Below are 1031663 nucleotides of genomic sequence, written 5' to 3' on the forward strand. Positions count from 1 at the left end.
AAAGTGCATCTGCCATTCTCTTCATTTATCGTGTTCACACGCGTCAGAGGAATTACCTGGAAATATAGATTATTTGCTCAGAGAAACATATAACTGGTTTCACAGATCTGCTTTGCGTAATGATTCCTATATGGAACTATATAAATTGATAAACGATGGCGAGGAACCCTTGAATATTCTTCCTCTTTCTCCTACACGGTGGCTAGCAAGAAGCAACTGTGTAAAGAGAATCCTACATCAGTGGGATGCTTTGCAGTTGCATTTTAATATGGTTTCTTCTAACTGTGATAGATATTATGCTAGGGAGTTATCTGCTATGTATTCTGATGCCGCGAATAAATTATATTTAACATTCATGATGCCAGTACTAAGTGAGTTTGAGAAAATAAATTTACTTTTCCAAAAGGATACGGCCGATATCTGCAGTGTGTTAGAAGATTTACGCAGCTTTGCTTCATCATTGTTGAGAAGATTTTTACGTCCTTCTTGCGCAAATGTTGACATTGAAAGCATTTTGAATAATGTTGATGAAAATGATTACGTTTCATACGAAAATGCTGATTTCGGTTATGAATTTTCCAATTTATTAGCAGAAAACTTAGCTTCAGGCAATATATCTTCAGAACAAGGGCGCTACATACAACAGCGTTGTTTCCAATTTTTAAAAAGGGCGTGTAAGGAACTATTAAATCGTATTCCCAGAAATATGGAGATTCTACTAAAGATTCGTAACCTTTCTCCTAAAATCTGTTTGTCTCACACGCGACCGCCATTTTCCGCTCTACCATTACAATTATTATCTAAGGGATCTCAGGTTGGTGAGATAGAAAATCAGTGGCGTTCCCTGCTAACAATGGACTGGGATAATATTTTTCCTGATGGCATACCAACAAATGGAGCAGATTTCTGGTGCAAAGCTATAACGATTAAAAATTCTGCTGGTGATCTCGTTCTGAAAGAATTATCTCAATTTGCACTGACTATGTACAGCTTACCAATTAGCAATGCAACAGTTGAAAGAGTGTTTTCGAGAGTAACTGCAACAAAAACAAAACTCCGAAATAGAATGGGGCTAGAACTTCTTTCTTCGATTCTCCGAGTTAAAATGATATTTGAAGACAGAAATATATGCTGTTATAACTTCACACCATCAACAAAAATGCTCAGGTTTAATTCATCAATCTATAACAAAGAACCAGCCGAAAACGAAGATGAGGAGACTACCGACATTTTTTCTGCTGTACAATTTTAAATATATGGTGAGTAATAAATGATTTTGTATTTGCTATATTATTAATTAATTTTACAATATATAAAATAGTAAAATATTGCTGGGTTAGACAGAAAAAGAATATAGATTAAGTTTATTACTAAGCAGTCATCAGTATGTGATCTTTATGCGAGTGAACTGATTGTTCATTAAATTTATTTATGTCTATTGATCAAGAATTGTGCGATGGAAATAAGACTAACGTAGTAAAAAAATTAAGTATTACTTTTGCTGATAAATAGTATATATATATATATATATATATATATATATATATATATATATATATATATATATGTATATGTGTGTGTGTGTGTGTGTGTGTGTGAAAGCACATACTTGCAATATAATTTATTTTTGTGTTTGGGCTACAAGTAGTTCAAATCCGCTACTTTTGAAGCACAGCTACGCTACTTTTTAATCTTCATATCTGGCAACACTCGTGCATCTATCTGGCCAATGTTCCAGCAGTGAACGGGTGCGTTGTTTTCCAGGAGGCGGACATCTTTTGTTAGCATGCCACGCCCTTCTTCTATTTTTCATAGGCGTTTGTTAGTGTATAATGCTAAATGTGTTGTTTTGTTATAACTTTCTAAGGTTTACAATTTTACCTTTGTAGAAAGCTTATAAAATTAGATTGTCATTGTAGCATTTGGTACAATGGTCGTAATTTTGTTTTGACTTACTAAGACGATGTATTTGATTGCTATTTCTTTCTTTATTTATTTATATATTTATGCAAGGGAATGGCTCAAGATAGGGTTCGGACCTCCATCTCTGGGGTCACATCGGTCTATTAGGTGGATTTAGAATTTGAGAGGGAACTGGCCCTGGCCTGCTAGAAGGTACCATTCCTGCCTTCGCCTAGTGGGAGTGAAGAAAACCAGGGAAAACCTAGTCAAACCAATGACATCGTGCCGACGTATCACCACCAAAGGAAGTCCTTGTTTAACTCTGAGATACCGAAGTGATGACCATTTTGAATCAGCGTGGGGTATTACTATTTGCTTTCCAGGCAAAGGGTACCAAAATTACCAGGATATACTATGCCTCACTGCTGCCTGCGTTTCTATGCGTGCTATGCCACGCCCTGGGACACTGCTTTTAAGAAATTTTTACAAGATTATGCAGTTTTTGTCAGTGCTTGTGAAAAAACGTTCTGATCACTTTGCTCTAAGAGATCGACTTCTCTCAAAATCCAATATCTGTGCCATTCTATTGTTAAGTGATAGTTATTCATTGTTGAGTAAAGTATCAAAATTTGTGCAGAATACCGATAATTTACCTTGGAACATTTACTATTGCATGAACTTTCTTGAGTTTGATTTAAAGTTTCAAATGAACAAGCTTTCAGAAATTAGTACGATTGTAAGTGTGGCAGATATGGTTCACAACATAAAAGTGCTACCAGATCAGTTTTTTAAGAACACAAAAATGATTGCTTCTATATGTGAAACTGGTCATTTTCATGGAATTCCACTAATGGACCAATCTATCAAAAATTCTGAAATCTGGACCAAAAAAAGTGGTAAACCAGAGGAAGAAGAGGCTGATAGTGCTTTAATAACACACGTTGTCGAAGAATACTCAATTTTTTAAAATTCTCTTCTGGAACAATTTAAAGTTTATACACTTGAGTCTGATGCTGACGCAAGCTTCTTGAAACAGTACCTAGGTCAGATTTCTTGTTTAATTTGATTTTTTTTACTTTTCCAAGAAGTAACGTTTCTGTTGAGCAAGAAGAGAAGGACTTTCCGTCTTCTTCAAACTTCTTTGAGTTTGTGAGTATATTCCCATTTCAGTTTTTGGTAGATATAGATCAGGATAGATTATTTTTTGAATACAAGCTTTTCATTAACTCTATGCAGGACTTGGTACCTATCTCAAGAAATAAAGGAAAGTTGTTTGAATTGAAGACTCTCCTTTAAAGTTGCAGTAACAGATTTCTGACACAAATACTCTGTTGGAGCAAAGCTAATGATGTTTTGTTTGAGTTGTGGTTCAATAGTTACTAATGTGATGGAGAAAAGGCCAGCAGCAAAGGATGGGCTTGTGATGATATTGAAACAACAGAATAGCTTACATACATTATCCTAAATGGACCCCATCAGGACATATTAAAAAAAAAAAGAAAAAAAATCCTTAAAACTGTCCTCATTACAAAATATGGTGTATCATATCAAATATTTTAAATCAGCTTCTTTTTTCAAAACTTTCAAAAAAAAAAATGTGACTTCACAGTTGTAGCTCGAACTAGGGATACCGATGAAAACTGTCTATCATGCTTCATGTAACGCTGTATTAAAACATGATAGTATCATCTTGATTTTTTATTTTGGAGTTCCTGCAGAAAATTTTTTACTTACAAAAGCTCATCGCAGAAAGACAAAGAAAGTTCTGCCAGTGGGTATATATACCTTTAGACCAGAGTTTAATTGTAGTTACGAGATGTCAGCCAGTTTCCAAATATATTTATAACAATTTTTACTCAACAATGCATCTGAGGTAAAACAATTTGAACTAATTAAACTTCTTCCTATACATTACTTTAAATTAAAGCTAGAAAGAATTAAATAAAATATTTATATGGGTATAGAATACACATTTATACAAAGTGTGTTCATGGAAATATTGAACTTTAATAATAAATAAGAGATTATGTTCATCATGCTTTTGCTAATAGATTGCTTTGATCGCTGCTCGAGTTTATGTTTTAAATTTATTTTTGGATGGCATTCGGGGTGATTTATGCCCTGCCAATATAATAATGGATGTACAAGTATTTTAATGCACTGATTAAATGGACACGCTGATATTATATTTGTCTACTTTAAAATCGACAGGTAAAAAAGTTACTAACTGTAATACTGCTTTCGTAAATTTTCTTTCACAGCTGGACTCCTATCAGTGTTACTATGTGATTTTCTTTTGCAGCAATTTAATGAAGACAGCGTGTCTACTAAACATTTGCATACAAGTAAGTGGAGAAAAGAGGTTGGTAGGAAATAATCATGTGATCTTGGTCTACTAACTTTAAAGTAACGATCGTGGTTTGAAGTGTGATAACCATATATATAACAATGATTTTAACATTTTAAAATAAAAGTCACCTTAATGTATTTCTTACAACCAGTGACAATGGTTGTTATACTTTATACGCATATTATAAAAAGGTATAGGAATATAACCTACTGTAATTACGATAAATTCACTGAATATTGAGTGCTTCTCAGATCGCAATTACAAGTCCAGACACATGATATTTTCCAGTTTATACTATGGCTACCCATTTAGCATTTGCAGCTTAAAAATCACTAAAATACAAACGTTTTAGTAGAAATTATGTATTTAAGGAGGGAATTTCTTTACTTAAATTTAGAATTTAATGAGGATAATTCAGTTTTCAAGGGAAGGAATTTTCGGTACTGCAACGTTTTCATTGTCTACTAATTATTCTCCAGTTTTCTTCTAATTCCACATTGCGTTAGATTGGTACTTTTCTGTAAAGTAAATTAAGGAAATTTATCAAAATTAAAAAAGTGCTATATGCCAGCTAATCAGTGTCAACAGCAAACCGAATCGTGCATAATGCTATCCCCTCCAAACAACACTTTACTGTTCAGGCGACATAATGGGGACTAACATATTGGTGAGAGATAAGTTGGTCTGAGAGACTTACTTCTTCGCCCTCAAGCTCACCAGAAACCAGATTTTGCACGTTTTGGTTAACAGAGTAAATGAAAATTATATACTAAAAATATTTTAAATGTCACATAAAAGAAAGCGCATTGTTGTTCAGAATATTCCAAATGTTGATTGTCAAGATAAAATTATATATTATTTGCAAAGTAGTTGCAGGAGTATTTGAACGTTAGCGAAGTAGAGTTAGAAGTCGGGCGTTTGAACAGATGAACGTCGTTGTCGAACTTTGAAGCCTAATAAGCGTTTTGGAAATTATTTTATGTTGATACTACAATATGCTCAATTTGCATTTCATATCGCACTCAAATCATCAACACCGTGCAAACACCTTTTAGATTAAAGATGGAAAATGTGAAGGACTATTCCATTCCAAAATTTTATCTTCGGAGATAAAACCAAGAAAGTAAGCAAAACATTTATAAAAACGTAAATCTGTCTATTGTTAATTAGAGTTTCCTTTCAGCACAGATGCTATATGAAACAGAAAACATATGAGCTTCTGCCAAGGATCGAACCTGGATTTATCGCGGCGAAGGTACGTACGCTAACCATATTGCCACAAGAAACTTAAATATGAGAAAACTTGCCTGCTAGTTCCCCCAAAAAATACTGCTTAGGGATCCAGGAAATAAAGGAAGAGCATTTAGTTCAAAAAGAGACGACCAAATTAACGAAAGGGCAAGGCTACAGTATGCTAATCGCTACAGTTACTAGAGATCTCGAAACATAAATTTGATTATCATATCAAGAGTGTATAAACCTTCATTTTTGGGACTACAATTAAAGGGAAAATGTACTAGGTTTAAGAGAGTTGTAGATCAAAAAACAGTGAAGAAACTCCCATGAAAAAACGAAGAAAATAACTACGAGATTACCGAAGCAGGATCTTCCACAAGTAAGCAACAATTATTCCAGATTAATAACATTTCACATGAACGATCTAGTGACAAACTTTTGTTTCTGCAGCGATTAAATTTCGCGTTCTGGAGCCATACCTTTAGCAAAATAGTCTCAATATACAACTAAGAACTCAAGGTTAAATTTCTTTGAGCTATTGAACTTTGTCTTTACAATTTCAACCCTGGTTAACGTTATATTTGTTATCATCGATGAGATACGTTGATAAAACATTTGCTTGCTTCAAATTTTCACTTGCATGCCTTCGAATGTTACCAAAGCAAGTGCTAAATGCAAGCAGTTGCAGGAACAAAGTTCTATCTGACGAGGCTAAGTTGAGTTTTCAACCTAAGTTTCAGATAATCATTAGTTTCGACCAGTGGCGAGTAGTTTGTTACAAACTACTCGCCCAAATGAATATTCATGAGTGTGTACTTTTCTGACATGGTAGCACTTGGTAATGCACGTTTTAAAAAAATGGATACACCCTTTTACGCATACTAATGACACATAATGTATGCAGGTGCGGCCGGAGGTAACATGACATATAATAAATTGGTTTCCGGTCAAAAGAAATGTTAATTGGACAAGCAGAATACAGAAAAAACCTTTTCGGAAATAAAATATGCAGATCACACACGTAGAACAAGGTAATTCATTAATATTCAGCACATGTAACGCGACAGCTGCTGCTGGAGAATATTGTAGAAATTTTGATCGTCGGAATGAGTGAAAGAAAGCACTAGAAGCTTCCAGATCTTTTTTCTAAGCTTATAATTGTTGGAATAGGGGAAAGAACACTCTCGAAACTTCTGGAAAGGTTTCTTGTAGTATACTTGTTCATTTTTTATATGGGAAAGGGACATATTGTAATTGTTGGAAGTATAAGGGGGACGGAACTGTTTGTTTTAATCGGGAATTGATTGCGGATTTTCCGGCATTGAAAAAATATGACTCGGTGTACTTTTATGGAATTATAACGTGACTGAGATATAGTATAATGTAATATGTAGGGAATCATCATTAATGATTGCACCGGGACTCGAATTACTATTCTCCCACGTGGAGAACCGTACGCTAAATGTTATGCTTGCATTGCGAACTTGTTACTTATATGTAGCTATGAATTGTGTATGACATAACAGGTATATATAAATTATTGTACAGAAAGTTAGCAGAATGCGCCCCGGGAATTGAACCAGGACTCTTTTACGTGAAAAGCCGTACGACAAACATTTTGCTTAGCAAATGTTGTTACTTATATGTAGCTATGAATTGTGTATGACATAACAGGTATATATAAATTATTGTACAGAAAGTTAGCAGAATGCGCCCCGGGAAACGAACCAGGACTCTTTTACGTGAAAAGCCGTACGATAAACATTTTGCTTAGCAGATGTTGTTACTTATATGTAGCTATGAATTGTGTATGACATAACAGGTATATATAAATTATTGTACAGAAAGTTAGCAGAATGCGCCCCGGGAAACGAACCAGGACTCTTTTACGTGAAAAGCCGTACGATAAACATTTTGCTTAGCAGATGTTGTTACTTATATGTAGCTATGAATTGTGTAAGACATAACAGGTATATATAAATTATATTGTACAGAAAGTTAGCAGAATGCGCCCCGGGAATCGAACCAGGACTCTTCCACGTGAAAAGCCGTACGCTAAATTTTATGCTTGCAGTGTGAACTTGTTACTTATACATAGCTATGAATCGTGTGAGACGTATAACTGGTATTTAGAAAGTATATGGTAAAAATTATTATTATTATTATTGTAAACTATTGTGTTTTTGTTTCATAAACGCTAGTGTAAGAATGAGGTTATATGGCGACAGAACGTTTAACGTTACCGCAGATTGAATTTAAGGGTTTTTCATGTTGAAAGCTAAGGCAATAAAAAGAGACCCGAGACTGTTTGAACATATTACCCAGGATGAAATGTAGTAGTGAAGTTAAAAGGGAAACTTTATACTTATAGTTTGTAATTGGAAATCGTAATATAGCAAATAATTAATTTTAATTCTTTTATTGTTTTAGGTGGTGAAGGAAATAAAAATCTTAATAGAAACAGTGGAGAACAAACCTTATTTTCCTGAATTGTTTGTTGTTGAAATATAGCGGAGGTTTTTTTAGTGAAAAGGAGTTATAGATTGGTCTTAAAATATGGATTTACTGAAACCGTTAGATGTTAGTTGTATGAAATATCGAAAATATTGGATAATGTGTGATATGAATATTGAATACTGAAATATCGACATAAAAGTTATTGTAAGTTTTTACATCCAACGAATATACTGGCTATACTAAAGGAGTCGGTGATGAGAAATTAATGAATATGGTGGAATGAAGAAAGTGGGAAGAAGCATGAGAACCACGACAAAAACCCACGCACATAGTGTTTGTGCACCAAAAAGCTAACTTGAAACAAGCTGGGATTGAACCAAGGACTCCATGCACCAGAGGTGAACGCTGTATTGCGTACTTACCATAGCTTTTTCTATGTATTATATTTGGATGAATAAAAGTACGCATGTATAAGTTGGTGGAACGAGAATGTAGGTGGAAACGGGAGAACTTTACACTTACACAATGCTTAAACTAGAAATACACTTTGATTAAGGTCAAGCATTTTGTTTTAGAAGTGACTTATTTTTATGATCAGCGCTATTTAATGTTTATGAACGAAGAAAGAAACTGTAGCAGTTATTGGAGAATTATACTATTGAAACTCTTTATACAAAATTAGGTGTTTATATAACTTCATACATACTAGTAAAGAAGATATATTTAATAACATGTATTGTACGTTAGGGACAATTTTGACATTATTTAAACAGTGTAGGTAACGACTCTTAAGGCAATACAAGAGACGGACAATTATTTGACAGCGCAGATTAGTTTTATATGCAGATGGAAACAATTGCTTTAAATAAGAGATAGCACTTTGAACGTATAGTTTCGTTAAAATTACTTTACTTTAGAACTCATAACATTAAGTACAAGGTAACCAACACCATTGGCGATAACTATTAGCAGGACTGTGACCGATGGGAATTAGCGTGTTGGAGAGACAGATACATTTTGCGTACATAATAATAATGAGTATGAATATTTGACTTTGGCACCTAGAAGATTATGCAACCGACAAGTTAAAAATGTTTTGAGGATTGCATATAATATTTACAGACAGTCTGATACGATTTTGTATTTTATTTGAAGTGTGATGAATGTTTGTTGAACTAAAAAAGGGTATTTTATTTATAGGTCTTGTTTGTAAGTTAGAAAAACAAGAAAATATTCTTGTAATGGTGTTATGACCACCAGAAACGAAATAATAGCTAACATGTCCTTTTTACAGTTGAAATAGATTTCTGTCAATTTAAACTTTAATAAAAACTAGTCTGAATTTCGACAATTTTAAACTTTGTTGTAATTGTTACAAGTGCATAAGAAAATAGTATTTTAATGTTTTAGTTGTCTGCATATACAGCGCAGATATATTTGTGAGTGAATACATGACATACAGTTATAACATATCAGAAGTGATGTACTCCCGAAATTAGATCTTCCTAAACGTTAAAGAGATTATATTGTGCAGTTTTCACTTATTGAGTTAAATTTGGTAATTTAAGACGAACTGTGGTTTTGCTTTTTACCCACTGCAGTTGTATTGGATTGAAATACTGAACTTACTATATCTGGATTTTTAGTTACTGTTTTACTGGTTCTGTATGGTTGCGAAACATGGTCACTTACTCTGAGGGAAGAACATAGACTGAAAGTATTTGAGAACAGGATCCTGAAAAGAATATTCGGACCCAAGAGGAACGGGAATGAGGAATTGCGGGAACTTTATAACGAGGAACTACATAGTTTATACGGTTTACCCAACATTGTTAGAGTCGTCAAGTCTAGGAGGCTTAGGGGGCAGGTCATGTAGCTAGAATGGAAGAAAGTAGAAACGCTTTCAAAGTCTTGACTGGAAGACCCATAGGAAAACGACCATTAGGAAGACGTAGGCGCAGATGCGAGGATAATATTAAGATGGATCTCGCAGAGATTGGAATACAAAGTAGAAACTGGATGCAATTAGCTAAGGATAGAAGTCAGTGGAGAGCTTTTGTGAACGCGGCACTGAACCTGCGGGTTCCATAGGCGATAGAGTTAGTTAGTTTACTGGTTTTATGAATGATTTGGGAGGGCTGTTGTTTAAATTGGAATTTGAACCATTACTAATGCTTGTAACGAGAAACTATATATATCTATTGGGAAGTGTGGACTTTCTTTTACGCAGATGAGAAGTAGCCTGTGTGTAAGACAGCAATACGAAAACGAATATTTGCACAACGAATTGAATTACTATTGCTTACAACAAGATTTATTTTAACTGTACCTGGGACTTTTAATTGATAAGTAAATTAGTAAATTATATTTTAAGCGGTGTTGAGATTTATTTTGTATTAGGTTATCGACTACTGTTTGGATTATTTTTAATTTATGTTTTATATAACAACAAGGTTATAAAGAACAATATAACAGTAATATGGGTTTTCGAACCACAATAGGGATAACTTTAATACAGTTGCTGTGTACATGAACTGTTATGGAACATTAATCACTTAGTATATATCAGTTTTATATTATTGTAACTGCAAGAGAACTGTATTATAAGACTACCTAACACATGTAAATAATAGTTAGAGCTAAAATACTAAGTTACTGGTAACTGAATTGTCAGTGAGAGTAATGTATTTTAAAGAAATAAACTGATATTAGAAAAAATAATCTTACTTAATCCAATGTTCTCGGGATTGCTGCCAGAGTAGGTGTTGCTGTGCTGAGCTTTCGTTACCATACAGCGGCAACATCTTCAGAGCCATGTGTTGAAGTGTGCTGGTCGTACAGATTATATAGTGGTCATTAAGAATCGCTGTGTTCCTATTGGTTGTTTTTGTTGGCCAATGGCGTGCTCTGATTTTGCTGGTGGAAACTGCTCTCTGATTGGCTGATGGTTCTTTTCGTACTGAGAAGCTGGAACCAGATGTCAGGTAGATGATAACCTTCGTCTCTGTTGATGGATGGCTTGTATGTACGGATGAATAAAGATTCATGTATTTTCCTGTCCCAGAACTGTTTACTTTTCTTTAGTACTTCAATTTGGTCCCACATGGCCGTATGATTGTATTGTATGCAGTGTTCGGCTATTGCAGATTTTTCTGGTTGTTTAAGTCTGGTGTGTCGCTGGTGTTCTTTCATTCTGTCTTCAATGTTCCTTCCTGTTTCACCTATGTAAGTGGCGTTACATTCACAGGTGATCCTATAGATGCCTGGTGTCTTTAATCCCAATGAGTCTTTTGCACTTGGTAGTAAACTCCTGATCTTCGGTGGAGGGCAGTGTACAGTCTTGATGTTGAATTTCTTCAATAGTCTTGCTAGTTGGTTGGAGGTTTTTCCCTTATATGGAATAAGTGCAATATTTTCCTTGTCTGCCGTGTTGTCCTCTTTTGTGGTGCAATCTCTGCTACTGTATTTTCTCATGGCTATGTTGATCTGTTTCGACGAATATCCGTTGAATTTGAATACTGTTTCCAGGTGAGACAATTCTGTGCTTATATTATCTGGATCTGCTATTTGGTATGCTCTGTGTATTAGAGTATTTAACACCCCCATCTTCTGTGCAGGATGATGAAAACTGGTCGCATCGAGGTAGAGATCAGTGTGTGTGGGTTTCCTGTAGATTGAATGGCCTAGACTTCCATCTGGCTTCTTGTATACGAGTACGTCCAGAAACGGGAGTCTTCCTTCTGTTTCTGTTTCCATGGTGAACTGGATGTTGCGGTGTATAGAATTCAGATGCTACAGGAATTCGTCGAGTTTCTGTCTGCCATGGGGCCATATGACGAATGTGTCGTCTACATACCTGTAGAATACTGTAGGTTTGTATGTTGCTGTTTCTAGCGCTTTGTGTTCAAAATACTCCATATAGAAGTTCGCTATTACTGGAGAGAGAGGAGAGCCCATTGCCACACCATCACTTTGCTCAAAGAAATTGTCTTGGTAACTGAAGTAGGTAGACGTTAGGGTGTGTCTGAAGAGAAGTACTATATCCTTGCTGAAGTGCGATTCCAGGAGTTTAATAGAATCTTCCAGTGGTACCCTCGTAAAGAGAGAAACCACATCAAAGCTGACGAGTATGTCATCTGCGTTTGTCTTGATGCTGTTTAGCAGTTGTACAAAATGGCTGGAGTTTCTGATATGGTGTGTACACTCTCCTGTTAGTGGCTGTAGCAGTCCTGTTAATTTCTTGGCCAGGTTGTACGTGGGGCCTCCTATGGTGTTAACTATGGGTCGTAATGGAACTTCTTTCTTGTGTATCTTCGGAAGGCCATAAATCCTTGGTGGTATTGAACCGGAAGGTTTAAGCCTCTTCTTTTCTTCTTCATTCAGACTGGAACTTTGTATTAATCTGGAGGTTTTCTTTTCGATGGCCTTGGTTGGATCTTTGTCAATTTTTCTATATGCTGGATCTTCCAGTAGGCTTGTCAATTTGGAGTGGTAGTCTTCCCTGTTGAGAATGACGGTCGCATTCCCCTTGTCTGCTGGTAATATTATAATGCTGTCATCAGCTCGTAGGTCATTGAGGGCTTTCCTTTCTTCTCTGGATAGGTTGTATTTCGGCTTCTGCTGCTTGGCCCTCATAAGGACCGTAACGGCTTGTGTGCGTATGTGGTCTGCTGCTTCTTGGTCTAAGTGTTTTATTGCTTGTTCAATACCGCTTACAGTTTCAGTGATGGGAATGTGTTTAGGTGTTGGAGCGAATTTCAGGCCTTTGCATAGAAGACTTGTAGCTGCTTCACTTAGTCTTTTGCTGGAGAGATTCACCACTGCTTTTCCTCTGCTCAGATGAGATGGTTCAGGGTTTTGTCTTCGGTTAAACTTTTCAAATTTCTTCTTAAGATGAATTGTGTGTAATTCATGCTGCCTGCTACCATATGCATACGTGATGGAATCTACCCATTCCCAGTCCCAGGTGTGGAGCACTGTTGGTAGATACAGAAGTAGATGCTTCATTTCCCTGTCGTGCTGGTCTAGTCTTCTCTGAAGTTCCTGTATCTGTTCCCTGACTAGAGCGTGGCTGGCCCTGATAAGGACCCGTTGTGCCTTCTGTGACTTGATGTGACTGGTTACCTTGGCGAAATCTGGAACGATACTTTGGTCTCTGCATCGTAGTAGGAAGGCCAATCGAGATAACAACTTCCCTTTTGTTCGGCGGAGTGTCTGGAGTCTGTTTATCTTCCTGCAAATATCCTCCCCGTAGAGGTTTGTCAATATGATCTTGAAGCTTTGCTGGCGTCTACTATTAATCCAATGTTCTCGGGATTGCTGCCAGAGTAGGTGTTGCTGTGCTGAGCTTTCGTTACCATACAGCGGCAACATCTTCAGAGCTATGTGTTGAAGTGTGCTGGTCGTACAGATTATATAGTGGTCATTAAGAATCGCTGTGTTCCTATTGGTTGTTTTTGTTGGCCAATGGCGTGCTCTGATTTTGCTGGTGGAAACTGCTCTCTGATTGGCTGATGGTTCTTTTCGTACTGAGAAGCTGGAACCAGATGTCAGGTAGATGATAACCTTCGTCTCTGTTGATGGATGGCTTGTATGTACGGATGAATAAAGATTCATGTATTTTCCTGTCCCAGAACTGTTTACTTTTCTTTAGTACTTCAATTTGGTCCCACATGGCCGTATGATTGTATTGTATGCAGTGTTCGGCTATTGCAGATTTTTCTGGTTGTTTAAGTCTGGTGTGTCGCTGGTGTTCTTTCATTCTGTCTTCAATGTTCCTTCCTGTTTCACCTATGTAAGTGGCGTTACATTCACAGGTGATCCTATAGATGCCTGGTGTCTTTAATCCCAATGAGTCTTTTGCACTTGGTAGTAAACTCCTGATCTTCGGTGGAGGGCAGTGTACAGTCTTGATGTTGAATTTCTTCAATAGTCTTGCTAGTTGGTTGGAGGTTTTTCCCATATATGGAATAAGTGCAATATTTTCCTTGTCTGCCGTGTTGTCCTCTTTTGTGGTGCAATCTCTGCTACTGTATTTTCTCATGGCTGTGTTGATCTGTTTCGACGAATATCCGTTGAATTTGAATACTGTTTCCAGGTGAGACAATTCTGTGCTTATATTATCTGGATCTGCTATTTGGTATGCTCTGTGTATTAGAGTATTTAACACCCCCATCTTCTGTGCAGGATGATGAAAACTGGTCGCATCGAGGTAGAGATCAGTGTGTGTGGGTTTCCTGTAGATTGAATGGCCTAGACTTCCATCTGGCTTCTTGTATACGAGTACGTCCAGAAACGGGAAACTTCCTTCTGTTTCTGTTTCCATGGTGAACTGGATGTTGCGGTGTATAGAATTCAGATGCTGCAGGAATTCGTCGAGTTTCTGTCTGCCATGGGGCCATATGACGAATGTGTCGTCTACATACCTGTAGAATACTGTAGGTTTGTATGTTGCTGTTTCTAGCGCTTTGTGTTCAAAATACTCCATATAGAAGTTCGCTATTACTGGAGAGAGAGGAGAGCCCATTGCCACACCATCACTTTGCTCAAAGAAATTGTCTTGGTAACTGAAGTAGGTAGACGTTAGGGTGTGTCTGAAGAGAAGTACTATATCCTTGCTGAAGTGCGATTCCAGGAGTTTAATAGAATCTTCCAGTGGTACCCTCGTAAAGAGAGAAACCACATCAAAGCTGACGAGTATGTCATCTGCGTTTGTCTTGATGCTGTTTAGCAGTTGTACAAAATGGCTGGAGTTTCTGATATGGTGTGTACACTCTCCTGTTAGTAGCTGTAGCAGTCCTGTTAATTTCTTGGCCAGGTTGTACGTGGGGCCTCCCATGGTGTTAACTATGGGTCGTAATGGAACTTCTTTCTTGTGTATCTTCGGAAGGCCATAAATCCTTGGTGGTATTGAACCGGAAGGTTTAAGCCTCTTCTTTTCTTCTTCATTCAGACTGGAACTTTGTATTAATCTGGAGGTTTTCTTTTCGATGGCCTTGGTTGGATCTTTGTCAATTTTTCTATATGCTGGATCTTCCAGTAGGCTTGTCAATTTGGAGTGGTAGTCTTCCCTGTTGAGAATGACGGTCGCATTCCCCTTGTCTGCTGGTAATATTATAATGCTGTCATCAGCTCGTAGGTCATTGAGGGCTTTCCTTTCTTCTCTGGATAGGTTGAATTTCGGCTTCTGCTGCTTGGCCCTCATAAGGACCGTAACGGTTGGAGGTAACGGCCGTAAGGGGAAAAACCTCCAACCAACTAGCAAGACTATTGAAGAAATTCAACATCAAGACTGTACACTGCCCTCCACCGAAGATCAGGAGTTTACTACCAAGTGCAAAAGACTCATTGGGATTAAAGACACCAGGCATCTATAGGATCACCTGTGAATGTAACGCCACTTACATAGGTGAAACAAGAAGGAACATTGAAGACAGAATGAAAGAACACCAGCGACACACCAGACTTAAACAACCAGAAAAATCTGCAATAGCCGAACACTGCATACAATACAATCATACGGCCATGTGGGACCAAATTGAAGTACTAAAGAAAAGTAAACAGTTCTGGGACAGGAAAATACATGAATCTTTATTCATCCGTACATACAAGCCATCCATCAACAGAGACGAAGGTTATCATCTACCTGACATCTGGTTCCAGCTTCTCAGTACGAAAAGAACCATCAGCCAATCAGAGAGCAGTTTCCACCAGCAAAATCAGAGCACGCCATTGGCCAACAAAAACAACCAATAGGAACACAGCGATTCTTAATGACCACTATATAATCTGTACGACCAGCACACTTCAACACATAGCTCTGAAGATGTTGCCGCTGTATGGTAACGAAAGCTCAGCACAGCAACACCTACTCTGGCAGCAATCCCGAGAACATTGGATTAATAGTAGACGCCAGCAAAGCTTCAAGATCATAATAATCTTAGTTGTTTGTATGCTATATGAAGAAACTAGTGTTTAAGATACAGTGCATTAAAAGAAAAAATAATTGTTTAAGAAGAATATGGTAGGAAACTGAAACTATTTAATACTTTATTTTAGATTTTTAGAGACATTACCAACGTAAGTAAATGATGAACTATTGTCGATTGAACGGGAATCACCGAGGTTGATACCTTGTGTTTAGTTTATGATATGAAGACTTTAACATTTTTGTTTACACAGTTACTTTTAAATGAATACTACATATAATCTTGTATGCAAAATGGATTGAATTAAGGGCGTACCTACGCGAGGGATTCATTGGATGCGGACCACATTTAAAACTTTATAACCCAACAAACATTTCAACACTTTTTTAAAGAGAATTATGGTTGCAGTAGGAGAGAAATGTGTGATATACTGTAGAAAACTCGATGTTACAGTACCCTTGTACTCTTTATGTCTTATAAAAAGAAGTTAGTGTACTCTTTTGCTGAGAATATAGATAACAATATTGTAAAATTACGTGTCGTTTTATTGCAACTAGAATAATGTTACTTCAATAATGCTTAAACGCAGTCACTGTTAGTGCAGAATCCACCCTCCCAACAATTTTCAGGATGTGCAGACCCTTACTTGGTATATGTTTTTTAAAAGAATAAACATTGTACGGTAACCTCTTGAAACTTGTAGACCCACAGTGAAGTATAGTCGGATATGGGGGAGGGCACGGTGACTCAGTGGTAGAAGAGATTTTTGATGTTTGTGATTTAAAAACCGAGCAAGTGAACTTTGTGGTGGACAACATCTCTTTTCTCCGGGTACTTCCATTTCCTACATTTATTTATTGGCTTAAATAGCTTATCCGATCTTTCTTTCTTGTAATAGAATCATTGCAAGGCTATGATCATACCTTATAATTATTATTAAATAATCCTTATTGAAGGTTTAATTTACTTCATGATTTCTTTGGAACAATAAAACTTTTTTGCTTGAGATGGATTGTTTTCTCAGGGAGGAAATGTTAGAATCATGAGAACTTGCTTACATGCTGTGTGCCAAACATAATAAGCCCTTGGCGGGCTAAGATCGAACCATGGACCCATCACGCGCCAGAGGTGAACGATTTGAAGGCGATGAAGAATATTTTATAATCCCACAGTAGTATTAATAATTGTTTGAGATTCTTAGTATAATATGTGATACACAGGTTGCACGAATTTTATTTTGTTCTTTTTGAACTAATGTTTAAGAGGACCAGAAGGATAGATTTCAAGAACCACCTATGGTTCAAGGATTACAGTTTTAATTTTACAGCTTTATACACATGCATTCAAAATTATATGGCCATTAGATGGTTGTATAAGATTCTTGTTGGACTTGATTTGATTTGAGTTTAACGTCTCTTTTCATCAGCGAAGCTATATGAGACGTGGACCTACTGATTAACGTGGAATCCGAACCACATGAGCTCCCACCGGGAATCGAATCTGGGTAGACTTTTGTTGGAATAAATGTTTTCGCTGGAACCTTTTTTAAAATTTAATGTAAAACTTTAAACATAATGAAGAAAATAAGAACATACTGAGGTGAAATAAACTTGAAAACTCCCACCGTGCAAAAGAATTAAGGAAAACAGCCTCTGTTTTCAAGCTGAGACTATCCATGGTTGAGATTGACCACCAAATATAACGATTATTTTTCTCAGATGATGAGTTTGTATGCTTATGCCAGTAGCTAAAACTGGAAAAGTGAACCAGGTAGTGTTTGCAAAATGTATCTTCTCACGTCCAAGTTTATCAATTCGCTGACGACACAGCATTTCTAACAACGGCTCGTACTATCCAACGTATCAACACACTAATGCAGCCAGCCATCAACACATTTGTCCACTGGTGTGACTTAATCTCAGAACATGTGCAATTGTGATGGACAAAAATTCCATGGGTAGTGGGGCTGGTGGACAACAACAACTTCACGAAACATCTGTTGGTATTAAAATTAACGATACATGAACTTTCAAAAGACGAAATGTTTCTTTATCTGGACTGGTAATACTTTTTGAAATTACATCGGAACAAACATTCAACTTAAACTATAATAAACGAACGAACTATCTAGTTGCATTATAGGAGGGCGATACAGGTGTGGATGAAAAGTTTATGTATTGATTTTTGAATACGAGTTGTGTGCGAGTAATTCAATTTTATTTAACTTTTAATGTTAGAGATTATTTTATACGACCATTTAATATTTTATTATTTCTTATACATATTCGCTTTCATCATTTGTCCATTGTAATGTTAGTAGAAAAAATGTTTTATTTAACAACATGAGCACGAAAACCTACAAGAAAAATATTAGACAACATTCATAATTATCACTGTACGGAATACTTCTTTAAATGGAAACAGTTTGATCCATTGGTAGAGTGCACCCATCTGGCACGAAGATCCCTTGTTCAATCCCAAGACCGTGACAATTTGTGATGGACAACACCCTGTGGATATTCTCGGGGTTCTCCATTTCCTACCACTTTCTTCATATTCAACATTTTTACAATCATTAACCATTCAACGTTGCCTACTTGTAAAATGTCTCGAGTAGATGAGTATATAAGACTCATGCCAGAACAAAATGTTTTCTCTTTGCTCTCAAGCCAGAAAAAAAAGCAGAAACTCATATCTACTTGCCAGAATAAGTGTTTTCGATTTGCTCTCAAGCCTGAAAAGAAGAAACTCGTATCCATGAAACTTGTGAAATTTGGCGAGTAGCAACTCGAGAAATTTCACTTCGTGGATACGAGTTTCTTCTTTTCAGGCTTGAGAGCAAATCGAAAACACTTATTCTGGCAAGTAGATATGAGTTTCTGCTTTTTTTTCTGGCTTGAGAGCAAAGAGAAAACATTTTGTTCTGGCATGAGTCTTATATACTCATCTACTCGAGACATTTTACAAGTAGGCAACGTTGAATGGTTAATGATTGTAAAAATGTTGAATATGAAGAAAGTGGTAGGAAATGGAGAACCCCGAGAATATCCACAGGGTGTTGTCCATCACAAATTGTCACGGTCTTGGGATTGAACAAGGGATCTTCGTGCCAGATGGGTGCACTCTACCAATGGATCAAACTGTTTCCATTTAAAGAAGTATTCCGTACAGTGATAATTATGAATGTTGTCTAATATTTTTCTTGTAGGTTTTCGTGCTCATGTTGTTAAATAAAACATTTTTTCTACTAACATTACAATGGACAAATGATGAAAGCGAATATGTATAAGAAATAATAAAATATTAAATGGTCGTATAAAATAATCTCTAACATTAAAAGTTAAATAAAATTGAATTACTCGCACACAACTCGTATTCAAAAATCAATACATAAACTTTTCATCCACACCTGTATCGCCCTCCTATAATGCAACTAGATAGTTCGTTCGTTTATTATAGTTTAAGTTGAATGTTTGTTCCGATGTAATTTCAAAAAGTATTACCAGTCCAGATAAAGAAACATTTCGTCTTTTGAAAGTTCATGTATCGTTAATTTTAATACCAACAGATGTTTCGTGAAGTTGTTGTTGTCCACCAGCCCCACTACCCATGGAATTTTTGTCCATCACAATTGCACATGTTCTGAGATTAAGTCACACCAGTGGACAAATGTGTTGATGGCTGGCTGCATTAGTGTGTTGATACGTTGGATAGTACGAGCCGTTGTTAGAAATGCTGTGTCGTCAGCGAATTGATAAACTTGGACGTGAGAAGATACATTTTGCAAACACTACCTGGTTCACTTTTCCAGTTTTAGCTACTGGCATAAGCATACAAACTCATCATCTGAGAAAAATAATCGTTATATTTGGTGGTCAATCTCAACCATGGATAGTCTCAGCTTGAAAACAGAGGCTGTTTTCCTTAATTCTTTTGCACGGTGGGAGTTTTCAAGTTTATTTCACCTCAGTATGTTCTTATTTTCTTCATTATGTTTAAAGTTTTACATTAAATTTTAAAAAAAGGTTCCAGCGAAAACATTTATTCCAACAAAAGTCTACCCTGATTCGATTCCCGGTGGGAGCTCATGTGGTTCGGATTCCACGTTAATCAGTAGGTCCACGTCTCATATAGCTTCGCTGATGAAAAGAGACGTTAAACTCAAATCAAATCAAGTCCAACAAGAATCTTATACAACCATCTAATGGCCATATAATTTTGAATGCGTGTGTATAAAGCTGTAAAATTAAAACTGTAATCCTTGAACCATAGGTGGTTCTTGAAATCTATCCTTCTGGTCCTCTTAAACATTAGTTCAAAAAGAACAAAATAAAATTCGTGTAACCTGTGTATCACATATTATACTAAGAATCTCAAACAATTATTAATACTACTGTGGGATTATAAAATATTCTTCATCGCCTTCAAATCGTTCACCTCTGGCGCGTGATGGGTCCATGGTTCGATCTTAGCCCGCCAAGGGCTTATTATGTTTGGCACACAGCATGTAAGCAAGTTCTCATGATTCTAACATTTCCTCCCTGAGAAAACAATCCATCTCAAGCAAAAAAGTTTTATTGTTCCAAAGAAATCATGAAGTAAATTAAACCTTCAATAAGGATTATTTAATAATAATTATAAGGTATGATCATAGCCTTGCAATGATTCTATTACAAGAGAGAAAGATCGGATAAGCTATTTAAGCCAATAAATAAATGTAGGAAATGGAAGTACCCGGAGAAAAGAGATGTTGTCCACCACAAAGTTCACTTGCTCGGTTTTTAAATCACAAACATCAAAAATCTCTTCTACCACTGAGTCACCGTGCCCTCCCCCATATCCGACTATACTTCACTGTGGGTCTACAAGTTTCAAGAGGTTACCGTACAATGTTTATTCTTTTAAAAATCATATACCAAGTAAGGGTCTGCACATCCTGAAAATTGTTGGGAGGGTGGATTCTGCACTAACAGTGACTGCGTTTAAGCATTATTGAAGTAACATTATTCTAGTTGCAATAAAACGACACGTAATTTTACAATATTGTTATCTATATTCTCAGCAAAAGAGTACACTAACTTCTTTTTATAAGACATAAAGAGTACAAGGGTACTGTAACATCGAGTTTTCTACAGTATATCACACATTTCTCTCCTACTGCAACCATAATTCTCTTTAAAAAAAGTGTTGAAATGTTTGTTGGGTTATAAAGTTTTAAATGTGGTCCGCATCCAATGAATCCCTCGCGTAGGTACGCCCTTAATTCAATCCATTTTGCATACAAGATTATATGTAGTATTCATTTAAAAGTAACTGTGTAAACAAAAATGTTAAAGTCTTCATATCATAAACTAAACACAAGGTATCAACCTCGGTGATTCCCGTTCAATCGACAATAGTTCATCATTTACTTACGTTGGTAATGTCTCTAAAAATCTAAAATAAAGTATTAAATAGTTTCAGTTTCCTACCATATTCTTCTTAAACAATTATTTTTTCTTTTAATGCACTGTTTCTTAAACACTAGTTTCTTCATATAGCATACAAACAACTAAGATTATTTTTTCTAATATCAGTTTATTTCTTTAAAATACATTACTCTCACTGACAATTCAGTTACCAGTAACTTAGTATTTTAGCTCTAACTATTATTTACATGTGTTAGGTAGTCTTATAATACAGTTCTCTTGCAGTTACAATAATATAAAACTGATATATACTAAGTGATTAATGTTCCATAACAGTTCATGTACACAGCAACTGTATTAAAGTTATCCCTATTGTGGTTCGAAAACCCATATTACTGTTATATTGTTCTTTATAACCTTGTTGTTATATAAAACATAAATTAAAAATAATCCAAACAGTAGTCGATAACCTAATACAAAATAAATCTCAACACCGCTTAAAATATAATTTACTAATTTACTTATCAATTAAAAGTCCCAGGTACAGTTAAAATAAATCTTGTTGTAAGCAATAGTAATTCAATTCGTTGTGCAAATATTCGTTTTCGTATTGCTGTCTTACACACAGGCTACTTCTCATCTGCGTAAAAGAAAGTCCACACTTCCCAATAGATATATATAGTTTCTCGTTACAAGCATTAGTAATGGTTCAAATTCCAATTTAAACAACAGCCCTCCCAAATCATTCATAAAACCAGTAAACTAACTAACTCTATCGCCTATGGAACCCGCAGGTTCAGTGCCGCGATCACAAAAGCTCTCCACTGACTTCTATCCTTAGCTAATTGCATCCAGTTTCTACTTTGTATTCCAATCTCTGCGAGATCCATCTTAATATTATCCTCGCATCTGCGCCTACGTCTTCCTAATGGTCGTTTTCCTATGGGTCTTCCAGTCAAGACTTTGAAAGCGTTTCTACTTTCTTCCATTCTAGCTACATGACCTGCCCCCTAAGCCTCCTAGACTTGACGACTCTAACAATGTTGGGTAAACCGTATAAACTATGTAGTTCCTCGTTATAAAGTTCCCGCAATTCCTCATTCCCGTTCCTCTTGGGTCCGAATATTCTTTTCAGGATCCTGTTCTCAAATACTTTCAGTCTATGTTCTTCCCTCAGAGTAAGTGACCATGTTTCGCAACCATACAGAACCAGTAAAACAGTAACTAAAAATCCAGATATAGTAAGTTCAGTATTTCAATCCAATACAACTGCAGTGGGTAAAAAGCAAACCCACAGTTCGTCTTAAATTACCAAATTTAACTCAATAAGTGAAAACTGCACAATATAATCTCTTTAACGTTTAGGAAGATCTAATTTCGGGAGTACATCACTTCTGATATGTTATAACTGTATGTCATGTATTCACTCACAAATATATCTGCGCTGTATATGCAGACAACTAAAACATTAAAATACTATTTTCTTATGCACTTGTAACAATTACAACAAAGTTTAAAATTGTCGAAATTCAGACTAGTTTTTATTAAAGTTTAAATTGACAGAAATCTATTTCAACTGTAAAAAGGACATGTTAGCTATTATTTCGTTTCTGGTGGTCATAACACCATTACAAGAATATTTTCTTGTTTTTCTAACTTACAAACAAGACCTATAAATAAAATACCCTTTTTTAGTTCAACAAACATTCATCACACTTCAAATAAAATACAAAATCGTATCAGACTGTCTGTAAATATTATATGCAATCCTCAAAACATTTTTAACTTGTCGGTTGCATAATCTTCTAGGTGCCAAAGTCAAATATTCATACTCATTATTATTATGTACGCAAAATGTATCTGTCTCTCCAACACGCTAATTCCCATCGGTCACAGTCCTGCTAATAGTTATCGCCAATGGTGTTGGTTACCTTGTACTTAATGTTATGAGTTCTAAAGTAAAGTAATTTTAACGAAACTATACGTTCAAAGTGCTATCTCTTATTTAAAGCAATTGTTTCCATCTGCATATAAAACTAATCTGCGCTGTCAAATAATTGTCCGTCTCTTGTATTGCCTTAAGAGTCGTTACCTACACTGTTTAAATAATGTCAAAATTGTCCCTAACGTACAATACATGTTATTAAATATATCTTCTTTACTAGTATGTATGAAGTTATATAAACACCTAATTTTGTATAAAGAGTTTCAATAGTATAATTCTCCAATAACTGCTACAGTTTCTTTCTTCGTTCATAAACATTAAATAGCGCTGATCATAAAAATAAGTCACTTCTAAAACAAAATGCTTGACCTTAATCAAAGTGTATTTCTAGTTTAAGCATTGTGTAAGTGTAAAGTTCTCCCGTTTCCACCTACATTCTCGTTCCACCAACTTATACATGCGTACTTTTATTCATCCAAATATAATACATAGAAAAGGCTATGGTGAGTACGCAATACAGCGTTCACCTCTGGTGCATGGAGTCCTTGGTTCAATCCCAGCTTGTTTCAAGTTAGCTTTTTGGTGCACAAACACTATGTGCGTGGGTTTTTGTCGTGGTTCTCATGCTTCTTCCCACTTTCTTCATTCCACCATATTCATTAATTTCTCATCACCGACTCCTTTAGTATAGCCAGTATATTCGTTGGATGTAAAAACTTACAATAACTTTTATGTCGATATTTCAGTATTCAATATTCATATCACACATTATCCAATATTTTCGATATTTCATACAACTAACATCTAACGGTTTCAGTAAATCCATATTTTAAGACCAATCTATAACTCCTTTTCACTAAAAAAACCTCCGCTATATTTCAACAACAAACAATTCAGGAAAATAAGGTTTGTTCTCCACTGTTTCTATTAAGATTTTTATTTCCTTCACCACCTAAAACAATAAAAGAATTAAAATTAATTATTTGCTATATTACGATTTCCAATTACAAACTATAAGTATAAAGTTTCCCTTTTAACTTCACTACTACATTTCATCCTGGGTAATATGTTCAAACAGTCTCGGGTCTCTTTTTATTGCCTTAGCTTTCAACATGAAAAACCCTTAAATTCAATCTGCGGTAACGTTAAACGTTCTGTCGCCATATAACCTCATTCTTACACTAGCGTTTATGAAACAAAAACACAATAGTTTACAATAATAATAATAATAATTTTTACCATATACTTTCTAAATACCAGTTATACGTCTCACACGATTCATAGCTATGTATAAGTAACAAGTTCACACTGCAAGCATAAAATTTAGCGTACGGCTTTTCACGTGGAAGAGTCCTGGTTCGATTCCCGGGGCGCATTCTGCTAACTTTCTGTACAATATAATTTATATATACCTGTTATGTCTTACACAATTCATAGCTACATATAAGTAACAACATCTGCTAAGCAAAATGTTTATCGTACGGCTTTTCACGTAAAAGAGTCCTGGTTCGTTTCCCGGGGCGCATTCTGCTAACTTTCTGTACAATAATTTATATATACCTGTTATGTCATACACAATTCATAGCTACATATAAGTAACAACATTTGCTAAGCAAAATGTTTGTCGTACGGCTTTTCACGTAAAAGAGTCCTGGTTCAATTCCCGGGGCGCATTCTGCTAACTTTCTGTACAATAATTTATATATACCTGTTATGTCATACACAATTCATAGCTACATATAAGTAACAAGTTCGCAATGCAAGCATAACATTTAGCGTACGGTTCTCCACGTGGGAGAATAGTAATTCGAGTCCCGGTGCAATCATTAATGATGATTCCCTACATATTACATTATACTATATCTTAGTCACGTTATAATTCCATAAAAGTACACCGAGTCATATTTTTTCAATGCCGGAAAATCCGCAATCAATTCCCGATTAAAACAAACAGTTCCGTCCCCCTTATACTTCCAACAATTACAATATGTCCCTTTCCCATATAAAAAATGAACAAGTATACTACAAGAAACCTTTCCAGAAGTTTCGAGAGTGTTCTTTCCCCTATTCCAACAATTATAAGCTTAGAAAAAAGATCTGGAAGCTTCTAGTGCTTTCTTTCACTCATTCCGACGATCAAAATTTCTACAATATTCTCCAGCAGCAGCTGTCGCGTTACATGTGCTGAATATTAATGAATTACCTTGTTCTACGTGTGTGATCTGCATATTTTATTTCCGAAAAGGTTTTTTCTGTATTCTGCTTGTCCAATTAACATTTCTTTTGACCGGAAACCAATTTATTATATGTCATGTTACCTCCGGCCGCACCTGCATACATTATGTGTCATTAGTATGCGTAAAAGGGTGTATCCATTTTTTTAAAACGTGCATTACCAAGTGCTACCATGTCAGAAAAGTACACACTCATGAATATTCATTTGGGCGAGTAGTTTGTAACAAACTACTGTGGCGTATTTACGATTTTGTTTCGGGAAGGGCTTTGCTAACTTTCGGGGGGGGGGCTTTGCCTGAAAATGTGAAAATTCTGCAAGATATTTCATATACTTTACTATAGTAAGTAAGTTTTCGGGGAGACTTAAGCCCGGAAGCCCCCCCTAAATACGCCACTGGTTTCGACTTATATTTCATTGCACATATTGCGTACTTAATGGTGAGAAGGGTTTTTATTTATAAACCTTGTATTATACACAAGATTAAATGACTTAAAAGCTCACAATTACATACAGTTAGTAAGTAAACTTTTTATAGTTTTTATTCCATTGTTCAAGTTAATAAATAGCTGATTAGAATTGAGTTATTTTACTCTACTGAAACTAGAAATCGTTAAAAAAAATTAAAAAAAGAGAGAGAGAATAATAAATAGAGGACATTAGAGTTATGAGATGCTCAAACGAATGAGAGATTAATATCCTCCTTTCGAATAAGGCACTTTACATTGTGATTTCTACCAAAAGAGAAAAAAAAAACTTCCTGTTTGAATGAACCTTATCGTGTAATCTGAGAGATCATTCCATAGATTCAGAAACCATTAAATGTAGATTTAGCAGAAAACTTGAGATGGAAATGTTTTCTTTTGAAAATAAATTTCTCAAATGGTTGCACATATTAAAATAAAATAATTTATGTCTCTGTATGATAAATGTTTGGAATTCTTAATTCATCTTACAGAGTAAAGCCGCCCCTCTCCCCATTCCGGACATGACGATAATCCTCAGTCCATTAAAAGCTTATGCTCCACATATTATTTATTTGTGTTGATAGGTGGACACTTCAGGGAATATGTTCAACATTGTATTCCTTTCTCTCCCAGGACTCCCCAGTACCATTTAATTGGCGAAGCTTTAACATTCAGTTGCATTAATACTAGATTAATTAGATAAAGAAAGCCTTCGGGGATGGATGCTGTTGGTTCTTATCGTCTAGACAACAATTGTTTTCAAGGGCGCCGATTTCTCTGTAAATTTGGGGGGGGGGGGCACTCAGACGCAGAAGGTATATATATGAGGATGTTAAGACAAATTGCATTCAAATTATGCCAAATGTTGTATATTCATAAATACACTAGGGGGGCCCGGGCCCCCTAGCCCCCAGGATCGGCGCCCTTGACTGTTGTTTAGTATTACTTACTAAAAGGAAACACCAATTGAAAATTTAGTATGTCCCTATACTTTATACTGGCAGGTAATTTTCACTCGTTTAGGTCATCCAATATGAAAGGTTGAGAGTCAAATTCTCCCATCTCATATTTTGTGAGAGCGAAGAAAGTGACGACTGAAAATTCAACGTATATGATATTTAATATATCAACAAGAAATGCTCAGAAGGATATAAGATTCCTAGAAATGATAAACATGTTAAACCACATATGCAAAGTAGAAATATCTTAGTTTCCGTCACGAGTGGAGATAATTCATTCACGACAACTCAACTCTTCATAATAGAGTACATTCCTGTGCTAAAATTTTAATGAAAAATAGATTAAAAGCATTCGGGGTTTTTCTTAAACCTAAGAAAAAATATATCTACAAGGCAGTCATGGTATATCTTATAACTAAGTACCTTCTCACAAAGTCACAAAGGACTTACCAACCGATCAGTGATTTGAAGTTCTGAATGCATCATTAGCAACATCATCTGCTTTTTAATAACGATCTTGTATCCAAGTAGTGGACAGATACCATAACGTTGGACTTCGACATCTCACTTCTTGCACCGTTGCTTCAGCGTTAATAAAAGCACATCTTAAACCTAGCAAAAAATACATACATAAGTTAAATATATCTAAGAATCGTCTGTAGTAAACGCTTAACCATCGAAACATTAAGCAACGTCTACACAATTGCTTTTAGCGAAACGTTAATTAGCTGAAAGTTTTACACAATGTTTAACTAACTGTTAAGATTAAGTGAAAGATCTAACCTACCTGCAAGTATTTAAACAGTTCAAGTTTTTCACTGAAATGTTTTTAGTTCATTAAACGTTTCTGAATTGCCATTTAAAAATTAACGCTAGATACTGAACCAGAAAAACAATATTTCAAATCTATTCCTAATATTTAAGAGTTAATTGTAATTGGGAAACTTCCTAAAGTACTGAAGTAACGTGAGCTTACCAGTTGAATTCTTTCATGATCTCATTACGTATACACATAAACAAAGTCTCTAACTTGAAAATACAGTCATGACGGACTTTTCGTCCATGAAAAATATTAATGTTGGCCTACAAGTATAACTGCGTCCTAGCTTGTCTGCAGGGGTTTAAGGCCGGCGAAAAGACGTCTGTTTCAAGTCAGCAGCAAAATTATATTAATTATACGAAATAATATAATGGCATTATTGGTAACGCAAATGGGAAACCAATCAGATGACTCCTTCTTCGTGTTGAATTTTTAATGTCCAACAGTATGTTTAATGAGTAGCATAATGCTTATACAAATGAGTAAGGCAACCCAAAAGCATAACAGCAATTTACACATATGGTTGGTACCTTGAACATGGTTGTGGTTGTCTAAGGGTCCAAAAGAAACTAATTTTAAAAACATAATAAAGCATAATTTCAGAAAGTAAAGCATAAAGCATAATGTAAAATATATAGCACATTTCTTGGAAAATTCTGTTTAACTGTAAGTTAACATACTGTATTAATATTTTTAAAACCAATATTTACAATGCAAATATGAAAAGTTTATTTTTATTTCTGTAAACTTTTCGGTGTAATCCGATAGAGATCAAGATTATAAAATATTAATAAATAGATCAAGAGATTAGGAATACTTAATGTATAGTAAATATTATACATTATACACAATTAATGTAAAACAATGGTTGAAATTAACAATAAAGCATAATAAAGCATAATTTGGAAAAAATAAATCATAATGTGGGTTGCTCTACAAATCAGTAATATTCATGTGGAGCATTGTATAACACTGAAGAAAAAAACATAATAAGAAATATCCCTAATACAACTACTGGAAACGTTTGAAATATAGGTTTGGAGATGAACGGAATAATCAGTTAGATTTAATGAGAAACTAATGAAGTATTAACGAAAGTTTGGGAATAGTTAAAAGGAGGAATCATCATCATCATCATAGGTATGCCATTATTGTCAAATCACTTGCTACAATTGAGAAACTCCCATGCTCCATGATCTTCCGCTAACCTCTTCGTCTTCACGTACGATTTTTCTGTTTCGATATCGCCCATCAACGGCAGCCTCCTTTGCCCCCTCCCTCTCTTTCCCGCCACCATACCTTCTTGCACATCCCTCATAACACAATTCCTTCTTAACCGATATCCCAACCATCTTCTCTTCTTATTTTCAATATCTAAAAATGTTCTTTTCTACTCCATTATTTTTAACACCCTCTCATTCGTTTCTCGCTAGACACAACTAATTTTCTCCATTCTTGTCCACACCTACATTTCAAAGCTTCCAATTGTTCTTAATCATTTTTGCATGATGTCTATGTTTCTGCCTCATAGAAAACAAACTTTATACGAAGCATTTTATGAGTAATCAACTCTTTATTCAAAGTTGTACAAAACCCTTTTCTTTCTCCTAAATGTTTCTTTCGCCATCCCTATCCTTTTATTTCACGTTCGCAGTTCATATCATCACTAATAATACTACCCAGGTATCGAAAACTAGTAACCTGTTCTATTTTCTCATCTCCTATTTCTATATTTGACAGCGTCCGTTTCGTTCCAATCACCGCGGCTTTTGTCTAACATTTTTCATCCCATATGCTCCACAGCCCTTCCTCAATTTTTTTTAGTACCTTATTGATTTTCTTTTCAGATTCCGCCACAAGTGCCATATCATCTGCAAACCGTACACATCTAATCATTCTACCGTCTACCAAATAAAATGGTTGTCTGAAGAAAAATTAATTGTATGAGGAAGATGTTGATAGGTGTAGTAGATTGAAAAAGTGGCGGTGAAGAGGAAGAAGATAATTTATGAATAATGATAAAAAGAGAAATTTTGAATGTTAAAAAAACATTAGAAGAAGATCGTACACATGGAATCTCACAACTCACTTTCTAGCGATAGTTAAATGCTTATAATGAGAAAAACAATTTTACATTGTGCTGGATAGAAAATTGATTATGCTTTTTTAAGTACATTCAATAATCATAATAATAAATGATTTATTACCACAAAAATTACTCTTAATTAACCTAATAATACAGTAAATATAGTTTCTCCAGAAAATTTCAAATCCTGAAAATTCTACTTGACTATGCGCTACCATACTAAGAGACTAAAGAGTCTAGAAATTACGCTATTATATTTCTTGCTAGCTGTAAGCAACCGCTGGAATTTTGAACCTGGATGAGAAGAGAGGAAGAAAAATGTTCTTAAAAGAATGTCCCCACAACCATTCCATTGCCTGAAAATTTATCCTCCCCTTTTACCTTAACCAAGAGCAACATCTTTATCCTGTCGTATTATACATGTAAGTATAATCCCATATACTTACCATGACATGTTGGTTACATACCTACAAGGCGTTCCGGATCATGTTAAATCTCTAAATTTTTACCAAAACAAAAGTGGGTAAGAAGTACCCACACTCCTGTTCTTCCCGAGCCGAAAAATGATTTTTGATTAAGATTTGTCCATCCGACTCGACGTTGCCCTGTCGGAACTTTAAAATGTTCAGCCTTTCGCACTTATTGATGACTTTGGTAAATATTATTATAATTTTATTATTAACTTCTACACTATTACATTATTATACAAAGATTTCAAAATAAGAAAAAGATCAGTAACCAGAAAATACATTTAGATGTGAGGAACAGTTATTCTGGAATTGGCAGCAACTGAAGCAATAATAGCAATAAAAAGTCTCTCTACTTTTTGCTTTGGAAATATGGGACTCCTACTTTCATCGGATATTGTAGTTTATATACTGAAATTCAAATCCGACCAAGGGCGGGCATGGGAGCGAAAGTGTTACATATTAACCGCAGAATGTTGGCATCGGAGTTGCCATGGGTCCAAATATGGGTAGTTCAGAGCACAAAGGATACGAGCCCAATTACCAACACTGTGAGGAAAAAAAACAAAGTTTGTACACTCTGCTTAAAATACTGTACATAGAAAAATGAACGCTGTTTTTTTATATATATAAGAATTATTTACAATATTTAGACATGAATCTTTTAGGGATTAAAAGGAGCATCAAGTAGAGATCTTAAATATGTTCAAAATGACAAAAAATGGACCTGAAATTTTTCGTGCAATGAGCGCCCCATATTTGCTAGGGTTAGATTGTATGACAGACGATCCTACTTTTCTGATGAACATCGATACACTGTTCTGATGAACGTGAATATTTTCCACAGAAGCAGAGATAATCTGGGTGAAGTTTCAATAAAGTGTTCTGAGACAATCTTCTTTCACATTCGCTGGAAAATATTGCAGTTCTAACTTAGTAGTATTGCCAAAATCTGAAAATTAAAAAGTAGCGAGGTTGATTTCCAAAAGTAGCGGATTTGAACTATTTGTAGCCCAAACATAAAAATGTCATATATCAGACGTAAGATATTTTGGATTGGGCAACAGTCAGGTAGCGACAACAGTTTCAGACTGTTGGCGGTGGTGTTTTAAGACAAACTCCATGCTACGTCAGCTGCAGTAAAACTGCAATGTGCAATGAACGGACAAATGGTGGTAATATAAAATTGGCGACTAGGAGATATATTTGCTTAAGTCAGTTTTGTAGGCTCTGAAATGCACTTTACAACAACACAGTCTGTTTATTCACTGTTATTCCTCATTTCTTTAGTTCATTTTCTACCTGAAATTTCTAAGATTTACTGTAATTTCACTTACTGGTTATGTTAATATGGACAATACGGTAACAATTAAATTTACGATGTTCATGTTTACACAGCTCTCCATAACTATAAGGCCCAGGCATTAACTGAGACATCAACACAGTCAGTGATACTGCAATAAAGCAAACTTAGTACACGTCTGATGTCAGAGCTGGAGATCAAAAAGTAATAAAACAAGAATTGAACTAATATCGAACATGTTACTTTTAGTAAAACTATTGTTTATTGTGAAGGGAATACACAACAAACAAAGCTTTTACTGTGTTGTATAAAACTAATAATTCGTGATAAAAAAAGTAGTGCATTCTTAAGAGTTATAGCCTGCAGATAATTAAAAGTAGCCCAAAAAGTAACGTGTCGCCCAATTTGAAATTTTGGTAGCGAGGGCGCTTAAGAAACCGCCCAATCCGTTACTTGTAGTCCAATCTGCAACACTACTTGAGAGGACAGACTATGTCCAAGACTTTATTTTCTTAAAAATGTTTCCAAATACTAAATACCACTATCTACTTCTCCTTCATTGAATGGGGAATTTTAGTGTCTGTCTTAGAATTTAGTAGTAATAGATAATTACGAATTAAATATAAATTAAATTGTTAAAGTAGATTGAGTTCGTTGTATTTTTATCTGTTACTCTCGGTCTAAGGGACTTAAACAATTTTGAATCTGTAAGAAATTATTATTGTAGATGGTAGGAAAGGTGTTGTAAAAATACGCTATAATATATAAACATCTTACGTATCTTACGTGCAGAGATGGAGACTGGTAAATTTGTCCTCGTTTTACTTTCAAGACCTTCATTTCCCTTCCTTTTCTATTTGTTTCTGTCTGCTTACCTGAGGTGAGTATATCTAACCAAGTGAAGAAAAAAGAACTTCAGGCAATTTTGGATATTGATATTTTTAATTGTAATAATAGCAATAGGACTTATACTACTACTTGGCTTTTGAGACCTGTGAGTTTTTAGAGGAGCTAACTACCGGAAAAATTACATTTTTGAATCACTGTAATATATAAATTATTATATAAAAATTGAATGAACTATGTGTGCCTAATTATCACGGTCAAATTGCAAAGTCAAATGAAATTACTTTTGGTATATAGTTAGGCCTTAATCCAAAATGGGATGTTATATTGCTTTCATTATAATGCATAATATCCTAAGGAGGTAGTAAGGATCCGAATTTTTGCGGTAAAAAATAGTATCTCGCACGCCGTTAAGAGTCTTCATCCCGGCGAAATTAAAATACCGCTAATTTTACAGTAATTATGTGATATCTTCAAATAGATAAAAGACAATTGAAATATGGAACAAGAGCGCCCTAGACAACATTATTTTGCGTGAGGTACCGTTGTCACAAGTCACCTAGCGGCTTTCCGTTTTCAGCTGTTTAGAAACGCGAAAATAAATGCCGATTTTCAAAATGGCTCGAAATCGAAAGCAGATAAGTGAGTCGTGATAACGGTTTCTCATGTAAAATGATATTGTCTAGGGCGCTCTTGTTCCACATTTCCATTATCTTTTACCTATTTGAAGATTTCACATAATTACTGTAAAATTAGCGGTATTTTAATTTCGCCGGAATGAAGACTCTTAAACTTACGGAGCTGAAATTCAGTGTACTAACTCTTTATTGAAAATAAACAGAACGTGTCCTAGCATTTTTTAAAATTCTCCTATATTGAAGGGGGGGGGGGCACTTTTTATATATGGAAAATTGGTAGAGAGTTGGTTTGTAAAAATGATCGAAAACGGTCTATGTTATTTAAAATTTCAATTATGCAATTTCAATTATGCAATTCAAATTGCAATTATGCATATTTGTAACTTAAATTTAACGTGGTGTTTTAGTGATTACACAAATTACAATTATAAGCATACTTTATGAAGATGCTCTCACATAGGGTACCCGAGCACCTTTATACACTATGAAAAACTGATTTTTCAAGGCTTTTGTGAGAAAAATACTGTGAACTGAGAAACCATAACCTTTTCCTTATTGTACAGGGGTATTTTCCTGCGAATAGAAGTTTCTTTTGGGATGAGTTCAGAAATTAACATATGCAAGAATACTCTCTTAGTACAAGTATATTTTAGGCACACACTAATTCCCCCCCCCCCCTTCCCTCGGACTGTTTCAATTTCCTCACTGACAAACACTTTACCATATTATATCATCACGGTCAGATCCACCGTTATTGTAACAGAGTGGTGCTTGAGCGATTTACTAGAAATTCGAACTCCGATTAGTGACAATTTCACAGTCTTGTTTTATCACAAGTGTAAATTTTTTAGTCAGTTCAGAAGAGGCTGTGGATCGTGTTCAGAGTTGACGACGATGGATTTTGGTGTCAGAATAAGTCACAGTGGATGATAGTGGTTCATGGTGGGTGGTGGGTCACGGTGGGTCTCGGTGAGTGGTGGGTCAGATTGGGTCATGGTGGGTGGTGGGTCAGAGTGGGTCACGGTGGGTGGTGGATCATGGTGGGTCGTGGGTCAGAGTGGGTCCGGTTGGTGGTGGGTCAATGGGTCGTGGGTCAAGTTTTCATTGACCCACGCCAACTGCTAACGCGTGCGTATGTAATACATTTGTTCAGTGTTTCCAGTTCACCCATTTTATTACTAAATCTAGCCATTTTATCGTGGTGTTTTTAGCTAGTAAAAATGTTAATCAATTAACTACAATTTTGGCCAATTTTATACTCATAATTGCCCACTTCTAGCCATTTGTCTTCAACAGTAATTAAAGATTTTTGTTAATCATATAAATAAAATCAAAATAAAACATGAGTTTCTTCTGCTTGTAGGAATTCTTACTTATATATACATGGTATATTCCAAAGCATTTCACGTAACTTATTTGAAGGTATAATTCTTGCTTACGTGACACTGTGTAACGACAAATCATGATTTTGGATGTTTTGTCGTCATAAATAGCTAATTTCAAAGCGTGTTTACATTACATAATAGTATTCTGAAGGCATTTTTGGCCAAGCCCGTATCCAGGGAGAGTCTAGGGGGCCGGCCCCCCCTAAAATTTTGCTGGACCCCTAAAAATTTTCACAGTAGGCTTGCAAATGAACTATAATATGGTTGGATCGGCTCCCCCTTACTTCAGCTGAGCTCCCCTACATTTTTGGGCTGGCTACCGGCCTGTTTTTGGCTAGGGCTTTGTATTTTTAGTATTTTGCTAGATTAATAGAACACGGAACATCACCGCAAGAATTGAGAATGGGAAAGAATTCAAGGAATGTTTAGTATACCTGATGATGATGATTTAGTGAAACTAACATAAACTGGCATGATAAAGTGAAAATTTGTGAAATTTCTTTATGAGTAGGCTTACTTTACATTTAGCGTACAACTTTATCTCTCGATAAAATATGTATTTTTGTGAAATTGCCGACAGCTTTATCAAATCTAACGAAAAAACTACGATATGAGATAGAAAATTAAGAAAATTATTTATAGGCGGGCTAACTTTACCCTTGGCATAAATATTTATTCCTGGAATAAAAGCTGTATTTGCTTAACTAACGATAGTTTTTGTAAAACTAACGAAAACTAATGAATATGAAATAGAAAATTATGAAAATTGTTCATGAATGATTGGCGGGCAACGTCATTTCTCTAACAAAAGTTTATATATTTTGCGAAACCAACAGTAGTTTATTAACGATAGTTCTTCGAACTAGGCCCTCTCTTGGAGCTACTCTTTCTGCCCCCACCCCCAAAAGAAAATGGCTAATAGCTCGCAAGATCATGTAAAAATATAGAAAACAAGGTAGCTACATACACATATACTACGTGAAAATAGTCATAATATAAGTTATTAGGCTTTAGATATGTGAGATAGTCCGATACAAATTCAAGGTTAGTAACATTTGTTGTATACGAAGAACAATAAAAAGAGAATAACAACAATTAATGTATACAAATGAGAATAGTTTCATATATATATATATATATATATATATATATATATATATATATATATATATATATATATATATATATATATATATATTATAACCAGCGAATAATTTGCATGTTAAGGTGAGAAATATTAGTCGAACTTAAATCATTAATAAGATGAAAATAATTTTAAAAAACATTGCAGCAGGTTAGAACTCTTATTGAGGTATAAAGCTTTGGATAAGAAGAAGTAACAGATTACTTATTTTGTTCATCTAAGTCCAGAATGGACTCTCCTATCATATGAGGCGTATAGTTTCTAAATCCGCCATCTCCAATTTTCAAAAAAATTAGATAAGTAGATTTACTGGTATTCCTTTCCATGCCCGACACGATGAGAGAGATTTTTATCATTTGGTAGTTATAATGAATGTCCATAAAGCAGGAAAGTCTTTCTAAAAAGAAAATTTGATCTCACATAATCTCTGAGTTATCGGTTTTTCCTGTGTTTCTCGAAACATTTCGTGAAGGAGATGGCGGATTTAGAAACTATACGCCTCATATAGGGAGTCACTAAGTTCCCTAATAGAGGGTTTTCTACAGCTCCCGTTTGAGTGTAACTCTCATTTAGATTACATCTAATTAAGGTTTTAAGAAAAATATCTTTAATACCATTTAGTCTCCGATTACCAATTAGACAGGTCCCTTCAAGCTATGACCACTATTTAGGTCTTCATCTCTCATCATTTAAAAGTCCCTAAAAAGGGTTAGATTGGTTCGTTTATCATTAATAATTTACCGATAACTGAACATAAAAGTTCTAGGAAACACACTAGAGCATCTTCCATAGTTGTTATCAACCTGAGATTGACGAAAGATCTGCTAGGCCTCGGCAGGTCTCTCAGTTAAGCAGTAGTAGAAGAAAATTGGAACGCGATAGAAGCATCAACTCGTGAGAAATTCTAGATACTAGAAGAAATATAAGAGCTTCAGCTAGCAGTTCTTACCTCTTAAGAATACGTTCAATCAGTCAGACTCCAATTAAGGTTTGTTCATTTAGTCTTTAATTACTCCAGAAATAGCTTTCGAGTTCTTGCTTGTAATAAAGATTTTCATAAATAAAACATTATATTTCTATGTAATCATTTTGAGTTGAGGTGATTTGGAGTTCAATGTCCCTTTCAGCAGCGATGCTATATGAAGCGGGATCTACTGATTAACGTGGAATGCGAACCACATGAGCTACCGCCGGGAATGGAACCCGGGTCTCCCACGCCAAAGGCGCGTACGCTAACCGCTTAGCTACGAATATGTAATCATTTTCTACATACCCTAGTGCTAGTTGCAAAAATTAGTAAAACTAACAAAAACGATAAACTAACGATATAAGATGGAACATCATAAAATTGTTTATGGACGGACTGACTTCATTCTTGGAGGGCAACTTTGCAAAACTAATGATAGTCTAGGAAAACTAATGTAAATTTACAATATGAGGTGGAAAATGTAATATTTCGTCACGCCTAAAGATATTCTAGTCTGCTGTTTTTGGTGGAAATATGGCAGACATCCACAATCCAAAAGTGACCCAGTCAACCTTACGTTTTGACTTCTATTAGTAGAGATCGTCAAACATTGAAGATTGTGACTCTAAATCATCCATCACCACTATCAACAATAAATTACATAATGTTTAAGATTTACTGTTAGCACCGTGCCTGTTCCTCGCGGGATGTGGAAAGTTACTTTCCATAGCCAAAGAGCTGCCCATCAGCCAAACAGGACATCACCACTGAACCACAGAACAATGAAAAGACGCAGGGGCTGCTAAATATGCGATTCGAATTGGCATTGATCGTTGGAAGTGTGACGTCATGCGGAAGAGAGGAAATCGCGTCTTCTGCTTTCTAGCATATACTTTTTGTATACTCCGAAAATATAACTTCATTTGATTGTTGAAATTACATAGAGACAAAAATATTACTAATTTTAACACTACAAATACGCAGGGTAAATTACTATATTATAATAAATTTATATTAATGTTATCATCTACTCATTGTTATTGTTTTATGAATATTGATAGGAAATGTTAGTGATAATTCTAATTGCAGCCCTCAGAAGTCTCAGAACCCGGAACGCATTGATTGTTTTTCCTTGCACTGTGTTTTTTCATTGTTCGGGCTTTATTTTTTTAGGTTGAGAATGCTCAAACAAACGTTCTTATTTTTACTATATTTTGGGTTTAGTTCGCGGAAGATGTGCCCGAACAAAATTCGTAAGCGCGAGTGCCAGGAGGCTAATAACTGCAAGTCTCATTAAAGAATCTGAGCCAAAACCTGACTAAGCACGAGCCTGAATGAAGGATGTGAGCCCAAGCAAAAATGAGAACAAGCCCTACTAACGCCAATGAGCTCGAGTTCCACTGAATGTTGAAATCTGAGCCAAGTAAGCGCTTGCCAGAGATCAGAGAGCACGAGCTCCAAGGAACATAGTGCAAGCCTCACTGAAAGATATGAGCCCGAGGCCAAATAAGCACGAGCTTCAACAAGAATAATGAGCACGAGCAGTGCCTGATTTACGTATAAGCTAAAAAAGCTATATCTTAGGGCCCCACTCTGCTGGGGACTCCAAACAATTAAAGGAAAATCTTTATTACATTTCCAAAATATAAGAAAAACAAATTTATATATATATATATATATATATATATATATATATATATATATATATATATATATATATATATATCAACTATAGTGTTTGTTGTTGTGTAGACTTCTATGATGTAAGTAATGGGACCCCTTCTGCTAGCCTGCTTCCTAAAATATCACTAGTTTCTTCATTTTCTGCACACATAAAGGCAGTAATGTAATGGTAGGAGTAATGGTAGGTATACGCTTGATCATTTTCAAAAGTATAGCGTATACACAAGACTACTTGGCGTATACGCACCCCAATACGCTCATTCTTCCGTAAATTTAAGGTGAGTATACGCTGGACTATAGAAATTTTAGGTGGGTATACGCTGTATACTCCCGTATACGCCCCATTACATCCCTGCATAAAGGGACCCTTTTATGACAAAATACATAAAGGGGCCCCATTACCTTCAATAGCTTAGGGCCCCACCAAGCCTAAATCCGGCTCTGGGCACGACTCCACTAAAGGTAATGAACCCGAGCCTACATTAGTGAAAACCGCGCTGGTATCAGTGAGCTCGAGTTATATTGATGTTAGTGAGATCGAGCCCATCTGATGGAAGTGAGCCAACACAAGTGAGTACGAGTTCCATCCAGATTAGTGTGCCCGAATCCAAGCGAGTGCGTGACCGAAGGAGACTAGAGAGCACGAATTCCAAGGAGCATAGTGAGTTTGAACCTCATTAAAGAATGTGAGTCCTAGACCAAGAAAGTGCAAGCCTCAACGAGAATAAATAACGCGAACCTCACTGAAAATATGGAACTCGAGCCCACATTAATACACACTGGTGTCAATGAGTTTGAGCCCTATTGATGAGTAAGCTCGAGCCCAGTTGACGGGAGATAGCACACGCGAGTGAGCAAGAGTCCAATTAAGATTAGTGATCCTGAGCCTAACTAATCTCGTGCTCGCTCGAAATAGATTAGGGTTCGCGATCTCCAAGGAGCCTAGTGAGAGTGAGCCTCACTGAAGGATGTGAGACCGAGACCGAATAAACGCGAGCCTCATTGAAGGATATGAGCACGAGCTTGAGTAAGAGCGAGTCTTAACGAGAATAGTGAACGCTTTCCCCACTGAAAGTAATAAACTCATTGCATGCCCCACTGACGTCATTGAGCACGAGGTCATTAATGGTAGTGACCCTTACTCTAGTTCAGATTAGTAAGCCTGAGCTTTATTGAGTGTAGTGAGCCCAAACCCAATAAACGTGTACCCCAATGAAATTAAAATGAAAATTAAATCTTTAAGTTTTACGTCCTACGCTTATGCCAGTTAGGTAAAGGAGACGGTAATTATGAGAAATGAATGAAATGGTGGAATGAAGAAAGTGGGAGGAACCGGAAGAACCCCGAGAAACCCACGAGCACGGTGTTTGTTCACCACAAAGTCCACACAGTGCGAACTGGGTTCGAACCAGGGACCAAAGGCACCGGAGGTGAACACTCTACCACTGAGCCAACGCGCCTCCACCCCCAATGAAGTTAGTGAGCGCGAGCTCCCAGCAGTCTAGTGAGTGGGATCAGGGTCGGATTTATGGGGGTGCACCGGTGCACGTGCACCCCTTCCTTGTAAATATACACTATCTAAAATGAGAAGCTAGCAGTGAAAATAGCAACACTTTCCGAAACTATCTGCCGTTATTTTTCCATTTGGTGCATAAGAGAAAGCAGAGCTTTGCAAAAGCAAAACATTAAGTCGATTTTCTGAAGGTTGAAGGAAAAGGATTCACCAAGCAAAACAATATAACATTTGTCAAGTAGGACAGAAAACATGCGACCTTCTTTAAAATAACCGCCCCCCGTTCTTGTATCAGCGTTGTAAAGACTATTGTCACATGTTACTTTGAAGAGTTTTAGTGAGATTGGTTAGTTTGGTAATTATTGGTGCACCCCGCTCAGAAAATCTGGGATCCCACCCTGAGTGTGATCCTTATTGGAGGATGAGTCCTAGCCCAAGTGAGCACGAGCCTCAACGGAAATAAGAACGCGAGCCCCATTGAAGGTAACGAACACGAATCCATAAGCTGCACATGTAACCATTTTAAACGTTAAAGTTAATATTTAAACAAGAATAGGGTCTAAACGCAATGAACACTAATGTTGGCATACGGAAAACCTAGTTTTGAGCAAGCATTACTGGCGGAAAAGAGAGCAGCCAATCAGGTTTGTCTCGATTATTCTTTTGGCTTCACCGAGTTATGGGGACAAAATGGACAAATCCTCTTTTCTAATATGTTTGCTCGTCCTACAGGATCGGCATCCATGACTCTAGTTATTTAAATTTGTTTCAAGTTCTTCAACTTCATATGTTTGAAAAGTAAATTATTTTCTCTTAACCTTTTACTTCTGTTCGTTCTTAACAATTCCATGCCAATTCGAAATATGCAGAGAAGAAATTGCATGAGGGCGGAACGTTTTTTCTTACAGGTAGCTTATGAAGTTCGTGTTGTAAGTCTGTCTCATAATCTTTTGGTAAGAAATGAGTAGAATAAAAATTAGCATTGTTTACATCAATTCTGTCTGCGCGTTTACACCGAGAAACTCATTGTCGTTGTACCAACAACATTTTAGGAAAGGGGTGCTATATTATACATGGAGTCTTCCATTCTCAATTCGGACATTGAGCAACAACAAAGTTATTTTTATTCATTTTTGATTCAATAATTACCCATTCTTTATTAATTTCACGCATCGACACCGCTTACTGTATTCCCTACAATGTGTTTGTTTCGTGCTCTCTTCCACGTGACGTCACGTCGCGCAAGAATTCTGGGTAATTTTTTCTCTCGATAGCAGAAAATGTGCTACCTGTAATACTCTATATACATTGGAAAAGACGTTTGGAGTGTTGAATCATGGTGTGTATATATATGATGTGCCATTATGATAGAATAGTAGATTTGGATAATGCTGGATGAACGACATCTATCAACCTAGAGGAAGAGCTTCACATCTTCTTGTTCATCCAGATGGCAATGTCAAAGTATAGTCACATAGATATTTAACTCTTAATTTGTTGTCTATCGTCGAAGGCCTTCCGGAGATGAGCATGAGTATTGTGGCAAAACATCAGGTTACACTGCACCGTCGACAGGGGTATGGTTTCACGACAATACTGATTGGACTCGCCTGCTCAGAGTCCTCACAAATTTTATGAAGTGTTTTAGAACGCTGACTACCAGCAGGCATGTAGCCAAGGGGTGGGTCCGGGAAGGAAGGATCACAATTTCTCTACTAGTCAGGGAAATTTCAAACTTTCGAGAACATAGTGCCGATCTGTAATAATGTGGGCATTTTTTATAATATTTTTCGTCATAATAAAAAAACTGATAATAAAAATACAAATAATAAAAAAACAAAAAGTTATGTGGAAAGAAAGTTCTGTTAACATTTGATTCAACAGAGAAAGGAGCAAGAGAGATTATTGAATATGCCATTTTTATAATAGTGGATATATACATTTTATAATAGTTGAGGTCATGAAAGGAAAATAGTTATAGGCCTATTTAAATGACCAGAGGAAGGAATGTAGATATTGTAAAATCTTCAATACATACTTTTTTTTACATTCTTTTACTCGAGATTTCTTCATAGTTTGTTATTAAAATATTTACTAACATATCCTCATTTTATTGCAATATGCTTTGCCAGTAAAAAAGTTTGGACTGATCGAGCCCCTGGTGTGATAACCACAGTATTTCATGTCCCTCCCCCCCTTCCATTTGAAATTCTGGTTAAACGAACCAATGTATGTTGCCAGTAAAATAGTTTAGAATGATCGAGCACCTGGTGTGATAGCCACAGTATTTCATGTCACGGACTCCCCATATTACGAAATCCTGTTACGATCTAGATCACAAAGACCCTGATCGATATGAACCCTCATTGCAACTCTCCAAGAAGACTGGACTGTCACTCCCCAGGAAACCTCTGGGCACTGAATCGAAGTGTGCCTGCTGAAGTGGAGGCTGCTATAAAGGGAAAAGTTAGGCGAGTTTCGTATTAAAGACTACTATATATTGATATAAGGTTTGGGTCCAACGCACAAGAAATCAAGTCCTCTTTTTGGTCACTTTGGACATAATTAATGTTTAAGACCTCTATTTGAAGATCCTTTGAGCAGAGGCGGACTGGGAGTACAAGGGAACACCCGGAAAATGATGCTTAAGGGCCTTTGATGAAGGGGGCTTCATAAGGGCTCCCTACCTGGTTACGCCAATGCAAATACTAGGAGAAATTCCACTCCGGAAGGTTGACGACCCTTCACCCCCCGCCATGGACCCGACTATGATTACAATAAAGCTTTCTTAAATTGTTTCCGAAAGTTAAACTGAATCATGAAACAGAAGATAGACCATAGAACCAATACGATGTCGTGAGGATACTACTACTGCATTTTTTTTTTTCAATTTTAACTCAAAGAAAGACAAATTATACAGAGAGCCCCGGTCTCGTCTAGTAGCTAAAACGTCGGGATTCTGTTTACCCTATCCCGGGTTCGATCTCCGGTGAGGGTGCCACTTTTCGGTGTTCACACAGCGTCGTAAGTCTGCTCTCGGAGCAACAATTAGGGAGGCGAGCGGGTTCCAACCCTGCCGCCGGCCATCCTGACTGAAGTTTTCCAGTATTTCCCTCAGTCACACCAGACGAATGCCGGGATGGCACCTTGAATAAGGCCCTGGGTGCTTCCTTCCCAATCCCTTTGCTTGGAGGTCTGCGTCGTGGACGTCATCCCCGGGTCTTGAGACGGGCTTGGGTCAAAAATGCCATAAATGCCTATAAAGTTTCCTTTTTTCCTATATTCGCAAATGGACCCCCGTCAGTGCACTACTGTTAGGTATACTGAATTAGAAACCCCATCTTGCTATCGCCCTCCTCTTTATCCACTCGATTTAAAAAAATATGATTGCCTCAGGAATGGAGATCTATCCGAGTTTTGAAAACAAGTAAAAAAAATAAATAAAAATCATAATTTAAAAAATAAATATTTGCAAGAATGGAGTGGTGCGTTTCCATTGGGGTTCAGTATTTCCCATGTATTTTATATATACGATAAAAAAATGTCCCAATCTAATAATGCCTTGTTAATTCCCACAGCTTTGTAATGTCTTTGTTACTCTTGGATAAAAACATGGAGAATATTCCATGAAAATCCTCCTACCGTAAGGAAACCGTGTTAGACATGGAGTTGGAAACGTGAGTTGTGGCCCCACAGGTTTGGCTCAGGTCCTTCTATTCGATATCAGATATATTGCGCTGATATGCAACATCACTACTGCAGCATCTTTACTGATATGCAGCATCACAGTATTGTCTTGTAGTGTTCGGTTGAATAACATTCAGGTAGGATAATAAGGAAACTTACTTTTGTGAGCAAAAGCATGCAGAATATGGCATGAACATCCTTTGGGGTCCGATTTCTTGGGCTTCGGGCTTCGGGCCCCGGGCCAGATATACGACACCGGTGTGCTCAGGGGAAACCAACACTTTCCAATGCAACAACCCACGTCCAAAAACTCCATGCTTCATTGGTGAATAGAAGGGACTCGACCCACACTTTCTGGGTCCGATGTCTGGTGACATCAGACCAGGCCAGTAGCCAACCCAAAAATGTAGGGGGGGGGCGGCTGAAGTTAGGGGGGCCGATCCAACCTTATTATAGTTCATTTGCAAGCCTACCATGAAAATTTTAGGGGGCGGCCCCCTAGACCTCCCTGGATACGGGCCTGCACCAGGCCCCGGGCTCGATTTGTGATATCACCGCTTTGCTCAGGGGACCACGACCTTTCCATTCCCATATCTCACGTTCAAGAACCACACATTTCATTGGTAGATAGAAGGGACCCCATCTCGAAACTTCGGGGCCCGTTTTCTGACATCACCGCTGTGCTCAGAGAACCATTATTTGTCGCCACCACTCGAGTCCAATAACTCCATGTCTAACATGGTTTCCTTACCGTAGAAGAATCAGTTCCATACTCTTTTTATGTTATCGATTGCACATCGCATTCTTAATACATAAATTATGGACGAAATTACATTTTCGAGTTAATAACTTACATGCATTTTTGAGACCTTTTATGTTGTGTTATTGATTTTTCAACAAGTTAGGTAGGGCCTCCATTCCCTAGTGCCCCCCTTTCGAGCGCGCTAGTTACGCCACTGGTTACTATGAATGAGAACGGAGCTTTGAATTAGTTATAACTAATCGAGCAATATCTTAAGTGATTTTGCAGAGGGCAGGGCCCACCCAGAAATTTCCGAGTATCCGGGCGGCCCAGTCCGTCTCTGCCTTTGAGAGCTTAAAAGATTCAAGTGCATATATTGTGAATAACTTGTATAATATAAAAATTAGTGTTAGCTTTTCCATGGTGTTTGTACAACTTTAGGTATCTTTTTCTCACAACTTGGGTAAATGGACTTGATTCTTTTGTGCTCTGAGCTTCTCATTCGATTGTACGACTTCCTATAATGGCTAATGAATAGTCTGCTTTTGGAATTTCAAGACAGAAGTAAAACCAAGTTGATCGTATTATGTATTAAAAGTGAAATTCTCATTTCTTTAGCACAGGTCTTTGGTTTATAGATTAAAAGACACAGAAAGACTATGTATGAAAGAGAAAAATGTTAATTAAACGTATGGATTACGTTCCCATTAGTGAAAACATTATTGTCATAAATCTTACAGCACATTAGGTTGTGTGACATTAAGTTTATTTTCTGCGATTAATGGCTGCTAACCTAGTCCATTAGGTATTGTTCTCAAAACCTATTAAGATTCCAGGGACTAAAAGCAGGATATGTGTTGCGTGACTGGTCAAGACAGAAATGGTAAATTCAATATAGCTATTATTCTTGCCGAAATAAATGGACATTATTATTAACGGTTTGTGATGTGTAAGTACAAAGCCGTTGTTAGATTTTTCCATTTACACAATAATGGATGGTAGTGTATTCGATACAGTAAACAGAGAAACTCGAATGAAAGGAGGAGATGAAGTGAGAGAAGCATTCTTAGAATGGGCACAAGTTAGAACAGAAATGCCATATAAGAATACTGATGTGATTGCACCACACGCTTGTTTTATGCCTCAGGTTGGTTAGTTATTAATAGAAAATACAGGATATCTGTATTATTTGCATATAACGTATGGTGAAAAAAAATGCACAAAATTATAATCCATTTCCCACACTGAACATCCGCAATTTTATTGTATTCTCTAATTGAAAGACAAGAATAACATCTGAACTTTAATGTACAAACACATTTACGCCATATCCGCTGGCCTAGCGACAAATGCGGGGAACTTTTTGCATGGATGATGCGAAAAACGATGTATCAATTTCATTCAAGCATCTACTGATCCGTCGGATAAGACCTGCAATGGATGTTGGCTGATAATTATTGGCATACACTTGTCTCTTTAAATTTGCCCAAAAGTCCTCAATAGGCCGAAGTTGAGGAACATTAGGAGGATTTTGATCTTTGGGTATGTAGCATATACTGTAGTGTGCCAGGCTGCAAGTCTTGCTGTAGCGTAGTGGCAGCTGCCCAAATCTGGCCAAAACACCACATTGTCACCACGATGATACGTGTTGATAAACTGTTTAACTTTCGGAAGACAGAATTTCACATAATCTTCAGTGTTTAGCGCAAGACCGGTGGTGAAAAACTGCGGTTTAAAGAGTCCCTTTTCACTCATCACAAGCCATAGCAACAATTTTGTGGATATTTTGATTTCGGAGAAAAACGGACTGAATCAGGCACATCACCAGTTTCTAGATCGTAGTACGATTTAGGCTGCCACTCGTGACCGTCTAATGTAAAATAAGTCTAATCATTCTTGATGCACAGTACATCATTGGTAGCAGTGAACGTTTTGGTAACCCGAGTTCTTAAACGTTGTTTCTGAATCACAATTTGTTGTTCCGTAACCTTCGACATAGTTTTCCGTTTACGTCTGGTAATTACCATTTTCTGTAAAGCATCCTTCACTGTATTTTTATCATAGTGAAATTTCCTATCAAGTTCTCGGTACGATTTTACCACCTTACCTGCAGTAACTCGTCGAAGTTGTCTCAACTTGAGATCACTTAAAGTCGATTTCCGTCCACTGCCGACCTACCATTCCACGTTCATACCCTTCTCTACTTTCGACACAATCTTATACACCGTTCGTCTTGAATATTCCATACTCTGGAAGTGTTTCACAAGGTCTGATTTTCTAACATTCGGATTGTCTTTCTAATATTGTACGATTATTTTGCGACGCTTTTCCTCATTTAAGGCAAACTCATTTCGTTGTGTGTCATTCTTCTAATGCACTTGCTAATGCAGGACAGATACACTAATCTTCCTGCATAGCTCATATCATGTGCCACGGTCCACTGTTGCCGGGGTTTGCAGTATTGCAAATTTTGTTCATTTTTTTCACCATACGTTAGTATAGCCTTATCTAATACTTCTTTTGAATCAAGTATATTACGTTCGTCATTTGTATAAACGTGTCTTTTGTTCTTCAAATTACATGTAGCAACACACGTAAAGAAATTCCATGAAGCGTTTGTAGACAGAAGTTCGAATTTCTATATCGCATATATTTATATTAATTAATTGACAATGCATGATTTCGAATAAGATGTTGTTTGATTTTCCACCAGTTAATACGCGTGTGTCAGTTAGACACCAGATTTCATTATTGCTCATTTAATTCACAAGATATTTTAGAATTAATACCAAAATATAATTAGGGATACCATGTTTCTCCTTTGTAATTACAGGATGCGCGTTGTAAAACAAAGTAAACAAAAAAGATTAAAACATTTCTAAACATACATACATATTTTTGCATTTAAAATATATATTAACTTCATGATCTGTGCTTCATTCTTTAGGAAGTATCGATTTCAGAATTGGAGTTCGTGGTTCATATCGACTAAGATAAAAGAATATTCAGAGAGTATAATAATGTTACAATTCTTCCATGAAGAATAGCACACCATTACAGTTTGGCAACGATGAATAACACTTCATAGAGAGATACCCCATTGTGAGAGAATACCTTCTTTCACATGAATTAATAAGTTGAACTATCGGCATTGTACAGCAGTAAGCAAATACAGGACAAACATGCATCCTGTACAAACAACAGACAGAATAGGAAAATATATTTAAAATATAGGAAATACTATATTTTAGCAGGACGCCTAGCAACCCTATTTAATCATTATCCCTTCCATAATTGAACCAGTAAGTTTAAAAATTATACGATACGATTTCAAAAATAAAAAGTAATATTCCACAATAGTAATTTCTGTAAACCTAAATATCCAATCTTATTGCGGTCTGGAAAATAAATAGTCTTAACATACGCTACAAATGTCCAATACAAATATATATGTTGTACGAGTAACGGTATTTCCGGCAAGTATTTTTCTTTCGTTTTCCAAAAGTCTGGTGTTGTGACATGTTCTTTTTTCACTCATTGATTCAATTGAAATCTGTATACCAACACAGATCAAGAGTGGTTCCTCTCTGTGTTCTGTGTATAATTAAGAACAAAATAGAAACACCTGAAGAAAATTTAGAACACCTCTGATTCGTAGTGGGATAAGGCATATATGCCATGTGTGGATTTCGGAATAAATATTGTACGATTCCTCGTGCAGAGAAAGCGCTCAGTTTCATCTCCAAGGATGAAGGATGATATTGCTCTAGCATTAATCACAGTGTTCACTAATGTTATTTCTGGGTATTGGAAGGCCACATATTTCATCTCAAGGTTCATAAAACAACACTTCAATAGCTCCACCAATGTGAATTCTGTTTCTTCTCCTATTTATGCCCTAGAAAGAACGATATATTCCTCCTATTAATAAATAAAGGCATCCCAATGGTTTTGAGTTAGCTTATTTGTTCGAATGGAAAGAAGCGAGGGTACAACAAAGTCCAGCAGAGAAAGAAGAAGATAAAGAAATGTTGCCAGTATGATTTATTCTTATGTAATCTTCATTATTTTTCTAACACTCCATCACTGTTCAACGCATTTTAGCCCCTTACCATACACAAACGCTAGAAACGTAATATATGCTACGTTTCTCTGCTCTGCTTCAAGTGGTGGTACTAATATTTTATTACACATTCAACTACTGTAGTTCGTAGTTGCTTTTGTATAGTAGTGGTATGAAATATTAAACTAGCGCATATGCTGGCTTACTTTTAATAATATTCTAGTTGAAATGCCAGTTCTTCGCACGATAAGAAAATATGGGAAATATTTAAAATGTATATTTAAACATTTCCCCTCAACGTTAGGATGTGTATTTGAATGGAAATGAAACGAAGCACAGCTCCATTCAAAAAGCATACTGTATTTTTTTTAATAATAATTTCAAACGATACAGTCATTATTTTTTACAAAACGAACTTTCTTTCCTTTAGAATTTGTGTTTTGAAAGACAAAGTGCTAACTATAGAATATTCAAAAATCCATTTTAAACGATTCAACCTTTTCTTCACTTTTGCCATTTTATGAATAGAACGTAGGAAATTAGAATATTATATAACTTGCCTCATTTTCTCTTAGAAGCAGAATTTTCTAAAAGGATCGAACACATGTCCAATTACTTTTAACAGTGAGTTTAATCTCCCTAATATGGAGGCCTCCTTAGATATTCCATTCTTCGCATATATTTTAAACCCCTTCTCTTTCTTTTAGTGTACTCATTTTAGTGAAAGTAACAGGATAAATATCCAGTTAGAGGTAGGTATTAATCATGTCCGAGGATTCAGGTTAAATCTAGTAAGCCGTATCACAGAAATGATGAGACACACTATCGATTTAAAGTGGAGAAAAAAGTATTGAAATTCCCCCTCCGCTCTCTTTAGAAGAGGAATTTTGAAAATTACTGGGACAATGTCCAATAATTTTTATGAGAAATTTATTGATTCGATTGCAAGAAGAATCTTCCCAGGAAATGACGAATGTAACAATGTACTTCGCTGAAGCAAGGAATACTCAGCCGATCGAGCTGAAATTTGGTAGACAGGACACTAAGAAATGTTAGGTTTAACCGAACGCTAATGAATATAGGTTAATCAAATTTGGTGCATATATGATTTACAATCTAAGAAACAATGTATTTGAAGTAAGATATTCTAGGGGAGTGCGAAGTGGGTGAGATGTAAAAATAATTAATAGCAACAGATATTAATGTTGAATTCATACTTTTCTGGGGTAGCCAAGCTGATTGGTTCAGTGCCGATGACACTTAAGCCCGAATTTTAAAAATTAGCATGTCAACTTGTTACGGTACGTTTTTCACTATCGGTAACATTAGAGAAAATTCTATTACCGGTAACGTTGAATCATATTACAGTATTCGGATTAAATATAGCCCGCTCCCCCCAGTGATTTTAAACGAATCATAGTGATTCTACCGATTCATATTAGTTCATAATGAATCGGAATCGCATGTTATAAAGATTTAATATGTAAATCTTGTGGTAAGGAAGCTTTAGTATAAGTAGTGGTAGTAGTAGTAGCGGTAGTAGTAGTAGTAGTAGTAATAGTAGCGGTAGTAGTAGTAGTAGCAGTGGTAGTAGTAGTAGGAACGGGTTAGAAGCCCCGCAGGGGTTGGTTGGGTTCTGTTCCTGATATAAGTAGTAGTAGTAGTAGTAGTAGTAGTACTAGTAGCGGTAGTAGTAGTAGTAGTAGCAGTAGTAGTAGTAGTAGCAGTAGTAGTAGTAGTAGTAGTAGTAGTAGCAGTAGTAGTAGTAGTAGTAGTAGTAGTAATAGTAGTAGCAGCAGTAGTGACTCTTTCAGTTCCGGTGACAAAGAACTGGGGGGAGCGGGCTATACACAAGCCCAGTATTCCTTGTACATCATATCGGTAGGTTATTTTTATTATAATATGTATTACTTTTGATTATCCTATTGTAAATCAGTACCGACAAGATGACATCGATAGCTACATAACGTAAGTAATGCAGCAGGGCAACTCAGATGATGTGCTTTGCACTCACTATGTTTATATTATTAATACTACGGAATTATACTACGATAAAATGAGATAAATTATTTATTATTGCGATTGTAGTCAATAATAATGAAATTGCTTTAAATCCAAAAGTTATTCGGCATTAATTCACGAAGAAATGTTATAGGTTACTTTTGTTTACATAACTTTAGGCCTAATGTTTGACTGGAAGAAAGATAGAATTTATTGTTTGTATTTATAGAAATTTTAATTTCATTTAGCATAATTGCCATTATTCTGGCACACATATGAATATTTCAATGTGTTTCATGATTAGCTTACCTGTTCTGCGGTTTTGAAGCCGGTGTTGAGGGTCTAGGTTCTTGCACGATTTGTCCGTCGTTTTGGAACGTAAACACACGTCTGCCATATTGTTATGTCTCAAAGTGGGAATAGCCAAATTAAATACTCAATATAGAAGAAAAAGAATAATGGAATATGTGGAAATAAATAAATAAATTTTCTCTTCTTTTTGTTAAAACTGACTTTATATTTTACGAACCGGAAAAATTAAATAACAATATTTATTATAGTTAAATTTAGTATTGTCAAGAGGGTGTGTGTGAGGTGTACAGAAGACCCGATATACAACATAACAGGGAAATAGCCCTTCTAAAATATAAAAAGGAAATGTGCATTTAAAAAGAAAAGTTTTGGCCATAAACCTGTAAAAAGTTACAATCGGACAACCTGGCACATAATTAGGCAGAATAGGGCTCTTATGAGATATTAATTGTGATGAATAATGTTTCTTTTGGGGACGGCCTATCTTTAACATGGCAACATGGAGGAATTTTAAATAGAGATTGATCAAAGAAATAGTTAAGCCGTCCAAGTTGTTTCTCGGTGCTATTCAATTTCTCGGTGCTATTCAATGTGATTTGGGAACAAGGAGGCTGCTCAGGTAATCTTGGCACCAACCAGATAGTCAACCAGGTAAATTTTAGTACTGTGTGAGCATCCCAGGATACAGGTTAGTGACTATATCCTCCATTTTGTTGACCTCTATAAGTTTCATAAGAAATTCTTTTAAACCAGTTGGAGTATTAGTGACTTTGAGTATCAGTGACACTGTTTTGATGACAAAATTCAAATCTAATCAGGGACAATAGTCATTTTCTAAATTTTCATTATGTATGTGATAATGATAGAGAGTTGTTAAGCGTATCGTTAGTCACACAAGCTTGGACAGCCTTCGGGGGGAAGGAAATGAGTAATGACAGAATCTAATAGTCATGAACTTCGAGTCTTATAATTAGCTGCTGCTATGAGACCGGATAGTGAGTGCTCTGCACATCGTCTTGATGTTGACATCTTAAAAGTATGTTACTTATATATATATATATATATATATATATATATATATATATATATATATATATACGCTGATCTCAGAGTCTCTTTAATTTAGGATTTTTTTTTTTTTTTTTTTTTTTTTTTTTGCTTTTCTTTCGTTGTCGTTGTGATACTGCTAACATATAAATTCAAAATTTCATAAAATTGAATTATACTGCATAATCAAAAACCTCATTTGCATACTTTCGAGAAACTATTGACAATAAATTTGTTATTCCTGATAACGTAAATAGATGTTGAGGGCAATTCCAGTTATAGCGTGCGATTTATTTATGTGTCTGATTTCTTTTATTATTGTGTGAATTTCGTATGGTGTGAATTTTCTCTCTCTCTCTCTTATATATATTGATTAATATATATAATGTGCAAGTTATCCGCCCCTTTTAAGAATGAAATGTGTCTCTAAATATTATGAAACCTTTTGAGATTTCAAGATTGGTACTAGGTGAGGTAGGAGTAGGATAGTTATAGGTTAGGTTAGATTAGATTAGTTAGGTAGACTTTTTTCTATTATATGTTATATTGCTTTGATATTAATGTCATGCACGGTTTTGCGGATAACTAGATGAATATTGACGTGAAATGTAATATAAATATCAAGCTTCTGCCCTACGTAAAGGGAATGTGTTTAGTATTTAAAATATGCTGAATTATAGGAAAATAATAGTAATATTTTTAGTGTTGTTTGTTTATTGATTGGAGATTATAATTATGGGCACGCCTGGTGAAATATGGAGTTAACCTCAACAGTAAACTGTATACTACAATTAGTAGTAACAATGAATTTTCTTCCTTTTCAATTTCTTAAAGGAATCTTGTTATCCATTCTTGAAAATGACTCCTTAAGAGATGAAGGAGTATTGTTGTTGTTTAAAGAATATGAAATAGCAATAAAAGATATACAAATATTTAAAATTTTTACTTAATCAAATCGAAAACAGTACATCCTGGTATATACAGTTGATTGATTAATATTGTGTTCAAGTTGAAGTACTAAAAATCAGATTAATGATATTCTTCATTTAAGCAAAGCTTAAAGGTTTCGATGCTGGGTGTCACTTCAGCAAGATCTTGGAATTAACGACATTTTTTTATAGTCAGATGCAATAAACGTTCGATAATTTGGAAATAAAACTCGTCTGGTCATAATTTGAGTTAGTCCTTTTAAGCCGTTGTGGTTGTTCTGTACTGCATTGGGTTGGCGCGCGAATGGTGGTGAGGGCCACACTACTCTTCAGGCATCTGTTCAGTGGGGTATAGACGAACCAATAATTATGGCCTAAAAGGAAAACATCATGAATAGGATTTTTTTCTTTTTTTTCTTCTTCAAAAGTTATTTAAATTTTTACGATTCGTACTAGATATAAATATAAAATAAAGCACTTACATTAGATCATCGTTACGAAAATTTAAACGTTACAAACTAGCTCAGATTGATTTCTTGAATTATACTGGACCTCGCGTTCTTAATAACTCCATAACAATTCCTCAAATAACTAGAACGTGAAATGAAGATGGTAAAACTAGCTCTTGGCTATGTATTCCTACTTATCATTGTTACAATATGACTAGTTAGTCATGCCAAAGCTAGACTTATCATTGATCTTGGTAGGAAAGAGGTGCCTCTTGGAATATCATACATTGCTTTGTCTCTGGTCCGAAGACTTGAAAAATATGGTAAATCCTTATTTTTCCATAGTACCTTCCTCAAGAGGTGTTAAAAACCCGAGACCCCCTGTGGGTACACCATTGATTAAATGTGATGTCATACTCTATTTACACAATGAGGGCGGGATGCAAGGTAATGATATTTAGTCACCTACGACAAAAGAACTAATACAATGATCTGTGCTTATTCAGAAGAAAGTCAAGATTATTCTACAGAAAAAGATAGTGGTTGATTTTCGTGTTTTACTGAGGAATAGTTTAGAAAGAGAGTAGAGTAACGCATGCCTGTGTCTAAGCTCATTATCGATAACCATAACGTACAATCACGAAGTTACAACTTACAACGATACCATGTGCTTATGTTTTATATTTTATTTAATATTCGGGGCAAAGTTTATTTGAATTGGCAATAGTTATAAATAATAATAATAAGAAGAAATGTTATACATAAATCAACAAGAAGTCATATAATTAAGAAGTATATGTAATTCTGAAAAGCAATTATTAATTTGTTTGAAAATACAGTGATCATGGGTGAGTAAAACAGTGTTTAATTATTTATGGTAATTATCGTCAAAGGCAACAAAATAGTACAATAATATATGTGTACATACTCCGTTAAATCTTGAGATAAGTAAAATCACTTCGCGTTATATATTTATGGATAAGAGGTGGAAAAGTATAATTGAGCATAATAAGAACAACTTCAGGCAGCTTATTCACGTACAAGATGTCATAATATATAAGTAAAAGTGTTTCCTATAATAATGCCCTAGTGAAAAAGGATTAATTAACTATATTTTGATGCTTTTCAGGAACCAAGGATTTAGGAACTAAGTTGAAGCAAGAAAAAAATATGAGTTGTAAAACAATTCTTCTTCTACTAATTTCCACTTCGCATGCGCTTGCAAATGTTCCTTTAAATTTTAACAAAAGCTACCAAAGAAGAACATTAAGTGACTGCACTGGTGTAGTTCTACTTGAGAATTTTATTGCACTAAAAACATTAATTGTAATCGAGGATAAAAGAAGAGATGATTTATTACTAATTAATGCCATTAATAGTATACCAGTTATCGGATTAAATCTCCACACACTGTATAATATAACGCAAACAGAACATGAGCATTTGAAGTGGGAACTAAGTGAAGTTTCCACGGCGTATTTCTTCATTTTGAAAGAAGTTAATAATTTTGACTTAATGATAGAGGCAGTCAAATCAGTGTTTTTTACTCCCCGCAGCAAAATAATGATATTTATTAATAATGAATACAGCAGTGTTAAACATATACACTCGTTGTTTGACATTGCAATGGAAAATAATATTTTCAACATTATTGTTGCAATTTCACAGACTAAAAATAATTTAGAAGAAAAATTGCTACAAATTTATACATACTTACCTTTTTCTGAAAATCATTGTAGATCTACCGAGGCAATTACGCTATTGGATTCATGTTACAACGGACTATTCTTGAAGAAAGTTAATTTATTTCCCAATAAGATCAACAGCTTGTTTAATTGTTCTTTTCCTATGACAGCTCTTCATTCCCCACCTCAAATTATCACTAAAAGTCATTCTAATGGGTCACTCGAAGTCGTTGCTGGCCAGCTGCTGAAGTTAATCCAAACTATTGGAGACAAAATAAACTTTTCTTTACGTGTGACAGCAAGAGCGACATATGATGAACATGGACGCCAACTAAAAAATGGATCGTATGTAGGAGATATGTTAAAAGTAATATCTGGAGAATTGGAGGGAAGTTTCCTGGGTACATCCATAAAATTGTATCACTATGAGTTTTTTGACCCAGTTTTGTCGGGAGATTTCAGTTACTATGTTTGGGTACTGCCTCAACGTGGATTTTACCCAAGATGGATGAGTATATTTTTTCCTTTCAAACCCCGACTATGGATATGCATATTGTTAGCATATTGTTTTGTTATTATCTGCACGAAAATAGTGCAGCACTCTCTCAAACATAAAGAAACTTTTATTCTTTCCTATCCTATATTATACCATTTTACAGTTCTCTTAGGTATATCAGTGCCTCATCCTCCACACATTAATTCTATGAGAATATTATGTCTGATCTGGATTCTAGGTTCACTTGTAATCAACTCGTGTTATCAAGCTGCTCTTTATGGTTTTCTCACAAAGCCTAAGAGATATTCTGATATAAACACGATGCATGATTTGGTTGAATCGGGTTTACCTTTTGGAGGTGTTGACACACATCGACGCTATTTCAAAGATGCAAAAGATCCCGTGACCAAATCTATATACGAGAAGTGGAAAGAGTCAAGTTCAAATTTTCTCGATGTTTTTGAAAACATAATTAGACATAAGAAGTTTGCTGTATTATGTAAAAACTACATATTTGAAGACTTAGTATATGAAAATTATTTATTCAATTCTAAAGGCGAGCCTTTGCTATATGCAATGCCTCATGTTGTTATATCTGTTCCTAATGTTATACGTTTGAGAAAGAATTCACCATATACAATTTTATTTAAGCGTATTATAAATGCAATTGTCCCTTCAGGATTAACCTTAAAGTGGAGAAATGATGCCTTATTAAAAATATTTTTGACAAGTATGAAGTCTAGACAATTCAATGGAGACTCTGAAATAGTTGCAACAAGTGTCAAAGATGTAATGGGAGCATTTTGTATGTTAATATTTGGTATGATACTAAGTTTTTCGGTTTTCTGGTCAGAGTTATTAGTAAACTATTTTGCTTCTAGGGCTACGTTTAGAGCTAACACCTAGAGATTAGATGTATAGTAAATATAAAGGGTACTAAGAGCTTAAGTAATTAAATTAGTCATTCGAGTAAATCGTTGGAAAAGCAAAATATAATGTTTCAGATTCGCCGTTCATAATTTTCTAATATTTTTGTGATTTCTTCCTCCGAACACCATTGCTACTATTAAATGGTTCCGTTTAAGAAAAAAATCTATAATCAACTGAAAGATGGAAACATTTTTTTAAACAACTAATTCAATACCAATTACGTTGAAGGTAAAAGATTAAAGTATGCTATCCCCTATCCCATCATGAACAACGAAGGAGTGAGAAAGAGCCATCGCATTCAGAAAGGCCTAAATATTACAAATACAATCTCGTTGTGCCTATTTTATTTAATTTAAATAATCTATTAGAGATTTCTTATATCACTCACTCCAGAATGAATGGCCACTTGTAACAGAGCATTATAAATTAGGTCTAGGTCACGTATTATATAGCCTCTGTGCTGAAAAGGGACGCTGAAGTCCAAAACAACCATCAACATAATAGCAGAACAGAAAAGAAAGAAAAAAACATCGTTTTTCTACTGACAATTTGTCGTTCATTGTTAATAACGTATTAAATTTTAAAAGTATTAGATTTAACACAAAAATTAGTTGAACATCAGGGTATTCATGAGGTTTAAAAAAGCGTGCTGGATGCGTGAGAAAAATATTATTGGTTCTCGTATAACTGATAATATTGTGCACATCGTTACTATTTTAGAGATAGCAATTGAATGTTTCTTGACATAAAGAACAACTTAAAACCTTGCCATGAAATTTTACCTATGTAGCTTACAAAATAATAAGCCCATCTTTTTCTGTTTTCGTTTGCTGCATTGCCTCCTTGTGGTGTGCTACACATATTGGGGATTTTCTCAAATCATTTTATAGTGAATTAGTCCCAGAAGCGATAGTCCTATTAGCGACAGGAACTGTTATCTGTCCTATGAGCGACCGATTCATTTACATTGAGATGATGGAAGATGATATGGTTCCATCTCGTAAAATATGTTTGCCTCTGGCGTTATTAACGCCCGAACAACCTTGGTATGAAATATGTACGTACCAGTGATACTGTTTGTCAAATATATATTTCCTCTACTGTGATAATAAAACTTATTTTAATTTTGAGTTAGATTTGACATAAAACATATCAAATAACTTAACGAGACAACAGGGATATTTCCATGAAAAGTATATTCCTATGTAATTATTGAAAATCCAGATGTAATATCCTCTTTCTTCAAAAGCTCTGTTTTCTGTACTTAAGTGATTCAAATCTAATTACTCACTAGTAATATATTTTATTTTGTAATATATATTTTATTTTGAAAAACTTAAACGTGTAACAGTTTCGCCAACTATCTATTTTTTAGACTTCCTAAGACTATGAATAAAATTTTAAAAAATGTCAATGATAAAAGATAGGTTTTGAGATCCCTTACATCTGATTGGCTATTCTCAACCAATTCCACCAATTACAATGCAGTTCCCTCGAAACAATCCAAAAGGTAAACAAACTCTTTAAACTGCCTTTCCCCCTACGTAATATAGCAAATACGTAATATAGCAAACTACGTGTATTAAATACCAGATATACCAGACGTGATACAGCAACCATGGAGATGCCCCTCCCTAGAAAATTTTCTTCGGGCACCCCTACCTCTTTCTGATTTCTTTCTTATACCATAAACATATTCAATCTAAACTTATGCTCCGTATCATTGTAACATGAATTTTTTAATTATATTAGAATCATAGACAAAAGCGGAGCTATTCTAAATATTTAGTTAGTTTTCCCCTTGATATAGTCTATGTATTCATAGAAACTAATTCAAAAATAGAATATTAGGAAAAACGTATAAAAGATTGTTAATGTAATGAGAGCATTCTCACGTATTAAATTCAGGTAGAGCGAAATTTTTCATAGTGCATTTTGTTAGATTCTAAATTACATTAGCATAAAACAAGTTAAAGAAGATAACCATATCTTCTTCCATTATCTTAGTGTGAACGAATCGGTGACTCATAGAGCAGTTAACAGATCGAATCGGTCGCTCATAGGACAGTTAACAGTTCTAACAGTTCCTGTCGCTAATAGGACTATCGCAAGTGGGAAGACATCTTTTATAGTTATTCGTAAAATATTTGAGCCACCTTCTGATGATTGCATTTCAATAAAAGTGTAATTACAAAACCCCATTACATACTCTATTTTTGGCATAAATTTTGAACTCCCCTATCCACTTAGACTGTAAATAAATAAGTGGAAATTTTGATATTATATAAATGACCGCCCTTCCTCTTTTAGCAGTGGAATATGCGAAAGCCTTGAAACATGTTCCATTGTTTTATGTAAGAGTTCATATTTTGAATTCACATCTTTAAATTAAAAGAGACTCCCATACAGGGCACCGTGTGAATAAATAAAGGGAAATGTTACAATTATAAAAATATTCCCCTTTCCCCACCTTAGAAATGGACCATTCGGAAACACTAAATCTAATATTTTTATTTAAGAGTTTACATTCGGAATTTCTCATCTCCAATTTAAGCGAATCCTCACATTAAACAATTTCTCAATATATAAAAGGAAATTTCACTACTATAGAAATAAAATGAAATCTTTGAGTTTTACGTCACACGTTTATGCCGGGTAGGCTAAAGGAAATGGTGATGATGAGAATGAATGAAATGGTAGATTGAAGAAAGTGGGAGGAAACGGGAGAGCCCGAGAAAACCCAAGCACGCGGCGTTTGTCCACCACAAAGCCACTTAACGCGAACTGGGATCGAACCAGGGACGCCACGCACCAGAGGTGAACGCACTACCACTGAGCCACCGCGACCCCACTACTATAGAAATCCCCTTTCTCCTCTTCAAGAGAAAAAAATCAAAAACGCTGAACCTGTGTTCCATTATTTTTATTTAGGGGTTTATATTCCGAATTCTACGTCTTTAACCGAAGCGATTTCTCACATTCAGCTCTTTGTGAATAAATAAAGGGAAATTTTACTGTTACTGAAATGCCACTCTTACCCTCTTAAAAGCGGAATATTTGGAACCGCTCAAATAAGTCTAATTTTAATTTAAAGTTGCCAACATATGCCAAAAATTGTAATTAGTCACGCGGTAATTAAACCACGCTAGTGGATGGTAATAACAACTGAAAATGTCTATGAATAGGTCCCCAAATTTCTTACTTTCTGCATTCATACAAACGATAATTAGTTAACATAATTAGCTTACATTTAATGTAACAGCTAACATTTGAATTGATGGTATCGGAAATCTTATGATAGTGCCTTCTGCTTTAATTTTATCACTTGACATTATCGTTAATAGTTCATCTAACGAAGTGCTGATCATGCGAAAATAATTTAAAGAACTTCTCTTTGTCATTCGGTAAATCAATAAACATGGAAGACAACTGTAGCTAAAAATAGAATAAACTGTTTTCTATGTTGGACTGAAAAACCTGCCCGAGTTCGTTGCGAGCCCGCAGCTGACTTGTCTGCTTGTCTGAACTGGTTGATCCGTGACGCCCGCACGAGTCTGCTGCGCGCTCACAGCAGACTTTTCTGCTCGTCTGAACCGAGCCTAAAGCAAACAAACCTGCAGAGGAAATATGGTAATCCTTTTCATTGTATTCAATATGGAGCTTCAATCTCAATATATCAGTTCGCAATTCCAGTGATACTAGCTCTTTTATCTTTATTTCTTGATTTTCTTTCTACATCTGTTAAAAAATAGAAAAAAAAACTTGTTTCCACCTTCAATGATAAGGAACTTACTTGTGACAAAGACAAGACTAGTTTTCATATAAAACTGTGATAACTAGAGAGCGGGATTTTAAGGTGCAACACTTTTTCTAAAAATGTGGTTGTTATAACAACCAAACTTCAAAATATGTACATTCCGGGCATAAAACGAACTGAAATGAACACACTTTGTTGCATCTTTTTAATGAATGTTGCACCTTTTTCGCTAGATTCATAAAATTTCCCTTTTTCTTACTTCTTTTAGCCTTCAGCACCTTTATTGCTCCTTTTATCTCATTTTTTTTTTAAAAAAAAGCAGAAAAATATGTTTTATTTTCAATTTAGTTTACACATAACATTCTATAAATTTAGACGCAATCTTGACGGATTTGCTGGGGATAAATTTGGACTGAATTTGTGAAACAATCTGGACATAGAAATCTTTGCAACGTGAACTGAACATCCTGTCCATGTGCTTACAAGATGTGTATCACTAGTTTCCGTTGATGTCGAGCGAAGTTTCTCCACATACAAGGATCTGAGCTCCAAGCGAGAGAAACTAACATTCGAAAACATAGAAATGTTATGTATAGTCAATTGTGACCAGTTGCTGAAAACCCAGCAGTAAGTAATGGTTTCTCAAACCACAATATTGTTAAATTTATGTTTTCCTTTCTAAATACCGAGTTTGTTTTAACCACAATTTTATTACAAGAATGTTGAACGCTATACAAGTTTGATATTAAATAAAACAATTTTGCAATGTATATCAAATGTTTAAAGCCAAGATTTTAACAATATTTGCTGGTGTAATGAGTAAAGAATGTTCGTGTAACTGTATACTATAGCGCTTAATAAAGATATCCTATTAGCACCTTTTGGCACCTTTTTGAGCGATTTTTCAGCCTCTTTTATTCCCTTTTTCCTACCACATTTTTCACCTTAAAATCCGGTCCCTAGGATAACTAACTAAATGGAGCAGGTGCTCACTACTGTTGGAGAATAGAGCTCTTGTAGTTGGCAACAATCACACTGAGAAAAGAATGTATGTGTCGTACGTAAAATCGTATGTTACATTTGTAAATCCTGTAGTTTTTGGACTTAACATACAGCAAATGTAGAACTGAAAACACATTGAATGCTTTTTTGGGGAGGTATAAGTGTTCCATCTGTACGTACTTTCCGTATGAAACAATATAGGCGGTCAGGATCTCACATACAAATGGACGTATATAAAACACATAGCTGACGAAGGTAACATATGTATGTAGTATAAGGAAGACTGTTAGATATCAGACATCCTGCAACGGCATGATGTAACATCTAAGTGCAGTGCCTATGTAGCATACGGATAATGTATGCTCCGTACTGATTTCAGTAGTAAGCAAGAGAATTCCTTATATTTGTACAATATACCGCTGTTTCAAGAACAGATTTTTCTTAGTGCAAGCAGTTCATGCTGAGTTTAGTTTGACTATTTGCTTTAGCACTGTTTATGTGACCTTAAACTAATGAAATGAAATGAAATCTTTGAGTTTTACGTCCCACGGTTATGTCGGTTAGGCTAAAGGAGACGGTGATTATGAGAAATGAGTGAAATGGTGGAATGAAGAAAGTGGGAGGAAACGGGAGTAACCCCGAGAAAACCCATGAGCACGGTGTTTGTCTACCACAAAGTCCACACGGCGCGAGTTGGGATCGAACCAGGGACCCCAAACACCGGAGGTGAACGCTCTATCACTGAGCCACCGCGCCCCCTAACCTTAAACTAATATGACCTAAATATAACTTATGAATGTAGTACCGTATTCAAATAGAATGTAAGCTTAATAAAATTTAACTATCCTAATCATGAAGTCTGTTTTCAACAAGAAATATTTATTTTAAGTAATATATTTATGACAGAAAATTTTGCACTCTCGAAACTTACCGCCTCGTACAAGTGCACAAGCTGCATATATGGTAGAGCTGGGCCTGGTATTAACAATTCCTGGGAAGATGATCCGCAAAATGATGTGTTCTACAGATATTCAACCATTGATGTGCGAGTGTAACTAGAACTGAGTGATACTTAAAACTTGATATAAATTATGCTCTGTGTGCTTTCATTTTTTTTTTTTTTTTTTTTTTTTTTGCTTAAATGTAAGAATTGCTTATTTTCACATGATAATAATTATATGTATATTACGATCATGGTAGTTATTGATTACGTACACAGTCCTAATTTCTCTTGATAATGCAGTGTCATGTAGAGGTAAAAGAATTACAGCAAGATTTTGTTTCATAATCAAATATACTGTGTAACAAAAGCCGCCACTGAATCTGAGTTGCGGCTATCAATAAAATTACACTATCAATAAAATCTCTGATCCTCTAAACAACGAATCTTTCCAAATACACGTTCAATTCTAATTTAGTTATAATAAGGAACTTCTGACTGAAGTGCGTTTATAATACTGTATTACATATATAAGTATCCAATGTTAGAATATAATGCACCTTTATTGGAACAAAACGGGAATCAACATTTCCTCTCTGTCCAAAAGTTTTAATTAAATCATTCCATCGTGTAGAAGTAATCTTTAATGTAGCACATACCAAACATCTCGGAAAAATATTTCTTAATTACTGAGGTACAAAAAGTGATATGTAGTCAGCACATTGATCCCAATGTGATGGTCACTGGGTTTCTAGGCATATCAGATTGCTTTCTTTTGAATGATGTGTAGTGAGCATATTGACTCCAACGTGATTGGTACTCGTACTAGACTTCCAAGCTACTAAATGGTTTTTAGTTGAGTGATGTCCGATTATCACATCGACGCCAACGTGATTATTAATGAGTTTTCAGGTGCACCAGACGGCCTTGGAAATTTGCCCTCTTTGAAAATTAGAAAGGTCACTAATTTTACATAATCATCGTCTGCTCTATTCACTGCACACTGACGTACTACTCTTCCTAACGTAACATGGACTTTGCCCTAATACAGTACGACTAATAGCCCAGACTGTTGTCAACTCAGACATCTGATGTGTTTCCAACTCCAGATGTTTCAATTAAATTGGTATGTGAGGCTCGGGTGAACATGATGATATGTCACATTATCTAACTGTCGAGTAAACTGGAAAAGAAGGTTGACCATTCCCATGCCATCAATGCAATGACGGAAACCTAAAATGCTTCCTCTGCCACACGTATATTCCCGAAATTGAACTACCAACATACTCTTGTGTGGTTCGATCACAGCCCGTTTCACTTAATATCTCAATTTGACCAAAAGTGGCGCTTAATTTTGAAATGAAACGGTAAATTATAACAATATCTTCTTGCTATATTAAAAAATTTAAAATTATATAATAACCAACAATTAAAATTCTATATAAATGATTTAATATTATGATGTCTCTATTACCTATATTAATATGAACATAACGCCTAAGGAAGATAACGTCACATTGTGGAAACTATCATACAAAATATTTTAATTTTTAATAAAGATGTACATACTCTGGTCAGAAAAATATTAATTATTTAAAAATAATTATATGTGGGTGTGTGAGTGTTGTGTATATGTAGCACTAAGAGAAAGAAAGAAAAAGCATCTTTCATTATTAAGGTAAAGTTCTAAAATTTCGAATTATGTTACTGGTGAATGATAAATTGATAACAATTATCTTAGGCAAGCGCATATACAATCGTAGCTCAACTTCAGTATTCTGAAAATACTCTGTTTTCTCAATAATTATTTAACCGGAAGTAGCCGTAAAAGATCCAACACAATCCTTATGGTAATGGGATTTCGCTGGAATATGTTATAGATATTGTGATCCTCATTATCCTCAGAAAAAGTCTCAACAGCCACAACCACCAGTCACTGACCGTTTGGTTGCTACAGGGCCACTTTTTTGAAAACAGAGAAGATAACTTGAGTGGAATTGCTTGAAACCGTGATATGTTGTAGATATTGTTATCCTGAGAAAAAGTCTCAATAGGCACAACTACCAGTCACTGGCCGTTTGGTCGCTACAGGGCCACTTTTTTGAAAACAGAGAAGATAACTTGAGTGGAATTGCTTGAAACCGTGATATGTTGTAGATATTGTTATCCTGAGAAAAAGTCTCAATAGGCACAACTACCAGTCACTGACCGTTTGGTCGCTACAGGGTCACTTTTTTGAAAACAGAGAAGATAACTTGAGTGAAATTGCTTGAAACCGTGATATGTTGTAGATATTGTTATCCTGAGAAAAAGTCTCAATAGGCACAACTACCAGTCACTGGCCGTTTGGTCGCTACAGGGCCACTTTTTTGAAAGCAGCAGAAGATAACGATATTCTGGATTTCGGTGGAATTGTTTGAAACTGTCATATTTTGCAGATATTGCGATCCTGAGAAAAAGTCTCAACAGGCACAACCACCAATCACTGACCGTTTGGCCACTACAGGGCCATTTTTAAAAAATCAGCAGAAGGTAACGGTATTCCGGATTTCGATGGAACTGCTTGAAACCGTGATATGTTGTAGATATTATGATCCTGAAGAAAACTCTTAATAGACACAACTACCAATCACTGATAGTTGGGTCATTACAGGGCCACCTTTTTGAGACAACATAAGGTAATGATATTCTGAAATTTCGGTGGAATTGTATGAAACCCTGAAAAGGTTTAGGGTGAAAGGGATCTTCTCATCTTATCCCACTACCCAGAAAAGGTATGGGGAGAGAAGATGACAACACTAAGAATAGATAACATCCCGATGTTCGTCTTGGGGGACAAAGCCCTGGAAAATCCTAGACAGGATGACCGGCTCGGGTCAAACCTCATGAATGTGAACAAATTCTCTACCAACTGACCCACCGTTGCTTGGTAGCCACAAATTAACATTCCTTCTCAGGATCATGACATCTACAACATATCAGAGTTTGATTCATTTTCATCGAAATCAAAAATATTTTCATGCTCGGCTGTTTTTAAAAATCTGGACCTATTGTGGCCAAACGGTCAATAACCCTAGCCAACAGTGAAAATGTAACTAGATTGAAATAAATATTTTTTAACTATATCGACCACGCTGATAACGAAAACGACAATGAAAACCTCGAATTAGCTCTCGTTTCCAAGTTAAAGGAGGGTGAAATTAATTATAATTACAGTGAAACCTCTACTAACGGACACCTCTGTAAAGCGGACACCTCTTATAACGGACATATTTTGTAATCCCCAAACACTGTAATAGGAAAAAAACATGTTGACAAACCTCTCTAAAACGGACACTCTCTAGTACGGACACGGACAGTCTTTTCTGTCTCTTATAGGTATTATTTACCTCCATATTACGGACACTCTCTAGAAACAAGTTGAAAAGTACAGAAAAAATACATTTTCAGAAATGCATACATGTATCACCAAGGAAGCATTGTAATAACATTTTTCCTCGTCAACTGACTGTTCACAAACTCAGATGAAGCGTCTTTGTTTAACAACACCCTCATATCCTTTGCTTGCATTCCACTCCCACCCAACCTGTTTTAGAATCAAAAGTGATTGAGAGTTCCCTGCCATTTGGGATGACACGTCATCCTACTGTTCCGCTGGAATCAAGCAGAAGACATGTTTGGTATTTTTTGTCCGCGTATTCGCATAGATAACTGATAATTCGCAAGGATAACTGAAAATTTTTGTATCGGTAAAACACAAAGCACCTGAGATAATATAAAACCAAGACAAGTTAATAAAGTTGTGGTGTGAAAATGACAATGAAAATAGTGTCTCATTGCTTTGAACAAAGTTGGTGTGCAAGTGAATGTTTTTATAGAGTGCGGAATGAAAAAAATTCCTGTCAATGCTAAAAGGTAAGAATTTGGAGGTAGCAACAGAAATGAATGTTTCAGACTTCAAGGTCTCGAACGAGTGGTTAGAGAAGTTTCGGATTAGACACAAAATTTCTTTCAAAGAGATTTGTGGAGAATCCGCAGATGTCGACATGCCCACTGTCCTAGAACGGTTTGATAAATTACCTTCAATAGTTTGTAATTATGTCTCACCTTATTTACTAATTTACGTAAGAAAATATCGAAACCTCTCTAAGACGGACACCTCTCTATACCGGACAATTTTTGATTCCCCACGGCTGTCCGCTTTAGAGAGGTTTCACTGTATTATATTTTATTAGCATTCATTGTCAATCCCTTCCCACATAGGCCGCTGATGGTAGACAGAATGATTAAGTTTCCTATAGGCAACAATAGCTGTGTGTATTTTGTCACTATTTTTAGCCCGGGCTCATAGTAACAAGGAGGAGGGGAAGAGAAGGGAGGAGTGGAGCATGTCTCATTTAAGTGTAATTTCAGTCTGTTACAAGCTGTGTTGTGTTCGGGTGCTGGAAGAACGTGTTACTGGAGTGTAGTTAGTGTGTGTAGTCATTGTAATTCCTGTGATTCAATATGCCTAGCAAATATGTAAATAGTGCTGACAGTTTTTGTTACATTTCCGGACAGGCTATATTGAAATCGCAAAGAAGGCCAATAACGCCATATATTAAGAAGGTGTACAGACTGTACTTTGGCTGTGAAATCGGAGACCAGGACAAACCATGGGCTCCTCGTGTATGTTGCATATCTTGTGTTTCGAGTCTTCATTCGTGGTTGAATCGTAAAAGATCTTCCATGGGCTTTGCTATACCCACGATCTGGCGAGAATCATCAAACCATGTGAACGAGTGTTACTTTTGTATGACAACTCCATTAACACGTGGTATTTCCCAGAAGAACACGTCTTCCTTGACATGTTCGAAAGATAAAGTTGAACTGTTAGTGTCAAAACTACAACATTGGAATTGCCTTGATAAGACGGTAAATGTGACTGCGTTCCGTAACCGCCATATGTCATTCCTTCCATTTTTCGAAAGTGAAAAGAACTTAATATTTTGTAATGATGTAAAGGGACTAATGGCAGCTATGAGCATTGACTATAAAAGTGATGAGTGGAGGTTTGTTTCGACTCCTCCAAAATAAAAAATGAAATGAAATGAAATATTTGAGTTTTACGTCCCACGCTTATGCCGGTTAGGCTAAAGGAGACGGTGATGATGAGTAATGAATGAAATGGTGGAATGAAGAAAGTGGGAGGAAACGGGAGAACCCCGAGAAAACCCACGCACACGGTGTTTGTCCACCACAAATTTCACTTGGCGGGGGCTGGGATCGAACCCGGGACCCCTAGCACCAGAGGTGAACGCTCTACCACTGAGCCACCGCGGCCCCTCCTCCAAAATAAGTCTCAAGTGTGTCCTACTGCATAAAGACAACGTGTTACCATCGATTCCGGTTGGGTATGCACCCTACATGAAAGAAACATATAACAACATGAAACAATTGTTATTGCGATTGAATTATGACAAGTTTAAAATGACAGATTTCCGGGGAGCTGAAAGTCATAGGCATATTACTTGGACTACGACAGGGCTATACCAAATTCTGTTGTTTACTATGCCTGTAGGATAGCCGCGCCAAATGAAAGAAAGATAGGCCTAAACGTCAGTCACTTGAACCAGGACCTTATGTTAGGCACGAAGTACTTATCGAATTCAAGAACATAATTCTCTCTGCTCTTCATGTAAAATTGGCCCTAACGAAAAACTTCGTTAAGGCCATGGACAAAAATGGGGAAGCATTTCTCTATTTGCACGAGAAATTTCCGTCTTAGCGAGACGAAAATAAAAGAGGAGATTTTTGCGGGTGCCCAGGTACACAAACTGTACAAAGATGAGAATTTCAACACCATCCTGGCAGGCGATGAAAAGTTAGCTTGGGATGCCTTTGTTCAAGTATCAACAAACATTTTAGGAAATAAGAGGACAGAAAACTATAAGGATCTTGTGACAAATCTTCTGCACTGCTACGATTGACTGGGGTGCAACATGTCCTTAAAATTACTTTTCTTAGATTCTCACTTAGACTTCTTTCCTGACAACTGTAGTGCTGCAAGCGATGAGCATGGGAAACGCTTCCACCAGCAAATTTCGAACGTGGAAATGAGATACCAGGGAAAATGGAATGCATCAATGTTAGCCGATTACTGCCTTCGGCGACCTTCCTGCTAGGGATAACAAGGTAAATACATGCTTAAGCTTATGTAGGCAATAACGTAAAATTATCATGACTTCAAAACGAGAGTTAATCTTGCATTTTCATTAACGTTTTCCTTATCAACACACCCGAAAACATAAAGATTAGCTGTTCTCATGCCAGTCACAAAAAAAAGTAAAATTTTGTTGGCTAGTGATACTTGATGGTTATGCCAATTAAAGCTTTTTCACACAATAAAATAAGATCTACAACATATCTACGTTTCAATCATTTTTAACGAAATCCAGAATATCGTTATACTCAGCTGCTTTCAGAAAAGTAGTGGCCAAACGATAAGTAATTGGTGGTTTTGTCCATTGAGATTTTTCCTCAGGATCACAATATCTACAATTTAGCACGGTTTCAGTCATTTTACCGAACTCCAGAATATCACTATCTTCTGCTGTTTTCAAAACAAGTGGTATTGTAGTGGCCAAACGCTTAGTGTTTGGTGGTTGTGTCCATTGAGACTTTTTTTCAGGAACATATCACGATTTCAAGCAATTCCATCGAAATCCAATTTCCATAAGGATTGTGCGGTGTCCTTTATACAACTTTTAGACTGTGATAAAATATATTCTTGGGACGCTTAATAGATTGCAGAAAATTGCTTCTCATTATCTGATACTGTTTTCACTCTATAGAAATCAACAATAACACCAGAAGTGGTTTATTTCTATCACTTATAGTTTGACTTAGGAGTTTAGAGAGAAGATAGTAACTTTAACAAGCAAATTTAATTGTTGGTCTCTATGCTTCTAATAGCTGGGAATGGCTGACCTATAGCTTTGGGGAGGGGGAGAATTGTAAACTAACACGTACTGCTTAGAATTTTTTTAAAGCAAAAGTTGACGAAATTAGAAGACAATCTTTTTGTTCACAAAAACGTTTCTATAGTGATATTGAATCAAATATAATTCCTGGTAAATTCGAATTGTGCGTTATTCGCCATCTTGTAAATATGGCGACGACATGTGTTTCACGGGTGTTTTTTTTTTCTACATCCTTAATCAGGACAAGATACGTATGGAGCCTCTTAACACTAATTGGTAAAAGCAGACCAATTTAGAGTCTGTAAATGGAGAAACATTAGATTATTTTAAATAAACATAATAGGTTTTACTATTTAAATAATACGCGAAGGACTTATTAAAGTGCGAAAAAATAAAAGGTAAGGACCACTCCACTCAACTTTCTCCCTTCCATTTATTAAATTAAATCAAATAATGCTGCAATTATGACTAAAATTTTTATTTATAAAGAATGGACAAAATATAATAGGGTTTTCGAAAAACTTCGTACAAAACTTACCCACAATACTTCTTGTTAATTTTTCGGGGGCTCACTTCGAAGTTCATATCATATCAAAATTTTGTATGCATATTTTAGTACAGTAGAGGAAGTTCGGGTATTAGGGAATAGTCGGTTAATATGGAATACCTCATTATCTAGTTTGTGATGCGTTGCTTCCAAGCGGAGAGGAAAGAAACTGTTACCTCACGTCTCCATGATGCTCTACAGTCAGTCTCCTCGTGATTGTGACATTCGTTGTGTTGGTAGACGTGAACATTTGATTTCTTATTCATGAAAACTTTTACAGGTAGACTAAATATTTTACAACCTGTATTTTCCTATTGGAATGTAATAGAACAACCATTCTTTGTTTACTATGACTTTGGATATACAGAGTGGTAGTTTGATAAGTGCCATTAACCTATACACATTCGAATGAGTTTAACAGCTCTTTCGTTTTCAATTTGGCGTGGAGGGCAATATGGAATACCCGCAAGAAAAGCATGGTATTCCATATTCCGTATGGTATTCCGATTACAAATATATCTATCGGTATTGGGCAATTAAAATACATTTACGATTACAACAATGCTAAGTGCATTTTATGTTACAGCAAATTTACTGATGATACAAGGGGTGAGCTTGGGTCCAGCATTCATTATGTTTAATGTGAACACACAATGATTTGACGGTCCTGAAACAGACTATTATATTTGTGACTTTTGCAAGTAATCACATTCAGTTATGGCTTGGCATTCAGAATGTTCATATATTGTCACTGTATTCACTGTATGTTCAACAGAAAACTCATTTCTTTTTCTATATAGCATTTATATTCCATATTACCCGACTATTTCATATTATCCTCCGAAGTGGTTTCTTTACAAATTACAAATTTTGCCCACCCCTGTAACGAAACTTCTTTATAAAGATACGCATAAATAAAGCCAAATATGGAAGGCGTATACTTGTTTTCTTTTTTGTTTCAATGTGCAGTTATTAACTGAGTTAGAAGCGAAACAAAAATGATACGGTATTCCATAATACCCGAACTTCCTTTAAATGTTAATTTTTGCATATTATCTCGCTCAAGGATGATGGGTTAAAATTCGGAACCTTCCCTGCGTACACCATTTATCCCAGTAAATAAAGGGCTAAAAATGAGGTTGAGCTCAAATAATTTATAAAAAGCTGAAAATTTCAGGAATGGTTTTTCAAGTTATATGAAACAACATACTAAAAATCGCGGAAAATCGCATGTGTGCGTCATCCTCAAAATGGAAGCAAAGACGGCGGCCACTCGATATGATTATAGTTCGGAATTCGGAAATAGTTTTAAACTTCCTCCAAGAGTAGTTTAAAAGCCGTACTTTTACAGAATGGAAATGCTTTACCTTCCATACCTGTAGCGTACGCTACTACTGCAAAGGAAACTTATATGAACATGGTAAAAATTTTGGAGGGAATAGATTACAAGAAATATCAGTGGAACGTGTGTGGTGACTTTAAAATGATTACTATGTTATTAGGACTTCAGTCTGGCTATACAAAGTTTTCGTGCTTCCTATGCGAGTGGGATAATCGTGCAAGAGGTTCACCCTATTCCAGGATGATTTGGCCACCAAGAAAGTCATTAACACCAGGTACGAAAAATGTGATACACAAGCCTTTGCTAGAACCTGCTAAAGTTTTGCATCCCCCCCCTTTCATATTAAGTTGGGTTTGATGAAAAACTTTGTAAAGGCATTAGATAAAGAGGGTTCTGCACTCACGTACTTATGTAACAAATTTCCAAAACTTAGTTTAGAAAAAGTAAAAGCAGGTGTATATACTGGGCCACAAATTAGAGAACTTTTTAAAGATAGCAACTTTGAAGCAGTCTTAAGTGACAAGGAAATGGCAGCTTGGAGTTCATTTAAAAATGTAGCCAGTAGTTTTCTTGGCAACTTCAGAGCTGAAAATTACAGAGAACTTATTCAAGATCTAATGAACACTTATGAACAGCTTGGATGCAATGTATCAATAAAAATGCACTTTTTGTTTTCATATTTGGATTTCTTCCCGCCTAATTGTGGGAGTGTCAGTGACGAGAATGGAGAACGCTTCCATCAGGACATTTCAGTGATGGAGCACAGGTATAAAGGAAAATGGAGTGTAGCAATGTTAAGTTATTTTTGTTGAATGATAAAAAGGGATACTAACGAAACAGAATACAGGATATAGGCAAAGAAGAGACGTTATTAAGATTGACATTTATATTAATATGTATTGTATACATAGGTAATTATTCAAGTCTTGGTATGTCATAAATGAAAGAGGTAACTTTTGATTGTAAATGTCACTTTCGTGTTTGGCAACCCAAAAACAATAAAGAAAATGTATTCATCAACCCATAACATTAAATCATGAAAATTTTCTAGAACAGAGGGGGACTGGGTCCCCTTTAGATGCTTCAGGTTATGGGCGTGTGTTTCGGTTATACTTTGACACCAATGGTGACGTAATATACACAGAATGCAACGTTGCCAGACCTTCCGTGGTGTTGCCTCATGAATGAGAACGTGAGAAGCTTGGATATCACACACACACACCCGTTACGTCGAAAGGAGAGCCAATCGAAAAATTTTAATCATCATTTTCGTATTCAGCACCTCAAAATTAGTTAAGAACTGGCGTTTTCATTTCTATAACAGAAAAAAAGTTAAAATGTGTAGTAAAACTAAATAGTGGTAGAGAAAAGTGTACCAATCGTGTATTATATTGTGTATGTGTATGCTATTATGTTGAAATCTGTTTTTTCCGTGAATGTGAATATTTTTCTTTGATCAAGTTCAGTTTTCTTGGGCTCGGGTTTGTCTCTCAGTCATTGATTGCAAAGATCCTAACAGGGTCATTGGACGGAACGACTATGCAGTCCGAAGAACATGTAATCTGCAATACATCACTCAACGAGGGAGAGGTTGTGACCGTTGCTAGAGGTCTCCCAAACATTATCATAGCTAGTGTGACCCGCAATGATGGGTTAGAAACTTATTTTCGTAGTGTTGAAAAAATTCGTTTACACGTCTCTTGTCGAAAGAACTAATTATATTAATGAAAATCAGATAATCAAATACTGTAGAGAGAACTTCGCAAGTAATGAAGAAGCTAACGTACAAAGTACTTCGAGAAAAACTAGGAAAGCACCTACTTCGACTTTTGATTTCAACCAACATTGCTTATTTTGTGGAAAGGACACTTCTTTTCGAATGAAAACGAGAAAAACTCGAAAGTACCAAAAATCAATCCATGAGGTGAGAACAACAGAAGTTCGGGTAAGCATAATTGAACAAGTATTGAAACGAAGGGGTGAATTAAGTGAAATTGTGTTGGCTAGGGTGAACAATGTGGTCGACCTAGTTGCAGCACAAGCTAAATATAGAAATTGCTTTAGTGTTTTTTAACCCTATAACTTTAAATAAAAGCGGCAGACCTGTGGAAAAGAAGAAGAGAGAAGTTTTTGAAAAATTGTGTGACTATATAAAAAGTGAAGATGAATGCTAATTTTCAGTAACAGAACTCCCTAAAAACCTTCAAAATTATTCAGACAAAGATGATTGCTATACAACAACACAAATGAAAAGTCTACTTATGGAAAGATTTGGCTCCAGTTTAATAGTACCAGAACGTTGCTACGGTTATTGTAGAGACACTGTTCTAACATTAGAGATGAAGGAAAGATGCTATTGCATAGCGCTTGGTATGAGAAGAGAGATACCAACGAGGAACAAGAAAATGCTCGGATCGTTTCAATGGCAGCGAAAATTATCAGAGAAGACATTCAATCGAAAATATATGATAACTCATCTTATCCTCAGACAGATTACATGTTTGTTCAAAAGTATGAATATTCCACTAACTCTGAAACTCTTAGTTGAGGGAATAACTGCAAGTAAGAAATGTGATCCAAAGATTTTGGCCAGAAAACAGGACATGGTCTGTCACAGTATTATTTTAATGTGTCGCCCTAGAACATTTACGTCTCCTATTCATCTAGCTGTAGGAGTCTACTGCTTACGACATTTCAGTTCCCGAAAATTAGTAGATATTCTTCACAGTCTTGGTATATGTGTCAGCTACGCTGAAATTCGTACATATGAATTTTCGAATACGCTTTTCCTCCGCAACCCACTTGTCATTTCACGCAATTTGTTTTCGACAATGATGATTTTAACACAAGAACTCTAGATAGCAATGGAATCTTCCATAGCATGGGCAGTATCCGAATAAGTACGCCTCCTGAAGAATCAGTAACTGGTCTTCTGGTCCCTTGTCTGCAAACTCCAGCAGCAGAAATTGTGTCCTCTTTCGGCAAATAGTTCCTTAGAAAGAGAAAACAAACTTCGGCTTGTCGAGAATCGAAATCAAGTCTCTCTCTCTCTCTCTCCTCCAGATGGTACACTAATTCCTGAACTCAAATTGGCAGAATTCTCAAACAACCTTTGGATAGCCATGCATCTTGTGAAAGCTACACCACGACCATTGTGGAATGGTGCCATGCACGCCATTTACAAGGATCAAGATTCTCCTTTTGATATAAGCAGTGTAGTGCTTTTGCCTTCCTTCAATAATTTAGCATCAGATATCAATACTGTCTACTCTACTCTTCTGTATGCAGTAAAATAGTGCAAGAAAATTGGACAAAGCACATGTGTTGTGACATTCGACCAGCCATTACACTGGAAAGCTGTTGAAATCGTATTTGCAGATGAAGAACTTTCTGAATTGTCCAACGTTGTAGTGTGATTAAGGGGTTTCCACTCACTTATGTCCTTTCTAGGCACGATTGGATACATTGTGTCAGGAAGTGTTATAGAGGAACTTTAGGGTATCCTGTACGCCAAGACAACAGTAGTGAAAATGCTGAACCGCCATGCCTACTTAAGATCATTGAGAGCTCACTTCTTGCTCTGCTTGCCCTGTACATGCAGTTAGAAAGACATTTACAACCCATTGAAGAGGTGACAAAATCTGAGATCCGCGATCTTATTCAACAATGTCTGGATGGAGAAACCAATATCCAAGATTTGCAAGAAAATGGAACTATTCGACACTTGACAAACAATATCGAGGACATCTCAAAGGTAGATGGTGACTTTTCCGAACTGGTAAACTTTGGCTGCAGTACATAGAGTAGATCAGAATCGTACTGCTATTCATCCATGCAGATCGAACAGAGGACTGGAAACTTCACTTGCATGCAATTAAATTAATGCTTCCGTATTTTCATACAGCTGGTCATCATTTCTATGCAAAATGTGCTCATCACTATATTCAGCAGATAGAAGTCTTGGAGGCAACTATGGAACCAGAGGATTACAATAAATTAACAACCGAAGGATACTTCACAATTCGCAGAAAAGAGGCCTTCTGGAGCGGAGTTCCAACTGATATGATTATCGAACAACCCTTAACGAAGTCCATGAAACTTTCTGGGGGATGAACTCAAAGTAGGGGATTAACAGACTCTACGTTAGCAAGATGGATTCTATCATTCCCAAGTACTGCGCCAATGCCACCTTCCTTGTATGATAACATCTTCAAGCGCAAGAATGCCAAATCAACTACGGTAAATATTGTCGAGTCTCTGTTGTCTTGTGTTAAAACACCAGAAGACATTACGTATGTTGTGGATGGAGGCTTTCTTGTTCACGCAATGGTATGAACTAAAAATGACACGTACGAGCAAATCAGCGTTAAGTATACGAATTATGTCAAGCGACATTTTTCACCTTGTAATGTCATTGTATTTGATGGATACAAATTACAGTTAGACACGAAAAAGGCAGCGAAGAGCTTTGGGGAAAATGTCTGCAACGATCGCATTTGATTCTGCATGGAAGCCACAACAGATCAAGCACAGTTCTTGAGAAACTCAGACGACAAAACTAGACTAGTTCAAATGATGAAAACAATCTTCCAAGAAGCAGAGATAGCTGTGTATGAAGCAGAAGGAGATACCGATACATTAATCTGTTCAACAGCAATTGAAGAAAGTACAAATGGAAAACCTGTAGCTGTTGTTGGATCTGATTCTGACCTTTTAACAATCTTAATTGCTAGAAGACCTACTGAGCAGTCACTGTTTCTATTAAAGCCACAGACAAGCAAAACTGAGGGGAAATGCTACGATATAGCCAAAATTCAAGAAACTCTCGGGCCACTAAAAGACTGCTTCCTCTTTTTTCATGCTGCAATAGGCTGTGACACGACCTCGGCTATATTCAGAAGAGGAAAAATGGCAGCGTTCAAGATGCTGAAAAAATACAAAGAATTGTGCAAGTTAGTTACCACCTTCAACCAACCAAAATGCAATTGTGACAAAGTGGTCGAGATGGGAGAGACATTTCTTATTCGCCTGTATGGAGAAGAAAACGTGTCCTCCCTGGACAGTCTGAGACATATCAGGCATAGCAAGGAAGTCGTTAAAAAGCTGCCTTCACATTTCAACTTGGCCACTTTGTCCCCTACTAGCGCGGCAGCTGCGCAGCATTCACTTCGCGTGTATCTCCAAGTCCAGGAGTAGTGATGTGAGGTGGAAAATTTTCCGCGGAAAATTTTCCATTTCGGAAAATTTTCCGCTATATTTTTCCGGAAGATTTTCCGTTCTAAAAAAATATCAATAATCAAGTAACAATTCCTCAGCAATCATAAAATTGCTTAAATTCATGTATAGAAATCTTAAAAAGTGAAAGATCATTTAAAGAATCTGAAAATTTTCATGACTCAGACAATTTTCAGTACTATGTAGGAAAAAGTTAAACAATTTTTCATGAATTGAAATATTTTCTGTCTTATATGGAAAAATTGAAGAATTGTTTATGAGTCGGAAAGTTTTCATCCTTTTGAATCAAAAAGTAAAACAACCTTTTCTGAATCGGAAAGTTTTATTGCTCTGTAGAAACAAGTGAAAGGAATTTTCATAGATCGCAAAATTTTCATCACGATGTAGAAACAAGTGGAAAAAACTTTTCATAAGCCGGACAATTTTGGATATTATGTTAGTGATGTTAGGTGGAAAATTTTCCACTATATTTAACTACACATAGAGCTACAAAATTGAATTTCTGTAGAGGAAAGTTAGTCAGCAACAAATTATAATTTTCCAATTAGCTTTCAGGAACCGGAAAATTTTCTAATATTTCAAGTTGGAAGTAAAATTTTACACAGTGTTTCTCTCTCTCTTCCTCTGCGAGCTCCTTCTTAAGTGGTTAGCATACGCGCCTTTGGCATTGAAAACCTGGCTTCGATTCCCAGCGGGAGCTCAGGTAGTTCGAATTCCACGTTAATCAGTTGGTCCCGTCTTATATAGTCTTGCTGCTGAAAGGGACGTTAAACTCAAAATCAACTCAATTCAACTCCTCTCTCTCTCTCTCCATCTCTCTCTCTATGTCTGTGTGTGTGTGTATGCAAAGTGCAGAGAACATACATTGAGTTTGTAGAGTACAAATATCCCATTCTATTATTTAAAATTTCAATTTATTAGAAGTCATGAATATGTTCCGATTCATAAAAACATACTCCATTTATTCCTACATCGTTGTTTAGCCGTAAAATTTATTGGTAATAAATATTGTCTTAAAAAGTTTCATTAAGTGAAAATCTAACGATTCTTCATTTCAAAAATGTTTCAAAAACTTCAATGCGTTCTTCCCTCAGAATCCACCTTTGATCTTACAATATTATATTGAGTCAGTTTAATACGCATAAGACGGTTTTCTCATAGCTTTACTACTTTTATAGATTTACATACTGCAACATCTATAAATAAGTAGATATAATATAAAGTGCATACTGAAAATTTTTGACTACCCAAAATTCGAGTTTAAGTAACTCATGAAAGCAAATAGTGATCATTTTCTGGAAATAAACCTTTATTTATTCATATATTCATTCAGAAGAGAAAGTGAAATATAACTAATAAGGAAGCTGATTTGTGTAATTGTTCTTCCAATAAAATAATAAAAGAAACATAAAACGCTGCACTACTAGCGCTGCGTTCTAAAAGCAGCAAGTAATTTCATTTTAATTTACAAAATAAAAAAAATATTTCTTTATATCTATCTATCTATCTATATAACTCTCTCTCTCTCTCTCTCTCTCTCTCTCTATATATATATATATATATATATATATATATATATATATATATATATATATATATATATATATATATATATATATATAGTTGTTCTATGGAATCGTCATTATTTCTAATACATTTTTGTATATAATAATGGTGGTTTTACAATACAAATATCTACTCTAACATGTTGATTATACAAAATTCCAATATTGAAATTATGATTTACGGGTGTTAAACACAATAAAATCATTTTTTTTTCTTATTTTCTGTTACAAAAATGATCTTCATAAGGAACTTTTATGTAGTTATTTCATTATATAAGCAGGCCTACATGTGAAGAAATAGTGCAATTTTCTGATTCTGAAATTGATAAATTCACATAGGCTTCTTTTCAATTTCTTGTTACATTTTAAATATTGGAATGGGATATTTGTTCTCTACGAACTCGATGTATGTTCCCTGCACTTTCCACACACACGCACACCCACCCACACACACACAGGGAGAGAGAGAGAGAGAGAGAGAGAGAGAGAGAAACACTGTATATTTTTACTTCCCAACTTGAAGTATTAGTAATCTGAGAGTAGCATGCTTGACACATTCTTATAGTCTTAACGAAATAACTGCAAATCGCAATGTTTTCGGAATTATATTGGGATGTGGATATGTGTAGAATGAATCAACATCTTTTGCTTTTGAATAGAATATTTAATTATGAAAAACAATGAAGCTGTTGTCTCGAGTATTATACTCGGACATTTTACAAATCTCTTAAATCGATGTAAGTTAAATGAAAACACAAAAAGCTGGAACTGAAATTTAACCTCACTAAAATTTGGATGCAAAGGTTTTAGGTACAATGTCCTCAAAAGATAGCTTTGAAGCTAACATAAGCTCTATGGATATGATCCTAAGGTTGGTGAGTCGTTGTTATCCTGTTAAGTTTCTGAGGTTTTTTATGATATTCAGTTCGCTAAAACTCCTTTCCTTGCTTTATAGTGAAAATAATTATATGAACAGTTTTGCGGCCCCCAATTCGACGCCCGGAGCACAAGCCCCGTTCCCCCTAGTTACGTCACTGTCACCACCAACCAAACTATTGTACTATTAACAATACTGCCAAAAGTTCATTGTAGGATATCAGAAGTCTTATTAAATAGCAAAAAGCTTCTTTATGACAGACTCGCAAAATGCTTATAGTTGATCACTTTTCGTCTTATTATTCCCAAATTTCAGGTCCATGGTGCCCCGGCTAAAAATAATTTTAGAGAATTAAAGATTCATGTTGTTATCTATTGACAAAGGATGCATCTTTTACCCTCTATCCACAATATAAATTAAAGTCTACTTTCAGAGAACATTTGCTAAATGGTTACATAGTAAACGGAAATTGATTTGCAAAATTTCAAATTTAAAGCCCCTTGCGCCCCGGCTAAAAATTATTTTAGAGAATTGAAATTTTCTATGGTAAAGTACTACGATATGATGCAACTTTTGCCCCCTATCCAAATTCGAATTTCGAAAAAAAAATTTCGCTCCACCCTAGTGCACATTCAACCGGGATCGATGGTAACACGTTGTCTTTATGCAGTAGGACACACTTGAGACTTATTTTGGAGGAGTCGAAACAAACCTCCACTCATCACTTTTATAGTCAAAGCCCATAGCTGCCATTAGTCCCTCTACATCATTACAAAATATTAATTAAGTTATTTTCACTTTCGAAAAATGGAAGGAATGACATATGGCGGTTACGGAACGCAGTCACATTTACCGTCTTATCAAGGCAATTCCAATGTTGTAGTCTTGACACTAACAGTTCAACTTTATCTTTCGAACATGTCAAGGAAGACGTGTTCTTCTGGGAAATACCATGTATTAATGGAGTTGTCATACAAAAGTAACAATCATTCACATGGTTTGATGATTCTCGCCAGATCATGGGTATAACAAAGCCCATAGAAGATCTTTTATGATTCAACCAATGAAGACTCGAAACACAAGATATGCAACATACACGAGGAGCCCATGGTTTGTCCTGGTCCCCGATTTCACAGCCAAAGTACAGTCTGTACACCTTCTTAATATATGGCGTTATTGGCCTCCTTTGCGATTTCAATATAGCCTGTCCGGAAATGTAACAAAAACTGTCAGCACTATTTACATACTTGCTAGGCATATTAAATCACAGGAATTACAATGACTACACACACTAACTACACTCCAGAAACACGTTCTTCCAACATCCGAACACAACACAGCTTGTAACAGACTGAAACTACACAAACATGCTCCACTCCTCCCTTCCTCTTCCCCTCCTCCTTGTTACTATGAGCTCGGGCTAAAAATAGTGACAAAATACACCCAGCTATTATTGCCTATAGGAAGCTTAATCATTCTGTCTATCATCAGCGGCCTATGTGGGAAGGGATTGACAATGAATGCTAATAAAATATAATAATTATAATTAATTTTACCCTCCTTTAACTTGGAAACGAGAGCTAATTCGAGGTTTTCATTGTCGTTTTCGTTATCAGCGTGGTCGATATAGTTAAAAAATATTTATTTCAATCTAGTTACATTTTCACTGTTGGCTAGGGTTATTGACCGTTTGGCCACAATAGGTCCAGATTTTTGAAAACAGTCGAGCATGAAAATATTTTTGATTTCGATGAAAATGAATCAAACTCTGATATGTTGTAGATGTCATGATCCTGAGAAGAATGTTAATTTGTGGCTACCAAGCAATGGCAGGTCAGTTGGTAGAGAATTTGTTCGCATTCATGAGGTTTGGCCCGAGCCGGTCATACTGTCTAGGATTTTCCAGGGCTTTGTCCCCCAAGACGAACATCGGGATGTTATCTATTCTTAGTGTTGTCATCTTCTCTCCCCATATCTTTTCTGGGTAGTGGGATAAGTTGAGAAAATCCCTTTCACCCTAAACCTTTTCAGGGTTTCATACAATTCTACCCAAATCCCAGAATATCATTACCTTATGTTGTCTCAAAAAGGTGGCCCTGTAATGACCCAACTATCAGTGATTGGTAGTTGTGTCTATTAAGATTTTTTTTCAGGATCATAATATCTACAACGGTTTCATAATATCATAATATCATGGTTTCAAGCAGTTCCATCGAAATCCAGAATACCGTTACCTTCTGCTGATTTTTAAAAAAATGGCCCTGTAGTGGCCAAACGGTCAGTGATTGGTGGTTGTGCTTGTTGAGACTTTTTCTCAGGATCACAATATCTGCAAAATATGACGGTTTCAAACAATTCCACCGAAATTCAGAATATCGATATCTTCTGCTGTTTTCAAAAAAGTGGCCCTGTAGCGGCCAAGCGGTCAGTGACTGGTGGTTGTGGCTGTTGAGACTTTTTCTGAGGATTATGAGGATCACAATATCTACAACATATCACGGTTTGAAGCAATTCCAGCGAAATCCAATTACCATAAAGATTGTGCGGGATCTTTTACGGCTACTTCCGGTTAAATAATTATTGAGAAAACAGAAGAGTATTTTCAGAATACTGAAGTTGAGCTACGATTGCTTATGCGCTTGCCTAAGATAATTGTAATCAATTTCCAGTAATTGTAATCAATAATTGTAATCAATCATTCACCAGTAACATAATTCGAAATTTTAGAACTTTACGTTAATACTGAAAGATGCTTTTTCTTTCTTTCTCTTAGTGCTACATATACACAACACTCACACACCCACATATAATTATTTTTAAATAATTAATATTTTTCTGACCAGAGTATGTACTCCCATGCGCAAGAAATATTGCGCGTATACTGTAACTCACGATTTTTCGCAATTATTCCATTTTCCTTATGTTTATGGGTAAAATTCAGTTATTAGTATGTGGAGATAATAGAAAGCAATCCATCTAAGGAGATATTTCCAAAAAATATAATAAAATAATAAAAATATAAGCAAAAAACAAAATTATGTTCGGTTTTGTGTATACTGGCAATAATGTTTTCGAGGGATTTTTTGCAGTAGCACAGCACGATTGCAGAGGGAATAACTTTAGTTGAATCAAGGAACTGGAAAGTGGACTAATATATTGCATTTATTGGCTTAAATCTAGGGTGTAAATTGTCTACCAAATATAAATTAGCTTCTGTAACCAAGATGTTATACGGAAGTATAGAAACAAAGAGAAAAACTGTTGTCTTAAGTTTGGAAGTGACACGCTCTATAGCCATGAGCATTTATTTGTTAAGAAAAAGACAGGCAACAAAAGGTAGTCTGTGTGGTCAAGTGGGTAGAGTGGCGGACTAGAAATTCTTATATTGTTTTGACACCAGATCGAATCCCATGCGATCCCATCCAATTTTTTCTTTAAATAACATTGTAGAAAGTGTATAATTTTTATGTTAATAAGAACCGACACAATATAATAATGAAATAACTTTTTGTTTTTTCTGATGACGTATTTATTTAGAATTAGTGTATTATTACTAATAGCGATTGTTTTCAGTTTATGGTATGATATGCTTAATCATTCCCTCTCCGTCAGCAGAAGTAACTTCAACTCACTGCGAGTGTCTGTGAGTCAGGAACAGTAAAAAAAACAAAAAAAAACATGCGCGACCTGCTGCCTTACACACAGCGTGGCGAACACAGTCACAGCGATAGCTCGTTGTCATGAAGAAAAAAAAAAGCTGATGTTAAATTACTGTTCTAGTGTTTCAGTGTGTGTTTCTTTTTAGAGTATTGACTCTCTCTCTCTCTCCTTTTGTTTCATATCCACAAGTGCAACAAATGCAATCATAAGTCTGTGTAAGGAAATAAAGGATGCTTTCTTTAAACAAAACTAAATTAACAGCTCTATTTGTGAGGAACACGAATGCTTTCAAAAGATGCCATGGATATTAATTATAATCATACCGAATTATACAGTAGCGTGAAAAACTGATAATAAAATGATGTAACATGCATAAGCTTTTTTTTTTCTAGCCTGACAACACATTAAACATAACAAATTAAATTTTTGGGATTACAAATTATCACCTTACGTGTCGGTATAGGCCTATTCGTTTTCACAGTCGAGCGACGAAAGAAGAAAGTGTGGTGATAGTTATAAAAACCGAATACCAGATTTCAATGAATTCAAGCTACAATGCTCCTACATATCGAAAAAATTATTTTTCGATGTCTGTCCATCTATTCGTCTCTCGGTTCGTCACGCTTTTACATGCACTCAAATAGAGGCCATACTGTTCAACGTATCTGGACCGAATTCTAGACATAACGTTTTAATAACATACTATCTTTCGAATTTTATAGCCTTCGACACCTAAAAGTAAGGGTAATTTACTGAAGGATTAAAATTTAAAATAATTCAATTTTCTCAAGAAAAAAAAGCTGTGACGATTTTATTTACTTTTTATAAATATATATTTTATTAACAAATATCCACCGTATATGAATATTTTTTTCTGAGAAAATATATATGGTGTAATTTACTGTATGGATGCGTTCTTTTTCCACAATTTTCTCAACCACATTTCATAAATAAACGTATTATTAATAACCTAACAATATGACAACTCGTTCGAAGGAGTAGTTTACTCTTAGGGTGAGCTTTCCCCCGATGGTTTTCCCATTAATGCCTCAGGCAATTTTGTTCATATTTCGTAAAGAAATGTTTCATTAATAAACTAAGATACAGCATAAATCGTTTATTCCGTTAACATACAGAAGAAGTGGTTTTCTCAAGGGTTGAATTTTTTTTTTTGACAATTTTCTCAGTAATAACTGAGACAAATTTCTAATTTCAGTAAAAATATTGTCTGTAACACTCTTACAATATGCATAACTCGCTTGTTCCGAAAAGAAAAATCCAAAAGAGAGAGTTTACTTTGACAGTGAAATTTTTCCCGACGATTTGCTTAAAAATTATTCGATATACTGTCAAAATTACAGATAGAAGAGTTTACCTTTGGGGGTAAGCTTTTCCCGATGACCTTCCTAAAAACAACTCAGGAGATGTTTCTTGTTCATATTTTATAAATACCTGTTACATAAATAACCTAGCTATATGGTATAATTCCCTCATCCGGAAAATCTAGAAGTGGTATAATACTTTTGACAGTAAGTTTTACCCTGCGATTTTCTCAAGAACGACTCAGGCGATTGTGTTCGTATTTCATAAATAAATGTTTTATGAAAACACTAACAATATAACATAGCTTGTTTGTCCTGAAAAGATCCACAAAGGATAATTTATTCTTGGGGTGACTTTTATCATGATTTTCTCAGAAATTACTCAGACGCTTTTGCTTATAGTTCGCATACAATTATATCCTTAATAATTCTAATATGTGGATCAAGTTATTTCTAACCAAAATATGACCAATGGGTACTTTACTTTTGGGCCTGAAGTTTCTTCTAGCAAAGTTTTCCAAAATATTATTTTATTCGCAGTTTCCCAAATAAATGTTTCAATAATAGTTGCAGCCTAACACGAGTCAGTGTAAGAAATTCAAGCGAGAAAGTACAGTGCGTTTGCTCCGTACCCTTTCTTAAATGTATTTTTAATGTTACACCTAATCACAATTTTCCGAACAAAATCGAAACCTCTTTTTAAATGTGCCTTGTTGTGGTCAAATGGTTCAAGTGCATTGGTTCTGGATTTGATTTCCAGTGAGAGCTAGTGTATTTTCGTCCAAGAGATGTTACACGTCGGTGCAAAGAAAAAAAGTGTTTAAATAAGCCTAACCAAGCTAATCAACAAAGAAATAATACAATGTTACGAAATTATCGTAGAAACATTGTTAATATTAGGTAGGTGCGACTGAAATGTCCAAACGATGATTGTCAATTCCGAAGGTAAAAAAGTGAAAAATACAATGCCAGGTTAATCAGTGGCCTCTAGGTAAAGCTATCCTACTAACATAAGAAGTGATTGAGACGCCAAAAAATGTTGTAATCGCTGGGAGACATGTTAGGAGAATACAGAGGTGAGAGAGAGTTTAATACTGCGAATCATGGATAGTCTTCACTTTCGTTTGAGGGCGAATATTGAAGTCCGTAGGCCTACATAGGTTTGCATTGAAATGAACATTCTTTGTTTTCGGCCGGCGGGAGCTCAGGTGGTTCAGATTCCACTTTAATCAGTAGGTCCACGTCTCATATAGCCTCGCTGCTGAAAGGGACGATAAACTCAAAATCACATCACACATCTTTGTTTTCGCCTTTGTTTTAGCCCATAAATGTCTCTGTTCATGAGCTCCTTAGTGGATATGCGGTTAGCGTATGCGCCTTTGGCGTGGAAGACACGGCTTCAATTCCCGGCGAGAGCTCACGTGGTTTAGAGTCCACGTTAATCAGTAGGCCGAAGTCTCATATAGCTTCGTTGCTGAACGAGACGATAAACTGAAACTCAATGTCTTTGTCCATAAATTTCTTTGTGTATGGTTTTGCATATACGTGGCATGGATATTAAATTTTGATTTCTACGCCATATGTATCTAATTACATACACACCTATAAAACGAACACAACAAACTTAGAATATCTACATTGTTTGCGTATGGAAAATCATCACGTTCTGCTGCACAGGAGAGCCGTGTGTATGGAATTCCATACACGTGGCAATCAACCTATTAAGAAATGTATAATAATAATAATAATAATAATAATAATAATAATAATAATAATAATAATAATAATAATAATAATAATAATAAACAGAAAACGATACGATCATTTACATAATTTATAAACATAAGTTAACATTTAATAAGCATATAACTGCAATGGAATTGTTGTTTCTCTCTCTCCCTTAACGCAACAGCCCTTATTGTGCTAAGGCGTAGAAGAGAACTCACGATTTGGGGCGGTGTGCGGTCAGAACATCGGATCCCTTTGTTGTTAGTCCTAGCTTTCTAGACGGATGCAGTTATTCCCGATAGAATATACAAGCAAATAGACTTTTGCATTATCCCTCAATGTGATACTTGTGGTTGCTTAACCGTATACAGAGAGCTGTCCATGGAAGAATCGTTGATAATAATAATAATAATAATAATAATAATAATAATAATAATAATAATAATAATAATAATAATAATAATAATAATAATAATAATAAATAACAGAAACTCGACAAATATTCTTGCAAATAATAGGAAACAGTTTGCGTCACACTGTTCACTTTGCTAGACACACCAGTGTGCCGCGTTATACCAATTGTGCCACACTGGAATATAGAGTATGGCTTTTTAATTTTTTCCAACTATTCCAACTGCTTCAATTGAAATGGATCTATAACAATAAGAGAGTGAATTTAGTCTTCTTACCCTTCGATTTAGAAATAAGGTTCGCGAGAATTTCATAAAAGAATAATATACTCAGAATTGTATATAGTAGTTTGTTTTATTCGAAATTACATACTTCCTACAACTGTTTTTTGATTGAAATGATTTGAAATGAAACCTTTAAGTTTTACGTTCCACGTTATGCCGGCTAGGCTAAAGGAAAAAAATCTTTGGGTTTTACGTCCCACGGTTATGCCGGTTAGGCTAAAGGAGACGGTGAAGATGAGTAATGAATGAAATGGCGGAATGAAGAAAGTGGGAGGAAACGGGAGAACCCCGAGAAAACCCACGCACACTAGGCTAAAGGAGACAGTGATGATAAGAAATGAATGAAATGGTCGAATGAAGAAAGTGGGATAAAACGGGAGAACCCCGAGAAAACTCACGCACACAGTGTCCAGCACAAGGTTCACTTGGCGCGAGCATAGATCGAACCAAGGACTCCACGCACAAGAGGAGAACGCTCTACCACTGAAACACCGTGGCCTCTGAAATTGCTTAAAGGAGAAAGGGACTACTTTATGAAAACTTGATGACAAACACATTTGTTAAAAAAAAATACATGCTTTTCGTGAAATATTGCTTATAGACATGGGCGGATTAAGGCTTTTGGGGACCTAGAGCCGACTATTTTAAGGGGGCCCTATGTTAAGAATAGTTCCAGTGCATAAATTTTCTTTGCTGCCTTCCACAGCCTCATAGGTTTATGGAACTACCGAGAACTATGTTGTAATATTTGAATGTGCTCCAAGTTTACAATAATTAGTTTAGTTAAATCCATTATTAACAATTAAATAATTGCATTCATTATTAACAGTTAAATGCTGCTGATGGAAAGACTTAAATCTAGCGATACCGCGAGCGTAACGAGCGGAAAAAAATTAGCATCGGTCTGGAGCCTATAATATAAGTTGATTACTATATTTTACTGTTAAACAGAGGGATTTTAAAGTGCCCCCTGAGCTTGGGGTCCCGAAGCCTGGGCTCCATTGGCTCCGCCCTTAATCCGCTAATGCCTATAGATTATAAATTAAAGGGGACGGGCAGGGTCCGTTCTAAAAATTCCGGCCCGTGCAGACCGCTAGCCCCTGGGTATATGCTATCTTTGGAAATACAGTAGAGTTTCGTTTATCCGACATAAAACAGACAGGCAGAATGCCGGATAATATGGGTGTGTTAAGGAAAGACCTATTAAAAGTCAAACTATGATATAATTTTACATATTACTCATCTAATAATCATGTTTTGTAAGAAACAAATATAATGCATTGACTCAGGGACGTATCCAGCGTGAGGTCCTGGAAGCTGTCCCTTTCCAAACCTCAAACACTTTTTAATAAACCTACTTTTTTCCTTTTGAGGTTCTTTTATATCAGATTACTTTGAGTCAGTGTTCAAACTGTGGGCAATGCGTTGTTGTTATAATTCTAACAAGTAACACTTCCCCAGTGTAACACTCCGATTTTGATAAAATTTGGCAGGTAGATACTACACATAAAGTAAACAAATAAGTGCTTTTTTATTTTTTGTGGAAAAACGGTTTTAGGGGGCAAAAGCCCTCACCCAAAATTTTGAAAGTTGACGCCCGAAAGGCAAAAACAAGTGGACCAAAGTGACCGAAATTGTGCACAGATATTGCAGACGTAAAATTAGGGAATACGTATTTTGTATTTTCCTGGAAAAAACGGTTAGGTGGGGCACAGACACCTCCAAACCTTTGATCATGAAATATCAAAAGTGCTAGTAACATGTAAGATGTGTGTAAAGGACATGAAGAATTGCAACGACACTTTGTGTATGAACAATACGCAAAAAATAAACGAATACGGTTTTTGATTATTTTCTGCGGAAAAACGGTTCTAGGGGAAAAAGCCCCCACCCAAAATTTTGAAAGTTGACACCTCAAAGGTAAGAAAAAGTGAACCAAAGTGAATGAAATTGTGCATAGATATTTTAGACGAAAAATGAGGGAATACGGGTTTCGTATTTTCCTGGAAAAAACGGTTAGGTGGGGCACAGACTCCTCCAAACCTTTGATCATGAAATAACAAAAGTGCTAATAACAGTATGTCAGAAGTGCCCAAATTTACATGAAGAATTGGAACAAAACTTTGTGTTAGGACAATAAGCAAAAAATAAACAAATACGGCTTTTTTATTTCCTGTGAAAAAAACGGTCTTAGGGGGCAAAAGGTCCTACCCAGAATTTTGAAATTTGACGCCTGAAAGGGAAGAAGAAATCGACCGAACTGAATGAAATTGTTCACAAATGTTGTACAGGTAAGATGAGGAAATACGTGTTTCGTATTTTCCTGAAAAGAAAAATACTGTTGAGTGGACCGTGGTGTTGAGTGTCGGAAGGAGTGGACCGAAGCCAATGAAATTGTCTATAGATATTGGATATGATAAATAAAGCCTCTCCTGTTTCACAAGTGTCTCCATCAGATTTATTCAAATTTGGCAGATCAACAACAATCACAAACAGTATAGCGTAGTAGTACTCCCCCCCGTATATCTAGTCGAGTCAGCAAAAATTTTTGTGACGTCATAGGTCAAAGGTCAATGACCTTGGCCCGGGGTCAATGACCTAGGGGTACCTAGGACCACCCCCTCTAAATTTTGGCAGGGGTACCTTGGCCCACCCCCTAAATTTTGGCAGGGGTACATAGGACCACCCCGCTTAAATTTTGGAAATTGCCAAATCTAAAAATTGGGTATGGTAGCCTAGGACCATAGTATGTACCTCTATCAGTATTGGGTGTCTATGTCGTTCCCTTTCATGGGTAAAAAATTGCCAAAAATTCAAATTTCGGGGGTTTTTGACCTAATTTATCCTCTTGGATGAGGTATTATTACCCTATATGGCTATATGGGTGTATACAGGGGTCCATTACCTTTCATAAGACATGGGTATATTAATGCACCCCTTGAGAAATTTGGGAGGGGTACCTTGGCCCACCCCTTCAATTTTGGAAATTGTCCAATTTAAACATTTGGTATTATAGTATAGGACCCTAATATGTATTATGATAAATTTGGGTGGTCCACCTCGTTCCCTTTTAGGGGTACCAAATTGCCAAAATATAAACGTAAGCAATACGTAGTACCACGTGTTTGGTTTTGACCTAATTTATCCCCTTTGATGAGGTGTTATTACCCTATATGGTTATATGGGCGTATACAGGAGTCCATTACCTTTCATAAGACATGGGAATATTAATGCACCCCTTTAAAAATTTGGGAGGGGTACCTTGGCCCACCCCTTCATTTTTAGAAATTGCCCAATTTAAACATTTGGTATTATAGTATAGGACGCTAATATGGATCACTATAAATTTGGGTGGTCCACCTCGTTCCCTTTTAGGGGTACAAAATTGCCAAAATATAAACGTAAGCAATACGTTATACCACGTGTTTTGTTTCGACCTAAGTTATCCTTTTGATGAGGTGTTATTACCCTATATGGTTATATGGGCGTATACAGGGGTCCATTACCTTTCATAAGACATGGGTATATTAATGCACCCCTTGAGAAATTTGGGAGGGGTACCTTGGCCCACCCCTTCAATTTTGGAAATTGCCCAATTTAAACATTGGGTATTATAGTACAGGACCCTAATATGTATTATGATAAATTTGGGTGGTCCACCTCGTTTCCTTTTAGGGGTACCAAATTGCCAAAATATAAACGTAAGCAATACGTTATACCACGTGTTTGGTTTTTGGTCGATTTTATCCCCTTTGATGAGGTGTTATTACCCTATATGGTTATATGGGCGTATACAGGAGTCCATTACCTTTCATAAGACATGGGAATATTAATGCACCCCTTTAAAAATTTGGGAGGGGTACCTTGGCCCACCCCTTCATTTTTAGAAATTGCCCAATTTAAACATTTGGTATTATAGTATAGGACGCTAATATGGATCACTATAAATTTGGGTGGTCCACCTCGTTTCCTTTTAGGGGTACCAAATTGCCAAAATATAAACGTAAGCAATACGTTATACCACGTGTTTTGTTTCGACCTAAGTTATCCTTTTGATGAGGTGTTATTACCCTATATGGTTATATGGGCGTATACAGGGGTCCATTACCTTTCATAAGACATGGGTATATTAATGCACCCCGGGAGGGGTACCTGGCCCACCCCTTCATTTTTAGAAATTGCCCAATTTAAACATTTGGTATTATAGTATAGGACGCTAATATGGATCACTATAAATTTGGGTGGTCCACCTCGTTCCCTTTCATGGGTACGAAATTGCCAAATTTAGGTACAACCACGTGTTTGGTTTCTGATTTAATTTATTCCCTTGGATGAGGTCCTATTACCTTATATGGTTATATGGTCATGTATAGGGGTCCATTATCTATTATAAGACATGGGTACATTGGTGCACCCCGGGAGGGGTACCTTGGCCCACCCCTTAAATTTTGGAAATTGCCCAATTTCAACATTTGGTATTATAGTACAGGACCTCAATATGTATCATGATAAATTTGGATGGTCCACATCGTTCCCTTTTAGGGGTACAAAATTGCCAAAATTTTAGTACAACCACGTGTTTGGACTTTTGACCTAATTTATCGCCTTTGATGAGGTGTTATTATCCTATATGGTTATATGGGCGTATACAGGGTTCATTACCTTTCATAAAACATGGGTATATTAATGCACCCCGGGAGAGGTACCTTGGCCCACCCCTTAAATTTTGGAAATTGCCCAATTTAAACATTTGGTATAATAGTATAGGACCCTAATATATATTACTATAAACTCGTTCCCGTTTAGGGGTACAAAATTGCCAAAATATAAACGTAAGCAATACGTTGTACCACGTGTTTCGTTTTTTTTACCTAATTTATTCCATTGGATGAAGTCCTATTACCTTATATCGTTATATGGTCACGTATGGGGATTCATTTCCTATCATAAGACATAGGTACATTTGTGCACCCCGTTTAAAATTTTTGGGAGGGGTACTTTGGCCCACCCCTTTAATTTTGGAAATTGCCCCTTTTACATGTTTGGTATTATAGTATAGGACCCTAATATAGATTAGTATAAATTTGGATGATTCACCTCGTTTCCTTTCATGGGTACGAAATTGCCAAATTTTAGTACAACCACGTGTTTGGTTTTGGCTCAATTTATCCCCTTGGATGAGGTCCTATTACCTTATATGGTTATATGGCCATGTATGTATTGGTCCATTTCCTATTATAAGACATGTGTACATTGATGCACCCGAGGGAGGGGATTCGGTATCATAGTACATGCCTCAACATGTATCATGATAAATTTGGATGGTCCATCTTGTTCCCTTTCATGGGTAAAAAATTGCTAAAATATAAACATAAGCAATATGTTGTACCATGTGTTTGGTTTCTGGTCCAATTCTTCCCCTTTGATGATGTTCTATTACGTTATATGGTTATATGGACATGTATATGGGTTCATTTCCTATCATAAGACATGGGTACATTGACGCATACTTTAAAAATTTGGGAGGGGTATCTTGGCTCATCCACTCGGTTTTAGAAATTGTTTAATATAAGCATTTGGTATCATAGTACAGGACCTCAATATGTACCACTATAAATTTGGATGGTCCACATCGTTCCCTTTCATGGGTAAAGAACTACCAAAAATCAAATTTTGGAGGTTATTGACCCCGTCTTATAAGGTTTTAACGCGTTATATGGATATGTACAGAGGTTTATTACCTTCATATGTTTATGTTCCCTTTTAAATTTGGGAATTATCAAATAACAAAATTCGGTAAACGTTTTCTAGGACCCATTGGTTTCCCTCTTATGGCCAAATATTCAAAATTTAAAGGTTATTGACCGGCTTTATTATTGAATAAGTACAGGATTTATTACTTTTTTCATAAGACACAGGTGTGTTTGTGTACCAATCTTAAATTTTGGGAGGGGGTACATTTCTTATTGTCATATCAATAATTGGTAATTGTTCTTAGAATTGGGTGGTATCTCTTTCTTTGGGTAAATTATTGTCAAATATGAGTATGATCACGTGATCAGTTATTGACCTATGATGGGATTAGGAGCCCAGGACATTGGTACATTTAAACTTTATAGGATAATTTGAGAATGCGTCATTGGTATTGATTATTACAGCCAAATATAAACGTAAGCAATACGATGTACCACGTGATTGACCTTGATGAGGTAGTGTACAGGGATACATAGCTAACCTTATTGAATCTTATGACTCATAGTCTTAAGGAAATACATGCTACAACACTGGCAAAGTTATTGTTGATGCAATTTGATTGGTGGATCACTATCTTTCGTGCAATCTGATTGGCTGATCACTATCTTTCGTGCAATCTGATTGGTTGCTGATGTTTAAATCTTTGCTGCATTCAGTTTTAAGTTTTGTTTAACATTTAAAAATCTTGGTTTCGTTCAACATTTTGCACTCACTGATAAATATGATCAAAACCGTTTATTTGTTAATCGAATAGTTAAAAACCGGATAAAGTTTGACGGTTAACCGTGAAACGTAAAATTTTTTTGTTTGAAAGTTTTTGTTAAAAACTCTTGTTTCAAATTTGTTTGAATTTTTTTGAAAACCGTTTATTTGTTAATCGAATAGTTAAAAAACCGGATAAAGTTTGACGGTTAACCGTGAAACGTAAAATTTTTAGTTTGAATTTTTTGTTTGAAACTTTGCTTGAAAATTCTTGCTTTCAAATTTTTGTTTGAATTTTTTGTTTCAGAATTTTGTTTGAAATTTCTTTGACAACTTTTGTTTCAAAATTTTTTGTTTAAAAATTTTTCGTTTGAAATTTAAAAAAAATTTTGTATCAAAATTTTGTTTAAAATTTTTGTTTGAAATTTTTCGTTTCCAAATTTTTTGTTTGAAATTTTTTGTTTCAAAATTTTGTTTGAATTTTTTGTTTAAAATTTTTTGTTGAAATTTTTTGTTTGAATTTTTTCGTTTCCAAGTTTTTCCGTTTCAAAAATTTTTTTTTCAAAATTTTGTTTCAAAGATTTTTGTTCGAAATATTTGTTTGTAAACTTTTTTGTTTGAAATTATTGTTTGGAAAATTTTGGTTTGACATCTTTTAAGTTTGTGCACTCATTAGTAAAGAACCGGAACTGTTTAGAACTAAAACCTCTGGCAACATTGTGGTGCACGTCAGAACATGATAATGCAACGACATCGGTTTTGCATCATCGTTCGAGTTAGTATTCGTGGTAACGTCATCATGGCTACTTGTCTGCAGTTTCTAAATACGCGTGATGTGATGAAATCATTTACCAAGATTACTGATTTACAACAGAATGTACCTTATAGAATCTTAGCTAGCCAAAAAATCCCTACAAAGTTTGGATTAAGAATCGTAGTGAAGCTTGAAAATGATAAGAATATAATTTTACCAGCAAGATATTTACCCATGGAGGCATCAAAACAAGAAGAACTGCTGCGTTTCTTAAATACTGGATCTGTATCTTTATGTTACAAAGGATTCTTGGGTCGAAGTCATCAGTACACAGCCGGATTCGTCAGCAATTGTGATTCAAACGTCAGCACATTAGACATAGTTGTATGAATTTGGTTGGTCGGCATGACGTCTGTAACTGTGATGAAATCATGAATCAGCACATTCGACATCAGCAATAACTATAAACCAGCAAATACAGTGTCATCCCACGAAATCATTTGAGCAAGTGCTTTTCAGGAGGAAAGATGTGTACTTCTAACGATAAAGAGTTCATCTTCGCAAGCTATTATCCAATAAACAAAACATGTGATGATTGGTATCAGTGCTAGAACATTTGAACCAGTGATTCGATTGGGCAAAGCAGAACAATTTGGTGTACAACTGACCTGTGAAGAATGGCACGAATCGACCAAATGAACGATGAGCTAAATGTGACCATAGTCAAATCATTAGGCTCAAATCATGAAGTGGTCCTCGAAGAGAAGATGGTGCTGTTACGTAAAAAGAGTACATTCCATGTCCCTCGCAACATGGTGTATCTAACACAAACTGAATGGAACAAATTTATCAACGTATTTCAGTGTGTGAAACATGCAGTGGAAGTGTGCAACAAAACAAGTATATTCCTGAAAAAGTACTATTTTGAAAAATGTGTTATGCATATTGTACAACATGTATCTAGATATTGTGATGGTTGTCAACATCGTTCGTGGGTGCATACCTGTATTGATAAACAGTTTATTTGTGATCAAATGGACATTGAGTTTCCACCAATTGATATCGCAATAGACCTTAAAAGACTTCAATTGGAATTAAAATTATATGCTAAAGACAAACTAGTGCACGAAGTTCAAAATACATTGTATCGACAATATCCAGAACCACTATCTGGTATGGATGTATGTGGAGTGTAATAAAATGATCCATTTCAATGAAGTGTTTTTTTTCATTTCAAGTACAACCCCATGTACTGACGTGCATCACAATGTTGCCAGAGGTTTTAGTTCTAACAGTTCCGGTTCTTTAAAAATTCGAAACAAAAAAAATTTTAAACAAAAAATTTGGAAACGAAAAATTTCAAACGAAAAATTTTTAAACAAAAAATTTTCAAACAAAATTTTGCAACAAAAAATTTCAAACAAAAAAATTTTCAAACAAAAACTTTCAAACAAAAAATTTGAAACAAAATTTGGAAACGAAAAATTTTTTCAAACAAAAATCTTGAAACAGAAAAAAAAATTGGAAACGAAAAATTTTAAACAAAAAAAAATTGAAAAAAATTTACAGACAAAAAAATTTTAAACAAAATATTTTCAAACAAAATTTTGAAACAAAAAAATTCAAACAAAATTTTGAAACAAAAAATTTCGAAACAAAAATTTTTAAACGAAAAATTTCAAACGAAAAAATGTCAAACCAAAGTTTCAAACTTTTTAAATGTTAAAATAAAACTGAATGCAGCAAAGATTTGAACATCAGCAACCAATCAGATTGCACGAAAGATAGTGATCAGCCAATCAGATTGCACGAAAGATAGTGATCCACCAATCAAATTGCATCAACAATAACTTTGCCAGTGTTGTAGCATGTATTTCCTTAAGACTATGAGTCATAAGATTCAATAAGGTTAGCTATGTATCCCTGTACACTACCTCATCAAGGTCAATCACGTGGTACATCGTATTGCTTACGTTTATATTTGGCTGTAATAATCAATACCAATGACGCATTCTCAAATTATCCTATAAAGTTTAAATGTACCAATGTCCTGGGCTCCTAATCCCATCATAGGTCAATAACTGATCACGTGATCATACTCATATTTGACAATAATTTACCCAAAGAAAGAGATACCACCCAATTCTAAGAACAATTACCAATTATTGATATGACAATAAGAAATGTACCCCTCCCAAAATTTAAGATTGGTACACAAACACACCTGTGTCTTATGAAAAAAGTAATAAATCCTGTACTTATTCAATAATAAAGCCGGTCAATAACCTTTAAATTTTGAATATTTGGCCATAAGAGGGAAACCAATGGGTCCTAGAAAACGTTTACCGAATTTTGTTATTTGATAATTCCCAAATTTAAAAGGGAACATAAACATATGAAGGTAATAAACCATATAACGTGCTAAATAGGGGTCAATAACCTCCAAAATTTGATTTTTGGTAGTTCTTTACCCATGAAAGGGAACGATGTGGACCATCCAAATTTATAGTGGTACATTGTTTTGAAATTTTTGTTTTCAAAATTTTGTTTGAAATTTTTTTCGTTTGAAAATTTTTAATTTTTTTTTGTTGCAAAATTTTTTGTTTAAATTTTTTTGTTCGAAATTTTTGTTTTGAAATTTTTCGTTTCCAATTTTTTTTTGTTTAAAATTTTTTTGTTTCAAACTAAAAAACTTTTTGTTTGAAATTTAAGTTTAAAAAATGTTCGAATTTTTTGTTTAAAATTTTTTGTTTGAACATTTTTGTTTCGAAATTTTTTCGTTTCAATTTTTGTTTTCATTTTTTTTAGTTTGAAAAGTTGAAAAAAAAAGTTTTAAATGCCAAGAATCTTTCCTAGAGAACATTGACCAGGGACCTCGTCGCGCATTAAAACCAAATCATCGATCACGTGACTGTACTACACCGAAGGGTCCTACCAAATTGAAAGGGGATACCCATCCATACCTTATAACCTTAATTGAGTCAGTAACCGAACACGTGGTTGTACTAAACAAATTTGGTAATAGGACCACCGAAACATATTGAGGTCCTGTACTATGCTTCAATTGGACAATTTCAGTGGACCCCCATTGCCAAAATTTAAGAAGGGTGCCCATGTCTTATGATAAGAAATGAACCCCTGTAATCATAGAATCTCATCAAAGGGGATAAAATGGACCAAAAAACAAACACGTGGTACAACGTTTATATTTTGGCAATTTTTGTACCCCTAAAAGGGAACGATGTGGACCATCCAAATTTATCATGATACATATTGAGGTCCTGTACTATAATACCAAATGTTGAAATTGGGCAATTTCCAAAATTTAAGGGGTGGGCCAAGGTACCCCTCCCGGGGTGCACCAATGTACCCATGTCTTATAATAGATAATGGACCCCTATACATGACCATATAACCATATAAGGTAATAGGACCTCATCCAAGGGAATAAATTAAATCAAAAACCAAACACGTGGTTGTACCTAAATTTGGCAATTTCGTACCCATGAAAGGGAACGAGGTGGACCACCCAAATTTATAGTGATCCATATTAGCGTCCTATACTATAATACCAAATGTTTAAATTGGGCAATTTCTAAAAATGAAGGGGTGGGCCAGGTACCCCTCCCGGGGTGCATTAATATACCCATGTCTTATGAAAGGTAATGGACCCCTGTATACGCCCATATAACCATATAGGGTAATAACACCTCATCAAAAGGATAACTTAGGTCGAAACAAAACACGTGGTATAACGTATTGCTTACGTTTATATTTTGGCAATTTGGTACCCCTAAAAGGAAACGAGGTGGACCACCCAAATTTATAGTGATCCATATTAGCGTCCTATACTATAATACCAAATGTTTAAATTGGGCAATTTCTAAAAATGAAGGGGTGGGCCAAGGTACCCCTCCCAAATTTTTAAAGGGGTGCATTAATATTCCCATGTCTTATGAAAGGTAATGGACTCCTGTATACGCCCATATAACCATATAGGGTAATAACACCTCATCAAAGGGGATAAAATCGACCAAAAACCAAACACGTGGTATAACGTATTGCTTACGTTTATATTTTGGCAATTTGGTACCCCTAAAAGGAAACGAGGTGGACCACCCAAATTTATCATAATACATATTAGGGTCCTGTACTATAATACCCAATGTTTAAATTGGGCAATTTCCAAAATTGAAGGGGTGGGCCAAGGTACCCCTCCCAAATTTCTCAAGGGGTGCATTAATATACCCATGTCTTATGAAAGGTAATGGACCCCTGTATACGCCCATATAACCATATAGGGTAATAACACCTCATCAAAAGGATAACTTAGGTCGAAACAAAACACGTGGTATAACGTATTGCTTACGTTTATATTTTGGCAATTTTGTACCCCTAAAAGGGAACGAGGTGGACCACCCAAATTTATAGTGATCCATATTAGCGTCCTATACTATAATACCAAATGTTTAAATTGGGCAATTTCTAAAAATGAAGGGGTGGGCCAAGGTACCCCTCCCAAATTTTTAAAGGGGTGCATTAATATTCCCATGTCTTATGAAAGGTAATGGACTCCTGTATACGCCCATATAACCATATAGGGTAATAACACCTCATCAAAGGGGATAAATTAGGTCAAAACCAAACACGTGGTACTACGTATTGCTTACGTTTATATTTTGGCAATTTGGTACCCCTAAAAGGGAACGAGGTGGACCACCCAAATTTATCGTAATACATATTAGGGTCCTATACTATAATACCAAATGTTTAAATTGGACAATTTCCAAAATTGAAGGGGTGGGCCAAGGTACCCCTCCCAAATTTCTCAAGGGGTGCATTAATATACCCATGTCTTATGAAAGGTAATGGACCCCTGTATACACCCATATAGCCATATAGGGTAATAATACCTCATCCAAGAGGATAAATTAGGTCAAAAACCCCCGAAATTTGAATTTTTGGCAATTTTTTACCCATGAAAGGGAACGACATAGACACCCAATACTGATAGAGGTACATACTATGGTCCTAGGCTACCATACCCAATTTTTAGATTTGGCAATTTCCAAAATTTAAGCGGGGTGGTCCTATGTACCCCTGCCAAAATTTAGGGGGTGGGCCAAGGTACCCCTGCCAAAATTTAGAGGGGGTGGTCCTAGGTACCCCTAGGTCATTGACCCCGGGCCAAGGTCATTGACCTTTGACCTATGACGTCACAAAAATTTTTGCTGACTCGACTAGATATACGGGGGGGAGTACTACTAGCGTATTTTATAGTATTTCACGAGGCAACTTTAACCCTTACAATGATTTTCCGCATAAACAAAAACACGTGCCGATTAATTTCCTGTTTGCTGTTGATGTGCCAAAATTGATAGGGACATCTTAAAAACACGAAAGTCCTTATTTTACATACAGTCTATACAATATCTACACACAATTTCATTTGCTTCGGTCCACTCCTTCCTGCACTTTTACGGTAATATTTTTTTTTTCGGAGTGGCTCTAGGCTCCAACACTGTTTTTCCGTACAAATTAAAACACATTTCATTTATTGTTTTGCAAATTGTCCCTATACGAAGTTTCGTTGCAATTCTCCATACTCTTTAGGAACTTCTGACGTATACTTATTTGCACTTTTGATATTTCGTAATAACCAGCTAAGAAGATCCGTGCCCCACTCAACCGTTTTTTTTTTTTTTTTTCAGGAAAATTCGAAACACAATTACCTCAATTTACGTCTAGAATATGTGTGCACGATTTCATCCAATTCGGTGCACTTCTTGTTGTCTTTTTGGCCTCAAATTTCAAAATTTTGGGTGGGGAATTCTTCCCCCTAAAACCATTTTTTCGCAGAAAAAAACCGTATTCGTTTATTTTTTGTGTATTGTCCCTACACAATGTGTCGTTCCAATTCTTCATGTCCTTTAAGCACTTCTGACATACTGTTATTAGCACTTTTGATATTTCACGATCAAACTTTTGGAGGGGTCTGTGTCACCCAAACGTTTTTCTTTTCTTTTTTCCAGGAAAATACAAAACCCGTATTCCCTCATTTTACGTCTACAATATTTGGGCACAATTTCTTTCATTTAGATTCACTTCTTCTTGCCTTTCGGGCATCAACATTCAAAATTTTGGATGGGGGCTTTTGCCCCCAAAAGCCATTTTTTCGCCAGAAAATAAAAAAAAACAGGTATTCGTTTAGTTTTTGCGTATCGTATATACACAAAGTGTCGTTGGAATTCTTCGTCCTTTACACACATCTGACATATTGTTACTAGCACTTTTGATATTTCATGATCAAAGGTTTGGAGGAGTCTGTGCCCCACCTAACCGTTTTTTCCAGGAAAATACAAAACACGTATTCCTTCATTTTACGTCTGCCATATCTGTGCACAATTTCGTTCACTTTGGTCCACTTGTTTTTGCCTTTCGGGCGTCAATTTTCAAAATTTTGGGTGGAGGCTTTTGCCCCCTAAAATCGTTTTTCCGCAGAAAAAAAGAAACATGTATTCGTTTATTTTATGTGTAGTATCTACCTGCCAAATTTTATCAAAATCGGAGTGTTACTTGTAAGAATATACCGTAATGCCATTGAAACCAGGTGGAATTAAAGCACACTTTTAAATGGGATTATAATTTCGTTTCCGTTTTGTTTATAACATTACTGTATTAGAACGATACACTCATAGCCATTTGCTATTTTTTTATGTGATATACGTAGCAGACAGTTTTCCTTACATGTCTCTAGAAAATATTTTTTGATTTCTTTTGTGTTACAATGCAGTTTGACCGGTTCATAAATGAAAAGTAATAAACGTTTAAGAGAAATACAGAACTGTTGCATTATTATTATTATTATTATTATTATTATTATTATTATTATTATTATTATTATTATTATTATTATTGATATTTTTGAAACATTAGAATTACATGCTTACGAGAATTCGTGCCTCCGAAAAGAAAAGCTGGATACGTGCCTGCACTGAATGATAGACGTATGAGTCATGGTATAGACGGGCGTGCTAGGCGATCGAGTCCGGAGCATCGAAAACAGACCACAACTTGCAGTTCTTCTTGCCAATTGATGCTGCTTTTTACCTGCTATGATATGTCGGATAATAATGTGGAATAAACGAAGGTCGAGACCATGGCGTATTGGTGTTTCATGCACCTAAACCTGTAAAATATTTGTGCCGAAAACATCTTTCACTCACTAGCTAAATTTGTGGGTATGATCGCACATCTTCCCTTATAAAGTGTAGTCTTATAAAGAATATATATAGCATGCTAAAATCCTAAAGACCAAATTCAATAATTTTCTATAGTTTTCTTTTTTAACAACGGGATACTTGTTTAATTCATCACGATTAATCACGTTTGATACTAAGATGTCTGTTTCTGTCTATATATATTTTTCATACTTTATTGGAGACAATTTTTTTTTCAAGAAAAGAGGATGATAAAAGAAGCTATACAATAGCATACACTAATTCTAAATAAATACGTCATCAGAAAAAACAAAAAGTTATTTCATTATTATATTGTGTCGGTTCTTATTAACATAAAAATTATACACTTTCTACAATGTTTTTTAAAGAAAAAATTGGATGGGATCGCATGGGATTCGATCTGGTGTCAAAACAATATAAGAATTACTAGTCCGCCACTCTACCCACTTGACCACACAGACTACCTTTTGTTGCCTGTCTTTTCCTTAACAAATAAATGCTCATGGCTATAGAGCATGTCACTTCCAAACTTAAGACAACAGTTTTTCTCTTTGTTTCTATACTTCCGTATAACATCTTGGTTACAGAAGCTAATTTATATTTGGTAGACAATTTACACCCTAGATTTAAGCCAATAAATGCAATATATTAGTCCACTTTCCAGTTCCTTGATTCAACTAAAGTTATTCCCTCTGCAATCGTGCTGTGCTACTGCAAAAAATCCCTCGAAAACATTATTGCCAGTATACACAAAACCGAACATAATTTTGTTTTTTGCTTATATTTTTATTATTTTATTATATTTTTTGGAAATATCTCCTTAGATGGATTGCTTTCTATTATCTCCACATGCTATAACTGAATTTTACCCATAAACATAAGGAAAATGGAATAATTGCGAAAAATCGTGAGTTACAGTATACGCGCAATATTTTTTGCGCATGGGAGTACATCTTTATTGACAGTTTCCACAATGTAACGTTATCTTCCTTAGGCGTTATTTTCATATTAATATAGGTAATATAGGTAATATTGGAATGGGATATTTGTTCTCTACGAACTCGATGTATGTTCCCTGCACTTTCCACACACACGCACACACACACACACACACCCACACACACAGGGAGAGAGAGAGAGAGAGAGAGAGAGAGAAACACTGTATATTTTTACTTCCCAACTTGAAGTATTAGAAAATTTCTGGTTTCCAAAAGCTAATTGGAAAATGATAATTTGTTTCAGTCTAACGTTCCTCTACAGGAATTGAATTTTATAGCTGAATGTGCAGTTAAATATAGTGGAAATTTTTCCACCTAATATCACTATACATAATATCCAAAATTGTCCGGATTATGAAAAGTTTTTTTCACTTGTTTCTATATCGTGATGAAAATTTGCGGATTCATGAAAATTCCTTTCACTTGTTTCTACAGAGGAATGAAACTTTCCGATTCACAAAAAGTTGTTTTACTTTTTGCTTCAAAATGATGAAAATTTTCCGACTCATAAAAAGTTCTTCAATTTTTCCATACAAGACAGAAAATATTTCGATTCATGAAAATTTGTTTTACTTGTTCCTACATAGTACTGAAAATTGTCTGAGCCATGAAAATTTTGAGATTCTTTAAACAATCTTTCACTTTTTAACATTTCTATACATGATTTCAATCAATTTTATGAATACTGAGGAACTGTTACTTGATCACTGATATTTGTTAAGAACGGAAAATTTTCCGGAAAAATACAGAAGAAAATTTTCCACCTCACATCACGGCTAAACAACTATGTAGGAATAAGTGGAGTATGTTTTTATGAATCCGGAAAATTTTCATCACTGATGTGCACTTAAATATAATGGAAAATTTTCCACCTAATATCACTATTCATAATATCCAAAATTGTCTGGCTTACGAAAAGTTTTTTCCACTTGTTTCTACATCGTGATGAAAATTTCCCGATCTATGAATATTCCTTTTACTTGTTTCTACAGAGCAATAAAACTTTCCGATTCACAAAAAGTTGTTTTACTTTTTGCTTCAAAATGATGAAAATTTTCCGACTCATAAAAAGTTCTTCAATTTTTCCATACAAGACAGAAAATATTTCGATTCATGAAAATTTGTTTTACTTGTTCCTACATAGTACTGAAAATTGTCTGAGCCATGAAAATTTTGAGATTCTTTAAACAATCTTTCACTTTTTAACATTTCTATACATGATTTCAATCAATTTTATGAATACTGAGGAACTGTTACTTGATCACTGATATTTGTTAAGAACGGAAAATTTTCCGGAAAAATACAGAAGAAAATTTTCCACCTCACATCACGGCTAAACAACTATGTAGGAATGAGTGGAGTATGTTTTTATAAATCGGAAAATTTTCATCACTGTCCAAGAGTAGAATGGCCGAAGCATGAACCCGACTGAATGGGGTTGGTGTCAAAGAGTGTATGCTAATTCCAGTACTCACTGAGCTACCACCAGATCCAGCTGAAATACTGAACTTACTTGCCTGTAAGTGCAAAGTGACTGCACGAAGGGATTGTGAACGAGCAACATGTGAGTGTAAGAAAGCTGATCTCAAGTGTTCGCAGTTTTGCGCATTCTGCCAAGGAAACTCCTGTAGAAACGGCCAATCGGAAGACGAATCTGATTTAGATGATCACGAACACCAGCTCTAAAAAACCTATATGTCAATGACAATGGTTAATTTACAGATGCAATCCGGACTCATATAATTTCATGAACTCATAATGAATATAATAATTAATGAACTCATATAATTTCATATTTTCAAACTTTAAAATCTCAGTTCATTTTTGTTCGATATGAATGAGCTTTTCTTCAAATTATAGATAATGAATGGTTCATTAAAAATATTAAAATCTTTAACGTCCAGTTCTGTCTCGATAAGATGATTTTTACATAAACTACCAGAGTAAGGGCTAAAATTCCTACATTTTTGAAGTTTAAATGGGTATACATTTCTTAAAAGTGCTTGAATTCAAACCTTTTACACTTAGAGTTGAAGCTAGATGCTTTTAGAGTTAAAATAATTTTACACAAATGATCTACGACTTTTTGTTTCTGAACTACGCCCAAAATTCCGAACTATTATCATATTGGTTGGCCGCCATCTTTGCCCGCCATTTTGAGGATGACGCACACATGCGATTTTCCGCAATTTTTAGTACGTTATTTCATACCTAGTTTTTTATAAATTATTTGAGCTCACAACCCTTTATTTACTGGGCTCACTCTATTTGTTTGTGAAACATGAAAAAAAAAATCACCAAAATAATTAAAAAAAACATGCCAAGAATAGACTATACCTCGTCAATATTTTCAGTAGATACAAATTGCACTACATTATATGTTTTTATTAATGAAACATAAACATTTGGACATCTTCAGAAGAAACGGCTTAAGCCACAGATAGGCAGGACTTTTCTAAACACAATAAAGAAATGAAAATTAAATGATATCTTTAAGTTTTACATACGGTTATGCCATCTAGATTAAAAGAGACGGCGATGATGAGAAATTGATGAAATGGTGGAATTAAGAAAGTGCAACGAAACGGGAGAACCCCGAAAAAAAACACACACCGTGTTTGTCCACCACAAAGCTCACCTGGTTATACATAATAAAGAGTATCACACGAAACGTACATTTATGAGTGATTAGACTTGCATTTATAACAGGATTAAGAACATCTAAATGTTTAGCCTAAATGATTATGCAATCCATAACTCTTAAATGTTATGAGGGTTGCATATCATCGTAAAACTTACATTAACAAAACAAATTTAAGGGTGTGGATAACCAACGTTAAAGTGACCGTTACCCGTAAAGATGTTAACGTATTTACTCCATTAAGGAACTTGGCCGGGATAATCGCTCAAGCTGTCTATTGCAAAGAACAGAATTCAAAAGTTCGCTTTCCTCCAAAAGTCATCCTGAAGATTAACACACGTACTAATATTACAAGCTTATAAATCCCGCTAGCGTCACCTTAATTTTAAAAATCTTAATTTATGAATACGTTTACTCAAACATTTTTGAATTAAATTTTAATGAATTTTGGTATTGTGATAATATGTTAAGAGAATCACATTGCAGCGTGTGTTAAATGCACGTGAATGAAAAAACTCGGTTCGTACAATGAGACTACTCATGTAAAATAGCTAACCTTTGTCGCATTTTTTCCCCCAAAGCTAACTCCTAACAAAGTTTTCTAACAAAATTCTCAAACAACTTGAAAATATGAAGATAACAATAATGTTCGTAAGAATTAGCACCTCAACATTAGGTGCGAATTAATCCAAATGGCACAATAAACAAATGTCAAATTTAGAAAGAATCGACTCCCTGCACTTACTTCATTTAATTGGTGCTTCCTTTTTAAATGAACCAATTTAGGCAAAATTTTGAATTATAGCATTTACCAAAAATCGATTTCCAAACAACATGTTAAATTTAGATTCCACGAAACTCGAATAATTCTAATTTCACTGGCTATGCCTTACCATGACGCAAAAGTAAATGCACCCCGATTAGCATTTCACATCCACATCAAATTTCGTTATTTTGGTAGAATTATTCTTACTTAAAATGGAAAAAGAAAAAGTTTTAAATTTAACATCATTATTCTAGAGTTTTAGCTCCTTCTTAAAGAAATAATTATATCCTTTTATCTTCCAATTAAACCTCATCAATTCACTATCGGCATTACCAATGGTAAGTCCACTTACTATGACTACGAAACTGAAACGTAGTTTATAGCTTCCAGACCTTTACAGTTCCCCCACCAGATGGCAGGCAGAAGCAGCACGATGGGAAGCACTCAAACTAGTAACGGCACGATCTAGCGTCAAGTAAGTGAATCAATTAAAATCACTTCAATGTGCCGTTACAAGCGTCAATGTAAGTTTTGTCCTTTTCTCCCTTCTATAAGTCTTTTCAGAAAGATAAACAATAATTCACATTACAACATGTGCAGGGGCGCTTGGCGGGATCCAGCCCTGATTATAGAATTATTAAGGAATTATACATTTATGGAACAAAATATCCTAAATAGTTATTGAACCATCTGAAAAAATCTCACCCTGAGCAGGGCCGTAACTTGTGGGTAGTGCTCTCAACGGGTCGGGTCGGGTCGGGTTGAAGACCGACCCGACCCGAACCGTGACCCGAATTGACTGACCCAACCCGATGACCCGACCCGACCCGACTGACCCGAACCGTGATCCGATCTGATTGACCTGACCCGATAACCCGACCCGAGCTGACCCGATTGACCCGACCCGAGCTGACCCGATTGACCCGACCCGACAACCCGACCCGAATAACCCGACCCGAGTTGACCCGATTGACCCGACCCGACAACCCGACCCGAATAACCCGACCCGAGTTGACCCGATTGACCCGACCCGACAACCCGACCCGAGCTGACCCGACACCCGACCCGACAACCCGACCCGAGTTGACCCGACCCGACCCGTTTGAGAGCACTATGGTCACGACACTGGGTGAACGCCAAAATGCACTCACATTGGGAAACTAGTTTTAAAAGCATAATTTTAGAAAATAAAGCATAAAGCATAATTTAAAATATATAGCACAATTCTTGGAAAATTCTCTTTAACTGTAAGTTTAACATACTGTGTTAATATTTTTTAAAGCCAATATTTACAATGCAAAATCATCGAGAACATAACAATGCAACAATGAAAAGCTTATTTTCATTTCTGTAAACTTTTCGGTGAAATCCTTTGATGTGGAGAAAAGAAAAAGTAAAAGAAGACATTTTTCCGCCAACAATGAATAGTATGCAAGAACTCCATACTATATTGTTACAGTGACGACGCCAGCTTTAAGTTCTTAGGGGGGCAAAGGAGGGGCAGATACATTCTCGGGGGGGGGCGGCTATTTGCCATACCAAAAATGACATATTTATTACGTTTGACTTATTTTACATTACATTGTGTATTTCGTTGCTGTTTTTATGTTAGATTTATATGATTATAAATTAAACTTATTTCAAATAAAATTTGTAACTAACAAATAAGTAACGTCTGCACATGAAATATTTTTCAATGAAACTTTTGAAGCCTAAAACATAAATTGAATTACTTTCGCGTATGCTACAAGTAACACATTCGTCTATATGCTACGCATCTCTCTCTCTCTCTCGCTATATATATATATATATATATATATATATATATATATATATATATATATAGACAGAGAGAGAATTTACGAGGAGCTGCTGAAAATGTCGTAGTCCAATCCAGAAGGAGTGTAGGTACTAGGTAGAAAAATGAAACCGTAGTTTAGAAAAACATATCTCTGTATGTACAAATATAAATTTTCATATTAATAATGAAATTCTTATTGTTTCTCAGGCCTCTGAAGTGATTATATGTGCCCAAACAGTAGTATGGGCTGCACTTTGCCGAACTTTTTGGCCCCTGGGTCCCTGCCTCAGGACCCATGGTCCCTGGCCGGAGTCAATGACCTAGGGGTACATAGGACCACCCCCTCTAAATTTTGGCAGGGGTACCATGGCCCACCCCCTAAATTTTGGCAGGGGTACATAGGACCACCCCCATTAAATTTTGGAAATTGCCAAATCTAAAAATTTGGTATGGTAGCCTAGGACCATAGTATGTACCTCTATCAGTATTGGGTGTCTATGTCGTTCCCTTTCATGGGTAAAAAATTGCCAAAAAGTCAAATTTCGGGGTTTTTTGACCTAATTTATCCCCTTGGATGAGGTGTTATTACCCTATATGGTTATATGGGCGTATACAGGGGTCCATTCCCTTTCATAAGACATGGGTATATTAATGCACCCCTTGAAAAATTTGGGAGGGGTACCTTGGCCCACCCCTTAAATTTTGGAAATTGACCAATTTAAACATTGGGTATTATAGTACAGGACCCTAATATGTATTACGATAAATTTGGGTGGTCCACCTCGTTCCCTTCTAGGGGTACAAAATTGCCAAAAGTCAAATTTCGGGTTTTTTGACCTAATTTATCCCCTTTGATGAGGTGTTATTACCCTATATGGTTATATGGGCGTATACAGGGGTCCATTCCCTTTCATAAGATATGGGTATATTAATGCACCCCTTGAAAAATTTGGGAGGGGTACCTTGGCCCACCCCTTAAATTTTGGAAATTGCTCATTTTATATATTTGGTATTATAGTATTGGACCCTAACATGTATTATAATAAATTTGGGTGGTCCACCTCGTTCCCTTCTAGGGCTACAAAATTGCCAAAATATAAACGTAAGCAATACGTTGTACCACGTGTTTGTTCTTTTGGCCCAATTTATCCTCTTGGATGAGGTTCTATTACCTTATATGGTTATGTATAGGGGTCTATTCCCTATCATAAGACATAGGTACATTTGTGCACTCCTTTAAAAATTTGGGAGGGGTACTTTGGCCCACCCCTTAAATTTTAGAAATTGCTCATTTTATATATGTGGTATTATAGTACTGGACCCTAACATGTATTATGTAAAATTTGGGTGGTCCACCTCGTTCCCTTTTAGGGGTACAAAATTGCCAAAATATAAACGTAAGCAATACGTTGTACCACGTGTTTGGTTTTGACCTAAGTTATCCCCTTGGATGAGATCCTATTACCTTATATGGTTATATGGTTATGTATAGGGGTCTATTCCCTATCATAAGACATAGGTACATTTGTGCACTCCGGGAGGGGTACCTTGGCCCACCCCTTAAATTTTAGAAATTGCTCATTTTATATATTTGGTATTATAGTACTGGACCCTAACATCTATTATGATAAATTTGGGTGGTCCACCTCGTTCCCTTTTAGGGGTACAAAATTGTCAAAATATAAACGTAAGCAATACGTTGTACCACGTGTTTGTTTTGGCTCAATTTATCCCCTTGGATGAGGTCCTATTACCTTATATGATTATATGGTTATGTATATTGGTCCATTCCCTATTATAAGACATGGGTATATTGATGCACCCTTTAAAAATTTGGGAGGGGTACCTTGGCCCACCTCTTTATTTTGGAAATTGCCCAATTTAAACATTTGGTATAATAGTATAAGACCCTAACATCTATTACTATAAATTTGGGTGGTCCATCTCGTTCCCTTTCATGGGTACGAAATTGCCAAATTTTAGTACAACCACGTATTTCGTTTCTCACCTAATTTATTCACTTGGATGAGGTCCTATTACCTAATATGATTATATGGTCATGTATAGGGGTCCATTTTCTATCATAAGACATAGGTACATTGATGCACCCCGGGAGGGGTACCATAGCCAATCCCTTAAATTTTGGAAATTTTTCAATTTAAGCATTCGCTATCATAGTACATGACCTCAATATGTATCATGATAAATTTGGGTGGTCCACCTTGTTCCCTTTCATGAGTAAAAAAAATGCCAAAATATAAACATAAGCAATATGTTGTATCACGTGTTTGGTTTTTGGCCCAATTTATCCCGTTTGATGCGGTCTTATTACCGTATATGGTCATATGGTCATGTATATAGGTGCATTCCCTATCATAAGACATGAGTACATTGATGCACCCTTTAAAAATTTGGGAGGGGTATCTTGACTCATCCACTCAGTTTTAGAAATTGTTTAATATAAGCATTTGGTATCTTCGTACAGGTCTTCAATATGTACCACTATAAATTTGGATGGTCCACATCGTTCCCTTTCATGGGTAAAGAACTACCAGAAATCAAATTTCGGAGGTTATTGACCCTTTGATAAGTATTTAGCACGTTATATGGTTTATTACCTTTATATGTTTATGTTCTCTTTTAAATTTGGGAATTATAAAATAACATAATTTGGTAAACGTTTTCTAGGACCCATTGTAGATGTTGGTGTTCCTCTTATGGCCAAATATTCAAAATTTAAAGGTTATTGACCGGCTTTATTATTGAATAACTACAGGATTTATTACTTTTTCATAAGACACAGGTGTATTTGTGTACCAATCTTAAATTTTGGGAGGGGTACATTTCTTATTGTCATATCAATAATTGGTAATTGTTCTTAAAATTGGATAGTATCTCATTCATTGGGTAAATCATTATGATCACGTGATCAGTTATTGACCTATGATGGGATTAGGAGTCCAGGACATTGGTACATTTAAACTTTGTAGGATAATTTGAGAATGCGTCATTGGTATTGATTATTACAGCCAAATATAAACGTAAGCAATACGATGTACCACGTGATTGACCTTGATGAGGTAGTGTACAGGGATACATAGCTAACCTTATTCAATCTTATGACTCATAGTCTTAAGGGAATACATGCTACAACACTGGCAAAGTTATTGTTGATGTAATTTGATTGGTTGATCACTATCTTTCGTGCAATCTGATTGGCTGATCACTATCTTTCGTGCAATCTGATTGGCTGATAACTATCTTTCGTGCAATCTGATTGGTTGCTGATTTTCAAATCTTTGCTGCATTCAGTTTTAAGTTTTATTTAACATTTAAAAATCTTGGTTTCGTTCAACATTTTGCACTCACTGATAAATATGGTCAAAACCGTTTATTTGTTAATCGAATCGTTAAAAACCGGATAAAGTTTGACGGTTAACCGTGAGACGTGAAATTTTTTTTGTTTGAAAATTTTTTGTTTGAAAGTTTTTTGTGTGAAAACTCTTGTTTCAAATTTGTGTTTGATTTTTTTTGTTTCAGAATTTTGTTTGAAATTTATGTTTCAAAATTTTTTTGTTTGAAAATTTTTTTTGTTTGAAAATTTTTAATTTTTTTGTTGCAAAATTTTGTTTGAAAATTTTTTGTTTAAAGTTTTTCGTTTGAAATTTTTCGTTTTCAATTTTTTTCGTTTCAAAAATTTTGTTTCAAAGTTTGGTTTGACATTTTTAAAAGTTTGTGCACTCATTAGTAAAGAACCGGAACTGTTTAGAACTAAAACCTCTGGCAACATTGTGGTGCAATAGTACACGTCAGAACATGATAATGCAACGTCATCAGTTTTGCATCATATATAAGTATCGTTCGAGTTAGTATTCATGATAACATCATCATGGCTACTTGTCTGCAGTTTCTAAACACACGTGATGTGATGAAATCATTTACCAAGATTACTGATTTACAACAGAATGTACCTTATAGAATCTTAGCTAGCCAAATGATCCCTACAAAGTTTGGATTAAGAATCGTAGTGAAGCTTGAAAATGATAAGAATATAATTTTACCAGCAAGATATTTCCCCATGGAAGCATCAAAAAAAGAAGAACTGCTGCGTTTCTTAAATACTGGATCTGTATCTTTATGTTACAAAGGATTCTTGGGTCGAAGTCATCAATTTGAATTTAGTACACAGCCAGATTCGTCAGCAATTGTGATGAAATCATGAATTCAAACGTCAGCACATCAGACATAGTTGTATGAATTTGGTTGGTCAGCATGACGTCAGCAACTGTGATGAAATCATGAATTCAAACGTCAGCACATTCCTTTCCAATGACGTGAGCCGTAGTTCTATAAATCAACCAATACACTGTCACCCCACGAAATCATTTGAGCAAGTGCTTTTCAGGAGGAAAGATGTGTACTTCTAACGATAAAGAGTTCATCTTCGCAAGCTATTATCCAATAAATATATTTCAAACAAAACATGTGATGATTGGTATCAGTGCTAGAACATTTGAACCAGTAATTCGATTGGGCAAAGCAGAACAATTTGGTGTACAACTGACCTGTGAAGAATGGCAAATATTATGTTCACGAATCGACCAAATGAACGATTATTTTCATGATGAGCTAAATGTGACCATAGTCAAATCATTAGGCTCAAATCATGAAGTGGTGCTGCGTACAGTCCTCGAAGAGAAGATGGTGCTGTTACGTAAAAAGAGTACATTTCATGTCCCTCGCAACATGGTGTATCTAACACAAACGGAATGGAACAAATTCATCAGCGTATTCCAATGTGTGAAACATGCAGTGGAAGTGTGCAACAAAACTAGTATATTCCTGAAAAAGTACTATTTTGAAAAATGTGTTATGCATATTGTACAACATGTATCTAGATATTGTGATGGTTGTCAACATCGTTCGTGGGTGCATACCTGTATTGATAAACAGTTTATTTGTGATCAAATGGACATTGAGTTTCCACCAATTGATATTGCATTAGACCTTAAAAGACTTCAATTGGAATTAAAATTATATGCTAAAGACAAACTAGTGCAAGAAGTTCAAAATACATTGTATCGACAATATCCAGAACCACTATCTGGTATGGATGTATGTGGAGTGTAATAAAATGACCCATTTCAATGAATTGTGTTTTTTCATTTCAAGTACAACCCCATATTCTGATGTGTACTATTGCACCACAATGTTGCCAGAGGTTTTAGTTCTAAACAGTTCCGGTACTAATGAGTGCACAAACTTTTAAAAATGTCAAACGAAAAATTCAAACAAAATTTTAAAACGAAAAAAATTTTCAAACAAAATTTTGAAAAAACAAAATTCGAAACAAAAAAATTGAAAACGAAAAATTTCAAACGAAAAAATTTTAAACAAAAAATTTTCAAACAAAATTTTGCAACAAAAAATTAAAAATTTTCAAACAAAAAAATTTTCAAACAAAAAATTTTGAAACATAAATTTCAAAAAAAATTCTGAAACAAACATTTTTAACTAAAAATATCAAACGAAAAAATGTCAAACCAAAGTTTCAAACTTTTTAAATGTTAAACAAAACTTAAAACTGAATGCAGCAAAGATTTGAAAATCAGCAACCAATCAGATTGCACGAAAGATAGTGATCAGCCAATCAGATTGCGCGAAAGATAGTGATCAACCAATCAAATTACATCAACAATAACTTTGCCAGTGTTGTAGCATGTATTCCCTTAAGACTATGAGTCATAAGATTGAATAAGGTTAGCTATGTATCCCTGTACACTACCTCATCAAGGTCAATCACGTGGTACATCGTATTGCTTACGTTTATATTTGGCTGTAATAATCAATACCAATGACGCATTCTCAAATTATCCTACAAAGTTTAAATGTACCAATGTCCTGGACTCCTAATCCCATCATAGGTCAATAACTGATCACGTGATCATAATGATTTACCCAATGAATGAGATACTATCCAATTTTAAGAACAATTACCAATTATTGATATGACAATAAGAAATGTACCCCTCCCAAAATTTAAGATTGGTACACAAATACACCTGTGTCTTATGAAAAAGTAATAAATCCTGTAGTTATTCAATAATAAAGCCGGTCAATAACCTTTAAATTTTGAATATTTGGCCATAAGAGGAACACCAACATCTACAATGGGTCCTAGAAAACGTTTACCAAATTATGTTATTTTATAATTCCCAAATTTAAAAGAGAACATAAACATATAAAGGTAATAAACCATATAACGTGCTAAATACTTATCAAAGGGTCAATAACCTCCGAAATTTGATTTCTGGTAGTTCTTTACCCATGAAAGGGAACGATGTGGACCATCCAAATTTATAGTGGTACATATTGAAGACCTGTACGAAGATACCAAATGCTTATATTAAACAATTTCTAAAACTGAGTGGATGAGTCAAGATACCCCTCCCAAATTTTTAAAGGGTGCATCAATGTACTCATGTCTTATGATAGGGAATGCACCTATATACATGACCATATGACCATATACGGTAATAAGACCGCATCAAACGGGATAAATTGGGCCAAAAACCAAACACGTGATACAACATATTGCTTATGTTTATATTTTGGCATTTTTTTTACTCATGAAAGGGAACAAGGTGGACCACCCAAATTTATCATGATACATATTGAGGTCATGTACTATGATAGCGAATGCTTAAATTGAAAAATTTCCAAAATTTAAGGGATTGGCTATGGTACCCCTCCCGGGGTGCATCAATGTACCTATGTCTTATGATAGAAAATGGACCCCTATACATGACCATATAATCATATTAGGTAATAGGACCTCATCCAAGTGAATAAATTAGGTGAGAAACGAAATACGTGGTTGTACTAAAATTTGGCAATTTCGTACCCATGAAAGGGAACGAGATGGACCACCCAAATTTATAGTAATAGATGTTAGGGTCTTATACTATTATACCAAATGTTTAAATTGGGCAATTTCCAAAATAAAGAGGTGGGCCAAGGTACCCCTCCCAAATTTTTAAAGGGTGCATCAATATACCCATGTCTTATAATAGGGAATGGACCAATATACATAACCATATAATCATATAAGGTAATAGGACCTCATCCAAGGGGATAAATTGAGCCAAAACAAACACGTGGTACAACGTATTGCTTACGTTTATATTTTGACAATTTTGTACCCCTAAAAGGGAACGAGGTGGACCACCCAAATTTTACATAATACATGTTAGGGTCCAGTACTATAATACCACATATATAAAATGAGCAATTTCTAAAATTTAAGGGGTGGGCCAAAGTACCCCTCCCGGAGTGCACAAATGTACCTATGTCTTATGATAGGGAATAGACCCCTATACATAACCATATAACCATATAAGGTAATAGGATCTCATCCAAGGGGATAACTTAGGTCAAAACCAAACACGTGGTACAACGTATTGCTTACGTTTATATTTTGGCAATTTTGTACCCCTAAAAGGGAACGAGGTGGACCACCCAAATTTTACATAATACATGTTAGGGTCCAGTACTATAATACCACATATATAAAATGAGCAATTTCTAAAATTTAAGGGGTGGGCCAAAGTACCCCTCCCAAATTTTTAAAGGAGTGCACAAATGTACCTATGTCTTATGATAGGGAATAGACCCCTATACATAACCATATAAGGTAATAGAACCTCATCCAAGAGGATAAATTGGGCCAAAAGAACAAACACGTGGTACAACGTATTGCTTACGTTTATATTTTGGCAATTTTGTAGCCCTAGAAGGGAACGAGGTGGACCACCCAAATTTATTATAATACATGTTAGGGTCCAATACTATAATACCAAATATATAAAATGAGCAATTTCCAAAATTTAAGGGGTGGGCCAAGGTACCCCTCCCAAATTTTTCAAGGGGTGCATTAATATACCCATGTCTTATGAAAGGGAATGGACCCCTGTATACGCCCATATAACCATATAGGGTAATAACACCTCATCAAAGGGGATAAATTAGGTCAAAAAACCCGAAATTTGACTTTTTGGCAATTTTGTACCCCTAGAAGGGAACGAGGTGGACCACCCAAATTTTACATAATACATGTTAGGGTCCAGTACTATAATACCACATATATAAAATGAGCAATTTCTAAAATTTAAGGGGTGGGCCAAAGTACCCCTCCCAAATTTTTAAAGGAGTGCACAAATGTACCTATGTCTTATGATAGGGAATAGACCCCTATACATAACCATATAAGGTAATAGAACCTCATCCAAGAGGATAAATTGGGCCAAAAGAACAAACACGTGGTACAACGTATTGCTTACGTTTATATTTTGGCAATTTTGTAGCCCTAGAAGGGAACGAGGTGGACCACCCAAATTTATTATAATACATGTTAGGGTCCAATACTATAATACCAAATATATAAAATGAGCAATTTCCAAAATTTAAGGGGTGGGCCAAGGTACCCCTCCCAAATTTTTCAAGGGGTGCATTAATATACCCATGTCTTATGAAAGGGAATGGACCCCTGTATACGCCCATATAACCATATAGGGTAATAACACCTCATCAAAGGGGATAAATTAGGTCAAAAAACCCGAAATTTGACTTTTTGGCAATTTTGTACCCCTAGAAGGGAACGAGGTGGACCACCCAAATTTATCGTAATACATATTAGGGTCCTGTACTATAATACCCAATGTTTAAATTGGTCAATTTCCAAAATTTAAGGGGTGGGCCAAGGTACCCCTCCCAAATTTTTCAAGGGGTGCATTAATATACCCATGTCTTATGAAAGGGAATGGACCCCTGTATACGCCCATATAACCATATAGGGTAATAACACCTCATCCAAGGGGATAAATTAGGTCAAAAAACCCCGAAATTTGACTTTTTGGCAATTTTTTACCCATGAAAGGGAACGACATAGACACCCAATACTGATAGAGGTACATACTATGGTCCTAGGCTACCATACCAAATTTTTAGATTTGGCAATTTCCAAAATTTAAGGGGGGTGGTCCTATGTACCCCTGCCAAAATTTAGGGGGTGGGCCATGGTACCCCTGCCAAAATTTAGAGGGGGTGGTCCTATGTACCCCTAGGTCATTGACCCCGGCCAGGGACCATGGGTCCTGAGGCAGGGACCCAGGGGCCAAAAAGTTCGGCAAAGTGCAGCCCATACTACTCCAAACAGATAATTTCACGAACATCCAGATCCTTACTGTTATAACATTTTTGTTCCACCAAGGAAAGTCACCGAAGTAAAGTAATTAGGAAATCAGTGAAACACCACAGGACTCTCCTCCGTTATATATGGTGGTGAAGAAGTAAGTGGCTTAGTATAAACGTTGCAATTTCTCAACAAATTATGCTTTACATCCACGATGATTAAAAGCAATGACTCTTCCTGGAATCATGGATGCAATTTGTGACATTATTCTTGAAAATTGCAGCATTTCAGCCAGTGGTGGATATAGCCCGGGGCCGGAGGGCCTAGCCCACCCCAGTTTTTGTGTGACAAAAATAATTTAAGCTATTATTTATATAGTTTTTAAAGTGTATAGTAAACTCACGATATATTTATTATAGTCTGAGGTCTGCACCCCGCTTTCTCAGTTTTTACCTTCTCAGCGAAACTTGTGTCAGAGATTCTAGGAATTTCTTTGGAACTCGTCGGTAGCATAATTCAGAATGGCTTGGGTATGCGCAAGTTCTCGGCATAATGGGTTCCCAAAATATATGTCAGGAGAATAAAAGGGTAACGGCATTAAGAGAAGTCTTCTTCCAATTTGACCGTAATGCTGATCAATTTCGCTGACGAATAGTAACCATAGATGAAATATGGTTGTACCACTATGATCCTGAATCGGAACAACAGTCAATGGAGTAGTAGCACTCATTTCTCCATCGCCCCAAGAAGTTCAAGACACAGAAGTACGTTGAGAAACTGTTTGGAACATTCTTCTGGTATAAGTATGGAGTGGTAGACTACCTCCTCAATGGTCAGATATTTAATCCAGAATCTCTACATTACTTACAAAACTGAAAGAAAAAATCAAAGTTCAACGCTGCGGAAAATGAAAAGAAAGGAATTCTGTTCCTTCAGGAGAATACACCTGTCCATCAAGCCCCTGCGAACATAAGTGACATTGCATAATCTAGGATTTCAATGTCTAGATCATCATTCTTATTCCGCAGATTTAGCTCCGTCTAACTATTACGTGTACTTATTTCCCAAACTTAAATAACACTTGAAAGACGCCATTTTAGATCTGATAGGGGTAGTGCTACGAACAGTGGTGCGAGGAAATCTAGATTTTTTTTTTTTTTTTTTTTAACTTTTCTGCAAAAGCTGGAGCACTGTACAAGGTAGTATATTGACTCTCGGGGGAAGAGAAGAAGAAGTAAAATTTCACCAATCCACGTGCACTCCTTCTGGGTTGGGCTACGAATTTTTCAGCAATTCCTAGTCAATATGGTAGACGTCACGTCAGTACTTTGAAACAAAATAAGTAAAGGAGCACTAGTATAAACCAATTACTAACTAAAGATCAGCACTGACAATACATTTTATTGGGAATCAATTTCATTCCATAATTTTATTATTATCATTTGCAGGAAGGGAAAATACAACTCTTTTTATCTCCTTCAAAAAATTAAGCTCTGGTAGTTGCAAACTAAGCTGTTATAAGCACATCCTCTGAATATTGGAAGCCGAGAATAATATTTCAGAAAAAAGAAGTTTTAAATAAAACAAAATATGAAACTGAAAACTTCAAACCTGGATAAATACAAACAAGTTACGTAGCTGGTTTTACCTTTCTTTTGTTTCCAATCGAAGTTGATCCAATGAGAAGAAAACAAGTCGACCAAATCTACTATTGTTCGCTAGGCACAATTATTAAAAATCATAAGAAAGAAGTATAACTAAAATTTACCTCAAAAGGGGCTAAATTAGAAAACAGAAATATGCGTGCATACCCAGACGCTCAAAGAAGAAAGCTTGAGGATTAATCTGCCACATAGTAAATTCATGGAAAGTAGACTACAATTTGTCAATGAGATTGGTTATGATACTGATATAAAATAATACATGAAGAATGTTTAAAGATTGTACGAGTCTGGGGGGGCAGTCTAGGTGGCAGTCAGGGGGGCAGAAGTAGTTACTAGGGGGCGCTCGCCCCCCTTGTTCCCCTCTGGCTTCGTCACTGTATTGTTATGTTTACTTTTTGAACTTAAGCACTTTCTGTACTTTTTGGTGGCATCTTTTTGTTACGATACAAGTTTTGGGCCTTATACTGTCAGGATACGGCCCTGTCTAGATTCGTAAACGGGCACCAAACACACGTACCACGGATAAGTGAAGTTGAGGGAACTACAAACGATAAACATTAACATAGAATGTTGACGGAAATTGTAGTCGAGTTTAGCACCGGAAGCGCGGACAGATAAGAAATTCACTTCTTTTTTAAGTTTAAGCAGTGCTTATATGCAAAGGAAAGAATAATTAAGAATTAAAATTTTAAACATGATAATGAGTCGATAATGTGGATAGACTGTATGTTCACCTTAAAATCTCAGTGACACCAGGATAGAAAAACAGCGTTTTTCTGCTGGGTTGGAACATGAATGAGAGGTGTCCTGGTTCGACTCCCAGTCGAGCTCGGTACACATTAAAATGTTATGTAATAAAACAATAGGAGGACGAAGTATGACACTGAGTTGTACTTGGTTGGCTGAACGCAACAGGAATCTTGGCCGACTGTACGCATGATCATACCTAATGTGTGAAAGTTCTATCCTAGATTCGAAGTTAGTCACTGGCGAAGCCGTAAAAGGCCGTAAACTTGCTTTGAATCGGTCGGAACCTGGATTCCTGGATTTTGCGTTAGGAGTGTAATGAATGTAATACAGGAGATAAATAGAGGATGAGTCAGGTAAAGAGAGATTTGTATGTGAGTGATGGCAAGCAGAATTAACGGCGATCTCTGATGTTTAACTGAGATAGGGAGGAAAAATGCTGTTGTGAACGATAATTGCACGACATGGAGGATATTCCCTCTCATTAAATTTACTTTAATGCATTCATTTACTTTAATAATTGTCGTTCTCTTCAACAAATTACTTCTGTTTTCTCATATAAAACTTTGTGTTGATGAAAAATTTGGATTTTGCAGAAATTCATAAACAGATGCGATTTCCGGTATTCAGACAAATACGGAAATAATATCTTCTCTCTCTATTGTTGTGTCTTCTTCCATCTCACTCTAAAGAGGCGGGTCCAAAGTTACAGAAATCCCATCCCTCCTTTTGTGGGCCGACCCAAGGTTATGTTTACCTTACTTCCCGAGTATATAAACGCGAGTTTGGAGCCCCGCGGGGGCCGACAGGAGTTTTTTTTTTCCGCAGTGTTTATCTGGAATCGCTACGCGTGTAGACTCCACGCGGTGAGTATGTAATCAAAAAACATGTGAAAATAACAAAAACTCGCGTGCGGTGGTTAAATCCAGTAAGGTAGTCGACATACACTCATGTTTGCCAACTTAGGAACAAGACCGAGAGTAAGCAACCTCCTCCTCCGTCAAAAACGGGAGTTCTAAGGTGAATTTTGCCCAAGTTAGGAATTTTTAACAGTTAAGTGATTTTAAAAGCGAACTTAGTCTCTGTTTGCCCGTGGCAGACCAAAGAAATCTAAAGTTTTTTCCCCTATTATTTTGGCCGCGTTGGTCGGCTGTGTCAGCAAGCATAAATTGAACTTAGCCGAGTTGTGTCTCGTAGAAAGTCTATGCACTGTAGACTCAAACTGTATTAGGCAGAAATAGTCTGAATTAATGCTGTAATGTATTTTAATTAGATTTCTCGAAACTTAAGAATTTAAGAATAATTTTAACAACTTTATAAATTTTCATTCTGTTGTAATGAGATAGTCTCGGAACGAGCTGAAACGTACTCGTCCCTTGTTGACAGCTTGAATTAGAACTATTAGCACCAATATTATTAATAACGCCCGATGAGCGTGTAATTTTCCCGTTGTTCCGAGCAAATTTGGTTCATTTGTAGGTTTACTTCAATTTTTCCAACTTTCTTACACACTCAAGTTGTGCGCGACTAGCAGACATCAATGGAAAAGCTAACAGCTGGTTCTGTGATTATTTCTAGTGTTTCAGGGAAACTCATGACCACTCATATACTCATGAAATTAGCCAGCAGGAGTCTAGAAATTTAAAATCGAGGTATCACTCTCGGCTCTAGTCGAGTGGTATGTTGTTAATACATTTTTGTATTTTTTTTTTCTTTTTCAATTTCTTTAATAAAGCTATTTAATTGAGGGAATGAATTTAATTTCCAGAGAATTTCTTAGGAAATTACGTGTAGTAAGGAAGTCAATTTCTTTCCTATGTTGGAAGATATGCTGTATGAAGGTGCAATCCTCAAATACCAGTGTTTCGATCGCCCACCTCTCGTAGGTGCCAAGTTTAGTGATTAACTTTAATGGTCTACCATTTCTGGGTCTCGATGGTACATGATGGACGCCGGGCCCAGTAAAGAATCCGATGCACTTCGGGTGCGATTCGACCGCTTGAGTTCAACCAAGCTTTCGGCTGAAATCGAGATGTACCGGGAGTCTTGACCCAGGTCTTATTGAAGCTACGCCATGTGTCACCCCAACACATTATTTTTTTTATTTGTTACGGGCCTGCGTAACATTTTACTTTCCCTTTCTGTATATATGTACCTGTAAGGCGCACACAGATGATAGAAAAAATTTATTCGAGCAAAGCACATCTCTTTACAATGAATTAAGTAGAAAGTTCATTAAATATGAGAGAAACTAGTTGCAAAAAATATCAATAAATAGATCAAGATATTTAGAACATTTAATGTATAATAAATATACATTATACACGATTAATGTAAAATAATCATTGCAATTAATAATAAAGCATAATTTAAAAAAGGCATAATTAAACAAGAAATAAAGCATAATGTGGGTTGCTCTAACAAGACGAGAAGAAAACGAAAACTGATTCGTTAACGAATTTCGTTGATCTTCTTTGTGTCTACAAAAACGCATTCGTAGAAACCTACAAGCTAGGTATCATCTCTGTGATTATATCAGTTTCTAGTGTTACATGTGAAAGGTCATTCTCTTCTTTGAAAAGATTAAAGACTTGTATACGCAATTCAATGACTCATGATAGGTTGAAAAACTTAGTGTTACTTTATTTTGAGAAGGAAATTGCTAAATCGTTAGATCTTTAACAAGTTGTGGATATGTTTGCTGCTGCCCACACGAATAGAAAGATCCTCTTCAAGTAGAGGCATGAACCTATAAGTTATTTTCTTTACCTGTAAAAGTGTATTTGCTTCCACTTAAGTCAACCAGCTACACATATTTTAAACGCCATGATTAAATAACTATTTACTTATATTAGAAATCAATTGCATTAATGAATCCTAGTTGTTTGAGGTACTAAATTCTTATATTTTCACTGTTTTCCAAAGAGTAAAATCATGAACAATAAAGATGGAAACATTCACCTTGAATACACACACACACACACACACACACATATATATATATATATATATATATATATATATATATATATATATATATATATATATATATATATATATATATATATATATATATATATATATATATATATATTGGAGATGTCCCCCTCAAAATACTCTTGGGCCCTTCATTGGCCCCCCCTGGAAAAACTCTAGCTACGCTACTGGACACCATGCACCAGAGATGAATTCGCTACCACTGAGCCACCGCGGCCCTGCTTGGGCTTGGTCGTCCATATCCAATATCTCTTTTGGCGTTGCTTAAACAACTTCTAGTTTTGTTCTAAATCCAGACTCCATATTGGCGCAGATATTAATATTACAGTCGATTGGTAAAATCAATCTTCCACATTTAAAAATTAAAGTACACACAAGTAGAAGAATAAGCATTTATCATAAAAACACTAGCTGCAAGTGTTCAAAATAGATTTATGGTTTCTATAAAATCAATTGAAAATTGCTATTTTTAATTATGCAGCTAGTGAAAAACAGCAGCTTTCGACTCCAGCCGAGTTTAAACTCAACCTAAACTCAGTTGACCAAAGTGAACTGATCCGACTGACCCGACCCGATAACCCGACCCGACCTGACCCGATTGACCCGACCCGACAACCCGACCCGAGCTGACCCGATTGACCCGACCCGAATAACCCGACCCGACAATCCGACCCGAGCTGACCCGATTGACCCGACCCGACAACCCGACCCGAGTAGCCTGACCCGACTGACCCGACCCGATAACCCGACCCGAGTTGACCTGACCCGACCCGTTTGAGAGCTCTACTTGTGGGGGAGTTGCGCCCCCAGGGAAGCTCCTCGCTGTTCGAGGGGAGACCCACTTTAAGACAAAATTTTCTTTCTTCTTATACGATACGAACATGAAATTATAAATGAAGCATCAAACAGGTTCACTATATTAGGCTACATAAACAAAACAACACACAAAAGCCAAAATAAAACAAAAATGAGTCGTGGGCCATTTCAATTAAAAAAATGATGGAAAAAATTCTACTACTAGGGGCACTAGAGATAATGTTTAGTCGGATGACTTTGAGATTTGTCAATATTGTCCCCTTAATTAATTTGTTATGTATGGAACGGGCCCAGGGGTGTAGCTAACTAACGGTTACGCAGACCTTGCTGTGAGGGAGGGCCCACAGACTACGGGGAGCCCATAAAGAGTAAGAGAAGGATGGAAAGAGGGGCCCAAGAATTAGATAAACATTTTTTTCTAGAAGGCCCAAATATATTTATTAATGCTTCCTCCAGAAAAAAAAATCTAAGTTACGGTGCGATCCTGAGTAGACTAGCACTTGTGGGTTTCTCCAGGAGAATACCGGAACATTTGTTTGTGAAATATGAGCATCTTTTTAGAAAATTTTCTGAATAAAACTCAATCCAAGAGTAAATTACACCTTGCAGTCCTTTTCAAGAGAAATTATAGCGTTGTTAGTAAAATACAAGGTTTTTTCCAAAAAATATACGACTTCATTCATAAAAAATGCGTATTCAGGTGCTTAATCTCCTTCAAAGTTGTCTCCTTGAACTATCACGTACTCCCAAAGATTCTTCCACTGTTTAATGCAGCTCTGGAATCTCATTTGGGATTGCGAGCAGCTGATCTGGCGCATTCTATCTTCTATTACGATATTTTCTCTGGGCTGATCTCTGGTTCCCTTCTGGGACATTTTGAACTTAGGAAAGCCATGTCAGAAAACAAGGGGGCCTGACAAACTACATGAATCCTATGTTTTACCAAGAAAGTTGGAATCTGTTGTCCATACTTAAACCTTGAGATCTTCATTGTATCATTTATGAACGCTTGTTTGATTTTTGCGGATAGTATCCACTGGGAATACTCCATGCTTGGCAGAGAATGTACTGCAGTAGCGTTTTTCAAGTGTTTTCGTTATTTTGTCAGAAATGAAATTCCGACACCACTCACTGATCGACAGTTTGCCGGAGACTGATTGTTTCTACAGACCAGAGTAAAATAAAAACAAGAATTTGAAATAGAATCCCCTACATACGAGCATGAAACCATGCGTAGTAAGTTGGACAATAGGTCTCATCGGACACCCCTTGGATTCAGATATTGTCAAAAAATAAAATTTGATAAATTTCTCAAGGATTCAAATATATACACTGTAAAAAAAATCATTGTGTTATTTCAACTACATGCTTATGTGTTAACACGATTGTGTTAAAATATAACACAAACAGGTGGTTAGAACAACTCACTCTTCATTTGGAGTTGTGTGTCAAATGCCGGTAGTTGAAATGACACGCAACGTGTGTGTTAACACATGTGTAGAATCTTCGGTGTTGTTTTCTGCGTGATTACCAAATATGTTGGGCATCTAGTTATAAAGGCTTATGTACTGAAGCTACACACAAACACAGTAGAAAGCAATACTTAAACAAATTCAGGTATTCATAAAATTTCAACATGCAAACCTCGCGATGTGTTCTCAATTGTTTTACATAACGTTTCTGAAGAAATATGCCAACAGCGAGAAACAACACCGTATTACTGTGTCACTTTTATACTGCACTAGAACTCACCAGTCAACAGCTGGGATTGTGTCTCAAAAATGCCGGAAAACCAGTAGAAGCACGATTAAGAGGCAAACATACTATAAGGATATAGGTAAGAGTTTCCTATCATTCTTGAACAAGTTGTTGGTGAAAGTTGTGTTTCGAACCATCAAGAAATACTTCACAATAAGTGTTGGGGAGGACGACAAAAAAGTTTATGAAGATTTTCTAAATGAAGTGTTCTGTAGTTTACTATTCTTATTTTAAAATTAGAATCTTCGGTAATCGTAAGCATGCACACCACAACCTTTTCCAACACAGAACAATGAAATGAAATGAAATCTTTAAGTTTTACGTCTCACGTTTATGCCGGTTAGGCTAAAGGAGATGGTGATGATGAGAGATGAGTGAAATGGTGGAATGAAGAAAGTGGGAGGAAACGGGAGAACCCTTAGAAAACCCACGAGCACGGTGTTTGTCCATCACAAAGTCCACACGGCGCGAGCTGAGATCGAACCAGGGACCCCAAGCACCGCAGGTGAACCCTCTACCACTGAGCCACCGCGCCCCCTAAGACAGAACAATGGTTACATCAGCACGCAACACGGAGGTATTTCAACACCGAAATAGGTGTCGTAGTAACACAGAACTGGAGTCGAACTAACACAAAAAACGGTGTTAATCTGGTGGTCTGACCTTGAATTTTAACGCAGGAAGTGTTGAATTAATACCAAAACGTTGTTACTTATACGACTTTGACCTTGAATTATGACACAGATTGTGTGTTGAAATAATAAGAAAATTGTGTTGAAATAACACAAGGACTGTGTTATATTGCTACTTGACATGGTGTAATATTAACACAAAATAATTAACGCATTACACACTGTGTTACTTTCTTTGTGTTGGTATAACACCGCCACAAGTAACACTCAATACTTTTCTCCACACTACTGACCCTGACATGGTGTCGAATCAACACCGAAAATACTAACACAGATCCGAATGTAACACCGCTCAACACCAGTTGTGAGTTAAAAACGTAACACACTCCCTGTGTTAAACGCTAACATCGCGGGATCTGTGTTGAATTAACACCGTATAGTGGTAGTCACGCTGGAACCACTGCCCTGTGTTAAATTTGAGTTAAATTAACACAACCATTTTTTACAACAGTGTAGTTTTGTTTGTTTTCATGTTAGTTGATTCACTCGTTATCCTTTTATGGGTAAAAAATTCTTAAACATTCAAACTTTGAAGGGTTGTTTTTTGCCTATTATTATTATTATTATTATTATTATTATTATTATTATTATTATTATTATTATTATTATTATTGCTGAGGCTTTACTGTGTTATGTGATTACATGCAAGAGTGAAAAAGTCAATTATCTTTCATACGACGTAGATACATTGATGCTTCTCTCTTAAATTTTAGGAAGAGCACATAGTACAATTCCTTAAATTTGGGAATTAACAAAAAGGTAAAAATTGCTGAATGATCTTTAAGATTCAATATATATATATATATATATATATATATATATATATATATATATATATATATATACTTCTGTAAACTTGGATAGTACTGGTTGTCTCTTTTTATGCGTAAAAATGTCAAAATATGTATGCATAAGCTATACTTGATATTTTGGAGTGAAATTTGAATTAGCATGAGGCGGGGAGAATTTTGAATATTGTGCCGCTAAGTTCATTAAGATGAGACTTGATTAAATCATATGATCATATTGATGAACATATTAGCTTATTCTCTTGAATAGAGAATGAGTACCATGATACACTGTTTGAAATTTCAGGAGGTATACATTAGCAGACCTTTAAATTTTGAAAACTGCCAAAACAAAAAAAAAAAAAACCGTAGACCCCTAAATGTTCTCTAGGACTAGTATACAGTTCTGTAAATTTTGGTATTCATGTTGTTCTCTTTCATGCGTAAAAGACTGCCAAAATTCAAATTTGGGAGGTTTGTGATCTAATATAACATTCAAGGTAAGATTTTATAGTAATATGATTATATCGATAAACACAGGGCTCATTTTCATTAGTAAGATAGTGGCTCCTTGGTCTACTTATGTTCAGTTAGGGATGTGTTATATTTGGCTCATCCCTGAATTTGGAAATTATTAAAAAATAGAAGTTGATAATTGTTCTTTAGCATTCGGGTATATACCTTTTGTAAATTTGGATTTCTTTCATGGGTAACAAATAGCCAGAATTCAAATTTGAGACTTAGGAACAACTTATAGTCTAATGTCATTGGTGCAGTCTGATTGATTGCCTCCTACCTTTGATTAACAATATCAGACTTTGAACCTTAAGGATTTTTTAATCATGACCCATGATAGTCTAAAGTTATTGGTAAAAATTATATTTGAAGAATTCTGATTGGTTGATCCCTGTAACTAATTAACTCCGAACCTTGGACTTGAAACCTACAAACGATTATTGAAACCTGTTAATACATCTTAGCAACTTCATACTTTGAACTTAGGATTGTAATCAAAAAATAAGAATTGGTAATTGTTCACTAAGACTCGAATATATACCTTTGTAAATTTGGATGATTTAACCTGGGGAAGAGAAAGTCAACATTTAAATTTGGGAATCTTGATCTAATTTATAATCTTAACACCTTGAAACTTAGAATAACTTACAGTCTAAAGTCATTGGCGCAATCTGATTGGTGTATCCATGCCTCTGATTTACAATATCACATTCTGAACCTTAAGTATTGTAGTGTAAAGTCATTGGTGGAAATTCATCTTCGGTGGCTGATCACTTTTAAATTTTAATTATTTAAAAAAAATTGGAAACTTTTGTTTAAAATTTGTTCCATCACTTAGAATTTCTTAGTTTGAAAAATTTTTGAACCTTGGAGTTATAGTTAGGATTCACAGTCTAAGATTATTGATGGAAAATTTTTGGACTTGAAATCTGATAGTTAATTATTAAAACCGACTGTAATGCAATAACAACAATTTGACATTTTGAACTTTAGTTACAATTCATAATCTAAGTTCATTAGTGAAAAGCTATTCTTGGTGCAAATTGATTGGTTGACCACTTTAATATTTTAGTTTAATTTTTTAAAGTTTTTGAAACCTTTTGTTAAAAAATTTTTCAATCGTTGTTTAAAAATTTCCTAGTCTGAAAATGCGCTGAATCTTGGGGTTGTAGTTAAGACTCATAGAAATTAAAACCTGATGTGTAATTATTAAATCCGATTGATATTCTATAACAACAATTTGACAAATTGAACTTGAGTCACAACTTATAGTCTAAGGTTACTAGTGGAATGCTATCCTTGATGCAATTTGATTGGGTGGTCATTTTCATTTTTTTTTTTAAAAAAAAGATTATCATTGTTTTAAAATTAATTACTTAAATGTTTTCGTTTAAAATTCTTAGAGTTTGAAGATTTTTAGTCTCTAAAAGTTTTTGAAAATGTTTGATTAAGGTTTGTAGTTTTAAAAATTTTGCACTAATACAAAACATTTGAGAAATACTGATTATCACTTTCAAATTTAGTTTCAAATTTTTCAAAAGTTTTTGAAAACTTTTGTTTACATCTTCTGGTCAATATTTACTATTTTTGTTTCAACATTTTTGTTAAAATTTTTCAACTCTATAAATTTTTAGTTTGAAAATTCTTGGTATTTGTTTTTAATTTTTTGTTTAGAACTTTTAGTTTCAAAATTTAGGTAAGATTTTCACTATAGCTCACTGAAAGAAATTTACAAGCCGAAGAAAAGAATCATTTGCAAAGAATCGGGATAGGTTTAAATAAAAAGCTCTGGCAATACTATACACAAGAATTTCATCGATCAAATGATAATCAAATGAAACACAAAAATAGTTTTAAATTTAGCATGGGAGGAGAATAATTGATACAGGCTTTTCATCACACGTTGTCCGCCATCTTGAATATCGCTCTCCAGACCGTCGTCTGAAATGAGTACCGTGCTGGCTTCACACTGAGGGACCAAACAGGTGGGGTGGAAGCATGTGATGCGTGCCTCTCGCTTACTCTCATTTGTTTGTTGAGTGGCAATATTGCGGGAACATTTCGATCATGTATGCGAAGACCAAGACCTCATGTTTGAAACATGTACCCATTACGAACAGATTCAAAGCTATGAATAACATTCTATTTCATTTGGGTCAAAATGCACCGTGAATGTGAAACTACCGCACATACTAAGAGAGAAAAGAGCTACATTGCTCTGGACAGAACTGATTTGCTACACTCCTTCTACCTGTTTGATCCCTCAGTATGCGGCCTACCTAATAGGACACAGTCGCCACTTCCTGCTGCACGTTGGGATTCGATTTTAAACCTAGAAATAAACTTTCCAGGTGTTACTTCAATGCTCCTCGTATATTTTCCTGCAGCCGATAACTACAACTGATTGTACTACATTGTTATGACCAGGGGTGTAGCCAGCAGGTTTGTGTAGGAGGGGCCCGTCGTTTTTTAGGGGGGCCAACTACAATGTACAAAGCCAAAAAATGTGTTGTTACTAGTGTTTTTGAGGCCTGAAGGAAAGGAAAATTTTGGTTTCCTTCTGGAAAATTAAAAACACTATTTTAGCTTATTATTATTATTATTATTATTATTATTATTATTATTATTATTATTATTATTATCCATAAATTATATTCAAGATAGCTTTTATTATGCTTAATCAAGAACTACTGCCCAGGACCAAACGCAATACTTTTGTTCATAACTATAAAGCTAACCAAGAAAGTTCTGTCCCTTTTCGTGGAGATCTGTGTTCAATTGGATCTCACACTGTGAGTTGAATACGAGTGGAGATAAGGCGAATGTCAGTTGTTGGTGTGCGTATATCCAACATACTACCTGGTTGTGGCAATTCAGATACACCGTGAACTTGAGTAAAGACAGAGGGAACATGGGGCATCCACAGAACGTCATAAGAGCATGTATGCTGAACGAGTTCAAATGGAGGTCAAACGCCGCTGTAGCGGGACAGAAGATATGCCAGGCCTTTGGTGAGGGGGTCGTGACGCGGACAGTGCAGCGATCCATTTCTGGACAGGGCGTTTACATGTGATTAAAAGTGAGTCATATACGAAGCTCCACGGCGCCGTCATCATTGGTTAGCATCCCATGAACCGATTTCAAAACAGCCGAAACCAGCACTGTTCCAGAAGAAGATCCTTCTGTGTGTTTGGTGCATCGTGCATCGGGAACTGCTACCAGCTGGTCAGAGTATCAATGCAACTGTGTAGTGTCAGCAGTTGAGCTGTGCTCAAGAGAAAACTCAAAACTCTGGAGCCATCACTTCTGAATTGCAAATGAGTCCTCGTTTACGGGACAACGCAAAGTCCCACGTGGCTAGGATGACTCAGGACACCATTCTCCGCCTTGGATGGGAAACAATATTGCAACCACTATATTCCCCGGGTATTGCACTCTCCGATTATCACCTGTTCCATTCTTTGGACAATCACCTTAGAGGACGCCAGTTCAAATCCCTAGTAAAAGTCCAAAATGCACCTGATACCTTCTTCGTTTCACGGACCACCAAGTTCTACCGCGATGGATTCCATGGCCTTCCAGATCGTTTTCAGAAGGTCATCGATGCTGATGGGGACTATTTTTGATTTACCAGGTTAGGTGACATATCGATGTTCGAAGGTCGTGGGTGAAAAAGCAACAAAACTTTTCTTGGTTACCTTTATATTTAAATTTTAGACCTTGTATACAGAACCTATCTACCCAACATTGATTTTCTTTGAAGTTTCACTTAATTTGTTTACGGTTTCTTGACAAAAATATTTACTTATTATTCGTGGCTAAAAAAATAATTATTTTATTACACTGAGTAGAAATACAAGAGAGAGCGAATGAAATCCAAATTGAATAAAAACAATGTTTTTCACCAATTTTTCCATCCTCTATGTCTTTTAAAACACTTGTTAAAGCATATAAAAATATACTGTACTTACAAATCAGTTTAGTACCTTTGTTTTATGGCTGTATTTGTAGTACCTTGTTAAAACGTTTATCTTCAAACTGCCAAATATAAATCGCAATAAATTGTGTAATCTGTCACAAAAAAGTATCCTATTTTTCGATCGGTATGGAAAAAAAATATTTCTCCATACTATTTCACCGTAAATTATTAATTGTCAATAAACTTTGTTACTTTTAAATGAATAAAGCGAGATAATTTTACTATGATGTTTTAAAAGCTGGTCATTTGGGGGGGCCAGGAAACCATTTGGGGGTCCTGGCCCCGATGGGCCCCCCCTTGGCTACACCCCTGGTTATGACACGCATACAGACTACTTTATTCTAACTGTGTAAGCATCACCTGGACTGTTAGGTTTTCATAAGCAAAAATATTGAGCAAAGCGGCTAAACGTTTTCAAAATTAAAGTCGATTCAAAATCTTATGCAAGTCAATCGAACCATTTAGAAGAAGAAAATGATGAAAATCAGAAACGCAGTTCCCGGATTAGAATGGAGCTCTAAATACTCGCTTTGTTGCAATAATATAAAAATAAGCTTTATTACCACGTAATCATTCATAATAGAAGTACTGTACAATGCATGTGCACTAGTAATGACGCTAGCTTTAATTTCCTGGGCAGGGCAAACCGGCGGGGCAAATAATTTTGTTGGGAAGGTAGTTTTATATTTCGCTTCCTATATTACAGTAGAATGTGTCGTAGGGCGCCCGCCCCTGTGGTGTCGTCCATTTTGCACGCTCTAATACCTTATATGTATTTCTTCAAAATTTTTAAGTGACAATGGCAGCAAGTAGCGATGCGTTTCTCAACTGTATTTTAATTGACAATGATTACACAGTCTACCCCTGCCTTGGGCGTCCTAACCATCTGTGTTATTGGATTATACTCGCTGTTGTTTTCTTCGTCCCCTGTGTTTTCCGGTGGATCATGAGTAAAACAACTGTTAAACATCTTGTTCCTGTAAGTTTTAGAATACTGACAAACGTACATGTACGTACCAAATTTCACAAAATTAAATCCCCACGTTAAGCGGGTTTGCATATCCAGGCTCCTAACTATGAAAACATTTACGCTCAGTCCAACCTCAATCATTTCACGAATTCAACCTGTTTTACGTATGTTATTAGGACATAATATCGATTGTGATTTATTCTAAAAACACTTTTATACATTGCAAGAGCTGTAACGTCCAAATATTTATTGAGAACTCATAGTCGTATCGGAATAAATAAAAGTGAGTATGGAACAGTAAACTGCTTTCACAAAAGGAAAAAGAATATGTGCAAAAGACCTGCAAAACGGTCGAGTGGTTTTGGGTAGATACACTATCAATCACATGTTTGTGAGTTCAAACCCTGTAGCAAGTTGTTTCTTTTTTAAGTGTCTTCCTATTTTCATCCGGAGGCTGAAAACATTTCTTTGAGTAACTAATTGAAAACTTCTTTTGTTTCAAATTCGATTAGAACGGAACATTGTATGAATTGCGAATCTTAAATCCATAGCTTAAAAAAAATGAAGTATACTCACTACTCCATTATCCTCTGATTTGTAACGAAAAACTATTTATAAACAGTGGTGACTTCAGAAAATTATCCTCGGGGGGAATTTCAATATGCGGGTGGAGTGCAAACATTGGTAGTCCACATTGAGCATGATCGAATATATGGTCCTGAAGGTCCTGGTCCTTCTTAGCTCGAGAGGGGTCTCAAATTCTCCCTCAGATCACGTCCTGAAAGCATCATTGCTTAAAAGCTTTTCGTAACAAATATAATATTATACTTGTTTCTCGTTCTACATTTAGAATTGGTAAAATCATAACTTATAGAGGATTATAATAAAAGCATAAAAATTACAATACCAATCATGTATAAATTATCCTGTAAGTTACCAACTTTGGGTCAGATTAAAACTCAAATATTTGTTTTCGGATTGCACTTAGAAGTAAGTCCTCTCTATATAATCCTGATTGCAAAAGCCATGTTTAACACTAATTAATTAATCAATATTTATACGAATATTTTTTTTTATTTTACTATTTTTACTATTCAGTATTATATACACTTCATTTCCAAAATCAAAATCTCGAAAATGTATATTGTAGGAGTGCAGACTCGCAAATAAATGATTATTTATCATATATATATTGGTCTCTATTCGAAATTCTATTTAATCGAATCCGACAAGAACACAGACAGAAACATCGAGAACAGGTGAAAAAAAGAGAGAGAAAAACACGTTGTACCCAGCGGGGACTCGAAGTAAGTTCGAATGGTGTTTTACAAGCCGAACGCCTTAGACCACTCGGCTATGGTAACAACTAGTGATTGTAGCAAAGGCTTCGAGTAGTAGTTCTTATTACAGAATAACATTTTCTATTGCCTAAAATTTAAACCTAATTTACTTTGATATAATATATCTATTAATTTGTTACAGGAACACGTTTTCGTTACTTTGATGAATGATGTATGTTGTTGATATAGATTCTATTACACATTCTTTCGTAAATATTATAGAAAGTATCAGGGTTATTTATGATGTTTCATGGAAATTGACTGGCGCATGCGCAGTACACAGACAGTTCAATTGGAAGGCGAGGAAGGAAACGCTAACACACTGTTAGAATGTTTCATTGCTATGAAGTATAAAGAATAGCTAAAATGTATTTTACGCTTGTCATTGCGTAAAGAATCACCAGGTTAATGTTTGTCCAAGTTCTCACTAATCAACTGGACTCATGAAAAATAATTAATATTGTCATTACTGCACAATATGAAGAATAAAGAACGTATATTACACCAAATTGTTCTCGAATTCGAACTTAGCTAAGGAAGGGACAATAAACAAAATGTGATTTATTCATTAGAATTGAGATAATTCAATGAAACTCGAAATTACACAATCAAAAGGAAAAATATCGTTAAAAAGACAATAATACTTTTATCCGAGATGTGAAATAAAGTTATTAAAGTAATATTGGGCATGATATAGAGTAAGAAAAAAAAAGTAAATTTATTCTTAGAAACGTTCAAAATAAATTCACAAATACTTTTTGAAGACATACTACTCTTCCTTTATGTTTTAACGAACTAATAAGTAAACAAGCAAAGGAAAAGAATGAAGAACGAAAGTATTGCTCTTGAAAAAAATATAATAAATAAATGAAACTTAAATAAATGTTTACACAAAAAATAACACACTAGTACTTCGTGTAGTCACCTCCAGAGTCAGTAACTTCTTGAAGTCTGGAGGGGTTACTAGATACAAGTGTCGAGCAATACGACGGTGTGTCACGAAAATGTTGCCACAGTTCCATAACATGATTTTGAAGAAACGTTTGGTCTCTGTCTTCACGTCTCTCTTCCCATTCTTGCACCATGTAGGTCCACAGATGTTCAATTGGGTTCAAATCTGGGGATAGAGGGGGCCACTCAATACAAATTAACTCTGGGTGTTCATTTAGCCACTCTCGTGCTTGCCGGGAAGTGTGAACAGCACTGTTGTCATGCATAAATATATATTCTTCCTGTTCGGGGAGGATTCTTTCTAAGGACGGTAACAACGTATTTTCGAGGATATTAATGTAAACACTGCTGTTCATTCTCTCAGGCACCGCAAGTAATCTCCAGGACCAGCAGCCGTCATGTATCCCCAAAAGTGTGCTGATATTCGTCCTGAACAAGAAGTTCTGATAATATTTTGTTCAGCATACCTGGTTCCGCGCGGTCTATACAATATAACTCTGCCTTGTTGGTTAGACTTGAAAACCTTCTCGTCGGTCCAGATGACTAAGTCCCAATATGAATGAGATTGGGTTATGTTATTCTGTGCCCATTCCATTCGTCTGGCCTTGTGAGTTTCAGTCAGGAGAGTCTTCCTAGCGGGTCTTGAACAGTGTAGACCAGCCCCAATAATCATCTTATTATTGTTTCGTGAGAACAATTATATTCTCTGGCTTTGTCCAAGAGGATTGACGTGTGGCATAGAGGTCTGTTGATTACTTCTGTAACTAAAGCTTGATCTTGAGCTGAAGTTGTCACTTTTGGCCTTCCACTTCTTGACCGAGACCTGAACCATTCACCACCTTCTTCATGTCGCTGAACCCATTTCTTGACCATTTTCTTATCACATCCCAGATCTCTAGCAATCTGAGGCACAGTTTGTCCCATTTTTGCTCGGCCTATGATTTCTCCTCTCAGAGCAACAGACAGTTCTCCACAGCCTTTAGAGCGAGGCATTTTGAGAACCTGCTGGAAATTTGCGTTCTGGCGTGTATGGCAAATGTCGGTAAAGTGCATCTTTCTGTTTCTACTGCGCATGCACCAGTCAATTTTCATGAAAGATCATAAATAATCCTGACAATTGCTGTAATATTTATGAACGAATACGTAATAGAACCTATATTAACATCATTCGTCAAAGTAAAGAATATCGTAAACATAAAACAATTTCAACAGACTATTAATCAGGCCAAAATAGGCTTAAACTTCAGAGAATACAAAATAAATTTCATACTGTAACAAACGATTGAACATGAAACACGCTTACTATATTTTGTACTTGTCACATTAGTCGAGTGGACTAAGGCATTCGGTTAGAGATTCTGAAGCATCATTCAAGAGTAGTTCGAATCCCACCACAGCACAATTTGATTTTACCTCTTCTTGACGTTTCTGTTTGTGATCCTACCGGATTCTATTAAATATAATTTCGTAATACGCTAAAATATACGTAATATTTGAAGTTCTTAACCCCCTATTTTTACATGTTTCAAGCTCAGTTGGGAAGAAAGAGGGAAAATGAAAGTACAAAGATTTACAATAATTACTTAGCATTTATTGTCATTGTAATTGTGGATATTTCATTTATGAAAATGTATAATTAACTAAAAATATATTTAGTAGGTCACATGTCTCCATTTTTCGATTCTAACTTAAAAGTTACAGTTTAGGCGGTGACATATCGAAGACCCAGGGTTGAGGGGGTTGAGGGGGTTGTAACCCCTCCCATTGAAACTTTTATATTCTATTGAAATAAAAAATGTTTCAGTTTATAATCTTGGAAAACCAACAATCACTGTATGTGGAGGACGGTTTATTTATACTACGATTTATCACTTCCAAATGTGTAGAAGATGTGACTAGATATTGTGTATAATCATTCAAGAAATATAAGACAACGAAGTGACTTCGTAAATCCTTCACGCCACCCCAGGAGGAGGAAGTGCGTCCCGCCTTCCCTCGGTTGGGAACTACTGCTTACGAGGGAAACATTGTAACAGTGTGTAAGCGTTTAATTCCTCGTCTTCCAATTGAACTGTCTGTGTACTGCGCATGCGCCAGTCAATTTCCATAAAAGATCATAAATAACCCTGATACTTTCTATAATATTTACGAAAGAATATGTAATAGAATCTATATCAACAACAGACATCATTCATCAAAGTAACGAAAACGTGTTCATGTAACAAATTAATAGATATTATATCAAAGTAAATTAGGTTTAAATTTTAGGCAATAGAAAATGTTATTCTGTAATAAGAACTACGACTCGAAGCCTTTGCTACAATCACTAGTTGTTACCATAGCCGAGTGGTCTGGATTCGAGTGCTAGCCGTCTTACTGCGCGGACGTGTGGAAAGTGCTCTGCGAGTATATTACTATAGTGTTTTGTTTGTTTAGCTAGCTATTTGCTAAACGGTTAGTTTCTGTTGGTGTTTTGGTTTATTAGTGCAACATGAATACAATACGTAAAAATACCGTCAAATTTGAGTTTGATAAGAGTTTACGCCATTTACGACCGACGCCACTTGAGGTTCATACTTGGCTTGCCGAGAAAGTAAAGCTCACCTTGGACCAAGTTGAAGCCATTCAATTGCACAACGAACATTATTGTCTATATGTTAAGTTCAGAGCCCCTTGTACTTATGATAATTTTTTGCGTACAACACCTGAGAAGTTGATTTTTACTCACTCCACTGGAGCAGAAAGTTTCGTCCATATTTCCAGTGCAAGTGAAGATGTCACACGAGTGCGGGTTTTAGAGTTGCCCATTGAACTTAGTCTCGAAGTGATTCAAGCAACATTAAGTCCTTATGGAACTATTTCTAAAGTAATAAATGAACAATGGTCTGATAAATTACAATTTCCAGTGTCTAATGGAGTGCGTGTTGTGTATATGACTCTAAAAAAGCATATTCCGTCTAAAGTGACATTTCAAGGTCATCGTGCTACAGTCATGTATCCTGGTCAGCCCCCTACTGGCTTCTACTGTGGCAACAGTTCCCACGTATATAGTAATTGTAATAAACGCCAACCTCGTAATTTACCTGCCCGACATTCGTCTGGTACTTTACAGATGACTGAGTTGTTCGTAGGACCTCTACCCCAAACTCCTCAGTATTCAAGCTCTACTGCGTCCCGTCCCTCCCCTGGCGCATCAGAAGCTGTGGAGATGACCGATCTTGAACCAGGTGTTCCTAACATACAAGATGTGCAACTTTTCCCCTCTTTACGAACATCGGATTCACAAGCATTATCCCCAGTTATTACTAGTGGTATAACCTCATGTTCCGATATTCATACAAGTGCCTCTCCTCCAGAAGTTCCGGAGAGTTCCCAGCATAATTCTGTGCCTCCCCTCTCTGTTACTTCATCAAGTCTACCCCTCAATAGTGGTGATGTGTCTGCTAACTCAAGCGCTTTACAACCCGAAAACTCTACAAGTGAAAAGTGTGCTGATAAGCTATTGTTGCCTAACGTTGAAGACACAGGTGGTCGGAACAAAAAACGCAAAGTGTCAACACCCAAACAACCGTCACGTGATCCACGTGTACTTACTTCAGACAGTGTTAAGCATACTTCAGAAGCACCAAGTGAAGGTCAGTTACCTCCCAAGGTTACTTCTGCAGTTCCCACTCAACCATAGTGTTTACGTTTTTGGTGCTTTGTTTTCGTATTGATACGAGCGACTTACCTGTCTCTCGTTCCCCAAGATGTTGTTTACATATTGGAGTTTGTGCATTCTTATAGTTTTTTTTTACTCAGTATCTTATGTTTCCCTTCCATTTTGCAACACTTAATTTTAACAAATTTACCAGCGTTCTTAAATTTACTGCTTTACAGGACTTTTTTTGTTGTCATTCCATTGATGTTTGCTTCTTACAGGAAGTTGGTACTGCATCCTTTGTGAATATTCAAGGTTACAATGTTTATAATAATTTCACTTACAACGCTACCGGTACAGCTATTCTTGTTCGTCAGGGTATAAAGTTTGACAATATTTTTTATCATCCATCTGGTCGCTTAATTAGTGGTATGATAGGAGATGTCAAAATTTTGAACTTGTATTCACCTTCGGGGAATAATCAAAGGGCTGCCCGCAACGAATTTTTCGACACAGTGGTTGCTCCGGAATGTGCCGGAAATTATGCTGGTCTTATCATTGGGGGTGATTTTAACTGTGTCATACATCAATCACAGCAACTTCCGGGCTACAATTATTGTGCTACTCTACATAGGTTGGTAACAGGCCTTGGGTTAAAAGACTGTTGGCTTACGTTACATCCGGATTCTCCAGGTTTTACTTTTTTTACGCACACAAGCTCGTCCAGAATAGATTGTTTTTTTGTTTCTCAACCTTTGCTTCGCGGGCTACTTGATATGCAAATTTCGCCCACATGTGCTTCTGATCATTTTGTCCCACATTTAAGTATTATGTTAAATGTTAATAAAATACCGAGAGGCAGAGGTCTCTGGTATCTCAATACATCTATCCTAGTGGATCAACTATATGTGCAAGAGTTTACCGATACCTGGCATCGCCTCGTTCAGCGGCGTTCTCCTCGTAAAACTATTGTTGACTATTGGGAATACAATGTTAAACGCACGATTCGTTATATGTCTATTTCCTATTGCAAAGACAAGGTGCAGGGTTTTAATCAAATGTAATATTTTTATTATGGTGTCCTCCACAATTTATATACTCTGGCTCTTCAAGGGGACAAACGAATAGCATCCATTAAAGAGGTGAAGGCAAAACTATTACAAATCCATCGTCGTCAACGAGCGGGAATTATTATTCGGAGTAAAACTCTATCCATGGATTCCGATGAGTGTGTGTCTGTATATCAAGTATTGCGCGAGCGTCAGCGCTCTAGGTCTCAACTTATTGAAAATATCACTGATGTACATGGAGAATCCGTCACTAAGTTTTCTGATATACAAGCTATCATCCTTCGACACTACCAACAATTATTCAATATGCAGGATGTCGTCACAGCACCTCCCATTGACTACTTTGCCCATCTGCCGCATAGATTAACAGTGGAACAACGACAAGCGCTCACTCAACCATTTTCTCAGGAGGAAGTGAAGCAAGCCGTCCTCACAGCCCAGAATTCTAAAACGCCTGGCGTAGATGGACTAGGTATAGAGTTATACAAGACATTTTTTCATTTAATGGGACCCATGCTTACTGAATGGGTGAATTATGTACTGCAAGTAGGCATTTTGGGAGAATCCTCTCGGACTGCTGTCATTGTGTTAATTCCGAAGAAGACTCATCCTCGTACAGTGGCGGACTATAGACCTATATCTTTACTCACCTGCGATTATAAAATAATTAGTCGATGTATTAGTGCCCGATTACAAACTGTTCTTGCCCAACTTGTTGGGCCTCTTCAACATGGTGGTCTACCACATAAACGTGCTCAAGATATTCTTGCTGCTATACGTGACGTCATCACCTACCATCAAGATATTGACCAATGTGCTGCGGCCTTAGTTGCCTTGGACTATTCCAATGCTTTTGATCGAGTGAACCATACATACTTATTTTCTTGTCTTCAAGCCTATGGATTTGGCGATGATTTCTGTAATTGGATTAAGCTGTTATATTGTAATTGGACAATCAAACTCAAAATTAATGGATATCTCAGTTCTGCCTTCCGCATTAGTAATGGTATCCAACAAGGCGGTCCCTTGAGCAGTCAACTTTTTATTCTTAGTTTAGGGCCATTTCTATATAATGTCCAACATGCCCTTCATGGTGTCACTATATGTAATACTTCTGTGCGAGTTTACTCATTTATGGACGATGTAACATGTTTCACGACTGGTCACTCTGACTTCGCCGTTTTACTACAGCACATACGGCTCTACGAATCAGTATCCGGAGCCACGCTTAACCCTAATAAAACGTACGTTATGCCTCTGGGTAAGTCAACCACTATTACTACTACTTCCATTGGTCAGTTACAACAGTCAGTTAAAATCTTGGGAGTGACTTTCAGTTCCAGTGTGGTGGACATTATTGCTAATAATGTTGGCCTTGCAGTGAATCGGCTAACTTATGTCCTTGACCAACATCGATTTCGGAACCTTAGCCTTTTATCTCGCTTAGAATTTGTGCGTTTGTATGGATTATCTCAATTATATTACATTGCCCAAGTCCTGCCTTTTTCTAACTGTCATCTTGCAAAAATTAAGAAAATTGTGGGTAATTTTTTGTGGAAACCTATGATTTTTCGTGTTTCCTACCAAATCTTGTGCAACGATTTCCAACAAGGTGGATTAAATTTGAAAGATGTCGAATTGCAGACCCAAGCCCTATTTCTCCAACGATGTTTACGTTTACTCCACGAGCATCCTGATCATCCTACCACTCAGCTTCTCATGTACTTATTACACCGTGTTCCATTAGAAGCACCTTTCTATCTTGGACACCTCCCGCCTCAATATACATATCTGAAACCGGTTTTGTATGAGATTTGTTATCGATTGTTAAATCATGATTTAGACGAAGTGCCCACTGTTAAAAGACTGTATTCGGTACTTCGACAACCTTGTACTCTTGTTCCTACCATTGTTACTAAGCATCCCCATCATAATTGGCAACGTATCTGGCGTGTTCTACATGCTCCTTATTTAACTTATCGTGCAAGATCCGTCTGGTTTATTGTGGTGCATCAAATTGTTGATACTGTATCCCGACGACATTCACTTGGATTTAGTGACTCTGACCTTTGTGCTTCTTGCAATGTAAAGGACACTATTGCACATCGTCTTACTGAATGTGGTGAAGCAACAGTGGTGTGGCCTCAGTTCTGTCGCTATATGGCCCACATGTGCCGCACTACTCCCACGGCTATTTCAATAGACTTTATACTTTTTCCCGACTTTACTTTTTTTTCCGAGAACAAAATATCAAGCTGTTAATTGGTTGATTGGCAACACTGTTTTATACTTGTTCGTAGAATCTCAGAAACTTGTTCATACTACCTATATTATGTTTTTATATGCTCAGCTACACCAAATTCCTTTTGCTATGCGCAATAGGTTGTTTGCAAATTTTTTTAGTGTTCTATCTGCATAATGTACCTTTTCTTGTATCTGCCCATTTGTATCACCTTCCTTAGTTTGTTTATTGACTTGTACTGACATTAAGTTGCAATAAAAAAAAAAAAAAAAAAAAAAAGTGGTCTAAGGCGTTCGGCTTATAAAGAACCATACGAACTTACTTCGAGTCCCCGCCGGGTACAACGTTTTTCTCTCTCTTTTTTGTCACCTGTTTTCGATATTTCTGTCTGTGTTCTTGTCGGATTCGATTAAATAGAATTTCCAATAGAGACCAATATTATATATATGATAAATAATCATTTATTTGCGAGTCTGCACTCCTACAATATACATTTTCGAGATTTTGATTTTGGAAATGAAGTGTATATAATATTGAATAGTAAAAATAGTAAAATAAAAAAAATATTCGTATAAATATTGATTAATTAATTAGTGTTAAACATGGCTTTCCAATCAGGATTATATAGAGAGGACTTACTTCTAAGTGCAATCCGAAAACAAATATTTGAGTTTTAATCTGACCCAAAGTTGGTAACTTACAGGATAATTTATATATGATCGGTATTGTAATTTTTATGCTTTTATTATAATCCTCTATAAGTTATGATTTTACCAATTCTAAATGTAGAACGAGAAACAAGTGTAATATTATATTTGTTACGAAAAGCTTTTAAGCAATGATGCTTTCAGGACGTAATCTGAGGGAGAATTTGAGACCCCTCTCGAGCTAAGAAGGACCAGGACCTTCAGGACCATATATTCGATCATGCTCAATGTGGACTACCAATGTTTGCACTCCACCCGCATATTGAAATTCCCCCCGAGGATAATTTTCTGAAGTCACTACTGTTTATAAATAGTTTTTCGTTACAAATCAGAGGATAATGGAGTAGTGAGTATACTTCATTTTTTTTTAGCTATGGATTTAAGATTCGCAATTCATACAATGTTCCGTTCTAATCGAATTTGAAACAAAAGAAGTTTTCAATTAGTTACTCAAAGAAATGTTTTCAGCCTCCGGATGAAAATAGGAAGACACTTAAAAAAGAAACAACTTGCTACAGGGTTTGAACTCACAAACATGTGATTGATAGTGTATCGACCCAAACCACTCGACCGTTTTGCAGGCCTTTTGCACATATTCTTTTTCCTTTTGTGAAAGCAGTTTACTGTTCCATACTCGCTTTTATTTATTCCGATACGACTATGAGTTCTCAATAAATATTTGGACGTTACAGCTCTTGCAATGTATAAAAGTGTTTTTAGAATAAATCACAATCGATATTATGTCCTAATAACATACGTAAAACAGGTTGAATTCGTGAAATGATTGAGGTTGGACTGAGCGTAAATGTTTTCATAGTTAGGAGCCTGGATATGCAAACCCGCTTAACGTGGGGATTTAATTTTGTGAAATTTGGTACATGCATAAATTGTTGCATTTTTTCAGGCGTCGTTTCTCCCCGTGGAGTTCTCTGGAAAAGATTTTTTTTTTTGATAATTATATTTCCGTTATCTATTACACACAATCTCGGATTTTGTTATTTTTATCTGGCCAACAATGGTGTTGGCAGTCATTGAAAGAAGCAAGTTCAATGGACTTCATCGTTACACGGAAGTGAAACTTAGCCTTTGGTTTCTTCATTTTTAAAAAGTGAAAAGTTTCATTATTATGGACTTATGTAATCATAGCTAGTAGGAAAAGAATGATCAACCTCTGCAATATCGCACGAGCCACCGGTAACTCGTAACGCAGCGAACGTGTTAAATGAAACGTGAACTAGCTAGAATGCTTTAAAATAGTTTCCCAAACTGTAGTCCTCGAGAATTGCCGTTGTGGTCCTCTTAGATTTAACATCAGTCCAGAAAAACAGATTGCATAATATACATAGTTGCGTGTATAGTTGAGTATCTGTCTAGAAAAGACAGAAAATTAAAATTCAAATGAATTTCATGTTATACACTACATGTTTCTGAGAAGTCCCCATACCCCTAGCTTTGGGTATAACAGAGAACAATATTAGTGCAACTTTAGTTGTGTTATTGGTTACACTGCTTTCATTATCACAGACAGCACTGTCTGTTATTCTTGTGTTAAAGGTCTCATGAGGCGTTTAAATTGTGAAGCCATTGCTAATGTAAATCGGTTGCAGTTATACAGATGAAGAACGGTTAGTGGTATGTGTATACCAATGCGTGAACGATCAAACAGGATAAACAATGATACAGGTTATGACTGCTGTGATTTAAAAAAAAAAAACATGCATTTGTTTTAGGCTGTGTCAAAGACAGGTCGCGTACTGAACGTAAGAAGACGCGTTAGCAACTATCTGGTGTCGTCGCTCGGTTAATTCAGATGTTTACAACTAAATTGCTTCACAAAAGAGCTACTACTGAACTAAATATACCATGTCCAACAATGCATAACTACGTGCTCTCTGTAATACACAAACCTAAGAATACAAGAACTTCTCGGGCACCCTGTATAGTTGAGAATCTCAGAGTTCGGAACTCACATAAGCAAATGGCTTTACTTCTCTCCCAGTACTGACATTCTAGGAAATTACTCAATCTATTTTATAAAATGGTCTTGATAGCCTTCAATTATGAAAAGAAACTTATATACATATACACACATATATATACACAAATACACGCTTCGCTGGGTTGAAATGAAAACTTAAATGCACAACTCCGTATCTCATGTCTTTACTACCTGTGAAATATATTGTTTTAATTTTTAATGGCATCGATTTAAACGGCATCGGAAAGCTCATTGATCATCTCGCCGACCCCAAAAACCATGGATTCGACACTAATATTGGTCATTTTCGATCATTTTATTATCTCCCCCTCTCCCAAGTTGCGGAGCTAAATTTGTTATTAAACGGGATCGGAAGTTTCACCGGTCATCTCAGCGACCCTGGTAACTATGGATTCGATACTAATATAGGTTATTTTTAATCAGTTTTATGTATTTCTCTTTCCCCCTCCCCTAAGATGCGGGCCTAAATTTGGACTTAAACAGCATCAGAAGTGTCACTGTTCATCTCGGCGAGAACTATAGATTCAACACCAATATCAGTCATTTTCGACCATGTATATACATGCATACACACACTCACACACACACATAAATATATACCCTTCCCATGTTGTGGGCCATGGCATCAGAAGTGTCACCGTTCATCTTAGTGACCCCAAAAATGTGGATTCAGCACTAACATCGGACATTTTCGATCATTTCTAAATATCCCTTCCTTCCCCTTCCCAAGTTGAGGGGTTGAATTTGAATTTAAACGGGATCAAAAGTACCACTGTTCATCTAAGCAAAACAGAAAACCATAAATTCGACACTGATAGGCATTTTAGATCATTTTTATATATCTCTTTCTCCCACTCCCCCAAGTGGCGGGGCTGATTTTGGATTTAAACCGGATCGGAAATGTCACTGTTCATCTGAATGATCCCGAAAACTATGGATTAGACACTAATATTGGTCATTTTCGATCATTAATATATATAGCTCCCCCTCTCCCTTCTCCGTGCTGCGGCACACGGCATCCGAATTTTCACTGTTAATCTCAGCTACTCCTAAAACTACGGATTCGACACTAATATTAGTGATTTTCGATCATTTTAAAATGTTTATCCCCCTCCCCTACGTTGTATCCTCAATCTCTCCAACTGTCAAGGTTGAACTTTGATTGAAACAACAGAAATGTCACTGTTTCTCTCATCTACCCCGAAAACTATGGATTCAACACTAATATCGGTCATTTTTGATCATTTTTAAATTTCTCTCCCGCTCCCCCTCCCCTACGTTGTATCGTCAAAGTGAATAGCCTAAAGTAATCCCTGCCTCTAAACTCATATATGTTGAAAATTTGATTGAGGTCGGTCGGTTCAAGAGTGATGAAGTCACAAAGGCAGCCATTATTATTTTTTTTTACATATATATTTCCCCTCCCCCTCCCCTATGTTGGCGCGTCAAAGTGAAACGATAAAAACACGCCCAAGGTTCTACCCTCATATATGTTAAAAATTTGATCGAGATTGGTTGAGTGGTTCAAAAGTTATTAGGTTTTTTAGTTTTAATTTAGATGTCCACCTCCCCTCCCCCCTAGGATCTACCATTAAAGTGAAATTACAAAAATGTTTTCAAATCCAAACCTCATGTATCTTGAAAATTTGAGGTCGGTCGAATAGTTCAAGAGTTGTTAAGTTACAAAAATAGTCGTCACTTTCAGTCTTATATAAATTGATTTTTATATCTCTCTCCCTCCTTCTCCTCCCTACGTTGCTCCGTCAAATTTAAATCATAAAAACGATCCTAGATCTGAACCTCAGAAGTCTGTACGCGAGATTTCCACGCTCCTAAACATCCCTAGGTCCACTGTGTCTGATGTGATAGTGAAGTGGAAACGTGAAGGGACACGTGCAGCACAAAAGCGTAAAGGCCGACCTCGTCTGTTAACTGACAGAGACCGCCGACAGTTGAAGAGGGTCGTAAAGTGTAATTAGGCAGACATCTATCCAGACCATCTCACAGAAATTCCAAACTGCATCAGGATCCACTCCAAGTACTATGACAGATGACAGTTAGGCGTGAGGTAAGAAAACTTGGATTTCATGGTCGAGAGGCTGCCCATAAGCCACACATCACGCAGGTAAATGGCAAATGATGCCTCGCTTGGTGTAAGGAGCGTAAACAGTGAACGATTGAACAGTGGGAAAGCGTTGTGTACAGTGACAAATCACAGTGCACAATGTGGCGATCCGATGACAGGGTGTGAGTATCGCGAATGCCCGGTGAACGTCATCTGTCAGCGTGTGTAGTGCCAACAGTAAAATTCGGAGGTGGTAGTGTTATGGTGTGGTCGTGTTTTTCTTGGAGGGACTTGCACCCTTGTTATTTTGCGTGGCACTGTCACGGCGCAGGTCTACATTGATGTTTTAAGCACCTTCTTGCTTCCCACTGTTGAAGAGTAATTCGGAGATGGCGATTGCATCTTTCAACGCAATCGAGCACCTGTTCATACTGCACGGCCTGTGGCGGAGTGGTTACACGACCATAACATCCCTGTAATGGAGTGGCCTGCACAGAATCCTGACTTGAATCCTATAGAACACCCTTGGGATGTTTTGGAACGCCGACTTCGTGCCAGGCTTCACTGACCTACATCGATATCTCCCCTCAGTTCAGCACTCCGTGAAGAATGGGCTGCCATTCCCCAAGAAACCTTTCAGCACCTGATTGAAAGTATGCCTGCGAGAGTGGAAGCTGTCATCAAGGCTAAGGGTGGGCCAACACCAAATTGAAACCCAGCAGTACCGATGGAGGGCGCCACGAACTTGTAAGTCATTTTCAGCCAGGTGTCCGGATACTTTTGATCACATAGTATATAAATAGATAGATAGATAGATAGATAGATAGATAGATAGATAGATAGATAGATAGATAGATAGATATCTCGAACAGGTTTCTTGGTCCCCATTTTGGGACGTATCGACCTCTTGCAATTTTCTCCAGAAAGCACAAGCGGTCACTTTGTCCCCGTAAGGTCTCTTCGTCCCCAAAAAAAGGTCTCTTCCTCCCCAAATGAATATCCAAACAGGTCGTTTTGAAGCTTCGAGGTCTCTTCATCCCAATCAGGCTTACCAACTAACTTTTGTATGGAAATTGTTGACTTAAGATTTTTAACCACAGAATTCACTGTTCAATACTTTATAGATGTATATACTGTTCTACACATCAGCAGTAACATATTGATTAATATTTTCAAATTATATCCTATTTTCGAGATCAGGATTTTATTTTGGGTATATCAATAACAAAGAAAGGAGAAAAAGAAAAGAAAATATATGAGAATATTCATTTCAACTGTTAATATTTCAAATTTGAAACATGTGCAATGATCTCGCACTATTAAGGCAGTTATTTAAACTAATTCTATCTTTAAAGTAAAAATTTAAAAAATAAAATCTTTCAGTTTAACGTCCCACGTTTATGATCGTAGAATAAGGCAGTCGATGATTTAGACAAGTTAATGATAATGGAGGAATTAATTGAATGAGAATGTTAGATGAAACGAGAGTACTCCGAGAAAATCCACGAAAATATTGTCCACTACAAACTTACGTGGCCGGGGATCGAGTCAGGGACTAGATGCTTCAGAGGTAAACACCTTACTACTGAGACACCGTTCCCCTTTCTTTAAAATTTTCGCTGCACGAGTATTACATGAACAATACTCTAATGATTTTCAATAATATGCTAGTAACACAAGTAATTGAGTGACTGACATGGTAACAAAAATGTTTACGTACATATCGTTGAAATATAAAATTCGACTATACGTAGGAGTTCTAATACCACTACCTCTGGTGTAGTCGGAAATATTATATGAGGGATATGCCATAAATCTAATAACACTAATAATCTATTTTATAAGATATAGTTAGATTCTTTTTGACACATTATCCCTCTCCTCATTCATGTTTAGACTCCAAGTACAATATCATGGTATTCCGAATTCCTATCATTCGATTCTAGTTTATATTCTTTGTGTAACAACAATAAAATATCTTCCTGAGCTCCTCCGTGGCTAAGCGGTTAGCGTACGCGCCTTTGGCGTGAGAGACCCGGGTTCGATTCCCGACGGGAGCTCATGTGTTTCGGATTCCACATTAATCAGTAGGTTCACGTCTCATATAGCCTCGCTGCTGAACGGGACGTTAAACTCAAAATAAAGTCATCTCAAAATATTTTTCCCGCCACCACACACACACTAAACAGGTCTTTAAAGGAGTTTGAGACAAAAGAACCTCCCTCTGGGCAATCCGCGAAATGTATGTATTAAATCCAAGATCTCACCCGTGTCTTCCGAATATGTAAATCAGTTATAGTGCAGTGCATCAAGAATCATTTATATATTTTTTCAAGCTGAACATGGAAACGACATACGACATACAAAGGACATACGACTATCTTCAATATTAAGTACCAAATCTTTTAGTCCCCTTGCCTTCCGTAAATAGGCATATACTCAAGCCCAGTGTGTTGCAAACTGTAGTCCGCGAATCAAAAGTGATATTCGAGATCTACCCTTCTGGTGCTCTTAGAAATAACATTGGTCCAAAAAAGAGAGAGAAGATTAAATTGAAACAAATCAGATATGAAAATCAGACACTACAGCTAAGAATCTCAAACATAATTTGAAAATTACATACGCAACCATAATTTACTTTCTCCTTCAGGACTGACATTTTATAAACTTTATGACTCTAATGTATAAGATATTCTTCTTCGTTTTCAATTACAAAACTGACAAACCCGCACACAGGACACCATTGTTGTCTGAATGATTGAATATAATAGAAAATTAAAAATATTTATGGCTAGCAAAGTAGCTTTAATAACACGTTAATAACATCTTTAATTAAGAATTTCTCGATAATTACTCGAATTTAAGACGTCCTCAATCCAAGACGCACCCCAATTTCGCTGGGTTAAATTAAGAAAATAGTATTATGTTCCATTTTTACTATTAATAAAGAGTTCTTTGATATTGGTCATTTTCGGTTATTTTTATATAACCCTCTCCCCTTCCCATGTTGGGGGGAATGGCATGATAAAAATTATCCCAGTCTAGAATGTCATGTATGTTGAAAATTTGACCGAGATCGGTCGGGTGGTCGGTTCAAGAGTTACTAAGTCTTATTTATTTTTCTATATCTCTCCCCTCCTCTCCTCCTACCCTAAGTTCTATCGTAAAAGGGATATGATGAAAACCACCTCAGGTCCGAACCTCATCTATGTTGATAATTTGATTAAGATCGGTTCGGCGGTTTAAGCGTGATGAAGTCACAAAAACACTTACTTTATATTTCTTCTATTCTATTTTATTTTTTTCTTAGGTATATGTCTCCCTTAACCACCTCTACATTGTGTCGTCAAAGTAAAATGATGAAAACATTCCAGGTACGGACCTTATCTATGTTAAAAGTTTGATCGAGATCGGCCGGGTGATTCAAGAGTTATTAAGTTTAATTCATTTTCATATATTTGCCCCCTCCCCTTCCCTCCCCTCCCCTAAGTTCTACCATCAAAATAAAATAATAAAAAGACGTCCCATACTGAAAATTTGATTGAGATCGGTCGGGTGGTTCAAGAGTTATTAACTCACAAACCTGAGCACTTTTTTTTAATGTTTATTGATTTTTGTATATCCCCCCCTCCTCCCCATTGGCAACTTTGTTCCCTCAAAGTGATATGGTAAAATCCATCCCAGGCACGAACGTCATCTATGTTGAAAATTTGATCGAGATTGGTCGTTCGATTCAAGTATTATTAAGTTTTATTTATTTTTGTATAATTCCTCCTCCTCCCCCTCGCCTAAGCTCTAACGTCAAAGTGAATAGCTAAAAACACTCCTAAGCCAGAACTGCATCTACGTCAAAATTTGATCGAGATCATTCGGGTGGTTTAAGAAATTAAGAGTCACAATCATAGCCACTTTCAATTTGGAACTAAAGTTTTTTGTTCACAGACACCGCTATTAATATATAGATGAAATGAAATATTTAATTTTTACGTCCCACGTTTATGCCGGCTAGACTAAAGAAAATTCTTATGATGAGAAATAAATGAAATGGTGGCATAAAGAATGTGGTAGGAAAGGGGAGAACCCCGAGAAAACCTATGCACACGGTTGAATTATTAAATGAAAGGAATATGTATTTATTTATACAAAAACAAAATAAGGGAACCTTAATTGATATTCGAAAATAATAATAATAATAATAATAATAATAATAATAATAATAATAATAATAATAATAATAATTATTATTATTATTATTATTATTATTATTATTATTATTATTATTATTATTATTATTATTATTATTATTATTATTATTATTATTATTATTATTGTAAAAATGAACGTACTGTATATTGTTATTAATGTATGCAGACATGGTCAAATGCTGATGATAAATTAGTTTTTCAAAGTGTAAAGAGTATTGTGGTCCACAAAACATTCTAAATAGTGAAAATAGTCCTGATTTTAAAAATGTTTGGGAAATGCCGTTGTAGTCCATTTTGAGGTGATGTGATGTAAGTATAAATTAATCTTTCCCGACACACAAGGAGATAGTTCCAGTTCCAACGTATAAAATTTAATAATAATAATAATAATAATAATAATAATAATAATAATAATAATAATAATAATAAATGAGTTTCGTTTCAGTGTGAAACACTAGGATAGATTTCCAGTACTCAACCTTGAAGTATGCATCTCTAACCACTGTTTGCAACAGAGGAATAAGATCAAAGATTGATTCTGTTCCTCGGACACTGAATAAATTACAAAGAGTCCTTACTCGATATTTCTCATTGTTTTTGTTTTACGAAGATTAATATTGAAACTGTAATTGCTAAGTGATATCAGTTCTGAAAAAGAGGAATAAAATCAGAGGTGAAACATATTGTTCAGGATTGTATCCCATAAAAAAAAAAAAGGTTATCGTTATCTATTTTTCATTTTATCAATTGTGTGATCAATGTTGTAACCAAAAAATCGTAGATTTTTACCATTTCCAGGTTGAACAAGTAGATGAAAGTCGAAATAAAACACCATTTTTAATCAACGAAATCAAGTTTTGAAACCAGAAGTACTAGTAAATTTCAACCACTTACGGTTTTGGTAAAATTGCTGAGTATGGTGATGGTATATCCTATTGGGACGCTGAATCGATTGACATAAACCACTTGTCGCTATCTATTACCATTTTTGTTCTATGGCTATGAACGTAGCTTTCTATGGCGGAAATGGTTGACTTCTACCCCTTCCGATTTGAATAGAGGGTTAAAGAAAGAAATGGAGTCTATTCGTCGAACAATGAGTAGACCGAAAAAAAAACTTCTTGAGTCATCATTTTTGTGTTATGAAAATCAATACTGAAACCTGAAACACTAGTAAATTTCAACCATTTCTGGTATTAGTACACTGTTGCAGGTAGTGATGATGTATTCTCTTGAGACATTGAATCGATTTCAGAAACACGTTTGTTGTTTGTGTACACATGGTACTAATGTTGAAACTGGAAATGGTTTATCTGAGAAGCTTCCGTTGTGAATAGAGAGTTAACAGAGGAGATAGAATCCATTCTTGCGACGCTAAATTGACTGAAAAATAATCGCTTGTGTATCTTAAAGTTTTCGCTCTGGTATATGTTGACAGACGGACGGACGGACACGAACGTTCACACTTTTCCACACTTATGGACAGCACAGTTTGGAAATCTAAAAAAGAAAAAAAAATAGTCCTGGGGGGTCATGGGCGTCCCAAGTTTGCTTGGGATCCCCAGAATCTAAGTGTATGTGTTTGGATATATGACAATTTAACACACACATTACCGAGACCAAAAAATTTAATAAATATCAGCACCACTGGTGCAGGGATATGTCGCCAACTACATTACTGGTTAGTTAGTTGCACGTTCGCAACTAGAAGAATCAGGTGCCCTCCAAAAAATCTCGAACCTTTGAACCTATGAAATATTATTATTGCATTTTATTAAAAGAGAAAAAAAAGATTCTTGTTATTTAATTTGACAGGAGAAAACTAATGAAAACATAGGTATTCATAATATATTATCTTATGTGAAGAGAAATGACCGGATATCCTATATTTGCACTGTTTTAGTTACTGGTACCTTACTACATCCCCCCCCCCCCATTAACTATTAGCATTTTCTTAAATGTGTCTGTGCTTAAGTGGTGTAGCACTTACGGTCCAACATTTCTAAACTGATACTAGAAGTAAATTTAAATCATTCTGTTGACAGGTAAAAATATTTCAAGAGGGAATATTATAGGTAGTACGAAATGCTTTAAAGTTAAAAAAAATAAAACTGCATTGTTATATCTAACTCACTTTTTTCATATACAACACTTTAGTTATATTTGTAACTTCTTTCCATTTTTTTTTTTTTATACAGGAAACTACCATTATGCACAACCTCTGAATCCCTTTATATAGCGAAGAAACATCGGTGAAGTTGTAGTTGGTCAGTATTCACGACATAGATATACTCGAAGTGAACTAATGGCGATCTACGATAGTTAATTTAATTTCAGGGATGCTGAAATAGTAGATCAAAATTAAGAGGCCCTGGAAGCAACTGCAATTGTAGAGAAAATAATTACTATTACATTTTTCCGGAGTCAAAATATACATTTTGTGAAGGTTAGGCAGAACAGGAGTTCTGTTGTGGTTAAAGATAAAATAAGATACAAAATGTGCCACAAAGTGCTGGAGAGTCATTAGGTAGAGCACGAAGATACCGATGAGAATGTAAGAAATGCAATTTTACTCTCATTTCGAAGGAGAGAAGATATCATAGCCGGCAATGGGTTTGTACTTAAATGTATATACAATATATTCTTGTAAAAGGCTGCTGAACCGGGCAACCCGTGATTTCCTTGATATATGTATACAAAAAGATATATATATATATATATATATATATATATATATATATATATATATATATATATATATATATATATATATATATATATATATATATATATATATGTATGTATATATATATTCATTCGAATGCCTTGCAATTAAAAAAGATCATACCTTCCCATCCTCCTTGCAGATCTGCTGCGAGTTCGCTAGATGAACAATTTCGATTTGTCTCTCGACAAACAATATGGATTTGGATGAAATAAATAATAATATTTTTGTAGGCTGTAACGACACGTCGATATGAAATTTCATTAGAGAGCTTTAACACGAAAGTATGAAAATATAATAAACTATTAAAAGAAAACACAATAACATGAAATAATGTCTATAGGGAATAAGAAAATTAATGTTACCATGCAGAGCAGAAGAAAAAAATATGAAAGAAATTTCGTTCACTATACCCATTTAATGACTCTACAAAATCTCTCTTGTTCTAAATTAAGGCAGTAGAAAAAACGTTACTTTCAAAGGTTCGGATAGTCCTTGAAAATAAAGTTGTGGTTATCTTTGACCTTTACAGGGGTTAACTTCCATATTACGTCCCCGTTCATCTTTAATAGTAATGAAGTAAAAGCTTTTGTGTATCAACTACGTGTCACAACATATTGAACTTTTTATTTATTTATATATTTATTTATTTTACATAGGGTCTACTGACAAATTATATTTAACATAAATAATTCCTAAGTATATTTGTAAAATTTTGTGCACATTCCAATTCCAAGCAGTGCCGGATCCAGGATTTTCTGATGGGGGTGCATTAATAACTACCAGTACATTTGAATTAAATTTGATTTTTTAAGATGTCTTTAGGCACCTGTGGTGTGAATTAAGAATTGCCCTGGAAGTGCTAAGTGTCTGCTCTCGGTGAATCCTTTTCATTCAACCTTCAAAAAATTGACTTAAACTACTGATTTTTGCAAAACTTCACTTTCTTTTAAACCCAAATGGAAACATGACAGCAGAAGTTTTCGGAAAGTGTTACTACTTTCACTGCTACACTGTAAAAAATCGTGTTATTTCAACAACATGCGTATGTGTTAACACGATTGTGTTAAAATATAACACAAACAAGTGGTTAGAACAACTCACTCTCCATTTGGAGTTGTGTGTCAAATGTCGGTCGCTATAGCCCCCCTTGACGCTCAGATATACACTAGATAAAACGGCAAAATATGGTTTAGCCTCTCCATTGATCATATCCTGGATCCGCCCCTGTATATATATTTTCGCTTGTTAAAAGTGTTCGTTGGTGTGTGTGTTTGGAGATGGAAGTGAAGAGGGATGGGTCATTCTGTTGTAGATATGCTGCCTTTTGTTCTTCATTGCGACAAGAGACGTTAGGTGACAATTTCGTGAGTTTTTCTCTTATCGTTGCAAGTACATTAAAAAAAACTTTGCACTCAATGAGGGAGCTCGAGCCGGGTGCACCTCCCCCTAAATACGCCACTGAACAGATTTACATATTTTAGGGCTCTTATATGTTGAAAAGGCTATGTCAGTTCATGTTTTTCATGTCAGTTCGTCACGATGTATGTGTGCACACTTAGAGACTATACGGTCAACGTATCGGACCAAAGTTTAATCATAAGGTTGTGTATAAGTTTCTCTAGAGTAAGGGGCATCGAATTTAATCCTTACTCCCGTATAAAATTAATTTTCTTATAACTGAAAACTTGAAATCGCTGTTTCTTCGAAAATGACTCTAACAATTATGATTGTGTCATAAACAAGTATTTCATCAACAACTTCATGTAGTGTTTCTCTGGGGAAATCCCTGTCGATTTACTGAGTTTCTCTTGAAGTAAGTTTGTTCGGATAATTTTCTCAAAAACGGCTCAAGCAATTATTTTTCCACATTTTGTAAGATAACTCAGTTTAGTTTAACGTTCCATGAATATGAATCCAAGGTTAACGGTAATGATGTGAAAATAGTGATGATGAGATGAATGATAATATGGAATGAAGAAAATGGGAGGAAACGGAAGAACCATGAGACTACCCACGCAGTGTTTGATCGCCACAAAGTCCACTTGCCACGAATGAGATCGATCCGGTGACCTCATACACCAGAGGAGCGTCCTACCATTGGTGCGTAGAGTTCCTGCCTCGATCCCAGCTCGCGCTAAGTGGACTTTGTGGCAGAAAAAAATCGTGTGCGTGTGTTTCCTCGGGGGCTCTCCTATATAACCCTACAATACAGAAAATAGAATACCTTTTTTCTTAGGAGAGCCTGAAGAGATCACGTCACGATGTATATGAAGAGATAGTTTACAGGTAGGATGTGCTTTTAACTTTGGAACAATAGTACTAGTAAAGAGTCTTGTGGTTACAATTCAAAACAAAAGTTTCGTCGGATTTACGCGTTTCATGTCGTATACATGACTTAAAACTGGCTTTCTGATTCGGTATGTCTGTCCTCCCCTTTACAGACCTAGAAGTCACACTGTCCAATGTATCAAGACAAAATTCTGGAAACCTGTTTTAATAAAATCTCTTTAGGAAGGATTTCGAATGTCCCTCGCGCAGCATAAAGGTAAAATAGCAAACATTCTTTTCAATCATTAGAAAGTAGCTACCTTTTGAAGAAATTGGAAAATCTCGTGAAAATACTTAATGTTTCACAAAATAAAGTGTGCAACAATGCGTTTTGGTAGGGAGAAATTTACTATTAATACTCGTAATTTACACATTTACTCGTAATATGTAAATTGGTTGCAGTGGAATACAGAAAGGCGGGATTTCCTGGTTTTAACTCCCCATTTAACAAGATACTATGAAAAAATAAACAATTACTATATTAAGACATGTGTTCAAAAATGTGTTTGAAACAATGAGATTTTGGGTGATTGAACTTATTCCCTCATGAAATTTTGTGTACGTCATTAGTTGGTTGATTGATTTGATGGGAGTTTAGAGTGGAACCCGAATCACTGTAGTCCATTTAAATTTCTGAATCGCAGGTGCTCGCTCTAGGTACTAATTAGCGTGGAAGGCATAGTAGTATTTAGTTCCATGAGCTAGCTTTCATTTTTTAGAGATTTAGAGATATATAGAGGGTAGAGGGTAGAAGTGACACGAGAAAACGTAGAAGGATCTTACTAAGGGACATTTTCAGCAATACTTTAGGATAATGATGTAGTTCTACCTTAAACTGAAAAAAAAATGTTCTTATCAATATCTTATCAATATACGTATAAAAAAACCTCCTACTATTGATAGTCTATATAGCCTCTTTGGATTCAACAATAAAATCATATTATAATAGCAATACTTCGTGATCAACGCTAATTTCTATTAGTTAACAATTGCCGCTCCATGGAAAAACGTCCAAAATAGACATTCATCAATCAATAGGTGTCATTGAGCTGAATGACTTGTGCGAATCTTAATACTTATAAGCGATCCTCATGCGATAAAAATCGATAAAACTAATTTTTTATGGTACAAACATGTCATTCATACATAACATTAACAGGGTCAATAATTAAAATGAAACTTTTTCCAAAATATACACTATTCAGCCTTTCATTACTACACTAGCATGAGGACAGTCCACCCTATCCTTAATAAGATATAACAACCTAAATGTCCTAAAATTATGATTACCTTTTAAATTTTAAACACATTTCAATTAACCTTTTCAGAGTTACACGCATTTCTATATGAACACTATAAAGTTGCAACACTTTGCACCTTTTAGATCAAAATACCATATTATTATTATTATTATTATTATTATTATTATTATTATTATTATTATTATTATTATTATTATTATTATTATTATTACTATTATTATTATTATTATTATTATTATTATTATTATTATTATTATTATTATTATTATTATTATTATTATTATTGAAAATGTCAAACTTTAAGTGAAATATTCAAATAAATATTTAGTCAATTTTCAACATTGTAGTTGTAATAAGGTATCCTCATGAAGCGAGATCGTTTGAAACTTACCGCCTCGGGGAATACTCTGATGTGAACTATGACATATTTATCAGGGTGGTCCCGTGGGAAAATTTCACCTGTGAATAATCCGTGCCAAACTGATGTGGCCATTCGTCTGAAAAGATTTCTAGCGGACAAGAAAACTTTTTAGATAATGCCAATAAGAAACAAAATGTTTGTTAATAAAATATCAAATAAAAACAGCAGTTCTATTGTCTAAACTTCAAGGTTCTGAGTGGTTTCGACTGGTCGCTGATGAATAATCACTTTGCTTGATCGTTTAGTTTAAATTATGTCGTCTCTTTTCAGCACCGAGACTATATGGGAGATGCACTTTCATTTTAACTTGGGACCCGAACGAAATGAGCTTCCAATGAGAATCGAACAAGACTATCGTACGAAGAAACTGCGTAAGCTAACCCCTAACTATTCTGTTTAATTATTATAGTATCATCGGAAATGGAAATATTAACTTGTTTGCTTGTAAAATTTAGCGTCATTTTCAAAACTGAGTCTATATGAGACGTTGACCTACAGTTTTAAATGTGGAATCCAAACCATCGTAATGCATTTAATGCTCTCCAACAAAGAATGGAACCCGCGACCACGTACTCCAAAGGTGCGATTACTAGCCGCGATTACTAAACCAGCGGGGAGGGCAATAAATATTAAGTGTAGTGTGATGGAAATGATTCAGTATTATCTCGTACTTTCTCATTTCGTCTGTCATTGACAGCTAATCGCTGCACCGCTAATTTTAGAGTTTTTTCTGTAATATCTTCAAAACAAATAAAAATATTCGAAAAAGCAGAAACGTAGTGAACTATACAATACGATTTTGCATGTGATACCGTTATCACAACTCATCTATCTGCCTTCGATTTGCAACTGTAGATAGATTTAGCATTTTTTGCGGGTTCTGCAAATAGCGGCATACTAAAAGCAGATACGTGAATTGTGGTAAAGGTATCACATGCAAAATCATATTGTCTAGTTCACTACGTTCCTAATTTTCCTTTTTTTTTTTTTTTTTTTTTTTAGATATTACGGAAAAACTTTAAAACTATAGGTAGTTTAATTTCGCTGTAGTGAAGACCCGTTAAGTATTATCCTGTATCCTACGCGCAACATGTCTATGATTTGGCGTAAACTGGTTACGCATTCTCATGTTCAACTAAATGCCGGCATTTTCTTCGTAGTAAACTTACTTATAGTTGCCAAATGCTCTAATACAACCATTTAAAAAACATAGTTTGTAATAACCTGTAAGGTTACAAAATTTACAGTGCATACTTGAATATCATAACTTCATACATTCCAAATAAATGACTATAAATAATATTTTAGGCTATTGAGTAGTAAATCTTTAAATAAATGTCGAGTATGCTTACTTTATTTAAATTATCGTATAAATTTTTGATTTTATTTAAGTATCCCTTTCAGCTGTAAGGCTGTGTGAAACGTGAATCTACAGCTTAACGTGGAATCCGAACCGCATGAGCGCCATCGGGAGTCAAACTTGGGTCTCCCATGCCTATTGATTGATTAAGGATGCTATTCAGTTATTCCTTGTGATTGAGAGACAGTTCTTTGACCTTGTCTTGAATATAAAAAATGGGTACAATTGATTCAGATTAACTTAAATCAACAAATGAGGAAGAACATTAGAAACTGAGAAGTGAATATTCTTTCTGGAATTGGAATAAAAGAACAAACAATTATAATATAAAATAAAAGCATATGACATAGTTGAATTGTATGGTTGGCATAGAAGTAATATGTGCGTAAGAGTGAGTGTCACCATCCAAAAAGATAAACAACAAATGGGCCTACAGTCTGCTAGTTAACAGTGCATTTTACTACACATACATTTTTAAATTAAAAAACAACTAATTTCAGTAAAATTAAGAATGGCGGTTATTATTATTGACAACGAATGACAGTTTATAGGACCATTCTGCTCAGTGCATTGTAGACAGCTAGGGATGCGCACGAGTCGAGTCGAGTCAAGATTTAAGCCTGTCTCGACTCGACTCGAGAAAATGTTGTCTCGACTCGAAAATATGTTTTTGTCTCGACTCGACAGTTTCTGTCTCGACTCGACTCGAATTCGAGTCGAGACGTCTCGGAATTCAAGTCGAGACAAAATATACGAATTAAAATATACGCACACATCAGCCAGAACATTATGACTACCTACCTAATTGTCAGTATGTCTACCTTTGGCACTGATAACAACGGCGAATGCTCTTGACATGGACGTAATGATCCTTTGTAGGTCGCTGGAGAGAGTTGGCACCACATGTGCACACACAGGTCACCTAATTCCCGTAAATTCCGGGGAGGGGGACGATGCGATCTGACGTCACGTTCAATCACATCTCAGATGTGTTCGATTGGGTTCAGATCCGGCGAGTTGGGGGCCAACACATCACTGGGAACTCGCCCCTATGTTCCTCGAACCACTCTATCACACTCTTGGCCTTGTGACATGTTGCATTATCTTGTCGAAAAATGCCACTACCGTTGAGAAACACGGTCGTCATTAAGTCGTGTACGTAGTCTGCAGGCAGTGTGCGATACGCCTCGGCCGTCATGGTGCTTTAATCGAGCTCCACCAGACACATGGATACATAAGCATAACCTTGACCCATATGGTTCGGGGGGGGGGTGCAAAGCACAAACACACACAAGCACACACACACACACACACACACACATACATACATATATATATAATTCTCAATCTTTGCCGACCCCACTTCTCGATGAAGGTTCCTCCAATACTTTTTCACACGTATCTATTTTCGGCAGTTCGTTTCCACGTTACTCCACACTGTTTCCTAATTTCGCCACACCACATTGTATTACAACGTTTTCTGGATCGTTTTCGTTCCCTTAGGATCCCTCAAGAATTGCTTTTGTCCACCTATCGTCAGCTCTTCTTGCAATATGACCAGCTCACTGACACTTCACTCCTTTTATTTTCACGATGATATCGGTCACTCCTGTCATCTTCCTTATCAATGTATTTCTTTTTCTATCTCTCCGAGTTATTCCAAGCATACATCTATCCGTGCTTCTTTTATTGTATATGCTCTCTCCCTTTGGAAGTTTAAGAAAGAGCATTATACAATAAAAACTGATCACAGAAAGTTGTGAATTCAACCAAGCGTAGATTTTAATTCCTACTTTAGATTGGAAGCAGCAACATATTTCAAGTTATTGCCTTTGGTATAAAAAACAATTATAAAGTTGGAATTTGCGGTGGCAGCTACATGGCATGAGTGTGGACTGCGACTCTTCTTTTCTTTCATTATTAAGAGAGTTTTATTTATTGACTTTAAGATTCATAAGCTGTAATTAGACGTATATAATATACATTATTCACTTGTGCATGTTAAACTTTTCTTTGTTTCGACAAAAATATATTCACAAATTTTTCTTGGGCAGGTAGTCTTCGACCTTAAATTGTCACTTTTTGAAACCAATCATACATTTGCTTCTAATGTTTTAACCAAATATTTAGTACCGTAGTTTCGAAAAACTCTCCTGATTTTCGATCACCATTGTGTAGTTCAAGTGTGTGAATAATATAAATACTACTCAGGCAGATATCCAGCCTAACTTTACGTCACTTTTTGAGGATGAGACCTAAAATTAAGCCTTTGCCTCTGTGCTCAAATTTTTTTTAGTCAATAGCCGGAACGCTTTTCCCTAGAATAATTTCGTGGAACACAATGACGCAGAACAAAAAGTTCTACATTAGTTCTTTATCGTGCTTTAATAGGGTATTAATCTGCTTAAAATATGACAATAATAAACTGAAAAGATACAAATTTGGAGCGAGACAAGTACACCACAGGAACTGAATTCGGACACCACACTGACTTACTGGAGCGCAGGAATGGTGCATTCTGGCCCATTTTAAGCCCCGCTTAGACAATCTTTCCCTGATCTTTGCTCAATCCCTCATATTGATCTGAGCCTTAAATGTTCTTAAGGAATTACCTGAAACAACCTATCAGCACAACATCCACATATTCATTTAGGCCTACCGCAGCTCATTAATAGTGTTTCTTTGAGAAAAAATATCCAAAGAGGGTAACTTAAAAGTAAAGAGGCGAATTATAGTTAAACATGTTTCTTGATATCCTGATTTTCTCTGAAAATTTTCCTGAAGGGTATTTTGCACTTGACTGTGTGTGTATAAAGGGAGAAGCCCCGACTCGCCCTCTGAAAGAAATACTGCTGATCAATAATACAAGGAAATCACAATATTAGGAAATCCAAATATTAGCCAGTAAATATCACATTTATAATTTTGATTTAATAAGTTAATATTTCACTTACCACTAAATGTAATGATATGGAAATTGGACTTGAACTGTGAATGGAGCTGCAGCCGCCTTCCTCGAAATGTTGCTTCTGAACCAAATTTGTCGATAATCTGAGAAACGCTAATGTCGTAAGACCTTTCTATGAACAACACAGATAAACTACGAAATTTTTCTTGAACAATAGTGCTACGAACGTATGTTTTTAGCCGTCTCAGACACGAAAAGGAGCGTTCACTGGTTGCGGAACTGATATGCACGGTTAGAAAAGTATTATAAACTTGGTTCAAGTTTGGGAAGCATTCGTAAAGGTTCAATTTTTAAAACAAATTTAGAAGCGATGAAAATCATTTTCAATCTATCTCTTTGCACACAAGTTGGAGAAAACTGTTAACTCTAATGTCAGCTCAACTTTGGGGATTTTGTAGGTGTTGCTGACAATTGTGATACTTACTGCTGATGGCTTGTGTTGGTTCAACACGTTGTGGAGGGAATGAAGAACCTATATATCATTTTCTTTGGACTTTTATTGCTAATATCTGCCACAAGGATGTCAATAACGGAATAATACACTTCGCGTCTGTAATATTCAGCTGCTGTCTCACACTTGAAGAAGTATCACCACCATCCAATGTTCGTGGGATTTGTCTTCGCGGAACGTTCGGTGCACTGCATCCTATGGTTTCTGCAATTGCTTCTGTTCCTGCCCACAGTGTTTTGAAAATTTTCTCATTCCGTAAGGACTGAAGGCTGCAGATATTGGCTTGAGACAAATTTTTCACAGTAGAAAAATTGGTACATGTATTTTGTAAGTGCATGGACAGTTGATTCGTGTATTCAAGAACACGTCTCATCAGTTTAAGACGAAACAAACAAAAAAAAATCATGAACATTTCTTAACAGGGAATGCGCATCTGGACCGTAAATTTGATAGTACTATTTCCTCTAAAGTTTCAACTACAGGTCCAAAATTTTCTAAAACTGCACGAATAGCTTCCGATTTACAGTTCCATCTCAAAGATTGTAATGTTACCAAATGCTTTTTTTCCTTGACGTTGAATATTTTAAAAAATAGCGTGCTTTTTTGAGGGCTCTTCTATGAAGGAATGCAACTGCTCAGAACACCAAACATGTTTCGAATCGTAGACAGTTTTCCGCACACATCAACAATGCATAAGTTCAAAATGCGAGCGTAACAATGAATATAAATGGCTAAATAGTTCACGTTCCTGATCCTCTTTGCAACGCCAGAGTACTGACCACGCAGCGGCCGCACCATCGTAACATTGTCCTCGGATGTTATCTACATTCAGACCCAGTGATATTAACACATTTGTTAGCAATTTGGACAAACTTTCGCCGTGATTTTTCTGTATTGTAAAACCAGATAAAACTTTCGTGAACGTTTAATGTTTCATCACAGTATCGCAAAACAACTGATACTTGTTCATGTCGCTTCAAACCTTGAGTTTCATCCATGATGACACCATATATACCTGCAGTCTTCACACGATCGATTATTTTTCTCAGTACATACTCGCACATTAAATCTTGAGAACGATTTTGGTATTTGGGCACTAACGTATCTAAATGTTTTCTCTTTGTTAACATAATACCGAAAAATCACGTCATTGTCTTTGGATCTTAGCGATAAGAGTTCTAGTAAATTACCTTTATTTTCACTTTCGTTATTTTCCTTATGGTCTCTAAGAGGAACACATTGGCAAGCACAATACAAAATACTATTTAGAAGTGCTTCCAAACACATTGGCGAGCACAATACAAAATACTATTTAGAAGTGCTTCCAAATATATTCTATTGCCATTAACTATTTGGTTCGTCTGCAAATCTAATTTACGCGCAACTGGTCCGTGCAATAGTGCGTTTCGAAATTCCGCAGTCTTAGAAATACAAGTCTTATGAGCGTTACTTGCCTCATGAGTACCGAATTTATCTACGACCTTCTTCCAGTTACGGAAACCTTCTTTAGTAAAACTGTCTTCAGATTTCGGAGAATGCGCGACAATAAAAGCAAAAAACACTATATTGAGAAATGTTATATTCTAACCAACTAAATAGTTTATACCAGTGGTCGAAATGAGACTGTATGCGGTGGTATGCCATACTGCCTCTGGTTTTTCAGTAATAAGGACATACCGTCTGTGTTTTTTCAGTGATCAAGACACTATTTAAATAGCCGGTATGTTGAGTCAAAATCATAATAAAACATACCGCCTCTGCTTTTTTTCACTTCGAACACTGGCCTATACCACTCAGATCGGAACTGGCGGCCATTTTTATTGGGGTTCGTTTTCAATTGCGGTTGGAAGGGACCTAGACCTACTGCCAGAAATGTCTTTGCTTTTTCACAACCTTTGACTGGATCACGATCTTTTGAAATTTCATTTCGTGACACTGTTTCTACAGTAATACCGGCATTTGAATTCTTATCTTCTGAGACTTTATCTTCTGACACTGTTTTCAAACTAGCACTTGAATTCTTATCTTCTGAAACGCAAGAAGTAGATTGTTTAGTCACTAATACATTATCTCCGCTGACTGTCAATATTGCTAAGTTTCGGCTTCTTACTAAAATATTCCAACAAAGTCTTTTTTTTTTTTTTTTTTTTTTTTTTGAGCACTGCATATTAGTAACAACTTCCTGTGAAACTTGAGAAATCTTCAAATACCCAAGATAAAATATAAAAAATGAAACCACTATACACCGATACACGTGAAGGCTATATATACAGAAAAAAAACTTCAAACGATCTGCTCACTGCCAAGGGCGTCGATTTCTCTGTACTGGGGGGGAGCATTCAGACGTGGGTTTGTATATTCATAAAAAATGCATATAACAATACAAAATGCATATAAATATACATATTCAAAAAATACATGGGGGCCCATATGAGCTTTGGGGGGCTCTTGCTCACTGCAAACACAAACTTCAGAATAATTCAAGTGTATTATTTTTGGTTTGGGTGCCAGGGTGGCTATTAGTAAAAATAACTCGTTGTTTAACCTTACAATTCTCCCTTGCCACTTTACAACAATACATGTTGCTATTTTTGTGACACAGGGAAAGGATTAAAATATCTTTTGCATTTAGGACCACAAGATTTACGACAAAGAACCGAGTTCTAATGTCTCTGCTTATCCTTATAAAACTCACCCTGTATCCCAGACAACAGACCGACCTGTTCTTCCTTTGACCATCAACGTACACCGCATTCCCTTTCTCCAGCACGCTCAAAGTTCACTGACCTTTATTAAGATGGATGTGGCAAAACATTTATTGCAAGACATTATCAGATATGATTAAAATCAGAGTTTCATTCCCGTTGTTATTCTAGAACATTTTTCAGACTTAAAGACAGTTTACAGTCGAACATTTTATAATAATATCAGCATAGATACCGTAAGACAAAATTTTTAATAACTGTCCATTGCCTAGGAAACAGCCAGAATCGGTAAGAGAGAAGGTATATGAACATCTCTGAACATGTCAGGCCAGAGTGGCTATCTTTTCACTTCCTTGCCCCTCCGTTCTCTTGGCCTGGTTAGTCGCCTCAAGACCTTAATACTGTGAAACAAAAACATAAAATTAAGCAAAATGGTGTTGTATTCGCTTCAGCTCAGTTCATAGATAACACTGGATGACTATCCTATTAAACTTCAGAAATGCGGGGGCAGTTGCCCCTTGCCCCCCTAAGTTACGTCTATGCATGGGTGCTCACTTGAATTAGTTTCAAGACTGTTTCTGAGTAAGTACATTCTTCAAAATAATATTAAAAATTATAGAAAGATTTTCGAGACATTCGAGTCGAGTCGAGATTTTTACGAACAGTCTCGACTCGAAAATTCGAGTCGAGAAATACGTCTGTCTCGACTCATCTCGAATTTTACAGAGTGTGTCTCAACTCGAATCTCGACTCGAATTCGAGTCGAGTCGAGTCGAGACTCGAGACTTGTCTCGATTCATGCGCATTCCTATAGACAGCAGTGAACACTGGTGAATTTCTACGTATGTTTTACTTTCAAGGCCTCCATTTTCCTTCCTTTTCCATTTGTTTCTGTTTACTTATCTAAGAGGAGTGTATACATGTATATTTTTAAGTGAAAAAAAACTTCAGGCACAGGTAATAATTGTAATAATAGTAACAGGACTTACAACCTGGCTTTCCAGATACAGGCTGTGAGTTTTTAGAGGTGCTAACCAGGGCCGTGCTGGGATACTAATGAGGGCGGTGGACAAGTCTACTAAAAGGGCGCCGATACAAACGGGAATATATATATATATATTTGAAAGAAAGTATGGATGCCTTTCTATATCAAAATCACCACCAAATTTAGTATTAACGTAAATAGCTAATTTGTGGAAACCTTGAATCGAAATCCTCTTTACTAGAGAAAAAACTTTTTAGTTCCTCTAATAACATTTCTGTCAAATAAAAAGAAGCTAAATGTATCAACAATTTAATATAGTTCTATGGCCTATGGACACAGGAGATTCAGTGCCGCGTTTACAAAAGCTCTCCATTGATTTCTGTTCTTAGCCTACTGGACCCAGTTTCTACGTTATATTTCAATCTCTGCGAGAACCATTTTAATATTGTCCTCCCATCTGCGCCTCGGTCTTCCTAATTTTTGTTTTCCTATTTGGATTTCCAGTCAGAATTTTGAAAGCGTTTTTAACTTCTTCCATTCTGGCTACATAACATGCCCATTTGGGCCTCCTAGACTTGATGACCCTAACAATGGTTCTGTAAACGCTATAAAATTATGCAGTTCCTCGTTATGAAATTTCCGCCATTCTCCATTCCCGTTCCTCTTGGAGTTCGAATATTGGGCTAAGAATCTTGTTTTCAAATACTTTCAGTCTGCGATTTTCCCTCAGATTCAGTGACCATGTTTCGCAACCATAAAGCACAACAGGCATGATTATCATTTTATATTTTAAGCTACAAATTCCTCAACAGAATTCGCGACAACAAAAGATTTTTAACTGAATAATAACACGAAATCCCTGCTTTCAGTTGACATCAATTTTTTTTTAGTGATTATGGTTTTGGTCTGTTAATAATGATTTTAGATATTTTAAAGTATCCACTTTGTCGAAAGAAAATATTATTTGGTATTTTAACGCATCCATAAAATGCAGTATTACAATCCCGACAAACTTCCATTTATTTAGTTTTCTCTGCATTTATTTTTAAGGCCATATTTCTGCAAGCGTTAAGTAAGGTTTCTGCATTCCTTTCTATTGTTCTATCATACCCTATTAAATTTACATCATCAGCACACGCCATAACCAGATTAATACAATTCAGCTCTAGGACCAGATTCCTGTCTTTGATTTTCCTTATATTGTTCTCCAGAGCAAAGTTAAATAATAATGGCGACAACGCATCTCCTTCTTTCAGGCCATTCTCAACGTGAAACCTCGTGAACAAGAATTTCTCTGCTCGAACCTTACTTTGGGATTCATTTAAACATATCTTAATTAATCTACCTTTTTCGGTATTGCAAATTCTGTAAGCATGTTGTATATGCAATGTTTCCCTCCTACCCTAGTCTAAAGTCAATAATTGATGTACCAGAATATTGTATTCTCATTTCTTTTTCAAGTATTAGTTGAATAGTAAATATCTGGTCGATAGTTGATCGATTTTACCTACATCAGCTCTGATAATCTCCAATAATTTCATCTGCGTATGGAGGCCATCTTTCTAATAGAATGTTTAAGAGGATTTATTGGATGTTGACGGAAGAGAAATGCCTCAATAATTATTAAATCAGTTTTGTTGCTTTTCTTCTGAAGTGGAATAATGATTGACTCTTTTCACTCTTGTGGTAATTCCTCCTTGTTCCAGATAAGGAGAATGAGTTTGTGTATCTTGCTCTACAATTTTTCCCCTCCAGCTAAACTTAAGTCAACTAGAATTTCGTCTATACCCGGAGAGGTGTGTTTCTTTAATTTTTTAAATAGCGATTTCTATTTCTGTTCTGGAATATACTGTTATGCTGTATGCATTTCACTTTCTCCACGCACATTAGTTTTTGTCTATGTGTTAAGCAAATCGTCAATGAAATCTTTCTATCTAAGATGCTATCCTGATCAGTGAGAACTGTTCCTTTAGCTTTATTTAATATATAAGCACGAAATTGATAGCCTTTCTTAAGTCCGTTAATACATTTATACATGTCCCGAATGTTTTTATTTTTACTATTATCTTCAAGTTAATTAATTTTAGCTTTCAAAAATCGCGTTTCTTTGTTCTAAAAGTTTTGGAAGTTTTCCGTCAGATGACAGTGAAATTTTGTGTAGTTATTTCGTTCGGATTTTGTAGCCAACCTATTTTTTTTTCTGTTTTCTCTTCTCTGCTACTTTAGTGCATTCCTGGTTGAACCATGCTTTGTTCCTACGTATTTCTGCGTGTCCCAATATTTCTTTTGCTGAAATCTTAATGTTATCTCTAATTTCAACCAAGTATCCTGAACACTAGTGCTCTCCGAACCTTATAAAACCGAGAATTAATTCGACACTTCAATCTGGCTCCCCTCTCATCTGACTCTCCTCTAATTTTTTAAAATTAAACCGCTCCGATTTCAGATACTGAATATTTTCTTTGTTCAACGATAGTCTCTCTCTCTTATTATCATAATCAACTCCTCTGGACGACCGAACATCAGTTGTGCTAGACTGTTTTCTTTTATCTACTAAAACGTGATCGATTTGATTATGTGTTTTCCCGTGTGGTGAGGTCCATGTATATTTATGAACGTTGCAACGTGGGAATTTTGTAATCATCACGATAAGGTTTCTGGATTTGTAGAGTTCACGAGTCTAACGCCGTTGTCACAATCTTCCTTATGCAGACATTTATTTCCTATAATCGGTTTGAAAATACCCTCTCGTCCTACCTTTGCATTGAAACCGCCTAACAGAATTTTCACATGGTATTGCAGGAGATGATCAAATACCCGTTCTATTCTTTCGTAAGAAACTTTTTTTTATTGTCATCCTTATTTTCTGTTGGGGTATGTACACTTAAAACAATAATATTACACCACCGACCCTTAAGAGAATTAAAAGAAAATCTATCATTAACAAATTCAACCCATGTAATTGCTGATATTACGTATTCGTTTGTGAACGAAAAGTCCTGATCCTAGTTGGTAAATTTTAATTCGTTCCCCGTAAAAGAACGTAAAATTTCCCGACTTGAATCCTCCATTTCCTTCTCATCTAACTTCCTGATATCCCACTAGGTTCATCTTCTATTTCTAAACTCATTCGTTACACATTTTAACGTGCCTGCCCTATAGGGACTTCTTATCTTCCATGTTCCAATTCTCATGTCGATTTTCCTTTGCTGAGTTCGTGCCAAGTTATCAGTTCTGATCCGACGATTCTGCGAATATATCTGAACAAGTTTTTTTTTTTTTTTTTTTTTTTTTTTTTTTTTTTTTTTTTTTTTTTTTTTACAGGATGAGTTGTTAGCCCCACACAAAATCCTCAAGCTGGAGGATCACCTCTTGTCTGTCCGCGACTGCTTATTCAGTATATTCGCAGCTAACCTCTATATCCCAGAGGCCTTCTCCTCGATCCACAACCTGAGGACACGCCATGCCGTAGTGACAGGAAGACCACATATCATGGAAATTAATATAGCTATATTTTAGAAATACAATAGGTACTGATTAACCGAACCCTGCTTTAAAACACACAGGAACAATCAATATGCTCGGATATATGGATGAACATTAAGACTGTCAAAGCTTCGATGCCGTAAAAATCGTAAATTAGAGACTAGTGTCAGTGTAGTGTTTCATGAATGCATCGTACGTTTGACTATCCGAACTATTCTTGATGTATTTCATTGTTTCGTTTTATAGCTACATAACTTTATAATATTTTTGTAAGTGATTATACTCTTTACCTGTTCTGCCAATAACAACTGTATGAATTTATAATACAAAACTGAAATACAGAAGAATATTTTTTAATGCGATATTTCGCATGGTATCTCATGGAAAGGGCACCTTGTATTCTTCACAGCTTCTTTATTAACAATTACTATTCGAATTTATTATACAAACCTGGCACACAGGATAACTAAAACCACTTATCTATAATGTGATGTTTCGTAGGGCGCCTTATGTAGAAGGCGCACTGTACCTTTCACGGATTTTTTACCAATAGTAACTGTATGTATTTATTGTACAGAACTATGGTATACAGAAGAGTAAATAAAATCGTTCATCTTTGGTGTGGACTCGCAAGGGCGCCTAATGTAAAGGGCGCACTGCACCTTTCACGGGTTCTTTACCAATAAAACTGTAAGAATTTTTATTACTAAATCTTGTACCTTTATTTATACTGTGATGTTTCGGAGAGCGCACCGGGACACGTCCCGGTGTCCCGGTGGGCCAGCACGGGCCTGGTGCTAACTACTGGAAAAATATATTTTTGAATCAGCTGTACTATATGAATTATTACGTAAAAATGACTGTAACTACTGCACGTGATGATCACGACCAAATGGCAAAACCAAATGAAATGAATATAGTTAGGCCCCAGTCTCAACTGAAATGTTATATCAATTTCATTATAATACATATACAAAGGAGGAAGTGGGGGTCCGGATTTTTGCAAAAAATTGTGTATCTCACAAGTTGTTTAACTGACGGAGCTTAAATTCAGGATATTAACTTTTTATTAAAAATAAACAGAACGTGTTGTAACGTTTTTTTAAAAATCTCTTTCTATATATGGGAAACTGGTAGTGGGTTGATTTTAAAAGTAAGCGAAAATGATTGATATTAGTTGAAAAATAAATTGAGAAATAATTTTTAATTGAGAAACAAGAAATACAGTGCTTCGTATTATATATCCACTGCTTTCTACTATAATAATTGCTGAATCGTATGTTTATTATATGGAGCGTTGAGAGCACAAGGCAATTAAGCCATAAAATTGTGAGGAAAAAAAATAGACAAAGTTTATATTGTAAGCTTAGTTAATGGTAATTGAAGTTTGTACGGTATGCTTAATTATATGGAAAACTACATTATTTTTACTCCTTTACGTTGGTCTACTACACCTTGATTGGAGACTCAAATTTCATTCAATTTTCCACTGAAAAGTATCTGTAATTCAACAAGAAAATACTTCTATATATGATAATTAAATTGAAGTTTATCGTAATTTGGCCCATGACAAACACTTTACCATTTTATATCGTAAAGGTCAGATCCACCGTTTTTGTAACAGAGCGGTACTTGCGCGATTCACCGCAAAAGTTCAAACGTCAATTACTGATAATTTCACAACCTTGTTTTATTACAAGTGTAAACTCTTTAGTCAGTAGAGAAGAAGGCGTGAATCATTGGGCAGAGTAGATGATGATGGGTTTTGGTGGGTCGGAGTGAGTTCCAGAGGTTCATGGTGGGTGGTGGCCCGGAGTAGTCATGGTGGGTAGTGATTCAGAGTGGGTCTCGGTGGGTCAGTGGTTCATGGATCACGATGGGTGGTGAGTCAGTGGGTCGTGGGTCAAGTTTTCATTGATCCACACCATCTCTGTACCATAGTACGTACTGTAATCTTGCTTGTGTCATAATGAAGAGAACATATTTCAATATTACTTTCATCTCAATAAGTAGCATGATTGTTATATGAACTAATTCTTAAATTTCTTTCTTTTATTTTCTCGAAAATTATATGTGAGCTTTTACACTCCAGCATACCATTTTGTCCATCTCATTTAGATTTATCATTTGGTATCTCATCGTTGGAGAAGCTTTTTTCCTCATTGAAAACTAACAATATTGTAGAATTTTGAAGAACGACTCTATCGTATTATGTTTCCTTAACAGAGGCGAACACCACACAAACTTGGGAGCTGCACACACTTGCAAGACTGTTGCATATACAAATAATAAACCTAAGAAAGAAAGTTTGAATTTAGCAAAGAAACTAAACAAACCGTTTGCTCACAGTTGCGGAATTTTGAATTTGTTTAAAATCGCGACTCTCAAATTTAATCAAATTAATACAGTATTTACACATTATTGCAATATAATATAAAGTAGTGGTACCCATGATACTATAAGCTTTTGCGCAATAGATAGTTGGATGTCAGCGTCTAGCCTAAAACTCATAGGAAACCATATGACACATAATTCTACATATTGAGATGAAATCTAAATTTTGTGAGATCTCACAACAGACCAAAATTTTTATCAGTTAACCACAATAACATCACAGTTAGTACATATTATTTAATTGTTTTTTTTTTTATCTTATGCGTCATTTCTTCTTAGATAATATAGTGTACTTTTTTTTAAAAAAAAAAAAGTAAATAACTACGAGTCTCACATTTATAAATGAGAATATTAGTTGAGTTGAATTGGGTTTTAGCGTTGAGTTCAGCAGCAAGGTTATATGAGACGTGGGTCTACATATTAACATGCATCCGAACAAGACGAAATCCTACCATTAATCGAACCCGGTTATCCCGTGCCAAAGACGCGTATGTTAACCATACAGCCATGAGGGAGCTCATATATGAGAATATGACAGACTATGGTTCTGCTTATGTTCAGGAGAATCTCAAAAGAAATGGCATTCGGGGCCACGGTAGCTCAGTGGTAGATTGCTCGCCTCTGAACAGTGAACAGCTCCTTCTCGCTTTCCATTAGAGTTCCCACCAAGTGGGTTTTGTGGTGGATAAATACCGTCTGCGTGGATCTTCTTCTCCCGTTTCCTCCTACTTTCAAGACAGCACCAATATCGTTCGTCTTGGGAGCAGGAAAATTCGGTGTAGGAAATCTCGGTGTAGCAAAATTCGGTGTAGGAAAACTTGGTGTAAGAAAATTCGGTGCACGGAAAATTTGGTGTACGGAAAATTCGGTGTGGGGAATGTTAGGTGGAAAGAAAGATTTGTTGTAGTAGACCGTAGAATCCATTAGAAACTTAAGTTTGAAGATAAAGGAACGTATTAGTTTTAAATTCAAACTGTGTGTAGAACATACTTTTACTGTCTACTATAAGAAATTTAAAAAAATGTGTTCCTGAAATAATTTGAATTCTACATTTCGACGAGTTTTTCCGACGAGTTTTCCCAAAAATGTTCTAATGATTTTATGTCTATTTTATAAATAAATATTTAAATCTAAAGTCTTCAAAAACGACATAGTTTACTGTAGTCAACTATTTGTACAACTATTATCTGATAAATCCATCCTGCTTTTTATTTCCCGTTCCACTAAGACTTTTTTTTTATCAATATATTTTTGCATCTTACATATGTGCGGTATATACAGAGTGATTCTTTTAATACTCGCGGATTTCATTTGGCTCTAGAATTTCTAACTGAAGTCCGATTTTCATTCGGTTTGGTACAAATGATCAAGGAAGGATGGGAGATTTATGGGACTATGTATACTGGTTTAAATTCATCCGGGGTAATATCGAGCAGCACACAAGAAAAACAGCAAATATTCGCCAGTGTACCTTATAGTTCGAATGAGATATTGAATATTTGAAGCGAAATTGAAGAATACAAATTAAGTGTTAGAATACAAATTAAGTGCTAGAATACAAATTAAGTGTTAGTGGTAATACATATAAATCACATCTTGAATAGCTATAGCCGGTTTCTCACTACAAACGACAGAGAGATTTCTTGAGCGACTTAAAGAGTCGGTAACTGACATCTTCCACAACACCCATCAGGGGGGTCCGATGCTTCCCTGTCTCACTCAGAAGCGGTCCCGTTTCTTGCAATTTATTCACTAACGACCATATTATGTTCCTGTCTGGGGCAGAACTTGAGGCAAAAGTGCTTGTAAATGCCCTTTGCGTAGCAACAACAGATTCCGTTCTCCAAAAACTTTTTAACGATAAAATCACGTTGCTCCAAAGAGTACATTATTGTAACTGTGTCTTGATCACATTGATACAGTAGCACAGCATAATTCTCAATACAACGGCCAGTTTCTTGTTTCTTATTGACCTTGGCTAGGTTGCCATCTAACGAAGAAACTCAAATCTCCACACTGCATCTCACCTAATTCCAATTATAAGGTACACTGGCGAATATTTGCTGTTTTTCTAGAGGCGTGGCCGATATTACCCCAAATTAATTTAAAACAGTAAACACAATTCCATAAATCTCCCATCCTTCCTTGATCATTTGCCAAAAACCGCATGAAAATCGGACTTCAGTTAGAAATTCTAGACCCAAATGAAATTCGTGAGTTTAAAAAAAAATCACCCCGTATATGGTCTATGATGTACTATATGAAAGCTGTCTTTAGTTGTTTCTATAACTATTCTCTGAACTTATAGCTGTAATTGTTTTAATTGTGACAAAAAGTGTCAGCTTTATTGTGTGATGAAAAGTAATTTATAGTAACACCCCGCAAAAGACATGCAAGAGGTATTGGGCTCAAGGCAAAAAAAAGTAAATAAATAAATAAATAAATTTGCTTTTCTTGAAATAGGTAACATTTTATTCGTTAAATTTTATGGTTTTCGTTTTCACAATATGAAGTGTCGTAAGTTATCGTAAGTGGTAATATTTAATATGTTTTACACCGAATCTACTTTACACCTAAATTACCCCACATCGACTTTTCTGTACACCGAATTTTTCTACACCGAGTTTTCTTACACCGAATTTTCCTAGACCCGTTCGTCTTATCATCACCGTCTCCCATAGCCTCGATGCATAATCGTGGGTCGTTAAACTAGAAAGAAAACAAAAGTTTTTTTTTCCTTTACCCCATTTTGAATTGGAACGTATATATTTGTTCGCATCATACATTAAATGTGGCTTTCGTGTTGCGTAAAGCTTAAGATTTAAGAGGAAAAAAAAAAAAAACTCTAACTGATCAACTCAGCTTTGCATATTTTCGTAGCTCTACCTTACTCGCATAATATAAATAGAGGGTGTCCAATATACAATGCAATCTGGAGTTTGGGATAGTAGAACTTTTGAATCTGAAGCGATACACAAATAATGGTTATACCATAAAGAAGCCTTGTTCATGCATATATTTTTAAACTAGGAAGCAACGATTGAAGTACACTAGGAACCACGCAGTGTCGCTAGATGTAACCAAAGTTTTTTTTTTCGCAAAACAGGTAAATTGACAAATAATTCATACGTATGGATGTTCTGTCATTAATTTTCAGTTTGTTTAGTTGGAGTAGCTTGGAAACCATGGAGCAGAAAAAAGAATTTTTTATTTACACTTATAACTAATCGGATGAGATCTCTGTAAGGGGTTACTAAGGAAAACGTGGTTCTCATAAATTAACATTCTGAATTATCAACTCTTCTGATGTTTCAGTGTATTAAAAGGTGTGTTTAAGGGTCTGTCTACATCATGCACTTCCTGAAAAGAATGGAAAAGAAACTAGTATATTTTTTTTTCAAAGGGGAAGTGTCAATTATTAAATGAAAATGACAAAATGGAAAAACGCAGGATATGGAAAATCATTGTATTTTAATTTACTTTAGTATAAAATCTATCACGTATAGTGTGGAGAACATTTGTATTTCATTATTCACTGGGATAATGAACATTTGGTGTGCTATCACTAGAAAATTTGAATTATATTTTCAGAAGTAAGACAAAGTATCATGCCGTCAATATAGGCGATAGCTATTGTGACTGGATTTTAAATTTCGGCCTCGATGGTAACCCGTAACTATTCACTACAATAATCTTCTGAACAATCTTCTACGACAAATTCAGTTTTTATTTAAATAAATTAATTTTAAATTTTATTCCTCTGTTAGGTAGAAATTCCTAAGTTTAGACTTATTTAAATCATTTATGCACATAGAACACAGTCAATGCATTTGTTTAAACAAAATACCAGAAACGCCTGTAGGCCTGTAATAAATCAAATATACAGGAAGCTAGTTACAATTCAATAAATAGAACAATTCTCCTACTGTTCTGAATTATACATCATGTATGAGTTATATCGTAATTGAGACGTTATAAATTCGTACAATAATAATAATATTGTTCTTTGGTGAGTGTGACCATGGTTAGAAATGAATCACGTAGCCTCCGGCGGAAAATAGACAAAAATACACTACTCCAGGCCTTCAAACTTCCTCAGAGGGACGGAATGAGAATATATGAAAGTCAACTTTACCAGGAAAAAAATACTTTCACGTACCACATTTTTCTTTTTTAAACTTACGAATGCCTAGTTCAATTTCAGTACAATTTCCTGAAGCAAGGTATCTACTTGATGAATTATTTTATACTAACTGAAATACCCGTTCTTTGCATGGAGAAGATAAGATTTATAGAATATATCATATTTAAAGATAAAAGCAACATATAAGCATAATAAGTGCAATATAGAAATGCCGAAGAGCAACGCCGACCAGCTGCCATGTTCGTTCTTGCCTAAACTTGGATTTGAGTGCCATTAGGACTGTCACCGGACGCCTGTGGCGTGGAAGACACGGCTTCGACTGCCGGCGGGAACTCATGTGGTTCGGATTCCACATTAAGTTGTAGAACCACGTTTCATATAGCCTCGCTGCTGAAAGGGGCGCTAAACTAAGAATCCAATTCAATTTTAATCCTATTTCTCAACCAGTTTCTCTACTCCAGCATATAAATACCAGTTTGTAATTTCCCATTTGGAACCACAGGGGAATGAAATTGACCACCCTACTACTACCTAACTAGTTTAGAATAATAAGTGGCCTAAACTCTGCCTTCGACACCAGCAAATTTTGCTAAATGGGGGCAAGATTATTCACTCACATAAAAATTTATTTTTTTATTAGTATGTTATTATACAATTGATTAATATGTATTTCTCAAACTCAGAGGAACAATTGCTCTCCTGTTTTCCTCAAACGATGACCCTGCTTCAGATAGATAACTCAGACATACTGACTAACAACTATATTCGTATTACGTACTGGAATCTAGGAAAAAATAGTAGTAGCAAAAAAAAAAAAAAAAAAAAAAAAACAATAGGCCTATCAAAGTCAGTGTATAATGTTGCTTCCAGAAGATTTTGGGAGGACGATTCCCATCATGCATCCAATCTGCTGACTTCGGCTGAAATTTAATTGATCTTTATATCCGTAACTACCACACAAAATAAACGCACAAGATTGAGCCTTATAGATTATCCATAGCTTTGTGTTTAACCAGTGTATTCTGAAGAAAATTTTCTAAACCAAACTAAAAATCACGCGTAACAACTTTTCTTTTTTTATCGTTGTGAATTTCCAAATTTCATTATTGCAAAAAGTCGATTTCTTCCGCCTATACCCATCACAGTCACGACGTCAGAGTGGTCGAACACTTTCCTGATGGCCACGCGTCTCCCCCCTCCCCCCCCCTCAGACATTTAACCACCATTTCACTACAATATAATATAAAACTATATTTTAAAGCATGCAAAAAGAATCTAGTGCTACCAAACAAAATTTCTTGCTCTTTGCTTGGGCCCCTTACAAGAAGTTATATTTATATATATAAACAGAAATCCTATTAAAACTGGACTATGACATTTGGATCAAAAATCCGAAGTGGTAATAATAATAAATAAGTAAGCTATTTCAAATATTTTTAAGATACCACTACAATGTTAGAGTTGTACCATGCAGGAAAAGGATGAATTGGGACTCAGTTCAGATGTTCAAGCGTTAATCAAGATCTTTGTCTGCTCATAGTAGCTCTATATTCCTTCTTTCATGTTCATTTGTTTCCAAATTAAAAAAAAAAAGTCATTACCGTATCAACTAATGCTTCACGTGCCTTTCTGCGTGGTGGCACTGTTCCTCCTTTCACATATAGTTTGACAATACTCGCGTATGGTATGAACATAAGGGGCACTATGAAGAGTCGTTTTGACGTATGATTAGCGTCATACTAAAGGCCTGAGTACTGCAGGAAACATATTAGTCGAACTCCTTAGTATGGCACTAATCACGCGTCACAACGACTCTGCATAAGGCCCAAGATATTTTACCAAACTACTGACCGGACCCATTTTTAAAAATGAGCAACTATGAGCAAACCGTTTCTATAGTTTTGAACTCTATACTCTCGTGTAACTGATCAATCAAAATCGATCCTATCACAAATTTGTTTAAAATGATATATGCCATTGCTAAAATCGGGTTGGAAATATTAGTTATTACAAATATTATTTTCTTTTATTCTAGTCGTATGCTATGTTCTTACTCTTACAAAACCTCACTGTGTTTCGTGTTTATGCTCTTCAGTTTCCTCCAATAACTTTTTCTTTTTAACTTAGATTCACGGGTTTAGTTACCTCTAACAAGAGAGTATGATGATATTTTATATATATATACAGTGGAGGGCCAAACTTACGTGTCCTGTTTGATGGAAAAATGATCCCAATAAAGTCCTTCAAATCGGAAGCATTTCATATGTTAATGGACCAAAAGCAAATACTGGTAGTGATCAGTCTTTGAAAAAGACGAAATTCGTTGGGTTAAGTTCTGATCCCTTAAGCCCATATTCTACAACTGCTTCAGGTTAAAAAATGTTATTATTTCCTTTCTTTACCTTCACTTTTAACATTCCCTCGTAAATAGCAGGTTGTGTGTGTTTCTTCACCCGCCTTATTTTTCATACTTTCATTCTGGCTGCCGTGATTAATCCGATTGGGTAGAAAAGTGTGATTAACAAACCAAACTCTTCATCATTAAAACGCCTAACACGTATTTGAGACTCTGACCGTTTCCAATTTTGAAAACGCTCCTGCATAAATCATTACTCGGCAGCTTGTATATCACATAATCATTAAGGAATCATACTTAGGTACAGGGCCGTGCCGCGGAAAATCAGCGCCCAGGGCGAGAGTATACGACGGCGCTCCCATACATATATTCCAAACAATTTTTCGTATCTTTTTTCCTTTTTTCTCCCGAATTTTTCGCCCCCCTTACTTCGGCGCTCGGGGCCGTCGCCCCGCTCGCTTCCCCTACGGTACGGCCTTCTTAGGTATATAATGACTTTCTTAACTATTACTGACAAATAATAAGTAAAAACCTGTTCTGACTCCTATTAAGAAGTTTGGATTGCGAGCGGAGCTTAGAAGAAAACTTTTAACAAATCTATTTCTTTGCAAACTGACAACAGTATGGCTTTAACAGACCGCTAATACTGTTTTGGGAATGTTTACTCATTTCCAACACTTTTTCCTTCTTGCTCGTTAGACGCCTCTTGCAATCAGCGCCCGAGGCGACATTTCCACTAGCCCCTCCCCTTTCTGCAAATACCCATTGTCTCAATTGTGCTTAACAATGTGACTAAGTGTTAAGCAGAATCAATTTCGAAAATGTACCATTTAACATAGTTCTTATTCATGTTTTGTGAGTGTCATAACAGAAAAGCTCCTTTCACAACCAGCTGAGATCACAGGCAGCCCAATAGCAATTTTTTTTCCTCTTCTATACTTTCGAGTTTCATGATTTGCTTCAAGGCTGTGACGGCGGTGACAATGATAATGAACGAAGTGGAATGAAAAACGTAGAAGAAAACGGAAAAACCCACGCACAAAGCTTTATCCACCACAAATTCTATTTGGTAGAACTTAGGTTGAACCATAGACCCTTCGCACCAGAAGTGAGCGCTTTGCAGCTGAGCCACCGCGGCCTGCCTTATATAGAGCATACGGGCAGTGTTGCACTTACGATTAGATAAGTGTGTTGAGCTTCTTCTAAATGGTAGCCCTGACTTTTTTTTTTTTTTTAATAAAGATAATGTTGCTACTTTCCATGTTGGAGTGTGTTGTTCCATGTTTGAAGCCGAACAAAGCTTTCTTCTCTTAGCTTATTGTTGAAGGTGGAAATTATCGAACAAAAGAAGGCAGAAAGGTAAAAAGAAGGTTGATTATTTTATGTTGTTTTCCAAAAGGGTAGTTGCTAATCTGTATAAAATTTAGTTTCACAAATCTTTTTCTTCTTTTTTTCGGTTATGACTAGCAGAATACCCGTTCTTCGCATATGGGGCGTTTACACTTAGTCGATTTAGTCGCACGACTAAATCGACTCGCTGCATTTGCCACTAAATCGAAGCAACTAGGCCGAATCAGATTGATGGATGTGTTCAATTATTTCAACCACAGAAAATAGAACGTCTTTTAATTCAGTTGCCAGTCGATTAGTCGCCTTCCATCAACAAGCGATTAAGTTGAAGTCCCGTTTACACGGTCGATTAAGTTGAAAGTGACGTCAATTCAACTGAATCGAACGCAAATCGACTAAGTGTAAACGCCCCAATAGGGAGAATGCGTTTCAATTCGGATCTCCTTCGGATGCGCCCTTGGCGTGGGAGACCCGGGTTCGATTCCCAGTGGGAGCTCATGAGGTTCGTATTCCACGTCAATCAGTAGGTCCACGTCTCATATAGCCTCGCTGCTGAACGGGACGTAAAACTCAAAATGAACTCAACGTTTCAATTCGGATATAAAGGGCAATAAAACTGTCACCAATCAACTTAGGGATCCCAAAAGCTAGGAATTCGACACTAATATCTGTCAATTTCAATTATTTTTACATGTTACCTTCTCCCCTTAGGAGTACTAATGGGGGATGCTTTTGGATTTAAATGGCATTGGAAGTGTCACTGTTCATCTCCATGACCCCGAAAACTATGGATTGGACATTAATGTCGGTAATTTACGATCATTTATATATATATATATATATATATATATATATATATATATATATAGTGGTGCTATTCAGCCGGTTCGCCAGAACAGGTTGTTAAAATATTTCGAGTTCGCAGAACCGTTTGTTAGAACCAAACATGAAGTAATTTTCACCCAGTTATCTCCAGGAACAGAAAATTTTAGTTTAAGCATCTTTGTTTCTAGAAATTCTTACATCTACAGGGTTAAACATATGATCTCTCAAAACAAGGTATAACCGTTTATTTCTTAATCTCAAAAGCTCAGGTATCAAGAATGAGAACTGGGATCACATGAGTGTAGTGGTGAGGGTAATTTATATATTGAAACGCATGCGTATCATTATCAATAATAAATAGTTGGTCCATTGCTCGATTAAGATTTTCCCAACATTTTTTGAGAACCATCTATCTTGGCTAATCCGTCTCCAAGATATTCGCAGTGCTACCTAGCCTAATTTCGTCACACTACATTGTATTAGGATGCTGTGTAGGTCTGTACATGTCACTTGCGGTATCCAATAAATATTTTCGTTTTGTCTACCTTGTATAGTTTGTTTCCTAAGAGAGCTATATATATCCTTATACTATATATATATATATATGAGAGAGAGAGAGAGAGAGAAAACCGGTTGTTAAGAAATTAGAATAGCACCACTACATTCATATATATATATATATATATATATATATATATATATATATATATATATATATATATATATATACCCATCCCCTGCTCCAACCTTATTTATGATGAAAATTAATTAGTTTGGTCGGGTGGTTCAAAAGTTATTAAGTTACGAAAATTGTCACTTTCAATTTTATAGGTCTATATATAGACAAAACAGTGTTTAAGAAGTAACTATTTGGTTTGAATAGTTGGTATTAAATAATATCTCAGTAAAGCAAAAGTGAAATGTGCTAATGTAGATACTTTAATTGGTAAAAGTGCAATTTTTGATATTATAATTTCATTGGTATTTACATTTGTTGAAAAGAAATACAGATTTGAAGTTAATATGCGTTTTATGCGTTTGTAAAATTTTAGTTACAAGTCTTGTAATAATGAAATTTAAATTTTTACCGATGTGACTTCCCTCAGAAGCCGCTACTGCTCCCAATTTGTTACTCTTATTTGACTAACTGAATGCACTCACTAGCGAATTTATTACTGAATTTTCCTCTAATATTTCCTCGTTCTTAGTATTTATGTTAATGCAAGTCAAATAAGTGGACTACGATGAACAATTTTTGTTTCCTTATAAACTTGCATATCTACAGTCTATTTTTTTACATAGTCTCAGGACCCATATTTCAATAAAGTAGAGAATAAATAATAAATATGAAACAAACTTGGTTTGCTTTTAGTGTAAAATGTTCACCCCTTCTAAAAGAAGTCCTGCTCTCATAGGAAAAAAAAATTGCTGGCTATACTGGTGCCTATGTTACAGAGCAGAAAATAAACAGAAATATACCTTCAGTAACAAATGCTTGTATTATCCTTTAAAAATGCGCTTTTAATGGAAAATAATCAACACATTGAAACAACTTCCAAGAAAGGTGTTTACAAAGAAAACTAATTTGTACTCAATGAAGCGCGAACGGTTGAATTGATTCATTTCACTGACAACATGGTTCTCTTTCTCTCTCACACACACACACACACTCACTCACTCCCTCCCTCTCTCTCTCCCGCACGCGAACATTATGTATGCTAGACAACCCCTCCCCTGCATGGAGCTACCGTAAGATTCGATTCCCACTTTGCTTCTTCATTGTCTTTGCACAATTGCGCCCTCTACTTCTATGACCTTGAACTGTATCGTCTCTCCTCATGGAAAATCAGTATCCCGCCAAGGATTTTCATTCGCTAGTGTTACAAGAATATATTCTTAAAATGTTGGTAGCTCTGAGAGTAGTTACTATTTTTAAACACAATTTCAAAATTGCCATATAGAAATTTAGAAGTTGTTAAACGCTCTTTCGTCGCACAACCAAATAGAATTATTTGATTGGTTGAGAACATGTGGGGTAATATCCAGCAATTGGAAACACTTCAAAGTCGAGAGGCGACCGGTTTCAAAAATAAGAAAACATCATTTTTAATTAATTAATTTTCGATGTAGATAATAAAACAAACTTTAGTGATATTAAAAGCAAGTTCAGATAGCCAACATATTCAAACCTAGATGCACTAAAGACAACATTTTTAAAAATATAAGCTTTTTTCTCATTTTAGGGGACTCAGCGACCTTGATTTTTTGAAAAGTATATATATTTTTAAAATTATCTTACGTTATTATTAACGAAATGCAGCGCAATTTTTTTCTAAGATTCTTTGTGTCAAACCCTAGCATATTCTTCAAATCCGGTTAAAAAATAACAAATAGTTTGCCCGCAGTAAATTTTTAAAGTTGATTTTTATCATTTTTGACTTAGTGCGAGAAGCCCATGTAAGGTATACAAACCAACATAGACTTCACTTCTGAAAAAAAGTCAACTTTTTTATTTGTGAATAGATACTATAGTAGATAATTCTTAGTACAATAATAACACCCTAAAATGAACTTTCCGCACAAAACATTCAAATTAATTAACTAATTAATTACTATTTTGCGGAAAAAAGGTCAATGGAAGATTGAGGTACATTTCACCAACAAACTCACGGTTTTCCATACATGTTACAGAAACATTTTCTTTGACTTCAATGAAAACAATTTGTTAAGCTAGGACATGAGAAAAGTTGACGAAAATATATTTCTTTTTTATCTACTACTCGGGGACGAAGCGACCGGTTGAAGCTATAGATAGATAGATAGATAGATAGATAGATAGATAGATAGATATCTCGAACAGGTTTCTTGGTCCCCATTTTGGGACGTATCGACCTCTTGCAATTTTCTCCAGAAAGCACAAGCGGTCACTTTGTCCCCGTAAGGTCTCTTCGTCCCCAAAAAAAGGTCTCTTCCTCCCCAAATGAATATCCAAACAGGTCGTTTTGAAGCTTCGAGGTCTCTTCATCCCAATCAGGCTTACCAACTAACTTTTGTATGGAAATTGTTGACTTAAGATTTTTAACCACAGAATTCACTGTTCAATACTTTATAGATGTATATACTGTTCTACACATCAGCAGTAACATATTGATTAATATTTTCAAATTATATCCTATTTTCGAGATCAGGATTTTATTTTGGGTATATCAATAACAAAGAAAGGAGAAAAAGAAAAGAAAATATATGAGAATATTCATTTCAACTGTTAATATTTCAAATTTGAAACATGTGCAATGATCTCGCACTATTAAGGCAGTTATTTAAACTAATTCTATCTTTAAAGTAAAAATTTAAAAAATAAAATCTTTCAGTTTAACGTCCCACGTTTATGATCGTAGAATAAGGCAGTCGATGATTTAGACAAGTTAATGATAATGGAGGAATTAATTGAATGAGAATGTTAGATGAAACGAGAGTACTCCGAGAAAATCCACGAAAATATTGTCCACTACAAACTTACGTGGCCGGGGATCGAGTCAGGGACTAGATGCTTCAGAGGTAAACACCTTACTACTGAGACACCGTTCCCCTTTCTTTAAAATTTTCGCTGCACGAGTATTACATGAACAATACTCTAATGATTTTCAATAATATGCTAGTAACACAAGTAATTGAGTGACTGACATGGTAACAAAAATGTTTACGTACATATCGTTGAAATATAAAATTCGACTATACGTAGGAGTTCTAATACCACTACCTCTGGTGTAGTCGGAAATATTATATGAGGGATATGCCATAAATCTAATAACACTAATAATCTATTTTATAAGATATAGTTAGATTCTTTTTGACACATTATCCCTCTCCTCATTCATGTTTAGACTCCAAGTACAATATCATGGTATTCCGAATTCCTATCATTCGATTCTAGTTTATATTCTTTGTGTAACAACAATAAAATATCTTCCTGAGCTCCTCCGTGGCTAAGCGGTTAGCGTACGCGCCTTTGGCGTGAGAGACCCGGGTTCGATTCCCGACGGGAGCTCATGTGTTTCGGATTCCACATTAATCAGTAGGTTCACGTCTCATATAGCCTCGCTGCTGAACGGGACGTTAAACTCAAAATAAAGTCATCTCAAAATATTTTTCCCGCCACCACACACACACTAAACAGGTCTTTAAAGGAGTTTGAGACAAAAGAACCTCCCTCTGGGCAATCCGCGAAATGTATGTATTAAATCCAAGATCTCACCCGTGTCTTCCGAATATGTAAATCAGTTATAGTGCAGTGCATCAAGAATCATTTATATATTTTTTCAAGCTGAACATGGAAACGACATACGACATACAAAGGACATACGACTATCTTCAATATTAAGTACCAAATCTTTTAGTCCCCTTGCCTTCCGTAAATAGGCATATACTCAAGCCCAGTGTGTTGCAAACTGTAGTCCGCGAATCAAAAGTGATATTCGAGATCTACCCTTCTGGTGCTCTTAGAAATAACATTGGTCCAAAAAAGAGAGAGAAGATTAAATTGAAACAAATCAGATATGAAAATCAGACACTACAGCTAAGAATCTCAAACATAATTTGAAAATTACATACGCAACCATAATTTACTTTCTCCTTCAGGACTGACATTTTATAAACTTTATGACTCTAATGTATAAGATATTCTTCTTCGTTTTCAATTACAAAACTGACAAACCCGCACACAGGACACCATTGTTGTCTGAATGATTGAATATAATAGAAAATTAAAAATATTTATGGCTAGCAAAGTAGCTTTAATAACACGTTAATAACATCTTTAATTAAGAATTTCTCGATAATTACTCGAATTTAAGACGTCCTCAATCCAAGACGCACCCCAATTTCGCTGGGTTAAATTAAGAAAATAGTATTATGTTCCATTTTTACTATTAATAAAGAGTTCTTTGATATTGGTCATTTTCGGTTATTTTTATATAACCCTCTCCCCTTCCCATGTTGGGGGGAATGGCATGATAAAAATTATCCCAGTCTAGAATGTCATGTATGTTGAAAATTTGACCGAGATCGGTCGGGTGGTCGGTTCAAGAGTTACTAAGTCTTATTTATTTTTCTATATCTCTCCCCTCCTCTCCTCCTACCCTAAGTTCTATCGTAAAAGGGATATGATGAAAACCACCTCAGGTCCGAACCTCATCTATGTTGATAATTTGATTAAGATCGGTTCGGCGGTTTAAGCGTGATGAAGTCACAAAAACACTTACTTTATATTTCTTCTATTCTATTTTATTTTTTTCTTAGGTATATGTCTCCCTTAACCACCTCTACATTGTGTCGTCAAAGTAAAATGATGAAAACATTCCAGGTACGGACCTTATCTATGTTAAAAGTTTGATCGAGATCGGCCGGGTGATTCAAGAGTTATTAAGTTTAATTCATTTTCATATATTTGCCCCCTCCCCTTCCCTCCCCTCCCCTAAGTTCTACCATCAAAATAAAATAATAAAAAGACGTCCCATACTGAAAATTTGATTGAGATCGGTCGGGTGGTTCAAGAGTTATTAACTCACAAACCTGAGCACTTTTTTTTAATGTTTATTGATTTTTGTATATCCCCCCCTCCTCCCCATTGGCAACTTTGTTCCCTCAAAGTGATATGGTAAAATCCATCCCAGGCACGAACGTCATCTATGTTGAAAATTTGATCGAGATTGGTCGTTCGATTCAAGTATTATTAAGTTTTATTTATTTTTGTATAATTCCTCCTCCTCCCCCTCGCCTAAGCTCTAACGTCAAAGTGAATAGCTAAAAACACTCCTAAGCCAGAACTGCATCTACGTCAAAATTTGATCGAGATCATTCGGGTGGTTTAAGAAATTAAGAGTCACAATCATAGCCACTTTCAATTTGGAACTAAAGTTTTTTGTTCACAGACACCGCTATTAATATATAGATGAAATGAAATATTTAATTTTTACGTCCCACGTTTATGCCGGCTAGACTAAAGAAAATTCTTATGATGAGAAATAAATGAAATGGTGGCATAAAGAATGTGGTAGGAAAGGGGAGAACCCCGAGAAAACCTATGCACACGGTTGAATTATTAAATGAAAGGAATATGTATTTATTTATACAAAAACAAAATAAGGGAACCTTAATTGATATTCGAAAATAATAATAATAATAATAATAATAATAATAATAATAATAATAATAATAATAATAATAATATTATTATTATTATTATTATTATTATTATTATTATTATTATTATTATTATTATTATTATTATTATTATTATTATTATTATTATTATTATTATTGTAAAAATGAACGTACTGTATATTGTTATTAATGTATGCAGACATGGTCAAATGCTGATGATAAATTAGTTTTTCAAAGTGTAAAGAGTATTGTGGTCCACAAAACATTCTAAATAGTGAAAATAGTCCTGATTTTAAAAATGTTTGGGAAATGCCGTTGTAGTCCATTTTGAGGTGATGTGATGTAAGTATAAATTAATCTTTCCCGACACACAAGGAGATAGTTCCAGTTCCAACGTATAAAATTTAATAATAATAATAATAATAATAATAATAATAATAATAATAATAATAATAATAATAAATGAGTTTCGTTTCAGTGTGAAACACTAGGATAGATTTCCAGTACTCAACCTTGAAGTATGCATCTCTAACCACTGTTTGCAACAGAGGAATAAGATCAAAGATTGATTCTGTTCCTCGGACACTGAATAAATTACAAAGAGTCCTTACTCGATATTTCTCATTGTTTTTGTTTTACGAAGATTAATATTGAAACTGTAATTGCTAAGTGATATCAGTTCTGAAAAAGAGGAATAAAATCAGAGGTGAAACATATTGTTCAGGATTGTATCCCATAAAAAAAAAAAAGGTTATCGTTATCTATTTTTCATTTTATCAATTGTGTGATCAATGTTGTAACCAAAAAATCGTAGATTTTTACCATTTCCAGGTTGAACAAGTAGATGAAAGTCGAAATAAAACACCATTTTTAATCAACGAAATCAAGTTTTGAAACCAGAAGTACTAGTAAATTTCAACCACTTACGGTTTTGGTAAAATTGCTGAGTATGGTGATGGTATATCCTATTGGGACGCTGAATCGATTGACATAAACCACTTGTCGCTATCTATTACCATTTTTGTTCTATGGCTATGAACGTAGCTTTCTATGGCGGAAATGGTTGACTTCTACCCCTTCCGATTTGAATAGAGGGTTAAAGAAAGAAATGGAGTCTATTCGTCGAACAATGAGTAGACCGAAAAAAAAACTTCTTGAGTCATCATTTTTGTGTTATGAAAATCAATACTGAAACCTGAAACACTAGTAAATTTCAACCATTTCTGGTATTAGTACACTGTTGCAGGTAGTGATGATGTATTCTCTTGAGACATTGAATCGATTTCAGAAACACGTTTGTTGTTTGTGTACACATGGTACTAATGTTGAAACTGGAAATGGTTTATCTGAGAAGCTTCCGTTGTGAATAGAGAGTTAACAGAGGAGATAGAATCCATTCTTGCGACGCTAAATTGACTGAAAAATAATCGCTTGTGTATCTTAAAGTTTTCGCTCTGGTATATGTTGACAGACGGACGGACGGACACGAACGTTCACACTTTTCCACACTTATGGACAGCACAGTTTGGAAATCTAAAAAAGAAAAAAAAATAGTCCTGGGGGGTCATGGGCGTCCCAAGTTTGCTTGGGATCCCCAGAATCTAAGTGTATGTGTTTGGATATATGACAATTTAACACACACATTACCGAGACCAAAAAATTTAATAAATATCAGCACCACTGGTGCAGGGATATGTCGCCAACTACATTACTGGTTAGTTAGTTGCACGTTCGCAACTAGAAGAATCAGGTGCCCTCCAAAAAATCTCGAACCTTTGAACCTATGAAATATTATTATTGCATTTTATTAAAAGAGAAAAAAAAGATTCTTGTTATTTAATTTGACAGGAGAAAACTAATGAAAACATAGGTATTCATAATATATTATCTTATGTGAAGAGAAATGACCGGATATCCTATATTTGCACTGTTTTAGTTACTGGTACCTTACTACATCCCCCCCCCCCATTAACTATTAGCATTTTCTTAAATGTGTCTGTGCTTAAGTGGTGTAGCACTTACGGTCCAACATTTCTAAACTGATACTAGAAGTAAATTTAAATCATTCTGTTGACAGGTAAAAATATTTCAAGAGGGAATATTATAGGTAGTACGAAATGCTTTAAAGTTAAAAAAAATAAAACTGCATTGTTATATCTAACTCACTTTTTTCATATACAACACTTTAGTTATATTTGTAACTTCTTTCCATTTTTTTTTTTTTATACAGGAAACTACCATTATGCACAACCTCTGAATCCCTTTATATAGCGAAGAAACATCGGTGAAGTTGTAGTTGGTCAGTATTCACGACATAGATATACTCGAAGTGAACTAATGGCGATCTACGATAGTTAATTTAATTTCAGGGATGCTGAAATAGTAGATCAAAATTAAGAGGCCCTGGAAGCAACTGCAATTGTAGAGAAAATAATTACTATTACATTTTTCCGGAGTCAAAATATACATTTTGTGAAGGTTAGGCAGAACAGGAGTTCTGTTGTGGTTAAAGATAAAATAAGATACAAAATGTGCCACAAAGTGCTGGAGAGTCATTAGGTAGAGCACGAAGATACCGATGAGAATGTAAGAAATGCAATTTTACTCTCATTTCGAAGGAGAGAAGATATCATAGCCGGCAATGGGTTTGTACTTAAATGTATATACAATATATTCTTGTAAAAGGCTGCTGAACCGGGCAACCCGTGATTTCCTTGATATATGTATACAAAAAGATATATATATATATATATATATATATATATATATATATATATATATATATATATATATATATATATATATATATATATATATATATATATATATGTATGTATATATATATTCATTCGAATGCCTTGCAATTAAAAAAGATCATACCTTCCCATCCTCCTTGCAGATCTGCTGCGAGTTCGCTAGATGAACAATTTCGATTTGTCTCTCGACAAACAATATGGATTTGGATGAAATAAATAATAATATTTTTGTAGGCTGTAACGACACGTCGATATGAAATTTCATTAGAGAGCTTTAACACGAAAGTATGAAAATATAATAAACTATTAAAAGAAAACACAATAACATGAAATAATGTCTATAGGGAATAAGAAAATTAATGTTACCATGCAGAGCAGAAGAAAAAAATATGAAAGAAATTTCGTTCACTATACCCATTTAATGACTCTACAAAATCTCTCTTGTTCTAAATTAAGGCAGTAGAAAAAACGTTACTTTCAAAGGTTCGGATAGTCCTTGAAAATAAAGTTGTGGTTATCTTTGACCTTTACAGGGGTTAACTTCCATATTACGTCCCCGTTCATCTTTAATAGTAATGAAGTAAAAGCTTTTGTGTATCAACTACGTGTCACAACATATTGAACTTTTTATTTATTTATATATTTATTTATTTTACATAGGGTCTACTGACAAATTATATTTAACATAAATAATTCCTAAGTATATTTGTAAAATTTTGTGCACATTCCAATTCCAAGCAGTGCCGGATCCAGGATTTTCTGATGGGGGTGCATTAATAACTACCAGTACATTTGAATTAAATTTGATTTTTTAAGATGTCTTTAGGCACCTGTGGTGTGAATTAAGAATTGCCCTGGAAGTGCTAAGTGTCTGCTCTCGGTGAATCCTTTTCATTCAACCTTCAAAAAATTGACTTAAACTACTGATTTTTGCAAAACTTCACTTTCTTTTAAACCCAAATGGAAACATGACAGCAGAAGTTTTCGGAAAGTGTTACTACTTTCACTGCTACACTGTAAAAAATCGTGTTATTTCAACAACATGCGTATGTGTTAACACGATTGTGTTAAAATATAACACAAACAAGTGGTTAGAACAACTCACTCTCCATTTGGAGTTGTGTGTCAAATGTCGGTCGCTATAGCCCCCCTTGACGCTCAGATATACACTAGATAAAACGGCAAAATATGGTTTAGCCTCTCCATTGATCATATCCTGGATCCGCCCCTGTATATATATTTTCGCTTGTTAAAAGTGTTCGTTGGTGTGTGTGTTTGGAGATGGAAGTGAAGAGGGATGGGTCATTCTGTTGTAGATATGCTGCCTTTTGTTCTTCATTGCGACAAGAGACGTTAGGTGACAATTTCGTGAGTTTTTCTCTTATCGTTGCAAGTACATTAAAAAAAACTTTGCACTCAATGAGGGAGCTCGAGCCGGGTGCACCTCCCCCTAAATACGCCACTGAACAGATTTACATATTTTAGGGCTCTTATATGTTGAAAAGGCTATGTCAGTTCATGTTTTTCATGTCAGTTCGTCACGATGTATGTGTGCACACTTAGAGACTATACGGTCAACGTATCGGACCAAAGTTTAATCATAAGGTTGTGTATAAGTTTCTCTAGAGTAAGGGGCATCGAATTTAATCCTTACTCCCGTATAAAATTAATTTTCTTATAACTGAAAACTTGAAATCGCTGTTTCTTCGAAAATGACTCTAACAATTATGATTGTGTCATAAACAAGTATTTCATCAACAACTTCATGTAGTGTTTCTCTGGGGAAATCCCTGTCGATTTACTGAGTTTCTCTTGAAGTAAGTTTGTTCGGATAATTTTCTCAAAAACGGCTCAAGCAATTATTTTTCCACATTTTGTAAGATAACTCAGTTTAGTTTAACGTTCCATGAATATGAATCCAAGGTTAACGGTAATGATGTGAAAATAGTGATGATGAGATGAATGATAATATGGAATGAAGAAAATGGGAGGAAACGGAAGAACCATGAGACTACCCACGCAGTGTTTGATCGCCACAAAGTCCACTTGCCACGAATGAGATCGATCCGGTGACCTCATACACCAGAGGAGCGTCCTACCATTGGTGCGTAGAGTTCCTGCCTCGATCCCAGCTCGCGCTAAGTGGACTTTGTGGCAGAAAAAAATCGTGTGCGTGTGTTTCCTCGGGGGCTCTCCTATATAACCCTACAATACAGAAAATAGAATACCTTTTTTCTTAGGAGAGCCTGAAGAGATCACGTCACGATGTATATGAAGAGATAGTTTACAGGTAGGATGTGCTTTTAACTTTGGAACAATAGTACTAGTAAAGAGTCTTGTGGTTACAATTCAAAACAAAAGTTTCGTCGGATTTACGCGTTTCATGTCGTATACATGACTTAAAACTGGCTTTCTGATTCGGTATGTCTGTCCTCCCCTTTACAGACCTAGAAGTCACACTGTCCAATGTATCAAGACAAAATTCTGGAAACCTGTTTTAATAAAATCTCTTTAGGAAGGATTTCGAATGTCCCTCGCGCAGCATAAAGGTAAAATAGCAAACATTCTTTTCAATCATTAGAAAGTAGCTACCTTTTGAAGAAATTGGAAAATCTCGTGAAAATACTTAATGTTTCACAAAATAAAGTGTGCAACAATGCGTTTTGGTAGGGAGAAATTTACTATTAATACTCGTAATTTACACATTTACTCGTAATATGTAAATTGGTTGCAGTGGAATACAGAAAGGCGGGATTTCCTGGTTTTAACTCCCCATTTAACAAGATACTATGAAAAAATAAACAATTACTATATTAAGACATGTGTTCAAAAATGTGTTTGAAACAATGAGATTTTGGGTGATTGAACTTATTCCCTCATGAAATTTTGTGTACGTCATTAGTTGGTTGATTGATTTGATGGGAGTTTAGAGTGGAACCCGAATCACTGTAGTCCATTTAAATTTCTGAATCGCAGGTGCTCGCTCTAGGTACTAATTAGCGTGGAAGGCATAGTAGTATTTAGTTCCATGAGCTAGCTTTCATTTTTTAGAGATTTAGAGATATATAGAGGGTAGAGGGTAGAAGTGACACGAGAAAACGTAGAAGGATCTTACTAAGGGACATTTTCAGCAATACTTTAGGATAATGATGTAGTTCTACCTTAAACTGAAAAAAAAATGTTCTTATCAATATCTTATCAATATACGTATAAAAAAACCTCCTACTATTGATAGTCTATATAGCCTCTTTGGATTCAACAATAAAATCATATTATAATAGCAATACTTCGTGATCAACGCTAATTTCTATTAGTTAACAATTGCCGCTCCATGGAAAAACGTCCAAAATAGACATTCATCAATCAATAGGTGTCATTGAGCTGAATGACTTGTGCGAATCTTAATACTTATAAGCGATCCTCATGCGATAAAAATCGATAAAACTAATTTTTTATGGTACAAACATGTCATTCATACATAACATTAACAGGGTCAATAATTAAAATGAAACTTTTTCCAAAATATACACTATTCAGCCTTTCATTACTACACTAGCATGAGGACAGTCCACCCTATCCTTAATAAGATATAACAACCTAAATGTCCTAAAATTATGATTACCTTTTAAATTTTAAACACATTTCAATTAACCTTTTCAGAGTTACACGCATTTCTATATGAACACTATAAAGTTGCAACACTTTGCACCTTTTAGATCAAAATACCATATTATTATTATTATTATTATTATTATTATTATTATTATTATTATTATTATTATTATTATTATTATTATTATTATTACTATTATTATTATTATTATTATTATTATTATTATTATTATTATTATTATTATTATTATTATTATTATTATTATTGAAAATGTCAAACTTTAAGTGAAATATTCAAATAAATATTTAGTCAATTTTCAACATTGTAGTTGTAATAAGGTATCCTCATGAAGCGAGATCGTTTGAAACTTACCGCCTCGGGGAATACTCTGATGTGAACTATGACATATTTATCAGGGTGGTCCCGTGGGAAAATTTCACCTGTGAATAATCCGTGCCAAACTGATGTGGCCATTCGTCTGAAAAGATTTCTAGCGGACAAGAAAACTTTTTAGATAATGCCAATAAGAAACAAAATGTTTGTTAATAAAATATCAAATAAAAACAGCAGTTCTATTGTCTAAACTTCAAGGTTCTGAGTGGTTTCGACTGGTCGCTGATGAATAATCACTTTGCTTGATCGTTTAGTTTAAATTATGTCGTCTCTTTTCAGCACCGAGACTATATGGGAGATGCACTTTCATTTTAACTTGGGACCCGAACGAAATGAGCTTCCAATGAGAATCGAACAAGACTATCGTACGAAGAAACTGCGTAAGCTAACCCCTAACTATTCTGTTTAATTATTATAGTATCATCGGAAATGGAAATATTAACTTGTTTGCTTGTAAAATTTAGCGTCATTTTCAAAACTGAGTCTATATGAGACGTTGACCTACAGTTTTAAATGTGGAATCCAAACCATCGTAATGCATTTAATGCTCTCCAACAAAGAATGGAACCCGCGACCACGTACTCCAAAGGTGCGATTACTAGCCGCGATTACTAAACCAGCGGGGAGGGCAATAAATATTAAGTGTAGTGTGATGGAAATGATTCAGTATTATCTCGTACTTTCTCATTTCGTCTGTCATTGACAGCTAATCGCTGCACCGCTAATTTTAGAGTTTTTTCTGTAATATCTTCAAAACAAATAAAAATATTCGAAAAAGCAGAAACGTAGTGAACTATACAATACGATTTTGCATGTGATACCGTTATCACAACTCATCTATCTGCCTTCGATTTGCAACTGTAGATAGATTTAGCATTTTTTGCGGGTTCTGCAAATAGCGGCATACTAAAAGCAGATACGTGAATTGTGGTAAAGGTATCACATGCAAAATCATATTGTCTAGTTCACTACGTTCCTAATTTTCCTTTTTTTTTTTTTTTTTTTTTTTAGATATTACGGAAAAACTTTAAAACTATAGGTAGTTTAATTTCGCTGTAGTGAAGACCCGTTAAGTATTATCCTGTATCCTACGCGCAACATGTCTATGATTTGGCGTAAACTGGTTACGCATTCTCATGTTCAACTAAATGCCGGCATTTTCTTCGTAGTAAACTTACTTATAGTTGCCAAATGCTCTAATACAACCATTTAAAAAACATAGTTTGTAATAACCTGTAAGGTTACAAAATTTACAGTGCATACTTGAATATCATAACTTCATACATTCCAAATAAATGACTATAAATAATATTTTAGGCTATTGAGTAGTAAATCTTTAAATAAATGTCGAGTATGCTTACTTTATTTAAATTATCGTATAAATTTTTGATTTTATTTAAGTATCCCTTTCAGCTGTAAGGCTGTGTGAAACGTGAATCTACAGCTTAACGTGGAATCCGAACCGCATGAGCGCCATCGGGAGTCAAACTTGGGTCTCCCATGCCTATTGATTGATTAAGGATGCTATTCAGTTATTCCTTGTGATTGAGAGACAGTTCTTTGACCTTGTCTTGAATATAAAAAATGGGTACAATTGATTCAGATTAACTTAAATCAACAAATGAGGAAGAACATTAGAAACTGAGAAGTGAATATTCTTTCTGGAATTGGAATAAAAGAACAAACAATTATAATATAAAATAAAAGCATATGACATAGTTGAATTGTATGGTTGGCATAGAAGTAATATGTGCGTAAGAGTGAGTGTCACCATCCAAAAAGATAAACAACAAATGGGCCTACAGTCTGCTAGTTAACAGTGCATTTTACTACACATACATTTTTAAATTAAAAAACAACTAATTTCAGTAAAATTAAGAATGGCGGTTATTATTATTGACAACGAATGACAGTTTATAGGACCATTCTGCTCAGTGCATTGTAGACAGCTAGGGATGCGCACGAGTCGAGTCGAGTCAAGATTTAAGCCTGTCTCGACTCGACTCGAGAAAATGTTGTCTCGACTCGAAAATATGTTTTTGTCTCGACTCGACAGTTTCTGTCTCGACTCGACTCGAATTCGAGTCGAGACGTCTCGGAATTCAAGTCGAGACAAAATATACGAATTAAAATATACGCACACATCAGCCAGAACATTATGACTACCTACCTAATTGTCAGTATGTCTACCTTTGGCACTGATAACAACGGCGAATGCTCTTGACATGGACGTAATGATCCTTTGTAGGTCGCTGGAGAGAGTTGGCACCACATGTGCACACACAGGTCACCTAATTCCCGTAAATTCCGGGGAGGGGGACGATGCGATCTGACGTCACGTTCAATCACATCTCAGATGTGTTCGATTGGGTTCAGATCCGGCGAGTTGGGGGCCAACACATCACTGGGAACTCGCCCCTATGTTCCTCGAACCACTCTATCACACTCTTGGCCTTGTGACATGTTGCATTATCTTGTCGAAAAATGCCACTACCGTTGAGAAACACGGTCGTCATTAAGTCGTGTACGTAGTCTGCAGGCAGTGTGCGATACGCCTCGGCCGTCATGGTGCTTTAATCGAGCTCCACCAGACACATGGATACATAAGCATAACCTTGACCCATATGGTTCGGGGGGGGGGTGCAAAGCACAAACACACACAAGCACACACACACACACACACACACACATACATACATATATATATAATTCTCAATCTTTGCCGACCCCACTTCTCGATGAAGGTTCCTCCAATACTTTTTCACACGTATCTATTTTCGGCAGTTCGTTTCCACGTTACTCCACACTGTTTCCTAATTTCGCCACACCACATTGTATTACAACGTTTTCTGGATCGTTTTCGTTCCCTTAGGATCCCTCAAGAATTGCTTTTGTCCACCTATCGTCAGCTCTTCTTGCAATATGACCAGCTCACTGACACTTCACTCCTTTTATTTTCACGATGATATCGGTCACTCCTGTCATCTTCCTTATCAATGTATTTCTTTTTCTATCTCTCCGAGTTATTCCAAGCATACATCTATCCGTGCTTCTTTTATTGTATATGCTCTCTCCCTTTGGAAGTTTAAGAAAGAGCATTATACAATAAAAACTGATCACAGAAAGTTGTGAATTCAACCAAGCGTAGATTTTAATTCCTACTTTAGATTGGAAGCAGCAACATATTTCAAGTTATTGCCTTTGGTATAAAAAACAATTATAAAGTTGGAATTTGCGGTGGCAGCTACATGGCATGAGTGTGGACTGCGACTCTTCTTTTCTTTCATTATTAAGAGAGTTTTATTTATTGACTTTAAGATTCATAAGCTGTAATTAGACGTATATAATATACATTATTCACTTGTGCATGTTAAACTTTTCTTTGTTTCGACAAAAATATATTCACAAATTTTTCTTGGGCAGGTAGTCTTCGACCTTAAATTGTCACTTTTTGAAACCAATCATACATTTGCTTCTAATGTTTTAACCAAATATTTAGTACCGTAGTTTCGAAAAACTCTCCTGATTTTCGATCACCATTGTGTAGTTCAAGTGTGTGAATAATATAAATACTACTCAGGCAGATATCCAGCCTAACTTTACGTCACTTTTTGAGGATGAGACCTAAAATTAAGCCTTTGCCTCTGTGCTCAAATTTTTTTTAGTCAATAGCCGGAACGCTTTTCCCTAGAATAATTTCGTGGAACACAATGACGCAGAACAAAAAGTTCTACATTAGTTCTTTATCGTGCTTTAATAGGGTATTAATCTGCTTAAAATATGACAATAATAAACTGAAAAGATACAAATTTGGAGCGAGACAAGTACACCACAGGAACTGAATTCGGACACCACACTGACTTACTGGAGCGCAGGAATGGTGCATTCTGGCCCATTTTAAGCCCCGCTTAGACAATCTTTCCCTGATCTTTGCTCAATCCCTCATATTGATCTGAGCCTTAAATGTTCTTAAGGAATTACCTGAAACAACCTATCAGCACAACATCCACATATTCATTTAGGCCTACCGCAGCTCATTAATAGTGTTTCTTTGAGAAAAAATATCCAAAGAGGGTAACTTAAAAGTAAAGAGGCGAATTATAGTTAAACATGTTTCTTGATATCCTGATTTTCTCTGAAAATTTTCCTGAAGGGTATTTTGCACTTGACTGTGTGTGTATAAAGGGAGAAGCCCCGACTCGCCCTCTGAAAGAAATACTGCTGATCAATAATACAAGGAAATCACAATATTAGGAAATCCAAATATTAGCCAGTAAATATCACATTTATAATTTTGATTTAATAAGTTAATATTTCACTTACCACTAAATGTAATGATATGGAAATTGGACTTGAACTGTGAATGGAGCTGCAGCCGCCTTCCTCGAAATGTTGCTTCTGAACCAAATTTGTCGATAATCTGAGAAACGCTAATGTCGTAAGACCTTTCTATGAACAACACAGATAAACTACGAAATTTTTCTTGAACAATAGTGCTACGAACGTATGTTTTTAGCCGTCTCAGACACGAAAAGGAGCGTTCACTGGTTGCGGAACTGATATGCACGGTTAGAAAAGTATTATAAACTTGGTTCAAGTTTGGGAAGCATTCGTAAAGGTTCAATTTTTAAAACAAATTTAGAAGCGATGAAAATCATTTTCAATCTATCTCTTTGCACACAAGTTGGAGAAAACTGTTAACTCTAATGTCAGCTCAACTTTGGGGATTTTGTAGGTGTTGCTGACAATTGTGATACTTACTGCTGATGGCTTGTGTTGGTTCAACACGTTGTGGAGGGAATGAAGAACCTATATATCATTTTCTTTGGACTTTTATTGCTAATATCTGCCACAAGGATGTCAATAACGGAATAATACACTTCGCGTCTGTAATATTCAGCTGCTGTCTCACACTTGAAGAAGTATCACCACCATCCAATGTTCGTGGGATTTGTCTTCGCGGAACGTTCGGTGCACTGCATCCTATGGTTTCTGCAATTGCTTCTGTTCCTGCCCACAGTGTTTTGAAAATTTTCTCATTCCGTAAGGACTGAAGGCTGCAGATATTGGCTTGAGACAAATTTTTCACAGTAGAAAAATTGGTACATGTATTTTGTAAGTGCATGGACAGTTGATTCGTGTATTCAAGAACACGTCTCATCAGTTTAAGACGAAACAAACAAAAAAAAATCATGAACATTTCTTAACAGGGAATGCGCATCTGGACCGTAAATTTGATAGTACTATTTCCTCTAAAGTTTCAACTACAGGTCCAAAATTTTCTAAAACTGCACGAATAGCTTCCGATTTACAGTTCCATCTCAAAGATTGTAATGTTACCAAATGCTTTTTTTCCTTGACGTTGAATATTTTAAAAAATAGCGTGCTTTTTTGAGGGCTCTTCTATGAAGGAATGCAACTGCTCAGAACACCAAACATGTTTCGAATCGTAGACAGTTTTCCGCACACATCAACAATGCATAAGTTCAAAATGCGAGCGTAACAATGAATATAAATGGCTAAATAGTTCACGTTCCTGATCCTCTTTGCAACGCCAGAGTACTGACCACGCAGCGGCCGCACCATCGTAACATTGTCCTCGGATGTTATCTACATTCAGACCCAGTGATATTAACACATTTGTTAGCAATTTGGACAAACTTTCGCCGTGATTTTTCTGTATTGTAAAACCAGATAAAACTTTCGTGAACGTTTAATGTTTCATCACAGTATCGCAAAACAACTGATACTTGTTCATGTCGCTTCAAACCTTGAGTTTCATCCATGATGACACCATATATACCTGCAGTCTTCACACGATCGATTATTTTTCTCAGTACATACTCGCACATTAAATCTTGAGAACGATTTTGGTATTTGGGCACTAACGTATCTAAATGTTTTCTCTTTGTTAACATAATACCGAAAAATCACGTCATTGTCTTTGGATCTTAGCGATAAGAGTTCTAGTAAATTACCTTTATTTTCACTTTCGTTATTTTCCTTATGGTCTCTAAGAGGAACACATTGGCAAGCACAATACAAAATACTATTTAGAAGTGCTTCCAAACACATTGGCGAGCACAATACAAAATACTATTTAGAAGTGCTTCCAAATATATTCTATTGCCATTAACTATTTGGTTCGTCTGCAAATCTAATTTACGCGCAACTGGTCCGTGCAATAGTGCGTTTCGAAATTCCGCAGTCTTAGAAATACAAGTCTTATGAGCGTTACTTGCCTCATGAGTACCGAATTTATCTACGACCTTCTTCCAGTTACGGAAACCTTCTTTAGTAAAACTGTCTTCAGATTTCGGAGAATGCGCGACAATAAAAGCAAAAAACACTATATTGAGAAATGTTATATTCTAACCAACTAAATAGTTTATACCAGTGGTCGAAATGAGACTGTATGCGGTGGTATGCCATACTGCCTCTGGTTTTTCAGTAATAAGGACATACCGTCTGTGTTTTTTCAGTGATCAAGACACTATTTAAATAGCCGGTATGTTGAGTCAAAATCATAATAAAACATACCGCCTCTGCTTTTTTTCACTTCGAACACTGGCCTATACCACTCAGATCGGAACTGGCGGCCATTTTTATTGGGGTTCGTTTTCAATTGCGGTTGGAAGGGACCTAGACCTACTGCCAGAAATGTCTTTGCTTTTTCACAACCTTTGACTGGATCACGATCTTTTGAAATTTCATTTCGTGACACTGTTTCTACAGTAATACCGGCATTTGAATTCTTATCTTCTGAGACTTTATCTTCTGACACTGTTTTCAAACTAGCACTTGAATTCTTATCTTCTGAAACGCAAGAAGTAGATTGTTTAGTCACTAATACATTATCTCCGCTGACTGTCAATATTGCTAAGTTTCGGCTTCTTACTAAAATATTCCAACAAAGTCTTTTTTTTTTTTTTTTTTTTTTTTTTGAGCACTGCATATTAGTAACAACTTCCTGTGAAACTTGAGAAATCTTCAAATACCCAAGATAAAATATAAAAAATGAAACCACTATACACCGATACACGTGAAGGCTATATATACAGAAAAAAAACTTCAAACGATCTGCTCACTGCCAAGGGCGTCGATTTCTCTGTACTGGGGGGGAGCATTCAGACGTGGGTTTGTATATTCATAAAAAATGCATATAACAATACAAAATGCATATAAATATACATATTCAAAAAATACATGGGGGCCCATATGAGCTTTGGGGGGCTCTTGCTCACTGCAAACACAAACTTCAGAATAATTCAAGTGTATTATTTTTGGTTTGGGTGCCAGGGTGGCTATTAGTAAAAATAACTCGTTGTTTAACCTTACAATTCTCCCTTGCCACTTTACAACAATACATGTTGCTATTTTTGTGACACAGGGAAAGGATTAAAATATCTTTTGCATTTAGGACCACAAGATTTACGACAAAGAACCGAGTTCTAATGTCTCTGCTTATCCTTATAAAACTCACCCTGTATCCCAGACAACAGACCGACCTGTTCTTCCTTTGACCATCAACGTACACCGCATTCCCTTTCTCCAGCACGCTCAAAGTTCACTGACCTTTATTAAGATGGATGTGGCAAAACATTTATTGCAAGACATTATCAGATATGATTAAAATCAGAGTTTCATTCCCGTTGTTATTCTAGAACATTTTTCAGACTTAAAGACAGTTTACAGTCGAACATTTTATAATAATATCAGCATAGATACCGTAAGACAAAATTTTTAATAACTGTCCATTGCCTAGGAAACAGCCAGAATCGGTAAGAGAGAAGGTATATGAACATCTCTGAACATGTCAGGCCAGAGTGGCTATCTTTTCACTTCCTTGCCCCTCCGTTCTCTTGGCCTGGTTAGTCGCCTCAAGACCTTAATACTGTGAAACAAAAACATAAAATTAAGCAAAATGGTGTTGTATTCGCTTCAGCTCAGTTCATAGATAACACTGGATGACTATCCTATTAAACTTCAGAAATGCGGGGGCAGTTGCCCCTTGCCCCCCTAAGTTACGTCTATGCATGGGTGCTCACTTGAATTAGTTTCAAGACTGTTTCTGAGTAAGTACATTCTTCAAAATAATATTAAAAATTATAGAAAGATTTTCGAGACATTCGAGTCGAGTCGAGATTTTTACGAACAGTCTCGACTCGAAAATTCGAGTCGAGAAATACGTCTGTCTCGACTCATCTCGAATTTTACAGAGTGTGTCTCAACTCGAATCTCGACTCGAATTCGAGTCGAGTCGAGTCGAGACTCGAGACTTGTCTCGATTCATGCGCATTCCTATAGACAGCAGTGAACACTGGTGAATTTCTACGTATGTTTTACTTTCAAGGCCTCCATTTTCCTTCCTTTTCCATTTGTTTCTGTTTACTTATCTAAGAGGAGTGTATACATGTATATTTTTAAGTGAAAAAAAACTTCAGGCACAGGTAATAATTGTAATAATAGTAACAGGACTTACAACCTGGCTTTCCAGATACAGGCTGTGAGTTTTTAGAGGTGCTAACCAGGGCCGTGCTGGGATACTAATGAGGGCGGTGGACAAGTCTACTAAAAGGGCGCCGATACAAACGGGAATATATATATATATATTTGAAAGAAAGTATGGATGCCTTTCTATATCAAAATCACCACCAAATTTAGTATTAACGTAAATAGCTAATTTGTGGAAACCTTGAATCGAAATCCTCTTTACTAGAGAAAAAACTTTTTAGTTCCTCTAATAACATTTCTGTCAAATAAAAAGAAGCTAAATGTATCAACAATTTAATATAGTTCTATGGCCTATGGACACAGGAGATTCAGTGCCGCGTTTACAAAAGCTCTCCATTGATTTCTGTTCTTAGCCTACTGGACCCAGTTTCTACGTTATATTTCAATCTCTGCGAGAACCATTTTAATATTGTCCTCCCATCTGCGCCTCGGTCTTCCTAATTTTTGTTTTCCTATTTGGATTTCCAGTCAGAATTTTGAAAGCGTTTTTAACTTCTTCCATTCTGGCTACATAACATGCCCATTTGGGCCTCCTAGACTTGATGACCCTAACAATGGTTCTGTAAACGCTATAAAATTATGCAGTTCCTCGTTATGAAATTTCCGCCATTCTCCATTCCCGTTCCTCTTGGAGTTCGAATATTGGGCTAAGAATCTTGTTTTCAAATACTTTCAGTCTGCGATTTTCCCTCAGATTCAGTGACCATGTTTCGCAACCATAAAGCACAACAGGCATGATTATCATTTTATATTTTAAGCTACAAATTCCTCAACAGAATTCGCGACAACAAAAGATTTTTAACTGAATAATAACACGAAATCCCTGCTTTCAGTTGACATCAATTTTTTTTTAGTGATTATGGTTTTGGTCTGTTAATAATGATTTTAGATATTTTAAAGTATCCACTTTGTCGAAAGAAAATATTATTTGGTATTTTAACGCATCCATAAAATGCAGTATTACAATCCCGACAAACTTCCATTTATTTAGTTTTCTCTGCATTTATTTTTAAGGCCATATTTCTGCAAGCGTTAAGTAAGGTTTCTGCATTCCTTTCTATTGTTCTATCATACCCTATTAAATTTACATCATCAGCACACGCCATAACCAGATTAATACAATTCAGCTCTAGGACCAGATTCCTGTCTTTGATTTTCCTTATATTGTTCTCCAGAGCAAAGTTAAATAATAATGGCGACAACGCATCTCCTTCTTTCAGGCCATTCTCAACGTGAAACCTCGTGAACAAGAATTTCTCTGCTCGAACCTTACTTTGGGATTCATTTAAACATATCTTAATTAATCTACCTTTTTCGGTATTGCAAATTCTGTAAGCATGTTGTATATGCAATGTTTCCCTCCTACCCTAGTCTAAAGTCAATAATTGATGTACCAGAATATTGTATTCTCATTTCTTTTTCAAGTATTAGTTGAATAGTAAATATCTGGTCGATAGTTGATCGATTTTACCTACATCAGCTCTGATAATCTCCAATAATTTCATCTGCGTATGGAGGCCATCTTTCTAATAGAATGTTTAAGAGGATTTATTGGATGTTGACGGAAGAGAAATGCCTCAATAATTATTAAATCAGTTTTGTTGCTTTTCTTCTGAAGTGGAATAATGATTGACTCTTTTCACTCTTGTGGTAATTCCTCCTTGTTCCAGATAAGGAGAATGAGTTTGTGTATCTTGCTCTACAATTTTTCCCCTCCAGCTAAACTTAAGTCAACTAGAATTTCGTCTATACCCGGAGAGGTGTGTTTCTTTAATTTTTTAAATAGCGATTTCTATTTCTGTTCTGGAATATACTGTTATGCTGTATGCATTTCACTTTCTCCACGCACATTAGTTTTTGTCTATGTGTTAAGCAAATCGTCAATGAAATCTTTCTATCTAAGATGCTATCCTGATCAGTGAGAACTGTTCCTTTAGCTTTATTTAATATATAAGCACGAAATTGATAGCCTTTCTTAAGTCCGTTAATACATTTATACATGTCCCGAATGTTTTTATTTTTACTATTATCTTCAAGTTAATTAATTTTAGCTTTCAAAAATCGCGTTTCTTTGTTCTAAAAGTTTTGGAAGTTTTCCGTCAGATGACAGTGAAATTTTGTGTAGTTATTTCGTTCGGATTTTGTAGCCAACCTATTTTTTTTTCTGTTTTCTCTTCTCTGCTACTTTAGTGCATTCCTGGTTGAACCATGCTTTGTTCCTACGTATTTCTGCGTGTCCCAATATTTCTTTTGCTGAAATCTTAATGTTATCTCTAATTTCAACCAAGTATCCTGAACACTAGTGCTCTCCGAACCTTATAAAACCGAGAATTAATTCGACACTTCAATCTGGCTCCCCTCTCATCTGACTCTCCTCTAATTTTTTAAAATTAAACCGCTCCGATTTCAGATACTGAATATTTTCTTTGTTCAACGATAGTCTCTCTCTCTTATTATCATAATCAACTCCTCTGGACGACCGAACATCAGTTGTGCTAGACTGTTTTCTTTTATCTACTAAAACGTGATCGATTTGATTATGTGTTTTCCCGTGTGGTGAGGTCCATGTATATTTATGAACGTTGCAACGTGGGAATTTTGTAATCATCACGATAAGGTTTCTGGATTTGTAGAGTTCACGAGTCTAACGCCGTTGTCACAATCTTCCTTATGCAGACATTTATTTCCTATAATCGGTTTGAAAATACCCTCTCGTCCTACCTTTGCATTGAAACCGCCTAACAGAATTTTCACATGGTATTGCAGGAGATGATCAAATACCCGTTCTATTCTTTCGTAAGAAACTTTTTTTTATTGTCATCCTTATTTTCTGTTGGGGTATGTACACTTAAAACAATAATATTACACCACCGACCCTTAAGAGAATTAAAAGAAAATCTATCATTAACAAATTCAACCCATGTAATTGCTGATATTACGTATTCGTTTGTGAACGAAAAGTCCTGATCCTAGTTGGTAAATTTTAATTCGTTCCCCGTAAAAGAACGTAAAATTTCCCGACTTGAATCCTCCATTTCCTTCTCATCTAACTTCCTGATATCCCACTAGGTTCATCTTCTATTTCTAAACTCATTCGTTACACATTTTAACGTGCCTGCCCTATAGGGACTTCTTATCTTCCATGTTCCAATTCTCATGTCGATTTTCCTTTGCTGAGTTCGTGCCAAGTTATCAGTTCTGATCCGACGATTCTGCGAATATATCTGAACAAGTTTTTTTTTTTTTTTTTTTTTTTTTTTTTTTTTTTTTTTTTTTTTTTTTTTACAGGATGAGTTGTTAGCCCCACACAAAATCCTCAAGCTGGAGGATCACCTCTTGTCTGTCCGCGACTGCTTATTCAGTATATTCGCAGCTAACCTCTATATCCCAGAGGCCTTCTCCTCGATCCACAACCTGAGGACACGCCATGCCGTAGTGACAGGAAGACCACATATCATGGAAATTAATATAGCTATATTTTAGAAATACAATAGGTACTGATTAACCGAACCCTGCTTTAAAACACACAGGAACAATCAATATGCTCGGATATATGGATGAACATTAAGACTGTCAAAGCTTCGATGCCGTAAAAATCGTAAATTAGAGACTAGTGTCAGTGTAGTGTTTCATGAATGCATCGTACGTTTGACTATCCGAACTATTCTTGATGTATTTCATTGTTTCGTTTTATAGCTACATAACTTTATAATATTTTTGTAAGTGATTATACTCTTTACCTGTTCTGCCAATAACAACTGTATGAATTTATAATACAAAACTGAAATACAGAAGAATATTTTTTAATGCGATATTTCGCATGGTATCTCATGGAAAGGGCACCTTGTATTCTTCACAGCTTCTTTATTAACAATTACTATTCGAATTTATTATACAAACCTGGCACACAGGATAACTAAAACCACTTATCTATAATGTGATGTTTCGTAGGGCGCCTTATGTAGAAGGCGCACTGTACCTTTCACGGATTTTTTACCAATAGTAACTGTATGTATTTATTGTACAGAACTATGGTATACAGAAGAGTAAATAAAATCGTTCATCTTTGGTGTGGACTCGCAAGGGCGCCTAATGTAAAGGGCGCACTGCACCTTTCACGGGTTCTTTACCAATAAAACTGTAAGAATTTTTATTACTAAATCTTGTACCTTTATTTATACTGTGATGTTTCGGAGAGCGCACCGGGACACGTCCCGGTGTCCCGGTGGGCCAGCACGGGCCTGGTGCTAACTACTGGAAAAATATATTTTTGAATCAGCTGTACTATATGAATTATTACGTAAAAATGACTGTAACTACTGCACGTGATGATCACGACCAAATGGCAAAACCAAATGAAATGAATATAGTTAGGCCCCAGTCTCAACTGAAATGTTATATCAATTTCATTATAATACATATACAAAGGAGGAAGTGGGGGTCCGGATTTTTGCAAAAAATTGTGTATCTCACAAGTTGTTTAACTGACGGAGCTTAAATTCAGGATATTAACTTTTTATTAAAAATAAACAGAACGTGTTGTAACGTTTTTTTAAAAATCTCTTTCTATATATGGGAAACTGGTAGTGGGTTGATTTTAAAAGTAAGCGAAAATGATTGATATTAGTTGAAAAATAAATTGAGAAATAATTTTTAATTGAGAAACAAGAAATACAGTGCTTCGTATTATATATCCACTGCTTTCTACTATAATAATTGCTGAATCGTATGTTTATTATATGGAGCGTTGAGAGCACAAGGCAATTAAGCCATAAAATTGTGAGGAAAAAAAATAGACAAAGTTTATATTGTAAGCTTAGTTAATGGTAATTGAAGTTTGTACGGTATGCTTAATTATATGGAAAACTACATTATTTTTACTCCTTTACGTTGGTCTACTACACCTTGATTGGAGACTCAAATTTCATTCAATTTTCCACTGAAAAGTATCTGTAATTCAACAAGAAAATACTTCTATATATGATAATTAAATTGAAGTTTATCGTAATTTGGCCCATGACAAACACTTTACCATTTTATATCGTAAAGGTCAGATCCACCGTTTTTGTAACAGAGCGGTACTTGCGCGATTCACCGCAAAAGTTCAAACGTCAATTACTGATAATTTCACAACCTTGTTTTATTACAAGTGTAAACTCTTTAGTCAGTAGAGAAGAAGGCGTGAATCATTGGGCAGAGTAGATGATGATGGGTTTTGGTGGGTCGGAGTGAGTTCCAGAGGTTCATGGTGGGTGGTGGCCCGGAGTAGTCATGGTGGGTAGTGATTCAGAGTGGGTCTCGGTGGGTCAGTGGTTCATGGATCACGATGGGTGGTGAGTCAGTGGGTCGTGGGTCAAGTTTTCATTGATCCACACCATCTCTGTACCATAGTACGTACTGTAATCTTGCTTGTGTCATAATGAAGAGAACATATTTCAATATTACTTTCATCTCAATAAGTAGCATGATTGTTATATGAACTAATTCTTAAATTTCTTTCTTTTATTTTCTCGAAAATTATATGTGAGCTTTTACACTCCAGCATACCATTTTGTCCATCTCATTTAGATTTATCATTTGGTATCTCATCGTTGGAGAAGCTTTTTTCCTCATTGAAAACTAACAATATTGTAGAATTTTGAAGAACGACTCTATCGTATTATGTTTCCTTAACAGAGGCGAACACCACACAAACTTGGGAGCTGCACACACTTGCAAGACTGTTGCATATACAAATAATAAACCTAAGAAAGAAAGTTTGAATTTAGCAAAGAAACTAAACAAACCGTTTGCTCACAGTTGCGGAATTTTGAATTTGTTTAAAATCGCGACTCTCAAATTTAATCAAATTAATACAGTATTTACACATTATTGCAATATAATATAAAGTAGTGGTACCCATGATACTATAAGCTTTTGCGCAATAGATAGTTGGATGTCAGCGTCTAGCCTAAAACTCATAGGAAACCATATGACACATAATTCTACATATTGAGATGAAATCTAAATTTTGTGAGATCTCACAACAGACCAAAATTTTTATCAGTTAACCACAATAACATCACAGTTAGTACATATTATTTAATTGTTTTTTTTTTTATCTTATGCGTCATTTCTTCTTAGATAATATAGTGTACTTTTTTTTAAAAAAAAAAAAGTAAATAACTACGAGTCTCACATTTATAAATGAGAATATTAGTTGAGTTGAATTGGGTTTTAGCGTTGAGTTCAGCAGCAAGGTTATATGAGACGTGGGTCTACATATTAACATGCATCCGAACAAGACGAAATCCTACCATTAATCGAACCCGGTTATCCCGTGCCAAAGACGCGTATGTTAACCATACAGCCATGAGGGAGCTCATATATGAGAATATGACAGACTATGGTTCTGCTTATGTTCAGGAGAATCTCAAAAGAAATGGCATTCGGGGCCACGGTAGCTCAGTGGTAGATTGCTCGCCTCTGAACAGTGAACAGCTCCTTCTCGCTTTCCATTAGAGTTCCCACCAAGTGGGTTTTGTGGTGGATAAATACCGTCTGCGTGGATCTTCTTCTCCCGTTTCCTCCTACTTTCAAGACAGCACCAATATCGTTCGTCTTGGGAGCAGGAAAATTCGGTGTAGGAAATCTCGGTGTAGCAAAATTCGGTGTAGGAAAACTTGGTGTAAGAAAATTCGGTGCACGGAAAATTTGGTGTACGGAAAATTCGGTGTGGGGAATGTTAGGTGGAAAGAAAGATTTGTTGTAGTAGACCGTAGAATCCATTAGAAACTTAAGTTTGAAGATAAAGGAACGTATTAGTTTTAAATTCAAACTGTGTGTAGAACATACTTTTACTGTCTACTATAAGAAATTTAAAAAAATGTGTTCCTGAAATAATTTGAATTCTACATTTCGACGAGTTTTTCCGACGAGTTTTCCCAAAAATGTTCTAATGATTTTATGTCTATTTTATAAATAAATATTTAAATCTAAAGTCTTCAAAAACGACATAGTTTACTGTAGTCAACTATTTGTACAACTATTATCTGATAAATCCATCCTGCTTTTTATTTCCCGTTCCACTAAGACTTTTTTTTTATCAATATATTTTTGCATCTTACATATGTGCGGTATATACAGAGTGATTCTTTTAATACTCGCGGATTTCATTTGGCTCTAGAATTTCTAACTGAAGTCCGATTTTCATTCGGTTTGGTACAAATGATCAAGGAAGGATGGGAGATTTATGGGACTATGTATACTGGTTTAAATTCATCCGGGGTAATATCGAGCAGCACACAAGAAAAACAGCAAATATTCGCCAGTGTACCTTATAGTTCGAATGAGATATTGAATATTTGAAGCGAAATTGAAGAATACAAATTAAGTGTTAGAATACAAATTAAGTGCTAGAATACAAATTAAGTGTTAGTGGTAATACATATAAATCACATCTTGAATAGCTATAGCCGGTTTCTCACTACAAACGACAGAGAGATTTCTTGAGCGACTTAAAGAGTCGGTAACTGACATCTTCCACAACACCCATCAGGGGGGTCCGATGCTTCCCTGTCTCACTCAGAAGCGGTCCCGTTTCTTGCAATTTATTCACTAACGACCATATTATGTTCCTGTCTGGGGCAGAACTTGAGGCAAAAGTGCTTGTAAATGCCCTTTGCGTAGCAACAACAGATTCCGTTCTCCAAAAACTTTTTAACGATAAAATCACGTTGCTCCAAAGAGTACATTATTGTAACTGTGTCTTGATCACATTGATACAGTAGCACAGCATAATTCTCAATACAACGGCCAGTTTCTTGTTTCTTATTGACCTTGGCTAGGTTGCCATCTAACGAAGAAACTCAAATCTCCACACTGCATCTCACCTAATTCCAATTATAAGGTACACTGGCGAATATTTGCTGTTTTTCTAGAGGCGTGGCCGATATTACCCCAAATTAATTTAAAACAGTAAACACAATTCCATAAATCTCCCATCCTTCCTTGATCATTTGCCAAAAACCGCATGAAAATCGGACTTCAGTTAGAAATTCTAGACCCAAATGAAATTCGTGAGTTTAAAAAAAAATCACCCCGTATATGGTCTATGATGTACTATATGAAAGCTGTCTTTAGTTGTTTCTATAACTATTCTCTGAACTTATAGCTGTAATTGTTTTAATTGTGACAAAAAGTGTCAGCTTTATTGTGTGATGAAAAGTAATTTATAGTAACACCCCGCAAAAGACATGCAAGAGGTATTGGGCTCAAGGCAAAAAAAAGTAAATAAATAAATAAATAAATTTGCTTTTCTTGAAATAGGTAACATTTTATTCGTTAAATTTTATGGTTTTCGTTTTCACAATATGAAGTGTCGTAAGTTATCGTAAGTGGTAATATTTAATATGTTTTACACCGAATCTACTTTACACCTAAATTACCCCACATCGACTTTTCTGTACACCGAATTTTTCTACACCGAGTTTTCTTACACCGAATTTTCCTAGACCCGTTCGTCTTATCATCACCGTCTCCCATAGCCTCGATGCATAATCGTGGGTCGTTAAACTAGAAAGAAAACAAAAGTTTTTTTTTCCTTTACCCCATTTTGAATTGGAACGTATATATTTGTTCGCATCATACATTAAATGTGGCTTTCGTGTTGCGTAAAGCTTAAGATTTAAGAGGAAAAAAAAAAAAAACTCTAACTGATCAACTCAGCTTTGCATATTTTCGTAGCTCTACCTTACTCGCATAATATAAATAGAGGGTGTCCAATATACAATGCAATCTGGAGTTTGGGATAGTAGAACTTTTGAATCTGAAGCGATACACAAATAATGGTTATACCATAAAGAAGCCTTGTTCATGCATATATTTTTAAACTAGGAAGCAACGATTGAAGTACACTAGGAACCACGCAGTGTCGCTAGATGTAACCAAAGTTTTTTTTTTCGCAAAACAGGTAAATTGACAAATAATTCATACGTATGGATGTTCTGTCATTAATTTTCAGTTTGTTTAGTTGGAGTAGCTTGGAAACCATGGAGCAGAAAAAAGAATTTTTTATTTACACTTATAACTAATCGGATGAGATCTCTGTAAGGGGTTACTAAGGAAAACGTGGTTCTCATAAATTAACATTCTGAATTATCAACTCTTCTGATGTTTCAGTGTATTAAAAGGTGTGTTTAAGGGTCTGTCTACATCATGCACTTCCTGAAAAGAATGGAAAAGAAACTAGTATATTTTTTTTTCAAAGGGGAAGTGTCAATTATTAAATGAAAATGACAAAATGGAAAAACGCAGGATATGGAAAATCATTGTATTTTAATTTACTTTAGTATAAAATCTATCACGTATAGTGTGGAGAACATTTGTATTTCATTATTCACTGGGATAATGAACATTTGGTGTGCTATCACTAGAAAATTTGAATTATATTTTCAGAAGTAAGACAAAGTATCATGCCGTCAATATAGGCGATAGCTATTGTGACTGGATTTTAAATTTCGGCCTCGATGGTAACCCGTAACTATTCACTACAATAATCTTCTGAACAATCTTCTACGACAAATTCAGTTTTTATTTAAATAAATTAATTTTAAATTTTATTCCTCTGTTAGGTAGAAATTCCTAAGTTTAGACTTATTTAAATCATTTATGCACATAGAACACAGTCAATGCATTTGTTTAAACAAAATACCAGAAACGCCTGTAGGCCTGTAATAAATCAAATATACAGGAAGCTAGTTACAATTCAATAAATAGAACAATTCTCCTACTGTTCTGAATTATACATCATGTATGAGTTATATCGTAATTGAGACGTTATAAATTCGTACAATAATAATAATATTGTTCTTTGGTGAGTGTGACCATGGTTAGAAATGAATCACGTAGCCTCCGGCGGAAAATAGACAAAAATACACTACTCCAGGCCTTCAAACTTCCTCAGAGGGACGGAATGAGAATATATGAAAGTCAACTTTACCAGGAAAAAAATACTTTCACGTACCACATTTTTCTTTTTTAAACTTACGAATGCCTAGTTCAATTTCAGTACAATTTCCTGAAGCAAGGTATCTACTTGATGAATTATTTTATACTAACTGAAATACCCGTTCTTTGCATGGAGAAGATAAGATTTATAGAATATATCATATTTAAAGATAAAAGCAACATATAAGCATAATAAGTGCAATATAGAAATGCCGAAGAGCAACGCCGACCAGCTGCCATGTTCGTTCTTGCCTAAACTTGGATTTGAGTGCCATTAGGACTGTCACCGGACGCCTGTGGCGTGGAAGACACGGCTTCGACTGCCGGCGGGAACTCATGTGGTTCGGATTCCACATTAAGTTGTAGAACCACGTTTCATATAGCCTCGCTGCTGAAAGGGGCGCTAAACTAAGAATCCAATTCAATTTTAATCCTATTTCTCAACCAGTTTCTCTACTCCAGCATATAAATACCAGTTTGTAATTTCCCATTTGGAACCACAGGGGAATGAAATTGACCACCCTACTACTACCTAACTAGTTTAGAATAATAAGTGGCCTAAACTCTGCCTTCGACACCAGCAAATTTTGCTAAATGGGGGCAAGATTATTCACTCACATAAAAATTTATTTTTTTATTAGTATGTTATTATACAATTGATTAATATGTATTTCTCAAACTCAGAGGAACAATTGCTCTCCTGTTTTCCTCAAACGATGACCCTGCTTCAGATAGATAACTCAGACATACTGACTAACAACTATATTCGTATTACGTACTGGAATCTAGGAAAAAATAGTAGTAGCAAAAAAAAAAAAAAAAAAAAAAAAACAATAGGCCTATCAAAGTCAGTGTATAATGTTGCTTCCAGAAGATTTTGGGAGGACGATTCCCATCATGCATCCAATCTGCTGACTTCGGCTGAAATTTAATTGATCTTTATATCCGTAACTACCACACAAAATAAACGCACAAGATTGAGCCTTATAGATTATCCATAGCTTTGTGTTTAACCAGTGTATTCTGAAGAAAATTTTCTAAACCAAACTAAAAATCACGCGTAACAACTTTTCTTTTTTTATCGTTGTGAATTTCCAAATTTCATTATTGCAAAAAGTCGATTTCTTCCGCCTATACCCATCACAGTCACGACGTCAGAGTGGTCGAACACTTTCCTGATGGCCACGCGTCTCCCCCCTCCCCCCCCCTCAGACATTTAACCACCATTTCACTACAATATAATATAAAACTATATTTTAAAGCATGCAAAAAGAATCTAGTGCTACCAAACAAAATTTCTTGCTCTTTGCTTGGGCCCCTTACAAGAAGTTATATTTATATATATAAACAGAAATCCTATTAAAACTGGACTATGACATTTGGATCAAAAATCCGAAGTGGTAATAATAATAAATAAGTAAGCTATTTCAAATATTTTTAAGATACCACTACAATGTTAGAGTTGTACCATGCAGGAAAAGGATGAATTGGGACTCAGTTCAGATGTTCAAGCGTTAATCAAGATCTTTGTCTGCTCATAGTAGCTCTATATTCCTTCTTTCATGTTCATTTGTTTCCAAATTAAAAAAAAAAAGTCATTACCGTATCAACTAATGCTTCACGTGCCTTTCTGCGTGGTGGCACTGTTCCTCCTTTCACATATAGTTTGACAATACTCGCGTATGGTATGAACATAAGGGGCACTATGAAGAGTCGTTTTGACGTATGATTAGCGTCATACTAAAGGCCTGAGTACTGCAGGAAACATATTAGTCGAACTCCTTAGTATGGCACTAATCACGCGTCACAACGACTCTGCATAAGGCCCAAGATATTTTACCAAACTACTGACCGGACCCATTTTTAAAAATGAGCAACTATGAGCAAACCGTTTCTATAGTTTTGAACTCTATACTCTCGTGTAACTGATCAATCAAAATCGATCCTATCACAAATTTGTTTAAAATGATATATGCCATTGCTAAAATCGGGTTGGAAATATTAGTTATTACAAATATTATTTTCTTTTATTCTAGTCGTATGCTATGTTCTTACTCTTACAAAACCTCACTGTGTTTCGTGTTTATGCTCTTCAGTTTCCTCCAATAACTTTTTCTTTTTAACTTAGATTCACGGGTTTAGTTACCTCTAACAAGAGAGTATGATGATATTTTATATATATATACAGTGGAGGGCCAAACTTACGTGTCCTGTTTGATGGAAAAATGATCCCAATAAAGTCCTTCAAATCGGAAGCATTTCATATGTTAATGGACCAAAAGCAAATACTGGTAGTGATCAGTCTTTGAAAAAGACGAAATTCGTTGGGTTAAGTTCTGATCCCTTAAGCCCATATTCTACAACTGCTTCAGGTTAAAAAATGTTATTATTTCCTTTCTTTACCTTCACTTTTAACATTCCCTCGTAAATAGCAGGTTGTGTGTGTTTCTTCACCCGCCTTATTTTTCATACTTTCATTCTGGCTGCCGTGATTAATCCGATTGGGTAGAAAAGTGTGATTAACAAACCAAACTCTTCATCATTAAAACGCCTAACACGTATTTGAGACTCTGACCGTTTCCAATTTTGAAAACGCTCCTGCATAAATCATTACTCGGCAGCTTGTATATCACATAATCATTAAGGAATCATACTTAGGTACAGGGCCGTGCCGCGGAAAATCAGCGCCCAGGGCGAGAGTATACGACGGCGCTCCCATACATATATTCCAAACAATTTTTCGTATCTTTTTTCCTTTTTTCTCCCGAATTTTTCGCCCCCCTTACTTCGGCGCTCGGGGCCGTCGCCCCGCTCGCTTCCCCTACGGTACGGCCTTCTTAGGTATATAATGACTTTCTTAACTATTACTGACAAATAATAAGTAAAAACCTGTTCTGACTCCTATTAAGAAGTTTGGATTGCGAGCGGAGCTTAGAAGAAAACTTTTAACAAATCTATTTCTTTGCAAACTGACAACAGTATGGCTTTAACAGACCGCTAATACTGTTTTGGGAATGTTTACTCATTTCCAACACTTTTTCCTTCTTGCTCGTTAGACGCCTCTTGCAATCAGCGCCCGAGGCGACATTTCCACTAGCCCCTCCCCTTTCTGCAAATACCCATTGTCTCAATTGTGCTTAACAATGTGACTAAGTGTTAAGCAGAATCAATTTCGAAAATGTACCATTTAACATAGTTCTTATTCATGTTTTGTGAGTGTCATAACAGAAAAGCTCCTTTCACAACCAGCTGAGATCACAGGCAGCCCAATAGCAATTTTTTTTCCTCTTCTATACTTTCGAGTTTCATGATTTGCTTCAAGGCTGTGACGGCGGTGACAATGATAATGAACGAAGTGGAATGAAAAACGTAGAAGAAAACGGAAAAACCCACGCACAAAGCTTTATCCACCACAAATTCTATTTGGTAGAACTTAGGTTGAACCATAGACCCTTCGCACCAGAAGTGAGCGCTTTGCAGCTGAGCCACCGCGGCCTGCCTTATATAGAGCATACGGGCAGTGTTGCACTTACGATTAGATAAGTGTGTTGAGCTTCTTCTAAATGGTAGCCCTGACTTTTTTTTTTTTTTTAATAAAGATAATGTTGCTACTTTCCATGTTGGAGTGTGTTGTTCCATGTTTGAAGCCGAACAAAGCTTTCTTCTCTTAGCTTATTGTTGAAGGTGGAAATTATCGAACAAAAGAAGGCAGAAAGGTAAAAAGAAGGTTGATTATTTTATGTTGTTTTCCAAAAGGGTAGTTGCTAATCTGTATAAAATTTAGTTTCACAAATCTTTTTCTTCTTTTTTTCGGTTATGACTAGCAGAATACCCGTTCTTCGCATATGGGGCGTTTACACTTAGTCGATTTAGTCGCACGACTAAATCGACTCGCTGCATTTGCCACTAAATCGAAGCAACTAGGCCGAATCAGATTGATGGATGTGTTCAATTATTTCAACCACAGAAAATAGAACGTCTTTTAATTCAGTTGCCAGTCGATTAGTCGCCTTCCATCAACAAGCGATTAAGTTGAAGTCCCGTTTACACGGTCGATTAAGTTGAAAGTGACGTCAATTCAACTGAATCGAACGCAAATCGACTAAGTGTAAACGCCCCAATAGGGAGAATGCGTTTCAATTCGGATCTCCTTCGGATGCGCCCTTGGCGTGGGAGACCCGGGTTCGATTCCCAGTGGGAGCTCATGAGGTTCGTATTCCACGTCAATCAGTAGGTCCACGTCTCATATAGCCTCGCTGCTGAACGGGACGTAAAACTCAAAATGAACTCAACGTTTCAATTCGGATATAAAGGGCAATAAAACTGTCACCAATCAACTTAGGGATCCCAAAAGCTAGGAATTCGACACTAATATCTGTCAATTTCAATTATTTTTACATGTTACCTTCTCCCCTTAGGAGTACTAATGGGGGATGCTTTTGGATTTAAATGGCATTGGAAGTGTCACTGTTCATCTCCATGACCCCGAAAACTATGGATTGGACATTAATGTCGGTAATTTACGATCATTTATATATATATATATATATATATATATATATATATATATATATAGTGGTGCTATTCAGCCGGTTCGCCAGAACAGGTTGTTAAAATATTTCGAGTTCGCAGAACCGTTTGTTAGAACCAAACATGAAGTAATTTTCACCCAGTTATCTCCAGGAACAGAAAATTTTAGTTTAAGCATCTTTGTTTCTAGAAATTCTTACATCTACAGGGTTAAACATATGATCTCTCAAAACAAGGTATAACCGTTTATTTCTTAATCTCAAAAGCTCAGGTATCAAGAATGAGAACTGGGATCACATGAGTGTAGTGGTGAGGGTAATTTATATATTGAAACGCATGCGTATCATTATCAATAATAAATAGTTGGTCCATTGCTCGATTAAGATTTTCCCAACATTTTTTGAGAACCATCTATCTTGGCTAATCCGTCTCCAAGATATTCGCAGTGCTACCTAGCCTAATTTCGTCACACTACATTGTATTAGGATGCTGTGTAGGTCTGTACATGTCACTTGCGGTATCCAATAAATATTTTCGTTTTGTCTACCTTGTATAGTTTGTTTCCTAAGAGAGCTATATATATCCTTATACTATATATATATATATATGAGAGAGAGAGAGAGAGAGAAAACCGGTTGTTAAGAAATTAGAATAGCACCACTACATTCATATATATATATATATATATATATATATATATATATATATATATATATATATATATATATATACCCATCCCCTGCTCCAACCTTATTTATGATGAAAATTAATTAGTTTGGTCGGGTGGTTCAAAAGTTATTAAGTTACGAAAATTGTCACTTTCAATTTTATAGGTCTATATATAGACAAAACAGTGTTTAAGAAGTAACTATTTGGTTTGAATAGTTGGTATTAAATAATATCTCAGTAAAGCAAAAGTGAAATGTGCTAATGTAGATACTTTAATTGGTAAAAGTGCAATTTTTGATATTATAATTTCATTGGTATTTACATTTGTTGAAAAGAAATACAGATTTGAAGTTAATATGCGTTTTATGCGTTTGTAAAATTTTAGTTACAAGTCTTGTAATAATGAAATTTAAATTTTTACCGATGTGACTTCCCTCAGAAGCCGCTACTGCTCCCAATTTGTTACTCTTATTTGACTAACTGAATGCACTCACTAGCGAATTTATTACTGAATTTTCCTCTAATATTTCCTCGTTCTTAGTATTTATGTTAATGCAAGTCAAATAAGTGGACTACGATGAACAATTTTTGTTTCCTTATAAACTTGCATATCTACAGTCTATTTTTTTACATAGTCTCAGGACCCATATTTCAATAAAGTAGAGAATAAATAATAAATATGAAACAAACTTGGTTTGCTTTTAGTGTAAAATGTTCACCCCTTCTAAAAGAAGTCCTGCTCTCATAGGAAAAAAAAATTGCTGGCTATACTGGTGCCTATGTTACAGAGCAGAAAATAAACAGAAATATACCTTCAGTAACAAATGCTTGTATTATCCTTTAAAAATGCGCTTTTAATGGAAAATAATCAACACATTGAAACAACTTCCAAGAAAGGTGTTTACAAAGAAAACTAATTTGTACTCAATGAAGCGCGAACGGTTGAATTGATTCATTTCACTGACAACATGGTTCTCTTTCTCTCTCACACACACACACACACTCACTCACTCCCTCCCTCTCTCTCTCCCGCACGCGAACATTATGTATGCTAGACAACCCCTCCCCTGCATGGAGCTACCGTAAGATTCGATTCCCACTTTGCTTCTTCATTGTCTTTGCACAATTGCGCCCTCTACTTCTATGACCTTGAACTGTATCGTCTCTCCTCATGGAAAATCAGTATCCCGCCAAGGATTTTCATTCGCTAGTGTTACAAGAATATATTCTTAAAATGTTGGTAGCTCTGAGAGTAGTTACTATTTTTAAACACAATTTCAAAATTGCCATATAGAAATTTAGAAGTTGTTAAACGCTCTTTCGTCGCACAACCAAATAGAATTATTTGATTGGTTGAGAACATGTGGGGTAATATCCAGCAATTGGAAACACTTCAAAGTCGAGAGGCGACCGGTTTCAAAAATAAGAAAACATCATTTTTAATTAATTAATTTTCGATGTAGATAATAAAACAAACTTTAGTGATATTAAAAGCAAGTTCAGATAGCCAACATATTCAAACCTAGATGCACTAAAGACAACATTTTTAAAAATATAAGCTTTTTTCTCATTTTAGGGGACTCAGCGACCTTGATTTTTTGAAAAGTATATATATTTTTAAAATTATCTTACGTTATTATTAACGAAATGCAGCGCAATTTTTTTCTAAGATTCTTTGTGTCAAACCCTAGCATATTCTTCAAATCCGGTTAAAAAATAACAAATAGTTTGCCCGCAGTAAATTTTTAAAGTTGATTTTTATCATTTTTGACTTAGTGCGAGAAGCCCATGTAAGGTATACAAACCAACATAGACTTCACTTCTGAAAAAAAGTCAACTTTTTTATTTGTGAATAGATACTATAGTAGATAATTCTTAGTACAATAATAACACCCTAAAATGAACTTTCCGCACAAAACATTCAAATTAATTAACTAATTAATTACTATTTTGCGGAAAAAAGGTCAATGGAAGATTGAGGTACATTTCACCAACAAACTCACGGTTTTCCATACATGTTACAGAAACATTTTCTTTGACTTCAATGAAAACAATTTGTTAAGCTAGGACATGAGAAAAGTTGACGAAAATATATTTCTTTTTTATCTACTACTCGGGGACGAAGCGACCGGTTGAAGCTATAGATAGATAGATAGATAGATAGATAGATAGATAGATAGATATCTCGAACAGGTTTCTTGGTCCCCATTTTGGGACGTATCGACCTCTTGCAATTTTCTCCAGAAAGCACAAGCGGTCACTTTGTCCCCGTAAGGTCTCTTCGTCCCCAAAAAAAGGTCTCTTCCTCCCCAAATGAATATCCAAACAGGTCGTTTTGAAGCTTCGAGGTCTCTTCATCCCAATCAGGCTTACCAACTAACTTTTGTATGGAAATTGTTGACTTAAGATTTTTAACCACAGAATTCACTGTTCAATACTTTATAGATGTATATACTGTTCTACACATCAGCAGTAACATATTGATTAATATTTTCAAATTATATCCTATTTTCGAGATCAGGATTTTATTTTGGGTATATCAATAACAAAGAAAGGAGAAAAAGAAAAGAAAATATATGAGAATATTCATTTCAACTGTTAATATTTCAAATTTGAAACATGTGCAATGATCTCGCACTATTAAGGCAGTTATTTAAACTAATTCTATCTTTAAAGTAAAAATTTAAAAAATAAAATCTTTCAGTTTAACGTCCCACGTTTATGATCGTAGAATAAGGCAGTCGATGATTTAGACAAGTTAATGATAATGGAGGAATTAATTGAATGAGAATGTTAGATGAAACGAGAGTACTCCGAGAAAATCCACGAAAATATTGTCCACTACAAACTTACGTGGCCGGGGATCGAGTCAGGGACTAGATGCTTCAGAGGTAAACACCTTACTACTGAGACACCGTTCCCCTTTCTTTAAAATTTTCGCTGCACGAGTATTACATGAACAATACTCTAATGATTTTCAATAATATGCTAGTAACACAAGTAATTGAGTGACTGACATGGTAACAAAAATGTTTACGTACATATCGTTGAAATATAAAATTCGACTATACGTAGGAGTTCTAATACCACTACCTCTGGTGTAGTCGGAAATATTATATGAGGGATATGCCATAAATCTAATAACACTAATAATCTATTTTATAAGATATAGTTAGATTCTTTTTGACACATTATCCCTCTCCTCATTCATGTTTAGACTCCAAGTACAATATCATGGTATTCCGAATTCCTATCATTCGATTCTAGTTTATATTCTTTGTGTAACAACAATAAAATATCTTCCTGAGCTCCTCCGTGGCTAAGCGGTTAGCGTACGCGCCTTTGGCGTGAGAGACCCGGGTTCGATTCCCGACGGGAGCTCATGTGTTTCGGATTCCACATTAATCAGTAGGTTCACGTCTCATATAGCCTCGCTGCTGAACGGGACGTTAAACTCAAAATAAAGTCATCTCAAAATATTTTTCCCGCCACCACACACACACTAAACAGGTCTTTAAAGGAGTTTGAGACAAAAGAACCTCCCTCTGGGCAATCCGCGAAATGTATGTATTAAATCCAAGATCTCACCCGTGTCTTCCGAATATGTAAATCAGTTATAGTGCAGTGCATCAAGAATCATTTATATATTTTTTCAAGCTGAACATGGAAACGACATACGACATACAAAGGACATACGACTATCTTCAATATTAAGTACCAAATCTTTTAGTCCCCTTGCCTTCCGTAAATAGGCATATACTCAAGCCCAGTGTGTTGCAAACTGTAGTCCGCGAATCAAAAGTGATATTCGAGATCTACCCTTCTGGTGCTCTTAGAAATAACATTGGTCCAAAAAAGAGAGAGAAGATTAAATTGAAACAAATCAGATATGAAAATCAGACACTACAGCTAAGAATCTCAAACATAATTTGAAAATTACATACGCAACCATAATTTACTTTCTCCTTCAGGACTGACATTTTATAAACTTTATGACTCTAATGTATAAGATATTCTTCTTCGTTTTCAATTACAAAACTGACAAACCCGCACACAGGACACCATTGTTGTCTGAATGATTGAATATAATAGAAAATTAAAAATATTTATGGCTAGCAAAGTAGCTTTAATAACACGTTAATAACATCTTTAATTAAGAATTTCTCGATAATTACTCGAATTTAAGACGTCCTCAATCCAAGACGCACCCCAATTTCGCTGGGTTAAATTAAGAAAATAGTATTATGTTCCATTTTTACTATTAATAAAGAGTTCTTTGATATTGGTCATTTTCGGTTATTTTTATATAACCCTCTCCCCTTCCCATGTTGGGGGGAATGGCATGATAAAAATTATCCCAGTCTAGAATGTCATGTATGTTGAAAATTTGACCGAGATCGGTCGGGTGGTCGGTTCAAGAGTTACTAAGTCTTATTTATTTTTCTATATCTCTCCCCTCCTCTCCTCCTACCCTAAGTTCTATCGTAAAAGGGATATGATGAAAACCACCTCAGGTCCGAACCTCATCTATGTTGATAATTTGATTAAGATCGGTTCGGCGGTTTAAGCGTGATGAAGTCACAAAAACACTTACTTTATATTTCTTCTATTCTATTTTATTTTTTTCTTAGGTATATGTCTCCCTTAACCACCTCTACATTGTGTCGTCAAAGTAAAATGATGAAAACATTCCAGGTACGGACCTTATCTATGTTAAAAGTTTGATCGAGATCGGCCGGGTGATTCAAGAGTTATTAAGTTTAATTCATTTTCATATATTTGCCCCCTCCCCTTCCCTCCCCTCCCCTAAGTTCTACCATCAAAATAAAATAATAAAAAGACGTCCCATACTGAAAATTTGATTGAGATCGGTCGGGTGGTTCAAGAGTTATTAACTCACAAACCTGAGCACTTTTTTTTAATGTTTATTGATTTTTGTATATCCCCCCCTCCTCCCCATTGGCAACTTTGTTCCCTCAAAGTGATATGGTAAAATCCATCCCAGGCACGAACGTCATCTATGTTGAAAATTTGATCGAGATTGGTCGTTCGATTCAAGTATTATTAAGTTTTATTTATTTTTGTATAATTCCTCCTCCTCCCCCTCGCCTAAGCTCTAACGTCAAAGTGAATAGCTAAAAACACTCCTAAGCCAGAACTGCATCTACGTCAAAATTTGATCGAGATCATTCGGGTGGTTTAAGAAATTAAGAGTCACAATCATAGCCACTTTCAATTTGGAACTAAAGTTTTTTGTTCACAGACACCGCTATTAATATATAGATGAAATGAAATATTTAATTTTTACGTCCCACGTTTATGCCGGCTAGACTAAAGAAAATTCTTATGATGAGAAATAAATGAAATGGTGGCATAAAGAATGTGGTAGGAAAGGGGAGAACCCCGAGAAAACCTATGCACACGGTTGAATTATTAAATGAAAGGAATATGTATTTATTTATACAAAAACAAAATAAGGGAACCTTAATTGATATTCGAAAATAATAATAATAATAATAATAATAATAATAATAATAATAATAATAATAATAATAATAATAATAATAATAATTATTATTATTATTATTATTATTATTATTATTATTATTATTATTATTATTATTATTATTATTATTATTATTGTAAAAATGAACGTACTGTATATTGTTATTAATGTATGCAGACATGGTCAAATGCTGATGATAAATTAGTTTTTCAAAGTGTAAAGAGTATTGTGGTCCACAAAACATTCTAAATAGTGAAAATAGTCCTGATTTTAAAAATGTTTGGGAAATGCCGTTGTAGTCCATTTTGAGGTGATGTGATGTAAGTATAAATTAATCTTTCCCGACACACAAGGAGATAGTTCCAGTTCCAACGTATAAAATTTAATAATAATAATAATAATAATAATAATAATAATAATAATAATAATAATAAATGAGTTTCGTTTCAGTGTGAAACACTAGGATAGATTTCCAGTACTCAACCTTGAAGTATGCATCTCTAACCACTGTTTGCAACAGAGGAATAAGATCAAAGATTGATTCTGTTCCTCGGACACTGAATAAATTACAAAGAGTCCTTACTCGATATTTCTCATTGTTTTTGTTTTACGAAGATTAATATTGAAACTGTAATTGCTAAGTGATATCAGTTCTGAAAAAGAGGAATAAAATCAGAGGTGAAACATATTGTTCAGGATTGTATCCCATAAAAAAAAAAAAGGTTATCGTTATCTATTTTTCATTTTATCAATTGTGTGATCAATGTTGTAACCAAAAAATCGTAGATTTTTACCATTTCCAGGTTGAACAAGTAGATGAAAGTCGAAATAAAACACCATTTTTAATCAACGAAATCAAGTTTTGAAACCAGAAGTACTAGTAAATTTCAACCACTTACGGTTTTGGTAAAATTGCTGAGTATGGTGATGGTATATCCTATTGGGACGCTGAATCGATTGACATAAACCACTTGTCGCTATCTATTACCATTTTTGTTCTATGGCTATGAACGTAGCTTTCTATGGCGGAAATGGTTGACTTCTACCCCTTCCGATTTGAATAGAGGGTTAAAGAAAGAAATGGAGTCTATTCGTCGAACAATGAGTAGACCGAAAAAAAAACTTCTTGAGTCATCATTTTTGTGTTATGAAAATCAATACTGAAACCTGAAACACTAGTAAATTTCAACCATTTCTGGTATTAGTACACTGTTGCAGGTAGTGATGATGTATTCTCTTGAGACATTGAATCGATTTCAGAAACACGTTTGTTGTTTGTGTACACATGGTACTAATGTTGAAACTGGAAATGGTTTATCTGAGAAGCTTCCGTTGTGAATAGAGAGTTAACAGAGGAGATAGAATCCATTCTTGCGACGCTAAATTGACTGAAAAATAATCGCTTGTGTATCTTAAAGTTTTCGCTCTGGTATATGTTGACAGACGGACGGACGGACACGAACGTTCACACTTTTCCACACTTATGGACAGCACAGTTTGGAAATCTAAAAAAGAAAAAAAATAGTCCTGGGGGGTCATGGGCGTCCCAAGTTTGCTTGGGATCCCCAGAATCTAAGTGTATGTGTTTGGATATATGACAATTTAACACACACATTACCGAGACCAAAAAATTTAATAAATATCAGCACCACTGGTGCAGGGATATGTCGCCAACTACATTACTGGTTAGTTAGTTGCACGTTCGCAACTAGAAGAATCAGGTGCCCTCCAAAAAATCTCGAACCTTTGAACCTATGAAATATTATTATTGCATTTTATTAAAAGAGAAAAAAAAGATTCTTGTTATTTAATTTGACAGGAGAAAACTAATGAAAACATAGGTATTCATAATATATTATCTTATGTGAAGAGAAATGACCGGATATCCTATATTTGCACTGTTTTAGTTACTGGTACCTTACTACATCCCCCCCCCCCATTAACTATTAGCATTTTCTTAAATGTGTCTGTGCTTAAGTGGTGTAGCACTTACGGTCCAACATTTCTAAACTGATACTAGAAGTAAATTTAAATCATTCTGTTGACAGGTAAAAATATTTCAAGAGGGAATATTATAGGTAGTACGAAATGCTTTAAAGTTAAAAAAAATAAAACTGCATTGTTATATCTAACTCACTTTTTTCATATACAACACTTTAGTTATATTTGTAACTTCTTTCCATTTTTTTTTTTTTATACAGGAAACTACCATTATGCACAACCTCTGAATCCCTTTATATAGCGAAGAAACATCGGTGAAGTTGTAGTTGGTCAGTATTCACGACATAGATATACTCGAAGTGAACTAATGGCGATCTACGATAGTTAATTTAATTTCAGGGATGCTGAAATAGTAGATCAAAATTAAGAGGCCCTGGAAGCAACTGCAATTGTAGAGAAAATAATTACTATTACATTTTTCCGGAGTCAAAATATACATTTTGTGAAGGTTAGGCAGAACAGGAGTTCTGTTGTGGTTAAAGATAAAATAAGATACAAAATGTGCCACAAAGTGCTGGAGAGTCATTAGGTAGAGCACGAAGATACCGATGAGAATGTAAGAAATGCAATTTTACTCTCATTTCGAAGGAGAGAAGATATCATAGCCGGCAATGGGTTTGTACTTAAATGTATATACAATATATTCTTGTAAAAGGCTGCTGAACCGGGCAACCCGTGATTTCCTTGATATATGTATACAAAAAGATATATATATATATATATATATATATATATATATATATATATATATATATATATATATATATATATATATATATATATATATATATATATATATTCATTCGAATGCCTTGCAATTAAAAAAGATCATACCTTCCCATCCTCCTTGCAGATCTGCTGCGAGTTCGCTAGATGAACAATTTCGATTTGTCTCTCGACAAACAATATGGATTTGGATGAAATAAATAATAATATTTTTGTAGGCTGTAACGACACGTCGATATGAAATTTCATTAGAGAGCTTTAACACGAAAGTATGAAAATATAATAAACTATTAAAAGAAAACACAATAACATGAAATAATGTCTATAGGGAATAAGAAAATTAATGTTACCATGCAGAGCAGAAGAAAAAAATATGAAAGAAATTTCGTTCACTATACCCATTTAATGACTCTACAAAATCTCTCTTGTTCTAAATTAAGGCAGTAGAAAAAACGTTACTTTCAAAGGTTCGGATAGTCCTTGAAAATAAAGTTGTGGTTATCTTTGACCTTTACAGGGGTTAACTTCCATATTACGTCCCCGTTCATCTTTAATAGTAATGAAGTAAAAGCTTTTGTGTATCAACTACGTGTCACAACATATTGAACTTTTTATTTATTTATATATTTATTTATTTTACATAGGGTCTACTGACAAATTATATTTAACATAAATAATTCCTAAGTATATTTGTAAAATTTTGTGCACATTCCAATTCCAAGCAGTGCCGGATCCAGGATTTTCTGATGGGGGTGCATTAATAACTACCAGTACATTTGAATTAAATTTGATTTTTTAAGATGTCTTTAGGCACCTGTGGTGTGAATTAAGAATTGCCCTGGAAGTGCTAAGTGTCTGCTCTCGGTGAATCCTTTTCATTCAACCTTCAAAAAATTGACTTAAACTACTGATTTTTGCAAAACTTCACTTTCTTTTAAACCCAAATGGAAACATGACAGCAGAAGTTTTCGGAAAGTGTTACTACTTTCACTGCTACACTGTAAAAAATCGTGTTATTTCAACAACATGCGTATGTGTTAACACGATTGTGTTAAAATATAACACAAACAAGTGGTTAGAACAACTCACTCTCCATTTGGAGTTGTGTGTCAAATGTCGGTCGCTATAGCCCCCCTTGACGCTCAGATATACACTAGATAAAACGGCAAAATATGGTTTAGCCTCTCCATTGATCATATCCTGGATCCGCCCCTGTATATATATTTTCGCTTGTTAAAAGTGTTCGTTGGTGTGTGTGTTTGGAGATGGAAGTGAAGAGGGATGGGTCATTCTGTTGTAGATATGCTGCCTTTTGTTCTTCATTGCGACAAGAGACGTTAGGTGACAATTTCGTGAGTTTTTCTCTTATCGTTGCAAGTACATTAAAAAAAACTTTGCACTCAATGAGGGAGCTCGAGCCGGGTGCACCTCCCCCTAAATACGCCACTGAACAGATTTACATATTTTAGGGCTCTTATATGTTGAAAAGGCTATGTCAGTTCATGTTTTTCATGTCAGTTCGTCACGATGTATGTGTGCACACTTAGAGACTATACGGTCAACGTATCGGACCAAAGTTTAATCATAAGGTTGTGTATAAGTTTCTCTAGAGTAAGGGGCATCGAATTTAATCCTTACTCCCGTATAAAATTAATTTTCTTATAACTGAAAACTTGAAATCGCTGTTTCTTCGAAAATGACTCTAACAATTATGATTGTGTCATAAACAAGTATTTCATCAACAACTTCATGTAGTGTTTCTCTGGGGAAATCCCTGTCGATTTACTGAGTTTCTCTTGAAGTAAGTTTGTTCGGATAATTTTCTCAAAAACGGCTCAAGCAATTATTTTTCCACATTTTGTAAGATAACTCAGTTTAGTTTAACGTTCCATGAATATGAATCCAAGGTTAACGGTAATGATGTGAAAATAGTGATGATGAGATGAATGATAATATGGAATGAAGAAAATGGGAGGAAACGGAAGAACCATGAGACTACCCACGCAGTGTTTGATCGCCACAAAGTCCACTTGCCACGAATGAGATCGATCCGGTGACCTCATACACCAGAGGAGCGTCCTACCATTGGTGCGTAGAGTTCCTGCCTCGATCCCAGCTCGCGCTAAGTGGACTTTGTGGCAGAAAAAAATCGTGTGCGTGTGTTTCCTCGGGGGCTCTCCTATATAACCCTACAATACAGAAAATAGAATACCTTTTTTCTTAGGAGAGCCTGAAGAGATCACGTCACGATGTATATGAAGAGATAGTTTACAGGTAGGATGTGCTTTTAACTTTGGAACAATAGTACTAGTAAAGAGTCTTGTGGTTACAATTCAAAACAAAAGTTTCGTCGGATTTACGCGTTTCATGTCGTATACATGACTTAAAACTGGCTTTCTGATTCGGTATGTCTGTCCTCCCCTTTACAGACCTAGAAGTCACACTGTCCAATGTATCAAGACAAAATTCTGGAAACCTGTTTTAATAAAATCTCTTTAGGAAGGATTTCGAATGTCCCTCGCGCAGCATAAAGGTAAAATAGCAAACATTCTTTTCAATCATTAGAAAGTAGCTACCTTTTGAAGAAATTGGAAAATCTCGTGAAAATACTTAATGTTTCACAAAATAAAGTGTGCAACAATGCGTTTTGGTAGGGAGAAATTTACTATTAATACTCGTAATTTACACATTTACTCGTAATATGTAAATTGGTTGCAGTGGAATACAGAAAGGCGGGATTTCCTGGTTTTAACTCCCCATTTAACAAGATACTATGAAAAAATAAACAATTACTATATTAAGACATGTGTTCAAAAATGTGTTTGAAACAATGAGATTTTGGGTGATTGAACTTATTCCCTCATGAAATTTTGTGTACGTCATTAGTTGGTTGATTGATTTGATGGGAGTTTAGAGTGGAACCCGAATCACTGTAGTCCATTTAAATTTCTGAATCGCAGGTGCTCGCTCTAGGTACTAATTAGCGTGGAAGGCATAGTAGTATTTAGTTCCATGAGCTAGCTTTCATTTTTTAGAGATTTAGAGATATATAGAGGGTAGAGGGTAGAAGTGACACGAGAAAACGTAGAAGGATCTTACTAAGGGACATTTTCAGCAATACTTTAGGATAATGATGTAGTTCTACCTTAAACTGAAAAAAAAATGTTCTTATCAATATCTTATCAATATACGTATAAAAAAACCTCCTACTATTGATAGTCTATATAGCCTCTTTGGATTCAACAATAAAATCATATTATAATAGCAATACTTCGTGATCAACGCTAATTTCTATTAGTTAACAATTGCCGCTCCATGGAAAAACGTCCAAAATAGACATTCATCAATCAATAGGTGTCATTGAGCTGAATGACTTGTGCGAATCTTAATACTTATAAGCGATCCTCATGCGATAAAAATCGATAAAACTAATTTTTTATGGTACAAACATGTCATTCATACATAACATTAACAGGGTCAATAATTAAAATGAAACTTTTTCCAAAATATACACTATTCAGCCTTTCATTACTACACTAGCATGAGGACAGTCCACCCTATCCTTAATAAGATATAACAACCTAAATGTCCTAAAATTATGATTACCTTTTAAATTTTAAACACATTTCAATTAACCTTTTCAGAGTTACACGCATTTCTATATGAACACTATAAAGTTGCAACACTTTGCACCTTTTAGATCAAAATACCATATTATTATTATTATTATTATTATTATTATTATTATTATTATTATTATTATTATTATTATTATTATTATTACTATTATTATTATTATTATTATTATTATTATTATTATTATTATTATTATTATTATTATTATTATTATTATTATTATTATTATTGAAAATGTCAAACTTTAAGTGAAATATTCAAATAAATATTTAGTCAATTTTCAACATTGTAGTTGTAATAAGGTATCCTCATGAAGCGAGATCGTTTGAAACTTACCGCCTCGGGGAATACTCTGATGTGAACTATGACATATTTATCAGGGTGGTCCCGTGGGAAAATTTCACCTGTGAATAATCCGTGCCAAACTGATGTGGCCATTCGTCTGAAAAGATTTCTAGCGGACAAGAAAACTTTTTAGATAATGCCAATAAGAAACAAAATGTTTGTTAATAAAATATCAAATAAAAACAGCAGTTCTATTGTCTAAACTTCAAGGTTCTGAGTGGTTTCGACTGGTCGCTGATGAATAATCACTTTGCTTGATCGTTTAGTTTAAATTATGTCGTCTCTTTTCAGCACCGAGACTATATGGGAGATGCACTTTCATTTTAACTTGGGACCCGAACGAAATGAGCTTCCAATGAGAATCGAACAAGACTATCGTACGAAGAAACTGCGTAAGCTAACCCCTAACTATTCTGTTTAATTATTATAGTATCATCGGAAATGGAAATATTAACTTGTTTGCTTGTAAAATTTAGCGTCATTTTCAAAACTGAGTCTATATGAGACGTTGACCTACAGTTTTAAATGTGGAATCCAAACCATCGTAATGCATTTAATGCTCTCCAACAAAGAATGGAACCCGCGACCACGTACTCCAAAGGTGCGATTACTAGCCGCGATTACTAAACCAGCGGGGAGGGCAATAAATATTAAGTGTAGTGTGATGGAAATGATTCAGTATTATCTCGTACTTTCTCATTTCGTCTGTCATTGACAGCTAATCGCTGCACCGCTAATTTTAGAGTTTTTTCTGTAATATCTTCAAAACAAATAAAAATATTCGAAAAAGCAGAAACGTAGTGAACTATACAATACGATTTTGCATGTGATACCGTTATCACAACTCATCTATCTGCCTTCGATTTGCAACTGTAGATAGATTTAGCATTTTTTGCGGGTTCTGCAAATAGCGGCATACTAAAAGCAGATACGTGAATTGTGGTAAAGGTATCACATGCAAAATCATATTGTCTAGTTCACTACGTTCCTAATTTTCCTTTTTTTTTTTTTTTTTTTTTTTTTTAGATATTACGGAAAAACTTTAAAACTATAGGTAGTTTAATTTCGCTGTAGTGAAGACCCGTTAAGTATTATCCTGTATCCTACGCGCAACATGTCTATGATTTGGCGTAAACTGGTTACGCATTCTCATGTTCAACTAAATGCCGGCATTTTCTTCGTAGTAAACTTACTTATAGTTGCCAAATGCTCTAATACAACCATTTAAAAAACATAGTTTGTAATAACCTGTAAGGTTACAAAATTTACAGTGCATACTTGAATATCATAACTTCATACATTCCAAATAAATGACTATAAATAATATTTTAGGCTATTGAGTAGTAAATCTTTAAATAAATGTCGAGTATGCTTACTTTATTTAAATTATCGTTTAAATTTTTGATTTTATTTAAGTATCCCTTTCAGCTGTAAGGCTGTGTGAAACGTGAATCTACAGCTTAACGTGGAATCCGAACCGCATGAGCGCCATCGGGAGTCAAACTTGGGTCTCCCATGCCTATTGATTGATTAAGGATGCTATTCAGTTATTCCTTGTGATTGAGAGACAGTTCTTTGACCTTGTCTTGAATATAAAAAATGGGTACAATTGATTCAGATTAACTTAAATCAACAAATGAGGAAGAACATTAGAAACTGAGAAGTGAATATTCTTTCTGGAATTGGAATAAAAGAACAAACAATTATAATATAAAATAAAAGCATATGACATAGTTGAATTGTATGGTTGGCATAGAAGTAATATGTGCGTAAGAGTGAGTGTCACCATCCAAAAAGATAAACAACAAATGGGCCTACAGTCTGCTAGTTAACAGTGCATTTTACTACACATACATTTTTAAATTAAAAAACAACTAATTTCAGTAAAATTAAGAATGGCGGTTATTATTATTGACAACGAATGACAGTTTATAGGACCATTCTGCTCAGTGCATTGTAGACAGCTAGGGATGCGCACGAGTCGAGTCGAGTCAAGATTTAAGCCTGTCTCGACTCGACTCGAGAAAATGTTGTCTCGACTCGAAAATATGTTTTTGTCTCGACTCGACAGTTTCTGTCTCGACTCGACTCGAATTCGAGTCGAGACGTCTCGGAATTCAAGTCGAGACAAAATATACGAATTAAAATATACGCACACATCAGCCAGAACATTATGACTACCTACCTAATTGTCAGTATGTCTACCTTTGGCACTGATAACAACGGCGAATGCTCTTGACATGGACGTAATGATCCTTTGTAGGTCGCTGGAGAGAGTTGGCACCACATGTGCACACACAGGTCACCTAATTCCCGTAAATTCCGGGGAGGGGGACGATGCGATCTGACGTCACGTTCAATCACATCTCAGATGTGTTCGATTGGGTTCAGATCCGGCGAGTTGGGGGCCAACACATCACTGGGAACTCGCCCCTATGTTCCTCGAACCACTCTATCACACTCTTGGCCTTGTGACATGTTGCATTATCTTGTCGAAAAATGCCACTACCGTTGAGAAACACGGTCGTCATTAAGTCGTGTACGTAGTCTGCAGGCAGTGTGCGATACGCCTCGGCCGTCATGGTGCTTTAATCGAGCTCCACCAGACACATGGATACATAAGCATAACCTTGACCCATATGGTTCGGGGGGGGGGTGCAAAGCACAAACACACACAAGCACACACACACACACACACACACACATACATACATATATATATAATTCTCAATCTTTGCCGACCCCACTTCTCGATGAAGGTTCCTCCAATACTTTTTCACACGTATCTATTTTCGGCAGTTCGTTTCCACGTTACTCCACACTGTTTCCTAATTTCGCCACACCACATTGTATTACAACGTTTTCTGGATCGTTTTCGTTCCCTTAGGATCCCTCAAGAATTGCTTTTGTCCACCTATCGTCAGCTCTTCTTGCAATATGACCAGCTCACTGACACTTCACTCCTTTTATTTTCACGATGATATCGGTCACTCCTGTCATCTTCCTTATCAATGTATTTCTTTTTCTATCTCTCCGAGTTATTCCAAGCATACATCTATCCGTGCTTCTTTTATTGTATATGCTCTCTCCCTTTGGAAGTTTAAGAAAGAGCATTATACAATAAAAACTGATCACAGAAAGTTGTGAATTCAACCAAGCGTAGATTTTAATTCCTACTTTAGATTGGAAGCAGCAACATATTTCAAGTTATTGCCTTTGGTATAAAAAACAATTATAAAGTTGGAATTTGCGGTGGCAGCTACATGGCATGAGTGTGGACTGCGACTCTTCTTTTCTTTCATTATTAAGAGAGTTTTATTTATTGACTTTAAGATTCATAAGCTGTAATTAGACGTATATAATATACATTATTCACTTGTGCATGTTAAACTTTTCTTTGTTTCGACAAAAATATATTCACAAATTTTTCTTGGGCAGGTAGTCTTCGACCTTAAATTGTCACTTTTTGAAACCAATCATACATTTGCTTCTAATGTTTTAACCAAATATTTAGTACCGTAGTTTCGAAAAACTCTCCTGATTTTCGATCACCATTGTGTAGTTCAAGTGTGTGAATAATATAAATACTACTCAGGCAGATATCCAGCCTAACTTTACGTCACTTTTTGAGGATGAGACCTAAAATTAAGCCTTTGCCTCTGTGCTCAAATTTTTTTTAGTCAATAGCCGGAACGCTTTTCCCTAGAATAATTTCGTGGAACACAATGACGCAGAACAAAAAGTTCTACATTAGTTCTTTATCGTGCTTTAATAGGGTATTAATCTGCTTAAAATATGACAATAATAAACTGAAAAGATACAAATTTGGAGCGAGACAAGTACACCACAGGAACTGAATTCGGACACCACACTGACTTACTGGAGCGCAGGAATGGTGCATTCTGGCCCATTTTAAGCCCCGCTTAGACAATCTTTCCCTGATCTTTGCTCAATCCCTCATATTGATCTGAGCCTTAAATGTTCTTAAGGAATTACCTGAAACAACCTATCAGCACAACATCCACATATTCATTTAGGCCTACCGCAGCTCATTAATAGTGTTTCTTTGAGAAAAAATATCCAAAGAGGGTAACTTAAAAGTAAAGAGGCGAATTATAGTTAAACATGTTTCTTGATATCCTGATTTTCTCTGAAAATTTTCCTGAAGGGTATTTTGCACTTGACTGTGTGTGTATAAAGGGAGAAGCCCCGACTCGCCCTCTGAAAGAAATACTGCTGATCAATAATACAAGGAAATCACAATATTAGGAAATCCAAATATTAGCCAGTAAATATCACATTTATAATTTTGATTTAATAAGTTAATATTTCACTTACCACTAAATGTAATGATATGGAAATTGGACTTGAACTGTGAATGGAGCTGCAGCCGCCTTCCTCGAAATGTTGCTTCTGAACCAAATTTGTCGATAATCTGAGAAACGCTAATGTCGTAAGACCTTTCTATGAACAACACAGATAAACTACGAAATTTTTCTTGAACAATAGTGCTACGAACGTATGTTTTTAGCCGTCTCAGACACGAAAAGGAGCGTTCACTGGTTGCGGAACTGATATGCACGGTTAGAAAAGTATTATAAACTTGGTTCAAGTTTGGGAAGCATTCGTAAAGGTTCAATTTTTAAAACAAATTTAGAAGCGATGAAAATCATTTTCAATCTATCTCTTTGCACACAAGTTGGAGAAAACTGTTAACTCTAATGTCAGCTCAACTTTGGGGATTTTGTAGGTGTTGCTGACAATTGTGATACTTACTGCTGATGGCTTGTGTTGGTTCAACACGTTGTGGAGGGAATGAAGAACCTATATATCATTTTCTTTGGACTTTTATTGCTAATATCTGCCACAAGGATGTCAATAACGGAATAATACACTTCGCGTCTGTAATATTCAGCTGCTGTCTCACACTTGAAGAAGTATCACCACCATCCAATGTTCGTGGGATTTGTCTTCGCGGAACGTTCGGTGCACTGCATCCTATGGTTTCTGCAATTGCTTCTGTTCCTGCCCACAGTGTTTTGAAAATTTTCTCATTCCGTAAGGACTGAAGGCTGCAGATATTGGCTTGAGACAAATTTTTCACAGTAGAAAAATTGGTACATGTATTTTGTAAGTGCATGGACAGTTGATTCGTGTATTCAAGAACACGTCTCATCAGTTTAAGACGAAACAAACAAAAAAAAATCATGAACATTTCTTAACAGGGAATGCGCATCTGGACCGTAAATTTGATAGTACTATTTCCTCTAAAGTTTCAACTACAGGTCCAAAATTTTCTAAAACTGCACGAATAGCTTCCGATTTACAGTTCCATCTCAAAGATTGTAATGTTACCAAATGCTTTTTTTCCTTGACGTTGAATATTTTAAAAAATAGCGTGCTTTTTTGAGGGCTCTTCTATGAAGGAATGCAACTGCTCAGAACACCAAACATGTTTCGAATCGTAGACAGTTTTCCGCACACATCAACAATGCATAAGTTCAAAATGCGAGCGTAACAATGAATATAAATGGCTAAATAGTTCACGTTCCTGATCCTCTTTGCAACGCCAGAGTACTGACCACGCAGCGGCCGCACCATCGTAACATTGTCCTCGGATGTTATCTACATTCAGACCCAGTGATATTAACACATTTGTTAGCAATTTGGACAAACTTTCGCCGTGATTTTTCTGTATTGTAAAACCAGATAAAACTTTCGTGAACGTTTAATGTTTCATCACAGTATCGCAAAACAACTGATACTTGTTCATGTCGCTTCAAACCTTGAGTTTCATCCATGATGACACCATATATACCTGCAGTCTTCACACGATCGATTATTTTTCTCAGTACATACTCGCACATTAAATCTTGAGAACGATTTTGGTATTTGGGCACTAACGTATCTAAATGTTTTCTCTTTGTTAACATAATACCGAAAAATCACGTCATTGTCTTTGGATCTTAGCGATAAGAGTTCTAGTAAATTACCTTTATTTTCACTTTCGTTATTTTCCTTATGGTCTCTAAGAGGAACACATTGGCAAGCACAATACAAAATACTATTTAGAAGTGCTTCCAAACACATTGGCGAGCACAATACAAAATACTATTTAGAAGTGCTTCCAAATATATTCTATTGCCATTAACTATTTGGTTCGTCTGCAAATCTAATTTACGCGCAACTGGTCCGTGCAATAGTGCGTTTCGAAATTCCGCAGTCTTAGAAATACAAGTCTTATGAGCGTTACTTGCCTCATGAGTACCGAATTTATCTACGACCTTCTTCCAGTTACGGAAACCTTCTTTAGTAAAACTGTCTTCAGATTTCGGAGAATGCGCGACAATAAAAGCAAAAAACACTATATTGAGAAATGTTATATTCTAACCAACTAAATAGTTTATACCAGTGGTCGAAATGAGACTGTATGCGGTGGTATGCCATACTGCCTCTGGTTTTTCAGTAATAAGGACATACCGTCTGTGTTTTTTCAGTGATCAAGACACTATTTAAATAGCCGGTATGTTGAGTCAAAATCATAATAAAACATACCGCCTCTGCTTTTTTTCACTTCGAACACTGGCCTATACCACTCAGATCGGAACTGGCGGCCATTTTTATTGGGGTTCGTTTTCAATTGCGGTTGGAAGGGACCTAGACCTACTGCCAGAAATGTCTTTGCTTTTTCACAACCTTTGACTGGATCACGATCTTTTGAAATTTCATTTCGTGACACTGTTTCTACAGTAATACCGGCATTTGAATTCTTATCTTCTGAGACTTTATCTTCTGACACTGTTTTCAAACTAGCACTTGAATTCTTATCTTCTGAAACGCAAGAAGTAGATTGTTTAGTCACTAATACATTATCTCCGCTGACTGTCAATATTGCTAAGTTTCGGCTTCTTACTAAAATATTCCAACAAAGTCTTTTTTTTTTTTTTTTTTTTTTTTTTGAGCACTGCATATTAGTAACAACTTCCTGTGAAACTTGAGAAATCTTCAAATACCCAAGATAAAATATAAAAAATGAAACCACTATACACCGATACACGTGAAGGCTATATATACAGAAAAAAAAAACTTCAAACGATCTGCTCACTGCCAAGGGCGTCGATTTCTCTGTACTGGGGGGGAGCATTCAGACGTGGGTTTGTATATTCATAAAAAATGCATATAACAATACAAAATGCATATAAATATACATATTCAAAAAATACATGGGGGCCCATATGAGCTTTGGGGGGCTCTTGCTCACTGCAAACACAAACTTCAGAATAATTCAAGTGTATTATTTTTGGTTTGGGTGCCAGGGTGGCTATTAGTAAAAATAACTCGTTGTTTAACCTTACAATTCTCCCTTGCCACTTTACAACAATACATGTTGCTATTTTTGTGACACAGGGAAAGGATTAAAATATCTTTTGCATTTAGGACCACAAGATTTACGACAAAGAACCGAGTTCTAATGTCTCTGCTTATCCTTATAAAACTCACCCTGTATCCCAGACAACAGACCGACCTGTTCTTCCTTTGACCATCAACGTACACCGCATTCCCTTTCTCCAGCACGCTCAAAGTTCACTGACCTTTATTAAGATGGATGTGGCAAAACATTTATTGCAAGACATTATCAGATATGATTAAAATCAGAGTTTCATTCCCGTTGTTATTCTAGAACATTTTTCAGACTTAAAGACAGTTTACAGTCGAACATTTTATAATAATATCAGCATAGATACCGTAAGACAAAATTTTTAATAACTGTCCATTGCCTAGGAAACAGCCAGAATCGGTAAGAGAGAAGGTATATGAACATCTCTGAACATGTCAGGCCAGAGTGGCTATCTTTTCACTTCCTTGCCCCTCCGTTCTCTTGGCCTGGTTAGTCGCCTCAAGACCTTAATACTGTGAAACAAAAACATAAAATTAAGCAAAATGGTGTTGTATTCGCTTCAGCTCAGTTCATAGATAACACTGGATGACTATCCTATTAAACTTCAGAAATGCGGGGGCAGTTGCCCCTTGCCCCCCTAAGTTACGTCTATGCATGGGTGCTCACTTGAATTAGTTTCAAGACTGTTTCTGAGTAAGTACATTCTTCAAAATAATATTAAAAATTATAGAAAGATTTTCGAGACATTCGAGTCGAGTCGAGATTTTTACGAACAGTCTCGACTCGAAAATTCGAGTCGAGAAATACGTCTGTCTCGACTCATCTCGAATTTTACAGAGTGTGTCTCAACTCGAATCTCGACTCGAATTCGAGTCGAGTCGAGTCGAGACTCGAGACTTGTCTCGATTCATGCGCATTCCTATAGACAGCAGTGAACACTGGTGAATTTCTACGTATGTTTTACTTTCAAGGCCTCCATTTTCCTTCCTTTTCCATTTGTTTCTGTTTACTTATCTAAGAGGAGTGTATACATGTATATTTTTAAGTGAAAAAAAACTTCAGGCACAGGTAATAATTGTAATAATAGTAACAGGACTTACAACCTGGCTTTCCAGATACAGGCTGTGAGTTTTTAGAGGTGCTAACCAGGGCCGTGCTGGGATACTAATGAGGGCGGTGGACAAGTCTACTAAAAGGGCGCCGATACAAACGGGAATATATATATATATATTTGAAAGAAAGTATGGATGCCTTTCTATATCAAAATCACCACCAAATTTAGTATTAACGTAAATAGCTAATTTGTGGAAACCTTGAATCGAAATCCTCTTTACTAGAGAAAAAACTTTTTAGTTCCTCTAATAACATTTCTGTCAAATAAAAAGAAGCTAAATGTATCAACAATTTAATATAGTTCTATGGCCTATGGACACAGGAGATTCAGTGCCGCGTTTACAAAAGCTCTCCATTGATTTCTGTTCTTAGCCTACTGGACCCAGTTTCTACGTTATATTTCAATCTCTGCGAGAACCATTTTAATATTGTCCTCCCATCTGCGCCTCGGTCTTCCTAATTTTTGTTTTCCTATTTGGATTTCCAGTTAGAATTTTGAAAGCGTTTTTAACTTCTTCCATTCTGGCTACATAACATGCCCATTTGGGCCTCCTAGACTTGATGACCCTAACAATGGTTCTGTAAACGCTATAAAATTATGCAGTTCCTCGTTATGAAATTTCCGCCATTCTCCATTCCCGTTCCTCTTGGAGTTCGAATATTGGGCTAAGAATCTTGTTTTCAAATACTTTCAGTCTGCGATTTTCCCTCAGATTCAGTGACCATGTTTCGCAACCATAAAGCACAACAGGCATGATTATCATTTTATATTTTAAGCTACAAATTCCTCAACAGAATTCGCGACAACAAAAGATTTTTAACTGAATAATAACACGAAATCCCTGCTTTCAGTTGACATCAATTTTTTTTTAGTGATTATGGTTTTGGTCTGTTAATAATGATTTTAGATATTTTAAAGTATCCACTTTGTCGAAAGAAAATATTATTTGGTATTTTAACGCATCCATAAAATGCAGTATTACAATCCCGACAAACTTCCATTTATTTAGTTTTCTCTGCATTTATTTTTAAGGCCATATTTCTGCAAGCGTTAAGTAAGGTTTCTGCATTCCTTTCTATTGTTCTATCATACCCTATTAAATTTACATCATCAGCACACGCCATAACCAGATTAATACAATTCAGCTCTAGGACCAGATTCCTGTCTTTGATTTTCCTTATATTGTTCTCCAGAGCAAAGTTAAATAATAATGGCGACAACGCATCTCCTTCTTTCAGGCCATTCTCAACGTGAAACCTCGTGAACAAGAATTTCTCTGCTCGAACCTTACTTTGGGATTCATTTAAACATATCTTAATTAATCTACCTTTTTCGGTATTGCAAATTCTGTAAGCATGTTGTATATGCAATGTTTCCCTCCTACCCTAGTCTAAAGTCAATAATTGATGTACCAGAATATTGTATTCTCATTTCTTTTTCAAGTATTAGTTGAATAGTAAATATCTGGTCGATAGTTGATCGATTTTACCTACATCAGCTCTGATAATCTCCAATAATTTCATCTGCGTATGGAGGCCATCTTTCTAATAGAATGTTTAAGAGGATTTATTGGATGTTGACGGAAGAGAAATGCCTCAATAATTATTAAATCAGTTTTGTTGCTTTTCTTCTGAAGTGGAATAATGATTGACTCTTTTCACTCTTGTGGTAATTCCTCCTTGTTCCAGATAAGGAGAATGAGTTTGTGTATCTTGCTCTACAATTTTTCCCCTCCAGCTAAACTTAAGTCAACTAGAATTTCGTCTATACCCGGAGAGGTGTGTTTCTTTAATTTTTTAAATAGCGATTTCTATTTCTGTTCTGGAATATACTGTTATGCTGTATGCATTTCACTTTCTCCACGCACATTAGTTTTTGTCTATGTGTTAAGCAAATCGTCAATGAAATCTTTCTATCTAAGATGCTATCCTGATCAGTGAGAACTGTTCCTTTAGCTTTATTTAATATATAAGCACGAAATTGATAGCCTTTCTTAAGTCCGTTAATACATTTATACATGTCCCGAATGTTTTTATTTTTACTATTATCTTCAAGTTAATTAATTTTAGCTTTCAAAAATCGCGTTTCTTTGTTCTAAAAGTTTTGGAAGTTTTCCGTCAGATGACAGTGAAATTTTGTGTAGTTATTTCGTTCGGATTTTGTAGCCAACCTATTTTTTTTTTCTGTTTTCTCTTCTCTGCTACTTTAGTGCATTCCTGGTTGAACCATGCTTTGTTCCTACGTATTTCTGCGTGTCCCAATATTTCTTTTGCTGAAATCTTAATGTTATCTCTAATTTCAACCAAGTATCCTGAACACTAGTGCTCTCCGAACCTTATAAAACCGAGAATTAATTCGACACTTCAATCTGGCTCCCCTCTCATCTGACTCTCCTCTAATTTTTTAAAATTAAACCGCTCCGATTTCAGATACTGAATATTTTCTTTGTTCAACGATAGTCTCTCTCTCTTATTATCATAATCAACTCCTCTGGACGACCGAACATCAGTTGTGCTAGACTGTTTTCTTTTATCTACTAAAACGTGATCGATTTGATTATGTGTTTTCCCGTGTGGTGAGGTCCATGTATATTTATGAACGTTGCAACGTGGGAATTTTGTAATCATCACGATAAGGTTTCTGGATTTGTAGAGTTCACGAGTCTAACGCCGTTGTCACAATCTTCCTTATGCAGACATTTATTTCCTATAATCGGTTTGAAAATACCCTCTCGTCCTACCTTTGCATTGAAACCGCCTAACAGAATTTTCACATGGTATTGCAGGAGATGATCAAATACCCGTTCTATTCTTTCGTAAGAAACTTTTTTTTATTGTCATCCTTATTTTCTGTTGGGGTATGTACACTTAAAACAATAATATTACACCACCGACCCTTAAGAGAATTAAAAGAAAATCTATCATTAACAAATTCAACCCATGTAATTGCTGATATTACGTATTCGTTTGTGAACGAAAAGTCCTGATCCTAGTTGGTAAATTTTAATTCGTTCCCCGTAAAAGAACGTAAAATTTCCCGACTTGAATCCTCCATTTCCTTCTCATCTAACTTCCTGATATCCCACTAGGTTCATCTTCTATTTCTAAACTCATTCGTTACACATTTTAACGTGCCTGCCCTATAGGGACTTCTTATCTTCCATGTTCCAATTCTCATGTCGATTTTCCTTTGCTGAGTTCGTGCCAAGTTATCAGTTCTGATCCGACGATTCTGCGAATATATCTGAACAAGTTTTTTTTTTTTTTTTTTTTTTTTTTTTTTTTTACAGGATGAGTTGTTAGCCCCACACAAAATCCTCAAGCTGGAGGATCACCTCTTGTCTGTCCGCGACTGCTTATTCAGTATATTCGCAGCTAACCTCTATATCCCAGAGGCCTTCTCCTCGATCCACAACCTGAGGACACGCCATGCCGTAGTGACAGGAAGACCACATATCATGGAAATTAATATAGCTATATTTTAGAAATACAATAGGTACTGATTAACCGAACCCTGCTTTAAAACACACAGGAACAATCAATATGCTCGGATATATGGATGAACATTAAGACTGTCAAAGCTTCGATGCCGTAAAAATCGTAAATTAGAGACTAGTGTCAGTGTAGTGTTTCATGAATGCATCGTACGTTTGACTATCCGAACTATTCTTGATGTATTTCATTGTTTCGTTTTATAGCTACATAACTTTATAATATTTTTGTAAGTGATTATACTCTTTACCTGTTCTGCCAATAACAACTGTATGAATTTATAATACAAAACTGAAATACAGAAGAATATTTTTTAATGCGATATTTCGCATGGTATCTCATGGAAAGGGCACCTTGTATTCTTCACAGCTTCTTTATTAACAATTACTATTCGAATTTATTATACAAACCTGGCACACAGGATAACTAAAACCACTTATCTATAATGTGATGTTTCGTAGGGCGCCTTATGTAGAAGGCGCACTGTACCTTTCACGGATTTTTTACCAATAGTAACTGTATGTATTTATTGTACAGAACTATGGTATACAGAAGAGTAAATAAAATCGTTCATCTTTGGTGTGGACTCGCAAGGGCGCCTAATGTAAAGGGCGCACTGCACCTTTCACGGGTTCTTTACCAATAAAACTGTAAGAATTTTTATTACTAAATCTTGTACCTTTATTTATACTGTGATGTTTCGGAGAGCGCACCGGGACACGTCCCGGTGTCCCGGTGGGCCAGCACGGGCCTGGTGCTAACTACTGGAAAAATATATTTTTGAATCAGCTGTACTATATGAATTATTACGTAAAAATGACTGTAACTACTGCACGTGATGATCACGACCAAATGGCAAAACCAAATGAAATGAATATAGTTAGGCCCCAGTCTCAACTGAAATGTTATATCAATTTCATTATAATACATATACAAAGGAGGAAGTGGGGGTCCGGATTTTTGCAAAAAATTGTGTATCTCACAAGTTGTTTAACTGACGGAGCTTAAATTCAGGATATTAACTTTTTATTAAAAATAAACAGAACGTGTTGTAACGTTTTTTTAAAAATCTCTTTCTATATATGGGAAACTGGTAGTGGGTTGATTTTAAAAGTAAGCGAAAATGATTGATATTAGTTGAAAAATAAATTGAGAAATAATTTTTAATTGAGAAACAAGAAATACAGTGCTTCGTATTATATATCCACTGCTTTCTACTATAATAATTGCTGAATCGTATGTTTATTATATGGAGCGTTGAGAGCACAAGGCAATTAAGCCATAAAATTGAGAGGAAAAAAAATAGACAAAGTTTATATTGTAAGCTTAGTTAATGGTAATTGAAGTTTGTACGGTATGCTTAATTATATGGAAAACTACATTATTTTTACTCCTTTACGTTGGTCTACTACACCTTGATTGGAGACTCAAATTTCATTCAATTTTCCACTGAAAAGTATCTGTAATTCAACAAGAAAATACTTCTATATATGATAATTAAATTGAAGTTTATCGTAATTTGGCCCATGACAAACACTTTACCATTTTATATCGTAAAGGTCAGATCCACCGTTTTTGTAACAGAGCGGTACTTGCGCGATTCACCGCAAAAGTTCAAACGTCAATTACTGATAATTTCACAACCTTGTTTTATTACAAGTGTAAACTCTTTAGTCAGTAGAGAAGAAGGCGTGAATCATTGGGCAGAGTAGATGATGATGGGTTTTGGTGGGTCGGAGTGAGTTCCAGAGGTTCATGGTGGGTGGTGGCCCGGAGTAGTCATGGTGGGTAGTGATTCAGAGTGGGTCTCGGTGGGTCAGTGGTTCATGGATCACGATGGGTGGTGAGTCAGTGGGTCGTGGGTCAAGTTTTCATTGATCCACACCATCTCTGTACCATAGTACGTACTGTAATCTTGCTTGTGTCATAATGAAGAGAACATATTTCAATATTACTTTCATCTCAATAAGTAGCATGATTGTTATATGAACTAATTCTTAAATTTCTTTCTTTTATTTTCTCGAAAATTATATGTGAGCTTTTACACTCCAGCATACCATTTTGTCCATCTCATTTAGATTTATCATTTGGTATCTCATCGTTGGAGAAGCTTTTTTCCTCATTGAAAACTAACAATATTGTAGAATTTTGAAGAACGACTCTATCGTATTATGTTTCCTTAACAGAGGCGAACACCACACAAACTTGGGAGCTGCACACACTTGCAAGACTGTTGCATATACAAATAATAAACCTAAGAAAGAAAGTTTGAATTTAGCAAAGAAACTAAACAAACCGTTTGCTCACAGTTGCGGAATTTTGAATTTGTTTAAAATCGCGACTCTCAAATTTAATCAAATTAATACAGTATTTACACATTATTGCAATATAATATAAAGTAGTGGTACCCATGATACTATAAGCTTTTGCGCAATAGATAGTTGGATGTCAGCGTCTAGCCTAAAACTCATAGGAAACCATATGACACATAATTCTACATATTGAGATGAAATCTAAATTTTGTGAGATCTCACAACAGACCAAAATTTTTATCAGTTAACCACAATAACATCACAGTTAGTACATATTATTTAATTGTTTTTTTTTTATCTTATGCGTCATTTCTTCTTAGATAATATAGTGTACTTTTTTTTAAAAAAAAAAAGTAAATAACTACGAGTCTCACATTTATAAATGAGAATATTAGTTGAGTTGAATTGGGTTTTAGCGTTGAGTTCAGCAGCAAGGTTATATGAGACGTGGGTCTACATATTAACATGCATCCGAACAAGACGAAATCCTACCATTAATCGAACCCGGTTATCCCGTGCCAAAGACGCGTATGTTAACCATACAGCCATGAGGGAGCTCATATATGAGAATATGACAGACTATGGTTCTGCTTATGTTCAGGAGAATCTCAAAAGAAATGGCATTCGGGGCCACGGTAGCTCAGTGGTAGATTGCTCGCCTCTGAACAGTGAACAGCTCCTTCTCGCTTTCCATTAGAGTTCCCACCAAGTGGGTTTTGTGGTGGATAAATACCGTCTGCGTGGATCTTCTTCTCCCGTTTCCTCCTACTTTCAAGACAGCACCAATATCGTTCGTCTTGGGAGCAGGAAAATTCGGTGTAGGAAATCTCGGTGTAGCAAAATTCGGTGTAGGAAAACTTGGTGTAAGAAAATTCGGTGCACGGAAAATTTGGTGTACGGAAAATTCGGTGTGGGGAATGTTAGGTGGAAAGAAAGATTTGTTGTAGTAGACCGTAGAATCCATTAGAAACTTAAGTTTGAAGATAAAGGAACGTATTAGTTTTAAATTCAAACTGTGTGTAGAACATACTTTTACTGTCTACTATAAGAAATTTAAAAAAATGTGTTCCTGAAATAATTTGAATTCTACATTTCGACGAGTTTTTCCGACGAGTTTTCCCAAAAATGTTCTAATGATTTTATGTCTATTTTATAAATAAATATTTAAATCTAAAGTCTTCAAAAACGACATAGTTTACTGTAGTCAACTATTTGTACAACTATTATCTGATAAATCCATCCTGCTTTTTATTTCCCGTTCCACTAAGACTTTTTTTTTATCAATATATTTTTGCATCTTACATATGTGCGGTATATACAGAGTGATTCTTTTAATACTCGCGGATTTCATTTGGCTCTAGAATTTCTAACTGAAGTCCGATTTTCATTCGGTTTGGTACAAATGATCAAGGAAGGATGGGAGATTTATGGGACTATGTATACTGGTTTAAATTCATCCGGGGTAATATCGAGCAGCACACAAGAAAAACAGCAAATATTCGCCAGTGTACCTTATAGTTCGAATGAGATATTGAATATTTGAAGCGAAATTGAAGAATACAAATTAAGTGTTAGAATACAAATTAAGTGCTAGAATACAAATTAAGTGTTAGTGGTAATACATATAAATCACATCTTGAATAGCTATAGCCGGTTTCTCACTACAAACGACAGAGAGATTTCTTGAGCGACTTAAAGAGTCGGTAACTGACATCTTCCACAACACCCATCAGGGGGGTCCGATGCTTCCCTGTCTCACTCAGAAGCGGTCCCGTTTCTTGCAATTTATTCACTAACGACCATATTATGTTCCTGTCTGGGGCAGAACTTGAGGCAAAAGTGCTTGTAAATGCCCTTTGCGTAGCAACAACAGATTCCGTTCTCCAAAAACTTTTTAACGATAAAATCACGTTGCTCCAAAGAGTACATTATTGTAACTGTGTCTTGATCACATTGATACAGTAGCACAGCATAATTCTCAATACAACGGCCAGTTTCTTGTTTCTTATTGACCTTGGCTAGGTTGCCATCTAACGAAGAAACTCAAATCTCCACACTGCATCTCACCTAATTCCAATTATAAGGTACACTGGCGAATATTTGCTGTTTTTCTAGAGGCGTGGCCGATATTACCCCAAATTAATTTAAAACAGTAAACACAATTCCATAAATCTCCCATCCTTCCTTGATCATTTGCCAAAAACCGCATGAAAATCGGACTTCAGTTAGAAATTCTAGACCCAAATGAAATTCGTGAGTTTAAAAAAAAAATCACCCCGTATATGGTCTATGATGTACTATATGAAAGCTGTCTTTAGTTGTTTCTATAACTATTCTCTGAACTTATAGCTGTAATTGTTTTAATTGTGACAAAAAGTGTCAGCTTTATTGTGTGATGAAAAGTAATTTATAGTAACACCCCGCAAAAGACATGCAAGAGGTATTGGGCTCAAGGCAAAAAAAAGTAAATAAATAAATAAATAAATTTGCTTTTCTTGAAATAGGTAACATTTTATTCGTTAAATTTTATGGTTTTCGTTTTCACAATATGAAGTGTCGTAAGTTATCGTAAGTGGTAATATTTAATATGTTTTACACCGAATCTACTTTACACCTAAATTACCCCACATCGACTTTTCTGTACACCGAGTTTTCTTACACCGAATTTTCCTAGACCCGTTCGTCTTATCATCACCGTCTCCCATAGCCTCGATGCATAATCGTGGGTCGTTAAACTAGAAAGAAAACAAAAGTTTTTTTTTCCTTTACCCCATTTTGAATTGGAACGTATATATTTGTTCGCATCATACATTAAATGTGGCTTTCGTGTTGCGTAAAGCTTAAGATTTAAGAGGAAAAAAAAAAAAACTCTAACTGATCAACTCAGCTTTGCATATTTTCGTAGCTCTACCTTACTCGCATAATATAAATAGAGGGTGTCCAATATACAATGCAATCTGGAGTTTGGGATAGTAGAACTTTTGAATCTGAAGCGATACACAAATAATGGTTATACCATAAAGAAGCCTTGTTCATGCATATATTTTTAAACTAGGAAGCAACGATTGAAGTACACTAGGAACCACGCAGTGTCGCTAGATGTAACCAAAGTTTTTTTTTTCGCAAAACAGGTAAATTGACAAATAATTCATACGTATGGATGTTCTGTCATTAATTTTCAGTTTGTTTAGTTGGAGTAGCTTGGAAACCATGGAGCAGAAAAAAGAATTTTTTATTTACACTTATAACTAATCGGATGAGATCTCTGTAAGGGGTTACTAAGGAAAACGTGGTTCTCATAAATTAACATTCTGAATTATCAACTCTTCTGATGTTTCAGTGTATTAAAAGGTGTGTTTAAGGGTCTGTCTACATCATGCACTTCCTGAAAAGAATGGAAAAGAAACTAGTATATTTTTTTTTCAAAGGGGAAGTGTCAATTATTAAATGAAAATGACAAAATGGAAAAACGCAGGATATGGAAAATCATTGTATTTTAATTTACTTTAGTATAAAATCTATCACGTATAGTGTGGAGAACATTTGTATTTCATTATTCACTGGGATAATGAACATTTGGTGTGCTATCACTAGAAAATTTGAATTATATTTTCAGAAGTAAGACAAAGTATCATGCCGTCAATATAGGCGATAGCTATTGTGACTGGATTTTAAATTTCGGCCTCGATGGTAACCCGTAACTATTCACTACAATAATCTTCTGAACAATCTTCTACGACAAATTCAGTTTTTATTTAAATAAATTAATTTTAAATTTTATTCCTCTGTTAGGTAGAAATTCCTAAGTTTAGACTTATTTAAATCATTTATGCACATAGAACACAGTCAATGCATTTGTTTAAACAAAATACCAGAAACGCCTGTAGGCCTGTAATAAATCAAATATACAGGAAGCTAGTTACAATTCAATAAATAGAACAATTCTCCTACTGTTCTGAATTATACATCATGTATGAGTTATATCGTAATTGAGACGTTATAAATTCGTACAATAATAATAATATTGTTCTTTGGTGAGTGTGACCATGGTTAGAAATGAATCACGTAGCCTCCGGCGGAAAATAGACAAAAATACACTACTCCAGGCCTTCAAACTTCCTCAGAGGGACGGAATGAGAATATATGAAAGTCAACTTTACCAGGAAAAAAATACTTTCACGTACCACATTTTTCTTTTTTAAACTTACGAATGCCTAGTTCAATTTCGGTACAATTTCCTGAAGCAAGGTATCTACTTGATGAATTATTTTATACTAACTGAAATACCCGTTCTTTGCATGGAGAAGATAAGATTTATAGAATATATCATATTTAAAGATAAAAGCAACATATAAGCATAATAAGTGCAATATAGAAATGCCGAAGAGCAACGCCGACCAGCTGCCATGTTCGTTCTTGCCTAAACTTGGATTTGAGTGCCATTAGGACTGTCACCGGACGCCTGTGGCGTGGAAGACACGGCTTCGACTGCCGGCGGGAACTCATGTGGTTCGGATTCCACATTAAGTTGTAGAACCACGTTTCATATAGCCTCGCTGCTGAAAGGGGCGCTAAACTAAGAATCCAATTCAATTTTAATCCTATTTCTCAACCAGTTTCTCTACTCCAGCATATAAATACCAGTTTGTAATTTCCCATTTGGAACCACAGGGGAATGAAATTGACCACCCTACTACTACCTAACTAGTTTAGAATAATAAGTGGCCTAAACTCTGCCTTCGACACCAGCAAATTTTGCTAAATGGGGGCAAGATTATTCACTCACATAAAAATTTATTTTTTTATTAGTATGTTATTATACAATTGATTAATATGTATTTCTCAAACTCAGAGGAACAATTGCTCTCCTGTTTTCCTCAAACGATGACCCTGCTTCAGATAGATAACTCAGACATACTGACTAACAACTATATTCGTATTACGTACTGGAATCTAGGAAAAAATAGTAGTAGCAAAAAAAAAAAAAAAAAAAAAAAAACAATAGGCCTATCAAAGTCAGTGTATAATGTTGCTTCCAGAAGATTTTGGGAGGACGATTCCCATCATGCATCCAATCTGCTGACTTCGGCTGAAATTTAATTGATCTTTATATCCGTAACTACCACACAAAATAAACGCACAAGATTGAGCCTTATAGATTATCCATAGCTTTGTGTTTAACCAGTGTATTCTGAAGAAAATTTTCTAAACCAAACTAAAAATCACGCGTAACAACTTTTCTTTTTTTATCGTTGTGAATTTCCAAATTTCATTATTGCAAAAAGTCGATTTCTTCCGCCTATACCCATCACAGTCACGACGTCAGAGTGGTCGAACACTTTCCTGATGGCCACGCGTCTCCCCCCTCCCCCCCCTCAGACATTTAACCACCATTTCACTACAATATAATATAAAACTATATTTTAAAGCATGCAAAAAGAATCTAGTGCTACCAAACAAAATTTCTTGCTCTTTGCTTGGGCCCCTTACAAGAAGTTATATTTATATATATAAACAGAAATCCTATTAAAACTGGACTATGACATTTGGATCAAAAATCCGAAGTGGTAATAATAATAAATAAGTAAGCTATTTCAAATATTTTTAAGATACCACTACAATGTTAGAGTTGTACCATGCAGGAAAAGGATGAATTGGGACTCAGTTCAGATGTTCAAGCGTTAATCAAGATCTTTGTCTGCTCATAGTAGCTCTATATTCCTTCTTTCATGTTCATTTGTTTCCAAATTAAAAAAAAAAGTCATTACCGTATCAACTAATGCTTCACGTGCCTTTCTGCGTGGTGGCACTGTTCCTCCTTTCACATATAGTTTGACAATACTCGCGTATGGTATGAACATAAGGGGCACTATGAAGAGTCGTTTTGACGTATGATTAGCGTCATACTAAAGGCCTGAGTACTGCAGGAAACATATTAGTCGAACTCCTTAGTATGGCACTAATCACGCGTCACAACGACTCTGCATAAGGCCCAAGATATTTTACCAAACTACTGACCGGACCCATTTTTAAAAATGAGCAACTATGAGCAAACCGTTTCTATAGTTTTGAACTCTATACTCTCGTGTAACTGATCAATCAAAATCGATCCTATCACAAATTTGTTTAAAATGATATATGCCATTGCTAAAATCGGGTTGGAAATATTAGTTATTACAAATATTATTTTCTTTTATTCTAGTCGTATGCTATGTTCTTACTCTTACAAAACCTCACTGTGTTTCGTGTTTATGCTCTTCAGTTTCCTCCAATAACTTTTTCTTTTTAACTTAGATTCACGGGTTTAGTTACCTCTAACAAGAGAGTATGATGATATTTTATATATATATACAGTGGAGGGCCAAACTTACGTGTCCTGTTTGATGGAAAAATGATCCCAATAAAGTCCTTCAAATCGGAAGCATTTCATATGTTAATGGACCAAAAGCAAATACTGGTAGTGATCAGTCTTTGAAAAAGACGAAATTCGTTGGGTTAAGTTCTGATCCCTTAAGCCCATATTCTACAACTGCTTCAGGTTAAAAAATGTTATTATTTCCTTTCTTTACCTTCACTTTTAACATTCCCTCGTAAATAGCAGGTTGTGTGTGTTTCTTCACCCGCCTTATTTTTCATACTTTCATTCTGGCTGCCGTGATTAATCCGATTGGGTAGAAAAGTGTGATTAACAAACCAAACTCTTCATCATTAAAACGCCTAACACGTATTTGAGACTCTGACCGTTTCCAATTTTGAAAACGCTCCTGCATAAATCATTACTCGGCAGCTTGTATATCACATAATCATTAAGGAATCATACTTAGGTACAGGGCCGTGCCGCGGAAAATCAGCGCCCAGGGCGAGAGTATACGACGGCGCTCCCATACATATATTCCAAACAATTTTTCGTATCTTTTTTCCTTTTTTCTCCCGAATTTTTCGCCCCCCTTACTTCGGCGCTCGGGGCCGTCGCCCCGCTCGCTTCCCCTACGGTACGGCCTTCTTAGGTATATAATGACTTTCTTAACTATTACTGACAAATAATAAGTAAAAACCTGTTCTGACTCCTATTAAGAAGTTTGGATTGCGAGCGGAGCTTAGAAGAAAACTTTTAACAAATCTATTTCTTTGCAAACTGACAACAGTATGGCTTTAACAGACCGCTAATACTGTTTTGGGAATGTTTACTCATTTCCAACACTTTTTCCTTCTTGCTCGTTAGACGCCTCTTGCAATCAGCGCCCGAGGCGACATTTCCACTAGCCCCTCCCCTTTCTGCAAATACCCATTGTCTCAATTGTGCTTAACAATGTGACTAAGTGTTAAGCAGAATCAATTTCGAAAATGTACCATTTAACATAGTTCTTATTCATGTTTTGTGAGTGTCATAACAGAAAAGCTCCTTTCACAACCAGCTGAGATCACAGGCAGCCCAATAGCAATTTTTTTTCCTCTTCTATACTTTCGAGTTTCATGATTTGCTTCAAGGCTGTGACGGCGGTGACAATGATAATGAACGAAGTGGAATGAAAAACGTAGAAGAAAACGGAAAAACCCACGCACAAAGCTTTATCCACCACAAATTCTATTTGGTAGAACTTAGGTTGAACCATAGACCCTTCGCACCAGAAGTGAGCGCTTTGCAGCTGAGCCACCGCGGCCTGCCTTATATAGAGCATACGGGCAGTGTTGCACTTACGATTAGATAAGTGTGTTGAGCTTCTTCTAAATGGTAGCCCTGACTTTTTTTTTTTTTTTAATAAAGATAATGTTGCTACTTTCCATGTTGGAGTGTGTTGTTCCATGTTTGAAGCCGAACAAAGCTTTCTTCTCTTAGCTTATTGTTGAAGGTGGAAATTATCGAACAAAAGAAGGCAGAAAGGTAAAAAGAAGGTTGATTATTTTATGTTGTTTTCCAAAAGGGTAGTTGCTAATCTGTATAAAATTTAGTTTCACAAATCTTTTTCTTCTTTTTTTCGGTTATGACTAGCAGAATACCCGTTCTTCGCATATGGGGCGTTTACACTTAGTCGATTTAGTCGCACGACTAAATCGACTCGCTGCATTTGCCACTAAATCGAAGCAACTAGGCCGAATCAGATTGATGGATGTGTTCAATTATTTCAACCACAGAAAATAGAACGTCTTTTAATTCAGTTGCCAGTCGATTAGTCGCCTTCCATCAACAAGCGATTAAGTTGAAGTCCCGTTTACACGGTCGATTAAGTTGAAAGTGACGTCAATTCAACTGAATCGAACGCAAATCGACTAAGTGTAAACGCCCCAATAGGGAGAATGCGTTTCAATTCGGATCTCCTTCGGATGCGCCCTTGGCGTGGGAGACCCGGGTTCGATTCCCAGTGGGAGCTCATGAGGTTCGTATTCCACGTCAATCAGTAGGTCCACGTCTCATATAGCCTCGCTGCTGAACGGGACGTAAAACTCAAAATGAACTCAACGTTTCAATTCGGATATAAAGGGCAATAAAACTGTCACCAATCAACTTAGGGATCCCAAAAGCTAGGAATTCGACACTAATATCTGTCAATTTCAATTATTTTTACATGTTACCTTCTCCCCTTAGGAGTACTAATGGGGGATGCTTTTGGATTTAAATGGCATTGGAAGTGTCACTGTTCATCTCCATGACCCCGAAAACTATGGATTGGACATTAATGTCGGTAATTTACGATCATTTATATATATATATATATATATATATATATATATATATATATATATATATATATATATATATATATATATATAGTGGTGCTATTCAGCCGGTTCGCCAGAACAGGTTGTTAAAATATTTCGAGTTCGCAGAACCGTTTGTTAGAACCAAACATGAAGTAATTTTCACCCAGTTATCTCCAGGAACAGAAAATTTTAGTTTAAGCATCTTTGTTTCTAGAAATTCTTACATCTACAGGGTTAAACATATGATCTCTCAAAACAAGGTATAACCGTTTATTTCTTAATCTCAAAAGCTCAGGTATCAAGAATGAGAACTGGGATCACATGAGTGTAGTGGTGAGGGTAATTTATATATTGAAACGCATGCGTATCATTATCAATAATAAATAGTTGGTCCATTGCTCGATTAAGATTTTCCCAACATTTTTTGAGAACCATCTATCTTGGCTAATCCGTCTCCAAGATATTCGCAGTGCTACCTAGCCTAATTTCGTCACACTACATTGTATTAGGATGCTGTGTAGGTCTGTACATGTCACTTGCGGTATCCAATAAATATTTTCGTTTTGTCTACCTTGTATAGTTTGTTTCCTAAGAGAGCTATATATATCCTTATACTATATATATATATATATATATGAGAGAGAGAGAGAGAGAGAAAACCGGTTGTTAAGAAATTAGAATAGCACCACTACATTCATATATATATATATATATATATATATATATATATATATATATACCCATCCCCTGCTCCAACCTTATTTATGATGAAAATTAATTAGTTTGGTCGGGTGGTTCAAAAGTTATTAAGTTACGAAAATTGTCACTTTCAATTTTATAGGTCTATATATAGACAAAACAGTGTTTAAGAAGTAACTATTTGGTTTGAATAGTTGGTATTAAATAATATCTCAGTAAAGCAAAAGTGAAATGTGCTAATGTAGATACTTTAATTGGTAAAAGTGCAATTTTTGATATTATAATTTCATTGGTATTTACATTTGTTGAAAAGAAATACAGATTTGAAGTTAATATGCGTTTTATGCGTTTGTAAAATTTTAGTTACAAGTCTTGTAATAATGAAATTTAAATTTTTACCGATGTGACTTCCCTCAGAAGCCGCTACTGCTCCCAATTTGTTACTCTTATTTGACTAACTGAATGCACTCACTAGCGAATTTATTACTGAATTTTCCTCTAATATTTCCTCGTTCTTAGTATTTATGTTAATGCAAGTCAAATAAGTGGACTACGATGAACAATTTTTGTTTCCTTATAAACTTGCATATCTACAGTCTATTTTTTTACATAGTCTCAGGACCCATATTTCAATAAAGTAGAGAATAAATAATAAATATGAAACAAACTTGGTTTGCTTTTAGTGTAAAATGTTCACCCCTTCTAAAAGAAGTCCTGCTCTCATAGGAAAAAAAAATTGCTGGCTATACTGGTGCCTATGTTACAGAGCAGAAAATAAACAGAAATATACCTTCAGTAACAAATGCTTGTATTATCCTTTAAAAATGCGCTTTTAATGGAAAATAATCAACACATTGAAACAACTTCCAAGAAAGGTGTTTACAAAGAAAACTAATTTGTACTCAATGAAGCGCGAACGGTTGAATTGATTCATTTCACTGACAACATGGTTCTCTTTCTCTCTCACACACACACACACACTCACTCACTCCCTCCCTCTCTCTCTCCCGCACGCGAACATTATGTATGCTAGACAACCCCTCCCCTGCATGGAGCTACCGTAAGATTCGATTCCCACTTTGCTTCTTCATTGTCTTTGCACAATTGCGCCCTCTACTTCTATGACCTTGAACTGTATCGTCTCTCCTCATGGAAAATCAGTATCCCGCCAAGGATTTTCATTCGCTAGTGTTACAAGAATATATTCTTAAAATGTTGGTAGCTCTGAGAGTAGTTACTATTTTTAAACACAATTTCAAAATTGCCATATAGAAATTTAGAAGTTGTTAAACGCTCTTTCGTCGCACAACCAAATAGAATTATTTGATTGGTTGAGAACATGTGGGGTAATATCCAGCAATTGGAAACACTTCAAAGTCGAGAGGCGACCGGTTTCAAAAATAAGAAAACATCATTTTTAATTAATTAATTTTCGATGTAGATAATAAAACAAACTTTAGTGATATTAAAAGCAAGTTCAGATAGCCAACATATTCAAACCTAGATGCACTAAAGACAACATTTTTAAAAATATAAGCTTTTTTCTCATTTTAGGGGACTCAACGACCTTGATTTTTTGAAAAGTATATATATTTTTAAAATTATCTTACGTTATTATTAACGAAATGCAGCGCAATTTTTTTCTAAGATTCTTTGTGTCAAACCCTAGCATATTCTTCAAATCCGGTTAAAAAATAACAAATAGTTTGCCCGCAGTAAATTTTTAAAGTTGATTTTTATCATTTTTGACTTAGTGCGAGAAGCCCATGTAAGGTATACAAACCAACATAGACTTCACTTCTGAAAAAAAGTCAACTTTTTTATTTGTGAATAGATACTATAGTAGATAATTCTTAGTACAATAATAACACCCTAAAATGAACTTTCCGCACAAAACATTCAAATTAATTAACTAATTAATTACTATTTTGCGGAAAAAAGGTCAATGGAAGATTGAGGTACATTTCACCAACAAACTCACGGTTTTCCATACATGTTACAGAAACATTTTCTTTGACTTCAATGAAAACAATTTGTTAAGCTAGGACATGAGAAAAGTTGACGAAAATATATTTCTTTTTTATCTACTACTCGGGGACGAAGCGACCGGTTGAAGCTATAGATAGATAGATAGATAGATAGATAGATAGATTGTTTTAAAACAACACCGACAACGTTTGGGAGATGATTCCTGACACCAAGATAAGACAAAAAGTATAGACCAACCTGGGTGCACAAATGCTTCCTTTCGGAGTTATAGGCTGCCAAAAACACGAAAAAACGAACTTCAAAGGCCCATAGCTCCAAAACTACGGGAACTACCGTAGTCGGGTCAACACTTTACTTAGGAATCAATATGTGCCCTATCCAAATATCCATGTTTAGGAATCCTACGTTTCTTTCACAATTTTTGTTAGAGGTAGTTTGAGAGTATTTCAAATTATATGCTCGTAGCAAAACTCCCTCTATAAAAATTGGTTCGTGAGTGCCTTAGGATTCTGAAACATGCATTTTTGGATAGGGCCCATAGTAGTTCCTAAGTGAAGTCTTGACCCGACTACGGTAGGTCCCATAGTTTTGGAGCTATGGACCTTCAAAATTCATTTTTTTTTTCATGTTTTCGGGAGTCTATAACTCCGAAAGGAAGCATTTGTGCACCCAGGATGGTCTATACTTTTTGTCTTATCTTGGTATCAGGAATAACCTTCCAAACGTTTTCGGTGTTGTTTCGAAACACCCTGTATATATATTGAACAAAATTTTCCGGAATCGGAAATTTCACTTTCCGGATTTCGGAAAAATTCCGGATTTTTTCCGACATTGGAATTTTTCCGAAATTATTTTTCTGAAATCCGGAAATTTTCCGATTTTAAAAATTCCGGAATTGGGCATCCCTAAATTAATACTACTTTAAAAACATAAGTATAATGGTGGAACAAATAATCAAAACTTTCTGAAAAATGATAAATTTGCTTTCGGAGGGAGCAATAATATTGTGTCCGTAAAATGTTCTGAGTGATAAAATTGGTTCTGACAAAAAAAAAAAAAAAAAAAAAGTTTGACTGCTGCTTTAGAAACATGCTTCTCCTTTAACGACACATTCCACTTCCGAAGAGTACTCCTTGGCTCAATTCCCCTGCAGAATTTAGATTATTACTTAAAATTTCACAATCTATAATTTGAAAGGTATTCTACTGGAAAACATAATTGGAAGTTTAACATTTATGTTAAATTCAGATATTCAGACGAGGTCACAACATTCTTCTAAAGATTTGCAGACATCAATCGTCAAGGACGTTAGTTCTTCAACCTATGCAATTAATAGAAATCGATTTTTCTCGCAGCGGAACCATTTGATACATATCGTATTGTACACCAAAACTGTGTCTGCCCTTGGATTTAAATGACAGAAAGTGTATCAGAACCTAAACTAATGTACTCGAACTTGACAATGAATGAAGTTCATAGACCCAATTTAGTCCTTCACGGCTCATTTTGGTTCAGACCATCAGTCACTTTGTTTACCTTAACAGTTGAATTACTTACAATAAGGATTCAACCTTGAAGTGCTCTGTTTATTCCTTCGCACGACACGTGCACGGCTAGGAAAGAAATTACCAACAGGAAACAAAGGAAGAATAAATCCGCAAGTTTCGATGATGCTACTCTTTCCATTCAAATTACTTGGATGAAAGAGTTATTTTAGCTTTAAAATAAAGTCCTATGACTTGACACAAAATCAAATTTCAAACGTTCTTCTTCAGTGCTGGAAATCCCTTTGTTAGGCACGTATTCATTGGAGCTGTATTATGCAACCAAGAGAAGCTAATCGTTGTGAATTACATGCATACTATAATAGCATTAAAAACATCCCAAGGAGTCTTGAAAGTGACAATTTCATGTTACGATGTAGACGAAACTCTGAAGCCTTGATGCTAATTTTATGTATAATTTTAAACACCTTTTAAAAAATAAGAAACGTTGTTCCCTGTTATGATAATTTTTCTCTTGTTCCCCGAAGTAAGAAAAATCAGTGGTAAAGAGTGCATCTCACGTGTAAACGATAACTGAGTCAACCTTAGTTCATATGTGAGTTTTGGTGACCAAGTTCGTGAATTTTCTTGGTATTCTCCTATTTCCTTCATATTTTCATTTCATGCATGCTTCCATAATCATTCACTTTTTAAAGTCATTTGTCTCCTTTAGTCTAAAGCAGCGTTTCCCAACCTTTTTCAACTTGCGGCACACTACGGGTGTTACTTGGAATCTCGCGGCACACTTATAGATATTACTTGGATTCTCGCGGCACACTTATAGATATTATTATTTGTAAATATAAAACACAGTGGTATTTTTTCTGTGATTATTGACCTCCTTCTCAGAGAGGTTTTTCATTCTATTTTAAAAATAGAAAACAAATAGGTTTTTAAAAATACGCTTTCTTTTTAAAAACTGTATCCAACCTTTTACTAATAAGGAAGATCACTAAATAACGAACGAACAAACCAATCTCTTATATTTTTAAAACACAAATGTAGATAATTTGTCGAAAGGATTGAATTATATTTTAAATTTTCAAGTTACGAAATAATCTGCAACAATAAAGAAGCAATAATGGTCATAACAATGATAACAAATACATTTTTCAACATTAGAAATGTACAGAACAGTAACCCTGTATGAAACTTAAAATTGTAGATTCATAGTAGAGGTTCATAGTCATGGAAATACAAATATGCATTTTTCCCTACGTTTAGCAATTTGATTGCTATAAAATTAACAATTTTGCTTCTATTCCTCGCGGCACACCAGCGGCCCATTCACGGCACACCAGTGTGCCGCGGCACACCGGTTGGGAAACGCTGGTCTAAAGGGTATCGCAATGGAACATAAGACTGGAGGTTTTATTTTACTTTTCCTTATTATTCCCTTAGATGTAACTTTAAAATGTTCTCCATTCTTCTTAATTTTTTTTTCAATTGGATTTAAATTAGGATCAGAAATTAGATTTCTGGGCTTTCTGCGTCTATGAACATGTTAGCCCGTCACGTGCCAAGAATGATTCCTCGGCGATCACAGTGCCTGGGGAAATAAGGGGGGAAGAATGGAGAAGAAAGAATTAACCTCGCACCATTAGGTTAGACTTAGGTATTATCCCGCATTTGCCTAGTGTTAATGAAGAAAACCAGGGAAAATTTTAATGACTATGGCTGCTCTGAAAAAAAAAAATTATACTTCTTCGACCGAGTGCCCCACCGGAAACCACTAGCGCCAAAAGGAGAGAGTATTAGTGGCCACTTATTCGATTTGAGTTTAACTGCATGAAGGCTATATATGATAAGGAATCTAACGTTTAAAATGTTTCGAGTTTACCCTCTTCGCTGGGTTAAATTAAGAAAACAATAGTAATATGTTCCGTTAGTTAGCCACGTTTTACCATTATGAAAGCTCTCTCTGATATCGGTCATTTTCGATCATTTTTATCTCCTCCTCCCTCATGCTGCGTGGCTGAATTTGGATTCAAACGGCATCGGAAGTGCTACTGTTCATCTCAGCGACCACAAAAACTGTGGATTCGGCACTGATATAGGTCGGGGCACGGCATCAGAAGTGTCACTGTGCATCTCAACGATCCCGAAAACTATGGATTCGACACACACATTGGTCATTTTCGATCATTTTTATGTATCTCCCCTCTGCCAAGTTGCGAGGCTGAATTTGGATTCTTATTCTCTGTAGGCTAAAGGAGACTGGTGATTAATGGAAGCGAATGATTATCAAATAATTGATGGAATGATAATGTAAGAGGAAACGGAAGGAACTCAAGAAAATCCACTAACATAATGCGTCCATCACAAACTCACATGGCTTAGAAGTGAACCAGAGACCCCTCGTATAAAAAATGAGAGCACTTTCACTGAACTCTCGTTTGTAGTTTCAATTCTTGTGTTTTGCTTCCTTATGCAATACCCAGGTTATAAAAGATGAGACCTATTATTAGCGTCGGCTCCATGCAAGATCAACCATCACACTATATACCGGTCCCTACGACAATCCAAGAAATCCAGATTACAAAACCATGCCACTGCGCTCTGGTACTATTTAAAGAAAGTTGGAAATATTCATTTGCATATGAAACAAACATTCTCACAAGAGATCCGGGACCATCCACATAAAATGAGCGCGTGCTTCCCACATGAATCAAAGTCCTTTTTTTATTATTTGTCACATATATCAAATGATTGAAGCTACACAATATTTTCTTTAACAGATCTAATCCAATCATGATTGCTTCTTAAAATCCACCTTGATATTGTTGTCTTACTACTTGAAAGGATAAATGTGATTCTCTTACCTAATAATATTCGAGGTTATTATTATTATTATTATTATTATTATTATTATTATTATTATTATTATTATTATTATTATTATTATTATTATTATTATTATTATTATTATTATTATTCGTTTTCTTTCTTTTTACAGTTTCGTATGGCAATAACTCTGTAAATAAGAGCCTTATTTTCCGGTTTTTCAGTAACGCCCTGTATAGTCCCTTTAATTGAGATTGGGTTCCTAGATTATAATTGCCCTCAAGATAAAATTTTTTGACTGGATGTTGTGGTGCTAAGTTTTGTTTGTTTGTTGTTTTAAAAATATAATCCATCAGCAATGTATTCCCCTCATCTTTGATGTATCAGTTATCTGATGTTTGATGGAATGTACACACCTTTTATAATCATCAGCATTATAAAACATTCTCCGTTCATCTGTTTGTCTAATTTTACACTTAATATTTTCCTCTACATCAAATATTTTCTGAAATGATCAGTGTTCAAGACAAGTTCATCCGTACTTGTGTAAAATATAGGTAGTATTTAAGAAAGATAAGAAAGAATCTAGCTTTTATGCACAACTGACTTGTAATGCGCCGCTATTATATAGCTGTCCCGCAGCGCATTGCATAAAATTTTAGAAGTATGGCGATGGGGTGTTTGTTCCGCATCTTGTGGTATTAAGATTAAAAATTAAGAGAAACCTTTCCGAATCGAAAATATAAACAACCGAATTGTTTTAGAAATGTTTTTACAGTTTGGTAAAGTTGTGTTACATTGTGTGTTGCATTACAGGTTGTGTTCAGACCCGAAACCAACCACAGGGGTTTGGGGGGCATGAATGTGTTAGGCCAAGTCAATAAAAATTATCTTACAAATATCTAAATTGTGTTTTCTGTATTAATAATAGCATTTTGTATTGAGGTGTAGAGGGGCTACGAAACATTTAGGGAGGGCCAGGCCCCCTTAGCCCTCCCCCCTCTGGTTGCGGGCCTGGTTGTGTTTGTGATTAGTAATTTAGTTTAGAAATATGAAGCTGTAAATTGAACAGGGCCTCGGATCAAAATGTCAAATGCTAAAATCCAACTGTATCTATACTTAGTATTTAAAAATTACTACAATAGACGAGTTAACAATAAGAAGGATTTTAGTTTCTGTTCTCGATGACGTATATATAATGTGCATATGAATTTTAATAATTAGAATTAGATCAAGCTGCCGTAATTCTGACAATATCTTTTATCTGCAATATGCAATTTTTATGAAAATAATAAACAATAATTAATTTATAGTTTCATTATGCTTATATCGAGTATTTAATTCTAGCTTCTTGAAGGAAGCCCTCAACGGAAACTAATAATAATAAAATTAAATATGAAGGATTTTAAGGTAATAAATATATAAACTATGACGAATGAGTTACGAAGAATGAATATTTGAAGATAATATGTAAGGAAATATGTTTTAGTGATATATATCGAGAGTTAATCGAGATCATATATATATTAAAGGCTGTTGAAGAATTGTTAAAATTGATCTCGATTATAGGTTAGTACTACATAATCTAGTTAATATTTAACGTAATCTCATGCGCAGCTTGACTATTCATCAATTTTTTATGTATATTGCGAAGAGAACAATTTCACTGTGGGAAATTCTCTATTCGTACACCAAGCCTCCTATAAGAATATACCTTAATCTAATAATGCAACACTTACTGTGAGAGTAGGTGCATTACAGACTATTTTAATTTGAATAAGACGCAATTAAACACATTTTTTGTCATAAAGTATTGCACTTCAATATATTTTTGTTTATTGATTTTACTAAGAAGTTACATTTTATGTGATTATGCTTAAAAATTTAAAGCTTAATAATTATAAATGTACAGACAAGAAAACAAAATCTCAGCTTATTTTGCACAATTTCTCAAATCAAAGTAAGGAATTTTAATTATAGAAACCAACTTGTAAATTGTATAATGTGTAATTTATTTATTTTTCATTGTTTTGTAAAAGAAAAATACAAGATTTGAAATATGGTATATTCAAATCTTTATTAGAAAATAGTGCTTTCTCGTTAACACTAAAGCGAAATTCTAATTTTAAAAAATAGTTCACACTTTTTTTTAGAAATAGCAAAGCTTACTCTTGTACATGCTAGATATGCATAATCTGTTTAATATGATGTACTTACATAGAAATTTTTTTAATGATTACGTTCTTCAATACATAACACAGTTGAGAATAAGCATAACTAAAATTCAAGATTAATTTAATTGAATAAAAGCCTATAAAAAACTAAACATACATATTATTTTGTTGCCACACTCGCAGACCCTACTAAAATATTTTTTCTTCTTCAGTAGGTTTCATAAACAATAATCTAAGCAACATTTTTTATTCGTATTGTTTTACGAAAGTAAGAATGTTGTAATAAACCATCCTCTTCTGAACTGTTTAACCAACGTTACCAAATTCGTGTCACTTGTAGTATTATTTGTCACATTCATAATCACTTAACATGTTTCAAAGAATTGGCATTGCTCTTCCCATGCTTTCTAAATTTTTAAACGTGTACCTTATGAGAGTCAAATCATAATTACGAACGATCCATTTATACCTAATTATCACTCCTAATTTGGTATTAAACGCTCTTTTCTTTTGAAAACAGTATTCTTGGTCCTCAATACTTCTGTCCAAACCATTTATATCTCATTACGTGAATGCTCGAGTATCGATAACTTGTGTTAATTTGTATTAGTGCGGATGATTTAATCACATGAATCTTTCTCGCAACATCAATGGAATCAAATGTTTGGAGCACAGTATGGTTAGAGAAGTAGAAGTCATTATGGCACATTATGTGAAATTACTTTATAAAATGTTATTACATGAAGACTTCATTATCTATAGTTTATTCTTCATGATGGTGTCTATTTTCGATTCAATGAGCGATCGGGCTCTTTTCAAAAGTGATAAGTTATACATTCATGAAAGGAATCATCATTGGAAAGATAGCCCGATTGCTTATTGAATTTAGCAGTACGAACAATCCAAACAATCATTAGTTTTGATGTATGTAGACATGTTTTCATTCTCAAGTAGAGGCGAAATCAAATGCATATTTATTCCTCTTACGTTACTTTAATAAATGTTTATTTATGTGTTTCTTTTGAAAAATATATATTTACAAAGTTTCTTTTTTACGTGTAGAACCTAAATTGCTCAATATGATTTGATGCATGAGGTCTCGATAAAATCTATTCAATTTTAAAAATGACACTAGATACGTAGAGTTACGTGCAATTAAATACTGTGAACACTAAACACCATATTGTTAATGTGTAAAAAAAAATAAATGTCTTTTAAACATTTGGGATATGAAAGTAAAAAGCTTGGTGAGAGCATTCCAAAAATATGTGCTTAATGTAGAATTTATTATGAACAAGGAGATAAATAAATTAATAAAACTTTCCATTTAGAAACATTTCGAAAAATTATTTCTTGAATATTACTGAGAAAATATTACTTAGCCTATTTTTACAAGTTAATTAGTGTGTTAATAAGTTGATTATACTTCATACAGTAAGTTATGCAAAAAGATATTCATTCATGTATTCTGAGTAGTAACTTTCTGAGAACATAAATAATTTTATATAAATCGTAACTTAATTGTACTTTCAAAAAACACTTAACTAACAGAGTTATTTACAATAACTCTGCGTATTTTATTAGGTTGATTAAAATTTCATGAATCGTACTAAAATTAATATAAGAAATAAAGATTCTCAAGATTCTTTCTTCTTTGACTTGTAAAGAAGTCCTGCCGTTAGCTTGAACATCATTCGTTAAGTATGCCTAACTGCTGCTTAACGAAAACTTCGTGCAACCTTTAAAGAATCTTTAATGAATTAGTCAGTCTCAACTAATCCTAAATGAACATTGTGAAGCAATCATTCCTCTTGATAATACATTAAATTCTATTATCAATAATTTACATTTAACGAGGCTTAGGAAATAGGAAGACTGTTAACTTAATAATTAGGCTATAACTACTAGCACATCTTGCAAAAATGCAATATTCTTGTATTATTTTCCTAAAGATATTAGTAATCACACAGAATGATTAATACTTTGCAAATTAAAACAGCTTTCTTTCAGATTATAAACTAGCTTTCTCAAATAATATTTTCTCATTACATTCCATCTTATCAACAATTAAAATTTGTGGAGTTTATGAACTATTTGTAATAGAATATAAAAACCCTTTCGCAAACCGAAACAAAAATATTTAGATGGAAGAGGCAAAGTATATGTGTAACTGCTATACTGCTATATGTTTTACACACTTAGGTAATACGGCACTTAGAAAACAGTGTCGTTAGCTATACGAGGTCCATAACCACTTGGGAAAAGAAGATTCGCACTAGTACCACCACTACTACTACTTCCACCCCGTCCCTCACATATTGTTCCTCGTACTGCTTGTGATACGGGTGCTGTAAGTATTCTAAAGTTCACTCTGTTATTGTCAAGAGTGCCCAACATGTAACTTTGGAATCTACACGTAACGACAAACAAATTTTGCTCCCGAGCGTTTTGATCAACTTTGACACCACTGGCAAACTGAAGGGCTTGATCATCTCGATCGATTTCTGCAATATTTTGCATAGCATAGCGAGTTCTGGAATTCCAACAGCCAATAGAATTGCGTGAAAGCAACCCAAAGAATAGAATTCCTCTGTTGTCCATAGCAGAAGCTGCAGATTGGGAAGACCTTGGTTCAGATACCATGAACGCTTCGTCTTGTTCAGATGCGGTCTGCTCATTCTGGAGAACAGAGGTTGGTACCCAAGATTCACGTACGCTAGCCATGCTATGGAAGTAAAGAAGTCTATCACCATTTTGCACTGGCGACAAAGCTAAGCCTAACACGCCATCCATAAGGTTAAACGATTCTCCATTGACATTAAATTTACCACTCAAAGGATAAGGGTAAAAATAGTTATGTTCGACTTTCCAGGAGCGATTTCTTTTAAAATCGTACACAATAAGAGCAAATCCTGTCACATCAGCAATATATGCATAAGCATTGTTACAATTATTTCTAATGTCAGTTGCTATAGTAGTGAGAATAGATTTATCACCATCCACAACTGTGTCCGGAAAACGATAACGCTTAATGATTTTGTCTGTCGACAAGTCAAAGATCACTAATTGTTGTGGACATATCTGTCGTTTTCCGTCGAGAATTTCCACAGCGCCCGTATCCAGAGCCCAAAGACGCCCACAAGAGTCAACGCTTATTCGAAAAATTGACGTTAGACCTTGATTACAATTTCCCTGCTTATTCGTTGCCCAGTCAGGATAAGGTTGAATTCGAGGAGTAATAGGTTGTGGACCTGTGTTCAGAGGAATAACACCTAATGTAGCTGGAATTCCAGGTTTCCATCGTGGGAATGTTACAAATACCCTGTTGTCATATACATCAACATCCAATGGTAAACTATTGCCAGGTACAAATTCTCCAGATCGAATAGCATTTTTCCTTGAAGCTTGATCTCGGTATGCGAATTCAATTGTTTTCCAATTGTATAATTCTCTTAATCTTTGCAAAGCTAAGGTTCTTGAAGCGAAGGCCAATAAAACCATAAAATATAATAACTTCATTGTCTTCTTTGAATTTCTTGCAACTGAAATGAGACATGAAAATATAGTTAAATATTATTAAAATAAATTACGAATATATACAAAAATTAATAACGTTGTCGAATTTTGGAATATAAAATATAGTAATAATTGTAGATATCCCATCTATATACAAACTTAAAATGTACTACCAAAACCCATAGAAATTTATGATCCGACTGGATAAGTTCCCCCTTTAAATATCTCAAAATTGGGCTGTTTTACAACTAGATTTAAAAAAAAAAAAAAAAAAAGATGGCCAGATGCAAGCAAATAAAAATGGAATAATTTCAACACACACTACTTTCTTACTATCCTGCAAACTTTGAAATTAGTATACGATATAATTAGCAACAATTGGATTGGTACATAATCTATAAAGATTTCTTTTCGGCATTAAAGTTAAAATTTATTTTAGTTAGCCGGCAAACGAGAAACTTACAAATGAAAGAAGAAGAATCACCGTTTTCAACCCAATGGAAGGTCTAACATCACGATTATGGCTTCTGAATCAGCTATATATCATTAGTAAAGATTAAACTTAGGAACAATATTTTATCATCAAATACCACTGGACACCAAAGCGTACTAATAGGAAAACCAATGATTTCTTTTTCTTGTAGTTCTTTACACACAAATGCAATTTACCTCCAACTCTGTAACGAACCTTGTGCCGAGGATTGCTTGACACCCACCTTAATTCTATTTAATACAAATAAGCAGTGATTAAGTTTAGCCAAACTATCATTTGACACGGTTCTGATATCTGGCATAATAAAAAAAAAAGAATCCCCCAAGTAATGCAGGCTTCAAATCTCCCAAACGAAAATGCAAGGTTATCAAGATTACAAATATTAAATATTATTTTAAATAAAAGAAAATATTCAATTGGCTTTTTATTACAAATAATCAAATATCAAGGAAATGAATACAAATTAACAACAACAATTTTAATTCTGTGAATGAGCTTCTTAATATGAAGAGTGAAAAAGTAATCTAATTGCAACTGAATAATAGGTGAAAGTTACTTGAAAAATAGTTAAATATACTTTGATAAAATGAATAATTCCAAACAAGAACAATTCTAACGCTATTAACAATTTCAAAAGTTAATAAAAATTTACTCGGAATAGAAAGTGTCGAAACTTAGTCAAAAGCGACCGCGACTCGATCAAACAATTTTAATAAAAATATATATAACGCGAAAACTATTAAACTCTCAAAGCAAGAAACAAGAAAAATTTAATTCGACGTCGAAATCAATCTCTCAAATAGAAATATCAAAAGATTAATGGGACGCTAAATGCAATATTCCTTTAGATATCAAATTACGAATTATTTTCATACCAAGTTAAAAATCTAATAATTAATAGTCTAATAGCTACTTCTACTGTTAGCAGGAAAAAGTATTAGTCAAATTGTTAGTTAATTAATCAAACCAAGGTTATCTGGGGTTTAGGTTCTAGAAACTACAGCTAGGTTTGTACTTACCAATTTTCAAACTGCTCTAATCTGTCACTGGGATCGTCTGTCCTCAATCACCTCTACTCGATTCTACTGTTCCCAAATATGCAGTTAATAGAAGAAAACTTGGTAGGAAATCTGAAGATTTTAGAAAACGCCAAACCGAATTTAATAATAACTTCGTATTATTCCGACCCGTTAATTCAAACGAAGAAAAATTCAACTTCTGACAGTAGACAGCTGCCTCGCTCGTGAGCGAAAGCCGTGAGCCAGGTTAGTTGCTGCGCTGAATGTCCATCTGGAATGTCCATCTGGATTGTCCTTCTGGAAGTACCTGACTGTTGTATTTGGTCGAATGTTAACGGAGGACGGAGGAATAGAAAGTTTGAAGTTGAATTTTTCTTCGTTTGAATTAACGGGTCGGAATAATACGAAGTTATTATTAAATTCGGTTTGGCGTTTTCTAAAATCTTCAGATTTCCTACCAAGTTTTCTTCTATTAACTGCATATTTGGGAACAGTAGAATCGAGTAGAGGTGATTGAGGACAGACGATCCCAGTGACAGATTAGAGCAGTTTGAAAATTGGTAAGTACAAACCTAGCTGTAGTTTCTAGAACCTAAACCCCAGATAACCTTGGTTTGATTAATTAACTAACAATTTGACTAATACTTTTTCCTGCTAACAGTAGAAGTAGCTATTAGACTATTAATTATTAGATTTTTAACTTGGTATGAAAATAATTCGTAATTTGATATCTAAAGGAATATTGCATTTAGCGTCCCATTAATCTTTTGATATTTCTATTTGAGAGATTGATTTCGACGTCGAATTAAATTTTTCTTGTTTCTTGCTTTGAGAGTTTAATAGTTTTCGCGTTATATATATTTTTATTAAAATTGTTTGATCGAGTCGCGGTCGCTTTTGACTAAGTTTCGACACTTTCTATTCCGAGTAAATTTTTATTAACTTTTGAAATTGTTAATAGCGTTAGAATTGTTCTTGTTTGGAATTATTCATTTTATCAAAGTATATTTAACTATTTTTCAAGTAACTTTCACCTATTATTCAGTTGCAATTAGATTACTTTTTCACTCTTCATATTAAGAAGCTCATTCACAGAATTAAAATTGTTGTTGTTAATTTGTATTCATTTCCTTGATATTTGATTATTTGTAATAAAAAGCCAATTGAATATTTTCTTTTATTTAAAATAATATTTAATATTTGTAATCTTGATAACCTTGCATTTTCGTTTGGGAGATTTGAAGCCTGCATTACTTGGGGGATTCTTTTTTTTTTTTATTATGCCAGATATCAGAACCGTGTCAAATGATAGTTTGGCTAAACTTAATCACTGCTTATTTGTATTAAATAGAATTAAGGTGGGTGTCAAGCAATCCTCGGCACAAGGTTCGTTACAACTCCCAATCATAGGTGGAGGCAGGGATGTCATTTAGGAGGCAGGAAGGGACAATTCCCTCCTCATGAGTTCACACACACACACATCTATTAGAAAGATAACATGTGGGGAAATATCGCTCGAATGAATAGACATGGTAGTAGCGCGGCTTAGTCATAAAAGACTGCATTTAGTGAAAGAATTATGAAACTTGGCACACTTGTAGAGTAAGGCATGGGAAACATTTTAAGATATGGAGGCAATCGAAATTCATTCTTGTTTAGCCGCCATCTTGGAAATCAATATGGCGTCCACGCGAAGGCACAGAACTGAAATAATAATATCTCCTCACAGAACTGCCCTAGAAACCTCCTTCTTGCTTCAAATTAAAGATAATGAAAGAGTTAAGAAGCCACCATATTTAAATATAGCGACTGTTATCAGTAAATTTTAGTTGTACTCGTTACTAAATATTGCTATAATGACAAATAACTATGAAACTATCAGATTTGTACATTCTCGTAGAGGTAAACATGATAGAGCATAATCTAGCCTTTCAAACGATGTCACTATCTTTGCTCCATCTTCAAAATAAAGGGAGCTAGTCAACTTTATGTATTACATGGTGTTGTGCTTTGGAATCTTTAATTTCACACCAACGTGTAATTATGTTCTCAAGAAATTACGATAAATACTTCTTCCTCAAGTCAAATTAAAGAAAACGAATTTCCCAAAAAATATCTGACTAGCAAAATATATTTGCTTGTTTAGTCGCATGCTACACTGATTTGTCTACAGTTACAATGTACGGTGTACGACCCTTATATTAGTAGAAAACTATTTTGAAATAATATTATTAGAAATTGTATTATATAAGACTTTTTTTTGAAAAAGTGAAAAATCAAAAGTTTCAAAGCGTCAAGTCACTTCAAGTGCAAGCTCCTGCACAACTTTTGCACATAAGCGTACACAACAGTCCTTTCTTTTTGCGCTTGTAAGCATTTTGACGGCATCGTTTCTTACAGTTTCTCTTAATCAGTTCTCTTACTTCCTTAGAAATTTCCGGTTGAGTTGACCGTTTTGGTGTTGGTTTCTCATCTAGTAAAATCCATCCCCAATCTTGTGGTGGTGGAGAGTTAATGATGTTCATTGTGGCTTGGTCCCAAATGTGACCACTTTGTTAAAATGTCCTTAAAATATACTGCTTCAAAGCATCAGCTGTTAGGAGAATGTTGAACATCGTTCTGTTGAAGGAAGTAAATAGTTGCTTTCGAGCCTCGTTTAAGTCATTAAGTCACTCGTCTGAGCATAGCAGAGCACGGTATATCATTGGAGTAGATCAAATACATTGCCTCTGATTGTATCTTGAGGAAACGACAGAAACTCAAATGCTTCCAATACTTCAGGAAATGAATTCCATCGCTTCCACATGGTTGCTTTTCCACGCCCGGCAAAAAAGAAGAAAAAAAAACACTGTTGCATCCACCAAAAGCGTGGAAACCGCGAAGTGCAACTGACGTTCGATCTCCACATTGTTCAGCAATAACATGGACATAGAAAAATCTAGTAAGTTTTCCACTACCAAATTTTATGAACAACCGTTTAAGACCTTGACGTTTCAACTCGAAATAGTACGATATTTGCCAAAACCAGGTACAGCCAAATGGATCATTGCCAAGGAACTGGCAAAACTTCCTTAAAAGATCCGAAAATAAATCTGAACTATTTCCGTTCCTAGGAGAAGAAATAGTAACTTCGGGATACTTTTCAGACATTGAAGTAGTATCTATTCATGGTTCAGGAGTTATAACAAATCGCTCTTGCCTTCGCGAAAGTTTTCTTGAAGTTCGCAACCACGAAGAAGATAATAACCGCATTATTTTGCACGTTCAGGATGCTATACTTCATGGTAAACATGACATTTGTAAAAGAACAGTTGACACCGATGTTTTGGTTTTGGCAATATCGTACTATTTCTAGTTGAAACGTCAAGGTCTTAACCGGTTGTTCAACATGCTAGATTCTTCTATATACATGTTATTGGTGAACAACTTGGAGAACGAAAGTCAGTTGCACTACGCGGTTTCCACGCTTTTGGTGGATGCGACAGTGTTTTTTTTTCTTCTTTTTTGCCGGGCGTGGAAAAGCGATGGAATTCATTTCCTGAAGTATTGGAAGCATTTGAGTTTCTGTCGTTTCCTCAAGATACAATCAGAGACAATGTATTTGATCTACTCCAATGATATACCGTGCTCTGCTATGCTCAGACGAGTGGCTTAATGACTTAAACGAGGCTCGAAAGCAACTATTTACTTCCTTCAACAGAACGATGTTCAACATTCCCCTAACAGCTGATGCTTTGAAGCAGTATATTTTAAGGACATTTTAACAAAGTGGTCACATTTGGGACCAAGCCACAATGAACATCATTAATTCTCCACCACCACAAGATTGGGGATGGATTTTACTAGATGAGAAACCAACACCAAAACGGTCAACTCAACCGGAAATTTCTAAGGAAGTAAGAGAACTGATTAAGAGAAACTGTAAGAAACGATGCCGTCAAAATGCTTACAAGCACAAAAAGAAAGGACTGTTGTGTACGCTTATGCGCAAAAGTTGTGCAGGAGCTTGCACTTGAAGTGACTTGACGCTTTGAAACTTTTGATTTTTCATTTTTTCAAAAAAAAAAGTCTTATATAATACAATTTCTAATAATATTATTTCAAAATAGTTTTCTACTAATATAAGGGTCGTACACCGTACATTGTAACTGTAGACAAATCAGTGTAGCATGCGACTAAACAAGCAAATATATTTTGCTAGTCTGATATTTTTTGGGAAATTCGTTTTCTTTAATTTGACTTGAGGAAGAAGTATTTATCGTAATTTCTTGAGAACATAATTACACGTTGGTGTGAAATTAAAGATTCCAAAGCACAACACCATGTAATACATAAAGTTGACTAGCTCCCTTTATTTTGAAGATGGAGCAAAGATAGTGACATCGTTGGAAAGGCTAGATTATGCTCTATCATGTTTACCTCTACGTAAATGTACAAATCTGATAGTTTCATAGTTATTTGCCATTATAACAATATTCAGTAACGAGTACCACTAAAATTTACTGATAACAGTCGCTATATTTAAATATGGTGGCTGTATAAATAACATGTACTAAGTTTAATTCTAAACTCTTTCATTATCTTTAATAATGACGCAAGAAGGAGGTTTCTAGGGTAGTTCTATGAGGAGATATTATTATTTAAGTAAAGGTCTGTGGCTTCGCGCGGACGCCATATTAATTTCCAAAATGGCGGTCAAACAAACACAAATTTCGAATGTCTCCATATCTTAACATGTTTTCCATGGCTCACTCTACAAGTGTGCCAAGTTTCATAATTACTAAATGAAGTGTGCCAAGTTTTACTAAATGCAGTTTTCCTTTGATTTTTCGGGTTAAGCCGCCCTACTATGGATGTTAATTGTTAATTTGTTTGTTCTTTAAATGACTGATTTTAAGATATTACAGAAAAATGATCAATGTATCAATAACGTATAATTACTATTGAAGTATTTAGTAAATAGGCTATAAGGCATACACTTATGTGCTTTTCCATTTGTTCCACAAGGTGAACCATTTGTGATATAATATACTTTAATAAATATATAGCTTTAAAATGATTTGAAAATGTATAGCGCGAAAAGACCAGAGTGCAGATGAACGTTTTTTTTTTTTTTTTTTAGTTTTCAAGAAATAATAAAAAAGAGGAAGTTTACAGCAATGGTGCAGATGTTTTTTTTCTAAATATTAACGTGTGCTACAAATTTCTAACTGGAATGAATTAGTATCTTAGAAACTTTTATAATTGGGGGCAGAGCGTAGCTCATCTAAAATTTGTAACACCGTGTATTTAGACAACTCAAGGATGAATTTAACTAATCATCTTAGGATAAGAAATGAAATAATCAATTACTTTTGGATATCTTCGACATCACACCACAAGCTATTAGGATTCGAAATGGTCTTAACTATAGAAATCTACTACATCGTAATAGCACAGAAACTTAACCATTATGGTTATCTAACATCGCAAATAGATGCAGTACTCACAGGTAGTTCAGCTCAGTTCAACTCCAAACGATGTTTAATTACAACTCCCCGAGTCTACCCTTCGTCCTCAACCAGCACAACCCCTTTCCGGGATTCAGGTGCTTCCTGGTTGTGACGTAGAGCTTAGCTCAGGTCTCTTTCTGCAATCTCTTACTTAGTTATTTCCGTATAGGAAAACTTCCTATAATTGTGGTGTGATGCCGACGTTATCTGTTTTTATTTTTTTCTAAGCAGTATGAATATCACTTCCTTGTTTTATAATAAACAACATAAATTAGACAAACACATGTAAGGATTTTGGGTACTTTACATTACCCCTGCCTCGAAATTTTGAGCACGATTCTATGTGCCAAAAAGAAAAAAAAAGATTACTGTCCACCTGTATAAACATAAAAAGTAAATAATAATTAAGTTCGTCCATTAATCTTCAAACACTCTGTATATGTAAAGTTTTCTTTTGACTCGTATGTATGTATATAAGTTCCACCACCAGCATTGTCCGTCACCAATAATATGAATATATGTTGTTTGTATCATGAGTATTCTGCTGACAAGGTAATATTACAATAAATGTAGGTTAATGTCACTGCATCCTGTCTGTAAGAAAGAAAGAAAAAAACACATTGTCACAAAACACTTCACACTCTGAATAAAGTAAAACTTCACACTGCCATCGGCGCAAATTTGTCTTCAACATTGGGGGGGACGGGTAAGACCGTTCCCATCTATATATATAAAAGAGAACGCACAAAATCCTTTGTCCGCTCATCACGCTAATACGGCTGAACCGATTTCTTTCATTTTTGGGGGGTTGTTAGGATTTGGACCCTAGATGGTTTTTATCATATCACTTTAATTTTCAATTACCAGTGTCTTGAGATAATTGACCAATCAGGTGTCAATACGTACAAAAAATCCTTTGTCCGCTCATCACGCTAATACGGCTGAACCGATTTCTTTCATTTTTGGGGGGTTGTTAGGATGTGGACCCTAGATGTTTTTTATCATATCACTTTAATTTTCAATTACCAGTGTCTTGAGATAATTGACCATTCAGGTGTCCATACGTACAAATCCTTTGTTATTAGTTCATCATAGGTATAAAAATAAACGTATTTATATGCAACCCGCATGACCCTGTGACTCGGCGGGTTAACATAACTGACAGGCGCTATAAATCACTTGAAAGCGAAAAAGTAAAAATTATCTAAGTAACAAAGTTTATTGCGTTCCGGGATGACCGCAGCGAAGCGGGGCGGGTTGGGGTGACCGCAGCGAAGCGGGGCGGGTTAACATAAATGACAGGCGATATAATGTTAACATTAGTGCAATCTTCTATGGTTTTTATCATATCACTTGAAAGCGAAAAAGTAAAAATTATCTAAGTAACAAAGTTTATTGCGTTCCGGGGTGACCGCAGCGAAGCGGGGTGAACGCTGCTAGTATATATATACAAGCGATGATCAAAATATTTATGAAGTTGAAAAATAATGCTGTAAATGATGAGGGGAGCAGAATTGTCTTCAGTGGCGTATTTAGCGGGCTATCGGGCTGGTCTCAAGCTCCCCCCGAAATAAATTTGTTAGTCTTTCGCATTCCACGCACAACAATAATCCTTTTTACCATTTCTAAGAATGTCATTGACTCTCCATTTCTCCATTTTCTTATGCTCTTTGTTCAGAAATAATACTGTATTTGTCAAATTTCATTCCATGTAAGAACTACGTTCTTTTGTTCTTTCTTTCGTCCTTTCTACTTTTCTGTTTCTTTTTCTTGGTGTTACTTTCTTTCTTTTCCCTTATCATACTTTATCGACCGTTGTCAGTTGTGATTCAAGTCGGCCGTCATCAGTAACACCAAAACTAAGAGGAGTTGATAAGCGAAACTGGTGTTCCATACCAACTTGCGCGGATATCAACATGACAGGACTTTGGTTATTATAACAAAGGAAAAATTATGTCGTTTACTTATTTTTAAAAGAAGAAAATGTTTGAATTAAAGACAATCAAAACGGGGGAATAATTAGCTCGGGAAATTAGGAAGGCCAAGAGGATGCTTCCTTTTTCTTCTATGAATAGAATAAAATGTTAGATCCACTCCTAAATTTTTGTATCATATCACATATAGGATTTATCGGTCTGCAACTCTTGCCATTATAATTTCAATTTATGCATAAATTAAAATGTATTTAATTCTCAAACTCAGGTGGGCAATTGCCCACTTCCTTCCTTGTGTTGGACATAGTTCCTCGAAACAAAATCCTAAATACGCCATTGGTAGTCTTCAACATTGGGTAGTTGGCAGATTTGAGACTTATTCTAGAAAAGGGAGATGAAACTCATATTACCGTAGATGAATCTGATTTCTGAGGTGAACCTGTTGTAAAATATATGATATATTAGGCGATGTAGATATAGTAGTACATATCAGTATTACAAATCACTGCTGTGAACACATTCTGAAATCTGAATACATGCATATTTATAATTGGTATGTTTCTAATTAGGCATCCACAAAGATCAACGTTAAAATTGTTTTATAATAATATCTTATATATAAAAGAGAACGCACAAATCCTTTGTTACCTCATCACGCTAATACGGCTGAACCAATTTCTTTTATTTTTGGGGGGTTATTAGGATTTGGACCCTAGATGGTTTTTATCATATCACTTTAATTTTTAATTACCAGTGTCTTGAGATAATTGACCATTCAAGTGTCCATAACGTACAAATCCTTTGTTAGTTCATCATAGGTAAAAATAAACGTATTTATATGCAACCCGCATGACCGTGTCACTCGGCGGGTTAACATAAATGACAGGCGATATAATGTTAACATTTACTGCAATCTACTATGGTTTTTATCATATCACTTGAAAGCGAAAACTTCCGGGGTGACCGCAGCGAAGCGGGGCGGGTTAACATAAATGACAGGCGATATAATGTTAACATTTACTGCAATCTTCTATGGTTTTTATCATATCACTTGAAAGCGAAAAAGTAAAAATTATCTAAGTAACAAAGTTTATTGCGTTCCGGGGTGACCGCAGCGAAGCGGGGTGAACGCTGCTAGTAATAATATAATAATATAAATAATGATTTCCCCAAATTTATGAAGAAATAATATCAATTATGTATGACGCAGCAATACTCGTATTTGAGCAAAATGATGAAATCTCATTAACATTACAGGAATCGTTACAGAAAACTGATGCATGTCATATACTCTTTAGTTAACAGATGTAACCTTAAGATTATGGAGAAAAGTATTTTAACAATTGAATTATTTTCTTTGCTTACGAAGCATCCTCTCTCAAAAGAAAAATTGGGACACGCGGAAATACGCAGAAACAAACCACGGTTCGAACTAGCAGAGAAGAGAAAACAGTCAAAATTACGTTGCCTACAAAATCCGAATGAAATAACTACACAAATTTTATAGACATCAAGAGGGAAACTTCCAAAACTTTTAGAACAAAGAAACGGGATTTTTTGAAAGCTAAAATTAAGGAACTTGAAGATAATGGTAAAAATAAAAACATTCGGGACATGTATAAAGGGATCAACGAATTTAAGAAAGGTTATCAACCTCGTGTTTGTATTAAAGAAAGCTGATGGAACAGTTCTCACTGATACAGATAGCATTTTAAATAGATGGAAAGATTTCTTTGACGATTTGCTTAACACGCAGTCAAAAACTAATGTGCGTGGAGAAAGGGAGATACACACCGCAGAACCTTATATTCCAGAACCGAACCAAATAGAAGTAGAAATCGCTATAAAGAAATTAAAGAAACATAAATCTCCGGGTGTAAACGAAATTCCGGCTGAGTAAATTTTACCTGGAGGCCATAAATTGTGGAGCAAGATAAGCAAACTCATCCTCCTTATCTACAACAAGGAAGAATTGCCACAAGAGTGGGAAGAATCAATCATTGTTCCAATCCACAAGAAAGGCGACAAAACTGACTGTAATAATTGTGGAGGCATTTCTCTTCTGTCAACATCCTATAAAATCCTTTCAAACATTCTACTAGCAAGATTGACCCCATACGAAGATGAAATTATTGGAGATTATCAGTGCGGATTTAGACAAAATCGATCAACTATCGACCAAATATTTACCATTCGCCAAATACTCGAAAAGAAGTGGGAATACAGTAGCCCGGTACATCAACTATTTATTGATTTTAGAAAGGCTTACGACTAGGTTAGGAGAGAAATATTGTACAACGTTCTTACAGAGTTTGGAATACCGAAAGAGCTAATTAGATTAATTAAGGCATGTTTAAATGAATTCCAAAGTAAAGTCCGGGTAGGAAAATTTTTGACCACGAGCTTTCACGTCGAGAATGGCCTAAGGAGATGCCTTGGTGCCATTATTATTCAACTTTGTTCTGGAATACGTTACAAGGAAAATCAAAGATAGCAACCTGGGCCTAGAGTTGAACGGTGTTCACCAGGCTATGCGTACGCTGATGATGTAAATTTAATAGGGGATGATATGAGAACAATAGAAAGAAATGCAGAGAAACCTAAATACATGGAAGTGCGTCGGGACCGTAACACGGCAAATTATGAATGCGTTAAAATATTAAATAATACTTTTGATAAAGTGGATACTTTCAAAAATCTAGGATCAATATTAACAGACGAAAATCATATTCACGAAGAAATTAAATATCGACTAAAAACAGGGAATTCGTGTTAGCTCAGTTCAAAATCTCTTGTCGTCGTGAATTCTGTCGAGGAATTTGAAGCTTAAAATATATAAAACGATAATCATGCCTGTTGTTCTGTATGGTTTCGAAACATGGTAGCTTACTCTGAGGGAAGAACATAGACTATACGGCTTAATAAATTATACGGCTTACCAAACATTGTTAGGGTTATCAAGTCTAGGAGGCTTAGGTGGGCAGGACATATAGCCAGGATGGAAGAAAGTAGGAACGCTTTTAAAGTATTAGCGGTAAGAGCAACCGGAAAACGACCATTAGGAAGACGTAGGCGCAGATGGGAAGACAATATTAAGATGGATCTCGCAAAAATAGGAATGCAAAGTAGAAACTGGATCCAGTTGGCTAAGGATAGAAGTCAATGGAGAGCTTTTGTGAACGCGAGTTGAACCTCCGGGTTCCATGGGCCAAAGAGTTGGCTTGCGAAGCACGAGTAGATGACTAGGCTGATACTACAAATAGATGAAATGCGCATTTACTGAAAAGATGGGTTCTACTGACATTGAATAGTCTATATACTCTTCGTGTTTTCGGGCCTAGGGGAGAGAAGGAGGAGATAAAATTTCACATCAGGTTACGTCACACACAGTCGCACAGCTTCATTTTTATTAAAAATAGAAAAACCAAGAGAAACCAATTTCATCTCACTTTCTTTGTGGCAGTCGGACACAAATCACCACACTTATCTGCAAAAAGCACTTTTCAAATCGGGTTATTGGGAGAGCCTCCAGTTCCAATGTTGGGGGGGACATGTCTCCCCATTTCCCCGGAATTTGTGCACGTATCTATAGCTGAGACAACTATCCTCCTCTGGCATTTATTGCAATTTGTGCCCAAGTAGCGGAAGTGGTATTAATATATATTGATGAGACTACTAAACGCACTACAGCACGAAGTTGAAATACTACAGAATACTATTCTTTTTAAAAGAAATGGAAAAGCCAAGAGAAATCAATATCATCTCACATTCCTTTGTCAAAGTCGGACACAAATCATCATAATTATCCCAAAAAGCACTTTTTAAGTGAGATTATTGGGGGGGACAGTCCCCCCCAGGTCCAACATTGGGGGGGACATGTCCCCCTCGTCCCCCCGGGATTTTCGCCAGTGCACACTGCACTTTAGTTTATTTCATTTAGTTATGTGTGAGTTTGTATTTTTCATAATCTGTTCCTTGCTATACCGGAATACATGTTACTTGAAGGTATGTATTCCGTCATATGTATTTAATTGTCATTATCACTGAAGTCCTCACTTCGATAACTGGTAGTAGTATTTAATACTCTGGAAGCATAGATTCCTCAGGATCCTGTTGTTCGGCTCAGTCCACATGTTCTATTGTTGATATCTGACATTGGAGATAAGGCTCTATGGGAAACTGCTACTGCTGCTGTTGTTCTTTTGTTAATGATTTTGATATGTTGTTGTGTAGGCGTGATCTTTGAGTGTTTTTGTTTATGCGTGTGGTAAATACATTTATTTACAGATATTAGGACAAGCACAACTGTTAAGTCTGCGCCATTACTTAGAAGTAGTGAAATGAGTCTCTTTTTAATGTTTGAATAACATGAAGTTGGAAGAAATCATTGATATACCATTAACATTAAGAACTATAGTAGGCGTAGAAGGCTTAATTGTTGGATATTCATTTCATGTATCATCATAGAGGTGTATCGAAGAACAATCTGGTGTTACGTGTGAATCTGTTTTTGAAGAAACATATTTGACAGATCGAATATGTGAATTTGAAACGTTATTTGAGGTTAATTTAATTTTGAATAATTTGTATATTATAAATGACAAAATTATTAAAATGATTATTAAAATAGTAATTATAGGGATGACGAAAGTATATGATTGCATTGTGGAGCGTACCTAGAAAGGCAAAAGAAGAAAAAAAAGATTCAGAAAATGAAGTTGTTACTTGATTATTATTCTTTGAAATATGCTTAGCATAATTTTAATAATAACCAAATATTTCTTTCTTTTCTTTTTTTTCTTTCCTTTTTTTTTTTTTTTTTTTTTTTGAATTAACTAGTTTCTTTGAAGGATGCTTTGCATACCTGTTGCCTAGTTAATCTTGCTGTGAAATAGACTCTACTTGAAAATTTGCTTCGCAAAATTTATATTCATAGCCTACTCACGTTTCAATAACAATATTGTATTTCATTGTTTATTTCTTTAATTATTTTCAGGCCTGTGAATATGATTATTTAGTTCAGTTACTATCTTATTCAGCTTGTACATTTTAATAACTAGAGCTACAATAAGAATTAGTAATACAAATCCTACTAGTATAAAAATAATCCCAATGCTATAAGTAATATGAGTATCAAAGTGAGCCCATATTGGCATAGTAGGGTTCACTGTCAAATTCGATAGTTGAGAAGAAAGGTTCTGTAATTTATCGAAGTAAAATTGGTTTCTTACATCCCATTGTGAAAATGAAAGATTTATAGGTAACTCTATGTGATGATATGTAACTTCTACGGTATGTCTACTATCTAAGATTATTTGATTTGCTATCACTGAATCGAACGCATTGTAAGATAAGAAATAAGCTCTGTGTTGATCGTCTGAATAATTTGAATAAACTGGTGTTTGGACATTTCTAGAGACAACATGAACAGTTGTTAATGCAGAAAACAAAATACCTACTGGGGTGTATGGATAAATAAATTTGGAGTTTGTAGTATACTTTAATATATAATAACGACTAATTAAAAATAATATGAATAGATATTCAAAAAATTCTTTGAAGATTTTTTTTATTAATGCAATCACTCTAAGTTTGTTGAATGTCTATAAATAGTAAATTCTCTAATTTCCTATATCGCGAAATAAGAAAGTTTTCGGCCTAACTAGCTTATCAAAGAAATAGAATAGTCCCAGGAAAGAAAAATAAGGGTATTGATTCCTTTGTGTTCGAAAAAGAAAACCGTAAGGCACTTACACTCACGGTGTCCGAAGAAAAGAGACTGTTATCGCGCAGTCTATTCACACTTGCTGAGTGAACAAAAGAAATCAATACGAAAGGCTTTCACCAGAGTGACCTAATATCCCTATTCTAGACTAATATATGATTCTCTTCTTTTCCCATGTACAATCTCGATATTCATCCAGTGGTTCTTGATTTCGCTTCTATTGGTGGTCATCTTTCGTTGATTGAAGATCTGGTTGACTTTCTCAAAGTTTCGACGTGGGAACATCTTAAGTTGATAGTAGAAACTTGTTTCTTCTTTGGGCGTCGTCTGTGTCCACCGGCGTCTATGGGTGTCATCTAGCGTCTTTGCTTGTCCTTTGGTGCTGATCACATCATTCATCATGTTTCTTAGTTGTAGATGTTGAATTGTTTCCATAAATGTAAATCTTGGAGAATTTTCTTCGTCCCATGTGTTGTGGAGCAAATTGCCTACTTTCCAGGCTAATGGATGTTTATGTCTCGGCGTCTTCTTCTCTTACTGATGAAATCTTCTTTTTGATATTCTATGACGATTTTGTTCGCACTGTTAGTGAAACCTACAACTGTACCTTTCTTGTTATATTTGTGACTGAACACTTCTGGGATCCCTTTCTTTTTCTGATGGTCCTTCACTAAGACAACGTCCCCAATCTGGAATTCTGTTTGTTTGTTTTCTTGAAGGAACTTCTCAAGTTGCTTTTGATAATTCTTGATCATATTTTGATAAGCCTCTTCTCTTATCGTTTTCAAAACTTCAATGCGGTCTGTATTTTCGATTTTTGCACTGGAGTCTGAAATTCATTTTCCAACAATGACCTTGGCTGATAAGCATGTAGCAAAAAGAAATTGCTAAATTTTGTTATTACGTTTGTAACATTATTTAACGAAAAGGTGAGTGCTGGTAAAAATAAGTCCCATGTGTGTCCTTTAGACGATACATAGTGTCGTAACGCTTGCTGAATAGTGTCTGCTGTTTTCTCCACCAATCCTAAAGATTCGTGCTGATTGACAGCTATGAAATTCAATGTGGTTCCCAACTTTCTGAAAGTTCGGCCATTATTTTACTACGGTGTCCGGGAAGTCTGTCCAAAAAAAAAATTTATCTGGCAGACCATACTTTAGAAATACTTTCCGATATAACGAGTCAGCAATTGATTCTGCTGTTAAGTCTATTAAAGCATCTAGCATCTGTTACAATATACCTAGTACAAAGATCACATGTGATGAGAATGTATTTGTTATGCTTTTCAGACATTGGGAAAGGGCCTACCTGATCGATTTGGATAGTAGAAAAAGGCTGTGATTGAGCATATGTCTGTGGTAATATTTTTGGAGGTTTAGTGACTCTCTTATTTAATAAACAGGATGGGCAACTTTTAACCTTGTTTCTAATGAACGTTTTCATGTGTGGAAAATAAATTCTATGCAATGCATAATTATATGTTCTCGTTTGGCCTTGATGAGCAGAGGTTAATGGTGACTTATGAATCATATCAAATACTTTGTATTGTAACTTAAAGGGAATACATAGTAAACGTTTGGCTACGTTTGCAAACTTATGTATTCGGTAAAGTTTTCCATCTACTAATTCATAGCATTTCGACATTCGTACTGCATTGGTGTTAGATGAGACTTCTCCCGTTTCTAAATATTTATAAATATCTCCAAAGAATGTGTCCTCTCTTTGATAGCGGCCTATATCCTGTGGCTCTGTGAAATTCACTAAACATCTGTAGTGAATGATCACATCAATATTTTCTACTGAAAGATCTCCCGGCTGTACGGGAAGTAATGTGTAACGACTAAGTCCGTCAGCTATATTGAGCTCACTTTTTACATGTATTGGCGTGAATTGATAATCTGATATATAAAAATACGATTTCAAAGGTTTTGGTGGCAAATTCTTACTAGTCTTCAGAAATGTTAGAGCTCTTGAATCTGTCTTCAGATAAAAATGTCTTCCAAGCAGGAAGTAACGAAATGCTCGAAATGAAGCTATAATTGCTAGAAGTTCAATTTCTAAAACACTCAATTTTTTCTCTGATTCTGTTAACAAACGAGAGTAGTATGAGATAACATATCATTCACCTGAATTTTCATCATCTGTCTGCAGCAAAATTGAAGAAATTGCTGTCCTTGACCCGTAAGTATGCAAGCACAAGGGTTTGTTTTGATCGTACGGTGCGAGAGCGGGGGCTGCTAGCAATTTCTGTTTCAAAAGTTCAAAAATTTCTTGATGTTGAGCGGTCCATTCAAACCTTTCTCGTTTACGAACGAGCTTTTGAAGCGGTTCCGTGATTTCTGCATAATTGGGTAAAAATTTTCGAATATAATTACAAAGCCCTAAGTAGGACCGTAATTGTTTCGTATTTTTAGGTGGAGGATAAGTTTCAATAGTTTTCAAAATTCTGTCTGAAACTTCAAACCAAAATTTTGAAATTTTGTGTCCCAATGCTATGATTGATTTCATGAGAAACTGTGATTTCTCTACCAACACTCTTAAACCATAGATTCTCAGTCTATGCAACAGTTGTTCTAGAACTTCTACAAATTTCTCTTCAGAATTTGAAAATAGAAATAGATCATCCACATATAAGGTCATATTTCACTGACAAGGGGTAAACTAACACTATGATATAAAACTCGTGAGTTCAGTTCTCGCAGATCAATAATCTTGCGCAGTTTTCCTGACGGTTTCCTAAGAAACATAACCGGAGAATTATAAGGCGAATTGGATCTTTGTATCACCCGTTGTTCCAATAACGTATTTATAAATTGCGTAACTTCCGATTTCAGTGCATGTGGAATTGGAAATTGTTTGCGTGAAAACGGAATTTCTGTGTTAAGGTCAATTTTACATTGAAAATGTCTTGCTTTTCCGATCCTGTTAGGATTCCACGTAAACACATCAGCAAAGCGGTAGCAGAGGTCTATTACTTTTTCTCTATATTCAGGACTGGCATCCTGACCAATATTTAATTTAGAAATTTGAAATAACTGTTGTCCTTCCCGTAATAATTCCTCATCCACATAATTTTCATCTATTGATTGGCAACATTGATTTGACTCTTCAATTTGAACGTCTTCCGCTTTTCCGATTACAAAATTCTTATGAAGAACGACTTTTGTGACTAAAGGGTTAATAATTTCAACTACAGGTTCGTTTTTATTTAAAATAGCTCGCGACACTAAAATTCCTAGTTTCTCAATTATAGACATGTCTGGCTCTAAAATCACTTCTTGACCTGATTTCGAATTAATACATTTAAGTGAAACAATTATTCTTGTCCTTGGAGGAAGATACGTCCTCTTATGAATAACAAATTTTGGATCATATGCTTCTGTCAATAAACAAAATATTGGCTCTGAAACCTGATGACCTGTATTACTCTGTTGTTGTGTGTTACGAGGAGGCTTTCCATATCTAAACAAAGATAGCATCTTATTAAGGTAATCAACACGGGCGTTATGAAAAATAAAGAAGTCATTTCCCAAAAGAGCTTTCGGACCAAAATTTTCCACTATTCTGAACCTGTGATGAAAGGATCGACCGTTGATTAGAAATTTGATTATGGCTGTGTGTTTCAGCTCTATAGGTTCACATGAAACACCAACAACTTTCGTAATTTCCTGTGACAATTTAGTTTTAGGAGATAGCAATGATTTATCTAAAATTGATATTGTACTTGCCGTATCTGCAATTATTTTTAATGGTTTCTTTCTCAGTTGTATTGTAAATCTAACCATGTCCCCTTCAATTTCTAATGGAGTCTGTATCTCTTCTCCCTGAACATTCTTTTGTTTATATTGACGGTGTATACTAGTCTTATTAATCTCTACGGGTGGGCCCTTTTTCTTGTTATCTGTACATCCACTGTCTGCATGTACAGACGTTGTCAGTTTAAATTATGAGTTCCCTGTACTTGATTCATTTGGGAAGGGTTTTGTACAGGAACATAATATGTCGTACCATTACTTTGCATGTGATGTACACCCTGCATTTGATTAAAACTAGGTACCTGTTGTACATGAGACACTTTAGTATGATGACAACAACACTGGTTGTTATGATAATTTGCGCGTCCTAATCTAAAATTACCGCGACCACCACGGCCTCGAAAATTGTTATTTTTCCCTCTAAAATTGTTGTATTGAGTATTGTTTCTACCCTGATTATTCTTAAAATTGCCTCTCTTACTACCTCGAAAATTATTTCTGTTATTCTGATGGGATTGAGAATTATTTTGCGCACAGTGAGTGTTTATCTTTTGCGAATCTGAAGAACCGCCTTCGATTCTCAGTGACAATTTTTCTATTTCTTTCTGTAACTGGTTAATGGAAGATGTAACCTCACTACTTTGAGATGATGATGAAGGTGTGTTTGTGTTCTGAGTTTCCGAGTGTTCAGCTCTGTGTTGTTGTTTCTCTACTAATTCTCTAATTGCTTTCCTTTTATTTTTCCTGTGCCTATGTGACGTAATCTCGTCCTCGAACTCGGACGAAGAACTGTCAGTAACCGTAGATTCTTATTCAGAATCAGATGACGAACACCTACATTTCCCTTTTCTACACTTCTTCTTATACGCTTTCTTAATACGTGCATCTATTTCTTTCTTTTTCCTATTTCTAATTTTACATTCATTTGCTTCTAACGTATAGAGAGCCTAGATAAACGCATCTAAAATGTTAAAAGACTCATAACCTAGGTGTTGAATATAGTACGGTTTCAACCCTGCTGTAATGATTGAAATGGTCTGCTCTTCTGTCAAAGTCGGAGCATGTTTGTCTACCATGGATAAAATATCATAAACAAACGACTGAATGGGTTCATGCTTTTTCTGAATCCTATTCTGTACGGTAGAGAAAAAATCTACACTATCTCTAGCATTCTTGAAACATTTAATTATTTCAGCTTTACAATTCGCGTAGGTTGTTTCATCTGTAATGTTCTTTCTCTTTAACAAAGTTCGCAATTGTTCTTTTAGTTTCCCTGGAAACGCGGTGATTATCATTTGTTTTGCTATTTTGTCAGTCCAATTATTTAACCGTACACAATCATCATATTCATCAAAGAACTACTGTATCGTGATTTTGTGTGGTTTAAATTTCGGAACAGGATAATGAGAATTGTACACGTTAACAATAGGATTTTGAGCTCCCTGGCCTTCACTGTGTTGTCCCTGCATTTTCTTAGACTTATTGTATTTCCGTTTTAGTGGAGTGATTTTTACTTTTATTGGGATCTTTTTGTATCTTAACGTTCTAAATTGTCCGTCTGAATGTTCTGTATCACTGCTGGAAGTATTATTCATATCCTACATACGAACAGAAAAATAAGCCTTCGCATTGCGGCCTTCCATAAATTTCTGAAAAGAAATTTGTAAAAGGACTGCTTCCCTTATCGAGTATTATGCAGGATAACAATAATGAAAAATAGGAACAAAAATAGGTATGATCTCCCGCACCTCGATCTGTATCACCCTTTTTACGGTGCTGGAAATTTTCTATGTGGGTGTTACCAAATTGCAGGTTATATTACGATTTTCTATTTAAAATGATTCTGTCCTGTAAATATGCATGCAACAACGAAACTTCGACTTTGTGATGCTGATTATCCTTCTGCTCAATACTTCATCGTAAACAGTCAATCAGTCACGTGTCAAATTTTTTAACCTTAATCCACGTAGAAGCAAGCAATTATGAATGCAATTTTCTGTGCTGCTGCGTTTCTCTTATGTGTGTTTTCTCGAATGAATACCAAGTTTTGCAACAATGAGTAGGAAGTGCTGTCACATAAGATGTTTTTAAAAAACCGCCAACTCTCAAGGGGCTCGATTGTAAAAATTAACTAACAACTTGTTAACCAGAATGCCCAAAAACGTACGATGAGTTAAGTAAAGATATTCAATCTGTTTAAGAGAGATTTCTGCTATTGTTGACAGTTCTCAGAAATGAGACCTCGGTGATTTGGTAACTGGACCATCTCGTTCAATTTTAGACTCATATCTAGTTTCAGAGTTTAAATCTTCAAAGCAAGCATTCAAATCTGGTTACTCTAAGAAATTTGATTGACTTGAATATGGTAAAAAGGAAAACGTTCTTTTGTTACGCACGTATATTATTTCCCTCTAATAATAAAGAAAACTCACTTACTGAAAAAGGTGGGACCCGGACAAATCCGCCAAATGACAAATCTGCCAATTACCAAATCTGCCAATTACCAAATGCGCCAAACGCGAAAATGACCAAATGTGCCAATTGTGAAAATGGACAAATCAGCCAATGGACAAATCCGCCAATTGACAAATCTGCCATTACCAACATGTGGGTTTACTTGTGTTGCCATCATCGACAGTCAGTTTTTACCATGTTCCTAATATAGTGGAAAACATGGTAGCTGAGTAGTAGAGAACTTTAGATGTTCCTAATATAGTGGAAAACATGGTAGCTGAGTAGTAGAGAACTTTAGATGTTCCTAATATAGTGGAAAACATGGTAGCTGAGTAGTAGAGAACTTTAGATGTTCCTAATATAGTGGAAAACATGGTAGCTGAGTAGTAGAGAACTTTAGATGTTCCTAATATAGTGGAAAACATGGTAGCTGAGTAGTAGAGAACTTTAGATGTGAAGGATCCATGGTTCGATCACAGGCGAACTGTTCTTCGTGATCCACGTAAAGGTCTGTTCATATCAGGCGGTAAGCACGCAAGAAGTCTGGGGACAAAAATGCAATTTAGAGTTTCTATATAAATGCACAGAAACATTGGTCATTCAACATTGGTCTCCCGACCATGATGAGAAACTTGTGATTTGCTTCGCAACAAGCGCTAGAGTAGATATGCTGCTAGAAAACGAAGGGCCACTGCCAACCACAGTGAAGTAGGGGGGGCGGCCAAATTTGGTTTCCTCCAACTATCTACAGCTATTCTTCAAAGTCAGTTGGCGAAAGACGGGTAAAATTCCTGGATTTAAAATATATTCAATTTTAAGTGTTTGGAGAAGGCTGTTTCCAAATTGGAAGCAGGTAGAGAAAAGTTGCTTGTCCACCGACGTTTGCGATTTTTCGCATTTTCTTTCAAAATAATTACGGCACAAGCCCCGATCTCATACATGGCCTAGTTACTAGTAATGTCTCTTAGTTCATTGCTAGTACTCTAGTGTGGATACGCGACTTCACAAATGATTTTGTCGTTCGATTTTCTGAAAGCCTAGTGATTGTAGTGTTAAATCGAGTGACTTTATTGCCTAGTGTGGAGAGACCTTACACTTCGCCAACTAACTGCACACTCACAATTTCGCTGTTTGAAATCCAGTACAATCACACCACTAACAGTGAACAGGCGTCGCACACTTAAATTCAGTGTTACCAACTTACATGTCGTACGTATTGCAATCTACAAGTATTTCCATTATTCTTATGATTTTTAATTATTCTAATGATATTAATGAAACAATCATGATTTTTATCTATACTCGTTCATATTTACAGCTGTTTTAGTTTACTGTGATTTTTTAGTAGCTATTGCTTTATTGCGAAAGTTAATTAACCCCTTTAATGGGGCTTGACTCTGCTGCTTTGAACAAAGAGAGAGAGAAAAAAACTTGCATTAGATGGCAGACGCAGAGGTTGATTCAGTTACATTGAGCAGAATTTGAGTATGCCTCTCACCTTTAAAATGTTGTGTTTCCACAACCGATTGTGTTTGATCTGCAGGTCACCTCTACTGACTATTACCCGGCATCAAAGTTTCCACTCTAAGAGATTGCATTGCAGCTGAATCATGAATATTGCATCCCTTTCCTCTTTACAGACTTTTCACAGGCCGCAGACGGTGCGGACTCGACGATCGGACAGGCGCCGCTTGGGGAGTCCGAAAGCGCAGTTCTCAATTGGTCTCGCATCTGGATTCTTGACAGGGATGTCAGAGAAGGGAATTGCCGCAATTCCAGTTTCCTGTTCCATATGACGATAAATCTCCAGTTATGTTTTCACCGTGTGGTTGGATGCCTCGTCTTCGTGGATTTCAACCTGGTTCATGTCTTGTCTGTAGAATACTGGGATTTCATGCTCGTACATTTAAGTCGAGACATAAGTCTGGTAATATGCAGCATTGATATTGACCTTTTGCTCTACCTTTCAGAGGCGCAGTTTTCCCATGTACTTGAAACCAGCCACAATCATGAACTCTTTTAGGTAGCTGTTTTAGGTCTGTGAGTAAATTCATGCCTCATCAAGGACAACAACAAACTTCCACTGATCACCCGCGAAATGACATTAGTACGACATCCAGAAGTGCATTTTTCGCTCAATTAAATGACACGGTTTCAGGGCGTTCACACTGCTCTTGCGAACGACCGTGAGCGTAAATTCCTGTGGATGGCGTGGTTGATTATCACCTGTGGTGTGCGCCAATTGCTGGCCATCGCAGGCTGTGTGGTGATCTTCGAAGATCGCCATACGCCGAACCATGCCCAATAGCGGCGGGGTTCTCTTCAAGGGAGGCTGGTTTCTAGCGTCTCTTCTCTGTGTGGTGGGCCCAGGACTCTGTGCTGTATATTTCCGTATAATACATTTCATAGTGGCTCGACCTACACGAAAATTACACACTTACACATTTCTACGATGTGCGACGCCGTGAACTTAGGGTTGGAAAAGGTCACAATGAACTCCTCCTATAGTCTCTTCAGTTTTCTCTTCAGTTTCGACATCATCAGATTACGTTTGATCACAGTGTTCCACTACTAGACTAAGAAGTGCCGCGTGTGTCGTGACAATCTCACGGAGATGGGTTGGGCATGCGAGGTGCAATCGCACATTGAATTCTTCTCAACGAAAGTGAATCAACCTCTGTGTATGTCAACCATAGATCCAAAAAGATTGAGTCTCTTGCATTCTCCGATGACTAAGACGTATTTTACATTATTATTAAGCGCGTCTGTACATGCTCTCCCCGATTTAGTGTCATCTTTTATCTTGCCTAAAGATGCATTCCCCATTAAAGGTAGTAATACCTATTGGAATGACATGTGAAATCATTTTTTTTTTTTTTAATTCCTTGAATAGGATTTTTCACTGTTACTGAACTCTGTGTCTCAAAGCTTGCTGAAGAATGTATTCCCTGTGTTTTGTAACCACGATGTTGCAAAGAAAATCAAACACAAACAAACTAGTTAAACTCATATAATGTGACAGTTTCATGCTGACAGTTTTAGATTACAGGAGCTGTTTTCAAATTGTGTCCGCGGTGCCTTTCCAAGCAGTTACTGGCTTACAAATGTACCAAAAATACCAATAATATAATTGATATGGTTTATATATATGTATTGTAAAAATTGTTCGCGGTTTTCAAGTAACGATCAAATAGTGCTTTCAATTTGATGTCTGATTATGTGGTAGGCTCAAGGTAATGAATGATAATTGTAAATTATTTACTATGGAAGTATTGATGAAATAAAGAGAATTACAGGAAAGGAGAGAACCTTAATACTATAAAACTCACGGACATGTTGTCCAGCGTATCAGTGATTTATCCAGAATTTTGAAGTTAGGGGAGGTGTTCAAAAAATCTGGAGGAGTGTAATCTTGCATTAAGATCGTATACTTTTTTTTTTATTACAAACTTTAAAATTCGTTGATGTAACGAACGATAGCATTGGATTTCCTTCCTCAGCCTGAGACAATTAGCCTCGACTTTCTCATGCTTGGTGTGATGTGACGAGATGAAATCGTTGGCAATCGATTGATCAAATGTTGTTGTGACGATCACAGCCATGTAAAGGTTGATTTTCATTCATCTTGCGTTGTGTGCTTTGCTTGAAAATTTATCTTGTCGAAAGTGTTATTTTATTCTATTGCCACTTAAAAACAAGAATTCAAAATCTTTTAAAAGCCAAAATAGCAAGATTTTTAATGGTGTCTTCCCGCTCTACCTAAAGGCCCTCCAGCACTTTGTAGAAAATATCTTAAATGATCTTATCTTTAGGTAGAACGGGAATTCCCGTTCTGCCCAATCTTTCAAGACTAGAAATTCTGTCCAAGAGATTTCAAGAAAATTTTTCGATAGTAACTGTAACAGATTCTGTAAAATGAATAACTATTTCTTTAACTTTTATCATAATCTTAGATGTAATTTTTACTTGTTGTTCTCGGAAAAATGATTGGATACAGTTCTGTTATTAACAGTGTTATTCAAATCTATTTCAGAAAAAAGGAATGATTCGAAAAAACTACCTGCAGAGAAATGGAAAACTGACTCAGTTGCAAGAAGGCCGTTTGACATTGTAACTGAAACGAACATAAAACAAACTTACTTCGGTCTAATATCAAGACATTTCACAACAAAATTTTATTCAGTTTTCCAGTATTTCATCTCCAACATGCAAAGGCTCGCAGTACGTAAAAGCTGCCACAGTTTACATTTTCAAGATATGTTTGGCCATATATTAAGCAAACAATGCAAAAGGACGCGTAAGATGGCCCTTATCCCCAATTATCTGACTTCTCGATTTGATTGAAACTACAAAAACATTCAAGTATTTCAATATTGATATCGATATTTTGTATTGCTGCTATTTACGTTGACAATATAAATTTGAAAATAGAAGTACATATGATACTATTGCATATAGTATAGAATTATGTATGAAAGAAATCAGCTGATAAGGTGATGCCGGAAAAGGAGTTGTGATGTAGAACATTAATATTCTTTCCTAAGGGTCGCCTTATGCATCCTCTTGCGTTGATTACTTAATATATGGCCAAACATGTCTTGAGGATGTGAATAGTGATGTCAACCAGCTCGGCTTGGTTCAACTGAGCCATCGGTTCGAGCCGGCTCGGTTGCGATGAGCCATCGGCTTGACTCAGGTGAGCTATCGGCTCGGTTCGGCTCAGCTCAGGTCAGGTCAGGTCAGGTCAGGTCAGGTGAGCCATTGGCTCGGCTCGGTTGGGTAAGCTGTTGGCTTGGCTCACTTCTTGGGTCGGCTCGGTGGTGACTGAGCCGAGTCGCTCGAGCCGTTGACAACACTAGTTCCAGGAAACTGCGATCTCACCTTTAAACTCCGATTGCTCCTTGACCTCCACTCGGTTCGACTTCAACTTCCGAACTGCAATTATCACTGAGTCAAACATAGATGTGTTATACATTCAACCATAGAGGGCTCACGTAACAAGTAAAAAAAAAATATATATATAAAAATATACGTATTTTGGACCTAAGTCTGGTTATTTTGTCATAACCTTTGTAATTATATAAAGTTAATACTTCATGCAGTTTATTACGATAATTAGTTGCTTTGTAATGAAATAAATTTGTGATTAAAGCTACTAACTACTTACAAAACAAAGACCTATTGTTACAAAATGTTAAAACAAAAGCCCAATTTTCGAAGTTGGATTACTGAAGACAAACATTATATATATATATATATATATATATATATATATATATATATATATGAGTTTGTTTAGTAACTGATTTGATAATCTCAGTGGACACTAGTTTCATCTCTGTTGTAAATATCATTCAAAAAAACTGAAATAATAGTACAAATATGTAAAAGTTCGAGTACACCTACAACTAGGCTCGGCTCAGGTGAGGTGAGCCATCGGCTCGAGCCGGCTCGGTTGCGATGAGCCATCGGCTCGGCTCTGTGGTAACTAAGCTGTAAGCCGAGCCGTTAACAACACTAGATGTGAACTGTGGCACCTTTTACGTACTGCGACTCTTAGCATGTTAGAGATGAACTACTGAAAAAGTGAATAAAATCTTTATGTGAAATAATTTGATATTATAGCGAATTAAGTTTATTTTATGTTCGTTTCAGTTACAATGTAAAACGGCTTTCTCGCAACTGAGTCAATTTTCCATTTGCCCGCAAGCATTTTAAAAATATTTCATTCATCTTTGCTAAAGTAGATGTGAATAACACTGCTGATAAACAACTGTATCGTCGTCATTTTTCCGAAAAGAACCAGAAAAATAACATCTAAAATTTATGATGAAACTTAAGGAAATAGTTATTCTTCTTACAGCCTCTGTTAGAATTACCAAACAGATTATTACGAATGCAGGACAAAATTCAAGAGGACAAACCCCAAAGAAAATTTAAACAAAATGGACAAAATTCAAGTGACAGGATCATAGGCGCAGATTAATAAAATGATTATTTTTTTCTTCAGCTGTTACGCATCTAAAATATCTGAAATTCTTCACTTTGTGGAAATAACATTTTTAAAAAATGCTGAAAACCCAATGAAAGACGTAAGACTTATCTGTAGTAAGTATATATTTCATATTTTGATCTTTGCTAAAAGAAAATCTTGATCAGTATTTCAGAATTAAAATAAATATTTCTACATTACTCAAACGACTCCTCTATGCTACCACACAAGAACGAAATTTTTAAAATCAAATAGCATCACAGTTACTAATCGTAATTGAACTGAATGGTCTTACAGTAATATGCTGAACGTATTTTAAATGTATTAAATGTGCCTATAATAAATAGGAGTACCCAGAACTTTTCATATGGGTATATGTGAAAGTAATTAAAGCTAATCTGCCCTGTTATAACATTTTTACGTTTTATTGAGTTTTCAGCATTTCAAAAGAAAAAGTTGTTTCAGTTGTAAAAAAAAAAAATACAGATAACATTTTCGAATGCAGATAACATATATGACAATTGAAGGGAAAAAATAATCATAGGGTGTGCACTGGTAAATGCAATATATACTCCTGTGATTTTGTCCTCGTCAGAATCTTCCTTGCATTTTGACCGCTTGGATTTAGTCCCCGCCCTCGTTACTACTGCTAGTTTATACACGAGTTCCTATCTGCATACAAACACGCTAAGAGTCATGGTTTTCGGTTTTGCATTCCCCCCCCAAAAAAAATTCTTCCTCGCCGAAAGATTCCCATGCCTAAAAATAAGATCATCTAATATATTTTCTACAAAGTCCTGGAGGGCCTTTGGGAGAACGAGAATGGATCTTTTACTATTGCACCTCTAATTGGGGATGTAAGGAATTTATTTTCGGGAGGTGCTGGAGGAGTGGGGGTGTAGATAGATCACTGCATCACATAGCTCATGTAATATGGGATAGCACAAAAGCCTGAGTATCACAGATGAGCTTTACGACTGAGCCGTCATGGTTTCTCCACATGGAAAAAAAAAAATAAATGGTAGGGTATTGGATTTAATTTCGTCGGATGCTAGGTTCAATTTTCGGAGATCAGAACCTACCAAATGCTAGGTTGTTTTATAAAAATTTGCTTGTCATGCTAACTTACGAATGCAATGGACACGAGAGCCTTATTCCGTAAAAGTCTTGGCAAAGTTTGCGGAACACATTGTAACGCAAGTAATGAAAAGAAAATTAAAACTCCTGTATCTTATTGCAAGTTAAAACTTAAATTTTACATTGTATTGATACATACTACTAACGGAATGAGGTACAAGATTATCACTTATGTAATTATGTAGTTTTTCTTGATTTTATTGAAGTTTAACAGCATTGAGACTATGTGAGACGTGGACCTATAGTTTAAGATGGAATCCCAACTACAATGTGTTCAAGGCCCTTTCATTGGAAATTCGAATTGGGTACTCGTGCACCAAAGGCGTGTGCTAGTCACTACATCAGCAAGAAGGACACGTATTTTTGCGTTCATCTAACATGCTAAACATTCTTAAGTGTTCGATGAGAATTCTGTCAAAATTTCGCAGCATTCACCGACTGAAAGTTAATCTCATATGAGACTTGGCAATAGTGCACCGCGAAATCATTGGTCAGCGACAAACTTGAATTAGGCTCTGGCGCAGTATAATACAATGTTGATATAGATAAATGTGATTCTTGTCTGGTGATAAATATATTGGATTAAAACTGAGTATTTAAGGACTTTGTAATGGCTGTCAATGATGTTCATACTTCAAGTAAATTACTTACCCTACCAAAAAATGGCACTTCGATCAATAATCAAAAGAAAGGAAAGCAGTTTCTATACTTCTGGCATACTGTAAACACTATGGGACTCATGCAGAGTCGTTCTGACACATGATTAGTACCATACTAAAGAGTCCGACTAACATGTTTCCTGCAATAGTCAAGTCTTTAGTATGACGCTAATCATACGTCAAAATGACTACATAGGGCCTTTCATTTTTCTTGTTTGGTACTACTTTAAATTTTCCAAGTCAATTACGTAATAAAGTCTATCAAAGCAATTACTGAATCAATAAGTCTTATACGATTATATATACGATATATATAAAGAAAAGAAAAGAATAGGAGAGGAAAGTAAGTCTGAAGATTGTTTTTCAGAAATACTTTTTTTCTTTCTTTGTTACTCGGTTAAAAATGTGTTACTTCTCGTCTCCACATAAAATACGCTACATTGAATTCGAATTACTAAGTTTGTTCATGAGGTTTAATCGCTGGTTACAGACATTTGTCTTACAATTTTGTTTAATGATTTATACAAAGTGTTTTCAATAGAATGAGCTCCATACAGAATTTTACTTACCTTAAATCATTGAAAGCAAAATGTCATTACCGGTACTGATTTTAACTTCTTACTAGAACTCATGAATTTGTAAGAGCGTTCTTCTGCGTCTAAGTTCCCTTGTGTATTAATTAATGTCTTGGGTGTATATTATACGATCTAACAGGATTGATACTAGACCATTTAGTATGAGTTCCTTGAAAAACATCTACAGTATGGTATGTGTATTATCATCAGGAAATTGTTTAAGGAACTGATATCATTCAAGGAAATATGCGGTTTTGAAATAATAAATTTAGAATCTCTTCTGTTCATACCTATTCCTAGCCAGGCATGGACATTGTAGTGTTAATAGGAAGTAGTTACGTCCAGCAGCAAATCAAACCATCAGGTATTCCTAAATAAGTTATCTATTATACGAATATGGATTTTAAGTGACATGAAAACCCAACTTGAACTAGATACTATATTCCAAAAGTAATTTCAAACTGTCAGCCATTTTTCCGATCATGAAAACTAATTCGACACTACTCTTATTTTGCATATTTTATTTCCATCCCTTCTCACCATATCAGTCCCTTCTGACCCCACACTGAGGATAGGAGTGGCTTACACACACTGGGGGCTGAACTGGGACTTAACGGCGTTTTGAGTGTCACTATTCATATGTCTCCGAAAATTGTGGATTCAACATTAATATCTGTAGTTTTCGATTACTTTTAACATGTCACCCCCTTCCTATCCCCACTCCTAGTAAAGCTAGATGCTTCTTACTCCACAACAATTTTCCAGATCGTAAATCGTGTGTGTACCAAGTTTGCTTTAAAATAACCCCATGCGTTTCTGAGTTACAGTGGAACACCATTTTATTTTATATTATAATTTATATATTGGGCATTAACCCTGTCAGAAAAACAACAAAATAACGACAACCAACGCCTTCGCCTGCTCGGCTGCTCCCAGTTAAAAGTAAAGTATTAAATAAAATAACTAACCACGAGCAACGTCATATGAATATGTCCCTTACTTTTAAAAATAGTTTACATACTGAGTTCCATCTTCCTAACAGTTCGTGAGATCAGGGAGCTATCCAAAGGGGACCAAGAACAAAAGTGGAACGAGGTTAAAAGGAGAGAAAAGAAGGGAAATAAAATACAAAATAATAATCTCAATCAAATCTACTTTCAGATAGACATTACGATTTAGTATTACGATAGTCGAGTGGAGCTTTATATGCATAGAACCAGGGCCACTTTTCCGCTTAGGCACGTGCCTAGGGCAAAAACACTTGGAGGCGCAAATAATTGGAGGGCGAAAGAAGAAAATTAAAATCGCTAGTGCAGAAAAAAAAACGTAATTTCCGTTCCGGTTGAGCTACCTGGTTACAAGCAAACGATCTCGGCGGCTAATGTAAATGTGATACGTATAATTTTACTTTTGTTAATTGAGAATAGAGATTTATATTTCTTGACAAATAAGAATACTTAAGGACAGTTGTCTGAGGATAATTCGGGGGTGGGGGTGAATAACTGTACTAATATTAGGAAAAATACGGGTTTTCTGCTATTAGCAGATAAAGGCCGAAATTATGGAAATGAATATGATAATTAGCAAGTTGAAAACAGGTAATACAATAATACTGTAATTGCAAACGACTTCATTAATATGCTGTACTAATTTACAAAAGGATGGGTGCGTGGTCCGTGATGCCGTAAGGTGCAGTGATAAAAACGAACTGAAAAAGAAAAATTTTGTGTTCCATGGTTGTGCCACTTAACTGCAGACGAAGGCTTAGTGGAAACGCATCATTATGAAAGAATTAGTAGATTTATAATACGGACAGAAGAGATAATACCCTCCACAAAAAAAAAAAAAAAAAAAAAAAATCTTGACCACAAATTCATATGGTCTTGGGTCGAACCAGAGATCCTTTGCACCAACTGAGCGTTTACGAATTTCCTTTCAAACAAGATCTCTCATTTTCTCTTTCGTATACTTTTCATGATTACTAGACTACAGGGACACACACAGAAACATTGAAGACAGTTAATAATATATGTGCTCTTCAGAGCAACTACAGTACAATCTCCAATGGGTTTCACCTTGCAATCACAGCTCAACATTAACATCTCAGACCGATCAATTACAGCATAGCGGCTTACCCTGATCCCCACTGTCTTTGATGTTTGTGTTCGTGTCCCTGTCGAGTCTTGTAGTCATGGAAAAAAAATACGAAAGAGAAAATGAAAAAGGAAGCTGCCCTTAAATTTCATTGGGTGGAGTTGAACGTCTCTTTAGGCTGTATTGTAAGTTTCACGTCCCAGCTATTTAGGCAAAAGGAAATTGAGATATCCTGAATAGTGAAAATATAAATCATAACACGCATGTTCCAAATGAGAATATAATTTGCGACAGGCAGATCTTGCGATCGCCAGGGTAATGCATTATATCGATCAATCGTGCCAGTCGACATCTTTTACCTCACCCCAAGACTACACGAGGCTACTGGTTAAAGTGAATATGAACCCTTCGGGCTTGTATCCCAAGTAGTACCCCCATGAGGAAGCCGTAGTAAGTTCGCGTGTTAGTTACTTGAGCATGAAAGGGAACGAGTCTACATTTCTTCTTTTAGCTCCCAACCTGCAAGCTTTCTATAAAGAAACTATAAAGTAGCTACTAAGAATACACTAGAAACAGATAAATTTGCAGCTTTCGGGTTTCAGATTCTTCAAACCTACAATTACACCACTTATCCGTTCCTGAGCTACAGTAGCTTTCTAATACTGAATTTGAAACAGAAAAAAATATTATACAGTTTGTATCATTTATTTAAAAACAAAAATAAAACTCACTAGATGCGAGTTGAACGGAAGATACAAAGTGCGAACATTGACAAAATACAAATTTACAACAGTAACTTTTTCAAGTAACAGTAAAGCAGCAAAGTTAACATTTTACATTGCTACATTAAACCATTTCCTGTCTATTGAGAAAATCAAAGTTGCTGTTGTCATTTTCTTTCCATGACAAACTCATATACTATATAATACTGTTCATAATAAAAATTAGGTAGCTCATACCTGAGATCATAACAGGAAATTGAACATTTCTACATAAAATGTCTATTTTAAATATTCAGCAAAGCGCCTTGTCGTAAATACTTAATATTAAAAGCTATAATTAAATGAAATATTGCACCTACGGCCTGGCTCATATTTGTCGTAATAAATCACAATCAATCACTAATTTCTTTATATGAAAAATGAGTGAATTTTTGTACTAAGCATAGTATATACACAAATAGTTTAATAAAGGAAGGCTCTATTAACAGCGTTACTACTGTGATAAATATCAATAGGAGTAACTGGAAACAAACTTCTTCCATGTCTAGGTTCACAAACTCCTCCGCTAACAGCGCGGTCTACTGGTAACACCATTACTCTAAAGTTAACATCTGAATTATTTAGAGTTCCAAGTACATAGCTTTGCAGTCGACTAGTCAGAGCCCAAATGTTTTGATTCTCGTTGTTATCCACTTTTAAACCAGATGGAAATTGTAAAGTAACATCATTACGTTCAATTTCTTCCATGTATTGGGGCAAGTAAGGATTCAGAGAATTCCAACAGGCTATCGAGTTTCGTCCGAGAAGACCAAAGAACAAGATACCTCTTCTATCTGTTGCTGATGCTGCAGTCTGTGAAGGACGTGGTGGAGAGACATAATATGCTTCATCATTAGTGTTAGCTGCAGTTTCGTTAAGAAGAACTGAAGTAGGAACCCAAGATTCTCTTACACTTGCTAAACTGTGGAAATACAGTAAACGATCATTGTTTATCAAAGGGGATAAAGCTAATCCAAGTACACCGTCCATAAGAGAAAATGATTCACCATTAATTGTATATTTTCCATGTAAAGGATATGGATAGAAAAAATTATGATTCACTCTCCACGATTTGTCCTGGGAATAATCGTAAACGATCAGACCATAACCTGTCACATCAGCTAAATACGCGTAACTTCTCTCACATGAATCGCGAATATCTACAGCGATAGTCACCAAGAGAGATCGCCCAGGTAATAGATTAGCTTCCGGTATGCGATACCGCTTTATTATCTCATCGTGGATAAGGTCAAATACTAATATCTGTGCGGGACAAATTTGCTTCCTCCCTCCCATGAGATTAACGAACCCAGTGTCTAAAACCCATAGTCTCCCACAAGAATCTACTTTCACCCTGAAAACTGATGTAACACCTTGACAATTGCCTTCTTTGTTCCATGACCAACTTGGATAAGGTCTCAATTGTGGAGCAGTCGACTGTGGACTAGTATTCAGAGGAATATAGGTTAATGTTGCAGGAATTCCAGGCTTCCATCTTGGTAATGTAATAAACACACGGTCTTTCCACACATCTACATCCAGAGGAAGTCCCGCTCCTGGGATAAAATCTTGTGTTTGTAAAGAATAATTGCGTTCTGCTTCTGTTTCATAATAGAAGTCAATAGTTTTCCAACCATATAGTTCTTGGAAAGGCTTGCCTTCGCTAAAACAGCAGAGCGGTAACACGTTCAGTATTATGGCTGATGCTAAAAGCATGTCTGTCCTCGTATAAAACCTAAAACAGAAAATAATTAGACAAAATTAATAGAAGTGACTCCTGTACACCTAATTATATAAAGAAATTTACTAAAATAATTTTCTCTCTTTAGGATAATTACCTTAACGCACTACAAATGGTAATCATGAACTCTGAATTGTAAACTAAAATTTCATGGATATATGCTGAGATGTGCATTTAAAAATAAAATAAAAACACACTTATACATATCCACTAAAACGAGTAATTAAGGTAACATTACAACATTGTGTGCATTCCATGATAGCTTCCGCAAACTTTACCAGTTTTTAATGTTTTTTTCAGGTATTTTCCCCCCAGTCTGTTAATTCTTTGAATTACAAATTATTTCCAATCATAGTATTAGTAGGAAGCCAACTTGGATATATTTTTAATTGCCAGGTTTATACTAATATGAGAATGTTGAATAAAACTATTTTAAAAATTATCTGCGGGTGATGTAATGTATTCCTTCTCGAGTAACTAGTGCCCGGCATGTCGTATTTGGCGCATGTGCAGTGGTTGCAGCGAATATGGCGGTAAGCAGTATGTCTGTGGCTGTGGAGCAGCGGTGTGTAATCAAATTTCTCGTGAAGGGAAAGTTAAACCAGCTGAGATTTACAGAAGATTTCAAGCACAGTATGGAACAAACGATGTCACTGACAAGAGTGGTGTACAAATGGTGTGAACAGTTTTGCGAAGGACGGGAGCTGGTGACAAATGAAGCGCATAGACATATTCGCCGACTGCAGTCACACCAGTGAATATCGCAAGTGTTGAGTAAATTATTCTTGAAAACCGGCGAGTAACAGTGCGGAATATTGCTGCAGAGGTGAATATCAGTGTCGGGAGTATTGAGACAATCATTCAAGACCACTTGCGCTTCCGCAAAATCTATGCAAGGTAGGTTCCCCACCAGCTGACATTTGATCAGAAGTGGACACGCATGACGGTCTGTGAACAGCTTCTAAATCTGTTTCGAGCGGAAGGTGATGAATTGTTGCAATCCATCGTCACCTGTGATGAAACATGGTTGCACAATTCAACCCCAGAAACCAAAAGAAGAAGCATGGAGTGCCCATCGCCCAAGGAAAGCAAAACTCAGCTGTCCGCTGGAAAGATTATGGTAAGTGTATTCTGGGACATGAAGGGAGTTGTCCATGTGGATTTTCTGGACAAAGGGAGCACAATGCCCATGCCCAGTATTACTCCACATTGTTGAGTGGTGCTGTACGAAAGTCCATTCGGAAGAAAAGACCTGGGATGTCTGGAAATTTCATTCTTCTCCACGACAATGCCTGCCCTCACACGGCTAATGTAACAACAACTACTCTGGCCGAAATGCGCTGGGAAGTTCTGTCCTATCCTCCATACAGCCCAGATTTAGCCCCCAGTGATTATCAATTGTTTGCACTCCTTGAAGACCATCTGGGAGGGAAGAAATTCACGACAGATGAAGCACTGCGGAACAATGTCCTGCAGTGGCTACAACAGCCAAGTTCTTTCTACGCCAATGGAATCAAGCAGCTGCCACAACGATGGCAACGATGCCTCGACGCGCACGGAAAATACTTTGAAGAGCTGACATAGTTTGGTGCTTCTTGTGCTATCTGTTACCTCTGAAGAAATAAAAGTCCCGGTCAATCTTGAACGCCCCTTGTATGTTTAACATTTATCCAATTTTAACTGAAAAATTAAATGTGCAGCTTATGCATCATCAAATAATGACCCAGGATAAATGACATGCATATAGTGTACAACAAAGGTATTAGTTTCTAATTGTAAAGATAGTTTTTCAATACCGCAAAGATTATTTCTAAACTGAATTTTCAATGTTTCATATTTTTCCTCGGTATTGTAATCTATCCATGATTTCTAGTAATTTATTTATTTTGTAAATAACAAAGAAGAATTTTTAAAGTTTGAGCGTTCCTGGGTGCACCTTTCCCCACTTAATTTTGAAATAAAATTCCCTTCACTAACGTTTCTGGGGTGAGTAAAGTCTCACTATTATTAGAAGTTCCTAAATTACAGTAATTTATATATAATTAACATCTTCCCTCTACAACATGTGTTAGAGGTATCTCTAATACCATATAATTTAATTATTGATTGGTGAACTATGCAGAACTATTCGAATCTGAATAATAATCACCCCTGTCTCCCCCTCACTATGATAATTTCACATCCTGGGGCATTTAACATTTGCAAAACATGTTTAAATGAACTAATATTTTAGAGATTTTTCATATAGTTCACAAATGAGAGCATCCCACAATTATGCCAAATGGCGCGCTGAAGCTTATCTGGAAGCAGCTATAACTTTAATGTCTGTAAATAATGTCTGGCTATTTAATTTAAATATTATATATATGGCCTATAAGCATTCCTTACTGTAAGTTATTTACTATGATTCAAACTAGTAGGACAATCAATAAGAATTACTGGAAAATACTTTATAAATTAACACTTCATAAATTACTTGTAATTTTCGAAAACCATGTTTTCTAATTGCCATCTTCCTGTATTTAGTAACCCAAAATGTACAAAATAATCACTGCTTTCAGCATTTATAATGGAGTCTATGATACTTAAGTTCCCTTTCCCCATCAGCCTTTAATGCTCAACGTATTATATGATTTTGGTCCTACGTTAAACTGTAGGACTCATATCTCAGCCGCGGTGCTGAAAGGAGGTGTTAAATCAAATCCAACGTCCTTCAGTTCTCTTGAATGAACCGTTCCAATATAAACAAGAAACAATTATACTGCAACTTAACTTATACAAAAGAGGGTTTGGACTGAATTACGCTTTGTTTATTTTCTACTGTACAGATTGCAAAAACGGAATATGGTAACACAAAGCAGCTGCAGTGATAAACTCTTTTAATGAGCTAAAAATGTTATACGTACTTGTGTTTAAGTAGTGATATTTATGGTATAACGGTTTAGTTGTAATGTTATGTTAAAAACACTGGAGCATGTAATTCGATATACACGCGTGGAATCCTGTGAGAAATTAACTTCATATTTTCCCCTAGTCAAGTAAATTCCTTAGGCCTTCATTACTAAACAAATGTATTTCTCGAAATATATACGCTATGGGAATATAGCAGCAGTGTTTCCTTAGGATTGTATTTGACATTCTTAACATGTTTCATAATTTACAGATTATTGTATTTATCCCATGCAATGAAATGTATGATATTAATGAACTGAAAATAACTACAGTATGAACCTAGATTAATCGTAAATACCATGGTAACAACGAGTTTTTGAAATCTCCGCGCTACGTAAATTTCAGTTTTGAGCATATCCGAAGAATAGTTTGCTTATTAAGTTAATACCCACATAGTGTTATGTTAGGCGGAGATAGTCTAGTCACAGTTGTGTGTATTAACTGTATTTACAGTCCGTAAATTTCGCATTTTCAAGATCTAGAGAAGTTTGATCAGAATATACACTGACGAGGGAACCTATCCAAGTGCAACTCTGACTTCGAGTCGAGACTATGGTCGTTGGATACCTTGTCCCAAAAGAACATAACACGAAAAGTGATACATCCTCGATCGCAACCGTTGCAGAGATATAAGCGTGAAAAGTTCGAAATTGAGCTCCATACTATACATTACAAAGTCAGCTTCCGGGTCAGATTTTTCGGAAACGGTCAGGTAAGGAAACTCAGCGAATACATATCAAAGTAGTGTTAGGAGCCCACCACCTTTTGAATGAAAAAAATGTTGCCCCCGGGGCACTCGCAGGGTCCCAGGCGGGGTCCAACTCAAAATTGGCAAATGGAACCGGGGGTCAAGTAGTATATTGTATGAAAGCTAGTGTTAAATAAAAGAAGATAGAACAAATCTCAACTCTCTATGATGACCCTGTGCAAATGGGCAACTGGTCAAAATGTCAATACAACCTACACTAGAAAATATATGGCCACTCTTCTAAATCCGTTAAGTTGTGACAATAACAAAACAGAAAAACACGTTTAAAAGTGCAAGGTATTGAAGTTAAACAAATTGTTGCAGAGTCTTTCACAGTGGCCGTATATTTTCTGATGTAGGTTGTATTGACATTTTGACCAGTTGCCCGTTCGCACAGGGTCATCATAGAGAGTTGAGATTTGTTCTATCTTCTTTTATTTAACACTAGCTTTCATACAATATACTACTTGACCCCCGGTTCCATTTGCCAATTTTGAGTTGGACCCCGCCTGGGACCCTGCGAGTGCCCCGAGGGCAACATTTTTTTTCATTCAAAAGGTGGTGGGCTCCCAACACTACTTTGATATGTATTCGCTGAGTTTCCTTACCTGACAGTTTCCGAAAAATCTGACCCGGAAGCTGATTTTGTAATGTATAGTATGGAGCTCAATTTCTAACTTTTCACGGTTATATCTCTGTTGCGATCGAGGATGTATCACTTTTCGTGTTATGTTCTTTTGGGACAAGGTATCCAACGACCATAGTCTCAACTCGAAATCAGAGTTGCACTTGGATAGGTTCCCTCGTGAGAAAACTTAAATACCCTAAGTGCAGAATATATTCTTTGTATGATTGATATGTGTAATGACCTGAGCCCTCCAATTATTATTATTATTATTAATAATAATAATAATAATAATAATAATAAAATCATTAATATCTACGGTATGTGACAAGCTGGGATTCTCACAGAAAGCATGTCCACTTGCTTATTAAGTTGTTTAAAGTGTTAGTGAATATTCGAATCCCGCTTAGGGTATGAGCGTTGCGTATTATTGTACCCTCATATAATGCTCAGCCTCCATTGGTCTAACTTATGGAACGTAAAACTCAAAAATAAATTAAAAGTAGATATAAGATCAAAAGTGCTAGAGAATAATTTCAACCTTGTTGGAACAGTGTTGCCAGTAACAGTAATCTACATGCACATCAAATACTATAATATGGAGTTAACTTATAAAGTCCATTCAATAAACAACTGGAAAAGTTTTATATATAAAAAAAAATACAAAACTTTGACAAAGTTTGTGCTTTTTTGTGTGTGGTGTCCTAGAACTTATCAGATTGATCTGGCTCGCCTACCCCGCAAACGGGATGTTGGGAATCAGTAGAATAAGATATCGGTACCTTTGCAGTGTAACACGAACGTGGAGAAGCAGAATGCCATTAGATTTATGTTAGCTGAAGGGTTAAAACCAATCTAAATGCACCGTTGGATGTCAGTGCAATGGTGAAAGTTCTTTGAGTAACAAGTGTGATACACCTGTTTACCCGCATCAACTAATCAACCTTCGCAGTGTTGTTCGTGCCTGCACAGACAGAGCATCCTGGGCGTGGCGAATATTCAACACTTGTTATACCCCGTTTGAACTTATCTGCACATTCGTACACTTGTATCAGACTCAAATAAGTTGCATCATATTGCACTGTCGTCCGATGGTAAAGTTCGATTGGTCTCAACCCTTAAGCTAACAGAAATCTAATACTCCGCTGCTCCATGTTGGTGTAAATCTGTCAGGGTGCCATCATCTTGTTTCACTGATTCCCAACATCAGTTTGCGAGGCAGGAATGGCCAGGTCCATCTGATAATAGTTCTAGGATACCACTAAAAATAAAGAAGCACGAAGTTTTGTATTTTTTAAATACATTTTTTCCTGTTATTTATTGAATGGACCTTGTATTTTCAAAGTTTGTTCCCTAACTTTCACAGTTTACAAATTTCGGAAAACTTCATATCAACATATTGTAAGGTTATTTCCCAATCCTCCGGCTCGTCTACGAATCGCCTGTATATTAGACATCTCTTGGCTACCGTGGAAAGCACCGTAGCTAACGATAACTATTGGCCTGACTCAGCTATTAGGCTACTGACAGTGAGCAGTCTTGCGTTTATAAAAAATATTACTAATACGTAAACATTTTCACTTAAATGTTTATGCAAAAGTAACTAAAATGTTAGAAATTTTGCATATTAACATTATTCACGTACTGGTATATTTTTGTTTTAGAAATAGGATTATTATTATTATTATTATTATTATTATTATTATTATTATTATTATTATTATTATTGCTGCCTAATATTGGTATAACTATTAATGTTAAAATTTAGGACTAAAATTAGGATTGGATAACTTATGAGATATTACATTACTTTATAGCATGTTACATCTTTGATATAATACACTTACATTGTGCATTAATGGTGTTAATGAGTTCTCAACGCTCCAGACAAATTTAAATCCGGAATTCCAAGGGCATTACAAGCACTAATAAGCTGTAAAGTTTCTTTATAATTGGCTACCATATATTTTTTTCTTTATAACAGTTTGTTTTCTTTTCCTTCAAGGATTTTGTTAACAGTTATATTAAGTATTACGCACAGGATTTAAGTAAAATAGACTTTTTTTTCTGTGGGATTATTATATTTGAGAAAAAGAAATCTGAATAAACTAAATAATGAACCTTTGTTAGTTCAGGACAGACTGGCGCACAGTGGTCGGAAACTGGGAAAAAGCGGTCAAAAATCGATTTTGTCAACTTCACCGCCTATGAAATCGGTATTGATATTAAATCGTCTCTCCTGCTTCCAAATCCGGAGTTTCAGGAAATAGGAATATTTTCGCTGTCCATAAAATGCATGTAAAGATGAACAAATAAAAATGCAGAAAAATCAGTCAAACATAAACCAAACAATATATATTTTAACCATTTATGTTGTTTCTGAGGTCGATGAAAGCAGTTGAATAGTACATTGGACTCAAATACTGTGTGTTAAGTGAAGAGTTTTATTTGTTATCCCTTGTCATATCATTTATATGATAGCTTTGTTAGTGTTATTAAAAAGTTACATATACGCTGATGTTAGTAGCTCTGCAGTCTAAGCTTATCCTTGCTTATCTGCAAAATAAGATTTATTGAGTTGACCATGAATAGTACAAACGTTGAGCATTGGAATTAACTGGAGCTAAGTGTAACTGAAGGACTCAGCCCCACCTGATTGGAAATTAGTGATGAGTAATGTTGTGGTCGCAATCGAGATCCGCTATCTGAGCCTTACAAAGGGAAAAGGCATATTGTCTTGTAATTTGGATTGTCCTTCATCCCAGGCCCGTACCCAGGGGGTCTAGGGGGCCCCCTAAATTTTTACGGCAGGCTTGCAAATGAACTATAATATGGATGAGTCGCCCCCCCCCCTACATTTTTGAGCTGGCTGACCGCCTGCTTACAAGGGAACCTTCCGAAAATGATAGTTGCAGTGAAAGATGTGACCTATGCCAATTGAAAGAGCTCTAACAGAGATGATCATTCCCAAAAAATTAGCTGCCCATGGCAATAGGTACAAGTAATATAAGGGGTTGAAGTTCGGGAAACAGCAAGGTTGGACAAGGGGGGAAAAGTGCAATTTCCGCAAAAAAGGGGGGCACGGCAAAATAAAATGCTGACAAGTGATATATAGAAAGAGACTTGCCATAATAGGGAACAAGTGAAGGCCACAAGTGGGGTTAACAGTGTTGCCAACTGCAATGAAAAGAACATGTTTTGCAAAGAGTGCAAAGAGTACAATATTCAGTGTCAACCTGTCATGTAGAACATAAGATATGACGTGTATAATCAGTGGTACAATCTAACAAAAGAAAATATAAAAAACAGAAGTACGAAGAATACGGAAAAGATGGAGTTGGCCATAATGCACCACGTTTGATCACGAGCTGTGCATATTAGAATGAATAAAACAAAAAAGCACCAACTATATAGGAAACCGACTTACCTAGGTTCGAAAAGAAAAACGAGTTCCGAAGTTGGCAACACTGGCCTTGAAAATCCAGACAATTCTAATATAGTTAGGCCACTCGCTTCACAAAAAGGAAAATTCCGGCAACAGGCATTAGCTTTCGCATCATTTGTGTATGCTCGTCAACATTGTACGTGCAATTGTTCGATGAGACAATGGTCCAAACAGAAGATACATTTGCAGTGAGCACAGCGGAATACTACCAATCCGTCACATATGGTACAATAATCGCCTGTGAATGTCTCGAAACAGTACTCTAGAGGTGTCGGAACCTTTGGTGGTCTTTCTATCACATATCCACACCTGTAGAAAGCAAACATAATCAAAGGCTTGAATAAACATGCCGTAAACTGGTAATGGGTTAAGGCTTGAAGTTTCAGAAAATTCTCGCGGGACCAAATGTTAGGCCCTTTTCAGACGTTATGATAAATCATCAAGGGTAGAGATTTTTTATCATATGCAGGTGAGATATTTTCTATTTACACACAGCGATATTTTCCGTAGATATCTCTAGCACATGGTCTATAGGGTCTGACATCTTTCGGAGATTATGCGAACTACTTCAGAAACTTTGAGTGTCTCCTAGACAAACAAAAGATGACCACGCTGTTTGTGAGTGTGTGTGTGTGTGTATGTGTGAGCACCGTGTCAGTCAGAAAAGGACAATTCCTGTTTCTCGCTAATTTGTTCCCGCCGTAGTGAGATAAAGACCTTGGAATGGAAGACAGGGATGCTGCAACTTTTAGCTTTATCACGTCTTTTGGCAATGGTATCATTGTATTTATGTTTAAAAAAGAAAAGAAATCGAAAAGTCTGGGTAAAAGATTGGATTAGAAGACGATACGGACATGGGATTCATGTTAACCTCGTACAGGTAATCAGGACTGAAGACAGTATAATGTACACGAACTATTTTAGAATGCCGGATAAATTATTTGAAGAATTACTTGAAATGATAAAGCCAAAAATTGAAAAGAGAAACACGGTTATAAGAACCATGTGTCCGTAGTATACGATTTCCTGACGTGCTTACAAGTGCAGTATACGAGTAAGCTACTGCGTGGAAAGCGGGATCATACAGTTATTGTGGAAGAAGTAGGGAAAATATATTCTTTTTTTTTTTTTTATGAATAAAGAAAACATTATTGAAACTTAAAGGTCACCTATTACACTTTTAACTTTTAAAATATTACTTCTCATTAAGATTTTTTCGTTCGTGATACCCGCGGCATTTTCCATTGTCATTTTGTGTTCGAGTTGGTTTGCTGAAGTGGGCAGAAAATATACAGGTAACTTGTATGTGTGATTTTATGCTATAAAAAGAGTCCAATTTGTTTTATAAAAACGCAAAAATCTTTGATTATATTCCGGTGATGACAAAACAACAAAGTTATATCCTCAATCTGGTACACTGACAGACGATATTCATTTACACTAGATTCAAGATTAAAAAAAAAAATCAAAACATTCTTCTACAATAATGACAAATTCCACATTAATTGTAAAGCATATTTACCTTCTTCCCGTACGTTCCTGCGAAGAATATTTATCGTAAATTACATGAATTTTGAAAGGGTGGCTGTAGCCCAATATCAGTCACTGGTACATGCAAAAAGCATCGGAATATAATTTTGTATCATTTGTGATTAATCTAACGCTTCCTGAAATTTCCAAAGTAAAATTTGAAATTTTTATAAAGATCCACCAAATTATGCTTCGCCCCCTCTGTCCCCCTAAGATGGTGCGTTACCAAAATATCATTCCAGATTTGAAAACCGCATACTCTTTTGCTACAGTGACGCCAAATTTCACATCAATTAACAAAAAATACCTTCTTGTCGTATGTCCCTACTAAGGATATTTATGGAGTTTTTTTATATTTTTGAGAGGGGGCTATAGCCCCATATAAGTCCCTGGCACATGCAAGGAGCATTGGAGCATTAATTATGTGTCATTCGTGATTAACCTGACGCTTACTGGCACACCGAAAATAAATTTTGGGATTTTGGTAACACATCACCCACCACCTTTTTACGCCCCTTGCCCCCAAAAGGGGGGCCTTCCCAAAATAATGTTTGAGACAGCTTTATTAGCTTTGTTAATGAGTGTTTTTGCATTTTGTAACAAATACAATTCATTTGCCCCAAAATCTTTACGAATAATTATTGGAGAAAACTGCTTCCAAAATTTAACATTGAATCTCCCATAAGGAAAATGAACTTTTGTGTTTACACCCCCAAAAGGGAGGCTAAACAGAAATTTTCTTTTATTTCCTTTAGAAATTCAAAAAAATTAAGATATTTCTCAATAAGAGTGCCAAATTTTACATTAATAGTGTGAAAACTTCATATTCTCCCAGTGCTGTAGAAAATTGCATGAATTATGGAACAGTATATTATATATATATATATATATATATATATATATATATATATATATATATATATATATATATATATATATATATATATATATATATTGCAAAATTTTTTTCCCGACCTTAATTTTCAAGATACAGGATTGAAATATTGCACACGTATTGTCTACATAACTACGTTTAAAAAAAGAAAAAAAAACATATCCCTACCTGAACCCAAGCCCGGGCCAGAAGGACGCAATAATTTCGAAAAAATCGAAAAATCTCCCGGTTTTCCTCGATTTTTTACAGTTTCTGGTGTATAATACGGACAAATGAGTGGTACTGTTGAAAATGATGCTCTATCAGTGGCGGATCCAGAATATGATAAAGAAAGGGACTAAATCGTAGTTTGTAGCTTTATCCAGTGTAAATCAGAATTGAACCCCATTTTATCCAGTGTATACCTGAGCGTCAAGGCTGGGCTAGAGCCCCTATAGCCCCTCCTTCCAGTGTGCGAATTAAATAATCTATATTCGGGGGAGATAAAATTAGTCCAAAGGACATAGTCTGAAGGTTCAAATTTCAAAATGAGACAATAAATGCCCTACCCCCCATATATATATATATATATATATATATATATATATATATATATATATATATATATATATATATATATATATATATATATATATATGTCTGTGTGTGTGTTTAATTTAATAAATCTACCGACAATAACTATGCACATATATATTGTCTGACATACACACACCCCACTAAACCTTTCTGAACGTGTTTTAATGTTGTACTCACTCTTGTCCCCGTAGCTCTCTAAGGTTTATTTAGTTAATAATTCGGCTTGAGCGATAGCCATGATCACAAGCATATGTTAATTTTTCCACTCATATTGAAAGCTTCCACTTTGCATTAATACATACAGGTTGCGAAAAGAAATCTACTTCAGTCTTGTGAAAACCACTAAAATTATTAGTTAAACCGGACATTTTTTTTTTTTAAGAAAATCTAGATATTAGCCTATCAAATAAATGGATTGTTGCTGGTACCGATTTCTCACATCAAGGTCAAATCGAAGGCCAAATATTTAAAATCTCTCAATTCAAATTTCGAGCTTGTGCTTCTACTTCCAGCTAAAGCTGTGCTCATCACGACTTTTTTTTTTCTCCAAATATCGATTCCGTGATGGGCACAGAAAGTCAACACTTAAAAATTACTTTACTGTTAGGTTGAAGATGAGTTGATTCACTATGGGCTACGTTACTCAAATGAAGTAAAACATTGAAGTTTTTCAGATAACATTATTAGCGTGGACAGCAAAATGTACAGCGAAAAGATGGAAAAATGAAGGGTTAACTTTAAAAAAACCCGCTCCAGTTGAAATGCTTATACAGACACGGACAATGACACGGAGAACCAGTCGTATTAACAAATGCTGAAACAAATCTTGAATTATTCGCTTATTCACCTAAAAATCACCTTCATTAACATGTCTGCTCACTACGAGCGTATCCCCCAGCGTGTACGTTAACATATATTTACGAGAGAATACTTATATCTCAGATTTTGAGTACAGTTTCAAAAGTTCATTTCCGTAAACTGTAAAAGCAGTGATTATTATGCTAATTATCACAAATTAAATGCAACTTTTGAGTTGCATACACACAACCTACTAGGGAATGAAGACCATGTGCTAACAAAGGGTACACTGGAAAATGAAATAACATGTTATAACAAAAATTAAAATAAGATGATAATCGATACAAATATAGAGGATGAATATGACATATCCGAACTTCGCCAAGTATGGTAGAAGAAGCTATTTGTTTACTTCTTCTTGGCCAACCGCTAAGAACATTTATAAATCTATATGTGGCTTTGTTATACGCAATTAGTACATTCAAATTCACAAACGATGACGAACTGAAGGGTACGAAGGTACAGTTGCAACTAACAACCGTAGTCATAATAATATAGTTCAACTAAACAACATTGAAAATAGTGGGTAATTAGGTGGTAAGTAGAAATGACCAAAACTGAACAGTTTACATCGATCATTTCGAAATACAGCTAGAAGATTAAATTTACAAGAAATAACAAAAATCAGTGAAATTTGGAGTTATACTAAGCATAGTTTGAGGGGGAAAGCGAGCATCTCCGGTGGGGATACTTCAGCTGACTTCTTTGGGGGGAAACAAAATGTGATTGAGGGGGAAAATCCCCCTCACCCCCCCGGTAATTCGCACCCTGCCTTCTTCGATCCGCCACTGTGCTGAAGAAAATGAAGTATAAACTATGATCCTACGATAAATAATCCCATGATCTTAACATATTTCAGATTCTATCGAGAATCAAATTCATGGTGTATATTTCAAGGCGAAGTTTCCCTATCTGATCAAGAAACTTGTATTTCAGCATATAGGGGCAAACATTTTTGTTAACTTCATATCACCTGCATTTCATTGCAGTTTTATTTTATTATAAACTATTGCTTAATTCCATTATAGAATTGTTCATAATATTTGTCTAATTATCTTCGACATTTTCAAGTATAAATGTACTTTTTTTTTCATTTCTTTATATAACGAAATGTAATGCCATAGTGACCTTTTGCACTATGCTCTCTGTTTCGTTCAGAGCTAAAGGTGACTATTTTATTTCTAAACGAAAAATAAAATTAGTTATATTTAGTTCCAGAATTAAAGATGATGGATGCCAATGTGCGGACCACACACAAAACAACTTAAATCCATCTTCTTGACCATAGCTAATTATGGACTATAATTGAAGAGCATTCAATTCATTTTTGAGCTGTAAACTTATTAATAGTAAAATCTAGAACAGTTTTACGCTTGTAAAATTCTACTTCATTTTGTTCGCTTGACAATAAATATATAAATAAATACTAGCAGAATATGGAATCACACCTTTAACTGTAACAATATTTTCCTCTTTACTGGAGTCCTATCTGATCGATGAAAAAATAAAAATAAAAAAGTAGTAAAACGAAAACTCGAACACTGGTCGCGGGAATGGGAATTTGCACGGACCCAATGAGCTACGGAATAAGACACAAATCATACTATATATATGGCAATAACCCTAAGCTTCACGCTGTGAAAGAACGTTGTCACTTTTTTTTTTTTTTTTTTTTTTTTTTTTTTTTTTAAAGAAGGAATTCAAACCTTATAAAACGTTATGACAAGTGCCTCAATTTGAATGGTGAATATGTTGAAAAGTAATGTAATGTGATATTTTTCCCATGTGTATAATAACATTTTGTATCTGCGAGTGTGTGCCATTGATATCAAACGGCAGTCCTTTTCCGAATTGACCTCATAGTATTTAGTACATTGATCTTAATTTCAATGTAATTGATTACTCAAGCGACTCTCCAAAACCAGAACTGGAAGTCAAATTTATCTTGACATAAATTTGATTTCTCCAGCCATACAAACAAATGGCACGACCGAACAGTGGCGTCTAAAAGCTTGGGCTCTCCCGTAGACAGCGTGGAGTGGGACCCCTTCTCTACGTCCCACTTCACAATTTTGAGCTCCCTGATGGTGTGGGCCCCCCACAATGCGGGGTCCGCGAACCCCTTATTTACGCCCCTGCAACCGAATACTGGAGCTACGATAAGCGCATTAATTAGATTAATAATGCTGTGAGTTATAATGTAGATAGATATAGATATAATCTATTTAAAACAAAACATTTTACTTGATTTTTCATTTCCGAAGTTTAGAATTTTGCAGTATTAGTTTCTCAATGAATAACTGCAAATTAGAACATTAACTTTGAGCATAGAAATGAACTATGACTATTCATTTCTATGAACTATGAACTATATAAAGCTCTTCAAGCGTTGTGAGATAAAGTTGTAAAATAACCATCAGCAGTGTTTTGTCTAATTTTGTTAATTTTGAGGAGAATCTAACACTCTAGGGGATATTCATGACTTTTTAACTTTTGTTGCAGGTATTTTCAAAAATCTTTAGAGGAATTCTACAACTTGGGGGGGGGGGGGTCGTTTAGAAGGCACTGCACTGTAATATATTTGCAAATTGGGTAGGCTATAAGCAATGGCAATATTTTTTTATTTATAAGTTATTTTATACTAGATGGAAAATCAATCTAACAACTCTGTTTAATTTGAATTATCTGTATTATCTGGGGAATCAAAAATATTATATAAAATCATGATAATTATTATTTACAACCGTTGTCAATCCAATGTTTGATAAAGATCTTTCAACATTTCTCCAAAACATTCCATCTTGGGCAACCCTCTTTCAAATCATTCCTCAGTGCTTCTTAATTTGACCATACCATACGGTATCAGGGCCTCTTCTAGGTCACTTCTTATCATTTACACAGAAAATAACAGAAGAACATATTATTGAGAGTGGTCAAAAGAGCAGGACATATTTCAGCCCAAACTAATGGAGGAAGTGGCCAGCGGACATCTTGACAGAGGACGAAATGGCAGGTGGATATAATGATAGTTTATAATTACAAGTACATTGTTATTTAATTGAATTTTACATTATAAAATTTCTAATTTACTGTATGCGCTCATTTAATCATTGTATATATATCTATATATCTATGTCTATATCTATCTATCTATCTATCTATCTATCTATCTATCTATCTATCTATCTATCTATCTATCTATCTATCTATCTATATCTATATATCTATATATATATATTATGACATGAAATTGCATGAATTATGGAACAGTATATTATATAATGTTATTACATATAATCTTAGAAGTTCTAGGGAGAAGATTAACCCGACTAACATAATGGTTAACGCGGTGACTTTTGGTTCAAATGTTTTAATACGATATTTAAAATAAAATACAATTTATATAGAAGTAAAGTAAGTATGAAATAACTATACATAAATTCAAAATTCGAAATTTTAATTATGAAGTATCTATATACAATTTTGGAATTCGAAATTGATTATAATAACATGAGATAAGCACTAAAGCGCTTGATTGACAAACCAGAGTAAGAACCGAAAATAAAACAATATTGAATAGGTTTACAACAGGGGTGGCTAGGCTTTCTAAGGTTTGAGGGCTACTTCTCATTTCCGAATTCTCTAGTGATCTACTAATCAAAATATAGATTAATAATGAGGACGTGATGGACAGTAAAGAAGAAGTAAATACGAACAATAAAATTAAGATTAAATATTTTTTAAAAAACCTAATTAATTCATTTTTATTTTCTCAGAAACGTTCATTTGTTATCAGAAACTAGAAATCAGTCCATCGAGACTGATTGATACAGATAGTGTGACACAGACCACCGCGGGCTACCTCTCACGATTGCCGGTAGGCTAGAGACCATGCTTGATGTGTTGGCCATCTCTGGTTGGTTATAATGACTTGTTTCGAAGACATGAAAAGGGTTTCAATCAAGGACGTGTCGCTTCTGATGTATGTGGTCCAGGTTTCAATTCCCGGTGCTAGTCGGTTTTATCTCATTTTAAACTATGGATCTACCTTTGCTTTAGCCGAGGTTAAACTTCAGATATCAAAGCAAACCAAATTGAAGCGGTTAATTTGTTGTAGCTTTCGTAGTTTGGAAGTATACTCGCATTTCATAAACAGAAACCGGGGAAAAGATATTTCTTTCCTTTTTGTCAACAGAACAAACCACTGGACGACAGGTATAAGCAAATTCTTAACAAAACCTGTTTTTAACCAGATATTTCCCGCTTTCCTTCCAAGAAGCTGGCAGCCAAGGAGGGTTGGAAGCGGTGACCTATTCATTCCTTTGTTTCTCTACGGGGGGCTATACCTGGCTTGCATGCGATAAGTTGAACATGTCGAACTTATCGCATCGTATCATATGCAGGAGAGATATCATGAGATAAACTAATTTAGACGTTATGATTTCTGAAATTTATCTCTACCCTTGATGATTTATCATAACGTCTAAACGGCCTCTTAAAGTGAGTATCTGATAACACAAGCTCTATAACGTAGCGCACAAAGTTCTTGTATGGTCTAAAAACAAACACCAAGTGGTTGTATCAGACCCGTGGAGCCAGGAGGGATCAGCTTAACTTTGAAATTCCCTCCGGATGGTACATGCTCGTAGAGCAAGTTGGTGTCTTTGTTCGCTGTCCAAGAATCAACAAGTTGCAAAACATCAGTTAGGTTTCTTTCTGCCAAACTTGGCCAAAACATGTTGGCATAAAACACGTTTAAATCACTCTTCCGCATGTTTGCGATTGTATTTGGGAAGGCATTAATATTCAGAAGAGTTGACAAAAAGTTTTTGGTCTTCTGGGGTAATGTTCTTTGCCTTCTGCCACATGCACATACATTGGTGACAAGAGAGTTCCATCAGCAGAGATGACAGGCATTATCATATACGAATGTGATGAAGACGTGATGACGGAAGAAACCTAACTGATGTTGTGAAGACCACCAAAGGTTCCGATACCTCTAGAGTATTGTTTCGAGACATTCACAGGCGATTATTGTACCATATGTGACGGATTGGTAGTATTCCGCTGTGCTCACTGCAAATGTATCTTCTGTTTGGACTATTGTCTCATCGAACAATTGCACGTACAATGTTGACGAGCATGCATAAATGATGCGAAGGCTAATGCCTGTTGCCGGAATTTTCCTTTTTGTGAAGCGAGTGGCCTAACTATATTAGAATTGTCTGGATTTTCATGACCAGTGTTGCCAACTTCGGAACTAGTTTTTCTTTTCGAACCTAGGTACGTCGGTTTCCTGCATAGTTGGTGCTTTCTTGTTTTGTTCATTCTAATATGCACATCTCGTGATCAAATGTGGCGCATTATGGCCAACTCCGTCTTTTCCGTATTTTTTGTACTTCTGTTTTTTTCTATTTTCTTTTGTTAGATTGTGCCACTGATTATACACGTCATATCTTATGTTCTACATGACAGGTTGACACTGAATATTGCACCCACTTCATATAGTGCTCTTTGCAAAACATGTACTTTTCATTGCAGTTGGCAACACTGTTAACCCCACTTGTGGCCTTCACTTGTTCCCTATTATGGCAAGTCTCTTTCTATACATCACTTGTCAGCATTTTATTTTGCCGTGCCCCCCTTTTTTGCGGAATTTGCACTTTTCCCCCCTTGTCCAACCTTGCTGTTTCCCGAACTTCAACCCCTTATATTACTTGAACCTATTGCCATGGGCAGCTAATTTTTTGGGAATGATCATCTCTGTTAGAGCTTTTTCAATTGGCATAGGTCACATCTTTCACTGCAACTATCATTTTCGGAAGGTTCCCTTGTTAGTCCCTGAATCAAAGTTGTAGTGAAAACATCACACACAGTGCAGTGATAAACTATCAGTCATTTGGAGCTGCTGTGTATTACACATCAGTGCAGTAGGATATAAGAAGATTCTATACTGAATATTTTAATCTTACCGAAACATTATCCTAAACTAAATTACATTCCAATAAGTATTAGTGTTTCTTCGAAGATGGTGCAAGTGCAAAACCGCGAACTTTAATTTTGTATTCTAAGGCCAAACACACATTTGTTTTACATCTTTTTATTAGCTGCACATAGAATTAGAGGGAGAGCACATTGAACCTGTAACCGCTTCTTGGGTGCATATTAAACGTGCCATAACTTCGTACTGCCTAGCGAAGTCCAGTTCACATAAGGCGTCAACATGTTATGTTTTCAATTTATAAACTGTATGTATGATTCACGAGGTGGATTTCAAAATTGCGACTTTCATTTTTCTGTGTCCTCCCAAATTTCTCTTCACCTTTATTACTCCTCTACATCGTTCCTTTGGTTATATTTTGCAGTATTTGACATTATGCGAGGGGTTTCCATACTTTTGGACCACCCTGTATATATATATATATATATATATATATATATATATATATATATATATATATATATATATATATATATATACGCACGTGTTGCAGTAGGGATTCATAGAATCACTTTCGCAGTAGTTGCAATTTAGAAAGGTCAATTACGTATAGAACTATAGACAGACGTCCGTCAACTTCCATTGTTTCGGAATAAACTATTTTTATCCACTTTTTCCGAGTTTCCGACCACTGTGTGGCGTAAAACAAATCTTTCACAATGAGCCAAAACTACCATAGTCTTTGAAAACATGTAAACTTATTTGTACTGAAATGAACAAGGTCATGAAGCAACATTTAGAATTTGGAGTGAGGGACATTTTTTTAAAACACAGCCTAAAACACTTTAAAGTTATTTTCAGTAAACTAAAATAATTTTAACTAGTAGCAACAGCGAGCAACCGTCCTTAATGCTGAGTAAAGATAATCAAAAATATTTCACTGAAATGTAAATACAGTATGACATAAAATCTAAAAGTTTACAATCAAGTTAGCAGTTTTTGAACCCCATTCCGATGAAGGGAGCGCAGAATGCGAATATCAGAAGGAACAACTTGACATAATCAAGGAAGGGGTTGGTTAATTTGGATTCGAAAATGGAAAATATACTTGAAACATTGAAGTAATAGGAAATAGACAAAAATTATACTTGAACTGTACACAAAAGCGTGGTGTCGAATTTTAGTATCGCTGTAAATCAGCGGTTCAACCTAATTCATATCACGACCCCATTTTATCACATCCTCTTGCCAGCGACCCCCTTATAATTTCTAGTTTGTAATAAGCTTGTGTCGGCTTTTTTAATATATCTATTTCTATAATAGTAGAATCCATTTCTTGTATATACTGAATACAGTAAACTTCCTAAAAGCGAATAGATTAAAACTAGTGGTGGGCGCAAAAAACTATTTTCTGTTTTCGATTTTTAGAAAAACCGAAGCCGGTTTTTGAAAATTTTCAAAACATTGGTTTCGGTTTTCTTCAAAAACCCGGTTCGGTTTTTCACCGGATTCGGTTTTGGTTTTCTTCAAAAACCGGTTCCGGTTTTTCCAAAATTTGTTCTATTTCTGACCAGAATAGGGTTTCGTTGTTCTCCGGAAGCTTAATCCGTTTCCACAGAAATAGTTTTGTGTTTTCCAAAAGTTTTCACTGAAACCAGTTTCGGTGAAAACCGAACCGGTTTTGAAGAAAACCGAAATGTCGGTTTTTTGGGTTTCGGTTTTCTAGAAACCGGTTTACGGTTTTGCCCATCCCTAATTAAAGCCAAATTTGATCATTCATATTTAGCAGTCATACGGTTTCAAAATGAAGGCAGTTTGAAAAGTAAAACTCGCTTAATTTTGGGTCATATGATAACGAAATGAAGTGATTTCTAACTTTGGTTTAAAAAACATTGAGAGTTATTTAAAAAAGTTATCGAGTATTTTAAATGACTTGATAATGTGAGTCACGAAGATTGAACTAGACATTGCCGTACTAGTGAAATCACACGATGCTCAGGTATCTCATTAGCTTTCAATTTTATTTCAATATGTAGGTTTTATTAAATTTGTATTTTTCTGGTTTTCCAACATGCAGTTCTCATTAGTTTCATATCGTACTTCTTTCATTTAAATTAATTTTTAAACAATTCTGCACCTGTTAATGTTTTGTAGACCAATTTTTTATTGTCCTTAACAGTATATATAAAAACAAAAATGTGCCTATTAGAACAAAATTCAAAATAATATTTAAAAGTATTTTTCGGTATCAGATTCTAATTATATTTATTTCTTCTGCTTATCTTCGCCAAACACCTCAGGGGTCGCGACCGCCAGGATGAGAAACCCTGCTGTAAATAAACGGTACTGGCGTGGCAGTCAAGTTCGCGTATTTTTTTTTTTTTTTCGGGCACCAGTCTAAATTACTCCTCCAAATAATACAATACAAACTATATTGAGAAATAACAAATCTATTGATTTAAACAAAATTTAAGATTTTTCTTTAAATAGCTGCTGCTGTTTCTAAAAAAATATTGTAGGGTTAATTGTGCAGATTCTTTCTAGGTACTAGTGAAACTTTCGAATGCCTTCTCACAACGCTTCGACATTGACACTAGCTGTAAGGACATTGTGAATTTCGTGAAACATAGAATATCTCCACGATAGTGATAATAATAATAATAATAATAATAATAATAATAATAATAATAATAATAATAATAATAATGGTGATTTACTTATGACAAAATTTTAAAATAGGGAATTTTTGAAGGAAAAATGCTATAATAATTTTGTTCGTATTTCATAATTAAAAAGCAAATATCGTGGTTTAGATACTTTTTTCACTTACTGATAGAATTAAGCTAAATTATCGGAAACTACCACAACTACTTTTTATATATATATATATATATATATATATATATATATATATATATATATATATTCATGAACTTTTCATTAACGATCTAGAATGGTGTAATTTTTCGAAAAACAAATTTATATGTTTCCAGAAGGAATAGTTTACTGGAGAACAAGTTGGCCGTACTACTGAAAATATTGGGCCTTATGCAGTCATCGTAAAGTGTGATTAACGCCATACTTAAAGGTTTGACTAACGCATGCTTATGAGAAATATACTCAGAATCTCTGATTAGCACGTAGGTGTTGACTAAGTTAATCGTATGTATTTAATTTGGAGTAGAGGGTACCCTGGTTTAGCCATAAACTTATGATATGAGAATACAAAGGCAATTACCAGTTTGTCTGTCTCATCTTTTCGGGTGAATTAATTATGAAGCAGCTATTTAGTCACGTACCCTACAATAGCAGAACTGTTTCTTAAAGTGAAAAGTGAGAGATGAGTAAAACATTTCCAGTTTTCTACGTGATACAACAGATCGATAAATTATTTTCCCCTCAGTGACAATAGGAGGATTATGTTGTAACTAATATTAATTGACTGCTACTTATTCCTACCGTAAGTACATCCCTCAGAAATCAATAAGTTAATTATAATCCGATTTCGTAACTATAAGTAGTGATGTCAAACCACAAAGGAAATATTTCGTACTTCATATTATATATTTCATGTCTACAGACTACATATGCACACGTCTAGATTTCCGTAGTTCCCACATTTATTTTTCTCGCCCGATATATTACGTGACCATACCCAAATCACCGCATTAGCTGAACTCCAAGCAGACAGAATGCGAAAAAGTACACCCTCCTTAGTACAGAAAAGTAATATTACACTAACTAATGGTGTGACTAACGCTTGATTAACGAATTCTCTGAATATCGCTCATTATTATTAACGAATGAGGAAGTTAGTGCGGAGTTTCCATATCTCAATTAGGACATCTACGTGCTGTGCCTCAAGAAAATGCGAATACTTATCTTATAACGCAACATTTCTTTCTCTTGTTGAATATTTCATAAAAGCATAATTATAGTCCAGAAGAACTGAAGATGTTGCACTTAGCCACTGGCGCAAATCCCGGGGGGATAACGGGGGCATGTTCCTCCAATCTTAGAACTGGGGGCTGTCCCCCCAATAATCCAATTTGAAATGTATATTTTTTTTGGGGGGGGAGAGAAATTTGATGATTTGAATTTGATTGCCACAAAGGAAATGAGATGAAATTGATGTTTCCTTGAATAAGCCTCAAATCTGCGTACTTTACAATGTTGAAGACTACTCTGCTTCCCCGATCCTCCACACCATTGTTTTTCAACTTCATAAATATTTCGAACATAGCTAAAAAAAAAAAAAAAAAAAAAAAGTACGGTCTTACCCCCACCCCCCTAATGCTGAGGACAAATTTGCGCCGCTGCACTTAGCCTTTCCTCACATTGTACGAACGTGTAGTTTATACATAGATCTAGCCGTAATGATCAACAGTTTCCTCTTCCTCACATTGCGCCAACAAAGCAGAAATTTACAAGGTAGTGTTTCTTACCAAGGAAAAAGGAAACGCGAAATAATAAATTGCAGGGCGCTTGCATATCTTTAGTAACAAAGGTTCAAGTAGAATACATTATTATTATTATTATTATTATTATTATTATTATTATTATTATTATTATTATACGAATTACAGCCTTCGATTCCAGTACTCAGATCCATAAGAGTTAGTTCTAGCAAACTAACGAAAACATAGTAGGAACTTAAGATCAGTGGCGTAAAGTAGGGATAACCCTGTTATCGCACACAACTTGGTGAGATTCCAAGAATATTAAGAAACAAATTGGTATAAATTTACTATCAATTTTTTAAAAAAGGAACGGGCCGCCGCATTCAATTTTTCGATTTTTCAGTTATTGCTTTTAAAAAAAAAAATACGAAATATGATCAAAATTATAAATTTCCGTAAATCTTAGTTCAAAGAAAACTAATCCTATCAAAGACTCTTTCTGGGTACTTTAGAAAGAAAAAAAAAGTATTCTAGGTTCAATTAAATATTTAGGGGATTCCTTCTAATAAATCATCTTTTATAGTAATTTTATATTGAATGAACCTAATTTGATGTAATTGAAAAGGGTTTGGATCAATTCACTGAAAAAGCATTGCACACTACTAAAAAATATTAAACTGACTCGAATTTAACAAGGTACGTACAATTATGTGTTTAGATGACAAATATAGTTTACGATGTTTGTTAGTTACGGTAGTTAATAATATATTTTATGCATATTAAAGAAGTACTTAATTTAAAATAAAGGGTAAGTCATAAGTTTTACAATATTCTGGCACACAACATATCTGTTTACTATAGTACAATGAAAGCAGGTTAACATTCAAAGTAAAGCCCTCGAGTGGAATTGCCTGCAGCTACCTTCCTGCCGGTTCCTCAAACTTCGACACCAAATCTTGTCAGATGCAAAGTAATTACTCACTGCTAGTTCTACTGCCTGCTGGATGGTGAAGCATTGTGATTTCAGGAAATGCATAGTGAACCAAACCAAGAAGTGCACTATGTATCGAAGAAGCAAGGTCAGGATTATATGCTGGATGTGGCATCAATCCGATGCCATCTAGTGTTGCCAACGAGATCAGAATTTTCGAACGACATACGAAATTAGAGTTCTCCCAATAGAAACAAATATACTTTCTAAAATGAGAAATCACTTTCACTATATCTTTTCGAGACAAGACGGTCCCAAATCTAACTTCATGAACAACACTAACGCCTTCAAGTTTTTGAATTTTTGGTGCGAGTTATGTTGCAGCAGGCACGCTTTTGAGTCACCAGTGCAGGATATTTTTGGTGTAGAGCACCATACATCCTCTAACTGTTCGGAGTAAAGCTCGGCATTAATGACAACTTAGAGTTTGTTTTCAACAATCAATTACCCTCTCAATTCCACCACACAGTATGACTAAGATTGAAACTGTCCTTTTGACGACCGGTCCTGAAAGTTGGCCCTTGCTCAACCACTGTTTTTCCACACTCCGATTTCGAAAACAGAATCATCCCATGTAACAATCAGTTTACGGAATTGCACATCATACGTATTTTGCAGCAATTGTCGGTACACATCCTTTGGACCTGAGCTGGGTCAACTCATGTGACACAATGTGGCAGCTCCTGGTGTTTTATCCTTGAGTTCTTGAAGGTGGTGCAACATACTACAGTCGATATGCCGAGTTAGTTTTAACAATTTCCGTATGCTGCTGGATAGAGTTTCCTCAGTGGTGTGTCGTATGACTTCAGAAGTTTTTACTCTCGGGTGGCCGGAACTTGACATCGAATTTCCTGATTCAAGTTGCTGTACCGAGGTTCACTGGACCTTCCCCTTTTCTCATGACAAATGTCTATTCTCTGCCGCAGCGTTGAGTTCGAATTCATACAGTAACAATTCACTTATTAGACGTTGTTGAGCATTCATCGTCATTGTCAATAAAATTTGACTGAAGACAGTGATCCACTGGCGACCTCCATGTTAAACAGTCTGCTTGTCATACTACCTCCTTGGTTAGTTTGATTTTGCATTTAAGGTAGATCACTGCGAATACACGCGTCTGTTTGAATTGTGGGAATATTGTAAGACTTATGACTTACCTTTGTATATATATTTTAAATGGTTTGCTCTTTACATATGAAAATTAGATAAACAGAAAACTTGAGATAAGCATCTAAAAAATATTTTGGCCCCTACTTTAGTTTCTACTTTAAATTTCTTCTTACGGAGACAAAATTATTATTATTACTCATTATGAAGCATTGGTACAGCGGGGGACACTGCTATGAGTAAGATTTGCATTATTGATAAGTTCACGTTTGATTATATTTTGAAAATTTAGTGGATGCTTCTTAGATGGGCTTTATTTACAGTTTACAAATAGTAACATTAGCAAGATAATATTTTGGGTGATGGAAGCATAACAAGCATAACTCAATACACCCTATCCACTGTCAATATACCAAAATTTTAGGTCGAGAACTCGACAGATCTACATATAATCGAACACGAACTCCCACCGGAAATAGAACCGATATTTTCTCTTGCACCTAATTCTGCTATCAAATCATCGCGGTCAAAATTACTAAACTCTTGCTACAAAATAACCATATTTTAGAATTTAGCAGTATCTAGTTAGTGATTTTCAACTGGTGTGCCGTAGCATACTAGGGGGCCGGCGGCGAAACCTTCAAAGCAATGTGACAATGAAGGTGAGAAATAAAAGTAATTCTATATAAATTTGAAAGGAAAAAAAAAGTAAAATATTCCAAAGGCCTAAAAATATTAATAAAAATCAGCCTCAGTGTTGCCATCATATATTAGTGTGTCGTCGAACGTCGATACATTAAGGGACCTTCTGGTGTCACACGAAATGTGGAACAAGACTATGGCCAATCGATTTGTGTTAGTGAACACGAAAATCCATAGGCGGGAAAAACCCTCGATCGCAACAGTTCCGTATTTATGGGGGGGAGTAGGGACACTATCAACACAACACGTTGTGGATAATGAGACGAAATATGGTGCGAGTTCGATGAAAGTATGCATAGAAATGCAATTAAACATATTACAATGTGACATTACATTCGACAATACTTTGACAACGTATTGTCGAATGTAACGATAGAGGCGGATCTTTTTTTTTTATTATTATTATTATTATTATTAGACGTTATCACTGCTATGTACCGTACATGTGCACAGTTGTGTTATCTGCAGTATATTGTGCATCTTTGGTGCTTTGCAGTGTATTCACACAGGGGCGTATATAGTCTTATGTCATCATCATAATCAAACATTGCCGATACACTGCTAGATGAAGGTCTTTCCAATACTTTTCCACAAGCATCTATTATGGTCAGTCCATTATGTTGCACTAGATTTCTTTGTACCCTATATTTTTAGTCATACTTCTGGATAATTCTTATTCATGTTCAACGAATACTTCTGATCAGGCACGTAGCAACTCAGGACTTTAGGGGAGGAGGGAGGATCCTAGCAACATTAAGGGGGATAGACAGTATCACGTGAGACAAACATATGAAAATGAATGCCTACATGTATACAACAGTCTATACACATCGGACGTTACGAGGGTAGGGAGTGCGGACGCTACAGACAATCCCCTCCATAACTTTCTTCCATTTCTGCTTCACGGTGTAGTCTACAGGCTGTCCTATAGTTTGTGATTGATTACTTGACTATGTATTATTACTGTACTATTCCCCTGCCGTCTTCTCAGTTTTCCTCAATTATATGACCATTTTTATTTGTGCTTACCCGCCCCTCCTCTGTCGTTACATGCTACGCTTCTGCCTTCACTTGTTAGAGTATTGTCGAATGTAGTCACATTGTAGTATATGTTTAACTGCACTTCGATGCATATTTTCATCGTACTCGCACCGTATTTCATCTCATTACCCACAATATGTGTAACCAGTGCCCCTATCCCCCCCCCCATAAGTACGGAACGGTTGCGATCGAGGGTTTTCACCGCCTATGGATTTTCTTGTTCACGAACAAAAATCGATTGATTATAGTCTAGTTCCACATTTCGTGTACAAAAAAAAAAAAAGATATCTTGTTAGAGGAAACTGCAGACAAAAAAAAAAAAAATATCGAGAAAACCACTGGCCGAGGCAAACTGGCCTCTGGTCGAAGTCATTGCAATATTGGACCTTGTCTTATAGATATTTCACTAGTAGTGCAAAGTTCTGAAATAAGGATATTTAGAAGAGTTGAAAGCAATTTGAATAAATTCAATTTTTTAATTTGGTAGATCTACTACTATTGAGCAAAGTTGCTTTAAAGCTTTCCTTTATCAGTGTGTAACTTACCAAACTGCTTTTTGGCAGAGTCTCGAGCACGGTTGTCTTATAGGTGGTTCTCTCTTCCACTCTGGCAGCTTTTAGTTTTGAAACTGACCTACATTAATTAAAATTACTGTATTTAATATAATGAATCACCTCCCTGGGTTTAACAATTACGAAAACTGTGTGTGTAATTATTTCCTCCAAAAAACACCTCATTTGAAATACGAAAAGCTGTAATGCAATGGAAACTAACCTGAAGGCTAGGAACCAAAACCAAAGTGGAAAAATCGTTCAGTCAGAGAAACTTTCCCCGTATTTCCTGTTATGAATAACTCCGGAAATCTTTTCGTAATTTTAGTGGAAACTATTTTTGGTAATGACCTTCTCAACATCCTCTAAATTTTGGCAGTAGATCGTTATAATATTATTGTAATAATTAAGACCTAATTTTACACAATTTTAAAGACTTATCAAGTGAAACTAATAAATATTGATTTCAAGCTCTATAGAGCGCGTAATAAATATTGCATGTTAGTTTTAAATGCTATTTTAGAAGCATTTACGTAAGCCTGTGATAGAACAAACCTAATTTCGAAACTTCTATGTTAAAATTTGTTCTTAACAGAATGAAGATTTAAAATTTTAATACCACCAATCAAAGTACTGAACAACAAAAGTAAGTAACATTATTTTCGCAGCTTTAAATAAAGTCTCAATGTCTTCAAGATTATATATTATCAAATTTTTCGTAACTTCGAACTGAACACGTTAATTTCGGAGCTTCATTTCAATATTATATGTATAATACCTGAAGTAACCAAGTAGTCTATATAACTTTATATTATAAAAACCTAGAATTCAATCAAATTCAAAAAGAATTTAAATCTTAGTTTAACGTAGCTGCGCCAAAGTCAAACGATATAGTCATGATGGTGCTACCACTTAAAAGTCTCATACGCAGAGTTTAGTTGTCTTCCTTACCAGTCAATAAAAAGATTTTATTGATCTAAAGGAAGGGGGATACTTTATTAGTTAAGTCGACCTTCAACTGTTGTTACAACGCGGTCGCGAATGCTTGACACTGATTGTACTGTTTCTGTTATTTTTAAGTCCAGAAAATGGATTAAAATTTAAAAGAGCTTCCTCCGGACATGATTGTTCATTCAGTTAAGAATCGATGAAAAATAGAATATTCGTACATCTGTAAGCAGGGACTTTGAAATTTTTATTTTTATTTTTATTTTTATTATTATTATTATTATTATTATTATTATTATTATTATTATTATTATTATTATTATTATTATTATACAGGGCAAGTGAAAATGATGGATCCGATTTCAGAAATTTATTCTGTAAAATGTAAGAAACATGTTATTGTAAGACATGCGCTTTGAAAGTTCCAAAATTTAGTTTCCACGCAATGTTTCTACAGGGTGATTTATTATTATTATTATTATTATTATTATTATTATTATTATTATTATTATTATTATTATTATTATTATTATTATTATTATTATTGACGACACGGATTTCATTTGGGTCTAGAATTTCTAACAGATGTCCGATTTTCATGTGGTTTGTGGCAAATGATCAAGGATGGATGAGAGATTTATGGGACCGTGTTTACTGGTTTAAATTCATCCGGAGTACCTATCGGCCACGCCGCAAAATATTTGCCAGTGTACCTTACAATTGGAATCAAGTGCGGTGCGGTGTGAAGATTTGAGTTTTCTTCGTACATGGAAACCTTACCAAGGTCAATAAGAATAAAAAATAGGAAACTAGGCCGTTGCATTGGGAATTGTGCTGTACAATTCTCTGCTACGGGAGCAGGAAAACTGTGTACGGAAAACTCTGTGTGGGGAAAACTCTCTGTGGGGAATGTTAGGTGTAAAGAAAGATTCGTTGTAGTAGGCCGTAGGATTTATTAACAACTCAACTTTGAGGATAAACGAGCCTATTAGTTTGAAGTTCAAATTTTGTGTAGAACGTACTTTTACTGTCTACTATCATTTTTACTGTTTACTCTCTACTTTATATTGCTTTATATTGAATTGTTCCTGAAATTATTGGAATTCTAGATTTCGAGGGATTTTAACATTTTATAGCCCTTATATGACGAGAAATTTGTCCTCCAATCAGACATTTTAGTCCTCAAAGTCCTCCAATCAGACACTTTAGTTTGTTTACCTTAAGGCAAACAAACTAAAGTGTCTGATTGGAGGAGAAGTCAACTATTTGTACACCTATTATCTGATAAAACCATCCTGCTTTATATTGCCCTTTCCACTAAGACTTTTTTGATCAATATATTTTTGCATCTTACATATGTATATACAGAGTGATTCTTTGAAAACTCACGGATTTCATTTGGCTCTAGAATTTCTAACTGAAGTCAGATTTTCATGCGGTTTGCTGCAAATCGTCAAGGAGGGATGGGAGATTTATGGGACTATGTTTACTGGTTTAAATTCATCCGAGGTAATATAGAGCAGGCCGCAAGAAAAACAGCAAATATTCGCCATTGTACGTTACAGTTCGAATGAGATATTGGATATTTGAAGCGAAATCACATGCTGAATTGAGATTTCTTGGGTGAGAGTCGGTACCTGACATCTTTCACAACATCCGTCAGCGAGGTCCTATGCTTCCCTGTCTTCCTCAGAAGCGATCCGGTTTCCTGCAATTTATTCACTAACGACCATATTATGTTCCTGTCTGGGGCAGAACGTGAGGCAAAGTTGCGTGCGTGTAAATGCCCTTTGCGTAGTAACCACAGATCCCGTTCTCCAAAAACTTTTTAATGATAAAATCACGTTGCTCCAAAGAGTACATTATTGTAACTGTGTCCTGATCATATTGATACAGTAGCACAGCATAATTCTCAATACAATGGCCCAGTTTCTTGTTTCTTATTGACCGTCGCGAGATTGCCATCTAACGAAGAAACTCAAATCTCCACACCGCACCTCACCTAATTCCAATTCGATACAGTGGCGAATATTTGCTGTTTTTCTAGAGACGTGGCCGATATTACCCCAAATGAATTTAAACCAGTAAACATAGTTCCATAAATCTCCCAACGTTCCTTGATCATTTGCCACAAACCGCATGAAAATTGGACTTCAGTTAGAAACTCTAGACCCAAAGGAAATCCGTGAGTTTCAAAAGAATTACCTTGTATATGTTCTATGGTGTACTATAGGAAAGGTGTTTTTAGTTGTTCCTATAACTATTCTCTGAACTTATAATTGTTTTATTTCTGACAAAAAGTGTCAGCTTCATTGTGTGATGAAAAGTAGTTTATAGTGATACTCCACGAAAGACGTGCAAGAGGTAGTGGACTGAAGGCAAAAAAATAAATTTGCCTTTCTTAAAATAGGAAATAACATTTTATTCGTTACATTTTATGGTTTTCGTCTCCACAATATGAAGTGTCGTAAATTATCGTAAGTGGTAATATTTAATATGTATTACACCGAATCTACCTTACACCTAAATTTCCCCACACCGAATTTTCCTAGACCCCTCTGCTACTGTGTGAGTATAATCATCTTTATATATATATATTAATCAAGAAATACCACTTATAGTGATGGTAACATATGTATAAAGCAAATATCGACGACAAAGATAATTTTGAAGATAAATTGGGAAGTGAGTGCCGGAGTCGCTAAGTGTTAAAATAGAAATGTCTCAATTAGGGTCACGAATCGCCCTTTGATACCATTCTTTACCCAAGGAAACATTTACATATCGGGAAAGCGGCTCATTTAGTGCTGGCAGGGTAATTTCTTGTTCCGCTTTTATTAGCAAGTTACTGAAAGGTGGCCTCTGACAGACAGCTGCACATGATGTAAACAAAACGAGAGAAAGGATTGTTCGCCAATTATAGCAGGATTATTTCTAGGGATGGATACGAGTCGAGCTAAAACTCGACTCGAAACTAGAGTCAAATTTGAGTCGAGTTTCGAGTAGAGTTGAAGGAAATGTTTCGATCCGAGTTCTCGAGTCGAGTTCAAAGATGTCTGTTTCGAGTCGAGTCTCAATGAAAACGCGCTCGAACTCGCTCGTGCCCATATCTAATTATTTCACGCTGTTGCTAGGCAACGAAGGTCATTGACCACGCTACTGCCGGTAGTTGAGACGACTTTTTGAACATCCTAAGTTTGTCGACAGAGCTTTTGTCTTTGTTGCGGAGCTTCTGGCAACAGCGCCTCCAATACTCCACGTGCTTTACCCAACTGTCAGAAGCCACCTTTCCTTGCGCACACAGGGCCTAGAACTTATGGAAAAGCTTAACTCTAGAAATTTTCTCGAAAGTATGAACATGACAGAGGCTACTCTGGTACCTTCAAGTGTAAATAGGATTCGCTCTCATTTTCAATACATTAAAACCATAAAATTACCCAATATCGGAAGCTCTAAATTAGTTTAAAACATCTTTATTTTCTATCAAAATAAACTTTAGTGTACTGAAATGTTAATGAAATACGAAAAAATATTGTAGAAGTTTCAGTAAAATGTTAGATTTTAAGTAAATTTCTGAAGACTAAAATTATTTTGTATATAGGAGGAAAAAACAATCCTGAAAATTTCAGTTTAAAACGCGGCATGTATACGTTAAGCTATGTTGTTTTTGGGGTTCTGAAGATACGGATAAAAACCTATAAAACACTTATTTTCTTTCCTCTCCAACCGAAGAAACTCGAAAGCTGTTGAAAGCTGTTTTTTTTTTTATTATTATTTTAAATAATTGCACTACATAGAAGAAACTCGATTTCTAGCGTATTTGCATTATTTATTTGATGTCTAGAAACTTATCCCACTTTTTTTTTTCCTACAGGACAAACACAAGATTGATGAAAGTGAATGATTATGGGATAAATAACGGAATGATGGGAAAAAATCAAACACCGAAAAACCCCACCAACACAATGTTTTCTACCACAAACTCTCAGTCTGGGATTAAATCCGAGATTTCGCACCAGAAGTGAGTGCTCCACTATTGAGCTATTTGCCCTTCATCTGATTTTGACCGCATTAGATTGATATATTACTTGTGAATGTGACCGAGAAAAAGTTATGGATACTAAAGTTCCATATCAGAAATTCAAACATTCCTAAACCTGATATTTAACTTTCCTCTTGTATTTTATACGAGGCGAATAGCGGCTGTGATAGAGCCTAGCTGGTGCATAGGGGCCCTGGTTCGATCCCTAGCCAAGTTAGTTTGTGGTTGACAATATAGTGTCCATAGGTTTTCTCGGGGTACTCCCGTTTCTTCCCACATTTCTATTCCACTGATTCTTCCAGCATCATTCACTTGCCTTAATCATCCGTCTCCCTTAGCCAAAGGGCGTAATTGTTAAGCGTTAAACTGAAAAGCTAATATGGTGCACTGTGAGGCTATAGACGGTACGGTTGGGTCAGATCCGACCCAGTGCTGTTTTAGATTTAAAACTTCTGAGACAATAGTACTTTTAAGGAGCATATACGTATATAATTTATGATACATTTAATGAGATCTGATTCAGAAAATCTACGAACAGGAAAAAATGACGTCAATGGAGGGATTATTATACTTATTTTCAAGAAGGGAGATGTAAGGAAGTGTGGAAATTACAGAAGAATCAAACTAATGTCATATGATTAAGATGTGAAAGAAAATCTTAAAAGGGCGAATCCGGAAACACAAATAGAACAATTTGGATCCAGGGGAAAATATAACGCACGTAAGTTTTATACCTAAAAAATGTAAAAATATCATGAAAATAAATAGGATTGCATTTGATCTTTATTGGTTTTTATCAAAACGCCTACGACAGTGTGTCATGTCAGAAAATATGAGATGTCTGAGGAAGAAAGGAGTGCCAGCGAAATATGTAAGGATAATCCAAGATAAGTAAATAGGAACTATGACCCAAGTATGGAATTAACACGCCAAATCCCTGTTAGGGTTGGATTACACCAGATTTCAACGTTGTCATGGATGTCTAACTCAAGATGTGAGGCATGAAGCCCCCTTCCGTGGTATATGTTTGCCGACGATATTGTACTATGCAGTAAAGTTAAAAGGAAACTCTCGAGTCGGAGAAAGTCATTGGAAGATAAAGACCTAAAATTAGTAGAAAGGGAACTATCTCAAGTTCATCGGAGAGTGAAGTTTTTGAGTATTTTATTTTTAGTTTAATGTCCCGTTCAGGAGTGAGGCTATACGAGACGTGGACCTAAAGCTTAACATGGGATCTGAACAACATTAGTTCCCGCTGGGAATCGAACCCGGGTGTCCCACGCCAAAGGCGCGTACACTAACCGCTTAGCCACGAGAAAGCTCTACGAAAAGTGGAATAAAGAAAGCTATAAGAACAATTGAAATTAAATGAAATCTAAGTTTAACGTCCCACGGGTATGCCGGTTAGGCTAAAGGAGACTGTGATAATAAGAAATGAGTAAAATGAAGAAAGTGGGAGGAAACGGGAGAACCCAGAGAAAACCCACGAGCACGGTGTTTGTCCTCCACAAAGTCTACACGGCACGAGCTGGGATCGAACCAGGGACCCCAAGCACCGAAGGTGAACGCTCTACCACTGAGCCACCGCGCCCCCTACAAGAACAATTGAATTGAGTGAAAAACTTGAAGGGCCTTATGCAGGTGTCTTCCCGTTTGGTCTATTCCTGTTTCGCCTACAGACCTTCCAGCAATTTTATCATCTCAATTTCATCTTATCTGTAAGTAAAACGAGTATTCTCGTTTTGCCTATTCCCGTTTCGCCTACGCTCACTCAAGAGATATTTAGTGTTTAAGGGAATTTTTGAACTTTTGAGGTGGGAACGCAATGTAAAGATAATGAAAATATTAATATACCGACTAAATGCAATCATGCCATTTTCAAGTTAAATCTATGGAAATTAGTCAGTCTAGGAAATAATAAATTAAACCAATAAACTTAGAGCAAAGAAAATTCCAGAATTAACACTGCATAGCAATCCTTTTGTTGTCTAAAATTCTCATACTAATTAATAAATGCTGTAGTAAGTTTGGCTTTTCTCTAAATTGTTTCTAAGTTTATGCTTAAATTTCTCAATTTTTTGTTTGTTAAGGTTACGAGTAAGATAGATTAAGTGTGTTATATTTTTTAATGTGATTCAGCAACGTTCAATTCCGTCGTTGTATGTTATCACTGTGTTCACTTTAAACTATGTTCTTTGACTCAAGGCTTATCCTAGCCCATCAACCCTATAAAATTAATTCCTTTATTATGAGAAATTTCGAATAAAAATTAATAATTTAAGTAAAATAAGTTTAAAGAAATTCATATTTGGAAGATAATTAACTCCCATTCGAGCTATTCCGTCCTTTACTCAAGAGCCGCGTTAAGTACTATCAAAGCAAAACAGCTTCCATCTCTCTTCATTCCGAGAAACTGGTACTCAATTTATTCAAACAGGAAGAACGAGGAAGAGAACTAACTCCGTTTACTTCACCTCTGCTACCTTTGGTTCAATACTCGTCCACCACTCTGGACATGAATCAAGCATTCAAAATTGAATTTAATAGCCAGCATTCATGCTATCCTGAGCCTCCGGACTTCAATTTTACTCTACTTGCAATATAACAAGTATTTCTGTATTCAGGTAAAGTTACTTCCACTCACTACTAAAGCTGAAAAATTACATTAAGAAATTTTCCTAGCAAAGGAGTTAGAGGGTATAATGGTTCATCTCTCAGAACTACGGGAGTACCGACTAGCTTGTAAAGTTCGAGAAACTGATCTTGAATAGCTAGTCACTTGCCTTTTTAAACTGTTCTGTGAGCTCGTAAAAAAATAGAACGTTAGACGTTACGATCATAAAGTATAAGGAAAACCAGCAGTCATTTTTTTAATGCGTCATTTTGTATCAATAGCTTTGTAAGCTTTTTGCACTTTACAAAAGTTTGAGATAAACTCTGTAGCTCCTTTATTCCTGAACATTAATTTGAAACTGAAAAACAATTTAAAGTAAATTAAATGACCTACTTGATACTTAGTGTGTATTTGAGCCTGCTGTACCATAGATACCATTAAAACGTTTTTGAATGTTATAGTTAGGGCCAGGAAGTGAGGAAAAATCATCATTTACGAGTGCCCGAAGACGAGGCTTAATATATGTTCAGTTAGGGTCATTGTAGGCCAGAAAATTGTGGATTTTATTTGTCCTTTTTTGCCTTTTTCGGCATTTGTTTGTTGGTCTTTTTTAAAGCTTTTTATAGGACTTAACTTCTTTTTGGAACTTCATCTTTTGAATATAAATTTACTGGCCATTAACTCGAATCACCACCACCTCTTAAACATCTTTTCTTTATTAAAGAAAATTCAAAAGATAAAACATTCTTCAGCGACTGGACTAATAAGGAGGCAACAATCATAAGTCAGATAAGGAGGCGTAACAATGTCCTCCAACAAGGGGCGGTGAGGGTGGGGGAGTTTTCTAATTTTAGTTTGTACTTCAGTTTGTAGAACGACAGACCGTTAACCTACCAGAAGCTTGTATTTCTTGAGAATTATATTCATTAAATATGTATTTCTATTAAATTGGTTCTTATTTTTACGTTCTTTCTTCCAGTTTTTAGGTCCTTTTTTAAATATTTTTAGGTCTTCAACTTCCGAGCCCTAGTTATAGTTTAAATAACGAAAATCGTAATTTCTGAAATTAAATTTTTAAGAGATTAAACTAAGTCCATTTCTCTCTCTCTCTCTCTCTCTCTCTCTCTCTCTCTCTCTCGATTTCATTATACCCAGTGTCGTAGCGCCCGATAGCTAATGGAGCCCTGTCTAATGATGTGCATAACGAGCATGAAAAGTGAATGGACCAGAACAGTATTAGATGAAATAGTAACTGTCTATTTCAATATTTTAAATATTTTAAAAGAAATATTGAAAAAATACAGGAGCTACAGAGTTTAGAACAAACCTTTATCACGTAAGTCCAAAATTAGCTCAAACAGCTATGCAAAACGGTCCCTCAAAAACAAACTAAACATCTAAACAAAAATGAATGAATACTTGTTTTATAGTACAATTGAGTAGTTTGATGTAATAAGGGCATAAGCGAGTCCTTTTTTTGCATCAAATGCATTTGTGGCTTTTGCCATGCTTGTTTAGCCTCCTGGTAACATTTCAATTCAGTATCTGAATAAAACGCTGCATATTACATTGTTTTATGCAAGAAAAAAACACTACTTAAATTTTCAATATAGTTTTTCTCCAACTGCATTTTTCCGACTTACGCCGTTATTGCATCAAACTCTTCAATTTTATGTTTTTATATTTTGATAGCGACCATATTGGTTGATTTGAAATGGATTGACCCTAGGTTGAGCATCATTCTAGTTGGTTTTTCTAAAACGGTTTTAAAACCTCCTATCTTCTCCCTTTACCCTTATACTATTCAGAAAATTCAAATCATCTTTATAAAATTTACAATGTTACTAATATGTAAGACAGAATTACTAGAATAATCGTGATTACGTTTTTAATTTCGTGTCCTTCCTAGATTTATTGTGCTAACTCCAAATTGGAGGACATATCTACTTTTTATATAAATATAGCCCCACTTTCCCTACTTATTCCTGTTTTGGTTTACGTTGAAACGTGGATTTTAATAAATATTTTTACAATGACTGCTTTTACCTAGTAAAAAGTAAATCTGAAAAGCAAATTTAACATCTTCAAGGAGAGTAATTTTAAAAACCGCATTTTTGAAAAATGGTGGCCTTTGGAACAACTACTAGTGGCACCACACGTCTTTGTCTAAAATCACAGTCAATCACGTCAGTGCTGTTGCTGACGGTGAGAAATAAACTTGTTCATAAATCTTTGCAGAAAAAGTCCCTCAGACACTAAATATCCCTCGTCGAGTGAGTGTAGGCAAAACGGGAATACCCGTTTGGCCTACATCTAAGATGAGATTCAGATAATGATACATATTGCTGGAAGGTTCATAGGTGAAACGGGAATGAACCCTTATGCATAGTCGTTCTTACGCGTGATTAGTGCCATACTAAAGAGTTCGCTTAACATGTTTCCTGCAGTAGTAAGGCCTTTAGTATGACACTGATCATATGCCGTAACTACTTTCTATAAGGCGGTAAATGTTTAGGCTCATCTGTTGCCAAGAACAGTGGTTTGAGCGGGGAAAAAGTGTGTAGGGATGAGTTTTGTGAGACCGCAGAACAATGGTAAACAATAGAGGGATAATTTACAAAATGGTCAATGAAGAAAACACAGAAGAAAACATTGAATGTTACTGAAAAGAGAATGCTGCGAAGGATGTGTGGGATAAGAGTGAGTGGAGTGAGAGAGTAAGGAAAACAACTAAAGTCATTTGAAGAAAATCCCTGAAGACTCAACTGATATTGATATCTAATGAGAAGAAAAACTCCTGTGGTTACAAGGGTGGTTGCAATGAAAGTGGATGGGAAGAGAAATAGAGGAATATCAAGAAGGAAATTGATAGATACGGTTAAGAATTATTTTAGGGAGGAAATCATGAAAGGAAAAAATTCTGGGATAGGGCTTTATGAAGATGACTTATCAGAAATAAGCCCACATAAATGTTGAAAAAGACAGAAGATAATAAATTACTTAACTTTTTCCTTGAAACCAGACAAGGTACTCACTATACAGAATTAAAAAATATATATATATATCTACGGGAAGGAAAAAAGCAAAAGTACGTTCTTGAGTGGGATTCGTTCCAGACCATATTATTTAAAGGTTAATTGTAACGAACTATTTTCCACAATGCAGTTAAAATATTATTAATAGCAGAAGTTCTCTTCATGCTAGATGGCCACGCAGTTTACGTGCGCGTAGTACCGAGTTTGATACCCGGCTGTCCCGAATAAAAACATTCATAATGGTTCTTTCTCGTTTAACGTTCCATGTTTATGCTCCGAGGCTAAGGGAGACGGCGATGACAATAATGGACGAAATTGTGAACTGGAGAAAGTGGGAGGATACAGGAGAACCCCGAGAAACTCCACGCAGACAGTACTTTTGTCCACCACAAAGCCTACTTAGCGCGTGCTGGTATCGAACCAAGAACCCTTGCAACAGAGGTGAGCGCTCTAACCATTGAGCACAGCGACCCCCCCCCCATAGGGATTCCGACCACTTCAAGCAATACGAGCTCTCATGTCATCTGCTAGAAAAGAGCATTAAACATCAATGAAATCCCCTTAATTAATACCAGAAAATTTAAGTCAGTTTCTAAATTTAACTGTAGGCTAAGTTTAGACCATATATTTAAACCTCGTAATTGAATAAAACAGATCATACATATTGTATTTACTATTAAACTTTAATAGCCTTCAGAGAAGTTTTCAGAACTTTCGTTGAATATACAAACGCATTTTCTCAGTTATATTTAGAATTATCTTGAGCATTTGTAATAGACACGAACGTTAACAAATAAATAATATTTTGATATCTTCCCTATATTTCTGTACAATTATGAAGAACATTTTCGTAAACTCATTATATGATAGCCCTTTTTGTATTTTACAATAATTTACTCTTACAGCACACACACAATGTTTATATTTAAATTATACAGCCTTATATAACTATTATATAAATTAATGTAAAATAATAAATTAATAATTGTGCTTACCTTGTATAATGAAGATAGAAGAATGTCAACTTGGGCGATCTTCGTCCTATGACACAATTTAACAATGTGTGGCTCTGCTGGGAACTCCTTCTCAGCCGAGGTATGATGACCGCATCGACTGCAGCTGAGGTGCTTCTTCCAGGTAATCCGTAAACAACAGGCTGTTACTTCGAAGGTCGAGGCCTCTGTAACGTAACTGGGTGATTCTTTCTTTTGCGTTGCCAACCCTTGACGGAATTCCTCCGCGGAAAATTTTATTGTACGCACTGTATCATACACGTTAATATACGCACGCTCAAGGTCACTGTCCTAGCAACCAACAACATAATGATTTACGAAGGATGATTCATTCTCTCTTCTTTTCTTTGTATATTATTTTTGTGTATATCACTTGTTTGTGTAAACTTGCACAGAAAATAGATTGATTTCTTAAAATATTGTTTCATGGCTATTTTACACGAAAAGTGGAAATTCTGTACAAACATTGGAATAGTGATGTAATATGGATGTAAGCAATTACACGGACTTTCCAAAAACCGAATAGTTATTACTATCATCTTTACCGCCCATAAACCACTTAATTATTCATAACGACTAAAAAAAAAAAAAAAGTTGTATTTCTCAAAGTGTACGTCGCAACCCATTGGTGAAAGGGTCGCGAGGTTTTAAGTGGGTCACGAGTTTTTCCTTTTAAGGGGATGTCTACCCACTTGCAAGTGTTTCAGGATCCCTATAAGATAACACGTAGATATTTCTATGTGAATATTTAACAAGATATTGCACTTACCGTCTCAAAATTTTCCATGATATTTTCCAACAGCAATACCTATATGTTCACGGTTTCTGTTTTTGATTTAATGCCCCAGATCAATTTAGATTAATTATAATGTATACTTCCGTTTACACTTGGCAACGTAGAGGATAGAATTTCTCCAGGAATTGAGAGCTCTCTGCTGAACCTCTAGCCCTAATAGTCTTCGCGTCACGTGGTAGTGATTTATGAGCGCTTCTGGCTAAAAACAAATGTTGTCTCTGTTTCTTCCTTTTTTTTTTTTTTTTGTCAAAAACTTGTTTTGGGCAGCTTTGTCCTCAGTTTCTTCCACTGCCTCTATCGAGATAGCAGTTATACAATGGAGATCGTTTGCAGATCTCATAGCAGATAATGTAACATTCTTTGAAGAAACTCGAAGACTGACATACGAACCGCGTGACAATTTGGGTAGGGAATCTGGAGCGTTGCAATTTTGTGTTCTGAAGTCCGCCTTATCACACAAGACGAAATGACCATAAACAAGAGACTTGTGAAGGAAGAAGGAAAATGTTCTTAGTAATTGTATCCAATTGTTTCCACATTTTTCACCTTTCCCCCCGAAAGATCCCTTCGAAAAGGGAAAGAGGGGAGGGTGATTTTGTGACCCTTGAGTTTTAGAATAGTCTTGAAATGAACTGCAAAGTGCACTTACTGGAAATTCTACTGTCGTTGTGCTATAATATCTGTGTTGCAAGAAGTGTGACAAAATGAAGGAATCAAAGAGGAAAAGAATTTGGTACTCTCTCCTTCCAAAAAAGAAGTCTCGCCAAGCTATAGTGCGTCCAGTAAGAGAACGTCTCTGACAGCTCGCAGTGACATTGCCACTACTTGCGTGTCAAGGTTTTTTCGGTGCAGCTGTAGTGGCAATTTAATTAATGGTATACGACAGAGTGATCGTGGTTGGTAACACTGGTATCAAAGTGGGGGCTGCAATATCCCACCGCATGTGATAAGAAACGTCAGAGACCATCTCTTGTTGGCCGTTAATTCATATGTGTGGTCGATCTCAGAGTATGGAGTTCAGAGACTGGATAGTTAATACTTACCATTCAGGATTACCTTACAACCAATTAAATTCCATTTTCACCTAGCTTGGGCTGGGTTTGGGCAACTCCCTCTTGTGCAGTCGCCTGGACCCAGATCAGGCTCGTATTTATGGACATGTGTCTATTTCCGGATCACTTCGGAATTGATCCTTTGTTAATAACCATTCAAGTTCATTACTATATTTCCTGAATTATCCAGTAATCCTTTCTCCTCCAATCCTTTATCTTTCTTCATTCTTTCTCTTTTTCTTTTCTTCTCTGCCTCCCTCTGCTACTCTTCTTTCTCACTCTTCTTTTTCCTAACACTAACAAAACTGAAAAACGGTGTCGTGACGGGGATTAGTCGCTATCAGCACGGTCAATAAGTTGTTTCGAGTTTTTTTTTCTTTCTTCGGGAGTCCGATATGGAATGATTAACTCGAAAATGAACATATACAGAAAGAATAATAATAATAAAATTTATTCATGATTTCAATTATCAGATAGGAGAGTATTGTATTTCTTCCTTACTTCGGGCGACTCCTCCTTCCACCCACGAATAAAATTACCCGTATACATGACAGTAGGAAGGTATTTCGTTGAAAAATATGCTTTTTGTAGGATCATTTTAATTTCGGGCATATAGTCATTCTACTCCTTTTCATAATGTAATTAATATAGATATATGCACAGTATAAATGTAATGTGTTAGAGATGTAATAAACTATTTCGTTGATAATTGTTTTTGGTAGAATCATTTGAATTTCAAGCATAACGTCATACTAAGGGGTACCATAGTCTTGTGGTTAAAACTTTTGACTCCTGTTCGCGTGATTCTAGGTTCGATTCCCTACTAGAATACTCAAATCATTGGCGTTTGCTCATCGTTGTGAGCCAAGCTGGGGAGCCACGTGATTAAAAGACGTGACAGTCTATAGAATTAATATAAATGTATACACAGTACAAATGTTGTTTGACAGTAGTAAGGTATTTCGTTGATATGTATATACTATTTCTAGGATGTATACATTTCTTTGTATACGACTTTTATAATGTATAATGTATTCTTATAATCAAGAACGAAATTTTAAAATTCTTCTTCTTATTATTATTATTAAGTATTCTGCCTTTTGGCCGGTCCTGGGACTGATGAGATTTTTTTCGTTTCTTCTTAATTTTCAGTTTGGACCTTGAAATATTTCTTCCATGTTTCTCGATTTTCAGTTTCTTCTTAATAATAATTAATTATTAATGCTTAATAATAATTAGGCATAACAATGTTAGAAAACTGAAATATTTTAACAGAGCAGTTGATTTCCACGAATGTCTAATAACAAATTTGACCACTTGACACAAACCACTTGACACTATGGTTCGGAACTCATGACTATCATATTTGTGTTACAAGGTTATTTTCTAAAGACAGCTGTTTATTAGTCTAAAATCTAAACTCAGCAATACAGCCCATAGGGACCTGGACATGCCAACTGGTAAACATTCACAACCTAGAAGATCGTGATCAGTGCAATGACATCAAACAATCCTTTCGTCTTTCTTGGCCAGAGATCGCTACCACTTTATTCGGATAGTTCTTTATTTCTTTCACGATGTTGACTCAACTTCGGAAGTTGTGAGCTTACACTGGCAATCGAATCCTATTCTACGTACAATGGAGACACAATATAACGAGATTCAGCTAAGGAAAAACTCCTAAATAGTCATTAGTAGGAAAAGAAGCTGAGTACTATTCAGGAATGAATTGTTGATCATCTCTTAGGGGGAGGATATTTTCGAGAAAATGTACGCATGGAAAATAATAATAATAATAATAATAATAATAATAATAATAATAATAATAATAATAATAATAATAATAATAATAATAATAATAATAATAATAATAATAACACAGCTACACAAAAAGAATAAAAGTTCTGTACACCAGACCCCAGGGTATGGATTCAAAATATTTTGGTAGCCAGAATCCAAATTTCGAAACCCCAGGACGATTGACCGTGATATTTTTTTAAATGGGCGATAAACATAAGCAAACGTAAAACAGCACTTACGTTCTTCGCCCATAAAACAAAGTTGACACAGTCAAATCGTCCTGGAGTTTCGAAATTTGGGTTCTGGGTACCAAAATACATCGAATCAATACCCTGGGGTCCAGTGCACAGAACTTTTATTTATTTCTTGGCCCCCCAAGCCAAATCTGAAATGACGCTACTGCCCGAACCTCTCCCGGGCCCGAAGTGATACATTCTTTGTAGGCCCGAGCACGTGCAGACCTCTAGTGCAGAGGCGTTTCAAGTGGTGGGCGACTGCCCACGGCCTTGCATCTTGAGGGACCTCGCAAAGACCAACGAGCCTAAATCGATTTAGCACTCACTTTTGTCGATGCAACAATAGAAACAAATATGAATTCGGACTTAATTACAGAAAAACAATACGCTTCAAACTAACTTTTCATCTATTCGTATATATTAGATCGCTAGCATACGCGACAGGAGGCGAGTTTATTTTAAAATTGCAATAATGAATGTGTATAAGTCTTTATCGTTGAGATGAATTGTTTTCGATAAATTTTATTATAATTAGCAATTTTTAAAAAAGGGGGCAGGAAGGACTCGTAAACCTTATTCGCCTTCTGTGCAGATGGTATGGTAAAAATCAATACTGGATAATGAAAGTGTAAGTGTAAAGGCTAATATGGAACAGAGAAACAAAAGAGAACTTCTTCAGAAGGGAATTGGGAGGGGAGGGGATGAGAGTACAATGCTGTGATACTTAAAATGCGTCTTGATTTGTATACTTCAACAAACTTTTCTTATTAGATTACGCAATTTCTAGTTTCTTACTCCGATTATTCAAAGTATTCAAATGTTCTCGGAGGGAGTGACCGCCCCTCCCTTTAATCCGTCCGTGGTGTCATTCAGTTTGGCTTTTCGCTACTAATTCAAAGTGCTTTCCGAAACAAGTTGTCTTCTTGTGACAGCAGGGGGTGGAAGAAACAAACAAACCGTGAAAGGAAGAAAGAAGAGGTTTTGGGCTCTTCCAGTCCAGACCATTCTAACCACTGAGAAGTGAGAATCACAACGTGATTTTTCTGGTAAGATCGTCCTTTTAAAAGCAGCTAACAAGCAAACAGATGGTCAGCCCTCTCCCCTCTGCAGCATACTTTTTATTCTCTGTTGCCAAACTTACTGAAGAATATATTGCAATTAATCTAACGCATGTAACGTAAATTGGAGACCGTGGTTGGATTTATATGGGTCTTGTGTATTTGTATTAAAAATTTCAAGTTATTACCTGCAATACTTTGTTAGAAATTACCATATTAAATTTTACATGTTATCAAATGGAGAGTTAGAAACCTAAGCAGAGATGGTAGAAGATCCCCTTAATTGCGAAAATTTTATTTTGATGCAGAATCATATGTTGTGAAGTACTATTCAGAAAACGAAAATTGGAAGCATTTATTAATGAGATGAAGAGTAAGTGGTTATTTAGTGCCCTGCCCTGTTGTACAGTCAATAGGGATGCTGGGTTAGGATGGAGAAAGAGTGGGTGAGTCAAAATCTTTCACGGGGTAGTGCATTAGTCGGGAATAGTGTTAGTTCTGTATTACCTTTCTATAGAAACACTTTAACCCTTATTGCGCATATGTACAATTTCATATGATACAGTTACTGAAAAAGAAATTTACATTACACTTGCTTGATCATCACCGACTGATATTCTCGTACCGACAGGGCCACTATATTCATAAATTTGCATTTTTCCAGCACATGGTTCGATTTTTATGTGAAAACTTTAGCTTGGGTTTGCTATGTTAAAAAAAGTATGAAAGATGCCGGATTAATTATAGATGAGGGGCAAGAAATTAAATAAATAACACTGAAACCTAATATGTGCTTACTTGATTTCTTTTGAATATGCAGGATTAATATATTTTAGATTAAGCATGCATTAAAGTAACACATAGATCATCGCTTTATAGCTCAAAGGAAGAACAAGTCAAACCCTCTTCAATCCGTCCCTTCCTCAATATTGTACAGTACAAATTGGGTTTCGACACCTAGCCTCAGATCAAAACCAACAGTATAATATTTCAAGACTTGATTTTGTTCATTTATTTAGATTTTATTTTGATTTAAAATTGAGTTTAGCATCCCTTTCAGCAGCGAGGCTATATGAGATGTGAACCTACAGCTTAACGTGGGATCCGAACCATATGAGTTCTCGCCGGGAATCGAACCCGGGTCTTCCACGCAAAAGGCACGTACGCTAATCGTTTAGCCAGGAGGGAGCTCGTCCATTCGTTTAGAGCTAACGCTTTTTTTTTTTTTTAAGCAATAAAGCTCCATCAGACCTGCATTTTAACTCGCGATACAAACTAACTGACCGGGCACGTACTAAAGAGATGTATTTCGAGAGGAGACCAAAGCTTTTACGAAAGTCCAAATTCAGCATGAGGATAAATTATATTAAAATTTGTAAAATCATCCCTAAAATTAGATTAAATATACAGAGAAGTCTGGATTTCCGGGGAGAAGTCCGGATCCGCAGGGACCATCTCCTGCGTACGTCCCTGCAGCTGAGCTCCCATCGGGAATCGAATTGAGATTTCCCGCGCTAGAAATGAGAACAATAACCACTTTGCCTCGAGAAAGCTTGAGAAACGTTGGGTGCAAGGAACAGAAGAACGATCAACAAATTAAGAGTGTACGCAGCTTAGAAATGAAATTTCTTCTACACATTATATTTGCTTTATGTTAATTTCACTTTTTTCTTTTCAATATCACAAAGAGATTTCTCAAATCAAGAAGAAAAATGCACCTTAGTGTTATACTGATCCCAAACCATATAGTATTAAGGATATGAGGGAGGATACATATCCCTCCCTGATATCAGAGAATGTGAAAAGATCTAAAATGTTATTTTATCTGGCATAAACTTGAGAATTTGTAGAGGAAAAACTCTGATTCCCGCATATCCACTCTTCAGTTTGATCTTGTACAGATACTGCATGTAAAATGCTTACACACTTTTCTACTCGTGCTCTTGTTATTTGAGATTCATTATGTGCCTATTTATTTTCTTAAAGCATAACGGAAAAGAACAACATACGATAGCATAACTTAAAGCATAACAAGCGAACAACATACGATTATATGACTTTTAACTGTATTATTGTGCAGTACAAAATTTGTTTAGTGCTAATTTGACTATTATAAAGTTTATTTTTATGTTGATTTTAAAGAACTAAGTTCAGTCACACGTAAACGTCTGGCTATGACCCTCTGGGCAAATATTCAGTTTAGGGAAGGAGGAAGGTACAGGATAAAATCGTACTAGCCTGCATTGAAGACAAATCAATCTGTCTCCTGGTACAGATAATGGGAAATCCCCAGAGTATACCCCGGGGGCATGAGTAACTTGAGTTTGCTGTTTATCAGCTTGATGTTTAGAGATATGATGATTTTAAGTCCCATTGAAATTAGAAATTGTAAGATATTTTCCTTTAAGGACTGTTTCAATATATATTTGTTACCCGTGAAAGATTTGAATACCATTCTAATAACTCAAAGTCTATCATTATCGCAGAATTCATTTAATTGTGATATTTCACAGCTAAACTGAATAAATTAAATAGCACAAGCACCACAATAGGATTCCTATATATATTCATCACTGAATGTTATACGAGTTCTTGAACAACATTAATAAGCTGGGTAAACTCTAGTTGGAGGATCTTTGGGTAAGAGACTTCAAAGCAGACATAGAAGAAAATGGGATGATAATAGGCCTATAAAGCAGGGCCTTGAGAAAGTATGAACTAATCATGACTAGAGTGATTTCCTACAAGATAGAAGATAATGTTCTTTTGTTTCTGTGGCAATGAATGTTGTTGAGTTCCCTAAGCTATAACTATAGAGTGGGAAGACCGTTACAGAATGAAGCCCTGGACTCTAGTACAGTAAAACGCCAACTGTGGTCCCTAAAAGTAACAGAAATATTCATTAAGGTTTTAAATTGTGAAGGTAGGCTACATTTCATATTTTCTAGGGGACCTAACTTCATTTTTCCTACAGGGGTTCAAATATTTTGCTTGCTTTCCCAATAAAAGATCGAAGTTATGGCGCTGGTTACTAGCCACATCTTTCTATCTACATTAATTTTGCACACTCAAAAAATGACTAACTTATATGAGTGTCCAATACACGGTGCACTCACTAGTTTATGCTACTACAGGGGGGCATCCACGAGGGAATCTACAGGATCTGGACTCCCCCCAACAAACTTCCTAACTCAACATACATTTGTACATTTTCTCAATAAAACTATAATTGTTTAACAGAGAAATTATTGATGTAGCATGAAAATTTGATGTTAAATTTCATCTGTACTCTTTCTGTTATAAAACATTCTAGTTTTATTATTTTTTACCCATGAAAATATAGGTGGAAGTATTTTACAATTACTTGTGGTCTTTTTGGGTGCAGAATGATACCCGATCAATACTACATAGACGTAGTGGCTTGTAGTATTGGACCCCCCAACAAAAATTTCTGGGTGCGCGCCTGTGTTACTACACAGGGTGGCCCAAAAGTATGTATACAGTCCCGTACTGCTAAACTCATTGCTTTTTACATCATTTCTTATTGTTATCCAACAAGTAGACTTAGTTTCTGTATTATTTATTCTTAATGTATTTTACTTATATCTTAAGCTGGGAACAGCCGAAACAAATGAGCCTATAAGCTAGAATGCTATACTTGATCAATGCAGGGGTGTATACCTACTTTTGGGCCACCCTGTGTATAGTTACAGATATATATGTGGTCAAATTAAGGAAGGGGTAAAGTTAGAGAGGTGATTATTCGTTGTTATGTTTCTTATTATACTAGAAGATTTTTTTCCGAAGGGCTTTCAACTAAAATTATGTGAAGTCTACTCGTATTTTCTATGCATGAACATGTCCTGTCAATCTTAAACACCTTGATTTAACTATCCATCATACATATATTCGATGCCATGTACATATTGTGAAGTTATGTGATCCGTAACCTTCTCCACTTACCAGTTTATTTATTTACAGAACGATAGACCCTGAAGTCAATAAATACGTTACAATATATCAGTATATTTAATGCATGATTTAATTTTTGACTATTTTATACACGCAACAAGTAGAATAAAATATCTATGCATCAAAGTGTATGTTGTATTTAACTACATTTTGAGATTTTCTATGGTATGCACAACGTTTTTCAAACTGTAATCCTGTAGCTTGAACAGTAGTCCAAAAAAGACAGAAAAGTAAAATTCAAATTAATTGTGTATCACACAGAATCTCAAACAAGTATAGATGATGCTATTTAATAATAAAGATTACACAAAATATGATACCTTATACAGATGTGTTATAAAAATCTTGATATCATCCATTTATCCAAAAAAAAAAAAAAAGTTAGTGGATTTCTTTATCAACATAAAATTAAGGAAATTTGAATTAACACTATTTTCACTGTTATGTATACTACTATATGTTCAAAATGAATACGCGACAAAACGTACCACCGACAAAACGTACCACTTACCCTGAGGGCTGCTTGTGAAGGGTTTTCTTAAAACACTTTAAATAATGACAAGCGACAAAACGTACCACTTGCCTGGAGGGCTACTTGCAAAGAGTCTTCCAATCAGCCATCAAATAATGTCAGGCGACAAAACGTACCACTTGATAGGACGGTATATAAGTATATATATATATCGGCCAAAATAAGGTTAAAAGTTGAACAGATTGGTGGTGAGAAAAGTACCGATGTAAGACCAAAACTAAGACTAAGGGATGCAAGGCCAAGACCATGCCTGCAAGATTCTCCCAACACCAAGACCATACCTGCAAGATTCTCGCCAGACCAAGACCAGCACGAATCTTGCATATGCAATATTTGAATATTTGCTGATTTCCATCACACTTTACCCAGGCTTTGGACCAGAGACGGATAGACATTATTAGAGGGGCGCGGGCGCTTTCTCCCACAAGGGCCACCAGCATCTCAATGTCACAAATCAATTGCAGTTTTCTTTCTACAGTAAGTCAATAGTATTAACAATTGACCATTAAAATCTGATATTCTTTTATCAGTATATTATTCTTAATTGTTCAAAATATTATATGAAGTTCAAGAAGAACGTATACTATATTACAAAATTACCAGATGTTTTAGTGTACTAGTTTTTGATGCTACTGTATCTATCACTTTTGCATTCGAAATATTTTTCAATAGACATCAACATAAATGTTTTCAAATGTTCCTGAGACATGGTACTCGTTAGCCTATTTTTAATGTATTTCAGTTTATTTAAGTTTTGAAAAATTTCTTTTACATGTTACCTGAGTTACGGGCAAAGTCAATAAAAATTTGTATGCTGGAAACCTGGATAAGTATTACTGCAAAATTTACAATTCTGCAAAATTAAAAAGCAGCACATTGGACAATTTTGAAACACGTTTTGCATTCGCTTTCCTTGTAAACAAATGTATTTTCTCCTAATTCTGAATCACTTGCACCATCAGGACAGTCATTTTTTCTCGGTTGTTCTCGTCATCAAGACTGACTTTCAAGGATATTCACGTCCTTCAAAAGTCCAAGAGAATACATTTATATTATCCTTGAAAACTTCTTTACTGAAGTTTTTCAGAAAATATGTAAGTTTATCGAAAGGCACGTCTGGAAGTTCTGTTACTTGGTTGAAGTGTCTAGGGTCCAAATAATCCATAAAGTACATTGATTCTTGAATCTTGAAGAAATACTCGAAACTACCATGTCCAATATTGTGTTGAATGCTTCGATGCAGTACCTGGTCATTGGATAGAAGCAGCTTCATATTCATATTCACAGGAAAATCTTTGTCCATCTCTGAAGGCGAATTGTCGACAGGTCTATAGAAAAAAAAAAAGAAAAGAAAAGAAAAAAAGAAAGAAATCACGTTCTAAGTCTTCAAATTTGTTATTGGCCCATTCCGCAAAGCTTAATGCTGCATTCTTAACGGATTCAAAATCATCTCTCTACTCTTTCACTTGGAACAGAGTAGCCTGCACCATCCGATAGGACTACACTAGCAGCACCCTCTATTTGGAGATAGTTTGACAGAGAGGTCGTCGCTTGAAATATCTTACGGAACATTTGTGCTGTCCGAGTTGTTTTGAACTTGAGAAGATCTTTTATATATCCTTTCGCTTTACACCTAGCTTTTGGTTTGATATTTTTTGTAGAAGCAATTTTCTTAATTATTATGGTCAACTCTATATACAAAGCACTTTCTGGGTTCGAAAAATCACCAAACTTTTTCTGAAAAACAGTGTGTTTTCTACCATCTTCTTTCCGCAATAACTGTAAGACGCCTTTGTTAACATTTGATCTTCCAAATGTCCATTCGCTGATAAGACTCACGCATAAATATCGTACAGTCATTTAGCAGAACAATGCCACAGAATCAATGCAATTTTTTGTCAGATCACATATTACATGATTGAGTATATGAGCGTAACACCACACGTATAATTGAGTTTCTTAGTGGTTAAGCGGTTAGCGTATGCGCCTTTGTCGTGGGAGACCTGGGTTCGATTTCTGGCGGGAGCTCATGTGCTTCGGATTTCCCGTAAATCAGTATGTCCCGTCTCCTATAGCCTCGCTGCTAAAAAGGCCGTTAAACTCAAAATCAACTGAATCACACGTGAAACTGATCATAGGTGAATTGAAAAAATCCGAATATTGTCCTTGCATGTTACTTGAGCCATCGGTTGAATTTCAAATACATTTCTTAATATCAAGGTTCAACTTCCTGCAGAATTTCCAGCAGTAAACCGCAAGAACACTAGCCTGTGGTAGATATGAATTTTACAATAACAGCAATACTTTGTTTAACAACCATTTTAACAACATACCGTAAAACAACAGAACACTGGCCTGAAACTACTATATCTTGAGTAGTGTCTAATAGAACAGAAAATATTGAAGCTTGAGAGACTTATTTCGAAATATCTTCTCTGATAAGTGTGTTGATAGCATTCAAAACAAAATTCACTGTGTTTAGGAAAAGTTATGCGACCACTATCCTGCTTACTTCCTCGTATATGACTCTTCTTGGTGACCTTATCTAAATTACTTTTAAGCGGAAGGTCAAATTTGCTTAAGAAAGGAATAATATCCAAAAAGTTTCCATGATCTATAGCTGTATCTTTCAGTTTATAGGCTGCTACATTTCCTCTGTAAATGAGCCTTCTTTTACCAATGAGTTTCTGCACTTTAACAACTCGATAGGGGTTTACATTACCTGTCTGTTCTTCTCAACCTTATACTGCCGTTGTTTTACCTGTTCATGAGGAAGTAGTTTCTTAACATTATGTTCTCTTTTGTTAGATATGTAAGCACCCACATTGGTCTAATGTATTTTGGAAGACTCGTGTTCTCTTACTCGTAGATAAATGTGTTTAATGTTACGTTTGTCACGTACAGAACCTTTAAGAGAAGTTTGTTCGATCTGGAGAATAATCTGTGAACACGCTGAAAAAAAAAAAATGCTTGAAGTGGTACGTTTTGTCGCGGATTAAATATCCGAAATGTTTTAATTAGTCCAAGACAGGTTGTAATTTATATAAGTGGTACGTTTTGTCGTGGAATAAATATCAGAAATGCTTTAATTAATCCATGACAGGTTGTCATTTATGACAGGTCGTCAAAAGTGGTACGTTTTGTCGCGAAAATTCAAGTGGTACGTTTTGTCGCTGGTATGTTTTGTCGGGACACCGTTCAAAATATTAAAAATAAATGTTTAATGATAATTTGCTTTTGAACTGGACAATAATCAGACAGTCCGTAGAACATTCTGACTAAAAACCAGTCTCCAGTTAGAACTTGTTTGAGAAACGCTTCTTTAGTATTTCTCGTCTGTAAATGTAACACGATTTATTATGCCTTCTAAGCTAAAAGAAACAGGCCATTAACGAAGGTGACCGATGATGGAAGAACTTATGGAACGAAGATTGTGACGGAAAACGGAGGAACTTACAAGAAACCAACAAACATGATGCTATACAACACAGGGATCAAACCAGAGACTCTTCAGAGTAGAGCTGAGCGCTCTATCATTGAGCCACTGTATCTTCCACGTTGTAAATATGGTTTTGAGTTCTCAACGTCTTCACTAAAGGGCTGCATTTGTGATATTCTTATAAATAGTTTTTCGGAAATATGTTTTCCTTCGTCAGGCAATTGTCTGTTATTCATTCCCAACTGTTTTCTGTAATCGAGTCAAGCAGTCGTAGAATATATTGCAGAGCAGACAATTTGATTCAAAACATAGATAAAAAATCCTTTAAATTTGCGAGATTACATTTTAGAGTGAGGAAGCCTAGTATCACATATACTGCAAACCTAGTTCACTTATTGTAAGTAAGCATAAAACAGCCTATTACTATAATCTATAAAAAAAATAATAGAAATTACCTGCTACTAATGGCAAGATGCGGTGAAACAATGCTACAGGATGTGAAGCTCGAGATGGGTCGGGGATTCAATCCAGGATGAACAAAAAACCTTGGCAATCAGAAGTCTGTCTTGTTATTAAATTGAAGAAAACTTTTTTTTGTCAGCAACACGTAATTTCCTAGACACTGCACTTTGGTTGCTGAGTCAGCTGATTGAACAGGCTAAGCAAAACGTAGTCGTCACCAAGCTGGAAATGATGATAATACAAATTACAAACTTTATATCTTGTCAGAATAATGCAGAAGTACATTTATCAACAACTAGCTGAAATACCCGTTCCTCGCATGGTCAGAATAAGATATATGCATTTTTTTTTTTTTTGAAGATAAAGAAATCAGTGAAATAAACAAATATAGAAGAGTAATGCCTTCGGCGTTGTTTCTCACAAGATGATTGAAATAAATAAATAAATAAATAGGAAAGAGAAACGCCTGTGGTGTTATCCCTGTCAGTTCCTGGACCGGCTGTCATGTCCCTTCTTGCCTAAACTTTGGCTCAAATGTCATCGAGTAGTTACCATCAGCATCGGAATCCCGAAAACTAAGGCTTCGACACTAATATCGGTCATTTTGAACATGTTAATTTTCATGTCCCCATCACCAACCCTCATGACGATAGAGCAAAGGTTGGACTTACATGGCATCTTGAGTGTTACTATTAATCTCAGCGACTCTGAAAACTAGGAATTTGACACTAATATTGGTAATTTTAGACATGCTATTTTCTCACCCCTAACCTCTACGAGAATAGGACCTCAAGTTGGATATGAATGGCATCGGGAGTGTTATTTTAAGGCCCCTCCAACTACCATGGAATGGAGATCTAAGTTGGACTTGGACGGCATCGGAAGCGTTACTATCCATCTCAGAAGTTCTCAAAACTATGAATTTGACAATAACAACGATCATTTCATAACTTTAACCTTCCGCGACGAAGGGGCTAAAGTTGAACTTAAACAGCGTCGGGAGTATTACTATTCATTTCAATGACCCCTAAAACTGAATTTTACACTAGTATCCAGCGTCCCGAGTATATATCATCTCCTTTTATGCATTCGTTATAACCTGCCTATAATTCTCCGTGCCTAAATTCAGAAAAAGGGCTTTGTATAGAATTAGATCTGGTGAAGATCTATTCGTGTACCAAATTTGGTCGCTCTAGTTCACTCCTTTCTATGTGAAAAGCTGATGTCAGACAGACAAATAGGTAGACCCCTACTACACACATTATTTTAGTAGTAAAGATTAGATGCTTCATAGAAAACTTTTAAGTCGTTCTCGCGGTGAAAATAACGAGTGATGTTCAGTTAATTTCAGAAATCAGATTGTTTGCTTGTTTAAGGGCCACAGATTAAATTTATGCTTTTTCTTAAGTTATTCATTTTGTCCACATCATCGGACAGTAGTAGCACTATATATTATTTTGAGTTGTTTTGAAAATAGTATGATGGGCCCATTCTATGCTTCTCAGATTACATTGAGGGGATAATGTTTCACCGAACTTAAAGCCTTAAGAAGTATATATTATTTCTGGGGGCCTTAATACTAGACATTTTACTGCAATGTGCTTTTACAGTAGTATCCGTACATAGAATGTATATAAGCAGCTTGGGGAAACAGCGATATGTCACATTTTCAAGTATACTAGGAAAGAAAGTTTAACATTCCCATGCAATTCAATGCAATGACACATACAAACAAGCTTCTTCTGCCATCTGCAGGTTCATTTCCGAAATTCAGTTAAACTACCTACATACTGTTATATGGTTCAATCCCAATCCATTCCATCAAATTGCTCGTTTCAACTGCAGTGCGCTTACCATTATTTTCGCCTTACCCGGTCACACACACACACACACACACACACACACACACACATATATATATATATATATATATATATATATATATATATATATATATATATATATATATATATATATATATATATATTTATTTATTTATTTATTTCACACGAGTCTATTTCATACTTCACTTATACATTCATGCTCGTATCGTATCATATGTATTAAGAAAGTTTTGTCTTGAAGTGGTTTCCATCAAATGGCGAGGAGCTTAAATGGAGCAAAATTGCTCCTGGCCCTCCTCCATATAAGTTACGGCGCTACTTATTTGTTATTTCAGAGGAGTATTGTGCTAGAACTTTGTTTTAATATTAATATTAAGATCATAGCAGTATTCAAATTATTAATAATTATATTAATTAAATTAAATATTAATAGTATCCACTGATCCGACTGTTAACTATTTTGATAAGAAAACTTTGGACTATCAATATCAAAATCAGTTACTTGTCTTGAGGTCTTTCAAAATCTTCGAACGTTCTTCGTCATCCAGAGCATGATATTCACCTGCGTGTTTAGATTTATAATGCCATTGAATGTTACTTTTGTTTTCGGTATGATGGCTGAATTACACAACAGATACGATGCACTATCACCATACACTGCTGCAAAATATTTGCCTTTCCCATTGAGATGATGAGCAAATGAAATGATTTGAAATAATATTGAAAATGATTGCATTAAAAAAAAAAAAAAAAGATCTAAGATCAAAGCAGAATTTGTGCGATAAATTATATGTTGAGCTAAAGAACAAAACGTGGATTAGATGAGGCTAGTGTTCCGATAATTCTAGATATACCTTGTGAGAGATAAGTTTTTGAATTGAACATGAGTGTTCAATTCTTATTTTATTCTGTGATAAATTATAAAAAATCGACCTAACACTGGAGATCACAAATGGAACATACTGTATATAAGCAGAATATATCTTCTATATCTCTACATTAAGGGGAAAGTAGCTTGAACCGGCATATTCCTTTGCTTACGCCACTGCTGGCAGTTCGTCGGTGTTTCGAATAAAAGCAAGACAGCAACCGATTTTTGCAATGTATGCTTGATTGCATAAGTACAATAGTAAACTGAAATCTTTAAGTTTTACGTCCCACATTATGCCGACTAGGCTAAAGAGACGGTGATGATGAGAAATAAATTAAAGGGTGGAGTGGAGAAAGTGGGAGGAAACGGGAGAACCACGAGAAAACCTACACACACGGTGTTTGTTCACCACAAAGTTCACTTGGCGCGACCTGGGATGAGTACAACATTGAATGATTGTAGGAGACAAAATTAAAGTAGAACTCTAATTTTTTTAGTTTAGCATCCAATAGTTATGCCTCGTAGCTAAGGAGACAGGAAGTTATTGCAAGTGAATGATTATGGATGAATTGGTGGAACGAAAGTGTGGGAGTATCTCAAAGACTCAGAACTCGATGTTGCCTATTAGAAAATGGCTTGGTCTAAAACCGAATCTGTGGTCCCTTGCATTCTACCACTGAGCCACCATGCTTTTCTTACGAACAAAAGTTTTTTTTTTTTAATTATGAACTTTATTGATAATATTTCCTTTCATGTCGCACTTCAGGTCTTACCTAAGTACTGTCGAAATGATTACTATTTTTTCATCAAAAACAACAACAACAACAACAAAAAAAACTTGATTATGGAATAAGCTAAAACACTATTAGATGATAGTAAATACATAACATGTATCACAGAAGCCACAATTCTTAATTATGATATAAAACATAATTACTGAAGTAAGATAAATTCTGAGAAATAAAACATACATAAGTTTCATTTCTAATACATGTTTTATATATAAAAGACATAGATATTGAGTCAAAAGTCATGCACCTGCACGATTTTAATGGAAAGTTATCATCCATGGTAGAGGTTTCTACTTTCAAATAATAAAATAATAATTAATGAAAAAAGAAAAAACGTATTACGCTATTTTTTAAATTTACCAATTTTTATGTTTTTTAAAGGTTTTACAAAAGTAAAGGAACAGCCGGCATAAGACAATTTTGAACAACCCGTGGTTTGCTCTAATGCGCTTTTTATTGTTACATATATTCACAAACTTCCAAAACATTTGTTAATTGATCTTTAAAAGAACGAATTATTATTATTATTATTATTATTATTATTATTATTATTATTATTATTATTATTAGTAGTAGTAGTAGTAGTAGTAGTAGTAGTAGTAGTAGTAGTAGTTGTTGTTGTTGTTGTTGTTGTAGTAGTTGTTGTTGTAGTAGTTCATATTCAGAACTATGAAGTGGCGCAAATAACTTTTTTTTTCTTTTTTTTGAAAAGCAAAATCTTGTTATATTTTTCTTTGCAAAAACAAGAGCTATTTCAAGGCTATATGTTTAGCGTATGCGTCTTCGGGAGATCTGGATTCGACGCCACGTCAAGCTGTAGGACCACGTCTCATACAGCTGCGCTGCTGAACGAGACGATAAACCGTAATCAAGTGCGCAGAAGAAAATCTAGCACAACATAAACCTTCACGTAGAGCAGCTATGTGCAACAGTCGACCCCTGGACCAGTCCCGGCCCACTAAACTTTTTCATCTGGCCCAAATGACCCCTTATTGAAAATGTACTTCTTACCTAATCTTAAACTGAATTGGAAATATTTCCTGGATAACTTATGTCCATCTTGGAAAATATCGTCCGCGTTGGAACATCCAGTGTACCACGGAACAGTGAGAGACTAATTTAGAAAATGAAGAATCAAATTCCCCACTAAAATGATAAATAAATAGAGTTTTCTGCCTTTCTTTAGCAAATAAATATTTAAGTAGCGTTATAACAGTTTTTGTGTTCCCGTCATGTAGGTGTACGTTAAATGATATTCTCCATTAAATATAGCCATTAAATAGTTATGAAAATGTTATACATTGTATCATACGGCCCTCGATGCCAGTAGGCTAAGTCCTTTCTGATTGGCCCACCCCCTGTTTCAACTTGCATACTTGACGCAGATGGTAGAAACAGTTTGGCCTATCCAGAAAAGTAGGGGCTTTTGATATCCTTGGATAGATATAAAATGCGAGTCCCAGTTTTTCTTATTAATACGAATTCTGCTTCCAAAATTACCTCATAATTAAATTACTAAACAATGACAACTTTTCTGGTTTGCTACTTTATAACATAAGACAATACATACCTTGCTTTAATTATACTTCCAGGCTTTCGAGATTTTTGAAAAGAAATCAAAGTAAACAAAAACACGGAAAAGCACAAGCCATATGAAGCGCGGAGCAGAAGAGACATATCGACCGGAAGTTAACGCTAGCTACTGCAGAACAAAACAAACTTCTCAAATTTATTTTCTGCTTTTGCTTTCATCTTGAAAAGTTCTGACGGCAAGCTTTTAATTGGTGAAACTGTACTTGTTAGATGAGTTAGATGAGCGGAAGAAAAATAAAGTAACTTGTAAATAAAAGGAAACAGATATTTTACAGTTGATGCCAGTTTCTAGATTTAAAATGAAGTCACGTCCTGTTTATTTCAGTATCCTTGATAATATTTAATCACACATTTTCAGAAGAAAGAAAATTCTTGGAATTTGCTTGAAGTTTAGCGTCCTTTTCAGTAGTAAGGCTATGCAAGACGCGAGCCTATACTTTAACGTGGAATCTGAACCATACCGGGAACTGAACATAGGTCCTCCAAGTCAAAGGCGCGTACGCTATTTATATAGCCATGAGGGAGGTTAGGAGAAAGAAAGAAAATAGACATGGAGATTATTGTATTTTCATAGGTAACATGTTAACGGCATAGTAAAAAATATGTGGGTTAATCCAACACAACAGCTCTGTGTTATTCATCATCATTAGAGACCGGATGTTTAGGCACTAAAAATCAGGAAAATAGGCAGGCAAATAGGCACTTAAAAGGTAAAAAATAGGCAGTAAAATAGGCACTAAAATGTAACTCGAAATAATGGAGATAAATAGTGAATACGATTAAAAAATAGATTCAAGTCACAGATAATGTTTAATGAATATAGAAACATGCCTGTTTGTTAAGGTCCTCTTTTACTTTGCCGTATATATATTATAATGTACCACGTGTTTGTTTACAAACAACTAATATATATATATATATATATATATATATATATATATATATATATATATATATATATATATATATATATATATATATATATATATATATATATATATCAGTGGCGGCTGGTACTATATGTTGCATAGTTGTGCAACCGGATATTTTTTTTAATACTAAAAATATTTTTAAGCGTTAAAGTAGTGTATCAGTAAAAAATAAACCTTTGCTCTTGAGCGCAAAACAGTATTGATGCATTTCTGAAAAAAGTCAATTAAAAAACGGAAAGAAAGAGAGAGATTTACCTTTCCAGTGGCAGCGAACGTTGCCACTGGAAGCAGTAACATTGAGCATATGGCAGCGAGCTCCTATCTCTTAACATGGGGAAGTGGATTTATTCTTGCAACGCTCCTATCTTCCCGTATTGGTCCCTTACGGTTGCATTTTTTCCGCAACTGGTCAGCTTCTGTAATAGTTACGAATTCCTCCGCTTAGCAGCGCTTGACTCAATTGATAGAGTGAGGAAGATACAGACGCGTGGAAGAAAGAAGTTATTCACAAAACATAAACTCGCAAAGAACAAATATAAGTCTGGTGGTAGCAGGGACGGATCCAGGCTGAAAGTTTGGGGGGCGGTCGTTCGAAGTCAATAGATTTTATTTAACATTTATAATCCAAAGGTGAAAATTCTTGGGATAAGATTTATTTTTAAAAAAATCCTATTCTGGGGGGGGGGGGGTCAATCGAGTCTCCAAGAAGAAAATGTCTTACTACTGGTCTAATTCTTACCTTTGTGTCTTTCGTGCACATGATTCTGTGTTCGATTTCCGGCGGAGAGCATAAATCATTCACTTCCAATACTCATCTGTCTTCTTTAGCCTAATTTGCTGGAATGTTAAACTATATATTTTTTTTTCATTTTCAAAGGAAAACATCTTAGATTTCATGCTTCTTTACAGACAAGAAAAAAAAATACGTGGTTCCTGAAAATGGACTTTTTGTTCCGTATATTTATACAAAGAAATGCTAACAAAATGTATATTGTCGGAGGAGAGAGATGTTTCTGGACCCTAAAGAAAATAAAGCGGAAAATATTTGCGGTAGCGGTGCTTTCTATTCAGAGAAACTTGGCGAGCAGCATTTCAGATTAGTCAATAAAGTCATAGAAAAATTCAATAAAGTCATAGAAAAATTTGAAGCCCGAAAGATCGAAGAAAGACCTTCCATTCTAAAATAATGCATAGTTTATATAATTAAATAATTTTGTTTAACTGCGTGCATGCAATTTTCTTGCTTTTTTTCTTCTTCTTTTCGGATTAACGCCATCATTCATGGCTTACAGCACATACTATATATTCGATTTATCTTGTGTTCAATAACATGAGTGTAGAGGTTTTGTATATAAATAGTGTATAAACGTACATTGATAGTGGTTGTTTGAAAAACAGGAAATAGCTTATATATTAAATTAATATTAGAGAAATAATTTAATCAATAATATACAAATAGAGGTTAAAAGACTTTCCTCTTCATATTTCCTGAATATTTCTTGGATAAGACTCAAGAATACTGGGGGAGGGGAACACTTGCGCGTACCTACATACCTTTGATATTGCAACATTGCAACCGGTGCTTGTAGAGACTACGAGCCGCTACTGATATATATATATATATATATATATATATATATATATATATGTGTGTGTGTGTGTGTGTGTGTGTGTGTGTGTGTTATTGATATTATATAAGTTATAGGCTATATCTTCCTAATGAAGGCTTATTTTTGAAGAAAAAGCATAGAATAGGCAACATTAGGCAGTAAAACAATTATTTAGGCAGTAACGGACGATATAGGCAAAATAGGCAAAATAAAATGGGATTAAATCGTAACTATAACTCCCCATATAAACTTTAAAACGTCATCTTTGATCATATCTTTAATATTAAAGAATAGGCATTTTGCCTAACATCCGGTCTCTAATCATCATCATCATCATCATCGGTATTCTCCCCTTATTTGGCAGGTCACTTGCCGTAGCTGAGAAGCTTCCATGCTCCACGGTCCTCCGCTAATCTCTTCGTCTTCACGTATGATCTTTCTGTTTTTATATCATCCATTAATTGTAGCCTCCTTCGCACTCTCTTTCCTGCCACCATACCCTCTAGCACGTCCCTCATGATAAAGTTTCTTCTCAGGCAATATCCAAACCAGTTTCTCTTCCTCTTCTCAATATCTAAAAGTGTTCTTTTCTTCCTCACAATTTCTAACACCCTCTCGTTCGTTTTCCGCTTGACCGAACTAATTCTCTCCATTCTTCTCCACACCCACATTTCGAAGGCTTCCAGTCGTTTTTCACCACTTTTATGTAATGTCCATGTTTCCGCCCCATACAGTACAACACTCCACACGAAGCATTTTATAAGTCTTTTTCTCAACTCTTTATTCAAGGTCCCACAAAACGAACTTCCCTTCCTCCTAAAGGCTTCTTTTGCCATTCCTATTTTTGCTTTTATTTCATGGTCGCACTTCATGTCAGTACTAAGAATATTATCCAGATATCGAAAACCATTCACTTGTTCTATTTTCTCCCATCTCACTTTTATATTTGACACAGACCCCTTCGTTCCAATCATCATGGGTTTTGTCTTTCTAACATTTATTTTCATCCCATATTCTTCAAAGCACTTCCTCAAGTTTTGTACACCCTATTGATTTTCTTTTCAGATTCTGCAACAAGCGCCATATCATCTACAAATCTTATGCATCTAATCATTCTACCTCCTTCCGAAATGCCGTCTTCATCATGTAGGCTTTTTTCACTCTCTCTTCTAAATAGATATTAAATAATGTTGGCGAGAGACAGCATCCCTGTCAAACTCCTTTCCAATTATACTCTCCTCTGTCATTTCCTCCCTATTCTAGCACTTACCTGTTGGTTCATAAAATTATATAAGTTTCTTATGAGTCTTCGATCTTTCCATTCCAACCCAATCTTCTTAGGAACTCCCAACAACAATTCCCGTGGTCAAAAGACTTCTCTAGATCAATAAATACCATACTCACATATTTCCCCCTTTTTTTCCTTTTTCTGTGTTGTACAAGCGCGGTGGCTCAGTGGTAGAGCGTTCACCTCCGGTGCTTGGGGTCCCTGGTTCGATCCCAGCTCGCGCCGTGTGAACTTTGTGGTGGACAAACACAATCTAAAGATTTCATTTCGGGATATGTCCGGGATTTCTCCCAATAAAAGGTGGTAACCCTACCGTCGTCTAATTTAAGACTGACTCTGTATCAAACTGGTAATACCGTGCCTGTGTTAACCATAACACTGGAACAGAGTTGAAGTAACACTCTGAAGTGGTATTCATGCTGGGACCACCAGCCTGTGTTATAATTGAGTTATATTAACACCATCATTTTTGCAGGGCACATGAACAAACCGTCAATATCCAATAGAAGAGACGTACAGGATTTTTCAAGGTGGGTCAAGGTATTTTTTTAAAACGGAGAAGCATATATATATCCATATTCATATATATACCCATATAAGCATATATTCATATATATATGGAAGCATATATATATCCATATAGGCCTAAGTATCCATATTCCGCTTTCGAAACCGAGTAGGATTGCATACGCTTGACGCATATCTTTTACTGTCTACATCTACTCATATGCGTTTTCTCCCGAATAGTACGAGATTTTGCAATATATATAAAATGCGCTATAATATTAGTTTGTCATCGCGAATTCTGTCGAGAAATTTGAAGCTTAAAATATATAAAATGACAATCATGCCTGTTGTTCTGTATGGTTGCCAAACATGGTCGCTTACTCTGAGGGGAAAACTTTGAAAGTATTTGAGAACAAGATCCTGAGACAAATATTTTTAAAAAAAGGGGGGGAATGACGGAAACTTCATAATGAGAAAGTACATAATTCATATCGTCTCCAAACATTGTTAGGATCATCAAATCTAAGAGGCTCAGGTGGGCAGGTCATCTAGCCAGAATGGAAGAAAATAGGAACACTTTCAAAGTCTTAATCTGGAAGTCTAATTGGAAAACGACCATTAGCAAGACTTAGGTGATGATGGGAGGACAACATTAAGATGGATCTCGCATAGATAGGAATACAAAGTAGAAACTGGACTCAATTGGCTAAGGATGGAAGTCAATGGAGAGCTTTTGTGAACGCGGCATTGAACCTCTGGGTTTCACAGCATAGAGTTAGTTATATTTTTCCCCTCTCTTACACCGTTTTGTGTAAAATGTCTAATATATTTTACATGTTATTTCGGAAAAAAAAATGAAAGAAGTCTCTCAAGTTCTTTTCACATTTTACTGGTCTTGCCGTACTTCGTGATCAAATTGATGTAAGCGTTTTTTCTCATTGTTACATTTTTTTTATATATCCTGTAGTGTCCCGTAAACTCATGTGTGACCTACATTTGTCAATAAAGGTCAAGGTGTGTTCTGACGACACAATGAACAAAGCCGCCGGAAGTTGCATGGAATGTTGGTCGTAAAATTCACCATTAGAGCAAGCACGTGTGTTACAGCGTGGATTATTGGAAATAACGTCATTTTACTGATGGGAGTGTTAAACTCATTTTCTTTCTTTCTCTTAGAAGATGCTTTTGAAATTCTGGGGAAAGTTTCAAAAAATCAAGATTTCAACATCAATCTAGAAATCCGCAGCTTGCAGAGCAGTGGAATTTATTTTTCAGGGCCGTAATCAATTATAGACATGTGTTTATGCTTCATAGGATCAATTGGATAAAACTTATGAAAATATTTAAAGAAATCGGCGTCAACTGGAGAGAACGACGACTCATTCGTAACCTGTACATAGGACAACGAATGAAGTTGCACTTGAATCAAGGATAAACCACTAGTATGCAGATTGGAAGAGAAGTCAGGCAAGGAAAAATGAAATCTTTAAGTTTTACATTCCACGGTTACGCCGGCTAGGCTAACGGAAACGGTGATAATGAGAAATGAATTATATGGTGAATGAAGAAAGTGGGAGTGGGAGAACTCCGAGGAAACCCACGCACATGGTGTTTATCCACCACGAAGTTCACTTGGGGCGGGTGGGATCGAACCGCGGACCCCCTACACCAGAGGTGAACGCTCTACCACTGAGCCACCGTGGTAATACGAATGAAAGAAATATCTAAACCTTTTCCAGAAGATATTTAAAGTTGGTCAGTAAAATGAAATAAGCAATAAACAGTTTCATAATAACTGTTAAGATCTCAACCAAAACATTGGCACGTTTTACAAAATGTTTTCGGGTTGATATTTCTTACCTTGTGCTAGATATCGTTATAAAGGAGCGTGATGAGCGCTTTAGTGATGAAGGCAAAATTATATTGCATGATGTGCAAGCTTGCCATCCTAAATCATCGACTTTCCTAAATAAGGAAATTTTAGAAGTTTTGCGGAAAAATTGGGAATAGAGTTCAATAAGTCCGAAATAAATGTGAAAATTTCATCTATCAATGCCATTTCTGATGTTTATACTTTATCTTTCCAAATTTATGTTTCCTCAAAGCATAGCTTAATTTCGGGAGCAGGAAAATTCGGTGTAGGAAATTTCGGTGTAGGAAAATTCGGTGTAAGAAAACTCGGTGTAGGAAAATTCGGTGTACAGAAAATTCGGTGTACGGAAAACTCGGTGTGGGGAATGTTCGGTGTAAAGAAAGATTCGTTGTAGTAGACCGTAGGATTTATTAAAAACTCAACTTTGAGGATAAATGAGCGTATTAGTTTTAAGTTCAAACTTTGTGTAGAACGTACTTTTACTGTCTGCTATACCAAATTTTGAAAAATTGTGATTGTGAAATAATTTGAATTCTAGATTTCGACTGATTTTAACATTTCATGACCCTTACATGACGAGAAATTTGTTTCTTTGATGTCCGTTTGTGTGATTTAGCGAAGCGACCATCGCTACCAATCGACATTTTATTTAAAACTTAAGTTTTTATGCTGTTTTGGAGGATGTCTCCTAGAATTTTCTACTTCAAAAAAAAAGAAAAGAAAAATGTTGGTTACTAGACGGGTAAAGTTGAAAATTGTAGATTTTTCAAAAATTATCTGACGATTTTATGTCTATTTTATAAATAAATATTTAAATATAAATTCTTCAAAAACGACATAGTTTATTTATGTGACTCAAAGGTGTAAAAATAAATGCCTCAACTAAAGTATCTAAGCCTGATTGGAGGAGAAGTCAATAAGAAGTCAATAGGGTTGCAGTACTTGTTTACCTTAACTTAAGGCAAACAAACTAAAGTGTCTGATTGGAGGAGAAGTAAACTATTTGTACAAATATTATCTGATAAAACCATCCTGCTTTATATTGCCCTTTCCACTAAGACTTTTTTGATCAATATATTTTTGCATCTTACATATGTATATGCAGAGTGATTCTTTCAAAACTCACGGATTCATTTGGCTCTAGAATTTCTAACTGAAGTCCGGTTTTCATGCGATTTGTTGCAAATCATCAAGGGAGGAGGGGAAATTTATGGGACTATGTTTACTGGTTTAAGTTCATCCGGGGTAATATCGAGCAGGCCGCAAGAAAAACAGCAAATATTCGCCATTGTACGTTACAGTTCGAATGAGATATTGGATATTTGAAGCGAAATTGAAGAATACAAATTAAGCGTTAGTGAGAATAGAAATTAAGTGTTAGTGAAATGAAATGAAATCTTTAAGTTTTATGTCCCACAATATCCGCCAGCAGGGTCCGATGCTTCCCTGCCTTACTCAGAAGCGATCCTGTTTCCTGCAATTTATTCACTAACGACCATATTATGTTCCTGTTTGGGGCAGAACGTGAGGCAAAGTTGCGTGTAACTGCCCCTTGCGCAGCAACAACAGATCCCGGCCTCCAAAATCTTTTTAACGATAAAATCACGTTGCTCCAAAGAGTACATTATTGCAACTGTGTCCTGATCATATTGGTATAGTAGCACAGCATAATTCTCAACATAACGGCCCAGTTTCCTGTTTCTTATTGACCGTCGCGAGGTTGCCATCTAACGAAGAAACTCAAATCTCCACACCGCACCTCACCTAATTCCAATTCGGTACAGTGGCGAATATTTGCTCCTTTTCTAGAGGCGTGGCCGATATTACTCCAAATGAATTTAAACCAGTAAGCATAGTTCCATAAATCTTCCAACGTTCCTTGATCATTTGCCACAAACCGCATGAAAATCGGACTTCAGTTAGAAATTCTAGACCCAAATGAAATCCGTGAGTTTTAAAAGAATCACCTTGTATATGTTTTATGATGTACTATATAGGAAAGGTGTTTTTAGTTGTTCCTATAACTATTCTCTGAACTTATAGTTGTAATTGTTTTATTTCCGACAAAAAGTGTCAGCTTCATTGTGTGATGAAAAGTAGTTTATAGTAATACCCCGCAAAAGACATGCAAGAGGTATTGGACTCAAGGCAGAAAAATAAATTTGCTTTTCTTGAAATAGGTAATAACATTTTATTTGCTACATTATATGGTTTTCGTTTTCACAATATGAAATGTCGTAAATTATCGTAAGTGGTAATATTCAATATGTATTACACCGAATCTACCTTACACCAAAATTTCCCCACACCGAGTTTTCCGTACACCGAATTTTCTGTACACCGAATTTTCCTACACCGAGTTTTCTTACACCGAATTTTCCTACACCGAATTTTCCTACACCGAATTTTCCTAGACCCCTTAATTTCAAATTGCATTAACACTACCGTGTCATCATCTATACGCGAAAGATCCTTTACTGTTTAAACAAGACTAAAATCATACCTGCGCAATAGATCAATAATGAAGCTTGTATTGCGGTGTAAAATTTTACAACTGAATGAAGCTGCGAAATTGAGTGTTACCGCTGACAAAATACGTGGCGCTATGGACAAATATCACTAAACAATTCAATAGTGTATTTGTGTGTGAGATGCATAAAATAATGTAAGCCAGTATTTTGTAAAATTGAAACTTCTTTAGAAATTAAAAATGTTCCTGACATGTCGAAAGTGCACTATAAGATATTTTACTGATTAGCAGGGATGTAATGGGGCGTATACTGGAGTATACAGTGTATATCCATCTAATAATCTTCTAGCCTCAAATTTACCTCACCTCAAATTTATAAGAGAACGAGCATATACGGGGTAAGTACATGCTATATTTTCGAAAACGGTCGAGCGTATACCTACCAAAAATTGTAGCAATGCATCATTGGTAATTAGGATATGTTGTGAGAAAACACAAGGGGGAGAGATAATAGCTTTAGCGCAGTACTTAAAAACATGAAGTCTTAATTTTCAAGCCATTTATCCAAATAAACATGTCATAAGTTCATACATGTTACCCCTCCCCCAGATGAAATAAATTAGCTACATCACTGCTGGAAATAAGGATTGTATTTGACACAATGGCGATCTTTCAAGCTTCTTTCGAGCTTGGGGAATAGAAAAAATCCCCTGGATTCATGTCGGGGTTGCACAGTGGCTGTGGCAACGATGATTCTAGCCAGTAATGACGTCACAAGGAACACGGTGTAACTCGGCGCGTTATCATGATGGAGCTTCTAGCATTTGGCAATCTCCGGTTGGATCCGAATGATTCTGTCTCACAGGTGTTTGATGTGGACTTAAACGTAGTAAGTCGCGTTGATAATCTCCTTGAGGCAGGATTTCTTTGTGACTCACAACTTTGTTGTCAAAGAAGGCAATGAGCATTGCTGACATTTTGGGACTCAAGAACTCCTTGGTGTGCCACTCCGAAACTTTTGCACTACCTTGCAGAGTCATATTAGAATATCCATGTTTCGTCGCCAGTTATTACTAAAAAAGTACGGTTCACTCTCTACTTGCTCCAACATTTCACGAAAAATGTCAAGTCATTTTTCCCCTTGTCTGTCATCCAGCACTTTTGGCATCAATTTAAATTCCGTTCTTGGACTACCATTCTCACACTCAAACGACGGTCTTGGTCCAAGAGTTCCATCATTTTGACGAAATGTTCGTCTACATGACTTATCGAAAGGCGTCCAGAGCTTTCGTCGTCTTCCACTTTTTCCCGTCCGTTCTTGAAATTTCCATGTCAACGGAAAACCAATGTCTTGGTCCTGGTAGGCCTTCTTAATCATGGTGAACACCTCTGAAGCTTTAATCAAAATTTAATGGCGTATCGTTGTTCAAGCAAACGGTATATTTTGAATTTCCAAAAATATCGACGTCATTTTTAAACATAGTTCGCACAGTAATCAACTCTTACTCTATCAGAGCTCGGAAGCAACTAATTCGGAATGCGTTGGTTAACTAACACCCCTACCACCAATCCACTCGTGGCGGACGTGCTATTGATGACTGGAGTCCCGTCCCAATACTTGGCCAGTTTCATTATTTTCCGGACAAATCCTGTATGGAAGTGGAGTTACAAATATTCTGGTATGTATGGTAACTCCACAATAATACTTCAAAGAGAGAAGAAAAACAAAAGAAAGAAATAGGATGTTATTTTATACTGTATGGTTATAGATATGATCTTGATGTGGATATCCTTAGTTAAACCTTTCCGGCAATATCTCTCAGTATTATATATAGATATACTCCTCACATCAAAATAAAAGAAAAAGTTCATATGGACCTATGGCGAAAAGCGCATAGTTTCAGAGCTAGGGTTGTCCAAAATCGCGAAAAAGCTAAATTTCAATAGGCCCTGTTTCGAATTCTAGAAACTGTGGATAGTGGTTCTTATCAGCGTAAAGGAAGCCACGCATATACAATCCAAAAGTGCATATTTCATCAATTATCAATAGGTGTAGAGGGTATTCCCTACAGGATGTAATTCTCAGATATGCTCTCAATAGAATTTTCAGATATACCCTGAATTCAAGGAGGGTCCAAACTAGGCATGAGGTAAGCCTTGACAACAATGGACATCCAATGCTTCGGAGGGAAAGCGGAAGTGTAGGAAAAGGCAGCTTCACATTTGTGTGTGTGTGTGTGTGTGTTCGGAATAACGTGTGATGATATGTATTTCGTCACGGTATATTTTTCATTTTCCTCACTTATAAGCGTGAAAGAAAACATCGCAGCATGCGTTTCCTGAGTACAAGAGACCGTGCTGCTGACGACCCTTAACACTTCCGACATCGTGCCAAAGGATTCCGTGTTCACCGCTATCAAGGCTTATCGTTTGCCTACTTTGGACCAATCATAAAATCAGAGCATATCTCAAAATTTGGTTAATGGCACGTTTGGGAATTTCACCCTGCACGGAATACTCTGTACACCCATTGAACATCAATGAAATATGCATTTTTGATTGCGTATGCGTGACTCCCTTTACGCTGATAAGAACCACCATTCACAGTCTCTCGAATTCAAAATAGGGCCCTTTGAAATTTGGCTTTTTCAAAATTTTGGACAGCCCTAGCTCTGAAATTATGCATTTTCGCCATATGTCCATATGAACTTTTTCTCTTATTTTTATGTGAGGAATCACCTCTTATAGTTTGTCGGTATAGTTAATTAACACCCTATATATATATATATATATATATATATATATATATATATATATATATATATATATATATATATATATATATAAGGTATTCAATAATGCCAATAAGCTAAGGTTTTAGGAAAATTAAACGCCATATAGAAGGATCTAGCTTTATGTTCGTCCGCTCTTATCAAAATCAAGTTTTTGGCGTGGGAGACCCGGGTTCGATTCCCGGCAGGAGCTCAAGTGGTTCGGATTCCACGTTAATCAGTAGGTCCACGTCTCATATAGCCTCGCTGCTGAACGGGACGTAAAACTGAAAGTCAACTCAACTCAAAATCAAGTTCGAGATTTTAATGGATTTATTCTTATATATTTATTCTTATATATTTATTCTTTAGGGTTAGCTTATACTGTTTCTAGCCTAATTTCTGATAGTGGGAAAATCAAAGCAAAGGTAACAACATCTTTTATTATAGATAATAATAATAATTATATATATATATATATATATATAAGAGATGTTATGTTTGCTTTGATTTTCCCACTATCAGAAATTAGGCCAGAAGCAGTATAAGCTGACCCTAAAGGATAAACGTATAAGAATAAATCCACTAAAATCTCGAACTTAAATTTGATAAGAGCGGAAAAACATAAAGGTAGATTCTTCTATATGGCGTTTTATTTCCCGAAAACGTTAGCTTATTGGCATTATTGAATATTCTTAAAACTAATTGTCCTACTTCTTTTCTGACCTGAAGAGTGACTGCCCTACATATAAACACATGTCTTAGACTTAACCATTTGGATTGTTGATTAGTTCGTTTACAGGTCGCCTTTGTGTGAGATTTCATATTCGAAGGTTTTCCTTAAAATTATTATTTTTATTAATTTCAGCAACTGCTTAATCGTTTCAATTAGTGTAGGATATAGGATAGGATTGCAGCGTTCACAACTAAGTAAGAGAGTACAATGTTTTGGTGCTCAAGTTTACGAAGCAGTTCTCGATGTAAGTTGCAGTTGAAGTATTTAGCGGGAGATAGGGAAAGGTAACTAAAAATCAACTATAACTGTTACTAAGAGAAAAACAATCACACACAGATTTTGAGAAAATGCGTATCACTAATAAATTAAGTTATTGTGTTGTCTGATAAAGTACTAAGAATATTTTATCAGATAAAGGGCATTTCAATGATTATTAATCCATTTAGAGGATTCAGTAAATAATATCGGATATGATCGAAGTAATTAGTCTTAATGTCTCAAATGAAATTAAAAATTCATTTTAAAAAATACCTACTTTTCAAATGAATTCTAGACTTCCTGACAGAGAAGCACCTGTGAACGGATCCCACTGGCTCCACACTATAACTGTGCATTCCACATGCATTCGATTTTTATCAAATATCTATGTACATAAAGCATCCTGGTACCCTCAGGGTTGACTGTTGCAATCACTTAGTTATTCTTTAACACGTTTTCCTGTTACTCAGGATCCTTAATAGGCCACCTTTAAATGTCAATGTAATATTATAGTGGATAATGATGAAGAGGGCCTCTGACGTTCAAGCATGTACTGTACACTGCATGCGTCATACATACAGTACGTAATTATAAGAGTATACACGAGTTCGTTCTCCCATATCATTAAGTGAAATCTTCACAAAGGAGTTGCTGTTTTATGTCCACTTCTGAATGGTTTTCCTCATACTTATTAGCTGCATTTTTCCCAATATATATATATTGGGATAGCTGTAACCCAACAATTTCTCTGTCCTTATGCTTTGTCCTTCCTTAAGAAATTAAAATCCACTGCCATCATTGATGTCCAATATGTCCACTGTCAACTGAAAGGAGCATTCCCATTTCACATTCTTATTCAGATGTTGAGTTTACTTATGGATGTTTCAAGCATTAGGTATTGTGTGAAACAGAGCGAAACAGAATTCACTGGCCATTTAATTTTAATGGATTTATTTTTAATTTTCTTTCAGAAACAAATAATTTTGGGTCCGTTAATATACTCTTTATTCCTGGAGAGCACGGTGGCTCAATGGTAGAGTGCTTTTCTTTGGTGCGTGAAGTCCCTTGTTCGATCTCGGCCGAGTAAATTTGTAGTCTATAACATCGTAGCCGTGTTTTTTCCTCGGGGTACTCCCGTTTCTTCACACTTTCTTATTCCACCAATTCTTCCATTATTATTCACTTGTCTTACTTGTTCATCTACCTTAGCCCAAAGGATACAATTGTGAGAGGTTAAACTGAAATATTTCATTTCATTTTCACTTTTTTCTTTATACATAGGGAAATAAACATTAATATATTTTAAAAGTAGATTTACAATTAGTGGTCCATGAAGTAAAGTATAAAATAATCACGGAAGTTATTTTGTTGCTTATCAATCCTTTCAAAAATACTCAAGTATGTAGATTACCTGTTGGAAGGGTTTTTAAAATCATTATAGTAGATTCTCTGCTAAGCCGGCCATTTCGTGCAAAAGAGGGGTGCTGGGTTAGCAAAAGTGTCGGATTATTGAGACTGTTTGAAATTGAAAAAAATGAAACGAAATCTTTAAGTTTTACGTTCCACGGTTATGCCTGTTAGGCTAAAGGAGACGGTGATAATGAGTAAAATGGTGGAATGAAGAAAGTGGGAGGAAACGGGAGAACCCCGAGAAAACCCACGCACACGGAGTTGGTCCACCACAAGGTTCACTTGGCGGGGGCTGGGATCGAACACGGGACCCCAAGTACCAGAGGTGAGCGCTCTACCAATGAGCCACCGCGGCCCCCTTGTTTGAAACTGAGTTTTACACATAGAGTACTATGTTTCATGAAATGTCAAGTTACATACATTATCACAGAAAAAATAGAGAAACTTAATGTTTGAGATTGTACGTAGATTCGACCTATCACTCATTATGAAACGTTCCAAATGCGCAATTGAAGCAATGAAGATGCACGACGGCAGCATACGCTATCACGCATCCGCTTTAGAAGCAACAATAAACGGAAACCACAATAGTAATCTATCTCGGGTTCGATTTCTGGTGGAAACACTCGGTCGAGAAAGTGTACAAAGTTTTCAGGTTAGCCATCCTGAGTGACGTTTTCCTGGGTTCTCCTTATTCACACCGGGCAAATGTCGAGATGGTCCCTGGTCGATTTCTTGCTTCCCCAGTCCTTTCTTCCTTCTCTTTCCTCGGATACTGTGATCGCCGACGGACGTCATCCCTCATACGTAACGGGCTAATATGGGCATAGATGCCGAAAGCCCAGAAATCTAATTCCTAATATTTATTTTCCCACACCTACAGCATAAACAAATACAATCGTTGATAGATTGTTGCAACTTACTGTATGCGACAGACGCCAGATGTTGGGTCCGGATTACTGAGAGGATGGACTACTGAGGGCCGGATTGACGATAATCTAGTGTATTTTAATTATTCAATTGCTTTTTTAACAATCTATTCCTGATTGTGATGGTTATTGTTAGTTTCTCATCCTTAACTCTTAATTTTGCCATATTCTTGCTATCTCTAACATTGATGACATGAGAGGAGGTAAGCGGAGGTCGGTCTCTCCAGTGGCTGAGCCTGTCTCTACTGCGGTTGTATTTTAATGTAGGTCAAAAAATATTAAAGTATCATTTTCAGTATACAAAAGATAGCTGTAACCCAACAATTTCTCTGTCCTTATGCTTTGTCCTTCCTTAAGAAATTAAAATCCACTGCCATCATTGATGTCCAATATGTCCACTGTCAACTGAAAGGAGCATTCCCATTTCACATTCTTATTTCTCAAAAACTTCGATAGAACTAGACGAGTTCAATAGTCCGTTAATGGTTTACCAGTGGTTTGCGGCAACGAAAGCTATCCTCCAATTGTTGTTAATTGGTTGATTTCGAATTTTAGCACCTCTTTCAGCGCCGAAGCTATATAAGACGTCGAACTACAGCTTAACGTTGGATCCAAACCGCATGAGTTCCCACCGGGAATCCAACTGAAATTTTTTAATTGGTGCAAAGTTGTTGGAAAACGAAGAAATGCTATGAACAAGGGCGGCCGTCAGGAGGGGCAAGGTGGGGCGATCGTTCCCTTAGAGGAAATTGTACTTGGGAATATCGAAAACTCAATAGAATTTTTACATTAGTTACACCAAAATTTGAAACTATATTTGAAACGTCGCTTATACTTGCCCCCCTTGGAAACCACAACATGGGCGCCCTTGGCTATGAATATGTCATTTTACTAGTGAACTTGCAACCTAATGAACTTACTTAAGTTGACAACTAATATATAGGCCGCTCCGATGACAAGTGACACAAATTTTTAAAAAACGGAACATGAACTAATCCAATCATTCAGTTCTATACATGGGTGTCTATTGGTCTGCCAATTGTTAAACAGTAAATTAGTAGACAATAAATAACATATGATTTTAATTGCCAACGTAACGTAAATATGATTTTTTTTTCATGAGATTGAACTTCAAACTTCTCTCCTAAAAAAAATCAATTTCGGACTTACGTTACCCCGCACCGCACCCAAGTGGCTCATTTGGCACCCGTGCGGCTCATATGCTTGCGTATCGTGCTTACAAAACATTTTGAACACGAACAAAAGATATAAATGTTACAATAAACGCAGCTGAAAATAAATTACTAATAAATATTGTAAGTAAAAGCCAAACTCATTGTTAAATTAAACTTTTATCTTTAGTATAATGTAAACGCCTTTAAAAACAATCATATCAAACTAACTGAAAAATCTAATTAACTTGCTCTTTTACATACAAGCAACATCCCAGTGAGTGTCTTTATCTTTTATATTTACTTTTTAATGTACAGTCATGTCAAAAATTATTGTCGCATGTCTATAAATATGTTGTTGTAGGAATATAATTTGATAACGAATTCACCCGGTATTTCATATAATGTTAGTATGTGAATAATCAGCAAAGACATGTACGTGGTAAATTTCATATCAAAAGAGCAGTAAATAAGAACAATAAAACGAAAATAACACTTTCCTGTCTATTTAGTAACATTTTGTTTTACTCATTCTAATTTTCGTATTTATAATTCTTTTCCTATGCAATTTACCACAAATATACATTTCCCGATTATAAACATAGTATCAGTATTAAAAGTACCCTGCAAAATCATTATCAAGTTATATTCTTACAAGAGGATAGTTATAGATATGTGACAAATAATTTTGGACATGAGTGTACCTAATGTCTGTAGTAATGAACTGGTAAATATTTTCTATAAATTATCAAACTCGAAAGTTATGTAATATTTGTTTTCTTTGCGCCAACATTAAACTATAGGTACATATTCCTTTCCCGAAATTAAAGAATATTTTTGATTAAGTTATTTATAGAATAAGGTACATGAAATAGGTTGGTTAACTTTGTAAATAGCATATATAGCAAATCAATATAATGTTGCTAACTGGTAATTATCGAATTCTAGTGTCAAGCAGAGGAATACCTACAAGTACATATAAAAACATTTAATGTTACTAATACACAAGAGTTTTGTGAAAAACCAGAGCATATCAAAGCAAAGGTCACTGAACATCCAATGAATATATGTCTAGAGATCCGTAGGCATAAGCAGATACTCGGTCGACTTTTCATAATGTAAATGCTCAACATTTTGTTAATTTGTAAAGTTGAATATGGAGGTGGCTAAAATTTTCCGGAATCCAGATTCCGAAAGAATTATTTTCCGGAATCGGATTTTTCCGAATTTCGGAATTTTTCCGATTTTACTTTCCGGATTCCGGAAAGTAAACATTCCAGAATTGGTCATCCCCAGTTGAATACTATACTAATGGACTATTTTATGTTTATTTCGCACAAAATAAATATATTCATTTAAATAAAGTGAATATGTATGTTTGAAATATGTTCCTGCTAGGAGATTTTTGAATATTCTATCTAGTTATTAGCGAGTAACGACGTTAGTACTTTAAAACATTATGTAAGACTGGCAAAATATGTTACATTTTAAAGTTCCTCTTATCATCGAGATAGTGGCACTGAAATAAATGATTTATTTTTTTTTTTCAAAGTAAGAATCTCAGCGAAATACTGTGAAATCTAAGGTCGAATTTGGTTCTACGCACACATACACAATAGACAAATTTATAGAAGTGGTCAGATAATAGCATCTGTCTAGTGCTTGTGGTTTCGCAGATATGTAGTCAAACTACGAAGACGAGTTCGAGAAGTGGCCAAATTATCATATTTTACGGTGTTTCTCTCAAGTAATAAAGTACGTAAGCGCGTACGCATCTTCTGATCAATATACATCAATAAACAGATTATCAGTTAAACTTCAATGTTAAAGGTACATATTTTAAGTGAAATTCAAGAGCACACTCACCTCCCTTCTTTAAAGACACAGCACAAAGAAATACAATTAGAGAAGTTACTGTGATAAACAGATGATATCTACAGGAAACCAAGTTTGAACTTCTGTTCATTGGAACCACAAACATCCGGCTACAGTGATGTAGCCTTTTTGTCCTTTTTAAGGTTCTCAACAAGATTAGTGCTACTAAATTGCTTCATTAAAATCAGTGCTAAAATATGTGCAAAACGCCACGTGCCTTCATAAATAGGAAAAGTCAAGAGAGGATGTTGAAGATATCATAGCTAATTTGTATCCTTAAACAGGAAGTGGTTTATTAAAATTTTCCTCTTTAATATTTATCTTTATCCATACAAGGTTATTGTTCTCCTCGTTGGTCCAGTGGCTAGTGTGCTCACCTCTGGTGGTTGATCTAGTGGCTCTAGATTGATCCCAGATTCTTTTGTGGAAGACAACATCGCATTCCTGAATTTTTGGGGGCTTTCCTGTTTCCTCCCACATTTTCACTCCACCAATTCTTCCATAATTATCCATTTCCATTAATCACCGTATTCTTTGCACTAAAATCATAATAGTCAGAAACGATTAGGAATAGGAATTAGAACTCTTGGCTTTCAGCATCTATGGCCATGTTAGCCCGTCATGTATGAGTAGAGTGACCAACCGTCCCGTAAAAACGGGATTGTCCCGTTTTTTCACTACCATTCCCGGTGTCTCGAAAACTTCTCCCGGGACGCCAAAATGTCCCGTATTTACGTACATTGGGTACAAAAAACCTTTCGAATCGCTAAAATTTCCTAATTTATATTATTTTCTAAGCTATGTGATTATATTAGAATATGTCTAATTACTGAGCAACGTCATTACGACGTTTGCAATATTGGATTTGGTGGCTGCACTGTTTTCCCTCCTACGCCACCCACTCCGCAGACGGCAGTGCAAGGGGTTGAAAGTCTTATGGAGAACAAATGTAACCTGTTTTTGTGAGAGATACAAAAAGAGAGAGAGAGAGAGAACGGAGAGGCTAAACAATATGTTTAGGGGAGCAACCTATCCAGAAATAAAAGGTGTCCCGTTTTTTTTTAGTTTACGATTTGGTCACCCTATGTACGAGGGATGTTGTCCCTCGGCGAGCACACTATCCGAAGAAAGGAAAGGGAGAAATGATTGGAAAAGGAAGAAAGCGAACTGAGTTATATGTGTTAAGTACTATCCCGGCATTTGCCTGGTGTGAATGAGGAAAACCTCACTCAGGATGACTGGCCTTAAAAAGCCTTTATACTTTTTCGACTGAGTGTCCCTATTGGGAATCGAACCCGAATAGTCAGAAACGAAAATAGAGATGTTATTTTCATTTTTCAGGTTTTTATATTATTTTTTATCCTAGTCTGCCAATTTCTGACCACTGCTTTAATGTAATTCGTTCATAGCCATGCAGAACAACAATACGACCGGAAATTTGTATTCTTACTATCACAACGAAGCAGACTTTCTAAATTTAAAAAAAAAAAAAAAGTATTCGTGTAGAAATGAATAGTTAACTGTATCAATGTAATTGAAATCTGTTTCGATATGAAATGAATTCATACATCGTGTTTCTAATGAACAATTTTACAGCATTACATAATCAAGGAGATAACAGTAGCTTCTATGTTGTAACGTGATCTCCTAACCAAACACAATAATTCTATCAAAACACTCAGCATAACGGTACCTGACCAGGTGTCTATATCATTTCCAAAACGTTCAGCTCATTTCATAGCCGAATTTAATGAAGTAGTAGCAAGAATATAAATAACCCTTGCATTACTTATTATAAAATCAAAAATCTGTAATATTGCACTTTCAGTCATAATTGCCTAATCGTGTTACATGTAAACTTATCTTGCATTTCATAATTGGATTCTAATGCACTCCTGATTCAAAATAATTTGTACCGTTTCTAAAACGGTGTCGTAAATATAATTTGCGTTTCAAGCTCATCTTCCACTCAATGCAGTATCATAAAGAAGTTTACTATTACTATAGTGCGTCCAGTAAGAGAACGCCTCTGACAGCTCGCAGTGACATTGCCACTACTCGCGTGTCAAGTTTTTTTTTTTCGGTGCAACTGTAGTGGCAATCTAATTAATGGTATAAGACAGAGTGATCGTGGTTGGTAACACCGGTATCAAAGTAGGGGCTGCAATGTCCCACCGCATGTGGTAAGAAACGTCAGAGACCATCTCTTGTTGACCGTGCTATAGTTGTTCTCCCAAAGCCTTCGGCTTGATGTACACTATAGTTTAAAAGTTCTAATTATTCATGTTTAACTTTTTTATTGCCTAGCAATTAACTTGCAAATATTAATATTAATGCTCAAATAAATAGTAATGCTAAAATCTAAATAAGGTTATGGCCTGCGAAGTGGTTCATGTGGGTTGGCAGTAAAGCTTGTTAAATATTGTACTGCCGTAATAATAACGGTAACAATTGTCATTAGTGTATATACTTCGTTCGTGTTGGTTATTTATATTATATTGTACTGACATGGAATGAATTACGACCTGATTAGCTCCCAGTATAAGCTTACAGTTTCGCTCCAGGTGCATTTATATGGTGGTTATTAGTGATAACTACTGGCCGGATCTGAACCAAATTTGGTGGACAAATCGCCGGTCCAATAACAAAACCGCGAATGTGCAAATGTAGCCATTTTTACCTAAGTACAGTTTCATGTTACTTGGAGCACACAGATTCCAATACCAAAGTCCCATTTGTGAAATATAACTATATTGGAAGTTATCGTCAATTCCAAAACAAGTACCTAAGTCTATATACTGACTTTTCGGGGTAAGTTGAATATTAAAATGCTTATAACTCAAAGTCAAAGTTAGCACATTCGCGGTTTTGGTATTGGATCGACGAAATAACCCATAGCCAAGGGAATAGAAATTGTTATATTTGGTAGCCGGTTTCGGCTAGGAACAGGCTCGGCTCAGCTCGACTCGCCTTGTATATGACACTTTATTTCTCACTATACTACTGGTCTGATCTGAACGAAATTCGGTTGTCAAGTAGCCCATCGCCTAGGAACTGAAGATCGCTATGGGGCCGCGGTGGCTCAGTGGTAGAGCGTTCACCTCTGATGTTTGGGGTCTCGGGTTCAAACCCTGCTCCCGCCAAGTGAACTTTGTGGTGGGCAAACACCGTGTGCGTGGGTTTTCTCGGGGTTCTCCCGTTTCCTCCCACTTTCTTCATCCCACCATTTCACTCATTTCTCATAATCACCGTCTCCTTTAGCCTAACCGGCATAACCGTGGGACGTAAAACTCAAAGATTTCATTTCATTTCATTTTGAAGATCGCTATATTTGGTGGTGAGACTCGAGTACAACAGAGGTTGTATACCACAGCTTTGCACACCGGGAAATTCCTGGCTTGTTTATGCTTAATGGTGCCCTTGACTTGATAATAAACAGCAAAGCACAGCGTCATCACTATTTATTTTCAGACAAACCTAGACAGCAAACGTGGCGGAGCGGCGATTGTTACGTATAACGAATTAGCGTTTCTCACAAATTAAGATTTCACTTTTACAATAGGAATTCATTACCTGATAGGCAATCAAAACAAGTCTCCTATTCTCTCTTCTTTGCCACTGCAAAAAAAGAACAAATGTGTGAACAACTGTATTTCAATCAGTAGCCTACGCAGGAATTTATTTCGGGAGGGGTCCAAACTCAATATGAGGGTATTTTATATTAAAATTCCTAAAATTAGGCTAAATTTACACAAAGTCGAAATTTCGGGGAGGGTTCGGACCCCCAGGATCCACCCCCAGCGTACGTCCCTGTAGTTTATGCGTCCTTTTTGCAAATACACATGTGGTACATATGGTAGGGACGGCCATTGTTGTTCACAACAAATAGCTTTCAGTGAAGTAAATTTTAAAGGATCTAGGATCTATAATAATTTCTCATTGTAGAAATAATAATAATAATAATAATAATAATAATAATAATAATAATAATAATAATAATAATAATAATAATATATGATACTGCCAATAAGAAGAAGTTTTATTTCGGGGATATTTAGGGATATAAAATAACTACACTATGGATGTCCGTAGTAGGTTGTTATTTTCGCGTATTTAAATTGACAAAATGCTTCTTTCACTGTTAGTCAAACACATTTTAGAATGTCAATTATATATCCATTGACATAATGTCATAATTTGTTTGCACCATTCAGTAACATTGGCATGTATCAGGAATGTTCACATGACAGGATATTCTGTAGACATTATATGAACATCCCATTGATAACTAGTGCAAATGTGTTTGTATTGTTTAGGGGATTTGTAATAAGTAGGGTTAAGATTTTTAGGTGCGCACGTTTTTCTTTTAGAGCAGAAACTTGTTCTCCGAAAGTACTCGATGTGTCAAATGTTATTTCCAGTTGGAAGTAAAGGTAATTTTCTAGCATACTTTTCCTCTTTTGGGGGCCTTTGTTCCTTTAATTTACCCCAATTCTCCCTCGTGGATAAGCGGTTAGCGTACGCACCTTTGGCGTGGGAGATCCGGGTTCGATTCCCGGCGGGAGCTCATGTGGTTCGGATTCCACGTTAACCAGTAGGTCCACGTCTCATATGGCCTCGCTGCTGAAAGGGGCACTAAACTAAAATCAACTCAATTCAACCCCTTTTCTCTCCTTTCCTGCTACTTTTTTAAAAAAAAAATGTGTCCCAAATGTTCAAGGCGCACCAACTCCATCCAGTGAAGATTCATGATTTGCAGAGAGAACTATTTGTACCTACAGTTACAAATCTATTACGTGGTTATTTAAAAACTTGTAAGAACAATACTTAAACAGATCAAATAAGTGACAAGCACTTTATGGATATGTCGGCGGCATTGGGCAACCTCTGATGGCTTACCTTGTTAGGAGCCTCACTAAGATGCAATGTCCTCGAGATCTATATGAAATATTCCTCGATTAGTATAAGAATAGGGGGTAAACCTAAAGAATGGTGATCAGTATAACCATAACCTGCAACAAGGGCTTTCCCGAAGGTTGTGTGTGCAGATCAACCTTCTGGGATGTAGCGATAGAGCCCCTCTTCATGGAGCCGCTCAATATTCTTGAAACAGGAGATCACGAGGCGTACAAGAATGGCTTGCTCATAGTTCCTGAAGAACACTCTCAAAGAGAATTAGAGGTAAAAGAAATGTCATTTTGTCAAATCTTGGTGCCTGGTGTTCAAGTAACAAACTGACAGTGTCAGTTAAGAAAACGTTCTACGTGTTGTTTTGGGAGTACGGCTCTTACGGATCCAAACCTTAAACGTGGCAGGAAGACCATGAGAAGGGTGGAAACTGCGAACCAACTCAGAGGGATACAGGATGAATCACTCAACTTTAAAATATTGAATATGCCTGTAACAGAGAAAGCAACATCGCACAAATGTCGCCACTCTTGGAAGGGTGATGTATCATCTCCATCCTAACCAAATAAAACAATACAACGACAGCTTGTTGGCATCAATACTGGTCTGTGCAACTAGTGTCTGGGGTCACAAACATAAGCAACGGGACAACGTCGACACGGTCAACAGAGTGCAGCGCTCGACTCGGGAAGATTGAAAGGTGCGTACAGAACAATACTTGGTGATGTATATACTTTGCAGGTATGGTACCTGTTCATCTGAAAATATTACAAAGAGCAACCACCTACTTGATCAGAAAACTGATTCCAGAAAGAACTGTTAACCTAGTAGGACAGATCTACCACTCAGAAGAAAAGTCAGAATAATGGGCTGCTGGCAGGATGAATGAACAATCTCTGAAAAGGGCAGAAGGACCTATGATGCACTACCGGTTGCTTCTAAAACACTTAAATCCTAGCAAGGATCTGATACATTTCATAACTGAGCAGGGATATTGCACCGTTTGTTTACGCATATACAATTATGTACCTCGCTTTAGTTTCAAACAATTATTTACTATTCATTTTGAGTTGCAGCATGTGGAAACCCTCGCATTGACCTCTCGTGTAGCTGAAACGGTAAGAGATATAACAAAGCGTTTTCTTTCAAAATTGTTCAAAATGTAGCGATTGTTTCAATAGAGGCAAAATCAACCCCTGTTTTAATTTAAAATTTTGGTGATGCCCCCGTAGATATTTTCTTGAGACTTCCTGATTTTATAAGGATCATCACGTGATTCAGTACATTCACTTTGGTCTTAACATTTTTTGTTTCAAAGATTTTTGTGCACTAGGATCTGCGTTAAGATCCTATTACGAATTTCAAGAATCACCCTGTATACATGATATTATATAGATAGAACAATGGACTGTCTACTTTCGTAAAACAGTAGTTACATGGCAATAATCAAAGAAAAGAGCTTGAGGTTAGTCATCAGAAGAATCCATCGGTTTTATCCCCAAATAGAAACTTATAGGCTACACTGGCTGACAAAAAAGTTAAGCACTTGGAAGAAAAGATCTGATGTCGATGTAATTTCTCAGACTGGGTACCATCGGTGGAAATGTTAATGATTAAAGTTACAATGATCTGTGACAGCTAGAACGGCCAACAGAGTACATTGTTGTTTTCTTGTCAGTAGGATGTTTCACCCCCTCGGGCTTCGATGCATGCACTGATTCGTTGGGAAGGGTGTCATAGATGTTGTATTCTTTCCTGGGGCAAGTTGGGCCAAAACTATTGTAACTATCTCTTGATATCCTGAATATTGGCACTGGAACGGAATTGACGTCCGAACTAGTTCCACACGTTCAATGGGAACTGATCAGGGATCTTGCTGACTAAGAAAATTAATCAGCATCATCCAAGGAGTTGATACAAACAAGTACCATGTGTGGATAAGCGTTATCCTGTTGAAAGACGATACCGGCTCATGAGAGGTGACACTTGAGAACGCTTGATGTCTGTGACATATCATTATGCCCTCAGTATTTTCTGAATCAGTATCAGAGATTACTTCAAGTCATGGGCGATGGCTTCTTTCACCATGACGCGAAGAGTAATACGGCGAGTCCCTCCAAACCATTGGCAAAATTAGGGATGGCCACAAAGTTCCGGTCCCGGCGGAACCGGTTCCGCGAGGAACCGGTTCTCGGAGATCCGGTTTTCAGAACCGGTTCTGGACCTGGATCCGAAAACTCGGTTCCAGAACCGGATCTTAGGAACCGGTTCCAGACCTGGATCCGAAAACCCGGTTCCAGAACCGGATCTTAAGAACCGGTTCCAGATCTGGATCTGAAAACCCGGTTCCAGAACCGGATCTTAGGAACCGGTTCCAGATCTGGATCTGAAAACCCGGTTCCAGAACCGGATCTTAGGAACCGGTTCCAGACCTGGATCTGAAAGCCCCCAAAGACCCGTAAAGGAAGCACAAAGTTCACCTTCAAAAATAATGCAAAGGGGACCATGCACTTGTGCCTTCCCCGCCCAGACCCACTTGTGCCCCCAGAAAAAAATTTTGGTCCACCAGTGGGTGTTTAGCTAAATGAGTTGGTCAGTTTGCCTGTTTAGCCAATGAGTTTGCCAGACACCCACTTTATTTAGCCAAATGAGACAAGCTGCCGCCGCCTGGCGCCTGCCTGTCGCTTCCACCATTTCATCTAGCATACTATTCACAGCTTGCCAGCAGCTCGCGTTTAGCGTAGGGATGGTAACAGTTTCGGTTCCAGTGGAACCGGTTCCGCGAGGATCCGGTTCTGTTTTCAGAACCGGTTCCAGACCTGGATCCGAAGAACCGGTTCCAGACCTGGATCCGAAGAACCGGTTCTAGACCTGGATCCGAAGAACCGGTTCTAGATCTGGATCCGAAGAACCGGTTCCAGGCCTGGATCCGAAAAACCGGTTCCGGAACCGGATCTTCAAGAACCGGATCCGTTCAGACCCGAAAACCGGTTCCACCAGGAACCGGTTCTGGCCATCTCTAGGCAAAATGTCTTCTCTTCTCTGCGCTGCCATACTGTAATAACTTGTAGAATATAATTCTGATACATTAAACATATATAAATTTACCAAACGCTACCGTACAGGTTAAAATAATATTTGTGTGTAATTTTAGTTGAGCACATCCTTAAATATGCCAATGCATAGAGTACAATAATAAATACCTTGCGTTGAATCAAATGAAGTTCCTAACAAACGGTTATCCAAGAAATTTGACAACTAGCTATAACAATGGAGTTTCTTTTTCCCTCCCTCCACTTTCAAATATGCAAGAAATGAAAACAGCAAGTGAGGAGGAAATTCCTCACATTCCCCCTGCAAATCCGAAACAGAAGAAAATATGAACTGCACTTCAAAATGATTGTAGTGGAACTAAATGAGAATATTCCATTAATACATATTGTGTGTTTTCTTTATGTAAACATTTGTTAAATAATAATAGCTAATAATAATAATAATAATAATAATAATAATAATAATAATAATAATAATAATAATAATAATAATAATAATAATAATAGAGTATTTTCCGTCATACAGCTCTTGTCATTTAAGTAAAGATTTAATAACCCCGATACGACGCTGTCGAAGATGGTCTCAGTGAACCTATAAGATTTTGCTTATATAAATACTCATTCTATCTTGCTAAATTAAATAAAGAACTAAAATATATACATGCACATAAATTTAACTCTAAACAGTAATAGAAATACAGCTAAGAAAGTTCTTTAAAATAAACAGGTTTGGTAGGTTTTTTTTTAAACTCAATAAGAAAAATAGAATTAAAACATTTTATGATACATTAAATGTTATTTGTGTTATTAGTTTATCACAAGGATATAAAATAGAGGATCTGCCCTTACAACAAAATCTTGAAGCCATATGTCATAGTTTCACCACCCCTACTCTGCCCACTCTGCCCAATAGGATCGCAATGTTTTGAGTCAACAATCATGGCAGAAACGAAAGTAGCCAATCAAACGATTGTGGAAACGAGAGTAGCCAATCAGACGTCGATTGGCTTTATCGATTTAATAGGACGATGATACATATGGGCAGATCCTCTATTTATAACATCCTTGGTTTATCGAGCCTGTCTTACTTGTGGGATTACGCTTCGCCACTGATCGTGGACTCTGGTGACCCTTCTACGTAGCTGTCACAAGTGACAGATCATTGCAATCATTTACATACCTTCAATGATATGCACGTGTACGAAATAACATCGATATCGGTCGACTATTCCTTCCAGGTGCTTAATTCTCTCTCTCTTTCGATATATATATATATATATATATATATATATATATATATATATATATATATATATATATATATATATATATATATATATATATATATATATAAAGATTTTTGGATATTTGAGGAAAAGAGAGGAAGAAGAATGTTAATTAATATGTTAAAATGGCCATATCACGGGATCTTTGAAGCGTAGAGACATGAAATTTGGTATATGTACGACGATATTGTATATCTGATATCTGTGAATTACTTCCATTTCTAATTCTAGTTATTTTGGGCAACGGTGCTTAAAACTGCACAATCTGTTGTGAAGAAGGAGAAAAAAATTTGAGATCAAGGATGTTATAAATAGAGAATCTGCCCATTTGTATCTTCATCCTATTAAATCGGTGAAGCCAAAAAGCAACCGAGCATCGGCACGTCTGATTGGCTACTTTCGTTTCCGCCATGATTGTTGGCTCAAAACATTGCGATCCTATTGGGTGGAGTGGGCAGAGTAGGGGTGGCGAAACTGTGACGTATGGCTTCAAGATTTTGTTGTAAAGGCAGATCCTCTATTTTATAGGATCCTTGGTTGAGATAGATAGATAACGATGTACTAATAATACGGTAACCAAATATAGTTGTTTATTTCGTGTTGCTATGACAACTGAAAGATATTCATGGAGATTTGAGAATAAAAGGTAATTGTGATTGTTTGATATGTCTAATTTCAAAGCTATACAATCGCGAATTCTTGCAATTATAGGTATAAATTAAAGTGTTTGATTGTGGTGACTTATCTTATTATTCGAACTGTGGGCAATAAATGTAACGGAAAGGAAAAAGAAATTAACGGTAATCTAAAATATTGAACATTACATATGGACTTCTCATTTAAAATGATTAATTAGCCCTTTTATGATTTATGATAACAAAATAGAGTTAGACATATCTTTCAGCGTTTTTTTTTATATACCTAGAAGGGAAGATAAAGGGGTTTAACTTACGATAATTATAATATGTTCATATCTCGGAATATTCTCGGGTTAGAGACATGAAATTCGTTGTATGTACTTATTATTTAAAATATTTAGACATGTGTTTAACCATATTAGATGTTTGCTCTAGGAGGGGAGGAAATAAGGTGGACAGAAAAAAGGGCGATTTTGCAATTGTTAAAATAAGATGCCCTAGAAATTCGTTTAGATTAGAAACAAAAAATTTGGTACTTAGACTTTTCATTTGAAGTAATTAAAGATGTGTTCCCCGCGTTTCTTTTTTCTTAATATTTTTCCTACAAGGGAAAAAAATAGGAGTCGGGGTTCCAATTGTTAAAATAACATGGCTATATCTCGCAATCGCTTGAGGCTAGAGGCATGAAATTTGGTATTTAGGCTTTTATTTAAAAATGTTTCAGCATTTCAAGATGTTTATCTTAGAAAGAGAGAAAAACGTCTGGAAGGAAAAAGGGTAAGGTGGTAATTCCTAAAATAAGATGGCCATATCTCCAAATCTCATAACAGTAGAGACTGCTATTTAAAAGACCTCTTTCTTTATTTTTGTTTAAGTTAGAAGAGAAGAATAAATTGGTTGAGGGTTGAATTGTTATAAGATAGCTATATCTCAAAATCCCTTAAGATTAGAGGAAACTCCGGGATCTGGGGGCGAAGTCCCAGCTAGCCGAGGGCTAATATATATAATAATTGGTGAGTACTTCAAGTTATATGCCTGTAGTCGAACTCCCTCTATAAAAATTGTTACGTGAGTACTGCAGGATTCTGAAACATGTATTTTCGGACAGAGTAAACATTAGTTCTTAAGTGAAGTCTTGACCCGACTGGGTATACTTTTTGTTTTATCTTGGTGTCAGGAATCACATCCCAAACGTTGTCAGTGTAGTTTTAAAACACCCTATATATATATATATATATATATATATATATATATATATATATATATATATATATATATATATATATATATATATATATATGTGTGTGTGTGTGTGTGTGTGTATAGGTAGATAGATAGATAGATAGATAGATAGATAGATAGAGAGAGAGACGTAGTTCACACTATAAAGTTTTTTCTTAATTAGATAAAATATTACTTTTTAGAGTAGTTGAGAGAAAAAGTACTATCCTCCCTTTTCGCCTTATTTTATACCTTTTCTCCTGACTTTTTTCCTATGGAAACCGTCCCTTCAAATCCTAACCCTTGTAATGAGTGATGTTTTACTGTCTTTTTGAGAAATCTTTTTTTCGACTTGATGATGAAATTGTTTATTATATTGTTTACTTGCCAAGCGGAAGAGGACTATGTTGACATCCGGGAATACCATGATTTTTAAAATAGAGATTGACTGACAATTGCTATGTAACATGCGAACACGTGGAAGAAAGTTTTTTAAGATAATTAATTATATATCAGTGGTGTTATTAGTTCAACAACAATTTAATGGGCAGTAATTATATGTTTTCATTGAAGTTTTTATACGGGTCCGGATTTCTAAGATGTTTTACGGTTTCGTTTGTTGTAATTCTTTAGCTGAGTAAAAGCGTTAGTAGCGTTAATCTTTGCGTTAGAGATAAAAAAAGAGATTGTTTATTATATGAATTTCAATGGGTCGACTAGAAGCAAAGAATTTGCGTTATTATTATTGAGCTTAAACTCTTTCATCTTCACGAATTCTGCCGAAGAATTTGAACCTTAATATAATGTTCAAATAACTTGTGTCTATTTTGTTATAAACAGAAAGTTGTTAAAACTACACTTTCTGCTTTTTACAAAATAAATTCAAATATTATTTAAAAAGTAGTTAACAAGGAGTCAAGACATGATAAGTCATCAATTACTGCTGAGTTCATTTTTCTAGTCGCTACCTTAACCTAGATTTTTGAGAAATTCATATTCTGGTCACATTGTAATTTCTATGGATAGCAACACTGAAAATTCTTCGTATTTTCGGATGTAGAATAACATATATTGTTGTGGTAAGTTACATTTCGTTATCTCTTTTCACTTACGAAAAACGGGCAAACGAAAAAAGGTTAGGTTTTTTATCATTTTTAGTAGTCTGCCCCCTTAAGAAGCTTTCGAGTTAGTTTACCAAATTCCTTTATATACAGAGCATCCCAAAAGAAATGCAACCCAAACTTTCACCGAGTATGTTTCTTAAAGTACTAACGATAGAGACATGATTTTTCTGACAAAAATTCGCGTTGTCCATGGAGATATTTTAAGAATAAAACCAATGAGGCAAATCGTAACGTTGAATTTTAGTAATTGTTTAAACTACCAGAAGTGTAATTCAAAATATTTGAAAATTGCTTATAATCAATTGCGAAAAACAGGAAAAAGTTAATCGCAGTAATTCTTAATGTAAATGTTTAGTACGCATCAATATTTATTGGATGAGACAAAAACTGCGTGTTGTTTTGCAGTGTTGATAGTTTTAAAGGCCATTTTTACGTATTGAGAAAAAAAATAGCGCATTCTGGCAACAATCCTCACACATGTCAGGCAATGTGATTTATCAATAAAATAATTAATTGATTTTATGTAAAAGAAAAATGATAAAAGTAATTACTTACCTGCGCTGCGCTGGCAACCCGTACTGGTTTGAAAAAAGAAAAAAGGGCTCTTTACAGTAAGTGTTCAAAGTGGATTTCACGTTCTTCCGAGAAACTTTCCGAAGGGTGTCCCTGGTAATTGCTTCCACTTCTGTTTCAATGTTTCAATTGTTCTATCATTCTAGAATTGTTCTTGTACACCTTTCCCTTCAAGAAACTCCACAGAAAAAAGTCAAGTGATGTTAAATCTGGAGAGCGGGCAGGCTACAAGTTTTTGGAAACTATGCGATCACCAAAGAATTCTTGTAACATGTCTAAAGTTTCATTAGAAGTATGACACGTGGCCCCATCTTGCTGGAACCAGCTGTATCGCTCATTGCCTTTTAATAAGGAAATTAATTGCATAATTAAATCTCGGTAGTCAATGCCATCCACAGCTGTATTGAAAAATATTGTACCATACGTCGTCGCTTTATCGCACACCATACATCGACCTTCTGAGGATGAAGCGGAACTGTATGGGTGCATTTTCAACTTGTGCCTGCTAAGCCTGACATATTTTTCTCATGAGAAAACGGGACACCTTCGATCTCCCTCCCCCCCAAAGAAAAGGAACTTTACAACACAATACTGCATTATTTAAAATGGATACAAAGAAGTAACGAACAATCAGTGGCGAAGCGTACTATGAGGCTCTGAGGCCGACCTACCCTGTTTTCTACCGTATATTTTCTTCATCTTTGCTTTCTTATAAAATAAAGTCAATACTTCAACATTTCGGTATTTTTGCTAACAAAATAGTAGGTTGGAAATACTCGGAGTCCCTTCCGTCTGAGCCTCAACAGCTCGCTAGACAGCTTTACTATCTATGCTCTTCAGGGAGTGAAGCTATTTTCGCTTGGGATTGTACGCATTGTTAGGAAGGTGCGAAGGCTCGCCTCTGGGAGTTTAGTTTTAACGTTGAAGGCACCTTTCAATGCTAATATATTATAAAATGATTTCCTTAAAACAGAGTAAGAAGTTTCTGTGTACAATTATGTACTTCTGTTAATGATAATTTGTTTAATTTAGGTATGTGCTCTCAATAGATAGCTGTTTTTTTCTTCTACATGGGGCCTGGTCCAAAATAGCATATAGAATGTAGGTCTGATATATTAAACATATGCATAAATTTACAAACGCTACCGTACAGGATAAAATAATTATATTTGTGCGCAAGGGCGCCCATGTTGTGGTTTCCAAGGGGGGCAAGTATAAGCGACGTTTCAAAAATAGTTTCAAATTTTGCTGTAACTAATGTAAAAATTCTATTGGATTTTTCGATATTCTGAAGTACAATTTCCTCTAGGGGGCGAACGCCCCACCTTTCCCCCCCTGATGGGCGCCCTTGTTTGTGTGTAAGTTTAGTTGTTTTCCATCTCATAGAATCAGTGGAGAATTTATGATTTTCTTTCGGGAGGGACTTTGCTAACTTTATTTCTGCAAATGTGAAAATTCTGTAATATGTATAAAACAATAAAAAGTTGCGATAAAATTTCGGCGAGTGCTTAAGCCCGGAAGCCACCACCTTAAATATGCCACTATATAGAATACAATATTAAATATCTTGCGCTGATTCAAATAAAGTTTCTTCTGAGCATTAACATTTCTAGTGTAGTCATTATCACGTGATGCATTAATTAAATGCAGTATTGTACTTACTTTAAAGTGGAAGATGCAAGTAACAAACGCTTATACAAGAAATTTGACAGCTAACTGTAAGAATATACTTTCTTTTTCTCTCTCTTTCCATTTTCAAATATTCAGGAAATAAAAATAGAAAGTGACGAAGAAATTCCCCTCATAACCCTGTAAATCCCAGATAGAAGAAAATATGAACTGCACTTCGAAATATTTTTAGTGGAGCAAAATAGGAATATTTCATTAATACATATTGCTTATATATTTATTATTTCTTGTTAAATTAAGCAATAAAAACTACTATGCATATATGCACATAAATTCAACTCTAAACAGTGTTAGAAATACAGCTAAGAAATATATATATATATATATATATATATATATATATATATATATATATATATATATGTTTAACTCAATAAGGAAAATAGAATTCTGAATGTAATTTTAAACATTTTATTAGTTTGTCGGGCCTACCCTACTTGTGGGATTACGTTTCGCCACTGCGAACAATCTGTAGTGCAGTCGCGTCTATATCATACTTAAAAGAAAAGAAAAAATCGATCAGTGGCGTATTTACGATTTTGTTTCGGGAAGAATTTTGCTAACTTTATTCCTCGAAATATAAAAATGTTGCAGGATATTTCATTTACTTTAAAACAGTAAATAAAGTTTCGGGGCAGCTTTAGCCCGGAAGGTCTCCTCCCCCTTAAATACGCCACTGCTTGATCAAAGTTTGGGTTGCATTTCTTTTGGGACACTGTATTTACCCTGTTTGTCCGTTCGTCCGGGAAACAAAAGAAATCTCAAGAAATACTCAGTGGATCGCCATCAATTTTGGTCAGAGTGTGGACAATCAAATGTTAGGAATTAAGTTCCTTGATGGAGGCATTACTGAAAACAGATGTTGTAGAAATCAACCATTTCCAGCATTAAGGTTGATGATCACTACAGAGAAAAAACTGTAACGGTGAGCGAGAGGCGGTTTCCTGAAATCTGTTTAAGCATCCCCAAAATGCATTTCACCTCCATCCTTAACTCTCTGCTAAACTCACTACAATAAAAATTCAATATAAACTCACAATATAAATTCATTACAACGTCCGGTTTCAATATTGATCTACACACCTAGAGCATAAACAATAAGATAGCACGAGAAGTTTTTTTTTTTTTATCGTAAGAATAGATACAATCTTCTCTCTTGTAAGAATAGATACAATCGTGTTGTAAGAATAGATACAATCTTCTTTCTTAACCCTCTTATTCAAAATGGAAGTGACAGAAATAAACAACTTCCGGTTTTATCGTTGATCGCTATAGACTAAAAATGGTAATAATAGAAAGTGAAAAGCGGTTTTCTGCAATTAATTAAACGTTCCAAGAATATACTCCATCTCTATTCTAATCTCTCTTCTGAATTGGTAGGTAGGAATCTACTGCTATTCTGGCTTCAATTTAATTGAGAAAATATCAGGCAATACAAACCAAACTCCTTCATGGGGTGTACACGTGACACTGTTACTTGATTCTGTAATGATAATTATGAGCTGGATATTTAGCTTTCTTCGAAAGTGTTTGAGAATTCCAGGGTTATGTTCAGGAAATAAGATCATTATATACAATGGTGCTATTCAGCCGGTTCGCACCGGTTCGCAAGAACCGGTTGTTAAAATATTCGAGTTTGCAGAACCGTTTGTTACACCCAGAAAGAAACGCATACATATTTCCCTGTCGTAAACGTCGCCAACATCTAGTGGCCCACTTCCCGGTAAATGTCCATCGTCCATATAGCGACGCGTATAAGGATTGCCGCTAGTGTGTCATTGGCGGCAGGGTTTCGTTAAGTCGAAAAAGATATCTAGAGTCGGGGTGTTGAAGTTACCACCGCGTAGTAGCGATGACTTCATTTTGGTCCGCGCTCCTTCGATTCGTCGCGAAGAATCGGGAAGGGACCAACACGAACTAACGCCAGTCATGGTCATGCGGTTATTATTATATATTACTTTTTTCTGACGAATTGTTCCTAAAGTGAACTCCGAGGATCAAGAGTAACCACTGTCTTTACATCATGAAGTGAAAGATCTTGAGATGAGTGCGTATAATTGTATGAATTTAGATGGCAACTGTCCCCGAACATTAGGAAGTGAATATGGAAGAACTATGAAATAAAGTAAATAGACGCTCGTCATTTTGTTATAAAATTACATGGCGAACGCATTTATCTGATCCCAAACTGTTATCGTCGAATATACAAGGTTAAAGGAACAGTCTAATTGGCCAATTAAATAGACCTCAACGATTTATCCCTCTACAAGCGAGGTTTTCTTCGTTGCCTCCGTGCCGAAGTCGGAAAAACACACTCCTAATAGTCGTAAGGTTGGGGTTTCGCGCCCACTCCGAAGTGACCTTTTTTTTTTTTTAGTGGTTTCATACTAATCTTAATGTAAACAAATCACGAATATAAGCGATTTAACATATTTTGAGGGAGTAATTTTGTGGTTTATTGGCATTTCGTCACATCTGTGCTGCTGGTAGTATAATTTTCAAAACGGAAATGGGGCCACCGGGGATAGTCGCTGTGGGGTCTCTGTACTTTTCCTGCTCACTTGTATTGTGAAAACAAACAACTTTGAATTGTTTCCATTCAATGGGCAGACATAAATTTAAATGGACAGATAAAAATTTAAATATGAATTCCGGTATTTTGTCCGGGATACTAGGATCTGTGAGTGTAATGGGTGTAATGAGCGTAATATCTAATGCCTATTACGTGTGCTATCTATCTGTTTTTGAATGAGTCCAATGTCTTCATTAGTTCTGGAGATATGTGCCTTCGAAGCAATGTGTATGAAATAAAGTGGTCTCTTCATCGATATCTCAATTGATTGCTTGTCGTGACCCATACTACCATTTCTCAAAATATGGTACTCTCAAAATATAACAGGCAACACCCTGCATATATATAGACCTATGCATTACAAAGTAAGTTATATTGCTTTCCTTATACTTTTTCGTTTCATTTAAACGAAAAATGGAAGATACTTTACGACCTTATGTAACATGTATAAAGTGGGATCCGAATTATTAGAGATTTAATTTCCCCGAAGCCTTTAAAATAAATGAAATATTTAACGTCTTATGAGTATGTCTTGTAGAGTAAAAGAGGCGGAGGATACGGCATGCAAGATAATAACAATGAAAATTATGTGTGCACTGTGAAGAAAGAGAGTAAACGACAGAACTCGGGGAAAATCCGTGGACACGTTGATGTTTACCACAAAAATCACATGAACTTCAGACGAACCAGGGACCTTTCACACTAGAGGTTAGTGCTTCACCACTCAACCACTGTGGCTCCAAACAACCAAAGGTCCTGCGGCTAAAAGCAGTGTTTCTTTTAGACATGTTTTGGGGGCGGACACTGCCTACCCGGAGCTAAGAGAGTGCCCCCCGTAGAGGAGACCAAAATAATGCGTGTATAATATAATAATAAATAGAATAGTACCATGTAAAAATAATATGTGCTCCTCCGAATACTAAGTGTGCCCCCAAGGAACATTTTTTCTGAAAGAATCACTGGTTAAAAGAAGAAAATAATTCCCTTTATAGCATGATCTATAAATTAATTCCTGTTGGAAGGGACATAAAACTCAATCTTATGTGGAATTGAATTCTAAAACTAAATAATCAAACTATCCAAAACAGATAAAATAATAAATAAGACATAGTGTGATAATTTGGACAAGAACATAACAGTTGAACAAAAAGCTATATTATATGTAGAATATTCGTTCTGCATGAAGCCCACATGAAGCCTAGATGATAAGAATCAGATTCTGTTAAGAAGTAGTTTGAATATTAATATTCTTAGTATTCATGTATTCATTGATGTTCATTAACAAAAGCGATAAAAGGGTTCCAACACAGAAACCCAGATCAAAAGTCAAATGCTGAAACTTTGAAACATCGGGCCTTATTGAATTGTTGTAAATATGAAATTCAGTTGTTTTATCAAAAATATTTAATTCTTACCTGTACAAATATTTCAATGCGGCACAATGTATAGTTCTTTGAAACTACAAAATTTGGATTTCTTTTCTTGACTAGCACAATGTTTTACTGGCAGCACTTTTGTAGATGTGATTCTTGATGCTAATCATGTAGAAGCATATATAAAGATACTTCTTCCTCGTAATGATAACAGTAAGAGGGATTCCCAAAGGATTCAGAATTACGATTTCCATATAGCACCGTGTCACAGTGACAAATTCATCATATTGGTAACAATGACTCCGTCGTTTCAAGAGCAAACTAATGTAAAATCACAAAACTTATGGAACGGATCAGTGATCATATTCATTCAAGTAACAGTCTGGTCACAACCCTAAAACAGTAACGGATTAACAGTGAACGTGTGTGGGTAGCGCGGGATTTTACCTGAGTAAAAACGTGTCATTGCAATAATGTTAAGGCCAAGGCGAAAGAGTAGCAATAACGCAATTTGAATAGTCATTGTGCTGAGGTTTAGATTATGAAAGAAGCGTCAATAGGGAAAAAAGCAAAATAACAGGTTGCTGAACGTAATAATCGTGCTTCTGATACGCAATTTCGTGTGAAAAAAAATCTTGGAAATCCTGCAAGCTGAACATGAAAGTTCATTGGTTTCAAAATCAGATAAATGGAAAAATAAAATTCTAAGAAAATCTTGTCAGCTACATTACTTATTCTTCTTATCAGTTTTAGTTAGAAAAAGATATAAATTTTAAATTATGATTTTATTTGTTTTTCACTAACAAGCAATGTTGGGTTATTCACTTTCATTTCGCATATTTATGGGCACTAGACACACATACACTTGTTTTATTAATTGTACCTAATATAGTATACAAGTATTTATAATGTGCCGATTGAGTACTTAAAAAATAGTAACTTTCAAATATAATTTGTACTGTATAAAATAAGTATTAGGAGCGGAAGCTGCTGTATGTTGCATGGTTGTGCAATCGCCTATTTGTTAACCGCAAAAAAATTTTTTTGGGAGTCTTGAAGTGTTTGAGTAAAAATAAAACTTTGATCTTCAGCGCAAGACAATATTGATACTTCAATCAAAAATTCATATTTTATCTGGAAGAAGGTGAGCCGTTTACGCTTAAACTTCCACAAACTCCAGTAATTACATCTAGTAACATTAAGCGTATGGAAGGGAGCATTAATTTATTAGCATGAAAGGAAACATCTTTATATCTACATCGCTTCCATCTTCTCCTATTGTCGACAAGTGGTTGCAATCATTCGAGAACCCCCAGCAGTCTATTTCCATAGTAATTACTAGAGTGCAGGTCGGGACGCATTAAAACTAGCTAAATATGCATGCAAATATGCAGGAAGAAGCTTTAGAATATGTACTTTAAATGTAAAATATGCATCAAAGTATACATATAAACAAACCAAGTTTTAATTTTGCATATATGAATGTTACAATAAACTACAATATACTTTTCAATATTTCATAGAAGAAATTTTTTATGTTTGTCTGAAAGTATCTTATGTAAATAAAAAAAATATCTTTCAGCATCACAAGTTGTAGCTGAACAGAATTTTAGAGGTGCTATTTCACCTGCAGGATGTTTTTCAAAAACTTGAGATGATACATCACTTAGCATTTATATTCCGTAAGAATTTAAATCCTGGGTGTTACTTAGGTTTCTTTTAAAGAATTCCAGTTTGTTTCACAACTCTTAAAAAGTTCCAGTGCTGTGGAAAGCGGTAAACCTCGGTATTCTAACCGAATGGTTGTCTTAGATTTTGACCAAAAATGTACACTATGAAAGGCTACAGTATGTCGGACTAAATATTGTCAGCTCTGGAGAAATTCCTTGCTACTTGTATTTATCTGGCTTCTTGTAGGTCTACACAGCCTAGTACCTGAAAATGTATTATCTGTCAGGAAAGTAAATGTACACCTAGTCTTCGAGTCTGGCATTCCTGCGCTTCATCCATGGAGAGTATGAGAATTAAATCAATCAAATGTTTACTCAGGAGCAAGAAGAAAAGTCTAATCTGAATAAGACATTGCAGAGGAGCACAAGCTGTGAATACGAATAGTGCATAGTGTAAATAAAGGACGACACCGAAAGACAAAGCCAGAAACAGCTGCTAAACGGAGAAAAAAGAGTAAAAATTGTCGAAGTGGGAACACAAAACACAAATAGAACAAATATACCAACAACTCACCGTTCATCAAACCATGATCTTGGTGTAGTGGTTAAGGTGCTGGCTTACAAATGCAAAGGACGCCAGTTCAAATCCCCTGCAAGGGCATTTTTGATTGTTTTGTTAATAATACATACAGCTCATGAGAGATGGTAAAAGTGTCGTATTTAGTCTTTCGTAGCAATTATTATTGGCAATATTTAGTACTAATAATACTTTTTGTCTTGCGTATTGCTTTTATTCTTGTCTTCATTTCGAAAGAGAAGAATATCCGAACAAATACCACCAAAATTCCTCTTATTTTGAATTGAGTTGAGTTGATTTTGAGTTTAACGTCCCGTTCAGCAGCGAGGCTATATGAGACGTGGACCTACTGATTAACGTGGAATCCGAACCACATGAGCTCCCGCCGGGAATCGAACCCGGGCCTCCCACGCCAAAGGCGCGTACGCTAACCGCTTAGCCACGGAGGAGCTCTCTTATTTTGAATGTAAACACCATTTGCAATTAGTAAAGAATAAAAATTGAACGTTCCGACGTAGCTGCAAAAAATAAAAACAAACAAACAAACAAACAAACATGGAAGCGGAGGGGTTCGAAATTCATACTCATTGTTATTAAAAATACAATCACTATATGCCTTAAATCTCTCAACCATGTTTCTACGTTAACTACTAAGAGGCTTGTGCTTAGGTTAGGCTGGTCAATACGTTTTGCAAAGAGGCCCGGTTTAGCTCTGACGGAGCACAGGTGCGAGAAGGGAGAAGGGTGCAGGACACTCTTTCTCTCTCCCTCTGTGTGTCTATCTATCTATCTATTTCTCTGTATGTATATAACGCTATTTGTGAATGCCATAATCACCGTAATTTTCAGCGGATTGAGACGAAACTTGGCACAAAGATTAATTGTTGAAATATCTTGACTGAGTTCGTTACCCAGAATAATCAGATGAAAATGTTCAAAATGGGACCATTCAAACTCTTAAAAAGTTCCAAGGGAACCAAATTTCGCCCATAAATGGGTATTCACAAAGTTTGAGTAACTTTTCCCCTTTTACTGAAATGTTTGTGTGCAGGGACTTATTCTCTTTTATTGAAATATTGGACCCTATTAATCACCTAAAGAAGGTTCACGCCCTTTCGCTACGGTCATCCATTTTCTTTTGCAGGGGAGGGGATATTTTCCTATCGGAATAAGATGATTGTTAGTTAGGATATGAAGTTACACATTGAAAGTGAAGTAACTTGTGAAACGTGTTATTTGAAAGAATGATATATTAAATGTGCTTTTCCCTAACACAGACAACTGTAAATCATGTATTTCGAGCTCGGGAGCCTGAATGGCGAGGAGTGTTATTTGATTTGCTTTTTAATAACACACTGCATTGCAAATAGTGGTAGGCAACATTAGTGCTAAGTAAAACAATAAAAATAATAATAATAATAATAATAATAATAATAATAATAATAATAATAATAATAATAATAGGTGTTGTTTGTGGCAAGGCAATATCTTCCTCAATTCTTCTTCAAACGTAATGATTGTAACGCCATATCTCCCTTAGAAACAAAATATTAGCAATTTATATCGAGAGAATGGTAAATCGTAGAGTGATGGGAGCAACGTTGGACAGTATGCACTCATAGTACTCAGAAAAATAAGCGAGTTCAATGCAAAATGAACGATGAATCATTGTCATGGGGAGTCATGGGGCCACGGCAGAGCCCTCTTTAGGCAAAATGTTGATAAGTTATATCAAGAGAACAGGAGGTGATAGTGGGATGGGACCAACGGTCGACACTGTTGACACATAAGACGCATCGAAAAAATTTTTGGTGGCGCCAGCCAGCCTTACTTATTTCCACATGATAATATAAAATTTTATTGTGCGAAATACCCACACGAGTTAGCTAGTAATATTTCATATTATTATTATTATTATTATTATTATTATTATTATTATTATCAACAGCCTCTTTTCATTACGTGTGCATGTTGACATGAAACCAAAGAGAAGATCCATCATTCGTAGAAAGAATAAGAATAGCCAGTTACTATAACTGTAAAGGACGGCGAAAAATACGAAAACAGTGACTACCTGTTGCGAAAAGAAACAATACTTTCTCTCAAATGGATAAAAAATCAAGCCAAGATAGATTCGAACTCGCATGAACGGCGCGAAAAGCCAGTGGTTTGTCCACTTTTTGTTTTTTAACTGACTCACTGAACGTGTTTCAGTAACTTACATATTGCTAATTTTACTTTCTTCACTCGTTTAACTTGCTTTTTCTAATAACTTATAACGACAGGGACACGAACGCAGAAACATCGAGGACAGTTAAAAATCATACAGGCTCTCCCGCCAGGAATCGAACCCGGGACACCGTGCACCAAAGGCGCACGTGCTAGCCACTAGACCAGCGGGGAAGACATCACTCACCCTCTGTGTCGTTAGGGATTATGACCACTGTATTACCAGCTATCACTTCTGTGGATTGTATATTATGATCACATGTTCCTTCTTTGCTGGAAGAGTTAAACCTACATTTTATGTAATACATGAGGTATTTAGACCTACATGCTCTTCATATAATGTAATAAAAGGGTCATGCTGGGAATAAGAAAAATAACATTCCTTGGACAAAACGGAAACTATTGGCATCAGAAATATTTATCTACGAGGCATGCGCAGTAATGTAATTCAGAATAGTTACTGTTTAGTTCAGTAGACAAAGAAAGGGGTATAGAAACCAAACATGTCGCGTCAACGAGATCGACCAGAGTTGAAAGAGGCGGAAGCAGATGTGTAGTAATACAACAACTTGGTTAAATTGATAATTGGTTCTTTATTCTGTAGTAGATCGTATCACAACTTTACGGGAGAGCAGAGAAAGTCTTACTAACCCTATCATATAAAAAGGTTTACTAACCCGATCATATAGACACAAATGGATGTAACTGTAAATACTACAACTTGGATTTAACGAAAGCAGTTTAGACATTCAGTGGTTTGCAAGGTTGTATAAGACACAAAAAGATAAGACACAATACAATTCTTCATACCTCAATTTCCAGTAGCTAGATATATTCAATTTCTGGTTAGATACTGAAACTGCTGTCGGATTTTAATACATGACGTATTGCAGGATACAGAATGCTTTCCATTACTTCTTTGTAGACAGCTGTTAGTTTAGTGTTCTGAAAGGTTGTGTGTAAACTAGGGATGGCCAATTCCGGAATTTTTACTTTCCGGACTCCCGAAAGTAAAACCGGACACATTCCAGAATTCGGAAAAACCCGATTTTGGAAAATTCCGGAATTCGGAAAAATCCGGAATTTAGGAATTTCTGATTTCGTAAACATTCCGACATTCGGAAAAATCCGGAATTTTTCCGAATTCCTGAATTTTTCTGAATTTCGGAATTTATAAATTCCGGATTCTTTCCGAGTTCCGGATTTTTTCTGAATTCCGGAATTTTACCGAATTTCATAATTTTCTGAAATCCGGAAAGTGAAACTTCCGGTTCCGGAAAATGAGTTTCTGTTGATTAATCTTTAACGTGGCGGATATAAGTCTTTGACCAGGTAATGTCTACTGTTTTGAAACAAATGCAAAGAATGAGAATTAAGTATGTATCTGTAGTTTCGTGTGGAGAAAAAACAAACTTGTGAACCAAAGGTTTAAGAACAACTCAAGTTATTAATATAAAGTTTGGCGAAGATTATTCACAAAAGAAATACGAAAGACGTTTCGAAGCGAAGAAATATACAACTTTGGAAGCGGATACAAAGAAACCTAACGTAACCAGACTCAAGACGAATCGTTTACCGCGTAGCGATCGCGGTTCAGTGGTCAAGGTGCTTGTTCGAATCTACGTTGCACTTTTTTACTTTAGGATATTTGATGGCGATTGATCGGCGATGACATACGTTTTATTATATTCAGATATTTGAATACTCGGATGTTTTAATACTTGAACTATCAAATCTTCAGGAATAATAATAGTAATAATAATAAACTAATAATAATTATTATCTCGTAGAAGATTAAAAGCTAGGAGCTAAATATCGCTCAGGTCATACCATTACAAGCAGAAACGTGACATTTGGAAAGAATATTTCGGTTTGGTTTAATGTTGCTCACGAGAAGAGGAATTTCTCATCTCGTTTCTAAAACAAATAAAATAACATGAGAACTAACATTTTACATTCGAGACAGGTCAAGGCTAACTCAAAATTTTCGTCTGTCTTTGGAGATGAGAATCGAGACGAGACGAAAAGTATCGTAAACATTTCCCGTCTTGTCTCGATTCTCGAAATAGTGTATGTCCATTCTTTAACTAACAATTGCTCTGTAGACTGAATCTCATAGGCTATTTCGTTACATTGTATTTCAGAGCTCATTGAATTATGGTCTGTGTAGGTATTTTTAGCAAAGCTTTTATATTTACCTCTGCATATCCTAAAATTAGTTTATTATATGCCTTACTGTTGCGTGATATTCAGTTATTTTTATTACAGTTATTTTCCTTAAAACATACAGGAGAATACTTTCTACATGAAACTTCAGTAGAACGCTCTACTTTAAAATTTTTGTAGTAATTGCAGAGGTGTGTCTTGAAGGTACGGAACCCTTTCCCCGAAATCTCTACTTTAAGTAAGTTTTGCCAAATTTTAGGGCAAGTTTAAAACTTTTAATGCCATTATTATTATTATTATTATTATTATTATTATTATTATTATTACTATATCAACACCGTGTATAATCTTTAAAACATGTGCGGTTTGTACCTGAATAGTAAAACCAAATTGACTGTCGATCTCGGTCGCCGAGAAATCTTCAGGAGGCAAGAACATCGGTCACGTTCTGGGTTTGAGTTCCGAAGGGGCAAGTATTCGGGCTCAAGCCAAAAAATGTTAAAAGTTATAGGCTACAGCGAAACAGGTTCAAAACAGCTGGGACCGTGTTTAGGCTTCTCAACTTCCCGGCTTACAGCTCATTCACTACCAAGCCGAACCGAGAAGTGAGCCGAGCCAACAGCTCACCCAACCGAGCCGATTTGAGCCATCGGCTTAGTTGAGCTGAGTCGAACCAGTCGATGGACTTGTTTCAACTTAGTTGGCTCGAACCCGTTCACATGAGCAGAGTAGGTGACTCATCCCAGCCGAGAAAGCTCGAGCCATCGACTCAATTGAGCCGAGTCGATGGCTCGTTCCAACTGAGCCGGCTCAGGTCATCGGCTCAATTGGGCCGAGCCGACGGCTTATCCCAACTGAGCCGACTCGAGTTGTTCGCTCAGTTGATACGAGCCGAGCCGGTTGATATCACTACCCGGGTTGGTCTTCTGCTTGGGCTCAAGAATTAGACTGTGCAGGTCTTTGCCTTAATTTTCAGAACTACAGTACATACTTATATTGGTGATTACATTTGATGCTATCTCGTAATAATAATAAAAAACTCTTTTCCTCTCGTTATCTAGATGAGACGAGATACACTAAAATTGCCCCACGAGATGCACTAAAATTACGAGACGAGGTGCACCGCTGTCTTGAGCGACACTGAAAGTATTCCACATTACTGCTTATATTTCTCATGGCTTTCGCTTTCCAGTCTAATCAGGGCATTATTTCAAAACGAGTTAAAACGAGCTGAACGAGCGAGCGAGCCATTATCAAACTCGACTCCACTCGAAACTCGACCTCGAAAACAGCGACTTGGCTCGGAACTCAACTCAAGAAAATTACCTTTGACTGGACTCGAATTGAACTCGAGCCGAGTCGAATATTGGCTCGACTCGTGCTCATCCCTATTCGTATTTGTATTTTATGTTTCGACTTCAACAATTTCTACTCTTTTTTCTCCGTTTACCTGCAGTTTCTGGATTTTTCTTTCGGTGTCGTCCTTTATTTACACCATGCACTATTCTTATTCCCAGCTTGTGACCCGGTTCAATGTCTTATTCAGTTTAGGCTTTTCTCCTTACGTTGACTACACATGTGATGATTTAATTGTCACTTTCCGCGCAGGACCGATGAAAAATTATTATTATTATTATTATTATTATTATTATTATCATTATTATACTATTGAACTTGCACGGCAAAATTACTGTATAATAAGATGTCATTTCTGTAATTTTACTCCATTGTATGTTATTTAGTTTATTAATGGGCACTAAATTGTTTCCAGATCACCGAGTAAATTAACTTCGGCATAAACTTTGGTGGAAATATTATTACAGGAACATTACCGGTTCGTTCCAAACATCAGGGCTGAACTTAGCAATATTTAGGTTATGATGTTGCATGAGAAGATAATGTAGGGGTGAAGTGCTGCACTTATGAGTAATACAGCTTATCAATATAGCTTCAAATCCTTTTCAAGTTACCTTATTTTCAAAGTAAACGTGAAGAATCAAAGAGTGACTTCTGATACTAAATGAGCAATCCTTAGGAAAGGGACGCAAACACTTGTATCATGATAGAGACGATTTACACATGTTAATTGGGAAAGGGCAAGGAAATTACTAGGACATTCGAAACACTTCGTTCATCTGCAGTATGCACTTTTTAATTTATCGTTCTAAGGAAAAAACACTACACCATTTGTTATTGTTAAACTAACTTTGGCTAGTGCTATCGGTGGAATTTGATGGTCTCTGTAATAGGCACATTTCTGAAGAACTTTGCCTATTGTAGAGACTCACATGTGTGAAATTCGGGAAAATTTCGTTTAATCGATCACCGCCCTCTGATTCATACCCCTGATTAGATATACTTGCTTCCTCATTTTCATCGTATCACTTCTCTAATAAATGTCAGTGGAATTTCTACCAAGTTTTCACTTAACATCTCAAACGGGTAATACGCTGTCTTTTACCATCTCTCACGTGCTGTATGCATTATTAAAAAATCATTCTACTTGTAGTGGATTCGAACTTAAGTCCTTTGTATTTTCAATCTAGCGTTTTAGCCACTACATTCCTGCTCTCTAACCATCTAGAATATGAGAATTAAATTTAGAATGAGAATTAATGAGTAGAAATTGTCGGAGTGGGAACATAAAATACAAATGCGAACATATATTCCAACAACTAAACGTTTACCAAGCAAAGATCTTCGTGTAGTGGTTAAGGCGCTAGATTAAAAATCCAAAGGACGGCGGCTCGAATTTTTTCAAGGAATATATATATATATTTAAAATAGTGCATAGAGCACATGAGAGGTGGTGAAAGAGAGCGTATTATCCGTGTAATACGTTAAGTGAAAAAAAAGATTAAAATTTCGGTTAAATTTATTAGAGAAGTGAAACAATGAAAACAAGGAAGCAGGTATATTTAATCAGGGGTATGTATTAGAGTGTGGTAATCTCAAAACTACAAATTTTCCCGAATTTCGCACATGTGAGTCTCTACGATAGGCATTTTTTTTTTAGAAATGTGCCTATTACAGAGACCATCTTGCCAGAAATGCCGTAAAATTGCTATGCAATTTTGCCCTTTTGTCTATCATCACCTCTGAAACGGAGAGAGAGAGAGAGAGAGAGAGAGAGAGAGAGAGAGACAAAGAGAGAGATGTTCCTGGAACTGAGAGTAAGGTGCTTCCATTTTAATCAACGAGTTGACAAATAGACGCTTACATAATGAGAATGCGGAATACAAACAACTATAAAACATCAAAGTGATAATTGCAAGCATTATCACCTAAGGTTCCGGAACCGTGACGGTCAATGAAACATGATCCGATGTCTGACGTGGAGAAATAATTTGATAATGAAATGAAGACAGAACTTTAGAAAAGAAATTATTTTAATGCACTAAACACAACATGATTGCCTGTTTCTTCTCATGTTAAATTGTCTCATGTCAGACAAATTGTTATCTAGTCTCGTTTCATCTATTTTTTTCGTAAACCTCATAATAATAGAAGTAAAATTGGAAGCCATGCGACTTCGAAATGTAACGAAGTTTACAAATTAGAATTGATAATTGGACAAGAGAGAGATATGGAATGCTTTCGAGACATTTAAAACGCGATGAGTCTAGACAAGGACATGTCACGTCTCGTCTCGGGAAACACGTCGAGACAGACGCTTTGTCTCGTCTCGTCTCGGATTTAACAAAGCTTATATTGCCTCGTCCATGCTGAATTGGAAACCTCTAACCAGAATTGAAGTGGGTCTTGTGTCAAATGAGACATGTGGGCCAAGATGTGTAAGTCGGTTAGTGGGTCGTGGGTCAACAGGATGTGACCCACTGCAATCCACCACCCACCGTGACCCACCATAAACCAGCGATCCAACATAACCTACAGACCCACTACGACACACCGACATACTCTGCTTAGTGCATTGTATAAAGCATCCTCTGAACAGTGATGAATTTGTCTACATTTTACTTTTAGGGTCTCTATTTTCTTTTTTTCTTTTTTGGTATTTGTTTCTATTTACTTACCTGAGATGACTATATCTTACAAGGAAAAAGCAGACTTTGTTAAATGAATTTTCGCGAGGTAGTAGTGCATATTTAAAGTGTTAATATTACAAAGTGGGAGAGCGCAATAACCAGAAATAGCCTAAAAAAAGCGTCTTAAAGTTTCGACTCGCCGTATATATGATACGACGCCTAAAATTACCAATTGACGTTGTGGCAGAGTATGGAGCATTCACGATTCACGCGTAAAGGATCGCGAGTTGGATTCCCGCTCGAGTCAACTTGTTTATGCTTTTACCAATAAAGTAGTCATTTATAACTACAACTAAAATATTAATTCACTATATGTTTATAAAGCATGAAACAATAGGAATTTTTAAATCAGTTGTAAAACTTTTCAATGTTTCATGTGAACTAGATACAAATATAACCTATTTCGTAAAGTCGTTAAATGAAAAATGTTCTTGACGATTCGTGTCTATATCTGTGGAGTGAGTGCGAATTGCAATGGGGATAATTCAGAAATCCCCTTTGGCTATAGCATTCATCCAGTATTCCCTAGCGGATTTCCCCCTCACCCCTTGCAATTCGCACACTGTCCACAGATATAGACACGAAACTTCAGACACAACAACTGTGGCAACCGTAATACAGCTAGTGATATCAATATATGTATGAAATAGGTATATTTTGTATCTAGTTCACATAAAACATTGAAAAGTTTTACAACTGATTTGAAAATTCCTATCGTTTACAATATACGAACATATAGTGAATTAATATTTTACTTGTAGTTATAAATTACTACTTTATTGGTAAAAAACAAAAGCAAGTTGACTCGAGTGGGAATCGAACGCTGGACCCTTTACACGGGAGTCGTGAATGCTCCACACTGCCACACCACCACTTGATAATTTTAGGCGTCGTACCATATATACGGTGAGTAGAAATTTTAAGACGCTTTTTCTAGGCTATTTCTGGCTATTGCGCTCTCCCAGTTTAAATGTGCACTACTATCTCGTGAAAGATGGCCCCTAAGTTTATTTAACAAAGTCTGCCTTGCCCTTGTTAGATATACTCATCTCAGGTAAGTAAATAGAAACAAATGCAAAAAAGAAGAAAATGGAGATCCTAAAAGTAAAATAGACAAATTCATCACTCTTCAGAGGGTGCTATATACAATGAGTGTGTCGGTGGGTCGTAGTGGGTATGTAGGTTATGGTGAGTAGCTGGGTTATGGTGGGTCATGGCGGATGGTGGGATGCAGTAGGTTACGTCCTGTTGACCCACGGCCCACGATCTACTTCATCTTTGGTGAGAGGCTTCCAATTCAGCATGGGCGAGACAATATAGGCTTTGTTAAATCCGAGACGAGACGAGACAAAGCGTCTGTCTCGTCTCCTTTTCCGAGACCAGACGTGACATGTCCTTGTCTGGACTCGTCGCGTTTTAAATGTCTTGAAAGCGTTCCATAGCCCTCTCTTGTGCAATTATCAATTCTAACTTGTAAACTTCGTTACATTTCGAAGTCACATGGCTTTCAATTTTACTTCTATTATTATGAGGTTTACGAAAGAAAATTACACGAAAGAAGACTAGATAACAATTTGTCTCGTTTCGGAAACACGAGATGACACCGGAATAGGCACGAAACCAGTGGCGGACCTAGAAGGTAAAAACTGGGAGGCTGCCTGAATTTAGACTATGATAAGTATATCATGACCTTACTATAAATTTTCAAAACTATATAAATAATAGCTTAAATTATTTTCGTCAATCTGAAAGTGGGGGGCGTAGGCCCCCCGAGCTACATCCACCACTGCACAGGACGAAACACAGGCTTTTTCTCGCCTCTCTAAAACGAGACATTTTCACATGACGTGACGAAACAGGCCACCATGTTGTGTCTAGCGCATCATAACCATTCCTTTTATAAAATTCTGTTCTCATCTCATTATCAAGTTATTTCTCGAAATCCGACCTCGGATCATCATTTTTTCATTGACCGTCATTGTTTCCTTCACTAACTTGTTTCATAATTGTAATTTCTTAAAAAAAAATCATTCTATGTTTTACGGTTTTCATTCCACGGTCAGTCTACGGTTTTCATTCTACCACTTGTGAAGTGGAATTAACATATGATAAGTTATAATGGTGTTGTGAATGTTTGTTATGTGTCTAATTGTTAGTTAGACAATCGATATTATGTGTGGTTAATTGCATTCATCTATTACTACTTAACTGTCTATGTATGGTATATCTATAAGTGTAGTGTTCTACGTTTCCCTTCATAGAACAAAGTTGTTTGAAGGCTCTGGATTAAGTGTAATTGAACTGTATAATAGTCTAGGCATGTAACTTTGATGGGAAAATGGAAGTTAGAACTACAGCATGAAGTGTGGAAAGAGGGATCTTTCTTTTTTCTCTTGAAATGTCTGTAATACATTGCTTGTTCCGTTCACTGTATCGCTATCTGCCCTCGCTGCTTCCTTCAGGCGTTATTAAGCGTGCCTCGTTGGCTAGCCTCTGCATAGCAAAACTCACGAGTGTAATATGCATGATTCACTGTGTAACGCAGGTTGCAATAACTTCGCTTTGTCGTTAACAATTATAGTGTTTTTGCTCTCTTGAATATCAACAAAACTTGTTGCGAAAAAAAATAACTGAATACGAATCTGCTAAAAGTCTACTTATATAGTTTAATATTGTAGTCTCAATATGATCCCTCATCCCAAAACTTGTGATTGTTTTCACAGGACATATTTGGGGAGAGGGGGAGTTGTGTAAGTCACAATATTTTGGCATTCGTGATATTAGTGATATGTTGTTCGAATCTTGGAACCTTAGGTGATAACGCTTGCAATTATTACTTTGCTGTTTTATGGCTGTTTGTATTCGGCATACTTATTATATAAGCGTCTATTTGTCATCTCGTTGATTTGAATGGAAGCACCACACTCTGTTCCGGGAGCATCTCTCTTTTTCTCTTTCTTTCTCTCTCTCTCTGCAATACGCACACTTCTGAAGAAATTTGCCTATCGTAGAGACTCTCATGGGCGAAATTCGGGAAAATTTCCAGTTTTTCCGGTCACCGCCCTCTCATACAACCCGTGATTAAATATACTTGCTTCCTCGTTTTCATTGTCTCACTTCTCTAATAAATTTCACCGAAATTTTTAACTTGTTTTCACTTAACATATTAATCGGGTAATACGCTCTCTTTTACCACCTTTCATGTGCTGTATGCATTATTTAAAAAAATAAAAGATATACTACTTGAAGCAGATTCGAACCGCCATTCTTTGGATTTGTAATCTAGCGCCTTAACCACTACACCAAGATCGTTGCTTGGTAAACGCTTAGTTGTTGGCATATTCGTTGTATTTGTATTTTATGTTTCCCACTTCGACAATTTTTACTTTTTTCTCCGTTTAGCAGCTGTTTCTGGTTTTCTCTTTCGGTGTCGCCCTTTATTTACACAATGCACTATTCGTATTCACAGCTTGTGCCCCTCTGCAATGTCTTATTCAGATTAGAGTTTTCTTCTTGTCACTCAGTAAACATTTGATTGATTAAATTCTCATACTCTCCATGGATGGAGCGCAGGAATGCCAGACTCAAAAAACAGGTGTACATTTACTTTCCTGACAGATAATACATTTCTTTCTTTTCTTGTAAAAAATCTAATTCTATATTTTTTCTTAGAATATAGATGGCGGAACTTACGAATTTGATACCATTTCTCGGCTGTAGAATTAGATCGGACTAATCGTACATAGATGTAATGTCATAGTATTGGACCCCTTAACTTTGAACTCATCCAACAAAATTTTTTCAGTACGCTCCTGGTAAGTGCGTCAAATATTCTATCACGATTCGTTCTCATGATCATTTCTATTAAGTCACATAATAATTTTATTGAAAAAGAAGTCACATTCGCTCACTTTTGATTGATTGCATAAGATTTTAGGGTGTTTGAATATGCTGTATGTTTCCATTAGCTAGGAGTCCGAAGATTCAAGTAGCTCTGGTGTTTTCCGTGGTTTGGTTGACTTCATGAAGTGATGTATCATCCTCATTTGTAAAGTGACTAGTGTATGTCTTTGGTGGACTGGCCCCGAGTCCAATTCCAGGTGGGAGAGCATCAAACACATTACAATAATCTCCTTTCTAAACTGTAAATCTCATCTTATGTAGCCTAACCTCTATCAGAAAACGTAAATACATAAAATAAACGTAAATGTATAAAATAAAACAATGCAAAAGTATATGGATATAGCGTTCGTAATTGAAGGCGCCCCTGCAACTATTATAATAATATGATATATTGCATGTTTCGTGTATACTGTTAACAGTTCACAAAACAGCATACATGGCAATTCAAATGTACGAGATAGCAGACGTTTGCAGACTAATGGATATTCCATTTAGTATTTTGTGAAATTGCTGGTGAGTCTGTAGAAAGAGAATGTCATACAACAAAATTCGTGAAAATCATAGTAAATAATCCGACGTTAACTTCAGAAACTGAAAGTTGATTTTTACCATATTAAATAATATAAAAGCATTTAAAAGAGTATAGCTCAAAATAGTCTCAGTGCATGATTGTCTGTCTCAAAATAGTATCTATTGTCCCAAAATAGTATCAACAGAGAAAAAACTTTTAAAAAAACTAAACTTCAGAAGAGTTATTGAGAAGTTGATTGCTTAGAACAGGCATGTCAAACATGCGTCCCTGAAGCCCGTGCTTTGCGGCCTGCCGGCCTATTTCAGTGCTTGAGGTTTTTCGTATATCGAAGTTTCCCAGTAATCCATATTTAGTTTTACTTTCTGTAAGAGAAAGATTGTTGCATGACACATACAGACAGAGAGACGAAGAAATGTAGATCAAGTCGTCCCAGGCAGGGGCGGAAACAGGACCGACTTCTGGAGGAGGGGCGGTGGGTTGTCATACTGCTACTTTTAAGGGCTCCAAACTTTGGGATGGGTTTTATTTATATATGTAAAATAACAAAGTTTCATCTTCTGGAAGGGGGGCGATCGCCCCCTGGATCCGCCCCTGGTCTCAGGAGCCTCATTGACGTTTGGCAATGATGCGACAATAAGAACCAGGCTTTGCTTTCTGAATACAACATGAAAACTTGTTTCCAAGATAATTCGTTTTATTTATTTTTAAATATCATTTCTAAACTAGTTCAACCTTCGACTACGACACTTTTTCGCAAGTTAACTGATAAGTATTTAAATAATACAATAAATGCTGAAAACAAGGAAAAAAAAAAGAGAAAATAATTTGTAGATCATCACATTGACCTGCTGTAGCCACGTGAAATCAAAAGAGTCACACGGGAAGAAAATAGCCTTCTGAATGGGAGGCACTTTTTGACAATTTTCTTTCTCTGGCAGATTTTTTTTAACAAAAATGAAATAAAATAAAAATAAATATACGTTTAAAACAAGCCTTAAAAATACACGTGTTTACAGCAAAATGTTTAAAACGTATATAAAATTTATTTTAAACAAAATCAATTGTTTAAAATAAATTTTAATCATTTGTTTTAAACATTTTGTTTTAAACAAAACAGCCCTGGATATTAATATAAATGAAAAAAGACTAATTCAAACAGGAGATGTGAAAAGGCTATACGAATAAATAACAAAATAAAATAAATACTATTCCTAAAAAATAGGAATAATAGCAATACACAACAAGAAACATTTTAAAAGAAACCCCACAACACGTTACCTATTCCAATCTCATGAATAGAAGTGTAGAATACGGCATTATATCCTAAGATCTGATTAAGATTTTAAGCAGTGCTAAATGTTCTCTTAACTCTGAGTATTCTGGTCATTCTACAAGAACGTACTGAATACCCAGTAGGATGACATAATCTTCACAACACAGCGGACTATTAGCACCACACACTAAGTAGAAAACTTTATTGTGTAAGTGAATTCCTGTTGGCCTAGTTCCACTCTACTTGCCAGTGAGAGCGCATCCGTTGGGCCTCGGACAAAATAATTAACCAAGATCAGGGCACGGGAGAAAATGATCCAGTAAAACATTTGTCAGTGTGGCGTTCCTGGATCTTAACGCCATTCTCGCTAATGGTGATATGTCCTGGTAGCAGAAGAGAACGAATGAATGAAGAATGGTTATAGTTTAATGGGAGTGTCAGCAACTAGGCTATTTGTTTCCGTCAAGATAAGGCCATTGGATGACACATACTGTACAGTACAATTCCCCAACACAACTTCTTTTAAGTACCTCGAATAAAAATACTGCAAAATAAGACACTAAAAGAGAGAAAATTATAAAAATTAAAACAGGTTTAAAAAGGTCTTAAAAGCAATATATTTTATATGACAAGGAAATAATTTAATAAATAACAATATTAGTGGCACAAAACACGAAAATCTACTAAGAAAAACCTCAGAGCACGTTAGCTGTTCCAATTTTACAAGTAAAAATTACAATGCAGTCACTAGAAACCATATTATCTTTCAAAACTTGAGTAAGATTTTCAGGCATTTCTAAACGTTCTCTGAAAACTGGCTATTCTGGATATTTTGTAAGAATGTGCCGAATACTCAGTGAAACGATATTCACAATATGAGTTGTGAGCGAAACGCACCAAATAAGATTGTGTTATATGAGAGTGTCCTATATGTAAGCGAGTCCGCCACATTATCATCATTACGCTGCTCGTTGAGTCAGGGTCACTTCATATCAGCGGTTAGTACGCGACGACGTATGTTAATTGCCCAGAAGATGATTTACTGAGTGAAGATTATTTTCATTTCTCTAGTTCCTATCTGCTTGCCAGTGAATGCGCATCCGTTGGAAGAAATGGCTACTAAGATTGGAGAATGGAGTAGAGTGCTCCAGTGCAATTCTGCCAATGCGGCGTTCTTGGCTATTATGGCGACAAACTTACCTCTCTGAATGCCAACATGTTCCGAGACTTAAAAAAACGATAATACAGTTCTATTGCTGTAGCTGGTGGCATCTCTTTCAAGAATGTCCTGCACTACAAGATGTTTAGTGAAGACATTCACATTCTGCAGTCTGATATAGTAATAACGCTTTGCGAGTCCGTGCAGATAACCACAGTACGCAGCAAAAGCTGAAACCTATGATCGAGGACATGCTTATGAGTAGTATTGTGTAAGTCTCTATAATAACACTTTCATCATTACCGATTGTCTTTAGGCTTATTGAAAAGGAAGACAAACAGAGTAATGATAGTACCATCTGAAGTGTCAAATATTGTAGTTAACATTCAATGTATTGTGTATTTACATATTTAATATTTAATTTGAGTATTATTAAGCGAGCGTAGTTTAACGTTGAACGTGAGTAGAAAAATCCTACAATAGTGAAATGACTAAATAATGTTTAATTACTTCTAGAAATAAGCACAGCTGAACTCGTTCAACAAAAAATTAATATATTGATGGCAATTGCACCAGAGAAAGTTTCTGCTTGCATACCTATAGGAAATAAATATTTTTGTAAAATGCATGACATCGACAGTAAAATAGTACCACTACCAACAATAACTACTAACAATTGTAAGTATACTTATGTTTTAATCCTCAATGATTCACTTCTATTACCTTTTAATAATTATTTATTTATATTTGCTTTTAAAATATTTTAAAGCTACACAGTATCTGTATTTAATCATCGAGCGCACATAGAGAGGCAACTCCCCGAATTATCCAGTGCTTCGGCTTTCTACTTGTAGGGAAATCCACATAAAGCACAAAATTCGTTGAATGTCCCGTCGTGGACAATACACCTCGACGAGCACTCGTCTTGTACACAGGACACTGGTAACTGGGCTTAGGAACGAACTCCGACTGAAAAGAAGTAGAAACAATTTGAAGTAAAAATGCTGAATGTTATATCAATTTGTTACAAAATTCTATTTATTAGAACAATGATAAAACAACACTTGGACAGTACGATCATGGATTTATTATAGAAACTCTTCAAAGAAAAGGCTAGGTAAATTGCACACTAATTGTAAATGCTTTAATTTAAAGAGCCAGCTTTTGAAATTGAATACATCTTTATTACTTTTTCTAATTTTCTATATTTTTTCTTTTTTTAGAAAAGAGAATCCCACAAACGTGATAACTTATACTACTCCTAAGTACTACGATGAAACAAAATAGTATTAATAACACATCAGTTAATTTTTGAAAAGCTTATCACGGTAAATATGTGGTATATAAATATATGGTAAAGCTTATCATGGTACGAACTGTTTGTCAGCTGAACCTAGTCTCTGTATTTTCTTATTTGAAAATTTATCACATACGAGTACATATTCCATTATAATTATACACTAAATATACAGTACATTCTATTGATGCTTCCCAAAGTTATATACAATTTTGTTTACTAAATTTAAACCAAATTCAAAATGGCAGGCACATTGCAAATTGACCCAGAGGTAGAATGTGAAATATTTTTAAATTGTGAAGAAAATGTCCACCAATGTATGGAAAATCTGTCGATAAAATTGATGGTGCGGGAAAATCCTTCCTCTCGAACATAATTTTGCATCCTATACAGGAATAAGTACACAACTCTAAGATTTCTTGCTCCGTTTGAAACGACTTTACTGTAATAGATTCTTTTTTTTTCTTTTTGGAAACATGTGTTACTTTGTTAGAACAAAGTACCTGGTTCAGCCACATATTCTGTACCTCAGAGAAACTCCTAGTACATAGGGCAACTGACGAAACACAATGTAATTTATCGTATACGTAGAGAATTCAAGCTTCCGCACAAGAGATAGTTATTTAATATGTCCACAATTGGGCTTCACGTACCTCCACACTTCAATATTGGGATGAGATTTAAAACAGACCTTCTCCTCTAAAATGTTTCGGATTAAGATCGGAACTGTCTGAAGGCCAGTCGTTACTAGTGATAAAGACAAACATATTGGATGACTGCCAGCGTACAGTCGTTTGCCCTACGCCAGCATCTGCGCATGGCTGATGACCGTTTATCCTATGCCCAACTGCCCTATACGCAGATGAAGAATCTTGGAATGTTCAGTGGTGCCCAGCAAACTGAACTGAATGTTCAGTGGTGCTTATAAACTTCCTCCAACGCATCATTTTGATAGTTGACGGCACGTGTTTTAACCCCGTCTCACATAAAAACAATTGTATGACACCCACATATGACATTCCCCACCAAACCACTACAGAAGCTAAATGATGCCCCCTTCCTTCCTACATTAGAAATGTCAACGTCTATGCGCACACATTCTTATCTTTTGACAATTAAATTTTTCCAACACAATGAAAAACTTTTCATTTATCGAAAGTATTTGGCATATTTTTCAAGCAATCTATTTGTTCTTGTTGCCCTTATGTGACGCAAACATGTTTTAAGTCTATGACCAATGTTTAGTGAGCAGACTCTAATCTTAGAATCTTTAATAATGTTTGACGTATTACGAGATGGGATTTTCATTTCTCTTGCCGTAATTTTCTGCTTCCTAAACGGATATCTAAGAATTCTTTGGACAACGACGTTAATGGTTGCTTGTGCCCTTGCTTTACGCGGTCGACCTGCTTTTGCTCTATCAGCGACACAGAACGTCTCATTGTACCAATTAATGGTATGATACACATTTTCTTTTTATTTTAGGAGTTTTAAGAGCTTTTAAACTTCCACTGGCGTTTTGTTACACTTGTATCGTGCAAGCACAGCAATGCGGTTCTATTTGACTCTCCAGTCCATCTTCAATATGTAGCAGCTGTCACCCAACTAGTGTTTTGTATCGTTTTCAGTCATATGTTTTTGGGTTATATGTTTCAACGTTTCAGCCCTCCTGGGATTACTGAAGAGGAATGTGTAAGTAGAGACAGACTAACATAGATCTGCAGCTAACAACACTAGGTAATAGAGCTTAGTTCTGTAGAACATAATAGTTCGAAAGTAACAGTACAAATTTTGTAAACTAAAACTCATCGTTGCGCTGTACTTATACATTGGCTGAAGTTACTGTTGTTATAGGATTGAAACATAGGCAATTCTTTGCCTCGGGAAACTCATTGATGCGAGCTTGATTTTAGCGGAACGCACGGACCTCACCCGCCCCTAATTACGATATATGAACCAGTTACTACTTTACGATATTGAAATGGAAACACAAAAAATAGAGATATAATGTAATCGATGAGTTCTCGGGGATTTTTATAAAACAACTCTACGGTATAAAATATGGTAAATATATGTGAATAATTTTAATACGTATATGTAATCAATTATTCACATAATATTACAATATGTATTGCGATATTTGTAAATATTATGTGAATAATTGGTAAAGCTTATTCGATTAGCGATTACAATGGTAAATAGTAATACAAATTCCCAGTCTCAGTTACTACACGGATTTATTACACATATATGTGTGTAAGCATGGTTACGTGTAGACAAATAAACTAAAAAGATTATATATATATATATATATATATATATATATATATATATATATATATATATATATATATATATATATATATATATATATATATATATATATATATCATACCTATATATACTTCAGGCACAATTTCCCAGTTTTTGCTATATTTTTCATATTTAAAATCGTCAGATATAACTTCAATCAAACCAAAGCGCATCAAATTCGTGAAACAACTGAACAGTTACTGGTAGAGTACTCTAAACTTGTCTATAGTTTATCAGAGATATCAGTAAGAATAAGTAATACGTCAAACACGGATCATTGGATCGACTATATGTCAAGATTTTTTCTTCTTTTTTAATATCATAACATGTTTAGGGATTCACGTCGCGTCTAATAATTTAATAAATTGACCACCACTTACTCATACAACTATGATACTTCCGTATGAAAGTCAATCAACAATCATACGTTTAGAGAATATTTTGTAGTCAATTATTCGAAAATTACAAACATGATTTAATCCGCTTTATCTCATCATAGCTTTACTTGCTTCACATAGTGTGTAGTTAGGTACTTCACTGAGATCATCTCTCGATGCTTCAAAATTTGATCATTAATTCTACAATTACTATTCAAAACTTAATTACTACAATTACTATTAATTCTACAATTACTATTGCTTTCACGTATTACTAAATTCATCGTTATTTTTTAAGTCAGTCTTATACATATGCATTTATGTTTCTTGGAACTTCGAATATTTATTACACATTCTCATATCTGTTAAGCGAATTATGAGTGTTAATATTATTAAGTATAAGTTTGTCTCAGCATAAATTTCTGTCTATTTTTAATATATTGTTTAAAAAATAACAAAGGATACGAGTTCACTCCTATTTCTTCCTCAAAGGCAATTAATTAGTCATGGGATTCAAATTAACTTCTGAATGAAATTGAAATTCACTTCTTATATTATGATTTAAACAAACAAACAAACAAAAAAAAAAACTTGTCTTGATTTTTCTTAAACAGATGAACAACAAATAACGTCATATTTAGATGCTATTTAAGATCTAAAATGTTCGAAAAGCGCGAAAATTACCATTCAGAAACTACGAAAATATGACCATTGTACTACCGCAAAACTGATTTTCATGATCTTTGTAAAGTGGTAGTCCTATGAATAGAAAGAAAGATGTACTTACATAAAGTTGCTCTTTGGGATTTCAGAAGCGTTATTATTTCTTCAACTCTTATTTTAAATGACGAAGTTAAGGCAGTTAATTTATACTTAACCGTGTCTTACATTTATCAATAAGAACAAAAAGTAAGCTAAGTAAAAAATATAACCAGTCTACAGAAAATATTGCTAGTTTATAACAAACAGAAACGAACAGATAGTCTAAACTAAGTGTACCTTTAACTTTACAATGGAAAATCTTATTGACTAATGTAGTATGAAAAGCACACCTGAACACTCTACTTTTTTGTATTTTTAGAACAGTGGCGGCTAATTATACATTACAGGTATATTTGAGACAGCATTTCACGTAATATGAACACATTTGTCAAGAGAAAGTGACAATTTTTCATTACTTTTATCAGTAAACTAACAGTTTGAAAGGGCACAATGAAGGTAAGAATGTTCGCCTTTACATGGTCTCATAAATCTCTTAAGTTTGGACTCACTTTTGTAGAAAATTCATAAATGCTTTCGAAATCTAAAAATCGACTTTTCTTCTTGTCCAAAGAACAAGGCATTTGCAATTTTTTTTTAAATATGGGTGCATAAAAAACTAAGCATAAATTGTAATACGATGATAATAAATATATTTATAGTCAATCTGGATCAGGAGCTAAAGAAGTATTATGACTGGATATACACCATCTAAATCATATTTAATTTATTTGATTAATTTAAGAAGCATGCACTAAACAAAAGAACATATTTATATTTAATCTGATATGTTTTGGACAAGAAGGACATCAATGAAAACTGCATTAAATAAATCAAATAGATTTGCTCACGTTTGTTATGCTAAACTACTGAAAGTGTATTACCTAAGTTAAAAATAACAGGAAGGGGTACAGTATTTGATGTCCGGCAGTTTCTTCTTTTCTCCTTATACTACAAATATTACAAAATGCATATAAAATTAGGTCGTAAGGGGAAAAAATTCGTTTCTTCTGGCTTATACTTCAAGTAATATATTTTTCATGTTCATGTCATGGACTCTATTGGAATGGAGCTTGGTGTATGCATAAAAATTTTAAAGCATTGCCCTCGCGTATTATTTATTGTACTTCTTCAAATCTAACTGCTTCAATACATGCTACTAATCGCACGTATATAACCCTTCATGAAAAGGTGATGGTTCACAACAGAAAATGAAAGGCAATTGCAATAACTGAATACACTAAATGTAATAGTGATCGTAAATTCAGAATTAATTGTATATAAGCTCCAGAAATTTGCCTATCTGCCATTTTAGATAGATGCCACATGCAGACGTTGTAGTTGCATGAAAGTATTTCCCAAGAAAGATTTTTCAAACGATATATTACTTAATCACTTTGTCTCTGCGTACTTATCCCTCAACTCACTGACAAAACTCTATTAGCTTAAAATGTCGGTTACTGAAATCAATGGAATACAGATTTTAGGATGTACCATAATATTAATTGTTCCTAATAACAAGGCAGAAGGATAAAGAAACTCACTTTAATTCCTGGCTTAAACCACACAATAGGTACAATATCATACAGCACCTTCGGAAAGGATTCGTTTAGTTCTCGAATTTCTCGATCCCATCGTGCTCCTTCTAAGAAAAGACCCTACAAAAAAGTACATTTAAATTTAACCATGAATGAATTTATGAAAGTGGTTATAATATTGCAAGTAAAGAATAATTTTAAATAGCTCGTTTCTTGCTATGATAGTGACTGTGATGGGAAAGTTTGTCATATTGTATCTACGGGTTGATGTAAAACATGTCTCACGTGAATTCTTTAACTACATCAAATCAAAAACTGACATACCAGAACAAAATAATTTTGAAGATATTAATTGTTTGCTATTGAAATTGTGTCTTTATGTTTTGGATATCTGTTTATTTCGATCAGCGAAAGATGGTGATCTTTTTATTTTCGGTAATGTTTTACAAGCTTCGACATTGGAATCAGAACAGTTTACCTTTATATTTACATTAATATAGTAACTAAACGAAATAATCCTTTCTTCATAGTAATAATTTATGTTAAAATGAAATATCAAACATTCAACATGATATAATTGAATACTTTACGAAGTTCCAATAAAACTGAATTATTATTTGGAAAGGGAAAGAAGATATTAAAAGTAAGCAGGATTAGGGACATTATATTTGTGTAATAACCAAGAGTTCTATTATGTTTCACAGAATTATTCTAACAACCATTAATGAGAACACATTTCTGCTGGGGACAATTAAAAGAATCCATTTTAAACACATTCAAATTAATTTAGATAGTTTCAGCGACGAAAAAGTTCTAATTCACGAAATGTTAACTAATAAACTTAGGCTTAAATAAAAAGCCAGAAACAATCTGAATTATTATATTATATCAATAATTTATATTTACAATTATAAAGAACAAAATAAATTTGATTAATGAATCTAGTTAGATTCATTTCTAACTCATTAAACAACAAGCGTTTGATGTATTATCTCAGGGTATCATCACGAATTTTTACATACCTCAACCAAAACATCGTCCTCTCCCATTTGCTGCATGGACATTAAAACATAACTTTTATTATCACATAATTACATACACTCCGGAATATACATTTTAAAAGCCATAGCTTGCGGATATTCATTCATTGAATCCATAAATAATAATAATAATAAAATATTCCATACAAACATATCTATTAACACTTTTATCACTTGCATTTAATAGTTGATTATTTACCTCAAACCGTAAAGAATCAAATGGGACTGTAAATTTTACTACGTCTTGCACGAAAACAAGCTTAAATAACTTGAAAAATATACAAGTAACTTATAATCAAAATAGAATATTAAGACACTATTAACGACTCATTAAAAGACAAACATAGAAACGAAAATAAAATAAAAATAAATGATTTCAATATAACAAAAAAAAAGTAAGTCAATTTGTGGATATCTAAAGATTTAACTATTTGCTGATATCCGGGCCGTCAAGTGTGTTTCATGAACAAATTATAATCTGGCATATGCTGCATACAACTTGTAATGTACAGAGTCACACAAAATACACATACAATTCTTCAAAAATGCAATATTCATAAGAATACTTTCTATAGCAATACAAAGAAGACAGAAAAGAAGGTAGAAATTTAACATCATGTTAACTTATGATAATGTGCAAATCAATGAAGACTCAAGCAGTAGTGTTATTATAAAAATACAAGTACTCCAAATCACTGAGATGGTTATCTTTATAACAACTCAAAACTTCAACATTAACTTGCAATTGGTTTAACCAGAAGAATTCTTAATTTTTTTATCGTTAGTATGAAAATTATTGAGATTATATCATTACAAAAACAATGCATTACTGTAAATGACTATAAAACCATATTATTACACAAAACCAAATCTCCAAGTAAACAGAGGATATAATTAACGTTATTTGACCGAATATGAATTTTATTTGATGAAAATTAATGATTGGTTGATTAATGTGAATTTAACACAGACAGTAGTATATAAGCATGATACATACGTGCCTCGCTAATGGGGAAATTTAAAAAATGCCAAGAACTGGCTAAAAACTATATTTTATACGCTATAAAGAAAAGTTAGAACTTACCGAAAAAATTGTTAACAATCAGTAGCTTGAAGGCCGTAAGAAAGAAATCCTCAGTACATGACTAAACGGACTTAGTCTTAAATTTGTTCAGAATACTCGAGTTTGGCCACCCTGAAGGACGGTCTAAGTGACATGAAATATGAGTGCGTTTGGGAGACAGGTTAGATGCATTTCAAGCACAACAGAAAGTTGTAGTACAAACTCTGTGGCCTGAGTAAAAAACACCGACTTCAGGTGTGAGAGAGTATATGGCTATTCTGGGGAAGTACTGGGTACTGTAGTGGTTAACGCATCGGTACGGTACGACAAAGATCATGAGTTCGAGTTTCATTGAAGGTATGTTAACCTGGGGAAACGGAAATTGCATGTACAGGCTAAAATTGATAAAGGTTTTATAAACACCATGTAAAGTCAATACTCGCTGAGAAGCACATATCGTAAGAATAGTAATTATGTTAACAAAGGTTTGGATAAAAGAATAAACCAGTAAAACATTAGCAAAGAGGATACAGAGCAATCAATGATATTTTGAGAACAGAGGAGATCAGTTTGTCTTGTTAATAGTGATACACTCGCCTAAGTGGCAACTGACGGCATGTAGAAGACTTTTAGGTAGAACAAACCCCCGATAGAACGATATAACAGCCGTTTACCTTCAGAATTCGACTTATCAAGAGGTCGGAAGATGTTGGGCGGAAAATATTTGGTTGCTGAATACTTACTTTGAGGTATAAGGTATAAGCAAGAAGAGGAAATATTAGCAATTGTGTTCAATTTGTATTCTATTTACATATTTTGAATGAAAATAGTTAATAATTGCGAGTTTAGCTGTAACAAGAATATCTATAATTACCTGTGGTGTGTTACGCTAAAGTATTTGCAAGATGTCACAGTAGCTTATACCTTAGATATGGCTTTGAGGCCAAAGTGTATAATTTATTTTCCATTGACAAGGAAGGTTTTCTGTTTCAAGTGCGATGAAAGTAAGGTTCGACAATAATGGTAAAGGGACAATCAACTTGCATGCAAATGAGTAGTGATGAACCTGTAGATTGTCTAGTTTCGTAATTTGCTCCTAATAGTGACGGATACCGATTATTGCTGGAACAAAAACCGATTAAACCAATTTGGATTGGGTGAAATGTATTGATGGTTATTTTTAACAGCGTGTCCAGCCAGAACATTTATACATTAAAAATAAATAAATCAATCAATAAAAATAAAGTAAATGTACTTGGTACTGTTACGATTTTTTTTATTATGCTACATCTGAACTTTAACTCAAGGCTTTAATTAAAGGTATATATTCATTCGATTCCTGAATAAAATAAAAAGAACACGAAGAAATTAAATGTGAATTCTTACCTTTAATATTTCAGGATCCACTGGGGTTTGCTAAAATATAAATAATATAACTATATAGAATCATAGAAAGTCTTTTAAAACTTCCATGTTTCGTGAAGGACCATAATAAAATAAGAAAAATGAAGATATGAATATATTTCTAATATACTGCTTTAATATTTATGATTCTAGCAATCTATGTTAGTAGATATACTATAATAATTTCCAGAACAATGTTGAAGTATACTTTGTAGCTACACAAATAGCTTCAAAGTCATTCGTTAGTTAAAATGCATGTAGTTAGATTTTTAATTAAATCTAAGATTAAAGTATACGATAACAAGGAACATAAAGCCAGAATATATAGAAAATTATAAAATGTAGCTTCATAAGAGGTCCATTACAAACTAGATTAACAACTTGTTAAGGGCACTTCATATACTGCTCTCTTTGCAATAAAATAAGGAAATCCGCTTAAAAACAAGGACCTCTTACAGACTCAAAATATCCTTAATTTACTTTTAGAAGATCCCTTGCTCAACGCATTCAGCATTATATGATATGAATCTTTCTTACACAGTTGGATCCACTTTAACTCATTATTAAACAGTGAAAATGAACAGCGATGAGTAATTACACATCATTGAAAATTTTGTAATGAAATACTATGTATTTGTAAATGAATACGTACAAAACAACATTCGCAATAAAGCATTCTGGTTATAGAGTCCAAAAATGCACGAACGATGTTAAGAAACTAAACCTCATTATTAATGGGTATTACCTTCTCGCGCCATAATACAGTGTAAACGTATTAAGTCTCTTCCTGACAAATGATGGGCCATGCCTTATAACACTAAACTAATTGCCAGTGGATTGCACAACACAATGACACTATCCCATCTAGAGCAGTTGGAGAAGAAATTTGTGACGACGTGACAAAAGGCGCTGAAGAACATCGTTTAGACCATGTTGCTATATGTTACATAAGGATGGATTCTCTCTCTCTGCTAAAACGTTACCATCCTGTGATAGATAGGAATGGTAAAGAACCAGGTGATAAAATATAAATATATGAAGCTGTAACCAATACCCGGTACAGAAATACCTGATTTAAATCATCATGATCATAATACCCTGATAGATCCTGGCTGATGAATATAGGTTGAAAAATACCTCTCTCTACATAGACCTCCTGTAATTGCCAATTGTGTATACGTATGGTTAATTACCCACTTGTAATAAGATATGATATTCATAACTGAAGACCACAAACTTTTTAAAAAATCTAACAATTTTTCCCTATAATTGGCCCATTCTTGGCAAAACCAGAGAACTTCCGACAAGAAAGTAGATGAATGAAAGCCTTGCCAAAGGCACTCGAGGATGTAGATCTGCTCAAAGAGACGACGAGTTAGGGATGATACGGACGAATATTTAAGCTGTTATGAACCTAATTGCTGTTCGCTCTCTCAACACAATACATTGGATATTACAGATGGACGAGAGCTATGTGTTTTGACTATCCAGACCAAGATCTTCGAGTGTAAATACATTTTTTATTTATGTATATTAATGTTTAAGGAAGAAAAATTTTGTTAATCCTTATAAGAAGTTAACGTGCTCATTTTAAAAGAAATTGAATATTCTAAGACTGAACCTATCCACAGTTGCTCTGATGTATGTATATACTCTTAATGGATTAACACAAAAGTACATATTCGCTTATTAATATATACTAAAATAAAATAAAATATTTACCTCAGTGCATTGTAATTTATTTCTTCACTAATATTTCAATAACATTTTTGGTTGTTACTTTCTTTAGGAAACGTGGATTCAAAGGAAGCTGAAAGGATCAAATGGGGTTACATTCCTGTTATTTAAAAAAAAATTGCGAAAATCGAAAGAATTACGCATGAATTGTATTTTATTAGAATCACAGAACCAATTAACCCAAGATATTGGTATATTAAATAAACAATAGAATAATATAATTAAACACGAAAATTTTCATAATTGAGACGTTCAGGAATTTAAATCAAAGACAACATCAGGGATTTGTCTACTCATAAAAAGAAACAAGATGGTCTTAAGAATTGGTAACACTGGAACAACATTAGTGTAGGAAAATTAAGCTCTAAAATGGCTTGAGAAGGAAAACATTTCTAGAAAGCTAATTTTTATTTTAACATATTCTTTAAAACTCCGAGACTCCTAAGTAAAATTGCCAAAAATTGTAGTTAGGCAACCACCAGACGCGACGTCATTAATATGGTCACGCTACCACATCCATTTATGCATTTATGCTTATACGGTAATACCTCATCAGAAAACTGAGATAAATTTCATTCTGGTGCGAAACTGACGATAATAATAATAATAATAATAATAATAATAATAATAATAATAATAATAATAATAATAATAATAATAATAATAATAATAATAATAATAATAATAAACTTTTTCGCAGTTTTGTGCGGAAATATTATCGTATTTCTATAAATTAACGTGTTCCCTTGGCCGTCATATTCATGGTCTCATTTTAAGCCACTGTTCAAATTCTATTTTCGACAGGTTTTCCGGAAGGTGCAGTGTATCCAAAATAAAGTATTAAAATACAAATTAGCCTTCCAAAAGTTTTTCAATCTTTAGCTGTAAAAATATTTTCGCATGTTACTTTGTTCAGCGCAATCTTAACACTCAAATTAAACACCTTGCGCTACATAAAATAGACTAGTTCCCTCGATTTTCACTTACATCCTTAAAAAGGTCAGACTCTACACTAAAACGTTTACTTACAGGTGTTCCCTCGTATGTGTATTAGTTTCATAGTAATCTGCTACGAAACAAATATAAATATAATACGAAGAAAACTAATTTTTAAGATAATAGCTGCCATTAAATATAGCACCCACGTATAAGACTGGTATTAACTCAAATCGCTTGAACAAAGATTATCTTCAATTTTGCACCAGAACGAAGTTTGTATCTCAGTTTTCTGATGAGAAGTTCCTGTACGTCAATAGATCTGGTCCTGTGGTCGTCATATTGATGGCATTATTCCCGTGATTGCCCAAGTACGACTTTAGGCGATTTTACTCAAGAGTCTCAAGGAGTTTCAAAAAATGTGCTAAAACAAAAATTACCTTTCTAAACACTTTTTTCCATCTGGGATTCAATTTGCCTATACTACGAGTACATGGATGTGACCAACGGATGTTGTAAATAGTGGATGTTTTTGATGAAAAGTAAACATTTATTGCTTTTCAGTGTTTTTTGTGCTAAATGTTTACAGACATGTAATATAAACTCGGTAGAAGGAGTCGTTAGCATACACAAAACACCGAAACATAGGTACTGGAAACAAGATTTTTTTTTTTTTAATAACAGAAATATGATCACTGTTGCGGCTCTTAGTTTTCTTCAAATCTACGTTCCCTGAAGAAAGTTACAGCCAGCCAAGTTACTGAAAATATTGGCGTGGAAATAAATTACAGCGCGATAAGTAAATATTTTTACCTTATTGTACATTAATATAGAAGTGCGTAGAGGAAAATGAATACTATAACTTTTTAGTTAGTTCATTTTTTTAAAGGCTTAACACTTATTTAAGTAATTAAGCTTATGGGTAAATTGTACTGTTTGTATGCGAATGTGATTACAACATACCACCATATTAATACAAATTATTATGGTATGTATAACGTTAAAAGTAAGCTGCACCAAACGATTCTGAATATGCTTTAGTATATATATATATTATGTACCCTTGTATAGGCTCCAAACTCAGGTTCTTCTGTTGCAGCCGATTCAATATTCATAATTTCAAATTCGAATCCCAAGCGATCGATCGATACTTTATTTCTACGAGCATAGTTCTGAGACACTCCAGTCAAGAAGGATTGTGTAAAATAAAACCCAGAAATCCAGAACACAGTGGGCTCGCCATTATCGATCCAATCTTGTAAAAATTTCAATCTGTAATCATAAAATATATATTTTATTAGAATATATTGCAACAATTATACATCATAATATAACAGAGATCTTTTCAATAGGGAAAGCATTAATGCAATTTGATCAGTTGAGAGCAGTACAATATTATCCTTTAGAGTACACCCCACAATAGGGCTGCACACAATGTGGGAGTGAACTGATTGCATTTGGAGGGAGTAATTTTCCCAATGGTTTTAATGGAATTATTGCAGTTATTTCTTATTAATATAATTAATATAAGACTATCATTTTTATGATTTTATCGAAATTCATAATTACCACACATTAATCTGATTATACTTCCATTGGTTATTTTTGACACAACATTGTCTACCTAGTCATATTAACGCCTACCTTGCCAGTAAATCTGTAACATATCCTCCAAGCGGCTTCAGTGATGGATATGATTTACTGGCCCATGCTGCCGGTACTCGTCCTACAACCAAGCTATTGTTGACTTCTTCTAACTCTGCTGACATTACTACTAGCCCTTTCACAGCGCGCTGCACATTTACCAGTGTTGATTTCACTACAACTATCAGGCGATTGAATCTAATCAACTCCTGCAGACGAAACCAGGTAAATAATGAAATGAATTATAAGAATTATTAAAATAAACGTATACATCTTCAAGTAACAATAGGTGATGATTTACGTTAAAATAAGTGTTATGTGTATCTAAAGAGTCCGTCGAGATAGTAATACTGCATTTTATGGATGCATTAAAATATTAAATAATACTTTCGATAAAGTGGATACCTTCAAATATCTAGGATCAATAATAACAGACCAAAACCATATTCACGAAGAAATTAAATGTTAATTAAAAGCAGGGAATTCGTGTTATTATTCAGTTCAAGATCTTTTGTCGTAATGAATCCTATCGAAGAATTTGAAGCTTAAAATATATAAAACGATAATCATGTCCGTTGTTCTGTATGGTTGCGAAACATGGTCGTTTACTGAGAGAAGAGCGTACACTGAAAGTATTTGAGAATAAGATCCTGAGATGAATATTCGGACCCAAGAGAAACGGGAATGGAGAATGATGGAAATTTCATAACAAGGAACTACATAATTTATACCGTTCACCGAACATTCTTAGGGGTAATCAAATCTAGAAGGTTTAGGTGGGCATGCCATGTAGCCAGAATGGAAGAAAATAGGAACGCTTTCAAGGTTCTAACTGGAATTCCAATCGGAAAACGACCATTAGGAAGACCTAGGCGCAGATAGGAGGACAATATTAAGATGGATCTCGCAGAATTAAGAATACAAAGAAGAAACTCGATCCAGTTGGCTAAGGATATTAGTCGATGGAAAGCTTTTGTAAATGCGACATTGAATCTGTGGGTCCCATAAACCATAGAGTTAGTATCTAAAGAGCAAGCTAACTATAAACAGGGAGTACACGAGAAATTCTGAAGAAAAATGACGAGTGTACGTATGTTCGCGAAAATCCTTCCTTTCTAAGACAGGTAACAAAACACTTGGATGAAAATTTCGCAGACAAACAAGATAGCTCTAAAGACTCATTTAGATTAAAACAGTAAATGAGCTAACAGATTACGATGCCACTATAATAATGTAAACACCTGGACTAGCACTAGTGAAAAGCTTTACGTTAGGATTTATTTATTTTCATGTCTGAGGAATGCAAGTTCATGTCTCCATCAGAAAATACAAAATGCTTAAAAACAATACTTTGTAAATACTTTACATTCAAATGAAGATATAACATAATAATAATATTAAAATAACAACTTACATAATAGTTTTAGAACTTTAAATCTCGTTTATAATATTTTTGCTGAACAGGAACAGTAATTTCTAATCTCAGTCTTACACAGAAATAATTCATTTAAATGTTATATGTTATATAACAGGTGATTATGTAGCAATAATTTTACCTGTTTTAAAATTGAAAACTTGACGTTTGTTTCGATAATAGCTACATAATTAATAGAAAGCTTGCTACTATCCTATTTGTTGTCTTCTGGGCTAAATTGAAGACTCTGGTGACATTTTCTTCCCCTGAGAATTTATACATTGAGTTATGGATGAGAGATCCGTTTTCTGCAGTTTATCCGACTTTTTTCAGTGAAAGAAAAGAAAGATGTTCTTGAAACTCTTAAATCAGGAAACTCTTGAATTTAGAATTAGGAATATCTATTTGATAAATTTTTGATTGGTGCGAATGACGGACGCTTTCCTCGTATCATTGCAAATAAGATTTGATTCCTTTCTCGATTAATTATTTATATAAGAATGGTTTCTTACCCACGGTTGCCCCCAAAAATAAATACTTCAATAGACTAAATTGAAGCTGAGATTCTTCTTGAAACTTTTAATTGCATAACCGGATTTCGCAAAGGTTTAAGATATTTATAATACCAATTCTAGCAGTTTGATTAAAATTTTATTTAGAAATATATATATATACATTTTTTTTTACTTTAGGAATGATAAAAAATGGATCAAAAGACTGTGATCTTGACCAATAATTTTAGGAATTATGTAAAAAAAATGCATTTAAAAATTGCGATCTTGGCCAATAATTAGCTTTTGAATCAGGGGCTACAACATTTTTGAACAGCCATTAAATCGAGTTTTAGTATTTTGTACTGAATAAGCACATCATACTGAGTTAAGTGATAGTTTGGGTTTGGCTACACCATATCTACTTTTCCAGACATAAGGTGTACAAGAATATTTTTGATTGAAATATATTGGATGTTTTGATCCAAACATTACAATAGCAGTAACACATAACACATAAAATCTAAAAGGAAATCTCGGAGATCGTTAATTACCTCATTCACACGAATAGAAGCAAGAATACGGGCACTAAATCTAGGAAATGGGTGCTTTTTCTTATCTACAAAGAATTGCTGAATGTCATTATGCCCTATCATTGTTATTTCTGCTCCCGTATTTAAGATAAACGTAATTAGTTTACCCTCACGAGTTAATGTGGGCTCTTAATGCAGCGTTCTGTGTTCTGTGCAAATTTATTTGAAAGATTACATTTGATTTGCAATTGACTCCTGTGCCACTGTAATTTAAATGTCTTCAACCGAACCTATCATCTAGCTATTTAGTAAATCACTTTACAAATACTATCAATTACACACACACACACACAAAAAAAATAATATTTCACTGCCTAATTCGTCGTAGTTCGCATTTATAAATTACAAATTATTATAGCAATTGCTCATCTTTTTCTTTCTAAGATTTTGTATTGTACTTGACAAACCTTTGAACATTTATTGCCCAACAGTTATCTAACTTGAGAAATTTCTCAGTTTGTTTCTGATAATTTGTTTCTATCAACAATATGATATTTCATAATTTATTAATGTTCTTAACTTGTCCGATTGTATATGTAATAACTTTGCTTATAACAAAAGGGTAGAGGTCCTTAATATCACTCGGACAGTTAGATTCAGCACTTGTACTTCCCTCACTCTTTCTTTAATCACAAGATATTCAGTGGTGCTATTCAGCCGGTTCGCACCGGTTCTCTAGAACAGGTTGTTAAAATATTTTGAGTTTGCAGAACCGTTTGTTATACCAAGACCTAAGCACGTACACACATACACGCCTGAGATATCAAGAATGTTGCTCAGATTTCAAGAGTAAGAACTGGGATCATATAAATGAAATGGTGAAGGTGAAGGTTAAATATAAATAACCCTATGTGAAGCGCCATTATTTATATTTGAAACACCATTATCAACAATTGTCGACTCATTGCTGGATTATGGTCTTTCCAATACTTTTTGACGGACAAATCGTTTCCAAGATATGGGGGCGCGGTGGCTCAGTGGTAGAGCGTTCACCTCCGGTGCTTGGGGTCCCTGGTTCGATCCCAGCTCGCGCCGTGTGGACTTTGTGGTGGACAAACACCATGCTCGTGGGTTTTCTCGGAGTTCTCCCGTTTCCTCCTACTTTCTTCATTTCACTCATTTCTCATTATCACCGTCTCCTTTAGCCTAACCGGCATAACCGTGGGACGTTAAATAAAAGATTCCATTTCATTTTTTCGTTTCCAAGATATTTGCAGTACTACACAATTTCGTCAAACCACCTTGTTTTAGGACACTGTGAAGGTTGCTACTGACTACTTGAGGTATCCATCCAGTATATATATATCTACTTTGTATGGTTGTTTCCTAAGAGAATTATATTTATCTATCTACCTATCCATCTACTCTCTCTCTCTCTCTCTCTCTCTCTCTCTCTATATATATATATATATATATATATATATATATATATATATATATATATATATATATATATATATACAGAGAAAGAGGGAGAACTGGTTGTTAAAAAATTAGATTAGAATAGCACCACTGAAGATATTGTACCAGAGGAATCGCGAAACTCTCTTTTTTTTTCTTTCTTTCATTTTTAACATTATCTACACTAGGTATTGTTTCGGACTCGCGCACTCAGATTTGGACTTTTTAGAAGAGAATTAGCCCGGACCCGAAATTGATGACTTCTTACTCATAAAATATTTATTTAAACATTTTAAAAATGAAAATAGTATGTTACACCGGGTTGTTCGCAGATAGAAATAATGCTACTCTCCTAGCAATCCCACGGACACGCCCTCATTTAACGAGCAGCGTGGACCCAATGTGGTAAAGAAGAAAGGGAGGTCACATAACTTATCATGCCCGTCGTATTAACAAAAACACCACCCAAGTCAAATAAAGGTAAGAACAGAAAAATTACAATTTTAAACATTTTATATGCCATATTATACTTTTTTAAATATAAAAATTAACGAAATACTTAGACACAAATAAGTCGGGATAGTGCATATCTACTTCAAACCAAGGAAGAAGTCTACTAATCATCCTTATACAAAACTCCAACCAACCATTTGCAAGTCCTGCAACCATCCGCAAGTCCTGCAGCAGAATTCGCTTAATTAAAGAGCAGGAAAGTAACATGCGAACTGGTGAAAATGAATGATGAGTGGAGTTGTCTTCTCAACAGAATTCCAATAAACTAACAGAACAACTCGCCACTGTTAGCTTACACAGGCTACACTATGTGGAGGTAGTACTTTGTAGCTCAGTAGTAGTAAAAAGTAATGAAAAGTGTGAATAAGAGTTCAGCTGCAGAACACTTATAATGTAGATTATACTTGCACTTAATTAAAAAAAAAACTGAGACAAAAAAATCATTAATAATAACACAAGTTACCGTGAAGGAACAGCTGAAGAAAAAGGTTGCAAATCTGAATTTGTAATTTTACTATTTCTCGAGTGAAAGTAATCAGAAATTTATCTTATCACGTAAAAATCACGTAAAAACATTACAAATTCAGATTGTAAAATGTTTAAGGTAACTTATTCTACAGTATTATTAGCATTTACAGGAAAAACCGTTCAAAGATGAGACATACAAATAGATAGATTAGATTGAGCTGAACAAAATGATAGAATATAACTGATTGAAAATTCTCATGCGTAGTTTTCGAGTAAATCGTTTTCATTACGACAGTAGCAAAATAACAATACACAGTATAGTTAATGAGATATAATTGAAAATAATCGTTAATGTGGAACTTATAACTTTTGTTTAACCATAATATCGTAAATGGATGAGACATATATCAATCAGTGGATCACAATGAATTGCACAAAATAACAAAGCTGAAGGTAAATGCTCATGTGTAGTTTACAAGGAAAACTAATTTCATGTCATTAAAAAGTATGTTGTTCGTTGCGAATGACAACTGATATTTTTTCTTCTGCCGGAACAGACTGCTCTTTGTCTTCTACTAACGGCAGCACACACACGCTTCTAACAGTGATGCATATACTACTTATAATGATTAATATAATTTTTAACTTAAAACTACATAGTGGGCTTCATCGTAAAGTGAAATCACTTATATATATATATAGACCCCCAGTTTACTCGGCCTAGGGCCTCGCATTTCTTATCTATCTCTTTTGCATCAAAAGTGAATTTCTTGAACTTGCTTTTCATATTTCCTGAATATGCTCATGCGGGGGCTTCGCCCTCACAAACTGTCTTTGCTCGGCCTACGGTCTCGCACCTCTTGAACCCACAATTATATAGTTTCTTTTCCTATTTCAGCTATCTAAAAGATAAGATTTTGTATCTCAAGAAAACGTCCATTTAAATAACATAGGAATTTCTTCATCCCTTTAGTTCCCTAAAAAGTTAAAAATATTCAGTTTTGGCAATTTTCCTGTCGGTTAGTCCTGGAAGGCTACAATCATGCCAAATTTCATCATTCTAGTCCTGCCGGAAGTCCCTAAACATTTTGGTGTGTAGGAGACATCCTATATAAATAACATGGGAAAGATTTTTCAGTTCCCCACAAAAGCACACTATGGTTGGAAATTTTTATTTCTGATGATTCACTTAGGTAACGCTAACAAAAACTTACAAGCATACCGAATTTCAAGTTTTTATTCCAATTCTAAGTGCTTAAAGCATGAGATTATAGGTCAAAAAAGTCCCATTTAAATAACATGGGGAAATTCTCCATACAATCTTTCGACCCTTTCCAAAAATTAAAAATATTAACTTTTGGCAATTTCCCTGTGGGTTTGTTCCGAAAAGCTACAATCATGTCAAATTTAATCATTGTAGCCCTATAGGAAATGCTCAATAATTTATGTCAGCTCATGTAGTTTCATATATAGTTAGGTAGTTAGGATATATATACATGGTCTTTCATGTAAAAAAAAAAGTGCGGGAAGACAATCTCGACATCATATTGTGAACGACATTATTTGTAGAGCCCTCGTATCAGCGGGAGTTCCTTCAATAAAAGAACCAAATGGTTGTTGCCGCTCTGATGGTAAAAGGCCTGATGGCATGACCTTGGTACCGTGGAAAAATGGAAAAGCACTAGTTTGGGATTTCACATGTTCCGATACGTTTGCTCCTTCCAACTTACCCCACTCTTCAATTCAGGCAGGTCTCGTCGCCGCACACAGAGAATCAGACAAAAGACTAAAATACTCAAACCTATTGGACAAATATTGGTTTGTAACAGTAGCAATAGAAACCAGCGGGTCTTGGGGTCACGAAGAATCTAATTTCATTAATGAAGTTGGTCATCGAATAACAATCAAAACTGGTGATCTCCGAGCTACTGCATTCCTTTTCCAACGTATCAGCATCACCATCCAGAGCGGGAATGTGTTATCGATCTTAGGCACATTACCTCCTGGTAAAGAAGTGGACGAAATTTTTCTTCTATAACCCACAATAAGACGGAAGTAGAGACATCCTAGAAGGCTGACAACCACTTTGACGATGTTCATGAAGAATGTTTTGAATCCAGTTTGGATAAATATAAATTCTTGGAAGTCATGGTTAATAGTAACTTTGGGAGTGGTAGCAACATTATCTACAGATTTTACTTTGTTGCTCAAAATCGTTAAAGACCCGAAAGATATTGTTGACAAGCTGTCCGATGTTTATTTTGGAACAAATATGATGGTTACAGATAATCTATGTATTCTTAGATGTACTGATAATTGACAAATATTATTATTGGTTATAATAACAATGGTTGCGATAAAATCAAACAGTGATTTTCTGAGAATATTAACTTCTAATTTGTTTTCAAAGTTTATTTATCTGTTATTTTGTTTGTTTCCTGTATCGTCATGGTTTGTTTACTGCGAAAATACAATGTAAATTTAAGTAATAAATAAATCCGTACACATACCATGTCGGTAACTATTGAAGATACGAGAGCAATGATAAGACAGGGTGTCTACTGGAATACCAGAAAGTAAATTCATGACTTTTTCATGACTTTTCATGACCTTTTTGTTCAAATTTTCATGACCATGGCAATAAAAATTTACCATTAGTAATAATAAACCCCTACCATCAGTGGTGCATCGGAACTATGCGGGTTGCTAGTCTTAAATATCACTTATTGTGAATCTTAAAGAAAGAATCTAAAATTCTGCCGCCTTGTGCTCGAGCACAGAATAGCACTTACCTAAATACGGGCCTGCTCTTACCAGTTAATCACTCTATACTGTATTTGAAGTTTTAATTCTGAGTATAATTATCCATCTAGCAGAAATTTGTCTAAAATTAAGCACTCAGAGAACTGCCCAAAGACAAAACAAATTATAAAAGAAATTCGTTTTAAAAAAAATAGATCATCAAATTTAAAATCTGCAAACTCAAACGAATAATATTATTTGCATAAGTCTAAAGGCCCAAAAATACACAATTTACATTTCTTGGAAGTAAAGAAATAGCAGATCACAGAGTTGGACAGTAAAAAGTTGTTACTATATTACAGAGACTAGAAGATGAAATGGGGAGCAGCTAGGAAGACAGTATAAAGTACCAGTTAGCCAGCACTAACTGGTGGGGGAAATTCTCACAATTACTGACCTGATACAACTGTTTCAGTACATGCAGTATGAGGTATAAAAGTATGAAGTATAAAAATATACTCTGAGATTTCAGATTTTCATGACCAGTTGGGTAAATAAAGGACTTTTTCATGACTTTCATGACCACTAAGCAAAATATATGACTTTTTCATGACTTTCATGACTTTCATGACCAGTAGACACCCTGTAAGAGAGTAATGTCGTTGGAAAGTATGTGTTTTCAATCTAAAATGTTGGAATTTTCGAAATTGGGTCAACCGTTTGAGCTCGACACTGGTAAAGCACAATGGTAAAGAAAAATGCAACATTGCCACGTCTTTGTTGGACAACAATGAGGGTACGTTTGTATGGTTTGAAGTATCCTGAATAAAGAAGAATAGAAAGGACGGCCAAAATGAAGAATATGAAGAAGGATCACACGCAACGTCAATCCAAGGCAGTGGCGTCACCATCAGAATGGGAGGGGACAGGTACGAGAAAGAAACAGAATTGATTTTTTTCACGGCAAACTGGTATTAACTGTTCAATGATGTCAACGAGTTTAGACAAGAGGACAGTTGAATAAAATTAGAAAGGATCTAAGCGGCAAACTCAAAAAACACAGAAAAGTCGATAAACATGAATTATCGCAATACAAGTTAAACGGATACTGTGACTATGTGAGTACTTTAAATCAGAAGCAACAACTTTTAAGCTATAAACCTTTTACAAACGTATTCTGCTTGGTACTAAGACAACTTTGAACGATACAATTCAATTCTACTTATTGCGGTATTTAGATCATGTCTCATTATTCAATTGTTGTCTCGTCTAGGAACAGAAGCTCCAGTTTTGAGTTTAACGTCCCTTTCAGCAACGAGGTTGTATGAAAGTGCCAGTTTCCAAATGAATTCAAACGAGACAGATTAATTATCTCGTACCTAGCCGCTGGTGTACGGGTATCGTGCCTGCCTGCCACATGGCATTTGGATAGACCAAACGTGAGTATGAACCCTACTTTGATGGAACATCCTGACTAAGGTTTTTCCTGGTTTTCCTCAGTCAATCGGGTGCATGCCGGGATGGTCCCTTCTCTCAGGCCAGGGCAGCTTTCTTTACCAGTTCTGGATTCATCTAAACGGCCGATGTGTCCTCAGAGTGGAGGCACTATCTCCTTGTGTCATTTCCTTGAACAAATAAATAAATAAATAAAGTTTCTCGACTGGGGAACACCATTGTTCAATTGTAGGTCTCGTCTCAACTTGTAAACTTGTTGTCTCATCTCATTTCGTTGAATGATTGTCTAGTGTCGTGTATGAATGTTTGGAACGAGAAGAGACACAAAAATGTTCTGGTCTCGTGAGCAATACTACTTATGTGATTGGAAAGGAATTAAAAATGTAGAAGCCAGCTATTTGAGATGTATCATTCCAGCATTCGTCTGATGGGCAACAATGACATACCATCCTTCTTAGTTTGACAAATGAATGACATCAAGAGAATGAAAGTCATGCAAGGGGTACCAGTACTCGTCATCTACTTGTTAAATAAATGAAAGACATAAAAAGTGTATTGGTTCAAAAGACACTGTTACGCAATTTAATAGGAGGCTGAATTCATCTCAGTGTCACCAGACACGAGAGCCCTTAAAAGTGAACCAATGCCCTGACCAAGGTTTGAACCATGGCTGAATGAATAGCCTTTATCGTAGTCAGACGAGTTACGGACTAAGCCACGGCGAACTGTATAGAAACTGGGAAATAATCGAAATGAAAAGGAAATGCTTGAATTGGGACCACAGTAATCGAATGTGCGTTAGTTGATGGGAAATTTCGTTGAAGGTAGACAGAAGCAGGAAGAGAGGAAATCATTAAATATTGCAGAAAGAGCCGCTGAGCGATAGATAGTGCCATGATACGCCTATTTTGCCCAAGTGGCAGTGTCTCACGTAATAAAGCACGAGCAACACGCCACTACTAGAAAAATGTCTGTCCAAAGAATTCTGCGCAAGCATCATTTTCACCCCTTCAAGGTACATTTCGTGCAGGAGTTGCATGGAGATGATGTCGACCGACGATGTGAATTCTGTGAATGGTTTATACGCGCACAACATAAACAACCCAATCTCACGGCTAACATCATGTTTTCAGACGAGGCCACATTTCATCTTAATGGAACTGTTAACAGACATAACTACGTGTATTGGGCAGACAACAACCCTCATGTTGCCGAAGTTTCCCATAATCAAGTTGATTATCGTATAAATGTGTGGTGTGCAATTCACGGTAATGTTCTGGTGAATACAGTTTTCCTAGGGACAGATTAACAGGTGAATCCTATAAAAACCAGATGCAAGCAATACTGGAACCTTATTTGGACAACTTGTCTCTCGCAAACCGCCAGCACTTTTACAACCAAAACGATGGTGCGCCACCGCACTTTAGTGTCGATGTTCGACAATGATTAGAAGCAGCAGTTCGTTGACATCGCTTCGGGCGTCGAGGTCTGGTGAGATGGCCACCGATATCGCCTGATTTAACACTACTTGATTTTATTCTGTGGGCCCATTTAAAATCCGTTGTTTACAGGGATCGCCCATATACAATTGCTGCTCTACAACAGAATATTCGCGAAGCCTGCGCTGCTATTACAGCCATTGAGATTCTGCAACGGGATAGGGCCACTTTGCGACACGGGATAGCTTAAAAGTTGTTACTTCTGATTTAAAGCACTCACATAGTCACAGTATCCGTTTAACTTGTATTGCAACAATTCATGTTTATCGACTTTTCTCTGTTTTTTTGACTTTTGCCACTTAGATCCTTTCTAATTTTATTCAATTGTCTGTCCTCTTGTTTCAACTCGTTGACATCACTAAATAGTTAATACGAGTTTGCCGTGAAAAAATTCAATTCTATTTCTTTCTCGCACCTGTCCTCTCCCATTCTGATGGTGACGCCACTGCCTTGGATTGACGTTGCGTGTGATCCTTCTTCATATCCTTCATTTTGGCCGTCTCTTCTATTCTTCTTTGTCCAGGATACTACAAACCATACAAACGTACACTCATTGTTGTCTAACAAAGACGTGGTAATGTTGCATTTTACTTTACTATTGTGCGCTATACCAGTGTAGAGCTCAAACGGTTGGCCCAATTCCGAAAATTCCAATATTTTAGATTGAAAACACATACTTTTCAACAATATTGCTCTCTTATATTTTTTCGTAACTTCAATAGTTACCGAGATGGCCTATGTGTACGGACTTATGGGACACTCCACATTATATATATATATATATATATATATATATATATATATATATATATATATATATATGTATGTATGTATGGGTGTCTCAAAAGTCCCATGACATAGGGTAAGTCTATTATTATTATCAGAGTTACAACAAAATGTAAGTGGAAAAACCGTGTGCAAAAAAGATGTTTTCAATCTAAATTGAAGGAATTTTTTAAATCGGACGAGCCTTTGGGCTCTTTATACGTCCAATGTTAAATGTAAATGCAACGTTGCCATTTACCTGGATCTACAACATAAGTGAATGAAGTTACTGTATTTTATGCTAACGTGTTGATGGCCAGCCCTCATTTCAAAAATGAAATGCCTCAATTCAGTTTAGGTTGTAGATCCAGTAAATGGCAAGGTTGCTTTTTCATTTAACATTGATCGCATAAAGAGTGTACAGCCCAAACGGTTCGTCTGATATAAAAAATTCCTTCACTTTAGATTGAATACATCATATTTGGAGACGGATTTTCCAGTTACATTTTGTTGTAACTCTGATAATAACAGTTACCCTACGTCAGGGGACTTTTGAGACCATATATATATATATATATATATATATATATATATATATATATATATATATATATCGGGTGTTGCAAAATAAGTGTTACAACTCTTGGGAGGTGACTCCTGCCACTGAGACAAGAAAAAAAGTTCTCTTGAACTTTCGGCTATCGGACATAGTTTCGTATCTACAAGATGCCGAAAGCGTGCGAAAATGACTTTCGGACGCCAATAGTTCGGAAACTATCCAACGTAAAGAGGGCGGGTAAAAAATTCACTGAAGAAGTCATACCTGCTGTATTGAATTTTTCATGTTTCACAATCCTACCATGCACGCGCAAGGGATTCCCCAAAGGAATGTAGGGAGTCCCGGATAATCTGCCAAATGAAAGTTGGTCTAAATGAATATGAATTGATAAGGTTTCTACCAGGTAACAATAATTCGTTTGTATTAAGTCGATATCTGGAACAAATACAAAATGGCGGACACCTTCATGCCCGTTGTGTGTGGTTGCATAATCGCCAGGTACGGATGCTGGCCAACAGTGACGTCTTGATTATTAAGTGTAGCGAATTTGTACTCAAATGCTCTAGAAGGACATCTGGAGTGTCGGTAGAGCACAACAGATGATGCAGGGTGTTTCACATGTGTGGAAACTTTTAACGGAAAATGTCCAGAAATGCACTCATACTCAGTAAACGTGAGTTCAAAGCGTCAGAAATGTAACGATTAGCGTCAAGAACATGAAAGTCATTGCCAACTCACCAATAACATTCCATCAAACCGATGGAATATGATGTGCACGGTTGCATGCCAATAAGGATGCGACAACTGAGGCCAAGTTGAAATTGTGCAAGGGGACTGACTAAGAAACTGGGTAAACTAAAGAAATGTCACTAGTGGGATCGCATGATCGATATTGAAACGTGGCCAATAAGTGTGTTGATATCGACATGTATCCAATGGACAAATGTCAACATGTCCCAGTACTGCTGGCACACCGTCCCACGTGCGAAAAATAGGAAAATAAATACTCGGGTCTTGAATCTGAGGCCGTGGGCTCCCAGTAGGATTGGAAACTGCGAGTACATGAGCGAAAGCGAGCGCTCTAGCCCTGAGGCTCGAGAGAGCCTCACTTTCTCGGTATTAATTTCTTTGAGGAGTAGCCATTTTGTTTGGCAAACGCTCTTATACAGCCTTCCGACATGCTTATGTCTTTCACTTTGTTACTCCGACTGTACAGTTGTAAACAATCATAGCTTTAAGACGTTTCTTCCTATTTCTCATGTCGTTTTATTTTCCATATATATGGTTTCCACCTGTAGTGTTACATGTACCAAATTGGTTCATTTTCGTATTTGTTGAGTTAAGTTTATTTTAACGTCCCGTTCAGCAGCGAGGCTATATGATACGTGGACTTACTGATTAACGTGGAATCCAAACCACATGAGCTCCCACCGGGAATCGAACCCGGGCCTCTCACGCCAAAATCGCGTACGCTAACCGCTTAGCCACGGATGAGTTCTATTTTCGTACTGCCGAAAAGTGCACCAGATGTAATAGTACAATATCGACCTAGTTTTACAATTTTCCTAGTTTTCGCACGTGAGACGGTGTCCCAGCAGTAGTGGGAAGTGTTGACATTTATCCATTAGCTACATGTCGATATCAACACACACATTGGCCACATTTCAATATCGATCATGCGAACATGCGATCCCACTAGTGGTATTCCTTTAGTTTACCCAGTCAACTTGGCCTCAGTTGTCGCATCCTTAATGGTATGCAACCGTACACATCATATTGCATCGGATTGATGCAATATTATTGGTGAATTGGCAATGGCTTTCTGTTCTTGATGCTATTCCTTACATTTGCGACACTTTGAACTCATGTTTACTTAGTATGAGTGCATTTTTTATGGGTATTTTCCGTTAAGTGTTTCCACACAAGTGAATCATCCTGCTTCATATGTTGTGCTCTATTGACACTCCAGATGTCCTTCTAGAGCATTTGAGTACAAATTCGCTACACTTAATACTCAGAACGTCACTGTTGGCCAGCATCCGTACCTGGCGATTATGCAACCACACACAACGGGCATGAAGGTGTTCGCCATTTTGTATTCGTTCCAGATATCGACTTAATAGAAACGAATTATTGTTACCTGGTAGAAACCTTATCAATTCATATCCATTTAGACCAATTTTCATTTGGCAGATTATCCGGGACTCCCTACGTTCCTTTGGGGAATCCCTTGCGCGTGCATGGTAGGATTGTGAAACATGCAAAATTCAATACAGCAGGTATGACTTCTTCAGTGAATTTCTTACCCGCTCTCTTTACGTTGGATAGTTTCCGAACTATTGGCGTCCGAAAGTCATTTTCGCACGCTTTCGGCATCTTGTAGATACGAAACTATGTTCGATAGCCGAAAGTTCAAGAGAACTTTTTTCGTGTCTCAGTGGCAGGAGTCACCTCCCAAGAGTTCTAACACTTATTTTGCAACACCCGATATATATATATATATATATATATATATATATATATATATATATATATATATATATATATATATATATAGAGAGAGAGAGAGAGAGAGAGAGAGAGAGATAAATACACCGTAGGCTAAATGAGACATAATAAATGTAAGTGAATGAAGAGGAAAGATACTGCCCATTTCGTATATAGTCTCGGTGTTAAAAAGGTAAATTACACTCCAAAGAAATAATCAAAACTAACATACCTGTTTCAGTACAGTGTTCATAGAATTCATATATAACACTGGGTACTGTTTGGCGACCTCCTCCAAGTTGAATGGAGGCGGAAGTTTGTTTAAGATATCTGCTGCTATTTCAATAACCATGCTTCCTGATCCACCTTCACCACCAGCAGAAGATACGAGTTGTGTCTGGGTTGCCAAAACACCTTTTAAGAGCTAGGATAATAGAATCAAAATATTACTGCTGCAACACAGGAATGTGATGACGAAAGATTTGACAAAACGTAAATGGATCTACGAAATAAATATGTATGTATACATCATATATTTTCTAATGTGAAATTGTAAAGTTTCCCAGCAAAATGGAAAAATGACTACTTTACATACAACATTTAAACATTGAAATGATGCCAAAGTTTTCAAAAATAATTCAAAACTCATTCTCGTTTTACATTTGCGATAATAAATCTCCTATTGATGTCATTAAATTGTCCAATATCAGGTATTCATTTCTAGTTCTTCCTGTGTGATGGCATGGAAATATACATTTAGCCAGACCTGTACTCAGAAAGGGATTAAAACGGGCATTGCCCACCTTAAATAAATTTTGCCCTCCCCCCTAAAACAGAACGTTGTATAGGGTTGGCCCGAAATCAGATATGAAATTCTTGCAAATTTATTTACCAAATTAAATTAAATTTACTATATTTTACTCATTTCTGAATAAATAAATAAACAAAATAAATAAATAAATAAGAATGCGCTCATTGGCTTTTTCTCATTCTAAGAATCTGAAATTTAAGTAACCTATTGCTGCATCATAACAAGCACCAAAGTTGGGACCAGATACACTTGCAAAGAATAGCTGCATCGAGTTATACAACATTATCTCAAAATAACATATTATAAATAAACTGTAGAGACGGCCCGTAGCTAGGGGGAGGCACTACCCTCTGCGACCACCTTTAGTCCTCTGAAAGTCTCAGATGTTTGTTTAGATAAATATATGTTCCAAAAAATAAGCAGTCAAGAATGTAAGATGAAAAGCATCTACACTTTAGGAATGGCCAAAAATTTTCGGATCTGGATATCCCGGATCCAGTTAGATCCGGATCCGGATCTTGCCGGATCCGGACCTAGATCCGGATCTCGGATCCGAATCTCAGATCCGGATCTCGGATCTGGATCCGAAACTCGGATCTCGGATCTGGGTCCGGATCTCGGATCTGGATCCGAAACTCGGATCTCGGATCTGGATCCGAAACTCGGATCTCGGATCTGGATCCGAAATTCGGATCTCGGATCTGGATCCGAAATTCGGATGTCGGATCTGGGTCCGGATCTCGGATCTGGATCTGAATCTCAGATATTGATTCGTATCCAAACCTACATCTGAAATTGTGATGATAAAATTGAATATCTAAAATTTGTCAAAACTTTTTTCAGATTCACTAATATAGTAGGATGCTGTGCTTTTAAATGTTTCCATAACACGTTTGTGCTACCTTTGTTCTTTATGTTATTTTAACCTTGCAATATTTACTTTCTTATATAAACTTTCTTATTTTCTCATATACAAATGAAATATCTTTTAGATAAGACCCTTCTAATCGCAGGAATACTGGACAAAACAAACTCTTTATTAATAGTAGTTTCTGACTCACTAGAGTCCAACCATCAACAAATCTTTCACTTCGAAGGTACAACAAAAAATATAGACTGGTTGGCGTGGAACAACAGTAGATCTTTAAACATACACACGAGAATTTCAGGAGAGCGATATGGTTGTGTAGTATTATTAGTATTAATAAAAGTGTTCGTTGTATGACTTTATTACCTAACTTATGGCTTGCCCTTCTGAGGTCAGGAGTTTGTTGAAGGAGTAAATATAAAAGAGATTTCTGTTATTTCTTCTTCACCCTCCAAGTTTCTTTAATCATACATTGCAGGACGTAACCAAAACATATCCATGCATCGTATCCTTGAAGCGTTTTGTGTTTTGTATATTAAAGTGTTCAAAAATATTTAACATATTCGCATTTGTTCATGTGATCTCAGGTTCAATTCTCGGTGGAACATACATAAGAAAATTGAAAGCTGAAACAATATGAAAATAGTATTTAAAAGTCAGGAAATTAATATTAAAACTTTAGCTATCTATTGGGACTGTAAGGCTATAGTTAAATTAACCCACACGTTTCGTGAAGATATATTAAGTCGTTATTGTTTATTTACTATAAGCTACCAGATACATCCTCAGAGGCCACTTTACACTGTAATAATCAACAGATGAAAACATTGGGAAAGGAATGGAAGGAAGGTCTCCAGAGCCTTAGATCAAGGTACTAACCTGGCATTTGCCCAGTATAACTGAGGAACAACCCTGGAAAACCCTCAGTCAGGATAGCTGGTCTCCGAATTCGAACCCGGTATAATCCAATTGCGAAGCAAGAATCCTAACAAGTAGCCTGAGCTCACTCCGTATTATTATTATTATTTAATTAACGTAATGTTCTAAAATTAGTGCAAATTAAACACTACTTTCTTTATTGCTGATGATATAGTTAATAAGCCTACATGAGACATCAGTCTCCCATTAAATAGGCCTTGCTTAAGAAAGAATACCAGAACTGGAATTCAGGAAGCGGGGGTGAAGAGATTAATGAGGATGAGGAAACTATGTGCGATGCAAAAACTGAGAAATTATGACTTCATCACAGATATATTCACTTACATACGTCAATTAATATTTCTCTGATACAGGGCACTCTACTTTCTATAGTGGCAGAAAAATGGCCCGCTTTTGTAAACGAACACATTAAGCACGTGCATATACGCGCAATATCCGTGCAAAGAAACATAGGTAAAACTAGAAAAAAAAAAAATAGGGAAAGCGAGGGGAAAGTGATAAAACGCCATTCAGCTTTTTTAAAAAAGCTGAAAATAACTTAGAGCTACGAAAGACGCGAGGCGAATTTTATTGAAATGATTGTTTTTCCTTAGTGATTAGTTGTGCTAACTATGAACATGAATTAAAAAGAAAACAAGTAGCTAGCTCTGAGTTTCGCAAACTGGTTGAAAAGAAAATATTGGATAAAATTTAATAATAAAGAAGGCATTTATGATAATTAAAACAAATTAAATTCTTGGCACGACAGTCCTTTGGTTCCTACCATCGGGCTTACGTTCATTTGAAGCGGGATTTGAATCCAAGACATTTACAGTAAAAGGATCCACAGCCTAATGCCGCAGACCACTCGACTATGGCTGTCGGGTTTTCTCGGCTAATCTGTAGCACATTTACAGTAACTGATTATTTTAAAAGTTGCTCCTAAATACTGACAATCTAAGTTTTATGTATCAAATATTTCCTGCGATAATACCATACACTCTCCGACTTCTATAGACGAAAAGCTATAGTTACCCACATTATCTAATACAGAAATAAGTTCTGATTCTCTAATAGCTGCTGATGGTGATAGTCAAGGTTCACCGAAGCATGATCCCAAACGCAAATTTCTCGTGTTCCTCAAACTACATGCGGAATTAGTGCAAGTGCCTTCCGCTCGCATTACCTAGGTACAAACGCAATGGCGTATTTAGGGGAGAGGCTTCCGGGCTTAAGCCCCCCCCCCCCCGAAATCTTACTTACTATAGTAAACTATATGAAATATCTTGCAGAATTTTCACATTTTCAGGCAAAGCCTCCCCCCGAAAGTTAGCAAAGCCTCCCCCCGAAACAAAATCGTAAATACGCCACTGTACAAACGGCTACGATCTTGGAACTAGCACATGTTTCGGTTTCCAGATCTCAAATATTTATATTTCAGCCTGATTCTATGTATGAATCCGAAATTTCAAATCTAGATAAGAGGCACCAAAATTCATAGTTTATTCTCGGTGCTCATATTGTGATTTACTAAATAATTATTAAATCTAATTGTAGGATATATTAAATACATTTGATATTTTGAGCAGACCGAGCAAGATAAATATACGTAAAAAGTAGTCAATACTTGTCTTAACTGTTTATGTTTTCTTAACTGTCAATGAAATAGGTGCATTGAGGAATTTTAAATATTCATCTCGGTCCTGCAACCGAGTGGAACTAGATCGACATTCGAACTCTCATCCGGATCATTTTTTTTTCTTAAGTAAGCCAAACGTTTGATCTTTAGAGTAGAATGAAGGAAACAAATAGACTTGTCAATATTCGTCTTAATTTTCTGTTCTCTTCTTCACTGTCAGGACTTCGTGAAATTACTTTCGGCGAATTTTAAATATTCAAGTTTATCATAATTTGGATGGGATGTGGGTTTGGATAAGAATCAAGATCCGAGATCCGGATTTCGGATCCAGATTCGAATTTCGAACCCAGATCCGAGATCCGAATCCAGATCCGAGATTCGAGATCCGGATCCAGATCCGAAATCCGAGATCCGGACCCAGATCCGAGATTCGGATCCAGATCCGAAATCCGAGATCCGGATCCAGATCCGAGATCCGGATCCAGATCCGAAATCCGGATCCAGATCCAAAATCCGGATCCAAAGGATCCGGACCCAATCAGATCCGGATCTTCGGATCCGGCCAGATCCGGATCCGGCCATCCCTACTACACTTCTGTTACAGATTGCACAAATAATGAATAAATGAACAGTTTTGTGGTACTCTATGACGTTTGTCATTGCCTACTCAGCATTAATTTCTGCTTCCTGAAAATAAAATAATAATAATAAAAAAAAGAAGTGGCTACGGGTCTGCATTTAGCTTTTGAAACGTCATTTTAAAAATCAACTTTTATGATACTGGTAATGAAATTAATTTTAAAAATGACGTTTTATAAGCTAAATGCAGACCCGTAGCCACTTCGATTATTTTAAAAATTAATTTAATTACCAATATCATAAAAATTATATACATATACAGGGTGTAACATAAATGCCGCTTCGTTTTCGAGAAACAGGGTGTTCAAATGTCGAGTCCCTTCAATGGCTCACTACGGAAAAGTGAATGGAAATGTTCAATATTACAGGAATAATACAACCAAGTGGAATTATGCCTGTGCAAGTACATTTATACTAACATAGGAAATGCAACTAATCAACATTTGAGATTATTGGATTGTCAATGTTGTCAACCTGGTACAAAGTGTTGTTTTCAAATAGCACTAGACATCCACATTTTAGCATACGATTGCTGACATCAAAACGTTCCTAAACATGGGACACTGTCTTCCCAAGTTTATGTGTGGTTTAAACGAACGCTGTGGCCTCCATCGAATACCTTTCTCAATTATTTATCTTTGAACCGCTGTTTGCTATTGTGCGCCGTTAATTGACTTCACATTTGGACGCCTTGTCTTTCGAAAACGAAGCGAAATCCTTCCCATGTTTAGGAACGTTTTGAAGACAGCAATGATATGCTAACATGTGGACCTCTAGTGCTATTTGAAAACATAACACTCTGTACCAGGTTGGTAACATTGACAACCCAATGACCTTAACTGTTGATTAGTTTAATTCTCTATGTTACTGAAAATATATTTGCACAGGGATAATTCCACTTGATTGTATTATTCCTGTAATATTGAACATTTCCATTCACATTCCCATAGTGAGCCATTTGAGGGACTCGACATTTGAACACCCTGCATCTCGGAAACAAAGGAGCATCGGACCCATGTTTATAGACTAAAATAGTGATGTCGTCATTTCCTCTCCGTTACCATGGTGATCGCCATGTTTTTTCTATACAAACGCGTGGAGTGAATGGTGTAATTTAAAGTCTAGTACAAACAGACAACGGCTGTATTTTTATTTACAATTATAAAATATTTTAACAACTAATAAAGTTGATGAGAAAGGGTACAGATTTAGAATATGGAAATGTTTTTAGCAAACTACGAGTAAAATCAAGAAAATTCATAAGGAAAGACATATCTAAGGAACTTATTTCTAAAAGCGCCACATCTCTAAGTGATAAGATAGAAATCAAATAATTAATCTAAACGTTATTATCATGTAATTCACCTTAAGAAGCAATTATACACAATATAAACTCCCTAACGTGCAAATTGACAAACTCTCGGCACAAGGAAAAGTAAAAATATACGATTTTTTAAAAGAAAAAATATATTTTAGAACAATGTTAATTCTATTGGGACATTTACTTTTCATAGGCCACTCTTCATAATGGAAGAGCACAATATTAATGCCTACAATATACCCCCCCCCCAAAAGCCTTTGGAAAATTTTCAACCCGGACGATCAGTGGATATAAATAAGATCTTTTCTTATATTCCTTATCAACTTTTTAAAAAATAGAAACAGTATAATAAGAAAACATCCAATTATGATTGGTTCAGCATAATATTCTAAACAACTGTTAAACATTAATCCTGTCCACGTATGTAATGTTATGAAACTTATATTAATGAATCAAAATTTTTCAAGAATTATTTAAGGTTAATATCTGATCATGAACAAGATGAGTACATTTGTTTTATCTTTCTTTTTCTATATCTCTTTTTTAGTTTCATTGATTAGTAATATTTAAAAAACATAAATATTTCATTCAGTCTAATGTTCGCAATTCAGAAATATTTAATCACTATTTTCGTTTTGCATTTAGATCCTACGTATTTATTTAAGCTACTTGTTGTTTAGAAAATAAAATGGCAATCACCATGGCAACGAAAAGGATGTGACGTCACACTATTTCAGTCTATAGTAACATTTTTATTTATCTGGATGTCCTCAATCACCTCGTCATTTGGATCATGCATTTATGTTACACCCTGTATATAATTTCATGAAACAAGTATTAAACAAGAAGTGCACTGTATTCTACTTATTATTATTATTATTATTATTATTATTATTATTATTATTTTCATCAAAATTTCTCGACCTTGAGAATGAGTGGCTGATATTCATTACTGGAGAATATTGTTTATCTTTGGTATAACGCATGTTGGCCCTACAAGAACATCAGGCTGTTGCTCTTCATTAGCGGCTATAATGTTCTTTTAACTGCAACGTGCCGCAATTGTAGCACACCTTTGACCGAAGTATGTATGTTGGAAGGCAATAAACTATCATGTAAGTGCAACATATCTTCTTCTCTGGAGAGTGTAATTGTTGCCCTGATACTACTTTTAAGTAAACATCCTTCGTGTCTTATCTAATTCATTTACTGGTTTCTTACTGACGGCATAAAAGGCATCTGATAGAATTATACATCGTGTACGTTATTCTTTATTCAAACAAAAAATATATATTTATACAAGAAATACATATACAGGTAATATACGATGCTTTTTTTTCTTTTTGTAAATTACCATGCAGTAACAAAATTGCTGATGGCAAAAAGCAGTTCCTTTCTTGTGTGTACTAGCAGTAAAACACTGATAATTGCACTTTAGTTTTCGTAATGATAAAGTTTTATGGGTTAAGTGTTCTTATGTGTGTTATTTGATTTAATTTTAGTCTCCTACACTTATCTTCGGATTATTTGCATAAAGTAACAATTCAAATTATCTGTTTAGGGTCTAGTTAATATTACAATTCTCAATAAATGGCTGTATATTTCAATTCTATGATCTGTACGCAGTACAAAATATTTTAATAAAATATATTAAAAGGCAATTAACTTAATGTTGTACATATATATTATAGTGTGCACCATTCTTTAGGACGCTTTACTTTGCTGTATAACTATACTAACAGAAAGCTTCATTTACTTAGGAGCTTCTGTATGTCCTCGTAACTCTGGTGTTTTGAATGTAATGTTTCGAAGAAAAAAAAAACAATAGATATCTGCTGTAAGCTCAGACTGCAAACCTTCAGCAAGGATGACACAAGTTGATTTGCAGTACATTGTGGTATGCCCATCCTTCAATATTAGAACTACTATGCTAGTTACGAAAATGATTTTGTTATAAACTCATTAAGCTCATGAGCGTGAGTCCGAGGATCTGCCCAGTGCATGTGTCCGAGGAGCTCTTAGGGAACAGAGTAGCATGTGAGTAAAATGAAACCCTTAAGGAACATATCAGACAATATTAACTCTTTCAGTTCGACAAAGGCAATGCTGCGGTCGTAGCCTACCGTAATATTCAGCAAGTGTATGAGGCAGATGAGGATAGTACAAACAATCGCTAGTTTCTAAAATTCAGGAATGGATACAGAAGCTGACAAGATTAACCACGGTTTGGACATCTAGCAAAATTTCCGAAGAGGATCTTAACCGAGCCATAAGAATAGCTCACAGCCAACTGTAACAGAATTAGCTGATACCTTCTAACTGAACAAGACAACGCTGAGAGATGGCTCAAAGCGATGGCCCAATGACGTTGGCAACAAAGATAGAGGTCGGGTCCCAAATCAGCTGAATGCAATCAACGAAAAGTGTGAGATGTGTCCGTTGGTTCCTCGCTTTCCTGGCACAATAATGACCAGTTTTTGCAATGAACGGCGAGAAGCACCGAAACGTAAAGCGTCGCAAGATTGTGAGTTGCATTTCTGATCCACCATTACTGGCGTCCAAACTAGAACTTCCTCCCAAGAAATTGTTGTTAGCTATGTGGTCAGATATGAAATAAATGATTCATTGAGAGCTCCTAAGTCATAATAAAACCATTAATGCTACTTTCTACTGTGAACAACTGAACAGACTGTGAGCAGCGTTATGATCGACGATGCCAGGACACGCCAACTGCCAAGGAGTCCTCACTCACTATAATGACGTCAGGCTATATGTTGCTGTCATTACGTGTAAAAAGTAATGGACTTTAGTTGGAGGTTGTTAACCTATTCTCCTGATTTGGTCCTACAGAAAATCACCTGCTTCGTGTGTTGCAGAACTCATCATTCGGAAAATCTTTGATAATGTTGAGGCTGTGAAAACTGCCTTAAAATAGTTTTTCGACTTCAAACTTCAGGACTTTTATCGGTTTGGGATTCATCTATTAGCAAGATTGTAAGAGGTCAGACATTGTGGTGGCGACTATGCATAGTCTTAGGTGATTTACAGTTTGCACTGTTCGCACTTCTGTCTGCACACCAAAAAAGGTAGAACTTTTGCATGCACGTAGTATATCCCCGTTATATATAACATCAAATATGCCGCCCGTCATAAATTAAGGAACAAAGACAAAATGTGCAATAAAAAAGAAATGACGGGGGGGGGGGGAGGGTGAAATGCAGAGAAAATGGGGGTCATAATACAACGAGCATTGACGAAGATCGGGGAAAGATTGTGTAGAAGAACTCGCGATTATGTTGCCCTTATGCGACTTCGTAAAGTACTAGGTACGGGCGAGGATATATATGAGCTTACGGAATTGTTAGTTAACAGTGTATGTAGAGTGCAGAGGCAAGTCTATTGGAGTGAAACAGGCGAATATGGCAATGCGGCATCATTTGCCGGAAGAATTACACTGCCATCGGTAGATTGGAAGCAGGGCAGCGTCAGAGCGACTTGACCCGGTGGCTCAATATCGATCGAGCAGTGGTCAACAGGTTATGGAGCAATTTCAGAGAACGCAAAATGCTTCGAAAAGTTACAGTGGCGGTCGACCGCGTGTGACATCCGTTTGACAAGTCGAAGAAACAGGTCTGCAACAGCAACTCAAGTGCGTGTGGAGGCTGTTGCTGCCACTGGACGTTCTCTATCAACGAATACAGTACGCAGGCGACTTCCCGAAGGTGGGTTGTATGCCAGAAGAGCAGTGGTGTGTCTATCCCTTACCCAGTGTCACAAGTGGGAGCGATTAAATTGAGCAAGTGCGTATGTGAATTGGACCCAGGAGCAATTGCAGTCAGTTCTCTTTACTGATGAGTCTATATTTTCTGTGTACAGTGATTTTCGACGCAGATTTGTCTGGCGAGAAACAGGAACCCGTTACCATCCATCCAATATCCTAGAAAGGGTTAGATGTGGTGGTGCAGGTGTTCTTGTGTGGGGTAGCATCTCGCTAGGAGGACGTACTAATCTGTATATCCTCTCGCGTGGCACAATGACAGCTCAGAGCTATAGGGATGATGTTCTAGATCGTCAAGTTGTACCCTTCGCACGTGCTAGAGGTCAGGGATTTATTCTACAAGACGATAATGCTCGTCCCCATAGAGCACAATTGGTTGATCCGTACTTGGAGCAACACAATATTCAACTAATGAAGTGACCATCGAGGTTCCCGGATTTTAACCTGATCGAACACATGTGGGATGTTCTAGGACGAAGCATTGCAAGCCTTGTACCCCCTCCATGAACTCTCCAAGATCTTTAACGTGCTTTTCATGAACAATGGACTCAGATACCAAATGAGCTGCTACAAACACTTATTACCAGCATGAGACGACGTTATGAATCCTGTATTGCTATGCGCGGTGATCATATCCATTATTAGTGTCAGCAAATCACCTTTTGCGGCTTCAGTGTTTACCAGTTTCAGTGCTACCTACGTCCAGCATAATTTTTTTCCCGCGAGTGTACTTTCATGTGGTAGTTTTCCTTCCTGTGTGGTGTAAAATAGGTGTTTCTTTAATGTCAATAACAGTTTGTTCATTAGCATGTGTTTACTTTCCATATACACCTGAATATCCATTTGTTGCTTAATTTATGATGGCCATTGTACCCAGGGAAAGCAAAACAAATAGACAACATGACGAAAGAAATATCAGTATATTTACAAAGGAAAACTTATACACAAGAATGAAATCAATAAGTATTTAGTTTTGTAAGCTCAGAATTTTAAAAATAATTACCTCTGCGGTCTCTTGGTTATCCTTAGAGATATCAGCATTTTCATGCAGTCCGAACACTTCAGGCGATGGATTCAGGGGAAGAGATCGAATGTATCTGATACAGTTATGGTATGTAGGATCCTTTGGTATAAAATATAGTCCACTCTCAGAAAATTTGTAACTGAAAATTAAAGCGAAGGTATTACTGAAATAAGTAACAGGGATTGCTGTTATTGTAATAATGTATACGTAACAACTTCACAAAGTGTACAAAAAACGGAAGTGCAAAATACATTACAACAGCTGAATTTATAGTTACAAGTTGCTACATTATCTTAAAAGCTTTAAGCTATCACAGTAAATAGTAAGATTCGACACAGTCGTGTTAAAAATTTCCCAGCTAACATGACGAATGTCCTGAACATTTGTCTGCAATTTACTAGTCACCATCAAGAAAACTTCCATGTAAGGTTGCACAAGTCAACTGCGAGCTTATAGTACAGCAACTAGCAGCGTTTCTGCAAGGCTATAGCATACTAGAAAACATTTCAGTAGCAAAACTGACTGCTTTAATGTTTGGCAAATTGTGTTACTTATTGGTTGGCAAACGAAAGTTATGGGCAGCCCGAAAAACGCTAAACCAACGATTAAATAAATAAATAAACTCAGCGTAGGTTCCGACATTCAGCCTCATAAACTAATCTGATCCAAATATTTCTCACTGATCAGCTAACTAATTTTACTTACCAATACTGTATAATTACTTGGCAACATACCAAAGTTTCTTCGATACAAACAAAATATTTGCTGAGCAAAACAATAGATTCAGATTTAAAAACTACATACGTGTGACAGTTTCGCCAACTAACACTTTGGCTTCATCAGACACTTCATTAGAATAGGCTTTATTGAGTGGAGAATAGTGTCTGATGAAGCCAATGTGTTAGTTGGCAAAACTGTCACACGTATGTAGTTTTTAAATGTTAATATATTGTTTTGCTAAGCAAATAGTTTGTTTGTGTTTAATTATATACCAAGTAAAGCTTCTATTTATGGAAAAGATTACAAAGCTTAAATATTAGACAGACAGATAAATATTAGTTCGTGAGGATATGTATATTTTTCTGATTGATTAATTCAGGATTTACTGGAATATGAGCACCAAGGCTATTTGTCCCCGTCACAATAAAATCAATGGCCGATACATGCTTTAAATACAAGAATTCAAAAATTAAAAACAAAAAATGGTAAAAATGACCAGAGTAATACTTTTGAAAAATGAAAATCGAATATAAGCTCTATAAAAAGATAAAGTAAAACAGAAAATCTTAAAATAACTGGAGAGCTCATGAGGCACAAACAAATAAATTAAAAAGTATAAAACATATAATATAAAAAATATAAAAAATTAGTAATAATAATAAGGAAAAGAGGCAAAGGCTTAAAAGAAAAGCCTGAGCAGATTAACTATTCCGATACCACGAATACAAGTGAGAATTAAAAACAGGATTATTCCCCAAAACTTGATTACTGCTATTAGTCAGTTCTAAGCTTTCTCTGGGAACTGAATACTTCTGGACAATTTATGAGAATGAGCCGAATACTCAAAAGATCGATACATTCTTCGTAATACAGGCGGTTACTGCCATACGTTAATTAGGAACTTGTGAGATGACAGTGTCCGATACGCAAGCAACATCGTTTCATTTCAGCGACTAGTACGCGGCGACAGCTATCAGTTGCCCAAAATAGGTTTTACTCGGGGAAACCTATTTTTGTTGGCTAGTTTCAATCCACTGTCGAGGAAGAGCGCATCTGTTAGTTAGCATCGGGGCACGGGAGAGAATGTTTCAGTGCAACTACTGCCAATGTGGCATTTTTGGCTTCTAGTCGATTGATACATTACTGTAAGTTTAATGGGGGCGTCAGCAGCGAGGCTATATCCCCGTCACAAGACCACTGGACAACACATTCTGAATATAAAAAATTTAAAATAAAACTTCTTAATAAAACTTCTTTAAAGTTCACGTAGGGTGGTTGTGCCAGTCTTCGACCACCCCCTTGTTGCCGACCACTTTCCACTTTAAAACCATGTATTAGGCTTATTTTCCGATAAAAAAAAAATGCTTTTCCGTTATAATTGAATTGCAGCTTATTCTGAACCAATCACAAAGATACTGTCAAAATATATTCCACACACATTCGGTAATAGCCAATCAAATATATGCCTACGGAAGACGCACTGAGTTTTCGACAACTTTAATCTGTTGCAAATGGAAACGACAGCGCCCTGTTTTTCATACTTTTCCATAGTTTTATCGCACCAGGTAAGAAATGAACATATTATTCTGTTACATGGAATTTTCGACCACATTTTAGTAATTAAATTTTAGTGATAACTGTAAGGTTTGAGGAATAAATGGGTAAAATGTAGTGGTCGGACAATGACTTATGAAATATTCTTTGTTAACTAGTGTTCGACCACAGGGTGGTCGAGCACTGAAAAATTGTAGAAATGTCAATAACGACTAACTTTTGATTCATCTGCATGGAATGAGTCCCTAGTTACCAATTCTGAATTTACTAGTGTTCGACGACCACTACTTTTCGTGATACATTTCTGCTGGTCGAAGATTAACTTTTTTTTTCTTTTTCTTTTTTTCCCAATGTCCGACCATGACTTGCGTTTGTATTTTCTCGCAGAGTTTCTTGAGTCAAGCATTAATTCAGTGATCAATTTACATTTGTATAATCATCGTTACCGTTAGTACGTGTTAGCAGTGGCGGCTGGTACTATATGTTGCATGGTTGGGCAACCGGATATTTCTTTAATACTAAAGATATTTTTAAGTATTAAAGTAGTGTATCAGTAAAAAATAAACCTTTGCTCTTGAGCGCAAAACAGTATTGATGCATTTCTAAAAAAAATAATTTAAAAAAACTGAAAGAAAGAGAGTGATATACAAATCCAGTGGCAGCAAGCGTTGCCACTGGAAGCAGTAACATTGAGCATATGGCAGCGAGCTCCTATCTCTTAACATGAGGAAGTGGATTTATTCTTGCATCGCTGCTATCCTCCCGTATTACGCGTTTGCAGTTGCTATTTCGTTGCAACTGGTATGTAGTCAGCTTCTGTAGTAGTTACGAATTCCTCCGTTTGGCAGCGCTTGACTCAATTGATAGGTTGAGTGAGATATAGACGCTTGGAAGAAAGAAGTTAGTCACCAAACAGAAACTCGCAAAGAGCAAATATGCGTCTGGTGGTATCAGGGGCGGATCCAAGCTGAATATTTGGGGCAGGGCAGTCGTTCAAAGTCAATAGATTTTATTTTACATTTATAATACAAAGGTAAAACTTCTTGGGATGGATTTTATTTTTAAAATAAAAAATATCCTATTCTGGGGGGAGGGGGCGATCGAGAATCGAAGAAGAGAATGTCTTACCACTGGTCTAATTCCTATCTGTGTGTCGCTCGTTCACATGATCCCGTGTTCAATTTCCGGCGGAGAGCATAAAAAATTAATCTCAAATTATTCACTTTCAATACTCATCTGTCTTCTTTAGCCTAAATTGCTGGAATGTTAAACTATTATTATTATTATTATTATTATTCCATTTTCGAAGGAAAAAATCTTATATTTCATGCTTCTTTATAATAGAACAGCAGACAAAAATACGTAGTTACTGAAAATGAACTCTTTGTCCCTTATATTCATACAAAGAAATGCTAACAAAATGCATATTGTCGGAGGAGAGAGGTGTTTCTGTACCTTAAAGAAAATAAAGCGGAAAATATTTGCAGTAGCGATGCTTTCTATTCAGAAAAACTTCCGGCGGGAGCTCATGTGGTTCGGATTCCACGTTAATCAGTAGGTCCACGTCTCATATAGCCTCGCTGCTGAACGGGACGTAAAACTCAAAAATCAATCAATCAATCAATTCAGAAAAACTTGGCGAGCAGCATTTCAGATTTCAATGGAGTCATAGAAGAATTTGAAGCCCGAAAAGAACGAAGAAAGACCTTCCATTCTAAAATAATGCATAGTTTACTTAATTAAATAATTTTGTTTAACTGTGTGCATGAATATATGCATTTTTTCTTTTTTTTTTTTCTTTTTGGGTTAACGATATCATTCATGGCTTACAGCACATGCTATATATTCGATTTATCTCTTGTTCAATAACATGAACGTAGAAGTTTTTGTATATAAATAGTGTATAAACGTACATTGATAGTGGTTGTTTGAAAAAAAGGAAATAACTTATATATTAAATCAATATTAGAGAATACACTTTAATCAATAAATATACAAATGGAGCTTATAAGGACTTTCCTCTTCATATTTCCTGAATATTTTTTGGATAAGACTCAAGAATGCTGGGGAGAAGGAACACTTGCGCGTAACTACATACCTTTGATATTGCAACATTGCAACCGGTACTTCTACAGACCACGAACCGCTACTGCGTGTTAGTACGTTGGTCTTACCGTTAGTACGTGAATATTCCTCGAATCGCCATGGTTCAGTGGTAATGGTGAAGAGGTAATCCATTGAGGGTTCGAAACCCTCTCAAGAGCAAGGGCATTTTTAATTGTCCTCGATATTTCTGTGTTCGTGTATATGTCATGATTGGATTACCTCAAATTGGCGCGAGGAGCACTTAGGCTCAATGTCTCGTTTGAGACGAACTTTAAAAAAAATGATAGAGCGTTGGCTTAGCATTCGGAAGGTCCTCGGTTCGATCCCAGCGGTCGACCATTCTGATTGAGTTCTTTCGGGTTTTCCTCAGTCACACCAGGCAAATGCTGGGATGGTACCTACAAAATAGGCCCTGGCCATCTATCTTCCAACATCCTCTCCCCCACCCTATCCCGGCCGGAACCGTAGATGTCTAAAGGCCATAAAATAAATTCAAATTCAAGTAAACTGAATATTCATGCAGTTTCCCAACATTTTCATGGAAAATTAACGGCACTGTTAGAGTATGACATTTCATTTGAATAATAAATTTATTATATTTGGTCTAATTCGTTTAATACTGAACTACACCATTCTCGCTTCGTCGTGTAACTGCATTCAAATATTGTTAGCGGAATAGCTATTATCAGTTTACGTCTGGAATACATTTGTTTTCCTTGCATATCCTTAGGAATTTTTGTTTCTTTCAGAGATAATGAGAGAGTAGGCCTAAGCTTATTCAGCTAACTGCCAGCTTATTCAAACGAGGATCTACAAAAACCTCTAGAGGTTTGTCGCAAAGAGCGCTCCATACGGAAGGCATCAGTAATCTATGGAATTCCTCGGGTAACGCTGATGGATAAATTTCATGGTCACAGTCCCAAAGAGCGAAAAATGGGTCCAGAACCATACTTAACACAGAAAGAAGAAAAGAGATTAGCAAACTGGCTCCTTAATATGAGTAAAAGGGCTTTCTACAGAAGAAACACGATCTTCTGAAAAGTGTTTAAAAAATTGTCGATTCAGAAAAATGTAAAACTTCGTTCAAAGACAATCGAGCTGGTGAAACCTGGTACTACACTTACTTGAGGAGACACCCACAAATCGTGTCCCGAAACTTTGAACAAGGCGCGATACGCTGTAACCGAGGGAAACATTCGCTTGTGATTTTAGGACCTTGAAAAATACTTGAAAGAAACGGGACAATCGGATATTCTAAATGATTCTGAGCGAATACTTAATTCTGATGAATCCACCTTTCAACTGTGTCCCAAATCAAGAAAAGCGTTGGGGTCCAAAGCGTGGAAAAATATGTACGAGGTGAAGGGCAACGAGAAAGAAACATTAACACTGCTTTGCACTGTTTCCGCAGCAGGAGAAATTGTATCCCCGATGGTAATATACTTGTATGTACGAGATCTTTCAAAGGACGTCATCAGTGGAGTTTCTTCAGAGGTTTTCATAGGCAGGTCAAGTCAGATAGCGGCTGGATGCGAAGTGAAATACTCTACGAATGGATAGCAAACCGCTTTCTAAAATGGGTGGAGGATGATCCCGCTATTAAAAAAACAGTCCTTCTGCTAATCGACACCCACAAGACTCACTTGACAATGGAAGTCAGCGAATTTTGTTCTAGCCATGCTATAGTACTCTATTGCCTTCCACCAAACAGCACACATATTCTTCAATCCTGCGACGTATCAGTGTTCAAATCGTTAAAAATGTTCAAATCCTTAAGAAGTGAATGAAAGAAGACAGTTCAAGAGTTCTACATGAAAACTGAGTACACGTGTTACTTTTGCACCACTAATTAAAAACGTGACATACAAGGTAGCAACACAATTAGTAATTAAAAACGGATTAAGAAGATGGGGTTTATACCCCTTCAACCCAGAGGAGACGAAGCCTGTTTGGTGCTGCATTCCATTGAACCTTAAATGAATTTGATGGTTCCTTTCTTGACAAAACTATCACAAAATTACTTATACTCAGCGACTATTGTGCGAAACTGCAAAGTGATACCGGAAAAACTAATGATGTAACATCTACAGATGCTATTAGTTTGGTAAAGTTATGCTTTAGCCTTCATACTGTAATTAAAAGCACATTAACCGAGTAGTGGTCGATGACTAAACAGTAGGCGGTCGAACATTAACGAAAAGTGGTCGAACACTAAAAGAAATCAGTCATTGGTGTTTCTCCGACTAATATTACATAAATGGTATAAGTTATATCAGTTTTGGATAAAATATAGATAAAATATAGCTTTAGGAACATATGTGAGCTAGTTGCATCCTCCTAAGTTGTTCCACTCAGTGAACAGCGATTAAGGGCCATAGGAAAATGAGTTAGGTGGTCGAAGACTGGCACATTTATCCTATATTTTTTTTTCAAATAAGGGATTAGAAAACTATGATTCAATTAACGGACTTGAAAAGGTTAAATATAAAATATATAAAAACAAAATAACTTAAAAACAGCAATAATAGTAACACATAAGAAAAATTTAAAACAAAAAAACTCAACTCAGAGTAGGTTAACTATTCCAATTTCACAAATAAAAATGAGGATAGAATCATTAGAGACCATATTATCCCCTGAAGCCTGATTAAGATCTTTTAGATAATGCTCAACGTTCTTTGAGGTCTGAGTATTATGGGTATTCTACAAAAATGTGCCGAATCCCTAGTGAGACGATGAAGTTCTCACGATATGGTGGTTACCGCCACACACGAAATAGAAATGTGTGAAACGAGATCTCCGACGCAAGCATATCAGGATCATTTAATCTCGGCGACCAGCCATACATAGACTTTATTGAGTGCAGCTTACTCCCACTAGCCGCGTTCAATCGCCATGTCGTGAAAGAGCATTCGTTAGAATAAATAACTACTGAGATCGCAGCACGAAAGAGTGTTAAGATGGTACATCTGTAATTGCGACGTTCTTCGCGGTTGTTTCCTCGAACGCTGACATCTCCAGGCACCTAGCAGGCAATGATGATACAGCTCTGTTGCTGTAGCTGACGCATCTCAGCAGAAGGTCTTGCTGAGGGTTTGTTTACTAAAGACAATGTGTAGGCTGTTAACAAACTATTTACTCTATTATTTATTATATTTACTCGCAGTTCGTTTATAAAACTTCATTTAAATTATAAAACTTTGCGTATTCTAAATTATCTTATTCTGTTGCTTATTTCACTAATATTTACATCATAGTAACAATGACAACGATGAATATAGCAAGCACATTACCGAAATACTATTTATATGATAATTAATTTTTCCTTTCCTACTGCTTCGGCAAGTGGCTGGGATACAACACAATCATAGTCTTAAAAAAGTAATTCATGTATTTATCAGCGTTTTATAATGGATCCCGAACTAATGGGAATTACATTAATTGCATTTCTAAATGTTCAAATACAATCTTGTAAAGAATCCCTGGACTGCACATACTTTAGGAAACAGACAATACATTATATAGACCACTTCTTTGGTCCGATATATTGATGAAGCTCGTAAACTGATGTATTTATATTATATTACACAAATATATGAATAATACATTTGTGCACTAACCAATAAATATTTTTCATTCTTCATAATATGTTTCATTATTGATATTATTCAATACTGATTCATATTATTTATTTCTTATTACCAATTAATCCTTTTTTTTTTTAAATATCGTCGTACAGCAATAACATATGACAAGGTTGTCATATATTTTCTTGTATATACAGAAAAGTAAAACCGATTATTTGTATTTGTTATTTTTAACTCAGGTCATGGGATATACAAACGATCGATTTATTTCATTAGATATGAATATATAAATAGAAAATAAGGTATTACTTTGTAATGAAAAGCCATAACACATATTCAGGCGCCGAAATTCAACATCAATCATAACACAGAAAGATTGATTGGTTTGTTGTGGTATAATGGGGACGTCATGAGTAAAGCTATTATCCCGTTACAATACGGCGAATGCCCGATAGATTGTGCATTAAATATTCTAAATCGAACTTCTAGAAAAGTCTTACTCATATAAATTCTACAAAATAATATTTTTACAAGTAGTTTTCTAAAATAAAACAAAAGTCGAGAAACGGCGATAAAAATATTAAATATATAAGAGGAAAATAATTAAAAGGTAGCAATAATGATAAGAAATAAAAGAGTAACTAACCATGTAGCAACGGGAGAGCTCTCGAACTAAATAGAAATGTGTACGATGAAAAGTGTTCAACGTAAGCGAGTCAGTTTCACTTCATTTCTGCGACTAATACATGACGACGTCTGTCAATTACCCAAAAAAGTTTGCAGAAATTAGTTTTTTTTTTTTTTCAGTTTTACTCAATCCAGATGAACCTCCAATTATTGTTTATTACTTTGGACGCAGTCATATTATCATCTACAGGGCTGCAACTATTAGAATTTTCAATTCGATTCCAAAACAAGCTTGTTTCACTTACGATTTCTGGAATAGCTATTTTCTGATTAACTGATGCTTTAGAGTCAGCTTCCCCACAGTCCATGTCATGATTCTGGTTTTCTTCAACATAGGTAGCAGAAGAAGCATCATTAGAAGTTTCCATGTGACACATCAAGAAATTCTGTTACCGTTCAATAAATAATATTTTCCTATACAAGAGATACGTTTTAATCTCTTTTTGTGTTAGAATATGGCATAGTATAGTGAGTTACTATACAGTATAATAAATCACCTTTATCACGCATTCTAAAAATGTCACTTTTTGGTGTTTGAGATGCCAGTATTGGACTTTCTTATTTTGTAAGTGACTACTTCTTTACAAATTTCACTTTACACAACTAATAGACTTTGTAATTTGAAATGGTTATCTTGCTTATTCTGATTATCACTTGAGTCAGTTTTCCTTGAAAAAGGCCTACTTTGTCCACAATCTAGTTACATTTCCATTTTTTTTTCAACTACTTCCTTCCGTGGTGACTCACAAACAAACACACTAGTGTTCTGACTTCTGTTCACTGAGTAAACAACGTTATTCTGTATCTTGTTATACAGAAAGTAGGCATAAATGAGATTTGTTCTAAGCTCCCATTAATGTTCTGAATTTTCCTTTCCAATTGATTAAGATGATTAACCATGTAGGCTTGAAATGCCTGGATCACATTTTGGCAACTAGTATTTGAAGTTGAAGCTGAAAAATCATTAGTATTTGTTTGATTCTACTTTTTCCCTTCCTCGCAACTTCTGTTTCGTTCATTACAGTAATTGTATCAGTTGAAGTAATTGTAGTCGATCTTATACCGTGGAGTATGCTTAGTAAAAGATTCAGTACAATTCCGTGTTCCTGGTGCGACTAACCCCTATTATAAATGATTATATTTACTCCCAATCTGTTTGTGAAACTTTGATGATTATATTACAAAATTTTACATATTTTAACTTAATTTATTGGATTCCCTGTTTGACAACCATACAGAGTTTCAGAATACCAATGGGGATAATTAACATAACAACAATATATAAGTGAAAATGGCTTATCATAATAATAATTATTTTTTTTAATTATTTCTTTCTCTTCGGAATGTGGCTGTAATATAAGGCACTCATAACCCCTCTGAAATATTAAATTTTTGTTATCCCGTTAAAATCAGTAGCAAATGGCTTTTTCTTACTGTAAATAGTATTTTTGAGATTTATATTTTAAACTCTATTTGCGATTATTGAGATTTTTGTGGAAATTTATTCTACAATAACAACTGATACGTATTTTTAGACACATCATATGCCAACCATAGTTTGATTTATAGTAATAGAAGCCTTGAAAGTAATATACAAAATACGTTCGAACAAAAAGATACTTATTTAGGACATATGTTGAAAAAAAATCCTTCACCGTCTATATTTTGAAATCTTTTTGACTGTAGATATAGAGGTTAGCTGCGAATATATTAAATAACCAGTCGCGGACAAACGACAAGAGGTGGTCCTCCAGCTTGGGGCTTTGAAATATTCACAGAAGCCTTGGACCAGGACTGATAACTTGGAACGACCCCAGTAACGTAAAATGGACCTGAAATCTGGAACGTATCTATAACGAGTGAGTTAGAGAAATATAGGATGAACTCAGCACTATTTCAGGAAGTTAGATGGGAAGGAAAGGAAGCAGTACAATCCGGAAATTTTACGTTCTTTACGGGAAAGGAAACAAAAATCACAAACTAGCAACAGGGTTTTCGTTCAAAAACGAATATCAGAAATTAAATGGGTTGAATTTGCTAATGATAGACTTTCTTTTATTACTCTTCAGAGTCGGTGGTGTGATATTATGTTCTAAATGTACATGTCCCAACATAAGATAAGGATGATGATATAAAAGACATTTTTTACGAAGAAGTAGAATGGTTAAATTTACTAACTCCCGCGATACCATATGAAAATTCTATTAGGGGATTTCAATGTGAAGGTAGAACGACAAAATATTTTCAAACCAGTTACAGGGAATGAAAGTCTGCATAAGAAGAGTAATGAAATGTCGAGTAGATTCTCGGTTTTAGAAAGTTCAGAAAGCATTAATGTTGAGAATACTTGGGTTGAAATTAGGGATAGCATTAAAGTTCCAGCAAAGAAAAACTTATGCACGCGGAAATACACAGTAACAAACCATGGCTCGACCAGAAATGCACTAAAATAGCAGAGAACAGGCAAAACTGCGCTGGCTACAAAATCCCAACGATATACCTACACAAAATTTCGTTGACATCAGGTGGGAAGCGTCCAAAAGTTTTAGAACAAAGAAATGCATTTTTTTGAATTACTGAACTAATAAAATTAATATTGTTAATGAACTAATAAAATAATATTAATTTTGAATTAATAAAATTACTGAACTTGAAGATAATAGTAAAATCAAAACCATTCGGGACATGTATAACGGAATCAATAAATTTAAAAAAGACTATCAACCTCGCGCCTATATATTAAAGTAAGTCAAAGGAACAATTCTCATTGATACAGATTTTTCTGACGACTTGCTTAACACAGTCAAAAACTAGTGTTCGTGGCGAAAGGCAAATGCACACAATAGAACCGTATATTCCAGAGACTAACTGAATGGAAATAGGAATTACTATAAAGAACTTAAACAAACATAAATCTCCGGGGGGTAGACAAAATTCCGTCCGGGTGAGTTACTTTTAATTGGGGGGGGGGGGGAAGAGGATCGTGGAACAATATGGACAAACTCATTCTCCTCACCTGGAAGAAGAAGGAATTGCCACACGAGTGGAAAGGATCAATCATTGTTCAATTCACAAGAAAGGCGACAAAACTATAATAATTATCAAGGCATTTCTCTTCTGTCTACATGCTATAAAATCCTCTCAAGCATTCTATTAGCAAGATTGAGCCCTTACGTACATGAAATTGTGGAGATTATCAGTGCGGAGTTGGGCGAAATCGATCAACTATCGCCCTTTCGACAAATACTCGAGACAAAAATGGGAATATAATATCCCGGCACATAAATTATTTATTGACTTTAGAAAGACCTACGACTCGGTTACGAGGGAAACACTGTACAACATTATTACAGAATCTGGAATACAGAAAAAGCTAGTTAGATTACTTAAGATGTATTTAAATGAATCCTAAAGTAAAGTCCGGGTAGGAAAATTCTTGTCCGCGAGCTTTCACGTCGAGAATGGCCTGAAACAAGGACACGCGTTGTTGCCATTCAGTTTTGTTCTGGAGTATACTATACGCAAAATCAAAGATAGCAACTAGGGCCTAGAGCTGAATGGTACTCATCAGGTTATGTCGTATGTTGATGTAAATTTGATAGGGGATAATAGGAGAATAGAAAGAAATGGAGAGGTCTTATTAAATGCCTACAAGGATGTGGGTTTAGAAGCAAATGCAGAAGAAATTAAATATGGAAGTTCACCGGGATCGTAATACTGCAAATTATGGGTAAGTCAAAGTATTAAACAATACTTTCGACAAAGTGGACACTTCCAAATATCTAAGATCAATATTAACAGACCAGTAGCGTAGCTAGAGTTTTTTTCAGGGGGGGCCAATGAAGGGCCCAAGAGGATTTTGAGGGGGCCATCTCCAATATATATATATATATATATATATATATATGTGTGTGTGTGTGTGTGTGTATTCCATCTTTGTTGTTCATGATTTTACTCTTTGGAAAACAGTGAAAATATAAGAATTTAGTACCTCAAACAATTAGGATTCATTAATGCAATTGAATTCTAATATAAGTAAATAGTTATTTAATCATGGCGTTTAAAATATGTGTAGCTGGTTGACTTAAGTGGAACCAAACACACTTTTACAGGTAAAGAAAATAACTTATAGGTTCATGTCTCTACTTGAAGAGGATCTTTCTATTTGTGTGGGCAGCAGCAAACATATCCACAACTTGTTAAAGATCTAACGATTTAGCAATTTTATTCTCAATATAAAGTAACACTAAGTTTTTCAACCTATCATGAGTCATTGAATTGCGTATACAAGTCTTTAATCTTTTCAAAGAAGAGAATGACCTTTCACATGTAGCACTAGAAACTGATATAATCACAGAGATGATACCTAGCTTGTAGGTTTTTAGGAATGCGTTTTTCTAGACACAAAGATCAATGAAATTCGTTAAGGAATCAGCTTTGGTTTTCTTTTCGTCTTCATACAACTTAATTGTTAGAGCAACACACATTATGCTTTATTTCTTGTTTAATTATGCTTTTTTTTCCAAATTATGCTTTATTGTTAATTTCAATGATTATTTTACATTAATCGTGTATAATGTAGAATATTTATTATACATTAAATATTCTAAATATCTTGATCTATTTATTGATATTTTTTGCAACTAGTTTCTCTCATATTTAATGAACTTTCTACTTAATTCATTGTAAAGAGATGTGCTTTGCTCGAATAAATTTTTTCTATCATTTGTGTGCGCCTTACAGGTACATATATACAGAAAGGGAAAGTAAAAGATGCCAACAAAAAGTACAGAAAGTGCTTAAGTTCAAAAAGTAAACATAACAATATAGTATGGAGTTCTTGCATACTATTCATTGTTGGTGGAAAAATTTCTTCTTTTACTTTTTTCTTTTCTCCACATCAAAGGATTACACCGAAAAGTTTACAGAAATGAAAATAAGCTTTTCATTGTTGCATTGTTATGTTCTCAATGATTTTGCATTGTAAATATTGGTTTAAAAAATATTAACACAGTATGTTAAACTTTCAGTTAAAGAGAATTTTCCAAGAATTGTGCTATACGTATATTTTAAATTATGCTTTATGCTTTATTTTCTAAAATTATGCTTTTAAAACTAGTTTCTTCTGGACTCTTAGACAATCAAAATCATGTTCAAGGTACCAACCATATGTGTAAATTGCTGTTATGTTTTATATGCTTTTTATGCTTTTGGGTTGCTCTATTAATTGTGTTTGGAGGATTTTGAGTTCTCACTTTAATGTTTGCAGATCACTCCGTAATGCTGGGTTATAGGCTCGACAATGTAATTTAAAAAAAGTTTTTACTTTCTGGATGTAGAGTAGTGATTGATCTGATGATTTTCCAACATGATACAAAGCGGTTTTCCATATCAGTGATTGTCTATCAATAGTAGGGAGAAAAATGTCTCTTGATAGATATATTATCTTTAGAAAATTCGTTTTCTGCATCCAATGAAGGAAAAGATTCGTCAAAAATGAATTTGTGATATTTCGATGGCGGATGTCTAGTTCGTTTCCACGAGGAACCTCTATATTCTATTTGTTTCCGGCTCTGGAATTTGAGACCATTTTCTTTGCACATCTCCAAACATTCTTGATAAATTTGTTCGAATATTGTTCGTTAAGTCATATTTACCAGACCTCATCTTGGACAGCGTTTGAACTAGTGCATCTACAAGGATCAAACCTTCTGACATGTCTGCATCTACTTGAGATAAGGCGAAACTCAAAGTTATAGCATGGCACCAGTAATCTTAATTTTAGCAGCCCGAAAACTTTCCTTCGTGTACCTATTACACTAATTTTCCGGATGGAATGATGGAGGTAAATAAATATCAGAAGTTCCAGATTTGTTTTAATACCGCATGATAATATAATGTGTTGAAAACAGATTTTTTGAAAAAAAAAAAAGGAATAAATGGATATGATAATTTGTAAAAAAGGTGATAGTGCTTAAGTGAATTGTAAGAAAAAGCCTTGGAAAGTAATCAAGAGGAACCATTAATATGTTTTTCCTTTGTTATAATAACTTGTTCTAAGGAACAACGGTGATAGAAACTAATGAGACTTTATAATTGAAAAAAAAAAATCATAAAGCACTTAACTTGAAATTAAAGATTGATAACATTTGGTAATATAATGGGTATTCAGGCTGGCACAGGGGGAGAGTGAAAACGGAGGCGACAGAGACTTTTTTTTAAGCCATGTGCAAAGAGATTAACCTTGGACTTCGGATGAGAGGTTACCATATACTCATGTGAGTTGCAATTGCTACCACTTGTAAAAGTTAGCTAAGAAAGAGAGTATGAGCATAGTTTTAGTTTCCTAGCGTAATTAGTTTTTGTGACAAGTAACTCGTATATGCAAATAGCATCGTTAATATCATCTTGTATGTTAGAATTGTCTTTGCGTATATACAATTGTAATTAAGCATTTCGAGGTAAAACAGGTTCTTTTACTTAACTTCTACAAAGAAACGATTAGAACTTACCTCTTATGCACAGATACGACAGCGTGGGATACTGTCGGTCAGTAAATAATATAATCTGAAGTCACCTACCATACATAACTAAATATAATTGATTAATCATTTTTATTAATCAATAAATAGTTGTTTGGTAGATAAACTCATAATAATAATAATAATAATAATAATAATAATAATAATAATAATAATAATAATAATAATAATAATAATAATAATAATAATAATAATAATAATAATAATAAATCATTTAATGGATGCTATGCATTTGTTCTATGTCGCCATAATCAATGGAAATCAATTACTTAGTGTACGAAGACTTTTTTCGTCCAACACAAGTGTAATGTTTTACTGCAGTGCATGTTATTTGTAAGTATGCATATCATATTTTAGTATGACTTTCAACATTGAAGCGAATGAGAATGCCGACTGATTTTCCATTTTTCTGGCTGTTTGTCAAAAACAAAGGAGATAACTAGATAATGGACAGAGGTTAAAATGAACGCCCAGGTGGCAAGGTCAATGCAAACATCCCACAGATTTCCGTGAATTAGATCTTCCCGTACTACAAACTAAAAGGAGTGGAGCTATTTTATTCGGAACGCAACGGTATTCTGCAGTTTGTAACTTTGTTGTCGAGAGATGTTTTGGAAGTAGTTTCGCTTGTAGCCAGTGGCAACTCACCGTTTGTCGACCTATAATAGCATCATCTGTGTCGGGGGGCCTGGCACCCCTTGGCTTCGCCATTATAACAGACCAAAAACATATCCATGAAGAAATTAAATATGTCGACTGAAAGCGAGGAATTCGTGTTATTATTCAGTCGAAAATGTTTTGTCTTCGTGAATTCTGTCAAGTAATTTGAAGGTTAAAATACATAAAATGATAATCATGTCTGTTGTGCTGTATGGTTGCAAAACATAGTCGCTTACTTTGAGGGAAGAACACAAACTGAAAATATTTTAAAATAAAACATTAAGGCGAATATTCAGACCAAGGGGAACGAGAATGGGGAATGGCGAGAACTTCATTATGAGGAACTGCATAATTTATACCGTTTATCAAACATTGTTAGGGTCATTAAGTCTAGGAGGCTCACGTGGGCAGGTTATGTAGCCAAAAAGAAAGAAAGCAGGAACTGTTTCAAAATTTTAACTGAAAATATAATCGGAAAATGACCATTAGGAAAATTTGGGAGCAAATGGGAGGACGATATTAGGATGGACCTCTCAGAAATAAGAATTCAAAGTAGAAACTGGATCCAGTTGGCTAAGGACAGAAGCCAATGGAGAACTTTTGTGAACGCGGGATTGAACCTCCAGGTTCCACAGGACATAAGTTGGTAAGTTAGAGTTCTCCATAATGTGGATAATTAATGATACGACATTTGCCGCTGGTTTCTTCTCTACACCCTTGCAGAATAAAACCACTATTAGGAAAATCATCAAAAAGAAAACACACCATTGGTCTCACACCATGCACACTTACTTTTAGAGTTGGTAAAAATACGTTGTTAACAAGAGTAAGTATCAACGTATTTTAAGTTCTCCCATTGTTAAGCAGTTAGTGTACGCGTCTTTGGCGTGGGAGACCCTGGTTCGATTCCTGGCAGGAGCTCATGTGGTGCATTTCTTAGTACTGAAGTTCTTTAGGACATACAAACACCAGAGAAGGAACGAAAAAGTAAACCTGTATGAATGATATTTGCATAAACTGAATAAATGTAGGTAATCTGCATTGAGAAAATATGAGGCCCTTGGAAGAGAAAGAGCGAATCCTGAAATCGGGGTGTTGGGAAATAAGGCTGAAAGTTTTGCAAGTACATTAAGATAGATAGGGTGAATCTTTGTTTATCTTAAATCTCTGAGAAAACTAAGGGCGAAGCAGGGCAAAACGCGGTATCTATGTATTATTCAGATCTGTCCGCTGAGAGGAAAAAAAAATCGAGTTTTCAGGTTCGCCCTTTCTCCTCCAAGGTCCTGATATGTAACCTTGTATGATAAAGTGTTTTGTTCTTAACGAATTTACAGAAGGAACCAGCTGCAAGTGCTCGTATTCACGATTGTCTAGATGACAGAATCTGAAAATTTTCGAAATATTCACAATGAAAAAAGAAAACCTTTTTTGGTAACATTGGAACAAATAACCACATTTCATTCTTAAAATGTTTGTTGCATACTATCTTTACATACAATGTACTTATCCTATACTCTTAAATATTGCAAATTATACATGATTTTAGCGTACTTACTCTTCGTCCTCCAAAACCTCTGGCGTATAAAATGTAGACAAGATAGATAAAAGGAGTCTTCGATCCTTATCATCGGTGACCCTTCCTCCATAATTACATTCTCCTGTTAAATATGTTAAAGCATCGAAAGGGATATCTTCGTATTCATTAAGAAACATCTGAATAAAATAAGGAGAAAATTAAAATGAAAGATTTTAATCATCACTGCGATTTTTTGTTTGTTTTTGAAGTTTACCAAAATTGTGAGAGAAGTCATTCCAAGAAAATAAATAAATAAAAAAAAAGGTTTCAAATTTTTACAAATTATTATGTTGAACTCCACTTCTGGTAATGGAACTCAAGAAAAAATTCTTAGTTATGTATATTGTACTCCGCTACCAACTGTTTCTCAAAAAACTAGAAATAAAATAAAATAAATGAAAAAATAAATAAATAAAATAAAATAAATGAAAAATAAATAAGTTCTCAATAAGATTGGAACATGTTGAACTATATTCAATTATATTCACTTTGAATTATGTTCACCAAAATGGATATTTACGATTTAATAATCTGTGAATTATTATTATTATTATTATTATTATTATTATTATTATTATTATTATTATTACTATTATTATTATTATTATTATTATTATTATTATACAAAATAAACAATTAAAGCCATTTTAACATAACAGTTATCAAAGGCACATATAATGTTTTGTTAGGTTTTAAATGTTTATTCAGAAAATAACTTCGAAATTTATTTTGATTTGGTGTATCTGAAACATTTCCTCCAAAGACACACTGATTAATTATTATACAGTAATTTTTAGGCTGTCGGCGTCTATAACCATTTTAACCCGTCATGTGTGAAGGATGCTATCCCTCGGTAATCACACTACCCGGAGAAGCACAGAAGGAAAGATGCGGCCTCGGAACTTTATGATAGGTACCATCCCGGCATTTGCTAGTGTAAATGAAGAAAACACGGGAAAATCTCACTCAGGGTGGCTGGCCTGAAAAGACTGTTACAACTTTCTGATCAAGTGTCCCCACTGGTAATCGAACCTGGGACCGCTCGCACCAAAGGCCACTACGCTACGAGGGGCTAATAATTAACCCGAGAAAGGCAAACTACGTAAATTTTACGTGTACGAGTTGGAAACACTGATGTGACGTTGCAGGAACTGTGAGTAGAAATACAAACCTCTAGATATGCTATCACGGGTTAGTTGGCTTGATGTTCCGACGTTAATTACTTCAGTAGGTGTTATGTTCTCAGTGCCAAACGATTGAGTGTAGAACCTTATACGTAAATTTGACGTATGTTTACCTTTTAACGTAAATTCTTACACGTAAGTTTAGCGTGTGTTTACCTTTAACGTTAATTTTCTTGCACGTATTTTCTACGTATGTTTACCATCAATGGACCATTGTCATTCGTCAAGAATTAATTATTACTACAAAAATGGACGAGGGTTGAGCAATAAATAGAAAGAACCTATTTTAGGAATATTAGAGAAGACCTCAGATTCAGAAATGGAGGAAGATAACGTTGAATTTTATGTTAGATCAGAAGAAGAAGCAGATGACTCCGACAAAGAACCAGATTACTATCCCAGTGAAATTGATATTGAACAACATTTTGTGTCAGCTATTTAAACTGTTGAATGTGAAACCACAAATCCAACCAAAGAAGCGGAAAGTTTCCAAATGTTGTAAAAACGAAAATATCGGTCTCGCCACGCATTCAAGAGAAGAATCTGGATAAAATTAGACAGAGAGGGTAGTATATTTTACAGATAAGAAGGCAAATGAACTTCCATTTGACGAAAGGCAAGTGAAAGTTAGTGGTGTTACTGAATTGCTAGGAAAGAATGGTTTTCCTTGGAAGATAAATCCAATGACAGATTCAAGTGGGGAGATCCCAAGAAGGAACACTGCCGTAACTGCAATAAGCCAGTAGGCCTATGTGGTGAACATCAGATCAAAATGTATCCTGACTGTGTGTGATTTAGGAACCAAACTCACATGCAATGTGAAAGAACAATTCAATATCAATTCAATATTTCCTAGTAACAAAAATAATCAGTGATATATCTTGACTTTCTCAGACGTTTGTTCTTGTTGTTAAGTGTTAATAAGATTTATTTTGCTCTTCTATGTACTTCTAAAAGATTTAAAATAATAGCTGCACCGTAACTTATAACTTTTTCCTGGGGGGAAAACATTAATACGAGTATTTGGTCCCCCTAGAAAATGTTCTTTCTAATTCTTGGGCCCCCTCTCTTTCCATTTTCTCTTAGTTTTTATGAGCCCCCCAAAGCCTGTTGGCGCTCCCACGCGGCAAGATCTGAAGGGTGGTTACTTACGCCCCTGGGCCCGTTCCATTCATGACAAATTAATTAAGGGGATAATATTGACAAATCTCAAAGCCATACGAATAAATATTATTTCTAGGGCCCCTAATAGTAGATCTTTTTTTTACTGAAACGGGCCCACGACTCATCTTTGTTTTATATACCTTTTGTATAGTGTTTTGTTTATGTAATGTAGGGAATCTGTTTGATGCTTCATTTATAATTTCATGTTCGTATCGTATATGAGTAAGAATTTCTTTCTTAAAATGGAACCCATAAAGGGCGGCGAGCTTCTCTAGGTTACAGCTGTCCCCGCAGCCCCCACAAATTACGGCCCTGGATAATAGTTGTGCTGTCATACTATCTAAACAATAAAACTTCAATTTTGGAACCTTGAGCAAAGCAACAATATTAGTTTCTATATTAATCGTATATTTATAGATCAGTATTTAGTGTGTACGTAAATATTACGTATGTTTACCTTTAATGGGTTGATAGTGAAGTTTGCCTTTCTAGGGTTAATTGAGGTGTTTAATATGGGACGCCAACACTAAGGCTATTTGTCCCCGTCATGAAAGCGCCAGTGGCCGACACAAGCTGTTCATAAGAGTACTCCGAAAATAAAATAATGCTCAGAAATAATAATAAGATTGTTTAAAAGGTATTGAGCCTTTGGAGGTCAAAATTAAGACCACATTTACTGTGACTGGAAAATAACATTATGAAACCGCATATGCATAATTTTGTTTGATCACGTTCTGTCATTTTCTTGGTAAAACTATAATCCCGTTGCTATAGAATTTCTTTGGTTTCTGGTAAAATAATAATAATAAAACAGGCCTCGTTTGAAACTAGCTTAATATTATTCAGGAGTTCTGCAAAACACGAAATAAACGATAGCGTGATGGTGCCAGATTCGGGCCATGCAGTGGATACATTAAAACCTCTCAATTAATTTATCTAAATTTGTGACAGGTTGTTTAAGATGTATGCGGTCTAGTGTTGCCCGTGTGGTATACCACACCTTCTGTTGACCATTTTCGACTGTTTCTTTTGTAACAATCCCGTTACCTGGATATGGAAGAAAAGAAATATAAGAAAGGAATAAAATTGTATGTATTTGTATGTCCAGAAAAGAAAAGAAAAAGAAGATCCAATGGCTCTTGTTAAAACAAAATTGTCTTTAAAAAAAGTTGTTAGAGTAGGAATTATGTGAGAGGATTTCCTTTACGTTTGGGGTCAAGCGCCTCAAGGTCGTTTTCCCTTCCGCGCATGTAGGTCTCTTGCGCATGTTCGATGTTTTGGGTCGTGGGAAGCATGTTTGTTCATGCTGACTTTGGCTGTAATGCTTGAACGAGGAGGATCTCGAGGATTGAGTTCAAAATGAGTGAACTTCGAAAGGGACGATATTGGTTCAGTTCCTGCTTTTCAAGTCGGAGTAGTTTGCGTGGAAGTGAAAACAAGAATAACCAGTGCTAGTGAGAGTTACGCTATGTTTAATTGTGAAATTTCAAAAGAGAATTAGTGAGTTTAACAATTTTATCATCTTTGAAGCTGTGTGTTACGTGAAAGTACAAGAGGAAATAAAGGGAGACTTGGCTCTGTTCTCTCTGTTGTAATTAGTAAAGTGAAACAAGATTTGAAAGGATTAATTTTGTTTTCTTTCTCAAAGTGCTTGGTTGCTTTAATTGATAATTTGATTGGATTTGATTTTATGTTTAGCGTCATTTGGAAGTTGCCATTAAAATCGGTCCGGTTAAACTTCAATACATATTTCCTCGCTATAAATCGGTTTATTCTTGTTTAATGCATGAGACCGAAACAACTCAGGCACAGGAGAATGGAAATAAATTGAAGGTAACCAATAAACGGAAAATAAAAGGTGAGGGAATACTAATTTTTTCTGGATAGTTTGTGTCTTGTCTGTGTAGTTTTCAAGTGGGTCGTCTGTTGTACTCCAACCAGGTTGAATTAGGAATTTGATATAGTAAATTAAGCGAGTTTAACGGGAAATCCAGGGAAGAAAAGGTGGCGGGTTTTAACCCAAAACCTTAAAAATGCAAATGTGATTTTTACTTTTCAGGTCAATGCTAACGTAAGAAAATTGATAATTCGATCAAGCTGTTTGTTTAGTATGTTTCTTGGATCAGTTACGATTATATTAGTTAAGTATCTTTTTCGGAAAGGTAAAATGAACTCATAGAATTCATTGTTTGAATTGTTTGACATGTTCATATTGTTCGAGGTTAGTGTTTGCTACCAGATAGAGACGATAATTTTTAGCAATCCTAAAATTTATAGGCTTGAGAAAATTAATTACGGCTTGTTTGGACTAGTGAGGCTGTCTAATAGAAACCTAAAATTGGTAAAATATTTTTTTTAAATAAAGTATTATATTTTTCCGCCTTTTTGAGCGAAATTTAATTGGCTCAGAACTTAAAGGAAATCTTCATCCGATTATATTATTTGAGAAGTGTTGCAATTGAAATTAAATTTATCGGCTCATATGTTAGAGGTCCTTGATTGGCCTGAGATTGTCGAATATTGAATTTAGCTTTGAAAATTTGAATGACCTTTGAGATTAATGTCATTTATTTGAGAATTTTGAGACGTAATTCTGAAGAATTGCATTTATCTAATCTATTTGCGAGTGGATCCTATGCAGACTGTCGTCGACCTGAAGAATTGTTGATTGTAATTTATTGTAATAAAGATATTTCATGGAAATTGTGTGTGTTGTCATTTGTTATATTTATATTGTTTTTGTGTGATTTATATTTCCTCCTTGGATTTTCGATTAATAATTTTGACCACATCTGGTAGTTCTTCCTCGTGTAAAGCTCCCTCTGCGTCTGGTTGGATTGGTTTTCCCCGCCTGGTCGGACAGGCTGCGGATGGGGGCGTTACACTTTTGACTTACTAGATGTATTTGCATTGATAGTCAACAGTGCGAGGGGTTATCTGGTTCCACACCCATTATGACGTCATCTGTACTGTCAAAATGGCGGCTTCGAAGTGGATTCTTTATCTGTGGGAACAGGAAGAAGTCGCTTTGTGCCAGATCAGAATTAGGCGGATGGGTCAATATTTCAAGCTACATCTAGAAGCTTTCACTGACATTGCTTGGGACGCATGAGCGGGTCTATTGCTTGCAAGATGGATCTCACTGGTGAGCATACCGCAACATCTCGTAACTTCCTCTGAAATAATCAGTGATAACCCCACCCTTCTGAAGGTAGTCTCTGAGGATGACCCCAAGACAGTCCGAGAGCATGACCTTACTAGCAGATTTTTGTACCTTCGCCTTTTTAGATGAAGGTGAGAAGTAGGACATCCACTTCTTGCTCGTCTCTTTTGCCTCAGGATCCAACATTCGTCCGTAGTTATTAAACAGAAAAAAAAAACTCATCTTGCTCCAAAAGATTCAACAAGTGACTCGATATGTCACGCCGTGTTTGTCTTCGAAGAGGAGTCAGCAAACGTGGTTACACTATGTCATGGATGGTTATTCGTAGGACTTCCAGGATCAGCTCTTCGATTTTCGTCACTGCAGCAACGGCGCAAGTAACCGATGAACGTCCAGATCTTGACTTATCTGTAAAGAACATGTGACCTGTTTGGAAGTTCCTCTTCCACCTCCCGACAATGTCATAGGATAGACAATTACCATCATACACAAGCTTCATTTCATCCGGGCGCTGTAACTCTTGAAGTAAATTATGCATTAGATTTCTGGGCTTTCCGCAGCTATAAACCCAATCCATGTTATATGGCAGATATTATAAGCCATGTTAGCCCGTCACGTATGAAGAATGACGTCCGTCGCTGAACACACTACCCGAGAAATTGGGGAGGAATAATGAGGAAGGAAAGATGCGATGTGAAACCTTTATGTTAGGTACCATCCCGATATTTGTCCGATGTTAATGAGAAATAACGGATAACTTTTATTACTCGCAATTTAATGAATTTTTTAACTAAATAATACCCTTCCACTAACTTCTGAGAGGGTGTTAGAAATGGTGAGGGAGAAAAGAACACTTTTAGATATTGTTAAGAAGAGGAAGAGAAACTGGTTGGGACATTGCCCAAGAAGAAATTGTATCATGAGCGACGTCTTGGAGGGTATGTTGGTGGGAAAGAGAGGGAGGGGGCGGAGGAGACTACAATTAATGGATGACATAAAAACAGAAAGATCATACGTCAAGACGAAGAGGCTAGTGGAGGACCGTGGAATATGGAAGCTTCTCAGCTGCTGCAAGTGACCTGCCAGTAAGGGAAGAAAACCTATGATGATGATGATAAGTTCAACCTTAACTTGGATGGCCAATAATTTAAAAACCAAAGGCCTAATGTTTTAATGTGTACTAAGTTTCTTAAGTTCTATTATCGGCCCAATTTTGGTCAAGATCGTGTGAGTTCCATCAATCACGTTTTAGTGAAATTTCTTGATTTCACTATGCTCAACCCCAATTTCGATTGATTACAAATAACTCGGAAACTAAAAATCTGTACACTGTAATATTTCATACTATGCTCGAATATATACAAAGCTACTCAACGTCTGCCAAAATGACAAGTTTGATCACGACCGGATGGATTTTAGCGGTAGCAATTTAGTGAAATTTCTTCACTTCACTGAGTCCAAACACAAATTTGATGCTCAGTAATTAGATCCAATGGTGTACAAACAATAATATTTCATATGTGTACTAAGCTATACGAGGTCTACTACTATGCAACATTTGCTCAAGATCAGGTTCATATTGTTGATAGCATGCGATATATATATATATATATATATATATATATATATATATATATATATATACAGTGAAACCTCTCTAAAGCGGACAGTCATGGGGAATCAAAAATTGTCCGCTATAGAGAGGTGTCCGCCTTAGAGAGGTTTCAATATTTTATGACGTAAATTAGTAAACAATGTAATACGCAATTAGAAAACAAATATTTTTGCATGAATCATGTATTTACGAATATTACAAAAATGCCTGAATTATTCTCCGCCACCCAATACACAAGGAACAACATGGAAATAAGATGATATAGTTCTCTGCTCTTTACACTTGCTACTACTTACTACATTTTCGGTATGTTGTTTTAATTTGTGAGTTAATTGCAGTCCAGTAGTGTCTTTTTTCAGACAATATTTGTACCCGCGAGCCAAAAATACCAAACTTGTCTTCTGCTTGCTTACAGATTCTAGCGGAACAGTACCATAACGTGTCATCCCAAATTGTGGGTAACTGTCAAACACTTTTCTGTCTAAAACAGTTTGGGTGGGAGTGGATGCAAGCAAAGGACATGAGAGTGTTTTTAAACAGAGACTTCGTCTGGGTTGCTGAGCAGCCAGTTGAGGAGGCAAAATATCACAATGCTTCCTTTATGACACGTGTATGAATTACTATAAATGTATTTTTACTGCACTTTCCAACTTGTTTCTAGGGAAAGTGTCCGTAATACGGAGGTAAATAATACCTATAAAAGACAGGAAAGACTGTCCGTGTCCGTACTAGAGAGTGTCCGCTTTAGAGAGGCTTATCAATATGTTTTTTTTTCCTATTACAGTGTTTGGGGATTACCAAATATGTCCGTTACGGGAGGTGTCCGCTTTATAGAGGTGTCCGTTGGTAGAGGTTTCACTGTATATATATATAGTTTTATTACTTACGTTACGCCGTACCGGCACCTTTTTAATGAGAACGAGGGGTTCATAAGAAACTTCGAAAATAGTAAATACTAAATATATAGTTTTATTGAAAATTAGCGTTTTTATTGTTTTCCATTTTCTTTTTTTCTTTTCAGAGAAAGAATTGTGAATCATTGTTCCTTCTTGAAGTTAGTTAAGGAACTAGAAATGTTTGGGCTCTTCTGTCTCTCGCTTGCTGGCACGTCCTCGTGCCTTCCTTTTTCCATTTCTTTTTCACACGGTAATATAAACCATTCGCACAGTTATGAAGGCTCTGAACTGACCATTTTTTTTCTGAAAAGACTGACCTTCCACAACAAAAAATCCCAACAAATTTATTATTATTATTATTATTATTATTATTATTATTATTATTATTATTAATAATAATAATAATAATAATAATAATAATAATAATAACTTGAAAGGTATGCAACTTTTTAACCATTATGAACCTGAGGTCCAGCGTACCGGCACCTTTATTTTTAAGAAATAAATCACTAAAAATAAAGGTGACGGTACGCTGGACCTCAGGTTTATAATGGTTAAAAAGTTGCATACTTTCAGGGTATTATATATACAGGGTGTTTCAAAACAACACTAACAACGTTTGGGAGGTGATCCCTGACACCAAGATAAAACAAAAAGTATAGACCAACTTAGGTGCACAAATGAATTTAGGACAGAATGGCAGGAGGACATAATGGCAGGGGACATAATGGCAGGATATAAAGGCAGGAGGACAAAATGGCAGCGGACGAAATGGCAGGACGACGAAATGGCAGCGGACAAAATGGCAGGAGGACGAAATGGCAGCGGACGAAATGGCAGAAGGACAGAATGGCAGGAAGTTAATTTGGCAAAAATTATAACTCCTAGAGCTCGTATTTTTAGGTTTTACCTATTGTGTTTGTTAGTAGGTAACGGTTCTCGATTTATTCGTTTCTACCTCAAATGTCCAAAGCATATAAATACAGCTAAATTGAACCAAGAGCATAAAAGAGGGTAAACATCAGTTATCCATGTCTTAACTTTTTTTCTTAAATTTATTTCTTTTTAACCATCTTCCAATTGATATCTTGGTTTTATAATAATTCTAAGTAGTACAACTTTTATTTATAACGAAAGAATTTTCCCGTGGACTCCCTCTGAATTTCTCTCAGAGTCTAGCTATCATGTGACAAAGAATTAAATCTACTAACTGCTTTCACACACAAAATAATTTTGAAACTTAGGAGCCTAGTGATATCTTTGTGTCTGTAGTATGTAATAATGCTGATACGTTATTCTCTTGAACATCTTAATGGTATTTGTCCTTTGACTTCAGAAGACAGTGTAGCCTGCAAGTACAAGTTGCCTATAGTTAAAACATATCAGATGTACGATCTTGTTTAATAAAACCTGCCCCTCCCCCTCCTCTATATGAAAAGCCCTATCTTGTTATTCACATATGAAATTCAAAGTCAAAGGCAATCGTCTTTATCTAGTCATATTTTTATTTCAAGTGTAAGTATTAAAATGTACTACGCATGGTTGCAAGAGGCTGTTTTTTGTTAATACTGAACTTAGGTACCTAATATTGAAACTAATTTTCTTCATGAATTGATGTAAGAAGCGGCCGCGTTATTTTTGACCAATTATTTCATCACTGGTATCTATGAGCAATGAGATAACAACAGTGGAAGACAAACTTCGTTCTTCTCAAACTTGATACTTTGAAAAACTTATGAAAGTAGTTTCGTTATCCAAATACATATTCAATCAAATCAGTTTCAGAAGTACCATTAATCTTATAATAACGTAATGGCTGTAAGAATTACCCTGAAAATGTATTTTGTATGTTTTCTTTTTTTCGTAATTTAGATAGTTTTTTCCTGAATTTCATTGGAGTTATGAGGAACCTTAAATTATCAGGCATTCCACTTTAATCGCTTCCCTTTCACCCCCAATGCGATATTGGGTATATTTACAGCTTACTGCAGCTTAAAGGAACCATGATCGTGCATATTTGATTTCTAACCTGCTTACTTATAGTGTTGCCGTCAAGACGAGATGAGAATTCAGGTTTTCTCATCTCGTGTCGTAAATGTTTGTGAAAGTCCTGTTTCGAATCAAAATTTTCTCGCCTCGTTCTGTAAATTTATGTACAAAATGTGTCCTGATTTCCGTTTTAGTTTCATGTAGAATTTATCAGAATTCTTCCAGGTTACGACGAGTCCACGAAAGATTGATATAACGACACTTAACACTTCTGGAGTTTCATAAAAAATAATAAAAGATGTTTACAAAATCCGTCTACTATGTTACATAAGGGTGAGTTATTAAAAACAAATAAAAATATTGTTGAGGGTTTCGCTCAATATTTTCATAGTGTGTATGATGAAAGGTCTTCATTCTACGAATGGAGCACCTCGAATATACCTTTAATACCTCACTGCCTGGTTATAAAAAAAGTGAGTGAGGAAGAATGTAAGGAAGCAATAAAGAAAACTCGATCAACAAGATCTAGTGGTCCAGATAATTTACCATCTTATATTTTTAAGGGTTGTGTAGATATTTTGGTAACTCCTCTTTGCTATATTTATAATCTCATTTTGATTACTGGGTGTTTTCCTGAATGTTGGAAAATTAGTAAAGTGACTCCGATTTATAAATCTGGGAATCCAAAAGATATTACAAACTATAGGCCTATTTCATTAATATCGATGCCATCTAAAATATTTGAACACATATTGTACAGTAAGATATTTAATCATGTAAAATCATACATAGTAGAGTGTCAACATGGTTTCTTACCGGGGAGATCCACTACTACGAATCTAACTAACCTTACGCAGTTTATTTTGGACTCCTTGAACGGAAACAGTTGTTCTATTGATGTAATATATACCGACTTTGCGAAGGCATTTGACAAATTAAATCATAACATATTGCTTAACAAATTAGCAAATTTGAGCTTATCAGAAGCGTTATTAACTCTAATTAAATCCTATTTAAGAGAGCCCATTATAAGTAACAAACTGTACACGTTATGTTCAGATAGATACGTGATTCATTCAGGAATACCTCAAGGGTCTAAACTGGGTCCACTCTTTTTCCTTTTGTTTATTAATGATTTGCCTGGCGTTATAAAATATTCCAAATGTCTGTTATACGCGGATGACTTAAAAATATTTCGGGCAATAAATAATATGGAAGACGCAAAGAAATTACAAAAGGATCTTGACAGTTGTTACAAATGGAGTATTGATAATAAGTTACAATTTAATGTAAAAAAAAATGTTCTGTTATTACTTTTTCAGGACAGAGTGAACCAGCTCAATATAATTATAAAATTTACAATGAAATATTACAAAGATCAACACAAATTAAGGATTTGGGTGTTACTTTAGATACAAAATTAAAATTTAATCTACATATTGATAGAATTGTTAATGAATCCTATAAAGCTTTAGGATTCATAATTAGAAATTCAAAGGAATTAAACAATGCAGAAGTGTTAGTTAAATTATTTAATTCATTAGTTAGAAGTAAATTAGAGTACGCTTCATTAGTATGGTCCCCCTGTTATGATAATCAAATAAGGACAATCGAATCAATACAAAAAAGATTTTTAAGGTATTTATGGTACAAGAGATTCAAAATCTCTGCGTATGATATGAAAGTTAACTATAGTGTTATCCTAAGGGAATTTAATTGTATGTCTCTGGTGAAAAGGAGGGAAATAATGCATCATGTTTTTCTGTTTAAAATTATTAATGGTATTATACTTAATCAAGATTTTCTGGAAATGTTAAAATTTAGCACTAGTAGATCTTTAAGAGTACGATTACCATTTGTTATACCTAAATCTAAAACAACCTCCCATAAAAATTCACCACTTGTGAGACTTTGTAAGAAACATAATGATATTATAAAATCTGGAATAATCGTGGATTTTACGATGTCTTTGGAAAAGTATATAAAATTGATTCAATTGTTTTTGAACCCTGCTTATGTAATGCAATGATTATGTTATTGCATTCAAAAAAGAAAAAAGTAGCCTGCATGAATGTTGCTATTTTAGACTTTTTTCTTTTTTCTGTTCTTTTTCTAATATTTATTTTAATCTAATAGATTATTTAGCAATTTCACAATTGTATATTGAATTTGTATTCACCTGTTGTAATTGGAGCAATTGGCTCTGTAATAGGTGTGTGTTAAATAAATAAATAAATAAATATTTATTAATAAAGTACGTATCTTTAAACGTTGATAAATGCTCTTTCTTGTGTTCATACTATTACTTTATCAAATTGCATATGATATATATACAATTAACCATATGACATATATACAATTAGTCATATCTTATATTTTGAAAACGGGAGATCCTATGTCTACCGAAAGTTCTAGTATTTCTTGTGAGTACTCTTCAATTTGTTTCCTCCGATGATTTTTGCCCCGAGTTTCCCTTGAATTTGTCCCTATGCATATTTTATAGACTTAAAAATACTAGAGACAGTCACCAGAAAATAAAGAGTACACATCCTACATATCCTCTCGTAAAAAACTTCGGAACGAGTCGAATCGATCAATTTTAATTCGTTTTCTTTGCCACAGAAAGTATCTGATCCTTTGTACAATACCGAGGTTAGTTTATTCGCAAGTTAATATAGAGGATGTATGTATTTTCCTTTTTTTTTTTTTTTTTTTTTTTTTTGCTTGTTACTTAAAATGTTTTGCAAATAACTTTTGTCTTCACTTGAGCATATACAGATCACAATGAGAAATAAAGATAAAAGCTGCTTCCTTCCAGTAATACCCGGAAAGATCCTAAATAATATATATAAAAAAGAAAACGACTAAAACTAATTTCTTTCATTAAGACACTGCTGGTATGAATAGAAAGCTTGCAATAGTAAGGTGTAGGTTTTTAATTAGAATTGAAATATTATTAGCAGTTCGAATTTTGGAGCATAATAAATAAATCTAAAATTTATGTTGGAATCTTCATTTATCAAGCAAGAAACAAAATAGTTTAAAACCCGACAATTCAAATTAACTTCCTGCCATTCTGTCCTCCTGCCATTTCGTCCTCTGCCATTTCGTCCGCCTGCCATTTTGTCCCCTGCCATTTCGTCCGCCTGCCATTTCGTCCTCTGCCATTTTGTCCTCCTGCCATTATGTCCCCTGCCATTTTGTCCGCCTGCCATTCTGTCCGTTCCCCGCACAAATGCTTCTTTTCGGAGTTATAGGCTGTCGAAAACATGAAAAAATGAACTTCAAAGGTCCATAGCTCCAATACCATGAGACCTAGCGGAGTCGGGTCAAGACTTTATTTAGGAACTACTATGTGCCCTATCCAAATATCCATGTGTCAGAATAATGCGGTACTTCCGCAAAAATTTTTATAGAAGTAGTTGATGAGTACTTCAGATTATATGCCCGTAGCCAAACTGCCTTAATAAAAATTGTTCCATGAGTACCTTAGGATTTTGAAACATGTATTTTTGGATAGAGCACATATTAGTTCCTAAGTGAAGTCTTGACCCGATTGCGGTAGGCCCCATAGTTTTGGAGCTATGGATCTTTGAACTTCATTTTTTTCATGTTTTCGGCAGGCTATAACTCCGAAAGGAAGCATTTGTGCACCCAGGTTGGTCTATACTTTTCGTCTTAACTTGGTGTCAGGAATCACCTCCCAAACGTTGTCGGTGTTGTTTTGAAACACCCTATATATATATATATATATATATATATATACCTAGGTGTATATATATATCGGGTGTTCTAAATATGGCGCCCACAGACTACAGAGCACTATTCTGCAAATGAAAATAAAGCGAACTTTTTCAGGTCCTCGTCTGGAGACGCGAATTGTACTACGTGGCAACGTCGCACACAAATAACATCAGAGAAGATTTATCAATCTATCAAATAGTTACATCGATTCTTTCCAGTTGACAGTTAAAGTCGATAGACATTGACACTAGCATCTCTTACTAGCGTAATAATTGATATAACTTTCTGATGGATTCGTCGAGCAATGCTAATGGTTCCAGGTTAATCTGCGACGTTACGACACAGTAAAAAATTTTGATTGCCTATGGCGGCTGAAGAAGGTCCTGAAGCATATACTATTATATAGGATTTTCGCTTTATTTTGACCTGAAAAATAGCACTCTGTCGTTCGTGGGCACCATTTTTAGAACACCGGATATATAATATTGTATAATATCCTTTCATTAAGCCCAACCCCAATTTTCATGGACAATAACTCAAGAACCAAATTCATGTACACTATATTTCATATGTGTGCTAACTTGTGAAGTTCTATCACCATAACAATTTTGGTCAAGATCGGACGAGTTTCGTCGATCGCGCACGATATTTTTTTAAATCATGCACGATATAAAAATATATTTTATATTTGTATATAAAATATAAATACTGTGTATTTTGATATACTATCTTTTATACTATATATATATTTTGATATTTATATCAAATTATATATTTTAACAAAAGAGACACTGACGAAAGCTTAAAACTTTACTTTATTTTAAATTATAATTTGTAACTGTTTCGGATATCTAGCATATCCTTCTTCAGACACTATCGAAATTAATGACAATACAGACATATCTATAAATGTTGTTATAATCTATATATATGTCTGTATTGTCATTAATTTCGATAGTGTCTGAAGAAGGATATGCTAGATATCCGAAACAGTTACAAATTATAATTTAAAATAAAGTAAAGTTTCAAGCTTTGGTCAGTGTCTCTTTTGTTAAAACAATTCATCCAAAACCATGAATAGTCTTACTAAAATATATATATATATATATATATATATATATATATATATATATATATATATATCCTTGTGATTGATTTTTTTTTATAAGAAATAATAGAACGAAAGAGAAACTAAACGGAAAAGCTGATCATGAGCGAGTTAGTCCTTAGCAATGGGTTATCAAGTAAACAGGAAAACAATAAATGAAGTTGATTTTTATCCTTGAAACAGTTCAAATTGAATTCTTCTGCACACTTGCAGATGAAGATATTAGAATAACATTTAGACTGGACACGACTATGAATACATTAGCTGTCGCTGCTTTATGAAAGCTTGCATGTGGAGAAATCAAACACGTGAATTTCCATCTCGGGCATTTTTAGATGAGTTGATGCAGACCATAGAAGTTGGACTGCCGCAATTTTTTTGTATGATAGCCGAAAGACAATATTTGTATTACTTTATTGTAGTTTGGCGTCCAGCTGCAAGAGATAAGGTGGAAAAATAAGATATGTATGTGGCCCATGGTTTACTTTCTACAAACAAAGAATCAACTTGAAGTGTGAGGTTCTCTCGTAGGGTAAGTAATCGGCAAAGGATTTTGATCCGAGTTGTCACCGTCGTTGAAAGACGGATTTGGTACAATGTCAATCAACTATGATTCTTGCGACTGAAATACACAAAGTAGCGAATGTTGTGCCAGTAGTGACAAGACCAATCTACTTGCATTCATGTAAAGCGAATTCCTGTCCACGTGCCAGTCAACTCGATGAACAGGCAGCATTAATGTTTTGCTATGACTCTCATATTATTTAAACAAACATGGAAATATTATACAAGGCAATTATTGAATAACGCACTTTAAAGTAGATAAGAAATATACTACATATTAAACATTTTTCACTATATTTACACTATAAGCAAAGTTTGTTTTCTTTTTCTTATTCTTGATTTTTCTTTCTTGCTTTTTTTGTATCTGAGATGTTATGTAACTCTAGGCACAACGTAAAACAATATGCATATTTCAACTGTCAATCTATGCAAAATGTAAGGAATATGCATACGTATTTCAACTGTCGATCTAAGAAGTTTCTTTTCTTATTTCTTACAGAATAATGGCCAGATCCGAGTCTATTTGCCAAAGATGAAAATCAGGCTCATATACACTTGGATTCAAGATTTCGAGCTGATATTTAAATTCACATTCAGATGTTTTCAAATGAATTTCTTCAGTTGTCATTCTGATGTGCGGCAATGAATTCAATGATACTAAAACAATGTCGATGCTCGTCGAGTGCAACACTTTGCTGAAATATATATATACTGTATATACAGCTCACAGATCACGAGAAGAACCCTAAAAGAAGTAGTGTGACGTAGGTATGGACTTGCCCACTTTCCGCACGGGGGTTTCGGCAAGTCGTTTCCTATGCGAGTTCTCATGCCATCTAATTAATACATTCCTTTTCTCGCGCGCAACGTACAAGTTGTGTATTTAAATATGTATTTTACAAATATAAGTGATTGATATATCGTACATAAGTATATTATACATATGGACGGATCCAAGGGAGACTATAGAGGCTATAGTACGACCCCTCTTTACCTCAAAATTTACACGGCATAAATGGCACTTGATTTTACCCTTCACTGGACAATTTGAAGACTAGATACAGTCTAGCCCCCCGTTGATCATAAGATGTATCCCCGGCTGTATATATATATATATATATATATATATATATATATATATATATATATGTGTGTGTGTGTGTGTGTGTGTGTGTGTATGCATATGCCAGCATAGGTTTCGAGCAATTCCAATCAAATTTGTTACAAATATTACTTATACTCTAGAGAGAACTACTGCGAATTTAACACCCCTAGGGCGAGGGAGGGAGGGAGATATGCGTACAAAAACCGAAAACGACCGATGATACTGTCGATTCCACAGTTTTTTTTTCGGAATTGCTGAGATGAATAGTGATACCTGTGATTCCGTTTAAGTAACGTCCACTAGGGTTTCGCTCGAGACGAGACGAGACAGAATTTTCGTCAAAAAATTCGAGTCGAGACAGAGTGCTTCCAATATAAACATATTTACTTTTTGAGACGAGACATCGCTTTCACGATATATTTTGAGTCGAGACAGCCTCAAAATCCTGTCTTGTGCGTATCCCTAACGTCCACCTTCATGTTTTATCAAGGAATATCCTTGCAATGCCTGACACTGTAGCTAGTATAACAAAAATTAGAGCTAAAACGAAATGAATAGGGTACTTTTCCTTTACTGTGATAATGGTTGTGCCAATTCGTCACTGTCATTATCTGTTTCATCCTCAAAGGCACCCTGACGGCTCACTGTTGCTATCTTCTGTTCCTCCTAACGAAATCAAAATTTTTTCTACCTCATTTTCTATCAAGCCGTCCCGCTCCCAATACTGTTTATCTATCTTTTCGACATGTTGACAGAAACCCTTCCAATCTTCTGAAGTGCATGATAATATTGTAATTGAGGTAAGTTCCTGGAGTGCTGTGAATGAAAGTGACCCTGTCGTGTTATGATCACGTATATATTTTTTCACTTTGGCCCACGAAAGTTCTATCGGGTTCAAATCACACGAGTACGGGGGAAGACGAAGCACTGTGTGGCCATGTTCTTCAAGTAATTTGTCCACACGATACGTTTTCTCACGAGGTTTGTTGGCTTGAATTATAGCGTTTAATTTCGCCTTCCTCATGGTTTCATTACAGTTAATTTGTTGGAATTTTAGCCAGGAAAGCATATCGGTTTTCAAGCTATAGCCCGAAGGAACTTTTTTTGCTTCTATTGAATGGTAAGGAGCGTTATCCATTACTATGACAGACCGAGGAGGAATATTTGGAATAAGTTTTTCTCTAACCCACTTCTGGAAATTCTCACCATTCATTTGACCGTGATAATCACCTTTACTACCTGCCTTATATATAAGACACGCGTTCGGCACAAATCCATTAATGCTTCCCGCATGCACAACTATGAATCGATATACAGAACTAGCATTCGCATGGACCCCTACGACATCATTTGACTGCCAACACTTCTTTGTTGTAATGCTGCGGTCGACTCTAGTTTCATCAAGATATATCAGAGCGCGATTTTCTCCCCGATATCTCTTAACAGCTCTTAAATACTTACTCCTCCACGTTACAATATCTGGTCTTTCAATCAACACTTTTCTCCTATTGTTACATCTCTTCCAAATGAAACCACACTGTCTCAATACCTTGCGCAGTGAGTCTATTTTCCAAGAGAAATATATTTTTTGCCGTACTACAGTTAAAAGCTTAGCACATGATTGTACAATATGATCTGACACGTACATTTCATTCACATCATTTCTTATAGCACACAAATGAAAATCGTCGACAATGACATTTTTGTGATCGGGGTTTTTCCTGTGTTTACCAGGAGAAATCAATTTTGTGTCGGAGAATGTACTTTCCGTGTAAGAGACTCCTTGCAAATTCTTTTTATAGTTGATTCAGACATACCCGTAGCTCTGGAAGCACGTTTTGTGCCTTGACCAAGAGGTGCTAAACACTGTTTCTCTCTTGATTCGCGGTCACAGAATTCAACAATATTGCTTATTATTTCTTGAGAATCACTATGAATAGTCGCGCCTTTCTTCCTAGAGTTCGCAATTACACTAAAACACAGTATAGGTGCCTTCCATTTCAATTCAGGCAGAGCATGTACCATCACCATCTCAGATATTGTTGAAACTTTTTTTACAGCAACTAGACATGTTTTTAAGAGACCCATATTTTTTTGTTTTGTCGAAAAAAATTTTCCCGCCAAGTAATGGGCCATCAAAGACGGGGAGTACAATTTATGAATTGTAGAAGACATGGAAAATGGTCAACTTCGGAGCCTCACCATTCGGCTATGGAGACAGGTAGAGTTATAATTCTTGTTGTGGTATGTACATAGGGATATAAATAAACTATATTTTATTATAGTTTGGTTTGCGCATGCCTATCTTTTTGTACATAAATTAACAAATGAACGTCAATTTATCTGAAAAGTCGAAGTTTGCGAATTTTTTTCGAGCACTTCCGGTTCGAATTTTAAGGTTCTGTTTTCGCGGTTGGTAAGACCTGGTTACCCGCTTTCCGAGAAAAATTTTGTATCGCTTCTGTGTGCAACCGTTTTGTCGCAAAAAATTCGAGAAATTGTAAAATTTTCAAAAATCGCCATTTTTGGGCGCCATTTTCTCGAAAACACCATCTTTTAAAATTCTGAAATTTTGTCAGATGGTTGAACTTTACATGAATAATAAACACACCAAATACCATTCTCGACCAATGCTTCATGAATTAACTGCAGCCTTTTAAAGTTAGCAAAGTTTCGTTAACTTTGATGTCACAGTTAGCAACACTGGGAACAATAAAAGTGCTATAATTTGATGATGTTTGTGGTTCACATTTATTAAATGAAGAATAAAAGGTTTTCTTTTGCTGTTTTTTTCATTATTTTGATCAAGAAGGCTCTCTGAAATAGTAAAATGAGCCTTCTCCTACTCCTCAGTTTCCTTAAACCGAAATAATCTGAGGTGGAAATTACGATTACGAAACACACAAATTTTAAGTTTACTTGAAATCCAATAAATTCTGATGATCTACAAAAGGGCTGAACTATTACATCAGTGATGATTTGGAATGCTCCAGACAAAGTCTCAATTAAGTGCGATGTCATTACAGTGATCGAAAAAGGACAAAAAGTGAAAAAAAAAAAAAAATGAAACGTTTTCTTACGCGTTCCAAAGAAATTTACTGACTTTTTAAACAGAACAATCGCAACATAAGAATGGGTCACTCGGAATTTTACAGTATTCGACTAAAGTGTGTCAGTCCGCAACCTGCGAGGGAAATGTGTATGTGTGTGTGTGTATTGTGCAAATTGTAAGTTAGCTGCTACTGCGTTACTACAAATCAAAGGTTCAGCCTGTATTCAAGCTGTCATGAGTGACCTATTTCCTTTAGTAGTATGATCCATAGAAAATGACAACTGTCTTCTTCAAGAATGTGGTGAATGTCCCGGAGTGGAAGGAATAAGTATGGAATCTTTAATCATTGATCCTGATGACAATGAAAGTGTTACGTATGTCATATGGGAAAACAATAATCTCGTTAAAAAAAACTGTGCCATTTTCTGTTTTCGTATCGTAGATTGCTGGTTTAACTGTAAGAAATGTAATTCACGACTACATCAAGAAAATCCAAAGAGAATTAATTGCTACCGAAAAGCACCGTATAAAATTTCAAGATACAAATCCTACTTTACTTCATGTGGACTTCGCTGAAAACTGGACTGTTATTCTGCAAAGTGAAATTCAGAGTTATCACCGGAATATGAAACAACTGACAGTTTTGTTGTAATAAACGACGATAAAACACACGATTCGGCTCATGTACTCATAGCCATAGACAAGATTCTAAAAATACTCGAAGAAAAGCGAAAATATAGGTTATAGAAAAAGGTTCTCATACGTGGAAGTAAGTGTCTACAATTTCCCAAACCGTGTCAGTGATTTATGATGGTGCTGCATCCGACTTTAAAAATCGCTTTCAGATGTTCGACATGCAGACAGGTCCGATAAAGCAGTGGTTTTGCAGTGAAACCGGCCATGCAAGGGTCTCTGCGACGGTATTGAGGAGGGGGAAGTGTAAAGATTGTGGCAACGCGGCATAACCGTAAGCAAAAACAGATACACAGTATTAAAATCGCAGGAGAAAAAAATGAAATGAAATCTTTGTTTTACGTCCCACGTTTATGCAGGTTAGGCTAAGATGGTGATTATGAGAAATGAATGAAATGGTGGAATGCAGAGTGGGAGGAAACGGGATAACCCTGAGAAAACCCACGAGCACGGTGTTTGTCCACCACAAAGCCCACACGGCGTGAGCTGGAATCGAACCAGGGACCCCAAGTACCGGAGGTGAACGCTCTACCACTGAACCACTGCGCCCTCACTAAAACCGCAGAAGAATTCGTGAGTATAGTGCAAGTACAAACTCCGGGTATTACTCTCGTTTTGTTGCCTGGAACTGAACTCGACGACTTCCGGAAGAAAAAAAGGGAAAGTATGCGACCAGTAACTGGTATTCAACGAAGTCATCTTTGGCTTTCGGAAAATGGCGAAGTTTTTATGGCAGTAACGGGTCACCATGAACTAACTTCATGCTTTCCCCCAAAATCGAACTTCTGCAATTCAAAGTGTAGATTTAAGAAATTTGCAAAAAGGAACTTTTGTTACATACATATATGTATGATAACCAGTGCTGCGTAGCAAAAATATTATGAATAAATCATGAATTACGTGAAGTTGAAGTGCTGTTTATGCTTCCACACAGAACTTCAGCATTTGTGACTATCGACAATGTGCTATGCAGAGGCGGATCCAGGACTGACTTCTGGGGGTAATACTGCTACTTAGAGGTACTTTTAAGAGCTCCAAACTCTAAGATCGGTTTTATTTATATGTAAAATAAAGTTTCTTCCCCCTAGATCCACTCCTGGACGAGTTGTGAGTGAACCAACACCTATTGGAGCACCTGCACGGTTACATGCTATTAGCGAAGAAGACACCAACCAAGCAAATGATTGGTCCATGTAATTAATAATAATAATAATAATAATAATAATAATAATAATAATAATAATAATAATAATAATAATAATAATAAACAGTGACATTTTGTTTCCAAAGACCATTTTAAGTAAGTGAACTTGAAATTTGTGCGTTTCGTAATCGTAATTTCCACCTCAAATTATTTCGGTTTAAGAAAACGGAGGAGTAGGAGAAGGCTCATTTTACTATTTCAGAGAGCCTTCTTGATCAAAATAATGAAAAACACAATCAAGAAAACCTTTTATTCTTCATTTAATGAATGTGAACCACAAACATCATCAAATTATTGCACTTTTATTGTTCCCAGTGTTGCTAACTGTGACATCAAAGTTAACGAAACTTCGCTAACTTTAAAAGGCTGCAGTTAATTCATGAAGCATTGGTCGAGAATGGTATTTGGTGTGTTTATTATTCATGTAAAGTTCAACCATCTGACAAAATTTCAGAATTTTAAAAGATGGTGTTTTCGAGAAAATGGCGCCCAAAAATGGCGATTTTTGAAAATTTTACAATTTCTCGAATTTTTTGCGACAAAACGGTTGCACACAGAAGCGATACAAAATTTTTTTCGGAAAGCGGGTATCCAGGTCTTACCAACCGCGAAAACAGAACCTTAAAATTCGAACCGGAAGTGCTCGAAAAAAATTCGCAAACTTCGACTTTTCAGATAAATTGACGTTCATTTGTTAATTTATGTACAAAAAGATAGGCATGCGCAAACCAAACTATAATAAAATATAGTTTATTTATATCCCTATGTACATACCACAACAAGAATTATAACTCTACCTGTCTCCATAGCCGAATGGTGAGGCTCCGAAGTTGACCATTTTCCATGTCTTCTACAATTCATAAATTGTACTCCCCGTCTTTGATGGCCCATTACTTGGCGGGAAAATTTTTTTCGACAAAACAAAAAAATATGGGTCTCTTAAAAACATGTCTAGTTGCTATAAAAAAAGTTTCAACAATATCTGAGATGGTGATGGTACAATTTTATATTTTTTTGCCTGAGTTGAAATGGAAGGCATCTATATTCTAATATTAAAAACACACTAATTCGAAAAACACAATGAAACTAAGCACGAAACACAAAGCACAACGCGCGTTTCAAATGACACCACGGAATAGCACACAGATCACTTTACCCGGAGTAGCAGACGACATCTAAGTATAGACCACACCTCACAAACCGAAAATGGATTTGATCGTGTCGTTGATCTTTCCTCACTTCCCTTGTTTTAGGGTTCTCTTCTCGTGATCTGTGAGCTGTACATACGGGCTCTCTCAGCAAAACATAAACTCCACTGTTTAATATTTATGCTATTTTAATCTATTCATCTGATACTGCATGTTCGAAGAAGTAGTGTTTTCATCCCCATATCAATGTCTTCATTGACAACTACGGAATGTTGTTCCAAACGCCTAATTGCGCTCACGTGTAACAAGCAAATCATATTAATGCTTAAAACAAATACAGAACTCAAAGGAAATACAACAATTTAAACAGCTCATGAAAGATGTAATTTTGAAAACATATAATAATAATAATAATAATAATAATAATAATAATAATAATAATAATAATAATAATAATAATAATAATAATATACTTTAATTACCATGTATATTTTAAATTACTATCTAATATATCTAAGAGATAATTTAACTATACTTGAAGTTGCATAATGAGCTCCTGTACTGTACAGAACGTTTTATTTTATAGTAGTTTGCGCACTAGAATAATCAAAGAACTCATTTTTCTGATTATCCTTTATATATTCCATTTTACAATTTGTATTGAACTGAAATTTAGCGTCTCTTTCAGCTATATAAGACGGGAACTTATAACTTAACGAGTGATTTGAACTACATGAGGTCCCGCCGGGAATCAAACTCAAGTCTTCCACGCTAAAAACGTTTAAGCTAAGCAGTCAATTTATAATTTTATATCCTTATAAATATGTGGCTTTCTACATTCGGTGAAACACAGTATACAGATTTTCATTTTCAAATATATGATAACTGTCAATATCTGAGTTTCTTTAATATCATCGAAGTGATCCCATGTAATTTAAAGTACTAAGAATCAATGAAACAACTGTCCTGTATTCAATTATGCAAATAATTGCTTACTCTCGTGCGTTTCGCTGAATTTGTGATGACTCTTATTGCACGTTTTTGTGGTTTGAATATTCTGAATTTATGACGAAGATATTAGTATTTAATGAGAATAGAAAATGGCATAGTTTAGAGACATTAGATTATATATTAAATATTAGAATTTTAGTTCGTATTATATGTAAACCCTGGATTAATATTTTGCTTACTTTGCCTACGTGTTATTGCCATGAAAATTTATTGATGGTATGTGTTGGCAGTCGTTGTGGAATCTACTTCGTCTTAAGTTTTTAACTTGGTTTATAGTAAAGAACCAGTGTTTTGTCCTTCTACTCCTCTATCTTCTAAAGGTACGCGTACTTGTTTGGTAACCTGTATCTGGAGTTATTCATTAAATTTTTCTCAGACAAACATGACCTTAGACACTTTTAGAGAACTGCAAAATATGAGGCAATAACGTTATCAGAAGCTATCAGCAGTAGCTAATTGATATGGAGTTCATGTATTGCACATTGATAAGATTTGTTCCATGTATTCTAAAGAATCTAGCTGACATTATGTAAGTGCTAGTATGAAACCTATCTTCATTCTCTATATTCTTCAGACTTGTTTGCCCTAACTGTTTTTTTTTTCTTTCTTCCATCCTAGGACCATTTTTGAAGGATACGCAATTTCTAAACGAGAGCAATATATTCTGGAATAGGATGAGTTCTTGACGTCATAAGCACGAGTCCAGTGATTAGAATACAGACTGCTGTATATTCTCATAATCTTTCCGCCATTGCTATGTGAGATTCCAGTATCATTATATTATATCATCCACAAATTAATATATTATATTAAAAAAAGAAACTTACCTGGAGTTGCATAACACTTATTCTGAGATCGGACTCATTGAATTCATAGGGAATATTCCAACCAAGTGGTCCGAATTTTCTCCGCTCTTGAACCACAGCATGAAAGAAGCAAAGTCCAAAGAGCAGACGTCTCCATTCTTCTATTTTCTCACAACCATTGAAAAATTGTACATTCGATAGTGGGTCGTTCAAATAGGAACGAAGAAGATTATTTCTAAGTCCTTTCGGTGCTTCATTTGTCATCTTTATACCTAGCAAATACAAAGAAATACTTACTGACAGTACAATTTATGTTCTTATAAATAGTTTACCGATAACTCGTAGGTTTCTGTTCAAGCAAATGAAAAATTAAGAGATAAAAGAGAAACTGCTAAAGGAACTAAATGGACACAGCATTATAACTATTAACTTAAAACTCATGAATGGGCCTAAGTATATAATAGCGAAACTTTCAATGGAAACTTTCATCTTTGTCAATGGCTTTTCTTTTTTATTATTATTATTTACTTATTTTTACATACACTGCAAGTCCTGCGATAGAACTTCCCTATATAATAACATAGCAGTTTGTTTCGAAAGTATTACGGAGGGTATTTTCAACATTTCGAAATTCGTTCAGGAGTTCGTTATTATTCATACTTTATGTTTGTTTTTACTTTTCTCACTAAAGTAATAATAGAGTGCGAAAATTAAAAAAATAACTTTCGTCCATTTGAAACCTATTTAAATCATGTCCTGCGTTTGGGAACAGTGAAGTGACAGCGAGGTTCTGAGCTACACAGACAGGTTTCTTGAGTTCTAATCACCCCACCCCCACCCTTACTGCAAGATCACGAACGAGTGCTTCGGACTGCGCCGAAAACAATGACAAAGGAATCCATTTGATCCCTAATAAGACCAAAACTCGTTATTCACTTGTAAAAATCCCCCTCCATGTAACAAAGCATTTTCTCTGAAAATACAGATGTATGCATAGTTTGAGGCAAACTGTGGCTGACGATATTAGGAAGTTTCAGAAAATATGTGCGTACGTCACATATAATTCGTGTGTTTGCTATATACAGATCGTTTCGCACTGTATATGATCTAATCGACAAAAAGAAAGAAAGAAGTGAAAGTATTAAATGCTGCATTATCAGACTTCAGAGTGAAGAGTACACTCGTCTGTTTCTTAAATATCGCATCAGATGACAGAAGTTTACATATCAAAGAGATCAAGTTTTTATTCTGTTCTGATGGATAGTCAACTGAGTAGCGTCATTTCAGATTTTTCTTGGGGAGGACAACTCTCACATATGAGATTTTCATGCTTTCACATAATAGGTGATCTATTGCCCGCCCATGAACCATACATTATAAGCTACCAAACTGATAATACTACCGAACTATCAAGACGAAAAACACATTATACAAATACATATTTTACATAAATATATACAAATATATTTTACAAAGCCATAGTCAACTAACTAGTGTTATTTCAGATTTTTCTTGGGGAGGACAAGTCTCCGATATACGCAGACTTTCAGGCATTCTTGCAATAGGTGACCTATCGCCCGCCTATGAAGAATACACTATAAGCTACAAAACTGATACATTACCGAACTATCAAGACGAAAAACACATTACACAAATACATATTTACATAAATATATATACAAAATATATTTTACAAAATCATACTAGTCTCCACATCCACTACACTGTCAATTGACTTAGTGATTTACGTAGATGAATTTAGAGACCAAACCGGCACATTTAATACGAGTATTGATGAAATTGTTATACTTCTACTGTAATACTTTTGTCAACATTAGGAAAAGACTAACAACAATAGATACAATCTGCTAGTTAACCATATATTTTGGTACAAATTGGTAACAAACATACATTTTAGTGCCATGAAAGTTAACTTCTTTCTTTTTATTTTATTTTTGAAAACTGCTCATGAGAGTTTAATCTTAAGTATGTTACTTCGTTCAACTCGATGTGATTTACCGCTTGATATATATATATCTTATCTTTGTACAATATTTTAGTTAAACAAAAATTAAAATTTGAGAATTAATGGTAATTTTAAGCTATATCGAATTAACCATATTATGTACTGTCGTCTTACTACTGCCATAATTAGGAGTTTAATGCAGGTATATTTCGGTGTCAGTTTCACTTCGTACTACATCAATTTTTAAGGTTTACAAAGAAATACATTTTTCTCCGTTTTATCAAAAACTACGTATAGGTTTACACTTATACATATCATTTTGTTCGGCTCAGTATGTTCAATCGATTGATATGTGGTTTAGAATTCAACATTTTTTTCCCGTTATACGCTGATAATATTGAATTAAAAAGTTAGTTTGTAAAAGACATAAATGGAAAGTGTGCGAATTGCATTACTCTTTTATCTAGTGGCACGAGAATCATAAACATACAAAAAAATCAAGATACATAAAATTAAAAGTAAACAAAACTGTTATGTTACCATTTTGTAGGATTGAGACAGGAAATGCATTCGACGGGTAACTTGTCAGCCACAATCGAAACTTCTCATTAGTGTTTTCAGGTATTATTACTTCTTCACAGATTTTCTCAAGAGCAGGCATCCAACTAACAGCAAGGTGACAATTTTGCAAGACTACCCAAGCTCCATTCTTTAAACCCGTTGTTATCATATTTGCAGCGATGGGACCCTAAAGATAAAATATATAACTCAGCATAAGGATAATTAGGTTATATTTTGCACTCATTAGACTGGAAGTTGTTATACATAAGTGCAGCTACTTACAAAATATTCATTGTTATTACAAAACAAGCATCTATGTGTAATTTGCGTGAAATAATACAATTTATTTTTAAATTGAATATAATTCTTTCCTAATCATGGTATTATTATTACTAAAATGCAATACATATAAACAGCTTTTACATCCAAAACGTAATTTATATATACTCTTGGTATAAGGCGTACATGAAGTAACAATTGGAAGGATATGAGGGGATAACAGTGATCCGTAAATTAGTGACAATATTAAATATATCGGGTGTTTCAGAAACAACACAGACAAACTTAGAGAAATGACTCCTTCCTGTGAAAACCAGAAAAAAAAAAAATAGACCAATGTAGATGTGGATATGCACCATTTCGGAGCTATAATCCGCTGAAAATTTATCAAACGATAAAACAAAAGAACGTAAGTCGAAACGATATGTTGCATCTAGGTAAGATAATAAAAGTTTGTGGTGACCTTGAGCCTTAAACTTTATTAATCTACTAGTGGATGTGAACCATGGGCGGTAATGGGATTAGCCTAGAAGCATGGCTGGAAATTCAATAGATGTTCTGAAAACTATGTATGATAAATCTGTAGCGTTCGTGTACGACTCATATTTTACGAGTTGTTGCCTTATTATAAGGTCGTGTGCCAGCGTCCCGGCAAAATTGTTCGGAACACAGAACTGCCCCATAATTTGTGAATTAGGTTTAATGTTCTCATTCTTATTATTTTTTTTTAAATGTAATTGCCAAAAAATCGATTGTTATCGTCTTTAAAAAGTCATGCCAATTGACAATTGTGTTATGTTGCAAGAATTGTGCTACTACCATCTTTTAACTCCCGGCGCAAGTGGAGTATTTATAGCAAAATCCTGGCTAAAAATATTTTTCAGTGTTTACTTCTGACTTACTCCATTTTAGTATATACACCGAATTAATTGTATATAGCCATAAATGTATGTGTTTATTTAAAAATAAATACATGATAGGAAGTTATACATAACTCTTTACCGTTGATAAGAGGAAAGTAAATATTAATGGATTTGTTTTATGTGCAAGTGATGTTTAATTAAATGTAGTAAATTGTATTAGATACACAATTTCAATTATTTATATAGGTCAACGTGTATATGTGTAGCCTATATATATTTAAATATACTATTTACCAATTTCAATCATTATAATATAGAGATACTGGTTTTCCAGTGTTTTTAGTAGATTAACGGTTTCAATCTGATTCTTCAGAACTCCCATCTACATCTTCTTCATCGTTCTCGTCTTGGATTCTATCTGAAAGAGCGACCTTAGAGATGTCTGGAAGAAGTTTTAGAGTGAAGCTACTATATGGCTTGCTCTTTTTCCTAAGCCTTGCATTTACTTCTTTCACTCGACTTATTAAAAACTTTTAAACATTTTGAGGGCGCCCTGAGTAGTTAAAGAAATGATAGTTACCTTCATATCCGCCAACCAATTATCATTCTTCTGCAGGAATCTCTCCTCGTTGTTTGCTGAAGGCTACTTTTTCTTAAAATTAAATTTCAAATACTTCAGTGCATGTTTAAGTGAACTTCTCTCGTTAGCATCTGGACACTTTGTTATATCAACTACTCTGTTTTCCATAAACTGGAACTTTTCATCAATTGATTTGTCGGGATATTCCTTAAGGTCAGTAAAGCCAAGAAATAGTGTCGTCAGAAAGAACAAAACTTTTCACTCTTAGTTGGCATAGTTTTCAATTTTTACGGTACTTAGGAAAACAGATGGCAGTATTGTCATACTAAAGTTGGAAGATGCAACAAGATCTTTGAATTAGAAGTTTATCTTCCCTGCTTTCTCTCTTTTTTCCTCGTAAAGGATGGAGCAGACGGCGTGGGGTGTTGCTTGACTGCGACCTTCGTAGAATTTTCTTTCCTCGATACTTCCATTCCACTAAGTAACCCGACAGCGCTGACCACTGCCTAGTATTATGCAGCTTGTGGGTTTGGTTTTGAAAGGAGGAGTGGTTGGAGATAATCGTGCCATTTCTTGCACAGAAGAACGCTGAATTTGCTACAATGCTGATTACTTTTTTTTTTTTTTTTAACGGTATTTGCAGCATATTGCTTGTCTTTGTTAACGTGACACTGGAATTGCAATTAAATACACATTTGCACAGCATAAATTTAATTAAAGATGTTATAAATGACAACACAAATTGAACACAAGAACCTGCAATGGCGTATACACAATGTTGTAAAGAGGAAGTTCAAGCACCCAAGTTCATATCGTGTGATACTGATCTGTACAATACAGTACAGGGTACAGTACACAAAACTTTGAATTCTTTATCCAGTATAGGAATTTTGAAAAATTTTGCTCCTTTAAAACTTCATATATTGTAGGTATGTATCATAATGCTGTTTAGCGATGACAAAAAAAAAAAAAAAAAAAAAAAAAAAAAAAAAAAAAAAAAAAATGGCTAAATTGTTAGTTCATTGTAGAGTGGTATCTTATTTACAAAATAGCAACGTATATATTATAACAAATCACTTCGTAAGTAAATATTTCATTAGCTTCTCTATAGTATGACACAAATTATTTCTCATGGAAAGGAGTAGTGTACACTTTACGGTAAGTTTTCTTCTGGAGTAGCTTTCCTAAAACATCTATTGTGATTGTGTTCATATTTCGCAAGTAAATGGTTGTAGTAATAGCTACAGCATGACCTGATTTAATTTCAAAAAGGGGGTTGAGTTTGAAGTTTTGTGTTTTTCATTCTTATGCAACAATGCAACTTGGAAGTTATGGAAAAACGGAACCAACTATTAACGTGAGCTCCAAGCCACAACCTGGGTTTGAGTGCTTCATAATTGGCAACTGCATACACCATAATGCAAGATCAATTCTGGCAGTATACTCCACTTTCCACCACAATCTCACGTCCACAACTAAAAGAAACACGTGAGGTTTTGGAGGATTCACCAGAAGATGCGACTGGGATCTGAATTTCTGAACTTTTGTCGGAAACAAGATCAGTTTCGGCACCACTAATAGAAAAATATGGGATTTAGGGAGATTCACTCATCGATGCGACTGGGTTCAGAATTTTTTGCTTTTGGTCGGGAACAAGATCTGTTTGGGATAAAAAATCGGACGTCAGGGTTGCTACAGATTTACACGTAGTAGCTGCAACAGTATCAAAGGGCACAGAAAGTGGGAAAGACTGCTTTCTCTTAAGCGACGCTTAATATAGGAAGCAAAGATCTACTCAACAATCACTAGCTCTCGGATACGTTTCTAACGTTGAAAGATTGGACAGTCCGGACACCAAACAGAATGCTTGCCCTTGTGGTTGACAAAAAAAAGCCTTAGCCATTGTACAGAGCTCCATATCATTACTACACTGACCACAATTCGCAAAAAGAGCAGCTCTCGTATTACACGACGTGCTGGTGTACCCGGAATGTTGACATTTGAAAAGCGCAGGGGACTGGAAATATAGGGACGGACCTAAAGTCGACATTAAGCAGCCTTTACGTAGTCCAGAAGTGTAGACAAATTGAAAGTAAAAATTAGTGACTGATTAGCAACGAGTTCACCTAACTTCCTATTTTGGCTACAACATGTTGGTCAGCCAGCTCTGATTTAATCTCCTCCTCGTTGGCATTTAGGAGGTCCCAACATTATATCACATCTGTTAGAGACATTCAGTAGACGATGGGATTCGAAGATTTGGGCGATGGGAGCGCCACATTCCGACGCCGGGGATGGGGCAGATGAAAATATTAAAAAACGATATGTTAACAAATGCATAATAAATGGGGCTACTTTCTTAGCTTAAGGCTTAATTTCAACAATAATGAATAAAATGTATGAGACTACTTTCAGAAACTCCTTCAAATGAAAGAACTCAGGGATTCTTTCTGTCAAATTATGTTCATTTGACTTTAAATCTAAAAATATCACATCTGAAGATAAGTTAATTACATTAGATTTTCTTCAGAGATGAGAAAATAGCATAATTAGTGATTAAGGTATTTTGAAACAAGGTTGAATATAATAGAAATTAGTTTTAAAGATATTTTTATAATTACTTATACAATACAAATCTCCCACGGCATTAAGCGCTTCTTGACGAAGCGGAACACATATTTTAATGACATGCATAATTTATATGTATATCTGCAATGTTTGTTGAAGACTTGATATATGTTTACTACACAAGATGATTCAAAAGTGGACATCCATATTGATTCAAAAGCAAAGAAAATTTATAAGACATGTTTTCTTAAAAAGAGGTAAAATATGACTCCTGTCTTTAATAATGTTATTGATTGGTGGAATGAAGATGATGATAGAGGGAGAGGAGAACCAAGGAACAATCGACATAATAACATATACTACAAGCTTAATGATCTAGTATCGAAGCAGTGATTTTTCACGCACAGTGCATCACTGAGGCATGTGCTTTCTGGAGTCAGATCTAATAAGCATATCTAATAAAATAAGCAGGTCTTACAAAATAAGACTGAAAGAATTTTTGGTAAGTATTCTGCAAATGATTAAATGTTTCTGTAATTTCAATTCTGGAGTTCAAATGTGCTGAATGCTCTCCAATTTAATATACAACAAGTAAGTAAAACATTTAAAATTCTCTTCCTCTCAATGTTGGAAAAGTGTGTTTAGCACATTAATAAAGTATCTCTGCATTCACCCGAAGATCTCCGACTATCTCATCAGCATCTACTATTATAAATAGAAGGAAGAAGAGAATACAGAATTTGATGTAGCGTCCTGTAGGTAATGTTTTATGTACAATAAAAACTTTTAACTTGGCCACTTTTCTAAGTTGGCATCATTGTTGTAAAATCTACATTATCCAAAAGATAGGCATTACGGTACTTTATTACTCTGCAAGTTGACCAACTGTCTATCTTGGAATAGCTGCATTGAACCAATGTTATTCCTATCTGCTAATGTTAAATTTATCTCTGTTTGTTGGGCATCTGAACATTTGGCAGTATACACAGCCATCTTCATTTTTTACAAAGTCTTGCAAACATCTTACACTAGTGTGTTTTGGAAGGCCAATGAATCCTAAAGAGAGAGAGAAAAAAAAAACTTGTCCATTGAATGTATAACTTCTCCAAAAATACAGGAGGCAGTGATACTGGTATGTTTGATGTCAGAACATATGTGAATACAAAGGCTTCATCCATATTTCACATAGTCCTGTTGAAATCAATTTATTGAGCTATAGTTGCCTTTTGTTTTCGTTACATGTTCGAAGCCTTTTCCTACTTGCAAACTTGCAAGAAACAAATAACAAATGTTCCAGAGCGTAAAAAAGAAAGAAAGAAAAATATCCGTAACTCCTTCCATTGCTTGATGGTTCTCAAAATCCAGTAGCACGGCAAATATACTTGTGAATTTAGAGCTAGAGCCAGTAAGAGTGATACAGCATGGAATTCCCAATTTTACTGGAACCGACTATTTCATTCGTATCTATTATCGTGTGTGAAAGGAAGAAAATAATAAAGGATGTGGTGTAGCGTTCTGTAGGTAATAAGCATGCTGAAATTACAACATTTGAATCATAGAGTGTGAATAGCAAACGTAGATAGATATTTGTTAATTATAATGGCTTATGCTGCAGAAGTAATTTTTTTCCATAGCTTGTTTGGTTGGTCAGGAGTTTAATGTCTCAGCACTGAAACTATATGAGACGTGGATGTGGAATCAGAACCACATGAACTCTCACAAGAATCGAACCCAGTTCTCCAACGCTAAAGCTGCATATGATAATCATATAACAACAAGGGGGCTCTGATATTTATATTATTTATAAGATGCAAACTGATACGCAGGTAATAAGTAGTTCTTATATCAAAAGTACGTATGTTACGGTCTATAATAATTATTGCTTTAAAATACACCTTTTTCTGTAAATTGGCCATCTGTTGTCCATCGTTTACAATGGAATAGATGGTAGTCAACATATGCAACTTTCACTATATGATTATTAAGTTTAAAAGTACATGGTGCAGCAGAAATATCTCACAGTTTTGCACTTCGAGTAACTTTTATATTTTCGGAAACAAAAGTGGGCTTAACAAAATACCGTTAATGTATTAACAAAAGATTGGTGAATAACTTTGGTTTTGTTCAATTTAGCCATTTGGACAAATAAATAAAAAAGCCTGTAGTAAAAAATAAATAAATAAGTAAAAAAACAGCCAGTTCTCCCGTGTTTGAGATCAATGTTGTAACGAAGTTGATGCATAATGTTGAAAAATAGTTTAACTTTACCAACAATTATTTTTTCCTATGAACTTCAAAATCAGAATGCTTTATTAGCCTGATTTTTTAATCAATTCAAAAAATATGTTAAGTTATGGCTATTTATTTTTATTTCTAGATATTTTTTATTTTTTTTCCCTCGGCCGTGCGCCCCCTGGAAGCTTGCGCCCATAGGCCCGGGCCTATTGGGAAATCCGGCCCTGTGTACACCATATTTTAACAGTGTACACTTTATTGACATCAAAAAACTTTTGAGAACACAATTTAGGAATAGAAAGGAATCTGAGAAATGTCCTCTATTTACATTCACATTGTTGACGCCTTGCTCTGAAATTTGTTATGGCATCACGAAGTATGTACATCGGTATTATCTTAATTTCATGTGTGATGACAATTTTTTATTGTTTTAAAGTGCATGGTTTATCAATGAAAACTTTCGACAAAAACCAGTCACACGCATAGAGATCTGGTGACCGCGCTAGCCAAGGGATACCTTCACGAAGTGAAATTAAGCGTTGTGGGAATATGTCTCTAAGCACTACTGTGGAAACCTGGATGTATGGTTGGTAGCCTCGTCCTGCTGGAACTACATTTGAGTATTATTTAGTCGCATTCTTCGAAGTTGAGAACTGAGGAAGTATTTTTTTTTTCTTTTCTTTTTTAACATAAAAAAATATCGATTACAAGTCACCGTCAGAGTCTGACCACCCTGTTCGAAGAAATACGGGCCAATGGCCCCACAATTTGTCACTCCACACCATACTGTTACTTGCTGTGAGTAACCGCGCGCTCATGAATTTCTCGCAGCTTCGCTAAGTTGACCATAAGACTTTCAGCTGAAAACGTGACAGGTTCCGGCTTTTTAAAAATCATGAGAAATGGGAAATAGATCAGTGCGTGCCTGTTTACCTTAGCAATACTTAATACCGTTATCCGCCAGCTGCCAAGCTGCCAGAATCTCTCGCAATGCTCGCAAGAAATTTGGCGTTAAAAAAATTCGCGTTTAAATTTTCTCTGCCTACATACAATTTACTTATAATGACTATAATTTTACAAACGTAAAAATGAATATGAAAATTGGCTATAAAATGGCTAGAAGTGAAAAGAATGTGGCTAGGATTGCACTGGTGCTGAATTAGCAACCCTGAACTTTTAGGCCTACCTTTGTTTTTATCAGCACCCTGATATCAGAGCTCCCTCTCTTTTCTCTCTTTTTGTTACAGGGCGGGGTCAAATAATTCGAAAGGAAACAATAAAGTTTGTTAAACAAACAAGCAACTGCTAAAACCTCTGCTGCCTTTCGAGCAGTACTGGGAACAATAGATCATGTATAATGTAGAGAATTTAGGTTCAACTCGTGCTGCTTTGTTATTATTAATACCTTTATTGGATAAAATAGTATTTTATATTAAGGATTTTTTTTAAAAAAAACTGCTATTTACAATAGATGTACCTGATAGGTATTTATCTAATATTTTATTGGAAAAGACTAGTGTTGCCCATGAGAGTAAAGGTCCTGGGTTTGTTATTTACTTCTTTCACTTGCGAGAAACGGAACAAGTACTACTTTTTTTTTTTTTTTTTTTTTTTTTTTTTTACATCTACTGACGAAACGGCCGGGACACGCCCCTAAAACGGGACGTATGGTCACCGTAAAGCAGCCAATACCGACAGTTCTGTTTACTAACGAAACTCAAGAGGTGAAAATGGGCCTCATCAGATATGATTAAGATACTGTTATCAGTCATAGCTTCCAAAATACTTTCAGCGAAAGCATGTCGGTTTACATGATCACAAGGGTATTAATTCATGCGTAAGCACTAATTTTTACGGGTAAAAGTGCAAATTCAAGTGCAGAATTTGTTGACAGGTTATGTCTGTAATGTTTAAAGTAGTGAAATGTCGACGAACTGAAAGGCAAGGGCTAGTTTTAATGGCGTTATGCACTGCTTCGACGTTTCAGGTGTTCCCACAGGTAGTCTTCCTGGTTCCGTTTTGGTTGCTTGTCCAGTTCCTCTAAAGTTTGCCACCTACAGCAAAATCACGTTGCGATTAGTCAGTCGATCATGACAACCGACATTGTAATGACTACGGAATGCTCGCTGCGAATACACGATGGGACCAATGTTCTTGAAAATACACGATGGGACCATTGTTCTTGAAAATACACAATGGGACCATTGTTTCCACGGTGAAAGCGCGATATGCTGTATTCTACTGCTCTATGCAAAATATGCTTTATGATTACTGAACTGGCTGACGAGTAGCGTAAAATGATAACCTCCCTCTCCCAGCGCCGACCACACTTGACAACTGAAGATTGCCATCTAACGTAAAATTCTGGCATGTCATGACTAATTTCAGACTAAATAATTTCTTCAGCAATATGAGAATGAAAATAAAAATGACTGAAATTTGTAGGACGCCCTATTCTAAAACTTCTTTTCTGGTGTGAAAAGCAATGGCAACATATGATAGATTAAATGACTTTTTTTTTTTTTAAATAGAAAAGTAAGTCCAATTGTAAACCGTCAGATATTTCTGCCGCACCCTGTATAAGGTACTAAAATACTTTAAATTTTTGGTGGTAATTTTGTAGTAGTATTAGAACTTTTTATTTTACACTATTTCTAAGCCATTGTTTTCACTTTTCAGTTACGAACACGAACACTCCCTGTATTTATTTCGAGTCATCCATCCTTCTTTGAGAAGTTTTGCATCATTCACATACTCAAAGCATACAAAAATGGACAACAAAGAAACTTGAACAAAATTATACAGTCGTGTAATGACAACGTAATTTAGATTCTATGATGAGAAGATTTACTTTACTCAATGTTCTGTCAAATCTCATTATCAAGGGAAGAAAACTATAAACAGCTTACCTGTCCTTGTCCTAGCGATATAGTCTGAAATCTCTCTCCGACTTGCCCCTTGTCTTTTGCGAATTTGGCCAATCCAGCCATCGGATCTGATCCAGGAGACAAGATAAAAACCAAGGGAGAGCAACAATTTGAATCACTGTAAGATCCTGCCAAGTCAAAGGGAGGTGGTTCTATGTAGGATTGACCTAAATTGTCAACCACAAAAATCTGTTTATAAGAAGAAGAATAAAATATTCAGATTATAGAGCAACACATATATTAATACAAAACTTAACATTGAATGAACATTTAAATTACTTCATTTATACTAAGAATAGAAAAGTAGGAAACAACATTAATTCTGTAATTTGATTTACATGGTAATTTGACGTTGAAACGTACAGCAGCAGTTAGACATAATAGCGTAAATACATAAATAAAAACTAATTCGAAGTTTCTCTTATACAAGAGTAATAATGTTTAACTAATATATTTAGGTCTACATATTTCCGATTGGAAAATAGTGGTTCTCTACGTTAAGTTTTGAGGTATACATGGACTTTGTTGTATTTATGACAAACATTGCTATTTATTTATTTTTATTCAGTAGTCATTTCTTTTCATTTAATTTTGACTAGGAGTATAATGAAGTCCTTCCTTTCTTAAACAGATTATGTAAGATCGTAATACTCTCGCAGGTTTAAACTAGTTATATTAGAATTGAGATTAATGGTAAGAATAATCTTTACAGAATTAAGTCGTTTAAAATCTAATGGATTCTTCAACATCTGTATATTAACCTGTGTACGTTTAATGTATTATTTTTCAAATTGTTCCATTTATTAGAATTATCTTTCTTTTCTGATGCATTAAATCTTCATGTTAAGACGCATGTTTTATCAACTGAAGATACATAAGAAGTTGGAGTTATTATAAATTCTTTCCCTTTTAAATTTAGTCATATTTCTATATTCTTTTCTTCGGTAGTACTTTGGAATCTTACCAAGGAGATAAAAGCCTGACTTTATAAACCAAAAGTGGAACCAGAAATAAAGAAGGTTACTTAATTTCACTGTTCTTTTAATGTACTATCATGAAGTAATGATTTCAATAAATCTGTCGGTAAATATAATTTGGAGGGAGTAAGCGAAATATTTTTTAAAAAGTACGAGAAGTGCATGGAGCATCGCTATCACGGCGTTTATATTTTTATACAGTACTGTACTTAGAATTTCAAAGGGGAATCAAGTGATTCATATGGTTCCAGAATTTTTGAGTACATATTATCTTAATAAGGCGAATATTTATTTTTTTATATTTTATTAAAGGAAGGAGTAAAACCGAACGCCACTGTTTCTATACTATTTTTTTCTGTATCTCTTTCCTTCCTACTACTTTTCCTATCTGACAAAACATTGTGTGAAAGTGAGTTACAGTCTTTCAATTGTGTTGTGCGTTTAGGGATTTTTTTATTACAACTCTCTCTCTCTACATATTATATATATATATATATATATATATATATATATATATATATATATATATATATAGTGTAACTGTACCGTGCATGTGCAACTCTCGCCGTGTGAGTGCCTCGTAATTCTCGTATAGCTCATGTTAATGTGAATTGTATTATATGGAAATATGGTGCACAGAGTATTGGACCCACTACACAGACGCGAGCATCTAGAAACTGGCCTTCTGTAAAGAGAACCCCGCGATATTGCATGTGGTTTGGCGTATGGTAACCTTCGAAAATTCTTTCGCATAGCATGTGATGGCCACAAATGCTGCATATCACATGCGACAATCTATCATAGGTGTCTAAACTCGCGAGCCGGACGCTCGTGAGCTCGGCACTCACGCTCAACCGGGCTCGGGCTCAATAATTGAGCGCGAGCCCGAGTCAGCCCGAGCCCCAGTGAAATTAGTGAGCGCGAGCCCACTTGAGATTAGTGAGCGCGAGCCTAGTTAAGAGAAATGAGCGCGAGTGCGAATGAGCACGAGCCCAGTTCAGAGAAGTGATCGCGAGCCCAATTAAGAGAAATGAGCGCGAGCCCAGTTCAGAGAAGTGATCGCGAGCCCGAGTGAGCGCGAGCCCAGTTGGGAGAAGTGAGCGTCAGCCCGAGCGAGCGCGAGTTAAATTGAGTACGAGCCCGCGCTCACTTAACACTCACGTGGACTCATTTGCTTTAGAGTAAAAAAGAAAAAAAAAAAGAAAAAAAATCCATGTGCAGAATTATAAAGGAAGAATAAAACAACTTTACAAAAAGAAAAAGCACACTCTTGAGGTCCGAGCTGTCATTTTATTCTCCAGAAGACTTCAAACACCTTTCGATAAAGAACCGACTTTTTTATGGTTATTATGAGAGGATGGTATTTGTTTGAGGCAGGAATTTGTTTTTGTTGTTTTAGTAACAACTTCCATGACCCAAGCTTTTTTTTTTTTTTTTTTTTTTGTGAGATCATAGAGTAAGGAAACTACTTGACCTTGCGAAGTAGGAAATTTATTTACTAGCAACTAATGAAGCTGTGCGTTCATAGAAAAGTCGAGCGAAATAATTATGTATTATTTAATTGTAGCTTCTTTAAATCCCAATAAACAAGAGTAGCTCTTAAGAATGTTGATAACTTGCACCATAATGGTTATTCAGCCCATTAATTTATATGAGGAAACATTGTTTTAATTTTTTGAAATAAAAGAATTTTAGCCTGTTAATTTTACTGACTACTTCTTCTTGAGATCTTTAAATGTAATCTAAGTGAAATTTAACTACGGTATTATGCAATTTTAATATATATAAATAAAAACTAAAACAATATTACATTGACTATTTTTAAAGCAAGGAACTCTTAAATAGGCCAGAAAAACAAATTAGTAAAATTGAATGATTAAAATCTCGTCTATTTAAAAGAAAAATACTTCCTCATATAAGTCAATGGGCTATTAAAAAAAGAAAGATAGCAATTCAACATTCAAAAAAAATAATAAGACACACACACACACACCTCCTATCATTAAAGTCTTTTTTCGAAAGCTACCCTGAAATGATGGCGAGTCGTTTGTTACAACCAGTTAGGGGTGTAGCCAAGGAGGAACCCATCGGGGCCAGGCCCCCCAAAATGGTTTCCTGCCCCCCCAAATGACCAGCTTTTAAAACATCATAGTAAAATTATCTCGCTTCATTCATTTAAAAGTAACAAAGTTTATTGACAATAATTTATGGTAAAATAGTATGGAGAAATATTGTTTCTCCATACCGATCGAAAAATATTATAGTATCTCTTCCTTATACCGATCGAAAAATAGGATATTTTTTGAGACAGCAGATTACACAATTTACTGCGATTTATATCTGACAGTTTGAAGACAAACGTTTTAACAAGGTACTACAAATACAGCCATAAAACAAAGGTACTAAACTGATTTGTAAGTACAGTAAGACATAGATGATGGAAAATTTGGTGAGAAACAATGCTTTTATTCAATTTGGATTTCATTCGCTCTCTTTTATTTCTACTCAGTGTAATAAAATATTTTTTTTAAGTCACGAATAATAAATAAATATTTTTGTCAGGAAACCATAAAGAAATTTCAAAGAAAATCAATCTTGTGTAGATAGGTTCTGTATACAAGGTCTTAAATTTAAATATAAAAGTAACCAAGAAAAGTTTTCACCCACCACCTTCGAGCATCGATATGTCATCTAACCTGGAAGATCAAAAATAGTCTCCATCAGCATCGACGACCTTCTGAAAACATTCTGGAAGGCCATGCAATCCATCGCGGTAGAACTTGGTGGGCCGTATAACGAAGAAAGTATAGGTACATTTTGGACTTTTACTGAGGATTTGAACTGGCGTCCTCTAAGGTGATTGTCCAAAGAACGGAACAGGTGATAATCGGACGGTGCAATACCCGGGGAATATAGTGGTTGCAATATTGTTTCCCATCCAAGGCGGAAAATGGTGTCCTGAGTCATCCTAGCCACTTGGGACTTAGCGTTGTCCCGTAAACGAGGATTCATTTGCAATTCAGAAGTGATGGCTCCAGAGTTTTGAGTTTTTGTTGAGCACAGCTCAACTGCTGACAGTACACAGCTGCATTGATACTCTGACCAGCTGGTAGCAGTTTCCGATGCACGATGCATCAAACACACAGAAGAACCTTCTTGTGGTACAGTGCTGGTTTCTGCTGTTTTGAAATCTGTTCATGGGATGCTAACCGATGATGACGGCGCCGTGGAGCTTCGTGTAGGACACACTTTTTATCACATGTCAACGCCCTGTCCAGAAATGGCTCCGAAACAATAAATAAACACAGGCGACTGCCGCGTTGCCTTCTGGCCTGGAGTCAAAATATGAGAGATTCATCGACCCAACTTGTAGTGCTTCATAAGTTGATGGATGTGCTGCCGAATGGTTTCTCCACATACTGAATTGTAGTCCCAGTTCCTCTTTGTACATGTGTTGGTCTTCTGGTACGTGGTGTTTTCGGGTGTTTCGTCATCGTTTTTAAACTTGTTAAACCATCGCTGCAATGTCCGCGTTGTCACGACACCATCTTCTGTTCCGCTACAGCGGCGTTTGACCTCCATTTGAACTCGTTCAGCATACATGCTCTTATGACGCTCTGTGGATGTCTCATGTCCCCTCTGTCTTTAAGCAAGTTCACGGTGTGTCTGAATTGCCACAACCAGGTAGTATGTTGGATATACCCACACCAACAATTGACGTTCGCCTTATCTCCACTCGCATTCAATTCACAGTGTGAGGTCCAATTGAACACAAACCTCCACGAAAAGGGACAGAAGTTTCTTGGTTACCTTTATAGTTATGCACAAAAGTATAGCGTTTGGTCCCGGGCAGAAGTTCTTGATTAAGCATAATGAAAACTATCTTAAATATAATTTATGGATAATAATAATAATAATAATAATAATAATAATAATAATAATAATAATAATAATAATAATAATAATAATAATAATAATAATAATAATAGACGAAGAAGAAGAAGAAGCTAAAATAGTGTTTTTAGTCTTCCAGAAGGAAACCAAAAGTTTTCTTTCTTTCAGGCCTCAAAAACACGAGCAACAAAACATTTTTTTCGGCTTTGTACATTGTAGCTGGCCCTCCCTCAAAAACGACGGGCCCCGCCTACACAAACCTGCTGGCTACACCCCTGCAATCAGTGTTAAAAGTGAGGGAAAACATGAGGGACGTCATACCTCACTTCCAAAAATATCTATGGCGTCAATCCACTTTCTAAAAAATATAGTGGGCAAAGATACGCACAGTGGACGGCATAACGTCATGCGTTCCCCAACCTTTTCAGATCCATTTTTACCTTTGGTTACAATTCGATTTTGATGTTGTTTGACACAATATTTTCATACCTGACGAAATAGCTAAGGGTTGCCAGGCACTTATTCATATTGATTCACTGTGAATTAGTGGTAAGTAACTATTCTCATCTTTCAGATGAGCGAGATCTCATATAACCTCATTGATGAAAAAGAATATTAAGCTCCAAACAAACAAACACAAAACATTCTAAATTTCACGATATCTTCATAAATTGACATAATTACATTTCCTCTTTTAACGCAGTCCTTAACATTACCTCATTTTATATAGGTACTATATTTCCGTTATGTTACGCCATTAAAGAACCGGCTATTAATATACATAAGGAAATGTAAAGATGAATTGAAAACTAGAAGCACAATATGCTTACCATTTTCGAAAGTATTACACATACCTTCTCGACTCAAACTGATGTTATGACGTAAATTTCATTCATAAACATCTTTATTGAGCTTCTAATTTTCTTTGGTGTGTTTTAACAAAATACAGGCTAAAAGCAACGCATATTTTCAAATTTTCAGTTTTAATACTCTTAAACTTAGCCTAAATTAAGAAATATTCATATTTAATGTATTTTAGCAGGACAATATGCTTTCAAATACACAATTAAAAGTAGTGGTTGCTCCTGAGGGAAGTCACAAAGTTAAAAAATTACAGTTTCCTTGCTTCAAAATAAGGGGAAAAGTAATCTAATGGACTTAGAAGATGCAGGCCCGAATGGGAATACTATTGTGGGACTCCCGGTTCCAGAAAAACAAGTAAAGAAATCGCATTAAGACTATATCATCCCGGTATTCATGGAGGTGTCATATCACTTAACGGGATGATCTACCTTTTCTCGGCACAAAAATTTTTATATTGGACCTTATGGGGAGAACATGGCTACCGAATTTCCTTAGTTTCTAAGGAACTAGGTATCTCTAATGGGAAAGAAAAATTTTGCAGCATTCTACAGAAGTTTATTAACGGGTTGAAATACTTAAATTGTATATTTGTCTGCTAGTTTAGCAGAAATAAATTATTAAAAAATAAATAAATTAGTTTCTTTTTATACAAATTACAATATGTCTAACTTTGGAACCAATTATGGTAGAAAGATCAACTTCTTTTTGTTGTATTCCTTGAGAAGAAACGACTCTAATAGTTTTAATCACAACCATATCTGATACGCCAATTAAAAAATAGTATTTTAATATAAGTATTAAAGTCCACCTGTCAAAGTTTGACGAGGGTAAGTCACGCCCCACTCTAAGCTTGGCCGCGGAAAGGGCGGGGGTTGGTGAAATGGAGGGGGAAAGGGGTGGATGTCTGAATGAAACAGGTTCTCGACCAGTTTCTGAGATTACCTGTCAGCTGCCAAAAAATGTTAGCTTTATAGAGTTTGTCTCTTTCAATGGTTCCATACTAAGAGACTGGACGATGTGGTGTGAAGTATCCTCTTTTTCCCGTTACCTCTGGAAGTTCATCAAGATGCATTCTAAAGTGCGCGGGAAGAACAGAATATATCAGAAAACGCTGCTATTTTGGGAATTTCTTCCCCTTCCGGACAAATATTATAGCATACAGTAGTGGCGAAGGGAAGGGAGACAGAGGGGTGCCCCCACAGGATTCCGACAATGTAAAGTCCTGGCCCCCATATATAGGTGTCCGTAAAAAAATGTCCCCTAAGTTTTTTTTTTTAAATAATGTCTTGGGAATATATTTCAAATTTGAGGTGTTTTCCTGGTAGCCGTCATTTTCCAATATGGCCGCCACCCTACGTAAATCTCTCTCTCTCTCTCTCTCTCTCTCTCTCTCTCTATATATATATATATATATATATATATATATATATATATATATATATATATATATATATATATATATATAAAGAGAGAGATCGTGAACCAAGGCACTTAGAAAGATAATTTTGGTGTCAAACTATACGTTTCTGAGGCCGATGAACTTAAATATGGGATTATTTATTGCACTTAGAAACCTTACAACCTGGCAACACTGTTGTCTAACGATTAACTGTACAAAGTTACAAATGCGTATATGCACGCATTGCTCTAGGATGTAGCGTACTTCCTCAGAACTAAACGAAACCTACTTTTTCTGGTAGCTTTCATCACGACAAGACATATTTTACTTGGTAATATGAGAGAACATTTGTCTAAGTCCAATATGGCAGCCAATATGATGGCTAATTACTAGGCAACCAAGTAATGGACTTATTCAAATGCATGTCAGTCCTAATTGGCCTAGAGCCTAGAGAATGGGAGAAAGAGGCAGGATACGGTCTCATTGAAGAAGCGTCTCCTGAGGGGACAAGGGAAATTTAAAATACTCCATTTTTAATGAAAAACACGGTTTTTCCTCCTTGTCCGCAGACAACACTGCACACCAATGCTTTATAAGACGTTCTCTAAATAGCCCTGTTAGATCCAACCTGTATTGTGTGTAAACCGTGCATTTTCACGGGGGAACAGCGGAGCAAAAGCCCTGTTTTTGTGATATTTCTGGTTTCTCGTGCTTACTTCGCTAAGACTAAGCACTGTAAGCCAATCTCCAATTATCCTATAGCAGTGTTAATTTCAGATTATTTCCTCCGGAGGCACCACGCACAGGGGGAAAAGCGACTAAAAATTGCGTGCTCCACAGAAATTTCTGCGAAGATCTCAAGCACCCGAGGGTGAATTTCGTAGCTCTTGGGAGAATTCCACCCCAGAATCACCACTGAAATCATCACTGTCCTAGGGAGTTGAAACAAGAAGCAGGATACGCAAAAAAGAACAAACTTTTAAAGCATTTAAAGTTTAGGCTCGTTGCGTAATAATAATAATAATAATAATAATAATAATAATAATAATAATAATAATAATAATAATAATAATAATAATAATAATAATAATAATAATATAACTTTTGCCTCCTGAAAATAACCAGATGGTAAAATTATGGTCGATACATTTTTGGAATTCAAAGGCATTTTAGAATGCTTGTCTATCATCTGGCTATCAGAAATATTTCATCACCATTTTCTCTACATATCTATAATTTTCTTACAGGGTAGAAACACCTCCTCGGAAGAGAGAGAGAAAAAAAAAAAAAGAGATAGAGAAAGTGGCCGAACTTGGGCTATTGGACGTGAGGACAGGATGTTTACATTCGCATTGACACCTGCTGTGAAAACGGTCCCTTCATATCTCTCGGGACGAAAACAGAAGAAAAGGGTGGGCGCGGATGCCTTACCTTCGTCAAACTTCTTGGCAGTTGGACTTTAATACTTATATTAAAATACTATTTTTTAATTGGCGTATCAGATATGGTTGTGATTAAAACTATTAGAGTCGTTTCTTCTCAAGGAATACAACAAAAAGAAGTTGATCTTTCTACCATAATTGGTTCCAAAGTTAGACATATTATAATTTGTATAAAAAGAAACTAATTTATTTATTTTTTAATAATTTATTTCTGCTAAACTAGCAGACAAATATACAATTTAAGTATTTCAACCCGTTAATAAACTTCTGTAGAATGCTGCAAAATTTTTCTTTCCCATTAGAGATACCTAGTTCCTTAGAAACTAAGGAAATTCGGTAGCCATGTTCTCCCCATAAGGTCCAATATAAAAATTTTTGTGCCAAGAAAAGGTAGATCATCCCGTTAATGTAGCCGTAATCAAAAGTGAAATTATGTTTCTTTTTTTAGAAAGGTGTTGGTTTTCCTCTCTTTTGGATTGTGCAAAATGTTTTAATGCGTATCAGGAACCAATCGTCGCATTTACGTGGATTTTCAAAGTTTGGCGCTTAGTTCATTTTTGCATAACACGGTACATATAGTCTCGCTGATGAAAGGGGGCGGTGAAAGATAATCAGTTAATCAGTCAACAGTATTTCAAATTCCAGCTGCATAAACAACCTATGACTTGTAGGACTAGTTCATTTTGTTAAAGCAGCTGTTTTAACGAAGTTTAGTATTAACGTGTCAGGTATTTCTATGAGATAAGAAAAAACATTATTTTATAACTAAATGATAGCTCTATCCACATAGATTCTGCAAACAGAAACAATGAAAATCGATATAAAAGTGACTCACATTATTTTAACAAAAATTGATTTAGATAATAGTTTCGGCTGCTGCAAAAATAGGAAAAGTTAGAAAACTCTGATTAATAAAATAAAAAAAAATAAAAAAATAAATTAAAAAAAAATATTTTTTCTAAATCTTTTTTAAAAGAATTGTAACAACTCCATCAGGGGTTGAAATTGGATGGAGCATACTCCATTAATCAGCCCATTAAGGTGTACAAGCACGCGAGCATGGCTCTGGCGCTCAACTGGGCTCGGGCTCAATAATTGAACCCAAGCCTCAATGAAACAAGTCAGTGCGAGCCCAACTCAGAGAAGTGAGCCCGAGTGCAATTGAGTTCGAGCCCCAATGAAATACGTGAGCCCAAGCCCAATTGAGGGAGCTGAGCCCGAGCACGAATGAGCGTGAGCCCAATTGAGAGAAATGAGCCCGAGCGCGAGCGCAGTCGAAAGAAGGGAGCATGACCCCGAGTGAGTGCGAGCTCAGTTGAGACAAGTGAGCGCGAGCCCGGGTGAGTGCAAGCCCAGTGAACAGAAGTGAGCGCGAGCCCAGTTGGGAGAAGTGATCGCGAGTCCAGTTGAGACAAGTGAGCGCGAGCCCGAGTGAGTGCGAGCCCAGATAAGATTAGTAAGTGCGAGCGCAAGTGAGCGCGAGCCCAGTTAGGAGAAGTGATCGCGAGCGCTAGTGATCGCGAGTCCAGTTGAGACAGGTGAGCGCGAGCCCGAGTGAGTGTGAGCCCAGTCGAGAGAGATGAGCGCGAGCCCAGATAAGATTAGTGAGTGCGAGCGCGAGTGAGCGCGAGCCCAGTTGAGACAGGTGAGCGCGAGCCCGAGCGAGCCCAGTGGAAAATGGCCATCTATGCAATCTATAGCACCATTCATAGGGATTTGCGCCACACGATCGTTCGCATGAGCAGTGTGCATGACCTGAAACCATGTCTTGGGGCTGAGCAAAAAGGACTGCAGGCGTTATGAAGGTCATCCCGCGGGTGATCGGTGGAAGCTAGTTTGTTGTTACCCTTGATGAGATGTGAACTTACCTCACAAACCGTGATAAAGTTCGTGCCACTACATACAGGCCATTTGAGGCCACGGGTCGAAGCATGTTCTTCTGCTAGTGCTTTCCCAAAAGGAGCTGTTTCCTTGTACCGGAGCAAACTGCCTCTCCGAATAGTGGAGCGAAACGTAAAAACCAGTGCTGCGTTCTACCACACTCATGTCCTGACTGAAATGTACCAGAATGAAATCTCAGTATTGTACGTACAAGACGTGAGCCAAGTTGAAATACACCACGACAAGGCATCCAGCCACACGGCGAAAACATTGCTGGAATTCTATCACTGTATGGAACAGAAAACTGATATTGCGGTAATTCCCTTCTCTGACATTCCTTTCAAGAGTCCAGATGCCAACTCAAATGGAATGTTGTGTTTTCTGACTGTTCAAACGGTGCCGTGTCGAGTCCTTACCGTTTTCCGCCTGTGGAAAGCCTGTGAAAAGGAGTGGGCTGCGATATTTATGATTCAGCTACAAGGCAGTCTTTTGCAATGGAAACTCCGATGTTGGGCAATAGTCAGTGGAAATTGCTTGTACGTTAATGAGTTAAATGACTCAATGGTCTATGGTTGACATTGATAAGTTCAAAATGTTTCATGTGCTTTATTTTGCAAAAGTTTGTATAAGATGTTAATCAAGTTTCGCGCATTCGACTTGTTAAAAGTATTGAATTGAACAGAATGCTTTCAATTCATACAAAGTGTTTTATAGGTATTCACATGTGCAGCTAGTATACTGTGATAGTGAAATCTACTCGTAAAACTAAAAGCTAATTCAAACACTTACTTGAACAGCGGGAACTATTTTATCAGGTCGAATACATCGTAAAACCACCAACTTATCTAGGCCCATAACGTCATCGAAAGGTACTGGACAATGTAATTCTTGAGGATTTGGAGCATCATACCACTTTTTCCATTCATCAATGTGTTCAGTAAAAATGTCCTTAAAACCTTGAAGGCTAATAAAAACAAGAAGAATAAAAAATAACTTCATTTAATACAATCATAGTATATTCCTGCATGGCCGTGAATATTTGATGTAATCAGAATAATAATAAAATCCTTCCCTAAATATCCAAACTACGTTTAAAAGCGGGGTTAGGTTATAGTTAACAATCTCGCTTCTCTTTGGCTCAAATGCGGTGGTAGTCCTCCCGCATTTCAGTTTTATCAGTCGAATGTTGGAAGGTACACATAAATATAGGATCTGGAATATTCATTTCACACTGTTTTTATTGTTATTAATTGTTAATAATTTCCTATAAATTGACCTCGCACAGTATGTGATTATATTAAAAACAAATGTATAAGAAGAGCGGGAAAAGTCATAGAATTTGTGGAAATAAAATTTTATGATATTCTGAGAACACAATTTCTATCAGCTATTTGTTTCCCAACATCATTAATTGCTGCTTTAACAGAAACACAGGCACCAGCAGAAATTCATCCAAAGGGTGAGAAACTTCTTCAATTTTTCTACATGGCTTTGAAGGAAAGTATGAGCAGATACATATAATTCGTAAGATAATGCAAGTGGTCATACTATCTGTTTAAAAATTCCGATTGATTGGTTGATTGAAACTTAATGAAGACGTCAGCATCGAGGCTATTTGTCCCCGTCACGATCAACATGACTGCCTAAACACGGATTGCCATAAATAAAATTTTAAAACCAATATATCAAACAAAAATATTGCTGCAAAGAGAAATAAAAACCTAAAAGAGATAAAATAATAAATATATAGAATAATAAATATATAACAATAAATACATATCGATAACGATAAATATTAACAATAGAGAAAATATGTAACAATAAAAATAAATACTAATAACAGTAACAATAGAGAAAATATTTAACAATAACAATACTAAAAAACAATAAAAGGTCAGAAATCGACGTTTATGGCGAACCTTTCCACGTGGGCCAAGTACCGTGGACTCAATATCCATGTGGTCGTCTTTCACCCATGTTATATTTCAAATAAACTGAAGGGAGCTTACAAACAGGTGGAGATTTTGTAAGTTTCGGAGAAGGAACCATATCACTGAGTTGGCGTATATACTGGGTAACTTTTAAGTCGGCAAATAAGGTGAGTGGCGAAGAGCTGGAGCTCGCCGAATACCAATACTAACAGAAGAACGTGGGGTTTAGGGGATTTCGCTAGTCGATGCGACTGGGGTCTGAATTTCTGGAATTTTGTCGGGACTCGGGAACAATGTTTGACTAAAGACTCTTCGTGTAGATTAACCACAAGAAACTCCTTATTCAATGATAAACTGCGTTCAATGGAAGCGTTTCCATGTGATAACATTGGAATTTCCTTAACGAACGCTGAAAGGTTGTTGCTGGTGTTAGTGTTGTCAAGAATGAAGAACAAGTGATCTAAACGATCCACGATCACGTCAAAATTCTTTATTCTTGTGATAACTAAATGTTAAGTACAAATTTCACTGTAGAGTAGTTTTACTTCATCAGCAGCAGGGCTAGACAAATGATGATTCTCTGTAAGAACTTCCAATGCTACGGTTATTCGTTCTTCCCAGATATCTTGTTTAAAACTGAATCGGAAGACAGGCATACAGCACCATAAGTATGTCCGTATTTCAATGACAATTTACACAGAGTCTTCTTACAAAAACCTGTTAAAATATGCAAACAATCTCTCCGAAGACAAAGGATATTCTGTTCAGGTAACTTTTCTGATTTTAATGCTGTACATGTTGTAAATCCCTGCTTAGCCGAATACAGATCCTTACTACCATCTTCTAGGCAAATTTTCATCAGGTCTTCAAAACTTGCTGCTTCAATCACAATGGATTTTATAACAAATCTAATCATAAGGGTCTTCAGAAGTTTAAGTATTTCACCATAAAGAAAAGGAAGCATTGATGAGTCTGACTGAAATTTCATAAGAAAAGGTTGAATGCCTGCAGCAACGCTGTGGAAGAAAGTTAATTTAGCTCCAAGCAAAGAATCTTCCAGACATGATTCAACAATTTTAAAGTTGTCACAAGATGGATCAAGACATACTTCTCGTGTGGTAATAATCGCTGAGATCTGTCTGCTACATTCACGTTTTCTATAAAAATATGAGCACTTGCTAGAAAAAATGATCTAATTAAAAAGTTACAAGCATACCAAAAATATTCACAGAAATTACCTGCAAAATAATAATAAATATCACAAAAATACGCGGAACGCCAAACTGCGCTGAAAAGGGAATATGGAGGAAATGGAATAGAAGTTTAAAATCTAACTAATGTAAGTACGCATTATATTATAAATTAAAGTTAACCATACATAGTTCAGCTCTCACTTATCGCTACATTAAAAACAACGTAAATCTGTGGATGGGAGATTGTTGAAGAACGAATGGAAGTTTGTGGAACGATCTGGACGCCCTTCCAACGAGTGATTTTATTAAGGGTCACCGGTTGCAATAGCCTAGCTACACACCTGGACATGAGGATCATAGGATCATTTTTTTAACATGAGATCAGAAATCACGAGCTCCAGAAGTAAGAGTTTTATTGGGGGTCACCGGTTGCAATAGCCTAGCTACACCCCTGGACATGAGGATCATTTTTTAACATGAGATCAGAAATCACGAGCTACATACGCAAGGGCTGCCAACTCCTTCCAGGAGTTCTTCGTTGTATGATGACTTTTGTTGTAGCGAAAAGTTGTTTTCCAAACATTGTGCAAACAAAATGTAAAAGGAATGAAATAAACCTAACTTTACCAAAAAATTCCAAAATAAACAGAAAATTGCCTGACTTTTCAGATATTATAAAATTTCCTGTAGCGTATAAGCTAGCACAATAAAAAATACAAAACATTTACCCTGTAAGTGCCGATGCTCGTACGATTTCAGCCCATGATTTGTCCATTAGCCACGACTCTGCAGGGTTAGGATACGGATTTTCAAAAGCGATTCCTCCAGTGAGAAGAAAAGCCCAAGTATCCATGTCCACTTCTCCCTATCAATAAATATATCAGTATATACAATTTTAGTTCAAATCTAGAATTTTAAAAAAGAAAGTAAGAAAGAGAGAGATTCAACATTTTTTTATCAGTAGACTGACTGATTGTTATAGATCAATAAAAACATTGACACCAAGGCTATTGGATCCATTACAATAATGCGAATGGTCCACATATACTGCATACTAAAAATTCAAAATAAAACATCTAAAAAAATATAGTTCTCATAGAAATTCTAAAAGTTAAAGAAAGCGAATCAAAGGTTTCGGTGATTGAAATAGAGATCATGAAAAGGCTAAAAAAAATAAATAATAAAATATGAAATATACATACAACTAGAAAATTTGTATCAGTAGGATATTAGTGTTTGCATATAATATATTTTGCATGAATAGTGCTGCTACTTTTTTATTGTAGTGAACAAATATTTCCATGCACAACAACGATATAGACATCATCGGATATATATATATATACTAGTTTAACGTCCCATGCACTGAGGTGCAGGGAGATGGTGATGATGAGATGGAAGATACTGATGGAATGAATAAAATGCGGAAAACGAAAAACCCCACCCACAAGGTGTCTGTTCATCAAAAACTGAAATATATATATATGAAGCAGATGTAGAGAATATATATATATCTTAAATATTTTGTTTAATTATTCCGATTTACTGTTATGTATCAGTTTGTTTTAAAAGTATTGAACCTTTGGAGGTCAAAATTGAGAATACATTTGTTGTGATTTGAAAGGGACATTATGCACACCACTTCGTTTGATGATCCTGCCATTTTCCCGGCAACATCATACTTCTGTAACTGTAGAACTTCTGTGATTTCTGAGACCGAAAGAAATGATAATTCGACGGTGTGTCAGTTCCAGCCTATACGATGAATGCATTACAACTTTCCACTCTAGTTCTTTCAATTTCTGACAATTCGTTAAAAATGTATGCGGTATGACGTTGTCAGCGTGGTATGTGACACCCTTTCTGTTAACATTTTCTTTTTTAATGCATGTTGTACAAGCAATAGTTGTCGAAGCCAACACTTGTACTGAAAATGCTTCTATATCTGTCGCTGTTCTGCAGGATATATTGGGATGCAACTTCATGGCCCAACAGCACAAATGTTCCGAGAACGACAGTGATAATTTGTATAACGTGATATTTACAACTTGTTTGCCATAGACTGCGAGGTATTTAAAATCTTCCTGACATTTTTGTATTCGTACATCACTATGTTCTACTGTAATAAAGTATTTATCATGAATTTCAATCGCGCATTTTTTTCCATTCACTCTATACCTACGTGCATAACAATCATTCTTAACATAATCAATTTAATATTTCCATTATCGTGTGATTACTTGTTTTATTACATGTAATATTTGTTCCTAATGTCATACATACTCATTTTATTCGCGAAAGAAGAAGAAATTCCCTCTCTCTTTTGTCATTAGTTCTCAGGAGCAAATGTATGAGAAAAGTTGGACATCTAATCACTTTTTATGACAATCCTTTAATTCATATCTTAACATTTTTTTCAATAAACATGATTGAAAATTTAGTTTCGTAGAGTAATTTATGAAAAATATACAAAGGAAGGATACTTAAAATTAGAATTCAAAAACTAAATAGTTTGAGAAATACAGCAAATATAACTTTTAAAGTTAACTGAATGGTACATGGTTATTCCCTTTGCTGTACTCCCCTCATTCTCTTTCTCTCTCTTTCTTCCTCCGAGATTTGAACACAGAAAACTGATCATCTAAACTAACTGTCCAATTATTCTAACTATTCTGTTACTGTGGGAAAAGTGTTACTTAGATAACGAGGACTGAAATATGATATTGCTTCGCTAGCCTTCTTCATCATATCTTGGAATCTGAGTCTTCACTTATCTACTTGTAGTTTCCTACAAGGCCGTATGCAAGTAGGGAGTAGGGATTATCTAGCTCCCTTGAGCAAGATATTATGCAAAAATAAACATTTACTACATTAACATATGTATACAAACATTTGGAATGATATTAACTTGGGAGCTTAACCTCCACCTCGTCCTTAATGAAACTCTTCGTACGGTACTGCCTTTCTACAATTAACCACAAAAAGCGAAGAGGATGTGGCCCAAAACTAGTTAACTTCAGTGCAGTTAACGAAAGCTGTCCACAGATAACTACACGTGTTGTAAACGAAACGAAAGGGAGAGTAATTCCGCAATCACTGCACTATTCTTTCACGCTGCTTCTAGGCAACCAAGGTCATTCGCCACGCAGTTGCCAGTGGTTGAAGTTTGAATAGTTGTTTCTATTGTCACAGTAATATTTGTCTAATAGTTGCTTTAGTAGATATATGCTGTTTTAAGTGTTCTTCTCGAATTATTGATAATTGTTAAATGTGAATAGTTAATGTGTGTGCTGTGTGTACAAAAAAGTATGACAGCTGGAAATGCTGGAACAAGTAAAACAAGTAGTTTTACATAAGAAGTTGGTCATGGGAAATGACATATAACGCATTGTGCAATTTCGAAGGAAATAAAGAAAGACCCCCCCCTCTTCCCCGTAGAACAGATGCTCAAGTGAACTTCGAATTTTCTGAGTCAGTGAATGAACTATTATTCTCGTCATTGCAGAAAAATTCGAAGACATTAGCGATACATTTTTGGTATCACTTACAATACCGGGTAATAAATAAATAAATAAATAAATAAATAAATATAAATAAAAATAAAAATAAAAAAGGAATGAGCAAATTCAAAATGAACGGCAGATGGCTTCGATCTCACATTTATAGAGAGTACCAACAAAAGAAGTACCAAACTTTAAATTCTCTCCTTCACTCGTTACGGAAAAATAGTTTATTCACGAGTTGGAAGACATCTCTGCGCAAATGACTTTTAAAAAGATAAGTTTCAATGTAAAAACATTCTAGGATGAAAGATTTTACAAGAGAGGGTGGATAACGTTATATGGTGTTGTTTTTTGAGAGAGATGGCCAATATCGAACCTTCAAAGAGCAAATGCTAGACGGACTCGATACGTAAAAGTACAAAACCTGTTCCAACTGGAAACAGATAGATTGATTTTGTTGCATGCAGGCAGATGTGAGGGTTTTATATCGAATATATCGAATATATATACATATACCCAGTAGACTCACAAGTATTCGGCTCGCGACTACCCGGCCTCCGTACTATCCGGTCCAGTTTTCTTTTATCGTAATTAAATGAGGAAGGCAAGGCGTTGCATTAGCAACATTGCTAAGGCATTGGAAGCGGGCGTCTGCTACGATCCTCCTACATGTTGTGTGCAAAGTACAAGTTGTAACAATAAAAGAGCAGCGTTCTGCTATTCGTTCATTGTTTCGTCAGTATGTAACGGACCTCAATACAGTACGCTCGACGCTGTTCGTGATGTACAGTACTGATTCGTAAATTGTTCTTGGGGTATGCTTAATGTTCATAAAGAAATGAATCAAGCTTTTTTGCTATCGGCCTGCCCTTCCGCCACATTAGGCCGGATACTCGGGAGTCTACTGTACATATAAAATCATAATTTAGTAATTATTAATTTTTCCACGTCTTGCTGAAAGGGGGAAATCCAGTCGTTGCACACGCCATTGTTTCTATTATTATTATTATTATTATTATTATTATTATTATTATTATTATTATTATTATTATTATTATTATTATTATTATTATTATTATTATTATTATTATTATAATCACACCTTCCTGTCATACTATTACGATTATAGAATTATGAATTGTTAAACGTCTACGTGTGTCGTTGGAGCTGCTGCCTTTGTGATTGCACCGCCTTTGGCAATAGCGCCATCACCACATCGTCTGTTGAACTGTCAGAAGCCAGCTTTCGTTAACTACATAGTAATAGTGTCTACAGAAATCATAGAACAATGAAAAGATTCTGTAGAAAGACTAGAAGACAATAAGCAGAATATCTTATTGTAAAAGCGATAGCCAATGAGAGAAGCCTTCTGTCCGAAATAACTTTAATTAAATTTAGATAAGAATTGCTGTTCTATATACGTTTTATTATAGATGAAAGGGAAGAGAATTTGAAACAAATCTGGAATGACGTTTCTGAAAGCAGGAACAGGTTAAAATTTGCAGTGACAGAGAAATACAAATTGCCCTGACAAATCCAAATTTGTTACATGAATAACGTCCTACAAATCCTGTTCGTTACATAAATAACAACATAATAATAATACACTTACCGCTGCCTGCATCATACCCATGCATAATACAAAGGAAAATATTAATTTATCTTTTTCAAACAGTGATCGACACACATTTCTGTATATACTGTTGGAGAAATAGTCGTTAAGTAAGAATATACGTTCTTGTAGATCATCAGATTTTTCACTATTATCTATAGCCTGGAATAAAGTAAACAAGTAGATAGTTATATGTTTCAAATGAATACATTATTTATTCTTTTAAAAGATAATATTCAGGTTAAAACAGTAATCAGATCAAATCTGAAGTTTTCTTAATATTCTTAAGTGTCATCTTATGTGTACTGGAAGTTCATTTATTTTATTTTGTTTAATTCCCATTATTTTGAAATTCTTCGCCAATTCTAATAAAATATCAATTATTTCAACATAAGATTACCATTCTCTCAGTTTTGAAACCTATCAATGATGTATGAGCTCATAAATTAATATATACACGTTAATGTTACAGATTTAATAGAAGTGTGTTAGTGTTTGTCAGTACTTTATAAATGTGAAAAATAAGTAATTTTTTGATCTAATTAGGGCCAAACATTCCTTCCTACTAAACTGAACGAATTAAAATCATTGACCACTATATGAGAAACTATTTTCTGGAAATATTTAAAAATCGAAGTCTTTTGCTTTCGAATTTCAAGAGCTATTGTTGTCTGAAAACAAATTATAAATTCTAAGTACACTGCCTTGAAAAATGCAATTTCTGGCACTTAGTGATGAGTTAAAAATAAAGTTAGATTTTTACGTATAATAAAATCGCGAAGTAGCTCATTAAACAAAGAGTTTTCACGGTTTGCATACCCGCTTTCGGTACTAGAAACCCACGAGGTTCTATTCGCGGTGAGAGCTTATGTGATTTGGATTTCACATTAAGATACAAATCCACGTCTCACACCCTTGGTGCTAAGAAAGGACGTTAGATTTTCCAAACCAATCTATTAAGCAACATTTATATGAACATAGTAGTTCAAATCAAGGATTATGCAGGAATTTATTTCAGGGAGGGGTCCAAATCATTTCAGGGTTTCTAATTCAATATGAAGATAAGTTCTAACACAATTTGTAAAATTACTCCTAATACTAAATTTACAGAAAAATGGGGATTTCGGATGGGAGGGAAGGTGCTATAGGGAACCCTAGGACCCACTCCCTGTGTACGTCCCTGATTAAAATTATTGTGAATGTTCTTTTCCATGAAACTTATATTCGATTCTACCTTTAATTGAATTGAGTTTAGATGGCCCCGCGTAGCCTAGTCGCTAACGCTCTCGCCTTCAGTGCGAGCGGTCCTGAGTTCGATTCCCGGTGGGAGCACTCGGTCGAAAAAGTGTAAAAACTTTTTCAGGTCAGTCATCCTGAATGAGGTTTTCCTTGGTTTTTCCTCATTCACAGGTCCCAGGCTGCTTCCTTCCTTCCCCAATCCTTTCTTCCTTCCCTTTCCCCGGATGGTGTGCTCGCCGAGGGACGTCATCCCTCATAAATGACGGGCTAACATGGCCATAGATGGCCGAAAGCCCACAAATCTATATCCTAATCCTAAGCCTAATCGAATTAAGTTTACATATCATAGTTAGGAAAATGGGAATCAAAACCATTCTTGAAATCTTACCAAACTGAGTAATTTATTCTACATGTAGCCAAAAGAATACTAATCATTAAATCCATAATAAAATTACATTTAATGTGATGAACTAGACAGTATTAAAATAATTAAGGAAAATGTGTTACTTTAGTTAACTTGGAATGGAACACTCAGATTGGATTCTCGATGGAGTGTTCGGGTTTCGGATTCTACGTTAGGCTGCATGTCTATGTCTCATATAGCCTCTCTACCAAAAACACATCTAAAATTTCAAACAAGCAAACAATGGATATCAATTTTACATTTAAAAATTTCTGCAAAAGATATTTACCTGATGATATAAATTGATGAACCACCCAAGGGAGTATTGATACATGGGATCTATATTAGCTAATTCAGTTATGCAGAAGAACAATGTAGATGAGTGAACAGCCACAGGCACGTATCCTGATCTTGCTTCATCGATTTCTATTTCAGTTGCGGCTGCTTCCTTTTGTTTCTCTTGGATTTCTTCAGATAGCACCTGAACGAAACGAGAAGAACAAGAAAAGTTAGGAGATGTTTCAATTTTATTGTGATTTGTTTGGATAATAAGATCTTCTATCTATATAATTGAAAAGTTTGTCTTATAATCCTAGAAATCATATTAACATATGATCATATTTTAACAGGGGTAGCTGGTGCTATTTAGGATGCATGATTGTGCTACTGCCCTTTCTTTAACTTCAATGAAAATATTTGAAGTATTAAAGTAGTGTTTCAGTAAAAATAAAACTTTGCTCTTCAGCACAAAATAGTATTGATGCATCTCTCAAAATGCATATATATGTTTATAAACCCGAAACGGAGAGGTTTACGTTTATGGTTGCAATGAGTGTTGCCACCGCATTCAGTAACATTGAACACAAGGCAAAGAGCTCCTATTTGTTAGAATAAAAATTGATTTATATCTACATTGCCTTTATCTTCTCGTATTGTCAATAAGCAGTTGCAGAAGTATTTTGCAAGCGTGTGAGGCAAATGTAGTAGTTTTTGTTTTTAGCCACTGAATAAAATGGAAGATAACTAAGTATTACAATATATTCCAGTAGCAGAAAACAGCAAAAAAGAATCAGTTCTCGAGATCTTGTTCTCTCGCAGAGTAATGGAGAAAAAGGTTGAAATAAAAATCTTAGAATGTTCAACGCTAAAACAATATAGATTGTCTTTGTAGTTGCGAGAGATTCTTTTTTACTTGTTTATTTTATTTATTTATTTATTGGAGGAAGAGCATATTTTTGGATTGAAATACGCATAAGGAATATTAATTCTTTGGGTGGACGAATTAAATAAAACCAGACTACAGACGTTCACATAAAACTTCCATTACAATTAGCTTTATTCGGCACTGTCAATATAACTCAACAGTCAGACAGTGAGTATAGATGCGATATAGCTTCGTGTAACGAAAAAGTTAAATAATCGTTATAGTTTGAATATTATCATTAATTGTGTATGTTTTTGTGATGCATTTGAATTAGCATTGCGGGGTCATGACGAAATAGAAGCATCTTCCAATTCAAGTGTTTTCCCTGGCATCAATGATTTCAGTACAGAACTTAAAGCAATCATAAAAATTCATTTGGAGAAAGTTACTGTCTTTAAGAGAACGTCCAAAACAACTCAAAATGAACTTTTAAGTACCTAGGTTTTCAAAATAAAATCTCACAAGAAATAAAGTAATCAGAATTTTTGGCTGTGATTGCAGACGTGAGGCTGTGATTGCAGACGTGACTAGTAATATGGTTAACACTTTTCAGATGACTGTCATATCGACACATAATAAATGAAAAAACAGTTGAAATATTTTAGATTTTCCTCAAACCCTCTGCAAAAATTTGGAGTCAGCCGTAGAAGTAATTATAAAACATCAGTTTAAAACCGTTGAGTAATTTTATTGTTATGTCCAACAGTTGAATCTAGTTATGCTCAATGTGACTTCAGTGAGAAGAAATGTGAGAATCACTTTTGCTACTTTGCAGGAACTTGTTCATTTTTCTCAACAAGTCCACAGCATGCAAAACTACTTGACGATATCGCAAAGAAAAGATTTCCCCGTCTGTATCTACTAGATGGAACTTTCGATCAGGCAGCGTCAATACAATTTATCCGTACCGAAAAGAAATAATTCAATGTATGAGAGAGATTCTGAAGAATGAAGACACTAAAAATTCGAATATCATCGGGAAGGGTAGAGCGCATATTGACACTCTTATTAAGTGTGGCTTTCTGTTTTGGCTACCTCTGCTTCACAATATCATGTCTTATGTTGACATTTTGTATCGTCAGTTTTAAAGAAAAAACATTGATGTGGTCAATACTCAGAGGTATGTGTCATCTTTTGCAGAAAGTACTGAAAAAATAACAAATCGATAACAGCCTTCTGTTTTGCCAGGGACACCGAAAAGAAGAAACACTGACAACACACAACTAAATATGGAAACAAAAGAGGTTTGTGATGCTTTTATTAGTAATCATAAGCAGAGATTTAGTTTTCTGGCTATCTTGTGGCAAGCTCTTTGTTTTGTAATGCAAAGTTCGTAGAATGCAGGAACAAATTTCCAGAAGAAATAATATAAAAGCTTGCAACCTTTATTCATTTGTCAACGCAAAACAGTTTTGTCTTTAACTTTTCACAATACACAACATTCCTGAGTTTTCGTCTGGACCAGTTAGAGCATTGAAATTTTCCAGACAATAATTTTGTGCAAAGCTTTTTTTGAAATATCCAGACTTCTGAATGTTTTGTTCAGTATTTCAATGACTTCATCGGAGCAGAGATCTTCTCTAATTTAAAGAGGATAAACACCTTCCTTTAGAGCACCGCGACAGAAGAGAGTCTACCTGCGCTAACGATGTTATCTATTGAGAGGGATTTGGTGAACAGCATTACAGGTTTGAAACAGCAAGTAATGAAAAAAATTGCAGCTCGAAAGAATGAAGGATGGACTTCCGGTTTAAATAAGGTATGATTTCTTTAATTAAATTATTTAGTTTAGTTTAGCCCATGCGTACATATATTTTTCTTCCTTTTCTTTTTTGATGTTTCCGCAACGCCCTCTTATAACATATGCTATATTCTATTATATTTATCTCTTCTTCAACAACATCGTTATAGGAATTTTGCATGTAAGTAACATATAAACGTACACTGATCAGTGATTGTTTACTTTGCTTGGAACAAAATAGGAAATATATACTAAATCAATAACAGTGAATGTTCTTAAATCAATAAACATAAAACTAGAGCTTGAAATTGTATCATATTTTCTATATATTAAGTGGATAAATGGGTCCAATCGGACAATCAATAGACGGACTATGCACGCTCATTTCATCGTGTACGTTTCAGAAGCCGACAACCCACGAAAGTATCACTTCTTACTGCTCATCATCAGGGATAAGGTCTTGTATGAGACACAATACACCGTGACTGCACCCATTGATAATTGGAAACGAAAAGCATATGATGATGAGTCTCGATTCCGAATGCATCCTGCTGATTCTAGGCTACAAATATGACATCAGATAATTGAAACATGCAATCATTGCGTCAGGTTAGAACTAACAAAGTCATGGGAGCTTCGTCATGGTTTGGGGTTGTTTCCTTGGCAATGTTCGGGAATTTTGAGACATGTGCCATGCATACTCATTCCATCGAATACGTAAATATGCAGGTAATCACATTTCTTCATCATTTTCTGCCATCCTTATGAAGACAGAGTGTACCAGCAAAACAACATCTCCTGTCACCTATCCCGGTTGGAGGAACATTCCATTAATTTCTTCCTGCTTAAATGGCTACCGAGAATCCCGAAATGTAATTCCGTTGAAGAACTCGGATAGTCCAGAAAAAGATCTGTAAGCACTTCATCCACCACCGGCGTCCTTACCTAGTTTGTAGAAAATTCTGGACGATGTTTCGCAAGCCATACCTCCCGTCTACTTTCGTAGAGATGCTGAATTCATGCTTCGTTGTGTGGTAACCATTATTAAGACCAAAGGAGCAGCATCTCGTTGCGTATCTTTAATTCAGTGGAACTTCAATGTATTATTATTACAGTGCTGTCAATTTCGTAACAACAAATTTCCCGCCTGGAGACAACTAATTTCCGGATTAGATCCAGAATTTCCCGCCAACTAAAATAAACACTTCTTTTGGCCATTGGAACACAGCAGTGATGCCTATGTGAGTGCCAAAACACAAAAATATCAGGGGCACTATTCTGTATCAGTTTGTGTCAGGGCAATGCAAAATTTGGGTTCCTGACAGGAAACTAAATACATGCTACAGATACGAACTGTGTCTGGACACATCTATTGCAGAATTAAATTTTCATTAATGAGATGTAGAAAATTTAGAAGTGTAATGTATAAACTGCAGACTATCATAACGGTTTCTTTAAAAGCTGAAGAGGTGAAAATATATACGTACTAGATTCTCAAAAATAGTACTAGAGAATGAACTTTTTGTCATATGTACTTAAGATAAAGAGGTAATTTTAACAACCGTTTCTGGGAAACTGAGAAATTTTAACGACCGTTTCGAGCGAATTAACTAAATTATACTACTGTTTACAAAAACAAGTAAATAAATAAGAAAAAAATCTACTGGAGGCAGAATCGGAATTAAAACAAGAGCTTTAAAAGCAAAGAATACAACAAACACAAAGAAGGTATAACCAAAGATAATAAAGGTATTTATTACCTTTGACGAGGATAGTATCTGAATAGCTGTTTCATCCTCCAAAATGTTGCCTTCTGAGGATAAAACCATTAAAATTTGATCTTCGATTTCCTTTAACTGTCTCTTGTTGTTGGCGCTATCAACGATTAGTTTGTTTTTCAGTTCTTCTAGTTCAGGTCGTTCTTTGGCTACCACAATACCCAATAACTGATCTTGCAAACCCATTGGGGTTATCATGAAATTCACTAAAGTAACCTGCAAATGAACAGAAAGTATGAAATATGACTCGAATATATATACTACGAATAGCAAATGCATATGATTCATGACCAACTTGCAATTTCATGAAAGTTTGGAGTGATTTAGTATAACTTGAACTTCACTGAACTACTTTTTGAACAGAAATAAATGTTGGAGACATTTGAAATACATTAGAACTATTTACTTACAGAAGCTATAGGGTACAAAATCATAAGTGCTTCACCTTGTGGTTCCATGTTCATTAATTTAATTGAATCGTTCTTTGTACTTTGGGAACGTCATCGGCACCATTTTTATTACTGTGTCATCTGGTCCTTACTTTTACAACTGTTATTGTAATTTTTGTTTTCTTTTAAAAAAACAATTAGTGTAGAGTATTCCATGACTTAATTTGGTTTCTGATTACTCTTAATAACTTTCTCTGTATTTACAGTCAATTCATTGTTTCTAGGAAAACACTATTCACATTAATAACTTGTGCGGGATTCCATAATATGTCTTTAATTTTTTGCTCTATGTGATTGTCTCTCAATTAATTTTTGACTGTTGTAAACACTACTTCCACTGACAGGTTTAACACTTCGTAAACTTTGTTTAATTTTAGAACTTAGGTGGTTGAACACTTATTTTGGCTTGTGTAGTTTGTCAATCAGATTTCTTCTGAAAGCTAGTTCTACACTTTTTGTGGGATCAAGTAGAAGTTCCGAAATAATTTTTAACTGACAGTTCTATTCCAAATATAGACAATGTGCCCAGATTCAAGTTTTGAAGCAATGTAAATATCCTCGGAAAAACAAGTTATCGTTGAGATCCTGCTAATCTTCTGAACGGTCAAGTTATATAAACCGGAAACGATTAATTATTTCATTCAATATTATCCCTAATCGACATGCCTACGAAAAAGTCTCCACTTGGCGTTTTCACCTGATCTTGCACTAACAGACTACAGTCTTTTTCGCAGCCAGCAAAATCACATTTCTGGGGAAACGATACCAGATGAGGATGACATGAGACGAGTAGTGACACAGTTCCTTGCCTACACAACAGATGACTTCTTTCATCGGACAATTCTACTATTACGTCTATAATAGCATTATGTACTATTAGTAAAACTATAATAATCCCCGGATGTTTTAAACTTAACTACCAAATAGGGCAAAAAATTAATAACATATTGTGGTATTCCGCATAAATTATTAAGACTATATATACTTTTCAACTGTTTGTTTTAGAATCTTCCTCTTTCCTTTACAAAAATAAATTCAGCATGCCTTTCTAATGTGCAACCTGTTTTAGTTATTCTTATTTATTCTCATTTTGACTTCGTTTCTAGTATTTCTGAATCTCGCATTAATGATTAATTCTTAGAAGTCGTATTTTGCATAAACAATTAAATATATTACCTTCACAGCTATTTCAGGTATGTAGTGAGGATTACGTAGCCTAGTGATGATATAAAAGCGAAACTGAGGGGAGTATTCGACAAAATTTTCTCCAACTTTCATGCAAAGTGTACCAGATTGTTTAAATATCAGTCTTAGTAAAATTGGCTCTGTGAAAAGATAAAATAAAATCACATTAATTGAAAAGAATGCAAATAATAATTAAAATATATATGTATATTGCACGCAATATTTATGTGTATTGTAAAGCAAACTTAATCAAACAACCAGTGAGTAGATCTCCTTCACAAATAATTGCCACAAGATAGCTGATACTCAGGGTTAGGAATAAAAATTAAACTGAAAATTACTCCTAACCTATTGGTATTACGCGCATACTATAATGATTCATAATACGCACAGACTACGCTACTATAAATGATTCTTCAAAAGTATTACACGGGGAAACATAAGAGACATATGAAAATAATCACAAACTCAAGTTTTCTGCATTCTCTACAAATATTCTATACATGCCCCTTTGATCACACGACACATATCCAGACGACAGTCGACCTCCCTCCACATATTTTGTAGCGTTATCCTGTTAATGGTCTGCACTACAGTATCAATGCGTTCCCTGAGCTCAATTATTGATTATGGTAGTGAGGATAAGTAAACAAGGTCCTTAATGTAGCCCCCAAAGGAAGAAGTCACAGGGCGTTAAATCAAGTGATCTGAGAGACCAAGGAAACAAAGCTAGGTCAACCTCATCAACATGCTCAATCAAGCGATGCGGAAGTTCATCACTTAGATGTTCCAACGAGGGGGCACAACATTTTGTTGGAAAACAAAATCCCTGGAATCAGCAGCAAGTTGCGGAAACAACCACAACTGCAACATAACCAGTTACTTGTACAGATCACAGTTTTCTAACAAAAGAAAACCAGCCCATACACCTTTGCCTGTGATTCACCTTCGGCGAATCTCTTTCGACTATCACAATTGCACGTGAATTTTCAGTTCCTCAGAATCGTACACGATAACGATTCATATTCCTGAATAATTGGAAAGTTGCTTCATCGTTGAATATTAACTTGACGCCAAAATCATCATCCTCTAATGCTTCCTGCATTTTGATGTAAGAGTTCAGTTGACGAATATAATCCTTCGGTTTTAATTTGCTGCAGGAGCTGAACACGGTACGGTTTGAAATGTAACCAGCAACACAAAATTTTACATACAGTTTATATATATATAGTATTCCAAGTTCGCGACTTGCTCGGGTCGTTATTATTTGTGTACTACGCATGAAACTAGCTCTCACTCTCACCACTGTTTCGTCTGGTACTTTTGATCGACCGGTGCTTTTACCTTTACACAAGCAACCAATGTGCTTGAATTGCCGAAAAATGCTTTGTTTACATAAAACGTTCTTTTCCGTACTCTTTTTCGGAAAGCGCGTTGCACTACTATAACAGACAAACATCTCGCATATTCTAACACATAAAAACTCTTTTCTTGCTTTCCCTTCATTTTCGACAGGTAATAAGCTCGTGATGCCAGCTGAAATACACAATATGAACTTGGTGAGTTTGCGGTTATTTTCATACATATACAGGGTGGGCCATTTTAATTAATCCACGGAAATATCTGAAAAATGATAAAACATAGAAGAAATGTTTCAAGTACACGTTATATATTGCTAAGGGGGAAAACCAATTCTTCCAAAAGTACCCCTCCCCGCCCCCCGTAAATGGGGGTAACGGGGGGTAACTTTGAAATGTCAAATGGGAACATGGGTCGAGTAATACCTCGTTCGAAAGGTCTTGAAAAACTAAGTAACGCTGTACCAAAAGATGTTCCATATTGTGCACCACTTTCAAAATGGCCGCCATAATATGGTTCGGAAACTCCAGTACCAGTAGTGTGAAAACCATGGAAGGTAAATGAATGAAACAAAATTGAAATACGTAAATATCATAGGGCATATCGAACGGTGTGGTCCCTGTGATCCCAGTGGCCTCCCTAAAGGGGTCTTGGGGGCTAACTTCAAATTTCAAATAGTAACATGAGTCGAGTGGTACCTCGTTCGATAAATCTTGCAAAATCTAACATATTGCAGGAGAAAACGATTGATGTGAAATGGCAATGTTCTCAAAAAGCCGCCGAAACATAGTACCCGTGTCAGAGAAAAGGTTTAGTACCCGTAGTATGAAAGCGATTGGAGATAAATCAACAAAAGGAAAACTGGAGTAGTTAACTGACGTAAGGCACATCGAGAGGTGTTGTCGGGGTGACTCCAAAGGCCAACTGAAAGGTATCCGGGGCCAACATGAAAATTTCAAATAGCAGCTTGAAGCGAGTAACATCACGTTACACAGACAAATTAATATCAAACAGCTTCTGTAAGAAAATTTTCGACATGAGACACCGTTTTCAAAATGATCGCAAAGACATGGTGACTGTGTCTAAGAAAACGTCTAGTGCCCATAGTATGAATACGGTTAGACATAAATGAAAATGACGAAAATTAAATAGGAAAACCACGGAGGCGTTCCAAGGCTCGAAAATAATACAACAGAGATAAAAATATTAGAGTAAAATTGCCATAATGTATAGAGATAAATCCAAGTCCTGCAAAATAATCTTTCCCTGCGCTCTGTATGTGAGTGGGGTGGAAAGTAAAGTGAAAGTTCAAATGAGAACACTGTTCTGATTTGTATAATGACACACAAGAATTAAACCACAGAACCTTTATTGTTAACCATAATTTTGTGCAAGTCAGGTGCAAGTGCAATATCGATCACAGAATACAAACTTCTACTACTCACAGCACTGTTGCCATAACATGTATTTTTGAAAAACCCAACTTACAATACCAACATATCCCCTCCTCAATGTTGCAATTTTGATTTTAACACAAATTCAACATTGTACAAAACTGTTTTATTTTTACGCCTTGGAGTGGTTTTGTTAACATATCAGCTATCATTACATCAGTTGGACAATATTGAAATTTTACCTCCTTTTTACATTCCAAATCACGAATAAAATGAAATTTTATCTCTATGTGCTTGGTTCTGGGATTTATTTTGTCACTACTTATTAGTTTTAGACAGCTTTGATTATCCTCATTAATTACAATTGGTTCACAAAAGCTTTCATGCAAATCACTCAACAGATTTTTAAGCCATTTTGCCTCCTGACAAGCTTCAGACATTGCAACATATTCTGCTTCAGTAGATGACAAGGTAACACATGACTGTTTACGACTTGCCCAACTAATAATACCTCCAGCATATTTAAAAATATAACCACTGCTTGATTTTCTGTCAGTTAAATCGCCTGCCCAATTTGCATCTACAAACCCTATTAGTTCGCTGTTACATTCTTTCTTATTACCCAACTGCAATTTGTAACATTTGGTCCCTTTCAAGTATCTGAGAATTCTTTTTACTTCAACCCAATCTTGTTGAGAAGGATTATTAGTTTTTCTACTTAATATGGAAACACTGGCAGCAATATCTGGCCTACTATTATTGCTTATATACAGTAATGCGCCAATAGCCTTTTGATACAAACTTGCATCAACTTTACTTAATGATTCTACACATGAGACATTTCTAATGTAACCAGGATCTAATGGAAATTTTGACGTTTTTGCATTTTCTAGCCTAAATCTTTTTAGCACTTTATCGATGTAACTTTCTTGCGAAATGACAAAATATCCATCAACATTTCTGCTGATTTCGAGCCCTAAGTACCTGCTCAAATCGCCAAGACAATGAATCTGAAACTCTTTTGCAAGCAACTGCTGTGTTTCATCAATAATCCTATTATCGGTACAAGCTATAACTACATCATCAACATATATTAATACATACACATGAGTATTATTTACTTCCTTAGAATATAAACAAGGATCTGACTTTCCCCTCCTGAACCCATTATTTACAAGGAAATCATTTATCTTTTTATTCCAAGATCGAGCAGCCTGTTTAAGACCATAAATGCTCTTCTTCAACTTACATACAAGGTTTTCTTTACCTGGTTGCTCAAAACCTTCAGGTTGTTTCATATAAATTTCTTCTTGTAAGTCCCCATACAAAAAAGCTGTCTTTATGTCATAATGTTTCACTTCCATATTTCTCTTTCCTGCTACAGTAAGTAACACACGCAAAGTGGTTTGTTTAACAACCGGTGCAAAAACCTCATCATAGTCTTCCCCCAAGACTTGATAAAACCCCTGCGCAACAAGTCTAGCCTTATACTGTGAGCCTTTGCCGTCAGTATTTTCTTTTATTTTATAAACCCATTTGCTACCTAGTGCTGTCTTTCCTTCTGGTAATTTCACCAAATCCCAAGTTTGATTTCTGTGCATAGAACTAATCTCTTCTTTCATTGCCATCTTCCAGTTTTCTTTGTCCGGTCTACTCATAGCTTCCTGAAAGTTTCTTGGTTCTTCTTGTGTCATTACCACCACCTTCTCTGCATACCTGGCAGGTAGTTTTCCTTTGGTTGAACGCGATGATCTTCTCACTGTCTCTGCTTCTAAATTGTTACCGGTAAAAATTTCATCTTGAGCTCTTTCTCCATGGTAGCTACGGGTACTTTCTGAGGTTTCCAGAGTTTCACATGCTTCACCGTTATTTAAACTTAACGGTATAAGGTCATCATCTTCGTCTTGTAATACTGCATCCTCTTTGGGAAGATTTTGTGTGTCTAAGACAGTACGATCTTCACAGGTTGGTACTTCATGCGATACATTCTCAACAAAATGACAGTCCCTACTTATCACTACTTTGTTTGTAGTGACATTTAGTAGCCTGTACCCTTTTGTGTTTTCTTCATACCCAACTAAAATTAGTTTTCTTGCCTTGACATCTAACTTTGACCTTTGCTGATTAGGGATCATCGCATATGCAATACATCCAAAAACCTTTATGTGTCCAAGATATGGTTTCTTGCCGTACCATTTTTCATATGGTGTCACCTCACACGCTCTAGTGGGAAGACGATTTTGAAGATAGTTTGCTGTTAGTACAGCTTCACCCCAAAATTTATTTTCCATGCCCGCATCAATTAGCATACACCGTGCCATTTCTGTAATGCTTCGATTCTTTCTTTCCGCTACACCATTCTGTTCGGGAGTGTACGGTACCGTTTTTTGGTGAATTATGCCCTTCTGCTTAAGAAATGCCCGTAAACTAGTCGATGTATATTCGCCGCCATTATCTGTACGTAGCACTTTTGGCCTCTTCTGAAAATAGTTTTCGGTGAATTGCACATATTCTTTCAACTTTTCTTCAACCTCACTTTTGTTTTTCAGTAAATAAATAACAGTATACCTACTACAATCATCAATAAATGTTAAAATATACCTGTTTCCCCTTGGAGTTGGTGTTTGCATAGGCCCACAAACATCAGAATGTACCAAATCTAAAATTTCTTTGGCCCTATAGCTGCTTTCCGAAAATGGCTTTCTTGTCATTTTTCCTTGTACACAAACATCACATATCTTTTTAGTACCACATTGCTTTAATACTACCCCACAAACTGAGTCATCTTTAACCATGTTTTCAAGTACCTTTGGACTTCTGTGTCCTAACCTACTATGCCACACATGAATACAATTGTTTATTTCTCCTTGAGTAACCTTTAAAGCTTGTGTATCATTACTGTACTCTTGTTTACAAACATCTAGTTTGTACAAAGAACCGTTTTCTGTAGCACTAGCGATCATGCTGCCATTTTTCTTAATATGACATTTTTTCCCCGAAAAATATATATCAAAACCCTTTTTTGTTAGTTGATTCACAGATAAGAGACTACCATCTAATTCTGGCACATACAAAACATCCTTTACTACAACATTACATTTTCCATTTTTAGCAACTTCATTTTTGCACAGTAAAACACCTTCCCCAATACCCTTGGCTACTAACATTCGACCGTCTGCCAAGTAAATTTTACTTTCTGCATTATAGTTTAATGTTTTGAAAAATTGTTTATCATTTGTCATGTGACAAGTAGCAGCAGAATCTACATACCATTCACCTACATTTACTTCCCTTGCACTAGCCTTAAAACATACATATGCATCTTCACCTTCTTGTGTTTCTTGTGAACAATGCGTTTCTACAATCACTTCACTAGCACTTTGCACTTTGTTTGCCCTTGAAAAATTTTTCTTTTTACTACCGGTAGCTTTAAATTTTGCACAATCACGTTTGAAATGACCTGGTTTTTTACACCAGAAACACACACTTTTCTCTTCTTTTCCTTGCACTTTCTTCTTTGAGTCCACCTTCATGGCACTTTCTTCATTCCTGTTGTGACCTTGCACTTCCTTTCGCCTCTTGTACTCGTCTATGAGCTTTCCTTTGACTAATTCTAGTGTTAGCTCGTTCTCCGGACGTGTTTCCAATGCTGTTATCAAAGTTTCATAGCTGTCCGGTAAACTGCATAATAGCATCGTCATTACCAAATGATCGGCCAATGTCTCTCCTAGTCCGGTAAGCTGATCCACGATGTTTAACATATTATTAATATGTTTTTCCATGTCACCATTTTCTTCTAACTGCATACGACACAGTCTTTTCAGCAAAAACACCTTGTTTGTCAAAGTCGATTTTTCATGATATGACTTTAAGGCTTCCCAGTAGTCCTTTGCACTTTCCTGTCGCCGTAAATGAACTAACTGATTATCTTCAACTAGCAGTCCGATCGTTGCCCTAGCTTTCCCATCCTTCTTGCACCATTCTGCATCAGGAGATTCCGGTTTTGGCTTTTGTACGACATCCCACAGTTCTTCTTTCATGAGAAGCAACTGCATTTTATATTTCCAAACACTGTAATTGCTATTGTTTAACTTCGGAAACAAAATTTTTGCTGTGTCCGCCATCTCGTACAAGTTTTGCGCCAATGAGAAAAATAACGATCGATCCTAATGACTGCGAGACATCAAAATCACAAATACAATTTTAACAGTTTTAAACCACTTCATTTACATTTTTCTCGTCTTCACCGACATTTCACTGGGTTTAAATACTTATCTCTCTGGGGCCCATAACCACTGTTCTGATTTGTATAATGACACACAAGAATTAAACCACAGAACCTTTATTGTTAACCATAATTTTGTGCAAGTCAGGTGCAAGTGCAATATCGATCACAGAATACAAACTTCTACTACTCACAGCACTGTTGCCATAACATGTATTTTTGAAAAACCCAACTTACAATACCAACAAACACTACTTTAATTCGTAAATTAAGGCTAACCTTACAAATAGGTATGGTGTAGTTGAAATATTTGTTTGTAAGGATGACGCTGTAGTGACTAAAAAAAGAGAAACTTTTATGCAATGCGTGCTGGTTATTCAGAAAGCATTTCGGGGATATACGTACACACCGTTTCATCCCTCAAGCTCACAATATGACATGAATGCTAATAGTTAATCAAAATGTAACTGTGGCCATCCGCGTTAACTTAGTGCACCAATTCTCTATGCATGAAGTCTGCCTTCCAAACAGCATTGGGTAGGTCAAGCGTACGCCCGAACCGTTGTCCGGTCGGACATTGAAATTTTGAAATTAGACCACAAGACCCCTTCAGGGAGGCCACTGGGATCACAGGGATTACATCATTCGATATGCCCTATGATATTTACGTATTTTAATTTTGTTAAATTCATTTACCTTCCATGGTTTTCATACTACGGGTAGTGGACTTTCCGAACCATATCATGGCGGCCATTTTGAAAGTGGTGCACAATATGAAACATCTTTTGGTACAGCGTTACTTAGTTTTCCAAGATCTTTCGAACGAGGTATTACTCGACCCATGTTCCCATTTGACATTTCAAAGTTACCCCCCGTTACCCCCATTTACGGGGGGCGGGGAGGGGTACTTTTGGCGGAATTGGTTTTCCCCCTCAGCAATATATAACGTGTACTTGAAACATTTCTTCTATGTTTTATCATTTTTCAGATATTTCTGTGGATTAATTAAAATGGCCCACCCTGTATATATATATATATATATATATATATATATATATATATATATATATATATATATATATATATATATAAATATATATATATAATATATCATCTTTGTACTTGTAGTACTTTTGAAAATATATCCTTTTGAAAACGAATGAATCATTTATATTAGCCCTCTACAGTAATTAAAATATTGATAAAAATTTGCTTAAAATTATTTTAAGATTACTTAAAATACAATATCTTAAGAAATGGCACCATATTGATAATCTTCAGCCAGAATTTGTATAAAAAATTAATTCTGGAAGCAATTAATTCGAATTTAAAAGTTCACAGATCAAACTTTTGGCCAGTTTCTTGACTGATTAATAAACTTGTTCGATTACTTTGGAAATCATGGTTGATTAATACTAGACAGATATTCTTCTTAATTAATTACATATCAAAATAAAACATCGAGGATCTAATTTTGATAATGTTACATTAACTACAGTAAATGTAAAGAAAATATTATTATTTACTGGCGTATTCTTTCTTTGTTACAATTATCAACTTGAATTCTATTATACGGTCCTACCTTTATTATTCATGTATGGTTGCGAAACATGGTCGCTTACTCTGAGGGAAGAACGTAGACTGGAAGTATTTGAGAACAAGATGCTTAGACTAATTTCCGGACCCAAGAGGAATGGGAATAGGGAATGGCACAAACTTCATAAGGAAGAACTACATAATTTATAGGGTTTACCAAACATTGTTAGGGTCATCAAATCTATGAGGCTCAGGTGGGCAGATCGGGTAGCCAGGGTGGAAGAAAGTAAGTAGAAATGCTTTCAAAGTCTGAATTGAAAGACCAATCGGAAAACGACCAGTAGGTAGACCTAGGCGCAGATGGGAGGACAATATTAAGATGGATCTTGCAGAAATAGGAATACAAAACAGAAACTGGATCCAGTTGGTTAAGGATAGAAATCAGTGGAGAGCTTTTGTGAACGCGGCATTGAACCTTCGATTCCATGGGCCATAGAGTTACTTAGTTACTTTTATTATTCATTGAGTTAGAATTGTGGTACTAAGACCAGAAATTAGTAGTTACTTGATTAGTATTATGGAAAGTATCCAGGACAGGCTCTACCGTGTGTAACACGTGCATATAGTCAGGGTGGCAAAAATTTCGCATAAAATATACAAAATTGAAAAAATATATATAAACTACTTAAAATGAATATTTCTTGTTGGCTTCTGACTTCATGATAATGTTAATTAAATTTACTAATCTGACCCATCTATTTCCATATTACACTCACAAATCATATTTACGTTTCATTTATTTATATTTCCATAGCGTGGACAGAGGATTTATATCATACAACGCAACGTGACAAAGGAGATTGGTTATAGACTTGAGTGACTGCGTTCGAATTTCATTGTTGATGTGACTTTCCTACTTAAGTTTAAAAATGCGTATTATTGGCAAAGGTGGTAGTTCAAACTTATTTCTCAACAAACGTTCTCCCGACGATAGAATTCTTTTTATTAATAATTTATTATTATTACTAGGTATGTAATAATTGCAAATTTGGAGCGAAGTGATGGACTTTTATTGATTATTCATTGATTTTTTTTATGCATCAATTGTTTTCGTGAAAGAACATGACATGCAATAGTTGAAGTTGGCATATCAGCAAAAAGCATAATGGGTTTGAAAAACTGTGTTCCCAGAACAAAACAAAAAGGTCTTCTCCCTACTTCTAATGCTGAAAATTATATTTTCCATTGTTTACAATGAGAACCCGCGCGCCAAATTCTTTTCCAATGTTAAGTTTATGGGCATCCTGTTTTATGGTGATTATTCCTTAATGGTATTTTTGATCGGGATATGCGGCTCCTTATGACACTTCTTACGAGTACTCTCCAATCAATATGTAAAGTTTGGTTAAAAAGCGTTCAGGCATCTCGGAGTATCCGGACAAACAAACGCCTAAGTTGAGTAAAGAGTAGCTTCGGTTTGAAAAATTGGTTTCTAGAACAAAACAAAAAGGACTTTCCGCTATTTCTGATGTTAAACATTCTCTTTTCCATTGTTTACAATGATAATTCGTGTGCCAAATGATTTCCAATGTTAAGTTTATGGGCATCTCGTTTTTCGGTGATTATTCCTCAATGGTATATCCGATCACGACATGCAAGCCCTTACGACATTTATTGGGCGCTCTTGAATCACCATGTCAAATTTGGTGAAGAATAGTTCAGGCATCTTGGAGCAGTACCCGGACAAACGGATGTCTAAGTCGAGTAAAGAGGAGCTTAGAAGAATAAACACAACTCATATACGTTTTGTCACTTTCTTAACTGAGTTTAATATTCACTCATGAGAAGCGTACATAACAAGATGTCTATCTATACACACTTATTTATTATGTATCCATAGCAACAACTCTTTTTTTCTAATTTACGATTACAAAAGAATAATCTCTTGATATCTCTATATATCTTTCTTTTCTTTTCACATAATACTGTTCCACTAATTCGCCTCTGATCGCCTTTTTAAAGCTGGCACAGATTGCCAATACTATATACAACAACATAACAACGTTATCGTTGTAGAATGTCGTCCGAACGGGACTTCTGTAATAGTTTCACTATGAAGGAAAGAACCCTGGATTAAAGTTCATGAAACACCTACCTTTTGAATAGCCCTCGTATATACTCAATATTATTTTTAATACAAATATTTTACTCTTCAAATATATAATATATTATAACATTACATTATTAATATGTCAATTTACAATTATCATCAATGGGCCTATTCAAAATTTAAATCTAACTAATAGTTTCCTTCATGTTCAAACAACATTAATCACATCTTTAAAATATTAAATACTAGTAGAATCACAAAGCATTAGAACATATAAACATATGGAAAATTAAGAGATTCAATATTCATTATTCATATTCTTTCCATAAGTTGCATCTGTTTTATATATGTGTCATTACCTTGATGTGTTTACATTAAAATTATGATCTTTTATTCTTGAATATTTATAATATTCGCATGAAATTCGCATAGAATAAAAACACGAAAACAAGAGTAGCGTCTTACAATAAAGCTTTTAGATACTTTCTTAGCATGAAACACAAATTAACATTTCCTCAGTTAATACTATAAAAGGAAATTGCAACAAAACTATAAGGAACAAATTCAATAATATTTTCAGTTAACTACCATAACTTAATTTCATCACTTTTTCGAACTATTTCCCAATTGCATATATTTTTAACATACATTTTAATAATAAATCGAATGAAGAACGTATTAACCATAGACGTAAGCAAAGGTCAATTTGATACAAATCCATCGGACGCCTTTTTTGACATTTCAAGTTATACGTTCGAAGGGTTTATTTAAGCAACATTGTATAGCACAATCTATAGTACTTCCTTGGCGATTAGGCACTGTTACCATATTTTGATTCCTATTTACAGAATTCCTGCCATCTACAAATTGATTTTGTGAAAATCTGCGATAATTGTTATTTCTGCTTAAATTTCTGTTGCCATTTCTAAAGTTTCTAGTTCTATTTCTGCAACTAGATTGTGTTTGATTACCGGTACCATTATAGTTATTCCCTCTATTATTAAAACCAGTTACATTAGAATGATTCTCAGGTTGCACATTAATATTACTAACAGAAGCATACTGAATTGGATTACGTCTAAAACTAACCTGACCTCTATCCTGTATTCTATTATTCTGTATTGCTGACTGACTTTCATAACTTTGAATAAGCATTATTAAATGGTTAAAGTTGATGCATTGTGCCGACATTAACAGTTGTTGTAATCGGAATGGCAATAAGATTCTAATGGAAGCTATAATACGAGATTCCGGATGATTTGGATTTAGTGATCTCAACTCATTATATGTAGATACTACAAATTCCGTAATACTCCTATGCAATGTTGGATTAAAATGCTTTGTTCTCAAGATGGCATCTCTATTCGCTGTCATGAAATCATTTTCGTAATTAGATAATAGAGCATTCTTAAAATCAGAATATGTATGAAGACTACCCCTGATAGCCTTAAACCATGTTAAACAGGGTGGTAGCAATATATGCGGCAATAATTTTAAATACTGCGACTCATTTACACCTATAAGCTCGCACTCATCCTCAAATTTTTCAAGAAACTCCCTAGCGGGTACATCTTCCGGTATGCCACTGAATTTGGTAAGTGATTTAACTTCACTGAATCGTATGGGTTTACCTGTTGTAGTCTTCATATACCTGTTGGAGCTTCGCCGGGATGACTGCCCTATCGATATCACTCTTCTTTCCCTATCGATACTTTCCTCTCCGCAACTTGAAGGTTCAGCATCGTCCTAAGATGGCGACTAGGTTCACGAGTATTAAATGCAGGACCCACCATGTTCCTATATCCACCGTCTTGCGTTGCACTCTCGGAAACACAATTTTCTTTTATAAGATTAACCTCCTCCTGTAATAGCTTGATGTGGGTATCATGGGTGTTTAATGTTGCCTCTATGAGATCTACAGAGTTTTGAAATTCCGTGACTCTCTGTGATACTCTCTCCATCTTTTCGTCATATTGCTCAAATTTGACTACAATATGCTGGTTCATCTGTGAAAGCTGACGTTGAATAGCTTCCCACTTGTTTTCGTTGCATTGTTCTAACTGTTCTAGCTTTTCTTCAAAATCCTTCGTTTGTTGGCTTATTTTCCGGTCTAGTTTTTCTTCAAGATTCCTAATTTGTTGTGCTATTTCTTCATTTTTTCGAGCTTCTTTTTCGTCAAGATTCCTAATTTGTTGTGCGATTTCTTCACTTTTTCGAGCTTGATCTTGAGTCTTTTCGTCAAGATTCCTAATTTATTGTGCTATTTCTTCACTTTTTCGAGCTTGATCTTGAGTCTTTTCGTCAAGATTCCTAATTTGTTGTGCTATTTCTTCACTTTTTCGAGCTTCTCTTTCGTCAAGATTTCTAATTTGTTGTTCTATATCTTTTAAGATGTCAGTAAGATTTTCATTGCGATTAATCTCTAGATGAGTATTCCGCTCTCCAGTTGTATTTCTATCCGTGACACTCATGATACTATTTCGGCGTATCACTTTTCCGCTTCTTAGAATGGTCACACTAAGGTCACTTATAATGTTGGCCGTTTTTACTGTACTTCGAAACGACAAACTTATTTCCCGGGTTCCGGCACCAATTTTAGAAGAACAAACACAACTCATATACGTTTTGTCACTTTCTTAACTGAGTTTAATATTGTAATGTTTTTGGTAGAGTCAATAATGGTCCGAGATTTATCCCTTCACCAATTTTATTATAAAATTTGATAAATACAAAACGTCTTTGATTACAAAGAGAATAATGCTGTTTCCTCGTTAATGTCCAAGTAGAGGAGTATAGGTGTTTTGCACGGTGCCCTTCTCTCAAAGCAGTCTCCAAGGCACCTGCCGGTTCGGTGAGTTTGGAAGGATAGCCCCCTCAGCTCAAGGCAGCTTCGCAAGGCTTTGTTGTTGAGAGGATCCCTAGTCCAGTGCGACCTCGGGAAGGATGGGTGTCCCCTAGTCCAGTGCGACCTCAGGGCGGTGTAGGTGATTTGATCAGTTGGACGACTGATGCTGGGTCCCTCGGTGTTCCTCCTTTTATTTGTCCTCCTCGGGTCCTTTCGTGAGGTCCGTCTGCTTTCGGCGTTCCTCGGTGTCCTTCCGCGTTGGCTTGCTGTCTGCTATGTTGTTTGTAAATAATAACACGTGCGTCTGTTGTGATGTGGGGATCCTTGCACCCCCCACACTGGAAAAAAATAATTTGGAAGATTATTTTGAGAAAATACACAGTTGTAATTAGTAAAAAGGAACTGCACCAGCACTGACACACTTGATACTGTTTAGACACTAGAAAACACTATAAACACTAGGATACACCTATATCACTATGAAAAAACTTGTTGTGAAATATACACATAATTGTAATAACACTGTAGTTCTGTCCCAAATAAGCAGGATCAAAAAACAGTTTATCATTTCCCTCAAAGTGGGCAGAAGTGTCATCACTGTTATTAATAAATGTATACGAGTTCACTAATGGTAGGTATCGTTTGAGCGTTTTTGTCAGTAGAATCGGTGTTGATATGGACGTCGCACTCTGTATGTGTAGGTTGCATAGTTTTTGTCTGGATATTAGGCGCCGGTGTATTGAGTCTTTCTAATAGTAATGATATAGGGAGTCGATTAGCTAAGTTTTTGTTTTTGTAACGGGACTTGCAAAAGAGTAGGCACAGATAAGATATTATTGTTATTAGGACCGATGAAAAAAGAATTATCGGTAGCAGAAGCTGGAACATAGTTCTGGAAAGGAAAATGTGTTATTAGTGCTGTTGTTCTTAAACGTTTATACAGAAAATGTAAAGCTACTCCTATGGCGAGGAGAAGAAAAAATAAGATACAAGAGATAATAAGAATAGTCCATGGAAAAGCATGGTGCAAATGTAACTCGGAAAAATGACTTGGTAGATGGCTACGTTCATGTTGTATTAGAGCTTGAAGGGATGTTACAGTTTGTTGTATGTTTTGAAGATTGAAGGTGAAATTAAAGTTATAGTTAGTCGGAAGTGTGCGATATTCTATGGTAACGTTTGCCGTATGTCTAGTGGGTAAGTTGAGGGTCTCTGTTTTAATGTACTCATATTCTTCATATGGGAAAAAATAAGTTAAGGAATGATCCATCTCATCTGTAACAACTATATGATTTCTTTGATGAGCTATTCTTACTATTTTTCGTGTTGTGAGTAGAAGTCCCGTTGTTGTATATAAATAATATTCTTCTGCTTTAGATAATGTAGGTTTAGCATGACATGTTGTTGTTATATTTCGGAAGATAAGATCATATAAGCAATCTGTTTTTTGGGATCTAGCTTGTGTTTGGAATTTACAAATTTCCAACATACGATGTGTTTGACAAAGTGATACGTCAAATTCGGAGATTCCTGACGGTGTCCATATGGCGAATTCAGGTGTTTGTAAACGGAGATATGAAGAATCTGTCAGAAATCCATTATTAAATACTTTATAAAGAAAATAGTAATTATTGTCCCTTATAATAGGGATTTGTAATATAATATCTAAATTTGCTTTATTGGAATCAAATGACACAAGATATGCTTTGGAGCATTGGTAGAAAAGTCCTAAGTCTTGTTCCATCAGAGTGCCTCTTAGGTTTGTGTTATCCTGTATAATACTTTTAGCAAGTGTTGGCTTAATTAGAGCGTCGTTAATTTTATTATCCAATATACTTTGTATTATTAAGTCGAAGTGCTGTTCTATGAGTTGAAAGTTTAAGAGAGTTATTAGAAATCGTTCATTTGTTGCCGTGGTGCACATTAATTGTAGAATCTCGTGGTGTGTCTGAGAGACTAGTTTCTCAATGGCTACCGTGAGGTTAGAAACAATGTGGGTTAGTTGGAAGTTACTTTCTTTAATTTGCTGTATCTGGTTGTTAAGATAATCTGTTTGGTCCTTAAGAAGGTTTATAGAGTTTTTTAACTTGTGTACTTCATACAGCGAGAAGCCACTGAATGCCAAATTTGTAAGCCCCATTAGAAGACTGAAAATCATCCGTTTAGGCCTGTGAGAGCATCCTTGCCTAAAATCGCATGGGATTATATTATTGATTTTAGAAATAAATCGTGCCTCTTTCTTATGCAGTAAAGTTATTAAATTTTCATATCCGGAACATGATTCATTTTTAAGTCGTCGCGTAGCTTGGTAGATGGCTACGTGAAATGTTCGGGTAAACCTACTTTCCTTGTGGGATAATATACCAAAACAAGGTCCCCTGGATTATAAGTTGTCTGTCTATGGCGCTTATCGTAAAACTTCTTTTGTTTATTATATGCCTGTTCCAGGTTGTCTCGTACTTTCTTCCTGATGGCCGCTAGTTTATCTCTGTCAATTTGTATATGTTGTCTTGATTCTAGCGTACATTCTGGCGGGGTCCTGGGTTCATAACCAAACAACAAAAAACTTGCAGAATATTTGGTCCCTCCTTGTACGTACGTATTGATGCCAAAAATAACGTGCGGTAACCATCTTTCCCAATCCGTATGGTGTTCTTGCACAAAAATTTTTAGACAATTCTGTATGATTTTATTAGTTTGCTCTACTAATCCTATGGAAGCATGATTATATGCGGGTGAGTACTTATATACGAAATCGTACTTCTGCGCCAAATTCTGTAAACGAGTTGCTCCATGTACTGGGTGTCGGTCCCAATATAATGTTGTAAAAGCTCCAAATTTGAGAATAATATCATGTTCCAGAAATTTCTCTATGTTTTCCGCGTTTATGGCGTCTACTGTCTTTGCAATGACATATCGTGTGGCTAGTTCCGTGGCTACTAGTATGTATTTATTTCTTCCTTCTCTGCTTGGTAGGGGCCCTAACTCGTCATATATCCATGTTGTTGCTATCTCTCCCACCGGGTGATGTAAGAGTTCGGCTTGTTTCTTTTGTGCTAGTTTCTTCAGATGTTGACATTCAGTACACATGCGTATCTTATTAGCAAGATAGTTTTTTTTAGATATGGCATATAAATTTCTTGATAGCGGTCTTGTATGATTTTGAAAATCCAAAATGCGGATTGGTTGCCTGGCGGTGGAAGGTTGTGAACCACAAATTAGCTAGGGACTTCGGTATGCATAAAAGATGTAGTAATCCATAATCGGGGTGGTTTTGTTTTCGATATAAGATGCCGTTTTTAAGACAAAAAAATCTTGCTGATCTGACTGTGGAGATCTTTTCCGGCTCCCTTCCTTCTAAAACGGATATGATGTCTTTGTAATTTTCATCTCTGCGCTGCTCTCTTGCGATATTCGGTAAAGGCTCATTATTTCCTGCTTCTATAGTATTAACATGAAGGCTGTTTGATTTAAAAGCATAATAGTCCTCCCCTTTTTCTTCATCATTTTCTACTTTTTCGCCTTCTTTCTTAATATCTTGGGCCTGTTCTAGCCTACTGATTATATCTGCTGGGTGTTTGGATCCAGGCAAATATTGTATATCAAAATCATAATCGGCTAGAAATAACTTATATCTTGTGTACTTCCCGACTTTGTCCGGCTGGTTATTCATCGTCGCGATACACTTTGCGTCTACATATAGGTTAAATTTTCTATTTAATAGAAAATAGCGAAATTTACGCAATGTGTATATGAGAGCGTACAATTCTTTTTGCCATGTGCTTGCTTTCTCTTCACTTCTCGTTAGCCTCCGGGAACAATAAGCAACCACCTTCTCAGTGTTAGTTTTTGGGTCATAGCAGGCGAGTAGTCCTCCTGCTTGAGTTTGACTGCAATCGCTATAGACGCGGATTTCTAGCGAATCGTCAAAGTGAGCAAGTGATGGAGCGTTTAGTATGTCTTCTTTTAATTGTTCAAAGAGAACATCGTGATTCTCTGTCCATTTAAATTTAGATTTGGATGTTACTAATTGTTGAAAAGGTTCAATTTTTAACGTAAAGTCTTTAATGTGGGCCCTAAGATATGAACATAGGCCGATAAAGCTTTTAAGAATCCGTTTTGTAGTCGGTCGCTTAAAATTTCGTATCTTTTTAGCTATTTTTGGAGATATTTTAATGGATTCCCCACTAACAAGGTGTCCTAATACGTTAAGTTCCTGATAGCCAATGTGGGTCTTCTTGGGTGATGCTCGGAAGTCGTGTTTCCTAAGCTTCTGGAATAATAATTCTAAATCCTGCAAGTGCTGTGGAAAATTATACGAACTAGTAACAAGATCATCAGCAAAATTTGTAATTCTATCTGGTAGTCCTTCCAAAATCATTCTCGTGGCGACACTAAGACTTTGGGAACTTGTTTTGGCCCCCATTGTGCATCTCAAAAATTCGTATGATTTTCTATTATGATTGAGCTCGAAGGTCATATATTTACGGCTCTTAGGATGCAACAAGATTTGGAAATATGAATTGGAAAGATCGGCAGTGCTTATGAAAGTTTTCCCCTTTATAGAGTTTAGAACGTCCTCTGTTGCTTGAAATGGTACCGACAAGTACTAGGTGTAAGTGTTACACTTCTGCAGGTTGAGAACTATTCGAAATTCCTTTGTATTAGGCTTCTTGAGCACAAGAAGTGGAGAAGAGAATTCATTATTGTCAGTTGGCCTGATTATGTTTGCCTTGATAAGGTCTTGAATTTGCTTACCTACTTGACTTCTAATATGTAATGGAATAGGTGGGGAGCGGTCGTGGAACACGGCAGACTTAGAAATTCTGATTTTATGAACGTATCCCCTAAAGTATCCGATATCATCAGGTGCATATGTAAAAACGTCTCTATATTTAAATAACAAATCATAAACTGCTTGCTTTTGTTTTCTGTCCAGGTCGGGGTTGACGTCAAAAAGTTCTTTATTGAAAAGTGTTTTTGTGTACTTTAACCGTTCTTCTGTTTCCTCTTTCGTTTTAAATTGATATGCCTTTTCAAAGAAGGGTTCTTCTAGGGCGTGAAAAGAAATTTCGTGCCCTTCTTCAAGAGCCGCCACTGGTGTATTCCTCTTTATAGTTACGCTCTTGCTATTTTGATTAGAAATTAACATTACCATTTTGCTTGTTTCTATCTTTTGATCAAGGGCATTTAAATTATATTTCTCGCGTAATCCAGGAAGCAATGATACATATAGGAATTCTCTGTCAGCTATTTTTTTCTTTCCTGCTACTTGTACATATGTATGCGATCTTGGAGGCAAAGTTATTTGCTTAGTCAGGTATAAACAATTGTGATCCGTCTGCGATATTATCTGAGTGGTTAAAGCTGACAATGTATTCTTTGTACTTTGAACTGGTAACTGCGGTTTCCTCGGTCGTTTAAAAAACGAGATTGTGTTCTTGTTTAAATCAATGGTGGAATGCGAACGTTGGAGGAAGTCGATTCCTATTATTATTGGCATTGTCTTGTCAATTACTCTGAAGTAATGAGTGAATGTTGTCTGACCTATTTGAAATTTTATTAATGCTATTTGGTTCAAATGAATGTTATTGCCTGAAATTCCTTTTATTATTGTCTGAAATGGAATTATATTTGTCCCAGGGGGAACGATTTGAGTGGGCCATAGGGAAACAGTACTTCCTGTATCAATTATCGCATTTTGAAGGCCTAATGTAGTTTTAATTTTTAAATGCGACCTGTTATTTTCGTCCTCTAATGCAATATTTTCCCGTCTTTCTGCCAATTGTTCTGATTGTTCGTTTATTACAGGAATTTCGTAATTTGTGTCGGTTTCTTTTGGGTCTCCTCGTTCCGTGTAACTATCGGCCCCCTTATCAAGGGGCTGCCTTATGCGTTTTTTTGACGCTTGTAGCAATTAGATGCCCCATGGCCCCGTTTCCGGCATATTGCGCACACCAAAATTTGATCTTCCGTTGGAGCAGCGTGTCGATTATTCCGGGCTTGTCCCTGTTTTCTCTTCCCATTATTATTGTTTCTCCTTCCGTTTCCCTGGTTCCTATTCCTCGGATGGCTTTTATAATTCGTCTGGGCTATCACCAGCGACAACTCTGCCATTTTATTGGCCAAGGTAGAGAGGTCACTTTGTGGAGGATTTTGCTCTTGGTGGGGAACGGTCTTAGGTTCCTGGCTTGAGGTTTGAGTTTCTTGAGGGTTGGATTGAGAAACTGCCATGGAAATATTATTTTGTTGTTGATATCCTGGTATATAGCTGTTCATTGGTTGTGTAACAGGTTGCATCTGCACAGGATAGGTATGATGGTATAACTGTTGTCCAGGATATATTGATTTTGGTTCGGTTGATAGGCCATAGGATGTATTATGCAGGTTAGGTATATTATTCTGGCCGTATAACATATGCAATTTTTGTGATATCTCTGCGTGTTCTCTTTTCCTTAAAAGGTCATTAGCTGCTTCCAGTGTGTTTAATTTATTCTGTAGCGCTTCTACCGTTGCAAACCTTTCTAATGCTATCTTATTAAGGAAATCCCTCTGCAAACCCAAAGACAAATGGTGGATCTTTTGTTCTTCATTCGCTTCCGGTAATAATTGCCTTATTGCTCGTAGTTTACGTAAAAAGTACGACTCTATTGGCTCGTCCATTCCCTGTTGTACCTCGAATAATTCCTGTTCTGCTTTATACGATGGGACTATTGGTCTACATAAAGCTACTAACTTAGATTTTAGATTGTCATAAGTCATTGTATCTAATTGATTTTGATTTTTAAGCTGTAATACGAGATCTAGTGCCGTGTCTTGTAAATATATTGGTAGAATCTCCTTCTTCTTAGCCGGTGACCAGTGGCGTGGCGTGACACTTTCACAATTGTTACCGGTTGTTGATATTACAAGTATCTCTAGTTTTTCAATATCAGAAAATCTAGTACTTTTTTTCTTTTAGCGTATTAATCATTTAATCCTAGCGTATTATAGGCATTGGCAACGATTTTTTAGGGGAGAGTCAAATCTTACTTCATTTACCTTGATCTTTTTAAAAAGTGTGGCTCTTCAGGTTCTTCCATTTTTTACTAAATATAATCGAAACCTTCTCTCAATGATCTTAGATATTCTTCAAAATCATCTATTTTTTTTTCTGCAAAAACTTACATCATGAATTTCCTTCTGTAAGATATTGAACTAGGTTTCTTATCTTGATCCTATAACATAAAACAGTTTAAGTAAAAAATTGAAGTCAAAACTTTGAAAGGTTTGGTAGAATTTTGCTGCACGAACTCTGGATTGAGAATCTCATTCGTCGATGTTTTCGTCATGGATTTAAAGAGTACTAACAGTTCATCTTTAAAGCTATACAGCACATCATTTATCCTACTTCTATAGTTCCACCTTGTGTTTGAAGCTGTTGGGATACCTTTGTTGACTACACAGGCCGGCAGAAAGCCCAAACATGTAGGGGGGCTGGTTGAAGTTAGCGGGGCCCGATCCAACCTTATTATAGTTAATCACCATATTATAGTTCATTTCCAAGCCTACTATGAAAATTTTAGGGGGAGCAGCAAAAATTTGGGTGGACCCGACCCTCCTAAACCCCCTGGATACGGGCCTGTGACTACATAGTCCAAAGCATTTATTCTTTTTGAAGACTTCGAGAATAAAGCAAGTCACAACATAGTTCCAGAAAAAAAAAACTTACACCCTTTTGTACAGTCAACGGACTTTTCTAACACTAAATTAAGCCTATGGGCATGACAATGAAAAAAAAAATAGACTTCTGTGCATCTTTGTTTAACAAGAGGCTACTGCTTCCTAGCTTACCAACCATAATCGAAGCTCCATCGTATGTTTGAGCAACAGGTTTTCCGTATTGAAAACTAGTCAGACTGTCAAACACAATTTGGGACAGTCAAACTACGGTACGATGAAGACGATTGCACAGTTCTTTTTCAACACATCAAACTGCGTGCTAAACTAAAAACAAAATATTCCCAACTTAATTAGCATAAATCCTAAATAATAATAAATATACGAATTAGAAGGAGCACCGGGAAACATCTAATTATCATTACTATGAAATTGTGGTATACTGTTAAGACAATGAAATAACTTTACGAATACGGAAATTACAGCCAACTTTCCATACTTGGATTAGGAAGCAAACGAAACACTATAGTTGAATCACACTGTCAGTTCGATCCTCTATAGCGAGAGGAGAGCGAGTAGAATAAACATGCTGATGATATTCTAGATTCTCCTTGTTTTGACAGAGAACGTTCCTATTTTTTCCTGTTCCACTCAGCCGAACGGTAACATAAGGGCCATTCCAAACGTCCAAATACAGGTACGAGCGCGCAGGATGCTTCTGGCTGGCATGCTGGAAGGTGCTTCTGGAGTGAATGACCGCTATTGGGGTTCACGTTACCTCTGAAATCTACGGTATCAACAACAGTATGTTCCTATTTGGCACTGGCAGTGTAAATGTGACATAGGCCGTCTGAATTAAAAAAAAAAAAAAAAAAAAAAAGAAAAGAAAAGAAAAGAAAAGAAGGAAAGAAAAGGAAAATGTGTAAACATCTTCCCATGTTGATGATCAAATTTAGAGACATATGAAAACAACGAAAAACTGTCATATTTTTACCGTTACCGCCGGTAACAGCGGTAATATGCACTACACGCCGCTGCCGGTGACCATGCTTGCATTGCTGCCATATGGTCGAATATCATAAAAAACCTGTCCGGATCCTCGTGCATGTGTCCCGCATACTTCGTTAAGTGTGGCATATTAAAGGATAAATTGGATGCACCCTCTGTCATATTTGTGTTATTCTCTCTTGATCTATATGTCTGTTTACCCGATCTAGTTTCCGGCATAAATCGCACTTAAGGAAAGGAAGAGAGAAAAATTGATAATTAAATTTAGAATTTTGATAGTAAAACTTAGATAAAATAAATTCTGATACTGACCTTGTGTCTGTTAAAAAAGTTAATAAAAAGAGCGTCCCGTACAAAACTCCGGTGCCTATCACCATGTAATGTTTTTGGTAGAGTCAATAATGGTCCGAGATTTATCCCTTCACCAATTTTATTATAAAATTTGATAAATACAAAACGTCTTTGATTACAAAGAGAATAATGCTGTTTTCTTGTTAATGTCCAAGTAGAGGAGTATAGGTGTTTTGCACGGTGCCCCTTCTCTCAAAGCAGTCTCCAAGGCACCTGCCGGTTCGGTGAGTTTGGAAGGATAGCCCCCTCAGCTCAAGGCAGCTTCGCAAGGCTTTGTTGTTGAGAGGATCCCTAGTCCAGTGCGACCTCGGGAAGGATGGGTGTCCCCTAGTCCAGTGCGACCTCAGGGCGGTGTAGGTGATTTGATCAGTTGGACGACTAATGCTGGGTCCCTCGGTGTTCCTCCTTTTATTTGTCCTCCTCGGGTCCTTTCGTGAGGTCCGTCTGCTTTCGGCGTTCCTCGGTGTCCTTCCGCGTTGGCTTGCTGTCTGCTATGTTGTTTGTAAATAATAACACGTGCGTCTGTTGTGATGTGGGGATCCTTGCAATATTCACTCATGAAAAGCGTACATAACAAGATGTCTATCTATACACACACTTATTTATTATGTATCCATAGCAACAACTCTTTTTTTCTAATTTACGATTACAAAAGAATAATCTCTTGATATCTCTATATATATCTTTCTTTTCTTTTCACATAATACTGTTCTACTAATTCGCCTCTGATCGCCTTTTTAAAGCTGGCACAGATTGCCAATACTATATACAACAACATAACAACGTTATCGTTGTAAGTTTCGCTCCAATTATTATTCAGTGAATTATATGTTTTCACTAAACTACTAAAATTACTACAGGATAACGTACTTAAAACAGCAGCTATTATTTTTTCAGAGATATTGCAAGTTACATTATTTTTTCAGAGATATTGCACGGGGTGATGAATTATCTGGAGCTGGCTCTGCAAGTATCAGTTAGCTTTTGTTAATATTACGCTTCTCTAGATGGTTTAGATTGGTCTCCACGATATATATTATATCCTCGTCTTGTATGATACAGAACCCGATGCAGCAAAACGCCTTACTCTTACCTCAAATAATACAAAAAACAAGAAAAGAACTAAGTATCCCAATCAGGACTGCTGACATCGAGAATTAAGAACTAGGTTCTCTGAGTACATCCCAATTCTCTGCATTTGATTAAGTAGTGAGGTCGTCTACGTGCTTGGAGAATTAATTATTTAAAAATACATTTAATTTACATTTTCTCACATTCTGTACATTTTGTCTTTCAGGGTTGTAACAAAACGGTCATAACCACAAGTGCAAAAAGCAAGTTCAATTTTATTCAATATTAGTACCAATAGACGGTCAATTATGAAGGAACTTACCAAGAACAGGGTCGATTTCTTCTCTGATATTATCTAAAAGTACAGGTTGACCAAATTGAATAGCGTTCTCTAGAACCCTCAAATAGTTGGCGTCCGTCAGTTTTATTATATTCAAGTTGTTCTCCTTCTCTGTATTTTTAATCCACTTCAGAGCCTGACCTGAAAAGATAAATAAATAAAATAAAAGCACTTTCATCACTACGCACACAGGAGTGGGTGAGAATATTTTTTTTCCATAATTACAGAAATATTAAAAATGTATAGGTCTCCCTCGTAGCTATATGGTTATCGTACGCATCTTTCTCGGGAAATAACCAGGTTTAATTACCGGAAGGACCTCATATGGTTTTAGGTCCCACGTTAAGCTGTAGGTCCACGTCTCATATAGCCTCGCTACTAAAAGGGATGCTGAACTCTAATCAAACTAACTAATCAATTAAAAATTTATAGGATGTTTACATAGTAAAGTTTTTCCTTTCCTTTTTAGTTTTAATGGAGAGAACTCGCTCCGGAGATCAAACCCGGAACCATGTACATTATGCTTTTAAATCTTGAAATATTATATTTAAAAATGTGTTTGAATATAAATATTTGTGGCAAAGCATCAATTGAAATATCAAACATGAGACAGATGATTAATTCTGAATTTCTCTTTATTTTGTAATTTCAAACTGAAGTAATTTGTAAACTAATACTGTCTTACTCATTATATTGAATACCGTACTTTACATGTTAATAAGAGATGAAGAAAGTTTTTAAAGGATAAACAGCAGAATAAGAATAATATTTCCTCACGCGTTAGGCGAATAATTTTCTATTAAAAGGTCGTGAAAATATGTTGAAATTTCCATAATTAGAGTGATACGAGAACAGTGTATACAGTAAAAAGAACAACATTACATAGCATATTGCGAAGAATAATATACAGCGGACTCTTTTATGACACTAAATTCAACGACTTGTATTGAACTATATAGAAATAAGTATTGAAAGAAAATGAAATGAAATCTTTAGGTTTTACGTCTCACTGTTATGCATACCAAGCTAAAGGAGGCAGTGATGACGAGAAATGAATGAAATGGTGAATGAAGAAATTGGGAGGAAAGGGGAGAACCCAGAAATGAAATGAAATGAAATCTTTAAGTTTTACGTCCCACGGTTATGCCGGTTAGGCTAAAGGAGACGGTGATGATGAGAGATGAGTGAAATGGTGGAATGAATAAAGTGGGAGGAAACGGGAGAACCCCGAGAAAACCCACGAGCACGGTGTTTGTCCACCACAAGGTTCACTTGGCGGGGGCTGGGATCGAACCCGGGACCCCAAGCACCAGAGGTGAACGCTCTACCACTGAGCCACCGCACCCCCCAGGGGAGAACCCAGAGAGAACCCACGTACACAGTGTTTGTCCACCAGAAAGCTCACTTGGCACGAGCTGGGATCAAACCAAGGACCCCATGCGCCAGAGTTGAACGCTCTACCACTGAGCACAGCGGCCCATAGAAGTATTAAAAAGAGTAGGTATATTGTGATATGTCATGAGTGAAATACATTCAGTGTCATATAATATTTTAAGAATAAGGAAAATACTAAAAGAAGATGAAAGCTAGAAAAGTTAGGAAGTAGTTTAGCATTGAAGCTCTAAACGAAAGCTCATTTTCAGAGATGAAGCATCGACCCAGCCATCAGAGAGTTCAAGGTTAAAGACTATAAAGAATCTTTCAAAATTGGTATTGAGCCAATATATGTAGGAATACACAAAAATGAATTTCTACAACCTGAATAGCAGGCGCGTGTATACGCCGTGATCGACCGTAAGCACAAGGTCAAATTGGCCCGAGAGGTCGTGTGGCAAGCGGACTATTCAACACGAAGGCCGCCATTCTATCAATATTTTCAGTCAGTTTTTTAGTGCAATGAAGATGAGTGTCCAACAATGTCTGATACGTTAACTGTTACTGCATAGTTCGAACCTGGGCATAACGCAGCAACCAAAACATTTGCTATTCGAAAGGTGAAGGTGCAATGAACCACAGCACAGTAACTCGTTAATTCCAAAAATTTTGAGCAGGTTGTAAAAATTCAGCGATTCAGAGTCTCAAGAATATAGTCTATCTTCTCCACTAACCTCTACTCAAATCGGAAGTGGTTTAAAGTAGCCATTTCCAGTTTCAACGTTATTGCCATAAAACGAACACGGTAACAGATAGCGAGAAGTGTTTTCTTGTAAATGATTTAGCGTCTCAAGACAACGTAACATGACTATTCTGAACACTCTACCAAAACCGAAAGTGGTTGAAATTTACTGGTACTTCCGGCTTCACTACTGATTTTCATAGAGTACAAACAATAAAATATATCGAGGCGATTGATTCAGTATCCCAAGAATAGGTTCCGTGTCCTTCGTCAACTCACTATTCAAACCTAAAGTTGATAAAATAAATCATTTTTCAATTTGAACATTTATCACTATAGAACAAAATGGTAATATATGGCGGCAAGCGCTTTTCTTCAAACGATTCAGGGTCTCAAGAGAACATACCATCAAAACCCACAACACTCTTCCAAAACCAGAAGTTGTTGAAATTTAGTACTTCTTCCGGTTTCAATACTGATTTCCGTATAGCAAAAACGGTAGGAGATACTGATATGCGATTTTCTGCAATTGATTCGGCTTTCCACGAATAGGTTTCGCCTTCTTTACTAACCTTCTAGTTAAACCGGAAGTGTCTCAAAAACATTTTCATTTTCAACACTTATCGCCGTAGAACAAAGATGGTAGTATATAGCGACAAGTGGTTTTCTGCAATCGATTCTGGGTGTCAAGAGAACATACTAATACAACCCGCAACACCCTAACAAAACCGGAAATGGTTGAAATTTACTACCACTTCCAGTTTCAATAATGATTTCCGTAGACCAAAAACGATACGAGATATTGAGATGCAGTTTTTTGTACTCGATTCAGCTTCCCAATAATAGATTATATCTCCTCCCTTAACATCTATTCAAACTGGAAGTGGTTCAAATTAACGATTTCCGGTTTCCATCTTTATCACCATACAACAAAAACAGTAAGGCAGTAAGGCAGAGGCAGAGGCTTTCTGCTATGGATTCAGCATCCGAGAAACAAGTTCTTTAATCTTATTAACCTATGGAAACGAATAGTTATAGATGTATTACTTCAAGTTTGAGTATTGCATTCCAATAGTTTGGAAGTCTACCGTAGTTTCACACTTAGAAAAGAAATTCACTTGTTTTCTTTTTAGTATGTGTGATTATGTTTCCATATTATCTAGTATATCTGCGGTTTGGATCTAAAAGGGCCAATGTCACTTTTTGGCAAAAATGAAATAGCCTTCAATTTTAACGTCTATAAATGGATGTTTTCTTGTGCGAGAAGAGCAAATGTTAACACGAAATAGTATGGAATGTATACCATTTATATCAATATCTGCCTTTCTTGCACAAGAAAATATCCATTTGTAGGCGTTAAAATTGACGAACATCTCATTTTTGCAAAAAGTGACATTGGCCTTTTTAGATCCAAGCCACAGATATATTCTTTATATTCTATAATGTATATTCACATTGGCATTTACCTTGTGGGTCAATCATTAGTGACCATCTTCTCGCATTAAAAACAATTATTCCATTTTCTACAGAGAATTGATCCACTGGGAGTCCTGCAATATTCCAAGCTCGGATTTTAACTGGTTCACCCATTACTGTTATTAAGTTGAAATTTTCGGAACATGGAACACCAGCTGCCAAGCAATAATCATTCCACTTGCGCACGCATGTCTTAAAGATAAATGTAAGAATCACAAGTAAATAAAAAGATTGTACTTGTATATATAATATGCACATACACTATGTGATCAAAAGTATCCGGACATCCCCAAAAACATACGTTTTTCATATTAGGTGCATTGTGCTGCCACCTACTGCCAGGTACTCATAATCAGCGACCTCAGTAATCATTAGACATCGTGAGAAGGCAGAATGGGGCGCTCCGCGGAACTCACGGACTTCGAACGTGGTCAGGAGATTGGGTGTCACTTATGTCAAGAAGTCTGTACGCGAGATTTCCACACTTCTAAACATCCCTAGGTCCACTGTGTCTGATGTGATAGTGAAGTGGAAACGTGAAGGGATACGTACAGCACTAAAGCGTACAGGCCGACCTCGTCTGTTGACCGACAGAGACCGCCGATAGTTGAAGAGGGTCGTAAAGTGTAATAGGCAGACATCTATCCAGACCATCACACAGGAATTCCAAACTGCATCAGGATCCACTCCAAGTCTATGACACTTAGGCGTAAGGAGAGAAAACGGATTTCATGGTCGAGCGGCTGCTCATAAGCCACACATCACGCAGGTAAATGCCAAACGACGCCTCGCTTGGTGCAAGGGGCGTAAACATTGGACGATTGAACAGTAAAAAAACGTTGTGTGGAGTGACGAATCACGGTACACAATGTGGCGATCCGATGGCAGGGTGTGAGTATGGCGAGTGAACGTCATCTGTCGGCATGTGTAGTGCCAACAGTAAAATTCGGAGGTGGTGGTGTTATGGTGTGGTCGTGTTTTTCTTGGAGGGGGCTTGCACCCGTTGTTATTTTGCGTGGCACTCTCACAGCACAGGTCTACATTGATGTTTTAAGTACCTTCTTGCTTCCCACTGTTGAAGAGCAATTCGGGGATGGCAATTGCATCTTTCAACACGATCGAGCACCTGTTCATAGTGCACGGCCTGTGGCGGAGTGGTTACACGACCATAACATCCCTGTAATGGACTGGCTTGCACAGAGTTCTGACATGAATCCTATACAACACCTTTGGGATGTTTTGGAACTCCGACTTCGTGCCAGGTCTCCGACCTACATCGATACCTCTCCTCAGTTCAGCACTCCGTGAAGAATGGGCTGCCATTCCACAAGAAACCTTCCAGCACCTGATTGAAAGTATGCCTGCGAGAGTGGAAGCTGTCATCAAGGCTAAGGGTGGGCCAACACCATGTTGAATTCCAGCAGTACTGATGGAGGGCACCACGAACTTGTAAGTCATTTTCAGCCAGGTGTCCGGATACTTTTGATCACATAGTGTATGTAAACAAGCTGGTTAAAAGTAGTTTGGTTTTATTTATGTCGTATAATCAAGAAACTGCAAATCTGGTTTTCCCTACGCATTTATCTTATATGATATATCGGAAGTCAAACGGAGTCCGTATACTTTATTTCTTTACTTTCTCTGGCAAGATCTTAGTAGACATAATTCATTTTTAAGTTGCGAAATATAACATAGTTTAACGAAAGAAATATCAAACTTCAACAGATTATTATTATTTTATGATTTAGATATTGTAAAATGTCATGAAAATCATTATATTTGGGTTCTTAAAAGAAACTGGAAACATATTTGGCAGTACATACAGATTGTAATATATGATATGACATTGCACAATGTTTAATACTAAGCAAGGCTTCTTATAAAGAGGAAAGGAAATAGTGGTTCTGCAAATATTGATGGGTGGTACCTTTAACCTCTACGGTCCCCCAGTGCTCATTTGAGTACATTCATTTTAATATTACGTAAACGTATGTCGTTACATTTCAACTGCATCCTTACAAGTTTTGCTACTCAAGTACTCATTCGGGAATACATTAAGTGCAGTCTGGGTCCATCATATGGCAGCTTTGAGTATACAGTGTACTAGCTAGAAAATATTCAGAAATAATTTTTTCGTGCAGTAAAAAAATTCGGGTCTGTAGAGGTTAAATTTCCAACAAAATGTTATGATTCGCACAGCACGAGGCTTTTGTGGACTACCTTTATTCTTGTATATGTATACTGGCTATTTCAGATAAAAAGTACAATGGCTTTAAATCTGAAACTGTTCAATGGGAGATAAGTCTGTAAAACAGTAAGCGAGATTTAAAAAAAAATGTCAGAAAGTGCAACGACCGGGGTTGTCTTCTTGCCCCCTGGGGATCACTCAAACATTTTAAATAGCAAGTTATGTAATTTTTCACATCATTAAAAATATGAAAAAGCGAACAACTTTTACAGGAAAGAGCTTTTCCTGTCGGACAATTTACGGAATGGACACCATTTAATTGTTAGTTGTTGCACATTGAGATAAAATGTCGAATGGTTATAAATCACAAACAGCTGGAGATAAAAGAATGAAACAAAAAGTGAGGGATAGAAAAATGTAATAAGAAACACCAAATGGAGAGCTCTGCTTGCCTCTCAGTGTTCCTTATCATGGAGCTAATGGGGGCCATATGCAAATTTTAAGTTGGTATGGTTAGTAATTTGGTACATCATTGAAATGGTCATGGAAAAAACAAATAACTTTTGTAGAAGAAAGTTTTTTTGTGAAGGGCTCCTTTAGTGAGATAAAATTCACAGTTAATTACATAATTGATAAAATTACTATAAAATATAACATTTCTATATTTCAGCTGCGAATTAGAATTACAAAATTATAAAATATTACAAGGGAATATCAAAAAGTGTTTGGAGTAGCATTTCACAGCAAAACAGAAATGAATTCACGAATGCTGAAATAAATTTTGAAGTGTAAATCTTTCTCTATTTTTCTACATATCTGTCATTTACCCTGAGACATTTGCTCCAACATGACACCTAATTTTCATGTCCATGTGGTAGAATTCGTTCGGGTGAGTGTCAAACCACAGACGAACAACTGTGATGACCTCACTATCGCAGCAGAAGCTGTGACCAACTATGTGTTTCTTCAGTGGTCTGTAAGGGTGACAGTGTGATGACGTCATGTTTAGGATATATGCTGGATGCATCAGAATTTTCCAATTCGAAGACTGGATTTCTTGCAACACTGTTGCAGCAACATCAGAACGTACATGGCCATGCAGAATGATTATCTTCTCCAAAGATTTTGTGGGACGTTTTTGGTGCGAAGTTATTCGTAGGCGATCAGTGTGATACAATAAGCAGCAGCATTGACAGTTTGTCCTTTCACTGCAAAATCAGCAAGAATCACTCTGTCCCAGAAAATAGTGAGAAACCTTTCTTGAGGAGGGGTTGTCTTGAATTTTATGAGTAGTGGTGAGCTTGTGTATTTTCACACTATACTCTGGCGCTTTCGTTTCAGGATGTAGTGAAACAACCATGATCCGTTACTGGTAAAAATACAGTCGCGGAATGTGTTCCCATCCTTCTCATACTTATCTGGGGATGCATCTCACTGACATTTTATGATACTCAAGCGCTTTATGAATGACGCTATATGCACTGCCATATAAAATGTTCAGTTCATTCGCTTTTGTTTGGATTGTTGCTGGACGATCTCGTTGACCGACTTCATATACAGTGTCAACATTCGTTTATATGTGGACGTACGCCGATATCCAGTACAGATTTCATCGTACACACTTACACGCCCTGCTTTGGACTTTGCACATGAATTACATTTGTTTGTGAATATCATGCATTTATCACTATACGTCACGCACAACTTACAAAAAACTTCAGGTAGTTTCTATCTTTTTGACTTGCTTTGAACTTTGCACACCAGCTACATAGACTGTGAATATCATGCATTTACCACAATACGTCACGCACAACCTATGATAAATTTCAGGTAGTTTCTGCTCTTTTGACCAGAGAAACCTAATGACATCTGTAGCTCCATCATGTTGAACACTTAAAGTCGTTGTGTCATTTTGAAACAACTGCCGTTCAGCATGCACGAAACACAAGCACCACGCATTTCGTGAAGAGGTGATACATCTACTTCAAAATGTATACAGAGGTTGTTCAGTCTACATTTGGCCAATCACGACTTACCTAAAAATTTAGAAGAATCCACGGCGTCAGGTCCGTAAGTGCTCGATGTGTTTTCCTTGGTTCCTAACAATAGCCCGACAGCGTAATTTCCACTGTAATAGGCTTCTCTGAAGAACTGGGAGGGGAATCTTGTCCCACTCCCTTTGCACAGCTTCCCAAAGTCCTTCCATAATTGTCACACGCCGTTTTCCCAAAGCCCGCTTCAGCAATCCAAATCCACAATAGTCCATAGGATTTGCATCTGGAGCCTACCTCATTGAAAGGTATCACCTGTATGCCACTTCTCTTCTCGATCTCCCTGTAGAATGCGAGGGACGATCGTGAGGTATGTGATGAGGCCTTGTCCATGTGAATGCGCACCAGATTGGCGTCATTTCTATACATTGTTGGAATCTCATCCTCGTAGATTGGCCGCATGATCTGCTCCTGAAAATACTGCGAATTTATTTTGCAGTTCTTCGCCACCCTACGAATCTTCAGTTTACCTCGGTAACAGTAGCCAGTAACGACCATGAACCCTTTTGGGAAGGATTATTTACAGACACGGTATCACCTTCTGAAGTTCTTGGCGCCTTTCTCTCGGTACATGATGGCTTTCGGTTTGCCGCAGTCGGAAAGGTAAATCCATGCTTCATCGCGTTACGACGTACATCCTCCTTTGTTTTGCCAGATGCCGTTTGTACAGCTTCCGGGCGTTGCACTTTCGTTCCTTTTGGTGGGCATCCGTGAGAAGATGGTCGCGAGCTTTCATGACTTTTTCCAGCTTGAGTTGATGGTGTAACGTCCGGCTCACAGTCCCCAAAGACACGTCAAGACGATTAGCCATACACCTTTGTGTTGACGTATTTTCTTGCATTGCCATTTTGCGAAGTTTCCTCTGCATGGTGGAGGTGGCCTTGGTGCATTCCTGCTTCCTAGGCAACTTCGTTGGTGATCCAAATGGTGGAGCTTCGTTACCCTTGTACTTTTTAATAACATTTTTTATTCCACTTAAACTGATGTTGAAGCATTCTTCTTGCACTGTTTTCTATTGACAGAAACATTAAAGTGGGCGTCATAAAGAGCCGCAACATAGCCTTCCCAAAACCGGCTTAGTTTGGGCGGCATTTTGGTCACAGAGCAGAAACCCACACACTTGGAAACAAATTTAACACAACACTCACAACAATGGTCCTGTTTTGTGCGTTATTTTCATCCGCGCGGAAAAACAACTCCGTTCCCAGGAAGCCACTGCACAACACTGCAGGACGCTACGAGCCAGGTCGGGTGAGTCCATTCTGCCCGGGAGGGGAAGGAACGAAATCGGCCAAACGTAGGCTGAACAACCTCTGTATTTCAGTTTTTCTGAATACAATCCTGTTTTACTATAAAAAATTAGCTGAATTATTTTTTTAAAATTAACTATTTTTATAATTTTAATTATTTTATTGTATGGATTCATAAATTGAGTTAGACTTGAGAGCTAACATAGAATAGAACAAGCGAATCAATAGAAACAGAGAAATGCATTAACAAAAGATGAAATCTTACAACATTGAAGACTATGATCATAATAAGGTCAAGATATTTAATACACGAGGTTCTTTTCAGTATGTGAGATACATATTAGGCACGTTTTGCAGATATAATAATCCTATTGAATCTGCAGATAGATAAAAAGAAATTTAGTGGTGACGAATGCTTTACCGGTTCTCTTCTATCTGCAACGAATAGTGGAAGTGAAATACATAAGCATAAGAATTTAACTGAGTTTCGACGAGGCATCAAAGTCGATGTTCCAACAGTAAGGACTAGCATTTCAAGAACTAAGACATTGATGGATATGGAAGCCAACAGCGTTTCTGAGTATATCATTAGTGAATAAAATCAGTAAAACATTTTCATCAGAAATGAAAATGGATGATAAAATCACAGACAACTAGGTAGGACTGCTAAGTTAATAAAAGGAAGGCAATAATAAAAGCTGTTTACAATAGCAGCAACTTGAATAGCACATCAGAACACACAATTCGTCAGAGTTTAGTATGGATGGGCTATAAAAACGACATCGTACTAGATCTCTCGCGGTATTAGCGGAACCTATGAATATAATGTCTTCACGCCTTGTAATACGTCTGTTCTTCTTCTTCGGTAGCCTCTTGCTTCAGCGAAAATTGCTTTCCTGGCAATTATAATCGGTAACTTCGAAAGACAAAGATGGATGAACGAGATAAATCTTTTGAGATGGTTATAAGATGCGAAATAAAGCAAAGTGTTGTAAATATAGATAATAGGCTTGATGAACAGGTAAAGATACATGGTGAAAATTAACGAATCTACATTAAAAGGGCTAGAACTAAGAAATGTATGGAATATGGATAGAAAATGGAAGTGATGTTGCTTGTAGAGAGGGTAGGAGAAATTGAGATGATTGATGGTGCCAGCATCCAAACCAGAATTACAGAGAGGAGTAGTTCGTTTCGTAATAAAAATAAGTGTTGAGGAATAGAAAGGATATGAAGTCTGTTCTGGAGAAGAAAATGAAGATAAAAGGGACGAAAGTCGTGTTGGAGGAACCAAGACGGAGAACGGAGAGGACAAGGATGGTGCCAACACTAACGCGCCCTTGTACAGGAAGCATTATAAGCAGTCCATGTTGAAAATGATGTGTAGTGAGGAGCGGAAAAAGATAGACAAGGGAGGCTGAAATATCAATGCAAGCGCCGTGAAGAGAATATTTTGTGTTGTCCACACGTTTTAATCTTATCACCTAGCAGATACTATTAGTTCATACAAATGGGAAGTTTGTAGACCATAACAGTAAAGATCGTTAAATCTGTTTCAGGACAACTCTCGAGAAACTTATCTAATATTGATGGAACATGATATGTACGTTCCTTCCACTTGAAGAAATAGCCCTATTGTTTGGAATTGCAAACCATAAAGTCAAGGGGTATAAAAGGGTATAAAATCTACCTCAGTTGCAAATTTACAAACGTACATGGAAAACAATTTTGTAATATAAACCATGTAAAAATATTAGAATATGGAAAAACATAGTATATATTTTCTTATGGCATTGGGAATACCCCAACAGCTTACGACTTAAAATCTGCCAAAAATGAAAGCGTCAATCCATCTTTCCCCTGTTCCAAATTGCAAAAATATGTTCACCGATAATTTTCGATAAAGATTGTTCGATTTTGGCATTTTCTTCAAGTTTCCCAGTCGTCCTCTTTACAGGGAGTTAAAATGAGTAAAAAGTAAAGTAGTGGATTTATCCTTTTAGTCCCCCACCCCTGTACTTGGTTTTGATACAAAATATACTGTGCATTTTCTTTGACTCTTTTCCGTAATCTCGAGTGCCTGAGATTAAAATCAATCAAGAATGAGTGGTGAATTCAGCCCCTCACATAGTTTGGATTACCCCTCCACTCCTCCCCCTTCCGCAACGAAGTTAAAAAAAAAAAGTATATGTTCCACAATAATTTCGGTTACAACTCTTCAATTTTGGTGTAATATGTCATACATTTTTATAAAGGTTTCACAATTATTCACTTTGTATGGAGCTGAAATCAGTAAAGAATAAAGAAATCGCATTACCGTTTTCCTCCTTTTTTTAAGTACCACGATAACTTTTATTCGGTTTTGATACAATATTATATTTGTTTTTTGATTCTTTTCTGTAATCTCCTGTGTCTGGGATGAAATCAGTCGAGAATGAGCGGTAAATTTTTAATTAAAATAAAACAAATATGATCCAAAATATCTTTCGTAAAAATATTAGACTATCATCACTTATGACATATATTTTGACTGTTCGCAATCATTCCCACGACTTGGATCAATTGAGAACTAGAGCTAAAGCTTCTCTTCCCAATTAAAAGAAAAATCTTTGAGTTTTACGTCCCACGGTTATGCCGGTTAGGCTAAAGAAGACGGTGAAGATGAGTAATGAATGAAATGGTGGAATGAAGAAAGTGGGAGGAAACGGGAGAACCCTGAGAAAACCCACGCACGCGGTGTTTGTCCACCACAAAGTCCACTTGGCGTGGGCTGGGATCGAACCCAGGACCCCAAGAACCAGAGGTGAACGCTCTACTACTGAGCCACCGCGGCCCCTCCATTAAAAGAGTACGTTCTATAATAGATTTCACAAATATTATTCGATTTTAACACATTATGATGTATGTATTTATTGAGGATTTTACATAACCTCAGTTGAATTCAATTAAGTATGAGGATTTATCTACCCCTAATAAATAAATAAATAAATAAATAAATAAATAAATAAATAAAAATTCTTTAATAACTTTAGTAAAAAAATACAATTAATGTTTATTTTTTCTGAGAACTTCCTATCATCTCAGCTGCTTACAGATGAATTGGCCAATAATGACGGAGCACGTTCTCGTCAATTAATATATTTTCCTGAATATTATTAAACACATTCAAGTTTTTATAGGTACATTGTGTGTGTTTTCTTAGACATTAGAGACTACTCGTATAGTTTAAGGTTTAAATTAATGAAGGAGGATCGCCTGCTTCAGGAATGCACAGAATCACTAGCATAATAGGAAATGTTGTTCCTTTGAAACGGAGAGGTGAGTGATAAATCCTTTTAATCATCATAATGTGCTCTGAACACCAAATACGATATATGAAGGAACATAGACTTCAGTTTCCCAAAACTCATTCATGCTGCACATCTGGTCAGATAAAAATCAAAGTTTATATGGATTGAACGTACAGGATCATTGCCCAGGTAATAGAATGATACATTTTAGTTGGCGTAGTTTGCCCACTAATGAATAGAGATGTACATACGGACATCGGTGAATATTTAAAAACGTGTTAGCTACCTCGTACACTTTCTGATATCTGACGCGCTTAGAAGTTGGCGGCTACAAAATAATGCGCTTTGCCACAGAGCTCGTATTATCTCAGAGTAGTTGCATGAGAATAACTGTGGGCTGATACAAACACGCAACTCGAGAGCGCATTTTCCACATGTTCATCCACTTAAACTGCAAGAAGCATCCTTATATTCTTCAGAACTACCATCAAGGAATTTTGTCTCGATACCAGGGCAAATCAAGGCAGTTGCGACATCCAAACATAGCGCAACAACATATCAGGAAGATGTATTTAATATAAAAGTTAAATATAAAATATTTTGAAACAATTTATTTTATTATTATTATTCATTGACCCATTCACAGACTCCGCGTTTTCAACTAATTGATGTTAACCCATAATCACAACGTGCTTTCATTAGGACATGTATCACAACGTGGGGTCATATACGACCCGACTCTGGAGAGTAGTTGTATTAGGTTAGGTTAGGTTAAAGAAGGTTTGGTTTGGTTAGGTAAGGTGAATTGATTTGAGGTTAGGTGAAGTTAGGATAGGTTAGGATAGGTTTGTTATGTTATATCATCTTATACATCTTAGGTGTATCGTCTTATACATTTTATATTTGTGGATATAATTCGTTTCTTTATTAATTATACAAGATAGTGTAAATACATAATAACGATGTTTCTCTTCAAGGTTCTAGTAGATTTTTGATGGAACGGTTTAGTGTACCACTTACTTCCCATAAATCACTTTTCATTGTAACAAGTCTGCAACATCATCATTATTCGCATCAGCTTCAAATTCAACTTCATGTTCACCCTGTTTCTCACTACCCCCATTTTCACTTACCAGTTGAACAATATCGGACATATTCTCATCTGATTCATCTACAATGCGTCCGATGTTTTCCTGACTCGAATACCTTCTTGATTTCGCCATTTCTAAAGAAATTTACTTACTAGAATATACTTTGCTATATGGCTGTTCAAAAGAAAAATGCTTCGTTAATCACAACGTGGGGTCATATAGGACCCCCCAGCACTCAAAAGACCACTGAAATTACCGCATTAACACAATAAGGCAACATGCACTTTCAACAGCATGTTCTGAATTAAAGCTAGACGAAATATCGTGTTTCACTCTCACAACGGCGCAGGCACAGAACGCATTTTATATGGACTTTGGTCGCCGGTAACCCCACGTTGTGATTGTAGGATTAATTTCGAGCTCAAAAATAATAATAAAAAAACATAGGACACTCTTTTGAATTCAGTTCTTAAATCATGTCAATGGCAGCTGATAAGATAGAAATCTGCCAGGCAACAAATAGCTTGACATTTATGTTTGTCAGCTCACAAAGACATTTAATGCTTTGAAGCTATATAAGAGCATACAAAATTTAAGTCATACCTGTCTATAATCCACAGTGAAGGGACCAAGATAAGCTATAACTCCTGAAGACAAAACAACATCTCCGATAATGTTGTTAAGACGCTCTAATAACAACTCGGCAGTTTCACTCCATCGCGCTTTCTCTCCTCCCAGACCACCTGAAAGAAACAACTATCAGCTAAGAAAAACGAGAAAGAACAATAGAAACGTATGTCAGAATAATAAAGCTATCAAATATATATGTTTATAAGCAATCACATAGAACATAAACGTCCAATTTATCATGATCATTGATTTGATTAGGTGTTTAATGGGCATGTCAGCGCAGACGCTTTATCAAGAAATAGCCAATGGCTCACATACGTCACACATAAAGAGAATACAAATATAAAAACAGTAAACGAAAGCATCACTTCTAAAAAGATGAAAGGGAATAAAATCTTGATCATGTACAGAATGAAACAAAATAAATAATTACAAGGGTTAAAAATAAAAGAGCTAAAATGATAAATAACAAAAAGATAATAATAATAATAATAATAATAATAATAGTTAAAACAAAAAGTAAATAAAAGACTCACGAACGTTAAGTTTTCAAAGACTTTAAAAAAGCCTCAGAAACATTAAGTTTTCAATCACATGTATCAGAAAGAGAGAATAAGAACTCTAAAAGCAATGTTATCCTCAAAACCTTGACTATAGCTAAACGCGTTGTTAGGTCTGTGTATTCCAGACACAACAAGATATGCCGAATATTCAGCAGAACGACAGTATGCGTTAAATCAGTGTGTCTGATATGCAAACAGGCAAGGATCAGTTCATGTCCATCAACTATCCAGAGTAGATATTACAAAATAGATCTAATTTTTGTTGACCTGATTTCAATCTACTTGTTAATGAAAGCGCATGAGTTGGACGAAATCGTTATAAAGAGAATGTTTGAGCAGAACATCTGACAACGGGGAGTGTCTGCCAGCGCGCCCGTTTCCCCAAATGCCAACATGTCACAGCATTCAGCAGACAACACTGATACAATTCTGTTGTTGTAACATTAGCTAATGGCATTTCAGAATAATATCTTACAGGACAGAGTGTTTACTGAAAATATTTTGTAGACTTCCAAGAACGCTTTCTGAATCAATGCAGGTAAGCACATGACGAAGCTAAAGCTGAAGCGCATAGTTGAGGGAAAGCTTAACTGCTGGTAGTATTGTAATCCATGCATCTGAGCACGCTATTGATTTTTCAGAATTTTCCGAACAAAATACACTGTATCCATACAAATCTCTGTTTGTTGGACTTGCTTTTTTCAAAATAAATATTATTGTTCACATAAAGAATCGAAAATACACTGCCCTATTTCTATTGAGGCAAATTTATTTGGAACTTGTTTATTGAAGTGCTGATCCTTAGCCTTAAAAGAACTTTGCAAATTCGAAGTACTTGCTCGATTAATTTTTCCAACATTTGCGAATCTATGCGACTCTAACAACTTTGAAGAGCCTTCAAAACATATCAAGTGACGTTTATCCCACGAAGGATGACAAAAACGGAGACTGCAGAAGTTGTTCCAATTTGTGATGATGTAAGCCTCTTTTTTGCTTTGCAGATAAATACTGTATAACTTGGAAGAATGTTTGGGATTGTTATGCTGTTGTATACAAAGTTATGGGCCAAAATCCACCTTACTAATGCAATTACATGCCTTACTTATTGTCTATAGAATATCCACACACAGTGACACTGTCTTTTTCTTGTCTGACTGTAGGTATTACACAGTCGGTATAAAAGTGCTTTACGGAAAGAGCGAGACACAAATATTTGGTGTTGGGAACTGAAAACCCTAAAATTTAGATTAGTCTGTCCAGAGTACCCTCTTTCATTGTTCATCAGTCGTCCTTATATTTTGGTTCAAGAGTACCTTTTTGCAATATTTTCTGCTCAAAGGAGTGGTTTCTTTACTGCAATTGTAGACCCAAGACGATAAATGTTCAGGCTTTGGGCCACTGTCATATCTGATGCCGATTAAGAACTGCTCTTCCGTAGCTCTGTTGCTACTTCTGGAGCAGTTAAATCTATTCCGTTTAATTTAATCTTATGAGAAATTATTATTTCTGAACGACCAGTTGACTTAAGTGTAATATTTATACCAATTTGTGACTGTGTTTCAAGAGTCCGACGCACTGCTCCGACTGATATCTGCAACCACTGAGCGATTTCCCACAGAGAATACTCTTTTCTCTCAAGATTAACACTTGAGCATGTGATTCGACACTTAGTTTACAGTTTTTTTTTTTTTTTTTTTTTTTTTTTTTTTTTTTTTTTTTTTTAAGTAATACTTGCAGGTTCTTCACACTATTCAACTGGTTCACGCAAATGAAAACAGCAAGATCGCATGCCAGATTCGTCCCCAATTTTATCCATATGCGACGCCCCCAAATTTATCCATATGAACACGACTGAATATCACTCGCAACTGCCCATGGTAATAAACAGACAACTATTAATAGGGGTTCGAACAAACACCACTAGGTGCCGTTGAAACGATACATCATCAGATAAAGCATGATGTTAGTTGTCTGTTCGTTAATTATCCGCTTACTGCAAAGCAGTTTTACACAATCAATGTGCATAACTATAAACAGGATCATGGAATTTTGTAACCTTATATGAATAACGTAGTTTGTTTTATAAAGCAAGTCCAATAAACAGTTTTGTATAGATATGATGTCTTTTATTTGGAAAATTCAGAAAAATCAGTAGTATGCTCGAACTGTTGGTATATACATACATACATATAACCATGTAATGTATAGTACAGACGATACACGGGTTTATATTGCAAAAGTTCTAAACAAATTCTTTGTACACTATGCTACAAATAAGTAATTTCCTCTAAACAATGGTTCTTTCTCTATTAGATTGGATCTCCTGCTCGTAGCAGCGCGGAGGTCTGTAAGGTTGATGGTTAGGAACCTCCTGTCTTAAGCAGCGCGGACGTGGGTTGGTGTCTCCTACCCAGTGCAGCGCGGAGATAGGATAGGGACGTCTTGCGGAGTGTAGCGCACAAGTAAGGTTAGAGAGTGTCTCTTGGCCAGAGCAGTGCGAAGAGAAAGGTAAGAATGATCAGCTGGAACTGATGTCTTCTGGTTCTCGATATGCACTTTTATAGTTGTATTTTGGAGGCGGGGCCTGTGGAGGGGTTGTAGGGGTAGTCCGTGGCTTTCCGTATCCTCCGTACTTCTTCGTAAGTGGCTTCTGCAAGCTGCTTGACGATCCTTATGGAAAAGCACATGTTGTTACTAACAAATATGATGGGATATTGTAATATAGATATATATACAGGATTGCCTAAAAGTAGGTATACACTCCTGCATTGATCAAGTATAATATTCTAGTTTATACGTTTATTCGCATCGGCTGTTCCGAGCTTAAGGTATAAGTAAAAAGACAGTAAGAACAAATAATAAAGAAAGTCTACCTGATGCATAACAATAAGAAATGATATAAAATGCAATGAGCTGATCAGTACAGTACTGTATACCTACCTTTGGGCTACCCTGTATATACAGATACAGCATATTTGTTGTTGTGATAGAAAGTGGACCCTTTTCCTCACAATTTACGTTTATTTTCATTATATATATATATATATATATATATATATATATATATATATATATATATATATAAGGTGGCCCAAAAGTAGGTATACAGTATCGTACTCATCAGATCATTGTATTTTATATCATTTCTTATTGTTATACATCAGGTAGATTAGTTTGTTATTTGTTCTTAATCTGTTTTTCTTATATCTTAAGCTCGGAAGAGGAGAAGCAAATAAACCCATAAACTACAAAGTTATACTTGATTAGCGCAGAAGTGTATACCTACTTTTGGGTCACCCTTATAATTGATTATCTCGAAACGTCTTTGTAACTTTTTTGAACTAACTGATAAAAGATGATGAAATGTTGTATGATGCAAATATGGAAAAGGTGGTATTGTACGATACACACTACAATACTATCAGATTAACAGTGTTGCCAACTCAACATAAAGTTATATCATATTCAAATCGCATTACATCAGATTATTACATATTTCAACTCTACATATTAAACGAAAATCTATAACCCGACATTTATTATTCAGTTTTAAAAACTAAGCATGCTACAATACAACAAACATCCAAATTGTAGAGGCCTCTACAACAGTAATAACGCAAGTGAGACAGAGGGACAATGCACATCCGAAGTGACTTAATGTCGAATACTAATTGCAATATAATGCTATAATGCATTTCGAGTGAATCGGAACAAAGTTACAAGAGATTGAAAATCTGACATTTTTCGAAAAGTTAATTTCGATAAGTATCACATCCAATCGCGTAGGTGGTTTTCAAAAGACGTACAACTCATAATGTCGTTTACAGCAATATGGTATCTCAAACCATTCCGGATATGAAGAACATGGGTAGAGTTTGCTATACTTTTTAAAATGAAGCATTTGAGAACATTTTTATGATAGTTATTGCTTTTCCTTACTTCTATAACACTACAGCGACAGTTTTAGAAAGTTGTAATAACTGCAAGTTCTCGTGACTACATAATTTTAAACAGTGTTGTGAACTTTACCAAAGTTTATCATATCTCCGGAATACTTTGAGCTATCAAATTACTGTAAACGGTATGATTTTTACTGTAAACGGTATTGAAGATCGTCTACGACACTGGATGTAATACTTATCACTCTTTCTCATGATAAAGCTTTTTTTTTTTAATGTCATTTTTTCAAGCCCTTGTAGCTTTGTTCCTGTCATTCAAAATATTTAATATCATGACCGTAGCGTTCGACACTAAGATACTTTGGTTATGCCTTACCCAGTACGTCTCACTTGTGTTATTACTATTGTAGATGTTTCCAAATTTTATTTGTAAAAATATGTTGGTGATAGTGTTTTTTTAGCGGGGTAGCATGATGACGTAGTGGAGGAAAGCTAGCCTTTTGTGTGTAAGAACCCTGGTTCTATTGTAATGTAATGTAATGTAAGAACTGAATTGATTTTTTTTAAATCTTACTTTTGTTACTCCTGGTGTCTTTAATAGAGGTCAAATGGACACTGTGTACTTTGATTTCGCTAAGGCTTTTGATAAGATTTGTTATGATATTCTTGTTTAAAAAAAAAAATCTATTTTTGACATTCCTAAGTCTTTAATACTTTGCTTCTTATTTGTTTATCGTAAATTTTTGGTCATGTGCATGGGTTGTACATCATCTATGTATAATATTTCTCCCGGTGTTCCACAAGGATCCAATCTGATTTCTTTGTTACTAATTAAGTACGTGTATGATGTTGGTAAGTCTGAATTGTTATTTCATTTATATGCCCATAATCTTAAAATATTTTGTAGCATTCAAAATTATCAGGATCATTTATTATTACAGGCAGATAATAATTTAATCAATGAATGGTCTAAAAATAATTTATTACCTTTGAATATGAATAAAGTTAAGACAGTAATTTATTCAACTAAAACCGTTATATCAGCTTATCAGTACAAAATTAATGATCATAAAATTGAAATGGTTTCAACTATCAAAGATCTTGGTATTGTTATGGATAATAAATTACTCTTTAATGAACATGTTGATAATATTTTGTAAAAGGTCAGAAGAAATTCAATCTTATTAAATGGCTTACAAGCAATTTTAAAGATATTTTAACCTGTAAAATTCTATACTGTGCTTAAGTTAGATCTCACTTAAAGTATGCTGCTTTGATATGGAATAAGAATTTGCTCTCGATCTCTCAATCAATTGAAGCTATTTAAGTTTCGTTCTAGGCTTGGCTTGGACTTAAATTTAAATGTAATACCTTAACTAATAATATTACTCTCTTGAAACTTAATTTAATTTCCTTCGTTGAAAGAAGAAATTTAGAGTAATCAAATTTATTCTCAAGGATTGATCTAATCGATTTGTTGTATATCAGATCTCCATCTTATAACCCTAAAATCTTGGACTTTTTTCTTGTAATGATTATTTGATTGGTACTCCAATATATAAAAGTATTCAAACGGTAAAGAAAATACTTTCAATAATTGACATTTTTATTAAAAACAATTTCTTCACATTAAAAATCAATATGCCAAAAATATTGCTAATAATTAAATCACATTTTTTTCTACGGCAGTTCTATGTATTCATATTATATTGTGTTTTATTCATATATCTTTTTCTTATTTTGAAGTGATCAATTAAAGATTTTAGTTGTACGTTATTTCCTTCAATAATGAGTAAAGAATAAAGAATTATTATTATGCACAACTTTTGTAATTTAAATCAGTATGTCAAAATATTAGTTATTTTCCTTTTCCTTTTGGACAACTTTACGTAAGTACAATATATTGTGTTATTAACATTGACGTAATTTTTGTCTTTTATAAATTAATATCTTATGTTGTTTTTTTTCTGTTTTTAAATTTTGTGTAATATACTTTTGTTTGTTTATGTTTAGTTTTTTTCCTTTTATGTGAGCAATTTAAAGCTTTGGCTGTAGTGTCATTTTCACCAAGCAATAAATAAATTACTATATTTTTATTATTTGTCTGATGCCAAAAACTGGGAAAGTTTCAAAATGTACTTATGAATTTGTCTAGTTTTTGTCTAGCCCTTAATGTTTCAACAGAAAACTTTTCGAAATTACGATTTTATTTTTGTGTAACCCTTGTGCCCAACTTGTAATATTTCAATACAAATCTCGAATACTGATATAAAAGTAATAGGTTTTTAAACACAGAAGTACAACTATAAAATACATCTCACATCCTCACCTATTAACTTTTCAGCTCGGTCCAACTTCTGAGAGCATAATTCTATATTATCTTCCAATTCCTTCTTCTTTTTAGTCATAGCTGCAAACTCGTCATTCAAAGCTTGAAGTTTATCAGTTACCTACAAAAAATACATATTGATCAATAGCCAAAGTAAAGAAGAAGAAGAAGAAGAATTGTACGTAACAGTAGCACCACAATAACATCCGAACTAAAATTAACGCTGATCTTACTTTAGTATTTTGTTGACATAATGAGAAGTCTCCGTAAGAATGTTACTCTACGAACTACCTGAAATTCAATTCAAACTCAAATTTCAAAATGTGTAAGTTAATCGCTAAAATACACATGGCTGATCCGTTCAGTACAAGAATACTTTTATACTCATACGCTCTTCTTCTCACAAAAGATAGCCTCAACTACAGTAAATATTTTTAAATTCTAAGTTGAAATGAATAGAGTGAATCTGAAACAAACGTTTGTGGTATTAGATAATACTCATAAAATCTATAATATACAAATGAGTTCTTTCAAATTTGTGAAGACACTACCATAACTGGGCAACTTAGGCGCCCACAACCGAGGAATCAAAATAAAATAAAATATAATAGTGTCGAGGTTATTCTTTTCAGGTGGAAATTTTCAAAAGTTAAAGTCAGGAACTCTTCCGACGGTTGTTAGAATGCTGAATGCAAATCTCGTGACAATATTTTGTTTTCACGCCAACATTTTGTGAAGGCTAATCCACTACAGAGCATGGTTTAAAACAGCTACCCACAGCAAAGATGAACTATATTTTGGGGTAATTATACAAGGGGTAAAAGTTAAGTACTGCAGTACATGTACATGTGATTTACTGATTCTCGTCTTGCAACCCATGCTCACAGTGTCAACATTAAATACTACAACAGTGGTGAAACCAAACCATAGTTTTATGTTAAGCCAAACACAACAGGTATATATAAAATTGAGAATGCATACCATTAGGAGTATGAAGGAGTATGAAGAAAATTAAATACACTGTTTTCTTTGAAATGTGGTAAAAATAATGGAAATTTAGTGTTTCATTATAATATTGCGTCACCGCCATTATTGCATGCGCTTACTACAAGAGCAAAACTGCAACAAAGATGAAGTTCATTGCAGTTTATATAATATGATGTAATTTACAGAGAATTTTGTAATTTGAACAAAAAAAAAAAAAAAAAAAAAAAAAAGTATTACATTTTGCTATAAAGGTACAAGATATTTACATACGTATCTTTTATTTTATTTTTATTTATTTATTTATTTATTTATTTATTTATTTATTTTTTTTTTTTTGATATTCAAAAATAAATGTTTTGCATGTTTAAACAAATGCTTTTTAAAATAAAATGTATCGTGCCCGTAGGTAAAATATTTAATGCCTAAATATAAATGTATTAAGTAATATTTATGTTAAAAGAAGGTTACATGCTATTATCTTTAATTTAAAAAATGTCTTTAATCTATATGTAATAACACAGTGTTCTAACATCATTGTTCAGCGACTAGATCGAATGCAAACTGAACCGCAGTTACTTTTATCTTAGCTCTCACACATACTTGGTTGCCTTTGATCGCAGAATAGCCTAAGCTCACCGGTCAGTCCATCTTACAAGATTCAACATTTCTAGACTCATATTGTCAACATCATCGAGAGAATACTAAAATACGACGTATATAATGGGTAATATACGAAATTAAATGGATTGAAGTTCTCTATTACCTCTTGTAACTGTGCTCTTTTCTCATTTAATGTTTCCATCTGCAAGGCCAATTCGTCTTCAGCCATTTTGAGCTTGGCTTGCTTGGGTGCAACAATTTTAATGACACGATCGTACACCTCCATTGCTCGTACCCATTTACATAAACCTTCACAAGCAAGAGAAACGTTCCTTACTACTTCAGGGACAAAATCACGGTCTGGAATATATCTGGAATGTAATATGTATGTACATTAACTTCTATACCAGTATAAAAATAAAGATCTTATAAATTAATGAGTTAATCATTATGAAACTGATCTGGAAAGCAAATTTTGCACGGTTCATATCATCATTCATTAAAGATCAACTGTTTAATTTGCAGAACAGTGTATGTGATTAAAGATTTCCTTACATTTTGGTATATGCGTATTTTCTAAAAATCCATCTCCACATAACTAAGAAATTCAAAAATTCATCGCCAATGGAACAAAAATTCGATAATGGATTCTATCCTGTATTAATCTAACAAGGATCTTTTAACCTTCTATTCTACTTGATATTTTCTCCACTTTCTTCTTGGCATACTTAAAGGTCTGTTTCAAAGAGGTTTCCTAATTACAACTTTATACACCCTGCATACTTCTCAAGACAGACTTGTCCTGTCTATCTTAGGCAGGCATGCATTTACAAGCCATCGGGGCCCGGGTCCAGAGCAGGATGCTTAAAAAAATCGAGATTGAAGATAGCAGGCGGAAAAAAAGAGACTGTTGGAAAACCAGTTTAATTCGGTAATAAATTATAACCATAAATTAATCGCATTTTACGACCCAATTTTTCGGTTGCATTACATTTCTATGACTGTGTTGTGATAGTGCCTTAAAACACTGATACATACATCGGAGTGCATGTGTCTGTGAAGTTTTAACTATATGTTTTCCTTGTCCGTTATTCCTAAGCTTATTCCATTACTTTCTATTTATTTATTTATTTATTTATTGGCATAGATCTTAAAGTGTCTGAAGAATCAAATGAAATATGTAGTCAGAAACAATTGACAACAAGAATATTATATTAAATATTTCGAAAGTGTATAATTTTTAGTTCTAAATGAATAAAGTATGAATAAAGTTATAATTTCTACCTAGCTGTTCCAAGGGCATTTAAAAAGATTTTATGATATAATATATCAATTCTGTCTAATATAGAAACATTTTCTCTTTTCGAAAAGAAAAGAAACACATTACTTGTCTCTGATTTTCTTCATAATTTCTGGCTTGATATTATCCTTGTCATAACTCCTTAATTTGTCCAAGAACTTCAGGTCACTTAATACTTTCATTGAAACTGACCAATAATCATCAATCATCTTCCCGGTACCAGAAGGATCAGGTTTCTTCACAGCTTTTTGATCCAACATTACGCACACTGCTTCCATCACCTGTCATAGGAAGAAACACAGGAATGGTCTCTATCAAAATCTAATATTAATATTGAGAAGGTAATTTTTTTTGTTTCTTCATAAGATACGACTAACTTCTATGTTAAACTACACTTGTTACTTACTTTACGAAATTTCCACAAAGATACATAAAATAACTAATACTTTTTACTCTATATTTGACTCCATACTTAACTTAAATTCATTTACTATCTGGAAAGAGAATGTGTTGGAGTGCTATTTAATTTCCAGTCGAAAGTAAATTTTTCAACGGTTTCTCTCTTTCTCCTTACCTATTACCATATTTGCTGGCGTAGAAGACACACTTAATTTTCTGTATTCAATTTAGAGCAAAATGTTTTCCATCCACTTTATAAAGTTTCTTTTTACGTAAATTGGGATTTTATCAAAGAACATATATGGAGTTACCAACACTTAACTAAATATAAAATTGCAGACGCGTCTGCGGACTATAGCACATGCACGTTTAGAGAAAAGCATACATACTGTGAAACGGTAAATAGAGCGATTGTATCCATACTGCATTTATTGAGTCACTGAACTGTATGTAATTGAAAAATGCTATTATACACTGCAAGGAAACAAGAAGGACATCAAACATAGAATCGGGAAAACTTACTGAAATTGAAATTAAAAAGAATGAAATGAAATCTTTGAGTTTTACGTCCCACGGTTATGCCGGTTAGACTAAAGGAGACGGTGATGATGAGTAATGAATGAAATGGTGGAATGAAGAAAATGGGAGGAAACGGGAGAACCCCGAGAAAACCCACGCACACGGTGTTTGTCCACCACAAAGTTCACTTGGCGGAAATTGAAATAAGTCAGTTCTCTATATCGACGTACAAGTGCATCTTCTACACTAGGAAACGCAGTATATGTACATTGTTTATTACAGCTTTGGAAGCATTCGACAGCATTAATAAAATAAAACTAACCAAATCATTATATATGTATTAATAATCTTGTATTACATTGTCGAAATTGTTACACAAGTATTAAGTTACACAGGCGCAGTCGACGGTATACGGACAAAATCTCGCGGCCGAAACATCGCCGCCCAAAATCTCGCCGGCCAAAACCTCGCGGGACAAAATCTCGCCGGGCCAAAACCTCGCGTGGCCAAAACCTCGCGGGACAAAATCTCGCCGAGCCAAAACCTCGCGTGGCCAAAACCTCGCGGGACAAAATCTCGCCGGGCCAAAACCTCGCCGCCCGAAACCTCGCGGGACAAAATCTCGCCGGGCCAAAACCTCGCCGCCCAAAATCTCGCCGTGCCAAAACCTCGCCGCGAATGAAACTTTTCTTTAAAATTTACCCAATGTGTTTCCTAATATGCAATTACACGTTACAAATAATAATAATAATAATAATAATAATAATAAATAATAATAATAATAATAATAATAATAATAATAATAATAATAATAATAATAATAATAATATACAAAACATCGTGTGCGTGGGCTTTCTCGGGTTATTCCCGTTTCCTCCCACTTTCTTTATTCGATCATTTCCTTCATCCTGGTCATCTACGTCTCCTTTAACCTATAGGACATAATCAAGGGACGTCGTAAAAACTCATATATTGTTTCATATTTTCATAAATATTATTAGATTTTTGTTAAAATTTTAAGTTTTTGGATGTTCCAAAGTTCACGAAACTAACCTCGTTAGTTGTCATTACTTTCCTTATGCAGACTTTCTTTCTCTATAATCAGTTTAAAAACATCCTGTCGCCCTACCTTCACATTGAAATCCTCTAATACAGAAATAGAATTTTCACATGGTATCGCGGGACTTGGTCAAATACCCGTGATACTTCTTCTGAAACAGCGTCTTTTATACCGTCATTCTTATCATCTGTTGGAACATTTACATTTTGGTCAGGCGAGATTTTGGGTATGGCGATATTTTGGGGCGCGAGGTTTTGGCCCGGCGAGATTTTGGCCAGGCGAGGTTTTCGCCCCGCGAGATTTTGGCCCGCGACGTTTTGGGCGGCGAGGTTTTGGCCAGGCGGGGTTTTGGCCCGGCGAGATTTTGTCCCGCGAGGTTTTGGGCGGCGAGGTTTTGGCCAGGCGAGGTTTCGGCCTGGCGAGATTTTGGGCCGCGAGATTTTGGGAGGCGAGGTTTTGGCCAGGCGAGGTTTTGGTCCGCGAGGTTGTCGCCGCGAGGTTCTGGCCGCGAGGTTTTGTACCCAAACCGCAGTCGACTCGTGGCCTGTTAAAATGTCTTAGTCCAGTCAAAGGAAGAGTCAAAAGTCAAGAATATTATAGAGAAAGTAGTAGTTTGAAAAACAAATGGAACTTTGGAATTGGCCAAGAACATCTAAATCAGATGCACAGATTTCATGATTACATTGTCATAATGCAATTACCAGCTTTCGCTAACAATTTTTGTTATTTCCACATCACAGAAACATGAAGATGAAGGCTACGGAGAACTTACATGTAGTGCTTTTTAAATTTATTTATTTATTTTGTAATAAGGATTCCGAACACCTACTGAATATTCCAAATGGTTTCATTTGAGTATTATTAAATTTTTGACAAAATTTTAATTCAGCCCGTTCCATCATTTCGCGGCAAGTGAAACTCCGATGTGCGTTCACTACACATTCACAGACAATGTAAGCAGTTTTAAAAAGAAAAGCCTGTGCATGAAGGTACTCTAAATCTCACCAGAAAATATCTCCTGTACTTCAACTGCTTGTGCAAAAAATGAAGTTGGATCTCCCATTTATTAGAAACAGAACTAAACTTTCAACATTTACTCTTTACACAAGGAAAAATGAAATAATAATGAGACTAAGAATACGTCTTTATGAGTTTCTGCTAAGTTTCTTCACTGAATGAGACTGACTAGCTACTCGATTTTGTACATCTGAGGACTTTTGATAGAAGACAGTTTCAAGGAATCGCTTCACAAAGACCATCTATTATTTAAGTACGTTCCTCACATACATAAACAAATAACTTTTGCCTTTTTAGATTAAATTTACAATGCACTGCTACCGCCTCAATATACATATCTCCATGACGCGACTGCAAACTTTTATGCATGAACTTCTACTTGTGTGAATAAATACCGAGCGTAGTATAAACCTCTGCTAAATAATTGAGATATTTATATACAAATAAGGTCCTCCCCGCTGGTCTAAGTGGCTAGTGTGTGCGCCTTTGATCCATGTGGTTTCAGGTCCGATTCTCGATTTCTCGATGGGAAAGCAAAAAATTAAAAAAAAAAAAAATCACTTTTATTAACCATACGCCTTCTTTAGCCTAAAGTCATAACAGTGGAACATTAACCTAAAAAATTCATTTCATTATATATATACAAACAATATATATATATATATACAAATACATTTTTGAAACATCGAAAAGTTCGAGTTTAACATTTTAACAAGGGATGAGACGTATTATAATACTCACGAAGCTAAAAATAATTCACATGACAACTGAAATATCAAATATTATACTAACAGATGGGTTTCCAAAATATCGTTGTTTTTGCTTTGTGCGTATTGTATAGTAAAACGTCTCACTTTTTGTTAAAATGTCAAGTCCGAGAATTTTCAACATTTTAAACATTTACTCGGCCATCAATGAAAAAATAAAGAAAAGAATCAATGTAGTCAACTCGTTTAGACTTCTAGAACCGGAGTTCAAAAAAGTGTTTGGAAACAAATATAACAGTTTCAATATTTTATAATAATAATAATAATAATAATAATAATAATAATAATAATAATAATAATAATAATAATAATAATAATAATAATAATAATAATAATTGTTGTTTGAAATTTAACGTTCCATAATCATGCACCGAAGCTTGATTCGAGGTGTTGGTGAATCACGACGCAACTAATCGAACTACGAACAGTGTTCTTCATTGGTTTAAATCTCTATTTTCGCCTATATTTTTTTCTCCTTTTGGGAATCAATTAAATTCAGTGAAGATTGGATATGCGATCTCCTGTGTAAGTAATTCAATTAGCTAAAATACAATCAAAATAGTCTTTGACAAACACGCCCATGCCTTTGGAAATTTATCGGTGGATCCACGCCAAATTTCCAAAGTTATGGTGGCCGTGGCTATTCAGATAATGAAAAGTATTTCATATACATCAAATTAAAATCGAATCAAGAACATGAGACGTTTTTGCAATCAATCTAGAAACACTGAATTTTGTCAAACCAATGGGACAATTAGTCAAGAGATGATCACCAGTGCATCGTCACACATAATACGTAAAAATTACCGATTTACCGCTCGAAATATCCGATCATCTCTTAAGACGAGTGCTCGTTCCCTATTCATGTAGAAAAAAAAAATGGCCTGGTTATTTACCCTTTCTCATTAGTAATGGTGTTCGGATTTGTAATATGACACTTCAAAAACATATACCCTCCAGATTGTTTCGGGCTTTTGGATGTCTATCATATATCCAGGATAAAAGCTTACGTGTTATCGATATCTTGCAGCATACCACTTAATTAATGTATGTCTTTATAAGTTACGCCCGACGATGGACTAAAACTTTTCTCCAAATTAATCCCAGATGACCACTATTAAACATAATCCTCTTCCTAGAACTCCATTGTATCAATATGTTTCTTTGCTTATGCTACTATCTTACAACACGGGACGGTGACAATGACATAACCTGTAATATCCAGGGCTAAATATCGTCCACCAAAAGAATATTTCTCGTCTTTGGTGTCTTAAGTATCTGGCAACGCTATTTCTGTGACTACTGCAAGTCCCGCCATTTTAGATGCGGTTAAACAAGACATGGCAAGTTCAAAGTTAGATTCTCTCATGGTTCCAATGCTTACATCTTACGAAAAAGAAACAACCAAATCCGCATCCCGTTGAGAATATAGTGAGTGACTGTTCTGTGATGTGGAATTAAGTTAGGAAATCGATGTAGAATTAACACAACCACCAGTGTCACCGCAGCCTTAAAAACGTAAAACCTTTATGACAAGTGATGATGATACGCAGAATCTACATATAGACCTGGTGGACACTTTAAAACCCTTAGATACGTATGATTCTACAGTGTGCCCGGATGAAAATATACCAATAACAAATTTAAATAACTCGAGGACCAATACTGATAGAATTATCCGGTTTTGTTTTTCGGAAAGAGCAAAGAATTAAATTTTATCCCCAGCAGACAACAGAAGGCAATAGAACTTTACACATTCCCATTACTCGTGAGCAAAATGGCATCCATAACTGTTCGTCAGAAAGTGGAGTGCTGTTTTCGGTTCGCTGAATTCGAGTCTTCTGTAACCATAGATAGAAGATTTAGACAACACGGACAGGAACTATCAGACCGTCATTGCATTGACAGATGGGACAAACAATTACTGGAAATTGACTCTGTGTTGAGGAAGAAAGGCAGTGGAAAAAAGTGAATGAAGAAGTGAAGATGGTTTGAGAGACCTTTCAGTGAAGTCCACGCAAAATCGATAAGGCGTGTGAGTACACAACTACGAATCCCGCGTTCGACTGTGCATAACATTGTGTATAAAAAGGTTACGTCTCAGAGTCCACATGCTACAGCTTGTTCAAAAAGTTAAGTTTAATGACAAGCTTTGCAGATATGAATTCTTTATTGAACTGCTATCATATTGAGGAGTATAATGATTTCCTTGAAATGGTGAAGCCACTTTTCATACATCAGGTAAGGTCATAGGCATAACTGCAGGATATGGGGTGAGAAAAATTCACACCAGTTGGTGGAACATGAACACAGCAGCTCAAAATTAAACGTCGAGTGCGTGGACTGAAAATTCCGTCATAGGCCCATTCTTCGTTGACGAGGTTACAATTACAGGAGCAACATACCTGGCTATGTTGGAAAATTACGCTGTACCTTGCACACCATATGCATACATGTTTCAACAAGACAGGGCTCCTCCCCACTATCTCCGTAGCATGAAAGAATGTCTGAATAATCATTTCCAGGACAATTATATTGGTAAGGGAGGTCCCATACATTGGTTCCCGAGTTCGCCAGACTTGAACTTCAGGACTCTTTTCTTGGGTTGGGGGTGGGGTGAAGACGTTTGTGTAATAGACCCAAGTTCAACGTTTGGATAATCTAAGACAAAGAATTATCGATATTTGTGGATCCGTGACACCTTAGATTTTACACAACACTTGGAGGGAGGTTGGGCACCGCCTTAGTGTCTGCCGAGCAACAAAAGAGCCACACGTGGAAGTGTACTGAGGTGAGTTGAATGACTTTTTGTGCTGGATATAAAAGTCTATTCTTTTCTCTTTCCGAGAAAACAAAACCGGACGTTTCTATCACTATTTGTTCTCGATATATATTCAAATTTCTTATTGGTATTTTCAATACTTTCAGTATTGAAGAAGTGTAACATGTTAACAGAAGGCAGACTTAGATCTTTAAGACATTGGGAAGGTTTTGTAGTACAAAGTCTGTATTTTTTTTTTTCTTGGTGTTTAGTGCTTTGATTTCAGTTAGAGGTTTTGTTTTTCTCCTATCATGGGAAGAGTTATTTGTATTTCTTCCTTTCGGGCACTTTTCATAGTACTCTTTATGTTTATTCGAAATGCAGAATGTCTCTTCATTGCTTATTCACGTACTGACATCCCCTACTGTACGTACTGTACTGTACACGTACGTAGATATATTATAATTAATTAAATAGCATTCCCAGTCCTGCTTACGATTAATCACGACTTTTTTTCGTCAGATGAATTTCGATATCGTGTGCTTTTAATAAGTGGCGTTTGCTGATTTTAGCTTTTTATTTACATTCGATGTTAATGTTAACATTGAGACCCACGGCCATGGTACAGTTATAGTATGTAAAAGGTAATCTTATTCGACAATGTTAGACATTTGTCCAGTGGTCGTGGAATGAGTCTATGTTGTGATGGTATTATTATCTTGAACCTATACGCTTCCTTGGGAGCACAAGGACGGCTAGATAAGGTGAAACTTTATCAATCGGACATTCTTGCAATTTCATCGAGTGACATTACTAAACTTCTACTTACCGGTGACTTCAATTGTGTTTTGCAAGCTCGGGATACGACTGGTAATTACCAACCATGCACAGCAGCTTAATGTCTGATTACAGGTCCTTAGTTTAAAAGACTCCCATTGGCGTGTTTGTTTTTTTCTCAAATTTACGTACAATCTTCGGAACACCAATCACGTCTCAACAGATGGTATCTTCCCTCTGGATAAGTACCTAGGTAGTTGATATTGATATTCATTTGCCGTCCTTTACCGATCATGTTGCTGTTTTATTAACTTTGAAACATGCACATAGGGTATTGCCAACATGGGGACCAAATAATTGGAAGTTAAATCTTCTTTTCTTGGATGATGATGGTGTTCGGGCAGCATTACGGGAAAAATGGTGCTGATGGCTTACAAAGAGGAAATATTTTGCGAACAATCATCAGTGGTGAAACAATTATGCTAATAGCAATGTAAAAAAATCTGCTAATATCAAGGGCGAGAACTTGGACTGGATAGTGATCACACGTGGGAAAATTATTAGGCTCTTATTAATGAATTATGGATACACGGTAGCTCCCGAAAAACCTGCCATAGATTAAGATGATTAAAGCCAAATCAAGTAACTTGCAACAAATGAACATTGCTCGATATTCTGTAGGTTTACCGGTACAAGCTCATATTACTAAAGGACGAGTTTAATTTTATCACTATGTTTAACAACACAAGCAAAAAACTGATCATTATATTACTACTCTCCGTTCTCCGATACAGTGTGAAACTCATGATATTCATGACATGCTGCTTATCTTTAGTGAATCTTATCGTACGAACTTCTCTCTCCATTTCAGTGTGATTTTTCATTATTTCTAGAATTTGTAAATGCTATTCCTACTAATCTTCGCATTGCAAATCCTGATGATTGCAATTGCTTGCTTCTATTACAAGTAAAGAAATTTTTGCCGTTCTGAGACAAACTCATTTTACTTCGTGTCCAGGTTCACCATACAGCTTCTACAAGAAGGCCTCGGATATTATTAGTCCAATCCTTACTGCAATATATACCGGTAATGATTGGCAACATCACCTTTCCTTCCTCCAAATCATGCTGATTTGGTACATAAGACCTCGAACTTTTCTTAACATCATGGCTGAAGAATTAAACAGTTGTTTCCTTGTATATTTAGACAGCATCAAGCTGACTTTCAAAAGACAAAGAAAGTTTATTCAATGCTTTCGACTTTGCATGACCTTATAAGTTAGGCGTGCAATACACTATAGGATAGATCCTAGGAAATCTCTCACGATTTGTCCTAGAGTCAAAATCTCAACGTGTATGGCATCAGATCGCATGTCATTTCCTGTGTTCTGAACGATCGTATGAGATTTCTCTTGTTTAGAGCACGCTCTATTTCGGAAAGAAAATTCGTAAGATTTCGATTTAAGCGACATCAGGTGAGAGAAAGTGAAAATAAAACAAGTGAGAAAACAACTGATGAAGTATCTTCTGACCGTGCAGGTTTACTTTAGGTGCACCACTTGAAATAATTGTTGAAAAATTATAATTTATCACTGTTTCCTAAATGATTTGCGTTGACCGTCGTGAAAGTTATTCACATAGTATAGATAAAATCCCTCAAGGGGACCATCAAAAACAATTGTTGATAAACTACAATTCTTTTACGATTTGCGTACAAATACGGGGTCCGGATATATAGTATAAAAAATATAATGCAAAAAACGCAAACCAAGTTGTGCTAGGTGGCTTCTGGAAAATTCTAATGCTATGCAACCGAGTCACAGCAGGGCGAAGCTGTGGCCCGAGCGTCAGTCAGGGGGTGCGAGCGAAGGAAGCAGGCGCGTCAGTGAATGTAGTGAAAACGATTAGGTTTCGGCAATGATACGAGTTTGAATAGCAATTGTCATGGTATCGTGGTAGTAGCGCTCCACTTGTGAACATAAACTATAGCTTCTGTAAACTATACAGAAATAAACCGGTGGTGGAAAATAGTATCACCGGTCATCTTTGATATGCACTTAGACCTAACACAACCTAATCGAATCTAACCTAATGAAATTAACTAACTTAAACTAACTTAATATTAATAGAAGTAAGCGAAATTCTATCACTTTTGAAAATTAGCTGGAACGATATACTAATATAATCTAACGTAACATAACCGTAACTAACCTGAACCAGCCTAAACTAAACTAATGTAAATAGAAACTACCGAAATTGTAACACTTTTTAGAAAAATTAGCCGGACCCTTTCTGCTAAACATTGTCTCTCACCTATTTTATCCGACGTTAAAACATTTATAATGATTTTACACTAGTAACCCTATAATTGTAAACATAAAATACAACTGTATTACTTTGTATTTAATTCTGTTGTTTGAAGAAATTTTATCCTTATAAATATTTCTTTTCATGCAAAATATTAAATTTTATTTGTAAATCTTCTAAAATGTGCTGCGCCAAAGCTATACCAGCACCCTTCTGATATTTATGTTTTTTTTTTAGAGGTATCCAACTTAACAATATAGCGCCTGATATTAATATCAGTGGGATGTGCAGTATGGTTAGCATAGTAATTCTTCAACTTTGTACTTTTATTAAATAGAACTATTTCACAATGTTGATAAACGTCATTCGGTCAGACAGGAAAACTCTTCACGTGTATGGCACAAAAAGTATAGGATTTCCTACAAGATATGTCATAACATTTTTCCGAAGATAAATCCTAAGATATTTCCTAGGATTGATCTCGTAGTGTATAGCACGCCTTACTTTCAAATATCTCAACAGTGTTATCTTTGAACTTTCAACGTACTTTTGACATTGTCGCCATGCGTATTTACTACAGAGCTTGAAATGTTATAATTTCTACCAGGATTTTTTGCTCTCTTACAATCTGTCTCTACAGCGACGGCGATGATTTATGTTAATGACTTTACTTCTACTTCTTTACCACATCGTCGAGAGCTGCGACAGGAATGCCCACTATCAGCGCTCCTCTTTACATTAGTTTTTGATCCTCATTTATATCGTCTGACAAATGTTCATCAGGAGGGTATGTCTCCATTTCAAAAAATCAATGTTCAAGTTTACGGAGATGACGTGACAATGAGTTTTCTATTTCATCTACAAATCACTATCCTGTTGTACATTTTGAAGCAATATTGCCGGGTTAATGGCATGCAGGTAAAGTATACCAAAACGGAAATTATGGTTTTAGGCGATTGATCATTTTTACTTGAGTGTCAGATAACACAACCTATAGCCACAGTGGATCAATTGAAGGTGTTGGGCATTGTGTTTACTAAACATGATATTGATCAGTATGGTGTTGTGTGGACTCTCATCCTAACTAGTTTACAACGTGAACTTGCGACAATTAAAGGACGTGATTTAGATGTTATACCGTGTACTTGGTACCTTAATACTTACATGTCGGCGAAGCTATGGCATGCTGTCCATATTTATCCCTTAACCACGGTATTATCTTAGAAAAGTACAATCTCTCTTCTGATAGTTTACATGGTTTGGGTTCTATTTCCATATTGCAAGAGATACACCGTATCTCCATCTCTCCTTAGACCTTTAACATAAATAATCCACCAGACTTACGGTTCGTACGGTCTTGTCCAAAATATGTAAAGTCTTATTCTACTTCTGGCCTATGTGAATCCAAAAGCTTTCTAGGTGTGTGGATTAGTTCAGGCTCTGTATCAATGTTTCCAAGAAGAGAAGTAGTGGTCCCGCGTGGCATAGTCACTAACGCTCTCGCCTTTGGTAAGAGTGGTCCCGGGTTCGGTTCCCGATGGGGGACACTCGGTCGAAAAAGTATAACAGCTTTTTCAGGCCAGCCATTTTGAGTGAGGTTTTTCCTGGGTTTCCCTCATTCACATCAGGCACATTCCGGGATGCTACCTAACTATGGTCCCAGGCCGCTTCCTAGATTTCCTTTCTTTGGATAGTGTGCTCGCCAAAGGACGTCATTCCTCATACACGTGACTGGCTAAATGCCGACATCGATGCCGACAGCCCAGAAATTTAATCCCTAATCCCTCAAGAAGAGAAGAAGAACAGTGATATTCCGAGGATAATCTCTCAGCCTCCAACTAAAGATTGAAGACGTATTTAGCACAATTTGCATGCTCCAGTCTTACCAGTCTCTGTCTGATATCATAATAAATGATATTCTCCCTTTACGTGAGAAACTATCGCATTAACCTCTTAACTGCCAATGACGACTTAACTCGTCATGAAAATTTCGTTTTTATTTGTAGTCTGACGACTATGTTCGTCATAAGATTCGTATTGGGCATGATGAATTAATACGAATAGATTCGTATTTTCCGTGGGACGTAAAACTCCAAGATTTCATTTAATTTCATAATAAGTATCTTTAACAAATTTATTCCGCATTTAGATGCAACTTTCTGATTCGGAAGCTCCCCACTTAACAGGTTAAAGTACAGCCCAACCCGTACCGCAAGTTATGTAAAACTTCAGAGGCAATCCTATATCGTTTTATTGAATGTCAGGCAATTGCTGATGTTATGACGAACATTATAGATCGTATCCCAACAACCAAATGCGATTTATTTTAAGAGTACATTACGGTATCCTGACTGTTATTGGAAGCCTCGGCTACGGAATACACGTATAATGTGGATTATAGGGCATATATTGCATTATATTTATAATAATTAACCTGGATACTCTGTTCAGCATTACGAAAACTAACTTCGCCATTAGTATCGTCACTTACACAATACGAATTTATTGCCACGCTATTTTCATCATTATAGTGCACTCTTAACCCTTAAACGGCCAACGTGAGTCCAATGGATTCATCGCGTATAATTTTTATCCAGCTGCAATGTATTTCTTGCTCAATAGATGTCTCTTTATAGATATGCTATCGGTAGGTAATGTAAAGTGTGAATACAATTTGGAATTGAAAAAATATACATTAGGGTAGGTTTTAAAAATATATTTCTAATTTCGTAACACAAAAGGCCAATATGAGTCCAATGGACTCATTACTAAATTGCTTCATATATTTGGGTTCCCAGTGGTAATATAGGGGAACCGGTCAAAACCCCCACAGCCAAAACACACAAACGGTCATAACTTCCACACAAATGGACAAATCTCTCAAATACACGAACAGTCATAACCCCCACAGCCAAAACCCCCACACTGGTAATCGGTCATAACCTCCAACGGTCATAACTCCCACACAAATGGACAAAACAGCCACACATAGCAGCGGTCACAATCCTACATAAATGGACAAAACCCCCACACAAATGGACAAAACTCTACATGCAGAAATTGTCACAACTGCCACACAAATGGACAAAACCCCCACACAATCGGACAAATCTCCCACACTCTGAAATGATTCTGGTTGTATGTCGTGCCCTTGTACTTTTTAATAACATTTTTTATTCCACTTAAACTGATGTTGCAACTATTCTTCTTGCACCGTTTTGTAACGACAGAAACACTAAAGTGGGTGTCGTAAAGAGCCGCAACAAAGACGTGCAATCACGATCATTTCAGAGTGTGGGGGATTTGTCCGATTGTGTGGGGGTTTTGTCCATTTGTGTGGCAGTTGTGACAATTTCTGCATGTGGGAGTTTTGTCCATTTATGTGGGGATGTGTGACCGTTGCTATGTGTGGGAGTTTTGTCCATTTGTGTGGGAGTTTTGACCGATTTTGTGGGCGTTTTGACATTTCTTGAGTGTGGGGGTTTTGGCTGTGGGGGTTTTGACCGTTCGTGCGTTTGGGAGATTTGTCCATTTGTGTGGGAGTTATGACCGATCGTGTGGGCGTTTTGACATTTCTTGAGTGTGGGGGTTTTGACCGTTCGTGCGTTTGGGAGTTTTGTCCATTTGTGTGGGAGTTATGACCGATCTTGTGGGCTTTTTGACATTTCTTGAGTGTGGGTGTTTTGGCTGTGAGGGTTTTGACCTAGACCCTAATATAGCTAATTGCCTTAAAATTATTAATTATATGTTACATTTATACCAGTTGATTCTTTTAGTGCAGGTTGTGAAACTGTTAGTGTATGTAAGTGCTAATGGAAGTGCAGAAATGGCTGCTTTTTCAAATATTGTATAAGTTAATCGTCACTTGTTGGGGACAAAGACGAGGACATTATGAGCAGTGAAATTAAAGATAGCGTAAGTGATTGGGAAAGTGAAGCATTAGAAGTTTCTGATACGATTAGTAATTCTGAGATTGAAGATGTTGAAAATCGGTGCCAAAGTAATGAAAAGATTTTGTATGCAAAGGACGGAACCGCATGATATTCTAAAACTCCTTGACCACAGAAGACAAAATCTTAGACCACAGACAACAAAATCTCAGAACATCATCAGGTAGGAATAAAGAAGTTTCCCTTTTCCAAATAAAATAATCGAAGATCCCTTAAACGCTCAGTTATTATTTATTCAAGACGATGTGTGAAGACTATCGTTCGGTATACTCATGAAGAAGCAACATGCAGAATCAGTGGAATCCGGTCGATGAGAGAGAATTGAAGTATTTACTTGGACCTTTGTATACTGCTGGTCGACTGAAAGACAAAGATCTGAACATAGAACTGCTATGGAACAAAAAGTATGGACCACGAATATTTCGCGGTGCGATGAGTAAAAACAGGTTTAAGTATTTGCCCATATTTATCCAATTTTATGACAAAACAACAAGAAGTGACAGAAGAAATAAAGATAAACTGGCGTCAATACGTGAAGTTTGTGAAAGAATGAACCAATGCTTGAAAAGCCACTATGACCCTCGCGAAATTTTGAATGTTGACGAACAGCTTGTTCCATTCACAGGTAGATGTCTATTTACGCAATATATGCCGTTGAAACCAGGTAATTGTGGGATGAACGTATGATGAATAGCAGATTCCAAAACACACTATCCTTTTATACAGTACACCTTACGTTAGGAAAGAAAATAACAACTAAAAAACTTGGGACAAAATGTGGCCTTGCATTTGGCGAAGTCTCACTCTGGGAGTAAAAAAATATCACATATGATAATTATTTCATACATTTTGATCTCGCCGACACATTGCTTGGCAATGGTCTTACACTAGTGGGAACAGAGAAAAACAATAGACGTTCTTAAAACCCGATTTATTACCAAACTGAAGGAAGGAAGAGACCAATTGGCCCATGAATATTCATGGCAAAGAAAGACAAATGTATGACCATTTATTTTTTTTATGAATATGCTTGATGTATGCACTGTTGCAGTTTATTCGTCTGGAGTACATTACATCCTGATCGGAAAACTTTCAGAAAGGGTATTCTTACTGCAATAGCAGAAAGTCTCATCCAGCCACATATTTGCAATAGACGTGCTGTAGGTCTTGACAAATCAATCTAGTCTGTGGCTGCCGAGTTCAAAACTAGTGATATAAGCTAATTCATGTTACCAAGGTAAGGCTGGAGAAAGAAAGAAGAAAAGATTCTTTACTTGTGTGATGCGCGAAAAGGACAACTGCAAAGGCAATCATGCAGGACCTGCCAAAAGCGTGTGTCTTCTGAAGATTCGGTTGTTCTTAAATACTGCAAAAAATGTAAATCAACCAACACGTAAAACGAAGTTCCTTCAGTAGTTCCAGGAAATTACGAGAACATTCCAAACCAACAAATGAAGAGCTCAATTACAAAAGAGCCTAAGTCAAGAAAGTAAGCTTTTCAGGAGACGATATTTTGTGTGCGTTTCCATCATTCTATTTCCGTGAAAGAAAAGTAATCTACGTAAAAGAAAATTTTCATTATCTACGTTTCGTAAGATAAAGTTGAAATTATCATCTATAGAAAGAGTTTTATAAGTATTTGTAGGCATGAGTCACAAAATAACTTTTGAGAATGCTGTTGACTAAGGGCATTTTGGACAATAACTCAGTTTCTTTTGCCTACAACTAATTTGATTTATGTAGTTTTGGCATGAAAGGCTGTTCAATATACGAAGATGCTGAAATGGAATTTAATAGAAGCAATATCTCAAAATTGACGAAAATTGACTTAGACTTTTTTGGAACCCACCCCTTCAATTGCATTAATTATATTGTTTCTTATAACTTATAGTACTTTGAAAAAACGTTTCTTGAAAATCTAGTACTTAGCAAAAGTTGTTTCTACTAAACTTTATAATTACACTACCTTTTAAACAATACAAGAAAAATAATTTTAATTTCAACGTTAATTTTACATCAGATGTCAACACTGACGAGCTTGTAAACACTATAAGAATACCTGGTTGTTATACGTGCATGTTAAGTCGGAAAAACTTCAAAATATTATACGAAATTACACTCAATAACACAATATAGGATCTCACAACACAATATCAACAGTGTGAGTCCATCGGACTCACCTTAGCTGTTTATGTTAGGAAAATAGGTTGGCCGTTGTAGGGTTAATGTAAGCATATGTTCTGTCTTTCAATTTTGTTTATCCTGAATATCACTTCTGTATGTGTAGCATGATGCAGGCAATAATAAAAATATGGGTAAGGAAGACGGTAATGATGAGATGGATGATGTAGTGGAATGAAGAATGTGGGAGAACCCCGTAAAAAACCACCCACATAGTGTTTGTCCACTACAAAGTTTACTTGGCCCGGGCTGGGATCAAACCAGCGACCCCATGCAAGAGGTGAGCGCTTTAATACTGAGCCACCGCAGCCCCCATTATTATTATTATTATTTTACTATTATTATTATTATTATTATTATTATTATTATTATTATTATTAATAATAATAATAATAATAATAATAATAATAATAATAATAATAATAATAATAATAATAATAATTTTAAAAAATTAAAAAGTAAAAAGGCTATATTTTAGTTTCCTCTGCTAACGTAACCCTTCTTTACGTAGTGTTTACCAGTTTAACTATAGCAGGAGGATTTTTCATGGACTTGACAACAGTAATATCAGCTGGTTTCAATGTATCCAGAGCATCCAAAGCCGCCTGCAGAGCAGGAATGGCTTCCGCTAAATCACTCTCACAGTCATCTTTTATGGCTTGAGCAGCAGCCGCCGCCTCATTTGCCACAGCTTCATCTGCTCCAACGATCTGTAAAGATACATCAAAAAATAATTTTATGAAGTTGCTAATGTTCTACATTTTAAAATGTCAAGAACATTTGTTTCGCTTAACTTACATGTATTTAATTACTCAACATTTAACCTAATTTGACTAATTACCAATAATTAATCTAGTCTGTTCCAGGAGCAGTGCTGCCACACTTGATACAATTGTACCAAATTCAGCCCTTTTTGTCATTCATCGGCCCGTTCGTACCACGCTGGCATTTTCAGCCCTTTTATGAAAAAGTTGGTACAATTCTAACCAGTTCAGCCCCATTTAACAATTACTTGGCACATTTTCAAAAGTGTTAGTAAGACTTTTCCTATATCTCACGTTACTCATACTGTGAGTTGGGCTCTTGAGAAATACTGTTGAACATGAGGTGTGATGTCACGTATTTTCTGTTACTTTATGTGTGTTGTGTATATGTACTGTTTTACTGCACATGAGGTGTGATGTTATATGTTTTCTGTTTCTGTATGTGTATTGTGTTTATGTGTGCTGCACTAGTTAGAAATAATAGATACCATTGACACTTAAAATTATTAATAATGTGTTGTGATGTCTTTCAGGAAAGGTTCTAGGACTCTGCACTGGTTTTACTTTTTTTTTTTTTTTTTTTTTTTTTTTTTTTTTTTTTTACAAATGTCAGTTCATTTACCTTATATTCTTCTTATGTCTATTATCCTGCTTCGGCCGTGAAATAAACAAGAATAAGGTGTAATAATTTATATTTTAATATTTTATTATAACGTACTGTTTACACATGAACTCGCTCGGAAATGATTCATTTGTTCCTCATTTTATATATTTTTTCATATATGGCCATAAAACTGTTTTGATTTATTGGTCACTTTGAAATAGAGGCGCGTTTGGTTTCCTTACAATACATATCGAAGATAACTGTTTTCCCTTTTAATTTGCGGCCTCTGTTATACTTCCTACGTGCGAGAAAAGTTTCATCTACTTCCACGGTTGTTCGGAGTCCTCCTATTTGGATGTTTTTATAAAGAGCACTTGCTTGATTTGGACTCTTGGAAGTGGGAGGAGTGTTCCAGAACTTTACCTCTTTTAGTTTCGTGTTGCAGGCACGTAGCCAGGGGGCTTCCGGACTCCCCCTTCGAAATGAAAAAATTAAGGAAGGATGAAAACAGAAACGAGGAAAAGAAGAATCAGCGTTAAAAATAATAATAATAATAAAAATAAAAAATACAGCAAGCTTTTGGTTACTCTTTCTTATGAGAAGATTTGTATTATTTGCAATACATGACGGCGAATGAGTGGAATATCCTGAAAAAGTAAGGGAATTTGAAATTTCTAGCAAAGTTACGGAATTCTCAGAATTTCTGCTACTAGTCAGGGAAATTTCAAGCTTTCGAAAGCATAGTGCCATTCGCTTGTCCGCAGTATCAGTATGTTATTTTGGAAACAGTTTTCTACTGCTCCTTTAACTTGTCATTTGGAACAGACAATAGTTGACGGAATAAAAAAAAAATATGTTATGTGGAAAGAAAGTTCTGTTAACATTTGATTCAACAGAGAAAGAAATGCAGTTATTGTAAAATATTTTACAAGACATTATTGGATATGTACTTTTTATAATAGGTGAAGTCACAATGAAAGGAAAATTGTTATATTTAAATGAACAAAGGAAGGAACGTTTTTTTATTCTTTTATTCGAGATTTCTTCATAATTTGTTATTAAAATACTGACTAACACACACTCATTTTATTGTCCTAACAAACCAATATATATTGCCAGTAAAATAGTTTATATTAATCGAGTCCCTGGTGTGATGACAACAGTATTTCATGTCACGGACCCCCCCCCCCCTCCTTTACGAAATCCTGGCTACGTGCCTGGTGTTATAGAACCGTGTATTACACTGGTATAAAATAGTGAATTCAGCCCCATTTTTTTTCAACTTGGTACTATTTTTCAGCCCACTCTAGAGCTAGGACGGTGGTAACATTGTCAGGAGTTTCAAGACTTCATATTAACGGTAACTTAATACTTATATATATTTAGAGTTCTCAAAAACATTCTGCCATTTTCATGCATCTAAGTTTCATGGACGAATGTCTATAGCGAGGCGAAAGGAGGACGTGTTCCTTCAAAAAGAATTCATGTAGAAGAGCAAGTGTATAGAGGCTGAAAATACTTGCATGAAAGAAGTAAAGAAATAGGAGCATATGAATGTTATATTTGTCGTTAAGTTGTAGTACTACATTGTATTGGCACTTAAAAATTTACATGAAACTTGTATTTTGAGAGCCGTGATATAATGGAAGTAAAGCGAGAGATAGAGAAAGATTGCAATTAATGAACTGGATTAAGGCATATAGGCTAATTGCTATGTCAGGACAAAGATGCTGAATGTCAATCGTTAGAAAAAAAGGAAAAGTTGTTAGATCACAATCCTGTGCTGCTCTGAGGTGGAATCCCACTGACAAAATACGAAAGCAATTTATTTTCAACTTCCATTAAGCCGCTACGAGAAATCCCCAAAGGAAGCAGTCACAAGGAGAGATCACGTGATGTTGCAGTTCTGATCACCATTGTGAAAGAGTACCCATCCTGATAATTTTTCATAAAACCTGGTACTTATCACGCTGGAGGTGTGGCAGACGGTGCCATACTCTTGAAACAACATACGTTCATTTTTAACAAACAGTTCGTTCAAAGGTTTGAAAGAATCTTCATCACAGTTTCTATATAACATTCGCCATTTCCAAACTATGCGTTTTGGTTTGCGATAATCGGTATAGCACATACAATTGCTTGTTCTAGATTTTACGCTGTGTTTCTGTCTGCAAAATTTTGCAAAAACTAGTACGGAATGAGGTCCCATGTTTACTAAACTGTAACAATCACTGGTAACATGCTCGTAACAACAGTGTTACTAAAGCAAAGAAAAGAAGTGTGCAAATTAAAACCACAATTCCGAAATCTGAACGTTTATCCTATAATGAAATAAAAATATCACACATTTTTATTTATATAAGCTTTATATTAAAGATATTAAATCTTCCGCATTTATTGGGACACTCTTATTAGAAGACTATAGAACAATACTAAGAAAAATGTGAGAAATAATATGAAATCTGAAGAGTGGATTTTAACATCGCAACATCATAAGTTAATCTTCGAAATTTAAGTATACCACTTTTGCGGTAGGCTCTCCCCGGATTCTAGGCCCTGCAGGGCCGTTAATTACGCCATTCTAGAGCAGTATTCAACAATCGACTGCTTAATGCTCGAGGAACTACGTTGAGTGTGATTGCATTGGCGGTCGCCGTCCTGTTAGTTAGGATGGCCTGCATGGTCTTTTCCAGGAGCACTTCGGTACGTCATGGAAGCATTGAAAAGTTCTGTTATGGGCACATATGCTATGGGAACTCTCTACCTTCCATCGTGTACACCACAGATAGACCACTGATACGACGTGACACGCGGGCGGAAATTAAAAGGAACGACCATCCGATTTCTTGCTGTCCCACTATATGGCTAAAATCGAATAACCTTAATTGTACAATACACGTTCGCTGACATCGTCCCGGGAATGATCTACACTTAACTACATTTGTCTTGTTGTCCGACAGCCTTCATACTGCAAGCAGCATGCCTCCTACAAACACTAGGATCAGCCTATCGTTTACGGTTGCCGGTGTGCTAGGACCCTCTGACTAAGATCAGTACGCCCTCTACAGACACACATTCTCTGGTGCGAATTTCGTTCGTATCGGGCGATGTACTCTATACTAACAGATCTAAATTGATTTAACACCAGTGTTTCAGTTTCACTTCACACACAGCAGAAATTCATCTTCGAATATGGAAGAGATTATATAGAAGAAAAAGAAAGAAAATTGAAAGGAAGTTGGAGTTTTGATTTGGGAGGACATATAGAGGTAACACAAAGATGTAATTAGTTTAATCGAAAAAAATAGATGAAAGGTTTTCAGACAAAGTGAAGGAAACAAATGTAGTGTTCGCTGATTTAGAAAAAAAAAAAAAGGTTTTAAGCGCTTGAACTGGGTAATCTGAAAGATGCTTGGGATGAAATGAAAGATCAGACTCGAAAGAAACGTACATAAGAATCAATCATTGAAAGTTGTAATAGAAAGGATGACATAGAACAACGAAACTGGAAGGAGTGTTCAACTAAAATTTTACCTTTCAGTGATATTATTTAGTATCTAGATGAGTAGCGAAGAAGAGGTTGATCAGGGAACAGGTTAACTTGATGGGAGCTAGGACTAGTATATTTACTTTTCAGATGCTATGGCTGCCATTGAGAAATCTAAATAAAAAATAAACACGATGTCAGGAAATATGAAGAAAAAACTTTGAAAATAATTTGAAATAAAACTAAATGTGAAAACAGGCATAAGATTTAAGCAATTGTAGTTGGGGTGACTTAGGCTGTGAGAATTATAGAATTTTGAGTAAAGAAAGTAGAAGAGACTGTCAGTTTTAAATGCTTAGGAAATATTATTAACAAAGAAATGAAATGGAACGGTAAATAAAACGAGTGAAAAATGGTTAAATATCTTTAAGATGATTGCGGTGATTATGATGAAAACAGGGCTCCCAGTGATATTTTGCATAAAATTAGTTGTTTATAGTTGCAAGATTGAAAACAAAAGTTGCAAGATAGTTGTACATTGTATTCATAAAAAGTTCCACAATAGTACGAGTAAAAAGCTGCAACTGTGTTTACGAAAAGTGGCAAGAACAATAAAATAGGGATCAAAGCATTTTAAACTCAGCAATATATTATCTATGATATGTAGACCTGCCAAACCCTACACAGATTTTACTGTCTCACTTGTCTTCTTAAACTAAATAGTTATCAGTGCTGACTGTTTACTGGTAATCATCTTTTATATTTTATTTGTGGCTGCTTGTTGATTTCTTTCATCTTCTCTAACTGTTGCCATGTCCTATTTCTCTAACGCTGTTTTAAGCCGTTTGTTAGCCTCTAAGAGAAGCTGGTCAGATGCTTTCTATTTGAACAGCTCAACTTCCTTTGATTCCGCTAACTTCTTTTCCAAGTCAGTTAGTGCTGCTTTGGACTTAGCTCCTTCGTTGATGATTTTTTTTTTTTTTTTTTTTTTTTTGTTTCTAGTCGCTCGTGCTCCTGCTTTTTCTTTAGTTCCTCTTCTTCCTTTTGTTTCCTTATTCTTTCTTTGTAATTTAGGTAATTGCGATAAGCCATCTGAGTCATTCTGATGAGTTCTTGATTTATAGGAAATGCTGCTGGATTGCTTCATACAAGTCTTGCATTCAACATTTTCTCTGATATGCTGATTCGTTCTTCAGATAGGACTCTCCTTGAAAAAGAATACCCACGTTCAATGTCAGAATTTCCAATGGACAATGTCAAGATGGACTTCACTATGTTCATGACAGTAGGATACTTTGGTGAGCCACTGTCGTTTGTCAGTAAGAAAATCTTATTCCAGAAATAGTCGATTTTCTCATTCTCTTCATACTGTACTGTTTCTAATTTTAACAGCTTCCACTCATTTTTTTAAAGGAACTTTACATGGGATAGATGAACGAGCAATATCCGTAATGTCACTGTCACTGGTCACTTCCTGATATTCCATAGGGTGCACACAACACTGTTTCAGGATGTTCTTTTGAAGATTTTACATTTTTCAATCATATGTATCCCAACTGCTTTGTAATGCTTCTGCACACTAGAAAGGAACTCAGCTGACTTTACTAGGAAGCGTGCTGACCCCTGAGGAAAGTTTCTCACCAAACTTCACTACCTTCCATGGCAAAAGATTTTCAGCACTAAAGACTTCGTCCTTTAATATGTCGAAGCATTGAGATTCTGGCTTGGAAATCCTACCATCTTCAGAAGAATGGTGTGAAACTCATTGTGCAGCATGTGTACAAGAGGTTCTTTTTGGAATATAGTTAAGAATGGTGTGAACGAAGATGCACTTTCACATACACAGGCTACTTCTGCTTTCACAATGGATTCTTTCTTCAGCATCTAGGAAATATACGTAGTATGAGGCGTTCATCAGGCTCCTTTGCCTTTTCGGAATAAACTGCAGGAAACAATATTCAATGGCTGGAAACTGTTCCGTAAAACGATTCTGAAAAATTTCTCGTTGACATTTGGTCGACATTCCAACATAAGAAGGTTATTGGGTGACAAATTATATAAATCCAGCACTTGACAAATGTACTTATGGATGTTCTCACCTTTTGCGTGTCCAATGAAAAATGAGTACAAATGGCGTACGATAACTTGTTTTAAAGTAGAGCTCCAATAACGAGTTACAAACTGTAGTTCTTTGCGATTTTGAAAATTTGTCGTTTCATCATAGAGAAGTGTAAACGAGATGTTCTTCAATTTTTCACAAAGCTGTTGTGAAAAAATGGTCCTAAAGCATCAGTCAACACACATAACAGTTTAGAATGGCTCAAACAAAAGTTTTTGGGAAAACTGTTTGGATCTGGAAGCATGGATCATATAACATCAGTTATATTATCGTACGATGCCGCAGGTAAGTTTTGAGTAACAACATGTAAAGCCCAAACAATTTGTGCTCTGATAGCTGCATGACACACTGAGCTTAACTGTAGCTTGATCAGTATTATTGCTTCAGTTAAAGGTGGCTGGTTTGGAGACGGCAAAGACACTGGACCCTCCGAACTTGCAGTATCGGTTAAATCAGTACTCATAGGACTTCCACTTCCTAAGTTGATGCTAGTCGGGCAGATTTTCAACTGCAGCTCACTCAGTTTCTCCTTTGCATTAGTACCATGTTTTGGTGTTGACATATGCTGTGACACAACTTGAAATCCTTTACTTCCAATGATTATTGTTGCACTACAAACCCGACAGAGCACTTCCACTTTACTCTTCTTTGATAACCAAGATGATAGTTCGTGTCCTAAAGCATCAGTTCGATGAAACCAATCATCCGAAACGCGATAACTAGACTTGGGCATTCTGCAACGCTCAAATTACAATCTTTGCACTCAAGAAACATGGCCTGCTGGAAAACACAATAAGGCTTCATTACTGGCTGTTCCAACTAGAAGATTCACACTTTGAAATAAAATGGAAATGAAATGAATGGTCTCTTTAAAGACTGGCAACTTTTAACATATTCTAAAAAGAGTAACAAATAAGGCAATTCATTTAGAAAAAGCAAATTCGTAGATTCAACAAGTTGGAAGCAGGCTCTTCCGCAGAGCGGATTGACTCCCTTCCAGAACACAATGGAGAGAAATTCAAATGCAGGTTTGTTCATGAACAACTTGTGTTCTCTACATGCTCTATAAACAGTTTTACTGTTTTCTTCTTTTTTTAAAAAAAAATTATAGGCTACAACACCGGAGAAAGTTGCGAATAGATGCAAGTAGTTGGAAAATAATAGAAATAATTGCTAAATAGTTGCATCCATGAAAAAAAAAAAAAAGAGTTGCAAAAAAGTGGCAAATAGTTGCTTGCTGGGAGCCCTGTGAAAAGCACAGTATGTGAGTCACTGAATGAAGAGTTACAAAAAGGAGTTAAATGCTGAGTATTGTTTTATACGAAACAGAAACATGAACAATATGAAATTAAAAGACAAAAGATATATACTTGAGTTATCGGAAATTTGTACGTCGAAGAGAATGGAAAAAAATTAGGTGATTCAAATGATAAACCATTGAGGGGCTTTAGGAATAATAGGAATGAAAGAACATTGTAAAACTTTGTCCCATATAGGTTATAGGTAGAGCGTTAATAAGAAGTGTGTCCGAAATCGACTCCCACTGCCGGTTTTTATTATAAAATTTACTATAAACAATATTGTGCACAAATACTATACAGATAATTTCCTCAAAGTTTACAGGGTTAGGTACAGGTAGTTTTTGACCGTAAGGTCGCAGACAGGATATCTGCAAAGCCCCGAAGCAGGCTAGGCAGAGTGGAGTTAGGGGCCCAAAGGTCCGAAGCAAGCAGTGGGTTGGTTAGGTGACCACAGAGCCTCAAAGCAGATTAAACGGCTGAGGTTGGGATTCCCGACAAAGCAGGCTAGGCCAGGAGAAAGGAAAGGCGTAGTCCCGAAGTAGACTAGAGGCCTGGGGATAGGTTACTCCTAATATTCCGAAGCAAACAATAGGAGGAGCACCAGTAAACTGGTACAGAATTGCCGTCGTCCAGCCAATTTACAGAGGTCCTCGGGCGGCGGTGGCGCTGCTGCTCCATTGTTATCGTCTGCTCCATGGGAGGGCCAGAAGCCCGTCGTCTGCAGGTGATAGTAGATCCATCTGGTGTGTGGAATCTTCTTGCTAAACCAGGTGGTGATGTTAGTAAACACTGGCGTGTAGAATTGTTTATACACAACACCATGTGGAACATTACAATATAATGTAAAATAATGGTCTGTGAAAACCTACATGTAACAATTTTTTGACCAGAAACCACATAAGTTCTACACGATGGGTTTACGGTATTGCAGGAAAAATGGCAGAAAGTTATCGAACAAAATGGTGGATATGTGCTTTCATAATTTTATTTTTTCAAGTCATAATAACAGCATTCACAAATTTGACACCTAAAAGCTCAACATTTTTAATACAACCTGATATTATGGTAGCAAATAACATTTTTGTTAATTTTGCCGAGACTAACAAAAAATAGTGTATTTAACTTCCACAAATTCTTAAAAACAATTTAAATGATACGATAATTCTTGAACACACGCTATCGGGATATATAAAAAAATAAATTGTTCATTTATAGTATGTCTATTAAGAAAAGAAACGAAAAAAAAAAAAAAAAAACTTAACCCACGTCTTACGACAATTTCTACAGAAATATGTTCTACCATTGCAACCATCTTCATACGTGAAATATTACATGGAAATTTGCAGTATTTCAGGTGTTTCCATTAAATGGATAAGTATGTGTACTTCCGTAAATGTATGAAATTTAAGGGAATATATGTTGATCTACTAAAAATCTTTATTATAAAACTATTAAATTATATTTTTATTCCTGGAAACTAAGCTGAAACTTATAGATGCTGACTGACTGACAGGTGTTTTTTGAAAATACTACACAAAACAAACAAAGCCCGAATAAGTGGCAAGTTGAAAGTGTTACATACAGTTAATAACAAAGAATTTTAATTTCTATTAATTAACTTGCATAAAATCACTGTAATTTACTCTAACAAAATGCAGAAATCAAAAAAATAACTAATCACCTAGAAATAACCACATTATTAATACGATAATTTCAATGGAAAATATCTGTTGAAGCAGGACGAGATCAGAAACTAGATAGAATGAGATCTCTTATACACGATGAGATCTAATATGCTGATAGAATGTAATCATATGTGATGTTATTGATCTTCTAAAGTATTCCATTGATTTCCAAAGAAATAGTAATGCAATAATTGTTCATGTACGGTTACTAATCCTTACCTCTTTTTGAGCTTCAACAATAACCGTATCCTGTTCAATTTTTATCATAAGTTTCTCCGTCTGAGCAGATGTTTCCACCAATTGAGGCTGAAGAGCGTTTAATTCTGCTTGCATTACAGCTACCTATAAAAAACTTTGATACATAAGTGAACGAGAAGCAGAAAAACTTTACAGTATTTCTCAAAGTTTTATTAAGTTTAATCAAGAATAAAGACTAAGGTACGTTTGTAGATAGTTTTTAGCCTTCAGTAATTGATTGATTGATTGATTAAAGTTTAATGGGAAGTCAGCACCCAGGCTATTTGCCTCCGTCACGGCCAATGACCGACACAAACTGTACACAAATTCATAATAAAACTTCTGAAAAATGCAAATCTAATATAAGAACTACAAATAAAGAAAATAAACCCAAAGCTAATAAAATTAATCGAAGGACGTGAAAAGAATAAAGATATAAGTAAAATACGAAGAACTAGAAAATAACTAGAAAAAAATGCAATAAAAGAAGTTCATAACAGAAAAAAAATCTAAAAAGAAAATTCTACGTTAACCATTCCAATTAAACGAATAAAGGTGAAAGTACTAATGATGACCACATTATCTCCGAAACCTTAGATTTGTAAATAGTCCAAAACGTTCTCTGAGGTCTGAGTATTCTGGACATTCTACTAGAGTGTCCTGAATATTCACTGTAACGATACAGTCTTCTCAATATGGACGGTTAGCGCCATGCACCAAATAAGAATGTGTGAGATGTGAGTTTCCAATATGTATGCTGTCAGGATCACTTTACATCGGTTACTATAGTGCGTCCAGTAAGAGAACGTCTCTGACAGCTCGCAGTGACATTGCCGCTCCTCGCGTGTCAAGGTTTTTTCGGTGCAACTGTAGTGGCAATTTAATTAATGGTATACGACAGAGTGATCGTGGTTGGTAACACTGGTATCAAAGCAGGGGCTGCAATATCCCACCGCATTTGGTAAGAAACGTCAGAGACCATCTCTTGTTGACCGTGCTATAGTACACGTTAAAGTCTGTCAATTGTCCGAAAGAGGTTTACTTGAGTGGAACTTATTTACGTTTGTCTAGTTCTATTGCACCTGCCAATGAGAGCGCATCTGTTGGAGGATACAGCTACTAATATCAGAGCAAGGAGAAGAGTACTCCAGTGCAATATCTACCAATGCGACGATCTTGGCTGCTGTGTTGGCACACTCATTTTCAGGATGCCAACATGTCCTATCATCCAGCAGACGACACAGCCGTATTGTAAATGATAGCGTACCACAAGAATGTCATGCACAAAAACCTGTTTACTAACTATATTTTGCTGACATATAATAACACTTCATGAATCAATGCAGATAAGTACCCGACGCGGGGTGTAGCAAAAGCTGAATAGCATCAGTCGAGGACAAGCGTAATTGTTGTTAGATCAGTTGTAAATACTGAGCAAAGGCGATGTAGATTGACTTCTGAGTTCTCTTCGTTTATAAGGAAGGCACAACCAACGAAATTATCTCCTTTGAAACCGCCTGTATATCGGGATACTCTGCAAGCAATGCTTTTAACTCTTCCTAGAATACCTGATTACTTGTGTGCTGTTTAGCTTATGACGCCAATCGAAGGTTGAACCTTGTAGAGTAAACAGACATGGTACAAGATCACAAACATGTAGCACCAAAGGGACGTGTACTCAAATTCGTCAGCAGCGAGGCTCTCGTAAACACGATCATACCATGGGCGTGTATTCGGTAACGCAATAGAAAGCTGCAGGGGTGGTCCGAGAAACTATACACATGGGCTGTATAATTTCTGAAAAGTCTCTTACGACAATAGACTAACAGTGGTTCATTTGCTTCTGCATAAAGGCTAGGAAGAGGAACCGGGCTAATGCAAAAGACACCAGTAGCTAGCCGAATTCCTAGGTGATGAACAGTGTCAAGTTGTTTTAGCAGGAAAGAACGAGCAGATGAATACGCAATACAGCCGTAATCTTCCTTGGACCGAATCAGACTATAATATAATCGTAATAGAACAATATGATCATCATCTCAGGTACAGTGGGAAAGTACTTGATCATTATTAAGTACTGTATTTTTGAACCGTGAAAAAATACGATTATTTACCTGGAACACTACCGTTATTCACGAAAATAGTCTCTAGAAAAATAATCATCGGTTTTCGAGGAAAAAAAAAAAAAGATCATTTCTCATCGCACGTCATCCTTATCCTGCAGTGTTTTCCCGGAAAGATGGTTTTGCAAGCTGCAAAAAGGACAGTAGTCTGTTGAAGCAAGATCGAGTGAAAACGCCGGATGAAAAAAAATTTTCCTAGCCACATTCCTCCATTTTAGAACAGGTTCTACTTGCCGTGTGTAGATGCATGTTATCATCGCTAATGAGCACACACTTGTGATGAACCAGCGCAGGACATTTCTCAAACAATTCAGTCCGTAGAGTTTAACCTTATGTTTTGCACTCTCTGTATATATATATATATGCCATACAAAAGACCTTTGGACTTTTCTCTATTTTCAGGCTGAAAGAATAGGACGCTAAAACACAAGTTTCGCAAAAGGAGCGCCTAAACAGCTAGAAACATTAATGAACTATATAGAAATAAAACAATTATTTTATGAAAAAAAAAAAAGATTATAAAACAGAATGGTTCGCCAACAATCTCGCATCACATATTCACTGACACTGCTCCGTAGGTTCGAAACCCGGGAGAGGCCTACCGTCTAGCGCGAGCTAAACCTTAAGAGAAATAAATATTAATAATTGAAATACAATCTGAAAAGAATCTGCGCAAAGCACTACATAAAATCACCGTAAATATTGTAGGAGGTTACTACAACTGTGAATGGTGTGAACGAATATATAATGGAAATTTAGCTCCGAAAATTTTATTGTAATAACATATGTTTGGAAGATAAGAAGGTGACGAACGTCGTTCTGTTGCTGGTGACATTGAATTGAAGGTAGATAATCACCGAAGCAAATCCGTGGAAACAACATGAGAGGTTGCAGAGGAACTCAGCGTTGTTTGTTAGACCGTAGCACTGCATTTGGAGTAGCCATGAATAAATGAACAAAGAGGAATAAATGAGTGCCGCACAAATTGACCGAGAATAAAAAATGTAAGTATATTAAATTCTACTCTATGCTGTTGCTGCTCTTGCGCTACGAAAATAATCAAATGCAAGAAAAACTTATTCTTATAAGAAAGAAACCAACAAGTTCTACAAATAGTTAAATCAAGCTTCCACTTCTAAAACCCTTCCAGAACACACTATACTCAGAGAAGGTCACAATGATCTTGAGTTGCTTCGTAGCTGCACTACATCTTATTCTATCCTGACAAATCTATCACTCCCAAGAATTCAGAATATTGACAAAATGCCCCGAAAACAGAAACGTCTATTTTGGCCATTAGTCAACAGTGATGGTCTAATCATGTTACACGACAACAATGTGAATAAATGATATTTTTGAAGTTACAAGCCTTATAATATGAAACACTCTCTATTCACCATGCTCTCCAACTGACTTCCACCTTTTCCAGCATCTGAACATGTTCTTGAACGGACACGTCCTAAACAACTAAGAGAGTGCCCAGAATGCCTTTGAAGAATTTATTCGTTTCACAATTGCAAATTTTTATGTTGCTGGGATTCTCGAAGATTGAAATGTATTGATAATGGATGCTTTTCTCGATTAATTACGTTCAGGTTCAATCAAGTTATGGCAGTTTGAGCTTGTGATTGAATTAAAATCCCATTAATTTCAAAACAACCCAATATCTATCACAACTTCTCAACTTTCTCTAATCTGCTGTGATTAATTCAAACTTCACGGAAGCATAAGGAAAATATTCTTTACAATATAGATACAAAACAATCTAACATTTTTATACTCTGAAAATAAATGGCTTACGAGTTTTATATATGGTCTTAATGCTAAAAATGAGTCAAATTTCACTTTCAATTGGATCTAGTTGTATAGTGAATTGTAACATGAGTTATTTAAAGCTTCATCCGAAATTTCAGAAAATTCACTCTTTACATAGCAGAAATTGTTAACCTTAATTTAACAGATTAATTTGATACAAATACTTCATGACCCAGTAAAAATTCCTTCAAAATTCAACAATGGGTCGCGTCCTATAAGTTCAGATTCGATGCAATATCAGCTATATATACACAGGGTGTTTCAAAACAACACCAACAACGTTTGGGAGGTGATTCCTGACACCAATATAAGACAAAAAGTAGAGACCAACTTGGGTACACAAATGCTTCCTTTCGGAGTTATACGCTGCCGAAAATACTGAAAAATGAAATTTGAAGGCCCATAGCTCCAAACCTATGAGACCTACTTTAGTTGGGTTGGGACTTCACTTAGAAACTTGTGTGTGCCCCATCCAAATATCCATGTTTCAGAATCCTCTTATACTTGCCCAACAATTTTTATACAGGTAGTTGGTGAGTACTTCAAATTCTGTGCCCGTAGCCAAACTCCCTCTATAAAAATTGTTGCGTGAGTACCTTAGGATTCTGGAACATGGATTTTTGGATACGGCACATATTAGTTTCTAACTGAAGTCTTGACCCGATTACGGTAGGTCCCATAGCTTTGGAGCTATTGACCTTTAAAGTTCATGTTTTCGGCAGCCTATAACTCCGAAAGGAAGCATTTGTGCACCCAGGTTGGTCTATACTTTTTGTCTTATCTTGGTGTCAGGAATCACCTCCCAAGCTTTGTCGGTGTTGTTTTGAAACACTCTGTATAAATATGTTTCGTTTTTAAATAGAAGTATTACAAATCTACTCCCAGCGCGAAATATGTATTTGACATGAAACCCGTAAATCAACTTCAAAATTATATACACTTGTCTTCCACTCATATAGCATAATTTTACTGATGTTATGTATGTAACTAATTAAACCAGCTTTTTGAACATTCTTTCAGCAGTGTTGACTGCTATGTATATGCAAAGTGTCTTAATTTCAAGGCAATCTATACTTAAGGAAATCCGACATATACTTGTACTCATTCACAAAACACAAAATAAGCTAGATGGCCACATTCATGGTTGATGCCTTAATGACAATCTCATAGGCGATTGTCTTCTGATAATGGCTGGAATTAAACTGGCAACAGTATGTTTACAACTGGCATGTACCTACAGAAGTTTCTGTGACACTATCCGAAATGCAGAATTGCAAGAGCTACTAACTTGAGTAGTGCTTTAATGTGGCATTGCATCCATGCTAACAGCGCTCGCTTTCCAGTCCCCCAACTCCGAGTAACATCAGAAAGGAAGCGGTGTACTAGGGAGTAACATGAGAGTCAGCATCAGAAATGACAACGGGAAGAATCAGTGCTGCAAATGATTAAGATTTGAACATGGGAATGATTGATTTATGCAATGAGTATTTGATGGGCAAGGAATAGCTAAATAGGAAGCCACTACTTTTTCTCACCAAAAATTGAGTGATTCGCCGAATCTATCGCGCCAAAGTAAGCTCACTTCTGATTGAATACAGTTTATGTCTTTGCGAAAATTGAATTACACTACACTGCTGTAAATCTTAAGGACGAAAGTAAGTGTTGCGTGCTATGTCACTCCCAAATGGTATACATTAGTGAATTTCGAACTATACATTAAAAATTGTGCAACATTATGATACAGGAAGCAACGGAAAGAAACATATGATTAGAAGAACAAAAGTGGCACTTTTATACAAAAGAATAGCTTACACTGAAAGAGCTGCGGCCCGTGATGCTCCCTAACATTACAGAAGGAACAAATGATCCTTAAAAGAGTACGTGATCACCACGGACAGCGATGGATGCTCTGAAACGTGTTCCCATGCTGCTCACATAGTAGATATTGAGTTGTTGTGGTATGAAGTCCCACTACTCCACCATCGCTATTGGCAACTGTTAGATGGTCCTTGGTGCAAATGAACATACTGCAAGATGTCTCCCCATAGCATCCCAAATGTGCTCTATGAGATTTAAGTCTGCAGAACAGCAGGCCAGTCAATTCGCCGAGTATCTTCTCGTTTCAAGAGTCCTACGACTTAAGCTGTCCAATGCGGTCGCACATTATCATCCATAAAAAAAGAAGTGGGACCGAGTGCGCCTCTGAAAAATAAACACACATGGAGAAAAAGTATACTGCCACAATAATGCTGACCGGTGAGTGTACCGATTTCAAAAATTGGGAGTTAGGTATTCCCATGCTATATTATGCCTGCCCATACAAGAACACCGGCACACCAAAATAATCATGTTCGACAAGTTCCTGGGTTCATTGCGTATTCCTACCTCTCACTAGATGAGTGTACCTTCAGAGTTATTACTAAGACTGAATCTGCTCTCATTTCAGAACAGAATCAACTCTTTCTTTCTTGGTTCAGTTGTTATGACCTTGGCACCTGTCAATAGAATGATAGTCGGGCAAAGAGATCACCCTCATGAAATCTCCGTGCCATTGTGGAGTGTGAAATTGAGCGATTTGCGGTTCCCTTAGAGATGTTTGTATTTGCATCCGTTGTTTCCGTTGATCTCTTCTTGTATGTTTCACAATGTAGTGGTTATCCTTTGCTGTAGTTGACCGTGGTCGACCACCACTTCCTCTCTGTACAGCATTGCCTGTGGTTCTGGAATGCTTCTCATGCACGTGAAACAATGCTGTACAGAATACAGAACTCCTAAGCCACACTCGTTACACTTTGTCCTTCCAGTTTCTCAATTATTCTTCAAAGTGTGAAGTCATCCAAAATGTGTGAATAACAAAACCACAATGCAGTTTACAGCTCTCTAATTGACACACACACACACACACACATACACACGCTTATTTCATTCAACTGCTTTGTGTTAAGGAAGCAGATCCATTCGGCACTACAGTCATGATGACATCATGCTATGCAACGTCTTTCTCCTTGTGCACAAATGGCAGACCTCTGGCAACATACTGCTGGGCTTTGACTCATTTTCATCGACTTCGCAATATTTTATGTTACTTTATCTAGTTCTTTTTCAAGTTTTGAACATCAGTGTATATAGTGCATGACAAGACTACATACTTTTTTTTTACGCAGGTATAATTAGTTCGTAGAAATCTGTATGTGATTATTTTTCACTAATTCAGCCGAGAAACTAACGTGGATTTTTAACTTTGAAATCTTGCAATGTTTCAATGCTCGTATTCAATATTCAAGGTACAAATGGTATCAAAATAACGGAAATATCTATAACTTGCAACATGTGAGATATCTGAGGTGGCACCAACGAGCACGTGTGGGTAGTATATTGCCATTGTTAATGGCGTGTTAGGTGTCATTTGTAATACTCAGATAGGGTAGAGCAGAGCGAGCCTCATATCTTAAAACGGGCAATGATTGTGATGCAAAATGAAAGACCCCTCTAAGTTTTAAAAGGAGCAGATTGTGAATGAGCGTTTAATTGGAGCAAGTACCTACGGAGTTCGGAGTAGACAGTGTGCTTGGTGTCTAGCAAGAAAACATCCAAAGTGTTCACGACCTGCAGAACTTATGGCAAAACATCGCCGAAGGATAATAGTGGGCGGGAGAGAAGACACAGTGAAGAGAATTGTTACCAAGCATCGTACAGTGAATGCGCCAACAGTGACTGGGAACTGAATCCCCACCTGCCAGTTACACTATTGTGAAAACACAATCCGAAGTTAGTTGCATAACCTGAACATTCGCGGTGGAGTTGCAATTTCTCAATTGTTGACAAACTTCAGTATTGCTTTGAACCAAAGAAAATTATGTCGAGAATAAGCAAAGTGGGCCACCAATGATTGGAGACGTGTAATATGATTCGAAACGTGTAATATACCTATCTTACCTTATTTCCAACAACAGACCTTATTTATGTAAGGTGAACATCTAAAGGAGCTTATGATCCGATTTGTTTCTGTGATGCTTTCAGTAACAATTTTCTGGTATTCCGTGGGCTCTGTGATTACGCACACAAGACGCATTACTGCTGGTGATTATGTTGATTTTTACGTGACGACATGTATTTATGATCCAAATGTTGTTTCGGGCCAACGACACAATTTTTCCGAGAAAAGAATGCTTCAACTCATGATGTTGGAGCTACTGGTGAGTGATTTCATAAACATTGGAATGAACAACACCTCTCCTGATCTGTCCAATATCCAGACCTCAATTTTATTGAACACTTGTAGTCAGTTATGGAGGTCAAACCGGATTCAGGAGCAGATACAAACCTCCATCTTCGCTAAGCGAAATAAGTGGTAACTACTGGTACAATATTCCTCTGAAAAAAATTCAAGATTTATATGCCTCCATTTCATGAAGAATCAGTGGTCTAACGCCGTATTAATCAAGTAACTTAGGTTTCCTTAAGATGTTTTCATTATTTTGAAACCATTTGTACAAATTTATTGAAATTTTCTACGCTACACACTCGAAATACGAATCCCACATAAATATAGTAACGAAGTTGGAGCAGTTTTACAATTTCGATGTGTTATAATACCTATCCATGTCCTATTTAAAGGCTGTTGGAAATACAGGGTATTCAAGAAAGATGAGGAGGTTTCTGAAACTGATGTTCGTTAGTGATGGCACTTGGGGTAGTTGAATGGAAAACCATTTTGTTTGGAAACTCAAATAGGTTATTTAACGAAAAAAAAGCAGTTCTACCAGAATCCACTACACTGCAATGAAATCATGTTAAAGTGTGTTTGAATATCAGTGTTACTGCGTGTGAACCATTCACAGCACGATACATGTCCATATGAGAAAATTTATCTTTGAACTTATCTTCCACGACGATGGGACATCCCTTCACTTTGCTCGTATAATTTCACGTGCTTCGGATGTTTGTGTTTGGAGAACAATAGTTCGAATGTCAAGAACATATTCCTTGGCCTCCAAAAAGTTTCGACTTCACACCACTGGACTGTGAAGTTTTATAAAAGGCACTATGCACCATGTTAAAATCGATAATACGAGCCATCTGAACGCAAGAATTAACTCGACAATTGGCATTTTCGTAAACATGCTCGACAGGGTTTGTGTGAAATTGATTATCACCTGAATAGTGTATACCTATTCACCTGTTGTGAATAGTGTATACATAGAAATATACTGATATGCAAAGTAGTTTACAATGTAGTTTGTAACAGTATAATGTGTTCTGGTATCACTGCATTTGTTCTTGTACTGAATAAACTACTTGTGCTACTAAACAAAACGTTGCATCATTCAACCACCCAAGCAAATAAAAAAATTCCAATATTCTATCTCTAAGACAGTGTATTGTCAGTACTTAAGACACTTAAAATGCCTTAAGAAGCAAATTCCCATTACTATTCTACTTTAAGCTTCTGAATTCCTAGTAATTTCACTGTAAATACAATTGTTCAATGAAGTTCAATAGCATTGCACTACATTTTTTTAGAATAATTTACGAAAGTGAGTACAGGGTTGAAATCATAAATTTATACCCCCTTAAAATAACACAGTGCACAACAAAAGGAAGAAACGAAATTTATGCTGGTGGTTTAAAAATTTGTATAAACTCTTAATATTTATGCAAAACTTGCGAACTTCACATCATGCATATTTTATAGTAGACTATTTCCACTATACGTGTGATCTTGATCAATGCAAAATTACAAGCTCAAGTTAATTGAAATAAATAAATAAATAAATAAATAAATAAATAAATAAATAAATAAATAAAATAAAAGCTCAAGCTAAAGATTGAACTTGGGTGAAGCTATAATTCCAACGGTAAGAAAAGAAATGAGTATTCATTACTGTATTGTTACATCTTGTATTTCTTTGTAATTACCAAGACTACAGGTATATTCTCTTCTATAATCAGGATATGTATTTACTCACCTGTGATGCTGCAAATTCAAGTTTCTCAAGTCCACCAACGTAACGATTTCTTAACATCGTGATTTCATTAACTTTGGATTGATACAATGATTGCAGCATAAGAATCAGCTCTAAGTATGATGTAGGAGTAACGTAATTCACTCTTTTTAAAGCTCGGTAATACCTGAAATAATAATAATAATAAAAACTTTTTTCATCCAAGACTTCTTTTCAGTTTTTCTTACCACGATCAGTAAACGCTGAAACAGTGGTTTATTTTAAGATTGCTTTACTAAATTTTGTTAAAATAATTTTAAGAATGTACTTTTGCTAAGGGAAACGGAACGGAAGCTTTCACTGATGTGAGATCAAGATAACCTGATGAATTTGTATATGTAGGAATTCGTGTTATGGCACTCACATTAGAGTTACTATCTATGCTGAATTAGGCGGGACATCCCAAATTTAAAAAAAAAAAAAAAAAAAAAAAAAAAATAGCGTCCCAAATACGTCTGAGATATGCATTATATAGCAAGACGTCAAATTATACGAAACACGTACAAAATATATGTGACTTTCATAAATTTCGACCCACGATGTATACCCATGACTATTGAAATATCGATACAGTTCTTCTCTTTTGTGTGTGTGTGTGTGTGTGTGTGTGTGTGTGTGTGTGTGTGTGTGTGTGTGTGTGTGTGTGTGTGTGTGTGTGTGTGTGTGTGTGTGTGTGTGTGTGTGTGTGTGTGTTGGCAACAGTGAAATCACCATGAATGACGTAATTCTTTGTTTGTACCGGATCAATGTTCATAACTTCAGTTGAACTAAGTGCCAACAAACTGGCGCTACGAGTTCCCTGTTTCGTGTATTTTGTGTTTGAATTTTCATTGTAATTTTCATTCGAGCATATTATTTTCATTCTAAATGAAGTGTTTCATGTACAAATCTGAGTAGAAGAAACTAGCGATCTGCATATATTCGATACGTGCGTTGCTTTAGATTTACCAAAAGGTGGCAACCCTAACCCAAACTCCAGTATTACTTAAAATATGTATTTGGTCTATACAAATATATAGATATGAACTATAATATGTGTCAAAAATCAGCCTACTTTTGAAAACAGTCAGTCCCATTCCGGACACTCTGTATATAAAATAATATATATAAAAACATATATAAACTTATGGTTGTTAACTATGAACTTTTACCGTGAATACTGTAAAGAACTGTGATCTATTAGTTTAAGAGATAATGACGTTTAGTTGTTGAGACTGATCTTATTTGATATCAACTACTTTCTGAAATATTGGTGTAAATAGTTAATGTCTTTGAGACTACGGAATGTGATAAATGACTGTCATAATTGAGCTCCTTGTAAATCCATTCAAAAGAAGAGGCATTCAGTATTGTAGGAAAAGAAGAGGAATAGGATTGTGTGTACTTAACATATAAATGTACATCACATTTCTTATACATAGTTAAGAAATGAATTGCCAGAAATTTTCATAATCTCAAAATTCGAATTTTGCCACTTCGATTTCCCCGAAATAATTACCTTAGCTTTTAATCTGTGAAGATATTTCAAGACTGTAGTGTAATCGTAAACAGTGAGTTAGCAGCAATCCTGCAGAACGTTTGTGGAACGCCGTGAAGCTATTCGAAGACAGGCTGGAATCTTGGCAAGGTTATGCCAGCCATTGCATCGATGTGTTGCCGCCTATGTAGTGTGGTGTAGAGCAGATTTTGAAAACCTATTTGATTGTATGGAGATCAGCCTACCAGATTTAATTTTTGTTTTCTTTATATTGGACATCTTGAGTTGTTATTGCATTATTGTACATAAACTACATTGCCTTGTGAAGGAATCACACCAGTGGCCAAAAGAAATTTGACATTATTCTTAGTTTTGTGAATCAATAATCCTTAGAAGAACGTATTATGAAGAAGAGGTATTACAATACCCTGCAATATCTTTTTCTCAAATGTAATTTGTTTATTTCCATGTTTAATCTATAGTGTTTTGTAGACAGTGAAAAGTAACCGAAGAACCCCAGTGTATTACTTTTAACAATTTTCAGTCAGGCCATACTTCTGAACTTTCACTACTCATGTTCTATTTTACTGTACAAATGAATCATGTCTCCTCTAATAAGAAAATGAAGAACATTACCAATAATTACAATCTTAGTAACCTCCAGTGTTTACAGTGTCGATTAGGCTCCTTTCAAACAGGTATGCTGATTGTTATTCTGATCACTGTCGAATTTGACGCAGAAATAACGTTAACTCATAAAAAATGTCCGCAATGGACGAAAAACTGACTTTTAGTACTTTAAAATTTTCCAATTCGATACCAACGTTCATATAACAATGTCTCCGATACACCATGTTATAAACGTAACCTTATCCGATGTCTTAAAAGAAGAGAAATAGACAACGAAAGGAAAAAATTATTAAACGAAAGATGTTTTCACAAATTTATAGCAAAATCAAAGGAGTGAATTGAAGATAGTCTTTTAGAACAGTGTGGCAATATAAGGCATGATTTCCAAACTCTCCTTAAATAACACTTACAATAAACAAGTGAATATCACTTCACAATGTGAAGCTAGGACTTCCAAACTATGTGAATCCAATAATCAAACATAAAGTAGTGCATCTCTAAGTACTGGTTGCAACAGAGATCGAAGACAAAACCTGTTTCTTGGACGCTGAATCCATACCAAAAACCATTACCCGCTCTTCCTTACTGCTTTTTGTTCTATATCGATAAAGGCTGAAACCAAATCAGTTTATTTCAACCACTTTCGGTTTGAGTAGAGAGCTAAGGGAGAAGATCAAACTTATACTTGATTGCAGAAAAACAGCATCTTAATAGCATTTACTGTTTTTGCTCTACAGAAATCAGTATTGAAACTGGAATAGTAAATACGAACCACTTTCGATTTCGGTAGAGTGTTGTGGAGTCACGATATGTTATCTTGAGACGCTCATCATTTGCAAAACAAATCGCTTCTTGCTATTTGTTACCGTTTTCGTTCTATGGCGACAAATTGAACCACTTTTGGTTTTGGTAGATTGTTGTGGATAGATATATTAAGTTACCTTGAGACGCTGAATGGTTTGTAAAAAAAAAAAAAAAAAAAAAAAAAAAAAAAAAAAAAAAAAAAAAAAAAAAGCTTCTTACTATATGTTATCATTTTCGTTGTATTGCGATAAAAGTTCAAATCGGAAATGACTAATTTTAGTCACATTCGGTTTTAATACAGAATTTATGGAATAGAAGAAACGCTGAATCAATTACAGAAAACCGCATCTTGATAGCATTTATCGTTTTCGCTCTATGGAAATCAGTATTGAAACCAGAAGTAATAGGAAATTTTAACCACTTCTGGTTTCTGTAGAGTGTTGTTTATAGTCATGATATATGTGATATGGTGATGATAAAGTGATGATATAGTGATTTATAGTCTTCAGGCATAATGAATATAGTGATGATTTATAGTCTTGAGGCACTAAACCGTTTGCGAAAACTACTTCTTGCTATCTGTTACGCTTTTCGTTCTATAGCATTAAACGAAAATGGGCAATTTTAACCACTTCCGGTTTCAATAGAAGGTTCACGGAGTTGATGGAATCTATTCTTGGAACGCTGGATCAAATGCATAAAACTGCATCTTGATAGCATTATCATTTTTGCTCTATGGAAATCAGTATTGAAATCGGAAGTAATAGTAAATTCGAAACACTTTCGGTTCGGGCAGAGTGTTGTTTATAGTTATGATATGTTACCTCGAGACGCTGAATCGTTTGCAAAGAAGTGCTTCTTGCAATCTATTACTGTTTACGTAATATTGCGATAAAAGTTGAAGCCAGAAATGGCTAATGTGAACCACTTCCGGTTTGAATAGAGAGTTAATTGAGATGGAATTTATTCTTGTGACGCCGAATCGATTGCAAAAATCGGATCTCGATATTTCTTACCGTTTTCGCTCTGATATCTGTTGACAGACATACGGACGCACCGGACAACGCCTCATATAAGACTTCTGATACTTATGCATAGCATAGTTTGGAAGTCTAAAAACAACTAAGAGTACAAATAACTCTCAATAAACTTAAGATACGGAAATATTTTACGTAATAATATGACATTAAATAAATGAATACGATTATTATTATCATCTCGCCTAGCACTGATACCTGCAAGTACCCCAGTTTATTATTCAACTGGGTTCAATAGTGTCAAACATTTAAATACTTACCATACATTTGAAAGATCATTCACCAATTTAGATCACAAACAATAAAGCACTCCCATCTTGAAATGAAATGAAATCTCTGAGTTTTACGTCCCACGGTTATGTCGGTTAGGCTAAAGGAGACGGTGATTATGAGAGATGAGTGAAATGGTGGAATGAAGAAAGTGGGAGGAAACGGGAGAACCCCGAGAAAACCCACGAGCACGGTGTTTGTCCACCACAAAGTTCACTTGGCGGGGGCTGGGATCGAACCCGGGACCCCAAGCACCAGAGGTGAACGCTCTACCACTGAGTCACCCCCCCCCCACACTCCCATCTTATTGTTGGTCTACTAGACTCAACGAATCACAATTCGGTGATATAACAAACAAATAATAACATAATAACGATAATAACATTAATAATACTTAAGTACAATAAGGATAAGGATAAGAATAATAATACACTAATCAAATTTATATATCATAAATCTTACTCTTTAGACATCTCTTCAATGCTTTGGTGGAAGTATTTGCATATAACAACACATTTTGCTTGAACATCTTCTTCAACACCCATATCTTTTAAAAAGTAGTCAGCTACCAGTTCCAAAGCGTCATCTGGCCACGCCATAAACCTGTAAAAAAGGTAAATGTTCTACATTTTTGAAATGAAATATTTAGTACATACTTCAAAAAAGTTATGCTCCAGTTAAAAGAAAGATATAGAGCAATCAAAAAATGTCGCAGCCATACGGAACTACGTAATTACTGACATGTATCACATATATGGGCGCAAGAAATGGAAATTTATCTGATGCACAAGGAATCACGAAGAGGATGGTAAGGAATGTCACCTATACGCGAACAGAGCGATGGTGGTAGGCTGTTCAAGCCAAGTTCATCATTAATACCTGATAAAATGCTCTCTCGCATTAATGAATATTTGGATACTTCTTCGATATACGATTCAGTAGTTAGTTAAACCAAGCCAATCGAAGGACGTCATAACCAATGTCTGCATGGTGGATTCATGAGTTGCTATCCGTGAAGATAAGCAACGCTGGTGATAGGTACCGTTATGGATTAAGGAGATTTTTCCTATATTGTCAGGCTGTAAGTCTTTCTTAATTATCAGGAACCCCTCCTTACGTTAGGAAGATGAAATTCGATATGTAAATTCCTCATCAGAATTGACCGGACAAGTTTTTCAACGTTTTCGATAATTCGGCTTCAAAGGAAGTAATAGGGTCAATTTTTATATTTTAATTTATAAGGAAACGGTTGAACCACTTAAGATTTTTAAAAATAGTATTTAGAAGGATCTGCGTTTTAATCATTACACTTTGACTAAAATGAGGGCAGGGCAGGGCTGGATTAACCCAACTGGAGACCCAGGGCTAGAAAACATATGTGATCCCTGCTGACTTCACCTAATACATTTATGTGAAAATACAGTACGAAAGTTAAGGGAATATGTTTCATATGTTTGGTGATATTTTATTTTATGATGATGATTGTATCTTCATGATTCTTTTTAGACAGCCAGTTGAGATTTTGATCGAAGTGGAGGTCTCCGTCCACCTGGAGGCCCCGGGTATAGCCCTCCCTTAATCCGGTCCTGGGATATTTTTTTTTTTTTTTTTTTTTAATAAGAATACCAGCAGAACCGCTTCAAATTAATTTTTGAATATATTTAGCACTTGGTTGAGGTTTTATTATTTCATTTCGATTTTAAGTACGCATCTTAAGGATAAAAGAGTATTTAAATATATCGTTCAAATATATTTTATAAACCTATTCTTCCCATGAGACGAATGGATATTTCAGCTAGTCAGCAAGAATGAGACACAGAGCAGTTATCACAAAACCCTCACCTTAGGCTTTGACATATTGTTTACTCATAAGGCGAACTTTTACGTGTCGGGAGAGTTTAACAAACATAACGTGAAGTACAGGTCGGATAGTAATTCGCATTGATATGATGCATCCATAGGTGTTCCCTGCAAGATGATGGTGTGGTGTAGTGTGTGGAGGACTCGCGTTGTGGATCCATTCTTCACCGATGGAAGCCTAACGATGATGGGTTATCGACGCATTACCATCACTGCTGTCAGAGGATGAGTTATTCGCCAAGTTTTTAGAGCATGATGGCATCTCACCCTATGATGGTACCTGTTTCCGTAAATGTCAGATCAGCAGTTTATTAATGCTTGATGAAGTTCCCCTCATTCTCTTGACCTGATGCCACTGGACTACTACCTGTGATATCATGCGAAGTCTGTTGTGTATGCTGTGGATATTAGGGATCTTCAGTATCTCAAGGAACGAATTGTGGATGCATGTTTCAGCATTACAGCCGACACTTCGCGCAAGGTTTTGTGGGACTGGAAACTCAGAATGCATTTGACAATCGACAGAAGTGGGTAATGCATTGAACAGTCCTGTAACAGAGGACATTGCTATATGACTGACCTCTTTAGTTGGGGACACAACAAAAAACAACCGTAACTTTGTAATAGTTAGCGCTAGAGCTAAATGTGCCCTGAAACATTTACCCCCATTCCTATTTCCTACCTGCATCGTTACTTTGATTATATTTTACAGTGTTTATCGTTCGTTAGGGTGTCTTCACACTTTGGATCACCCTGTATTTTCGTCCACAATAACAGAAGTCTGTTGTTATAATTTATAGAAAATGATAAGTAAATCCCAAGCTACAAAACGTTTATAGCGCGTGGATGTTGAACCGGAACACTGTTTCGGAATTCTGTGCACAGCATTCGTGACCATTTTGTGTGTTCTGGGGCCTATTTCTCAAATTTACTAGACTAGTAATATTTAGGATTTATATTTCTGGACTTTCGGCATCTATGGCCATTTAGCCCGTAACGTATGAGGGATGACATCCCTTGGTGAGCACATTATCCGGGAAAAGGGAAGGAAAGAAGCGGTTTGGGACCTATAAGTTGGGTAACACACCGGCATTTACCTGGTGTGAATGAGCAAAACCCAGGGAAACCTCATTCAGGATGGCTGGCCTGAAAAAGCATTTTACACTTTTTTGACCGAGTACTCCCACCGTGAATTGAACCCGTGACCGCTAGCACAGAAGGCAAGAGTGTTAGTGACTACGCTACACGGGGCCACACTAGTAATATTGTTCATACACTTGTGATGCTACTGTAAATATACTACGAGTGTGTGTTTCTCGAACCAACAAGAATAAAATACTAGCTACAAGTTTGTGGACCAGTGTTACAAGAGCACGTTACTTCCTTTCTTTATCAGTGATTGTTTCGTTTCACAAAACATTAGGTGGCGAAGTTAGCTTGTGTTGTAATATACTAATAAATATCAATAAGAGATTGGTGACTTACACTGCGTTTATATAACTTTACAAGTAAAAGAGGGCAGTGTTCTCCTGTTTAAATAATTAAGAACAAGAGTCTGATACCGAACACAAACTGTAGTCATGCGACTATACAGGAAAAAAAAAAGTCCATTGATTTGTCCATGAAAGAAAAAAAGAGTTCAGTTGCTTATATACAAAAATTAAAGTATACACAGCAAGGAAACCCTTCAAACAATATAATATTTTTATTTTTGAACATTTAATTTGCATCTGGACCTCTTTCATGTTGCCTATCTATCTGTTAAGCTACGTTTTACTACATGCTATTTCATGTGGCGAATAATTGGAATTCAATCTAAGAAGGTTAGTTAAAATATTCTATATTATTTCTTATTTGTATGCAATGATAAAAAAAATGCCTGTATTTAGAATGTACCACATAACAGTATTAATCTTGTCCAAAGTTATTGTTGCGTATCTATAACTGTCTTCTTGTAAGAATGTAATTTGATAACGATTTTGCTGGATACTTTTAACACTAATACTATGTGTATAATCGGGAAATGTATATTTGTGGTAAGTTTCATACGAAAAGAATTATAAATACGAAAATTAGAATGAGTGGAACAAAATGTTGCTAAATGGACAAGAAAGTTTTATTTCCGTTTTACTGTTCTTATTTACTGCTCTTTTGACATTAAATTTGCCACATACATGTCTTTGCCGATTATACACATACTAACATTATAAGAAATACCGGGCGAACTCGTTATCAAATTATATTCCTACAACAACATATTTATAGACATGCGACAATAATTTTGGACATGAGTGTATATGAAGCGTACGAAAGCAATTGCGGCATTATGAAGAAAACAAGCGAAGAAAGTACAGGATTCATCAAAGGGAACCAAAAGAAACCACGATTTGATGCAGCGTGTAAAGATGTAAAGAAACAAAGGAAATGGACTACATTTTAATGTCAGATTGCCCTAAACATTAAACACTGCAATATACGAAGATTGTAAATGTGAAGCTATTCATATTTTTAGGTACAAGAAGAAACAGTACATGAAGAATTAGTTTGCTGAAATAGAAAAAAAGAAATCAATATCATAAGAAACTTATATAAAGGAGTAAATATAAACAGATTCAGGAGGAGGTATTAGCTCATACGAAATACAGTGTACAACGAACGTAGAAACATCCAAGCAAATCTTAAGGACGTTTTAGACATATGAAAACGTTATTTCGGCGAACTTTATCCATGGAAGAAGGAGGGAAAAGAACAATGAAATACAAACAGCAGCATTTTTAGTTGGGAAAGCGTTCCTTTCAAAAATACATATAATTAATGAAAAATTGAAGAGCAAAAATACAAGTTGGGAGGTACCGGATTCAAATACTGTGGTTGATATACCTGATTGAAGATTTTCCAGTTTCCTTCAATTTTATGAGTAGAACGTTGGGACAGTGATTTTAATACATAAACCCTGATCGATTTTCTTCCAAAAGATTCATCTTATATTTCACTGTTAGTTTTCTTTCAAAGTAAAATAATTTCATAACAGAATCAGACACTTGAATAAATAAAATAAATAACAAAATAAAAATATTGTGTTTCTAGTTTCAATCTCAAATTCATTTTCACTACAATCATAATCTCGCTATTAGCTCCACATTATTTTCTATTTTACTCTAAGTAATTTGATTGGATCTTTAGGTATGATAATTGTTTGATACTCTTATTTATTTGGTTGATCTATCGACATTTTCTTGTCACGTGTCAGAATGCTTATACGAGTATCCTAACTAATTACAGATATATCGTACAGCTCTTGTCTTTCTCTTTCTTCCAGAGGTTCTTGAAATTTATAAAAGCACGTCCATAAAATGTGAATCTTCTTCATTATCACACACCAATCATCAAACTAAAAAACAGTTGATAATGCAAAATCAAAATTTACCAGTCGATTGTACAGCAGTTGATTAGTGACGGAAACATACGAAGTCGCTCTCGAAATGCATCCCCAATAGGTGATACAGTGAATACTATATGGAGATTTGCTCGAACTCTGTCAATAAAGAAGTTATACAGTGCAAGTGGTGTCATCTCTTGCTTTTTCCCCTGTAATAACAAAAAAATAAATATATAAATAAATAAATAAAAATAAGCAAGAAAAACATACTAATAGAAACAATAACAGCAAAGTGAAATCTATCTTCATAGCTTTACTGAAAATTGACTAAATTGGACAGATAGCATACTTACAAAAACAGATAAGTATGTTATAAAAATAAAAGTAATGTTAGCATGGCAAACTAAAAGCATGTATTAAAACTGATAGTGTGTTTCTAATAACTATATTTAAAATAATGGCATATAATTTTCAAATAATAATAATAATAATAATAATAATAATAATAATAATAATAATAATAATAATAATAATAATAATAATAATAATAATAATAAACGATTTAGGATTTAGATTTCTGGACTTTCCGCATCTAAGGCCATTTAGCCCTTCACGATTTGAGGGATGACATGACGTCCCTCGGCGAGCACACCATCCGGGGAAAGGGAAGGAAGAAAGGATTGGGGAAGGAAGAAGGCGGCCTGGGACCTATAAGTTAGGTACCATCTCCGGCATTTGCCTGGTGTGAATGAGGAAAACCCTAGGAAAACCTCATTCAAGGTGGCTGGCCTGAAAAAGTGTGTTTTTCGACCGAGTGATCCTACCGGGAATCGAACCCGGGACCGCTCGCACCGAAGGCGAGAACACCATAAAATGGATCAAGAATTGACCCTCATAGATCTTGCAGTGCACTGACTCTCAACATAAGTACATCATTTAGTACAGAAATTAGCAAGTATAAAGACTCACTCAAAATCAAAAAGAGCTGGAAATGTCAGAAAATTATACTAAGATCAATCACTATCTTAGCTACAGCTACTGTTCTTAATAGCACTGTGACACAATTGAAACAAATAAACGCAATATATCTATCAAACCTACAAAAATAAGTAACTCTGGACATGTTCATACATTCATGTTCATTCTGGACACATTCATGTCAAATTTAAAGTATATTTAAATTTATTACGAATCTTGTAATTGTTTTCTTATTTGTTAAATATGTACGCAAAAGTGTAAATAATTCTCATGTTAAATTATAAAGGAGAATAAATAGTAAAGAGTTAAATGAGAAATAGTAGGTGCATCAAGAACAATAAGCTTTCCTTTTGTAAAAAGGCAGAAGAAAACAGAAACAGTTTAAAAGAAAGCAACTCACCATGTCTCTAAGTACAGCTTGCATCTTTTCCAAAATTTCTGCCTTTTCTTCTCCTGAGTAAAGATTAGGTACATCGCCAGTGTTTAAGATCATGTTAATATCTTCAACAAAAGATTCACTTTTAATCTGTGTGTCTGAGAAAAGGAAGACAATTTGTTTGTTCTCAGCACCAGCTTTCTTCAACAACTTCTTTAAATCTTCTCTCCAGTCATATTGACCGTATGTTCTTGTCAACTCTATCTGTCGGAAAAGTAAAATTGGAAGTCAAATGCATTATTAAACTTACAATACGTATTATGTACAATGAAATATACAGCTCTTTGAATTGGGACTACTTACTTGGTACAGATCATAGCCCGACAAAGACGTGGAAAGTTTCGTGGTACTTTGTCGTCCACTTCCTGCTATTCCAATTAATAATGCATGTCCACTATCTTGTAAAAGAACTCGGCTTACTCGTGATATATGTTCAATGGCATACTTAAATAACACAAGAGTCATTTTAGAGCTGGCCATCATATTATATTCTTCCAGGTAATACTCCATCTTTTCTATCAATTCACTATAACTGAAAACCTTTAAACAAACAGAGTACATTTCTTAATTAGTGATCAATCAGAAAGATAAACGAATACATTAAGAGTATTAAACTAGTTTTGGCGTGCGTGTGTAAAGACGGTTAAGTTAGGAAAAGTACTAACTGAGAAAAATGAATTTGAAATTTTGAAAAATCGCAGTAAATCCTTAAATGAAGCCATAGTAATTTTATTTAGTTTTATTGTTATTTTGATATATGAATAACGATTTTACACGTACATCTCGGCAACTTGAAATTTATTTCGGAATTTACACAGCAATTAAGAAATCTACTGCAATTGAATCTTGGACTTATCCGACTTTACACGAAAAGTAATGTAACTTATCTTACTTTACACAAGATTTGAGGCACGGTTCACGGAATGCAATCTATGCTTCTTTTGTTTCTATCGCTTTACTTAAGTATATTTCGATGATATCGAGGACATAACCGTAGGTCTTTCATAACAAATATCTTTAAACAAAATTCAAAATAGTACTTAAGCAAAAAAGAAATAAAACACTTTATAAAACTTAACTGACTGAATTCTACACAGTCAGTTTTAGTATGGATGTATCTTTTAAAATACTAATTGTCGATCTGTATGTTGTTATCAGTTTGTTTATACTTTGACATCTGTAAAATACGTTCTTAAATGATTTGCTCTAATTAAGTTATCACTCTATATATCATTATTCCTTTCAAATTCGAAAGTTCTTTGGTAATACAATATAAACAAAAAATAATCCACTAAAACTTTAACGTCACTGAACACACGAATACTATAAACGAGCACTATGCTTTAAGAGGAAGCTGTATACCATATTTAAGACATATCACAATATTAGTACAATCGCAGTTGTGGATTCCAACTTTCCTAATATTCTAAATTGTTTACGCTGATTATTTTGTCTCATTGTATAACTCTAGCCTTTGCAAAATAGAATTTTTTTGCAACATATAGCACAAAAACTTGGAGATACAATGTACAAGTGTAAAATATATAATACACTACTGAAATAATGTGTAATACACACTTTAATATAAATGAAAAAAGGGTAAAATGAATTCACACTGTTCAGATCACCACACTGACACCAAGGTGACTTATTAAATACGTTTTGTCAGATTTTTTCGAGTATTTTGTCTCTAGTAAGTTAGTTTGAAGAGAATATGTCTTCTATTCACATTTCACAAATGTCTATAAAATGTCTGAGACAAGCACTGAAGTACTTGATCAACAAACGCATTGGCTTTCATCGCGTAAACTAAATAGCAATATTGAAACGTTTAAGTTTCATGCTGTAAACGAAACAGAAGTTAAAACTGCAATACACAGTATTAAGTCCAACGCATGTGCGTTTGATGGAATAACAGGAAAAATGCTTCGACTGTCTGTTCCGTTTATTTTAACTCCACTTACTCACATAGTAAATTACTCATTAACTCAAGGTTGTTTTCCAGAATTGTGGAAGCGATCGAAGGTGGTTCCACTGCCCAAGAATACAGTTGTACAGTCGCTTGATGAACTTCGTTCCATCAGTATACTTCCAATTATCTCCAAAGTACTAGAAAAGGTAGCATATCAGCAATTAACAACTTATATCAACAAAAATGAAATATTGCCTGTTACTCAATCCGGCTTCCGTAAAGAACATAGCACAACCACAACCCTTTTAGAAATTACAGATTCAATTTTGAATTCAATAGAAAATTCAATGGTAACAGTTTTGGTCTTGTTGGATCTTTGAAAGGCTTTCGATCTGGTAAATCATGAACTCCTACTGGCCAAAATGAAATATTACAACTTCTCGGAATCAGTTATTAAATGGTTCTACAGCTATCTCTCTTGTAGACAGCAACAAGTAATACTAAGCGGAGAAAAGACTCAGGTATCTACCCCACCCTGATAAAGGCAGGAGTTCCGCAAGGTTCAATATTAGGTTCCCTATTACTTTCACTCTTTGCAGCAGATCTTTCTACAGTCATAAAACATTCATCAGTTCACTTCTATGCGGATGATACAGAGATCTTCATCAGTAGTACACCTGAAAATATTATGGACACAATAGAGTTACTTAATAGGCATCTTTCAGCTGTTAGCAACTGGTGCCTTAAGAATGGTTTTTTACTTAATCCATTAAAATGTGTTTTCACTGTATTAGGAACATCCCATCAGTTGAGCTAAGTCAACCCTGATGACCTAAAAGTAACTGTAGTGAATTCCAATATTCCATTTTCTCCCTTTGTAAAAGATTTATGCTTAATAATAGATCAAGGGCTTAGCTGGAATAAGCACATTTCTGAACAGTGTATTAAAGCTAATCTCATCTTACGACAGCTTTATAAATTAAAAGGCTATTTGTTGCAAGAAACAATACTATATCTTCTTAACACTCTCATTTTGTCTCTGTTCGATTATTGCGATTCAATATATGGTAGCTCACTCTCCACTCAAAATACTAGGGCAATTCAGAAAATACAGAATTACTCAATACGCTTTTCTCTCAATCAAAGGTGATCTAAAACTGCAGTAACTCCTGAAAACTGAGACAGTTCGTACATCAGTTGATATACAAAATTCAATGAAATTCCTTCGATAAGACTGTAAATATTCTATACGTGTTTATACCATTGGTTTTCGGGAACTGGAAAATAGAAACTATCTTACCCCAAATCCTCATACGCTCGAAATCTGATTAACAGTTTGAACTTGTTTTACAATGCATTGTTTTCCAATTCTAATTTTTACCTGTTTATGGAGTCAACTGGTATATGAAGATACTAGCTTAATTTCGTCGATCTAAGGATAATGTATTAGATGATCTACTGACAATTAAATGAAAGGTTTGACTCCAGAAATTTGACAGCAAATTTTTCACAACGAAAATTTATTACAAATTTAAATCAGCATCTTGGAGTATGAACAATATTCTACTCATTAATATCTACCAAAAAGTACCATATCAATCGCTACCTAGTACTGCAGCCTTCTGGAAAAATTATATTAAATTTTACAAGACGATGCAGATACCGAATGAATGGAAGCCAAGATATCTCTCCTTGTCTCAAAATTCATATTAAACCGTTAAATTAAGTAGAAGTACTTAATCACCTTTCTAATATACCATCGATAGAATGGTATATATTTTCGAAATTTGAACTGCACTTGAAAATCTTGCAGATGATTTGACGCCGTAAAAAAGTGGTAGTAAGTTTTGGTGAGTAAGAATAAAATGGAATGAGAACTGGCTTTAGAACGCCATAGAAAGTAAAATCTCGTTAGTAGCAAAGCTTTGCTCTGAAATTCTTAAATTTGTTTCGGAATTGTTCACTTTCGAAAGAAGAATGCTGAGAAAAAAAAAATTGTCTTGATATTAATCTACCAGAATGTTTCGTGTTATGTCCTTTCATGTTCTGTCTAAAGCGGTCAAATCTTCCTCGCATATGGTACTCCCTTCCTATAGTTATCTTTACATTCTACGGCGATATTTCATTCTACTCTATCAAAAGTTAATATCCCATTAAGTTATTAAATAACTACATCCAATTGAACCTTTTTGTCTTGAAACGAAACATTATAAATTCAAAGCTTCAGGTCAGCAAGAATCAATGTTCGATATTCTTTACCAGTTATTTCCTTCCCATAATTCGTAAGGGAATTGTATGTTTGACTTCACAGATTGTTCACTTTGGTTAGTCGGGTAGACAACATAATAAGTGTGTGGTATGAGAACTCGAATAATCTTTCTGTGGAAGCATGTATACTTTTTAAACGTGTTCACTGAAGCAGACAAGTATATAGACTTACTGAAGAAATTTGTTAAAAATTTTTTGAAGAACTTTCATACAACTACTGTGCCACAATGCAAAATCATGCACTTATTAAAATATTCCGTAAAACATATTTTGTTACAGAAACCGAGCAAAGTAAAAGCCACCGAAAGAAAAGAAATGTTGACTTTTTTGGTTGCTATGTGTCGAAAGTCATGAAAGTCAAAATGTAAACTATCAAATTGTAACTCTCCTAACAAAAATATAAGCCGCACTGCATAATGTCAGCACAGGAATCGAAACGAACTGACTGATTACAACTTATTATTTTTCAACACACTTACAGAAACGATGATAAAATATGCTTGATTCCAGCTGCATAATGCTACTCAAGTACAGCTCACATATGAATGAGCTTGTGTCATGTCTGAAGAACATGTTATTTCTAACGAAATATAGCTTCTCGAACATTCGATTATTTTCTATAGAAAGCAGCAAAGCAAACACCATATTGCAGCCACGACTGAACAACTGAAATCTAAGTACGTACATGGAGCATTTCCCAAATAAACCCATTAGAATTTTCAAAACTGAAACTTTTCGAGGTCTATACTGACTTCACTTATTAAGATCTACATGAGTGGAGAATGGCCAAAGGATTTTCTTGATGCTACAATGATTGCAAATGCCCAAGAAAAAGCAAGCAAAGAAGTGCAGCGATCACAGAACCATTAGCCTAATTTCACATAGGAAAGATCATTGCACGCATACTGAACAGGCGGTTGGAAAGTAAGATAGATGAGAGATTAGAAGAAGATCAATTTGGATTCCGGAAAGGAAAAGGCACCAGAGATGCTATTGGATTGATGAGAATTATATCAGAAAGAAATCCTGATATAAAGGAAGAGTTGTGTTTGTGTTTTATCGACTGCGAAAAGCTTTCGACCGAGTCAATTAGAGGAAACTTCTGAAAATACTTGAAGAAATCGGAATCAACTGGACAGATCGACTCATTCAAAGTCTGTACATAGGACAACGAGTGAAGCTGCGCTTGAATGAAGGAGAAACCAATAGTGTGGAGATTGGAAGAGGAGTCAGACATGGATGTAGTTTGTCGTCCCAATTATTTAACATTTACAGTGAATGTTTAATGAAGGAAGCATTAATGGGAATTGGAGATTACAAGATTGGAGGGCAGATCATTAACAAGATCAAGTATGCAGATGATACGGTTATAATAGCTAAAACCGAAGGAGGACTACATGAGATGACTGACAAAATAGTTGACACTGGAAAACTGTATGGAATGGAAATTAACATCGAAAAGTCGAAAGTCATGAGAATATCCCGTGGAAATACGCCTTTACGGATCAGAGTAGAACAAAAAGAACTTGAAGAGGTCGATAATTTTAAGTATATGGGAAGTATTTTGACGAGAGACGCTTACTGCACCAAAGAGATCAGGTCAAGAATTACCATAGCTAAAGAAGCATTTAACAAGAAAAGGTCACTCTTAACTAGCAGGCTCAATATTGGACTTAAGAAGTTGGTCAAGTGCTATATATGGAGCATTGGACTGTATGGTTCAGAGACTTACATTACGGAAGTTAGAGAAGAAATATTTAGAGCGCTTCGAAATATGGTGTTGAAGGAAGATGAAGAAGATAAAAGGGACAGAGAGGGCAACAAACGAAGATGTTTTAAAACGGATAGGAGAGAAGAGGACACTTCTAGCCACCATTCTTCGTAGAAAGGCCTATTGGATTGGACACATCTTGCGAAGAAATTGTCTTCTTCATACCGGAATAGAAGGAAAGCGAAGAATAGGAAGAAGAAAAACACAAGTGATCGATGATTTGAAAAATAGAAGAAAATATTTTGAGTTAAAAGAGGAAGCTGAAGATCGACAAAAGTGGAAGAAACATTTCCAGGCCCAAATCAAAAATAAAAATAAAAGTAATAATAATAATAATAATAAAAACATCATTAGTCCCAGGACCTACCGAAAGGCAGAATACTTAATAATAATAATATATATTGGGACGAGAAGAACATTTTCAAAATATTTATAAGGTATTTTACGTAATCTGTATTTGGTATAAGGTATTTTACGTAATTCGATTAACAATAAATATTTATTTTGTAAAGTTAGTTAACTTCATAGTTACAACTGATATCGTTAATTTTACATAGCACATATCGTGTCCTAGATAAATATAATTGATCACGACAAAAGTACTTGATGTCTTTTTTTTTTTTTTTTTTTTTTTTTTTAATCCACATTTTAAATCAGAACATACCTCATCATAAATTCTTGGATCAGCATTTGGATCCATATAGTTTCCGAAAAACAAACTTCTGATATGTTCGTCTTCTATTTGATTTTCTTCTTCAGAAAGCAGCCTTTCCAATACCTGATCTATTCTTTGTCTTAGATGTTCATAGCAACCTTTCTTAATAAGTTGAAAAAATTTCTCTCTGGAATTACAATAAAATATGTGTGTCAACTAATATCACTGACTTATTGTTCAAGAAATAATAATAATAATAATAATAATAATAATAATAATAATAATAATAATAATAATAATAATAATAATAATAATAATAATAATAATAATAATAATAATGTTATTACTAATTCAATGAAAATAAACTTGTGTGATTAACGAATAAAATCCTTTCATGTAGATAAACTTCATTTTTAGTTTACCTTTCTTGAAGTTCCGTAACATTTTCATTGCGTCAAATCACATCAGCTATCATGACTAAAATGAAAGAAAATTAATTATGTGAATAACTACTACTTTTCATGATCACTTTAGCTGTGATTCAATAACTTGGATAGAAGTATTTCCTTAAATTACCGAAATCCAGCTCTCTTCAACAATTTATACTGTATGGAGTCCACAACATACTTTTCGATGTTTCACTTGCCAGAAGCTGCACTTCTGTCGTTTGAAACGTAATGTTTACACAAGACATCAATGTAGATAAGACTGTACAATGTATCACAGTAATTTTAGAGGATAAATTACTTCATAACATGAGATCTTTTGTTTAACATCTACGGTCATCTCAATATTATAAAAGAGACGGATAATAAATGGAAATAAATAAGAAATTAGAAGGGAGCGGTGGAATAAAGATGAATAAACCCGAGCCCAAAATTACAGTGTTTACCCAACAAAAAATTCCAACGACTTGGGGACGAATATGCTAGCCTGAAATTAAGGCTATCAGTGTTATAGTTTTTTTTCTTTTTTTAAATCAGGAAATTACAGACACTCAATCAAATTACTATTCCCAAGAATAGTATAAGAATAAGAATACAAACTAAAAACATGCATATAGTAATATTAAAATAAAAGGCATTTGACAAACATTTATATATTGAAGTTTCACTAAGAATAGGATTATATTTGAAAATTGTAAAATTTCTTATTGATCTGTTAGGGACAAGAAGATTAACAGCCCCTATTAATGGTAATTTGTCCATCAAGACATTATGAAGTCAAATAAAGTTCTTCGTTCAGATAGTTTAAGTAAATCAAGTAGGTGCGTAATTTTATCATGGGGTTTCTCTCATAAAAACTTGAAATTTCATCGTAACCATGAAAGAAACAAGTTCTGAACTACTTTAATGTCTTTTTGAAAGAACTGAGCACCTTTATTCGAAATACTAGTATCCCCTTATATAATGTGACTCGTATATGTGAAGTATTATGCCAATACCCGTGGCATAATCCATCTCTCTTGAAAACAATATAGTGTAGCCGAGAAGCGATTATTTTATGAGAGGAGATTTTGTAGAACCGTTTGTGTACTTGGAAAGAGCATCAGATTCAAGTTTGAAGTGGTTGGAAGCCTATATAGGGTCAATCATTTACAACCTTGGTGTCACATAAAGACGTAAAGCTAAATCAAGTATATAAAGTATTATAAAGCAACAGCTTTAGCTTGATCACTTCTTAAAGTTGGCCACCTGCTACCTTGGCCTTGTTTTGTAAAACCTGCCTTTTGCAGAAGTAATAAGTAACGCATTTCTTATTACTTTGTCTGTCTTGGAACAGGTCATTCTAAAGTAACGTTATTCCTAATCTATTAATGTTGCATTTACTGCTGCATGTGTTCATTAACAAGTGTGTGAAAAGATTGGATCCACAGTTTCAATTCCTCAAGCATATTCTACAATTTCAAGTCATTCGATAATCAAGTTTAAACGGATTTATTGACCCATAAATCCCTTTTGCTTTCTGCATGTATTCTATGCATTTTTTTTTCTGTAATTACAAACGAAATAGTTGATTTACTAAGTTAAAAGAAAGAAAGAAAAAAGAAAGAGCAACTAACTGTCTTCTCTTGGTGCTTGCTTGTAACTCCATTAGCACGGTGAATATAATACAGGTGTATTACATTCACCATTTATAGATTAATAAATCCATCTAAGCTTGAGTATCTTGTCTGGATTTATTGGTATAGAGTGAATGGAAAAATCACAGTGAGAATAAAGAATGTAACGTAGCTTTGTACGTAATTGGTACATTGAATTTAGAACATTTAAATAGTTTGCAAATGGCAAATTAAAACATACATTTGGTACATATAATGCTTTTCTATTGCAGAAATTATTTTCACTCTATATTATTTATAAAATACAAATTAATATGTATCCAACATTAGAAGGATGCACGGTGGCTCAGTGGTAGAGCGCTTACTTCTTGAACGTAGGATCCCCGGTTCGATCCCTTGCCAAGTAAGTTTGAGGTGGACAACATCGTATCCGTGGGTATTCTCCCACTTGCTCATTTCACCATGTCTTCCACCATCATTCACTTGCCTTAATCATCGTCTCCTTTAGCCTTAAGGGCATAATCGTGGGACATTAAAATGAAAGATTCCACACAACATTAGCGACATGTAATATTAGGTTGGTTTAACTGAAATGTCCGACTGAAGTGTATTACTGTCAAAGCAAGGGAAAATAGCAAAATCTGGTTAGTCAAAACAGACTCCGGCTGCAGCCACACACTTTTCCTATCGCTCAACCAATAATTGGGTTATATGATGAAAGAAATATGGAGTCTATGATGCGAGAACGGCCGCAACCACATGTTCCAGTTCCTGGTTAAAAGGGAAATTCGTCCTTCTAAGAGGTATTTGAGGTGCCAAAAGAGGTGGTAGTCGGTGAGAGAGGCGTCAGAAGAAGGTAGGTGAGGAAGACTCTCATAATGAAACTCATGGACAGTCTGTATCTTCTTTGACCGACATGTAAGAATTCATTGCTGTCCAACATGAATATAATGCCTTTTGATCATTGCTGGATAATTACGAACAAGTTTGGAATGCATTTCATGTAGTTTAGCACTATAACGATCTGCAGTAATTTTTCGCTAAGACGGAGAAAGACATGACTGATCACTCCCACCATACACCACCATACTTACATCACGGACATTTCAATCACACTAACTCAATAATAACACTACCCGGCATGATTTTGCAGCAAAGCATTTTATTAGCGATTTTAACTGATTGCAGAAATGTCATTTCTAGAAAAGGAAATCACGCCTATTTTTAAGTTTAATCGCCAGTTACTGTCTGAAAATGTGTCACTGCGGCTTGGTGCTGCCTTGCGATAACAGTGAATCGGCTGTTTTTAATGTGGCCGCGATTTCCGTTATTTTTGCGCATGATGTCAATTCAACTCCCTTCCACCAAATTTGTCCCCTCTATTAAACTCCTTCGATATAAATTTAGTTTTAGAATTGTTACCGCCTAAAATTTAGAATTCCCATTTTTTTTTTTTTTTTTTTTTTTTTTTTTTTTTTTTTTTTGTTTGATCGAGCGTTTTTGTACTTTGTGGTAGCAGCAAAATTTTACTTACCCTTCCTAGGTTAAAATTTAGCTTTTTTCTGCCTTTAACAGGAAGAAAATATTAATTAAAGAACCCGTTTTTAATTCCGAACCCATGTGTACTTCCTTTTCATGCGTTAATTTTCTTAAAACAACCATTAGTAAAACATTTTCTCACGCTACACGATTGGTTGACGCGAACGAGGTCAGGCTGTTATTCCCGTCCTCACGCTACGCCCCACAATCTTTGGCGCCATTTTTAATGCGTCCTAGCCCAGTAGCAGTCGGTTGCGTTATGAGTGTGGTGGAAGTATGAGCTGTTGTTTATATCGTGTTGTGTTGTGAAAATTAAGAGTGACTCAGGAGTTAGAAGAAGATGTTTGAATAAGTCAGACTCATTCTGTTACATGTATGGATGTTATATAATCAAGGGTGGAGTAGGCCAATAACCGCATTAGTGAAGTGTTTATATTACGCGTATTTCGGAGACTTGGACAGGGCATGGATTCCCTCACGTAATTTATAAAACGTGCCTTAAAGATCTACATTAGTAGAGTCATGGGAAACGTAAGGCCCTTCCATTTGGGACAGGGATAGTTTGCCGCAAGCTCCAGGACTATAGCAGTGACTGTTACTTTTGTCTGTGTAAAGTAATTGGATTTAATAAGAAAAACAAGAACAGTGTTGTGCACCCGAATTTAAAGTCGGCGATCAGACCCGTCTCTCATGGACCAGAATTTCCAATACCTTCGCCCTCTACCAGCTTATCTGACTCTGAATTTTCCTCAAATTCCGAACATGAACAAGTTGATGTGGATGTTGCACCAGACACAGAAGTAGTAAGTTCACCATTGTTTAACCAGTAAAGTTGAGAAATTTGATACGAAATCTCGGTTTCACGAAGGGAAAAGTGAACTGCTAGGGTCACGCTTGAAAGATAAATCTTTTCTTGCGCCTGGAACTACCTTTTCTTGGTATAGACATATAGATAAGGAGTTCAGGAAATAAATCAAGGAGGAAGATGATCTGACCTACTGAGTGACATTCTAGGACTGACAGAACAGCTGGGCAATGGTTAAGCCGGATGACTGGAAACTGTGGATTTCTCTAAAATGAGTTTAAAGGTTTATGTATTGTTTAATAACGGAAATATTCTATCTTCGATACTGCACATTTCATTTCATTAAAAGATAATTACATCACAATGCAAACTTGGACAGAAAAATCAAATATCATGAGCACAAATGGAATGTATGTAGTGACCTCAAGATGTGTGGTATTCTATTAGGACAACAAGCAGGAAACACTAAATACCCTTGTCACTTATGTGAATGGGACTGCAGAGCTAGAGACAAAAGCACCTACCTGGCCCAAGAGACAAATGTAGACACCGAGTGTAAAAATTGTTACAAATGTCTTAGTTGCCCCACAAAATGTTATTTTGCACACTACCCATTAAACTGGAAATCATGAAACAGTTTGTTAAAGCCTTGATACAAGCAGCTCATGTTTTCAGTACATTGCAAACAAGTTTCTACATTTATCAATGCAAAGGATAAGGAAGGCAATTTTGATGGGCCACAAATTAGAAAGCTTCTGAGAGACTTTGGACAGACAATGAAATGTCATGGAGCTTGCTGCATGGATTTTAATGAGGGATGTCATGACAAAGTTTCTAGGAAATGTAAAGGTTGAACAATACGAAAAAATGACAAAATCGATGTTGGATTATATGAAAGAGTTGGGATATAGAATGAGCCTGAAATTGCAATTTCTTGTCTCATCTCGATCACTTTTCGAAAAATCTTGAGTCTGATAGTGAAAGGATAGGAGAGAGGTTTCATCAAGACATTAAGGAGGCAGAAAGACGATACCAGGGAAGATAGGATGCACCAAAGATGGCAAACTACTGTTGGTGTTTGAAAAGAGATGGCAAACATACAGCAGTAAGACGATGAGCACCGAAGCATCCATTCCAAAGAAACATCCATTCCAAAGATTGTTCACATTAAGGTGGGTACAATTTTCTTCTTTAATAGTATTTTCTGGTGTTGTTTTACATATAAATTATCAGCTTCGTGAATTGTTTGCTCACACTTTCTTGCTAGAATATAGAAATTATGAATTTCACGTATGTATATCAGCATCTACATGAACCAAGAGATCCTAGTTTGACCCAGGTACTGGCACTTATAAAATCGATGAAACTTCTGTTTATTTCGAATATTAAAAAAAAAAAAAAAAAAGTCATGGACTGTTTAAAAATATTTCTGTGTAAATATTTGCTAACTTATCTTCAATTTTGTCAGCGCTATTTATTATTATATGCAATATATCTCTTGTTTTGGTGTACCTATTGGGGGAAAATGTGACCATCACACCTCCTACCCATACTAGTTTTTGGTGAAAATATACTTACTTTTTGCAGACTGACCATCTGTTTAAATCTGTTACTTTTCACTGTATGTAATTGTACTCGCTACATTCAAATTTCGCTATGAAGGGCTTGAGCTATAAAGGTAGAAACACAATTTTAAAAAAGAAGACATATACAATATTTAAGCTAAAGAGAAATCCTACCTATCTTCCTTATCGATTAATCGATCGTAGAAGACCCTGTACGACTCGTGTATCCAGAGACGAATAAGCTTATCTGGTTCTTTCAAATGAGTGCTAGGAACAAGGAGTATTCCTCGTATCACTCGAGCAAGATCTCGAAGATTAAATACATAGTGAGACTTTGCTGGAGTTGGTAGAAATTCTTCAGTTGCTGAATAGTATATGAACTTCGTAGCATCAACCAGCATCTGAAAGAATAATAGTAAAAACAAATATCTGACAATTAGAGGCATAAAAATTGCTCTTATTTATTTACGCATATATTCTTTCGTCTCTTTTTACAGCGTGTCGTTACCTTTTTATATATTAAATACAAAGGTAGAAAGCAATCTTTTAATGTGGTTTTCCTCAAACTTACGTACCTAATTTACAAGCAATCGATGCTCTAAATAAATATTTTGTACGAATAATAAAAATATATAAACTAAACTTGCTTATATTCTTCAATCACTTCATTTCATTAAATTTCATCAAACGCTACTATAATTCCCCATAATTTTTAATTTAAAAAATAACTCAGTTAGTGGAACCCTTTTACTCTGTGACACTAGACTTATTACGAAACTTGAAGGATCATCTGCATTGCACAGTTCTTTAATGCCTCTTGTCCATTTTACAAAACCAAAGATACTAGCTTTTCTTCTACTATCTACATTTCTACACCTGAAAATAATCAAAATAAGTTTCGTAAAATGTAAATTAAATACTTGACCACATGAGATGGAATAAATTAGCTGAAACTAGATATTAATAAATCATTAACAATGAAGAAAACATATTCCAGAAAAGTAGACAAGAGATATTCTGTAATTTTGCGACTCACTTGTTTGAACTAGTTATACAAGTACATTCCTTTATCAAGTATTAGTTTAAAATACGTATCATAATTTATTGTTTCGACGAGATAAAAGATTCTTTATAGTACGAAATACACGGAAAAGTATTCTATAGGTACTTCCTTTAATCGTTTTATCACATAAATAAAGTAAGAAAATGAAAAATTAAAGAACATAGAAATAGCTTTGAAGTGTCCAGGTGGGAGTCATGTTTACTAGAGGCTCAAGTGACAGGTGTTATCAGGTGAAAGTGAGTGGAGCTTACTGGAGGAAGGAAAACTAACGGGACAGTTGGATCAACAAACATGCAGAAATGAAGGAATAATAAATGAAGACAAAACAATCCATAATATAGGGGAAAAGGAAAGAAAGAAAAACAAAGAAACCTCTAATTTCTTTTTATACATATTTCTCTTTCAGCCCGTTTTCCTTACATTATAGATATAGTAAATGAAAAGAAATGTTTATACAGTATAATACAGGGGAAAAGGACTCAAAAAAATAAAAGTTTTAATTTTTATGTATTACTTCTAATACTTATAACTTATTTACTCATTTATTTATTTATTTATTTTTGTTAATTTATATTACTTTCTACTTTTCAATCGGTTTTCCGTATATTATACAAATAATTAATGGCGAGGAATTTTATATAACACAGAAAAACACAATTGAAAAGTAGAAAATAGAACACTTCCCTTTTGCTTTATCATTTTTAATTCTTACTATTTTTTATTTTTCAGTCCGTTTTGATAAAAACTGTAGAAAAGAAAAATTAATATAAGGAGTTCCTTCGTGATTAAGCAGTTAGCACACGCGCCTGTGGTGTGGGAGAAACGGATTCGATTTCCGGCGAGAGCTCATGTGGTTCGGATTCCACGTTAATTAGTAGGTCCCGTCTCATATAGCCTCGGTGTTAAAAGGAACGTTAAACTCAAAATCAACTCAACTCAAAAATTAACACAGGAAAAAGGGATTGAAAGTAAAAAGAAGAAGCACTAATTTTATTTACTATTTATGTTTATATTTTTACGAATGTACATATCGTTCTTTTATATATTTAGTCCATTTTCTGTACTTTTACAAATCGTAAAACAGATACCTTTATATAATATAGATAAAAGGAACTGAGAATTAAAAAAGCAAAACTCTCCTTTTTATTATTAGTTTTAACACTTATTATTTTTGTTAATTTTTTAAAATTAATTTATATATTTTATTTGTTTTTCACACAATTATCTGCATATTATGTAACAGTAAAACAAAGGAAAACTTAACATAACAGAAAAAAAACAGATTGAAAAGTAAAAAAGGAACACAACCCATTCTTAATTTGTTATTGGCTATTTATTATTTTTAAAAGTTCTTTGTTAATTTATATCCCTTTATTTTTCAGTCCGCTTTTTCCCTATATTATACAAATAGCAAATAGAAAAAAACTTAGATAACACAGGAAAAGTAATTGAAAATTAAAAGCAGAAAAATACCCATTTACATTTAACTATTTTTAATCTTATTATATTTTATTTTTTAAAATTAATATATATATATATATATTCCAGTTCGTTTTCCTTATATTGTACAAATAGTAAAAAAAAGAAAGGTTAATACAATTAGGGAATTAAAGATTGAAAATTAAACAAGAGAAACCCTATGTCCATTTATTATTTTTAATTATTATTTATTTATTTATTATGTTTTTAATTAATTTACACATTTTTTTAATATTTCAGCCCTCCCTACATTACACAAATCGTGAATGAAGATAAAGAATTACATAATACCGAGAAAAAGAATAGAAAAGTAAAAATTAAAGACTCCCATTTTTAATTTATTATTTTATTATTACTTATATATTGTTTTTAAATATCTTTATTAACTTATATATTTATATTTTCCCGTCCATTTTCCTCATATTATATAAATAGTAAATGAAAAGAAATATTTATATAATACAGAAAAAGAGATTGAAAAGTAAAAAACAGAAAAAAAAATAATTTGCATTTAGCCCTAACTATTTTTAATTCTTATTATAATTCATTTTTTAAAATTATTTTATTTATATATATCGGTTTTCTTTATTTGTACTATACAAACAGCAAATGAAGAGAGAAATTTATTTAATGCAGGAGAAGGAATTGAAAGATAGCAAAGAAAACTAACCATTTTATTTGTTTATTGTTTATTTATTTTGTTAACTTTCTATTTGTCAGTCTGCATTCCAAATATTGTAGAAATAGTAAAAAGAGAGAAACTTCCATTTTCATTTGCTATTTTAAATTCTTTTTATTTACTAGTGTCAATTACCCGCTTCTCTGGATTAAAATAAGAAAAATTAGTAATATGTTTCATTATTCATTCATATTTTACTAATTTTGAAGCGCTCTCAAATCGATAGAAAAAAATTAATAAACAATCTATACAAATAAAAATTGAATATTACTATTGACTGAATTTGGATTTAAAGGACATCGGAAATCACTGTTCATCTCAGCAACTCCAAACACTATGGATTATACATTAATATAGGTCATTTTCGATCATTTTTATATATACCTAAGTTGCACCGTCAAAGTGAAATGATAAAAACCATCCTAGACCCGAACCTCATCTATGTTGAAAATTTGATCGAGATCGGTTGGGTAGTTCAAGAGTTATTAAATCACAAACATAGTTATTTTCATTTTTATATATAGATAGATTATTTCCTAAATCAATTTACGTATTTTTATAATGCAGTCCTAAGCCTACATTATGCAAATCACGAATGAGGAGGAAAAATATACAATACAGATGAAGAAAGATAAAAAAAAGTAAAAAAGACAACTCTTATTTTTATTTACTATTTTTAATTTTTATTATTTATTCATTATTTTTATTAATGTTTTATTACTTTACCTATTTTTTAAATTTTCAATCCATTTTCCCAATATTATAGAAACAAAACAAGTAATATAATACCGAAATTACGAATTGAAAAGTAGAAAAAGAATGATCCTTATTACGAATAGTATGTCGGTCACTGTTACGGGAAATTAAACAATGACAGATACTGTGGTAGTGAAGATTGCGAGCAGTGATAATAGTCACAATAGATGTAAAATATAACGCTTCATACTCACCCCTACAAATCATGAAATATTAGCACTTTCGAGGATCACGGCCATCGTCCTCAGCTGAACTGAGTTTGAAAAAAGGTTAAAAAGGTGAAAGGATAAGATTGTTATTTGAAGTAAATAAACCACTTCATGTCCGAGAATATTATGGCGAATGAAGTTATGTTAAACAATATGAAGAATAGTCAGTGTTCACTGTTATTGTTTATCTTTCTTTCCAACCAACGACAGTGTGTACTGAAAAAGTCACTCCATATTGGATTAATTTTCCTTTGTCCAGATTGAGCTCAGGCTTAAATTTATGAATGTAAAAAGACATCATAATTTTACGTTCAGTCGTAGTTTCTGCTCTTTCCATTATGCACACATTAACAATATCATTTTTATTTTCCTTACGGTACAATAAAAGTTCGGATAATTGCTGAGTGGTGAAAGTCCTAGTAGCACGAATATGTTCAGGTATTTTGGTACAAATGTTCCTATTGGTCTGACCCATACACAGTTTATCAAAGGCAAGTGGCATTGTAAACCCCACAAAATGGTGGAGAATAGGTGAAGTGAGATTTGTAGTTAGTTAGGTATTTCGCAACTAATCTTGAGGAAACTTCTGAAGCAATAATACTAGATTTTTCTAATATTTTATCTTTGCAGAAACACGGGAGTCAAAGGGATGGCAATCTATTTCTCCGTGGTAATCCTGATTGGTTGTTGAGTGCAAGGCTTATAAATTTATTACTGAACCTGTTTGTATTATTTGAAAATAAAAGGTTCTGAAAACCATTCTCTTGTCCTGTTTTTAGGAAGTACTGTATTTTCTAATTACGGTTTTCGAGGTCTGAGAATAAAACGCCTCTTCTAAAAAAACTTTCCACATAATCGTTTCCTGAAGTCGATAGTGTGACGATTCAAAGTTAATATATATTTGATCTCGGCACAAGGTCTGCGGTATACTGAGGTGACAAATTTATTTTCATGTCTTTTTATAGTGAATCCAGGAAATTGAGCATATCATTTTTTTCGTGTTTCATGATGAACGTAATTCCAGGGTGTATCCGGTTGAACTCATCGAACACGTTTTGTAAATCAACGTCGCTCTTGTATAAAATTAGTGCGATAAACGTTAATAATTTTATTAATTTACATATCTGCATAGCGAAAATACCTAATGTGGGGAAATTTATGCAGAATACAAAGTTCAAACAAAAACAATATATAGCCATTTCAAACACGATCTGCGTCTGAATGATAGGTGCTGCTGTGGTCACCGGCACTCTGTGAGGTATACAACCTGGTCAATCGAATAGATGGGTCAGTTACAGTTCAGCGACCGGTCCGTGCAGGTTATCCTGAATCATGTCTGAGCTGAAAGAGTTTCAAAGGGGATGAATTGTGGGTGCGCGTATGGTGGGAGTTTCTGTGACGAAAGTAGCGGAAATGTTTGGTGTATCAAGAGGCACAGTCTCGAAGATCATGACTGTCTACGAGTGTTCCGGAAAGACAGCATCAGCGAAGTACCAGCGTGGACGCAAGTATGTGTTGTGTGACAGAGACGGATGCATATTGGGTAGAATTATGTCCAAGCACATCACCACGGCGCCAGAAGTCACAGGTGAGCTGAATACAGCGCTTACAAACCCTGTTTATGTCAAAACAGTCAGAAGAGAACTCCACAAGCAGGGCATTATGGCAGATCTACAATTTCCAAACCACTCGTAACTGTTGACCATACAGCTATAAGGAGATAATGGTGCAACGCCCATACAAACTGGACAATGGAGCAGTAGAAGACAGTCACCTGTTCGAATAAGTCTTCCTTTACATTATTTCCAACTGCTGGCCAAGTTTACGTATGGAGAACGCCAACACAAGCGCACGATACAGACTGTCTGTTACCAAGAGTACAGCATGGCGGTGGTTCAGTGATGGTTTGAGCAGCCATATCCTGGTATTATGCCGGGCCATCATCACTCTGCATGGACATATCATTGCCAAGGATTACATAACCAGCTGCATCAAATGGTGCAAACTTTGTTCCCAGATGGTAATGCCATGTTTGAAGATGATAGAGCCCCTGTTCATACAGCTCATATCCTTCAGGACTAGTTTGATGAGCACGAAAATGAAATGTCTGATCTGCCATGACCGTTGTCTCTACAACAACTTGCAGCTGCTTTGGAGAAAGCGGAAGAATGGTACATCCCTTTGATAACTATATGCGATCTGTATTTCTCCATTTCCCGGGCCGTTCTGCATGCTGAAGGTGGTTCTACTCTCTATTAATAAAGGTAATGTGCAATTTTTCACGTGTTTCCATGTTTTTGTCCAACCCTTGTATATATATATATATATATAAAATTTGGTAGTTAATACTGCATGTTTTTCATATACAATACACAAGAGAAACAAAAAATTCATTCCAGCAGAGTAAAAACTTGCAGCTGCGGTAAATTGACAAAGAAGATATAATTTCCAGCACCATTAAAATTAGTTTTTAACGGATTTCTTGAAACCTATGCATAAAAATGCATCCTCAAGCATTCCATTTGGTCATGCTCAATATGCTCATTATATATGTTTCCTTCAGAATAAGAATATTTGTGACATTGCGCATCGAAGTTTCGGCTGCCCTTAGTGATATTTCAGCGAACCTATACAACATATCTCAATTAAAAATAGAAAAAGATGCAAAAATAGCTATACAAAGAACGAACAAACATAAGTCATAATATACATCTTTTAATGCTGTAATTAAATACGGAATATTATATTTCAATTACTTAAAAAATACATGGAAAATACAAGAAAACAATATGTATACCAATTACATGCATTAAGTTAAATTACATGTTTGAAATAAAGAACTGTTCAAGCATATATTTATAATTATTATTTAAAAAAATTAAAGAAAATAAGTAGTGATTCCTTACCCTACTATACCTTGCAATGTCTTGCTCAAACCCTTTGCTAAAATGCCAATCAAGAATTGGAACGAATATTCTACTTAATGTAACATCTCCAAAGCTGTCAATACCGTATACGAAGAAATGGCGCGTAAAGCGACTTGTGACGTCATTTCTTCCACCTCCAGGGGGAAGCATAGCGGATAGAATTTGCTGGAAGAAAAAACTTCTTTTAATACAACACAAAATTTACAAGGAGTATATATGAAGGGTACGGGGAAAAAACAAGGAATGTCCATGTATGTGCTTTTTCGGGTGCTTTGTCCTATCTGTTGGTGACTCTTGGCACTATTTGACCGTCTATGCCATGCATCCGTAGATGAAGAAATGTTCATGTAAAAAGTGGCAAAAGATTTTATAACCCTATTCTGTGTACGCAGTTTTCAATATTAAAACGCCGTTTTCTCGAAAATGCAGTTTTGTGACATTCCTTGTTTTTTCCCCTTACCCTTCATATGTCAATAGTAGAGGTCACCATAAGAAAAAAGAGAAAACAGCAATCTGCTAGTCAACAATATATTTTTCTGCATATACAGTACATAAATAACATTTTATTTCAGCAAAATAAAAATTACCAATTATTGTTGGAACGAATGATATACCTTTTAGCGCCACAAACGGCCGTTTTTTTCAATTTTCTCGGAAACTACTCATGAGAATTTACACCCAAGCATGTTATTTTGTGCAGCTTAATTGATCTATTGACTGATGTTATGTCTCAACTTTAGAAATCTGAGTGAAACAGAAATTAAAATTTAAGAATTAATGATATTTTGAGGGCTATATCTCATTAACTATACAGCGTACTGTTTAGCTGTATATTGTAAGCTTATTAAGAAGCGTATTGTCTTTCTAGTGCCATAATAAAGATCCTAAGAACCTGACTTACTAAAAATAATACAAAAATTTTACATTTTTCTTTTGCTTGTTTTTCATTAATGAAAGGAGATAATGAAATACAGCTTACCACAATCATAGATAATGTTATTCTACGGCAGAAAATATGAACCTGAAGAATTTTCAGTTATAGTGTTGCCTGAATAACATTTCCCCCAAAATCTAAGTTAAGGCAGCGACTAGAGGAACAAACTCAACTGCATTTGATTACGTATCATGTTTTGGTATCCTGTGAACTACTTTTAGATAACCTTATTACATAATTTTAATACCTGTATGTTAAAACTATTTTGTTTATTACAAACTAAAGACAACTATTAATTAAAAATGTAGTCCACGGGATACCAAAACAACGTGATAAGTAATCAAATGTAGTTGAGTTCATTTCTATAGTCACTGTTTTAACTTAGATTTTGGGGAAAATGTTATTCTGGCAACACTGTAATTTCTATGGATGGCAACACTGAAAACTCTTCATGTTCATATTTCCTGTTGTAGAATAACAATATCTATCATTGCGGTAAGTTGCATTTCATTATCTCCTTTCATTTATGAAAAACAAGCAAAAGAAAAATGGTAAATTTTGTATTATTTTTAGTATGTCAGACTCTTAATGAAGGTGTAATTCAGTATCAGTTGAACCTCAGTAAGTGCCATAGTTCTTGTACAGCATCAAATTTTAGATTTACAAATTGCTTTCCCTCTATTTTTCTGAAAATCATGCATGACTCACGCATATCATTTAGTTCGATAGATATATATCAATGAATAAATCTTATTGATTGTATCATCTTTGAGCAATTTTTTCCCCACTAAATTATAATAATATTGTACAATTTATCAATATTGAACTGAATATTTTACTAATATATCTTGAATAAGTACTTTTTCAGTTTTGTGTTCCATGGTTATGCCAGCTAGGCTAAAGGAGACGGCGATGGTGAAAAATGAATGACATGATGGAATGAAAAAAATAAAATAAAACACTCTTGCGCACGATAAGTAAAAAACTTTTTTTCTATTATTATACATAATTTGCGTAAACAATATGAAAACTTTAACGTATTATAGCACTATAGGCTTTTTAAAGACGCATGTCTAGAAGAACAATATAGCGTATATAAAATGTAGTTGACTCAAAAATGATAATCTGAATTTACAGCACTTCTGCTCTGCTTAAGATTTTCATACTTTCAAAGTAAATTTGCAATCTGTTAAATAAATTTTATTAAAATAATATGAAGACAAAAATGGGATAGGCCAAAAATATATTCGCACTAGGTACATGAGAATAAAATGTATACTGTACTCAGATAATGATAAAATATGTGTAATAACTAAAGGAGAAATAGCAAGAATATTTGGTATTATCCATTCTACAAATAGCTGTAAACATAGCATTTTTACAATAAAAGTGAAGCGAAATTAATTTTAAAAATGTATAATAGCAAAACAGAAGGTAAATTTCAAGATTACGAATTTGGCTTCCTACTATATGTTTATTCTCTCTTAGTTTTGATGAATATTTTTTCATATCTCTATATACTATCACAGATATAGTTAAGCCAGATAATCATACAATATCTAGTTTTTTCTTGGTCTTTTCATTTTAATCACAACTTTTCTCTTTAATTTCGTGTACCTTTTGATTTATAAATATGAAATGTTTATCTTTAATAGTAATAAAATGATGTATGTGTGTCTGTGATAAGCTTTTCGCATAGAAAGGAGCTTTCAAATTTGGTACGTACACAGATCTTCATTAGAATTGCATAAGAAGCCGTTCTGTTCTAGTGGATGGGAGGAGGGGGATTCGGGAGGTCGAAAGTAATGCACGTTTCTTCTTTGGTTATTGCTAAGAATTCCTTTTCTGTACGCAGATTTTTTTTTCATATTTTTGTTATGCGGGCTTACATAACAGCAAAGGATACATCCACGGGGAAATCGACTAGTTGTGGAAACCTTTTTCCCCCCTCTCTTTTTATCCAAATTCTCAACTAAGACTCGACAACGACAGGTGCTTACAGCTAATTGCTCTTAAAAGTTTTCATGTATGGATGTCTCCGATACATATACATTAATTCATAGCAGAACATGGGCTGCGAAGAACATTGGTAAGTAAATAAAAAAAGGTCAAATTTTCAATACGAATATTACACTTTGGGTGAATTACTTATTTATTTTTAAACCCTGTTTGGTTTATGTTCGTAAATTAAACTATCGTAACAGAAAATATGTAAATTTATAAAATAGCATAAAGTGTTAGCAGGGATTAATTATTCGCACTGGTTCAAAAATTACTTTGGTACACCTTAGGAAATAGTAATTATATGATATATATCAACTGAGTTTTAAGAAAGGAACATAATATACAGAACTCTAGCGGGAAAGAAACAAGAATATTCTTAAGAGTAATCTATTTTTACTTTCAGTTTAATACTATGTCTATCATCGACCAAAACTTTACTAAATTTCTCATTTTCTAACTTACAGTACAGATAAATTAAGACCATTAGAAATATATGTTCAAGTATTAACTTACGATATCAACCAATTCTATTTTGCTTGTATCCTTTCTATCGTACCAATGGCCATGATCAACAAATTGTCGCAAGAGTTCAATTGGAGGCTGAGCCCCATATATCTCCTTCTGCGGCATGCTTAAATCGTCAACAAACAGTAGACATTTTTTACCCATTGATGGTCCATACACACCTTTTCTCCGCCTTAAAAAACAATATGTAACAATATAGTTTCTAAAGTTTTACAGAAAACTTCTTAGATTAACTTTTTAACTTGCCTTATAAAAGTTCCTCAAATCAAAGGAGTAAATATTGCTATATTTCTAATTAAAAAATTTCACCAAGAATAATATTTAAAATATGAACAAGTCAAAATGAAATACACTGAGAAATAGAGTTTTCAAAAACGAAATGATATAACACTTCTATATTCTGTTGCAAACTCCTCATGTTAAAATTAGTAACTGGTGGAGCCCTATTTGGCATCACATAAAGTTTCAACCCTACACATATCCTGTGACAAGTGGTACCATTTGTCACAGAGCAAATACTGTGTGCATGGGTTTTCTCGCGGTTCTCCCTTATTTCCCACTTTTTTCATTACACTCATTTTCCATCATCATCGTCTCCTTTAGCTCACACGGCATAATCGTGGGGCATAAAACTCAAAGATTTCATTTCATTTCATTTGTCACAGAGTGTCTCAAGCAACTGTTATTTTTTTGCGAATCTGTTTGGTCACTTGCGCATTTTGGTTACAGAAGATGCAACATGTTTTTTTATTGCAATCATGTCCACGATTGTGCAGACTACTGCCGAGTTGAGCTCCATTTTGCCTCTTCCAGTTCACCACAGATGATGGAAGTGTGCTGAATCGAGATTTGTCGATCGCTTCCACACCCACTGTCTACCACAGTCCGAGAATTGGTAAAATTAGATTTAATCAGAGGACGCAACGCGGTTTCAAACCAACTGTGCCTCCTGCCATTTGTGGTTATGTAAACAGATGCTTCTTTGCAGTGGTCAAAACTACACAAATGGTGATAGATAGTTCGTGCTGATTTCTCAATTTTATTGGCAAATTTGGATGGCTAGGTCCTTGCACTAAGGACGACTACACATTTGAGGCATGTAATTGGTCCTGATCTCTACCTGACTTTGAATCTACGCATGTCATTCCGTCCCGTTTGAAACGTACCATGATTAGCCCTCTTAGCAATTGCTAACTGTATACGTAACAGAGCACTAATAATGCGTTGACTTTTATTGCATTCCTAATAACCAATTATGTGACCTCGAGTAAACTCTATCAGCTTCTCTCAGCCACGTCTGCATTATGGTGCTACTTAACGTACTTCACGCTCACACTTTCAATTACATCATACTCATCGGTCCGTATTTTCACAAAATTGTACTATTCTGCGCACGTCAGGGTAGTGTAGGTGACTTTTGTTTTATTCTACCTTCTTTTTCAATTTCATAGTTTGGTAGTTCATGAAGAACAAACAACTTATATAACCTGAAACAAATTAAGCTTTTAACTTCATTATTACATATATATTTTATGGTTTGGAGGCAGAATTTGCCAAGAACACATCAATTAGGCATATTCCGCATCTACAATAACACAGCTCCCTCTTTCTTAACTACAATTTTGCTAACAAGTTCAGTTTTTTAGGGTCAGAAAATAAAGATAATTATGCTTACCTGTCAAGCTTTGACATAATTATATCTTGTGTCTGATTAGCGGATGTTCGAGCGGAGAAATTCAGAACATTAGGAAGATATTTGTCCTTGGATAAATTCATCAAGTAATTTAATGTGATTGCTGATTTGCCTGTTCCTGTTGGACCCACAAATAGAATTGGAATCTCATTTTCCAGTAACAGTTTAAGAAAATACGATTGGCACATTGAGTCTACTGTAGTAATGATTATTTCACTAACCTGAAAAAAAAGCGTAGCTACTTAGTTGTATCATAAACACATTTTTTCTTTTAATTTCAAAAAATTCTGATAATTTAAGATCAATATTCCCAGAAGAGCAAAACGAATGGGAGTAAATAAACACGGAAGAAAATTTGCTAATGTTTATCTAGGAAACAATAACGTAATTACAGATTAAAATGTGCTAAGAACGGGGTTAGCCAAATATAGCACTATAACATATAAAATTATAAAATATAATGTAAAACAAAATAAAATAAAAATACTAAAATAGCTCTAATTATCAGGATTACGTTTGTATAATGTTAAAAGGTAAATAAATCTTATATATAAAAGAGAACGTACAAAATCCTTTGTTCCCTCATCACGCTAATACGGCTGAACCAATTTCTTTTATTTTTGGGGGGTTATTAGGATTTGGACCCTAGATGGTTTTTATCATATCACTTTAATTTTTAATTACCAGTGTCTTGAGATAATTGACCATTCAAGTGTCCATAACGTACAAATCCTTTGTTAGTTATTCATCATAGGTAAAAATAAACGTATTTATATGCAACCCGCATGACCGTGTTACTCGGCGGGTTAACATAAATGACAGGCGATATAATGTTAACATTTACTGCAATCTAATATGGTTTTTATCATATCACTTGAAAGCGAAAAAGTAAAAATTATCTAAGTAACAAAGTTTATTGCGTTCCGGGGTGACCGCAGCGAAGCGGGGCGGGTTAACATAAATGACAGGCGATATAATGTTAACATTTACTGCAATCTTCTATGGTTTTTATCATATCACTTGAAAGCGAAAAAGTAACAAAGTTTATTGCGTTCCGGGGTGACCGCAGCGAAGCGGGGTGAACGCTGCTAGTTAAGTATAAAGAGAATCATGTACCAATGTTTGGTTATAACAGGCTAAAACTCAATCTATACTAATATATAAAATAACGTGTGTGTGTGTGTGTTGCCTGTTACTCTGTATGGTTGCGAAAAATGGCAGCGTACTCTGAGGGAAGAACGTAGACTGAAAGTATTTGAGAACAAGATCCTGAGACGAATATTTGGACCCAAGAGGAACGGGAATGGGAAATGGCGGAAACTTTATAACAAGGAATTAACATTGTAGGGTTATCAAATCTAGGAGGCTCAGGTGGACAGGCTATGTAGAGAATGGAAGAAAATAGGAATGCTTTTGAAATTTTAACTGAAAGTCTAACCGGAAAACAACCATTAGGAAGACCTATGCGCAGATGGGAGGACAATATTACGATGGATCTCGCAGAAATAAGAATACAAAGTAGAAATTGGATCCAGTTGGCTAAGACAAAAGTCAATGGAGAGCTTTTGTGAACGCTCTGTTGAACCTCCGGGTTCCATAGGCCGTAGAGTTACAGTTAGTTACCGTGTGTGTGTGTCTGTCATCAAATTTTAACATAGAAAGAAGGCACCTAAAGCCATCAAATTTTGAACAAAGATAGAGTTTCATCAGATCTAATCGTATATCTTTTCTTTTTCATTTTCAACTTGAGGGAGGATTAGGGAGTCAAAAGATTACAGGGTTTGTCCGGAAAGTAATAGGACTGAGTCGATTAAAAAAAAAATATTAAGCCAATCGTTACAATTCTTTAAAAACTTTCAAAATAGGCTCCTTCTGCGTCGATGCAGCGCTGCCAGCGCGATTTCCAAGCATTGAAGGCGTCACGGAAGTCATTCTCCGGAATAGCCTTGAGAGCCGCGGTGCAAGCTGCTTGGATCCCCTCTGTCGTCTCAAAATGCTTGTCTTTCATCGGGCGTTTCAGGCGAGGAAACAAAAAGAAGTCCGGGGGGGGCACATCTGGGCTGTAGAGCGGCTGCGGAAGCGTTGGGATGCCGGCCTTGGTTAGGTAGCTGTTCACAAGAAAGGCGGTGTGAGCCGGGGCGTTGTCGTGGTGCAGCTTCCAGTTGGCTCCGATGTCTGGTCGGACCCGATTGACCCTTCGTTTGAGTCTCTTGAGCACTTCCACGTAAAACTTGGCGTTGACGGTTTGTCCAGGAGGAACAAATTCATGGTGGACGATGCCTTTGATGTCAAAAAAGACAATGAGCATCGTTTTCACTTTGGATTTCCTCATTCTTCCCTTTATGGGCGAGGAGACGCCGGCGTGTGCCACTCGGAATATTGCCTCTTTGTCTCAGGATCATACTCAAAGATCCATGATTCGTCACCTGTGATTACGTTATTCAAAAATTGGGGGTCACTTTCACACATGTTCAAATTTTCTTGGCACAATTCCAATCGCCGCAATTTCTGGTCGACAGTGAGCATTTTGGGACAATCTTCGCGCACACCTTGCGCATGTTCAAATGCTCCGTCACAATTTCATGAACCACAGTTTTTGGTAAATTTAACATCTGGGCAATTAAACGAATACTTAGTCGACGGTCTGAGTTCAAAACTTCGCGCACACGAGTTACATTGTCGGTGTTTGTCGAAGTCGAAGGTCTTCCAGCACGGTCTTCATCGGCGACCTCTTCCCGGCCCTCCGAAAAGGCCTTGTGCCACCGAAACACACCACTTCTTGCTAAAGCATCATCTGGGTAAGCCTGCTTGATCATATCAAACGTCTCTGTCGCAGATTTACCGAGTTAAATACAAAATTTAATTGCGTACCTCTGCTCTAACGAACGCTGCATTTTCGGCTTGCACCACTCACAGAAACACGTCGCGCGAAAAAGCCTGTCCTGACTCTCCGTGTGCTCGGAGACAACTGACCAGCCGCTCGTTCGTTAGCTAGGAACGTCCTCTACCGGATCCAGTCGGTGCGCGCACGCTCCGAAGTACAGTCATGGCGGAATAAAATCAGTCCTATTACTTCCCGGACAAACCCTGTAAGTACGAATACCCGTACAGTAAACTACTTCCCTGTGAAGTAAACTCAATAGCATCTCCTGTCATCCGTGTTCCATACTTTTCAGATCTTTGCATTCTTTTGCGTTAGCCATATTCTTCCCTCGCAAAGAACAGACATGTCAGCTGGCAACCCAGAGTCAATAGCGGAAAAGTCAAAAACAATGTTTGTCGTTATGCTTCAGGCATTTGTATACTTTCAAAGATTTGGATAAACATTATCCTCCAGGTGAGAAGAACAGGCACTTCTGCCAGTAAATAATAATAAAAGTTTACCATAGACTTTTCTTCATCATTCGTATTTAATTTAGATCATGTGGCACCCAAACGGTGAATTTCTTCTTCTTTTTCTTCTTTTCCTAGCCAGCTTGTTTGGCAATGAATATTTAGATCATTGGCGATGTTATGATTCTTTACATGCAAGTCTCGCTCGACTTTTTGCTATCATCCACTTTTGCAGCGATTTCTCGCCCACTGCGAGAAGCATTTTGAGCATCGAAATTTCCAGAACTGAACCATATTTTGGCTGTTGCTTTTGATAAATTACCTTAATCATAGAGAGCATAAATTTCTTCACGGGCTTACGCAGCATTTACACCTTGATTGAATTAAAATTAGAAAATATAATTCAATTTTTGGGGGAAAGTTCACTCATCTTCACGACGCAATATCATAGTCTGATTATAAAATTTCACAACTTTTTGCACATTTACTAGCTATAAGCTGAGAATACACTCGGTTTCCCATGACGTAAAATATACGATTCTTTACAATTAATTTCTATATCGTTTAGAATAATGCACGAAGATGGCAGCCTATTACAAATATTATACACATATATTTATGTAAAGAACACTAACAAGTAAATATTCTTACCCAATAACCCCGGATCTAAACATAGTATACATGTTCGCAAAGTACTAACCGAGGTGAATAAAACTACGAAATCTGAGCGCCAAAAATCAAAGGATATAGGAATTAGAAGGGTCTAAAACTAACGCTGTAATTAATGGAAAATATTATTTGCATGTTGGTTTCAAACTTATATAAGCCTTCTTCACTGGTCTAGTGGATAGAACGTCTTTGGTGCACGTAGTCCCGGGTTCGATTCCAGATGGAAGAGCATAAAAACTTTATTCACTTACATTAATCATCCGTCTCTAGCTTAAAGGGCATAACAATGTGACCTTTAACTACTTTTTTTTTTCGCAATAAAATATTTCTAAGTGTTCGAAATACTCAAAATACTGGATAAGTAGTTTATTTGATCCATATTGCTTTCTGTTCAAGAATATACATAAGAGACAAAAAAAAAGTTTAAAGCGATACGATTATGCCCTTTACGCTAAAGGAGACGGATTAATAATGAAAGAAAATGATTGTGATTTTTTTTTTGTGTCCTCCGACCGGGCATTGAACCCGAGAGCACGTGTACATTAAAGACAAAAGGAGAAGGATTTATGATTTGGTGTCAAAATTTTAACATTATATCCCCCTGGAGTAGAAAATCGAAAGAAAACTGGCTTGGTATGCGATCGGATCTGGTGAAAATCAAAGTGTGCGTATAAAATTTGGTGGCTATAGGTGACTTATTTTTATGCGAAAATCTGATGACAGACACATACACAGTTCTTTTGTATATTAGTATAGATTAGATTTACCATAATTGTTTGTGAATAATACTTAATACAGTACAATGCAACGTTACTTTATGTGTATGGGTGTGTGCTTGTATTCTACTGGAGATGTGTGCATTACTTTAGTGGAAGAAAAGTCACTGTTAGAAAATTTAGAACACTCACCTTGAAACTTGGCAGCTATAGGCGTTAATTTTTGTTATTATTATTATAATAAATTACAAAATTTCTTCCGTCCTTAGACTCTAAAATACTTATAGCACTAGTTGAGGAGAGTCAAAATGCCACTATTCACGACGGTCAAGCGCGGGTTATAACTAACGTATTACATTGAAATTTGGTAAATATGCTAATGAGACCATGCAGAAGTGAGTTACGCTGGATAAAATTTTAGTTCTACTTTCCTCCGAAGGCGAAAATGTGTCGCTCTACAGGTGATAAGCACGTGGAAATGGTCCTCAATGTATGGACAAGACGATAATCTAGTCGAAGTGGTCAAACATGTGAGATCAATGTAATGCAAGCAAGGTGAAGGGCAGGTGATTGTAACAAATGGTGCAAAGGGAACAACTTTAGGAACAATGTAAGGGTAACGAAAAGTGAAACTTTATTTCCATTTAATGGTAACAATAAGTGCCATGAGAATAACTTTATTAATATTTGCGGTTGCATTGACCAATTTACATATAGTCACCAGACACATTGACCACATGTTGCATCCGCAAAATGCTGTGCCCAACAGTTGCTCGCAATACTTCCGCGGAACTTATAACACGATACTTATGGATTAAAATATTTTTATACAACCCTCGTATATATAGAGAAATTTCTTAGAAGCAGCGTTTTGCCACACGTGATTCTCAGGAAAGCAGAACTGCGAAATTTTTCTCTTCAAGAGTGCTTCTGTGTGTGTGACGCCCACAACCCTTTTCGCATAGCCACATTTAGAAAGGAATTCAGAAATGTGTGGCGTTCTCACCCCGCTCTGTACAAGCTAAAGTATGGAGTGACGAACTATATTTTGTAAATTACATTTTTAATAATTAATTACTGTTGTTCGATTTAGTGTGCTTATGCAATTATATTCATTATGCTATTGATAACGTAAACATCCATGTATTAGTTTCTATAATACGAGTAATCACCCAAAACTTAAGTGATTAAGTGGAATTTTTTAAAATAGATTTGTATCAGTGCGCCTACCCATTGTTTGCGAAGAGAGCAGTGCTCGCGTTGTGCGGGCAGTGAGAATTCTACGTCAAGAGGTGATGGTTCCACATCTCATCACAGCTCACTCATTGATTATGCTAGGAAGAAACTGAACTAAAAAGTATTTTCTTTGGTGCAAAACGATGTGTTACTTAAAGATTTCCTTTATTCCGTGTTTAGATTCCACTGAATACACAGCATATTTCAACATTATGTTAAAAATGTAAAAGAAATATATCAACAAACTTAACTTGTTCTAGTACGGAAGTACAGAAAGAAGAAAAAAAAATATGTGATTCCCAAAAAATGTTAAGTTATGCACGATTTTGTCAAGTCTTCGTTACTGCATTTTCAAGAAGTGATTCGATTGCCTGCAGCTTGTGTTGTGTACAAAAAGGAAACAATCACCCGCATGTAATAACGAATGACTCTTCGTGATCGTGAACAATTACGCACTCCGAATTGCGTACTCTGTGTATAAATACCGGTATCGTTCGCGTATCAGTGTTTGGGCCAAATAATTGATATATCAAAATATTTTCTTTTTTCTAAAGTGCATAAAAATTAGTGTAAAAGAAAAGTGAAATATAAAAGAATCATCAATATATGCATCAAAAGTGAATACTATAGTAATCATTGTCTATAGTTATTTAGTGAATACAGTATGTTTTGTTGTGTTTAATAATATATTCTTTTCAGGTAATGTATCCATATAAATATATGTACTTATTTTTAGGTTAAGATCATGTTTTGGTTTCAGAGCAATGAAAGGAAATTCCGTGGCTTATTTGTTAAATTTGATGCATAGGTTAGTTTGATGTGAGCAATTTTTTCTTGTTTCCGAGGATATATGAGAAATTAGACAATCGGGAACTCGAGGCTATATGAGACAGGATTGTAAAGAGGGAGGCTCAGATTAACTTTACGCACTCTGAACCCATACCGCGAGGGTGGCCACTCAAGGTTAAGGAATATTCTATGCCAATAGTAAATATTGTGGAATACCACGAGTACGATATTAATGGGATCGTACAGATTCTTGGTTCGAACCCTCATGTATCTAATTATGGCCGTGTTTTTACAATAATATATTGGTATCGCACCCCTGCTATCTTCATATCTTGGCTAGGCCCTTACAGGAAGATAAACTTCCGAACCTGTTACCCTAATAAACTGTTGCGACATGTCGCCTTATTCTGTTTTGAGATCTGCCAGCGACTGGACATTTCCCTAGTAGACCCAAGTTTTCATATATCCTAACAGCCAGAAGTCACACGGATTTAGATCGAGAGATCTTGCTGGCCACGCATCTGGAAAACCTCGGGAGACGATGCGAGCAGTACTGAAGATTTCACGAAGCAGATCTTTCACGTGGTGACCGATGTGTGGTTTTGCAGTCTTGTATAAAAACAGTAGTCTCCAAACAATTTCGTGCCTGAAACCCTAACATCACAATTACATAGCAGGCATATGCCTATCATGTTCCCTCAGAATGGCAAGTGATAGTCACACTCTATGTCTGCCCCTAGGTACATGCCTGACATGTACCTGAGGAGCTTACCTTCCATGTTCTAGGTATGTTCTTCCCCATACCGTAAGCGAAAATGACTTCCCCAAAATATGTTAAATCGCCCTTATGCGTAATTTGTTTACATTAAGGTGAGTCTAGAAAAACACTTTAAAATAATAATAATTAAAAAAAAAACACTCGGGGGTGGGCGCGAACATCCAATCCTTTGATTACCAGGCGCGTACTCTTCCATTTGGCCACGGAGGCGATGAAGAAAACGTCGCTTGTAGAGGGATAAATTCTTGGGATCTTTTTAATGTGGCTAATCAGAGTGTTCTTGTAACCCTGTATATTCGACGATAACCGTTTGGGATCAAATAAAATCCGCTTGCTGTGTAATTTTATAACAAAATGACGCGCGTCTATTTACTTTATTTCATGGTTCTTCCATATTCACTTTCAAATATGGGCGACAGTTGGCATAAAAAAATACAATTCATTATCCCTAACTACGTAAATAATTAACTGTTCACATATGTATAAAGGATTCATCTTAATTTTTAAACATCAGTTATGTCATTTCTTTCTTCTAAATTCATCTCCCAAGTTTGATGCATTTGTTGCTTTTTTTAATCGATTGTTCACTAGAAGGACAGAAAGCGCGAGAAACCGTTGCATGTTGCTGTGCGTGAGCAAATGCAAACAGCTGACTGTCATTCGTGCGTCGCTGCAGATATCAATTATGTGTCATAAGTATCTGGAAAAGTATGCACCTAAAGGAAGTACCTCGAACATGAAAGATATATGTCCCAAGTGGCAACACAAAAACAAATGACTATCACATTGCGAAACCGAGCCAAGTGTATAAATGCTACATTTGTGGTACATGGTTGCAAATATCAATTAGGTGTAACAAGCATCTAAAACTTTAAGTAGCCGAAGTACATACTTAGCACATGAATACCATATGTGCCAAGTATCGGGTACCTAATAAATAGCTGGAATACCTAAATGACACATACCTAGCACATTTTGTGCTGTTAGGGAATGCAAGAATATGTCGCACCAAAAGGTCCCTATAACGTACCGATGTCATGGTACAGGCGACAACTCCTTGGAGTGTCATCTTCTCAAAGAAAAACGGGCCAATAATGAAAGTTCCTGCGAATCCATACCACACAGTTACGTGCGGAAAGTGTAATGGCTGTTCCTGCACAACATGCGGATTATTTGAGCCCTGTACGGACACTTTTCCGTGTTCACTGCTCTTCTAGTGTAAAATGTGCCTCATCAGTGCACAGGATATTTCACGGCTACATGTTATCCACTTATATCTGTGCCAAAAACCGAAGGGCAAACTCAAGGCGTCGGAACGAATCTTGGAGTTTCAGTTGCTGTACTGTGTAAATCTTGTAAGGATACCAGTGTAAAATCGCTATACGAATTTTCCTCACTTTTGATCATGGAATGGCCAATTCCCGTAACACACCCCGAGCACTGGTAGCGGAATATGGAGCACGTGCTGCGTTGTCAACAACAGCCACAGCAATCTCCGTTGGAATGCGTTGTCTTCCTCTTCCTAGAACCACACGCAACTCACCCATTGTCTCGAATTTCAGTACCATCTTCTTTAAGCCATTTCTTGATAGCGGTCCTCTTCTCATTCCTTTCAGACGCCGATGTTCACTCAAAGCTGCACTGTAATTGCTCTCGTTCTGATAGACCAATTTTACTAACAGTATAGGTCTCTCTTATTAATAGCCATGCTGTTCCTCACGCGATCGTGTGTATGAAGTGTGAACTCGCGTGTGTTACGGCCTGTACAGCGCCACATTTTCCCCTTGTGGTGGAAAGTGAAACTAATATACTCGCTTCCGCATGTTCTCATTAGCATATTTACCAAATTTCAATGTAATACGCTAATTACAGCCCGCGCTGGACCGCCGTGAATAGAAGCTCTTTAATTGTAACCATCTTGCATTATATATATGGGAACATTTTCATGTTCTCAGAGCTTAAATAAACATTAAAAAAATCAGGGAAAAAAAATCAGTATATATATAAACAGATATACTGATGGTAATTACATAGAAATTTGCTAGTACTTCTTCGGTAAAATTTAGATTTTTTCATATTTATTCATTATTACTGGACTGATTTACAGTCGTGCCTAAAATATTGATATCATCATCATCATTGATATTCTGCCATTATTATCAGGTCACATGCCGCAATTGAGAAGTTTCCATGCCCCACGGTCTTCACCTAACCTTTTCGTCTTCCCGTACGATTTTTCTAGTTTGATACTGTTCATCAATTATAGCCTCCTTCGCCCCCTACATCTCACCATTTCTAACAACCCCTCATTTTTGTCTCCCTCGACCTAGCTAATTCTCTATACCCACATTTCCATAGCTTCCAGTCGTTTTTCACCACTTTTACGTAATATCTATGTTTCTGCCTCATACAACACAATACTCCATACGAAGCTTTTCATGAGGGTTTTTTTTTTTTTTTTTTTTTTTTTTCAACATGTTATTCAGGGTCCCACAAAATAATCTTTTCTTTCTCCTAAAAGTTTATTTCGCCATTCCTACCCTTGCTTTTATTTTACATTCGCACTTCCTGATAATACTACACATCATCACTAATAATACTACCCACGTATCAGAAGATTTCAAGAGGTTTCTCCACTTTAATCTTCATGTCAAGACATGTTGAATATTTCAATATGAAAGGAGACTAAAAAATTCTAAGTATTCAGTAGCTAATTAGTAATTACCTTATTTAAGTTGTACATATATATTTATTTAGTCGTAGGTTTAGTTTATATTTTTCAGATATTAAGTGTCCGTTTTCAACATTTTCACTGCCTATTTGCCTGCCTATTTTTGCGGTTCTTAATGCCTAAACATCCAGAGTCTAATTGTAACATAATATTTTATTTCTTATACTAGTGTATCAGCGCCATCTAACTAATCGAGAGTTTGATTAACTAAACTGAATTATACAATCGTGGTGAGAGACTAAAATGATACAACGAATTATCTAGCTAATAGACAACCTAATGACAAACCCTTAAATAAATAAATAAATAAATAAATAAATAAATAAATAAATAAATAAATAAATAAACTATAGAGATACTTGTAATAATATTTTTAGGAATATTTACAATAAATAATTGGTTTCGTGAGTTACACTGTAATCTTCTGAAAATTACAAGATACTAGAGACTTAAATGACAATTGAGGTTTTGGTTGTTGGCTTTAAATTTACGTAATATTTTAGAATAATTATTTACAGAATTTTGTGAGAGAGAGAGAGACAACTTATAATGAGGAAAATGCACTTTTCATAATTGAGTGTTAGGGAAGTTTTAATGTTATTAACTATTTTTAACATAATGAATATGAATGTCATATTTGAATATGAAATATGCAATTTAAAAGCAATTTTAAAAAGTAATATATAAAAGATACTTACATTGTGATTAACTGACAGTTATTGCAGATATTTGAAGGTGGAGTTACAATAAGCCTTGCATTACTATAGGCAGATAGCAAGTATCTGATTTTGATTTTGGTTTTTAATTTTAAAAAAGAAATTAATCAAAAATCGTTTGAATAAAGGTGTGTTTAATCTAAAGGATCTTTTTATAGGAAATGTCGAAATGTGTTTTGCGTAGCTGTTGGCAGCATAAAATAAGTTTAAAGCTTGTTTCAATAATCTGGATTAGATTCTACAAACAACCTAGATTTAATCTATTTAATTTAGACAGTTGATGCTTTTGTATTTAAACCAGATTTAAAATATTTATATAGGTGAACACACTACGAAATTTGATTACTTACAGGTCATAATTTTTGGGTTATAATTTCGGTATAGTAAGTACAATATATAAACTCTTGAGTTGTTGAGATAATTAACTTTCCAGCTCAAGAAACTCGAAGTTTCACTGCTGGAGAAACAAAAGTCAGACATTCCATCATTTTATATGAAGTAAATCAACTCAGAGTTATTGTTACACACCTTCCTAAGTTCCTCCTGTATATTATCTTTCATCTTTTTCTTGTTATATGCACAAGTTTCTTTCACAAACCTTTCAATTATTAGATAGCTTCCCCGCCTCAAAAAATCTGTTGTTTGCACGTTGTGACACTGCATATCGACCCCTTACATCTTTTATATCGAGGTGAAATAAATAAATAAATAAATAAACAAAAAAGTAAAGTAACATGTTATTGACTATTTCTTTTTGTAGTCTGCTAGTTGTGGTCGCTAAAGTCAAATGGGGACCTCAGTGAGCAAACAATAAATATGGGAACCTGACACAGCATTATACAGGGCTGTATGTTTTATTACTAACAACAATCGCTAGTAAAATGGGAAGAAAAATGTGACAAGACGGGGTACGTGGTAGGGGTGTAACAAATGTGTGTACAGTGCCACAGATGTTTAAAAATTTAAGAGCTTCAATAAATCCCTTCAGGACACATCATTACGTTCTGTCCATAAGAAATAGTGAGGCACTCATGGAATATTAAATCCTACAATGGATAAACACATAAGGCATTAAGAATTAGTAAAATTATTCGATTGCAGTGCACAAACCATTTGCCAATACCAGCTTGTGAAACGATATAAAGCAGGCTGATGAGTTTCATATGAGTTGACTGTGATTCAAAAGGGGACAAGCATACTCTCTGTTTCTTTATTGTCTCGTTATCGGAAGGATCCGTTCTTGCGATACTCCATGGCGTCTTATTGGTTAGCACAACACGAACAGACAACCAAACCAACCACCATCTACAAGTTGCAGTCCGTGATCAGTGGACTGTTTGGAGTATAGTATAAGAATCACTTCCATCTGGCTAGACAGTCAACGTAACTCTGCATTCGCAGTAACTGAGAGGTGCATAAAAAATTGGAAAACGCTAATGCATCTCTCACACTCACTCAATATTGTACTATCGGATTAGTATTCCTTAAATAACTATCTTCAGGACGATGGTTCAGAACCCTCGATGCAGTAACCTACATACTGGACACTTTCTCTATTCACGTTCCGCTGAGCTCTAGTTTGTGGAATCCATAGCGTGTCCGTGTGTTGAAAACAGTTTGTTGCTACTGATGGGGGCTATATCTAATTTTCCATTTACTTCCTTTTACTTTGTAGATTCAAAATCTGAAATAATCCTTTTGGGTACCTAATAGAACTCTACAAACCCCACATATTTTGCACGTGAGTCATATGTTTTCCTACAAATTTTAGTTTAACCCAGTGATGACTATTTAACATTCAAGAAATTTTACTGTGGAATATCACCACTGACGACCTGCAAACAACATTATATCACCTTGTACATATTAAAAATATTTTTAACGCCGTTAATACGTATTATTTTTGTGATTTATGTGCTTTTCTCGAGAATGAGAAAAATATTTCCGCGAATAGTCTTATCCTAACAGAAATGCACGATTTTTTTTTTTAATTCATACTTAGAAAAATTGAAATAACCCGCCATTCTTACGTATAATTGATATGCTTCACTATCTGAATACTTACCTTAGCATTCGCAGGAGGAGCAGTTTGACTCTTTTCCAAATTTTCTGCCCATAAAGCCCAATTATTATTCTTTTTATCATAGTAAAATTCAAAAATCGTGCCTCTGTCAGAAAAAAGATTACCCTTCGTAAGCTTGAAAGATTTGGGTTTAGGGTAATCCTTGTTATCGCCAAATATAAGGGGACGAAAAAAGGCATCAAACTTTTGTTTTCCATCATCTGAAAATAAAAGCATACTGTTTCAAAATTTGATAATAACTAACTGAATGCATTTCTTTTATGAATCAAACAACATGTAGGTATTACCTTACATTTAATACTAATATATCCTTTCAATATGATACAGTAAATTTTGTAATTGTTTAAGGAGATATCAGGATTAAGAATTATTATTATGAAATATGACTTTTTCGCTTATTGATATTACTTCTATACAAAGGAAAGACAAGCGCTTAGTAGGTATTACAACCTGCTTTGGACAAAATTATAGCCTAAATGCAGTTTGTCCTACTTAGTATACTTATGAGATTGCCAATTTAATGCTATCATCACGAAATCAAATTGAACTAATCTCTTCTGGAAACTATTTTCTATTTGTAGAAATAGGAGAATAAAATATTTTGTCTTTCAGAACATTGCAAATATCTTTAGTAGAGTTGAATCTGTCTATTTCAAGGACATTGGAGAACTTCTAAAGTGACAGAATCGAAAAATGAGGAAACATGCATGACAAAGTGAATAGATTTAAATTGCTATCACTGAAAATGCAATTTTGTATTTTCATATTAGACCTCGTATACTGTGAGAGTTGATCTTGCAGGTGGTCTGTACATTTCTAACTGAACAGGATTCAAACCTCGGCCGTGTTTCGAAGCTCACGTTAACAGTAGGCCCACTCCTTCAAACCACGATATTACATAAGGACACCAAATACAGAAACTCAAAAAACACGAACTCGGGTATTGCTTCTAAATTGATTCAATGCTTCGTACTTAAATTTGACCCCTCCCCTCCTTAAACCTTGGGTGCGGCCTTGATTAAAAGTGTTGGTCTTGTATTAGTTATACTTATTTTAAATATATATTTTTAAGTTTCTCGTAACTTTAAATTACGCTGTTTTTAGAAGATCTCCTAAAATTTCAATAACGCATTATGTGAGGTATAACCCATTCACCCCCGTGTGCAGTTCTGCTAAAAGCAACAAACTTAAATATTAGATAAAACATGGTGGTATCTGCTCCATATTCTTACTGTTTTTACAGTATTCTTGACATACGCGACAGCAGCGCCATAAAAGATTTTTAGGAATTAGACAGTTTAGCATTTCTACCGTTTCGGACTTGCGCAATTAGTTGATTTTTAGAACTTCTGCGGTTTAGGACTACTGCATGTGTGGTTCAATACGGTTTAGAACTTGTATCGTTTATACAGTTTAGGACTATGACCGTAGTGTTTTCTATACAATAGGCGTCCTGTTCTCTATTGAGCATATTCTCGAAAACCCTGTATATTTCCGGAACAGTGCAATATTACACATATAGACATTTTTGTTAACTGTTCTTAGAGGAATTGCTTGTGACGTTTGCACTTTCTTAGCGATTCACTCTGTATATAAATTAATATATTGAAGAAATATATGCCCCTAATCAATGCAACTTTCTATTTGTTTCAATGAAGAAACACACACACACAAAACTAAGCCTCAACTTAACTATAAAGACTATGTATGAACAAATACAATTTTAGCAGAAATTATACATCCAGCAATTCAAAAGTACTCATTTTTACTCCTCCAAATTCTTATAGATTATTGAAAAAATATTAAAAGTCGATTTTTCGCTGGCATTTGTCAGCATTTTCAAGACTTAGGTAAGGAACAGTACTTTGGTAAGAATAGGGAGTACGGAAATTAAATATTTATACTCATAAATGAAAACATCTAGTTGTTCATTTATTCCGCTACATTACCTGATAGAGCAGCTCCTAATCCCCAAATCAGGCAAAAAATGAACACACCCTGTAGCCAAGCTGTGCTAACTTGTTGTTCCTCTTTCAATATGCATGTAAACAGACGTGTAAAAGACTGGAAAATGAAAGGATATACAGTACTTAAACAACTTACAAAAATGTACAAATTATTTGAATCTTCATGTTAAGTTTATTTATAAGTATTCTAAATTACTATCTTCCTATGAGAACACGAAATAACATAGTATTATTGTAGATTCTCAATATCTATACAATACAAGAAATCCTACCCAATTTTATAATATTACAAAATTGGTATGATTAAACGTCATGAGCACTAAGGTAATACAATATTTTATTTCTTTTAGTTTGATATCCACATCAATACAACCTAGGCTAACAGAGGCTTGTCGCTTTCACGGGCTATTCAACAGCACTTTTAAATAATAATTAAGATACATAAGAAGTGTTTGTGTGTGTGTGCATATAGCATGCGATCTATCTATCTATCTATCTATCTATCTATCTATCTATCTATCTATCTATCTATCTATATATATATATATATATATATATATATATATATATATATATATATATATATATATATATATATATACAGTTGTTACAGATAATAATGTCCTATATATAAAGATGCTGCTACTCAAATATTATGCGATTAAATGTAAGCTGCAAAGATTGTAATGGATAAAAAACTGTTGAGTTCAAAACTCGACTCCGCACAATAAAGATTTTATCCAACTTCTACTTCAGTTATACAGTAGATACGATGTATGGAAGTGTATTGCGTTTTTAAAATTAACTATCATTAAAGTCATATGAAATGTAGACTATACTGTAAGTTTGATTTGATGTAATATACGATGCCGTATGAAACGACATGTGTTATACAAAGCAACAATGAGGAATGTTCGCATCTCCCCAACAGTTATAAGTACAACGATAGAATAAAAGGTGAAGAAAAGCAAATTGTCCCTTCTGTAAGAAATATTATGACTAGTTCGGGCTTTTGCTTTACATTGAGTGTGGTTTTCCGTGAATGACACAATGCTACTTGGAGATTAACATTTTACATCTATTTCTGTTGGAATGCAAATATCCATCCATACTTGGCTGAGATTTTACATCTAGAGATGAAAATGAGGCGCCTAGTTATCAAAACTTGCAAAATACGTTTACCGTAGTTCTGAGTAATTTTTAAAAACGTGTAGTGAAATCACATACATATTATATCAAGTCCCATATTTGAAGTCGATTCTTCTTCTTCTTCTTCTTCTTCTTCTTCTTCTTCTTATTATTATTATTATTATTATTATTATTATTATTATTATTATTATTATTATTATTATTATTATTATTATTATTATTTAAGTAAGATATGTCGAATTTTTAACAAAATAATCTTTGGAGTGAATTTCTTTAGATCAAACCTATAATACATAATATATAACTCAATTTTGGTCAATCCAAAAATACTAGGCGAATTTTGATATTAGACGATATTGTTCGTCCGTTTCGCAACATATTGGCAATACTGCAGACAGTTACAGTTCCTCTCAATAATTACGTTGCTAGCTAGGTATACGTATATAACAAATCAAGATAAGTTGTTAGTAGAAAGTTGCTACTTGAACTATTACGTACAGTTCACAGGTGATTCCAGACATCAACATACGACAAAAAGTATAGATCAACCTGGGACGGATGCAGAGTAGGTCAGAGTAGTTGGTGAGTAGTTCAAATTATATGCCCGTAGTCAACTCCCCCTATAAAAATTGTTGCGGAAGTACCACAGGATTCTGAAACATGGATATTTGAATATGGTACATACTAGTTCCTAAGCGAAGCCTTGATCCGATTACGGTAGGTCCCATAGCTATGAAGCTTTCAAGTTCATTTTTTCGTGGTTTCGACAGCCTATAAATCCGAAATGACGGATTTCTGCACCCAAGTTTGTAACTATACGGTCTAGCTGATCGATCAATAATGAAGAAAATTTTATTTTTTTGAGTGAACCTTGTATAAAAGCACTCTCAAGAATTTTTCTCTCAGCCAACAAACGAATATGCATATGTGTATGTGCGTCTCGTCTGCGGCGGAGATCGTAGTGTTCCTCTCGTCTTCCCAAATAAGGAGCTAAAATTTAGCACAGTAGACAAACGTCGTCTCTAAAAATTCCTACCTATGGGTTGTCATAGCTATTTTTAACTTTGACATCACCAGAGTACATCGTGAGTCGATCCGTTGCGTAGCAACGTGAGAGAGACGGACAGAAAAATCAAATTAGTCTGACAAGTGTTCTGGGTGCACAACAGCGAGATACAATGGAAGCCGTGTTGATGCGACTAAAAACATACCATTTTGTTAAACCGCACATTAATAAGTTAAAAGAACATCAATTACAACGAAAATGCAGTCAAAGAAGATAGTTTGAAATTTCAAAGTATTTGTATGTGATAGTTAATTTTAAAGTCGTCTTAGGAAAAGCAACATGTCCATCGCAAAGAAGACCAAAAGGATGGAGAGAGAATGCAACCCGTAACCTTCAGGACATCCACCTGGAATCATCAAAAATAATTATCCTTCAGCGCCAAAGTAAGTGAACAGTGACAGTGAAATCGTGTAAATCAACAATGTAATGAAATATAACCGGTAACACGCGACGACCGCGCCTCCCGTGTTTACAATAATAATAAATGGGCCAAATATAAAATCTTACTATTATAATCAGTTATTAAATTAAAGTGTCTAAAAATTATGTAGTATATGTTCGTGAAGTTTTAGTGTTGTTAATTAAAGTGAAAAGTGAAATTTCGAGTATCCTTTACAAAATAATTATCACGACATAAATTTGCATTTGTTAGTTTGAAGAAATAATTTAACATAATTTTCTTTTCAGCACAAATAACCAGCGCCTATGCAACATAATAATTCCTACATTATTAAATTGCATTAGCACTGAGAATATAATTAGAGTTGGCTTTGTGCCGGTATCCCAAAACGTTCTGGCTCGAACTCTGAACCGTGTTGTCCAGCGGTTATATGGTCAGCTTTAATGGACGATCCAACTTGTTATTAAAGCCTAAAGGAGACATCCAAAGTATAGAGGATCGAGTCCCGGACCATAGTAAATGCACAAGCCCACCTTGGGACCGCAGGACACGGACCCAGTACTGTTATGAATGGCTTTCCCGAACAGTAACAGGCAAGGTCCGAACCACTTACTGTTATAAGTTGGTCTATGCATTTTGTCTTATCTTGGTGTCATGAATAACCTTCCAAACTTCGTCGGTGTTGTTTTGAAACACCATCTATATAACGTATAACAAATGTATATGGAAAACTTTGTTTGAAAAAAAAAAAAAAAAAAAAACTTGAGAAATTATTTTCATGAGAAATTATTTATGCCACATCGTAATGTTCTTACAAAAATATTTATTTATCAAATACAATCAAAGTCAACTTAACAATTTCTGAGTAAATTCCGTAGAAAAAACTAACCCCTACAGCTCCTTGTGAATTTTTAATAAAAAATGACTAATGCCACATGATAGAATTGTTAAGGAAATATTTATTTAAGAAATAAGAACAAAATTAACGGATACTTTCTCGGAAAATTGTTCGAAATAAACTCACTTCTTGTGGTTTTTGCATGAAAAATGATTTATGTCGTATTGTAGAATTGTTAATGAAACATTTATTTGTGAAACAACAACCAAATCAAGTGGTCGATTTTCGAAAAAAATGTTTGCAAAAAAAAAAAAAATCCCCCCTCAAGAGTACACTGCCCGTCCTGAATGTTTCCCAGAAGAATGACATATTATATATATTATAGGAATGTTAATAAAATGTTCATTTATGAAAAATTAACAAAATCATTTGAGTAACTTTCGACAGAAGAACACTTATTTTAAATTTTCACCCTTCAATATACAGCCCTTATTTTCGGAGTTGGAAGAAATTTCGAGAAATCCCCTGGAGAATCTTATAAATACCTTAAATTCAAAATTTAGTCTGAATACGTTGAACGATATGAACCTCTAGATGAGTACACAAACATCGATACGGACTGACGGATGGACAGACACTAAAAAATTACTTTTTCGCCAGGGCCCATGAAACGCGTAAATCCGTTGCAATCTCGAATTTGAATTTTTTCACGAACACCCAGAGTTAAATTCAGACTTTTGTACAAGGGGGCAATAAAAATTAAGAAGGGCTGTTCTAGATTGGAATCTGTAGCAACAAAAGTCACGACTGGATATTGTCTGATCGGTTGCAATAACCAATATATTGCCATTTTTTCCTAACTAACGTTGTAAAGCGTTTGTGTGCGTCTGTATCTAATTTCTCAGCTTTTATTTAACTTCGATTTTATACAAGAACGCGGTTTGTTAATTAGAACAATTAGGTTTGGCAAAATAAAAAAAAAAAAAAACTATTTTTTAAAAAGTCTTTGCTTTTAAGACTTTTATTTCCGAAAAAAGCAAATATTTCAATGCATGTGTGCAGATATTGTAGCGAGGCGCATATATATTATAGGGGGGCTTAGCCCCCCTTGAACATGCATGAATTCAGTATCTGCGAACAGCATAATTTCTTTTCGCCTATCGTTGCTCAAAAGTAAAATTTGTAAAGAAGAGGGAAACGGTTGCTTCTGGTGTTACTGTTTTCTAGGAAGGAAACTTACTAGACCTTAAATGACCAAAGAAAGACAATTGCTGAGGCTTGCAATAAGTTAGAAACTGCAAGTTGTAAGTTTATTCAAGTGGACAGAAAAGTTTCTTTAAATTAGTATCAACATCTAGAGTGTGATTAGATACTGTTATTTATTGATGTTCAGATTCTTTGGAAATCACATGGAGTATTAAGTACTGTGATAATGGAGTTTAATGTTTTGTCGAAAATTAAGGTGTTTGAATACGAGTTATATTATAAATAAGAGTCCACAGATATGTAGCCATTTTGGAGGCAAATAAAAGAGTATATTAATGGGATACAAAGTGATTTGGAATTGGATAATAGTTTACTATGAGTGTTCTGCCTATTCATATTCTGTTTCAGTCTATTTGTGGTATTTAGTAACCTCATTTGGCGTTCATGCAAATACTTGAAGACAATTTGTCAAATACTTATGATCATATTAAGAAGCTCAATTCTACACATCAACGACTATTAAAATTCGCAGCTATTTTCATTTTCTTATGCTGACGTTTGGATTATTATTAAGTAATTTTGCATTCAACTTTGCCTGTAGAGACGTTTTTTATGCTAGTCATAAAAATCTTTAGTGACCATTACTAGATGCTAATGTATAGCTATCTTGGACTACAGAGAGGACATATGCTTAAAATAATGAATACTAAGAGTGATGTACTGTGTTAAAACCAATGTGAATAACAGAAATGATGTTCACTCTTATTGTTTTCATTTGACCAAAGAATACACGTGTGTATCGAATACGACCGACTTATGGAATTCCGTTCAGCACAGCGGTGAGTACTTGTTATATATTTTGAATCATGTTCTACGTACTTGTCCCATATATATAATACAATTTTCATAGTAAAGTTAAGGTTAGTCAGTTGTTCTGGAAGTTAACGTTCTTGCTAGCCTTGAGTTTATTTGATACTTATACCTATAATTTACTCATACTGTGGAACCCGAAGACCAGTTAATAATAAATGAAAAGAACGTACAACATTTTAAGTTATTTATAACAACATATTTTAATACAAAATATCCACCAACAGTATTGAAAATAAATTAAATACCAGGAACGTCCTTTTTTAACCCTGATGATCAAATGATAACCCTGATAACAATCAGCATACTATATATTGAAGCTAAACTACTCTATATGCATACAGTATTCACTAAAGGAATTCAGTAAAGAGGATGATTTAGCGACAAAAGCTGCATATTGCAATATTCCCTCATATTTGTAAACAACAATATATACTTCTTCACAAGGATCATTAAGCAGCCGACAGACGCCATCTACAGAGAAGGACACGGAAAACCACGAAGGACCCTTATAATCCCTCCACAGGCCCCGCCTCCAAATATGGCTGTAGAAGAGCACATCAAGAGCCAGAAGACATCAGTTCCAGCTGACCATTCCTACCTTTCTCTTCGCGCTGCTCTGGGCAGGAGAGATTCCCTAAATTTACCTCTGCGCTGCTCTGGACAAGAGGTTCCTATCCTATCTCCACGCTGCACTGCGTAGGAAATATTATCACCGTGCGCTGCACTGGACACGAAATACTATCTCATCTCCGCGCTGCTACAGGCAGAAGGATTCCAGCCGTCAGCCTCAAAGACCTCCGCGCTGCTACGGTTGGATGTCCAACCTCATAGAGAAAGAATTATTATTTACGAATACCTACTTATTTGCACAGTGTACAAAGAACTTGTATAGAACTTTTGATAATGAAAGGTAAGGGGAAAAGAAATAATTTGTGTACCATCTTTACCACACATTACGATATTATCCCGTAATCTCTTATATCTTGATGAAAGGCAGAGTAAGATTTTATTTATTTATCATTTACGCAAAGAAACACCGTATGAGTGAAATGCGATGTAAACTGGAACATGAACGACTACGAAATAATTTATGATAAAGTGCACATACGAACTGCATCAAGAAAATTCACGATCTCTTGTGTTTGCCCACCATAAAGCTGACTTATCTGCTATCGAACATGGGCATAAGGGTGAGCACATGATTAATGAATCACGATGTGCATTTCAAGAAAATAATATTATTAAAGCGACTTTAGAAAAATAAGGGACTGACGCAAATAATTTTAGGGAAAAAAAGACTGAAGCAATGTTCAAATACTTCATTGTTCACAATCTCAAGAAATGTAACGAATTTCCATTGAAACCAATTTCAAATTTCCATATGTCAATAATTTGAATTGTTAAAACTAAACTTAAAACTAAAAAAGTGATGCATATACTAACATGAAAGAGATGAATATCGGACACAAGCAAAAAAAAATTAGCACTATGGCTAAAAAATTCAAAAATTGGAGGTATAAGCCATTCTATAAGCTCATCCAGAAGTTCACATTGCTCCACTAATAGTTTCTGATTTAGGTAATTTTTATATGACATCCAGAAAGGCTCCCAGCCTAACTGAGCTGGTTCCATATAAATCATACCACAGCGAGAAACTGTGGCTGGTGATGCTTGTTCCAAATCTGCTGGTTCAAAAATTAAGTTCATCTTATCTGTCATCTGTAAAACAAGAAAGAAAATAAAAATGAAAGGATGACAGTAAATTGTTATTTCAGGAACACTACTTTGGAGTATAATTACAAAGAGATTTAATATAAATTTACAGAGCACCTTGTTTAATTCACTAAATTAGAAATCATTGTACATAATATATATATATATATATATGTGTGTGTGTGTGTTAGTGTTGGGCAAAATAGGTAGCATACGTATTAGAAATACAAAATACAAAATAGTAACACAAAATGATAGTAACACAAAATGTATTTAAAATACAAAATAGTTTCCAGAAGTATATTTAAAATACAAAATACATATTTCAAATACATTTGCAAAATACAAAATAGGTATCACTAATTTATACATAGTCTGCAAAATATTTGTATTGACTATGGTTCATATAATGGTTTAGACATCAAACGCAATCATTTTCTTTGCACTAACCAACACCAAACACTTTCATTAGGCCTGCATCAAACACGATTCTTTCATTTAAGGAAATGCTTATTCGCTTTCAGCAACAATTTTTTCTCGAACATTTTTTCATTCATACTCATTCTGTGGGGTGTCATAATGAGGCCCCCAAAGGAGAAAAGTCAATCAACAGCTGCTGTACTTGGCAGACATGTATTGATCTTTTTAAATAATTTAAGAACAAGAGGGTACTTTTCCAGTACACACAGTGAAGTATCTGAATCCTGAAGGTACTGGGGACATTGCAGCTGAGGAACATTGGAGGACGCACAGATATTCTCCTCGTGATCGCTGGTGTCTGATACGAACAAATAATATTGTTCATCATTAAGATCATCTGCTTTCCCATTTGATGGTACAGTCTTGTCAGTTGAGTGTTCATGGCGAATCTTTTCCATAAATGAGTCTTTCACAGATGATTTGTTTTCCTTGGGAACTCATCTAAGTTTAAAAAACGAATGCGTGACAGAAACAAGGATAACATCATTTACTGATGACTCCAAGGTTAAATATTCAAGAAATCTTTTGTCCATGCCCTTTAACAGTACCTTCACTACTGGATTGCAATCTTTTAATGAACGTAGTTCCACTTTTTCCAGAACTTTCTTTATGCGAATAAGTTCTGGGATGAGCTTGCCATTAAAAGAAGGAGTCAGACTATTGGAGTCGATCAAGTCTTTGTGCGATGGGCTACATACAATTTAAGTAATCGTCAGAGCCATAGCTAGAGATTTTAACGCCCGGGGCGAAGTGGAATTAGGCGCCCCCTACACTCACCTTACCAAGCTTTTCCTTTTCCTTTTTTCATTACATATAAGAGAAGCAGCTTTTCTTGTTATACTACGCTGAATTTTTATAAAACTGCTTCGACAGACCACTGCAACAGCCAAAAGCGATCATTTCATTTCATTTTATTTTCATTCATTAGCCATACATGAAGCTCGAAGGAAGACAAGCGTATGAATCGGACACGTCAATAAATAAGGTACAAAAATAGTTATTACATACTAAAAAACAATAACGAGACAAAATATGAGACATGTTATATGAGACAAAATTATACTATACAATCTACAAGCTGCATTAGCAGACAGGTATTTATCCACTGAATAAAAACAACTGTCCAATAGATACTTCTTTGTAACTGATTTAAATACATTCATTGACTCAATGTTACCAATATCTTTAGGGAGGTTATTATATAATGTTGGAACTAAGTATATGGGACCGTTTTGAAACAATGCTGTATGGTGATTTTGAATGTGGAGATTTTCCCTGTAACTAGTATTATGACAGTGAAAGTTTCCTTTATTGGCAAAGAATGTATTAAGATTTTGGCGCGTGAAAATTAATAACTGTAATATATAAAGACATGACAGTGGTAATATTTGTAGTCTTATAAAAAGTTTTTTACATGGTTCGTTTACTCTCGTATTCGCTAATACTCTAGCAACTTTTTTTTTTTTTTTTTTTTTTTTTTTTTTTTTTTAATACGGAAGATTAATTTACTTCTTGAATCATTTCCCCAGAAGATAATGCCGTACATTAACAAAGATTGAAAGATACCAAAATAAATGCTTCTACAGCTATTTATATCCAAAATATTTTAAATAACTTTCAAGGCATAGAAAACATTATTAAGTTTTTGTGCTAACGACATTATGTGGGTATCCCAAGTAAGGGTGTTACTTATATGCAACCTAAGAATTTTGTTAAGTTACATACTTTAAGTCAGAATTCATGATTGATACATTTAAGTCATGAGTATGTTTGTTTCATAAATGGTGAAAGTTCAGGGCCACCGATTTTTCTGTATTTACTTTTAAACCGTGCAAAGTGAACCATTTTTGTAATTGATTGTTTGTGTTTTTTTTTTTTTTTTTATTTCTTGTTGCAGTGTATCATAATTTTCACATGTAATGAGAATACTTGTATCATCTGCATATAAGGTTGACTTCCCTGATTGAATGTAGTTAGGAATATCATTAACGTATAGCAGAAAAAGGACAGGTTCTAAAACCGAGTTCTGTGGAACACCGCTTAAAACTGGGTTGGAATGTGACAAGAAATGACTACGGGATGACGTTACTTTATCCGTGTATATTATTTCGACCAATTGAGTCCGGTTTTCAGATAGGATTTTAACCAATCATTTACTACTCCGCGTAAGCCATAAGCTTTTATTTTCTCAATTAGCATATTGTGGGATACTAAATCAAAAGCCTTTGACAAATCCAGAAGAATACCCAATACTTCTTCCCATTATCCAATTATTGCCGTACCTGTTCAATATAATCATACATTGCTGTAGTTGTTGATTTGTTCTTTTGAAATCCATGCTGCGACGTAGAAATAATGTTGTGCTTGGAAAGAAAAGCAACGATTTGGTTAAGTATTGCAGATTCAAATATCTTTGAGAAAGGAGAAAGTATTAAGATTGGTCTAAAATTATCTGCATTTGTTTCGCGCCTTTCTTACGTAGAGGTTTAAGTTTTGCATGTTTTAATCTGTCAGGAAATTCACTGAGTTGAAAAGACAAATTTATTAAGTAATGTAACGGTCTTGTTAAATGAATACTCATTCTTTTACAAATAAAACTGTTTTTAAGAGGTTTATTTTAGACTTTTTGTTAAACTTGACAAAACTACTTTTGGTTGTATACAAATCCACTTGGGGATTGGTTATGAACATGTACAACTCTTACTATCGATAAGAAATTAAATTTCAGTACATTAGAAAGTATGTGCTTTTAAAATGTTCGAAATAGGTGACAGCATTAATTTCCAGTAATAATTGTAAACTTTCGCAATTTTATTTTGTATGTAACCACACAGGTAACATTTTAATTTCGATTCTTTTGCGGTAAAAATATTTTGTGAAATGTAACGGAAATTCAGAAGACCGTCTTTGAGAATTTCTCAATGTTGACCGATAGAGGTGAAGAATATGTTTAATGTTTGTATTTAAAATCCAAAATATAGTTTGGCTATTTACATATGTTTGAAATTATACAAATTACTTATTTTTTTAATGAATGAAAGTTTTAAGTTTAAGGTTACTTATTATTCATTAAATTAACAAATTAAAAATACACTAACACACCCATATATATATTAAATGCAAAAAATATCATAACTAGATACGTACACACACACACAAAGTAGTTGATGGAGAAATGATCCCAATAAATTCATATTGAAATTGGAAGCATTTCATATGTCAATGGAATAATAATAAATTTTAAAAAAACTGGTAGTGATCAGTCTTTCAAAAAGATGAAATTCGTTGGGTTACGTTCTGACTCCTTAAGCCTCTATTCTACAACTGATTGAACTTTAAAAATGTTATTATTCCACTTGTTTACCTTCATTTTTCATATTCCCGCGCAAACAGCAGCTTGCGTATGTGTCTTCATTCTTCTCATTTCCATACCTTCATTCTCACCGCCGTGATTAATCCGATTGGGTAGCACAGCGTGATTAACTAAGCAAACCCTTTGCCATCAAAACGCCGAACATGTATTTCAGAGTTTTACCGTTTCTGATTTTGAAAACGCTCCTGCGTACATTGTAAGTCATTACTCGGCACCTTGTACTGTATATCACATGGTTATTAAAAATCATTCTAATAACTTCCTTTAAGTAAGAGTAAAAACTTGTTAACAATCTTATTGAAATGTTAGGGTTCGAGAGGAGCAAGAAACAAAATCTTTAACTCTATTTCTTTGCAAATCGGCAACAATATTGATTTAATAGGGCGCCAATACCTTTCCGGAGCGACGCATGTTTACTCATTCACAATACTTCTCCTTTTTCTTGCTCGTTCAGCGCCCTCTTGCTATCAGCGCCCGGGGCAACCGCCTCGCTCGCCTCCCCGTAAGTCTGGTACTCGTCAAGAAATTCCAACGCGTTATCTTTAAAAGTGGAAATTTCCAGTGCAAAGCATGCATCATTGAACTTACTTTTTACGTTTTGAAGCTTCATTAAACTATCAAAATAAGAATTCCACCTTTTACGACAAGGTATTGTGGAAGACACACCAACAATATCTTTGAAAACTTCGCATGATTTCGGGGATTTCGACTGGAAGTTCCACAACAGCAGGCAATCTACAATGCTGACGCCACGTAATGTTTATAACTGTTAGTTTCTAGTATACTGTGTGCAGGTTCGTAAACTGCGTAATATTTTATTACCAAGAGCAGACCTATTTTGTATTTTGCATATTATGAAAAATAACAAAATAGACTACAAAACCTATTTCAAATATAAAATACAAAATGGCATTTTGTATTTTAAATAGGTATTTGAAATACATTCATTTGAAACAGGTCGCAGCACTGATATATATATATACATCTATCTATCTATCTATATATATATATATATATATATATATATATATATATATATATATAAGTTCATTCAACGAACCTTCTGATCCTGATGTAAACAATACAGAATGGTATTACTCCGCCAGTCATCGGATGATTGGCTATCGGTCAGCGCTTCTTTCGAGAAGCACGTGCTTGTGCCCTGTCGGTGTTTTACATATTCCTCGCACGCAGCCATACTGTAAACCGTGATTCGCGCGTAAGGTGGGTCAAAGCCACTTTCTGCGCATGTGCATTCTCTTTTATTGCATTAATTCAATTTAGTTCTTAGACACCGTGTTGTTTCAGTAAGGAAATTGCATTTCTGGTAATGAGCCTTACAAGCAACAAAAACATTGAAAAACAGCTTGACAATGGACTATTTTCTTCTGCCGCATGGATGTTCCAAGGCTCTTTAACCAATAAAGTGAAACAATTACCACGTGTATCTGTTTACATGAGGAACTGAACGTTCCTTGAATAAACTATATATATATATATATATATATATATATGTATGTATAGCGAGAGAGAGAGAGAGAGAGATCAATTCATAGATCAATTCTCCTAGCAAAGCTGTTCCATTTTCGTTTTTTTTGGAAAACTCTTTATTAAAATTGTATAAAATTTACTAATAATATAATTGAATTTTTCGTTTATATATATTATTTTTCCACATAATCTCCACGCATTAATGTATATGACTTACGCTTGAAGAAAGGCAATTGTATATTTTATATAAAGATACAAACGAGGTAAAAAGAAAAAATTTGCTTTAGTCGATGATTATATAATTTATTTTACCACTTATGTAAAATGTAATTTAAATGGTAAAATGTAGCTTTAAAAAAATTGATTAAGAATTTTAAAAAATAATCATAATAATTCTACATTTTGCTTTGTTCAAAGTAACTTTCTTTTCCTTTAATCACTGCCTTACACATTCTTGACATTCTTTCTAACAAGTTGATTAGAATTTCTAAAGGTCCCTTCTCATTTCTTTACGTAATGCTTCAGCGATTACTTACACTGTCATGCATTCCTATATCACACAGTTCTTTAAAGTAGAAATTGAAAGATTAGGGGACATCATTCAATTCGGTGTGGATCTCTGAATTATAAACACAAGCTTGGACAAATGTTTAGGCTCCTTATCTCGTTATAGTATGATTTCCTTGTCAATTAATCGCCAGATGCTATGCTTTAGGATTTGGTAGATTTCCTTCTTCATTGCTCTCTTTATTTTTGAAACATCACAGTCTTATCACCACAAAATCTCAGGTTTTACGAGATTTTATTGAAGTGACTTTGATTTCTCTCATGAAAATTCAAATCTACAAATATTTTTTTCAATCAATGCGCAATGTGTAGCAGATTATTTAAAAGGACAAACTTTAGTAGCATGCAGGTTTGTGTAAGATAAAGCAGCTTCTTCAGATGATTTTGAGAAATTATCTATAAGAAATCCATGATTATACACGAAATGTTTGTACTAGTTTTGCAAAAGCAACAAATCAACGACTAGAGGAAAAGAAAGAAACAAAAAGAAGCTAAAAGCAGAAAAATAAAGATTATTCTGAACGATCTTGAAGTTAAGAAGACTAAAATAATGGAAAATATGCACAATATTGATGAGAAAATAACGCGTTTGTGAAGTGAAATGAATTACATAAATGACTTTTTTTTTCTAAAGATATGTCGTTAATATAGAACAGCAAGTTTTATGTACATACATCCACACATTTTTGGTGAGTGCCTCACTGTGATTTTCTCTTTTCATGTGTGACATAAGTTTCATCATTTGACTAACGTTACAAGTTAAAGTTTAACGGAAAATGTTTAAGTTCGTGCTTTGTGCAGGAATTTATATTAGGTAAGTGTTCTTTAATTTCATAATAGATTGCGTTGTACTTATTTTTCTATTATTCATTGTTCTAGTTAGTTAGGGGAAAATATTTGGTCTAGGAATTAATTCGTGCGGGTGGACAAGAGATGGCGCAACGAACGGAGCGTCCCACAGTTCCGTGTATCCACACATGTGTTGCAAACCCCTGTCATCGAGTATCGTTCGTAGTATAGGGCAGTGGATTAAAGCGTCAACAACACCAGTTTGTAGTTAAGTGAACATGGCGCAATTTGTGCCTGATAAAGTGTTTTTGCGGGGTGTCCTGCTGCATTACTTTAACATGCAGAAAAGTGCGACTGAAAGTCATCGTATTTTGGTGGAAGTGTATGGTGACCATGCTCTAGCTGAGCGAACGTGTCAGAAGTGGTTTGCACGGTTTAGAAGTGGTGATTTCGGCTTGGCAGACCAAGAGCGAGCTGGACAGCCAAAAAAATTTCAAGACGAAGAATTGACAGCATTGCTCGAGCAGGATTCGTGTCAAACGCAGGAACAACTTGCAGCAGCATTAGGCGTTGATCAAACAACAGTCTCCAAACGCTTGAAAGCCATGGGAATGATTCAAAAGATGTCACATTGGGTTCCACATGAATTGAAAGACAGAGACGTTGAAAGACGAAAAACCATTTGCGAATTGCTGCTTCAACGACAGAGCAGAAAGGGGTTTCTGCATCGAATTATTACGGGTGATGAGAAGTGGATCCATTACGAGAACCCTAAACGAAAAAAGGCCTGGGTGAAACCAGGTGAACCAGGTCCATCACAACCAAAACGAGATATTCACTGTGCAAAGGTTATGCTGTGCATATGATGGGATATGAAAGGTGTGGTGTACTATGAGCTGCTGCAACCGGGTGAAACTATGAATGGAGAACGTTATCGACGACAATTAATGCGTTTGAAGCAAGCTCTGGCCAGAACACGACCAGAATGGGAGAACAGACATGATAAACTTATTGTTCAACATGATAACGCTCGCCCATATGTCGCAAAACCGGTCAAAACCTATTTAGAAAATGTCGGATGGGAAGTTTTACCCCACCCGCCGTATTCACCAGACGTTGCTCCTTCGGACTACTACTTGTTCGATTGCATGAACAACAATTTGATTGGACAGCGGTTTACTTCTTCAGAAGATATCGAAACATGGGTCTCTGACTGGATCGCTTCCAAGGATGAGGACTTCTTTCGCCACGGAATCCGTACATTGCCTGACAGATGGGCGAAAGTGGTGGCTAGTGATGGACAATATTTTTCTTAAGGTATTTATGTATTTTGTGTTTGTACTACAGCTTCAATGTGTGCGTACCAACCGCACGAATTAATTCCTAGACCAAATATATTACTTATGTATCATCATTGTCGTGTTCTCTTGGTCTTGTTTTTTCATGAACATGGGAAAGTCTGTGTGGCTAATTATATATCAGGGAAAATTTCCAAAAAAATAATCTGAAAAACCGTCTTGCACAACATACAGAAAAAGCTATAAAGATAACAGTGATGTGAAAGAGTGAGCATGTGAAAGTAGGATGATGGGAAGGAAACGATGGGTTGTGAGAAGTGGTAATAAAAAGGGAAAAATAGTGCGAGTGTAGAAGACTGGGAAATATAAACTAAACAAATGAAGTAATAATTGCGTATGTAACCTGTCGTAGATATTACTTCAGCATTTTATGCATGAGACTATGAAGAATCCTGAAGCCTAAATCAAATGATTTTCCTAAGTAAAACTCGTAACATAGTTCGACGCTGACAAAATTAAATATCTAATAAAAACATATCAAATTTATTTTTCTTTCTTAAATAACGAATTTTGGTGGTAAGTGTATCTTTGTATTTATGTTAATAACAGTAATTATTGTTTTTCTTTACACACAATAACATACTAAGTAACCATTTATTGAATTTTATATAGCAAGCAGATAATCTTCGAAGCTAACTACAAAAGAACAACTAGTTACACAGAACTATCACACAATATTCATATACAACTTTGCAGTAAAAGAAACAAAATCAACCAAACCAAAGAGAAGACTTATTCTCTATTCACAAGATTAAATTTGGGAAAATAATATCGAAAAAGTTTTGTATTTACCAGTTAGTTGTAGCCTTATCCATTACTTTCAAAGATATTACTTCTATTTCCAAATACATTGACCTTTTGTAGAAAAATATTGTAGGTTTTGCGATTTAGAAAGTTTATAACGTTACTTCAGCTCGTCTTTTTTTTTTTTTTTTTTTTTTAATATTTCTTTTCTCCTATATTTCTGCTCCTTATTCTTAAAACATAATTTTCTTCTATTTGCGTTTCATGATAATGCTTTTGGCCCATTATGGCCTATCTACATGCCTGGAAATGTATACCCCGAACATCGTGTGATCAATGGACTCATGTTCATTGATTGTCCCCATCTGTAATGCTGAAAAATGATGGACAACTGCAACTTCTCTACTGTGCCAGAAGATACTGATGTAGCATATCACAATAAATATTTCCTGTAATGCTATGCTCACTGAAGAAAGGAAAGAAAATATTGGACCAAGCATCTTATTGTGTATTAGCCTATTCCACACTTTCACCTTAAGAGTACAGCGAGTGTGTTCATGTTCATAAATGACTGGGGATTTTCAGACAGTGGTTAACATATATTGACACATAGAAAGTGACTTCATCGGCGTTTATTCTCATCAATGACTTTCTACAACGTGAAAGTAAACACTATGTATGATTTTTATTCTCTGAACGAAAATTATTTTGACTTTGCAATTCAGAGAAAATCAGAATAATTTTAATAGTTTGCCCTGCTAAATAGATCAGTATTTGAATTGAATAATCATAATTAGCAATCTGGTTTAAAGTAAACATTTGAATATAAAATGTTTTTTTCTTGGAAGTATTTTGACTGAAAAAAAAAAAAAAAACATTTCGCAGCTTCGTTTTTTTATTAGAGTATGAGTTATGTTCAGTATGCCTTTGGCTACTAAAGTACTTACTGTCACAAATTTTTATTAACTGTTTTGGAAATCACACTATTTAGCTACCAGCGCCTTGCCTGACCTTTGTCTCATTGTACAGCATCAAATATGAACATTCCGCGATTTATTTGTTTAAATCTTAACTTTTCAGTTCCCAGTTCATTTCTCGAGCATTAGTTTACCGTAGATGTGCTTAAATATGTTTTGCTGGTTCATTGCTAAAAGTGTCAGAGTTATTTGCTGTTGGTCTGTTTTAACGGTTTGCACTAATGTCTGCTCGTTCACTAAGCTTATTAGTGGAAACTGCATGTATATTACTTTGTGATGACTTAGTTTTGTGTGGTATATTCTGCATGTGTGTGTATGTGTATGTGTCCTATGTAGGCACTTTGCATTAACTGTTTTTCTACACAAGGCACTACACTTATCTCTCTCTTTTCTCTTTTTTTTCAAATAACATTCATTTATTTAGTCAATCCGAGACGAAATTAATCGACGTTGGTGACATGCAACCAATACTAGTTAGTTTTCAAGAGAACTCTGTGGTATGTTATTCGATTTACGACTTGTGACTGAATTTTAATAGTTGACTCATAATGGTTTGTAAGTTGGGGAAATTTGGGTGTTGCAGAAATAAGGTTGCCATTCGTCCCGGAAAATCGGAACCGTCACGGAATTGAGATCTGTTCCGGCGTCCCGAAAATACTTCTCGGAACGCTTAAATGTCCCGGATTTCAGCGAAGAAGAAAGGAAGGGAATATTATAGTTCGCCATTTTCACACGATTAGGTATATAGTTATTTTTCTTCTATTTCTGATCGTGAGTATGGCAATTTAAAAGTTGAAAAAAAAAAAAAAAAAAAAACTTGAATACATAAAACATGGATTTACCGTAATTAAGTTCACGATTTAACTACTTTGACATTGAACAAAGCATTCGTTTCATTGGGCCAGGGACAAAAGGTTTTACTGCTCAATCTTATTGTTATCTTTAGTACTCTGTTTCAATCTGCATCTTGCTTCTGAAATATTTTCATCAATAATCCCTGACCGATATTTTTGGTAATTTTCCGCTAAACATTCAAGAAGAAAAGTATGTTGTTTTAATTAATAAAACTGAACAAACAATGGGAAAAAGTTTTTTTTTTATTTTTTTAATAGAAGCTTGTGAGGTGGGGGAAGGAGAAATAGAAGCTCTGCTTACGTTTGCTTAACTAGGGAGGAGAAGGTCTACTAAACTGAGTAAAAATGTGATTATGTAATACTAGAACAACTCTATCTAACGGAAGAAAGTAAATTAGTATATAACACCTCTTTTCATTTTAAGCAATTCACAGATTCTCATAATTTAGTAGCATCCCAGATTTTCATTTTTGAAATATGGCAGCCCTATGCAGAAGTAAAATGACTGTTAAGAAACAGAAGGTTTTGGATTTCTCTGATATAGAATGCAGGATATCTATGTACATAATTTAAAATGAAGTTGCTTAATAAAGAAATCTTTATATTTCTTTTTCTTATCTATAAGTGCTTGCTCTTTTGCAAGATAAGCAACAATAAGTAAAAATAAAAAAAGTCAGATCTTCGTTTTTCTGATGGTGACGCTTCGACTATTATTATTTCGTTCTAAAATTAATAGTTTCTCGTTTTAATGTAGTAATGAAATAGAATTTAAAAAATCATTTTACATAACAAGAACTGACTACTGTACTGTTCGTTAAGCAAAGTAGTAATCCTAAGTATGAATCTTTCTCTTCTTATATGGGGATTTCGCTACATAGTATGATCGCCAGGAAATATCTTTCAGTAGACTTGAGACAAGTTAAGAACCTGTACTGAGGATTTACATACACAATTCAAATTTGAATTGCTTTACAAAAAAGGTCTAAATCCTCTATTGTTTTATTGTATCATCGAGTATTAAACACAAACATTTTCTAGCTTACCGTAATTACTTCGCCAGACATAAGGCATAATTTCTTGTTATCATCAAGAACAGTATTCATACTTTCAATCCAAACAGCATCAACAGGGCCATCAAATAATATCCACTGCCTATCTTTGCTCGTAGCAGTAGCCATATCACGGAATGTGGTTGCTAACACACCTGAAACCAGTACATTTTCTATCAGTCTGTTAGGTTTTACTTGTTAATACATTAAATCTATATACTACTTAGCGCGCAGAGCATACTATGAAAATTAGGAACTGGAGAGATGAGTGATAGACTCTAACATTATAAAGTTTTTAAAAATACTTCAAGCTATTTTCATTTATACATAATAATAATCACCATCATAAATATTCTTGCATTATTTGTAGGTCACTTATTGCAAACTGAGAAGCTTCCATGCACCACGGTTTTCAGTTAACCTGCTCGTTCTCAAGTACGATTTTTCAGTTTTAATATATTACGTTCCTGGGTTCGGTTTCCAGTGAAGGTCATTTGTTTATCCCGTTTCCTAGGTTTGGATCCTATCGATTTCTATTAAGGAAATAATAATTCCCAAACGATAGGTTAGTCTCAGCGTTGGTTCGGAAATACCAACGAGGCTGACTATATAGTCACTGGACTACATGGTTTGGTACACAGAATTTGGGTCAAAACATTTGGGTAATTTACGATAAAGACAGACTCTAGTTGTTCCGCTAGTGTTCATACAGCTCGATACTATAAACATTGTTGAGTTGCATAAACACTAATTTAAATAAGATGAAAGAGAAAAACAAATTAAATATTTATACTATCATGTTATATATTAGTATTGCTTATAAAGGATACGTAAAATTTGGATATTGTAATTTTAATTGACCACACTTGAAATTCGCTATACAATCACTTCACGTTAGATAATGAATTAGGATATATGATGGCACTTGGATTTGATTGATTTTAACAGGATAAACCACTATTACTCTTGGTCCAATAATTCGCATTATAATTGCGGCAGTCGCGTGTGTTGCGATTAATCGGTTGGAATTTACTATTTTATCTGTCAGGTTTGTTTCACTCTCACCAGCCACTCACATTATTTTCGGATGGAGGAGAAGATTCCTTGATGAGTATTTATTATTATTATTATTATTATTATTATTATTATTATTATTATTATTATTATTATTATTATTATTATTATTATTATTATTATTATTATTATTATTATTATTATCATCATCATCATCATCATCATCATCATAAGTATTCTGCCATTATTGGCAGGTCACTTGCCGCAGCCGAGAAGTTTCAATGCTCAACGGTCGTCCGCTAACCTCTTCGTCTTCACGTATGATCTTTCTATTTTTATAACATCCATTAATTGTAGTCTCCTTCGCCCCCTCCCTCTCTTTCCCAGCATCATACCCTCTAGGTCATCTCTCATGATACAATTTCTTCTTAGGCAATGTCCCAACCAGTTTCTCTTCCTCTTCTTAACAATATCTAAAAGAGCTCTTTTCTCCTCCACCATTTCTAACACTCTCATTCGTTTTCTGCTCGAGCCAACTAATTCTTCTCTACACCCACATTTCGAAGGCTTCCAGTCGATTTTCATCACTTTTACGTACTGTCCACGTTTCCATCCCATACAGTACAACACTCCACACGAAGTCGTTTTCTCAACTCTTTATTTAAGGTACCATAAAACAGACGTTTCTTCCTAAAGGGCTTCTTTCGCCATTCCTATCCTTGCTTTTATTTCACGTTCGCACTTCATGTCATTACTAAGAATACTAACCAGGTATCGAAAACTATTCACTTGTTCTATTTTCTCCCCTCTCACTTTTATATTTGAGGTAGACCCCTTCGTTCTAATCACCATGGCTTTTGTCTTTCTAACATTTATTTTCATCCCATATTCTTCAAAGCCCTTCCTCATTTCGTCTAACATTTTATTGATTTTCTTTTCAGATTCTGCAACAAGCGCCATTTGAGGGTCACTACGAAAGTTTTGAGATACGCATTGTTGTGGCACAGTATTTGAATTCCAATAATTGCGTTCGGTAGTGGTATCCAGAGCAAAGAAGCAAAGCAAGTTTCAACTCGCCTCGCTTATCGGCGTGGCCGTATCGCCTTTACTTGTTTGTTGATATGAGCAGTATTCGGCTGTCTAGAATGGAGCTCGAAAGGGAACATTTTCGGGCAATGATCCTTTACGATTTCAAAAGTGGTTTGAACGAGACACAAAGCCTTGACCGTTTGTAGGGGGCATTTGGAACCTTGCTCCTTCTTGTGCTACAATTTTTCGGTGGTTTGGTGAATTCAGAAGAGGCCGGACATCGCTTAAAGATGAAGAGAGAGCTGGACGTCCGGCAACAGCTATAACAGATGAAAACATTGCCGCTGTGGAACAAATGATTCGAGAAAATCCTTGAACAACTTTCAAGGACATTGAATCTACAGTGAACGTTGGATCGCCAGCAGTAACAAAAATTCTTCATCTTCGGCTCAGGAAGGTTTTATCTCGTTTGGTGCCTCACACTTTGACTGAACAGCAGAAGCGCATGCATGTGCAATGGTGTGAAGAAATGCTTGCAAGATTTGATGGAGGCAATTCTCGACGCGTCTTTGACATTGTTACTGGTGATGAGACTTGGATCTACCAATTTGACCCTGAAAATAAACGCCAGTCTGCAGTTTGGATCTTTCCAGACGAAAATCCACCCACGAAAATGAAGCGACCGCGAAGTGTGGGGAAGAAGATGGTCGCAACTTTCTTCTCCAAATCTGGCCATGTTGCAACGGTTCCACTTGAAGAACAAAGGACCGTTACTGCTCAGTGGTACACCACTGTTTGCCTAACAAAAGTGTTCCAGAAGCTTCGGGAACGGCGTCCAAGAACTGGATTGCGTGAGACCCTGCTTCATCATGACAACGCGTCCGCACACACGGCCAACATCACAATTCAGTTTTTAGAATCTACGGAGATCAAACTTATGACTCATCCGCCGTATAGCCCTGACCTGGCCCCGTGATATTTTTCTGTTCCTCAGGATCAAAGATCGCATGCGTGGGAAGAGATTTTGCAGCCCTGAAGAAGCTGTAGTGGCTTACGAGAATGAACTTTCAACACTTGAAGAAAAAGACTGGCAACACTGCTTCCAAAAGTGGTTTTCGAGGATGCAAAAGTGTGTACAGTGTAATGGTGAATACTTTGAGAAAATGTAAGTGTTAAATTGATTTTAAGTATGTTTATTTCACATCTTAAAACTTTTGTAGTGTCCCTCGTATTGTCTGCAAATCTTATGCATCTAATCTTTCTACCTCCCACCGAAAAGCTGTCATCATCATATAGGCTCTTTTTCCCTATCTTTTCTAGATAGACATTAAATAGTGTTGGCGAAAGGCAGTATCCTTGTCGAACTCTCCTTCCAATACTTATTATCAGAAGATTGAATTTTGCTTGGCTTCGCACTTGATGTTAGATTGAAAATGAAAAATGAAATGAAATCTTGAAGTTTTACGTCCCACGGTTATGCCGGTAAGGCTAAAGGAGACGGTGATGATGAGAGATGAGTGAAATGGTGTAATGAAGAAAGTGGGAGGTAACGGGAGAACCCCGAGAAAACCCACGAGCACGGTGTTTGTCCACCACAAAGTTCACCTAGCGGAGGCTGGGATCGAACCCGGGACCCCAAGCACCAGAGGTGTTGATGTTAGATTGAATTTCTTCTTTTTAGAACTGATTTGCAGTTAGCTGTTGAAGGTGCTTCTGGGTTCCGTTGGAAAAAGATGACTTTGTTGACGTACTGTTTTACATCGTTACTTATTTTAAAATATTATTTGTTTCTACAGTGTTTTACTATATATATATATATATATATATATATATATATATATATATATATATATATATATATATATATATATATATATATATATATATATAGGGTGTTTCTAAACAACACGCACAACGTTTGGGAGGTAATTCCTGACACCAAGATAAGACAAAAAGTATAGGCCAACCTGGGTGCACAAATGCTTCCTTTTGGAGTTATAGGCTGCCAAATATTCTGGTATATTGTGTTTTTGGCAACACTTAAATAATCTACCTTCCTACCAAGAGATGGCGTGTCGAGGTCGGGTCGACTTACGTGACCTGACGTGTTTTAAGGGGACTGAAGTTAAAACCGTACCGGATAAAAGTTGTGCAAGAACTGAAGGAGCCTGACCTGCAGAAGAGGGTGCATTTCTGTTCATGGCTGTTGAGCAATGTTGCCAGTGGTTTCTTGGATCCACTAATGCTTATCATGAGTGACGAGGCGTGGTTCCACCTGTCTGGGTACGTAAATTCCCAAAACAACCGATATTGGTCGACAGAAAATCCACACGCAATCCACCAGGTACCCTTGCATGATGAGAAGATTGGTGTCTGGTGTGCCATTTCCGCCACACGCGTTATTGGGCTAATATTCTTTGAGACGACAGTGAACAGTGACGTGTATATGGGAATCCTGGAGGAGTTTTATACACACTTGACCGAAGAGGAGCGTCAGTTATGTTACTTTCAGCAGGACGGTGCAACATGCCACACATCAGCTGCATCATTGTCCCTTGTGCATGAGATGTTTACACCAGAGAGGACAATCAGCAAAGGCTTGTGGCCTCCTCGGTCACCAGACTTGTCCACGTGTGACTTTTACTTATGAGGACTGTTAAAGGGAAGAGTATACGAAACAAATCCACACACAATTGAAGAACTCAAGACCAGGATCCAGGATGTCACCAATAGCATTACAACACAAGAACTGACAAGGGTATATATGAATCTTGAAGGGTATATATATATTGAAGTGGGCGGAGGACACTTTCAGCACCTGCTATGCAGGCTGCTGTGAAGGTGAGTAGTCATATTCAATACATTACATTTCATTTATGTGTTGTAGTTAATCATATTCAATACATTACATTTCATTTTATGTGTTCACTTTACGGGCCGGTTTTACGTACCGCACCCTGTATATGTACTATCCAAAAATACAGGGTTATTCAAAAAGAAAGAACAGATTTCAAATATTTATTTCTTCCAAACTACAAAAGATAGAAACATGATTTGAACGTTACTTGATTAAGAAAAGTTTACAATTTATTGTTAGTAATTATGGTGTGCATTCAATATGAGCACCGTATGTTACACGACAAATGTCAAAACGGTGGCTCATTTCTTGCCACACACGAATCAGCTGGACTCTAGTTATCGAATTCACAGCTTCAACAATTCGATGTCGTAGACCTTCAAGAGTGTCAGGCATAGGAGGGATAAAAACACGGTCTTTTACGTAACCCCATAGATAAAAATGACATGGAGTGAGATCTGGAGACCTGGGAGGCCACCGGCGATAAAGCTGATCTTCTGCTCTTTCTCTTACAATCCAACGTCCTGGAATGGTGTCATTCAAGTAACGTCAAACGTGGTTAGAGAAATGAGGCGGGGCACCATCTTGCATGAAGATGAAGTCATCTGAATCATCTTCAAGTTGGGGAAATAACTAGTTTTGAAGCATGTCTAGATAGGTTAATCCTGTCACACTTTTCTCCATGAAGAAGAAAGGCCCATAAACTTTGGTTACAGATATCGCACAGAAGACGTTCATCTTTGGTGAATTTCTTTCATGTTGAATACCTGTCGCAGGATTTTCAATTGCCCAAATTCTAACGTTATGGCGATTAACTTTACCAGAAAGATGAAAAGTTGATTCATCGGAAAAAATTAATCGTTGAGCAAAATTGTCTTCTTCCATATCATCTAAACATGCTAATGCAAAATTCGTACCTTTTGTTGTGGTCGTCAGGATGCAATGCTTGCAATAACTGCTATTTATATGGCTTCATGTGCAGACAATGTTTTAGAACTCGCCATACCGTTGGTTGAGGAATGTTAAGTTCTTTGCTTGCTCGTGATGTGGATTTTTTTGGGCTCCTTTAGTAAAGTGTACGAATACGCTCGACATTCTCGTTCGATGTGCGTGGACGTCTCGTGCTTTTCCCTTTCCAGATGCAACCATCTTCTACGAATTTTCGATGCCACTCGTAAATTTGCTTATGATGCGGCGGTTGTTTATTAAATTGATGGCGAAATGCTCGCTGAACTGCAACAATGGACTCGAGTTTTGCCAATTGTAGCACACAGAAAGACTTATCCTGTGCTGACGCCGACATTTCACTACAGACAAACAACAACAAACAACAGCGCCAATGCGGCCGTGATTGGAACTTCTATCCGGGCTGTTTAAATTGTAAACTTTTCTTAATCAAGTAACGTTCGAATCATGTTTCTACCTTTTGTAGTTTGGAAGAAATAAATGTTTGAAATCTATTCTTTCTTTTTGAATAACCCTGTACATGTTTCAGAATCCTAAGTACTCACGAAACAATTTTTAAAGAGGGAGTTTGGCTACGGGCATTTTTACCAATGTGACTTCATTCAAGAGTCGCCTCAGTTACTGACTTTGGTTGTCATTTCGTAACAGTCTTCGCAAAAAATTCTGAGTATAGCAACGTAACACAAAAATGCAATCAGTCCTTATAATTGTTATGCCCATTATCGCTACCTAAATCACAAATTTAGCGTTGTGTTAACGCAAACAGTTACGGAATGTTCCCGGTTATCCCATACAATATTTTTCGTTAATCAATTTACATCACGACATATATATGCCTATAGTGATTTTGCTATTTGTTCGTAAATCCATTAGTCTATTGATTTTAGCCTTTCAAAAAAACGTTCTATAATAAATTTATTTTGTAACAAAAATAAAAGTTAATAATTTTCCGCGTAGGATTTCATTTTCCCGCTAACTCTCTGCTTGCAGACGACGCGGTTTCCCAGATGTTGTCAAATCATCAGTGTTTACGAAAGCGAGAGGGATTGCGTTCTAAGCGTTAACGGCTGCCCTAGTATATATTCACGTTTGCAAAAATATTGAGAAACTAGTACCATGAAAAGAAGATAATAAGCTGCAGAAGTATTATTTTAAATTAATTTATACGTGTTATATTAACTTTCTTTATTAATTTTGCAGGGCTACCGCCGGTAGCCTCGGTTGTCCATAATATACGCCACTGTTTCATTGTCATTATATTGCAAAACACTTCAAGTTTGACTCACGTTGTGAGTAGTTGCGGAGTTGACCACACGCGGCGCCATCGGCTAGTCGTTGAAAATGGAGACTTTCACTGAAAGAGCTAAGTGCGTGTTTTGGTTTGAAGAAACGAAGTCAGTAACGACTGTACAACGTAAGTTTCGCACACACTACGTCAAGGAACCACCCAGCAGACCAACAGTGTACAAATGTCACCAGACATCTGTTGAAACAGGTTGGTTCTGGACACATAAAGGCTACAGGGTTTCCCAGATAAATGGATAGGTCTTGGTGGACCAATTGCCTGGCTGCCAGGTCTCCAGATTACACGCCACTTTACTTCTTTCTGTGGGGTTTGTGAAAGATAAGGTGTACACTGCTTCCCTACCTGATAATGTCAATGAACTGAAACATCGCATCACAACAGCCATCGCAGACGTTACCCCCGAAATGCTGGCTACTGTTTCGCACGAAATCGACATTCGTTGGGATGTGTCCAGGATGATCGCAGGTGCACACATTGAGCCATAATGGATTTGTCACAAAAAACTTGAAGTGTTTTGCAGTATAATGACATATGAACCATGTCTGTAAATGGTTTCAATAAAGAAATTATAACTAACTGAAGTTGTAAATCCTATAAAGAATCAACCTGTATAGCTCATGAGACTTTCGACAACGTAAAAATGTATCATTCCACCTTTACATCTGATCAGACAACGATAGTTGATAGAAAGGTACATAGAAACCCCTAAAGTTAACATTCCGTACTACTGTGAGGAAAGAAAAATAATAAGGCTAGGCTACAATGGCGACTACTACAAGGTTAACAAAATCATTAATTTTTCATGATATATTAAACGTAAAATAAAATAGCAACTTACCATCTGACCATTCGTGAGACACAGGATCGAAAGAACCATACAACTGTCCCAAAGTTATAGCTTTAGGATTAAGAATCTTGTAATTTACTCTATTTTCTTTCATTTTCGACTGTTTGTTCGCATATATATCAGCAAGGGCGTCGGCCAAAGTCTGAAATACATAAATATCATTCTTTGTATAAGTAAAAAATATAATGAATAAGCTCCTTTCATTTTTTTTTTTTTTTTTTTTTTTTTTGTCATTTTACGAATGAAACAAGTTAATGCAGCCTCAGATGGTAATAAATAGTGCTTCGTTACTTATAAACTTTCTTTACAACAACTTAAAAGACTCCGCAATTATTTCAGAACTTACTAATTTTAACTGATGTTCCTTTCTTTACAGCATGCATAACGTGTCATTCTCCCAATAGGCATCAAAGCGTTCGAAAACTCAATAAGTTTTTATTTTCTTTTTCTTGAATGACATAGATATTATTCTGACGACGTCTGATCATTTAACCAAATTTTACTTTAAATTGAAAGCATGTTAAATGCTATTATCCAAAAAAGTTGCTTTTATCTATTATGATTGAGAACTCATAAAATGAACCTTACCTGATAGGAACATGTCTTTCCACCTAAAGGTTTTCCAACAATCATTAAACCATGTCTCACAAGGATCATCTCATACAGTTGCAACGTCTTCTCCATGTACCAGTCAGTTGCCTGCAAATTTCGCTTTGCCAGGTTTACTCGAAGTGAATCTAACAGTTCACCCCGATCGGGCTCAAATCTAGCTGTTCCAGGAAACAGATCAGATACAATGCCTTCAAACAGAGGCACATCCTGCAATTATTATTTATTTATTTATTAATTTATTGTTACTATTAATTTAGACACTTATTTTCAATCATACAATGAGCTTTCGAAGAAGTATTCGCATAAAAATTAATTCTTTATATAAATTTACATATAGTTCGAACTTGGCTTGGACAGGTCGTAGGAAGATGACGAACTATTACATAAATACTCTGCTTACTATAGAGTTACCAATCGCACATGTTTACGCAGTAAATTGCTAATAGTATCATAAACAAATACTAGTTCTGCTCGCTCTTGATTATGCTGTAGCCAAAGTTTTTACTTTTTCCTTTTTCCATTTACCTTAGGCCACGCGAAATGTATTAAATTATGCAATTGTAAGTTAAAATTTATGCAGTGCGCACCCTTTACTAAATGAAAAACTAAGAAAATTCTCACCTATTTGTGCAATCCATAAATATTTCCTTTAAATCCCCTTTGAACCGAAAATTACCACACACACACTCAAAAAAAAAAAAAATAAATAAATAAATAAAAAATAACAGAAGCAAGAATTTCTTAAAATTAAGGTTTGATAACATTCATGTTTTAGAACAGAATTTTAAAGATGCTGATATTTTACCAGTAAAGAAGAGTATGTGAGTTCCCACTTACATTTGTTTGTTTGTGATTATTTCAAACAGTTTCTTAATTTTAGTAATATATAAAAGCACCGTGTAATTGTATTGTATTGTATTTATTTTCGTCCTTTCTCATGCACATTCACAGAGTGAACGTATGAAATGGGCACGTCGGAACACAAATACCTGCATATAAGTTCAGTGCGTTTCGAAAGTCCCCGAACTCCAATTTTAAAAAATTATAAAAAATTATAAATTCTCCACATTTCAATTATTATAACTACAACGATACTTGTATTTATATTTGTATTTCAATCCTTACTTGTATTTGTGGGCAGAATTCCCTTTTATATTACGCACAAGCTGTTTAAGAAAGGAAGAAGAAGAATATGAAAAAAAGAATATAGATGTAATTTCTCTTTCAGTTGTTATACGTTGCTATTTTGTTAATATAGTATTTCGACGATGTGAAATTGGTTTACATAGCAACACAAAGTAAATAATGCATAATTGCGGATCCATCTTCTGAACTATATGTACAATTTTTAAGGTGTGTAAAAAGTTTAATGTGTCACATTCTACAATAAAAGGTAATATCATGATGCCGTGTCTAAATGGTTTTTGATGAAAATCAGTAGCCTTGTAGTTATATATAAATGAAGTTTGAGTTTACGTTATATAACATGAAAATATTTACATGTGACTACAGTTTGTTCTTACATAAGGATGAACAATAAAGTTTAACATTTAGAAAAGATGTCGGAAATGTTTACCATTAACTGCTAGGAACAAGTTAACACGACAACACATTGGAAGCCAGTTTGTGCAGTGCTGTGACCGGGATGTCACTCACCATTCTGGTTATATTATCCTGTAGATCCTGGATTGTTCTTGTACACTGTGTTCTTAAGATAGTCCCATAACGGCTGGAGGGATTAAGTCTGGCGAGCCAGGCAGCCACAAGATCTTCAAGATCAATCGATTCGCGAAGAAATGTTTAGCGATAGTGCTAGAGGTCCAATAAAACATTATTGGTAACAGCAGTGAAGTTTTTCGTAAGCTCAGTACCCTTCAAAATCGTTCCGATATATGCCAAACAACTTTCTGTATACCCAGGTAGGTAAGATTTCAAGGTACAGGTTTATACGAAGTCCGAGGTATGTTTTCCGTAATAAACCTTAAAGCACTTCTGTGAAACGAATATGGAGTTTAGTAGTGCAGTAGATCTTCAGCAGTGGTGGACAAACACCGTGTGCGTGGTTTTCTCGGGGTTCTCCCGTTTCCTCCCACTTTCTTCATTCCACCATTTCATTCATTTCTCATAATCACCATCTCCTTTAGTCTAACCGGCATAACCGTGGGACGTAAAACTCAAAGATTTCATTTCATTTCATTTCATTTTAGATCTTCAGCAAATAACATCATATATTAATTTCAAGTAAAAAAATCCAAAATAAGTTTAAGTAGAACATGTTGAGTTAGTGTTTTGTAATGTACAAAACATATAAACTCAGGATCATAAATTATAAACGAAAGACATAAGCTCTGCAAGCAATGGAGTAAACTTTTCGGATTCCAACCAAATTTTGAACAATATCTATAGATGGTTGCAGATAGGCCAACGTAAACATCGTTTTGAAGAAATTATATCAGTGTACAAACAGGTAAGCAGTTTCTTTAGTCTTTCACTTTTGCAGTATATTATTATATGATAATGATACTTTCGAATATTAACGCGCACATGAAAATCAATCCGATGAATAAGACAAGAATATAAAGAAAACCAAATCAATATAAAATTGAAGTAATTTTTAGTTTCAAAATGTAATTTACATTTACATATTATAGAACTGTCTTTGTGATATATTGCGAAGAAACAAGACAAAAAGGTTGTGTCAGCTGATTCCATGTTCACTGAGATCGGCCAGATGCATGGTTTCCTAAAGCGTTTCTTTAGCCTCTGCTACTTGAAATCATCCATTGTCTGGTTATCTCTACACAATTTTTTATATACTTTTTAAGTCTACAATAATTGGGATTTAAATTCACTTCTATACTGAAACTTGATGATATATATATATACACAGTAGTTTCTCCTTTTCTTCTACTCTCCCTTGAATTCTAAGGTGCGTCTTATTCGTTTCATTCTGTTACTCGACTTAACGATCTTACAGTCAGCTGTTGGTAACTTTGAGAAAATAACCTCCTCTGTGGGTAAGCAAGAGAACATCAACACTGCAAAAGCGGTGAGCATGTCACCAATCAGTAAACAATGGGTAGAAAATGTAAAATGCATAGACTATGCAAAGTATTTAGACAAAACGTAATCAATAAATATTGTTTTGTTTTATTACTATTCTGCTTGATTTTAGTAGAAAACATAAAATGAAACGTTACCTCAGCAAGGAACTTCGGAAGATTAACGTCTACAATAGCTCGAAGAACAATTTGAAATTCATCTTGATCTGGATATACTAGTTTTAGTCCTCCTGAAGCTAATAAAACACTATTTACAGCTCGCATACCGTAATCATAGTGATGTTGAGATGACAACTGTTCTGAGCAAAGCTTATACACATCAACGATCTTTCCAGCCAAACTATACAAGGAAAAATGTACATATTAACAAAATAATGACATCAACAACTAAAAGCTAGTTTTAAATTATTATTTACCCTAACCTTCCCAGAACATTGGACTACAAGTCAACATATGTATGAACGCCATCATCGTACGATGGTACAGAATGATTAGTGAGACACAACGATAAATAATATGTTGAAAAAAATATGATGCATATATAATAAATAACTTATCATATATACCTTCATATATCATACATATCATAAAGTCTATGATATATATAAGGCATATATCATATTGTAACATGTATAGGCACCCGGGCCGCGAGACAAGGGACACCGACTTCAATTTATTTAATCTTTTCATTATTGTGAATCCAACTATATGCGGAAACCAAGCTGTCTACATCGGAGCAGTTGCATGGAGTTCATTGTCATTTGGAAGATCATCAATCTATGACATCACGACAGGAATACAACAACTCCCTTTACTTTCGTGGTTCAGGAGTCATTAATTCAATCAGCCTGTTGTCATTGAGAAATCAAAGGAATTTGATTAATTGAAATTTATTGTAATAAACTTTGGACAGCAGACTTCACCTTTTGACACTTACCTTTGCCTTCCTTAATTGCAATTTTATTTAGTAATTATTCAGCTTCGTGAATTCAGTTTTCCTGCATTTTATTCGGGTTTTGTTTAATTTCGTTCGTTCAGTGGTCTGTTCTTTGCTCGTGTGTTTCACAAGTCATGCTACGTTGTGCTTTCTTAAAAGCCACCTCTACATTTCTACAGAATGTCCTTAGATTAAACTTTGAAGTATTGCAAAGCTTGAAATTCCTTTCCAGCTTATATGATGTGACAAGTTCCTGCCACATGGAGAAGAACGCCGATGTCTTGTTCTTTTGGAGATTTGGACATGTGGACTTAGTATCGATAGGACAAAGATAACAAGCTGATTCTGTGTTTGGTAAAATTCCACAGTGGCTTTTAGCAACACGCGGAAATCTTTCGGCGCTTCCTCTCTTACGTCACGCACGAGTCGAAAACAAAACCACTAAACATGGGTCTCTCGGGGTACTTTGGTCTTGGTTGTGAACGAAAGCTATGAGTAGGTGTTTAGAGGAGGACTTGATGTATGAGGATAGCGAATGAAGGACTTAGTAAATTTCGCTGTCATGGGTGAGATGGATTCTAAACTATAGTTCGGTTAGCGTACGTGCCTTTGGCACGGGAGACCCAGGTTCGATTCCCGGTAGGAGCTCATGTGGTTCGGATTCCACGTTAATCAGTACGTCCACGTCTCATATAGCCTGGCTGCTGAAAGGGACACTAAACTAAAATCAATCTAAACTATAATTGCACTACCTATCTTACCAACTCTCGAATTTTATTTTATTAAACTTATGTTGTATTTCATTTATTCATTAGAGCTCCCTCGTCGCCAAGCGGTTAGCGTACGCGCCTTTGGCGTGGGAGACCCGGGTTCGATTCCCGGCGGGAGCTCATGTGTTTCGGATTCCACGTTAATCAGTAGGTCCACGTCTCATATAGCCTCGCTGCTGAAAGGGACGTTAAACTAAAATCAACTCAACTCAACTCATTTATTCATTATTCTAACTTTGATATATTTACAAATTCCTAAATTTAGTGACATTTTCGGATATTATGTCTAGCCCTATAGCTAGTGGTGGACACCCCCAATTAAATGAATTGTTTCAGCTTCTTCAGCTCTAACATCTGTGGCTTACACCCACGTCTAGGTATTGTTACAATATGTACCATACTCTACTTTCAGCATATTTGTCACACACGTTCAAGCAATCAGAACGTGATACCAGTTTTTCGATATCGTCATTGTATTCTTTTGTTCCAGTGTGTTTAAGCGTGTGCTGAAGTGTCTTTGAATTCACCAGTAATGGGAAAGTGCTTTCGGGAAAGAAGGATCATTCGACTATACGGCGCAGTACATTATAGCTACAACCGCACAGTTTGAGCCAAGCAGCTAGATGGTGCAGATGTGAACGTGAACGGTATCGAGTTGTAAGACATGAACATGCGTAATAAATTTACAAATCGTGCTCTTAGTGAGATTCCGGATACGATAAAATTTTGACTTTCACTTGTTCCGGAAGTTGAAACCCGTCTGTCCGAAAAGCTTTTTTCCATTGTTAGAGACATCACTACATATTTAAAATTAAATACGCTGGAGGCAACAAGAGTACAGTAACGGTAAGCAAAAACTGATATCACGCTATGGTAAGTGCTTGAATATGTATAGCGAATATGTTGAAAAGCAGAGTACAGTATGTAGTTTCTGTTCATTGATCTTTGGTACACTTCACTTGATGTTTGCGTTTCCCACCGAAACATCCCTTTCTTTGGATGGATCTTGTAATTCAATTCAACTGTCCCGATGCACGAGGAGGGTTAGTTCAGTCGTTTATCTTGCGACCATATTCCAATCTACATTAACGTGCATTGGATGAGTTGAAGCAGTGGCCTGTCTGAGCCTTCACATATTCCTGATCCTGGTTTTGCGGAAAAGGTGTCTACGTCAGAGACCTCAGTTATTACCTGCATATTTGTAACTATTGATTTGAAATATAAGAAAGTCCATTAAAGTATTTATATTTTATCCACAGTTATATATAATAAAGACGATAAATAATTTCTACGTACCTTTTATATGAATTTTTTGTAATGACTTGGAGAACTTGTTTTGCGTATTTTTATTTATAGGTACTTTTTGTGACTTTAAGAAGTTGTTTCAGTGGAATATCTGTGATGACGAATACTGGATAAGTACATGTAAAAATCTACTCTATTGAATATTCACAAAGCAAGCTGTTAGCACATGGCATTGAAATGATTAAGATTTTATAAATAAAAGCCGCAAAGGTACGTGTAAATTATTTACTTTACTCTTTTATTATTTTGTTTTTATATGGAACAATTCTTCTGCGTTACTCTCTGTTCAATTTACAGGATTGTTAAATATAAAACAAAAAGTAACTTAAGAGGAAATCTAACTCATACATTACTTCCTAGGAACCTTGTTTTCTCTCAATACATTTTTCTAAGCTAAAATAAGACTAAGATCCCATATATCTAAGTAAACAGGTTGTTTAATCAAATAGATTAGGAAGATACTTAGTATGAATTTTCAAATATCATGCTGTCATTTTGACTTTGTAATAATATTAAATATCAAAAGCAATTTGTACCACATTTGGGTAAATTTACAATTTTGCTTTTCTCATTTATTATGTTTACAGACTACTTAAAAGAGCCTGAGGAACTAAATCAAGACACATGAAACAGTATTTGAAAGTGTAAAATAAATTATTAATCAATAATTGAAAAATATGTATTTAATGTTCCAGTTTAAGTTAATTATCTATATCACTGATTTTAACTTTGAAAGCAAACCTCACCAAAATAAACGATCAAAATTTGACTAAAGCAAGATATTTATATTAATAACTTGTGTTATAGTTCGGCAATGTATCGTTGCCTTCATCAGACATATTATGAAGGTATAATGTAAGATTACAGCTAGAAAATGAGGCGAGGCCACTTTCAATATTCAATCAGCTTTTTTTTTTTTTTTTTTCACAGATAATAATTTTTAACTAGAAACAAACTTTTACTTATACAACTTCTACTATTTTTCAATCTTAAACTTATAATTACGCACATATTTTTACTTTTTCATATCTCATCTATTAATGAAAAGAAGAGACAAAAGGAACTTGGTTAGGAACATGGAACTAACAGACATTGAAGAGGACAAAAGGGAAGAAGATAGAGAAATTCCACAGATTGCTTGTTAAAACTGAATACAGAAAGGAAAAATTGAAGAAACAGGAAAAGTAAGAGAATAGGAGAGAAAGAAGAAATAAAAAGACGGTTTGGGAGTAAAAAGAAGTCCTGTAACAAAGTGAGAGAAGATACAGTACATAAGAAGAAAAGAAAAAGAGAGAGTAATGAATTTTACCAATTGACTAACGGTTCTAGAATTTTGAAATAGAAAAGAAAGAGAACAGAAAGACATAATACATATAATTGAAGTGTGTGAAAAAGTGCAAATGTGAGTCTAATTAAAATTTGATACGTATGTCTAATTAAAAGTTGAGATTGAAAACTGGTACGTTACTAAAAGTTGAGGTTGTATCTTATTAAAAGTAGAAATCTGTGTTAATAAAAACAAGAATGGCGGTGGTGGTTTTCCGTACCTCGGTGGTAGTCTACCTCGCGTTGGTCTATGGCAATGCGAGAGGAGAATGTCCTCATTCTACCCATAGATGGCAGATTGCAGAGGAGAGAGAAGAACGTTCTAGAATCAGTAATTCAGAAAATATCTAAGTTAATTATTGAAAATATATAAAAAAAGAAAAGCTATTCGTCATATAAGCAATTCTGTTAATTTTTGGCTATTATTCGATATGCAACAACAAAGAAAATTGATAGAGAATTAGTGGAATCTTCTACTGTTTGAAAGTAACCACGTATCGATAACTTGCGACCAGTGGTACTTTTTTCCGGTGGTTTTGTACTGATGTGGACACCACACATGATGTACTTCATCAGTGATAGGGAAATTTCGAGATTCTCAAGATTCAGAACAGTCATGTAACTGTCCATCTGCAGTGGAAACTAAATGGTAAGAGTAGGAGACGGATAAAAATAATAAGTGATCCGTTAAAAATACGCTAAATTTACAAAAGTTAGTGAACATTTTATTGCTAACGCCATAAATATTTTTGTTTCACACTATGTGATGAAGACATCGGCTATGGATTATTATCCTCTAGTAGACAATTAGGTGCTTTCTACATATTATCCAGATAACCTTTCTGATTATTTATATTTCATCGCTGGATAGCCTCATATTATTGTGATTATAATGGATTACACACGTGGTCACATGGTTTCAACGAGGTAGCGATTATGGTCTACAGTCATTGGATTAAAGTTTTCTTACCTTTTCCTGACTCCTGACTTTTTTTTTTCTTTTTTTTGAACTGTGGAATAACAGATAACTTTTTTTTAATAAGTTACTTCCGTGAAATTCCTTCGTTTGTCAGAATTCGTAATTAACTGGAAGTTATAATGTAGCTTTTTTCCACATAGTACTGTTTGTCTGCTATTGTTCTACAGTGATGTAATATTTCGTGAAAAGTAGTAGATAAAAAACACAGTTAAGAGGCTATACCAAGTAGTTGTTTTTCTGCATTTTAATTTGACAGTAATAATTACGATATTTAGAAATGTATGTTATTTTACTGGTACTAAATATGATGCCCATTACGTCACTAAGTTTCTGACTCCGCCCTCCAGGTTTGTCTTATGATAGCAACAAAGTAGTTTTGCGCGGCTACTTACGCCTCGATATGTATTCGCTAAATTAACTGGAAATCCTTACTTATCTTGCTCAGATTTTTCGGATATAGTCATGTGCATTTATTATGCCAATAAACAAAGTTGTGCGCTGAACAAATAATAAGTTGCATGTGTCGAGGTTAAGAATCAGTTCACTATGTCGTTACATATTTCTATCAGTTTTCCTTTGTTACTTTTCATGCCAATATGTTTTAAAGATTGTGTTTTATGTGTATGTTTTGTAAGGGTGCAGATTGACTTACCACGAGTACGCACCATTATTAATATTAATACATATACAGCATAGTTTATGCCGGCTATGGAAGTTGAGTGTCTATTGAAGTGAACGTTATACTTATTTTTGTTGTTTTTACTTATAGCTCAGATTATAGTTACTATTGCGCTAGTTAGATAAGTCTTAAAATTATTAGCTGCAATTTATTCGCTGCGGGATAAGTACTTAGTTTTAGAGGTATTATACGATCATAAGTGCTAAATGTAAGTTTGTCCTTGAATATTTATTAGCATTTTCTGTGAGTACAAATTAATATTTCTGGAAGCATAATCAATAAGCTCATTTGTAGAAGTTTCTCATAAATGGAGTGAGCATTTTTCATCATTAAGGCGTTAGTAAATTTTGTGTCGTTCCCAACTTTGTATGTTGCAGTGTTGGCATGATTATGATATTGGATGATTGCATCTCCACTTTGTAGCAGAAGTCTTCACGTATTAGACATAATTTCGTTTGTATAAAATTTTGTAATGAACAGGGCGGAAAGGAGCACTTCCAGTTCCACGTTAGACTTATTTTCGAAGGTAGCATCTTTGCTAATCTGTAATGTGATAATAATTGTAAGTATCGGTAAGGCTCACTCAGTCAAGCATATCATTCTGAATTAAAGTAATTACAGAGTGAAGTTTTTTAAAATAGTCTGGCCTCCTCATACTTCATTTATCCCTACGTGCAGTGAAATTAACAAATTGGCAGATCAGTGATAGTGCTCCGACCAGTAATGGTGATCTATTGTTTATTTGTATTTCTTCAAAGATTTCCGTCTAGTTCAATGTACACTGCTCAAACGGAACTAACTTTCGAAAGGTAAATTGACTGAAACTAAGCTGATAATTTTCATGACCCTCAACTCTGTTATTATTCAGAAATCCGCTTCCATGAAATCTATTATTTTAAACTAGAAATTAATGTAAAAATGAATAGAAGGAAAAGTGGAGAAGCCTAGCTATTCGCTACAAGGAAAATAAATAGTACGACAACGTAACATTTTTTGACTCATTGATATTCTTAAATACTGTTAAATTTAGTCCTTTTTTTTTATAATAAATTGGTAACTTATAGATTAAAAAATGTGCGCAGAGCTAGAGTAAATTAGTTGTCCTGTATTTAAGATAAGAGCTTGTGATACGTAGCTGTTTAATCATTCTCCTAAAGAATTTTCATTTTTTTCTTCTTGTTATTACTTTCATCGTCATTTATATATTAGAACCTATGAACCTATAACAGCTACTGTAATCTTCTGATATTGTGAAACCACACGAATTCCAAAGGAATATATTTTATTTATTTCTTTACTGCCTACGTCTTCCTCTCTGTGATCACTTCTGGGCCAAGGTGAAGGGCTGTAGCAGCTGACTGGATATTAAAAGTGGCCTCGTCTCATTTTCTAGTATTTATAAACTGTAACCTTAGATTATACCTTTATAATGTATTTAATGAAGGTAACAATATACTGTTGATATTTTTTCCCTCTTTTTAAACTTTAGTCAGATTTTAATATTTTATTTAATTATGTAAAGTTCAACTAGAATAGAATTACAGAGCTTAGTATCTGTAGTATGGACACTTACGAAGCAGTGTCTACTTAGTACTCCTAATAGCAGTTTCTTGTATTATAAGTCTATTTGTTTTTATTTTTCATTATAAATAATAAAACTAAATATAATTCACCATATTGCAATTTCAGCTTCGAGAGGACATGGAGCAGTCAGCACATAGTTTATTTTTGTGAAAAAAAAGTTCCAGATTAGGTTTTATAAAATTCAAATAGGGAACATTATTACACTTGCAACATGCTAGATTTACGTTACGCACCTTCTAGCTTCAACAAATCCATTTGAATAGAGAGATATTTCACCAATCATTGCATAATCAGGCACCATCATAGCCACAGTCCTGAACAGAACTTTTAAATTATCAGGTAATTCTTGTCTTCCAGCATAGCTATCGAAAGAGAGAAAACAGCCTATTAAATCATGCTATTTAAAATCTATTCAGAAAAATTAGAATTGAAAACTAAGAATACACACACACACAAAATTAATATTCTTTATTTGTTATTTTATTCTTTTTGTATATCCAACAAAAGTTAGAACTAACAGAGAATTAACTATAGTTAATTAACATATCGATGTTAGCAATAATGGAGTAATAAATGACTCATCAATAAGGCACAAATCAAATTAATAACTCTACAGCTTTAACAATTCGATAGTTCAACATTGCATAAATAACATGGCAGTGGATTTAATCCTACGCCAATTCAGTCTAGATGGGTTTGCGATTATCTATTTCCCTAAGATCCTGTTCTGTGTTTCTACTTTTTTCCCAGCCTACTCACGGAACTGTTTTCCTCAGAAACTTTCCGATCAACATTCTACGACACCGTGGATATTTCCTCACGTGTTCTGCCCATCTTATGTTTTTCTTTTCTTCTTTTTAATTTATTTATGTGTTTTTATTTTTAGTGCATAGCTTTGTTTGTAACCTCTTTCATCCACTTACTTATTAGTCCTTGCTACTGCAAATATTTCCATCAATTCATATCACAGAAGAAACAGGAAAGTTGAAGAACAAGGACATTAAAGAAAGTTTCGCGAAAAGAACACAAATTCACTAGATAAGATAACACAAATCCAATGAAGGAAACGATTAACCATGAATGTTTATACTTAGAAATTGGCTTACTTACTACTGCGAAGGAATAGAATATAGCAAGAATGGATTACCAAGACAACTCTTGAATTAACAGTAAAACAAGAAACTGAAGCACATCAATAATAACAAGGCTCGGAGCAGTACAACAGAATAAGAAATCGGATCAATCGAAAATGCAGATTTGTCGTGGAGTGGACAACACGATAATGTGAAGAAATCGGAAAAAAGGATATGAACAACGGATGAGTGAATGTGGCTTACGAAAAGGTCAAGACCAACTTCAAATCACGCAGACCAACTTCAAAGAACAACGTACTGCATATGATTGGGTTGGTGCGATTGAAAAGACTGCTTCAATGTGTTTAGAATATGACATTGTAGTAAAAATTTGTCTCGGGATAGGGAAAAATATTAAGCTGCGTCAAACCAATCGAGAGATTGCTGACCAAAGAAGAATATGCTCTGTTCGAGAAACCTCAACCTCATTAATCAACAATTAACACGCTGTTAATATACTTCCAATCAATCTAATTAATAAGATGTTAATGGGACATTCAATGTGAAATCAACCAATGAAATGGCAAAGTCTGACTTGACGATCTTAGATTTTTGTAAAAATTGGTGCACAGCTATATTACAGTGAGAGATGAATAAATCCCAAATATTACCTCTCTCCTCCTAAAATTGTCCCCATACAAGGTGTTCAAAAATGCCAAAAAAACGGCATTTTGTCAGTTACAGTGATTATTAAAAATTGTCATAAAATGGTTAATATGTGCACTAGAGACGTGGAACGAACACCATTGGAAAGCTTAAAGATTGTTCTACAAGTTGTACTATATTGAAAAAAAGCTGTAAAATAAAAAAACACTTCAAAAATTCAAATTAAAATTTGAATTTTGAATTTCGCATAGAAATGTCCCTCTGAATTTGTTCAAAATTGTCCAGTTTGTAGTCTCATATGTGTACTAAAACGCCACAAAGTTGCATTTTGGGCACTCAATGGGATCCGATTCAAAATTCAACATAAACCAAGCATTGCACGATATTGACCATGTGAATATCTGGGTTCAGATCGATAACTGTTTGCCTGGAGTTATTTACCTGCAGCATTAAAGAAATTTATATTCACTTTCATTTGTTTCTTGATGTATTCATTTGAATTTACACAATTATCCACCTTTTGAGTTATTTAGAGGAGTATTACGTTTCCAAACAGTACTTAATACATGTCATTATTGTTGTTAGTCAGTATGGATGTTTCTAAATTTATATTGGCTACATTGATACATGTTATCGCCTATATATATATAAATGCAAAGTAAGATTTCATTCGAGTTATGTTAATCCAAACTTAGTTTACGTTGTATTTGGGTACTATCAAGTCAAAAAGCGTAGATTTTAGTTTCTCAAAACACAAGTGTAGAAATGTCAATTTAATTATGGAAATATTACCAATGATAATTAAATGTTATATGCGCAAATAAAACATGTCAATTGGCGATTCTGGTAGACAACAACCACATAAATGGTATCGGTTCTTTTGTACAGTTTATTGTGCTCGTACAGTTGCAAGGGAATAAACAACTATACAGAAAATTGATTTGTAAAAATTTATTTAAAAAGTAAAACGAAATGAATGAAATTTATATCATAAAATATATTTCGCTGAGTTTAAAGGGAGCATAGAAAAAAAATTGCAAACTTTCAAAATATTTACAATTCAAGAAATTACACCACCATGAATTTTAAAAGCAATTAACTTCTTAAAAGGTATAATAGTGAAGGAAAGAAGGTTTCCATCAAATTATTTACAAAATATTAAAATTCTTCATATAAGAAACACACAATAAAAAGTTAAATTAGAAATGTTATTACTTACCCAGGATTCATTGTGATAAAAACTGAGCAAGTTGGGTTTAAAGTTAGTTTCGTCCCTTCGAACAAAAAGGTTTTAAGCTTTGCTTGTATCGCCATTTGAATACTAAGTATCTGTTGAGCAACCACCGAAAGTACCTCCAGTTCAATTCGGTTAAATTCATCAAAGCAAGCCCAGGCTCCTGACTGAGCCAAACCCTAGAAAAAGCATTTTGTAATCAACATATTATATCCTTCCGTATACCAAGTTTAGAACTCTTAAGGGTCATTTCAATTGGTAAGCTTCAGTCTTCCTCAGATGTTAAAGGTTAGTTATTTAACACAAATAAATGTCATCGATAGAAACAAATTCATTCGAACAAAAACACCGGATCTTAGTATTCTCAGAAAAGAGGAAATTTGGACAAGGAATGGGATATCACCACAAACAGTTTTATTAGTAAGAACAATAATTTACCTTCATAATTCGTAGATCCATGAACACGCTATTTAACACTAAAAGCGCTACACACAACTTTAAACTATTTTGAATTAAGTTATTTAACTGTACGATATATCAACTCTGAAAAATTTGAATAAACACATAGTAACATAAATATATCTAATTTTACCAATGCTAGTGTTGACTGAAAAGTAATAAGAGTGAGTGTGTTCTTAATCTTGATAAACTGAATCTACTAACAAAATATTTGGAAGTCTGGCACACACACACACACACACACACATATATATGATTAGTTATTTCTATTCTTTACTGCTACAAAATTGCAAATACACGGTAGAGATGATTGCATTATTAGACCTTTATGTATTAGTATATTTACTTTTTTTTTTAAAAAAAATATTCAGTATCATTTCAACTAAAACGCCACTTTTCTTCCGGTTTCTGGATAGGTTGCTACTTGCGCGACAAAATTACCAAATTTGTACACGGAACAATTTGTCAGAATAACAGAAAGAAATATGCATATTCATGAATGAAAATTTCAACCAAAAATACACGAAATAGAAAACTCGCAACATTACCTTATTGGCGGTTATATGAACAGAAGTTATGAACCATTGGACAAGTCAGAGACTAGCATCACTGGCAGTGATTTCATTGCTGCAAACACGAAAAATTTTGGCGATAGAGCCATATCTACCTAGGGATATTTTGATAGTCATGGAGCATATAGTGGGTCAAAATTTACAAACGTCATTAAGAATTTCTGTCACATATTTTGTGTTTTGGATAATTTGGCGTCCCGCCATTTACTGCGTCCCTCTTAGGCTAAACTCAGGATGCAGAAAATTTCCTTAAAATTTAGTCTAATTTGGGACAAGTGGCAATCTTACTTCTGGAATTCTCCTTTATTCTTAGTAGCAAAATAGTACTAACAGTTCAATATCTTCAAGTACTAACAGTCATTTCGTGGGTTTCTAATTGATTATTGCCACAAATTCAATGACCTGCCAACACAGCGAAAGTAATTTCATGAAGAATCAAATTTCAAAAATAGTCACCATCATGAGAACAATCAAGTATTCTTCCATTATTACAAGTAAATTACTTCAACTGTAACAAAGATAGTGTAATTTTTAAACAGGAGTAAGAAACATGTGCATTTAGTATACTTGAATGTGATGAAAAAAAAAATTAAATGAAAATTACCTTGAAGAATTTTCCCATTGCTTTATAATCTAATCCCTCACCACAATTGAACACAACACATTGTTTGGCCAAAGCTTTAGCAAGATCTTTTGTTGTTTCTGTTTTCCCTGTGCCTGCTGGTCCCTCAGGAGCTCCACCCAAATTCAATTTCAAAGCTCCCATCAACGTTCTGCCAAAAAATAAAATCAAAGATCATTGTATTAATTAGAGTTATAATAAGTGAACTTATGTCAAAGAACACAATACATGTTACAAGTACATGGAAACAACAGTATGAAAACACGCATGAACCTTATGGGTTTCAATGATAAACTGCCAATATTTTTAAGGACTTGTCCAGTCCTTATTTTTCATTTTCTAGGAAAGAACATATTATCACGCTAAAACTATTATATGGGTTGATATAATTTTCGGTATATTGACTGGTCAATTCCTGCAGCAGGATATATGCATAATCAATTTTTGAAAATTTAAACCAGAAGGTGGAGGAGGGATTGTCAAATGTATTATTATTGGATTATTATGATTTGAAGAAAAGGACATCAAGTTGGGCACATGGAAGTTCTAGTTTACAGAAAACGAATAGATTCAATATGACTAAAGTAGTCAGACAAGAGAGCGAGAAGGAGGGGGAAGTTGGAATACTGGATGTCCATCGTGGAATTTGGTATATCGGGAGTTTTCATACAAGAATATGAACATCTCATCCACTTAAATAAATTTAGGAAGTTTCACTACGAAAGAAACAGGGCAAACAAAAATTTCTATTAAAACCTGTTCCTTCTGAACATTTGCTCACAAAGCTAAAAATTGGTATATTTGGGCATTTTGCTTCAGAAAATATGGGATCTGTCATTAACTTGCAGGAATTCAATATGCGTATGTTGTGTATGTAAGTAAATCTACGGCTCACTCTTCATCAGCTCTACTTACTTGTATACGTAAAACTGAAATTTTCTAAAAAGTTATCCTTAAACTTTAAGCTGTAAATAAGACGGGCTTCAAAATTTGACTCTTAATTGGATAAAAGAGGATAGTAAGCTTTTTCTTATAGTTAAACAAATCTTCCTGAAACTTTTAAACATAACAACTTGGTTATGGATAAGACGGTGTTTAGCGAAATTCGACACCTAACGGGGGAAAGATGGAATGGGTCTTCCCTCGTCATTTAACGGATTTCCGAATTTTTTCGCACAAGAATTTGGAAATTTTGTACAAATGTTGCAAATTCTTTGGCTGTGGATAAGACGATTTCAATTCCTAAGGGAGAAGGAAAACATGAACTTATCTCGTCATATACCAGATCTCCGAAACTGTTACGCATAGAAATTTGAAATTTTATGCGAATGTTCTTCCTGAACACTAGATTGTATTATAGGTGGAGAATAGAATGTAATTTTTCGAAATGCAATCCTAAGGGAAGAAAAGGGACTTGATAGTGTTTTCACCGTTTACAAAATCTCCGAAATTTGCTAGGCAAAATAACTTGAAATTGTAAATAAATGTTTCTCTTAAACTATAACCGGATGGAAAGATGAACTTTTACCAAATTCAACCTCTAAGAAAGAAAAAAAAAAAGGGGGGGTCTTAAACTTTTCCCCGACGTTAACCAGATCTCCGCAACTGTTAAGTACTACAATGTACACAGGCTGTATAATCCTGTATAAGTTTCTCATGATGATAGGCTAGCGGTAATACACTTGCTTCTACGTAAAAGCTAATGCGGAAAACACCAGTAACTAGCAGATACCAGTAGAGACAAACGAACAGACAATTAAGCAATACAACCACTGTCTAAATGGATCGAATTAGACTACGACATAATCGCAACAGAACAATATGATCAGCATTCATCACGCAGTAGGAAAGTTTACGAAGCGAAGACTGGACTTAAGATAACGAATGTGCGGTACCCATGTTAAATGGTGAAAAGTTAAAACCCAGAAATCAAACTTAATAATGAACAAAAGATGAGTGCCAACATAGATCCAAATGATCAAGCAACGTTGTTAGCAGCAAAACTGCACACACTAAATTTTCTTAGCAGAAAACCGAAAGTCTGTCTCATTCGACCCGAGAACAAGACGATTTAATGTCCGCTGAAATTGTCGAATAATAAAACTGCAAAGGTGTCGAGTGATAATAAATAACCAGATTAGAGCTTGTATTTGCGACAAAAGACTATTGACAGTTTGACACTAAGAGTACTGTCTTGAAGAATACGGATATCACTCTAAAACATTACCATTTACGCGCACCCAAATAACGCTCTTCAAGAAAATGTGCTATAAACTTCGCTATATGGCCACAAAAACACCAGCCATCATGCTGTTTTAATATTCCGTAGTGTCAAGTTGCATTCTAAGCCTTTTTCAAATCGAAGAATAGGGAAAGAATGTGCTCCTGATCGAAGAAGACTTATTGAGATGAGTACGATTGTCTCTAAACTGGAAACAGTAACAGTCGTACTGAAATTCTTCACGGAGTGCTGAATTGAGGAGAGGTATCGATGTGGGTCGGTGGGGCCTGGCACGAAGTCGGCGTTTCAAAACATCCCAAAGATGTTCTATAGGATTAAAGTCAGCACTCTGTGCAGGCTAGTCCAGTACAGGGGTGTTATGGTCGTGTAGCCACTCCGCCCCAGGCCATGCAGTATGAACATGTTCTCGATCGTGTTGAAAGATGTAATCGCTATCCTCGAATTGCTATTCAACAGTGGGAAGCAAGAAGGTGCTTAAAACATCAATGTAGGCCTGTGCTGTGAGAGTGCCACGTAAAACAACAAGGGGTGCAAGCCTCCTCCAAGAAAAACACGACCACACCATAACACCACCACCTCCGAATTTTACTGTTGGCACTCCACACGCTGACAGATGACGTTCACCGGGCATTCACCATACTCATACCCTGCCATCGGATCGCCACATTGTGTACCGTGATTCGTTACTCCACACAACGTTTTTTCACTGTTCAATTGTCCAATGTTTACGCTCCTTACACCAAGCGAGGCGTCGTTTGGCATTTACCTGCATGATGTGTGGCTTATGAGCAGCGGCTCGACCATGAAATCCAAGTTTTCTCACCTCACGCCTAATTGTCATAGTACTTGGAGTGGATCCTGATGCAGTTTGGAATTTCTGTGTGATGGTCTGGATAGCTGTCTGCCTATTACACTTTACGACCCTCCTCAATTGTCGGCGGTCTCTGTTAGTCAACAGAAGAAGCCGGCCTGAACGCTTTTTTGCTGTGCGTGTCCCTTTACGTTTCCACTTCACTATCACATCAGACACAGTGGACCTAGGGATGTTTAGAAGTGTGGAAATCTCGCGTACAGACTTCTGACACAAATGACACCCAATCACCTGACCACGTTCGAAGTCCATGAGTTCCGCAGAGAGCCCCCTTCTGCTTTCTCGCGATGTCTAATGACTACTGAAGTCGCTGATAATGAGTACCTGGCAGTAGGTGGTAGCACAATGCACCTAATATGAAAAACGTATGTTTTTGGAGTGTTCGGATACTTTTGATCACATAGTGTACCTGAAAGAAACACGGGTGGCTAACACGTGTGCCTTTAGTGTACGTACACAAAATTTTAATTTCATATCATTCACTTTCATTACTCATCCGCGTTCTTTAGCTTAAAGAAGGCCATAGCCGTGGGATGTTAAACTAAAAAGATTCATTTGATTTCATTTCAACAAAGATTCAGAAAATGTTCGACTTACATTCAGTGAACCAGAGGCGACGGAACCGCCCGAACTGCTCGGGCTATAGTCCGGTCAATATTGAGGGAATTATCAATTAAAAATTCATGATGTATCAAAAATGATAATGTAATGAATAACCACTCTCAGTTTTCCCTGGAATCAATTATTGACAACGATGTGATAATAAAAATAATGTTTTACTTCCAAAGACTATGTGTGCTGAGGAAGTTATGAAATAACCCAGTACCATTGCGCAGGAGCTCATATCAGTACAGAAGAAACGTATTATGGGAATTTCAGTGCAGACAACTAAATTCGACGAGTGATGAATGAATATTTTTTCATCTTAAATATATGGTGAAAATCGTCAATTCTAATTTGATAATGTCACTTTTTAAAAATAACATTCTCTTTCCTGTAACTCACTAGAATCTAGAAGTTAAATCTCACACTGCGTGTATTGGAGAGGGGGAGAGATTACAATGCACGATGGACTTTGTTTCCTATCCGATTAACTTTTTTTTTTTTTTTTTTTTTTGTAAAATCTAGCCCGGGCAAAATTTCTCATCTTCCTCCACCACTGCAGTGAACTATAGCCTCACGGGGACAGGGATCGGTAAAAAACAGAAAATGGCTTGCAAATTTGGCTCTTATTTAGTTCTGTCCTGTGGTGCGTTAGAAATTGTTCATTACTGATTTGAATGGTATATACAATATACAGATTCATAATTTGCTCTATAATCGACTTAAGGACAGCATAAACGAGTTATGATAGTATTTAATTACAGCAAACTATAGTATACGTTTTAGTGATTCTTTGGATATTGCCTTTATCACTTTTTTTTAATTTCTTGCCAGCTCGATCCTAGTCTGATATCGTAGGTATATATGATAAAGAAATGAAAGTGAATAATTCGATGGAGAAGATATCCTAGCAAGGAAAATGGGACAACATCGAAAAATAATACTAAGAGGAACCATGGAGTTTCTTCTCTCTTTTCTCATGTAAATATCGCGTTCTTAACATACTTGAACTTCATATACATGTATACAAAATGAACATACAGTATACACGAATGTGGAACACTGTAATATACGTTGCAAAGACTTGAATAGTTTTAGAAACAGAAAACATAACACACCTGTAACATCTATCTGTTAGAGGAGTAATCACAAGTCGCCTTGTATTTCCAAGATATTCATATCCATACTCGAGCTCAGTTGTTATCATCTGCACCCACACTAGATCTTCTTTGAAATAGTAGCGCAGTTGACTGATCCAATTGAAATCTGAAGCTTTCGACACTTTAAGCTGAGCCAATATACCCACAACATCACGAGCTGGAATACAGAACAAAAAAAAGGAGGGAATATATTAGAACATTTTATTCTAAAAAAGTATATTACACTGATCAGTCTAATAAACACCGAACTTATTATCAACCCCAATCTATTCTTAGCAACGGGACTGATAGCTAGATGATACCGTAAGTCAGTTAATGGCTTTCGAAATGAAATCGTGGGAGTTGATCGATGCGAAGTTAGTGAAAGTATTAAGATTACATTAGAGTGAATTACATTGGGTGGTTAAATGGGGATTTAATGGAGCCGTCAGCAGAGAAGTTATTTGCCCCCGTCATGAAAACACCAGTGACTAACACAAGTAGCTCACAAAACTACTATTAAAATAAACACAGTAAACAAAGAGAGAGGAAAAGGAATAAAAAAATGTTCCATCACATATATAGGGTGTTTTTTTTAGAGGCAGAGAACTCTATATTGAAATAAAACACAGAAAAATGTTTTTAATATCCATGAAATTGGCTTTCCTTGAAAGATCATTTTGTGATATTAATGTTTGAACATTATTTCGAAGATGTGGCCATCGCAGCTGGCGCGTACATCGCGTAATCTGGAGGTGCAATTTTCACACCTCTTCGCAGTAAATCAGGCTGTATTTCTGAAATAACAAATCGGATGTTGGCTTCCAATTGCTCAATTGTTTCTGGTTTCTCGGCGTAGACATGCGACTTTACATATCCCCCGAGAAAATAATGTATTGACAAAGCCATTTAACCAAAAGTGTGCTTCATCATTGAACAAAATTTTCAAATGAAATTGTGAATCAATAGCAATGTTTCCCTCAGTCCATTCACCAAATGTACGGCGCAAACGATGATCATGTGGCTTCAGTACCATTGTAAGCATGTAAATCAATCTTTACGAAAAATTTTCCATGAAGTGGCTGGACACAAGTTTAATTGTTGAGAACGACGACGAATTGACATTTGGATCATCATCGACACTACACTGCACACCATCAATCGCTTGTTTTGACCGCACCGTACGACGTCTTACGGGATGCGTATTATCGTTTAGAGCAAACGTACTGCGAAAACGACCCACTCTGATGGACGATTATGAGCACCGTAAAATGCATGTAATGCCTGATGAGTTTGTCGAATGAACCCGATTGTTTTCAAAATACATTTACACAATTTGCAAACGTTGCTCCAGCGTGAGTCTATTCATGATGAACTGTCAAACCAAACTAATCTCAAAACAACCGAGAACTGTAATATCAGCTGTCACAGAAAACAGTGTTGCCAGTTTAAAGCTTCAAATAAATAAATAAATAAATAAATAAATAAATAAATAAATAAATAAATAAATAAATAAATAAATAACAATAAAATAAAAATAAAAAATAAAATTAAATAAAATTAAAAAATTAATAAAATAAAATAAAAATAAAAAATATTTATCAAAAACTAAAATCAGGTTATAAAAAATCGAAAAGAAATAACAAACAAAATTAAAAGAACAATACCAAAATTAATAAACACACTATGTACAGACTAAAAACAAAAGCTTCAGACAACGTGAATTATTTGAATTTCACGAATACAAGCAAGAGTATGGCCAGTGAAAATGTTATTGCCAAAACCTAGATTAATAGGTCATCGTACGCGCTCTGAGGCCTGAGAATTCAGGCCATTCTACAAGAATATGTTGAAAAGGTCTTCATAATACGAATAGTACATGTCACATACTACATAGGAATGCATGAGACGAAAGTGCACGATACGTAAACGCGCAAAGATCACTTCATTTCCATGGTTAGTACTCGACGACGTTTGCCAGTGGCTCCAAAATAGTACGATAGAATGGACCTTATTTCCATTGTCCTAGTTTCAATCCGCTTGCCAGCGAAAGGGCATTTGTTCGATAAAAATAGTTGCAATTATCAGAGTACAGGAGAAAGTTCCCCAGTGCAACACCTGCCAATGCGGCGTGCTTCTTTGCTGTGTCTGCACGTTCGCTTCCCGAACAAAAACATGTCCCGCACCCAGCAAGAAACGACTGCACAGTAGCTGACAGCATCTCACAAGAATGTCTTGCACGATGGCGTGTTTAACAAAGACTTCTGCTGACTTTTAATAACGTTTTCCGAGTTGGTGCAGATAGCATAAACGCAGTGGATGGTGAAGTGCATGGTCGAAGGCAGTCTTAACTGCTGTTGGTTCAGCAGTGAACACTGAATACTGTAGTTACAGAATCAGTTCGTAGTTACTCGTCTGTGACGAAGCCACACCCAAAAGCCAACCACGTTCTCATCTTTGGAATCGTTCGTATACAAAATATTAAAACTGGGATACTAATATAGCAACTCTCCGAACTTCACCGGAACATATATTCTGGTATTTATATGAACATGTGTGTTGTTTAGTGCAAAACAACAACTGAAGTTCAAACTTTAACGGAATCACCATGTGTGGTGAAACAGTATAAACCTGTAGCAAAGAGAGGGTCATACAAATTCTTTCGAGACAATGAGACTCTCGTAGATACTAATGTATCATGGACGTGTAACCTGAGAATGTGCTGCATCTTTAGGATAGAGTGAATTAGAGTTTGATAACGATGGTTTAACCTAATGCAAGACATAAAAGTAACTGATTAAGAAATGATGATACTTAAAACTAACTAACTAACTAACTCTATGGCCTATGGAACACGGAAGTTCAATGCCGCGTTCACAAAAGCTCTCCACTGACTTCTATCCTTAGCTAACTGCATCCAGTTTCTACTTTGTATTCCAATCTCTGCGAAATCCAACTTAATATTGTTCTCCCATCTGTGCCTAGGTCTTCCTAGTGGTCTTCCAGTCAAGACTTTGAAAGCGTTTCTACTTTCTTCCATTCTAGCTACATGAACTGCCCACCTAAGCCTCCTACACTTGACGACCCTAACAACGTTGGGTAAACCGTATAAATTATGTATGATGATACTTATGGTTAGTTTTTAATCAATAATTTCTAATCAATACAACGTAGATATTTTATACACTAATATTTAAAAATAACTAATGTCTTTATTGTTACCACAAGATATTTATAATATGAATGACGATCATCCAGAAAATCGTTCATCGTTCATCATCAAGACCGTTTAGTTATAAAAATGAAAAAGACAAAATTTATTGGGGAAAAAAATTCTGTTATACACCTGAAGCTTCCTTCATTTCTCTACATAATCACCACCTTCGTTTAAACATTTGTCATATCTGTTCACGAGCTTCAGAATTCTCATGTTATACCCTTCTGCAGCCAGTTCATTAAGCCAGGTCACTGCATTCAAACAAAAGACAGCTCTCGCATTTCCGCCGAGCAGCTCATTCCTTTTTCTCTTTTCAGGTCAACTGGCTTCCGTAACAGTTGTGCTCATAACGTTGTGAGTGGAGATTGCAAGAAGACGCCCTTGTGTACAGTTGGAGTGATCAAAATGAACTGCATGACTGAAAATTCCGCTGACTGTGAGGTAAGTGTTATTCGATTTTTGAATGCTCAAAAGTCGAAACTAGCAGAACTTTACCGGCAACTGAAAGCAGTGTATGGTGATAATGTAATGAACGAAAGAAATGTGAAAAAAATGTTGAGAAATGTTCAACAATTTACGATGAAACTCAGTCTGGACGCCTATCACATATTACAGAAGACCTGAAAACTGCAGTGAACAACAGAATTTTGCAAGACAGGTACGTAAGTCTCGACGAACTCCACATTGTTTCCAGACATTTCTCGTTCTTTGCTTGGTGAAATTGTATCGCAACATCTTGGCTAACAAAATTTGTGCCCGATGCGTTCCGCGGCAACTGAATGACCAACATAAAACTCAGAGAATGGGCTTAAAATTGACATTCTTGACACACCTCAAAGATGGAGACGCCTTTCTTGATCAAATTGTGATTGGTGATAAGACTTGGGTGTCTCACATCACCCCAGAGAGCAAGCGCCAATCATTCGAGTGGCATCATCTCTCATCACCCAAAAAACCGAGAAAATTCAAACAGACTCCCTCAACATGAAAAGTCATGGCAACCATCTTTTGGAATCGTAAAGATGTTCTTTTGGTGGGTTTCGTGCCAAAAGCACTATGATCAATGCAAATTGTTATTGTGGGACTCTACGAAAACTACGGCGAGCCATCCAAAGCATTACGCGATGAATACTTTCTGGAAGAATTGTATTTCTTCACGACAATACCACAGGCTTTGTGACAATAGTGGCGGTGTTAAACGACGAATACGCATACATACAGAAACCAACAGAAAGCTAAAAACAATGATAAAGGCAAGGGTTTCAAAAACAGCCTGATTCTTTTTCAAATCAGCATTCGTTTTGAAGTTGGAATAAGTTCTCTATTATAAGTTTCTTCACAATGAACACAACCACGAAGTTATTAAATGATTATACCCACGAGGTTTCCCATATACTTTCAATATCTGAGTTTGCACAATAAGATTATCACAAAAATAAATATATAAATAACAATTAACGTCAATAAGTAATAAAAATATTACCATGAACATCGATCACAATTAAAGCTCCAATGGTAATTCTGGCTCCTGATGATAGTTTTCCTTTTACTAATGAAACAAGATCTTCGATCTGGGAAGTACATTTCTCATGGTATTCCTGAAATCAAAAGTAGAATTATAAAGCAAATTCAGTTTATTTTCCGCATTATCAGGACCGTAATGTTCTATTATGTACTACTGACTGGTTGTTTTAACTGACTCTATGCTTAGCAAATTTGATGGTTCATGGCACCGGAACAAAAGTTTGCCAACGAAGCGTACCCTTTCTCAACGCAAATCAGTCTTTTAATTTCTTCTCTATTCTCTAAACCTACTTTCTATTTTTCCTATATTTTATTCAATAATCTTTTTGGTTTATCCAAAAATTGGCCAGCTACAACTTTACATATGCTGTGCATAATTTTCCTCCTTCTAACTATATATTGGTAATTCGATGCATTCCTTGTAAGGGGATATTCTCCAAGTACTTTGGAACATTTTCGCCTATATGAACCGGGGATCGCAAATCAATAGTTTCTGAGTAATTTGCACATGTATGATTTCTTTGAAATTTGCCGGCTAATGAGAGGTGCGCGAGAAAATTTTACCCTGACCCACTTCTACACACCGTAGAGCGATGAAATTTTCCATGTGTAATCCTGCATGCTTATGTAGGTCATGTAGTAGTGTACAGGTCGTAACAATACACAGTTGCTGTGTTATAGGTCCGAACGTGAAGTAGGGTGTAGTAGTCCAAAATCCATTACTGCACCTCAGAAGCAGCGTGGCAACATCGCAGAAGTACTTGCCCCTAGAAATGACTGCATGGTTGAGAAGAAGTGGAATGAAGATGGTGTGCGGTCAGGAGAAAACGCGAACTATGACGGATTTCATACGCAGGCTCGTGCATCTGTCTGGCCAACATTCGAGCAGTGAACGGGTGCATTGTTTTCCAGGAGGCGGAGGACATACACGGGTAGTTATCCTTTCTCTAGTTGCTTCGAGCAAAGTTTCGTTTCTCTGTCTCTTTTAATTTCTCCTTCTCCGTTATCATGGTTGAACATGTCATCAAGTTGGCACGGGTTAACGTTCTCGTAATATATGTACGAGAATTTTTCTATCTTAATTGTGAGCTTTCACATTGTCTAAGTTCTTCAATGTTCGATTTTTTTTAAAAAGAAAGCTACTAAAATCTGGCTGAACGGAAGAACGATTAGCCTTAAATTTATTATTTATAAATTTAATAAATATTTATATGCTTTTAAGTTTTTGATAAAATATTTTGAGGTAAAATATTACGAACTTGCGCAATAAATATAATATACTTGCTATTTACGTTTTGTCTTCTCAATTCTTTCCATTTTACTCAATGGCTTTACTCTTACACTTTATTCAATAATATACTTTACTAATTTTTTTCTAATCTGCTCAATATTTGAAGACGTACTATTCATAAAATATGTTATTTTCTTTTCAATGTCTGCACTTTCATTCATTTTTCTAATTGGATTAGTAGCTCTCTCCCTTTTTGGTTGAATTGACGTTTAATGCCTCTTTCAGCACCAAGGTTATATGAGACATGGACCTATAGCTTAATGTGGGATTCGAACACATGAGCTCTTACCAGGAAACGATCCCGGGTCTGCCGCACCAAAGGCGCGTACGCTAACCATATAGTCACGAGGGAGCTCTATCTTTCTCCTTTAATTTAATAATTATACTATTTTAATACATCTAATACCGTAATATCCTAATAATAGTACGTCACGCCAATTGTAATATTAAACAGTTACGCTAATAAAGGTCGCTGTCTGTGCTATCTCTTACTTGAATAACAAAGACCTTGAATACAAGTGCATACATGATATGATTTGGTATGAAGTTTGGGATGGTTGGTGGCCAATCTAATATATATACACAGGGTGTTACAAAATTTGTCACAGTATTTTAGGTATAGGTTCTTCACATCAACATAAGAAAAAAAAGTTCATATGAAACTGTGGTCGGAAGTGCATAGTTTTGTAGTTATAGGGTGCCGAAAACGTGAAACAAAAAACAAAACAAAAAAAAAAGGCCTTGAAATGTCCATAGTTCCACTACTATAGGACCGATTGTAGTCGGGTCAAGATATCACTGAGAAACTAGTATGTGAACTATCCAAATATCCATCGTTCAGAATCTCTGGTAATTGCAGAATCATTTTTAGAGAGGTTGTTTGGGAATACTTGAACACTCTTCACCTATCTCTAAACATTGGTGTGCAAGTACTGGAGCATTCTTAAACATGGATATTTGGATAGTTCACATACCAGTTCCTCAGTGATGTCTTGACCTGACTACGAAAGATCCCATAATAATGAAGCTACGAACTTTTAAAATTCACTTGTTTCACGTTTTCTGCACCATATAACTCCGAAACTATTCACTTTTGAACACAGGTCCATATTAACTTTTTTTTTCTTATTTTGGTGTGAGGAATCTGTTTCCAAAATATTGTGACACATTTTTGTAACACCCTATACATATATAGTAGATTTTTAATTAAACACAATTTTCACCTAGAATGTACAACAGGACGAAGGCTCGGATGTAACATATTTTTATTATCTGATTGAGAGAAAAATGCCTTAGCTTTGCTTGATAAAACAATAACTTAGATATATTATAATGCAACTGGTATTATACTTGATTAAACAAATAGACTTATTCTAATATATAAGCAGAAAGATAATATACTTGCTTGTTACAATGGTTAAGAAAAGAAACCATTCTTTTATTTATTTCTCAAAGTTTCACTGTGAGGACAATTTATTTTTCGTGCTTAGTTTATAATGCTTAACCTCAACTTGAATATACCCTCGAATACCGTCTTACTAAGTGAAGAGAAAACTACGTACAGGCAAGTGTCCATCTTCGATTGCCTCTGTTACTTCTGCTGTCCAGTATATTGTACTACTGCATATAACCACCTGACCTGGCCACTCGTGTACCCATTTGTGACGAACTGTAAGAGCATATGCATCCACTGCGTCTTTGATCACATCTCGAAGTGAAAGAATCATAAAATCTTCAACTTGAATCAGCCATTTTTCCACCATACCCTGAAAATAATTTCAAATAAACAGCAATGTGATCTACGGCACATTACTTTTTAAAAAGCGAAAAATAAAAAAAATAATAATAAGACTATTAACTTATAGAAGTTATTGGATACATATTCAATATTGGAAACAATATCCTTATCTTGGATTCTGAATCCGAGAATTACAACACACGGTTTCAGGACGTCTTCAACACCTTTTATCAATGTATATTCTACCGTGTAGGAGATGAAATGACATTATCATAAATTCAAAAGAACACTAAAAGTATCTCAACCCATATGTATATTACTGTTAATTTTTGGTTTTACTTCTGCTATACAGGTATATTTCTACAGATCTTATTGCCGATTTATATAACTTTTCTCTTCAACTACAAACTCAACATGCGAGATAAAATATGCTGCATAAAATCAATTTTAATGATCAGCAGATTAGTCGCTTCTTAATTATTAATTTGAAATCGCACCTGAAATAAATGGACAAGTTCCAGGGAAACTTTTCTCCTTATAAACTGATACAATAGTTTCTATTAATACTGTCAGTGACAATGTGTTCTACTTGTTGGGTATTTTATAGTTATACCGCAACTTCAGAAACACATAGCACATTAGTGGCATATCACTTACCATGTAATAAACTTCACTTTTGGCATAGTTTACAAGTACAAGGGATGCTCAAAAAGTTTTGCACAATGAGCCATAACTGTTTTAATAGTAGCACTAGAACCACGACATTTTGTGTGCATGTATTTGTGTTTTTATGTACATACGCATGATACTCAATTTATCCTCCATCAGCTGTGACATATTTAGCTCATCTTTCTTTCCATGCCGTAAATGCAGTGGTGTAACTAACGGGCCCATAAGGCCTGTAATGCAGAGGGGGAAAAAGCAAAACGGGGCCTATTTAAGTTTCGAAGATTAACTTTATGTTAAGATGTTAAAATTATGTGATGTTAAAGACTATTGAGCTGCAACTGTCTTAGCTTTTGCCTGTGACGACGGCAACATCTGAGATATTATTCAATAAACTAAAAGCCAACAGAATATACACTGATTAGCCAATACATTACGATCACCCGCTACTTTTTAAACGAAATCGTTGAGCTAGCGAGAAGTCACGAGGCACAACAGAACCGCTCGCCAGACAGTGACAGGTATCTCACTCGACTAGTCAATGTAATACTTGTGCGTTAAATAGGGAAGGTCGGCTATATATCAAGAGTTTGATAGGGTGGCCAATGGCTTGGAATGGCATTTCGGAAACAGTGCAACTTGTCGTATGTTCTCGATTTGCCATGCTGAGTGTCTTCCAAGGTTGGGAAAAGGACGATGAAAGCATCACCAAATTACAAGAAGTGCGGCGGCCACAACTCATTAAAATTTCGGACAACAAGATAGAGCAAAATCTGTGGAACAATTAATAGCAAACTTCAACAGACCGTAACAGTGGAAAAAAACACGAATATGTCTGAGCATGCAGTTCACCGTATGCTGTTGGATATGGGCCTCCATACCTGACGTCCCACACATGTACTATGTTAACTGCACGACATAATTGATAACGACTGGAATGGGCACGTGCCAATCGTCAGTTTACCGTAGACCAATGGCACAACACTGCATGGTACGATCAATCACGACACAGCTCTCATCATATTGATTTCCAGGTCAGAACTCATCATCTTCTAGGTGAACTGCTGCTGTTAGAGCCGTGTAGAGAAGAGTGACGGCAGGTAGGTGATGATTAACTTACGATTTGAGGAACCTTTATATTGTCACTCATTGGCCCAGTAGTGCGTATGAAGGACATCATGCTACTCTTAGCTATCGGCAGGTCATTCCTGATCACGTACAACCACTCATGTCAACCATATTTCCAGCTGAGGATGGAACCTTTCAGCAGATCAACCCCCTATTTCACAAGGCCTCGTTGTGTAGTGGTTCGAGAAGCACTATGATGACTTATAATTGCTGAAATGGCCCCAAAACTCATCCGATCTTAACTCAATTGAACACCTTTACGATATCATTGAGCGTAAAATCCGAACTCATCGACCCCCCTTTGCAGAATTTACGTAAGTGACTTGTAAATTACTGATGGGGTGCGTCACGCCTCCAGGCACCTAAAAAGGTCTTATTTTTTCCGTGCCAAACCGCATTACGGCTCTCTTGTGAGGTAAAGGTGGGTATACTAGACATTTAGTAGGTAATCATAATGCTCTCGCTAAAGTTTTTTTTAGCCCCATGCAATTACTTCAAATAATAATAATAATAATATTGAAGAAGAAAAAGAAAAATGAAAGAGGCCTTAGAAACAACTGAAAAAAAAATACTTAGGTGCACTTCGAACTAGAAACCTTTTGTTCCAAAGTGAGTACATCGCTATGTCTTTTTCGTTCTTCCTAAACACGTCTTCGTTTTTCCTAAACACGTCAATAGTGCTATACAACATGGAGAATGCTTTGAAATACTAACTTGACACATACCCTAGCATCAGCTGGAACTATTTTTCCACTAAAAGGAACGTGTTCTCCCTCTTTAGACATCATTCCAACAATATCTTGGTTTGGAGTAAATTTTAGACATTCAATTCCTTCGAAACATTTCTTTAAGTGAGGTTGAACTCTTAAAGGATCTTTGGTCTCAGATAATATTTCTAGCAGCTCGTCGTTGGACAAGAAAAAGAACCTATAACAATATAATAAAATAATGTAAGTAATAATCCAAGAAAATCAGACAAAATTTAGTACAATTAAGGAACAATGGAAGCCATCTTCATATCTACTACTACTACTAATACTAAAAATTGCATAGCGTTACAACCCACGAAATGCTATGGCTGGCAGCCAGATGGCTTTTAGTTGGAGATGTGTGATCAACACATCAGCTTCTAAAGCCGATATTTCCTGGCATTTACGCTAGATGTGCTAATAATGTAGTAAGATTTCAAATATTCCAACATTCCTAAACATTTTAATTCAAGAGAAAGTGGTGAAGAAGCGTTTGCTTGGAACTCTCTTGTACCAAGATCCTCGTGTCACCATCACCAAAGAACCGGAGGAATCAATCTTCAATGCTCCGACATTCCTCACCAGCATCATATCACAGAGGATAAATCATGTGTTTATGAGTATGGCCCCAAAACCAAGATAACATAGTCCCAGCAGAAATTATCTGGATCCCAGAAAGGCCAGACCAGTCCAATGCGGCATGAAAGGGCTATTTTTCTTAACTTTATTTATTTACTTTTTGTGGAGAGGAGAGGCTATGTTCAGGATCGTTCATCACGAATTTGTTTTACGTGGCTAAACTGTCGATAAGGAGATCTAAATATCTGTGTTACAACGGTCAAGAAACTCTGTTTGTCGTAAAAAGTTGGACAGTAGCGTTTGCACCATGGCAATAATCCGTGTCACACTTAAGGAACAATGTTCGATTTCTTGGAAAAAGTCAACATCTGCGTCGCACATAATTTCTTCTATTCGTTGCATCTTACTCTATGTGACTTTTCCCTGTTCCCTACACTGAAATACAACTAGAAAGAAACGATTTGACACGATCCAGGACGTTCAGGATAACACGATAAGGAAACTCCGGTGCATTCTATAACAGGCGTTCTGTGGTTTTAGGGATGCTTACAGAGATGGCGATAATTATTTTTATTTGATTTGATTTTCAGTTTAGCGTCTCTTTCAGCAGCCAGGCTATATGAGACGTGGACCTACAGCTTAAAGTGAGATCCGAACCACATGAGGTCAGCCAGGAATCGAACCCGGGTCTCCTATACCCAAGGCGCGTAACTGATGGCGACAACGTTATAATATATGTGTAGAAGCAACAGGAAAGTACTTTGAAGGGATTAGGATTAAGAATTAGCTTTCTCAGCTTTCGATATCTATGGCAATATTAGTCTGTCAATATATGAGGGATGACATCCCTCAGCGATCACACTACCCGGGAAATTGGAGAGGAAGAAAGGAATGAGGAAGGAAGCAAGGGCCTGGGATTACTATGCTAGGTACCATCCCAAGAAAAAACAGGAAAAACCTCACTCAGGATGGATAGCCTCCGAGAATCGAACCCGGGACAGCTCGCACCAAAAGCAAGAGCGTTAGCGATTACGCTACGCGAGGCCATAGTACTTTGAAAGGGACAAGCATGAATACGTAATAAGATCTTGCTTAACCTTTTACTGCGAGCTGTCGCTTGATCTTTTAAAGCATCAGTCTGAGATTTGATGAACAGACCTGAAACATCGTTCTTACCAAATGCTCTCTCTCTTTTGTATATATATATATATATATATATATATATATATATATATATATATATATATATATATATATATATATATATATATATATATAAGTAGGGACTCCAGAGGACATTTTCACATATAATCCAGTTGGTTCTTATATTGGAAAAAATACATGAGCCAATACGGAGTTTAATAAAGGAAGAAAGAAAAAAAAAGAGTTGAAAAACGTTAATTATTCTGGTAAGCGTTGATTTTTTTTTTTTTTTTAATGCACTTTAACTTAGCACTTAATAATAAAGCAAGCTAAAACCTCGAAGTTTCACGGAAAGTTGAAGAAGAATCCAGTACTGATGGCAGTTTTATGTTATGGCATGCAATACTAGAAGTTTGATAGATACCTGGAACTTTTACTGTTTCAGGTATCTGTTGAAGATATCTTAACGCATGCCAATGTTACGTTCAATGTAGCATGAATATATATAACGAAAGCGCGGAAAGAGACACTGGAGTAAACAAAGACAATGTTCCAGGTTGTTGTTGTTCGTGATTCACAAAAACAGAGTTTATTGTGTGTGCGAAATTGTAAGAAGACTAGAATAATCTTACCGAAATGAAGAAGGAATTTAATTTTGCAGTTTCAAGTGAGCTTTTGCATATCTCTAGAATATAGCTATTTCTTCGGCGTTTGAAATGAAGTACGGTCAGGAAAGCAATCTTTTGAACGTCATATTTTTATAACCTTAAAAACATCAAATTAAACTACTGAAATATTATATTGGTTTTACATGATTGCAAAACTGATCTTTATTCTTAGCTATTTCTTCCATTTCCATGCATTAAATGATTTTCCAAATCGCAATGAAATACTAGATTAAGTGTCTGGTATTGAAGCAGTCTCTCCTATACAAAGTTCTATTATTTTTTATTAGTATATTATTTTTGTTTCTCAACATCTTTTAGTGTTACCCTTGTAGATAATCACTCAAAATATCTACTTTTGTATTGTCAACTTGGGTTATTACTCCTCTAGAATTGACGTTTGAATGTAACTTTATCTAATGTAGAGCACTGGGGTATTCCCAGATTGGTAGCATTAGCTCAAGTTACATCTTAAATTACTTCTATTGCTAATGTCGAAAATACGCTCCTATACGTGCTATGAGGTATTACTGGGGATCTCTACCACTGTTTTGAGACGGTAAAACAGAACCGTGTGTGTAAAAGAGAATCACAAATTAGAGTTATATTTAACATAACTTTATCTCAATTATTGTGTATATATATGTGTTCGTGTAGCCGATATATGTTATGTTATTCTAAAGTATCTGACATTTCTCAGGCTAGAAGAGGAAAGGTTAACTGGTTCATACCTCACGAAGATAATGATGTTGCCCAAACTCAGGAAGTCCACTAAAGAGTACAGCTACTACTTTCAATGTACAAACGTTCAATCTATCTGATGAATTTATGAATGCGTGGTTTCTAAGTCTCTATCACTGCTATTTCCAACAGACTGTGTCTCTGTGTCACTGTGTTACTGATCGCCACTGATTCTCTCTCCCATTGACTACCACGAAGGAAACTGAAGCATTTATACAACAAAAGGTGCTTACGCTGCAGCTTGTGGCTTCCAAAATTTGGGCTGAAATCATTACACGTGCATATGAGATTTCTCTGAAGAAATCTTAGTTAACCAGTACTTCTTTAAGATTAAGCATCATGTCATCACTTAGAATGCAGCATAACTTACATCACGGTGTCCGATGCAATGTGTGTTTGTTAACACTAAAACATACAATTACAAAATGGTTACATTGACAGAAATCATCTCAGACAACATTTACAACATTAACTACATTCACAGACCGTTTTTATAAAATTGAATAGCAACAGAAAAAAAACTTAGATAATCTTCCAGAGTTGAGAATTAACATACAGAATGTTTCCAATATTAATTATTTTTCAGCAAAATGAGATTAAGTTATTAAGATTTCTTGACAGTATATTATCTTTTAAATATTTGAAACAATCGTTTGTATTTACGGTACTATAATAATAATTCAAATATTTTCAGCAAAGGATTCGTATCTGAGAGTTTATTCTCTAAGGAAAAATTACAACCAAGAAACTCTCAATTATAAAATTTCTAAATAAGCTGACATACATGACATTACTATCTCTGCGAATACTAACTCTTCATTTTTGCCCATGCGGTAAAATGAATCACTGCTGTTAGCTCAAATTAGGGAACTTCCATTATATTGCCTCATAAAGTTCATGAAATGCAAAATTTATTCCGAGTAGAAGAGTGAACTAGAATATTAATGCTACTACTATTGTCAACATGGATAAATATCATAAATATGCACTATAGCCATTTCGAATATGAACACCAGGCCGTTTGCAGATTGGGAGGCAATATTAAACAATATGTACAGTCATTCTCTATTGCTATCTCTTTTTACCAGTAATAATAATAATAATAATAATAATAATAATAATAATAATAATAATAATAATAATAATAATAATAATAATAATAATAATAATAATAATAATATATTATTATTATTATTATTATTATTATTATTATTATTATTATTATTATTATTATTATTATTATTATTATTATTATTATTATAACCCATTCTAGAGACACTTACATTCTGCACTTGCTAACCCCGTTGGACTACCATTTTACCTCTGAAATACACGCACACATAATAACTAACACGATGAAGACCCGCTTTATGATAATTTAGTTTTATCCATCCAATACTTTCAATTATTAACGTTGAAAAAAAGACGAATTCGTGTGAACAAGACGACTGTAGTCGAAATATTATTACTAAGAATTTTAGATAGCACGGTAAGACTACTAAAAATCGCTTAAAGCTTTAGACACAACCGATTGTTTACATACTTCCATAGAAAGTTCATTCTTCTGTACAACAAGAAAATGAAATGAAAAAAAAAAAAAAGACTCAGAAAAGAAAATCAGAACTAGTCAATTTACCTGGCAAAGAACAGTCGCTTCTTTTCAAGATAATCGTTCAATCCTTTCTGAATATCATCCAGCAACTCGTTACTCTCTAGAAGTAAAGGTAACATCCCTGGCATATCCGTTGCAGCTATTACATGAGGATCTTGTGTAGCAAATCTCATTATTTCACGCCACGTTCTGTCCACTTGAATGAATTTCTTTGCTTCTCGAGGCATTTGCTTCATAATGTCCTCGGAACTAAATATTGGTTCCAAATACAACCAAGTTGCCTGGCACTATAACATACAAGAAATATATTGAAAAGAACTTGCACAATATACGTCAACTAATTTCGAATATCAACTGTAATATTTTCCATACGTAGAAGCTTTGTTTTGTATATAATTAAACACAGACAAACTATTTGCTGACCAAAACTATATATTCACATTAAAAAACTACATACGTGTGACAGTTTCACCAACTAACATATTGGCTTCATCAGACTTGAAGTGTTAGTTGGCGAAACTGCCACACGTATGTAGTTTTTTAATGTAAATATATTGTTTTGCTCAGCAAATTGTTTGTGTTCGAATATCAAAAATTAGTTCTGTGGTTACATCTCTCCATAATGTTTGCATAGTGTTTGCAAGTAAAATATTGATTATTTCTTCAAAGTTTGTCTTAATGATTTTTTACTTTTTAATTTAAATATATATACGAAATACTTCACGATCACATGAATATAGTACGCATCTTTGCCACGGAAGAGCCGGGTTCGATTCCCGGAGGGAGCTCTTGTAATTCAGACCCCACGTTAAGCTGTAGGTCCACGTCTCATATAGACTCGCTGCTGAAAGCGATGCTAAACCCCAACTCATTCAACCGTTCAAGAAGAAGAACTACGTTCTGAAAGATGGATAGAATGAGAAATACTGAACGAAAGCAACTAAAAAATGGACATCTTCACGTCACCCAATGATGTGGAGGACAAAACCAAATATAATCGGTAACCACAGAATTTGTACTACCAAGAAATAAACTCGTCGGTCAAATTTAGTGGCCAATTCTTCATTGCACACGATGGAATAACTTACGTTAAACTAGCCTTCATGGGGGACACGGTGGCCCAATGGTAAAGCGCTTACTTCTGGTGTGTCGGATACCTGTTTCGATGTAAGTTTGTAGAGGACAATATCATGACTGTGTGTTTTCTCGAGATTCATCCGTTTCTTTCCACGTTGCCATTCAACTATTTTTTTTTTTTTTTCATAATCATTCACCTTCATTAATTATTCTAACCTAAAGGGCATAATCGTGGGTCGTTAAACTAGACATTTCATTTTTATCAATCTCCGTGCATGTACTACTAACATCAATGAGCAGGACATGAATGATTTTGTTATTTTAAACAATTGTTTAAAGTGCCATGTTATCTAGATTTTATGCAACATGTGAAGAGTACGATGTCTTAATGGTTAATTACTTCCTGTACTGAGAGTTTCCGATTCTATCTCATGTGCGTAAGCCGTATTTGTAAGTTTTCTGAGGTACTTTATTTTCTTCCTCCTATCTTTATTCCAGCAGATCTCTATATACAAATCAAAATAAAACTATAGATCGTTTAACTCTATAAACCCTATAAAACGATAGAGGCGTTTGCTATAAGCCTCATCAAACAAGGGTACAAGTAAGAAGAAAAGAAATATAGGAAAACGCAGTAACATATGCAGAGTAGGAAAAAGACACAACAAATGGATCGGCTCCATGATGGGCTCTGTAGTCGCATGATAGTATTACAAGGTTGTAAAGGGGGAGAGAGACGCGGAGAAGGAAAGAAATATACATAGCGAAACTTCTATTAAGTGACCACATTTGGTTCCCAAAAAATCAATCAAGACGGATAGTCACTAATAGAAGTTCTCATTTTGTTGGCGCTTCTTTTCCTTCCCTCTGTTTTTCAATACATATCGTTGTTAAGAAAAAAAAAAAAAAAAAAAAAAAAACACTACTAAAGGAATGTGGATAGGAATCCCTTCCAGAAAAAGAATATTTGATTCAAATTTTGGTGATTTTTTGTTCACTGATATTTTTAGTTCACTTATATTTACAGTAACTTCTTTAATTCATTTCCTAAAATTCAGTGGACTGTTTACAAAAAAGCATCAATTATAAAGGTCTCCGTTTTAAATTTTCTCGAATAATTACCATCTCAAGTGAGTCTATAAATACATCTATTGGAATAGTAATTTTAGACAGGTACCACTTAAACTAACTTTACACGCTTGTTAGAGAACACCAATGATTGTCTAAACTAATTCCACACTACTTCAAACCTTTAGTGTATCAATAAATCTCTGGGTATAATCAACATACTCTATTGCAACCACAAAGGTTCAGAGATCCGTACACTTACACAACCTTATCTTCTCTTCCTTTTAAATATCTAGTTACTCTAACTTCCTCCTTTATACATACATATTCTATCTAAGTGAATCACCACTGATATTCATAATTATACAATAAACTCAGCCACTTATGGCTACTATCTAACATTTAACTAACCTCGGCCACTTCTGGCTCATTTCCGACATACACACAATTACACGTTAATTATCTTTCGTAGTAACGCTTTTCTTTTGTTCCTCCAATTGTTACCAACTCCTTGTCCGATATTTTTAACAGTGTCCAAGCATACTCACTAAATTCTAACAACATCGAATAAGTCACGAAAACGCCGCCTGTCATCGCAGTTTGCATCCGATTTTAGCCAACTACTCTACAGTTTTCAGTGTCTATTATGAAAATTTTTGAGGAAACATGCAATGTTTTGTACATAGGACTGCCTATAAAAACCTGTCAGATTTTGACAGGCGTTATACAGGCGCCTGTTTCGGCGGAAACACATGTAAAGAAAAAATTAAGACACATTGTCCTCAGGTGATATGCATGTTGAAAAAGTATTAAACTTCTGTTGGAAATTTTGCACGGAAACACAGAGTGGATGAAACACCTTCCGACATCGCGTAAAACACCATCAAACATACAAATGTCATATAGCTATATTCGTCTCTAACTATTCTTACACGATTTAACTTTCCAGAGTTCCCCTATGGCTATATGGTTAGCGTACATGCCTTTGGCGCAGGAGATGTGAGTTTGATTCTCGGCGGAAGCTGTTTCGGATCCCACGTTAAGCAGGTCCACGTCTCATATAGCTTCGGTGTTGAAAGTAACACTAAACTCTAATTCAACCAACAACGATATAGTTTTCCGGCTGGCATGGTCGAATGGTCCAAGACAACGTTCCTCAATTGTGGTCTACGCACCACAAGTGGTTCTAGAGGTTTGCCCTTGTGGTCTTCTTAGATTGAAAACGAAGAAAAACTAAAAATCCAACTGAATTGCGTATCACACACTACAGTTGAAAATTTCAAATAGATACAGATTAAACAAATAATATACAATTTAATAGATTAATGATTATACAAATTCTAATAGCTTATATAGATGTATATTATAAAATATTCGCGATAGCCTTCAATTATTAAACACATACAAATACTAGCTAAAATACTCATTATGCGCACGGGGGAGGATAAGGTTTATACAACATATCATTTGAAGATGAAGAAATGAGTGAAGCAAATAAATAAGAACGAGCGATGCCTTTGGTTTTGCTCTGTTATTATCAGTAAAATATATAAATAACAAAGAGAAATGCCTTTGGCGTTGTCCCTGTCAATATCAGTGAAACAAATAAATACAAAGAGTAACGCCTTCGATGTTGCCCTTGTCTATATCTGTACAGTAAATAAATAAATAAATAAATAAATAAATAAATAAGGAAAAGCAGCGCCTGGCGTTGCTTTTGTCAGTTCTCGGACCAGTTGCTATGTTCCCTCTTGCCTAAACTTGGGCTCAAATCCCATCGGAACTTCAACCAATCAGCTTAGCGATCTCGAAAACTATATATTACATACTAATATCAGTCATTCTGAACATTCATTATTTTTCACGCCCACCAACCTATATGGCGATGGAGGCAAAAGTTGGACTTGAACAACGTTAGGATTGTTACTATTTATCTCAGCGTCCCCAACAACTATGAATTTGACACTTATGTCGATAAGTTTGGACATGTTATTTTTCCTCCACAACGATTGGGGCTAAAGTTGCACTTGAACGGCGTCAGGAGTGTTATTATTCATCTCATGGACCACAAAAACTATGGATCTGACACTAATTCAGCCATTTTTGATTATATTTATATGCTACCCCTTTCCCGCTAGGTGCCTTACTCCCACAGTATATAGACTGTAGGTCATATGCGTACGTAACTTTTTTTTTAAATTTTAGAAATGAGGTCATATACGAAGTTTTATCTTTCTAACTTGAAAAGTTAGTGAGATATTCTATTTTTTTGCATACATTTTAAACCACTTCTTCCATTTTGGGGCCACACCCTCTCCCCTTACGACACGAGCCAAAAAGTTCTATATAGCCTACAATTTCTTTGATAAAATCACTTTAAAGTATGGCAAGCCAACGGTGTAGATTTGTATACTGAACAAACACAAACAAGCACAAACATTCATTTTTATATATAAGATATACTACATAAATTTTCTTTTATTAACACAATATAATATTAAAGTAACTTTAAAAAGGATACACTTAATTTAATGTCCCATGTGTATGCAAAGGAGACGGATGATTAATGAAATGAAATAGTTATGAAAGACTATGGCGTGAGAATGCAGGACGAAACGAGAGAACTTCTGAGAAAATCCACGGACACAATACTGTCCACCAGAAACTCATTTGGTCTGGGATTGAACTAGGGATTCCTCACACCAGAGTTAGTGCTCTACCATATGTCTTCGCACCTCCTTCAGGTAATTTTAACTTAATATTATTTGATGCTCAAAACGATAAAAAAAAGAAAAAAAAGAAAAAGAAAAGAAAAGAAAGAAAGAAAAAGAAAAACGATAAATTTACTTTCGAAGGAGACAGGAGCAAAGTGGTCTGTATAATATTGTGACTAATATAATAGTCGTTCCCGCCTTAAAGAAGTTTGAGAAAGGATGATTTTAGATATTAGTCGGATTAGAATCCTCCTTAAGGTATGGGTGTCATGTATTGGCCTTTCACCATTCACTTCGTTATCATCAATTATTCCTCATCATCCTCTTTATCATAAGGCCACAATTGTGAGAAATAAACTCAAAAATAAATGAATGAACTTGCCTGTTCCTGGAAACATTGCTCCCACGTGACATGCACATAGGGAGCAAGTCTGATCACGTGATGTTTCGACTGTGAAATGCTTGTTATCATTCATATTTGTTTTATAAATAAAAGAAAGAAGTGGTCGCTTGAAAGTGGGTGCATGTGCTCTCCTCCTCCTGATGATCCAGATGAAGTGTAGTCGTTGCATAGGAATTGAAAATACATTAATGTTACAAAATTTTACTTCAGTCCCTGAAAAAGTGGTTATTAAGAGGAGTGGTCATTGTGAGAAGTTTCACTGTATATTGAACTGACATTTTCCTGCTTTAATGGCATCCGAAAGTGCGGAAAATGAACTTTCGAGGGAAATAGTGACTAAACGATAATCCATAGAAGTATTTCTCACAGGTACCGAGTAAACATAATATAAAATGGAGTACCCAAAGACTTAAAGATCAAACATGTATAATGAGTGCACAAGGAATTCCCTAAATTATGCTAGAGATTGCTGAACGTCATGAGGTAAATGTAGATCGAAAGTGTGTGTGTGGAATAGCGATGTAAAAAAGGAATGGGCTTTTACAGAATGGTGGGTTTTTATTTTTCACGAAAGATCGGCTTTTCTGAAAGTAAAGAAAAAAAACTGAAGATTTCCCATTTTGGCTTGGTTTTCTTAATCAACGATCATCCTTCCTGTAGCGAAGCTTAAATTAAGAAAATGCCTTTACAGCACAAAGTACTTGTAAGTCTTATGCTCAATTGAATCTAACTATATCAGTTGATTTTCATACTGACTTCCATTGTTTGCCTTTACGGGTAAGTTATACAACCTAACCCGCTACTGATGTCATTTGGGTTGCCTGATCACCATATCACTAATTGAAAGCAGTTTTTCAGTTACCTAAATTCAAACTGGCAGACAAGAAAATACTACCTTGAAGAAAAAACAGATAAAAAATTGTTTGGATATAAAATTACGCTTATATATATATATATTTAGGAAACACTTTATTGTGGGTTACAGAACATCCTATTAGAAGAACCTAATGTGAGTTCAGTTTGCAAAAATTTAAGCCTTAAGTAGCTATTTTGGGAATGACGTTAGTTTTAACAAGGTTGTAAAAGTCAAGTATTAACTTGTTTTTTAAAACCGTTACATCGTGTTAATATGTTGAAATATAAAACTTGGGGATATCATTCTTAACTTCCTCCTTCAAATTTTAATGAATTTAGACGCAATACATATAATTCTGCTACCTACAGTTTTAGCATATGCATAAACTGCAAGTGATAATTCTGTGGAACGAACTCTAACCGTTACATTTTCAGTCCATTGTAATTTCAGTTATTGCTAACATTATCTATTATTTTACTAAGACATATTTTTCGTCGAACACAATTGTAATAGTTCTACAAATAATTCGTTGAAGTAGAGAACCTACTGCGTCAATCAATTTAACTTGTTTACCAAATGATCGATTTTCTTTGATTCTAGAACTTTCCTCATATTTCACCCCTTGAAAGTACAGAAATTAAATGTTTTTTCGTATTACAAGGGGAAAAGAAAGGTCGAACATACTGTTATTCCTTCACTAAAATTAAAATGTTTACGAATGCCTAAAACTTCCCACGTGAAAAAAAAAAAACAAAAAAAAAACGTGAAAATAGAAACGTCGTCCACCTCCGTCCCTAATAAAGGCTGTTACTATCAGCCTTTGCACTTTTAGTGTGGAAAGAACAATTACACATAAAACATTATCTATGTCTTATAATTAGTATCATAATCACATGCAGGATGACGAAGGAACTTTGTATGTCCGGCAAGAGACAAAAGATGTTGAAATGCAAGGAACACTGTGAGTAGGTAAATTGTATTTCAACAATTTGGAATGAATGTCAGGCAGAGAATGGTGATGTACTTCCCACATATGCAAGGAATAAAGGTCAAACAGACGCATGGAGTATGTACAATAAATTGTAGCAGGACCATGTCCAGAAAAATACAAATGTAAGTATTTGAGTGGTGGTCATACTTTGACATTTTTTTTTCTATAGAGGGTTGAAATAATCTTTATTTTCTTTATTTTGGACATTACTTTTCTTTTCGGTCAAGTGATCTCTCGACCCGTGGGAAAAGTTTCAAAGCGAATATCCCAAAAAGTACGCTGAGAGCGGTAGAACTGTAATAGCCAATGGAAACTTTCATGCAGACGACGAGAGTGAAAAATTATAACATTTGAGGATTTTAAGAATACTATTTTTATGAAAATCCGCCCTGAGTTCAAGACTAAACGTTGCAGGCTGGACGGTGCAAAAGGAGTAGAGGTCACTGTACAGCCAACAGCCAATGAACTTACATTACATTAGGCACACCCGTTTTATTGCACAGCGATCGTTTGTATAACATCTTTACTATGTAGTTTTCTTTTTCTAGTGCTTCGACACTTACATGACTTCTACCAACCATTAAATATGTGAAACTATATTATAATCACATAAAATAGATTTGTGTTAAATATAAGTTATTGTGATTTTGATTTACACGCATGATTTCTCATGTTAAAAGTGTGTGTACACGTGAAATTTCAATGTTCTTTTCATCTATAAATGGTGCTCGAGAACGGTGTCCTTCCCTAGAAAAAACCGGTCCAATAAAAAAAATCTATAGGGTAACGAGAAGCAGTTGTACTAGCAATATCAAAACTACGAAAAATAATGAAAGTTCTGGTGAGACCCAAACCTGCTGAGACTTCTCTGTTGATAAGTCTCTCCATGGTATTTTACTAGCCTAGACATCTCTAATGGACGGAAATAATATGGAGATATTTACTACGTAGGATAGTATTATTTGCTATTAAATCGAATGTTCAAGAAGATTAAAGCACCATTTGGAATTTAAGAACTGGAATCAAGTAGGCAAGAAGGAGAGACAATGCGCATAACCTCGTTTTCGGATTGCGATACTACACACGCCCCTACAGAGCAGAAAAAGAAATAAGGAACGTTGTTGTTCCTACTGGGGTACAGAAGGTATGTTATTCATCCGCTACGGCGCTTTACAGGGTAAGTCGCTAGTAGATAAACAACGCCAGAAGTTACCAATTGAGCTTTACAGACAAAGTTTTACAGTTGTTTATTGTAATAATGTGATTGGACAACGTCGAAGGCCATTACTGTGTTGTAGTAGGCAACTGTTTGTTCAGTTAGTGATAAAAGTAAAATGGACAGTTGGACAGTGCCCTAGTATGAATTGTGGTATTCTAGATATTAGGATAAACAGTTATTGGATATTCCAATAATGGATATTTTCATGCAATATACATTATGTCCGAATTGACAGAGATACACCTAATTTATGAGAATTAAAGAGTAATAGCAGATATCTGAATGGCGGATGCTTTCCTAATTAGAGGTTCTGTGGAACATCTTTTTTCTGCAATTCGATGTTCGACCTCAGGAAACTCTCTTACAACTCTGACGAAATGAAATGAAAAGAAATCTTTCAGTTTAACGTCCCACGATTATGCCCTTTAGGCTAAAGGAGACGATGATTAAAACAAGTGAATGATGATGGAATAAATGGCGGAATGAGAAAGTGGGAGGAAACGGGACTACCCCGAGAAAACCCACGGATACGATATTGTCCACTATAAACTTCCTTGGCCGGGGATCGAACCAGGGACCCCACGAATCAAGGGTAAGCGCTCTACTACTGAGCCACCATGCCTCTAACCCTAACGAGATTTTGTGTGATTTATGGGTACTCAACTTGAAAGGGAGTACTTGCATCGATAAGGTCTCGTCCTGAAATTAATGCACATACCATACACAGGGCGCCACATAATCTTCATGTTAATACATGAGATGATCTTAACAGGAAGAAATGCATCTATTCAAGTTGTAAGCAATGAATGCCTTATCGCCTGAAGATTTTCCCCGCCGTCAAAACTTTTACCAATCACTTTTTTTTTTTTTTTTTTTAATCAAATTGTTGCTGTATAGAATTTTCCAACCGTGGTTTTGTAGATCGAAGAGAAAACATTTACCAAGACAGAAATGAATAACAGTCACAACAATCATATGCGAGGTGAGCTATTGAAAATTCTCATTACTATAGTGCAATAGTCAACAGGAATTTGAAGTAAATATATCTGGTGTAGCATTATACAGGACTTCCTTATTATTTATCCGACTTTGTGGATGCAATTATCTTCCATTTCTAGTGATGTCTTGCCTCAACCCTTAGAGAATGAAGCCATCAGCAATTAGCCAGGGTTCCGGTATGACAGCGTCCCTACATATTTTTATTTGGATGTCACAAAAAGAACTTTCTCAATGAAATATTCGCAGATCGTTGGATTGGTATGGGGGTCGGGGAAGCTGTACTTTGGCCACCTTATTAGCCCAACATTAAATTGTTGAATTTATATCTGTATAGTGAGATGTGAAACACGTGGAATATTTAAAAAAAAATAAAAAAAAAATACCACGAGCCGAGAAACTCGTTGCTGGCACTACTGCAGCCGAAGTGGTGATCTCAGAATGCCAGGGGTGTCTGGCCTTCCAGCCAAAACTAAATTTGTCAACAATACTTGTGAAATAAGATCAATGGCCAACAGTTTCAACACCATTTCTAAGATGTTTCTTCTTTCGCCTCTCTCGTACAGGTCAGATTATTGCATCCACATTACATCCATGTATCGAACAATCCACATTTTATTGTGATCTTTTGTGAATGACTGTAGGAACGTTTGTATAAATTGTCGTTTTGCTGCTATTCGCTTCGAAAACTAATATTTCTGCACTTTCGGACAGTGCCGGACTGGCCACATTGGCTATTTGGCGATCGCCAAGGGCCCGAGGGGCCCTCCAGGGGTCACGAGATGCAGGACCTTAGGATGCTTTCTTCAGTCTTCCTACCAAAAAGGTTGTGAAAGCCTAACTTCGCATATGAGAGGGCACTCAAGTCACATCTGGGAGGGCATATTCTAAGTTAAAAATTGTTAAAACTAGACTAAAATCTACGATAAGTCACAATGATTTGTTTCCTTTACTTTTTTATGTTTACAGGAAAAGATTTATTCCACACTATAGACAAGGAGTAATTAAGTACTTGATTTGATTGCCTTATCAAGTGAAGAACTGCGTAACAAACTGTTAAAGTAACTGAAGTAACTTCAGGATTACGTTTGATTGTCTCATTTTAAGTTTTTCTTTGCAATCTGTTTTGTATTTCATATTTATTCAATTCATATATATATATATTCATAATATATATGTGCAGACCTTAAGGACCAGCGTCAAGGGCCTTCAACTTGGCCAGTCCGACAGTGCTTTCGGATGCATGTAATGCGATAGGAATGTCTGAAATATTTTCCTTTTTATTATATTGTAGAATGATCCGATTCTCGAGTATTGGTTGATCAGAAATCAATCAATAACAGAACTGATATGGACATATTGACTGGGTATAGCCAATATTCGATAATTATTGATCATTATTGTCAAGTATGATGATGATGATTATTATTATTATTATTATTATTATTATTATTATTATTATTATTATTATTATTATTATTATTATTATTATTATTATTATTGTCTATCTTGAAATGTCTTAATCAAAAATGTAGAATTCGGTTAGTGTGCTAACGTTAAATTTTTCAAAACTTTCCAACAATGAGCATTCTTTCAACGAAATATCTGTACCTTTATTGTTTCATATGGAAAATAATACTGTGATTTTAACTTCTTAATTGAATATAAAAATACAATACGAACTAATGGAATCATCAAGTGACGGTTCAAGTGTTCCGTCCTTTGAATCAACCGAATCAGATAAATCTAATACCACTAGGAATGATTCAGTTGGCAACATTAGCAGGCCTAGTAATGGCCATTCATCTACTACTACTAAATCTACGAATGTGATACCATGTCCTCACTGTGGAAAACATTATGCGAATTCCAGAGGATTAGCTATACACATAGGTAAAAAGCATCAGGTTATAAATGGAGACGAAGATTGTTGTCATATCGATAATAATACCTATCCTGATTATAAACCTACTTGTACTAACATCTCTAACCGCAATAAAGGCACACAGAAATTATCGTTGTCTAACCTGGGCAAAATGTTAATATCGTTAAGGTCCTCAACACATATTTTAAGGCGTGTCCCTCGAGGGGCTCGAGCTGCAGTTGCTGATGCACTTGCCGATGTGTTACTTCAAGTAACTATTTCAAACGACGAAAAAAATTTGATCAACTTGTTTCTATTTCCATTAGTTGCACTAACTGCTCCCAAAAAAATCAGAAAATGTAAAAAACCTTACCTCCTGGGTAAAACAAAGAGTTCGTCTTTGGTGTGACGTAGGTATTGACGCCTTAACCTGGCATCCAACAAAGATCAGGAAATCTCTTCCAAAACAGACTGTTTCCAATCTTAAGATTGTAGAAAACAAACTTGCAGATGGTGACATCCGTGGAGCAGTCCGTCTATTAATGTCAGATGATACTGTTGCAACCCCCGACATTTCTGTGTTTGAGACGCTATTGGAAAAGCATCCAGCCCACCCTGGTGAATTTATTTTACTGAATCTTCCTGATGTCCCAAAGAGCTGTCAAGGAGTTTCGATTAATGAAGTTAAGGTAGCTATTAATTCTTTTTCATCTGGTAGCGCGGGAGGTCTCGATGGTCTTCGCCCTTCGATTCTCAAAGATTTCCTATCCTGTCAAGTACTTGAATCGAAGGAAAAGTTCGTAAAATCATTATGCGATCTGTTAAATTTAATTATTTCAGGAAAAATCCCCTTGGAAATTCGGCCATTGTTTTTCGGAGCCAAACTTACTGCTTTTAAAAAGAAATGTGGTGGAATTAGACCTATCGCAGTTGGTAATGTCTGGCGCAGAACATCAGCCAAAATTATATGCTTCAGAACACGGGAGCATTTTAAGAACTTTTTGTCTCCCCACCAACTTGGTGTTTGTATTCCCAACGGAGCCGAAGCAGCTATACATGCAACCCGAGTTTATTTTTCCTCCATTCACAATGCTCCTAAAGCTATCTTAAAGCTCTATTTTCGCAACGCATTTAACGAGCTTCGCCGAGACTCCATGCTCACTACAGTGTTGAATGAATTTCCTCCAATCTATCCATATGTTTACCAATGTTACGCTCAACCCAGTGATCTATTCTTAGGTGAAGACACTATTTCATCCCAGAGACGAGTACAACAAGGCGATCTCCGGGGCCCAGCACTCTTTGCTATAACCATTCATTCCTTAGTTAAATCAATCAACACTGAATTAAACATTTGGTACTTGGATGATGGGACTATCGCTGATGAACCTGATGTAGCTTTTTCAACTCTAGCACAAATAAATGAGAAGGCATCTGCACTTGTCTACATTTGAATTTTTCAAAGTGTGAAGTTCGATTTCTTGGGTCAGATGAAGCCAAGTTCGACCTATTGTTTAAAAAAATTGACGAAGCTGCCCCAGGAATACGTCTTCTAACTAACCATAATGCTTGTCTTCTAGGCGCCGCTCTCACAAAGGAAGCATTTACCAATGTCCTGTTAAGCAAAATATCGAAGTTAGAATAGTTTTTGTCTCGTCTCGCCTCGATTTCTGTCCATGCAGCTTTCTTTCTTCTACGTGCCTCTTTATCGATCCCTCGTTTAAACTACTTCTTAAGATGCTTTCCATCTTGGAATAAGACTCCACTACTGGAAAAATATGATCTTATCCTTAAAATGGGTCTGGAGTCAATTTTGAACTGCTCCTTGAGTGACGGCTCTTGGATGCAAGCATCCTTACCTGTTGGATTAGGAGGTCTTGGTATTCGACGAACCGTTGATATAGCGATTCCTATCATTTCAGCGTCCTACCACGGATCTCTTCGTTTAATCGAGGCTCTCCTTCCACAAGGTTACCACCTGGACCCAGATGAAATAGTTCAAGAAGGCTCAAGTAAATGGATAAATATAACAGATACGGACCTTCCAGAAATCAGCAAAAGAGGTTTTCAGGCATCTTGGTACACACCAATAGCAGCACATTTTCATGAACTTCTTTTACAATCTGTTACTGTTCCAGAGGATAAAGCTAGGCTTCTTGCTGCGTCATCCCTCCATGCTGGGGCATGGTTAAATGCGTTACCTTCCCCCCAATTAGGTCTTCACATGTCTAATGAAACCTTTCGAATCGCAGTAGCCTTAAGACTGGGTTCAGATGTTTGTGAGCCATCGCTGCCCAGCTTGCGGGGATCAAGTTACCCAACGCGGCCTGCATGGCCTCTCATGTATGAAGAGCATTGGCAGGAACACCAGACATTCATCTGTTATTGACATCATTTTGCGAGCCCTCACAACGGCAGGAATTCCTTCCATTCGTGAATCGGTCGTTCTGATGGTAAACGACCTGACGGCATGACATTAATACCTTGGATGAGAGGCAAATCACTAGTTTGGGATTTTACATGTTCGGACACATTTACCCATTCAAGCCACCCATTGACTTTATGAATGCTGGAGAAGTTGCTAGACGTAGAGAGGCAGAAAAGGAAAGGAAATACAACAATCTCCTCGACAAATTTATTTTTGCTCCAATAGCGATCGAGACCAGTGGGGCATGGGGTTCTAGAAGCCTTGATTTTATCAGAGAGGTAGGCAGACGCATATCTATCGTTTCTGGAGATGTTCGTTCAGCGTCCTTCTTAACACAACGTATATCCATTGCGGTCCAACGTGGCAACGTTTCGTCAGTTCTTGGTACGTTGCCGCCTGGAAGGGAACTGGAGGAGATATTTCTTCTCTAGTAGAGTAAAGAGGGTAAAAGGCCAAACTTAATGTTCAGCATGCTATTGCTGCTATACCAAAAACAATATTGAGATGATCCATAATTGTTATTTTTTCTCGAAAGCCATGTGAAATGATTCTTTTTATAAAGCATAAATAAATATGATAAATTAATGTAAAAAAATCATAATTATTGTTATTATAAAATTATTATTATTTTTATTTATTTATTTATTTTACCAATTTCTATCGGACGACGTGTATTTTCACCCAGATTTGAGAAGAAACCAGAAATGGACATAAGGACATAATTATGCATTGTCAGCCAATGAGAATAAAATTGCTGTCTAAATTTAATTTTTCCTTTTGTCTTCGTACTTTTTAATCGCAAGTGATCGTCATGCAACTTCTTTAATATGTTAACAGCAGTATAATTTAAAACGAAGCAGAAAGGCTTCTCCTGTCTTTCCAACAATCACTATAAGGTCGCACGACAACCGAAGCCAGAAATAACAAATTCAGTGATTTTCTGAGAGAATTTTTTTTTTTTTTACAAACTATTCGAACGTTCTTTCTTCGAGGCAGTGTGTTAGGGACTTTTGGTGAAAGTAGTCTATTTCAACGTTGAAAAAACCGGAGAGGTTTCGATATCTTGAATATCAAGACGCTGATGGGTATTCGAGTTGACAGTGTCTTTTGCAGCTAGAAACAACCATGGTCAAGGTAAACTATCCCACAGCAATAACCTTTTCTCATCTCAAATCCCTGTGTCTCTTTCTCATCTGTGTTTATTCTCCGTTTCTTGCTATCTTTCACGGACGAGCACTGTCTTTCTAAAACTTCTTACTAGTTTTAGGACCGCTCTGCTTCAAATCCAATACTTTTAATCTGAGAAATCTGAGAATTTCTCGGTGGAATAAGCCTTCCAAAGAAATCTTTCTCCTGAAAAGCTAGCGTTAAAATATAGGCATTTTTTTTTCATGAGTTGTAAACGAGCTTTAAAAGAACACTTTACATTCAGAATTATTCATGTCAAAATAATGAAAAAGTAAATAAAAATACAATAGAAAATAATAGATTTGTTGGTTTGGAATTGAATGCCCTTCCATCACAGAGGCTTAAGACATGGACTTACAGCTTAACGTGAAGTCTAAATCACATGAACCACCCGCGAATCGAACCCGCATCTCTTGCGCCGAAAGCACATATGGTAATCATATAGCCATGAGGGAGCTTAAAAATACTAGGAAACTAAAATATGATAATAACAGGCATCGGCCAATTATCTAAACTTGCTCGTGGCTGTATTAATTTTTACCGTAGAATGGATAAACGGAACCTAATACCCCCTACTAAAACAGATTTGAGATTTTGATGCTGCAACAAAAATGCGATAACATGAAGTAAGACGCATCTGGAAAGCCAGAAATACTTTCCATCCTTAATCTAACCTTTCTTTAACGACTCAGACAAATTATGAATCTCACGGAGATAGAACTTAGTGCAACAGGAACGAAACAAATTGTCCAGTGTATAGATCGCTTCGTCGAGAGTTCGAAACCGTCGTCCCGACAGATGGTTGTCAACTAAGTAGAACAAATGTAATCCTATCGCCAAATGCCCGTGAAATCTGTATCAGCGTTTTTTTTTTTTTTTTAAATCGAATAACAGCATCACGGGCAGCTTTAATAACATATAGCTTCGTGCTGTTCTGAAGCAGAATAACATGACTTCGATTCTGCACAGGGTTCATGGTTTTCAGTTTTTCATGTTCATTTTCCAACTGATACAAATACATAGTTACACTGATCATCTGTCCTGATGACAGCTGTATAATTCAAGCAGCCCAACCACACCATCTGTGATGCAGTGGTGGTTTTGGCTGTTTCAGAGTGGGTTACTATAGTACCAAAACAATAGTGATGTCACTTCTCATTGAATTGGTTGATTGGTTAAGATTTAATGGGGGCATGAGAAACAAGGCTATTGGCCAATGGCCGACATAAGTTGCATTAAACATTCACAATAAAACTTCTTAAAAAGTGTAAATCAAATATAAAATATATAAAGTAAAAGAAGAAATCTAATAATAATAATAATAATAATAATAATAATAATAATAATAATAATAATAATAATAATAATAATAAGAAGAAGAAGAAGAAGAAGAAGAAGAAGCATTAAAACAGAGATCACAAAAAGAATAAAGGAATAAATAACAACATACAAAATATATAACAAGAAAATGACTCAAAAAATAGTAATAATAGAAACTCATAACTGGTGAAAACTTAAAAAGAAAATTCCTCAGAGCAAGTTATTCTTTCAGTCAAATGAATAAAGATGAGATTACGGTCACTAACGACTGCATTTTCCTCAAAACTTCACTAAGATTTTTAGGTAGTCCAAAAGTTGAGATCTGAGTATTTTGGACATTCTATAAATATGTGCCCAGTATTCAGTAGATTACGAACGGTCAGCGTCACGTACTAATAGGAATGTGTGAGATGAGAGTGTCCGATACGCAAGCGTGTAAGCATCACTTCATTTCCACGACTAGTAGTGACGCCATCTGCCAATTGCCCAAATGAAATTTAACTGAGTATAGTTTATTTTCTTTACCTGGTTTCATTCGGCTTGCTAGAGAGAGCGCATGCGTTGAAGGAAATAGCTACTAAGATCAGAGCAAGGAAGAGAATGTTACAGTACAACATCTGCCAAAGCGGCGTTTCTGGCTGTTCTGTCAGCATATTACTTCCCATTTTACATCAGCACTTCCGCAACGGATCCCTTTCCTGACGAAGCAACGAAGAAACACAAGCGTTTGTTTGTTTCGCTTTCTGAGTCTCAGTCCACTCATGAGAGACACGTTTCCTCATTTTATACAATTTCCCGAGTTGGTGGAGGTATTACTAAATTGTTTTCTAATTAAATTGAATGCCTTTATCAAAGCCTCATGTTTGATTATTATCAGCTTCAATAGCCGCCTTGAGTGCCTCGTTGTTTATAAATTGGACTTTTGGACATGATATAGCGTTGCGTCCAGGAGGGATCATCCGTTCAATTTTTCACGTTCTGCAATCCATGTAGAAACCACTTAAAATTGAAGAAAATAATAAATAAATAAAAATAAAAGAACATTCTAAATGTAAATTTAAACTGATTACCTTATCTATAATCAATTCATCTGAAAAGAGTTATAATACCAACTTGAAACTAACCTTTGTCCAAGCATCTATAATATCTTGCATTAGAATAAGTTTGTCCTCCCAAGCTTGCATTTCTTTCTCAAAAGGCTTCACATACGGGGAGCCTCTCATTGTTTGAGCTTTCAAGATATGGTCATCCAGCATCATCTGAATATCATCCAGTGCAGCCAGGATGTTAACACCGCTTTCTCTGTAACATACATGAATTTTCTACTTTAGTCTTCAATAGTTTTACAAAATAATATAGTACCTTCTGTACAAACGTTAGCAGAAGTGTTAGACTAATTAAACCAATGGAAAGAATTATAAGAGCTATTTAAACAAGGGTTGTAAACAAACTAGTGGTAACACTGAAAATTTGCTAGAAAGATTGTAGTTTAACGTCCCTGTTAGAACTGAAATTATACTGGATACAAAACTCTAGTTTCAAGTAAATCCGAATCACATGTACTTGCACGGGTAATCTCACTCAAGTTGTCAACCAGATGTACAATTTGGAAATGACTTAATTCACAACTGTACTTTTACATCTCATCAACATAATAGTCTGCCACTTTCTACTCCTCTTTCCTGATACATGAGACCAGTTACATTCTGTTAAAAAGACAATTGTTCTCAACAGTAAAGATAAACTCAAAACGCTTGTGCGCATTACGCAACCAACATCTAAATAGTTTTATTTTTCACTTTGAGCATGTTGGAATCACAAGAACTGATAACCTGAACAGTTCCAAAACTGTTCAATACCATCTATCTATCATTTCTATTATAGATAGTACCACATAAAATGTATTATCATGCAATGTTTTCAGTTTTCGCAGTACCTACAATATCAGTCCACCTCCGGTTTATTTTGGCTAGAAATCATTGTAATCATAATCTTGCCGAAAGTTACGATAGAAATCTTTTAAAGGTTCAATCTCTATCCAATTCTAGCTTCATTTTTGGTAATTTATGTGTGGTCAAGTGTACATACAGTATGGTGTTGTACTTTCAAGCTTTATGTTTGAGAGGACTTGTAAGAGTGTGTGCATTTCTTACACTTGTACGGGTGCTTACTCTCACACAATTTCTTAACACTAGGTAATTTAAAAGTTAAAAACTAACAATCCTGGCGCAAAAATTTTTGAGGGTCAGAGCCTACAATACTTGGGACGGTGTACAGTCAGCACATCAACTTTCCTCGGCGGGAGCTTATGTGCTTCGGATTCCACGTTAATCAGTAGGTCCCGTCTCAAATAACCTCGCTGCTGAAACGGTCGTTAAACTCAAAATCAACGCAATCCAACTTCCTTTACAATTAATGCTGGGTTTCTAGACTAGAGTTCGCTACTTCTTCCTTTCAAGTATATCTCCAATCGTCCTTACGTTGCTGAATGGACACCGCAATGCCAACACCATCTGGTAAGATCGAACTGGTCACCCATCTTTCCTTTGCCCAGACTCGACACTGCTAGTCTTCGATGCTCTAATGGGAAGCTGTATTTCACTATGGCTAAAACGTTGGCATTACTTTATTTACAACTCGTAATTAACATAAACAATATAGTTAAAGTAAATGTATACTACCCTGAAAAATTACGAACTCAATCTCTAACAATTCTAGAATAATCTTACGAGGGTAAGTCAACTGAAAACCATAAAAGTAGAAATAAATATCCGCATATGGCGCCAGTGAGCTGTAAGTTGGCATGCCTGTTTACGATAGTATGCCGGATGTCTCCTAGGTGGCAGCAGCCAGCAGATGCACAAACACCGGCGCAACAACAGTTCCAAAATGGCAGCCACAACAGCCACATGCACCAGCGAGGAGCAGCGTTCTGTGATTCGGTTTTTGCGAAGTGAAGGTGTGAAACCAATTGACATTTTTAGGCGAATGAAGCTTCAGTATGGAGATGCGTGTTTGTCACAGCCACAAATCTATGAATGGTGCCGGAAATTTGCAAATGGTGTTACGTCTGTGGCCGATGCTCCACGCCCCGGCCAGGCTCGGCGCGTAGTGACTCCAGAGACCATTGCAGCCGTTGAAGCCATCGTTTTGGAAAATCGCCGTGTGACAATAGACGAAATTGCAGCATGTGTACACATGAGTCATGGATCGGCACATCATATTGTGAATGATGTTCTCCAGTTTCATAAGGTGTCTCCAAGATGGGTGCCCCGACAACTGACGCCTGAACTGAAACAGCGACGTGTTGATGCGTGCGAAGACCTTTTGTGGCGTGCTGAACGTGACGGTAATGCCTTCCTGTCACAAATCGTCACTGGAGACGAAACATGGGTGCATTACCATCAGCCTGAAACAAAGCGAGCGAGCAAGGAGTGGTCCGCTGTTTGGTCCGCTCAAAGAAGCAATGGGCGGCAGGAAGTTCCACTCCGATGAAGAGTTACGCAACGTGGTGCACGAGTGGTTGCGCCGTCGCCCAAAAGATTTTTTTTCTGCAGGTATTCAGGCTCTTCCGAAGCGCTGGCGGACTTGCATTTCACGAGGAGGGGACTATGTTGAAAAGTGATTTACTTCTGTACCCTGTGTGACCAATAAATAATATTTAAAAAAATAATTATGGTTTTTCATTTGACTCCCCCTCGTAAAATGATATTCTCCATAGTGGTCACTTACAATGTATCTTAAAAAGTACCTTTACGGTTCACAAAGAAAGTAGGGCACAATAAAAAAATCAAGTCAGAAAGGAAAATTCTGAGGAAGAAACGAAGCCTACACAACAGCTCATGTTCTTGCTTGTAACTTGAAATATGGATTCATTGCTTCTCTGTCATTGTATGGTGGATACTAAAGTTTCCAGGCAAATCGGTAAAAATCATTGTTGGTCGTGATTAATTTTAAATTAAACTATTAATGGTTTAAAGCGTGGATGGTCTAAGGAAATCTTTCTATTTCTTATATCCATATTCAATTTACTATCCAAACATCCATTTGAGGAAGAATGTAGTCAGTGAAAGAAATAATAACGATACAGATAAAATTTCATTGTCCAACATACAGAAATCGATAATTTAGTTTTTCTTTTTTATGTGGTGCTAGAATCAATTACACGCTTCGCTTGGTTCAATTTTAAAAAAAATACTAATATGTTCCATTAGTAAGTCACGTTTTACTATTATTGAAGCGCTCTCTGATATCGGTCATTTTCAATCATTTTTATCTCCCCCCTCCTCCTCCCCCATGTTTCGAGGCTGAATTTGGATTTAAACGGCACTGTGTCACTGTTTATCACAACAACCCCGAAAACTACGGATTCGACACTAGTATAGGCAATTTTCAATGAAATATATGTCATTGTTGAATCCATAGTTTTCCGGATCGCTGAGATAGACAGTAACACTTCCAATGCCGTGCCCCGCAACATGGATATGGGTGATTCTGAAATTAAGGGGAATTTTCAGTCCCTCTGATTTTTCAGCCTCTAGATACGCAATATTAAAGTAACAAAGTTATTATTAAATAAAAAATAATTAGTACTTTGTGTTCCCAGAGTTTATTTTAACATTTATTTTATTTTTCTGCTTTTAAAAAAGCGAAAAAATATGTGAAATGTAACCTCCATGGAGTGTCCCCACCAGCATTTTTCAACATTAACAGAAGAGAAAAACATGTTTTCACTAGAAAATTCGTGAAAAATCCGCATAAGTTACTACTGTAAGACATAAATAATGAAACTACTTAGCAAGAAATAAAATTTTAAGGTCATTTTCATGGCCTATTTAATGCGAAAATATTGTCCCTGGGTTGTGAGGTAACCTCCATGGAGTACTTTTAAAATTACCAGAAACTCTACTAGGAAGCAACATTGTCCAGTCTCTAAATCTGAAAGTGAAGCTCAGAGCAGCCATTTTGTGAGTGATATGTTGATGTGTGTGTGTGCAGTATTGTGTTCGTGAAAAATCTTCACATCTTGTGGAAAATAGGTGCGTACTCTTTGATCTTGTAACCTCCATGTATTTGCTAGTTTTATTATTAAAAATGTTGAAAATGTTTTTTTCAATTGATTATTGCTAAAATAGCAGTTTTCCTACTAAAAACGAAGTCATTGCATATATAGTCTTTTATCTTTGAGTATCAGGCTGTCTGAAGTGCACTTTTGTAACCTCCATGGAAGTAACCTCCATGGTTTCTATCTAGCATGGAGGTTACACATGATCCATGGAAGTTACCATAATGAGCATTTCATGATGTTATTATAAAAAATAGTTATATATTTGAGTTACTATGAGCTTCTTATTGAAATGCTACCTATTAGAGCTACCCGGAGGAAACATTCCAAAAAATTCCATCATATGTTTGCTAAACATGCTACTATAATATATATTACATGTTGTCTTCAATAATACATGATTTGGTTGATGAATATTGAATTAAAATTTAATTAAATGTTATACATGAGTAAAATTTCGAAATAGAACATCTGTACCATTTGTTGTTGACTATCTCTTTGAACAAAAGCACTAAATGTTTGAAGTTAGGTGTTAGGATGTGCACTTTGTAGAGTCCAAGCTAATAAAAACAGGTTTGTTGCTGATTAAACCTGGATTATTAAAATTATTGATTTACTTTTTTATTTTATAGAGAGAATGGCACCAAAAAAAAAAAAAAAAAAAAGAATGGTAGTGTAAAAGTAACAATGGAATAAAATAAAAGCGTTAACTGTGGAGAGAAAAAGCCAAGTAAGGTATCAGAAATAGGAAAATGAAAAGAGAATCAGAAAGACGAAGAAGAGAAAGAATAAAAGCAGATCCTGTATTACACGAAGAATTCAAAATAAAAGAGAGAGATAGATACAAAGCCAGAACTACAAGCGGAATGATTTTAAAAAATAGCAGACATGAGTAAACGAAAGGAAAGAGCCTAGAGAAAAAAAATACGTGAAAAAGTTAGAAGGCATAAAGAAAAGAAGAAACGAAGAAAAGAAGGAAGCAGTAAATAAAATGTTGGAAGGGGCAACTCCTCCTGGCAGTGATAATGGTGGTAACAATCGAAATGTCTTAAGGAATTATATTGTTGGGCCTAATTTTGACCGGGTAGAAACCAGCCGAAAGAAAAGTGGTAAGAAAATTGCAAAACGAAATAAAGCTAACAAGGAGAAAGCAGACTTTAGTAAATGAGCTTCGGGGTCATTTTTCGCGAAGTGCTAGTGCATATTTTAAGTGTTAATATTACAAATTGGGAGAGCGCAACAGCTAAAAATAACGGAGAAAAAGCGTCTTGAAGTTTCCGACTCGCCGCATACACCGTACGACGCATGAAGTTATCAAGTGAGGGCGTGTCAGATTGAGGAACATCTACGACTCACGTGCAAAGGGTGCCGGGTTCGGTTTCCGCCCAAATCAACTTTACTTTTTTTTACTTCAACCAATAAAGTAGCCATTTGTAGCTACAAGTAAACTATTAATTCTCCATATGTTTATAATGAATAAAACAATAGATATGTTGAAATCAGTTGTAAAATCCTTCAACGTTTCATGTTAACTATCAACAAAGTGTAATCTATTCCGTAAATATATTGATATCACGAGTTATATTATGGTTGCCCCAGTCATTGTGTAAAAAATGTTCTTCACGCTTCGTGTTTACATCTGTTGACAGTGTGCGAATTATAACTGAAATGAGGGGGGCAATCTCCTTTGGTTATAGCTACCAAAGGGGATGGAAGTGCCGTCAAGTGACATGGGGAAGAAACACATTGGTATTAAATATGCGCATACTAAGCTGCTTTCAATGTAATCCTGACACTAAATGCAGTCATTTTCATGAGGGACAATACAACTCTGTGCCTGCTGCACAGAGAAAAATCCGTTCTCTGGGCAGCGGTAACAAATATACGGTATCCTCTTGCTTACAATAGAAATCAGTACGGAGCATACGTTATCCGCATGCTGCATAGGCACTGCCCTTAGATGTTACATCATGCCGTTGCAGGATGTCTGACATCTAACAGTTTTCCTTATCCCATTCATATACTTCTGTTACCTTCGTCAGCTATATGTTATATACATCCATTTGTATGTAAGATCCTGACCGCCGACATTGTTTCATACGGAAAGTACGTATAGATGGAACACTTACACAGAAAATATTATAAAACATGCGTTTTCAGTTATACGTCTGCTGTACGTTAAGTCCAAAAACTACAGGAATTACGCATGTAACCTATCTTTTTAAGTACGCCACCTACATTTTTTTCTCAGTGTGTTTCAACCATAAAGTGTATTTTTTTATGTAACAGCATTTATGAACTGCTACAACATATTTTCAGATCTTCGTACTCTTACTCTAACCTAACGATGTTCAGAAGTTTCATTATAGTTACGTGTTAAAAGTTCCGTAATTTTACTTAACTACTGCACCCAGTACCAAATAAATCTCAACAAACGTTGTGTTATCAAGATGTATAATCCGCCAGTGACAACGAAAACGATGCCAAATTTTTTGGGATATCGACAGAACTTACACAGCAAACTCTTTTGTTATGTTGAAATTATGTACTCTAGAAACACCATCAGACATTACGTGGCCTTAAAATGTCTACTAACATCTCCGAATAAAGTCGAGTTTTTTAGAGAATAGAGGCAGTACTCATAATTGTGTTTCCCTCAAAAGCAAATAGAGCCACTGTGGATACTAAAGACATTGTTGCGGGATTGGAACAGCTTTTCTTAGAAAACAGAACATACCTGTTTACGTTTACTGCAATTTTAGCTGTGTGCATACATCTATATTAAGCATTCAATTCAAAATATTACTTTGTCTTAAATTTTACCAGTGAATAAAACTTAAATATATCTTCAGTGAGTATGTTTTGTAACCTCCGTGGATATTAATGTAACCACCGTGTTTGTCAAATTAATAAATTACCATTTTTAAAAAAAAATATATTTTCTTGACCTCATCCATTGTAATGATTGTATTTGTTTAGCCCTTAGGTGTTTAAAAAACAAATTATACATTATTTCCCCGATTTTTAATTTTAAGAGTTTTCCAATGCCAAAATTCCCCTTAATTTCAGAATCACCCATATATATCCCCCTCATCCATGTTGCGGAGCACGGCATTGGATGAACAGTGACTGAGATGAACAGTGACACTTCTGATGCCGTTTAAATCCAAATTCAGCCACGAAACATGGGGAAGGAGAGGCTCGGCATTGGAAATGTCACTGTCCATCTCAGCGATCCGGAAAACTATGGATTCGGCACTGATATTGGTCATTTTCGATCATTTTTATCTCCCCTTCCCCAAGTTGCTGGGCTGAATTTGGATTTACATGGAATCGGAAGTGTCCCTGTACATCTCAGAGACCCTGAAAACTATGGATTCGACACTGATATTGGTCATTTTCAATCACTTTTATCTTCCCTTCCCCAAGTTACTGAGCTGAATTTGGATTTACACGGAATCGGAAGTGTCACTGTTCATCTCAGCGACCCCAAAAACTATGAATTTGATACTCATATTGGCCATTTTTTAATAATTTTTGTGTATATCCCCATCCCCTAAGTTACACCATCAAAGTGAATAGATAAAAACACACCCAGACCCAAACCTCATCTATGTTGAAAATTTGATCGAAATCGGTCGGGTGGTTCAAGAGATTAAGAGTCACAAACATAGTCACTTTCAATTTTATAATACAGATTACATGAGGTCAAAATGAGTACATTATCACTATTTGATTTTCTTATTTGTCAACAGCAGTATTAAGAAATGTGAACACACAGAAATATCTGTACGATGTAGGTGTGAACAATACTATCAGTCAGTGAGGTCGAGTCTAGATTGCAAATTTTCATATAATTTATTTCATTATATTAAATAACACTTTTACGAATCTAAATCTCTACTTAAAAGTTATTTCTTCTGGTGAAAAGTTATTAGGTGTCATCACTTTAGGCCTGTTTTTTTTAACCTTTCTGCTTTAGAAGCCACCGGTTTATGTTCAAATGAGGAAACAAAGAACATAACAAGCATAGAACAACTATAAAGGTATCTGGTGGCTTGCATCAATAGAATCTCGCTTTCAGGTTTAAAATTTTATACTACAAACATATAGTGATGAACTACTAAATTAAAATCGCTATGAACCTAGAAGATATCAGAAAACTCTATTGAAGAAATTATCCCGCAAGAACATTGATCGCCTTATTTATTAACGTGGAATTCGTTGACTTGAAAACCAAGAGTGCCCAGCACCCCAATGTGACATGGTCCACACATTAAATCTGACGCAATCCACTGTCAGTGACGCCATTTGTCTCCATCTTGGTCTTTGGTACGTATATAAGTGCCAGGTTCACAATCTCCTTCCGCACTACATTGCTAAACATAAGATGAACTATACGAAAGACACATGGCAGGGTCGAAGTAGATGACGGTTGTCTCATTCAATGAAGCCTACACGTCTCACATGTAATAGTCAGGCCCGTATTTATATATTATGCGCCCCTGTGCTCTAAATAATTTGCCGCCTCCCCAAAAACGACCAATATTAGAGTTGAATTCACAGTTTTTAAAGTCACTGAGATGAACAGGGACAGTTTTAATCCAATTCAATTTCAAGATCACACCGCTTCCCAGGGAGAGGGCGAGATTTTAAAAGTAATCGAAAATGACAGATATTAGTGTTGAATTCATGGTTTTCGAGGTCGCTGAGTTTAATGGTATCAGTTTTCATGATGTTCAAGTTCATCCTCACCTCTTGAAGTGAGGGTGTGAGAGGATGACTTTTTAAAAGTAATCAGATCAGCTAGCTAATTAGTAACAACTGTAATTAGAGCGAATTAAACACATTAACATATTTCCTCACGCTTGCGCGGGACTCTGCGAGTTGCTAGTTTTAAATATCACTTTATTGTGAATCTTTAAAAAAAAATCCAGAATTTTGCTGATCCTTAATCCTGCCGCCCTATGCTCGGGCATAGAATAGCACTTACCTAAATACGGGCCTGGTAGTAGTAAGATTTGGGCAATTACCTATCATCACACCTTATGCAAGGCACGTCCTGACTTTTGCCGCCAGTGCCAAGAAAGTTGTCAGCAGAAAATAGTGAACCGCCAGATAAGGATACGATGGAACGTCCGAGGAACGAATGAAACTACCATTCTTAAGCGAACCATTAGTTGAGTTACAAAGAAAGTTCCTGACTTAAGGATACTTATAGATGTTTAAGAGGCCGGTGAACTAATACCAGGATTGCACTAAAATATGAAATTCTCTTCAAGAATCTAGAGCCAAAGCAAATAGTTTAAAAATTCTTGTTCCAAAGAATCTAAAAAGGAGTATCGTTGATATTATCATTTAGAGTATTTAACTGGAGGTCGCTCGGGCATACTATCCACAAGATAATAAAAAGGTTCACTTGCAACGGGATAGCTGACTTTGTGAAGGAATATGTGAGGACATGCCTTGAATGCGAAAAAGCTAAACCTACTAATCAGAGAAGAATGGGTAGACTTGGTTCACGCGCAGTAGAGCGTACAAACTTTAATCGGATAGTTAACATGATTGGCTCCAACTGCATGGTTAATGTGATTGGACCACTTCTGATATCTGAAGGATACTGTTACATATCTTTGATAGCTGTGGATAATTATTCGAGATTTTGCATGCTACAATGGCTGAGATTATCCTCAAAATATGTATATATGAAAAATTATTATCTGTTTACAAAATATGAATTTACAGATTCTTTTGAGCGATAATGCTTTTGTATTTACATTTGGCTATTTCCAAGATTTATGTTTAACCTGAGGATAAAACATATAAAATTAAATTCGTAACATTTGGAAGCAGAGAGATACATGAAGACATTAAAGCTGTCAATAAAATCGAATTTTCTGATCAGCAAAATTGAATTCTGTATTAAGAGAATTACAGTTTAATCTGAACTTATGTAAACGTGAGGGCATGCGTTCAGTTCATTCGAAATTTATTTTTGGTACATTATTGAACAGTCAATTAGAAATAAAATAAGGTACAATGGGTGCGAACGTAAGGACAGAAAGGTCTGAAGATTCACGGAAAAGAGTCAAGAAAAATATGAAGGTTTGTTAGGGAAAACATATCTCTTTGAAAAACAGCGTAGAGAGATTAACATAAATGTCTGAGACTTAGTCTTTATCGAGGACCACGAGAAATAATCGCTTAAAGATAAAATCAGTAAACGTTTAACTTATTACTAGGCTGATCTTTTTTTCGATCAAGAAGTTCTTATCGCCTAATATGGAAAGGAATTAATAACGCTTAAAATATTCGTAAGGACATGTAAATGACATGAAAAAGTATTGGAAAAGACATTATATATACTATATATATACACACACATAGTGGCGGATCCAGGATATGATCAAGGGAGGGGCTAAACCATAGTTTGCCGCTTTATCCAGTGTAAAACAGGATTGAAGTCAATTTTATCCAGTGTATACCTGAGGGTCAAGGGGGGAGGTATAGCCCCCCTTGGATCCGCCCTTGTATATATATATATATATATAAAATCCTAAGTAGAATTATGAGTTCTGAATTCAGAAATTCCATAAAATAAATTACTAACGAAAGAGAATGTAAACTTTAGTAGTTAAATTAGAATTAATTAAGTTAGATTAAGTACAGGGGAGTTCAGATTTCAATTAGACATAAGTTAATAAGATAAATTTAAGAGGTCATAAAATATATTGTAGTGATCACAATTAAGTTTGTTTCATGCTCATAAATCTTTAGCATTATAACCAAAATCACGTAGAGTTAGTGAGTCTTGTGAATGAACGAAACAATGACGATCTGTTAAAAAGATATAAAAAAATAAAAAATAGCTTTAAGTAAAACAGTAGCATCTTGTTATATTAGATATCATATTTCTTATGTGAATCTACAGGAATGATTTAGAAGTTATTAATCCATGTAAACGGTTGTCCTTGGCTAATGAGTGGAGATGTATAGGAACTGAGGTGTTGAGTGTTTTCAAACTTCGAATTTAATTGGAATGAGCATCGTAAGAAGATTCCTTAGATGAAGTTACTTAGCAATTATACCTATATTGGAAACGGATCTTCTACCACTGATTATAGTATCAACTAGAATCGTCCAAGAATTTCTCCACGATCACGGAAAATTAATATATAATTTTTTCAACGATAAATTTTATAATTTTTACGATGGTGGGACAATTTGTAACTTATATAAATTCCGAAGATGAAAATCCTAATGTTTTGTTGTTGTTGTTGTTGCATCACGCCAAGACAAAATAATCTGAAGGACACAAAATGAGAACGAAATAAGAATAAAAATATGTACAAAAAATGAAGAGTTATAGTGAAAATAAAAGAAAAAATATTATCAATTCTTTTTATTGTTTGCAGTGATATGTGGTTGAAATAACGTAAATAATTTCTCAAATCTTTCTTTTCCTTTTTCTTTTTTCTTTTTCTTTTTTTTTTTCTAAAGAAAGAAACACTACATTGTAAACGGTTCCTCTGGTAGTGATGACCATGGTTAGGGGAGCGGCAACTCGTTGAATCATATCGTTCTTGCCTACAAGTTGTGTGTAATGAGCGTTACTTCCTTACCTCTATGTTTCGAATAGCATAAGAACTGGCCTTTAATTGTCTATCCTGCTATCATGGGTTCCGATAAATGTAGGGCTAAATAACTGACTTCGCAGAGAATGGAGGAAAGTGTAACTTAAGGTGCGTCAAAATTCTAATAGTGCATTGGATTAAATGCGGTTTAACGTCGTAAAAGTAATTTCGTTTCATTTTGCATATAAAGTTTGCTACTTAAAATTAAGTTTGAGAACGTGAGTGCTAAAAAGTCAAAAATTAACACAATTTAAAGATAGTAATTCTATGTGAAATAGTAAAAGTTTGCTTTTAATAGAAGAATTAATGAATTAAACCGTGTAATAAGTTGCAATAGAGAATTAATTACTTATTACACAGATTTCATAAAATCTGAAAATGTTGGTTGGTTAGCTTTTAAAAGAGTGAGCGGTGCATTAAACTTAGTATGCATACGAGAATTGGTTAGAATTGGAGGAATTTTATGTAAAGGTCGACGAAATTAACAAATTAAATTGCTTAAAAGTGCAAAAATAGTGATAAATATATTAAAAGAATGTAAAATTGGGATTCAGTTGGTGATTGGATCTAATAAGAAATTTGTAGAAGTGATTCCAAGTACGTCTGGTGTATATCAGAAACATTTAATACTGTTGTGCTTATAATTTTGTTTAAGTAGTAGCTGAACTAAAAACGAGTGCCACCTTAAATGCTGGTCGGGTCTGACATTAACAATACATTAAAATTGGATAATAATAATAATAATAAAAAAAAAAAATTGAAACCTGATATATGTGAAGCGTTTGAAGTATGAACAGCAGAATTCAGTTGTGCTTCAAAATTAGCCATTAAAAAGTTAAATATTCGGGAAATTGAAACAGTGGTAAAATTGCACTTTGTAGATGAAAGTAACAGAAAGAGTTGGGAAAGTCTTGGAAGACAGTATTTGACCAGGAAAAGAGGAACAGCGTACAATTGGTAAAATACACCTATTCAAATTTTCTAAAGAAATAAGGCAAGTACGATCAATTTTAGTGCTGGGTTTATTTATGGAAATAATGTTAAATGCAGTGCACATAATGAGTGCACATTTGAAAACCGTTATCTACTTGTCTAATTGAGATTCGCAAGAAAATTTAAACTTTAAGAATATCATAAAATACTGAAACAAAAAGTTTGAATTATCGATTTTTTTGAACTGATCTTAAGTAGTTGTGCGTTGTGTATACCTCAATCTTACATAGAGCATTTGTGGTAGGAAGTTCCTAATTTAATTTACATATATATATATATAAAAAATGAAAGTGACTATGCTTGTCAGTAAATAGCTCTTGAACCAGCTGACCATTTCGATCAAATTTTCAACATACATGAGGTTTGGGCTTGAAATGTCTTTTATCATTTCACTTTGATAGTAAAATGTAGGGAAGGGGGTATATATGAAAATAAATAAAACTTAATAACTCTTGAATCACTAGACTGATCTCGATCAAATTTGCCACATAGATGATGTTCGGGCCTTTGATGATTTTTATCATTTCTCTTTGACGGTGCAACTTAGGATAAGGGGAGGGGATATATATATATATATATATATATATATATATATATATATATATATATATAATGAATTCATTTCGATAGTAAGACTATCCATGGCTTTGGATTGATTATTTTAACAAAAGAAACACTGACCAAAGCTCAAAACACACTTTCTTTAAATTATAATTTGTAACGGTTTCGGATATTTAACATATATGACTGTTACAGAATTTAAACTTTGTCATAACAATGACTATATATATATCTGTATTTTCATTTATTTTCGATAGTGTCTGAAGAAGGATATGTTAGATATCCGAAACCGTTACAAATTATAATTGAAAATAAAATGTGTTTTAAGCTTTGGTCAGTGTTTCTTTTGTTAAAATGAAAATGAAGTCATACGTTTATGACTCTTTGAACCACCCGAACGATCTCGATCAAATTTTCAACATAGATGAGGTTCGGGCCTGGGATGTGTTTTATCATTTCACTTTGACGGTGCAACTTGGGAGAGGGGGGGGGGGAAGATATATAAAAATCATCTAAAATAACCGATATTAGTGTCGAATCCATAGTTTTCAAAGTCGCTGAGATGATCAGTGACACTTCCGATGCCCTTGAAATCCAAATTCAGCCTCGTAACTTGGGAAGAGGAGAAGATATAGAAAAATGATCGAAAATGACCGATATTACTGTCGAATCCATAGTTTTCTGGGTTACTGAAACAAACAGTGACATTTCCGATGCCGTGTAAATCCAAATCCACCCCGTTATGTCCAAAATGAAACTATTCTTCCCGTGCGAAGAACGGGTATTCTGCTAGTTACTGCATAAACTTAAATTGTTCCTTTTAAAGTCAAATTATTTGTCAGAATTTCACTACTGTATTTTCAAATAATAATATTTACAAGTTTGGATGTTTAAGAATTTGTACATTTTCCATAAATACTTGTTCGATACTCAAAAGGATTCAAGATACTTACATTTTCTTTGAAATAGCTCCTTTAGAATTTAGTAACCTAACAGAATATTTCATGTGATTTCTTGTTATACACATTAAAATTTACCAGAAAATATAAAATAAATGAATAAATGTTCCTTTTTTTCTTTTATTTCTGAAGTGATTTGCAGGTTGTCTCTATATGCTACTGGACTCTAAGTCACTTATTTTCTATAACATTGGTCACAGTTTGTTGATATTTTGCGACGCATGGTATGGGAAGACATAGAGAACAACTAGAGTTAACTTCAACTTCTTAAATAAAATGAGAGGCGAAAGGTGCAGTAGTCATATTTCGAATCAACTGGTGTAGACACTTTTCTACTCCTGTTTCGACCTCTTTCCCTCACACACACAAAAACACTTTCACAATAGAGATTTCGTACCAAGCTAGTGTAGTTATTCAGTTTGATGTGTGTAAATATAATTATATAAAAATTTGGTTTGAAAGAAGCTGACCTGTATGGTTTTAGTTCAAAACACATATCTGCCCATTCAACTTTCATCTTCTTCAACGCTCTCTCTAATGAGTATTCTTTTGTAGCAGAAGCACCTATCTCCTCTAATTTTTCTATATAGAACGTCAAACCATATTCAATCATGTCTGACAACGTGGATTCAGGAGTCGGCTTCAATTCTACGCCAACTATTTCACTCATCTAGAAACAAATATATGTGGTTACAGAATGTACCAGAAAATACATAAAGGGAAAATATATAAATAGAAATTACGAGAAAAATATAAATTAGATAATTAGATGGATAGTTCAAGTAGGCATCAAGATGAATAGTAAAATTTTAAAAATGTTATGGTTAAACAAATAACATTACAAAAAGATGCCAATTTAGGTTACACTTTGATACCACAGAACAAAGCGTTATCGGAAGTAATTCTTACAATATTTGTTTTCTTTACTTTAAAAATTTCTAGCAACCATAAAGGTCTTGAAATGGAGAAAAAGAATCTAATAGAACATACGATGGATCTAGCGTTTCATATTCCTTAGTGAAAGAACTAGATTAGATCCATTCTAAATTACAGTACTGTACCGTTACAGTACAGTAACTTAATGTAAATTAGTTGGATGTTCGATTGTCTATTCGTATTGCGGTGGTCCAGCCTATTCGCGGTCCGACCGCTATGGGCGTGGAATTTCTAGTGTATATGATTATTATTTCTCAGAGTCAATGAACGCAACATACATGAGTAATTCATACTCATTTTACCTTTCTACAAATTCCCCCAATATCTGAATATGATCTACTTCTCTAAATCCAGCCTGTTCCTTTATTGTTGTAGCCATTTCTAAATCCAGCCTATTCTCTTGTTGACCGAGGTCTAACTGTTTTCCTATACTAAGAGTCAATACTTTCGTAAACACTGTGTAAATTGCAGGGAGTAGATTAAGGTCTATAATTGCGTAGATCTTCTCTGTCTCCTTTCTTATATAGCAGTATAAGATCATGGCAGTATTCGACAGCTTCACAGACATCTGGTATAAAGCTCCTCTAGGACATTTTCCGCTTCTTCACTAGCTTTCTTTAGTAAGCGTAATTCCATTTTCTTCTGGTACCTTCCTTCGTTTCATGCTCCCTATAGCGTATGTGACCTCTTGCAGTACACGCTGTGGTGGCTCAGTAGTAGAGCGTTCACGTCTGGTGTATGGGATCCTTGGTTCGATCTAAGCTCGCGTCAAGTGAGTTACTCCCCCCCCACCAAAAATAAAAAACTATCCCGTCCTTATTTAAACGATCACGTCTTAGTGTTCTGACTACGGACCTGACTGTAATGCTTGATAGAAAAATGCTAATTCATGCAATGCAAGAAAAAGTATAAGAGTGGTTCTGCTTCATATTTCCCTTACATATACGGTTTCCTTATATATGCGGTACTCGCATATCACACATACACTGTATTACTGTTTCAAAGAAACAAATAAAAACGGATATATGGTTATCTTAAGTATAAATTTCCCAAATCATAGACATAAACTTAACCACCTCACTCACAACAACACATATCAGCACACTAATGGAAAACAGTAATGCAGTAGCTCACAGTCAAATGATGCTTAAAAAAAAAAAAAAAAAAAAAAGTATGAAAAAAAGAAACTATATCTCATCTGAGGCCTCATTCAGTATCGATCTTCGCAAAACTTGTGAATCGCAACGCAACGCAAGAAATACAACAAGCAATTATAACTACTATGTCAATTATCGCCAACTAAAATGCAAATTTTTCGCTGCGATAACGCGAACGCAATAAAAAGGTCCCTGATGTATTAGTACTATTCATAATAAGATTTATTCTCTCTCTTTTTTTTTCTTTCTTTGTCAGAACTTGTTACTGAATGCGAGCTCCAAAATTTTTCATAGTCTCTGTTTTATACGGTCTTACAAGACCGCGTCCTGTCGCTTTTGTTTCCCTGAACACACGAAAGGCTAGCCTTAATCAGCCTCGTCAGCATTCGTCCACTTTCGATGCATCGTGTTGAATTTGTGTATTGCTTAAATGGTTTTCGTCTGCTGAGGGTGACAGGAAAGCGATTGTCACCGCCCCAATCTCAAGATTATATGAGAAAGGCGGAAGGCTATTAGCCCATAGCCTACAATGTGTTCTTGCAGAAGCTTCACTTCAAATATCTATCATTACTCGTGTGATGTTTGAACGTGCATTATGAAATAAATCCGACTTAATAAAATTAATCGTATCAATGTCCAAAAGCAACACTTCAGGCTGATGTATAAATAAATGGATAGGTTAAGCCTTATAGCCTTAATGGATACTACGTCCCTTGGGAGGGGAAGTCTATGTTTCTCTTATGAGAAAGCCTTTGACTATGAGAAAACTTTCGATTCGGCGAAGACATCGGCGGTTATTAACACTCTCAAATCAAGTGGTATCGAAAATGTCTATATAAAAATTATAGATAATATCTATAAACAAGCCAGTGTAAATACCTAATTGTTCGGCTGTACTACCACCGTAACAACAGAGAAGAGGATGTGAGAGGGTGATACTATTTCTCCCAAGTACAAACGTACTTGAGTATGTGCTTCGATCTCTCAACTGGAAGAATGAGAGAATAAATGTAACGGCGAACATCTGACCCATCTTTGTTTCGTTCCTGTCTCATATATATATATTTCTTTTTCCTTCCTTCAATATTGATACATCCTACTTGACTTCTGTTATTCAGCATTATGAAACCATCAACTCAGGGAATACTGTTTCACTTTTATATATCTACCACACATCTTACAGTTTTTCAATACTTTCTTACACGTGCAATTTATTTTTTCTAATTTACTATTTGTTATGTACAGACTATATGAGAAGAAGACTCACAATTTAACGTGGGGTCGGATTAAACCTGATACAATTGGAGATTGGCCACATTCCATCCACTGAAGACATGGACTTATCATTTTGTTATTCTAGAGTTATCATGATAAAACGTTAATGAAATAAGCTTTTTCGAGACTAAATAATCTATATATCTGATGCACGAGAATTAAATTAAAATTTCAGTGTGGAAGTAGTTGTTGTTGTTTGTTGAAGTTTAGCATCTTTCTTCAGCACCGAGGCTATATGAGATGTTGACCTACAGGTCAAATTGAAATCCGAATTGCAACAATGTGTTTAAAATTTAATGCTTTCCCACTGAGAATCGAACCTGGTGACCAGCATGCTAGCTACTAGATCAGTGAGAAGAACAGGTAGAAGTTCGAATCTCATGTTATACTGTAGGCCAGCGTCTCATACGGCCTCGGTACTGAAAAGAGACTTTCAATCTTTGAAAATATATGAAGAGAAAAATAAATCAATTATCACTGGCTCGCAACTTACATGTTCCCAATGTCTTGGTTTTAGTCCAGGGTTGCAAATAGTTTGTAAGATTGGCACGAACTGTTTGAATTTGTCAACTTTAGCTCTTGTCATTTCTGCAATGCGCTTGGAGCCAGGAACTTCATGAAAAGTCCTCGTAAGTTTATGCAATAACCTAAACATTTGATCTACCTCAGCCTCAATTTGGTTAGCATCCAATCCAAGGAAAGGGCCTATAAAAAAATGAATTATAACAATTGCTTAGTTGTTAATTAATTATTCATTTATTGTAAGTAAACCAAATTTCTAAGTACACTTTATTTAAAAATTTTGTTTTAAGGTATCCATCCTTTTTTATTTCTCATGGTAGAAAAGTTCACTTAAAAAAAAAAATCAACAACAAGAAGCAGCTGAGAATCTTTTCATTTTCAACTGAGCAAAGACTACCTTACGTTGAGTGAGCTTCAAGTCAATGTTAATGGACTATCCTTTGTTAAGCGCGACATTCAGTTTCGCAGAAGGAGAAACAAAAACTGTAAAAATCACGTTCTGGACAAGAAGTCTTCAGAAATCCTCATCTGTCATTGCAGCACCATAGTGCTATATTCCAAAAACATATGCATGTTCAGAAAACAGACGCTTCTGTATTGAAGCCACGCCAACAATCAATTTTGGAAAATAGGACAACGAAGAAAAAGTGAATCAGAATCCATCTTTTAAATTCGATAGTGGAAATAAAATCATGACTTGGGGACGAGGAAGTTTGTAAAACCATAAGTTAGTTCGCTCTCGTTGTTTAAGTATTCACGTGCATGCTTCTCTCTCACGTACACATCATATTGAAACTTAATTTGTTTTTAGTGTGAAAGATTTCTATAAAAAATGGCTTGAGCAGACTAAATTAATGCCAGTGAAAAACTAACTCCGAGAATTGATAGCATCTATTTGAACTATCTTCTATTCTCAAGTTATTCCTTGTTAATTATATCCTAACTAACTGAGTCTATGGCCTATGGAATCCGGAGGTTCAATGCTGGGTTCACAAAAGCTCTCTATTGACTTCTATCCTTAACCAACTTGATCCAATTTCTACTTTGTATTCCTATTTATCCAAGATTCATCTTAATATTGTCCTCCCATCTGCCCCTAAGTTTTCCTAATGAACGTTTTCCGATTGGATTTCCAGTTAAGACTTCGAAAGCGTTCCTACTTTCTCCCATTCCGGCTACATGATCTGCCCACCTAAGCCTCCTAGATTTGATAGCCCTAACAATGTTAGGTAAACGATATAAATTATGTAATTCCTCGTTATGAAGATTACACCATTTCCATTTCTCTGGGTCCGAATATTCGTCTTAGGATCTTGTTCTCAAACACTTTCAGTCTGCGTTCTTCCCTCAGAGTAAGCGACCATGTTTCGCAACCATACAGCACAACAGGCATGATTATCGCTTTACATATTTTAAGTTTCAAATTCCCCGACAGCGCTCGCGATGACAAAAGGTTTACTATTTCCTAGAATTGCAAAATTTTAATTAATTTATTATTAATATTATTATTATTTATTATACCACCTAAAACATGTTCTATAATAGAACGTGGAACATGTATGAAACACGAACACATATACAGCGCACAAGTTTGAGTGGACAGTGAGTTTTGTGATGAACAGCTGTGATTACGCTAATCGATTGGAATTACGTAGCTGGACGATTGCAATTCTATTATTTTGACACCGGGAGAATAACGGTCAAGAGATCACGAGGAACGCTGATTCAGATGCCCATCACAGAGAGTACTTTAGAATATTCACAGCGAAGTCAGAGGTAGTACTACAACCTGAGAAGCTAGCAAGGATGTATCGTCCTCTGGAGGAGATATTAATGAACCCAGTATAACAACTGTGCGATAGTTGATGGATTTACACGATAATGAAGCGGACAAATGTTATGCTGGGGCGCTACAGAAACTACAGAACTAAACATTTTAATTGATTTGTTGTTACGGATCTTTATCCAAATCAAGTCGGAAGGAAGCATCTTTTTGATAAGCCCAAACTTTTGTCTCATCGGGACAAGTATCTACATTTCTTAAACCGTCATTGACAGTAAGAGTTAGTATTTGCAGTTCAGCATGAACTTGAACCAAGAATTTTAAAGTGATTTCACTATATTTCATCATGCATTCTCTCTTTCATTCAACATTTATTTCCTTCTTTTAAAACAAGATCGAAGTAATAATATTTATATATTTATTTATTTTATTTTATTTTTTTAGCTTAAGGAAAAGCAATTTGATCATATATTTTGTATGTGAATTATGTTTACGCAATTTTCCTTAATTTTCAATGTCAGTCAATTTTTCTTTTCTTTTTCTTTTCTTTTCTTTTCTTTTTTTTTCCAAATATCATTCTCCTAATGTTTATTAATGCATTTAAGTCAGAAAGATCAAAGTGTTTTCGAACAATAACAATTAGCATCAGAGCCGTAGCTAGAGATTTCAGCGTCCGGGGCAAAGTAGAATTCGGCGCCCCCTACACTCACCTTACCGAACTTTTCATTTTTTTTTTTTTTTTTTTTTTTATATAAGTTAAGTAGCTTTTGTTGTTCTGCTACACTGAATTTTTATCAAGTTGCTTGGACAGACCATTGCAACACCAAAATACTATTATTATGTATTCTTTTACAAATAAGACCTGTTTTCAAGAGGCTTAGTTTGGATTTTTGTTAAACTTGACAGAACTATTTTGGTTGTATACAAATCCACTCTTGGAGAACAGTTATGGAAATTTACAAATATCTAGAATGTTTCATACTATCGATAAGAAATTAAATTTCAATACATTAGAAACTATGTGTTTTTAAAATGTTCGAAATTGATGATAGCGTTAATTTACAGTAATAATTGTAAACTTTTGTAATTTTATTTTGTATATGACCACACAAATAGCATTTTAATTTCGATACTTTTACGGTAAAAATGTTTTATGAAATGTAATGGAAACTCAGAAGAAGGTTTCTTTGCGCGAATTTCTCAATATTCATCCATGAAGATGATGAATATGTTTAATGTTTGTATTTAAAATCCAATCCAAAATATAGTTTGACTCTACATATGTTTGAAATTATAGTAATTACTTAATTTCTTAATGAATGAAAGTTCTGAATTTAAGGTTACTTATTTTAATAATTAACATATTAAAACACACACACACACACACACACACACACACACACACACACATATATATATATATATATATATATATATATATATATATATATATATATATAATCATTGATAGTGTGATCAGTCTTAGAAAAAGACGAAATACGTTAAGTTCTGACTACTTAAGCCCCTATTCTACAACCGCTTCAAGTTCGAAAATGCTATTATTCCCCTTGTTTACCTTTATTTTTGATATTTCCGCACGTGTGTTCTTTACACTCCTCTCATTTTCATACCTTCATTCTCACCATCGTAATTAATCCGATTGGGCAGAAAAGCGTGATCTCTAAGCAAACTCATCACCATTAAAACGCCGAACACGTATTGACCGTTTCTGATTCTCAAAACGCTCCAGCACACACTATAAGTCATTACTCGGCACCTTGTATACCGCAACACCGTCATTAACAAATCATATATAACAACTTTCTTTAAGGAATAAGTAAAAACTTGTTATGACTCTTATTGAAATGTTTGGGTTGCGTGTGGAGCGAGCAAGAATATTTTTGACAAATCTATTTATTTGGGGGGGGAATAGGGCGCCAATACTTTTTCGGGGCGCCGCGTCGTTTACTCATTTCCAACACTTGTTCTTTCTTCTTGCTTGTTCGGCGCCCTCTTTCTATCAGTGCCCGGGGCGATCCCCCCGCAGGCTACGGCTTTGACTAGCATAATATATTTGCAATCTAACTGATGATTGGTTTTAGCATCAACTTATTTGCACATTTACGCAGTACGTTGTGTTGTCATTAAGTAAATGTATTTAATTCAATAAATAATTTTAATCAATAAATACCGTGCAAGTAATTTATTTCAAAGGACAACCTGTTCACTTTGGAAAGGATGAGCGTAACATTTAAACTGAATGTAATGACTTTTTTTTTTTTTTTAATTCAAAGTTATTGCATTGATATACAGAGTGCTCGTCTTGTGGTATTAAATAATTGTTATCAATCTAAGCATTGAAGCCAATAAAATAAGATATGCACTACGACAGTTTTCAAATTTTGATAGATATGTCTTTGTATATAAAGCAGTTCAGTTGTCTAAATATACACAAAATTAACGTTGGAGATTTGTATGGCGGAGAAACACAATTCAGCTTTATATTCCAGATATATAAGATTTTAGGCATAACGAAATTAGTTGCCTATGCTCCTACCTTGCTACGCTACTGTTACATAATATGGGTGATAATTACAGTGAATTATCATTTAATACTTTTCTCTGTATTCACAAACAAAAAAAGTTTTTTTTTTTTAATTTTACTTTTCCGTTAATAATGACCTTACCGTGCGCTGTTTAAAACAAGCCAAACAAAACAATCAAAATAAACCAGCATATACATCTCGTCTTAACGACCCTACTCTCTCTCAAAATCTCCTTCAGTTCGCAAGCTACCTTTCGCTTCACTGAAATCTGATAACGCTGAATACGAACTGACAGATAGTGAGTGAAAGACAATTGGCTTACATACTAAGTTTTGTCTTAAATGTAATCTTTCCAAATATAGGGCTTCTTCAGTGGAACATTAACGTCTTCAGTAGTCATTTTAATCAATTTTAGTCTCCCGAATTGATTGTCGAGGATTTGAATGGACATCTCCTATGGACGATCATAAGAACTGACGATCGGATTAGTGGAATGTTCGTCCTTAATAAAGGTAGTTTTGTTCATTTTTCTGCTAGTTAAGTACCTACTCGCGTATTGGCCTCTCTCTTAGAGTTTACTTCATATGAAAGGTGTTTCCAGATCTTTGAGGCAATGATCACTTTCCTCTGATCACTGAAAGTCTGTCATTACTAATTCACGTCACCTACTACGTTTTAATTTGAAGCATATTGACTGATCAACAGTCTAAAGATCAGTGAGTTTAATCCTCAAGACGATTCCCTTGTATGTGCTTTGTGTTACTGTAGATCTAGTTGAATAGAATGTTACTAACGTTCCTATGTTTCGTTCCAACATGTGGAGATGATGGTCCACGACAGAAAGGTCTACAGTGGTCTGAGGAAATCCGTGGAACTATCCTGGCTCGTTGTCGCGCTCTTGTCACTTTAATCGCCATTTGTCTGCTAAGAATCTTCAACAATTTCCGTGCCCGTATAAATCTTCAAAGCGCCTAAGTTGAAAAGATAATATAAGGTCTCAGCAGTCGAACTGGAATGAGTACTCTTTAGCATCGGGGTTGCTCCATAAATGAACACTGTTCTACTACTAGTGTGCTTGTTCTATAAGTTAACAGGGTCCTGGAGACTAACCTCACAGAGATAGCAGACATATTAGCTCGACACCTTTTTTCTATCTGCACACTATTTGGTCGAGTTTAATCGCTTTTGTACTCGTAACGAGTGGAACTTTTAAATTTCCGTAGCGCCAATTCAGAGGATTATAATGTACAGTTCTCAGCGCTTGAGTTCTACTCTGTCTTACATGAATCGTTCAACCTGCTCTAGGGATTGATCAAGTACTTTATCATATGTTGCGCCACGTTCTCACAATCCATAGCTTGCACTATTGCATCTGGTCGGAGGAGACGTTCTCATCTTGATGATGTGAGGCTCTGATCCTTCCAATCTTGAGGTACAGACCCATTCCTTTTACAAGTTGTTTGCATAAGCTTTTTCAATGCATTGTAAACATGCATCTCGTGTGATACTTGGAATCACAATCTCTGTTGAGCAAGTTTCAGTGTGGATTTCGTTATTTTAGATCCAGTATAAACACTCTTGCTAATCTCGAAAGTCAGATTTAGGAAGCCTTTCCATCGTCAGCATCTTATTGATACTTTTTTCGACTTAGAGAACTCTTATGATACAACTTGTTATTACAAAATTTTAAAAAGCGTCTTCCTTGCCACTTGAGAAAATTGATAAAAAAAACTTTCTGCTTGAACGTTATTTTATGGTGCGTATGGGTTCTGGTCTCTCAGAGAGATTTGTATTTGGAAAATGATGTTCCCGAAGATATGTATCAAACTCTTCGCTGTCGCCGTCAACACTGTTCTGTTTCAGATCCAAGGCTCCTATGTGCAGTCTGCTGTATATTGATGATTTTGTTCTTTATTCCCGCTCCAAATGCTTTTCCCGTATCACTCTCGATAGCTTTAACTTACTTTGAATTCTCTTGTTCGCTGGTCGAAAGAGAAAGGCTTCCGGTTTGCATTTGAAAAAGTGCAATGTGTATTTTTCATCCAACAACGAACTTACTTTGTCGATCTGGATTTTAATCTCGATTAGAGTTATCCCTACATCTGTTGATAAAATCCGACTTTTGAATTTGATTTTCGAACGCCGCTTAACACGGTCACTAGACATTCAGAATCTTAAGTATTCTTTCCTTCGAGTTTGCTTCGTTTACCTTCCCACCGACCTAGAGTGATGATCGTATTGTTCCGTTGCGACTATGTGGTAGTCTAATTCGATCCGAGGTAAACTATGGGTGAATCGTTTACTCATCAGACGGTCCTCTCTGCTGAACCAACTTGACATCGTTCATTACATGGGTATTCGGTTAGCTACTGGTATTTTCCGTGCTAGTCCTGTTGCTAGCCTGTATCAAGCAAGTAGAGTTTCTTTGGTTTGTTGTCATAAGAGACTTCTTGAAAATCATGTAGCGTGTGTGTTGAATTTCTGATCACTTCAACTATTTTCTTGTACTTCATGCAAAAAGGGTCTTTCCTAGTAAGATAGTGAAATCGGCCCTTGAACCAAATTGGGTCGCTATTGACCCGAAAGGTTACCGTTGACCTAAAACTATCTCAAAAAAATTTTTGAGGCCCCACCCCCTCTCCTTACCGAATTATCGCATCATACATGCTCAAAATTGAATATTTTTTAAAATTTTGGTGGGGGTGGTCGAGAAATTTTGAAAGTTTCTCAGATTGTAGATACTATCTAGGTGTAAATGTGCATTTTTTTCAAAACCATCGATGCATATTTTCTTTATTTTTTTTGCATGTTGAAAATTTCAAAAAATTGTAGAAAAAAATTTTTTTGGGCTGATTTTTTCGAAAAATTTGTTATCCCCTAGGTGCAATATATATTTTTTTCGGGGCCTGAAAGTGATGGCAACATTGTCAAAAAGAAATAAAACTAAAAACAAAGTGTTTTTTCGCAGTTTTCTCACCATTTTAGAGCCCTCAAGGTGAAGGCCCCTTCAAACAATCCTTTGCCAGAGTTCACAATTTTCCTTTCTCTTGCGTCCCTTTCAATTCTGTCGTTCTTCGACTGCTTCGATTGTGTCCGTTTCGGAATTAAAACACTAAATATATCTCCGTAACAGTGCTTCCACTGCAACCGACTCTTGCACAACGAAGTTACACATACCTTGCGTCGGCTCCTCGTATCTATCAGTGCTTGCTTCACTGGCCGCACACAGTGGCGCTCTCTATCAGTAACGCTCTCTACCGCAAGCTATGTAACTTTGTTGTGCAAGAGTCGGTTGAAGCGGAAGCACTGTTACAGCGGCGTTAGATCCCAGTTTGAATTCGTACAGCATACACATCCTTATGACGCTCTGTGGCGATCCTAGGTTCTCTCTGTTCTTACGCAAGTTCACGGTATAACTGAACTGCCACAACCAGGTAGTATGTTGGATATACCCACACCAACAACTTACCTTCGCCTTACCTCCATTAGCATTCAACTCACGGTGTGAGGGCCAGTTGAACACAGACCTTCACAAAAAGCGATAGAACTTTCTTGGTTACCTTTATACATATATTCAACACTTGGTAAATAAAGAAGTTTTCATAGTTTGCTTAAAAATCACTGGGAACTTAATCCCCTTACTTTTATTTAAATCATGGGTTACAAGTTTATTATATAATTCTTATTATCAATTCTGACACAGCTTGGACTGTCAGAAAACTAAGCAGGAGATGACCAAGAGGTTAAAACTTTGCAATCTTTTTAAATGCCATGAACAATCAATTATATATATATCGTCGTCTGAGATTCAATACCGCGTATCTTCAATTTTGGCGAATTTGAGTTTTTAAGACTATTAGAATCAGTATAGGATGGCGCACAATCTGGTTAAGTAGTAGGCCTACACCTACATCACGACAAACGGTTCTGTTATTCCTTCAAAGTAATGCCACGTATAATGAGGCTGAAGCTAGTTTTCAAACAGTTTTTTTTTTTCTCTCTCTCTCTCTCTCTCCTGTAAAACTGGTGAAATGTTGCTTACGCGGTATTGAATCTCAGACGACGATATATAATCTTCTTCAGCACTTGAAAGATGAAGAGTTATTTTAAAGTAATATACACGCATCTACCTACGGAGAGTTTTACACATTAATGATTGGCTGGAATGAGAAACAGAAATGAAGTAAGTGATACTACTTCCGCCATGAAAGCGTTAACGTGAAACTGAAAGTCTCAGGATCAAACATAGGCTTGTAGATGTTTTCCATAAAACAATAGCCTGCGATAAATTTCATTACACTGAATACAACAGACCTTCTGATAATACTTGGTACAGTACATTTCATACGAAGGCTGTCAGAAAGAAAACAATATGACGTCATTTAGACTCGGGAGCCTGAAATAAATGTGCTTCTAATATATTCGCAAGCTGTCAAAACATCAATGATTCTGAATTGCCAAAATAATCTATAAGTATTTGTTGGTGGGATTGAAATATATGGATTTACGTCTGGTTGGAATCTACACTTTGTAAAATCAGCATGAGGTACATCCCTTCGATAGTAAGATTATTCATGGCTTTGGATTAATTGTTTTAACAAAAGAGACACTGACCAAAGCTTTCGATCGTGTCTGAAGAAGGATATGCTAGATATCCGAAACAGTTACAAATTATAATTTAAAATAAAGTTTTAAGCTTTGGTCAGTGTCTCTTTTGTTAAAAAAAAGTACATCCCTTGTATTTTGAAATAGTATCACGGAAACAAATAATACAACTTAATATTCATAAATACATAAATGAAGTTTACGGGATCCAATAAACGAAACTCACCTTATTTCCTTTTCAGTAACCCTATGGGAATATTTAATTATACTGAGATATCAGTTCAGGGTGTCAAGACGCCAAGACAGGATGTCTACTAAAATTCCAAAATGAAATTTCGTGACTTTTTCGTGACCTTTTCTTTACCAAATCATAAGATTTCCTAACATTTTCAAGAGCGAATTTGGGTGAGAATTAGGCCGATTTTTCATCCATGCTATAGAAACGTACTTTGCTTGCGATTTGGTAGCGTTTAAAGCCGACCATAGACATTTTTGATGGTGCATTTTGACATTTTATAGAACAAAATTTTTTAATCTGTACTTACATTTGCACAGTTAAAAAAAAATCGTAACCCAAAAGCTAAATTTCGTGACTTTTTCGTGACATTCGTGACTTTCGTGACCGATAGACACCCTGTAGCTGCATTGCATACCGAAAAAAGTAAATGAAATACATTTGTTTCCAAAAGGACAGGGAAATGATTTAATCTTTTTTGTAACACTTATTAGTATTTGTATAAAGATTTCAAGCAACTTAACTACATTTAGTACATCTGTAGATTTTCCCATAAATGTTTCCTAAAAATCATCAGCCCATTACTGCCCTGACAGTGTGTACACAAACATTCATTCTACAAAGACAGCTGAAACATGACTCATTACTGTCACGATAAGAGTAAACCTTTGCTACCAAAAATTTCTATTGTACAAGCTTTGCTTTTAATAGACTTAAATCTGCTTTAAACTACTCGCTGAACAAAACAATACGGTTATTGTAAAAAATATTAATAAACAACAGTTTCGCCAACTATCCACTTGGCTTCATCAGGGCCAAGCCAGGACGCCAAGACAGGATGTCTACTAAAATTTCAAAATTAAATTTCGTGACTATTTCGTGACCTTTTCTTTAGCAAACCATAAAATTTCGCAACATTCAAAATATAATAAGAGTATCTATATTCTTTTAACACTTATCTTTACCTTATCTGTACTTCCAAATGCTGTTCTCTGGAGCGATAAAAGCTTGGTATCTTCTCACAGCTGAATAAACTGGTTAGAAGCGTAGGTGGTTTCGGTCACCTGAAGCCAGCTGAAGGTGGTGGATGATGCCAGCTAAAGGAAAATCTCAAGAGCGAATTTGGATTCGAATTAGACCGAATTTTCATGCATGCGATAGAAGCATGCTTTGCTTGCGATTTGGTAGCGTCTAAAGCTGACCATATACATTTTTGGCGGTGAATGTTGACGTTTTATAGAACAAAATTTTCCAGTCTCTCCTTATATTTGTAAATTAAAAAAAAAAAAAAAAAATCGTGACCCAAAAGCTAAATTTCGTGACTTTTTCTTGACTTTCATGACCTTTTCTGATTTCCTGACTTCTTCGGGACTTTCGTAACCGATAGACACCCTGCAAGTGGATAGTTGGCGAAATTGTTACATGTTAATAATTTTTACAATAAACGTATTGTTTTACTCAGCGAGTAGTTTAAATGAGATTTAAATCTACCAAATAAATATCTCTTACTTTACCAATTGACAATATTGAGGGCGATCACCCCTGGAACTTTAGAAAACTTTTAGAAAATTAGGTTAAAAAAAGAAATCGATGTGATCCTTTGAAGATGGTAAGATGATAATTATTAATGTTTGCTTTTAATCTAAAGTTTTGTTCTCGGGAGGAACTTCTCCCTGAAAAGAGAGAGATATGTTTTGTTGATAAATAGGACGAAAACAAAAAGTATGTCATTGTTGACATTTTTCACTTTTATAGTTGGGCAGTAAATCTGTACTAAAGACGCAAAGATTTGTTGCTTTATTTTAAACATGCCCAGCAAATCTGTGATTTGATCTCTTTGTGTACAATTCCAGCGTAAGGGCCTCAATAAAGTTGTTGGAAAAAACTTACTATGATCTAATAATTCTCCCTGTAATGTATGTTAAATATTTTGTAATATATCAGTTAAAAATGATTCCTCTTGAAAATACATGAGATTCATTACTTAAATCTTACCGTAATACCACTTTTCATATTGCTCTGTGAAATTCAATACAGTGTGCCAGAGTTTGTCATAGGGATCTATTTGTGCTATCATTGTGTACAGTATGGTAAAAGGAGATGGTTGAAATTCCAATAGCTGCTCCTCTTCATTGATATTCTGTAAAAGAAATCAAACACTTCTAAGTTTTCACATCTAATGATATTAAAGAATTTCATTCTTTCTTCCAGATTATTACGCCTTGTGATAATACTTCTGATGAACAATATGAATAAGTAAGTACAATTCTTAAATAATTTAATCTAATTTCAACATTAAAAGGAAGCGTATTTTGTTTCGATAGAAACTAAAGTTTATCTTCATTCCGTGTTTCAACAGAATTTGATATCCTATTGAATGACGACACAACCCCTTACACTGTGTTTATAGATTTAAGAATTGATGAATTCATCAAATAAAATTAAAAAATTACTACGTTGTGTTCGACGTAACCAATCACGCACGTAGATGTTTTAATACGAGGGGCATACTGAAAGTCGTGAGAAACATGTTTTCACAACCGTAATCTTTAGTTGTAAATGAAACCAAGTATATCATCTCAATCTACAGACCTTTCTTCTTTCCTTCCAGACGTTGTCGCTGTTTGTTGCTATCACGTGACCACAGGCAAGATTTCCAAAATGGCGGGCAACGATGTTTCGTTTCGACAGCGTGCTGTGATTGAATTCCTTGTTAAAGAGGACCAAACTGCTTCTGAAATTCAACGCAGACTACAGCGTACATATGGAGATGTGTGCATGGGTCCCAACAGTGTCAGGAGGTGGGTGAAACATTTTAAGGATGGAAACACGAATATCGAAGATAAGCCTCACAGTGGGCGCCCTCGAAATGCCTGTACGGAACGCAACAAGATAAGGGTTGATGAGCTGATTAGGGGAGATAGACATATCACTGTGAATTAAATCGCTGCAATACTTGGTGTTGGACATAGTGCGGTGCAAGAAATGATTGACAGCTTAGGTTATCGGAAAGTTTGTGCCCGTTGGGTCCCACGTTTATTAACCGAGGACCACAAACATCAGAGACTAACCATTGCCCAAACCCTTTTTCAGAGATTTCGACATGAAGGTGATGACTTTTTGACGTATATTGTGATTGGAAACGAGAGCTGGTTCCATCATTATGAACCCGAAACAAAACGACAGAGTATGGAATGGTACCACTTGAATTCGCCATCGAAGAAGAAAGCTAAGATAGTGCAATCGGTAGAGAAATTTATGGGGAGCGTCTTCTGGGATGCACAGGGTTGCATTCTGGTTGACTTTCTTGAGCCTGGACAAACCATAAATTCTGCCCGCTACATCGAGACACTTTTGAAGCCCCGTCGTGCCTTGCGTGATAAACGTCCTGAAAACAACATCGCCCATCAACAGGATAATGCGCGTTTACATACTGCACGTGCCACTATGGAGCAGATCAGAAGATTTGGTGGGAAACACTTCCACATCCTCCCTACAGCCCCGTTTTTAAACTTGCAGAACGATTGAAAAAATGTGTGTGAAAAAAAGGAGACTACGTGGAAAAGTGAAAGAAAGGTCTGTAGATTGAGATGATATATTTGGTTTCACTTACAAATAAAGATTACGATTGTGAAAAAAATGTTTCTCACGACTTTCAGTATGCCCCTCGTATAAATTTGAATGATAAGTTTCTGGGTTACTAGTTTTAAAGGGCTCAATCGTAGATCAATTTATTTATAACCCTTGTCATTAGAGTACACTATTACTATGAAAAATTCTAATATTATCTATTTTATGGTTCTGAAGTTAAAAGCGGCGGAAGAAATACGAAATGGGAATATTAGCTTAATAATATTAATTCTACATTGCAAATAGTATGTATCTAAATAATCAATGAATTATAATCAGCCATTTGGTCTAGTAATGTACGGTGTACCTCTACCGTAATTAGAGGATGATCCGTATTGCTTGAGCGACGCTACCAAGGGAAAGTGTGGTGCTCCCTCCCATTACACGTACCATTGGTTTCGGAATGTAGCTTAGCTACTACGTGTACGTGGTACCTACACGTAAAAGATAGAGCCCCGTATTGCTAGGGTGGGCCTGCCAGAGGAGACACGGCTTCCAAATGAACATGTCTGCCTTGAGCAGACGGTCTACATCAGTCATTGGCTCCGGTAATGTATGGTGTACCTCTACCGTAAATTAGAGGAAGTGTCTTATTGCTTTGACGATCCCACCAGGAGAGGAATGTCAGATTTCTGACTGCAGGGGGACTGAACGGCGACTGGGGAAAAGTGCCAATCTCAGGTATCTGGGTAACAGTTTGCGATCTTAGTGAAAGGGAGGAAATTCTGTGGGATGTGGGCTGGCATCCAACTCAGATGGTTACTTAACACGTACTATAGGAACCGGGATGAGATGTGGGAGAATTTCGACGTGGTACCTCTGCACGCGAAGGCAGTTGCCGTTGAACAAACGTAGGCGGAGCTGGGCTTGAACAAGCCCCCTCGGACATCGCCTGGGGCTGCCGGATTGGGTTGGACTCTGCTGGGCTTAGTCAAATCATGGGATTCGGTAGCTCATGGGAGCTTATAACTGGAATCGGGTAACGGCGAGCACGAGAGGGAAGTGAGCTTGCCTTGAAACGATTAGACACCACACCTGCAGAGTATGGGAGGATTGACTCGCTAGCAGTCCGCCTCCACCAGTAAGTAACTGGTAGGTGGGACTTCGGTTCTCCTGCGCAGTGGACGTATCCCACTCCCTTAGTGAATAAAGGTTACGTCGATTAGCCGAATCAAAGTCGAGGGACAGACTTCGACGGTGAACTACGTGCACGAGGACACAACGTCCAAGCAAGAGGAACTACGGACCGGGTGCTTATGTTAGCGGTACCGGTCCATTAAATAGGTCGAGCGGCCGCGGGCACGCCCTCCATGCGTACGCTAAATTCGTGAAAGTAGTAGACCACTAGATCCGAATAGTCTCTAATAATGCATCAGAGAAATATTCTAATCAACGGTCATTAAGAGAAATAATAGAAAAAAATGCAACATAATACTTTTCATTAATATAAAGATATGTGACAACAGTCCAACTTCGAAATTTACTACAGAATCAATAAATCTTTTAATTTTCTGTAGACGTATATAATTAAAATAAAGTGATTGCAGAAAACAATATCTACAAAGATGAGTCATACGTCTTGCAATGTTCTTGTACACAACATATCTGCATTTATTACAATATTACTAAGAGCAGGTTAACATCCAAAGTAAAGAGCTTTGTGTTGGGCTGTCTGCAGCCACCTTCCTGCCCGTTTCTTGATACCATGTTTTATTCTTAGGAGCAAAGAAGTCAGTCATTGCTGTTTCCACCTCCTGCAGGTCGCTGAAGTAACGTAATTTCAGTAAGTTTGCCTTGAACCGAAACAGATAGTAATCCGAAAAGGCGTGGTCAGGACTATATGCAGGTTGTAGCATCAGTTCAATGTAATCAAATTCTTTAATCCTTCGAGGTGTTTTTCGAGCCGAGCGTGGTTTTGCGTTATTTTGTTGCAGAAAAGTGTGCTTTCGGTTCACCAATGCTGGATATTTTTGGCACAGTGTAGCACAAATACGCTCCAACCATGCAGAATAAAGGTCGGCATTGATGGTACGATCATTAGGAACGAACTTGAAGTGAATTTCTGCCCTGTAGTTCCATCACACACAGAAAGCATGCGTTTTTGCTCGAAACAGCTGTTTGACCACCGGTGCTCGAAATTGGTCCTTGCTCAACTACTGTTTTTCCACATTAGGATTTCGGAAAAACGTCTTTTCGTGGCACGTCATCTTTTGGACATCACCAGGATTTTGCACCAGAGATCAGTACACATCCGATCTCCTCCGTGTCTCAGCTGGGGTGAATTCATGCAGCACAATATATCAGCTTCTAGTAGTTTTCCCTAGTTCGTGAACGTGATGCACTACAGTAGAGTTGGACATGCCGAGTTGTCTTGACAATTGTCGTGTGTAGATGGATGAATTTTCCTCAATGGAGTGCTGTATTACCTCTGAATCTGTTACCCTGGAGCGGCCGGACCTTATTTATTTAGTATCTCGAATGATATTTAATTCTTCTAAAAACAGCTGTTTTAAAGTAAGAAATATTTTAACATCTTTAACATTTTTACAATCTGAACGGAATTTCTGGAATCAACGAGATGCTGTGCTGTGGTTTACTGCACTTTTGAACAAATTATTTTTCGGTTGCTACCGCACCGTTATGCCCGAAAATGAAAAATGGAATCTGAGTTTTACGTCCCATGGTTATGCCGGCTAGGCTAAAAAAGATGGTGATGATGAGAAATGAGTGAAATAGTGGAATGAAGAAATTGGGAGGAAACGGGAGAACCTACGCACACGGTGTTTGTCCACCACAAGCTGGGATCGAACCACGGACACTATGCACCAGAGGTGAACGCTCTACCACTGAGCCACCGCGCGCGTTATACCCGAGCTCGAACTCATACGCTAAGAGATCATGTATTATATTATTGAGCACTCATTACTATTCTTACTAACAACTGACTGAATATATTGACAGAGTAGTGGCCTCTGTGTTAAATAGTCCGCTTGCCACACTACCTCCTGGGCCAGTTTGACCTTGTACTTACAGTCGATCAAAGGGTATACACGTGCCTTATGTTTAGGTTATGGAAATATTGCAAGACTTATGACTCATCATTTTTTATTTTGTCTTGTTTACAAATAGCAAAAAAGCACTTCGTATTGAAAAGTGTATTGTCTTGAACGAAATTTAATTGTCTTATAAATAGCAATTTAAAATTAGTAAGAAACATTTTAAATGTGTTTTGTTTCGTAATTTTTTAATAATAATAATACACTAAATGAAGAATTATTCTTCTACTTACCACTTTTTTTTTCTTTTTGTATAAATAAATAAATAAATAAACCGTTCTAAATCTGGGATATTTCTCTTCAAATTTTCGAAGAAGCAAAGGAGAAAAAGGAACTAAAATTAAATGAACTATACTTTAAAGAAAAACTTGCATGAATCCGCCCCACATGTACTCCCATGCGCAAAAAAAATTGCGCGTATACTGTAACTCACAATTTTCCGTATTTATTCCTTTCTCCTTACGTTTATGGGTAAAATTGAGTTATTAGTATGTGGAGATAATAGAGAGCAATCCATCTAAGGAGATATTTCCAAAAAATATAATAAAATAATAAAAATATAAACAAAAAACAAAATTATGCTCGGTTTTGTGTATACTGGCAACGATGATTTCTAGGGATTTTTTCAGTAGTACAGCACGATTGCGGAGGGAATTCAGTAGGGAAGTCGAGAAGATGGATCAAGGAACTGGATACTGAACTAAAAGGTTGCATTTATTGGTTAAAACCTAGTGTGTAGATTGCCTGCCAAATATAAATTAGCTTCTGTAACTAAGATGTCGTACGAAAATATAGAATTAAACAGAAAAACTCTTATGTTAAGGTTCGAAGCGATACGCACCATGGTTATGAAGATTATTTCTTAAGAAAAAAGAACAAACACAACGTAGCCTCTGTGGTTAGGTGGATAGAGTGGCGGACTCGTAGTTATTTTATTACTTTGACACCACATCGAATCCCATCCTATCCTTTTTTTTTTTTTTTTTTTTTTTTTTACAAAACATTATAATTTTCATGTTAGTAAGAACCGAAGCAATATACTAAGGACAACTTATTTATATCCAGGATTACAGTATTATTGGTAATAGCTATTGTCTTCAGTTCATGTTGTTGTATAGCTTCTCTCACCCTGTTTTCTTGGGAAAATAACAATTTTGTCTCCAACAAAATGTAAAGGATATATACGGACAGAAAAAGACATCTTAATATCAAACGTGATTTATCGTGATGAAATGGACTAGTTTGCCATTATTTAAAAAAAAAAAAAAAAAAAAAAACCTAAAGTAAATTACTGAAGTTGACTTCCCTTTAGCTCTTAGCTAAAAAATATTTTTTTCTTTATAAAACTATACTTTATGAGGCAAGGTGTGTGATCATACCCACAAATTTAGCTAGGGAGTGAAAGATAATCGTTTATACAAACATTTTACAGGTTTAGGTGCGTGAAACACCAACACACCATGGTCTCGTTTATCCGACCATCCTTTGTTACACATACCGTATGATCCGATATATCATTGCAGAAAGCACCAATTGGCAAGAAGAACTGCAAGTTGTAGTCTTAATCTATTTTTCATGCTCTGGAGTATATCGCCTAGCGCGCTCGTCTACACGTTGACTCATACATCTATCATTCAGTGCAGACACGTATCCAGGTTTTCTATTCGGAGGGGGCCCAACACGAATCCTCGTAAGCACGTAATTCTAATGTTTTAAAAATATCAATATCAATAATAATAATAATAATAATAATAATAATAATAATAATAATAATAATAATAATAATAATAATAATAATAATAATAATAATAATAATAATAATGCAACAGTTCTGTATTTCTCTTAAACTTTTTCCTACTTTTCATTTATAAACCGGTTTACTTTGGAAACTGCTTTATAGCACAAACAAAATGAAACACATTTTCGAGAGAAATGTAACTAAAGAAAACTGTCTGCTACGTATATCACATAACAAAAATAGCAAGAAGACATTGAGTGTATCGTTCTAATATATTAAAGTTAAAAACAGAACGGAAACAAAATGTTAATCCTATTTAATTCCTGTTCTTTAATTCCAAATGGTATAATGGCATTAATGTATGTTCTTAGAATTATAATAAGACAACAGCACATTGCCCAAAGTTTGGACACTGACTATTAGTAAACTGATATAAAAGAATCTCAAAAGGGTAAAAGCATGTTTATTAAAAAGTGCTTGAGTTTCGGAGGGGGACAGCCCTCAGGCCCTCACGCTGGATACGTCCCTGATTCAGTGCAGTGCAGTTATTTGTTATAAAACATTATTATTAGATGTGTAATATATAAAATTATATCATAAGTTTTACTTTTAACAGGTCTTTTCTTAACACATCCATATTATCCAGCGTTCTGCCTGCCTGTTTATGTCCGGGACGCTACTAAATTACGAGAATCTTTGAAATGCTTAAAATTGAAAGAAGTGTAGAATACTAATTTACTTTTCTCCATTAGATAGAGTTGTTCAAGCATTACGTTATCACATTTTTATTCCTTTCACTAGACCTTCTTCCAAGGGCGCCGATTTCTCTGTAATTTTTTTTTCTGGGAGGGCATTCAAATGCAGACGATATATATTAGGATTTTAAGGCAAATTGCATTCAAATTATGCCAAATATTGTATATTCATAAATACAAAGGGGGCCTACATGAGCTTTGGGGGGCCCGGCCCCCTAGGATCGGCGCCCTTGCCTTCTTCCTAGTTAAGCAAACGTAAGCAGATGATTTATTCCCTTCCCCTGGTAAGCAAAATTGTTTTTGTTTCTCAAGATTTGTTGTGTTTCGTGAAATAACAGCAGGAATTTCCAGATTACTTAACCATCTAAATGAATATTTTCACTTAGAGCCATCCTGTCGATTCGCTTTGCCTAGGACTAAAATAAATTAAGGGTCAATAATGAAAGAGACATGTGGATCGAAGATCTTTCTTTGTTCGAACTTTGATTTTTTCAAATCCATGATGGGAAATTATATTATGTGTACAATTTTTGAAATTAATAGTATACAATCGTAAAAATATCTTACAAAACGATGGTTTATTGCAAAATACTTTGACTCAAAGAATAAATTACAAGTAATAAACTTGTTACTTTTCCTGAAGAGTCTAAGTCTTGAATGAGACAGAGGCTCTTCAGCGTAGTGCTTGGAAAGATTGCCTCACTTGTTCTACCTTCCCGTGATTCAGCCTTGATTCGACTTGATCCTAAACGGATTATTCAGAAGTCGAAGTAGGAAGATGTTTCCCATTTTTCCAAACACTCTTGGTCGATTACAATCTGCCTCACTTGTGAGGGGACAACCCCATGCCGTAAGCGTCGGTGGACTACCGATAGGCAACTAGCGACATGTCCCCAAAAATTGGTGGTCCCGCAGCCAAAAATTGGTCCCACTTTCGCTTTGAAAACTATACCACCACTGGCAGAGAAGCGACGGAACGCCAACGAACCACAAAATTGTTCCCCTAAAATACGTTAAATCGCCTTTGCATTAAGGTGAGTCTACAAACATTTTTAAAAAAAGTAAAAATAAAGTGCCCTGAGCTGGGCGTGAACCACCAACCTTAGGGTTATTAGGTGCGCGTTCTTCCGAATTCGCCAAGGAGGCGATTGTGAAGACACAGCTTGTAGAGTGATAAATCGTTAAAGTATTTTTAATATTTCTAATCAGAGTGCTCCATTAACCGTGTATATTTGACGATAACTGTTTGGAATCAGATCAAATGCACTTGTCATGTAATTTTATAACAAAATGGCAAGCGTCTATTTACTTTTTTCATAGTTCTCCCATATTCACTTGCTAGGCATGGATAAGCTAATAAACAAACAAACCAATAAATAAATCTAAAACCTTATAAAAATGTTTTCCCAAAATTTACATCTAGCAAAATCATTTGTTGGTATTCCAGAACTGCAAATTCACCTGTTTTCATAATTTACTTCCATCGTAGTTTTGATATGAGAATGATGTGTCTGAAACTGTAACACAGGTCATTAAGACTTTTTTTTCTTTTTTTGCTTTAGTCAGATTTAGCAGTTTTACTTAGCAGTTAGTCAATTTGGATCTGTGATTTCAGAGTTTTAGAGATTTCCTTAAATTTTTCATTTCTACAACAGTTGGCAACTAACACCATTAACGTCTCTCTTTTGATATTTCCATAGGCAATGGCTTGGTCACTCCCAGTATATTTCATACAATGAACTACGGTGTCTTACTCCATTAATCCGAATTACATTTAATATCCAACAACTCTGTACATTTTCTCTTAAATCTGCAAACTTTCTACTAGGTTAAAACTGAGTATTTTCTATTTCCTTCCTTTCTTGCTAGAACGAAAGTGTTCTTTAGACAACCTGAAATGATGACTCTATATTACATTATGTTGCATAGGGCATTTTATGTAGCATATCATTTGACAGTTGGACACTTTCTTCGTATATTGAAAGCAACAGGGATTAAGTCCTTCTACACTTACATGAGAAGTAAACAAACTCTTTTTAATTCGTGGAATTGTGCCAATGCACTAGGTCCAGAGAGTTTTTAATTTAAGATTATTATTATTATTATTATTATTATTATTATTATTATTATTATTATTATTATTATTATTATTATTATTATTATTATTATCATTATTATTATTATTATTATTACTGGATGCAATTAGCTAAGGATAGAAGTCAGTGGAGAACTTTTCTGAACGCGGCACTGAACCTCCGGGTTCCATAGGCCATAGAGTTAGTTATTATTATTATTATTATTATTATTATTATTATTATTATTATTATTATTATTATTATTATTATTATTATTATTTTATTGACTTAGGTTTTCCTGAATATTAAGCAATATTTCACAAAAAGCTGGTATTTTTAAACAAATGTGTTCGATATCAAGTTTTCATAAAGTAGTCACTCTCTCCTATAAATAATTTCAGAGGGACCGCGGTGGCTCAGTGATAAAGCGTTCACCTTTGGTGCATGGGATCCTTGGTTCGACCCCAGCTCGCACCAAGTGAATTTTGTGGTGGACAAACACCATGTGCATGGGTTTTCTCGGGGTTCTCCCGTTTTCTCCCACTTTCTTCATTTCACCATTTCATTCATTTCTCATCATCACCTTGTCCTTTAGCCTAGTCGGTATAACCATGGGTCGTAAAACTTAAAGATTTGATCTCAAATAATTCCAACCCAAACAGTTGCAGGAAGTATGTCATTTCGAATAAAACAAACTACTCTATAAAATTCTGAGTACTGTATTATTATTTTTTAAATATACAGTTCTAGCGGACCTTATTTCTAAATCGAAGGGTAAGAAGACTAAATTCACTCTTATTATTCTAGATTAATTTCAATTGAAGCAGTTAAAATAGTTGGGTAAAAATTAGAAAGCCATACCCTATATTCCAGTGTGCCACAACCGGATAACAGGCACACTGGCGTGCCCAGCAAATTACAAGAATATTTGTCGAGTTTATTTTATTTATTATTATCAACGATTCTCCCATGGATCAGCTGTCTGTATACAGTTAAACAAACAAGTATCACGTTGAGGGAATGAGTGTAATTATTTACTTTAATAGTAATAGAAAGTATATTTTCTTGTATTTTCTACCGGGAATAACTGCATCCGGTCTAGAAAGCTGGGGCTAACAACGAAGGAACCCGATGTGCCAAACACACACCACTCTATAGTCATGAGTGCCACAAGTCCTTTTCTACGTCTTGGCACCCTAAAGGTTGTTGCCTTCAAAGAGAGAGAGAGAGAAATAACTTAAGTCTATTGCACTTCCATGCTTAAATAAATACATTATGTAAATAACTGTTTCGTTTTCTGTTTCTATTATTATTATTATTATTATTATTATTATTATTATAAATTTCTTAGGAAGTTGACTGCCATGTGTATGCACACTGCTCTCCCGTGCAGCGCCTCGTGTATGATTTTCCATACATAAACTATATATTCCAAGTTTGTTGTGTTCGTTCTATAGGTGTGTTTGTAATTAGATGCATATGGCGTAGAAGTCAAAATTTAATGTCCACGCTACGTATATGCAAAACCATAGACAAAGAAATTTATGAACAAAGACATTTATGGCGCTAAAACAAAGGGCAAAAATAAAGAATTACTGGCGGATTGTTGCCCGTTGTGCACAGGTATTAACGGTTAACAGTGTTAAATTTAAACACATAGTTTTAATTAAGCACGAATTTAACTTATAGAGTACAGTGCGGAAAGGCTGAGGAGTTTGCTAGGATCGTTACAATATCGAACCCCGTAAAATGTACTGCAAACCTGTCCGCAAGCCCCCCGTAATGTTCAACAGATGTTGTGTATTAATGCTCATTTCAATGCAAACCTATATAGACCTACGCACTTCAATACTAAACGAAGGTGCAGAGACTATTCATGAGTTCCAGTATTAAACTCTCTCACCCAATGTATTCTCCTAACATGTCTCCCAGCGATTACAATATTTTTTGGTATCTCAATCACTTCCTAGTAGGATAGCTTTAACTAGAGACCACTGATTAACCTGGTATTGGATGTTTCACTTTCTTACCTTTGGAGTTGACAGTCATGGGTTGGACTTTTACACGCAAATATCTAATATTAACAACGTTTCTTCTAGAATTTCGTAATATTGTATTATTTCTTTGTATTATTCATTAGCTTGGTTAGACTTGTTTAAACACTTTTCTCTTTGCACCTATTCCTTAACGTTGGATAAAAATACACTAGCTCTCACCGGGAATCAAATCCAGAACCAATGCACTTGAACCATTTGGCCACAGCAAGGAACATTTAAAAAGAAGTTTCGATTTTCTTAGGAAAATTGTGATTGGGTGTAACATTTAAAAATATATTTAAGAATGGGTGCGGATGAAACGCACTGAATTTTCTCGCTCGAATTTCTTAAACTGACTCGTGTTAGGCTGCAGCTATTACTGAAACATTTATTTGGGAAATGCGAATAAAATAATGTGTTTTAGAAAACTTTGTTCGAAGCAACTTACGTCCAAAGTAAAGTACCCATTCGTCATATTTCTGTTAGAAATAACTTATGCCATACATTAGAATTATTAAGCAGATAATTGTATGTGAACTATGAGCAAAAGCGTCTGAGTACTTTCTGAGAAAATCGTTAAAAAAGTCATCCCCAAGAATAAAATATCCCTTGTATATCTTTTCAGGACAAACGAGTTATGCTATTTATGAAATACGAACAAAATTGCCAGAGTAATTATCGACAAAATCGTAGGGTAAAACTTGCTCCGAAAAGTAATATACCACTTCTAGCTTTTTAGGATGATGGAATTATACCATATCGTTAGGTTATTTATGTAACATTTATTTATGAAATATGAACAAAATTGGGTCAGGCGTTAATGGGAAAATCGTCGAAGAGTAGGCTAAACTACCTCTTCTGAATGTTTACAGGACGAACGAGTTGTGTCATATTGTCAGGTTATTAATGATTCATTTATTTATAAAATGTGATTGAGAAAATTGTTCAAAAAAATGCATCCCATACAGTAAATTACACCTTACGTATTTTTTCAGAGCAATGATTCATACTATATTTGTAAAAATACAAACAAAATCTTTACAGCCGTTTTTGAGACAATTTAATGATTTTAAATTTTCATTCATCAGTAAACTACCCTTATTTTTAGGTGTCGGAAGATATAGAATTCGAAACGATAGTGTTATGAACACAAATCTCCGGGTGTAGATGAAATTCCGGCTGAGTTAATTTTAGCTGGGGGCGAAAAATTGTGGAACAAGATACAAAAACTCATTCTCCTTATATGGAACAAGGAAGAATTGCCACAAGAGTGGAAAGAATCAATCATTGTTCCAATTTACTAGAAAGGCGACAAAACTGTAATAATTATCGAGGCATTTCTCTTCTATAAACATCCTATAAAATCCTTTCAAATATTCTGTTAGCAAGACTGACCCCATACGCAGATGAAATTATTGGAGATTATCAGTGCGGATTTAGACGAAATCGATCAACTAACGACCAAATATTTACCATTCGCCAAATACTCGAAAAAAAGTGGGAATACAATACCCCGGTACATCGACTATTTATTGATTTTAGAAAGGCTTACGACTCGGTTAGGAGAGAAACATTATACAACGTCCTTACAGAACTTGGAATACCGAGAAAGCTAATTAGATTAATTAAGATATGTTTAAATGTATCCCAAAGTAAAGTCCGGGTAGGAAAATTTTTGTCCACGAGCTTTCACGTCGAAAATGGCCTGAAACAAGGAGATGCGTTGTCGCCATTATTATTTAACTTCGTTCTGGAATACGCTATAAGAAAAATCAAAGATAGCAACCAGGGCCTACAGTTGAACGGTATTGACCAGGTTATGGCATATGCTGATGATGTAAATTTAATAGGGGATGATAGGAGAACAATAGAAAGAAATGCAGAGATCTTATTAAACTCTTGCAGGGACATGGGTTTAGAAGTAAATGCAGAGAAAACTAAATACATGGAAGTGCGTCGGGACCGGAATACAGCAAATTATGGATGCGTTAAAATATTAAATAATACTTTTGGTAAAGTGGATAGTTTCAAATATCTAGGATCAATATTGAGAGAGGGAAATCATATTCACGAAGAAATTAAATGTCGACTCAAAGCAGGGAATTCGTGTTACTATTCGGTTCAAAATCTCTTGTTGTCGCGAATTCTGTCGACGAATTTGAAGCTTAAAATATACAAAACGATTATTATGCCTGTTGTTCTGTATGGCTGCGAAACATGGGCACTTACTCTGAGGGAAGAACATAGACTGAAAGTATTTGAGAACAAGATCCTGAGACGAATATTCGGACCCAAGAGGAACGGGAATGGGGAATGGTGGAAACTTCATAACGAGGAACTACACAATTTATATGATCTACCCAACATTGTTAGGGTCGTCAAGTCTAGGAGGCTTAGGTGGGCGGGTCATGTAGCTAGAATGGAAGAAAGTAGAAATGCTTTCAAAGTCTTGACCAATCGGAAGACCAATCGGAAAACGACCATTAGGAAGACCTAGGCGCAGATGGGAGGACAATATTAAGATGGATCTCGCAGAGATTGGAATACAAAGTAGAAACTGGATGCAGTTAGCTAAGAATAGAAGTCAGTGGAGAGCTTTTGTGAACGCGGCATTGAACCTCCGGGTTCCATAGACCATATAGTTAGTTAGTTTTTTAAAAGTGTTATAAAAACTTCATGTCTAGAATTCGGTCCACATACGTCGAACAGTATGGCCTCTATTTGAATACATGAAAAAGCGTGACGAACCGACAGACGAACAGATGGACAGACATCAAAATTACTTTTTCGATATGTGGGGGCGTGAAACTTGAATTCATTGAAATCTCGAATTCGATTTTTATCACTATTACTACAATTTCTTCTTTCGTCGCTCGAACTTGAAAACGAATAGGAATACAACGACACGTAAGGTGATAATTTGTAATTCCCAAAATTTAATGAGTTAAGTTTAATGTGTTGCCGTGCTAGAAAAAAAAGCTTATGCCTGTTTGTTATATCATTTTAATATCAGTTTTTCACGCTACTATATAATGTAGAAATATGGTATGATTATCGTTCATATTCATGCTATCTTTTGGAAATATTCGTGTTCCGCATACATAGATCTGTATAATTTAACTTCGTTCAACGAAAACATTCCTTACACAGACTTATGATTGCATTTTGAAATCGTGTTTCTGTCGTCGTTAGAATTTAGTAAATATAAGCATAACACTCAAATTAGTTTTTGACTTTTACAGAAAACCAAATTTCTGTTAAAAAAAAAAGCCCAAAAGAAAAAAAAAACTGCGGCTGACTTAATCCCCACCCTCCTTGTGCAGTGCATAATAAAACGCAAGTGTTATATAAATTATCCCCTACTCTCATTCATTGCCGCTAGCGCAAATTATAGATAAAATTTTTAAAAAAATCATTCCTATAAATCAAAAAGGCCATCTAATCAAAGTAAATAATTTTAAAAAAAATAAAAATTAAAAATAAAGTAATTGTTTTTAAGCACTCAGGTTGTTAAATATATAATTTGCTTGTAGTTTACTTATTGTATATTGTTTGTTTAATCATAATACATAATACTCGTAATTTTAATCTCACGTTAAATTCTTAGCCGTAATCGCTCGTAACTTTACAGTGTATTACAAAGATGTTCACCCTCGCGAGGGTGGCCCTCTCGAGGGCATCCTCACCCTCTAGTTCCCTCGTCCACAGTGACGCGAGGGCGAGGACAAGCCTCGATGGCGAGGGTGAGGGTGCGCGAGGGCGAGGACAAGTTTTGGCCGCGAGGGCGAGGACAAGCTTCGATGGCGAGGGTGAGGGTGCGCGAGGGCGAGGAAAAGCATCGACGAAGAGGGTGAGGGTGCGCGAGGGCGAGGACAACTTTCGGCAGCGAGAGCGAGGGTGCGCGAGGGCGAGGACTAGCTTCGATGGCGAGGGTGAGGGTGCGCAAGAGCGAGGACAAGTTTCGGCAGCGAGGGCGAGGGTGCGTGATGGCGAGGACAAGCTTCGATGGCGAGGGTGAGGGTGCGCGAGGGCGAGGAAAAGCATCGACAAAGAGGGTGAGAGTGCGCGAGGGCGAGGACAACTTTCGGCAGCGAGAGCGAGGACTAGCTTCGATGGCGAGGGTGAGGGTGCGCAAGGGCGAGGACAAGTTTCGGCAGCGAGGGCGATGGTGCGCGAAGGCGAGGACAAGCTTCGATGGCGAGGGTGAGGATGCGCGAGGGCGAGGAAAAGCTTCGACGAAGAGGGCGATGGTACGCGAGGGCGAGGACAAGTTTCGGCAGCGAGGGTGAGGATGCGCGAGGGCGGGGACAAGCTGCGACGAAGAGGGCGAGGGTGAACGAGGGTGAGGGCCAAGTGTTACTGCGGGAGCGAGGGTGCACGATGGCTAGAGACAACTTCCTTCAGGAGAACGAGGGCACGCGAGGGAGGAGGACAAACTTCCTTAAAAGCAACTGTTTTGGAGTTTGCTGTTTGACCTCTTTTGGAGAGAGGCAAAATTTAAAATATCATCTGCCATGTCCCCTAGATGAAAAGTTAGTGTCACAGCAAGGTTATACATTAATCGTATTTTGCCTTTCAATTAATTGCAGTAGACAATTTCTCGTGTGTGCGTACATAATTATTAAAAATAATAATGCAAATAAGAATAATATTTGATTTTTCCCATGAAAATTTCCGGGTAGAAATAGCGCTACATTAAGAAGTAAGTGTGCCTCATTGTTGCCCTCCCTGTGTTGGAGAGGTTTTAGATAAGAAGTGTCTACTACTCTCAGGGTTTGCCCAAGTGGACCCAGCCCGAAAAAACCCGGTGGGTTTTTTCGGGTTGGACCCACCTGAAAAAACCCACTTTAAAACCCACCTGGGTTTTTGACCTATTTGTTAGTATATTATTGGTACAACTAAGGTGATCGCATTGTAAGTGATTTTTATCAGATTTTAGACATTCCTTGGGCAAATTAGAGGTTTTCACGTTAGGGTATACAACAACATTCAACATAAGCCCTTTATAAAGCTCTGAATGTGCTAAATGAATTTAAAAAAAAAAAAAAAAAAAAAAACTTACCTTAGCTTGAGGTAGTTATAGAACAAATTAATGTATGGATTATGGTTATAGCCTTTTGGAGTAAAATAAGCAATTTTGTACTTTAGAAAATATTTTCCGTTAATAGTGTGCTCGTCGACTCGGCGACACCGAGGGACGTTATCACTCATACGTTTGACGGGTTTAAGGTCATATGTGCCGGTACTAATAGTACATATGTAAATACGTTAGTAAAACTATTAGTATTAATTCTTACCTTTGATGTAAAACACAATTGGTTAAACAATAACAGTTTAGTTCAGTCATTTGTTGCTACTCTTCAAATAAGCATTCTGTAGAGTCAACACCAGCAATAGCGTAAAAATTCTTTTCAAATTTAAGAAGCTTAATGCTCGGGGTTACGAAGACTATGTAACGCTTACTATTTCAAGTGCTGAGTTCAAATTTCCGCACTAGTGGAAGTTTTGATGTACACGCCGTGAAAGAAGTGCTCGAGAAATTCCCGAGTTAAACCGCAGAAAGATCGGAATGAATACTTCAATAATAAAACTATTTATTTTACGCTTAAGCCTTCCATACGTCCCGTAAAAAACGGAACAGTCCCGTTTTGGGGCCCGAGTGTCCCGCGTCCCTGTAAATTTAGTCGGGACAGGGAAATGTCCCGTATTTTAACTCCGTTCCATTTCTGCTATCAATATCAGCTTATTCGAAAAGTGAAAAACAAAAAATTCTGACATTGCCTGGGAATCCTGTAATTAGTGAATATACAGTACGCTGTTGCATTTAAACAGTTTCGAGGAAGTTATTACACCACCCTGTTCGACTTGATAGCGAGCGAAATTTGCAATGCTACTTTTTCCATTGAACTTGATGGAAACTCGGATACTCTCCGGAACATTAAAAAAAAAAAAATAATAATAATAATGGCTTTGAGTGTTTCTACATTTACAAACACGGGGGAAGATGGCTGACCTTTTCTCCAGCAACACATTAGGTAAGTTAACAAGAATTATAATCCTTTTCAGAGGCTAGGGGCTCAGAACTGTGCTTTGGTCCAGGTCTTAGAAAAATGTAAATCTGGTCCTGTCAATTACACACCACGACACAGAGAGAAAAATAAGCTTTTCATCAGATTAAACTGACGAACGTAATTTTGGCAAATACATCAATGTAAATAAATATTGCTAAACGCGCGAAGAATATTGAAGGTAGATTGTACCACTGATTTAAATAATTTGCATATTGTTTTCCTGTAAAGCATTTTTATAGCACATCATAAGTTTTTAGGCATCTTCAGTCTATACAATTAATTGCAGGGTACGAAGAGAGAAAAACAGCTGCTGCTTAGTGAACTTTCGCCTGTTATATTCTTGAAAAAAAATAAAAATGAAAACTTTTACTTTTAGTCTCTTTTTAGTTATGACTGCTATGCTCAAGGTGACGGTGATGATGAGAAATGAATGAAATGACGGAATGAAGAAAGTGAGAGGAAACGTGAGAATCCCGAGAAAACCCACGCACAAGGTGTTTGTCCACCACAAAGCTCACTTGGCGCGAGCTGGGATCGAACTAGGGACCCCATGCACCAGTGGTAAACGCTCTACCACTGAGCCACCGCAGTCTATTATAATTTTGTTCATAACCAGACTATAGTTCAGTTCATTGTGTTAGAAAGTTGAGGAGTGGGATCTGAGGTGTCCCGTATTCTCATGGAGAAAATATGGCAGGTTTATTTACGCTGGAAGATGTTAATTTCATTAATTGTATCTTTGTTCTAAATCAATAGACCCTTTTGGTATTCATATTTGGCGAACGTCAGTCAGGCTTCTGAATGACTTGATCTATATTTGTTCGTTTGTCTGCCGAGCTCCTTCATGGCTAAGCGGTTAGTGTACGCGTCTTCGGCGTGGGTGACCCGGGGTTGCTTCCCGGAGAGAGCTCATGTGGTTCGGATTCCACTTTAATCAGTAGGTCCCGTCTCATATAGCCTCGCTGCTGAAAGGGACGTTAAACACAAAATCAACTCAACTCGTTTGTCTGCCTGTACCACACACACTACAAGGTACAACTTTCGGCCTTTTAAGTTAAATTTTTCACAGTACAAGAAGAGACACTCTAAATTTCCTGTAGATTTTGGCGGCATACCAACGAAAAATATCAAAATAGCGGCCATTTTTTCAAAACAGCGAGTATCTACGCTACGAAGCGCAATTTTCAGTCTTTTAAGTTGAAATTTTGACGGTGGAAGCACAAGATATGCTAAATTTGCATTTTAGATTTTGTCGGCGATCGAATGTAAAATTTCAAAATGGTGGCCATTTTGTCAAAACAGCAGTGAGTAGAAAATTGTTGCAAGTTGTGGCAATGACAATCTTGAAATATAAATTACAAATATAAATCACATTTTAACATTTTTACCCCAAAGACATTGAAATATTTCGAAAAAACCCGATTAAACCCGAAAAAACCCAATTAAACCCGAAAATACCCGAAAAAACCCATATGGGCCCAGGTGGGTTGGGCTTTTTCAAAAAAGCCCGGGTTTTTTCAAACCCTGACTACTCTGTCATGTTTAAAGAGTGTTGGTAGACAGACAGACAGTCACTCACGTCATTCAGCAGTAAATGACAAGAGCGCTGATATCTGAACAAACAGAATCAATGAGAGAACTATCAGAATGCAGTAGATCAGATGGAGAAAGACTTGATGGAATGACTTTGGTTCATAGATGGCCATTTTGCTCTGGACTCTCTCGGACTCGGGCTCATTTTTTTCAACTGGGCTCTCGCTCATTTATTCCTTTGGGAATCGTGCTCGGGCACACTTCCCTCAGTTGGACTCGCGCTGACTTATTTCATTGGCGCTCGGGGTAGCACTTAATTATTGAACCCGAAAACGGTTGAGCGCGAATGCCGAGCTAGCGAGCGTTGGGCTCGTGAGTTTGGATGCCCATGAAATGGGCTGATTAATAGCATACATCCTCCTCCAATGTCCACCACTGATGAAGTTGTTACAATTAATCGGAATTTTTAACTTTTCATAGTTTCGTGACAACCCAAACTATTATCTGAATCGATATTTGTTAAAATAATGTCAGTCACTATTGTATCGATTTTCATTGTTTCTGCTTTTATAATCTACGTGGGTAGAGCTATCATTTAGTTACAAAATAAATAATATGTTTTTTCTTGTCCTTAAATAGAAATATCTGACACGTTAATACTGAAATTTTGTTAAAAGAGCTGCTTTAACAAAATAAATTTAATAAGTTTCACAAGACATAAGTTGTTTATGCAGCCGAAATTTGCAACTGTTGACTGATTGCCGTTTAGCGTCCTCTTTCGTCGGCGAGGCTATATGAGAAGTGGACCTATAGGTTTAACGCGGAATTCGATCCACTGTCGTTCAATGTTCTCCCACTCGGAATTGTCCCCAGGACCCCATGCACCAAAGGTTCGCGTGCAAGCCAGTGAGATAGGGTTTGTATGTTGTGTTGTTCAATGATTTTTATTAGGAATAAAATACGTTACAGGATGATATACTGATTGTAAATATTGCAGTGCAAGTATTGAACGATTGTGTGGTAAAAGGAGAAATATAAATTTGGACAAATTAAAAAAAAAGGCCTGAAAAAAACTGTAGGATATATGAAACATATAAAACTTAGGAAAAGCCACTTCAGCAAAACGAGCAGGATTTTGTTGTGGGTAAACAGTTTAATCATATTATTATTAATTTCGCACAAATGTGCCACACATCATAGCATGGGCGGCGATTAGGGGGGCAAAGGGGGACAGTTACCCCCCACTGTTTTGAAATGACCCATTAATATCGCTATATAGTTTCATTTGGAAATATAAAGTTTTTGTATGTATTAAGGTTCATAGAATGAAAATGGTGCCATAAAATATTTGCCGTTCCGTGAGTACGTATTAGTTGTCTTCCCGTGCAGTTAAGAAAGCTACAGGAGTTGCGTTTTAATTGCCACGAAAAATGGCTCAAAAATTAACCTATCCAAGTGTACTTTCATATTCATTTCTTCTTACAAGGGCTCGATATGTTAGTCAGCCGCTTTGGAACTAATTGAGATAACATTTCGCAGAAAAAGAAGTCCTTCATAAGCAGTGTTTCTTTCAGAAACAATGATCTGGGGGGGGGGGCACACTTAATATCCCGGGGCGGCACAGCAGGTACTATTCTATTCATTATTATATTATAGACGTAGAAGTTTCCTCTTCTGGGAGGGAGCGATCGCCCCGATCGCCCCCCCCCTGGATCCGCCACTGACGATAAGGAAATAATTCAACAAATAGGATGCTCTGATCCTCACGAGGCCTCCTCACCCTCAATGATATGAGGGCGAGGGTGCGCGAGGGCGAGGAAAAGTTTTGAGCACGAAAGCGAGGGCGAGCGAGGATAATGGACAACCCCTATCGCGAGGGCGAGGGTGCGCGAGGGCGAGGACAAGCTTCGATGGGGAGGGTGAGGGTGCGCGAGGGCGAGGAAAAGATTCGACGAAAAGGGCGAGGGTGTGTGAGGGCGAGGAGAAGCTTCGACAGCGAGGGTGAGGGTGCGTGAGGGCGAGGACAAGGGCGAGGGTGCGCGAGGGCGAGGACAAGCTTCGATGGCGAGGGTGAGGGTGCGCGAGGGCAAGGACAAGTTTTGGCCGCGAGGGTGCGCGAGGGCGAGGACAAGTTTCGACAGCGAGGGTGAGGGCGCGCGAGGGCGATGGACAATTCCATTCGCGAGGGCGAGGGTGAACGAGGGCGAGGGCCAACTGCTACTGCGAGGGGGAGGGGGAGTGAGGTTGAAGTAAAATGAACATCTATGGTGTATTATAAAGATTTATAAATTATTTGTTTTAATTTGTTTTTTTTATTCATTATCTTTACGGCAAGCACTTTTCTCTTCCCCAATATCTTTTCAGCGGCCGGTGAAAACGGGAACTGCTTATATAGTTTATAATGACCTTTCGTGGGTGCTAAGAGCCACAAAGCCAAAGTTTAAAGCAAATGGTTAAAAAAATGTCGTCTGTTAGCAATCCAAAATAAATCGTCCTATTCCCAATAAACCCACAAAGGTCGGTCATAATTTCTTGCAATTGTGGATATGAAAAAAAAAAAAAGAGAGGGAGAAAGTCAATACTCCAAAAAGAAAAAAAAAACACAAGCACACACACACACAGACAAACGATAATTTGACATCAGCTTTTTCCTTTCTTCCTTTTTTTCACGACAACAAGCATCATTCGATGTAACGTCATGTCGATATAACAAGGGGTAAACTTGGGAAGACTGTCAAGGTCGCGTATGTTATTTTTCCTGTTCTTGACACACAAATCCGAAGTGAGTTGTCTGCTGTTCAAGAACGGGCAGGTAACATACAAGACCATAAACTGAAAACAATAACTGTTTGCAATAGTACACGTATTCTAATACTGAATAAATACGTCGATTAAAGGATACTATCAATAAGTTATTTTCTTATTATACTGTTTCGGTTCTTATTAACATCAAAGTTATACACTTCCAATAATGTTTTGTTAAAAAAAAATGGGATGGGATAGGATGGGATTCGATGTGGTGTCAATAAAATATCCATGAGTCCGCCACTCTATCCACCTAACCACAGAGGCTACGTTGTGTTTGTTCTCTTTTCTTAAGAAATAATCTTCATAACCATGGTGCGTATCGGTTCGAACCTTAACATAAGAGTTTTTCTGTTTAATTCTATATTTTCGTACGACATCTTAGTTACAGAAGCTAATTTATATTTGGCAGGCAATCTACACACTAGGTTTTAACCAATAAATGCAACCTTTTAGTTCAGTATCCAGTTCCTTGATCCATCTTCTCGACTTCCCTACTGAATTCCCTCCGCAATCGTGCTGTACTACTGAAAAAATCCCTAGAAATCATCGTTGCCAGTATACACAAAACAGAGCATAATTTTGTTTTTTGTTTATATTTTTATTATTTTATTATATTTTTTGGAAATATCTCCTTAGATGGATTGCTCTCTATTATCTTCACATACTAATAACTCAATTTTACCCATAAACATAAGGAAAAAGGAATAAATACGGAAAATCGTGAGTTACAGTATACGCGCAATTTTTTTTTTTTTTTTTTTTTTGCGCATGGGAGTACATAAGCAATTACACAAAAGTAAACTCCTATGAAGACTTCGTTTTTCCGTTTCTTCTGTGCACTGTTATGTTTCCTGGCTTCAGAACTGTCAATTCAGAGTTGACAGCATGCTTCCTAGATTCTTAAAACACATCCTAAGTTGGTCAACCATGATTTAGTTGATCCCTTAGCTTTAATCATCTCCTAAATTGCTTTGTAGAGTGACCATTTTTCTTCGCAATTTCGTAAAAGAAATATTTTATCTCTTCTTTAACATTTCTTCTTCAGCGTACAATGAAAAATCTTTTTGGAAGTTTTTTTTTTCAAATGTTTGCATTAATTAAAAATGTATATAGCTAGCCAATAATTTTCTGTGAATTTTGGAATTTGGAATTAAATTTGTGATCGTTTCTGTATATTAATGAGTCTAAAAGAACTAAATCAGTAGTTTCCTTCTTTTTCTGTTGTTACCTTAGTTTTATATTAGATATTATTAAAGGAATATTCACGAATCCTAATATCTACCTAACATAAATATTTTACTATCATAAATGAATCAATGTTATCCATGAACATGTAACACCTAGTAAGCTTACGAAAAGTTTTCTTTGAAAATTCCTATTCAAAATGATGGAAGACATTATTGCCCACAAACACAGCCAGAGGACTGCCAGTGGTTAAACCATTCTGAAAGTTTACATAAAATAAAATTATTTTGAATTTGAAAAGCCGATATACTTCCAGTAGAATGATTTGGCCATGGCTATGGATAATTCTCTGCCTCAATTTATGTCCAATAGTCATTCATTAGTGTAAACAGGGATTTTTGAAGAATAGTCTTTTGAGATTAGAACTTCTTGAAATTTTCCTTTAACAACATCCACCGTAACATTAAGCTAATAACAGAGAAAGAAGAAAATAACTGATCTAGTTTCTTTATATTCATTAGATACAGAAAAGACTTTTAAAAATGAACACAAAACTTCATAGAAAACCACTGCGTGATTACATATATTCCTTAAAAATTAAAGGGAATTTTACAAAAATCTTCCGAAGGGGATTTTTGTTGTGCTCTGAAGAAAAAATACAAAATAAAAAGATAACCTATATTTTTGAAATTGTGAAGAAAAATAGTTATCCTTCATAGCGACTTAAGAAGTGGTTAGAAGAGATGAAAGACCGTAGCACCCGACAAAATAAGAATCGAAACAAAAATGAAAAACGGATCGATCACAGAACTTTCAATCAGCAAACAATAAACTAAAAATTACTTTTAAAAGATTAGTATTAAATATTGCGTAAAAATGGCGAAAATTAGAAAAAGACTTCAGAATATAAAAAATATTTTGTGGATCGTCTACAAACCAATGAGATTTATCAAGTTTTATTCTCCTGTAAAGAAAAACGTATTATAGAAAGACAACAATATGGAACGTATCAATCAAAATTAAAGAACATATAAGAGATGCAAAGAACGAATACCCATCTTCCGATATCGGAATGTTTAAAATATCGTAATCAAAATGAAATGATCAAAACAATGGGTATATTTAAATCCAACAATAATAATACAAGAAGTTATTTATAGTCATTTTTTTGTTAAAACATATATTTTTTAAAACTGGGCTAAATTTGAACAGGGATCAACTGGACAACGGCTAAATCAAAACTCTTGATGTGTGTTAGGAAAGTAAAAAGTGTGTGACTAACTTTCCGCAATTATGTCATTAACCAGAAAAAGAACTTACCTCAGCCTCTTCTCTCGCTGCTTTAAGATCTTCAAGTAAACTTTCCACATACGCCACTGTTTCTCGCATTTCTTCAATAGTTAACATAGGAGGATCTTTCTTCTTCAAAACTTCAAGCCGTTTCACATATTCGTTAAGTCTGCAATGACATACGTGAATTACGTTTAAAAACTGCTAAAAACAGTTACTGATTCTTATAAATATTAATTCCTGAAAAAGATTGTATAATACAGCAACTGTTTCTTTACTGATGCTAACCTATTAACGAAAACCTTTGTGGTTTAGGTCACAAACAAGAGTCGACATTCTAAACAAAAATTTCAAACTTACAAACGATTGCGAGGAAACAAGTTCGCATTTTCTTTTTTCTTTTTATTTTTTAAAAGTCAATTTAAACTAAATAACAAAGAACTAGAACATACTGCTTATTTTCAGAAGTTTTTCCTTTAGTACTTTCTCTCTTCATTCTCAAGAGACTCTTCCTTTCCAAGCAAGATTCTTAGAATTCTCAGGCTCTCGGCTGCTTCTAAAACCATAAAAAATAATTGTAGCGTGTACGTGAGATTTTACCACTCGACTCTATACGCATTTGTCTCGACAACTTCGTACAGCTATGGCTTTTGGGTTGAAGATACTGAGGTGCCACTTGATCGTTTTCAAAGGTAATTAATTAATAGGAAACACGGCCTTGATTTCCGAAGGAAAGAAGAGGGTGCATGTAGCTTAGATGATAAAGATGTCAACCACGGGAACTTTCTAGAATTCATTGTTCTTCTTAATGACTACGATCACACTTTGTGAGCTATCATACGAAAAAAGTTATTGAGCAAAGCAAATCTTTTGATGAATCTAGAATAAAAGAGGATGTGAAAGGAAGTGGAAGGGAAAAACAAATAACATTTTTAAGGAAGAGTAGAATAGAAAAAAATATCCGTATTATTAAGAAAGAGATACAGGACATAATTTGCAATGAAATTAGAAAAACTAATCAATTTTCCGTGCTACTGGATACGACAACAGATGTCTAGTTTTGATTAGTGCGTAATAGTAATTCGATATACTTTGGATATATTTTACCCCCTGGGTCACGAAGATATATACGTAATATAGCAAACTACGTATATTAAATACCAGACGTAATATAGCAACCATGGAATGGACCCCTTTTAGAAAATTTTCCTGACTGAAGACCTTAGGTTTTTCTTCACCGCTATTTTGGCATCGAGGGACTAAAAATATCAGTTGAATACGAGTAGTGCAAATCAAAGGCGTACACATGGATAAATAAATTGATTTTACAATTGATAATAATTTAGATCAACTTTAAGTCTAAAAGAAACCGATGAAATGTCACTGTTAATATTAAACAAATTGAAAATAGTGCGGAAAATGTATCGGTGTCTATTTGCCGATACCGATACGGTACTCCCAAAAGTGGCCGATATCACCGATACCGATACCAAGATATCGGTACATCCCTAGCCTTTTCATGTGATTTATCTATCACTGTTTCCAAAAATGCTAATTTATCACAAATCATGAAAACTACACAACTCAGTCGTTGTTGCTGATAGCTTGAAAATGCATTTAGTTCACTGATTTCAGGCAGCTCAGTTGAGGGTCCCAGAATATAAGGGATCTAAGTTGTATATGATCTTTCCAATAAGATTTATTTATGTTTAGAAAAGGACTCTCCGCAGCATAATATGCAAACTAGAAGGTGAACTACATCGCAGTCCACTCGAGGATCTAGCGATGAGTGGATTGCGTCATGGTTCACCTCCCAGTTTATATATTTGACTCTGGAAAGTCCATTTCCTGGGCATAAATAAACTTTATTTCAAAAGTCAGTCAGACCTCTTGACCTCCGAAGTCCTTAATTTACGTTTGCTGTAGATGTTTTATTGAGTGCAACGGAATTAAACCATGTGGTTTTGAAACTTACATTATGAGGGTTTAAATGGTCTGCAAGGATATTTTTGTATTAGGAATTTATACACTACTGTTCATCAGTCAATTAATCTGCATAGAATACGCATATGTAGGGATGGGCACGAGTCGAGCTAAAACTCGACTCTACTCGAAACTCGAAGCGAATTCGAGTCGAGTCGAGTCAAAGATAACTTTCTCGAGTCGAGTTCCGAGCCGAGTCACTGCTTTGAGGTCGAGTTTTATAAATGGCTCGCTCGTTCAGCTCGTTTTGAAACTATTGCCTGATTAGACTGGAAAGAGAAACCATGAGAAATGTAAGCAGTGATGTGGAATATCTATTAAGTTACTCACAAGATGATACTTTAGTGTTGCTCGCATCTCGTCTCGTCCCGATTAATGAGACGACAATGAATTTTTATAATGAGACAGCCTCAAATGTCGTGAGCACCAACATAAGTATATAATTCTTATCATCAAGACTGAGACCTCCACGGTCGAAGTTTTGAGCCCAAGCAGAAGCCCAACCCGGGTAGTGATGTCAACTGACTCAGCTCGGTTCAACTGAGCGAACAGCTCGAGCCGGCTCGATTAGGATGAGCCACTGTCTCGGCTCAGGTGAGCCATGGGCTCGAGCCAGCTCGGTTGGGTGAGTTGTTGCCTCGGCTCGATAGTGAATGAGCTGTGAGCCAAGCTGCTCGAGCCGTTGTCAACTCTAAACCCTGGCCGAACAGTTTTGAACATGTTTGGCCGGCACCCTGTAACTTTTAACAACTTTTGGCTCGAGCCTGAATACTTGCTCCTCCGGAACTCAAACCCAGAATCTCGTGAACGATGTCCTTGCCTCTTAGACTTTACGACTACCGCGGTCAGCAGTCAACTAGTTTTTGGTATTCAGATAAAAACCACCTATCTTTCATGTTTTTACGCGGTGTTGTTATAATAATAATAAGTAGTAGTAGTAGTAAATATCATTGATATTAATTAAATTGTCTATGCAGGATACTTGAAGAAAGTAATTGGAACTACACACAGCATTTAGCTCGATTTGGCTCGTTTTAGCTCGACTCGACTCGAAACTCGAGTCAAATTAGAGTCGAATTGGAGGAAATTTTTCGAGCCGAGGTCACGAGTCAAGATTCAATGAAAATTCGCTGGAACTCGCTCATGGCCATCCCTACGCATATGTAATAAATGCCTCATTGTTAGAAGCAGTGAGCCCTCCTAATGGTTCAAGGTCTGCGCCTCCACCAGCTTCTCAGTCCGACCCTGGTTTGATCCAAGTGTTCCTTTTGGCTTTTCCTATTTGTAGAAGTTTATTAGTTGGTATATTAATACATGAACTGTGCTATACTTGTTAAATCGGAGTTTATCTCACTATTTGAACATAACATGGATCTGTCTAAAGATGGAAAAACTGATAGTAAGCAAAAACAAATAATAGTAGACGACGAGATTAGTCTTATGAACGTCGCCGGACCTATTAGAGGCGACCGAAGTGAACTGTTTTCCGATTGTGATAAGGACGTTGAACTGATTACCCAAAACACCGAGTCTATAATGTTAGAAGCCCCAATAGATTTGTCAAGACCAAAACTGTGTGAAATTGTTTATAAAAGTGTAAATGATAAGATGAGGCAAAGGATTTTAAATTCTATATTTAGGATCCAACCGTGGCAGTGAATCGAGTATTGCACATCTGCAGGGGAAAGCTCACGACCTTCAAACAGGTTTTTCCTTATCTCACTCATTGCCACGAGGTTATCAACCTACTGAACAATATAAAAACTTTTCTTTAGGGCATGGTTTTTAAAACAAAACTAATGCTATTCCTTTTAAATCGGATAAACTAATGAACTCAATAGCCATAATACTTTTTGAACGGATGATTGCGAATTTGTCCTTTTGTGATGGACATAATGAAGCTTTATTATTCGAGTGGCTGCTAGATTTATATCAAATTGTAAAAACAATGTTGCATTCTTTTAACATCGTACTAATTGCTTCACTGTCTAGGAACAGGAGGCACTTTAAAACAAATTCTTTTAGAGTGCGTTACTAATAATTGTGAGTGGCATGGGGTTACGACTCGAATACGAGAAGCTTCAATTTCAGACAACGGATTACGTGTAATAAAGCAGCATTATTTAGAACGCTTGCAAGACAGGGATGAAAATATAATGAAATATTTTGAACACGTGTGTGACTGTTATTACATATTATTTAGTGAACATGATTCAATCCTCATATTCTATTACATATTGGGAGGTATGAATCCCCGATTGCGTCATGATCTTTTCCGGTATTCTTAACCAGGAAGTCTTGAGGAACTAAAAGATAGGCTACAGACTTATAACCTCCAGCAGCAATCAGTGTTATCTTATGAACGTAAGCTTTTAGAGATCCCTCGACAAGTGCGAATTAAGTGCCATCTTTGTCATGGAAACCATAAACTAGTTAATTGTCCCCATAGACTGCAACCTATTCACAATAAAGGTGTTTGTCAAGAGAAAAAAAAACTTATAATAACATCAGTAGTTTTAAGAAAGAAAGTATGCGGACATTTAATGATAAAATGGTGCATCGTCCCCTCGCTGTTTTTGTTAAAGCAATTATGTATGAAAACCATGTTGAACGGGCAATTGATACTTGTTCGACCGTTAGTTTAATCGACAACGCACTAGTAAAATTGTTGGAGAATAATAAACAAATAAAAAGAAAAAAAGAAAGTTTTGTTGGTTTGGGTATAGACGGGAGAACAGTGACTATTAATGAATCTGTGGAAATACCTATCCGGATTGACTCTGTTACTATGAATATTACATTTTTCATTCGCCCTTATTTGTATCCAAAACTTATATTGGGTATTGATGCCGTTAAAGCTAATCATATGGTTATCGATACAGTGAACAACGTAGTGATAATGAAGGGTGGACAAATGCGTGCCCCTATATTTTATAAATGTTACGTCCATTAAGTGCCGACATTAATGAGTCTTCTTAGTCTTTTGTTAGTGGACCTGTCCAGCGGAACCGGAGGGAGGGAATAGAATTGTTTTGGCCCACGTCTAATGTGGAAAGGCGGCTCGAGAGGGAGTTCACTAATGGAATCCAGGGAGAGTTCACTAATGGAATCCAACCAGCATCACCAGCATCGAAGTGGTGTGATGCTGAGAAAAGACAGCCCAGTGGTTCATGCCATGGTTGACAGTACGAATTCAGCGAGTCGGTTCCCGGTAGCGGGATCGAGCCAGGAGTCCGGTCTTCAGAGGATAGCGACCGAGGAGTCGTTTCCTTCTATTGATGGCACCCAGGCCTGTACAAAAGGGGAGCCACCTGCTGTAGATCCTAAATTGGATAATTCGGAAGGAGATCTCCAACATTATGTAGAGCAGTTATATGCTTCGTACTTCGACGATGTTTTCACGGAAAAGATAGGCACAGTACATAACTATACTTTAGATATTCATGTACAAGATGAATCACCAATACGGTTAAAACCTTATCCTTTGCCCCATCAAGATCAGAAAAAGCTTGAAAATTTTTTGGATAATTTATTAAAAGATAACATGGGCATCCCCTGCCTTTTTGGTGGATAAAAGACGGGAAATAAAAGACTCGTAATCGATTATTCTAAATTGAATAAAAGGTTAAATATTGTTTCTCAGCCTTCTATTATGGAGGACGTTCTTTCGGCTTTAAGCAAAGGAAAAGTGTTTTCTGTGGTCGATATGTCTTCAGCATATTCACAATTATTATTGTAAGAACGTTCTAGAAAATATACTTCTTTTGTTACTCATCGCGGTAGTTACATGTATCGCAAATTACCTTTTGGATTAACAATGGGTAGTTATGCTTTAATGGAAGTACTTAATAAGTTATTGCATGGTTTGAAGGATGAAGGAATTGAATATTACTGTGATGATATAATCATTTTTAGTAAAACTGTAGAACATAAAGTTTTGATAGAGAAAGTACTTACTATTTTTCGTAATAACGGGATCACAATATCACCAACTAAAAGCTTCTTGTTTCAAACTAAGATAAATTATTTAGGATTTGTAATTTTAGATAGAAACTTGGAAATGGACCCTAAAAGAATTGGTTATACGAAATTTGCCCCCACCAAAAAATCTAAAAGCTTTAATATCTTTGACAGAATTTCTGTGATTTTATGGGAAGTTTGTTGAAGAGTTTAATGAAATCATCTATCCTATACATAAGTTGCGCAGTATACGGACAAAATTTGCTTGGAAATCGGAACAGTAGGCCTCTTTAGACAAAATAAAGGAGTTGTTCGAAACTCAGATTGTCTTAAAGTTACCGGAATTAGACCGGAAGTTCATAGTACATAGGAGTTCAGAGAGGAGTTATAATTAGAACAATAGGAATAATCAAAACACTACCGATAGAATCCTTACAGGTGCTTGCACTAGAAGAACCAATCCACTACCAAATACTAAGAGAAGCTGTAAAACGATGGAAGACAAATAATGAAACTATAAAAATAATAGAGATTCTAGGTACAAATCCGAACAACGAAGATGAACTAAATATGTTGATAGAAAGAAAATGGCAGGAGGAATGGTACACCACAACAAAAGGAGAAAAGCTCAAAGAATACATACCAACTATCAAAGTAAGGAAAGAAATTGGTGAAATAAAGAAGGAAACTATGGAAGCGCTGTCGGGACATGGACCCTTCAAAACACATTTGAAAAGATTAAATATTGAAAATGACGAAATGTGTTCATGTGGAGAAATCCAAACACCTGAACACGTAATATGGAATTGTGAAAATTACGTAACTAGTGAAGAAATAAGGAATCTCAGAGATGAACTTAGTGATGAAGATTGGACTAGCTTACGGCAGGATAAAACAAAATTCGATAACTTTCAAAAAATAACAGAGCATATAGTGAGAAACCTATGGAATGAACGAACCCAACGAAGAAGGTAATTGAACAAATAGCACTTTGAAAAGATACAATTAAATAAAAAACAAATCAAATTCTAATAGAAACAATCTTAAAGTTCTGGCAAACATCCAGAACTATAGTACAAACTTACGTCTCTTTTTATTTATTTATTTATTTATGTCGTTTTTATTTCTATAACCCCTATTAACATTGTGTGTGTGTCAGTGTTGTGCGTGTTAGTGTAATAAACACATATGAGAAACAGTGTGATAAAAGCTTAGAGAATCATAGAAGAAAGAAGAAACTACAAGACAGTTAACACCAAATGAGAAGATGTTGTTTTTTACACTGTGTTTTGTTTATCTTTTTCTTTTTAAATTTTTACTTTTCAGGGTGGTTAATGCGCTGCTTCCCAATCATTTATATTATGTATTAATCAATTATTTTCTTTCTTCTTTCAGGTTATTTTCTGCATGTAAAAGGTTAAATAAAGCAAAATAAAACAAACAAACAAAAAAAGAGAGAGAAATATAAGGGCATGGTTTTAAATATTAGGTGCCATGCTGAAAAGAAATGTGCCTCACCTCAATCTGCTGATAGCCCAGTAAATAAAGGACCGCGAGCTGAAATAATTTAGAAAAAGCTGAAAATTTCAGGATTTGTTTTTCATGTGATCTTAAATGAAATATCAAAAGTCCCCTAAAATCCCGTGTGCGCTTCATCCTCAAAATGGCGGCCAAAGATGGCGGCCGTCCGGAATGCGCATGTCTCCCGATTTTAGCTTGTAACTCTGAGACTATTTAAGATATTCCAATTCTGTAAAAGCACTTTTGTTCTAGAAGCTCTAATCTATAACTTTTCTTAATACTTCTTTCTCGTAAAGTTTGACACAAAGCCACCATTTTCCATTAAAGTATAAAGTGATACATTTTGAAAGTCCTGTTCTTGGATTGGTAGTAGAAAATCTCCAAAACCGTTAGGAATTCGTAAACAATGCTCGGAATAGTTTAGATTGAACATTTAATTAGCTTTGTTTTAAAAAAAAGAATCATCCAAATCGGAGTACAATTAGTCGAGAAATTCGACGTTTTTGAAAATATAGGTGGACAGAGCTGCTTTCTTGTCACCCAATTGTCCATACTGTGTTCCTTTAAATCTTTTTTCTTTCTTTTTAGTAGCAGAAATAAAGTATATGTATTCAGTAGACTCACCCTTAACATCATTGGCGTAACAGCTGGTAGTCTATATACTATTATATTCTAAACATACATAAATTTTAAGCTAATGTGGTTCATAGTGGTATGAAAGTAAACAGCAAACCCCTGCCTTCTTATCTCAAAGAATGAAGCAAACAAGAAAAGAAAAGCAGATCATGTCTAAAAATAGAAGCATCAACAATGCATTCGTATCGCGTCTACCTAGAAAGAAGCAATTCCTTCAATGGAAAAAGTTACTCCGGATGATCCACAATTATTAAAATGTTTTGTTGAAAATGTAACTAGAAGTAAGAAAGGTGATTCAAATATGTTATCTCGGGCCGGGCGGGATATTGGCTGGCCCGGTCTTATCTTTTCCAATTAGAATGGAAGTGACTAAAGCCTTAGAAAATTTCTGTGAAAAATGGTCGTCAGCATGTGGAAACTAGACTTTTCGGTCAGGAGACAGATGATCAAGACATCAGAAAACTTTCTGATTGGCTTAGTCTTCACAACCCGTTTGAACAGTCCTATCAAAAAGACCTTCTAGTCAACACTGCAACTGGCTTAGTAACTGGTAAGAAAGTTAACTGTGATAGGGCGAAAGAATAGGGTCAAAATCACTATCTCAAATGATAGGTAAAACCTTTGGTAGCGTAGTTCTAAAAAGAAAACAAAAGGTTGTGTGTCTGCGACAAGCAATACAATATATTAATATTAGGAAGGAAGCTGTTAGCATCAACTCACTTTGGTTGTTCAGCCGAATTGCTGCGGTATTGCAATCATATGAATAGATGCATGAATTTTTAAAATATGAACTAGCACCTTATCCTCCCTCTTTGTTTGATGAAATTTCAATTAGAAAAACTAGAAAATCTGTACTTGTGGACATTGTAGGACCTATAGACCCCTGTATGAAAACTATCAGAATTGGGTTACGTTGTAGACGGTGGTTTCTTACTTCATGCGGTTGTTTGTCCGATATTAACATATGCAAATACATCTGAAAAATATGTACGATATATACAGAAACACATTTCACGATGCAGAGCCGCAGTTTTTGATGGCTATGCAACAGGCAATAACACCAAAAATGTTGAACGACAGAGAAGAGCAATGTCAAAGATGTCTCTACAATCGCATGTGATGAAAATACTAAAGTAACTACTGAGGAAGCACCCTTTTTACTGAACTCTGAAAATAAAAGACGTTTGATTGATTTCTTCAAAACCCACTTTAACTCTTCAAGCATTACAGTGTGCGAAGCTGAAGGAGATGCAGATGCTCTGATTGTCAGCACAGCCATTAATCTAAATAAATAAAACACTTTTGTTGCTGTAGTAGTAGGAACTGACTCTGACTTATTGGCCATCTTAATTCTCGAACAATTCCAGACACTACAGTGTACTTTGTGAGGACGAAAACAAACAAAATTGAACAGAAATGCTTCCACATTGGCAACATCCAAAGGAAACTAGAGTCACTGAAGGACATCTTTCACAGGGTGTCTTCATGCTATCACAGGGTGTGACACATCATTATCTTTTTTTCAACAAAGTCTGCCATCAAAATTCTTCAGAAGTAGCAAGAACTATCTAAAGTCGCCACAGTCTTCCACCAACCCAATTTAGATCCCCAAACAGTCATTGAAATAGGAGAAAAATTGGTTACGCGGTTGTATGGAGAACACAATCAAATTTCTTTAGACGAACTTCGATATAAGGCTACAACAGGAAAATAACTAGAAAACTATCCTCAAAATTCAATTTGGCAAATTTCCCTCTTACAAGTGCTGCTGCCTCTCAACACAGTGTATGTGTTTACCTTCAAGTACACCAACGATTGGGGAATGATTTGAACCCAACAAAATGGGGTGGCAATTAATAGAAGGTAAATTGTTTCCAGTGGCAATTAATAGAAGGTAAATTGCTTCTAGTGCAATAAAATTAAAAGCTGCTCCTGACAATCTGCTGAACCTTGTATCTTGCCCATGTAAGATAAGAACGCAGAAAGACTGTAACAGCAAATGTGAATATAGAAAGGCAGGACTGACTTGTTCCAAACTCTTTTTTTAATTGTCGGGGAAATATTTGTTCACATTTGTTCAAATATGTTAATTCCTGACGACTCTGAAGACCATGAAATTTTCATGTATTAAAGAAGGTAGGTGTAATACATATTTTTAAAACTTTTTACTCCCTTTTTGACTATTTGCAATGAAGAATCTACTGTACAAGGGAGTTCAAATGAGATGTAAAAACGGATACTTAATTTTCAACAATGGTGGCTCGTTGGTATATAATCAGTGAGGCACAGTACATAACTGTAAGTTGGGTTGTGTATCTACAAGTAGACTCAATGCAAATTGACCATTTGGTATCCTTATGAATATACAACCAAACTTAGTTATTCCGTGTGCACCACCGGTTGCATAACAACGAGCCGCCACTGTTTTCAATGTACTTAAAATTATATTACTCTTAACAAAATTTACAGAATAGGGCTTTTATTTTGCATAATAAAAGTGCTTTTTACAGAATTAAAATATAATAATCCCTTTTCTGGCTGTTAGTTTTTTTTTTGGGGGGGGGGACATGTCGGACAAGTGTCCTCTTTGGTCGCCATTTTGGTATGAAATTCACATAGGTTTTATGACAGTTTTGAAATTCCAGTTTGGAATCTAAGGCATGAATGCCATAAATCCAGCACAACTATGAATTTCGAAACTTTATGTGCTGGACTAATAGCGATTAATTTTTATCCAACTACTTTTAATTAAAAACATCGAATTTCCCGACTAATTGTATTCCGATTTAGATTATTCTTTTTTTAAAACAAAGCTAATTAAATGTTCAATCTAAACTATTCCGAGCATTGTTTACGAATTCCTAACGGTTTTGGAGACTTTCTACTACCAATCCAGGAACAGGACTTTCAAAATGTATCACTTTATACTTTAATGGAAAATGGTGGCTTTGTGTCAAACTTTACGGGAAAGAAGTATTAAGAAAAGTTATAGATTAGAGCTTCTAGAACAAAAGTGCTTTTACAGAATTGGAATATCTTAAATAGTCTCAGAGTTACAAGCTAAAATCGGGAGACATGCGCATTCCGGACGGCCGCCATCTTTGGCCGCCATTTTGAGGATGAAGCGCACACGGGATTTTAGGGGACTTTTGATATTTCATTTAAGATCACATGAAAAACAAATCCTGAAATTTTCAGCTTTTTCTAAATTATTTCAGCTCGACACCCTTTTTGGTCCTTTATTTACTGGGCTATGAGGTTTGACAGCCGAAAAGACAGGGAGATAATAAAGAAACATCAAGTATAAGAGAGAGAATAAAGGCAAGAGGCAGTTGCGTCTGCCATAAATAAGTCCGAAAGTAATCGGCCAAGGCAGGGGGAAGTGGAGGCATAAAAAAAAAAAAAAAAAAGTACAGACAGATGCAAGCACCCGGGCCCTTAGCGGGGTCGCCGAACAAATGGATAGCGCCGGAAATATTAGGCCTGTGAGTTTCTATTCGCGAACTCTTAAACCAGCCGATTTTCATAAGTGTGTATATCACCTTGAGTTGCAGGCAGTGGTAAAGACTCTTGAACGACATAAATTGTATTTATGTAATCGATTTGATCTTTAGTTGATAACCAGGCATTGACGTATGCATTGAGTAATGTAAAGCGGACGAAAAAATATGGCAGCTTATTGTATAGGTTAGCATGCTTTAATTTTGATGTTAAACATTTGTCATCAGTCCAAAATATCGGTGCATACTTGATTTCACTAATTTATGATCCCTTCAATTTTGATATTTATGATACTACTTTAGGCGAGGAAGAAATTAAGAAAAATTTGTTAAATATAAATTTCTGGAATAATCCCAATTCTTCTATTTCCATAAAGGAACATCAGTTGCGGGACCCTGAATGTTTACAGATTATTGAACAATTGCAGCAAGGTAAGGAAGTTAAATCGTTCAAATTAGTTAATGGGATTCTTTGCAAGAAAACCAAGGCTCATATTCGTCCGTTTAAGATATATGTTCCGAACGCTCTTAGGCCTATGATTATGGATTTGTACCATAATGACCCACTATTGGGGTCACATCTAGGGGTTTATAAATCAATCAATAGAATCGCCATGAAATACACGTGGGATCGGATTTTTACGGACGTTCATAATTATATTACTTCATGTAAATTATGCCAACGCGCAAAAGCGAGTTATGTTAGACCACGGGGAGAGTTAATCTCCGAAGTAAGCAAAATTATTAATTCCCATTGGGACATTGACACCCTCGGTCCCTTCCCAAGGAGTTATGCTGGGCGTTACATATTGATTATTGTTGATAGGTGCAGTAAATTTTTAATGTTGGAGCCTGTCAGGGAATTGAAAAGTTCTCTTATCAGAATATTACGTAGATTGATGAACCGACACGGTTATATTCATATTCTTTCCCATGACAATGCATCCATTTTTACATTCCAGACTTTTCGTGATTTTTTTGCGGGATTGGGGATTAGAGATTGTCAGGTATCACCTTATTTTCCAGCGGTGAATTCGGCGGAACGTCCGGTAAGAGTAATTAAAGATATTTTGAAAACATATGTTCATGATAAACAGGAACATTGGGATAAGATGTTGGGAGAGATAGAATTTTCTTTGAATAATTCTATCCACGACGAGACACGTGTTTCTCCCATGGAGATGAAATATAATTATAACGTCAATGATCCGCTAGACGTGAAATGGAGGATCGATACTTTATTTCGGAATAAAACAGATCGGGATGCATTACAATGTGCTATTCAAAATATTGAGAGAGCGTGCCAACGCCGTAAACGGCTGTATGACCAAAATAGGGTCCCCACTGATTATCAGGTAGGACAGAAAGTTATTTTAAAATCCCAACTGAAGTCTTCCTTGACAGATCATATTAACAAAGGATTGTCTATGAGATGGTCAGAACCGTTCGAGATAATTACGCTGTTGACGAACAACACATTACTCGTTCCGAATGTAGAAAATCCGTGAGATGTGAGAAGAACGTATATGACGTTAGCAAAGAGATTTCGTGAAAGGGGGTCTGTACCGTGAGGTTTTGTTAACGTATTGCTACTAAAAGACCTGTGAGTAATTATATAAGAGTGATATTGAAATTTTGGGTAAACTGTAACTCATTATATTTATATGTATCTAAATTGTTTTTGGTGTGTTCGTACTGTTTTTTTTTTTTTTTTTTTATTTATATAGGGTGGCCACCTACTAATCTAGTCATGTTTGTTCAGCTTCTTGTTTTGTATCTCGTCTCCATTTGTTGCGAACATAATTGGAACCCATGATTTCTTGGTATGCTTATGGATTACTGGAAGGAGGAAATGTTGAGAAAAATTTGAACGTCGGATACATACATTTGAATTCATGTTATTTCGTCAGGTATTGTGTTATGTTATTAGAATGTGTTTTGAATGTGTTAAATTATTATACCTACATAATTTATTTTGCACCTAAAAAGAAAATAAATAAGGATAGATTGAAAGTTTACATACTCCATATGAATTGTTACTATTTATTAACACGTTATTGGGATGTTACGATTCTATTCAGTGTTTGGTTATAATTACAATTAACGTCTTCTGACACTTTTGCAAAATAATTTAACTAGTTAGATCCACGATGAATTCGGATGCACTATGTGGAATGGTGATTTTCCTCTTGTCTTATTAACTTTTCTTAGTATGAGTGACTTTGTATGATTGATCTAGGGGGATTTTTAATATTTTCAGTATGATTGTTTGTTCTTTTCTTTCCTATACTAATATTTTTCTAATATCGTTCACATTATGTCCTTATCTGTAATTCTCTTTATTTCTCGATTCACTCAGTTTCAAGAAAGGATTTTTTTGTTTGTTTGCGAGTGGGCCGGGGCGAGGGTGTAAGATATAATTTTTGGATTTTATGTCACTGGTTATTAGATATACTTAGAAAGAGGTCTTTAGGAATAATTTATAATATTATTTATTTTATACCGAGAAAGCTTTTTCATTTTTGACTATTCTTTTGTTTTTGTTGGTTATGCCCTCTGGTGGGACGTACTAGCACGACGGATGGGCTCTCTTTATAGGTGGCCATAGTTGTGCTGGAACGTCAGAGGGAGGAAGTATAATGGTTGTGTTCCGCTCGCTACTGCTATCATAGTTTGTGATCAAGTTATTATATCAAAAAAAGGTTATTCTATATACATAATCTACGAGTGATATTCAAAATACAATTCTGCTGAAGTTTAAAGTTTGAAAATATTTACGAAGTATAAAGTGGAATGCTGTAACTTCATATCAGCTACTTGTCCTATTTGATAGCACGGATTGGCTTAATATGGCAGTGAGGTACGTAAGTTACTTTCTTTTTCCTTCCTTTATCAAACCATTCTTACATTTTGTTAGTTTTGGGCACTTTGCCTATAGCTTTTTCAAGTTTTTTTTTAAAAAAAATAGAATTAGATTCCTGCATTATTACCAATCTGCGTGACTAATTAGAACAAGTTAGCTGTTACTGAGGCAGAATAGTTTACACTGTTAATTGGGTAATAGTTTAAGATTGAATCTGTTTAAATTCTTTCCGCTATCAAGAGTATAATACAATACCGCTTGTTGAATTGTTAAATATATATAATTTTGATTATTGGTTTTTGGAAAGTTTAAATATACTGTTTGAATTTCTAAATGTGTATGAGTATTATTTTATGAACTCAAATACCACTATCGCTATTTAGGTATATATTTATAGAATTGCTTGTTAGTAGCGATAATAGATTACGTCCTTTCTATATTTCAGTATGGTATTACGAAACCACTAAAATTAATATCGGGGGAACCGATCGATGTGTTCTCCTCTCTCACCCATACGTATACGCTAGTTTTCGAATTTGAGGTTTATATGATTAAATTGAAATTAAAAAGATACCGAAAGTGGCGTAATATTAGTATGGTTATAATGTCTGAAACATTATTGTTTTCCCACCTGCAACTGCTTCAAAGCACTGAAAACTACTTTTTAACTAGACGAAAGGAAAAGAAATTTTCAAGCAAACCTTCAAAAACCATTCTGATAACATTCGCTTATTGTTAAAATACATAAGTACAGTAAATACAAATTTATAATTTTTGACTTTACGAACTATACAATGTTATTGTTCAGTAATTAACATAAGCAGGCTATTATAATTTTGTACTAGTAGCCTTCTATATTGTATTGCGAATAGCTCTTTTGTATTGTAAGTTAGTGTAGGTAAGAAAACAAGATCTGGCAACTCTGATTCAAGCATGGCGACGTCCATGAACGTAATAAACGAGTGCTAAAGCAGAAAACCCGATTCGTTTTGTTGAAACCAATACCTGTCGATTGGCCCAATAACCTTTATAGAATATCTTCGCTTAATAAGAAAAGAATGTGGAAATCGGTAGTTGCCGTTTACGTGGTGTACCAGCCCGGTAAACTTTGTGTCGCTGGTTGTTGCCGCGCAGGTTCGTGACTCGTGTTCGTTTTTTCCTTGAACTGACGTTTGTGTTATAACAAGGAAAGAAACTAAAGAGCCATGGAAAGTGTATTAAAACTTAGACTGTAAGGACAAGAGAACTGAAATACATGGAAATTTCAAACTATTGTTATTCTGAGAGAAAAAGACTACCTTGATATAGTGCAAGGGGAAGAAGTGAAACTGGTGAATACAGGCAATAAAGAGGCGTACCAGAAGGAACTTTGTGAATGGTTGAAGAAAGATAGCAAAGCACAAGAACTTTTAGTAACCTCAGTTGAAGAAAATGTAATAACTCATCTGTTAAGCTGTACCAGTGCACATGAAATGTGGACCAAATTGCTTGCCGTATATGAAAAACAATCGGAAGTGAGTTTACACCTTCTCCAGCAACAGTTCTTCAGTGCAAAATTTAAGAACGAAAATATCGGCGATTTCGTGTCAAGACTGCAAGAAATAGTTATGAGAATGAAAACAATGGGCGAAAATGTTTCTGACATGCTAATAACAAAAATCTTGATGCTGCTACCAGAAGAGTACCAGTATTTTGTATCTGCTTGGGAGTCTGTGCCATCAGATAAACAAAATATGAATGAGCTAATTGAAGAGGAACGCTCTAAGTCAACTGCTGCTTCAAATACTGGTGCGAGTAGTGCTTTTGTGGGGAAAGTGAATCAAGAGAAGAAAGCAGAAAAAACTCAAAAGGTACAAGGTGTTGTGGATGTAATCGTTTTGGATATTTTAAAAAACAATGTCCCCAAAACAAAATAGTAAAATCCAAAGAAAAACATTTGTTATTATTGCAAAAAACCAAATCATGTAATCAAAGATTGTAAGCTGAGACTTGAAAAGGAAAAACAAGAAAAGGAGAAAAATTCAAATGCCTTTATCAGTAACGTGTTTTGCAGTGAAGTGGTTAATAACTAAGATTGAGGGTGTCCCTTATTTTGGGTAATTTCGTGTTGTCGTATGCACACCACGGCTACTCCTCATGCTCTTCTGCCTTGTATCACAGGTTTTAAACCATACAGCACTAGTGACCTCTTCCGAGTTATTGTATCTCTTCCAAACTCAATTTCTCCCTTCTGTTGATGGCAACACTGTTCAGCGGATGCTTCTAAACTAAGAGTCAATGCCAACAATTCTTGTCAATATCTGATTTAAGGTGTACAAAACGTTAGTACCTCACTCCCTGTTTGCGCCAACACATATTACACGTTATTGCTCGAAAAATTTGCAACATTGATCTGCCTTTACAATCTCTTTTGTCTTTATTTTCATTGCTGATTTCAATGATGATACTTACTTTAGGTTATTCCATTTACAAAACACAAATTGTCTTGGGTTGGCAACACTGTTTACCCGGTGCTGTTTGTCAATACACGAACAGATGTCGCCCTTTTTCTAGTTGCTTCGTGCAAAGTTTCGTTTCTCTGTCTCTTTGAGTTTCTCCGTTATCACGGTTGGAAATTCTAAATTATATTATAATGTGGAAACGCCATTTCATGATTTTGTCGTCAAGTCGGCACGGGTTAACGTTCTCGTAGAGAGCTGCTATTTCATTAATGCGTGTTTATGGTCACATAGAATACATTTGGGGGTGTGCGTATCGCAACACAAAATTACCCAAGGGACACCCTAATATATACAGGGTTATTCAAAAAGAAAGAACAGATTTCAAACATTTATTTCTTCCAAACTACAAAAGATAGAAACATGATTCGAACGTTACTTGATTAAGAAAAGTTTACAATTTAAAAAGCCCCGATTAAAGTTCCAATCACGGCCGCATTGGCGCTGTTGTTTGTTGTTGTTTGTCTGTAGTGAAATGGCGGCGTCACCACAGGAGAAGTCTTTTTGTGTGCTACAATTGGCAAAACTTGAGTCCATTGTTGCAGTTCAACGAGCATTTCGCCGTCAATTTACTAAACATCCGCCGCATCATAAGCAAATTTATGAGTGGCATCGAAAATTCGTAGAAGATGGTTGAATGTGCAAAGGGAAAAGCACGGGACGTCCACGCACATCGAACGAGAAGGTCGAGCATATTCGTACACTGCGTGTGATTTTTATCTATGGGGTTACGTAAAAGACCATGTTTTTATCCCTCCTATGCCTGACACTCTTCAAGGTCTACGACATCGAATTGTTGAAGCTGTGAATTCGATAACTAGAGACCAGCTGATTCGTGTGTAGCAAGAAATGAGCCACCGTTTTGATATTTGTCGTGTAACACACGGTGCTCATATTGCATGCACACCATAATTACTAACAATAAATTGTAAACTCTTCTTAATCAAGTAACGTTCGAATCATGTTTCTATCTTTTGTAGTTTGGAAGAAATAAATGTTTGAAATCTGTTCTTTCTTTTTGAAAACCCTGTATATTAGGGTGTCCCTTATTTTGGATAATTTCGTGTTGCAATACGTACGCACCCCAAATGTATTCTGTGTGACTATACGAGAACGTTAACCCGTGCCGACTTGACGACAAAGTCATGAAATGACGTTTCCACATTATAATATAATTTAGAATTTTCAACCGTGATAATACAGAAATTAAACGAGACAGAGAAAGGAAACTTAGCACGAAGCAACTAGAGAAAGGACGACATTTGCCCGTGTATTGACGAAGATCAACGGATGAACAGTATTGCTAACCCAGGAGAAAGTTATGTTTTTGTAAATGGAATGAAATAAATTGATATCATCATTGGAAGCAACAATAAAAATAAAGAAAAAAGAGATGGTAAACGCAGATCAGTGTTGAAAACTTTTCGAGAAATGACGTGAAACATGTGTTAAATGCAAATGCCGTTGGCGCATACAGGGAGTGGTGTATTAACGTTATGTACACCTTAAATTAAACAGTGACAAGAACTGTTCACGCTGACTAAGTCTAGAAGGATCCGCTGTACAATGTTGCCATCAACAGAAGAGAAATTTTAAGTTTGAAAAAGGTACAATAACTCGGAAAAGGTCACTAGTGCTGTATGGTTTAAAACCTATAATGCATGGCGGTAGAGCATGAAGAGTAAAAATGAAATGAAATCTTTAAGTTTAACGTCCCATGGATATACCGGTTAGGCTAAAGGAGATGGTGATAATGAGAGATAAGTGAAATGGTGGAATGAAGAAAGTGGGAGGAAACGGGAGAACCCCGAGAAAACTCACGAGCACGGTGTTTGTCCACCACAAAGTCCACACGGCGCGAGCTGGGATCGAACCAGGGACCCCAAGCACCGGAGGTGAACGCTCTACCACTGAGCCACCGCGGCCCCAGCATGAATAGTAGTACCGTGGTTATGTGAGATCGATAAGTCACGTACTGACAGAGATACTCGGTATGTTGTTGAAGCAAAGAAGTAAGGTTTGCAAAAGATGGCAACGCTGCACAGCAGCTGTAGAGAACAAAGTATATCAATTTGATCATATATCTTCTCGCATGTTGTCATGGTAATGGTTAGCGGACTGTAATTATTAGTGTGTTTACGGAAATAGAATGTGATATCAGCTAGTGTTCGAAATATCGGTGCTGTTTTCCAGTATTAGCCAATGTGTATCTCTAACGGTGTAACTAGTTATGGTCTTCTTAACAGGTGTAGTATTCTGCCCTCCTAAGCGAAAAGGCCTTAACTCTATTTCACGCAATTTCGAGAAAATAAGCAAAACGCATTTTGGCTTAGCCTGTAAGATAAAATTTGTTGTAGGTCAGTAAAACTTTATTAAATATATCTTCACGATCTCAAATTTATGTGGTAATACAGTTAAATACTTTACAGTGTTACATTATGTGTGAATTTGAAGTTACTGTTATTTTGTTTCTTCTGTCCTTACAGAAATGATCGATCACAATAAGGAAAAATACCTTAACTCCATCGTTGACGTTTAAACACAACATAATTATTACGTTGATGTTTATATTTTAGAGTTCAATCTTTTTTTTTTTAGTAGTTCGCTTTGACACATTTACATAATACAGCACTTATTACAGTTACAGAATTAACGTTGAATACATTTGTAAATACACTAACATCTATCTATTTATTATAGAAATATCTTTACAAACAAATAATTGAAAAATGGATAGAAACTACAAACAAAAAGTTTTCACTACATGCTGTTAGTAGAATTTTAAGCATATAGTCTGAGTTTTATTTGGTATAGTAATATAATTCTTGCATATTTCTCCAAAACATTGTTTCTTGATTAAACTATCAATCATCACTCAATTGTCTTTTTCTCCAAGATCTTCAACGTTCGGAGAACATGGCAAGGTCAACCAGAATTCACGTCTACCAATGGGCATTAGTGGCACGAGTCTCTTGATTATTTCTTCTTTCTTCGCTTCATTGATTCCACGACACTGTTTACTCGTTTGAGCCCCTTGAATTGTTCTTTTAGTAGCTTTCTGGTTTTAAAAATCCAATTCTTGTAATGGTGCATAAGCATCATAAGAAGTGCTTCACAGTAATGTTCGTAAACCTTTTTGGCTTTGATATACACAATATAAGCTATTTTTTGGACGGTAGGCCTTCTCTTTATTGAGTTTGTGAAAAGACCACTCCGTTTTCCAGTCACCGAAGTCTTCAACTTCCATTATTTTTAACTGAACTTTGCTGCAAGACTTACTTCTGTTTCAAAATTTATGAAGTCGTAAGTTTTACTTTGCTTTTTCAAGGAAAGTTCAACTTGTGATGAAATAAATCAGCAGACATAAATGCAGTGTTGGGTAAGTTACTTGTAAAAATGTAACGCGTTACAGGTTACTTTACTTTCTCTTAAAGTGTAACGCGTTAGTAACTCGTTACTTCCCCCAAAAAAGTAACTGTTACTTTACTTCGAAAGTAACGCGTTACTTTTAGACTCGAAACTTTACAAATGTGAAAAAAAAATATGACTTCTATTTTCCGTACTACTACTAGTATCGCTATTATTATTATTATTATTATTATTATTATTATTATTATTATTATTATTATTATTATTATTATTATTATTGTTAACGCACGTTCTGAATCGCTTTATGTAAATGCAAGGACAAATTTTTACTTGATATATGAACATTTTCATGTAACACTAATAAAATGCCATACTGCGTTACTCGTAGGCGGACACGAGCGAGTTTTCTTTGAAACTCGATTCGACTAGAAACAGACATTTTTGAGCTCGACCCGAGAATTGGGGTCGAGTTTCGAGTCGACTCGAGCCAAATCCGGTGTGTAGTTTGGAGTACATTCTTCAAGTATATTACGTAGACAGTATCATTATTATCAATGACACTACTACTACTGCAACTTTTACTATTATTATTATTATTATTATTAATTATAAAACACTGTATTAAAAATAAAAGATAGGCGGTTTGTATTTGAATACTGAAAAACTAGTTGATTGCCAACCTCCGTAATCGTGAAGTCTAGGAGTCAAGAACATTGTTCACGAGCTTCTGAATGTGGGTCTAGGTTGAGTATTCGGGCTCGAGCCAAAAACTGTTGAAAGTTATAGGGCACTGGCCAAATATCTTCAAAACTGTTCGGCCCGGGTTTAGAATTATCAACGACTCGAGCAGCTCGGCTCACAGCTCATTCACTATCGATCCGAACCGAGTAGTGAGCCGAGCCAACAGCCCACCAACCCGACTCGGCTAGAGCCCTCGGCTCAGTTAATCCGAACCGAGCAAATGACTCATCGCTACCAAGCCAGCTCGAGCCGATGGTTCACCCCAAGTGAGCCGGCTCGAGCCATCTTCTCAGTTGAGCCGAGCCGAGCTGAGCTTGTTATAAAAAATCTCTTGTGGTCTCGCTATCGAGACGAGACGAGATGCGAGCAGTGTCCCCTCTCGTGAGCAACACTAAAAGTATTCCATATTACTGTTTAGCTTACATTTCTCATGGCTTTCGTTTTCCAGTGTAATCAGGCCATGATTTCAAGACGAGTTAAAACGAACGAGCCATTTATCAAACTCGACGCAAAAAACTGAATCGGCTTGGAACTCGACTCGAGGATATTACCTTTGACTTGACTCGAAACTCGACTTGAATTCGAGTCGAGTCGAGTTTTTGCTTGACTCGTGGTCATCCCTATGCGTTAGAAAAAATTGTTGCTTATTATTATTCTACTAAACTAATTATATAATAATAACAATGTTATGTAAAATTAAAAATACAGAATATAGAGAAACACTGCACTACAACTAATAAAATGAGAACACATGAGCTGGGAGTGAATCAAAACTTGCCAGTAACTCTAAAATCGATACATGCTTTTTAAAGCTAATTTCAAACTCTATAATTAACGAGACTCTAGGATAAGCAAACTGATCTGAAAGAACTCCAATATTACATACCATCAGCAAACTATTTTCTAGTAATAAAGTAGCTACTCATCACAACACAGTTTATTCATATTAACCCCTTACTGTATATCGTTAATTATCGCACCCTAGTTGTTGATAAATATTTCCCGCTGAGTACTTCAGACACTTTACTTTTAAATTCTGTCCACCATCATCCTAGCTCTTAAGAAAAAAGTATTCTTTTAACTGTTCGAATGGTAAAATATTTTCGTTCTCCATCTTCATAAAAACAACACCATTCAAAGTAAAATAGACTACCGGTATCATTTCATTCCTAGTTCACTCACTGAATGTATTGATTTGGAGTTGTCAAAATCTAGGACTAAATCTTCCAGGTGCTTGCAATCAGTACACGTGATTTCCATAAGGCTGTCCTCATCTTCAAAAAACAGCAAGTGGCACTACGAACCTATCTATTTCTTCGTGTGTCTGTGACTGTCGGTCACTGACATACGTAGTTCATGCTCGATTGTTTCATTTTGAGAAATTTACTTACAGGAAAGAAATATTTGTTTCCGAAAAAAAATATACATATATTGTAGTTACTCATCCGAAATGTAACGTGAAGAAAGTAACGCAAACTATGTACGTTACTTAAAGATTTGTAACGCGTTACCGTTACAGTTACTTTGGAAAAAATGTAACGCGTTACTAGGAAACGTTACTTAAAAAGTAACGCGTTACGTTACTTCCCAAGACTGCATAAATGTGTGTCCTGCTTCAAAATAATATAGTTGAGCACATTTCATGGACACTTCCTTACAATCATTTACAATGTATATCAGAAAACCAATAGGCACCAACAGGCTCATCTCCCAAAAGTGTTTATTTATTTCTTCTATGCAGGTCTGGGATATTCTCCCTATACTTTCTTTTCGGCAATTACTGCAAGGAGTTTTAACATTATATTTTAATACTAACTCTTTAAATCTGATTTTCTTTCGTTCCTCCACACTGGAACATTTCTTCTTCTGTTTTCTAGGTAAACAACGTTTAGTTACCTAAATAACATCAGGAGCCATTACTGTTATATCTTCAAACATTCCTTATGAAACGATAGCTAATTCTTCTTTACATGATGAAATGCAAAACGAACGATAATTTTCTTCTGATAACATATCTTCAGCGTCACAATTAATCACATTATTCGGAAATGAAGAGGAAGCACTTGGAGATTCTTGCTCTATTGTAAGAGAATCAGTCAATGTAGAGTCATATTCCTGCAGAATTGATGATGTAATCATTGCACATGTTTCATGAAAAACTTGGTCTGTAGTGTGGACTTCATCATGATTTGTTTGTTTCCAGTTGGAGTCCACCACTGCCTGCTATCCTAAATCAAACGCCAATTGTGATTCTGAATTTGTGTCTTTCACAATTGTCATAATCTTTTTCTCTCTGGAGTCCCCAAACCTATTCATGGTCAGCTTGGTAAGAAATACAGAACAGAAAGCAAATCGTTCAACTGCTTCACTCGGTCTGACACTAATCACAAAACTGGAAATCAGAGTTAAGTAGCAACATTTTTTTTTAAAGTACCTACAACAAGGAGCTCACAGAGACTGCAACTTGGAAGAAAGGGTTTATTACCCAAAACAAACAAACAAAAAAAAAAAAAAAAAAAAAAGCCGCAAACGCAATAACACGGAAACGTTACTGCGGAAAAATGAAAAGCAATTTACTCGAACCACATTTCTCCCTATCTGCTGCTTCATTCTTTACACTAGGTATTTATTCATGTTGTTCATAAGAAGCTAAAAAGCTTAAGTCTAAGAAAAACATGTACTTAAGGTATTTCTGCTTATGAATTGTCAGTTATGGTTCTTTTGCTTAGTTTTACCTACAGTTTTGGACATAAGGTAAACACTCATGACGTCATTACCGCCTACCTATTGGTCAAATCACCTCAATTTCACTTTACATAGATGCAGAATTGTACGACGAACATTTCCATACCAATATCTCGATTTTCGCAAAATGTGAAGTTACGGTCTTTTCGCTTAGAACAGCAATATTGTTCTATACACGCTGTTTAGGGGGATGTTGTTCACCCCCTTCATCCCCCACATTGGCCGATATATATATATATATATATATATATATATATATATATATATATATATATATAAACGTATGTCCTACTTTTATTCACTCCAGGAGTTTCACAGACAAAATACATTTAATTATACTTGTAAATAATTCAGACAGAATATATTTAAGTTTTCTCCTACAGAGTCTTGAATGGCCCTACTAGACATACCACTGATTATTATTTTAGTATGACAGAAAAGATGTAAATTGCAATTGAAGGTCTCTATAAAAGACTTTCCCTTCTGTTGGAAACTTAGATTTCTAACTTAAAATATATTAATACAGTATTAATTTTATATTACATTTGAAATATTTTAGAGCTTCTTAATAAGATTGTTTTAGTTAAAAATTACAATTTTATAATTTTTTTTTTTAAAAAAGGTAGTACTCCTCTGAAGTCATATAGTTAGTATCAGAAAAAAACTTATCGGCTTCGATTTATGGTGTTAATAAAATAAATTAAATCAAATCATTACTTTAATGTTGGACGGTTATGCCCTTTAGGCTGAAGATGACGGATGATTAATGAAAGTTAATGAAAATGGGGTAGGAAACAGGAGAAGTCCGAGAAAATCCACGGACATGATGCTGTCCGCCACAAATTCACATGGATTGGCATCGAGCCATGCAACTCTCGCTCTATCACTGAGCTACCATATAATCGGGAGCAAACTTGTATTGACTCAGTATCATGAGGCAATTAGAAATTACTTAAATGAAGAAGTTGTAACCTTTAATTTAGAAGCCTGAAATAATAGCACTGGTAGTCGACGCTGTCCGTGGTAACCCAAACGAATGTGCATATAAAACTATTCGCTCATAGCCATTTGCAGGTTGCAAATTTCACCTCAGTGTTAGTTGTAGTTTCAAAGCAAAAGTCAATATAGCTTCTACTATCTTGATATATCTATCTATCTATCTATCTATCTATCTATCTATCTATCTATCTATCTATCTATATCTATATCTATATCTATATCTATATCTATATCTATATATATATATATATATATATAATTTAATTAACAAAAACTGATAATTTAATAAATAAGTATTTTAATCATTATACTTCAGTTTTTAATTCCATAAACCTTAATAATTAACTAAATTTTAAAAATCTTTTGCATATCACTATAAAGCTACCGTTAATCAAAATACGAGTATGTTTTGATATATTTGTGAACTAATATCACTATAGTATAACAGTGTTACTTACAGTTGATCAAAGTCTGTTATTTTCTGTCGAACAGTATTTTCTACAATTTCTCGACGATGAGTAAGTCTCGTAAGTGCTATTTCCAGAACTTGTTCCAGCTCCTTAGGCCATAGAAACACTCGACAGTTCAACTGAATATCCTCAGCTTTAAAAGCATTGTTAAGAAAAAAAAAAAAAAGTTATGTTTAAATATCAAATAGACTGACGACAGACAATGGCTTATCATGAAACTAACTTTGCAAATTACGGCTAAAAAATTATACTTTCTTGATACTTTGGAAATATAAGTATACAACTTAATAGGTTTGAAAAAAAAAAGACTTTGTAATTGTTCTTGGGCTATATGGCAAATAAAGTACATTGTGTTTCTACCTCGTTTTGAAAACAATTCTTTTAAAATTATAATCTCAAAACTTCCCAAACTATCAATTATTCTTTGGAAACTTGCTAATACATAAGAAAAAGGTGAAAGTTAATTCTTTGGTTTAAGATCCTTCGTTTTGCTTCCCATTAATATTTCTGACTTTTTGTTAATAATACAATAAAAAAAGGCAATACAATTTTGGAAAGTATGCAGCCTAGTACTTATAAACCACTATTAAATGTACTAATAGTGGGTTTCAAGTCACATAATTCAGAAATTTTGCAGCAAGACATTTATAACAAGATAAGATGCGTGAACACATTTCTTGGCTGAAAGAAAATATACGGAGTTATCTTCTGTTTTCTATGTTAATACTATCGCTATTTAGAGGATGATACATTTGCATGGAAAATATAAAGTACGGCCCACCGCACTAAACTTTTTCACTCAATTTCCTTAAATTAAATCATCTGCTGTAGTTATTACTGAAATATTTTATTTTGTAATACGAACAAAATTATAAAGCGTTTTCGGAAAATTTCGCCCAAAGAAAACACCCCCAAAAGTAGATTACCTCACGGTGTGTTGTCTTGGTGTAGAATTCATCCATTTTTCCACAGTTAAGAATTCTTTCTCTTTACTTTTTAGCGGTCTGGTCAAAATCTCAATCTAGTAGTGTTGATTGATTGTCCTTCCAGTTGGAATTTATCCAAATATTTCAATACCAAGAACGTCAGAGAATACAAGAAATACTGCCTTAAATTTTGAGGGTGACATGCGTATTTTTTCAACCGAAGCATTTCCACTGCATGAAATGAATGAAATGGTGGAATAAAGGAAGTGGGAGGAAATGGAAGAACCCCAAGAAAACCCACGCACACAGTGTTTGTCCACCACAAAATTCACTTGGCGGGAGGTAGGACCCCATGCACCAGAGCTGAACGCTCTACCACTGATCCACCGCGGCCCTCGGAATGTTCAAGTTAGTGACTGTTTGTTGATTGATTTTAAATTTAGCGTCCCTTTCAGCATTGAGGCTATACAAAATGTGAACCTACATCTTAACGTGGGACTCAAAACATACCGGGAATCCAACCCACATAGCCATATGATCATATAGCCACAAGAGTTCTTTGTTATATATTCAAATTAGCCATTTTCCGACACTGCACTGCTAAATGTGTTCGCAGAATGACGCCTCATTTGGAACTGACAAGGTCGAGCGATTCCAAACTTCATGCAGACGGAAGGGAGTGATGGTGCTTTAACACAACACTAACCAATTTACGACAACTGCTTCCGTTTATGATATATTAGTTCTGTACAATTTTCTATGTGTATGTGCAACACCCTATACGTAGGTTAGATCGTCAATACAGTGGCTCGTTTATTTCATTAACCAATCCTTCGGTTTTGTTTTCTAATGCACCAACACGTGATCCCACTATTTACAATTGAAGGGTAAGGGGAAGAAAAGAAGGAATGTCACAAAACTGTATTTTCGAGAAAACGGTGTTTTAATATTGAAAACCGCGTAAAAAAGAATAGGGTTAGTCAAATCTTTTGCCCTTTTTTACATGAATATTTTTACATCTACGCATGCATACATATACAGTCAAATAGTACCAAGAGCACCAACAGATAGAACAAAGTACCCGATAAAGCACACACATGGAGATTCCTTGTTTTTTCCCCTTCCCTTTCAATTGATAGGTGAAAACATTGATTTGGCGAATACTTTTCTAATGTGATTATTTGTCCGAATCCCCAGTAAACTTAGGGTTCTGCTCAAGACATAGTCTTTTCGATATATACAAAAATCGTGATTCTACTGCACATGCATTCGTAAAATATTAAAATATTTTATTGGAAACTGTTTCTCTTTCTTTTCTTCACTATTTTATTTTAATGGTCCCTCCCCCTTTAATGATGATAATTGCGAGTGTGTACGTAAACATCGTTTGTTTACCAGGGTTTGTTTAACTCCTTTCACTAGGAATAGTGTTCTTTCCTTGTTAGCAGTTCGAACATGAAACATTAATTGCGAAATGTGATGTTTTACAGTACTGTTTGCTAATGATGTTTCACTGAACTAAAACAGTGATTTGTTTCTCTTTAATTATTATCACATTTCTAACTATTATCATAATGGATTAACGCACACAACTGATCTCTATAAGAAGAATTACCATTGATTTCTGCTACTTTACAGGGTACCGGTAAAAAACACTAAAGTGATAGGGAAATGTACAAAATTCGAACAAAATGGAAAAACGTAATTTAAAAATGTATTCACAACAGACATGTTATTAATATTGTGCAACAGTGCAACATGTAAGCTGCACAATGTAAGTGCAGATATGGTGGAGACTACTTTCGAATATTAACTAAGATAATACAATATTAAGTGAATAATTAAAGTAAAAACGACTAGTTGCTTTGTTTAAATGTCATCATTGACATTGGAACGAATTAATATAACGTTTACTTTTCATTAGTTCCATCACCATGCTTGTAATATTTAATAATAACGAGTAACAAACATTATATTTTAACAATTGATTGCGATAACGAGGAAAGTAAATATCATTTTACTTCCAGCATACAAACAAGATGAATAAATACAATTAGAAGTAAGAAACAAGTAACTTATAGAAAGTTTCTATATATTACTATTATCTTGACACTACGTATTTATAACTACTAACTTCATAATAATTTGTAAACTTACCCCTTTTGTTTACTGCATCTTATGATTAATGTAGTATTAACTGTACTATTTCAGTACTCCCTGGTACGTGTCTCAGCAGAACTGGTAAACTCACTGTATGTATTACCCAGATCTGCTAAGGAAGGCACCAGAGAGTACTGAAACAGTACAGTTAATACTACATTAATCATTAGATACGGTAAATAAAAAGGGCAAGTTTATAAATTATTCAAGCATGCGCCAATTTAAATGCTTAAATAATTATTAATTTTATAGTTTGAACTTTGTAATAGTGATAACAATTTGTGCTTACGAAGCAGAAGTGCGTGTCCCATTAAAAATAACAGCTTTTCTGCAGATTCTTTAATCCTTTCCTTCAACATAAACAGTGTGGCATCACGCGATTCAGCCAAAAATTCTAATAATTCAACCAACTCAGCTGTCGTTTCTGGCATTTCACTTATACGACTTGATATGTATTCAAATTCATCACAAATCCTGTTGGAAGAAGAAAAAAATGTTAAAATAAGTACCAGAATCATAATGAACGCTGAGGAACTACGGACATTTGTTTCCCTTGTGAAAACAACATAAATTTAACTTGTATAAACGTTTAGTGGATAATAGAAATGAATATAAAGTGTAATCACACGAAATGCATTCACTAAGATTTTCGACTAAATGAACATGTTTTCCACTTATGACAAGAAATTATAAACTAACTGCCAACAATGATCTCCAACACAAGTCTTCATTTTTCTAAAGTAGTGGTCTTGCTTTGAGCGATTAACTAGCCTAGTTTCCACCATTTTTTGAAACGAATGAAGTTGTCTTATATATGATTTCTCAATTACACAGTGTTATCAATTTCAAAAAGTATGACACTTTTAACACTGATTTTTAGTCATTCTTTTACTATTTAACACTCGTTTATAAAATCAGCAATCAACTACTCCATAATAAAATTTTTACTACTGGCACCACTGATTCTTACACTGCTTCTCAAAGAACAAGTTCCCAAAGATAACTAGATTTCTTTCTAATGTCTTTTAAAACTTTTGAAAAAACAGGCAATGTACATTGCCTGGAAGTGCATGTATAGTGGTTATATAACATAGATCACATGGAAAGCACATGTTTTACACAGAAACATGAAGTTTTAAGCGAAAAATTGCCTGTTTTATTTTTTGATGAGCAGACAGTCTATGGACTGTACATTGCCTGTTCAACACTTGGTATATGCACATGTACATGTCATATTGAACATGTAAGTGAGGGGTTTTCAAAACATGGGTTGAACTACACATGTTTCGAATTATGTACATATGAGATACAGATATGACATTTCTTCAGGTATAATTACTTTCCGCCATGTACATTGCCTGTGTTGACAACATGTAAAGGCATGATCCCGGCAAGTGGATATAATTGTTAAAGTAAGACATTTACAGGTGCAGTCTATAGCATGTTCTCCAGGACAAAAAGGACTTTTCATTCTCCTATGGAAAGGAGTTGTAAACATACACTGTACATGGCCTATAAGTATAACATGGGAATGTATGTTCCCGGTAAATGGGTTCAAAAGATGAAAGAGGTCATTTCAATGTGCTGTACACAGCGTGTTTTCAAAGAGGGAAAGGTCATTTCCATGCAGACTGTTCTTCTGTAGAGAGGAGTTATAAACATGCACTGTACATTACCTGCATTTAAAACATGGAAGGCATATTCCCATCAAGTGGGTACAAAGGATGAAGAAAGACATTTACATGTGCTGTATACAGCATGTTCCTAAAGACAAAAAGGTCATTTCCATTCAGCTCGTTCTCCTATGGAGAGGAGATGTAAACATGTATTGTACAGTGCCTGCTTATATTTTTTACTTGGGAGGGCAGACTACAAGTGAAGTGAGGAAAAAAGGGGGTTACTTGTTATTTGTATGCAAGCAACTTATGCAATATTCTTGATACGAATGATATTTGAAGATATTTGCCTGAAAACTTCATTGCAGTCTAAAAGGTTTTGTAAAATTGATTCTGTACTGTGACTATAGTAGTTGTAGATCAAAGGGGTACTGGAGCCGGCACCCCCCTACGATGTTCCTGTTTAACATATAAAAACATTATTTTTATTAATAGAATCCACGATGAATCCATTGTTCAGGCAATGGACATGCGAAAAAATGTTTCTCTTGAAGATATATTTCTGCTAAAATAGGAATAGCCGAGGAACAGCCAAAATGTCCATATATACCTTACACATACCTGTTCCAATTTCAAAAGTTTTTCAGGTGCATGTATGACATGCGCCTGTAGAGGCACCTGTCTTTTTCGTTTGGTGTATGATAGCGATTCGTTTCAGACACTGCGCAGAGTTCCAAATTAAGAGGTAATAACGGCGTAATCATAGCAACCGACTCGGAACTCAACGTCGCTGGTTTCTGCATTCCAGTAGAAAAATCAGTGACACGCCAATTTAATTGTAATCATTGCCATAACACTTTGTCAGTGAAATTGTCATTTAGCATTGGTTATAAATTTAATCATTAATTCTAGCTAGTTTCTGTTTTGTCAATCATTTCAAATATACTCTACATCAGTGATTTCCAACCTGGAGACATGAAGAGCGCGCAAGTGTGACACAAGTTAATGATAGAAAAAATACATTTGTAATCACAAATATTATGAATGTTGTAACAAAAAGCCATTAAATTAAATACCATACAAACACAAAATAATTATTAAGAACTATGTTTCCATTATGAACAAAGCTGGTAAAAAATAATACTGCCTTACAATGATGTACGGAAGTTTTGCTGGAAACATATAAATTGGTGAGATTATTATTATTATTATTATTATTTTATTAAAGATTTGAGAATTGAACGCTGCTTTTGAAATTGAAACAGGGATCGGAACAAGAGCAGCAAGGAGGGGGGCGTAAAGTATGTAGGGTTCAGGAAGTGGGGCTCCAGGTAAACAACGTTCAGAACCACTGCTCTACATCATAAGTTGCCTTATACCTTGTTGAATTGCATCCTCTTCATACACACGTGTCGTTCAGCTATATTTAAAGAATGCTCAATAAGATGACTTAAATGTATATATGTCGTCAACAACGAACTTATTTGATATAAGAGGAAGGAAAGTATATGTAATTCTATAGTTTATTTCTAATTTGATTTACAGATTACCTTGAACTATATATATTAAAATGATTTACAGATTAACATATATCAGTTTTCTGGGTGTATTTCACTTGGAATAGTTGTATTTACATGACAAATTAATATATTGCATCGATTCTCAACCTATGGGTCACTACCAACTGGTGAATCCTAAAGAATTTTTTGATGGGTCGAAATTATTTCACTTATTTATTTATTTGCAGTTCAATGTCCCACGTTTACGTAAAGAGGCTAAGGAAGACAGTTATGATGAAAGTGAATAAAATGTAGAATGAAGAGAATGGGAGAACTCAGGGAAAACTCTCGCACACGGCGTTTGTCCACTAGAAAGTCCACTAGGGGTGTTCGATAAAGCTGAGGACGTATCGAACTTCAGGAGTGAAAATTTATCGAATTGTCATCGGTTACTCGAAACCGTTCGAGTATTTGAAATTATCGAAGTTTCGGGAATAATCAAAATTCCAAGTATTATCGAAAGTTCGAGTATTATCGAAGTTTCGGGTATTATCGAAAGTATGAATATTATCTAAGTTTCGGGTATTATCGAAAGTTCGAACATTATCTAAGTTTCGGGTATTATCGAAAGTACGAATATTATGAAAGTCTCTTGCAGCCAAACTAGTCAGACAACTTTTATCATCTGATAAGTTATTGCAAAGTTGTATTTGTGAGGAGAAAGGAAAGCGTGCAGAAAGGGACTGCTTTTTCGACAGACACACACACACACACACACACACACACACACACACACACAGAGAGAGAGAGAGAGAGAGAGAGGAAGTTCAATTTCTTCCTGAATTCTAACTCTTGTTTGTTATTTGCTGACCACCTACTGTATCAGTGTTGCCAGACATATGGTCTTAAACGTACAAATACTTTAATTTGCTCTTCGTACGACATAGTATACGGTCCAACACCTGAACCATGTTACTCATGTGCGGTGTTGCTAAAATTTCGTAGCAAAACTTTAAAGTTAAATGTGTCATCTTCTGTCGTGTTTTCTCTCTCTTAATGGCCTCTAGTTCACACATTGCCGCAATCAGATATGATGATGCTTTGGATGCAAACTCTCCCTTTCGCCTTTCAGTAAAATAAATGCTAATCAAATCAGTGGTGTTTTCAGGGGGTTGCTCAGGAGGGATACCCCCCCACAAACATATCTCTGATCATGTTCACCGTGGGTTACCAGTATTTTTGTTACTTTCACCCTCCGTGTATTCAAAATTTCCCGGGATAGGATTACCATGATTTCTGGACACCAAATTTGGACATTATTTTAAGAATAGTGTGCGTTTATTGAGAAGTTAAAAAAAGTCTAATCTTAAGTTCCAAAAATCCTTATGCTCATTTTCTTTACTTAAAATATATTTTTATATTATTGTCTTAATTGTTTTTCTAGGTAAAGTATTCCTCCGAAGAACACCTTATCGCTATTGATTTTTTCATAAATTTCAGCACAAGAAAGATTTGCAAAACAACCACTTGACCAAAGACGGTGAAATTTCTCGGCCTTCTATTTTTCCTAAAATTTTGGACATTAGTTAATTTCAGACAATTTTCCGGATACAAGCTCGATTCCCGGACGTATGGTAAGCCTATCCGTGGGAAACTTTTAAATCATCACTGAGTATAATGAAGATGAAAAACGGAAACAAATCTATTACCTCGACAGTGAATATATTCAGTGTATGTTCTAAAAAGTCGGTCTGTACATTATGATGAATCCACACACTAGCGGATCCAGAAGCGTCGTTTGGTGGGGGCAGATTGCTTCCTGGACGTATAATGTAGACTTAAAATACGTAACAGTGTTACATCAATTCAGAATAAACTGAATTGTGTGCATTATTTTATATAGAGGCCTATTATATTATTATATTTATTCAGCTGTGGTGCATTATTTTATATAGAGGCCTATTAAAAGGTAGTCAGTCTTTGGAGGAGGCGAGGTCAACTGGGCTCCCCAGCCCTCTCCGTAGATGCTTCAGTGGATCCGCATGCGATAGTTTCATACCATCTCAAAGTAAGTTAAACTTTACAAGTTGTCTCTTGTATAGTTCGAACCAGTAGTGTATGCAGAATTTCATCAAGGGTGTTCATCCAGTCAATTCTATTCTTTTACGAATAGTGCAGTGTACAGTATTTCTTCCTGGCTGTGTGATTCTACTAACAAGCTTCACTTTCATTTGCTTTTCTCTCTCTTTACATTACCCAGATACATTTTTGGATCTTCTAACCTTTGATGTTGATAGACCAAGTGTACTACTTGAACATTCGAACAAAATACTCAGTTTTGAGGCAAATTTTAATGGTTTAACAAGCCAGTCACTATACGCTTTGAAAAATCGGTCTTTCGTTCTGGAACATTTTTTTAACACTTGCTAAAATCATTGAAAAATGTCCGCACAACTACATGTGCACAGTTCAATATGTCCTCTGCAACATAGTCTGTTCCCAGTTTTTTGGAGGCATAAGTTGCAAGCGTAGCCTTGGCCTCTATGTTGTTCTGTAGCAAGTTGAACAGGTCGCGTCGTGCCACCGAAGGCATTATCATAGGTGTATATTGTTGCATCTACAAAGAAATATAAGGAAAGGGAGCAATTAGGGGCAAATAATTATTTCGAAACTTAAAAGTGAACACTTCAACAAGACAATTGTGTAACATTCACAGTGCCATTACGTGCCACTCGAATTATAACTCTACATGAAGACAGAGAAGCTTCGTTTTATAGGTTTATTTTACGGGATACGAAGTTGATGTATGTTGTAGACACTAAAGCTAAGTGTGGTAACCGTATATCAGCTACATTAAAAGTAAATATATGTGTGAGAAATAAAGCTAGAAAATGCATTTCTTCACGTAGTTTCGTTCACCACATACAGTTGAAAACAAACATTGGCAAGATGGTGGTAAAAGTATACAAAACACTCAGACAGAAATGTCAACATTGGAGGGTCATAATCGTGCTTTTGTTTATTTCTCGTGACCAAGGCTATTGAAAACATAAAGACCATTATATGTGACATCATCACAAGAATAATGACATTCGAATCATGAAAACAGTTTTCGGACTTTTTTCCGGTTAGATTGCCATTTTTGTCCACTATGCGGTGGCTTGTGCGATACTTCGTTTCTATGCGGTGTCGTTTTACGCATTGGATTACCTCTGTGCGTTTATGGTATTTGCGTTTGTACAGATTTTTAACATGACTAGCATGCACGTACTAACCTTCTACGAGACTCGTATAGCACGATGATAAAAACTCAGTTTTATACTGCCGCAGCGAACGTGTTAAATACGGTTTTTGCTTTCCTTAAGTCTAGCAACGTTGTAATGCTAATGCTGGTTGTAAAACAACTTTTCGGGCCTACACACCCTTTTAGACAACATAGAATACGTTACTAAGTACTTTTTTCTAAGTAATAAAGAAATTTAGAGAGAAATTTTAATGTTAGGCAATGGTGGGTGTAATACAGCGCTGACCACAAGTGTATGGGGTGCTTGGTTCGATTCAATCTCTCATCTGTGTGCGTGCCTTTATTTGATTTCCGTAGTATTTTGAGAAATGTGAAAAATGGAGAGGCACTGATGAGCACCCTCAAGGAGTAACTCTGCCATGCAACTGAGAGCGACAAACAATGAAAAGCAGGTGATCCGTTTGTTCTGAGCAACTCAAAGCAAAATGGATTAATTATTATTATTTTTTCAACCGTTGGTTCTTGCTTACGGCTGCCCGATGGAGTTCAACAGTGATGTCTTTATCGGCTGTACTAATTATTGGTGGAGGAGAGGAGTCGCGGTGTCTCAGTCGTAGTGTGTTACTCCTGATTCGAATCTACACCATGGGAGTTCGTGGTGGACAACATTGTGTTACTGGGTGTTTTTGGGATCCTCCTGCTTCCTCCCATTTTCATAACACCAAATTCCGTTAATTCCTTTCATAATCATTTATTTTTGTTAGGGTCTTAAGAACGGGACATTTAAATGAAGATTTAATTTTTTCTTAAACATTGGCAACCTTGGCTTAGAAATCTAGTCGTAGAAGGATCAGAATTTTGGAAAGTATATTAGTTCACCCAGTGGCGTACGCAAAGGTTCGTCAAGACGGCTTCAAGCTCCCAAGTTCATGTAATTTCAGGTGTTTGTATATCTATATGGTTAATGTTTATTTTTCCATTATCATCTTAAACAAGGGAGATTTAAACTCCGAAAACCCCATTGCGTACGTCACTAATTCGCCTACCGTTGAAGTGTTTTCTCTCTCTTCTATCTCATTTTTCCTTAGTCTCAGTTTATTCATTATCTTATCTTTGTATAGATATTTGGGATAGGACCCTCTCACTTCTGTATTATTGGCTGATATATCATGTTGTAAGCGATATATTCTTTTATTCGTAGTGAAACAAAACTTTCGTTCAACTTAGAGCTAAGCAAAGTGGTTAACATTCGTATGGTTCCGGTTTCGATCCCACAGAAGGTGCTTGCCTTTCAGAAAAGTCAGAGTAATGTTTTGAATCACACTTTATGAAATTGAGCTTATCCCATCCAGACTTTGTGTTGAACTGTAATATTAATACCCAATCAAACAATCGATTGTGAATTTTACATAAAGATACATGACGATGCATAATATAGGTTACACCAAAAAACTCGTATTCTGAATTGCAATACAAAAAATCAGTAGACCTGGTAATCCTGAACACCTGTGGCTGAGAAGAAAGTCAACAAACATTCTGATAAGACTAGTTGCCACCCTCCTTACTGCCTTCATTGGTAGAGGAGTTTCGTAATAAGAATATTCTTAGAAGGGACACAAAAATCACAAAGATAGCTTGGTAGTTTGTACTGTAGCGTGAATTTTCGTCAGAAAAAAAAATGTAAATGTTTTTGGAAAGATCTTGTTATCCAACTATGTGACGGTAAATGCTTGCTTTGATTAAGTGATTCGCGTTTTTAACGCTAGGGTGAGTGAGTCTAAGCCTTGACTGAGATGTCACCGTTTGACCTGACATCTAGTGGCCGAATCAAAAACCTGTTCAACTGAACGCGTTATCTTTAGTTCTATGGACAGGTGAGGGTAGAGGAAGACGTATATTCCTTTCGAGCCATTAGATAACGTTTAGAATGAGTTAAATTGAATAAGTATGAGTAACATTTAAGTTTGCTATATTCACTGTCTTGGGAGGCTATCTAATTGGGCTAATGTTTTCAAAATTTAAACCTTTTCTTTTTCTCCTTCGATCAGTGGATATTAGTAATATTTTTTGGGAAATTAAATCTAGAAATTAATAATGGTATTTTTGGCTACTTAACTAGAAATTGCTAAGACGTAGTAGTGAATGACTTTCGGTATATCATTATATTTTGAAGTGCTTATTTATATTTCTTCGTGTTTATTAATTAGATTCCATTTAGTACGTACTAAAAATCATTTAATCAATTCGTGCACTTGCTGCAATATTCATTCTTTTTGTATGTTAAATTTGCATAAAGATTCTTGCTCCTTTAAAAACCAGTTATATAGAGCTGTCAAAGTTTGCTCCTTCAGAGCCAGAAATATTAAGCTTTAAACGATTTATATTATTTGTTTATTGTTTGGCTTTACATTATTCGTTATATACAAAGATATTCGTATTAATAGTTGTTGTTGAAAATTTACAGTTGGAAAAAAAAAGTTTAAAAATAAAAGGTACTAGCATGTATTTCATGGAGTCTTAATGAAACGAACCGAGGTCCCTATGTATGCGGTGTATTACGCTACATAGAAAATATATTAAATCACCTGTCCATAGAACTCGGTTCTCTGTAGGCCGAGAAGGCTCCATGTATGTAGAGTATATAAATGCCTTTATAAGAGAAAAATTAGTAGGCGTGTATTTTTGCTCTCAAAATTTATTAAAAGTAAAAACCCTTTTGGAAGTGTTTAACCTTCAAAATTATAATCCCTTATGGATCAGTTTGGCAATCTTAGTGATACAGATAGAGAAAGTAATACCTCTTTTGGTACTGATTTAGTATGGAGTGGCCACACTTTAGGCGATGTTACAATGAGTGAGAGTGTAATTTCGCGTATAGAGAACCCAAATAATGCTCACGTTAGTGGAAATAAAGGCCCTTGTCATAGACATAGTGAAAATGTAACTATGGAACCTCTGGGATATATTAAATTTAATGAAAATGTTATTCAACATAGAGAACCACCTAGCACAAGTTTGATGTTTGGTAAAAACCATATGCAAAATTTTCGATCCTTTACGGATGAAAGTGATGGAACCACTTATGTTAAGACATTTTATAGGGGTAATATTGGTAATGAACCTATTAGTGAACAAAGTCAAAGTAACATGATGGGTAGAACTTTACAATGTGGACCCATAAGTGCACAGCCTAGATTAAACCAACCCTTGGGATACGGTTTTAAGTTTGATAAGTATCTATCAGAAACTGTGTATAAATATGTTCAAAATCAACTTCATGATATTCCGTACGTAGACGGAAGTGATAGTTTGGCTTTCTGTCAGTTCTTATTGAAGGTGGAACTTTTGATATCACGTGGAATTGCACCGAATGAAGTGATTTTGGTTTCGGTTTTGGGTAAACTTAATGGTGATGCGTATAGGGAGATGCAAGTACTGTTGAATGAAACCTTAGAATGGCGCCATATATCAGAAGGGTTACTTCAGTCATTTGTGTCTACTATAGCACGTATGAAATTCACCCAGGAACATTTATACCGTATCATGAGAACTTCCGAACCATTTTATGAATTTGTTCAAGAAAAGATCTGTGTTTTGAACATTTTGTGTATTCCTATGAGTGAGGAAGAATTTTGTACACTCGTCTGCAATTTAGTAACGCCTGAAGTAAGAAATGTACTTGTTTTAACGCAAATTCCAACCAGTAAGCAACTTTTGTTAGATTTTGCTAGGTCATACGATTCAAACTTAAGATATTCCAAGGATTTTTGTACCGTTTCATCTAACTAACCAATGCGTATTTCTTATGGGAGTAATACTTTTTTCGCCCGCAACCTAAATTCTTTAATAAAAAGCCTACGTTTTCTAATGCTAAGATATATGGTGGGTGTAATGCTTGTGGAAAACCTACTCATCGTTCAGTTACATGCAATTATAATTCTAAACAATTTGAAAACAGTGAAAATAATGCGTGTGGAACTTTGCCAACTGAAAACTTAACTAATCAACAAAATGTGGCAAAAATAGTAGTGTCAGTTTGTCACGAAAATGTTTTTTGCGTGATGGATAGTGGCTCATCTATAAACTTAATCGGTAAAGCATATTTAAGTAAACTTAAGGAAAAATGTAGACCAAAAACTAAATCTGTGAACATTTCGATCACGGGTATACCTGGAACTAAAACAAGTAAGGAATTGGTGCAAATCATATTTTTTATAAAGCGTAAGAAATTCGTGGATTGGTTTGCAGTAGTTGAGGAGATTGAACTTAACCTTTTGCTCGGTACACCTTTCTTACACGAACACCAAGTTTATGTGAACTACGCTAAAAACTTAGTGCATTTTCCTCGAGAAAATCTTACTGTAAAGTTAGCTTCTAACTCCGAGAGACCTTGTGAGAACAACTTCTGTGCTCCAGTTTCTAATTTCAGGGTTGCCCAGGAACGACTCTTGTCACCTTGCTCAACCGGCAGTGGTCTTCATGGGAGACACAATCCTGAATCTCAAAATGTTTTTCGTCGGGGAAGAGAGTCTGTCGTGAGTTATGGGAATGCTGATGTGGGAGGAAAAGGAGCTGATCCCAGATAGTCGGCTGCCTTGTATGCTGAAGCTGGTCCCAGTGGTGTAGGACAGCAGGGGGTTCCCTCAACATCTCGCCAAGCTGAAAGGAGTTTTCAACCAAATCATTCTTCACCGGATCACAAGGAGGACGAAGAAAAAGGTACAGTTGATGTGTTAACAAATTTGTATTCACCTGATCTTGAAAGTTATGTTAAAGATCTTATTTCTAGATATCCGGATGTAGTGACTGATAAACTAGGTACAATTAAAGAGTATGAAATAGAAATCCAGCTTGAAGATAAGAGTCCTTCGGTGACTCAACCATATCCGCTAGCCAAACATAAGTTGAATGAAATCGAGAAATTTGTAGACGATCTAATAGCTAGAAATGTGGTTGAAGAAGTAGATAGCTTACCGTATGTGTCACCATGTTTCTTAGTTGTCAATAATGACAAGTCTAAGCGGCTCGTAGTCAATTACTCTAATATTAATAAGAAGGTGGTAGCTTCAGGGTATCCAACTCCCAATGTTGAAGCGTCTATAGCAAATATAGGAGGTCATAAAATTTATTCAAATTTAGATCTAAAGCTTAGCTATTTTCAGTTAAAACTAGCTAAAGAATCTCAAAAATATACTGTATTTGCTACACCAACTAGACTCTTAGCTTTCAAAACCATGCCAATGGGTTTTTGTCAATCCGGATTTGCATTGACTAGAGTTTTAAATAAAATATTTAAAGACTTAATTGGTGAACATTTAGATCTGTTTGTTGACGACATTTGTATACACACCAATGACGTAGAAACCCATAAGGAAATTCTAGAAAAGGTGTTTGCTCGATTAAAAGAATGGGGAATAACCATCTCTCCTAGAAAAACATTTTTGTTTAAAAGAAAAATAAAATATCTAGGGTATGAATTTAAAGGTGGAAATATGAAAATCGATCCAGATAGAGTTGAAATTATAAAGAATCTACCTAAGCCTCGTAATAGGAGAGCATTGGCAAGGTTGATAGGTTTTGTATCATATTATTTAAAATTTATACCAGGTTATTCAGAATATTTAGCACCTTTGTACAAGTTGAAATCTGAAAAGGTCCCTTTTCGGTGGGGAAAGGAAGAAGATGATTTGTTAAATAAAATTAAAGAGGCAATAGTAGATCATATTGTCCTGAAAATACCAGACTTTAGAGAGCCATTTGTTAAACACTGTGATAGTAGTTGCAAAAATTATAGTGCTATTTTATCACAGTATGATGATACAGGTAAACTTCGACCCGTATATTTTTGGTCTAAGGCGATTCCAGAGAATGAATGGTCAAAGAATATATTCGAATTGGAGACTCGTGCTCTTTGTTTAGCACTTTCGAAATTTGACATGTATTTGTTTAAAAAATTTACTGTTTTCTCAGATAATTCCAGTCTAACTTGGATATTGCGTAACCACAAGCGTCAGCGCAAATATGGGTATCTGATCGAACGTATCAGTAAGTATGAATTTGATGTAGTTTATCTGCGCTCACGCCGTAATCATCTTGCAGATTATTTAAGCCGTATTTATCAATATACGGAGTTTACTTCTCCATCTGAGGAAATTGTAGAAATTGATGAGTTTGAAGGCAAAGAGGTACATGTATCGTATTTTAACTTGTGGGAGGAGCCTTTATTAAATGAACCTTTGCATAAATATCAACGCAAAGATACAGAGTTGAAAGAAATCATTGATAAAATAGAAAGTGGTGAAAATGTAAGGAATTATAGTCTCAAAAATAATATTTTGTTAAAGAAAACCAATGGTAGAGTAAATGGTGGTCTAAGAGCAGTAGTACCGAAATCAATGGTAAATACAGTTATAAAATATCATCATGATGAAGTCGTAGGGGGCGGTCACAGTGGGATTTCCCGCACGATAGCTAAGATAGCATCTAAATTTACTTGGAAAAATATGTTTGATGAAATTAGGAACTATATACGCCAATGTATTGTCTGTCAAAAATCGAATGATAGGAACACTCTTAAATACGAAGAATATTATTCCAGGAAAGTAATCTATCCATGTCACACCTATTAATTAGATACCTTAGGGCCTTTGCCTAGCAGTAAGGGTTTTAAATATATCCTAGTTCTGGTAGATGCTGCTAGTAGATTCGTTGTAATGGAACCTTTGAGAACCTTAAGTTCACGTCTTATATGTGACAAATTAGAAAAGATCTTTATGTTTTATGGGTTATGTAATAAGCTGGTACATGATCAAGGATCATATTTCATCTCTACGACCTTTAAGAACTTTCTTTTTAGTAGGGGGATTCAAAATGTTACCACATCTAGCTACTCTCCTAGTTCTAACTTAGTTGAAAGAATAAGGTAATTCGTCTAATATTAAGGTCTTACATTCATCAAAACCAAACGAAATGGGTTGATTTCATAAGACAAGTTCAATATACCATGAATGTCAGTATAAATTCAGAAACGAAGAAAACTCCTAGTGAAATTTTCTTAGGGCGTAAAATGTTCAACCCAATGGATATAATTTGGCTATTAGACTTGGGGATAGTAGAGTCCTCTACAAATAAAGAAGAGATCAGTAAAACGATCACAACGAATATAGAAAAGGCGTGGCTCCGCAAGGAAAAGCTTTATAACAAAAAGAGAGTTCCTTGTACTCTTCAAGTAGGGGAACTGGTTCTCGTTAAAAGAATTATGAAGGCGTCTTTGGATAAAAAGTTCAATCCAAAGTTTGCATTGCAATATTCTGGCCCATCCCGTATTTTGAATTATCCAACAAAGAATACAGTATGGTTAGAATCTGTGGAAGATCCAACTAAGAAACTAAAAAGACATGTAATGTATATAAAAAAAAAAAGTATTACCCTCCCCGAACTTCAGATGATACAGTAAATGAAAATCAAGGTTACGAAAAATTCAGTCTATTTAGAGAACCTATGTAAATAGTATATATATTTATGTGTATGTTTATTTTGTAAGAATACTGTTCGTTGTGTTTGTATCCTGCAGGAATGTATTGTAATCGAGATCTGTATTGTTCACGACGCTTGTCATGTTATCAGTCCTGTTGTCAATGTTGTCATCTAATTGGTGCAAGGAGCAATTCCAGAGATCAACTTAAGATCCCGTCATTGAGTGCAGTGCAATGTCTCGAGTAAGAAGAATATGTATGTATGTAACTAATCCAGGCCTGGAAACCAACAAGTAAGAGATCTATTCTTTTCTTATCGAGTGACATTGGTAATATGAACTTTACAAAATTGCAACTCAAATTCACTATCTGGAAAATCTTTATATTAAATTTAAATGCGGGAGGCACTTTATTATGTAGCGTGAATTTTCGTCAGAAAAAAAAATGTAAATGTTTTTGGAAGGATCTTGTTATCCAACTATGTGACGGTAAATGCTCGCTTTGATTAAGTGATTCGCGTTTTTAACGCTAGGGTGAGTGAGTCTAAGCCTTGACTGCGATGTCACCGTTTAACCTGACCGTTATCTTTAGTTCTATGGACAGGTGAGGGTAGAGGAAGACGTATATTCCTTTCGAGCCATTAGATAACGTTTAGAATGAGTTAAATTGAATAAGTATGAGTAACATTTAAGTTTGCTATATTCACTGTCTTGGGAGGCTATCTAATTGGGCTAATGTTTTCAAAATTTAAACCTTTTCTTTTTCTCCTTCGATCAGTGGATATTAGTAATATTTTTTGGGAAATTAAATCTAGAAATTAATAATGGTATTTTTGGCTACTTGACTAGAAATTGCTAAGACGTAGTAGTGAATGACTTTCGGTATATCATTATATTTTGAAGTGCTTATTTATATTTCTTCGTGTTTATTAATTAGATTCCATTTAGTACGTACTAAAAATCATTTAATCAATTCGTGCACTTGCTGCAATATTCATTCTTTTTGTATGTTAAATTTGCATAAAGATTCTTGCTCCTTTAAAAACCAGTTATATAGAGCTGTCAAAGTTTGCTCCTTCAGAGCCAGAAATATTAAGCTTTAAACAATTTATATTATTTGTTTATTGTTTGGCTTTACATTATTCGTTATATACAAAGATATTCGTATTAATAGTTGTTGTTGAAAATTTACAGTTGGAAAAAAAAAAGTTTAAAAATAAAAGTTACTAGCATGTATTTCATGGAGTCTTAATGAAACGAACCGAGGTCCCTATGTATGCGGTGTATTACGCTACAGTACGCATGCGCAGTAGGCCCTTTTTTCTCTTTCTCTCTCTCTCTCTGTCATACATTGTTCATCTGTTTTGCAATATAGCTTTTGTCTAATTCCATCTATATCAATCTATCAACTGGGTCTACTCCTGAACTTGTGTTGTTTGGTTCCATCCTCTAGTTTTACAACCGAATCTACTGTCTCAATCCGTCTCTTCCTTCCACTGAGCGAATCCGTCTTTTCATTCCGCCAGTCAATCTGGCTCCTTTCAGAGATTCGATCCTTTCATTCCACTAAAGGATTTGTTCTTTTGGCGGAAGCTGGGCGAAAGCTGGGGTCGACCGAGGGGTCCCATGCATATGAGGAGAGCGCTCTACCACTAAGCTACTATGGCTCAGCAAAATTCTTCTATAAGACTGAATTGCTACATAACGCTTAGCAATTTTGGGGGTGTAAACGATGAATATTCTGGAATTTCGGATGAAGCATTAAGTAGCTCCTCTTTTGTATAGTTGAGTGAAATAAGATAATGTTGAATTGAAGTAAAGATGAAGCGTGACGCATTTCTATAATTAATGTTGGACTTAATTTAATCGTCACTGAACGCAACTTCCCCGTCTAAAGAAAAATTAAAGGAAGCTTATAAGTCACATTCATTCCTCAGTATGTTCGACTGTTTTGCTTCTAGAGTAATATAGAAATTTGCGTTATACTTCTGGGTTACGTAAAGTTCGAGATGAGTCCCAGACTGGAAAAAGTTGAGAAATCCTGATAGCTGAATTGATGGAAATACGCTGAATTAATAAAGGGCTTTGAACCGCAAGTTCAAAAAGCCATAACTTGTCTGAAATTGAAGGAATTATTCAAAATAATAACAATACAAAAAACGTATCTATCAGCATCCTTCTGTCTATGGACTCTAGCATAGTAAAAATCAGCTGTTCTGGAGCCGATAAAGTCTCTGAAAACATCCTGACCACTGGCTTGATTGCTGAAGACGTATACTGGAAAAAGTGAAGATGAGTAGGTGAGGTCTGGTAATCATGGTTTGTAGAACAGTCTTTCATATCAGAATGCATGTATTCTTTGTTCCTATTACTGTTGTGTAACACGATGAGAACTTTCCTGTTGACTAATGACTGACATAGACGATGCAGTTTTTTGTGCATTCTGTCAATTTCCTTAATTTTCGGCTGTGATGGACTTGCCTGTATTAAGTAAGCTGCACCTGTTAAGAACCTCACAATCACCATAAACTCCTTTTCAACCTTGTGGAAAGATTTTAGAAGCATCAGTCTAATCCAACCATTGGCAGAACATGTCGGTTACCATACAAGATTCAGTTTTCCATCCAAGTAAGAGTGTGGTCGAGAAATGGATCGCTTTATAGAACAGGAGCAGCACCTACTTGAAATTGATTTCGGAATATTTTTTTAAAAAATACATTTATCAGTCTTTCCACCCTTCTTAGTTTCTTTACATGTCATACCAACCATGAATGACCAACGCTGAATTCTTCTGCAAACTGTAGTATCGTTTCCTATAGATCTACTTTAATAGATTTGGTGTTTTCTTTCAATTCATAGTCGCCAACCACGACCAACAACAGTCCTTAACCTTTCTTGCCTTTCAAGCATAAGCCTCCATGATAGAACTTTCAGAAATAACATTGCATTATGTACATACTTGCTAGTCACATCTCTTTCGTCGAGGACATCATATTAAAATGAAAATGAAATGAAATCTTTGAGTTTTACGTCCCATGTTTATACCAGCTAAGCTAAAGGAGATGGCGATGACGAGACATGAATAAAACGGTGGAATGAAGAAAGCGGGAGGAAACGGGAGAACCCTGAGAAAATCCACGTACGCGGTGTTTGTCCTCAATGAAGTTCACTTGGCGCGAGCTGTGTTCGAACCAAGGATCCCATGCACCAGGGGTGAACGCTCTACCACTGAGCCATCGCGGCTCCGACATCAGATTAAAGAGGGCTTCGAAATTTAGAAGGATGAGATTAGCAATCGATTTTTTCTAAAGCAACTATATCTTTTAATATGAGTAGTTCTTCACTTCGATCCGGATTCAAATATTGGAAGATAGTGTTGCTAGAGTATGTGAAATATTTTATGTCAATTGTAAGTCCCAAAAATGTGACTTAAAAATAATACATCTACAGTGTGGAATTTATTTATACACGTGTATTTCCGTGGTTCATTTTTAATGTTGGATTTTCAGTTCTCATAAAATAAATCACCAAAATTAAATTTTTATTTACGACTTTTTTCTTGCATGATTTCGATTTGTGTAAGACTTCAGCACTTTCTACATAACGTTTATTCCGATATATGTAATTATGATGTTCTACAGTATTTTCTTTCGGCCTTTCTAAACAGATCGCGTGGTTCTCAGTTCGATTCCCAATGATGACACAAGATGTTTCACAGTAACCAAACATAGGTCAGAAAGAGATACTTAAAACATGAAGTAATTCACTGTGAGTAAAGAAAATCAAATATCATGACATTCGAGGTTGCTGTGTTGATGTGTATAGTCCAGTTGGACGTATGCTATCGGTCAATTAGAATTCTTCAAAGTTATAATATTATTTCTATTACATTTTGGAAGCACACTTATATTCAGGGCTCCCCATAAGAAAACAAATCACTGAAATTTAAAAAAGGAGGTTAAGAAAAATAACAAGTTGAAACATTTTAAATTAGCAAGCAAAAATTCATATAAAGATTCTGGCCGCAAGAAAGCTGCGTTTTAAAGAAGAGGGCGAGGTATCGAATGTAAGAATAATTGACTAAGTTTAAAAGTGACATTGGTTTCTGGACGGGAACATATCAGTACGATAATTTAAGAGGTACATCATGGTCATGGGAAAATGAAAATTCCTACCTACATTAAAGGTTTTACTATATCATTATGCGATATAATAACTATGTGCTCTAATGTGAGTAAAACAGATATCCTGTAAAAAGCATACACTTAACCATTCGTTTGAAAGTAATGGTGTTCTATGAATCTGGAACCACCGAGATAATGTTCAATACAAAGAAGTGTTCAATATGACCTGCCTGACTTCTACACGAGGTTGCAGGCGATTTCTCCAGTCTCTAAGGACACGACTAAGGGTGTCTGAAATGATTTGAGCGAGTATGATATGATACATTTCCAAAGACAAATCATGCTTAGGATTTCCTTAATAACCTTCATGTGACTTCTCACGAAACAATCGAGGGATGTCACGTCTGGGTTTCGAGAAGTGGGTTGGTATTCAATCATATTAAAGCAGAGTTGACTTACAGAATTCGACTCTCCGATCGGGATCATTGCCACTTAATGTGAGTAACAGCTACATGTACAGAGGGTGATCCGTTCCAATCATAATAAATTGATGGTCAATGTGATGACCGTCGGGATGGAGTATTGTAGGACATCACGTTTCCATTGTAGCAGACTTCGTTGCAGCTGTATCAGAGGCAGACCGTCCTAATCTTGCCAGCAGGCATTTTAGAGAACATTGACCGTGCGAACCTGATATGATGGCGCGTTTGAGAAATTGAAAGGCACAGTCTTCCATGGGACTAGCATCTGGACTCTTAATGAGAATAGCATAGATACTAACTAATTGTAGTTGCTATGAGTCGGGAGATAGCTCGCGATTTTTCTGCCGTATGGCTTGAAGTTTATTCTGATGTTCCACACGATGGGTGTCGTCGCTATACAATGCTGGTATTTCGTCTGTGTAAACCGGAATTGCGCCAAGATAGGACATGTTCTTGGTAATAAGGCAGTTACTTTTAGCAAAATACGTAACAACCATAAAACCTATCGAGAAACATTTTTTGCACTGATGCAGAAAGTTACATAGTAGTGCAGTGCCATTAGACAAAAATTGACCAAACCTAGTAATTCAAAATGAAAAGAAGAAACCCGTTGGAATATGTTCTTTGTACCGATCTTATCACCCTGAAAAAAAAATCGAGTTGCGGGTTTTTCGCCATTTTGAATAAATAGTCTACAATCTAGAACTTTTCGCATGTACTTAGTTTATACCACATAACTTCTAAACTAATTAACGTAGAAGAATCGTTCTTTCTTTATTATACTTCTAATATTATAGGAAATGTAACAAGTTATTATCACTTTTCTCCGATTAACCATTTTTACATAATTTTAGGATAAAAGTGAAAAATTGTGATTTGTATTAGGTGACATATTCTTTTCATTCCCTCATACAACGTAACAGAGTAGAAATATGAAAAAAGTGCTCGAATAAAAGTTGTTGGAAATTTCATAGGCTTTAAAACGATGTATATATTTTCACTACATACAATGTCAGAGGTGCGCAATAAAGCTTCAAACGTCATCAGACAGCGCACAGTTTCTGTAGAAACATATGGAGGAATCATTTAATATGAAGAAAAACATATTTAGTGATTTGAGACGGCTTTTTATTGCAATTTCCGGTAAGTATCAACAGGTTTGGAAGTGGCTAGTTTAATAAATAGTTCGTAAACAGTGGCGTCGCGAGGGGTTGCGTAAGGACCCTGAAAGTAGACTTGCGTACTATCTTTCTGTATGTATATGTCCACTGAAATTAGTGTTTGAGATAAATGTTTTGAAAAGAAGATGAATTCTATTGAAATGTTTTACTGATGTTATTATCCTGCAAAAAATCCAGTTGCGGGTTTTCCACCCTTTTTTTGAATAAATAGCCCTAGTCCACTGCAATTACGACAAAAATCGATCAAACTTAAGACTTCTTTACAAAAAGATTAAACCTGTTAGAATATGTTCTGTGCATTGAAACAATCCCAAAACTCTAGTTGCTGGTTTTCATATCGGACTGGAATCCCTGAAAGTAATATTGGAAAGACTTTCAATGAAGTTCACGTGCAAAGAAAGACGAGAGTGAGACCACTGCTGTGGTGACCAAAGGTATTAAGTTAAATAATGCTGTAATTTTTATCAACCCAAACCAGCTGTTTAATCGAATGTTGTATATAGTGAGAAGCGATCAGAAACTTGCAAGCTATTTAAAGTATGAACTGGCTGCTCAACCCCATCGCTTTTTGATGAAATCTCTCTACGAAAGGGAAAAAATTCATCGTTAACCCCAGTTTTTGATGCCCTAGTTCCAAGTGAAAACATTTACCTTTCAATCCAAATTACTTGGTTGATGGTGGTTATATTTTACACAAAGTTGTTTGGATCCGTCCAGAAACGTAAGAACAAATATGTGAGCAACACGTGAGGTACACCACAGAACACTATGGTAAATGTTATATTGTATTTGATGGTTTTACTGGTGGATCTGGCGTAAAAGACATAGAACACTGAAAAAGAGCAAAGAAACCATCAATAAGCATAATCGTTGGGGATAACATCCACGTTTGTTTATCTCAACAGGAATTTATTTCTAACACAAAGAACAAACCCGAGTTGATATCATTTCTGACAATATCTCGGGAAATCTGGTTGTACCATACATCAATCACCTGGAGATGCAGAAACATTAGTTGTGTTAATCGCAACAATTTTTTAAAAATCTAACTCGTCAGTAATAGTGGAAGAAGATAAAGATATATTGGTTCTAATTGTAACACTCGCAACAGTTGAAACTTACATGTTTATGCCTTGCTTGAAGCCACCACATAAGATATACAGGAGTACCAACTTTCTGAGAGTATTGGGAGGTATGGTGACCTGCATTTTATTTTTGCATGCCTTCATTGGTTGTGGTACAAGTTTTCCTCCATAGAATAAAGGGAAGAAAGTTTCGTACAAAATACTGAGATAAAATGAAGAACTGTATCGAGAAATGGAAATTTTCAACAACCCAACATCATCTGCTGGAGAAAAAATGTTCTTAGCGCTATATAATTCTTCAGAGAAAGGAAATCTTGATTGTGCATGATTCTACATGTACAAAAAGATTACATCCAAGCAACGCATTAGTGACTTTCAACTTAGCAGTACTACCTCCAACAACAGCTGCTGCAAATCAGCATAGTCTCTGTGTGTTCTATCAAGTTCAGCAGTGGAGAAATCAAAAGATGACTCCAACTGAATGAGGCTGGAGAATTTGTAGTAATTGCCTTCTTCCTGTAACAACATTGAACAACCCGCTCCAGAAGATTTGTTAAAGCTTATAGCATGCAACTGCAAGAAGAACTGCGAAATCAATTGTGTGTGCAAAAAAAGACGGCTAGATTATACATCATTTTGTGCGCAATGTAGTGGACACGGATGTGGTAATAGCACTACTTTAATTGAAGATGCAGATGAAGGAAGTGATGATGAAGCTGTTACCAAAACCAACTTCTTTCAGAACGAAGTAAACGAAAACTGTGGACCTTCAACTGCAAAACGCCATCGAAAAAATAAAAGTCTCAAAGTACACTGGTACATTTAAAACTTTTGTTTAAGCCTATTTATCATCACAAGGCTTTTTAGGGTACCATATACATTGTCTCCCTATTTATGACTACAATACTTTTAAGTTTAGCAGTTTAGGAGATGCGCATAATAGTCTAAACACAATTATAAAAGCTAGTGCATATGAGTGGCTACTTAGTGAAATAGTGAAAATCATGAAATTGGATATGGTGGTACTTGCTGTAAATCGAATAGAAAATGCATCTCAAATAATTTCGGTAAGTATGTTTTCCTTCATTTTTAATAATTAATCCCTTGTTTAAATCACCATTTTTATCTTTTAGCTAAAGCTATATTTTCAAAAATCAATAGATAAAGATTCAACCCAGACAACACGTACGTGTACGACACATGTGCACTATCCATGTATAAGCCGTACATTTGCACATGTGCATTTTTGTGGATGATGAACACATACATAACCCGTGCATAAGCCGTACACGTGAATCTGCGTGGATGAAGCACACATACATAACCCGTGTATGTGCACATGTGCATTTACGTGGGTTATGCACACGTACATAACCAGTGACTAAGTCGTGCATGTGAACATGTACATTTGCATGGATAAAGTACACATTTACATAACCCGTGCCTAAACCGTTACATACACATGTGCATTTGCGTGGATGAAGCACAAGTACAGAACCCGTGCTTAAAGCAGCTATGTGCACATGTGCATTTGCATGGATGAAGTACACATTTATATAACCCGTGCTTAAGCCGTTATATACACATGTGCATTTGTGTGGATACAGCGCACGTACGTAACCCGTGCTTAAGCCATTATGTGCACATGTGCATTTGCATGGATGAAGCACACATTTATATAACCCGTGCTTAAGCCGTTATGTACACATGTGCATTTGCATGGATACAGCGCACGTACGTAACCCGTGCTTAAGCCGTTATGTACACATGTGCATTTGCATGGATACAGCGCACGTACGTAACCCGTGCTTAAGCCGTTATGTGCACATGTGCATTTGCATGGATGAAGCACACATTTATATAACCCGTGCTTAAGCCGTTATGTGCACATATGCATTTGCATGGATGAAGCACATATTTATATAACCCGTGCTTAAGCCGTTATATACGCATGTGCATTTGCGTGGATGCAGCGCATGTACATAACCCGTGCTTGAGCCGTGCATGTGCACATGTGCATTTGCGTGGATGAAGCATATTTAAATTACCGGTGTTTAAGCCGTTGTGTGCACATGGGTATTTGCACGGCTACTGCACGTGTGTATGAGACGTCCATAATACCGTGCAAGTGTATACTTTTACTTTCATTCTTTTACTCTCATTCTCATCAACAGAAAGTAACCTCCATTTTTAGTAGGTGTCGTTTTTCCTCCAGGCGGTGTTATAGAGACTTTTCGACGAATAACAGCTGAATGCTTGTAAAAACTCCATAACGTCCACTGAGTTAGGATACAAGATAAACAGGTGGCAGCATTGTACTGATGTAACTACAGTCAGGCAGTTCATAGGTTTACAAAATTATTTTCGTGACCGATTACAGCAGAATATGTTGCGTTATTTGTTACTTGGCAAACATGTCAAAGATACTACCTAAAGCTTTGCTCGTTGCAAATAATAAACTCCAAACCTAAATTCTCACTGACAATTATTAGTTACTTGTTATATACTTTGAAGGTGATATCTTTGCAATTATAGATGGTGTTACTGCGTAAGACACCAAATATATAAACTCCTTTTTTCGTTGCATCTCGAATTTGCTTTTACATCACCTCTGTACTACGAGGAAATCACCTGTGCATTACATGTAAATCGTCTGGGTACTGCTTCAAATCACCTCTATCGTACATGTAAATCATCTGGGTACTGCGTGTAAATCATCTCTGTCCTACATGTAAATCATCTGGGTACTGCGTGTAAATCACCTATGTGCTACGTGTAAATCACCTCTGTCCTACATGTAAGTCACCTGGGTACTGCGTATAAATCACCTGTGTGTTACGTGTAAATCATCTCTGTCCTACATGTAAATCACCTGGGTACTGCGTGTAAATCACCGCTGTCCTACATGTAAATCACCTGTGAACTACATGTAAATCGAATACGTGCTACTTGTAAATCACCTGCGCGGTAGGTGTAAATCACTTGTGCAGGACGTGTACGTGTGCATTGCACATGTTCTGTGCACGTGAAGATGTTGAATAGAACCTGGCACGTATATGTGCATCACATGTACAGGCGTGCATTTATACAGATGATGCACATGTTGCATCCGTGCAATTGTACATGTACTATACGGATACTGTACGTGCATTGTGCTGTCTGGGAAGGTACACTGAACTTTTGGTAACTCGGAGAAAAGTGATAACTTAATATATAACCTGTAATATTAGAAGTGCCTTTTCCTTCTAATATTATAGGTTATATATTAAGTTATCACTTTTCTACAAGTTACCAAACGTTCAATGCACCTTGAATCTTTATCTCAGGCACCAGAGATGCCATTGGGTTGATGAGAATTATCTCAAGAACGAGTTATGAACGTAAATGAAGAGTTATGTTTGTACTTCATAGACTGGCAAAAAGCTTTCGATAGGGTCAATTGGACGAAATTTTTGCAAATACTTAAAGAAATTGGAGTCAACTGGAAAGACCGACAACTCATTCGCAACCTGAACATAGAACAACACGTCAAGATGCGCATGAATGAAGGAAAAAACAATAATGTGGAGATTGGAAGAGGAGTCAGACAAGGATGTAGTATGTCGCTCCAATTATTCAACATTTACAGTGAATGGTTAATGAAGGAAGCATTAATGGAGATTTCAAGATTGGAGGGCAGATCGTTAACAAGATCAGGTATGCAGATGATAAGGTTATTATAGCTAGAACCGAAGAAGGATTACAAGAGATGATTGACAAAATAGTTGACACTGGGAAACTATATGGAATGGAAATCAATATCGAAAAATCGAAAGTTATGAGAATATTCCGTGGAAATGCGCCTTTACGGGTCAGAGTAGAACAAAGAGTGCTTGAAAACGTCGACCATTTCAAATATCTGGGAAGAATTTTGACAAAAGGCGCGTACTGCACGAGAGAGATAAAGTCGAGAATTGCCATAGCCAAAGAAGTATTCAACAAGAAAAGGTCACTCTTAACTAGCAGGTTTAATATTGGACTACGGAAAAAATTGGTCAAGTACTATATATGGAGCATCCGACTTTATGAATCAGAGACTTGAACATTACGGAAGTTAGAGAAGAAATATTTAGAGAGCTTCGAAATGTAGTATTGGAGGAAGATGGAGAAGATAAAATGGACAGAAAGAGGGACAAACGAAGACATTTTAAAACGGATAGGAGAGAAAAGGACGCTTCTAGTCACTGTCCTTCGTAGAAAGACCAATTGGATTGGACACATCTTGCGAAGAAATTGTCTTCTTCATACCGCCGTAGAAGGAAAGCGAGAAAAAGAAGAAGATTACAAGTGATCGATGATTTGCAAAATAGAAGAAAGTAGTGGGAGTTAAAAGAAGCTGAAAATCGAGAAACATGGAAGAAACATTTCCAGGACCAAACTGAAAATTAAGAAGAAAGAAAAAAACTCATTAGTCCCAGGACCTGCCAAAAGGCAGAATACTTAATAATAATAATAATAAGAAGAAGAAGAAGAAGAAGAAAAAGAAAGTATAATAAAGAAAGAATAATCCTTTTATATTAATTGGTTTAGGAGTTACGCGACAAAAACTATTTTTTTGGGAAAATTTCAAGATCGCGGACTGCTTATTTAAAAATGGCGGAAAAGCAGCAGCTAGAGTTTGGAACTGTTTCAGTATAATATTAACACATAGAATACATTCTAAAAGATTTAATCTTTTTTAAAACAAAAATTAAATTTGATCGATTTTTGTCGTAATTGTACTGGACTAGGGCTATTTATTCAAGAAGGCGGAAAACCCGCAACTGGATTTTTTGTAGGATAATATTATCAGTAAAACATATTTCAATAGAATTCATCTTCCTTTTAAAACGTTTATCTCAAACACTAATTTCAATGGACACATACATATAGAAAGATAGTACGCAAGTCTACTTTCAGGGTTCTTAAGCAACCCCTTCGCGACGCCACTGTTTATGAGCTATTTATTAAACTAGCCACTTCCAAACCTGTTGATACTTACTGGAAATTGCAATAAAAAGCCGTCTCAAATCACTAAATATGTTTTTCTTCATATTAAATGATTCCTTCATATGATTCTACAGAAACTGTGCGCTGTCCGATGACGTTTGAAGCTTTATTGCGCACCACTGACATTGTATATAGTGAAAATATATACATCGTTTTAAAGCCTATGGAATTTCCAACAACTTTTATTCGAGCACTTTTTTCATATTCCTACTCTGTTAAGTTGTATGAGGGAATGAAAAGAATATGATCCCTAATACAGAGTACAATTTTTCACTTTTATCCTAAAATTATGTAAAAATGGTTACTTGGAGAAAGGTGATAATAACTTGTTACATTTCCTATAATATTAGAAGTATAATAATAAAAAAGATTCTTCTACGTTAATTAGTTTAGAAGTTGTGTAACATAAATTAAGTATGTGCGGAAAATCCAAGATAGCAGGCTCTTTATTTAAAAAGGCGGAAAATCGCAACTGGATTTTTTGGGGATTTTTTGCAGGGTAATAAGACCGGTACGTAGAACGTACTCCAACAGGTTTCATCTATTCATTTTGAATGTCTGCTTCAAACGCCAATTTCATTGGACTATAGGCTTTTATCATTAATACCTCTGTAGATGATCGCTCAAACTTTTCCAGTCATTTTCATAATTCCATGCCTTATTCATTGTTACAACAAATTTCCAGCGGCCACCAGTCAGGTGGCACACATACAGCCTTCTGAACTTGATATTTCGCTTTGTGATACGTATGCTTGTAACGCATGCATCTTGGCCTTGCGGATAGTTTGCAGTTTCAATTTGTGATGGATTGCACGATTCACTATTGATTGGGTCATTGTAATCGTTTGACCATACACGCTATGGTAATGGATTCTCACAAACCGTCATATCCCGGATCTTCTGTAGCATAGGTCTTGTGAGTTTCACTGACGCCCTCTTTGAACGCGATTTCGTCGTTGGTATAAGTTGTGTATAGGGCTGCTGAGCATTACATTTAATTACAACATTAGGCCCACAATGCCACAAAGTCATAGTTCCGACATTGTTATACTGTGCGGAAAATGTTAAAGTTTGCATGGAAAAGGGCCATGACGTACTCTTTACAAAAGAGATTTCTTTCAGCAGTATTTTGCCCACTATAACACTTTTACAGTTGTGAGACTCGGGTGCGTACAGTTTTGTTGCTATGAGAAACCCGATTTGACAAATAGTGCTGACCACAAATTGTTCTGACGGAAACAGATTAGTCTCTGTAGTACAAATATCATTCATTACTTAAACTGCGGAGATAATCCGAATATAATTTAATGCTGCAAAAGAAGGAAGCAGCTTATTTCTAATTCCAGGCTTATGGAACACCCTGCAATTAAACATTCATCAGAAGAAAGCTACAGGAAATTTAAAGAACTAAGCCAAGTCAGAAAGAAATGTGGAATAAACTCATGAAATTCGGCAGTCATTAACATTTCTCCAAGTTGCAATTATCATCCTTGCCAGATAATAAATAGTTATATCCTTATATACGTTTGTCTTTCTTTTCTATTAATATGTTGTTATGAATTATATTGAATCTGATCTTATCTTAAATCAGTCATCTCCTGAAATATAATCTTTACAAATTTGTTTTTTTTTTTTTTTTCACGTATACACTGTAATAAAACTAGCTTAATAAATTTCTTGTCAAATTATATTGCATAGATATAGAACAAAAAAGAAAAATATATGATAAATTGTAGACTTACTTTCTGTTATGCTGTCGAGTATAGTCCAGAAAATAGTTCACTATATGCTTATGTAATTCATCAAGCATTTCCCACAGCAAGTCATTAATTACGTTACAATCCAAACAGATAAAATTTAATGGAATCTGTCTCCTCAAGAGACGCATTTCACCTTTCAGTTCCTCATAGCTTATTAGTCGTTTGTTGAAATCCTGCACATATACATATAAAGGTGAACATAAAATCGTATGTATAATAATGATACTGTGTCATAATATAATAACTGTGGATTAGTATAGTAACCAACAGTTTCTTCCAATTTATAATAAATGATACACACCTTATAATCTACACTTTTATTTTATTTACTATAATCCTCTATGCACATATGTATTACCCTAATATGCGACATAAAATGTTAAAGATTAAGACATACAAGAGACTTCCAAAATTTATTTTACAACTTCGTTATTATTATTTTTAAAGAACCTAGGAAACAACTGCAATAATTTATTCAGGATTTTAGAAGTTAGTAACTTATACTTTAATTCTGAACCTAAGGATATGATCTCCCACATTTTCATGCATTCCGATAATCAATTATTACACATGTATCAAGTACCTAGAAATTCAAATAAATTCCTGTATGATGTATGCCTTAAAATTTATATCACCATAAGTATGCTGCTACTCGTACTTATGGTGATATAAATTTTAAGGCATACATCATACAGGAATTTATTTGAATTTCTAGGTACTTGATACATGTGTAATAATTGATTATCGGAATGCATGAAAATGTGGGAGATCATATCCTTAGATTCAGAATTAAAGTATAAGTTACTAACTTCTAAAATCCTGAATAAATGCATAGGTTTCCGCAGGACTTTTTCAAGACGGGGGTAAGTTCTGTATTCCTTGTGTTTATATATATATATATATATATATATATATATATATATATATAATTTATAAATCCTTGGAGGATATAATGCTCAGCTCCTGATAGAGGAAGAAAACTACATACAAAGAAGTCATCCGGAGGCCAATTTGAACTATGCTATCTTGGTATTCATGTGTAGTTTTCAGCAACAAGATGAAATTCTTTTATACTTTACTGATCATCTAACAACATATAAGAGGTATTTTTTAGAGCATAAGTTGTAAACGTAAAGATATAAATACAATATTGGAGAATTATATTTAGAAAATACCAGGTATTGCTCATGCTTGGGAAGTTAAGTTAAATTATTAATTCACGTGAATTCGAGGAAAGGACCCGCAACATCTTTTCCGCCTCCCTCTCCCCACGTTGCCATCATTAGAAGGTAATTTGCCACAAACTGAGAAGCATCTATATGGGGCATGGGCTAATATTTTCCTCGTGACATAGGAATAGAGATGCAAGGGCTCGGAAAAAAACCGGCTTTTTTGGAAAAAAACTCGGTTTTTTCTGCTTTGCTTTTTTGCTTGGGAAATTTTGGGCTTTTTTCAAAATACTGCTTTAAATTGATAAAACAGACTTTGTATCGCTTCTCTATAACACAAAAAATCATTTAATTAGTGGTTGATGCTGATAATAATATAAAATATCGAAAATAAACTATGAATTTCGAAAAAATATTTCAAACAATTTTTCTTCAACATATTTACATTATGAATTCCACAGGATTAACCAATGTATATAATAATAATTTTTTAACCTCCTATATACAAAAGTAAGCAGAGTTGGCAAGAACCGTGGTTGTTTTTGAAAATGCCGAAAACCCGTTTTTTGGGGGATGTTTTAAACCAGGCTTTTTTGGATTAAACCAGGCTTTTTTGACTTAGATTTTTTGCTTTATGTATTTATATTACATATTCACAGAAATAAGTTTGATTCGCCTTGATGTTATTATGCAACAGCGGGGTTATGCCGGAAGAACCCCTATAAGCTTAAAGAAGTGCGGTCAGTAAATTTCTTAAGTTGAGAATCTGCCGCCCTAGCCATTGGGAAAATCCCGTCATTACTTGAAATGTAAGACAATAACGGGAAAATCCTGTTATTGCTTTGCATGTAAAATTTAAAGGTCAACGTACCATAATCAGTACGCTAAAACTGAGGTATTAAATTACAAATTTAGTACCGGTACGTAGATATCATTGAAAGTCCAATCCAAGCTAATGTTGGAAGCTACGTAGGCAATCGATAAATTTTGCCAATTTCTATCAATATATTTAAGCAATATTGGCTTCTTTACAAAACAACACGCATTTAGGCATGCATAAATATACAATTTGGTTTGTTTCGTATATTTGGGCTTAACATCCTTACGAAATACCGAGGTTATCAAGGAGAAGACTTTCGCTTAAACTGACATCCGAACCGCTACTTGGGTTACGCATGAAAGAAGGGTTGTGGTTCGACCGAGAATTGAACATGGGACACCTTGATTAAAAGGTGAAAGGGAAATAAAACGATTGCAGGTAGTTTGATATCTGGAAACGTCACCATGAAGTTCACACGATTCGCATTTTTCATTCTTTTTATTTTTGTGGTTTAAACCAGTTATTAAAAAAAAGTTGGTGTTAACCAGCCAACCCTAAAAGTAAACACTTCTTTTTAAAGAATACACAAATAACTAGCAAAATAGTATGTAGTATTTTTACTTCAAAATATTCCATATCCTCTTTTTGAAACAAAATAAAATTAAAATAAAACATAGGAGAAATACTTAGATTTATATGATACACTTAAAGGCTGAATATCTAGAGCTTTTGGTTCTGTATATTCTTGAAATTCTACAGTTAAGTTTTATAGAACCACCATCACAGTTTACCCAATCCTCAAGTTTTCTGAATTTTTAACAAGAGGGATTCAACATATTACGGAACTCCCCCCCCCCCAAAAAAAAGACTACGGAATATATTTAAGTTAAGCTAAATACAACTGCACAACAAACATGACTGAGTGATTAGCTTTTGAGCTTCTATCGGGAAGTCCGGGATTCAACCAGCATTCGACCATTCTGACAAAGCTTTTCTTCATTCCATCTGTGAATGTAGAAATAGTGCGTGTACTGTGAGTTGGGCGACTTCCTTTTTTATTGTTTTTAAATCGTTATTATTACTAATTACCAGCAGTGACGGTTTTGCGAAGGTTAGGGGGACGGTCTTTCGGACTGAAGCCCGTTCCCCAAAGTTACGGAATGTCTGCAACAAACGAAATATCTATTATTTATGCCTTTACTCATAAACTTTAAGCTCCCGTCAAATAAAAATTACGAATGTTTTAAAAAAAACTAAACATTAGTAAGAAACCCTTCCCAAAATATTTTTCTAAATCCGCCACTGATTCTCAGTATAAAATGATTTTTAAAGTTGTATCCGGAAGATTATTGCTAAACATATAAACGAAGCGAAATATTAGTAATGCCTGTACTCATAAACTTCAAGCACTTCCCAAATAAAATTAGGACTTTTTAGGAAACGAAACAATCAGAAAAACCCCTCCTAAAGTACTTTTCTAAATCCGCTACTGATTATTTGTATAAATTGGTATTCAAGGTTGTGTCCTGAAAATTAATGCTAAATCACTTCACAGCTACAGTATAACAGAAATGTGGAAGTACGGTTTGACGGATATATTGAAAAACGTACGCTTTGACGGATAAATAGAAAAACGGGCAAGTTTAACTTTTGCGCTAGAAGCTAGAGTACTAAAAGCTCTTAGAAATGAAACACGGATGACAAACTAGAGAAGAAAAAAGATGTTGATAACTCAAAAGTTAAAATAAAGTTAAATAGCCTCTAAAATTACCCTCAAATACTACATTCTTCATGTTAGCTTTAATTCGTAAAACATGTGCTCCATCCATCTTGATGGTGAATTTCAGAGCGAAATATGACATTCAGGTCATGGAATTCTTATCTAACTATGGAATATACTATAAGAAAGCTATTTAGATAGAAAAATCATGAAGTTGAAAAAAGCCAAAATTTCCAAAATTCTCGTTTTTTTCCCAAAAAAGCCGGCTTTTTATGTGAAAAAAACCATCGATTCAAAAAAGCCGGCTTTTTTGCATCTCTACATAGGAATGACCAGTTTTACTATCTTTCATTAATTGTAATATATTTCGCCCCTCTCTCTATCCTTTTCCTTCTACGTCACCTTCTATCATATCCCTTAGGATGCAATAATTTCTCCATCTTAACTATTTCAGTTTACTCTTTTCAATTATCTTCACTTCTACTACTACTTTTAAACTACCTCTAGAACTAACTATTCCCAACACTTCCTCGTTGGTTGTCCGTTCGCTTCAGTTATTTTACTAAATTCTACTCCACTTCTACAGTTCGAAAACTTCTAGTTATTTTTCGTCACCGTACTTTCTCACCCGTAAAACACAGTACCCCATATAAAACATTTGATGGTTCTTTTAAAAATTCATTATTCAAAGACTCACTAAATAAACTTTTCTGGATGTTTCACCATTTCTATCTTTGCGTTATTTCATTTCACTTCAATGAAATTTATATGATGTGTTCAAAAAGTATCGAACCTTTGGTTGGCAAAAATACGTTTATTGAGTTGGAAATTCGAAACACTGATCCCCTTCAAAGTAGTCTCCTTGATAATGCACACACTTCTCCCAGCGTTCCCACCATTGTTTAAACACTTCTGGAACGCAGTTTTTGGAATGGTAAGCAACTGTACCATCGAATTCCGCATGATGTTTTGTCTTGACTCAAATCCCGTCCTTTAGTAGCATTTTTAGCTTGAGAGATAACCAAAAGTCACACGGAGCCATATCGGGTGAGTAGGAAGCCTGACGACACACAGGAATGTTGTGTTTGGCGATGAAAGACTGAATCAAGTTTCGCGGACACCCTTCTCATGCCCAAATTCTCGTTCAAAATTGAGTGTACCGACCCGATTGAATGGTTTCCGCTTGGGTATCCCCAAGCTTTTGACAAAATTTGATGCAATGTTGCTGCTCAATTTTTTTTCTATCATTTTACAAGAAACTGAAATCCAACAACCACTCACTACGCGTCTTCACTCGTTGGCCGGTTGCCAGATACTGACGCTTTCTGCAGGCGGCAATAAAATTACGATGCGTATAAGTGTTCCCTCTACATCTGCATTGAATAAAATCTCCCGCGCTTCACTGGTTTACGCGGGAAAAACTAAGGTTCGATACTTTTTGAACACACCTTGTATAATGATTACTTATAGAAGACATAGAAATGAGGTTTAAAAAATCCCATTCCAGATTTTGGTATAAATCTGCCAATCGACAAACTTATTTTCATAAACATTTAGCACTTATTTGATTAGGATTAGGAATTAGACTTCTGAGCTGTCGGCATTTACGGTCATTTAGCCCGTCAGGTATATGACAGATGACATCCCTTGGCGAGCACACTATCCAATGAAAAGAAAGGATTGGGGGAGGAAGAAAGCGGCCTGGGACCATTATGTTAGGTACCATCCTGGCATTTGCCTGGTGTGAATGAGGGAAACCAGGGGGGCCCACAAGGGGGGCCTATGACGCAAACTGCGTCATTGAAATATTTGGGGGGGTTGAAAATTTATATAAATATGTTTGAGGGGGTGTAAAAATTAATCGAAAAGATTTTTTTTTCATGGGAGAACACCTACGGATAGACAATTGAGGGGGGGTGCGTCATGGACATAAGGGGGGGACCACTGGGGAAACCAAGGAAAAACCTCACTCAAGATGGCTGGCCTGAAAGGAACCATCGGGTATCGAACCCGTTAGCACTTACTTGAATTTATCTTTTCGAAGCATATTTCTGTGATTGGCTCAAGTTCAGAGTAGCTTAATGAGAGAACGATTGCTTTTAGTTTGAGTGCTTTGGTTCTATCTCTTATAATTTATAATCGTAAAACTAAAAAATACAGGAAGTTCTATTAGACAATTAATAGAGATATGGTTATTACAGTCGGAGAAAAAACAAATCACAATATCAACGCAGAATTTAAGTAACTCCATGTCATGTGGTCCGAATTATACGTTAAATATGAGGTCTGCTGGAAAAGTGACAGTAGCGATAGTGTTCCGCCATTATAAAATTCGAAGAATAAACCTATCTATGTTTAAATTATCTTTGTTTGTTTAAGCCTATTCATTTATTTTTCACAGCAGTTTAAAGAAGAACCTCAGATACTGCTCACTTTTTGGAATGTGTCAACAGCTGCTTCAAGTGACACAAATCGCTCATCACTCATCTTATTTTTCATGAGTGGGAACAAAAAGAATTCAATAGGTGTTAAATCAGATGGGTACGGACAATACAGTAATTCGACATTTTTTCTGAACAAAAAATCAACAATTTCGTAATTGACCTTCTCCCCTCTACATGTCCTTTATATGGTTACAGTGCGGGAGAGTCTCAAACAAACAACCTATATTTACGTTTTATTTATATTTTAAAGAAAAATTAAAATATTGTAAAACTTTGTGCCATATAGGTTATAGGTAGACCGTTAATAAAAATAGTGTCCGGAATCGACTCCCACTACCGGCGTTTATTATAAAAGTTCCACTATAAAAAGTATTTTTACAAAATACTACACAAATGATATCTTCAAATTTACAAGGTTAGCTATAGGTAGTCTTTGACCGTAAGGTCAGAGACAGGATTTCTGCAAAGCCCCAAAGCAGGCTAGGCAGAGTGGAGTTAGGGGTCCAAAGCTCCGATGCAAGCAGTGGGTTGGTTAGGTGGCCAACAGAGCCCCGAAGCAGGCTAGGACAGGAGAAAGAAAAGGCGTAGTCCCGAAGCAGACTAGAGGCCTGGGGTTAGGTTACTCCTAAGGTTCCGAAGCAAACAATATGAGGGGCACCAATGAATTGGTACAGAATTGCCGTCGTCCAGCCAATTTATAGAGGTCCTTGGGTGGCGGTGGCGCTGTTGCTCCGTGATCGTCGCCTGTTCCGTGGGCCAGAAGCCCATCGTCTGCAGGTGATAGCAGATCCATCTGGTGTGGAAGCCTCTTGCTAAACCAGTGGCGGTGTTTGTAAATATTGGCGTGTAGAATTGTTTATGCACAACACCACGTGGGACATTACAATATAATCCTAATCTCTGAATAACAGTAACTTTGTATTCCTGATTTTGTAACTGATCTATTTTGTATTCCTTTGAAATTTGAGAGCAGTTTGTACACCTTGTTGGCTCTTTATGAGTGTATGGTCCAAGTTACATGTATGACTGCATCTCAAATTTTTCATAATCGGTCATTTCCGCTCTAAAATTGTTCTCTTTTATGACTTCTAACTTAAATTTTTGGTAACTACAAGACCCCCGCGTTTACTTGGCCTACAATCTCGGACTTCATATTTCAGTCTTTGCTTCTTAATATTCTATCTTGAATGTGTCTGATGAAACCAAAGGTTTAGTTGGTTGGTGAAACTGTTACGTATCGATATTTTAATACTATTTGTTAAATGTTATTTACGATAGTACTGTATCGTATAATGCATGTTAGAACAAATCGAACCTATTCATTTGTTTCTAAACATTTATCAGATATAGACTATACTGTGCATCCACTTGGACAAAAGTACATTTTCATCCCACTTGCAGATTATGATTTACTCAAAGGTAGGGCAAATTGCACAAGAATGTTTAACACAGTATTTATTTTGACTAGAGAACTAAAGAGTAATTGCTCTACGATATCCAGGCTCAGATCTGTGCAATATCATCTCTGAAAAAAATATCAATTCCAGTTTCTCGATTTGTTGTCCCATATGTTAAACTAAGCACCTCAATATATATAAATGACAGTGAATCTTATTTTTAAAAAATCACATCTGCGTCTATTTGTCAGAACATTCACCTCCAAAGTTCTATAGGAAGAGAGAACATATAAAAAAATATTTGATTCATTAAACAATTAAGACAATGAGAATGAAGACAGATAAAAGAAGGGGGAAAGGATCTAAAAATCTAAACTTTTCAAAACATCCTAGACAGGCGCAAACATGATTAAAATTACCAATATAATAATGTAATTTCTCTTTTCCTTTTCTCATATCTTAGTATTTTTATTTTAGAGTCAAAACCTCTTCATTACAAGATTACGAGATAAAGAGGACATACAAAAACATTTTCCAGATTGAAATAACAAAACTATTCTTTCTTTCTCGACTAGGATTTAAACTCGGGCTAGGACAGCTGTTAATTATTACCCTAACATTCTATCCCTAAGCGAACTCCTTTGTAACAACTTAAAAATGTGTGTTTCTGTAATGTGTAATGCTGGCTTGTTTGATTTCAAGAGTTTACAAAGACCTATTCGTAAGATATAGAAGACTTCTTCCTGACTCATTCAATTCGTTGATCCATTTAAAACACTGAGCAATACAAACATTGGCAATGTTTGGCAGTGAAGGGCCAGTGGAGCAATCTACATCTATCAATAATGTTATATACATGCTTACCAAAGAGCAGTTGTCAAAACTGTCTTCGTGAAGTTGTTGGTTAGTGTGCATTCTATAGCAATTTCAACTCTTTCGATTACCAGCAGTTTAAGTCTCACAGGTTTATATATATATATATATATATATATATATATATATATATATATATATATATATAACTTTGTCATTTCGTTAACATTAATCTTCCGTTCCAAAAATTGTTTCTTCATATGATTCGTTTCATCCTAATCTATTTAAATATTTTCAAACAATTTAAAATTATGTTTCTAAAAATATTAAAGTTATTTTTTTTTAAATCATAAAAAAAGAAACTTTACAACAGACGGGTAATTATGTCTGTTAATTTCTTCGATGTATAATATTATGATAAAACATTATCATATTACCACATAAATGAGTGAGGACATCGTCAACAAATAAGTTTGACAGATGCTCCTTGGTAAAAGTTTATACAGATATTAAGAGAAGCTGATTCCTACGTTTTTCTACAAACTAATTCCTACGATTTATTTGCGTTTCCTAAGTTTCTATTGCTAAACTTTTAAAACAAACAAAATTTTAAACGAGATAAGGAAAAACTGTTTCTACTGGTGAATAGGTCATGGTAAATAATTAAAATCAGAGAACCCAGTCAGCATTACATGTTACAGGAACATACAATTTTGAATTATCACAATGGAGTTGTTCTGTATTTATCTCAGCGGTAGAGTGTTAGTACCACATGGAGAAACAGATGTAACATGGTATCAAATCCTGGACGAAAGGAAAAATGTTTTTCTGTTTTAAATCTGGAAACAGAGGTGTTTTTAAACAGGCTCCTTTAGCCTCGTAATTCAGTAATGAAAAAGAAAGTATACTGAAATTAAGTATACTGAAATATAAGAAGAGAGAGAGATTATATCATCATATTAGCAATTTTAATCACATTCGCACCTCTCCAGAATGTTTTTAAAATGAGAAAAGCAAAAATGCTAACACTCACCGCAAAAGATATATATTAGAGTTTTCTTCTACATGTAACAAGTAGCGCTTTCGGAAGTAACCTCTTCCTTCTTCGGCTTGTATAAAATACAAAAAGGATTTAAAGCATGAAGGAGAATTTGAAAGATTAAAAAGAAAAAATAGTTAAGAAATGTAAAAAAGCAATGACAGTTAGTGCCATTCCCATATGTTTAATTTTTTGACAGAAGATTTGTTTTTACATTTCTTAACTTTTACCCTTCCACATTCTCCTTCACGTTTTAAATCCTCTTTGAATTTTATACAAGCCAAAGAAGGAAGAGGTTACTTCTGAATGCGCTACTTATAACATGTAGAAGAAAACTCTACTATATATCTTTTGTGGCGAGTATTAGCCTTTTTGCTTTTCTCAATAAATATCATCACCGCTTGCAATACTGTGATACGTTTTCAAAAGTTTTGATTTTTAAAGTTTCCTTTACTTCTCTTATTTGTCTGATAATCTGACTACCTACATTCTCATTGCCTTAGTTATTTATGAAACTAATATATCTTATACATTCTCTTTTTCTTTACATCTCTGGAGATAAATGTTCTGATTAACAGACTGCAGAGGTGATTTTCAAAGATAAAATACACTGTTTCAGGTATATTGTAGTAGTTAGCTTAACATATCAGACTACAATTCAAAAAACTGGAACCCGTTATATATATATATATATATATATATATATATGATATTGCACTGATGTTGCAAATTTGAACCTTAATTACATATACTTGGTCTTTAATTCTCTGGTCAAAATAAATACTATCACACATTCTTGTGCAATTTTCCCCACCTTTGAGTATATCGTGGTTGTGTAACCTGCAGGCGCGATGGGAACACACTTCTGTTCTTAGTTTTATGGAAATCAAATATATGTTTTAAATATACCTTTATTATCAGTTACTCATTTTCAATAAATTGTTACGATCACGAGTTACTTCTTAAAATAAAACTAAAATATTTTGCATGTTCAATATAAAGAAGCTATTTAAAATACTGACATTTAGGAGAGGAAAAGGATCCTGATCCATAAAAGCCTTTAGATCTGCCATTGCATTTTCGCTCATTATATACAAATATTTATCATACATAGTTTTGTATGTTTGAGGACCAATAAGGTTAGTGTCAAAATACTCAAGGGCTTCTTCATAAATCGCCTTTACTTCATCTTCCTCATAACCAACTGCAGTCAGATACAAATTTTCATTAGCCATTTCTGAAAAGAACGAAAAAGCAGAAAAAGAACTTAACAATTATAGTGAAAATGTAACATTTGGTATTACGTACCATATATGACATTACGGTAACCTCGTATTGAAAGCGCGTCACAAAGCATGCGGAAATTCCAGCTCAAAGCACTATATCCAGGAGAGATTCACAAATGACAGAAAACATACCTCTTAGGGAGTAAGTGGAACCGTATCACGGACAAGAGGTGGGTCTACCTATATCAGACCAACAGAGTTCGATTCATTTCTTACCGCCAAATAGACTACAAGAGCCGTTCTCACGTTGTGCTGTAGTGCAGGGAAAAGTTTATCAAGGGATTTCTGTTGGTGATGAGAAGATATTGCAGTCGGGGAACAGCACCATTCGTCAAAGTGCCTCCAACATCAAAATCAACGCACTTTACTTCCAAGAGAACGTCATGGACTCTATGACACATCCCCCACCTGTAAGATGTCGAGACCACAAATATATGGATCTACATGGACAAGGCCTTGAGCCATACCACTCGATTATCCCAGGCGTTCTATGCAAGGAAAACATAAGAGATGGGAGCTCGAGTGATTTCATTTTCATTTATTCCTGTGAAATACCCAGGCGTCTCGCCAATTAATTGCGGATTTGGTTTTCTACTGTGGATGTGGATTCCCAAAACAGACACTTATTCGACGCCGTCCCCGTATCTTACAGTCTTCGGCAAGTTGACAAAGTGGTGTAGAAAGACATTCTCCTTTCCATTCCACGCAAGAGTTTGCTACAATAGAAACTACACTGCCGGACGATCGTTCGAGCCAATAGCTGTCACATAAAACAATCAGTGGTGGGGGAAGGAGATTTGCTAACCGAAAAAGTAGTTCAAATTCAACATTTTTTTGTCGTAGGCAAATTTCTGTACAAGGTGAAACGTTAGAAGAATACGCGACCTTCTTCAAAATAAAAATATGAATAGGAAACATTATTCGAGTTAATTTCTGAAACAAGTTAACTTAACTTGTTTCAGTGAAAGCTCCATCACTATACATTGTCTTCCCGGTAAAATATCCGTCAACTATGACTTAGTAATACAGCATTCACCTATAGAGCGAGTGTTACAAGTTTGAGTCAAGGTTTCATCTAGATTTTGAATAAATAAACAATTTGTTGGTGATTTCTCGGAGTGTTTCGGTTCGTGTTTTTCTATTTCATAGATAATTTCTTTTTCATTTAGCCATCTCCTTGGCCTATATATATATATATATATATATATATATATAAAAAAAAAAAAAAAAAAAAAAAAAAAACATGGGACACTAAATTACAATACGATGAACTGATTCACAAATTTTCTCTCTCTCGATAACGGAGAAACAAGTTTGTTTGTATTTATACTAACCATGCGTTTTCTTATTAATGTTACTGCAGAAGATCGGGGAGCTGAGAGGTCGATTGGGTTCAATTACAGCTGAAGTCAGTCATCCCGGTTCTGATTTGCTAGAATCAGTCGTAGCAGTAGATGCACAAGAGTTACGAAATGAAATGATATTTCCACAAAGTTTCATGTTCCACAATTATTCCCTTTAGGCTAAAGAAGAGATGATTAATGACAGCGAATGATTATGAAAGAATTGATGTGATGATGTAGAGGAAAAACGAGAACCCTACAGAAATTATGTATACTACAAACTCACGTGACTTTTGATCGAACCAGGGACCCTTTACAGTCCACATGAGTCACCTGGTAACATGTAAAAGCGAATAAGTCATTTTTCACAGAAACAATAATACATAAACGCTGAAGAGCCACCTTTAGTACAAACACTAGGTGTTTAATTTTCAATACAAACAGCGAGCGTTTTATTTTCCATCATTTTCTACTAATACCTAACTTTTATTTTCTAGTGCCACCTTTTGAAATATTTTTTCGGTCTAACACAATAAAAAAAAGTACATTCTAAACTTTTGGTAAAACGCTTTACAGGTAGGGAAGAAGTAACAGAAAAATTAAAGTACAGAGAATACATGGGAGTATTTTCTATTTCCGCTTCGGGATATCTTTCATTCAACTATATACACAACTGCAAATTAAACAACAATGCCTAACAAAATAATATACAAGTTCTGTTCATTTAATACCCATATTCTTTTCTTACTTCTCAGAAAGTCTCAATCGTAGCAAGGAATCCTCACGGTAGACACAGGTAGCAATATCTCATGATGATGGTACAATGTTGTAACCAACCTGAGCCCAGATAATGTTAAGTGAAAAGTGACTGGGTTCCGTGTGTGTGTGTGTGTGTGTGTGTGTGTGTGTGTGTGTGTGTGTGTGTGTGATCCTTGTCGGATTGTAAAATAAGTGATCAAAAGGAACAGTAAATCTACGTAAAATTTTGTTTTAAACTGAGAGAAGCTAGTACAGAGATGAAATGTTACAAGTAGAATTCGGTGATGCATCAATGAGTCGTACATTGACCTTTCAGTGGTTTGCACATCTTCAAGCTGGAAGAATGTTCGTGCACAATGATTGCCATTCTTGTCGCCTGTCTGCGAGTCGAAATGAAGAGAAACTTGCATATGCCACATCCGATCATCGACTGATTGTAAAATTGAATGGTAGTTAAACATTTCTAGCGGCTCATGTCACCAAATTTAAGATTTAGGGATGCGACATGTATCGGCGAAATTAAATCCAAGAATCTTCATACAGAACCAAAAGGACACTAGTGTCACCATCAGGAGAAACTGGAGGAAACACCCGCCAACCATCCGACATTCCTGTCAAGTATCACACAGAGAATGAATCAGGAGTTTACGGATACAACCATGAAACCTAGGTAACGTCGTTCCAATAAAGTCACGGATCACTAAGACCCAAACCGGCCAGGCGTGTCCGATCCCGAGTGAAAGTGCTACTAATTGTGTTTTTGACATGTTCTAAATCGTGCACGACGAATTCATTCCACATAGCCAAACTATTAAAACTGAGGTGTCCGACTTCTTAGCCGAAAATAACATCCCTGTAGTACATTACTACCCCTACTCGCCGGATCTAGCTCCACGAGGCATTTTTCTGTTCCTTATACTGAAATCCACCTTGAAGGAAAATAAACTAGCAAATTCAGAACATCGAAAATTACACAACGAGGGAACTCGAAACATTCCACAACAGGTGTTCCAGGACGGCCACCAGCAATGGCGACAATGTTGGAATCGGTATGCAGATACAGCAGAAAAAGCATGAAGCAACTACATTGGACAAGCATGAATAAATGATAACTCATCCCTATAATTTTTGACAGGATCAGTCCGAGAATTAAATGAACCATTCTTGTATATATATTCTGCGGATCATTTCTTTTTAATTTATTGTCGCTATGAAGCACCTTGTCTAACTTAAGTACTAGGTTATTTATATCAATGCAGTATAGGTTACCGAACACAAAGTACGGAAACACATTAGAATCAAACACATTTTCTTTATGTTTCATTGATTAAAAACCTAGTTTATATGGTTTATCAAATTTGACTCAAAGTCAAAAGAAATCTCCAAGACGCATTATACAATTACTTACCTGGGAATAACAACTTTTCTACTCGTGGAATTTCTCTGGCTGTATTAATAATTTTTGTGAACCACCCAGTCACAGTTGCGCGTATATCTTCTAATCTTGGAGAAAATTTGATCTCATCAGATCGTCGAACTGGCTCGAGTTCAATTAATACCACTGGTGTGTTTACAAACAAAAGATCGATATATTCATCTCCAAAATCATTTCCCTCCTGCAATAGAAAAGATCTTTAATGTTATTTTTTGTAATGCGTACCAGATATCGTTCTTCTCTTTAGTATTTTTTGATTTTCCATTCAGTTTCCGCTTCTAATATAATGAAGTGTCAATGAAAGAATTTATAATTCATATACTACTATTTGTTTATATGTGTTCCTGTCTGATTTCTGCTAAGTTATTTTGTTCTCCATGTTGACTTCGAAATTCTTTTCTTCCTATTAATATTATACATTATATATAGTAAAACCTTCTTAATGCGAACCACAATAAGATGGCTAGTAATTTTAATCTTCTTTAGGTTGTATTTGGATGTTTCTAGGTGTTTTGATGAGCTAGAAACCACAGAATCCTGAAGTTTTATGTCTCTCGCATGTTCTTTTATTCTAATTTCTAAATTCCTCGTATTCAGCCCAATGTAAGAACCAATGAAACAATATCTTTAAACTACCATCTTCAATCAGTATGTAGCAGTCATGATAATAATGTTGGTTGCCGAAATCATATGAGGAAAGTAATCATCTATTAAGGGTTCGCACAGCACACACACACAAAAAAGGTTGTTATCACAATAATAATATAACAGAGTCTATCTGTGTTAAATTATGAAGATATTTATTTTATGGTCAAAATAAATATCTTTAACTTTTTAACTTTTAATTTTTTTTTCCAAATTCCAATAAAAATATGGTTAAAAGGCATCACTTTGATTCATATTATATCTATTACAGTTATTTTAAGATGAAATGAACATTTGATACTTTCAGAAAAGAACTTAAATTAATAAGCTCAAAAGCATGGCGTTATTTATCATGCTTGTATATAAAATACATATACACTAAAAAATCAAAAAATTATTTTCATGTACAGTCATTGTCAAAAGTCTGTGCACACTTGAATTTTCAGAATTTTCCAAATAAAGGCACGCGAGCTAGTAGCCATATGACCAGCAGAGAAGGTCAACATTCTTCTCAAGGCACTAAAATTCAGTGAAGGTGAAATGATTTAAATTCACCTGCACATTTAGAGCAAAATAGTCGTCACTGAAAATCTGAAGAATAGTTCCCAGAAGCTGTTTGGTATATTGGAACTCAAGAAATAGACAACGAAAACTGTGTAGTTAGTGGTCACAATAAAGCAACTAGAGAGAGTAGATTACAATTCTCCTTCAGTCCAGCAACAAGATTTCTTCTGTTTTTCTATTAAGCATACTCAATGTTTACTACATATATCGTTTAGTCTCGTAAGTAAAGGTATATTATAAAATGTGAATTTAATAATTTCGTTTTATTTATCTAAATGGCTGTGTTTACAAAACAGTCTATACGCACCTTGTATGTTTCCAGAAATTCAAGCAAAAGTTTAAGAGATTTCATTACTACGGATCGTAATTGCAATGACATTAAACAGGCTACGCAGTTGAAGAATCTTTCCACTTGGTGAAGTGACTCGCCCCTTTTCATCGGAACTAAGTGACTCCAGCAGGCTTTCATAATCAGGAAGACATCAGCACATTGTGGTAACCACCTAAAAGATATTGAATAAATATATATAATCCACATTTTTCAAGAAAAACTCTTTAATATTTCGTAAACCATTGTGACAGTTACCTTTATCTTAAAACGTTAACACGAGATTGTGCAATTTACAACGTTGATTCACGAATTGTTATATCTTGGCAAGGGAAAAGAGATAAAAAGTGTATCTTAAGACAAATTCGAAAGTCTTTTTATTTTTATACGTCAGACTACTAGAAGAATAATCTAAATTCAACTACTATATTGCACGTAAGCACACCGGACAAAAAATTAATTAACTTCTAGAACTAACATTGGTCCATTCCTATAGTTATAAAAGGTACTTCATCGTTACCAGTCGATTGCATGGAAGCATATCGTCAAGATAAGTCAAAGCAAAGATGTGACCAAATGACTAAAAGAGGTCACTGTCTACAAGAAATAGTTTAAACACATGTGTAAATGTAAAACGGCATCAAACCTGCAGGAAAATAACAGATTAGAGGGCCCGCCGATAATTTTCACCCCTGGTCAAGGAAAATTTGTTTTCAAACACGAGGGGAGTAGTTGGAATCCGTGAATGTAAGTCTAAATAAATTTCCGAAGAAACACTGCGATGGCCATGAATATTTTAAGTTGAGTACCCCGAATAAGTATGCTTCTAATTGCGGTGCATACACTCCTCAATGGACTGAAATACCATACACTGAACCTCAGCAAACTAGAAACGTAAAATGTGGTCAGACAAGTCGTATTTTTGTCTGTATTCCAATAATGCAAGGCATCAAGTGCACCGAAAGATGAATGAAGCATTTCACCCCAAGTGTGGTTCAAGCTGGAGGAGGTTTTGTGGTGGTGTAGGGGTGTTTAACAAACGAAAATTTGAGCACATTCTACAATTGAGAGTGATTATGAATTAGCATCCTTAATTGAACATTCTCAGCGATCAGGTATTGCCATTTCTCCAACATTTTCACGATGAATATGCAATAAACATTCCCGTCTTTTAAGATAATAAGGCTCAAAGCATTTGTACCACAATTTGAGGAACATATAGACACCCTGTCGCACCTGATCTGGCCTGCGAAGTCCCGAGACCTAAATCAAAATCAAAATGTGTAAAATTATTTGAGGCAGCAGCTGAAACGAAGAAATAGGAATATCTGAACTTTGCTACAAGTACGGAGTCCATTGATGAGCGATTCCATTCACATCGGTCTGACTTACCTGCCACACCTCGTAAATTCGCATCTAAACAAAAATCCAGTATGTCCGAAGTTACATGGTATTACCCAGTATTAGGTAAATTTAATGAAGGATGACTATGACTATTTCTCTCTTTCTTTGGTGTGCTTAGATTTCAATGGTTCTCAAATGTAAATTCACTGCATTTTCCAATAGAACTCTTAAATATTCTACACATTTACTACATTGTGACAATAAAGCTTAAATCTTTATGAAGAAAATTTCCATAAATGTAAGAAATGTATTAATTATAGGGACTGGCTACTCTGATTTATTATCAACACCAAAAATAATTTTTAACCGCAGTAGATTGAGTGCAATTCTTTTTACTTTCGAGCGACGAAAGTATCGAATCAACGGATTTACAAGTTTCATGGCCCATAGATTCCAAAGAGTGACTTGTCGACTTTTCGACATCTGTCTGTATGTGCGTCCGTTCGTCTGTTCGTCCTAATGTACACTTAACTAGAGGCCATATTGTTCAACGTATCGAGACCAAATTTTAAACTTAAGATTATTATGTTATTCTCTAGGAGGTTTTACGAATTTTCTACCTACCCCTAAAAATAGTCTTAGAACTAGTAATCGATTTTCGGTGAAATTCTACAACACAAATGTTCATCACGCATAAACTACGGATCAATGATTCTATAGGACTGGTGATGCCATTCACTTCGTGATAGGTGGGGCTACTATCGCATATGAAAATCGTGACTTGAGATGAGAAACAACCTATGTATACATGTATTTAAATATCTGTACCAGTGGCTGTTTATATTTATCCTAGAAGAAAAAGGTTGTGTTCAAAATCAACTAAAGAGAACAAAGAACAAATTATCTTCCTGAAATCGGAAAGAACTGTCACCCAATACATCCACTTAAAAAATAATATTGGGAAATTGAAATGGCACAGTCATCCACGCGGTCAGACCTGTGGACTGGGTTGCTCAAAAGGCGGGCAATACCAATTTAAAGATATTTAATAAATAAAATTTAAGTGTATGTGTTAAAAGCAGGAAAAAAGGGGTTAAGAAATATTTCATAGGATATAAAAACTGCTTAATGGACAATTTCCGAATCAATGTGATGCACCAGGTTTCCTGTTCTCTGAATAGATTTATATAAGAATCAAGAAACAGTCTTACTGGAATTGCTAAATATTTCAGAAATACAACGCAAATATATATATATATATATATATATATATATATATATCACCCAAACTAAACATAAGAAAATTTCATCATTGAATAAAAGAAATTAAATTTATACGTAAATTCTATAGTAATCTATTAGTATTGGAGGGATGCTGATGAAAACATTTTCTACAAAGACTATGAATCTGCATTTAAATTTGGACAGAAGACAACTGACAAGAACTAGATCTTGACCACAGTTAATTTCGCAAATGCAGGAGAATTTTAATATGGGCATCTCTGATTTCAAGCATTATCGCAAAACGAAGACACTTGCAGAGCAGTAGAATATACCCTATGGGTAATTGTCGTCCGACATTTTAAGTAGGTTTTAAAATTAGAACTAGAACGTTATTGTTTTCACTTGTAGTTATGTTTTTCTCACTCTCCTATGTACGTTCCTCAATATACCAGATGAATTTCGCATAGCACCGTATAACAGATTTTGAACAGATCGATAGTGAGAACTGTTTTCTTATGTACAAGGGTCGTTCAAGGTTGACCGGGACTTTTATTTCTTCAGAGGAAACAGATAGCACAAGAAGCACCAAACTATGTCAGCGTTTCAAAGTATTCTCCCTGTGCGTCGAGGCACCGTTGCCATCGTTGTGGCAGCTCCCTAATTCCTTTGGCGTAGAAAGAACTTGTTGTTGTCGTAGCCACTGGAGGACATCATTCCGCAGTGCTTCATCTGTCATGAATTTCTTCCCTCTCAGATGGTCTTTAAGGGGTGCAAACAAATGATAATCACTGGGGGAATGCAACAATTCATCACCTTTGGCTCGAAACCGATTCAGAAGCTGTTCACAGACCGTCATGCATGTCCACTTCTGATCAAAGGTCAGCTGGCGGGGAACCCAACTTGTACAGATTTTGCGGAAGCGTAAGTGGTCGTGAATGATTGTCTCAACACTCCCGACACTGATATTCTCCTCGGCAGCAATATCCTGCACTGTTACTCGCCGGTTCTCAAGAATCATTTGCTCAACACGTGCGATATTCAATGGTGTGACTGCAGTCGGGCGAATGTGTCCATGCGCTTCATTTGTCACCTGCTCCCGTAATTCGCGAAACTGTTCACACCATTCGTACACTCTTGTTCGTGACATCGTTTGTTCACCATATAGTGCTTGCAATCTTCTGAAAATTTCAGCTGGTTTAACTTTCTCCTTCACAAGAAATTTCATTACACACCGCTGCTCCACAGCCACAGACACACTGCTTGCCGCCATGTTCGCTGCAACTGCTGCGCATGCGCCAAATACGTCATGCCGGGCGCTAGGTACTCGAAAAGGAATACATCACGTCACCCGTAAGTTTCATCATGATCCGGCTATTCATCGATTATTTACGTACGAAAATCCCGGTCAACTCGTATAACCCTTGAACGACCCTTATATATATATATATCTGTATGTATATGTACATATGCAGAGCTGGAAAAATTTGCTTCTGACTTAAGCGCCAGTTCTGAAAACTATGGTCACAAATCCAAATATGTACACTCATGTCCAAAATTATTGTCGCATGTCTATAAATATGTTGTTGAAGGAATATAATTTGATAACGAATTAGCACGGAATTTTTTATAATGTTAGTATGTGTATAATCGGCAAAGACATGTATGTGCAAAATTTCATGTCAGAAGAGCAGTAAATAAGAACAATAGAACGAAAATAAAAGTTTCTTGTTCATTTAGCAACATTTTGTTTTACTCATTCTAATTTTCGTATTTATATTTTTTTCCCTATGAAATTTACCACAAATATACATTTCCCGATTATACACATAGTATCAGTATTAAAAGTACCCTGCAAAATCACTATCAAATTATATTCTTACAAGAATATAGTTATAGATATGAGACAATAATTTTGGACATGAGTGTACATAGACCTTCAATTTTTGGTCTTAAATTATACTTAAGATGCGAAAATTAAAAGTTCTCCTTAATGTGCGAATATCTCGCAGATAACACCAATTGAAGGGAATATAAGTGAGGTTTTACAAAGAAGCAGTGTGTGTGTTTTATGTCCATGTACATGTCTTTAGTTTGATCACTAAAATATCAATTCTCCACTGTTGTAGATGGATCAAAATTCTCTAATGACGAGCCATTTACGTTAAAGTTTAACGTAAACTGGAAACTGAACTTTATAACAAATTCATTATAATTTGTTTTTAATCGATCCAAGCATATAACAAGTAGCGTTTTCAAGTGCACACCACGTGAAGGAGTTTGGTTTTTATGGCGTGATATTTTCTCAATTATTATTGAAAACGGAAGTGATAGTAGTTATACCACTTCCAGTTTTAGTATAGAGATTAGAGCAGTGGTCGCCAAACTTATGAAGCTTCTGAGCTACCATACCGTCTTTTGAATCCTACTGTGAGCTACCAGCCAAAGAAACTACCAACTTAAAAAAAAAGTCTTACATTTGATTATTACCTATAAACTTACATTTCTAGTAAATATGGAGTCAAACTATTCAAATTAGCAAATGTCTAGTATACACACGATAAACATAACATACACAACCCCACGTGTTAACAATCAACTAATAGATGAGGTTGACAACGGCAATTGTGCGGCAGAAACAAGCAGTTGTTGTCGTCAGCGCCTCCTGTCGTTCGCGTCAGCTCAGTGGTGGAATCAAGGTTAGCCAACTGGAGCGTTAACGCGATCTACCGAAAATGTACCCACAAGTTACTAGTAGCTCGCGATCGACGGTTTGGTGATCACTGGATTAGAGTGACGATGGAACACATTCTTGTGACACTTAACCGATTACAGAGAGCCATTTCTTGCTATCTGGTACAGTCAGCGACAGTAGAAACTGGAGGTTGAATACTTAAGAAATGATAGCTTTTTCCAGTAGCAGAATAGTTTCACTGTATGTCTGATAGTTGGACAACCAACATGACAGCAAATACATGCCCGAAAACATAACATGCCAGGATATTCCTCCATTTGGAGGAAAAAGTATTACTATCTGAGAGCATCACTTAGAGAAACAACCACGAGATAAATCTACAGAAATTCCATTCACTTTAAGATCAAAGAGATAGGAATTAATGCAAAGGAAACGAAAACAATAATACGCATCATGCAGAGACCGAAAAAGTATGGAAAGCTAAACAAAATGAGAAAAGAAGGAAAGAGGGAAAGGAAAGAGCAAAAGACATGGGAATAAATTAAATTTTAGCACTTAAGGATAAACAGTGTCCGTCTTTCCTCCTGCCCCCTGTATCCGTCCTGGTCTTTCTCCCTTCATAGGATAAATCTCATTCAGCATCAAACGCGAACATAATTTACAGTATTTAACTCCTTGAAAAAATGTACCTCAGTCCAGGCCGAGACTCGAACCCCGGACCCTTAGCATAACAGTCAGACGCTGTAACCACTTACCTACACACGCTATAGCAAGTATGTTTATAAACCAGCCATTACCCGCGCTATCAAACGTCTTAAATCAGCCATTGTCGGGAGTTACCCAAGTTACACTTGAAGTTTGAATTTTATTTACGGCCTTTAGCCATCTACGGCAACAGGCCCCATGTTTTCATTAAAAGCATTTGTTCTGTAGATTAAAATCAAGAATAACTTAATCTATACTCTTACTTACTGTTGTCAATATATATATATATATATATATATATATATATATATATATATATATATATATATATATATATATATAGAGAGAGAGAGAGAGAGAGAGAGAGAGAGAGAGGAGAGAGAGAGAGAGAGAGAGAAAGAGAGATAGGTATATAAAAATTAGATTAATGGGGGCTAAAAGAGTGATTTCGTAACTGCGAAATGGGTGATCGCACGACTACTGACATCTGATAGCGGTGTTACGTAACACACACACTAGAAATAAAGCTTCGACACGACAAAATGCACGTTGTGCCGTGGATAAGTCGGTAAGGTGTCTGCTTATTGAGTAGGCAACTCGAGTTCGAGTCTTGAGTACACCAATTATTTTTTCCTTCAAAATACATTTCTATATTTTTATATATGTTATTAATTGATTTCTTGCATTTTTTGTAAATTATCTTAAATTAGTGAAGGTTCAGTAACATCAAGAAGGTTAAAATACATATATATGATTGTTTTATCCGTATGTACAGTCCAGAGATGGAGCGGGTCGGGGGGCCACGGGTCAACAGAACGTGACCCACTGCAACCCCCCACCCACCAGGACCCACTCTGTCTTAACAACGTATTACGACCCACAGACTCATTCTGCTCAGTGCATTGTAGACAGCTTCTGAACACTGGTGAATTTGTCTACTTTCAAGGCATACTTTTTCTTTTCATTTGTTTCTATTGACAAAAGAACTTCAGGCAATTTTAAATATTGATATTTGCAACTGTAATAATAGCAATAGAACTTATTTGAGACGCAGCCTGTGATTTCTTAGAGGAGCTAACTACTGGGAAAAATGTTTGAATCATGTGTAATATATGAATTATTATATAAAAAATTGAATGTAACTATGTCTGCATGATCATCATATCCAAATTGCAAAGTCAAATGAAATGATTTTTGGTATATACTTAGGCCCCAATCTCAACTAGGAAGTTATCATACATGTATCGGTTTCATTATATTACATATTCTAAGAGGGTCCGAATTTTTGCGAAAATTTTAGTATCTCACAAGACGTTCAAGTTGGAGAGCTGATATTCAGTATATTAATTCTTTATCTAATATAAATAAAATAAAGAGTTTGTTTGTGTATTTGTCTGTATGTCTGTCTGTCTGTCTGTGTGTGGCCTGGGAACCAGACGAGTGGACCGAGAGTCACCAAATTTTGGTCAGGGGTACCTTGACCTAGGCCCCAGATCAAGACGAAGCCGTTTTCTTTTCAAATTTCGAATCAGAGGGGTCTCAGTGGGGCTTTTACCGGAACCGGCTTGGGAACCAGACAAATAGACCGAGAGTTACCAAATTTTAGTCACAAATACCTTGGTCCAGAGTTAAACGTTTTTCTCAAAATTCGAACCAGGGGGTCTCAGGGGGGCGTTTATCCAGACATGTAAAAGTAGTAGAACATTTCCGATATTAGTGTCGAATTCATAGTTCTCGCGGTCGCTGAAATCAATGGTGAAACTCTGATCACATTAACTTCCAAATTCACCTTATTCGAGCCGGGAGTCTGCGGGGAAAGGGGTTTTCCGAAAAATTTAAAAATAATCTAAAATGACCGATATTAGTGTAAAATCCATAGTTTTCGCGGTCATTGATATCAATGGTGACACTTCCATTACCGAAGATTTGCAAATTGAGCTACAATTGTATGCAAGCCGGGAGTCAGTGGGGAATACTGAGAAATGTAAAAATAATTCAAAATGACCGATTTTAGCGTCAGTTCCATAATTTTCGCAGTCGGTGAGATCAATGCTGACACTTTCATTAGCAATGATTTGCAAATTCAACTACCGTTGTATGCGGGCCGGGAGTCAGCGGGGAGGGAGGGGACACGGAATGCGGAGACATGTAAAAATAATCCAAAATGACCGATATTAGAGTCAAATCCATAGTTTTCGCGGCCGCTGAGATCAATGGTGACACTTCCATTAGCGATTATTTGCACATTCAGCTACATATGTATGCGGGCCGGGAGTCAGAGGGGGAATACTCAGGCATGTAAAAATAATCCAGAATGACCGATATTAGCGTCAATTCCATAATTTTCGCAGTCGGTGAGATCAATGGTGAGACTTTCATTAGCGATGACTTGCAAATTCAGCTACAATTGTATGCGGCCGGAAGTCAGCGGGGAGGGGGGATACCGAGACATTTTAAAGTAATCCAAAATGATCGATATTAGTGTCACATCCAAAGTTTTCGCGGTCGCCGAAATGAATAGTAATACTTCCAGAAGCGTTGACTTCCAAGTACTGGCCCCATGCGAAGAACGGGTATATTCAGCTGGTATATATATATATATATATATATATATATGTGTGTGTGTGTGTGTGTGTGTATTTATATAATCTTGGTATTTGCCTAGAGTCTTCTTGTTCTATAAAATCCCTATGTATCTGCTTAAAACAATTTGAGGATATATATATATATATATATATATATATATATATATGTATATATATATATATATATATATATATATAATTTTGTGTATATTTACATTGTTATAATTTATATTAATGGTTGTTAACTTCTATCTTAATATCACATTCATATTGAACAAGAATAGTCAAAAATGGTAGCGAGAATTGATGAGATTAAGTAACTACGAACGCCATGATAGTACATTGACGAAAGCTACACACTTTCGTCGTGATCCGACTTGTTGAGTTGACTTTTGTTAGTTATTATTCATAATGGAACCTGAGCAATCCGAAGTAGCATTCAAATCAGTTAGTGTTAAATGTTTTTTCTAATGGCTGGCATGGAATTTTTATTCAGAAAAATATGATATAACTACTCAGATAGACGACTAAAAATTGTCTTTTGGCGATATTTTTAGGCTCGTAGAAACAGAGAGTGATCATAGCAATTGTTTGCTTAGTAGCGATAGCGATAGGGTTTTGGTTGACAGTGTGTGTGTGAATACAGAGCCAAAGGTCGTTCACGCGAGTTGTTTAGATGGCTTGGCTGATAACAATTCATTCAGCGTCTCTTGCGAATCAGCTGTTTTGAAGTCAAAGGAAAATGAAAACGAAAGTTATTTTTCTTTAGGCTTTAAACTTGGAAAAATTGTGTCTGCTGATTCACGTGTAGGGATTTCATTTATGCCTTTTAATACTAATTTAGATAAAGTAAGTGTAGGTATTGCTTCAGACAGCTTTAGTAATTTATATAAACAAATTCCTATTTGTGATGGACAAGATGATTATGTATTATTTCAATTTATATTGTCAGTTTATAAAATAGCTAGATTAAAAACCTTTCCTGAAGAAAGGATTCTGACGGCACCTACAGGAAAAGTCATAGCCCATTCAGCCCGGACCCACACAATTGTGCACGTAGAATGAATGACCAAAATTTCCATCTTTCGTAATTATTAAAATAAAACAATGCTGTTTTTGTGGAAAACTGAATTTGTGACTTGTAACGTAGCCTGAGTGGAAGATAAAATATTTCCACAAAAACTAACGCTATGGGACAAGTACTGGTAAATTGGTTTTAAATAACTAAAGAAATATATATATGTGTGTGTGTGTGTGTGTGTGTGTGTCGGTGTGTAATAAATAAGCTGAAGCAGAAGCATTAATACTATCAACTGAGTAAATCCCTCAATAGGCTATTCGAATTATGCAATGAATAATACATAAAGTTCGTCGGATTATAATATGTAAATTTCATTAAGGAAACAGAACATAAAATTTGACTTAAATAATTTTATAAACAATTTGATCACTCCAAAATAGATCCTACAACAAATATAAAAAAATAATAACTGTGTATTCATTGATTATCAGCACAAATATATACAATATTCTATTAAAGTTATTTTACTTGATAATCTTCAATAATCTTCAATCAACTTAATAGGATAACTTTGAGATAAAAGAGTATTCAATTAGGAAAGTTAACATTTACCAATATTTTTCGCATATCACTACAACATCTTTCATAGCGAAGATTACACTTTATACAATAAATATATGGTTTTGTTCCAAAACAAGCTAATAAGGAACCTTGAAAACAACTTTAAACACCATTCATTTATACTCAATACTCACAAGAATTTGACTAATACATACACTATAGCCGTATTCACAAAACTCATGAAAAGCAGAATAGCATTTGCCACTAAGAAACTTCAACATATTTTTGGATCAATCACAGAATATAGAATAAATCTTGAGATATTGGAAAAAATTGCTATATAACTCTACTATCCATATAGCAATAACCACTAGCGGATCCAGAAGGATCGTTTGGGGGAGGCGGTTCGCTTCCTGGAAGATGAGCGTAGCCTCAAGGTGACCAGAATTTTGCTTTGAAAAAATCGGATGCATATGAATGCGGGACTTGAGGGGGTATCTAAACCTGATTTAGCTAAATCTGATTCCCAGATTCCATTTTGATACCCGAATTTGTAAGTTTTTTTTTTTTTTTTTTTTTTTTATGAAAGTATTCTGAAGATTTAAATTAAATGCGCACTTTTATTTCGGAGACATGGCGGTGTCATAATTTACTAGTTACCGCAATATATCAGATGCGCTGTCTTCCACAGTAGTTGCACAAAAGAAAATACTGTATTGACTATGGCATTCATTTTAGCGGAAAAGTGTACAAATTGCTCTAATCATTTATATTTTGAATAACAATTGCGGAACAGCAGTTGAAAAAAAAACGACAGATCCGGTGTACGCAAAAATCAGTATCAAATGTATACATGCATAAAGAATAATACAAAATGTCAACAAATAACAAAATACATTATGATATTTCTGTATACGTTTCTTGGTAGCTTAAAAAAATACGGTACATTAATTATAAAGTGATGTTTAATAGTATGTGGCACATAGTCTTCAAAGAGGCCAAAATATAGCGGAGCAATCTTTACATATTGCTTTCATTACTGTTTATATCATATAATTCAGCAAATCAAACATTGAAAAGAAAGAAATATAATATTCAAACTGCACTCCAAGGATGTTTAGTGGCTCCGTGATTATTCCTCGTAGTAGTGATTGCCCGAACTTGAATTTCGTGGCTTTCCCCCCGAAATAAGGATGTTATGGTTTTTGCCTTAAAAGAATTATGGCCTGCGCTTTCAAGGGCACAGATCAAGTACAGGAGAATGAAATGGATATACTTTCTAATACATAATACTAATCATAGCTGCATTTAAGCATTGTACTGTACTACTAACAGGAATCCAGAGCGACGATTTGAAGTTAACCTACAGCATTAACATACAAAGAAATGAATTGTGAAGATAAATCCTACATAAAAATAATATATTGCAGTACTCCTTAACAATATAAATCATTACGAAGATAAACGCACAATTTATTCAGTAAAATACTGCAAATAATGTAATAACAAAAATTTCAATATTAAATTTTCTCTAACACAAACTCAACACAAATTTTGTCGAATCTAGCACGAAATGTGTATAAATTTTACACGAATTAAAATTATATAGAATAACAATATAAGCTATTATAATGTATAACAAGTAAAAAGAAAACTCTGAAAGATTAGCAAAGTCTACAACAAATGAACGAAAGAAGATCAGAAATGTAAAACCAAAGTGATGTTTCCGTTCATTACAGCACACAAACTATATTTCCTAAAACATACCGACTAGCGATATTATTTGACAATATCAGATATTTTTAATGCAAATTAAAATTTAATTTTGAAAAAAATTATCACCTTTAAACGAAATTACCAATAGAGAATAAAGTATGTATCACTTGTTTTTCTTTCATCTCAGATATAATAGGGACCCCGTTTGGTCTAATGGCTGACACGCTTGCCTTTTGTGCGCGTGATCCCGGATTCGATTCTCGGTGGGGGTACAGTTGAACGAAAAAGTGGTTCGGATTCCACTATAATCAGTAGGTCCACGTCTCCTTTAGCCATTCTGGCACACACGTGGGACATTAAACAAACAAATATCATATGTATAATATATAACTGTTTATTAGTGTACCATAAGTCAAAAAAATTAAAATATCAAAGAATTCAAAATCAAGATAAATTGTATCAAGTCAATAACTAAAGGAACAGTAAATTCTTAAATCAAATTAAGAGTGCAATTAAACGAGTGGTTGCAATCTCTTATTGTCACAAATGACAATATTTTATTAATGAAACAACTGACTTACAATGGTAGTATAGTGGATATTTTTGTAACAATATAAATTATTTAACAGTGAGCATCCAAGAGTACTGAATACAGATTACCAGATTAGTATGTCAGATTAATTGTATAACAGATCATTATAATTTAACTCAATGCTTAACCAAACGGAAATAAGCTAAATATTTAAACATTCAAATCTGCCTGTCACTTTCAGAGACCTCCTAATTTCATGTCACATGCAAAATAGACAGTTAAAGTTCTCTGTAGTCATACATTACCTTATTGCATATTTCGCTTGGTTTTGACCAGACAATGGTCTCTCTTGCGGTATTTGTAATTTCGTATAGACCATTCCATTGCGATTCTGGATACAGGACCCAGAATGCAGAATGCAGAATCCAGAATGAATTTTTAGTTGCAAACTTGGTCATTTTATATGGACTATTGTCCTTGTTTACTTTAATTATTTTTCCTTTTAACTTTGCCAAAAGCCAACATAAAAAAAAATCTTAGGAAAGTCCTAATTACAATTTCTGAAAAATATTATTGTTATCTAATGATGTACAAATAAGTATTTTTGAACTTTAATTTACCCTGAGGTTTACTTTCATCTTTTTCGTGATTTTATCCGAATTGTTAATTACTACTGACAAGCAATGTTATTTGACTACAGGTGATTCTTGACTATTTTGCTTCTGCTTCCAACGATTTCTTGATTACAAGTCCTGTCCTTGTGATTTTTTAAAAAAATAATGTGATGCATGTATCCAAAAGTTAGAAAACTTAGTTCAATCTTCAGCTACCAAATTGCCATTATAATTTTTATGAAATAATGATTTTTTTAAATTCTCAGTTCATGGTTTCATTACATTAGAAATATAATATAGCCTATATACCGGTACACATCTTTTACGATTGTAGTTGTGCCCTTTTGTTTCAGTTAAAGACTTTTAAAAAGCAATTTCAGAAACTTTTTCGAGTTCGTTCATCTTTCTTGATTTTGTTTGCGATTCAGATACATCCAAGGAGTTCAACTTATACTGAGGCTCATGACTTTTGTGGAGTACCCACGAGTTGAAAATAATTACGAGCAAATACCACGACGGGCGAAAACCAAACAACAGCCTTAGTCACCTTGCAGTCCATCTCTGTGAAAGTTACAGCACAAATTCAAATCTACGCCCTATCTTGTTCCTGGCAAATCTGTCGATGACACGAGCGTAATCTACGTTTGTCTTGGTGCGTATATAGTAGTGCCAGATCGCTAAGTCGATCTGCACCCATCCAGGACCGTAGCCATGTCTTCAACCTCTTTAGTGTTAAAATGTTCTTTCGGCTGATGCTTTGTATAGGGTATTTTGTACGAATACACTTCCTCTTTTGCAGTGGTATAATTGAGCACGTAAAGAAAATAAAAGCATTATACCAGACTAGGAAAACGGGGTTGGAAATTGGCTCTATTAGGTAATTTCTTAAATGTAGTTGTTAGAAACATAATATAATTATAGCTATGCTTACAACAATAAAATTATATTATACTAGCCTTCGCCTTAGGGCTTCGCCCCCAGACCCCAATTTGCTCTGCATACGGCCTCACACAGTATAGCAAATGTTCCTACGTCTTACCGTGGCACAATTTTCGCGTTCTTCCTTCTACGTATCTCTTTCATATAGCATTGGATTGAGCTAAAACTCTGTCACGAAATTCAAACACCTCGTAAGGCATTTTAGTGAACCACCCCCACCTCTTTTCCCTCTCTTCTACGTTAAGTGGCAAAAACCGCTCAAATATGTTTAATTATTTTAAATGAAAAATAAAACTACCAACTTTCATGCCTCTAACCGTAAAGGATCCCAAGATATGAGCATCATATGATAATAATAATAATCGTCCCTTTTCTTTCCTTCTAGGTAAAATATCAAAAACGCTGAAATACATATTGAATTATTTTGAGTGAGAAGTCCATACACCAAATTTCAAGTTTCTAACCTTCAAAGATTCTTAGATATTGATATCTTATTTTTATAATTGCAAACCCCGCCCCCTTTAATTCCCCTCCCTTTTTCCACATTTTACTAAAGTATCAAAAAACGTTGAAACATGTGTCAAATTATTTAAAATGAGAAATTCAAATACCAAATTTCAAGTTTTCATCCTTAAGGGATTCGGAGAGATGGCCTCCCCTTCCCTTCGAATTTCCAAGAAATCCTTCCTTAGTGATACCCTACGCCAGAAATCTTATCTACAGTCCGAATTCCAAGTTTCTAGCTTGAGCGGTTTGGCCTGTGCGATCAGTTACTCACTCAGGACTTCGTCTTTTATATAACAGCTTGTGTTATTTCCCAAGAAAAGATGAAATGCCATTAAAAGTCACAATAAATCCCTGGTCCCTTCCTAATGTTTCCGTGTTTTAACCCCAAAAGTCACAGCTCTCTTCGTTGATCTAGTAGCTAGCGAACGTATCTTTGATCTTTGATACATGAGGTTCTGTGATTTGATGCCCGGTGAATGAGCATAGAAGGCACTATAGTGGTTCAGATCCAACTTTAAACTCTAGTTCTCGTTCTGTAAAGCATCGCTTTTGACAAACGAAGTAAATACATATGAATCAATCAACCAACCGAAAAGTCTCAGATTCAGACAGCTTTTAGGTAAGATTCTATATTTCTCTTTATTCAAGGTACAGGTACTTGAAGTTTCGGGATGCGAATTCCATTTCCATATCCTTTTTCTAGGACACAATTTTAAAATATATCTTTTTAGTTCAAAGAGTGAGGAGTCTTACCCTCCTTCCTACAGCTGTTCGTCCAACGAATGAATCATATTCTCACTCCTTTGGGGCTTACGGTGTCCGCCTCAAGGAACTAGGGACATAAGTATTCACACTTCAAATTTGTCTGTATTAAATACTACTAAGTACCACACATTTTGATTAGACTTTGCTAGGCTTGTCACACAGATTGAATCGGTCGGGAAAAGACCATATTTGTATTTTTCAACGATAAATGCTGGAAGTAAAATCCAAGCCTTTGGGGGGGGGCGGTCGCCCCCTTCGCCCCCCCCCCCCTTGGATCCGCCAGTGGCAATAACTTGAATATTGTGTCACAAAATTTCATACAAAACTTAACTTCCCGTAATAACATACAGATTCTTGCCTTTCAAACGTTTCTCTTCCAGTTTCGGAATGAAATTGTTACAGAATACATTTCGTCGATATTTGATAAATAGGACCTTACTCATGAATTTGTATACATTTCCATGTTTTCACTTCTGAGTATGTAGAAAACTAAAATGAAGACCCAGGATCAGATACTGAACCTTGAGAATTTGACTGTCCACTTCTCTATCGTAGTCGTAATTATGAACATACGGACGGCTACGGACAATTCACAAGCTAGCGCACGAGTTCCAATTCTAGCCACTATCACATGAGTGGTGCTATTTATACTATAAATTGACTGCCGATTTCCTCACTTTTTTAACTTCAATGAAATTGATACATCACTTGGATCGTTAGTGGGGAGTCGGGGGGACGCGTCCCCACAGGTTTTAGTCAAATATATTTAAAGAGACTTTACTACTTTCTACATGTAACTTTTGTTGGAAAGAGGATTTTGATTTTGATTCGTCCGACCTCCCCAGAGTTGAAAAGCTAACGACGCCAGTGGTTGCAGACTAAAATTTACAGTGTAGAGCATTGCCAACAACACACTGAACATTGTCTACAAAACGACCGATAAACGGTCGTATTAAATACCGCTATAAACGGTCGTATTTAGTAGCTCATTGTCCAGGTTGTACTGCAAGAAATGAAAATGTTTCTTCGAGCTACTGTGATTGCCAAAGTGAAATGTGTTTTTACTCAATTTGCTTTTCTCACATGACAGGATAATTTTCAAAAAATATTTGGCTTCAGTGGGAATCGACTTGAGAACCCCGCAATCACTAGTCCATTGTGTTCGAACTTTTTTCTAAAATTAACTGATTTACCGAACGTGCCTCATTAGCTTGTTTAACTACTTATTAGTAGGTTTCAACTTATTTTACTCGCTTTTTACTCGTTTAACTCGCTTTTCCATTAACCTAAAACGACAGGGACACGAACACAGGAACTTCGAAGACATTTAAAATTACAAAGGCTCTCCCACTGGGACCTGCACACCAAAGGAGCACAAGCTAGCCACTTGGCGAGCGGGGAGAGCATACCGAGACACTGCTTACAACAGGAGTGATTTCTTCAAGCGAGGCAAAGCATTTTACGTCGAACCTTTCTTTCGTCGAACCATAGAACGTTTCTTCATAGTGCGCTTCAAGACAGCTGCGATGGAAAGGCAGGTAAAGCTCGTGAAACGCGGTAGAATAATAGGCCAGTGGGAGGCTGGAAAAGCATACGATGCAATAGCGATGGATATTGGGGTGAACGTAAAAACTGTCAGGAAATGGATAAGAAGATATCAAGAAGAAGGTAAGGAAGGTTTGATAAACAGGCCACAAAGTGGGCAACCAAGAGCAACAACACCAGATGAAGAGCAAAGAATTCTAGAACTAAATGCTGCTAACCCTTTCTTACCAGCCACGAGTATTGGTCGCCAATTAGGATTAAATGTGCATCCTGTCACAATACGTAGAAGAATGAAAGAACATGGGCGCAAATATAGGAAAGCAGCAAAGAAGGTAAGAGTTTGAGTTGAGTTGATTTTGAAATGAAATGAAATGAAATCTTTAAGTTTTACGTCCCACGCATATGCCGGTTAGGTTAATGGAGACGGTGAATATGAGAGATGAATGAAATGGTGGGAGGAAACGGGAGAACCTCGAGCACGATGTTTGTCCACCACAAAGTTCACACGGCGCGAGCTGGGATCGAACCAGGGACCCCAAGCACCGGAGGTGAACGCTCTACCACTAAGCCACCGCGCCCTCCCAGAGTTGTTATTAAGTTTAACGTCCCGTTCAGCAGCTAGGCTATATGAGACATGGGCCTACTGATTAACATGGACTCCGAACCAAATGAGCTCCCTTCGGGAATCGAACCCGGGTTTCTCACACCAAAGACGCATACGCTGACCGCTAGCCACGAAGGAGCTTAAGGTAAGAGTTTGACTATTTACGTATATTATATGGGAAGAAGGGATGCTTGCGTCAGTTCGAAATAGGGAACGGGAAATGATGTTGGGAGAGTAAAACAGGGCCTTCGCAGTGGCGTAACTAACGGGCCCGCAGTGCCCAAGACGTGTGAGAGCCCAGGGCAAAAGAGGGGAGCATTTAAATGCTAGAGACAAACTTTATTATCTTAGGATGTCAATATCCACTTTTTAGGTTTCATATTATTCCACACTTTTGCTTCAAATTTGTTGTGTAGCCTTCTAATTTTATAAGGTTAGAAAGACATTTAATTCACGGTGAGTTTTCTGTATAAAGACTAGAATAATAAACCGAAGAATTTGAAAATATTGAAAATAACTTTTAATAAAAACTAGAATAAAAATTTGAAAATAACTTTTACCTGAGAATAAAGATGTGAAAGCGCCGGCTTTTCGGGATGGTGTTTCTTTAAACTGAAATTTCGGGAATACTTTAGTTTCTGAGGGTGGGATATAATCAGCAGCGAAATATATTCTATACAATCTGTAAATCAATCGATTCAGCTTGAGAAAACAAATCGATCGATACTGATTGTAACTACTTCCGGTTATTAAGTTCCGGTTTACAGAGCCTAATTTAGTTACCAGGGGTGGGGCATAATCAGTGGTGCTATTCTATTTTTTTAACAACCGGCTCTGTGTGTATATATATATATACAAGGTGGTGCATTTAAATTTGTCACCCTCTATATCTTCGAAACGACTGAGAATATGAGAAAACGCAAAAACACGTCCATCATTATTTTAAGGGGCTTGAATTTTGAGCTATAAAAGGTCCACCCCAGGTACCCCATAGGGGGGTACGTGGGGTCAATTTGAAAATTTTAAATGGCAAAGGGGGTCGAGTGATATATCGTTGGAAACGTCTCAACAAGAGAAATATTCTGCCGAAAGTTTTAAGTCCCTATGTTGACCCCATCCTAAATGGCGTGGGTTCACATTTGGTGTCCATAAAGTTCGTTGCCACCCAGTGTATCTTCGAAACAACTGCGAATATGAGAAAACGCAAAAGCACGTCCATCTTTATTTTAAGGGGTTTGAATTTTGAACTATAAATGCCCACCCAGGTACCCCAATAGGGGGTACATGGAGTCAACTTGAAAATTTTAAATAGCAAAGGGGGTCGGCTGATATATCGTTGGAAGGGTCTCGACAAGAGAAATATTTTGCTGAAACTTTCAAGTCCCTATGTTGACCCCATACTAAATGGTTGGGGTCCACATTCTTTCGAACGATATATCACTCGACCCCCTTTGCCATTTAAAATTTTCAATTGACCCTACGTTCCCCTATATGGGGTGTTTGGGGGTCCTTTTATAGCTCAAAATCCAAGCTCCTTAAAATAATGATGGACGTGTTTTTGCGTTTTCTCATATTCGCAGTCGTTTCGAAGATATAGGGGGTGGCAAATTTTAAATGCACCACCCTGTATATAGCGACATAACATAGATAATCTATAAATATATCGATTCACCTTGAAAAAAAAAAACAAATATATTGTTACTGATATTAACTTCTTGTTACCGACTTCCAGTTTACGTAGCCTAATTTAGTTACCGGGAGAGGAGCATAATCCGCACAAAGATAGTGTATACAACAATTGATTCAGCTTGATAAAATAAATCGATCTATACCGCTTTTTACTACTTCCGGGTACTCACTTCCAGCGTAGAGAGACTAATTTAGTTTCCAGGGTGGTCTAGACTATAATCAGGAACAACACATAGACAATCTATATATCGATCGATTCAACTTGATAATATGCATCGATCGATATCAATTTTAAGTACTTCCGACTACCTATTTCCGATTTACAGTCTTATTCAGTTACTGAGGGTGGCCCATAATCAGCAATAGAGCATAGACAATTTATATTTCAATCGATTGAACTTGACCAAAGAAATCGATCAATACTGATCTTAACTACTTCCGATTTAGGGAGCCTCATTTAGTTGTCGGGGTGAGGTATAATCAGCAATGAAACATGAACAATCTATATACCAATTGATTCTAATTGACAAACAAATCCATCGATACCCATTTTAACTACTGCTGGTTACCAATTGTCGGTCTACGGAGCCTAACTTAGTTATTGGGGTGGAGTACAATCAGCAACAAAATATATTCAGTCTGTATATCAATCGGTTTGGATCAATCGATCGTAAGTGGGTAACTGGAAGTAGTAAAATCGACTTTATCGGTTTTCAAACTTTATCGATTGATACATAGATTGCTTGGGCCTTATGCAGAGTTGTTCTGACGCGCGATTAGTACCATATTAAAGAGTTTGAATAACATATGTTTCCTGCAGTAGTCAGGCCTTTAGTATGACGCTAAGCGTACGTCAAAACGACTCTGCTTAAGGCGGCTTATGTTTTGTTCCTGATTATATCTTACCCCGGCAACAAAATTAAGCTCTTAAACAGGAAATAGTCAAAATCGGAATCGATCGCTTTGTCTTGTCTTGTAATTTCTTTCTCTAGTAATTGAAAAATGTGTGTGTAAACCTATAAAGTAGAGATCTGGAGTTAAAGGATAGATTAGGCTATCACGTATACAAGATTAACTTGCACATGTCAATTAATGTTTCCAAGGAACTGTAATTTTTATAGCGATCCCGGGTTCGATTCCCGGTGGGGGCACTCGGTCGAAAAAGTGTAAAACGTTTTTTCAAGCCAGCCACCCTGAATGAGGTTTTCCTGGGTTTTCCTCATTCCCACCAGGCAAATGCCGGGGTGGTACCTAACTTATAGGTCCCAGGCCGCTTCCTTCCTTCCCTCACCCTTTCTCTCTTCCCTTTTCCCGGATTGTGTGCTCGCCGAGAGACGTCATCCCTCAAAATATGAAGGGCTAAATGGCCTTAGATGTCGAAAGGCCAGAAATCTAAATCCCCCTGTAATTTTTATAGTGCACAGACGCCAGATCATTCACATATGAAAATGAACATTGGCACAGTAAGTTTGTCAGAAGAGTTGTGTCGGCTTATGCAGAATAGTACCCCTTCAATTAAAGGATCCATAAAATTATCATTCCTCCTGCGAAACGAAAAGCTCGACCAAAACTCATACTTACTTCCTACTTCTTACTATTGAGGTTAGGGTTGATAACTGCTCGAACCTCGAACTTATTACGAGTACCAAAACTCTTCTATTACTTGGCCAAAAGATAACGTAATGTGTGCAGAAAAGTATAAATATTTACTTTGAACCCAAAACTGTAATCTTCCTTCACTACGACATTTTTTCCCCAAACTGTGGTCTGCAGAGCCTATGGATTCCAACGAGTGATTCTCAGAGCCTCCATCAACAGCAGTGACGAAAATGATAATTGTCAGCTGCTAAACAAGATAGCATGACAAAAAATGAGTTGCTTCCTCCTCCTTGCGAGAAAAACGACACCATTTCGATCAAGCAGAAAAAGTTTTTCTAATAATAACTTACTAAAATATTACGATTACTAATACATGGATTTTTGTACGAAATAAAAAATAATCTTATTTCTTGTTTTGCACATGTCAATACATGCAATTAGTGATTATTTGTAGACGGGAAGCCTGACAAATTCCTCCTCCAGCTTTTCTTCTCTACCACTAACTCAATTCCTGCTTTCCGAGGCTCAAAAGAACGTTTTCTACTCCTCTAGAACTTTTCATCAAAATTTTTATAGACGTTATCAGTACAATTTACATCTCAACAAACATCGTATCAGCAACATATTTGGTCTAGGAATTAATTCGTGCGGGTGGACAAGAGATGGCGCAACGAACGGAGCGTCCCACAGTTCCGTGTATCCACACATGTGTTGCAAACCCCTGTCATCGCTTATCGTTCGTAGTATAGGGCAGTGGATTAAAGCGTCAACAACACCAGTTTGTAGTTAAGTGAACATGGCGCAATTTGTGCCTGATAAAGTGTTTTTGCGGGGTGTCCTGCTGCATTACTTTAACATGCAGAAAAGTGCGACTGAAAGTCATCGTATTTTGGTGGAAGTGTATGGTGACCATGCTCTAGCTGAGCGAACGTGTCAGAAGTGGTTTGCACGGTTTAGAAGTGGTGATTTCGGCTTGGCAGACCAAGAGCGAGCTGGACAGCCAAAAAAATTTCAAGACGAAGAATTGACAGCATTGCTCGAGCAGGATTCGTGTCAAACGCAGGAACAACTTGCAGCAGCATTAGGCGTTGATCAAACAACAGTCTCCAAACGCTTGAAAGCCATGGGAATGATTCAAAAGATGTCACATTGGGTTCCACATGAATTGAAAGACAGAGACGTTGAAAGACGAAAAACCATTTGCGAATTGCTGCTTCAACGACAGAGTAGAAAGGGGTTTCTGCATCGAATTATTACGGGTGATGAGAAGTGGATCCATTACGAGAACCCTAAACGAAAAAAGGCCTGGGTGAAACCAGGTGAACCAGGTCCATCACAACCAAAACTAGATATTCACTGTGCAAAGGTTATGCAGTGCATATGGTGGGATATGAAAGGTGTGCTGTACTATGAGCTGCTGCAACCGGGTGAAACTATGAATGGAAAACGTTATCGACGACAATTAATGCGTTTGAAGCAAGCTCTGGCCAGAACACGACCAGAATGGGAGAACAGACATGATAAACTTATTGTTCAACATGATAACGCTCGCCCACATGTCGCAAAACCGGTCAAAACCTATTTAGAAAATGTCGGATGGGAAGTTTTACCCCACCCGCCGTATTCACCAGACGTTGCTCCTTCGGACTACTACTTGTTCGATTGCATGAACAACGATTTGATTGGACAGCGGTTTACTTTTTCAGAAGATATCGAAACATGGGTCTGTGACTGGATCGCTTCCAAGGATGAGGACTTCTTTCGCCACAGAATCCGTACATTGCCTGACAGATGGGCGAAAGTGGTGGCTAGCGATGGACAATATTTTTTTTAAGGTATTTATGTATTTTGTGTTTGTACTACAGCTTCAATGTGTGCGTACCAACCGCACGAATTAATTCCTAGACCAAATAGATATTATAATAATAATAATAATAATAATAATAATAATAATAATAATAATAATAATAATAATAATAATAATAATAATAATAATAATAATAATAATAATAATAGAAATAGTAATAAATATCATCATACAGATAAATACAGTCTTGAAAATAGTCAGAATTTGATATGGGCTTAATTGGTCGTCCCTTCTCTAGAACATGTCCAGCAAACTTTCTTACTTCTAGAAGATGCACAAATAGAACATTGCATTTAACCGTACTCATATTATTTGTTTTGTTTTTCAGGTTCAACTAACAGATGCACATATCCATGCTCGCTTACAGTTTGCAAGGATGCACATCAACAAGCCACAAGAGTTCTGGAACCGTGTAATCTGGAGTGATGAGAAAGTATTTAGTTCAGACGAGGGAGGTAACCTGTGTGTGTGGCGGCAAGATAACACAAGATATCTTCCAGAGAACGTTCAGCCAACATATAGACAAGACCATGTATCTGTGTGTGTTTGGGCATGGATGAGTGCAGATGGAGTTGGAGAACTAGTTGATGTATCATCTAGAATGAACTCTGATGACTATGTTCAGGTTTTGGAGGACTGTATGTTGCCATCAGTGCGCTTGGTCTATCCTGCTGAAGAAATGCCACAAATAACTTTTATGCATTATAATAGTAGCGTTCATAAGGCACGAGTTACTACGGAGTGGTTAAATGAACATCCCGAAATTTCGGTTTTGGACTGGCCTGCAAAATCTCCAGACTTAAATCCAATAGAGAACCTTTGGGGCATGATTGTACGGGAATGGGATAACAGACAGGAGAGAACAAAGGAGGCATTGCTACAGCATGTGAAAGAGACGTGGGATAGTATCAGGAACAGACCACGAATATGTGAGAGACTGGTATGTAGCATGCCAAATCGCCCTAGAGCTGTGATAGAAAACAATGGCTTGTGGACACATTATTAATCAGTGGATTAGTGCTACTTACTTGCTATTACTAGTGACTATTACTACTACTACTACTATACTAGTGACTAGTGTCATGAGGTCTAGTAATAAATAACTTCCGATGGAGGTAGGCAGAATATTTTGTGTGTGTCTTCCCATTATGAGCCACCGAGACAAATGCGTTGTTGCTTTCCGTAAATAGACTATGGTTCAGTGAGTGTTCTGTCAAGTGTAGTGTATGGTGTACAATATATTAAAGTGTTGTTCATACCCCTAAACTAGAGAGTGAAGAAGTGCATATAGATTATGTGATGCTTTGGAAACGTAAACAAAGGAATAGCGATGAGGCGAGTGCGTAATATATCCAGTGTATACGGTAACGGACTGATATTCGTGCTGGTAATTAAAACTTGGTTTGTAAAATTTAGATCTGGAGAAACGACCTTAAAAGACGAACAGAGGGCGGAACATCCTTTCGACGTTTGAACGCAATATGAAAGCAAAATTCACACCAAACAACAAGAGATATAGACGGAAGGTTGAATACATCATAGTGAACTCTTTACCACCACCTAAAGAAGTTAGGGAAAGTCAGCAAGGTAGCAGTAGGAGTACTTCACAATCGCAATGAACGGAATAAAACACATCGCATGTCAATCTCTACAAGTCTGTTCTCACGGGTAAATGTCAAACTATAAAATAGAATGTTAATATATATATACTACGTATAAAGGCACTGAGAATAGTACTTGTACCGATCAATAATGCGGATCGTTGTCAATAGATGGAGTTGCCGTAGAATGTTATAATGTGACGTGCTGTGTGGGTTATTTCGTTTCAATGATAAGAAACGTCAAATTCGCCGAAGTCAAGTGGGGAGAAAGTGTCAACGTCATAGATATATTTACGCTGAATATGGCATAGTTCGTGCCAACAAAAGCAGCACATGCGAGAGGTGTTAATTCATTACTTTATTTTAAAGAAAAGCACTCCTGAAAGGTATCGTATATTCCGGGAAGCATATGGTTAACATGTGCCATCTCAAGATACGTATGAACAATGGGTTAAACGCATTACAACTGATGATTTTGATGTGAACGATAGCGAACGACCAGGTCAAAAAAAAAAAAAAAAAGTTTGAAGTCGAACTACTGCAAGCATTATGGGATGAAGATGCGTGTCAAACTCAAAAACGACCGCCGCACTATGAAACGTTGCTCAGGAAACACCTTCTGATCGTTTCGAAGCAATGGGAAGTGAGTGACACATCAGCTTACCGAAAGACAAATCGAAACTCGAAAAGTCACCAGTGAATTCTTGCTTTAACGAAACTAACGAAAGTACTTTCTACATTGATTAGAGACTGACAACAAGAAGGAGATTTATTGTGAACATCCTCAATGTACAAAACGTACAGCGTGGGTTGATCCATGTCAACCATCAACATCGACTGCACAGCCAAATTGGTTCGGAAAGAAGACAATGTGGGATCACAATGGGAGTGGGATCTGTGTGTCTGGCGTCAATCTAAACATGCTTTGATCGTCAATCTAAACATGCTTTGATCTGCATGAGTCAATCTAAACATGCTTCGATCGTCAAGTGCCCGCAATGGGCAACAAGACATGACAAGCTAATTTTGCTTTATGATTACGCAGCAATGTACAATTCAAAACATTTTAACAAGAAAAAGGATCTTGCCTGCAAAATATTAACTCACGTCCCGAATTCACCAGACCTTGCCCCTTCAGATTACTAATTGTTCTGATCGATGTCACACACACTTTCTAGGCAGGACTTCACAACGTATGAAGAAGTGGACAAGTGGGAATCTGAATAGTGTGCCTTCAAGGACACAAAGTGCTATTAAGACGGTATTGACAAATTATTACCTGAAAGATGGGAGAAATGTGTAGCTAGTGATGGCCATTACTTTGAATCAAGTGCATGTGATGTTTCTGTTAAACTTATCGTGTTTTCTTTGATTACAAAAACCGCATTATTAACCGGTACCTCTACTATCTAAGACAACCAGACCCGCAGCCAGCCACCAAATTGTGGTTAACCATAGAGCCGTAAGTAGGGCCAATATAGATATTAGAGGGACGAGACTTATCCTTCTCTATAGTAAGCATTATATATTAGAGGAGCAGCACTGTCATGCCTCTCGTAGTTGCAGGTCTGAACAGAAGGGAATGGTAAATTATACTAGACGTGTTATTATTCTAGGACGAAGAGGGTATGGCCGTCGTAGCCCCCTTTGGATACGGCCCTGGGTATTTTGACTTGTATAGTAGTATTAGAAGTACCAGTAGTGACTAGTAGTAGTAAGTCAGTAGTAATAGTACATTGATTAATAATGTGTCCGCCAGCCATTGTTTTCTATCACAGCTCAAAGGCGATTTGGCATGCTACATACCAGTCTCTCGCATATCCGTGGTCTGTTCCTGATACTATCCCACGTCTCTTTCACATGCTGTAGCAATGCCTCCTTTGTTCTCTCCTGTCTGTTATCCCATTCCCGTACAATCATGCCCCAAAGGTTCTCTATTGGATTTAAGTCTGGAGATTTTGCAGGCCAGTCCAAAACCGAAATTTCGGTATGTTCATTTAACCACTCCGTGGTAACTCGTGCCTTATGAACGCTACTATTATAATGCATAAAAGTTATTTGTGGCATTTCTTCAGCAGGATAGACCAAGCGCACTAATGGCAACATACAGTCCTCCAAAACCTGAACACACTCATCAGAGTTCATTCTAGATGATACATCAACTAGTTCTCCAACTCCATCTGCACTCATCCATGCCCAAACACACACAGATACATGGTCTTGTCTATATGTTGGCTGAACGTTCTCTGGAAGATATCTTGTATTATCTTGCCGCCACACATACAGGTTTCCTCCTTCGTCTGAACTATATATTTTCTCATTACTTCAGATTACACGGTTCCAGAACTCTTGTGGCCTGTTGATGTGTGTCTATGCAAACTGTAAGCGAGCATGGACATGTGTACCTGTTAGTTGAACGTGAAAAACAGAACAAATAATATACGTACAGTTACATGTCTCTGCACTGCATTCCAGATCAAAAGTTGTTTTTATTTTTTCTACAGGGAACATGTTTGCTATGTTTGCTTTAATGCTCGATACATTTTCATCTTCGTTTTCACGTGCGGTCTATCCAATTTCTGTTTATGTGAAATTCCTATTCCCCTTTCTGTTTCGAATCGTTCAATTCAATGTTTTACTCTTTTTAATACCCAGTCCCATGGATCGAACAATTTCCTTTGTTAGCATTCCAGCCTCCCAAATCCCAACTATTGCTCCTCTAGTTATAAGGGACAAATAGCTTTCCATTCACTTTTTATTATGAAATCAATTTGCCGCACACAACAAACGGTCTTTTCTGCAATTAATGTGTGTTAAGAGTTGTAAAAGTAGAGTTCTTTACTTCAAAAAGGGTCAAACTTGCAAGAAAAGTAGCTACATGTCAGTAAATTCGGTAACAGCCCCGCTTTAATGTGTTCATAGTTACTGAGTTCAATACTATGGATAACGTTACATACTATTGGTATATTTTAGAAACAGATTTCAATTGAGATGTGACTTTGTATATTCATTAGCTGTTCACTTCCTGCTAGTAACAAATTGTTTGCAACTTTCCTCTATGCAACATATTAAGACTATACTATCAAGTACAATGTTTGTGTCTTCTGATATACAATTGCTTATAAGTGAATAAAGTATTTTTAAAGAAATGGTTAGCGTATTTCGTTTCCATGTTACGCTTCTCAGGTTCAAATCCAAATGGAGGTTTGTATTTAGTAGAAAAATATTTTATAGCACTATTCTACATATACTGTTGTTAATAAATAAATGAAAACTTACCCTTTCAGACACGAACATGACAAACACGTTATGAGTTTTACTTTCCAACATTGTAATAATTTCAAGTTTCTGCCAAGCTAAGCTCGAAAGATGCCACGGAAGATACCTTTTCTGGAAACAATTCGGTGTGTTTCTGACCTGTCATTACTTCGTTCTGGATGCATTTTTGCTTCAGTTTTAGGATCAGATGTAGTCACCAAGCTTAGATAAAGTGCTACATTTGACTCTGATAGTCCTGCTATTTTAGATTTTATTAATGCGCAAAGTTCATTTCATCAGTTACTCTTTTATGAACATCAGAAGTTTTATGGTGCTTCCCGTACATATGGAAAGCTGAAATTTAGTATTGGTACGCTTGGTTTAGTGTGCAAGTAACAAACAATCACTTTATATTTCCATCCCTCAATACCTAAGAGTGGGGTGTGCAGATTATATAGCAACAACCAGAAACGAGAGAAATGAAGAACGGGAAAAAATGAAACCACATTAAACATTTCATGGAAAAGATGTAGTCACGTCATGAGATATCTTCACACTCGGAAAGTTATTGTGTCTTACAGGACCGATTCTATTCTGCTTGAACGCTTGCACTTTTACTATCGGAACACTACAGACCTCTTACTTAGCTTTATGACTTGGCCAATACGCAGCGAATCATTGACGCTACAGCGCGCTGTCTTTTATATTACAATGTTCACATTTCTTATTGAAATGCCTATTACATTCACATATTAAAGAACAGTTTGCAGCAATTTTGAAGTGAATATAAATATAAGCGTAGCAGCATGCCTATTGATATACTCGATCTAAATTCATATAGGGATAACGATGGTAGGTTTTAATAGCTTCAGAGTTCCGTAATAGCCAAATCATGTAAAATATGAAGCCGTATGTTCATCTTTCGTAAATAGTTTACAAATTTTGTAGTTTATTTTACAAGCGTTGTGTAAGTGATTTGTGGCGTAATCTTAACGAAGGGGACTATCAAGAAGACCACTTCAGTTCGATTCCCGTTGTAGTAGTTGCTTTTCTTGTTCGATTTATTGTAATGTTATTTTTACTTTTATTATTATTATTATTATTATTATTATTATTATTATTATTATTATTATTATTATTATTATTATTATTATTGCAAACTCGATGATATGGCTACATCTTTTACATGTACTTTTTAATGGAATTTCAAGTCTTGTTGAAGAAGCAACATACTTCACTGTAAGGGCTTAGGGAAGGTAAATGTCATGTTTTTTTGTTTTTAAATTTGTATTTGGACGCAAAACCAAGCCTGGATACAAAATGCCCTTGATTGGGGCCGCGGTGGCTCAATGGTAGAGCGTTCACTTCCGGTGCATGGGCCCCTTGGTTCGATCCCAGCTCGCGTCAAGTGGACTTTGTGTTTGACAAACAACGTCTGCGTGGGTTTTCTCGGAGTTCTCCCGTTTCCTAATACTTTATTCATTCCACCAATTCATTCATTTCTCGTCATCATTGTCTCATTTAGCCTAGCCGGCATAACCGTGGAACGTAAAACTGAAGAATTTAATTTTTATTTTCATTTAAATTTCCCCTTTTTATACCTACGGAAAGTATCCTAAAGGTTTCGATGATCATAAGAGAGTAAGTTAATACGTGGCGAAATCAATGAACTTCGCGTATTAACAACATCTAAAGTAACAGGGTGTCGGAAAACCTCATGAAGTATTTTGGTGGGAGATAACTAATGGTGATTTGTGGATATATTAGTTATTCGGATCTTTGCAATTGTTATGTCATAAATAGCTAAGAGGTTGAGCGTCTTGTGTATTAATATTGCTCTTCGTGTGGTTTTACAGATTTGACAACACATAGAAGATAGAAGACCAAAAATCGCATTTTCACCATATGTTATTATTGTTTTACTTCAGGAAAGGGAAGAACGTGCGAAGAGCCTTTGTGATTTTAACTGTCTTCAATGTTTCTGTCTTCTTGTCCCTGTTCTTACTGGGGAAACTGTTAAGTGAGTGAAACGACTAACATTAAGTAAAAGGAATAAAAATCGGAAACATAAAGTACTGAAGACGGTTCGCAAAATTAGTTAAATTTGAAAATAATAATCCAGTAAGATTCGAGCCAAGAGGAGTGCCTGTTGAGGGTTCGAAGCCCTCTAAAGATCAGATTCTCCCTCATGTTCTTGCGTGTTTGTACGTCTTCTTGTTTTTCAATTTTAAGTTAAACTCGCTCCGTCTCCAGATTCCCGGTCATGGCTTTGCCATGAACTGTGTAAACTTCTAAAAAAAAGTAGTGTAGACGAATTTACTTCCTTTTACAGCAGGCACTTGTCACCAAGCACACTTCAATTCAAACGGTATTATTTCTTGCATATCATCTTGAACTGCACAAACTACACAGTTTTATTACAAGACCAAATTTTACGTTGTCTCGTGTCGATAGTATGTCATGCAACTGATGTCTCCTCTCGAAACCTACATATGTTTGTATTCAAACAGATCTGTCTCGTCTCGAAGCTTCACACTAACATACTGCCTTGTCTCGAGACCATCTCAACTGTTGTCGTATAAACAGTTGTCCCATTACGTATGTAACAACGAAAATATTTTGTTCGCGCAATACAAACAGAAACTACTATCCTAATACAAAGCAATGGTAATAAGGAAAATGCAAGAGAAAACAAGGTTTTGCCGGGAATTGAACCCAGACCTCACACTTAGTAAGCGGGTGTGTTACCTCTCACCCAAGGTACTAACTGGATTAATAATCGTTCTATTACCCTCCAAATAGTACATAACAAGGCAGATCATGTAATTCAACAACATGGCAACTTTGCATTCAAGACGGTGACTTTTCCAATGATTTGTTTCTTCACTTAAACTACCTTTCAACCTTCATGATATAGCAAAACTTGACTGTCCTATCGCTACAAACATTTCAACAGACATATTGAATCAAAAGTTACTACTTTTTCAAAATGTCGGATTTTTCCCTTACTTATGCTGTAATCTACACATTTGGACGAAATTTCGTTATTACACCATCTCTGTAAGTAGGCTAGAATTAGAGCACCCTTGAACCTTTCAATGGACAGTTTTACACACAAGATTTCTTCAACTTTATTCAACTTTAAGCACGTCTCGCAAATTACGCATCAGAATAAAAATGAGTACGAAATTTCGACTTTCTAGCAACAGCAGTTTCAAATTTCACATTTTTTCGATTTTAGCGGCCGAACTAAAACGAATTTTAGTGCTCTTGTTTTAACATAAACTACGTTTCTTTCTTGAATGCTTCAGGAAAAAATAACGTTTCAATGATATGTGGAACTACCATAAAAACGAACGTTTCGAAACGACGAAAAATTTCGACACTTCATTTGCATGGAAAGTGGCGCCCGTGTCACGATATCGAAGTTTTCCCGTTACACACACGATATCTTGAACATGTGTGCAAAGTTTGGCGTTTTCGGTAAGTGTGCGAACAAGTGTGATTCCTTCTTTAGATGTATATAATTCTCTGGACTATTCTTTCTAATAATTTCACTATTTTATCATGACTAAAATCAGAGTTTTCCGTTATTATTACAACATTCGATTGGTAAAGTGTGTGCGATTTGCTGAATTCTCTGTACATCGAGTTTTTTCTTTCTAAGCGTCAGTTTCTCAATGTTGGACTAGCCGGTTCCATTCCTGCTGAGGTAATTATGGAATTTTTATCATTTGTAATATTGATACTTCTGATGCATACTAACATGACAAATGTTCGATTTCTCTGGTTCTTAGAGTTGAGACGATTTCTTCAGAGGTTAAAAACCAACAACAAGAAGTTACGTCATTAGTATCAACCTTGATTCGTACTGTCTGGGAACGTAAAGTGATTAGCCAAGAATTGATGAATACGTAAGGTATATCGTTAGTATTGATCAAAAATACGACTGATCAAACCAAAGGTTATTGTTTCCCAACAATTGCTTATTTTTCTACTACTTCTTCTACTACTACTGCTGCTAGAAATATTAATGTTTTAAGCAATTCACCACTTCAGATATGTTCCATATCAACAAAAAACTTGTAATTGAATAATCAAAATCTTCATATAATACAAAATATGTAGCCAAGTCTTGACTTTACAATAATAATAATAATAATAATAATAATAATAATAAAGAAATAACACACTTACAATACCACTTACGTAAACAACACCATCCAACAAAGAAAAAATAATTGCCACGATGGGATTCGAATACGGATCTCTGCCATACGAGTTTCATGCTTTGTCAATCTTTTTTTTTTTTTTTTTTTTTTTTTTTTTTACAAAAAATTCGCCCCAACCGTGCTATTATTCGCCAGTGGTACCTCACTTCCTTGCGATTTATTTCAAACACGACAGAGACACGACCACAGAAATATCGAGGACAGTTAAAATTCCGACCTTGTTCTTCAGAGTGATTCGAATCCCCAATGGACTTCACCTCACATTCATCAGTAATTTGCCACAAATCCTTCATACAAAGATAAGAAAATAAGATGTTAGGCAGATACAAATAGAGCTTTCTGTTTCTACACATCTTGCTACAATTCAAACCATGCGAAAATGTCTGCTGTCTTTTCTTCTTTGGAAATTAGAAGTTAGATTGATTTTGACTTCAGTTTAGCATCCCTTTCAGCAGCGAGGCTATATGAGACATGGAACATCTGATTAAGGTGGAGTTCAAATCACATGAGCTCCCTCCGGGAATCGAACCTGGGTCTCCCATGCCAAAAGCGCGGGCGCTAACCGCTTAGCCAGGAAGAAGCTCCGCTGACCAAGGAGTTCACATTTGTAATAAAATAAGACTGTGAAATTATCACTAATCGGAGTTTGAATTTCTACGGTCCATCACTCAAGTACCGCTCTGTTACAATATGAGTACACCAGTGGATCTGACCTTCGCAATATACAATCATACAATGGTTAAGTGTTTGTCATGGGCGAAATTGCATTGAATTTAAATTCAATCTGGCTTACAAATACTTTTCAGTCGAAAATGGGATGAAATTTGAGAGTCTCAAATCAAAGTAGACCAACGTAAAGAATAGAAAAAACTAAAATTTTTCATGCAAATTTAAGAATTCCGTGCAAAGGGCAACTCCACAAAATGCATTGTTGTATCCTTACTTTCTTGAACTATGGGTACCAGGATCAATATGGACATGTAGAAAACCGGTAGTATCCGTAGGTCGCGAATACATTGGCTTCGATGTCACAAAGTGAAGTGTGTTCGAACAGGAGTCGAAAAACGGATCTATGGTTCCGACAGTGTTATCATTTCTCGGTTCAGCGTGCGCCACTGAAGATATTTCTGTGGACATCTTTGAGTCTGTCTTCATCTTCTCACTCTGCTACGTAATTCTATGCCGCACATTACTCAAGAAACTACCCCGATTATCCAGTAAGGTCCTCAAGATGTGGCGAGAACCGGCTCAGAAGCGCGGATTGCTTATCTGTGAGGGCCGCGTATATCTAACGATCGACGGGCCCCTCGGGCATTGTGGACGGGCCGAACGTACAGACACGCTACTTCCCTATTATGACATGTCCCGTTTGAGGTTGTTGCAGTGCCAGGGCCCAAAACAGCCAGAAACTGCTTATCGCTCTCGGCTATTTCGTCCACTGCGTCAGTTGAGCCTGGTTTGGGTGTGTGTGCGTGTCAGGGAGCAAGTTGAACTACGCGTCTCCCATAAAAAAAACTCCTAGCTATGGGCTTGCTGCATATGGCAACTAAGCCCAAGAATGGGTTGCAGTTGAAACCAAACCAAGCTCATCTGGCACATGGGTCGAAATAGCAGAGAGCGATCAACAGTGTCTGGCCGTTTTGAGGTCTGGTACTGGAATAATTTCAGGTGTGAACATCGAGGTTTGCATATTCAAAAACCAGCGTGTCCCTATGTGCTCCTCATATCCACAATGCCCGATGGGCTCGTCGGTCACTGGAGATACTCATCCGAACAAGTAAGTAATACTTCCTTCTGGGCCGGTTCTCGTCACTTCTTGTGAGGACCCTGCTGGATAATGGGGCTAAATTCGTGGGTAATATGCTGTATAGAATTACGCAGCAGTCAGGAGATGAGATCAAACCCAAATATTTGTAGAGAAATCCTCTCCGGTTGCGCACGGTGATCTGAGAAGTGTCTTCAGTGTAGGCACTGTCTATCGGTTTTTTGACTCCTGTTCGAACACATCTCATTTTCTGACATCGAAACCAACGTATTCGTGACCTGGAAATCCTACCGATTCTCTACATATCCGTACCGACCATGGTACTCACCGGTCAAGAAAGTGAGAAGTCACTGGAATTGTCCTTTAAAATGCCCATGTAATTAAGCTAACAGTACAAATTTTATGTCCATTTTCCTTACAAATTTATGATTTGATATCAAACTTTGTATTTCAATTTTGCTATCCGTTAACACTGCACAATATCAAATTTCCTATTTGAAACTTACATCTACATAACCATATTAATTTTCTAATTCAAAAGCTCACCACTTGCATTCAACTTATTACATCCAAAAATACAATATTTGTTGGGAAAATGCACACACGCACACAAATCAGGATTTAATCGAATAATAGAAGTTTTCTCTTGCGAGTTTCAATAATAGTAATAATGATAATAATATCCAATGTTACAAATTGTACACAACAATTAGTCTTATTCGAAAATACATATTATATATTGGAAAAATATAAAAATGGTTGATTCTTCGCCTATCTGCAATAACGTACGTTTGGTAAGAGGAGGGTGAATACAGTAGGAAGATTTCGTCCAAAGCTTTTCCTAGGGGGAGCGTTCCAAACATCACTGCTACGTTCCCTCTTTGCACACCCATACTTATTCTTTGAATAAGATAGGATGAAGCTCGGGTGTCGCCTGTGTTAAGAGTTATGCGGTGTCCAACCTCTTTAATGAAGTTTAGACCTTCCTGACCCAAAGAGCCTCAAGTTTCAATGGTGATGGTGACGAAGTGTTATATTTTCGTCTGTTTTCATATTCTCTGCGAGTAGCAGCCGTCCCAGCTTTTGGGGAAGAAGGAGGAGGATTAGAGGGTGCTAGGGTATCAGTAAAAGTAAAATCCCATATTAAAGCCTTCCCTCGTTTTCAAGGCACCAAAGACATCCTGTCTGATCTCTTGCCATCAGAGCGACTACACCCCATTGGCTCTCTCATGGAAGGTGTTCCAGAGTATATTAGAGCTCTCATTATGATGTCGTTAACAGTGGAGTGTCGAGAGTATCTGCCAGCACTGTGAAGACATAATAAGCCATGTATGTCTTTCTTATCTACTAAACTTTCGCAAGCAGGGCACTGGTGTTGTTCACAGACATCTGCTCCCAAACGTAACGCACAAGCGATTCGAAAACTTTCTTCGGGAAGATGCAGCCCTAAGGATGGAGATGGGATAGCTTCAGGGGACTAGGTACCTGTTTCAGGGGAAGAAGTAGCAAGAAGACGTGCTTTATCTTCAGGATTGGTGGAGGACTGAAGAATAGAAGATAATCTGGAGTCTATAAGAAGAGCGTCCCATGAAGATTGAAAACTTCTCTTGTCAAGATCAGGTAGATTGAGTCCGCCGCACGATGTCCACTGGGAGATACAATCATTTATCTCAGATTCAGAATCCTGAAGAATATCCTGGCGAAGAAGAGAATAATCAAAGGCTATACATGGATGAAAGGAAAGATGGAGTAGCTAAGTCAAGGGCTTGACGAATTCCTAGACAATATGACTTGATTGTTTTATGCTCTGAACACTCCATATAATAAACACAAGCTTCAGGAATTCTTTAGTAGAATGCAGTAGATATAAATTGCGAAGCACTGTATTTTTTCTCAATTAATAATTGTTTATCAATATGTTTCTCAACTAATATTGATCGTTTTCGATTACTTTTACAAATCAACATACAACCAATTTCCAATATATAGAAAATGCTCCCCCCCCCCCCTTAATAAAAAAAAATAAAAAATGCTAGAACATGTGCTGTATATTTCTAATAAAAGCTAATATAGTGAATTTCAGCTCTCTAAGTTGAACGGCTTGTGAGACACTCAATTTCTCGTAAAAATTCCTACCACTACCCCCTTAAAATATGAATTATAATGAAAGCGATACGCATATTATAAGTTCCAAGTTGGAATTGGGGCCTAACTATATACCAGAAATCATTTCATTTGACTTTGCAATTTGGCCGTGATGATCAAGCACACATAGATACATTCAATTTTTTTATATAATAATTAATATATTACAGGTGATTCAAAAATATTTTTTCCAGTAGTTAGCTCTCTAAAAACTCAGAGTCTGTGTCTCAAAAGCCTAGTAGTAAATCCTATTGTTATTATAATAATTGCAAATATCAATATTAAACAAATTCACCAGTGTTAAGAAGAAGCCGTCTACAATGCACTGAGCAGAATGAATCGGTCGGTGAGTCAGAGTGGATCGTTGGGTCACAATGGGTTGTTGGGTCAGAGCAGTTGAGAGTGGGTAATGTTTCTCAGTAAGTTATGTCCTGTTGACCCACGACCCAGTGACCCACTCATACATCTTGACCCAATTGACCCACTTCATCTCTGGACTGGACACACGGATAAAGCAGTCATATATGTAAAAATGCAAGAACGCAATTATTAATTCAAATGCAAAAATATAGAAATGTATTTTCAACGGAACAAAACAACATTTACCAGCCCAGATTTGAACCTGGGTTGCTCCACTCAGCAAGCAGACGTCTTACCGACTTATCCACGCCAAAACTTGCTATTTTTGGTATTGAAGCTTTATTTAGACTGTGCGTGTTACGTAACAACGCTACAAGATGTCATTACTGTTGTGACCACCTCCTTCAATACCAGTTTCGTAAATTTACGACATTACTCTTTTAATCCTCAATCAATCCGACATATATATATATATATATAGTCGGATTGGCTATATAGTCGGATCGAAAGTTCCGGAACGGCTAAATATCGCGAATAGAATGCGTTTTTTTTATAATTTGAAAGATACAAAAGTTGCAGGATATCAACAGACCAATCGGAAGCACGTGCCTGTCAAAATATGTGCGGCCCTATGAGGGCCCCACGGGGCCTAACCTTGATTTTTCAAATGAGAACCCCCATTTTATTACAAATTCGGTATTTCCGAAAAAAAAAACTAAATCAGAATATGTACTGCTCAAAGTTGTAGGATGTAAATACCAGTCCCTACAGGGCCGCAAACACTATAAGAGTGAGTAGGGTGAAAAGTTCCGGAACAGCTAAAAATCTGTTAGAGTACGTTTTTCTGAAAATTTGAAAGGTACAAAAGTAGCAAGATATCAACAGTCCTATCGGAAGCTGGTGCCTGTGCAAATATGTGCGGCCCTGTGTGGGACCCACGGGGCCTAACCTTGATTTTTCAAATGAGAACCCCCATTTTATTACAAATTCGGTATTTCCGAAAAAAAAAACTAAATCAGAATATGTACTGCTCAAAGTTGTAGGATGTAAATACCAGTCCCTACAGGGCCGCAAACACTATAAGAGTGAGTAGGGTGAAAAGTTCCGGAACAGCTAAAAATCTGTTAGAGTACGTTTTTCTGAAAATTTGAAAGGTACAAAAGTAGCAAGATATCAACAGTCCTATCGGAAGCTGGTGCCTGTGCAAATATGTGCGGCCCTGTGTGGGACCCACGGGGCCTAACCTTGATTTTTCAAATGAGAACCCCATTTTATTATAAATTCGTTATCTCCGGAACAAACTAAATCAGAATAAGTGCTGTTCAAAGTTGCACGTAGACACAGCCGTAACGTAAGTTCGAATCCACTCAAAGAAAAACGATTTTTTTAAATAATGCATACAGCACGTGAGAAGTGGTAAAAGAGAGCGTATTACCCGTTTGAAACGTTAAGAGAAAACGAGGCAAAAATTCCAGTGACATTTATTAGAGAAGTGAAACAATGAAAACGAGGTAGCAGGTATATGTAATCAGGGGTATGTATCAGAGGGCGGTGATCGGAAAAACGAAATCTTCCCGAATTTCACACATGTGAGTCTCTACAACAGACAAACTTCTTCAGAAATATGCCTATTGCAGAGACCATGATACACCACCGATTGCGCTAGCCAAAGTTTGTTTAACAAATGGTGTAGTGCTTTTTCCTTAGAACGATAAATCAAAAAGTGTATACTGCAGATCAATGAAGTGTTTCGAATTTCCTGATAATTTCCCTTCCTTTTCCAAATTAACATGCATAAATCGTCTCTATCATGATACAAGTGCTTGGGTCTACTTTCTTAAGAATCGCCCATTTAGTATAAGAAGTCACTCTTTGATTCTTCACGATTGCTTTGAAAAAAAAAAAAAAAAAACTCTAAAAAAATTTGAAAGGGGACAAGCTCTAAATAGGCGGTCAATATGTGAAAGTGACATTGTGATTATCTTTCCGATCACCACGGGAAATCGAATGAACCGTTTGAAATGAATATTTGAATACATTTAGTACTTGGAAAAAATGATTAGCTGACGTCTACTGGAAACTTGACAAAACTTCACAAACATATTATGAATTAGTATTTTACTCGTAGTTAAAAATGGATGCTTTATTGGATAAAGAAAAAAAAAAAACAAAAAAGACTTAAGCAGGAATCGAACCCAGGACCCTTTACACCTGAGACGTGGATCTTTCTGACTCTGCCACGCCTTCACTTGGTTACTTTACGCTTCGTCTCATACATGCGGCGAGCTGGAACCTTTAAGGCACTTTTCCCCAATATTTCTGGCAATTGCGCTACTCGAGTTTGTAATATTAACACTTTAAACGTGCAGTACTACCTCCGAAGTATATCCCCGAAGTTTATTTTAAAAAGTCTGCTTTCCCCTTGTTAGTTAACTCTCGCCGGGCTTTTCTCACCTTACTTCAGGGTGCGAAATCATTTGAAAATAGTGGGGGGGAAGAAGTTCAGCGTCCACACTAATGCTTCGTGGAGCCTCCAAAAAGGTTGAAATTTTAATGGATTATTATTATTAATAATAATAATATTATTATTATTACTAGTAATAATAATAATAATAATAATAATAATAATAATAATAATAATAATAATAATAATAATAATAATAATAATAATTAATGTTCAAACTACTCGACATTATTTAAAAATACTTTAATGTTATTTATTCATTTAACCAAAATTGATAACATATCTACTGCATTTAATATACACTTCGGTGCGTATGGTCCAGGGTTAGAGTCCCGTAGGACCACAGTACCCTTGTGTTTACCATCATATTGAAGACTGCATTCACGAAAATGCGGTAGAGATCTATAAGCCAGAAATAATAGTCCTTGAGAACCGATGTCCCAACCAAGCATTAGAACTACTAACTTGAAGCGCTTCACCTGGCCAGCCATAGATCCCCATGAGCAGTAGAGTCAGAGCATAGTTTTTATTATTTATGAAATTCCCGTTTCTTCGCTAAGTATTTAGTATTTCAGTTTGGTCGCTCAGATATCCGATCACTTATGTAAGTCTAAATAATACTATGTATTTATATTGTTTTATTAGCAAGAATATATTATTATAAATAACAGATATAATTTTAATACAAATACTTGATAGACAACAAAAAGCCGTGCTTCCTCAGTGGTTGAGCGCTCACCTCAGGTGCGTGGAATCCCTGGCTGGATCCTAGCTCGCGCCAAATTCTGCTTGTGGTATACAAACAATTGTGTGTGGATTTTCTCGGGGTCCTCCCGCCTCCTTCCACTATCTTAATCCACCATTATTATCTATCTCATCATGACCGCCTTCCTTAGTTTTACTGAATATTCGTAGGTCGTTAAACCTTAGAAAATGAAAGCACAAATACAACAATACGATTGATTTGCCTATTTAAATTTAGTGTGCATTTTCAGCAGCGAAGCTATGAGATGTGGACTTACAGTTTAAGGTGGAATCCGAATCAAGGTAATCGTTCAAATTTTTGTAAGGCGCTTCCACCGGGAATCGAACCCGGGACCCCGTGCACCGAATCTGGTGCGCGAATGCTAGCCAGTAGACTAGCGGAGAGAGCCACAATAATACGGGTAATGAATGATTGTGTTACTGTATTTATAGACCTAAACTATAGTTTGCAATAACGTATCTTACCTTAGAGAAAAAAATATAAGATTAAACTTCACTTTCTTTCCGTGTGTAACGAGAGTTGAACATGTGATGGCCAGAAAAAGCCCACGTATGAGCAGCAGTAACAGCATCCCATAATTTTAAAGGAGATCCACTGAGTTTAATTGTTAATAAAGATTGAAAGGTACTCGCCAACATACGGGTTCTTTCGAAACTTTTAATATGAACAACACTGAATCCACGTTCACAGGCAGCAGTTGATAATGGCACAGAAAGAACTTTCCGCGTTAAGTCTTTAAGAACTTGAAAATCATTTACCGACTTAGAACTTGACTTGTACTCTCTCCATTCTGACACTGTAGAACCCCCGTTTGATCTAGTGGCTAGCACGCTTGACTTCGTTTAATGTGGTCCCTGGTTCAATTCCCGGTGGTGTACAGTTGAACGACCAAAGTGGTCGGATTCCATTATAATCAGTAGGTCCACGTCTCCTTTATCCTAGCAGGCATAACCGTGGGACGTTAAACTAAATCAAACCAAGCCATTCTAACACTGTAGTATCGATTTAATCCAAACAATTGAGCTTCTTTATATACGTCTACGTTACCGTATAAACCACTCATGTTATTACGATCTTTATTTTCAAACACTGAAAAGCACTTTAGGACATCATTAGAAGGAAACCTTCTTTCCACTTCTTCTACTAAACCCTGGATTACCTGCCCCCTTATTTGATCAAACTTACTATCATCACTCCCTGTATCAGACGCTTGTCTGCAGTGCACTAATACAAAGACTTTGGTGGACATCATCTTTCATACGCATTTCTCTCAGAGCTTGGATTAAAGATTCAATTCTTGCTCTATTTCATTGTATGAAACTGGTCCTTTTGCATCGTTTTACTAATATTAGACAGAATGGACGCAATATCCAGAAGAAAACCGAGCAATAGAATGTTCTTTTTCTCCAACAGATTTTTTTTTTTTTTTTTTTTTTTTTTTTTTTTTTTTTTTTTTTTTGTAAATACCACTCAGTTTAAAACTATCTCTGTTGAAATTGTCAGAATTTTCATACTCCAAAAGTAGGAATTGCATTATACAAGAAAACTATGTAAAGACTGCAAATAATACTGCTCCTCATTTGAAATCCAACGTATGTGAAACAATCTTTTGATTTTTAGCAGTCCTGCGGCATATGTGACTGTCGCGATACTTTTAAGTTTTGCAGCTGTATGAAGTTCGCCTAACAAATATTCAAAGTTGTGGACAGCATTCACAACATCAAAAACTCTTTCAGATACAAGATCCATTCGATGTGCCATGTAGTGTACGCTAATTAGGCACTGGTCGAAATTTCTTCTAATTTGGGCAGCAACACCTTGTTTCCCCCAGTAAACACTACATCCCCGTCCGAACCAAATCTAACAAGCTTTTCTTTAAGATTAAAAATATGCCATCTTCGGAAAACGCTTGAATAATTTTCTCTTCAAGGAATTTTGTATCGGCATTTTCTACAGGCACTAATTTATAAAAACAACAATGGTTATTTTCTTTGTCCACATATGTTACATAAAAAAGCAAGTGCTTATCCGCAAACCTGTTTGTAGATTCGTCAACTGTTTAAGAAATTTTACCAATTTTGCACGCAACTAGTACGCTAGAGAATAAAGGTCTCCATCTCGTCACAAGGAAACAGCCGACAAAGTTAAACACCTGATACCTTTACAACTAAACTACGTTTTTGAAAAACAGGCATGCATTCAAATTTATTGTTTGTTTGAAAACTTTCATTATAGACCTACTTATATTTTCATATTAAGGTGTCCCCCCTTACACATTTTGGTGGAGGGAAACGCAAGTATAAAATTTTTGGTGGGAAGGAAATCCCTCCCGCCCCCCCCCCCCCCCCCCCGGGATTTCGCACCCTGCCTTACTTCCATACAATTCATGCTCTAAGCGAGGAAAGGAGTATGAAAAATGTAAAGAGAGTTTCTGATAAAACTCTTATGATAGGAAGATGAATCTCGGCATTTAAACTCCTCCTTACAAATCTGTGACCACGTGGTGCATCGTTTTCGGGAATTCCAACTCTAGCAAAGAAAGCAAGGCAACTGATACAATATCTTAATTTCTAATTTTGTATTCATAAACTGGCCAAAGTGAGTAAGCATTTTAGCTGTTTACAATAAACATAGAAGATATTTGGTAGTTGGAATCACTTGGATCTTTTTCATTTCACTTCGATTGATATACTATTCTATTGGAGAAGAGGTTTTAATATTTCGCAAAAAATATTTCCATAAACTTATTCTTCTCGTTCGAAAAATGAACATTTCAACTAATTCGTGTCGGACCTTTAAAGATTGCTCCAGCCTATATTTTTAAACGAATTGTATATTCTATTTGTTGATTTTTAAAAATATATTTACAGGTCTTTTGAACCCGTATTACGAACCTAGACAGCGGCGCAAATTTGTCTTCAACATTAGGGGGAGAGGGTAAGACTGTTCACATATATTATTTAAAGCGACGTTCAAAATATTATGAAGTTGATAAACAATGCTGTGGAGTATCAGGGGAGCAGAATTGTCTTCAACATAGGGAGGCAGGCAGATTTGAGGATTATTCTGGGGGACATCAATTTCATCTCACTTTCCTTTGTGGCAATCGGATACAAATCATCACTTTCCTGCAAAAAAAAAAAAAAAAAAAAAAAAAAAAAAAAAAAAATGGATTTTGTGAGGACAGTCCTTCTCAGTTCCGAATTGGAGGAGACATGTCCCTGTCATTCCCCCAGCTTTTTCTCCAGTGAACCTCGAATCACAATTTTACAAAGCTAAAAATCAAGTTTAATTATGGATCACAATGGTTCAGCGAGCCATCAACTTTTATACGCATATTTGTGACTTTAATCTATTTTGGGTTATGTGGAAATTGCTCTAAGCTTGGCTTGTAGACTAATAGAGACCTTTCACAGTTCACAAATATATCATCTTTCCTGAAACTGATAGTTCTAAGACTGATCAGTTGGTTCTATGGGAGTGTAACATCCCTTTCAGCACCGAGACTATATGAGACATGGTTCTACAACTTAACTTGGGATCCCTAACTAAATGAATTCCCTTCAGAAATCAATCTCTTGATAGGTTGATTCCATAACTATTACATTCTTTTCATTCGCACGTGAGTATTCCCAAATAGAATATGACCTTCCAGAATTCGTACTGTCATTCCACTCGGTATGAACACTAATTTATTGATCATATTCTCATTTAATAGTGGATATGATTTCTTTTTTTCAACATACTGAAACATCTAATAATAAAACAAAATATACTAATATTGTTTCTTTCCTCTTTTTTTATGTTTTTACACAGACCAGTAATTCATTGACAACATTGTGTTTTTAAAAAAGGTGTGTTCAGTTCACAGTTAAAACAGAGATAAAACAGCCACCTGAGTGCGCCTCAGGTTATATTGCTTTGGTTTTCTGCCTAGTGGTTTGCTCTTCTGCCGTCAGGTTAAATTGAACCAACCTGCTACTTTCATTTCAATTACTTGTATATTTAGTTTCCGATTTAAGCTTATTTTTATATTTTATTAATGGAAAGAAATCTAGAATATCGTTACTCTTGATCTACCTAAACAGAATCATACTTGCAGCCTTATATTATTACCTTAGACGAGAATAAGAAAAAAATCTAACAGAAGGGCACCATAATACTACAAGTAATAGCCGTTCTTTCGACGAAAAGAGAAAAAAATACTACAATTACTGGCTGTTCCTTTGATGAAAAGTAAAAAGAGTAAATATTACAAATAACGGCTGTTCTTCGACGAAAAGAAAAAAAGAGGCACTTGCCGAAGATTCGAACATGGATCGGCTGATTGGTAGGATAGAACGTTACTCACTACACCACACTCTCAGGTGTCTGTTTCCTTGCTATATACCGTACTTTAAACGTTCAGTTTATGATTTTTGTTTGTCTCGTCTTACCGTATAACAGTTTCTCTGTTTTCCCTGCTTGTCACACTATTCGTGTTATTTGTTGTGTAAATTGCATTTGCAAACGTAATATGTTTTGTTGTTTTACTTGGATCCACGGCTTTAAAAATTTTAAAGGTCAATTACATTACGCGAAATGATTTTCTCATATTTTCCATCGCTTCAAGGGGCAAAAGATAATATCCATGGAAAAAAATGCACTTACTTATGAAACAGAAAATCCACCACGATACATTATTCTTGCTTTCATCTCTAGATTGAGAACTTTGAGCAAAGAATATTGATCATTCACCTTCCGTGCAGCCATTATTTTATGCGAAAAAATATGTTACTTGGTGTGGAATCGAATGGAAGTTTTCTAGTTGGAAGCCAAACATGATACTCAGTGGCGGCTTTAGGGTTTAGGTACGGGCCTACCCAAGAATTTAGAAAAAAAATAAACGCGAAAAGATACGATAAAGAGTAAATACACTTTCCACTTTTTATATTAATGGTAGATAATTATTTAACAAATAGCATCAACCACTCCTGTAAAATTTATTTTCTCCTCTCATTAATCAATCAAATGTGTGTATGTATCCATAAGTGAGGGAGCGGGCATACTCAAAATTAAAATCCGCCCCTGATGATACCGATACCCCACAGATTACTCTACCGAAAATGTATTTTTAACAAATTGTGCAGTGATTCTTTCTAAGACCAGTAACATGAAAAGAGGATACTTCAGATCAGTGAAGTTTTGAATGGCACTGGTAATCCCCGTAGATGTTGTTTGTCCTTTTTCAACCAACATTCGTATATCATCTCCACCAGATGTGGGATTCCACCCTCTCAAGGTTTGCTTTTTTAGTATGAGAAGTCACTCTTCGATTTTTCACGACCGTTTTGTAAAAAAAAAAAAAAAAAAAAAAAAAAAAAAAAAAAAAAAAAAACTTTGAGTTGAAAAGAATTTGGACCTATGTTGATTAGCTGTATTACTCAGAATTTCACCATGTTATCCTTACATGATCTTCCCACAGGAAATCATAAATCAAATAAGTTGGTATTACTAAGTTCAGCCCCGATGTTTGGAGCGAACAGGTAATGTTCTTCCTGTAATGATATTTTTCCACCAAAGTGCATGCCGAAACTCATTTATTCGATGACCTGGAGACAAATTAGTTCCCATTAGTAAACTAAATAAAATGCAATGCAGGAAAATTAATAAATATTAACATATTATAAAGTAATTTCAGCACTAAACAAAAAGTATTATCAGCACTAAACATTAACAATAATAATTGCTACGAAACACTAAAACGAACAGCTGAGCTCCTAACGACAGGACTTACAGTTGTGGGCAAACTATGTTAAGAATCTCTGTGTTCAATAATCCCCAACGGACTAGAATCAATGTCCACTCGCACGAAGACGTAAGTAATTCGTTAAAGTTAAAACTATACAGTGAAGGTGATAATTTATTATTATTATTATTATTATTATTATTATTATTATTATTATTATTATTAACATACTTTTGAATATACACGGCGAAATTACTGTATAATATGTTAATCTTTATGTAATTTTCCAGCATTGCATGCTATTTAGTTTACTGGCCTGGTACTTACACCCTATAACTTTGAGTAGTACATATTTTGATTTAGTTTGCTTCGGAGATACCTAACTTGCAATAAAAAAGGGTTCTCATTTGAAAAATCAAAGTTGAGCCCCCTGGGTCCCACACAGAGCCGCACATATTTTGACAGGCACGAGCTTCCGATAGTTCCTTTGATATCCTGCAACTTTTGTACCTTCTAAATTTTCAAAAAAACGCATACTATCCGAGATATTTAGCCGTTCCGGAACTTTTGACAAGCACGATATACAGTATATAAATTGTTTTGGCCTGCGGCCTTAACCAAGGTACCCATAAGCTAAATTTGGTAACTCTCAGCCCAGACCCCAGGCCGGTCCCGGTAAACGCTCCCCATGAGAACCCTTGGTTCGAAATTAAAAAAAAACAAACGCTTCGTCTCGATGACCCCTCTATTATGACCCCCGTTCCTAAGCTGATTGAGGCAAAATTTCAAAGTAAACGCGATCTTAAGTTTCACCATTGAGCTCAGCGACCACGAAAGCTATGGATTTGACACTTATATCGGTCATTTTAAATAATTGTTACATGTCTCGGTAACCTCCCCCCACATGTGACCCGGGCCCGCATACAATTTCACCTGAATTTGCAAGTCATCGCTAATGAAAGTGTCACCATTGATCTCAACGAGCGCGAAAACTATGGATTTGATACTCATATTTGTCATTTTGGATTATTTTTACATCTTGGTAACCCCACCCCACATGTGACCCTCGGTCCGCATACAATGGTAGCTGAATTTGCAAGTAATTGCTAATAAAATTGTCACCATTGATCTTAGTGACCGCGAATATTTTGAATTTGACACTAATATCGGTCATTTTGGGCTATTTTAACATGTCTCGGTATCCCCTACCCGCTGACCCGCGGCCCGCATACAATAGTAGCTGAATTTGCAAGTCATCGCTAATGGAAGTCATTGATTTCAGCGAGCGCAAAAACTATGGAATTGTCACTAATATTGGTCATTTTGGGCTATTTTTACATGTCTTGGTATTTCTTCCCCCCATTGCCGCTGACTCCCGGTCCGCATACATTTGTTATTAAAATTGCAATTCATTGCTAATGGCAGTGTCACCATTGATTTCAGCGAACGCGAAAACTATGTATTTGACACTAATATTGGTCATTTTGGATTACTTTTATATGTTTCGATATTTCATCCCCCCCATGATGACCCCTGGCAAGAAACCGAATAGCGTGAATTTGGAAGTTTATTGCGAGAGGAGCTTCATTATTGATTTCAGCGACCGCGAGAACTATGAATTCGACACTAATATCGGAAATGTTCTACTACTTTTACATGTCTGGATAAACGCCCCCCTGAGACCCCCTGGTTCGAATTTTGAGAAAAACGTTTAACTCTGGACCAAGGTATTTGTGACTAAAATTTGGTAACTCTCGGTCTATTTGTCTGGTTCCCAAGCCGGTTCCGGTAAAAGCCCCACTGAGACCCCTCTGATTCGAAATTTGAAAAGAAAACGGCTTCGTCTTGATCTGGGGCCTAGGTCAAGGTACCCCTGACCAAAATTTTGTAACTCTCGGTCCACTCGTCTGGTTCCCAGGCCACACACAGACAGACAGACAGACATACAGACAAATACACAAACAAACTCTTTATTTTATTTATATTAGATAAAGAATTAATATACTGAATATCAGCTCTCCAACTTGAACGTCTTGTGAGATACTAAAATTTTCGCAAAAATTCGGACCCTCTTAGAATATGTAATATAATGAAACCGATACATGTATGATAACTTCCTAGTTTAGATTGAGGCCTAAGTATATACCAAAAATCATTTCATTTGACTTTGCAATTTGGATATGATGATCATGCAGACATAGTTACATTCAATTTTTTATATAATAATTCATATATTACACATGATTCAAACATTTTTCCCAGTAGTTAGCTCCTCTAAGAAATCACAGGCTGCGTCTCAAATAAGTTCTATTGCTATTATTACAGTTGCAAATATCAATATTTAAAATTGCCTGAAGTTCTTTTGTCAATAGAAACAAATGAAAAGAAAAAGTATGCCTTGAAAGTAGACAAATTCACCAGTGTTCAGAAGCTGTCTACAATGCACTGAGCAGAATGAGTCTGTGGGTCGTAATACGTTGTTAAGACAGAGTGGGTCCTGGTGGGTGGGGGGTTGCAGTGGGTCACGTTCTGTTGACCCGTGGCCCCCCGACCCGCTCCATCTCTGGACTGTACATACGGATAAAACAATCATATATATGTATTTTAACCTTCTTGATTTTACTGAACCTTCACTAATTTAAGATAATTTACAAAAAATGCAAGAAATCAATTAATAACATATATATAAAAATATAGAAATGTATTTTGAAGGAAAAAGTAATTAGTGTACTCAAGACTCGAACTCGAGTTGCCTACTCAATAAGCAGACACCTTACCGAGTTATCCACGGCACAACGTGCATTTTGTCGTATCGAAGCTTTATTTCTAGTGTGTGTTACGTAACACCGCTACCAGATGTCAGTAGTCGTGCGATCACCCATTTCGCAGTTACGAAATCACTCTTTTAGCCCCCATTAATCTAATTTTATATACCTATCTCTCTCTCTCTCTCTCTCTATATATATATATATATATATTGACAACAGTAAGTAAGAGTATAGATTAAGTTATTCTTGATTTTAATCTACAGAACAAATGTTTTTAATGAAAACATGGGGCCTGTTGCTGTAGATGGCTAAAGGCCGTAAATAAAATTCAAACTTCAAGTGTAACTGGGGTAACTCCCGACAATGGCTGATTTAAGACGTTTGATAGCGCGGGTAATAGCTGGTTTATAAACATACTTGCTATAGCGTGTGTAGGTAAGTGGTTACAGCGTCTGACTGTTATGCTAAGGGTCCGGGGTTCGAGTCTCGGCCTGGACTGAGTTACATTTTTTCAAGGAGTTAAATACTGTAAATTATGTTCGCGTTTGATGCTGAATGAGATTTATCCTATGAAGGGAGAAAGACCAGGACGGATACAGGGATCAGGAGGAAAGACGGACACTGTTTATCCTTAAGTGCTAAAATTTAATTTATTCCCATGTCTTTTGCTCTTTCCTTTCCCTCTTTCCTTCTTTTCTCATTTTGTTTAGCTTTCCATACTTTTTCGGTCTCTGCATGATGCGTATTATTGTTTTCGTTTCCTTTGCATTAATTCCTATCTCTTTGATCTTAAAGTGAATGGAATTTCTGTAGATTTATCTCGTGGTTGTTTCTCTAAGTGATGCTCTCAGATAGTAATACTTTTTCCTCCAAATGGAGGAATATCCTGGCATGTTATGTTTTCGGGCATGTATTTGCTGTCATGTTGGTTGTCCAACTATCAGACATACAGTGAAACTATTCTGCTACTGGAAAAAGCTATCATTTCTTATGTATCCAACCTCCAGTTTCTACTGTCGCTGACTGTACGGTCCGCTCTCTATACTGAACAACGTTAAAAGTGGAAGTGGTCGATTTCTGCCACTTCTGGTTGTAGTGGAGATATTAGAATGGAAATTCAATTTATTCTTGAGACGTTTAATCGATTGCAGAAAACCGGTTCTCGCTATATGTTACGGTTTTCACTCTGCAATAATCAACGTTAAAACAGGAAATGTTTGATATCTGCCACTTCCAGTTTTAGTAGAGAGAAATCGGAACGGAAATTGAAATATATTCTTGGGATGATTAATCGATTCAAAAACCGCTTTTCGCTGTCTGGTTCCGTTTTCACTCTAAAATTGTACTATTATCGTTTTCGCTGTATATAGAGCAATATTAAAACCGAAACTCATACTGGATTTCTACCATTTGTGGTTTTAGTAGAGATTTGAGAATGAAAATTAAAGGTATTCTTGGGACGTTTAATCAATTATAGAAAACCGCTTCTCCCTACCTATTACCGTCTTTAGTATAGTGATCAACGTTAAAACTGGAAATGCTGATTTCTGCTACTTTCGGTTTTAACACAGATATTAGAGTGGAGATAGAACATATTCTTGGGAGATATAATTGATTACAGAAAACCGCTTCTCGCTATCTATTACGGTGTTTATTTTATGGCGATCAACGCGTTAAAATCGAAGGTGGTTCATTTCTGCCACTTCCGGTTTTAGTAAGGAGGTTAGAGTGGATACAGAATATATTTTTGTGACGCTCAATTGATTATAGAAAGCCGCTTCTCGCTATCTATTAAGGTTTTCATTCGATGACAATCAATATTAAAACCAGAAATGTTTGATTTCTGCATCTCCCGTTCTGAATAGAAGGTTAAGAGAGAAGGTGGTATATATTCTTAGAAAGTTCAATCGATTACAAAGAACTGCTCCTCACTATTTGTTATCGTTTATGTTCTATGTAGATTTATATTGAAACCGAAAGTGATAGTGGATTTCAACCATTTCCTATTTTAGTAGGGAGTAATGGATTGAAAACCTACCGTATTCTTGAAACGCTTAATCAACTGCAGAAAAACACCTCTCTCTATAACAAATTTGCTCTACAGCGATCAACCTTAACATCGGAACGATTAACCGGTTTAAAGTAGATTCGGTTTAAATATCGGATTGAGAAACGAACTCGATTCCTGACTATTGATCCTCTACATTTTAACCAAATTTGGTGATGATTGATCAAGTAGTTCTGGAGACTTTTTGTCTTCTGGACGAATGGACATGACAGATATATAAACGAGTTTTGGTAAACCAAACATGTTAAAAATTAAATGCTGGCAGGTAAGTATTGGAAATACTAACATCAGAAAAGCTATGCGCCAGATTCGTACTTATAGTCATCCGAGATTTTTCGAGGTCTGTACATACTCTGTATGTAGGTATGAATACATGGAGTACAGTGTAAGAAATATGTGAAGAAAATCTTACTGTTTTAAAAGAACCTCTCTTGATTCTTCACATAATTTGTCAATCTGATCTTCTATTTCTGCTAAAGTTAATGGGAACTTGTTCTCTTCTTCCAGTCTACTGGTCGGTAAAATTCGTAAATCACTGTATCTGTAATAAATAAATACATAAATGAATACTTTATAAATATAAACTGCACACGTATACAGGTAATAAAAAACTAAAATAAACTTGAAATTTAAAAAATGTGTTGCTCAGTTAAAACTACTCAAATTGAATGTAATAATTTTGTGGACGTATTTTAGTTCTAGCACTTGAAAGTCGTTTTGAAACAAAGCATAAAACTAAGCCATTCCTTACATTTCACCTGCAATTAGCAACTTTCTTCGAAGGTACTGTATAAAAAGTGAGTGTTCGACTTAGGAAGATAGAAGGATTATTATTATTATTTATTATAAAGGAAATAATTCTGCCAACAATGTAGACAAAATGTCTGAAAACTTGTATGATTAAATAAGAGGTTTTTGATTCTCATGTACTGAGGAAATTGTACAATAACAATACAATTGTAAGGATCCGCAGATGAATAGAGGATTAAAATCATTAAGAAATAAGACATATATATATGTGTATTTACCATTCATATACTAAGGGTTAGGCAGTAAGTCATGGGAACCCAGTAATATTTCGACGATCGAAGGATGTATTACAAATGTGTTATATACAACATCCCTAATGTATTTTTGTTGGTAGAAATCATGAAAGAAAACCGAAACAACCCTGTGACATAAACATGTTACAAAACTCGTCTCATTATGATAAACCCTCAAAATACGTCATGGCATTTTTAATGATATGCAAATGTGGACGGAAAATGCAGATTGTGGAAGGAAGCTTGACATCAGTGCTTTACACTCAGGTGAATAGATGGCACTGTGTTATACTGAATGAGCAAAGGGCGCTGAGAAAATAGTTGTGAGTCAGTCGTGGTGTAAAATAGATGTGACAGAGTGGAACAGCGATTGTACATCAAACTGACCGTTCTCTAGGGAAAAACACGACTGACTATCACGCCGCAAGATGGGTAGCAGCTTTTCAGTGAGGACGCCAAGGAACAAGCGACATGGAACGGTCAGCTCGGCCTGTGATTGTGCGAACCGATGTGTCCCGTGCTGTGTTGAAGCATTTGTTAGAAAAAGAGAAACGATGGACGATGCGTGAATGAGAGATGGAAACTGGGATTGAGAAGCACACCATTCATAAAACTTTGACGCAAGATCTAGATCTGCGTAAAGTTGCAGCGATATGGGTTCCACGTGGTCTTACGAAGATTTAAAAATGGACGCGATATGCAGCTTGTTCCGATCACCCACAACACTATGAGAATTACAGAAAACAATTACTTTCTAAGATCATCGCCATGGATGAATTCTGGGACAGGGTGTATGAACTTGAGTTCAAATCGCAGTCCTTAGAGTGTAGATAACTAGGATCACGGCGTAGGCAGAAGTTTCGTCAGAATCCCTCACCCACATGATTAATGGTGTTTGTGGTATATCACATAAAGGGAGTACTTGTTTGTCACTTCATTCCTCATGGCACCACAATCACATCAGAGTATTACAAAGACTTCCTGAAGCGACACCTACGACGTGCCGTTAGGGAGAAATCGAACTCGAGTTTTTCCTGTTTTTGTTCCTTTCCTTCCTTTCAAACTTTTCTTTATTCCTAAGACAGAACAAAAGAGGAAACGCTATCAATCAACATTACATTCCGACTAATTAAGAAATTGTCAAGAAATAAAATTCTTGTATTGTTTTCAATACATTCCTAGTTTATAAAGATAAACTGAAATTATTTCTTGCTACTGTGATCCACAAAGATGTAATATTATGACAAGAAGTGTTGTAAACAACAGAATATATTCTTTAGCACTCAATAACATTCTAACTATATCAGAACTCTCAACAGAAAATTACCACAAGATTAACAAAGTATTTCGCCAGATTTTATTATTTTTAGCAATTAGAAAAAAAGAACTTCCCAGGACAATTATTTTTATCAACTTATAATGTAAATACCAATGTAGATTTAGTATCGCATCGTAAACATTCTTATTTTCCCACGTTCCGTGAAGAAAAGTGAATCCCTTTACTTCTATCTTTTCACATTACTTTAACATCTTATTGCAACAATGAGTTACACACATAGACTAAAAGATGAAATGAGCTCTACAATTGATACTTTGCTCTTAGCTACAAAATTTCATCATTATGAAATACAAAACTATGCAAACAAATGCACTTTCTCCACAATTTTAACTGTGAAGTAAATTTTCTGTTTGGCAAATCGGAATTTGTCCACTGTTGCAACAGAATCTTCAACTGCCTGCCTATGATTTCACCTTTCTTCTCTTTCCTCATTATGATGGTAATAATGTGGAAAGAATCAGAATTACAAATTAAATCTTCTCTTGTATGAAAACAAGAGAAAGAGAAACGAAGTTTCTAATACATAAAATAGAATATATCTTGTAACTACCACAAGTCATCGTCTTTAGTTTAAAACACATAAACTAAGAAAATAAAATTAAAAATTACAGCCTAGTATTTTAGCAAAATTTTTGGTTGCAGAGAGCTAGATGGATGACAACCAATTTATAACCTGTTATTCTTAGTAATGCTAAAATTCTGAACTAACTCACCAAATCTTGGGAATAAGGTTTCTCACTCCATTGAAATGACCTGTTCCATACGATATTAAGACAGGAACGTCATATTTAGTAAGAGTGGGCAAAATATTATGAAGTTTCTGTTCAATATTTCAACCAGATCTCATACAAGGTAAGCCAAAAGTCAGGTGACAGACATGACAAAGAAAAGGTTGTTTGGTTGGGGCTCCACATTGCCCATAGATGATATTGTGGGGAACCTCAAAGACACACGTGACCACCCAACACGACCAGAATTTTGAATATTACCCTTTAAAAAAAATAAGGAAATCAGCATGCGACAATGTTTCATATGTTACTTTTTCCGCAGAAATGGAATCGCTGAGTGTCTTGTCCTATTACTAACCGTTCATTAATTATGGCATGTTTTATCTTTGTAAATGTCACTTATTTAACGATGTAGCTGACCATCAAAGAACGTACGGAGATAATCATGATGTGTGAAAATCGCAGCTCGCGTGTGGTGGCTGCAGTTTAATGTACTATACACCGATAAGGAGCGTACCTCCCACAATAGTGAGTTAAACTCATCAGCAGATTCTGGGAGACAAGATTTGTGGTCGATAAACGTCGCAGTGGTATATAAAAAAACTACATAAAAAACATGTGTCCCACGCCAATTTTTCTATTTAAAAAAAAGAAGAAGAAAATAATATTTAAGATGACGGACTCCAACATGACGGTCATAGTGGTCACATGCGTTCTCGATGTTGCTCCACTATTCAAACATTATCTACAAATAATGTGGACACCCAGCCCAATAGCCTTTCCTGTGACAGGATTGTCACTTGACAGTTAACTTATCTTGTATTTATAAATTCTGTAAGAATGAAATACCATTCACAATGAAATACGGATGAATCTACTTGAAGTCTTGAAAGAAAACAATAGATTCTAGACGCAATAACTATCAAAATAGCTAAAGGTTGCACTTCTTCTGTTATTTGGTTTAAGTAAATCAAAGAATAGGGCAAAATATTATATAAAGAAGTTTCTCCCGGAAATTATATATATATATATATTATTCGGCTTACTAGAAAGCAGGCAGCAAAAGTATGTTAGGCATTCTTTAAAATCTTAACTATAAATTTCTTTTTTAACATTGTATCATATATCAGAAAATTTCAGAAGCTTCTGATATATATCAGAAGCTACATATATATATATATATATATATATATATATATATCAGAAAATTTCTTCCATTCTATTTTCTCTAAAAATTAAATAGTGCATTTAAAACTTTGAAAAAGATTAAAATTGCAACTTTTCATGCAGTTCATGTTACATAGCAAATATAACAGCTAAATACTTACGCAATATCCCACAAGTCACGAAGCCTCAACAATATTGCATTTGTACAAAACAAGTTATGTCTTGCAAATTGCTTTCCTATGACTAGTATCTCGTGCCATGGAAGAGGTGCTCTGATGATATTAACTGGATAAGGCACGGGATATGTTTGAATATCAAGTCTGATTCTTTCTTTGGGTTCCAGCATAATATAATCAAATATTGCAAAACGCAAACTGGTGAAATAATATTCATATATTTCTTTCTCTGCCGTTTCGATTATATCACGCCACCTGCAAGAACAAGATTCATATTATATCATTTAACTGACTACTGTAATTAGGAAAAAGGAAACTTTTAAATAAAAATATATTCTTTGGAAATTAAAACCATAGTCATTTCTAGTATTAGGTCATTGCGTAGAAAATGTCCGATCTCGGGATGACGTCAGTTGGTGCTAGTATATCAGCAAGTGAAAAGTACTATTACTCCGTGTGAACAACGAATTAGTTGGGTGATAATATGCTGTATGATCGTATAGATAAAGCTTAGATGTGTACCTGTTTTAATTTACATTGAAGATGTTTTTTCGTTAAGCAGCAGATGATTTCAAGAACATCAAATGAGTATGACAGTTAATGAACGAACCACACAACAATGGTTCAAAAATTTCTGATCCGGACGACATGATATCTGAAAGTGATATGAGTGGAAATGCATCTACAGCCATTGACCACGATAAGCTATGATAATTAGTGCAGTCTGATACTAGACAGACTGTAAGAAATATTAGGTGTACATTCTTCTGTTTTCCTACATTTTGCGAGAACCTAGAAAAGTAAAGAAGCTGAATAAACGGGTTTCCCATGAGTTCACTGAAAAATACATGCGTATTACGTGGAAGTATGATTCGGTCTCTCTTTCAGGACTGAAACATTCCGTTTTCGCACAGAAGGGTGAAAATTAAATATACTACAATTGTGGTCGGTCTATACAATGGCTAGATGAGGATGAGGGTCTCAATGCACATAAATAAGCCCACTCTTTAACAGTCGAACTTCTACGGAAGTGATATTAATGTACAAGTATATCACTGAGAAAAGTGAATAGCATTTTATGGTGCCTATTTGTATTAATAAGAATTTTTGTCTTTTTACCGAGTTGTCGTGAATTAAGTTATATGGATTCAGTAGTGAAGAAACACTGCATAAAAGGGCGCCGATCCTGGGGGGTCGAGGGGGCCCGGGACACCCCAAAGCTCATGTTGGCCTTCATTGTATTTATGAATATACAATATTTGGAATAATTTGAGTGCAATTTGTTTTAAAATCTTCATATATATATATACCTTCTGTATCTGAATGGGCCCTCCCAAATTTACAGAGAAATCGGCGCCGTTAACTGCATACATGGGTTTTCTCAAGATTTTGCCTTCCTGCCCGCCATATTTTCATTCTGCTTATTTCCTTATCATCCCATTTCACTTACTATTGCCTTCTTTAGCTAAGGAGAATGACCATGCAGAGATTTTTTTTTCTGTTTTAGAAACCAACAACACTACGTTTTCATAAATATTAAGTAAACTAGGACTAGTAATAATGTTTTTCTAATTGACAATAGTGCAGATAATATCAACTGTTTTTTTTTACTTCTGCCACCATGCGAAAATCCTCTTCTTAACGCACTATGTGACAAGTTAGGTTTGAAAGAGATAGCCCTATAGTGTACAATTATTTATCAAGAACGATCCTATTGAAAGACTAAAATTATTCAAGTTATTCAAGTTCAACCAACCGTTGTACTCAGAAACTTGAAGTAATTTAGTAATTTAGGTCTTAAGGGGACTTTCTTTTTAAAATACCCAATCCACAAGTCAACAGAGGCTGAAGACGTGAAAAATCTTTATGCAAATTAAATCTTAAATTTTACGTCCCACGGTTATGCCGGTTAGACTAAAGGAGATAGGTGATGATGAAAAATGAATAAAAGGGTGGAATGAAGAAAGTGGGAGGAAACGGGAGAACCCCGACAAAACCCACGCACACGGTACTTGTCCACCACAAAGCTCACCTGGCGTGAGCGGGGATCGGACGAAGGATCCCACACACCAGAAGTGAACGCTCTACCACTGAGCCACAGCAGTCCCCTGGAGACCTGAAATTCAACAGATTCAGAGACTCTTGATTAAAAGTAAATAAATCTATGTTTAAACATTTTTCGAGATGAAACTTCTAAAGGGAAAAGAGGGTAAATTACTTTCTCAAAGGATAGTATAAAAGGGAGAAGAAGGTGGATAATGGGAACCACCAAAGTTGAGGACGAAATTCAGCATATAAAGTTCCCACTAAAAATATACAAACACGTGTTTGCGGGTTTAGTAAAATTCAGTTTCGAAGAGCAGAAAAAGACCTTAAATCTTTTTCAGATTGAGGATTCCCAAACTGTCCTTCACATCTCACATTTTCCGTAGGATGACCCAACATCAAAAATTTAAAAATAAAGGTAAATCGACTGAAATATATGTTTTTGAAAGGAAAGTAGTATCTTTAACGTAAAAGTACAAAATTAGTATATTATTACAGAAGTGAATAATTAAGAAATTGATATAGGTAGGCATATATCATAGACAGAGTTCGGAATAAACAAAGTCCTTTTACAACAAGAACAAGATCGAAGAGCGAAGACCGATATGATTATACACCCAGGCTAAAGAAGACGGTGATCATGAGATGGATCATAATGCTGGGATGACGAAAGTGAGAGGAGACGGGAAAACTCCGAGGAAACCCATACACATTGTGTTTGACCACCGCAAAGCCCACTTGGCGCAAGCTGGGATCAAACCAAAGACCCTAAACGTAAGAGGTGAGCGTTCTACCACTGAGCTACTTGCTGTTTATAGTGGAATCCGGAACACTAGGCGAGTTTGTCTCTGTGTGTCATCAGATCTTCATAAACATTAAATCCAAACATTAAGATAAACATTAAATCATAAACTATCAAACTGACTGATATGTGACGTATGAGCACGCCTTTACGATCAGAGAAATCACAGTCAGAAGCACACTTAGCAGAAGAGGAGAAAGGACGAGTAGGAGAATGGAACAAAATGTTAATAGTGAACTCATAGTCATGGATTCACGAATAGCAAGCCTACAAAACCACAACAGTTGGGGCTCTTTATGTGATGCAAGCATAACGAAAGTGGTCGCCAGGGACATGTCCAAGGCGACGACAGCTTACTAAAGTCACGGCAAAACCATATCGACGAAGAGGAACAATGGTCGGAAGAAAACTTTCAGTGTCAAGTTCCACTATTAAAGCGGATTATCATTCATGACCGTCGAGTGGATGCGATGCAAGTGACGGTGGAATTTAAACAGTAGCTCCTACAGCCTGTACCGATAATCACAATTCGCCGCGAGTACATGACATGGATATACGGGTCCGAGTTGGGCGGACGAAAACAATGATAAAGGACCATCACAATTTAGGACAACGCTAATGGTGTCGCGAACATACAACATGGACCGCTGATGACAGGAAATATGAGATGGTCAGATGTCATCGTTCACCTTATTTCAAACTACAGACCGTGCTTATGTATTGCAGACACTTAAAGAAGCATATGATCCGAAGTGTTTCCGCTTAACAGTGCAAAATGGCGGCGGCTCTGTGATACTATGGAATGCTATATCATGATTTGAAGTGGGTCCTGTCCTGACTTTTACCGGTCGCATCACGGCCCATGATTACGTAGCCATTTTAGAGGATCATTTACATCTTATGGTCAAAATACTGTTTCCGGGCAATACCGCCATATTACAGGATGACAATATGTCCATTTGCACAGCTGGACCTATTACGGGGTGGTATGAGGACATCGGAATAAAGTTGAGCGCCTCTTTTGGTGCACCCAATCTCTAGATCTGAACATAATTGAACATATATGGCCCGTTTTAGAGACATGAATCCAGTGCAGATTTCCGTCTTTATTCTTCCCATGGAACTGAGTGATACACTGCATTCGGAATGGTATAATATTCTATTTGTTATTATTCATGACCTCTAAGTCTCCACGCCGCATCAGAGCTGTTCTGGAGGTGAAAAATGGTTTAATGCCATTCGAATCTCATAAGTTGCACTTTTCATGTATATACATTATTCTGATAACTATCTACATATAGATGGTTAAGTCAAATAGTTGTCACCAACAGCATATGTGCTATATTTCATGTTGTTGGTATTGCTGATACAAACAGTCCCAATTTTAGCTACCGTCCCTTCCCTACTCTGCCCGGGCTGTTTGCACGAAAATAGGCAATGTAGTGCAAACATTCCATTTTGTCAGGTATTATAACAGTTATGGACACGAAAATTACAGGATACGTTTGCGGTATAATGGGGTATGAACTAATACAGAAGTATTTTTACATATCTCAGAGACAGGGCTGCTAAGTAGTAACCGAATAAATATAAATGCACGGGTTTTTAACGAAATGTTCAAAATATCGCTCTATTACTTCCCTTTCGTACATTGTGTCCAAATATAACAGTATTAAAAGAAAGTCTACTTAACTGCAACTTAAATGAGGTATATACTGTACCTATGGCTATATTAGAAGTATATGAATGAACGTTATCTTCCACTTTGCTAAATTTAATTTTCTAATTTTTCATTATATGTAAGAACATATTTTTCTTCTTCCTTCAGATACTATTGGAGCAATAAACATAACCTTCTTACAGTATCCTTGAAATGAAACGAAGCATACTTTGATTGTCTTTTCTTCGCTTTCCTCTGAGACAGGGCTGTCAACTTATAAGCGAACAAAATTAAAAAATTAATATTTTTGTTGAAAAATTTTAAAAACTTCCTTCTGTTATTTCCTTGTTGTTGGGAGCATTCACAATACTGAAGGAAAGGCCACTTAATATCAATTCAAATTAGGAATAACAAGACACAGAAGCAAGAAGATAAAGTGAACAAATTAACTGTTAACTAATTTGGCTCAATTTTAGATCAAAATTATCAAAAAAAATAAAGTGATCTGGTAACGATAAGAGTGCTGTGGACAATCTGAGTTCAGTCGGAGTGGCTATACAATTTGCATGTACCGAGAGAAATTATAAATAGTATACAACCTTTGTCAGAACAGTTCTAGGACAAAGGTCGTAAAAAATAGAAAATTGCACTTACCAAGTAATGCTCCTAGCTTCTATCAAAGTAGTCCCCTTGGCTATCTATATACAATTGCCAAAGTTTCTGGAGGTCTTGGAAGCAAGGAGGGAAATATTCAACTGCGATGGTTGTAAGCCGTTGGATGTCTAGAGTATCTTGATAAAGCTTTCCTTTCAGTCACCTCTTCACTCGCGGAAACAAGAAAAAATCACAAGGTGAGAGGTCGGGCGAATATGGCAGATGTGGAATGGCAATAACAGAATGTCTGGCTAAAGGGCTTCCAGTAAGAGATGGTCTCTGACATTTCCTACCACGTGCAAAGGGAAACCGCAGCCCCTAGTTTGACGCTAGTGTTGCCAACCACGGTCAGTCTACTTCACTTCATAAAAAAAAAAAGAAAAAAAGAAAAAACTGTAGATGAAACGAAAAGGAAGACTTTTTTCCCTTGTTTATTTATTATTTCTTTATATGTCCTTTGTTTCTGTTTTAACATTTTTTTCTTCTTTTCACATTGTCCGATTTTTTTTGGACATTCGAAGTGAACTGGCGGGAGCTCATGTGGTTCGGATTCCACGTTAATCAGTAGGTCCCATCTCATATAGCCTCGCTGCTGAAAAAGACGTTAGACTAAAACTCAACTCAACATCTAAATAGAACTATGATGTAAAATTGAATGTGAGTTTGTCTCATCTATCACCCAACTACTGAAGCCATTAAAATGATATTTTTTTTTTATGATTATCAATCTTCGGATCTTTCGATATTAAATTGATTGACTGAAATACATATCCTAAGTAAACAGTTGGATGTCATTATATATAAATATGTATATTGTGAAAAATGGAGTGGTAACATAAAAATAATCAAAAATAACCGATATTAATGTCGAATCCATTCTTTTTGGCATCGTACCCTGGGATTTGAGTCAGTGTGCGCGACAGTACTGGAACTCAATTCCACATCTTCCAAAGATGAAGAACCAATGCATCAATCTGCTTCCTTGGCTGTCATTATCACTTGCTTGGAAACAAACTTTCCTTAAAATAAGCTTTTCTTCAGATCCAGCAGTAGGGCTTTGGAAACAATACTAAGCCGCGTTTCCGGACCATCCCTCAAATTCCGCTGTTTTTGTTCAGCTGGAAATCCCGCTATTTGTTCTTTCCACGTTCTTTATCTTCATGACATGACCTCAAGATAGGAAAAAAGCGAAACTCATCAAAATAGACTGTCTTCTTTTTTAAAAAAAATATATATATATATATTGCTGTAATAAATGCATAACGATTATTTAGAGAACGGCGACAATTTGCTATTGGCTGATTTCAGTACAATAAAAGGTGCTCATCTTCAGTTTAGTGCGAAGTCGTGTGCCATCTGATTCTATAATTAGTATGTTCATTGTGTCTATAGCAACACTTTGGTAAGAGCTAGTTTTTATGAAAAACATCAAAACATCTGTTACAACGTTGCCAGTTTTGAGATCTTTCTCGCTGTCATTTACGTGTAAGTCTTCAAGTTCTGGAAGTGACGTGAAAAAGATATAGGTGTCTATCCTGTGTTGTTAAATTAAACACTCAAATATTTGTACAATATTATTTTAAATGGCTATGTTACTTTGTGATTATCTACCAGTGTTTGGTTTGTATTAGTTTTGCTGTCGCTTATCTATTTTGCAGTGGCCTATAATAATAATAATAATAATAATAATAATAATAATAATAATAATAATAATAATAATAATAATAATAATAATAATAATAATAATAATGATGATGATGATGATAATGATGATAATGATGATAATGATAATGATAATGATGATGATGATGATGATGATGATGATGATGATGATGATGATGATGATGATGATGATGATGATGATGATGATGATGATGATGAAGTAAATTTGGTAGAGATGTTACCTTGAACAGCCAATGTCGAGAGTTGATATTTAATTTGCGGACATATTTGGAGCAAGAAAATCATAATAGTTCCCTTTTTTCCACTAACGAAAGTAGTTGAAAGAGTGACGCCGCTTTCAAAATCACCACAACAACGGTGAAAAGAATAACAAGGGAAAAATATCCAGACAATCTCGACATTCATACGGTAGAGGTACTCCGAACGTCCAGGAGGACGCGACCAAAACCGTGTACAAAAGATCACTCTGGACGTCTTTCAAGAGGAAGCGATTCGACGGCGTATTTATGAATATTATTCGAGAAAGGAATATCCCATTCTCTTACATTTTGTTGTAACTGATAACAGACAAAAGGTCAGGGGACTTTTGAGACACTCACTCTCTCTTTCTCTTTCTCTCTCTGTAAGTGCAATAATTAATTATTTTGGTAATTTTGCTTTTAGTATTGAATTGTAATTTTAACAGGTAGTACAAATACTAAAGTTCTCTCTCTCTCTCTTTCTCTCTCTCTCTCTATATATATATTCATTTCGAAATATTTTTTCCAGGATAAAATTGACGAGAGATGTTGAGACGCTTTTTGTTTTAAATAATAACAACAGGCTGTGTGGCAATGGCCATTATTATATTTGATTACCTCCTCAGGCTTTATCTTCTCATTTTGAGAATATTATAATCGCGTATTGCACATAAATGTTTTTCATTCTGCCGTAATAATTTCATAGTCTAGGTGATGTGAACCGCCTATTTGTGTAGATAAATAAGTGTATTTACTTTTTACATATTTTTCGCTCGATCTCTAAGCGCTGAGATGTGAGCAGTGCCAACGCCGCTGCGAACTGTCAAGAGACCATCTCTTACTGGAAGCTCTTTAGATACTCGTTAACAGATAAAACAGTATGGGGTCTTGAATTGTCATGTAGTAAGAACCAGTCCTGAAAATGCCACAAAACAGGGCGGCAGCGACGTCGAATTGCTTTTCGCAAACGTTTCAAGTCTTCGATGTAAAGAATTTGGTTCACCGTTTGACTTGGAGGAACATACTCATGGTGAACTAATCCTTTTCTATCAAAGAATGCGATTAGCATTGTCTTTGTTCTCGAAGGTTGTTTGGCTTTTTACGAGGCTGGTGATCCATGACTCCGCCATTCAGCATTTTGACGCTTCGTGTGAGAATCATACTTGTAGCACTAACTTTCATCCCCTGCAATAATCTTTGACAGAAATGTGGGATCACCTCTAGCTCTATCCAATAGTTCAGCATAAATTCTTCGTCTTTCTTCTTTCTGTTCGTCTGTTAGTGAGTGAGGGACGATTTTTATATTAAGTTTCCGTTTTCCTAAATCTTCGCGTAAAATTTTACGGCATATATATATCACGATTTAAATTCATTTCTTCTGATATCGTACGCACAGTTACATGACGATTTTCTTGCAATAACTGTCTTACACGCTCCACGTTTGCATCGGTATTTGCTGTAGGCGGGCAATCAGCTCTGGGATCGTCTTGCACTGAATCTCTGCCTTCATGAAACCTTTTGTCTCACTCGAAAACACGACTTCATGAAAGTATCTCGCCTGCATATGTTTGCTTGATCATGTCCCACGTTTCACTAGGGGTTTTCCCGAGCTTAAAGCAGAACTTAATGTTCACTCTTTGCTCACAATCAGCATCCATTGTGTAACTTTAATGTGATAACAATCCGAACAGTGTGTTGCTAAGCACAGCCCTGCCACCTAGTGAGTTTGCGCGGAAACATGACCAAGATCATGCACATATACCAGGTTACATAAAAACATTTGTTCCTTTTTAGTATTGTAAACTCAGAAATAAAAAAAAAAAGTCCTGGAATTTTTCCTGGAAAAATTAATCTAATTATAAAATGCTTCAGGTTATGTGTACAATTTTTAACACATTTCCTTAAACGTGGAACAATAATTCCTTGAATTCTTTTTAATATGTAAGGAGCCAGAGCAAACGTTGCAATGATTAACCTCTTCTAGAGATGATCCAAATCTTGGATTCTGATTGCTTACACCTCACATCTTAAAATTCCCCAAACGGAGAGTTCTTTGAATTGAGATCAGATGACAGCACTGTACATTTCATATGCCCTCTTCTTTCAATCCAGCATCTGGGAAACTGGTCCAAGCAGTGGCGTACAATGAATATTATGAATTGTCCCTCAAATGTATTACATAATCACCTTTCACTTCTCTCTTAGCATAAAAGGCAGAATCATAGGTCATAAATACAAAAATAAATAAATAATTAAAAGTTTATAATCAGAAAATAATAAAATGACTACAATGTGTAAATTCTTCTCCTCAAATTCAATCCAGAAGAATTCTTCAGTCAGTAACTGAAGTCATGAAAGTGTGCCCCAGAGTTGGTTATTAAAACACAGATAATTAAGCAAAATATAAATAATATCTCCTAAGAAGCCGTATGAATTTATTATGAATAATTACAGAAGTTTAATAATAATTACCGCTAAGTTGTAATGTACAACTTCGGAGACAGGTCTCAACTTGTTGTGTATTAGTATATTTGAGTATATTACAAAATATTTCTTTCTTGGTTTTTGGTACTATTGTTTCTCTTCCTCTTTATTGTACTTGATTTTGACTTACGATGAATCCAAGTTACAATAATATTTAGTGATGTATAATAATTTGTAGATGCTTTAGGATGTGTATTTAACTTGTGAAGGAATTCATCTTGCATCCGGTAGCTTTGTGATCTGTTAGAACTTTATACTTCTATATTTCGGCCCACACTGGGACAATGACCGCCAACACTCCTACCGGAAACTAGAAGAAATTACTGAGACATTATGTAACTTTTAATCCTGTAACAACGAAAGACTCCAAATGTTCAAGAACCACTAAAAAATATTTAAAACTCAACAGTTTGCTTAATGTTCACTTATTTTTAAGGCGTAAAATGTATTCTTGGGAAGATTTGTCTTGTTTAAGGTATTTTCACTTCCTACTTACTTGCTTTACGGTATGTACTATTGCCCTGGAATAATCTAGATGTCTGTTCACCTATGTACAAAATTTGTTTTAGCTATTAAAATGATGTTCATGTCTTTCCTTTACAGGATTGTCACAGTATAACCACAGGTGCTTGATGAGTATAGAACACTGTTGCCAGAAGATGGTGGTGATGTATGACTTTCTACAATTAAAATAAAACTACTTACATATGTATAAAATGAAGAATAAAATTATATTTTGTACTTAACATGTCTTTTATTTAGTTCTTGATTACACGGTTCAATCAGGGATCCAAATTTTCCCTGTCTGCATTACCCAAGTTACCCAAGCTCAAGCTCAACAATCAAGACCAACATCAAAAGAATTGACGTACTACACTCGTACCCTAACAACATTGAAAGGAATCGTTTTTCATTCACATAAGACATTCTAAACTTAATGTAGAGAAAGGAAATTTGGATCACCGAAGGAATTACATAATCAAGACCCAACAAAAGACTTGTTAAGCACAAAATAGAATTTTCTCTTCATTTTGCACGTATTAAATAGAGTTTTATTTAAATTGTAAAAAGTCACACATCAACATCTTCTGGCCACAGGGTTCTGCACTCAACAAGCACCTGTAGTTATACTGTGACATTTCTATAAAGGAAAGACATGAATATCATTTTAATAACTAAAACAAATTTTGTACATAGGTGAACAAACAGGACTGGATTATTCCAAGGCAACAGTGCACACCGAAAGCAAGTAAGTAGGAAGTGAAAATACCTTAAACAAGACAAATCTTCCCAAGAACACATTTTACACTTTAAAAATGAATGGACGTAAAGCGAACTGTTAAGTTTTAAATATTTTAGTGCTTCTTGAACACTTATTTTAGTGTTTCGTTATTATACAGACTAAAAACTACTAATGTCTCATGCACACTACTATAATTTCTTCTAGTTTGCGGTAGAGGTGTTCACGCGTACGGTAAGAAATAAATTTTTAAATTCATTTTTGAAATGGTGTCATTCTTTTGTATTTGCTACATACATATCTACAGTAACATAACATTTTGATAATTTTTTGATTTAAAGAATGCTGTTACAGCAATATCAGAAGGAAAGAACTCTTCATACAAATGTTATTATATATTTAAATACATAAATATTTAATGTGATCTCATGTATATGCAAAATCCAAATATACACATCTCCAAATATACTGTGAGTTATTAGACGGACACTCCTAAAATTAGCAGGACATGTTCGCATGAGATTTTGAAGCTTTTTTTGAAAGTTTCCAACCTTTTTTTATTTTAAGAAAGATGTTTTAACACTCAGGTTACCAAAATCAAATAAAAGGCTCACTCACCTATTCACTTTCCTTTTAAAATTCATACATTTCCAGCATCTACGTCAAGTAACTACGATATGATATATAACTCTACACGAAAGACTTCAATCCAAATATATATATATATATATATATATATATATATATATATATATATATATACCTATAATTCCTGAATTTCCAAGCTTTTCATTTAACAAATATTTTTAAAAAACATAATTATATATATTCTATCGATATAACTCCATAAAATGGAAATGTAAAGTGAATGACCATAACTGCGACTATATTTTAGGAAATATTTTTTCCTCTTTTTATTGTATGGATATTACAAACCTGATACATCGTCCTGGTGTTTCAAAGACTTGAATCTCAATGATACATAAAATACAGATCACTTACTTAGTTACTAAACGTCTGTGTAATCTTTTCTCCTTCGCTCCTTTCAAGAGATACACTGGATATGGCTCTATCATGTGCTCAGGAATACCCTGAAGAGGAATTTTGGTTTAATAAGAATGAGTAATTATTTCTTTTCCATTATTTTAGAAATACTAACAGTTAAAACAAAAGTACGTAATGTTGTATTTATTATTGTTCATGTTATAACGGGTGATCTTAAACCAAAGTGCTAATAATGTAGGAAAATATGGAAATGTGAAACTAATCCTTTCAAACTAATATGAATATGCAAATTAATTTGTGCAGATTTTCGGTGTTCTTTGTGGTTAAATGCGTGTACCATTTTCATCTTTGGCACAGAATAATTGGCTTGATTACAAATAGAAGATTATGTAAATTGAATTCCGAGTTAAAATGTCGATCCAAGTTTCCTGTAGATACGGTGTTGAACATAAACATTAAATTCTACACAAAGAAACAAATCCTACAGATATTGTTAGCTTGCGGAACGAAATCCCTCTTTTACCATTACTTACTTTAAAATCTAGTTATCTTGCATCAAGAAAATCACGAAGATTATGAGATTTTATATATATTTATTCTTTGGAAATAAATAAATAATACAATGAAATATCACGCAAGGAGAAGTGACCAATCATATTTGATTGTCTTAAGGTCCTTTTCATTTCGATCATACCACATAATTTCGGTATGATTACATTCCTCTACGAGGCAGATAAGATTTATTGGTGATGTGTTAAAAGTATAGAATTTAAACGAAATTCACCCTTGAAATCAAACTATAAAAACGATTTGATAGGATGAATATTAAACACTACTAAAGTTGTACTTACCAAAAACACCCACAATATACTTCTACCGTGAATGCTTCGGTAAAGCAGCGTTAGTTTTCTGAAAGGATCCGTGCTGAGGATGGAGATAACATTTTGTCGAAACGCTATGGTAGAAGTATATTCTGGGTGTTTCTTGTAAGTATAACTTTAGTAGTGTATAAAAACACCTTTTAATTCAGAATTAATGAATGTATATGGCGCATCTTTCAAAATAGTTATTTGAATAAAAAAGTAAGAAGATCAATTAAGTCAATATTTAAAACCAATGAAAATTACAAATAGGAAGAAATATGTACGAATCGGTTTTTATTAGAACAACAACAACAACAATATATATATATATATATATATATATATATATATATATATATATATATATATATATTACTTAACACAATAACCGTAGGAAATAGAAACCATCGACATTTAAAAAAAATAACTACTCAAAATATTTTTAAATTTCTACCCCATTAGAACAAGTTTTCAATCTTCAGAAATTGATGAGTAAAAAGCATAAACTCCAAATTAATTGAAGAAGTATTTTGTGGTAAGAAGTTTTAAGCAGTAAGTTCTTTTACATTCTATGTATTTAACATACTAAAATAATAGAAACACCTAAAAAAAAGTGAAACTTATCAGATTAATATAGCGTTGGACCAGCTTTCACACTCAGACCAGATCTGATACGACATAGAATGGAGTAACAGAAGTCACGAATGTTAGCAAGTGAAATATTACATCATTTCGCGTGCAGTGCATCACTCAGTTCCGTGTAAAAGGATGGATGCGGAAATCTGCGCCGATTCGTGCCACCAAAATGAACCATAGATATTCAAGTATGTTTACGTCCGGGATTGGACTAACAAACCACGTCACAAAAGCTCCAGCTGTATAAATGGACGCATTATCATTTTGAAATAAGACATCATTGCCTGGAAACAATAATTGGACATAAGATACAAATGGTTCCTAAAATGGCTACAAAATCAAGGGCATGATGTAATCAGTAAGTGTCAGCACAGGACCCACTGAAAACCACGATATTGTGATCTACAGGATCACAAAGCCACCATCATGTTTCACGGTTGGGCAGATACACCGTGGATCATACAATTCTTTCGGCATCCGATCACATAAGCTCAGTCTGTGTTTTGAAATCATGTGAAAATGACTCATCCGACCATTCACATGTTTTCAGTCATCAACGGTCCATGTTGTGTGTTCGTGGCACTATTGACGCCCTGCTACAGCGTTATGGTCCGTTATCAGCAGTTTCATCTATACAACCCGATGCCATATGTCCTTGTGATATAACTCGCTATAGACTGTGACTATAGACATATGTTACACGGATGCTGCTTGAATTCCTTCGCCACTTGCTGTAGTCGCGCGACGATTCTCAGTGACAATGAGCTTGTAATGCTCTGCGTGACCTTTCACTGAGGGACCATTGTTTCTATCCGCCTATGTGGTTTGCTGTGAGTATCGTAGTCTGTCACTCTTGAACACTATCCTTCGCGACACATCCAACAACTTGCAATTTTCGTCAAGCTTGCACCACGTAACCGAGTACCAACAATTTACCTTCATTGGAAATCAGATAGGTCGCCCATTTTACCATCTACTCAGTTCACTATACACTGCCGTTCTACTGTTCATCACGTAGTACGAATTTTTCCCTAACACAATACCACCAACAGCTAGGAGCTGCGGTCGCTGCCTGACCGTTGCCAACCTACATATCTGAGTGTTTCCAGGTATTTTTATTATTTTGATAAACAACCGTAAATTACACTTTTGTGTTCTTATGTGGTCATCTTTAGAAAGTTCTCATCATAATTATGTTTATTTTCAAACAAAGTTTAATTTAATGAAAAATTAAACCAACAGAAAGAATACAAATTACTTTTACTTTACTTTTTAATGGTTTGCTTACTTAATTTACTAACAGTAAGTACATATAAGGATTTTTTAAAAAAAAAAAGAACAGGGCAATACAGAAAATTTTTACAGAAATGATCTAAGTACGCAAACTTTAAAAAAGATTCGGCAAGCATTAAAAATACGAGAGAAAATATAATTCACAGTTAAATCAGTAGTTGAAATTGCATTCAATACAGAGAAAAGGCACATTACAGATTTAAAGTATATTTAGATTAATATTTTTCTTTGTTGTATTTTTTTCTTCTTTCCAATCTTCGTGTCTCAATAATTTAAAATCAGCACTTAGAATTTTTTCTCGTTCTGAAAAAAGTTCGGAATAATTTTGAAAATCCTTGGCAGAATTTCATACATCTATGTTCAGCTGTTCTACAGACTAATATAAATTAAAAATGCCAACGAAATATAAAAACAAAACAGGAACAGAAAATACTATAACAGAACTATGGAAGAAAGATTTTAAATTGTTTATTTTGTTTATTTATTTTTTATATTACACATCTAACAATCCAAAGAAATAGTGAAAAGTGAATTTAATGTAATATAATTACATACAATGAGTGTTTTATTTTACATCTATTCTTTTCACTGGCTAGTTCATTTAATAACTTTCACTTTGTGCCACTATTGCGTTTAATGTAAACTATGTTTAAAAAGGTACAAAATAAACAACCGTCTCTCTAAAGCTACCTTAAATCACGGCAGAATTGAGGTAACCAAGGCACAAAAATTCTAATATCTTTGAAACCTTTCTTGTAAACAAACCTATATGCTTTATACTATTTGCATGTATGAAGAGATATTACAATTACTTTAAAAGCAAAAGAATTCCCGTTTATATATACACAGGGTGTCCCAGGAGGAAGAGGCAATATTTTGGGAAATGGTAGTATGAGTGATTCTAAGCAAAAAAGTTCATTTGAACATAGGTCCTAATCTCAACGGTTTGAGAGCTACAGGTTGTGAACCACTTTTGATTAGAAATGAAAGTAGTTTTCTTCATGTTGACGATGTACATTCATACAACACACGACAAAAGAATAACATATTCACAGCATACCAAAACTATGCGTGCACCAAAAGAAGTGTTCTTCCTATGTCCGCTAAGTTGTTTAATAAGCTCCCAAGTTATTTGAAGAATATCAAAAACATACGAAATTTCAAAAATGAACTATTTAATTTTTTGTGTAACAAAATGTATTATCATATTAATGAATACTTGGGTGATAGTTTGTAAAATAATGTAAATCAATTATATTGAAATGTCTTATTATTATTTGACAAGTCCTATGTACTGGTCTCTGACCAATAATGTACGACATGGATGAATAAACAATGAATGAATGAATGAATTGTTGCATATTGTTCACCCTGTACCTATTTTAGAGAGGTAAGGCAGAGTGGATTTGAAAGGTGATGAAATGACATTTCCAACGGTATGTAGCATGTGGCAGTGTTGTCTTTAGAAGGGAAGCTATTGATGTCCGTGAACCTGGCCCCACCCACATCGGCACTAATTTTAAAACATATGCCTAAAATTAGTGCCCAATTAGTACTGACGACCTGTAATGTTAAAAAAAATTGTGCCGTTACACAGACTTCAAAAAACAAAAAAGATTCTGGGTGGGGCTAGGTTCACGCTAGCCCCACCCACTCAACCGATCGAGATGAAACCTATACCCAAGGTTAGTGTTAAATTAGTGCTGTCGATACCGCATAAAAAGAAAATTAGTGCTATTATCAGAAGGCCAAAATATATTCGAAAATGTTCAATGGCGGCATCATCAAAGAAAACCAAAGATCCCTCATTTTTATGATAAGATATATAGCACGAATATTCTTTCTATGCAGTATCGTCAGCACTAATTTAGCACTAATTTTTGGCATACTTTACAAAATTACTGTTCCATTATTAAAAGTGGGTGGGGCTGTCTTCACGTGAACCTGGCCCCACCCACAGCGGCACTAATTTTAAAACATATGACAAAAGTTAGAGCCGAATTAGTGCTGACGACCTGTAATGTTAAAAAAATTAGTGGTGTTACACAAACGTCAAAAAACCAAGAATATGTTGGTGGGGCTAGGTTCACGCTAGCCCCACCCACTCAACCGATTGAGATGAAACCTATGCACAATGTTAGTGGTAAATTAGTGCTGTCGATACCGCATAAAAAGAAAATTAGTGCCATTATCACTAGGTCAAATATATTCGAAAATCTAATATGGCGGCATCATCAAAGAAAACAATCGATCCTCATTTTTATCATACTATACATAGCACTAATTTTCTTTCTATGCGGTATCGTCAGCACTAATTTAGCACTAATTTTTGGTATAGTTTTCAAAATTAGTGCTGTTACACAAACGTCAAAAAACCAAGAATATGTGGGTGGGACTAGCGTGAACCTAGCCCCACCCACTCAACCGATTGAGATGAAACCTATACACAATGTTAGTGTTAAATTAGTGCTGTCGATACCGCATAAAAAGAAAATTAGTGCCATTATCACTAGGCCAAATATATTCGAAAATCTAATATGGCGGCATCATCAAAGAAAACAATCGATCCTCATTTTTATCATACTATACATAGCACTAATTTTCTTTCTATGCGGTATCGTCAGCACTAATTTAGCACTAATTTTTGGCATAGTTTACAAAACCAGTGCTATTACACAAACTGCTAAAACCGCACTAATGTTTCCTTTATTGCTTATCTGGAGGTTGTGAGTTATATGTCATGAATCTCCCATATGAAATACATGGGGATATTTTATTGTTCCAAATCCTATCACATTCGAAAGCTTTAATTACCTCTAATAGTGCAATTGTTAGTGATTCGTAAGTGCTTCGTAGTGCACCAACAACTGAAGTTAATGCTTTATTAGTATAGGTGCTACAAATAAAATAGGTTTGAACGTTAGGGTGAAGTTAGTTCTCCCACTTCAAGTACTAACTAAAAAATGAGTGGCATTCGTTAGTACATCGTTAGTGCATCAAAAAACTAACAGTTGCAATAATGTTGGACTATTAGTTTAGTTATGGCCAATTACATGTCACGAAATTCACATAAGAAATGTATGGGGAATTTTTCATTGCATTGATTCCCGCCAAATTCATATGCACTAATAATCTCTTCTAAGGAAATCGTTAATGCATTTTTAGTTCTTCTTTGTGCACCAACACCTAATGTTAGTGTTTCGTTTGTATAGGCCGTGCGTGAACCTGGCGCCCCCACTTTAAGTACTAACGTAAATATTAGTACCATTCCTTAGTGCATCTTTAGTGGTTGTATGAAACACTAACAATTTCGTTAGTGCTTCACTGTTAATGTATTTATGTCCAATTACATGTCAGAGAACACAGACAAGAAATGTATGTTGAATTTTTCATTGCGTCAAATTTCCACCAAATTCAAAAGCACTAATGATCTCCTCTAGTGCAATCGTAAGTGCATCATTAGTACTTCTTAGTGCAGCAACCACTAACGCTACTGCTTCATTCGTGTAGGTGCTAAAAGTAAAATATCTTTCGAGGTTTGCTTGAACTCCCCCCCCCCCGAAAAAATTAGTGATATTCATTAGTATATCGGTAGTGCTTCCATTAAACACTAACAGCTTGTATGGAATTTGATGTTTCTGAAGTTGGCCCTTCAATAAAAATTTTCAATAAATCACAATATATGGTAGCACTAACGTTAATGCTTAGTACGTTTAAATGCACTAACAATGCTAAAACGATTCACGTTAACCCCATGTTTCTACATCAATTTGTATAGATATGGATATTTCTGGAGTTGTCCCCCAACCAAAAATCTCCAATAACTCGTAAACTCTGATACCACTAACGTTAGTGCTTAATGCGTTTACGCGCACTAACGATGCACTAAGGATTGCCATTAACCCCAAATTTCTACGTCAATTTATATGGAATTTGATATTTTTGAAGTTGGCCCCCACCAAAAATCTTCAATAACTCGTAAACTCTGATATCACTAACGTTAGTGCTTAGTGCGTTTAGTGGATAATGATGCACTAACAATTGCTACGTTTGTTGTAATTTGGAAGGTGGGAGCCAAACTTCAGACACGTCGCATAGAAAGAATATTAGTGCTATGTATAAACGTGCTTGTAGTTGGCTCCTATCTCTTCCAAATTACACCAAACGTCACATATCGTTAGTGCATTGTTAGTGCACTTAAACGCGCTAAGCACAAAGGGTAGTGCTATCTGAGTTTACGAGTAATGGAAGATTTTTGGTGAGGGGCGAACTTCAGAAATATCAGATTCCATACAAATTTATGTAGAAACATGGAGTTAACGGCAGTCGTTAGTGCATCGTTAGTGCACTTAAACGCACTAAGCACTAATGTTAGTGCCGTCATATTTTGTGATTTATTGAATACTTTTGGTATTGGGGCTGATTCAGAAATATCAAAATCCGTACAAATGGACGTAGAAACATAGGGTTAACGGCAATCACTAATCCATCTTTAGTGGGGAGAATAACTACATATGAAGTTAGCCCCTACCAAAAATCTTCAATATCTCGTAAATTGTGATTGCACTAACGTGTACTAACGATGCACTAACGATGGACGACGTTTGTTGTAATTTGGTAGAGGTAGGGAGAGGGCAACTTCAAACACGTCGCATAGAAATAAAAATATTGCTATGTATACACGTGCTTGAAGTTGGCCCCCCACCTCTCCCAAATTATACCAAACGTCGCACATCGTTAGTGCATGGAAAGTACTTAAACGCACTAAGCACTAACGTTAGTGCTATTAGCGTTTACGAGTTACTGGAGATTTTTGGTGGGGGCAACTTCAGAAATATCCAAATCTATACAAATTGACGTAGAAACATGGAGTTAACGGCAATCGTTAGTACATCGATAGTAGATCACTTAAACGCACTAAACACTAACGTTAGTGCTATCATATTTTGGGATTTATTCAAGATTTTTGGGGGAGGCAACTTCAGAAATATCAAATTCCATATAAATTGACGTAGAAACATAGGGTCAGCGGTAATCACTAATGCATCGTTGTGCCCTTAAACGCACTCAGCAATAACGTTAGTGCTACCACATATTGGGATTTATTCAAGATTTTTGGTGAGGGCAACTTCAGAAATATCCAAATCTATACAAACTGACGTAGAAACATGGGTTTAATGACAAATCGTTAGTGCATTGTTAGAATACTTAAACGCACTAAGCACTAACGTCGTTCCTACCATATTTTGGTATTTCTTCAAGGCTTTCGATGGGGACAAACTACAGAAATATCAAATTGTATACAAGCTCTTAGTGTCTTCTAGATCTAATGAATGACACTAACTTTCTCGTTAGTTCTTCAAGTGGGGAAAGTTCAAGCCAACTTCCAAATATATTTTAGTTTTAGCATCGACACTAATGAAGCACTAACGTTAGGGGTTGGTACACTAACAAGCACTAACACTGCACTAACGATTGCACTAGAAGAGGTCATGAGTGCTTTTAAATGTGGTGGAACTTTGATATACTGAGAAATTCCTCATAAATTTCTTATAAAAACTAACGAAACTTTTTCTAGAAGCACTAACGAATCGCACTAATTTTTTCCTAAGTGCTTATAGTAGGGCCTAAGTTCATACTATTTCCCAAAGTATTTTACATGTTGCACCTATACTAATGAAGCACTAACGTTACGTGTTGGTGCATTAAGAAGCACTAACGATGCGCTAACGAATGGCTCTAATTTTTCCGTTAGTGGTTGAAGTATCTGTAGCAGCGAGAAATTGTCCCACGAAGGGTTTTCCTTCTAACACCTTCATTAAGAAGAACTAACGACGTCCCTGAACATAACCTCCACATCACGCACTAACGATAAATTTAGTGTCAATCGCTAGTGCATCGTTAATGATTCTTAGTGCATTAACGCCTATCGTTAATGCTTTATTACTATAGGAGCTACAAATAAAAACCTTTTGTGGCGCCAAGTTGACACTGCACCTGAAATTTCAAGTACTAATGAAAAACTTAGTGTCATTCGTTAGTGCTTCCTAGTGCACCGACAACTAAAGTTAGCGCTCCATTAGTGTAAGCTCTACAAGTAGAAAACACTTGGGACCAGCGTGAATTTGGCTCCTATTTTAAGCACTAACGGAAAGTAAGTTTCATTCGTTCATGCATCGTTTGTGCTTCTAGAAAACACACATAGTTTCGTAAATGCTTAACTATTGATGTAGATATGGCTAATTACATGTCACGAAACTCCATAAGAAATCCATGGGGAAGTTTTCATTCCGTTAAATTTCCACCAAAATCAAAAGCACTGATGATCCCTTCTAGCGAAATTGTTAGTGCATCGCTAGTGCTTCTTAATGCACAACAACCTACCGTTCCTGATTTATTAATATAGGTGCTACAAGTAAATACAAAACCTTTGAAAACAGCGTTAACTTGGCAGAAATAACGAAAATATTAGTGCCGTTTTTGTCGTTTGTGTAACAGCACTAATTTTGAAAACCATGCCAAAAATTAGTGCTGATGATAAAGCATAGAAAGAAAATTAGTGCTATGTATAGTATGATAAAAATGAGGATCGATTGTTTTCTTTGATGATGCCGCCATATTAGATTTTCGAATATATTTGGCCTAGTGATAATGGCACTAATTTTCTTTTTATGTGGTATCGACAGCACTCATTTAACACTAACATTGTGTATAGGTTTCATCTCAATCGGTTGAGTGGGTGGGGCTAGGTTTACACTAGCCCCACCAACATATTCTTGGTTTTTTGACGTTTGTGTAACAGCACTTATTTTGAAAACCATGCCAAAAATTAGTGCTGACGATACCGCATAGAAAGAAAATTAGTGCTATGTATAGTATGATAAAAATGAGGATCGATTGTTTTCTTTGATGATGCCGCCATATTAGATTTTCGAATATATTTGGCCTAGTGAAAATGGCACTAATTTTCTTTTTATGCGGTATCGACAGCACTAATTTAACACTAACTTTGTCTATATGTTTCAATTCAATCGGTTGAGTGGGTGGGGCTAGGTTCACGCTGGCCCCACCCACATATTCTTAGTTTTTTGACATTTGTGTAACAGCACTAATTTTGAAATGTATGCCAAAAATTAGTGCTATATTAGTGCTGACGATACCGCATAGGAAACAAGTTAGTGCTATGTATAGTATGATAAAAATGAGGATCGATTGTTTTCTTTGATGATGCCGCCATATTAGATTTTCGAATTATTTGGCCTACTGATAGTGGCACTAATTTTCTTTTTATGCGATATCGACAGCACTAATTTAACACTAACATTGTGCATAGGTTTCATCTCAATCGGTTGAGTGAGTGGGACCGGGTTCACGCTAGCCCCACCCACATATTATTGGTTTTTTGACGTTTGTGTAACAGCACTAATTTTGAAAACCATGCCAAAAATTAGTGCTATATAAGTGCTGACGATGACGCATAGAAAGAAAATTAGTGCTATGTATAGTATGATGAAAATGAGGATCGATTGTTTTCTTTGATGATGCCGTCATATTAGATTTTCGAATTATTTGGCCTACTGATAGTGGCACTAATTTTCTTTTTATGCGATATCGACAGCACTAATTTAACACTAACATTGTGCATAGGTTTCATCTCAATCGGTTGTGGGTGGGGCTAGGTTCACGCTAGCCCCACTCACTTCTTTTTAGTTTTTTGACGTTTGTGTAACATCACTAATTTTGAAAACTATGTTAGAAATTAGTGCTATATTAGTGCTGACGATACCGCATAGAAAGAAAATTAGTGCTATGTATAGTATGATAGAAATGAGGATCGATTGTTTTTTTTTTTTGATGATGCCGCCATAATAGATTTTCGAATATATTTGACCTAGTGATAATGGCACTAATTTTCTTTTTATGCGGTATCGACAGCACTAATTTACCACTAACATTGTGCATAGGTTTCATCTCAATCGGTTGAGTGGGTGGGGCTAGCGTGAACCTAGCCCCACCCAAAATCGTTTTTGTTTTTTGACGTTTGTTTAACATCACTAATTTTGAAAACTATGTTAGAAATTAGTGCTATATTAGTGCTGACGATACCGCATAGAAAGAAAATTAGTGCTATGTATAGTATGATAGAAATGAGGATCGATTGTTTTCTTTGATGATGCCGCCATAATAGATTTTCGAATATATTTGACCTAGTGATAATGGCACTAATTTTCTTTTTATGCGGTATCGACAGCACTAATTTACCACTAACATTGTGCATAGGTTTCATCTCAATCGGTTGAGTGGGTGGGGCTAGCGTGAACCTAGCCCCACCCAAAATCGTTTTTGTTTTTTGACGTTTGTTTAACAGCACTAATTTTTTTAACATTACAGGTCGTCAGCACTAATTGGGCACTATTTTTTGGCATATGTTTTAAAATTAGTGCCGATGTGGGTGGGGCCAGGTTCACGGACATAAGCTATTGACGAAAATTTGAGAAAGTTAAGGTTATGTAAAGAAATTGGACATCAACACTGATTCCAAATATCCCTCAATAACTTCTCTTCTAAAGATACCAGTGCCACATATTGCAAATCGTTGGAAAGGTCATTCCATCACTTTTCAAATCCACTATGTGGCACCTCTGTAGAATAACTACAGGGTGAGCAATACGCTATATAAAGTAAAAATGGTTCACAACCTGTAGTTCTCAAACCGTTGAGATTAGGACCTATGTTCATATGAACTTTTTTGTTTAGAATCACTCATACTACAATTTCCCAAAATATTGCCCCTTTCTCCTGGGACACCCTGTATATTATCCTTTATTTCCGAAATTATTGTCACGAGAAATTGCATCTATTGGAAAGCATGAAAACTTAATGTTAAAATACCAAAATTTCATATTGAAACTATTTAAATAAAAGGGAAAACTTTCACAATGCTGACCTGATGTAACACGATACTTCAATAAGCTTAACTATATATAGATCATTTCTGCACATATAAATTAATAAACTTTAGACAATTTAAAGCTACGCTCAAGAATTCTAATTATCATTCTACTTATACATTTCTGTACACGCTGTCGACTCTTCCCTGGAGTCTTGGTTACGAAGGATAAAATTACGAAGTAGAAACATCAGGAAACAAAATGGAACGGACTTACTAAGGAAAGAGCGGCAGAGCTTGCATTTTCCATGCATCCTACAAGTATTATTCGGTTACATTGAATCTACTTGTCTTAATATTTCCTGTGCACGTACGTGTTATCTACGTCTATCAGGTACATTACATGCACACATAGAATATTTTTCTTGCCATATGTTCATTCCACGTCTTCCTAATGTTGTACAGGTACTGTACATTATATATTTTTAACTGCTGGCTCTCGCATGTCAACATATAAATTACATGCTAACCTTTATGACCTTTAGCAAGTACTTGCCAGGTGTTGTACATGTGCATGTTATGTACCTGTATATACAGGTGAAAACTTGTATGCCACTTGCATTTAACATGCAGGTGATGGCTAAGTAACTGACACATGGAATCCACTTGCCTCATCTTCCTGTACATACTAGTTGCGTCTGCGTGTGCCAAGTAATGCATTTTCCTTAGGTGCTGGTACATTACATATCACCTTTACACCTTTACATGTACAGGCATGTATCTTTGCATGTTTCTAGACCTCTGATATTGAAAATGTTTCACGTGTGTCTCACATGTATATCGTCTGGTAAATTCAGCTGTAAATGTTAAAGAAACATGCATTTCAAAGATACAGGCACGTGTACAGCACATGTCCTTGTTTAAGTCACATGTACTTGTATATGTAACGAACAATGAATATAATTTGCAATTTTTTCGTCTCAGTTTCCGCAAGTATTCCTTAATTTTCATGACATCTATATTTTCCACTGACATTTATCGACTTTTGAACAGTTCCAGATTTTCTCTGACCAAATTAGAATTCTTTCTAGACATTCTAATGACACGTTCAGGATTCTAATCACAATTCTACTTAATAAAAAATATCAGGAAAAATAAAAGTATGAACACAACACAGCATTTGCATATAATGTTATAAAATTTGCACAGCATTGGCATATCAATAAAATCAACACCACCAATTGGAAACCTTCCACTAAAAAATAAAAGGTTGTGCAAATTAATTCTGTCATATTACAATCTGCATTTCCATCATTTGATGCGTTGACTTTTGGTCTTGACAAGATCTCCTGCAGTGCTCTACCATGATAAGATAGTTACTTTTATTTTTCCTGATGTCCTCATTTTTTTCTTCTCCTCTTGTTTTCCTCCGTGATCAAGACTCCAGGAGATAGTCGAAAGCTCGGAATTACAAGCATATTCAGGAATTGCACAACCCTTTAAGCGGAATGGTAATCTTTTTACTCTGTCTGGTTTTCCAAGGTTATCGGAATCCTAAAAATAATCAAACGAGTTCCACAATACACATCTAAGTGTAATTTTGCGCTATGTAAATGGGTGTGTTTTGATGGTTATCCATAGAAATGACTGAACCTGCACTTGGACTGCCCTATTCTTCAATGCTCTATTAAAGTGAATCTCAAGTACTTCGAATTATCATCGTGGTGGATGAAAAATATGTTCTGTGAAGGTCTTGTGCATTGCATTTTGCAGGTCTTCTTTATCTGTCGTGACGATATGGGTATAGCTATTTATTTATACAGAACCCAGTACACCCGTCCAAATGTAAGTGATGTTATTGTAATACACAGTATAATAAAATATTAAAATTATTTTAACGGAACTATTTTTCATTAATATAACACTTTCGTCTATCAAACTGCAGACATTATCAGTAGTTTTAGACTAGAAAAGAAATCCTGAAGAAATTTGATATATTTTTAACAGATAACTCAAGCATATATACACAACAAAAGAACGAAAAAGTTCAAAATACCAACAAAGTAAAAAATCAACAGTCAAATGAAGTATACCGTTTACACATCAAATTTAATTGACATTTTCTTCAATGACGCTATATCTTTCATTTGTTTAAAAATATGATAGAATAGGAGAAATTAACTAATATTTCTTAAACTAGATGCGAATTGAATGAAAATTCAGGAAGTGAAAATGAGAATGTTCGTTTCCCACCTCAGCCCTATAGTTTTTCATTGCTTGAATTTTCACTGCTTACAAATAGTTTTTCTTCTGATATTCAGAAGAAATCTTACAAGCAACAATTTTTGTGCGTGCATCGATGAATTCTGACATGTATATTTGATTTAGTATACCACGCTGGATTTGAGAACGATTGAAAATGGCTTTGTAAACTTGTGTTGTCTTTGATGCAATTGCAAAGATTTTGTAACCTGTGAAATTTTTATTTAATATTTTTTGATATATTAAAGTCGTAACTAATAATATTCTTACCTATACAATGTTAAAGTTTTTATGTTGCTTGTACACGCTTATACATTAAAATATAATAAAATGATAAAAAAAAAAAAAAACCTACTAATATATAGTGATTTTTATATATATTTCGATAACAATGTTTGCTCATACCATGATCAGCGCAAGTATCAGATGAAAAAAACAAGTTTCTACGATGATTTTTTGCTAAATTTTACAGTAACAGGTTACAAGAAAGGATCAAGAACATACTAATGTGCTTATAGAAATCGCAAACATAGGATGGAACGATGAATAAGAGATGGAACTATCCCATGCTTTTGGGGATGAATAAAGCATGGGATCATCGTAGAAACTTGGACTTTTCTTTGGATTTACTACCCTCGATGATGGTAATAGCTAAAATTGATGCAGAAATATGTAGAAGAATTCATATTATTATATATTAATAAATAAATACTGTTTCTAACTTTGAGTACTCTTATCAGTTGAAGTACTTTTTGGAGTGCTCAAAAAACACAGAATTAAGGATTTTGTTTTAGAATTAAAGTAAAACGTGCTGTAACAAAAACTTTATATAACATGAAATTCGGCCCAGAAGTGTGAGAATATGGAACTTACATTATCAAGATAGTATTTAATTCTATGCAAATCTTCTGGTCGTACTCGCTTTCTCTGTTCATTTTCCGCTTGATTTCTTAAAATTCTTAATTGCTCATCTACGTCCACTGGAGTGTCGGCCTCATTTGTTATTACAGACCTACAGATATACATAGAAAGGTTAGGTACACATAATCTTGAAACAAGGCCAAAAAACGACCTCCATTAACTCATAAATCAATAGATCTCAACTAATTATATGATTTCTTTCAAGTTGATATAAAAAATAACCCACACAAATTATCAAAAATCTTATTGATGAATTGTTCTGACTTTTGCACTTCGAAAATAATTATCCATTCCTGATCTACAGACAAAGTAATAGGCTTAATATCATTATTAACATAGTAAAACATCTCTGCATTGAATAAGATTGAAACATAATGCAACGATCATTCCGATACAAATGCCTACATTATAATAACCCATCATATTCTTTTATCGGATTGTAATTACATATCGAATACATGTGATACGATATGCCACTAATGCGCACATATATTTTATTTGCAGATAAATAAATAAACAAGATGAATTAGCAGAGGAAAACCGTGATTGATTTCTTGCAAATAGACAGTTGTTAAGCTTCGAAGATTCGAGGTTTCAAGCGGCGTATAGAGATGGCGCCATTGACATCAACTTTGTCAGAAGATGGATCAAGAAGTTCCGGAAGAGAAAAAACTAGTTAGCAGATAAACAGAAGGGGCAAATCTATTTTCTGCAGTGATGGTCGAAATCCGAGAAAGTGTGCGTGAACTGATTAGAGAGAACCGTCGTCTGACCATACAATTGTGTGAGATGATTGGTTGTCGATATAATACTATAGAAACATTAGTTAATGAGTTGGGATATAGAAAAATAAACTTCCCTGACGTAAACAAATACCTGCAGGGCAACACGATTTCAATGAAACGTCGAACGTATGTTAATAATAGTCAGTGAGTCTGATGTAGCTGGTGATGTGAGCATACAGTACAAGTTGCACCGTGGCGGCCAGACGTTGCTGTGAGGAACTGAAGGAGGTCCCATAATTGTGAATTGGGAGTGTAGCAGAAGTCAGCGCACCACCAATGATGTGTTATGCACCGTTAGCAACGGGCAACAGAATTATAGTCCAGTTCAAACGGGACAAAAAATATGCGTACAGACTCAAGATCGGGTTGACCGAGGATCAACACAACGTTTGAAAAATGCGAATGCTAGGAGTGGAAGGACACACTCTTCCAAATCTTCCATGATATTGCAGCCGAGATTGAAAGATTACCATGTACCATATTTGCACAGCGCAGGAATTTGTCGACGAGTTGCCAATGAGAAGCTTGGCAAAAGCACACATGGAGACATAAGTGGGCCCTGACATGTGCAACAAGTCTCACCAGTTTTGAAACCATGTTACATTATTTGATGAAAGTCGATTTTGTTATTTATCGGGAAGCGCTCGATAGTGGGTGTGAAAGCAGTTGACACACCACAATTCAACCACCCTGCAGTGAAAAACGACACAGTACATATCATGGTGTGGGATCCAATTTAGAAAGGTTATCTTAGAAACCTCATTTTTCCCAATAGATACATCAATGCTGCGAAATACATTGAGGTATTGCAAGATGGGTTACTGCGTCTCACACGAATTGTTGTGAGGCGCCTATCAATTCATGGATGATGGGCACCATGTTATAAGTAGGGGCACGAGGTTTTTGAACTGAGAATTTGAAAATTTCGCGTTTCGTTTTTCATATTTCGCGTTTTGTCGCATTTTCCAAATAAAGTTTGCATTTTGTACCTCTTGTGGAAAAGATATTCCCTGACATTTTTATAATTATTCCTTCTATTCATAGATCACTAAAGAAATAAACCATTAATTACCTAAAAACAAATTACACTGAATACTCCACTTGACATTGTAAATTTCCCTTATAGAAAATTATATTTTTTTAAATCAAACTGAAGGAAAATCAGTACCTAAACTTACTAAGAGTAGGAAAGTGTTGCTGTCGTCTGAAACACACAGGGACAAGTTACATTTAAACATTAAACATAAGCGTGTTACATATTTCCACATTTTTCTCCTTCATTGTTGTACGTTTGTCACTTATCACCAGCCTATACTTAAAAAATAAAAAACTCACAATTGGCATTGCTTGTTGGAAGCTACACATATGTAAGTACATTTACAACATATTTCAAACAATCATCACTTCGGAATTTTTGTCCATTCAAAATATTCACTATACTGCACTTTCCAGATGAATCTCTTGTCAAGAGTTCATAGGGCACTTTGTAGTAAAACTCCAAATACGGTACTTCATAATCAGATGTTTGCATTCTTTTTTTTTTCAAATGAAGGAAAAGCTTTAAAAAACTTCCTTAACGCAACAATATCTGATTCACTACCACATGCAATTACAGAAGGATCAAACAGTTTTCCCAAAGCATCATATACCTCTTTAGTTTTGGAGTCTTCTCTTTGCGAAGAAAGCTTTAAGAATGATCTTTATGTGCATTTTTTAAAAGTCACATTCAACAGTAGACCTCTTTTCACTTGGTAACATACGTCAGTGTGCTTTAGTTTTTTCACCAAAGAGGCCTTACAACATGTTCTCTATCCGAATCACCCAAAATGCACCATTCATGCCACGTTCTACCGTTTCGATAGTGGAAAATTGTCGTTTCCAAATTAATGAAAACGTATTTTAAAATTTCGCATTATATCGCGTATTGTTAGAAGTTTCGCGCAAAACTACCAATTTCGCGTTTTATCGCGGAACGGAAACCAATGAAAATACATACAGAATATCATAAACGCCAAGAAACTGAAAATTACTTAATTCTGACGCATTCTGTATTATCGCGCATTGCAAAAAACTCGTGCCTCTAGTTATAAGGCAAAGTTGATTTTCCGTTGGAAAAAACAAAATGAGATTCGAGCTCTGCCGTGACCCGGACAATCCTCATGCATGATTCCTACAGAAAATGTTTGGCATCTTCTACAACTACAATTACACAAACGGCCACACAGATCCACAAAGAAACAGCCGTTATTTCAGAAACTTCAGGATGAATTGTACTATCTGATACATGGTACAATTATTGGATATTACGCCACGTAGGATTGAAACTTTATGGGTTGTCAAAGTACGGTCCATCAACTCACTCCAGCATTAGAAATCATTCCTTTTGTGTACTGGTACATAGTAATGGCAACAGGCTTACTTCTTGGGTGTCTATTTACTTATGTACAAAGAAGATGCTCGCAAAAATCTGTTGCAATAGTTTCAGAGGGAGGGAACGCGTTTTCAAGGAATATGGTTACACGAATGACATCTGTTTTTTTATTTTATTTATTTATTTATTTATTATTTTTTTTTATGATCCAGAACCCAAACGTGCGTGAATGGAATGATACTTGCCTTCATCAAACACAAAACCGTGAAAACCACACGATCTGCACATAACGTGATAGTGACGATGTTCTGGGAAAGAAAATGTGTCATCTGTACGGATTTCTTCAAACATGGCGAAATAATAAACAGTACTCGGTATGTGAAAGCTTTAAAAAAAATCAGCGGAGCTATTTGACAGACAAGAAAACACATTTCTACTGGATAGTATTGTCCTGCACCAGAATACCGATCGTCACCACATGACAATGGAAAGGTTCAGACCAATGTCACAATGGAAAGCTGAGTAAAGCTCTACCCCTTTAAAAGTATTGATTTAGCCTCATCTGTTTTTACCCTCGTGATATCGTCGTAGAGAATATTTCCAGGATGGGAAACATATTAATATAGTTTTGAACATATAGGATAAAAAATAAATTATAAAAAAATTTCAGAGCGGATTTCAGCACTGAGTTGAATTGTGGCAAAAATGTATCAGAAAGACAATATTTTAAATAACCTTCTCACACAAATATTCTGATTCTTCCTCCTTCATATTATATATATATATATATATATATATATATATATATATATATATATATATATATATATATATATATATATATATAACAGCATGAAAGTTATTACTTTCGGAATGATATTTGTGCATCACAATGACAATATTCTTTTTTTTTTTTTTTTTTTTTTTTATTGCAATGAAAATTAGTTTTAGGTTTCTTATTTCTAGCTAGTATTCCAATACAACCAATGTCATTTAAATGAAATACAACTTTTATTACCTTTATTGGGTTAAACGTCAATGGATTCAATACATTAAAATCATCTTTTTGTTCTGTGGCCGTCATCAGGGTTTTCATCTTCTTCTAACAGGTAAGTGCAAATAGCCTACATCTTTAATTCTATTTTCTTTTACAACCTTATTTTCTTTTCTTTTACAACTTTAACTGACCATGATCATAACTGCTGGTGCCTAGGAATACTTTCCTGATGGACACTGACTAGACACTTTCATTGCGTGGATTGCGTGCTACCGTGAAATTTAGTTTTCTGTCAGCAATACTGCGGATAGATTGGTACTTAGTAGCATATAAGTACTATAGGGTTACATTCATATCCTGTCGAATCCGCAGACATTGTAGGAGAGAAATTCCGTACCTTTGAATCACCATATATGTAAAATTTGTAAAAACTAATAAATAAACAAACAAATAAATAAATACATAAATAAAAACGAAGTCCCTTAGTAATCTCAAAGTGGAAAAATACTAAAAAAAAAAAGAAAGAAAAAAACATCCTAACTTACTTCGCTTTTGGAGGCTCTTTACATTCACATTCATCACAGAAGATAAATCTACTTTCGTAGTCCTCTTCTTCTTCCACTTCTTCCTCCTCTTTTGGTTTTAAAAGTTCCTAAAACATTAGTAAAGAATGAGTGACAAAGAGAGAGAACAATTATCGCATCAACAATGTGGTGATTAAATCCAAATCAGATTCATATTCTCGCAATACTACTCGCACAGACTGGCACAGACTGATTAACAATTGTATATGATTACTATCAAACAATGTCTAATAACATAACAAATACTAAATAACAATAATAGACAGAAAACATACAGCGTTTTTCACATATATTTTCACAGAATTTGTATCAGGATAACAGTTAATCTATTTCTGAAACAGCCAATAATAACAATATATATATCACTGAATGTGGGACATTGTGCACCATTCATTTTACATACACGTACGAGTATAGCTCAAAAAGTAAAACCGAGGGGAATTCAAAAAGTTTCCATATTCATGTAGCAACTGTTCAAATAGGATCACAGTTGTTAGGTATGTTAGTTAGTTGATTAGGTATAGCATGTGTATGTTAAGTACAAAATTTGACTGCAGTGCAATAATTACTCTTTTATATGCAGACGTTGCAGTGAATGAAGGTGTAAGAATGGACAAAGTGGAATAGAGAGCAGTGATTAGATTTCTCTTTCTGCAAGGCAGAGATTCCAAATAAATCCATGAGGAAATGCTTGCGACATACAGTAAAGAATATCTATATAGTGTTGTTGCTGAGTGGTACAAATACTTCAAATGTAATCGCACGAACATAAGGGATGAAGAAATACGTGTATAAGGTAGACCATCAACAGCATATGATGATATAATCCGAAAAGTTGAAATCCTCGTAAATGAAGATCTCCGGATATCTATCAAAGAAGTATGCTAGGATACTCATTTAAGTATAAGCTGCGTAGAAACGATTACACATGATCATCTATATATGTTAAAGGTGTCTGCACGGTGGATTGCGCGTCTGATGACACCATTCCAAAAGCAACAAAGATTGAGTGCTCAGGACAGTTGTTGGACATCGCTAATCAGAACGCAGATTTTTTTCCCGACTAGTGACAATTAATGAAACTTGGATTCATCACTTTGTTCGGACAGCGAAAAAGTTCAAAAAAGTGGAAATGTTGACACTCCTCACCTCCTAAAGGCAAAAGTCTAGAAGTAGTTATATATAAGGAGAGAGAGAGAGAGACAATTTTAGTATTTGTACTACCTGTTAAAACTACAATTCAATATTGAAAGCAAAATTAACAAAATAATTAATTATTGCACTTACAAAGAGAGAGAGAGTCTCAAAAGTCCCCTGACATCTTGCCTAGGAATACTTTTCTTTGTTACCAGACTTACAACAAAATGTAGAGGAAAAAACATCTCAAAATATGATGTTTTCAGTTTAAATTAAAGGATTTTTTTAAATCGGACGAGCCGTTTGAGCTGTACATTCTTTATGTGTCCAAAATTAGATGAAAATGCAACCCTGGACCCTTAACAGAGGTGAATGAAGTTACTGTTTGAAATGGGGACTGGCCCTCGACATGTTAGCATAAAAGACAGTAACTTCATGCATTTATGTTATGGGTCCAGGTAAATGGCAACGCTGCATTTTCATTTAACATTGGGCGCATAAAGAGTGTACAGTCCGAACACCTCGTCCGATTTTAAAAAAATCCTTCACTTTAGATTGGAAGCATCATATTTGGAGACGGTTTCCCCCTTTACATTTTGTTATAATGATAATAACAGAGTTACCCTATGTCAGGGGACTTTTGAAACACCCTATATCTATATCTATATCTATATCTATATCTATATCTATATATATATATATATATATATATAGATGAAGATGATGTTATTCTTACAGATTATTTACCAAAAGATCATACAATTAGTGAGAATATTACGCTAACCTTCTGGTCAAATCGCGTGACAAAATTAAATATTGGATACGAGGAATGCTGTTCAAAAGTGTGCTCATCTTCCATGAAAACGCACCTGCCTATACATCTCATTTTGTTTTCTTCAAAGTACGTCGGTACGGTTACGACATTTTGCCAAATCCATATTCCCCGGATTTTGCGCCTTCAGACTTCTTCCTCTTTCCTAATATTAAAAGGTTATAGCGGGACAAGCATTTTTCAAGATGACAACGAAATATAAAAACTCTTCAGATATATTTGCCTTTCAATCATGCAGCTCATATTGACCTCCCTTAATGTGCTAGTGTGCATAGAGAACCGTCTCTGACATACTAGCTCTATCAGGGGTCATACCGCGTAGGAAGCCTAAAAAAACCCTCTCAACCTCAGCTGAGATATGTGAAAGCAAGAGAGCTGCTTTCACAATTTTCGATACAATTGGGAATTTGAGCTCTCCTGAAATAATAATCTTTTGGAAAAATTGTTCCAACAAACATATATTCTTTTTTCACCAGTTTCAATCTGATCGTCTTTCCCAGCTTAATAGTTTCCATTCATTAATTTAAAACATTCCAAATATTTAAACTACACTTTAATAATTGAAACGTTTTTTCGTTTATTCTTCCAGAGTCTGATATCCTGACTTCTTTTTAAAACAGTGACTAAATACTGACTTTCCTGACCAGTTTGTAGCCCTCAATATGTTGAAAAAGCAGTTTTCTTCAATATTCAAAAAGAAAAAAAAAATACATAGAAACTAATGTTAGAATCAAAGAAAAAAAAAAGAGTAAGTGTTTTCTGGACGTTATTTCTCCCAGAATGCCTGTCATAATCCACACTTACTTTTTTTTGTATATCCACTCACATCACAGGCAACCCTTTCTTCACCTGGTTCATTGTATTACACATACTTAGCCTTTTGTTGTTGTTCTTACTATTATTTATTTACATTTGTATTACATTTGATACAAAACATTGCTAAGTAGAAGACAAACTAATTACAAATATCATTTAATTAATTACGATTATCAAAGTACAACTATGTAATGTTCATGCTTACACATTTATGTGCTACTATCTTGACACTTCACAAATATTAAATGAGTGCAAACTGCATATAAACTAAGGTAAAATATAACATTTTATAAATCCATTTTTTTTCTCGAACTAGCTAGTGTTTCAGTGGTTGCCAGCTAGCTCTATTACCACCTACACCTAAATGATGGAGCTGCCATCTAGAAGTGTCTCAAAAGGAATTTTTATTTCTCCAGTATTACACAACAATTTCCAGTACATTTTCAATATTTCCAGTATCAATATAAATTTCCAGTATAAGTAGACACCCTGAATATGATTGTCATCTGAAAAAATATCTATGACTTATATTTTACTTCTAAAGAAATGCATACTTACAATCAGTTTAATAGTGCCTGGTTCTCTTTTCTTCTCCACTTTTCGCATTTTGATTGGTCGAGTTGACCACTCTTGTTTCGGTGGCTCTGGTTTCCGAAGAGGAGGTAAATTACGGATCCGAAGACTGGCAGCAGAGGGAGTGAAACAGCTACCTATTGATTCACTTGGTTTGCAATATTTGTAAAGATCCTAAAGGGTGAAAATAAATATGTTACAAGTTATTAAACCAAAAACAATGCATTGCAAATGTAACTAACACTCACCTATAATGTGCTTTGGGGATCCTAAATATAGGTGAGTCTTAGTTAATCTCAACAAAATGTGCCAGTAAGTTTGTCATGACAGATAGGCCGTACTGGATTAATATCTAGGTAAAATGCTGTTCGTTTCTCGTATTTTACGTGTTCTATTCAAGAGATGGAAGCCAGAGGGATTCACCTCTATCAATGACTAAAATAGAGATAATATAGCATTGGTAATGTATTCTGGCATTCTATTACCTTTAAATATTTTCTTCTCGAATTCAATTCACAATATTCGATATACAGAAATGTACTTTAATCTCGACCTCTCAGTTCTTATAAAAGTGATGGTAGTCAACTCTGGTTTCTACCTCTTCAACTTGTTAGCCCCGTAAAATTCAATCTTCCTTTCCAGATGTATGTTAAGGGTATTTTGGGATCGCGCAAAGATATTAGTTTGAATTATGAACAGTATTTCCTTTTCATTTCTCACATCGGTCAAAGGACTATGCCAAATTGAAGAGTATATACATATTCAACTTATTGAGTTCGATTTAACCCAGTTTGCATGTTCAACTATCCACTGCACTAGTCATTTTGATTGTTTTATGTTTTTCTCGTAATTGAGTATACCTAGTTATATAAATACTGTCACAAGTTTGAATGTGAATAACACAGAGAGTATTAACACCACAGCAATTTATTTTGGTCATGTTTTACATTGATATGTTGTACACCTGACGCACCAATCATATTTTGAAATGTCCCCCTTGGCCTTGATGCAGTCACAAAGTCTGTCCGGCCACTGGTCAATGGCATTATGCACCATGTCCATGGGAAAATTGTTCACCGCTCGGGTCAAGGATTGTTTCAGACTGTCGACAGATGGATGCCGTTTATAGCAGACCTTTGCCTGAAGGACTGCTCAAAGTTTGTAGTCCAACGGGCTGCTAGAAGGTTCGGGTCAGCGGTAGAAATGAAGTCGGGGACGTTCCGTGCTAGCCAGTCCTGGGTTGTTTTCGCTTTGTGGTATGGAGCTGAATCCTGCTGGAAGCTCCACCTTTCTCCAGGGAACATGGTAGCAGACAGTGGTTTCACTATAGGTGTTGGCACTGTGTCCTGGTACACCTTGGCAGATGTTTTAACACCTTTTACGCAAAAATGCAGCTGGGTTGTGCCTGAGTAGCTCACTCCCAACCAATCCATCACTGAGGCAGGATGATGTGCCCTCTGAACCCTTGGAGCTGCCTCAGCAGCTGCAGTAGATACGTAGCATACACACGGTCATTTTGGGACTTGTAGGCCTGCTCAATTGGGAACACCTTTTCATCAGTGAACAGAATGTTTCTGTGCAGATTGTTGGCATAAGTCGCAACAATCTCTTTGATTTAAGGACCTTCTGCGACATTAATGTTTGGGTCAGAAAGTGACCAGTCCACCTCTTATACGTGCGTAGATGTAGGTCACTCCTGAGCACACGACACATGGAATTTCTGCTGATGTTCATCTCAGCAGCCATCACACCTTGTGTTCGAACAGGATTTCTTCGAATTCTTGCTGCGACTGCTTTCTGGACCTGCGGGGTTCGTACTGTTACTGGTCTGCCACTCCTTGCGCACTCTGCTGCCGTTCCAGTCTCGGTGTATCATGTATGGCGCGATACACGAATTTCTTGCTGATTTGTAGGGTTTTCAGGAGGTTCAAAATCTCACCTACTGTCTTCCCGACCTTGTGTGGTGCAATTATTGCTACACAATTTTCGTAATCGCCCCACTCCATCAGAAGTCAGTACAATATCAACGTATGTCATGAACAGTCAAACACACACTACACGCATCTTCCGCTCTATACACAGATGGCAGCACTATGCCACTCCGGATGCCTACAGCGCCACTCCAAACTTTGTGACAGTATTTATGATATAACTAGGTACAATGCTACATTGTAACAAATAATTTACATTAACTCCTCCTAACCGCATAGCTAATGCACCTATCTTTGGTACTTGTATTTGCAGTTAAAACCTTACCCTAAGTATAATATTTAGATGCAACTGATTAGTGGTTCAGATCCCACATTAACAGTAGGCTCTGTTCTTGACGAACGTACAAAATCACTGTAACAAATACAAGAGTTCAAACTTCCATACATCCCAATTCCTCATTAAAACCATATTAAATGGAAAACGGCACAGGATGGAGTTACAACATTTAGATATTACTCGTAATATACTCTGTAATTATTCTGTAATATACCGTACTATAAATACACACATACACACACATGGTGTTGTGAAATTTCAAAAAGAAACTACCATGTATGACGCATTAAATTTATCCCACAGATTCATTACATGAGTATACAGAAATGACTACAACTTCAGAACTGTAGAGCACCTCTTACCTTGATAAATCAATACATGAACTCTCTATTTGCTGCAATCACAGGTCCTATACGTAGTGACATCGAAACAAACAGGCGCTGGACTTCTGAGAAATTACAGTCAGGCTGCTTGTATTAAGTCCACAAGATTACGATACTGTCTGCTGGAGCACTGTATGAACAAGATGTCGACCAACCATATCTCATCCATCTTCGATGAGCGACATGACAGGCCAGGGAAGTGTGTTTCCTCGAGGAAGACTTGTACATACCAGGAGACAAGTGACCAATCATTGTCCTGATGATACATGGCGTCCGGAGGTGTCTGAAGGAAGGGTGAGACTCGGAACTGTAGAGCTTCCCTAATACAGTTATCATTGGTGAGGTTGCTCTCAATGCATAACAACCGACATTGTGTGTTATACCTCAATAAAATCCCACACCATTAGACCTGCTAAGATGTTATACATATATATATATATATACATATATACAACCCAGCATTCCAGAAATGATGCACATGCACCCATTACAGCCTAAGGCGATTGTGGTTCTGGAGTAATGGAAGCCAACGACACCATTCGTGCAGCCAATCCACAGTTCAGCAGACGCCGTAAAACCATTTAAGCAAAGTTGTTCTAGTCTACCAGAGTCGAACTAACAATGTGAATGATGTTTTCGGTTCGTCACAGCCATACAGATAAGATGCCTGTTATCTCGTGGTGTGGTGATAATGCAAGATCCACTGCCTGATCGTCGCTGCGTAGGTTATCTTCTGACCATTGCTTCCACACATGCACGTGTCAAGGTAGTATACTCTGCACGTGCCACTATTCAGCGATATGAGAACCACCTTTTCCCGTAGGTGGGTCATGTGGCACTGTTTATAGACATAGTTGTCTGTTTATATTATTAGTCTTTGACATCGAAAATGTATAGTGACGGTTCTCCACGCTCCATATCTGAGTTTGTAAACCACTTCATCCTGGTATTAGTTCGAGCACAGAACCGAGGATGCTGCTGAGCTTAAAACAGGTAACATTTCGCTGAAATTTTATTCGTTCGTACGTCATATTTTCCACACAAATTCTGTGTGTTTGGACGCATTTCTCCTTGATGTTGTAATTATTACAAACAGGAGTGTATGATTAAACTTTTGTAACTAATGTCGATTACAATTACGTATAGGAAGCAATATGGTTCTCAAGAAAATACTAACATGGTTGATTTGATATTTTTAGTGGAATGCCATTTTTTCAATTAAAACTCATCAAGGATCTAGTTACTTAAAAAACTGAAATTCCTTGGGGATGCAACAAATATTTAATTAAATAAGGATTAAATATGCAAGAAATATTTAATTAGGTAGTGCTCTGTATCTTACAGGGGCATCTTTTAAGAATCATGATTAGGGTACTATCTTCTGTGTTTTAATAAGTAATTTCGTCTATTGTATGCATCAGAATCTTACATTATTAATACTTGGTTATGGAATTCCATAAGAAGTTGAAGCAAGGAAAAAGAAAATGATTTATTTCCTCCACATGATTGGATAAAAGTTTTGTTCCATTGATGGAGGACAACAGGATTTTTATCAGTAAAATATATAGAAGCTAATAATTTGGCTGTTATAAAGAACATGAAGGTAAATACAGTTAAAGTTAATTTAAATTCCTTACGTTCTAGCAGTAATTATAAACCCATAATATGCGACTTCAGTATTAGTAAGTGATAACAGTTTATACATTCACTATCCTGACCTTGAATACATACGTATGACCCAACTAAATTTCCTACCACTGTTAATTCGGAAATCATGTGTTAGAAAAATCTTGAAAGAAGTCCAACTTATTTCAAGGAGAATGTGCCATTTTACCGTAATACATTTACGTGAGCAGCTCGGTCCACTGCGGCCTACTGGTGAAGATTCAGATTATTCTAAATGACCATTATTCTAAATGACTGGTGAAGACATAACCATTATTCATTTTAATTTCCATTAAACATTGCGAACCATGAGATGCATAAAAGTGAACATCTGCATAAAAGATAACAATGTATGGTACTTCTGTCGAGCATGACAAAAAAGCATTCATCGTCACCTTACAGTAACAAAGGAGACCCGGAAGACATCGTAATCATATACGTTCGCGCGCAGCTGGGCTCTAGTGGAGAAAGGCAATATTAACTTAAACAGCAATGTAGTTCAACTGACAATATTGTAACTGCAAATGCGTTACAAAATAATATGAAATGAAATCTTTAAGTTTAACGTCCCACGGTTATGCCGGTTAGGCTAAAGGAGACGGTGATAATGAGAAATGAGTGAAATGGTGGAATGAAGAAAGTGGGAGAACCCAGAGAAAACCCACGAGCACGGTGTTTGTCCACCAAACAGTCCATACGGCGCGAGCTGGAATCGAACCAGGGACCCCAAGCACCGGAGGTGAACGCTCGACCACTAAGCCACCGCGCCCCCCAATATGAAATAAAGTTACTTTACCTTATGTATTAGTGTTTTTTATGCCTATAATTTCAACGTCTTCAATTTGTGACACATTCGTCTACATACAGAAATTTCAACCCAAGTTGCTAAATTTACATTTTCGATATTCTTCTTGTTTACACGAGCATATAACTTCTGCTAAAGAACTAGTACTTCCTATTCCTGATCTATAACTATAATATCACTATAAATGAACATTTATAATACTAATTACATAATCTTTTAAAAGAAGTGCACACCAGTATATTATTCTTCAATTCTGGTCTCCATTCTGTAAGTGTTGCCAAACCCTCTATCTACTCAGTTTCTGAGTAGTATGAAGAATTGCTAGACGAGAGCTTATATTTTTAGGTTACTGTCCAGAGGAAGGCGTCAGAAATTTGGATTTGATTTGAACTGAGTTTAGCGTCCTTTCAGCAGCGAGGCTAATAATGAGATGTGGACTTACAGCTTAACGTTGGATCCGCATCACATGAGTTTTTGCCGGAAATCAAGCCCGAGTTTCCCGTGTTAAAGTCCGTATGCTATCCACATAGCTAAGCATAAAAGTACTAATAATACTCACAAGATAATTTTATTTCACATTATTTTATAAGATAAGTGCATATAAAGAATTCTGAAAACTTTAACAAAACTTACATAACGTTACTTGTCTTCAAAGTTCAAAAACTATTACCAACACTCTTGTTCCATTATAGTAGTATAACAACCTTATGTAATGCAATTTTTAATGTCAATTTACTGTGTAGTGGAAAGGGAGTCCTGCTATATGTAACTGGCTTTGTAACACAGATGATCCTAGATATATATGTGTATGATATTAGAGTAAAGGAATTTGTGCAATTTTGTAGTGATTTGGACTATGATACACATGGATTTTAGGGAATATCAGATTAAAATACACATTGGAACGAAGTCATTTTATTGAATGTTAGCAGTGCTCTGCACGAAATTCCATGCAATAGGAACATCAAAGTTAATTCGATCGTGTTTCAGAATGTCCTGAGGTATTCTACGACACGTCTCCTCCATTTGTGCCTCCCTTTTTTATAATGAATCAGACTTATTGGAGATAAATTTTATTTTTTCTCTCCGTTTATTAATTTATTATTATTGCCATTATTTGCAAAATAGCTGTATACATATGACCGACAGATTTTTACAAGAACTTTGTGTTCACTGCATTTACAGACAAACAATATAATAGCCCGTTGAGACAGACAAAATGCTGTGAAACATTTGTATTAAGACTGCCAGGTACTTGAAAGTCTAGACACAGCTAATGTTGGACTTCAGGATCAAAATAAACAGTAAGATGCGTTCTGGAGAAGTGCATGTATATCTTGTTTATAATGGGAGAAATAATAACATAGTTACTGGAGTGATGATGGGCGATTATAGCATTGCAAAATACTATGCGAGCGTCTAGTCATTACTCTACGCTTACTTTACAACATTTGTTTTTCGTATAAAAACCTTTTTTTTAAATGGTATTATCAATCACTACATCTGCCGTTATTCGAGTGACAACAACTCAATGTTTTTCACTCAAACTCACACGATATCGTGAAAAATTAAATATGCAAGCTAGCATATTTGGTAACCGAATTACTGGACCAGTTCGAAATCATTCAAACTGATATCAGTTGTACGGAAGACTTGGTCTGTCTCCTCTCCCCCCCCCCCCCTCCCCAATGAAATATTTTAGTTTAACATCCCATGAATATGCCCTTTAGGATAAAAGAGACGGATGATCAATTAAAGTGGATGGTTGCAAAATTATTTTTATGCTCTCCCACCGGCAATCGAACCCAGATCACGTGAGGGCCGTTCCCAACAATATGGAGCTCCTGTGCACTGTATGTGTTCAGTTCGGTAGTTTTTAAACACCAGGATTTCCGTTCAATATATTGGCAGGAGGAGTTTTATTGAGCGGAGCGTAAATCATCTTATCTGGTTCCATTGGATTTCTTCTGTGGTGACACCTAAAAGGTAACATTTTCGCTAACAAGGTTAATTCATTACGTGAACAGTGGGCAAGAATGGAAGAGAAATGTCGTAGATATCTCTAACAACCCTGGACATTTCGCAGTAACTTAGAGCAGCGGCTACATTACTGTATAGAAGTTAGTGGAAGACATTTCCAATATTTATGATAACTTCGTTCCACTTTATGCATTTTCAATTCCCAGTTGTGCCTTCATTCAAAGGCGCTGCATCGGAAGTCTCACAAGTGTCTAATTTTCACCGCTATAAAAGTATAATCACAAGTGGGGCATACTTTTCATCGGACGCTTCAAAGCTTTATCGAATGATATTTTTGGTGTCCATACAAACAAGACATTGACAACTTTAAAAAATGCATTGTTATACGTTGTTATATAGCTGCAAGAGCTGGAGTATCACTGCAAAAGCTTATTATCACTGCAAAAATGTTACCGGTAATGCGTTTTTTCAAGCAACATAGAATTCCTTAAAGAAATCGTACTGAAGAAAATGACAAGTCTGAAATGTCTAAGGTGAAGATTAAGAAACAGGTGCTTAAGTGACTAGAAACATTATTAATAGGCAGCACTATCATTTTTGGTGCAAATGTTTCCTTTCACGAATCTCACAGTTCAATAGCGATTTGTTGTAAGCTTTCATTGGAATTAAAACTAAATATGTTGTTGTAACGAGTGTCCAAAAGACTTTCAAACGAGTGTCACTTAAGCAATGTTGACATTCAAAATACTTTGCCTCTCCGCCAGTAGACCATAGTGGATGATAATGTGCGCGTAAATTTATCACGGAAATACATGTTCCTCGAAACCAAGTCGAAGTATATGGATTCTTATGGGATTCTCCCAAGACACACACAGTTTACGATATAACAGTAGTGGGAAATTTTATATACTGCATATAAGCCATGCACCCAATTAAACAAATATTCCAGCTAAGCTGTTGGTTGATATCGTAACCTCGTTTCTCCTCCATAATGAAGGAATTCAAATGACTTCACGGTGTAATTCACGCACTCTCTCGTTTCATTACAGGAAAATCTACGACAAAATAATATGAACATTGACAATTATGGCCTAGCACGAAGCTACAAATCTAACAATAAATCACTGTTTTCTACAAAAGTAATTTATATCTTTATTTCCCTTTCTCCTTCTTCCACCTAATGCTGTTGGATCTGAAAACATTCATCAACTACCATCCTAACGAGAGACAGATTGACTTGTAATATTGATATAGTACAAGGATTTTACGTTTTCAACAATCTAAAACTCTACTGTAATGCAAATTCAGTATTCACTGTTACCTAGTAATCTCAGTCCATGAATATTTCTTATGTCCAATACGTAGCATAGTAAACTTACAAAATAGCCAATGAAAGTACACATTAACTTTATTGTCAACCTTTCGCAATATTTAGTGTTCTTACAGAAGACTACATACAACAAATCAATTTAGTTTTATTAGCTACTTCGAATGATATTTTAATCCACTTTGTCATCTGTATTGATAACTGTAAATTTTAAAAAGTTCTTAAAATTTTTTAAAATTCGATTCTGTCCAATGTCTGTATTCAAATTTTGGATTAATTTGCAGTTATCCAAAGGGTCATATAAATAAAAAAAAAAAAAAAATAAAAAAAAAAATAAAACAGCAGCATATCACCTGCTATACATTTGCTAAGTAAATTCAGACACCTCGTTAGAATTATTTCTTTACCGATTAGGATTACCACTTTAATGACAGAATATTGCGATCCAGTTGCATTTATTACACCCACAAATCAAAAAAATATTTACAGACTCCTTCTTCGCATAACTTATTTTTAGATTATTTTTTTTATATGGAGTTAAACTATCATAATATTCAAACTATCGTTGGAAAGAAAATAAAAGGACTAACACCACGGCAACAACATCCGCATCAAAAGAATTTACCTAATTTTAAACGTAATTCTCAGTAGATTTAATTCATTTTTGGCGATAGAATACGTAGGATGATCAAATTATTAACTAACTATTCCGAAATTAGAAACTAAGGTATTTTTTATTTCTATTTTTATATTTTAACAGATATAGGAAATTTTTAGGCAGTATTCATTACAGATATACTTCCTGGAAGGAATACTCCTTTGGAGCTAACAGACATTAAATTGCGAGTACACATCATTTTTGTCATGTCCTTCAGCAAATACTGCCCCCTCACGTTTTGATAGTCTCCTCCCCGAACAAAATTTTCTGGAACGAAACATGCCATTGGGTAGTATGACTAACTGAATTTCATCATTATCCAGAACTGTTCTAAACTTTTCTTGTTAAAAACCACAACGTTGCTCCCTTCTCAGCATGGTTTCTCCTATTATCAGCGTAAAGTCACTAACGGTGGCAGATCTCCTAGCCAAGGATCTCGGCTGGCTGACTGCAGCCGAGGAAAGAGTGCTGATATTTTTTGACTTTCGTCCTCTCTACTGTTTCGAAACTAGACAGAATTACCAATGTAACTCAGATGGTTTGGATTCCACGTTAATATGTAGATCTGTGTTTTACATAACCTCGAGACGCTAGAGTTAAAACGAAACGCCGCGACACCATTATCGCCGTTGTTGCTGCTTTTCTTACCCGAAGTTCGTTTTTCTTCATTGCAATAGAGCTCCAATAGTCCTCACAACGCTACATGAACACCGCACTGTCAATAACATCTGGTTTTCCCGAACGACCATAGCTCCCCACCCAAGTACTGAGCAGACATACATTGCTTGACTTCAGTGATCACAAGAAAAAACTTATGGTACGCACTCAGAGTATTAGACAGGAACACAAAGTCTTACACAAACAAACGAAGACTGATCTTAAGGAAATTTTTCTATAAAAATATTGGTTATGACTGCATAAACAAATATACTATTAGCAGCGTAATTACATTAACTAAAAGTGTAACTAACACTCAACATAAAAGAAAACATGAAACTTAACAAGCTAAACAAACATCACTCAGAAGCTTGAACGCACTTACTTTGAAAGGAACAGCTTTTGTCCATGATTTTTCTTGCATCAAAGGAGGATACAGTGCATTTCTAACTACTGTTTTAAATAGTTTCGACGGTTTTGCACTTTCTGCTATTGGCATAAACGGAACTACGGGAAAATCAGGGTAAACCTTCCCGCGAAGGTCTGGTGGTTTTTCTGGTTCTTTTTTATTCATTTTAGAGTCCAGTTAACATTCAAGTAAACTATAAAAAACGAATTTGTTGAAGACTTGAGGCTTCACTATATTCGCATCAGGAACAGCACAGTATATCGGTAGAATCGCATTCTCCAACATTCAGTAATATTGAAAATGTCCAGCAGATGTATTTAACGGTGCTTTCTACTTAAGAAAACATCCTTTCCTGAAAAGGAACAAAGTTCCATACACATTAGAAACAATAAATTATCTTGTTAAGAACTTGGTTACAAGCTTCATAAGAGAAAATTACTATCCTACTACGAAGATTTAGAGTTATAGAATTATTACCTATGTACATTTGGATCTTGGATTTTTAAAGATTAGTCCTAGTTTAGAACATTATGTACAGTAAGCATGATTTCGCCAATTCTTTACGTTTAAAAGCATTCCTATCTTTAAAGAAGTACCAATTGTCGTGCCTTTCTTTCTTTTGTTTTTATGAACTTGTGAATAGTGTGCATAGTTACATTTATTGCATATTACAAGAGTTAGGAATTTTAGGTGCACATCTCAAATGTAAATACTCATACAGAAAGTATCAAAAGTAATTACATCATACATAAGGACTCACTAATGTATTCATTAATGTATTCAAAAGTTTGCCTAAAACAAGTACCAGAACACAAGGTTATCGAAGTCGCAAGTCCAGAAAGCTGTTACAACAGATAACATTTCATTTTTTTTTTCAGTGAGGTTGCATCTCAAGTCATTTAGTAAGAGTCATGGTTATATGGTTAGCATACGCGCCTTAGGCGTGGAGCACTCGGGTTCGATTTCTGGTGGAAGCTCATGTAGTTCGGACCCCACGGTAAGCTGTAGGTCCACGTCTCGTATAGCCTCGGTGTTAAACGGGAGACTAGGACATGAGGACTAAAATCCCGGTCAACTAACCAATTAATCCATCCGGTCACTATATAATTTTTGAATGTAGATCATCATCATAGGTATTCTGCCTTTATTGGCAGGTCACTTGCCGCAGCTGAGAAGCTTCCATGCTCCACGATCCTCCGCTAACCTTTTCGTCTTCGCGTATGATCTTTCTGTTTTAATATCATCCATTAATTGTAGTCTCTTTCGCCCCCTCCCTCTCTTTCCCGCCACCATACCCTCTAGGACGTCCCTCATGATACAATCTCTTCTTAGGCAATGTCCCAATTAGTTTCTCTTCCTCTTCCTAATAATATCTAAAAGTGTTCTTTTCTCACCCACCATTTCTAACACTCTCTCATTCGTTTTCCGCTCGACCCAACTAACTCTTTCCATTCTTCTCCACACCCACATTTCGAAGGCTTCCAGTCGATTTTCGTCACCCTTACGCAATGTCCACGTTTCCGCCCCATACAGCACAACACTCCACACGAAGCATTTTATGAGTCTTTTTCTCAACTCTTTGTTCAAGGTTCCACAAAACAGACTTTTCTTTCTTTTAAAGGCTTCTTTCGCCATTCCTATCCTTGCTTTTATTTCACGTTCGCATTTCATGTCATTACTAAGAATACTACCAGGTATCGAAAATTATTCAATTGCTCTATTTTCTCCCCTCCTACTTTTATATTTGACACAGACCCCTTCGTTCCAATCACCATTGCTTTTGTCTTTCTAACATTTATTTTCATCCCATATTCTTCAAAGCCCTTTCTCATTTTTTCTAACATTTTATTGATTTTCTTTTCAGATTCTGTAAGAAGCGCCATATCGTCTGCAAATCTTATGCATCTAATCATTCTACCTCCTACCGAAATACTATCATCATCATGTAAACTATTTTTCACTATCTCTTCTAGATAGACATTAAATAATGTTGGCGAGAGGCAGCATCCTTGTCGAACTCCCCTTCCAATTGCACTCTCTTCCGTCAGTTCTTCCCCTATCTTAACACTTACTTGTTGGTTCATGTATAAGTTTCTTATGAATCTTCTATCTTTCCATTCCAACCCTATCTTTGTTAGAACTCCCAACAACAATCCCCAATTCACGCGGTCAAAAGCCTTTTCTAGATCAATAAATACAACATACACCTCTTTCCCTTTTTCTATAAATCTTTCACCGATCACCCTTAATAATCCAATAGCATCTCTTGTGCCCTTGCCTCTTCTGAACCCGAACTGCTCTTCCTCAACATCTTTATTTGTTCTTCCATATAACCTTCTGTTCAGTATTCGGAGCAGAATTTTAGCTGCATGAGATATGAGACTAATAGTTCTATAATCCTCACATCTCTTTGGGTTCGATTTCTTAGCCATCGGTATCATGATCGTTTTCAGAAAGTCTCTTGACCATTCTCCTGTTTCATATATTTCATTGCATAGTCGCCACAATTCTTTCTTTCCCTTGTCTCCTATATTTTTAATGAATTCAATTGGTATGTTATCTATTCCTGTTGCCTTTCCATTCCTAATCTCAGATATAGCCTTTTCAAACTCATCCCGAAGAATACTAAATCCTTTATCATCCTCGCCTACTTCATTTTCCACTTCAACATTTAGGCTACACGGTCTATCCCTACTCTCATATAAGTCTTCAACGTATTCTTTCCACCTTCCTATGACCTCATTTCTCTCGCTGACTACCTTCCCATTCTTATTTTCTACTGCCATCATGATACTCCCTTGTTTCCTCCGAAATTCCATAGATTTCACCTCCTTGTACATTTCCTCATATTTCCCAACTCTTTCTAATTCTTCTATGTCCTCGCATTTTCTTTTGTAAAACTCTTCCCTCGCTTTGTCTGTTTCTCTTCGTAATTCATTATTTAACTTTCTGTACATCTTTCTGCCCTCTTCTGTATCAACCTGTTTCCACATCTTCCTCTCCCTCATTTTCTGCAACATCTGCTCTGTAATCCACGGTTTCTTAGCAGTTACCTACTGCTTCGCGGTAACCTACTGCTTCTTCTGCAGCCTGCTGTAAGCAAGGTTTAATATGTTCCCACCGTGCGTTACTACCTGCGCCTATCCTTTCCTCGTTTGAACATTTTTCTTCGAATTTTTCAGCGAAAAGATTTCTTATTTCCTCGTTTTTCAACTTTTCAGTATTCAACACTTTGTTACCTACTTTTCTTCTGCCTACATTTTTCAGTTGAATATCTACTTCGGCCAGCACAAGATTATGATCAGAGAAATTATCAGCCCCAGGAAGGGTCTTCGCGTTCTTTAAGCTATTCCGATACCTGTCCTGAATCATAACGTAGTCTATCTGATATCTTCCGCCGTCTATTGGTGATTTCCATGTATATCTTCTTCTCTTGTGCTGATTGAACCAAGTGTTCCCAATTACTAGTGAATTCTGTCTACAGAAATTCACCAGTCCCTCTCCCCTTTCATTTCTTTCGCCTAAACCATATTTGCCTACGATACTACCTTCCTGTTTTTCTCCCACAACTGCATTGAAATCTCCCATTAGAATTATGCATGCACCCTTCTTCTCCCTATCTATAATTTCTTCTATTTTCTCATAATTTTCCTCTACTTCTTCATTTGTATGTAGAAAAGCATCGATAATACCGATTGGTGAAGCACATGTTAAAAGGACTACCATGAGTAGTTCACTCTTTAGAGGTAATTTTAACAGGACCCAATAACGTATTATTAACTTGTGGAACAAACAAATCATCTATCACTTCAAATACTTATTATTCTTTACTACAACCCTCTTTCCCCCAAATCTCCATAACGAACTTGAATTTTCTAAATCAAAAAATGTATTTTTTTTTAAATACATAACTCTTCCAGTTAGAACAATTATATCGCGCAATTACAAAAACACTTCGACAGATTATTTTATTCCCTCAATACTCCTTGGTCTAGGTCATACTGAAGAAAACTCTTCTTCTTAACCAACATCTTCAATAATTTATAATGCTTCGTTAGTATAGTAATGACCTGTATTTCCTATAGCAACTGGTTCATTGCTTCATGTCTATTATTTTTGTTCATTTCTACCTCATTCGACATTTCTTCGATCGTTTCCATTTTTGTTTCCTGAATTTACAGCTACCGATTCCCTCTGTCTTCTTTTACTACTATCCTCTGCTCTCTTCTTACTTCTACGTTCTTTCTCATCTTCTAATTCTGGTTGACTTTGTCCTTTTTTTCCCTGCCTCGGCCTGTTCTTCTTCACTGGTATTAACCGTCGTGCAGCACTTGTAATGATTTTACACTATTAATTCTAACCTTCTAAACATAAAACACAGCTGTATTATTTACTTCTGCAGCCTGCAGACATTTAGGTACTGACTAAGAATTGTCCGTTATAAAAATGGTAATTTTACGGTTAAAATGGGTAGTGCATATGAAAGAGAATTGTCTAGGATATTCAATTTCACTGTTGGTGGAATTTTTCACAATGTAGGAAATCAGTATTCCATGAGGTTAAATGCCAAAGATGGCAGTCTTGAAAAACAAACTTTACGGAGAAACGAACAGAATCAGACAAATGTTAGCATGACAGCAACAAAAAAAGGCAATAACGATCACCAAGTAGGGTGATTAATAAGGGGGAAAAAATAAGACAACATTTCTGTATCCGTATCCGTACCTGGCGATTATGCAACCACAAACAACGGGCATGAAGGTGTCTGCTATTTTGTATTTGATCCAGATATCGACTTAAGACAAACGAATTATTGTTACCTGGTAGAAAACCTATCAATTCATATCCATTTAGACCAAGTTTCATTTGGCAGATTATCCGGGACTCCCTACCTTCCTTTGGGGAATCCCTTGCGCGTGGACGGTAGGCTTGTGAAACATGCAAAATTCAATAGAGCAGGTATGACTTCTTCAGTGAATTTTTTACCCGTCCTGTTTATGTTGGATAGTTTCCGAACTATTGGCGTCCGAAAGTCAGTTTCCCACGCTTTCGGCACCTTGTAGATCTGAAACTATGTCCGATAGCAGAAAGTTGAAGATAACTTTTTTTTCTTGTCTCAGTGGCAGGAGTCACCTCCCAAGAGTTGTAGCACTTATTTTGCAACACCCGATATATATATATAAAATACTACCGCAAAAGAGAAGTAAAAATCTAGAAGAAAAGATAAAATAATAAGTAAATGAGAATAACAAATATATAACAATATTAATGAATACTAATAACACAGAAAATATATAACAACAGTGAAAAAAAAAATAAAATAAAATAAATAAATAAAAATCAACGTCTGAGGCGAACCTTTCCACGTGGTCCAACTATCTTCCATTTAGTATCCAACAGGTCGTCTTCCACCATATCAAAATTGAAAACAGAAAATAAAAGACAAACAGGTGAAAATTTTGTCTTTTCGGGGAAACGATCGTATCATTAAGTTGCTGTATATACTGACTAAATTTTAGGCCGGCCTTATACGGTTAGTGGTGAAGAGGTGAAGTTTAAACGAAGACAACATTAACAGAAACGTGAAAGGTTTTCGGAGGTTCACTAGTTGATAGATACGAGTGTGGTCGGAATTTCTGGACTTTTGTCGGTAACGAGATCTGTATGAGTGGAAACGTTGGAGGATGTCTGGCTTACTACAGACTTACAAGAGGTAGCTGCAACAGTAGCAAAGGGCAAAGAAAGCGAGAGAGGAATACTTTGTTTTAAACGACGCTTAGCATTGGTGGCAGAGATCATCTCAACAATAATTAGCTATCAGATACGTTTCTCACGTTGAAAAGCTGGACAATCCCGAGACCAAGCAGAATATTCGCCCTTGTAGTTCACATAAAAGTCTCGCTCTACAAAATTCAACATCATGACTATCCTGGCCACAATTCGCACAAAGAGCAGCATTCGCATTACACGACGTCCCGGTGTGCCCGAAGTGTTGACATATGCGTTGAGGACTGGGAATATAGAACCACCCTATACATAGTTAGGAAGCGTAGGCAAACTGAAAGTAAGAATTAGTGGCTGAGTAGCAATGAGTTCACTTGACTTCTTATTTTTGATGGGAGTTACATCTATAGCATGTTGGTCAGCCAGCTCCAATTTAATTTCCTCCTCAGTGGCATTTGGGAGGTCCCAACATGATATTACACCGCAAGAGACGTTCAGTAGACGTTGGGGTTCTACCAACACGTTAACTAGTTCGATGATAGTCACCTCAAGTAGCTTCGCTGTTTGCTTATCATCGACAGTTTCCATCAATAAAGTTGGGCTTTTTCCAAGAGAGTGAGACCGGATCCGATTTTAAAGATCTTTTAGTAGCCATATAAAGTTGGTATTAAATATACATTTATAACGGAAAAACGTGTGTGAACGCTGCAACTTCATACCGTGGCGTTTCCGAGAAGAGCTTTTGCTACTCCCCTTGCTATCCCATAAGCACGTCCTCACCGTAGGATCAGTGTGGGGCCGACGCTGTCAAGGGAAATGAGGGTGAGAAAAAACATTTCCATCAACAGAAACTCATAGCTCCGGAAAAAAAGAATTGGAACTATAAGCAACAACCTGTCGAACTACAACAAGAACATCAGAAAGGACTTCACCAGCCCACAAAAGAAAAAAGTGCAATTTTTTTTATCTTTTTGTGCTTTTATTATCACGTTTTTTTTTTTACTTTTTCCATGTTTTAATAGTTTTTGTATTTTTATAAATATTTTCAAAGACTTGGACACAAGATAACAAACACAAACACTGGACGCAAACAACAGCACGCCGGGATGGGTGCACGTCCACCCAGATGGGAAAAACGTACACTGATCAATTTCCCAAGATTCCAACCAACCATTCAGGCCACTACTCCATCCAATCCTGCTGGATGCACAATCGCTTCACTACTTCGTCCCATATGTCTTAAAAACCACAAATCAATTTATCAGAAACAGACCATAGCAGGTTGGCATCCAAATAAAGTCCACATCTGACGCTTATCTTTCTACTGTGCTCGATCGCAGGTTTTAAATACCGAGTGAGCTGCCTGGTACAACTCCAACATGGAAGGTCAGTGGCTGACTACAGACTCTGCAACTAGTAACAGAGTTCATCATTTAGTACATGTTATACTAAAACAAATGCATTTTTCATGAATATTGGATGGCATGCAGGAAAGAAGTTTATATATATAAAGTTTTGCACTTTTTAATATTCCAGGCACATATGTTAAATATGGGGCACCACCCCGAAACCCCCTCTACAAGTTTAATTACTTAATACTGTAAGAATTCATTTAGTAATTTTTGAGTAGTGTGTAGTTTGCACCACTTAACAGTTAGAGGGGACTAATTTTACGTTGTAATACTAAATAGATGTATGCGGATGTAGAAAAGAGCAAAGTAAGCATGAAAATAATAATAATAAAAAGATGCGATTTTAACAATGAAAAGTGACAATTAAATGTGAGTAACAATTAAATGTGCCTAACAATACATTGGAAATGAAACAGGATTAATCGAAGGTAAGGTATAATAAAATAACAAGTACATAGTAATACGACGTGGAAAACAGATTAATGTGTGTCTTACCCGGGGCCGGTATGTGCGGAAGGTTCCATGTTTACAAATGTGAAACCATTATAGAAAATATTCTAGAGTTAAAATGAATGAGTGTATATGAAAGATGACTGTTCACCGGGAAGTATTTCTACACGGTACAAGAAACACATATTTTATGATTACAAGTATAGAATTATAGGGTTAAGTTCCAAAGTTAATCGTCCGTTTGTAGCAAAATTTTGAAAATTTACAGGGAAGTAATGTATAATTTGCTCGTTTGTGTGCTTGATGATATGTAAAGAGAGTGAAAGTTGTGTTTATTTCCTTTTTATATTATCGGTTATAAACATTGAACTATTTGGCAAGCGGAAGGAACTACTTTGTGCAAGGTTACCGCATGATTGGATTGTGGGAAAATAGCAAGCATTTGTATTCTGAACATGGCTGCAGGCGTACAGAAACGGTCAATTTGGTATTCTTACGCACAGGTGAGAAATTACATTCTATTAATTTTAACGAAATGGGTTCAAAGTTGCTTAACACTAAGCTAACCCAACCCTGCCCTACCTTACTCTACTCTACTCTATCTTTCCCTATTATACTCTTTTAAAGCGGTCCTAAAAATTGATGATTTTTAAATTTTCCTAGCTGTTATTAAGCTTTTTCTTTTTTGTCAAAACCAGGCGGATGACCAAATTCGGAATAAATGCCGAATTATAAGTATGAAACTATTACCAGTCTCTAACTTGTGATTTTATGTAATATTAAGTAATTTTCATGCTATTCTCGTTTACAAGCATATTCTCTGTCCATGACACATCAGCCCTCTGCGGACGGATCACCACGTGTGGCTTCTCGTGTGCTCCTTCCCTAACGCAGATAACATTCTCGTTTTTAGTAACTACCTAACAAGTTTTTTTTCTTTTTGCAAATCGCTTTTATAGCATATATTCGGTTGACTGGGGTTTTATTAACATATATTCGGACGTGTATTTATACCCAGGGGTAAAAGTGGATCTGAGAAAGTGCGGGATCGGTAGGTAGCGGCATGACGTTCTGCCGTCCCCCTGCCTATCTTTGCCCATTGTAAGTCTTTTTAGGAACTGGGGGACGCCCTACTTTTTTTTGAGGTGGGAGGACAGCGTCGGGAAGATTCTAGAACACAGGTCCCCTCCATATAGGTTAGTAGCTAGGTTGGTTCCTTTCTGTACCAAAGTTTACTATATAACTCATACAGTATTGCCGAGCGAGTGAAGGCGGGTTAGAGCCCCGCAGGGCACGTTGTTTTCTGTCTTTATTACAGCTAAATGGGAAGAGGGACCTGTGTACTATATGCTTGCCGACAGCGTTCCCCCGCACTTTTACCCTTGCTTATACCTCATAAAATGAATGTGCACTCACGAAAGCAACTTCTACCCTAAGAAATAATTATTAATGCATTATAAGTGAATCTCTTTCGATGAAGGGCATTACCTGGAAATTATGTAAAATGTGGTGTGTATAAATCTGTCCTGCACCTTATATTCTGCTTTATTATTTGATATTTATTCTTGCTGCTTGCAGAAATTTATTCTTTATAAATCTTTCTCAATACCGATTACTCAATTTACCAGTATATTTTCAATATCGTTCCTTTAACTTACCCTAAACTTTAGGTACAGTATTACTTTGTGATTGTTGAATTAAACTTTTAACCAAAAATATTTTACCTTAAATGAATTCCCTATAAGTCCATACTTTGGAATGCATGAGTACTACGTAAACGAACTTAATTAAGAATTCAAAATTCTCGCTATTCATATTTTTCTTTACAATAATTACTTCATAAATTGTGTAAACACACTTGTTTATATTTGGAAGTTCTCGTTTTGTTGCCTTGGCAACTACAGGGCTGCCAGCTCGCAAATAAGCATTTATGTCACCTTCATAACTTTATTTTTTCTTTAGGAAATTTCGGAGAAAACTAAACACTCGTGATAATTAGATATAATTGATTTTGAATTTAACGTCCCGTTCAGCAGCGAGGTTATATGAGATGTGGACCTACTGATTAACGTGGAATCCGAACCACATGAGCTCCCGCCGGGAATAGAACCCGGGTCTCCCACGCCAAAGGCGCGTACGCTAACCGCTTAGCCACGGAGGAGCTCATAATTAGATATAAATTTCTGGTATAGTTCACGATGCTCCATCTGCTATGCTTAAGCACACACAAGAAAAAAACAAAATTTGTACAAAATTCTCTAGCCCTAAGCTAACCTGTTCCTACTCTACTTTTCCCTACTCTACTGAACTCGAAGCTACCCTACTCTATTATACCCTTTTAAAGCGGGGGGCTCAGTGGTAGACCTCCGGTGCTTGGGGTCCCTGGTTCGATTCCAGGTCGCGCCGTGTGGACTTTGTGGTGGACAAACACCATGCTCGTGGGTTTTTCTCGGGGTTCTCCCACTTTCTTCACCATTTCATTCATTTCTCACAATCACCGTCTCCTTTAGCCTAACCGGCGTAACGTGGGACGTATACCGTATGTCATTTCCTTTTTCCTCTTAAAGCGCCCTTCTTATTGATGCTCAGCTGTATCATGTATTGTAAAGTTTATTCAAAATTTCTTTGCTGTAAACTTTAAAAATAGGTCCACCAATATAGAAACATTACAAACATTTGGACTAAAAGAGACTAGACATATTGATTTTCATGTCTCTAACTTTTAAGGCTAGTTTTAGACGGAAGCATTTATAGTAGCAGATGTGCTGCCAAAAATCTCGTATAATATTCTATGGCATCAAAAGTATATGGTGGTTTTTCACGATAGCATTTTGATAAGCATCTTGTCGTGACGTAGCAAACAAATCACTGGAGAAGAGCGCAATTATGGCTCCGAAACTAAGATTTCAGTCGCTATTTCTTCTAAAGCCCTTTGTCGCATATGCTTATTATGATACAAAGGATTTTTAACTGTGCACAAACAAAGATGCTGCTCGTATTTTTCAATCAGCATAATAATAATATTCCTACTCCAACTCATTTTTCTTTACTATAATTCAATTTTCCACACAAAACAAAGACCATGGGTATTTGCAACAAAATCTTCCTCTAGATTTTAACAGACCACGGCGGTGCAATAGGACCAGAAATGCTGGAGAAAATGCTACGAAATAGAGTAGGTTCTATCGACAAGAAATGCCATAGGATATGCCATGGCACAGGAAATGCTATAGTATTTGCTACTTTACACGGTAGGATATCGATGATACGATTTTTGCTACGATAAATGCTTCCGTATAAAACTAGCGTAAGGTTAGTTTTAGACGGAAGCATTTATCGTAGCATTTCTCGTAGCAAAAATCGTATTGGCGCAGGTAAATAGCACGTTAGGTACCCTCTGTAATTTTTTCAGGGGTATAAGTCATATCGGTTCCTCTCTAAATGGGACATAGATGACGGCTAAACTTTTTCTGATTATCTTGTTGGAAAAAAGAAAAACGGTAGCAAATTATTTAAATCTATTAGATTGGCTTTTTCTTTCGTCCAGATTTACGATAGGTGGTCAAATTACAACTAATATATTTGATTTTCTTCCTTGGAGAACTTTCTAAGACATTCTACAGTCTTATCTTCATGTAGAATGCGCAAATAATTGCATGCAGAGTGTTAATATGCGTGCAGAGTGATGTGTCATAAATACGATTATTCATTGCAAAAACACACACCAATCTGTTTAGGTGACAACTACAAGCAAAAATTGTATATAATCCTTGTCAGCGGAGATCGAAATTGCGGGACTCGTTCATCAGTGTGAGGGTGCACCCGTAGGGAGCAGGCACGAAGCGACTGTGTATATTTGCAAAGTCGATTATTCATGCGAAAAACACCACCAATCTGTGATAGCTGGCTACTACAAACAGTAGTTTGATCTGGTTGTATGTTGTATTTGCAAGTATTCTGTCGTTTTCGCATTGTTCCTACGTGCATGAAATATAGGAAATAACTCTCCTGATAGAAACATATTGTCTGGTCTATACGTTATTTTAAGTATTTAGAATTATCAACAGGTATACGAGCTCCCATGGCAGTTGTGATAGTTCCATACTAGTAACCCTACACTTGTAATCATAAAATGCGGTTTTACAATGTACAGAAATATAACTCCGTGGAATTTAATATTTGATATATTTCTCTTTCATATGTACTCACCCATTTTAACCGTAAAATTAACATTTTTATAACAATCTATTATAAACCTGCACTTTTTAAAACAAACTATAAAAAGAAGTGTTCATGCAATGAATTTCATTAGCTGCCAACCAGTAATGCCAATTTGCCCTTTTGGCTAAATTTAGCATATTTGCGAGGCACTTAGCCATACAAATTGACGAAATGCTTATAGCCTTAAATATACATAGCTTATTTATGAAACTCTTTGGCATTTTTGGACTTATAATAAATTCTCTAAATACTTTTTACTTTGAAAATAAAGTGTAAACTAATGAAATCAATTAATACGAATGCATATAATGACAGATAGATTGATTTTTTAAGACCGAAGATGTTTTATTACGCAACAAATTCCCTTTTTTAATTATTCTTTTCTCTCCCCGCTCCACAGACTTACAGCTATTCAACAATACTTGTCAACTTAGGAAAAATTTTACGCTGCCGTAACGGTTCCGTGTGCTACTTTTTAATTATTTTAATTTTGCATTTCATTGCAAGAATGAAAATTTTCCAACACAAATTTAATAACTTCGGTTTTTCAAGCCAAGTAGATTGTTTGGGATTATTAAAGGAAACAAATAGGAGATCTAATTATAAATTTTAGTTCATGACCAAGAGCTCACACTATCCCATTATGTTGTTTTACCACTTTTAAATGAAAATTAAATGTGAATTTTATTTTCTGTAAATTTTGAACACAGTAATGAAATCACATATTCTTTGTTCTCTGGTTACGGTTAGTATGTATGTGTAAACAGCTTGTTGTATATACCTACCTTCCAGTTTCTTTCGAGTGAGTTTCAAGTGAGAATATGTTTTTGTGATTTTCTGATTTTACTTAAAAACTTGTGAATCGTAAGTAATAATTGTGCGTTTGATTAAGTTATAAACTATTCTATAGTTTATTCCTAGTTAATGCATTTTGGATATTGAGAATTTTTTGTGTGTAAATAGAAAAAAATGCCGCCTCAGTATCAACAGAGGTTTCGAAAACAATGGCTCGTTGAAAATGAATTCAAGGAATTGGATCCTGGACATTCCTTCAGATCCAACGAAAGCCCGATGTAGGCTTTGCAAGAGCGACATAAAGGCTAAGAGCAGGGCCGGATTAAGGGGGGCTATAGCCCCAGGCCTCCATTCTAACTAAAATCTCAACTGGCTATCTAAAATGAATCATGAAGATACAATCATCATCATACATTAAAATGTGACCAACAATATCAAACATATTCCCTCAATTCTCCTCTCCTACTGTAATTTCACCGAAATGTATTAGGTGAAGTCAGTGGAGCCCACATACGTTTTCTAACCCCGGGCCTTCAGATGGGTTAATCCAGCCCAGCCTAAGAGATACGATCTATCCCTCTAGCTGCGACGAAATCGATGATGACTTATTTCAATTCGATTGATAATTATGGCTGACTTTCACAAATCAGATGAATTGTTGATTAATTTTATTGTAAGGTTACTTGTAAGTCTTCAGTAAATAAAATTCAGCATTTCAATTTTACTGTAATTCACTTAGAATCCTACACACACAAAGGAGGGGGGAGGGATTGAAATCTTCAATCTGGGTTATAGGTTAGCAGTCCAAAATATAGCTATTTTCTGCGCAAAAATGCTTATTTCTGAAGGCCATCTAGCCTTTTTTTCTTGAGAGGTTGTTGGCAACGCTGCTGCCATCATTCGAGTGCGGGGAAGTTTTTTGCTTCTGCTTCTGCTTCTGCTACGAATAGAAATTAACACGTATGTTTAAGCTGAAGCGTGAACATTGGAGCTAAAGACTGGTGAGTCTGCATCTGATGATATAAAACCTCATTTGAAGTTGAGACAAAAAAAAAAAAAAAAGGGATGTATAGTAAACTAAATAATAAAATGTATACTTATGAAGTCATTCATATACAATCAAGGATGATATAAGAATTTGATACCCACTTTTTTGGTTAACTATTAATATAAAGAATAATATTGTTATACGAATGAAACATGAAAAAAATCATATTATTTTACATACTTGTAGCACTAGATAAACATGTTTTGCCAACAACTATCGATAGCGTTCTACAACAAAATGGAACTGAAAGAGAGAATAGTTATTTTGTTGATGAGAATAAGCTCAAAGTTCAGTACAATCCTTGGATAAAAACCAAAAGAGCAATTCTCGCTGAAAGAAGTGGTAACTCTGTAGTTCAGATTGTACGTAAAAGCCCTTTCCTTGTTTGTGGAGGATGTTATATCGGAGAACTGTGGGTAATTACTGCAGAATCTTGTGTAACATTGAAAAACGGAAGTGATCATAGTTATATAAACCTCGAAATATATCCAGGAAAATACAAATCACGTGCTCGTGAAATTGGTGATGTTGTGACTCCTATTGATGTGTACCCTCACCCTGATTATACCCCTTATAAATGTAAATATGCAAAAAACGACGTAGCTCTTCTCAAACTTCACCGACTATTTAAAACTAGGTTACGAAGTATTGGAATTGCTGACGATAACTTTATTACAAAATATAAATTTAAGCAAAAGTGTTTAGTATTTGGGTGGCTTATGCACAATAATAGTAATAACAAAGAAGTAGAAGTATTGTTCGAATACAAAGTGCGCCTTACAGCAGCTTTCACGTGTGTTAAAGTGCTTCATGCTGATCTTTTGGCACGTACAACATTGTGTATGGTCCACTATTTTGGACGTCCATTTGGGTGTGCAGGTATTAGTGGTGGACCTGTTATATGCAATGATTTACTTATCGGAATTATTAATGGTATGTGTCGTTGCGATCTACTTTACCCAGCATCACCTATAGCAAGCGTTGCACATTATTACAATTGGATTAACTTCACCGCTGTACAGAACATGTGGTTCTTTAAACCGAAATACATTATTCTGGCATCCGCATTAGCTATAATTGTTGGTATACTTGTGGCTATTCTTTATGTAAAGTTTAGGAAGTGATAAACTATTTCCTGGACATATATATGAACAACTTGGTACATATTAAGTTTTAGTGAAGTGCAACTCCGTTCGAGGGCACCAGAAGTCGGCAAATATAAGGTAAAAATGAATACGAAACTACGGAAGTAATATTTACCAGAATACATTTCTGCATGTGAGAAAAATGAATAATAAAGAATAAAAATAAATATAATCTTACATGATATCTCTAGAACAGTGGGCAGCGTCCATTACAGTAGATGTTGATGTTTTAAAGAAAATCAATTCCAAAAGATTTACACCTGACGGCATACAGCCCACTACCAGTGAACCATTTAGCCTATCTGGAAATACCTTTGTTTGAAGATAACTAAGAAAGTTCTGTTTCTTTTTGACCCACCACCTTCGAACATGTAAGACGTACCTGGAAGATCAAAAATAGTCCCCATCAACATCGACGACCTTCTGTCAACGTTCTGAAGAGCCATGGATTCCATCACGGTAGAATTTGGTGGACCGTGAGGCGAAGAATGTATCAAGTGCATTTTGCACCTCTACTAGGGATTTGAACTGGCGTCCTCTAAGGTGATGGCCCAAGGAATGGAACAGGTGATAATTGGACGGTGCAATGTCCGAGGAGTATGACGGATGCAATAGTGTTCCCCATCCAAGGAATAGAATGGTGTCCCGGGTTATTCTAATCACGTGGGGCTTAGCGTTGTCCTGTAACAGAATGACCCCTTTGAGATTCAGAAGTGATGGCTCCAGAATTTTGAGTTTTCCTTGAACACGGCTCAACTGCTGAGAGTGTACAGTTGCATTGATGCTCTGACCAGCTAGTAGCAGCTCCCGATGCACAATGCCGCGAGCAGTTCTCCCCGTTGGGACTCGGGGTTAGTATATAAAACGCTCTTCATGCGTTTTATATGAACACATTTATTTAAGAATTATAATCAATTTTATGGATAACTCTAAAATATGATGCAAAACTCAAAAACACAGTAAAATGAAAACAGGTGCAACATGTCTCATTTTGCTATTAATGATTGAATAGTATTAGTTATAGTATGATAATCCAGGAACCAAAGTCCATTTGAAAACTGCAATAAATATAAAGGTAGCCAAGAAAGTTATGTTGCTTTTCACTCACCACCTTGAAACCAGTCGTTCTTTCAGAAAAAAATTATCCGAGGGGGGGCACATGTAGTATTCCGGGGGGGGGGCACGGTGGCTCAGTGGTAGAGCGTTCACCTTTGGTGCTTGGGGTCCCGGGTTCGATCCCAGCCCCCACCAAGTGAACTTTGTGGTGGAGAAACACCGTGCTCGTGGGTTTTCTCGGTGTTCTCCCGTTTCCTCCCACTTTCTTCATTCCACCATTTCACTCATCTCTCATCATCACCGTCTCCTTTAGCCTAACCGGCATAACCGTGGGACGCAAAACTCAAAGATTTCATTTAATTTTTTCATGCAGTATTCCGGGAGACACTGCTGGTACTATTTTATTTATTGTTATAGACGTATTATTTTGGTCTCGTCGCGGAGGGCACTCTCAGAGTTCCGGGAGGGGGGAAGTGCCCCCCAAAACTACGTCTGGAAGAAACACTGCTTGAAACATTGATTCTGCTCTTCATGCGTTTTATGCTACATGAGACGTATCTGGTAAATCAAAAATAGTCACCATCAGCATCGACGACCTTCTGCCTGCGTTCTGGAAGGCCATGGAACCAATCGCTGTAGAACTCGATGGGCCGTGAAGCGAGAAAGTACCAAGTGTCTTTTGCACCTCAGTAGTTTCTTATATAACTATCGAAACTCATAAATATTCATAAGTCTCGAATTTTGATATTGTAAGTGTTCTTAATGATATGTTGTAGTTAAATTCACGGATGGTCGACAGTTTGAATAATTGATACACCTTCCTCCGCATATTAATGATCTTGTAAATGACATGTAGTATTCCGCGGGGGGGGGGGGGGCGGTGGCTTAGTACAGAAGAAATATGATAATATATGGAGCTATGAATTACTAAGCTTACGGAGGTTGTATAGGAAAAGAGAATATGACGTGTAATAAATGATTTCCGCTGTTAGAATGGTTACGAAATAATAATGTGACAAGCAGGATATAAAAAAAGACCCTTAGAAAATGAAATATGCGGACCACACACGTATAAGGAGGTAATATATTTGTGGAGATCCGGTTGATGTGGAATGGGATATCACGTGATGGATGAAGCATATTAAATACCCGGTGTTTTAGTGAAAAGGAGTTATAGATTGGATTTAAAACATGGATTTACCGAAATCTTTGAATCTTAGTACAAGAGTACAGTGATTTGACAGAGTCGTCATCTTTGCTGGGGACAGAGTTTTCAACATTGTCGGAAGTGGCCCCGCATTTTCTGTCATTGGAAACAGAAGTTGCTCCGTCCTCCCCGTGAACGGTTCCTGAAAACGTAAACCGCGGTTTCGGTTTGCAACTTAAACCGGTTACCGAACCTAACTGATCCCAAACTGAACCGAATCGTACCGTTCAGAACTGTCGGTAGAACTTTGACAAACTAAACTATCCAAAAGAGTTTGAAACGTGGTTTCGTTTACTATTGGCTAACATATATATATATAATATATATATAACATATATATATATATATTGGCTAACATATATATAATATGTTTGTATATCTTTTGTATGTATGTAGATAGATAAAAATATCACACAACAACTAGAAACTACGTATGCAATATATATATATATATATATATATATATATATATATATATATATATATATATATATATATATATATATATATATATATATATATATACTGGCAATACTATACTGGCAATATATATTTGATGGGGAAATGATCCCAATAAATTTCTTTAAATTAGAAGCATTTCATATGTCAACGGAGTAAAAAAAAAAAATCACTGGTAGTGATCAGACTTTGAAAAGGATGACATTCGTTGGGTTAAGTTCTGACCTGTTAAACCCCCATTCTACAACTGCTTCAAATTCGAAAATGTTATTATTCCCAATGTTTACCTTCACTTTTAATATTCCCGCTCAAATAGCAGCTTACATGTGTGTCTTAATTTCTCTCATTTTTCATACTTTCATTCTCCCCGTCGTGATTAATATTATAAGAAAAGCCTGATTAACTAACCAGACGCATCATCATCAAAACGCCGAATACATATTTAAGACTTGGACCGTCACTGATTTTGAAAACTCTCCTACGTACAATATAAGTCAATTAGAGATGCGCCCGAGACGAGTCGAGACAGGATTTTTCTGACAAAATTCGAGTCGAGACACGGCTCTTCCAATAGAGAAATATACATTTTTCGAGTCGAGACATCGCTTTTACAGTACATTTTTGAGACGAGACAGCCACTAATCTTGTCTCGTACGCATCCCTAAAATCAATACTCGGCACCTTGTATATCACATCGTTAACAAATCATTATATAATAACCTTCTGTAAGTAATAAGCAGAAACTTCTTGTGATTTTTGCTGAAACATTTGGATTGCGAGTGTAGCGAGCAAGGAAATTTTTAACAAATCTACTTCTTTGCAAACCTACAACAGTATTGATTTAATAGGGCGCCAATACTTTTAAGGGGCACCACATCGTTCACTCTTTTTCAACACTTCTTTTTTCTTACTGCTTGTTCGGCGCCCTCTTGCTACCAGCTCCCCCCCCCCCGTAGCTACGGCTCTGGGTGTGATATCTTCTCCGTCACGATGTAGGTTTTGTACATTTGCTAATTGTACGCATAAATATCATTCTCTGACAGAAGAGTTGCACTAAGTTGCAATCTCGCTATCTTCGATTCTGGACAGTGAACACAATGGCGAGGAAACATCTACCATTTTCCACTTTAATTTCGCTTTATTTCATCACCATACGGCCAACGACTGTGATTACAGAGGTAATGGAGGAGTACACACGTGAGGAATTGGCAGACATTGACCTGGCATACGGGAAAGCGGACAGTAATGGCCGTGTGGCACAACGGCTGTACATACAACAGTTTCCTAATCATAGAATTCTGCACCACGCAACGTTTTCCGGTGTAGATCGAAGATTACAAGAAACAGGATTGCTGGAAGCACACAGGCCCAATGCTGAACGAAACAGAACCGTATGGACTGTGGCTTTTGAGGAGGAAATTCTTGCTTGAGATCAGAGAAAACCGTCCACCAGCACACGGGTAGTAGCTGCTGAAATTAACACCCATCATCGGCAGGTTTGGAACATGTTCACGAAAATCGGATGTGCTCTTTCCATGTCCAAAGGGTGCATGTATTACACGCCATCCACGTAGGCGGGAGTTCATCTAGTGGCTACGCGAACCACGCTAATATATCCCGCTTCATGTCTCGTATTCTCTTCAAAGATAAAGCTATGTTTTCCCATGATGGAGTGATGAACACTCACTCTCAACATTTGTGGTCGGAGGCAAACCCATATGGAATATCAACTCGTGCCCATCAGGAACGGTGTTCTGTGCGTGTGTGGGCATGAATCGTTGATAATTCTCATCAGACTGTACCTACTACCACAATGACTAACCGGGTGGGAGTATTGGATATTTTTGAAAGAGATTCTGCCTGAACTACTAGAGAGTGTGCCACTGGTTGTTCATCGAAACCTGTGGTTTATGCACAACGGTGCTCCAGCACATTTGCTTTGGAGGTGTGAAATTTCCCCACAGCATCCTTTCTAGTGATGAGCGCAAGAGTCTTGCACAAGTACCGGCTCAGTGGTAGAGCGTTCACCTTTGGTGCTGGGGTCCCTGGTTCGATCCCAGCTTGGACCATGTGAGCTTTTTGGTGGATAGAGACCGTGTGCGTAGGTTTTCTTGGGGTTTTCCCGTTTCCTCCTACTTTCTTCATTCTACCATTTCATTCATTTCTCATCATTAACGTCTCTCTTAGCCTCGGTGCATAATTATGGCACGTAAAATTAGATATTACATCATTTCAAAACATTTAGTGGTGTTCTTCTTCTAAAACTAAAGAGAAATGTAGTATTGAACATCGGTAATTCCGTACACCATAGATACCGAGTACATGGGTATGGCTTTGGCTCCAAGGATCAAGCATCTGTTAGAAATTTTTAATGTGTGCTCACAAAATTAATATCAAAATAACATTTTCACGACATTGACAAAAAGTTGTATATGTGACCGCAAGTTTGATTTCATGGGCGGGTGCTTATACGTTGAATAATTGTTTATCAATATAACTTTTAACGTCTTCAGGTATATGACAAACGAGGATTGAGCGATATAACATTATACAACAATAAATAATCCATATTCACAAGTGAGAGTTATTTTGTACAGTTATTTCAAATAACTTGGAGTTTGATGCCGTGTTTTTGTATTTCTAATATAGGCCAAAAGTATTTGTATAAGTTGAGTTTATACAAAAGACATGGACAGTTGAGTCGTTTTCAGTTTTTACTCAAGTTATACTAAAATATAAGAGGTTTGATTATAGTCGTTATTATTTTAATTTTTCTCTCTCTTCTTTGGCCAACATATCGTCATCAGAGCTATTCTGCCATTATTGGCAAGTCACTTGTTGCAACTCAGAAGCTTCGATATACGATGGTCCTCATCTAGTCTCTTCGTTTTGACATAGCACTTTTCTGTTTCAATACCTTCCTTCAACTACAGTCTTCTTTGCTCTCTCCCTCTCTTTTCTTCCGCCATATTCTCTAGCATGTCCCTCATAATAAAGTTCATCCTCAGTCAATGTCCCAACCAGTTCCTTTTCCTCCTCTTAATTACATCTAAAAATTTTCTTTTCTCCCCTACTGCTACTATTTCTAACACCTCATTCGTTTTCCGTTCAACCCAGCTAATTCTCTCCTTTTATCGAAAGCCTCCAATATTTTTTTCATCGCTTTTGCGTAATGTCCATGTTTCTGTTCCGTAGAATACATATTGGAATTAGTAAAATAAAATCTCATATATTTAATTGGAAGTTTGTTCAATACAGAGACTAGCTAATCTTAGTTGAAAAAAATATCTGACGCATTTAGAGTGTAAAAATAATTTAACAATTTATAGTATTTCAGTAATCTGTGCCGTCTTGATTTTCTATCATGCGTCTCCCCAATTTGGGAACCTGTAGAGTATTGAATCTGTTAAAAAATATAAAAAGATTTCAAAACGTTGTAATTTATTTTATAAGTAGTGAAGCGTGGGGGCCCATTGAAAAAAAAAATAAAGGTTATCACTTATGTTGTATACTATCATATACTTACACCAAGGTAAATTATATTTCATTTAAAAACATACATTGCATTTACGTTACTATTGGCACACTGTAGAATTTATCCAGAGTAAAATTTACGTATGAAAAGCATAAGATTTCTTAAAACCAAGACTTGCAAGACTCTTGCAGCAAGACCAAGACTGGGTGTGCAAGACCAAGACCAAGACCAAAGATTCCAGTGCAAGACCAAGACAAAGACCGGATGTGCAAGACCAAGACCATCTGGGTCTTGGTCTTGGTCTTGCATTTGCTCATTACTAATCCTTTCCGAACAAATGGACGGCGAGAAGGACCGGTATCTTGGCCACCTCTCTCATCCGACCTTAACCACTTAGATTTCTTGTTCTGGGGCCATATGAAACAACTAATCTACGCGACACCTGTGCAATCGGAGGAGGATTTGGTTGCTCGAATTGTTGCTGCAGCGTGGAGCATTCAGGAAACGCCAGGAGTGTTCCAACGCGTTCGCAGCGTCTTTCTCTTCGACGCTGCTGTAACCTTTGCATTGAAGTGGCGGGTCGAAACCTTGAACACCTTTTGTAGTGTCCGTTCTGACAACCATCCTCTTTCCTTGTAAACAAAGACTCCCCTCTGTACCTTGCTTCCTACAACTACCTTGTGTATGCAGTCCCGTTATACGATTTGGAACCAAGTGCACAGTGGTAAAGTTTGCTACAAGGTATTGATTGTATACACGACTCCAAAAGTGTATTACCACCTGCAATTCTCCTTTTCCTGCAATAGCAGGCAACCCAAAAAGCTCGGCGGTTGGGTTGGTTGCGAATTCGAAAGGCGTTGGACAAAACCTCAATTTTGTCACAAATATATCAGTGTGGCAAACTGCAAATAAGGGAATAAAACAAATTGTTAAGAATGACAATTTTATTATTGTGATGGAGTTGGATGACATCAAAAGTTACAAAATGACTTACTTAAGCAGTTCAAACAAGATGAATGGTAAGAAACAGATATCAGAAGAAAGCATTTCTCTCTTTCCCCCCGCCCCACCCAAAAAAAGAAACTCATAAAAAGAAAAAGTTACATAATATAAAAGTTTCATATAAAAGCCTAACAGCACAAAAACAAATATCTACACGAAACGAAAAAGAGACAAAGACAGAATAGGGGACACCAGTGGCGTAGCAGACTTGCGGCCTTCCCATGCAAGATAAAGAGACAAGACCCTAGTTGTAAACCCCATTGTTATAATAATAATAATAATAATTATTATTATTATATTATTATTATTATTATTATTATTATTATTATTAAAAAGTCGTTTCCTTTTCTAAATCTCTGACTCTGCCTCAGAGCATAAATGCATATAGCAATCATGTGTGCACCTTTTGTCAATTAGCGGTCCCAAAGGCCAAAAGGGATGGAAATCTCCAAGGAAGAGAAACAAAAAACTTTCTTACGGTAAATTCTAGTTCAAAGTTCGAAGTACTTGCTTTTCCACGTGATTTTTTGTTTCTTTCTTCAGGGAACAAAAAAGTTCTAACTCCTAAGAAATTATATCATATAATATTGCAAATTTGCAAGTGGATATATTTACATTGCAATGTTTGGTAATAAAGATATTATGATTAGAAAACAATCTTGCAAAAAGTAAGTTTAATTTCTTCATCCATCGCAAGTCTTAGGGGACCTTTATACCTCGCATCCCCACTCCCCGAATATCGATTTCAAAAATGTAGAATGATTATATTCATGTCCATATATTTGCGATATCGAATGTTGATATATGATAATATAGTAATCGATGATAGCGATATATCGACATATCAAAGGCCCAGATTCCGAGAAGTGATGCTTGAAATATACTGGAAAAAACAATCAAATTCTAAATAAGTTTTTCATTTCCGTATCCAATGTTGAGGGGGAAGGGTGGGAGTCTACTTAGCTACAGAGGCCATATCAATTGTGTTCTCAAACCAGCCATTACACCAGCTATTATCAAAGTGTTAAGTCAGCCATTGTCTGCGAGTTACCCCAGTTCCATTTGAAGTTTGAATTGAAAACCTGAATTACAAAACATCCCAAGTCCACTCTTTTTCTTCGTATTTTTCATTTTTGTTTTTTTATGTTAGCATCTATGTTTCAGGTATATTCACTTGCATAATACGTAAGTCCAAGTCAAAACTTTTTTTTTAAAAAAATCAAAATAATTTCAGCTAAACAGAATAGCATTCCAAGTATAATCTTCTTGTCTTTCTTCTAAAAACAAAAAAGTACTCCGGTGGACTTCGGATGTTCTGCAATTCAGATCTTCAATTTTATTTACAGTCTTTAACCATCTTTAACTCGCAGGCTCCTTGCTTTCATAAAAAGCATTTGTTGTGTAGATTAAAATCAAAAATGAATTAATCTATATTCTTGGGAACTTATTGTTGCACCAACACACATATATACAGGGTGTAACAAAAAGGTACTGCAAAATTTCAGAGGTGGATTCCTTACGAGTAGACAAGCAAAATCGTTCATATGACCATATGTCGGGAAATGTATCATTACAGAGTTACGGCCATTGAACCGCCTAATGGTGGAAATAGTCATATTCTGGTCGCTCCTTAATGTGACTCAATTTAAACCTCAATAACTCAGACCCTAATTAACCTAGGAAGATATTTTTGATATCTATGTATTTCTAAAGGACGATGCTTTCCGCCTATATATATAGGGTGAGTCAAAAGTCTTGGACACCTGCATAAGTTTTAAAATCGACGGGAAAAGTAAAAAGTGATGATGGGAATAGAGGTTTGATGAGGGGCTGCAACTTTTGGAGTGTATGTCATTCATGGCCGCCATCTCGAAATCCGCCATTTTGGATTCAATTCTTTTTTAAATGGGAAAGTGTATGTCACATCAAATAACACTAGCTTGAGCTAAGAAATTTAGTGGTGTAATTAGTTTTTTCTATCTTGTACAGTTTAGAAGTTATTAATGTTCAAAAGTGGGAAATTACCTTGATACTGACCCAGTTCTCTCTGTTCCAGGTGATCTAAAATAGGTCTGACACGTGAACAGAAGATCGAAATCATCCTTATATCAGTGGAACGCAGCTACCGAACAATAGCAGCTGACTACAAGCGACGGCACTCAGACAGAGAACCAGTATCGCACAGCACGGAGGCTCACGTGATCACCAAATTCCGGGAGACGGGGTCTGTTCAAGATAGGGCACGTAGTGGGCGACCAAAGACTGCCACCAATGACGAAACTGCAACGGCGGTTGTTGCGTCGTTTGTGAAAAGTCCTACACGAAGTACCCGTCGTGTGTCCTTAGCATGTCCAATAAGCCAATCCTCCGTTATCCGGATATTGCACACCAATCAGTGGCATCCTTACAAGCTGCACATGCAACATAAACTGAACGAGGATGACCCTGATCGCCGGTTGGAGTTCTGCATGTGGGCCACTGAACAACACGAACTGGATCCTGCGTTTGTCAAGGGCATACTGTTCAGTGACGAGGTGTATCTCACTTTGAACGGGGAGGTTAATCGACATAATTGTCGACACTGGTGTGACGCAAATCCGATCTGGGTTGACCCGAGTCGAGAACATAGTCCAGTGAAGGTGATGGTTTGGTGTGGCATATGGGACACCCGCATCATTGGGCCATTTTTCAGTTACTACACCTTAACTGCACCACAGTAACTGATGCTGTTGCAGGACTTTGTGTTCCCTGCCACACTGAACGCTGACGGCACACTATAGACTTGGTGTCCGTCAATGGTTGGATGAACAACTGCCACGGAAGTGAATTGGTCGCCGTGGTCACGTGGAGTGGCTGCCCAGATCCCCTGACTTAACGCCCCTTGATTTTTATCTATGGGGACATCTTAAGCAGATAGTGTATGCTGAGACAATCCGTGATTTGAGACACCTGGAGGAACGCATCCAACAAGCCTGTGACCAAACTTCAGGAGACATCTCCTCCGTGTGAGACTCCAGTCAGAGTGGTTGCAGGGACTACAGTTGTGCATTGCACGAAATGGACAACACGTAGAACATGTGTTGTAGCATTCAGTATCAAGGTAATTTCCCACCTTTGAACATTAATAACTTCTAAACTGTACTAGATAGGAAAAACAGATTACACCACTAAATTCCTGAGCTCAAGCTAGTGTTATTTGATGGGTCATAAACACCGTTCCCATTTAAAAAAAATGACGTGAATCCAAAATGGCGGATTTCAAGATGACATACACTTCAAAAGTTGCGGTCCCTCATCAAACCTCTGTTCCCATCATTACTTTTTACTTTTCCCGTCGATTTTCACTTATGCAGGTGTCCAAGGACTTTTGACTCACCCTGTATATTTTATGTATGTGTGGGAGTACCACGGTGGACATGGGAGGGTAATTACTTGTTTTTTGTTTGATTTTTGCATCAGCATTTTGGAGATGGCATTCCTTGGGGATACACTCATAAAATGCATATCAGCGCAAAGCTTAATGTTTGCAGAACACGTTGCTACTAAAATTACCTGTCTATCTTAATCAGAGTTTGATATATTGAGGTTTAAATTGAGACACATTAAGGAGCGACCAGAATGTGACTATTTCACACTAGTAGTCGGCTGAAAGGCCGTAATTCTGGAACGATGCATTTCCCGACATATGGTCATCGGAACGTTTTTGCTTGTCTACCAATAAGGAATCCACCCATGAAGTTTTGTCGTACCTTTTAGTTACACCCTCTATATACAAGATCCGTTTTGTTGATTTACGAAATCACTCTTTTTTCCTCAAACAATTTACAAAAAGGGTCTTGAATGAGGTGGTCGCACTAGTAATGACATCCCGTAGCGTCGTTACGTAACACACACAGTATAAATAAAGCTTCAAAACCACAAATTGCAAGTTCTGCCGCAGATAATTCGGTAAGGTGTCTGCTTGTTGAGTGGGCAACCCAGATTCATATCACGGCTGGTACGGTTTGCTTTTTTTCCCTTTCAAAATACGTTTCTATATGTTTATATTTCTTCTTAATAATTACTTTCTTGCAATCTTAAATTAGTCGGGGTTAAGTAGTCAGAAGATTAAAATACATGTATGACTACTTTATCCGTGTGTGTGTACTCATATATGTATCTTTACATATTTGTTTCTTTCTTGGGGCCGCGGCGGCTCAGTGGTAGAGCGTTCAACTTTGGTGCTTGGGGTCCGGGTTCGATCCCCGTTCCCGACAAGTGAACTTTGTGGTGGACAAACACCGTGTGCGTGGGTTTTCTCGGGGTTCTCCCGCTTTGTTCATTCCACCATTTCATTCATTACTCATCATCACAGTCTCCTTTAGCCTAACCGGCATAATCGTGGGACGTAAAACCCAAAGATTTCATTAGTTTATTTCTTTCAACTAGTGTTGCCACGAGACCAGACAGAAACCTTTGATACGAGACACGAGACGAGACAGACTACTTGTCCCGTCTCGTTTCCGAGACGAGACGTCTCTTGAAATGCCTCGTATCGTCTCATATCTCAAAAATGAAAAGACAGTTTTTGAAATTGTTTAAAAATTTATTAACTCGGAATAAATTATTGCCTTCGAAAGTATACCAGCGTTTATTATTTCAAATGAGGACTATCTTAAAAGAACAAGGAAGACCTAAAGTTATTTTTTAAATGATTCTTACAAACAGCTTTCATTTCTATTTTCCAACCGATTCAAGTTTAAATATTTAGTGATACTGTTCCAGATTCAAGTAAAATGTTAAACCATTCTTTGAGATCAGTGTTTCAGAATATTTCATTCCGAGGGCTGGTGGTTATATCTATGTATAAAAATCCTTTATAGAAATACAAGTTCTCTTAATGCCAGTTTCATCAGCAACTAACCATTGTTCATGAGTTTTCTGGTTCCGAACAAAGACAGAAACGTGTAGGCCTTTTCCTGTACTGAGTTTGAAAGGATACTGGTTTGACAATAAAATTTAGTTTCGTTTTATTGTTTTATGATGTTATTCGAACCAAAGTCATTTTTGAAATCAGAAAGTCACATGGGCCTTCTTATATTTTGAAGTGGCGCCAGAGGTTTTGAAAAAAGGATTTCAGAATAAGTGGGGAAGGCTTGCCTTTCGACTGTACCGACGATATTGACAAATATTTCTGTCGTAATAATTCATTACTGGAAACCATTGGCGCCCGAAGAATTTTTAAGGTGGTCATCTCCTTGATTGCTATATTACGCCTGATATTTAATATACGTAGTTTGCTATATTACACATATATTTTCGTGAGCAAGGGCGGCCGGGCCCCTTCTCCCCTCCTTCGGGCGCCCGTGGTCGAAACTAAGTAGTCGTTGTTTTAAGCAGTGTTTCTTCTAGACATGTTTTTGGGGTGCTGCCCCCTGGAACTCTAAGAGTACCCCCCACGGGGAGACCAAAATAATACATCTATAATAGAATAATACCAGCAGTACCCCCGGAATCCTAAATATACCCTCCCAGGAACATTTTTTCTGAAAGAAAAACTGATTGGAAGATTGTAGTCGTGTTGTGTGTTGTGCTGATGACCAAACAAAAGTGGTTAAAAGCTGTAATTTTAACCACTTTGTATAACAGCTCCTTTTTGTGGGCCTCATCCGCTCTAGTGTTGCCACGAGACGAGACTTTTGTCGTGTGTCGTCTCACGAGACTAGACAGCTTGAAGTCTTCTCTCGTCTCATCTCGTGGAAACACTACTTTCGACCATGTGGGTTACTGGCTCGATCTTGGAAATATCCTCGAAGGTATTGTGCTATGAATAACAGATTTTATTCGAACTAATTGACTGACTCCGATGCAACATTGTTCGCAACATGCAACATTTTGCCTATTCGCAATGTAATGGAATAGACAAACATATGTTTATATGGTTACATGAAGGCGGTCGCGTGTTCGATTCCTGGTGGGGGCACTCGGTCGAAAAAGTTAAAAGTTTTTCAGGCCAGTCACCTTGAATGAGATTTTCCTTGGTTTTCCACATTCACACCAGGAAGATGCCAGGGTGATACCTTAGGTTTCAGATCACTTCCTTTCTTCCCCAATCCTTTCTTCCTTCCCTTTCCCCGGAAAGTGTGTTCGCCTAGAGATGTCATCCCTCGAACGTGACGGGTTAAATGGTCTCAGATGCCGAAAACCCAGAAATCTAAATCCTAAATCCTAAATTTACAAAGTTACTTCTGGGAAACATTGTTCTTTCAAAATATATTTCTATATATTGATATTTATTATTATTAATTGCTTTCTTGCATCTTTCCTACATTATTCTAGATTAGTTACCATCGGTTAGTTTAGTCACATTATGTATAGTTAAATATGGTTACGTATGTTTACCGTTTCTTTTTTTTTCAAAATACATTCTTATCTGATCACATGTATTGTTAATAATTTATTTGTTGCATTTTTTAATAATTTATTTCATACACACAACAGATAAAACAACTCATACATTTTAATTACACAGCAAATAGTTCTTTGACATGGAGGGAAATCTCCTTTGGCTATAGGAGCATATAGTATTACCAATGGGGATTTCCCTCATCCTCCTTGTAATTCGCACATCGTCAACAGATATAGAACATTGTTGAACATTTCTTGAAGCACTTCATCACACTCCTGGCCTTGTGACATGGTGCATTATTTTGTCGATAAATACCACTACCGTTGGGAAACATGGTCGTCATCAAGGGGTGTACGTAGTCTGCAAGCAGTGTGCGATACGCGTCGGCCGTCATTGTGCTTTGCTCGAGCTATACTAGATACATGCTCACGTGTATGTCCCCCAGAGCATTATTATTATTATTATTATTATTATTATTATTATTATTATTATTATTATTATTATTATTATTATTATTATTATTATTATTATTATTATTATTATTATACTTGAAGTACAATCAAATATCACGACATTAATTATTAGTTTTAATTAACGGAATTGAGCTGAAAATTAAATCTTGATTTCGAAAGATTAACCATTAAGTTTATGCGTTCGGTACCTTTCTAAAGTAATAAATACTGGAATTGGTTTCAAGGCTGTTTCTGACTGAATACTTTCTTCAAAATAATATTAAAAATTATAGAAAGATTTTCGACACATTCGAGTCGAGTCGAGATTTTTACGAAAAGTCCCGACTCGACTCGTGTCTCGGCCCGAAAATTAGAGTCGAGAAATAAATTTGTCTTGACTCGTCTCGAATTTTACAAAGTGTATCAACTCGAAATTCAGTCCAGATTCGAGACATGTCTCGACTCGTGCGCATCCCTAAATATTCATATTTTAAATGTGCAATACTACCTCGCGAAAAATGACCCCGAAGTTAATTTACCAAAGTCTACTTTCTTCTTGTTAGATTAGTGATCGTGGTTTAGGATAGATTATGTAAAGTCAGACATGGTTATGTATGTTTACAATTTCGTTTCTTTCTTTCAAAATGCATTCCTATCTGTTCCCATTTATTATTAATAATTTATTTCTTGCATTTATTAATAACTATCAGAAAACCCATTATTCGCATGGTGGCTGTATTTGGAAGTCAACGCCTCTATAGTATCACCGTTGATTTCAGCGAGTGCGAAAACTTTGAATTTGACATTAATATCGGCCATTTTGGATTATTTTTACATGTCAGTTATCATCTCCTGTACCCTGACCCTTAACTAAGTGGGGTTAATTTGGAAGTTAATGCAATCGGAGTTTCACCATTGATCTCAGCGACCGCCAAAACTTTGAATTCGACACTAATATCGGTTATCTTCTACTACTTTTACATGTCCCTGTAAACGTCTCTCCTGAGACTTCCTGGTTCGATTTAAAAAAAACGCTTCGTCTTAATCCGGAACCTGGGCCAAGGTACCCAAGATCAAAATTTGGTAACTCTCGGTCCTCTTGTCTGGTCTTCAGGCAGCACACAGATACATACATACAGACAGACAGACACACAAACAAACTTTTTATTTTATTTATATTAGATTAGGTGTATTTCAAACAGTGCTTCTTCCAGAAGTGTTTTTAGGGGAACTGCCCGCCCGGAGCTCTGAGAGTGCCCCCCGTAAGAGACCTAAATAATACATCTATAATATAATAAAAAATAGAAAGTTATCGATAGTGCCCCGGAATACGAAGTGTGCCCCCCCCGGAACAGTTTCTGAAAGAAACACTGATTTCAAACACAACAGATAGAACCAACGGCGCCGACTTTCCAAAATGTATGTGTGTGCATATAAATGGCGAGACTATTTATATGTTTTCAGGGGTCTCGATTTTTTTTTGATTGATTTCTTTTTAGTTAAAATCTTTTATGAACACTGTCATAAAGGGCTGTGCTGTGATAAAGTAAAATATACCGGTAATATAAGGATAAGTTGGGACTGTCCTAGCTCAGTCGGTAACACGGCTGACTTAAACTTAAAGAAACAGGTTGAAACCCTGGTTCAAGTTTAATTCCTGTAATGCATATTCCCAACATATATAATCGTGGTATTTAGTGTATATTTTCAACAACTTACATGATGCACAATGAGTGCAAGAGGCAGTGATATTATCAAACGTTACTAAAAGAAAATACTACATTCATACAAATTAAAATGAAAATATCATCATAAAAGAAAATAATTTTAATGGTATTGCAAAAAGAACTTGCAAGGATTTTGAAAATGAAATCTTTGAGTCTTGCGTCCCACGGTTATGCCGGTTAGGCTAAAGGAGACGGTAATGATGAGAGATGAATGAAATGGTGGAATGAAGAAAGTGGTAGGAAACGGGAGTGCCCCGAGAAAACCCACTAGCACGGTGTTTGTTCACCACAAGGTTCACTTGGCGGGGACTGTGATCGAACCCGGGACCCCAAGCACCAGAGGTGAATATTCTACCACTGAGCCACCGCGCCGCCTGCAAGGATTTTGTTGTGGACATAAAGTATAAAGTGACTAACTTAGTGTGTTCCTTGGTTGCCTTTGCAAAAACACATTTGAAACAATCAATTATGTTTTAGAGGTTAGAAATTTTAACTCCCATCTCTATGTTTTAATTGTTTATTTTTTAATAGTGTCAAGCGAGAAATATTTATTTTATTATGTTCATTATGTTTCGAAACTAAAAATCTTGCCTGCAGCGCCCTGACAAGATTATTTGTGTGAGTGCTTTAACCAGGGAACACCAAGGAGGCGGCGCACATAGACAGAACAACCCCTAGCATTTCTTACACAGTGCAACGTTGTTTGGCATATAACTTTGCTCCTGTACTAGCGAGTTCCAGCTAGTTAAGCCTTTTTTTAACAGCCGGAGGCAGCATTCTGTTATATCGTTGTAGTGAGTGGCGTGTTAAAATACTCCTAGTATCAGTTTTTTCATTGTTCGATTGACCTTGAAGGACCAACAAATGCCTTTCTAGGAATACAAGTTCCCTTTAATTCATGAAGTTAATATAGAAATGACCTTCAAACCTATGCTGTGCATAAATGCTGAAAGTCTTATAAAACGGTTTTATCCGTGTGTCTGTAGACCAGAGCCCCACAAAGCCAGGCCCGAAGACGGCCCGGATGGATCTGTATTCTGTGTCCGTCTCGACCCGATCCGGCCCGAATCTCGAGCCGGGCAGAGAATGGGCCGGACTCTAAACTGGCCGAGAACAAAGGAGCCGGGCTCTAAACGGGCCGGGCGTAACCGGCCTGAGAACAACCAAGTTGATAAATCAAGTCAATCCTTCAATATGTAATGGAAAATGAGAAATATGTCGTCATAATATTGCACTGTCTATTTGTCCTTCTCAAATAGGAAAATCGTGTGAAAAGTTACCCAAGGTTTGTTTTCTATATCCCTATACTGTCTGTCTATTTGTTATTTGTGCTTGCTCTGTCCAGCCATGCTTATTATACAATAATACAGCTCATGGACGTAAAAGTCTTATACTACACTCATTAATGCATTACAAGTAACAGAGAAGATATGTAAAACTTCTACACCGTATGTGATACTAATACTACAACTACTACTGCTAATACTATTATTACTATTGCGATTACGAATGCTAGTGCTAATTCCACTATTGCCGCCACTGCTACTACTGTTACTATTACAACTACTGCTACTACTAATTACTATACTAATACGACAGCGAATACCACTACTGCTATTACTAGTAATACGAAAACAAAACAATGCAAATGAAATCTTTAAGTTTTACGTCCCACAGTTATGCCGGCTAGGCTAAAGGAGACGGTGATGATGGTGGAATAAATGAAATGAAGTGGTGGAATTGATAAAGTGGGAGGAAACGGGAGAACATCGAGAACCCCCACACACGATGTTTGTCCACCACAAATTTCATTTGGCGAGACCTGGGATCGAACCAGGGACCCCATCCACCAGTGGTGAACGCTCAATCACTGAGCCACCGTTCCAGGAACACCTAATCCGCCCTGGCGTCTTGGTGATTTATTTTATCATAATATTTTGTTATATTTGTAGTATCATACTATGATATAAAGAATACAGGAACATGTAACATCATTTGGTATTTAGCTTGCTAATTGAACATAACTACAAATTGCACTGATCTTATGAGCACGCCAGTTCACGGTTTTGGCCTCCGTGGTCTAAAGGTAGCGTACCAAATTCTACTTAGTAGGTCAAGTACTTGACTTTGTCATACGTTCTTTAGGTAACTACGGCTCAGGCTATATGGATGATGATGGGATGAATTGGTGGAATGAAAACAGTGGGAGGAAGCGGGACCACCCGGAAACTCCCACGCACACGGTATTTGTCCACCACAAAGCTCACATAGCATCTGGGTGGTAGTTCTGTACGGATCCAATGAACTACGGAATAACGTAGCAGAAACTCCCTACTCTGTAAATATATACTGCTAATATTGGTAAGTTTCAAGCTTGTAAAAGAACGTAGCTGTTTTGTCTTTCTATTAAGGTTTACGATATTTCTATCGTATCTTGTCTGAGCTGCAAAACGAGAGGTAATACGTTTATCGATTTATGGTTAGGGATTGGTCCTTTAAAACATTTAATTAAATCGAGAGGTGATAGAAACGAAAGGCGGAAATTTTGGCACCGGAAATTTTGGCACCAGTAGTTTTGACACGGTAATTTTGGCACCGGTAATTTTGGCACCAAGAAACGAAGCAAACGGAAATTTTGGCACCATTTATAATAGAAGTACAGAAAATGTGAGAAAATACTCTGAATATAATAGATATTTAAATTTACATGTTATTAACTAGAACTGCTCCAGCGCGACGAATCAAACCAGTGACGAATGTACAGTCAGCGACAAAATTTCTTTCTCTTCTGTAAAATTTATTTTGCTTATAACTTTGGAATTGATGGACTGATTTGAGAAGTTTTCTGAAATTTACCGAAAACTATATATGCTTTAAGTTGCTGAATATTGCACTCAAATCTGTCCGTTCATTCGAGAGATATTCGCGGAAGAAATTTTAACATAGGAAAAGAACTTTTGTTACTGATAGTACAGACACCGGTAAAGATACTATTGGCAGTTTCATTACATATTCAAAGCAAGTTAAAATTCCCCTCTAATGGGTTTGTATTTTACTTTCAAGTGCAAACAGTAAAAGCTAATTGGAACCATGGAAATTGAAGTACAGAGAAAGAAAATTAGAAAATATTCTGGATATGATAGATGTTAATGTACTAATTTATTTTGCAGAGAAGATTACACCGAGATTCTTTCCATCGAAACTTCCGGCTCCCCTCTCACGCATATCCCAAAGCCTCATTAAAAGTTTAAGATTGAAATTGAAACAAATCCCTGAACGTGATTGGCTTGTCACACGGTGGTGCTGAAATCCGATTGGCCGGTCAACGGATGTTGTCAAAAAGTGAAATTGCCATGGTTCGAATCAGCTGTTATTGTTTGCACTTGAAAGTAAAAATACAAACCTATTAGGGGATAATTTTGACTTGCTTTGAATATCTAATGAAGCTGCCAATATTATCTTTTACTGGTGTTTCATTATTCGTGCCTGTGGCACGTTCGTCCCTGGTTTCATTATTCGTGCTGATACAGTTCTAGTCATTAACATGTGAACGTAAATATCTATTATATCCAGAGTATTTTCTATTTTTTTTCTCTGTACTTCAATTTCCATGGTTCGAATCAGCTGTTACTGTTTGCACTTGAAAGTAGAATACAACCCCAGTGCAGTAAACATAGTGCAGTATTCAGCAACTCAAAGAAGATACAGTTTTCCATAAATTACAGAAAACTTCTCAAATCTGTCCATCAATTCCAAAGTTATAGGCAAATAAATTTTACAGAAGAGAAAGAAATTTTGTCGCTGACTGTACATTCGTCACTGGTTTAATTCGTCGCGCTGGAACAGTCCTAGTTAATAGCATGTGAATTTAAATATCTATTACATTCAGAGTATTTTCTCACATTTTCTGTACTTCAATTATAAATGGTGCCAAAATTTCCGTTTGCTTCGTTTCTTGGTGCCAAAATTACCGTGTCTAAACTACTGGTGCCAAAATTTCCGGTGCCAAAATTACCGCGCCCCGATAGAAATATACTATCCCGCGAAAAACGTACATTTTCTTTTGTGACAGATGATAACACTACTTCAAGTTTCACTATTGAATTCATATTGTTTGGAAATCTTCGTTTCATACTGTGAAACGATACTCACTTCTTTTAGTTTGGTATTGGTACTGGTAACTCCTCTAATATATGCAACAAGTTGAAACTCTTCGTCATAGATTAAAAATGTAGCAATACACGTTAAAACCGAGCTTGGCTAACTTCATCTACTTCTTTTTTGAATAGGAATTGGTGGAAAGTATTCTTGGGATGCTGAATTCTTGGAGGAACATTTCCTTACGACTCTGATATATTTTAAAAAGCTGTATCTTGATATCTCCTATTGTTTTGATTCCTGGAAACAAGAATTGAAATAAGAAATGATAGTTAATTGGAACCACTTCCTGTTGATCGTAAAAAAAAAAGCCGTATCCTGATATCTCCTATTGTTTTGATCTATGGAAAAAAGAATTGAGATAGGAAGTAATAGTTAATTTGAACCACTTCCTGTTCCGGTAGGGTGTTGACAATAATTATGGTATGTTGCCTAGAGACGGTAAATCGTTTGGACAAAAATGTTCTATCTGTTACTGTTTTTGCTGTATGGCGAGGAACGTTCAAACAGAATATGGCTAATTTTAACAAATTCTGCTTTGATCAAAGCTGCCACGGCGATGGAGGAGGCTATTCTTGAGACGATGAATCGATTGCAAAAAGCCACTTTTTAATATCTTTTACCATTTTTGCTCTACGGAAATCAGTATTGGAACAGGAAGTACTAATAAATTTGAACAATTTCCAGTTTTAGTAGAGTTATATGGATAATAACGATATGTTTGTTGAGAGGCTGAATCGTTTGCTTAAAACTGTTTCTAGCTATCTGCTGCCGTTTTCATTCTATAGCGATAAACGTTGAAACCGTTATTGAAACCAGAAGTTATAATAAATTCTAACTACAGCCGAATTTAGTATTGCAATTATTTGTCTTTAGATTCTAAATCGTTTGAAGAAACCACTTCTTACTATCCGTTATCATTTTTTTAATATATCGACAAACGTTGAAATCGGAAATGGCTAATTTGAAACAATTCCGGTTTGAGTAGAAGGTTAACGGAGGAAATAAAATATATTCTTTGGATAGTGAATTAATTGCAAAAGACCACATCTTGAAGCATTTACTATTTCTATTAGGCGGAAATTGGAAATTCAAACCGGAAGTAATAGTAAATTTCAACCATTTATAATTTCGGTAGAATATTTTGTGTACCCATGATGTTGACTCTAGATGGTAACTCGTTTTCAAAAATCAGTTCTCGCTATGTTACCGTTTTATGCTATGACGATGAAAGTTGAAACTGCTGTTGAAACCAGAAGTAATAATAAATTTAAACCATTTTCAATTTTAGTAGAGATTGTGAATGACCATGATATGTTGCCTATACACGCACAATCGTTTACAAAAAAAAAAAAAAAAAAAGTTTTCATGTATGTTACCGTTTTCATCTATGGGTTAAATGTTAGAACCGGAAATTGCTAATTTGAACCACTTCTGGGTTCAACATAAAGTTACGGATGAGATGGAACCTATTCTATTCATTGGATGAAGACTCAATAGCAGAAAACCATTTCTCTATACAGGGGCGGATCCAGGACCGACTTCTGGGGGGCGGTGGGTTGTCATAATGCTACTTTTAAGGGTTTCCCAACTCTGGGATGGATTTTATTTATATATAAAAAATAAGAAAGTTTCCTCTTCTGGGGGGCATCGCCCCGATCGCCCCCCTTGGATCCGCCCCTGTCTCTATATCACTTTGTGTCTTTGCTTTGGTATCTGTCAACAGACACACGGACGAAACCACTCTATAAGATTTCCGACTTTATGCACAGCACAGTTTGGTAGTTTAAAACCTGTCTTTGGTTCCATAAATATTATTAACACTAACATATCAATGATACTCTTGTGTATGATTCAAAAAGTTAGCCGTGAAATTTAATCTAGATTGGAAGTAGTTGTGGAAAGGCCTCTTGCTATAACAGATTTGTGGGTGTTCAGATAAAACCAACATAATATTTCTATTTCACAACGGGTGAGTAATGCATAGTTCATTTCTACTGTATATCAACTTCACGGACCAAAGCGACTTGTGACTTGATGTGAAACCATTTGTTAGTTCTTCAAGGTCAATAACAACAAAATAGCTAATACTAGCACTACACGCGACACATTACTTCGATAGAAGAGGCAGATTCAATAGACGTGTTTACGTATAAAAGAAGCCCTCCGGCACTTAGGCTGGGTGGAAGCAACAACATTCTATGCGAAAGAACGCTGTTTGTTCTATCTGTTCGAGTTTGCTTGTGTGTCTGTCTGTGTGCGGCCTGGGGATCAGACGAGTTGACAAAAAGTTACTAAATTTTAATAACGGATACTTTTGTCCAGGCCCCAGAACAGGACCAAGTGGTTTTTATTTAAAAAAAAATCGAACCAGGGGTCTCAGGGGAGGGGAACGTTTACCGAGACATGTAATAATATTAGAAAATTTCCGATATTTGTGTCGAATTCATCGTTTTCACCGTCACTGAGATAATGGTGACACTTCATTAGCGATGACTTTCAAAATCAGCTACCATTGCGTGCGGGCCGGGGTCACCGAGAGGGGGGAGATGTACAGAAACACGTAAAAATAATCCAAAATGACCTATATTAGTATCAAATCCTTAGTTTTCACGGTCGCTTAGATGAATGCTGATTCTTCCAGAGGCGTTGACTTCTAAATACAGCTCCCATCGCTTGGGAGCCAGAGGTGTTCTTTTTAAATTTTGAACCAGGGGGTCTCAAGAGGCGTTTCCCGCGATATGTAAAAGTAGTTGAAAATTACCGATATATTTTCGTTTCGTTGTTCAGTTTGTTTACATAGGTATTTTATCCGACCCATGCGAAAAGTGGTAATTTTCAGCTAGTTATTATTAAATGCAAGAAATAAATTATTAATAATATACAGGGTGGCCCAAAAGTACGTATACAGTACCGTACTGATCAGCTCATTGCATTTTATATAATTTCTTATTTTTATCCATCAGGTAGACTTAGTTTCTTTGTTATTTGTTCTTAATATGTTTTTACTTACATCTTAAGCTCAGAAGAGCCGAAGCAAATAAACTCATACACTAGAATGTTATAGTTGATCAATACAGAGGTGTATGCCTACGTTTGGACTACGTGAACAGATAGGAGTGCATTTTGAAAGAAAGAAACGAAAATGTAAACATACATAACCGTATTTGACTTTACATAATCTATCCTAAACCGGGGTCACTAATCTAAGATAATGTAGGAAAAAATACAAGAAAGTAATTAATAATAATAATAAATATGAACATATAAAAATATATTTTGAAAGAAAAAAGTTCCCCTGGCAGAACTTGTTTACTCCAGACGCCGAAACGTTAACCAGAGTTGGAGTGGCTGAGTTAGTCAGTGGGTCGGTGGGTCGAGTTTTCTGAGTGGGTCAACAGCATGTGACCCACCACCCACCGTGACCCACTGCGATCAATCACCCACCATGACCCACTCTGCTCACTGCATTGTAAACAGCATTTTCTGAACAGCATATTTTTTTTCACCCTCGACTCTAGCCATAGAAAGTAAAAACTAAAAAGAAGAACATTGAAGAAGCAGTTGAAGTTAAATTTATATCATGGCAGTCACGGTGGTTCATATCAAGGACTGCCTAATATCAATATTAGGCAGTCAACTAATATCGATCGTTTTCGATTATTTTTAGAAATCAATCCTATATATAGGAAATGCCCCCCCCCAACAAAAGGGAGTTTTAGAAAATGATATTGAGATTAGGGCCTAACTATGTATATGCCAAATGTAATTTCAGTTGACTTTGATGTTGATGATCACACATACATAGTTATATTAATTTTTTATATAATAATTCATACAGTATAGGTGATTCAAAATAAAACAAGTAGTTAGCTCCTCTAAAAACTCTTAGGCTGTGTCTGAAAAGTCAAGAAGTAAGTCCTCTTGCTATTATTACAATTACAAATATGATCAATTTCCTAAAGTTCTGCAAGAGTGCCTGAAGTTCCTTCTTCAATAGAAACAAATGAAAAAGAAGAAAAAGAAGGCCTTGAAATTAAAACGTAGACAAATTCACCAGTGCTCAGAAGAAGCTGTCTACAATGCACTGAGAAGAATGGGTTGGTGAGTCACAGTAGTTCGGTGGGTCAGCGTGGGTCAGAACGGATTTTTTGGTCAAAATGGGTCACGGTGGGTTGTGTGTCGCAGTGAGTCATATCCTGTTGACCCACAAACCCACTTAAAAATCTTAATCCAATTGACCCACTGACACTCCATTATTTCAGTCATTTTTACCGAAATCCAGAACATCAACATTTTCGATTACTTTCCAAAATTGGCCGTGTAGTGGCGAAACGGTCAGTGAGTAGTGGTTGTGCCTATTAAATTCTTTTCTCAGAATCACAATATCTACAACATATCACAGTTTCAGTCATTTTTACCGAAATCCAGAATATCACCATCTTTGGTTACTTTCAAGTGGCCTGGTTGTGGCCAAGCGGTCAGTAATTATTGGTTGTACCCATTAGGACATTTTCTCAGAATCACAATATCTACAACATATCACAGTTTCAGTCATTTTTACCTAAATGCAGAACATCACCATTTTAGCTTACTTTCAAAAAAGTCATCTCGTAGTGTCCAAAAGGCCAGTGATTATTGGCTGTGCACATTAAGACTTTCTCTCAGAATCACAATATCTACAACATATCACAGTTTCAGTCATTTTTACTGAAATCCAGGTCATCAACATTTTCGGTTACTTTCAAGAAAGTGGCCTGTAATGGCCAAACGGAAATTGATTAGTGTGTGTGACCATTAAGACCTTTTCTCGGAATCACAAGATTTACAACATATCACAGTTTCAGTCACTTCTGTCGAAATCCAAAACATCGCCATGTTCCGTTACTTTCAAGAAAGTGGCCCGGTAGTGGCCAAACGGTCAGTAATTATTAGTTGTGCCCATTAGGACATTTTCTCAGAATCACAATATCTACAACATATCACAGTTTCAGTCATTTTTAGCGAAATCCAGAAAATCAACATATTCGATTACTTTAAAAAAAGTGGCCCTGTAGTGGCCAAACGTTGAGTGATTAGTGGTTGTGCCCTTTTCTCAGAATCACAAGATCTACAACATATCACAGTTTTATTTTTTCGAAATCCATAACATCATCTTCGATTACTTTCAAGAAAGTGGCCTGGTTGTGGCCAAAGGTCAGTGATTAGTTTGTGTGCCCATGGAGACCTTACAAGATCTAAAACATATCACTTTTCAGTCATTTGTACCTAAATCGAGAACATCACCATGTTCCCTTACTTTATAAAAGTGGCCCTGTAATGGCCAAACTGTCAGTGATTAGTGGGTATGCCCATTCAGACCTTTTCTCAGAATCACAAGATCTACAACATATCACAGTTCCAGTCATTTTTACTGAAATCCAGAACATCAACATTTTCGATTACTATCCAAAAAGTGGCCCTGTAGTGGCCAAACGGTTACTGATTAGGTGTTGTACCATTTTCTCAGAATTACAAGATCTACAACATATCACAGTTTCAGTCATTTTTACCAAAATCCAGAACATCAACATCCTCGCTTAGTTTCAAGAAAGTAGCCTGGTTGTGGCCAAACGGTCAGTAATTAGTGGGTGTGCCCATTGAGACCTTTTCTCGGAATCTCAAGATCTACAACATATCACAGTTTCAGTTATTTTTCTAAGAAATCCAGAACATCACCATGTTCCGTTACTTTCAAAAAAAGTGGCCCTGTAGTATCGAAACGATCAGTGATTAGTGGTTGTGCCTATTAAATCCTTCTTTCAGGATCACAATATCTACAGCATATCACAGTTTCAGTCATTTTTACCGAAATCCAGAAAATCAACATTTTCAATTACTTTCCAAAATTGGCCCTGCAGTGGCGAAACGGTCAGTGAGTAGTGGTTGTGCCTATTAAATCTTTTTCTCGGAATCACAATATCTACAACATATCACAGTTTCAGTCATTTTTACCGAAATCTAGAATGACACCATCTTTGGTTACTTTCAATTGGCCTGGTTGTGGCTAAACTGTCAGTAATTTTTTGGTTGTTCCCATTAGGACATTTTCTCATAATCACAATATCTACAACATCTCACAGTTTTAGTCATTTTAAATAATTCCAGAACATCACCATTTCAGCTTACTTTCAAAAATGTGGTCTCGCAGTGTCCAAACGGCCAGTGATTATTGGCTGTACCCATTAAGACTTTTTCTCAGAATCACAATATCTACAACGTATCACAGTTTCAGTCATTTTTACCGAAATCCAGGCCATCAATATTTTCGGTTCTTTCAAGAAAGCGGCCTGCTTCTGGCCAATGGTCAGCGATTAGTGGTTGTGTCTATTAGTACCTTCCCTCAGAATCACAATATCTACAACATATCACAGTTTCAGTCATTTTTACCTAAATCCAGGACATCAACATTTTCGGTTACTTTCAAGATAGTGGCCGGTAATGGCCAAACGGAAACTGAGTAGTGTGTGTGACCATTGAGACCTTTTCTCGGAATCACAAGATCTACAACATATCACAGTTTCAGTCATTTCTATCGAAATCCAGAACACCACTATGTTCCGTTATTTCAAGAAAGTGGCCCGGTAGTGGCCAAATGGTCAGTAATTATTGGTTGTTCCCATTAGGATCTTTTCTCAGAATCACAATATCTACAACATATCACAGTTTCAGTCATTTTTAATAAAATCTAGAAAATCAATATTTTGGATTACTTTCCAAAAAGTGGCCTTGTAGTGGCCAAACGCTCAGTATTTATTGGTTGTGCCTATTAGGACATTTTCTCAGAATCACAATATCTACAATATATCACAGTTTCAGTCATTTCTATCGAAATCAAGAACATCACTATGTTCCGTTACATTCAACAAAGTGGCCCGGTAATGGCCAAACGCTCAGTATTTATTGGTTGTGCCCATTAGGACATTTTCTCGGAATTACAAGATCTACAACATATCACAGTTTCAGTAATTTTTACCGAAATCCAGAACATCACCATCTTCCGTTACTTTCCAAAAAGTGCCCTCGTAGTGTCCAAACGGCCAGTGATTATTGGCTGTGCCCATTAAGACTTTTTCTCACAATCACAATGGTTACAACATATCGCAATTTCAGTCAATTTTACCGAAATACAGGCCATCAATATTTTCGGTTACTTCCAAGAAAGTGGCCTGGTTGTGGCCAAAGGTCAGTGACTAATGGTTGTGCCTATTAAGACTTTTTCTTAGAATCACCACATCTACAACATATCAGTTTCAGTTATTTTTACCGAAATCCAGAACATCACCATGTTCCGTTACTTTCAAAAAAGTGGCCTAACGGTCAGTAATTATTGGTTGTGCCCATTAGGACATTTTCTCAGAATCACAATATCTACAACATATCACAGTTTTAGTCATTTTTACCGAAATCAAGAACATCGCCATCTTCGGTTACTTTCAAAATAGTGGCCTCGTGGTGGCCAAACGATCAGTGATTAGTGGTTGTGCTCATTAAGACCTTTTCTCAGAATCACAATATCTACAAAATATCACAGTTTCAGTGATTTTACCGAAATCCAGAACATGGACATCTTCGGTTACTTTCAAGAAAGTGGCCTCGTTGTGGCCAAACGGTCATTGATTAGTGTTTGTGCCCATTAAGACCTTTTCTCAGAATTACCACATCTACAACATATCAAAGTTTCAGTCATTTTACCGAAACCCAGAAAGTGGCTATCTTCGGTTACTTTCAAAATAGTGGCCTCGTGGTGGCCAAACGATCAGTGATTAGTGGTTGTGCTCATTAAGACCTTTTCTCAGAATCACAATATCTACAAAATATCACAGTTTCAGTGATTTTACCGAAATCCAGAACATGGCCATTTTCGGTTACTTTCAAGAAAGTGGCCTCGTTGATTAGTGTTTGTGCCCATTAAGATCTTTTCTCAGAATCTCAATATCTACAACATATCACAGTTTTAGTCATTTTTACCGAAATCAAGAACTTCGCCATCTTCGGTTACTTTCAAAACAGTGGCCTCGTAGTGGCCAAACGATCAGTGATTAGTGGTTTCATTAAGACCTTTTCCCAGAATCACAATATCTAAAACATATCACCGTTTCAAGCAATTGCTATGAAATCCAAAATAACGTTAAGTTCTGCTGTTGTCAAAAATGTGGCTCTGTAGTTACCAAACGGTCAGTGATTAGTGGTTGTGCTTATTGAGACTTTTTCTCAAGATCACAAGACCTACAACCCATCACAGTTTTACTGATTTTCATTGAAATCCAGAATATCACTATGTTTGGCTGTTTTGAAAAAAGTAGCCCTGTAGTGGCCAAATATCAGTGTTTGGTGGTTATGGTCATTAGGACCTTTTCGGAATCACAATATCTACAACATCACGGTTTTAGTATTTTTGTCCAAAATCTCGAATGTTGTTTTCTTCGGCTTTTTTAAAGAAAGTGGCCTCATGGTGGCCAAACGGCCAACGATTTTTTTGTGTCCATTGAGACTTTTTCTCAGGAACATAATATCTACAACATAACACGGTTCGAAGCAATTCTACCGAAATCCAATTTCCATAAAGATTGTTCGCGGTCCTTTCTCATTTCGAAGGAGCATTGCCTCTGCAAAACTTCTCTGTGAAAAACTTCAAAACCCGTATTTTGTACTTTGAAGTCATCTTTGCATCGGCAGAGTATCGTTCCTTTAATTTGGTCTTTTTAAATCAAAGGAACCCTTTTTTAAAAGGGACCCTTTACCTCCTTTAACCTGTTCTCCGAAAGAAAAAAAAAACATGTGTGCATTTATTTTCGGTCTAGTATATATGTGCCAAGTTTGAAGAAAATCAGATGAATAGAAATCTTTGTGAAGCTATCTCCTTTATAGTTTCACTTTTTGGACTTGACAGGTCGTTTGTCCCGAAGTCCTCAATTTCTTTATTACCTCAAATTGCATTGTAAATAAATGCACTTGCAAATTTGCAATATTATATACTGTAATTTCTTAGCCGATACAATTTTCTGTCCCCGAAAAACAAGAAAGCACCCGTCAAAAGCAATTCCTCGAACTTTCCGCTAGAATTTATCATAAGAAAGTTTTTTGTTCCTCTCTTTCAGAGATTTGCATCCCTTTTACCTTTAGGGCCACTCATTGACAAAAGGTACTCACATGACCGCTATATACAGACATGCTCTTAGGTAGGTCAGAGATTGGGAAAGTAGACGATTTTTAATAATAATAATAATAATAATAATAATAATAATAATAATTATTATTATTATTATTATTATTATTATTATTATTATTATTATAACAATTAGGTTTACAACTAGGGTCCCATCTCTTTATCTTGTATGAGAGGCCCGCTAGTCAGCTAAGCCATTGGTGTTCCTTATTCTGTGTTTCTCTTTCTGTGTCGTGTGGATGTTTGTTTTGGGGTATTAGGCTTTTATATTAAACCTTTTACATTATATAATCTTTTTCTTTTTTACGAGATTTTCTTTTGGAAAAGGAAATAAACTGCTTTCCTCTTATGTGTGTTTCTTACCATTCACCTTGTTTAAACTGGTTAGGTAAGATGATTTTGTAACTTTTATGTCATCCATTGCCATCACGATAACAAAATGGTAAGTCTTAACAATTTATTTTATTCTTTTAATTTATTTGCAGTTTGCCACACTGATATATTTGTAACAAAATTGAGGTTTGGTCCAACGCCTTTCGAACGTGCAACCAACCCAAGCGCTGAGCTTTTTGGGTTGCCTGCTATTGCAGGAAAGGGAGAATTGCAGGTGGTAATGCACTTTTGGAGTCGTGTATACATATATAAGAATAACTTTTTAGTACATTAACTATTACGTTAGAATTTTGTGTGAGGATAGCGTGTTACGTAAAAATTATGGTATTTTCACTAACTGGCTTGACATTAAATAGTGAATATACTGGATAACTGATCAACCGGCCTGATGATACGAATAATAGTCTGGCAAATAATTTTGGATATTTTGCAGTTAATTGCAAACTAGAATAACCGTTTATAGACTTGATACAATTTAAAATTATTCGTTCAGTATATATTTGCGATATCACTCTGTAACTTCAAACTTTTTCCCACGTTACCTGATTAAGCTAAGTTTATTATTGTCCGCAGAGGTGACGAAGTGAATAGGATCGAATAATATAGGAAAATTTATTAGAGTAGACTCTCGTATTTCCGTACCCAGTGTCGATCTTCCTCCTCCGAATATTTTCATTTTCCTTAGTTTTAAACTAGATAGCTATTGAAATTGAACGATACCTCAAGGTTGGCACCCTTGCAGATGTGGTAGCTACTTCTAAGATTTGGCAGATAACTTGCTAATACAAAATTTACTTTTTATTTAAATTTTTTGTTAATTTTGACAAATCCTAGTTAGAATTTTCTATGTTTTATGTACTTTAGTCTAGTTTTCCATACTTTCCTCGTAACTCTTCTCGGTTTCTGATGGTTCGGATATTTTTTATATAAAAATTCTAAATTAGACACCACACTGACAATTCCGGTGGGGCCGGGGTCTTCAGTGGCGTTTGACCGGATATAGTGTGGAGTAGGATTTCCCTAAAGCCTTTGTGTTTATGGAAATCCCAGTGAGGGCACGGACTCGTCACGCACTTGGAAATATTTATCTTAGGCTACGCATTTTAGTAGGCCACCTTGTTTCGGCATATGAAAGTATATTTGGCTGTGGATTGTTATATATCTAAATTCGATCACTTATCTTTGTAGTTTTAGTGTCCTAGCTTATTCCTTTGACGCCGCTTTTCTCTCTCTTCTCTATCTCTCTATTCTCTTCAAGATTTTTAAAAATTTTTAACCTTCCCCCCTCCAGTATTGAAATTGACAAATACCAACCATTCAACATATACCATTTGAACTTCATTTACCAACTGAGATGTCGCGAGACACGATTCTTGGAGGTATTCGTTAATGGGGAAGGTTAGGGGAGCGCTTTACCATCATATTTCGACCCACTGTAATTGTGAGCGATGATTCAGTACACGATACAATATATTTTTCATTATTCGTTCAGAATTCCTGCCGGTTGCCAGTCATTTTCTGCCTTCGTTCCATTGGTAAGCACAAATGTAGATGTTGATGTACTTCTGGGCTCAAAAATAGTGTTAAGATTTTAGAACTATATATTTATACATATGTGCTTACGTGCCTGCCATGCTAATTAAATGTCTCCCAGTTTAAATAAAATATTTGAGAATACTAATTTTATCATTATGAGCGGGTAATTAGTCGAATTTGTATATGTGCGATATATCGGAATTTTCTCATGTTAGGTGTTGCAACCTACGAACTCAATTTGTCGGAATTATTAAATTGAAAGATTGTGGAATATGAATATAATATTGAAGTAAAATTTATAATGTTGAAGTGAGGAGATAAATATGTGTAAAGGGTGTTAATACCGACCCCGAACGTCTCTTGGTTGCCATAGTCACGAAATATCCGATAAATATAAAATGGAAAAGTTGTACAATACCGCCGCATGTTAGATATTCTCTTCAAATCTTGTAATGTTATTAAGCAATATATGTAACAACTAACATTGTTGATAATATACTAACTGCATGTAACATGGGATTAAGGCAGGTCATCGTAACCCTAATGTATTATTAAATTTAACCACAAGTTCGTAAATCTGATATCCTTCTGTGAAATTACATTTCAATTCCATTCCTCATGTGCGATTCCTCAAATCTGAGCAGTGTTTCCACCTCACAAGTAAACCTTACGTTTGGGTGAATCGAGTTGCTGACGCGGACACATATGAGAAAGTAGTACTAAATGTGGTCAGTATTTCAGTGAAGTTATAGGTGCGAAGCTCCAGGGGTTTAGGAGATATAGCTACCAGAACATTACATGGAAGAACAGAATAGTCTTCATACAGTTGGAGGTAAAAGCTCTATAAGACCTCTTGTAACGACAAAAGATGAATAACAAATATATGGGTACATATTAGGACTAGGGGGAAGTCATATAGTAAGGGTATACCTGACGGCGGCCATCTTGAAATCCGCCATTTTGAATTAAGGTTAAGTTTTTAAAATAGGAATAGGGTCATGTGATACATGATTTAAGACTCGAATTTAATCAGAAGAACAATGGTGACGTTAATTTTGATTTACGCGCAATTGGTAAAAAGTTACAGGGAAATTAAATATTGTTGCAGCATATGTATTAGTCCTTTACCCCACCTTGTAAATTTTGTGTTAATGATAATAATTAAATAAAAAGCAGGTGGATAAATATTAGGTCTATGGTAAGAGTTGCCTTGATGGCGGCCATGTTCAAATCCGCCATTTTGAATCAGACAATAGTTTTAAACAAAACGCATAACAGTGACATCTTATTAATAGCAAATTTGCCATAAATCCAACGGTATAACCATTTTTGCTTTATCATTATTCAGCACAAAATTAAATGGGAATAGAGTAATGCAATAGATTACTTCGGGCTAGAAGTTAATCAAAAATAGAATGTTGGCGTTACAATGTTAGTTGTTTGATGCTGTACTTGCACGCCATTTCGTTGTTTTTCTTGTATCCTGTTCACATCTATTTCTCGTTCACTATTTAAAACTTTGTCTGATTCAAAATGGTGGATTTGAACATGGCCGCCATCAAGGCAACTCTTACCATAGACCTAATATTTATCCACCTGCTTTTTATTTAATTATTATCATTAACAAAAAAATTACAAGGTGGGGTAAAGGACTAATACATATGCCGCAACAATATTTAATTTCCCTATAACTTTTTACCAATTGCCCGTAAATCAAAATTAACGTCACCATTGTTCTTCTGATTAAATTCTCGCCTTAAATCATGTATCACATGACCCTATTCCTATTTTAAAAACTTAACCTTAATTCAAAATGGCGGATTTCAAGATGGCCGCCGTCAGATATACCCTTACTATATGACTTCTCCCTAGTCCTAATATGTATCCATATATTTGCTATTCACCTTTTGTCGCTACAAGAGGTCTTATAGAGCTTTTACCTCCAACTGTATGAAGACTATTCTGTACTTCCATGTGATGTTCTGGTAGCTGTATCTCCTAAACCCCTGGAGCTTCGCACCTATAACTTCACTGAAATAATGACCACATTTAGTACTACTTTCTCATATGTGTCTCCGTCAGCAACTCGATTCACCCAAACGTAAGGTTTACTTGTCAGTAATCGTGCTCTCGATAAAAAAAAATCCCTTTGGGCATGAATATAACTACAAATGCGTGCGTCTTGGAATATAAAGCGATAGTGATTTAAATCTGGTCAATGAACTAGTTATTAATCGAAACGACCCGATAAGTGACGTAGTCACCGTGTTATGAGTGACAAAACTTTGTTCATTTAATCCAGGAAATGGAAAAATATATAAATAAATGTGTCTACAAACTGAATATATGTGGTCTATGATCTATAAACATGATCGCATGTGTGTACATTAAAAAAAAGGAAGTTAAGTATGTGTACACCAAGAAGATGTGTTCCTAATACGTGTGATATTATAGCTCGTCTTAAAGTACGAGAGAGGACTCGTGGCATTAATTAAATTTTCTTTGCATATATGAGATACAGACTCATTATAACCTTCACTTCAAGATTTTTTCTTTCTCAGAATATTGTAGAATGTAACGATATTTACTGACTTACATCATATTTTACCAGAAGTTAATTATATATATATATATATATATATATATATATATATATATATATATATATATATATATATATATATATATCTGTATGTGTGTGTGTAACGTTAATATTTATATTTATTCTTACGCTACATTCCGGCCCACAGTTCGTTTAATTTTCAAAATATGTCAACACGGTCGAATTACATAAAATCAGACACACCACATTGAATCACTATTACCTTTTTATTGTCAAGACCCATCTTTTCTTTTTCGGTTGTCATAGCAACGTTTTAATAAACAACTATTTGCTGTTATGGTAACTATGAGTACCAATTATACATATAAAATCAACATATATTTCCAGATACTAAGATTAAATCTTATTTCTTTCTATTTTGAATCAACAACATATTATCTCCTTTCTTCTTTTTTACTCAATAGATTGTGTACTTTTACGCTCCGTTGCCCAAAACCAAGGTATAAAAATAGAAGAAATTTATCGCATAGATATACAATATGGTATATATGGCTCTCGGACAATGACTTCTTGAATTGGTTACAATTTAAGAAAGAATCCTGGGCCGTTACCTATCTTTACATATATGTTTATATTACTTTGCGAATAGCCCTCATATATATATAACACATATCTATTAATTTCATTTTGTCTCATTCTTATATTGATTTAACAATTAATTCCATTTTATTTCTGTAAACTTACCAACAAAAAAGACTTATTCAAAAGCGTTTAACTTCTTTAAATATTCAGGTCCTGAGGTATAATCTTTAATTCAATATTATGGGAGCTCATCGACGAATCAACAAAGTATATGTTGATATACTATATAACCTATTTCTTCCATTTGAGCAAAGTACAATACTGATAAACAATATTTGTATCGTTGCATAGATGTAAATTGCATAGAATTCAGAAGAAGTACAAGTTACAAAGGAAAGGAATTATAACAATATTCGAAATGAAACAAAATAATATCATAACAAGATATTTAATATCTAACATGTTCTCGAATTCACGAATATCATAGACATGAAGCTGGAGCTGGCAAGGAGGAAATTTACTACCAAGAGTCTCATCTTAAGAGAATGTGTCTAGAAAGAGACCAATTTGTTAACTGCACAAGCAAATTGTTGACTGCAATAACTTTATGTGAGCTTCGAGGATATCTTCACGTTAAGACCATAGATGTAACTCTGAAAATAACACTTAACTTTGCATGCAAAAATCTAGAGGAGTTTGCTGCTGCTGTACCTTGTATCGATATTTATGGAATGAAGGCCTTATATTAACTTTGCATGCAAAAGCTAGAGCAGTTTGCTGCTGCTGTACTTTGTATAGATATTTATGGAATGAAAGCCGTATATTACGCAGCAGGAACCATAGGAGAACGTGAAAAATCAGAAACCGAATGCAGGCACTTCTTGCGAACTGTATCGTTATATTTTACCTTATTGGAAGGTCAACCACGTTGCAGACTCAATTTGGAGATGTTGCTAAAATGGCCAGAAATTCAGTATGCATGCATCTGTGGTGAACCTTGTCCAAAAAAGACCAACAACTTCAGCCACTGCCACCTCTGTCCTTGTTAATCCATTTTTATGGTTTATTGTTTTCATGGTGATTTTTAAACAATTCTCCTAAATTGATTTGTTGTTTATTGTTTTCATCCGATTCTATTTTTATCAGAATGTTGTAATTTAGTTAGAATACATGATTGGATATGTTAAAAATAAAAAAAAAATAATAAGAATTAATTTGGGAACAAATTAGTATTGCTGTTTAACGGATTACCAACACAGAAAAATCAGCAAGCGCAACGGAATTGATGCTTCAATTAGGTTATGAATGTTCCAGATTCTTGCGGTGGTGTCATTCCAAGCAAGAGGTTTCAGATTTTAAAGGAAAAAATACTTAGCTTTGTATTATTTATACAACATCTGAATACTAATCCATATATTGCTGATGATAAAAATAAGTAAGTAATTTCCAATCCACTAAATTTTATTGCATCCTTTTTTAACGGCAACAATTAAATAACATTTGGACACAGTGATCTATTCTATGTTATTATATGGAAATTTTTGTATTGATAGATTGTATGAATATATCAGGTTAATACAATTATTTTAAGTTGAAAAAAAGAAGAAAAAAGTGATTGTTGAAAAGAGTTAGTAAGCATATAATGTGTGCTCCGCAATTTTCGTTTGATTAAGTGCTATATATCGCGTTTGTGTGTTGTGTCTGTCTGTGTGTGGGTGGGTGGGTGGAGGGAGAGGTGTTTCCGGAGGAGTGTTTTTTTCACAAACGATATCTCTCTCTATTGAGGTATTTTTATGATTTAAACTTTGATACTATAATATACTTTCTTTCCAATTCGTTATAAAATCCGTAAATTGTTATTTTGAACAAATTTAAAATTTTCTATTGTTTAAGTTATTAAAATTATTTTTGTTGATCAACAATGGTGAATGGAGTCGGTTCAGGAACATAATAATAATGAATCATATTTGTGCAGCGTGGTGGCTGACCAGCAAAGACTTGATCAAAGTTATGATGACGGAAATCATTTAATCTTCAATGATGCTTCCTGCCAGGAGAGTCATAATATAGTGGAAGTTTCTGATATTGGAAGCGTGTCAGATACAAACAATGATGAAAAATATGTATCATGCCCTCATTGTGAAAAACATCTGGCCAATCAAAGAGGACTTGCCATCCACAGGAGCAAAAGTCATAAGACTCTCCATAAGAAAAAATAAGCCTTCCATACCAAGAGAGAAGTCATCTCTAAATCATAATCCTTCTTCATCAAATTTAATTGAATGTAATAATTACAAGGAAAAACATCTAACTTCCGACTTTTGCAATCTAATAGCTGAACTAAAATCCTCTATTCCTTTACTAAGAAGAGTCCCAAGAGGTGCTCGGTCATCTGTAGCTACCTCTCTCTATGATGACATCCATCGTATTGTAAGCAGAAACGACCTAGATGCATGCATGGTTCTGTTATTATTCCCGTATGAAGTACTCAATGTTCCGTCACAATCAGATCAAGTTAAAAACTTAGCGCCTGGGTCAAGCAACGAGTTTGCGAATGGGATAATTCTCACCGAGATGCGTTACCTCATGATTATTCAAAAAAAAAAAAAAAAAAGAAAGAAAAAAAAGAAAAGAAAAGAAAAGAAAAAAAAGAAATACAAAAGCAAACCTCAACATTCTTCTGACCCAACACCCTTTAACACCAAAAGAGTCGAAAACAAACTCAACGATGGAGACATAAGAGGTGCAGTCAGATTACTAATTTCTGAAGATATCATCGCCACACCTAATGCATCTGGTTTAGAGGCACTTACGGAGAAGCACCCTTCACATTCAGACACCTTTTCATTACCAGACCCTCCTAAAGATTACCCTAATATACCAAGAGTTTCAGTTTCTGAATTACGATACCCTGTAAAATCCTTCCCATCTGGATCAGCTGGAGGTATTAATGGTCTCGTCCTTCGATTCTTAAGGATCTACTTTATAATGATTAAAAGGATAGGATTAAGGATAGGATTAATTTATAATGATTAAAATATTGTATTTTTTTCTCGAAAAACATGCGAAATGGGTGTTTTCCATAAACTATTTTATGGCATAGGTCTATTTCAATTATTTTTCGGGTGGTTTCACAATAGATTTTGATTAATGCAGGCCCCTTTTCTCAAGGTGGCCCCAACTTAACTTGAGGTCTCGACCATAGACTCTGTAACGATGAAGTCACCATTATTGAAGACATCTATCTATCTATCTATCTATCTATCTATCTATCTATCTATATCCCCCTCACAATTTTTGCGGGGTTCAATTTGGATTTAAAGGGCATCAGAAGTGTCACTGTTCATCTTAGTGACCTCAAAAACTATAGATTCGACACTAATATCGGTCTTGTGGTTCAAGAGTTGTTAAGTTTTATTATATATATATATATACCCCTCCTACCTCCTCCCCTAACTTCTATCTTCAAAGTGAATAGATAAATACCATCCCAGGCCCGAACCTCATCTATGTTGAAAATTTGATCGAGATCGGTCAGGTGGTTCAAGAGTGAAGTCATATAGATAGTCACTTTCATTTTTATTTTTTACATATATCTCCGCCTCCCTCTCCCCTACGTTGCACCATCAAAGTTAAATGATAAAAATTAACCGAAGCCCGAACGTCATCTATGTTGAAAATTTGATCGAGATCGGTTGGGGGGTTCAAGAGTTATTAAGTTTTATTTATTTTTATATATTATCTAAGCTCTACCGTAAAAAACCACCCCAGGTCCAAACTTCATCCATATTGAAAATTTGATTAAGATCGGTCTTGTGGTAAAAGCGTGATGAAGTCACAAAGACGGTCACCTTTATTTTTATTCTTTTACATATATCCTCTTCTCCCTCTCCCCTCTCCTAGGTTCCACCCTAAAAGTGAAATAACGAAAACATCCCAGGCTCGAACCTTATCTATGTTGAAAGTTTGATCAAGATAAGTCTGGTGGTTCAGGAGTTATTAAGTTTCATTCAGTCTTATAGATTTCTTCCCTCCCCTTTCCCTCCCCCTCCTACATTTTAAATTTTGTTCCGTGGTTGCTCAAATTATTACGAAAGAAAGCACTTTAAACTTAAATGTCTAAGGTTACTACATTATGTAAGGGGGACATATGAAGGAATAATAATAATATAAAAATTATTAAATATGTATGTCTTTGGATCGCCAAAATTATGTGACACGAATCATTACATGTAGAGGTTTAAGATGAGTGGTCATTGGGGAGGAAAAAGCAGGCTTTTTCTGTATTATGTGCTGAAAGTAAGAAGCATCATCATTCTACAATAGGTTGCTTTTACGTAGAATATCAGTTACTTGAGTTCTCCTCCTTCGGGCTACTTACCTCATGTGGTAAATTCAAAACAATTTCCACTAAGACAAATACATTGTAAACTTTTTCAGTAATTAAATACATATAGGGAAAATTAAACATTTAATGGGGAAATCTGTTATCAAAGTCTGCAAACAGTAGATAGAAGACTATCTAGTGGAAACATTGTGAAACTTTATAAAATTCTCCAAATTAGATTTAACATTTACTGGAAAACATTCGTTATGCACCAGTGAGCATGTAGTGAGCAGTGAGCACAGGGTAAATAATTACGAAACTGTTTGCAAACAAAATTAGGGACACTAATGCAAGTGCGACAACGACATTTTTTAAAATTTTGTATCGTTATGAGTTTTACACATACGTTACAATTTGATTATTTTCCAAATAATAAAAAGTAAAACAACGAAGTAACAAAAATGAAAATTGCACTTCTATGGGGCTCGAACCAACTACCTCCGGCATATAGACTCTTTGCTGTAACTAATTGGGCTATTCACTTTCTTACGTGAAATTAACCAGCTCTACGGTAAACACGATTTTCATTATGATCGTGCTACCAATTCGTCCTTTTCGATAGGCAATTTCAACTATCTCTGTATCTGTTCGTTAAATCTTACATAGATTCATATATTTTGAGTTCGCAGATAATGCACGTAATAAAACATCCTAGAAATTTTTTGTTAAAGTTTTCGTTTGTAGATTTAATCCACAATTCTGTGAATGACTTAGATGTCGCTGATTCGTGATGAACTGCAGAATTCTCTCGCATTCTTGAAAATTTTCCACTTTAGCAGAGTTGGTAATTTTTGTAATTTCGGTCGATTTAATGTTTTCAGCTTCTAATTTTAAGCTCTAATCTAACACAAATATTATAAACTGCTTTGTTATTAACCTTTCCTGCTGGGGAAACCTTCAGAAATTTCGAACATATAAAGACAACGGAGATATTTTGATAAAACTTCAGAATAAAGAGATGCTTCATTTATTTTGCTCATAGTAGTACCTGTATTTCTTCTTCTTCAATACTGATGGTTTGGAGTTACCTTAAGTAACGTTTAAATGACCTTGGCGACAGGGGGTCTAAGGTGGGCTTAAAAAGAATCTCCATTATACTAGTAAATAAATTCCAGTTTTCCAGTCTGCTTTCTTTCCTTCATACTTAAGATTGAGTAAACACTTTAGGCCCCGGGCACATGTCTTTTGAGAATAGCATTACTTTGATTGTTCTGTATTCAAAAAGAGGAAAAAGAAACATGATCAAACAGTGAAGTTTTTAATTTAAGCTTATTGATAAGACATTTACTTTTCCTGATGACACTGCCGGTAGTTGAGTTGATTTGGAGTTCAACGTCCCTTTCGGCAGCGAGGCTTTATGAGACGGTACCTACTGATTAACGTGGAATCCGAACCATATGAGCTCACGCCGGGAACCGAACCCGGGTCTCCCAGGCCAAAAACGCGTACGCTAACCGCTTAGCCACGAAGGAGCTCACTGCCGGTAGTCACCAGATATGTCTATTTTACAACAGACTTGCACTGACCAATATCATTAGGACTCGAGCTCACTTCCCACCAAGGATCGAACCCGGGACTACATACACTGGGCACCAGAGAAGCGGGAAGGGCATTTCATTTGCTAGCAAGCAATTTAGTTTACATATCAAATACATATCAAACAACAGTGGGGTAGCGAGAAACTCATCAAGGGAAGCTCACACGCAACGTGTGTCCGCAGTGTGCGAAGTGTGCGGAATGTGCAATGAGAATTTTTTTTCGTCAAATTGATTAGTTACAGTTCGCGGCATAGAAATTGTTACAAAAATTGTAGGTCCAAATTAATAATAAACTCTTGCCTCGTTTTCTTATGCATCCAGAAATACATGTCTCATTAGTTGCTTCTAGTATTCAATACAACTCCTTCCTATCCCCCACCTCTCCTTGTCTAAAGCAGTGAGTGTGACGCAGTACATTCTTTCCATTCAGCTGAAAAGAAACAGGAATCAAGTTTACAACGTTATATTTAAACGTCTTAGCCGTCTAAACGTTAATAGCTTTAAAATCGTCTTTTCCATTCGTTTGTTCTGAAATATTTTTAAGAGCCTAAATTTAAAAAGAAGTCACACGATGTTCCCAGAACTTCATCAAGACCTTTAGTTTCATTCTTTCCCTTCTTTAAAGATTGCAAACTAGTAAGATGCTCCCTAAGAAATCTATGGAAATTGCCAATAATGGCAGTAGGTTTTGTGCTTCCTAAAGTTTGTAATGCACACACAGAGCTATAAAATATCTACTGACAGAAATGAGTGTTATTCAATGATTCATTTAATTTTTTTAGTAATTGCAAGCAAATATTCCAAGGGGGTCATTTGGGCAGGACCGAAGGGTGTAATTCCCCTCCCTTGAGCTTCATAAATATGTATTGTTTGATCAAATGTATAGTAATACACTAATAAAAAAGTGAAAATCTTATGTCGGCGGAGAATCTCCGCCCCCCACCCCGAATAAAATCTAAAAGACACTGCTTTTAGCAAAAAAAAAACCTATAGAGTTACGATAGCACATTGCTAGAGAGCTTACATTTGGTTTCAAGAGTCGAAGGTTTGATCTCAAGCCACATCGAGTTCCTGGGCGACATTGAGAGAGATGGAGAGAGAGAGAGCGAGAGAGATTCAAGTATGGAGACAGAGAGGAATGATTTATATACACAGATTTAGAATTGGGGAAAAATGATCGGACAGCATTCGTATTATGACGAAAATTGTGATTTTGTGAAACAGAAGAAGGGAACTGCGAGGATCACATTAGGCAGTTATCGAAGTAAAGTGGAGAACTCTTTTTAGAGCATCAGAAGATTACGAAGGCAGAGAAAGATCTTGAGAACTGAAGAATTAAGAATTTTAAAAAATCTTAAACTTCCGAGACGGGTTTCGAACCACAAACCCTGTAATTACCGAACCATGACTTTATCTATTCTGCTAAGGAGAACTCTATGTACTCTTTTACATACGTTTCCTTTAGCTACCTTGAAACTTAACTTAATGGGATATTCCAAAAGTTTACTCAGTGGATGCGCCGTTCAAATAGGACGTAAACCTCTTGTAGCTTAGTTACAATGTATCATGGCGGATATAAATCATTGATCAGGTAATGGCTACTGCTTTGAAACAAATGCAGAGTATGAGAATTAAATCGCTCATATCTGTGGTTTCGTGTGGAGAAGAAACGAAGTTGTGAACCAAAGGTTTAGAGCAACTCAAGTTATTAATATAAACTTTGCCGAAGATTATTCACTTATATCATCATAAAAGGAATACGAACGTCGTTGTGAAACGAAGAAATACAACTTTGCAAGCGGAGGCAAAGAAACCTGAAGTAAAGAGACTAAAGACGAATCAGTTATCTCGTAGTGATCGTGGTTCAGTGGTCAAGGCGCTGGATGAGTAATCTGGAGGTTGCTGCTTCGAACCAACGTCGGGCATTTTCTTTACTTTATGATTTTTGATGGCGATTGATCGACGATGCACGTTTAATTATATTCAGATATTTGAATACTCAGATGTTTGAATTATTGAACTATCAGATCTTCATGAATAATAATAATAATAATAATAATAATAATAATAATAATAATAATAATAATAATAATAATAATAATAATAATAATAATAATAATAATAATGAACTAATAATAATTATTAGCATCTGGTAGAAGATTAAAAGCTAGGAGCTAATTATCGCTCAGTTCATACCATTACAACCAGAAACGTGGCATTTGGCAAGAATATTTTCGTTTAGTTTAATGTTGCCCACGAGAAGAGGAATTTTTCATCTCGTTTCTAAAACAAACAAAAAAATGAGAATTAACATCTTACATTCGAGACGGGACAAGGCTAACTCAAATTATCGTCTCGGTTTGGAGATGAGAATCGAGACAAGACGAAAAGTATCGGAAACATTTCTCGTCTTGTCTCGATTCTCAAAATAGTGCGTGTCCATTCTTTATTTAACAGTTACTGTGTAGAATGAATCTTATAGGATTTTTGTTACTTTGTATTTTAGAGCTCATTGAATTAAGGTCTGTGTAGGTATTTTTGTAGCAAAGCTTTTATAATTACCTCTGCATACCCTAAAAATTAGTTTATTATGTGCCTTACTGTTGACTGATATTCAGTTATTTTTAGTATAGTTATTTTTTTTATTACAGTTTTTTTCCTTAAAACATACAGCAGAATACTTTTTACATGAAACTTTAGTGGAAAGCTTTTGTTTAAAATGTGGGTAGTTTCAGAGGAGTGTCTTGAAAGTACGGAACTCATTCTCCGAAATCCCTACGTTTAAGTAAGTTTTGCCAAATTTTAGGGCAACTTTAAAACTTTTAATACCATTTATTATTAGGGCCATTCCACGGACAGGACATTTACACTACATTTTTGATGCTTTAAAGTTGTATATTTCTAAAAATACAACATAAATTCTGCTAATAGTATGATACATGAGCAGTATAGACTTAAGAGTATATGTAGCTGATGTTTTCAGTATGTTTTTCTGTTTAGAGTAGAAAATATTAATTCCTAAACGTCTGTCACGGGCGGAGACAAAAAAAGAGAAGTGACTTTCGACACACCAAGAGAATGTTACAAAACTCTGTAATTCTTAGCTCAAAATGTTTTTATTTAAACGGAAATGTATAAATGATGATTTTTTTTTTTTTTTTACCAAACTTCACTTAAGAGAAATTTGCCAAATATTAATATTAATAAAAAAAAGCTCAATTGTACTGTGTCACGGGCAGGACACCGTGTGATTCAACACACAAAATCTCAATAAGAATGATTTGAAAACTGAAATAAAACAGAAATTAAGTCAATTTCTGCTTTTCTGTTATATCATTGTACACAAATAATTCTATTTACTTTACTTGGGGGTAACTTTTATCACATAAAATAAAAATATGTAGTACACTTATTTCTCACCACTTACACTTTAGGAAATGGTTTTATTTGCCCATTTACACCCACCTTGTAGGGAACTTCGTACAAAACACTGTCTAACAGTATATAAAATAGGTACTGGTATCGAGTGCCCGTGCCATGGAAAATCAGCGCCCGGGGCGAGAGTATACGATGACGCCCCTGTAAATATGAGTGAGATCGACAGACCAGCCGCAAAGTTTCACCGTGGTTGGCGCCATCCGTAAGAAAATTTTCAAAAATAAACCCTGCTTTTCCTTGATTTTGAGCACTATTTAATACTTTTCCTTCCATTTTTTATATATCTTTTATTTTTTCCTCCTGAATTTTGCGCCCCCATACTTTGACGACCGGGACCGTCGCCCCGCTCGCCCCTACCCGCAACTCCACTGCACTGCTGGTATCATAGGTATTATTTGATTGAAATGCAGGTAAGACACATCTTCAACAGCCTCGAAAATTTGACCGCAATCGCTGACGGTCTTCATGCGAATTTCCTTGGACTTCTTCGTCCTTTTACACTGGGCTATGTGTGATAGTTGCATGTCTATGCTTTCTTATTCTGTCCACTAGAGAAAAATTCCATCAACAAAAATGTTCTTTGTGTTATATCTTCAACAGCTGGCCTAACACAAGCCTTGTTAACATGCAAACCTACGTCGTCGCTCAGGATAGCTTCATGGTTTTCGTAATCATCGTTTTCAGAATCTGAATAAAAGTCTGTTAGGACTTTAAAGATTTTACACGTATGAAACTCTGATTTTAAAGTTCGACGAACTACTCAATTTTCGCTGCCAAATTGCAGGAAAAAAAGTATTTTGTTTGGAGACATTCAATTGATAGGAGCATTTCCCGCCTTTTATTCAAAGCGCCTTTTTTTCAATTTCTGCTGATGATAGTAGTAAAACAGATATAAATTTTTATTTCGAAACGAAGAGCTTAAAGCTGCTACGAAAGCAGCAGCACATTCTACAATTACTTTCTTTTGTTTCACAAAGTTCCATACTGGCCTTCTTGTAAGTACTCCAATCCCATCCACTTAGCCCTTGAACAAAAAGGTGAAGCTAATAATAATATTTATATGACACTTATTTTACGTTAAAACATCATACTGACAGTAATAGATAAATAATGTTCATGCTTAGAAAACTTTATTTTAAAGCACATGGAATCATTTTCTATCATGAATAACCAATGCACACAAACTTTCCCACCAATGGAATGCCCACTGTCACGGGCAGGACAAGTTTTCAAATTGAAATAAATCGAAATATATTATTAGCATTAGTCCAAAATTTGGTAAATGTGAAGTACACATGCAAATCCTTACTTCTACTAAGTACGAACCACATTCTCAAATTTAGTAATTCAGTACAATAACTTTTGGTAGTTTTCTGTTACAGGCAGGACACTCAAATTGACGATTATATCTTTAATGATACCTTTATCTTTAATGATGATATCTTTAATAATTACCATAAAATGTTGCCGATGACAAGAACAAAAAAATTCCTCGCAGCTGACATGCTACAAATTCAAACTTAGATTTACAATTTTACTTGAATTAAAAGTATAAATAAGTTTTTCTTTGTGAAAAAGTAAATCTTGTTCTATTTACTTCATATATATGTAAAAATGCATTGGTTTTGACAGTTTTCAAAAATTTGGGTTCAGGCTCACGTTCGCGTGGAATGGCCCTTAAGTGTTGTTAATTTAATAGTTCACCCTCTTCCACCCAGCTCCCGTCTAGTGGCATTGTACTGAACAAACACCCTGTGTGTAGGTTTTCTCGGGTTCCGCTTCCTCCCACTTTCTTCATTCCAATATTTCTTTCATTCTCATCATCGACGTGTTCTGTAGCTTAGCCGGCATAACCATTACTTAAAAAGAAATTTTCTTAAGGCTCTTGTGAGTTCTGTATCCCTACTCTCTACATGAAATTTACCTCGAAACTTTCCGTTATAACATTTAGCTATTTGTTTGGACGTATGCAGAGGGTATGTCCTGATGGTCCTGACACTTCTCTCCAATCCCGGCTATTTTGTAACTTCTGCCTAACGCTACGGGCGATTTTACATATTTTAATACATGTGTCCTCATACAGAATTTGTCTTCTATATTATTATTATTATTATTATTATTATTATTATTATTATTATTATTATTATTATTATTATTATTATTATTATTATTATTATTATTACTGTATATTTGAGACCTCAATATTACCTCCTATTCCAATGCAAATTAGCATACTCAAGTTAAGAAAAATAAAGAGAAATGTTTTTGATCCTCTATAAGAATGAATTGCCTTATAAGAGATACTTTGGAAAGAAAAGAGGAGAAAAAGAAGGTATCAGGTACTGGACAATATGAAAATCGAACCTTCGGATGCCTTAACAGAAACTAAGTAGGATTTGTTTTCATCACGATACATAGTAACACTCTTTCTTTAGGTAAAAGACATTGGATAATGTATGCGTTATATTGATATTCTAACAAAACATAGAAACAAATATATAAAAAAGAATAGTTCCTATTTACCAATTTTTCTTGAACGAATACATGGAACGTGTTGAAAATGGCGAACGAAAATATTATTATTTCCAGTTAGAGTGGAAGAACTTAATAAGAATTCCACTATGACGTTTCAGACAAATTTATGACTCATACTAGGCCTGAAGGATGACTCGTTTGTATTCATGCATTGTTTGCGAAACACGCGAAGTTTTCAGACACTAGGAATCGAGATTGTAGACTGTGACGTCATGTTTTTAGTTTCTCCCCTGTGGAGGAAGTCTTTTCAACTCTAACTTATAAGAACAAGAGAAATTGACTATTTTTCACATTATTATACTTCAGAAATATCTATATTCTAAATTATGAAAAAATCTGAATATCCTCGAAGGGACGCGAACCACGGTCCCCTAACTCATGAAACGAATGCTCAAGGTACTACCCTAAGATCGCTCTTGTAAGTAAGAGTCAAGAAACACTCCTCTATGTAGCAAATTGCAAACGTTTACGATTCCTATATTGTGTTAACGATGAAACACTGATTTCGGTCATGATAAAATACTATAGTCCAGAGAGTTCAAGTTTAAATTAAAAAAAACGACCGAAAGTATCTCTGTAACTTATCTCTATTATATTTGGTTATTCACGTTTTACAGGTATTTCCAGTAACCTTGAACGACAGGGACACGAACACAGATACAGCGAGGACATTTAATATTTCAAAGGCTCTCCCAGTGGGAATCGAAACTGAGACCTCGTCTACTGAACTATCTGATGGGTGGGGTGCCTGGTTCGATCCCAAGGCAAGTAACCTTGAGACGTACATCGTTCGTGGGTTTTCTCGGAACACTCCCACTTTCTGATTCCACCATTTCGTACCTCATAATTCACTTATTTCAATCATAGTCTTCCCCAGCTTAGCGGATATAATCGTTGGACATTAAAGGTAAAGATTTCATTTTCAAGCTGTTAACCTAAACCTATCCGAATCGAAAAACATTTGTATTTTCTATTGCTCATTAATGTTTTTCACAAAAAATATGTAGAAAAAAACATGGGGGATCGTAATTCCACTCAAAAGTGAAACAGCAGACTCATAATACCTTAACCTAAAACGAAACCATTACATTTCGTTTGGAACTTTTCCAAAATAAATACGGATATTCTGAAAAGTGGCAATATAGTGTCTACTTTCAAACAAAATTGAACCAAATTACAGTTGGTTTTCTGAAATAAACGGACACATTCTGTTTCAAGTTTAAACCAAACCCAAACCAGTTTACCCAGAGTTGGCGTGGGTCAATGAAGCCTTGACCCACAACACACTGACCCAGCACCCACCGTGACCCACGACCGACCACCCAAAGAGACCCAGTCTGACCCATGACCCACCGTGACTCACCACCTACCGTGATCCACTATGGCCCACCTCCTACTATGACCCACCTCGACCCACCATCCACCATGAACCACTGACTCACCAAAAACACATCGTCATCAACTCTGACATGATCCACGGCCTCTTTACCGACTAAAGAGTTTACAATTGTAATACAATTGTGAAATTCTAACTAATCGGAGTTTCAATTTCTACCGTCAATCGCTCAAGCACAGCTCTTACAATAACGATAGATCTGACCTTTACGATATAAAATGGTAAAGTGTTTGTCATGGGTAAAATTACGAAGAACTTCAATTAATTTATCATGATCTAATTATTTCCTTGTTGAATTATTATTATCGATACTTTTTGGGAAAACAGATGAAATTTTTAAGTCCCAATTCCAGGTCAGTAAACCAACGTACAGAAGCTTATATTACAAATTTTGTCTATTTTCCTCACGATAATAATAATAATAATAATAATAATAATAATATAGAAGACAAATACTGTATGAGGACACGCTGTACTAAAATCTGTAAAATCGCCCGTAGCGTTAGGCAGAAGTTACAAAATAGCCGGGATTGTCAGGACCATCAGGACATACCCCCTGCATACTCCCCACAACCAGCTAAATGCTATAACGGAAAGTTTCGAGGTAAATTTCATGTAGAAAGTAGGGATACAGAACTCATAAGAGCCATAAGAAGATTTGTTTTTAAGTAATGGTTATGCCGGCTAAGCTACAGAAGACGTCGATGACGAGAATGAAAAAATATTGGAATAAAGAAAGTGGGAAGAAGCGGAACTCGGAGAAAACCTACGCACAGAATGCTTGTTCACCACAATGCCCACTAGGCGGGTGCTGGGTGGAAGAAGATGAACCATTAAATTAACAACACTACAATAATAATAATAAAAATAATAATAATGACAATAATAATAATAATAATAATAATAAGAAGAAGAAGAAGAAGAAGAAGAAATGGTACTAAAAGTTTTAAAGTTGCCTTAAAATTTGGCAAAACTTACTTAAACGTAGGGATTTCGGAGAGAAGGTTCCGTACCTTCAAGACACAACTCTGCAACTACCCACATTTTAAATAAAAGCTTTCCACTAAAGTTTCAGGTAAAAAGTATTCTACTGTATGTTTTAAGGAAAACAACTGTAATAAAAAAATAACTGTACTAAAAATAACTGAATATCAGTCAACAGTAAGGCATATAATAAACTAATTTTTAGGATATACAGAGGTAATTATGAAAGATTTGCTACAAAAACAAAGCTGTAAAGAAACTTATACATCAACCAGCAAGTAAGTGTTAGGATAGGGGAAGAACTGACGGAAGAGAGTGCAATTGGAAGGGGAGTTCGACAAGGATGCTACCTCTCGCCAACATTATTTAATGTCTATCTAGAAGAGATAATGAAAAAGAGCCTATATGATGATGGCATTTCGGTAGGAGGTAGGAGATTAGATGCATAAGATTTGCAGACGATATGGCGCATCTTGCAGAATCTGAAAAGAAAATCAATAAAATGTTAGAAAAAATGAGAAAGGGATTTGAAGAATATGGGATGAAAATAAATGTTAGGAAGACAAAAGCCATGGTGCTTGGAACAAAGGAGTCTGTGTCAAATATAAAACTGGAAGGGGAACAAATAGAACAAGTTCGATATCTGGGTAGTATTCTTAGTAATGACATGAAGTGCGAACGTGAAATAAAAGCAAGGATAGGAATGGCGTAAGAAGCCTTTAGGAGGAAGAAAAGTCTGTTTTGTGGGACCTTGAATAAAGAGTTGAGAAAAAGACGCATAAAACGCATCGCGTGGAGTGTTGTACTGTATGGGGCGGAAACGTGGACATTACGTAAAGGCGATGAAAATCGACTGGAAGCCTTCGAAATGTGGCTGTGGAGAAGAATGGAAAGAATTAGTTGGGTTGAGCGAAAACGAGTGAGTGTTAGAAATGGTGGGTGAGAAAACAACACTTTTAGATATTATTAGGAAGAGGAAGAGAAACTGGTTGGGACGTTGCCTAAGAAGAGATTGTATCATGAGGGACGTCCTAGAGGGTATGTTGGCGGGAAAGAGAGGGAGAGGGAGAAGGATACTACAATTAATGGATGCTGTAAAAGGAGAAAGATCATACGTGAAGACGAAGAGGTTAGCGGAGAACCGTGGAGCATGGAAGCTTCTCAGCTGCGGCAAGTGACCTGCCAATAAAGGCAGAATACCTATGATGATGATGATAATGATGCTACTAAAATACCTACACAAACCATAATTCAATGAGCTCTGAAATACAAAGTAACAAAAATCCTATAAGATTTAGTGTACAGAGCAATTGTTACTTAAACAATGGTCATGCACTATTTCGAAAATCGAGACAAGACGAGAAATGTTTACGATACTTTTCGTCTCGTCTCCATTCTCAGCTCCAAAGCGAGACGATAATTTGAGTTAGCCTTCTCCCGTCTCGAATGTAAAATGTTAATTCTCATTTTTTTTGTTTGTTTTTGAAACGATTTGAAAAATTCCTCTTCTCGTGAGCAACATTAAACAAAACGAAAATACTCTTGCCAAATGTCACGTTTCTGCTTGTAATGGTATGAACTGAGCGATAATTAGTTCCTAGGTTTTAATCTTCAACGAGATAATAATAATTATTATTAGTTTATTATTATTACTATTATTATTCATAGAGATTTGATAGTCCAATTATTGAAACATCTGAGTATTCAAATATCTGAATATAATAAAACGTGTGTCATCGTCGATCAATCGCCATCAAAATTCTAAAGTAAAAAAATGCCCGAGCATGATTCGAACTACGAACCTCCAGATTACTGATCCAGCACCTTGACCACTGAACAACTATCAGTAGGGGTTAAACTTTTCGTCTTCATTGTCGTTACTTTAGGTTTCTTTGCCTCCGCTTGCAAAGTTGTATTTCTTCGTTTCAGAACGTCTTTCGTATTCCTTTTAGGATATAAGTGAATAATCATTGGCAAAGTTTATATTAATAACTTGAGTTGTTCTTAAAGCTTTGGTTCACTAGTTAGTTTCTTCTCCACACGAAACCACAGATATGACCGATTTAACTCTCATACTCTGCATTTGTTTCAAAGCAGTAGCCATTACCTGATCAATGATTTATATCCGCCATGATACATTGTAACTAAGTTACAAGAGGTTTACGTCCTATCTGAACGACGCATCCACTGAGTCAACTTCTTGGAATATCCCATTAAGTTAGCTTTCAAGGTACCTAAAGGAAACGTATGTAAAAGAGTACATAGAGTTCTCCATAGCAGAATGGATAAAGTCATGGTTCGATAACTACAATGTTCGTGGTTCGAAACCCGTCTCGGAAGTTTAAGATTTTTTAAAATTCTTAATTCTTCAGTTCTCAAGATCTTTCTCTGCCTTCGTAATCTTCTGATGCTCTAAAAATAGTTCTCCACTTTACTTCGATAACTGCCTAATATGATCCTCGCAGTTCCCTTCTTCTGTTTCACAAAATCACAATTTTCGTCATAATACGAATGCTGTCCGATCATTTTTCCCCAATTCTAAATCTGTGTATATAAATCATTCCTCTCTGTCTCCATACTTGAATCTCTCTCGCTCTCTCTCTCTCCATCTCTCTCAATGTCGCCCAGGAACTCGATGTGGCTTGAGATCAAACCTTCGACTCTTGAGACCAAATGTAAGCTCTCTAGCAATGTGCTATCGTAACTCTATAGGTTTTTTGCTAAAAGCAGTGTCTTTTAGATTTTATTCGGGGTGGGGGGCGGAGATTCTCCGCCGACATAAGATTTTCACTTTTTTATTAGTGTATCAGTATACATTTGATCAAACAATACGTATTTATGAAGCTCAAGGTAGGGGAAATTACACCCTCCTGTCCTGCCCAAATGACCCCTTGGAACATTTGCTTGCAACTACTGCAAATAAATTAAATGAATCATTGAATAACAC

At 35.7% G+C, this 1031663-nt stretch overlaps 3 protein-coding genes and 1 pseudogene across 10 annotated transcripts in view; 1 reads left to right on the forward strand and 3 right to left on the reverse strand.

The window, feature by feature from the left end:
* Positions 1-1252, forward strand: part of LOC145665335 (uncharacterized) — a 2034-nt gene extending 782 nt beyond the window's left edge. The window contains exon 1 of the mRNA XM_081732634.1: positions 1-1252. This exon is cut by the window's left edge and continues 782 nt beyond it. Within this exon, the coding sequence (XP_081588760.1) occupies positions 1-1252 (1252 nt within the window).
* A 259106-nt stretch (positions 1253-260358) lies between these two features.
* Positions 260359-389645, reverse strand: LOC145664525 (protein yellow-like). Of its 4 annotated transcripts, none has more exons than XM_081731265.1 (3): positions 389628-389645; positions 348212-348440; positions 260359-263052 (listed from the first exon to the last, which is right to left on the reverse strand). In XM_081731265.1, exon 3 carries the CDS (start codon positions 263027-263029, stop codon positions 261725-261727), a length of 1305 nt encoding a protein of 434 aa, XP_081587391.1. In that variant the 5' UTR covers positions 263030-263052; positions 348212-348440; positions 389628-389645; the 3' UTR covers positions 260359-261724. The 4 variants fall into 4 exon arrangements, with proteins under 4 accessions (XP_081587391.1, XP_081587389.1, XP_081587390.1 ...); XM_081731263.1 differs by lacking the exon at positions 389628-389645 and adding an exon at positions 366040-366227; XM_081731264.1 differs by lacking the exon at positions 389628-389645 and adding an exon at positions 353295-353424.
* On the reverse strand, positions 295042-335103 carry LOC145664526 (protein yellow pseudogene; annotated as a pseudogene). Of its 2 annotated transcripts, XR_014127459.1 has the most exons (3): positions 334854-335103; positions 323214-323301; positions 295042-296851 (listed from the first exon to the last, which is right to left on the reverse strand). The product of XR_014127459.1 is annotated as a protein yellow pseudogene, transcript variant X2 (transcript). The 2 variants fall into 2 exon arrangements; XR_014127458.1 differs by lacking the exon at positions 323214-323301 and having other exon boundaries at positions 334854-335101.
* Positions 389646-407854: 18209 nt separating the features above from the next.
* Positions 407855-974926, reverse strand: Dnah3 (dynein heavy chain 3, axonemal). Of its 3 annotated transcripts, XM_081731267.1 has the most exons (70): positions 974748-974926; positions 965414-965789; positions 955271-955459; positions 951889-951995; positions 947143-947281; positions 932323-932411; positions 920498-920767; positions 916472-916600; positions 866375-866570; positions 864832-865039; positions 861058-861272; positions 850616-850806; positions 823430-823614; positions 820043-820187; positions 794800-794938; positions 770588-770732; positions 759395-759606; positions 756004-756203; positions 741446-741623; positions 724222-724484; positions 719434-719635; positions 716739-716942; positions 713845-713959; positions 709124-709322; positions 704272-704440; positions 702622-702815; positions 699897-700025; positions 692222-692423; positions 688998-689228; positions 688401-688551; positions 680385-680545; positions 668439-668714; positions 661446-661560; positions 659479-659696; positions 646428-646666; positions 644741-644924; positions 641269-641454; positions 634351-634577; positions 628215-628392; positions 621903-622139; positions 621564-621803; positions 620234-620394; positions 615409-615549; positions 610693-610855; positions 600771-600893; positions 591110-591301; positions 574941-575134; positions 573717-573924; positions 571967-572087; positions 565149-565288; positions 554666-554867; positions 551066-551224; positions 527177-527325; positions 525534-525767; positions 521118-521309; positions 519187-519348; positions 514800-514936; positions 511737-511911; positions 500473-500679; positions 491018-491225; positions 488533-488783; positions 464045-464202; positions 446613-446772; positions 435868-436059; positions 421249-421457; positions 420666-420876; positions 416914-416943; positions 414447-414476; positions 413431-413544; positions 407855-408109 (listed from the first exon to the last, which is right to left on the reverse strand). In XM_081731267.1, exons 2-70 carry the CDS (start codon positions 965600-965602, stop codon positions 407927-407929), a joined length of 12252 nt encoding a protein of 4083 aa, XP_081587393.1. In that variant the 5' UTR covers positions 965603-965789; positions 974748-974926; the 3' UTR covers positions 407855-407926. The 3 variants fall into 3 exon arrangements, with proteins under 3 accessions (XP_081587393.1, XP_081587394.1, XP_081587396.1); XM_081731268.1 differs by lacking the exon at positions 414447-414476; XM_081731270.1 differs by lacking the exons at positions 414447-414476; positions 416914-416943.
* Positions 974927-1031663: the final 56737 nt, after the last annotated feature.

Source organism: Thermobia domestica, chromosome 11 (assembly GCF_964235325.1).
Source record: "Thermobia domestica chromosome 11, izTheDome1.hap1.1, whole genome shotgun sequence".
NCBI lineage: Eukaryota > Metazoa > Arthropoda > Insecta > Zygentoma > Lepismatidae > Thermobia > Thermobia domestica.

Bases quoted from the DNA above. Each gene is read 5' to 3' on its own strand.
- LOC145664525 (XM_081731265.1), bottom strand. From the start codon at position 263,029: ATGAAGTTATTATATTTTATGGTTTTATTGGCCTTCGCTTCAAGAACC.
- Dnah3 (XM_081731267.1), bottom strand. From the start codon at position 965,602: ATGAATAAAAAAGAACCAGAAAAACCACCAGACCTTCGCGGGAAGGTT. The intron at 920,768-932,322 runs GTAAGTGATCTG...TTGTTCTTGCAG, and splicing joins CACAGACGTTTAGTAACTAA to GTGGCGTGATATAATCGAAA. The intron at 565,289-571,966 runs GTGAGGATGTGA...TGTTTCTTTCAG, and splicing joins CCGAGCTGAAAAGTTAATAG to GTGGTCTGGGAGGAGAGAAA.